Below are 1050619 nucleotides of genomic sequence, written 5' to 3' on the forward strand. Positions count from 1 at the left end.
TAGTTTACAGTATATGTTTGCTGCTGAGAAGTGCAGGTACTCTCACCTCAAATGTATTGAAGCAGTGCTGAGAAGTGCCGGTACTATCCCTATCAAATTAAAGAAGTGCCGGTACTCACTGCCGGATAGTTCCTATCCATTTAAAGCACTGTAGTATTTGATTAACTATTTATGATTTACTTAACAGGTCTCATGAATCGGGTAAGCGTTCAAATGATTGATTTTGTGTACTGCAAAATTAGCCCCAGCACGCAGTGAAAAAGAATATCTTGTGTAAATATACCCACTCTCGATTTCTTGAGGATGCCAATGCTGAAATCGGTGGCAGTGACAGACATTCTCTAGAACCGCATTAATAGACGCTACAATAATATTTTAAGGGCGCACGTGATGATTATGTGGGGGCTATATGTGAGAGGTGTTTGCAGGGATTGTCCCGCGAAGGTACAGCTGTGACGAGGCGCGTGACATTTGTGCCTACAGGAGGAGCGGTGAAGCAGTCCAAGTGAAAGCTGCCATCAGACAGGGAGAGCTGGGGGCCGGGAGGGGGCGGAGCCGCAGCGAGCGGAAGTGACTCCGCTGTCAGCAGTGGGCAGCAGAGCGCCGCGAGCCCAGCCCGCTTTGTGCGCGCGTGTATGTGTGTTGGGTCTGACTGGAGAGCCGCACACCCCCTGCACCTCCGCCGGAGGATAAAAAAAAAAAAAGAAAAACATGGCAGCGGTGGTGGCAGCCACTCGGATACAGCTGCCAGCCGGGAGCAAGCGCTGCCTCCGCGGCTGAACCGTGATAGCAACATGAGCTGCGAGGGACCCCGACGTGAGAGCCGGAGCTTTGCACGAGTGAGGGGAAGCCGGGGAGACAGCAGCGAGCGGGTCCCGTACACCACAGCCTCCGTCCAGCGGATGCCCCAGCAGCGGTGCCTGCTTTGATTTCTGCACACAGCAGAGCCCGGCGGTCACCTGGCAACCTTTACTGGGTCTGCTGCCCATTCAGAGGAGATACCCTCTGCCCGAGGAGAAAGGATATACCCCCTCCCTCCGGTAAAGATGAGGTGAGTGCCCGTGAGCAGCTGGCAGCCCGTGCATGGGCCTGTCATGTGCAGAGCATCCCAACAGGTCTGTCACTGCTGACCAAAGGAGGGGTGCAGTGGGGGCTTTGATGGTGTGGCATGTGTGCATTGTGCAAAGTCGTGACTTGTGGCATGGTGTAGTCCACATGGACCTACCCTCCCAGCCGCCACAGACGTGTTTATTTTCGTGACTCGATGTATTCTATGCACTGTGTTGATGAGAACAGATGTGATGCTGTAGAAGCAGAGCGCAATGGCCCCCTCTGGGATCCGTGTCCTCGCAGGTGTTGCAACTCACTAGGTACCCGGAAATATATTGTTTCAGGCAGCCCAGATCTCGGGTTGCTGCATCGCATGGTTACCCAACTGCTCATAACGCTCCCGGCATCAATCTAACGCCGTCGTTTCCAGACTGAAATTATAATTAAAAAAAGAAAACGAGCAGCCTCATGCCTTTCAAAACAAAGAGCACTGTTCATCTTGCTGAACGCCCGTTTCCGTGACAGATATTGTGCCATGTGTGCGTTGTTTGCTGTTCCTTTTACTGGTGTTATCGTTGCATTATGCAGACGATTAATGTAGGCAGCTGATTTCAGACAGATGAATACTTTCCTGACAAGCCCGGCTGGAGGGGCAGAAACACAAACCTGCCTGGCACAACTGCTTGTGTGTGTGTATGTGTGTGCTTGGGTAGCCCGCTTGGCACCACAGTGCCGGGGCTGCTGCGTCTCCCTGACATCTCGCCAGACACAGATTTGCCTGGCATGTGTGCGAAGGCAATTTTGAGCGCTGACGGCAGGCAGGTTATTTATTATTCTAGCATCATCGCTGCGACGCTAAAGCGTGGCTCATCACATTTATTGCCTAGCGCGAGCGCGTAGCCATATTTAGCTGACTGGGATCTTGAATCAGCGCCCCTTCCTTCTGCTTTTACAAGGACCTCCATGTTCAACGCTTGCAGCATTGCAGGCACGGTGACAGGGGCTTGCGCTGATTTACGTTTTTCCGGTAGCATGCACCCTTTATTATTTTGTTTTGAGGAGGGGCGGTCCGTTGTTGCCGCTGAAGGCACAGAGGGTGGGGGCAGTGTGCTGCAGTCCGCCAGGAGACGGTGCTGACGTATTCTGCAACGTTCAAATGTCAGAGCGAGTCCCCGTGATGGGTTATGCCAGGCAGCAGCGAGAGTGGCACCACGTTTTGTGAGGTAATGCGGCTACTGTACTCGATGCTGCTCCGTGGTTCCCCTTCAGAGGCAGCAGGCGAGGCTCGACCGCACACCGGGGTTTCAGCATCCAAGGGGCGCCCATGGACTTTGGGGATTCTCTGGTTTTGTCTCAAAAGAAGTAGATTCCGAATGAAGCTACCGTTTTGTTCCTTCAAGTACAACTGAATTATATGGGCCTTAAAGCATGGGGCATACCTTGGTTTCCCCAAATCCATATTCTTATAGGTGTTTTCGGGTGTTGAGTAAAATAAAAAAAACATTTTTATATTAACACCTAAGGTCACAACCCCATTGCTTATGTGATTAATATGACATCAGTCCTCAGGAAATTTGGATCATGTTGTAATTTACAGTGATTTAAAATGCCCTCAGTGTGGTAAGCAGCAGTAGTAGTAGTAGTACATTTATTGTATGATTAATTAAAACCTTAACAATATAGAACATTTTGAAAGAAAATTAAAAAGTAGTTAGTTCATTGTAGTGCCTAATGACGTACAGGAGTAAAAAGTAGGACAAACGATTTAAAATCAGTTATAGTTGTCTTGATGACAATGTGATTGTTTGAAGTCAATTGCAAATAAGCCAAAGTGCACAGTACATTGGAATAGATAGATCTATGTGGGCCATATAACCCTCACAGGCCTATGGTATCCGAGAATAAAATACATATTTTAAAATCACATAAAAGAGCATGTAATTATTTAAAATCTGTTGCAAATAAGCCAGGGTGCATTGTGTTAATTGGCACTCATTGCTGCACTTAGTTTCTTTTTAAGCAAGTCCTGCACCACCTTTAAGTATTTGCCAGTTCCTAAGGGACCACAGTAGTACAAATCCAGGTCGGAGTATCGCTGCAAGTCCTTAAGCCAAGAATGGCTTTAATAGTGTCTTCCTAAAATGAAGTAGTGACGGGCAGCAGCAGAGTAAGTGCGGGAAAGTTTCAAGTTTATAGCCACACGGCCTGAACGTCACAATATTGGAGAGGAACGACCAGTTTGGGTTGAAGTCTTTGATTTGTAATATAAACATCCTCGCAGCCCAGATTTGAGTGACGCAGGCTTTTTCAACTGCACAACTAACATATGGATATGGCTGTGGCTTTAGGCCGAATCCGTATTCGTTGTCATACGAGGTTACCAGGGCTTGTGAGAGTGGGATGGTCCTGATATTTTCCACATCAGAAAATTTAAGAGGGGAAACTTGTCTGTGCATAGAGTATGCTTTTCACTGCTATGTGCAAGAGCGATAGAGAATTAAGTGTGTTTACGTCTATTTGAAGGGTGTCTGCTGATGCCGTTAGATATGTGCTCCAAGGACTGTTTTTGGCTTTGAATATATTTTGAAGGACAAACTTCAACGTTCCGGGCATGGCTGTAATGTATCTGTGGCAATATTTTAGGATAGAGCCCATGTTGGTGCATTTCAAATTCTAATCTCGCTCACCCTGGTATAGTATGGCAGCCTAAACACTTTTATAGGCTTTTAGATATAATATTTCCATACTTTTGATAAGTTGTCCCAAGAAAGCCTCACTGCCATAGGTTATGGCAGATGGTAATTTTATTTATTTATTTATATTTGTAATTTATTGAGCGCGTCGAATACCCGTGGCCGTCTCGGCGCTAAGTGATTCCATTAATTCCCTCATCGCTCATAGAAACTGTTTTAGACTACTGATCAAATTGCCAGGTTTTTAGTAATTTACGGAACTGCATAAGTGAGGGAGATGTCTTGATGCAGAGTGGCAAGGTATTCCAAAGCTTTGATGCCGCAACCAGAAAGCGACGGTCTCCCCAAGATACTGTCTTGGATCGAGGGACCACTAGATGGTTCAGTGTGGTTGATCGAAGCAGTCTGGTTGGTTTATAAGGTGTCAACTTTGCCTTAAAAAATTGGGGAGCCTGGTCATGTAATGCTTTGTAGACTATGCATAAAGATTTAAATTTTATTCGGTTGCGGATCGTTAGCCAGTGGTATTTCTTAAGGATGTCAGATACTGGGGAGAATTTAGGTGTTCCTGAGAGAAGCTGTGCTGCTGCATTCTGCAGTGACTGAAGCTTGTTTATTATCCTGGTTTGGGCATTTAGGAATAGCCCGTTGCAGTAATTAAGGGAAGTTAGAACCAGTGAACTGATTAGTGTTTTTGCGGCAGTGACAGGAAGAAATGGAAGAATTTTCCTAATCTGTTTTAATTTATGGTGGGCTGTTGCCGCTACCTTATTCGCATGTGCCATGAAATTTAGGTCCACATCGAATGTTACTCCTAGGTTCCTAACCTTGAGTGCTGGCCTGGGTGGCTCACCCATTGCTGATGGCCACCAGGTTGACGACCAATCAGGTCTAAGGGGGCCAAAAATTAACACTTCCGTCTTATCGGAATTTAGCTTAAGACAATTAGATGCCATCCACTCGCTGATTGCGAGCATTCCGTGCCGAAATCGGTCAGCCACCTCTGGTCCATTATCTTTAATACCCAAAACCATTTGGGTATCGTCAGCGTAGGAGGTTACGCTCATCCCATACGCTTTGATGACATTAGCAAGGTCCGACACATAGATGTTAAATAGTGTCAGACTTAGGGATGAGCCTTGAGGAACCCCACATGGTAATGACAGATTAATAGATTGATAAGGGCCAAGGGTGACTGCCTGTGTCTGTCGGCTAGGAATGAAGCAATCAGGTTGCTCGCCGAATGATGGATGCCCATCTTTTCGACACGGTCGACAAGAGTGTTATGGTCGACCGTGTCGAAAGCCGCCGACAGATCCAGCATGACCAGGACTGCTGTCCCACCGTGATCTCAGATGGTCCTGATGTCATCCGCAGCCTTGATTAAGGCGGTTTCAGTGCCGTGGTGTCTTCGAAAGCCAAATTGTGATTCATCCAATAGGTGGTGTGTCTCCAGGTACTCGACCAGCTGTTGGTTCATGGCCTTTTCGATCACTTTGGCTAAGAAAGGTAGGCTTGCGATTGGTCTGTAGTTCTTTGGATCTGTCTTGTCCAAGCTAGCTTTCTTCAACAGAGGCTTCACAATCGTGTTTTTTAAGGAATCGGGAAAGATTCCGGATCCTAGTATGGTGTTACAGACTGAAGTGATCACCGGGATAAGGGTGTTCATCACAGGTGGGAGAACTGAGAAAGGGCATGGATCCAGTATTGATCCAGTCTTAATAGAAGATACTATTTTTTTAGTTTGGTCTATGGTCAGTGGTTTAATGTGGCTCTGAGCACTCTTTGGATTGGAGCTGAAGTAGGGCTTTCAAGGGAGGCGTTCAGTTGGCAAAGTCTGGTGATAATTAGTGCGGTCTTGTCTATAAGGTTCCTCGGATGTGTTTTAGCTCCAGCTCCACCGTTTGCCGAAAGCCAAGTGCCCAGGTAGTGTTATGATTTTGCCCTTGTTATTTTTAAGGGGCCAAGAGACCAGTGACGATTTATTTGCTTGTGCATCCTTCCAAATTATATCACCTTTGTTTTTTGAAGTATTAACTATCATCTTGTTTGTCTTCTTATTTGTATGAAGGGGATTAAGGGGTGTCTTCATCCGCATTTTTGAATTATCAAGGAGAACTATATCATCCGCATACTGTAATATCATTGTTCCTATATTTTGGGAAATTTGATTGGCGTGGTTTATTGATGAAGACATATCTGCCGTTTAAAAGTTAAAAAGCATTGGGGCTAGCTCACATCCTTGTTTTAGACCTTGAGTGGTATTGATCTTCCCTTGTTTTTTTTTTTTAGAGCAGTGTCCGAGAGCTTGACCCTGGCCAGGTTGATGAATAGAGTGTAGTAATAGCACTAAGCAGGTCGCTTGGAATGCCCCACACCTGGAATTTGCTCCATAGGATGCCCCTGTCCACCAGGTCAAATGCAGACGAATAGTCAACAAATCATACAGAGAAAGCTTGTGATTACTGGGTGTGCAGCCCTATATAAAATAGGTTATTAGTTATTTGCTTGAACCAATGCAGATCTAATTGTGACAATTTCCTTAGGCTGTGGTGAGGCCGCATTACTTTGATATATTACTATATAATATTTGCTTATTGCAGACCAGTTGTGACACCAGTACTTGCCTATGATGAGAAGTTGCTCTTGCCGCTCTTCTCCAATAGGGTTTTGAAATTGAGCTCAGACTTCACAATGTAACTGAGTCCACAAAATGTTGAAAACACTTCCTTGAGTTCAAGTAAAACCGAAGTGTCTTTTCAGATTTATAAGATATTTTCTCCCTGTAACATCAATACAAAATGATTCTTCTTCATCAGTGGAAATATGGATGCGTGCCCGGGCAGCCCATGCACAGACCCTTCTCTTTTCCCACATAGAAACCATGACACACCAAGCCATGAACCAACTTTTGCAAAGCCAGACATTCACCCACAACCATCTCATCCAAATAACATTCCTTGCTTTGCAAACCACTATGACTACAAATGAAATACACCACTCTAGAGTACACCTTATCAACCATCACTCTTCAATAGTTCACCATTTAGAGCTTCATGGCATTTTAAACACAACCTCAACCTGCTGACCTCTGGCCGTTGGACTCATTCTTCCTGAAGGTTTGTTCATGAACTTCTGAGAGAGAGGCACAATAAGAGAGGAGGGAACGGAGCACTATGTGTCTACCAACTCCTGCAAGTCCCCATTGAGGCGTTCCTCTTTTCTAGTGCCTGACTGCAGACATCCACACATATTCCCTCTGTCTCCAAGAGTCTCAATTTGATATTTAATCCGTAAAATAGGAGCTTGCTTTTCATTGTAAATGTAAATGTACAGGAATTTATATAGCGCAAATCACCAACCGGTCTCTAAGCACTTGCTTAGGGAACCAGTCCTGGTATTCCCCTGTGAGATAACCCCGGCAGGGTATCCGCAAGGTGAAAGCCAGGCATCCCACAGCGAGGGGCCTTTGTGGAGATTAAGCAAGCTATTGCCCAGAGTCGCAGAGTGTAAACCCGTGAATCGAGTAGGCACCGGAGCGAGAATTGTCAAGTCCATGGACATTTTAGGACTCAAGACCCCACCGAGCCGGGAATTGAACCCTGGTCCCGGGCTGACCTCTGCTTCCAGGTCTGCCTCCTCTAACCAGTGAGCCACACTTCTCCAGTGCCTCTATCTCTTCTCACTGCTGCTCATCATCCAGCTTAAACATTTTCCTGGGTGAATTCCTGGGAGAGGAGTTGGCCTAACAGCTCGGGCACTCGACCTCAGATATGGCGATCTGGGTTCGAGTCTCGGTAACAACGCCAAACATCCTGCGATTCTGGGCAAATCACTTAATCTCCTTGTGTCTAAAATGAATGTGTGTCCTCATGTAACGTAACTGGTGCTATATAAAGCGCTCTGATTCCCGATTTGGGTCAAGTTCGCTCTTTATCCGCATCACTGCGGCGGCTTCTCCCGCTGAGTGCGGCAAGTTTTAAAAAGCTACGTTACATGACGAGCTCAGCTCGTCATCCTCACATGACCACCGTGGCTGATGACGAGCTGAGCTCGTCGCCGCAGTGAAGAGGTTAAAAAACTCTGCAAAAAAAAATATATGCACTAGGAATCACAGAGTGAACCATCAATCGCTACAAAGAAAGCATTCCTGAGACAAACAACCTCTTACTCATCTAATAACATTTCTATATCTAAAAGGGTGCACCACTGACATAATGGCAAATAAGGATGTGGTCTCTGTCCAAACGCCCCTACATTTTAGAGGGTCAGATCACAAGTTGATTCACTATATAATCAGCATTGAAAGCATAAAAATCCCAAATCCAGTGGTCCATATAAGAAAGAAGTTATTTAGAAATTAAACATCAATATCGCTGATTTAGGAACATTTAGCACACTAATTAATCATAACAGAAGTCTTGGGAGATCAACAATGTGATGGTGGCTAGGGCACCTGACTCTATAGACCCACTCAAAAAGAAAAAAAGCAAGGGAATGCTTCACCCCATTTTACTACAAAAACTAACTAACGAAAAGGAGAAGAATAGGAGAGTAGAAGGAATTAGCCAGAAAATGCTTATTCATACAATCTATGCACACTTAGACATGGAAGGTGTCCTTGTAAAGCATGCACAAGAAATACTCATCATTTTCAGAAGCAGCCAGGCCCAAGAATATATTTGGAATCATACAAATGAAACGTCCTAGCAGTTTGTTAAACTCTCTTCTTCAGTAGAAGGTTGTACAAAATGTGCATAATCCTTCACAGAAAGCATCCCTAAAATAAGTAGCAACATTGTTTCTCCATAATCAGAAGGCATATGACATTTTAAAAATGCAAAGAGGAATGGTGTCACCCTGCAAAGCCGTTGCAAGCATAAAACCTTCATTTTAGATATACGACCCCTTACTGCCTTTCATCCAAAAATATACTTTAACTGGAAGAATCCTGGCTTAACATCATCAGTGCCTCTATTATCCAAGTGTGTGTGCTCCTGAAAAACAGACAACATTAAGCCTGTTCTCAAGAAAACCTAACACATCTAGGACCTTAGCAGACGAGTCTGTTTTGGCTTATCCTCTGCAGAACGACATACCGTCTCAATTACATAGTTATACCTTAGACAGTAACCTTTAGGAGACAGACAGTCTGGTCTAAGGTCAGGACATAGTTTACAATCTGCTCCTTTAGTTGTTGGCAATGCCCGTAACATCTAAGCTAAAGGTACGTATTGTCCTCTGGTATGTTTGACCTCTCTGCAACACCAAGCACTATACACCATAACCTACTCCAGAACACACTTCCGAAAAACCTTGGTATGGAGCACTTGGTGCTAAAATGGCTGTCTTTTCTATCTCTGCTACCAAAAGATGGAAATCCACCTGGGTGAACCTCTGCCTCCATTAATGGACGTCATTATTCAAACTATTAACAAGTCTTTTTAAAATAGAGTTCTTAATAACTTTTCCTGCACCTGATGATACCTCGATTCAAAAATGGCTTGCCTCTCTATTTCTGTAAGTTACAATGTGAATTCTCTCAGATTCGTCCTTGAAGAGACCTCACGTGGATGAATCTTTTAAACATGTGCACAGTTCCAGGTGAGGACTTTAGGAAAAATAAACCCTTACATTCCCTGTCAATATTTTTGATATGGTGTACAAGAATGGAATACGGCAATGCCCTCCTCTTAGCTCTTCCAAAAGCAAGGCTTGTTCCCCCTGAAAAGTTCATGTGGCTGCATGTCTTGAGGCAGGCACCTGCCGTAAAGACACACAGACATCACCCTGGTGCTAAGTATATACAGTAGCTCACTCACGAAACTAGATGCTCTTACAAACTTACTTGCATTATCTATAAGTCAGTGTATTTGCACGCTCTCAAACATGTATCTGGGGGAGCACGCTCTGCTAGAAGATACACGCTTTACACTTGAAAGTCTCTACAACTTCTAACAGAAAACATTGATAGAGGCTTTCACTGATGCATCACCAAACTATAGAACTCTCCCCAAACATGAATTCATAACCTTCTTGACTAATTGTTACTATAACCTAATTAAGTTCATTATGGTGCATGAAGCTGTTTTATTTAGTGCTTGTTCCCAGTATCCATGTATATCTGTAAATACTCAGACATTGTTTCATTTTGGTTGATGCTGACTGAATTATTCTATTAAGTGTGTGCGTACATTTTGAGTAGAAATTCTGCAATGATTCTTGGCATCCTCTTCACGTGCAAGAACCTGCCTCCTGTGTCGAAATTTCAAGTGATCCTGACTCATTTTAATAGCGCTGTTACTCATAAATTGTTGTGTATATCTTTTACTTTTACACCTGGTGACTCTCTGCTCATGCAAGAACCTGTCTCCTTAATTTTACAACTTCAGGAAACATTTATTCGTCTGAACAAGTTTCCTTCTATTGCTTGTAACATCACATGTTGCCCACCTTTCTGTAAAGATCTTTGTGCACTGCACCTAAATTCTTTTTTTTTTCTTTCCAGCGCACAGATGCGTTGCCTGCGCTATAACAGATAAATAAATACAAATAAAACATATTTTCATTCACATTAATCTATCATTGTGTATTTACAAATTACAGTGTGACTCAGAATACATCCCTGCGCAAATCCATGTTTTGCACTTTCAGAACCACAAAGTCTTAACTTGTCTGAAGAAAAGTCCAGCGTGATGCCTGAATCTGCAAAGTTATCTTGGAATAGAAAATCACATGCTGATTTTTCTATACTACAGATGTATAAAAGCTTCTCCGTAGTTATGTTTGAAATTATGAATCAATAGAAAATTATATTTTAGTTTGTATTAATAACTTTTTGAGTTGTTAGCAGATCTATACAAAATTAGATAGAGATCTGCTTCTGTTACATGTGGTTGATCGTTCCGAGATGTAAATGTACATGTATTTATATAGCGCAAATCACCGACCCGGTATCTAAGCGCTAGCTTAGGGAACCTGTCCTGGTATTCCCCTGTGAGATAACCCCGGGAGGGTATTCACAAGGTGAAAGCCAGGCATCCCACCGCGAGGGGCCGTTGTGGAGATTATGCAAGCTAATGCCCATAGTCGCAGAGTGTGAACCCATGAATCAAGTAGGCACCGGAGCGAGAATTGTCGAGTCCGTGGAATTTTGAGCCCAAGACCCGCCGAGGCGGGGAATTGAACCCTGGTCCCGGGCTGACCTCTGCTTCCAGGTCTGCCTCCTCTAACCAGTGAGCCACACTTCTCCACCGATTGGTCAAGGTGTTATTAAAGAGTCACTTTTCATGGTGGACATGGGAAATCTCCACATTCATTTTTGCTCTCTTTTATAACATAAACTACATACATGTTTAAAAACAATTACATACATGTTTAAAAACAATTTTCTGCCCGGACATTGGCAGCTCTTAAATAAATAAATCTGACTGGACGAGAAGAAATGAGATTCTATTGTGCACCACACATACATATCGTGACCCACACATCAACTTTTGATGCATACATGTTTTCAGGAGTCAGAAGCATTTTACAATCAATGGTCTGAGCTAAATAAAGTTGACACACTGGAAGAGGGCAGTTCCTTAATCAGATACTGAACACAGTCCCTCAAAGTTCACTTAACAGCTGGAACTGGATCACAAACATCTGCCCTCTTTTTAGTGATTATAATTAAGTGCGTGTTCGGAACCAGAAGTCCAGTTCACAAGCTAAAAGTCTCATTAAACTGATTACAATCAGTTGCATGTTGCAAAATGCTAGATCAGATTATAAAAAGAACAAAAATGATGTTTAAAAAAACAGAACTACCACTCGAAAAACATGCATTAAGGCTTTATGCAATGTTATAGTTGAAATATAACAAATAAACCAACGTGGAATGGTTATCAGCTACTCCATAAATGCACCCAAGACGAACTATAACAGAAAAACGCATATACCCATGATGCATTAGGGTTGGGGTAGTCCAGGTAACCAAAGCATAATATCCATTGACATACGTTTCTTCAGTGAATATTAATATCATGTTCAAAACGAATGGAATAACTCATTCTTTTAAGATTTGCTTGAAGTGAACGCCTTGAAGTTTTACAGGAAAAGTCCATGGCTGATTTTAGACACTTCAGGCACACCCACTTGTCTTTGTTTGCTTTTTTAATTGTGCTATCCCAACAAGCGTGTGGATCTACAACTCATTTAGAGTTATAATAACCTTACTTAAATCTCTTTTCCAGCCACTATTCAGGTCTAGATTTCTCCCCCGCCACTCCCAAAGGCCATCTGTGATTCAGCAGTGTTACTAGTCAAGTGGTTATTCTCATAATGGGTCACAAGGGATTACATTCTGTGTAGCCCAGTTATTGTGTTGACAAATTCAAACATGTTATCCGCATACCTCAAACAATTTGTATTGTATCCCCTTTACTCACATTAGGGGTGGTGACCCCTTGACTGAACCAAACATGCATATATTCTGGCTAACAATAAACTAAAGAGCAGGCATTCTAGAATGGAACCATGGTCCAGGCCATGCTTAAAATGAATTTTCAACATATACTCAACATCCACACCCAGCTGGGACAGAACCAAAAGTCCCTATCAAGTATGGTAACTTCTAAAAGATTTGCAGGGATATCAAAAGATAACCTGTTCCAATAAAGTATACACCTTCAACCCAGTAAATGTGGGTCATTAAGTTGATGTAAAGTTGACCAGTGGTACTCGCAAGCTTCCTACCCATATGCCTGAAAGCGAGACCCCGGTGCACCTTTAAGACTGGGACAAACACCCAATTTTCCCTTTTGCGATTTGTCATTTTTTATATGCCAGGATTTCTAATTTAAGGACTCCAGACTGAGAAAATGTAATAGAAAAATCTGACACCAGCTTATTTCTGTAACTCTTTACAAAAGGCATTAATTTGAAATCTATTACAAGTTTCCAGCATTTGTCTATTCTTTAGAATCCAGCCAAAAAACAGAGAGAGATGTTCAGCCCGCTATTGGAAATTTTTAATCTAAGTGGTGGCTGGGATCCCACCTGGGCCAGCTTCCCACCTAGGTCTCAATGAACCTTGAATATTACTTGAATGCATCATGCCTAAAAAGGCTTGTCAGTTCTCTTCTGTGAAAGTGAAATCAGATAATTGTTTCCTGGACCACACTATGCAGTTCGTTCCTTGACAAAGCCTTCCTGAATTATCCTTATCTATCAATTGATATAGTGGTTTCCAGCACAGGCAATCCTTATCAGGCGTTTTAATTAGTTAGAAAGTAATGCCAGATTTTACATTCGTTATAATCAGCTAAGCAAGCTTTTTGTTTATTATTCGGGAGTGAACTCAGTTTCGTTCTAAGCTGGGGCTTTTACATTTTTCATTTGAACTTTTGCTGGGCTTCCACACTAAGTTGTTATATTATATTATTAAGCAGCAGTTGCACGCTTTTAATTACTTTGCCCATTTGGTAAAAAAACCTTGCCATAATATTTTTCCCAATACATTCATTATTAAACATTGGAAAGCTCAGATTAACCCCTCATTGTTGAAGGATTTTGATGTGGATGCATTGTAACAAACTCTACCTTCCCTTCATGGCACACGCGTTGCTACAAACATTTTATTCTAAAGAACACTTGCCAAAGGCGAAACATTGTCCATGGTGGGTGATTGTTGCTTCCAATTTAAACTTCTACTGTAAATTTGAGGTGAAATCCGCAATCTACTTAAAATATATATATAATTGGCAATTTACTGTATTGTTAATAAATATCCCTCTCATATGCTCCAAAAATAATCTAATGTGAGGGACTGATCTCAGTTGCATAAACACTTTGTCAGGCTCTTTGTTTTATAAGAAAGGACCGCTTCTGGAATTTTGATTAATGATTATATTTCACTTGCATAGTGATGCTTCTCTGGGTCGAAGTATTATTAAGATTACTTTTTACCCAGTAACATAGGATAACCCAGGCGAGAGTGCAAAGCCTCCACCAAAGATTCCTTCCATATCTCAATTTGTTGCAGTGGGAAAAGATATGTGGCGCACAATAGAAAGAGGTGACTGAGACAGATAATAAACAGAAGCAAAGAACCACAGCAGTTCCAGAAAAATCTCTGAGTACTGATAGCTGGCCATCAGAACACACACATGGATTTGAAATGCATGCGTTCACCATCACTTCTTGGTGGAATGGGAATTTCTCTCAAGAACTCAGTCCGTAGTGTGATATTACACTTCCCTGGTGGTGCACACGTTGCTTATGAATGTGAAGCATACACCAGAAGGAAATGAACCACTGAAAGCATCAACAAATCAGATTGCTATTTTAGCCACAGTTTTTTCATTTTCATACATTACTTTTTAATAAAAAGTAGCTCTACTTTGGTGAATAAACCAAAATATAAGAGGGCACACAACCATCTGTTCTTTATGTAATACATTTTCCATGCAAAGTATGGAGAACGTTTTTTCCATTTGAAGTAAATGTGTTTTGTCACGGTTAGTGGCCAGGCACTTACTTGACTTGTTTTTGATTTGTCTATATTTGCCCAACAAATCTCTCTTGGAGCATCATGGGTATTACACAATTCATGCAGCCATAAACTGTCATACTTTGAGGGTTTTAGTAAAGCCACCCAAGATATCTAAATCCTGCCATCACAATTTGTGTGAACAAGACTAGACGCAGTGAGAGGCAACCATCTTGGAAAGGCTACACAGCAAGGATGAGTTGCTGTATAGACTGGGACTCTTTACAACTCACACTGAGGTAACACCATTTCCGTATGCTGGAAAACGTTTTAGTATTTTATTTATATTTCTTTTAATGGGGGAATCGTTGTGGATAATAGCACAATCACAATTCCAACTTCAGCTATTGAGCATATACATGTCAGTTGGGTCGATACTCCAGATATAAATTACACCCAAACTAAAGGACAGGCGTTAGCCACACATTCACTAGCACGAATATCTGACGAGTAGTTTAATATTCAGTATTTCTATTTAAACTCCACAAATATCATAATAAGGTTGAATTGGTAATATGAACCTCTGCTAAGCTGGATGGTTGGACTTCTTAAGAAGTTGCACAACCTGCTACTGTCTCTTTAGGGGCTTATACATTTAGTTAAAATTAATATTTTACAGGATTTCTTTTTTTGCTATATGGCAATTCCATGCTACATTCTGTCCATTTTTTTCTCGATAAAAGCCATCGTGCGATAACCGGCATATCTTGAATGCTAACAGAGATTGAAAAGCTTATAAATGGTCCAGGTATTTTCCTAATCATGGGGGATTGTCACTTCACAGTGATATTCTGGCCATTTGTTTGGAACCGTTTGGCGTCAATTATTAACTTTAAATTCCATCCTTCATCTCTATACTGTTTCGAGAACCCCCTTAACAAGGATATTCCCTTTTCAATTATAATCACCCATGATTCTACAAGATAATTAAGCTGACGCCCATACAATCATATTTGTACATGTAGGCAGATATCTATAGTGAATTTTAGAATCCTTTGCCACACTTGTCCCTAAGTGGGGTGGGTATGCCCAGATGTGGGTCCCTTGCTCACTGTACCACTGGATTCAAGCTAGCCTGGCTGATGAGGAGTCTTACCCCGAAACCGGTCCCAGGATTAGAATTTCTGGAACAAGGAGGACCCAGCTTGGCAGTTTGGGCTGGACTGTTCCCATAAGTAGCAGGGTCAAGACTGATTGGCATATGGCTTTACATATGCAAATGATTTGCATATGCAAATTGGGGAGGCGTAGTGAGTAAAAGAACGATGGATTTAACCCAGATCTCTTGACTGTGGGTAATGCTTGATTCATTCAGCAATCTGTCCATCATTTTTTGCTGTGACCCTAAGTATTTGGCACATTACATTATAGAGTATTATTTGAATGGAATTATTTGATCATTCTCCGTCCATAACGTTCTACCAACATCTTGATAAAGTCATATTGCTGAAACACGTGTTGACTGTTTCTCTTTTCATCATGAATACTTTGCGGCAAGGTAAGAAATCTTCATATGCTTGTGAATTTGGAAATGTTGATCATCTTAAAACAAAAATGCTAGTATAAATTATTTGGCTGCTCTACATAATCAAAAGTTTGCTCTCACTACTTTCTTTACACAATAACTTTAACCCGTTAACCGCGGCGGTAATTCCGCCGCGGTACGGGCGTTTCCGTGCGCGGGTGGGGCGCCATCGGCCAATGGCCGACGGCAGCACTGGGCAAGTAGTGTTGCCGTCGGCCATTGGCCGACGGCAGCAATTAAGGGGTTAAGTAGAAACTTTATTTTGTTGACATGCATTTTGTAACCTTGACTGCCCATCAATATTTTTTTAGAAAAAATATGACTTTTAGGTTGCGTAAATAAAATCGGATCTGCTTACTTTCATTAGTTTATATTTTGTGTTACTTTTCTTTAGGTGTACTCCAGACTAAATATTTAGTGTTTTGGGTGGGGGTTTTCCCTTCGTTTTTTTCCTTCTTCACCCCGAGTTGCATTCTTATTATAGTAAGGTGCTTGTCTGATGTAGCACCCTTTGTTTAATTCTCCTCTTTTTCCAACCAAAACACCTTTTTTTGTTTGTACTACAGCCCTTATAACTGGGATGTGCGGTTAATTATATCCTCTGCTTTAATTGTACAGTTGGTTCTTATTTAAGTGAAATCAATTAAAATAAAAAACAAAAAAATAAAATAACCTGCAAATCTTTGATGGTTAAACATCCCAGTTTGTCTTCTATATCTGTGTGATATTTACCAGTTAAGTCTAAATATTTCTGTGTCAAAGACCCCATAAACCCTTCAGATGACTCTGTGAATGAGTCCCACATTGTCTAAGTTTCGACCACGCAACAGCCTCCTGGAGGTATGCCTGGGCGACCTAGCGACCATTAGAGTATCAAGCGTACAAAGCAAGGAACCTGGGTATCAAAGATGTGTGAAAAAGTACCAGAGAATGTCAGTAGTAAACAATTGTATCCAGTGCATTATCATGCCCAGTGACCACCACAGGACACGATGAAAAGGCATCATAGTTACCCCTAAACCTGGCTAATGGTTCTAGTTACAAAAACAATTACTGACTTGTGCCTATTGTATTGAACTAATTGCGCATATGTAATCTTTACTGGAACGTGTGTGCATTATGTAATTATCTAATGTAACCCAACTGATATTATTACTACCAAGTGGTGCATGTAACTGAATATGATCTAGGCTTATATTGTAACTGAATACGATCTAGGCTTATACTGTAACTTGACTAGATAATGACAGTAGGAATTGGCCTGATCTTAGTGTTTCCTGGTACTTTGTTTTTATTGTTTCATAACATCTTTTTAAATATTATGAACTGCTATTTATTGAATGTTCCTCGAATATGTGTACTGATTTAACTGAGAAGGACCTTGCTGCTAGTTCTCCCTTTATTCTTAACTTGGTATTGTGTAGATATATATATTGTATTATAATGTTTCAAAATGTATTGTACTGCATTCTTTTAAGGTTGTTAACCGAAATAAAGAATAATGAAATGGAAATGAAAATGAAAAACAATTAGTGGGCTTTTAATCGCTGGTTTGTATTGAATGAGCATCCATAGGCTAAACACATCTCCTACTATTTTCCCATGCCTGTGTCTGCTGCTTAATTTTTGTGGGAACAAAATAAGTGTCACGGCTCAATATATAGTTTAGATGGCTACTACTGCTTGGCTAATCCACTATCCCAGGCAGCACTGGCAGGTGCTAGTTAGAACACTAACTGCTACCCATCACACTCGACAAATACAAAAATGTGCACTGTTCTAGATAGCCTGGGGTGCTGGTATTATTATTTTATATATTAAATTATTCAACACACTGCTAATGTCTGTTCAAAAATAGATGGACAGCGCCACAATGTGGCTGAATATCATTAAAGTGTGTCCGTGATTAAAACCAATTACCAGTACCGAGCCCTGGGAAACACCGGCACAAATTAAGCACTGTCTGTGTCATATGCTTTTACAATAGTTCTCACGTGCTAATTTATTTACCTTATTTTCTCACAACAGAGGAACTGATGTTAAATTGTTTTACGCAAGATATTCTCTCTCATCTTCATTCACCATATCTACATGTTCCTATCAGTCTACTAATTAATTAATGCTTAATATCTTACAGCACAGTCTTTACGTTTAGCCTCCTTCTCCAATTTGGAAAAGATTAATCGAACCCTGAATTGTAATTGTCTTTTATGTAAATGGATAGTATTTGTGTTGCACTGTGTTGAGAAAATTAAATGTGATTGCCTATGGCAAACTGCATTATTTTCATTTGCTTAGGTGAAACCTCTGTAGCACATCTAGATGTTAAAGTGCCTTTTAGCATTCAAGCTGCTGCATTCTCAAACATGTCCCTTTAATTGTGAAAATGGTGAAGTAGATAAGGATCTATTTTGAAAACCGTTTCCTGAAATGTATATAATTTTCAATCTCCTGTTTTCAAGGGCCAATGAAAGATTTTAAACTCAGAGTATTGATGATAAAATGGATGTAAATGTAATGTGCACCTGTTTTAGCATTCGTGCCTTTTAGGAGATGAGCACAAATAGCGCTGTGCTTATGTGGAACCTACCACCCAGTGCTTTCCCAGTGTTTTTGCTCACAGTTTTACTGATGGGGTCTTAATGACTCCATAGGACTTCCGAATTTGAGATATTTTAACTTCACTGTTGTGTTTAAATCCAAGCTTGCTCAAATAACAATGACATCACAAACGAAGGAAAATGTTGGGGAAAAAAAACACCACTACCATCAAGCATTTCATAAAACGCATTGATTCTGTACATTAACGTGGCTAGATCAACCTATCTTTTAATAATTAATGGTAGTGTTGTTGCCGAAACTGTATTAAAAGTATTCTCTATCTTCAATGCTAACAAAATGTTGTATAAGCGAGACAATTTTGTCTAAGATCACCTCTGCGTTCCCATAAATGCTTAATGTACGTGGACGACAGAATGCATTAATCATGAAACCGGTGTACAATGGGGATTATTGTAGTACAATATAGATTACCCTACCAAAACGAATGCAGGAGACATTTAGTCAATGAACATGGAAAGAACAAGCATTGGAAATGCAATAGGTCTCGTATTAGAAAAGTTGGAGTTATTGGTCTTGTAAATGACATATTTTATTTATTTGTTGGTTTTTAAAATTGCTAAATTGATGGCTTTGTCATTTACAATGCCAATAGTTATAACTTTCGCGAATGTGACACCTATAGCATTTGGAATGCAACATGTTTTGTATTTACGTGACTTAGATGGCAGCTCTGGTCGTTAGGCCACATCTCTAGAGAGCAGGAGAGTGCAGCAGGCGAGAGAAGCTTAGCAATGCAATAGGTCTCGCATTAGGAACGTTTGAGCTATTGGTATTGTAAAGGAAACATTTTTTATTTATGTGCTTGTTTTGAAAATAGCGAATTAATAGCTTTGTTATTTACAATGCCAATAGTTTCATCTTTCGCAAATGTGACACCTATTGTAACACAATATGTGTTGTGAGGGTGAGTGAGGGGTTGAGGGTGAGGGGTTGAGGGTGAGTGAGGGTGAGGGGTTGAGGGTGAGTGAGGGTGAGGGGTTGAGGGGGAGTGAGGGTGAGTGAGGGTGAGGGGTTGAGGGGGAGGGGTCGAGGGTGAGGGGTTGAGGGTGAGTGAGGGTGAGGGTTTGAGGGTGAGTGAGGGTGAGGGGTTGAGGGTGAGTGAGGGTGAGGGGTTGAGGGTGAGGGGTTGAGGGTGGGTGAGTGAGGGTGAGGGGTTGAGGGTGGGTGAGGGTGAGTGAGGGTGAAGGTGAGTGAGGGTGAGTGAGAGTGAGGGTGAGTGAGGGGTTGAGGGTGAGGGGTTGAGGGTGAGTGAGGGTGAGGGGTTGAGGGTGAGTGAGGGTGAGGGTGAGTGAGGGTGAGTGAGGGTGAGGGTGAGTGAGGGTGAGGGGTTGAGGGCGAGGGTGAGTGAGGGTGAGGGTGAGTGAGGGTGAGTGAGGGCGAGTGAGGGCGAGTGAGGGCGAGTGAGGGTGAGTGAGGGCGAGTGAGGGTGAGTGAGGGCGAGTGAGGGTGAGTGAGGGTGAGGGGTTGAGGGTGAGGGTGGGTGAGGGTGAGTGAGGGTGAGGGGTTGAGGGTGAATGAGGGTGAGGGGGTGAGGGATTGAGGGTGAGGGGTTGAGGGTGAGTGAGGGTGAGGGGTTGAGGGTGAGTGAGGGTGAGGGGTTGAGGGTGAGTGAGGGTGAGGGTGAGTGAGGATGAGGGGTTGAGGGTGGGTGAGGGTGAGTGAGGGTGAGTGAGGGTGAGGGTGAGGGTGAGTGAGGGTGAGTGAGGGTGAATGAGGGTGAGGGGTTGAGGGTGAGTGAGGGTGAGGGGTTGAGGGTGAGTGAGGGTGAAGGTGAGTGAGGGTGAGGGGTTGAGGGTGAGTGAGGGTGAGGGTGAGTTAGGGTGAGGGGTTGAGGGTGGGTGAGGGTGAGGGGTTGAGGGTGAGTGAGGATGAGTGAGAGTGAGGGTGAGTGAGGGGTTGAGGGTGAGGGGTTGAGGGTGAGTGAGGGGGAGGGTGAGGGGTTGAGGGTGAGGGGTTGAGGATGAGGGGTTGAGGGTGAGGGTGAGTGAGGGTGAGGGGTTGAGGGTGAGTGAGGGTGAGGGGTTGAGGGTGAGTGAGGGTGAGTGAGGGTGAGGGGTTGAGGGTGAGTGAGGGTGAAGGGTTGAGGGTGAGGGAGGGTGAGGGAGGGTGAGGGTGAGTGAGGGTGAGGGTGAGTGAGGGTGAGTGAGAGTGAGGGTGAGTGAGGGGTTGAGGGTGAGGGGTTGAGGGTGGGTGAGTGAGGGTGAGGGGTTGAGGGTGAGTGAGGGTGAGGGTGAGTGAGGGTGAGGGTGAGTGAGGGTGAGTGAGGGGTTGAGGGTGAGGGGTTGAGGGTGAGTGAGGGTGAGTGAGGGTGAGTGAGGGTGAGGGTGAGTGAGGGTGAGGGTGAGTGAGGGTGAGGGTGAGTGAGGGTGAGGGTGAGTGAGAGTGAGGGTGAGTGAGGGTGAGTGAGGGTGAGTGAGGGTGAGGGGTTGAGGGTGAGGGGTTGAGGGTGAGGGTGAGGGTGAGTGAGGGTGAGTGAGGGTGAGTGAGGGTGAGTGAGGGCGAGTGAGGGTGAGTGAGGGTGAGTGAGGGTGAGTGAGGGTGAGGGTGGGTGAGGGTGAGTGAGGGTGAGGGTGGGTGAGGGTGAGTGAGGGTGAGGGGTTGAGGGTGAATGAGGGTGAGGGGGTGAGGGATTGAGGGTGAGGGGTTGAGGGTGAGTGAGGGTGAGGGGTTGAGGGTGAGTGAGGGTGAGGGTGAGTGAGGGTGAGGGGTTGAGGGTGAGTGAGGGTGAGGGGTTGAGGGTGAGTGAGGGTGAGGGGTTGAGGGTGAGTGAGGGTGAGGGGTTGAGGGTGAGTGAGGGTGAGGGGTTGAGGGTGAGTGAGGGTGAGGGTGAGTGAGGATGAGGGGTTGAGGGTGGGGGAGGGTGGGTGAGGGTGAGTGAGGGTGAGTGAGGGTGAGTGAGGGTGAGGGTGAGTGAGTGAGGGTGAGGGTGAGGGTGAGTGTGAGTGAGGGTGAGGGTGAGGGGTTAAGGGTGAGTGAGGGTGAGGGGTTGAGGGTGAGTGAGGGTGAGGGTGAGGGGTTGAGGGTGAGTGAGGCTGAGGGTGAGTTAGAGTGAGGGTGAGGGTAAGTTAGGGTGAGGGGTTGAGGGTGGGTGAGGGTGAGGGGTTGAGGGTGAGTGAGGGTGAGGGTGAGTGAGGGTGAGGGGTTGAGGGTGAGTGAGGGTGAGTTAGAGTGAGGGTGAGGGTGAGTTAGGGTGAGGGGTTGAGGGTGGGTGAGGGTGAGGGGTTGAGGGTGAGTGAGGATGAGTGAGAGTGAGGGTGAGTGAGGGGTTGAGGGTGAGGGGTTGAGGGTGAGTGAGGGTGAGGGTGAGGGGTTGAGGGTGAGGGGTTGAGGGTGAGTGAGGGTGAGGGTGAGTGAGGGTGAGGGGTTGAGGGTGAGTGAGGTTGAGGGTGGGTGAGTGAGGGTGAGGGGTTGAGGGTGAGTGAGGGTGAGGGGTTGAGGGTGAGTGAGGGTGAAGGTGAGTGAGGGTGAGGGGTTGAGGGTGAGTGAGGGTGAGGGTGAGTTAGGGTGAGGGGTTGAGGGTGGGTGAGGGTGAGGGGTTGAGGGTGAGTGAGGATGAGGGTGAGTGAGGGTGAGTGAGGGGTTGAGGGTGAGGGGTTGAGGGTGAGTGAGGGGGAGGGTGAGGGGTTGAGGGTGAGGGGTTGAGGATGAGGGGTTGAGGGTGAGGGTGAGTGAGGGTGAGGGGTTGAGGGTGAGTGAGGGTGAGGGGTTGAGGGTGAGTGAGGGTGAGTGAGGGTGAGGGGTTGAGGGTGAGTGAGGGTGAAGGGTTGAGGGTGAGGGAGGGTGAGGGAGGGTGAGGGTGAGTGAGGGTGAGGGTGAGTGAGGGTGAGTGAGAGTGAGGGTGAGTGAGGGGTTGAGGGTGAGGGGTTGAGGGTGGGTGAGTGAGGGTGAGGGGTTGAGGGTGAGTGAGGGTGAGGGTGAGTGAGGGTGAGGGTGAGTGAGGGTGAGTGAGGGGTTGAGGGTGAGGGGTTGAGGGTGAGTGAGGGTGAGTGAGGGTGAGTGAGGGTGAGGGTGAGTGAGGGTGAGGGTGAGTGAGGGTGAGGGTGAGTGAGGGTGAGGGTGAGTGAGGGTGAGTGAGAGTGAGAGTGAGGGTGAGTGAGGGTGAGTGAGGGTGAGTGAGGGTGAGTGAGGGTGAGTGAGGGTGAGTGAGGGTGAGGGGTTGAGGGTGAGGGGTTGAGGGTGAGGGTGAGGGTGAGTGAGGGTGAGTGAGGGTGAGTGAGGGTGAGTGAGGGCGAGTGAGGGTGAGGGTGGGTGAGGGTGAGTGAGGGTGAGGGGTTGAGGGTGAATGAGGGTGAGGGGGTGAGGGATTGAGGGTGAGGGGTTGAGGGTGAGTGAGGGTGAGGGGTTGAGGGTGAGTGAGGGTGAGGGTGAGTGAGGGTGAGGGGTTGAGGGTGAGTGAGGGTGAGGGGTTGAGGGTGAGTGAGGGTGAGGGGTTGAGGGTGAGTGAGGGTGAGGGGTTGAGGGTGAGTGAGGGTGAGGGGTTGAGGGTGAGTGAGGGTGAGGGTGAGTGAGGATGAGGGGTTGAGGGTGGGGGAGGGTGGGTGAGGGTGAGTGAGGGTGAGTGAGGGTGAGTGAGGGTGAGGGTGAGTGAGTGAGGGTGAGGGTGAGGGTGAGTGTGAGTGAGGGTGAGGGTGAGGGGTTAAGGGTGAGTGAGGGTGAGGGGTTGAGGGTGAGTGAGGGTGAGGGTGAGGGGTTGAGGGTGAGTGAGGCTGAGGGTGAGTTAGAGTGAGGGTGAGGGTAAGTTAGGGTGAGGGGTTGAGGGTGGGTGAGGGTGAGGGGTTGAGGGTGAGTGAGGGTGAGGGTGAGTGAGGGTGAGGGGTTGAGGGTGAGTGAGGGTGAGTTAGAGTGAGGGTGAGGGTGAGTTAGGGTGAGGGGTTGAGGGTGGGTGAGGGTGAGGGGTTGAGGGTGAGTGAGGATGAGTGAGAGTGAGGGTGAGTGAGGGGTTGAGGGTGAGGGGTTGAGGGTGAGTGAGGGTGAGGGTGAGGGGTTGAGGGTGAGGGGTTGAGGGTGAGTGAGGGTGAGGGTGAGTGAGGGTGAGGGGTTGAGGGTGAGTGAGGTTGAGGGTGGGTGAGTGAGGGTGAGGGGTTGAGGGTGAGGGTGAGTGAGGGTGAGTGAGAGTGAGGGTGAGTGAGAGTGAGGGTGAGTGAGGGGTTGAGGGTGAGGGGTTGAGGGTGAGTGAGGGTGAGGGGTTGAGGGTGAGTGAGGGTGAGGGTGAGTGAGGGTGAGGGTGAGTGAGGGTGAGGGTGAGTGAGGGTGAGTGAGGGTGAGGGGTTGAGGGTGAGGGGTTGAGGGTGAGTGAGGGTGAGTGAGGGTGAGTGAGGGCGAGTGAGGGCGAGTGAGGGCGAGTGAGGGCGAGTGAGGGCGAGTGAGGGCGAGTGAGGGTGAGTGAGGGTGAGTGAGGCTGAGTGAGGGTGAGGGGTTGAGGGTGGGTGAGGGTGGGTGAGGGTGAGTGAGGGTGAGGGGTTGAGGGTGAATGAGGATGAGGGGTGAGGGATTGAGGGTGAGGGGTTGAGGGTGAGTGAGGGTGAGGGTGAATGAGGGTGAGGGTGAGGGGTTGAGGGTGAGTGAGGGTGAGGGGTTGAGGGTGAGTGAGGGTGAGGGGTTGAGGGTGAGTGAGGGTGAGGGTGAGTGAGGATGAGGGGTTGAGGGTGGGTGAGGGTGGGTGAGGGTGAGTGAGGGTGAGTGAGGGTGAGTGAGGGTGAGTGAGGGTGAGTGAGGGTGAGTGAGGGTGAGTGAGGGTGAGTGTGAGTGAGGGTGAGTGAGGGTTGAGGGTGAGGGGTTGAGGGTGAGTGAGGGTGAGGGTGAGTGAGGGTGAGGGGTTGAGGGTGAGTGAGGGTGAGGGTGAGTTAGAGTGAGGGTGAGGGTGAGTTAGGGTGAGGGGTTGAGGGTGGGTGAGGGTGAGGGGTTGAGGGTGAGTGAGGATGAGTGTGAGTGAGGGTGAGTGAGGAGTTGAGGGTGAGGGGTTGAGGGTGAGTGAGGGTGAGGGGTTGAGGGTGAGTGAGGGTGAGGGGTTGAGGGTGAGTGAGGGTGAGGGTGAGTGAGGGTGAGGGGTTGAGGGTGAGTGAGGGTAAGTGAGGGTGAGGGTGAGTGAGGGTGAGGGTGAGTGAGGGTGAGGGTGAGTGAGGGTGAGGGGTTGAGGGTGAGTGAGGGTGTGTGACGGTGAGGGGTTGAGGGTGAGTGAGGGTGAGGGGTTGAGGGTGAGTGAGGGTGAGGGTGAGAGGGTGAGGGTGAGTGAGGGTGAGGGTGAGTGAGGGTGAGGGGTTGAGGGTGAGGGGTTGAGGGTGAGTGAGGGGTTGAGGGTGAGTGAGGGTGAGGGGGTGAGTGAGGGTGAGGGGTTGAGGGTGAGTGAGGGTGAGGGGTTGAGGGTGAGTGAGGGTGAGGGGTTGAGGGTGAGTGAGGGTGAGTGAGAGTGAGGGTGAGTGAGGGGTTGAGGGTGAGGGGTTGAGGGTGAGTGAGGGTGAGGGGTGGGTGAGTGAGGGTGAGGGGTTGAGGGTGAGTGAGGGTGAGGGTGAGTGAGGGTGAGGGGTTGAGGGTGAGTGAGGGTGAGTGAGGGTGAGGGTGAGTGAGGGTGAGGGGTTGAGGGTGAGGGGTTGAGGGTGAGTGAGGGTGAGGGTGAGTGAGGGTGAGGGTGAGGGGTTGAGGGTGAGTGAGGGTGAGGGTGAGTGAGGGTGAGGGGTTGAGTGAGGGTGAGGGGTTGAGGGTGAGTGAGGGTGAGGGTGAGTGAGGGTGAGGGGTTGAGGGTGAGGGGTTGAGGGTGAGTGAGGGTGAGTTAGGGTGAGGGGTTGAGGGTTAGTGAGGGTGAGGGGTTGAGGGTGAGGGGTTGAGGGTGAGTGAGGGTGAGGGGTTGAGGGTGAGTGAGGATGAGTGAGAGTGAGGGTGAGTGAGGGGTTGAGGGTGAGGGGTTGAGGGTGAGTGAGGGTGAGGGTGAGGGTGAGTGAGGGTGAGTGAGTGTGAGGGTGAGTGAGGGTGAGTGAGGGTGAGGGGTTGAGGGTGAGTGAGGGTGAGGGTGAGTGAGGGTGGGTGAGGGTGAGTGAGGGTGAGTGAGGGTGAGGGTGAGTGAGGGTGAGGGGTTGAGGGTGAGTGAGGGTGAGTGAGGGTGAGGGGTTGAGGGTGAGTGAGGGTGAGGGGTTGAGGGTGAGTGAGGGTGAGGGGTTGAGGGTGAGTGAGGGTGAGGGGTTGAGGGTGGGTGAGGGTGAGGGGTTGAGGGTGAGGGGTTGAGGGTGAGGGGTTGAGGGTGAGTGAGGGTGAGTGAGGGTGAGGGGTTGAGGGTGAGTGGGGGTGAGGGGTTGTGGGTGAGGGGTTGAGGGTGAGGGTGGGTGAGGGTGAGTGAGGGTGAGTGAGGGTGAGGGTGAGTGAGGGTGAGGGGTTGAGGGTGAGTGAGGGTGAGTGAGGGTGAGGGGTTGAGGGTGAGTGAGGGTGAGGGGTTGAGGGTGAGTGAGGGTGAGGGGTTGAGGGTGAGTGAGGGTGAGGGGTTGAGGGTGGGTGAGGGTGAGGGGTTGAGGGTGAGGGGTTGAGGGTGAGGGGTTGAGGGTGAGTGAGGGTGAGTGAGGGTGAGGGGTTGAGAGTGAGGGTGAGTGAGGGGTTGAGGGTGAGGGGTTGAGGGTGAGTGAGGGTGAGGGTGAGGGGTTGAGGGTGAGTGAGGGTGAGGGGTTGAGGGTGAGTGAGGGTGGGTGAGGGTGAGTGAGGGTGAGTGGTTGAGGGTGAGTGAGGGTGAGTGAGGGTGAGGGGTTGAGGGTGAGTGAGGGTGAAGGTGAGTGAGGGTGGGTGAGGGTGAGTGAGGGTGAGGGTGAGTGAGGGTGAGGGGTTGAGGTTGAGGGTGAGGGGTTGAGGGTGAGTGAGGGTGAGGGTGAGGGGTTGAGGGTGAGAGAGGGTGAGGGGTTGAGGGTGAGTGAGGGTGAGGGTGAGGGTACATGCTTTTCACTTTCTTTAAAGGTTGTCCGTGCATCAAGGGTAGTTGACTGAACTTTAAGTATAATAATTGTACGTACTCTTCCGTGGCATTGAGCTCACACCCTCGAATGGTCTTCGGTAGTATTGTTTCCTGTAGAATTCTATTTCCTGCTTATAAAGCGCATGTCTCCGTCAGTATCAGCAAAGTGGTATGTGCATGTGAAAGTCGGAGAGTTGGAGGCGGTTAAGGAAATGCAGAACATTCTGCAAAAGTAATGGGAAACCATTTTTATCTTGAAACTGTTTTTAACCGACAGTCTTTTATTCCTAATCATAGATGAGTGGGAGTAATACAGGGACTGGAGCAGCAGCGCCTCAGTTTGGATTGGTGTGGCAGGCAGGAGAAAGTCAGGAGAGGGAGGAGAGGGAGGAGGGGGAACTGCTTGCGAAATAAAAATTAAAAGCGGCCGGGCGGGAAATGCTCTCGGTAGCATTCGTTTGAAGTGTGAAGCAAGGGGGCGGGAGCAGCCTTTGATGTGCGGATAATTAGGGGAGGAGCAGCCAGGAGATCCAAGCTGGGGAACAGATGGCTGGCGATTTGGTGCTGTGCACGCGCATTTTAGGTCAATGCGCTTGCGCATTGACCTAAAATCCACGGGCACAGCACCAAATCGCCCAGTTAGTTTAACTCTGGTTAAAGCCCTATATCCTCGCAAGCTCGATGCGCATGCGCATCGAATAGCGAGACCTAAAAAACTGGCATTCAATCCCTGTGAGTCTGTCATGAAAAAATCACAAGTCTAGTGTAAGGCACAAAACGTGTTAATTTGATTTAAAATTACAGCAGTGAATTTCTCGTAACAGAGTATCCAACTATGCCAAACCTTTTAGCTACCATCTGAAGTATATAAAAACAGGTCTTCCCCCACTAGGGAGACCAATTGTGTTGTGTGTAGGGTCCATGTTAGAAGCATTTTCTCAATTTGTAGATTTGGTCTAGGAAATTACATTGGTTCTAAAAAACACAATGGAAGCCTTCAGGCCTTCATTATGAGTTGGCCAGACTTTGCAGTGGAGATGCCAGAGGCCCTGAATTAAATTTACTGGCCAAGATTTCTGCTTCTAACTATTGTGGGATTACCCCCAAAATAGGAAATGACTGCTCTCGCTCAGATTAACAGTGATTATAGTGCAGTATTTCACCATTTGACCAAGCGTGCATCATTTTTCCGTCTGCACTGTACAAGTGGAAAGTGTATGCATGACTGCTGGTGGAGGGTCGGGGTGCTGTCAAGGCAAGATTGTGCCTGCCCAAGGGGAACATTGTATGCTCCACCCCGACTGATGCAAGGGCTGGGGGTTGCGCCTGCTTGCAGTTTCTGTGAGTGGCCTAGTGTCCCCGGGCCCGGATTTGCTGTGTCCGAAGTTTTCAGATACTATAATTCTGGGCTTTGACACACTTAGAAGTCTAACTTGTGCTATTTCACCTGGAGTTAAGACTCGGGTGAAATAACACAGCCGTAATGTTAAAATATCTACATTTCATTTCCCTGATGTTTCTGAGCATTGGGGACCTCTATGCTAGTGTACCTCAGGTTGCCACTGTAAGAACCCATAATGAACTTCTAGGACACTCTGAAATGCCATATGTCACTCACATTGAGTTTGTCATGGATTTGTGCCAGATTGGTACCAACATTTTGTTTTTCAATTTGATCACAATTGTGTCTCCACATAGGCAGCAATAGTATATGAGCTGTGCCTTTAGTTCAAGTTTGGTCAATCTTTATTTCCAGGACTCTGGAAGCATTACAGAGAACATTCTTGTCCTTTATTTCTGAAGAATATGAATTGAGTGCATACATTTTCTGACCTAGCTCAACTCTATGAATGCACACCTGAAATTAATATTAAGCATCCATAGGCATGAACTGACTTACTAAGAGCTAAACAGTCAAAACTGATAAAGTACAAGTACAATCATACTTCTTGCTTCATCAAGCCAACTGACCGAAATTGTGAACTGTGGTTTGACTTTTTTCACCTACAAGCATTACAAGAAAAACTACCAGTTCTTCAGGTTGAGAAGAAACTGTTACTGACATTACTTGCTTTAACAGTCAGTCAAAAACACTTTATTCGGTTAATAAAAACCATAAAAGTACATCACATATTTTACAATAATGCCATAAAAATATGTAACATCTGAATTCTCATTTCATATGGGCGACTTAAAAAGTACATAATAGTATAAAATCTAATTTCATTAAATAATTTATAAGTTCAGGCTACAGATACAACATAGTTTTGCCAATATAAATGTAGTGATTGCCGCTAACCCAAGGGTCACTCATTAGAGGTTTAATATACTATAATTCTTTTCCCTGAGTCGAACGGCTGCAACTAAAAAACTTGCAATATAAAATATCTTCCTTGGGTCATTCAGCAACTGTAAATGAAGTAGAGCGGGTTTGACCTGTATAAAACCTTTACCCCTTAAAATTGGTAATAAAAATCTCCTTCGAATGGCACTATAATGTTCACAGAACATTATATAATGCATAGTATCTTGCGTTGAGAAATTATCACATGTGCAAGGACCTAAATCACATACTCTTAACAGACACATAAACATCCTGAGAAACAAACTGAGGGAGCATAGATATTCAAAAGGAGTAGTAAAGAAAGAAAAGAAACGAACAAGAAACAACAACGGGAAATGCCTACTAGAGACTAAGAAAAAAAGAACACAAAATAAAATGACACATGGTTTGTTCTTTTTACTTTTTTTATGTTAATTCTTTTTTATGCTTCCAAAGAAAATGTATAATAGATAACAAAGACTGTGACCATCACGGCGCAGCCATTATTCCATTAGTTAGCGTAATGCCCACTCAACTCGCCCTTTATTGTCCTCTCTTACTTTGGCACATCATCCTTACCTCCTCCTCCCGTCTCAACATGAACGTCTTCAATACTCCACTGTTTCCTTAGCCTGTGGCTGTACCTGAGATTCCCCCTGCATGTCCTAGCAGTTCAAGATTTTCTCATCCATGAGAGTCTGTCTCTAGTGGAGGGCAGTGCTTCCCCTGCAGCCTCGGACCCTAATCCACCCTCTGCCCCGTGTCATCGCCTTCTCCAAGTTATCCAGCAATTGTCCACGGGTTTCTAGATCTTCGTGGACCTTATCGTCCTTATGAGAAAGGTGAGGGTGCATTTTCTCTGGCATAGCCCATTCAACCATGTCTCACATGCAGCTGGTCACTGTAGGGCTTGGTGTTGGCCTTCCACACCATAGCCACCTGCCTTTCAGGAGCGGGCTGTGCAGGTAAGAGAGGTTGGGTGGGTTGTGGGGGAAGTCGACAGATGACGAGGGCAAAAAAAAAAAAAGAAAACCACTTTCCTTGTGCTCCCCGCATCACTGAGTTGGCTATGCGGCGAGTGCAAGGTAAGTGGCTTTCTTTTTTCTTTTTTTCTTTTCCCTCGTTGTCATCTGTCGACTCCCCCTCTCAACTCCGCCCCACCGCTCTTACCTGCACAGGCTGCTCCTGCTACCTTTTAGCCAGTACCAGTGCCTACTGCAGGAATTTATAGTGTATTTTACCCCTTTTACGATGTTGCAAGACGCCCAGTAGGCACTCATTGGAAGGGGGTCCAATGTCAACCTTGTCATCTGCAACCACCTCCAGTCAGTAGGTATGCACTTCTTACCATGCCATATGTAAAAACTTAGCCCACCCCCCCACAATGGGGGCTTGTAGTTGAATGTCTCAAATATATTTTATTGAGTTTAACGGGTGTAGGATATGTGCGGTGTAGATAGCTAAAATGCATTCAAGGAGACTGCCTTAATGCACTGGCCTGTCCATTCCCTGTCCGTAAGTTGTCCACCCCCCCCACCCCCCACCCCCCACCCCCCCCCCCCCACTCTCCCCCACCATGCCTCTCTAGCTGCTAACCGCTGATTGGGCTTGTCCGACCTAAGAGCTCTGTCCATCCAGGAGACTGTGTGTTTTCCCCCCTCCCCATATGTGGTAACCTCTCCAAGCCAGATGGCACCTCCTGAAACGTCCCCCGATCTCTCCTGCCATTTGCACAATTTTAGCATATTGTAAATATTGGCTGCAGCTTAAGGAGAAGACTTCCTGTGCCTCCTGATGCGTGAGGAATCGCTCCTCTGGACACAAATATTCCAGACATCTATAGCCTTCTCCCGACATCGAGTGATAGACATGACCGTTCCTATATCGTTGAAGGGCTTCAATACCCAGACGTCCAGATCCCTAGAAAAGGGAGGTCGTCTCAGTATTCTGGTTATAATCCACTTCCAGACCCGAGCTGTGTGCCGCATAAGGTAATGGACTTGTCCCCCCGTCCAGCCCCCTTATCAACAACTTCATTAGGGATACACTCCATGTGTCCCTTTCAGAAATCTCCTTTCACTTTTTTCGGGGTCTGGCAGCCATTTTGCTGCATGTTGGATACAGGCAGTGTAATAATATTACTCTGTGTGTGGTAATCCGGGCCCTCTCTCTTCTGGGTCTAGTTAGACGATTTTGGTGTTTTATGCCTTTAGGCACTATATTTTTTACCATTTGAAGTGTTGCACATCCTTTAAATATGCCTCTAAATTAACCCTGACTGCTTTGTGCCAAGCTACAAGGGGGATGAGCACAGATTAATTGGGGGCTAACCTGTCCACGATTGTGGTTGCTGTTTGACCAGGGCTTTCATCTCAGTCAACTATTAACCCAATTTCTAACAGGACCCCTGTGTAGCAGCCATAATTTCAGCTCTTATAGGCTCCTCTGAAGGCCCACCAGAGGCCTCGGGCACTGTATTGCTCTTGTAGTGTGATACCAAATGGGTGTAATCTTATTTCACTGGGTCGCCTTGGCATACCTGTCCTTCCCCATGGCTGGTACGGGGCACACGATTCTGCGCTCACAAGTTGAGTCAATTATCACAGATTAGGGAGGTCCTCTTGCAATGCTACCACCATCACCACCAAGCAGGTTGGATCCTCGTTCTTCAGCAGGTCTTCCCCAGTGCCCCCCGGTCTCCGCATTTTCCAGTTCACCAATGGGCCGTGGTGGCAAGCCTCACTCCAGGCAAATACCTCTGCAATATATCCTGCCTTGGTGTCCTCCGTCCCCCTGGGGCCGCTTCTCCAAACTGTACTTTTGACCCAGGACTGACTAACACCATGCTCTTCTGCAAGTCTTGAAGGCAGCAATGTCTACTGACCCAACTTCCACTGTCAGACGGCATCCTGCACAATGCCACTCTGAACTGCGTGCGACAATTTGCAGAAAGAGGCAATCCCACTGCCTCGAAGGAGTAAGAAATCTAGTAGCCCCTATGCAGCGGGGCCGCTTCAGACTAAGGCATGCAGCAGGTCCAGGTCCGCTCAGTTCTTCGCCATGGCACGGAGCCCAATCCAAGATAGGCATCGCCGCTAATTAGGCTACGAGGAAGGCTTACTGCACTGCTGCACCTCCGGAGCCTCTCATGCACTCTGTTGCCAGGTAGCAGAATAGGAAACATTGGGGCCACAGAAGCCCTGCCGGTCACCTACTGCTGCAGCAGCACTCTGCAGCCACCGACCAGTTCACGCAGGTCCGCGGAGGCCAGGAAGCAGGGACCACTGCTGCACCTCCGGCTGCTTAGGGCACTCTCTCTGTCTCTCATGCAGTACTTAGCATGCAGGCAGCACGGCATGTAGAGAGTGGTGTGCTGATAGATCTATTTGTGGGCAAGATGATGAAGGATTAGCTTATGGGACATCTGAGCTCCTTAGGTTTGCATTAGAGCAGCCATCTTGCAAGGTCATGCCCTTTTATTTTTTACTCTTAATAACAAAATATGCAGTACTTAGCATGCAGGCAGCACGGCATGTAGAGAGTGGTGTGCTGATAGATCTATTTGTGGGCAAGATGATGAAGGATTAGCTTATGGGACATCTGAGCTCCTTAGGTTTGCATTAGAGCAGCCATCTTGCAAGGTCATGCCCTTTTATTTTTTACTCTTAATAACAAAATATAAATAATCTATAAAAAAGCATTATAAGATATTAACATCTGTTTACAATACCAAACCACTCTTAGCAATAGAGTGTCATGTAACAAATATTCCTAGAAAACAAACTATAGGACTAAACACATTATGGAATTTTCTGAAGGCCACAGGATACTATCCAGGTGGAATCTGTAGCGTTTTGCTGTATCCCTTCACCTTGGAAACAATTTGATGTAGATCAAGGAACATAACGGTAACAGAGTTCTTTCTCTAACTGTAACAACTATTGCAAAGCATATATGATTAACTTGTCCCTGATCACTAAGCTAGAAAGGCATTACTACACGTGAAGTCGGGACCAGAATTCTTTAACATGATTCAAGTGTGCTAATGCAATTTCAATCCCAAATTAGCTACAAATTTTAATAATGTACACTGTGGGGGTGATACAATGTTCCGCCAGACACCTTCTCGCAAACGGGACCGACTCCCCTCCAAGGTGCCTGCCACGGGGTGCAGGATCGACAGGGGGGCACCATAGGTGCCCCCTCAGCCCTCAACTGGATGTTGCACACACAAGGGGGCCCTGCTGGGGCCCCCCAAACACGCCTTCCGACACGGTTTCCCTTTCGCACAGGATGGCATGGAAACCATGCCAGAAACCGTGCATTGTAATCCCAAGGGCGGAAACGCCCGCCCTTTGGGATTACGAGCCAGTTCCGACTGGCCGACGGGCTCCTTGAGCCCTTTGGAAGCCTGCAAGAATGACCGTCCAGTTTCAATTCCAGTGATACATAATCATCCGGTTGGAATTGAAACCAGAGATGGGGGTCGGAAAGCCACCGCCCTTTGGATGGATGCCTGCCGATCTCCATCGTAATAGACGCCTATATTGTGAATGATCTCGGGTGGACAACAATTTAAAAAGTCGAGAATAGGAACCACACAAATCTAAAACAAACTACTAGGTAAAAGAACAAAACTTTATTTTAAACTGTCCATAGATGAGGTTGGGCTAAATCTATAGGTGGAGTGGTCTCCATTGACGCAATAATACACCAGAATTCTTAAAGTCAAGACCCAAAAGAATTATCACGATTCACAATGCCAAAAACCTATATCTAGGACTGGCGACAAGGCTATGTATGCAATCTGCTTCGATAAAGATGTGTCCTTATTGCTGCATATAAAAAAGGCCAGTACTTGGGGACATTAGATAATGTTAGTGCATAAATTAATCCCCAACCTCTAATTTATGGGGTATACCAACGACTTGAATCAGGAGTAGTGTAGTCCCAATGCAGACTTTGGTGCTCCTTCACAGAAGCCATCTCTTGATATGTTTAGGTAAAGTTCACATGAATATGCAGAAACAATCTCATGAGAATGACAGACAAGATTTGGCATTTAAAGGCTTTATGTCAAGAATAGTTTGGCAAATTACAAAGACCACACCATCAGTAAAGTTAGCAGCAAAGCATATAATCACAGGTACAAAGAACTCAGTACAGTTATAAGTGAAATCCGACATAGATTTGCCTTCTAAAGATCAGGGAAAAGGGGCTCGCTTGTTACAGAATTCCATGTTCTTTTATAGGGCTTTAGACCAAGACTTGCATACATTCTGTGGAAATACATTGTACTCAGGATTTTTGTACCAATAAGGAACAGGCTAGAAGAAGCAATTCACTGCAACATACATTGAGAATTTTCTCATGCTAGCAATACATTGAGATTCACAATTCTCACAGCTTGCAGTAGAACAGATGCATTGTTTGAACTAGAGCCAGAGTCGATCGGATACGGCCTGATACAGTACGGTGAGAAACCTTTCAGGAAACACTCCTTGCTTCGTCGTGCACACATTAGTAATACTTTATTTAGAGTAGGAATCTGCAGTAGTCATCATGTGGTATACCGTGATGTTGCGCAGCACGATGAAAACAGTGTAAAAACAACCTAATTTTATCTTAGCAAATTTGTGGTGCTTTTTACTTGCGGAAAATCAATTCTCTCAAGAACTTTCACAGTATTCCTATAATTGATCTTCCCTTCGCCATGGAGGAATGAAAACATCCCCCCATCCACACATACCCCCCCCCCACACACACACACCACACCCAACACCCTTTTTCTCCCTGGATTGCTCACTTTCCGCCCATGACAGGGAGACCTGTGCTTTTGCTTCCAGTCCCACTAGCCCAAGCAAATATCCATTTAGCGGAGCAATATGTTAAACAAATTATGTGTAATGTTCACATCACTTTGTGATTAACAGTGAACACGTGTGGTGCTTTGTATTGGTGGTGTCATTTGCATTAGGGATGATTACCTGTGGTATTTGCTCCTTTATTTGATTTGACAATAAGAAGCCAAACATGAGTTTATGTACTGGGTTTATATTTGTTTATTAATTTTGTCCTGGTTCAATTTTAATCTATAGTTTCCTGAGCAACTGGAGTACCTAAAGCAACAGGATACATTCTTGCTCTTCTACCCACGTCACCCAACGAATGATTAAACAAAAGGTGGGAGTCGATAGGCAGAAGGATCCTATATATCCTATATTTTACTTTTTAGGTCCTCTGATGCTTGACCTAAGGGCAAAACATGTTGACCTTAAGTAAGATGCCCAAGGTGATCTGATTCCCCTAATGCAGTTTCTTCAGTGATGTAACTTTGTATACATAGGGAGAAACACCTAATAATATAATGCCAATCCGTCATTTAAAACAATTTCAAATAACCCTTCTACCATACAAAAGAAATTCACCTATACATCACATGACCTCTGGGTTAGTCCGCCTAGTAGCACCGGTCACCCGGCTAGAGGGAGTGTCAGGGTTTGCTCAGACGCTCAGATAAGGTTGCTTGATCCCAAGAAGGAACGTTTTCTGAAATACTACAAGCATCCTCATTCAACTGTAAATCCTACTTAGCAGTTGATACTGGGAGATTCAAGGACAGCATCATGGGGGGCCCATGACTATTTCTTATTGGCTCAATTTGGTCTTCCAGGCGGGTATTTCTCTGTGGAAGCATCAGGACATTAGTTTACCGACTCCCCTCCAAGGTGCCTGCCACGGGGTGCAGGATCGACAGGGGGGGCACCATAGGTGCCCTCTCAGCCCTCAACTGGAGGTTGCACACACAAGGGGGCCCTGCTGATAGGTATTTCTCTGTGGAAGCATCAGGACATTAGTTTACTCTCTGAGCATAAATTCGCTATCTTGTTCTCAAGGGTGCCACTGTTCCTCTCCATCTTTCCCGCTGACTTTGCGTGATTATGCACACTGAAAATGCTGGTGTATTCCTAAAGCCTTGCGATCTGTCTGTACTACGGCTGACACAAAGTGTGTTTCATGGTCACTTTTGTTCCGGTATGGTACTACGGACAGAGGAGTTAAACATTTTAGCTACTTTGATGGTATCTGCACAGACACAGGGTACACCTTCACCATTCCTGAAAACAAACACACATAAACCAAGAAATGTGAGTAGAGCACATGTTTGCATCTGGATAAAGTCCATCTAAAGGTGCACCAAGGGGCCACAAGGAGGAAAGTGAGCATCAGGGGTGGTCTTAATACCATTTCTGGCATTGTGTTACTTACAAACGACACAGGACTGGCAATAACTTTGGGGTATGTAAAGGGCTGTTGTTACACATTTCATTCTATCCCTACGGGCTGCTCCGTGATGCAGCCTGCAGAGGTTGTAGAGTTGAAATTTGTGTACAACCGCACACACATCCAATGTTGGCTTTCCACACCCCCTGATGGTCTTGTTACATTTCTACTGGATCCAGGACTGTTTTTCACTTTTGGAGGCTTGCTCGTAGAGTGAGTCAAGTCTTTTAGCGCTGGTAAAGGAAAGTCTGTTCTCATAACCTGCATAGCAGCATCAGCAGTTTTAGTCAAAGCAGCATTTTTAGCGGCTGAATCAGCTAGGGTGTTGCCCCTTAAGACATCATCATGGGCATGCTAGTGCGCAGCACTCTTTACCACTGCCACCTTCTTAGGCAACTGCACAGCATTCAAAAGACTTTGAACCTACTGTCCATTTGTAATAGGCGTTCTGGGTGATGTTAAAAAAGCCTTTGCATCCATAGGAGCTCAAATTTGTGTTTTTTAATCAAACGCACACTTTAACTCCATTTATGTGGCCACAATCCTCTCCTTGGCTAAAAGGCATGCTCCGGTGAGAGCTGTGATCTCTGGAACTTGAGCAGATTTCACTTTTGGCAAATGGCAAATTTCCATAATATGATATAATATACATACAGCTTAACCAGCTACCAGGACACTATCATTGTTTCTGAGACATGAGCCATCAACATAATATGTATGTATGCATGTATGTATAGGCATTTATATAGCGCACTACTTACCCGGAGGGTCCCAAGGCGCTTCGACCGCTGCAAAACCCTTCCTGGCTTCCCTGAGAGATGGTCCCTTAATGGGTATCTCCAGGGTGAGACCAGGCATCCCCGGCGGTCTGGTGGGGCCGTTAGTGAAGATGAGGCAAGCTAATGCCCAGAGTTGCTGAGTGTGAACGCTGATCAGAGTGGGCACCGAGGAGAGAATTATCGAGTCCGCTGACCCTGGTCCAGAAACCTGCCGCGCCGGGAATCGAACCCTGGTCCCGGGCCGTCCTCTGCTCTCGGGTCTGCCGCCTCTAACCAAGTATAGGCACATCGGTCAAGTCCACAAGGTGTTTGCTTACATGGGCAGTGATACGGATACAATCACAGTGCCCCCCCCCCCCCCCTCATTGATGGGCATTAAAGAGGGAGGGTTAAGGGCCGTGACTGGGTCAAGGTAATGTGAGAAGCGGCAATGCGAAGCTCAAGCGACTACCTGCTCCTTGCACCAACCTTGATCTCCATGCAGCTCCCACCAACCTGATGCTCCAGCTAAGGCTCCTCGCATTGACTTGGAGTGAAGGCACGTAAACTCTTCACCCAGGTGAACCTGATCCTCATCGCAGTTGTCCTGAACATGTGACTTTAATCCGGTCCAGCGCAGCAAGACAACCACAAGTGGCTGTTTGTGCTAGTTTGATGCAATTTTCACCTCAAACTTTAAAAATTCATAACTTTGGTTCTATAATAAATAAAATAGAATTGAGGCTGCCAACAAAGAAGCATTGGCTCACATCTGAAGGGGATTTATACAGCTTAAGATATAGCAGAAGACTAGACACCTGCCTGCAGCATGACCTGAAGCAATGCACCAGATTGACTACAAACATCAATTGTCAACCCCCTGGTAGGGCAGGCAAGTGTTGCAATACCACTGTGCCTAGTGTGTAAAAACTGTACCACCTGGTATGTATGTATTGGGGGCAATATAAATACTCAAATTGTAAAGGGGATGTCTTACCTTTTGTAAAGAATGAGGTAGATCAAACTCACAATGATGTCAGAAAGGATGTAGAGGTACTATGTATTGCCAATGAGGAGTGTTGAGTGGGGCTATGACCCACACGAGGTGAAATCTTGAGTGGGTCATGATTCCCCTCCCCCGTTATGGTAATAGAATATTATACTCTGCACATCTGCATATATGGTTTATGTCAGCATGTTTTTTTGTGTGCATTATTTTAGCAAAGGTATTTAATCAAAACCTGGATGCAAGAGGTTATATTTGGGCAGTAATGTAGAAATCACTTTGGAGAGGCATCCTGACTATTTAAAGAGTTATTTCCCTCTGTTAATTGCTACATGCTGTTCAGTGAGGCGGCAATCTGTGTTTTTCTAACATATGCTTTGCTGTCCTGTGGTAATAAACTCGAATTTGACCTTGCACTGTAGCAGTAAATGTGTGGATGTGTATTTTTTGTACAGTTGCTCCAAAAGACGTGTTATTGAGCCACATTTATTTTCTCAACTCTTGCATCAATATTTAAATTTATATCACAATGGCAGGCATCGGATATTCCAACTACTGTTCAATTCTGGAGTCACATACAATGAATAGCAATGTAAAGGGCCATCTCCATAATTCTTGTAAATGTTAAGTGCACAGTTCACTAATGTATGCATAGGGTATAAACACATATACCTCATGTGTCTTATGCATTGCTTAAATTAGTTAATAATAATATGAAAATAAATAATAGCGAAGCCGCAATGCTTTTCCTAGGGTCAGGCTACGCCGGCCAGCAGAATGCCGGGTTTGCAGAATAAAAAGGCGGCTCAATATTGATTGGACCTCGTGCCTCTTTCTTCGACGATCCCCCTCTCTCCATCTCTTAATCCGACTTGTGCAGGTTCCTTTTCATAGCCTCTGCCTCACTTTGTTGCTACTGTGCTATCTTTCTCTTCTGTCTCTCTCTTTTGCCATTCTCCTTCGCTCGGAGGCAAATTCTGGTAATTCAGAAAGTCAGTGCAATTGAGTTCAATTAGCTGGTATGTGACTCCTTTGCAGCTAAAGTAAGTTAAAAAAAATGCCTGTAACCTCTTCGGTGCTCATGACGAGCTGGTTTTGTCATAACGGCTTTGCTCGGCCCACACGCAATCGATTCCCTGCCTGCGCGGGCGAATTAATCAGTGGGCGGGGTCGTGACGAGACAGCTCCACTGTGACTCCTGACGAGCTGCTCTTGTCACGAGCACCGCGGTGCTGCGCTCACCCCCGCGCCCCCCTGCACCGTGGGGGAATCACCCCCGCAGGGAAGGGGTTAAATGTATATTGGGTGCGTGCTTGTGGGTGAGAGAGAGTGTTTTTAAGTGTGAACCTGTGTGTATATGTGTAAGTGCTGTGCGACTGAAAGTCAAAGGGCATGTGATGTCACTTCCGCTACCCCTGCAGTTTTGGTGAATTGACGTCCAAGCTATAATCGTTCACACACGGCATAAATTAGGCACTGGGCTGCTGATTAGTTGATACAAACTAATCAAACTAAGCACTGATATTGTGCTTGTATATATTGTATTGCTCTTTTATGGTCCTTGACCGAAATAAAGTTATCAAAGTGATGCAAACTCGTAAGCATACCATAAGAACTAGAAGAAGCAGCGTAACCTACATAAAAATGAGGCTATTTTGATGTGACATTTAGCTTGACAGTAAAAAGTGCTGCCTTCAGGAACGCCCTATTCTTCCCGTGTACTGCCTTTCATCTATTTCTGTCATTCTTTCGTGCAGAATTCCAGCGCACGACTGCTACACACCCAACCCAGGCCTGCACAGGAAAGGCTGGAAATAAACACGTACAGCAGCACTCTTTCTATAAATGGTTATTTTTAGCCACCGTTGTACTGGACTCCCAAAGCACACGTTTTTAAGGGAGAATTACAAGCTTAGTGATAATCTGTTTTACTGGAAAATATCTTATGGTTGCTAAACGCCAAAGAGAAATTGTCGGAAAACATGACCTCAAAGAACTAAAACACCACTGCAGCTCGCGCTGCACATACTTCTTTCGCTAGCTGGAAATGTCACAGTCTGTGACTCACAGACCGCTCCACTCTGATCTGCTTTTAATAAGTGAAATGGGGCCCGAAAACCACATACCAGGAAAGAGTGTGCATCGAAGAGCTGTATTCCCTTTTTAGGTCACACATTTGCCCATATTCTTATGTGAACGTTCGATTCACCAAACACCAGTAGTAGAGCAAGTAACATCAAGTAACCTTTGACCCCCTAATGATGTCACAAGACCAAGCCCCTATCCCATTCTGGGTCGTCTTTAGATAGCATATACACTGACTTCCATTCAGTGGATCTAGTGTGGTTGGGCCTGCTGCTCCTTGGTGATCTCCACTAATTCACACAATTTGACACTGCAAAATGTATGATACATACCATTGTGAAGATTGTAGGGTACCTGCATTTGTGACTGCATCAGTTTTCAGATTCTGTGCAGCACCTCAGGTTTATGAGTAGCGATATCCGCAGCACCATGGTGGGAGCGCATCTCCAAGCCACATGCGTTTCGCCAAACATCTCACATTATCCAGATAGGCCATACTGCATCCCCCCTGAAAATGTGCCCAGAAATTTGGAACCCTTCGCACCCTCTACAGGCGTATGAAGCACTGTAAACATTCTACAATACAACACAATGCAGTAAACATTGACTGCAACCTACACCCTCCATTGAAACCCCAATGCCCACTCTCTGCTCATGGATGAAGGGCATGCACATTGGGCTCTGCAGCTAGCCCACATGTCCCCAGATCCCTTTGCACACAGCCTTCAGCTGTGCGGAGCCATGCCCTGTGCCCTCATATCCCAATGCTCATGGCCTTCAACCATTTGTACCTGGCTTTGGTTCGGAGTGGGGCTTCTGGCCATGCCCTGCTCCTTGCCACCATGTGCACAGAACACACTTCTGATTATTTTGTTTTGTGTATTCCACTTATTTTGGGGCATGGCAGTTATCAAAATGCTTTTAAGAACCGGTAGTGTTCGGATTTAAACCTTTCAGTTTTAAATAAAGGCAAACTTTTGCAATTTGGCATGAACTCTAATTCCCTTTGAGGTTGAGGTGTTCTCCCCTTGCCCCCCAACTGGCTCACTTGCACCGTTCTGCACCTCAACTATGCATTAAAAAATCCTGTTCAAGTTCACCAACACATTTTTTGTAATACAAATATATTACAAATTGTGCCAGGTCCGAGTAGAGTTACACCTTAATGCCACATTTGGTATTATTCTTTTTCGTAATTGTTACTGTTCCAGAGAGCAAACACTCATATGGGACTTACTGGTATATGTTACTTTTAGCTTATATCTTAGCTTATATCTTTGTCACTCCTTGACCAATCTGTTTGAGGTGACTGATGATACCTGCTGAAGTCCAGAGTGATCAAATGGCGCAACCTTTATCACAAATCAAACAAGCTTGAAAAATGCCAATTGGTCTAGCTTATAAATGAAAATCATCTTCATTCATCAATGGGTTGAAGCACTCACGAAGTTATCATGCGTGGTCTCATGCATCTGTCACTCACGTTTGCACTTTTGCATCCATTCAACCACCTGCTGACTCATTCTTGCATCTGCACACTCAAACAACCACAATCAAGCTAACACCCAAATCCAACAACGTATGCAAGGAAGGCATATGCTTGCAATATTAAATAAAATGAAACCTAACAGTTGGTGTCTATCTGGCAATGCTGTTGTGTGTACATTGTGTATTATTGTTTACAGTTAGATCGTATCTGCCGTGTTTAAAACCAATATGTTGGCCTCTTGGAATGGTAAAATAATTTGTAGAAACAAACAAGGACCCCCTGAATGGGATACATTTCCTGGATCAGGGTAAAGCAATATGGAGCAAAGGTGATGTCTGACAGACATCAGCTTCTTCTATCAATTTTGAGAATTACAAATGCTTTAACTTTTCCCTAAATACTTGTATTACAATTTGATTGAAAAATTTGTTTTTTTAAGAATTTTAGAATTATTTGTATCATTGAATATGGTCATATCAATTTTTATAAATATAATTAAATTCTTTGCTATCATAGTACGTTGTGTTTTTTCTTTTTCTGTATCTTACCTTGCTAGATATTTTATTGTAATTTGCCTGGGTTTTTACCTTTGCTCCATAATGGCAAAATAATGTACCATTCCTTTGTGGTTAACTCAACTGGTGTGACGCGCTGCAAATGTAATGAGTATCAAGCAAGTAGCCTGTAAGTACTATCTGGAGCTGGAGTGGGCTCTAAAAGGAAAAAGGAAGTAACAAAAAGGAACTTATAAAAAAGTAAATGGAAAACTAATGGTTTGGCCAACCAGTCCAGGCACCGAAGTGCATTCATTTTCAGACAGATGTGCATGTCTTCAGACAAATTAGTGCAGTTACAGTGCCGGAGAGCCTACAGCTGAAGTGAGCTTGCCCATTGCTGTCATAAATGGAAGCAGAGTACAGAGAACAAAGAGGATTGAGACCAAGCCCCTCTATTCATATGTATATTCACTGAAAAAATAAAGATTAAAGTGACGTTATAGTTGGGTAAGGTACTAATATTTAGCCTTACATTAAACACAACCCCCTAGAAATTCACTAAAAAACAAAGTCTAAAGTGATATTTTAGTTAGACCTTGTAATAATATAAAACTATAGTTTTCAAACAAAGAAACCACCCCTGCTGTCCACTGCTTATGACCTCACATACAATATCAGTCAGTTTGTGTTAAATGATATAATTAATGACCTCATTGATAACATCTCAAAGGGCATCCCTGTTGACTTCATAATCATTGTTTCTGCATTCTATAGAATGTGTGGCCTTGAAGTTATTCATTATATGAGAACTGTGGACAATTTTCTATTCACCTCTAAGGGATTACCCACCTAAATACTTCTCATGACCTGAAATATTAGGTCAAGCGGTTCACTGGTATACATTTGCCACTGTAAAGACACTACTTCCAATCCCATTGGACTAAACTCTGTGGTTTAGTAAGATACTCTACACATGTTACTGAGATGGGCACAGTGGCATACAACGTGGAGCTATGTTTGCAAAATCAGTGAAAACTTACCAACCTCTAATTGGGACACCCCCTATATTCTGCACTAGTCTACGAAGCCTCAAAATCTTTAGCAAAATATTTTAAATAAACATACACAGCTAATAAACCTAGTCACTAAATCGAATTTATCTTTAGCAGAGTAGTTCAACTATTTAATATAGGCACATGCCCATATATCTACTGGTGGATAATCTATTGTGAACAGAAGGTTTGGCCTTTCTCACATATTTTATGGAATAGCCTTTGGCTTTAAGCCTCAACCTACTTTCAAACATACTTCTGCAACCCACCTTAGGTGCGCTCACCCTTTATCTTATTTAACAGTGAGTAATACTTGACAGCAAACTTTAGTGCAAACTTTCAACGTGCGCCATCATTGACTGTCTTCAGGTCTTAAGCTATTTCCATGGTATGGACCCACACCCGTACACTCAGTAACTGTATGCTGTGTACAACTATGGTGTTATCAGTGATTTTATTAGTGATGTCATTTGAGACATCAGTGATGTCATCAGTGATGTAATTTAACATGTCATGAGTGATCTAATATGTGAGGTCATAAGCAGTCACGGAGGAGGCGCAAGTTATAGTTAGTTCAAGAAAATTATAACTAGTGACTTTCAGTGTTTTAAAAAAAAAATGTGCGCTGTACTGAAGGGGCTGACCAGAAAGGGGCCAAAAAATTTGCGGTATCATATGAGCCCCCTGATACTCCTGCTGAACTAACCATCCATATAGCACTATATTAGAAGCTTAATTATTCAAAAATGACTGTACACGTTTACATCACAAAAAACACGCTTTCTTCATAAAGATCTATTTTTCTGCCAGATTTGATGGAATTCTGTTCAGGCTTCATTTTTGAATCACTTCCTAAAATTCCTATGGGAAATTGCATGGCAAAAATGTATTTTGGGAACTGCCCCCTTTATCTCAGCCCCTATTTGATGGACCACCCTGGAACTTTCCAGGAAGGAGATGAGGTGCCTGAACCTTTTTTGGAAAGTATCATGAAGATTTGTAAAACTGCACCAAAGTTATTGGCAAAAGCAAATAATGCTCCTCCTAAGGAAAGTGTGACCGAACCGCCACTGAGAATTAATCTATATGTATATATATCCTACCCAAATTATCCAGTGGCGGTCACTGCTAGGCAGTCATAGTCCGGTGAGCGGTTCCATAGGAAATGCCTATTTGAATTTGCTGATAACTTTAGTGCAGTTTGACAAATCTTCACAAAACGTTCCAAAAGAGTGTGCTTTTTTTGTCTAGTTTGTGCATGGAAAGTTTTGGGGTGATCGAAAGGCGGCGGGCGAGAAAAAAGTGGGGCGCCCAAAACACGAACTCTCCATTCATTTTCCATAGACTTTTTTAAGAAGCACCACCACAAAAAGTGCAGAACTTAAGTACAGCTAATTTGGCAGGAAGCTAGATCTTGGTCCAGAAAGTGTGCTTTTTGTGATTTGGTGTAATTCCGTTCAATAGTTTTTGAGAAGTTAAGGTGGAAAATATTTGTATATCTGGACAGTTGGGTTCAAGAGACTGTCATGAGAGTCCCTCCAACCCAATTTTAATTAATAGGGCCTTATAATTGACCCAGGGAGTTTTTTTCTTCTCTGCCCATTTCGCTTCTGCGGGAGCGATCACTTTGATTGGCTACCAGCGACATGAGAAAAATGTTGCTGCCAGCCATTAGAGGACTCTGGGACTTAGTCCCCTCTAAGCATGGGCGAATTTTGCGAATCTCGCGTTCGCGAATTTTGCGGATTTGCGAACTCGCAATCCGCGAATTCTCGCGAATTTGCGGATTTTTTTTGTGTTCGCGCGGGTTTCTGCCAGTTCGCGAGGGTTTTGTACAATTTCGCAAACGCGAACTTACCTGTCGGGTCGCAAGTTTTGCGAACTTGTTGTTTCTACGTGTCCAGCCTGTTTGGGACACTCTTCTTCATCACTGCCACTCTCTGTCACCACTGCCACTCTCTGACTACTCATGCCACCCTCTGGCCCACCCATGCCACCCTCTGTTTCATCACAGCACCCTCTGGTTGTCCAGTCAGTGTACATTATTGTGGCAAAGCAAAGCACACCTTCCCTGCCTCAAGTGACCGGAATTAATTTGGGGCTGATTAATGTGTCACAGAATATTTTTTTAGCTGGCACCTGCTTCCTTAGTGCTTCCTGATTAGTGATCTTTTGCACTTGCTAAGTGCTTTCATTGTTGCAAAATTAGTTACAACACCTGCCCTGCCCCAACTGACAATAATGAATTAGGGGCTGATTAATGGATTTGAACTTCCAGCCTGGCTCCTGCTTGTCTCCCTTAGCTGTAATTCAGGACCTTTGTGGCATATGTGTAACTATTCTGAGGTTCAGAGCAGGGTCACATAATAGTTGCAACTGGCAACTGAACTCTGGAGGGGCCCCTCAGGAAGCACTACAGGAAATGGCTACTAATGATGAGCCTGAACTTTTGAACCTGGTAAGTAGTTTCAGTTTTGCTAAGATCGTATTTCTGCAATTTAGCGCTTATTCGCGGGGCGCGAAGTTGTACTGGGAAGCCGCGAACTCACGCGAACAGTGCGAGCAAGCCATAAAATCCGCTGCTCGCGGATTTGCGGATTTTGCGGGAGATTCGCGAATCTCGCGGATTGCGAATTTACCGAAAATCCGCAAAATCCGCGAGCGAAACGGATTTTCCGCCCATGCTTAGTCCCCTCTCCTACAATTATTTTTTAAAAATATTATAAGGGGCACTGTAGGGAACCCTGCCTTCCTAGGCCCTGTGGGGGTTACCCGAGGGATACCTGACCCCTATTCCCCCCAAAAAAATCAAGTTGTTTTTGCTGCAATCGCATCATTTAAAAATATATATATATTTGAGGAAGGAGACATGGGTAGGAGCCCCATTCTGAGCCCATTTTCAGCCCTGGGGACCCTATCCCCAGGGAGTCGGGTATCTTAATTAAGGGTAGTGGGGCACGCGGCCCCCTCCTCAAGCCGAGGGCAGCCCAGGGACCCCATCACCTGGACCCAATATAGTAATTAAGGGTCATCTGACCCGCTCCCTCCCAGATCCTTGTTAGGGCCCAGAAACCCCATCCATTGGGGCCAAAATCATAAAAAAAGGATGGGCCCCCACCCTGAGCCTTAAAATGCCCTGTGTACCCCATCCCCTGGGACCGTCTCAGTTACTGTCCCGTGAAGCCCGCGTCAGGACAGAGTAATATGTCTGGAGCAAACATGCCTTTTCTGCCTGCAGCCGCGCAGGCAGGGAAGGCATGTCTTCTCCCAGCTGACGTGACGTGGGGAGGGGGCTGCTGGTCCCACTCCCAATCTTTATTGAATTTGGCCCTGGGGGATGGGGGTCCCTGAAACTAATAAGGTTTGGGGAGGGGGCAGAAACCCCCTCCACTTAATAATACAATTTGGTCCTAAGGGATGGGGTCCCCAGGGCCTGTTGAGGCTTCAGGAAGCCCCCACCCCACTTATTAATATAGTTGGCCACAGTGGATGGGGTCCCGGAAGTCAAATACGGTTCAGGGAGGTGGGCCACGTGTCCCCCTCCCCTATCATTAGTGATTGGCCTGGTAGATGGGGTCACTGGGGTCTCTTAAGGCTTGGAGACGGAAGGCATGGTCCCCTTCTCCCCTATTATGATTGTATGGTCTCGGGAAATGTGGACCCTGGGGCCCAGTTTGGCTCAGGTAGGGGAGCCATATGTCCCCTCTCTTAAAATAATTGTTTTTTGGCCCTGGGGGATGGGGTCCACTGGGCCTCTTAAGGCTCAGGAAAGGGGCCACCAACCACTTCCCTATAGTTTATTTGTGGCCCCCAGGGACTGGCTAGAAGGCCCTGTAAGGCTTGGGGAGGAAGGGCCACATGCCTTCTCAACTATTAACCTTTGGCCTCAGAGATGGGGACATCAAGGTCCATTTAGGCTCAAAAGGCCCCCTCCCCTAAAATAATTGCTTTTGGCCGAAGGTGATCTGTTCAAAGCTTAAGGAGGGGGGCCACGCAAGTTGGAGTTGGCTTTATGCATGGTGAAAAATATTGCTTTACAGTAAAAAGTAAAACCGAAATTCACTGAAAAAAACAATGGTTTCTGAAAAAAACAATGGTTTAAGTGAGGTTATAGTTAGAAATCGTAATTATATCTTAGTTTACATGAAAAGAAAACCTTAAAATTCACTGAAAATACAAAAGGTTAGAGTGACGTTATAGGTAGGTGAAAATTTCAATGCCATGTTTGAACAAAAAAAACACAGAAATTCACCAGTTATAGTTAGCAGAGCTAACTATAACTTGCGCCACCACCATGCACTACTTATGACATCCCATATTACATTGCTCATGACCTGTTCTAAGACATCAATTATGACATCACTGATGGCATCTCAAATGACATTATTGATGACATCTTAAAATGAGAGTGTTAGTTTGTTTTATACTTTGCTTAATGGCAGGTAAGTATCATCCTAGTTCTCTACCTAATTTTGTACAACCTCTTTGTTGCTAATGGGTGTAAGTGTTTACAAAATGTTATGCTCCTAATGGGTCATAGGTGCGTAGAGGTATTCAGCCAGAATGAATGAGTGTACAGGACTAACACTGTGTGCGGGTGACAGTTGATGACTTGCATTCCAGTTTTTGGGTTTTAAAAACTTTCTTTGTAACAGTGCAATGATTGTGTGTAGTAAATACTAAGGGGCTCATTACGATGGCGGGTGGACATCAGTCCGCCCGCCATCGATGCGTTGCTGGGACCGCCCGCCAGACGTTCGGCAGTCCCACCACACATATTGGAATGTGCCCGCCATACTGGCTGGCGCATCCTGGCCTTTTAACATTGCGGACAGTGCTACTGGCTGCAGCATCGTACGCAATGTACAACCAGTACAAAAAAGCATCCTAGAGGCCAAAACAGCTTACTTCTCCTCCAAAATCTTAGCAGCGGAGAACCAGTCTAAGGAGATATTCTCCATCGTTCACAACCTGGCGTTCTCGGACAGAACCACGCTAAAACCAGCCCCGTCCAATGACCTCTGTCTTTCTCTCAATGATTATTTCATCCACAAAATTGTCACCATCAAGGCCAACATCCCCCCACCTCCCCCATCTTTTGTGGATCCCCAATGTCCCCCTCCCAAAGGCAAACTGACCACCTTTCCCCCTATCACTCGGGAAAACCTGGCCTCACTGGTGCCTCTGATCAAATCTGGCTCTCCTCTTGACCCTTGTCCTGCCCACATCCTCCGTCACATCTTTGTCTCTTGTCCAGATCCTCCCCTCCACCTCCTCAACAGTTCCCTTACCCAAGGCATAGTCCCTAGCTCCTTGAAGTCTGCGGTAATTGTGCCCATCCTGAAAAAACCTGGGGCAGATCCCTCTGTCCCTGCCAATTTCCGTCCCATCTCCCTCCTGCCATTTCTGGCCAAGGTGCTCGAGCGCCACGTCACCTGCGCCCTGAGCTCCTTTGTGGAGAAACATGGAGCCCTTGCACCCCGTCAAGCTGGTTTCCGCCCCGCACACTCTACGGAGTCCGTTGTCATGTCGGTCCTCGACACCCTCAGGGAGGGTATGGATACCAATCAGCACCAGGCCCTCGTGCTCCTCGACCTCTCAGCCGCCTTTGATACGGTGGATCACAACATCTTACTTTCCCGTATCGGGGCGGCGGGGATCGAGGGGACTGCCCTGGTCTGGTTATCCTCCTTCCTGAGTGACCGCACCCAGGCTGTCCGCCTGGGTGACTTCACAGCGGACTTCCGGAAAGTTCAGTGCGGGGTTCCTCAAAGCTCATCTCTTTCCCCCCTTTTGTTCAATCTATACATCGCCCCTCTCATCTTTTCTCTTCAACAGATGGAGGTCGCCGTATTTAATTATGCGGATGACCTCCAGCTGGTCTTTGATCTTTCCTCTCCTTCTGCTGTCCTTAACTTTCAAACCGTCATGTTTCACATCAGGGACTGGATGAGCCACAACCACCTCAAACTCAACCCGGATAAAACCGAGTTGGTACTGACGGGTGGTTCATCCAGCCCCTGGTCCCCCCTCTTCTGACCCCCCTCTCTTGGCCCTCCTCCTGTTCCCTCCTCCTCAGTCAAAACACTAGGCATAAAACTTAACTCCCAACTCACCCTCCACTCCCAGGTCAGCTCTGTGGTATCTTCTTCCTTCCTCTCACTGCGTACTATACGCAAGGTGTCCCGTTTCTTTACTTTTTCTGCCCTCAAACTTATCATTCTGGCCATGGTGGTGTCCCGCCTGGACTATGGGAACGCTCTGTATGCCGGTATTCCTGCATACAGTTTGCGTCGCCTACAACAGATCCAAAACCAGGCGGCCCGCCTGGCTTTCAACCTCCCTAAATTCCACCACTCTACCCCACTTCTGAAATCTCTTCACTGGCTCCCCGTGCGAGCTAGAATTCAATTCAAGCTCGCATCCATCACTTTCCTGGCCCGATTGGATCTGGCACCCGCCTTCATCTCCTCTGAGATTGTTTCTTATGTCCCCTCCAGGGACCTACGTTCGTCTTCCCAGTCCCTCCTCACCATCCCACGCTTCCGGAGAAAGAAGTGGGGCGGCTCCAAATTTGCTATTCTTGCACCTACCCTCTGGAATTCCCTTCCCCTTCATCTTCGTGCTATCACCCTCTATCCCCAATTCCGTAAAAGTCTTAAAACCTACTTATTCACAAAGTCCTTTGAATAAGTGCTCCCTCCTCTCTCCCTGCTCTTAAACCTCAGTCCCCGCTAGCTACAGCGCCAAGAAACCGCCGGTATACGTGCGCTTTAAAAGTGCTTTTAAACTCAAACTCAAACTCAAACTTGCACTGCATTTGCCTGCACTACGTAGCAGGCACCACACGGTGCCTGCCACTTGGTGCATAGAAATGCATGCACCCCACACACACAGAGGGGACCCGCAACGGGCCCCGAATCCAGCCTCTGCCTGTTCTTTTGCGGTGGGATGACCGCCGCAAAAAGACAGGCGGAAAGGGATTACGTAATCCCTACAGGCTCTGCCACAATGCTGCCCTGTGTCCTGGTTCCGCAAGGCGTGTGGAAAAGGACCGCCTTGCGGAACCATGGCGGACAGACTTTCTATCCGCCGCGGAGACATTGGGATTCCCACCGCCATCCTAATTTGGCGGTGGTAATTTCCTGTTTGATGGCGGAAGGAACACCACCGCCAGCCCGGCATTGGTGGTCCTTCCGCCATCATAATGAGCCCTCTAAGTATTGTACCCGCCCTTCAGTAGTTTTTTAGGGAATAGCCTCAGCACGATAATTTCTACATAGAACAGATGACTGTGCACAAGGTACTTACCCATGTACATGTGCTTAATGGCCATCGAAGGTGCATAATGCTTTCAGCAGATTAGAAAGGGTGAGGGTAGTATGACCTTTACCGTCTTCAGGCTATGGGTATTTACACAGAGTAGTCTGTCTTTGCAGAGGTCCTGCATATAGTGAACACTGTTTCTAGTAGATACGGTTTACTAATCTGTGGTATATTCCTCATGTGAGTTTAGCTGTCTGCAAACAGTGTGGTACAGAGTAAACTCAATATAGAGTACATGCTGTCTCTATGCGTGGTTGAGTGTCAACATTAGCTCGGTTACCCATGAAATATTTGGTATAGGCTCAATGTTGCACATAACGGAACGTTGCTTCACCTAAGGGAGTTGTATGTGTGATGGCATTAATGATGCTTTACATTATTATGAAATATTTGGCACTTTCAAACCTCTAATGCCATACTCGTTTCTAATAGTAATGTGTACAAAAGTAGCTTGGATGATTTCATCAGTGATGCCATCAATTATGTCATTTGAGATGTCATGTGTGATGTCATAAATGGTGTCTTAGAACATGTTATCAGTGATGTAATATGCGAAGTCCTAATCCGAGCATGGCAGGGGTGGAAATTCTAGTTAGCTCTGCTAACTATAACTGGTAAATTTCTTTTTTTGATATATAATCTGTGTGTGTGTGTATATATATTACCCAGTGGCGGTCCCCAAAGAGTAGTTCTAGGAAGAGCGTTTATTGGTTTGCTAATAACTTTGGTGTCGTGTGACGAATCATCACGAAACTTAAAAAAAATAATGTACATCCACCTCCGATCCTTCCTGGAAACCTTATGGGTGATGTGTAAAGTGGGGGCCAAGATCCAAGGGTGAACCCAAAATGCTAAATCCCCATGCATTTCCATAAGCTTTTTTGAACAGCTCTATTTGAAAAACTGATGAAAGGAATTACACCAAATGTGTCAGGAAACTAGATCTTGGTTCAGAAAATTTGCTATTTGGGATTTGGTAAAAATCTATTGAGGATCAAACATTTTTGTATATCTGGACGGTTGGGTTGTGAGAGTCCTTCAAACCTGTTAAAAAAAAATTGAGCATTCTTATTGGCCTAGGGTGTTTTTTTTTTCCTTGAGCAAACTTTGGCTCCTGCGAGAATTAGTGCTCTGATAAACTGCCTGCAACATGAGAAAACATTTTGTAGACAGCCATTACAGCACAGTTGTCCTGAGAGTATTAAAGGTAAAAACATATAAGGGGCAGGATAGGGATACCCTGCCCCCCAACCTTTGAGGGGGGGGGAGCTTTTATATTTAATGCTTAAAACCTACAAGGATTCCATGGGATTGTGGCATATAACAATTTGTTTTTTTTAATGGTGGCTGGGAGCTTCTGTGTATAATAATGGGGAAGAGAGAAAGCTGCCCACCCCCAAAAACCCTCATTGAGGCCCCTGGGACGCCATCCCCCGGGCTGTAATGTAATAGTAAGAGAGGAGGGTATTCCTCTGTTTAATATTACTTTACCGCCCTGCGCCGCTCACAGCCCACGGGACCCCATCCTGCGGGGCTTGGTGCAATATGAAAAGAGAGGGGTACATAAGGACCTAACCTCAAGCCTCACTGAGTAATAATAAATTAGCTACATTAGCCTCTCATTTAATATACAATGCTCCTTTGAACGAGGGCCCCATAATGCCCTACTGGGCTTTCTTGTTATATATGTTTGACCTTGGTGGTGCCCCTAGAATAGTTTTTAGGTTTCGCCTAAGTGAAAGCTGCGCACTGCGCAGCTTTTCACGCAGGTGAAAACCTAATGAGAACAGTAGAGTGGCTTGGGAATCCGCCCTCTGTTCCATTGGCTAGCTCCATAAATGGAGGCTAGCCATTGGAACAGAGATCTGTCCGTCATGGCCGGACCAGATTCGTGGGCGTTCCCGTGATTTCTTCCCTCTCCACCCCTTTCCGATCGTCATTGCGGCGGTGGGCGTGTGCAATTTTTTTGGGGGGTCTTGCCATGTTTTCTTCATTTCCACCGTGTCTTTTGCAGGGGTGGGCTGTGCACTGAGGCCGCTGATCTGGTAAGCAGCTTTTTTTTAATACCTATGTTTTTATCCCGTTCCCGCCCCCCCCCCCTCCCGCTCTCCGTGTGCCCGTTCCCGCCCCTGCCCCCCTCCCCCCGACCCCCTCCCGCTCTCCGTGTGCCCGTTCCCGCACCACTTGTAAATGCTTGTTTAGTTGTGCTGACACAGAAGGGGTCAGAGTTTGTTTTTCCGACCGAGCCTACGTTAACTGGAAACCCCTATAAATTAGGGCATGTGGTTATGACTGCAGAGCTAGGAAACGTGAATAGGCTATCACTACCCCCAGTTTCCGAGATCTGCCTGCGGCCGATGCACTTACTTCTTCGAGTTCATGTATGCACCCAGAATGCAAAAAAAACCCGCAGATCCCTTCTGCACCGTCCAGTGCAATTCATAAAACGGGATAATCTTATGGCCTCTTTACTAGAAACAATGCATGTAGGGTGTATCTAAAAGTTACTGTGGCTAAATTTGAATAAACTGCACTAGACACAAACTCATCTGGCGTCTCGACTGCCTCGCCTCAGCTCCTCGAGTACCGTCGCTAAGCACGAGAGCGAGCTTTGGTCACCTGGAGAGAGAGAAGAAAGATGAGACGCAGGTATCAAATTGTCCATAATCCAGTCAGTGTAATTAGGCAACCATCACACAACACCGGCAAGGCAAGGGCTTCATTGTTGGACTACAGCTGTAATCAACAGCAGAGGCGTGGTGAGAAGGCAACGCCGAGGTGTTAGACTCTTCTCGATGACCAGTGCAAACACATTGCAAAGAGAACAATCTTCATTTACTATTATCGTTTAGCCAGTACAATTGTTCCTCGATTTAAAGGGCCGGCAGTGTTACGTCTGCTGAGTAACGGTGCCGTGAGTGGATGGGGTACTTAGTGAAACGTTTAGCTTGCTGTTCATGGCTCCTGTTCAGGGCTTTAAGTGTGCCGGGTCTTGCCAATGCTCAGAACTGGCAGTTCTATAAAGCATGAGCTGAGAAGGGTCGCTATCGGTTCTCCCTTTTTACGCTCACCCTCAGGATGAAAATTGTCTCAACTTTGCATCAATACCACCCTTCATTGCCTGTGATGTAAATGCGAAAGGACTCGTTATAGTTCGTTCAGTCTCATCAGTTCAGAACGGTAGTAATTTCAATATTATATACAGCGAAGCCATAGTTGTTGCTTATTTATCTTATACAGCTAATAACCACTGACAAAGCCAATAGTGCTGGGTTGTTGTAAATTTAATGTTACTTGTATTCCATATCTAAAGGCAACGACAGAAGAAGCAAAATACTAGTCGGGCGGCACGATATGCTATGCACAGATTTATAATTCACTTGTTTTTGATCCACACCCTTAATTACACTGCTCATGCCCCCTTGAAAGGCTCCCTACTCCCCCCGCTTAAATCCCTCCTCGTGATTGTAGCAGCCGCGGCCGCTGCAGGTAAGAGCGGTGGGCCGGGTTAGGCGGGATTCAACTGTATACAAGCTTTAAGAAAGTGTTGTGAGGAGGAAAACTTTTCTGAAATGCTGCACATGGTAGTTTTGTTTGTGCAGGAGGTGCTCAGTTGTTGATTGTAGGGTGCAGGTGGGGTATAGAGGCCAATATGGTTTGCTAAGTATGTCCTTGGTGGTTTCAAGGCCACTGTGAGAAGCATCAACAGCTGTATTTTGCATCGTGAGTGTGGTGGCAGTAGTGAGAGATGTAGGTGACAAACTTCGAATAAGAGGGGACAGGGAAATAAGCAGGCTAGGATTTAACGCCTCATTAACCTAGTCCATCATGGAGACCTTCCTTTCAGGCCCAGCCCAGCGCCAACTAAGGGACTCCACTCTGCAGCGTGGCGGGTATCCAGCAGGCGTCCCGGCCCTTCTGGGTGTCAACACAGGGTCTACGGATAAAGCAGCACCCGCTGTGAGCGGATTGGTGTCAGTACAACGCGATGTATTACAACGCGTTCCGTTACAACGCGGGATACATTACAACTGATGTCATTACAATGCATGGCATTACATCGCAAATGCTATTACAACGCATGGCATTACATCGTAAGTATAGGTAAGTATAGCTTTTTAAAAAAATGTTATTTAGTTTATTGTAATTAATTTATTTAAAATAATTTAATTAAAAGACATTTTAAAATTGTCATTAAATTAATTTAATTAAATAATATCTATTTAATAAACAATATCTATTTAATAAATGTAATTTTATTAAAAATAGTAATTAATTTAATTTAATAAAAAAAGGTAATTAGTTTAAAGTACATATTTATGATAATGAAATTAAATTAAATTAATAATAATTATTTATTTAATTTAATTAATTTAATTAAAAAATGTAATTAGTGTAAAATAATTAATTTAATTTATTAAATATATTTTAATCAATTTTAAAATAGTAAATATAATTTAATTATCCCTAAACACAAATCCTACCCTAAAACCTAAAAACACCCCTGTACCCCAAAACCCAAACCCTGCCCTAAAACCTAAAAACACCCCTGTACCCCAAAACCCAAACCCTGCCCTAAAACCTAAAACCTAAAAACACCCCTGTACCCCAAAACCCAAACCCTGCCCTAAAACCTAAAAACACCCCTGTACCCCAAAACCCAAACACTGCCCTAAAACCTAAAAACACCCCTGTACCCCAAAACCCAAACCCTACCCTAAAACCTAAAAACACCCCTGTACCCCAAAACCCAAACCCTGCACTAAAACCTAAAAACACCCCTGTACCCCAAAACCCAAACCCTGCCCTAAAACCTAAAAACACCCCTGTACCCCAAAACCCAAACACTGCCCTAAAACCTAAAAACACCCCTGTACCCCAAAACCCAAACCCTGCCCTAAAACCTAAAAACACCCCTGTACCCCAAAACCCAAACCCTGCCCTAAAACCTAAAAACACCCCTGTACCCCAAAACCCAAACCCTGCCCTAAAACCTAAAAACACCCCTGTACCCCAAAACCCAAACACTGCCCTAAAACCTAAAAACACCCCTGTACCCCAAAACCCAAACACTGCCCTAAAACCTAAAAACACCCCTGTACCCCAAAACCCAAACCCTGCCCTAAAACCTAAAAACACCCCTGTACCCCAAAACCCAAACCCTGCCCTAAAACCTAAAAACACCCCTGTACCCCAAAACCCAAACACTGCCCTAAAACCTAAAAATACCCAAACACCCCAAAACATATACATCAGTACCCCAAAACATATACTCCTATACTCATACTTATTTAAAAAAATACTTAAATTAATATATTTAATTTATAATATTTAAAAACGAAATAAATATTTTTTTATAATTAATAATAATTAAATCAATTATAAAATATTAAATAAAATAAAAAAAAAATTAAATACTTACCAATACTTACGATGTAATGGTATGCGTTGTAATAGCATCTGCTATGTAATGCCATGCGTTGTAATGGCATGCATTGTAATGGTATTTGCGATGTAATAGCTGCGTTGTAACAGCATTACGTTGTAAAAGATGCGTTGTAGCAGTAACACACCGCTGTGAGCACACATCCCAGCTCCTTCGTGGAAGAGAAGGCAGTTCTGAAAACGCAAGTGTACACAGGCAGCCCAGGGTTGGTGGATAAACTCAGTTCAATGGCTTTTGTGATTGAGCAGTGCTTTATAATTGTACTATCTCCTTCGTGTAAGCGGCGGGCCCTTTATGCAGTTACTGAGCAGATCGCCAGGTGACAGAGCTCTTGCTACAGACGGGTCTTAAATGCAGGGTTAGGGGCCTCGATGTGACGGGGGCGGGGGTCGGAGGTCTGCGGCCCGTTCCCTGCACACAGCTCTTCGCTGGCCCCGCAATGGAGCAAAGAGCCGTCGGCCCCCCAGGGAGCGGGGGCAGGAAGCGCTCACTCTTTATGACCCAGAACAGGGTTTGTTTTTCCAACACTTCCCATGTCCCACTTGAGCAGCCACTTCACAATGCGGAGTGTGATAATAATTTTTTTTTTTTAAAAACATTCCGAGGACAGAGCCCCTCACCCTCTTTGCAGGTGAGGATTTAACGCCTCATTAACCTAGTCCATCATGGAGACCTTCCTTTCGGGCCCAGCCCAGCGCCAACTCCGGATTGTAACCTCATTTTACGTGAGGGGGAAGAGGAGCCGGGCGGGGGCCTGCGCCTACCTTCCCTAAGATTAGAACGTCTCTGCTGAAGCTCAGCTAAATCTACACAGGGCTCGGATAGCTGTCAATGCATTTTATTGACCAGGCATAAAATACTATGACCGTCGTCATCTGGTGCAACACATAAATACAAATTTTGTCATTTACAATGCCAATAGCTCTAACTTTTCCAAAGGCGAAACCGTTGCATTGTAAATGCTTGTTTCTAATGATGTTAGGGCTTGCCGGGAGTACAGCTGCCCCCCAGTAACATTAAAAAAACACAGTAAGTATCCTGGACCCCAGGAGAACGTTCCATATGTTTTTAAAGCACTCCTAGATAGAACTATATGCTTTTCAGCGGGAGTACAAGGTCCTCTTGTTGTTACTTTTATGATTGCAATTGTTGAACTGAACATTTTCAAACGAAAGTCTCAGAAACATGTTTGTTTTATGTTTTTTTTAAATGCGTCTGACTAACAGTTTTCATTCACACATTGTAATATTAAAAATACTTAACCTCTTCCGTGCTCATGATGGCCCCGGCTGTCAAGAGTCGCGGTGGGCGTGTGCCCGCGACAACCGGGGTCCGTCCGAGCCATGCCCAGGATTGGAATGTCCCAGCACAATGGCCGAATTCACGCTGCAGCGAAGCGGTAAAAAACATGGATTTACATATGGTAATAAAATATTACGTTACGTTAAACAACCTAGACATACATTAAAAATAATAAAGGTTAAATTAGTGTTATATTTAGTTGGATATTTCAGTTATGACATTATGTTTTAAACTAAAAAAAAAAACACTGAAATTCATCAGTTCTAGTTATCTTGAGTAACTTTAGCTTGTGCACTCAAGTAACTATAACCCGCATCCTCACCATGCACAGCTAATTATCCAACATATTACATCCCTCATGAAATGTTGTATACCGTCATTGATAACATCACTGCAGCATTTGAAATTATGTAATTGATGACAAAACTATGCATGGCGGACTTCAATTATAGATACATTAGATAACTGTAACTGGTGACTTTCAGTGTTTATTTTAGTTTAAAACATTACGTTGTCACAGAAATATTCAGCTTACTATAATGTTACTTTAACCTTTTTTTTAAATAAATATATATATCAATTGACTTGTCACCATAACCAATTTAGGGCTACTGCACTGAGAGCATACAGTCATAAAATTCCAAAAGTACACAAAATTACAGATGGAAAAGCAAACCACTATCTTTCCTAAGAGTTTAACAATGATCATCACAGTACAAATCCTCTATCCCCATAGTTTATCAGAGGGTGTAACCAACACCTAAAATCATTGTCTACCATGGTAATTTGTGAATTTTCGTGTGACAATGTCTGCTTGCAGGCTTTAATGTAGAGTAATAACAAATCACTCTTAAACGCCAATTGACCTTAATGCGCTTTTCATAATAAATAGGTCAGGCCTACTGCCCTTGTTACTTGCCATAATAAACAGATCAGACCTGTAGCCTCGATTATTGGCTTGTCACCACAGCCAACTGCAGTCCTGCTGTGATGAGCATAAATGCAATACCAGCTCTCCATTTTAATGGAAGCACTTCACTTCTACAAAATCGAATGCTGTCCTCATTTATTTTATTTATTTTCCACTTCTTCTATAGCATGACTAACTAAACCCAGGCTTCCCAGCACTTGAACAGAAATCGTGAGCAGTGCACTGATGCATTAAAATTATATAAACAGGAAGGTTTTTATTGCTTTCTAAAGCTGAGGTGGTGGTCATTAGCCCTAAGATGGTTGGGGAGGGAGTTCCAAAGCTTGAAGACCCGTCGCTTCTGGCCCTCTTAATACGGGGAGCGGACAGAAGAAACAGATTGTTTGATCTCAGATCACGGGCAGTGCTGTATTAGACAATAAGATGGCTCAAGGTATGTGAACCCTGAGCATACAGTATCTGATGTGCAGTGCAAAGAACTTTAAAATCAATTATTTTCTTGAATGGCCGCCAATAAAGGCTCTCCAAGGCTGGACGTGTGGACTGACATTTAGGGAGGCTCAACAAAACACGAGCTGCAACATTTTGAGCAGTCTGCAGTCTCCTTAAGACATAGGCAGGGCTGCCTAGGTAGAGTGAGTTACCATAATCCAGGCGTGAAAGAACGATCCTTTGCACAACAGTTTTGAAAGGTTGCCATGGAGAGCCATGTAAGCGTCTTTCTCAAGGCTCTTAACGGGCCAAAGCAGGTCCCAGCAACGTTTGTGGCCTGCGAGGTCATTGTGTAATCCTTATCTTTAGAAGAACTCCCAGGCTCTTGACTTCCAGTGTCGGAGTTGGGCGGTCTCCCGTATCCAGCGATACGTTGTTCATGCTGGTAGGAGCTGAAAATAAAGTATCTTTACCTTTCATCATGATTTCCATAGGTACCAGGTCAAGGGGAGAGTCAGACTCAAGGTAGCCAACATGTGAGCGAAGTCAAAGCCCCTCTTTTTTTAGTACTTCTCAAAGCTCTTTTTTTGTTGATCACGTAAGGTCCGATGACCGCTGTGCTGTCACGACTGAGCTAAAAAAAATGACATTTCTTATGTGAAAGGCAACTTAACCAGTCATTATTGTATATTTAGGGTATCGCTGTCAGTAAATGTGCTTATCAGCAGCAAAAGTGAAGTCACAGGGGCATCTCATCGTTACAATCCTGGCACATTAGTGACCTCGGAATTACATGCTTTATTTACTGAGCAGTTTTGACGAGGCGTTTCGCTGCAAGATTTACTGGAGTCCTACATAACTCTGTTTAACAATTGGTGTAGTGTTTGAAACTGAAATTGTGTCTGTATAACAGAAATAGCTAAGAGGTTTGTTGCCAATTCGCTTAAAAATTGACTGAAACTTCACCTTTAATAATATACATATGAGATACATTTAATAACATTCCATACAGGCTATTCTGCTTCAGAGAAAAGTGATATCCCTTTGCAACTTGAATAGCCCTTACCCTCACTAGTTAATTTGTATATTATATCCTTATTTATATTCCTGTATCAACATGAACTTCCTTCCAAAATAATAATTTAAGTTCCCTAAATTGTCCTGAATTGTCCATTGGAAGTAATTACAGATCTTCGTAGCCTTTGCAGTGATATTGCTTCACTTATGGTCGTCCTCACTCTTCCAGTGTTTAGTTGTGCTGGAAAAGTGCAAGGATTTCCAGTGCTCCAGGCTAAATAAAGTTGTACTTACTAGATCACATTCCCAAACCCTGATTAAAAGGACCTCTTTGACCTTTTTCAGCGCTTTGGAAACACCACTAGGTGACACCACCTTGTCCTATCTTGCATTAAGCTGTTTTTGTGCATCTTCTTAATACTATTAATAGTACTCATCCATAAAATAATTTCTGCCGTTGTTTTGAAAGAAGATGTGGTCAATTGACTCCCAAATTTTCCCTGTTCACTTCATGCATTACTAGTAGGTCATGGAGCATTCTCGAACCGGGATGAAAGACGAGCAGCTTTGATTCCCTTTTATTCTGATCACACATATCTTGATCAGGGGGAATCTTCATTGTGAAAAAGCCTTTGCTTTTTTCTAACTCTGAGTGTGCATCTTGATTCCATCACTGATTGGATGACCTCAAGAAATTCTAAGGCTCCTAAACATTTTAGACTTAAATTTATGAAAGCAGTGAAGGTGAAAAATATAGGTGTTTCGGGTTGAAAAGTTTTGGGGTGGAAGTGAAGAGCTATTTCGTTCAGCTAGTAATGTGAAGATCTATTTTGCCTCTTCTTTGTATTCTCCATGGGGCTGTTGTCGTTGTTAATGCAAACTCAATGTATTTTTTGGAGAGTCTTTAAAAAGTGACATCCTAATACTGCAGAGGATTCAGAATGTGGTGGTTAGTCAATTAATGGGCTGAGAAGACCAGATTGAGTCTCGGCCGCAAGAAGACCCATCCATCAGCTTCTGAACATACTAAATTTAAAATGGCTTGCCTTAAGTATTAATGTTTACACCATTTGGCCCCAGGAGATATTAATTCTCATATTAAAACATATACTCCTGCAAAGAGGCAAAGACGTCTGAGCCAGTCCCTCCTAAAAATCCTAATTACACTCTCACCACCAGCAGTGGCCAGTGTTTCAATTCAGGCTCTCCGTATTGACTACACCCCTCTGCGGGATTTTAGGATCTTCATCTCTGGAAGAATTCAGGAAAAATCTTACGACTGTCCATTTTGCTTAATTTTGTAGTTAAGTTTGCACCAATGGACTCTTTGGGAAAGTCAGTATACAAGTGCAGTGCATCATTGAAGCCTCACACAAAGAGTGAAGGGAATTATTATATGGAGGTGTTCTGCCATTTGTTTTTAGCATGTTCATATGAGACTATTATTGTGTACAACACTCAAACAAGTCCTATTTCCTCTCACTCCTCACCTCACCAATGATCTCTTGTGGCCCTCAGAAGGGAAGATGGGGTGAGTTGCCCCAGCCAATTATTATTCATAGATCACGCCTGTGGACACCCAGCCTTCTGACCTATTGTATTAGCCGTGTCCTGCTAAATATTCAGTGTATATAGTAATCTTATAAACATTCAGGGAGTGATTGAACCCTTGTTTTGCCTTTTGCCCCCAACAGATTCCTGGGAATAGAATTCAGAGAATAGAAAAACGTAAAAGAATGAAAAACTACAAATCAACAGGGCTCTCTTAGCCTTCTTTACTTTAAATTCATGCCACTGGCTTCTCAGAGGCAAGCTAAGAGTAAGATGTGCTACGCTTGACAAATCTGAACTGACGTCCCCGCAGGTAAACATATTTATGTGGAGATCTAAGACATTTGTTTTTGCCAGGCCAATCAAGGCTGTTAAAGTCTGGATATAGACAGTTTTAGCTTTCAGCTGTCTGCCGGAGCTCAAATGATCAAGAAAACAACACATGCACTGTGGGGAGTTGGGCGAGCCGCCTTTATCCACTATACGCCTGATTCATTGTTCAGTAGTTGTGTAGCCTTTTGCCAACCTTAGTTTTGATAATTGTGGGATGAGCTCCCTTCAGCCTTTGTTTTGCTGGAGGTTCATTTACAATTTGGATCAGTCCACAGGGCAGTACACATAGTGGGGCAGGAACCGGCTCCCTTCTGCCATTGCTTTGTTTTCTGTATCATTTACATTTTGAATCAGTTCTCAGAACAGCCATAAGGCAGCTAAAGTGTTAGTCAACATGGGTGGCTCAGATTTGTCTCTCTACGTTTGAGTCTTCATGTAGAAGGTGTGATCAGTGAAAAATAGAAAGATAATTCATCCACAGCCACATGCCCCTGAAGACCGCCCTCGAAGGCGCTCTGAGGATGCATCGTGCGTGCACAGAATTTAATGTTGGCATGGACTTGATGCCAAATTTGCAGGAGTGCTCGGCATCTCATTGTGCACTCCGGGTGCATCTGAGGACTTCTAAGAGGGGCATAGATAAGTGGTTATTTGGGCTCAAAAGATCAAGCGCTGATGATGAGCCATGCGCCAGTGAGGGCAGATCCAGAGCCTGGTTAGGACCCTCTTCCTTAAGAGTCCGGAAAGTGCAGCAATTAGAGGGCGTGGAAAGTGCCGTAATGAGAGCTTTGCCATCCCTTCTGTGCATTCATTCTTTCACAGTCAAGGCTCAAGGTATTGTCTTCATTTCTTACTCTGCTATGAATAAACAGCTCACAGGGTGAGCAGGAGTTAATCACTGCTCTAAAGACCTTTTTTCCTCATCTGTGTCTTGAGAAGCAACACCTCCCCGCAGCCCACAACAGGTAAATGACATTATCAGGCCGACCTCTTCCTATCCAGCCCCCCAATAACCGTGGAATGTGATCAAAGTTAAAGTTTAATGCACACAGTGCCTCACATTAGGACTTGGAGAATGTTTCAGAAGCGATCACCATCGTCCAACCCTCAAGCTTGCACAGTGTGACCTCTCCTGCACAGTGCCACACTGACCCTAAATACTCACACAGAAATATCCAGCATCTGCCCCAGAGAGGAAGGGACAACTGCAGCAAAACATTAGGGACTTGGGTGGTCTCAGTGCGCTCCCTCACCCTGCTTTCTCCCACGTGGTTGAGATCCCCACCCACTGGGCCATAGCCACTGCAAACCACTGGCAAGTGCCTTCCTGCCCCACCCAGCATTCGAGATGCCAAGTGCTGCCTGACTGGCCTTGTTCACTTAGGGGAGTGCCTGAAGTTGACCGTTCTGAGAATGTGTGCAAATGTACATGTTCAAGATTGCTGAGTGTTGGTGCAAATATCAGCATGTATTTATCACTGAGAGATGGTGCAGATGTTGTTACATACTTGTAATGAGTGAGTGAGAGCAAATTTGAAAATGAAAGCTTACTGAATGGTGGTACACATCTGAACATGCACCCAGGTTTAACATGTGATTTATGTAAATGTGGCATGGCAGCCAAGACGTCTAAGTGATGGAGCCCACCTGTGCAAGCACTCAATATTTCTGAGTGTATATCTGAACATGCATTCATGATTGAGTTACACTGCAAGTCTGAACTTGTAATAAGGATTACAAAGTGATGTTGCAAATATAAACGTGCCAAGGAGCCAAAGAATGCTGAGAATATATTCATGGTGTTAAGATTAATGAGTGATGGAGCAAATTTGAACATGTACGAAAGATTATAGAGTGATTGGGCAAATCTGAAGATGTGCAATGGTAGTGATTCATGACATATTATGGGCATTCTTGGCATAGTTGCCAACTCTTTTGTAATCCTTGCACAAGCATAGTAGTGGCAATGCTTGATATATTGTAGGCACCCTCGCACAATGGTGCATACCCCTACTTGCTCTAGGATAATGGTGATAATTCATTATATATTCTGGGCATCCATGGTAAGACGCTACCCAGCCCTGGTGTAATGCTTACACTTGCCTAATTTTGGTAATCTTTGACACTATGACAGTATCAGTACTGATGTCTGAGACCGCCCATGCACTCGCCAGTTGCTTATTGATGCTCTCAGACAAATATCCATTCATGGAGTCACTTATTCTAATGTTCATCAATCCATGTTTTGATTCACCCATTCATTGACCATACACGTATTCACTCGTGTATCCATCCATTTATGCATTCACTCATGGTTGCCATCCTGCTTTTGACACATTCACACATGCACCGACCCACTTGGGCGAATACGCTTGACCATCAATGGCATGCATTGGCGAAGCCCTTAGGTTTGACACTCGCATTCAAGAACTGACAAACGCATTATAATCAACTGTTTTCCTGCAAAACTATTTAAAAAAGAATTGTTGTATGTAAGCAGTCCATGGATGAGATAGTTTTAAGTGTCTGACAACACAGTGTCCTTTTCAGATGTAAATAAATAAATAACTCCCAGATGCTTTCTAGTAAGGGCAGAAGGGTACACCCAAATAGCCAATAGAAGGAAGTGAGGCTAGAATACTCCGGTAGGTTGATGCAAGATGTGATTGAAATTTTTTCAAGCAAATATCTAAAGGTTACTGAGCCTGATGAGCAAGTGGCTGAAAGTGGCCAAACACACACCCCGTAGAGTATGTGTGCAAATTGACATTATGTTAGCCATGAATGACACAAGCACCATTACACAACTAAACTAAACACCTTCCCTTTTAAAACCACCTGTCAGACTTTTCCAATGAGGGGATATGCCCAGTTTTAAAAGATTTCCTCCATTAATAGTATAAAAGTGACTGCATTGTCCCTGCAGGAGCTCATCTCTGCCTGGTACCAACCCCTTTTTAAGGTCTTGCTTCACAGTCAGCTGTCGGCAGACCATTATGTGGGCATCACTTGGGAGGGGATGTGGCAGAACGGCCAGAGCTGACAACTTTGTAACTTGGCAACCAGGTTTGAGGCTTTGCGTCTGCTCAACATCCTGTGATTCTAGTCAAATCAATTAATCTCTCCGTGGCCAACAACAAAAATTGTGTCCTCGTGTAATGTAACTGGTTCTTATGTAAAGCGCTGCAATATCTTTGGGTTGAGTGCACACTATATAAAATTGGTAGAAAGAAATCACTAGAGAGGGGCTTTGGCTCTGCGCACATGTTGTGAGCCAGGAGTACGTGTTTCGATTGGGCAGAAGTTGTGTGCTGTCTGAAAAAAAGTGCTTGCTCTCCAGACACCTGTGATCATTTTGTTTATTTATCCGTCTGCCTGAGATTCAACTTTCAGTTGCACACACATGTCACTGTAATGCTATTAAAGTGTCTTAGATAGCTAGCTAATTTATGTTGTTTTTACCTGGCAGCAGTATATATGGAAGGAGGGCAGGCCTTATCCTACATGGACTTTTTGGTATGATTTGACAGTGCATTCATAAGCCATACCTGTTGGCATTGCCAATGCTTGTTTATGTCCAGAAGGTCTTGCTGGTTGTATGCAGGTATCCCCGCCTGGAAGATCATAGAGATTAGCTGTGTTACACAGCATTTAAAATGTTGTATGTCCTTCATATGGTACAACATAGAAGCTTTTATAAAAATTAAAACAATTATTCGATACTCGCTCTTCCTCTCCTTAAATAATGGCTGGGATTCCTGAATGAAAGTAATTAAGCAAAAAAACTGTTATTAAATTTCTACTCAGAAAAAAATAACTCTGGTCCGTCCTTTTCAATGTTCTTTGCTCCATTCACGTTCCTGGCGTCGGGCTGCTGTGCGCAAGGTTTCATGTATATATTTGCAAAAATTACTTTCAGGCTGATTAAGTTATCTGACAGCGCCGTCATGATTTATCACACTTTCTCACATGCCCCGCCGTGCTTATGGACAGGATCCCTTTGACAGCTTGCCAATTTGTTTCAAGAAGACTTGGGTGGTACTGGAGGGAAGAGTACTAGCTGACACATCTTACAAAGAGCATGTTTGAAAATACATCAAAAATGCATGAAGCAGGCAGGCTTTGGAAATTAACACAAAGGGGGATGTTGAAGATGCTACTGCCTCCATTCTTTCTTCTTTTTGTTGCTCTCTGGTACTAATGATTTCAACCCTAAGAAGGAAGATTGTACCTCCTGTTTTGTGAACTGGTTCATCGCCGGCTATTTATGCACAATACAACCTCTCACCACTCAATGGGGCACGCACACCTTTTCAAATGAAAGCAGTGGATAAGCAGCATGTCTGCACTAGATGCAAAATGGAATAGGACTTGCATGGAATGTGGAAGCACTGACGTTCAGGTGGGACATTCCAGGTCAGCAAAAGAGGTTTGTTTTATACCCTGGACGTGAGAATTAAGTTTTCTTGTCCCTGACTCTAATGTTGGGGAGAGAGTCATTGGGTAAAATAGCCTTCCAGGTAGGTGCTGTATTCCTGCAGTGTCTTGAAGGAAATCAGTTGCCCCTTTACTGGATTCTTAACCCCACCACTAAATTTAAAAGCATTTTTCTTTTATTTCACACAAAAAAAGAATTGTGTGTGCTAAAAACTTTCTGGAAATTCTTACAATCGAAAGCAACAGTGCTTACAAAAAGCCCATTCCTCAACCAATTGACCTGTTGAACTAATTAAGGGCAACATGGACCTTTGGGGCCCTTGATAACGAACGTGTTAAATTAATCCTTAAGCTCCTGGCCCCCCTCCACAATAGTTCCCATTTTTGAAAAGGGGGATCATATGACACTGCGATGCTATCGCCCCTCTTTCCCTTAGTGATAGTATGGCTAAGGTTATTGGACGGATGATTTTCAATTGCTTGCAGTATGTTTAAGGCCATTGGGCGGGTGATACTCAATGGCTTGAAGCTGTGGGATAATTCTAATGACATCTTTGGTCCCTTTCAGTTGGTTTCCATCAGGGTCTGGGTACAGTTGAACTTGATCATCGGTAGATACACGAATGCTAAGCGCTGTCCGCTAGAACCCGGTCTTTATTAATTTATCAAAAGCCTTTCACAGTGTTAATATATCCACACTATATACATTACATTAGAACCTCGAAGCGAAGGTTCTATATGGCCTGATGGGAGAACTGGCCGATACTTTCACCTTAGCATGCAAGGTGTGCCAAGGATGTATTCTGCCCCCCTTTCTTTTTAGCATGTATACTGACAACTTGTGTCCTGACTTTGGTAAAGCCATTGGTGATATTCCAATGATTTCCCAAATAGTAGTACCGGCGGTGCTTTACTTGGATGTCATGGTACTTATGGCACGAACACCAGAGACTCTTTGTCTGTTGGTGGAATCTTTTATATCTTTTGAGTGACTTAGACCTGGCCACAAACTATGGGAAATCGCACATAATGGCTTTGGGACGAGGGAAGAAAAATATATTCACTTTAAGGGTGAAGGGACAAACACAGGATTGTGTGAATGATTTCAACTCTCGGGGTCGTTTTTTGTAGTTCTGGTTCCTGGCAACCGCAGATTAACCATTAACCGTCAGCAGGGTGCGGGTGCATTATTTAATCTACCACAGGCAGCAGGTAGGGAGAACAGTTTACCCCTTTTGTAACACTTATAACTCAAGGGTGCATATGTGGCACTATATGGGGCTGGGATTTGGGGATATCAGGATGTTACCACCTTGCAGATAGAGAAAACCCGCATCGGTAGGCAGCTCTTGTGTCTGCCCCCAGGAGCTCGCAATCAATTATGCACTCCAGGCTTAATCTCCTGGAAGTCACTGACAAAGTTGAGTTTGCACCCCTTTTGGGTCAATGTGTGGGCCAATACTGAGGTTAGTCTGAACAGAGACATCATTACAGACTGCCTCAAACTGGTCAAGGGGCTTTCAGTCTTCTGGTTGGTTTATGTACAAAATAACTTTAAAGCACTAATCCTACAAGATTGTTTTTTGATGCATCCCTGACTTTAAAAAAAGGTGATACAGTGATGGTAAAGCACCGCTTTTTAGAGTTTTGTCACTCCCAGGGGGTACATATTGAGTCAAGGAAATGTACTGTCAGGGAGAAGCTCCCCTTTTTTTGCACCTGAGGAGGCAGCATATTACATTATAATCCCGCTTGGAAAGATCCTTATTGTTTCGCTTTAGGGCCTTTAGGGTGGAGCAGCTTTTGAACTTGTCAGTGGGGTCACCGGTACCGGTTTGCCCCTGTAATGGATTACCTGAGCAGACCTTAATGCACCTTGTTTTTTTGCTAATTTAAAAAAAAATATTTTAGCTTATTTTATTAAGCCAATTTAAAAATCCGTACGGTTATGTAAGTATAGAGATGTTCTGTTTATCCAACTTATGATGTCTGTTTCAGTGTTTGCGCTTTTCTTAAAGCAGCGGTGAGTTGCGGAAATCGGTGGATGGCAAGGTGCAACAAGAATCTTTCTTCTTTTACTAACTCTGATTGTAGGAGGTGCTTTTGAGATGGACATTTTTTTACTCGGGGGGGGGGGGGGTGCTGTGGTATGAGATGTAACCCGTATAGTGCAATCAATTGATTTTTATTGCTATTTTTTAATGCTGATTTGTTATTATAAATTATTTTATGTGAATGTATTATGTGTATGTTTTTATCTTTGGGTCTTTTATGGTCATTTTTTTGTGCCGAATTAAGAAGTTTTGATTGGTTCAAGAAAAGGATATTTGATTAATGGGAAACTGTTTAATTATGCGAGCTGTGTTCACTCTATAAAGTGAGATCCTCCACCTTTACCCTGAAGTGGTATGGTTTTGTGTTCCAGAAGGCACTGCAAGGAACCTTCTTGGGTAACTACTCTTCCAGCGTGCCTCAAAGAAGACATTTTCCCGATTTGGGTAGGAGTGTGTCGGTATGCGTATAGGAGGAGGAGGAGGAGGTGTGGCCTAACTGCTGGCCTGTTGACTTTGGTTCTGAGGAGCCAGGTTCAATTCCCAGCGTTGACTCAGCATCTTGTGACTCTGGGCAAATAAAGTCCTGTGCCAAAAAAAAAAAGTCTAACGTCTGGCTCTCATGTAAAAATATCTGGTTCTCGTGTAAAGTGCTCTGATGTCCTTGGGCCAAGTGTGCACTACGTAAAACTGCAAATATAAAATAAATGTGCTCACGTGTCCAAAGCATGCACAGAATCAAACACCAGGGGCAGACATTTAGTAAATCCCTGGGGTGGAGTCTATTGGGGGGAGGTATGGAGGGAGTCCAGAACAGGGTCATTGGTACTATGTGGCATGAGAGGACCAAATTATGAAGAAGGGTCGACTACATTATGTGGGGATAAATGGCAAATTATGCAGCATAATGTGGCACTTTTTGTGGTAGTATACCATCATTTCGACATTTTTACAAATGTCTGGGCTATGGTTTCACCTCACTAATGCCAGTGTAATGGCCAAATACAGCAATGAGCAACTAAAGTGACCAGGCAAACTTTGGGAAGTGCCTTCCACTGCACTGCAAAACGCGATGCTGCGTTTTCAGTAACTTTTGATCCGTTCGAACTAGAAACAATTTTTGTGCTAAAATCTGCAAGTTATGCAGCAGTTTGTGGATTATGTAGCAAATGTGGAAAATCTGTAACTATGCAAAACATACCACAGCTGCAGAATCCTATAATTCTAGTGGCCCTGGTCGAAGACTGCCTTAGAGCTCTTTTTGTTCCCAAGTGGAGAGTCCTCATCAACTCAAATGATAGTTTGCAAACAAACGCACAAACCCAGACAATTGGACTATAGAGGGGAACTGGGGGCCCTCGCCGAGGACCACATCTCAAACTCATTATGGCTTTAAATTGAGACAACCACCAGAACACCAGGACAGAGTGGCAGATTAACCTTCTGCTCTCTCATAGAGCAATGTAAATTTGCCATTGCAAGTGAAGTCAGTGTTGCAATGCACAAGAAATTGTGCTATATATGTTGTGGCAGATGTTGCCCACACCACTACCATTTGCACGTGTTTGTACTAAAATACCTACAGTACTCCGTCATCAGTCACACCGCCCTTTGAATCTGAAGATGATCTACATTTACTATGTTTATCTGTGTCATAACAAAAGTAACACAGGTTGACAAGGTGAACCAGTCTAGCCCGGTGTTTATGGTGCAAATTATGTTGTGTGCCCCAGTTAGTTCTGCGTGTACTGTTTTTGTTTCTTTAGGACTGTGACTGCTGAGATTAGTGTTTTGCCAAGAACAGTAATGCTAACACAGAAGGAACAGGAGCATGTGCCCACTACAGCAGCTGTCTCCATTTTCATCACTACTTTTGTTCATTGCTTTTGAAAAACATTCATGTGAACACAATCCTTCTTCTCTGGTGGAGAAAACCACATTCCAAGGAATGACAACCAATGGACAGAAAAATGCATCTGGAATTCTGCTAGCAGTAAATCCTATTAACTTTAAGAAGTGGCAAACCTTATGGTCAATAACCTTATAAAGCTTGATTGTCCAAACAGGTGCAAACTTACTACTTCTGGGAATTCACGAACATTCAGATAGTGTATCTGGAAAGTTGTGCTATGCGCATGTTTTCATGCAAATTATTGGGATAAATTAGGTGACATGTTCCTAGGGCTCGTACTATGCCAATGATGAATTTAGCATTTTGTACAACTGTGCCCTGAGGAAATGTTTCAACAACTGCCATAGATGGAGTTGAGTTTAACTGTAAAAAAAGCAGGGTTGCATACTTGTGACAATTGCCTATTTAACTCTGAGATCAGAGGCCCTATTCACAAATGGAATTTTCCATGGAGAGAACTTGCCACTCAGAGATTCCCACTAATGTCCAGGCAGAGATCATCTTACAGATGGTATTCACTTAATTCTGTGTAGATAGCCAAGTTAGAGTTACAAGTCTCTACCCTCTTCAACGAGTGGGGGGAGCATCCTACAACTGAATTTACAACCGTAAAGTTACTACAAACATCTTTAACCCTGTTTGGGGATTTCATTGCTCTTGAGGTGGAGATCTCCATCCATCGGCGGAGAACTCGGCTTTGAAGAAAATACGGAAACACTACACACGTGACCCAAGCTCACACTCGCACACAGTAACCATAAATAGAAAAATAGAAACATTAAAGCTAACACCCTTATGTAATCCTGTTTCCTAGAACTACTTCACCACCAGGGCACAACACCCCAGCTCTAGAATCTATCCTACTCCACTTAAGAGAAACCAAACTCAAATGGAGACAGACATTGGTATTAACTTTATTTTCGACCAGTGCAAGGGACTACATAGTCTGCCTCCATACAAACTTGTTAGAATTGTGGAAGACGCTGGTGTAACTTTTGTGAATTGAATGGTTTTTACTCTTTTGTGGGCTTATGGTTGTATTTGCATCTCCTGCCCTAAACCTCTCCTTACATTTTCCTAATCCCCCACACCTCCCCATTTTTATAGCTATTATTCCCCATTGTGCAGCAACCCCCCTGTGTCTCTATCACATTTACTTATTAAAAATGAGACTTCCATGTGCAAAGGTCTCCAAACGTATGGTCGAGCTCACCGAGCAGAAGCCATTAGGGAGAGGTGGAGGCACAGACCTTCGGCTGGAGGTTTGTGACCAGCTTTTACTACAAATCAAGAAGAACTACTGGCGTATACTACTTTATGTACTCATAAATGGCTTTTGTGACTAGGTCCCCAAGTCTTCAGTTTGAAGTTGGTTGTTGAGTGCAGTAGTTTTCTGAAGATTTCTCAGGTTTTCCGACATACAGTATTGTTCCCTCTGTGGCTGTTAAATGCTCAGTCATCCTGGAAGTGTTTTTCTTAAACAAAGCGGTTAACTATTTCATCTTCTTTTAGTTGATTTGATGATGTCTATCAATGGCTGAATAAAATATTCAGCATTAGCAAAACTAGTCATTAAGCCAGATGATACTGGTTGAAACCAGGGTCGGGTTAAACAATGGCATGCATTTGTCTTTTGCACCTCACCAGTGTGAACTGATGTGTGGTTGTAAATAAGTTCACAGGGGACAGTTTTTGGCAGTCGTATTGGTGTTTATTGCACAATTCTGGGGCCTCTAAGCAAAATATATTGCGAGTCCCCCTGAGATTTCCAGCTTCACGTTAAAACTCATCGAGTATGAATGCCAACCCCATCCCCCAAAAATCAGTTTGTTTTAATGATTGACGAATCCTGGCTTGCTACCAGTGCCTGGAGTCCTCACTCTTCTGTGCTTGGTTCTTGTGATACCGCTGGCCCCCCTTAATGTTTGCTTTTTTGCGGCAAGGGGTATATCCCCCATATATTGAGCCGCCATTTTCATGTGACGTTTCATCAGAGACCCTCTACCTCGCAATAAACATACTGGGAGTAATGCGCAGCCTTACAGCACAAAGTTATTCAGGACTAACATCTTATACAGTAATAGTGCCCCTGTGCGTGGTGGTGCTTGTCAGGCTGTGGTGGAGGCATAATGCCACATTTGACTGCAAACACACTAACATGTCATTACGAAAATCTTTGTAACAGGATACGCTGGGACATTTACATCGTGGGAGCAGTGTGCTAGACTGTCGAGAGCGCAAGCCGCAAAGAGGACACTTTATTTTCAGGGATCGTGTCTCCGGTGCCAGTAATAGCTCCAGTGGGGAGGCCTCTGCGTTGGCATTCCCAGTCCGGAGAGGCTGCGAGTGAGTGAACAAGTACAACTAAGATCACCCACTCAAAACTCGGAACAGACCTTGAAATCCTGTCATTTCTGAGAAGTCCTAAAGGAATCAATGATCCGTAGGCTGGCTCACTTGCTGAGTGGCCTTTGGGTGCTTATCGCTGTTCAGATGAGAATAGCTGTCTGGACTGGAGGTCACCTTCTTTTAACACCTTGGCTGCTAGGTGTTTTCCCCTCCTGTGCTGACTTTTTTTTTGATTATCATTGTACTATGATGAGCTCAGCTCGTCATCAGCACAGCTCAACCGTGCCTCATGACGAGCTGAGCTCGTCATGAGCATGGAAGGGGTTAAATGACGCACATTAAAATCCAACTAGACTCTATAAAACACTTGGGCATAGTACAAGATTGTTAGAGATCTTTGTTAATGCAGAGTTGCATGAATTGAAATGGATTTCTTATTTTCATCTGATGACCTTTTTATAGGTTGTAGAGAAAATCCAGATAACTTGTTGCCATTGTGAATTCAAATACTGGAATATTGATGGCTCCTCTGAAGCAATGCATTTGTATCCTCCTCAATAATCCAATACCTTCGTAGAGCGCCTCTGTCTTTCCTTATCAGGGGTGTGAGAGAGACACAGGCTATGAATTTTGGGAAGAAAAGGGAGGTTTCCCTTCCCTTTCCTGTCTCCTCTTGCTATGTATTAGTTTAGGGAGTTACTTAAGGAGAGCGTTGCAAGCCTCCCGGCACATGTATCTTCATCTGTCCAGTTAAAGTGCAGGAACAACCAGACACAGGCAATAGCAGGGTTGCAAAAGAATTGCCCTACATCTTTCATTGGCTCCTGCTTTTGCCTGCAGCTCAGGCCTATAATTCGAGTTCAGGGCCTTTAACAAAGAGTATAGCACTCTGCAACTAAAAAAGATGTGTTGCAGCCGAGGAGAAGGACCTCAGTTTTATTGGAGTTAAGTTTTAGACGGTTCGCGGCCATCCTCTGTCCAACATGAAGAAGCCAGTGGTGAAACTGAATCTATATCAGAGGGGGTGACACGTAACCCCTCTGATACAGCTTCACAGTTTCATGACTGCCTTCTTCATGTTGGACAGTGGATGGCCGCAAACTGTTCGAAACTTAACTCCAATAAAACCGAGGTCCTTCTATTCTGCGGCAACACATCCTTTTGGTCTCCCGATTTCTGGCCTCAGCAACTAGGTTAGCTTCCTGTCCTAACAAACAAAGCAAAAAACTTGGGAGTCACTTTCAACTCCAAGCTTACGTTCGAAGGGCATGTGAATAACGTTACCTTTGCATCCTCCTACACAGCAAAGCATCTCAGAAAAGTATTTCTGTTTAGTCCCCAAAATCTGCACAAACTTGTCATTTCAGCTCTGATTTTGTCCTGAGCGGATTACTATAATGGTCTTTTTGTCAATCTGAGGAAAAAATGGCTCACAAAAGTTCAGATCATGCAAAACGCTGCGGCTCGCATACTACTGGATATTCCCAAATATAAATCCACTGCCGCTGCACTCGGACAACTACACTGGCTTCCAGTAAAGAGACCCTTTGAGTTTAAGGCTCTTTGCATCACTTTCAAAGCCATGAATGGTGCAGGACCACGTTTTTTCAAAGAAAATCTCCAGTGGTACATTCCTACTCGGTAGCTTCGATCTTCTTTTGCCCATAATCTGGTGATTCCTAAATTTAGAAAAACAGCTTGGGGCGGCAGAAGCTTTCTGGTCGGTACCACCAGACTTTGGAATTCTCTTCCCCTAGATTTAAAAAGAGAAACTCCACTGTTGGCCTTCAGGAAAGCTCTAAAAACCTGGCTTTTTAATCTCTGATCCCGTAGGTCAGGTTTCATTGTTTAAATGTTCTGTGAGCTAGCACCTAGACACCCTCGGGTATTTGTTCGCACTGTATAAATCTACTTTTCATTCCATTGCAACAAGGCTATAATTCTATATTAGTATGTACTTCAAGTGCACTTACATTCTTTACTTACCTCTGGTCACAGTTGGTTTGTTTTGGCTACCAGGCACCTCAGTTCATCATTTTTAATTTACCAAAGTCTGTTAACGTGTAGCATTAGAAAACATAAATATCTCCACCTAAGAAAGTCAAGCAGCAACACTCAGTGCTGGAATTGAAAAACGTTTACTCTGGGAACCCATAATTGGGAGTCAAGGTGCGGCAGAGGAAAATGGGTGGTGTTACGAGGGCCGGAGTTTGAAAAGCAGAGTCTGACAGTCAACTTATACATTCATTTTAAAAAACTTCTGCAAAGAAATTGCCAACAAGGATAAATGTGACAGTAAATCTGTTTTACCTTTTTAACTAGTCACAGAGACTGCATTTTAAAATAACATACAGAGTTAAAACACCCGCTGCAGCAATCTTTGTGTGCCCAGCAATCCTCAGGGGATTATAATAGAGTAAGATAACTCTGGTGGTTAATGCAGTTCTAAGGAAGCTCTGTCTTTTGTCCACTCACAGTATTGACACATAAAGTAATCTTCTATGCTAATGACACCCAGCTCATCCTCTTGCTGTCAGAAGATCCCTCCACTACCACAACCAACTTCTACAAATGCACATTGAACATCGCCGATTGGATGACGGACAACTGTCTCAAACTCAACATGAACAAGATGGATGTACTTATCTCTGGGAACAACACCTCGCCATGGAACGACGCATGGTGACCGGCTGAACTCGGTATATCCCCCGTTCCCCGACAGACCACGCCTCATCATCTTGGACAGCAAGCTATCCATGGGAAAACAGGTAAACGCGGTCTCATCCACCTGCTTCCACACCCTGTGCATGCTCTGCAATATCTTCAGGTGGCTCCAAGTCAACACCTGAAGGACCATCATGCAGGCCCTCGTCAGAACCAGCTGGCTGGACTGTAACAATACTCCCTCTATATAGAAATGACTGCCCTCCCCCTTAAGAGACTACAGACTATACAAAACTCCACAGCCAGACGCCTCCTCGACATCCCCAAATGAACCAACATCAAACCTTACCTCAAGAAGCTACACTGGCTCCCGATTCAGAAGAGATGCCAGTTCCAGATGTTGACCCACGCATACAAAGCCCTGCATAACGAGGGACCAGCTAAAATCAATAAACGCATGACCTTCCACCAAGGCCAGAAACTTATGATTTGCCACCCTCTTCCTTGCTGACACTGCCCTAATCCACTGAGGCAACAGCAGAGGGCGCTCCTTCTCACAACTGGCTGGAAAAGCTGGGAACAACCTTTCCCTGTACCTCAGGATCGCCCCAGCAATTCAGAAAGGACTCAAGACCTGGCCGTTCGAATGAACAGGTCACCACGAAGCAGCTGACAACCCCAGGGCATTGAGACCCTCACTGTTGATTTTCCACGCTTTATAACATCCTTAATTGATTGATAATGTAGGCGAGAAGGTTAATGTGCCTGCAGCAAAGCACATTGTTTGAGATCCAGATCACAGATTTGTATTTATTTATAAAGAAAGTTAAGTGGGCCAATGCCTGCGTCAAGGAGCTGCCTGCAAACTGTAAACCATCAGTTTACATCCTTATTGTTGTTATTCTGAGATTGAAAAGAAGGGTTACTTAGGGAATTTATGTAAAGCCTTCTTAGTACAGACAACCCCAATCACTGTTAGGTTTTATGTCCTGACCTTGTGTTTCTTCTGACCATGCAATCTTTGTCTACAAGTATGGACAATATGTGATTCCTACACCTTAAAACCCTAATTATCATGACATTTCCTGTATATTGAATTACACACTTGCATGATTTATTGTGCTGTGTGTATGATGTAAAGTGCTCTGACACCCTACTACTCTGGGAAGAGTTACACTTTATAAGAATAAATTTTTTTTAAAAGGATAAATTAGTAGGTGCCTTATAAATCATTATTTGTTTAATGACTTATATTCACAGATACATTTTGCATTCTGAAAGTGCATGTACAGCTCTCACCAGGAGGTGCAGGAGTTGGGCTTTAGTGGAGGGGGAAGGGGGGGTGGCAGGGGTTGAACAAAGTAATAACGATGCCTTTATGTAAAAGTTTCTTTAACCATTCCCCTGCTGATGACGGAACCGCTCCGCCATCAGCCGCGGTCGTGCTGTGCTGATGACGGAGCGGTTCCCTCACGGCCCACTCGGCACGCCTGCGCGGTGCGGATTCCGCGCCTGCGCTGAGCGGCAGGCGGGGCCGTGACGGAACCGCTCTGTCATGAGCACAGCGCAACCGCGGCTTGTGACGGAGCGGTTCCGTCACCAGCATGCGCCCGCCGCTCGGCCGCCCTACCCCTTAGCACTGCGGCGGAATAGCCGCCGCAGTGAAGGGGTTAAAGTACTTGTGGAGTGATAAGATGTGTGCCTTTGTTTACTCCCATTGCATTGGCATCTAGGTGTTGAGCTTGCGATAGCTGCCAGCCAAGGTGATGCTTGAAAAAAAAGGCTGATGGCCCATTAAATCAGACTTTTATGCCCGGATGGAAGTGAAAATTAGAAAGCCCCCTGCTGCCTGCAGGTTGCTGCACTGAATGCAATGTAGACAACATGCAGGTGCGGCTGAATTGTGTGCTGGTGTGGGAAATTAACAACACAACAAACTCAGTATATTTTACTAGGTCAGCCGGATCCCAGTTACACACCAGAAATACCTGCAGATACTGGGATCCGGCGATATCCCCTTACTGTCTAGCACTGGCAACACTGTAAACATGTCTAAAGTCATGGGCTAAGAATACATACTTGGTACTCGGGATGGATAAGACTTTCCAGTTACTGCCCATGGAAGAACTGTAAATCAACTTTGCAGTCAGGATCCTGAGTTTTAAAAAGTAGTTCACAGACACTGATAAGAGATTTTGCATGTGTCTGCTTTTTTAAAACAAGTGTTTTTGCCCGAGTCTCTGAAGTTCTGGTTTTTCCTGTTTGGACAGTATTGCATCATACAGCCACACTGGTGCTTCAAAGTGACGGGTATATCACCTTTCAAACTAATTGGCAAAACAGCAGTTGTTCCATCAGCATAACATGCTCTTCAAACCAAATCAAAAGAGTCTATTGTTGTGACTGATGCACACTCATGATTACTTTTATCCGCCCTCAAACCGGGACATGTCATGGCAAAGTCTTTCCTCTGTGTCAATATTTCATTGATTTTACAACCTGTATAAGAGAGGTTACTAATGAACCAAATAAGATGCTAGTCTTCTTCAGTCTTGAATAGTTACAGGAATTAGGGAAAGATGTGATGAAATGCTCAGAGGTCAATAGCAAAGTAATTATACATTTCGGTGCTGAAATTGGGACTTGCTAGTTACAAACGTTTTCATGGATGTACAGTTGGTAATCACAATGTGAGGTTGCTTCTGCACTTTTTTTTAATATTTATACGATCACCTAGCACAAACAACTTTGAGCTGTAGTGAAACAAAGTCAATGGAGATGGAATGCTTTACTTTCAGAGCAAAGATCCCTCTAAGGGGGGGGGGCTTTGCTACATAGAACGGAGTGGCATAACCCGCATGTCATGTACATCCTCTGCATGGTGCCGCTCACAAATAACTATATGAAGATTAATCAATATTCCAACGATACACAACTCTACCCCACTGCTTCCGGCATCCAATGACTCAGTCACTGTGTACACAACATCCAGACTTCGATATCCAGCGCCAGTTCAACCAAGACAGAATTCCTGTTATTTATGAAGAACAACAAAGAATGATCCGTGCAAACCAGGCTCAGTTACATAAACATTAATGGATGCGAACCTGAACTTTCATTGAAATACCAAGTCACTTGGATTCACCCTGGACACCAACCTCACCTTAAAGGAATACTTTCCCTCTAAAAATAATCTAATTAACCTGATACCAGCTCTTTTCTATAGATAGTGAAACAATTTCTCCCAGAAAGTGACTTTAGAATTGCTGTTTAAGTGCTTGTGATCTTGCATCTGGATTGTGGTAACCCCCTGTTCCCTGGCCTCCCGACTCCACATTTGCACCCCTTAAGGGCATCCTAATTGATACAGCATGTCTCATCCAGAGCATGAAGAAATTAGATCACCCCCATTGTGATGGAACTCCTTTAGCTCCCTTTGCTAGCCCACACCATCTTCAGAACCAGCTGCATTATTTACAAAACCATCACCTCCACTTATCTAGTCCACTCGCTACTACAAATCATCAGACTGCAGAATAAGAAGTGTACAAAAATAAAATAATAAGCACCTGACCTTTTCCATCTGGACCACGGATCTGGAACAGCACCCCATATCCATCAGGGCCCCCATCTCCCCCAATGCTTCTCCCAGTTAAAAGAAAAAAGTTGAATATGTACCCTTTTAAAGAACGCTACATCAAAATGCATTAACAGAGCACAAACCAGCCACCTCTCCAATAGTTCATTGATTTTATACTTATCTTTGACCATGTGCAGCACTCTGCTTACTTTTGGCTAGGTTAACAACATTAATATACCACAGACATACATAATTTGTTTTTAATATATTTTCTATTGGTGCAATTATGAAGATTGCATATAGTGTGAGAGCTCGAGATTGTGACAGTGTGTACATCAAGCATAGTGAATCACCCTTGTACCATAAACAATTAGAACTTTAAGCAATGTGTTGCAACATAAAGAAAACCCTCCCTAACTCCCCTTATCCCACCCCTTACCCAGCTGCCAATAATACCCAATCAATGCCAACAGTCCGACACAGGGTATTGTATAGAAAATTTAAAGAAAGGTAGCACAATAAGCTTGTAATGTCAAAGTATTAACAAACAATACCTAGTTGGAATAATACAAAGTACCTTAAGACAAGGGATAAACTCAAATGAGTAAAGTCCAGGAAAGAATTAATGGAGGGCTATTGTCAACAATTTGTAGTCATATTGGCTCTCCGCTCCCACTTAATTCCATCCAATCGCGTGTTCCCCCACCTTAATTGATTTCTCCCTTATATCGACCAATCATTCCAAGGTGGCCATGTGTGCTTCCACAGACATGCACACGCAAGCATGTTGCAATTATTTTTTGTTATATTTTATTATCCATCTACCCTGGTTGGTGGGCATTTTTAGACCGTAAAAATAAATTTGGAGCCAGAAGATGTGCACATCACTTAAGGCAGTGGCAGTCTCCATATACAGAAAAAGGAGGGGTAGGGATGCGGTGTTAGAGCTGGGGGCCAGGAAAGGCGGGGGTATTGTTTAAAATAATAAAAATTAAATAGTTACGCTTACCTGCCGCCAGCCGCCACCCACTCGCGCCTCAGTGCCTGGACTTCCTTGTCCCAGCAGACACACTGTGACTACCTTCCAAGATTGGCCTGAGCAGGCTAGAAAGATGCCCTGCTCAGACCAGGGAGTCTGCAGGGTTTCTCCAGCCCGGCTACCTGAAAAAACCTAAGTGTGCATGTGAGTTTTTGTTGGCCCGACACGTCCGGCCCAACACACATGAGCCCTTAGTACACCTAGCACTACTCCTCTCCCTTCCATGCCTCAGCCCCCCTCCCCCTGTACAAGCTGGCAGAGCCAGCAGCTTAAAAATAAAATGATATTGCAATATCGTTTTATATTTTTTTGCTGCTGGCTCTGAGCCAGTGTGGCGAGGCTCCTCCTCCATTGCGGAGGGGCCGCCCCTGCTGAAAGTGACACGAAAGAGGCCATGGGCTGCCCACCGCTAGCAAAAAATGTCACATGGGAGAGAGCGTGCACTGGTCAAGGGACGGGAAGACGTGGGAAAGTGGAAACAGAGAGGAGAGAGCAGGGGGAAGAAGTAAGAGTACCGGCGAGATCAAGCAAAAACGGACGCAAAACTCTCCTTCTACCTTTGGGGATTATTTCTTTTGTGTACTGCCCAGAACGTTTATGTGGGTTGTACCGGTCTGTAATTGTGTAAAAGTGTATTGTGTAGTGATTGATGTCCATTTTTATGCAACAGTGGTAAGTGGGGTTGTAGGTCATTGACGCCATTGAAGTGGCAACCCTTTGCCAGCCATGGCTATGATGCTTTACTGTTCATGTAAAGGAGATCTGATTAATATGTTCTGGTTTTTTGTGGTAGATTGGAGTATTAATATATTTAGATGGGATTGCATAAGATGCTTTGTTGGGCAGAAGGTGCTGTTGGTATTTGGTGATAACCAACAGCGTGGTACATCTGTTCTGTGCTTGTGATGGTCGCATTGTTGAATATTAGATGCTGTTGAGGTTCAGCACATCAGTGGAGTCTTGGACGCATGTGTATGATCTGCCTAATGTATTTGCTGAGTGATTTGGTGGTATTTCTGGGTGTTGGTGTCGCTCGGAGCATTGCGATAATCTACGTTCTGGCTTCCTGCATGAAAGGAAAAAACAGCACACCTGCTAATGAAGTAGAGCCATCAGCACACTGAACACAGTTACTTTTGTCTGCCCTTTTTTGCAATATCCTTTACAAAGCAAATTAAGATCTATAATGTTTTGACTAAACGAGCGCTTCTCGCTTCCATGCCTGGTGTTGTAAATGCCTAGCAAGGTTCACAGCTATTCCACAGATGCTGGTTTCTGCTTTATTGGAGTCATTCCAGATTCACTAGATTTTAAACTGAGAATTTAAATTAACAAAATAAACAGGTACATTTAGGAAGACCTAGACACTTTTTGGCTGGCTGTCGGGGGTAGTGCTGTGTGGTTTACGGGTGGAGATTTAAATTTAGTTCACATGCTGGTGTCTAGATATTTTTTCAAGGCAAATGCAAAACTGTGTGCTCCATAGGCGGAGACCTTTTCCCAGGGCCGTTTCTACCATTAGGCAAGACTAGGCAGCCGCCTAGGGCGGCAAATGGGGGAAAACATTTTACCTCCAGCCCAGAAGGTGTAGCTAGTGCTGCCCTGCTGCTTGTAACCCCCTTGAGGTATCATTTAACCCCTGGGAATTAACCGATATAACTACAGATCTTCAATAAATAAGCACCCTCTTAGTTTCTGGCAGCTTCAATAGCTTGGTGTTTGTGCCTGTGGAGGTCTGTAACCTGTGATTCCACATGCGTACATCTGTCGTACACTCCATCTGGAGCTGCAACCATTTGGGAATCTTTGACATTGAACCTGCATATGTGACCCTTCCTCGTGACTCCCCCACAGGTCGTCTTTAGCCCATCTTCGGTTCTTGTCAGAGCTATCAGTTTTCGGCCAGCAGACTGGCGCCATTCCTTCCTGGGACTCACGGTGGGTGTCCTTCCTGTGTGCTTCATCCGCACATTCAGGCGAGGTGGAGGCAGGCGAATGGCTGGAAAATCAACCTTTTATTTGAAGTTATGTGCATTTAGAGGGCATCACCACTCGCATCAGCCTAGCTTACATTTATTGTAGTCTGTCCACATTTTCCCTAGAGTTTTGTCATCCCACTGAAAGTGCATACTTGTAAAAACAACATGCACTAATGAAGCACCGAGTGTGAGCTTGAGAAAGACATGCAGAGTGAGGGACTGTGACCTTTTACCTGATGATAAACAACACATGAATCCGCACACACGCATGAAATATACCTCTACCTTGTTAGTTTAAGGACACAAGTACTTTTCAGCTTTTTTTAAACATGGATCTCTTCTAAATTAGGAAATTCCCAAAAGAATTTTTGGCTTTGTAACTTTTCTTCTGCATCTTGATGGCCTAGTACTGCATACTTTCCTCCTCCTCCATAAAGTATTTTTAGAATGCTGCCCAGGGCGCCTCGGATGTTGTTCTGTCCCTTGGTTTTTTTTTTATTTTTAACTGGGATAGAACGTGACCCCTATAAATAAGGAATGCTGGGTTATTTCTGTATCCAGTACTTAACAATATGGGATAACTTTTCCTATATTCAAATTTCTAGACAGTGCAGTGGAATTAACTCCTATGATTTGCTAACATTTATCCATTCTTAAGGATTGGCAAACTCTGTGTGCGCCTCAGATCTATGCAAGGTGTACATTTTCAAAGCATTGATGTGCCACAATCTGTACTCTATTGGACTGTTCGCAGTGAACGTTCCACTGAAGCATGTATTGTAAAATTTGAAAGCACATAAATCATGCTTTTTGCAGTTTCCCCCAGTTGTTGCCCCTATTTGGACTTCTAGCTGCTGGTTTTCAACTCTGAAAGGGGACAGGAGCCTGCTGATCATGCCCCTGTGCCAGTGTTCTCTTCCTAAATATGATGCATGTGAATTGGCAACCCCAAGTGGCAAAGACTTGAACTCCCTTATAAGTCCATGGTAAGTGGTACCAGTGGTACCCAGGGCATGGGAGTTAAAGGCACCACCAGGGTTTGCTGCACTGATTGTGTCACCCTGGGTGACCCACATAACCAGAGACAGCAGGCCTGCCATTTCAGACTGCAGGAACAGTGCAAACTGACCAAAAACACAACTTTACTCTTACCATGAGTGGCAAGGTAACAGCACTATTTTAATGCATGTCAGTCACCCCTAAGGTAGGCCTTGTGAGCCCAGGAAGCAGGGTGCATTATACTAAAGGTATGGACATCTAAGTGCAAGCATATATGTACCTATAGCACACTCCTTCCATTAGGGGCCACTATAAGTGTTCAGGAGGCCTTGGCATAAAATGTGTTAGCACCCTGACACCCCTCGGTTGCCAGCTTCATTATGGTGCCATTGAGAAGTGTCATGTTTAATATCAAACAACTTGTCTCATCAAACCCAACCTTTTATGTTAAGTTGGATTTAATGTGACTTGCACCCAGGTAACTACCTTAGAGATTGCCGACCGGTTGCCCCAGCCTTTCCTGTGCCCTGACTGACAGCCTGTAGCTGATGCTGCCAAGACCGAAATCTGACCCCCTGTAAGGAGGTGTGAACACTTCCAAGAATAACAGTAGCATGCCCAGGAAGGAGGTGTTGCCTTCCTCCCTAACAGGATGGTTAGTTAAGTGGCTCATCAAGGTGGTGAGCTTCAAACTACAGCCACCTTTGATATGCAACCAAGCTGCCTCCCAAAAGACGAAACAACCAGCTGCCTGACCTGAGGCACATTTGCACTGGGCAGGCAGACAAATTAGGTAGTCAGGATGTGTACACCCCTAGAAGGCTAGCCACATACCTAAGATGGGGTTACCTGGTCTGTACAGCCAAAGAAGGATTCTGCCATTTATAAAAGTGGCAGGATAGAGGCTTCTGGGTACAAAAGATTCCACCCTCCACAGAAAGTGGTCACCTCGGGCGGATTAGCCCTTGAGGCTAGTAGCCCATTCGGTACAAACTCTCACATCTCTAAATGCCCCATAATCTAGGATTTAAGGGGCTCCCCTCGAACCAGAACCTTAGGTCTGATTCGACTTGCTGCCAAGGACAAAGAAGAGACCAGAGCCTGCAACTTCAGGACCTGTACAAGGCAAAGTCGCAATGCCTGCACTTGTGGCAACCACCCAGAAACTGCACGACTGCGACTCGTCCCAAAGCAGAGACCAGTTCCCCAGGAAAGAAGAACTTCTCTGAGAGTCAAAGGCAACTCCAGAACTTTATTGGACTACAGGTACTAGTCCCCTGCAGTCCGCGGGCACCGCATGCCCCAAGAACCAAAGAATCACTGGCCATCGGGCCCGCAAGTGATCATCCTAAAGTAGATGGTCTAGCCCATTGTGGGAAAGGTATCCCTGACCTCCAGCTAATTTCAGGAGGCTACCATTTCCCCCCGGACTCCAGGACATTGAAGTAACTTCAAGCTAAGCTTGTTGCTGCCATAGCTTGTTGGTGGCCAGTTCCGCCACCACTACAATGTTTGACGCTGTGCCTTGAGTGAAATCCACAGCATTTTCATCCCGCTGCCTCAGTGGCCCAGTTGTTGAGTTTTTGCATCAGTTTCCTCACCAGTACTGTTTGAGTAGTAAAACCAGCTCCCCCGCGGCTCCCGCTTCAACACTAGGGACAGCCAGCACCCGGGCCCTATGAGCTAAATACAATTCAACTGACTGTCATCGCCTGGTCCTGGGACCTGCATCGGCTTACCTCTCAGTTGATTCTACTGGACTTGAACTGCAAGTGATGATGGTCACAAGTGCTTTTCTCCATTTACCGCAATTTTAACGTTTTTTTGTAGTGAATTGCATAAATTGATTTTTTCTCCTAAAATCAATAACTTCGGTTATATTCATACAATTGTGTTCATTATGGTATCTAAATTTATATAAAATCTGCTCTATTTTTATAAATTGATGTTGGATTTCTTTTGAGTCGTGTCAATTGCTTATCGTCCATTATGGTACTCTGAAATGTTTAACATATGTTCCTCTGGTAAAGCCTGACTGCTCTGTGCCATTCTACCAGGACTGAGGTAGGGATTTATTAGTGTGAATCCAAATGACCTATTTTGGGGTATTGTAAGAGTATTACGTAGCCTAACCATTCTCACTGGATAATCGTCCATTTTCCTACAGGGAGGAGAGCATGTTTTCCATTGAGAAACTCCTCCAGGTGGAGGAGATGGGTGTAGATGAGAGTAGTGGCTTATCCTTCGCTCTCCTGGAGAGTGTGAGGCAGAAGCCTCACATACATCACAAGCCAAACCTGCAATAAGCCAAAATAGAGAGACTCTTACTCCGGACCCCCAGGAATTCGCTGACGTGACCCGAGCCAGAGTTTTCCGGCTTCGGGAGCAGCCAACCTCCACCTTCCAGCGAGGAAGCGGGCCACTCCCATTGCACAGTGATGCTGTAGCTTTGCAGCAAATGCTGCGTGGCATAGAGAGTGCCTCTTTGGCTCCTCTGCTGGCCTGAAGAACAGTCATATCGCTGCCTCCATGCTGAGCCACTCCTCATGTGGGGACCATGCCTGGCACCGGAGAGCCTTCTACCTCACCCTTCAGCAGCCATTTTGATCAGGCTCACTTCCTCCGAGGCATCGGTCCTGAGACGTCAACCTCTGAAAACAGAGGGACAACAGCCGTAAGTACTGTACCTCCCCACCGGTCAGGTCAGAGACACAGGGATTGATGGGCTGGGCCTATCCCTCTATCGCAGGCTTCCGTCCCTGTCTCCAGTGGGGCCTATGACCTTCCTGCACGGGGAATCCCCTTGCCCTCAGAAACAAGTGAGTGTTTCCCATGTGGCCTGGTCTCACCTAAACAGGGAGAGCTAAATATCTTTCTTGACAAACTGCTGGGTGCTGCGCCAGGTGTAAGAGAAGCCACCATCAGTCCGACTGCCCTGCACTCATTTCTCCTCTGGGGCCCTGACCCCCTGTCCTCCGTTGCTCTGCGACACCTGGCTTACGACTTCACACTCTGGTATTGACTTGCCCTCTGTGCCTCCCTGAACACCCTACAAAGGGATTGGCCACAGTGGGGACCTTTTCCAAACAAGTCAGGCCTCCTGGTGGGGCTGAAGCCTTGTGCCTCCAATATCTCCTTACGATTGTGGGCCATGGACTGCCCTGGTCGCTCCTTCCTTACAACATACTACAAAGCCTGTAGCCTTAGTTCTCCCCGATTTGCGGCACTATTTTCCACCATCCTCCAAACTATCTACGCCATTCTATGCTGAAATCCAAGAGTGTTTGCCAACTCACATTGTTGGAAGCTGTGATGAACAATGTTCTATCAAAGGCGGCAACCTCTGAAGTGCCTCCAGCCCTGGTTATGCCAGAGATGGCACTCGTGGGGCTCATGAAAAACTGGCTGATATCAAGGGTTCCATTGCCCAGATGTCCTCGGCAGTTACCGTGACCAATCTGGCAGATAGGTCTCAAATAAAATGGCATATAGCTAGGAGCACGAGTCACCAAAAGTAGGAAAGACTCATCTGGTATGACACATAGTACTGTGTGCATAAGAACAATACATCTAAAAATAAAAGATAAGAACATTTGTGATGACATATCTAAAGCTCCTTGTAAACATAGGAAGCATGTCACAAGAGTAACACAGTTTTAAAAATGACAAAGTCTTAAGTTATTTCAATTTGTGGCCATCATGGTGGAAAAATGTGTGACACTTATGAACAATACTAAGACCATTGGGTTCGCCTTTTCACCCCAGCCCAGCTGCAGGATTAAAATCGTTTCGTCCAATGATTGCCCCATTAACCTGCAATATCATCAATGCCTCTTGCAGGGAAGGCTCGGTTCCCACCTCCCTGAAAAAAGTGATGATAAAACCAATCTTAAAGAAGCAGAGTTTGAAACATTGGATCCTGCAACCACAGGCCGATTTCTCTGTTGCATTATATCTCTTAACTTATTAAAATAAATGGTCACTAAACCACTTCAAAGGTATGTAGAGAATAATAAACTATTTGAACATAGTGAAGCTGGCTTAAGATCAGGTATCTGTAAAGAGTTTGTAGTCACTTCAGCTACGAATGATCTGAGGTGGTCGGTGGACAGTGAAAATTCAGGAGTGGTTGTTCTCCTGGACCGATCCATTGCTTTGGATACCACTGACCATCTGAGGCTTATAAATCACCTTGGAAAATCGGAAGATGATGGATACAGCCTTGGCGTGGTTTAAAACCTTCTTTGCAGAAAGAGTCCAAAAATACGCATGGCTCAGTATAATTCATCCACTACTCCACTTTGAAGGGGAGTCCCGCAAGGGTCTGCACTTTAGCTTATGGTCTTTAATATTTATAACAACTGCTGACAAGACTTTTACAAAAGTTCATCTCTTACCTTTATGCAGATGACCCACAAATAGTGACCCACAAACAGTCTAAAAGAGAACCCCCACAATCCAAACTCTAGGTCCAAGTCATGCTAGCAGCATGGCCAAATAGATGGAACAACATTTCCACAAATGTGATTCACCAAACACTGAAATCCTGCCAATTTTAGTAGAATCAGTGGAAACTTCCCTGTGGCCCTCAAATCTGGGATATTGTTCACAAGAGTCCTGACTGTTCACAACTTAGCTGTCATTATTGACTCAAGGCTAAAATTCTTCTGAAGATCATAGTGGCTAATGGCTTTGTTCAAGTATGATTAGGTTATGGCAATACTGTCGATCTGGGCTTACCCCAATACTCGCTAAACAGACTCCAAAGATCCATATTTCAGTGATTATAGTTATTTTCAGTCTAAAAAAATGGATTCCATCTTTGACCAGTTGAAACGTATTCACTGGCTTCCAATGCTAAACTGAATAAACTCAAAGCTACATGCATCAGGTTTCAAAGTTTTCATGGCACTGTCCTCCCATTTTAATCAGGAAATTCAGAAATATACCCCACGAGTATCTTACACTCATCTTCCATACACATCTTTGAAATAACCCATTTTAAATATCTGAAATTGGGACACAGGCACATTAGACACTAGGGGGACAAATAGAGAACCTAAATACCACCTGAAATCAGAGCTAGCACTACTCTCTTCTCTTGTAATAAAGCATAACAACTTGACTTTTCATCTAATCAGCCCAACTATAACATATTTTTGGGCTACAACTGGCCAGCGACAATAGACTTATTACAGTGTATGTGCAATTTATGAAAATTCATAAATATAAATTGCTTAATCGTGGTCTTCTTTGCATGCCTGGCAGGCAGCTCTCCAGATCTTTTTATTAGGTGGACAGCTTTGCAGTGATGAGGTTGGTAGCTCAACTGCTGCATAATCATGCCTTCTCCCACCTCATGGCACATTTCCCAGTCCCTCCTTTGGCTGGCCATCAGAGACTATAATATCTATAACAAACTCTTTTTTTTTTTTAGCCTTTATCATGTCTTGTTATTAGGATGAAGGTCCCTACATCATGTAGTCGGCTGTACTATCCTGCCCTTATTTGATTTATGAATTCATGAGACCACTGATAACCAGATCTTGTTCTGCCCCCATTCACCCCCCACCAGATTTCTAAAAGGTGCTCGATTTGGGTTGTACTAGGATCCAACTCAAAGTACGGTAGGAGCATAAACCACTTCGTTTAATCTGAGTTTTGGGATGTTTTGGAATGTACATCCCAAATTATGAGTGCACATTTTTGGTGGTGGGAGATGGCAACAAGCTGTACATTTTGTAGTTCAGTCCTGTTTCTGCTAGTGCACCATAAGAGCAACTCAATTCCTGGAGAGGAAAAGGTGATTTTCAATTGAGTTTTCTTTGTATTTTTTTCTTTTTGTTTTGGATTTCCGGGTAGAAGAGGTTGATGCTACTTAATGTTGTAACATTTATTTTATCTTGAGAAATTATAGTGTTTTCTGTGCATTATTGTAAGACGCATTTCCTCAGGGCTGTGACATCCTAGGTATTTTTTCAATTTTTCAAATGTTTTTCAACTAAGACAATGTATTGCATGGCTTGTATGTCTCTATCTGGTGATCAAACCATAGACCTCTAAAAATATTACATGCATTACGTCGCCTACCAGACCGCTGTCAGGGTGAATGTATATTCACTATTCATAAATCACCATCCAGCCACCATGCACCGTGATTACAAGTGCATCTCTTCCTTCTGCTTCTAATATGAACCATGCTAGTGCCCTCTTGTAAAGCCCCAACACCCAGAGAACTGTGAGGATCCTGCGACTAAGGAAGAATCATATTGGGTCAAATAGGCAAAGCCAGCAATTGCATTCCTGGGTTGCAACGTAAAAGAGAGTCCGGGCAGTCTGTCCTTTTTGCTGAGTTACTGTTATGTTTCAATTATGCACATAAGCCTATTGTGTGTTTTGACTGTAAATATTACCAATCTGGCACATTAGAACAGAAGAAGTGGCAAAGATGTGTTGAATTAAGTGCCTTCTCACCTCTGAGAAAAGGCCAGGGGCGGAGCTTCCGCTGGTGCAGCAGGTGCAGTGGCACCGGGGCACAGAGATCTATGGGTCACTGTTCAAACAGCAGTCAGGGGGGGTCATTTCCCTCCTTGCACTAGTGCCCGTGACACACTGGCTGTTCCACTGGCATCCTGGCTTTCTGTGCCTCTCCCACTCAGCTTGACTAATATAGACATCAAGCTGCCTTCCCTGGGTGCAGGCGAGGTTTACTGCATCTTGCTGGAGCGATCACATGCTCCCCCTGCTAGTGGCTGCTTCCAGCAGCTGGCAGAGCTCAGCCTCTGCAGACCCCCTCTCGTCTGGATTCTCCGAGCGAGCAGCATCTCCAACATGCCTTTCTCCACCGATTGATGGAATGCTTTGCCCATCTCCCCTTCAAGCATTTTCTTTTTTGCTCCATCTCACCGAATTGCCTTACCCCTAGCCATGTATGCATTTGAGGATTTCAGGTAGGACTGTATGTAGGCTGTGTACGTTTGGTTTTTTGTTGTGTTTTTTCCCGGGTTAATCTTCTCTTTATAGCGTAAAGCAAACGAATCCGGTTTTAGTGCAATAATGTTTCTGGCTACACATCTGGAAGGGAAGAGACTGGTAAAATAACATATACATTCAATCTCATTGATTTATTTTTTTAATTTGCAAGCTGGGTCGTTGTTTTTGTGCTACCTACATGCCAAAGATGCCTGGCACACGCGAAGATGGAAAATAACTATGTATTCCTGCTTAATGTTCATTTTTGTTTAGTTTTGGAAATGAAGGAACAGGCAGCCCGCTAAACACACAAAACGCTGCATTAAAATGTTTAGAACAAAGGCTGCTTCTCAGGCAGACAAGATGCATCCGTATGAAATAGCCAGTCATAGAGCGTCTCTTTCGTGTTTCTGGGTGCTTTTTAATGTGATTTAGAACATCGCTGGGTTTCTGTTAACCAGTTTTTGTTCATAAATGTGTTTCACATAATTCAAGGTGTTTCTGCCTCTGTGTTGTGATGTGTAAACGTGTCTTCCTCAGTTAATTCTATCAAAACAATTCTGTGCACAGCGATCTTTCTCTCCTTGCAGTGCTAATAAAAAGTGGTATTTTGACAGTCTCGACCTTCAGCCCTAACCTGTATTCCACTTTGTTTGGTAGATTTGTTTTGGTACTTTCATGCCGTATTGAACAGATTCCTCACATTTCGTACACCCAAGGCGATGACGCTGTCATGACAACGTCAGTGATAACTTGCTATTTTGTCTATTCTGCTATCAGTCAGTGGAGAAAAACTGTGGCGCGTGCAGTGCTTGAAGGATAAAAGGCTCAGTGTGCAGTGGGGTGCACAGAGCCGGGCGAAATTAGCACATCTGCCCGGTTTGGAGTACGTTTATTGTGCTCAATTTTGATATGCTGTTACCTTTTCCAAGGTAAAGTATACACATTTTGCTTTCTATATTTATTTTCTGAAAACAATACCCCAATATTAACAAAGCAGATGGAATTCTATCAAATAAGCTGTATTTTGATCAGGCACATGCAATTCTAGTATTTGTTACATAATTATCAAGCAAGTATATTTCTACTAAATATACTTTTAATGACCGAAAAAGTAACATTTTATAAATATGCTCTGTATTGTACAGGCTGGTGGAATTGTGTTAAATGTGCTTTTTCTTAACCAGTAAGGTGGAATTCTGTCAAATGTGCTCAACTCTGACCAGGCAGACATACCTGCATTAGATATGCTCTTTATTCTCCCAAAACCTATAATTCTATGAAATAAGCTCTGTATTTACCAAGCAGTTTGAATGATGAGCAATAAGTATATACAACGGGGACATCTGACATTTAGCCCTGAAAGACGCCCATCGCCTAACTAAAAACTGAAAAGCATGCTCTCTCCTGGGGGTGTTCAAATATAGGTTAGATGCAGATTTTGCTAGTGTGTGAGGAGAGAAGCTCCTTCTCGAAGAGTCGGTGGCGGCATGGTGGGCGGCCACATCCTGCATATGCGAGGGAATCTCAAGGGGACAAGAGCTGGTGGCCAGATACTTCCAGATAGATTCAATGCAAGGGAATGCGTTCAGTGTCAAAGAAGAGGATTCAGATGCCCAGATCCTCGTGCGCATGTCTGGACTGCTTCACAGCTGGCTGCTGATATGCAGTTGAGTGGTCTAAAGCGGATATATGCATCTGGCCTTGTAATATTGTGCTTGCGAATGCATTAGCTGCTGGAGTTTGAAATCCTCAGTAAAGCTCTCTGGAGAAATGCTCTGCTCCCAACTATTCTAAAATACGAAGCTATATTTAACTTGCGACCTCACTCTGCGCTGAGATGGCAGCTCATGTTTTGCATATCTGTGCGGGGGCGGTATGAGAAATTGTTTGCAAGTGATAACGTGCTGGATTTTTCCTCTGGGCTCTATCATAGCACCATTATCAGTTTCCGCTGGCTTGATGCAGACAGACTTACTGGGCCAGCTTTTGTTTTTAGCAACTGGGCATCAAGGAGACTATTTCTTCTCCTAACCTATAATTTTGAAGCAGGATTGTGCTGAGTGTTTGGCTAGGCTGGAGGCATCAGTGTTGGCAAACTAAATATGCCTGCGCCTGCCAAAAACATATATTCTAGTTCAGGAAGTAGGCCATTGACAGCCTTATCCTTTCCTTTTTTGAGAAATGTAGAAGCTTTGTTCAATTTGGCTCTACTATGTACGCTTGAAAAAACATAAGTACGAAAAAAATCCACCTCAGGCTATTACTCCAAAGTCTTAACTTTCTTTAATGAACTTGTAAACTTGGACAATGTGACCACTATGCTTGGCCACTGTAAAAGTGTCACATTACCAATGCCTAAAAACACTCTAATAGCCGTGTGTGTTTCTCAGAAGACAACCCCCCCAAACTTGGCTACTTAAACAATCTATCTACGTATATTTCTTCTTTTCTCTGCCCATTTTGCCACCTGCCACTCAACGTATATGTTACCCTATTGTTGCCACAGTACTTTTAACATTTTTTATTTGTACTTTATAAAGCACTCCGAGCCAGCCTTCAGCTGTAAATGTGACCCAACAACGTCAGCGCTCACTGCTGACATCTGGTGTGACCTGCAGGTCCCAAGTCAAAACCTTCATGGTCAACTTCAAGTTTGACAGCTCGAACATCATAATTCATTGTCACTAAATGTATCGAAACGTGCACAAATAAAGCGAAAATCTATATACAATATATTAAAACGCGTTAAAAAAACATACAATCATAAAATAAATACAAAAGAGTAAAACATCAATTAAAATCATTAAGCTAGCAGAACGCTGCTCAAGCTCATCGAAGAGTAATTAGAGCAAACCATTTCATATCACTGAAACATGTGCATAGAAAAGCACTGAAACATGTGTATAGAAAAGCCCTTCGATAGAAATGGTTGTTGTTAATCGAACGGCCACTTTAAGTCTAATAGACCATGCAGAAAAATTGAATTTAGATACTTAAGCCACTACCACTCTTGTAGGATCACTTCTACGTATTCTAAAAGCATTAGTGCGGTGTGAGATCCCCAGTAGTACATAGAGGGACAATCCACCTGTCCCTTGGTCTAGACGAATTTGGGCCAAAAAAGAGCAAGTGTTCCTCAGTCTAACCAGATAACATGCATGACTAGCATAAAGTGGATTTTGCCTGTACATGAGCCCATTTTTCTTAAAACACAGCAGTCGGCAAGGTACTGTACTTAAACTGTAGGTAATGTGAGCATGCAAATACACATGAGCAGGACGAATAGCGTTTGAAAATTCCTCAGCCTTGGTCACACTCTTGTGGAATACAAAAAACCTTCTGCAGCTGCCTGGAAAGCTAGACCATTCATTCTGGGCAATAGCTCTCTCCTAGTATCTAGCTTTAACAATAGTAGCCGCGGTAAGCGTGAAAGAAAAAGGCTCCTTCTAAAATTTGCCTAGACCTAGGTCGTACAGTGATTTCTTATAATAGGCTAGGCACTTGAACTTATGAAAGCTGCTTAAGTTGAGAAAATCCACTGGGCCATCTCTGTGGGACTGTAAATCCTCAACGACCCATACACGGACCCAACAAAGTAACAGCTTTAATGAAGCCAACGCAGAGAGAGGATTAATATCAAGGTCCAATCTAAGCGGAACTAGAGGGGCAGCTCTTCCCATGCTTGTAAGTGCTCTTATGAAATTGTTCTCATAGGTCTCCAGGGTGCCGGTGGAACGACAGCCCAATAGCTCTGCGCCATGCATGCAGTGCTGTACCCCTTGGCTGGGCTTTATATATTTCCATAGCTAGAAGAATTGGATACCAAGGGGCATTTTTAGAAAATCTAACGATGGCCGCAGCTCTATCGGTTAGCAGGAGTGAGGTGTTGAAAATCTGTGGGGCCCATGATGATCTGAGTCAGCCAGACGCATCCCCAGGTAATCAAATTCCTTAAACCTTTCTATCTAGCACTTCCTGTCCCAGGCGAATGGTCAACTTACCTTGCATCAGTTTATGGCTGATAAATTGAGTAATATTAAATTGGGCATTAATAACACCTGTAATTTACAATAATTATAAAACCAGTGTTAAACAGTACTTTTAAGGTCAATAATAATAACTCTGTTTTTATCATGCATCTCTATGACCATTGTAACCTAATTTATTAGAGGCACATGAAACAAAATCTACACTGGTTTTCTGTCCCTAACCAGGACTGAATTCCAAAAGTATGAAAACGTGAAATCCAATGAATCTGTTTCTCAAAGTCTGATTCCTGTGAACTCTGTGTTCCGCCTTTGTGAGGCTTCAGCTAAATCCACTTTCTGGAGATCTTCCTTCCGCTCATTCTGTGGATTCCGCTCGGGCAACAGGGGATCACTTGGGATTGCTCAGTGGCTCTTCAGTATGCTTCGCATTATCAACAGAGGTCTATAGATGTCTGCTTGTTTCAATTTCCCTTGAGGTGGGCTGCCTTTCAACGAAAGAAACCAGCTTCTAGATCTGCCTGAAGGGCCCAGAGGCAGGTCTTGGGATTCCATACAACGGGTGAGCACGCCTTGAACAAATGTCGAGCGCAAAATTGACTCTGCATATCCAGATAAATGCTATTGAAGGTAGAGGCAAAGGCCACTTTTGAGATGCACTGCTAACAGCAGCATAGCAAAGGAGACCAGTGTGAGTAAGGAAGATTGGCTCCTCCCACTCCTGGACCTGGTGCTACTGCACCTGTTGCACTATCGGTAGCTATTCCCCTGAATTGATCTAGAAGTATTTAAACTGAAAGATGAATGGACCCGTCTTTAAGGGAACTGCTCCACTGGGTCGTAGTAAAGGGGGGGGGGGGGGCGGGGAGGGGGGTCATTCAGTGAAGAACATCTGTGAATATAGAGAAATATAAATGAGTTATTATGACTAAAAGGGTTGTTTTTTAGTTTTGGGGTTCTGAGTGACTTCATAGACAATGAGAGTTTTGGTTTCATGTCTGTGATGTCACTCAGAGCCCCTAAGATGAAATTGACATTATCTATATGATGTAATTTGAAAACTAACGGAGAAAAATATAGATTTTTGGATTACGGGTTTGTTTTTCACCTTAGCGTTTTGCGTGGCATCAAACTGACAACAAGAACGAAGGTGAAAAATATCCCAGTAATTCACTTTTTACCCATCTATAATACTATGCTATTTTTGGGTCCCAAAATCATCTTTCTCTGTTTTGTTTGCTATGCCGGAGCAGAGAAGAAACGAGGAGCCATATACAACATAGCCTCTCGTCCCTGTCCCACATGTGAAAAAACAATAAGTACCGGGCCTCTGCCATCTGTATTTATTGCCACTTCCCTTCTGTCCACCAACAGCACCCTCCCTTTAATCATCCCCTACCGACCAAATATAAAAAAATGACTACCACCTACCCCACCACCCTCTGTGCCGTCCCACCCTCGCCTCAGAAAACTCATGCTCTCCGTTCTGCATGGAGCAGACAGCAACACAGGTGGTGCAGAGACAGGGTCACTGAGAGCCATGTCACCACAGCACTGAAGCTTCTTCATCAGCATGGGTCTGCAGAGACCCATGGTTATAGGAAAATGTGGCAGTTAGGCAGGGGAAGGAAGCACTTTCTCTTATGACATCACAGCACCGCGCTGCAACTTTTAGTTCAACCTGTTGTTACCTCATAGGAGTGATTAACCAGATGTCTGTCCGGTTAGTCACACCGATGACTTCCAATGGAAACAATACATAACAAATGCCTTCTTGTGCCACAATGAGGGCTATATTGTTGTTTTCTCCACCTCTGTTTTAGATTTAAGGGAACCAATTGGTTGTCTCCAACACTGACAACATTATCTAATAGTGTATGTGTAAGCACAACAGTTAGCACAGGCCCCACACACAGAAATATATCACATCTGCAGTTTGTATCGTCTGGGTACACCACATGAGTCATTTCTCTTCCCAGTTTCCCTATTATTAGATGAACTACTTGACTACTTGCACATTTTCATCCATAATATTCTGTAGTCCTAACATAGTTATTATCCGTTCATGGCAGGTGCTCATTACTGATTTTGAAGAGTGACTTACATTTTGAAATCTGTGTCACATTCATTGCTGAACAGAATTCATAGCAATACTAATGTCTTTGGCCTCAGGGGGAACAAAAGGGAAGGGAAGGCCAGGACCAAAACTGCTACATATTGTCTTCTTAAAAACTGTTTTCTCCTGAGTGCCAAGCAAGAATATGGGTGCAACATTGGCACCACAATTTCCCATCAATACTTCAACTCCAGGGGTAAGAATTAATGGATGTATCCAAGCCTTACTAATTGGTTAAATCAAACGGGTCTGCAAAATCTAAAGTGTGTTGTGGATTGGGACATGTAGGTGCAGCGTGTCCATCGGTTAACCGAGAACAGATAAGATATTAACTGGATGGTAGGGGTTTTATACCTTCTCTTTAGAATAGCTCCATGTGTGAAGCTCTAATCATGACATTTGTGTTTCTAGCATTAGGTCGCCAGGTATGTAGATCCATACTGAGAATTGGGAAACTAATACTAGTCATGGACTGACTAGCCCCATATCCGCTGTGGTGGCAGATGAAGTGGTACAAAAAGGAGCATATTTTTATTTCTGCACACTATGGAGTATGTTCAAACAATGGATAGCTTCTAATTAAGTATCAATGTTCTATTCTGCAGTTTTTGTATAGTGCATGGCTACCAAGAAGCCTCCCAGCGCAGATACCTTAGAATATCAGGGACTGAGAACGTTGATTCGTGAACAGTCCGGTCTTCAAGGCTTTACGAAAGGGGCGTTCTTGCTCCAGTAGGCATAGTTGGAGTGGCAGGGAATTCCAGAGTTTAGATGCCCAAACAAATTGTGGATGTCCACCCCAGTGTGATCTGCTAATCCTGGGGACCACCTTCGGGAAATGAGCAGAGGCTGATCTAAGAAGTCTCCTAGGTAAATAAAGGGAGGCTTACGATCGTAACAAGGAAGGGCCTCTATTGTTGACTCATTGTATACATGATGCAGAGAGATTTGAATTGGACCTGGTGTTCCACTGGGAGCCAGTGAAGGTCTCTGAGAGTCCTAGTGACTGATGTTTGGGTGTGTTTGCAAGAAGTTGAATAGCCGCGTTCTGCACTGTTTGCAACCTTTTTACCACATTACAGGTTGAGCCAAGGTATAGGGCGTGCCAACACCAAAGCCTTTATAATCACTCTTTTGGCTGTATGAGGAAGGAACTTAAGAACCTTTGTAAGTAGTCTGTGAATACCAAAGCAACTAGCAGATTTTTTTTGGCTTGGTTGTCCATTGTGTGAGGAGAATCTAGACACATCCCCAGGCTCTTTATTGAGCCTTTGGAGGTCGGCGGCTTGCTCAACCATTCTGGTAAGGGGCTTAGGACATTACTATGGAAGTTGTTGCCCAGCAACGTAACTTCAATTTTGTCGTCATTAAGTTTTAGTTTACAACTATTTACTAATAGTGATATCAACTGCTATTTTTAAAACCCTGAATACACTCTTGCTGGAATTAATATGGTGGAAGGGTCATAGGAGGTCGGGGGCTCTCAAAACTTCAGCTGGGAACAGACCAGGGGGGAATGGGTGTCCCAGATTTTAGGGCAATCTGCTATGAGAGTCAACTGCAGTGGTTATCGTACTGGATTGCTGGTCACAACTAGATGGGGCTCGTGCAGCAAACGTTAGCCCGAGGTACCCTTCATACCCGGTTGTTGCCCAAGGGGCGGGTCCCATCCACAGCTCCCACACTACTGAAGGTTGCCCTTACCTTCTGGAAAAGAGCATTACACTTCACTAATCAGCTACTCCCCTATGCCCCCATCGTTCCTCTGGTAGGGGTAATCACTGCCCGAAGCATCTCCAAGTGGATACGGGAAGGGGTGAACACTGTGGGGATGCTGTTTGGGGAGAGTATGTTACTAGACCATGAGAACTTTGCTAGGGAACAGGGTGTCCCACGGTCCCTCTATATTCTGCATGAAAGCATTACTAGATACATCAAGCAGAATTGGACGCCAGACAATAAAGAGCCCCCCACACACGATCTAGTACATACACTATACCTCATGGGTAATGAGCGTCACTTGATTCGTGGTTGTATAGGGGTATTCGCTCCCATGCAGCAACATCCCTGGCGGTGCTTAGAGCTAAATGGAATGCTGACATTGGGAGAGAACTGTCAGACAACGAATGGGATTCCCTCCTGGAGTACCCCAAGAGGGTATCCCGCAATGCTACATTTAAATTCATCCAGTACATGGTGCTATACAGGGCCGATCTCACACTGCACCGATTAAATAAAATGTACCCGGAGGCGGAGGATCACAGCCCACGATGTCTCGTGCATTCTGCAGACCTTGTACATATGCTGTGGGCCTGCCAACTCTGTATGCCTTCTGGGCCACCGTCATAAGGGTCCTAGGGACTGTAAAGAGAATACGGCAGCATATTGTATATAGGGCCAGTGTCGTGACTACAAGAAACAAAGTTCAAACCTAATTTGCTAACTTAGCCTTGCTTATAGCAAAACGATCAATTACCATGAGGTGGAAGTCCGCTGTGCCCCCTGCGGCACTTAGCTGTATGGGGAGAGGGTCAGGTGGGGGAGGGGGAAAGTAGGGCAATAAGGAGGAAAGAAAGCAGGGTCTTACAGAAGATACCGATCCCTCGGAATGGGATGCAATGCTAGAACTATTCATAACCTCAGAACCCCCAGCAACATGACCCGCTGTAGGGTATAACTACACAGCTCATGCTAAAACTGGATGTACAGTGACAGAGCCCCCCAGGATACTCCGCTGAAGGAACATGCGCAACCATATGCTATACAGTCAGGAATGCATATGCAAATATATCCGAACCGTGCTTCTTATTGGAATAAGAGTGGTCAGGAGTCAGTCGGGTAGGGAGGGAGTAGGGCCGAAGGGACAAGGGAAGAGGGGTGGGAAATGTTACTTTGATATGCAGATTATCATATCCACTCTGTAAGCATTGTTATTGTGATAACTGTACATCTAACCACAGTCTCCATAGCTGTTATACCTACCGCTGTACATGTAGGATATTGTGGTTGGTTCTTCCCTTTGGGACTAATATGTACCCTAAAACAGCATTCTTTTGTCATATCAGAATGTTATGCACGAAAATCAATAAAGTATTTTTTTTTAATTTGTTTACAACTGACCATCCACTTTGCTTCTTCCTGAAGGCAAGGAGTCAAAGATAAGTGATTGGAGCTATGGTCACGGAAGATTGACCTAACCAACTGGGTGTCATCGGGGTTGGAGACCAGTGTCAACCCAAATGATTGCACGATATCGGCAAGGGGGAGCACGTAAAAATTAAAAAGGTTGGAGCTCAGGTAGGAGCCCTGAGGCACCCCACAAGTAAGGGGGAGACTGGTTGAATAATAGGCCTGATCCAGAACCTGAATTTTCGGTTCTCCAAAAAAGAGGAGAGGCATTCTAGTGCTCCGCCCCCACACTGGCCTAAGAAATTCTTTGAACGAGAGTTAGATGGTCCATGGTGTCGAAAGCAGCACTGCGATCAAGAAGGATAACAGTTGCAGTTCCAGGAGCCTCCTTAGTTCCTCGACCACCGCTAACAGTGCTGATTCAGTGCTGTGTTGTGGGCGGAAACCCATTTTAGTTGGACGAAGAACTGCCTTAGATTCCAGGAAGACAGAAATATTCTTAATAACCAGTTTTTCTAGAATTTTTGTAACTCCAGGTAGCAAAGAGATAAGCCTATAATTGCTTAAATGAAGGGGTCAAGGTTAGGCTTTTTTAAAGGTGGCCTACCTATTGCATGCTTCCATTGGTGCGGAACCTGACCGCTAGAGAGGGAGATGTTTAACAACTCTTTCAGCACCTGTGCAATGCAATCAGACCCTTGGTAAAGAACATGGAGCGTGGCTGGATCCAGTGGTAAGCGTGATTTTACCACATTTAAGAGATCTTGAACAATACTCTCAGTAACATTAGGAAAGGTTCAAAGGTAGCCATCTTTTGGGTCAGACAAGGATTGATTATGAGGGGAGCAAACCAAGTTAGTCCTATTAGGGAAGGAGGAGTAAATATGTAACCTTTTCTTCTGGAAGAAATGTGCGAAATCATTGCTGTGCTCTATAGAGGCATCTATTGTGGGGCTAACTGTTGTCGCACACTGATCTCTTTAAGAATCTTAAAAAGTGTATGGAGGGGGAGCGCTCCTAGATCCTTCGACTACCTTAAAAAAGAATACCGACTTCATGACTCCCAGCACTATCACTACCTGCGACTTACGCATGCCCTGCGACCACATATGCACACAGACATTTCGCTCCCAGAATACTCCCCATTAGAGGACAGGCTCCTACTTGACCCTATTCCAGATAAACCCACATCTACCATCTATGGCAAGCTCATTAACAACATGCCTGACCCTCTGGTGTCCCTGCGTGCAAGATGGGAGGGTGACATTGGTAGCCTAAAGGATGAGGATTGGCAAGATGCCTTGCCAAGCCCCCGCAAAATTGCGATTCGAATCAGGTTCCGCCTAGTGCAACTTAAAATTTTGCACCAAGTGAAATGTACTACCCGCGTGTCCACCTGATCTCATGGGGAAGGAGCCTGTCCCCGCTGTGTGTGAGGGGATGCCAGGAGGAAGGTACCTTCTTCCACATACTGTGGGAATGTCCGTACATAGTGCCCTTCTGGACTAGGGTTGCACAAACAATGGCGACAGTGGTGGGGTCACTGGTGGATCCAAGGTGGTTATTGCTAATGATCAAAGGAGCCACGGATTGGTTCAGGTACAATGAGATTTGGCTCGCAATAGCTGCAGGTGTGGCTAAACTAAATATTGCCAGTAACTGGGGGGCGCAGGCGCCCCCACAGTGGAACCAGTGGCTAAGGGACCTGGACTGGTGCCAGAGGGAGGAGGAAACAATATATAAATCCAGAGGTAGTATTAAGAAATGGAGGAGGGTGTGGGGGCCCTGGCGCAGGTATGGGGACATGCGGAGTGGGGTGGGATAGGGGGGTTTGTTGTTGCTACCAGCCCTTGTAACTACAGATTCTGTCCTCGAATGTACAATGTAAAGCATTTTTTCTGTAAGCCATTGGAACACTGCTGTGTTTTGTATGAGACCTTAAGCAAAGTTAATAAAAAGATTTACAAGAAAAAAAGATTCTTAAAAATTTCATTAGGGGAGTTGGCAATTTTAGTAGCGAAAAAAGTGTCTTGAATCGATTTTAATCTCTGTGTGTTACAGCCTAACAGATTTCCTATAATTAGATTTGCTTGACTCATCGTAAGTCTTTCTCCATGCATTTACACTCTTTCTTCATGGACAATAAGTGGGCATTAAAGCAGGGGAATTTATGGGCCCGATGGCCATCTTTTTTTCTTCCACTTGACTGGAAGAACTCTGTCGAGTGATTCAGTAATCCACTCACTAAACTGGTGGGCTACTAATGCAACACAATATGTGAGGACAGGTGTTAGGGTTCCCTGGGCCTTTTGTCAGTCATCCACATTACTTTTGAGTCTGGGATGATCTAATCGTCTGACCGGGGGAATAAAATGGTCTGACCAAATTAAAGGCGAAGGGGTCTGGACCTGGAGAATGCCAATATTACTAAAAACAAGGTCAAAGGTAGGGTCCATTCTCATGAATAGTACTCTCCACCAGCTAGCTGTGTTAACTGTAATGAGGGTTTTCGAAGCACTATCTTTCGTGTCATTCATGTGAATATTGAAATCGCCTAGTACAGTGAAGTTGGTTTGTCTATGGCTAACTTAGCAACAACTCCTGTAAGGGCTTGAAGAAAATAGGTGTAAGGGCATTGGGGTCTATACACAAGAATTTGAGAAAAGGAAAAGGTAGGGGATAGTGTTCATGAAAAGAAAAGGCTCTCACAGCTACGGATATTAAACGGCAAGGTGAGGAACTTCAGTGACTCCCTATGAATAATAGCTATCCCACTGCCACCTTTATCCTGCCTATCTAGCCTAGATATGCAGTAATCACAGGGAAGGGCCAGAATTATGTCAGGCCCAGAGTCATCTGATAGCCATGTCTGGGTGAAAAATGGTACATCTAAACAGGACACGTCAAGGAGGTCAAATATATCCTGTTTGTGGGCGGCCAGGGAACGGCGGTTAATCAAAGAGGCGCGCACAACTAACGGAGCGGGTAGATAGCCAGAGTGACACTGATTTAGGCCCGGCTGAGGTGACCATCCACAATTTGGACAGGGACAGTTTGCTGGGGTTTATTGAGTGCAAGCCGGAGTTGGGGGTTGGAGGGTTCTCCAAAGAGCTCGCAGTTGGCCTGAAGTTTATTGAATTTTACCTAGTAAAAGAGGGACATCATCCCTGGCTCCTGGTCCCAAAAGGGCGCAGACAGGCTTGCCTTATTTGCGTTTCACTGTGTGTCAAAACCACGTCCTTCATTTTATGGCAGGTTGTACGTAGCAACTAGAGCGCCGCTCTAAGTGCAATGTTTTAAAAACCTCACTTCCCTCGATGCACCAACAACATGGTAAAATTAGTAATGTTCCCTTAACAGTTTTTTAAAGGTGTAACAAGATTTTACAGGAATGCTAGGCCAAAAGTTAAACCCAACCTAAAAAATGGATCACCAGATCCAGAACCATCACAAATTTTCCTAGAGGTGACCAGTTGATCTCTTAGTTATATCTGGATTCACTTATATTAAATGAACAAAAAGTCTTTGCCACTTCACTGTGGACTTACACTAAATTGTACTTGCTTTTGCAGCCAACACCCTTCTATTTTAAAATTGTGGAAAGCGTGCCACTGTGTCTAGTCCCACTAACTGTGCCTTTGTTGACTAAAAATGTTACAATTCAAGAAGCAGAGGGTGCTTCTTTTTTATACAGTACCTCACAATACCTCACAAGTCCTTAGCAACTAGTCATTGTGGTCTGACACCTGTACTTTGGTCATCTTTTTTGAGAATGTCATTACCAATGACTATTTTTCCTAGTTTCGTTATCAAGGAATCCACAAGGCCATGATCTTCTTTCTACTTACTTTCTACTCCAAAAGATCAGTTGTAAGGTCTTGAGGAGCCCGCTGTCCGTGGTTGACCCTCAGCAGCATGGGCCTTCTGGTCAGCGGCCACTCTGCTTCCTCTTGAAACACATGGTATTATTGTTCACTTTCGATCTTCTGTTTTCCTTGAGAATCATGATGATTGCTGACATCTCAGAGGGAAAACAGATTGTTTGAGGTGAATTATAAGAAAAATGTGAACAATAATGGTCAATTCGGCAAATCTGACTCGTATCCTGAAAGTCTTGCAGTCAAACTGCATTTGTTTCAGCTCTCTTGAGTTTAATAAGCAAGCGCTCTATTCTATTGTTTAAACCCATTTTCTTCAATGTATTAAATAACCAAATTCTTAATGGGGTTTAAATTCTTTCTTAAGAAATATTTTGAATATGTGTTAATATCAATCCTCCAAATGGTTTTACTTTTGGCGTTTGTGAATTTAATACATCTTCAAGAGGAAATTAAAAAAAAAAATCTGAAAGACAAAAAGCTTATAAACACTGAATATTTAGTTGATCTAAAAAGATTCTCCATGTCAATTACAACATCGAGTTGTGAAATTTTTTGAAAAATAAATTCCTACCGATACCAACAGTCCATCAGTGAACGATCATCCATCACATGATTGCCATGCCCTTAGTTAGTGTTCTACCACACTTACTGTTGCTATTTTGAAAATGCTAATGTTTCTTTTACCAGAAGCCAGTGGAGGGATTTCAAAGCCACAAAGATGTGGTAATGCCATTTCAAGCCAAACAGCAGATGGGGAGCATAGTTCTGTGCTCTGGAGTTTTGAGAGTGATTTACTGGAAGACCACTGTAACCTCTATAGTGATAATCTATTGGGTCATGCCATTGTTAGGATTTGTGTTCTTTTCTTAGAGTGTTTATAAAAAGGGGAAACCCAATATACCCTTGTAGGCTTGGGCGCTGTATCGTTAAGGTCAAAAGGGTGCTACAAGGGGCTTGATTCTAGAGGAAAAAATCTACTCAGTTAGGAGTGGTATTCAAAGTATCACACTCCAGTGTTTCTTAGAGTGGCACAACCCCTTTAAGCATGCGTAATTGTGGAATGCTAATGATGACTTTAGAGACTGCATTTATTTATATAATGAAAGACCGCTCACTATTAAATAGCACTTTCTGGTAACAAACTTTGTCCACAGGTTAAGTAGGAGGGGCCAGTGACTCCAGTCAAGGCAAAGAGAGAGGGTTGGATTTTCAGGGGCAAGAATAGGAGCATCTGTATTGCCATTGTTGAGGAGTCAGTGTTACTAATTGAGTTGCTTGGAGGCCGACGTATGGCATTCTTTTTGTCATTAGTATACATTTTTTTAGACAACACTTCATACCACACATCTATTTTTAAGCTCTGTAAATAATATGTCACTATTATCCGATTTAATTGTCTTCTACTTTACCGCCACAGAAGAAAGTCCTGCTGAGTTTGCATTTGGTCTCAAACTCCTTGCCTGTGAATGTCCCTCAGTACCTGTTTGTTCAGCTCCCCTTTCTCCCCTAGCTGTCAGGTGCACTCCTACCTTGAGATGGATTCAGGGTAGAAGGGGGTTGTATTGTCTCTTGGAGCCCATTACCCACGCACCTTTCTCCAGCCTTCCAGCATGTGCGAGGGTTGCTGAGAGCAGGTCCCCTCAGACGTCTGCTGTCAGCAGCACGAGCCTGTAACTCTCACAATTCTTGTGCTCCCGTCCCAGGGTTTGTATCTAGGGGGGTGGGCGCCATGCCGCCCCCCTAACAAAACAAATCGGAACTGAAATGGGTTGCTTTGCTTTAGGTCAAAAGCTGAGCAACTGCATCACGATGCGTTTGCGGCGGAGTTTAGTAAGATGTCCTCCTAACATGCTTATGATGGGTACATGTATGTGTCTGTGCACTGGTACTTGTAGAGTGCATACCTAGCCAGGAAGCAATGGCGTTTTGAAAACGTTTAGATTTTCGGTAACCATCTGAAGTAGAGTTTAGTTTGGGGCATTTAATGGCACGAGACCGAAATGGCTCTACCGATAGAAGGTAACTGTATCCATCGTTTAGGGATTCATTTGCATATTTTCGTCGCAGCTTACGGCATCTCGAAGGGTTATGTTCAGTATTTGTTTAACCTCTTAGTTGTCACATACTTGTCACTTCGTTCAACACCCACTATAGCTCATGTGATAAAAAAAAACAATGTGGTATACTTCATCCCCAACATTTCGAGAATGCTGCAGGTGAAATAAGATGGTAAATCAAAAATGTACTGATTCCTTCTACAAAACACTCCCTCTTAAATGATAGTCAATCATTTCCTCCATGATGGCGCTATTTTGAAGGGCAATGGGAAAAATACAAAAAGCCCCTGTAATATTTTTGGCATGATTATTTGGTACTTTCCATCAAAAGTGCAGCATTTAATTAAATATAATATGCATCCTTGAATAATAGGAAGTCTATGAAGCTTTTAAAAAAAGTCACTTGTTTGAAGAAGTAATATCAGTATGGAAATGTTTTACAGCTGGACCGACACCAGATTTAAACACACAAACATAAATTAGCAGCATTTGCTGGAAAGTATAAATATTATTTGTAAAACACATTATTTACAACATTGCATCATTAATTGATGACAGATATGCATTCTTGGCAAGCAGTAGTGCTAAATGTTAAACATGCTAAGTGTTAGACAGATTGAGGCAAAGACCTACCACAGGCCTAATCAGTTGTAAATATTTTTTATATGAATTTCTTTGCTAACTAGTATTATTTGAAAGTACATAATAACATGGTTTTAATGTTTTAAAGTGCAAACTTGTAGCCAAGACACCTTCAGACTGGACACGAAGTGTAAAAAACAAAAAACTCACAACAGTAGGCCTTTTCCATCTAGCCCATATGTTCTGAAACAACATCCCAGTAACCATATAGAGCAACCCAACACTGTTGCAATTTAGGAAAGAGTTGAAGATGCACCTCTTTGAAGAACCCTACATCATGATGTAGTGATAGTCCCTTTCTTCTCCCAGAACGTAGCTACCACATTATACGTGTTAATTGTACATTTGCATTTGACCCTCTACCGTTCTACGCTGCCTTTTTAGCTAGGTTCACACTATACAAATACCACATAGCACATGCTATATATCTATCAAAACTTTCAAGGCACTCCAGAGAGCTAGTTCCAAAATTTCAAGATGGCCACTTTGCAATTGAGTGCCCCCTACGTATGTCTAACTACTCAGAATTCTGTTTGCAGCCTTGTATCCATAAAGTACGATTTCAAGAAGGTCATGGAACAAAAAACAGTCAGTCCTTGTGCGGCCTAATCATCTGGGAATTGTTGTTAAAGGCAGAAGAGTGCACGCCCTTCGCTGCAACTCTGTTAATTCCATTACAACTGTTCCATTACTGCAACCTTTCTGATTACTACATCTACTATTAAAAACAAATGTCATTTCTTCATTCGTCCCTACTGGGCTTTGACTTTAACGTTAAGTAAAATGATAATTTAAAAGTAATATTTAAAAAAATAATCATGTGTCAAGTACATTAAAACGTAAACTAAATATTAAAAAAGACAAACACTAAAGAATGTTTAATTATTTAAACAGCATTTTTTATTGTAATCGGTTTTAAAAGTGGAAGTATGCGTTCTTCCTCGTTTGTTTTTCCATGCAATTAATTTCTATTAATATATTTTCATTCATTTTGAAATTAACTTAATAAGCTACTAGCCCGAATTTATGACGAGCCAAATTTCCCATCGGAATACCATGTATTAAAATTAAATTCAGTATATTCATTACTTAATTAAAGTACATAAAAGAAGATACTTGAAATTGAAATGAATGTAAGGTTACAGCGGAAGTGTCCGTTTTTTTAATTTAATTTAGCCTATGTTACAGTAGTGAAAAATATTCCACCAGAGTTTAATTTAAAATAATAACATTTTATGTAACCTAATGTAGTACTATTGATTAATAGGCATTTGTAAAGGTTAGTGCAAAGGGTGGGATGATGGTGGAGGTAATATATCATAGTAGTAGAATATAAAAACACACTTTTCATGTAGGGAGTGATGTATAGGGCAGAGGGAGTGGGAGTGGAAGTACGATAGCACAAGTTATAGGGTCTCAGTAATTGCTGTTTTATTGAACAGTATATGTAGACAAATTGCTTGTAGGTTAAGTAAGGTGGTAGGGACATTGACCAGGAAGACCGTCACCCAGGCCCTCATCACCAGCCGACTGGACTACGGCAACGCCCTCTACGCCGGCACCACCGCCAAGCTCCAGAAGAGACTCCAGCGGATCCAAAACGCCTCAGCCAGACTCATCCTCGACATCCCACGAACCAGCCACATCTCCGGACATCTGAGAGACCTCCACTGGCTCCCCGTCAGCAAGAGAGTCACCTTCCGCCTCCTCACCCACGCACACAAAGCCCTACACGACCAAGGCCCGAGCTACCTCAACAGCCGAGTCAACTTCTACGCTCCCAAACGCCACCTCCGATCAGCCAACCACGCCCTCGCCGCCGTCCCCCGCATCCGAAGAGCGACTACAGGAGGAAGGTCCTTCTCCTACCTGGCCGCCAAGACCTGGAACTCCCTCCCGACCGACCTGCGCCTGACCCAAGACCGCCTCTCCTTCAGGAAGAAGCTGAAGACCTGGCTGTTCGAGCAGTAGCGGCACCCCCCCCCCCCCCAGCGCCTTGAGACCCTACGGGTATGTAGCGCGCTTTACAAATGTCACTGATTGATTGATTGATTGAAGTAATTGAGGTCTTTTTAATGACAAAGACAAACATCTAGCGGAACTGTTACGTTACTTGATATATGCATCAGATTGCTCGTGGTAAACCATCCCACCTTGCTGCAATGGTTAGTGGTTAAGGAACAATGTGAAGTAATTTTACTTTTTTGAATGACAGTCCTCTTCTAATCCCTATCAGTCCGACAACAGTTTGCTGACACTTGTGGGTATCCGGAATCTCAGGATGGTCATCTCTGCCCCGTTTTGTGTTTAATTATTACTTGGTCCATATGTTTTTTTCTAATTTAGGAATTTGACCTGTTAGCTTGTTGTTGGCACACGAATAGCCTGATTAAGATTTACCTGATTCGAGCTGCGAGAGAGTTTGAAACTTTGATGGAAAGCATTTGAATCCAGTTCCGTGCTGTCAAGCGTAGGGCTTATTTACACCTGCAGGTGGCATCAGCATGGAGCAGAATCTGTTCTTAACTTAGCCCCTTCTCAACGTTATTATTTTATTCAATGGAAAGTCGTAAAGTTTCTTACTGACACAAACAAAGGTCAAGAATATGGACATAATTGTAGACAGTGACAAGTCCCTGCACCCCTAGCCCCCAAATGTTATCATTGTTTGCCTTTTTAAGGTATTTCTAGAATTTCACCTGCTGTTAAATGAGAGAACATAGTTGAAATGTATTTCTGACACTTTTGAAATTTTCCAAAGCATTGTCCCTTTACTCTAGAAAGCTTGCTAAAGGGTGGTCGGATTAACTATGAATTCCTGCTCTTGACTAGTCCAACTAATTTTCGGCTGAACTCTCAGTATCAACTGGTTCATTTACAACTGGCCTAGAATGCTGCTATGTGTCTGACAACACGGCTTAAGATGCAGCATCAAGAATCCAAAACTTGAAAAAGTCTTTGTTAATTATTCCCAAAGGAGCAAGTCCATTTTAAGCAGTGCTTTAAATGGGCTGGTCCTGTCCAGTACGGAGTACCAGCACTTTTCTATTTTGAGAGGGAGAGTACCGGCACTTCTCAAGAGAAATGCAATACTTTTAATTGGAGAGTACCGGCACTTCTCAGAAACAAGCAGGTACTCTAGTACAGAGTACCTGCACTTCTATTTTTCCATTTCAATCACTGATTTTAAGGGGACATGTCTAGCACATGAAAAGCTGTCATACCTCTGCCTCTGCATATCGTATGTGCAAAATAATCTTCATATACTTCCCTGCACATTTACCTTCTCTCATAGATCAAACGTTCTTGACAGCGAAAGTTTGATTGAACTCTAGAGGCATGAGATAAGTTGTGGCACAAGCCACTACGATAGAGAAACTTAGCTCTTGTCTATCCTCTTTCAGATAGCACATGAAGGACGTGCTCTTCTAAACTAGACTAAATATTGTCTTCTGGAGCTGATGGCCAGCACATAAAGGCAATTGAGTCCATTGCATGTTCTTTATATGTCTACATTAATTAATTTATTCATTCATTCTCCTTATTGCCTTCTCTATAAACACCACATGAAAACCACAAGCCACTGATGAAAATCATCTAATTTGGAGCACTTCTACTGTTAAACTGTCTGGTTGAAAATGCAACATGATTATCCAGGTGATTAAGTGAGTTTTATTGAGGTCTCCCTAGGTCTTTAGGGATTCAGTAGTTAGATACTTGAAATTTTCTATTTTGATCTACATGTTTCATCAGTAATCTGAGAAGTAAGTAATTTTTCTCAAACTCATCATAGGAGCTGGGTCTTAACACAGCTGTGAATTCTTGCCCTGCCCACTCTCTCCAGGCAAAATATATATCTGCCCCTTTTAGCTGCCAGTACATTTACTCTAGATGCAGCTAATGTGACAGCTAGCAGCAGTGGCTGCTGGTGACATTTTAAAGTGGTGAGGCGTAAAAGTTGGAGGATGAGTGTTACATTGTGAGGGAGCCAGACTGACAGAAGGTGGGTTTGGGGTAGGGTTGGGGGATCTTTCCCATGAGAAGCTTTTGAAAAAAGGAGTGGCAAATTGAGTTTTTTTTTAAAGCAAATTTGAGAAAGCAAGAAAAGCAATTGTGAACATGTAGGCTTGAAATATTTAAAAACATTAAAAACTGCCCCATAAGGTCTGGCAGGCCAGTTCTTTACATTTGATTTCCCAGATATTAAGAGAAACATTGCATACAGCAAGCATAAATGCATGTGCTCTCCCCTACTTTGTATAAATGAGGCAACTGTAACTCTAATACCCGCCCTACCGCTTTTTTCTGTCCAGGTCCAACCATGCTTACTTCAATTATCTTTAAGGAGCTAGGAAGTGAGATGCAGGAATTACTAACAGTCTTCCAATGTCTAAATTCTGTAACTATTCGAGGGCATTACTTTCTTGAGGCTGGTTTCCATCAGTCACAATAGGATTGGATGCCAAGAGGATGAGGCTTCTTTTATGCCCACAGCACTTCTGTGAGCGGAAATGCCTCATCCGCAACACGTGGGATAAGTGTTGGAGGCTAGTGGGGCCCAAAAGAGCAGAGACTTTTTATGGTTATAAAATCAGAGGAAATCAATTTACCCTGGCGGCTTCCTATCTGTTCAAAATGTATTTTATATTTGTACCAGGCAGCTTGAACCATCCTTCATTTAATAACGCAACACTTGTTTACCGAAATAAATCATGATGTTTTCTCGTTGTGGGCAATGAAACGCCGGTTTCTAAAATACTGCCATTACCAGCGTTTCTTTGCCCACGACGTGCAGCAGACACAATTCGCTTGGGGAAATAAGTGTGCACATGGTAGATTAACACCCAAGACTGTAATGCAAATATAAAATACTGGGGAGAAGGTAGCTGGAAACCAACAATGTAAGCATTCCCTAGTAAAGTGGCACGCCAGGGTGTTTTTCCAGTTTTGTTTCTTAAACCTGAGAAACTCAAGGTGCGATTTCACTAAAGAATGCATTGCTTGCTTACAGTGTTGGTTTATAGCTCCCACTTTCCCCTGTACCAGGGACGGTCTTAGGCATGTGCAAGCTGTGCACCTGCACAGGGCCACCAAACCCCAGGGGCCACCACGCTAAGTTATATCCTTAATATAATAATCTTCTGAGGATGGATACATATTTGCATGGTGGCCCCTGGCAGGGATTTGGCGGCCTCCTGCTCTGTTCCACTTCCAAACACCCTGACCCTCCCCTCTTCCGGGCCCCCTACCTACGCTCCCTGCCCAGGGCCGCCATGAGCCTAGAGCCGCCCCTGCCTGTACTTTTATATTTGTGTCAGGCAGCATATCACGCACACACGTATTTCCTGAAATAATCATGATAGCTGCTTGATGTGGGCAATGAAACGCCAATAAGTAGATAGTGCCAGCTTTATCGCCATTTCATTGCCCACGAAGTGGAACCATCATGTTTTATTTTGGGAAATTAGTGTGCGCCTAGTTGGATGAATGTCCAAGGCTGGGTTATAAAGTATTAGGGGTCGGAAGGGGAGTGGAAGCTGGAAACGTAGACAGTGAGCAACGAAGGTGTCAATACATAAAAAACGAAGGTGTGCCTGCTCCAGTCCTACCGAGATCCTCGAGAGAAACAAAACTGACTCCATCCGAAGAGAAAACAAAAATTGAACTGCCACGTATTCCTGGTATTCTGAACATGGCAGGCTGGATTTATTTTTTAATCTATGTATGAGTGACAAATCAGTTGCTGGTACCTTTGACATATGCTGATGGCCAGAGGGCCTGGATTCAGGCCGGACTTCTTACCTTTGACATATGCTGATGGCCAGCGGGCCTGGATTCAGGCCGGACTTCTTACCTTTGACATATGCTGATGGCCAGCGGGCCTGGATTCAGGCCGGACTTCTTGAAAAGGTAGACGGCCTCCGTTCCAAGTATAGACACCCCTGCGGAAAACACACTCTTGTGTCTCTTTTTTCCACTTTGGCGCTGTGCACAAAGGGAAGAGCGGCAGAACAGAACGATAATGGCCAATCACTGCATGATTTCAAAATTATGCCTACAGTGATTGGTCATGCTCTCTAAACCACTCAGCCTGCACTGCTTCCTATGTGCGGAGACTAGCCTACGCATATCTCCTTCTGCTCATTAGCCAATCTAGACGCTCGCTGCTCCCTTGCTAGTTGTGCTAGTAAAGAGCATGAGAGGACCATCTGGATTGGCAGGGGCCGGCGAGCCATAAGCACCTTAGGAGACAGGAGGCTGCAGTTGTTATTCCCTGGCTCTTTAACATGTGCAGGTAGGAAGAAGCCTCAAGTGAGCATGCCAGGATGGGCACGGAAAGGTACCTGTAGTGTCCTGGCAATCACACAAGAACACAAGGTTTATTATCAACTCTACTCTTTATTCTTTACGTCCTCTCTCCACCAGGTCCCTACTCTAACTGCCCTCGTCCTGTCCTGACTCCTCCTCTTCCCCTCAGCCCACCTAGCTCCGCCCACGCCAGCTACTAGACAGTCAACTATATTACATCTACCACTTTCTTAACAAAATGAGCTTAATGTCTTCAGTGTTCGCAATTCTCTAATCCACCACACGGGTCGGCGGACAGCCTGTTCTTCAAGCCTGAGTAGTGTCGAATCAGTGGTGGGCTTGGTTTTGATCAATCTTTCCGTTGTCTTAATCAGGGCATTATTGACCACGTTGCGTGTGAACTGTTTACTCTCACACTCCGCAGTCATCATGTTTCCTTCCTGTGATGTAACTGCTGTTGGTTCAGATGCTCGGTCTATTTCACGAGTGGATAATGTTCTAGTCTTCCTCTGAACACCCGCATCTAATTTTACTTCCCTTTGTCTTGTCCGGTCGAGGGCAACACTGCCCTCCAATTCAGGGTCATGTATACCAGACAGTACGGTGCTGTCTGACGAGACTGTCTTGGTTTGGTTCGATAACTCCTTCACGGCCTCGGGTTGTCTGGCGAACTCGTGGGCCATCTGTGCATAGGCACGTTTCTCTCTCATTTGATGATCTCTCTCTACTGACATGTCCGGCTTTCCTTGCGGAGTGGCTGGCCAGTCCCTTCCCGTCCGGTGACTAAGGTCCACTGTCTCTGTCTTCTTTTTGTAGGTCCTTTGAGTCAGCCTCGCGGACCCCTTCAGGAGTGATGGTGTCTGATCTATTTCCGGATATACTTGTGATTGACCTGACAGGTTGTCTTGTAGCGAGGCTGAGTATTCAGAGACCTTAGTGTGTGGCATGTTGCTCTTGACGGGAAGGATGTCCTTTGGTTCCATGGTGTGTTCGGGTGATTGACGCCATGGTTGTTGTCGGGACCATGACTTGGTCGACTCACGGGATTGAACAGACGTGCTCTCTGGGTCAGAGAATTCTCTTGTCGACTTCCAGGATCAGACAGACGCGCTCTCTGAACCAGAGGAGTTCCTGGCCATAGACGTGCTTTCTGGGTCAGAGAAGTCTTTTGTCGACCTCCAGGACCGGACGGACGCGCTCTCTGAATCAGAGGAGTTCCTGGCCATACTCCTTTTAAAGCGTTCCTTTGAGAGTGTATCGAGTAATGAATGTCTGAAATGAGTAGGCCGTGACACGTTGTTCTTTGACTCAGGGTTGTCTTTAAGACGCTTCTCCGGGAGCCTTCGTCGACTTGTCTTTGGCGTTGTTTCATGTGAGAAGTTGTTCAGCAACCACGTGCTTGTTCTTTGTGTTTGATCTTGATGTTTCCCATCTTTGCCTTTCTCATATGTCACCGACGTCTTCTCAGTTTCTTCGTTGCCCCAGGTGCCATTGATGCGTTGATCTTTTCCTGTTCGTTGTTGGGGAGGGTCAGTTCGTCTTATGCGACTTATTTCTTCTTCCCACTTGTTTGGTGCTCGGACACTCATGATATGGGTGTGATGTGTTCTCCTGCTGGATGTTTCTTCTGACTCATCTTCACAACTTGGCGAAGAATGTTCCTGCGCCAACTTCCAGTTTTGACCATTGTGATTTCTTCTTCTATAGTTTGTCTTCCTTACTCTCTTGTTGTGCAGGTTGCCTTCTTGTCCAGGAGTGCGATCTGTCCCACTTGACGCTCCCTCCTCGTCGGACTTTGAATGACACCTTGAGGGTGAAGAACTCCTTGAGGTTGTCCTTTGACTGATTGACTCGGAGTGCTCCTTATCACTTTGTCTCTCCTGTTGTCTTTTCACTGGTCTGCCTTCTCTCTCTCTCCTTTTTGTTTTGTGTATTTTCTGAGTTTCATCCGTCCCGGCATCTTGATATTTTGCCTCCAGAGGCAAGTCCTTTGATCTGTCTCCTGCTTTGACGTGTATTCCAATTTCAGCCTTCCTAATGATTTCTTCTAATGACCAATTTCCTCGCAGGATCTTGAGCTTTGTGTCGGGGTTTTCGCAGCCTTCAATTATCCGGAGTCGAACTGCGTCCTCATTCTTAAAGGTGTTAAAATGGCAGCCTTGTACCAGGTTTTGCAACCGAATGATGAAAGTTGGCAATGGTTCGCCTAGTTCCTGCCGAGCTGTGTTGAAAGCGATGCGATCATGATCCACTTCCGCTTGTGCGGAGAGGCGGGCACATAGCTTCTCTTGGAGTCTTTTATAGATTTCTGTGTCTTCTTTGGAAAATGTTTTGATTGGGCATCGGCCCTCAGGACCCACCAAATGGAGGAGCAACATTAGACATTTTCTCTCTCTTTGTTCACCATTGGCGTCCAGGAAGTCACCCAATGTTGCCAGCCATTGGTTTCGTTGAGACACAGACTCCAGGTATCCGTCTGCACCCCTGGGGGTGGTACTTCAATGCAGGGATTGAATCGTTGTGCTACTTCTTCCCCCGCCATGAGAGGAGGATTGTGACAGATTATATTTGCAGGGCACGGGCTGTTCAATCGTCTTCTCGTCTTCTTAGCTGATCCTCTTTAGTCGAAACCTTCGGTCTGGTCATGCGCTGGGACGTTGATAATCTTTGTAATCATCACAGTATGTGCCAGTGAATCACTTAGATTTTGTGCGTTCCGAAGTGTCCACCACCCAGCTGCACTGTGCTGGACACAAGGTTCCTTTTTTTTTTTTTCAAGTCGCAAGCTAGTGGCAGGTGGTTACCAACTCTTCCGCGGTGATGCTGGGCATGTTTGACATCTTTGTTCGTTCGGGTGTTCCCTATGTACTGGCGCAAGTCCTCCAGTCACTTCAGGGAGTGTTGTGCTTGTCTCTGGGACTGTCTTTCGCAGTCTTGCCCTCTTCTGAACCTCGTGCGGTTCTGTGCAGCAGCTCCTCTCTTTTACGCTCTTTGGTGCGTGTTCACCATCACCTGTACCCGTTGCTTGCGTTTGCTTGTGTTTGTTTTCTTATTATACTCCTTGCAATTGCTCGCGATTATTGATGTCCACTTGTTGTTTTTACCTGGCTCTTGCATGCGTCTGTGCTCGTTTCTTTTCCTCACTTGCGTTGGCCAATGTTTGTTGCATCACCTTTGTAGGTGCTCGTGCTGGTTTGCTGTTTCTCACCAATGTTTGTTTATTCGCTTTTCCAGTGCTTGATTGTTTCTTTTCGCCACGGCTTGTTGGTTTCTACTCGCCACTGCTGGTTGGTTTCTGCTCGCCAATGCTTGTTTGTTGGCTCTTGACAGTGCTTGTTTCTTTCTATTAGCCAATGCTTGTTTATTTGCTCTTATCAATACTTGTTTGGCCTTCGCCAGTGCTTGTTTGGCCTTCGCCAGTGCTTGTTTGGCCTTCGCCAGTGCTTGTTTGGCCTTCGCCAAGGCTTGTTTGGTCTTCGCCAATGCTAGTTTGGTCTTCGCCAATGCTTGTTTGGTCTTCGCCAATGCTTGTTTGGTCTTCGCCAATGCTTGTTGTTAAACTCAGCTCGCCTGACCTCAAAATGGCTGCCTACAGTTTGCACAGGGAAGGTGTCTCAGAAGTTGCCTGACTCAAAGATGGCCGCCCAACTCTCACGAGACTTGGCCACATGCAGCTCTTTTCACCATGCAAGCTTCACAGCTCTTCACAGGGACTCACCACGGTCTTCATTTCAGTCCCACGCCTTCCTTCTGGGGTTATTTCTTCACTACCACCAGGTAAGCTCACGGAATTCACTCCGACGCGATCGCCGGACACAGATGCGAATTCCCACGCATCGGGGGTGAGGTTTTCAACAAAGCGGCACAGTTCTTCTTTAACGGGATGGCGCTTCTTCTCACAGCGCTCAGCCAGTCCCCAACATTTACTCCAGCAGTGCAGCAGGGTCGGGGTGGGCTCCCGAGCCCTTGCTCAGTTTCCTTTAGCCTCGCTTCAGCCCGTACTCACGTGGGCACATGCAGTCTTTCCTTGGCGCGAACAGCGCTCGATTACAAATTCCTCCCTGGTACTCGAGCAGCACTTCGTTCAGCTGCGCTAGAGGTTTTCATGTGATTCACTGATCGCGACGTGTAGACCTTCTTCTCTGGTCCTCGTGACGGCGATCTTTGGTGGGCTCGCGTGTCACAACAGCAACTCGGTCAGCGCGACGCCCAGGGACCGAACACTGCTCAATTAGGGGTCTTGGGATGGCGAACTGCCATATCCCACCCTCGTCGCCAGTTGTAGTGTCCTGGCAATCACACATGGACACAAGGTTTATTATCAACTCTACTCTTTATTCTTTACGTCCTCTCTCCACCAGGTCCCTACTCTAACTGCCCTCGTCCTGTCCTGACTCCTCCTCTTCCCCTCAGCCCACCTAGCTCCGCCCACCCCAGCTACTAGACAGTCAACTATATTACAGTACCTGTCCAACATGACATTCGCACTTCAAATTCAAGACTTGTCTGCTTCTCTACTCAACCTGCAGTCCTTAAGTCCCGCCCATACAATCACAGAGTGGCTGAAAACTAGCACAGCAGCAGCAGTTCAGACAAATTAAAAACCATTCATTTTATACTTAATGCCGCTACTATACACAGGGGGCAACGCTCACACACCCCAAAAGAGGGAACACCTCTGTCTAGCAGCACTGAAGATTAACTGCAGCAGCTTACGCCTCAGGCCTTACAGTGTTCTAGCTATGCCGAGTGTGACATAACAGCTACTACTTACAGTCATACCAACTTTAAGATCCTACACCTTAATATTACTACTTTTTCCACCTCCCCTTCAGTTTATGCCATCAGGGTGGCGCAATGAGTTAATACACGTTCTTGACATCTGCAATGATCAGTAGTAACAAGGGATTGAGTAGTATACATTTCGATTTGGAAGTCTATTATTTGCAGAGCTTAGAAGCGGCCAAAGTGTGGCACAAACTGTTGTATTAAAAAGTACATTATTAGTAAACCAGCATGAGGCAATTTAAGTGTTTAAATATTTTCGAAACAAGGAGTCAGGGGTTCTAATCCATCCAAACGTCTCTATAGATATCTTATTCTATGGCTACAAGAGACATTTTAAATCCTACTATGGTAGATCAAACAGGATATAACCTTATTGATACAGTTATATAGATGATTTTAGAAAATGGGGCATTGATGAAGGTTTTTTTGTCTGAAAATGGCTTAAAAGCCAAGTCAAATTTTTGGCCTGTATTAATGAATGAGAATAATCGGACTTAATTTTTTTCTGGCCAGAATTGCTGGGCTGAAGAATAGGGTATGGTTCTCACACTCATGGGGAAAGCGGATAAGCAAAACCTACCCACTCTGAATCAAGAGGAGCAGAATTTCATGTGGTAATGTTGCTCTGTCTGACTCCGAATTGGGGCCTATGTCTGTTATGGAATGAAATTTAGGGATCTCTTGCTCCGAGCGTTTTGATTTGAGATATAATATATATTTACTATTATTCATACTATGTTGATATAGCATTATGCTTTGTTTTCCAATATTATTGTCCTCATAAATGTATTGGACCGTATTGAAGTGATGGATGATTGATGTTATGTCAGTGACTTTATAAATGTATCTGTATTGGCCTGTTATGCAGTTCAGATTATGGCTTACCCAGTTACAACTCAGGTGGATAAGGTAATTAATTTCAAAGAGGTTTTAAATTGCAGGCACTTAAATGTTCAATCACTTTTGAGAAACGTCAGGGAGATCATCGAAACCCATCAGGATTTTTTACCTCAATTTACATTTTTTGCAGATTGAATCAATAAAGAATGAATGGAAACCGATATATTTTCACACCAATGGATCCTGTGTGGCCTCTAAACTCTGTGGAATTAGACCCAATATCAGCTTGTCATGTATAGTTGGAATTATACCTACATTATGGTATTATCTCCAGTAAAATGTGAAAAGCAACTTGTTGTAACTGGGTTACTCTTGCCTGATGTGTGAGGAACAGATTCATAAAATAGGTGACCATATTTTGCATCCATGCAGTTATTACAAGAAGCCTGCTCAACCTTACAAGAACATTATTATTTTAGTGGAGTACTAGCTTTCATATTGGTTTCTCTTCTGCCGGGGTGATGTTTTGCCTCAAAGTTGGAAAAGTTTACCGACTTTCTAGTTGAATCGTCTACCATTTTTTTAGTCCTTTCCCAAAATTGTTGTCTTCTAAATGGATTTCCTACTAAACTCTAGAATAATAAGGACCAGTCCCATCTTTGAGAAAAATCGATGCTATAACTCATTTATCATATGCACAGAAACTGGAGAATGTACTTCATGCCACCTGAAGTCTATATTTCTTTCAGGTTGTCACGCACCTCCTTATTTTCTCTGACCACTCTCTTGGGTTTTATAGTTCTCAGCTAACTGGAGAAGTGTACAAAGTGAATGACCTCTTAGTTATCTTCTGCACAAAGTTGCAGGGAATGCTTTGTCGTGGCATGTCTCCAAAGTAGGTGGGACAATATTCCACCTAAATGTTGGCCACCACATCAGGTGACTATTAAGTAAGAGTAGACGTCTATCAATTTGCATTTTAATTAAGGGAAGCAAACATACAGACGGAAAGATGGACTAAAGTATAAACTTTGTTTATTGGTTTCCTTTGAATTATCAAGAGTCTGCTTGCTATTCGTGATTTTCCACATTATCGTCCTTATTGCAATCTATTATATGTCAAATTGGTCTTGAACATTGCATTATTACACTGTTGTTTATTATGTTCAGAACATTGGTTGCACTTACACCACAGCAGCAACATGTATTCTTCATACAAGCACCCACACTTGACAACTGGTACACAGTATAAGCACCCTATTTCTGCCAGTCTACAGACTTATCAGCATAAAGTGCAAAAAAAGCTCAATACATTTTGCTTGCAATGCAAGCAAAGCAGAAACTCATTAGTTGACAGATTAAGTCACAAATGTGTAGCGCAGCCACGGAACGACAACTTGACAAAAACCAGTGCACATGCAAGATGTAGCCCCATCAATATGCACAACTGATGGTGTGTGTTTAGCTCCTGAAACAAGCAATTTCCAAAATGACTTGCCTCAGCCATACTTCTCTCGAGCTGTATTCTACAGTGTTTGCACCCCACAGAGGTATAATGTTCTATACACACTCAATAATAATTTACAAGGCCACTGCTCCCCAGTACTAGGCTGTACCACTCTGCTGGTCATGCCTTACTTTCAACAACACACCATAAGCATGTGGGCAGAAGGTCAGTCTTCAACTTCTAGTTCTCCAATGGTGTCCACTCTCTGGCACTAGCACCTTGCTAGTATAGCCCATTTGCACTGGGCATGCCAAATTTGTGACACCTACAGTCACATCCACTTCCACACCCACCACCACTCATTCAGCCGAATACAATGCCAGAGAAACTGGTAGATAACTACCAAAATTAAGACCGCTGATTGGTGCTCCTATAAGGCAGTTAAATACCAGCATGTGCCCATTTAACACTGCCTTCACGGGGCAGTGTTACTGTATGACTACATGAACAAAAATTCTGATGAAGATTCATGCCGATGAACCTAAATCAACAGGAATAATTTAGGAAGAAATTCCATAATTTTCAGTCAACTGCTTTGCCTTGCATGCCTACATCCAAAAACAGAGCAGAATCCCAACATATTACACAGATGTCTAATTATGTCGTTCCGGACAAATTATGCACCTGGGCCATGGATGACTGTTGTGTCGGGTGATCTACACTCAAGGGGGATCTAACCCTGGCTAGGCCTAACACGTGGCCCTAGAATAAACTCAGCCGGACACTGGGAAATAAGGTTGCTTGGTCGGTCGGCGCGTGTCTCTGAACGCCCTCTCACGTGCTCGACCTCTTTTTATTATAGGGCGGTCACGTGACCAACTTGTCCGTCCCTCCGGACCTCGGGGGCGGACCCTCGGGGACACAACATTCCTCCTAAAACAAGAAAAACAACAAAACCCAAAAACATACTGCAACATTGCAAACATGGTCTGATCGAGCCCACTGTCTCATTAGCATCGGGACTGATACCTTCAGCGTCTTTCACAAATGCTAGCGCATTCAGTTCAAACATTGCGGGCACGCGTATAAATTAGAACAGTCTTACGTAAAGTAGTCTCTCAGCCAGCTGGAGGGGGTGGGGTTAGCACGTAGCTGGCGCTGGGACCCTCGCTGAGTCATCGGCTCTGTTCCAGCCTCCACCTCTTGGCTTGGCGCCTCATTGTCGGCCCCCTCCGGATCTGGGGCCTCATCCAGGGCCTCCGAATCTCCTCCCACATCCTCACCAGGAACCGGCTGCTCGGCACGTGGCCGGACCTCGTGCTGGGATGTTGATTCACCAGGCGATAACATAGTTGCAGTTTCGGTTTCTCTGTCGCCTTGCTGGCGCCTTGGCTCGCTGCTCGCCGGGTGGTAGAGTTTGAAATGAGACACGTTGCGAGTTACCTTGTCTCGTCCTCGAGTAGCTGTGATGCGGGTGCCCTTCACACCACTGACTCGCCATGGTCGTCTTTCATAACTGAGTTTGAATTTTCCCCCAGTGGCCCGATTTTTTATGAGCACTAGGTCACCTCTTTTGAAGTGGGGGGCCACAGCCCTCCGTTTCTTGCTGATCTGATCATAGGCGGCCCGCCTCCTCATTTCTACAGTCTGTTCCTTTATCAGTTCAGGTGCCCACTGGGGATGATGAGGAATGGAGTCCGTTATTACCCGCCCTAGGAGAAGGTGTGCAGGAGCTACCCCCGTTGTAGAGTGAGGGGTCTGGCGGTAGCTACGGAGAAAGGTGAAAATGGCCATCTCCACGGACTGTCCTTTATCATGTGCAATGCGGATTACTTTGTTTAAGGTCCTCATGAACCGCTCGGCCTCTCCATTGGCCTGAGGCCACCTTGGGGTGATGCACCTGTGGCGAGTTCCTAGGGATGAGAGATAGTCTGCAAAGTCTTGGCCCTGAAATGGCGGTCCATTGTCCGTTCTGAGTTCTTTCATGGCTCCGTGCGTGGCAATGATTTTCTCTATCTTGGGAATCACACAGTCGGCACTGGTGCTGGTGATAATTTCGACTTCCGGGTACTTGGAGTGATCATCGATCATCACTAGCGTGTGCCGTCCATCCGGAAGGCTGCCAAAGTCCATGCTGACCCTTTCCCAAGGGCCTCGGGGCCTGGGTTCCACGATTATGGGTGCTTCGCGGGGGCTGTCACCTGTGGTTTGGCAGGCCGTGCATGTGCGCACAGCAGTTTCCACCATGTCGTCCATTAGCGGGAACCACACCTTGGTCCGCAGCCGGGCCTTTGTTTTAACCATTCCCTGGTGCCCTACATGCGCCAGCTGAACTACTCGGCTCGTCAAAGCCGTCGGGATCACCAGACGATGCCCTCGCAGGAGGCACCCCGCCTCGTCTTCGTTCAGTTCAGCCCTCACGTGGTACAGACCGTCCATGATTTTCTGGGCCTCGGGGGTGAGTACCTTCCAGCTCTCCCTAGCTTTCTGCCAGTTGGCTGTCCGGAGCAGATCTTTGGCCCGCTGTATGCAGGCGTCCTGAGCCGTGGCGCTCACCACTTCTTCCAGGGATATGGGGCGCGGGCATGATCTGGCCACGACCCATCGCACATAGGCCTCCGTCTCTTCAGCTTCCTCCATCTCCTCTGGGGTGGCCGCCCGGGGGTGTCGTGACAGATAATCCGCCGGATTCTTTGCCCCTGGCTGGTACTCAATGGTACAGTTGTACTCCTGTAATTGCAAAATCCACTTTTCAATTCTGGGGGGTGGTTTGGATGAGGTACCTGAGAACAGCGACAGCAGTGGCTTGTGGTCCGTTACTACTGTGAAGGGTTTGCCATATACATACAGGTGGAAGTGCCGGCATCCCCAATGAATCGCGATGGCTTCCTTTTCAATTTGGGAGTACCTTTGTTCGGTGTCCGTGAGGGACCGGCTGGCAAAAGCGACGGGGGCCCAGTCTATCTCGTCTCGGGCTCTCTGCATCAGGACAGCCCCCAATCCCGCCGGTCCAGCATCTACTGCAATAAGAGTGAAATGTCTGGGGTCAAAAAACGCCAGCGTGGTGTTGCTGGACAGCGCACTCTTGATGGCTTGGAACGCTCTTTCCTGCTCCGGTCCCCAGTTCCATGGCGTGGAGTCTTTAGTTAGCTCACGTAAAGGGAGGGTCAGGTTAGCTAGGTCTCTTATGAAGCGACCACAGTAGTTCACCATCCCGAGGAAGCTTCAGACTTCGGTGACAGTCGTGGGCGGAGGTGCATCTTTGATGTCTTTGACCTTGTCCGGATCAGGATTAACGCCATCGGCGGAGAATACGTAGCCGAAGAACCCCAGCTTGGTCTGAAGGAACTCGCATTTGTCTCGGTGCAGAGTAAGTCCAGCGCTGCGGAGCCTGCGGAACACCTGTGCCAAGCGTTGGTTGTGCTCGGGAATTGTCCTTGCGTGCACCATAATATCGTCACTGACATTGATCACCCCCGGTATGCCAGTAATGAGCTCTTGGATGACGTTCTGGAATACTTCGGCAGCACTGGAGATCCCGAAGCTCAGTCTGGTGTACCTGCGCAGTCCGATGTGAGTGGAGAACGTCGTGATGTTCCGGGACTCTTTATCCAGCACGAGCTGATGGTACCCCGCCCTGAGGTCCAACTTGGAAAACCACCGGGCCCCAGCCATCTCTCCGATCAGGTCATCGATCGTGGGGGTGATGTGTCTTTCCCTTTTGATGGCCGCATTGGGGAGGCGCATGTCCACGCATATCCGGACCGCTCCCGGCTGCTTGGGTTTCCGAGTGACCACGATGGGCGATACCCAGGGAGTGGGTCCGGACACCTTTTCAATGATGCCCGCTGTTTCCAACTTCTGTAGCTCTTCTTCAACCAGTGGCCTCAGATGAAACGCGACCCGCCGGTGTCGCAGGGCCACCGGTTGGACAGTGGGGTCCACATGCAGGTGTATTTCCCGGCCCTTGAATCGGCCAATCCCTTCGAACAGGTCCGAAAAGTCTGCGATCAGTTGCTGCACTGATTCCTCGTGCACCCCAAACGCAAAAGAGACCACTCCCAGGTCTTCTGCCGTCCGGCAACTCAGGAGCATACCTTGGCCTTCCTCCGACACGAAGATGTTGGCACGCGTGATCTTATCTCCGTGCCGGACTGCTGCTTTGAACTTTCCTCGAATACGGAGGGGCACGTCCTGGCCATAGGCAAAAACGGTGATCGGAGTGGGGCGGAGGCTGGGTGGAGTAGCCATGTCTCCATAGAGGGACGCACTCATCAGATTTATTGAGGCGCCCGTGTCCACCGTCGCCATGATGTCCTGATCAGCCACTTGTATTGCGCACTGTGGTAGTGTCATTGTGCGTCGGGTGGCTGTGCCGATCATGTGCACCTTGTGTGTGGACCTTTCCTCCTCGTCGTCGTCCATGTCGCTGTTGCTGGGTCCTCCTTCCGCGCCTTCAGGCTCCGCCACCGCGTGTACTGTCTGGCGGGGCTTGCTGAACTTTTTGGACCGACACACCTTTTCAAAATGGTTCATTTTCCCGCACCCGGAGCATATCTTGCCCCGTGCTGGACATTCTGGCGCCGGGTGTCTCGGGCCTCCACAGTAACCACATGATTGCGCCGAGGCTCCGCCCTGCGGAGTTGTTGTTCTCTTCGCCCATTTGGGCTGTGGGCGGACCTGCAGTTTGTTCACCGGTTCCACTTTCATATTGGCCTGCAGAGCTGCTTCCATGTGGGCTGCCCTGGCCTTGGACAGCTCCTTCGTGCGGCCCAGCGTGAGAATGTCTGGGAGGGGTTTCCCCGACTCCTCTAGTATTCTCTCGCGCAGTTTAGCAGAAGCGCAACCCTGAATGATCTGGCCTCTGATTTCCTCCGTGACATCCTGAAATCCACACGTTAGTGCCAGTTTCTTCAACCGAGAGTGATAGGCGTCCAGCGATTCCTCTGGTAGTTGCCGCGCTTGTCTGAAGATGAACCGTTCATAGTCTTGGTTGGCCATGGGTTCAAAGTGCGCATTGAGTGCATTTATGAGCGTGTGGTGGGTTTTAGGAGTTGCTTCCGTAAGGGTGCGGGCGATGGAATGAATGTCCTTGCCACCAAGATGGAGGATCATGGCACGCTTCTGTTCCTTATGGACCTTGGTGGCCTCAAAGAATATGAATAGCCTGTCCACCCATTCTTTCCATTTCGGTGCGAGAGTGGACGGCGCACCTTCCACCACAAACGGCTCAATGGGCGGAATATTAGCCATCGCTTTGGACGCCCGGGAGGATGTCCGTGGGCGGCCGGGATGTAGTCCAGCGGCAGCCGGAGCGCCGGACACCCCTCGCGCGACCAATCACGCTCCTGCGCGCTGCAGATAGATGCAGGCCAGCGCTGCTCACCTGAAGAGAGCCAGGGATCAGAGTATTTCCTCCAGGCAGGCAGAGCGGGGGGTGTGTGGGGGCACGGCACGAGCACCGCGGACACGTGGAAGTGCCCGCAGCCGCCTCACCCCAACAGGGACACACACACGCACCCCGAGCGGGGAATCGATCACCACCCTCGTCGCCAATTGTTGTGTCGGGTGATCTACACTCAAGGGGGATCTAACCCTGGCTAGGCCTAACACGTGGCCCTAGAATAAACTCAGCCGGACACTGGGAAATAAGGTTGCTTGGTCGGTCGGCGCGTGTCTCTGAACGCCCTCTCACGTGCTCGACCTCTTTTTATTATAGGGCGGTCACGTGACCAACTTGTCCGTCCCTCCGGACCTCGGGGGCGGACCCTCGGGGACACAACAGATGACCAATAGATTAATGTAATGAAACAGTGACAAAATGATACATATAAAGATACTTTGTTTTCAAATGATTGGTGGTTAACTAAGGTGCATTGCACATGGCTATGGCAGACTTCTAATGAGAGACAGTGTGTGATAATGCAGTGTAATGACTGTGAAAAAACTGGGTAATTCTGTCAGTTGGAAGGCGCTTTTAAAGACTGCTAATTCTAGATTTCACATCCTGTAATTAACCACAAACCTTTGAGGAGATGGAAATGGAAACCGTGAAATTCAAGAGTTGATAATTTTGCATATCTCTAGGCTCCTTAGATGAAGCATTTTCACCGACTATGATATTAGCTGTGACACTCCAAATTCCCTTTTGAAAACTTACAAAAGTGCTCTGCTATAGTGGAATGGAGATGAATAATTGCTCTTTTTAGGAGGAAAAAAACCCATCAAGCAGGAGGAAACCATCAAAGTATCCACCAGAAACAGGATGTGCTGTGGCACAACAAAGGGAACAATGCGTCACCCCGCGTGCAGTAATACATAAGGAGTATGAAAAAGCTATCCACTCTGCAGTGTTGTGTAAGAATTTCAAATTTTTATGATCCTTCATGTACATCACGCAAACCTTGCAAAATGTTTACAGAGATGTATTCCCCGCAATACGATCACCACTGAACACTACCATTATATCTATATTCGAGAAATGCTCACTTCAAGTGGTCCTTCTTCAGAGCTGAATGTCTGTTTGACACTGCACAGTGGATTGATGTCACACACTGTGTTTTCCCACCTCTTGTAAGTTCGCTATCACACTTTTGTGCCTTGAAAGGACAAAACACTGCTCGTGTTTTGCTTGCTGTGCCTGCCAGAGAATTTACAGAAGCTGGCATTTGGGCGAAGGAAAATACGATAACAGATTCACAAAAGCATTCGCAGATGCACATTTCCCAAAGTTCAACCACAAATGTGCAAATACTGATAATAGTGAATTTTCACAAATGAGGTGCACTTCTCCAGAAGATCTGCCTCAAAACCAGTACATTCCTTATCCACATAGTCATGCACGGTCAAATAACACCCACAGGTCATAATGAATCTTGCACCAAGTCTTGCTTCTGTACATGGCTTGTACAGCAGTACTTATGCCCAGTGTGCACTGTTCTTCTTGTTAGTCTCTTTTCAGTGTGCAGTTACTGAGGCCACCAAACATTTTAAAGTGAGAATGTTAATTTTCCCAGCTAACGGGGGTGCCCAATGCAGTTATCACACTTGCATAAAGATATGAATATCACGCCAGAGTTGAGAAAACAATACTATAATAATGACTAATAATCGATAAATATATCTACAAGGACATAGAAATGCAAATGGTAGAAAGTACACAAAAGATAGCAAAAGTGCAATAGTAAAAGCCATGGACTTGTCAATGCTCACACTGTATGAATTTCACAGTTGGTAAATGATGGTGAATAACAACAAAAAGCCCTCAAAGCCAAGAACTAAATATCACAATAACACAGTTACAGAAATGTTTGTAAGATGAAGGAATGTTCACAAACATATGCTTACGTTCACTAATTAACAGTGATCAACTAACTGTAAGATGGAGAATTCGAAGCCTCATTCCAAAACTGAGTCACCTTCTTACTCGTAGGTAACTTTTACATCCCTGTTATGTATGAACACCTAAAACAATGCAGGATCAAAGTAGATTAAATGGCAATTGATCTACAGTGCATTTGGTAAACTTAAAAAGAAGGGGACTGTATCTCGTAGTAATGAAATGGTTTACTAAGTCCAAGAAGGTAGGCCTACTTCCTGGATTAAGGGTTAGTAGTTTTAGTCACCTGACATTTGGTGGCTTGCTACCCTGTGGCTCTGGATCAGCAAGTCCTCACTAAGGGGACATCAGCTTTGAGACAGAAAGGCAAAAATAGTTCAGAACAGACCAAGGAGCACTGTCTCAGTCAGCACACTGACAATCCAGCTGAGTGGTAGACCACTGCTAAAATCACAAACGTTGGTGCAGAGAGGGAGGTGCTTGACAGTTGTCACGCAATGAACTTGCCCTTGCAGCACTTTCTCCTTTGGACAGTCAGTGTCGGGTGAGGGTTAGTGATGCTTCGAGATTCTGTGTCTGCATTCCTGAATCACTGGTTTGCTTGGTGGCGTCCATGCAGGCAGGATCAGAACAGGGCAGACTGGCCAGTAGAACTTCATGAAAGCATTAAGGTTTGTTCCTAGCCTGGTAGGAACAGGCACTGCTGCATTCTGGGACACTCTGGGCCAGCTGGGCGGCATGGCTAGGCTACACCGTCTCCAGCAAATGGAGGGGGCTCAGCAAGCCTCAGGCGTCAAGGGGCTGTGATTTTGTTTTATCCTCTGGAGGGAAAAGACATGACACTGGAGCCTGTTTACCACAAAGAGAATGCATTATAGATAAGGTATAGCAATTACATACAGAGGTACACAATAATTCCAGGCACTCAAAAGAACAAAACCCTGACTTAGCAACTGATTGCTGAAGGAATGATAGGTCTCCCTTTATACTTAACTCAGAGGAGGATTATGAGAGGCTAGATCAGGGTAGGCCTCAACCAGGGCAGAATGCCAGATGAGATGTAGATGCGAATCCCTCCAAATGAGCTTGAAGATAAATTCTCCACACAAGATAGTTTTCCTGGAGCCATAGTGTAAATTGTCATATTCCAATGAATACCATGCTGGACATACTATTTTCCGCATTCCGGGAGTGCCAACGGATGCAGGGTTCATACTGGTCCTTGCCATAAAGATTTTCAACCAGCTGTGGGATGATCGATCTTATGGTTAAAAGAAGGGCCCTGATCCACTGTGCGTCAGAGTCAGTGCATACTACAAGTTCAAAAGTTTCAGTCATTCAGACTGTGCCAGAGTTTCCCTCCTCTCCTCAGAAAGGTTTCTTGAAAGGCCTTCAATCCAGAATAAAATGGACTACTCATTCCCTACTTGGAGAGGACCAAATGCTCCTACTATGAGGCTAGCGTGGCAGGAAAACTTATGAATTCCCTCCGGAGATACTTGAAAAACAACTGAGGTAGAAAGCGGATGTTGATGAAGGTGATGGGTAGTGTCCACTCTGTCTTGCAGCTGTCATTCTTATAAAAATAAATGTTTGTGAAATTATGCCGGTAACACTAACAAAAGGTGCAGCAATTCACTCTCATAAAGCTTTAAAGTCTGCACACACTCAGATGAGCGTGGTCAATATTGCAACAATTTATGTTCATAATGTTTGTGAGGATCTCAAATAGATGAAAAATGATAAATGAGGCCCCCGCCTGTCCTCTGGAGTTAGTTTACAGAGGGAGGACAGTAGGTAGCTCCACTGGTCGCAGCTAAGGCACCTCAGAATCTAGAAACATGCCACCACCCACCTGGGCTTCTGGAGAGGGGTCAAATATGATATGAGCTACTCTATTGAAATTACCAGATGAAGAGACCAGTTGCGGGTCTCTCCTTTCATGACACAGCAAATGAGTGTCCTGAGGAACACCATTTTGCAGTTTGAGAGGTATCCAAGGATCGAACCCCCCCACTCCCCAAACAGGTGCCAAAAGACAAAGGACCTTCCAAGGACAAAAGAAACGTATGGATTTGGCACTGTTGGGCAGGTTGACTTTTACCCGTTTACTGCCCTGCAAATATTTCTGTCCCTTTAAGAGTAGTGTAGATAAAGGCTTATTACACACTTCCTTCAGAGAGTTACATATTTTTCTCAGGATCAGAGCCCTACCTCCCTTCAAAACCTTCATCCATGCTGCTGTTTGTGTTGCGCAGCTACAGAACGTATAGAAGAAGCTGGTTAGATGCCTAGCTCCTCAATACGAAATCCTTTCAATAGCAGCACAGTGACGAATAAAATAGAACGAAGTGACCAGTGAAATCGGCACATTCTATGTCTGGTCTCTTGCTGGACTCTAAATACTTCAGACTAGGACTTTAGCTTCCCTTTCCATTTTAAGCCTCTATAGTTATGGAACCAACATCCAGAATCAATTAGGGGAACAAACTTTAACGGGACAAAATGTCATTTTATAACAGCACCTTTTTAACAAAGTAATAAGCACAGAGTACCAACAAATACACATAATCACGTGAATGTGCTCTGTGTAACGACCAGAAGGTGGCCAAGACACCATACTTAAAAAAGAAATAATCATTGGGGGACAAGATGCACAATGATGAGAGCTGGAAATTCGTACCCCACCATGCTCCAGTCTGAGGATTTCATGTGTCCCATGTTGTCTCTAAGTCACAGTCTCTAGCAGAGGAATGCATTGTCCCATACCATTAGAAAAAGGGTCCCCACCCTAATGAACATTGGATTTACCAAGATCAATCAATCAATCATTTGTTAAGCGCACTACATACCAGCGAGGGCCTCAAGGCGCTTGGAGGGGCGCTACTGATCGAACAGCCAGGTCTTGAGTATCCTCCTGAAGGTCAGCAGGTCTTGGGTTTGTCGTAGGTTCAGTGAGAGGTTGTTCCATGTCTTGGCGGCAAGGTGGGAGAAGGATCTCCCGCCAGTAGTTGTTCTTCGGATACGCGGGACGTGGCGAGTGAGAGGTCGGCGGAGCATAGCTGGCGGTTTGAGGTGTAGAAGGAGAGCCGTCTCTTGAGGTAGCCCTCCATGTGCAGTCTTGTTCTGCTACATACAAGAAATATTTTAAACATATCCCTTCCAGGTCCCAAGACGACCACAATCTGCTACTGGAGCGGACATCCTCTTTCTGTCCCTAAAGTTGTTAGACTTGATGTTAGACCCTAGAAATTTGGAAACTACCACAACGTGTTTTCTGCCACAGTCCATTCTGCAGGATTGAAGGTTGTGGACTCAGACTTATTCAGCCATGTCCATTACGTCCTGTATAAATAGCGACTTAAACTCTCTCACTCAAAGTTGATCAGCTTCTCCTGTGGTTTTTCTAATGCCAACTTATTTGCTAAAGGCCAATGGGCGTGCAGCAAGAGGCCCTTGCATCTCAAATATATTTTGACATTTGATCGACTCTTTTCTGTCCCTAGAAGTCTTTGAAGGTAAATTAACTAAAGGAACTACTGTGCTTAAATAAAACAGAAAGTGAACTAACCGAGACACCATTTTTATTATTTAACTATTGCAGTCTCTCCAAGCAAATTGATAACTTTTTTTAAAAAGTTGTAACTGAGCTCAATACCACTCCATTCATCCTCGTCAGGAGTAGTAAGCGATATATAAATACAATTTAAGTAGGCTGAATGACTTGATTTCCCAGAGGAGACTAACGGTTGTGCACAGAGGTGGATTGACACACTAGTGTTTATTGATGCACACTTTAATGTATCCATCCGCCTCTTATACCCTTTAAACGTGTGATCAACTCTCTCCAGCCTCTGCCACCCCCCCTTCTCATTTGTCCCCACCCGTCTACCTCCACGGGTCCCCCCTTTCCACTTTCGACAGTTACATTTTGGAGTGTTTTTTAATATTTATCAACCACTGAACCTGAAGTTTCTCATTAAAGTTAAATGCTTATTAACTAGGTTCTAACTTACCTGACTCTCGTAGGGAAGTCGAGATGTCTGCCTGCTGAGGTGCTTGTTATTTGCTCCATTGACATTTGCCGCAAACTCGTACACCTCCGGTCGGGGGTTTGGAGGGACGCTTCGAGATCTTTCTAACTCTTTTGGAGCTGGCATTGCAGCTCTCTTCATTTCAGTTTTGTTTCGGTTAATGTGTTATGCCATTTTCGTTTCTCTGGCCATTTACTTATATTCGCAGTGCTCGCGCCACAAGCTTGATGGCCATGGCCCCAGTGGGAACTGCTTCCTCCGGTTGGCCCTGCAGGTGCCGGCACGTGACTTGCACACTCCCAACTCATGACCTGCTCCTGGAAAGGGGCATGTGGGCCCATTGTGCCGGCCTGCCTCTGTTTGGCACTCCTAGGCTTAAGCTGCTAGGTTGAGCTTCCCTTTATTCACATTAGGGCTTTGGGGACCTCAAAGAGTGGTGGGGAGACAAAAGCAGCCCAGGCAAAAATTCTCAAACCAGCCCCACTCCCTTCCTCTCCTACATAATCTCTCTTGTTCTATCCATCCGTTCTCTTTTAGTCGTCTTCCTCTCTGATACTCTCTACCTCCCTCTCTCTATTGCTGCCCCCCTGCCTGCTGCAGTCAGTCTGGGGGAGCTAAGGAAAGTGGCAGAGACACCATGAGCCGCACTGGACTTTATAAACCAGCCTCGAGAGGCTGCAGCCCACCAGGGGAATGAAAGGCCTGTCCTGGCCTGATAAGAAGTACTCTTTTGGGGTTTGCGCTGTAATTTTACACTTTATGTAGGATTGTCTTACCGCAACACTTGCTCATGGGCCCAGGGTACAGGCTGGGATCTGTTCTGATGATGTGGGTTGCCTTGACTACCGATCATGTCTTGCTTACAACATCCTTGATGTTATACATGCTTTTAATGAATGAACATCCCTCATTAGATTAAGGCATATATTCTGCTAATGATCTTAAATTATTGTGACCCTCCTGTTGGAAAGTTCTGTGTTAGATACCCAGTTTTATCAAACGATAGGCCTATATATTCATCAAGCATCAGTATTCGTGTCTTAGATAACTTTCCGAAGAAACCTGATAAATTGCTCCATCGTCCTTTCTATGGGATTATTACATACTCTATCGGTATCAATGTGTATTCAATCCGTTAAATGTACTGGGACCACCAGGGTATAAGTCCTGGATAACCTCCTGAAATAACTGGTAAAGGACCACTGTATTTTGACCTACCGTCAGCACAACGAACATAGAGAAATGTTGATCCGCGCTATTGCCCAAGGAAGTAGGCCTCTGAGTGACATTCTGAGTGGCAAGATTGAAGCTTGAGTTGTCTGTAATCTCACTCTGATCCACAAGGTGAAAAATACCCTGCTTGTCGATTGCTTTCTGTCTACAAGCAAAACTAGCTACTTTGCCCTATAACTCAATGTGTCTGGAGTATGTGATTACTAAGGGCACCTTCATGGCCTGGATGGAAATCCAGAAGACTCCTAAAGAGTCTAGATGGCCCTCAGCTGTACTTCAACTTGCTTCTTCAGCTGTGCAGTTGAGATGATGTCTCAAAGGCCACACCCTCACAAACTTCACGCCACTCTAGATGATTTCCTTTCCCTCTACATCCTCATCCCACTGCGTAGCTGTATTTCTACTCTATTTGAATGAATTGCTCGGAATTCTCAATTAAAACATACGCACGCCTCTTTATCCTCGAATGCTGGCACGGTATCTTGTTATTGTATATTGTCCTCCACTGCCCTCTGGGCTTGCCTTGCTCTGTATGAACACCCATAATAACATAATTACACATAAATACAATTTTGTTTTAGGTGTGCGCCACGCGTGCAGGAGCCTTTGTCTGAAGCTTTTTACCTGGACATAAAAAAATAGATTTCTCGGGTGCTCTGAGTCTTAAACTAACTATATAAAGCAAATACCTGTCTCTCTTCCAATCCACACGACACGTCCCTTCCTCTTCAACATCACATATATGTACAGCTTTCATTTTGATGCCCTACTCCTGGAGAAGTGTGGCTCAATGGTTAGAGCAAGAATATGTAATATGTGAATCACGAAGGACGCGCTCATTCAACATGAAACCTAAGTTTCTAAACTTGTTTCAATATGATTTGATGCTGTTGTTTAATTGAAAACACTTTTTCCATATCTTGAATTCATTATGTGTTTTATTTCATTATCATGATGATATTTTGCAACTTCATTTCAAAATTATATAATTTCAAAGCATTACATCATGCCCAATGCATTTCGGGTTGCGGGAATAACCCTTCCTCAGGGGCCTGTAAACAATGGAAACATACAGGACCTTAGCAATCAGCAAATGAACCATGGATAATTTTATCGAAACATCAACATTCAGTTAAATTGGGTACCAAATTACTAACATATATTCATATATTTCATATATTTCATACCTAGTACCAACACAGTTAATGATTCATCCATGGTAAAACTTTGCGAGCAAAAAAATAGCAACTCATTGCGAAAATGCGTCCTACACGTAAGGTATTAGCATATAAGTTCATCATTAAACAAACGTAGAGTGGATTGCCTGCTAAGCTGCGGAATAATCGTATCCAAACTCATGAGAATCACGAATAGAGAAACGTTAAGATAAACGTTAAGATAAAAGATGCGATTCTTTTCAACCTCATGAATTGGGATGTTGGCAAATGTTTTTTTAAGGTTTCAGGGTGAAAACCTTGCCACAATAAGCTCGAATTTCGATCTGTTGACTTTCTGTATACTTGAGTTTTCAGTTGTTGGTTACAGATATTGATTTGTACATCCGCGCTGATAGGTTCCGCTCGACACAGACCCGGTTCCGCGTTCGAGACGCCGAGAATTCTAAGCATTCGTCACTCAGTAAGTTTACACTTCTATCTTCCTTTCCCCATTTATCTTAACGTTTCTCTATTCGTGATTCTCATGAGTTTGGATACGATTATTCCGCAGCTTAGCAGGCAATCCACTCTACGTTTGTTTAATGATGAACTTATATGCTAATACCTTACGTGTAGGACGCATTTTCGCAATGAATTGCTATTTTTTTGCTCGCAAAGTTTTAACATGGATGAATCATTAACTGTGTTGGTACTAGGTATGAAATATATGAAATATATGAATATATGTTAGTAATTTGGTACCCAATTTAACTGAATGTTGATGTTTCGATAAAATTATCCATGGTTCATTTGCTGATTGCTAAGGTCCTGTATGTTTCCATTGTTTACAGGCCCCTGAGGAAGGGTTATTCCCGAAACCCGAAATGCATTGGGCATGACGTAATGCTTTGAAATTATATAATTTTGAAATGAAGTTGCAAAATATCATCATGATAATGAAATAAAACACATAATGAATTCAAGATATGGAAAAAGTGTTTTCAATTAAACAACAGCATCAAATCATATTGAAACAAGTTTAGAAACTTAGGTTTCATTTTGAATGAGCGCGTCCTTCGTGATTCACATATCACATATTCTTGGACTAAGTAAGGCACTGCTAGACACAGTGCGACAAGGTCAGCGCATACATCAATCAATATGAAGAATAATTGTTTACCTAAGCGAGTGCATGGAGATAACTGTCATTTGTATTTACACATCAATGGTTAGAGCGGCAGACCCTGATGCAGAGGTCTAGCCTGGGACCAGGGTCCAATTCCCTGCCTCGGCGGGTCTTGGGCTCAAAATTCCATGGACCTGATAATTCTCGCCTTGGTGCTTATTCTAATCATAAAGTCCCGCTCTGCAACTCTGGGCAATAGCTTGCTTAATCTCCACAACGGCCCCCACAACGCTAAGGATGCCTGGCCTCCACCTTGGGGGTGCCCAGGAGTGGACGACTCACAGGGAAAGCCAGGACGGGTTCCACAGCGGTATTCGTACAAGCGCCTTGAGACCCTTGCGGGTGAGTAGTGCGCTATACAAGTATCAATTACATTACATTACTCCACCAGCAGCCCCTCCATTCCATGAAGAGTAACATCATTTAGGGCTCACCAAGTGTCACAGTTGCTGATGAACACTGTTTACTTCTTGCTGCTCAGACTGGGATCAAGTTCTAAAATATGAATTCTGTCGAGGTGCGCACACTCTTCGGAATAAAGAAAAAAATGAAATAAAAACACACGATGCAATTTATCATTTTTCATTGTTTTTAATATAAAATGTAGAAATAAGGAATACTGTAAGCCAGGAACGTAGTTTATATTCAATATATGATCCACATAAATAAATAGAGATGACTATAACAATTAACTTTTTTTTAAAGTGTTTTCCAGTGAAGTATCACTACATTTAACCTTTCTGACGTACACTAGGGGAACCTTTACATCAGTAGCGTTTGTGGTAGAAATAGCTTTGGTTCAAAGTTTGACGTCACTTCCACTACCCCTGGCATTTTTATGAATTGAAATCTACAGCTATAGACAGAGGGCACAGTTGCTTCTGTGACATCACTGCGTTGAGACACCAGTTTGCTTGTTACAACTGTGAATTAGTAGGATTTGATTTCAGTATTGTTACTAATTGCTTCTGATAAAATCCACGCACAGCATAAGAATGTGTATAGATATAGGAAGCCCATTCGAGTTATGTAGTCCAGTTCTGAAGTGGTTAATATTGGTTTTGCCTGCACATGTTATGTGTTTAGTTTGCTCCAATGGTTGCAGGTGGTGAGATCCGGCATTCAATTTTAGGGATTGGGGCTTATTTTTTCATCATTAGACTCTGACATAGAACAAGATAGAGAAAGTGAGAAAAGGGGAGAAGAAAAAGGAAAAAACATCTAGGATAGATAACAAAGCGAGAAAGCAGGGATGATAAAGACCCTGGAAGTGTGGATAAAGAGACCAGAAGTGTAGAGTGGTGGAAGAAAGAGGCATGAGGGGAAAACAACCCAAGGCATTCTTGGTATTTGGCAGCCCGGCACTGCAGCTCCAGCGCTGCGCTCCCAAGAGAAACCTTGGGCCCACCACTGATTCATTTAAACACTAATCAATCAGTAGAGTCGTAGATGCAGTGCACAGAGAGATTGGACAGGCCAGACTTAATGACGAATAGAAAAGAATCACTTATGTTAATTCTAGGAAACTGAGAGATAAAAGGCTTATTTTTAAACCACTAAGTTATTGCTCTCTTCGAATGCAATGCTCCACGGAGATCTGCTCCTCTAATTTCTCCTCCACTTTGTTTGGAAGCCAAATGTATGGTTTTGTTTTGTAGTTCATCATACTATTTCCTGCATCATTGCTCAATTTGTTAATTCTGATTTTAAACAAAGGGCACACTGTTTCCATTTATATTTGTTAAGTTTACATTGAAAAACTGCAGAACCTAACTTTTGTTGTTGCTCCAAATACCCAATCAGGATGCATTATTAGACAGCACAGATCATTCTATGAACGGGCATCTCCAACGAGTAGCTCGTGAGCTACCTACCAGTAGCTCTCTGTCTACCCGTCAGTAGCTCTCCTGTGTGCAGCCCAGAATGATAAAATTTAAAGCTTTTCCTTGCTTTCATTATTATTATACCAAAATTAAAAAAGCATGTATTCGAGATGAAAATGTGTATATTTTCAGACCTCATAAGATGCTGATGATTGGAGAAAAATTGTTAATTTTCAAATTTAATTCAAATATATTATACAAGTTGGGGAGATTTATTACTCAAATTATTATTTTGTTGCTGTGGGGGGTTGTAGCTATGGATGTTTTGTATGACCCTTGTAGATGTATTCAGACTTCATAATGCTGTTTTACTTTATGCATTGATGTGATCACTGCTGACAGTCTTGGATGGGGTGCTCACTATCATATCACTAATATCAGTAGCTTGGGCTGATTTTCGTTCAACATACCTATCTCTTATTACAGAAAAGGTTGGAGACCCCTGTTCTATATTAAGGAATAGACTTCTTCAGTATTAGTTCTAGCCAAGCACAGTTTTCCAGGAGTAGGTAAGCAATGCACCGCAAAGGCTGTGTCTCTTACAATGGTCGGATTCAGACAGAATATAGGCCCGGGCATCAATGTAGAAGTCGCTCCCATTACTGAATCAGCTAAAGTGGCCCACATTTGCAAATCGGGTCAGTTTTGAACTTGTAACACCTGATGTGTAAGTGTTTTTCAAAGTATGGCAGACTGCATCCATTCATGCTTCTGTAAGCAATGTTTGTGTTAATAGAAGTGAAATCAACAGTAACACGCATTTGCAATGCAATTGGTCTCGCCTTTGGGGCTTTAAATGTATTTAGCTATGCAGCACATTAGCCTGGGTGCTGAAACATCTACTGTTCTTTAACCTGGAGGGAAAGTAAGCACCAAACTGCTTGACAGGCCAGGTATGGGAACACATGGAGAGAAATATTGCCTTTCAGCGGTAAATGGAATAGTCCAAAGCTCTGTTTTTAATATAAAATCAGGGCCTTCAGTAGTCCTATCACTGGAAATACATGATTTGAAAAAAATATCTATGGCCTGGAGTCTAGAGAATGCTAAGGTGATTCTGGTATTTTACTAACCTCTACTGGTCGTTTTCTATCAAGAAAGTTAAATAGAGGCAGTTGCCAGAAAAATACAAAACAGAAAGTTCCTCAGCAGAAAGCAGTTCTGTTATTTTACAGACCTCTACTGGTCGTTTTCTATCAAGACAGTTAAATAGAGGCAGTTGAACAGAAAAAAGTCCCTAAGCGGAAGCAGACAAGTACGAGGGCTGATCCCCAGAGCCCACAAAGTACATACATATATAAGTATATAGGTATATACTAAAGTATAAACAAGAAGTCTCGGATGCTCAACCTAAAAACCGACCCACCAGACCATAAAACATTCCCACAAAAAGGGAAGAAAAGCCCACACTCTGACCTGTCAGACCAGCCCTTCGGACACTGCCAGCTTGCGCAACAGGCCAGTCCGACCATGTCCTTTACAGAGGGTGGACGGACCTTAGATTCTTAATAGAGGCAGCACAGTGAGAGAGAACATCTCTTCTTTCACGGTTGTCATTCTCCTGCAGCAGTATATACACTACCTGTGGTATTTAGCTGTGTTTACTAAATCAGGTCAACCTTGTAGGTGTGACACAGAAGTTAAAGATGCTATTTCTGCAATATCCGACTTGTTTGAAATACTTGAGCACTGCCCCACAAACAGATTATTTTATATAAGTAAAACAAAGCTTTTGACTTCACGGTCCACTCTTGTGTACGTTTTTTTTAAGCCCTGGGTACAATGGCATTGCGCTGTTTTAACCCCTCCCCTGACCCTACAGCAACAGGGCCTCTTGAGGCTCTTTCATTGCAGTCTGGCGCTCCCTAGTGGTGGCTTCACTTGTCAATCGCCTATGGTCGTCGCCCCAGCCCTGCTCATCAGACCCACCCACCTTGTTGACACTTTACAGTTTGTGGCGTGTACACAGGCACTTGTTGCATTGATAATCACGTGCTTGTTTCATCAGTTCGAGGAAATTACTTAAAAAGTGTGCACCCTGCTGTAAGCACAGAAGCGCCCTCTATACAACATCTGCCTCTATACAACATCTGCCACATGGTGCGTGCGACAAATAGATGCTACACGTTTTATTCAGCACCAGCTGTTTAGTGTTTTTAAAATCTCACCCCAATGTTGATTTCTCGTCATGTGCTGTTTGTGTGAGCAGTTAGGCCATTGTCGCTGCAAGCCTGGCGCGTGCCGGAGTTTGACACTTCAAGATGCTGCATTTACATACGAACAGAGATGCGTCACTGAATGCACGCTATATTTTGAGATTAGCGAATACATTTCCATTTCAGGCTTTATTTCCAGAACTCCCGGATCAAGAGCTGCCCGCTGCAAATCCCGCATTCGACGTAGATTCATTAATCCCGTGCCCGTCGTGTGAACACTGGAGCCGACGTGTGAATCAAGACAGTTGACGCGCTGAATGTGGTGTGGAGGAACAGGGTAATCCCCGCGGTTTATGTAAAGCGACGACCTCCATGTCCGATGCACCCACTCAAATCCAGCCCGATCTCTCGGCAGCGATGGGTCCCGTCTAATACCGAGAGGGTGGGGGGGGGGGGGGGATAAACGCAGCTTTTATTTCATTAAACGCAAGGTGTGACTGATTCCGTTTATTCTCTCAAACGATGCTGTCTCTGCTCAAATAGTCCCGGGCAGCATGGGTGACGAGAGAGAGATCAGGGAAGGGGCTCTTTCTCTGCTGCACGCGCAGCTGCGCCAGCTGTGGGGATGTGAATAAAAGCCGAGGCAGAAACTGGGCTCAGAACTGTGAAATATTCTATGATGCTCGCCCTGCCTTCGTTATAGAGGGATAGAAAGAAAAGGGAGAAAGAAAGGCGATTTAGAAATATTCTTCAAGTCGTGCAAGGGATGTGCACTTTTTATTGTACGGTGGGATTGATACTATTAGTTACTTCTCTGGGAATTATATGTAACTATTCCAACCTCGTTTCTGCATTTGTTTTTGGAGATTGGGGCTTTTCTCTGTTTTAGTAAAATGACCCTGGGCATTACTAAAACAATAATGGGCACAATGAAAGTAGTAGTAATGTTGAAACCAAATTCGCTGTCATCCATAGAATCACTATTTTTAGGTTTAGTTTCTTTATATTCTCCATACCATAATGTAAACCGAGTTCGGAATTTGCAGGAATCAAACACATATTTATTTTGAAAGTTTTATATAGCACGGACAAGATCTTTGCAGATATCAGAGCGCTTTACAAAGAGTAGTACATGAGGGAGCATAGTCAGACAGATAAATCAATAGGTCAAACAGTACAAATAGGTGGCTACAAAGCCAATCATGTGAGTAATAAGACAACTAATACAAATAATCAAAGGGGTCAAACATGTAGTACAGATCGGTGCAGAGTATTAACAGTGTTCAAGATAATAGTTCAAGTGTATTTAGCCATGAGGATAGCTTTTACTTCATTTTTAAAGAGTGTAGTGGAAGAGATAAGCCTGGTTTCGGGCGGGAGTGAGTTCCAGATCCTAGGCGCCATTCCTGAGAAGGAGCGCTTATATGTTTTTTCCTTCCGGAATCTTCGAGGTTTCAGCAGAAGATTGTTTGTGCCTCTAGTGTTTCTAGCTCCGCCAGAGATTGTCAGTTTCTGAGCGAGGTATCCGGGTGAGTTTAGGTGTACCGCCTTGTGTGTCATGCAGGCGATTTTCAGATGTATTCTGGCTTCAAAAGGTAGCCAGTTCAGGGATTTCAAGTCGGGGGTAATATGGGAGTGCTTTTTTGACCCAGTGATGAGTCTCGCTGCAGCGTTTAGAGAAGCTCTTAGGGGTGCGGTTGTAGTTAGGGGAAGTCCGCAGAGGGCGATGCTGCCGTATTCAATTTGAGGGATGACTAGTGCTTGTACTGTGGTTTGGAAGTCTTTGGCTGGGAGGAAGGGTTTAAGTTTCCTCAGAGTATTGGTCTGGAAGTTCGCTCCGTTTGTTGCCTTGCTGATATGTTGCTGCATGTTGAGATTGGTGTCGAGTGTTATGCCTAAAGATTTTGCTGAGTCCACGATGGTGGGTTGGACATTGAGTGCGGTTAGGTGTTTAAGCCAAATTTGAGTGGTGGAGATCTTCGCTGGAGGTGAGATCAGAAGGAACTCTGTTTTCAGGGCATTGAGTTTGAGATGATTATCGGCAAGCCAGGATTGGGTGCATCTGATCGTTGAGTTCAGGAGCAAGATGTCTTTGGGGGACTGTAATTTGAGATAAAGTTGGGTGTCATCGGCGTACATGTGAAAGTGTACATTGGATGCTTGTAGCAAGGTGGTGAGAGGTTCCATGACTAGGTTGAACAGAGTTGGGGAAAGAGAGGATCCTTGGGGGACGCCTAGCGTTACGGGTATTAGCGAGGACATCAGGTTGTTGCTCTTGAATTTCTGCGACCTGTTGTGAAGAAAGGAAGTGAACCACTTGAGAACAGTTCCAGATAAACCCATTCTTGTGTTTAGTAGTTCTAGTACATTCTCATGTTTAACGGTGTCGAATGCTGAAGAGAGATCAAGGAGGATGAGGAGGCAGGTGTCGTTTTGGTCTAGCATTTGAAGTGCGTCGTCAATTATGTGAGTCATAGCAGTTTCTGTACTGTGTCCTGCTCGGAAGCCTGACTGGTGAGGGTTGAGGAGATCAAATTGTTCAATGTGTTTAGTCAATTGTAGTTGTGCGCATATTTCCAGCAGTTTGGCGAGAGTGGGAATATTGGTAATGGGACGGTAATTGTTGAGCTCAGAGGGGTCGGCTGTAGGTTTCTTTAGTAGAGGTGTGACCTGAACAACTTTGAGGGAGTCAGGTATGCTTCCTTGTTGGAGAGAGCTGTTGATAATTTTAGCCCAGAGAGGGAGAAGCAAAGGGGTAAAGTCTTTTACTGCAGTAGCAGGAAGGGGGTCCGTGAGGTGATTGGATGGTTTCAGGGTGCTGAGCAGTTTGCCAATTTCTTCTTCCGAGTATGTGCCAAAGGTTGACCATGTAGCATTGTTTTTTGGTTCAGTGGGTGCTAGGCACTGGGGTTTGGAGTAGAGGCTTGCGTCAATGAGGAGCTCGCTCTTTATGTTGTCAGTTTTTTGGATAAAGAAAGCAGCGAAGTCTTCACAGGAGGGTGCCTCACGCCCAGTGTTGAGTGGTTGGGGTTGATCCTTGGATTGTGATCTGATTAGCTCAAACAGTTTTCTCGGGCGGTTTTTTTGCTTGGTCGAGCTGGAGGCTGAAGAAGTCTGATTTTGAGCGTTTTATTTTCCTGAAGTAGGTGTTTCTCTTTTTCTTCAGATCTTTTAGGTGCATTGCAGAGGGAGCTGATCTCCAGGTACGCTCTGCCATTCGCATGTTTCGTCTATCCTCATTGAGACTCCCGTCGTACCATGGATTGGAGATTTTAGTAGAGACTCTTTATAGCTGCATAGGTGCAGCCTCATTAATTATTGAGGTCGTAGCGTTGAGATAGTGGTCAGTCAGGGTTTGAACGTCCGTAGCGCCTGTTGGTGGGAGTAGGAGATTGCAACTGTTAGGGGGCAAAGAGCCTGGGTTGAGTTTTTTCATGTCTCTTTTCCAGATTTTGGGCTTGGAGAATTGAGCCGGGTTAACTTTAACTTTTTCATTGATAAAGAATGTGACAATATGATGATCTGACCAGTCACAGGGTTGGATGGACTCGAGTTGGATGGAGTCCTCTTTGGAGATGATCAGGTCGAGGATAGAACCTTTCTCGTGGGTCGGGCTGTTGCATATTTGGGTGAGGTTAAGGGCATCGAGGACATTTTTAAGACTATTTACCACCGCGTCATTGCGATCGTTCCAGTGGAGGTTGAAGTCACCAAGGTATATTTGGGTGAGCTGCCGTCCGGAATTGGTTGATCATATTCATGATTTGTTGGGAAAAGGTGAAGTTGTCCCTGGGTGGGTGGTAAATGCTGTGAAGAGAGCATATCGGTTTGCCCTCACTAATAATGTCGAGGCAGATGTATTCCCAGGATGTTGGGGATGGTAGGGAGGTGGAATTGACTTTCTGAACAGAGAGGTTGTTCCTGTAGATGCATGCGATTCCACCACCTATTTTGCCTTTTTTATTTATTTGTTTATTTGTGGTTTTGTATAGCGCTAGAATCACTCCGCCAGGAGTATCATATGTGAAATGTTTCCATGAAACAGCAGAATTTTATCTCAGAGCCAAGGGGGGAGCCACTGAGTCACTTTTATGCAGCCTGAGTTCTGTCTTCTAGATAGTCTTGAAAAGCCGCGGCACTAGACAGAAATTAGAAATAATCAGATCTGCATCCTTCAGCTAGAAACAGCGCAGAAGTGATGGTTATCATCCCTAATAGTGCTATACCTTGGCGCAAAATGTCTTAAAGAAAAAGCTCGAACAAACCTTTTTGGCCTAGCTATGCAGCCACAAACAATTTAATGTTTAGATTTATTTCAGGATTTAGAGTTTCAACCTATTTAGAGATGTATCTGCAAGAGTTATGTGACATTAGATCAAGGTCATTAACATCTACCTACAATACTATTGCATTCACTGCATCAACATAGCAGCAACTGCGTTGTAAGGAAAATATGTAGTTACTATTAACTCAAGCCAACGCAGTAAGGCTCCATTTGCTTAATTGACAGACATCCCAGCTCATGTCAACCATAGGTAGACTCAACTGGAGGACTACAAAAACAAGCATTGGCAATTGGGTCTCACCGTAGTAGATCTCTTGGCTTGTCCATGGTTTTTTAACCACGTTGCAAAGCAGCACGGCAGCTGAACCTTTGGCTGAAGGTAAAAAAATGAACAAAGTGGTTCTGTTGGGTAACAAACTATTGCTTTAAAATTGGCTGTGTTAGCTCAGTACGCACTGAATTTAATAAAACCTCTCTGAAAACAACTGAAATGCAAGTTTTTTTATCTCAGTAAAAAGTAAAAACAATCACGATACACAGGAATTCCTTCATTCCATGGTGACACAAGTTTCAATACGTGAGGAACCGTTACAGAAACATGTGAAAAACGTGACTGTTGGTGAACACAGTGATAAGTCTATTGAATTCAGTGACACATATATACAATTTATACAAGGGGGTTGTTAAAAAGGCCAAAGTGTTGAGTTAATACTCCAAGGAGACAAGAGGTGGCTTTGCAGGTGCCTGGAGTTATCTTGGCCAACATTGAGCGTCGACGTTTCGACCCTAAGGTGCCCCAGTTGGAGGTCACGGCGGGTCTTTATCAAGACAGGGGAGGGATTGAGAATAGATCAAACAGGTGGGAATTATCACAGCCTGAAGGGCAGCCAAATGGTCAACCCCTGCGGAGGGAATGTAGCAGATCACTAGGCACGTAGTCCTTCCGGTCGCAATCACTGCCAAGTCCTTTGAATTTGATCTATTCTCAAGGCACCTGGGGACCCCAATCCCTAGTGCCTTATGTTTTTAAAGGGAAGGGGGCCAAGTGTCCCCAAGGCCTAATGAGGCTCGGGGAGAGGGACTACGCTACGTGGCCATGCACTTCTTATGACCACTGTTAGAACTGGCTATTTCTGGTAGGCTAAGGCTGACGCCATAGCCAGGCAGAAACCACCATTCTAGTCAGGGCAAGGAAGTCACACGCCAAGATAACCTCTGCTCACCCCCTTGGTAGCTTGGCTCAAGCAGTAAGGCTAAACTCGGAGGCAATGTGTAAAGCATTTGCGCCAGCGCACAACAGCAACAACATACTAGGCACACCACAGAAGAGACTCCACACAAGGTTATTATAAAAATAACTTTTGTATTGTAAAAACACATCAGATAAAATCACACATATACATTGTGCCAACTGGCACGGGCAATATTCACAGGGATTATGTACACCAGACAGGGCCACATGGGCGCCTGTCAGAATCAGATATAGTACTTCTAGATAAAGTGTAGAATCTAAAATCACTTCTAGAATAAAGAATAAATGTAACATAAAATAATAATCAAAGATAACAACCAGTAACCACTGGTAACAGGAACCAGGACCTTACTAGGACCACCTGTACTAAGAAAGAAGAACCACCTAAGTATCACACAGCATTAGGGGTCTAAGAAAGAATACATTACTCATGATGCAATTAACCTACATTCAGAGGAGTAGAAAAGACAACCACCTAAGAATAACCACATTTAGGGGCATAAACCAGAACACCTTACCCATGATGCATGAACACATTCAGAGGAGTAATAAGGAGAAACACATGATGACTAAACATTCAGAGGTGTTAAGAATAGAGCACATGATGCAATAAAATCACATTCAGGGGTGCAGCGCAAGAAGACACATGATGACTAAACATTCAGAGGTGCAGCGCATGGAAAGGAAGACACATAATGCATAAACATTCAGAGGTGCCATAACATAAGTCAATAGCGCAAAAACACACAGTAGGCAATTACTATTTAAAAGCATAGAAATCACATTGCGCCTACACTACATAAGCCACTACCTGTGGCAGTCCCTAGGCCAACTGGCCTTGTGGGGCAAAGATGCCCTGAGTCCAAAGTCAGGGTGCACTGCTATGCAGCGCCAGTCCAAAGTACAAAAAGCCTAAACGTGGCAGCTGCCCACAAAGTGCTGGGCAACTGGGAAGGCCGGGCACCACTGTGCCCTCTCTGTCCCACACAGGGGGACTCTCTTGAAATTGCGCCTAAACGGTGCAGCCGCCCACTAATTGCTGGGCAGCTGGGATGCAAAACTGCGGCAGGGCTCTCACTAGCCCTCAGGCGCAAACTGCGCCACGCTGGAGCCACACAGGCTCTGGACAAAACATGGCCCCTCTGAGCCACACAGGCTCTCTCAGACTGCGGGGGTCGTTGGAGTCCCTCACGGGGGACTCGAGCAAAAGAAAATGCGGCAGGGAGCCCCTCGGGCTCTAAACAGACCAAAATGCCCCCACGAGCCTCTCTCAGGGCTCAACACCAACAATGCCCCCTTCGTTGGAGCCTCAAGGCTCTGGCGTAACGTTGGGGCGACCCACTGCCAACCGGGGCCGCCCGAGCACCAACTCTGCCTCACCGGCACACAAAACTCCATCTGCTCCCTCACGGAGCAGCAACAGCACTGCCCCCGTCTCACCCGGCCCAGCCCTTAACTTACCGGGCCTCGGGCGGGGCTTCCCCACATCGCGGGACTCCTCGGCGGCAGCAGGCGGGGCTCCTCTGGGCGGCAGCTCTCCACTCGCGGTGGGGCAGGCACCGGCAATGTGCCTCGCGCCCCCCCCGCTACCGCTCCTCCCTCTGCAGGGCTCCCTCCGCTCACGGGAGCCCTGCAGACCTGCCGCCATCACTCTTCCTCCTCTTCTCCCCGGGCCCGGCGGTGATCATCTCTCGGCACCCGGTCTGCGGGGCGGGACTTCCGGCCGGCCGCGCTGAGATTGGCCGGCCGGCCAGGTATTTCCGGGTCGCTGCGGGCAGCGCAGCGGCCCTTCTCCTTTAGGCAGGCAGGCGGGGAGGCATTTAAAAATATCGGTAATACCGAAATAAAATAAAAGTACAGATAAGCGAGGTGGGCACTCGCAATGTAGATAATCCAATAAGCGGGGTGGCACCCGCCAATCCTCACGCAAAATGCGTGCAACGAAATGCTCGAAATGCAGCCAGGAGCGCTCTCAAGCGCTAGGATCCCAGCACAGCGCTCCCAGGCGCCAAAGGTCCCCAGAGCAGACCCCTACAGCAAGAAGGGTCCACAGAATGCTCAAGAAGTCCAGCAAAAGTCCTTAAAGATGCAGCCAGACAGGGGGACAGCCAGGAAGAGTCCCCCAGCAGTCCATCAGATGTCCAGGAGCTGGGCAGAGCCCAGGGATTCCCCTGAGCCCCAGCAGCAGCATGCCCCTGGCAGATTCAAGTTGAAAACAAGAACATTTTGGAAGGGGATACAACCCCTTCTTATACAGTGCAAAACCTTTGAAGTCCTTTGAAGTAGGCAGTGTGAGAACCAGCTGGACTGGTTTAGAGGGAAGTCCCCTTCAGTATCAGGGACAGAGGTGTCAGTCGCCCAGCGGGAGGTGGAGCCAGCTTTGTAGTTACACAGGAACAGCCCTTCACTATCAGGTGCCATCTCCTCCCACTTCCCTGGCAGCAGATGCTGCCTTTCATCCATGGGCTGACTTCAGACAACCTCCTGGGCTCTCCAGCCCCTGTCATTACCTCAAACCAGACAGTCAATCCACAAGCAGGCCCATGCACTCTGGGCCAGGCTCACCAGCCAATCACACGCTAGCAACAACCTACACAAATATGCCAACTTCCAAAAGTAGTACTTCTAGACTAGATACAGTCATGTCGCATACATCATTTTGCAGCATTCGCTCTCACGAGTTGATACATACCAAACTCGCCCCTGCACTCCCCACACATCAGGAACTACCATGGGCATACATACTCCCCATTCATTCCTATGGGAGGGCAGGTCACTCACCACACATACAGAGAGCTCATGCACTTTACACTGTACCACAGTGAAAAAGTGCGCAGAGGCCTAAAATCACCAACACCAGGTTCCATAAATAGGCTAGGAAAACGCAAAAAGTCTAGGGGTGAACCTGCCTAATGGGCCGGGTCCAACAACCACCATACACTGCTTATGACCTCACATATTACATCACTCATGACATGTTGTATGACATCATTTAGGACATCAATGATGACATCACTGAGGATATCATCCAATGAGTTTACATAATGGCGGGTAACTGCTATATTACTTTTCTACCTAATTTTGTACAGCCTATGTCCAGCTAATTAGTGTAACTGTTAACAAAACGTATGTGCTTCTTATGCATCAAAGGTGTGTAGATGTCCTGAACACATTATACATTTTTACATCGACGAGTAACTCAGTTTGCAGATTACAGTAGACAAATTGTGTCCAGTATGTGCCACACACGATTTTGGTTCGGCAGAAAAGGTTTCCAACAGAGGCAAGATTCTACATATTAAATACTCAAAATTGTAAGCAGCCTTCAGTTTAGACAGAATCGTCTCAGTTTGAGAGTTTCTACATAACATGGAATGCTGTGTGCAACAGGTACTAAACCATGTGCATGTGCTTCTTTTGCTTCAGAAGATGAGCAATCTGTAAAGTTTTCACCACAGTATGAAAACTGTTGACAGCATGATCATTACCACCTTCAGACCTTCACTATTTTAATTGAAGATTCTTTTTTGGCAAGTTTTGCACAGACTGTACACTGTTCTTAATAGATATTTATTAATAATCTGTGGTGTATTTCTCATGAGGGTCTCACTCTCTGCAAACGGTGTTCTACAAAGTAAACTCACTCCATAGAGTTAACGCTGTTTACAGTGCCCACTTTTTTACTCGTATCAACTTCATTTCTCAATGTAGGTTCAATGATTGTGAGGGATTTGATACAGGTAAAGTCTGCCCGTAATAGGGCGTTCATTTTGGAACAGACTTTGACTATCTTGAGGAACTTGGCTTTTTCTTAACAGTTTTATAATTATTCAACACCGTGTGTAATGGTGGTTTCCCATATCTGTAGATGATTAAGTGAACTAGGCTACCCGTGAAGTGTATGGTATAGGGTCAGTGTTGCACAGAACACATGCTTGTTACACCTAAGATAGTTGTAGCTGTGATGGCATTTATTAGACCTGTCCCTTTTTGCAGGGTTTTTTCCAAACTGTTTGCCTTCTTCCTGTATTTTTTCTGACTGTTTTGTTGGCTTTAGAACTCTGGGCACTAAACCACTGCTATTCAGTGCTACATTGCATGTACGCTCTCCTTTAAACATTGTATGATTTGTCTACACTTGTTTGGCATACACAATTTACCTGTAAGTCCATTGTACACTGATATCACAAATACCCAGGGCCTGTACTTTAAATGCTACTAGTGGGCCTATAGTGCTGCTTGCACCACCCACAGAAGTAGCCTTTCCTGATAGTGACAGACAGCCTATTTGGTTTCTCACTGCTTCTTACTACTTCTCTCATAGGCTAGTATTGGGAATTCCCTTAAAAGTCTTTAAGTGGTAATTTCTGATTTATAGGAGTAGCATTGCCATGTTTGGTATGTTTAGGCAGAGTGACAGCTAGGTTGTTGACTATTCTCTCCAGCGTGTGTTGAGCGCTTGACCAGGCTTTGAAGAGTGCTGTGGGCTGCCTTGTGCTTCATTTTGTTTGGCAGGAACTGGTGCTCTGGGCTTGAGCCAATGCCACAGAAGCCACCAGGTGTCAATTTCTCCTTTATCTCTAATACTCTGTATTCCTCTGCACAGACACCGCCATGGGGCGTAGCGCCTTAGAGGCTTAAGCAGTGCAGCCTCTGGACAGAGACGCCACAGTGGGAGACCCGAGAGCAGTACTGTTACTCCTGAGAAGGGAGCACCTGTAATATTGGCTCTGCTTCCACTGACCAGGGGACTGTGACCTGTGGCTGACAGGGAAAGGGCAGTGAGACTGTATCCCAGCAGGTGGCTGGTTTCCAAATGCAGTGCAGCCTGGAGAGACTGAAGGACCTCCTGCGTGCTGGCAGTGGGCAGAAATCATTGCTTTCCCACTGCACGGCCGCCAGAGACCAGAAGAGGTCTTTGATGTCACCTATACCTGCAAAGCCCCAGTGAGGCCCCTGACATGTGGGGAGGTCGTGCGGCGTGGGGAATCAGTCCGACATTGCCTTGGGTTCGGCAGCTGCACCACACGTTTGTGGGCAGCCCCCTTTCATAGTGCGGTATGTAGGGAGACCCAGCAAGTGTTGCCTGCCTAAATTCAAAAGTGTGGGTGCCCCCGTGTCTGCACCTACATAGGGGCACTGTATTTTCCTCCAAGGACAGGGTGGGACCTTGACAGAGGCCCCCGCTTCATGATTTAGGGAATTCCCATATTCATCGTAGTAGATGCCCAGCTGCTTCTACTCCCTACGTGGAGAACAGAGATTACTGCATCATCTCTAAAGGGAGCACCGAAGCGCTGTACCTTATAGTGTGGTGGGGACATTGTGGGTGTAATGAATACATGGTGATGTTGTGGTGATTCCTATTCGTTTCACAGTTAACTGCTGCATTTGTTTCCTAATGCCCTAATGCTATCACGTATGTTGTGTTATGCCTTGCATTGTCAGGATCACGAATACTAGTACAGGGTTTAGATAATATGTACAGTGTTTGTGACTCAAGTGTTCTGATTCCATTGTCTGTTGCATTACTAGTCCTGAGATATTGATGTATGTTGTTTTGCTTGGCACTGTGTAGGATGACGTATACTGTGTAATAGGCCTATATAATATGCACAGTAATGGTGTTTTTGGGACCGGTGCAACATGGAAACCTTTCATTGCACACATTGTGATGTCTTGACAATTGCCTAGTTGCCAAAGTAATCACAATTTTCTGATGTTTTAGTCTGACTTATGCAGAATATATTTTATGTTTTAATATTATGTTGCATGGAGTCTCTTTAGTGGTGTATTTATTGTGTCACTGGTGTGTGTGTGTTGCACAAAAGCTTTACGCATTGCCTCCGGAATAAGCCTGACTGCTCTGGCTAAACTACCAATGGGTTGATCAGGGGTTAACTTGGGTGTGTAACTCCCTTACCCTGACTTACCGCTTTACAAGTACAACTTACATTTACATTTACCGCCCATCCTGGGTGCTAGTGGGAGCTGGCATCACTTGTTTGCTCCTGCCTGTTTGGGAGCAGCTTTTAATTCTGCTCCTGCTGTGCGGGGGCAATCTACAGTGTCCCATGGGATGGGGTCCCCGGCGCACTGTCCTACATCGGGCCCACATGAATGGAGTCCCCAGGGCTGTTCATTTGCTCAGGGAGGAGGGCAAACCCACCTCCCCAAATAACCCAGTGGACCCCGGAGATAGGGTACGTGGGGCCATTCTATGGCTGATTGTGGGGGCCTCACGGCTGTTATAAAAAAGAATCGGCCCTGGGGCATGGGGTCCACGGGCCTTTACAAGGCTCAGGAATGGAGGCTGCATGCTCCTCCCCCAAAAACAATTTCATTGGCCCTGTGGGATGAGCTTCTCTGGCCTTTAAATGGCTCAGGTTAGTGGCCCGCATGCAAGGTTTCATAAAGATTCATCAAACAGAGCCAAAGTTATTAGCACACCCTAAAAACAATTATCTGTGTTTATACTATACATGCTGTTTATTGCCATTGTTGACTGTAGAGATTGGCCATAACTAACGAGGAGAATCCTCTCTTCCCTCAGCCATGAGTTTATTCATGTGTACTTCTTTTAACAAAAGATGTTTAAAGAAAACGAATATGCAAATGGTATAACTCCTGCAGCAAAATGACTCACAATGAAGAATCCTCGTGACCATTAGGAGGGACGTTTCCTTCTGTAAAGTAAAAGTCGCATGCAATTTGGGAGGCAGTAAATAGTTTTTTTTTTTTCATGTTGGTAATGGGGGATGGGGGTGTGTGTGGTGTGTGTTGTGTGTTTTCAATTATCGTATTTCACAGAAAATTGGTCTAATATGAAATTCTTTCCCGTAATTCACAGTGCAAAATTATTTTCAGGATAGTTAGCTTACCAAAAAAATAAAAATAAACAGCATTTTCTTTCTTTCAGTGCTGGTTTCCCCAAAAAACGTTCACAGTGGCACAGCTTGTAGACCATTAATCAAAAAACCTGACAAGCTCGCCCTTGCAGGCCTATCCATGATGCAAGCATCTACCAATGAATCCTCCCCAGTATGTGAAAATAAACATTGTAAATGCAGAACCCTGTCAGCAAAAAGCAACACTGTCACACATTGCATTAATTTTCTTTCTTTGTATATGTCTTGTTAAATTGATCTATAGTGTCAATGTAGTACCAAAAAAGCACATTATTGAATGTATGTTTTTAATTTCCTTACAATCTGCTTTGCATTTAAAATTTGATTTATAATATACATTGTTGCAACACATTTTAAATATCAGCATGTTACCCTGAAACAAAAACACACATTTCTCAAAACAATGACAGTCATAGCTGCAGTCTGAAGACTAAACAGATAGCAGTCAACTAGAGTGACTAAAATCAATTAAACATGCATTATTAAAAACAAATGAAAAGTAACGTGTAATATGGTTCTAATATATACTGCTCATGACGTCAAACATTCCGTCACAGATGAACATCCCATATTACAACTTGCATTAAACCAAGTGTGATGACCCAGTAAAACCTCCATTTGCATAATTGAGGACATCGATTAAGCCACAAATGATTGATCTGTTGTAGCGCAAATACAGTCCTGATAACATTCATCCATTTCAAATACATCTAGATTGCAAAAGGCCAGAGGCAGCGCCCAGTGTGATCAGTATAGTGTGTGTGACCAAAAGTCCCTGCGCCTCAGAATCAAAAATGAGGGACTCTAGTTTTTGGTGATTATAGGTATGTGTAGTAGTGCTCCTGTAGTTTTTTTTATTTTTAATAAATGCAATCTACAGATGTACAGCTGTGCCATCCTGTCTCTCATGTGTGGCATTCTGAGCCGAGAGTGTGTGGAATTACACCCATGTATTTCTATATTTTCTGTGTAAATGTGGGCGTGACAAGGGGACATGGATAAAAAATAGGGACTACCTACTACAAAATGAGAATAGTAATGGGAAAATTAAGCAGAGCACAGAAGGGACCCACATATACAAAACAGACTTCCTAAAAAGTTAAGTATGTTGCAGTTTCTCAAACGTTTATATCAACATCTACTCCAGTAGTACTGCAATACAAAAAGGAAAAAGGCTCAAATCTACACCAGCCAAACCTTAGAGTAAGTTGCACACCACTCATCACCACATACAGGTATTGCAAAAGAGCCACACTAGAACCAATGTAGGTAGCGACTAACCTGATCAACAAAAAAAAACAACACCTAAACAATAAAATATAAACAAATGAAGAAATACTGATATAAATTTAGACATTGTAGATACCTATTCCTTCTCAATACTGCTAATGTAGTAACACCATTAGATGGTGACAGATACTGGGGTTAACGTTCCCTAGCATACTTGTTTCTTAATATTAAGTACTAATTCTGATCAAAAACTAATAAGGACCCTTCAAAATACTTTGCCATCAGATCCACCCAAGATGCCTGTGAACTGGATTTCTAGACATTATTATCAAGCTTTTTCCGACAGCAAGTGTTATAGGGTGCATTAGAACGTTTGTGCAAAAGTGGGTCCACCTCGGTAGTTGACATGGACAAAGTAGCAATTACTTAAATACTATCTGTTTTAAGAAGTGGTAGCCTACAACCGCTGACTGTAAAACTAGGTGGGTAACTGATTTGCAAACCATGTCAATCGGAATTGACATTTTGAAGCATCATTATGGAATACCAGTAGTTTAAAGATACAAAGTGAAATAATGGAGTGAAGCAGTGGTTGTAAGATTAAGTCTAGATAACAATAAGAGATAAAAATAAGACCGCCTTTATGATATCGAGGAATCTGAACATTGAAAATGTGCCCAACTAAGAGATTGCCCCTGGAAAGCATTTAATACATTAGAGACAGCAAATTAGGCTGATCTATTACTATCTTCCACACTGGATTCATCAGAATCCGATGTTAAATCACGTTCAGCATCACTTATAACTTAAATATCAACATCAATCCCGCTTGGGAACTGATAGGTAAATGGATTCCATTGCCTAGTTACAGTACTGCTCAGGTGTGAACAACAGCAAACAAAGACTACATTCTTAATGGGATTACACTGTGGCATTTAATTTCAAAGAGATTATACCAAAGACTTTAATGTTCACCTGATACCATGCAAGCACAAATAAATATGTTTCACCCAATTTTACCTAAAGTCTATGATGCAGAGCATCCCGTGATATAAGAAGCCACTGACAATGAAGGCAAAAGCATCTTATATCCATTCATTCTCAGAGATTACATGGAGAATGCATTTGATGGTAGCTCAGTGAGTTAAAGCTCACAACAGCCAAAAGCATTAATCTGAATGCCACAGTTCAAATCCCAGCATTGCAGACCTAAGGCCTTATTCAGAGTTTGGTAGAAGCAGGACATCTGCTAACCGTGGCAGCTCCTCTGCAATGGCGGAGGAGCTTCGCCCCACTGCCTGGCAGAGCTAGCAAACGAAAAACAAAACGATGCTCTAGCATCCTTTTATTTTTTGTTTGCCAGCTTGTGCATAGAAGGGCAGGTCATGGGAGTGTGGAGGAGGAGTGTTGGTGCACTCCCTAAGTGCTCATGTGCATCTGGTCGGCTGTCTCAGGCTGACCAAAACACACATGCGCACTTAGGTAAAGGTAAATGTAAATGTCAAGGTATTTGTAGAGCGCACTGCCACCAAGCGGTTTTCTGGCGCTATTACTCATACCGCTGTGAAACCCTTCCTGGCTTTCCCTGTGAAGTGTCCACTCCTGGGCACCCCCAGGGTGAAGCCAGGCATCCTAGCGCTGTTGGGGCCGGTTTGGAGGTTAAGCAAGCTATTGCCTAGAGTTGCAGCGTGGGGCCCATGATTAGAATAGGCACCGAGGCGAGAATTGTCAGGTCCAAGGAAATTGAGCCCAAGACCCGCCGAGGCGGGAATTGAACCCTGGACCCGGACCAGAACTCTGCATCAGGGTCTGCCGCTCTAACCATTGAGCCACACTCCTCCACTTAGGTTGCTCCAGCATGACTGCATTCTGCAGACATGCTGCAGAAACCCCCACAGACTCCCTGGCCTGAGCAGGGTGTGTTTTTTAGCCCACTCAGACCAATCCCTGCGCTGCTCTACAGGACAGAGATTGTCTGGGAGTCTATCCCAGGGGCTGCTGGGACCCAGGTAGAAGCCAGCAGGAGCGCAGTAGGAGGCGGCCGGCGGCAGAGAGTACGTTTTTAAAATTATTTACGCTCCCCCCCCATGCTCGCTCTTCACGCTCCCCCACACGCATCACCACCCTTTGTTTGTGGTGGCCACCACTGCCTGCCAATAAATGGTGGATGTCCAATCAGAAATATTAAGAGTGCATTGATATCAGTGGCATTATAAGCACAGCAAAGGAGACATCTCTCACTTCTTGATGGATGTCGTGATCTGCCAAATAAGGCATTTTGTCATCCATCTTTCTGAAGTTGGTAAAGTTAAGAGTGGGTAATAGTAATGTTTTATTTACAGTACTTGGAGACAGTAGATGTGTGGTCTGCTGGCACATATAAACAAGTTAGTATTCTTGTTCTCCGAACTAATTTCACAAAAACCACCTAGGTTCACGTCCCCTTGGTGGTTATTTCACACTTTGCCCTTGCTGTGGGCAGGTTTGGGCGTGCTGTAAAGCTGCGTCGACAGAAAAGGAAGTAAGCCATTTCATGAACAAAAAGAGGCTTCCATCTTGTTGAAACCACAGCCAAGCTCCATGTATGTGATTCACGTAATTTCAGTGCAGGCCTCTTCCCTTTGTGATCAGAGCTTGCAAATACCTACAGTTCAATTGGTTATTACACAGTGCATGTATGCACATTGTTACAGATTATGTTGCAAGGCGAGAACGAAAGCTGAAGAAATGTGATATTGTTAATGGTTTGGTAGCCTTCCTTGCAGTCCAGAGAAAGCTTTGGCTGACCTACTGCTCTAATTGGGCTAGTAGTGATCGTGACATTTCTGCTGCATAAAGCAGCCTTGGTAATCGCCAGAGGGTGAGCTGTCAGAGCGTCTAAGGATCACAGAATGCGTTCGACTGCACACAGTAGCACCTAAATGTTAAAACGCCTATCTACCCACTGTGCAGTTTGCCCTACTGTGAAAATACCAAAAATACAGACACATCGTTAGGCTGCAAAACATAAAATAACAGTTACCTATGTGACATGTCCTTCGTATGCAGATAGACGCGTGTTTACATGCCAAAACAGAATTAAAGGGCTTTTTGCCATGCATGCAAGTGATATTTATAATTAGGAAGCCTTTTGGTTAAAATCTGAGTTTCCTGATTAAGGCAGCGACGTGGATCCGCACACTGTTCTTGGCCAAGGCACTGAAGAACAAACACAGAAGCCAAAATAAATGGGCTAATTACACTCTCTTTGTTCTGTTGTGTCATCTTACCTACCCCCATTTTTGTCAATATAGAATTAAACATACACCACCCTCGCCAGGGTATTTTCACCGCCATAAGAAAATAGCCCCCTTCAGCCTCATGGTATTTCCTTGCAAGACACTTAAATAACTCTGGTCTGTGGTGTTTTCTGAAACTGTGGAATGAGTGAAATTGTTTACTCAATTTTTGCCCGCACTGTCGCGTGCTTTCAAGACCACATTCCTTGACACATGGGCAGGATAAATATTTGACTTATGCATGTCTGTGGCTTTAAAAAGTAGCTTCCATTTTCAGTACACTGGTCTAGTTCCAAGAATCTATTTAAATGCATGAAAACATTTTTCTTCTAGGGATGATGTAATAGAACCGTGTATTACTGTCTAGCAACCGATAGCGAGCTTTTCTGGACAGTGTGTTGGCAGCACTGAGAGAATTCAGAGTGGTGGTCTTTTATGTAGACCGCCCACAAAATAGCCAAATACGTCACACCAGCCCCACTTTTTTACAGTGTGGCATTCGTTATATACCCATGCTAGTAAAACCTGGATCACTCCCCATTAGTGTGTTGGTTTTTAAAGTTAAATGCAAAAACAACAGTTGATGGACAGAATGCAGAACAATGTCATACATTCACCCCAGTACAGAGATCTGGGCCTAAATCCATCGTTTTTTTGTTCACCATGCCATTTCAGTTTTAACCCAGTCATATGCTAATCAGTCTTGACCCTGTGCCCCATGGGAACAGTCCAGCCCGAACTCTCAAGCCAGGTCCTCCCTGGACTGGAAACAAGCATCCTAGGACAGGTTTCGTGTTTTCAGCCCTCATCATCCCTCATCAGCAAGGATAGCTTTATTCCAACGGCCTGGCTGATGACGGCTGATTAGCCAGAAACCGGTCCTAGGATGCTTGTTTCTGGTCCAGGGAAGATATGGTTGGCCGTTCGGGCTGGACTGTTCCCATGAGGCACAGGGTCAGACTGATTTGTATATAGCCATGTCTGAACTAGGGTGGCGGACTGAGATAAAGAATGATAATGGATTAAACCCAAATCAGTTGACTGGGGGTGAGTGCTTGCAATGTTCAACCATCATCCCCTTTGGTTTTAAAATCAATATATTGAAATACAAAGCAGTAGCACAGCCATTAGGTCATGCCTATGGGAGAGACATTGGCAAATTGGTAAATTAGTTTCACACTACTGGGTAAGTCATGGGCAACAGTATATCTATTAAAAGTGAGCGTCCTTACGAAAGTCCTCTCTCAGGAAGATAAAAATAAAGAGAGTACATAACAATACAACAATGAATAACAAATATGCAAACAATTAAATGATTGCAGATCCATAGTGATGTAATCGATGTCAATGAAGTGCTCTCACCAATTGTCATTTGGGATGTCATCTGTGACTTGTGAAGTCATGAGCTGTAGGAAAACTTTTGGGTGAACATTTAATCATAAGCAGGACCACTGGAATTATGTGTTTTTTTCATAGTTATGGGTTTGGGGAATTTGACACATAATCAATATTCTGCTGCCTAACCTGAGATTTTAGCCCAAATTATTTTTTTAGCTTAAACAGATCAAAGGTTACTAAAACATGGCGACATGTGTTGCAGCACATCGAAGAACCTTTGCAAAGGTTGCCTGGTACCCTTTCTGTGGCTTGTTAGTGTATTTAGGTGTTTAACTAGTATTACTAAGGTGAAAACGTTGCACAGACTATGTAAATGACAAAATCCTGAAGTAATACTATAATAAAATGTGCGGCATTATGCTACATAATTTGCCTTTTTTTGACTCGTAATTTAGTCAACCCTTCCACATAATTTGGATCCCCCCTGCTCCATATTTCCAGTGGTACTGACCATAACTTATTTTTAACCCCTTCGATGCTCATGACGAGCTCAGCTCATCATGCAGTACACTGCTCGTGGGCTCATGACGAGCTGAGCCCGTCATGAACAATGGGAGTAAATGAGAGTCAGCACAGAGGGGGAATTGCTGAAGCACAGATGGTGTTAACAGAGTTTTTTTTTTACTGAATTTGTGCATTTAGTAAATACCAGAACTCTGTCTCAGTGCAACAACCATTTCTGCTATTGTCTCATCATCAAGATGTAGGCTTCTGTATTTTACAACCATGGACCCGATTTAGAGTTTGTCAGACTGGTTCTTCCATCAAAACTGTGACAGATATCACATCCACCTTCATACTAGTGCCATAGGATATAATGCACTAATAAGGCAGACAGGATATCCATCACGTTTGTGACAGAGTCATTTGTATAACAAGCTCGAAATCAGGCTCTTTTACTTTAAATAATGCTAATCCTCTTAGTCTAATGATTTTATAATACATCTGTTCTCTGTTGAAGGTAGTGGTGAGCTATTCTTTCTTGTTTAGTAATCTTAAATCCTTTTCAGTGTGGCTTCTTGGACAAGTTTGTTTATGGAGAGAATTTGTTGTTATTTATTTTATGTAACAATTTATAAGATGTTTCTGGACCTAGTGGTGGCAGGGCTTTTTGCACTGAAACATTTTTAAATGGAACAAGGGTTGTCCCGAGATGGGGAGGGCATTGCAAATTTAGGGCTGGTCATAAAGATACAATGCACAAGGCCTCCTTCAGAATCACATATAGGAGGGGCGTGAAAAGGGCATCCTCATCATATTTGCAATTGAGAGAGATATGCATCAATGGTTTGGGACCTCAAATGGCGCTGATCACTTACAGTGATCCCCCAGGATTGAGGTTACACTGATTCTTAAAGGGGAAGATGTACCCAAAGACAGGTTCTCCTTTGGAAATTGAATAGGTAATCTTCGAAGTGGCAGCAGCTGTTAAGGAGACTTCTGCATGCTCTCTTTAATGTCTGCCCAATGGGAAATATTTTGTTTAAAAGCAGCATTAGTCCATGAAATGGACACTGGCTCCATGTAGGCCTCCATTCATGTATCAGTATCAATCACAGGTAGTCACAAATTTTACCTGCCTAATTATTATCCATTTAGCAGGTGATATTGTATTGTGCTAGAGGCATTCCTATGGTTTGAAACCACTTGATGACCTTTGACTACCATCATTTTAATTGACTTTTGGTGTTTTACTTTACCCTAGCCTAAATGTAAATGCCATTTTTTCCTTGATGATTTCTTTCGTATCTCTCGTAGTTTTAAAGTGGGAGCTGTCACAGAGTAGCATAGCTTGCCAAGACCAGAACTTGTAAAAGCATGAGAGAGAGACAGAGATGTGGAACGTACTTCTTGGTCTCGAAGTGCAGTGTTATGAGCAGTGGTGCTCAAATGTGCATTGTGTTGTACATTAGGAGAGGAAATATGTGATGCTATAGGCAGTGGTGCACAAATGTGCACTGTGTTGTACATTGGGAAGTATTATGACGTTCTTACTATTGGCTTTGACATGCCCTTATGTCATCTTGAATTCTGACTCTTTTTTGCTTGAGCTTTTTGCGTGCACAGAGTGCTCAAGTTGTTTAGGTTATTCACGTTCAAGGTTGCTTTGTTTTTGGAGAGGAGATTGTTGAATGTACCGCCTGAGACTTTCGTAAGCTTCGTTAAGATAAAGGCTGGAACATGTGAGCATGTAGATGAAATGTGGGAACTCCTTTTGCCTGCGGAATGCTTGCATGGAAGGTGGACAATTCCAGTAAGTTTCCGTGGTGCAGAGGGATGGCCTCTCGGAACCTTCTAGTGTGTTTTGAGACAATAAATCAGGTTTGTTGACTTAGAGACCGGGATTGTTTTGAAGTTCGAATGGGGATGGACGCATCTACTTTGGTCCAGCAGAACCCCGGTTTGCTGAGGCTCTAAACCCCGGCTGTGAATTCCCCAGTCTGAAGTGGGCTAAGATACATTGTTTGTAACCAGTGAGGTAATTTGTTTCTGATTGATGCCATTGTGATGTGTGGCTGTTTGCATGCCCCTTCAGTTTCCGGTGGTTATAATTATCTGAGGTGTTTTCTTTCAGTATTGACTTTGAGATGTGTGAGAGAGTCTGAGTGCACATCCAAGTTAATCATCTGGTGTATGTGGTGTATATATCTTTCTGATTTCTTGCAGAACGTCCAGTATAACTTGCATATATATTATTATTGAGTTTATTATTATCCATCCATTTAACAGTTGCATTTGCCAAGTGTGTCATTGCTTGCATATATATATTTATATAGATATATATATATATATACATTTGAATGTTGTTCATTTGACATCTGGGAAAACCTTTCTGTTAGACAGCATTGCATAAATAAAACCCCAAGACTTATTCTGAAAAGAGAGTCTTTGATGTGCTTCATTTTATGAAGTGAAATCCCTCTCCAGGGGATTTTACTTCGTCGTGTTTGAGCCACTGTGTGGGAGAGTGGTAATTTATATTATCTGGGAGTACGAAGCAAGACCTATTGCTAGCCCCTGCAATGGACAATGTGTGATTCAACTTTTTAGAACAGATGTTGCATCCCATATTGCATTCTAATTCACAAACAAGTCAGTGTGCAAATTTCACATCCCTGATTTGCAAATAGGAAATTCGACCCCAAGCTTACGAATTGTCTCAAGAGGTGGGCCATCAACTGCTTCTGGAAGGTGGTGATCAGCGTCAAGGTTTTTAGCTCGAGGGCAAAGAGTTCTAAATTACAGCAGCTTCACCAGAGAGTGAATGTTTTCATGCATTACAAGTTCAAAATCTGTTGTATTTCAAGAAGTGTTTAATGTCTTCTCAGATCTATTGAAGTACTAAAGATGGTAGGTAGGTCTGCCATGTGGAGCAGGGGTATTTTCACTAGAGGGGTATTGTCATGAATGGCGTTATGGACAAGGTAGCAGATCTGAAATTGAATATTTGATGGACCACTCTAGTATGGGGTTCTTAAAGTCTAATCTCACAATGAATGCTGCGTTTTAAGGTGATCTGGGGAGATGAAGTGGCAGATTTTCTGCATGATGTAGAGGTGCATATTACCTGCCTTTTCCACCTTGTTGGTTTGAGGAACAACTGTGAGCACCTAGTCTAGAGTGAATCTTCCAAATTTAGCAGAGAGGTTGGTGTGGATGAACAAATACTGCAGTCAATAAGAGTGGGGTCCAATTTGCTCCTGAGGGAGCTTGACCAGAAAAGGAATTTCGTTTTCAGGTGGTTATAAGAAGAACATTCTCTTGCATCTATGCTTTTGGTTTGGGTAGACAGTTTCTTAGAATGGTGATCTCATAAATCATAGAGGTTGTCAGTATTTTTGTGCAGGGTGACACCTGAGCTATATACAATCACACTTAGTGGCTCTGTGTAAAGATTCAGCAATGGGGGGATTGAACTGAGGGGAAACACTGAATAACATTTCAGCAGTAATGGAAATATGATCTTAAATCTTCACTGTTTCAGATCTGTTGGTCAGTTGGGATTTGAACAGCTTAGAACCTTTTTTCCTAAGTCTATGCGATGTTAAGTGTCTGTAGTAGTCTTCCATGGTAGATTGTATGGTGGGTGCCAATAGGCTTAGCAGCACAGTTCAGAATCAATCACATTTGTCGTGTGTATGATGCACACCATTAATTTTGCCATGTAAATGTTAAAACAGGCTTTGAATCTTGAGTGATATTTGACCAGAAGGAATTCTTTAGAAATTGTATTGTTGTTTGGCAACTGTTATTTTCTATTGCTTTACCTAGCCTTTGTGGGTTGGACCAAGAGTGTGTTTTTTTAATATAAGGGTAATCTAGGTGGTCTTGAATTCAGTCAGGAATATGCCTTTATCTGGGAAGATATTGATCAAATTGCGCCATGTGTTTTGGAGGCTCTGAAAATTAGCTGTGATTTTTTTGACAAGTACAGGTTGCTTCAATATAAAAAGTCCATGATTTGGGAAGGCATGAGTTGTGAAATGGGTTTTGAGGGTAGAATGACAGATTAACATTAGAACTGTTAGAGTAGTCTTCAAGTCTGTATCTTCTGTCCAAAGTTATTTTTCTCCTTTTGTGTTTGCAGTAATGTGTCCTTCAGTTGCAGGTCAAGATTTGAGACCCTGTTGCAGGGGTTTATATGAGTCGGTGATATACGTCTTCTCTCAAGCCCATAATTGTATCTTATGTTTGGAAGGGATGTGCTCTGCGGTGTGTTGTGGCCTTCAAACGTTATTTTTTCACGTCCTTTATCTCACAGGAAACAATAAAAACAAGTTAAAAGAAATGTACTTAGCAGCAATAAGTCTTTCCGAAAGGATATTCAGTGTTAGGGAAAGAAAGGAAATATGTGACTAAGCAAAAACTTGACATGTCTTTTTAGTTGGAGAATAAACTATATAAGATGGTCTTGTGGTCAACCTATATACTTACCTAATTTTATATGTTTCTGAGAACAGCAGTAAGCAAATATTCTGCTTAAAGACATGATGCCGCCCTATACCTGGTTTACACTCTGTACACTGGGGAAGGCTGCACTGTCTCAATGATGATGTCTTTTGATGTTCAGTAAGGTTTTGGTGCCACATAGCATTCTGAAGTGGGAGGTTGTTCTGCATATAAAACTTGAGATAAATAAACTTAAACCTGCTTCTGTATAAACCCAAAGCTGGGGCGTTAAATGGCCAAGGTGACTTGCCCTTTTGCCATGCCCAATCTTTGTAGTGCATCCACATTTGATGTTTTTAAGTGTGGAATGACATCCTCTCAGGGGTGGACTTACCATTAACCTAAGACAGGCAAAGCATGTTCAATCAGCTACATTAAAGGGTTTTGAGTTGTAGACAATGGCTGATCCTATCTTTGCTTGAAAACCTTCAAGTATTGGGAACAAATGTTATCTTTTTTTCTTGGAGATTGTCATTTGGTTCTGTCAATATCCGAGACATAGCCCTTGTAGTTGCGTGTGAGATGTGGTGACTTAATTGAGGGATGATGTGGTGGTATATTAATTAGATTCCTAGGGCATGGGAACCCAAGCAACCACAACCATGCCCAATGTCTCAGAGCACCAAACTTATTGGAGTTAAATGTGAATTTACAAAGGAAATGTATTAGCTACCCAGGACCTGTCTGTTTCATAAAGTATAAGAATAAGTGGAGGCTGTCCTTTGCATTGGTACAATTTCATTTTCTGACATTTACATCTTTATTCTTGCATTGTTCTCTATATCAACACCACCATTGTTCACACTATCCCATTTATTTCACTTTAACATTTGAAAATTGTATTTTATTTAAAATAAAAAGCGGTGCCAATGAAGGTTGAAAGTCCTTTGCAGTCTTCTGGTGTTTTTTTTTCTTGTAGATTTAGGGTTGGGGTAAGATTGATGAACCCTAGCTGCTAATTCCCCTTGTGCTGCCCAAATCCGTCCCTAATAATCCTTGTTTGCACACTTCACCACTACCTCACTTTTGTGCAATGCTGTGTTGCTTTCTAGCAAGGGTTTCACTTTCCAACTGCACATACAGAGATCCATACATAAGCCTAGGGGTTGGGGTAGGAGTAGGCTGGGGTTTCAGTTAGGGTGTGGGTTAGGGCTACATTTATGGTTAGAGATAAGATTAGGGTTAGGTTTAGGAATAGGACTAAGGTTCAGGTCAAGGTTTGGCTTAGAGAATGGGTTAGTGTTTGGTATCGTGTCAGGATAAATGTTAGAGTTCACAATTTAGAGGTCAAACCTGGCCTACTCTATTCTTATGTAATTCTTTTGTCTGTAAAGCAAAATTATAGTAATTGTATTAAGGTATTGGCAAACTGTTAATACAGATATGGTTGCAAAATAAATGGTGATATGGTGACATGTAGGTGACAGTGTGAAGTATGGCAATATAGTTGTTGAAGAAGCAGGAACATATTTCCATAGTTCATAATTATGACATCAACTTCTTTGACCTCTCATACCTTCAGTGATTTTCTAATCCTTTAGGGCTAATAAGTGGATCTCGGTAATAGGAGTGGGGAAAAATAAAATACTCCTACTCTAAGACTTTAAGATCTTGGTTTTCTTCTAAGGGCAGCATTTATTGCCACTGGCTACTTGAAATCTTTTGAGAGCTCAATGGAAAAGTATATATTGGAGGTGGACAGGCTAGGCAGCTCAAGATCTGCCTTTCAGAACATGTTATGAACTCCAAGGTGAAGGGGATCCCTTCGCTATGTGCTGATCTTCAGATGACACCCCCTTTATTCATCAAACTGTGAACTATAAGTACAAAGGAGGAAAATCCATGCTTCTAGGACTGAATTCCAATTTTGCAGATGCTTTCATTCTTTCCATCACCCCCTGTACCTGAAGACACCTTGTGGCTGCTTCAAACTGCAGGTCATTGAGCAAGCCATTGAAATATATTGTCTACAGCAGGTGGACTTTCTACACATTAACAGGTTTCTCTAGATTCTAATGTACCCCAATGTGGTGATAACATTAATGTGAAGTATTACTCCTTGTGGTGGGGTTATGTGTGAATAGATGGGGTATACATTGTGCTAACAAGTTTGTCTGTATTTATTTAAACTTGAATTGCACCAATCCTTTGCTGGAAAAACATCACCGATGGGTTTTCTGTGATGCAAAGCTATAGTCCTCGTTTCTGTGATCTGTAGAAAGGAAAACACAGTCCATGTTGTTCCTATTTGTGGAGGATCGTAAAGAAGTCTGGTGATCTCCTTGGTTAGGAACTAGCTTGTAGCCTTTGTTTGGGTGTTATTGTTTTAGTGGGAAGGGGAGCAAGAGAGAAAGTCTTAAAAATTGAACCTGGTGGAATGGAATATAATATAAATGAAATGATGAAAAAATACCTTTGGAGTCCAAAAGAACAATATACCCAAATACATGCCATGCAGCACCTAATGTGTTTCCTAATAAAATGTGGTGTTCTTTTTTTGTTTGTTTGTTCAGTGGACAGTTATTCGCTTAATTGGGTCTATGAATTAAGTGTTAGACCAGCCATCCATGGTTTTCCCCTAACTTTTTGCCTTCAGACCTCCTGTTTTTGCTGGCCATAGGAGTCTACACTGTTTGTCACTGCTAACCAGTGCGAAACTAATTGTGCTCTCTCCTTAAAACATGTTAGAGTAGCTTATACCAAATTGGCATATATAATTTACTTGTTAGTCCTTAGTAAAGTGGTATTACCCGTGACAAGGGCCTGTAAATTAAATGCTACTATTGGACCTGCAGCACTGATCGTACCACCACAGGTAGCATTTTAAACATGTCGCAGGACTGCCATGGCATTCTGTGTGTGTGTTCAGTTTTAAATAGCCTTTTCAACCTGGCAAAGTAAACCTTTTAAATTCATCAAAGGTGGTAGAATGCACACCGTGTTTCCCAAGCATTTTATGGTTTTAATCTTTTTTTATTGATAATGTTGTTGCTATTAACACATCCGCAATGAATGACATAAATAAAGACATCTTTTGTGGTTGACTCACGGTCTCGTTGATGTAATTACGTCATATTGGACAAAAGTGGTAGTATAGTGTGATGTTTATCTAAGGCACAAGCTAAAGTAATATTAACATTCCCCAACCCCCCTCCTTCCCCCCTCCTCACTCCCGGTACTCCTAGTGCGAACTTTATATGTATTAGTTGTATGAAAATGTTTCCAGAATGTGTGTCTATCGGCAGTCGAGGGATCTAATCTGCATCAGTGAGTCGGAGTATGTAAAGGTATTTCGGGCAGGTAACCTCCCTGAATTCCGTGAATAAAAGAGCAAGGAAAGGTCTTCAAACCTCTCGGAAAGTGGAATCCGAATGTGCCAGAGTAGCAGTTATCCGTCCCATCCCTAAGATAAACCAAAGCCTGTGCAGCCATCCTAAATACGTGGGTGTTGTTTGTGCCCCCCAGTAAGCCAAGATGTTCTGAAGCACTGCACCCAAGGCTAGTCCAATCTGTCTCCCTCTGCGGGACTTAAGTGGGTAGGTAAAGGTTTTAGGCAATCACAGGGTTCCCAAGCATTTTAAACAAGCTCAAGGTTTTTGATTGTTGCGGCGTGCTAACCTGAAGTCTGTTCTGTATGTACGAAGTCTGTTGGAGTAATAGTGGGGACTTGTTAGGTCCCAACATAGGGTGCACACTATGTTGGGACCTGATGAGGCTCAACTATTACTTCAAAGTAAACCTTTTGCCAGGAGCAAACCTTCCTTTTTAATACGTCACCCCTTGGGTAATCTTTGTACAACCCAGAGGGGAGGGTGCACTGTATTTAAAAAGTTGGACATGTACTTTTAAGTTTTACATGTCTTGGTAGTGAAAAACTCTTACATCGTTTTTCACCACTGCAAGGCCTACCTCTCCCATAGGATTACATTGGAGTTACCTTACATCATTTTATAAGTGTAATTCTTAAATGGTAACAGGAAACCAGTTCATGTTTAGCGTCTCTGGAATTGTAATGAGTAATCCTAACTTATGGTGAAGTCTGATTTTAAATTTCAATTTTGAAAGGGCCACTTTTAGTAACTTGACAAATGTATATGAGAATGCACTCCTTCCCTTGGTGTGACACCATTCTTCAAGAATTTGGTACTATTATTTTTCATCAATTTTTTTAACATTATTTATTTATTTACTTATATAGCGCCGGAATCACTCCCAAAAGGGTATCTCTGCGCTTGCGGGCAGGTATTCAGTTTACACACAGTGTATTCATTTAAACACATATAAATGAGGTGTACGTAAGTCTTAGGAAATGTAGTGTTGCTTTATTTATTTATTTATTTATTTATTTATTTATTTATTTTTAACACTGAGTTTACGTGCTTTGTATTCAGATCAGATATAGCAATAAATCTGGTTCATACAACCTTTGGGAAAGGTAGTGATGTCTTTTTAAGTAACCTATTTTGAATTAGTTTGAAACACTTGCGATCAAAAGATTTGTAGGGGAGTTGAATTTGGGTTATTTGGTGTGGGGTTGGGAGGTACATTATGGGAGTGACAGTCTCTTGTTAGATTCTCAGATGAAATGGAGTGTAGCTATTGGGGAAAGCAGTCACGTGGTGGTCGTTTAGAAACATGCAGCACGATTATTTAAGAGCACAAGAGTGAGGGCAGCTGAAATCACTGACCAACAGCCAGGAAGAGAGAGGAAGCAGTGTACTAATGGAGAACGGTGGCTGTTTTCAACAAGAAAATAGCGAGGGATATGGAGAAAGAGGGGCCTTTGAGTGGGAAAGTGAAGGGGTTGTAGAACATGGGAGGATTAAGAGTGAGGTAACAGGTCTTTGGTGGAACGGGTGCCATGATCGTTTTTTTTGCATCCGCAGTATACTTCGAGTTTTCACATTTTTGGGTGGAGCAGGGCGAAGTGCAGGGAGTAGAATTCAGTCACATTTGAATTACTTCGGGTTAGGATTGGGGGCACTGAGGTGGCTATGTGTTATTAGTAGTTAATGTTTTGTTTTCAAATATCAAGTATTGATTACAATGAAGTGGTCCGCTAAGCTGTTTATTGTATTTGTTTTAGAAACCCCTGACGAAGAGCCGTGGCGGCTCGAAATGCATTGGGTACTTATACATCGTGCCAACTTCAAATTGAGATTGATCTGTACATACCGTTGTAAAAAGCCTGGAGTGGTGTGCAGCTGGTATTAGAAGAGTTTAATAAAGATTGCAGATTTAATCACATTGTCTCCGTTGTCATGAAGAGAACAAAGCAAATGTATGTAATAATGAACAGCAAAAACGTATTGGTCACAAGAATTTACATTGGAATACTTGGATGAATGGGACACATTGGAGGGATCGATTCCCACTTTTTTCGCAGTGCAACAGTTTGGACTGCTCTTTTTGAATACTTTTAGTAACTTGGCATTTCTTGCCTTTGTCATTTGATGCCTGACGCTGGGTCCACGTTACTGGGTGTAGTTGACAGTTTGACTTTGTGTATTCCTCTTAGACAGCCACACACAATGGTGAGCTTAGGGGTGACTGGATGGGCCATCACTGGCAAGATGGGAGGGAGTAGCCGGGCCCAGCCACACCTACACTTGAATAGGCTGTGTCCTGTCCCCACACAAAGGGCTGCATACCCCCTTTAGAAAGTCTGGGGCCAGAAACGCAGGGCACCTGTGCACTTTTAAGGCAGGCCTCTAGAAGCTTCTCCCACTTCAATGGCACAACTGGGTATACATACTGAACCTCAGACACCACCTCTTCAGTACACTTCTGGACCTGTGGATACTCTTCCAGGAAGAAGGACTGCTGTGCTACTGAAAGGACTTGAACTCTGCTGGACGGATGCTCCATAGGACTGCTGCCTTGCTGTGCTGATCTGCTGCCTGCTCCTTTCTTGCCTGGATTAGAAGGACTGGACTTTCATCTCTCGAACCCAGAACTCAGAGAGACTCCAAAGACTACCTGACTGGTCTCCTGATCTGAAGCCTCAGGGACACAACATGCATCCGATAACCTTGCACCTGGACTCTGCCATCTGTGAGTCTACCCTGCAAAGTGGTGCCATCCCAGTCCTGGACCCTTACAAATGGCCTTAAACTGCTCTGCCTGCCTCTGTGTATCTAGCATACCTTACGCATCTCCTCTGCTGCACAGCACAAACCAAAGAAGAATTGATGCATCAGCCATGCTGCGTGGATTAGACCTGTCGCAAGCCGACCCATCGCCTCAACTGCGTGCCACTTTCAACGCTGAACTTCGCAACGCAAGCCCCTTTGATGGGATACTCGATGCCAAGCGGGCCTTCACACTGCAGCTTGGATTAATATCATTTTGGTCTTGTTATTTATTAAAGAAAGTTCCATTTATCGAACTTGTTTTGGGATCCTTTTTGTGTGGTATCTTCACTTTATTACTGTTTGAAGTGTTGCACAAATACTTTATACATTGGCTCTAAGTTAAGCCGGACTGCTCAGTGCCAAGCTACCAGATGGTTGAGCACAGGTTAATTTATGGTTGGCTTGTTCTTCACCCTGACAAGGATTGTGGTAGCTGCTTGACCATGGCTCACATCCCAGTCAACCAACAACCCAATTTCTTATAAGAAGCTCTAGACCTAACATGCCATTCTTAAAACTATTGAGGCACCAGTTGAAACTTCACAAAGGTCTGTTTAAAACGTAGCAACTTTTCATAGGTTACAAAGTTTTACACTTTGTTGCCTCCACTTAATATAGCCTGACTCTGCAAAAAGGAAATTAACCAGAACAGCTGGGTTTGATTAGTGTGAAAATGATATTGCCATGCATTGCAAAACATCTTGCAGTGTGGTAAAGCCTATGCTTTGGGGAGAGGTCCTCTGCAAAACGTCATAAATTTCACAACGGGTGAAAATAGGGATTCAGCTAAACTTTGCAGAGGTAAAAAACTTTACATTTCCATATTTACAACAACCCTTCTTCTTATGATTGGATACCTAATACAATGGAGGGTTTAGGCGTGAAGCAAACGTTTTTGCCATTTTCTTAGACTAGTCCCATGCTATTTGTTTACCATAGATACCATGCAGAACGTCTGCTTTGTGTGCACTTCCATCAACTTGTTCCAGATGCCTGTGGTAAAAACAAAACTTCTTCTTTGTGTTCCCACACAGTCAAAAGATCTCTCCTCAACTCACATTAGCAAAATGTTCTTGTTCCTGACCAAAGTTCCATTTCCTTCCACAAACATTTCGTGGCATGCAACCCTTCCCTAATTTTGCAGAATCTGAAAGTTGCTGATCACTTCTCAGCTACATTTCTGTAAAACATGTAGCCATTTTGGTTCACCAGTCATAAATGCAGTCGAATAGTATAGCAGGCAAGATATTCACGAAAAGACAAATGTGTGAGAACCAAACCAGGTACCTGGAAGTTAAAACCTTAATATTTTTTTCACAGGGAAGTATATAATGTAAAGCGGAATTGAAAATAGGTTTTTATTAGTCAAAACGACGTCTGTGGCCCAAACACAGTAAGAAAGAATATCAGAAACTAAGGTGTGCAGTTAAAGTTATCTTAAAACAATAACTGAACTAATAAAGCATCAGACATAAATGAAAAATAGATGATCAGCATCTGTCCATAAATCCTTACCTTTCAATATCTTACACATTTTTCCCTCATTGAGTGATTTGTCAAGATGCTGATTTACTTACAATCAAAGTTCGCCCAAGCAGACATTCTGAAATGATGTTCAAACGGTTTTGATTCAAATGATTTTTCTGGCCTTTATTTTTCCTTCACCTGTAGTATATTTTGAGTTTTGAACACATTAATGTGATCTTTCTAATTATGCTTAAAAATTCAAAGATATTAGAACTTCATAAATACTTGATATTCGAGGTAGTATCTATGGTGGCATCTAACTTTTCTACTCATTTAAAGTCTGCTCCAATGTCGATAGGCATAATTATTTATACCCATGAGCTAATAGTTTTCGAGGAATTCAGCACTTTTAAAAGTATAAGAGTGTAAGCGAAGAAAACCATGGTGAGCCACATTTGAATGGGATTGTTTCAAGGTCAATCATGGTGGGCCTCATTTGAATGGGATTGTTTCAAGGTCAATCATGGTGGGCCTCATTTGAATGGGATTGTTTCAAGGTCAATCATGGTGGGCCTAATTTGAATGTGCTTATTTCAATATCAAACAATTCTTATTAATATTTGTCGAAAAGGATTGATCTAATTGGGAGCATTCTAAAAGGAAAAGGTCACCCACAAATCTTAGGACTATTCCCTTGAGACCTATCTTAGTGTATAAAGATGTCCTTCATTCTGTTAAGTTCCCTCCCCAAAGTTCACAAACTTTATGGTAGACTTCTGGAAGAGGTGGAAAGGAAATTATGTGACAAATCTGTAGAGACTCGCAAGATACAAAGTAGTACAGTGTGGCCAACAGGCAACTATTCTGCATCTTGCTGGGAAAATAGTTGGATTGATTAGGGACCAAAGTTGGTTCCCTTGTCGATCAGTGAGGGAAGGAACATTCTTAGTCACCAATGAAGAAACTGACACATGGTGGTAGTTGATAAAACGGAAAGGTATTTTGAATTTGAATGAAAGAAATCACAGTTGAAGAAAATAATTATTTGGTAATAGGGCATACAGTCGTGCTTGATATAGCGAAAATAATGGAATTCTGAGGGCGACAATTGGAAAAGAGAAGGATGCAATTATGAGACAAAATAAATCTTTAGCACATGAAAAACGTCCCATTAAATTGATTGTAAAAGTGAAGCCCATCCAGTCAACCATGCGCACTGAGAGTAGCAGTCAATGGCACCCAAGGAAAAGAAGACACTGTATACAAAGAGACACTCAAGTCAGAAGACAGATGCCCTTCTTTGCTACGAACAAAAAAAAGGGTGCTCAAAGCAAACCATCCCATGATAATTAATGCATCTTTTTCTTAGCCTTGGAATTTTCTTGGTAAATAAGCACAAACCTTTATTTTATCCACGTTAAACAAAATTATTAGTTTCAACATTTTTTTACATTTTTAGAAGATGGTTTACCTCTTTACTAAGCTAATTTTGATGAAAAGAGAAGTGTATGATTTTCTATGGCTCCTCTCTCCTCCTTCATGTGTTATGTTTTTTATTTTATTGTATGTGTATTTCATATACGTCCTTCGACTTTTTTAAATTCTGAACCTCTTCCATTGATATATATTCAAGGTCAGAGTGGGTTGCATACGGGGTTGCATATTTGTATGAAACGTTTTCAGTTTCTTAGATGAGTTACTTTTTTGATGATATGAAGCTGTTATGCATGTACTATGCATGCTGCTGGATTTCATAAATAACAATGGTTGTTGAATATTTTATGAGGAAGCAATAAGGCATTCCCTCATCTCTTCTTTCTGAGGCGGTTAACTTCTTGAATGTAAGTAGGCCAAAAATTATTTAATTTACTAGTATACACCAGCAGTGTGTGCTTTTTATTAATTTACGTTAATCTCGCAAATTTATTTTGCTTTCCACATGCATGAATGCATGCCCTTACTTTGTAGTAGGCACAAAAACAGAAGGCTGTTCCTTCATCTTTGTCGAATAGTGCCACATGTGTGATGCAATCACTAAAGTTGTGATGGGAAAGTTAAAGGTTAAAAATGCTAATTTTTCTCAGGGATACCAAACTATGAGTTTAGACAGTCCTTTTTCCTGCTTATTTATAATTATTATTTTTATTGATGACAAAAGAAAACAGTCATACATCTCTGCAGCGTATTTAAGCATATAAACCAGTGAGAAAATTAGGTGGACATCTCAATTGTTGCCTGTTACACAACACGTACATGTATAACTATTCCATTGCATTAAATAATTGTTCATAATTCGGATGGCATGTATCAATTAGCAGTGGAGTACAAATGTGCCTTCTATACGAATTCCACCCACCCCACACCTGCTACGACTTCCTAGGGCAGTCCCGGCTTTCGTATACCGTTTTTTCAGCCAACATACACCAATCCATATCATTTTTCCAAGCCTGCATCAGAGGGGCTTCGGGGATCCCCCAAGCCCGAGCTATATTACGCTTGGCTATTGACATTCCAAGTATTATCCATATGTTTTCTTTACTCTTTAAATCTGTGTCCCCCCACCATATTTTTACCTGCTTTTTAAAATGTATTCTCCACTATCAGATGACACGCATAGATCTGCTCCCTTGAACTGACCGCCCTTCACTGACAGGTTGTTGCAACCATTTTAATAAGCTAATAAAATACAAAGTGGTAGCGCAGATGGCTTGCGATCTGTGGAAACCTCTCAGGTCATGCTGAAGGTTTCAGATTCAAATGCTGCACTGGTTTGAAAGTAGTTGGAATGGAACCCTGTCAACTTTGTGGTATGGTGATCTTCCCTGATAACGTTGTGATTGTTGGACGGACTCCGGATTTCTTTCCTGGTTCCCTTTTGTCCATGGATTAGATGCCATCATTGATGTTGGGTTTAAGATGCAGAGGTCAGGATGGAGCTGAACCAAAAGGATCATTCACTGTCTTCCCTCTGCAGTGACAATTATACCGATGTGGGCAGGATTGTGAAACAGTACATTTTTCATGCTACTAGAGGATATATTGAGACCGTCTAATTAGTTACTTGTTGGTCATGTGGAGTGTAAACAGACCTGCCTATTCTTTGTCACTGGCATGATGGCACAACTTTGTCACAGTTAGCAAGTGGCCATCTGCAGTATTATATGAGATTGTGAAGGGCATTGGGCCTCCTTGACGCTCTGAAGCAGAGAGACGTGACAGACAGCACACATACTGCACCCCAAGTCGACATCTGGTGACATCAATAGGGCGACATATGGGTCAAGTTATGGGTCAAATGACTGAAGTTTTTTTAAAAGGAAGACACAAAAGTACACCAACTAGCTGAGTCTGTCCATGCATGGTTGTGCCTGGCCTGTCCCTCTGTTCTCCAGTGACTTCTTCTTGGACTTTGACATCTTTTCTATTAGCAAAAATTGTGACTTTCTCCTTTCACACCAGCATGTGGCCAACACCATTGTTTTCCTGTTGACAAATATATTGCAATCATATAATATAACATTTTTACCATTGGTTATTAAATAAATATATGTCTTCAGAGAGACAGAGAATAATTTTGAATGACCGAAAGCTGAGACACAGATATTTCTTTAAATACAACAGTTTAATACATCTGACCTGTTCGCCAAGGGACAAACTCAGAGATGACACATACAAGTCCATTATGGACTTCCAAGCCATCCAGATAGTTAGATACAAAGACATTTAAATTTATTAGACATTTATGTCACCAAATACAGGATTGTGATGAGAGCACGGCCTCTGCCGCACCGATGTTACGTCATCCTTCTCGATCTGCACCTCAGTCCCGAACCACCAAAACAACCCGGACTCCACCCCTTTCTTTTTCCCTACAGGAACCAGTCCCAACGCGGAACACAACGGAAGTGCCTCCTCGTGACCCCGGAAGTCCCTCCCCCTTTCAGGAGGCGGATCACAGAAAAGCCGGAAGAATTCGAAACACAGCGTTCAAGCAGGAAGACTCGTGGCAGGAGACGGCGTGCGAAGAACCCCCGGAAGAGAGAGACGATCCGGAACCAGGAGACGAGGTCTGGACGGAGGACTGGTGGAGTCCAGAGGAGGACGCTGGAGAGCGGCCGCAACTCAAGGACGGAGTTGCGGCGGGCCAAGTGAGTACCAGTTCCGTGTGTGAATAGTAGGCGTGAAGAGAGTGTGTAAATAAGTAGTCTGTATATATGCACGTGTATAATATAGTTTCCCCCTCCTCACGATTCACTGTACACTGTATATAGGTTGTATATACGAGTGAGTGGCACTATCACGACTGTAGATAAATATCCTTGCACGTCCTGACACCAACGTCACCCTATTTCCTACCCGAACTATATCTCCGTCCCTCTTACCCCCTCCCGTCCCTTTCCTCACAGTCGTTCTAAACCCCAACACTCCGGTGAAGGAACAGGATCTTGTTCTTAGATCCACCGACAGAGCTAACGGCCCTCTTTTCTCTCTCCTTTTCCCCCCCTCCGAGGACCACCGTCCGAGAGCTGAGCCTATCGAGACCTCGAGGATTGGCCCGACTACCGTCAAGACCAACGGCTGTCCCTGGAAGACCCAACCCGGACAACTTCCTTCCCCGGAATCGGAATCCCATCCCTTTGGAACTCTCTACTTTCTTGTTGCACCTTTGTATAATAATAAACACCGGCTACGAGATAGCCCACTACATACGGCCTCCACGCCTGTTATTCCGGTCCGCTACCCCCACCAGCCCACAAGTGGTGTCAGAAGTGGGATATACCGGAAGCATGGAGGCCGCGGTGCAGAAACTAGCGGATTCCCAAGAACAGCTTGGGAAAATGATGGAACTCTTCCTCAAGACGGCCGAAGAAGACCGCGGACAATTGCACGATGTCTTGAAGGGGCAAGGAACCGCTCAGGGTCAGGCTCTGGGGAAGCTTACAGATGTACTGGGCCAACAACGACCCATCGCGTCCCTTCCTTCGGTGGTCCTCCAAAAATATGTACCGGGCGAAGATCCGGATTTCTTTTTTACCAATTTTGAACGGTTAGCCACAGCCGCTGCCTGGCCTGCCGACCGCTGGGGTCATTACCTGGGTCCGTTACTAACCGGTGAACTGCAGGCAGCCTTCCAACAGGCCAATGTACAGGGCCTGACCCCTTATGCCGACATCAAGAGGTGTATACTTGAAAGGTTAGGTATCGATGATGAAACCTATCGGGTACGACTCCGTCAAGCAAAGGAAGGACCACAGGAAACACCAAGAGCCCTCTCCTATCGAATCAAAGATCTGGCAGACCGGTGGCTGAAATCCGCAACCGCCACTAAGGAAGAAATACTTTCAAAGATTTATTTGGAACAATTCTTGGCTTCACTCCATCCCGCCACTCAAAAGTGGGTTCGTCAGCACGCACGGTTGACCCTAGAGAACGCCATTGAAATTGCCAGCGCGTACAGTCGCGCCCAGGACTTACAGAAACCTAAAGAAGAACATAGTCACCGCCCTCAGCCCCATGGTCAACCCCGAGGACCCCGGCCCTTTGTAACCAAGAAAGCAGAACCTCCTCCGTTAATCCCTTATCCAGTGATGTCCAGACCCCCGCCGCCTGGTCCCCAGTGCTACAATTGTGGAGGTTACGGACACATTGCTCGGGTTTGTCCCCAAAAAGAAGAGCCGATGGAGGTGGGAATGGCTCGGAACTATGTGTGTTTGGCTTCTGGTCCATCTCCTCCTGCTTTCCATCGACCAGTACGAATTGATGGACATCAGGTATCTGCCCTTGCTGACACTGGATGCAGACAGAGCGTTCTCAGACCTCAAGAGATACCCCATGCAATCGGACCTATAACTGGTACAGTTGCTATTCAGTGTGTACACGGAGACACCAAGGTGTACCCTACAGCCGAAGTCAAAGTGCAACACTCCCTGGATCCTGGAAGTACCCTGAATGTCGGACTTATTCCTTCCCTGCCAGAACAGGTTATTTTGGGCAGCGATTACCCTGGTCTTCCTCGACTTCTCCAGGACACCACCACTAGCCTAGAGAAGTGGTGGTCCGAAGCTCCTTTTCCCGACAGTTCTCCTGTAGTCGGAACCGAAAACATTCGACCCGTCAAAACAAAAACCCAAAAGAAAAAGGAGAAGAGGAACTACTCCACAGCGTTTCCAGTACGTGTAGAAGAACATCCATGGGAAGTCGACCAAGAATTTCGCGCTGCTCAACAGGAAGACCCTATTCTACAAGAAGCCTGGGGAAGAGCCCTGGACCAAGAAGATCCACAGCATGTAGGTCCTCACTTCTATAAAAAGGACGGTCTCTTATACAGAAAAGGAGGACCCCAACAACCGTCCCAGTTATTGGTTCCAGGACCCTTCCGCGACAAAGTATTGTTTCTGGCTCATAGCCATCTACTTGGGGGTCATTTCAGTGACGAAAAGACGAGTCAGGCTATCCTAGAAAAGTTTTACTGGCCAGGCATCCATCAGCAAGTCAAACAGTACTGTAGAGCCTGCCCCATTTGCCAGAAGAATAGCCGGTATCGCCCTCCTAGAGTCCCTCTACAACCCCTTCCTTTGATAGACATCCCCTTCAGTAGAGTGGGGATGGATATTATAGGCCCTCTGCTCCCTTCCCGAAGCGGTTGTCGGTATGCATTAGTCCTAGTAGATTACGCGACCCGCTTCCCTGAAGCCGTCCCTCTCCGTCAGCCTACCAGTCAGAACATTGCTAAAGCCCTAATTTCCATTTTTTCCTGGGTTGGTTTTCCCAGGGAAATCCTGACAGACCAGGGAACTCCTTTCATATCCTCCCTCATGAAACAGGTGTGCTCCCAACTAGGTGTAAAACAAATTAGAACATCCGCATACCACCCCCAAACGGATGGTCTGGTGGAGCGTTATAATGCTACCCTGAAAACTACCCTGAAGAAACTCTTGGCCCTAGAAAGTAAGAGGTGGGAGGAAATGTTACCCCTGGCCCTCTTTGCCATACGCTGCAAGGTGCAAAGCAGTACGGGGTTTTCCCCTTATGAACTTCTGTATGGTAGACCCCCTCGGACCCTGCTTGATATGGCCAAAGAGGCCTGGGAGGCAGAACCCAACCGAACCCGACCTCTGCCCGAGTACGTACAAAATCTCAAAACCCACCTGGGGCAAATAAGGGACATTGTTCGCCAGAACCTGGTTGTAGCCCAAGCTAAACAGAAGCAACAATATGACAAGGGTACCAAACCTCGTTCCTTTCTTCCTGGCCAGTTGGTCCTTCTCTTAATGCCATCTTCCGACCACAAACTGTTAGGACAATGGCAAGGCCCCTTTCCAATTCTGAGACAGGTCACTCCCGTGACCTATGAAATTGAGCTCGACCCTATCCGTCGAACCACACAAATCTTCCATGTGAATCTATTAAAAGAGTGGGTTGGACCTCGTCCGGTCCTACTGACCAGCTCCTCAGAGTCAGACCTCTCCTATGACGTCTGTATAGACTCGGAACTTGGGGATCAACGGAAACAAGAGCTCAGGTCCGCCCTTCGACCCTTACAACAGGTATTCTCCTCCTCTCCTGGCCTCACCTCAGTAGTCGAACATGCCATCATTACAGAACCAGGCAAAACGGTCCGTCAGCGGCCTTACCGGCTACCTGAGGCTCGTAGACCCATTATCCGAGAGGAGGTAGCCCAGATGCTTGACATGGGGATCATCGAGCCTTCCAGTAGCGATTGGAACTCACCGATAGTACTAGTCCCCAAACCAGACGGATCGGTTCGTTTTTGTATCGATTTCCGTGAAATCAATAAGATCTCCTCCTTCGATACATATCCCCTTCCTAGGGTTGATGAAATGATCGAACGTATCGGTAGGGCCAAATTCATCAGCACGTTAGACCTTTGTAAAGGGTATTGGCAGATTCCCTTACGTCCTGCCGACAAGAAGAAAACGGCTTTTTCCACCCCTGAAGGTCTATACCAATTCACGGTGATGCCCTTCGGGTTGCACGGTGCTCCAGCCACCTTTCAGCGAGCCATGAATTTGGTATTAAAACCCCATGTTTCTTACGCTGGTGCCTATCTAGATGACATCATCATCTATAGTGATGATTGGGAGCAGCATTTGGGTCATCTAGCCAAAGTAGTACACTCTTTGGGGTCTTATGGGTTCACGATCAATCCCTTGAAAACCACCTTGGCTGCTCAGACGGTAAAATATTTAGGTTTCCTGTTGGGGGAAGGATTGATCCGCCCCCAAAACAATAAAATAGCCGCTATCCATGCCATCCCTTTTCCTCAGACCCAGAAAGAACTACGGGCTTTCTTAGGCCTTTTAGGGTATTACAGACGCTTTATACCCCGGTTTTCTCAGATCGCAGCACCCCTCACAGACCTGTTAAAGAAAACTGTAAAAGCCGAAGAAGCACTGAGACAACCCCACCCCTCCTTGCTTGATGCCTTCCAACGTCTAAAAGACGTCCTACTTTCCAGTCCCGTTCTTATCAGCCCAGACTACTCAAAACCCTTTATACTTCAAACTGACGCTTCCGAGCAGGGGCTGGGAGCAGTTCTCTCTCAGAGCGACCACAATGGCGAAGAGCGACCCATCCTTTTTTTGAGCAGAAAATTATTTCCCCGGGAGAAGAACTATGCCGTAGTTGAGAAGGAGGCCCTCGCCATCAAGTGGGCGGTAGACAGTCTACGTTACTATCTAGAGGGTAGAGAATTTATACTATACACTGACCATGCCCCTCTGGAATGGATGGCCCGTAACAAAGGACACAACGAAAGAGTCCTTCGTTGGTTCCTTTCCCTCCAACCCTTCAGGTTCAAGACTCTCCACAGGAAGGGCGCAGATCAAGCCAACGCTGACTATCTTTCCCGATATCCTTGTCAAATTACCCGATCAAGAAAGACAGCTAGGGGAAGGGAATGTGATGAGAGCACGGCCTCTGCCGCACCGATGTTACGTCATCCTTCTCGATCTGCACCTCAGTCCCGAACCACCAAAACAACCCGGACTCCACCCCTTTCTTTTTCCCTACAGGAACCAGTCCCAACGCGGAACACAACGGAAGTGCCTCCTCGTGACCCCGGAAGTCCCTCCCCCTTTCAGGAGGCGGATCACAGAAAAGCCGGAAGAATTCGAAACACAGCGTTCAAGCAGGAAGACTCGTGGCAGGAGACGGCGTGCGAAGAACCCCCGGAAGAGAGAGACGATCCGGAACCAGGAGACGAGGTCTGGACGGAGGACTGGTGGAGTCCAGAGGAGGACGCTGGAGAGCGGCCGCAACTCAAGGACGGAGTTGCGGCGGGCCAAGTGAGTACCAGTTCCGTGTGTGAATAGTAGGCGTGAAGAGAGTGTGTAAATAAGTAGTCTGTATATATGCACGTGTATAATATAGTTTCCCCCTCCTCACGATTCACTGTACACTGTATATAGGTTGTATATACGAGTGAGTGGCACTATCACGACTGTAGATAAATATCCTTGCACGTCCTGACACCAACGTCACCCTATTTCCTACCCGAACTATATCTCCGTCCCTCTTACCCCCTCCCGTCCCTTTCCTCACAGTCGTTCTAAACCCCAACACTCCGGTGAAGGAACAGGATCTTGTTCTTAGATCCACCGACAGAGCTAACGGCCCTCTTTTCTCTCTCCTTTTCCCCCCCTCCGAGGACCACCGTCCGAGAGCTGAGCCTATCGAGACCTCGAGGATTGGCCCGACTACCGTCAAGACCAACGGCTGTCCCTGGAAGACCCAACCCGGACAACTTCCTTCCCCGGAATCGGAATCCCATCCCTTTGGAACTCTCTACTTTCTTGTTGCACCTTTGTATAATAATAAACACCGGCTACGAGATAGCCCACTACATACGGCCTCCACGCCTGTTATTCCGGTCCGCTACCCCCACCAGCCCACAAGGATTTTATTGACTGATCATATATTTGGAAAACTAAAGTTTGAAGAAAAGAAATAGGTGAGGTTTTGTACAGTGAAAGGTACCATTTTGCGGTTTTCATAAGTGGGTGTCAACCATTTTGAACTCTGTAAACTGAAAGAGCGTACAAGTCTAATATAATCTATATCAGACACGGTTTGTTAAAAAGTGGGAGGCAGTTTCATAGACTATTGAGTGATCATACACAACACCCTGAAAAAGGATAGGTTGGGAAATTAGAAGCCAGAGGAGTGGATCCTAAAGGATAAAATATGGCTGAACTTACAAGATTTTTGAATGAGTCTTCTAGTTGCATTCACAAAATGTTACAGCTGCTGCAAATGGAATTTTGGCAAGTCCAAAAGGAGGATATTGCCAAATTCAAACTACAATTCAACCATTGTGGTTCGAAAGAGAAGGATTCTTCGGGAAATAAATTCAAGTAGTAGAACAGAATTACCAAGAAGGGCCAGAGAGAGACCCACAATAATTTGAATCCCAGATTTTTTACAATGGTAGCTGGGGCTGAGCAAGACTCCATTTCCACAGTCCAGGAGGAAGCGTGCTAGAAATCGCGTGTGCTACCTATGAACTTTACATTGCAAATGCTACAAGACTGAGGAGGTCGATCTGAGTGTCATTGATATGCTTGTTAGAAAGGAGATAAGGGGACTGGGTGACCTGTACCAAAGGCTTGAAATAAACAGAATAGGTAGGGGACCGCAGAATTCCTTTGGTTTCCAACAAGAAAAAAAGCATTTGTTTGACTTAAAATGAGACGGTGACATGCAGATCTGTCTGCCATTATGAAGCAAGAAAGAGCCACGTCCAATGAACGATCCAACAAGACTAAGACAGCCACACCAGTGACGACAACTGCCACATGTAGATTATCCAAGACCGGTATAGAAGTAGTCCACAGCCTAATAGTATCTAGAAGAGTAATTGCAGGCTTTAATAAACAAACTTGTGTAGGACACATCAGAGATTCTAGAATGAGTTTTGTCAGAAGCTGAGGCAAAGCTCTGAGCTGAAAAGGGTTAAAGTAGAAAAAGTAAAGTGCATTTTCCACATTGCAGGAGGTGCATTTAGGAAACAATATAACATGCAGACAGTCTAGGCTTCCACAACTTTAGATTCAGACTAGAGCAGTCGTTCCCCAATGTTTTTGAACTACAACCCACTTTTTAGAACAACAAACTTTTGCGACTCACTCACTTTTAATGGACATTCAGCCGGGCGATTTTGAATGTAACTAAAGCATCGTGTGGTAGGGCATTGTCATTTACAGACAACATATTTTCCATTGAAATGGCCTCCTAATTTGCACAGTCATACAGCTTTACTGACAACACTGTAGAGCACACAAATGATAATGTCTGGAAATCGTGCCTTGATTTGTTTTGAGCCTATTAAAATCTCTGTTTCCAGCACACTTCAATATTTGACAAAAAAGTGCTTCATTTTTGCTCTCCCAAGTGCTAGATGCAAACAGTTCAATTATAGGTATTTATTTTTTGTTGTGTATTGCAAAAGTTAACATCCTAGACTGATCTGGTCCAAGCTGATGTGTAAGTGAGGTTTAAGAATGGCAATTGATTTTTTATGTACATTATTTGCATTTGGAGACTTGCAAGAAATAAGATGAAAGAACACATAGAGAGGTGTACTCATGATGGGTGGGAGGACTGAAGAGAGTTAAACATGGTAGCCAAATACCAAAGGACATAGAGGAGGAAGTTATTCTTATTGTAATGTTTTAGGTATTTGTACAGTGTGTTCAGCCATTAAGGTGTTGGTATAGTGCTGTCAGCCATTATGGACTCATATGCCTTTTTTTCTGGGTCATCCTTCCAAATGAAAGTAGAAAAGCCTTTATTAAGTGAAGCGGGGCTGGTCTGATGGCAGGCTGGATGGATATGGGAGGAGAGGGTGATGACACTGGGAGTAGTCAGAGAAAAACAATTGGATAAGCGAGCACCTGCGGCAGGTGATTGGATGGGGAAGTGGTTGGTGAATTAGAATTTAGGTGGTAAGTGTAGGTGGTTGAGTGAGGCACTAAAAATTAAAGAGGAATGGACAATGGAGTTGGGGCTAGAAGGGGACTGGAAGAGGGAGTGTGTGCGGCAGGTAATTAGGCAGAGACGAAGTGTCAATAGCATAAGTGACAGAGGAGGGGACGGTGAGGGGAAATGAGCAGTTGAATTAGTGAGTGTGTAATAGAGATAAAGGGACTTCAGTGATGACACTGTGCTGACACCTGAATCAAATGTTCTGAAAGCTTGAATAAACTGTAGAAGCAGATTTAACGCTCATTATAAGACATTTGGCTACTGAATCATACTGGTAAGAGATTAAGAAAACAGGACAATTATAGATGCATCATTCAAAGCAGACAAATGCTAAGAGTAGAAGAAACCATTCCTTGATGACCAAGGCAACATTACTTCCCCACAAAATTGTTATATATTCAGCCTTGATAGAGGGGATAGGACTCTATGAACACTGATTCACTTATGGTGGGCCTGACGTGTCATGAAGTCAGACAATAGTAATCATTGGGAGGAGCCATATTACAGGCAGGAAGTTTTCCTGAATGCTAAATGAATGTAGAGAAAGTGAGTACTCTGCGATCAGTATCAATGTAACAGTCGCACTCCTTTAGTTTCAACCTGTGGGATCAGTCAACAGAAAAATACAAAGGATTAGGAAATCAAAGAAATAGGCCTCTCAGCTGATAGCCTTTCCTGTCTTGTTTAGCAGAAGCAAAAGAACCAAAGGGTTACGGGAAGAAAGACACTCTTCCGACTATAACAAATCTTGGGTGATGTCGAATTCTGCATAAAAAGGGCATCATTTTGTGCCCTCTACTAAGAAAAGGAACATCAGAATCCCTGGCACAATATCAGACATGCTTGATGCTTCCCTCTGTAATCACATTACCCTCACCCAGATGGAAATCCATTGGCTCCCTTTCCTGGCCACTACCATCTTCAAAAACCAGCTGCATTATTACAAAGTAATTCATACTTGCACCCCCGCTTATCTTGCAAACAACCTCAATACCTATGCGGGTTCACAACACACCCGCAACCAAGACACCATCAGACTGCAGAGTAAGAAGTATAAAAAACAGGAAAATCAAGACAACAAGCCTTTTCCATCTATGCATCCAGAATGTGGAAGATCATCCTGTTAATTTATTAGGACCGCCCCAACACAGATTCAATTTAGGAAAGAGTTAAAGACTAAACTCTTTAAAGAACACTACATCCTAATATAATAACAGTCAAGAAAATGGCTACCTCGCCTATCACTCACTGATTGTATGCCTCTGCTCTATTTTGACTAGGTTTGAGCTATAGAAATGCCATATATACAATACAAAGATTCTTGCGTGGATAAAATCGTATTTAGCTCTATGAATCAGGACTGCATGGCATGATGCTCTACGCAAATCTATCCTTCATAATTATATGGAAGGGATTTTACTAAGCATAGCTCAGTAAGGTGTTTTGTAGGACTGGTTGCATGCTGAAACACATTAACTCTTACTGTGAGTGTGGTGTTGCACAGTCATTGGGTTCTCTGCATTGTGGTCATTAAAAGGTGATATACAGTTGGTCTGTAAGGGAGCCTTTTTTCATAGAACACATTGCCCTGTTATTCCCTAGAGCAACATGTGTTATTATATATGGTTTCTAAACACTCTCTGTTATGTACAACGAAATAGTCTATCCGTTGAAGTGGTCACATCAGTGCAAACCCACACTCCTCAATCTTCCCCATCCTCGGTCTTCACAGACCCAAGTGAACTGTTAAGAGGAACGTCCTACAGCTATAGCTCCTATCTCAATTCATTGCTTGGATTATGGCTTCGAAAACCAGAACAAGGTTGGGAAAAAAGGGCAATGCCCTGCAGTAGATCTGACAAAACTGCTGCCAAAAGCGGGAACTGACTGCTTTGTCTCAGAGATTGGAGTACCCCGAGATTTACTAATGTGAGGTACTGGAAGGAGGCCAGGTATATTTAATAATATTTGACACACTGTGGGGAGTAAAGATTGGGTGAGTGAGAAGTAGACATTGAGCATTTTGTGCTATGAGTATTGGCTCATTTCCTTGCATGGGCCTCTCAGAGTTTGAGAGCGGCATACCATGAGTGATGTAGATAGCACCGCCTCCCTTGTACCCGCAGAGGCCATAGTTTGAGAACACACTTGCTGTTAATACCTGTTGTTGTACAATTCTCTTTATTGATATGTCATAAATATCAACTATTTCAAATGAAGCACCCCCTACTGCTCATCTATAGGCCGCATGTAAATAAACAATATACTTTAGCATCATTCTCATCCCATCATTCTTACAACTATCATCTCCTGATAAAAACCTATCAAATCAAGTTCTACTGCCTTTTTCAGAAGTAGGAGCTGTTGTAGTGTTGCCAGTTCAGCAAAAGTCATCCTAGAAACAAGTGCCTTGTCATCCAGTGACCAGCAAAATAGTCACATCCATTTGTGGGTACTATGTGAAGCATATGTGCTGGAAGTAGGGGAGCGGGGCATGGACGTCATTTAGAGGTTGCCAGGGTACTCCGCGGCAACCCATGCCTTGCCTCTTGCCATTCCTGGCACTGCCTTTGTGACCCCTGGATTCAGAGGTGGCAAAATTAATAACAGGGACACAGGGCCTGCTTATCCTTTTGAACGTTGGTTGGGGCTCAAGTTTCTTTCTTTTCTGTCAAAGATTTATTACACTAATAATAAATAGGATATTATTCACTATCAGGGTAATAAAGAATGGAGTACAATTGGCTGAAATATGACCCTGTAGAAGAAAGTGAGAGGAACCAGAGAAGTAGGCAGTTCTCCTCGGCTTAATAGTGAAACGATCGTTTCCACTGGGAGGACATGACGAAAGCGCCCCTGGTTCCCATTTTTTATGAAAAAGACGTTATTTGAAGAGGAATATTGCTCAAGTACAGCACGTCCGCTTTCAGGATATTTAACCGATAACTGAAGCCGGCTTTACACATATAGGAAGAAAAACGAAGCTAATCCATTAATCCTAGAAAATACAACGTCACTACAGAACTGCAATTGACTATATCCAAAGGAGATCACAAAGGGTAATTTTATTGACCCCAGAAATACGACAGACAGAATGTAGTGTCTTGACAAAGGTGGCTCAAAACCAAACCATCCACCGAAACGCGTATAATTCTTAACTCGGATACCTGTGTTGATACATTACAAGATTGTGCATAGCACATGGGTGTCATATAGAGCTTGAATATACACTCAGTATTGTACGATTGGATGTCTTACTGTTGTCTGTCCCCCCTTTTTGTATCAATTTTGCTGGTCAATCGTGAATTCTATGTATTTTTATTTTTCTCATTTTTTTAACAGATTTTACTTGTGTATAGTGGTGCTATTGTCCACTTGTTCTTTTAAATATATTGTGTAATTAATAAACTGTGGTTTTTTTGACTTTACATATGAATTGTGCTAATTGTTTTGTGAATTAAGTTGTTTAATTGAATACCCTACTCAAGGGAACCTTTTCTGTGTACTGAAATATGACCCTCACTGGCAGCTGAGATAAGTAAAAAATGTGTGTGTGTGTGTATGTGTGTAAGCATGCGTATGTGAGTGAAAGTAAAGGTCACATGGAGTGTGATGTCACTTCCGCTACCCCTGGTATTTTGGTGAATTGACGTTCATGAGCGGGGCAGAGGGGTGAGTTCAGAAGGTGAACAAGCAATAAAGATACGTTTACATTTTGTTTTTATCTTGACACAATTGTAGTTTGCCCCAAGACATGGGGCCAATGCAGGCTATGTCATCTGACAAATTGCTTTTTTTTTATCTTTCAACGTGGTTATTGATGTTAACTTTTCTTTAACTGAAAACTTAAAGCATTTTGTAAAGTTAACTATGACAATTTTGCTGGGCTACATGAAGTGGGAAAGTTAAAGCTCTGCATGTTGGTTTCTTTCTAACATGCAACACAGTTATAAAGCACAAATGAAGCACATTTTGTTCTGAAATTCTGAAAAGTGATGGATACAAAGATTTTCTTAGAATCAAAACAAATCAAGACATTTTATTTAGTGATGTGCAAGTGGTAAATATTTGCTGAAACCTGAATTTTAAAACATTATCGTTGTGAGCTATGGTTTTAACAATTCAATTGCATGTTAGTGCAATATTGTAGGCCATTTCAATGGAAAGTGTGCTGTCTGTAAATGGCAGTGCCTTACCACCCCATGCTTTGGTAATATTGTGTGTTGCTAATTGTACCACTGGCTACATAATACACGTTAACCACTCTCCTGCTGAATGGTCATGGCTTGTTTGCGTTACTTATTCTACATGTGATGCATGATGTTTTTTCACAATTTCTACGACTTCAGTGATGTACCATTGATGGCAGCACCCCTGCTCAAAATATTGTTTCAGCGCCACTGATCTGAAGAGGTCTAGGCGACCTGTCACTGCCTATAAGAGGTCGCTCCTCGCTTACTGAATTCCACAAGAAGCTAACGGCCTGGGTTTTCGAGTAGTCCCACTACGCCCTAGGGTTTGCTAGGCTCACACCTGCTCAGCGCCAGGATACCCTCCCAGGTGAGAGATAGTACTCTCTACAAATCTGCATAATGTAACACATTGAAAGCGGATGTATCGTGCAACCTCTGTATCTTATTTTCACCAAAAGATATTAAAAGAAGGGTTTGTGTTTTTTAATCTAGACATTTATTACCTTGGCGTTTCCTTAAAGCCTTCTTTACCTGAAATATTTCTCTTGAATGTACTCCTCGGCTCCGGGCTAAAAACAAGTGCACACAGTCCTGCTATTATTCATGTTATGCTCAGAATTACGAACTCTAAGTTTCAGTTCCCCTCCTTTCTACCATTGGTTTTGAGCCTTTATGTTGATTTCCTGTTACACGCTTTCTCGGGCCTTACATCCTTTTCCTGTTTAGTTTCCGAAGTGTGCATAGGACTTAAAGGAAGACAACAGCTTCGAAGACCTTAGGTTGGTTTCAGAGCGTGTTGCTGCGTGATTATTGCATGAACGTGAACAGGCTCGAGGCGTTCGGCTGATAGGTGTGCGCTTTACGTCATCGTCCATGGCTACGGGGTAAGTGACGCAGCGCCCGTCTCGCGCCAGGGGTAGAAGAGCAGGTGTGTGTGCTGGCTGTCTAGACCGGCCTAGTCTGTCCTCGTCCCGCGCCATTGTCAGGTCGTTATAATTCGGGCGCCGAAGCACGTCTGTTTGGAGAGAGGGCTTTCGTGTCTTTCATTGTGCAGCATGAATGATTTATCAATTGTTTCCCCTGACGACAGGTGGAGAGTTCTCGCCAGTCATGCCGAGAAAGGTCCAACTAGTGTTTGTAAAACAGCACGTAGCGTTTTCAAATGTTTTCATGGAGCCCGGTTCCACTCCGCTAATTTGTTTTCCAACTGCTGGCAGCGTGCTCGCGGACAGGAAGTCCCACCCTGCCTCTCTACTGTCTTCTTCGGGCGCTCTCCGTTTGCAAGGTTGTCGCTGGAAATCCTGCAGCTGGTGCAGTGACACCGGGCTATTAGTGGCCTATTTGCCTGTGTTGGGGGGCACCGCTTGCTTCTTTGCTGCTTCGCTGCTGGTTATTAGTCTATGCTGTCCCAGTTTTCTGCCTTTGTATATTAATAGGCTCTGTTAAACAGGAGGCAATCGGATGCATTGGGCTGAGTGATAGTTACTTGTGGCTGATTGTCAGAATGTGTTTCACTTCATTGATCTTTTCAGTAGCTTTAAAAACTGTCGGGCACTTAGGTTGTTGGTTAGTTCTGCTTTTAATCTTGAGGGGACAAATTGGTGTCGAGTTAGAACGAGCACACTGCAACAGGTATGTAAGTAGCATGTGCAGCACCACCAGCTTCTACAGAAAATGCTTACAAGGCAAACGAGCATTTGCTGGGGTGACATGGTGAGCAAAAGAATGATGGATTTAACCCTGATCTCTTGACTGGGGTGAATGTTTTGATTTGTTCTGCATTCCGTCCATCAATTGTGTGTCTTTTGCTGTCTCGCCCTAAGTGCGCCAGGTATGCCCAGACGTGGGTCTTGGGCTCACTGGATTAAAGCTATCCTGTCTGATGTGGGGTGAAACCCTGAAACCGGTCCTAGGATGCTTGTTTCCTGTCCAGGGAGGACCTGGCTTGGCAGTTCGGGGTGGACTGTTCCCATGAGGCACAGGGTCAAGACTGATTTGCATATGGCCAGGTCTAAACTTGGGTGGCATGGTGAGCAAAAGAATGATGGATTTAGGCCCAGATCTCTGTACTGGGGGGGAATTATTCTGATTTGTTCTGCATTCTGGCCATCAATTGTGTGGCTTTTGCTATCTCGCCCTAAGTCCTTGGGCCAAGAGGTAAGATCCATCAAAACCACTGTTTCCTGGTAGATATGCATTTACTTTGTTAACTTGACCTACTTAAGAAAAAGTAATAATGTGTATATAGTTCTTTTGATTTATGTGCGTTTTTGTTGAACAGCTAATTTGCAACAGACAGAAAAGGCAAAAAGATATGTGGTTAGATAGTGACTTATTAGGTGTACATCTACAAATAACCACTTCTAGTGAAATGTGATGTTTTATTTAGCTTTGAGCCTGATAGCAGAGGGAGAGTACAGTCCCTTTTTTAAATAGTATGTTAACATCCTTCAACAACCAACGTTAGAAACCATGCACTTTGCTGTTATTTTATTTAACTAGAAATCGATACGTTAGCATATGCATGCAATCCTGCTGAAAATTAATATATCGTTCGGAAAAGGAAAAAAATACTAAGTTAGAGACAATGGAACATCAGGCACTTAACAGGCAGCTGACTTTATATTACCTATGTTTTAGAGGTATCCTTCAGTGCTGCAATATTTAATCTTTCCATGTAGGTTTACTAATAAAGGTGATAAAACATGTAACAACAAATAGTTGGATTGTAACATATCTAGTGCACACCTCTCGTAGTGCTCCGATGCAGTCACTTGGACTGCACAAAGAGCCAAGATAAATGTAATATATCATTCAGAAATTTGAGAAAAGAAAGACCATGACTGTCACAGGGAGTGCTAAATAAACCTCCATTAAGAGCACTAAGGGGAACAGGAGATAAAGTACTAATAACACATGCAAAGCTGAAAGTTAAAAAAGGTAATATTCACTCAAAAAAATTCTGAAAGTGAATAGAGACGGAAACTCCTGATTTGTTTTGTCATTTTATAAAGAGTGAGCATGAAAATGGTGGGGCGAGTGGTGAAAGTGAGATGCACGTGAGAACCGATTCCGGGAGGTGAGAAAGTGAAGATGGGGTAAGAATGTTGATAGTTGGAGACATCTGAAAGGATGGGTATCCGAATTGACAGATGTGAAAGATGCCACGAGAAAAGTGGCTATGTCAAGGAGTTAGTACTAAAAAATCAACCAAGTCCAATACAAATGAAGGGAACAAAATGTAGTAAATTTTTTCCTGTCTTGTTATATAAAATTCTGCTTCTATTACCATATTTTAATTGGCACTCATCGGAAATTGAGCTCGAATAAAAATCTGGGATCACATTCGTGGTGCCTATGTTAAGTATGAGACCGTCACAGTCCTGTTGTAACTTATCCAGATGCTTCTGACGAACCAAATGAAAACAAAGAACAGTGGTGGCCATCTTGGAATGGGACTGTCTTTCGGCATTAAGGTGCCCACTTAAATGGTGAAATGCACATGTGTACACATATAAATATTGTGATGCATTCCAGGCCTTTCTGCCTTAGTAGCCTGGAATTTAACTGTAACACCAAAGAATAAGAGGAGTTTAAGTTATTAATGTGATGGGTAATGCAGACATGTACCTGACTGAGACCAGTTAATTTAACCCTTGTTGCCTGATGCTGAGCAGCATATTGTTGCTATTAATACTCCTTCTAGAATAGTAGACATCAAGTGACTTCTTGAAACACAGTTAATGCGAGAACACTAGAGCCTTCTCACCAACAATCTGTGCCCAAAAATGTTTCAAAAGCTAGGATAGCTGCGGCTTCCATTTCAGTACTAACAGCATCGGTCCTGCTATCGAACAGGATAAGGTAACTGGATTTTACTTATTAACAAGCAAAACCCACAGCTTCATTGAAGGCTACCGGGTGGCAAATATGAAAGGCCCATCGAAAAGAGACCCTACCATTTTTGTAAGAAAGCTCATACACTGGCAGCTACCGCGACATGGCTTGGCGCCCAGCAGCAGAGGCCAACTCGCTCACTTCTAGATTGCTTTATAATTTATTTTGTTTAATATCCAAGAGTTTTCATGAACAGATTATTAAACACATTGTCATTTACTGTTCTTGGGGCACTTTCTACTAGTTAAAACATCTGGTAAAAACCCTTAGGGCTGGGACTTCTGGGTGTAGGACGGGCGCTATAAAGAAATTAAAAGAAACTCTTTAAACAGACTGAGCTGGAAGCGACTGCCACGAGACACCGCCATCAGCTTCTGTCTTTAGTGTTTAACATTGGCTGATACCAATGTCTGACATGACTGCGCCTAGAAGGGCGCGGGATGTGGAAACAAATAGCTGGGCATATATACCTAGATTGAATTCCAGGACTTTCCCCTCTCATTCCGGAAAAGTCACCACTCAAACGCGAAACGTTACTGCAATCAACATTTACCACTACCAGCCACTGAACATTGCTTACAGCAGGGCATGGGGAGAAGCGCATTGCCATTGCCCCAGCACAGATAAAGGAACAAGAAGCTACCCAGCATACTCTTCCTCAGACATGGTCACATGGCAGTGCAGTTTAGTTTCACAATGTTCCAATCCCTAGTCCAATATGGACTATAAGTAAGGGAATGGGGGAGAAATTGCATTCATACCGCCACACGTCACCATCACCACACTGAGCTTCGTGTTCCAGCCACCTACCTTAAACACCCGCTGCTCGCCTCTCCTAAGTTTCTGCAGAGCTCGGACAAAAAAAGAATGGAGGCTTTCTAATGGGCGATTTCGGCAAATGTTGCCGTGTAAGGCAAGCGGCCTCAATGACTTTATGCCCCGATTTTTGAAAAATGCTTGATGGGCGGGAGCCTTAAAATAAAGGGGATTTCAACAACTGTTGCTGTGCTGCGGCCTCAGTGTCCTTATGTCCCCAGAACAGTACCATGAACACAGCCACTGAGAAAATATGACAAGTCCTCTGCTGAAATGGAAGACAAGGTTGTTTTTGAAACAGCCTTCTAGTGAAAATAAAGAGAGCAGTGCTCGTAAAACGGGCGCTGCAAGAGCATTGAAAGTGTGTAGTCCCACACCATAACTGCTTGACTTCACAAAAACAAATAATGAAAAGTGGAGCCTAGAAAGAAATGTTTGGTGGCAAATCAAAACTAGAAAGAAATGCTTGGCGGCATATAAAAAAACATAATGAATAATGGACTCTTGAATCGCGGTGTGCTACGTTGCAAGTCCTCAGTGGCACATGGAAAAAAAAACATTTATGAAAAAAGGTCAGGGGGAATCTGAGGTCAGGGCCGGCCTTAGACATATGCAAGCTGTGCACCTGCATAGGGCCACCAAACCCCAGGGGCCGCCATGCCAATATATATCTTTAATATAATAATCCTCTGAGGAAGGATACATATTTGCGTGGCGGCCCCAGTTGCAGGGATATTGTGGCCTCCGGCTCTGTTCCACTTCCAAACACCCTGACCCCCTACCTCTTCACTGGCCTCCGCACCTCTTCTGGGGCCTCCTCTTCCGGGGCCCTCTTCCGGAGCCCCCTACCTACGCTCCCTGCTCAGGGCCGCCATGAGCCTAGAGCCGCCCCTGCTGAGGTGGTGGTACAGGAAATATTACCTGATAAAAGCAGACAGCCACTAATGAACAGAAATCAATCTGTTGTTGAGCGTTGCTTCCGTGCAACAAAACAGAAGTTTGTATTGGATTGTGAACCATTTAGAAGGCTGCACAGAAGAGCGATGCTGGCATCATCCTATGGTAAGCAGCCAGGAGGATTACAGTCAGTATAGTGATTACAGCATGTCTTGCAGACGGCGCATTCTCACTGACGCTCATCCTAAAAATCATTCAAAATTTGAAACCTTGTACAATGTGAAATATTTTCCACCAGTTTTTCTTAAATATTGCAGCTGAGTGATCGCAGTTATCACAGTTCTAGGTTGCAGAATGAGTGGATGCACAAACAGAGAGGGGCAAGCGAATGAATTAGCAGGAAGAGCCAAGCCAGAGATGAGTCAACTTTGTCTTGGCTCTAAAAACTTGTGCACAAGCCGAATGTTTGTCATGTAAATTATACACCAAATATCATGTAAAAGTATGAGAAAGTCTCTTAAAATTGAAAAAAGTATTTCTTTCATGTGCTGAAGCATTTCACCTTAGGGTATCAAAATATATTACTGTATTGAGAGGTATTTATTAAAAGACAATAGTTTTAAACATTAACTTAAAAAAAATCCAGGCTCCTCCTGGCCCTGAAGACAATGCCATTAGTGAATTGAGTGGCAAATAAGCTGTCATGTGCTTCCTATATGCGGCAAAGGGTCTTATTTTACATTGAGCAACATTATTGTGTTACTCGCATATATGAAGGTGCTCTCATATGTAATAATGAATTCAAAGGAGTATTTATGAAATGAAATATTTGCCTAAGAGCACACAATGTGCACAAATGAGGAAGCCAGGTTTGATCCCAGGTAATCTAGTTTCACATGCAATTCAGCCACAAGATCTCTTTTTCTTTCCTTCTCTTTTTCTCTTTCTTTTTCTCTGTCTCGTTTTACATAAAAGGTCACAGTTGTATCATTAATGCTTGGGGAATGAGGTTATAGAATGGGTGGTAGGGAGGAGCCACATAAAGGCTTAGCTAATTTTGGGGCTCAAGGGTCAAAGAGGACCATAATCTGAGCCAGAGGCATAGATCTGGCTCAAGCTTGGCTCCAGCTTTCAGTAGCTCACTACTCTCAGGCCATGTATCAGGATGAATTGAATGGGTGGTTGGATCTGAGTGGATCAGATAGAGCTGGATTAAAGAATGGATGAATCGCTAAGGAGGGATCATTGGTGGGCAGAAGGGTGTCTGATAGGATGGATGGGTTAATAGATGGGTCAGTGAATCTGGGTGGATTGAATAGAGGAGTATGTCTAAATAGATTCGATAAACTGATAGATCAACATTGATAGTTGATGGATGCAGGTGGGTTGTTGATAGGATGAACCGATGGATGGATGGATGGATGGATAAATGGGCAGAAGGATGGGTTATGGATGAATAACTGAAGTATATAGCTAGATGGGGAGACATTGAACAACTGACACCAAGACAGACACATAAATGCCATGTAGCTTGTGATGTGAGAAGTTGTGAAGCTTTTTCTGCAACCTTTGTGAGGGTCTGTGGAAATATCACCAACTTGATGTTGTTTGCAAAGATTCTTGCATTTGGGTAGGCATGTGAAAATGTTATTTTAGCCTGACCATACATGCTGCATGCTTCCTTATTTAATGGTCCAAAATAGTTCTGCTTAAGTTATACTTTGTAGAAATCTTGTAAAAGCACCATAGGAGCATACAAATAGTAATAAGTGCTGAGAAACGACCTTGATCAAAAGCTAATGAAAAGTGGAAAACAGCTCAAATCTAAAAACTCACAAAGCTTTGCATGTGTAAAAAATACTGGGAAAATTTAGTTAAAATTTGGAAATTCACAAAGCTTCACAGAGGTGAAAAACATAGGGAACTAGGCAAAAATCTGGGAATCTGTCTATCTTCACAGGTATAAGCAAACTCTGAACAACCCTCGTAGTAAGTATTCTGGTATTTTATCTTTTAAAAAATGCAGGTAATTTTTTGTGTTGACAAGAGGGTGTTTTGCAAGGTCTACCCCGAAGCGACGGCATTTCGAAGTCTCTCGCACGCATGCGACAACCACCAGGTTTATAAATAGGAACTGCGAAGTTGAGTGTGAATTCACTGAAGCCCTGCTCGTGCTCTGCATTTCTAGCACAGAATGAGCAGCTCACTTTTAATTAACACGTAATAAGGACTATTACAAGGAAGCTGAACTAATACAATCTATGGAGTCATTAATGCTGCCTGTAGTTTGGCCATTATGACTCCTCCAGTGCTGGACGTCTCGCCTTCGTTGCCAGTTACAACCACTAATGTGCATCATTAGTGCTTTTCCATTTAACACTGTTCATTGATCCTTCACCGTGCCCAAGTGATTCATCAGCATCTGGTCTATGAGTCACTTGGGTCTTTTTAGGTCTAGCCTTTGAGACTGCTTTAGCTGTTTTGCCAGGCTATTGTTTTCCCACAAAAATCATACAGGATATACATCTTATAGGGGCTTTTGGTCAGCAAGGCTTCATCCATTATTAGTCTGTTGGATTGCCAGTCACGTTTTCATTCTTCAAACCACACTATACAGCATTGGGTCAGCCACTTTACCCATTGGCGTCTTTCACTCTGAGTACCTGCACTAAGTCTGTGCACATTATTCACATGTGCTTAAAAATAGTTCCATTGTCTGTAGTCTCAAAGCTCTTTCGATGTGTGGTTTTGCATTTAAATTTTTTTACTTTAAAAAACACTATTTATTTTGCTTGCCCTTCAGATGCCCAGTTGGATGGTGATTTATTTCCTGTCTCCTTTTTATGATCGGGCTTGACACCATAGCTGTTGTCAGACAACAATAAGAGAACCACCATGAGAGGTGGATTTGGCTACAGAAGCATGTTGGGAGCCGGTAGTACATGTTTTGATTGGGCGGACATTGTGTGCTTTTGCTAAAAAAAGAGCTTGACCTCCACACAGTTGTGATCAGTTTGTTTATTTATCTAGCTGCCCAAGCTTGAACTTTCAGGGGCACACACATGACATTGTAATTCTATTAAAGTGTCGTAGATAACTAGATAATTTATAATGTTTTTCTCTGGAGCACAGATGGGAGGAAGCACTCATTAACGTACATGGATTTTTTGGTGTGGCTCAGCAGTGCGTTCATAAGATTGATTTATTGGCATTGACGATGCTTATTAAAGTTGCTGTTTAGAAAGAGTTTATATGGCATTTTTTACATTGTAGCTGCCTGCAACTTGAGTGTTTCATTGGGTGATGATTCCTTCTTGTCAACCTCATAAACATTTATTGTGAAATGCATGGCCCCAATCAAAGGCTTGTTTATTCGTAAAAAAATATATCAATAAGAAAAGAGACAAAATTAGAGATTTTTTTATATTTTTTTGTAAACTGTTTTTTATTTAACATTTTTGTTGCAAGCTTATGGTGGCCACATTTATCTGGCAGTCTGTTATACTTTTCTTTTTCTTTTTACTTTTGTGACATGCACTTGGAATAAAAACAAAATTTTAAAAAAAGTAACCATTGCACCAGCATGCTAAAGCCCGACCAATTGGCATTGTCAGTGTTTGTTGTTTAACTGGTTGGTCCAGTCAATGTTTCTAATTTGTCATGTCATGCTTCTACAATAGTGTTGTAACGGAAGAAAGACCGGATCCAGGTGGTATCTTATATGTTGTTTATTAGGTAGAAAGTAAGGTAGATACACGAACCCCAACAGGAGCAGCTTCCTTGCTGCTCAGCCCTGCACTTAACTGACATTCATCCGCGCATACAGCACTCTATGACATCATCCAGTATTCCAGTGGAATGTTAGTATTCCACACACACATCCACAGGCTGAGCAGTAAGCAAGCTGGAGCAGATACCCAGTATACTAACATTCCACACACACATCCACAGACTGAGCAGCATGCTGGAGCAGATACCACATATAGACTTGTATGTTGTATGTTAAATCTATTTATTGAGCGCGCTAACACCATTAGGTTTCTTGGCGCTAGAGCCTGCAGTAGTGGGCTCTACTGGCCTTTAAAGGCCCGCTCCAGCGTTAAAGCCTGAGACGAAGGCGAAGGCCTTTAACAAGGGACCTGGCCTTTAATAGCCTGTAGTGCCCGCTACAAAGGACTCTAAGGCTATTAGACCATTCTGCCCCTAGAGGGCAGAATGTTCTAATTTGTGAAAAAAAGGCCTTGCGGAGGCCGAGATGAGCTCCGTGAGGCCTTTTGTTTACGCAGCAGCTGTGAAGAAACATTGGAGTGTTGGAGCTCCGGGCTGCTACATGCCATTAGAAGCCCGGAGCACTCCATTATTTTCAATGGAGCTTCCAACATTCCAATGTTCTAATAAGCCTTGGCAGCCATGGGGTCGCAGGAGGAAACTAGATGGATAAGGCCTAAAAAAATTAATGTTCATCCTGGGTCACATGTCCTTTTTAAAATATGTAAATAAGTACACAATTCTATCCGTAGTTCTCCCTGTGGGCTTTGTGGCATGAACTGTACAATGGCTACAATTTCTCGTTCACATTAAGCCTAATCCAAGGAACCTGGTTAATTTGCAACTGCCATGCTAACCATTACGTTTGACTGGAATTAGATATTTGTGTTTTTTCCCCCGAGACCATTCTGTACACTCCGACTGGTTGCAGTGAAAACAGGGTGAGGGGCAACTAGATGGAACAGTTAAGTCCCAATTCATACACCTATTTTAAAAAGACCGCAATCAACTCAACGTAGGCTGTCTGCTATGATTTGGGTAGATTTCTGACTTTTTGGCAATTCACAAATAAAAACTTCAGTGTACTGAAGGAAAAGTTTGCAATTCCAAGACTGCATCTCCCCCTCAGATCTTACTCATGCAGATTTTCCACAAGGCAGACCTGCACATAAACTCCAAGGTGAAAATGTGCATTACTACAAATCATTTTACCTGGTAGAGAACATTTCCTCCCTTGATCCTCCATGAAATATAGTGTTGTTTAGAGGCAAGATGGCGGCCGCTTAGGACGGCCGAGAAGCAGTACGATTGAGGAGATGCCGTAGGAGCAGTATGACGCTGTAGACCCACGCCACGGAGCCGCAGAGCTACAGAGCTACGGAGCCACGGAATCACTGAGCCTTCAGAAAGGCAGGGAGACGAAAGGAGCGGAGAGAAAGCCCGAAGACGAAGAACCCGGCAGAAGAAACTGACACTGCCGAATGATACTTTGTTGCCGTCGGCCGCTTAAGCGGCTGATTTTGGAGTTGCTGCAGACCGCGAGGAGGCTCTCGCTGAGAGGCGAGTCAGGTGTGGGACGGCTCACAGAGCTCGCGGAGGTAGCGGAATTTGGAAAATAAACGGCGCGGAGCTCACAGAGTGGACGGAGCTTGCATCGGAAGAGACAGCCCTGGCCAGGAGAACCTCGGCATACGAATCTACACTCGGGACAGCAAACGTGTTTACACCAAGGGACTGGGAGAAGACTACGGAGCGCCCTGGAGATCACTGCAGACTCAGAAGAGAGCAAGTGGGGCAGCACAATAGACGGTAAGGAGCAGTTTGGGCTCGAGGAAAGGAGGAGGGAAATCATGGCTCCCAAGACTAGTGCAAGCGCTAAAGCTGCCGCGAGAAGGAAGGCTGCAGCTGAACAGGCAGAATCAATGGCAGATAGGGAGCTAGATAACAGCAAGAAAAAAAACAAGTCTCCCCTGTTAAAAGAATGGCGCAACAACAAGGAGCTAGTAAGGGCAACCAAGGCAACCAGGGCACCACCCTGATATCAGACATTTTTCAAAAAATCATAAAAGAAAAGGATACTAATAATGAGGCCACTGAAGGACTGCCAGCTGAGAGCCCCAAGGATACAGGGAGGGCACTCCAAAGTATAACAGAATTATCTGCCCAGCCTGATATGTCCAGAATTATAGAGGAGGACAGTAAAGGAGAAACCGATCTAGCAAGAGAAGCTGAGGTTAATACCATTGTGATACCCCTGGCGCTCAAAGAAGTATTAGAGGAAGAGGCTGGTGAAGACACAAGCGATAAAAAAGAAGCCCCAAGTGAAGCTTTCTTTTCAGTTTCAGAAGGAGGGGAATGGTCGGAGGAAGATGATGATAGCCTGGAACAAGAGGCCAGTGGGTCAGTTACGGACAGTGAATTGGAGCAGGACGATTTTAGCCCCCGATAACCGCAGTGAAATCCATGGCAGGAGCGAAAATACATCGCCAAAAAGGGGACCACCCGACGACCAACCCTATGCTGGAAAGCCCAGGTGGGGAATCAGCACAAATGTCTCTCCTGGAGGTGATACACCAGGAAATAATCGCACACAGGGAAGAAGCACGCCAGGAAAGTCGCAAATCACAGCGGCAGTTAGAAAAATGCAAGGAGTGGTGAGGAAGCTGACTAAGGTGTGTGTTAATCTGGGAGAACGGGTTACTAATTTGGAAGAAAGAGTGGTGTCAACGGAAGCGGAGTCAGCTGCGGACTCTAGCAAGGTAGATTCACAGGGAGAGCAACTAATAGATATGCAATGGAAACTGGAGGCGCTTGAGAACAGATCTCGACAGAACAACCTGCGCATTTTGGGAATTCCCGAAGGATCAGAAGATACAGACATGAAAGCCTTTGTGGTTAAACTATTCGAACATGCCTTTACAGAACTGAAGGGATGGGATTGGGCTAAGGAGATTCAGAGGGCACATCGCATCCCCTTTAAAATCAACAAGAATGCCAAGGAGGGAGATAAGCCCAGAGCAATTTTAATTTTTTGGGGTAACTTTAACCTGAGGCAGGCAATATAAGAGATGGCGAGACCGGACAAAAAAAAGAATATAGATGGCTACTCTTTCTTTGTTCGCCCTGACTTTTGTCATGTCACGGTGGAGAGACGCTGGAGACTTAGGCAGATGATAAAACCTTTCCAGGACAAGGGTATGCAGGCATACTTGATAAACCCAGCACAGCTGAAAATAATTAAAGATGGAAGAACATTATATTTTTCCTCCGAAGTGAAGGCTAAAGAATATCTGATCTCACAAGGGGTTTAGAAAATGTTTTGTATAAGTAGATGAGTTTAATCAATAGTCAAATGTGATATTTCGTCATGCTCAGGTTAAAAATAAATAAATAAATAAATAATTAATCAGCAACACAGTGCGGGTTGGTGTTTATAGTGTAAGGTGGTGGGAACTACAGGGTCATAGGTAATAAAGATGGGTTAAATGTGAAATCTCCTCAATCAGTACCGCGAACCATCACGTGCACAGACCTTGGGTCTGAGCGCCTCTGAAAAAGGGGGGTGGGAGGGGGGGAGCCCGTCACCCGAATGGGGTGAGGGGAGGGAGAGTGAGCAGGAGCAGGGGGACGGGGAGGGGGTGGAAGGGGGAAAGTGGGGGGGAATGCGTGGAAGAAAAAAGAGAAAAACTTCGAGATGGAAATGGGTGTGATTTTGGTTAGTAGGGGATTCATGGATAACAGACATTGTAGGAGAAGTAACTTTATCAATAATGTCAGACATTAAGATCTGTACAATCAATGTAGGGGGATTAAATGACTGGAAGAAACGACAGAGACTGAGTCATTTTGCTAAATGCAATAATATAGATATACTATGTATACAGGAAACCCATGTACCCTGGGCTAAAAGGAAGCTGTTGGATATGCATGGCTATACTATGCTAGGATGTTCATCGCAATCATCTATCTATTAGAGGAGTGGCTATTTTAGCTAAATGTAATTTGGGGGGGGTGAAACGTACTAAAACCGATGGGTCCGGTAGATGGGTCCTGGTAGAACTAAATCTAGGGATTACACTTGGTGTGATCTATGGTTCAAATGAAGATGACCCTATGGTATATGATAAAGTAGAAGAAGAGCTGGCTAATTGGGGTACCCCCATGATAGTATGTGGGGACATGAATATTTCGGCTGATTGGAGACAGGGAGGGAAATACACAGGACGCAAACACAAGGTATATAGAGCTCTTGGTTCTTTAATACAGTCGCATGGTCTGGTAGATGTATGGGGGGAAAAAGCGCCTGGTGACCCAGGGTTTACATATTTCTCACATCCGGCGCAGAAATATTCTAAACTGGATTATTTTTTCGTGTCAATGGGGGGACTCTGTAAAGTCAGAATTGCTAAACTTCCAAGAATAGTCTCGGATCATAACCCTTTGATATTGACATATAAGGTCTCTAATACTCTGAGGAAAACAACAAGACGGACATTTGAAAGGAAACTTCTAAATGATGAAAGGTTTGTAAAACATATTAAACAGTGGGCGAAATAATTTTTCTAGATGAATAGATATAGTACATCCAGGAACGGAGTATGGGAATCCTTTAAGGCATCATTAAGGGGGGAGACGATCAGCTGTGCCACCAAGTTAAGGAAAGAGGATAGAAGTAAAGTGGAAAAACTCACCTCAGAACTAGTAGAGTCGGAGAAACGACACATAGAGGAAATAGTCTCAGGCAAGGATGGCAGTGAAACAGTTATAAGTATGGCTTGATTAAGGGAGATATTTTAAAAATAATCACGCAAAAGGAGATTGGAGAATATCAAGTATATCGAGCAAGGCGGTATGAGACAGGCGAACAAGCTGGAAGAGCATTAGCGCTGCGCATTAGGCAAGAGGCTAACAAAAATAAAATATATAAGATTAAGTATAATGGGGTAGAACATACGGATCCGAAAATGATAATGGATGTGTTCCAGAAATTTTATCAGAAATTGTATGATCAGGAGTCAGGGGACTTACCAGCTAGTCAAGAGCACGGGCCACCATGCCCAATGTTAGAGGAGGAGGATAGGGAGCAGCTAGACTTAGATATTACAGCAGAGGAGATAAAGACCGCATTACAAGAACTAGCTGCTGGTAAAGCTGCAGGCCCAGATGGCATACCTATAGAAGTCTACAGGGTTTTAGGGGAGGAAATTCTTCCCATGCTCGAAGACTTATTTAATGGTATAATCTGCTCTGGGAAGATCCCTGATACTTGGAAACAAACTAACATTGTAATATTTCATAAAAAGGGAAAACCAGAGGAGGATCCCGGTTCATATCGGCCAATCTCCCTGATAAATACGGATGCCAAACTTTATTCTAAAGTATGGGCTAAGAGGTTAGGGAGAATTATTGACCAACTTGTCTCACCGTGGCAGCATGGGTTTGTCCCAGGAAAAGGCACCACGGAACACACGGCGCGGGCGATCTCGCTATTTGACGCAATGGCTGCCACGGGGGGAGATATGGCTATGATTCTCTTAGACGCCGAAAATGCGTTCGACCGTGTGGTCTGGGATTTTATGTGGGATGTCTTGGCCAGAAGGGGCTTTGGAGAGAAATGCAGGAAAGCAATAAAGGCTATGTACATGGATCCTGTACCCAGAATTACTACGATGGGTATGCAGTCGGAAGAGGTGGTTATTAGAAGAGGTACCCTTCAGGGCTGCCCCTGTTCCCCGATACTTTTCTCACTTTATATCGATCCCTTAATTAGGAGAATCCTTGCCTCTGATAAAATATCTCCTGTTGTAACTAATGGGTATACCACCAAACTATTGGCGTATGCGGATGATTTGGCAATAGTCACTACTAATCCGCAAACGGCAATGCTGGAACTGAGCCAATTGGCACACGCGTTCGGATCATGCTCCGGGTATAAGCTCAATGAGGAAAAAACAATAATAATTGGTACAAATAACATTCATAAAGCTGACCAAAGGTATGTGGATTCTGCGGTATATCTTGGGGTTAGAATTAACGCACATGTGGGGAAAATCATACAGGAAAATTATCTACCCTTGATTACCTCGATAGATAAAGAATTGAGAAGAATAGATGTTTTACACTTATCCATGATTGGTAGGGTGAATGTATTGAAAATGTTAATGTTTCCGAAAATATTGTATTTATTTCGTGCCATACCTTTACTAGTTGAAGAGGGTTTGTTGAAAAAAATGGAAGCTGTTTTTTCGCAATTTGTGTGGCAATATGGTAAAATTTGGAGATCATTGACTCGACTCTCTGCACCATTGGAGGGAGGGGGTTTATCTGCACCAAATCTGAGGTTATATCACTGGGTTTGTCTAATGATGCAAATGAATTACCTTTTGAGATATGATGATATAGAGGTGCCGACTGGTTCATATAGAATCCCCACAATCTATGAATTAATAGTGGGAGAAAGGGCTCTGGGGCTTCTAACACGAGAAATAAATTCTAGATATTTCAAAAGGAGCAAAAGCAAAGTAATGTTAAGTGCGTGGGGTACATGGAAGGCTATATTGAAATTTTTGAAGGTCCCGAAGATTAATAGTACAGTAGATCTTTGGAGCTCAAACCCTTTTACACATCTCGGACAGAACAGAAACAGCAGGACTTGGAAAGTGTCTGGTATTAGATGTCTGGGGGATGTCATGTGTGAGGATGAATTATTGGATTTTGGTTTACTTCAACAAAAGTTTGGTATACCTACTAACCAATGGTTCCTATATCGACAACTAGAGCAAACAGTGAAGTCATTTAGACCTAGGATTTCAATTCAGGAGCTAAACCCGATTGTGAATTACGTAAGGAATGGGGGCAAGAAGATTAAAATTGGATATAGTTATCTTTTACAGGGTGTTGGAGACGATATAGGACAAACGGAATCTGCTTGGGCGCAAAGGATTGGGGATCCAGATATAGATATTGATTACGCTCTTGCACTGAACAAGAAAATACTAAGAGCAACAAACTTAAAAGCACAGCATTACAAGATGATGTTTAATGTGTACTATACCCCCGCCAAGCTGTTTATATGGGGTAAAAGAGAAAATGATAGATGCCCTAGGTGTGACCAAGGCCCCGCAGATTTATCTCATATGTTTTGCACCTGTCAAAATCTTACGCCAGTTTTGATAGAAATTGAAAGGTTTTTAACGGGGCTGCTACAGCATCAGATTTCTCTATCCCCTACTACTGTACTGATTGGCAGGGATGAAAATCTTAAACTTGAACAAGAGGCCGAAGCATTTATCTTCCTATCCATGGCTGTTTTTAGAATTCTAATTGCGGCGGCCTGGAAAGATTCTGCAGCCCCCACCTTTCAGATGTGGTTAACTAGGCTGCTGGGAATTCATAATATAGAGGAATGCCTATACATCTTTAAAGGAAAGAGGTCGAAAGACTTTGGTGAGAAGATTTGGGCTCCTCTTAGAAATTGGAGAGAAAGCAGATGAATGACAGTAAGCAGATCTAGAGACATTGTTGATTGATTCTCCTACATAATACTGTGTGTAATGAAGTTGGTTTTATGCCATGTATTAATTAATTGTTAAGATTTATAAGATGTATAATGTTTATATAGTAACTTCAATGTCTGAATTTATCCTGTTGATTTATGTAATTTTTTTTTCTCGATACTCAGTTCCATTTCAATAAAAAAAAAAAAGAAATCTAGTGTTGTTTGGGTGTTTTTCTCACCCTGTTTTCACACTTTTGCCACCTTTTTTGGAATTAAGTGTAGATGCCCAAGTGGACATTTTGAATGTTTGTGTCTACCCCCAGAGGTGCGTGGGTATTCACAGCCTTCTCAATGGCCACTTTCCCTTACCCTATGAATACCAATGTTGCTGCCACCAAATTAGTAGTATATTAGCATATTCTTACGAATCAAGATCTGCCATTTGTGACTGCAGAGATTTTTGAACTCTTAAGCTGGGCTTAGGTGCACAAAATTGAATTTGCATTGCATTTTAATGAATACACAGTGGAGAGGTATATATGCATAATGGCTGTGTGCAGCAGGCAGGGAGAAATGTGAACCATGGTTGTAGGTTAACAAGTTCTGTGACAACATCCAGTCCCTAAATATACTGGAAAGCAAGTTAGGTGGGTTTTTATTAATCACCCTGTATTAATGTCTGTAATGTGAAAGGCAATCCCTCTTAACACAATTGAATTCTAAATAATGCAGATACAGTTGTTTTAGCCCCTAATCAGTTTGGTTGATGCCTGGTCTGCCAAGTGATAATGTCTCCATTTTAGAGAGGGGGCGCAGTATAGTCAATGCATCCCCTGGAGTTGAAAGCTTCGGTTGCTCCCTCCTTTAATCAGATTAATCCCCTGGGAAAAACCCACTAATTTTTGCTTCTTGAGGAGACCTTTTGTTGCCTACCTCATCCAGTATACGCATTCTATTTGATTTTTGTTGCTAGGAATGGAAGGAGGTAGATGAACGTTAAATGGGCACCACCATTTGAAATGTGATTTTTAAAAATTTCCCAGCAGACCCATCCTCCATTGGTGTTGAATGGTCTGTCACACTGGTGGAAAATCACCCACAATGAGTACTCAGGCGCGGATGTTGCAACAAATGCAGTTTCCCTACTAATAACATATGAGCTAGACTGTGAGATGAGGTCGTCTTTGTTGTCTTCCTGAAAATGTAGGGTTCAAGAGTGGTAACCATTATCGTGAAGCCTCTAGACATTGTTATAGTATGTGCATTTGTTAAGTGCGCCATAACCGCAAGGGTATCCTGGTTCTGAACAGGTGTGCCTCTCTAGCCCTGCCTGTGGGTGGTTGGCCAATTGAAAAGCCTAGTCTTCAGCTTCTTGTAGAGGGGAAGACTCTGATGTAGAGTGGGAGACCGTTCCACACTTTTGGAGCAATGTACGAGAACGGCCATCCTCCTGATCTGGTTCTGTGCATGCGTGGGATGTGTGTGAGTAGGAGTTCTGTGAAAGGAGGTGTCTAGGTGAATGGTGGAAGAAGATGCACTGTTCAGGTAGGCGGGGCATGCATTGTAAAGTGTCTTGAATATGTGTCTGAGAAGTTTCAATTGAGCAACATTTGTGCACCAGGTGCCAGTGGAGTTTTCTGAGGTGTGGTGTGAGGTCTGTGTGAGAAGTTGAGGATGACTCTGGCTGCAGAGTTCTGGATGGTTTGTAGCCTTCTAGTGAGTTGCTTGGTAATCCTCTTGTAGTGTGTGTTCCCATGGTCCAACTTGCTGGTGACTAGAATGTGGGTGAAAGTTTTTCTAGTGATGCTTTGGAAAGATCTTCTGCATTTTCTGAGTGTGGAAGCATGATGCAGTGGTGGCTTTGACTTGTGCTGTCATTTCCAGTTTGCTGTCGATGATTATTCTGAGGTTTCTGGTGTGGGTTCTGGGTATGGGTCCAAGTTCAGGTGGCCACTAGTTGGAGTCCCATGGTGAGATGTTCCTGCCGAAGATCAGAAACTTCTGTCTTGTTGGTGTTGAGCTTGAGATAGTTGGCTTTCATCCCATCCCATTAGCGGCTTCAGTCAGGCAGGTGGTGAACTTCTTTCTTGTGTTGGGGGTCTTATTTGAGAGGGAGAGTATGAGTTGCTTCCTTAGCGTAGGAGAGGAATTTGATGTCTGCATGGATGACATTGGCCAGAGGGATCTGGTATGTATTGAAGAGGGTGAGACTGAGTGACAAACCTTGAGGCACTCCACAGATGAGTTTATGGGCTTCAGAGGATTAAGGTGCCATGCTAACAGTTTGTATTGTACATTTTAAGAAGGAGCAGATTCAGCGGAGAGCGGATCCTTGGATGCCAATCTTATGGAGTCACCTAATGAGGATGGAGTGTGAGACCGTGTCAAATGCAGCAAAGTAGTCCAGGAAAATGAGAGCTGCTGTGTCTCCTCTGCCAAGGATCATGTAGATGATGTCTGTGGTGGCGATGATTGCTGTGTTTGTACTGTGATTGTGCCTGAATCTGGACTGTGTGGCATCAAAGAATGGGTGGTTGCTGAGGTGGTCTCTGAGGCGTATGTTGATTAGTTTCTCTAAATCCTTTGTGGGGTATGGTAGGAGGGAGATGGGTCTGTATTTTGAAAGCGTGGCAGCAATTGTTTGTTGAGCAGGGGAATGACGTGGGTATGTGTCCAGGTATCCAGGAATGTAGATGAGCCGAAGGTGTGCTGCACAGTTAGAGTGCTATTGGGCAGCAACTTATGCTGCACAGTTAGAGTGCTATTGCGCTGCAAAGTGTGCTGTATAGTTAGAGCGCTGGAGGGCAGATTAATCGTAATTAAGCATTGCTATATGGACAAAGGTAGTGATCATATCAGTGTACTGTCAAGCAGTCATTACCCAGGATTCTTTGGAAAGATGTTAAGGTTGTCATAGCTCAATGCATTTATATAGGAAATCAATGGAGATTGTAATCCTATATTTTATTAAGAGTGGACCACAGTCTCCTCTGCCTGCTTTCTCACACTTCATATTACAAAAAGTCTTCAAATGACTCCCTGTGAAACACCCGATGAACCGTCACTCTGGCCCTAATCACCAGTTGACTAGACTATGGCAACACACTCTACACTGGGATCACTACTCATCTTCTGCATAGACTCCAGACCATACAGAACTTCTCTTCCAGACTCATCCTTGATCTCCCCAAACAGACCCACATCACCCCACACCACAGTAAACTGCTCTGCCTCCCTATACAGAAGAGATGCCAATTCAAGCTGATGATCCATGTCTACAAAGCATTGTGCAACCAAGGATCAGCCTACATCAACCACTGCCTGAACTTCCACCAACCTACCGGACAACTACACTCCTCCTCCATCTTACTCACCCACACCCCCACGTCCACTGAATCAACAGCGGAGGATGCTCCTTCTCCTACCTCGCTACGAAAACCTGGATTGACCTCCCACTACAACTACAGAGTTCCATCCCTCTACTGTAATTCCAGAGAGCACCCAAGACCTGGCTGTTCAACTGAGTCACCTGAAACCTCATGAGCCTCAAGCTCCTGGATACCCTCCCGAGTGCTTAGTTGCTGACTGATTGATTGACCTGTGTGAATACTACATAAGATAATACTGCATGTCAAAATAATACAAGCCTCATACTGCCAATTTGGGTGGACACTGCTATTTCTGCCCAAAATGGGTATTACATGCATCTTGGAATGAGTTTAAAAGTGTTTCCAGTGACGTTATTTTCCTTAAATGTGACTCTTGAGTAAACATTTTACATAAAGAAATGATCATTGGGCCTCTGTATTTATTGAATACAAATAACATGATACTTAGATTTTTAACCCCTTCGCTGCTCATGACGAGCTCAGCTCGTCATGAACCATGGAATATAACAATTTCCAGCACAGGAGAGGAATCTGCTTAGCAGTCATGTGGTTAACAAACCCACACCTCTGCATTCATTGACCCACATGGAAACTTACCTGTAAATCAATGTGTACATTAGTACCATAGACAAAACCAGGATGCCCCCGTAGCAATAAAAAACCCGGAGTTACCCTTTATGACTTGGCCAGGCCTCCATTAATTGGTGTGGTGGTTCCACAATACAGGAGCTGTACATGTCTCGTGTAGGGCATCTACGCATAGTGCCTGTGCTTACGAATGGGCTTCCTTTTAATCATAGTTTGAAGACCAGAGGGGTTCATCCCTAGGATTGTGTCCCCCCTGCTTTGAACTATTGTTTCTCTGGAGCAATTGTTTTGGGACTAGTAGTGTCTGCCTCCAGAATCCATGTGTGGCAGGCAGAGCTTTCCCAGAATCCTGAGGATCTGCATGGTATGGAAAAGTACCCTGATGAAGCCGATATTTTAGGTGACAATTGCATTAGTAAACTCCCTGTCCCTTCCAGGGGCCTGTTACTAGTTTTGTCTGCACTTCAGGGGGCTCATTTTAAGCCACGCGAACAGGTGTCAGTCCAACATCTAACTTTCAGGATCTTTTTCTTGGTCACCATCACAAAGGTGCGTTTTCCAGATGTTTATTGATGGTATCTGTCTACTTGTATTAAAACATTTGCTTGAATTTAAGCCAGACTGTTGCCTCATAGGAAAAGGCATGATTGCATGCTGTTTTGGATGTCATGAGAGCCATCATCAAACAGCTTGAACTAACAGCTAGGTTTCGTAAATGTAGTAGCCTTTTGTTAATTTTCACTGGGCCTGGCTTGGTCTGAAACATCCCAATATGCAGGATGCTTTTATCTACCAATTTGTTGGATTAATATTTTAATCCGATGGTGCCTTCTGGTGGCATGCATGGCCGATTAACATGAGGGGCGATTAAACTCATGGATTACAATTCAGGGCAGGGGAAGGTCTCACCGGAAGAGATCTAAATGGGTTCTCTCTGGCGTTCTCCTTTCCCCTTTGCTCCTTACTCCCTGCTGGAATTGGAAGATCTGAACACACTTTCATTTGGTTTCTTTTTAGTTGGGAAAAGATTGGGATGAGGATGAGAGTTGAAGAAATAATGATGCTGTTGCTGATTCATAATGTTATTTCTTCAATCTCCCTTTTCTTAGCCGTCCAGAAATAGCTACGGCATCCTGCCTCTTCAGTTCATCCTATGGATGATGAATCATTAGAACTGTCAGCACATGGGAGACATTGTTATCAATTGGTGGTGTATATGTACTGGAGGCTGCATTATCTCAGTTTGCTAGGAAAGGGCATTAATTCAGAGTAATGAGATTACTATCAGGTAATCATGATGTCCCACCTACCCCCACCCCACAGCCCTTTTATGTGTGATCCTGGCAATGAAAGCAGGTATTAATTAGTGCTGTAGTTGCTCAGTGGCTGATCTTCTGCATTTCTTGGAGAATGTTCCAATGTTGTAAAATTTTGGGAAAACAAAGTTTTACAATCCCTTTATCCTGTGCCAAAGCATGAGTGAGATTTTTAGGTTGAGCCTGCATGAGCATGCACTGGTGCATGCGCTCTCTCTTGCAGGACTTTTGTTTTCAGTAATGGGCTTGGAGCTCATCCATTACCTGCCATTAGTTGACTTCAGTGTCACTCTTCTCTGTTGCCTCCTAATTGGCCAGTACAGGCAAAGCATCACTTAAATTCTTTTTGTGGGTCCCTTGCTCACTTGGCCACTAGATTCAAGCTAGCCTGGCTGATGAGGGCTTTTAGTCCGAAACCAGTCCCAGAATGCTTGTTTCCAGTCCAGGGAAGACATGGCTGGCAGTTCGGACTGGCCTGATCCCATGAGGCACAGGGTCAAGACTGATTTGCATATAGCTGTGTCTGTACTGGGCGGCGAAGTGAGCTAAAGACCGATTATGGATTCGACCCAGATCTGTGACCGGGGATGAGTGTCTGAAAAGTTTCAGCACTCCGTTCATAAACTGCTTTTGTTGGCATGTGATATAGACAAAGATTTGTTTAAAATCCAGTTGAACCTCTTTATGGAAAAAAAAACTTACACATGTTAGTATCTAGAGATTACTATTTACTTAAGTTGTGTGAAGAGGGGTGATATCCCATTTATTGTGGCTTTACCAAGTCCTATTTGAAGTAATGCTGTAAAACGTGGAATCTTCCAGGTTTGAGCATGTTAGGCTTCTAAAGATGATTGCACCATTTCCAAGCTTTAGAAACTCATAAAGTGCCCTTTTTAAGTATTGATTTAAATCTGAGATGAACCAACACCTCTTCCCATGTACAATTACTGCCATGCCCTTGCCATTCCCAAAAAGGCGATATTGAAGTGGCAGGACCTTGGTGGCAGATTGGCGTTGTGTTCACGTTCATGGTGGTGCAAGCACCACTATGCTGATGTCAATGCTTTGTCTAATCGCCCTGGGTTGGCGTACATTCAATGCCGTTTATAACAGAGTCTACCTTGGATTCCGCTGGCTTGGGGGACCCACAGCAAAATCCTAATCCCTGAAATTACCTTCCCTGTTATGCAAAAACACCTCCTACAAAAGGGAGATCGTGGGGATTGCCTCGCCAGTATGTCCTGTGCCTTGAGGTGCCAGTGTAACAGGAGTGCGCCCCACCGAGATCTAAGAGAATCCCAGGGTTTGCCCCTTTTGCCTTAACCACTGTGAAGTTGAGATGGGGGTCCACTCAAGCTCTGAGATGGTGAGTCCCATCAACAACCTCCCACCCTCCCAGGTCGCATACACACCAGGCACCGTATAGTGCACATAATTCTAGCAGAGCAAATCAGTGGGCTGGTGGCATAGCCAGAAATACTGCTTCTTGATTTGGACTTTCCACCACTCTGCTACCTCATGTAATTGACAATGGGGAGGCTTAAAACACCCTACTACAAAGGCCAAAATCGAGGCCTGAATGGCTCCAATGCAAATATTAATATAAAATCATTGCATTTTAAATACAAGTAAGGGCGAAAGTGCTAACTGTCCAGACTTTTCCAATATTTGAGTACAAAATCTAGTGGAAGTTGGTAACAAACACATTTTTATTGAATAAATGAAGAATAAACATGCTGCATGTCAAAAGACCAAGTATTAAAAATAGGTCAGATGCAACAATCTCGTCAATAACTATTCTTGCCTAACAGGTTTAACCACATTTATTTCCGGTGTGTCACAATTCCGAGCAATAAGAAGCTGACCAGCAGTGTTAGATTGCACCCACACGGGCAGTTTGTCTTGTCTGCTATGGGGCAATTTGAACCTTATTTTTTAATTTAACAACTGTTTCTAAAACCTTAGGTGATAAGTTTTGCTTTCGATTTTGTTTTGTCTCTGTGACATTTTTGTTTCCTCTGGTCGGATGCTAGCAGACTAGTAGAAACTGTGTTTCCTCAGATCAGAGTAAAAGTAAGATTTTACACCCATCAAAACAATAAAAGTGCTTCTTAAAGTAATAAAACGAGTTCGATTGTATTAGTTAGCTGAGGACAATGCTTCTCTAAGAAAACTTTGACCAGTAAGAAAACAAAACAATGCAATCAATTTTATGAAACAGGTTTCCTGGAATAGATACATTTAAACATGCAATCTCTTTTTTAGCGCAAGTGTTTGTTAATTAATGGGGCGTTTGTGTCCGTGAAGGTAGAGTGAGTAAATTGGCGTGATTGGATGAATTTGAGGAGGGAATGAATTTGAGATGTTAAGTAAATGAAAAGTGGACGTTCTTCTGCAGGTCTTTGTACAATTTCCAATTTTACAGTTTTGTTTATTTTCCTTTGTTGAACGAATACCAGATTTAGCATTTTGCATATTTTTATAGTCTGGATTGATTGCGCTGCTGCTGCTAGACAATTATGTTAGAGTCACCAGGAGAGTGGCTTGGACTCCACCCACATGTTGGGCGCCAGGAGTACATGTTTTCACTGGGCTGATGTTGTATGCTTCCACAAAAAAAGTGCTTGCCCTCCACGCAGATGTGATCATTTTGTTTATCAAGGTTCCTTGGCATGAACCTTCAGGGGCACACACATGCCATTGTAATGATATTAAACTGTCTTCGATAAGTTATGGCGTCATTCTCTGGCAGCAGTACAGATGGGAGGAAGGCAGTCAATAAAAAACATGCATTTTAAGGTCTGGCTTGACCGTGCATTCATAAGATAGACCTTTTGGCATTGCCAATTCTTGTTTTTAATTATGATATTCAAAGCTTGTAACAGAAATTTGCTTTCATATACACGGATTTCCTCATTCTTCTTTAACTGTATGCTTATTTCTCAGATGGCAGTCTGGAATTTAAAGCTATTGTGGGGTGGAAACCTGGGGATGAATGCTGAAGGAAGAGATTAACTTCACAGTATATTTTCCATACAAGTCACAGCATGTACCCTGTGTAGCATTTGGCAAGAACCGTTGTACCACATGGTCAAAGATACCAAGCTAGTCTGCCAACTTAAGTCTTTGTGCAGTATCCAGAGTACTGCTTGTCCCTTCATATTCAGGTTGACGGAAATAAAAACCCTGATGCCTCTTAAGTTTTGTCTGTTGACAACTGCAAGGATTTTATTCAATGGGTAAAACTAAAACTTTTCATGAGAACTTTTCTTTTATGTTCCTTGTTGACTCTGTACCCATGTTGGTGAGAAATTAGATTATCATGTATTTCTATTTGCAAAGACATATATTTGGATGATTGCCTGCTCTTACTGCTAACAGTCACACATGGAGGGGGAAGGGTAACGGGCATCTGCGGTACAGCATTTGGAAATATTGAACATTCTTCCATATCTCTCTTCTATCTGATTTCCATTGATTGTCCTTGCAGGCAATGAGAGGACCTCACAAACCCAACTGTTGGTTTACAGGGTCTTTGTCCCTCCTTTGCTCAAGGAACTCTGTTGGCTGAAAGGTTTTTCGAAGACTGTAGTTCTTAGAGACATTCAAATATGCAAACGGAGTTCTATAAATTGTACAACCTGAAGCCGACATCAGTCAGTGTATGTTTTACAATGATCTCAAAGGACTTAGCATTTTAACATTTAGCCAGTTGGACATGATGACCTTGAGTTTAAGGTGTGTGTTAACGATGTTTAATTCCTGCTGGATTAAATGCACATTCTGTTGGGAAATCTGCATATTGCAGTACTCTTTTAATGAATGGAAGCATCTGTGTTGATAAATCCTCTTCAATAATGTGAAACACCGTAGAATACACAGATTTCTTTTTTTTTTTTACAGGTTTCTCATGAACTGGAGTCATCTTTTAGAGGCACAGTCTTCCTGGAATGCGATTTTATTTCATGGATCGATTACCAGTTGATTACACTAGAATTTGTACATCAACTTAAATGATTGTGTTGCATTTAGCAGTCACAAATCATGATTCCATTTCCAAGCAAAGATTTACCAGGCTGTACTATAAGAAAGTAATAGTATGACTCCGTTCCACCTCTCTGGCTGTGGTATACTTGGATAACTTTCTGAGAGCAGCAATTTGTGGTACATGTAAAGCTAACTTCTCAAGTGTATGTATTTACAAGGAACTCTTAGCTCTCATGACTCATAAAATTAGAAAACCATTAGGAAGATGTGCGTACGAATCTGTGTACAGTACAACACAGTTATCGTGACCACAATAAACCGGCAACCAAACAGGTTTGTGTGTTCACAACACTGTTAATGGTATCTTAATCATATGTTACAGAATAGGCAGCAGTCACATCACTGGAAGGTACAGAACACAATGCAAAAAAGCAGTACACCTGTGTAAAACAATGACCCACCAGTAATCTCACAGTGCGATTGATATACTCATGTACTACTGGCAAGCAAGTATAGCAATTGTTATGCACTATTCATGGCCCCTGGCTAAACACACTATTAAATGTGTGTGATAGGTTTAATATTCATGAAGCTCGAAAATGCATATCGGATGAAAAGCCAGTAATCAACTCAGAGCATTTAAGGACTTGTAGTCTAATGACAAAATATTTGCAAATGGTTAAAGTTTGCAAACCGTATATGGATGCTATATTAAGATGAAAGAACAAAAACTTCCAACCAAAGTATCAGTTTCTTTGTATCAATGGTAATTGTTAAGATTCATTAATTTAGAGGTTCACGTAGATTGATGCTAATCCGGCACACAGAAACAACAAAGGCAACTCACAAGTGCTGGATATCTGCCTTTTCTGCATGGTTAATGTTAATGTTAATGTTATCGTGATTTGTATAGCGCGCGGCTGCCCCAGCCAAGGGGCGTCCCGGCGCTGCAAGCAGACAGAATGCAGAGAGTTGGAGGTGCAGAGAGAGGAAAGAATTATTGGAAGAGATGAGTTTTGACAGCCTTTCTGAAGGCTAACAGATCTTGTATACCGCGGATAGCTTCGGGAAGGCTATTCCATAGCTTGGCAGCTAGGAAGCTAAAGGATCGGCCGCCTACTCTGGCCAGTCTGGTGCGGGGGATAATCGCGAGGTGTTGTCCCTCTGAGCGGTGCGACCTCCTCGGAATGTACTCTGACAGGAGGGGGCACAGCATTGGGGGGGGAAGCGGTTTTAAGGATTTTAAAGGCTAGACACAGTGCCTTAAACTGGATCCTTTTACCCACCGGGAGCCAATGCAATTTTTTCAAGGCTCCGGATACCGAGGAATGGCGGGGGAGACCTACCAGGGCTCTGGCTGCCGCATTCTGGACTCTCTGCAGTCTGGTGGTTTCGGCAAGATTTGCCCCCAGTAAGAGAGAGCTGGCATAATCCAGTCTAGAAAGAATGGTCGCCTGAACAATTAGCTGGCGAGTGCGGCAGTCAAAGAACTTCAGAATAGGTCTGATGTTACGTAAAATGCCGAAGCAAGTGGCAGCCACTTTTTTAGTATGATGAGTGAACTTCAGTGCAGAGTCCACCCAGACTCCCAGATTTTTTACGCATTCTTTTGGCTCTGGAGGTTGGCCTAGTACTTCAGGCCACCAGTTGTCTCCCCAGGACGAGGTGTTTTTTCCCAGGAGCAGTATCTCTGTTTTCCCGGCGTTCAGTTGAAGGAAATTCGCCGTCATCCAGTTGGTGATGTCCGTAAGTGTCTGTTTAAAGTGATGGGCCTCCAGACCACTGTTGTCCTTAAGAGCCACCACCAACTGGGTATCATCGGCATAGGATACCAGTGCTAGTCCGTTCTTTCTAGCCACCTCTGCCAGAGGGCGGACATAGACATTGAACAGGGTAGGGCTCAGGGAAGAACCCTGCGGCACTCCCTGTCCAATGTTATAGTCCTTAGAGATGTAAGGGGGGGTGGAGACTCTGAAAGACCTGTTGGAGAGAAAGTCTCTAAACCATCCCAAGGCTGTCCCTGTAATTCCAATTTCCTCCAGTCTCGTCAGAAGGACCTCATGTGACACCGTATCGAAGGCAGCACTGAGGTCCAACAGGACCAGTGCTGCTGTTCCGCCGGTGTCAAGAATGGTACGAAGGTCCTCTGTAACACTGAGCAAGGCTGTCTCGGTGCTGTGACCAGCTCTAAACCCGTGTTGGGAGTCATCCAGAATGTTGTTGGTGAGAAGGAAAATGGTCACCCCGGAGTTTTCGCCTACGCTGGGCCCTATTTTTGTGTGCTCTTGTTTGAACTCTGTGTACTTTACCCGTGCCAATCTGGGGTCAAGTGCTTGTGTGCCCCCTTTATCCATGATTGAAATTGTCTATTCTTAATTGCTATAATTGAATTGCCTGTAAGTCCTTAATATATGGTGTAAAAAGTGCACCCAGGGCCTGAAAAGTTAAATGTCTCGTGGTCTGTAGCCTTATTATGCTATCTTCCAGTGTGCAAGGAAACTGTGGCGTCAGGCTTAACATTGTAGAATGATTTCTGCAGGTTTAACCTGCAGATAGACCTGTTAAAGTAACTCTTTTTGAAAGGTAAAAAAATCTCTGTTTTAAGTACGACCATGTCACCCCTATGTAGGCATTGTATCCCACTAGGTAGGGTGCATGGTATTTTAAAGTGGAATATGTACAAAATTAACATCACCATGTCCCTACAGTAACAAAGCCCTAATAGCTGTTTTATGTAGAAAACCAAAGTGCAGATTAAAATACTAATACTGTATATCGGGAATGAGACTAGTTTGAAAAATAATCAGACAACTATTATTAGTAGTTATTTAAAGCCCAATTCAGTGATGAAGTCAGATTTTAATCAATATTAAGGATTATAGTTTAAAGAAAGTTACAGACTACCTACCCGAACTGTCAGAAGTCTAATTATCATAAGAATCTGCCAGCTCTCAGCCTATGCTCAGCCTTGAATAGATATGAAAAGCGTGTGAATATGCCCTCCAGGAGCAAACAAAAACTGACCACAATGGGCAGCAATGACTCCACTGAACACCATAGAATATGTAGGCTCAGGGCTGTGGGTATTCCTTTTGATGTTAGTATTAAAGCAACCTGCTTTTGTTTTACTAGACTTCTGTCCCTGGGTTTTTTGTATGGGTACAGTGTGTACCTCAAACTGCATTTTAGTGTTATATATGGGAGGACACTAGGATTACCACAGTACTCTACCCACACAAACACACCTAGAGTTCAAATTGAGTGTAGCTTAAGACTTTAGTCATGTTGAAAATGTCATGAATTATGGTATTTTGGGCAGGATTGCAGTAAGGCATACAGGGACTGCTGCAAATTTGGTACAATTAACCCTTGGATCTTTTACCCCTTTGGTTACGGTGGGCCCAGGAGTCTTGTCCTCCACTAGCTATTGTCGGGTGTACATGTGGCACCTCAAGGCATCCACTTTAAAAAACATTCTGGACATGCGGAAGAGCAAAAGAGGACTGGACCTGGCGTCTTAGACTTGAGAGGAGCCCTGAAGGACTAGACCTGCTCCCTCTTGTACACGTGACGAAGAAGTGGACTCCAAGTGTCATAAGGTTGACCTCCTGTTGAAGCTACAGGAATACAACAAGCTACAAGGGACCTGTTCCTGAGAGTACCCAGCTGACCGTTGGCAACTGGACCTGGACTGGTACTGCTGTTGGCCTATGGCTGACTCACTACGAGTGTCTTATTGCCTTCCTGAGTTCCTGGGGGACTTTAGGCGTGCACCCCTGTTGTTGGTAGAAACTTAAAAGACGAATTCAGAAGGTAAATTATTTAAACATGACAAATATAGTGGGTGTATATGACACATGTTCTGTTGCAAGCAGCCTCAAATTGCACCTAGGCCATGGTCTACTACGACCATTCAGTATAATTTTCACTTTGGGCTTTTTGGTACTATTTTTAGTTAAACCTTTAAAATTCATATCTCGGGGGCATGGCCAAGATGGCGGGGTGAGCGGACGCTTCCTCCCGTAGCTCCTCCGGCCCGGCTCAGCTCGAGCCCCGATTCCTGCGCCTCTCTCCCCCCGCGGCTGCACTGCGGGCGAGAGAACTGTGCCGGAGTTCCTGGGGCACATTTTGGTGCCACTTTGACTTCTGAAGCCCCGGGGGAAGTTCCCGAAAAGTTTATTCGGAGATCGCTCCGAGGATTAGAGCCCGGGTCGCCCCGAGGAGAGGAGCCTGGAGGCGGAGCGTAGCGCGGCGCTGTCCGCGCGCCTTGGCTGGCCCGAGTGCTGAAAAGCGGAACGCCGGAGATCCCGAAGGAGCGGACTGCACGGACTCCGCGGAGCGAGGTGGCTTCCTGGCGGCGCCCTGGTGGCGCGCACCATTGCTGGGAGACGGACTTTAGCCTATACCGGCGATCCCCCCACTATCCGGGGTCTCGAGGGGCGACGCCTTGCGAACTCCGCGCCCGGAGGCGCTGGATGGCGGAGTCCGAGCAGTGCCCGAGCCGGGCAATCGACTGGTGATCAGGGGAGGGACCGGGTTCGCACTTTCTGGACTCGTCATCATTTGAGAGTTGCCCACGGACTTGCTGGCCCGGGCTGCCTTCTTGGGTCCCACCCTACCGCCATCTTGTCTTTGTGTGGCTGAGCCCGGTGGCCCCTGCCCGCGCCCTTCTCACACGGGAGCCTCGACTCGTTCTGGCGCGAGCTCATCTACTGCCCTCCCTGGGAACACGAAACGGGAGGCCTACTCTTCGGGCATTGCTACCTGCCCTGCTGGCCCGAGAGCCGTCTTGCCCATGCCCGGACCGCCATTTTGTCGCCTGTGACGCACTACTCTTGTCCTCGGCGAAGGCCCCACATCTGGTGCCCGCGAGCAGTGGCGCTCGCCTACAGCAACTAATCCTGGGCTTTGCCGGGCCCCAAGATGACTGGAAGACGTGGCGCGGCACGGGGTGATCGCACCTTGCCGGAAATGCTCGGCAGGTCCCAGCAACTACGCGACAGGACGCAGCCGTCCCCGGGGGCCTCACGGGCATCAACGGACGCAACTGCGGGCGAGCCGCCGGTCACGCGGTCCTTCATGGAGGACTTATTCACCTCCCTCAAGGAGGAATTTCAGACTCTTAAGACCGAAGTGGCTGGAGAGGTCCGGGAGGTGCGCAGGGAAGTCGAGGGCCTGGGCGAACGGGTCGAGACTGTGGAGACGGCGGCTCAACGCCGCGATGAGGAGATAACCCATCTCCAACAGGACGTCCTCCGCCTCCGGGAGCAATGTGTCGAGCTCCAGGCCCACTCGGAGGACCTCGAGAACAGGTCCAGGAGGAACAACATCCGGGTCCGAGGTGTTCCATCCGCCGATGAAGGTGCGGACCTAGTGGCTTATCTGCAGGACCTGTTCCGTGACATCTTGGAGGAGGGTGAGGATTTCCCCATCCGCATTGACAGAGCACACAGGGTGGGCCGCCAGCGCCAGTCATCGGCACCCCCGCCTGATATCCTGGCATTCTTGCCGGATTTCCCTCTAAAGGAGCGCATCATGACTGAGGCCCGTAGGAAGCAACCATTGACCTTCCGCGACAGACCTGTGGCGCTCTATCAGGACCTGTCTGCCATCACACTGCAGAAGCGCAGGTCTTTCCGCATCGCTACGGACTTTCTGCGAGAGCACGAGACAGCCTACTCCTGGGGTCACCCCTTCCGTCTTATCTTTCGATGGAATGGGGTGCTGCATCAGCTGCGCTCCTTACAAGATGTCTGCGGGGTGCTGGGTCTTACTGCTACGGAGGAGGACTGGGCTACACCCGCATGGAGGCGCCCCGAGCGGCGGGGCCGAAGGAGGTCGAGAAGGCGCCCATCGTCAGCGCCAGTGAGTCGCCCGGACTCGCCCACCATCAGAGCTGACATGGCGGAGGCCCTGAGGACTGCGGCCAGGAACTTGCCTGAATCTACTGGTGTGGCCTTGACGGCCTAATTTTCTCCGGGGGGAGAGGCTCTTAGCTTTCACGATGCTGGGCTGGGGGTTGGGGGGGCGGGGGGGTGGTGTGTGGCTGGACGTCCACTTGACTGTTTTCTGCAGACTCGCCCATTTGGGCTAGACTGAGACTATGGGGTGTTGTTTTTTGCTTTTTGTTTTGGCTGGTTGCCATCATTGGTTTTTGGGGGGGTTTCATTGTTGGTTTGTCGTGGGGGGGGTCCCGTCCGAAGCTGTCCGAACGAGTACGATGCCGCCTCTGGCCTTCCCTGCGCCCCTGCCCCGCGCGCCCCCTCCGCTGATCCCCCGCCTGCTGCATAGCGCGCTGTTTCCCTGGAGGCGATGCCACCCCTGAAAGTAGTGACCCTTAATGTCAAGGGTCTGAATAACCCCGTAAAGCGTAGGGCGATCCTCTCCCTATTGGAGGGGTCGCAGGCGGATATTTGCCTCCTGCAGGAGACCCATTTACTCTCCAGAGATTGCCATAGGTTGCGCTCTGCCAAGTTCCCCACGCAACTTTTTTCCTCTGCTGCGACTAAGACCGCTGGGGTGGCCATTCTCCTAGCCAGTTCCTTTAGGGGGGAGGTGCTGTATAAACATGCCGAGCAGAAGGGGAGGCTCTTAGTGTATCGCATGCGCTTAGGAGGTGTTACCTTTACGGTTGGTTCGGTCTACAGCCCAAACGATCACCAGGATCGTTTCCTGGACTCGGTATTGGTGGACGTTACTGCCTCGCCCGACCGCCATGTCATCTTGGGGGGAGACCTGAACATGGTCTTCGACTCCACTCTTGATAGGTCTGCCCAGCGTTTTCCGCAGACAGGGGAGCTTTCTAAAGCGGTGCGGGACCAGATTGCAGAGATGGACCTGCATGACCTCTGGCGCACCATGCATCCCACCAATAGGGACTACTCCTACTTTTCCCACGCACACCGCACTTATTCGCGGTTGGATTATCTTTTGGTGAGCGGCCCACTTCGCTCGGCCGCCACGGCGGCGGACATCGGGGTCTTGTCTCTGTCCGATCATGCGCCGGTCTCCGGAGTTTTTGCGTGGCCGGCGCCCCCCCCCCTCGAGAGGGATGTGGCGGCTTCGGGACACGCTTCTTCATAAGAAATCGGTGGTGAAGCGAGTGGAGGAGGTCATCCAGGACTACCTGACCCACAATAACAACTCTGACACGTCCCTGGCTACACAGTGGGCGGCTTTGAAAACAGTCGTTAGGGGAGAGTTTATCTCCATTTCCTCGGCGGAAAATAAGGAACGCCAGCGCAAGAGGGAAGAACTGACGGCGCAGGTTAGGGAGCTTGAGCAGGTCCACCGCCGGACGGGGGCACCTCGGGTTTGGAAGCAACTGAAGGCGGTACGAAAACTCCTCTCTGCGCTGGATCTAGATCGGGCGGAATACGCAGCGCTGCGCCTGAAACATGCCTTTTACACCGGCGGAGACAGGTGCGGTAAGCTCCTGGCCCATAGGCTTAGGGTTGCGCAGCAACGCAATGTGGTGAAGGAGCTGGTGGGTGTGGATGGGATCCCGGTTTCTGGTGACGCGGAGGTGGCAGATACCTTTCGATCCTTTTACGAGGCACTGTACGCTTCAGAATCTTCCCCACCGGGAGAGGCTGAGGCCTATCTGGAATCCGTGACCCTCCCGGCCTTGGACCCCTCCCAGGCGGACCATCTAGAGAGGGACATTCACGTGGAGGAGGTCATCTCCGCGATCGCACGGCTGAAGCATGGCAAGGCCCCGGGCCCGGATGGCTACACGGCCTTGTTCTACAAGACCTTCTGTCCCACTGTCGCTCCTCTCCTGGCTCGCTTGTTCAACTCCTTCTCCGAACCGGGCGCGATCCCACCGGACCTCCTCTCGGCGACTGTGTCGGTTATCCCCAAGCCGGGGAAGGACCGGACCTTGTGCGGCTCGTACCGGCCCATTTCGCTCCTAAATGTGGACCTCAAGCTTTACACCGGAATCTTGGCGGCCAGATTGGGTCTACACTTACCAGGTTTGGTGGAGGCAGATCAGGCCGGTTTTGTACCCGGTAGGCAGACGGTCGACAACACGAAGAGAGTGACGCACGTCCTGGAAAAGGCCTCACGCGTCCCGGGGGAGCGGATGCTGCTATCAGTCGACGCGGAGAAGGCCTTTGATAGAGTTCATTGGCCATACCTCGAGCTGGTCCTTGGGAAACTGGGGATCGGCGAGAAGTTCCGCACTATGGTCTTTAACTGCTATAGGAGACCGTCGGCGTCAGTGCGGGTCAATGGACACAGCTCCAGCAGCTTCACCATTGAGCGCGGCACGAGACAGGGCTGCCCTCTCTCGCCGCTCCTCTTTGCCCTTTATATGGAGCCGTTTGCGCAGAGGATCCGCGACAACCCGGACGCTATTGGGGTGAAGATGGGGCAATACACACACACTGTCAGCTTATACGCAGACGATGTCTTGTTGACCCTAGATGACCCCAGGCGGTCGCTCCCTGCCTGCGTCCAGGAGCTGAACGCTTTTGCCCGCGTTGCGGGCTTTAAAATGAACATGACCAAGTCGGCTGCACTGGATGTGTCGCTCTCTGCCGACACTAGACGGGACCTTCAAAGTCTCTTCCCTTTGCAGTGGTCCTCCTCCACGGTGCCTTACTTGGGCATTCTGCTTGCTCCCACCCTGCCTGCCATGGTCGCAGCTAACTATTCCTCTCTAGGCAAAAAGATAAAGGAGGAACTCGGCCGTTGGAACAAGGGCCTACTCTCGTGGCTGGGCCGTATTGCGGCGGTGAAGATGACGATACTGCCCCAGATCCTGTATCTTTTCCGCGCTCTACCTCTTCAGCCCCCTGTGGGCTGGATACGGCGGGCGCAGGCAGACATCTCCCGCTTTGTGTGGCAAGGCCGTAAGCCTCGGATGAAGCGGGTCCTCTCCATGCTTGCCCCGGAGGCGGGAGGTCTCGGGGTCCCGGACCTCCGGAAGTACTTTCAGGCGGCGCAGCTCCGGTACCTGGTGGAGTGGAGCCGGTGGGAATCGGACAAACACTGGCTCTTTCAAGACCAGGCAGTTGCGGGCCGTACCCTCCAGGAGGTCCCGTTCCTACGGCGCGTTCACCGCCCGCCTAATCTCTACGCCTCCTTTATCACCCGGGTCCCGCTAAGAGTGTGGGACGCGGTGTGTGAGCTGCGGGAGCTCACCACTTTTCCGTCGCCGTTCTCTCCCATTGCTGACAACCCGGACTTCACTCCGGGCCTGGAGCCGGGGGCCTTTTCCCACTGGGTGAGTGCGGGATGTAGAGCGCTTTTCCAGATCTACGGGCCGGAGGGCGTGCTCCCCTTCCAGCAGCTCCGACGGGAGTTTGGCCTGACGGAGGGGGACAGACTGCGTTACATGCAAGTCCGCCACTGGGCTCTTCAACCCTCAGTGCGTGACGTCGCCGCCCGTACGATTACACCCTATGAGCGATGGTTGGTGACCCGGGCCTCGGACGCCAAACTCATCACTGATTTGTATAAATTTCTCCAACCCCCGCCGTTTCACTACCATAACCCAGGGAGGGAGCGCTGGCACAGGGAACTGGGAAGGACCCTGAGCCACAAGGAATGGGACAAGATTGCGTATCGGGCGAGGCACTCTGCGTACCACACTGGGCTGACGGAAACCTTCACTAAAGTGTCCACCTATTGGTACTACGCACCGGAGCGGCTCTACGAGATGCGCAAACTAGGCGATAAGGGTTGCTGGCGCGGCTGCGGACAGGAGGGCACCCTCACGCACATTCTCTGGGAGTGCCCGGTGCTGTCGGCCTACTGGAAGGAAGTCTTAGATGAGGTGGATAGGCATTTTGAGATTGAGCTCCCGCGCTTCCCCGCGTATGTCTTGCTTGGCCTCCCCAATGACTTGATGTACCCGCTGAAATCCCGCAGGGGCAGGCAGATTGCGATTGCGCTCGGCTCAGCCGTTCAGAACATACTTGTCCTCTGGCGCACCCCCACTGCCCCCTCTATCACTGGTTGGTTGCATAGGCTCTGGCAGGTACTGGGTATGGAGAAGATATCGCTAACGGTGGCTGGGAATGTTGACCAGTTTGAGGAGCTCTGGCATCCCTTTTTGGCACTGCTGTCCACGGAATTTCGCGAGCTGACGTGCCCACGGTACTTGCGCCTCCTTAGGCTGACACCGCCGGCGCCTGCGGCGGAGTGATTGTGCGGATTAGGGGCCGGGGGCTGGGGGTGGGAAGTGGGGTTATATACTTCTAATGCTGCTTTTCGGACGGGGATGTTGGGGTGTTGTTTTCTTTTCTTTCCTCCTTGCTTTTCTTTCTTCTCCTTTTCTGGGGTCGAGGGGCTGGTGGTATGGTATGCTTCTCTTTTGCTGTGTCGCAGAGTGTTATTCTGGCTTGGCCTTGCCTAGGGAGTGGGGGCCTATGGGGGGTTGTTTACAGTGCCTTACTGCCTCATGTTTTTTGCCTTGTTACCCTCTGGGGCACCCTGCCTCCCTCTTCTTCTTCTGACTCGCTGCAACGTTTTGCTTCTTGTATTGTATGTTTGCCTGACCTCCTGCTCCCCTCCCCGTGTTTTTTATGCCTTAATAAAATACTTTAAACCTAAAATTCATATCTCTGGTTCCCTTTATTGGATTTCTGTCAGTTTGGTATCATTTTATGCTCTTTTTTTAACTCAATTTGATTTGGGATTTTTATTGTTCTTCAGGCTGACTTATTGTGTTGGTGTTGCATAAATACTTGGTACTTTGCCCTAAGTTAAGCCTGTCTGTTCTGTGACATAGCTACCAGGGAGTGGAGCACCAGTAAAGATAGTGACTTTATGGGTACAACCGGACAAGCGCTGTCATTACTCCTTAAGGTGGGAAGTCTCCAATTCCAAATAATTCTTACAACAAGACTGTATTTTGTTTGCCTGCTATTGAAGGGGACAGCGTCCTGGAGTTCATGTGCGCAGTCTGAGACCCCGGCAAGGTATACCGACGTTAGGCTGGTGCAGTGGTAAAGGTTCCAGGACAGCAGGAGGCTCACTATTGACCACAAAGGTCACTAGATCTGACTGACTAGTCAACAGCCCCAGATAGAATGGCAAAAAGGAATTGAAGGAAAGAGATCAAAATCCACAAACCAGCTCAAAGTGGCATGTGCTTATGAGTTAGTCAATTGTATCTCACCTGCACTTTTAGCAGTCACTTTCCCGGGTAGCTGCCAGTGTGTCTCTGGTGAGGGAAGGAAGTGAGGACTTTAGCAGATGTGGACGAACACCAGTTGTCATAAGGGCTGATGTGTTATCACTGGAATAGAATCGAGCCTTTCTTTAGCGTTTTAGAACTCTTTAGGCAGGCCAGGCTATGTCAACAGCCAGGCAAAGAGGTGGAGTTTCAGGAGGGCCACCCTTATTCTTAGCAAGAAGGAAGTGGGAAGCATACTGGGTCAAAACTCTGGAATGCAACTTCAGCAAAAGGTTTAACCTCATCCTCAATGATATATCTATGAACAGCTGGGCAGCTCAGCTATATTATCATAGTTGGGTTCTCGGTCAGACTGCCACTGGCAAACAGCACCCAGTACATTCTTGTACTTCCAGCGGTCCGGCTGATCTAGTTCAGAAAACCTTTACCTGCTCATGGTGGAGTCTCAGATGGCAGGAGCTTCTTCCTATACATAGGGGCAGAGCGGAGCTCCCTAGTAGCCTTTCTAGTGGGATACACTGTGGATTCTCTTCTGAAAAGCGAAACCAGATAACAAAGCAGGAAGATTGTGGGGGATGAGATTGTTCTGTGTGGGCAGATCAGTTTCAACCCCAAAAACAGGTGCACCTGTAATATGTGCAAAACCTATTAGTAAATGTTGGACCTAGCCCTTTTTGCAAAGTTATCCCCAATTTTTATTCTTCTTCCACCTATTTTTTCTGACCGGTTTTAATTGGTTGCAGCAGTCTAGGCACTTTACCACTGCTAAACAGCTGTAATGTAGATATGCTCTGCCTGAATTGTATTAATGATTGGTGTATCCATGATTGGCATTATTTGGTTTACTAGTAAGTCCCTGGTAAAGTGCACCAGAAGTGCCCAGGGCCTGTAAATCAAATTCTACTAGTGGGCCTGCAGCACTGATTGTGCCACACGCATGAGTAGCCCTGCAAACAAGTCTCCGGCCTGCCACTGCACAACAACCAGAACAACCACAGCGTAACATAACACCAAACCACAATGCAGAATGTAAAAGCACACAACACAATTGTGAATTTGTGTTGTGTTTATTTTTGTATTATGTCCATGTGTCATGTAAGTAGGTTGTGATGTATCTGTGTGTTATTGTATTGTTCAGTATGTTTGTCATTCTTTGTTTGTTTTGTTGCTATATATGAATTTGTTTGTGGTATTTATATAATGCAAACCTAGCCGAAGGCAGCAAAGCACTGATAGGTGCATTGGATTGATATGCTGTGCTGTGTATATATTGTATTTTAATGTTGGAATGTTGTTTTTTTGTGTTTGTATTGCCGTTTTTGTGGCTTTCGTACTGTAATGTGAGGTTCTGTTGCTGAGCCTCAACTGTAGCCTGATTTCTTAAATGCACACAAGTATTTAACATATTCCCACTACTACAATTCTACTGTCCTAATATTAAGTCAAAGTTCAGAATTAATTACTACCAAGGACATATAATCGCCACAGCTAAAATTGTTTGTGATTGGCCCAGGGTCTCCATTTTAAATTGTTTCATAAGCCCTGGCAAAAGCGTTAAACTTTTATTCTGGCTGAAACTGAAAGCTGGTGTATATAAGCCAAATGAGGTGATGCATGATCCCTAAGTTTAGCTTGCAGAGTACATGGGCCCCTCCGTTCTGCACCCTTTGTACATAGACTACGGTATACTCCTGACAGTCAATTTAGAACACTTTAGGACTATTGTCGTATTGAAGAGATCCCAAGATTGGGCACCATAGAATGGAAAAATGTTCCTAGCTATGTGCGAGTAAACATTATAGATTTTAACATCTTCTTGAACTTGAAAATAAATGAAAAGTTCTTGCCCAGCCATTCACCAATATTTTCAGTTGAAGAATTTTGTTGGAGAGACACATTTGACTCTGGCTAGTGATAAAGGGAAAAAGCCAGGACGACGGTGTCTACCAGCAAGAATTCAATCTTGGATCTGTTAAAGGCCAGCCTACTGTGGTGCATTCGTGTTTAGATTACCACGCCCCAATTAAATCCAGCAGATCATGGTCTTCATACATCAGAAGTCCAACTCAGTGTTTTTCAAACTATGGGTCACAGACGTGAAAGTTCGAGCAATAAGTACAGGGGCTGCTTCTCCGCTGTGTCGGAGGAGTGTCACACCCTGTGCCAGCACCCTCAAAAACATGAAAAATAAAACGTGTATAAAACCAGTTTTATTGTTTATTTTTCTTGGCCCGAGTCTCGGGAGCAGGGCCAGTGTGATGACCGGCACTGAGGGGGAGTGGTGGTTGCACTGCCTTCACTGCATATGTGGGTATGGCCGGCTGTCTCAGCTCAGGCCGGCCCAACCTACATATACATTGAACTCTCTCCAATCCCAGCTGCATTGCTGGGTTGGAGAGAGCAGGCACAAACTCAGTCTGTCTGGGAACGAAATCATCGGTGCTCAGACCAATCCTGAAGCTGCTCTCATTCATGAGAGCAGCTTCAGGATTGGCTGCAGTGCAGTCTGAGAGCCTGTGCCTGCCAGCAGTGGAGAGGAGCGTAGCAGAATGCGTGACGTGATGCTGAAGGGCGGAAGCTGCAGGTAAGTTCTGTTTATATTTTGGAATTTCTCTCTCTCGTCCATTATACACCCCCCCCCCCCCCCCCCGAGCCCTCACCCTGCCTCCTTTCCCTGACACAAGTCCTCTTGAATAAGTAAAGATGCCTTTAAATTCTGTATTTAACTTGTCCCTTTTACTGCACTTCAAAGACAGAGGGCAAATGTTAGGCTTTGTTTTCTGACAAATTGCTGCTTATTTTTTTAACATGGGATTGGTGTTTACAAACTCCCCTTACTTTGAATACAGGGAGTTGAAAGGAAAGGCTGTAGGATGGCATTTTTGTATAACATACAATTTAATGTAAATGCCTGTAAATGAACGGTATACATTCAGTAGTTAGGAAAGCAATTTGTAATGTGATGGAAACAAAGACTTTAATAGGACCAAAACTAATCAAGACACTTTATTTGGTGATGCACCAATGACAAATATTCACTGAAACCACACATTATTTGTCTGCAATGTAGTTTTCAAAGGAAAACTGTATGGCTGTGCAAGTTTAGTTGCCATTTCAATGGATAATGTGTTTAATATAATGTAAAAGGATTTGTAGAACGCAGACTAATCACCTGTGAGGGGCCCTTGGCGCTGAGTAGATGCCGAAGGTCCGGAGCATCAGTCGAAGATCCAGTTTCTTGCATAATGTTGTGAGCATGGTGGCTGTTGTAGGGTCTGATGTCTGTAATTAACAATGTGCTACTTACTACATGATGCTTTAGTTACATTAAAGAATCGCCCACCTCATGTACTTTAAACCTAGGTAGGTGGCAAAAGTTTGTTCTAAAAATGTTCTCGTGGTTCTAAAAAGTTTGGGAAGCTCTGGTCTAACTGATGTTTTCTTAATAACTCAGACAATGATGACATGTTTTTAAAAACTGGTGGGTGAGGGAAGGCCTTTATGGAATTCCACAATTAAAAGCTCTTGGGAAGCAAAATGGTCATCATGTAGATCATTTAGCAGTTCATGACAAAAAGAATCTGAATGAATGCCTTTGGTTTTCCAACAATTGCACATATTTCTTGAGCTTCTTCTTTAAGTGGGCTTGATACACAGTACCAAAGACAGGTAAGGGTAAGACAATGAGAGACGCAGTATGTTACCCTTGTAGACATCATAATTTGTCACACAGTACACAGAAAGTTGTGTGTAGTTGGAGGAAAGTGTTCTCTCTGTGAATGTTAAAATGGAATTTACAGACACAGAAGGGTTAACCGACTTTGGGTCATCCTAATGAAATACATTAGACTGTTAATACACCAGTTTTATAAAAACAACCCATTTACTTAAAAAAAACTGAGTCTGTAATTCAGGGACTTAAACTCCCATTTTGATTACTCTGATATGGCTAGGCCACAAGGTCAATGCTTTGTGCTCCACTGAACTAACCAATACATATTGTTGTACGAGCATTACTGTGCACCAATCCTTTCTACTATATGAGCACACATCTCCGGTTTAATTTTAAAGAAATTGAGCCTATCAATGTAATGAGTTTAGCTGCTGGCAGAGTGGTAGGTTGGAGGGTGTTGTGAGCGGAAAAACACCTGGGGCTAGGTGTCATGGAGTAGCTATAAATTTAATTTTATCCTGCCCCAGCATTGCGGACCTCTCTTATTTTCAACCTGTGGGTAGAGTATATAGTAAGAGACATAAAAGGAGAAGATGCAGCATTTGACATGTCCTTCAAGACATCTAAACCAAACTGGGTATGACACTTAGGTGAAGGCGCAAGTCGGTACTGCTTTCAAAGTAAGTGTTGGGTGCCACCATTGCTTCCCTTCAAATCTCCTCAATAGGAACGTGTGTTGACAATGCCACAGATGTCATCTTGTCTCCTGCAGATTCTACCTGGACATTTGACTGAAGCGATGAGAGACGAAGGTGGTGTTTTTTCTGGCTTTAGGGGTCCTGACTGTGTCCGTAGGTGTATCAGAATCTCCATAGGAGTCAAAAACGTGACCACTGGAATCCTGCTCATTTGTTATGTACATATACAATCAGGGGCTGTGTCTGGTGTTAATATTGTGCATCCATCTTTGCACAAGTGGGCATGAATAAAGACTGGGAGAAAAATCTTCTTATCCGTGCACCACTGGAATAAGGGACGGCGTAGTCTGTGAAAACACTTTCCCTCATTGGGAAAATGTGTATAATTCTGATGTGCCTGTATGCAAGAACTTGTTAGTACGTCTTGCAGAAGTAACCGAATTTAGTAAAGCTGCTTAATTTTAGCTGTCAATAATATACAGGATGTAAAGCTTTCAGTACTGTGTTTTCTAGTATAAATCATCGTTTTCAGGTGCATAAGCCAAAATGTTTCAGTGGAAGGAAACCAAGACGACAACTTCCAGAAAGTATGAGAACTTTAGTATTTCTGGACGTAAAGGCGGGACAGTGTTATTCAGAATTGGTTCTTCCTTTTTTGCTAGTAAATTAAACAGCCTGACACAGCTACATTTGTTAAATTCAAATATATATCTATGTATATATATATATCTATGTTATCTCTCTGAGAAAGTTACCTCAGAAAAATACATGTTTTGTGTTGAGTGGTTAGCAGTCGGAAAGGCTGGTGTGTAGGTGGATGTAAGTGGCTACACTTAGTGAGAATACTACTGTAATGGAGATGAGGGTTGTAGAAATCTGTTGTTATTTTTGTTTTTCTAGTCTCACAGTAGAAGTTAAGTATAGACTTTTGCACCAGGACTTTGAATCGTGATTGTTGTAAATCGTGTTTCTACAGGTAAAATTAAAGTGCAAGGCGACAGTTTTTTTTAGAAAACCGAATGCCAGGGCTGCTGAACCCCAAGGCTTGATGGTATTAATTCCACATCATGCTTCCTCATACTTGCACCCTTCACTTTCTGACTCTTTTTCTCTCTTACTCTTTCATCCCTCCTTTCTGCTTTTGTCGTTGTTTTCTTTGTCACCGTTCTTCTTTTCACTGATAATGAAAAACACGCTAAAGTCCCTAAATGGAGTACTGGAGCCCACCACACACCACTAAAAATTAAGCACTGTGTGAGTAGATGAATATTCATTTCTGTACCAAAGTGGTCACGTTGAGAATTTGCTTCCATAACCGAGGATACATTGGAGCATGTATAATAGTAAGGGCAATGGATCTGGAATGAATGAGTTGTTAGCAAGGAATGAACAAATGTTGTTGTGCATGGATTGAGAAGTATACCTTTGGTGCATGATGTTCTCCTGTCTGAATAGCCATGGCGAATCAAAAACTTGTGAAATTGTGTCCTTACAAGGCACACCAGTGCCTGGCTGCAAAAGTGCACAGAACGTTTTTTCTTTTCCAGAACCTTTCTCATGAAAAATGGGCAAAAAACTCTCGCTAGAAAGCAAACTGCATGCCTGATTTCACAAGGAAGGTGAAGATTTACATCTGATTGTGAGAGAGCAGAAACGAAAGCAAAATACACAGTGTTTTTTTTGACTAATTTAATATAAGTAGTTCTGCTTTTTGTATCGGGTTTATGTCCCTCATGCAAAAGCCAAGACTATGTGCTGATTCACAGATATTATTTGCAAAGTAAGGTTTAGAGATTTCTGAAATTTTACATTTGTAAGATACTTACAATTGCAGATAATTCATTAGAATGATGAAGTTGCTGCTGTCACAAGTTTGCCTTAAGAAGCAAGATTGTGGGAGGGGTGGGGGGGGGGGGGGGGGGGTTCTACTTGTTTCACGCTGCATAATAGTTTAATATCAACACAAGTTTAGAAATATTTACATAAATCATGCGGGTCATTTACCGTCTTGGAAATGCGCAAAAACAATTCTCATGCCATATGTAGCTATTACTTCTGCTTTCGAATGTGGGAGAGGGGAGGGAACACTCCATATGTAATGGGGATATTGAGGCAAGGTTTTCCACATGAAAACATATTTTACTTATGGAGAAAAAAAGAAAAGGAAAATGTTCAACTACGGAAGCACTTTTGGACTCCACATGCATAAATTGTGTGTTCTGTAGTACTCACACTTAAAAACATACATTTAATTAGAGCTACTCACATTCACCCTCATTTGAGAGGGAAAGACCTACCAATATGCCTTCACACACCTATCTTCATGAAAATCGTTACTTGATGCAAACATTTCATATCTACAAACGCCTACTTCCACACACTCAGTCACTGGACCCTACCTAAAACTACCAACATTGACCCCATACCTAGATATGTTGATGGAGAGGAGGGGTATTTTCTGTGCAGTCGTATCTGCACTGCACAGAAAGCACAATGTCTAAGATGAGTTTGGAAGGCAAGCAAATGTATCCTGCTCTACTTCCTTCTCACTTCCAAATTTGTTCAACTGAAGCTGCAGGGCCTTGGGGTGGGAATCTAGTAGCTTGATGGACAGCAGAAAGGAAGGTTCCTTCATCTCTGTTGCATTTCTGTTATTTTTGTTAGAACAGCGAATGTCAACCCAGTGCTAAAATAATGTGATGATCTTGTACGCTAGATATTGCTACTATTCCATATATTTTAAAGAGTTACATCGTCTCATGTTTGTAATACAATTAGGCCTGAGTTCGATATAACATGCATGCATTTGCAACCTCACGTTACCTTGTAGTGTAGTTCCTATATTCCCAATAGGCTCTGCGCATTGGAATAATATATCCTATAGATGTGACGCAGGACTTAGGTCGACTAGGTCTCTATTGAATATATTAGACTTAGTTGTGAGTGCCCGCTAGCTCAGAGGTCACTAGAAACTTTCTCGAATACAGAGATTAGTTTCTGACAACTGCATAAATTTGACAACTTAGTTTCCCCAAGATAAAACGTATCTTCAGAGTCGTGGAAACAATAGATAGATATTTCACTCAGTCAATCGTGCATGCTTCGTTTCATCAAAGGTGCAGAGAAATAGAGAGACAGGCGTTTTCAATAAAAGTATGTATTGAACAGTCTTCCTTCTCACGCAAAAGAAATGAACTGCTACAATCATGATACTGGCTGTAAAGTATAATGCGTACAGCAAGAAGAGTATTATAAAAATAATACTGTAAACGCATGGTATGGTTTCTAAGCCATAAAATACATACATAATTAACAATGACTAAAAGTACTCAACTGGTGCTTCTAAAATACGCCTACCCCGATGTACCTAAACTAAGTAGTACGAGGCAAGAAGTAAGTGAGGTGTAGCATAGGTTTAGTTTCTTTGCCAAGAATCTATCCAAGATTTCTCTTAGGGTCTAATCAGCTCCGTATCTTGGTTTTAGAATGAAGGAGGTCTGATATCTCTGTCTCGGGACTCGATTTCCCAACACCCTGCAAGGGGAGCTTGGAAACACTGGAGCTGGATTCTCAGCGAGAGAAAGGCAGCCTCTCTGTCAGTGCGTCAGCTGGAGGGTCGGCTTCCTTCGGCACTTGCTGTAGCGAGCTGCGTCGGGCAAGTAGATAGTCGAACTGCTCCAAACCACTGTGTGTTTGCTAGGGCAAGTGTGGACATATTTATACCTTGAAGGTGCCTGGATTGACGTAAAGTCGGACATAATAACGTCACCAAAGAACCCCACGGGAATGGTAGTTCTTTGAAAACACCATGATTTCTCGGACAAATCAATATTCAAGAAAGGGAATGTCCCTGACTGCTGAAGCAGAGTTTCCCAAGAAATCGTTGTGGCTTTTTGGAACTAGTGGAAGTAGCTATCCCTGTATTTAGACTGGATGGGTTGTGTCTAAATATGGTTATGATTTCTATGCCTATATAAGGGCAAGGTGAATTATACCTATATAAGGGCATGAATTGGTAAATTACACTAGGGTCCTAAAACGCTATACAACAACCTACTCATTTCAAACCATAACTCCACACACATAAATCTTTCTAAGTTTGTCACACATCCATTGCAAATGTTATCATTGCACAAAAATATGTAAAACTCTAAAATAATGTGAACTTTATTTAAAATATTAATGTGATGTTACCTATCCATTTGTGATTACAAAAAATAACTATAATACAATAGATATAAGTGGATTCCTAAATTCGTGCCAAATATTCTAGTCCAATTTACAAACCAGGGATGAGCACTTTGCTAATATGTGCTAATAGGTTGTATCGTGAATTGTCAATTCAAAGGGAGTCGAACATATCATCCTTAATGAATATAAATTGTGTAGATCACTTTTTGTCACCTGCTGTAATTGGCTGTGAATGGATAGATGGAGGCCTGTAAAGGACAGCAGACGTTTGTCTCTGCATTTTTTTTAATCAAACCGTAAACATTTTTATCAAGTCGTCTGTGCCATTAAAGTGGCAGGAGCAGCTTTAAAAATTGTTTGCTGTTTGGGAACACATCAGGGGGAGGAGGTAAGCCATCTTATGGTGAAAGCGTTTTATTTACTGATCAGTGACCAGGCCAGCAATGCGTTGCCCTAACCACTGATACACCACTTTTCAAATCACAATTAGGAGTGGGTTAACCCTTTTAATGGCCTCTCTTATTTGCAAATCAGAAAGGGTTGAAAAAGTTCTCTTATGGGTTGGAAGCTCTTTTCTGACTTGTAAAAGGCTTTTGTACATTGTATTTTGAGCATTGCATTGTTTGAGACTATGTAAATTAAGACTGCATGGGTGTGGAATTTTCAAAAGAGTTATGTGGATAGTATCTTAAATCATAAACTTCTGACTTATATGATCTACTGGGATAACACTTGGTCCTCTCACAGGGCTCCAGATTGCCAGTCCATACTTATTTTTTAAAAAGTCTCTGCCTCCTGATTTCTTTAGTCTGGGAGCTAGTAGTGCTGTCCCTCTAAACCCCTAGCTCCTTTTCTGGCATAGATATGTATGTATTTGCTTGTTCGACCTAGAGAAGAGCACATGCAAGTCAATAAAATATTCTCGTGGCATTTTCTATAAACTGTTCATTGTGGCTACCAGATAAATCAAAAATAATACATGATTAGATAATAGCTGTATTTATAGAAGTAGCCTCTACAGTTTGAGCTGTCTCTGATAGTTACTTCAGTTTAGGATAAGAAGGTGTACGAGGACATAATGACGTTGCCAGCTGAAGTAATATTTTAAAGGTTCTAAATACCAAACTATTCAACTAGCGAATAATAGCAACTATTACTTAAATCATTGCAGTTTTCTCAGTGAATTAGGTATTGCATGAATAGCAAAAGGAGGAAACACCAGCTGGTGTTTCCTTCTGAAAAGTAGCAGTGTATTCAGTTCATAAATAGAAATATTGCAGTAGCAGAAAGGAAGGGCGGCAAGGCTGGGGCCCATCGAATCTCTGGCATGGCAGCCGGCACCACATATGTGACTGAATCCCACCAGCCCCACTTGCACTCGGAGGCACCAGCCTGATGTGAAGATGTCATATAAGCCGGTGTAGGTCTGTGTCATTTTTTATTTATTGCAGAACTATTTGGACGAAAAAGTGCCTCATGTACAGCTTTTATTGCGCTGTCAGGGGGTCAAATGGAAAAGGCAAAGCGCTGAATGAATGGTATTAGGCTAAACCTACTTAAAGTACAAAATGAGCAAGTGTCAAACTGTTACATGGAAGAACAGGCTACCATTGAGTTATTAAATATATTCATTCTAAAGTCTTATTACTCTTTCATTTCATATTTATAAACAATGATTGGGATGTAGGGGTGGGACATTCATTGAATTAAGATATGTGGTTATTTAAGGGACATGCATTGATCAGCATCACTGCTACTTTGTTATATGACATTACATCCAGGTTGTGGTGGAATAATAAAGCTAAAGATTAAAACCCCAGAGCATGGGTATGAGGAAGACAGTAGGCTCCTTCCACCAAGGTGTACCCGCCCACCTCTTAGCTGCCAATTAACATCCAGAGGCAGAAGAAGTATCCTCACCTTAACACCTGTGTCTATGTACCAAATGCCTGCCATGTAAGAATTGGGTTGCAGAATTTTTAGGGTGATTTCTTCATGACCGGAGGATTGGGGAAGGGAGTAGGATGGTGCACCATCTCAGGGCTTATGGTAGCACCCTTTTCACTCTTCATGGTGATTAGGAAATACTCAACAATTAACTATGCCCTCGAAGCGGGCAACAGCTCTATTCTCCTCCACATGCCACAGTGACAGCAACATTATAATCCCTAGGGTTCCATTCCCGAGTATATTCCTGTGTATTCCTTGCAGGCCCCCTACACTCTAAACCCCGGTGCCTCATTTACACTGTTATTTCCTCCAAGCTGAAAGAACAATGTCCTCCAATAAGCATCCTCATGAACGTATTAATCGACCCTGTGAAATATTGTAATGCATTTATTCTTTCAGCTCCTACATTGCCATTTCGACTTAGTGCCACTCAAAAAAACAAAAATATTCATGTAGAACTATGATATAGCAATTAATAAATCTATTGCAACCTACTAATCAAAGTAAAAAAGGACAGCAAAAAATGATCCAGTGCGAATACGCTCATCTATAAAATCTAGTGTTTTGCTTACATGACTGCAGTCTTTCAAAAGATATTGTCAAAATATCCCAAACAACAGGTCTAACTAAAGAGGCAAGTTTCCAGTCTCTACTAAGCGAAAGGAGGGGATGAGCAGAGAAATGTGGGAAAAGTGCAGAAATGGGCATCTACTGCTGAAAAAGACTGAGAAGTGTAGAAAATGTCTCCATGGAGAAGTACAATTAGATAAAACTTGTTGGGATCACGTCAAAAAACATGTTTGAAAAAAGTTCTCTTTTCCAATAAACTTCGTCTTGCCAATCTAGGTTTAGTTGCACCGCCTTCCATGTGGTCCTCCGCATTGCCAACCAGAAATGAGCTTCATGTTGGGCTGGGATTGTTTTTTGGAGCAGTGCCCTAAAGTAGACTTCTGATTCCCTTCCCAAAGTGAACAGATTACAGAAGGCTCCCCTGTGCTCACTTGGCACACCTTCTTTATCCATTGCCAATACAATTGAAGCAGTGTGAGGTCCCTGTGAACAAATACCAGGGCAACAGTAATGAGCTGCCCTGTGGTGAAAGCTGCAGCTGAGCCTAATAGAGTGTGAAATAGCCCACAGGAAACTTTGAAATAGCTGTGCCTCTGGACTCCCCAGCCGCAGAGACCATTTACCATGAGGGTCTTTCTGGACGGACTGCAAAAAATACCCATGAACGATAACCATTAAGACCATGTATGATAATAAGGGAATCTTTAACTTGAGCTTGAATTGATGGAGCGGTTGTGTTGTTTTACTCTCCTGCCACATCAATGAAGTCAAATCTTGTCACGTTTCCATGTTGTCATTTAAAATGTGTGTGCTGTCATTGAAAATGATGCCTTCAATGCTATCCGAGAGGTAATTAGAAGTATGTGTAAGGTGGGGATTAAGGGTGTCTTGAGTATTAAGTGCCACATTTCCTGACTTTGGTCAGGTTTCTGTTTTTAGCCACATTAACTTCAATGGCAGCTGTTTCTATGGAATGTTTTTGTTTTATAATGCTCTTATGCTATGAACACTAGAATCCTCATTTTGAGATTTATTTTCTTGTTTTCCTTTAAATGCTATAATATGGCACATATGCCGCACTTTGAGTCCTCTAGTTGCTCTAGTGAAAGCTGTTTTGTCACTGGTGTATCACCGAAACTGATTAATGTAAACGAAAGCAGATGGGATGGGTGACCACAGAGAAGCCTCTGCTTCCAGCAGTGCATAAGCAGCTTAGCAAGTGATGTGTGGTGTGACATGGACAACACATGCTTTAACCCTCTCACACATTATAAAGTCAAAGGGAAAATGGGATGGTTCTGTCTGCCTCTTCGTTCGGTGGCAAATAAACGAAATAAACAGACAGAAGAGGTTGTATCGTTTCATCTCTCCACTGTGCCTTGGTATGTAACTAACGGAGTTTGTGGAAAAAGCCTCTACCATATACACATAGTCCATTGTACAGCCTCTCCCATAATCACTGCCAAATGTAATGCTAAAGGAAGACTTTACTGTGTGACCTCTCACAACAGTTGCTATGTCAAGCATCAAATAACCCGCTGGAGGAGTCAAACCAGTGCCATTTTCAAAGCCATAATACTTGGCACAATAGGGCCAAGAACACAAGGTTTGCAAAAACCAATTCTAAGATGGCCACCTATGCACATGCATGCATAGTAAACATTGCATGCACCTGTATGGTAATACACTATTTCCATTTTTATTTAATGTTCTAACATGGTGGACTGACATCTTTGAATGTTACATTTAAAGTAAAGTAGGCAAAATGTGCAAACCAGCACCAGCACAAAAAAGGGAGTTAGCCCCCCAGCAGTACTTTGCAGCTACTAGGTCCAGGTAGAAAAACAATTAATAAAATAAATGAGGGATAGTAAAAGAGGGAGCAGGGTGGGAAGCACTGGGGACCATGGGGGATGGAATGAAAGGACCATGCAGAGGGTGTGGGAACAAAAAACAGAGGGAGAAAGCAAAGAACCATGGAAAGCCGAACTGAAAATAAAAATAAATTATCTTCGAGCATGCAGTGGAGGGCTGCAAACAACACCCTATCCGAACCTGGGGGGTCCAGTTAGGAAATTGGAAAAAACATCTGGCGTGGATATAAGAAAAAGTTCCCATATGTACACACTGAACGTGATGTAATAGTATCCACAATGCATTGTTTTTTGAGTGTTTACAGTGCATAATAGGGTGTTGCCTTGATGTGTAGAAAATACATCTCTAAATTCTCCTGCATTTGTGAAATTGTATGTTTTTAAAGTTGTTTTAGTATCGTGTCTTATCTCCAACCGAGATAAGCTCTTTTAAGATATTTGAGCTTTTTTATATTTAACAAAAATAAAGATTTCTGATTTTCTCATATTGCGTAGTGAGTTTCTAATTGGTGCTGGCTAAGTGAGTGACGATTGGAGTAGTACACGTGTAGTGTGCATTTAATCAACAGAGCCCAAAGGGATTATTGTTTATAGTGGCTAAAACTCCACCAAATGAGCTGGGACTTTAATTCTCCTGGACGGAACAAATGTAAGAATAGAGAGGAAAGCGATTGGGTCGAGCAGACAACTGAGATAGACAACAAGGCCATTCAGTCATGATCTAGGGTTTGATACAAAGCCCAATCCAAGTATACATTCGGAAGCAATACGATTGCCTACAGACAACCAGAGCTGCCTGTAGATCTAAAAAGGAAGTAAATGGTGAGGCAACTCCCAACTACTATGTTAGTATTTTCCTTAAGGTGTACTTTGATGTACTGGCTGGCTTCTCGCTGTAGTGTTGGCTCCTTGCTGGACTGTTTAAAGGGAAGCACCCTAGGAATGAGTATGCAATGTCCATATGTACATTGGGCCAGTTTATTTTTTTTATGGTATTGCATAATATATATAGTTCTTCATACCCATGATGAAGCTGCAAAGCATTCTGATTATCAGCTTCCTATGAGGCTTTCTGTTGTTGTGCGTGTGTGAATGGTGTTAGGACTGTATTGTGGCCTTAATGGGAAGAGTTAGGTTCAGTACCTGAGGATCGGAAATGTGCACCAGTCATGTTGTGGTGAGCTTTTAGCTCGGCTCGTGCATGAGGTGGTGTAGCAAGGTTTTGTTTTAGGCATGGCAACGCAAGCCGGGCCGAAGAAGGCTGAAATGCCAGAAACCGGTCCCCGGTAGCTTGTCTCCTTTCTGGTGAAGAATTGGCTTGGTAGTTTAGTCTGCCCTGTTCCCATGATGCACTGGGCCAGGGACAGACTGATTTGCATATAGCCAGATTCTGAGCTGGGATGGGGCAGTGAGATAAATAACGGTGATGGATCAAGCCCTGATCTTTGGACTGGGTAAGAGTGGTCTGTTTAACTCAGACACTCTGTTCATCACCACCCCCTTTTTGTAAATCGTTTTTGGCCACTATAGGTGTGGCAGGGTATACTCAGACATGAGTCCCTTTCTCACTGCTCCATCAGGATTCAAGCAAGCCGGGCCGAAGAAGGCTGAAATGCCAGAAACCGGTCCCCGGTAGCTTGTCTCCTTTCTGGTGAAGAATTGGCTTGGTAGTTTAGTCTGCCCTGTTCCCATGATGCACTGGGCAGACCCTCCAGCATTTCACGATTTCGCGATTCACGAAAAAATCACGAAATCGGCAGATTAGCGCGATGGCCGCGATATTTGCTGATTTGGCCGCTAAAAAGGGTCTCCCTGAATAAAGGAAATAATTAAGGATTCTTATTGGTTGCAAAGTGGCGCTTACGTCACTAGGTGTCGCTGTTGCGCCTAATGGTCTGAATTCTATTGCTAACTCGGCAGACTGACTTGTTATCGTGTCACATACAGCTTAGTCTTGCTAGCAGTGGTGCAGCTCATCATGTGTGCCAGTTACAGTCGGTTTTAATTACTCAACTTTTTGCCACTGCCGGGCAGGCGCTGCTGACATGGCCGGGCAGTTGCAGCTGTACTTCTTTGCAGCTCCTCTGAAGCAAAGAGGGCATGGTTTTGTTTTCGCTATGGGGGCACCACAGAGAAGTCAGACGAGGGCATATCTTTATCGTGGCTCTCATGCTCCTGACCTCCACCGCCCCCCAGACAGCATAATGACTGTGTCTCTGATGTCGCTGGTCGCCCTTCAATTTCACACCCAAGGAGCCGAGAGAGGCCCTTCGGTACCATGTCGTTATAAGCAAAACAGAGCCCCACTGCAGCTCCGGGAACAGCTGCCATCCTGGGACAGTAATAATTAGGGGGTCATTACAAAAATAATCATGTCCCAAAGAACAGCGCTGTGCATTTGTTAGAGGTATACTTTTTGTTCTTTGACTAAATATTTACCTCTAATGACTTTATTTTCCAAATTGAGTTACATTCTAACTTGGTTTTAATGAGTGTCACAGCGTTAAATTGGTGACTACTTCAGCATCCATCAAGAATGTTAACACATTTTGGGTCTGTAAAGGAGAAGAAATATTGGTAAAAGCTATTGTCAAACGGGTTCTTAATTTTCACTGCAGTCAATAGGATATAAAAAGGGCTGGTTCCAAGAAGAAGTTATGAAAAAATGCAACTTGCCCGAAAAAAGGTATTGAGAGCTGTCTTTAATTCATCACAAAGTGTCACACATAACCAAGTGAAATATTACTCATAAGCATAAACATCCTGTTACTTCCTCCAGCAACAATTGCTCCAACGAACTGCCATCACAAGTCAGCCTTGTGTACTCAATATCAATATTGCATAAACTGCATGGTGCGGCTGAGATTATCTTCTGAGCAGGTATAGTGCCTGCTTGCCCCCTGTTGCTGAGCACTGCTCTCATGCAGTCTATGTCCCGTCAGTGTCCTTCCATTTCTGGTACTTCTAAGCAATTTTAAGATGTAATTAGAGCTTTTTGTTGCTCAGTGGATAATAATTTCTAATTGTTGTATGTTTCCTGCATCTTCATTGCTTGATTTTGCTTGTGAGAAAATGCCACTCATATTCGTTGAAATGTCACTCATAATTACACTAAAATTATGAAAATGTCACACATAGTCTGAAACCTTGGAAGCTATGATTTTTTATTCAGCAAAACAAAACCTGCAAGTGGGGGGCCCGGAGAAAAACAAAATCATAGAGTTTCCTCCAGGCAAGTGGATGACTTTTCACCCTGCCGGTGCCAGTAACGTAACAAGAGAATTCTGTTGGCCTTTCAAGATTGACTTTTTCAGTGCGCATGGCATGGTTTTTAAAGGTGAAGATTGCACCTGATAATGTACATTCACACAAATTGGTGAAATAACTAGTAAGCAGGAGGTGACCTCCCTATGCAGTCTGTCTCACTTATTTGGATCAGCCACTAGGATCCTGTGCCCTAGGGTGCCTGAGGAAGAGGTTTCCTGCCTCACAGATCAAGGAGGGAGCGGTACCTGGCAGGGGTACATACATGGGCACTAGAACATCCCAGGGAGAAATACAGCTCCTTCCTGCGAGGTTAGGACCAGAGCTGTGCTTCTGTAGAGTTGCAGACACTTTAAACATACCTATTGCAAAGTGGAATATTGTGCTGAAACCGTTTCCATTGATTTCAGACTGAAAATGAATGATTTTGAGTAAAATAAACTGCCGCAAAAATACCGCTAAATTTCCATATTTGTGCCGCTAAATTTTCATATTTGTGCCGCTAAATTTGCTAATCCATGCCGCTATATCCTGGGGGGTCTGACTGGGCCAGGGACAGACTGATTTGCATATAGCCAGATTCTGAGCTGGGATGGGGCAGTGAGATAAATAACGGTGATGGATCAAGCCCTGATCTTTGGACTGGGTAAGAGTGGTCTGTTTAACTCAGACACTCTGTTCATCACCACCCCCTTTTTGTAAATCGTTTTTGGCCACTATAGGTGTGGCAGGGTATACTCAGACATGAGTCCCTTTCTCACTGCTCCATCAGGATTCAAGCAAGCCGGGCCGAAGAAGGCTGAAATGCCAGAAACCGGTCCCCGGTAGCTTGTCTCCTTTCTGGTGAAGAATTGGCTTGGTAGTTTAGTCTGCCCTGTTCCCATGATGCACTGGGCCAGGGACAGACTGATTTGCATATAGCCAGATTCTGAGCTGGGATGGGGCAGTGAGATAAATAACGGTGATGGATCAAGCCCTGATCTTTGGACTGGGTAAGAGTGGTCTGTTTAACTCAGACACTCTGTTCATCACCACCCCCTTTTTGTAAATCGTTTTTGGCCACTATAGGTGTGGCAGGGTATACTCAGACATGAGTCCCTTTCTCACGGCTCCATCAGGATTCAAGCAAGCCGGGCCGAAGAAGGCTGAAATGCCAGAAACCGGTCCCCGGTAGCTTGTCTCCTTTCTGGTGAAGAATTGGCTTGGTAGTTTAGTCTGCCCTGTTCCCATGATGCACTGGGCCAGGGACAGACTGATTTGCATATAGCCAGATTCTGAGCTGGGATGCGGCAGTGAGATAAATAACGGTGATGGATCAAGCCCTGATCTTTGGACTGGGTAAGAGTGGTCTGTTTAACTCAGACACTCTGTTCATCACCACCCCCTTTTTGTAAATCGTTTTTGGCCACTATAGGTGTGGCAGGGTATACTCAGACATGAGTCCCTTTCTCACTGCTCCATCAGGATTCAAGCAAGCCGGGCCGAAGAAGGCTGAAATGCCAGAAACCGGTCCCCGGTAGCTTGTCTCCTTTCTGGTGAAGAATTGGCTTGGTAGTTTAGTCTGCCCTGTTCCCATGATGCACTGGGCCAGGGACAGACTGATTTGCATATAGCCAGATTCTGAGCTGGGATGGGGCAGTGAGATAAATAACGGTGATGGATCAAGCCCTGATCTTTGGACTGGGTAAGAGTGGTCTGTTTAACTCAGACACTCTGTTCATCACCACCCCCTTTTTGTAAATCGTTTTTGGCCACTATAGGTGTGGCAGGGTATACTCAGACATGAGTCCCTTTCTCACTGCTCCATCAGGATTCAAGCAAGCCGGGCCGAAGAAGGCTGAAATGCCAGAAACCGGTCCCCGGTAGCTTGTCTCCTTTCTGGTGAAGAATTGGCTTGGTAGTTTAGTCTGCCCTGTTCCCATGATGCACTGGGCCAGGGACAGACTGATTTGCATATAGCCAGATTCTGAGCTGGGATGGGGCAGTGAGATAAATAACGGTGATGGATCAAGCCCTGATCTTTGGACTGGGTAAGAGTGGTCTGTTTAACTCAGACACTCTGTTCATCACCACCCCCTTTTTGTAAATGGCAACGCATTCAAGCACACACAGGGCCGGACAGGGAACCAAAACCTGCCCCGGCAAAGTGCTCGTCCAGCCCCCACCCCTCGGGGCTTGGGGGTGCCGCTGAGCTCTTTGCCAGGGCCGGTTTTCGGACAATTTTGTTGCAGGGCAGATTTTGCAGCTATGCTGCAAAACGGCCCTGTAACAATAACGGCCCTCAGGGACCCAAAACCGGCCCCCACCCGTGCGGCACACCGGGGATTGCCCGGTGCCCGCTACGGCCAGTCCGGCCCTGAGCACACACACCACCTTCTTTAACTGTAGTCTGCCTAAAAAATTGAAGTTATTGGAAATATTCAAGTCTTCAAGGTTCTCCATATATCAGGTCGTTTTCTATTATGCTCATTCGTGTAGGAATCACGTTCCTGAGCTTGGCTGCCTTGACTGAGAAAGATGCAACATTTCTGAAGGCAGGGACTGTCTAGATAGGGGTCATTCTAGAATGTAGAGACCTGATTTGTCAGTATACGTTGCCTTTATGTTGAAGCAAGAGACATCCAGTGTTGTGACTGGCTTAAAGTACAATGTACACAGTTTTAAAAGTGATATATCCAGCCACATGTAGCCAGTGTATGTATATGTGGGCTGCTAATATGGTGCCAGATCTAGAATAAGGTGTTGTCCGACGGCTGCATTCTGCATTCCCGGCAGGCTGTAAAGCTGTAAATATGGGCGCGAAGATATAACTAATCAGCACAAAGGAGGCAGAAGAGAACTAAGGCAATGTCAGCCTGTATTCCATGCATAAACACTAGGTACAGCAAAATTCAGATTACCGTAGATACACATGATGTTGACTGTTCCTTTGGTTATTTGATCTACTTTCTTGGAGTTTGGAGTTTATATTCACTTACATATTCCTTACTTCAGTTTGACTGATTGGGGATGGGCCTAGTTTTTATGGCTAGATGGTGGAGGTGTAGCACTTGCTTCAATTTATGCATGTTTCTCCGTTTTCAATGAGTCTAACTGGCGAAGTAGTGAGGAGTCACCTAACCACTTTCTATTCTTTTTAGATCTGAGCTACAGGCAGTTCTGGCTATCTGAAAGACTGGTTAGCATCCAGGGATCAACTGGTCGAGGGTTGAGGAGTTTAAATGTCATCTGACTAGCTGCAGTTACTATGGTTGAAGGAGAAAATGTATCCAGAGAGAGGACTGATATATAAATTAAACATTCATGTAGCCATGGTTCTTCATTGAACTACAAGAGCAGTGGTTAAGAATGGAGCCAAACTGAAAGTGAAAGTGTAAGAGGTTTGTCTGCAAGATAAGAGACAATGGAATGCAGGACCAATGTTGATGAGTCTCTGAAAGAATGTTCACTGCCAAAGGCATTGGGGAGGTCTGGTAGCAGAAGTGCAGTGACTAATTATATTTAAAAAACAAAAGTGGGGGAGTGAAGAGGTGGCGCTCCAAGAGCACAAGTGATGGATACGTCTTCCTCTATTCAATATATGTTAAACAAAGGGATCCACCCTTATAAACTTGGAAAAAGAATAGAAAAAAAGAGTTCCTCCAGAATTTGTGTCTCCTATGTTCAGGGAAAGCACACAGCTTTGTTAAAATACCTCTCACCCACCAAAAGGACCCTTGGTGGCAGGCTTCATCATTGGGGGCTGCGGGGCGGGGCGTGCTATGACCTACGACTACGCGGGAGCACCGATTACAATATTATGTGTGATATAGGAGTGGAAGTGGAAGGGTCATAAGTGAGTGAAAGTGATGAATAATTAAAAAATACCTGCCTCCGCGGAAAAATAAACTTTAATGTTCCTGTAAGCTGTTATTATTAAAAGTGGGGAAAGAGACGGAGGTACTATGCTTTAATGGGCCTCACTTCCTTTGCCGACATGTTTCAAAGCCGTCCCCTGGCTTCTCATCAGGACCTAGTGAGATCCCTTCTACACTCTAAATACTAAAGGTAAAAAGTGAATTCTTTATATGGTAATCACTATGTGGTGCATATTACAATCTACATGCACTGTATACTGTACCACAATAGGTGTTTTGCTGGTATGAGTTTTAATTAGCCCTTATAGTGCCACATGAGTCTGTAGAACGGGAGGGAAGGAGCACCTGTAGTCAGACAGTCATCAAGGTTGCTACCTCGCCTGGATCCATGTGACAATTGAGGCGGTTTCTGTGCCACAACCATGACAAAAACTCACTTGCTTATCCAAGATAATTTTGTTTTCTTTAGTTAATGCTGATATTTAGTTGAAGGTGGAGTTTACTATAAGTGTGTCTAGGATTGGGAATAGGGATATGGATTTTGAGAGTCTGCTGTGTTGCTGCCATGTTTTTTTGATCAGTTACATATATGGGTTCTAAAGGTAATTCAGGAATATTTCCTATGCCAAACAGAGCTGGATTATAGTGCTGGCTGGGGTGACTGTCAGGCTTTAAGGAGGATGCACTTGAATATTAAGACTGGGCAAGAACCTGCTGTTGACCCTGCTGTGCACAAGCGCCGAGGGGATTGTTGAAATTATTAGAAAAAAGTGGATTTAAGACAAGCAATCTTGCTTGTTGGATAGGATGAAAAGCCATCAGTGAGATGAATTTGATGACCAAGAGATGCATAGTTCTTGAAAGTTGAAGACCCTTGAGAAGAGGCAGTGTAGTTTCTCAAATTCGTGGTGGGTGGCTTCTGAGAAGAAGAAAATCAATCTTTTATTGACTAGAGGTGCAGGTAAATCATTATAGTATTACTGAAACTATAACGGACTTTGTAGTGAGTTTTCCAGTCTGTTGGTTGCAGAGTGGGGACTGTGTTAATTATATGTAAACGTACCTGCTAAGAACAGGTAAATTTCTTCCTGATCCAATTTTACCTTTTGCTGCTGATTTCTTTTGCTCAGTAGTTTATACTGGAGATTTGTGGTTCACCTATTTCCGGCCTCCGTTTATTTTGAGTGCTGTCTCTCAGCCTCTAAAGGAGGTTGGTGTGTTGTCACCTCAGTGTCAACAATATATATGTAGCCTCAGGCCCACAGGTCCACCTTTTATTGGACCAACTCTGTTAATCCTTTCAAATTTCATAACATTGAGTACTCCTGAGTAGAGAATTGATAATGGTGGCTATTAGTAACTTTGCACTGTATGCCTTATACATTGTCAACATTTCTAATACTATTAAAATATTAATTCAGATGCCTTGCTCTACTAGCTTTCTCTGACTCTACTGGCCTTCAAAGATGAGGGCACCCATGACTTCTGCTTGCATAGGGGTTATTATTGTTGAGGTAGAAAGCAACATAATGAGAAGGAAATTACCTCTGGCCTTCATATCTATCAAAGAGGGGCTGCTACACTTACCACAGCTGTTTGGAGTGGGGCTAGCTCCAGTTATGACTGGTGAGGGTTATTATTATTATCATCAGTATAATTGTTAATATCCTTCTTATGATTATGATTTTTGTTCTTAATATTAATGGTAATAATAACAATATTCTCAACAACAGCTATTGAAAGAAGAGCAACATTTTTGAATCTCTTCCTTAAGGGGAATATAAGAAGAAATTGATTCTCGTTCTGAAAGCCTATTACTCCCTGGCCAGAGGGGCCAACATAGAGATGGACTTCCCACCATAAGAGAATACATTGAACCGAGAATAATATAGTAAGCTCAGAGAAAGGATATATCTAGTTATCTTGTCTCCGTGTGAATCTGGAGCTTTTGTCAAACAAACGCATACGTAGTAGACATAAGGGTTTGTAGTTAATTCCTTGTAAATGGGCAGCCAATGCAGCATCTACTAGATTGCTGTAGCTGCGATGAACCACTACACCATAACAACTGGTCATGGAGCTTGATTTTGATTTTTCGGAAGTCTTTGTGTCTGGTGATAAGATATTCCAAGGTAAAGCATATTTTAGTAGTTCACTTCTGAGCCTTTTTTGGCAATCACTCCAGCTCTACAACCCTCTGCAGAAATAAGAGGGATGATAGGTTTGAGCTTATACAAAAGAAGAGTTCAAAGGCATTTAATCGGTCATTTACTTTAAGAACATAATTATTTTGGGGGACTTTTATATAGAAAATCACTCTGATTCTGACACTTATCGGTTGGATCGAATTATGGGGGCTGGAGGCCTTCAACAGCTGGTGAATGCCCCTACGCATGAAAAAGGACACACTCTTGATGGTATATACTCGAATAACCATGACCGTGGCTGTATCTCAGGTCTCCCCATTTCATGGTCGGACCACTGTGACATGGATGTATGTCGTTACAATGCATGCTTTTTCCACGCATGCCTTTACAACGCAGGTTGTACAACGCAAGACGTTACAACGACTTGCGTTGGGGGGGCGCTGGATGGTAAATAGTTTAATTTACTATTCCAACTCCAGTCCCCGTGGATAGTAGAGAAGGTTTTGGATAGTAAATTAAACTATTCCCTATCCTACAGCGCCCTCCAACGCAAGTCGTTGTAACGACTTGCATTGTAATTCCTGCGTTGTAAAGGTACTGTGTGGAAAAAGTTTCGTTGTAAAGGATGTTTCCCCTGTGCCATTCAGTTTGAATTGAATAGTTGTGGGAGTCAAATAGTTAATATTAAACCATCCCAGGAGATTGTGACCAGAGCCTGGGGAAAATTGGATATTAATACATTTGGAAGCTCTCTTAGCAGATCGATGCAATCCCATCCAATTGGAGTGGAAATTGCTGCAGCTGCCTATAATCAATGGTTAGCTGCATCCTGCAATTTACTAGCCCCTAGGAAAGAGTGAACTCCCAAACGAGCTCTACCATCAGCCCCTTGGTATTGGGAAGAACTTAGAGCCAAAAAATTGGAGTGTAAACTGCTAGAAATGGCATGGTGCAAAAACTATGGAGAAACAGATAAGGAAAGATACAAACATTGTATCGCGGTCTATAAACAATAGTTACTAGAAGCCAAAAGACAGTTCTTATCAATTCAGATAACATTGGCTAACTCCAATTCAAGGGAACTTTTTAATACTATTAAAAATGGTCTACTCCAACTGTCCCCAGGAGCCATAGTAATCCATTATTTTGCAATAAAATTGCTGATTTTTTTTAAACACAAAGTTGAAGTTATATTTTCTTCCTCCTCTGAAGCCAATAAAACGACACAGTTAAGCTCCAATATGAACAGGCCAGGCAGTAGCAATCCTCTACTGGCACTTGATCAATTCTCATCACTGAAGGTATCAGAGACAGTAAAGGTCCTGACTTCGATCCGTTCAGGAGCCCCTAGTGATCCCTGCCCTGCCTGGGTCATCAAACAAATACCTGAAGTGATAGGAATGGCCTTGACTCCCCTGTCAAATGCTGTTTTTGTATCTGGCATATTCCTTAAAATATGGAAGCAAGCCTCTGTTCTTCCCATTCTGAAGAATCAGAATCTGGATCCGAAAGATCCTAACAACTACAGGCCAATCTTGCGGCTCCCTTTTCAAGCTAAGATCTTGGAGAAGGTGATGAACGTCCAACTCGATGCATTCGTCCATCGTAACAACTCTCTGGACCCATCACAATGTGGGTTCAGGGCTGACCATAGCACTGAGTTGGCTCTGTTGAAATCCACCGAGGAAATTAGAGAGGCCGTGGATGGAGGAGGTAGTGCTGTACTGATTTTATTGGACTTGTCCGCGGCCTTTGACACGGTCCATCATAAATTATTGATGGACCGGTTGTCTGTGATCGGTGTTGAAGGCCTAGCATGGAAACTCCTACAGTCTTTCCTAGCTGATAGGTCCCAAACTGTGGACCTGGATGGTAATTCATCTAAACCATTCACACTCCCTTGTGGGGTGCCATAGGGCTCTTCTCTTAGCCCAACGCGTTTAATATATATGAGGCATCTCTAGCAGGAGTCATTAGATGCTTTTGCTTTCAGCTCACCTCCTATGCTGACGACACACAAATTGTGTTGTCGTTGACTAAGGGAGGTGAGAAAGAGACTGGGGACCGCTTCTGTAGGAGAGTAGGGTCTGCAATCCTATGATCACCCAGATTTTTTGCTTTTGTTTCACTGGTTTACGACTTTCTCTGGCTGTGTGCCTGCCAATCAGACCCACAGCCCGGCTGTTCTCTTTCAAAAATTACGAGATGTACCCTAGGTGCATTTACCAATTGGTACTGGGCCACCTTATCAGACCCTGTAACTCAGGGCATAGGCGTACCCAGGGCCACCAGGGGCTGCAGCATGTATTATGCCACCCCTGGCTGGCCTCCTAAATTTGACACAACTGGCTGCATGACAGCTGGGGCGAAGTCGTGTAATCACCCTTTGCTTTAGGTATAGTAGTTCTATATCTAACCCTACAATGGACACCCGAGTTCCTATCAGTCACTCCTATGGCAGGCCTTGACAATCCTGAAGGCAGAGTGCATGGGCTCGTGTGAACTGTGTTCTGGCACGAGCCGAGCCGGTTGCAGCTTGCGGAGAAAAGACCCAATGGCTGTTCCATGATAACGCGTACCACATCGGTAACTTCGGTGTCGCGTTATCAAGACATGTCGAGTAAGGTGTCATACGAATCGGGGTGCTGCCCTCTCACCAACCCTGGCGACGAGGTTAGCATTCCGCCCTTCTAGAGGGACACGACATGTACGTAACTGTGAACCCCGGTTAAAGTTAACGAAAGCCTCAGCTCCACAAAATGGATGCTGCCACCACAGACACGAGTCTGACCTCCTGCTGCTGGGAGCCCTTCCAGCGAGGAGCGCTTGGACAAAGGGTTTCCTGTCGAGGGCGGTGTTCGCACCGTCCCAGACAGGGTTTGTGTATTCTGGGTAGGTAGGGCTTTTGCGAGAAGGTGACTGCGGAGTGGCACCCCGGTGCTCACTACGCATCTGCCAGTTAGAACCAGTTCCAGGGGCGACAGCCCTGGCCTGGGGAAAGTCCGGCAGGGGAGAGGGGTGTAACTACCCCCCTTCCTGGTCCCACCCTTAGGGCAGGACCTAGTCATGTACCCACCCCTTTCTTTAGGATAAAGGCCGGAGCGGGGACCCTTCCAAATTAGATCATCTTTGATTCAAGAACTACTTTCTACGAAATGACATTCAAGACTCTTCTCAAGATTTCTCCCTTGTGGCTAAGGAGTAGTCACCCTGCATCAGCGGGCACCATCTAAGAACTCTGCGGTTTGCTGTAAGTCCTTCCTCAAGGAATCCGACGGCCCAGCTCGACGAGAACCGGCTTCCCTGGCACCTCTGACCTCTACCCACGTCATCAGCTCAGCTGTGATCTGTGGGTGCGACGAGACCTCGAGGGACCGGCCATCATCAGAACCTCCACGCTCTTAAAAACCAGCACGACCATCGAGGTAACTCTCTGGTGAGTGCTCTGGGGTCCGAGAAGCCCCGACCCTGAGCCGCTCCAGCACCGAAGTGCAGTCTCCCAGCATCTCCACGATCTGCGTGGGGCCCTTCTGCTCGCTGCTCAGCACGTTGTCTGGTCACTAGCCGCTGGCTTGTGCCCTTCTGTGACGACATCCGAGAATCATCACTGCCGGTCTGGTTGCTCCAGACTGGCCCTTGCTTCCATCTTTTCGAGAAGCACCCCGGACCCTCCTGGTCCACCCAAGACGCCGACAGCGCCATCCTTCGTGGGACAGCTCGCACCTCCACCGTGGTCGCCGACAACGCCTCCTGGTCCGTGAGACTGCAGAGCCTAGCGTCGCCCACTCACCTAGTCGAGGTGACGGCCAACCGGTGCCTTCCTGGTACCCTCTGACTACTGGCTAGTAGTACGAACTTGGTCCCCTCTGCTTTCAGGTATCAACACTCTCTGATCCAGGCTTGGATCCCTACGAACTATTCAGCACTGGTCGCCGGCCAGCAACTCCTTTTCTTCCGCCTCCTGGCTCGTCAGCGAAGACCCAGACGCCTGTAAGACTTGTGCAGCCGCAGCCCTCGTGGCTAGGTAACTCGGCATTTCGGTGCCTGCATAACCTCCTTACTCTAGGGTCCTGAGTCCCTCGCTTCCGACTTGCCTTATCGGGTCCGCCCGAGATCTTAATCTTTCCGTGTCCTCGGACACTTGTTTAAACGTGCACTTAAAGTATTTGCTAAAGAGATTTGGTTTGTGCTTAGTACCCTGTCCTCATAAAGAGTACAGGGCTGTTGTGATTCTTAATAAATATATTGTTTATTTTCATAACACTTGTGTGGTGTCCTTTCACTGGGTGTTCAAGGGGTACATGTGTGGTAAACAGCTGGCTTAACGCGCCCTCTCGAGTCTTTAGCCTTAGACTGCTCGTATCCACGCTACTAGGATAGCTGGTCTATAGGTTGACTTACAACCAAACACCATAAGGGTCGTTGGAACGATACATAGCGGTCGCTAGAATAGCGAACGTTGCATATCGGGCCAACTTCTCACATTGGTGAGCAGCGGTTGGGATTTGAGCTTGCTGTTGTTTTACCACACGTATCCTAAGAATATCTTGTTGAAAGATCGCACAAGTACTGTTAGTACATATAACTAAAAGCTTAGAATACTCTGAGTTCTACTGAACCAGCTGTTGTAGCTCCTCAAGGCTTAGCACACCTTGGCTACAACTCTTAGCAAGGGTACAGTAGGAAAACACATAGTGTAGGTAGGTGCATCACTTACACCACACTAGAAACAGTATGTCGGGCCAAGGAGGAAACTCTGAGTCTCCCCTTGTGTCAGTTGACCCTCCACAGGTCATCCCTTCAGGATATACTGTGCTGAGCTTCAAGGAGTTAAGACGACTGTGTCACTCCCGGAAGATTCAGCAGGGGTCTAACCCCACAACGTCCTTTCTGATTGGTCTCTTGGAGACTTATGATGCCAGGAGAGCTGAGAAACTTCGTAGCTCTTCTAATCCAGAAGGAGACATGCCTCCCCTCGAGGGAACCCGGGACGATCCTGACCTCATACACCTCGCAACTGAGAACGAAGATGGCGAGGAGGATGAGGATGAGGATCTCTCTGGGGACGAGGCAGATAAGGGACAGGTAGAAGTCGTCAGACTAACACGGTCCAACTTAAGCAAACACGATAGTGGTACGGGGGAAACCCCGGCGCTACTGTCGGGTCCGCTTAACATGGGGAATGGACGAGCCCGATCTCTGTCAAGAGGCTCTGGCAGATCCCTTCATACCAACGGCTCTCACAACTCTTCTCAAAGAGGGATGACGTCCCCTCAGAGGAGAGTGTACGAAGCTAAGGAAAGGGCAGCTAATCTGAGGATCGAAAGGGAAGAACTTGCCCTGGCCAAGGAAAAGCTTGCTTTTGCTAGAGAGCAACAGTTAAGTGGGGCAGTCCCCGCTGGTGGCAGCAATGTACCTAGTAATAGGGAAAAGAGTTTCGATACGAAGCACCTTGGGAAGATAGTGCCCCCCTTTAAACAAGGGGACGACATCCACAAATGGATTACTGCTTTGGAGAGGGCCTGCACTGTGCAAGGTGTTCCCCAGAGTCAGTGGGCGGCTATCTTGTGGCTCTCCTTTGAAGGTAAAGGAAGAGACAAGCTCCTCACCACAAGGGTGGAGGACGCTAACAATTACCAAGTCTTGAAGAATACACTCGTTGAAGGGTTCGGCCTAACCACTGAGCAGTACAGGGTGCTGTTCAGGGATACCCAGAAAACGCAGTCTCAAGACTGGTCTGATTTTGTCGATTGTGCCACTAAGGCTTTTGAGGGCTGGTTGCTGGGCAGTAAGGTTACTGATTACAAAGGATTGTATAATTTGATGATGAGAGAACAAATTTTAAACAATTGTCAGAACCAGTTGTTGCATCAGCATCTTGTCGACTCGGATCTGACCTCTCCCCAAGAATTGGGACAGAAGGCAGACAAATGGGTTCGTACGAGAGTTAAACAGAACCAGGGCCAGAATCAAGGTGGTCAGAAGAAAGCAGACCAGAAGGGTAAAGATTCTAAGGGGGAACAAAATGACCAGAAGTCTTCGACAGGTCCCCAACAACCCAAAGAGGGTGGGGGTCAGGCTCCCCAAAAGAAGAAAGAAGGCCAATCCAAAAGATGGTGCCAGTACTGTAAAAGTAAGTCTCACTGGTTTAGTGAGTGCACCAAGAAAGGAGGAGGGCAGACTCCTGCCACTGCAGCCCCTAAGGCACCTGTGCCCCCTAGTACAGTCAGCAGTGGTAGTGCGCCTCCCAAGGGTTTAGTAGGGTTAACCCTGGGTTCTGAGGGGCGTGACAACTTAGTTGGCACACTCACTCAGGCTGTCCTTGTCAGTACAGGGGACGTGGACGTGTCCCCTGACGTAAGCCCCAATACTCTGGGCAAATACCGACAGACGCCTTTCATAAATGGAAAGATGGCTCAGGCCTATAGGGACACTGGTGCCAGCGTCACCATGGTGACGCCTAACTTTGTGGACCCTGGACAGATCATGCCAGGTACAGAATTCCTGGTGACCAATGCAAGCAATGTCACTACCAATCACAGTATGGCAATTGTAGCTTTCTCCTGGGGAGGGGTAACTGGCCAAAAGAAGGTTGTAGTTAGTCCAGACCTCCCTGTGGATTGTTTGTTGGGCAATGATTTGGAGTCGTCACAATGGTCAGAAGTGGAGCACCGGACTCACATGGAAATGTTAGGTTTGCCAGCACATGTGTTCGCTGTGACTAGGTCACAGGTCAGGAAATGCCCCACTGAACAGGTGCTGGATCCTGGAACAACGGACCAGACACCTCCCAAGAAAAAGAGCAGTAGGGTTAAGGCTGCGCCTTCCCCCTTGCCCCAGGTCGAGGATCAAGTCTCAGAGGAGGCTGACCTACAGGAATTGAGGGAAACTGAGCCTAGGGAGTTCGAACTTGATCAAGTTGAATTCTTGGGCTCAGGGGGACCCTCAAGGGAAGACCTGGGGAAGGACCAGTTAGACTGCCCTTCTCTTGAACCCCTCAGACAGCAGGCTGCTGCTGAGGCTGCTGGGAACGCCACAGGTACCCACAAGGTATACTGGGAAGATGGACTCCTGTACACTGAGTCAAGAGACCCCAAGCCTGGCATGACCAGGAGGCTGGTCGTCCCCTTGTCTCAGCGTGGTTTCCTACTTACCTTGGCCCACGAGATTCCCTTAGCAGGTCACTTAGGCCAGACGAAAACGTGGGACAGGCTTGTCTCACACTTTCACTGGCCTCACATGAACGAAGATACCAAGGAGTTTTGCCGCTCCTGTGTCACTTGCCAAGCCAGTGGTAAGTCAGGTGGCACGACAAAGGCCCCCCTTATACCAATGCCTGTGGTGGGGGTGCCCTTTGAACGGGTAGGGATCGACATTGTCGGTCCCATGGAACCACCGACAGCATCAGGGCACAAGTTTATACTGGTGGTAGTGGATCATGCCACCAGGTATCCTGAAGCTATTCCCCTTAGGACCACTACAGCACCTGTTGTGGCAAGAGCCCTAGTTGGAGTATTCTCCAGAGTGGGCTTCCCTAAGGAGGTCGTCTCCGACAGAGGTGCAAACTTTATGTCGAGCTACTTAACTGCTATGTGGAAGGAATGTGGTGTCAACTACAAGTTCACTACACCCTATCATCCACAATGCAATGGGCTTGTTGAGAGATTCAACAGGACCCTAAAAGGGATGATTCATGGACTACCGGAAAAGCTTCGGCGTAGATGGGACGTCCTGATCCCCTGCCTCTTGTTCGCCTACAGAGAAGTCCCACAGAAGGGGGTTGGCTACAGCCCTTTCGAACTTCTGTACGGGCATCCTGTAAGAGGACCCCTGTGTTTGGTGAAAGAAGGATGGGAGAGACCTCTCAAAAAGCCTGCAGCCAACATAGTGGACTATGTGCTTGGCCTCCGCTCGCGGATGGCTGAATACATGGAGAAGGCATCCGAAAACCTTAAGGCCAGCCAAGAACTCCAAAAAGCTTGGCATGACCAAAAGGCTGTCTTGACTGTTTACCAGCCCGGACAGAAGGTGTGGGTGTTGGAGCCAGTGGCCCCAGCAGCACTCAAGGACAAATGGTCCGGGCCCCACACCATCCTGGAGAAAAAGGGAGAGGTCACCTACCTGGTCGACCTAGGAACTCCCCGGAGCCCCCACAGGGTGCTTCATGTCAACAGGCTAAAAGCCTATGTCGACAGGAAGGACATGAGTTTGCTCATGGCCCTAGATGAGGGACAGGAAGAGGAGAGTGACCCTCTCCCCGACCTGCTCACTCAGAATCCTGACGATGGCTCGGTAGATGGTGTTGTCTTTTGTGGCAGCCTCTCCGAACATCAGCAGAGCGACTGTAAACAGGTTCTTCAGTCGTTCCGACATATGTTTTCTCTGACACCCAGTCAGACCGATTGGTGCACCCATGAGGTCGACACTGGTGACAGCTTGCCCGTAAAGAGTAAAATCTACAGGCAGCCTGATCACGTTAGAGACTGCATCAAAAGTGAAGTGCAGAAAATGTTGGAGCTGGGAGTCATTGAACCCTCGGATAGCCCTTGGGCTAGTCCCGTAGTTCTAGTGCCGAAACCTCACACCCAGGGTGGTAAGAGAGAGATGAGGTTTTGCGTAGACTACAGGGGTCTCAATGCAGTCACTAAGACTGACGCCCACCCAATACCAAGGGCAGACGAGCTTATCGATAGATTGGCTTCGGCCAACTACTTAAGTACGTTTGACCTGACAGCTGGGTATTGGCAAATCAGGTTAGCTGAGGACGCCAAGCCTAAAACCGCATTTTCGACCCCTGGTGGGCATTATCAGTTCGTGGTGATGCCCTTTGGTCTGAAAAATGCACCTGCCACCTTCCAACGGTTGGTGAATCACGTCCTTACTGGGCTGGATGACTTCTGTGCGGCGTATCTTGACGATATTGCTGTCTTTAGCTCCACCTGGGAGGATCACCTGGTCCACCTGCGGAAGACGTTAGAGGCACTGCAAGCAGCAGGTCTCACTATCAAGGCCACCAAGTGCCAGATAGGGCAGACACAGGTTGTATACCTGGGCCACCTTGTAGGTGGAGGCCAGGTTCAGCCACTGGAGAGCAAGATACAGTCAATCAGGGACTGGGCTCCTCCAACCACCCAGACTCAAGTTTGAGCTTTCTTGGGCCTGACTGGTTACTACAGGAAGTTTGTCAGGAACTATGGTTCCATCGTGACACCATTAAATGAACTGACAAGTAAGAAAATGCCAAAAAAGGTTCAGTGGACAGCGAGCTGTCAAAAAGCATTCGATGACCTAAAGCAGGCCATGTGCACGGCGCCTATCCTCAAGAGTCCGGACTACTCCAAACCATTCATTGTCCAAACAGATGCTTCTGAGTTGGGTGTGGGAGCTGTTCTTTCTCAACTGAATTTTGATGGTCAAGACCAGCCCATTGCTTTTATAAGCAGAAGGCTGACCCCTAGAGAGAAGAATTGGTCAGCTATTGAGAGGGAGGCCTTTGCTGTGGTTTGGGCCCTGAAGAAGCCCGGGCCATACTTGTTTGGCACTCACTTCAAGATTCAGACCGACCATAAGCCCCTCTTGTGGCTAAATCAGATGAAGGGTGAAAACCCCAAACTGCTTAGGTGGTCCATTTCCCTACAGGGGATGGACTTCACAGTGGAACATAGACCTGGTACTGATCATGGCAATGCCGATGGGCTCTCCAGATATTTCCACTTAGAACAAGAAGACTCACCTGGTCAAGGTTAGCTAGTTGTTCCGACGTTTGGGGGGGGGGTCATGTAGGAGAGTAGGGTCTGCAATCCTATGATCACCCAGATTTTTTGCTTTTGTTTCACTGGTTTACGACTTTCTCTGGCTGTGGGCCTGCCAATCAGACCCACAGCCCGGCTGTTCTCTTTCTAAATTACGAGATGTACCCTAGGTGCATTTACCAATTGGTACTGGGCCACCTTATCAGACCCTGTAACTCAGGGCATAGGCGTACCCAGGGCCACCAGGGGCTGCAGCATGTATTATGCCACCCCTGGCTGGCCTCCTAAATTTGACACAACTGGCTGCATGACAGCTGGGGCGAAGTCGTGTAATCACCCTTTGCTTTAGGTATAGTAGTTCTATATCTAACCCTACAATGGACACCCGAGTTCCTATCAGTCACTCCTATGGCAGGCCTTGACAATCCTGAAGGCAGAGTGCATGGGCTCGTGTGAACTGTGTTCTGGCACGAGCCGAGCCGGTTGCAGCTTGCGGAGAAAAGACCCAATGGCTGTTCCATGATAACGCGTACCACATCGGTAACTTCGGTGTCGCGTTATCAAGACATGTCGAGTAAGGTGTCATACGAATCGGGGTGCTGCCCTCTCACCAACCCTGGCGACGAGGTTAGAATTCCGCCCTTCTAGAGGGACACGACATGTACGTAACTGTGAACCCCGGTTAAAGTTAACGAAAGCCTCAGCTCCACAACATGGATGCTGCCACCACAGACACGAGTCTGACCTCCTGCTGCTGGGAGCCCTTCCAGCGAGGAGCGCTTGGACAAAGGGTTTCCTGTCGAGGGCGGTGTTCGCACCGTCCCAGACAGGGTTTGTGTATTCTGGGTAGGTAGGGCTTTTGCGAGAAGGTGACTGCGGAGTGGCACCCCGGTGCTCACTACGCATCTGCCGGTTAGAACCAGTTCCAGGGGCGACAGCCCTGGCCTGGGGAAAGTCCGGCAGGGGAGAGGGGTGTAACTACCCCCCTTCCTGGTCCCACCCTTAGGGCAGGACCTAGTCATGTACCCACCCCTTTCTTTAGGATAAAGGCCGGAGCGGGGACCCTTCCAAATTAGATCATCTTTGATTCAAGAACTACTTTCTACGAAAGGACATTCAAGACTCTTCTCAAGATTTCTCCCTTGTGGCTAAGGAGTAGTCACCCTGCATCAGCGGGCACCATCTAAGAACTCTGCGGTTTGCTGTAAGTCCTTCCTCAAGGAATCCGACGGCCCAGCTCGACGAGAACCGGCTTCCCTGGCACCTCTGACCTCTACCCACGTCATCAGCTCAGCTGTGATCTGTGGGTGCGACGAGACCTCGAGGGACCGGCCATCATCAGAACCTGCACGCTCTTAAAAACCAGCACGACCATCGAGGTAACTCTCTGGTGAGTGCTCTGGGGTCCGAGAAGCCCCGACCCTGAGCCGCTCCAGCACCGAAGTGCAGTCTCCCAGCATCTCCACGATCTGCGTGGGGCCCTTCTGCTCGCTGCTCAGCACGTTGTCTGGTCACTAGCCGCTGGCTTGTGCCCTTCTGTGACGACATCCGAGAATCATCACTGCCGGTCTGGTTGCTCCAGACTGGCCCTTGCTTCCATCTTTTCGAGAAGCACCCCGGACCCTCCTGGTCCACCCAAGACGCCGACAGCGCCATCCTTCGTGGGACAGCTCGCACCTCCACCGTGGTCGCCGACAACGCCTCCTGGTCCGTGAGACTGCAGAGCCTAGCGTCGCCCACTCACCTAGTCGAGGTGACGGCCAACCGGTGCCTTCCTGGTACCCTCTGACTACTGGCTAGTAGTACGAACTTGGTCCCCTCTGCTTTCAGGTATCAACACTCTCTGATCCAGGCTTGGATCCCTACGAACTATTCAGCACTGGTCGCCGGCCAGCAACTCCTTTTCTTCCGGCTCCTGGCTCGTCAGCGAAGACCCCGACGCCTGTAAGACTTGTGCAGCCGCAGCCCTCGTGGCTAGGTAACTCGGCATTTCGGTGCCTGCATAACCTCCTTACTCTAGGGTCCTGAGTCCCTCGCTTCCGACTTGCCTTATCGGGTCCGCCCGAGATCTTAATCTTTCCGTGTCCTCAGACACTTGTTTAAACGTGCACTTGAAGTATTTGCTAAAGAGATTTGGTTTGTGCTTAGTACCCTGTCCTCATAAAGAGTACAGGGCTGTTGTGATTCTTAATAAATATATTGTTTATTTTCATAACACTTGTGTGGTGTCCTTTCACTGGGTGTTCAAGGGGTACATGTGTGGTAAACAGCTGGCTTAACGCGCCCTCTCGAGTCTTTAGCCTTAGACTGCTCGTATCCACGCTACTAGGATAGCTGGTCTATAGGTTGACTTACAACCAAACACCATAAGGGTCGTTGGAACGATACATAGCGGTCGCTAGAATAGCGAACGTTGCATATCGGGCCAACTTCTCACAGCTTCCATGAATGTATGAGTGCAATATCTGGTTGGATGTCCTCCAATTGTTTAAAGCCTAACTTCAACAAGACCGAGGTCTTAAAGTTCAGGAATAATCCACAGGTGTGGACACCGGAGTGGTGGCCGGAAGATCTGGGCCTCTGCCCTATACCCACTAAGAAGGCCAAAAACCTTGGGGTATTAGTGGATAACAAACTCACAATAGGGGATCAAGTAAGCTTGGTGACCTCAGCCCGCTTTATGATTCTTAGAATCATGAGGAAAATTAAGATCTTCCTGCCCGAGAGCAATCTCAAGACAGTGGTCATGGTCCTCATAACATCGCGTTTGGACTATTGTAACAGACTACATTTGAACATACAAAAACAACATATGAATAGGCTCCAATTAGTCCAAAACGCAGCGGCCAGGCTGCTGTCCGGAACACCCAAATTTGTTTCCGTGAAAGGAGAGCTTAAGAAGCTACACTGGCTTTCAATAAAACAAAGAACCCGCTTTAAGGCACTCTGTATAGTTTTTAAAGCCATTAATGGTATTGGCCCGGAGTTTCTTAGGCAAAAGTTTCACTGGTACGTTCCTGGGAGAACGCTACGATCCACCAGTGCCAAAAAAGTGCAAGTCTCCATGTCAAAAAAAGTAAACTGGGGAGGCAGGAGTTTCACTCATTGTGCCTTGAGAGATTGGAATGAGCTCCGCTTTTTCCTCAAAACCGCCCCGGATCTCCTCACGTTCCAGAAAGGCCTGAAAACATGGCTCTCTTCGCAGTAGCACTTTTTCAGCTTCCCAGGCAAACCAGTACTTAGCGCTAGGACAGCCAAGGGTAATTGCACGCTCTAAAAGTGCAAATAACATAACGTATCATAAAATGACATTGAATAAAATAAGTGAACACAAAAGGGACCCCCTGCTGCCTCATTAAATTCACTACCATCAGCAAGGGCCCCACATTTCTTTCCGCCCACGCCCAGGGCGCTATCTTGGCAAAGGCCGGCCCTGCTTGCATTGCATTTTGCTTTCCACTACAGTCTGTCGTATGTGTTGTTTTGTTGCCAGTATACTGGTGAGGCCTAGAAGAAATAATGATTTTTTCTGCACTGTTGAAAAGTTTCCCGTAAATCGTGGGAGCTCAGTGTGGTGGATGGGACATTACGGCCAGAGATGCCAACTTTGGAAACTGGGGAGCCAGTTTTGAGTCCCGGCGTTGACTCAGCATCCTGTGATTATGGCCTAATCACTCAATCTCCCAGTAACAAAAAAATAATAATGATTCTGACCGTGTGTAATGTAAATGGTGCTTATGTAAAGCGCTTCATTGCCCTTATACCGATCTTTTCCGCGCTGCATAAAACCGCAAGAAAGGAAAAACTTTAGTTAACTTCAGAATAACGTGTGTGGATGTTCTGGTCCAAACCTGTTCCCAGACGTCCAGAAAGAGAGCTTTTGTTCCTGAAGCCGGATATGACATCCTGAGACAGTACCGAATAGTAATATTTGGCTCCTCTTTTCCTACACTACAGAATCGCTATTTTGTTGCAAGTAAAAGTAAGTGTCGGTTTCTTTACACTGAATGTTATTCTTTTGCAACACTGTTCTAAATTTAGAATGAAACAACTTGCAGGATGACTTTTTTTTGGTGATCATCCAATACTGCCCCCGTGTGGCAGACACATGGAGTTGTTAATCTGAAATGTGTGTTTTTCAAAGTTTTGCTACACTTGGCAGGGAGAGGGGGAGCAGAAATACTTGTGGCAATAGGTTACCATTATATACTGTTAATTGCAGAAGTTTTGCGTTTCTATGAGCTGTAAATGTTTTGGATCACGATGGGCAGAGCCTCTTAAATACTGGATGCCTCTGAAATCTCTGCCACGCTTTCTCAGCCAAAAATACCGAAGAGCTACTGCTAAGATCATTCTGCGGTGCATGTTTTACAGCGCAAATCTAGCTGCAGGAATAAAGATGTGGTATACAAAGTGTGTATGTACTGTTGGATTTCCTGATTTATCCTGAGACTAGAGGCCACGCCAGTGAGAATCCATACTTTTAGGAAGTAACATTTAACATAACACTGGAAGGGTGGCATGATTTAGCAATCTTCAGTGTTGGACTGCCTTACAGGCAGCCTGGCACTGCCCGATGGCTAGACTGAAAGGGTCAGTGGGTGGATCGTTTTTTATAGGTCCTCTTCGACGTGAGGGGACCAAAAATCCGCCCTCAGACCGGTCCTTTCAAGCTGGCCCATCTGTCTGTGCTAGATTGCCTGAAGGGCCAGTCCAACACTAGCCACCTGGTACAAGCGCAGGGCTTTAAGTGGGCCGGGTTCTGCCGGTGATGAGACCGGTCCCTATCGGGCTCTCCATTTTTTTCCCTCACCCTCAGGGTGAAAACAAATCTTAACCCTGCAGCAGTGCCACCCTGCACTGGGCTGTAACTCCAAAGAGACTCATGGTTCTGTCACAGTCTCATTGTTACAGCACTGAAGCATTTTTAATATTGAATACAACGAAGCCATAGTTGTTATTTATTTTATGCAACTAACATCCATTGACAACACCAATAGTCCTAACTTGTTGTAGGTGTAATGTTACTTGTTGTATAATATATCTGAAAGCAATGACAGAAGCAGCAAAATAGCAGTCAGGCGGCACACTATGGTAAGCACAGATATTTAGCATAAATGTGTTAAGCCACTTTCCTAATTACATCAGCCACGCCCCCTTCAGAGCCCTCCCACTTAAAGATCTGTACAAGCGGATGAAGGTGACAGGGTATGCAATGCAGGGTCGAAATGGAGAAGAAAATAGGCCCAGGCACCAAAATAAACATTGCTGACTTTTATTAACTGAGGGGTTTAAAAGTGTCCCACATTTGTAAAGAGAGAAACTTCATTTTCAAAAACTTGCTGTCTCTGAGGAGCAGAGAACTGCAGGTATTTGTGCATTGCTGCGGGCAGCGTGAGAACTAAATAGAAATTAAAAGTAGCAGTGAAATTCATGATCATCCTTCCCTATTACCTAGATAAAAACATTGGCACATCTCTGCCCGTTTATTTGCAAAGTGTGATCGGACCGTATGCTGCATGCGTTGAGATAACAGCCTCCTCAGCCTGTGCAGTGCTACTTGCTACTGTCGCCTAGTCTTTATTTGAAGATGTTTACAACACCGGCCCACACACAGCCACAAAAGGGGCCCACACACAGCCACAAAACATGCCCACACCATTGCCCTGCCAGACTGGCCACCTGGCATTGCGGGATTGCCCTGCGGACCAGCCTGACCTTCAGGCCCGGACGGGCCGTTGCGGGCACCGGGCAATCCCCCGGTTTGCCGCAAGGGTGGGGGACGGTTTTGGGCCCAGGGGGCCGTTTTTGTTACAGGGCCGTTTTTGCAGCATAGCTGCAAAAGCGGCCCTGTAACAAAATTGGCCGAAAACTGGCCCGACAAAGAGCTCGGTCGCACTCCCAGGGGGCCGGCCGAGCACTTTGCCAGGCCCGGTTTTGGTTCTCAGTCCGGCCCTGCTGACCTTCATACAATGGTGACGTGCAGGGGCCACAATGGTGCTGCCAGGAAGTTGTCGACAGTAAGGTTAGAGGCGCACATTCTCAGGAATTTTGACTCTTCTGAATTGAATCAATAATGACATCCGTCGGTAGTGCCTTATCCAATAACCTTGGAGTGTAGACTAAACCGACTAGCTGCAAGAGTTTTTCTTTGTATAATTTTTGTAGTTTAAATTTTTACTTTACGTTGGTTAGCAGAGCTTTTCGACTGGGTATTATGGAGACTTTGGACCTCATTTAGAGGTTAAGGGTGAATGGCCATCTGCCAAAAATAGGCAAATGTTCAGTCCGCCATCTTCTCCATTCTCCTACCTCAACTGGAGGTGGATGAACCAATTAGTTTCCGGTGGTGTAGCAGCAGTTTTACCACCGCAGCAGTGATGCAAGTCCTTGTGGTAACAAACAGGTAAAATAGCAAGTTTCATCCATGAGCTGGCAGAAAATTATTTTTGTTCTCAGAAACAAACCCATACTTCAAAACAAACACATAACAGTGTGGATGTCATTGCATTCTTATTGGCTCAACCCACGCTGTATTTTTATCTAATGTGCTAGAGCACATTCAATGGAAAGTCCTCATAGTTATATCAAGAAACTTAGTTACTAAGATCTAAATCACCTCCTTTGTCATAATGATTTTGTAGGGTGTGCTGCAGGGCTTAAAGATGATAACATTGCACCTGGATATGATATGAGCGAATTCCCATTGACCCTCAATAATGCGAGTGACTGCTTGCGGCAACATTTTTACAGCTTCCAGCCTTTTCTGTAATAAGAGCTATTTTTGTTTAATGAAAATCATGTCAAGATTAGTGATAGTGACCACATCAGACAAGATTACATTAGTGGCCATTAGTGACCACCCCATGGAAGACTGCCTTTGGTGATTACCTCCATGCATCAGACGGGGTTACCAGTTGTAATGCAAAAAGATTTTTATCAATTTGGAATGCCTCTAAATGGGTAATACATAACATCCATAACTGCAATGCCACGTTCTCAAATATTATAATAAGAGTAATAAGGCACCCCAATGCCATATGATTTATTGCTCAAATTTCACCAAACATCAGCGTCGAGTTCTGACAATACACACATTTTAATCTTGAATACAGGTTTTTCAAGCTTGGTGAGCAAAAGCCTGTAATTTAGTAGGCTGTGATGCACATATGGGAGCTACTTTGTTGCTCAATAGCTTCCAGTAGCTCACAAGCTACTTGTTAGAGGAGCTTGGCGGGCAGGGCCTGGATTGCAAGCAAGGACATTCTGTTTAGTTGTGATGAAATTCAGGTAGACAATTGACGGCCATCACTTTGTAACTGAGAGGCAGGATTTGAAGTAGTAGATGCCATTAACGCCAAGATCTTCAATTACATTTGGGTGTCATGTGTATGCAGAAGTTGATTCTGTCACTGCAGCCACAGGGCATTTACGCGGATGATGACGATCATAATGGAGAGAATGACTTGCTGCTGCACCATATACATGACCTGTATTTTAAGGCCCAAATAGGGGCCTGTTGTTCTGATAGCATGTGAATCAGATTCGGAGTTTCTGGAATTACTTGTACAATTACTGTTATGCAAGAGTTTATTACTATTTATAGGGGGCTTTAATGGCAGGGCAGGACTGGGAACTGCAGCTTTTGTTACTGGGGTCTGATACTGCAGCACCAAAGTAACAAAATCAGCCCCCACCACTGCAAAACTGACCCCCACCCTTCCAGCCTCCCGGGGAAACACCTGATGCCCTCTATGGACAACCCCGACCTATGTAATGGTATGGAATGTGGGGTTTTATAGCTCGCTAATCACCTGTGAGTGTATCCAGGTACTCTGTAGCAAGTGTGTGGGGTCAGCCCTGCAGGCTTACTCGAATAGCCAGGTCTTTAGCTTCTTGCTCTATTATGGCCATGATTGGCCGAATAATGTTTTGTGAGTGATTTTCTTGTGGGAGTTCATTCAATGCTTTAGGGGTTAGGACCGAAGCGGCCCCCTGCTCTGCTTTTGTAATGGAATAGAGGCCAAGGTCTTTGCTTAAGGGGTGGTGGGTCATTAGCTGAGAATGCTTTTCTATAAAAAAAAGAAGTAGGCTCTGGCATGTTCAGAGGGCTAAAGGGAGCTCCACTGTGAGAGGGAGGCGCAGACCCTGTTTATCATGTGGGTGGATGAGTATTCTTGGAAATGCTTTATGTGCTCATCTCTGGGGTGGATGTCAAGGCTACTTAGAAAGAGGATGTTACAAGTTAGCTGTGTTCCCAGAAGGCTGTGCGCATCTATCCTGCGCCCAGCGCTCTCTGGAAGCGCGCATCCTGCCACCGAGAGACCGCACCAGCACCACTGGTCTCATAATTAAAGTTTGAAGTATTCCAGTTCTTCTTAGTGTGATGTATTTGCTCATGTGTGCTGCAGACTGTGAGCTCCACATGGGCAATAGATTTAAAACACGGACTTTAACCTCGCTCTAAAGTCCCTGACAACACAAGGGATGATCACAAGAGGCAGTTTTAAAGAATCGAACTGTCACCTCAAATGCAGCGCAAGGGACCTAATTCACAGGCATGGGATACGGATGTCAGCGTTTATTAAGAGCAGCTCAAATGGCAAAGATGATAATGAGAACAAAAAGGGCTTGTAGCCAAGAGTATTAGCTGCTACCCTGAGAGAGTGGTTTCTAGTTCTATCAAGTAGCTTGCAATTTCTATCTGCCAACCAGTCATATTCTCTGGGGATATAGCTAGGCGGTTGTGATATTTAAATTATGGCACTGTACTTTGTGTAATTTCTGGCATTTCGCATTATGCGAAATTACGCCATCCTGCCACATTGCCTAATTATGCAATCTTCCCAGCAAAATGTACCATGAGTGCACTGGAAAAATGCAGATGGCCATAACACGAGTGGCTGTTGCTTGGACCACTTGTGGTTTTTTTTGCTACTTTCTTTTAAACTCCGAATGTGTCCTCCCAACAAAAATTGATGCAAGGGCACATTTTATCCTAAAATATAGTGCTACCAACAGAGAAGCATTTCATGTAATTACTTTTGCGTAAGCAACTTATGTGACTTTGGCACATGCCCTGACATACCTTTAAGGCACTGAAAGAGAAGTGGTGTTGCTGCTTATTTTATTTCTGTAGAAGAAGAACACTAGAATTTTTGTTCCCTTTACTCTAGTATTTTATCCATTCATGGTAGTTTCTTTCCGTCTCTCCATCTACAGGGCACGGGAGGACGATAAAAGCCCTCCAATCATACCATTTGAATTTGACCCTAATGGTCACGATGACCCACCAACGGTATATAGGCAACATGATAGCATAGCCTGAGTCAGGCTCAAAAGTTCTGCATTTGGTCAAATCAGTAACAGACCTGCTACGGCACGCTCTACAATGTTCATTCCATGCAGTCTGATAATAGGTTTCAGGTCTTGGCAGTCACCGAAACATGATTAAAGGACCACTTTAGGGCTAGTGTTTAGACGTTGTTTTCAAATAACCACTCAGTAATTTTCGTGAAGCTGGTAGGATATCAGGGGGCATAGAGCTCCTCATCCCCTGGCCCTGCCACTGGTGCAATCCTCTCTGTCTCTATAGCTGTAAGCATTTGTTTGAATGTTATTTCTTTTATTAGTTGCTGGTTTGTTCCATGCTGGTAGGCAGATGGTGCACACATGTAATCAAAGACCTCTGCAGACAGTACAATGCTGTGCATGGTCCACAGAAGCTTAATCGTTCAATTTCACAAAGGGAAATTGTGCTCCTCTGGGACCCAGATCAAGGTTCAGAAGTAATCAGCTCAAAGATGGGTACAGCCAGCTGATTTAGCGGCATAGTATGCAGCAGAAACGGGGAGATATATAAATACAATAGTGGATAAAATGGCAGGCAATGTTTGGTAGTGCATTAAAGAGGCACAAGGTGGATTTAAGACTATGTAGCGTTGGTATTCGGGCCACAGGCATTTAATTGCAATGGACGGAGCTTTGGGCACCTGTACTCATCCTTTTACAAATGGGACAGAGGAGGAGTTCCTCAGAAGGTACAGAGGAGGAAGACAACAGGAGATAAGGATTGGAAAGTCAGCGAAAGCAGCCAAACTAGGAACAGAGGGCAGCTGAAGATGTGAGGTGGAATAACATTTAGGGTAAAAACAGAAACATGAGTAAGAGCCAAAAGAGAAAAATGGAGAGCGCTGCAAACGCTAGAAACACTGTTTTCATACGTGACATCGAAGTGTTGTCCGCTTTGAACTTTTGTCAGGGCTACATGGTTTCAGCTCATTTCTAAAGTTGCTTGGTTCGTCCCAGAATATCAAGTAATTTATGCAACAAAGTTGGCAACACTAGTTACTACTCTTTAATTTTCTTGCTATGTACCCACACCTTTCAAAACCATTAAGACTTGCTTTATATACTAAGATTAAGTTCAATAAATTCTGTAATCATGTCATTGCTTTGTTTTAGGCGTGAGACTCAATTTTTAGCTAAAAAACAAGCTTTATTTAGTTTCCATGTGCCCAGAAATTCCTACACTTCATGCAAGTAAATGGGGAAATTAATTTCCTCCATTTGTGATCTAAATCTTTCTTTTGTGTATTCCCAAATGTTTCCATGTATGATGCTCTAAAGTGGAATATAACTTTTAGATGTGTATGTTGCACAGGTGTATGAAACATAAAACACATATATTAAATGTTGGTGTGGCAAGACCTTTTTTCAAAAATAAACTCACATTTGTAACTCAAAAAATGTGAATATACACTTTCTTCTTGTAAGCACAAATATGTTACTTTACACGCTGCCTCTTTAAAGAGGTCACTGTAGCGATCCTCTTCGGAAAAGCTAATTCCATCTAGTTTAATAATTGGTGGCCCAGCAGGCTTGGCCGTACCCCCAGTCCGAAGAGAGCAGCTAAAATATTTTGCAGCATTAATGATAACTCTCTCGCCATGAAAGATCAAGCAAATTACAGTTGTATGTGGGACATGTTATGGAATTCTGTGTGTTACGAAGAATCTTTTACTTTGTCGGAAGATCATCATTCTGGATCTAATTACTAGCAGGCTTGATTATGGTAATACCCTCTATGTGCCCATGGCTGATTTATTTGTCTTCAGAACATTCAGAATACCACCACCCATATGATCTGTGACCTTTCCCCGAGAACCCCATCACATCCCACTCAGAGGCTGCTCCACTGGTTGCCGTTCCATTAATGCGCCACCTTCAAGCCCCTTTGTCTTGTGCCCTGGGCCCTTGACGCTTTAGGTCCTTTTTATCTTAGCTCTTTTTATAAACCTGCTAGGGCCCTACAATCTGCAAATCAAACTCTAGTGCATACTAGGTGTATTGGCCTTACTAGGACCGGAAGCAGTTTGGTTTTTGAGTGAGTTTTGCGCTTTATAAATCCACAAAGCACACCAAAACCTAACTAAAGATAACATAACCCAAACCATCCTTCATCATAAAGAGGCACACTCAACAGCACGGGTAAACTAGTTTTATATTTTCAAGATTTATTCAACTAAAATCCTATCCTGGTGCACACAGTATGACTAATAACTATTATGAAAAAAATATAGTGCCAATGATACTTGTCTGGAGGCAGAGCATTAGAAAATATTATAGCATTATGACAACATTAGAAAGCTTTCTTTTCATAAGTATCCCCTTCCCCGTATCCCCTTCACCACCCTCCCCAGGCTAACTAAGCTAAATGAAGGACCAAAAGAGGTATTTTGAAGTTTCATATATGGTTCACACACATATATTTTTTCTTAACAATAGAAATAATCTTCAGTGAATAAACAGAAGCTGCCTCTCTTGTCTCTGCATCGAAGCAGCTATGTCCTTGAATTTGGGAGATCAGCTGTGCGGAGGATTGAATGTGCCTCCCTCTTGTCTTCATCTGGGAAAGGTGTTTGTGGCTACTTCACTTTGAAACGAGCAGTGCGGGCCTGATTCAAAAAGAGCCCCCGCAGTCGCGGTGGAGGCTTTGCAGTTGTGTTGCACCACAATGAGTAAGTCCAGTGTAGAGATACCGCCAACAGTGGCAAGACTCCGCCATGACGGCAGAGCCTCAGCCATGACTGCGGAGGGTCTTTGTGAATCGGGCCCTACACTGATAAATTCAGCTGAAAAATGCCCACATTGCCACCATGTGGTGTAATTCCATAAATACGTGCTGATGTTTAGAAATAAGGTGTAATTCCATAAATACGTGCTGATGTTTAAAAATAAGTGCTGGTGCCGAGCACAGCAAAACACCAGCACAAATTAAGCACTGTTTGTTACTTTCCTTGTTCAGAAGGCAAAGGATCATGTATAATGTCGTGTACATCATAAAGTGATGTGTAATAAAAGTGAAGAATTGCAATGTTGTACCATACTTAATTGTGCACTCTGGGTAGAAATGTAAGCCCTGTGCTTTGTAGGGGTGTTCTGCTCCCTTTAATTGTGTATTTTCATAAGCTCTTATGTTCTGCTTTATCCTTCAGTGAACAAAGTATCTGCCAAGCCCGGGCCTCAGTGATGGTCTATGACGATACGAGTAAGAAATGGGTGCCAATAAAACCTGGACAGCAAGGGTTCAGCAGGATCAACATTTATCACAACACCACCAATAACACCTTCAGAGTAGTAGGAGTCAAACTGCAAGACCAGCAGGTGAGAACTCGCACCCAGCGTTTGTTTTTATAACATATCTACCTAGAGCGCTAACAATGTTCATATAGTTTACCGTATTCTGATGAATGTGTTTTCCTATCATTTCGAAGTTTGCACTATAACTGATGCTTTCATTTGCTGATCGAGTGTTTCCTGCTGACATTGGAAGAGAAGAAGAGGCGGGGCTGTGGTTCTTTAGATGCAGCAGATCTAGTTCAGGTCAATCTGATAATCGCCATACAGAAAATCTCAATCTTAGACAATGTGTGGAAAAAGAGGTACAGTGAGGCTCCAATGCACCTTTGTCCATCATCCCCTATGCATTTCCCACAATGCCTTTTTTCATGCCACTACTTGTGACTCTGCACCCTCCAGTGTCCCTTTTGCTGACCCATTTCTTTATCCCAGCACCTCTACCCATTTGTCCCACCGAGATGAAGCAGGCCGATAGGCAGGGCACAACTCCTAAAAAATAAAAATAGTTGGGGGACTAATTAACATAATCACTTTGCAATGATGTTACATTCCTTCACAGGATGTGATGTCACATTAAGTAATGTCATTGCTCTATCAAATCCTTTATGTTTTAAGGAAATTGCTTATTTCATTTCTCGCTATGTCCAAGCCTTTGACAGTTATTCAAGCTTCATCAAGGCAAAGCCTGCAAAGCCAGTCACAATTAGGATTGTGCAGTTGCATGTGCATTCAAAACCTTCTTTCAGTGGTTGGTAGGAATGTCCTTGACTTGAGGATTATTACTTAGTAGGTCTCGGGGCTGCTCCAAAGAACACCAACCCTCATGGTTCCAGCTGTATAAGTAAAACTCTTTAATACCTGAAAAATTGTAGCATCAACGTAGGTACAACAGTTTAAAAATTGCTCCATACCTATACCTTGCTGAAGCCCCATTTAGACTTCAAAAACAAAAAAGTGTGGCATATAATCACGGGGAAACTAGCACCTTATTGTAGAAGTTTATTGAGCAGGTGCCTAGGCCCAAGTCCACTCCACTTACCTGGGACCACTCCAGGTACTTCAGGCCCGCCTTTGCACCTCAAGGCTCCCGCCTTGCGCCCTTGGCTGCATTTGTCCTCTCACACTCGACCACGTGCTTCTTGCTCCTCCTGTGACCTCTCTGGTTAGGGCCTCTCTTTCTCTCTCTCTTCTCCTCTTTTTTGCTCCTTAGCATACCTCTCTTAGGTTTCCTCCTTGTGCGGCTTTTCCGCATTTCGCACTTTTCAGTCTCTTTCATTCCGTCTGCTTTTCACACTTTTCAGACTCTTTTTCAGCCTCTTTCTGTTTACTCAGCCTCTGTTTGCCCATTTTGTGCTCCCTGTGTGCTATGTTCTAAGTTTACCCTTTCTCAGCCTTTGTTCACTCTTTACTTTTGTCCCAGGGTTTTTCTCTTTGCACCTATTTTCGTTTCTTTTTGCCGCATTTCAGACCCCCTCACCCCCCCCCCCACTCACCCCTACTCTGCCTCTCCCTCCTGCCTCCTCACGCTCCTTATCTGCTTCCCTTTTCTTATTGCGGCATTTTATCTCTCCTCCGGCATCTTCCTGCCCTCGATAGCCCCGCTCACCACCTCCTACGCTCCTCCCTGCTCCCAGGACCTACATAATGTTGACAGCTGTGAGACTGCGCCCTTCTCAGCCCATCCACAGCTGGACGGCGCCCAGCACCACGACCCCTGGTCTAATCAACCCTTGCTGCTACTCAGCTGCTACCCTTCACTTGCTAGACCGAACGTTCCCATAGATGCAGTCAAGAAGCTGAACGGATTCATTCCGTTCACTGCCTTTGATTGACTCGGGCGCGGTTTGATTTATTGTCAAATCTGGTATTACGTTGTCCATCCAAGAAGGAATCCCTTGACAGATTGGAACTCTGCGCGCCGCATACGCACATGCAGTGACGCCTCATTCCTACCAACCTTTCATACCTTGGAGAGCCACGGAGCCCCTTTCCTTCTCAACAACTGATCTGTGTGAGAAATCTTCCACTCCCGCTGCAACACTCATGGTGTTCCAAGCCCTTCTCACATCACACTTGTCCTGAGGAAGACCCCGGTAGTAAGGTTCAAGACACCTACGGATGTAGGAGTGGAAACGTCGACTTTATAGCACTTGCCAATACCTAATCGACAGTGATAAATAAACTGTGATCTCATATGTTATATGGCAAATATGTATATAGGATGTGGAATTTGACTATCCGGTATATGACCAATATATACCGAAACTGTTTGTGATATGTTTGTCACCATCATCAAACTCTCTCTCCCATCACTTACTATCTAACACTCTCTTCCCCCCTTCCCCCTGGGCACCACCCATATGAATTTGATACTTTGTTAGGTTTGTTCCTACGATTGTTCAAAAAATGCATTCCCAATGTGATTAAATAACATTGGTCGAACACTACTGTTTCATTTCTCATACTGTTGAATGCCTAGTTTCATGACTTATGTTTTTAATTTTTTCTTCCCTCCATGTGAAAGCCAGTAATTCACTGGGACCACTTTATTATATACTCCCTGGTTAGGGCCTCTCTTTCTCTCTCTCTTCTCCTCTTTTTGCCCCTTAGCATGCCTCTCTTAGGTTTCCTCTTTGTGCGGCTTTTCCGCATTTCACACTTTTCAGTCTCTTTCATCCCTTCTGCTTTTCACACTTTTCAGACTCTTTTTCAGCCTCTTTCGGTTTACTCAGCCTCTGTTTGCCCATTTTGTGCTCCCTGTGTGCCACGTTCTAAGTTTACCCTTTCTTAGCCTTTGTTCACTCTTAACTTTTATCCCAGTGTTTTTCTCTTTGCACCTATTTTGGTTTCTTTTTGCCGCTTTTCAGACCCCCTCGCCCCCTCCCTCCACTCACCCATTCTCTGCCTCTCCCTCCTGCCTCCTCACGCTCCTTATCTGCTTCCCTTTTCTTATTGCGGCATTTTATCTCTCCTCCGGCATCTTCTTCCTGCCCTCGATAGCCCCGCTCACCACCTCCTACGCTCCTCCCTGCTCCCAGGACCTACATAATGTTGACAGCTGTGGGACTGCACTGTTCTCAGCCCATCCACAGCTGGACGGCGCCCAGCACCACAACCCCTGGTCTAATTAACCCCTGCTGCTACTCAGCTGCTACCCTTCACTTGCTAGACTGAGGACACTAAACCACCTTCTACTGCCACACCACACAGCATGGTAGGACATTTCTCCCACCCCTACTGCCACTACACCTCCAACTATGTACCCTCAAGCTCAACCCAAACTTCTACTTCCATGCCACCCTTCTCAGACAGTTGCCCACCACACATCACAATAGGCCTCAGAGATCTCTCACAGGCATGCTCCTCAATTCAGCAAACATTCAATTGCATTCTGGGACCTCCTCAACTGCAGCGTACCGAACCTGGGTAAATCCAGCTTCACCTCCCGATATTGGGGTGTCCATCCTGGTGACATAGAGATTCAACACCACAAACATCTTCTCAAACCTGGAGTCGGACTAGCCATTGCATGCAAGGACACCATTAAATGTGCAACAACTACAGACCTGAACACTCCCTTCATGGAACACATGAACTTCAGCCTGCAAAATAATGACAACTCCACTCTGAAGGGTACCCTTGCATATAGACCATGGACAAACTTTAGCTACATCATCTCAAACTTCTTCGCTTCCCCCTTCTACCCCAAGCACTTAATACTTTGTGACGACTTTAGTCTCCACCTGGAAGACTGCAACCACCACTCCTTAACTGAACTTCTAAAGAGTCTGCAGAACCTAGGCCTTTCCTAGCTCTTACCCCCACACACATTGGAGGAAACACTCTAGATGCAATCTTAGACCCCGGCAGCAGCGTCAACTACAACGCCATCTCACCACTCACATGAACCAACAACTTCATCTTCCATTTCATAATCTCCACTCTCCAAACCAAAGCACCCACCAGCCTCAACCTACCCATCCGGAATTGGAACAGACTAACCAAAACTGATTGATGCAGCACACTCAAAATAAACCAGCCCAACACCACAATAATCTAGTCAAGGATATCACCAACTTCCACCAGTGAATCTCAAGCTGCCCTCCTCAAGAAACCTTCGGCCAACCCCAGCGAGATCAGCAATTTCTGCCCTATCTATCTTCTCAAGTTCCCAGCCAAAGTGATAGAGAAAATAATCAACCAACAACTCACCAACCACTTGGAACTTTACAACGTTCTTGACCACTCCCAGTCCGGTTTTCAAAGCAACCATAGCATGAAGACAGCACTCATCGTCACCACAGATGAGATCCAAACTCTACTAGACCAAGGAGATACCAGCGCCCTTGTATTGCTGGTCCTCTCCGCTGCGTTCGACATCTTGCATACTGCAGTCTCATCAAAAGACTTCACAAAAAGGCATTCAAGGACCAGTCCTCAACTGGATATGCTCTTTCATCGCAGGAAGTACACAAAGAGTCAGGCTCCCATCTTACACATCAGAGTGAAAGACCTGAGCTGCAGAGTCCCTCAAAGTTCATCTCTCAGCCAAAACCATTTCAATGTCTACATGACACATCTTGCTGACTTTATCAGAGCACAAGGCATATTCATCTTCTACGCCGATGACACCTAACATATCCTATCTTTCTCCAACAAGTACACCACAATAAACGTCACTGATGGCATGATCAGCGTAGCAGAATGGATAAATCCAACTGCCTCGAACTCAACTCTAACAAGACAAAAGTGCTGATCTTTGGGAACAAGCACTCCTCCCTGGGGCTCCACCTCCTGGCCACCTTGGTCTCATGGCGTCCTACACCAACACCCACTCACCATGCAAGAAACCTGGGAATCATCTTAGATGACAAACTCAACATGTCAACACAAGTAAACTCAGTCAGATCCTCCTTTCATATACTATGCATCCTCAAAGAAATCTTCAAGTGGATACCCTGGAACACCAGGCGTACAGTCACTCAAGCCCTTGTCACAAGTAGACTATGGAAGACTACGGCAACGTTCAGTACACCAGAATCTCTAACCACCTCCTCCACGGACTTCATACCATCCAGAACATGTTGAAAGACTCATCCTAGAACTCCCATGTTGCACCCACATTACACCATACCTCGGAGAACTCCACTGGCTTTTTATACACAAACGCTGTCAACTCAAACTCCTCACGCACACATATAGGGCACAGCACAACATATGGCCAGCATACCGGAACAGCTGCCTTCACTTCCACCTAGTCACCCTTGCTCAGCTTCACTCTCTCTCCCCCCACACTCCATGGATCCACAAAAGCGCATAACAGGAGGCCTAGCTTTCTCCCACATCATGACCAAAGACTGGAACAACCTCCCTCAACACATCAGGACCTCCTCCTCACTTCTTGAATTCTGCAAGAGGTTGAAGACAGTCTAGATTGGCCAGAACAGAGGGCGCCTACATTTTTTCAAATGCAAATGAGAATTTTTGTGGGTCTCACCTTCTCAGGGAAGATACTTGGGAATCCTTTGACACAGTCTGGCACTTGGGTCCCAAGGGTGCCCTTCTCATTTGACATTCCTACATTGAAATGATTCGAAAGGGGAAGTTGGGAGTTTATGACCGGATTTGCAGCAGTGGTTTGACTTATTCCAGTTATAAAACAGAAATTGTTTGTTAATTTCCTCATCATTATCCAGCAGGAGTTAAAAAGGAAAGTCCAATGTCCTATTGATGTCTGAGTGGCCATCCTTCCCAAGAGACATAAACTAATTTCTCATCCTTTATAATGCAGGTATTATCGTTTATTAACCCCTAAAATCCCTTTGTTCTTTTCAAAGTCCTGATGGCATTCCTTTCCAAATGACATAAATACATTTCCCACCTTGTGACATGCAGTTTTTGGACTTTGCTAGGTCCACACATATGATTGTCTCCAGAGACTAGGACTACGTTAAATATACCGAAGATAAATACTCCACAGAGGCAAATCTAAAGTCAAAGACATACTTTGGTTAGATTCAAAGATATCCTAGAAACAATGTAACTGTTTTTAAAGATTATCAAGCCATGCTGGTTTTGTAATAGATAAATAGACATCCAGTCTACTTATTTTAGTATCCTGCTACCATCTTCATGTAATTTTCCCAAAAAGTATCCTACTTTGCCTAGTTCTGCATGCAAAGTTTCTGGGTGGTCTGTCACACTGGGCTTAGAGAAGGGGGGGGGGAGGGGGGGGACAGGGGGTTGTGGCTGCAGCACAAACTGCTGAACGGAATTACACCAAATTTGGCAGAAAGCTTGATCTTGGTCCAGAAAGATCTCTTCTCATAATTTGGTGTCAATCTTTTTAGTAGTTTGGGAGTTATTAAAGAAATATATAGATCTCTAGGGACGTGGATCCTCCGTTGGGTACCCACGGATCCGAAGACCAATTAGAAGAAAAAAACCTCACCACTCACACACCATACCCCCACCGTGCGTAGCCTGGGGTTTGGTCCATACGGGGGGGCCGAAGGCAATTCGCTTCGGTAACGTACATAATTATATATTACTTTATGTAAAAGCAAAATAGAAATACACTGAAAAACCTAAAGGCTAAGTTCTAGTTATGTAGACGTTTTACCCCCACAAAATCATAGAAATTCAGCAGTTATAGTTATCCTTTTAGTTATACTTATATTAAGAAACTATACCTCATGGTCTAAAGTTAATGAACGGCACAAGTTATAGTTTTTTTTAAATAAGTAGAACTATAAGTATAACTATTACTACTGAATTTCTATGGTTTTGTGTAGGTAAAACATCACTGTCCCTTTCTCGCAAGATACGGCTATGACAGAGTTTGGCACTCAGGGTTTGCCAGAGGGTCATAGGTGTGGCAATTCTGCGACGCAACCTCCCCTTCGTACTCACGCAAACCACTAACTACCCTCCGAGATGTTAGTGCCTCAGTTTAGCATTAGAAGTGGACACCCTTAATTTATTGTCCCTATATTCTCCTCCCTGAACACTCACACCGACCTTGAAACAAACCACTGATCTTATTGCTTCCCTACCCCGATGGGATGACAGTGGTTGAGGGCAACTTCAATGCGGTCATGCAACCAGACCTCGATATCACAGGCACGCTCTCCGCAACGAGGACCCTGCACGCAAAATATCTAACGAACTGGGCAGGTACCCTGGGCTACTGTGACATCTGGAGGACTTGACACCTCCGCAGCACACTACACTCATGCGCAAATCAATAGCATTTTCATGCCCGCCCTTGACTGCCAGAAGATCTGAGATGTCGCTATCCATCCCAGGGGCATCTTCTGGGGACCCCCTGACACACTCCTTCTGACGTGGAGGAGGAATGCATGGTTCCTCCAGGACAGAGACTTTAAGATAGCAGTTGAACCAGAGCTTCAGCAATACATTTTCAGCAACAACGGCTCTGTCTCCTCCCCGGGTACCCTGTCGGAAGCTGGTAAGGCCACCATCTGTGGCGTCGCCAACGGCCATCTCATACTCCAAGGCCTGCCCCACGACTACCAGATCACTCTACTGAAAGCCCAGGCGACCCTCCTCGAGAGGCACACGCCTGGAGACCAGAACGACCTTCATACCAGGCAGCTCGCGCACTTGAGGGACGAAATCATTCAAATCTCCATGGAGTCCACTAAGCTAATATGGAGGTCCTCCGTAGCTCAAGTGTATGGCTGGGGGGACAAGAACGAGAAAATTCTACATAGACCGCATAATCCCAGAAATTCCGGACTCTGAGGATCTCATCCACTGCTCCACCCCCAGCAATGGCCCAGACCTTTGCGGCCTATAATTGTAAACTCTATTCAGCGCAACGACATGAGGTTTCCCTCTGAGTTGATCAACCTGGAACGCTTCCGCCTCCCCCGTCTCAATGCAGCTGAGTCAGCGGAGGTTGATCTCCCCATTACCCGGGAAGTAATCAATGAGGCCATATCTCGTACCGCATCGGGTACAACTCCAGGCCCAGACGGCCTCCCACAGGAATACTACGCCACCTACCAGGAGATACTCGTCCCCCACCGCTCTGATTTATTCGCTGAAGCCACTGAGAAGGGCTCATTTCCCCCAGAAACAGACGCAGCTACCATTGTCGTCATTCCTAAAACGCAACCACCCTTGTCAAACTGCGCCGAATATTGACCAATCTCTCTCATTAACATAGAGGTTACAATATTTGCCTCTGTCCTGGCTCAGCGACTTTGACCCTACCTTGCCAAACTGATCCACCCTTACCAATGTGGATTCATGCCAACACGGGCACTTTCTCCGACGTCCCCACTTGGCCAATTATTAGCTCCATAAAAGGCCTTTGACTCAGTTGAGTGGTAATATATAGAGGATGCATTGGCAGCAATGAGCCTGGGCCAACATTTCCGCAGCTTGGTTATGGTCCTGTATTCTAGACCCCAAGCACGGGTGAACATCAATGGGGTGTTTTCAGAGATGTTTCCCATCAGGGGAGGGACGAGGCAGGGCTGCCCTCTTTAGCCCCTTCTCTTTGCCCTGGCGATGGAGCCCCTGGCCTGCCTCATTCGGTTTGATGACCGGATTCAAGGATGGAAGTGGCAGAATTCAGACGAAGACAAAATCGCCTTGTATGCAAATTAAGTCCTGCTCTTCCTCGCAGAACCGGCCCAATCTGGCACCCAATGCCTCCAGGCGCTGCGCTCCTTTGGGCAGGTTTCTGGCCTACGATTGAACCCAAGCAAGTCCGTCTTTGTCCCTCTGCCTATATTGAGAGATTGTTTTGACTGGCAATCAACAATACCTAACAGGCGTCAATCGTTTAAATACCTGGGAATCCGGGTCGCAATGCTCCCTGAACTCGCCTGGTCGCTCAACATCACTCCATTAGTTCAGTGGGCCAGAGACGACCTCCGTAAGTGGCAAACCCTGCTGCTTAACCCCATGGGGAGTCACCCTCTTCAAAACAATGATCCCCCCAGATTCCTCTACGTGAGCCAGAATTCCCCATCCCACCTCCCACGGACCTGGTTCAAGGAACTGGACAGTCTTCTTTTTTTTTTTTTGTATGTTCTTATATAGCGCTCGATCACCTGGGGAGGTATCTCGGCGCTTGCCTTGGGAACCCGTCCTGGCTTTTCCCTGTGAGGTAGCCCCTACAGGGCATCCCCAAGGTGAAAGCCAGGCATCCCGCCGCGGGGGGGGCGTTGTGGAGATTAAGCAAGCTTAATGCCCAGAGTTGCAGAGTGTGAACCCATGATTAGGTCAGGCACCGAAGCGAGAATTATCGAGTCTGTGGACATTTGAGCTCAAGACCCTGCCGCGTCGGGAATTGAACCCTCGTCCCGGGTTTGACCTCTGCTTCAGGGTCTGCCTGCTCTAACCAGTGAGCCACACTTCTCCACAAATTCCTCTAGGATGGACGGAGACCACGAATGGCCCTATCTCAATGCTGTATTCCGCCCTTCTACGGAGGCATGGGCATGACCAATTTATATCTGTAATATCTGGCAACCCTCTTACTCAATCTGCATGATTGGTATAATGGGGACTGATGTCATCCAACATACAGAATAGAACTGAATGACTTGAGCCTTCCCAAAATCCAGCTGATGATGTATGGAGGGCCTATACCCAGAACTCTGCCTGTGGTGGCAAGAGCAGTTCTCCTGGCCTGGCGCGCTTCTCTGCGCCACTCCCAGTGGACGAACTAGCTAATCCAATGCACACCACTCTGGCAAGGCACCTGGCCCAGGAGGTTAGTGAACTGGAGGGCTTCTGGGCTTAGGACCTGATTGGTATCTCTCAGTTGGGGGATGTATGGGCTAGCGACCATATGCACACTTTCTACGACCTGCAAACCAGCGATTCCCTCCTTACATCGGATTCTACAGATACTTGCAACTACGCCACGCCCTCCACACACACATAGCAAACAGCACAACATTACCAGAATACAGCCCCCCAGATGGGAAACCCGGGGAAGGGTGGGGTCTCACGGATGTACCGCTCCCTAACTAATTACACTCCAACCACTCGGGCTGGCTCAGAAATCAATTCACCTCGAGGAAGAGGATTGGAGGGATACCTTGATAGCACCCAAAACCATCATCATCATCTCAAGTCCGGCTCCGCCTGGTCCAACTGTATTACCTGCACTCTGCCTACTTGACCCCAAAACATCTTCATAGCGCTGGCTTGAGACAGACTCCATCCTGTACTCACTGCGACCAAGATCAGGCAGACTTCTACCACATGGTGTGGACTTGCCCCCTCCTAAAGCAATATTTGGAGACATTAGAGGGGGAACTCGCAGAGGTCCTGGAATGTGAGGTCCCACACAATCTACTGAACACACTCCTGGGGGTCACGGATGGATCAGATGGGTCCAGAGCTGACAAACCCTTCCTTAGAACGGCCATGGTGGTGGCAAAAAGAGATATAGCTGCCAACTGGAAGAGCCCTACTCTATTGTGTGATGCAGGAGAAACTCTGTATGAAGCCAGAAGATGCCCGGCTAAACATCGCAAGGTTTGGGGCAAATGGTTGGGTCAGATGGAATAAGCACACTCTACTCCAATAACTCTGTTTATTGTATGTGGCCTCATGGGCTCATGGACTGCAAAGCATACTAAATTCCAAGGATATAATGTGGCTGCGGCCTATCATAGCTGTAATGTGCTGTTTTAATTTTTCACCTATGTTCTTTTGTTCGAAAACCAATAAGATTGAATTAAAAAAAAAACTTTCAGACAGGGCTTACCATGTGTCTTTGAATTCAAATGTCCTTCCCATGCTGCCCAACATCGAAGACAAGTTTGATAGCTCTCAATTGTGGGATACATTCATATCTCAGATGAACCCAGATACTTGCTCCAATAAATTGCAGATCCGGAGTTGGAACCAGATGGGACATTTATGACTGATCAAAAATCTATGGCTTTTCATGTTTTGACATACTACATCTGTTTGTTTCAGAACACTCGTTCTTGATGACGAATGTATCATCCAGTCATCGTAGTAAGGATGCTCTAGGTTACTTTATTGTGGGGAATGCGTGCTAGGACCTTTACAAAAACCTTTGGTGAGGACATCAAACCAAAGGGGAGCACTTGCAACTGCCAATGATGACATTCCACACAAAATCTCACAAATGTTCTGATGTGGAAATATTGAGGTTTGGACAAAAGCATCTTGGGAGATCTTATGATAATGTTATCTATTCCTCCAGCAAAATTAAAGGAATTATCTTATGCAAGGTTTACACTTTGAAGTGAGGGATTTTTAGGAATTGATTTGGTCTCTTTGGGTTTATTATCATTTATTGTCATCTTGGTTGAGAAGTCTCTTGATGACTTCTCAACCAAGATAACACTCGAATAGAAATATTTTCCCTAATGTGAGTTTGGAACAGATCAGATTGCATTTTATGTTAACAGTTCCATACATTCTTTTCCAGTGCTCTGAAGTTTATTTGAGCTTGAGCATAAGTTAGCTGTACTGAACTTAAATCTGAAGGGATCTCCTCAAATTCCAGAGAGTAAACTTGACTTATTATTCCCAGCACTTGACACATTCTCTTTACATGAAAGTATGAAATGCGACCCCGCTTCATCGGTATACTTGCACAGTCAGGATCACTTCTTGGGTTTAGGAGGAAGAGGGAGGGGTAACACATTCTCATTTAATAACAGCACATTTCCCAATGAAATTACCTTTACATTTGCAAGACATTTAATTTTACTGATAAAACTATAGGGAGCACAAAAGATTATGAGTGGAAAATGGGGTCAGCAAATATTTGGCATGTGCACATCACTTGGACAAGGTATCTTTTGTGCTACGCTGCGCATTTTAGGCATTATGCGCTTTTAGCGAGTTAATTCGTGGAAGTGAGCGCGTTTTTAAAACCTCCCTGTTTTGTGTATTCTTTTTTAATAATTTCCTTTTTCAACCCCTGATCTTAACTGTAACTATAGCGCATACTTGCACTATAATTGTCACATCCACCACTGCTTTAGCGGGTTATTAGCAGGTCCACACGTTTTGCAGCCATCTTGGGGGTAGGTAGGGACGTCTGGCGGCGCCATCTTGGTGAGCGCTCTAGTGCTCAGGCGTGCAGGCGAGTCGCCTATTTAACCTGTCATGGAGACTCGCAGCGGTGACGCGCAGCGGGCGCACCGTATTCGCACTGGAGTCAAGCCAGAGTCCTGCCCGTCTGCGCCCGTCAGCGTTGAGGAGGCGTCAGAGGCAAGGGACTCCGCTCCATGTAATAGAGGACCAGGTTTGTCTAGGGAGTTGTTATGCTCCCTTAATAAATTTTCCTCACACTGTCACGATGCTTTAATACCAGATACATGGGACGGTCCAGCTTGTTGCTCCCATTGCAAGGCGACGCCTATTCCAGAGCCATCTTTTCGATTGGACACACAACCTACTGTTTTACGAGGGGGGCTTATCAATGCAAGGTCGATGTGCAAAAATGCACAACATATTAATGACCTGATCACAGAGATGAACTTAGATTGGCTTCTTATTACCGAAACCTGGCTTAGTGCCTGGTGTAACCCGGATATAGCAGTGCCTCTTCCGCAAAGCTTCTTAATACTGCGATTAGATAGGCCTATGCGACGGGGAGGAGGCTTGGCAATCATCCACCGCAACACAATGAAGTGTACTACGTGCGAGTTACCAGACATTAAGGGGGCAGAGGCCATGGCTTTTTGTCTTGGTATTCATTATTCTTTTACTTTTTCTGGTGCCCGATCTATCGGCCACCTGGACCACCCACTAAATTTTTGGAGAGCATTGGAGACATACTGAGCGATCTTACGCTTTGGTTTGCCCACTGTACGGTGTTAGGAGACCTTAATCTCCACTTAGACTCCCCTAAGGAGCCAGGGGCAACCTGTTTCATGGACATCATCAATATTCTTGCTCTTACCCTGCTGACGTTGGAACCCACTCATATAGCAGGTCATGTACTAGATTGTATTTGTTCTAATTCAGATAGTTTGATAGTCAAATCCCCTTGTGCCCAAATCTGGTCAGACCACAAATTTATTCCATTTGACCTTCTCTTAAAACATAATGTCCCGGTGAAAAGTACGAAAATAATAGATGCTAGTCGCAAACCGGATTGGAAAAACTTACTCACTTGGCCAGACCTCTTGGAGAAATTAAGAGAGAGCAAACCCGCATTAACTGGCCATACTTCGATAGATAACCAGCAATTTTGTGAGTGGATTATGACATTTGGTACGTCCTCGGATTTAACGAATGCAAAAAATTCAAGCGGTATCAAAAATAAAACGAGTGCCCCATGGTTCTCATTAGCCTTAAAAATGGAGTTAGGCGAAGTGAGATCATTGGAGCAGAGGTGGCGAAGAAACTACGAGGCTGTTGCCCGTGACACCTACAAAATTGCCCGAAGGAAGTATCATGCCGCAATCAAGTTGGCAAAAAGAGCCCATTATTTAGAGGCTTTATCTACCTCTGGAAATGGACAGAAGGAGATCTTTAAGATTGTCAACAGTTTCACCAATCCTACAGCACTCTGGCAGGAAATTCCCCCCTCTCTACCTCTCTGTAATGCTATCGCCAATTATTTTGAGAAGAAGTTCTTAGACATCGTGAAGGTTTTCCCCCCTGTGTCATCAACCTTGATGAACCTGGAAAGGATGGGGTCGGGCAATGAAATAACTAATACTACTTGTTTTGATTCATTTGCCCCCATTTCCCTAGAGGATTCGCATCAGGCCATTCTAGTAAGTAAATCTGGATCACCCTTCGACCCCTGTCCGCCTTTGGTTTTACAGGCGTTGGTCGAGGAGGTAAATCCAACTATTAACAGCATTATTAATTCATCACTGGCTACGGCAGAAATCCCTTGCGAATGGAAGCTTGCAGCGGTCAAGCCCCTTCAGAAAAAGGCTTTACCTGACCCAACCACTCTTTCTAACCTGCGTCCTATTTCCCTGCTCCCCGTGGTGTTTAAGCTGACGGAAAAATTTGTTAATAACCAACTTACGAATTTTCTTGAGGAGAATAACATCCTGCACACCAATCAATCAGGGTTTAGATCTAAACATTCTACTGAATCTGCCCTTTTGTTTACGGCAGAGACCCTGCGAATGGCTATGGATCAAGGGAAGAAGGCCGTCTTGATTTTACTCGATCTATCGGCGGCCTTCGATACGGTCACACATACAATTTTGGTCGACCGTTTATTTAACGCAGGCATAGGAGGGAGGAGTGGCGTTGGCATGGTTTAGAAATTTCCTCAACCAAAGACGTCAAGACACGGTACTGGGTGAATTTAATTCTGAAGTAAAAGTCATCAGCTCAGGGGTCCCCCAGGGCTCCAGTTTGAACCCTGTACTCTTTAACCTTTACATGGTACCCCTGATTGAGCTAATCGCCTCCTATCAGATTAGCACAATATCATACGCGGATGACACACAGCTTATCCTGGGGTTGGATAGGGAGCTGCCCGGAGCAGAGGAAAATCTGAAAAACTGCCTTACGGCCACATTTGAGTGGATGAATAGCAATCACCTCAAGTGTAACTCCGGGAAGACGGAAATCTTGCCCTCCGGTCCTCAAAACTTGTTTTCCCCCAAACAATGGTGGCCCGGGGATGCTGAAGCTCCTCCCAACACTATCTCTTCTGCTCGTAATCTGGGCATCAAGTTTGATGACCAATTGTCATTTAAGCAGCAAGTGGTAGGCGTGGCTAGCACGTGTTTCCATATTATTAAATCGCTTAGGAAGTTCTTTGATCTTCTTCCTTTGGCAGCAAGGAAAACAGTGGCAGTAGCGTTGATAACATCGATACTGGACTACTGCAATAGCCTGTATGCGGTAACTAATAAAGCCGTGCTCCACAGGCTGCAGTTGGTCCAGCATGCTACTGCCCGTTTGATACTTCGCTGGCCTAGAAAGTCATCTGCCTCGGCCGCGCTTAAGACTCTCCATTGGTTACCAATACACAAGCGTATTTTATTTAAGATCCTTGTTATCACCTTTAGAGCTTTTCAGCTACAAGGGCCCAGGTACTTGTCCAATGGCTTCAAGCGTTATCAGCCAGCTCGCTGCCTGAGGTCCGCTAATCAAAATCTATTGGTAACCCCCAGATTCAGACTTGTCACTAAAGGTGGGAAATCTCTTTTTGTCCTGGGTTCCAGGGCTTGGAACAAACTGCCACCCCAGCTTCGGCTAATGTCTAATGAGAGCCACTTCAGGAAGTCCCTGAAGACCTGGGTGTTCTCCCTCACTGACGCTGCCTGTAGGGCACTGGTGATGCTTCATAGAGTGGTAGTAGCGCTATATAAATGCGACGTTACATTACATTACATTACATCACCAAGTAAAAGATCTTGATTTGTTATGATCCTATTAAAATCTTTGTTTACATTACACTTAAGAATTAGTAAAAAAAAAAAAAAATCTAAAAAGAATAGCACTTCATTTCTGTGTTTCGTTTTATTTACTTTGAAATATTTGTACAGCTCATTATTAGGTATTTAAATTGTGTTGTCTCTTACAAGAAAATAACATCCTACAGCCTTTCCTTTCACACAAGCAAAATTGTCGGATAATTCACATTACAAAATTCTCACTATTGGCAGTTAGAGAAGAAAAGTTAGCGCCATTCTCCCTGTTAATGAAATAACCAGCAATATGTCAGAAGACTAAACTAGGATTTGACCTCCATCTTTGAATGCACAGCAAATGTGACAATTAAAAAAATAGTCCTTTTTAATAGTCATCCACCTTTGCAATTCTAACATGGGTATTTTGAGGGTGCTGCAGCACCATTTGAACCTCTACTTTCAGGACCCAATCCCTGCCTTCACCATTCCTACTCCTATACTAAAGAATACAAAAAAATGTAATTTATTGCATTCAGTACAGTGAAGGAAAAGGCATAGACGCTGGAAGTAAGGGTTTGGGGCTGCTTTGGCATGCACAAGATAACCAATCTGCAAATCAAAAGGTGATTGAGCAATAAAGATGTTATTACATTTTGCTTTTTATCTTGTCATAATTGCTGTGCATTTAAAGACCGAGGTCAAATGGCAGGCTATGTCTTCTACCAAATTGCTGCTTATTCTTTTAACATCAAGACTGGTGATTACTTTTCTTTCTCTGACTGCAAAGTTAGAAGATTTTGTAAAGTGAAATATCTGATAATCTTTGAAGGGTACAGGGAGTGTGAAAGGAAAGGCTGTGGTATGTCAATGTTTTTTTCTGACACACATTTTTTAAATACCTGTAAAATAACTGTACAGATATTTGAAAATATATCAGCAGTTGGGAAAGCACGAATGAAACAGCTTTTTGTAATTTCGAAGTATAATCGAAAGAAAGAATTGAATAGGACCAAAACAAATCAATACACACTTTTCTTGGTTATTTACAAATGGAAAATATTTGCTGAAACCTACATAACATAATTGTTTGCCTACATCATCGTTTTATCAGTAAACCTGCATGGCAGTGTGAATATTGTGCCCATTTCAATGGAAGAAGTGCTGTCTGTAAATGACAGTGCACTACCACACTATGCTTTAGAAATATATTTGCAACTGTGTTCTTCGAAATGCAATACAGGATACATAATGCACCTTTTCCACTCTCCTGCTGAATGGGCCAGACTCACTTGCTATACTTGTTCTGTGTGTGATGTTTGGATATCTCACAGTCCATATGATTTCAGTGATGTAACACTGATGGCAACAGCCCCACTCTGAAAATTGCTCCGGCACCACTGGGAAAAGGCCCCACCTTTCCCAAATCCATGTTGACAAAAATTAGATTTTCAGTCAACCTTCAATCTGACACCCAGGAATATGCAACGTATACCAGTCTAGTTACCAAGGGGTCCGAGAGAAGGCCTGGAACTCTACTCAGGGCGCCTAGACATTATCTGGAAGTGTTGTTAAGTCCTCAAAGCTCTGGATCTCCAAACCTGAGACTGTTAGGACAATGTGATGTCTGTCTGCAGGAAGCAGACAAAAGAAACAACGTGTGGTGGGGCTTCTCCCCGTTTATTGCTCTGGGAAGGGGAAGGGCATCACAGGGAAAGGTGTAGGGTAGAAGGCAGAAGCTTGATTTAAGGTAGATGCCGAGTCACATGGTGCCTGGATGGGAGTTGGGACACCTCATTTAGTAAGTAATGGCTCGAGGAAGGGGTTAAGGGAGTAAGCAATGTTTATGCATGGCACTCTCAAAGTAAAGCAGTAATTCCTTTTAAGAGAGCGTGCAGGAGTCTTTCAGGACTTGGCTACTAATTTCACCCATTTGTGTTTTTTCAGTTGTTTTTTAATATCTGGCTGATACTTAACAAGAAGTCATTCCTAACCTTTGGAGCAAACCCCGAAAGGATCAGGATAGAGCGGCAAGCTCTTTTTGCAGCAAATGTTTTCTAAGTGCAGTTTGTTAGTGCTGCTGGTGATGTCTTGGGCTCCCTGAGAAAATGTTTTTGTTTTTTAGGTAAACCGGGTTGATCAGTTTCAAAGCTTTGAATGTAATGCAAGCAGAGTTAAATGTACAACCAGTTGTCAACACATGAGTCTATTGTCAGTTTAGCATGACAAAAAGCACAGCATCGAATGGGGGAAAATCTTCATTCCTGTTTCCAAATGTGACATCGAGGAGTATGTTCTGTAATGAAACTAAAATCTATAATTTGGAATTACAGGTAGTGATTAACTATTCAATTGTAAAAGGACTGAAGTACAATCAAGCCACACCCACCTTTCATCAATGGCGGGACGCACGCCAGGTATACGGCTTGAACTTTGCAAGCAAGGAAGAAGCCACCACATTCTCCAATGCAATGTTATTCGCTCTGAATATCATGAATTCACAAGATGGAGGTAAACACTAAATTTACTCTATTGTATACTACCGTGAATGATAGTAGCTCTACTTTATTGTTGTGATGGAATATTGTGAGTTCATTGTACCTAAATTACATTAATACTTTATTTTTCACAAACTAGTGATTGTTAGATTGCGTGAAGCAACATTTTGGTTTGATTGTCATAGTTCTAAAGTGCTTCTAAAGTTTGTAAACTTATATTTATAGATTTTTGGTGTCTTGCTGTTAGTGACAGGAGATAATAGTCTTAATTTGTTTACTTCAGTCTTAGATTTCTCTTGGTGTGCCCTCATATACTGATTTCATGGTAACTTGGAATGAGATGTTTAAATTAACTATTCGTATTTGGTGCGGTATTTGTATTTTCAATAAGTCACATCAAAGTAAAAGCAGGCATAGTATTTACACATTATTTATTTTTGACTGCCTAGTCCTTTAGTTTGTTTACTTTGTGCATACATATCCATGATAGATGCACTGAAACGTATTTTCTATTATACTCATTAAACAATAACTCTCAATACGTACAGTGTGAACTGCAATAATTATACCATTCCAGATTTCATAACCCTTTGTATGAAAGGAAAATAATTCCTTGATTGGAGAATCTCAGTCTTAAAAAGGCGAGGAAAAATAAAGTGTGGTAGATCAACTTTTATATCTCACTATATTAGCTATAGAAACAATTATAGTGGGTCGCATGTATTCATGTTACCATAATGTTGAAGAGTATACATCATGGGCCATATTGGGTTCAGATCTAGATGGCCCCCTGGGGTTCCTACTCCACCCCTCTTTGCCCATGAATCTCAATGATTTCGGGTTTCTGCAATCCCTTCTTCTCCTATCTACCTCATTACATTGAGGATTGTGGAATGAGCTTTTTGTATTTGCCTGTTGATGTATGGTACTAAAATCACCTGTGATTTCCTCTGGGTTAGCTTTTTCCTTTCAATGCGACATTGTGAAATTCAGGCTGTGGTCAATTTTCCTGTCAGTGGCCTCTGAGCAGCTGCACCCAGAGAACGCGACCACAAAATGAGTGAGGAGCGCATCCTTTGGTGTCTGCCTCACAGCTACTGCTTCCATTCCAAGACTGTCAACTGCAGTCCGGAGCCAGCTCAATTTGCAGGATTATGTCTTGCTTCAGCATAAAAGGTGCATTGAGGTAGCACACAAGAGAGAAACATATTACCAGATTATACAGTCTACCCTGCCCTTTGGTGCCTTCAACACTACTTGAAGGTAGCCTGTACTTTGCCTGCTTTATCTGTAGCCGCCACACTTGTGAAACATTGCTTTATTACTCATGTTTATTTATTTGTTTGGATTTGTCCTATTGTATCCCCTTCACTAGCTTAAAGAGAGGACCTCATAGAAGCCATAATAAAAAACCATATGTTTTTGTGCACTCCACTCAGATTGCTTTACAGCTTAGCAAACTAACTGCTCTTAAGTTCACTACATGCAAGGTTGTCCACTTATGATGACAGACAAAGTAAAATATGTCTCTTGGAAGTGCCAAAAAAAAAGCATTAGGAGGATTTTTACCCATGGGTGACCACAACCAAATGCAAGCCTGAATTGTTGGCAACTCTGCATTTGATATACTATTGGGAAGAATTAGTACAAATTAGGCTCATCAAAGACTGTCGGGACTAAATAAATTCTGAAATGTCTTCCTTCCACTGACTAATGTCTCCCCTTCAAATGAAGGGTTTGGACCTTGATATTAAATGCAACAATAATAATCCAGATGTTGCTGACTTCAATGCGTCTGTTTACTTTTTTTCCAGGGCTTAAAAAGTTGCTAGTTTAAACATTGAAGCCGAGAACGTAATTTTCAAATACTTGTTCACCAACATTAAGTGGAAGGGGATGACAATTGTGCATTTGTGAATCTTTTTTCTGGATCTCCTCCATTGTATTTCAAGAAGCCTTTTCAAAAAGACAAAAGAAATGGTGCACCCTTCAAAATAATACCCTGGTAGAAAACACAACATCAAATGAGGTTCAAAGTCTTCAAAATATGACCGTTAGATTGCAATAAAAAAAGCTCGCTCGACCTCTGTCACTTCTTGCATTTGGGTAAACATTTTCTCATCTATCTAAATGTTAACCATTCCCAATCCCGCTAATTTGAGTTTTATCTGTACTGAAATTATGGATTGCAATGATATGGTGGCCGTGGATTTTCCAGGGTAACTTCCATATAAACCCCACCTCTATTTTTTTTATAAGGTTTTCCGAGTGGGTTGGGATGAGTTTTGGTTCTCATCATAAATATGTATGGGTATGCCAAATGTATACTTGCAATTAGATTTGGTTGTCCTGCTTGAGGATGTTTTTGAAGTAATACCCTACCACTTCTTGATGGCATCGCAATAGTCTTCTATAAAGAATGTGCTTGGCATGCGTTCTCCACAGTTCTACAGGTGATTGAATTAAAGAGTGCTTATGTGGTCTTTTAGAGGTGTAATAATTGTACTCCTGAGGGCAGAGAAGTACTATACCAGTGTAGCAATCTTCCGATGCATATCCTTCCTTGATTAGGACAGCAAGATGTTTTCTGAGATTCTTTGAGTGAGTCTAGTGGCCATCATTAAATCAGTCCTTCATACAGATCAGTCAGGGTTTTCAAAGGGTCAGTACTTGATCAACAATCCCAGTCCACTCTGTTTTGTTTTTAAGCCTCTCCAGAAAGACTTCCCTAAAGCTGGTCTTTTGTCCTTGAATGGTTAAAAGGCCAGTGCCCTGGGTCGTCTTCTTTTAGAACATGCAGCACATGAAGCTGGCTTCATCTTTTCCAAAGGAGCCTTTTATAAACCACTGTAGGCTAACATATTCATAAATGGGTAATGGACATATGGCATTAGAGTTCCAGCTCCACTGTGGAACACAAGTGGTATTCTTTATTATCAATCCTTTTCTTATTTCCCTTGAAGCCCTACTTATAATACTTGGAGGAGATGGGTAAAGATATGAGACTGTTTGGTCTCAAGAGGTAAATTGATACTTGTGAAACTCATAAATTAGACTGATGCTCTGCTTTTTGTCAGCAATACCATTCCCTGATTATCAACCAACCTAAATATAATTACCAATTGTTCAGTTCCCTCTAGCTACCTGCATCATGAAGGAAATGCTGAATTAGCCCCTTTAAATAAAAGGTGCTGCTCAATGTGGTCAGAGAAAAAGGGAATAAAATGTCTCGCTTTCATAACATAGCTCAGGATTGCCTTTGTTAAATTCATCGAAAAACTATTATTATTAATTATCACAAAGAGGATGCGGAAGACGATTAGACTATTCCTTCAGTAAACCCTTGCACTTCTGCCTATCCACATTCCTGCACATTTTTTTCCCCTTCTTGGGTGCCAATTAAGGTATTCATTTGGAAAGGAGAGTAACTGTGCACTGATTTAGTTTAACCAAAAGCTGCTATAGACAGTTCAATTTACTACATTTCTTATTTTACCACAACCAATTCTTGAAAAGTTTTCTTCTCCATCCCCTTGGCTCAAAGTGGTGGAGGGTTAAGTGGCTCTCATCCCACGCCGACATCTATTAATTATTTACCCCAATCCAGCTGTGGTAAACAACTTCTAATATTTTGCCACAAAGAAAGCTATGATCTTGTTAGAGTCTCTTCTGTCAGACAATTTTAAAGACTCCATTAACTCTTCACTTCCGCTTAATTCTCAATTTTTTTGCTCCGAAAAGTGTTGTTCACTAAATGCCATGGTATGCTGCACATTACCACCGTTGTATATGCCCTGTGTACTGCTCTGTGATGTTCAGAAAAAAACAATCCATTTAACCCCTTCTGCCGCGGCGCAGGGGGGCTAGGGGGCAGGCGCAGCGCTTTGGTGCTCATGACGGAACCACGCTGTCATGAGTCACGGGCGGTGTGTGCTCATGATAGCGGGGTCCGTCACGGCCCCGTCCGCTCATTATTTCGCCCGCACAGGCGGCGAATTAATGCTGCGTGGGCAGAGCGGCAGCTGCATGACGGAACCACACAGTCATGAGCTCACGCCGCCCTTGGCTCACGACGGCTTGGTTCCATCATAAGCAGGCAAGGGGTTAAAGGTGTATTTAAGTGTATACTTTGGAAAGTGAGTAAGATGTATTTCTCTGAATATGTAAACAGACTCACAGAATGGTTTCTGAGTTTTACCATGTGAAGTAGAAAAAAGAATAGTTAAATACTTTTCATTTTTTTCTAGATATCTTTATTCAATTTTCCAAACATTGAAAAGGGAAAATGTATAATATAAACAATAATGGTAGTCTTACTCTTCATCAAGGGATCACACTTCCATTTTGATCAGCACAACATCAATTGGATAATACGCATTCCTTGAATGGTATTGTTTTGACCAAGGCAGTTCACTCGTTATACATTATTACATATCATATATACTGTCAGTCCTGTCTGAGCTTGATGTTAGTTTCCTCTCTGACTATTATATTCCACGCTGAAAGTCCAGTTTGCCTAGTTGCAACACCGCCATGACATTTTTTTATTATTATGCTTTCTGTGGTTACCCAATTATAGTTGTTTTCAAGATCAAAGATTAAATCACAAACTACTCTACTAGCATGAGGCAGCATCACAGTCATTAGCAGTGGGAGACATAATAGAGACTACCAGTATGGAAAGTAGAGCAGTCAATTAATACGTCAGCTTGGCCTTTTAGTTTATAAAATTAATTCAGTCTGTAACCATTGAAATATATTTAATAGACTGCGATATTGAGCGTCCTACTGTACATTATAAGGATATTGCAAATCACCAAATTGCGCCCTGACTGTGTTGACGGAGGACTCCGCGACTGAGTCCTTTTATATGATCACCGAACTCTGAAGTGAGTTTCACTATCCTGTTTATGTATGGTTCAAAGTATTTAAATTCTTTATAATATACGAGTGTTTTCAGCTGGCAAGTGGTTTTGTGTCATATTTAGCACTTTCAGCACTGGCTTTTTCATCAATAAAAGTTTGTATGCTAGGAAATTTTCATTGTTAAAATGTATAGTGCTATTCCCAAAATCCAACATTAAGAATAAAAGCATTATATTTCTTCCATGTCATACACAATGTTTTCCACATGGCAGCTGCCAAGCAAATTACACCGAATTTGTTGAATGTAAACCTGAAGAAGCATTTACAATGCAATAGGTCTCGCAGAGTTACTGACATTGTAAATGACAATGCTTTGCATACATTTTATTAAAATTTGCAATTGGTATATAAACATTGTTTGTGAATGGTTAGCTGATGTGGTGGTGACCCCGAGCGATGTGGTGGTGTCCCCCAGTGATGTGGTGGTGTCCCCGAGTGACGTGGTGGTATCCCTGAGTGGTGTCTCTGAGTGATGTGGTGGTGTGCCTGAGTGATGCGGTGGTGTTCCTGAGTGATGTGGTGTGTGAGGGTGAGGGGTGTGAGGCTGTAAGGGCGAGTGAGGGTGTGTGAGGGTGAGTGAGCGTGGTGAGGGGGTGTGAGGGTGACTGGGTGAGGAGGTGTGAGGGGGTGTGAGGGAGGGAGGGTGAGGGTGGGTGATGGGGTATGAGGGTGAGGAGGTGTGAGTGAGGGTGAGTGAGGGTGGGTGAGGGTGTGTGAGGGTGAGAGGGTGCTGCTTTGGAGGAGGGCGTGAAAACATATGTCAGTGCAAATGGTCAAAGCAATTAAGATGTAATCCACCATTCTCCCCCTCTTCCCCTTCTATATCTCCATCACACACGCCTGCCCTCTACGGTTGCCCTTCTTTTCGCACATTCGCCACTCTCTCCTCCACACTTTGAGGCAAAACTGACTCACACCCAGCCCTCTCGCTCTCTCACCTCCGGTATAGAAACACACGCACACTCCGTCCTTTTGCTTTTTTTTTTTACATCAATGCCGGAGACAGAATTTATATAGCGCAAACTTTACCCGAAGGTGTCGGAGCGCTTTACAATAGAACCAGTTACATTACAAAAGGACTTCAGAGTACATAAATAACATCAAGGATGCAAACAGATATCTTAGTTAGAGTTTTTAGGGTCCATCGGGAGGCCTGAGTGCACAATAGCCTTAATCACCTGCCCCTCACAATAGAACGATTGACGAGCAATCAATGCTCTAAGCGCTACAATGATGGATGCAAAGGACATGGCAAAGTGCAGCCTTTCTATTGATGAAGTCACCTCTCGTCATGTTCCCCCGTTCTCATTAAACCAAATCATGAACTCGATTTAGGGTCCAAGTTCAGCGGTTGAGCACTTTCTGCTGGGTGTAGAAGACCCGCCCCCCACGTTAACGCGCCGGAGTGCGGAACCAGTCTTTCTAACTTTGATAAATTAAGTACCAGAACACTTAAAAAAATCACAACATTACCAGCTCCGAAACAGCAAACACCCTCTCAAACAAACATTGGCAAACTGGTGCGCGGTTTCCTTTTTTTAATGTATAATTTATTGGTAGCACATCACGAATAAAGAAAAAGAGAAGATACTTCCGCCTGAGCATGACAATGGCTTGCAAAACAAATGTTCCATTAGAAAAATGCATATAATATGAAAAGAACGGGGGGAGAGAGAGGGGGGAGTATATGTTTTTATTCTACACTTTATCATTATAAGAAGGGAGCATATGATTGCCCCAGACTGTCCATTAAATTGATTCTTTAAATAACTAAACTAAATAGTATAACCTGTATGCATACAAATTCTAGTCCTAGCAACTGAATGTAGCGCTCAAGCAACAGACACAGTTCCACACATGTCCCTTCCCATACAGAACAAGCCTTCAAGCACACTTCCCTTGCTCAAACTTTAATTACAGTTTGGACATTCCACGTAAAGCAATCGGGGCTACTTTCCACTTACAACTTTAAGCAAAACTCTAACAAAGTATCCTTTGTAGGTGTAACTAAACCTACAAAGACCAAATACAGCCATAAGAGCATTCCCTCTTACAATATCAGTGTCATTTCTATACAGTGTTGTTCTTGATTAAAAATACCAAAACGCTTATACTATATGACAACACCAAGCCTAACATTGCAGATGTGCCACTTAAAATAGGAAAACAATTTCTATTATCAACCGATTTTACTTCACAATTCCTCTTCAACCTATTGGTTACTGCAGACAGACTTCTGCAGGGTTCAAAACAACGTAATAATGTGAACAGAGCAAAACGTCATATTGTTTATATTTAAAGTGGGAATTCAAACATCTGTAGTAAAACCTTTAGTAGGCCTGTAAATTATAGTGCAACATAATTACGGACACAACCTTACTTGAGGTGGTTAGGAATTGCTATTTTGTCGATAGATGGAGCCATCTGCAGTCAATATATTTGTATATTTTCAGGCCACAGTAAATCAGTCTATACAGTAAACCCTTAAACTTTCTTCTGAATAGCTTGCTAATATTTCAGCAAAAATCCAGTATTTAGGTTCAGGGTCTTTGCATCTGCTGTATACAAAAGTTAAGTACTCTGCATTGGCAGGGCAGGAAATGCTGCCATGCTTGTTGAAGAATCTAGTTCTTTAAAGGTAAAGGTTTCTCTCCCTTTTGCTTGTAAAAGATTCCACGTCTACCTGATAGATGCCCCTTCACACTTTAAAGATAGCATCACACGCATGTAGATGTTCTTCCCCCTCACCAATACAGATGTACCCTTTCCCACATAGAAGAGGGCCCTTCACATAGATCCCACTCTACATTGCATCATATGATCTCTCTTGGTATTGCAAAAAAGCAATAGCAAAGTCACTAGATCGAAGTGTAATTTGCGAAAGCATGCAGCAATAGCACTAATGCAGCAATTAGGTGTTCCAATCACTCCAGGGTATTTCAAGGGGCTCAACAAACACTGACATCTTACGGGGGTCATTCATACTCATACAGGTTCAACCACTTCACACGGGTAAATCTCGTTTCGCCTGCAACAAAAGGGTTGGACTTATGGTTGCATGGATGGGGGTGCAACTTGGGAAGGGCAGGTTAGGTGGAATACTGTTGCCGTTCTAGGCGCTACCACCTAGAACTGCAACAGTATTTACCCTTGTGAAGTGGTTGAACCGGTATGAGTATGAATGACCCCCGTAAGATGTGAGTGTTTGTTGAGCCCCTTGAAATACCCTGAAGTGATTGGAACACCTAATTCTTTGGAGAAAATTCTGTCCCCGCATGAAATGTTGAATTTCATTGATGGTTTTTATTAATTCTAGAATTTGCTAGCTTTTGATTGTTTTCTTAAAAATTACTGATTGCATCAAAACAAATAATAATAAAAAAAACTATAAAAAGATTAACTGACTTATCTATTTGTTGTCTTGGGTCTTGATATTCATTTGATATTGCTCCCCTCTTACCAGAATCGGATCCTGTACAGGACCCTTTATTATCAACCTTGGCAGGGTGTTCTTTTCTAATTGCTCTATTGATCCCCTCCCTTTCTGCCTACATCGCCTATTGCCCTGGGGAACCCCCTTCTATTGTATACCAGCACTGCCCGAGCAAGGAAGAGTACACTGACACTGCGCATGCGCAGCTCCCGAGAACGGGGCGTGGCCATGGCAGACGTCCCCAGATCAGGCAAACGTCATAATGCCACGCACTCCTACTCTCGTTCCGAAGCGCATGCGTCGAGTACGTTAGCCAACACAACAACGTCATCACCACTCGGAGGCTGCAGAAGTCTGGAGTGGCGGTAAGTGGGCCTTAGTTGTAGGGGGGGGCGGGGGTGTCTCGGTGCGCGTGTGTGTGTGTGTGCGCGCGTGTGTGTATTTGTGCGGCGGTGGGGGGGTGTCTCTGTATGTGTGCATGCGTGTATGTGCGCATGCATGCAGGGGGAGGTGTGGCTGTGTGTGTGTGTTGGAGCTTCCCAGGAGACAGGAGATGGCCACAGCATGCGCGTTCTCGCGCGCCCCGCTCCGATCGCCTTTTGGAAGATGCGCGTGGCCAGCTCTTGTCCCTGGAAAGCTGAGTCGCTCACTATAGGTCTCTGGCGAGACGGCGCTTTTGCGCAGTTAACGCCACGAGACCTAAAAAGTGCAAATCACGAGGCATGAATTAAGAGCCTTCCTTCTGAAAACCATATGTTCGCCTGATGCAGTATCACAATTTTAGATAGGCCTGTCCACCAGCCTTCATTACCAGCAACTCCCAAAGTCTAACACTGAATGCAATGTTCGACTGGATGAGGGCCTTCAAATGAACATACCTGCAACTGATAAAAAGAACTGGATAACCTATGCTCAGAGTCTGGTCTGATAGTTGCGTTGTTTCTACGCTGAGCGGGATAGAATATTGTATTGCAGCATTTATAAAGCTCTTACTACACCTTTGTGGGTAGCTAAAGTACTTGGTTACATAAGGAGCCCACTACATCGTCTAGGGTGAGGGTTGGAAGGATGTGGTCTTTGTTTTGATCCTATGTGGGAAGTGCTTCTAATGTCGTGCATGTTGATCACCGGGGTGAGGTTATCATGTTATGGGACACAGCGGCAAGCAGTGTGGTGGATGAGTAAATGTGAGACGAGTGTGTTAGCCCCCGAGAATACAGTAGCCAATTATTTCCTAAGAGCAGCTACTGAATGACCATGAAGCTGAAAGGGTAGTCAACAAATATTGCCAGCTCTCTCCTATCTAAATGTAAGACAATTATTTTCATGAAGAAATTGATTTTTGCTCAATGCGCTAGAATAACCTAAAGTCTGAGCAATCAGTGGAAGACTATAGTGTGTCTCCTTTTCCACCCTCCACATTTCAATGTCTTTTAGACCTCATACTTTTTTTACAGACGAAAGAGGCTTTTGTGTGCGAAATAAGAAACGGATTGGTACTTTTCTGAAAAGTGTACACTGTTGCTTTTAATGTAAAGTTAATTTACCACAGTATGTCCAAAGCAACCTTACTGCATGGTGCTCTCGCTAGCTACGCCCAGTATCTGTGCAAAAAAAAGGCAATCTGGTTGTCTGCCTTCTTCTGAAAACACCACACGCAAAGTAGCGACTCTATAATAGTATCACGGTGAAAGATTTCCTACAACAGCCTCTATCGCGGTTTATGGCGAAATCTCTTGATATTGTGACTGAGGCTTTAAGAGGACCCTTTCGAACCAAAGTGCTTAAAACGTACTTAACTAGAATAAGGTTTCCAATCTATTTAACTTAATGTATTGCCTATGTTTAATTCAGATGCTATAGAAACACGGTCTCTTGCCATGCACTGGCAGGTGCCAGCAGTGGGGAGGAGACAATCCAAGAGGACACTCAGCTGAGGCAGCACAGCATGCATATGACAGCTCTGTGCACACAAGGGTCTAGTCTGCTCTGCCTTCTTTTCAGTCCGATACTAACTGAAGCAATTTCAGTCCTCGCTTGCTCAGGTCATGGATTAATGCATGCCCCCACCGATGCCCTGTTGAACCCACAATGTACCCCATGAACCCGTCCCCGGGGGTACTCACACTTCTTGCACTGCGCCGCTCGGTCGCCGGGCGCCCCCGGGTAGTTCATCATCATTATCAGCAGCGATAGATTTGAGGAGGGAGACAGGGGGGAGTCCTCGTCCCCCGCCGCTGCCGTCCGTCCGCCACTGAGCTCCGGGCTGCTCCCCAACGCTGCCTGCGGCGGGCACTGGTGGGCCCTGGCGGGCCCGGGGTAGAGGAAGACGGGCGGGGGCAGCGGGGACACCGGGGAGTCGCACCGGGCGCCGGCTCCCTTGTTGTGGTCCCCTGACACAAGGGGGTCCCCGTGTCGCCGCTGGCGGCCCACCATGGTCGCTCCACTCCAGCCCTCCAGCGGCCGTGGGGACTCCGCCATCTTCAGCTGCGCTTCCTGCCTGAGCTCCCCGGCTGCAGCCATGCCCCGCCCCCAGACCGCCCCCCCCCGGCCTAGGAGTGTACACAAACTCCGGCTGCAACACCGCCGTACCTACGGCAGGGGTGGAGCTAGCGCTTCCCAAATCCTTATTTAATTACGTCAAAAAGCGCTATTCTTCAACGGCAGAGAAAAACAAGCACTGGCGCACAGAAGGGCCTATGCTACAAAATCCTAAGTTGTAGGGGGGGCAGCTGGGGGGGGTCTTGGTGCGCTTGTGTGTGTGCGCGTGAATGTGTGTGTATGTGTGCGACGGCGGGGGGTTGTCTCTGTATGTGTGCGTGCGTGTATGTGTCTCTATGTGTGCGCATGCGTAAGCAGGGGGAGGTGTGGCTGTGTATGTTTGCGCTTCCCAGGAGACAGGAGATGGCCACAGCGTGCGCGTTCTCACGCGCGCGGCCTGCTCCGATCGCCTTTTGGAAGATGCGCGTGACCAGCTCCTGTCTCCTGGGAGGCTGAGTCGCTCACTATAGGTCTCTGGCGAGACCGCGCTTTCGCGCGGTTAATGCCACAAGACCTAAAAAGGAATTAAATGCTTCTAAAACATTTTCATGCAACCCTCCACCTTGTAAATATGCCAACTACTTTTTCAAAACAGTTTGCAACTGCTATTTTACTAGTTTTATTCTTAAAAGCAGAGTGAGATAGGACTTGTGCAGCCTAAAACCAGCTATAGCTCCTTTAGGTCTGGCTCATCACTGTATGCTGCTGCTTAGGTCTGCTCATGTCAGTGCAGAGCTGGGACTCTGGACTCCTTTGTATGAGAGTTGATAGAGGGCACACACAGAGGAGGGGAGAAGAGTGCATAACCCTGGAAAAAAAAGCAAGAGAGGGGTGTGTAATGTGTGTTGTGTGTGTGTTGCGTGTAAATTTATTTTTCCATACCCCCTTCCAAAGCACTGTACAGGATGACAGCTGTGCTTCTTTAATTTTTCCAAGGAAATGCAGCTGAAGCAGAAAGCACTGTGATATCACTGCTCGCTTACAATAAAATATTACAAGTAAAATTCGATTTTATTTCTAAAGCCTGAGCGTTCTTAAACTCAAATGCACCTGTAATAAGACAAATATTCGAATATATGAAGTACTCCAAATCATACGTAGTACATGATGGCTTGAAAGATTTGCAAATAAAGTGGAAATGGTATCTATTTTATCAAATATACGCCCCATTAATGTATGAAGCGGTACAAAAGGGGGTGGTGTTCAAACACTTACACCCAGTCAACAGATCTGGTTTTAATCCATCACCGTTCTTTAGCCCACTCTGCCACCCCAGTTCAGACATGGCCATATGCAAATCACTCTGACCCTGTGCCTCATGGGAACAGTCCAGCCCGAACTGCCAAGCCGTGCCTTCCCTGGACCGGAAACAAGCTTCCTAGGACCGGTTTCTGGCATTACAGCCGTATTCAGTCAGGCTTGCTTGAATCCAGTGGCAAAGTGAACAAGGGACTCAGGTCTGAGCATACCCTGCCAACTTATGGCAAACAAAGCGGTACAAAAGGGGGTGGTGATGGACGGAGCATCTGAACCAATCAAACACTTGCACCCAGTCAACAGATCTGGTTTCAATCCATCACCGTACTTTAGCCCACTCTGCCACCCCAGTTCAGACATGGCCATATGCAAATCAGTCTGACTCTGTGCCTCATGGGAACAGTCCAGCCCGAACTGCCAAGCCATGCCTTCCCTGAAACGGAAACAAGCTTCCTAGGACCGGTTTCTGGCATTGCAGCCGTCTTCAGCCAGGCATGCTTGAATCCAGTGGCAAAGTGAGCAAGGGACTCACGTCTGAGCATACCCTGCCAACTTATGGCGAACAAAGTGATACAAAAGGGGGTGGTGGATGGACGGAGCATCTGAACCAATCAAACACTTCCACCCAGTCAACAGATCTGGTTTTAATCCATCACTGTTCTTTAGCCCACTCTGACACCCCAGTTCAGACGTGGCCATATGCAAATCAGTCTGACCCTGTGCCTCATGGGAACAGTCCAGCCCGAACTGCCAAGCCATACTTTCCCTGGACTGGAAACAAGCTTCCTAGGACCAGTTTCTGGCATTGCAGCTGTCTTCAGCCAGGCTTGCTTGAATCCAGAGGCAAAGTGAGCAAGGGACTCACGTCTGAGCATACCCTGCCAACTTATGGCGAACAAAGCGGTACAAAAGGGGGTGGTAATGAACGGATCATCTGTACCAATCAAACACTTACACCCAGTCAACAGATCTGGTTTTAATCCATCACCGATCTTTAGCCCACTCTGCCACCCCAGGTCAGATGTGGCCATATGCAAATCAGTCTGACCCTGTGCCTCATGGGAACAGTCCAGCCCGAAACGCCAAGCCATGCCTTCCCTGGACCGGAAACAAGCTTCCTAGGACCGGTTTCTGGCATTACAGCCGTTTTCAGCCAGGCTTGCTTGAATCCAGTGGCTTCATACCATTAATGTATGAAGCAAAACATGCTAGTAATCTGTGTGCTTGCAGTTTTATCTTTTAGAAGAGGTTTAAAATTGAATTACGAGTCTTTATACTACTGCCATATTCAGCTTATCACAAAGATAATCCTCTGTAGTGCAAAGAAAAGATTAATAGCAAAGCAAGGCAAGGACTTTGCATTTCTCCATGGTTGTTCAATAGCCTCTCCCTGATAATGGTCACTATATCAGTGTAGCGATCAGAAGTAGCAATTGTGGTAGTATTCCCAATGCAATACCTGGATTGAACTGGGAAGATATGGACAGTGCCGATGGTAGGCATGATCATTTCACAGGAAATAAATCTGTTTTCTTAATGTCCGTGATATATGATGTACAGAAATTGTGAGAGTGTCCAAACAAATAGCTACATGACCCTTAAAGTCTTCTTCTGACCTAGTTACTAAAATATGTGGTATTTTGCCAGGCAATGGAGAAATCCTCTTCGGAAATTACAAAGATTAGCATGAATATTGTAAGGGGATTAATAAATACTTTAGTGTACATAGATTACAATCACATGTGTTATGAGGAAGTATACACACTTAAGAATATCTTTTTCCCTTACGATGAAAGCTATGTTCACTCTGCTTCATTTAGGAGGTATCTGGCTCTCTTTAGTTTCTCTGTACATGAGCATGACAATGACAGACAGCAATATGTATTTAGAGGCCGTACAGAATTCAATTGGGCCAAATATGGAATGACTTGAGATTTCTTATGAGCATCACATACCAATTCAAGTGTTATTTTATGGGTGGTTCTAATATGGAAGCGTAACAAAATCCTAAAATATTACATTATTTTAACAACCAGCTCTTTAAATGGCACCATTGTTCAATATTTTGTATATGTTTCTTGTACTTAACAAGAGTTCTGAGAATAGGCCTGACATGCTGGTTAGCCTCTTTTTTTCTCTGTTCAGAAGATGCAACAATATTTCCACTTCCTCAAGTAGAATATCAAGGAGTAACTGTACTTATAATGTCCTTCGGTGTCTATAAAATAACTTCTGCTTGGATTCTAATGTTCAAATGGAGAGTTTTTATCTTATTCCTCCATGCCCAGTCACGTGGACTAAGGTGTTGGAAGAGTGAATTTCCGGCTGATAGATGTGGCAGCGCATAGTTTCCCAAACCAGCAGAGGCCACTGTGGGATCCTCACAAAGGATCTGTAAGGTCCTACAGGACACCCCTATATGCCAGTAGGTCTCCAGGCGAAAGAAATGTGCTCCTCACATACTACACCCATTGCTTGAACTGCAACGGCCTGATCTAATTTTAAGTGGCACGTGCCTTGTCAATGAAGGTAATAAATGCCAATTCTAGCACTTGGTGACCGGCGTGATGACTCAGGGCTTTATTTGCATAGAGATGCTCCCATGAAAATGGGATTTTAATGGGAGCATCTTCATGAAGTGGTCTAACAACACCATGGTTCCTGGTCGTGATATACGACTGGTCTCCCCTCCAATGTGCATGTAATATGGTGATACCTCCCAGTCAGACAGAGTCCAGCCTATCACCTGGTGCGAACTACCACTACTTTACAATATAGATGACTTTGCATCACACACATGTATGGATGTCCTATCTTTCTTTGTATTCAGCTGCTCCTCCTTTTACATTTGTAGTGAAGCAATTTTCTTTCTAATCCCAGCCAATCAAGATTGTACTCACTGCGTATTGAGAAAAGTGACTAGAAAACTCATCACTGCATTCAGAGAATCGCTGGTTGTGGAAATTAGATTATTTTACTGACTGATTAGTAGCAATGTTTCAGATTTCTCTTTCATATTGAAATAATGGCAAATCTATGAGAAGAGAGATGTCAAAGTTTCACCACATGACACTTTATAGAACATATAGACTGAAAACCTTAACCTAAACAAGCACAAGATTCACATAATTTCTGTGTGATACTAGATTGTACCCCCTTGAAATAAAGTATTGTTTACAGAAAGTTGTTGATGTGAATGATTAAAGTAATACCAAGCCACCAATATTAAAAACTTCAAATTCCCTTAACTAATTTCTCAAACAAGGGTTATGTTCATCTAGCCCACATATGGATTCCATCCAAAATGTTCACGTCTGGGGTACTATGTACAACTGATTGTTGGGTTTGTAAGCTAGAAGAAGATGATCTGTCTATACACTTATTAAATCACCCCTTGTGGGAATATGTACAAACTGAACTGGAAAGTATTTGTAAATCCATGAAGCTAGCCCACACTTGTTTGGGGGTCCTGTAAGCAAGATCCTAATTTGTGTAAAGAAAATTTGCTTCAGCTTTATCTTCCTTTGGTTATCACCTCTAAAAACATACTGATTACACACGATAAACTAAGAAATGTGTATAATTTCTGTTGGACCAGGGTGTACTAAGTGCAACCCTTTGACATATACTAACTAACTTAGTTTTTCATCCTAGTCACACATTTGTGGAGATGAAAAAATTTAGTTAAACAAGGTTGTACAACTCTATGCAGTTGTTCTTTAGTGGAAGGATGTTTTTTGGACTCTTGGGTAACTGTTGAGGTATTGGGAGGACTTCGTGGACACCTCTTATTAAGTAAATAGATCCTATAACTTTACTTTTACTCAAGTGAACTGCATTCAGTGGAACCAGTCCAGTAGAAACTTAAAACGAAACCAATTACTATTTTGGGAAAACTTGAGATATTCTCTGTTTCTCCGAATGCTAAAGGTAAAGTTGTAGGAGACTCTCTTTACTTGAAAACAGTCAAAGAAATCTCCAAATTCTGCAACTGTTAAATAAGATACCTCCAGATTGGAAACATTGGTTCTGTGTTCCAGATTATTCTCTCATATTCAGGGCTCTCATTTTTCATTACAGACCTAGAGGGCACATCAGTCTACACCAGTCAGTAGGTAATTATTCACTGGTCAACCAGATACTTATGGATAGAAGACCTTTCCTGCTTGTGGTCCGTGCAGTTCCAGGAGGTGAGATTATTGACAAGATAAAGCAGGCTCTACAGAGCAGGCCTAGGCTCAATAAAACAAGCATTGGCATAGCCAGCAAGCTTCACCTTTTGGACTTTAAATGTGTTGCGCCGTACAGCAAATTATCATGGGTGCTGTTCCACCAGAGATTTAAAAGCTATAACATTACTAAACACTGAGTCATGCAGTGTGATTCATGAATACTTTCTTGCCTCTGGAAACATTTATTGGCACATTCCAAGGCTTTTTAACATACAGACAGAAAGACAAGTTCCTCTGTGCAAGTTAACAGCAGTATAACATTCTGTGTGGGACTGCATCACTGGAGTATTGAGCAGCCTATGAAAAAAGGAGTGAAGTACTTTCCTGTGGCAGAGACGTCCCATCCCTCCTCCCCAGCCCTCTATTCACCAGGCACCCTTCTCCAGAATTCTCCATTCAAAACACTGCTCGCACCATCTGTTTACCAGCAAGCCCTCAGCCCCGATCTCTGTCCCAGCCCCCTGGGTATAGGAGCACTGGACATAGCAACAACAACAAAATACTTCCATTTGTCAGATAGAGGGTAAACGTCAGAATCACTTAATCTCAATGCACCAAAAAACAAAAAAATTAACCTGACCTTGTGTAATGTAATTGGTGCTTTTGTAAAGTGCTTCAATACGTTTGAGCCAGTTGTGTTTGTGCTTAATAAAAATGCTCCCAAAAATTAATCTGGCATTGTGTAATGTAACTAGTGCTCATGCAAAGCCCTCCAACACCTTCAGGTCGCTCGAGTTCACATTATATGATAAACAGTGCTTAATTTGTGCCGGAGCTTTCCGATGCTTAGCACCGGCACCTAATTATCAGAGCTGGGTCTACATGCATTGCTGTACGTAATTGATTTGATAGTAATTAACTTCGGTACGTAACTTGGCAGTGGCACAGGGATTTAATGTTGAACTTGTGTGAAACTACTTCTCCACAGACTCGGCAGTACTGTCTAATGCAGCACGTCAACTTCTCGATGATCTCTAAGTTGATAATGTTGATGCAGTGGCGCTGGCAGCCCTTTGTTCAGTGCTTCCGGCCCTGTGGGCGGGACACTGAGTTGGGCTGATTTTGGTTCTCTGCTGGGGTTGGGGCTGTGCCTGACAGCAGGCAGCGTGCACAGATTTTTTTCAGATTGTAGACTGCGCACGCACGCATTCGCCTCATTGCCACGCCCCAGCACGGCCGCATGCGACCACAGAGTAAACGTGGTTCAATGGCCGTTCACTGTCTTCAATTAAGTTTGAGCACAAACCGGCGGTCATTGGCGTTGAGCCTGTAACACTAGCAGCCAGTACTGGTAACAGCTGCACCAGGTGAGACGGGCCTAGTAGACCAATCATTCAAATTAATAAAGATGCGCAAGTGCGCACCAGCCTTAGGCAGCACACAGAGTCGCAACGGGAATGAGTCACTCGGTCCCACGTCCGACTCAATGTACTGTTCCCATCCTACTCCCAGCGAAGTGGGTTGCGGGCTCGCCTGTGATCCTCAGCCTGTCCTGCCCTGGCTGAGCCAAGAGGAGACAGAGATTCATTCTCATGAATGAATCTCAAATCTGACTATTATGACCAATATGTTGATGCCGTGGCAGCAGTTAGTTCGGTGTTGCCGGCCGGGGCTCAGGCTGGATTTGGTTCTAAAAATCTGTGGGACAGGGGGGGGTCACTCGTAAACCTGAACTAGAATCCAGAGGAAGGGGCTCGAATTGGTTGCAGATGCTTCTGGAAGCGCAATGCTTGCATTTTCTTAGTGAAGATGGCGGCATTATAGGACCCCAAGCTTTTGGTATCCTCCAATCTGTCCCAGGCCCACAAGCGGCGGCTGCCCCATAACCTACGTTTGGCTCAGGGTAAGTGTTGCTGGTTCACTTGATGCTCTGCATTTTCTGATTTTTTTTTTTTCATCATGCCTTATTTTTCCTGCCTTTCAAATAATGTTAATCATGAAGTGGATTAAGGAATAGTTCAACGATTGTTGCAGGCTTCCGCTTGTCTCACTCTGTTTCGTTGGCCCTAACAAAGTAATTTAGTTTTTTAGCACCAACATGTTTATCGTATTTCGTATATCATAAAGGCAGTGCTACCCTTTGCAAAGGTGACTGTGCAATCAATGCACTCTTCATTTTGACGAGTACACGTACACGTACACCCAAACGTTTATTCAGGCACATAGATTGTATGCTAACCTGACGTGAAATTCTTCCACGTGTTAGTAAAGTGAAAGCCAAAAATTGCACAGCAGAGAAATAGGGGAACACATAATCAGATTTTAAAAATGATGTAATTCTGTTGGTGATAATCTTCCGAAACTCAGGGGTCAAATCGATGGACATCAAAAGTCTTCACACAAGTGGGTGTGGCATAGAACTTTCTAGAGGTGAGACAGGCTGGGTTGGTAAATCGAGTGAGAGAGAGATGTGATGGATGTTCTATTTTTGGAGACACTGATGTGTATAGAAGTGATGATGGAGCTTTTTCGTTCAGTCAAATCTGAGGTTGGGAGGAATTATTACACATTGATTGATTACTTATGGACAAGCATTTGTTGTGTGTGGATTGCTATCCTACTCATCCACTAAGCTCCTCTTTTCCATTAGACTGTTATTAGTTAGGGGGTATAGGTTGTTGATATTTGGAGGGTTAGAGGGGGGGCGCCTTAGTGTTTTTAAGGGTGACATTGACCCTAAAGGAAGCAAGGAAAATGGCTCCTGTAGCCCTTCTTTGGTAGTAAAACAGCCACAAGTGGCGTGCATTGTTGCAGGTTGTGGGCGGAGCCGGGGAAGTGGGTGTGGCCTCCTAAAAAAATGTTAGCACCTGCACTTCATATTTTACAAATTAAACACTGATGATAAAAAATACCTCACAGACCTTGGGGAACTGTCGTGAAAATGCTTTGAAATTAGAGGTCTGAGTGGAGGAGTAAGACAATAAGAGGCAGCGGGGTGGGCATGCCGCAACGTGGGAGGAGGTGGGAGGTATGAATTCTGCTCCATTCTGTCCGGTACCTAAAAACAAGGAAATTAACATGAGCTTCTGTAATGTAACTAGGGCTTTTCTAAACACTTCAATACCTTTGGGTCAGTCAAATTCGTGATATATAAAAATGCACCCAAAAATTAATCTGACATCGTGTAATCTAACTAGCACTCATGTAAAATGCTCCGTCACCTTCGGGTCGTGTGAGTTCCCATTATATAAACAAGAGTCAGATACTTAGGCTCGCTAACGCAACAAGCAGCAAAGCGGGATAGGTTTGGGGGCAATCCTTGCAATTTGAAGTCAAAGAAAATAAAGAGGCTATTTTAGAAACAGCGTTTGACATTTCATCTTGGTATTTGGGAAATTAAGTGACGGACGTCAAAGTTGAACCACCAAAGATGGACAAACAGTGACGCGAGCAGGAATCAAAGAAAGAAATTGAACACATAAACACTGAAGCATAATGTTAACAGTTATTGGGTAGTGCTTGGTGGGAGGGAACCAAACACTAAAATGAGGGACAAAGAGGTAGGATTAACAACTAGCAAGCAAGTACTTTTGAACAACAATCGAAGGAACAAATTAAAAGGCAATGAACTGGCTGTAAGCCCACAGAGTGAATACAGTATGCCTCGAAGAGGCAGCTCATACGCCGCCTAGGCTCCTCCTAAAAACGGTATTTCGTAATTCTTAGATAAATCCCTTGGATCAGAGACTCAGGCTAGATGTATGAGCAACTCTCCAGGTTTTTCCCATCAGTCAAAGTAGGATTTCTACTTAATGGAAAAGGCACCAGAATGGAAATTCTTCTCTTCCTCAACCGTTCCAGACGTTCACTTAGATATTGTGTTGTGAATTGATACTTGAAGGTATAGGTCACTTTGGCCCACATGCATCAAGCATTTTTGTAGTCGCAAACGGTGCGATTACTTAAAATCGGCCGTTTGCGAATGCAAAAGTGCTTTTTGGGATGCATGAAGCAATTTTAGAATTCGTAACATTGTTGCGAGTTCTAAAATTGCGGGTGCTTTTAAGAAGTCGCAGATGTGCGATTTCTTAAAAGCAATTCATCATTACTTTCACAAGTGCAAAGTCGCAATTAGGGTGCCAAATTTACCGAGTGGTTGAACCACTCGGTAAATTTGGAAAAAGTGTTTAAAATGCTGCAAATGTTTTTTTTTCTACATTCATGTTTCACACACACATGTCCTTAGGACATGTGTGTGTGAAACATGATGCGAAAAATACATTTCAGGGGTGCATGGGGGGGTCCTTTGGACCCCCCCCTGCACCCATGAAATTTTCAAAGTGCCACTCGCAATTTGCTGATGCCTTCCCATTGACTCCTATGGGCCTTTTGGCCCATAGGAATCAATAGGAATTGCGAAAATGCACTTAAGAATTCGGTATTCATTTGGGATTCGGTAAAAATTGCGATTTTTACCGAATCCAAAATGAATACCGAAAACAATGATGCATAGCATTTTGCACTTCTTAATTTGCGATTCCTTATTTTTCGCAAATTAGGAAGTGCAAAATGTAACAATGATGCATGTGGGCCCTAGTCACTGTTGGATACCCAAAGCAAATCCTAGCCAGCCAGAAGAATCCCTGGTCTTACTTTACAAAACGTATCATACATACCCTGCTAATTTGTGGTAAATGTGTCTTATAACGGATGAAGTAGTTTAGCGTCTGTTACAAGTAAAATGGAGATTGGTGTAGGGTTCGCCTGGCATAGAACAGGTCTCGCAAAACATAGCCCAGCACTTGGTTACCGGCCACTGCACAAATAGGGACTCTAGCACCTTTCAGTAACCCCACTATCAAGGCATCCCACAGAGATGGAAACCACTGAGTGAGGAATAGAATTGAGAGAGATACGTCTAACCAGTTGGCTTCTATCTAGCAGAGTCAGGTAAACCCAAGCCATCCAGCTCCGTAATTTCCTCTCTTAAAATAAGAAACCATTATCTTGCTGACTTACCCCCAGATGCATCAAGAACCCATTTTGCTATTCCTTATTAGCGAAAAATAACGATACGCTAATAAGGAATAGCAAAATGCTATGCATGAAGAAAGCACACAAAAAATCGCGATTTCTTAAAATTCCTTAATTGCGACTCGCAAATTGCAATTGCAATCGCAAGTCGCAATTAAGGAATACCTCCCTATTCATTCCTATGGGCCTAGAGGCCCATAGGAATGAATGGGATGACATTCTCAATTTGCGATTCGCAATTAGCGAATCGCAAATTGAGAATGCAATTTCAAGGGTCCAGGGGTGTCTAAAGGACACCCTGTTGCACCCCTGAAATCTGCATATGGGTACCTCTTGCACACACACATGCCCTAAGGGCATGTTTGTGTGTAAAATGCAACTTTGAAAAATGCATTTTAGTGCATTTTTCAAAGTTTTTGCAAATTACGATGAAGTTCAACTTCATGGTAATTTGCGACCCCTATTAGCGAATTTGCTATTCTTTTTAATTTTAATGCATTGCATTTAAGGAATCTAAATTTGAGATTCCTTAAATGCAAGTAATCGCAATTTTGCGATTTCTTAATTTGCGATTTTTGCATTTGGGATGATTCATCCCAAAAGCAAAAATACCGGTCGCAAAGGGGCAGATTCTGAGAATCTGCCCCTTTGCGAGCAGATTTTACCTTGCTGCATCTATGCATGTGTCCGGAATTTAGCAAGTTAAGGACAATCTGTCAGGGATACTGACTGATTTCGGGACAAAGAAAGGCTTGCTTGGTCTATGCAGGGACAAATGATTTCTAGAGAATGGGTGAAATATAAACAAGAGATTACCTGATGGCTTGGAGGGAAGCAGTACCTTATCCGGTTGGAACAGGCAATGAGTTAGGAACTGGAAGTCTGCATGGCAATCTTTTTTTTTTTTTTTTTTTATTTCAGTAATTTTTTATTGAAAATAAAGAGCATAAGTAGGGAACCGATAGACAAACTAAAATGATAGTTTGTGTGCTTCACTGAAATGATCTCTCCTCGGAGGTGAGGTGAAAAAGGTCTTACAAGAATGCAAGGAGCTAATTAATTTCACAGAATTCAAGGAGATGCTCAGTAACTCCTATGGAAAAGGAGCGCTGTGTTGTTCTCCATTCCAAAGACAGAGACCTTGGAGTCTAACTGTCCCCCTTGAGAACAATTAAATCAGGATGATAATGATGATAATATAAACACACCCTACAAAGCGGAACAGTGCAAGGAAGGTCCACAGAAACAGGAACTGCACTCCGGGACAATCTGGACTGGAATAAGGGTCAGGAGCAGGATGGGAATACACAAAACCAAATATACAGGAAACCTGCACACTAACTGGGACAGAAATATGCAGTCAGAACAGGAACACTGAAATACAAGACAAGGAATCTGCATATACAAGACAGTTCTGGATCTATGCAATCATAACTAGGGTCAAGGAAAACACTGGAGAAAAGAGGCAGGATAAACAAATAAACGAGATAGGCAACAGAGGCAAATAACTAAACAGAACAGGAACGTAGAATCAAACAATAATGAAAACTGAAATCAAAGGCAAGCCTGGTGTATAGCTGCCGGATCATACGGAGATCAAAGAGACGCAGCAGCAAGGAAGTAGTGAGCAGTTGCACTAGGAACTCACTGTGAGAAAAGAGCAGGAGGCACAGGTTCCGGGGGAGACACAGGTCCAAGGAATCAACCAGGTGCAAGGAATGAATGAACCACCAATGAAGGGAGGGCAGATATGGAGAAAGACCAGGGAACCCAGCACAAAGACAGGACATTAGAAATCTAGGAACAGAGTAGGGGTCAAAGCCAAGACAGTGAAAAGTCCAGAGGTAGGTATAAAGATATCAAATAGTCTGTGTGATCCAGGATAGAGAGAGAGAATACAGCAGCACTACTAGAACGTGGTTGGGTCATGGTTTGAAGACAGATAGTACTACAGGGACAATGAAGCATCATCAAGTTGGTTCGGAAGCCTGGACTGGAATATAAAGGGTAGCTTTGAATGCAAACTGTAGAAGTGTACACAATCTTATTCAGGAATAAAGGCAAGACCCCAGAGAGCCTTAATGAGCGCCACCTAGTGACCAGATGGTAAAATCGTAACAGTCACTCCAGGGCAATTTCCATAAGGTAATTTAAACCCTCAGCCAAAAGTGTAGCTGCGCCTGTGCTTTATTCCAGTTTTACAAAATAAAAAGTCTTTATTCGCTCTAATCTCTTAAGCCACCTCAGATAATTTATTCCATTTCAGAAACAGAACTTCAGGCAAAAGTATGCTCTAAAAACGCATTTATAACAGCCACCAGAGCAAAGACTTTAATTTGACGAAAATGTACTTAGTTCTTTACAAGAGATGGAACTGCAGCACATCTATCAATCTTCTGCATCTTTTTGGTTGTTGTGGAACATTATCCTATTCCAAAAATAGAGCAGAAAATATATTTGCATCTGACATTTATCTATGCTATTACAGTTAACTTATAGTTCGCTAGTTGTTATTTTTAGGTCGAAGCCTATCAGACAGCGCAACTGTCTGGCTACAGAGACATATCGGAATCTTGCTGAAAGCTTCCCTTGGAATGCATTCCGCCCATTGCTTACTATTAGCTTTGAGTTTTGAGGCGCACATTGGCTTCCATTTTATTTACTGGCTTAGTTTGTTTTTGGCTGTCCAGCATGTCTTCGTCCCTCCTGTGGAGCTTAGCCAGTTTACTACCTCCGTCTTGCTCTTTGTATCTTGTATGAGTGCTGGCTTTTCTGGGAACTCATTTATTTTGTATTTTTCAGAAGGCACTCCAGGAGAGCATATGTATTGTCAGTTGTTTTTCTTGTATGCTAGTTCTGGAAGCAGTAAATGTGCTGTATTTATTTGAAAAGGTTTCCTGCCTCCTATCTTTCTGCTTGACTGATTCTACTGATCTCTGCCACTACAAATTCATTAATCTTGCATGCCTGTGAGAAGCAATGTTCTGTCTAGGGGCTTGTTTATTCTAGTCAGTGTCTTTACTAATAGCTTAACTTAAACAATCCTCTTCCTCATTGTCACACCTGTAACATAGGTGCTGGAAGCAGCCGAGACCCCCAAAATAACTATGCTGGAAATCAAAAGTGACTGAGCAATAAACAGGCCTTTGAGTTTTGTTTTTATCTTGTCACATTGCACCCTGCACCCAGCTGCCCCTGTGCTGCCGGTGGTGTATGTTTGGTGCTGCTTTGGTGCTCCTCCTGTGCTTGATCTAACTTACAAAGCTTGGCCCCTGTAACAGATTTACCTTCCTGCAAGCAGTGTGGCTTCGAGCACCCCCAGTCTCCATTGAAACACATTGGGTCGAACTCTTATTTTTACTTCTGCACCGGCCGCACCTGTGCCGGTGGTTGTGGAGTTTTGGTAGTCACCTAACCCTTGCCCCTTGCCGACCTTTGGTCCCAGAGACTGGAACTGTAAGTTGTATACTTACCTGTGTACCTGCATCATTGTTTTCTTCCATACAATAAGATTGAACTCTTTGAAAATTGCTGTCGACTTTTGAAAGTCTCAAGTATTTTTATTGCAAAACTTAATTTCCTTATTGCGAAGATCTTGCTCTTAAAATAAAACTCAAACAAAGCTTATTTCTTTGTAAAATTGGTGTGCATCTCCTTTTTGCGTTGTGTCAATTATTGGTCATGTGTGTGCAAAACATTTCTTACACTCCTCTGTCCTAGGCTTAAGGCTGCTCACCTACACTACTACTAATAGAGCAACTTGGGCTTGCATCGAGCCCTGTATACTTCTGGGGGAATCTCTGGACTATGTGCAAGGTATAACCCCCTAGTGGTATGCCATATACAGAGCCAGCTACCTACAGACACTCCACTCCAAGCTATGACACCCTACTCCTCTACTCTGTACTCCACTCTACTCCACTTTACTCTACTCTGCGTAGCTCCACTCTATGCCACTCCACTCTACTTCGCTGCATTCCATTCTATCCCACTCCTCTCTGACACTATACTCCACTCTATACCACTCCAACCAATGGCACTCCACTCTACGAAACTAAACTCTGACACTAAACCCTACAACACAGTACACCACTCTATGCCACTCTAGTACAAACCACTCTACTCCTTGCCATCCAGGACACTCTACACCACTCTACTCTATGACGTCCACTCTACGACACTCAACTCCATTGTACGCCACTCCACTCTGACACTCCATGCTACTTTACTCTCTGCCCCTGCACTCTACAGCACTCCACCCTATGACGCTCTGCTTCACAACACTACTCTATTCTATGCCACTCCACTCTATGCCTTCTACTCTATTCCACTTTACGCCCCTATAGGCCCCTCCACTCTGACACTCTAAATAGCCCACTGCGCTCTGCCACTTAACTCTATGCCCCTACCACTGTATGCCACTGCATACCAAGACACTATGCTCCACTCTACTCGACGTCACTCCACTCTTCAACACGCCGCTCTACTCGACGACACCCCGCTCAGCAACACTCTACGACACTCCACAACCCAATGACACTCTGCTTCACAACACTACTTCATTCTATGCCAGTCCACCACTCTGTTCCTCTCTATTCTGCTCCACTTTACACGCCTCCACTGACACTCTACGTTAAGATATTCTACTCAACTCTACTCCACTCTGACACTCCACTCTACAAAACTCTATGCTACTCCAGTCTGAAATGCTACTCCACTCTATATCACTCACCTCTGCGACACTCTACACTTCTCCACAACACTCTACGCCACTGCACTCTATTCCACTTCACTTCACTCTACACCACTCCATGGCATTCTGCACTCCTCCATGACACTCTACACCACTCCATGACACTCTGCTCTACGACACTCTACACCACTCCATTCTAATGGAACCAATGAGAAGGGTTTTAGTATAAAGGAAACAGTTGCGCTCTGCAGGATAAGCGATAGTCAAGTGAACATAGGACAAGGTAATATGGTGCTAACAGGAAAGGGGTGACCCTACTAACCCCTTAACTAGTGTTTGGAACTCCAAACCCATTTCATGACAGCAAAAGACTTGTGCACTCATAAATCAACAACAATGTCTGTTCATATCATATACAATTGGAAAAAAAGAATAGTTCGCCACGAGTTATTCTTGTTTCATTTAATGTAAAGTTTGCATACCGATCAGCCAGCCAACACGTGTTTAGTCAAAGCACATTCCACTTTGACTCTTCAGGGCCATGTCGTGATAGACGGAATCAGTATTCCCCTTGCTGGTGATAATTCCGACCCGGTCAGGGTCTGAGAAAGCAGGACACGGACCATATATATTAGATCAGGAAATATTCACTGAAATTGCATGTGAAAATAAGTTGTATCCAAGTAACACAAAGCCTCATGGATGAGTATATCCAGTCAAAGACAATTCAACGTGTTGAGTAAATCACTTCATAAATCTTGTGTACAAGTAGAAGGAGCCGATATGGGGTCAAGGAGGATGAGTTAGTCCTTCGAGGTGATGGTCGTATTGATAAGCAATGGTCATACGACCTCCAATATACCAGAATGCGGTCAGAACGCGAAAAGGAGAAGAGACCCCATGTCTCTGCTACGTGTGCAGAGTTATCCTGGAAGCTGAAGCTTCACAACACTACTTCATTCTATGCCAGTCCATCAATCTATGCCTCTCTATTCTGCTCCACTTTACGCCCCTCCACTAACACTCTACGTTAAGATATTCTACTCAACTCTACTCCACTCTGACACTCCACTCTATGCTACTCCAGTCTGAAATGCTACTCCACCCTATATCACTCACCTCTGCGACACTCTACACCACTGCACCTATTCTGCTTCACTTCACTCTACACCACTCCATGACACTCTACACCACTCCATGACACACTACACAACTCCATGACACTCTTCTCTACGAAACTCTACACCACTCCATTCTATACAACTCCACTTTATGCCACTCCACTCTGACACTCTACACAACTCAACTCCAGGCCACTCCACTCTGCACCACTCCAGCGTTCTGCACTCTACAGCACTATATACCACTCCACAACACTCTACTTCATTCCAGTCAATGACACTCAACTCCACTCTACACCACTTTACTCTGTCACTCTACACCACCCCACTATGACACTTCACTTCACGCCTCTTCACTCCCCTCTGCCACTCCACGCCACTGTATTTCATTCCAGTCATGGCACTCTCCTCCACTCCATGCCACTCTATGCCACTCCATTCTATGTCACTCTATACCCCTCCATTCTATGACACTCTAATCCACTCAACACCACCCCACTCTGACACTTTAATCCACAACACTCTATGCCATTGCATTATATGCCACTCTACGACACTCTAATCCACTCCATCACACCCCACTCTACGACACTCCTCGCCATGACACTCCACTCCTCCCCACACCACTCTTTTGTAAGCCACTAACTTTTAGCCATGCTGAACAGAAGCTGCACTGATTTACAACATGACTAAAACACATTGGCTTTGCCAATGCTTATTTCATTCCCCTCCATGTTAATGTGTTCACCTGATAGAAGATAAGGCTTGATCCCTTTAATAGGGGCCGAACTGAAAGTGGAAGACAACACGTTATAGACAGAGCCTATATGTGGACCGGGTCTGAAGGCCACTGACCATGGTTTAGAAATTATTTTGCACAACCCCATCTCACTTTCGCCTGAATCATACAGACGTGACTTTAGGTGAGTTTGTGCACAAATTGTTCTATAAGAAGCTATGCTGCACATGTATTTATTTTCAGAAAGACAGCAGGAGGGACAGTGAAACACACTCCAAAGGGCCAGTACTGCCAGGGCTTGGAGTTGATCATGGCAGAATCTAAAGACCAGATTGTATCGGTATACCCTTCAGAGTCACAAACTCTGCTTCATCATAGTGCAGCAAGATATCTATCTCCAGTTAATAACACGGGAAGCACGTATTATGTCTATGAAACCCATCTTTTTTTTTTGCTGTGTTCACCTGCTTTCGTGATGTGAATGATATTTTTAACAAAATAAATATCAGTGTATTTTAATTTGAGTTAGTGAAATAAATAGTAACACAGTTATTATAACAGTTCTAATAACACTGTTTACAGTGACACCCAAAAGCAACACGGGGAAAGAAGTGGTGAACATTATGTTCCTCAAAACAAACGCCCAAGACCATAATAGTGCCTTGTTTGTTTTTAATGTTTACCTGGCAGACAGACCCAGTGGTAAATGCGGGGCGGAGTGTTTCTTTTTCACAACAAATGTTAAATAGTCGAAGAATGTGATTTCTCATTTAGTGTCAAAGGGAAAGCGCCTGAAATATCCGGCGCTTGAGGTATAGTGTGTCCTGTTATGACTTCAGGGGAGCTTGAAACTCCTTCGCCGCACACGTGTTCCTTCACACATTAGCCTGCCTCTCCGGCAGCACCTCTGCACCCTACTGTATTTCACATTGACAAGTGACATGTGACGCTGGCCATGGTAGACCAGGTCTGACGCCGAAGCCCCTTCTCCTGTTTCAGCCTCCTCGGGGGTCTGCCCGATCTAATACATATATGGTCTAGCTGGGCTTGTGTTCGCTTTTCCTGTCACCACGTCTCTGATTGGAGGGCTTTCGGTCCAAAATATCCCCTGGCGTCGCGCAGCGCCTTGGCGGCGTTTCAAGTGACGTCCATTTTTTTTCATTCCTACGGAGTTTCCTCACACATGGGTTACCCCGGACGAGTCCAAATGTTGATTCAGTGCCGGTCTGACTGGAAGCTGTTATTACCTGATGTGTGGCCTCGACGCGCGCTCCTTTCTGTCAGATGCAGCAGTGGCGGGGCGGGGGTGCCTCCTGAGGGGTAGCTGCGTTCACGTAACATGCCAGTCCGGAGGGTTCGACACGGGCACCTCAAGGGGGTCACCTGGGCGACGATCGACGTGACCTGTAAGTAACAGCACGAGAGGCCGCTATAGTCAACACCATATTACATCAAAGATTATTGTATGTTGTTTAATGCATATAGAGGGTCCTATATTGCTTACCAGCATATTTTATTTTTTGTCGCGAAGTTTTTATTGGTTCTAAAAGTACAAACATTACTTGTACTGTCACGCGCAAATCAATATACAAAGAAACCTCAAAATACAAATATTTAATTAAATAATGAATTGTCAAAATGGCTCGCCCAAAAATGGACTGTCATTGGCGCACAGCGCCAATTTCTTCCTTCCAAAGAGATTCAGAAAGCGGAATATCGTTCAAATAGGCAGCTGAGAAATGCAACGCTTTTTTTTAAAGACACACTTATAATTGTTGTAAATACTTCACGAGCGTGCTGCTAGAGACAGGACATGTTCGGTTTATTTTGGTCTTTAAGCATACTCCCTGGTGTGATTGTTTTTGTCATTTGTTTTGAACAGAAATTCGCAAATTCTGCTTTGAATGGGGCTCTGTTTTTATTGTATTCGCATATGCACGCATACGGTTCAAATCGGGCTTCTGTGTTGGGTACCGTAATAGGGTTTCGCCCTATAGAGTGGGTTCTGATACACTTTCCTGTCTTCTTAGCGTTGTAAATCAACTGTGCTCTTTATACACAAGACACATATTTTAAGATTGTACTTCTATATGTATCTGTGTTTTTGTTGTGCTTGCCTGTGTGCAAATTGCATCATTTTCAACTTTAGGGTGTGACCAAAAGGTTATCTTTCACTCTTAAATCTCTTTACGCATCCACAATATTATGACACCATGGTGTGATGTTAGGTGTGGCTAGATCCTGCTCCAGGGGTAGGAATGCGTTTTATAGAACAGAGAAGTTTGGGAACCCCCAAAATAAAAATTCACAAATTTGTTTTCAATAATTTGGAAGTGGTTAGAGATGTATTCTTGTCAAGGGCTAGAGTACTTTTTTTTCTGAGGTGACATTTGGTGGGATTACCACAAAGTTGTTTGGGGCCGGTCTTAGACAGCCGGCCAAACCGTCATGCGCACTTACAGTTTGTGCTACTCCTCCCCCTGATATCGTCAACGCCCCGCCCCGACTTGGCTGCCCTTAGCAGAAAGAAAGTTAAATGTAAATAAAATGGTTTTATTATCATTTAATTTTTCCCGTTTCCCTCAGCTGCCTGGCTCTCACCGGGGGGGTGGGGGGGGGGGGGGTGGGGAGGATAGGGGGAGGGGAGAGGGAATGGTGTAATGCTTCTGTGGAAAAACAGCCAATCTCTAATGAATACCCAGGCTGTTTGGCGCAAGATGCCTCTAAATCCCAATATCGATTGTTACCAAAATAAAGAGGCAGACGTTGGAAACTGGAAAGCAAGAACAGGTTTATAACTCCAGAGGAGAACACGTCAGGTCTGACACAAGGAATGTCTTCAGGAGGTGTTCTAACAACTTCTCTGCTGCTCCCCTTTTTATACAATTTACAGTAACTTTATTGGTGGTCAAACATCCTAGGAATTCCCGCCCCCAGCAGGTTCTCACAGAGTCCCAACAGTTTGTCGTCCCCCAACCGGGTCTTAATTAGTGATTGATATCTCGCAGCTGGACATTCCGACAGGATCTGTAAATGTGTGTGTGATCGGTCATATCTAAGGGTTATGCAAGTGAAAAGATCAAGCCTTTCTGTTCGTGCAACACGTCCTGCTGTGTGGGGGCAATAAACTATGTCCACAAGGCTTGGTTTACATCCTGGGACTGGATCGAGTGGCCAGATGCAGTTGGGGGTTATCAGATGGGCCTGCTCGAGTGTGGAAGATGAAAGGACAAACGTGTTTAGGGCGGGAAGTGGCTCCAGGGTCTTGTCACGAGGACAAGATTTTATTACCTTAGTGCATTTGGTCGGATCACTGACATAATATCGAGGGACATAAGTTCGACTAAAACAAAACACACAGAAAAGGTAGGTAAGGGTCAGAGGCCAGAGTTTATAGACCAACTAGAATATGTAGCCCCAAACAGACATGTAAATACAGAATATATTCTAGCGTCTAGAATCTGATGGAACAAAAGGAATCAACAAGCTTAACAAGAGTCAAAGTGTGATGTGACAAGAAAACATAAAATCTTATATGTGCGGATTCCCATCATTCACCAAGCCTTAGGGCAGCTATTTGTTAAAACTGGTCCTAGTATTCACGTTTTTAATCCTTGATCGTGACAGACACTAATAAAATTCACAGTCTGTTTACGTATCAATTTTAAACCTTTGCACTTCACTACCTGCACTGCACTTAAAATTTGTTCCCATATATTCCATCTTGCTCATCTTGATAACTATACCTTTGTGACACTTGTAAGCTCTGATTTCTATAGAGCTGATCTGTCACTCCTATAGATAAAGGATACCCAAATGATGAAGTTGATCACCAGGCTTGGTGATTGATGGGAATCCGCACATATAAGATTTTATGTTTTCTTGTCACATCACACTTTGACTCTTGTTAAGCTTGTTGATTCCTTTTGTTCCATCAGATTCTAGACGCAAGAATATATTCTGTATTTACATAATATCGACTACCAAAAATATCGGCGAAAAAAAACCGACAGACAGAATATCGACTTTGTATCTACAAACAGGTAAGTACAAAAATATCGAGTAAAAAATATTGTTAATATTAAAAATTATTTACTAAAATATACTTAAAAATACTTAAATTACCTTAAAATAATACATTTATTAAATAAAGTTATACATTTTTTTTACAATCATATTTGTTAAAACATATATATATATATATAGTAACATAATATAATTAAAAAATATCCAATATTATTACCATAGGATAGCGAAAGTGTTAAATTACTATTCCCACTCCAGAGAGTGCAACAGTAGATAAGGCATTGGATAGCGTAGAGGTAAAAATTACTATTCTCACTCCAGAGAGTGCAACGGTAGGGAAAGCGTTGGATAGCGTAGGGGTAAAAATTGCTATTCCCACTCCAGAGAGTGCAACAGTAGGGAAAGGGTTGGGTAGCGTAGGGGTAAAACTTACTATTCTCACTCCAGAGAGGGCAACAGTAGGGAAAGCGTTGGATAGCTTAGGGGTAAAAATTACTATTCCCACTCCAGAGAGTGCAACAGTAGGGAAAGCGTTGGATAGCGTAGGGGTAAAAATTACTATTCCCACTCCAGAGAGTGCAACAGTAGGGAAAGCGTTGGATAGCGTAGGGGTAAAAATTACTATTCCCACTCCAGAGAGTGCAACAGTAGGGAAAGCGTTGGATAGCGTAGGGGTAAAAATTACTATTCCCACTCCAGAGAGTGCAACAGTAGGGAAAGCGTTGGATAGCGTAGGGGTAAAAACTAATATTCCCACTCCAGAGAGTGCAACAGTAGGGAAAGAGTTGGATAGCGTAGGGGTAAAACGTACTATTCCCACTCCAGAGAGTGCAACAGTAGGGAAAGCGTTGGATAGCGTAGGGGTAAAAATTACTATTCCTACTCCAGTGAGTGCAACAGTAGGGAAAGTAGATACTTCATATATTATTTAAAAAAAATATATATATATATCAATAAAAAAATAATTAAAAGTAATTACCACTTTAATATAATAATTAATTAATTACAAATACTAATTTAATTTAATCATTACAAATAATTATCTATTAACACTAATTTATTACAAATTAACAATTAATTAATTAGTTATTAAACAGTTACTTAATTAAAATCTAATAAATACACACAAAAATTAACATATGTAATTAGTTATAATTAAATTACTTCCCACCCTATTTCACTATGAACCCACAACCCGCTACAGAAATTAAATTACTTAAATTAACATAATTATCAATTAATCAATTAAATAAAATTATTTGGCAATTAAAATTTAATTAATTACCAAATAAATATAATTTAACAATTAATTATAAACAAATACCAATAAATACATTTACATATTTAATTAACTATAATTAAATTACACTACAATAAATTTACATATTTAATTAATTATAATTAAATTACTTCCCACCCTACTCCCCTATAAACCCACAACCCGCTACAGAAATTAAATTAGGTAAATTAACATAATTATCAATCAATCGATTAAATAAAATTAATTGCCAATTAAAATGTAATTAATTACAAATTAAAAATTAACAATTAATTATAAACAAATACCAATAAATAAATTTACATATTTAAATAATTATAATTAAATTACTTCCCACCCTATTCCCCTATAAACCCACAACCCGCTACAGAATTAAATTACGCAAAATTTAAATAACATTAAATTCATTAATTAAATTACATTGTAACATAAATAAACACTTTTAACACATAAAATACACTATAAATAAATCGATATTATTAAAAGTTCGATATTTTTCTTAACCTATATTATGTTCTTCGATATTTTGACTATCTATATTTTAAAATTCGATATTACATTACTTACCTTCAAAACGATATTTTTGATGTCTATATTCTGTCCATTCGATAGTCTGTCCAGCCTATATTTTGTACTCGATATTATGTCCATTCGATATTTTGTAGTCGATATTTTGTCTGTTTACCCATTTGGTCATGCTGAATCAGGGCACCGGGGATGGTTGCGAGGTCAGGGTGAATCATGGGTGGCTTGCAAAGCGCGAGATGGCGCAGCACCTAAAATGGATGCTGTTTACGTGCGGACAATGGATATTGTTAGGCAAGATGGCGCTTGTGATGTTCACGTTTGTAAACTGCAATTTAACACTTCTCCGTCATAGCACAGGACCCGCCGCTAAAAGGTTTTAGTATGGAGAGCAGCAAACCTGTCAGATCTTGGTTTCCAGTGGATACTTGCAATAGTGCTCTAAAGCTGTGCTTAATTTGAGTAGGTGGTTACCAGTGGGGCTCACCGGGACTCATTTTTAGGGGCTGGCACTTATTTTTTCTCATCAGATAATTTCCTAGAGCAAAAAGGGGAAAACACTCAAAGGGGAAGAAGGAGGTAGAGAGAGAAGAAAAAAACACTTAAAAGAAAAATCACAGGACCCTGCACAAGTGAGATAAATGGGCAGTGTCTGGTAGTGGATTAAGGCGGCATAAGTGGATTGAACACCACGCAACATTGGTGTCGGACACGCCAATGTTTAATAGCTCCAGTTGTGGGCTTCTGAGCAGAGCTTTGGGAACCAGCACTTGTTCTTTTACAAATGAACCACTGCTCAAAACTCAGTTCTTTATCCTACCATTTGTGAAATGTATCAAGTAATTTCGGCCAAATGCGTTCCTCTTTAATGCATAACACCGGAAATTATCATTTTAATTGGTACTCTCTCGCCACCAGTAAAAGATTTATGAAGGAGGCAAAGTAACCAGCATGTCTGTTGAGTTAGAACTTAAAGTATCTTAACTTAGTGTGCTGAAGTAACTGCAGAGAGACTCAGTGAAGTACAAAACTAGGTAACAAATATATACCACACTATGCAATCTTTCCATCCGTCCATTCACCTAGCCATTCTTTTTCCTGTTTGTTCTTTTTTTTCATTTGTTCGCATGTAATCATCTAGCTGCACTTACATGCATGAAGGTGGTAGGATACTTAAAATACCATTGGCCACTGCTATGGGTAGAAGCATTGGTTAACACTTACTGAAGAGGGTGATGAGTGATGCTAATTGGCCATCCCACAACTACAGGCCCTGAGGTGAAGAAGAGGGCTAGTAATGAGCTGAATGGCAATTAAAAACTTTTGACACCCAAACTGCCTGTAGGCACTCAGATTATTAGCACCCGCCTTTCTTCTGTCACTCAACACAACCAGAAAAACATACCAACTGTTGGTCTGTCTGCGTCTTGTCCATGCTTCGTGCTCTCAGTAAATGCAACAGTTGTTAGTGCGAGGGTTCAAGGATTCTGATTGGTGTAGCCATGGTTAGCATTTGATTCCGGGAGCTAATTGTGACTAAATGAATGGGGACTCATGATAGATGAAAAGAATTGCACACATTTGAGGGTGATTGGGCTGTTTGTTGTGCCACTTAGCTTTCTGTTAAGGCCCACATATTTGACCTTCAGTTAATTCCAACAAGTTTGACACAAGCACATGCATGGTGTGCAGTGTTGTATAAGAATTTGTAACACGACCATGAAGTCACTGGATCACAAGTCAGGCCGCATCTGTAAGTGGTAATAGTGTCTGTAGACGTAATAAGAGGATTGCTACTTGTTACAGGGGATCTGCACTCCACACCTCATTCTTTATCACTTATGTTTGAAATGTAATAACAAAAAATGCATGCACTGTTATCTGGCTGGTACTGGTAAAAGTCCACAATATGCCAAGAAGCAAAGGCCAATGTTAAGTCAAAGTACACATTGAAGTACGACAAAAGTATGGAAGAATGACCATAAGGTATCCACAAGGGCACACAACCTACCTAAGGAATTGTGTTTTTTTTAAAGTTAAAGAATTGAATTAAACATTACATCATTATTAAAATGTGCTAACAAATGCTAGCAAGATCTTTAAGTGAACAAAAACAGATGCCTAACAAATAATTGCATCATAAAACAAGTATATAAATAAAAATTACAAGCAATTGAAAGAAGCTACAAATAATGATGTTAGCGTTGTGTTACATGAATTAGATACAATTAAGTAAATGAACACGTCTGTGATAAAGTAAATACACAAAACATTATATGTAAATCATTAGGCATATGTAAACCTGTGCCTTTTTAGAGAAGGCAACAGTAACCTGCAGACTAAGATTTCCGTTTCACTTGTTTTGTGCCAAATGGATTGGTGTGAAAGCAAGTGGGCTGGTTAATTCTACATGTAAGTACACAAAATAGATGAGCATACAGCATTTGTGTTTTGAATACTGATGAAGGGCATAATTGATAATGTCAACCAAATACACTTATTTGCTTAGGGCAGGTTAATATAGAATTCAACATGTATAAGCAAATTGACCTATGCCCAGCCATGCACGTTGTTGCCCAGGTTTTAGTTGCATTGACCTCCTGTACAGGGAAGGGGGAAGGATGGCATACATTCATGCCTTTCCATGGTAGAGTTTTATTCAGCAAGAACAACACATGTAATCATTAGCAGGAAAGATCACTGCTTCTTACCCAGCATAACATATGAGACACGTGTCTAGAGATGCACAGCACTGGCTTCACCAACATTGGTGAATACTAAAGGCTTTCAACTGAAGTTAGTGTTATCATGCACTGTATTTACCACAATGCATCTTGGCTAATTGTGTGTGGTAGGCTAGGCAGTGTGCTCCCTTCTTTTTTTATTTTTATTTAAATGAGTGCTGAGTGGCAAAATTTAGAAAATCATGACTTTTCCCTCATTGGGAACATTAGTATTCCAATTTATCTTGGTAATATTTGACCTTTTATGGGAGGGCCATGCCCAAATCTAGTCTCAACTTTTTGAAACCTGGGAGTTCTCATGTCAGTGTCTTTATTTATTTTATTTTATTTATAAAGTTTTAACTGGACAGACATTTCTAATGGAAGCCAAGAAGCAGTCTCCCATTAGAAATGCCTGTTGATTTAAAGTACTAATCATGGGGCGTCTTTATGCCAGATCAGTGCAAATGATAGAATCCTCATTAGTGTTAAGGTGCCCTCATACCAGTTCAATGCCATGGTTGCAAATATCTACCAGCAGAATTTCTGCCGGTCTCTTCGTTTTCGAAAATGTATAACCACCATAGATGCTCGTTCTTTGATGCTTAACTTACAGAGCCTTCGGTCTCCCATCACCTTAGAAAGCCGCACCAAAGTAAGGTGCAATTTTAATGTTGTGCAGAACTGCATCTTATGCAAGTTTCCATTGATTGCACTTAATGGGTGGAAATGACCTGATTTATATTTTGGCAGGAAGGAAACTCCGTTGCAGCAGCAGAGTTCCCTCCCCGTCAACATAGTGGTCCCCCCCTATTTAATTTTGGGCGGATCGTAAGATTGGCCACAGTGGCGTTGGGTAGTGAGGGCCGTGGGAGAAATGACTACATGTCCACCTACCCAAAGTGGATGGGCAGAAATGTAGTAGCCATATTTTACTGCTCTTTACCGCCAGGTACAACATGACAGTAAGGGAAAACAAAATTGTAATAATGCTCTTGTAAAGAAAAAAGGAAATACTCTGTGCCACAGGGCTGCGTCCTGCTAACGCAGCCTGTAGCACAGAGTACAAGGGAATGACAGAAACCATCTTAACGGCGGTTCCTGGCAATGCTTTTATAAATGACCGCCTGCTTGGCTGTAATACATGAGGTGGGCGTCCTCTCCGCCATGTGGACAGAGTCATTTACTCAGTCCCCATGGCGGAATGGCAGGCCACCCGACGCTCCACCGTGATTTAAATCAGGCCCTGAATTACCTATGAAGGACCAAATAACATTTAAATGACTGTTATTCAACACTATGCGCACTAAATGTAACTCCTGCCAGAGCAAGTCAAGGCATCATCACTGTAAAATTATTAGTCTTTGTAGTAGTATTCCACAGCAGTGTCTCAAATTTTGTTAAATGGACTATGATATGCTTAGTGAGTACTTTCCACATTAATAACTCCGATTCACTGACTTTTTATCTAATGTTTTTAAAAACTTGCGGTGATGGAAGTAATAAACCAGCACCAGGGCCGGACTGGCCGTTGCGGGCACCAGGCAATCCCCCGGTGCGCCGCGAGGGTGAGGCTGGTTTTGGGCCTCTGAGGGCCGTTTTTGTTACAGGACCGTTTCTGCAAAATCGGCCCTGTAACAAAATCGTCCGAAAACCGGCCCTGGCAAAGAGCGCGGTCGCACCCCCAACTCCCCCGGGGGGTGGAGGGGCCGGCCGAGCACTTTGCCAGGGCCTGTTTTCGTTCCCAGTCCGGCCCTGACCAGCAATAGTGAGTTCCCCATACTGTAGGCTTAAGATAAACAACACTGTACTGCTTGTTTAAAATAGAGCTATGGGATAAAGGGTTTAGACGAGTAGGTGATAATAGACACATTTAGTTATTGATTTGATATGTGCATCTATGTTCAGCTTGCTGTTATGAGTATTTCCAACGGATTTAGTGTACGTGACAATTCATGTTGGGATTTAGGCCTATGTTTTAATACTTACCATCAAATTGATTGGTGACACTAGTTAGATTAAAGTGTTGGTTTATGTGAGTCATCCAGTCTTGGATTAGGTGTCTTTTTAGAGATATTCTTCGGATTCGGTGGAGGTAAGTCTCACATAAATGTATAGGTCAAAGCTTATTGATGATCGGTGATGTTGAGGAAGTTCATTCATTCATTGTATGATCCTGAATTAAGGGTAAATAGGATAGGGGCAGATTTGAGCCTTGTGGCCTTTTAAAGCAAATGGGCAGGGGTGTAGAGAGAGTTTTGTAAATTTTGATAAACTTTGAGTGAGAATTTGAATTGTTCTTCATATACCAATTGTTTCTTCAAGGCAGTTGAACACAGTGCCGCGATTAACTATGTCAAATGCTGCAGATACGTCTAACTGGATTAGGAGACATGCCTCTCCATTACCAATTAATCGTAATGCATTATCCATAACTTTCATAATTGCCAGATATGTGCTACGCCCTTTTCTAGAGGCTGAGTGGTGAATATATAGCAGGGAGTGCTTGCTTATAAATACATATATTTTCCACAACCCAGCATTTTAAGAGTTTAACATTTAGAGGATGCAAGAAATGGGCCATTTGTGTTGGAATACATATTTTGATATTTCAGAGCAGGAGTAACCATGCCTTTTTAGTGCAGTGGATATGGTGTCTGTAAAAATTAAACATTGGTGACAGAGTGCCACAAATAAAGATGTATTCCACAAATTAAGGCTTGTGGAGATGGTTTCATTTGGTGGAATGGTACGTGGGCCAGCCTTATAGCTTGCGGGTGTTTTTTGATGCTGATGTTTTCCAGTTGGACATAAAGCGGAGCAGCTGTCTTTTTTAAAGCTTCAGGATGGTATAGATCAGGAACTCAGTAGCTGAGCTGTTTTTGTCTCAATTTGTTCTATTATCTGTGGCAATATTTTGGTGAAAGATGGTATCTAAGTATGCACATCTGTCTGTGGTGAGTGTGGCTCTGTTAATTTAAGGTGATATTTGAGTCTTACGGATTTCAAATAGCATCTTGCTGCTGTTTCTAGTTCTTTTCAGTTTTGTTTTGAAGAATGTTGCTTTGCCTTTAAAAACATGTGTACTGTATGTGCCCTGGAAATTTTAATGATTTCCAGCAGTGCTGGCTATTTCCTTTACAGATGCTCTCTGGAAGATTCTCTCCATTCTGACATCTGATAAGTGTTGCTTATGAGATGTTTTACTTTTGATTTTTTTTGTTAACATGGAGAGCATGGCTGTGAGCTATTTTGCTCAGTAGGATTTTTATTGGTCTGTGATAGCCGAAGTGTCTGTTTTTTTAAGGTGGTCGGTTATTTTGCAGGCCAAGGTTCGAACTTTATTGGTAATGTTGGGATCACACACTCCGAGTGAAGAGGTAACTGTGATGTAGAGTGGATCGCTTGCTGCGTTTTTTTGATGATGTGTTTTTAGGTCGTTTTATAGGAATGCTTCCAGGATAGTTACAGCTAAGTCTGATCTTTTATTCCAGGGGATATTGGAATCTCTTGGTATTAGGAGGTCCTCTAAGATATCATAGATTGGCTCTATTAAAAAGGAGGAGGAAAAGGCTGAAAATCAAATTAAAAAAGGAAAGAGAGGACACAGTATGGATTAAACTACAGGAGGCTGCCTTCAGCGGCCAAGCTAGACTATTCTGGTCACTCATTGGGGAAGGTTGTGGTGTAAGATCTAGATCCTTACCAGTCCCGATTGAGGAACAAAAATGGGTATAATACATCTTGAATTTGTATGCCGGAAATGGAACGGTAGTCGTTCGCGATAGAACGAAAGAGAATAACTCCGGCCTTGTCCCGCCTTCCGAAAGGAATATTGAATTGGCTATTAAGGGCATGCGTTCGTCGGGAGCTATGGGCCCGGACGAGTTACCTATCTCTGTTTTAAAACAAAATAGTGTTACCTGGAGTAAGATTCTCTTCCCTGTGTTTGTTTTGTTTTTTGCATAACATAATTCTTCCCTCCTGGAAGGATAGCATACTGGTCCCCCTGTGTAAGAAAGGAGACAGAAATGCCCCCCAAAATTAGCGTCAAATTGCCCTTTTGGATGCTGTTGGCAAAGTTTTTGCTAAATGCCTTTTGCAATTAATTAATGATTGGTAGTGGAGAATAATATACTGCCCCTTGAGAAGACGGGGATTCGACAAAGGCATGGCACCATGGACAATTTGACCGCCTTGCAAGTTTTATCGGAGAAATACATCAGGATCCGGGGAGGAAGAATTTATGCAGCATTCATAGATTTCTCCACAGCATTTGACAAAGTTGATCGTCCCCTGCTGTGGAGAAAACTATCGGGCCTAGGTATGCCAGCTGAGCTCTTGGACTTGGTCCGAGAGCTTCATTCCGATACATGGTGTAGAGTGCTTTTGGGAGGGGAAAGAGGCCTCTCTCAAGCTATCCCGTCTGCCAATGGGTGGAAACAAGGCTGCCTGTTGGCCCCATTACTGTTTTCCTTATACCTATCAGATCTTCCCCAGACTTTATCGTCAAGTGATGGGATTGCCCCAGTACTGGGGGGCAAACCGATAGTATGTCTGTTATATGCAGATGATATACTAATTTTGGACTTGACCCCTAGTGGATTGAATAATCGTTTGCAAGCACTCCACGGATTTGCAGAGACACACCATCTAAGGATAAATGTATCCAAAAGTAAAGTTATGTGCATTGTAGGAAGGAAAAAGCCAAAATATGGGAGTTTCTCCTGGAATATAGGGGGTCATGGATTAGAAGTGGTTCAATCCTATGTTTTTCTTGGGAAAATAATTTCTAGTATGTGAAGTGACAAGGCCCATATAGCTAATAACATTCGGAAGGCAATGGCTCATGGGAAGGGTCTAAACACCCTTTATAGATCTACTGCCCAGTGACATTTTGCTTATTTGTTGGAGGTCTTTAGAGCTAAAGTCCCGGCCTCCCTACTATATGGTATAGAACTACTGGAAGTGGGGAAATAGGGTTTCCTGAACACCACGGAAGGAAACATTTTACGGAATTTGTGCATGGTTAATACCGCTTGTAATATAGCGGCTCTTAGGCTGGAATTTGGCGTACGAAGTCCTTGGGTTCAGGGCCTTGCTGGGGTAATACGGTGGGTTTCCAGTTTGGCAAAGGGTGAACCAGGCACCTTAAGATATTTGATCCAAAAAGAACTTCTTGGAACCCTAAAAGAGTACTCCTTAATCATAAAGAATTTTAGATTAGCAGTTGATCTCTTGAAATTAGATGAATCAACTCTTTTTTCTCTATCTGCATTCCAGTTAAAATCGACCTTAAAACTTGCTTCATGGAAACTAAGCTTTGTAATGGATAGGGAGGCTCTCACTGTAAAGAGAGGTCCCCTACCAGTTATTAATTCCTATCAAATTAGGATTATTCAACTTTATGTTTCCTGGAATCTTCCCCATGGAGTACGTCGTTTTTTGTTCCTTCTGAGGCAGGATCTACTTCCTTTAAATAATTTATTTTCAAGATGGTATGGCTCATCGGTAATGTGCAATTTTTGTAATAACTCAAAACAGGATGTTAAACATGTATTATTTGTATGTCCGGCTTTAAAACAACACCGTCTTAAATAGTTGAGACCTACTTGTTTAAGACTAAGTATCTTGTCTGCCCCTGCTTTCTTAGATGCTGTTTGTAATCCGCCAAATGAGAGGTTTTGTTGTACAATTTTTAACTTTTTAAAAAGTTTCTTAGATATATATTAGTTTCGTTTTTTGTATCACTTTTTCTTTTTGCTATATTTGCTGAAAACTGTATAAATTTCATTGTTTGGTGATTTTATGTGGACCTCTGTTATGAGTTCCAAAACATAAATATATAAAACTTGAACTTGTAATAGGAGGTCAATAGAGGATACCATCAGGTTGGTAGCAGTTTCATTGAGGTCTGAACTAGAAGAGGTGCCATTGCTTTGGGAATGATGAATTAAATATATGATAAGATTATTTGCACCATTGACTTGGAAGCAACCAAAGGTGATTTTTTTTTCTTTTTTTTTGGCTTTGACGGTCTCCTTTTTTTTTTGTAAAACAATTTTTATTTGTTTCAGTACACATTACAAAAATACATTTGGCATGGACGAATTTCAAGGTTACAATCATACAGTAGTATTTGCACAGTATTTATTTATTTATTTATTTATTGACATTTGTAGAGCGCGGAGAATACCCGTGGGCGTCTCGGCGCTAATTAAGGGATGGAACTCCTTTTTCTATAAACATTATTATTATTAGTACATACCCTCCCCTCCCTCCAGATCTCTCATTCCCCTTCAGAGTCACTATCTGAGCTATCATTGTCTGTTTCGGAAACAGGGTCACAAATATCCCCTCTGTATGTATTCCAGTTAGTCCATACTCTTGTCCATTTGCGAGGGCATTTCCTATTTATATATACCGCTCTTTCTGTAATCATGGTATAATCCATGTCTCTGCACCAGGCACCCAAGGATGGTAGCTCTGCCGCCCCCCATTTTTGATCCACGTGTCTTTTGGCCACCATGAGGCCCAGAGTCACCCAGGTCTGCCCACAGCGAGACAAGTCATTTGGTTCCCAGATGTTGAGGAGACATCTTCGCGGCTCAGGCAACAGGGAGACATTTAGTGTTTGAGATATTGTGCGTAGGATCTGGCGCCAATATTCCGCTAACCGAGGACATTCCAAAATTGTGTGAAAAAAGGTCCACAACCTCGTAGGCAATATGGATGCTCCGCCCTACCTATTCTGTGAAGTGTGGCTCTGGTGAGGTATGCTCTATGTAAAATGTTAAATTGTATCAGTCGGAGCTTGGCTGATATTCCCACCTCTTTAGGAGAGGCGAGCGCCATCTGCCATTCTGTCTCATTCATAGCCTCGATGTCCGTTTACCATTTCTCTTTTAGTGTCGCTGTGGGGTCTGACATATTGTTTATTAGTTTGCGATAGGTGAGGGACGTGGCTCGTTTAGGTATAAAATCTGTAAGGAGCCTGTCTTCTAATGGGGATGCCTCCGGCAAAATCTCGCTCTGTGGAAGAGCTGTTAGGAGTGCGTGTCTAATTTTTATATACCGGTATGTCTCCGTCGGTGCAAGTTCATATCGCTGTCTAAGCTGGTCGAAAGGGACAATCGCCCCTTTTTCCCATAAGTCCCCAACTGTGGAGATACCCATGTTATCCCAGCGACCGAATCCCTTGCTGTTTCTGAGGTTCCCTAGCTGTTTCGTATCCCACAGAGGTGTGAGCTTGGTTATGACCCCCTTCCTTCCTAGGTGTGCCTGTGCTGTATACCACAGTAAAACTGTATGTTTGGTGGGGCCCGCTAGTGCCAATGCACGCCGCCTGTTCTATAGGGCCGCTAACATGTTGTCAGAGCCTAGTTGCGCCCAATCGGCTATATATGTTGGGTCTGTCCGAGAGGCGTGTATCCACTGATTTATTACTTTGAGGTGGGCAGCCCAGTAATAAAGGCGTAAGTTAGGGAGCGCTATGCCGCCATCGTACCAACTGCGGTATAGTTTAACTTGTGCAATTCGGGCCGGTTTGTTGCCCCACAGGAGTGCGGATACTTGTGTTGTTATTTGTTTAAAGTATTTTATGGGGACCTGGTAGGGCGTATTTTCCAGCGCGTACAGGAATCTGGGCAGGGCCATCATTTTAAATAATGCATCTTTACCTAATAATGTCAGGGGCAGCGACTCCCAGTGCGTTACATCTCTACGCATTCGTTCCAGCGGGGGAGCCAAATTCTTGGCAAAAAAGATTACTGGGTCCCTTGCAATGTGTATGCCCAGATATTTAAACGTTTCTTGGGAAATTGCCAATGGACAGTCAGGAGGGAGCCGCGGCGTCAGGCAATTTAATGGGAATAACACCGACTTATCCCCGTTTATGGTGTATCCCGAGATTCGCCCGAATGCGTCGCAAATTCCAAATAGTATCGGTAGAGTGTTTTCGGGGTCTGCGATGTAAACTAAAATGCGTATAGTGATATGCGGTCTTCCCATCCCACCGCCCAAGTAATACCACGGATAAGAGGGGTACTACTGATCCGCGCTGCCAACTGCTCTAAAACCAGGGCAAAAAGGAGTGGCGATAATGGGCATCCCTGTCGTGTCCTTCTCGTTAATGTAATGATGTGTGATAGTCCCCCGTTCACTGCCACGCAAGCCACTTGGTCTGTGTAAAGGAGTCGGGCCCATGCGCAAACCCTACATGTGGAAGAACCGTAAAAAGGTAAGGCCACTCCATCATATCGAAGCCCATCTTGGCGTCTAAGGAGAGGACCACTGCTGTCTCTGTCAGACTATGTTTCCTCGTCAGCACACTATGCAAACGCCCGAGATTAAGTGCCGTGTTTCTGTTTGGCATAAAGCCCCACTGGTCCGGGTGTATTAGGTTGAGAATGTGGGTTTGTAAGTCTATTTGCAATTAATTTAGCCAGTATTTTGGACTCCGCATTGATCAATGAGATAGGGCGGTATGATAAGCATTCCGCTGGGGGCTTCCCCGGTTTTGGGATAGCCACGATGGTGGCCATCCATTGGTCCAGAGGCAGCGTGCCTTGTTCCAAGCTGTCATTTACATAGCCAGTAAGTGTGGGCCTAGTGTGGGTGCTAGGAGTTTGTAAAGCTCCATTGGGATGCCGTTTGGGCCCAGTGCTTTGCCGGATTGAAGGGACTTAATTGCTCCTCTGATTTCCTCTGCAGTGAGGTCTGCTTCTAGCTCCTTAGAGGCCTCGGGGTCTAGTCTGGGCATCTCTACATCCCGCAGAAATGTTGCGGCTACGCTTTCCGTGGCTGATGATGAGGATGTGTACACCTTACTGAAATGAGTGGCTAGTTCCTTCACAATCTCCCCAGAATCTGAGGTGTAATGTCCTTCTGTTGTCTGAATTTGTGCAATAGTGCGGTTACCCCGTTCTCTCCTGTCTAGCCACGCCAACAACCTCCCAGCTTTATCGCCGACATCATAAATTCTATGCTTTGTCGCTGTGAAAGCTGTCACTGTTTCTAGTCTGAGGTGTTCTTTGTGTTGTTGTTGCTTTAACAAAAAAGCTTGAGTCGAGTCTGGTGTGGGGTCGGTTGAATGGGCAGTGTCGGCTGCTTGGAGCTCCCGTTCAAGGCTCGCGAGCTCTCTATGCCTAGCGTGCTTGTGTTCCGTTATGGAAGAAATGGCCTGACCTCTGAGAACAGTTTTGTAGGCTTCCCATAGTACAGTCGGAGAGCTTACTGAGGTTTCGTTTTCGGTGAAGAAGTGTTTTGTAGTGTTGAGGAGTTCCTTACGTATTAGTGGTATTTGTAAGTAGCCTGGATATATTGGATACAGTCGCTTGTGGGTGGTGTGTGAGGAGGTAAGCGTCAGAGTTACTGGGGAATGATCTGAAATTCCTCTCGGTCCTATAGTGATGTTTTCTACACTGGAAATGATGGATTCCTGGGCCAAGAAATAGTCTAATCTGGATAGACTATTATGGACAGCAGAGTGAAAAGTATATTGCCTCTCTAATGGATGTTTATGTCTCCAGACATCTGCTAGTCCCAGCGCCTCCACAAAACTTCGTAAGCGGGAGACACCATTTATTGTCGCCCGTAGTGGGTGTCTGTCTACATTAATGTCTATCGTGGCGTTAAAATCCCCACCCACAAGTAAGTCTCCACTTGGCAGCGACAAAAGGATATCGCTGAGAGCCGGAAGAGCCACCATTTGTAGAGCCGGGGGGATATACACTGACACTACGTTTACTAATCTGCCCTCCCATGGACCGTGCACTGCTGCAAACCTACCCTGGTCGTCATGTTTAGTTTGCTTGATTACAAATGGATAGGTTTTTTTTCATTAAAATACCTGTTCCCCTAGACCCCCCAGAGAATTCTGCGTGTACCACCATTTTGAACCCCCATCGATCCATTGATTTACATACTGCTCCCGTGAGGTGAGTCTCTTGTAGTAGTACCAGGGTGGGGGCTTGATGTTTTAGTACTCGAAGAACCAACCCTCGTTTAATTTTATCCCCTAACCCGTGGACGTTCCAGGTGACCACTGTGAGCGGGGCCACTGGGGCCATTTGACTCGTTGTTTGTGTGTTAAAACAGGCCGTGCCTATCATTCCGTCGAAGTGTAGTTGGAAATGAGTAGTGTAACCTTGTTGTGCCCAGTAAGGAGGCACCATGCCCCATGCCTTGTAGTCTTGTCTGTGTGAAATCCTAACGAAAAACTTGGAACTTCGAACTCTCCCACCCCTCAACACCTCCCTCCTCCCTGCCTCCCTGCCCGACGGACTAAGAACCGCCCGCCACCCCAACTCAGCAGAGTGCTCTATACCAAACCCCAACAGTGTACTTGCGTGTAGGGGTTACGAAGTCCGAAGTGAGCGTGACCCCTCCCTTCCGGGTGGGCCCGTTTCTGCCCCATGTCCAGAGCCGGCATACAACAAATTACTTTCTGCATCTGCAGTTGACTAAGCCTAAGTCTTTGCCTTCTCAGCCTGATTCATTTCAATCCAGAGTCTCCTCGTTCCGGATTCTGTGAGTCTTCCTCATTTGGAGTGAAGAGTTCGGGGCTACCCATCCCCTCTTCGTCTGTGTGGCGACTGCGGTCTCTTCCAACACGACGGGATCCGTCTTTCTTTCTCCAACCTTCAAGCCAGTCGTATGCCTCCTCAGGAGTCTCAAAGAACCAAGTCTTCCCCTCTGCAGCCACTCTTAGCCTCGCCGGGAACAGCATAGAGTAGGGTATTTCACGCAATCGGAGAACTTTTTTGACCCCCAGAAAGCTGCGACGCCGTTTTGACACCGCTGCAGTATAGTCAGGAAAGAATGAGATCGAGGAGTTCTGCAGTCGGATTTGTGGGGAGATTTGTGTTGTCTGGAGAATGACATCTCTGTCCCTGAAATTGAAGAGACGCGCAAGCACCTGTCTTGGGGGCGCCCCTGGCTTAGCTTTTCTGCCTGGCACCCTGTGCGCCCGTTCTATTGAGAAGAATGTGAAAAGCCCCTTGGGCTTTAGTCTAGTTTTTATCAGTTCTTCAACAAATAAATCCATAGCCTGGGTGCCTTCACTCTCCGGAATACCTAAAATTCACACATTATTTCGGCGAGAGCGCCCTTCTTGGTCGTCCAGCTTCTCGGCCAGCATTTTGTTTTCAGTCTCGAGTCGTCGATTTTGTGGTAAGCTCCACCTCCGCCACTCTGGTGGTAATTTTCTGGAAGTCAGCACGGAGGAATGATATATCTGTGGGAATGGAGCCCACAGTAGTCTGCACTGCGGCCAGTGCCGCCATTATGTCCTCCAGTGTAACTTTTTTGGGCGCTCCTTCACCCTGTGCTGCGCTCCGTGAGGTCCTCCCCTCCTGCAATGGGGGAAAGTCTTTAGTATAGGCATATTTGTCTAATTTGGCCTGCGTCGTAAGGTTTCTAGGACCTCTGCCCGACATTGTGGCACACCAGTACAGTAGGGGGCTGTGTCACTGTCTACAAATGTTGGCCAGTGGATCCTGAAGTCTCTGCAATGAGTTGCCCCCTGCTCGTTTTCTTGCGCTACAATCCGGAGTTATTGGTATGGGTACGATGTATGGGGGGAGGGGAAGCGTGGATATGTGCCAATGGTCGATCGTGCCTGATTTGCAGTTTAATTAAGTGCTTGCTTCCCAGGGGGTTAGTGCGGTTCAATAGGGCAAAGTTGTCGCACCACTGGTTAATACTTGGGGTGCAGTGGGGTAAGTATGATAGGCAAGGGTCTTTCCGATTGTAAAACTGCACTCTTTCCCTACCTTTCCCCAGATCCCTTTGGTAGACGAATGCCGGTGCCCTCAGTAGTTGGTGTACGATAGTTCTCTCTGCACAGGGGGACCCCTGGAGTCTCTTTGGTGTCCTTCGTAACTCTGTGTATGAAGAGCGTGCTTTGTTTCGCCCCCCCTGGTCCGGTCCCAATTATTTATTGCGCCTGGCCCCACTTGGCGATGCGTCTGGTCTTATAGTAGTGCCCCCACTGTGACTTGTCGGGGGTTTCCGGAGTGTTGTGTGCTTATTGGCCCCCAATGCGGAGTGCGCCTCAGTTACTCCGCCGATGGCGGAGCCAGTCTGGATTGTGCAGGCACTTGAGGCCCCGGCTGCAGTCTCCGACCCAGGCTGTCTGTCGGCAGTCGCAGGATTTCACAGTGTGCTTTTGAGCTGAGCCACTGCGGGTCCCAGCATCGGGGCGCCTGTACGCTGGTACAGGTCGCCGAATTTAGTCCTCTGGTGTCCGCTTCGGGCCTGCGGATCGTTGCCCCGCCCGTGTCCCCCATCTCGCGCTGCGGGCTATTTCGCGCGCTCCCACCTCCGTGTCTTGCCGTTGCGAAGGGACGCGGGGAACAGACATGCAAGTCTGCTGATTCCGACCCTCCATCTGAGTTTCGACGATGCCTCTGCCGCACCTCTCCCGGGGAGTCTCTGGGCCAGCAAATCACTCGAGGCCCCAGCTTCTATCACGGAAGTAGGCCCCTTTTCCCCAGCCTCGGGTTACTCCGGTTCACTGCTGCAGATTTTTACTGGAATTGCGTTCTTCAATGCCGCTCGATCATGGGCATACACGGGTACTCCAGCCTCCCCTTAGTCGTCAGGATAGGTAGTCGGATTGTTCAGGAGGTCACTTCAACTCCGGAGCTCCCTCAGCAAGCAGCCATTTTCGTCGGCTGCAAGCCACGCCCAAAAGGTGTATTTTTAATGGATCCCATGTTGCTGCAATACTTGGATTCTATGTGAATTAATTCAACCTCTTCCCATTCTTGTGATCCTTTTTTTGTATTAATATATTGTAGCCTACGGACTGTGATAGCAAATGAGAACTGAGAGAACCATATCTCCAACAGGAACAGGAAATCAGAGCCGTGCATTAAAATGACTGCTGCTATGTTGGAAAAAGTGGAAAGTGCAGAACAACAGTTGTGTAGCATGTAGTAAAATTTAGAGAAGTTTAGGTTTTGGATTTTGTTTTATGAAAATATAATTGGGTTTGGTCTGGATGAGGTTGCTAGGACAGGCAGATAGTAATTTGTTGATAATAGGTGTCATTATTTTTGATGGGCTGTAGTGTTTGTATTATCATATGTGGTTTTCTTTTATTTATTTATTTATAAAGTTTTATATAGCTCGAATTTGATCCCGAAGAGCGCTTTACAATAGTGATGGAAGTGTATCCAGCTGCTCTGTTGGTTAAGTAGTGGTCCGAAGTTGCTGCAGCGTGGGAATTCTGCCTTGAGGGAGCTAAATCTGTGTCCAATCTGGTTCTTTTGATGGTAAGGAGCCTGATCTCTGGATGGTGGCATGCCAACTTAGGGCTTAAGAAGGGCCTGTAGCAAGAAGGGTCGCAGAAACTACCTCACTTAGCGGTGGAACTGATCTCAGGGGTAACAAGCGCTATATAAATACAAACCTTTTTTCCTCCTCTATCCTTCTGCTATCATTCCAAATCCAAATAACTGACTAACCTATCAACCCCTTAAAATGTACTTGCATGTTTCACTATACTAATTCAATAAATAACACTAATCCTCTGTGGGTCCTGGAGTGGCGTGCTACCCGTCGAAAAAGCGATTTGATGCCTCGTCAGGGGTAGTAGGCGCTGTTCAGTACTGTTAGTCTGCCCATTAGTTGGGTTCTTTCTGTGGTGCCGACATGAAGACATAGTGAGTCTTTTGATATATATTGTGTTCCATAATTTTAATATTGGTCTGTTTAAGGTGTTAGGTGAAAAGGGCTGCCATGGGCTAACTAAGAGTGTGTGATTGTAATTTGTGATGGTGATTTTAAAGAGATTACTGGCAAATTATTAAAGTGGTAATTAATTTGAATTGTTAATTGCAGGGGAGTCAAGTTCAGTATTGGCAGGGAGTGTTTAGGGGAAGTGAGTGTCTGGATTGAGAGATAGTTTGCCTGCAAACAGGTTGTTGTGAACTGAATATAACAGAACAGTTTTTTGTTGCATACTGAGTAGTTCAGAAGAAAGCAGGTTTTCCGAACATACTTATGTCTTGGATCTAAGTGAATTCAACTCATCTGCTGACAGGGTGCTGCTTTTGCCTCAAGACAGCAGTGCGACAGATAAATATGAACGTACGTCCCTATTGTCTGCTACTGTCGAGTATATCAAAGATAGTATGGCATAAAAATGCATGTTAAATGAGATGTCATAAAAGTCTCTTAGTTAAAGGCCTAGATATATGTATCATGTAGAATGTTTAGTAAATCCGAGTTTCCAAAGCCAACAGTGCAATTACTAAAATCAGCGTCAAAAAACAGCTGGTAGATAAAATTAAATGATGAATATGTTGTAAGCCGCAGCCACATCAAGAGAAAATATAAAAATACTCAGTCCTGCCAAGCGTCACGCAACAGGTGTGACACTCACGCATTTTAGTGCGGTGATCCGCATCACCGCACTGAAATGCATTGTCACGCATTTTTGACCTGTGCTGCCAGGCGCGCCAGCGGCGCTCCTGTGCCCGGGCTCTGTGTTCTGTGCTGCCAGCCGCCCGAGTGCCTAAACAGTCAACTGAGACGCTGCAGCTCTGAGACCGCGGCGCGCTACAATTTATCTTCTGCCAGCAGCTGCCTGTTAGACTGAGAGGCTCCTGTTGCCCTGGAAACATAATGCGCAAATCAGGGTGGCCGGCGGGCCCGGCTAGTCAGACTCTATCCTAGTCTGCACGGGGGCCAGGCTGCTCTCGGAGTTGGATACTCTACTCAGCTGTCAATCACCGTCACGTGTGGCGCACAGGGGGCCGGGATTAATCCGGATGTGCCGGTCGCGATAGTGCGCGTGACGTCACGTCCAGAGGAAGTAGGGTCAAGTGCTCGGCGGGGGATTTGACTCAAGACGCTTTCTCAGGCTGGCTGCAGAGGTCACTGGTTTGCGGGTGGTAGGAGCACCGGAATCATGGTGCTCGGGCATGCTGGCAGCACTTCAGATGATCGGATCCCGCCGCCTGTTGCAGTAGGGCTAAAATATCTATGGCTGCCAACCCCTGCAGCCGCGTAGCTAGGGGGGGCGGGGGGCGGTCCGCCCCAGGCGGCACCTTTTTGGAGGCGGCCGACACTGACTGACTGGAGGCCGAGGCCCGTTGCGGGCTCTAGAACAGACTGGTGCCTTGTCATTTGGCTGTGTACCGTGCACCCGGCCGATCCGGGCCCCAGGCAACACAAAGTTTTCTTGCCAGGCTCAAACTAGTAAGAGTTAAAGAAAAGATCTCAGTGCCTTGGTGCTCTAGCTGCTACAATGTAACAAATTTGCAGTGACTCGTTGCGTGTACAGATGGGCAGCTCTGTGGCGCCACCGGGGTCGGATGTGACCTCACGTCCGTTCCGGTCTGGAACTGAAAGTGAGGCTGGAGAAGAAGTGACGGGGCCGGGGTCGGACTAGATGTGCCGCCTATGTCGTCGGTCCGACAACTGACTGGTCAGCATCATGGCCGTGCGGCGCGGCATCATGTTAGTGTGCCTGAGGGCGAGGCATGAATTATCATCGCCGGGCCTGCTGGCGTTCCGTCCGTCGTGGCCGCCGGACCGGGCACCTGCGCACAGAGACGTAAGTTGTGAGTTTCATTTTAGTATAAATGAAACCCGAATTTATATGAAGCCTATCTGTACTCACTGTACACAGGATAAAAGTAGGAGTAGTGTGGGGGGGGGGGGTCGGGTCAGGTCTCCGGTGGGCAATGATGGCAGGAGGGAGGCACAGTGTTGCCTTCGCTGTGCTTCAGGGAGCCGATGGAAAGTAGGCCGCAGTCAGACCTCAGCTGTGGGCCGATCTGCACCAGCCACGTTGTATCGGGGCAGATGCTGCAAGAAGCATTCGCAGGCAGCAATGCCATTCGCCCCCAGGTGAATGAGTCCTACCTGGTATGAAAGGGGGGTGGGGTGGGTTGCACTCGCCGGCTGTCCAGCAGGGTTGGCGGCAGTAGCCGATGACTCAAAGCGTAACCCGATAGCTCCATAGTGCGGTGGGTGGTGTTCGCTGCAGGCAGGCACAATGAGAATAGCAGCCGAGAGTTCCAGTACAGCTGCAATGTGGGGCACACTTCTGGTGCTTGAGTGTCTCTAGCCTATACTGCAGCATTATACCTCTAATTGTACTTTGTACTCTTTTGTAACCTGCACACGTGTCACTTTTTCCTCCTGTAATGCACTGCTGCCTCATGTATTTTGTTTGCTAACAATTGTCACTTTTACCTCGTAACTGAACGTCAGCATTTGTAATTTGTTCACTTGTAATTCCTATTGTGAAGCGCTCTGACGCTTCGGGTAAAGTCCGCGCTATATAAAAACCGCATAAATCAATCAATCAATCAATAGCCTTTGCCTCAGGCTCACTTGCGGCCCCTGTCGCCATGAGGCCTCCGAGGCGTTGCCGAGCAGTCCGTGCTTCCCTTGATGTAACAGGGCTGTCAGGACAGCCAGGAAGTGAGGTGACCGGCATCGACTTAATCCCACGGTGCAGATGGGATCCGATAGCATGTGAATCAAGCATTGAGCATGCAGGGCCACCAGAGTTTACAGACAGTCTTTTAAAGCATTATCAACCCAATTCTATAATCACTGAAAACTTGAAACACAGACAGAAGACACACCAAATATTCTTTAAGTTGTCCAGCAATACTCTGTCATGAATACAGAGCAAAATAAATGAAATTACAAAATCCACTGTGGGAATATCCGCCTGAATTTCAACCTGGGCTACCCTGGTCACTTTGATGAATACGTTGTGTAGCTAACGAGCCAATACATCATTTTAATTAGGTCTGCCTACTGAAGTTCCAAACTTTCTCAAGGTTATGCATCTCTGCAAAGTTTTTGTCAGGCAGCCAGCCTGCCACTGACTTTAGTAGTGTTGTTACCTTTGTCAGGTTACAGGAGGGAGCACTAGTGTTAGTGCCCTTCCATTTCTGGTGCTCTGCAGCAGTTTCAAGAACTTCTTGGAGTTTCTTGTTGCTCAAATTGCTATAATTTCTCATATTTATAAGTTTCCCTCGTTTTCATTGCATGATTTTGCTCGGCAGAAAGTGTCACTCATAGTCGTTGAAATGTCACTCATAATTTCACTGAAATTATGAAAATGTCACACATGGCAATCTGAAACCTTGGCAGCTATGTACAGATAATAGTATTTAGGGAATATTCTCCACTTCCGGCTAATCTAGTCTCACTTGGACCCACTCTTCGTTCTGTAAACCCTGTTACCCATTACCATACTGATTGGAAATGGATGGAAATAGTAGATGATAGAAAATATTCCCTTTAGTAAATTACACTGCTGCTGTTTTTCCGTGATGCAGTTGAATTGCTGAGCTGCATTCTCCTGGTATTTTCACTCCTGGAATTCTATAGAAACCCCACACCTTTTATATATTAGCAGCCAGTGGTTGCAATTAACATCCTGTGATTCTGGGCAAATCATTTGATCTCAGTGCCTATAAAAAACAAAACAACCATTGGCATAGCCAATAGGTCACGTATTTCGCCAGAGCTATTGGCTTTGCCAATGACCGTGTCATGTATGTGCATGTAACTTGCATGATCGAGGTAACTGTCAGCAGCAATACTACGTGTCTCTTGGAGACTCAGACATCTTTCAAGTGCGCACCGTCCTTTTTCCCCAGCAAAGGAGGGGGCGGCAATATGAGGGGTAGCCCCGGGCGCCACAACCTCTAGCTACGCCCCTGGGCCCCTGCCAGTAAATAATTATTTCGGAGCCGGAGGGCCGGTCGAGGGAGAGTGCTGGAGCCTGTGTCCGACTCTGACGAGAGCGGGAGGTACAGGCCGAGCGAGGCTGCTTCTCATCGCAGCTGTACTGTTCTCTGCAGTAATGATGGGCATTTTTTTTCTGTCATGTGTACAGACTATGCCTAAATGGAGTAAAGTTGAGACAGCACCCTCGGAGAAGCAAAGAGCAGGCCTACTAATGTCAGTCATGCCCATTTGCTGCGCAACAATTAAAAGTGCGCAGTAAGTTGTGACAAGTAAAAAAAAGACCGAAGCAGGTGCCTCTGTGGAAGGAAGGTAGGCCTGGCCCACAGGGCTGGACTGGGAACCAGAACCGGCCCTGGCAAAGTGCTCGGCCGGCCCCCCTCCCCCCCTCCGGGAGGAGAGGGGAGGGGGGAGAGGTGCGACCGCGCTCTGTGACAGGGCCGGTTTTCGGCCGTTTTTGTTACAGGGCCGTTTTTGCAGCATAACGGCCCTGTAACAAAAACGCCCCCAGGGGCCCAAAACCGGCCCCCAACCATGCGGCCCACCGGGGAATTGCCCGGTGCCCTCAACGGCCAGTCCGGGCCTGCTGGCCCCAGAGAAGTGGCTAGTACAGAGTGTTGCTGGGATTTTTGGAGCAGCAACTTAGACTGTCTGTGCAAGGTAAGGCTGAGTGAGAGCAGATGCGTAGCTGTTTGCCAAAAACGTTTTAATTTTTCATGACGGGTATGGCCTCTATTGAGAACACATGACTCCAAATTAATGTTTTCGGATCAAAACAAAAATTGCATCCTGGTGAGAGAGGGGGAGAGGGATAATGACAGAAGGGAGGGCTAGAGAGCGAGCGCATGAGAGAGAGGAGAAGGATAAAAAGAGCCAGGAGAGAGGGATAAAAAGAGACAGAGAGGTGAGAGGGATAAAAGGATAGAGAGGAGAGGGCTAGAGAGAGCGAGAGCGTCGTGGTTACACACAGAGGAAAGCTTGCTTTGTGAGATATAGTTTCGGTAGTAGTTTATTCAAAATTTTATTCAAAAGACTGACATGTTTCGATTGGAACGCTCTTTGTGGTGTTATTTCTGATATTTACATGTGTTGAATGTCTTCATTGCTTAATTTTGCCCGCAAAAAAGTGTCACTCATAGCCGTTGAAATGTCACTCATAATTACACTGAAATTATGGAAATGTCACACATGGCAATCTGAAACCTTGGCAGCTATTAATACTATTCACTGCACTTGCTACTCTGTGTGCTTATAATTTGTTTTTCTAAATCCGCACACGTTTCCTCAACACATAGCTCGCACCAACTTATGTAGAGTCCTCTCACTGGTGCACTAATAAAGTGCCCATACGTCTTCGTATAACAAAACCCCATACACCTGAATGAAAGTTACAATTAACAAATGGATGATGAATGTGAAGAATGACACATCATCTAATGTGGGGCGGAACTCAATGCTCCTTCTGTACAGACTGCATAAGGTCTGGCAAACAACTAAAGAAGTCCCTGCCAGATCTAAAAAAAGAAAAATCAAAAAAAATCTGCGGCCTCCCAAACCTCCATGTCTCAGCTGGTGCATGACTTGTTGATGTTTGGTGGCGTGCTTGCAAATATAGACTGTATTTTAAGGCGGCATTGTAGCAACAAAGAATAGAATTAAAGACTAATGAAGATCAATCTGTTTATTGATATAGGAGAAAGGTGATTCGTTATTGAAATTGAATTATCCGAAGTGACTTAGTCAGACAGTGCCATGGTTACCATTTTTTTGCAGCGTTTGGTTCAACCCTCTTACCATTCGTCCTCCGATGGACCATTTTTCAGGACTATATGGTGAGGAGAGTTAACAGTTCATCAATCAATTTTAATTAACAGTGTACTGTAACCCAATTGGCTACACAATTAGGACAAGGAACCAGTAACTATAATTAAGAAGGTTTATTTCAAATTTGCAAGCAGGTTAAAGTACACAAATCTCGCACCATGCTATAACGATACAGAATAATAACCTCCTAAAGAAGTTTAGTCGGACCAGTATTAAGGCAACAAGAAGTTCGGCCACAGCAAAACAAAAGATCAGCATTATTATCTGGTGCTCGGAGAAAAGTTTCCCGCACTCTCTTCTATACATGAGTAAATCTAAATTCGTCTAAGGTAAAGTCCAAACGAAGAAGATGGTTCATTAGTCTAAGGAATTTAAAATTTCAGGGAAATGCTAAAAACAGGTAAATGCAAGAAAGTGCGGGAAGTGAAGAAAGGTGTCAGCATTTCAGAAGCTCGGTCAAGAGACTTCTTTTGTCAGGGGAATTTGAGTGGTAGCCTAAGCCACACTCAGTAAGAATCAATGGGAGTACACCTAGAGGTTGAAACCTCTCAAAGTCCAAGGAAAAGTGTCTCTGGCATCAGACAGTGTAGACCCCAGTTATTCGCATTAAAATCATTCCAGTACCACTCGTCTGTCTGCATCAACAGGGGTTCAATTATCCTTTTCCATTCTCACATTGGGAGATGTAACTTTGGCGAAATATCCCACACTGAACATGGAAACGACATCAACCAAGCCATGTTGAAACATTGCTGAATAGGACTTTTCAGTTATTGCCCTGGCTCTCCATGTTCTTTCATCAAGGTCTTCTTCTCAAGCTCTCTCTCGATCACTAATACAGAGTTTCATCTGTTCTCAAACTAACAATGTGTGTGAATACACCTGCAAGGGAAAAGTCTTGTCAGCAGAACTGGAAATTTTATGTAGAATGAAAAGCAGACCTACTAAGGGCAAGTTTAGAATATTAACTCAATGGTGCACAATTAATATGCATGTGTACATTTAAACACAAATGAATATAACGTATCAGCACATTAGATTCATATTGCATGTGGCATACAGTAAATCTTTAATAAGGATGTGTAAGTATAGCTGAAAACTGCATTTTATATGAAATATATGTGTAGCAGTGCACACATTACAGAAACCATTATCGTTTCTGAAGGAAACACATTCTAAATATAAGAGGATTGTTTCTATTCAATCATCTAAGCACTAAATCTAATTTATTGAGTTAAGGCACACATTGTTATGTATGAATTCATCAATTCTATAGTGAATGCACTTCAATAATGATGTCAAGGCAACATTTCATTTAATTGTCGTTAGGCCACACAGGAATCATGTGCTAAGTGCATGTTTAGGTTATGCATTTGTGACGTGTAAAGGTGGGGTCTAAATTACGCTGTACCACCATCCCTGCTGACTGTCAAATCTCTCCAGATTTTGGTGCCTATTTGTGACCCGTGAGTATTCCCAATCCTGCAGTGCCTTCACCTCTTCCTCCTCTTCTAAAAATCAAAGCCAGGTTAATCATTGTGTGTATAGTCCAAGCCTAAGCAATTATGGGGCAAGAGAGCTCCCACTCTTTGTTTAGATGATAATATTTGTATTCAGTGGTTTACTATACGTTTGAAGGGAAGCAGCACTTTCACTGAGGTAACTTCTGACTTTGGCAAGCGACCACAACCTAAACAAGATGTTACCTGACTGCAACATCTTAGTCTGGTGTAATTCTCTGAGTTTTGTTCTTGGGTAGAAAGAAATGCTGCACAGGACAAAGAGACTGAGTGCTCACAAAGCGGGACATGAAGGCTAGAGATTGACAGTGGAAGACAAAAAAGGAGATGGAGAGAGACAGGTTAAAAGTGTTCCTGTGAGAGGCAGAGAGGGACACTGGGAACGAGAGAACTGAAGAGACAATGAGTGAAAGTGATTTATATAGAGAATGTGAAGTGATGAAGGGAAAGATTGAAAAAAACGACTAAGAAAGAAGTTAAAGTAAATGTTGACCAAAAAAGAAGTATTAATCCCAGCAAGGCAAGCTCAGACTTCCATCCTTCTGGGGTTGGTGAATTGAGTACAATTAAGTTGAATCTATTCTTTAATGCATTTATAAACAGCTGTACAAAGCACCATGTAATTAAAACAAGTTATAATAGATGTCTGTGAAGTCCTATCTTTCAAATGCAATACAGACACACTTTAAAAGTAACCAGAGGAAAGGTTTATTACAGCACTCCTTTAAGGCTAACTAAGTAGTAATCACTATAGAGCAAAGGTGTTTGCAAGAGAAAGGGGTGAACAGAGAGTGAAGGAGCAAGGGAAAGCATGCAAGGGCCACAGAGAAAACAGAGAGACAAAGGGTGTAAGAGCACCATATGAAAGGTTTACAGAAAACTCCAAAGAGGAACCTAAAAAAATAACTCTTCAAAGACTATGAGAAAGGGTGAACGAGAGCCACATAAAGAGTGAAACCCCCACTCGAGTGAACAAGGCCCACAGAGAGGGGGAAAGGATAAATAAGCCCCAATGAAGTAGTGGGTGAATGAATGACTGAAATGAGTTTTATAACAGGCACTGATAATACACTTTATGTATGCTGCACATCAATAGAAACAAGCATTGGCCAATAGGTCTCGCCTTTGGGACCTTATAAGTGTTTAGGTAGAGCTATTGGCATTTATTTGTAGGCACGGGGAGATTAAGTAATTTGCCCAAAAACAAAAAATATGGAGCCTCCCACCAAGATTTATCCATGGGATCCCAGTTTAAAATTTAGTTGCTCTAGCTGTAATCTCCCTTTACAACTATGTCCACAAATTAAGAGTTGCCACGTTACTGCATTAGATCTACTGTAAGGGCTGCAATAGTGTCACTAGCACAGCAACTTCAGCTTTATGGTCAGCCAAGTGCCACTGTTTCATTTAATTTTGGTAACATTTGTCCAAAAACATAAATGTCAAGATAAAACATTTTTTCATGCACGTGTGAACTGAATGCTCCTGCACTGTGTGAACTCGCCAGTAACTGTTCCGGCTTCTGCTCCATATACAACGTGACAAACTAAGAAAAGCAGACGGCTGCCACATTCATGCAAGGATGGGGAAAGGGGTGGGGCGATAATCAGACCAGCATTGTAGCATGTCCGGAGCCCACATGGACCTAGGAACATTAGGAACTCCGATTCGAAAGAAAACCACATGTCAAACTGAACCACGTTAAACCAACTGCTGCTATAGATTACTTCCACTAAGGTCCAGATAAAGGTGCAGTTGCCCCTTTCCCATAGGACGCATCAGCCTTGACACAACGGTCATCAAGTTGGAGACTGGGGGAGGGGTCTCTTTTGAGGAAGTGGGAGTGAAAGAAATCAGAAGCACAGAATTTGCATGCACATTTTTTTCACTGAATACTGAGGAAAAAAATCCTTAATTGAGAGGTGCAAATTCGAGTTGAAAACATTTTATTTTGTTTTCATGTGCGTCCACAAACACATCAAGTGTTACACGAGGTTGTTCAAGTGGCAAGCTGGGTTGTGTGTGTGGGGGGGTGTAGGGGGTTGTAGTTTGCTCTACACAAGACAGTTGGACTGCGGCTTCTGATGCACATTACCCACCTCCTTTACTTCCATTCCAGAGGGGCAACCCGGTCCCTGCACTCATAGAGGACTGGACAAAACCAGTGAGGGGGTCCGCAGAGGGACCTCGCGAGCAGTGAACTGCCGGCACTGCACGTGAAATATTCATCCATGGCTAGGTTCCTAGTGGCGCTCTTCAAAAGTTTGAGGGGGTGGGGGGTGTGCAGTGCAACAGGAGGGGTGAGAGGCAGAAGGGACTTTGAGGCTAAATATAGAAGTGACCAGTAAAGGCAATATGGGAGTGGTAGCTCAAACAATGGCAGTCGGAACTCATTCGTGATTTTTGTATCAGCTCACACACTGGGGGTCGGAACGCATTCAGGATTTTTGTATCAGCTCATACACTGGGTGTCGGAATGCATTCGTCTAATGTCCCTGCTCTGCACTGTGAAAGGAAAGAGGAGTCATGTAAACAAAGTGCTCAAGGACTGGCCAGAACTGGTTTGGACTAGGCAAAGGCCTCTCTGCCTTCAGAGAACAAAGAGAAACTATGTATAAAAGAAGGGACCCAGACCCCAGAACTTTAGACCACTTTTGGGAAACAAGAAGAAACCTTTGCTGAGGAGAGGAACCAGAGAGACTGAAGAGAGACTGTCCCTAAGCTGAAGTGCTGCTTGGGGGATTGGCCTGCAGTGGTTGCCTAACTGCCAAAGAAAGGAGAGAGGAATGTTGTGTGTACTTTCATCCACTTGTGAGGGATCTCCAAGGGCTTGAGAAAGAGCTTGCCTCCTGCTGAAGTCTCGGGGACAACAGACTTCACCCACCAGCTCCCCAAGAGTTCTTTGGAAGTCCTTGCAGTTGTGTTGGGCTTTCTGAGGGACTGCGTGTCGCAAGGAGCTGGAAGCACGACTCACGAAGGAGAAGCGTGTCGCTGAACTGCCGCAGTCGCTTCACCACGCGAAAGTGCCTCCCAGCACTGGAGAAAAGGATCGACATCGCACCGCTGTTGTTGCCTCGCTGGAAAAGTGTGTCGCCGCTGCAAGCTGCTGCATCATTGCCGAAGTGCCTCACATCGCCGGAGAAGAGGATCGGCGTCACATCAAACACCGCCGCATCACCGGGCAGCGTGACGCAGGGCCTGCCGCGGCTCAGAGGAATCATTGAGTCGCCGCATGGCCGTCGGGCATGCATGCATCGTGTCGCATCCAAGAGAAGACGCCATCTTTGTTTCATTGCACCGGGTCTTCATCGCATCACGGAGTTGCGGGCTGCATCACCACGGAAGCGCAGTAAGAAACTGACGCATTACCTCCTCTCGCAGAGAAAAACCGACGCATCCCCTACGCATCAGTAGGGACCCGACGCATCACCGTTCTTGCGTGTAAGGAACCAACTCATCACCTTCCCTGCAACACTTTCATTGTATAGCATTACGCATCCTAAGGTACATTGACTCAGTGTTGCATTTTACATCTTAAGAGAACCAAGCTATTTCTACCATTTTTAAAGTACAGTATTGTGGATTTTTGTCGTTTGTGGTCTTGTGTTAAGTCTATATAAAAATACTTATTTTTATACTACAACTTGTGTGGTGTCTATCTGTGGTGTTGTCACTGGGTTACTGTATGTGTTCACACATGCTTTACACACTGCCTCTGAGATAAGCCTGTCTGCTCCTGCCAAGCTACCAAGGGGGTGAGCAGAGGTTATTCTAGGCGTGTACCCCCTTACCCTGACTAGACACAAGGGTCCCTATTTGGACAAAGGTACTCTGCCAACTAGAGACCCCCAAATCTAACACATACCTATCTATAACGTCACTTTAATCTTTGGGTTTTTTCAAGTGAATTTCTGGATTATTTTTTTTTATATCTTTGGCTGTGCGCAATAGGGGTTTAGGGAGCTTTGGCTGCTGGCCTGGCCACATGTCTGCATTCAACAGTGCTGCATGCAGCCAACCCCCCACTGCACACAGCTGAAGGTAGTGTGCAGTGGGGGGTTGCTTATAGTGCCTGGCATAAGGCCAGGCTCTGTTCCAACCTAGTCACAGGTGGCCCACTACCTGATGCACACAGCTGAAGCAGTGGCCAGGTCCAGCACGCATCTCCCCCATGGATGCCAATAACAATGCAGACCCCGAACCCATATTAGTTAAAACAATTTTTTTTAAATTATAATTCAGGTACTACAGTACTCCCATGCTACCCAACATTCAATCTTCAGCCCCTTGGTGCAAGGTTACCCTAGAAGCTTCCTTAAGGAAGCTTGCAGGGTACTGCAGCACTATTAGGGTAAAGCTTGAGCAGCGGATACCACAGCACCTCGCGGGAGGGCAATTCTGGGTACCCACAGCACAATTTATTTTTAAATTTAAGCCATTTGGTGGGCCCTCTGGGTCTCCACACAACTGCCAGGGGGCTTAGCGAACCCTATCCTGCACTCTTATACTGTATATTTTTATACATTTGCTGGACTCAGGGCCTGAGTCCCTGATTCCTGTTGTTGCGACCAGCCAATCAGATCGCTAATAATTGTGAGACTTTTCCCGGGTTTACTAAATGGCTGATGGTAGAAAAATGTCCCTCGGTCAATGGGAGGTCCATTTATTTTTTGTATGTTCAGTAAAGCGCCATTCTCATGGGACAAACTGCCCGGATATTCTTTACTCTTTAACCCCTTCAGGCCAAACTGAGCTCTTCTTTAAATGTGAATTTCTCAAAGATGGATACATTAATATACACCACATGCATGCCTTCTGAGTAAAGTTTGAACTTTTTGACAAATTTGGTGTAATTCTGTTCTGCCATTTTATCTGTATCGTAGAGCGAAGTTTCCTATGGTAATTAACATAGGAGATCAATATTTTGCCTCCCTCCTTTTTCATGGCCCAGTTTGACAGATCTGTGTGAAGCTTACCTGGAAAATAACTTAGCAGACAATAGGGTTTTCAGTCAGGTAAACCCTTTCTGCAACTTGCTAGTCAGGAGCTCTACTCCCACGAGTACCATCAGCCTTTTAATCTTCTTACGTTGATTAGATAATTGCCATTACTTTGGGCAATAGTACCACCGAGGTTCCTAACTGGCTAGTTTCATACCTGCATGATGCCCACAAAAACAGCCATGCACACATACAGTGTTCTCCATGCAGGCTGCCTTACAGCCTGTGTGGAGAACATACCCACTCCTCCAGGCCCTGCGGAGCACCGTATTATGGCGCTCAGACCAATCACAACACTGCATTGCAGAGTTGTGATTGGCTGCTGGGGGCCCAGGAGCCCTGGTGTTTCCTGCTTCCTTCCTGTTTCCCCCAAGAAGCCAGGAAGAGGACGACCAGGAGTTAAGTGGGTTTTAACCAATCCCCTCCCCGCTCCTTCCCCCCCCCCCCCCTCCACCACGCCCCACTGCTGCTTCCAGGTAGCAGACACCACTGGTGTCAACCCTAGTAACACTGATCTTTTACTGCACTTAAATACAGCAAGAACTAACATTTAAAACCCTGATTTAAAACAAGTTATTGCAAACCAATAGGGCCGAACCAACTTGTATTTCGCCATTTTAATCTCCGGGATGCAGTAGCTTCCAAACATGGCAGCAGGTATTTCAAACATCTATTTCCCCTAATGTCTGTAAAATGCCTGCCAAGGATCAAGTGGAACCTCACTTAATGACTTAAATGTGGCAGTAGAGCTTGAGTACACACACTTCCCCTTTTAAAAATGTATTCTATTTTAAGAATTCAAACTTAGAAAACGGAAATGTTAATTATAAAGCAGTATCTTACAGCTTACTCACAAGGCTTATTTGTTATTTCTGTTGAGTGAGTTGGATTTGTCAGCAAATAGTTGCTTGACATTTGGAAGGCTCAAGCATGTGAAGATATGAAGTTACTTTTCCCACTCGTTGCCCCCAGCCCCCACCCCTCTGCTCGCTATCATGTGCTGTCACGGTTCGGTTTGCTGGTCTAGCGAATGTCTGAAAGATTGCAGAACTGAAAGGATATATGTTAAAAACCGCAGGCCCTCCTGCTGTGTGGGTTGTTCAATTAGATTGGAAACATGAAAATGATATTAGCATCCAAGTGATGTGTAGCTAAGAACGAGCAAGTGACCATGTGTGTATATTTTATAAGTGACATTGGAAAAGTATTGGGTAAAAAGGACATATTTTGCCTAATGCATTAGGAACGTATCCACTAAGTTAGTCAAAAATGTACACAGCCAGTGACTTGTTTAACTCTACTAGAAGTAGATTGAATGAAATGGGAAAGATCGGGCATTTAAAAGTATGCAAATAGAAATGGAAATATTTTTTTTAAATGCAAGAAGAAAAAACAAGTAAAAAAAAAGTTAGGGTCGAAGAGAGTGGGTTGGCAGCAATAGGATAGGGTATAAAGGGCAGAGAGTGCCAGAATATAGCTGGGATAAGGGTTGTGAAGTGTGAGGTTAAGGATCACTAAAGAAAAGAGGCTTAACAGTGGCCCCCCTTTAAAAGAAAAAAACCAAATGTTAGTTCATAAAAATAATTAAAACTAATTTGAATTCTAGTGTACATGGGAATTTTTTAATGCTTCCTGCATGTTTAAAAACGTGTTTTTTCAGCAAAATATTTAAATAATTAAAGTAAATTCTCCTGCAGATTTAGCATTTTCTGAAAAAATCAGGGTTTTTTCTGTAACACCCATTTCTATATTAGACCCCTTGACACACCTAGGAGTTTCTTAGGTATTTAGCACCTTGATCAGCTCTGCGCTGGGTGCTTGACAAACCATCAGCTGCATGGAGCAGAGGTGTAATATGTGCCTGTCCTCCACAACATAGATTCACGCAGCTCAAGTGTTAACCTGGGCTCAATGCATAGTCACAGAGTAGCAATTGTAAATCCTCCACTGTTAGTTAATGAAGGGATACCACGTAGTAATTGCTGTGGAAAGTACCATGGGTGGCTCCTCCACAAAGGCAGAGGAGAGTTGCCCCACTGGCTCAGAGCCAGGCGCTAAAAAATAAAACGATATTTCATTGTAGCTGGCTCAGTCAGCTTGTGCAGGAAGTGGCGGGATAGGGCAAGGGCAAGGGAGGCGTGATATGTGCACTCTAAGTGAGCATGTGCGTTTAGCCGGCTGTCTCGGGCTGGCCAAACACACATGCTCACTTAGGTTTCCTAACCTGGTTGTATTTAACAGCCGAGCTGGAGAAACCCCACGGGCTCCCTGACCAGAGAGGAGCTTCTTTTCAGCCCGCTCAGGCCAATCCCAGCACTGCTCTCATAGCAGGAGAGCAGCACAGGGATTGGACAAGGGAGTCTGTGACATGGTTCCAGTGTCTGATGGGACAAGGAAGCACAAACAGCGAGGCAGGAGGCGGTTGGTTAACCCCCTCCCACAGCGCCGAAAGAGCAGTAGTTTGTCTCATTTACAAAACAAGTACATTATGGGAGTTGGCAGTACAGTCATTGACACACTGAAGATGAGCAGCACAAAGAAACCATTGTACACTTTCCTTAACAGATAACATAAGTACCACATATAAGCAGCAGTTAGAGGTTCCTTTTTAAAGTGACCAGGTACTGCAAGGCAAACAGGAGGGCAATCTTATCACAGAAGCATAGATCAAGATTAGCACAGAAGAAGGCTTAATTTGAGCCAGTTGTTTCCGGTGTTCAGAACTGCCACTTAATCATCAACACATGCGCTGTTCATGAGCACTGGTTAAGGACACATTTATTTATGCTGGGCACAGAGAGATTAAGTGATTTGCTAAGAATCTCAACATGTTGAGCCAACACCGAGACTCCAACCTGGTTCCCCAGCTCCGAAGTCAGCAGCTTTGACCATTACACCACATCCACTCCCCATTTGCATGGCTAGTAGTCGGTTCTGATTTAGGCAGCACAAACAGGAGAAGTGGGCTGGTGAAAGCGGTCTCCTGATGAGAGCCCAGGCACTCTTTTTTTTTTTTTTTTTTTTTTTCTTTTCACAACTGAACCACTGGCACAGAACAATATCCATTGTGCCTCAATTAAAGCAGATGGTGCAATATCTCTGTGCGACTGGCCTCTTTCTGTAGCTTTTATGTTTGTGCTATATTGTTTGTTCCCCATGCTTGTGGCCCTGCACCGCACCAGCACCACATTGATGGGAAAAACACAGCAACACTGTTAGCTTGCTAAATTAAAAAAAAAAATAGTAACATAGGTTCAAAAACACTGTTAGGTTAAAAAACATCATTTGTGCTACATCATTAGGCGTATGGAAGGAACTTTAGGAACACAAATCTCATTCAGAAGCAAAAAGACGTTTAGATGCAACATCACCCTTTGTGCACCATAAACAGGAGTATAAAAACATTTGAAGCAAATATCACATTTTGGTGCAAAATTATATTTACATGGAAAACCACTCAGGAGTACAGTATCAGCAGTACAGTAGAAACACTTTCAGTCAATATCACAATTTGAGCAACATCAACAGGAGTGTAGAGATACTTTTAGGTGCAAAGACACTTCCAACAGCATGAATCACAAGAACTTTACTGTATGGTGCCAGCACAGGGACCTCTCTAAGGAAGTTAGCAGTCTACTTTTTAATATTTTTTCCATAGATTATTTCGGTTAATACAAATCACATACGCAATAATCACTTAAAAATTCATGATCTGCAAGGATAATTTGCCATTAAAATGGTACACCTTTTATCGAAATTCATTAGATTATTATACAGGTTGATTTTATCAGACTACTGCTTTAGGCAGTAGTAGGTTTGTGAAGTGGCAACTCCTTTCAAATCATCCCTTAACCCCATCCGCGCTAAGCGTTTTCCCGCTGTGCGCTAAAGATTCGCAAATCCCGGTTTACATGACGAGCTCAGCTCGTCATGGGCGTACGACAGGCGTACCTCATGATGAGCGTTGAAGGGGTTAAATATGATCCATATTACTGCTCCTTGCATTCATTTGCATTCAAAGAATAACTGTGGATTGCCTTAAACATGAGCCACAGAGCACTGTATGCAACAAAGGAAGTGACCTTAGGGCCCGGTTACAAGTTCAGTGGTCCATGGGACCGCCAAAGCCGTGGTGACGGTCCACCCGCCATATTACAAGAATGGCGGTTGAAACGTCACTGGACAGCTGCTACTGTCGAGATCCTTGATCCCGTGGCAGTGTCCAGCAGTCTGAGGCAGCAATATGCTGGCAGTGCTGCTGCAGCACTGCCGAGCATATTACGAGTTGCCTCACAGCGACCCTTTCCATAACAGTGAGCCCCGCCATGCAAAGGAAGGTGGTGAGGCAACTCGGGGGCCAATACAGGACTCCCTGATGCCTCTGTGCAAAAATACAGGGGGGCACACCATGTGCCCCCTGCATGCACCCCTGTTGCTGCACCGAAAGAAATGAACAACATTGTGCATTTCTGTCTGTGCATGAACAGGCTGCGGCGCTACTACGGCGGTGCCTTTTTAAGGCTCTCTTATGAGCCTTAGAAAAGCACCACCGTGAGGCTGCCGCCACAGGACCACGTGCCAGGATTATACTCATAATATGGCGCGCTTTTAGACTACTTGTTTGGCGGTCTCAAAGCGGGGCGCTGGCATGGCGGCCCGCTGCTAGACCGCAAAACTCCTAATCAGGACCTTCGTCTTTTGCAGTAAGGCATTGAAAAAGTGAATGCAATACTTCTTTTAGTCACACTTGGATAGTTCCTTCAGATGTTTTTAAGTGCCACTGCTTAGCATTGCACAAGTAATGCTTTTACACCATAATGTAATAATGTAAAGAGGCTGAACATTGCAGTCTGTTCATCAGAATGCAATGAATGAACCACGATTGATAATGCAGCCTTTAATTAAGAGGGTTTGATTATATAATCGTAGATTTTTATGGTTCTGGTTACTCCGTAAGTTTGTTTTGTCACATTTGAGAACCCAGGAAATGTTTCAAGTGCCGGAGAATTCCATTGGACCCCACCCACATCAATGTGGCTGCAGGTCCAACATCCTTCAGTTGGCCTTCAAGTTCGCAAAGGAAAAAAAAAAATAACGATTTTTCTCAAATTAAAAAATAGGTTTCTGAAATTGTTTAGCCATGTGGGCCTTAAGGCGTGCAATTAGTTTCATGCCGTCCTTCGCATACTTTCTTAACACTGTCAAGTGCGAGAAAAATAATGAAATGTCAACAAATCAAGTTAGGGCTCAAAGCAAGAATCAAACAACACTATATTTTTCGTATGTTCTTTCAGTTTGTAATATTCCTTCTGATTGCTAGTATGTCTTTTATGGGACTCCTATCAATAAGCAGTCTCTGATTCTCTAAAAGTTGAAATAGCTGGATTATTAATTGCAGAATAAACTGTTTAAGGAGACACCCCTTGAAATTATGGCCTCCTCTTCACAAAACAATTTTACTTAGTAGACATTTCATTTTAACGTGAACTAAAATAGGCCCATCCTTGCATTTGCCATTGATTTTTAACCTGGTAATTTAAATCTTCCCAATTTATTCAGTTAGATAGATATAAAATAAAGGTGTTTTGTTCTCTATTTTTTCCTTTAAGTTATGTTTCTAGGTGTTGCCTACACATCGATTTAGGTGTCTGCAGAGCTCCCAAGTTCAGGTGTGAGTAACTCATTCAGTCCGAGTTTTTGAGTTGTATGCTGGGACTTGTAGTTCTTATTTTATAATGCAGCAAACAGGACTACAAGTCTCAAAATGCAAAGCAGGAAACCTGCACTGGATGAGTTACTCTTGCATGAAACTTCAGCACTTGAGAGCTCTGTTTACTGGCAAGTAGACCTATTGTATCTAATGTAGACTGTGGGCCTTGTGCACACATCTTGGACTTGATCCAGTTGTTTTCTTATCTATCGCACTTCCTTGCTCCCATTTCAGAGGTTTTCCTTCATATTTTTGTGTTTGTCCCACCAAGGATCAGTTTGGCCTCCCTGTGTTTTGATTGAAGGATTTATATTGGATATGTTAGAACTTTGCATGGCGATGTTTGCATGACTGTTTTCCCTCCCACTGTGCTTCTCCCTGTTTCTCCCCCTCAATTCAAACATTGCTCTATTTATAAATTATTAGCTCCCCAAACATTGCTCTCTTTGTAAATTATTAGCTCCCCAGCACATGTCACGCGACCATTCTCACAAGTGCTTTCACCACCACCACCACCTTCTGTCGTATTGGTGGATGGCCATCCTTAATGGTGTTCAGCCTGTTCCGAGTTGACACCAGAAAGTGTCCATGCACACACATAGAGGATCCATTTGGGTTGGTTGTTCTTAGGCTTTAAGAAAAATCATGAAACAATTGCCACTGAATGATTGTTCTCAACCCAAAAGAAAAGCCAGTCCAAGATAGCCAATGCCCAATAGATATCACAGATCTATTGACTTTGCCAGTGCTTGTTAAGATTTTAATTAACACACTGCTTTTCAAAGCTGTAAAAACTCATGGAGTTGGTGGGACTTATTTTTTCGAATGTTTGCGTTATACAACGGATTTCCCTTTGTGCTTGGTTGCTGCTATATATTTTTGTAATCAGTGTGCCATAATATTATGAACAGTTTAATTCTTTATTAACTGGGATTAATACAAAATGAGTTTTCAAAATACACTCAAAGATGTAGTAGGTATCTGGAAAGGTAATGATGGGATAGTCTCAGTCCCCAGAGATCACACTAGTAGCCTATGAGAAGGGCCCACAATACAGCACCTGTTTTTGATGTGAGGCTTGGCGGTCTCCCAAAATTCCTTTCTCAAAAACGTTTGTTAATTAAAGATATTTGTCAAATGAGTTTGATTGTATGAGCAGTGAGATTATGCAATGGTGTATCATGAATGCACATTGTACACTTGCAGAGCTTCTGAATTAAAAACATACTCAAAGCAAACGCTGAACTTGTGATATAGTACTTCTGGTTTATAGACAATTTAAAAAGTTGCAAAGTTAAAATTACAATGTGGTGTGGTGTTTTGTCATTGATGAACTGCATTGTTCTTTGGTCTGGTTATTGCCTTGCTGACGTTTACACTTGGATCGCCATTATTAGCCATGTGCTTTGCTGTTAATGACGCAGTCTTTTATTTATTCATTTATTTATTTATTTAATGCGATTTTTCTCTAGGGCGAACATTACCCGAAGGTGTAAGAGCACTTTACAAAAGAACCAGTTGCAATAAATAAGGATTTAGGATTACATGAGTTACATAAAAGACACAAACAGGAAAAAATTGCAAATGTACAAGTTGTAAAGTCAAACAGGGAAGAAGTACAAATAGAAACAATTGCAAATGTACAAGTTGTAAAGTCACTCAAGGAAGAGATACAAATGGATAAACTCTAAGAATCACATAGGAATGGTAGTGACTACAAAGGTCTACTACAAATACTAGTGGTTAGAGTTATGTCTTTATACATATATATATACAAGTAGTAGATTTTCTCAGGATTCCATTTTACTAGCGATTCAATTAATTAATTACTTATTTAACTTTGTATTTAAAATCAAATTATTCATGAGAACTCTCCAGCTTTTGGTGACTGGGCTCTGCCAGTCAGTTGTATCTGACGCTGCAACAAGTGTAACTGCCATTTTCCAAAGAAATATTGGAATCACTCTTAAAGTATAAAACAATTACATGTGAGAGTGAAGTTAGTAACTTTCTTTTTGTGTTTTAGAAAGTGCTTTTGAGATCATAAGAGCACCAGCACTCGTAGAAGTCCTCTCTTCAGATACCTTTTTTATAACTTTAATTAGAGCTTTTCAGTGCATCATAACAGTGCACTCCTATTATAACTGTAATTTAATCATCCGGACCTACAAGGCTGCATTTGATATATATCTCCTTCACAACATGCACCTCCATATGGTAGTCACATCATTCCTTGAGTTACACCACACAGTCTCCCCTCAGATACATTTAGTCCACTGAGAGACTTCCACCAGAGCTTATGCATCCCCCTCAAATTGTATCTGCTTCAGAGTAAACAGGATGCACGCCATATCGCCTTGCATTTTTTGTGGGGGGAAATGTAGTTGTGTCGCTTAGTTGCTTGCCTTCTACCCCTAAATACTACCTCTATCTTCATTACTTAATCAAAAATTATGTGTGCAATGACTTTACCTCCTTGGTTGTATGTCAGAATATCGAAATGTTTGATCTCGATCTATCAAGTATCGGAGCAGAACATTTTAAGACCAAACTACTGAGAAGGCGAGTCTGTTTATGCAAGTGTAGATTTGCAATTCTTTTTTTTTTTTTTAGTGTTTTCAGATACAAACATTTAAACAACATAGCCATCTGTTGTTGTATAGCATTGGTTTACTATGCATCAAACCGTAGTTCCAGTTTCCTGCAAGATGGAATCACAGCAATAAAAGACTTGTATTCCTTTATTAGCTACATCTGTACTCATTATTCATCCGACTTGGCAAGCAAATATGTAGTAAAAAGGCTCCATATATTTTGGGGACGCGAAGCCTGCGGTAGCTCTTCAGCATAGCACTTAAGTTGATCACAACAATATGCCATGTCCCGTAACCAATGTTCGTGTATTTGGAGTTACTTCCCCACTCAATGGATATAGACAGTCCTTTTTGCTAATAAAAAGACGATAGCCACTATTTTACACTTTGGTGGTTGTATGTTTTCGATCAAGCCTACTAAGCACATCTGTGGGGTGCATTCCACTTGCTCCATAACTATTTCAGTGAGTGTGCTTGTAATTTGCTCCCGATAAGCCTGTAACCTCAGGCATGCTCACGCTAAATGTTTAAAATCTGCTTCTGATGCCCCACACCGAATACAGTTCACTTTCTCTTTCAACCCAAATCTATACAGTTCTGTTGGGGTGTAATATAATTGGTGTAGTTATTTAAAATGTATTATTCTAAGGTTACAGTTCGCTGTCAATTGTCCTGCTAAATTACACTACTGGAGTCAAGCTATCCTGGCTGAAGATGACTGATAGCCAGAAACCGGTCCTAGGATGCTTGATTCCGGTCCAGGGAAGACATGGCTTGGCAGTTCGGTCTGGACTATTCCCATGAGGCACAGGGTCAAGACTGATTTGTATATGGCCATGTCTGAACTGGGGTGGCTTGGTGAGCAAAATAACGATGGATTAAACCCAGATCTGTGACTGGGGGGGAATGTTTGCCATTGTGCAACATTCCATCCATCATCTTGTGTGTTTTGCCGCTAAATTACAGCATAGTCTCCAGTCTTCCATGCTGTTTTGCGTGAGAATGGTATTATTCCACTTAGCCGGAGGCCCTTCCACCATTGTTTGTTTATCTATCTACAATGCGTTATACAGGCGCATGATTAAATGATTCCATATATCTGTTGTAAGTAGTAGTTGGAGGACCTCCAAAGCTCTCGGCTAAGCTGGGAATTGTGGGTACATTGTACAAAGTGCTGCTGTATGTGTATAGGAGTATGGAGGATAGCGTACCGTCTGTATGGAACTCAGAGGAGGCTATGAGTTTACCATATCGGTAGACATCTCCCTTGCTATGGAGTCCCACTGCTCTCGGAGGGGTTTGCGAGCCCTGTTCCCTTGTGACTGAAATTTCTGAGTGGCGTTCAAGTGGCAGGACAGGGCATACAGTGAACCTATCTGTGCTCCGCACCCTAATTTCTTTCACGCCTGTACTGTGTTGATTTCTCTGTGTGCAAAGATTGTGCTGCTAATAGAGATCATGGCCTTAACCGGGAGAATGTGCACCCCATTCCTCTCCACAGCTACGTGTCGGATCTAGGTGTCGATTAGGATGACGGACCGTCCGCAGGGGCAGCGGTCCCTCCATAGGAATTAGGATGTGACCGCCACTATGGTGGTCACATCCTGTGTATTTAACATTGCGGCGGGTGCTGCTTAAAGCAGCACCCGCCACAAAGTTAAAAATGCATGCTTTGCATGTGCATGCACATGCAGGGGGGTACCATAGGTACCCCTCATGTGCACCCCTCAACATTCAGGGGCCCCTCAAGGGGCCCCCAGAAGCAAAGGTCCACATGCTTTTCCACGGCGGAATATCCGCCCTGGAAAAGCATGTCTCCGCACCCATCATAATATGGCTGGCGGTGTCTTGCAGACACCACCACCATATTGTGGTCCACACCCCGCGGATCAGCGGCGGACGGACCTGCCGTCCACCGCAGATCCCACCGCCATCATTATTTGGCGGTGGGTGTTTTCAAGGACCGCGGCGGTAAATCCGCATCCTCCTGTGCCGGCGGTGGCTTCCGGAGGATGCGGATTCACCGCCATCATAATCGACCTCATAGTTCGGAGCATTTTACCAATAGTAGGCACAGTGCCCCTGTGCTCATAAGTAACATAACTATAGATCTGGTGCTGTAAATCCTCTCTGGTCACATGGAAGTCTTAATATCTCCCATTTGAGTCTGGGTTGTTTTCCCACCCTGGCCTGCATAGATGTAAATGTAAATGTACCGGCATTTATAGAGCGCACAGCTACTTCCCTGAGGTAGTGTCCCGGCGCTGTACGTATACCGCTTAGGAACCCTTCCTGGTTTTCCCTGTGAGTGTCCACTCCTGGGCACCCCCAGGGTGAAACCAGGCATCCCAGCGCTTTTTGGGGCCATTGTGGAGATCAAGCAAGCTATTGCCCAGAGTCACAGAGTGGGACCCATGATTAGAATAGGCACCGAGGCGAGAATTATCAAGTCAGAGGAAATTGAGCCCAAGACCCGCCAAGGCAGGTATTGAACCCTGGTCCCGGGCCAGACCTCTGCATCAGGGTCTGCCGCTCTAACCATTTGAGCCACACTTCTCCTAGATGTGCAATTCTTAACTCCACATCTACATACTTTTAAGACATATATATCGTCAAAAAAGACATTCATATCATCTAGTTATGTATAACGGGAATTAATAGTGAAAACCTTCACTTGCCTGTATATGCATGCATTGTTAATATTTTGGTTATGAACATTTTTGCTATCATATAATGCTAGCACAATCTTAAAAAATTGACTTTCTGGTACTAAATCTAAAGTCATATGTTCCACCCATGCCCCTTACCTTCACTAACTGGTTTCACCAACAGACAACAGGAACATATTTCAGTGCGATGTACAATGTCCCTCATCCCACTGTGCATGCGTTTCTATGTATCCCACACATCTTGTAATGAAATTTGTAGGACTTGTCTGAAACTGAAATATTACATCCAAAGTATGAGTACACTTGTATGCTCATCGTGATGTATCCTACATTTCATTTTTTGTTACATTTTATGATTTTCACCGTATATTTATTATGAATCTTCTAACCAGTTCTATGTAAACACTCAATCATACTATGGCTCATAAAGCTGAGATAGATGTGTGTGTCATTAGCGCATATGCCGAATTTAACGTTGAACAATTAAGGTTTCCAATGGCATATATTTGTTTATTTCGAAATGTACATGGAAGGCAAATAACTATTGCGGGACTTCAGGGGAAATGGTGCGGACACTGAGAGCTAACTCAGACTTGTTACAGGCTGATGAGGGAGGTGTGATTCTAGGTATTTAAGAGATGAGGAGAGTTATTGGTAATTGTAATAAGTGATGATTAAAGACAAGGACTAGGGGAGTCATTCCCCCTGCTCAGCAGTTTGTGCAGGCCTTAGCTGATAATGTGCCAGACTCATTCCTTTCATGACCTTGACCACAAAGGCAGTCAATAGAGTCAAGATGAAGCTAATCTGGATGGATAGCACCTTTATAGGGACTCTGGATACAATGTGGGATTCTGGTCAGAGGACCCATTCTGGAGGCACACGAGTCAGCTCTTTTAGTGATGGTAGACATGTACATCTAGGGTTGTTCCTAGCGAGGGGTGTTTGTTTGTCAAGGGGAAGTCATTTCATGTCCTTCCATCCTTCTGCAAATCAAAGAGGATGAAGGGGCTGTCTCTGACATTTTCAAATTTGATGGCTGTCAGGGAGCGCCATTTCAATTCACGCGTTCACTGAGCAGGCTACAGAAATATGCTGCCCTCTTACATTTGCAGGCTTTGAGTGGGTGCTTTCTTCAGTTGTGACACTGGCCACCTATGACTGCGTCTGCATTGTTCAAAGAGCAACTGTCTATATGCACAGCAACAGAAATGTTGGATCTCTCCATAGCCGTTTGTTTAATGTGTCACCTAGCTTGGGTGAGTGATAATGAATATGTTTAATCATATGTCATATACTCACTCATTCAGGGAAAAGCTGTGCTTTAAATGGCCCAGACAATGCAACCGGTAACCTAAAGCAAAACGACGATAAATCTGAATATTAGTTGTGTTGTTGTCTTCGTCTGTTAACACCAGGGATATAATCTGTGTTAGTCAGAAGCTTATATATTATATTTTTCAGTAGGTACAAGAATCAAAATGGGAGAAAGACACAATAGCATGCATGCTAGTCGGCAGAAAAATGTACAAACACCGTAGCTTTGGGTGAAATGCATCTCCAGAACAAGTTATAGGAAAGTAATGGTTTTCATTTTCCGGGTTCGATAGTATATGAAATTAGATTCCAGTAGACAGTGATATTAACTGTAGTACATAGCTGCCAATCTTTTAGATTACTTATGTGACATTTTCAGAATTTCAGTGTACTTATGAGTGACATTCAGCGACCATGTGTGACACTTTCTCGCGAGCAAAATCAAGCAATGAAAACAAGGGAAAATATTAGAAATTACACCCATTTGATCTTCTTAAAACTGCTGCAAAACACCGGATATAGAAAGGCACTACCTTTGCAGGATGTCCGCGTTGTGATAAATGGTTGCCAAATTGCCAGTTTAAGTGAAAGAGCTCGTGAAGGGGAGCACCACAGCTGGAGACTCTGGAACCCAACTCTCCTTATCAGTTTCACACAAACAGTGCTGAGTGCTTGGCTAGGAGAGAACGGGGAAGCACCTGTAACACTCCCCACACGGTCTGCATATGTGCCCAGTCGAATAAAATGTTGTTTGTGTCAACTAAGTAATCTAGCCGGTGGAGAGCCATGTGATTGCTCTCCTCCGGGCTAGTAAACATCCTGCTCTAGTCTGTGACTGGCAGCGAGAGTCTGTGCACACCCTAGGGCCATTTGTTTGCCGGGCACCGCCTTACCCTCTGAAACAAACCTTGAACTCAAAATTAGCGCATGTCACAGAGACCAGTAGCAGAGTCTTCATACGTCCTACTCAGCGTAAGTGCCTTTACCTTCAGATGCATTGTTGTGTGATGGCCACGGGGCAGGGGAAGGCGTGAAAGTGTTAACTAAATGTTATTGTGCAGGCTAAGGTGCCGAGCTGTTAGGCGGTCAATAGGGGCATGCGAATGTACTCGTTGGCTGACTGTTCCTTTTCAACTAATATCACAGACGGCATGTAATATGCAAGGATTCAGGTGATGCAAATTACAAAGGATCACCCCGCTCTAGTCTTGCTGCGCTCGCTCGATGAGAATCCAGGTGATAATGTCAGGCCCAATATGGTCATTATGTTCAGCAATGCAGACTGCAACAGTGATGGTACATAAGTCTATAGTACGTAGAATGTAGGCTATACAATGCTCTCAGTCACCCCTGGTGCAGCCAGGCCCCTTGTATACACCGTGATGGTCGTCGGCTAACACAATTTCCACTGCAACCACTTCTCACTGGCCAGGTCTGTGAACCCTCCGCCGTCCCAGAACCACATTATCCACTTATTAACCCACATGACTCATGCAAGTCAAGGGAGACCAGGGGACGGATTTGGCACGGTGCACAACAAACCTTAATGAGCCTTGATCAACTTGGTGTCAAGCTGCATAACTATCACGGAGATGGCACAAATAGCAGGTGCATCAGTCTTTATAGAAAACAGCTGTAACGCTTCTTTGCAGTCTTACCTGTATACACTGAAGTTGTAAGCTGAAGCCTGTGGTTTCGGCCGACTACGGCCAGAACTGGTGATGGCTGCTGCCTTTTACCTTCTGCCTCCACACCGCCTGCCAGAGCCACACAGCCTATCGCCTGCATGGCAGCAGCCAGGCTCTACAGGTCGCGAGCCCGCGGGCAGCAATCATTTCGGTTTGCTGCCCGCCTCCTAAATCCAGGCTGCCCAGTCTTAAAACCAACTCAGCACACAAACATAGTCTATCCTGGCGGGCGCTACACATCAGTCATTGACTTCGTGATTTCCACCATCCCAGGCTTGGCACGGCCATAATTCAATTTGCCGCGGGTGGCGGCCATAGTTACAGACACAGTGCGGGTGGGCCGGTGCAAGCAGCAGGCAGCGCTGGGAGGCCAGCGTCTGAGTCCCGCAAAGTAGTAGCAAACTGCCTTCTTTACAAACTTCCTGCTCCGGCAACAGGACCGGAGGTGACGTACCTCCGCGGTACCTCGGCCAGACTTTGCATTAAATCCTGCCTCAGCAGGTATCAGAATAGGATACATTGTAGCAGCACAGTCAGCCTGGTAGCAGTCCGTAACTCATCTGCAATCACCACAAGCGTGCAGGAGCAGCGCGTGCAGGCCACTGGCGGCGTGCACCCAGCTGCCTCACACTCCGTAATAGTTTTAGACAGGCTTACAGGCTTCATCTAAGACACTACATGTGTATAAACATTTAGGAAATGAGTAAAAATGTGTGGACCTATGCTAAACAAACACAATGTGTAACCTGAATGAAATAATTATCAGAAATATAATATTTATTTATTTTTTTATACAAAAAGATTTTTTTATATTTTCTCTTTGGAATTAATGAAAAGAGAGATGATTAAACATAGCATCAATAGCACATTTCATAAATGTACAGTTTTTCTCTTTGCCTATGCATTTAATACAGATTAGATATAAGGATATAGTTTATTTACACATCTTAATCTATTCATGCATGGCCTAATGATGCATCATATTTTAGTAAAATGTATTAAACATGATATTGTACTATGTAGACATAATTTAAAAAAACAATGAAATCAACAAAACAAAACCACCCAATACATATATAGACAATACTTTAGCCAAATACTATATCCTTCTATCTATTCTGTATTATATACATATGCAAAGGGAAAAACTGTACGTTTATCAAATGTGCTATTGATGCTATGTTTAATCAACTCCCTTTTCATTGATTCAAAAGAGAAAATAATAAAACATCTTTTTGTATTAAAAATAAATAAAATATATTTTTGATAATTATTTCATTCTGGTCACACATTGTGTCCGTTTAGCATAGGTCTACATTTTTTTACTCATTTCCTAAATGTTTATACACATGTAATATTACCACCATGATTTCGGAAATTAATTCAGGGGTACCCCCATTTTTCCCACATAATTCAGCTAAGACACTATACAGAATGCATCATATGTGTGACAATGCATTTCAGTGCAGTGATGCGAAGCACCACACTGAAATGTGTTAGTCTAACGCCTGATGCGTGATACTTGGCAGGACTGGTAGTATTGTAGCTTCCAACAGTTACAGTGGTATTAAATCCTTCGCAATACATCTTACGAACAGAGGAGAAAATGTATAAGGGAGAAGAACAATTTACATGCTAAATATACCTAGAGTCACTGTACTCCGAAAGTTGCAATGTTAAAATATTTAAGAGGGGGGGGGCATTTTACACTTTTCTTTTCAATTTTATAGGCTCAAACCGCTTCATTGGTATTAATTAAAAAAACACAACTTTTGCTCTTTCACCACTTTTGGCTATCAATTTTAAGAATAATGATTTCAATAGGGTAAATGTTGAGCATTGTATCCACTATTGTTTAAAAGGTGGGGGGTTTGAAAAAATACCCAATTTGGAAACACAAGGTCAAACCATCATCTTAGTGATAGCTATAAAATTCAGTAAATATCACTTTACTTATTAGCAGACTCCAGCGTAATATATTTTTGCAGAGAGTTTGAAATAAGAACTAGTGAACAAGTTATACCAAAAACCAAAGACAGGAATATAGATAAACTGGAAGTTCAGTTATGTAAATGTTGTGCTTCTCTTTGCCCAGACTATGCAGAGGACAAATCTAGATTACATTTCTAATAGTCCTGACTGGATGTACAAAGGTACATTTTTGCGATTACCAAATAGCGAATATTTGCGATTTGCAATTTGGTAATCGCAAACACTAATGTACGAAAGTGTGATTTCCAGTGGGTCCCAAATAGACCTACCTCTTGCATATTAATGACATAAACCGCAATTTGCAACTCGTTAGGAATCCCAAAAGTCACAGGGATGGTGGCCTGCTGGGTTCAGCAGACCACCATGTCTGTGATTGTTTTTAAATAAAGCAATTTTTTAAAAATGTATCCCATTTTCCTTTAATTCGGTTTCATTTTTTAAGAGTAGGTAGTGGTCAGTGGGACAATGCCTGCTCTTACATATTTTTCATTCTCAAACAGGAAGGGATCCCAAATGGCTTTTAAAGTTGGTGGTAAAATACAAATATTTTACAGCCGCATTTCATACCAATGCGAATCGGCATCAGGAAGGGATGCCCTAGCACACTACTTCCAAATACGGATTCATAAGCCCAAATTGCAATTCAGTAACAGGTCATCGAATCGCAATTTGGCTTTTGTATATTGGAAAATGGCTTTTTCCTTTTCGCAATGGCCTGATTCTGTGAAACGGGCAGTTTGCGAATTAAAAAAAGCTACACACGTACGGCCCTCTAGCATGGCCGGACTGGGAATGCAGACCACCCCTGGTAATTAACTCGGCCCGGTCGCCAGCAGAGCACTGCTACAAAACAGTCTCCCAGTAACAAAACCGGCCTCCACTGGTCCAAAACCGCCCCCTCCGCCCACACCTTTCTGGCCCTCCGGGCAAAACGTCCTGTGCCTGCTCTGGCCATTCCAGCCCTGCCCCCTAGTCAGTTAGCTATACAGTGGATGTCCTTAATCGTTCCAAGGGCTGCATCTTAAATTGAGCAGATGTGACACGTGCAGTTTGAAAAAACTAGACCTGAATGTCTCTGAAGATTGAAATTAGGTTATTTGCTGGTGATTGTTTGAGTACCTCTAACCTTGTCTGCGATTTAGTTCCATCACAGGGATATTTTAACAAATGGAACCAGTGAATCTTAGAAGGGAAACGTTTAACCCCTTCCTCCATTGCACGCGTTTCCCAATAATACAAAGTCATGTCACAATCTATTTTGCTAATATGTTGCACAATTCACAAAGCAGTTTTTCACCAACCTAAATTTAGGTGTAAAAATGACCAATCCTGATTCACAGAATTAGAACTGATGAAATCCTTTCAAATCTGTAGATTGCAAATGTAGAGTTACGGGTGGTTTTGTTCTGTTTCAGGGAGGGAGTACAGGCAATGGTAAGTGAATACTTAGAAGCTTATACATTCATGAGTGTTCACATACATCTTGCAGGCTGTTTAATGTTATTTTTAACCCCTGAAGCTAATGCAGATTTTCTTCAATAAAAGATTGGAGTTAGGGCACTTCAAGCAGTGGCGGTGCATCCATTGGGGGCGTTGGGGCATTGCCCCACTAGCCATGGACGACCGCACTGCCAAGATGATGATGAATAAATAACTTTTTAAGAATAAATAACTTTTTAAAAATTAATCTGAGCCGAGCGCACTAAGGCCCCGGGAGAAGCCCTACAGGATCGGGCATCCATAAGGAAGTGGGCCGTGGGGGGCGGGGCTGCGGCAGAGAGTGACAGGCAGGCAGCGCACAGGCAGTGGGGTGACTGACTGCACATGTAAAATCCCGTAGTAGTCCAGATTCCGACTGGCCCGCGCATGCGCACAGTTTAGACCTTCCTCCCCCCCCCCCCCCTTCCTCCCCTAGCACTACTGGACATAGGCAGGGACCCGGGGCCCCGGTCTCAAAATGGGCAGATAGCAGTCTGCTCTTAGCCAATCCTGGCGCAGCGGCGCTGTTAACGCTGCACCAGGATTGGCTGCTGTAGCAGGATGGTGCCGCGTGTGGGTGTTGGCTGCTCTGAGCCATTGTCGTCGGTGATTGGCCATTTGTTTATGAGGCGCCAACGTGGGAGTCGACCCCTGCCCAGGAGGACTTGCAGAGGCGGCGCGGATCCAGTAAGTTTAGTTTGCTTAAGGGTGCTTTATTTTATTGTCCCCCGCGCGAGACCCTCCTCCCCCCCGCAAGTATTGAAGCGCGAGTCGCGAATGTATCTAGAGGCCATGCCACACAACATCATCCGTCCGGTACGGGGTGCTGGGGCCTTTCACTGTGGAAATGTGGGGGACATGGGTCGGGGAAGAAGACCATGGGTCGTGAGCCCATGGGTGAGTGAGATGTGAGGGGGGTTGTGGTGCCCCCAACATAGAGTATTACTACATCTGCCTGAAAAAGTGAGGAACATATTATATTGTGATTCATAATTATTGACTGTAATCTTAAATCATGAACCGTCAAAACTGGTTAAGGCAGTGAAAACCACCCAGACAGTACTTTTTAGACTGGAATACGAGGGGGTTTATTAATAATATGATTGTGGAAGGGGCTGTTATCACTTTGACGTGACAGCCTTGTTAGAGCAATTAAATGTGTCCTGGCATTCGTGTGAATCCTTCCGTGTATTACAGTGAGAGGAAAACATTCTCCACTTCCGGGGAGAGAGACAGGATGCAAGGTGTGAATGGTTGAGACCAGGGCTGAGTGGGGGCAAGGGTAAACAAAACCTTTGGATTTCGAATCAATATGGCAAAACTTGTTTTTTTCAATGTAAAATGCTGCACGCAGCACTTTTTATTATTATTTGTTACTACAAATCGTTTGAAAACACAGATTTTTCACAGTTTTAATACAAAGTTCAAACATGTCTAATGAGGCCCTGTCTACTGCTAAGCAAAGAAGGGTCATATGAAAACTATAAAATAAACGTAAATTAAAGTGAAATATGGGGTGGACGTTCGAGTTTGGTCTATTGGGGGTAAGTGAGGAATATTCCCATGTATATAAAATGTTTGCCCTCTGACTCACATGTTTTTAGGTCTCGCCTGTCGATGCGCATGCACATCGAGCTTGCGAGACTATGGGGGCTTAACCACTCTTTAACTAACTTGCAAGGAATCGTGGCGATTCCTTGCAGTGCCCGTGACTTTTAAGCTCAATGCGCATGCGCATTGAGCTTAAAAGCGCGTGCACATCAGTTCCCTCATCCGCACGTCGCATTTCTCCTCCCCCCTCGCCCCCTCCCCTGCCCGCCGTGTCGCATTTCTCCTCCCCCCTCCCCTTATCTGCCTTCCCTCCGTCTTGTTTGTGTCGCATTTCTCCTCCCCCCTCGCCCCCTCCCCTGCCCGCCGTGTCGCATTTCTCCTCCCCCTCCCCTTATCTGCCTTCCCTCCGTCTTGTTTGTGTTGCATTTCTCCTCCCCCCTCGCCCCCTCCCCTGCCCGCCGTGTCGCATTTCTCCTCCCCCCTCCCCTTCTCTGCCTTCCCTACTTGTACTCGCATCCTGTAGAAAACATAAACCTTTGTGCAAACAAAGGTAAGGGTTCATTCAAAGTTCCTACACGTTTCTTTTGCAACATGTTTTGTCCCCAAAAAATCTGATCGTTCGTCACGTAACTCATTCAATGATCACAAAGTCCACACCTTCCTAAACATTATCTGTGACTTTGCATCACTCCAAGATGGCCGCTAGGTAACCCAGAACAGATTGCTCTCTTACATCAACTACACCAGCTATAAGCACAGCATTCTCTTGTTGACAGAGCGGTCCATCTTGTATTAGCAGGACGTGGACATTTAAAAAAGTATAGTAAAACGAACTACAAGGTATTCATGTAGTTAATTACCATTCTTCTCCACTCCAAGCAGGTAAACACCTGTTAACATTCAACTTTTTGAATTACGACCACCACTGTTCTGCGGCCGTAAGCAATATTTTGCACCGCTTATTACGCTCATTAACACATCACGGTCACACCCCCTTGACGTAATTCATGAAACTCCAAAACGGTCGTCTGATAAGCAGTCCATTCCAGCCTGGTCGCTTCCATTATTTCCCACAGTAAGACGCAACCAGCCGCAGTCGGTTGACATAGATTAACCCTCTGTATCTCTGCCTGCAACTCTGGCCCTTTCTCAGTTTCAACGCTTGAGCGCCGTACAAACACATCCACATTTTCTATGCACCCCTTTTCTCCCCACGATACCTCGCACCGGTGCCACCACCCACGTCGCTTCTCGAAAACGTTGCAGGTCCTCGCTGCTGTCAGAGTCCGAGTCCACACGCGGGCCACGCGCAGGAGCTGCCATCTTAGAACTGGCTGCTTACCGTGCCCCGTAGATATAAAAAAGAGGGCTTAGTAAGATTCCCCAACTACATGGTTTGGACCTCAATATCAATAACCGATCCAAGATGGCCGACGAGGTACTCTACTTAAAGAAAGGTGAATAATTGTTACCGTGCAGTGTTTCTCTGATTTGCAAGGACAGCAACAGACTGCGAATTTTTTATTTATTTTTTTTTTTTTTAAACAAAATGAGTTCTGGTGACGCTACGTACGTTTAATTATGATATTCCGAGCGTTAAAACATACACTGCCAAACGCGCCTTCACATCCTCACCCCCTCATCCTCACACACCCTCACTCACCCTCACACCCCTCACAACACTCTCACCCTCACTCAGCCTCACACCCCCTCACCCTCACACACCCTCACCCACCCTCACCCCCTCTCACCATCACCCCCTCTCCCTCACACACCCTTACCCTCATCCCCTCACCCTCACACACACTCTGTCACCCTCTCACCCTCACCCTCACACCCCCTAACCCTCACCCTCACCACCTCACACACCCTCACTCACCCTCACACACCCTCAAACACCCTCACTCACCCTCACCCACCCACACCCTCACACACCCTCACTCACCCTCACACCCTCACACACCCACTCACCCTCACACCACTCAGTGCTACAACACATATTGTGTTGCAATAGGTGTCACATTTGCGAAAGATAAAACTATTGCCATTGTAAATAACAAAGCTATTAATTTCGCAATTTTCAAAACAAGCACATAAATGAAAAATGTGTCCTTTACAATACCAATAGCTCAAACTTTCCTAATGCGAGACCTATTGCATTGCTGTGCTTCTCTCCCCTGCTGCACTCTCCTGCTCTCTAGAGATGTGGCCTAACGACCAGAGCTGCCATCTATGTCACGTAAATACAAAACATGTTGCATTCCAAATGCTATAGGTGTCACATTCGCGAAAGTTATAACTATTGGCGTTGTAAATGACAAAGCTATCAATTTAGCTATTTTAAAAACCAACAAATAAATAAAATATTTGTCATTTACAAGACCAATAGCTCCAACTTTTCTAATGCGAGACCTATTGCATTTCCAATGCTTGTTTTAGGCTATGTTCCTTAGTCACAATGCGAGAGATCGTGATAATATAGGACTGTAAGAATGTGATTTTTTTTTAGCTTTGAAATAGTTTTGGTCCATAATGTTAAGAGACGCATAGGTTTTATAGTGAAGCAAAAACGCCAGCAATAATTAAAGCAGACATTTCTTCAGGGTATGAGTACATGTCAGTTTGTGGTGTCCCATTGTAGATTTAGGAATGTTGTATTTTAAATTTTTGTTTATCCTGAATTCAGATGTACCACACCCAAACCGGCTTCCATGTTTTCTTGTTTACTAATGAGACAGAAGCGAAAGGGGAGACAACGTGATTGACAGGCGTGCAGAAAGGGAAAAGAAAGTTAAAAAAAGAAACACAATACAAGGTGATTGTGGAAAAAGAAGGTTCAGAACAAGAAGTATTTATTTCCAATTATGTGCTCCCCAAGTCTCCACGAGGCGGCATTAAAGCGACATGACTGTCATTCTGTTGATCCAATAAATATATAAAATCTTGTGGGACATCTGTGCAGTAAATAGCCTGAGCAAAAGGGAATACAAGTAATAACCAGGGGGAACGAAAAGAGCGTAATTGTGAATGAATAAAGAAAATAAATTGTAAGGGGACAGGTGGTAAATTTAACCAATAAATAATTAAATTCTCTGTGAATGCAATGCCCAGCCATAGTTTCAGCATAATGAATCAGCAGGAATAGTTTGACTAAGGCTTGGCAGATCTGCTCAACACAGAGAATTAGGTTGTAAATGGAAATTCTGATAAACCAACAAGACAGTAAGAAGAACAACTGCCTGCGGTTTCTTCAGTGGACACAAATATAGTTGATTGGTGCAGAAACAAATGCCGCACAAACACACCGATGGTTTTGGAAATGTTAGTAAGTAGCGCTGATGAAATATTTACAGTCGGAGGCACACTTCCCTGCTGTAGTGGAGTATTGGTTACTCTTGGTGTAACTTGGCCTGCTGCAGGAGGGCGGGCAGGTGCGGATCATGAAAAGCCGGCGCGGGGGCCTGTTCTGAGGCGGCCCTGTCATAATATGGTCAGTAGGGAGTGGATCTGCCATTGCTTCTGTTTTTGCCACTTTGACTGCGTCGTCCTTTGCAGAATGTCTTGTAAGTGAAGGGTTTTTTCAGTTGCTATTCTATCTTTCTTTTTTTATTGACTTTGTCTGATCTCTAAAAATGTTAAGCTCTTTTTTAAATGCATGGAGAGGTTAGAGTAGAACATGTGATGCCCCTTTGAGGGTTCATGTTTGCTTTTCTTTTATTAGGTTGATGCTCAGAAAGGCAATGCTGAGTACACAAATACTTTGTTATTTGAAGGCTTGGGGAATTGTGTTTCATGTTGAATCGTTTTTAAATAGGTTGATGGCTGTTTTATGCACATGCTTCTGTTTGATGTTTTTAACTATATTTAAAGTAATTGTATTGTTTTTTGTGTACACTAATCATCATTTATATATTGGCATAGTTGAACATCTGAGTAATAGAAACGTTAAGACTAGCATCTCTGCGGTCACATTCCAGCGACTACACAAGTGAGCTCAAAAAATCGTGAATATCAGTTGTATCTTTGCACTGGTTAATGGTGTCTACTGCTTTTAAGTGATATTTTAACGTAACTGGTATAATTGTCCTTATTTACTTATATACAGTCCAATGTTTAAAAAAGTGGCCAAAATGGATGCATTGGAAGCTGTTTGTACCTGGCCAACAGGAGTTTTCACAAGGGTTGAGCAAAATATAACATATTAAAACCTGGTTTAGGCCTAATGGCGAAACCTCTATATGTTTGTGTCAGAATGGCACCCTTTGTTTAATGGGTTTAAGTAAATAATTGTGCTCTGATTAAGAGTGATGTACCATAATTGATAATTTTGCATGTAACAAACCCATACATTCTACAAACCCTGCCAGCAGTATACTTTTGGTACATAACTACAGCTGTATTATGGATTGCAAACCAGCCCTCCTGTTGATTCCAATTGATCGCCTGGTCTAAAGGTTTGTTCTGCTGTTTTTTCAATGTAACATTTCTTGACTTTAGATGCAGTTTGGATTTTGTGAATGTTTAAAGTACTGGTTTGAAATCGGTTGTACAAAGCTAACTGAGTAAACATTTGGTTTTTAGTCCTGTCAGAACTGCTATTTTGTCAACTCACACTTGTAGACCTATTGAATGCATTATGCAAATGGTTCTGTCGGTGCCAGACACCTTTAAATGCACGTCAGATGTTTAGACTTTTCTTGCATTTAATTTTTTATGTCCTTCGAAAAGTGCCCTAACTGGGTTATCATTTAAGTTATTGGAAATACTTAATTATAAATATCAAAATACGGCTCTGTTTTTTGTCATTAAGTTGCGTTTTTTAATAAAATGAATAATTTCGAGTAAATAATAATAATTATTCATCAGTGATAACAGGTAATGGAAAATGTGTTTTTCTCTGAAAGATTAAAACATCCAGCCCAGATTTCCTGAAACCTGTGTATCCTGGGTGGTGTCGCATTGTGTTTCATGAACAGGTGGCAAGCTTGTGGTTCTGCATTACATTAAAATATAATCGAAGAGTTCACTTCTGGTATCTACCAGGTTACAGGCCTTGAATAACTTTTAGAAGCAGTCCTGTGGTGCATCACTTCCAATTCTACACTACCAATTATGCACATTACCTCCCCATCCTTCTTAACTATATTGTGTTTCACAGTGCTTTGAAAAGACATGGTTATATCAGTCAATAGTGAGCATTTGTTTGAGCTCGAGGCTACTATTGTGAATGCAGTTTGGAGCAGTGCACCAGGCAATTCCCTATATTTTCAAAGTTCATACGCTTCTAATTAAAGCAGCACCTAAAGGTGAACTCAGAACTACTTGTGGAATATGAATCTTTGCTGGTGTCTGCCTGTTCTGATCATGGATAGAAAAGTGCCATGGAATCCAGTAGCTTACACCACAGTGAAGTTAGTGTTTACTCACTTTTCATTAGTATTTACTTTCTCTTTTTTGCTACGTACTGGGTTTTGGTTACTTGTATGCATTTTCTTCGATCAGCTTAATGAAATCGTCAGGATTCCCTAACAGCCACATGAGTTTTGTGCCATTACAGTTAAAAAGGCCCCAAAAGTGTTATTACTGTCCTTAAAAATGTAATTTTTGACCTGAGTGGCCGGAGATTTTACAAGTAAGTGGTATGTATAACATATATTTGATGTGTCAGTTCGTAAGATAGTTACTGTTGGAAATGTTCCCTTTCTGCAGGGTCACCCCAATTTTTTTTGCCTTTTTACTGAACCCTATTTTTGCTGGCTATTGAACTCTGTGCCATTTTACTCCTGCTATATTCTCCTGATTGGCATGTTTAACTTACCTCCAAGCAGGGCTTTTAAGTGGGCCGGGACTCACCGGTGCTGAGTACCGGTAGTTTTTTAAAACGGGCCTTCAAACGGGTCTCTATCGGGGTCTGTTTTGTGCCCTCGCAGAGGCAGTTCATTTTTTTCCGGTCTGCCGTGACAGCAGGCACATCATGTGCGCGTGCTCACACTGCTCACACTGCTCACTTCTCACTAGTGGGGAAGGTAAGGCATGACGTCATGCCAGGTGAGCTTTGTAAGGGAATGGAAATCCTTTAGAGTCATTTTCTCTATGGGTTTCCCTTCTCTTTTTGAAACTCAGGAGCAGCAACATTGTCGTGGTGTCACCAGGGCTGTAAGTGGAAGCTTTTTCAATATTATATACTATCCATAGATGCTGCTTATTTTTCTTATGCAACTAACCATTGACAAAGCCAATAGTCCTGGCTTGTTGTAGATATGATGTTACTTGTTGTATCTGGGTATCTGGATTCAGTGACAGAAACAGCAAAATACAAGTCAGGCGGCACATTATGCTAAGCACAGATTTATAGCTTACGTGTTTTCCAGCCACAACCTTAATTTTATTGGCCACGCCCTTTTGAGAGACACCCGAGTTTTTCATCCCACTTAGAGACCTGCCTCCAAGACCCTAGTTTATGGTGTCCAAAGTGTAGCTAAGGACTAAGTAAAATGTCATCCATGGCTGCAGCACTCATTGTGCCACCCACTGCAGTGACAATGCATTTCTACCATCATTTTAATGTCATTTGACACTTTTGTCGCCCTGGTGTGTACAGCGACTCTTCTGGGAGGAGTGACACTATAGGAAAATGCGAAATAAATTAATGGATAGTGCTGTGAAGTTTGTTGAGTTCAAATGTTGGCTGGTTTTATGTCAACTTACTAAATATTCTTTAACTGGTGTTGATGTGATGTTATGTGCTTTTTTGGTGTATGTATTGTGCATTGGAGGTAACTAAGCACAGTAGAGCATCTCAGTTCATACTGTAAGAAATGATGATACTTCCTCGGTCCCTGGCAGCCATTAGCTTTCTGTGATGTATTATTGAGGAAGACATCAGTCATTTAGAGAATGAAACATATATTATCTGCTTATATGCCACATAAAAATACCCATTTTAAGGTTTTCGCCAAACATTAATTTTCTTTTGTGAACTAAGGGTTAGCAGATTCAAGATTTTTAAAAGAATATGATTAACAATGGTCGTGCTTCGATAACTAGGTTATCACTGATGACTAACAACAAATGTTTATGGTTATGTTGATTTCTTGTACAATGATTCATTTGCTTCTAAGACTGCTTCAGAACCTTAGGAAAGGACGAGCTTTATGAATGAACATCTCTTTTTTCCACAATGTTTCTTACCAGGTGGGGTAATGCAAGTGTTAATAACTGGGATTAGTCTGGGGCCCCTGGACCACGGGCGACCACTCCCTCCCTCCTCTTAAGTGTTGGCATTCAGATCTACCCTGCTACCGTTCCTTAATCACTGCTTTTACCAGCAGGCTTAAAGGTGAAGTACTTCACGCCTGTACGTGGCAGAGAACTGCTATGAGTAGTTCCACTGGTCGCTACCTTCCACTCTTTTTCTCTTAGTGCTGATGGGTGTGGGGGATGTGTGGGTGAGGAGTTGTCGTCTACTGCTGGATACTTAGACTATAGTAATGTGCTGCAGTGCCTGGGCATGAATTCAAACTAAAAGGTGTGAGATAGGATTAGATGGTAGTTTATTTGTGAATTGTAGATGCAGTTTGGCTTATGAGCACAGAGGCTCGTGTATTAATATCACAAATCATCTGCATGAGATCACCCCAACCATCCACACACTGAAGAACACGACTAACGCTTATTAATTTAATCCATCACAGAGAAACTGGCGTAAATGCATGGAATGGTTATTTTAAACACACAAACCTAAGCTCAATAGCCAACAATAATGTTGGACTAACCACTAACCTTTGGTCCCATAGCAGAGTGCTGCCTGGCAGAAAGCGCTTCAACGCCTCATCAGGGGTAGTGTGTGCTAAATAAATGCAATTACAATTACAAAATGACAGCATGCCTGCTATCAGTGGTTTGTCTGTGCAGATCTAAACTGCAAATTCTGTCTGACAAAATTACCCCTTTTGACATACCTAAATCCTCCTTTTAAATATTAGTATGTCACCCCGAAATAGGTCTTACTGCCCATTAAGACCGGGCGCATGGTTTTAAGAGTCATACATGTAAAAGTTCAATGATAAACATGTTGTTACAGTGACTCGCTCCTCAAAGTTATAATACCTGTAGCAGGTTTGGCTTTCTTAAGGAAAGCCTTGAAGTGCAATTTTAAGTTTGATACATGTTATTTCCACCTAGAAACAGCTACAATTTACGTATTTGGCCTTTGAAATTACTTTTTCCAAGCCCAATTTACTGATGAAGTTGGAATTGTAATAAATATTTTGGAAAGATGACTTGTCAAAAGTCACATTTGCCCTGCCTAAACTCTTTGGAGTCTAAGCTAAATCTTCATATTGCTTGCTGTCTTCTGCCAGCAAGTAATTAGCATTTCAGTGGGCGTGACTGAGGTGTTAACTTGCTCCCAGGACGGGGATGAAAGTTCATGGGTGTGGGAAGGTGTTCTTGTGCCCTTGACAGGAAGGCCTTTGGGCTGGGCCCAAGTACTTGATTACCTTCAAAGAGGCCTATCCTGCCTAAAGCAGATATAGTTAACCTGCAGGACTACATCCTTCTATTGTCCGACTAGCCAGATTGGCTTCCATCACAGTGGGCCTCTTGTTAACATCTCAGTGTCTGATCCTGCTAGAATGTCAAGACCTGATTGGTAGGCCTGCTAGAGTTTTTCTTATGACATTTGGGGTGCACTTCAAAGGAGGGAAGCAGAAGGCAAAAACAATTTGAGTGTATCCCTTGTCTGGTTGCTAAAATCTCAGCTTTGGCTGTGATTTTGTTAGGGATATAGAGGATGCCTAAAACTGGATTTTAGTGTTCAGATGTGGGAGGACACTAGGAATACAATTTTTCACTTCCCACACACACCTCCAGGCCTCAGATACCAAGTTTGTTTGGCCAAAGTCAATGGCCACCTTAAATTTGCCCACAGTGGGTAGAGTTAGTCTTGGAAACCTTTACTCCATTGGTTAGGGCACCCTCAGGGGTCATTTCCACCCACTAGTGTATGCCAGGCATAAATGTGGCATCTCCAAGTACTTTCTTTAGAACACTCCTGGACCTGAGGAAGATCCTGCAAACTTCCTTTAAAAAAACACTGGTCACTGTGATCCACACACCAGTTCTTTCCTAGATAAACTTCTCCACCCTTGCCCACCTCTGCATCAAAATCTACAGTCAGAAAAATCCTCAGCAGATGAATAACTTCACCCGCCACAATGTAACAAGTATTCAACTTCTGAAAATGAAGTTAGATGTAGTACTAAAATGGTTATTACGGACATTTACTAGTATAATTTTGTCATAATTATTCAAATCAAGTTCTAAAGCTAAAATATATGGTCAAAAGTTATCCATGATCACAATGGTGCAAGCTGGATTTACTTTCATGCAAATTATTAAGAACCCCTTGGTCTTCCCTGGGGCTGAGGGAATACCTTAGGCGTAAAATGATTGAAACCCGTCCAGATCATACATGGCCCAAATCTAGTATCAACCAATTCCACTCGATGCCTAGCCACATTCTTGGATATAATCTGGATTAAATGCCCCTACTTGCTGCATCCCCAAGAGGCACTGATGTTTCAGGGGATGCAGCTGGTCTTGTCGCAGTTTCTTCAGAAGGTTCAATTAAGAGAAACTAGTTGAAGTAAAAGTCTGAGACTCACGATTAGCAGATGTTTATAGTGAGTCTGACAGTTCCAGATGTAGATAAACAGTTGATGACGGAAATTGAGCATTTATCAATATAATCAATCTTCGAATAGAGCATTCATTATCATCTTCTAAGGAGAGATAAGTAAAGTGATTATTGATCAAAATTGGCCTAACACTGTCTGTAGGATTACTTGGTGCTTAAAAGTGGCCTCTTTATTAGGTTGTAGCTTAAAGAAAGACATGCTACTAACTCCCTAACCAGGGGTGGTTTCTGGAAAAAAGAACTGGGATAATATTTGTGAGGATTCACAGGAAAACGATACAAGCTTAAACACATTCTTAACAATTATAGGGCTTATTAATTTTATCATAACACATGGGACCTGTATTAGCACCTTCAACACCTGTATTACACTTCAACTCTAATTTCCTTATTACAGGCGAGTTGTGACACCTCTAGACACTTGTAATAAGAACATAGCTGCATTACTATGATAAGTTATTACAGTTGAATTGTGACGTCATAATGCATTCTGCCAGGCACAGCAGCCAAGGGTAAAGGCAGGGCACAGAGCATAATTACAGCAGCAGGTTCGATAACACAAATGTGAACTGGCTTTTTCTTCTGTGTTTTTAATATAAATGAACTATGGTCAGCAGAAAGAAGATGTTTGTGGCAATATGTTTATTTTCTGCAAGCCGTAGGTTATGACATGCATATAATCGCTCTGCTGCTCCTAATATCGTTTAAACAATGAAATACTGAATATTGTTTGGTGTGTTTAAGTTTGCACTACAGATCCTGCTTTTATTCTACCGGTCTGCAACTATACTCTCTCTTGCACACAAAAGAGCAAGGCACCAAGAACTTAAGCAGTTTGTGAGAAAGGTGATAGTGTGACCATGGATTATATGGTATACAGAACCCTCTGCAACACATTAATATCATGCCATCTCGGAGTTCTGTGACCATATAAATGTACCCGTTCTTCTGCCTCATTCCTCTACTTGGTCACGGAACTCCTCAGTGATTTGTAATATTCTTTTACGGCAGGGGGTACTTTTATCCCATATATAATCATTCTCCTGGGCTAAGACTCATTAAATCTCCAGTCCTGTTATAATGTATAGCTATCAAAATGTCAGAAAAAGATGATTACGGTCAACCACATTACGATTTATCTAGTGAAAAGATTTTTATATAAGACTCTGAAGCCTTTTCTGTGGTCCACTATCAGGAGGTTTCATTGGTCAGAAACCAAAGTGTGTAGGGTGAAGAAGTAGCCATTAAAAAGGTGTACAGGTAACCTCACAATCAGCCCATTACTAGAAAAAAACGGCAAAAGAACGTGTATATGAGGTCTGCCGCTCTGCACATGCCGATATATTAAGGGAGGTAAGTTGTTACGAGCAGTTGAGATGCTAAATAAACCACTCTGCTCCTGTTGCGAATTGGCATAGGTTTGAATATCTGCATTAACTTTTACTGAAGAGTTTTTCAGTTTCAATATGTTGACCTCTAGAACAGAAAGTCTGCCATAAATAGCCAAGGAGATATACTGCCTTCTAGGTGATCACAGATAGGTTGGCATAAAACATCCAGCTGTAATAATAAACATCTCCTAAATTGATTAATTTGACTGTGGTAGCTTTACCAGAAAAGGAAGTATTAAAAGGGCAGAAGCCAACATCAGGGCGACTAGTTTCTGATGGAGCATGAATCAACCCATGCACCACAGGTTTCTGGGAATTCTGAGCACTCATTCGGTTGAAAATTAAAGATCTGTCTGTTCCAGGTGCACCTCATCAATCATTAATAAGAACCCTGCCTGTACCCAGGCCTTAAGACCAGCTGTAATGAAATCGCTTTACCATGTAGATGATCTACCATAGAGTATGAACGGTGCCTCTACAATGCTCCATTGCTTCATAGCTAGATGTCAACAACACAAGTATTATCAATCAGCGACGCATCCATGTTTGATGTGATGGTATGAAAGCGAAATAAAAGGCAACTGTTTTATGCATTGTGTAAGAACTTGGATTATTAGTTGTGAAGGCTGTGTGTCCTTCACAAGTAATAAGTCCACCAATTGCCTTTTCTCTATGAACTGAGTACCCCATTGTAGTACTTGACCCCCTCCGTGTAGCAAAGCAGAGCAGTCCAAGGCCTTCTCAGGGGAGGTGGTGTGGACTAGTAACCTGAGCTCAATGGTACTCAACAAAAAAACGTAATAAAAGATTGCCCTGTTGTTGCTTTTTCTTTTGGAAAGGAAAAGTACTTTTATTACACTCACTACTATATGCTGCATATCCAATTACAAATATATACATTTTGGTAGATGGAAATAACTTTGGTGACACCCTCATATCATGTTACACCCCTAAGGAGTCCTGAATCATTCACTAGGCCTCCGACGCGCTCAAATACCGACATCAAACCTCTGACCTCAAGACCCACCAGGACAGAAGCAGCTATGCCTAACAACATCCATCAGTCTCTACTTAGTTTCAACCACAATTAGAAAATTGTAATAGGGTTGTAACCAATGTACAGTGAATTTTGGACTGGTTTTTAATTGTCGCAATGTAGGTTCAGTTGTTTAATCACAGCAAATGTCACCTCTCTTTTCGTGCAATTAAATCACGTGTAAGCCAATTGTTTGTTTTTGTTTTAGGAAGTTTTGTTTAGGACAACCTTCTAAGTATATGTATATCAGAGTTATCTGTACAACTAATGACTTATAAAATAATGAAATATATAGGATTAAATCCAAAGAATGGTGTGTTCGTTTAGTTTATAATTGGATATTTGTAATTTGGAAGTAATACTGCAAATAGTTCAAGTTCAAGTTCAGGAATTTGTATAGCGCACTACTCACCCAGAGGGTCTCAAGGCGCTTGAGGGGGGTGGGTGCATTACTTATCGAATAGCCAGGTTTTTAGCTGCTTTCTGAAGGAGAGGTGGTTCTGTGTAAGGCGGAGGTGAGTGGGGAGAGAATTCCAGGTCTTGGCCACTAAGTAGGCGAAGGATCTTCCTCCCATGGTGGATTCATGGATGCGCGGAATTGCGACGAGGGCTTGGTTGGATGATCGTAGTTGGCGGGTGGGTGTGTAGAAGGACAGTCGTGTGTTGAGGCATTCGGGTCCTAGGTCGTAGAGGGCCTTGTGTGCGTGGGTGAGGAAACGGAACGTTATTCTTTTGTTGACAGGGAGCCAGTGGAGGTCTTTCAGGTGACCGGAGATGTGAGCTTGACGGGGGATGTCCAGTATGAGTCTGGCTGAGGTGTTTTGGATGCGTTGGAGTTTTTTCTGTAGTTTGGCTGTGGTTCCGGCGTAAAGGGTATTTCCATAATCCAGTCGGCTAGTGACCAGTGCGTGGGTGACTGTCTTTCTTGTTTCGGTGGGGATCCAGCGGAAGATTTTTTTGAGCATGCGTAGGATGTTGAAGCATGAAGATGAGACGGCGTTGACTTGTCTGGTCATCGAGAGGGAGGAGTCTAGAATGAAGCCCAAGTTGCGTGCGTGATCTGTAGGTATGGGTGCTGTACCCAGGGCCGGTGGCCACCATGAGTCGTCCCAGGCGGAGGGGGGATGATCCTAAGATGAGGACTTCCGTTTTGTCCGGGTTGAGTTTTAAACAGCTGTTCTTCATCCATTCGGCTACTTCTTTCATTCCTTCGTGTAGATTAGTTTTGGCGGTGTTTGAGTCTTTGGTGAGGGAGAGGATCAGCTGGGTGTCGTCTGCGTAGGAGATGAGGTTGAGGTTGAGGTTGTGTTGTCGCGCGATGGATGCTAGGGGACTCATGTAAACGTTGAAGAGGGTGGGGCTTAGTGATGATTCTTGTGGAACGCAGCAGATGACTTCGGTGGCCTCTGATTTGAATGGGGGGAGGCGGACTCTCTGGGTTCTTCCAGCGAGGAACGAGATGATCCAGCCCAAAGCTTTTCCTTGTATTCCGACGTTGCTGAGGCGTTGTATGAGGGTGCTATGACAGACCTGGTCGAAGGCGGCGGAGAGGTCAAGTAGGATGAGGGCAACTGTTTCTCCGTTGTCCAGTAGCGTTCGGATGTCGTCTGTAGCAGCGATGAGGGCGGTTTCGGTGCTGTGTTTGGCTCGGAATCCGGACTGTGAGGGTTCGAGGGAATTGTTGGATTCAAGGAAGGCGGCGAGCTGACTGTTGACGGCTTTCTCGATGACTTTGGCAGGGAATGGAAGTAGTGAGATGGGGCGATAGTTCTTAAGTTTAGAGGGGTCTGCTGAGGGTTTCTTCAGGAGGGTGCTGAGTTTGGCATGTTTCCACATTTCGGGAAGGTAGCGGAGTTGAAGGAACAGTTGATGACATTGCGGAGATGGGGTGCGATGATGGAGTCTGCTTTGTTGAAGATGTGGTGGGGACATGGGTCGGTTGTAGGCATGGGCGGAAAATCCGTTCCGCTCGCGGATTTTGCGGATTTTCGGGAAATCCGCAATCTGCGAGATTTGCGAATTTCCCGCAAAATCCGCAAATCCGCGAGCAGCGGATTTTGCTCGCACTGCTCGCACTGTTCGCGTGAGTTCGCGCCCCGCGAATAAGTGCAAAATTGCAGAAATACGATCTTAGCAAAACTGAAAGCAACTACTTACCAGGTTCAAAAGTTCAGGCTCATCATTAGTAGCCATTTCCTGGAGTGCTTCCTGAGGGGCCCCTCCAGAGTTCAGTTGCCAGTTGAAACTATTATGTGACCCTGCTCTGAACCTCAGAATAGTTACACATATGCCACAAAGGTCCTGAATTACAGCTAAGGGAGACAAGCAGGAGCCAGGCTGGAAGTTAAAATCCATTAATCAGCCCCTAATTCATTATTGTCAGTTGGGGCAGGGCAGGTGTTGTAACTAATTTTGCAACAATGAAAGCACTTAGCAAGTGCAAAAGATCACTAATCAGGGCGCACTAAGGAAGCAGGTGCCAGCTAAAAAAATATTCTGTGACACATGAATCAGCCCCAAATTAATTCAGGTCACTTGAGGCAGGGAAGGTGTGCTTTGCTTTGCCGAAAATAATGTACACTGGACAACCAGAGGGTGTGGTGATGAAACAGAGGGTGGCATGGGTGGGCCAGAGGGTGGCATGAGTAGTCAGAGAGTGGCAGTGGTGACAGAGAGTGGCAGTGATGAAGAAGAGTGTCCCAAACAGGCTGGACACGTAGAAACAACAAGTTCGCGAAACTTGCGACCCGACAGGTAAGTTCGCAATTTGCGAAAGTGTACAAAACCCTCGCGAACTGGCAGAAACACGGGCGAACACAAAAAAAAAATCCGCAAATTCGCGGGAATTCGCGGATTTTGCGGATTGCGAATCCGCAAATCCGCAAAATTCGCGAACGCGAGATCCGCAAAATTCGCTCATGCTTAGTCGGTTGGTGAGCCTGAGTGGATGGAGTTCATCAGGCGGATGGTGTCTTCAGTAGTGATTGGGTTCCAGGCGCAAAGGTTGTGAGAGTGCTGTTTTGGTTCGGAGGTGGGTGGAGTGGACTGTTCTTCGGACTGGTTTTCAAAGCTGTTATGTATGTCAGCGATTTTGTTGTGGAAGAAAGAGGATAAAGAGTCGCAGAGGTCTTGGGAGGGAGTGATGTCGTTGGTGCCGGCGGTGGGGTTGGTAAATTCTTTGACGATGTTGAATAGTTCCTTGCTGTTGTGGGCGTTGTTGTCGAGTCGATCCTTGAATGCTGATTTCTTGGTGGATCGGATCAGTTGGTGGTGTTTGCGGGTGGCGTCCTTGAAGGTGGTCAGGTTGTCAGTGGTTGGGTTTTTTTCTCCAGGTTTTCTCGAGGGTACAACATAACTTCTTGGATTTCTTAAGGTCATCGTTGAACCAGGGGGCCTTTTTGTTCCCTTGTTTGATGTGGTGGTTTTTCAAGGGTGCTAATTCATCAGCGCTGTGGGTGATCCATTGTGTGAGTTTGGTGGCAGCTTGGTTTGGGTCCGATGATATGGAAGGAGGGTTTTGGTTAAGCGATGTGAAGAGTTGGTCGATGGTGATTTTGTTCCAGTTTCTTCGATGAATAGGTTGTGGGGGGTTGTGGGTCGTGGTCTTTTTGTAGCTGAAGTGAACGCAGCTGTGGTCCGTCCAATGGAGGGCTGTGGTGTGATCAAAGGAGATGTGTTTGCTGGAGGTGAAGATAGGGTCGAGCGTGTGTCCCGCTAAGTGGGTGGGGGTGTCAACAAGTTGTTTGAGTCCGAGACTGGCCAGGTTGACCAGAAGGGTGGTGGTGTTGCTATCGTTTTTCTTTTCCAAGTGGAAGTTGAGGTCTTGTAGTAGAATGTAGTTCTCGGAGGTGAGGGCATGTGGACTGATGAAGTCGGTGATGTCTTCGTTGAATTGTGTGCGGGTTCCTGGTGGTCTGTAGATGAGGATGCCTCTAACTGTGGTTCTGGGGTCGGTGTGGATCTGGAAGTGCAGGTGTTCGGCGGTCGCGAGGTTATCGTCGGAGCTGGTCGTGATTCGGATGGTGTTTTTATGGATGATGGCGATGCCTCCTCCTGTTTGGTTGGTGCGGTCCTTTCGGATGATCTTGTAAGCATCCGGGATGGCTATGGCGATGTCAGGCGCTGATGAGGCGTTCATCCAGGTTTCTGTAAGGAAGGCGACATCCGGCGAAGCAGTGTCGAGTAGGTCCCAGAGTTCAGTGGCGTGTCTGTGGACCGAGCGGGTGTTCAGCAGGATGCACTTCAGGTGGTTAGAGTCGGAGCTATGGTTGGAGGAAGTGGATTTGGTGTGGGTCCTGAAGCAGGCGAACTTGCAGGAGTGACAGGCGAAAGGTCCATGGGTGTGTCCTGGGGCAGCTTTGCAGCATTGTGGTGTGCGTCCGGGGTTAAGGGAAAAGAGGGTAGAGGGTCATATGAAATGTGGGTGGAGTGGGTTTTGCAGGGGCCAAGGGGTCTGGCGCTGGGCGCGGTCCAGGCGCGGACGGGCGCAGACGGGCTTACCTTTGGCGCACCTTCGGCGCGCATGGGGCGAACCGCTGCGCGCAAATGCATCTGACATATGTGGATAGCGGAGGGGGCGGGGGCGAGGGAGGGTCAGCTGGGAGGCGGGGGTTGGGTGGAGGGGCGGGCTGGAAGGCACAAGAAAAAGGTTGGCAGCAAAATGAAACGAAACAGGATGAGATTGTGCCTGCGCCTCTGCCCACCCCAATCAGGCACAGATAAGCACAGAATGCAATGCGAGCCTGCAAAAGCGCTACGATGGCACACAAGTGCTACAGTATGCAGCACACTTTAATTGGCACGATGTGGGCTGTTCAAAAAATAGCGTTACGCTAAATTAGGCAATGCGGCAATATTAGGTGCTCAAGACGGAGCGCAGTCACTAAAGGGCGCAATGTTAAAGCCCAAGACAATGAATGCAGTGAGAGTGCTACGATACCAGCTGCTGGAGCCAGGGAGCGATGGCAGCGACCGCTTCTGATGGAGTCAGACCTTCTGTCATAAGGACAATCAAAGCAATTTTCTTCCCAACAGAACCATTGTTGCATATATACATGTCTGACAATGAAGCAGCCGATTTAGCCTCCTCATATGACACACCTCCCATTGACTCTCCAAAATCCAAGTGATCACAGGTTTCCGAAAAGACCTTCCTTTCGCAAAACCCCCTCGACGGCCCTTCCTCACCAGCCTACTTAGGGCGCCCAAAGAAAAGACTCACAGCAACAAAGAGCTTTACACCAACTGCTTGCTCATCAACTGCAGGTCGGCTTCTTTACAAGCAACTGAACTAGCAGAGGCCATCCTCTTGCAGGACATCGACATTGCGTTCATCACGGAGACCTGGCTCAACGAGCTGTCCTCACAATGCTTAGACATGCTTGTGCCCCCAGGTTTTTCCATCATTAACAAAGACTGAAAAGACCAGCGAGGGGGAGGGGTAGCTATCATCCATAAAGACAACATGGCCATCACGGAAATAGAATCATGCAATTACAACACATTTGAATGTCTCTTGACCAACATAAAGATAAAAGATAATGGAACTTTGCTATGCCACCTTCTCTATCATCCACCAGGCAACACCTCCGCATTCGGGGAACACTTATCTGACCTGATGGCTCATGGTGCACTCAGAGATGCCAACAATCTAATTCTTGGCGACCTTAACCTGCAGTGGAATAAAACTAACAACCCGCTAATCCAAATGATATCCAGTCTCCTCTGTGACAACAATTTAACCCAATACTGCACGGAGGAGATGCACTACAATGGACCCACCTTGGATGCCATCATAGCTCAAAGAAACGCAATCACAATCAACCACATAATCCCTGTGGACTGGTCAGACCACCACATAATCTTAATTCATATCAACCAACTAACTCTCTTTCAAACGCCTATGCAAGACCCCCCTAAATGGATCAGAAACTTCTCTCAGATTCCCATGGTAGTCCTTGAAGAATGGATAAGCTCGCTTCTTCCCAACAGCACCGACCACCTCTCCACAAATGAATTCACTGAGCGTTACAACACAAAGCTAGTGACCATGCTTGACCAGCTAGCTCCCCACAAGCTGAAAAAAGACATGGCATTCCATCCAGATCATGGCTCAACTCCGACCTCAATTCTTGAAAGGAGAAAACTAAGAGCCAAAGAAAGAAGTTGGAGAAATAACCCTACCTCCATCCTCCGTGAACAACTCAAAACAGCCCGTAGAAAGTACAACAATCACATCAAAAATAAGAAATCCAGCTTTTTCTGCTCGGCGCTGGACAGCGCAAAAAACACACCCAAGGATCTATATGGCATCATCAAACAACAAACCTCCAAGCCTGTGTCCTCCTCTATACAGGCATCCAAAGAACTCTGCAACAACTTTGCCATCTTCTTCAATGATAAGAGCACTAAGATCAAACTCTCACTAGATGTCAACAATACGCACCCCACTAAGAGCATCACGTCTGGGACGCTTGATCTCTCTCCTTGTACCTCTTCCAATTCCAGGCTAAGTTTCCGCCCCATTCAAGAATCTGAGATAGGCACGCTGATCTCCACCTCCAAACTCTCAGTTCATGTCCAAGACCCCATTCCTCCCCTACTGGCCAAAAAACTGAAGCGCGCCCTCGTTCCACTTTGGTACACGATCATAAATAGCTCCTTGAAAAATGGAGTTGTTCCAGACTGCCTTAAAATGGGACAAGTCACACCCCTGCTGAAAAATCCCGGCCTCGACGTTACGGAGCTGAACAACTTTAGACCTGTGTCGAACTTTCCCCTTCTGTCCAAAATCCTGGAAAGATGCGTATTACAACAACTAACTCAACACCTGGACAACAGCAACCTCCTGGACCCCCACCAGTCTGGCTTCAGAAAAGGCTGTAGCACAGAAACCGCGATCCTCGACATCAACGATATCCACGGATTACTAGACTCTGACCAATGCTGCCTCCTCATTCTCCTTGACCTCTCAGCGGCATTTGATACGGTAGATCACAAACTCCTCATAAGGGCCGGTCTTGGTGAGGTGGTCGTCCAATGGTTTTCCTCCATCCTACACAATCACAGGCAAAAATGGTTTTCCTCCATCCTACACAATCACAGGCAAAAAATAAAAATCAAAAACTTCACTTCCGACCGACCTCCACCAAGTCAACAAAGGCGTCCCTCAAGGCCTGGTGCTATCACTGCAACTTTTTAACATCTACATGGAACCTCTCTCCAAACTACTCTTCTACTAAGCTTCCATCTCTACGCTGATGATACTCAGATTTATTTGGAAACTACCTCACTCAAAGACATTCAAAGACTCAATGACGTACTGAGAGATGTCCAATACTGGCTGACATGCAATCACCTTAAACTAAACCCTGACAAGACTGAGACACACCTAATCTCGAATAAGGAAGATAACCCTCAAATTGCCGAATGGTTAAAGGCCGTCAATGCACTCAACAGGAATCTCACTCCAACAGACTCTGTCAAATCACTAGGCATTACTCTAGACCCAAAACTGAACATGACGAGACACATCAAGAATTCGGCCAAGAGCGCTTTCCTTAACCTCAGACTACTGAACAAAATAAAACCCTTCACTCTTGCCAGTGATCTCAAACAGGCCACCCAAACTCTGGTACTGTCAAGACTGGACTATGGGAACGCAGTCCTCTCAGGAATTCCAAAATCACATCTGGCTCCCATCAAAATAACGCTGCATGCGGCAGCTAGAATGATCACCGTTATCAAGAAATTCGATTACATCTCCCCTCACTCAGGGAACTTAAGTGGCTTCCAGTCGAAATGCGGATTAGCTTCAGAACAGCCTGTCTCACGCATAAAGCCCTTCACACCGGCAAACCCGAATATCTGGTGAAAAAACTAAAAAAAGCCGGACAGACCAGGAACCTCAGAAGCTCAAACTCCCTCCTACTCATCCCACCAAAAACTAGAAAACAAAAAACTGCTTATCGGTCCTTCACCGGAAGCGCTCCTAAAATCTGGAACTCTATTCCCCCTCACATCAGAACCATCCCTCCTTTGTAAAATTAAAAAACCAACTTAACATCCTGTTCCTCAACCGATCCTTAGGGAGTGGATAGGAACACTCGGAGCATCTAGCTGTCATCGCGCTATGCTCCAACTCTAAGACTTCGAAGGACCCCAGAGACTAAGACTGGCCTGCACTATAATGTGTCACGCTTCTATTTTGTGTTTTTCTGTTAATATGTCGCTCTTCTATTTTGTATTTGGTGATTCTCTACTATGTATCTGCTGTAAAGCGCTCCGATACCCTAGGGTCAGCCAGCGCTATAGAAAACTTCTTAAATAAATAAAAAATAAACAACAATACCCCCACCTATACCTCATGCTGCATCACAATATAAGGAGATGTTATTTGCAATAAGGCAGGCCTACTGGCTTTGTCAGAGTGCCATCACATCAGTAAAAGCAGCCACTTTATAATTCACCAAAGTAACACCATTATAGTCAAGGAGGATAGTACCATTATGTAATACATTATTACCCATCATTGAATTCAAAGGGGGTAGCACACGCTGTCAATCGAATTCATTACATTGAAAACGTTTGCCTTGTCTACCATCCACATCAATAATAAAGCATTGAATTCCATAACAGATGTCACAGAAGCTTTCCTTTGCTTCTATTAGTCTGCTATTGGAGTTATTAAATCGATCAACAGATGTCCCTGCACTCTGGACCCTCTGTACAAATATACAGGATCAAGAAGTGCTTTTCAATGCAGCAAATCCTCTCCTGGGGGCATAAATGCATCTCCATTGGAGACTGGGGTTAATGTCCGGGACCACTATTGGGTGAGTACTGCACTCAACTCAGTGACGTGGTGTGACAGGGTAATTAACAGATGCACATTTCCTACCCTTCCATTCCCAGGATTCGGTCAAGCACTATTAATGATACTATTGTGTGGGGAGACTTTTATCCTCCTGCTGGGAGAAGAGTATTTAACTTGCACCAATTTGGGGGACAAAGGCCTGAAATCTGATTGAGTTGAGTCGGGATATTTGTAACTGTACACACGAGGTGCATGTTTACCCGCAGATTAATTACTTACTAGACCCTGTGGGCCTAAGTGGTGCAAAACTGCATTTTAGAACAGATTTCACTTATTAAAGTGTAGATCAGTAGAAGCCCCACAGACTTTCAGTAAACACTGCAGACCTACACTAGGAGTGTCCACTCGCATTAAAAGGCCTACCCCCTGTCAGTTTCAATCCTTGAAGATTCTATTCTGTGGCATGGTACCTTTGAAGACATACTGGGGAATAGTTATTCTCACACACATAGCTTGCACACATGTGTGATCATGTGCTCACATGTTACCAGCACTAAGCCTTTTACCCTAGCTGTGCAGAAGCAGCTTTACCTTAAGGCAGACGTTGGCAGTTAGCAGCCTGAGTCTAATTACCATGAATTTATTGTGGGTGAGACTTCATTACTGAGACTCGCTCGCGGTAAATTTCCAACACTCAGGTACTCAAATGTGAAAAGTCCATGCAGACTACACATAGCAAAACAGCTTATACATAAATTAATGGTTAAGCTGTTTGTTCTTGGATACAATTAACAATGTAAAATTTCTGAGCAGATTTATACATTTATTTTTTTAGTGTATTTTTTTATCTGAAAGTTATTTCATTTTGATCAGTAATTCTGCACAATAGAGTGATATTGGTACACCATAGAGGGAGCATATATGGGCGAGTAACTAAAAGTGAGCACTAGTGATGAGGACTAAAGTACAGTTGTAGGCGTGTTGGCAGCGTAGACGTATGTCAAACATGCCTAACTCTAGAATAACACACTTAGACAGCAAAATGATCATTTACTTTCCACTTTCGTTTTGAGTAGCAAAAGATGCTTCTTTTGTTTTTAAAGGCCTGGAAAGGTGCATACTCCGATGGCTGATATGAATGCATTCTAGTGGAGGAGCTCCAGAAAGCAGAATGATTGAAGTCTAGATGCACTGCGCCATGGTTGGGGAGACTGGGCTTTGATTGACATTTTCAACTGTAGGCAGGGGTGTAACAGGGTAGGTAGAGAGGTAATCTAGGAATTCCTGAGGGACTGCTTTGAAAGCCAGTGTCTGGATCCTGTTTATAGAGGCTAGCCAGCCTACCTGGAATAAGTAGATTGAGGTAGCAGTCTGTTTTGGATGGTTGTAAAACGTTCTAAAGGCAATTTCGCAGACATTGACTAATGGGAAGAAGACTATAAAGGAACTACCAATTAGTTGATCGGTGCTCCACCTGAGTGGAGTGGAATGGAGTGGAATGTAATGAATGGGAGCACATGTAGCCTAACATCCATCGCTCCATTCTTTGAAGCTAGGAAACCAGGTTAGTGGTGGCATCTGCTCAACATGCTGTGATTCTGGTCAAATCTTCCTGTTCCTAACAAACACATTTAATCTGACCTTATGTAAAATAATCCGCTGCTAATGTAAAGTGCTCTATTGACCAAGATCGCACTATATTAAACTGTAAAACGAATAATGATAGATAATGAATATATAGATTTTTAATATCTTTAGAACTAGATACGGTGCTTCAATGGCTCTGGTGGAGATGAATCCTCCCAGATACATAGCTGGTTTGAACAGAGAGCGGATATTTCTAGCAGAGTAAGCAAAGGTTGGAGAGCTCGCAGGGTTAGGGTGCTTAAGACAAGAGGAATTACAGGATGAATTTAACATAAGGAGCTGAGCCACCCAAAGTTGAATAGCATAAACCGAATGCTGAACTAGAAGAGGGAGATAGAGGGCAGGAAATGAGAAAAAAGATGTGTGTGTCCTGCATGCTTGCATGTAGATAGAAAGTGAAACTAAACAAGGGAATGATATCAGAGAGGTGTGGTGTAGAGATAGAAGCAGAAAGGGCCTAAAATCTGAGCCTTGAAGCACACCATCAGGTAGAGAAGTGCACATGGAGTGTATAAGGTTGCTGAAAAATGAGAAAGAACAGTCAGAGTTGTAGGAATAAAACGAATTGAGGGTTGAGCCAGATGTGCTCAGGGTAGTTGAAAGGAAGGTAAGGTCAATGGTAGTGGACACTGCAGATAGAAAAAATTATACAAGAATAGATGAGAGGTCATTGTGGGGAGCAGATGTGATATAATTTGAAACGTGTGAGGGGATTTGTATTTGAGTGGAGAGGACAGAAATATGATAAGAGGATTGATGAGGTTGTTAAAGGAAAGGTACTCAAAGAGCCACCCCAGTGTTTTGGAGAAAAAAGGTTTGTGGGTTACAGAGGTAGGTTGAGGGCCATGTAGGGGCCAGCTATTGATTTCTCCAACTCTAAGACTTCGAAGGACCCCGAAGACTAAGACTGGCCTGCACAATAATATGTTGCGCTTCTTTTTTGTGTTTTTCTGTTAATATGTCGCTCTTCTATTTTGTATTTGGTGATTCTCTGCTATGTATCTGCTGTAAAGCGCTCCAATACCCTAGGGTCAGGCCAGCGCTATAGAAAACTTCTTAAATAAATAAAAAAAATTAAAAAACATAAAGGCAGGACCACAGCAGAACAGAGAAATGATGAATAGGTAATGCATATGAGTGAGACATTAAACAGAGCAGTATCTTGTAGGAGTGAGGGCACTGATCGCATAAGGGGCTTGCATGTTTGATGTTTGGGATTAGCTCAGCAAGAAATTGTGAGGCGACTATAGAATAATACTGATTTTGTTAGAGAAGGTGATTGTTCAGAGATAGCAGTGTGACCGGTGTGAATGGCAAAGAGAGTGGAGTGTTCATTGTATGGGTGGTGACAAAGAGGTGAGCTAATGTAGTGCTAGAAGCTTCCTTATTTAGAAATATCGAGCTAATACATTAGCTGTTCCATAGGTTGTATGCAGCAGCCCGCCCTTAATGACAGAGTGGCCTCACCCCCGCTTTTTGACAGACATGAAGAATGTCTATCAGGGTGAGCAAAGGTCAGCCTGACAGACATTCTTTATGTTCAGGTCAGGCAGTCAGGCACTATACATGTGCTAAATGCGCAGATGCTTGGCTGTCTGAGCTGACCTTTTCTATGCTGAAGATTTCACAGCCCAGTGGGTGTGACCTCCTCAGCCTGGCAAAGTGCTTGGAGGATCGCCCCCTCCTGATGAGGGGGAACGTCACTGATCTCCTCGGAATTGAGCAATTCAGTTTTATGCCCTGAAGTGCACAGGGCCAAATGTCCCCCAGTGATGACTTGTCACAGAGTGGGGTGGGGTTAGCAGTCTCACTGACCCCTTCCCATTCTGTGACGGGCAAGGGACTGCCGCCACCTCCTCTCATTGGTTGGTCCCATGTCGGCCAGTGAGAGGAGTCAGCAGTCCTAATCCTCAGGGAACCTGGGAGGCCGAGATCACTGCTGCAGCCGGTAAGTTGTTTTTGCTTTTTTTTTATGTTCGGGATGTGTGTGGGTGTATTAGTGAGTGCATGCTGTGAATGTGTGTGTGTGTGTATGTGCTTGTGAATGGTGGGTGTGTGTGCATGCTTTTTAGGTCTCGTAGAGAGACCTAATGCCGTCCATCCACAAAGCTGACTTTTTACGATCCGGATTTTGACGAGTGCATGTGCTCTCGTGCACGAGCTTGCCCGAGCCATCTGCCTGCCTCCTGCCTTGAAGGCAATCTGCTTCTCCGCCCCCCTGGCAGCCAAACGCTCTTCAAAGGGTTTGCTCCACGCCCCCGCCTGCACCACTCTCCATACTTCTCCTCCCACCTCCTACCGGCTGTCCTTTCTGCCCGCCTCGCACACCACATCAAAGCGTCCAGATCACAGCCTGTCCAGCCTGTGCCTTCTCTCCCTACCCTTAACCCTGCCCCACCACCTCTCGATATTGCTGCTTGTTTTTCGTGCGTTCTTTCTATGTTCTGTTTTATCTCTGTCTTTGCCGACCTTTTTTCCTCTCCTCCATCTTTTATTCTTTCTTCTCATCCACCCTCCTCTCTTTTCACTGTTTCCTGCATTGTCCGCCCATATTTGCTCCTATTACCCGTTCTCTACTTCTGTTCTTTTTCTTGTTTACCTTTCACTGTCTGTTCACTTCTATGTCTCTGCAGTAAATTTGATCATAATATCAAGAATATAATAAAAATGAATAATAGCATTACATTTTTGCTCTAGAACATTCCACGGTTTCTGCATCTTTGCACCTGTGTAAATGTGTAACGGTTGTTACTGTTACCTAATTCAAGGGCCCTCTTGTTATACATATTATTATCGTTATTAATGGTATCTAAGACGCTTCAACAATATGCCACCACAAAGCTCCAATAAACTATCAGCTGGGAAGAATATAGTCTGACGGCTAGGGCGGCCGAGCTCTAACCTGGGTAACCAGGTTCGCGTCTCAGCAATGACGCTCAACATCGTGTGATTCTGGTCAAATCCCCCGTGCCTAGCAAAAATGAATGTGTCCTTGTGTAACGGAACTGGTGCTCATGTAAAGCGCTCTGATGCCGTCGGGTCACGTTTGTGCTATGTATAACTCCGGCAGAATATTTTTTAAAGCAACATGGTTCTTTAGTTTGTTCTTTTATTTGTTTAGCAGCCTCCTAAGAATGAAAGTCAGAGGACAGAGCTATAGAGACCCCAAAGCTCTCCGAGCTCCCTGCATCCGCCGGCCGCTCATGGCAGCCTCCACACTTGCCCCAAAGCGAAAGGCACATTTGCACGGTGGCAGGCGTCACAAAGAAAACCCATCAGTGACCCAGGACATGAAAGGCAGAGAAAGGCAGCACGAATTCACTGTATTCCAGTCCTGCTGTGAGCATTCCAGGGCATTTCTTGGTAGACTGGGCAGTTATTCACCAGTGTATTGGCTGATGGAATATATCCCTTTGCCCGTTTGCAAGTGCGATCAGGTGACAGTGGCCGGGATGGCGAGCATTAGTTACCCTTTGGAAACAATCTGACGTGCAGATAGCTGCAGGACCAATCCAACAGGCTATTAACGGGCTGCCCTTAACATACACACAGTTGCATGACCTGCAGCTGTACACATTTCTTATGAGTTCATTACGTATACGGTTATGAAAATATATTGTTAGTCATAAATTTGCCAACACCTCCCCAGCAGTGGTACAGCAAGGATGCTGTGAAACCAAAAGCAAGAAAGGAAACTCGGTACACTGGTTGGGAAGTAAAAGTCATTATTGGGGTGCAGTGGGGCCCTGGACCCACTAGCTTCCTGTCACACTTGACTTTCTGCACTTATTATACTAGCCACCATGACCTGAAGTCTCAAATATTGACCTCTAGTTTGGACAATACATTTTTCTAGAGGCAGGTGCACTGATTCCCTGTTGAAGCCTGCATCGCCCACATTTAGATGTGTAAATGTCTTTTCACAGGACTCGCAATTTAAACTAATCACTGATTTCATTGCTCCTTGCCTCTACTTTTGCAGGAAATTTGCATTTTTCTTGGCTATCTTGTTGCCAATGTGGTCTTCTTGTCAGCATACCTTATCAAGAGTATTGAACAATTAAAACACATCTACTCTGGGCATACTTGGCTCAGTAAATCAATTATGCACATATCGCTTGCCTAGCCATTGTTCAACCCTCATCAAAAGTCTGAATAAAAGTTCGCCCAACTTCAATAAGATGTCTTTGCCAACAATCCACTCAAGGCAGTGGTAACATGGGTGGCTTGTAGCCTGTCACTTCCATTTGGTCAGTCGCGATCAGGTAGCGAGCCCCTTTACAGGCTGCCTGCCTCCTGCCTTGAAGGCAATCTGCTTCTCCGCCCCCCTGGCAGCCAAACGCTCTTCAAAGGGTTTGCTCCACGCCCCCCGCCTGCACCACTCTCCATACTTCTCCTCCCACCTCCCACGGCCATCCTTTCTGCCCGCCTCGCACACCACATCAAAGCGTCCAGATCACAGCTTGTCCAGCCTGTGCCTTCTCTCCCTACCCTTAACCCTGCCCCCACCACCTCTCAATATTGCTGCTTGTTTTTCGTGCGTTCTTTCTATGTTCTGTTTTATCTCTGTCTTTGCCGACCTTTTTTCCTCTCCTCCATCTTTTATTCTTTCTTCTCATCCACCCTCCTCTCTTTTCACTGTTTCCTGCATTGTCCGCCCATATTTGCTCCTATTACCCGTTCTCTACTTCTGTTCTTTTTCTTGTTTACCTTTCACTGTCTGTTCACTTCTATGTCTCTGCAGTAAATTTGATCATAATATCAATAATATAATAAAAACGAATAATAGCATTACATTTTTGCTCTAGAACATTACATGGTTTCTGCATCTTTGCACCTGTGTACATGTGTAACGGTTGTTACTGTTACCTAATTCAAGGGCCCTCTTGTTATACGTATTATTATCGTTATTAATGGTATCTAAGACGCTTCAACAATATGCCACCACAAAGCTCCAATAAACTATCAGCTGGGAAGGATATAACCTGACGGCTAGGGCGGCCGAGCTCTAACCTGGGGAACCAGGTTCGCGTCTCTGCAATGACGCTCAACATCGTGTGATTCTGGTCAAATCCCCCGTGCCTTACAAAAACGAATGTGTCCTTGTGTAACGGAACTGGTGCTCATGTAAAGCGCTCTGATGCCGTCGGGTCACGTTTGTGCTATGTATAACTCCGGCAGAATATTTTTTAAAGCAACATGGTTCTTTAGTTTGTTCTTTTATTTGTTTAGCAGCCTCCTAAGAATGAAAGTCAGAGGACAGAGCTATAGAGACCCCAAAGCTCTCCGAGCTCCCTGCATCCGCCGGCCGCTCATGGCAGCCTCCACGCTTGCCCAAAGCGAAAGGCACATTTGCACGGTGGCAGGCGTCACAAAGAAAACCCATCAGTGACCCAGGACATGAAAGGCAGAGAAAGGCAGCAAGAATTCACTGGATGCCAGTCGTGCTGTGAGCAATCCAGGGCATTTCTTGGTAGACTGGGCAGTCATTCACCAGTGTATTGGCTGATGGAATATATCCATTTGCCCGTTTGCAAGTGCGATCAGGTGACAGTGGCCGGGATGGCGAGCATTAGTTACCCTTTGGAAACAATCTGACGTGCAGATAGCTGCAGGACCAATCCAACAGGCTATTTACGGGCTGCCCTTAACATACACACAGGTGCATGACCTGCAGCTGTACCCATTTCTTATGAGTTCATTACGTATACGGTTATGAAAATTTATGGTTAGTCATAAATTTGCCAACAGCTCCCCAGCAGTGGTACAGCAAGGATGCTGTGAAACCAAAAGCAAGAAAGGAAACTGGGTACACTGGTTGGGAAGTAAAAGCCATTATTGGGGTGCAGTGGGGCCCTGGACCCACTAGCTTCCCGTCACACTGGACTTTCTGCACTTATTATACTAGCCACCATGACCTGAAGTCTCAAATATAGACCACTAGTTTGGACAATACAGCACCACCACAGCATCACTCAGTGGCACCACAACATCACTGAGCTCCACCACAGCATCAATCTGTGCAACCATTCAACAACAACTAGTTCAAATATGTTATCTCAATGTTTCAAGCTTTATTACAAATGTAACAAAAAGATGTTAATATTTGACATATGTTCTTGGATTTTCGTCACAATAAAATACACTGAACATAATCTTCACAAATGTTATTTACAAAAGTTTAAGCTATTGCCATTATAAATTACAATAACTTTTATTTAAGTATTAATTATTAAAAAAAATGTTATTTGTAATATCAATACATGTAAGTCACGTAAATACAACACATATTGCATTACAAATGCTATAGGTGTCACATTTGCGAGAGTTATAACTATTGGCATTGTAAATGACAAAGCTATTAATTTCGCAATTTTCAAAAACAAAACCTAAATAAAAAATGTGTCATTTACAATACCAATAGCTCTAACTTTCCTAATACGAGACATCTTGCATTGCAAATGCTTGTTAATGCATGGGTTTGTGAGTGAGTCTGCTTGAGGATGGGTGAGTGTATGTGTGTGCATGTGTGGTCCCGCCTGCCCTGTCCAGCTCGAATTACAAGCTACCAGTACTTGTTTGTATCTGTGGAGATTGCCTGTTCTTTTATTCTTGCACCATTTACAAAGGAGTGTTAGCAACTTGGTTCTGATAGCTCACTCTATTCAAAGTTACAAAGACCAGCACGACCAGCAGCTTGACCTAGGATGTTAGTTGTCGCTATCCAAAAGGATTGCAATCAAAGGTACACCTATTTCGTCTTTTTAAAATCCACATCAGGCGCATGCTGTAGCCATTCTGTGGGAGGTTTCATTAAGTCTTATGTCTGGTAAGCCCTGCGTAGCATGTAAATTGATATCTTTAAAATGGGCATTGCAGGAAACGATGCGTGGGTACCATAACATTTTCCCCACTTCATGACATGAAATTCCTTGCCTAATTCTATTTCCCATTTATCCTTTGATGACTGTAGGACAACTCCTTCATACTTTTCCAAAGCTATGTAAAACCAGCCAATTCATCTATATCCCTTGTCCATGATGTGAATGGCTTGTAGCACTGTATGCATTGCTGGTTCTTTTGCGTGACATTGCAGTGCTTCGTAAAAGCATTTACTATTCTGGTGTGTAGTAAAAAATGACCTCTTTGCAGACGATGTCATCTCGTAACTTCTGAAAGCTTGTTAGGTTACCATCTTGAAATAACTCGCCCACAACTGTGAAGCCGAACTCTCCCAAAGGATCGGCTGACATGCCATGGATAGGCCTGCTTGAGTTGGGAACCCGATATATTGTTTGTTGATTAAATAGTGATCAGGGAAGATCAATGTGATCTGTTCTTGGTTACTGAAATGTAACTTAAAGTTATCATGTATAGGAGTTGTTGACTGGAAAAGTTTGAATAAAGAGTCAAGCTTTTCAAATAATTTTTCTGTTACACATGGAAAACGATGAGAGTCACAGTATTGGCCTTCAATATGGCATTGACTACCCATCAGAAGGCAAAGAGTGTGACCAATGCCAAGGACAGACACCATTAAGTCCCAGAATTGAAGGGGTGTGGCCTACTCCAATTCCAAACCGTGAAAAATGGCAGAACAAGGTAACCGCATTGCTTTACCACCTCGATTTCTGCAAGTAGGAACTTTTTGGTTTTGCTGATTTTTACTTTCTCATTCTTTAAATGATTTTCTTTGCCACCGGCTTCAGACTTGTTCATAAGAAAGTGTAGCTAATTTGGACATGACTGAGTAATTCCTGTACAGTGTTACTGACGTTCTTCTTTTTATCTGTTGCTGAAACATATTAGAAAGGAGACACTTTATGCTGGTATTCAATTGAGGTTATAGCAATTGTTTTGGCATGAGATTTTCTTTTACTGTCAATTGGTCTTCCTGGACATATGTTACTTGGACCATAGAATTTGAATATAGGTCGTCAGAAGCTTGCTACATGTAGGTTGATCTTGATTTTTTTCATTTCTCCTCACTGTTGACAGTCGTCCAGGAGCGATAAAAATATTTTGAAGGCCTAGTAGTGGCCAAGAGTATTAATTAGTTCTAGGATGTAAAACAAATACTTGGTCTATGAATGAGGTGTATACCTTAACATGAAAGTACATACACCCTGGAAAATAATTTTTAAAAAAATGTTGGCCTTGGCTTTGACTGTTGGTCAACAGTTCAAACTGAGAAGTACTCCTGTATCATATAGGTCAGGGTTGTCAACTGTTGTGAAGTAAGGGGTAGAAGTGTTGTAGATATGATACTGATCGAAGAAGCACACATAACTTGTAAATATGTATCAAATATGGATCAAATATAATGACTTTGAAAACGACCATACAACTGAAAATTATTACAAAACATTACCTTTCACTAAAGTGATATTAGTTATATCCAGTCCTGCCAAGTACCACGCATAAGGCGTTAGTCTAATGCATTTCAGTGTCGTGCTCCACATTACCGCACAGAAATGCATTGTCACTCATATGATGCATTCCTCATTATGTGTGTCTGCTGAAGCGCTGGCTAAAACTTTGGAGTGTATGGAGGCTGGCAGTGCATCGACCTGGCCTGCACGCACTGCCCCTGCAGGCTTGGGGCACTCGCAGCTAAGCTATGGGCTGTTGGCAGGCTCACTGCTCTGCTACAATGTATCTTGATTCCCGTGGGTCCGCGCAGCTCTGAGACCGACAGCCTGCTGCCTGACCTCACAAGGTAGTGCCTAATGAGACTATTGGCCCAGGCAGTCAGGTTGTAATAAGTCTGGCCGCCCATAGCGCTGCGCTGGGGATGTTACGTTCTGCTGCCAGCAGCCCGGGGAGTTTGTGAGTGGCTGGCTACTGGTTTGCTGGTGGCGCAGTCATCATGGCACTCTCCTCCGCCAGCCCTGCCAGGCTGACTACGAGATGGCTCAGGTATTAGGGCCACTGTCCGTGGCGAAATCAATTATAGTGCCGAGTCAATTCAATTTCAATTCAATTCAATTTCATTTTATTGTTTGATTAATTAAAATCATTACAATATTTGAGAACAGTAAAAATTCCAAAATTCTAAAACAGTATAAAAAATACAAGTGTTCTATCCCAAATAAAAACAGCACTTTTCATATTTCATCCATTGTATACATTATTAAGTTCGTTATCAAAGTTTACAATATTGTCCACTACCACCACGAATTTCCTTCCTTAAACCACTATTTGCGATAGGCCTGGGATTCCTATGTCGGTTCACTTTCTTCAGTTTTGTTACCTTGGTCATAAATTTCTCTCCCCAATATGACAAGATAGATGATGTGCCTCCTAGCCAACTTGTCACTGCTTGCCGGCAAGTGCGGAGTTTTAACGTGTTAAAAATGGCCTGTAGGTACAATCTTCTTAGACCTAGTATTGCTGGACATGCACATAGCAGATGCATCAAAGTTTCCTTCTGGTGTCTGCACGGGTATACAGTTGGGACTTTCTACTTGTTGTTTCCACGAGGGCCTTAAGTCCTTTGAATAATGCATGCCCATTTGGAATGCTAAAAGAGCCTTTTTAGGGCTCGGCCTACACTCCACACAAAGTGTGGGCGGAACTTCCGAGCCGTTTTGTTAAGGGGCTGAGAAAATGCTCCGAAAAATTCCTTAGTGCGCGAGAATTTTTCGTGGTGTGTGCCATCTGCATGGCAATTGGTCCTCTCACGGCTGTGTTTTCGTAAGGCTTCACGCAATAGGCCCTAGGAATTTTGCTCTCTCCACTTCCTGCATATTTCATCCTGATGGCATTTTTTCTTTTTTCTTTTTAAGAAGAATTCACCTAAACATTTGCCTTGCTAGAACTATGTCTGGTAATGTTCCAATGTTTTCTTTAGCTTTATTTTGGGCCCCGCGATACAATGGCCTGTTCAGTGAAGGCCAGTTTCTTTCTATTGAAACGGAATTACGCAGATTATCTTGAATTTCGTATAGACATGCTTTAACAAAATTCAACAAGACTGGAGCATAAAAAGAATGCGAAGTGATTTGACCAAACATGTAGTATTACATGATGTATGTATACTGCGCTTCTGTCAGTAGTGTTGCTCCATTTCACAGTATGCAACGTTTGTTTTGGCGCAGACCGAAGTATCCATACACGGACGTGTGTGGTTGCAGTGTGGCCGATAAAGAAATTATTTGGTATGAAAGAGGAAGTTATTCTCCGGGGTAACTTCCTCTTTCATTCCAAATTATTTCTTTATCGGCCACACTGCAACCACACACGTCCGTGTATGGATACTTCGGTCTGCGCCATACACCCCGTAGAATGAGGTGGATGAAGACAAAATTAAGAAATACCTAAACCTAAATAAAGTCTTACCTATTGACCCGGAGCAATGTGTTCAATTAGCTGAGGACATTACATCGACTGAAATTAGAACAGCTATCTACTCTCTGGCATCAGGGAAAGCTACAGGGGAAGACTCGATCCCTATAGAGCTATTTAAAACATGCGCAGAAGAATTAATACCACTTCTGTCTATAGTGATTCAGGCTATTGGGAAAGGGGAGCAAGCACCCAGGTCATGGAACTTAACACAAATTATTTTTTTCCTAAAAAAAGGCAAACCAGCTGTTGAAAGAGGGTCATATAGACCTATATCCCTCATAAATAGTGACGCCAAAATATTTGCCAAAATACTGTCTACTAGTCTAGCACCATTAATGACACAAATGGTATCATCTCAACAACACGGTTTTATCCCTAAAAGGGATACAACAGCGCATATTAATATGGCTATCATGGCTTTTGATGTGGCGCAGATTAAGTCAACCCCACTCGGTATGATATTATTAGATGCAGAAAAGGCATTTGACCGAGTGGGGTGGGACTTTCTATGGGCCACATTACTTGCTTTTGGTATAAAGGGCCAATTCCTGAACTGGATTCCGGCACTGTATGATAAACCAGCTGGTAAAGTTTCTTATATGGGCAAATGCTCTTCATCTTTTCCGATTGGACGGGGGACCAGACAAGGGTGCCCTTTATCCCCTTTACTATTTGCCCTTATAATGGAACCATTTCTGATCGCACTACAAGGTAGGGATCAGATCTCCCCTTTTTTTAATGGAACAGAGTCACTTAAATTAACTGTATACGCGGACGATATAGCGGTTTATTCCAATGATGTCGAAGAAGCGTTAAAGGGTATTATAATAGAAGCGGGGGATTTTGGCTCAGTATCTGGATACAGATTAAATAGTACTAAGACCCAAATTGTCATGAATTATAGTCCATCAAATTCAGTACAAGGGGTATGTGATCTGGCTACATACCTGGGGGTAAAGATTTCATCAGATGTTAATCTAATATTGGCGTTAAACTACGAGCCTCTATTGAAGGAAACAGGTACACTATTCAAGAAATGGCATAAACTACCATTAAGTATTATAGGCCGAATTAACTTGGTAAAAATGAAAATACTACCTAAGTATTTATATCTTTTTCGCTCAATTCCTTTACGTATAAAGAACTCTTACTTTAATAGATTGGATGGAATTATTAGCAGTTTCATATGGGGGTACAAGAAAGCCCATCGCGCAGTTTCACTCCTTAAACTTCCATTTATCCAAGGAGGACTGGGTCTACCAGATATAAAAGCTTATTATCTGGCTGCTTTCATGACCCGCTTTCAAAGCCTACTAATTCCAGATAAAAGTATGTATTTCCACAAATTTGTGCTAGGAGAGGATGTAAATATGTTCCTCTAAAAAATAAACGACCCCAACTACTTTAAACGCGTTAAATTTAAGACTATACGAGATCTGGTCAATATTTGGCGCTCCATTTTGGTTAAATGCAAGACCTCTAATTTTCATCATAAAACCCCATTGTGGTTTAACCCGGGCTTACCTGAAATATTCCATGATCAATGGGCCTGTAGGTGGTTAGAAGTGGGTATTAAAAGCTTGGGAGATCTGTTTGATTACAATGGACTTTACTCCTTTGAACAATTGAAAGCCTGCTATAACATATCGGAGGTAGCCCGTTTTAAATATTTTCAAATAAGAGACTATCTGGTACGGAAACTAAAACTAGTGAAAATTCAGGATTCAAACTTATGGGATTGTATATATAAAGAAAATGATAAAGCATGGATTAGCTTAGGCTATAAAATCTTTATTAGCCATAGAAATGATGACTCTGTAAAACTTGCTGAAAAATACAGTAGGAAACTGGGAATTGCTGTGGCTCCTAATTTAATTACCTCTTCACTAAATAGCCTCCACCGATCTATATACTCCTCTAATTTAAAACTACAACTATTCAAAACTATATGTCAACTATATTACACACCAGATAGGATTCTTAGATGGGAAAACAATAATAATTTTAATGAGCGTACAAAATGTCCAAAGTGCAACATGAGTGCTGCAGATATAACTCACATGTTTTTTTCCTGTCCACAATTAGGTGAATATTGGAATGATGTGATGGAAGTTATATCTATGAAATTAGATCGCTCTATGGATTTGACACCTGTAGACGTGCTTGTCGGCTATTCTGGGGGGGATAAAACTAACATTGACTTACTTAATATCGTACTGGCATGCGCGAGATTAGTAATAGCAAGGGCTTGGATACAACATAACCCGCCGACAGTTATGGAATGGTGGAGCCTAGTTAAGGAAATTTATCATATGGAATCTGCTTTAGCTACAACACGGGGGATTCAGGCTAAGTTGAAAGTGGAAAGGATCTGGGGATTGATAATGTCATGATACTTCCCTTTTTCTTTCTTTTTTTTTTTTTTTCTTCTCTCTTTTCTCTCTCTCTTTGCTTCTTGATATTATTGTTATACCTTTTTCCTGGGGAAACGTTTTGCTTTGCAGAGAAATTGATTACGATTGCTTTGCTTTCTTTCTTGGTTGGAAATAATGAATGTACCTTTTTTTTGGAGTAATTATGTACTTGCCCCATGAGATGCAAATAAAAATTTAAAAAAAGAAATAAAAAAAAAGAAAGAGGAAGTTATTTGGCGTTTTCATCATGCACAGTGATACTCTGCTTAGGTGTGAAAATGTCGGGAATAGTGTGAGGAAAATAGTGCATTCATGCTTACTTTCTTTTAGAGTAGTGTAGATTGCTGTGTGCTGTAGAGTGCTGTGTGCTGTGTACTGTAGAGTGCTGTGTGCTGTAGAGTGCAGTGTGCTGTAGGGTGCGGTGTGCTGTAGAGTGCTGTGTGCTGTAGGGTGCTGTGTGCTGAGAAGTGCTGTGTGCTGTGTGCTGAGAAGTGCTGTGTACTGAGAAGTGCTGTAGAGTGCTGTGTGCTGCAGGGTGCTGTGTGCTGCAGAGTGCTGTGTGCTGTAGAGTGCTGTTAATGTCAGAGTGCTGTGTGCAGTCGAGTGCAGAGTGCTGTGTGCTGTAGAGTGCTGTGTGCTGTAGAGTGCTGTGTGCTGTAGAGTGCTGTGTGCTGTAGAGTGCTGTGTGCTGAGAAGTGCTGTGTGCTGAGAAGTGCTGTGTACTGAGAAGTGCTGCAGAGTGATGTGTGCTGTAGAGTGCTGTGTACTGTAGAGTGCTGTGTGCTGTTGATTCCAGAGTGCTGTGTGCTGTAGAGTGCTGTGTGCTGTAGAGTGCTGTGTGCTGTAGAGTGCTGTGTGCTGTAGAGTGCTGTGTGCTGTAGAGTGCTGTGTGCTGTAGGGTGCTGTAGAGTGCTGTGTGCTGTAGAGTGCTGTGTGCTGTAGGGTGCTGTAGAGTGCTGTGTGCTGTAGAGTGCTGTGTGCTGTAGGGTGCTGTAGAGTGCTGTGTGCTGTAGAGTGCTGTGTGCTGTAGAGTGTTGTGTGCTGTAGAGTGCTGTGTGCTGTAGAGTGCTCTGTGCTGTAGGGTGCTGTGTGCTGAGAAGTGCTGTGTGCTGTGTGCTGAGAAGTGCTGTGTACTGAGAAGTGCTGTAGAGTGCTGTGTGCTGCAGAGTGCTGTGTGCTGTTAATGTCAGAGTGTTGTGTGCAGTTGAGTGCAGAGTGCTGTGTGCTGTAGAGTGCTGTGTGCTGTAGAGTGCTGTGTGCTGTAGAGTGCTGTGTGCTGTAGAGTGCTGTGTGCTGTAGAGTGCTGTGTGCTGTAGAGTGCTGTGTCATGAGAAGTGCTGTGTCCTGTAGAGTGCTGTGTCATGAGAAGTGCTGTGTCCTGTAGAGTGCTGTGTCATGAGAAGTGCTGTGTCCTGTAGAGTGCTGTGTCCTGTAGAGTGCTGTGTGCTGAGAAGTGCTGTGTGCTGAGAAGTGCTGTGTGCTGAGAAGTGCTGTGTGCTGAGAAGTGCTGTGTACTGAGAAGTGCTGTAGAGTGATGTGTGCTGTACAGTGCTGTGTACTGTAGAGTGCAGAGTGCTGTGTGCTGTTGATTCCAGAGTGCTGTGCGCTGTAGAGTGCTGTGCGCTGTAGAGTGCTGTGCGCTGTAGAGTGCTGTGTGCTGTAGAGTGCTGTGTGCTGTAGAGTGCTGTAGAGTGCTGTGTGCTGTAGAGTGCTGTGTGCTGTAGAGTGCTGTGTGCTGTAGAGTGCTGTGTCCTGTAGAGTGCTGTGTGCTGTAGGGTGCTGTGTGCTGTGAAGTGCTGTGTGATGAGAAGTGCTGTGTGCTGAGAAATGCTGTGTGCTGAGAAATGCTGTGTGCTGAGAAGTGCTGTGTACTGAGAAGTGCTGTAGAGTGCTGTGTGCTGCAGAGTGCTGTGTGCTGTAGAGTGTTGTGTGCTGTTAATGTCAGAGTGCTGTGTGCTGTTGAGTGCAGAGTGCTGTGTGCTGTAGAGTGCTGTGTGCTGTAGAGTGCTGTGTGCTGTAGAGTGCTGTGTGCTGTAGAGTGCTGTGTCATGAGAAGTGCTGTGTGCTGTAGAGTGCTGTGTGCTGTAGAGTGCTGTGTGCTTTAGAGTGCTGTGTGCGCTGTAGAGTGCTGTGTGCTGTAGAGTGCTGTGTGCTGTAGAGTGCTGTGTGCTTTAGAGTGCTGTGTGCTTTAGAGTGCTGTGTGCTTTAGAGTGCTGTGTGCTGAGAAGTGCTGTGTGCTGAGAAGTGCTGTGTGCTGAGAAGTGCTGTGTGCTGAGAAGTGCTGTGTACTGAGAAGTGCTGTAGAGTGATGTGTGCTGTAGAGTGCTGAGTGCTGTGTGCTGTTGATTCCAGAGTGCTGTGTGCTGTAGAGTGCTGTGTGCTGTAGAGTGCTGTGTGCTGTAGAGTGCTGTGTGCTGTGTGCTGTAGAGTGATGGGTGCTGTAGAGTGATGGGTGCTGTACAGTGCTGTGTGCTGAAGAGTGATGTGTGCTGTAGAGTGCTGTGTGCTGTAGAGTGCTGTGTGCTGTGTGCTGTAGAGTGCTGTGTGCTGTAGAGTGCAGTGTGCTGTAGGGTGCTGTGTGCTGAGAAGTGCTGTGTGCTGAGAAGTGCTGTGTACTGAGAAGTGCTGTAGAGTGCTGTTGGACAGGCCACATGAAGGGCCCGCTCCCCCTCTGCACGACCGGGTCCGAGCCCGGCTCCTCCAGTGTTACCCGCCACCACTCCACGTTTTCCGTCCCCTCCGGGACCCCTGCCTCGGAACATCTCGACCTCTTGGGCCCGATCCCCTACCGGCCCTCGCGTCCGACCTGGGCGCCATCTTGGACACTGCACCACGAGGCCGCGTGGCCTCCGATCGACCCTAACCCTGGGCCTGGCCAGGCCTCCGACATCCCGGCACCACCATCCACCCAGGAGGTGAGCGGACTACTTGGCAGGTCAATGGGAGAAAGAGGTGTCGATGGCTCTCCCCCGCCAGGTGCCGATCGCCCCCAGCCTCCCCGGGCGCTGGCTCCACCCCCCTGCTGGGTGTCTGGACTCCCTCATCCCGGACCCCCCGACCTCCAAGTGCGAGGGTCCGGACATCAAAGGGCACCAGCCCTATAACTGGGGCAGCTCCAGAGCAGGAAGGCAGTTGTATCCTGGAGTCGAGAGACGCAGAGAAGAACTCATCCTTGACGGACTACTGGCGCTGCCGTAGCCCTGCCTTGCGAACTATCGTTCTGCCTACTGGCGCTGCCGCAACCTTCGTAAACCTTCATCGTCGTCGGGACCTGCTGGCGTGGCCGCGGACCGTTTGTACCACCATCTTCATCGGGACCTGCTGGCTCCGCCGCGGACCGTCGCTACCGTCAATCATCTCGGGACCTGCTGGCTCCGCCGCGGCCCGATCATCTAGAACGCCGAGCTCGAGGATTGAGAGCTATTCATCCACCCAATTGGTAACAAGACTGTCCCGCTACCCCTTTCCCAAACCAGAGACTAGAACCGAGGGGACCCCTGAGTCCAGACCTCCTTGTATCATTTGACCATACTTGAAGAATTGCTGATAAAGTCTCGTTTAACCTTATCCTTGTGTGGTGTCCGTCTGTGGGGGGGAAGTTACTTGTCTGTACGATCGCTGGAGACTGCTCTCCCTGGAGACCTCTCCCCTTATCCTCGGCCGACCCTCCCGGTCCGTCTAACATTGGTGGCCAGCGGCGCGATCCGAATCACCGCATAATCGTACAGAGAGTAGCTCACCCCACGACGAAATCACGATGACAACCAAAGAAAGCGGATCCACCGAGAAGTTTCAGATGGAGAAATTGGAAGAATACAGCCATCGGGAATTAAAACAATTCTGCATCGAACTAGGTATCGCTACCACCGGTCTAAGTACCAAAGACGATTTCAAGCATGCCCTGGAGTCCTGGGCAGAAACCGGGGCCGTCAGACCCCCGGACCAAAATATCGCAGCAGTAGAAAAAGACACCACGGCTCCCGAGGAGCGAAGAACGGGTCTCTCGCAAGACGAGATCCAGGAACGAGAAAGAACAAGACTACATGAACTAGAAATGGCCCGGCTCAAGATGGATGGTGAACTCAAGTTGGCCGAACAGAAACTGAACTTAGAACATCTGAGGCTCCGAGAAGAAAGAGAGGAAAAACAGAGACAAAGAGAGCTCGATGAAAAAAGATTGGCATATGAACATGAGCGCAAATTAGCTGAGATAGACTTACGCAAGCAGAACAAGGAATCAGGGGTGACCGAGCAACCCCGCACCCCAGGAGCAACAGATAAGAAGGTACACATCCCCAAGGATGTCGTTCGAGAATACTTCCGAGAGGACGACATCCAGCAATGGTTCAAGGCCTACGAAATAGCTATGACCTCCCACCGGATCGATCGAAGCGACTGGGGAGCCGGTCTATGGGGGAGGTTCCTCAATGAGGGCCGCGATGCCCTGCTACAGCTCCCGGACCATCTGATGACCTCCTATGACTACATGAAAGCGGCCCTCCTCACCCGCTATGGGCTCACACCCGAGATGTACCGCCAGAGGTTCAGAGACTGCACCCGCATCCCGGGTACAACTTGGGTGGAGTACGTGAACTATTTCAGCCGAGCCTTCGAGGGTTGGATCAAAGGAAGCAATGTCACAACTTACGAACAGCTCTTCAATCTCATGGTGTGGGAGCATCTGTCAAACAATTGCTTCATCGAGCTCCGGCAGCACCTCCTCGACAGCAAATTGACTGATCCACGGCAGCTCGCAGCCGAGGCTGACCAGTGGGAAATCACCAGAGTGGGCCGAAATGGGTCCTATGAACAGAACCGGAACCACCACGGTCAGCACCGTCCCCGAGGAGGAGGAGGAGGGGGCCAAGGACGAGGAAAAGACAACGCTCCGGCCGCCCCCGCTGCCAGCACCACCCCCCCGGCCAACCGGGGCAGCACCCCGGCACGACCGGGATATAGAGCCAATGTCACATGTCACCGATGCCAGCGAGTCGGCCACTACGCAAACGACCCAAATTGCCCACAGAACCAGAGCCCGAGACCCCGCCAGGTGGCGGCTGCTGCCCTGGGGGAAGAACAGATCTCCGAGGAACAGGAAGAATATGAGCAAGAACATCAAGAATGGGAGCCAGCCACCATGGCTCTAGCATGCTTAGGGGGGGAAAGACATGGTCCCGCGGGTCCCCCTACCCGCTAACACCCGGAAGTACAGTCAATGGGTGAGCATCAATGGACGCCGGGCCGAAGCCCTCCGTGACACCGGGGCCAGTGTAACAGCCGTCCGCTGTCACCTGGTGACCCCAGAACAGTTCCTACCAAATATTCTCTGCCCTGTCCGTTCAGCCGATAACTCAGAGAGTCTGTGTCGGATGGCCTGCGTCCCTTTCGAATGGGGAGGAGTCTCCGGCATGTTGAAGGTGACGGTCCGAGATGATGCTCCCGTAGACTGCCTCCTGGGGAATGACCTTGAAAGCTCTCCGTGGGCAGCCGTAGAACGAAGAGAACACCTGGGGATGTTAGGCATCCCAGACTGGGCGTGCGTCACCACCCGGTCCATGGCCGCCCGTGCCAATCTCCGACCCGAGGAACCTGAATGGCCGGCACCTCCTCCCCCGGTCGCCCCAGTAGAAGACACCGACCGTGACGTCCCCCCAGGACGAACTCCCGAGGGACTCGCTCAACCTCCGGACCTCTCCGGCCTGGATCAGTGGCATCAAGAGGGGGGGCCCACCCAGGAGCAGTTTCGCCAAGAACAGAAGACCTGTCCCTCCCTCGAGGGACTCCGCCAACAAGCCCTCGCTCAGAGCGCAGGGGATACATCCGGAACACATTGGGTCTATTGGGACAACGATCTGCTATACAGTGAACAAAGAATCGCGGAGTTGGGGGCCAGTCGAGTGCTAGTAGTGCCCCTCCGTTTTAGAGACTTCCTGCTAAACGTGGCCCACGATGTCCCCCTGGCGGGCCACCTGGGTCAGGATAAAACCTACAGCCGCCTGGTGACCCACTTCTTCTGGCCTAAGATGAGGAATGATGTACTCCAGCACTGCCGATCTTGCCCCACGTGCCAAGCCAGTGGGAAGAGCGGCCGCAAACTGAAAGCCCCCCTGCAACCATTTCCAGTGGTCACCACCCCGTTCGAGAGGGTGGGGATAGACATTGTGGGGCCCCTCGACCCCCGTACAGCACAAGGACATCGGTTCATCCTGGTACTGGTGGACCACGCCACCCGCTACCCTGAGGCCGTCCCCCTGCGAACTGTGACAGCCCCGGTAGTCGGCCGGGCCCTGATGGGGATCTTCTCCCGTGTGGGCTTCCCCCGAGAAGTCGTCAGCGACAGAGGCACGAACTTTATTTCGAAATACATGAAGTCCCTCTGGCAACAGTGTGGGGTCACCTACCGATTCACGACCCCCTATCACCCTCAAGGAAACGGACTCGTTGAGCGGTTCAACCGCACGCTCAAAGGGATGATTGGGGGGTTGGAAGAGCCCCTCCGTCGCCAGTGGGATGTGCTACTGCCGTGCCTCCTCTTCACATATCGAGAAGTCCCCCAGAAGTCCCTCGGCTTCAGCCCGTTTGAACTGTTGTATGGACACCCGGTACGGGGGCCGCTCAGCCTAGTCAAGGAAGGCTGGGAAATGCCCCCTCTAAAGAACCCTCCAGATGTCTTCAAATACCTCCTAACCCTCCGCAACCAGACCCGACGATTCAGGGAGATGGCGAAAGCAAACTTGGAGGCCAGTCAAGAGGACATGAAAAGGTGGTATGACCAAAATGCCTCCTCCATCGAATTTGAACCCGGCCAACAAGTATGGGTAATGTCCCCCACCGAACCATGCGCCCTGCAAGATAAATGGACGGGGCCCTTCAAAGTAATCGAGCGCAAGGGCCCTGTCACCTATCTCATCGATATGGAATCTTCGCGGAACCCCCTCCGGGTTCTCCACGCTAATAGACTGAAACCCCATTTCGTGCGTTCAGAACTCAGCCTCCTGATGGCCACAGACAATGGAGCCGAGGAAGACTCCGAACCCCTCCCTGACCTCCTACGGACTCGGGAGAAAGACGGCTCCGTGGACGGGGTCCGACTCTCGGAGGCCCTCACCCTGGAACAACGCCAAGAATGCCGGGACCTTCTGCTGCAGTTCGCCAGCCTGTTCTCCCTCACCCCAGGGGTCACCTCCTGGTGTGTACACGACGTGGACACGGGGGACAGTCCCCCTATCCGCCACCGGGCCTACCGCGTACCAGATCGGGTACGGGCCTGCATCCAAGAAGAGGTGACCAAGATGCTCACGCTCGGGGTCATTGAGCCCTCAGACAGCCCCTGGGCCAGCCCAGTAGTACTGGTCCCCAAAGCGGCCGCCCCCGGCACCACACCGGAACTCCGGTTCTGCGTCGACTACCGGGGCTTGAATGCGGTCACCAGAACAGACGCACATCCCATCCCCCGGGCAGATGAACTGATCGACCGCATGGGAGCTGCCCGCTACCTCAGCATTTTCGACCTGACGGCGGGCTACTGGCAAATCGGCCTCACATCCCGGGCCCAAGAACGATCAGCGTTTTCCACTCCTGACGGCCATTATCATTTCAAGGTCATGCCCTTCGGCATGAAGAATGCCCCAGCAACGTTTCAGCGACTAGTTAATCAAGTCTTGGCAGGCCTCGAAGGATTCAGTGCCGCCTACCTAGACGACATCGCTGTATACAGCCACCACTGGTCCGACCATCTCCACCACCTCCGAGAGGTGCTACAGGCCCTTCAGCGAGCTGGCCTCACGATCAAGGCCAGCAAATGCCAAATTGGTCAGGGGTCCGTAACCTACCTCGGACACCAGGTGGGAAGCGGCCTGGTGGCCCCTCTACAGCTCAAGATCGCCGCCATCCAGTCCTGGCAGCCCCCCATCACCCAGACCGAGGTACGCGCCTTTTTGGGACTCACGGGCTATTACCGACGGTTCGTAAAGGACTACGGTAGCCTAGTGGGGCCCCTCACGGAACTCACGTCCAAAAATCACCCAAAGAAGGTCAACTGGACCCCAGAGTGTCAAGCAGCCTTCGAGCAACTGAAGGCCGCCATGTGTTCCGCCCCTGTGCTTCAGGCCCCCGACTACAGCCGGGAATTCATCGTCCAGACGGATGCCTCCGACCATGGCATTGGGGCGGTCCTGTCTCAATTGAACCCCGAAGGCCGTGATCAGCCAGTGGCTTTCATCAGCAGGCGACTCCTGCCCCGAGAACAACGCTGGAGCACCATCGAGAGGGAAGCCTTCGCCGTGGTATGGGCCCTCAAAAAGCTCCGGCCCTATCTCTTCGGCACACACTTCCGGGTACAGACCGATAATCGACCCCTGCAGTGGCTGATGCAGATGCGGGGGGAAAACCCGAAGCTACTACGTTGGTCCATCTCCCTACAGGGGATGGACTTCACTGTGGAACATCGACCTGGGCAAGACCACGCCAACGCGGATGGCCTGTCACGCTTTTTCCGCCTCGACGAGGAGAGTCCCCAAGAGGATGGGTGACTCTCCCCGCCTTCAGCTGGGGGGGACGCATGTTGGACAGGCCACATGAAGGGCCCGCTCCCCCTCTGCACGACTGGGCCCGAGCCCGGCTCCTCCAGTGTTACCCGCCACCACTCCACGTTTTCCGTCCCCTCCGGGACCCCTGCCTCGGAACATCTCGACCTCTTGGGCCCGATCCCCTACCGGCCCTCGCGTCCGACCTGGGCGCCATCTTGGACACTGCACCACGAGGCCGCGTGGCCTCCGATCGACTCTAACCCTGGGCCTGGCCAGGCCTCCGACATCCCGGCACCACCATCCACCCAGGAGGTGAGCGGACTACTTGGCAGGTCAATGGGAGAAAGAGGTGTCGATTGCTCTCCCCCGCCAGGTGCCGATCGCCCCCAGCCTCCCCGGGCGCTGGCTCCACCCCCCTGCTGGGTGTCTGGACTCCCTCATCCCGGACCCCCCGACCTCCAAGTGCGAGGGTCCGGACATCAAAGGGCACCAGCCCTATAACTGGGGCAGCTCCAGAGCAGGAAGGCAGTTGTATCCTGGAGTCGAGAGACGCAGAGAAGAACTCATCCTTGACGGACTACTGGCGCTGCCGTAGCCCTGCCTTGCGAACTATCGTCCTGCCTGCTGGCGCTGCCGCAACCTTCGTAAACCTTCATCGTCGTCGGGACCTGCTGGCGTGGCCGCGGACCGTTTGTACCACCATCTTCATCGGGACCTGCTGGCTCCGCCGCGGACCGTCGCTACCGTCAATCATCTCGGGACCTGCTGGCTCCGCCGCGGCCCGATCATCTAGAACGCCGAGCTCGAGGATTGAGAGCTATTCATCCTCCCAATTGGTAACAAGACTGTCCCGCTACCCCTTTCCCAAACCAGAGACTAGAACCGAGGGGACCCCTGAGTCCAGACCTCCTTGTATCATTTGACCGTACTTGAAGAATTGCTGATAAAGTCTCGTTTAACCTTATCCTTGTGTGGTGTCCGTATGTGGGGGGTAAGTTACTTGTCTGTACGATCGCTGGAGACGGCTCTCCCTGGAGACCTCTCCCCTTATCCTCGGCCGACCCTCCCGGTCCGTCTAACAAGTGCTGTGTGCTGAGAAGTGCTGTAGAGTGATGTGTGCTGTACAGTGCTGTGTACTGCAGAGTGCAGAGTGCAGAGTGCTGTGTGCTGTTGATTCCAGAGTGCTGTGTGCTGTAGAGTGCTGTGTGCTGTAGAGTGTTGTGTGCTGTTAATGTCAGAGTGTTGTGTGCAGTTGAGTGCAGAGTGCTGTGTGCTGTAGAGTGCTGTGTGCTGTAGAGTGCTGTGTGCTGTAGAGTGCTGTGTGCTGTAGAGTGCTGTGTGCTGTAGAGTGCTGTGTGCTGTAGAGTGATGTGTGCTGTAGAGTGCTGTGTGCTGTAGAGTGCCTTGTCATGAGAAGTGCCGTGTCATGAGAAGTGCTGTGTCCTGTAGAGTGCTGTGTGCTTTAGAGTGCTGTGTGCTGAGAAGTGCTGTGTGCTGAGAAGTGCTGTGTACTGAGAAGTGCTGTAGAGTGATGTGTGCTGTAGAGTGCTATGTACTGTAGAGTGCAGAGTGCTGTGTGCTGTTGATTCCAGAGTGCTGTGTGCTGTAGAGTACTGTGTGCTGTAGAGTGCTGTGTGCTGTAGAGTGCTGTGTGCTGTAGAGTGCTGTGTGCTTTAGAGTGCTGTGTGCTGAGAAGTGCTGTGTGCTGAGAAGTGCTGTGTACTGAGAAGTGCTGTAGAGTGATGTGTGCTGTAGAGTGCTGTGTACTGTAGAGTGCAGAGTGCTGTGTGCTGTTGATTCCAGAGTGCTGTGTGCTGTAGAGTACTGTGTGCTGTAGAGTGCTGTGTGCTGTAGAGTGCTGTGTGCTGTAGAGTGCTGTGTGCTGTAGAGTGATGGGTGCTGTAGAGTGATGGGTGCTGTACAGTGCTGTGTGCTGAAGAGTGATGTGTGCTGTAGAGTGCTGTGTGCTGTAGAGTGCTGTGTGCTGTGTGCTGTAGAGTGCTGTGTGCTGTAGAGTGCAGTGTGCTGTAGAGTACAGCACACAGCACCCTACAGCACACAGCACTCTACAGCACACTGCACTCTACAGCACGCAGCACTCTACAGCACACAGCACACAGCACTCTACAGCACACAGCACTCTACAGCACACAGCAGAGTGCTGTGTGCTGTAGGGTGCTGTGTGCTGAGAAGTGCTGTGTGCTGAGAAGTGCTGTGTGCTGAGAAGTGCTGTGTACTGAGAAGTGCTGTAGAGTGCTGTGTGCTGCAGAGTGCTGTGTGCTGTAGAGTGTTGTGTGCTGTTAATGTCAGAGTGTTGTGTGCAGTTGAGTGCAGAGTGCTGTGTGCTGTAGAGTGCTGTGTGCTGTAGAGTGCTGTGTGCTGTAGAGTGCCGTGTCATGAGAAGTGCTGTGTCCTGTAGAGTGCTGTGTGCTTTAGAGTGCTGTGTGCTTTAGAGTGCTGTGTGCTTTGGAATGCTGTGTGCTGAGAAGTGCTGTGTGCTGAGAAGTGCTGTGTGCTGAGAAGTGCTGTGTGCTGAGAAGTGCTGTGTACTGAGAAGTGCTGTAGAGTGATGTGTGCTGTAGAGTGCTGTGTACTGTAGAGTGCTGTGTGCTGTAGATTGCTGTGTGCTGTAGAGTGCTGTGTGCTGTAGAGTGCTGTGTGCTGTAGAGTGCTGTGTGCTGTAGAGTGCCGTGTCATGAGAAGTGCTGTGTCCTGTAGAGTGCTGTGTGCTTTAGAGTGCTGTGTGCTTTAGAGTGCTGTGTGCTTTAGAGTGCTGTGTGCTGAGAAGTGCTGTGTGCTGAGAAGTGCTGTGTGCTGAGAAGTGCTGTGTGCTGAGAAGTGCTGTGTACTGAGAAGTGCTGTAGAGTGATGTGTGCTGTAGAGTGCTGTGTACTGTAGAGTGCAGAGTGCTGTGTGCTGTGTGCTGTAGATTGCTGTGTGCTGTAGAGTGCTGTGTGCTGTAGAGTGCTGTGTGCTGTAGAGTGCTGTGTGCTGTAGAGTGCTGTGTGCTGTAGAGTGCCGTGTCATGAGAAGTGCTGTGTCCTGTAGAGTGCTGTGTGCTTTAGAGTGCTGTGTGCTGAGAAGTGCTGTGTGCTGAGAAGTGCTGTGTGCTGAGAAGTGCTGTAGTGATGTGTGCTGTAGAGTGCTGTGTACTGTAGAGTGCAGAGTGCTGTGTGCTGTTGATTCCAGAGTGCTGTGTGCTGTAGAGTACTGTGTGCTGTAGAGTGCTGTGTGCTGTAGAGTGCTGTGTGCTGTAGAGTGATGGGTGCTGTAGAGTGATGGGTGCTGTAGAGTGATGGGTGCTGTACAGTGCTGTGTGCTGAAGAGTGATGTGTGCTGTAGAGTGCTGTGTGCTGTAGAGTGCTGTGTGCTGTAGAGTGCTGTGTGCTGTAGAGTGCAGTGTGCTGTAGAGTACAGCACACAGCACCCTACAGCACACAGCACTCTACAGCTCACTGCACTCTACAGCACGCAGCACTCTACAGCACACAGCACACAGCACTCTACAGCACACAGCACTCTACAGCACACAGCAGAGTGCTGTGTGCTGTAGGGTGCTGTGTGCTGAGAAGTGCTGTGTGCTGAGAAGTGCTGTGTGCTGAGAAGTGCTGTGTACTGAGAAGTGCTGTAGAGTGCTGTGTGCTGCAGAGTGCTGTGTGCTGTAGAGTGTTGTGTGCTGTTAATGTCAGAGTGTTGTGTGCAGTTGAGTGCAGAGTGCTGTGTGCTGTAGAGTGTTGTGTGCTGTAGAGTGCTGTGTGCTGTAGAGGGCTGTGTGCTGTAGAGTGCCGTGTCATGAGAAGTGCTGTGTCCTGTAGAGTGCTGTGTGCTTTAGAGTGTGCTTTAGAGTGCTGTGTGCTTTAGAGTGCTGTGTGCTGAGAAGTGCTGTGTGCTGAGAAGTGCTGTGTGCTGAGAAGTGCTGTGTACTGAGAAGTGCTGTAGAGTGATGTGTGCTGTAGAGTGCTGTGTACTGTAGAGTGCAGAGTGCTGTGTGCTGTATAGTGCTGTGTGCTGTATAGTGCTGTGTGCTGTATAGTGCTGTGTGCTGTAGAGTGCTGTGTGCTGTAGAGTGCTGTGTGCTGTAGAGTGCTGTGTGCTGTAGAGTGCTGGGTGCTGTAGAGTGATGGGTGCTGTACAGTGCTGTGTGCTGTAGAGTGCTGTGTGCTGTAGAGTGCTGTGTGCTGTAGAGTGCTGTGTGCTGTAGAGTGCTGTGTGCTGTAGAGTGCTGTGTGCTGTAGAGTGCAGTGTGCTGTAGGGTGCTGTGTGCTGTAGAGTGCTGTGTGCTGTAGGGTGCTGTGTGCTGTAGAGTGCTGTGTGCTGTAGGGTGCTGTGTGCTGAGAAGTGCTGTGTGCTGAGAAGTGCTGTGTGCTGAGAAGTGCTGTGTGCTGAGGTGCTGTAGAGTGCTGTGTGCTGCAGAGTGCTGTGTGCTGTAGAGTGCTGTGTGATGTTAATGTCAGAGTGCTGTGTGCAGTTGAGTGCAGAGTGTTGTGTGCTGTAGAGTGCTGTGGGCTGTAGAGTGCTGTGTGCTGTAGAGTGCTGTGTGCTGTAGAGTGCTGTGTGCTGTAGAGTGCTGTGTGCTTTAGAGTGCTGTGTGCTGAGAAGTGCTGTGTGCTGAGAAGTGCTGTGTGCTGAGAAGTGCTGTGTGCTGTAGAGTGCTGTGTGCTGTAGAGTGCTGTGTGCTTTAGAGTGCTGTGTGCTTTAGAGTGCTGTGTGCTGAGAAGTGCTGTGTGCTGAGAAGTGCTGTGTGCTGAGAAGTGCTGTGTGCTGAGAAGTGCTGTAGAGTGATGTGTGCTGTAGAGTGCTGTGTGCTGTAGAGTGCTGTGTGCTGTAGAGTGCTGTGTACTGTAGAGTGCAGAGTGCTGTAGAGTGCTGTGTACTGTAGAGTGCTGTGTGCTGTGTGCTGTAGAGTGCTGTGTGCTGTAGAGTGCTGTGTGCTATAGAGTGCTGTGTGCTGTAGAGTGCTGTGTGCTGTAGAGTGCTGTGTGCTGTAGAGTGCTGTGTGCTGTAGAGTGCTGTGTGTAGATAAGTACCAACAGTCAAAATGAGAGTGTTTGCAGAGTGAGAGTAAATGCAGAGTGAGAGTGAGTGTAGAGTGAGAGTAAGTGCAGTTTGAGACTGAGTGCAGAGTGAGACTGAGTGCAGAGTGTGAGTTAGTGCAGAATGACAGAAGTGAGTGCAGAATAAGTGCAAAGGTAATGTAGAACGACTGCAAAATGAGAGTGAGTGAGTACAGAGTGTGAGTTAGTGCAGAGTGCATGTAGAATGAGTGCAGAGTGACAGTGAGTGAGTGCCGAGTGTGATTTACTGCAGAGTGCATGCACAATGAGTGCAGAGTGGCAGTGAGTGCAGAGTGCTGAGTGCAGAGTGAGTGCACAGTGAGTGCAGTGGCTAAGTGAATTCAGTTGCAGAGTGAGTGCAGGGTGAGTGCAGGTGCACAGTAAGTGAGTGCAAAGTGAGAGCAGATGCAGAGTGAGTGCAGAAAGAGTGAGTGCAGAAAGAGTGAGTGCAGAAAGAGTGAGTGCAGAATGAGTGCAGAGTGGCAGTGAGTGCAGAATGCGGAGTGCACAGTGAGTGCAGGGGCAAAGTGAATGCAGTTGCAGAGTGAGTGCAGGGAGAGTGCAGGTGCACAGTGAGTGAGTGCAAAGTGAGAGCAGGTGCAGAGTGCAGAGAAAGTGAGTGCAGAAAGAGTGAGTGCAGAGTGAGTGCAAGTGCATATGGCTGAGATACCCGCCACCCCCTCTCAACACAAACCCCAAAGGAGGGAAACCGGAAACAGTTCTTGAAGTTTTTGGAAGAGGGAGGGAGTGACCCTCCCGGCCGTATTTATTAAAACAAAAATTAAAACATTATATTAATGTACAATTTCATTACCACATTGCGATGTTTGGCTAACCTTAACAGATTCTCTAATACAGAGGTTCTCCTAGCCGAACTAACATCCTACAAAACATTGACTTGAAATTTTGAAATTGTACATCCTAACGTTTAAGGGCCAACGGCAAGGTCGTAACCGGTGTCAAGATCCCTAACCAGAAATACCCCCCCCACTTGGGAGGGGCGACAGGACTGAGGCGTACCTCCAGTGCAACTACCAATTTCCCTTGACTTGACGGGGGCACCAATAAACTCGACGCCATTTAAAGGTCGTTCGAGGACTCGTGTGAGGTATCTAGAAGGTAGCGTAGACCTCCCCCCAAACCCCACACAACTTACCACATCTGCCGTCGCAGACGTCACTGGCCCCGGGAAATTCCCCAGGAGGGGGCTGTAACCCCTCCTACCCAGGAAGGGGCCTTGACCGCCTTTCCTTTTCTTTCGGCGACCCATCCTTAGAAGGGACCGCCTCCCCGTTGAGGGGCCAATGGCCACCTCTCCCGAGCGCTCCCATCCGTGTTGGGTGACGCCCACTCATAGGGATCTTCCAATTAGTGCTCACCGATCATGACCTTACCGCCCGACCAAAATAAATACGACAATGCTAACTAAATTACTAAATGACTAACTATGAAAAGACAGTAGCAACAACCACTTTATTAAAAGCATGCTTACTGATAAACACAAAAGCAGAAATACTTTATTTGCAAAACATAACACAAATTGACCAGACTTTATTGCATACTCAAAGTCATCACGATAATCACCATAACCTGTAAACGAAAATCAGAGTTATCCATCAAATTTTTATTCAGACATTATTAAAACCACTTGCTGTCTTCAGGGGCTGGTGGGTGGGTCAAAATTGGCTCTTCGTTCCGTCTCGAGCTCACGTGCAGCGAGGAGGTGCAGCTTCAGAGCACAGGAACAAGAGGATGCCTTCGGGTCTTGCGTCCCCTTTTATCCGTCTTCAGGGCGGGCGTAAACCCGCCCCTGCCTGCCCCGAGGGCGTGGCCAGCCGCGTCAGTGTCTAGGCCAGCCCACTCTAGGGCGGGAAAAAGCGCGCCCCGGCTACGCCGCTTCGGGCATACCAGCCGAGACACGCCTCCCGCCCAAGATGGCTTCCCGGGGGGATCGTGGTACTCTGCCATACGTGCGGGGGGACCGAGTGGTCGCCCCTTTCCATATGGCTGAGATACCCGCCACCCCCTCTCAACACAAACCCCAAAGGAGGGAAACCGGAAACAGTTCTTGAAGTTTTTGGAAGAGGGAGGGAGTGACCCTCCCGGCCGTATTTATTAAAACAAAAATTAAAACATTATATTAATGTACAATTTCATTACCACATTGCGATGTTTGGCTAACCTTAACAGATTCTCTAATACAGAGGTTCTCCTAGCCGAACTAACATCCTACAAAACATTGACTTGAAATTTTGAAATTGTACATCCTAACGTTTAAGGGCCAACGGCAAGGTCGTAACCGGTGTCAAGATCCCTAACCAGAAATACCCCCCCCCCACTTGGGAGGGGCGACAGGACTGAGGCGTACCTCCAGTGCAACTACCAATTTCCCTTGACTTGACGGGGGCACCAATAAACTCGACGCCATTTAAAGGTCGTTCGAGGACTCGTGTGAGGTATCTAGAAGGTAGCGTAGACCTCCCCCCAAACCCCACACAACTTACCACATCTGCCGTCGCAGACGTCACTGGCCCCGGGAAATTCCCCAGGAGGGGGCTGTAACCCCTCCTACCCAGGAAGGGGCCTTGACCGCCTTTCCTTTTCTTTCGGTGACCCATCCTTAGAAGGGACCGCCTCCCCGTTGAGGGGCCAATGGCCACCTCTCCCGAGCGCTCCCATCCGTGTTGGGTGACGCCCACTCATAGGGATCTTCCAATTAGTGCTCACCGATCATGACCTTACCGCCACAGGCCGGATAGTTGACCGGCTATCCGGACCCCCCACAAAGCTCCTACCTAAAGGTCATGTTTTAACGTTTTTAACCATGCTAAGAAGTCTCCTATGAGTAACTCATTCCCCACCCGAGACAAATGCACACCATCCCCCAAATACATACTGTCATCACTAATACAGCCATGCGAAATAGAATGCAATGTCCTGGAACGGAACAACCTACTCACTTTGTTATTAAGCTTTCTAACAGAATGATTCAAAGCATGAATAGAAATAGCCCCTCGCCACACCTTTCGTGGGATCATATGGGACCACGCAATTATGCACCCCGGAACTCTCCTCGCCAACCAACTTACAGTGGAAAGCATTGCCTCCAGGAGAAGTCGTCTACCGGTGGTGACCAAATCATTGCCCCCTAGATGTACTATGACTATAGACGGCGGTGACCTCGTCCGCCCTAACAAACCCTCGAAAAATGTTTGAAACTGGTCAATACAGAGACCGCCTCTTCCGTAGAAGGACACCCTGTACCCATATTCCCCAGCTACGTGAATCATGTCACCTGCTTTGAATACGTCCGCGGCACGCCTCACGTGTGAGTGGCCCACGACCCACACCTCCTTTTTCACAGCCGGTGATGTCTGACCGCTGGCCCGGTGTTGGGTCGACTGCATAGTCCGCCCCGCCTCGTAGGCTTGCGCAACTGAAAACCAAACAAAAACAAGAGGCGTGAGTACATCATTACAGCTTCACAACATGTGTAACCGCACATACCTCTTATAACAATTGGAGGACCAACGCCCCACTCGTTTCACTTGCTCAACATTAAGACCCCTAGCTGTAGCTTCTGTAGCAGCCCCTATCCGAAAGGAATGGGTCCCAAACTCGCCCGGGTTCAAGCCCGCAGCGGCAATTGACATCGCAAGCACCCGCTGAAACTGAAATTTCGTCAGTGGGGTAGCGTCCGCGTGTCTCAACAAGGTCCCCCCCCATGATGCCACCCTTCGTGCTCGGTATTCTTCTAAACACTTTACCGGACACATGGAGGACCCGGGAATCCTGCGTATGATTATGCAGTCCCCCATCCCACCTTGATCGGTCTTGGACCTGACAAAGGAGACAGTCATTGTCTCACCTCTGATCTGAACATGTTCCTGGCACAAACCCCCTGTCACATCCTGTTTGTTCCTTGCCACCAGTTCGCTTACCCGCATCGCCCCATGAAATGCCAGCGTAAAAGCGGCTCGGAACAACACTGTCTCAAACTGAGATGAACATGTGGAAGGGAGTGTGGCCAACAACTGGGCCAACCTATCCAAACCTATCGGGCGCCTCTCATCTACTCTGCGACCTTCAAGGCGTTGCCACCCACGCAGCGCTTTCTGTACAACGAAAGACGCTGTCGGGTCCTGGATACCATGAGCCCTGGCAACAAAGGAAATGGCAGCACGATGCCTCTGGGCCGTAGCCACCGATTTCCCAGCCCTACGTAAGGACATCAGAAAATTCACTACCCATTCCTCGTGGCCCCACAGCCCCTCTCTATCGGGCCCCAAAAAGGCTAAATAGGACCGAAACGCCCCTTCATATGCCTTCCTCGTCCTTGGTGCTAGACTCTCTCCCACGAGGTGACGAAGTTCGGGGCACCGAGAGACCAGAGAGCTTCGGGAAAGGGTGCCGGCTCTGGGTCCGCTGTGGGAAGGAAACCCGAGAAAGCCTGCATATGAAAACGAGACAGTGCATCAGCCGCCTGATTCATTACCCCCGGGACATGTTTTGCTCTGAATAGCACATTCAGTTGCATACACAGTAAAACAATTTCTTTGAGCAGTCTTAAAATCATTTTACATCGTGCAGCCTGGCTATTGATGCACTCGACCACGGTCATATTGTCAGACCAAAAGATCACAGAGTGATCTTTGAACCCTTCGGGCCAGGTTCTCAGGGCCACCAAAATGGGGAAAAGTTCAAGGAAAGCAATATTACTTGTCAGACCATTGTCATGCCACCATGTCGGCCACCTTTGTGCCGACCATTTTGTGCCGAAGATGGCACCAAAACCTATGCTACCTGCTGAATCGGTCCATAGCCCCAGCTCTTCCGAGGACACGGCTGGTTTGTTCCAGACGACTCGACCATTAAAGTCCGCCAGGAATGCTAACCAAATGCGCATGTCCTGGCGGACCTCAGCCGATAGTCTCGTGCGATGATGGCCCTCCTTTAGGCCGACCATAGCTTGGGCAATTGAACGGGAGAAGGGGCGGGCCATTGGTATTACCCTCAGGGCAAAATTCAACTGTCCCACCAACTGCTGTAATTGATGCAGCGTAACTTTAGATCCATTTATACACACTCGGAGGGCTGCCCTGAACTTTAACACTTTGTCAGCTGGCAAACGAAAACAACCCTCACTGGAGTCTAACTCGATCCCCAGAAACTCAAGGCAAGTCGTAGGACCCACCGTCTTACCTGGTGCCAATGGCACACCAAACTGCTTCATTAACATACAAAATTCGGCCAAGGCCCGGCCACATTCGAGATCCCCGGCTGCCCCAAGGAACAGAAAATCATCAAGGTAATGCATTACATGGTGGAAACCCGTCTTCTTTGTGAAGACCCATTGTAGAAAACTACTGAATTTCTCGAAATAGGCACAAGATATAGAGCACCCCATCGGCATACACTTATCCATGTAATAACAACCCTGAAACATGAAACCCAGGAGACGCTGGTCGTCTGGGTGTACCGGGAGCAATCGGAACGCTGACTCGATATCTGACTTCGCCATCAGCGCCCCGGGCCCCAGGCGATTCAAAATGGCTACGGCCTCATCGAAGGATGCGTACCGCACCGAACATACTTCCGGATCTATTGCATCGTTAACAGAAAGGCCACGTGGAGCTGATAAATTATGAATCAATCGGAACTCCCCCGGGTCCTTCTTGGGGACCACCCCTAAAGGAGAACAAACAAAATCATGCACCGGGGGTACACTAAATGGGCCGGCGACCCGACCTCGAGTAACCTCTTTCCGGATCTTATCCTGTACCACGGTCGTATGCTGCAGGACCGAAAGTTGATTTTTACACTTCTCCACACCCTGAAAGTCCCCTACCGGGATGCGGAAACCATACGAAAATCCGTTCCGCAGCACCCCAGCAGAAGTACGATCCGGGTATTCACTGAGCCAGGGAATCATCGCCAAGGTATCAATCGGGGTAGGTAAAGGCGCCCCTCGGACTATGTTAGACCTGTTTGGCGCCTCCTCTCCCCCCGTTATCACCCGTTTTGGCTCTGCACGTGGACTCAGGATGGGGCGACCCGCACCCACTACATTCATGTTTAAATTTACACGATCCCTGGGGCCTAGTACATTTACCTCTGTTGAAATTAAAGCACAACCCCCTTTTTCCTGTATTGCCGGCAGGTCTCGACTGATCGTCGGTACCCGTACCTGAACGAAAGGGTGTCCCCCCATATTGGCGGGAGGATTCGCCAACATTACTTCCTACCAATGGCATTTTCAACATACCTGTCTCCTTCATTTTATCCCATGTCAAAGAATCATAACAATCCCAGGTCAAGCTTTTATTATGCTCTTTAGCCTTTCTAAAAAGATTATCGTAGCAAAACCAATGGTTACCCTGGTATGATGTCGAGTACCCCATGATTCGCGACTGATAGGTCGGCAACTCGGAAAGCAACTCGGGCCTACGTTCCCCCAATATCGACGTAAAGATTCCCCATGCATTGCCCCAATTGCCAATATTTTCATTCACTTTAAAGGCGGCCATTTTTGCGCGCCAAACACTCGGATGCATGAGGTCTTTCTGACCCTTAACATGCTCCACTTCATAATGATCAACAAGCAACGAGAAGATGTTCACATATTCCCCTGCCCAAATCTTTTCCTTAATTGCCAAAGGCACATGTTGACCCAACCTTTCTCTACGAGAGGGTGCTGACTCATCCCTCGCAATCGGCAATGGCCGCTTACCTGCACCGGACGCTGCCTCTGCGGTCGCAATCGTCCCTTGTGGCTTGTCAACTACTGCAACCGGCGCGGACACCTTGGCTGCTTCCCGTTTCTCGCGCAATTGCTTCATCAGCGCCTGCGCCTCGGCAGCCGTGGCGCCCTCACTACTTTCGCCCAACCACGCTGCAAGTTGTGCTGCCAGCTCGGGCGGCATATCTTCATTGGACACCGGGGTGACCACCACGGGAATCGGATTCCCCTCCGCCGGTACTGGGGTTGGCGCTTCGAGCGGGGTACAGGGAACCGGGACGTCTCCCCCAGCTGGTCCCCTCCTTGGCCTCTTGGCTCTCCCTCCTGGAGCTGCTCCAGCCGACGGACGTTCCGGCCCCCCTTCCCCGTCTCTCTCCGCCACCCGCTTCTTTAGCTCGGTCATCTCCTTCATGAGGACCCGAACCATCTGTTCGGTCGTCATTCTCTTCCCGCCTTTCTTGGGCATTTCTCCGACAGAGTATCTGTAAGACAAAAGAAAGATTACAACGCTCAAAATTGGCTCTTCGTTCCGTCTCGAGCTCACGTGCAGCGAGGAGGTGCAGCTTCAGAGCACAGGAACAAGAGGATACCTTCGGGTCTTGCGTCCCCTTTTATCCGTCTTCAGGGCGGGCGTAAACCCGCCCCTGCCTGCCCCGAGGGCGTGGCCAGCCGCGTCAGTGTCTAGGCCAGCCCACTCTAGGGCGGGAAAAAGCGCGCCCCGGCTACGCCGCTTCGGGCATACCAGCCGAGACACGCCTCCCGCCCAAGATGGCTTCCCGGGGGGATCGTGGTACTCTGCCATACGTGCGGGGGGACCGAGTGGTTGCCCCTTTCCAGAATGACTGCAGAGTGAGTGTGACTGCAGAGTGACTGCAGTGAGTGTGACTGCATAGTGACTGCAGAGTGAGTGTGATTGGAGAGAGTGTAGAGTGATTGCAGGTGCAAAGTGAGTGCAGAGTGAGATCAGGTACAGAGTGAGTGTGAGTGCAGAATGACTGCAGAGTAAGTGTGACTCCAGAGTTACTGCAGCATGAGTGTCACTGCAGGGTGACTGCCTGAGTGACTGCAGAGTGAGTGTGACTGCAGAGTAACAGTGACTGCAGAGTGACAGTGACTGCAACTGAGTGTGTGCAAGGTAACCAGTGTGTGAGTATGTGAGTATGCAGGGTGAACAGTGTGTAAGTGTGCAGTGTGCAGAGTGTGTGTGAGTGTCCAGGATAAACAGTGGGTGACTATGCGAATGAACAGTGTGGATGTGCAGAGTGAGCAGTGTTTGTGTAGGGACACTGTCTGAGTGTGCGGGAGACAAACACTAAAACTAAGATCACCACTCACATACATAGGACCACACACCAACCCACACACCACATACACATACACCACACACACATACCACACCCACACACACTAAACACACACCAGCCTCTCACCAGCACACACTCATCACTACACACAAAAAAACACACAAAACACACCTCCAGCTGTCAGTGCATACTATCACCAGGCACAAATACCAACAGCCATCAATGTACGCTTTCACTGCACACTTTCATCAGTCACACACAACACCACCAAAGTTCACTCTTTCAGTAAGCACACTCATCAACAGCTGTCAGTGCACTCTTTTACAAAGCACACGCATTACCATCCATCTCTGTACGCTTCACAGCCACACAAGCACACACACACCACCAGCCATCACTGCACAATTCCTACAGGCACACACATCCACCACCCATCAATGCACCTATCAATTGTTAATGCATCCACCATAAAATATTGTAGCAATCGCTCTATGCTACACTTTACCTTTTCGAGATAATGCGTTAAAGCACAGCACACCACCATTGCTAATATTCAAATGCAAAACACATTTTTCCAACACACACCACATGCTCACACTCCAAGACACATGCCTAAAATACATTGCCATTTACAAGGCCATTTTCTCTAACTCAAAAAAACCCGAGACTTATTGCATTTCTAATGGCGCGGCTGAGTGAGGCAAGTTAAACACTACTTTATAGATTTTGTTTTGTAGGTTGTTTAACTTTTTTGCCTCCCATCCTAACCACGAGGATAACCCGTATGACAGGGTAGGTATGATTTGGGCAGCTATTACTTTTAGTAGGCGAGTATAATTCGGGCTGGCCATTTTTGTTGCAATTGCCTGTATGCGTAGATTAATGATTGGGCCTTCCCTTTTAATACCAGGAGGTGCTTCTTTTTTTGTTTCCCTTCCTCAAGGGTCATCCCCAAGTACTTATATGAGTCCTGTTCTTCTAGGACTAAGTTGTTAGTTGTCCAATTGAAGTTCAATTTCTTCTTCCCCTCCACTAGCCGAACCACTTTTGTTTTTTCTTTATTCAGCTCCAGATTTTCTTGTGCTAAATAAGTTGATAACCCGTTTACTAGGCGTTGCAGTCCTATTGGAGTGTTGCTTAGTAATACTATATCATCTGCATACTGCAGAATTGGGACTGAAACGTTACCAAGTTTCGGGGCGTGGCTCTCGATTTTTTTCTAGGTTGCATCCACACCCTTGTTTTAGGCCATCCTGGGTCTCAATTTTTTCTGTTAGACTGGTGCCATTCCCTTGTTTTACCTTTGCCCATGTTTCACCGTACAGGCTGATTATTGCGTTTATTAATTTGACCGCAGCCCCCATTTTCTCAGCTTTCCCCAGAGTCTTGGCCTGCTTACGTGTTCGAAAGCTGCTTTTATGTCCACAAAACACCCATATAGTCGTTGGTTCTTTTTTTTTGGCGTTTTCCTTTAATAGGCCCATGGTGGTCAGGTTTGTGGTCGTCCCCATGCCTTGTCTAAATCCAATTTGGAAATTAGGGATTATGTTGATTGATTTTGCCCAGTCTTGAAGCTCTTCCGAGAGGCACGAAGCGTAAAGCTTGGCTTCAACGTCGATTAAGGAAATCAACCTATAGTTCGCAGGGTGTTTTCGGTCCCCTTTCTTATAGATTGGGTGAATGATGTTTCCTTTCCATAAAGCAGGTACGGTTCCATTTATAACAAGCATTTACAATGCAATGGTCTCAGCATTGTTAAAGTTAGAGCTATTAGCATTGCTCATGACATTTTTTTATTTATGTTTTTGTTTTTAAAATATATAAATAAATTGCAGTCATTTACAATGCCAATAGCTTAATCGCTCGCAAATGCGAGACCTATTGCATTTGCACCCACACATACAGAGCCACGCACACACACATACAGAGCCACGCACACACACACAGACTGAGCCACTCACACACACACAGAGCCGCACACACACACACACAGACAGAGCCGCGCACACACACACAGACAGAGCCGCGCGCGCACACACACACACACACACACACACACACACACACACACAGCCGCGCACATAGTATCATTAATGGAAGAGGAAAACTCATCAGACTATCAGTCCACTGCATTCTTTCCTCAAGGCAGACTCCCTGATTCATAGTTTTAAAACATTGATTACATTTAAGTAATTGCTTTCCAAACCGATGATATCCAAAGAGTTCCATAATCTGGGACTCACAATGACAAAAACACAGCTTATTTTAATGATAAGCCATACTGCGTGTGTTTTTTTTTTAAGTCTGGGAGTTACCTGTCTTAAGGATTATATTGGAATATATTTGGAGGCTTTAGGTATCATCTATAGGGGTCTGTCTTCATAACAATTATGACCTATAGTCTTTCACAGTCAGGTAAACTAAATTGAGCGATAGTCATTTTTCCATGACTAAGTTTATCCTACTATTGAAAACAGAGTAAATCCCATCTAAGGTAGGAGTAAGATAAAATAACTTACTGAAAAGGCTTTAGGGGTTGAAAACACTACAGATCTGCCTCACCAATAGCATGTGGGTCACTGGCTAAACTGGGTATTATGGATTCCACAAACACTCATTTTAACCCTGGATTAAACGATAGCCACACTGAATGATTCCAAGAAAATCTCTTTGCATCCATATGTATTAGCACCTTTTCTAGAAAAAGTGACACCTCTCATAAGAAGGCTATTCCACCGTATTAAAAACTTGAGTAGACTATTAGGCATTTACGAGAGCCCTGTATAAAATCGCCCAGCGTCGTGCTGTGATTCGCCAGCATTTCAGTGAAGAGAGTGATGTGTTTCCTTGCAGTTCAGGCAGCACTCGTCAGATAGGGGACTACTTCTGTTCAGTTAGCCTGATCTTGTGTCTGGAGTTTTAGTTCAAATGTTCATTTTGTCTAGTGTGTGGTATCTTACATGATATTGCTTTTAGTCGTGTATTTAATTATGCATTTGTGCAGGTTTCTGTATACCATATGATTTTATTATTTTTATTATGATTCTCTAGCTTTCATTAATACACACAAGGGAGCAAAACATCTTCTTGGGGGGGAAGGACCCTAAACTACAAGAATTAAATCATTGTCTAATCCCTCTTGCTCGCTCTCTCTCTCTTTCTCTCTCTCAAACACACACGCACTCAAACACACACATCTAAACACACATAATAACACACACATATACACACAAACACACACACACTCAAACAGACACATATACACACATACACAATAACACATACACACACGCTCTTTCTACACCAGGATTCCTGCCTTTGCCTTTACGGATGGTCGAGGTGTGTTCAGGGCTGTTTCTGCCATTAGGCAAGATTAGGCGGCTGCCTAGGGCGGCAAAAGGGGGAAACATTTTTTAATTTGATTTGAACCTACGAAAGAAAAAAGCCACTTGCTGCTACTGAGTACGTTACCACTTACGAAAATCACTTTCGCGCCGCCGGCCTTCCACCAGATCACACGGGAAGAGCCTCTAGGATCCTTCAGGGCAAGTGACAGCCATGAGAGCCAGGATCTTCTGCTTAGTGCTTGATCAGGCTCTCTTTGTGCCTTGTGTGTGAAGATGGAAAAAGGAGGTGATAACAGCCGCATCAACAAGAGGTACTGATGCTTAATCTCAGAGTTATTATGAATCTATTGTCTCTGGACATCGGCCGCTGCCTCTTGCAAGGAAACACAAGACGCATTTTAAACGTTTCTAAATATACGATTCTGCATCAAACCATGTGCCCACCGAGCTGGGTGTTGATTTGTGTGTTTCCTGTTACTTACGCTGCGAGGGAGAGTGGGGCGCTGAAGCCGTTTGAGCCCTATGGGCGTTGGGCGCCTTATCTAAGAGCTGTCCAGAAGGTCACTTGTGCGCCACACTGACCTGCATTGGTCTCATGGCGCTAAAAACATCCCCCACTTGCGGGCGGCTACAACAAAATAAACTAACACATCAGAGGCCCCCAGGACTCTGCCCTGCTCACCTCCCATCCTAATACTTTACATTGCTCCAGGGGGTGCTTTCTCCCACCAGAGTCTAAACTTTCAGTCATAGGCTCAAGATAACATGACGTAGCATTGAGGGCCCCGGACAGTGGTGAGGGACCCACATTTCACCATCAGACATTCATTTCACTGGTCACCTGGAGAGGATGTGGCTAAACAACTAGAGCAGCCAATTTTAAAGCTGGGAACCGGGTTCGAGTATTGGAAGGGATGCGCAACACTGTGTGATTCTGGGCAAATCACTTAATCTCCCGGTGCCTAAAAATTAATGTGACCGTCTGCAACCCAACTGGTACTCACGTAGAGCGCTCTGATGCCTTCGGGTGGAGTTCGGCTATATAAAACTGAAAATAAATGCTTGGTAGGCGGCCTTGTGCTGCTTTTGGGGAGCATTGGATCAGATGATGTAGTAAAATAACAAAGAGCACGGCGCAAAAGGCTTTTCTCATCACCATAAATTCATAAACAGCCTCTGAAGACGTATAACCAGTACGCGCTTTATATGAAGCTGTGTGTGTTCCGCGATGCGCCGTGTGCCTACCTGAGACAGTGGAGACTGTGAGGATTTTATGAGGCCCCCGCCCAGGACCATATATGTAGGACGACGAGGCCGCACAAGGGCGTCACAGGAGGACGTCCTCGAGGGAGCAGAGAAGGAACACGAAACCGAAAGACAAAACACCACACTCCAACATGCAGCAGTCACGAGTGACGACCCTTCAACAAGGAATACAGCAAGGACAGAAGCTGGCAGAGTGCGACTGCATCAGGTCATAGGCCTCGTCCTGGGCCGAGGTCTAGAAGACATAAAAAGAAGCCCTTCCAGAATCTGTTCAAGGTCACCTACCAAGGGTCAAAGGTCAGCCGCACCTGCGATAGTTCAGGAGCACCTCCTGTAAGAGACGAGGCTCGGGTAGGATTGAGCACACAAGCATTTTTAATGTGTGAATGAATTAATGGATGAATGAGTTGAATGAGTGCAGTGTGTCTGTGGGAATGGGTATAGTTGGAAGAATGAAAGTAAGCTAGAGAGCCTACATGAGGTCGCAAAAGACCATGTTACGATAGTAATTACCGCACTAATACTGTTCTTTCTTCTACCAAATCCGCAAACATTTATTTTGCATGAGTGCATGTATGGGAACAACGCAAATGGCCAGAATGCGAGAAGCCGCTGTTTTTTGCAGCATTTGTTTTTTGCACTGATTTTTAGCACACAATATACCACCAAGTGCTGGTTTTGCAGAATTCTTCCTAATTTTGCAGTTTCCCCCAAATTTCACGATAATATGCAGATACAAATTTTGCAATTTTTCATAAAGTTAACCCAGTCTTTCCTCAGCTGACAAAATTAACACTGCTGAGTTGGGTTATATTACTAATTATCTGCAGGGAGGGGCTGTTGCAAAAACGCTGCACAGAAAAAAACTGTTGAAAGAAGAGGGGGTTTCTTTATAATGTCGCTCTACATCACCAAATGTTTACATTTTTTTTGTTAGAGACCCCCAACGCATCTCCTCCTAGAAGTGTCAATTGGTAGGCACTTTATTAGAACAATAAATGTTTTTTGCTTTTGATAGGGGGGATTGCTGGCAGTAGGCAAACATAATATTACATTTCGTATGTGGGCGTTGCATGTTTACATGCGTGCTTGCGAAAGGTTAAGTTGTTTCTGGTTTTGAAAACGAGTTGCACTTGACGCCTCAGTGGTATTTAAAGACAAGGCTCTATTGGGCATCGTGTCTGACCTGGGCCTTACGTTGAGGTCGTTTGCAGAACTGTTGTGATCGTGTTTCCTGATAGTAAATGAGATTAACACAGAAGGGTTAAGCAGTAGAGGGTGTGCCTCTCTAGCCTGGATGACGGGGGAGAGAGTGATGGTAATAAAAGGGAGGAGGCGGCATTTTTCAAATCTCGCCTGGGCCGGCAAAACACCTAGAAACGGCCCTGGGTGTGTTTGACATAGAATTCGAAAACGAGGAATAAGCTATATTTAAATTCTGAATAAAAAAACAAAATTCTCCGTCGATAACTTTTTTAAAGGGAAAATCAGACCACAGAGGTAAATCGCTAGGAAAACAAGTTAAATATCGAAATTGTCATTTTCTGACAATATGCGTCTGAGAAGTGCCTTGACATCGTTCTCCACGTTTACACTGGGGAACCCCGGGACTGATGTCGCATATTCTGATATTATTTCTACTTGAGCGACTCCTGCTTTCTTCAAGGGTTTTTATCACGCTGGTATGCTTGGACTCCAATGTGGTCACCCACTCGGCAGTAAATCTTGTTTGTGAGCTTATTCAGCGATAAAAGTTTGAACTTGACCAAGCTTGCACTCCGCTTTCTGCAGAATGTGATCTCTGTTTATCCAGTCAAGATTTTTTATTTGCATGCTGGGTCTTGTATTTCTGATTTCATAAGGGATAAACCGGACAAGTCCCTAACTGCAAGAACTTTGTAACAGAAAATAACCGGAGGCTCAGGAGGCAAAACCGAGGCTAGGTCCGATGACAGCACACAGACCGCCTGCAGGGAGAGGCAAGCAGGAGGGGGTGGGGGCGGGAGTAAGGAGGGCTGCAAGGAGGCAGAGAACCAGAAAATAACCGGAGGCTCAGGAGGCAAAACCGAGGCTAGGTCCGATGACAGCACACAGACCGCTGCAGGGAGAGGCAAGCAGGTGGGGGCGGGAGTAAGGAGGGCTGCAAGGAGGCAGAGTAACAAACAAGTTCACAGCATCCCTCGATCAGAAGGGCTGCAGACAGAGTGCAGCCCACTGCAGAGCCCCTCCTCCTGCGATCATGAGTTGCAAGGCAGCAGCATGAGTAGAGTGCTGCAGAGAGAGCACACGAGCAGCACAGCACAGCACTCCTCATGACTGTGATCCCGTCCCTCCACAAACCGCGCCCAGGACAGAGGCATGCAAACAGACTGCAGATACCGCACGCATGCACTCTGCACCCCACCGTGGCTTTAACGCACAGTTCGAGCAGAGGCGTAGCTCCCTCTCCACCCCCTCCTATCCCCGCCCCTCCTATCCTCGCCCCTACCCCGGTATACCGCCCCAACAGTGACCAGAGAGCGCGGGTACCTGGCAGACACCATGGGAGGTCCTCGTGCCCCCGGCTAGCTACCGTGATGTCCTGTTATCGAGTATACTCGGGGAGAGGTCTGGATCCGGGTCCTGGAGAGAAGCACTTCCGGGTCGCCGTGGGCAGCGCGGTGGCCCCTTCAGGTCACTGAAGGCGGTGCGTCAGAGCGCTTCACAATAGGAACAGAAATTATCCATGAGACAGGTGAACACGTTACAAAAGCAGACGTTAAGTTACATTAGGCAAAAGTGACAATTGTGAGCAAACAAAATACAAGAGGTAGCAAAGGGTACATTACAGGAGAAATAGACTGGGACCTCGGCAAGAGGGAGGGTGTAAGGCCCATCACTAGAAAAGGGGCGGGGCTTAAAAAAAGAGACGGAAACGCCCACGGATCGCATCTAGGCGGGGAAAATAGTAATTGACACACCTCTCTTCCAATGGCTAGCCTCCATTTACGAAAGTAGCCAATAGAAGAGAGAGGCGGAATAAAGCACACTGTTGAAGTTATTAAATCTCGGGCTCCGGCCACACTGCTTACGCAGTGTGACGCTAGGCCCGAGACCTAAAAATGTGGTTGAATAACACTGTTAAGTGTTCGTCCCAAAATTCTTCGTTGGTTTTAAATACTGCTGTTGGAAGACCATTTGGGCTGGGAGCCCCCTCTGCTTTCAGTTTTTGGATTAGCATTTTTACATGGTTATGCGTGGTCAAGGTCTCTCAATGGAAAAACGTCTTTTTCAGGGTCGGCGGTTTCGTGCTTTCTTTTACTAGCATCTGTAACTTTTAATTTATCGTGATCGTTATCTGATGATGAACCTTGGTTGTTTTCATTTCTATGTAATTCCTTTCTTAAATAAAGGTTCTTCACGTAATCTCCCCAGGTCCTGTTACCGATCCCGGGGTACTGTTGTAATGCTACACCTGAGTTTAGGTCGTTAATGATGGCCCAAAAGTCTCGGGAGTTGGTTTTTTGGCGTGTAAACAATAGTTTTTCTCAAATTGATCCTTTGTAGTGTGCCTTTGCCGTCCATAGATTTTTCCTGTATTTTTTTCTCATGCTTCCAATGACGTTATTGTTTAGCTTGTTTCCCTGTTTGGCCGATCTTTGTCAGATCTTTAATGCCCAGGCTAGTTTTCTCTTTTCAAGTTTTATTTCGGAGTTGAACCATGAAGCCGATTTTACTTTTCCTTCTCTTTTCACCCCTATCTGAACCGAGTGTTTTTCCTTCAGGACCTCCATTAACTTTTCCCAGTTGTTTACTGGGTCTCCGTGTTCTAGGCTCCCGAGTTTGGTCACAAAGTTACTGGCTGTGGTCTGGATGTTCTTTGTTTCTCCTCCCCTCCACTTTTCGGAGGTTACATTTTTCTGACTGTTCCTGTAAGGAGCATAATTTTTCAGCTCTTGAAACTGTGATGTTCATCCATATGATTTGGGGGAAGTGATCACTTTCCAGGCACTGAACTATTGAGTATTCCACTATGGAGCTTGTTATACTGGCGCTTACGATTGTAAAGTCTATGGTAGATTTAACGTTTCCACTCATATAGGTAGGTAGTGGCAAAGGGTGGCCCTTTTTTTGCTACTTTGAATTGTTAGGCCCATTGTTTTTATGTTGCTCTGTGGAACTTGTTTGTGCCCATGTGCTTTTCTTTTCTCCCTGTTTTGTCTGCTCTTGTCGTCTTGTCGGCGCTCAGTAGGTTGCAATTAAAGTCTCCAGATATTATCATCGAGCTTGCTTTGTTGGTTTTTTGAAGGGTTTTATTGAGTTTGGTTAGCAGTCCCATTTTTTCGTTTTTTACTTTTTGGTCTGGATGTATGTAGATGTTTAACAGTAGTAACTGGTCCTGTGGTTTTATTAGGATTTTTGTGACCTGAACCCAGTTTAGCCCTACGTCCAGTTCCTCCAGTTCCCAATTAAATTTTTGTGCCACAAAAGTTGATAGCTCTCCTCGTGGGTGTCCGTATTTTGACACCCTCTCAGCTATTATGTGATGATAAGTGAATCCTGGCATTCCTTGTCGGGTCGAGTTCCAAGTCTCTTGTAAGAGTATTATGTTTTGCTCTCCAAAAAATGTTTGGGTTTGGTGGTCCTGCTCCATACCACCAAACCCGTGCACATTCCATGAACATATTCTGATCGTTGCCAGGTTTGTTTCTTCGGTGTGTAGAACTTGTATTTGTTCTCTATCTGTGGTGTCTATGGCGTTTCTAGTCTGGGGTCCGAGTCAAGTGCACAAATGACTGCTCGAATGCAGGTGACAAGTAACGACTTAACTGCCAAACAAAAGAAACAGTTTGGTGGGACGCTGAACTGGTCAGTTAAGTCAGCTGGGAAGATCCATGTTGAGGGCCTTCAGTAGCGCTAGCGCGCAGTGATAACACTGGTACCGCTTCCCTATTTATATATGCCAATTAAGTAGTATCTTTTAACATTCTGGTAACTTTCTCGCCTAAACCGGTCCCCCAGGAATTGCTGCTGGTGCCCGGCGCTAACTAGGCTAAATCACAGGAAGACAGACGCCTCTCTTGGACCTCCTGACTTCGACACACAAGTGCATGTTAGTGGCCTTCCAATTACTGGTGTTCTGCAGCTGTTTCAAAATCTTCTTTGGGTTTATATGAATGTCATTTCTGACGTTTATATGTTTCCCTTGTCTTCATTGTTTGATTTTGCGCATGAGAAAGTGTCACTCATAGTTTCTGAAATGTCAATCATAATTAGACCGAGATTATTAAAATGTCACACATGGCACTCTGATACCTTGGCAGCTATGTATAGCCTTTGAATCATAGGAAAGTGTGATCAGCTGTGTAAAGAGAAAGTTAGGGGCCAGGATGTGCAATTTGCACACTGACTATTGTTGGAAAGGGTATGAAATTTACCTTGTGACTTTTGTACTAATAGGCCACATCGCAAATTGTCCCATCACAGAGGGTGGCGAAATGACCTGCCTAATGAACATGAAGTAGGCAGGTCACAATTTGTTATCCCCTGAGATTGGCAGCGAATAAAGGGATGGTAGGCTGCAACGTACAGCAGAGATCTTTCCCTGTATTTGCATTCTTAAAAAGAAAACATTTTTATTTAAACAAGCCCATGTTCATTAAAAGGAAAATGTTTTTTCCCCAAAAATGTTTATTTTAGACAATACAAGGGGAAGACCTTGGGTGGACCAAACTGAATTTCTGAGAACCACTGCATTCTCCCCGCTCCCGTCATAGTTCCCAAAAGTGAAGCTCTCTCACAGGACCCCTTCCCCTCTATGAATCACCACAACTCAGGAAGCGGTAGCTCTTCAATGGTTTTCGACCACCATTGTGGTCACAAATCATTGATTCATTTCATTGTGAAACCTGAAGTGGAGGACTGCCTTTTTTATGCCCGCCTCCTTGAGATTCGGAATGAATAGCAAATGATTTTAGAGTCGGATAAACTTTTCCAACTCGTAAAGTGCTTTTAGTCCATTTCAAATGCCTATTTTGCAGTTTCAAAGCATGTGATTTTGCGAATCACAGTCTTTGTGACCGGAGACGTTTTAAGGCATGGGTAAAGTGGGCCATTGTCCACAGCCTCCACCTTCCTAGGGCACCCTTTGAAAGTGAACTTTGTTTCTAACTCACTTCATTGAATTTTTGGTATCTTAACCTTTCACTTTAATTCAATTTTGTTTGACAGCATAGGGCTTGAATTAGCAAAAATGGGTAATAAATACAATAAAATAAAAAATAAAGAACAGAGTTGTTCCAATTAGGGGCCTCAAAACAATGTCTTACCCAGAGCCCCCAAAATCCTTAAGATGACACTGTTTGTGACCGCGAAACGATGTCACACGTTAGGCACATATTCTGTTATTTATATATCAGAGCCATGCCTGCTTAACTTTTGAGATTTTTTGTAGAGTATTTTGTTGCCGTTTTAGGTTGTGCCAACTCGACCCAAAGGTATCAGAGCACTCTACATGCACACCAGTTGCATTACAGATGGACATATTCATTTTTAGGCACAGGAGCTTAAGGCATTTGCCCAGAATCACAGAATTTTTGAGCCTCCTGCCAGACTCGAACCTGGTTCCCCAGCTTCAAACTCTGCCACCCTAGCCGTTATGCCTCACCCTCTCCCTCATTCTTTTTGAAAATGATAGGTTGGGCAACAATATAATACAAGTATGCCAAGTGATGACGTACTTTTTGTTTGGGATTGAAGGAAATGAATACGACTAACGAACTCTGTTGTCTCCTTTCTGAGACATGTTTACCAGGGGGATTGTGATCCGGCAATGGTGTTTCGTTTTTTTTTACAGATGTAATCTCTATTTTTCACAAGTTGATTTTGGTAGTAAGTGGATCTGCTATTTCATATCAAAGTGATTGTAGGTTACCTTTTTGTGACCTATCAGGCGCACATGCAAAAATATAAATTATTGCAAGAGCAAAAATTCAATTCCATTTAATTTACTACATTTTTTTAAAGATTCTTTGCTCCAGTCTAGAGCTTAATTTGGTTCCAGGTGGTGAGCACAGGCACTCTGTTTGATTCAGAATCTTTAATCGGTTCAATAACAATTGACCTTAAAAAGTACAGACTTAAAGTTAGTTTAAAATCAACTCATAACAAGGAAACATTAAATGGCACTTCATCAACAATTCTCATCAAAAGTGTAGTACATACTTCGGCTTACTACATTTCTAAATATATTTCAGGAAGTGGGAAACAACCACCCCAGAGAAAATATTTAGCAGAGTAATAAAATTCATAAAATGCAAATATGCCCCATAATGACAAAGAAGTTTAGACTTTCCTAATACAGATTGCCCCCCTATAAATAAGACCGTATTAAAACAGAGGAACAGGTTGAATGATAAGTTGGAATCCTCCCTAATCTCTATAATTCAGTTTCCAATACCACAAACCCAATTTAAAAAGCATACATTTCTCTCATTGTTATATTTCATATAGATGCCATAATATAGGTATGGTTTGAGATTCCCTAATATAGACATAATCTTTCACCTACATTAGTTCCATTTTCTTCACAATAAAGGGCGCTGAGAGCTGCACCTTATCTAGACTGTGGTTTGGGTACAGAATGGCCTCCTATACCATCTTCGATATGCTCATCCTGTATGATTAAATATTCATGAGAGTTCTAGGAAACCAGGCAGGGCTAGAATCCACCTGAAGAAACATCTATGTAAATGATTCATCCCATACATCATCTTCATACCAAACAATGGCTAACACAAGACACAAGGGAGAAAGGGACTCTATACCTTTCTGTATAAATACAGCACCTCTTGCAATCAGTAGTTAGAGGGAACCGAGACTTCCAAGCCAACACACTGACAAGTGATGCTGAGGCTCTTGCATGCAGTCGCTCCAGCTGTCAGTGGTCTATCCATTCCATGCGGGGTGTCCAACTCGAGACCAGGACGAGGTCCCACACTCTCAATATTCAGGTAATGGGATTTGACTAAATCCTAGTGAGTTTCTTGGCTCTTTCACACCTACTCACATGCTAGGTACAACTGGGTACATCTAGACAGGCATCGTAGGAGTATGTGCTTTATTTCATAAATGCATTTTATATTCATGTATATGTTTATGACTATTGCAAAATGATAGAACCGTACTATTCCTTTTTATTCACTGATCTGCTGATTATATATCTCTGCTACTGTTTAGCAGGTGTTGCAGCACATATATTTTACACTAGAAGAACAACTGTGCAATAAATTCTTATTGTAAACACACTTGACTCTTTCTTCTGTGTAACTATCTGAGACCAAATGAGCAAGCACAAGTGACTGGGCGAAATGTAGTACATTGTTTCCACGAGTCTGAGGAATCAGGATTGTTGTGTTCTGAAGTTGCCAAAAACTAATCTCTCTAATAAAAGGAGATTCTAGGGGCACTATGAGCTAGCTAATGCAAACAGGCTAACATACGCGGTGCGGGTGCTCAGAATCAGTCTGCCACCAGGCCCACAGTGCATGTTATCCAAAAGCGTAGGTCCTGCAGGGTTACTATAGGAACTACACTACTTCATCGGATCCTTCTAAAATGCAATGCAATAATGCATAAAATGCATTTGACCTTATAAAACTTACAGAACAATACTTTCCCTAATACCAACTGCGCCTCATATAAATGAGGCAATACTGAAACTTAACAGCGGATCGGTCAAGGTACATACAAATTTTAGGGCAGCCGTATGATCCCTAATATTATTTGCAGCAAAAATAATCTTCATACTCTCTCCGTAGTTCGTCATAAAACCTACAAAAAAGAATAAAGTGCTTAGGTTTGAGGTGCAGTCACATGGACATGGGATCCTATCAATGGGTCGCTGTTTCATAACTGGAAAAGAGACTAAAAAGTGTGAAATACCTAGCCGCAGCCTTGTTAAAACAAATTGATTCAGAGGCTGTGAGACTTTGGGCAAGTATGGCTGAAATCCTTCCTCAGAGGGGTCTGACATATATAGTTTCACCATAGGTTTTGTACCGTCGCCAAGCATCCTATATTCTGCCCTTGTGCCTAAGAGTAAAGTTATTATTTCATTCTTTTGCAAAGCCAGCAAACTGTATGGTGATGTAATTACAGACGGGAAATATAGCCTCTTAAATATTTCATTAATGTGGGCATGCAGGGGTATATTGAAAGCATAATCAAGTGCTAAGCAGTCCCTAATAGTAGATCTTGTAAAGGATGTTTCAAGATGTGGCCCAGATTGACAGCACAAAATTGGCTTAAATGGAGGTAAATCTTCCACATAGGTTAACCCGACCTCTTTGTGGGTAATATATGTTGAGGTAGAGGTGAAAATACTTCGCAGCTGTTTGATGAATATGTTTTCTTCAGTCTGCCAAAGTCTGCATGATGTATGTCCCCAAATTTCTCCTCCATACATGGCCACTGATAATCGTTTGGTATTGTATATAGTAATTTCTCTTATAGGCCGACTGCCCAGCTTACTAGCGAATCAAAATACATCCTTGCAAATCCAACTAATAATTTATCTTGTGTTTTGTACATGATATTTCCAGGAACCATTGCTAGCAAATAATATACACAGCTAGATTAAAGTGTCAACCCTCACAATCGGGGGCCTTTCATTAAATGAGTTCTACATTTCTGGGTTTTTTCCCCGACGAATCATCGTGAAAGTCTAGTGATGTTAATTGAGTTTTCTCAGTCAAGTAACCTGGACTCAGCTGGCTCTTTTAGTGTATTCTCACCCCCCTCCCCTCACTTATAGATGAACCTGGCCATCTCCAAACTTACTTAGTGCTTGAGGGTGCTTAAGAGCCAAATCTTACTCTGCCCTCATAAAATTCTGTGTATCCCACAAACTACAAAGCTGTTTTGGTAAAAAAAACAGACCGCTTTCAGCTCTACATTTATCGAGGCTAAAAAATCAGACTCTTGAATGAACTGATTGGGGAATGGGAATTTATTCGACCTCCTAATTTAAGGATGAACTTGGCCACAGACGATGAAGGAAACCATTAAATCTACCTTTCATTATGGTCCTGCCTTCAGCAGCGAATTTGATGCCATCCAAACTGACACCCTTGTGAGAAAGCCAGCCCTCACCTCAAAAACACTTCTCACTGTACCCCTATGCTGTGTCGCAGTTCAAAGTATGGGTTCTACCATCTCCTAATTCTAAGCTGCTGTGCGGCCTAAATCCACACTTTGTAGTTTGATTTGATCTTGGTGATAGGCAGTGCCACAGGGTTGACGGGTGGTGGCTATTGACTTGGATTTGTGAGGTTATTTTAGGGAAGTCTTATGCATCTGCCTATTTAATACTATGTTGGCCATACTTTTTTTGGTTCATGACTAGGTCCTGTTGTAACAGTTACCCCGTGTTTGCAGTGCTTGCCTACAGTTTTGGGGGGAATTACTATAATCTTGTATCAGACTGTCTGCTGGTGTTAAGGCAGAAGTTTTTTCTTTGCTTTTCATTCTGAAAGCAACAGCAAGTTGTAGAAATAAACGTTCCAGCTGGCCAGCCTTCCCTAGCAGCGTTTGTAATGAAAAAACAATGGAAAGGCTTCTTTTGGAGCCAAGTAGCCCTGTTCTCTTTATTTCTGTGTATTGTTCCCTGTAGTGTCTGTTTGTGATGTAATTGAACAGCCATGTATGGGGGGGGGGGGGGGCAGCTCTTTGGCCCCACAACATTGGAATCAGTTGCTGCTACATCTGTGCCCCTGGCCTGACCTAGCTTCACTTTAAAAATCATCATTAAAAACATGCATTTCTAATCTCGGTCAATTTTATCCTCTATTTGTGCAGGTGCTGCGGTGCTGAGAGACCACCTCAGGGGTAATTTGTGAACTTAATAAGTTCATTAAAATTAATCTTTAACATCCTCTCCTCCATATAGTCAGCAAATGCATCCATCAGCCTCTGCAGACTGACGGATGTTCTTGACATTAATAAAGCATCGTCGTCATAGAGTAACAACCGGCAATTATAGGTGCATCTACCTGCAGAGCTCTGAGAGCATCTTCAACCCTGTTAATATAGAAGGAAAATAAAAACAAGGCTAAGACACAGCCTTGCCTAGTTCCTTTCTTTGCTCTAAAGGGTAGCGTACACTCCCCGTTTGGAACAGAGCATACCCTTGCAGTCAAATTCTCATAACGTTTGGCAAGAAAGCCAACAATATTTCCCAGTAGTGGATGCCATAGGGTCTTATGATCCACCAAATCAAAGGCACTACTAAGATCAGCAACACATAAATACAATGAGCCAGGCTTCGCCTTAGTGTATTTCCCAACAATCCTGTCTAGGTTACTGCACTGTTGTACAGTTCCCAAACCTTTTATAAAACCATATTGGACATCTGAGAGAATACAGTTATCAATGGCCCACTGCTCCAATCTTTGTAATAGAACCCTGCCCATCCATTTAGCAGAGGAGTCCAAAATAGAAATTGGGCAATAACATTTAGGGTTGGATCGATCTTGGGCACTATAATAGAATCTGCCCAATTCTGAGGGATCTTGTACTCAGCTGCTGCATTGAGCACGCGAGTCAGAACAGGGTCCCAGAGTTCTCCATGGCCTTAAAGGTATCGACCTTGACACCATATGGTTCAGGCTTTTTCCTCCTGCACTATGATCTAGGGCAATAAGTACCTCCTCCAAGAATACTTCAATGGGCCACCATACGTTGGGGTTGCCAATCATGCATGTATTGCCCTCTTGTGTGCAAAAAGTATCCAAATATTGCTCTACCCATGCATAAGAGGGCACATGCAAAGTGAGTTCAGGAAATTAATCATCTCTTAGTAAAGGAGCCTTGACTGTTTTCCAAAACAAAGTGGCATCATTGGTCTCGGCTGCCTGTACCAAATGGGCCCACACCTCTCCCCTTAGAACACCTTTCTTGTTTGTTGATGTTGGTAAAGTCCTAAATGGCTTGATGATAGTAAAGTCCCTGTGAGAGCTATGTAATGTAATCCGCAGTAGCTTGATGGTAGTAAAGTCCCTAGGAGAGCTATGTAATGCAATCCACAGTAATTTGGCAGCCTGAGAACATGAGTGATCAAGCCAACCTTGCTTCATTGAGCTCTGGGGTCTAGATCTGCATGTCAGGAGAACATTAATTGATCCAGCAATAGCCTCAAATGGCTCTAATAGCCACTTATTTTCCACTTTGTTACTCGGACAGAATCTAAACACGGCTGCATTAACCCCTTGCATGCTGATGACGAACCCCAGCCGTCATGCACTACGGTGCTCGTGTGCTGATGACGGCTGGGGTTCGTCATGGCCCGCCCCTGTTCATTTGTTTACAGCACAGGGGCGGAAACGGGCCAGCAGTGAAGGGGTTAATATCTAGGGGGCTTTGCAGCACCACTGAGGGATTAACCCTTGTCTACTTAATCTGTACCCCATTGGGCCTAATGTTGTCTATACTTGTAGCTATTTTGCCTACCTCCAACCTCTCAACCTGTATTAACAGAGGTACAGTCTGGGGGTTATGATCACTTACAGCCGTTGCTATTCTTCTATAGTCATTGACAATGGTCCTGGCTGTCTAGGAAACTAATGTATGGTCAATAATCGTTTTAGCACCTCTACCAATAAATAAGGGGATCTCACTATTGTCCACTTCATTATTAGTCTTTAATAATAATAGGTCATACTTGGAAATGAAAGTTGAGGGCATGTCTATATAGACATTGTGTATGAAATGTGAGGCCCCCTCACCCACTGAATCGGTAATGCACATATGGGTTTTGCTGGAAGGGGATATTTCTGGGTGTTAAAATCCCCAACCCACCTCACAAAAATGTATCTAGGTCAGCCTCTAACATGGTGGCAACCAAACTGGGTGGAGTCAAAGATATTACTATAAAAATGATAGTTACCAACTCCAGCTCCCCCTTAATGGACAGCCTCACAAACTGATAATAGGGTGAGGCAGTAAAATACCTACTAATAAACGCAGGTAACGTGTTAGTGATAAAAGTTTGGGGACCACCTTTTGGGCGGCCTGATGATGAAGGTATAGCAGGGATAAAGATGCTATAGAAACCTTCCACATGGCAGGGGCTTACACTCTGTTTCATGAAGACAAATCACATAGCTTATCATGATTTATTTATAAAAACATTTATAGAGCGCGAACGACGGCCCTTGGGCATCTCGGCGCTAAAGTTACTGCAGTGTGTTAAGCCTCATGAGACAGGAGTTCATTGGTTGAAGAGCCATGTTTTTAGTTGCTTGCGGAAGATCCAGAGGGAGGGGCTAGTTCTGATCGATTCTGGTAAAGTATTCCACAGTTTAGGTGCGGCTACCATGAATCTTCTGTCCCCCCAAGAAACAAATTTGGTTCGGGGTACCACTAAATCATGCTGGTGAGATGAGCGTAGCATTCTTGAAGGACGGTAAGGAATAAGGTTTTGGACAAAGAACGCCGGTCCAACATTTTTCAGAGCCTTGTAAACCAGGCAGAGGGACTTAAACATGACTCTCTTTCTCACTGGCAGCCAGTGCAACTGTCTTATAGTGAGTGCGGCCGAGTGATGTTTGGGGATGCGCCCTAAGAGCCTAGCAGCAGCATTCTGAATGGCCTGCATTTTCCAGAGCACTCTCTCCTGGGCACCTAGGAACAGTGCGTTGCAGTAATCTAGGGTCGACAAAACAAGAGAACTAACCAGTGTTTTGCCGGCACTTTCCGGCAGGAAAGGCAGGATTTTTTTAATGAGCCGCAGTTTATGGAAGGCTGAGGAAGAGATTTGGTTAGCATGTGGCATAAAATTTAGATGGTCGTCGAAAAGGACTCCCAAATTCCTCACTTTGTTTGTTGGGTCCGGGGGTTGGCCCATAGATGATGGCCACCAAAGGGGGGACCATTGTGGGATAGGTTGCCAAAGATTACCACCTCTGACTTATCAGAGTTCAATTTCAGGCAGTTTTGAGCCATCCAACTTCCGATAGCCAGCATGCCTTGATTAAAGGTGTTCGCTATTTTGAGACCGTCGTTCTTAACTGCGAGGACCAATTGAGTGTCATCTGCATAGGAGGTTAGGCTCATCCCGTGTGCCCTGATGACTTTGGCAAGGTCCGACACATAGATGTTAAAAAGTGTCGGACTTAGGGATGAGCCTTGAGGAACTCCACATGGCAGAGACTAGGGGGGGGATTCGAAAGGTCCGATGGTAACAACCTGGGATCTATTTGCCAGGAAGGAGGCAAGGAGACTCCTAGCCTTGCCTTGAATCCCAATGCTTTCGACACGGTCGACCAAGGTGGTGTGGTCGACCGTGTCAAAGGCAGCCGATAGGTCCAGCAAGATGAGAACAGCTGTACCTCCGGCATCCCGGATAGATCTGATATCGTCCGCCGCTTTGACCAGAGCGGTCTCCGTGCCGTGGAATTGGCGGAACCCGAACTGTGATTCGTCCAAGAGTTTATGTTCCTCGATAAAGGACGAAAGTTGGAAGTTCATTATTTTCTCAACTATTTTGGCCATCAGTGGGAGACTAGCGATAGGGCGGTAGTTTTTCAGCTCTTCCTTATCGAGGGTAGGCTTCTTAAGGAGAGGTTTTATTAAGGTCTTTTTCAGTGTCTCTGGGAAGATGCCGGTGCAGAACATAGAATTGCAGATTTCAGTTATGGCAGGGATGACTGTTTCCATAATTGGTCGTAGCACCTTCAGGGGACAAGGGTCTAGAGCTGATCCCGATTTAATAGATGACACTGTATTCTGTACCTGTAAACAGGTGACCTCGTGAAACTGGGAGAGAGTATGACTCTGGTGGTAGGTAGTGGCTACCGGGGGGGTGGAGGAGATATTGGAAAAAACCCTATAGATGTCGTCAACTTTGCTAAAGAAAAAGTTGGACAGTGCGTCGCAAAGCATCTGGGAGGGAGGAGGGGCAAGATCGACGGACAGACCAGCTAATTGTTTAGTTGTCTCATAGAGGGTTTTATTAGAGTTTTTAGCTGATTCTATCCTGTCACAGTAGTATTTTTTCTTTGCCTCGGAAATCAAGGTTTTATATGTGGCGACTGATTCCTTATAACTAAGTTTGGCTTCATCAGTATAGTTTTTCCGCCATAGTCTCTCTTTATGCCTGCATAGTTGCTTTTGGGTGCGTAATGCCTCAGAGTACCATATCTCGGATGCTTGATTCCATTCTGGGAAGGACATGGCTTTTGTAGTTCGGACTGGCCTGTTCCCATGGGGCAACAGGGTCAGAGCTGATTTGCATATCGCCATTGTCTAACCCAGGGTGGTGTGGAGTGCAAAAAAACGATGGATTTGGGCCCAGATCTTTTGACTGGGGGAGTGTGTGACATTGGTCCACATTCAGTCCATCACTTGTTGTTTTTGCAATTGCCGCCCTAAGTGCGCTGGGGATGCCCAGACGTGGGTCCCAGGCACTCCACACCACTTGGAGTCAAGCTAGCCGGGCTGATGAGAGGTGTTACCTCGAAACCGGTCCGGTCATAATCTCGGATGCTTGATTCCGTTCTGGGAAGGACATGGCTTTTGTAGTTCGGACTGGCCTGTTCCCATGGGGCAACAGGGTCAGAGCTGATTTGCATATCGCCATTGTCTAACCCAGGGTGGTGTGGAGTGCAAAAAAACGATGGATTTGGGCCCAGATCTTTTGACTGGGGGAGTGTGTGACATTGGTCCACATTCAGTCCATCACTTGTTGTTTTTGCAATTGCCGCCCTAAGTGCGCTGGGGATGCCCAGACGTGGGTCCCAGGCACTCCACACCACTTGGAGTCAAGCTAGCCGGGCTGATGAGAGGTGTTACCTCGAAACCGGTCCGGTCAGAACTCGGATGCTTGATTCCGTTCTGGGAAGGACATGGCTTTTGTAGTTCGGACTGGCCTGTTCCCATGGGGCAACAGGGTCAGAGCTGATTTGCATATCGCCATTGTCTAACCCAGGGTGGTGTGGAGTGCAAAAAAATGATGGATTTGGGCCCAGATCTTTTGACTGGGGGAGTGTGTGACATTGGTCCACATTCAGTCCATCACTTGTTGTTTTTTCCCGATTTAATAGATGACACTGTATTCTGTACCTGTAAACAGGTGACCTCGTGAAACTGGGAGAGAGTATGACTCTGGTGGTAGGTAGTGGCTACCGGGGGGGGTGGAGGAGATATTGGAAAAAACCCTATAGATGTCGTCAACTTTGCTAAAGAAAAAGTTGGACAGTGCGTCGCAAAGCATCTGGGAGGGAGGAGGGGCAAGATCGACGGACAGACCAGCTAATTGTTTAGTTGTCTCATAGAGGGTTTTATTAGAGTTTTTAGCTGATTCTATCCTGTCACAGTAGTATTTTTTCTTTGCCTCGGAAATCAAGGTTTTATATGTGGCGACTGATTCCTTATAACTAAGTTTGGCTTCATCAGTATAGTTTTTCCGCCATAGTCTCTCTTTATGCCTGCATAGTTGCTTTTGGGTGCGTAATGCCTCAGAGTACCATGGGGCCGAGGGGGTTTGCCGGTTACGAGAACGTTTTTTAGTTTGAACCAGTGCTGTGGCTGCCGAGCTGACCCATCTGTAGAATTGAAGGGTAGCAGTATTTGGGTCGGCGGACAGAGCGGGAGAAGTGTCATCCAGCAGGGCTTGTAACCTAGTAGCATCAATATCGTCCCATGCCAGATAAGGTTGAGGAGATATAGTGCTGGTTTTATTGAGCAGTGTGTCCTGTGCTGTCAAGGTGGCTAGGATAAAATGGTGGTCCGACCAGGTGAGAGGGAGGATTTGGGTGACTTGAAGACCCGGGGCATTAGTAAAGATGCCATCAAGTATATGACCCCCATCATGTGTGGGAGCATGTACCAGGGAGGTGAGGCCAAATGTAGACATATCAGCTAGGAAAGTGGCGGAGTCAGGGTTATCTGGGATATCGAAGTGAAAATTAAAATCACCCAAAATGGTGATAGAGTTGTCAAGGGCGGAAGCTTCCAGCGTGGTCCTAAAATCCATAATAAATTCATTCCTGGAGCCAGGGGGTCGGTATAAAAGAATCCCTTTAAAGGTGTAGGATGGGGATAGTGTAATCGCAAATTCTAGAGCTTCACAGGAAGTTAGGGGGATGATTTTTGTTCTTACCGAAAAGGTGTCGCGGGCAATAATGCCGATTCCACCGCCTTTTTTCTGTAGTTGCCTATCAAATCTGTGTATGGTGAACCCAGAGGGAAGGGCGATGACTAGGTCTGGATCAGATGCCCGATCCAGCCATGTTTCGGTCATAAATAGGAGATCTAATTTGTGGTCCTGAATCAACTCGTGAATATCCTGATTATGCTTGCCCAGTGAGCGGACATTTGAGAGTCCGATGGAATAGGTTTTGTTGTTAAGGTGTTTCTTACCAGTCCGCAATTGATGGGAAAAGGGTAGGGAGGCATTGCACTCTGGGCAGTGTGCGATAGGGTTTATGAGCAAGGAGTGGGGGTTGCATATAAGGCAGGCCTGATGGCTCGGGGGACGTAGGAGCTGGAGTTGGGTGGGGGAATAACAAAGGCGTTGTGCTGGCGATGGTGCACCAGGGGGGGTGGCCCTAGGCCCGGGCCAGGCGCGGACGGGTGCAGACGGGTCCGCCTTTGGCGCGCCTTTGGCGCGCCGCCGGCGCGCCCGCTGCGCCCGCCCGCTGCGCGGACGGGCAGATCCCTTGTTTATATACATCGTGGCGGGGGCGGGAGGAGGGTGGGAGGGGCGCCGAGCTCGCCGGCCAGCCTTCCCTCTCCAAGATGGCGCCCAAAGTGGTGCTCAAGCCTTCCCAGCGCAGGTGGCAGTGGCGCTATGGGAGGCACAATACAAGGTCCTCGGCGAAGTAATCTCGCCTAGAGGTGGGGGCAAGTATTCTAAAAGAGATTTTTTTAAATATATACAGTCTTTAAAAAGCGATAATTCTCACATATGCATTACACTAATTATTCTAAATATCCTCCGGCTTCCGCCTCAGAGGGATTAGCAGCAGTAGAGATTCGTAATTCAATCACTCGATAGCAGTTCTAAGTGTGCAAGCAAACATATGACAAACCTCCGGCTTCCGCCTCAGAGGAAACAATAGCAGAACCTCGAGAGAGTCAGAGTGCCGCCCTTAAGTATCCTGGGAGGGTGGGAGGGGCGCCGAGCTCGCCGGCCAGCCTTCCCTCTCCAAGATGGCGCCCAAAGTGGTGCTCAAGCCTTCCCAGCGCAGGTAGCAGTGGCGCTATGGGAGGCACAATACAAGGTCCTCGGCGAAGTAATCTCGCCTAGAGGTGGGGGCAAGTATTCTAAAAGAGATTTTTTTAAATATATACAGTCTTTAAAAAGCAATAATTCTCACATATGCATTACACTAATTATTCTAAATATCCTCCGGCTTCCGCCTCAGAGGGATTAGCAGCAGTAGCGATTCGTAATTCAATCACTCGATAGCAGTTCTAAGTGTGCAAGCAAACATATGACAAACCTCCGGCTTCCGCCTCAGAGGAAACAATAGCAGAACCTCGAGAGAGTCAGAGTGCCGCCCTTAAGTATCCTGGGAGGGCGGGAGGGGCGCCGAGCTCGCCGGCCAGCCTTCCCTCTCCAAGATGGCGCCCAAAGTGGTGCTCAAGCCTTCCCAGCGCAGGTAGCAGTGGCGCTATGGGAGGCACAATACAAGGTCCTCGGCGAAGTAATCTCGCCTAGAGGTGGGGGCAAGTATTCTAAAAGAGATTTTTTTAAATATATACAGTCTTTAAAAAGCGATCATTCTCACATATGCATTACACTAATTATTCTAAATATCCTCCGGCTTCCGCCTCAGAGGGATTAGCAGCAGTAGCGATTCGTAATTCAATCACTCGATAGCAGTTCTAAGTGTGCAAGCAAACATATGACAAACCTCCGGCTTCCGCCTCAGAGGAAACAATAGCAGAATGATAAGATGTATCCATTCTGGGGTGAGTTATTTATTTTTAAAGCTGGTTAAGTTCTATGAAGTGAATAGACCTTTTTCTTTTTAACCTTCTGAAAGTTTCAAAGGAAATGTGGTGATTCGACTAGAGTCGCACCCAAGGGCCTCCGAAACAGATAACCCAGCTAGCAGAGTAGGACAATGAGGAGAAGGACTAGTAGGTCCTGCAGTGGGACCATAACTAGGGCTTGTAAAGTTGTTTGATTTCCTACCTGCTCCTGATGGAGTGTGTCCATGAGATGTCATGTCAGTCTATCTCGTGTAGATTGGTTAGGGCCTCAAACCTGTTAGTTGTGGGAATAGGGAATTGGGGAGAAATCCCATCAGGCTGACCAAGAGGGGGTGCACCTAACACCCTGCGAGAGGGGCCTAACATTTATAATGATACAGTCCTTCTTTATTGTCGTCCTGGTAGGCCCAATCGAATCCATTCAACCCTTCTTCTCATGATTTTTTGGTCAGCTCTCGTAACTTGAAAAAATATCTTAGTCGCTAACCAATGTAGGAGTTTATTCCTTAGTTGGTCATGTGACTCAACTTTACCTCGGCTTAAAGCAGGGGTTCGCATCATAATTGCCACATAAGTGCTGCAAGCAGTTTTTAGATTGATGTTGAAATTTTAAAGTTATTCCTCCTTCCTCCATACACTAGTATTGTCCCCTGGATGCGGATAGGTATTTCTCAGTAAGAGTACAGGTGGACATCTGTTAACAGGAAAAATGGCCAAATCATTTGTTCTGCTCGGTGATAATGTCTGACACAGGACTTTGCTAGCCAGTTGAACCACTATTGTGATAGGTTGTGAGATTTTGAAATTGCCCACACCACCGACCCTGTAACGGGGGGAGGGAGCAGGGGGGGAGGGTAGAACACTGAAATGGGTGGCTGCTGTTGGGACACATTGCGCTTTGATGCCGGTTCTAATTGGTGATCTGATATTGCATTGCATTAGAAATGTAGATGTACCGGTGAGTGGAGATACGCATTGGTGAATAGTAAATACGGACATGGATAGTGGCTGCGGAGTTAACCTATTTTGGTATTATGGGAGGAGTTGATGTTTGAGGGTTGGGGGGGCGGGGGGCGGGAGAAAAAGGAAACGCGGATGCAAAAGTCTTGTGAACTGATCACAATTGCCTTACTATGCTACACAGAATGCCACTGCTCCCCTGATTTACGCCACCGACCTCCGGTTTGTGGGCTGAATGGCCGTGTGCTGAATGGTAATGGCGGGTGCGTTATGCGTGACAGTGTCTGGAATGTGGTTCGCTCTAGTTGTATACTGCACTTTTCTGCAATAAAAATATATTTTAAAAAAAAACATTTGTTCTGCTCTCAACTGACTATGAAGTAAATCCCTTAATATCCCTGGAACCAAACTATGGGTGGTGCCTTTCGCTTGTCTAGTGGGCCCCTCCACAGTCCCAATCCCATGTGTAGGTTGAAACTGACACTTTGTAGTGTACAATTACCCCATACAGGGTCGTGTGTAAATGCATTACAGTTAGTTATTGGCTCATCCTGACCATAGAGCAGGAACCTTTGTGTTGATTGAATTGAATGAGGTAGGGACTGATTAGCCAAACTGTACTTTGATTTAATCTAGTCCAAATGTTCTTCAATCATTCCCAGCCGATCATAAATAGGCGAAAACGAAGTTTCCAGCATCTCTTTCAATCTGGACAACATGTTCTCCTGAAACATCCTCATCTCAGCTTGCAAAGGTACAGTAAAAGTCTCTTTATTAGGAGCAGCTAGACTAGGCTGAGAAGAGAGGTGGGTCTTTTTTGCCACTTGTCGCCTTTTAAGGTTGGCTGGGGGGCACTACTACTTGGATATGGTATAGGGCTACTGATGTTACACCCTCCCTCTCAGACAAGAGTGTCTCACTGGTGGTACCTCCGGTACTTCCACTTGGCCATATATCATTCCGAAGCTACCCCGATAGCAGGTTGTACTGGAGGGACTGTGTTTTGTAGAGCTTCTACGGCTGAAGCTATAGTTGCCGATAAATGATGCTCCAACTGTTCAATCTCTTTATTTAAACACCCACTGCTTGTTTAATTTACCCATCCAATCATGTTGTGTTTCGTCCAGATTTGGCAGAGGTGCGGGCTTTGTGTTAAGTCATTATGCACCCACAACCAAAGTGTAAATTAACTCTGTAGGTGTAAATACTCCGGTTAATGGTTAAACAATAGTGCTACAAGCCCCTATGCATAAGGCAGAAGCTCCACCAGTGACTAAAATAGAGGTATTATCACCAAGCTTATCCAGATGATGGAAAGTACAAAGTTATTAGTACGGTGGGCCCACGCTTATATATCGGTACCTGCTGGTGTCCTAAAGTTTGCGCCGTCATGTGCAAATTCTCCTGTGGCCCGAGATCCAGTTTTTAGAAAGTGTCCTCCACTTCAGGAAAAGTGGCCGCCAAGCTTTACCAGAGATGATTAAATTGTAGAGCGGTGCTGGTAAACGTGCTGTATAGAATTATGCTGGATAGGTTGAGTAATCACTGGCACCGCCTCCTGTAGCCCTGTGAATTCTGGAGCATGTAGTTCTCCCCCCACATGGCCTTCAACACACGTACTCATTTGAAGGTTCTGCACTGATTTTTCATTATCAAACGTTTACCTAGAGCGAGAGAGACAAAAGCAGAGAAGGAAGCAAGAGAACGATTGGAAAACAGTAACAGAGATGTGAAATAAACTGCACTAAAGAGATGTGCTTAATGGGTGGAAGAAAGAGGGCTGAGATGCAATCACGTCTAGGCAGCCTTAGTATTTGGGGACCCGAGCATACAACACCACCAGCGGCAGGCTCCAAAGGAAAACCTTGGGCCCTTGTACTTCTTTCTAGGTCTGGCATTAACCCACACCTTTTGATTTTTAACAAAATAATATGTAGAACATATTTACTTACTGCGGATGTCTACTGCTCATTGCAGTGTGCAGCATGGGCCAGTGGCTAACGTCACTGTGAAATGCCGCATTTCATCTTCTCACAAGGAGCGCATCAACATACAAAGTAGTTCCCAAAAGTGACAGTGTTTTGTGCTTTTTAAGACCCCAAAATATTTTGCTTTTAGCTAGATTTTTTTCTTTTTTCAGGTTGAGGAGGCACTTCAGCTTCCCAAACAAACTTTTGTAAAAAACCCATAAACAAATCAAGCACACTGTCAAAGACAAAAAAGAAGGCTGTCCGCCAACACCAGACTTATTGGCTTTAACAATGCTTTTTTTATAAACAGATTAAGCAATGCCCCACTTGAACCTGTCACCGCAGAGTGGAGGCTTCCCTCTGTGCATGTCTGATTATTTCTGTGTGGTTGCTCCTGTTGTATCTTCCAGAAGCTCCGAGCCTCTAGGCGCTCTAAACTTGTTGCTCCTGGGTGTCAGAAGAATTGTGGCAACCCCTGATTTGTGTGCACTTCGTCGGCGCTGACTTGCACAACTGTGTGTGAGTTTACAGACGTGATTGACGATGCATGCGAGGAAAAACAGCTGTCTGTGTATGTTAGGGTATGTGTCCGAGTGAAACGCAAACTGCAACTGAGCAGCTCGCGGCCTCGCGCAGTGAGTTACAGCCTTTTATTTTTAATCATCACGGTTTAAAGATAACATGCTGCTTACACCAGCACAAGGCACTACAATAAAAAATCTGGACTGCATAAAACGCTGCATATTATTAGTGTTAGCAGTAAATAATTATTGTTACCAGTATTGACTCCTTTAGTTTGTTGTTTTATGTTGTGTCACTATATAGTGCATTGGCTACTTCGGGGCGCGATAAAAAAGGTAATGGGGCTGTCTTGTTTTATTTTCCGGTTGTTCCCAGTAATGCCATGATTTTAATTTACCCCCAGACCAGCATCTGCAATTGATTCTGCACGGTTATTCCTTGTACGGGGTAAATAGTCTCTAAAGAGGTCATGGTGGTCGGAACGTGCTATAGGCAAGGCTGGGCGATATTCTGTTTTTTCGACAGCAGAGTTTTGCAAAGTTGCTGGTTTTCACCTTTAATGGCAGCTAAAAAGCCTCCCAGTTTACAACCGATCGATCAAAGATTTTACAACATTGTGAGATCATTTTCACTTTTGACTCAAAGCGAAATGAAATTAACTGGAGAATGTAATTTTACCTTTTGCGAATAACCTCTATGCAGAAGGACTGGCACATTCTTCTTATGCAGAACAATTCCTTTGTGCTAAATAATATGCGCAATATACATGGATTCAAGGTTTAGGATTTTCACAATGAAGTTACAAAATGAAAAACTTTGCAGAGCTTTCTATAAAAAGAAATCTTCCGATGTAATAACTCTTCCTAGCTTCATTCTGCTAATGACGCAGTGTCGCAAATAAAAATATTTGCACCCTCTTGATAAGCTTGTCTTCTTGTAGTGCTCATGACACCTTCAATGATGAAAAAACACTAATATAAAAACTAAATGTAACAGGTGTATATGTTAGCAAACCATGTAGTATCTGTGTCATAGTAGTGCGAGCGCATCACATGCTTTCTGCCATGGTACATGTGCGGTGTTTAATTCTACCGTCTCCCTCCTCTGCAGGTCCAGCAACCCAGCGCCAGGTGCAGAATATTCAGAATGGGCCGTCTCCAGACGAAATGGAAATACAGAGAAGGTGAGAAGTAAAACTCTTCTGAGATCAGACCAGATCAGGTGCTTTCATCGTGGTAAGGCCATAGGCCGAAGTCACACTCTTAAGGGCATGAATATGGGCCACGTTTCTCAGACTTCTCTGAAGAGAATTTTGCAGATGGTGGAAAATTTCCATCTTGTGCTGAATGCTATTTGACAGTCTTGGACTTTTTACTGTTTCATATGTTCACAAACCTGATGCCATCTTGTGTTTATAACCGGTTATTTAGTCATTAATAGCTTTTTCGGTATTTTGTAAGCAGTTTACCACCTAGCGCCTAGACACCATAGGGTATTATGTGCCCTTTATACATTTTATTCTCATCAAAACCAAAAACAATAGCCCTGTGGGACTCGTTCATTCACACATCTATATCTGCTTTAGAGGTTTATAAATACATTTTCTCATTTGTATCATACTCCATATCCCCAAGGACAGGGTACAGGACTTAATATAAGTGCCCACATGCATCAAAGTAAATTGCATTCGCAAACAGTGCGAATCGCAATTTTCGGCCGTTTGCAATGCAATTTACAAAATTGGGATGCATTATGTTTTTCGCAATTTTAGAAATCGCAATTACGTTGCGATTTCTAAAATTGCGATTGCATTTAAGAAATCGCAATTTGAGATTTCTTAAATGCAATGCATGAACATTTTAATTCGCAAATAGGGAGAGGTAAATTACCATGAAGTTGACCTTCATGGTTATTTGCGAAAACTTTCAAAAATGCACAAAAGTGCATTTTTGAAAGTTTCATTTTACACACACACATGCCCTTGGGGCATGTGTGTGTGAAAAATGCACTTAAAGTTATATTTCAGTGGTGCAGGGGGGGTCCTTTGGACCCCCTCCTGCACCCTTGAAATTGCATTTTCAATTTGCGATTCGCAAATTGCTAATCGCAAATTGAAAATGACTTCCCATTCATTCCTATGGGCCTCTAGGCCCATAGGAATCAATGGGAAGGGATTCCTTAATTGCGATTCGCAAATTGTGAATCGCGATTAAGAAAATTTAAGAAATCGCAAAAAAAATCGCGATTTATTGGTGCATAGCCGTTTGCGATTTCTTAATTGCGATTCCTTATTTTTCGCAATTAAGAAATCGCAAACGGCAACAATGATGCATGTGGCCGTATGTGTGTAAAATACAAAAAAAACTTACATTTGTATTGCATGAACAATAAAAGACAATAATAAACAATATCTTGTCCCAAAATTAGTGCAGACGATGCAGTGCTCAGAGAACAGATATATATACACAATAGCATCAACCATTCCGCTGAATAAAATCACAGAGTTGCCTATCACTTCAAGGTATAACTGGAGATCCTATTAATATGTTTAACATAACTCCTAGTGAACCAAAGAATTTTCCCTAGCAAATTTTGAAAGGGGGTGTCGACATTTCAACCCATGTTTATTTTTCGGGTCTCATCAGAATAAACTCATTACACCATGCCGCCACCATGATTTCAGAGGGCTTCAGCCGTCTTCAGTCATGGCGGCGGCATAACGGAATGAATTTGATACTTCTACATTGAAATTAACTTGGACTGGACTATTAATGAAGAATATCGGCCCGAGTTAACTTTAACTGAACAAATCCCATAAATGGCTTCAATCCTGCAAGGTGCGAGTAAGTCTGATTTCGGGCCAATCGGCCCTAGGGATATTTGCTGCTAATTAGCACTGCGTTGCTAGAACACTGTTGCCATTAAACAAATTCATAGTGGACTCTTGTGACTCGGAGAACTAGTGAGTCTTGCTCTGGGTGTTGCCTATAGTGAATGGGGAACACCCAAAACCATTAAAAGTGAGGAGGGAGTGGGGGACCGCCTAAGGAAACAGTATAACCCTAACCTCAGGGGGACTGTGTAGTTTTTTGTGAATGTCTTATTTTTCTTTTGTGTGGGAGCAGTAGAAATTAAATATTTCTCTTTTTTCAGAAAAGTGAGTATTGGACTAGACAATGATTTAATGTTGCTGCTCTGCACATTTTGAGTTGAGTCTTTGTTTGCTTCGTTGTAACCACACCTCCCCTTTGAGGGAGCCTTGGACTGCTCAGACCATGCTAACCCCGAGAACCAAGTGCAGAAGGGGTACTTTGTCCAGTTGCTTGGAATCCATAGTAGATCAGGCCCAGAGCATCAGGAGTTCAAGGCTTTAACTTGGCCCCACGGCTGGGCCCACTAGCACCTGCTTGAATTGTGCCCCTCTCAAAGCGGTTCTACCATTACATCAGCTGTCTTTCAACAAATGTACTTTAGCATCGCAGCAATTCTAACTTGCAGTACCTGGAATTCTCTCTCCTCAAATCCTATAACTATATATAACTTTGATCATGCACTAATTGTCTTAGAAACTTTTTATTGCCTACTCTGTGCAACATGCAAGAACTGTGCTCTTCCCCCCAAAAAAGCAATTGGGAACCTATTGTACTTTAATCTTGGTAAAAGTTGGAATGTTGGGGGATACATTACAGGCCATCAGAAGATAAGAAGTGCATTTCCACTTAAGAAACAAGCTATGTTTGCTTCGCGAGGACCGCTTTGAGGACATTAGGGGCCTAGTCACAACATCTATTTTGAAGTACATAAAGTAGAGTTGCTTTACATACTCCAAAATGCAGTTCAAAAACCTGCTCCTGGAAATTTCTCGCTCCTCCTCGTCTAACTTTTCTGTATGGAGATCTCCGTCCTGGTCGAAGAGATCTCCGCTCACATAAGTACAAGATTTCATAGTAAATGTGGGAGTAACAAGGAGTGGTGGGAAAATGGGGAATAATTTTTTTTTAAATGGTTAAGGATGAGAGAATTTGAAGTAGAGGTTTGGCGGGAAATGCTAATACGAAGCACGCAATAATTAGACACTCTACTATGGTACAGTACCACAGTCTACTGCAGTAGCACTTCTGATCAAGCAGGCTAAGATGTGCTCCAGCTCAGTCTTAGAGTAAGTCAAGTACCACACAGGGCCCACCACTTGTACTGCAGCATGCTCCCATAGAAGGTGGCAGGGAATAAAACTGATGCATAGGGACACATGTAGAATAAATTGAATAACATTTTAAATAAAGCTGTATATAATGTAATTTCATTTGTATAGTTAAATGTTTTTTATGAAACATTTCTAAATCCTAATTTTTTATTTGTGAAAACATTTAATATAATACTGTAAAAATATTTTTTACATTAAATCCAAATAAGATAATACATAACTTAAATCCAAATAAGATAATACATAACTTGCCCCCAAGATTGTGACATTTTCAAAACAAATTATATTGTAACACGGGCAATCACGAATTAACGTATAAATTCATTTTATTTTATTTAAAAAATAATTTAAATAAAATTAAAATATTTAAATTATTTAAAATGTATTTTTTAAATATTTGTTTAGTGGTGGTGTGTTATGCCTGGTTACTGTGGTAGTCCAATTTAATTGGAGGTAAGCAAATGTGTTTCATTTATTTTTTCATTTTCAAAAGCTATAGTTATTTTTCATTAATTTACAAATAGTTTTCTTTAAATTCCCTATCAAATTCTTTAGGGAGATGTCCACTCAGATGACAAAGTTCAACAAGCAGGCAGAAATTAATTGTACTTTGATAAATCTACATACGTTAATGGTGACTAGCAACAAATATGGTGAGTTACACCTAGGAGTAGGAGTAGATATACATCTTCGTGGGTACAGCCTTAAATATTTACAGTTCAAGCATTAGAATGACGTGGCTGCTTCTGGTAGGGCATTGGTTGAATTTTATTTTGAGAAGAATATACACTTCACATTGGGTTTCATAAGTTGCTTATTGTGAGAAGATGTAGATGTGCCTTGCCTTTTCCTATTAAGCTAATAATGATGACTAATTCTCTATAAACTCACAAGTCCATACTTAACCGGGAAGTCATCATTCCAAGTATCAAAGAAAAATTAAAACTCATCTATCAATGTTTCAACAATTTATTCAAGGAAATTGTATCCAGAACAGTTTAATTATTTTACCAAGCACTCTTGTTTCTGTGGCAAACACCATAGACATAAGATTCAACATTATGGATTTTGCTATTTCCCATTAGCTATAAATCTGCAAATCCCTATTGTCAAGGTCGTTAAAGCGTTCACTAGCATCATGTTTAGGCTGATGTAAGGTCTGTTACTAAATGTTTTGTCGCTCAGGAAAACTACCTGAGTTCCCGTTTAAATCCTGGTTTTGAAGGAACTTAAGGCAATTACTAATTTCAAAATTGTTTAAGAAGTTGACAAGAAACTTGCAAGTTAAAATGGAGGATTGTGTATGTAGGAGACAGTTAGCATACCTGTATCAGCAACGTTTTTTTACCAGAGAAAAGGTCAGAGCTTTATTATGGGATCTTAGTCTTGAAGTTATGCTGCCTAGGACTAGGTCTCTGTGAAATTTACATGCCAGTGGCGATATTGTGTGAAATTCACAACTCAAAAGTGCAGAGCCTATGCAAAGCTTCATCAGAAAGCAAAATTATCTGCATGAAAACTTTACACGGGGCAATTTTGTAGCACACATACATGTGGCTGGATTCTTCTTATTTGAAAAGTAAGGTGTTTTTTCGCACACTATTTAAAAACGTTGCTAATTACTATGCCCCAAAGTAGGTAAGTTCTTCAAATAACTTCCTCAAGTGGGCACAGGTGATGTTTGAAAACTTTGGTCACTATCCCTTATAAGTAATGAAGAAATCTGATGCTAATACTTTCAGGCCAGAACACTCCCTTAAAGTTGAAAAAAAGTTTCTCAAGAAGGTGATACCTCACATTTATACCCACAGAGGTAAGCAGAATGCCACAAACCTCACTTGGAACTAAATTCAAATTTCACTCCTTTGACTTTTAAATGCCTCTTGCTGTCATATGAGTTGACTACATTCATAGTGGCATAAAGCTGGGACTTTCTTTCAATAGCAACAACAATTGGTTTGAAGTACAGGGTGAATACTGAAAAGGATTCAACTGTTGTTACTTTGATATTTGCTCTGAAAAAATGATATTTTAAAATGTTTAGTTTGTTTTTTTGGCAATTCCTCACAAATAAGGTTTTAATGTTGGGAATGGATTTTAAATCCACAGTTGCATTGTCTAGACGGCGTTATATTACACACAATTACTCTTTTATTCCAAAACATTCACAAAAGCCCTCAGTGGACAGGTCCAAATGATTTTTATTGTAATGTACAGTGGATTTGTAGACGGCTGCTTGTCATCCGTGAGGGTATCCAGGCATTGGATATTACTGGTCAACGAGGTAGGGATGTCTCTCGCTCTACCCAAAATTAAATGTTGATGCGTTAGTATCTGAAATAGAAAAGACACAGCACAGTTGTGACTAAAAATAGAGTACTACTCTGAACCAATGTGCGTCAACACACTTTCACTAGTGTATATTTTATTCTTACAGAAATAGATATGACGTCAGACCATGGGAAAGATAAAATGTCTATGGGAGGCTTCTAGGGCTGTTTCTTGAGCAGTGACCCAATATGTTATTTTTGTATTGTTCAGCTTGCTAGGATTCAATGTTGAATCCCTTGCCAGCAATGAACGATCAAATTGCAGAGAATTCATCTTTACAACGTCACAGTGTACTATCATTATCATGTTCTGACTTGGCACTGAGTGCTTGAAGTCTTGTGGCTCCTCTGATGGTATTTTGTTCGCCATTAGAGAAATCCATGGAATGCCTGTTGGACGAAGTCCAGTAATGACACCGGACACAATAATTGAAATGAAGAACTGTTCTGTCAATGCGTCTGTTAGATTTCCCCATTCGACAGTAGACTTTTGACTAGTGTAATTTTCTGATTGATGTAGTTATATCATTTCTGATGATTAGATTGCTTTAAAAAAAAGGCTGCACTAGTTTGTTTGTATTTTTGTTAATGCATGTCTGTGGGGCAATTATAAGACAGATACACAAAACCAAAGCATAAAGCAAGTATATACCCTGTGGGTGCAGCTTTGTTGAATACAATGTAGAAGAAACCTCTTAAAAATATATTTATATTTAAGAGACAGGCCTGGTGTGAACTATGGAAAAATTCTACTGTTCTGACTGAAAAATGCATCTTGACGCAGTTGAAGAATCTGTTTCAAGGTACAAGAGAAAATCCTCCCCAATGCCCACTGCTGTTACTAATATCACAAAGGTGGGTTCTCTGCATCAGCTGCTCCTGAAACTCCATATCAGTCAAAAAGTGCTGCATCTGATTCACAAGTAACGTTATCTAAAATAGCCTACTAAGAAGTTTATAGGAAGGATCGTGGCAGGAGGCATCCACGCGTAAACATATAACATTATAACGGGTCCAGAGATTGATGTTTTTTCTGATTTTAATACATAAATAGCAAACAATATGTTTCCCTGTGTGTTTTTATTTTTTTTAAAATTAGTGATATGTAGTAAATAAACTGCCTAATTCTGAGTTCCAAAGGTGGTGAACGTGGCATACCTCTTGAGGAACAACAAGTTTTGTTGTGTTGGGTAAAATGCAAGCCTTATTCCTAACGTAGCTGCAGAGGGCTGAAGAATAAAGGGTGACTGGGGAAGGCCATAATCTCTGGTGTGTGTTTATTGGATGTGTAGCATGGGTGTAGTAGTAAGCCTCTGTGTGTGTGGGGAAGGGTCTGAATACTAGGATCACAGGGGTCTATTATGTGTGGCCCATAGTTTAGCATTGCAAAAGATGAATGGTGGGTACAACTTACTCAGACCGTGGAAGTGTATTGTTTGCATTCCACTGACTCAAAGGTGGAGATCCATACACTGAAGTAAGGGAAGGGAGAGAAATGGCTAACCTTAACAATTCAAGGTGGTCCTTCCTAGCAGAGGGCTACTGATTAGCCTTTCATGACCACTGTTATTTGGTAGATAGGAAGGGGTGAGGTGTGACTCAGCAGTGTATATTGTTCAAGGGGAGGACATTCTGTTATTTGGTAGATAGGAAGGGGTGAGGAGTGACTCAGCAGTGTATATTGTTCAAGGGGCGGACATTCTGTTATTTGGTAGACAGGAAGGGGTGAGGAGTGACTCAGCAGTGTATATTGTTCAAAGTGAGGGCAGTCTGTTATTTGGTAGATAGGAAGGGGTGAGGTGTGGGTCAGCAGTATATATTGTTCAAGGTGAGGACATTTCTAATCAGTTTTGTCTGTCCCTGATTACTGCTTCAGGAAGGCTGATGGCATCTAGGGGCAGACATCTCACATTTCATTGTATGCTTTTTTGGATATTCATGCTTGGGGTCAGTAGCATTGCTATCTTCTGTGAGAGCCATCACCTTGCACAGTCTATGTCTGAGAAACAACCAGAAAATGGCATTTGCGAGCTAACCATTGGAAACTGCATCCAGAACAATAACCTCTGTCGAAAATGAGTTTAAAGTGGGCCGCAAACCATGCCACTTTGTTCCTGTTCGAAGTTCTTCATGACCAAGGAAAGTACTGCTCTGCAGAGTACTTGAAGAACTATTGTTTAACCTACCTTTGAATTTGCATGACAGCCAATTTCCAAAGGCTAGGGGACATCACCTGAAGTCTGCAATTCTTGCTGGAGTAGTTGAAGGTCTGCCTGGTCCCTAGACACCTGTCTACCTGCTTAGAAAGGAAAGGAGTCTGCCTGGTCCTGCAGGAGGAAAGGCTGTCCAGGAGGAGAAGCCCTGCGTGTTCTTAGTGCGAGGAACTATTGTACATTAAAAAAAGACAACTATAAATATACAATTCACAACAAACACATAAAGGCTAGGCAAAAGTGAATATATGAAAGAATTAACTATTTATTTATCCAGCAAATTATACAATAAATCTATTATCATTCTATGAATTCCATGTTACTAAGATTTAATGACAATATGATCTCTATAGTACAATAAAAACATCATACACCAATACAATCATACCTTCAGACAAGCAGTTATACAAACAATATTTATCATACCACCAAATGAGTTAACATTTAATACTGCTCAGGTGTCGGCAGTAACAAAACTGAACATGGCTTCCTACCAAATTATTTCACAGGATTATTTTTGAACAATTTATAATTTAAGACAATTCATTATTTAGAACAGAAGAACTGTAGCTTGTATTCTTAATTCTTTCATCCAGAAATATGGTCTACACACGCTTTGGTAGATAACACGGCTTCATCAGGAAAGCCATAACATATTGTAATTGCCTCCGCAGCCTGGGCTATTGAAAGCAATTCGGCCCAGACACATTGTATAAGCAACTGCACTGGCCTCACAGGCTTGGTGATAAAGGTAGAAGGGTCATATGAAAATGTTAATCCTTTCAGTTATTGCTGACACTCTGAACCGTATTTTATGTTAACTTATTTGGTGTTTTGATAAATGCTGTTTGTATGACTGCTTGTCTGAAGGTATGATTGTATGGTGTTTTTATTGGATTATATACCCACTGGGAGACTGATGGTGCAGAAAAATCTGACTCGTGAATTTAGGACTTGTGTTCTAGTGAAATCTGGTCAGAGCAAGCTGTTAAACTGATTTACAAATCTAGTCAGTGTGTTAATGAAGAGTGAACTACACATGTGCCTGTTTTCTGCATATACTATGCTATCTAAAGGGGACTGTAGACATGAGTAAACTCTCTTAGTGGATAGAGGGGACCGTATTTAGTCTCACTGACTATTGTAGATGAGATTACAACCCAGCAACTGTGAAATCTCAATTGAACTGTGTAGTGGTTTGTTTTGCTGTGAACTTAAAGTACTTTACTTTTTAACTAAAAGATAAGCACTGGGATGGAAAGTATGTTACTGTGTCTGTTGTTTGACTGTTGAGTTCTGTGTTCTTGCCCACTGCATTACCTCCCTTAGAAATCTTTGACTAATTTCCCCCACTACTCTGAGAGTGACCTGTGGAAAGAGTGTATTTAGCCCAGATGGCAGAGCCATAGTTGGAAGGACCCAAGGACACAAGAAGCAAATGACCTCACCTACAACAGTAGGGGCCCAGTAGCCACAGTCTGCCTTGTGGCCCCTTGAACGAGGTCTAACACCATAACAAATGCAGTAGAAAGGAATTGTATAATACGAACCCTTGTGCAAATACACTATGAGGGGTTTTACATGGTCAACTTTGAGAAATGCAAAGGGAAGGGGTTTATATTATGAACTCTGACAAGTACAATAAGAATGCAAAGGAAGAGGTTTACATTGTTTAACACCGACACTTATTAAATCTATCTCTAGGAGAGGCTAGAGTGATCTAGTTTGCATTGAGTAGAGTTGTACTTTTATGGCAGCTATGAAGCAGTTAATTTCTCATAACTATGTGTGTCAAATGCAGTAGGAATGGACTTTACATGGTGTAACCCCATGACAAATCCAGCAGGAAGAGGATTTACATTTTGAACTCTGACCAATATAATAGCAAGAGGGCTATATTGTGAACACTGACACATGCGATGTGGAGAGGCCTGACACTGTTAACACAATGACTAATGCCAGGGGAAGGGGCTTCTCATTGTTTAATAGTGAAAGACCATCTAGTACATATCTCTAGTTCAAGAATGGCCAAAGAGGTCTGGCATTCATTGTGTATATTTGTAATTCTATGTTTAGCATTTAGTTGTTTGTCAATTGAAGTACATTTGTATTTGTATATGATTGCTTTATCACTATATAGAAGTTTAATTAAGGTTCTTTGCAGAGACAATGTGGCACTGTACAGCTGGTGGCACTCTTTTCTGTCAGGTGACATTTCTTTGTCCCTAGAAAGATCACCATTGTGGTAAGATCACCATCATACAAAGGTATGTCATCATCATGCCAGACAAGGTCACCAGACAGAAATTACCTGTTTGCCCGGTTACTTCAGACGCTATAGGTCTATGTGAGAGCTTTGGACTTTACCATTCCTTTGCCTTGCTGCCACTGTGAGGACCCAGAGCTCAGCAGCACTGCTGCATGGTATGTGTGGAGCTGACCGCTGCTTTGCTTCAGTCCCTTTAAATGACATACTATGCTGAGCTTCATGTTTGTGTGCTACGTACTGGAACCTGACGCGCTACTGGTAGCTCCCAACACAAGCTATTAGTTGGAGACCCCCTGCTCTACTTTAAAGACAGCAGATTAATTGCAAGGTATACTGTAAACCAGCATTTTGTAACTCATTCCTGTATGCTGACTGTGTTTATCCTAGAAGGCTAATCTCATCCGTCTCATGCAGCGTGTTAATGGGAATAAATAGAAACCATGTAGAGCCCCCTGAAGTCACACAAGAGACTAACAATCATTTTGATTTGGAAGTGAAACAATTTCTTCATATAACATTGACTTTTTCAAAACAATGAGTAGAGGCAGAAACAGTAGGTTTATTCTTTTTAATGGAAAATCTAAAGAGAAAAAAAATATGTTTAGGTTTATGATACAAATATTGCACAGTGTGACAAAGTTTGTAAAATGATGCTAAAACACCAGTGCATATTAAAATTTAAATCAAATCTGCAAGACTCGTTTAGGGAACATATCTACTTTAAGCAAAGAAGAAAACTGATGACTACATCATCTTATAGTCACTATTCCTCATATGTGAAATCGAGTAAGAAATGGTTACACTCTAAGCCAAAGGTGGACACATGCTTGCGGAGAGTGTGGAGAATATGAAGCACGCAAACAAATCACATCAAAGTCTTGCGACTCACAGAAAACATTACACTACAAAGTACATTAATTATAGTACAACAGTTAGTATTCCTTATATTGATATGTGACTGCCCTAAATTATGCATAGGGCCACAGGAATAGTGCCATCTTAAAGTCTTGGGTTTTTCTCTATAATTGTAGAATGATCACTGTGCCACCTCTGATTGGCCATCTTCTGATTGCCATGCTAACAACAGTTGGTCCTCAGTCAGTCTCTGCCCCCCTTGAGGCATACGCCAACTGAAGATATCTGACAGAGATTGTGCAGAAGCCAGTAGTCTCTGCATGGGCCAGGACACAGGCTCTACCACCCTCCCAAACAGTATTGCCCTCCTCTTGATGGCTAGGTAAGCAGCTGTTGCTCTCCAGTCTCTTGTCACCACAAAGTATATGCTGTTTGAAGACATTTGTCAGTGATCTCAGAAGCCAGTACCCTGTACAGGGCCATGAAGATAGCAGCTAAAATGCTGCCAAGCAGTATTGAATATTCCGTTTGAAGACCAGACCAGAAACAATTGCTCTCCAGTCAGTCTCTTCTCACCATTAAGCATATGCTGTCTGAAGATATGCCAGTGATTTCAGAAGCCAGTACCCTACGCAGTGGAAAGAATACAGCAGCTACCACCCTGCCACATTATCGCCTACTCTTGATAGTCATGCAAGCAACTGTTTATTCCTCAGTCTATTTTTTTTTAGGCAAATGACAACTGAAGATATCTCACAGTGATCGTGGAAGACAGTACCCTCTGCAGTGGCACGGAGACAGCCTCTATCATGCTGCCAAGCAGTATTCTACTCCTCTTGAAGGTTAGGCAAGGAGCATTTGCTGTCCAATCCGTTTCTTTTCACCTTTAGCATATGCAGTCTGCAGATATCTGCCATTGATTGCAGAAGCCAGTACCTTATGCTTGGGCAAGAAGAGAGCAGCTACCATGCTGCTAAGTAGTATCGATAAAGCACCAACTTGCTATCCTTCTAGTTTCTTGATTTCACAGTGGATATGCAGCCTCATTACATCTGCTTGTCATGTGTACAGATATGAAAGCAGAAAAGCATTGTTAGAATCCTCGATTTCCTGCAGCCATGCACTTTCTAGCAATCTAATGGTTCTCTCATCAAGACTACCAATCATCAGTACAGCAACTATTCTTTGTTCCGGCCAGTATCCTATTCAGAGATCTGTACACCGTATCTGTGGAACTGTCATCCTATTCTTGATTTCATATTTGCTGATCATCAAGTCAGTCTCTTCATGGGAGGATGCCCGAATCACCACCAGAACCAGCCGTTTCACATAGCAGCAGATCGGTTTCTAGATGGGGACATAAGAACTATTGGCCTCTTTCTGTCCTGCCAGTTAGGCAGGGGGTTTACTTCCCAGTCAGTTCCTTCTTCTTTGCAAGGAAGCTGAGCAGCAGGATCATAACATAGATGTTGGTTAGACTCTTGATTTTCAGCCATCAAAGTACTACTTGATACCCACCACTAGTTTTCTTATCAGTAATGCAGTATCAGCATAGCATCCGGTATCTTCGTCCATGTAACATCTGCCCACATTTTGTTTAACAGTCTCTAAACAGGTTAATGCAGAACAATCATATTAGTGATCAACACAAGTTCTGTACCGGTAATGTGCACTTTTTAAGTAGAAGAAATGAATTATCGTAAACATGAAAAAGTTCACTGGCTTCACAGCTGAGGAAGTATGTATACCATGTCACGGAAAGGAAGGTTATTATGAGAACTTGAGCTGAATTAAATAGCACTGTTATCTACATTACAAGTCTGAGATTTAATTACAACAACGTGAACTTGTTTTTTACATTATAGGCCCATCAATCTTCCTATTTGAGAAGCATATTTTCCCTTGTTGCTGCATTCTCATAATCTTGTATCTGAAGATACTTCTCGAAAGAATGTATGTAGCACCATTTTCAGTAAGATTTGAATAAAGTAAATTTGTTTATAGAGTACTACCTTCGTATACTACTTTCGTATATGTAGGGTTTTTCCAACCTCTCTGTGTGAGGTAAGTAACCAAAAGTCATATGCATTCCTTCCTGTGGTAGCACCAAGCCAAAGATCATGCAATGTCGCTCCCTTTGATTTCATGAGTTGCAAAGGTCATGTGATATCCCTTCCTGAGATGTCATCAGGTCAAATGCCTTGTGATGTCCCTTTCTGTGACATCATCTGTTGCGGGTCAACGGGCAGGTAACGTTACTTCCTATGATGTCACCAGGTCAAAGATCTTGTGATGTTGTTTCCTGTGACATCATAAGTGGGGTTAGAGTTCACAGGGTATGCGACATAACTTCTGCTACCCCTTTTATTTTTACTAATCTGCATCCATGCGAGCACACTTACCACATAATCCACCATCTAATGATTGCATATTTCGAATTAAAAAAAAATTCTAGCACAAATGGATCGAATATTACTAAAGAAAAACGACACACATGGTGCTATGCAGTGATCGACCATTTGTAAAAGTTAATTGGGCACTTTTTAGTTGCTGACTGATGTTTTCAGGTGTAACTCTTTTTTTTTATGAGGGTTTGCCCAGACTTTAACAATGTGGATCAAAAGGAGTGATAAGCCTATGCTGCATTTTGTGTGCAAAATATAGTCCTCTTTGCCTTATGATTTGATCCTTCGTTGCTGCATGATTCCAGTTGTCCCGAATATAGATTGATATTATGGATGTAAATTTTAGTAAGGACCTAAGGGGGGGTGGCCAGCGACTCATACAATGAGTCAACGTCTCTTTTCTTTTGTCCGGCAGACCGATAGCCTCACACATCTAGTACCTTCGAGGGCAATACCCTTCCTCTGGACAACTCTCTGGAGTATTGGGAAAACTTAATTGGAGCTTGTGGCATCTCTGAAGCCTGAAGGTGACCGGGATCTGGATACAATATAGAACCTTACTGCGCACCTTACTGAGCAAGATGGCAGCCGCAATTAAACAGCAAGGCCCTGAATCCTGTAGAAGGCCAGTGGTCATGCATGGACCTTAGTTGCTGCCCAGATGGCCCATGGAGTGCAGAAATCCAGCTCAGTTGTTTTGCCTGGCCGGGAGCCCGTGGAATGGAGCATGCTGAGGCCTGGTAGTGCATCTGTTAGCTGGGGTGGGTTGAGATCTGACATTCAGCTGCAATGGCACCTTGCGGCCTGGACTGGGGCTGTTCTGACTCTTGAGCAGTTTGATGCCTGTGAATGAAGAACGGGCCTTTGAGGATGTCTTGACCCTGGTGATCTGCACAATTCGTGAGTCGGTGATGGCCACATGACAGGAAAGAAGAATCATCCTCTTTTTCAGACTTTATTACCCGGGGGACTTGCTAAAGATTTGCACCTGTAAAACCTTGCTTAGGTGGAAAATTAGAGAACAATGAAGGAGGCTGAGTGGCATGAACGAGTGGTGTAGAGGCACCAGCCCTCTTACTGCTACTATCTGGGGACACAGATATGGGCATTTTCCTGACCCGTAACTGCTGAAAGCTGGGCAGGATTTCAAAGGTACTGCTAATTTCTTGGCATTGTACTGACAGGCTCCTTCTCAACTGGGGCTCTGCTGCTTATGGCTGTGTGCCATGGTGAAACTGGGAGCATCACCAAATTGGATTGTGTAAGAAGGAACTACTGTTCCTTTTGGTAACCGGTTGGCAACCCAGTGACTACACTCACAAGGCAGCAGCAAGCGTTGCTGCTAGACAACCTCAACACAAATTTGTCAGCTATTGAGCACACATGAGACATCGGAGGCCAATATTCATGGGGTCACTATTGAAATTGGAATTTTGCTGGAGGGCCAACACGGGCTCATGAAGAGGGTCAAGAACACTGAAGATTCTATCCGAAAATTGTGCCATGCCTCAGATGCAAAAAGAACAATAGATGGACAGAATGCAGGCCAATGTCATACAATCTGGGTCTAAATCCATTGTTTATTTGCGCCCCATGCTATTTCAGTTCGAAGCCAGCCATATGCAAATCAGTCTTGACCCTGCTCCCTATGGGAACAGTCCAGCTCGAACTGCCAGGCCAGGTTCTCCCTGGACTGGAAACAGGCGTCATAGGACCAGTTTCAGCATTTCACCCCTCATCAGCCAGGACAGCTTGACTCCAGTGGCATGGAGAGCACTGGACCCACGTCTGGACATACCCGTCCCACTCGAGGTGACAAATGCAAAAAGAACAAATCCATCTGCAGACTTAAATCGAAGTGAGAGAGTAAGATTCATGGAATTCAGAGTGGAGAACTTGGAGGGCCACAATCGCAGGTATAACAGAGTGGTGGGTATGCCAGAGGGAGATGAAGGTGATGACATGTTGGCATTCTTGGAGAAATAGATAACAGAGATGATGACCCCCTTTGGACTTTCCTACTTTTGTGCACTAGGCCGAGCTCATAGGGTCCTGGCCAGATGACCGATGCCAGGTGCTCTCCCTCTGGTCAATTGAGACTAGACATGGACATATATGTATCCTCACGTCAGCCAAGCAATGAGGCCTCTTCAAAATTGAGACTCAATCTGTCTTGATTTTCCCAGACTATACAACTGCAGTGCAATATACACTTGTGTTCTTTATTGAAGGCAAGCACTTCTTCCAGTGAGCGAAAATTCAGTTTCAAAAGAACGTAATTTAAAAAAAATTTTGTAGCTGAATGTCTAATCTTGACCAATAGAGCAGGGTTCATTTTGGTGAAGTTGAGGCGTTTCAACCAAATTATTAATGCACTGTCGGGCAGAATGTGTCTGCCTTTTTAACATGTTTTAATGATCTTAGGTATAATGTATTTAGCCATTTTAATATGTATTTTATCAACTATGCTCTTAAGCCGCTTGCACTTTATTGGCTATGATGCACATGCTCATTTTAGCTTTTTTGCTCTTGTTTTAATCTTTTAAAATTTCAACGCAACCTGCTGTACTTTCGGTGAGCTGCTAGGTAATGCACATTTGCTGTCAAGCTGTGTATGAGTTTTTTATGTTCTTACTTTCATGGCCTTTTGGCCGAATAAAGTTTGATGATGATGAAAAAATGGCTTGAGTGAAACTGATCTAGAAGGAAGAGAGTCCTGCCCAGGGCTAAATCATATTTAAACTTAGGAGTGCATGCTGTAGGGAGCGAATGCGATCTGTGTTAGTTCAGCTTTCTTTTCATTATTTTTTTCCCTTGTAGCTTGAGTACAGGAAGATGTCATGTTCATACTTTGGTTGTTTGTATGGTTTAACAGAACACTGTTTTGTTTCGGTCCAGGGGAATGAGAGTTGGTACTTTTAATGTTTTGATTTTTAGTGATTCCGACAACTTAAGGAACAACCGGTCAAGGCCAACTATTGGTAGTAATGACGAGAGGACATGCTGCGGTATTGCACAGGAAACTAAATGGTAGAGTCTGTGCAGGGAGTACTGCCATTGGTCACATATCAAGCTGATGTTCTCAATAATTGGCTACACGTTTTTTACTTAAATTATGATGGGATTGTGTTCTAATCCCCAAGAGATTCAAAACACTTAGTTACCAAAAAAGGAGAGGGGCCCATGTGGTCTTTTTCCAGGAAACTCATGTGATTAGAATTAAAGTGGAACTGCTGCAACGCTGACTGAGGGGACAGTTCTATGCTACTGGATTTTCAGCCTATGCAAAGGGAGCATTTGTTGGGGTTATGCCAGGGATCCTTCTTGTGCCCACCCAGCTGGATATCAACTGACAGGGACACTATGTGTTGGTCTGTGGTAGATAGATGGTCTAGATCTTTTGATGGGAAGCTTATATTACGCATACACTGATCAGCTGAAATTCGTTGATATTGTTTTGGCTAGACTGGCACAGTGATCTCAGGTCCCTATCGTCATTAGAAGGGACATTAGCTCTGTAATAAACATGGAGGTGGATAAGTCAATACCCCATTGGTCAATACTACTCTGATAGGGGTAGCTCAGAGCGTTGCAAAATGGTTCACAAATTGGGAACAGTGCCATAGGGAAACATATGGATGAAGAGGCAGGCCAATGGGAAAACTCCTGGTATTGATGTCTTGCCAGCTGAGTTCTTCCTCACATATGCCGGATTCTTGGTTCCCCAGTTACTCAAGAAGTGCTCCGTGGCACCTGAGAGGGGTTGCCTCTCTCTGGTACCAGCAGTGAGGCACTAAACCTTCTTAATGTGATTCACTGGTCATTATGGATATATGCAATAAATGTAATTGTTCAAACTCATGCAAACTTGAAAAGCAAAACTTAATAAAGAGTTTCATTTAATAAAGGAAAGATCCAAACCATTCTGGGGTGACTTAGAATACCAAATCATGATTTTTTCCAGCAAGCCAACAGCAGTAATTTCAAAAAAATTGAGAGTGCAAGAGGGCTGGTGAGGTGCAAGCGGTGGAGGGATACAGCTCATTCAGTCCCAAAACATTTTGGCTCGGATGCATCTTGGGCGGGACAAACACAATCAGTGCTGCAGTCCTATTAGTAGGATTCAATTTACAGGCCCTGCGCATAGATGCCAAGGTTTTACATTGCTATGTGTGACATTTTCATAATTGCAGTGTAATTATGAGTGACATTTCAGCGACTATAAGTGACACTTTCTCGCAAGCAAAATCAAGCGATGAAGACGAGGCAAACATATAAATATCAGAAATTGCTCCCATTTGAGCAGCAAGAAATTGTAAGAAGATCTTATATCTTCTGCAAAGCACCAGAAATGGAAGGGCAGGAACCCAAGACAAACTGCATGACTGCAGTTCTTAATAGCAGAGGGCAGGCAGGCACTGCACCTGCTAAGAAGATGATTACATTGTTCTGATCATTCATGACTCTGCACTACCCTAAAAATCAAATTTTATAGCATAGCAAATATATATATATATATATATATATATATATATATATATATATATATATATATATATATATATATATATATATCAAAAGGCTCGCTTTCCAACTCCAACGCAACTTCCACAATATCCACAGACTTGCGAGGACAAAGACGAGAGCAGACCACAATTTCGTGCCGATTGATTTATTTAAAAGAAACCCCACCAGCAGCCATCACAACGCGTTTCAGCAGATCCCTGCCTTGGTCACATGACAACATGTGTGTGACTCACTTGGCTTTTTAAAGTGACAGTGCATTGTAAACATAGAAGACATTCGTAACTTTTGGCTTAGTATTTCAACATGATTCCAAGTTTATTTGAATAACTGTGTAATACACAAAGTCATACCTATTTTGTTATATATATAAAATTATAAAAAAATATCGGCATAAATGCCCTGGTATGATTTTTTGGAATTTGCCCATATTTTGTGAAGCATTCTTGAGCGGTGATATAATTAATCCCCCATCCCTAGTTACACCTTGACCTTCTTTTAATAAAATTGTAACATTATTTATATGATCACAATGCTTCACTTGAGCCTATATGTTACCTCTGTCTCATTTTTTTGTGCTCAAAGTGATAAAAAGAAAACCTCCCATATGTAACCTAAATGGAAACATAGTATTACCAATATGCAAACAGTGCTTTCGGTATAACCACCCGGTTATTACCCAGATGTGCAAAAATTACAATTTAAAGTGCCGATGTGCTATATATATTTTGAATACTTTGCTACAACCATCATATTTACCAGAAATAATTTTCAGGCTCTGTTTTCAACCAATAGTTGATGATCTGACAGTAACTTTTTGTGGCAAGGTAAACAATATGTGCAAATTTATGTATATTTTGTCATATAGCGGGGGTAGCCATAAAGGGATATATTGAGATATAAATATGAATGATTCCCACAATTATAAATATAAAACTTTTTTCATATTAAAATCTCTGCTCAATAATAGACAATTAAATTTAATTAAAACCTATGTATAAAAAAGTTAATAAATAAAATTCATCCATAAATAAAATCTCTATAAAACCCATATTTACAACAATCATGTTATAAAATAAAAATTTTTTGCCAACATTGATATACATTGACTCATGTTCTATCTGTGCAAACAGTTAATTGACATAAATAGTCATTAAAAATGAACCTAAAATATGGACAATGAAAAGTTGTATGTGCATATATATTCTCAGTTGCTGTTGCCATGATTCTCTCAATATTTGCAGACAAATATAAGATTGACATATATTCCATAACTAGATAAATTAATATATCAGAAATAGAGGGTAGGGCAACTCAATTTAAATATGTATATAGATCCTCACTCATATTTAGCCCATTGGGTTGTTTCGTATCGAGCTCCAATATGTAGTGGTTTTCTAATCGTCGCAGTCTGCCCTCCCTATCCCCTCCTCTTCTTTGTGTAGGGATAGTATTGATTATATAATACCTCAAATCTTTGGGGTTGCCCCCATGATGTTCTTTAAAGTGGCGCGCCACCAGGTAATTAGGATCATCATTATTTATTGCCCTAATATGCTGTAATACCCTCTTGTGGGCTGCCAGCTTTGTGCTGCCTATGTACTTCAAATTGAAGCTACATTCTAGTACATATACTACGTATATATACTTTTACATGTTAAGTGGTATTTGATTAGTTGGGGTTTTACACTAAAAGCACAAAAGAAAGAAGTTTTATGGATCCCAAACGTGCACTCTTTACAGGCAGAACATTTTTTAAAAACCCTTCCGAGCCGTGAGCCATCCAACCTGTTCATTGCATTCTGGACTGCTCTTTACTAAAATGTCTGCCTTAGAGGTTGATTTTCTATAAGTTATTGAGGGGAATTCTGGAAGTGAGGTACCTATCACGGGATCCTCCTTGATGATATGCCAATTGCGTTGAATGATCTTCCATAGTTCCTTCTGTTGACGGCTGAAGGTTAAAATCAATCTGGGAACCTCACTTGAATCAGACTCGTTTATATCTGGAATGAGTTCAGGAAGATTCTTTTCTTTAAAAAGATCTTCCCTTGCTTTTAGTATCGACTTTCTGATTGCTATGTCAATCGTCTTTGTGCTGTAACCTCGATCAAGAAACCTTTGCTTACTGTCTTGTTGGTGTTTGTGCAACTGGACATCATTACTGCATATTCTTCGCAGTCTGAGCATCTCCCCATAGGGGATGCTGTGTATTAAGTGTGATGGATGTGCACTTGTTGCATGAAGCAACGTATTGCTCGCAGTTTCCTTACGATACAAGGATGTATTTATCATGTTGTTATCTACAGTAACCATGACATCTAAGAATGAAATATTTGTGTTGCTAATGTTGGACGTGAACTGAAGATTAACATCTTTAATATTGATATATTTTATGAACTCCTCAGCTTCACTAATGGTTCCCTTCCAGACAATAATAAGGTCATCAATGTACCTTAACCAGGACACTATATTTGCTCTGTATGTGTCCTCATGTTGCCTCCTGAGGACCAGCTTCTCCCACCAGCCCATAAACATACACGCATAACTGGGGGAGAAGCTGGCCCCCATAGCAACTCCTTGCACCTGTCGGAACATTTGTTTTTTAAATAGAAAGAAATGGTGCTCTAGGCAAAAGAATAACATGTCCATCAACATTCTATTATGTTGTGCATATTGTATGTGTCTTTTTGATAAGAAATATTCCGCTGCTTTGATGTCATCAGGATTTCTTATGCAAGTATATAGAGAGGATACATCCAGCGTAATTAAATAATATCCCTCTTGCCATTCAATTTTGCTGATCTTGTTAATGAAATCGCCTGTATCTTTTATATAAGATTCTAAATCCTGTACATGTTTCTGCAAAAAGAAGTCTATATATTTTGACACATTCTCGAGGGGTCCATCTCATGCCGCTATAATTGGTCTTCCTGGCGGGTGCTCTTTGTTTTTGTGAATCTTAGGTATAAAGTATATAACAGGCGTTTTGGGATGCTCCTTTTTCAGAAACTTATATTCTTCTAGGCTTAAAAGTCCCAAACTTTTCCAGGCCAATAATTTTTTGTTTCGTTCATCCTGCATGCTCTTATATTGAATAGGGGAACTTCTGTGATAACAATTGGTATTGTTTAATTGACTGTTTGCTTCAGCCATATAATCTACAAGCGACCACAATACTATATTTTATTTCCCCCCTTGTCAGAATTCCTTATCACTGTATTGTTAACTTTTTTTAATTTCTCCATAAATTGCCCATATTTTCTTTCTTGATTAGTGAATTTGCGTTTAGTCATATGGTGGTAATGTTCAATTTTTTCACTTTCAAATTATCAGCAATCCTCTCAATGTACCAAGTTTTACAGGCCTTCTGTTGCGCTTGTATCAGCAAAATATTGAATGGGTAGCACAAAAACGTACAGACGCGTTCGGCAGTAAACTGCCTTTGTCAATGTAGTGCGCAATATTTAGCTCATATTGATTTTGGCACCTGACCGTGACAACAAAAGGAACATAAAAGTGACAAACTCTGGATTTACAATATCATTCCATAAATCACAATAGATGGCAACACACCATGCTTAACAATAATATAAATAAACATTCTGATCAAAGCCATGCACTGTTGCAATCACTGTCCTCACGGCTCAGGAAGATGTCAGCTACGGTAAAAGACCCAAAACCTAGTAATGACTTAAATGGGTAAACAAGTAATATATCCCTGCCCCCTATCACACCCTAGTGGGCTGGGAAATAAACGTTACCTTTTCAAATGTTCATCATGAAAATAAAATATAACAAACAGTTGAGGAGTTTAAGGAAGAGGAGAAAAAGTAGAAGGTGAAAGTGTAAGAGAAAAACAATGCGTCCTGTACCGTAAGGTGATGGCCACAGAGGCTGGGCGGTGCTGACAGAGGGAGCATAATTAGTTTTTTGCGCCACTGGACTGAAACTGTCCGATTGTGCCGGGTCACCATAGGAATGCGTCTCTGAGGCCTGCCAGAAGGCTAAGTGGCATCGCAGGCATCGTGGTAATGCAGAGATGAAGTGCTTCGCACAAGGCTTCTTTTTGAAGTGCCTCATGAACCATAGAGCATGTCAGGGAGCTCAACAGGCGTCTCTACTACATTCTAGTGTGGTGATGTGGCACGGCACTAGAATGCGTCAGTCTAATCCCTTATGAGTGGTACTTGGCAGGACTGCCGAGGTCAAGGGGTTCCACTTTACAAGCGAGTTCTAAGTATTTTAAATATGCCAGTTGGGGATAAACTAACATTACCATGGTTAGGCGAAAGAGCACAAGCATTTTAGGACTGGTCAGCAGTGGTAAAGTGCACAGAGTCCTAATACCAGCAAAAAAGGAGGTAAAAAGTGGAGGGAGGCAGGCAAAATATTGGAGTAACTGCCACCATAATGCTATCAGGTCTAACAAAATGATATCTTCCTGTCTAGCGGCACTGCGTATTCGATATTCCTTTGTTTTAATGTTCTAAATAGAATTATTGAGTGCTTTTGGAGTTAATCCGTAAATTGGAGGGTTTTTTTGCATATGGATCTTTAGTGCAATAGAACTCTTCTGGACACCTGTACATTCAGAAATGATTGCTTTTCAGAGCACCTGCGCATGTAAAAATGATTGCCATCATGGACTGAATTTGTAGGTCATTGATAAATACTGCATACATTGGCATGCTGCTGTAGGTCATTCATGAAATTCTGAGGTTCGTGTAATATTTTTTCTCATTGCTCAATATCAAAAGAGAGAGAGTGTTAGGGAGGCTGATTCTGGAATCAAATCATTGAAAGCAGGTTTCAGACTTGACTGATGTATCAAAGTGTGCAAATATTCAGTAGTTTGGCAACCATGTCAAGGAAGAGTAATGTTTCATAAAATATATTATTAATTATATTGTTCACGAGAATTCACTGCTTCAGTGCAAATTATACATTTGTCCCTTAGGAGTCAGCTTTGCCACCCAGTATTTTTTTTTATCATCTTTGTTGGGCACTTGCATTACCATATCCGCTCTTGTGCTGTGAATTTTTACATGTATGCTGAAAACACCCAGCTGATTATTAAATTGGGAGGTGAATTGTCGTCAAAATTTACACCCAGTATCTCATCCAGAAGTCGATGAGCAGTCTTTGTCTGAAATTGAACTTTGACAAATCGAGATCATGGTCATTGGTGACAGAAACAGCCGTTTGCGAAGAGGTCTACTGACCTCTGGAAATGGATACTTTTCCTTCTCCTGTTAAAATTACTCAAAATCCAATAACCAAACTAAATGCCCATTTTTTGGCTGTTATGGCTACTAATTCCTTTCATATGAAGAACTTCTAAAAAATCCTTCCATTCCTAGGTGGATAAGGCAAATGTCTAACCATGCCCAATGTCGTTTTGCCTTGCGTAGACAATACTAACTTCATCTAACTTGGTATGCCTAATTGATTTGCTGTGTTCCCAGGATGTCGATTAGATCATGTTGGATTGTGTCTTTTCTTGCCTTGCCTGAGGCAGAGGTTCTTTAGATTTGGTTGAAAAATAGTTTTTCCCTTTGTCTGGGCCTTGATTGATGTCATCCGTCAGTTTGGTTCCATGCATTGGTGGTGTCAATTGAGTTATTGAGAGAGCTTCATGAATGTCTAAATATACAGATGTTTTGGTGTGACCCACAGCAGAGTTCTGATGGAACTTAATCCTTGGTGAGTTGGGCTGTTTTTCATATTTTACAGCTTGATTGAGTACTCTTGAAAGGTCAAAATACTGTCAATATCTAACGGGATCAACTTTAAGTGCCTACCTGAATATCTGGACACTTGATGTTTTGAGTGGATAGGCACACAAATCTGTCATTTGGGCTTACATATAACAATTTGGATTTATATAAGACCTATATTTAGGAGTGCATTGAAAAAAATCTAATTGTAATAAACAAGACACCACTATTTGATTCCTAAGTTGTTTTTTTTGTGGTAGTGTCATATATCAGTTGAGTCACATATCGGTTGAGTCAGTCAGTATTTTGTTAGTGTAATTTGTCCAGCCCAGTTGTTTGTTTTGCATTGCCTTACCCAGTCTCTTGTGCGATAATTGGAGTGCCTAGTGTTGTTGACTAATTAGCAAATACAGGTGCTTAAGAATCCTAGGGTTCATTTGTATAATGCTCCCTATAGGTTCTAGCAAGTAGTGGTTGGTTACTAAAAAAAGAGCGAATTGGTTTTACATATTATGATCTGTGTGGATTCTCACCGGCATTTATTTGTCAAGGTTTAGCCATTATTTCCCTAAACTCCTACTTATGTGTTGCTCTTCCGTTCCCAGGAATAGAACATCGCACCTGGGAAATTAGAGCTTTTCAGGCCAGGCCCCAATTCTTTGGAAGCATCTGCCTGACCTCTCCATAGTTCTCTTTTGAATCTTTTAGGAAAGCATTCACAACCTGGAACTATACGAAGGCTTTTTAGTCTGTTTCTTCACAAATAAATTATCTTTAACCGTCACTCCTTGAAACCAAGTTGGTGATTAGGGCTTTAGAAGTAGCTAATCGCATAGCACAGCATAACGTAACAACACTGCGTAACATGTGTTTGATGTTTTCATGATATCATTTTGCCACTTTACATCTGTGTTATAATTTTGAACATATTGAATCCTTGATTACTATGGTTGAGTGTATGATGGGAACAGTAACTGGCCAGTCCCTTGTTCCATGGTTTTCCTAGCCCGACACATTTTGGCTTTATCGAAGTGTGCCAAGGCCCCTCCAGAGTATTGTTCTCTGGTGGCATGGAGTGACCTGTGAATTTCTGTCTTCAGAGGGACTTTGGCCTGTCCATGGGGAGTGCCAAGGAGCCTCCTAATACCATTTCCCTCCAAAGGCGAGCAAAAAGAAAGTTCTTACCCCAGAAAGTCCCTCTGCCCCTCAGTCAACCCTAACCCTTTGGGCCGGACTGGCTGTTCTGCCACCCTGTCATTTCTCTGGGAGGCTGTACGCTAGGGACAGCATTCAGATGTTGCTATGCTGCCACAGCCCAAACCTGCACCTTAGCCCATTCTAGTCACAGGCTCATTCAAATGGGACTGGGTTATTTGACATTTTTTTAAGGCTCATTTGCTTTCAAGCCCGTCTCTGCTATCCCAGTGTGCTTTGCCACACATGTAGAACAGCACCTGGGGGCATTAGTATTTGGTGCAGCTGAGTGCAATTGGGTTTAAGTACAATGTTTTATATATGTGTGCCTCCTATTCAGTGCAGCTAGGTTGCTTTATCCATGTCCCGATTGACCTTTTCTTTGATGACATGCTTTTCATCAGGAGTTTCAGACAAGTTGTTTTTAGATGTGACGTCCCATGTACTAAGAACTACGTTTTTATATCTGACATCTGGTTTTCTAAAATTGAACAGCTTATGTTTATTTGTATAGTGCACACTGCAAATCTTAATTGCATCTAGCCTCGGAAGTAGGTGTACTGCAGTTATGTACAACATCTACATGCCAGAGAGAAAGAGAGTGAGTGCAAACAATATGTAGAATTATAGATGGGTAGCCTTGTATTGTGAGGATGTTTTTCTCGCCTAGAGGTTCTGAGTGGCATCAAATAGACAAATATGAAGCTCAAGTTGCCTGTGATGTCACTCGGAACCTGAGATAAAGAACCTCTATTAACATAAAATTATTGATGGGGAAAAAGTGAATTATGTGTGACCCCCACAATCTTTACTTGGAGTTCTTTCCTTCCGTACACTTGTAGGAAAGCCAGGGGATCCTAAATTTGATTCTTATATGGACATTTAGCCAGTGCAGGTGTTGTAGTTAGGAGTTCAACTGCTATGGCTGACATTGTTATAGTCCAAATGATGAAGCCAACAATAGTTTGAGAGTTTTGTTGTCTTTTAATACGGTATGATGGTAGACCGGTATATAGGGCATTGCCGGAGTTAACTCATGTATTTCCTGCTATCTGGTGGTTTTCTCGTGTTAAGTATAAAAGTGTATTTGTGGAGCGTTTCATTTGGAAAATCTGGCTGCAACTACTGTTATAGTTATGGGGGCTGATTGAGAGTGTAAATGAATATATAGACAAGTAAGTGCACCAGTGTAGATCCCTGTGGAACTCTACAGTTGTGGCGACTGGTTGGGAAGGAGCGTTTTTCCTGCTTTTTGGCTGGGGTTCTTGGGATCTGTTTTGAACCATTTGAGAGTTTCCTCTGGTATAGGGGCCTCTGATTGTTGTTGGTGTAGAAGGATTGTGTGGTCTGCTTGGTCAAATCTGGCCAAAAGGTCAAAGAGGAAGAGCATGTTGAGTGCAGTCTGGTCCGCTTTTATAGGACTTCATCACAAACTGTCAGTCATGCAGACTTTTTTCGTTTTTAAGTGGAGCCTAAGGAGCACATGCGCTGCTCTGCGAGACATGCTGTCTCTACACTTTGGGCTGTAAATTCGCCCATTGCTTCTGATTGGCTGCTGCGATCGTTCTTCTACAATGCCTGCTTACTAGTGGCTAAATCTCCCCTCATTATCCCGCCCTTCTACATCTTGTTTACTCCCACAGACCGGCCCCTATTACATGTGGCCTATCACTTAGCCGCTCATCAAATCGTTTATCAGCACTATTTTCATAGTTTCCTGAGGGTGGAAGTTTGTTTTGTTTGCCATTCACCCATCGCTGCAATTCCCTCCCATAGCACTTCTTACCCGCCCTCACCATCCCTTCCAGATGCGTGGCTTGGCTGACTTGCACCTGTTGGTTTATTAAACGTTTTTGTTTGGCAGCGTGGCATGCTTTAAACTATAGCGGCCATTCACCTTTCTTTTCCAAATGCGCGACCTTTATTGCTTTGGCCCTCTCACTTACAGGTGTGCAAGTCTCCATCCAACTCCCCCTCCTCAACAAAAAAACATGTCTCTTCACAAGTGCCATGCGCTTCACTTTTACAAGCACTGCACCTGCTTTCATATATGTAACAGAGGTGCCGTGCTTTGATTGAGCACTGCGCCTGCTTTTAATATATTTTTATTTTTAATGATTTCAAGTTCTTTTCCTTTATGCTGCTCCTCTCGCTTTCCTTGAGTGAGAGGTTGACTCTCCTCACCCTTAAACCACTCCTACCATATCTGTGCCGCACCTTCCCTCCCCTGAATTGGCGCAATGATTCCAGAGGTCTTGCAATCCTTGTCAACAGGAGGGGTCAGTTGGAGAAAGGATTTTAGTGAAGGGGAGATTCGGATTGCGTCTTTTTCATTATCTGAACTCTCCCTGGCAGAAAGGTTTAAAAATAAGAGTATGAGGGCTGGGAATGTTTAGTATATTTGTAAATAAATCAAACTCAAAGAAACACTGTATTTGTATTTTTTGCAGTTTAGAGTCTCAGCAGGCTAAACTAAAGTTAGCAACTTGACATTCATTTTGCCTTCATGTAGTGAGGAATGAAACAAACGTTAATTTAGATTAATGGGTAAATAACAGGTTATCCCCAGAGAGGGATTTCTGCTCCTGTGTAAGCATGTTTGGCTCTTCTGCCTTACTCACTTATGGCACTTTTTAAAAACTAAACTGCAGTTTTTTTCTTTGCACTCTCCTATTCTTTTTGTTTTTGCTTTAATCCTTTTTTAGGTCTCGCCTATGTAGCGCACAAGCGCTACTTGGGGATCTCTTAGAATCGCTCTGTACTTTCTTGGAAACTCATGCATGTTTTACATTGTTTCCAATGAGTACTCGTGCATCCAGAGCATTTGCCTTGTGGGAGCGAACAGCGCCGGCATCTGTTTGCAATTATCATGCCTGCCGCTGCTCGCTCCCGCAAGGCAAACGCTCTGCATGCACGAGTACTCTTTAACTTTAGCGGCTGCGGGCTGCGCTCGTCTTTCAGCGCTTGTTTAGGCCGTAGGGGGATTGGCTGAAGCTGTCTCTCACGAGGCGCTGTGATTGGCCAGCTGTCTCATCTTGCCAGGCTTGTATTGGCTCACATTTTCTGAGCTGTCAAAAGTGTGACGCTCAGCTCTGTTGTTCGCTCTGCTGTACCTGGCTCAGCTGATACTATCTGCAGCCTCCTGTCAGTACAGCTCGCCTCTCGGACGAGTCGAGGGCACCTCTGGGCGAAGCGATCTGGCCTACAGCATTGGTCCTCCAGAAGGATCGGGGTGTCTTATGTGTTTCTTCTCTAACTCCGCATCCGAGCCTTGCATTGCGGCAGCTGCTAGGGCCCGAATGAGCTACACCACAGCATGCCGGTAGCACTGTGCCGAAGCGCAGGTGAACGAGTGGAGGCTTCTCTCTTGTCTAATAAGAACTATTGGCATTCACAAAGAGACCAGACAACTTATTTGCATACGTTTGCGGCTGATTACGTAGCACCAGTTAGTTGAACGCATGTGTATTTCAATATATGAATACGCAATATACAATGCTTTTCTTTTCAAAATAGGTTTCCTTTTGTAGACTGATAATTTACAGCAGCCGCACTTTCAGTCATTATTTGGTTGTAAATTCAGAGTTCATGTTTGTGGTTTTACGTAAACCTACTCTGCTCATTGATCCCTGCATGTAACCTCTTACTAAAAACGTTTTTTATTTACGAATGGTGTTACGGTGCTGCGATTCTCAGTGATAACTCCTCAAGAAGGTTTTAGGTACATGCTTTATTCGAGCTCTGCATAACAGGAAACTGGTGGGCTCGGCTCCACCACATAGATTGCTGTGCATTGGAACCGTGCCCATGTAACACCACACTGGTATTCAATGTCTCCTGCCACAATACATTAACATAAATTTTTTTAAACCACAACCTATGGCCTGCCATCACAATCAAGCGAAGTGGTAATAATGTGGCAAATAAGAGAATTAATTTAAACTTGTTTTCATTATTGAAAAAAGAATCCCATTAAAACAAGCAGCGTGGGATATTTGAGTTATGAAATGACCTGCATTTAAAGGTTTATATTTATTCCTAGTATAACATCTGTTCCTCAACAAAAGCGTGGTGTCCGTTTACGGACCAGTTATACATTTTAACGCGTACTATTGCCATACTCCACTATAACAAACTTGCATCTGACGTTTCGTGCGGGGCAGCTCTTGTGCTCAAAAATTAAATGTGCTGACAAGTAAATGTATTCAACTTTTAATGGGCCGGAATTTATGAGGATTGTGTTGCGCCTTGCTGTTTGTCTAGCTGCCAGGGCTTACTTTGCATGTTGGCTTTTTAAACCATTGTCTGTTGGCAGGCAGTAATCTTGCATTGCAGCTGTGACCTGAGTTGATTCCATTCACGACCAGAGGTTCCTGGTACTAAGCAAATGGGGCTGATGCATGGTATATTTCTCCTTATTTTGTCACATGGGTGCTCGTTTACTGCCAGTTTCCATTCGCCAGTTCCTTCTCTCCTGCTAAATCCCCTACTCTTCTTTCTGTAATATGAACACTTAGCAGTTACCAAACAACTTTCCTCATCTCCACCGCAGAACTCCATTATGACTTTAGGCCGTGTATTGCAGGGAAACTGCCAAGCAGAAAACAATATTCTGGGCTGAGTGACAGTTTGCTATTTACATTTGCTTTAATATTTTTCTTTTTTCGTGTAAACACAAGGCAGTTGGATCAAGTGCTTTATTTAGTATGCACATAGTTATAAATACAAGCCAATAATGTCAATGCTTGTTTTGGCATTTTTTTTTGGTTAAACTTGAGTGTTGGGGGAGCTGCATGGTCCGTGCCACAAAAATGTGTTAATAGCAAAATATTTTTTTGTTCTAAAAAGCACACGTTGTAATCGCTAGCAATGAAGTGAGCTACCTTGTGTACAGATGTGCTTGTGAAGGAGCAAAATGCTGTCACTCACAGTGAAATGAGTGAAGGGCTTACAGGGGTTGCCCCCTTCCCTTGTTCCATGCTGTATGTTGTGAGTGGAAGAAAACTGGGACTGGCACAACAACCGACCAAACTCAGCTGGCTTAATGCAGCAGTAATTATGCATATTACACATACAGATTAAAATAGAAAGGTCTTGGCAAATGTCAGGCCTAATACATGTCATACAGTTAACTGCAGCAGCTACTTTGATTTGAAATATTATAACTTAGCAGTTTTAAATTGATTTATAAAAATGTAGGCAGTTATTTCTTTATCCCAGACCGCCAGAGTGCATTTATTTGTCAAACCATAATTGCTATAATACTTCACTATCTTGGAAAACCTAACCAGGAATGCAGCTAAACAAAGAATTGAAGCTACGTGCATGTTCAATGTTTTCTTTCTTCTATTATCGTCTTTCTTACAAAAGTATCACGACTGCAAGTACTAGTTTAGGCCTACATTCTTTTAACGGATTGTTTAATCCCTAAATTATGACGTCTATTTTCATAAATGTAATTTACGGTTTTCTGATTGCACTTCAGCATTCTGCCTGTTTACTTTGCTACACTCTTATTAGTATTGTTCATATGTGCCCTGCACTTTAGTTATACAAACATAACACTTTAAATAAGTATTTCTCCATGCAGTTCTACAATATACCTAATAACTTTGTTAAAACTTTCACATATAATAATATAAAACATAACAAAAAACGTAAACATCCCAAAGGCGAGACCTATTGGCTATGCCAATGCTGTTTTTTTTAATCTACCTTTGCCGTGGGTCTCCCCTCCCTCTTTCTTAGACCAAGACCTGTGGTACTCATTATGTGGACCACGTGCCACACGTAACCCAATACATCATTTTCTGTATTCTTAGTGCAAAAGGCTCTCGTGTCGATAAGAAACCGCATGATAATAAAACAACTGTTCAGCTGTCACCGAAGCCGCGCTTTGTAACATGTGAACAGCAGATGCAGCCGGCAGGCCACCCAAGCGTTTGTTGTCTCCAAGGCGCGCTAAGCTTTTGACAGGACATAAGCATCAGAACTCAATAATATTTCTTGTGTAGCAGTGACATCTAGTGCCAACACGAGAAATCATGTCTACTTAAAGTACCAACAAGCGAGAAGCTGCTCTCTCTGCAGACCCCCACCAACCTACTAGCTCTGTCGTCTAGTTAATCATATTCACCAGAACCGATGTGTCAGCTTTGTCAGACTACCAAACGTTGTTTTGAGTGATGAGAATTCTGGGAGCTTGCGTCAGCTTTTTAGCCGATTCATTCAGTGATTCATTCAGTGATTCATCCTTTTTCTTTGGTCTGCAGTTTGCTCACAAAACTTATAAAGCGAGGCTCTCCTGAAAGCATTTTCAATGATTGCACCGTAGAAGTTCCATGCAATATTGACATTGGGCCTTCCTCTTAACATGGTTGGAGTCGCCCTCTAGTAGCAAAATAGCGTACTACACCATGTGTTCTTTAACTGGACTGGACAATACAACTTTTCAATGCATAACGTGCACAATAAATATAAGGATAGCTATAATGGCAAACTAAAAGCTTGCACATATGTACCACGCTTTGCATCTGCAGTTGTACATTGCACTTGTGTTAACATTCTACCCATAAAAGTTTTCTGTAAGCCTGCCTTTAGAACATAAAAACAATGTATTTAAACTTTTCCTCTATCCTTTGACCAATATGTAGCCATAGATGGATGGAATGACTGAATACAAATGTTTCAATGATATCCTGAACACACTGTATCTACTGACAAGATAGCCCATTGAGTTAAATAGACCCGCATGACATCTGGTGTGATTCACATACCACCACACGTTTAACTTCTGGTAGACCCAAATGTGTTTTTCATACCTACGAGTTTGATAATGAGCACCAGTAAATTGGGCAATAGCATTGCTTATTAATTTTAACACTTACAAAGACAAAAACTGTAGTATGAAAAGCTATATATTATTCTAAGGCTGCTTACTATGCTTCAGTTGAGTAATACGGTTCGAAGGCTTTCTCCTGGACGAAATATTGCATGTTTGCAAAGATGCACACACTATATTCAGCCACAGTAATGGGAGCATTGTGCAGTGCAATATTTCTTCTTTTCAGGGAGAAATTGTAATAAGTATGCCTAGGTGGCTCCAATACATACATCAAAACAAGTAAATCATTTTTATCACCAGGTCGGACACTTGCATAAGGCGCCTAACGGCCTGAAAAGTGGCATTGTATTTTTGTATGAGCATGGCTCCATAGGCAAACAAAAATGTTCCTGGACCACTGAAAACAACCCATCCCAAACATAGCCATAGCCGACTACATTGCCCCGAGAGAGCTTGTATAGTAAGCAGGCTTGACCTCACCACAGGGCGAGGGAAAGTTCTTCTCCTAATAATTTGTTATTTAAAATAAAAATAAATAAACAGTGCATTTAGAACACCGTTATAAATATTTAACCTAAAATCATTATGATTTGAAGACTGTTTTAAGGAGAACTAATGACATATTCCAACCAGCAGGTATTTTTTTCTATGGGGTAAATCGTATGTGCCTTAAAATAAATTGTATGCCCAGTCATGAAATCTTAGTGCACATCTGTCTGCACCGCAGAAAGGACAGGGTGGGCATCCCCGACACCATCCATGCCAAGGGTCCCAATGCCCCAGTGATAAACAGGACAGTACTGAGGAGGTAGCGCAGGGCACTCGCCCCAGGAGGGTCCAGAAGTGCTGCAGCGGCAGCGCAGACACCACCTCCTTCCTCCAGATCAGCCAGCGGCAGCTGTGCACTGTAGAGTCTGCTGGGTGGGGCACTGCTTTTTCCCCTAATAGGAAAGAAGTTGTGAAAATAGTTGCTGCTTAAAGAGCGAGTGTATCAAAGGGCCAAACATTTAGCAGCAAAGAGGTGGCAGTTTAATGTGGCTTTTTTTAACAGCATTTTCACAAATTAATAGTCCAACTTTATGGAATAGTGTAAAATCTATAGATAGTACATTCTCCATTAAAATGGACTCTTTGTCCAGCTAAACCCATCCAGATTTGACTGAAGAAGAACTTTCACAACTTATTATGGTGGTTTGCTTCAAAGACAACCTAGGGAACCTTGTTGAATGGACACTGTGCTATGAGCCTTTACACGAAAAAGAGAGTAAGGAAAGTATTTAATGTTGTTTGCTGACCCCTTTTGTACACCTTATGTACACCTTTTAACTGCATCCGGTCCTTGTGGCTTCTTTTACTACCACTTCCGTGTCCGTTTTCCTTCTTCCCTTCCCATCTCCCATCCATTTAGCTTCAAGCAAATACCAAAACAAAACACATGGAAAAAAATGCCAAAAGCTCTAACTCTCGCAAGTGCTAGACCAATTGCATTGCAAATGCTTGTTTCAGATTGGAAGCCTGATTGCAAGCCAGATTGGTGCAGTCCAAGAAGCAGATGTCTTGTATAAGGGCCTGGTGATGAGCTGTGACTGTCATTTCTAGTACTCTGGAGAACATGGGGTCAATGTGACAGTAGTGGCTGGAGTCAGCTGAGCCTAGGGCTGGATTTCTTGAGTCGGGAGGTGACCAGTGAGTATTTCATGGGGTTTGGAACTTTTCTGTTTATGTGAGGAGCTGTTTAAATATGGAGCCACAGGTGAAGATAGCATTTCAGCTTGGATGGCAATGATTAAAGATGGGCTTGGCTCACTTTAGTCCTTGCTGGGTCAAATGGATTGCATTAGGAGGTTGAGGAACTGCATCTCAATCGCTTGTTCGCTGTTGAGGTGGAGTTAATGAGGAGTGTGAGGGTGATACCGACTCTGATTTTTTACACTTTCTGTATGAAACCATGCCATAGTGTGTTGCACAGGTCTTGGATGTGTGCTATGGCACCCTTGGGTTTTTGGGGAGACAAAGGTTTGTAGAACTTTATGTAGCTTTCGTACAGTACATAACACCCTGATACAGCTTGTCTTGAGGAAACTGATCCTTCAATTTGCATTATAAAAATATACTATTTCACCTTTCAATTATTTTCTAAATTTGTTAAAAAGAAACACATTTGTGCTGGCTATGTTAATTAATGCCTTCCAAGTTACCTTTCTGGAACAAATTTATAATAAATTGGGTTATTTGTTGAGGGGAGTGAAACGCTACTCGAGCAGCAACCCAATCCTTGTCAGAGTAAGCAAACCCAAAATTAACCTGCGCTCAACCCCCTGATAGCTTGCCACAAAGCAGTCAGCCTTAACCTTGAGGCAATGTAGAAATTACTAGGGACTTGCAAGTAAATTAAATGTGCCAATTGGGTATAAGTCAATTCCGCTATGTTTAGGGGTGAGAGCATAAGCACTTTAGCACCCATTAGCAATGGTAAACATGCACATAGTCCTAAGGCCATCAAAAACAAGTACAGCAAAAACAGGAGGGTTGAAGGCAAAACGTTTGGGGGTAACCCGGCAGAGAGGGCCAGGTCCAACAAGATCCACAAATAATTCCACCCCCCAACCAAGACCCACATTTGGCAATACATACTTTTCCACCACAAGTTTGGATGTTATAATGCATTGTGTATATATTGTGCTGTAGCTGATATCTAATAAAGGCCTATTTATCCGAGGTAAAAAGATCTCTTTTGCTGGTTCACCAGGATAACTTGTATATGTATTTGAAATAATCAATTCTGATGCACAAAAAAAGTTCCAACTTCAAAGAGGAAGATATCAGGATGCATTCGTCAAAATACAAAACCTTTTTTTTATCATTTCAGGCAAATCTTAGAGCAACAGCATCAACAACAGCATCAGCGGCAGGAGTCGTTGGAAAGGAGGGCATCTACTGCAGGCAAGGATTTCTGTTTAGAATATTGATTTGTGTTTTGATGTGCATTCATATCTCACTCTACATACACCGATTGTAATGGGCTTGAAAAGAGAGCCACAACATTATTAGTATGCCCCTCATTTAACAAATAACACTAAAATGTAGTATCAGTATGAATCTCCAAAAAGGCCGAAATGCAACTTTGTTTGCTCTCACAAATGATTTAATTTGGCTGTTATTAAATTAATATAGCTGTATGTTCAAGATGCTCACAAATGATTTAATTTGGCTGTTATTAAATTAATATAGCTGTATGTTCAAGATAACCATTATGCCATCTAGCTTCTAATGTAAACATGTTCTTTCTGCATAACTCAAATATTTATAAGCAATCAAAATGATAAACCAAATTAGTGGAGTATGCTTTTAGACAGGATTTTTGAGGCTATTATAAACAGCTCTTAATGTTTGCTGCTCTGATGATGTTCTTTCCTTCAGTGGAACATTCAACTCCTCTTATTTAAAGGGGATTCTAACTGTATGCAATTGAAATGTAAATATTACAAATTACTGTTAAATTTCAAAAACAAACAAGCGTAGCTTGAGACATTTCCATTAATTCGCTTTTCAACTTTAGTTTTCTTTAGACTCATCATACCTGATGGGTAGAACACATCCTTCATTTGGGTTCCACATATTATACTTCCTAGGGCTCAATAAGGTTCTTCTGCTGGTTCACCAGGATAACTTGTTTATGTATTTGAAATAATCAATTCTGATGCACAAAAAAAGTTCCAACTTCAAAGAGGAAGATATCAGGAGGCTTTTGTCAAAATACAAAACCTTTATTATAAACAGCTCTTAATGTTTGCTGCTCTGCATCCCAAGGCTTTTTTCAAATTATGTTCTTTCCTTCAGTGGAACATTCAACTCTTCTTATTTAAAGAAGATGCTAACTTTATGCAATTGAAATGTAAATATTTCAGATTACTGTTAAATTTCAAAAATAGACAAGCGTAGCTTGAGTCATTTCCATTAATTCCCTTTTCAATTTTAGTTTTTTTAGACTCATCATACCTGATGGGTAGAACACATCCTTCATTTGGGTTCCACATATTATACTTCCTAGGGCTCAAAAAGGGAGTTTTGTAATTTAACAGCACTATATTCAAGAGTGACATTTTTACTAGGTCATCGCGTAATTCCATGCATTAATGACAAACATTTTTCCAACACTTTCTATTCCACATAAATCACCTAAATGTTTTTTTTTACTTTTACATTCCTGTGTATGTCATTTTCTGGAACTTGCAAGGCTATGGGGTACATTCACGATAGAAAGACGGAGATATTTAAACAATATATGATTATTTACAAGTAGAGGGCTGTTCCATTGTACATCCATATAGATATTTCTGAAATGTTATAACCAATTATGCAAATGTAGTACATAAATGCAGTTTTTGATTTTTAAATACATTCACGGAATGCATTGAAGAAAACATCAGAAAAAGCTATGCAAGAACCCTCTTGTTAATACCTTTTCATGAACAAGCTTCAATAAGTTGCAAAATAATTACATGAAGTGCATGTGCTTTTAGCACGTCAGGGTGGAACTGCATTAAATACAGGAACAGAGAATGGAGTGGGCATGCAGATGCATATGTGCTGAACTGGTTGTGTTCTCGAAGCTTGTGCATTGCATTGTCTTTTAAATGTATTGATTGCCATGTAATAATGAAGTGCATTAGTGGGTGTTTTGTGGTTCACATGTTGCTTTTGACATGGTTCCCATTAACTCCTGTGTTGATTCTTTTCATTGTGCAGATTCGTAGGCCATAGAGTGTTTTTTGACTAATCAGAATCCACAACTGAGGCTAGTCATCAAATGAATACATTTAAACTACATGAAGCGCATTAGTCTCCACAAGGAAGACAGAGTGGTCAATGTTTCAAACTTTGAAGGTTTATTAAAGGTTAAAAGGTTTTCAAGTTCAAATCAATCAAAATCGTATAAGCAAGAAGGCAAAATAATAAATCATCTCAAAGAAAAGGATTAAGTAGATCAGTTCTCCCATAAAGAGGGCACCCTGCTCTGCTAAGTCAAGGGAAAAGTTCTGAAATGTTTTGAATTCTCGCCTACAAAGCACTAGCTTAAATGAAACAGATCTAACATTTGCTACACCTACATATGTTTCCCATAAAATGGTCCAATCAGGTTAGAGCATATTAATAAAGTCTAAGGCACATACGTTTCTCAGGCTCCTACACAATGACGTTTCTCTAAGTGACCTTCAAGCCTACAGTTACCTGCAACAAACGAGATACATTGGACCAGCCTATCCTCTGCAGGTCCACTGTAGCAACTCATTGGAACATTCTGGAGTAATCACGTAAAGGAAAAACTTTACATGAGAAAGAAAACAAGGACACATCACATTTATTAATGGCGAATTCAGTGTATCCAAGAACAAAGAAATACGTAATCTGATATCAACCAGATGTGACCCATTTTAAACACTGGCCTATATTAACCATGCTCAATTTAAAAGCGAATAAAACACAGTGACCACATTTGCTTGTGCACAAGTTAAGTTGATATAAAGCAAAACATGTAATATGAAAAATAACCCTATCACCACTTTAATATGAGACCTATATAGCCTATAGAGTACAGCTTGCACAGCCATCATTAATCTCAATGGATGGGTGAGTGCTCAGAGCCTTGTATAGCTTGGGGAAGGAGTGAACGTAGCCTATTTTTTTTGAGAAATTGAGGTCGATAAAGGTGAGCACGAAACAGTAGATGCAAGTTGAGACACTGCATTAGTCGGTTTCCAGAGAAAAACTCTCCAGTGTAAAATTAACAGTTTAACTAAAATTATACAGGCGTTTAGCCTGTAGTAGCCTTCAACACTGTAGCATTTGAAAAGATGATAGTGGCATGAATACTGTGCAGCACTTTTATTGTGATGCACAGCTTGTATCACCAGCCAGGCCCTACATGTGTAAGCTTGGAAAGAGTTGTGAGACCACGAGTCACATGGTCGCTTTTAAACATTGTGTCACCAATTATCAATCTAGTGCCCACAATTTAAAAAAAATCATTGGACTAAAGATGGTAGCTCACTTCAGTGTACTTTCAACGTTATTGGAGTTTGTCTTTACTAAGTTTCTAACAATATTAATATTCAGCTTTTAATTTGAGAATGTACTTTTTCTAACCCTTTAATGTTCCCAACAAAATAATATATCATGAAAAATCCCCCTTGGAATGATCTCAAATGTCTCTTGAATTCTGGTATGAGCATTTAACAGCATCATTAAAATCAGTGACTGCATCCTTCTTTTTGTTTCCATTTCCATCTAACCTTCAACAACTGTTTTCCCATACCATCCTTATTTGCATGCATGCCTTGATATTTTCCCACTGTGTTCCTTTCATTTTCTCTTCTGTTCTTTTAGTTTCTACCCTTCAGATAAAAGTGTCTTCCTCCCCTTCCCACTGCCAGTCTCCTCCTCCTGACTACAGTGACTACAGCGCTTCTACTTCTGCTGGGGCTGCTCCGCCGCCTTCTTATGCAAAAGCTATCTCAGCAGCATCTACTGCCCCACAGGTTCATAGTAAAGCTCCTTTCAAGTCTGGTAGCAGAAGCAGTGCACCACTAGACTGTCTTCATAGACATTCTGCGTCACCGCCGTCAACATCTGAGGCTTCTGCCTACTCTCCGGCACAGTCAAGTCATGGGATCGTATCCCGGAGCATCAAGCAAATCTCCTTGTCCCCACCACCTCCTTCCCATTCTCCGACATCCCCTCATCAGACTATCAGGCATTCTTCTGTTTTATACCCTTCTCAGTCTACCTCTCCATCATCAGGGCAGAAAGGGGGGTTGCTGCCGCCGCTTGTTCCAGTGATTCTTCCAGTGATTCCTGTGCACAATGGCAGGATGAGAGGATCTACAGGTCCAGTGGTCCAAGACTCCTCACAAAATGCGCCTGGGACTGCCCTGCATGACCAAGTGGATGAACATTTAACAACACAAATTCCCAAACACTCCTTGAGGTCCCCAGGTCAAAGTGTTGACCGATCTTTCCTATCCTACATAGAAACTGTGCCCATCTCTCAGTTACCAGTCATTGCCATCTCAAATGTTGCTCTCATGCAGCCTTCTGCGCAGCACTCGCAGCTTCCTTCCCACCCCCCGCAGACAGTGTACCAGTCTATGCCCCACTTTGTTTCATATCCTCCTCCTTATGCCGCTGTCTCTGAGTTGAATTTGTCCAAGAGGACCCCACCTTACATGACATCATCAGCCATTTCCCAATTAAGTAAGTATGTGTTTTAAATGTGTGTACCACCTAGAAGAATTTTAGGTTTTAATTTATTAAATAAACCTGTATTAAATGACCTACATCTACTATGTTTAACTAAACTTAGCCATGTATCATTCCGTTAGGCAGTAACACTACAAGCCCTGTAATATCCTATAAGTGCAAACATTTTAAAATTAAAGTTAGAGACCACAAACTAAAATTGCAAGTTTAAAAAAAACAAAGTTTGAAAATATATACTGAGATAATGTTACAGGCTGAAAAAAGGAAAAACCTAAATATACTGAGATTCTGGCAAAGGTTGAAAAAAGGTCAAACTTATGGGTTGCAGCAGGGGTAGGAGATGTCTGTTTTAGGGCTATTTTTAGGGTTGGGGATAGAGTTTTGGTTAGGCACAGAGTAAGGTTTGGCTTGTGGGTGGGATTAGCATTAGAGTTAAGATTACAGTTGCAGTAAGTGCTAAAATAGATTTCGGAATAGTGTGATTGTAAAGTTGCGGGTGTAGGTTGGGTACAGTGTGAAAGCTACTGTTAGTATAATGTATTATATGGGAGTAAGTAAAGGAAATAGTGTTAGTATAAGGGGTTGCACCTAATGTTAGTATATTACACAACATGCATAGCACAACAAGGTTACAGTTGGCGTATGGTTATGGATACAGTTGTTTGTCTGATTTAGGTTTTGGAAGGTGGGGTTAGGGTTAAAGTTCAGGTGAGGGTTTGGGTGTTACTGATGTTAACGGGAAACTGTTGTAAAGTAAATAAAAATGAATGTAACATTTGGATTTCAAAGGTAATACATATATATAATGTTAAACATTTTTCCGATCCAACATTAACTTTGCATAATGTAAATATGAACTTTAAACTTTTGTAAAATAGATTGTGGGCCTATAAAAGGAGTAAAAAGCAAAAGAAAAGGGGTAAAGAAAGCAGATTCTGGTGCCACACAAAACACACAAACAACAAGGCGCTTGCAGATGTCTGATTACAGCATGATTCACAGCAAAAGAATATGATGAATTTTTTTATAGATCCATGTAATAGATATTTGTTACAAATATATGTGTAAGCTTCTTGTCCAACACAGGACTATCTCTTAGATGGAAAGTAACTGAATGATCAAGAGCATGCAGTTAATCTCGCCTAGGAGAGAAGAGGTTTCATTGGATGATTTGGAAGAGACAGTGTGGGTGGTCATTTTTTAAAGTTAATAGGTCATTTCAGAATGCAAAAAAGATTGGGAAGTTAAGATGCTATGCTTATCCATAAATTAGGCAAATAGCTCTATAAAAAGAGCCAGTTTAAGGGTGTTTTATGGCTGGATGGCAGCTGCATTTTGGATTGGAAAAGTTATGTATGTGAAAAAATGTATAACAGGATTCAGAATTGATATAGATCTGTTAAATCAATGGCATATTAATTTGTTAACACAATACATTTCATGATCATCGCAGTTCTTCTGAGATGGTTAAAGCTAGCAGGCTGTAATAAGTAGATCCTTGTGGCTAATAAATGCAGTCATCCTCCAGTTTGAAGGTGTCCTTCTGATGTGCTTTATGTGCCTTTGAAATTGCCACTAAGGAACATGACTTAAGGATTAAACTGTATCGTCTGTTGGATACTCAGATTCCAACTGGAGGTGTATTATTGAAGTCCTAAACATGAGGAAGTGACTGCTCACCTTTGTTTGTAAAGATTCTTTACATTTGAAAGACCTTCTAACCTATTGAGTTTAGTTGGTAGGTGCTGTAATGGGTGTCTAGCCACAAACACATGTGCATATTCTGCACACAGGATGATTTGTTCAGTTATTTGTAATGGCGGTGTTGGTAATGTATCCTTAGCAAGCTCCTAAACAAGAGAGTATAGGAGCTTGTCCATACACTAACATAGGTTGTGGTGGAAATATGTCTCTCGGGGACACACAAAAAGTGATGTTAGTTGCTAGTGTGGGCATTGAAAGGAGAGGGTGTAAAGAGTCATCAACTCTGATTAAAAAAATTGTGACATGATTGTGGTGTTATACTGCCTCCTATTAAACTTCACCATACACCTTCATATCAACACTAGAAACTCTCTTGTTTAAGCCGTGAGCTGTTTACTGCATGATTTTACTTGAGCAGTTAGATTAAGGTGCTCTTCAGTACAGATGTGCTTGCTTACTATAACTGTCTGCATACACACAGAAGGTGGAATTTACAAAGCAGAATGGTAAAAGAACACAGCATTCCACACCATCTGAGTATCTGCGCTTACTCCATATGCTTGATACAGTACTAGTGGATCAAAACCCATATAACCTGTTTTAATGCAAAACGAATTCCTCATTTGGTCAAATCAGTTGGTCGCTAGACAAAAACATGCATAGTAGCAACATTGTTTGTTAAAATGCATTCCAAGATTCTTTTTTGTTAGAAAACATGGCATGTGACCTCTTCAATAACAAATTAATTTAATGTTTTAACCCTTCAGTTTGGCAGATCTCCAGATGTCTCTAATAAATGCAATTCAATAGTAATATCATTATGCCATCATGACTGTGTTGCAAATTTAATGGTGCATTTTTAAACAAAGCTAAGGAAAAAATCAGAAATCAACGCATGAATAAAATTGCCTCACCTCCCCTCATTCCCTATATTTCTTCTGATGAACATAAACCTATAGATCTAACAACAAGAATTCCTGTTCAAGGGCAACAATGCATTTCCACCAGATATTTTCAAACATTATGTTACATTGTAACAAGCGATAAACTTCATCCCTCTGGTTCCCAATCTTAGATTTTCATGAATATTTTCTGTTTCACATCACAAGAATTTTTGCTGAACTACCCATATTTTTCATTCATACCATGGTGAAAATTGCAATCATTCTACCCACTTTACTCTAATATCACATGAAGTCCGGTTCAGCAACAAAGTTTATACGAATAATTTCATAATCCATTGCAAAACTTTTCCACAGAAAATGAACACTTGAATGTGCCCAGCAGGTGAAAAAATTTCGAATTCAGAAACTGGGAATATGTACATGTTTTCTGGATTCCAATATTATCAATATCAGCTTTCCTGTGTTGTAAGTCTGTCACGTTTGTTGACATACATCTATGGTATGTTATTTCTTAAGTTTATAAATAATGCTCTGCTCTGAAGGAGAAGGTGATATGAGGTTTTTGACACCCTTTGTTAGGATTAATAATGATAACTTAATATAACCATGTAGATATATACCAGGCTGAAATCTTAGAAATGCACAAAACAATAGCTGGGATAATTTTCATGGGACACTAATGAAAAAAGTTTTAGCTGAGATTATTCCCATCTAATGTCCATAAGTACAAGTGGAATATAATACTATAAGAAGAAGACCTTGCAGCTAAAAAATCAAATTGGAGACCAGGGTCCCCATTACACAGAATGCACTTTTCTTATACTTTGTATTATGCTTGTACTGATTTCCTTTCGTATTGTGAGCTTGGAAGGGTTTCCGTTGTTTTCCTTTGACATCAGCCTGTATATCTTAATTGTATTTGTTTTCCCTATATACTAAAGGAGTCTGGCTGTTTATCACAGAAATAATTTTTGAATTTCATTGATGTCTATTTATTGTAGACGTATTTTAAGGTATATTGGTTAAATATGTAAGGATATTTATGTTCCTACAGTCATTTTGATGATTATGGAGAAACTCAGGAAGTGTATGTAGCTGCACGGTGTGTGGAGAATTTAGTGTAGGAAGGGAACTTCTTGTAATCCAGATTTAAATTATTAGAGTGACTGTGTTTTTTTATCCTCAATCAAAATGTTGTCATCTGTAAAAAACACACAGGTGAGTTGGTGTTCTTGGTTCACAAACTCTTTTTTCAGGTGGGACCTTAAAAAGATTGGCATATTGCAGTGACATTTACTTGCCCATTATAGTTCCCTCTAGCATCCTTTTGAAAAATGATATTGCTTGTCATCATGTGATTGAGGTCAGTAACATCATTTTCTTAGCTATCAATCTTATTTTTATTTTCTAAAATAATTTGACTCTGCTGCAATTTGAAATCATTTGCATCTCAGTGACATGTTAAAGGGTTAGAGACATTTATTTCTGGTTTAGACATTCAAGCACATTTGTAGTGTGTAAAAATGATTTCCATATGTAATAATATTATCAACATAATTAGGAAGCCTTCATCACACAGTCACTAGCTGTCAATTATACTTGTATATCAGCTAAAACATTAAAGATTTAATAGGCATCCAGACAGATTTACTATCTCATCCCAAAAGCAGACTGCCTTAAGTCATAGTATCACATCAGTAGCTGGTAGTGGATGAATAGACTGGTGAAATATACTTTTTTTTAGTATATATGTGGTTTGAAAATAATTACTGTTCTGTGAATTTTTAAAGAGAGCTTAGCTCCAATCGAATAGTATTTGATAGTTTTAAAGAGTTTTCCAGCGACAACGCCCAATGCTCCTCTGACATAAACCTGGCTCCCCTGGATATTTGTCTCCATAAACCCTGGTAGCATATGAATTTATGGAATGGCTTCATGGTTGTACTCTGTATCAGGATTAATATTCTCTTCTCCCTAGATATGCATTATATGTTAGCTAAAAATCTTTCAAATGATGATAGGGAATACGAATTGTCACTTTCAGGTCACCTTCTCCAGATTGATATATGTGCCCATGAGTTCTCATAGAGATTTCGATCTCCTAAATATTACAAAGCCAGAGAGCAAAGAGTAGATTGTATGTCAGCAATCACAGAACCAGCCAATTTGCACAATAATGTGCAATCACAAAAATCCTATGTGCATCTTTCCTTGGATGTTCGTATATCTACTTTCCTAGTCCTATCCTTTAGCAGTAACAAATGGTATTGGGAACACCCAACTTCTATACCTGCCTGGGAGCCAAGTCACCAAACATGTTCTGTCTTCGGCTCATTGTCTAGTGTCATCTTCAATCCATGCACAAACTCCTTCAATATTAGGTTGTGGAAACCTACATGAATTTGTGGTTGTTTATGCACAACCACTAGGAAAAGGCAAGTCTCTTTCCCTAAGGTCCCCTATAGCCTACCAAACTATGGCATAGATTTACTTACAATTTGTGCTGGATTTTGGTTACTTTTTTAACACAAATCCAACACAAAGCTTTATAGTGGTATATAACGGTATCCTGATTTGTATTAGGAGGTTGGCCAAAATACCAAAACTTAGCGATTTTCTCTACTTTGTGTCAAGGGGACATTTCACGGGTTATTATGGTCATTCCTATCCAGTCACCCTTGGGTTTTAAGGCAAATTTCTATCTACTAACAATTGTGGACAGGGATTTGTGCCAATACCTTACACCTTCTCGAGGCAGGTGTAACGGAGGGGAAGTTTGACGCCACCATAGTTTTCATATGTGTATATTGCACTGTAGGTCAAGGGTGTGTGTGTTGGTTCATTGCAGCCTGAAGTGCTTCAGCTCAAGGAGAAAGGAAAACAGCGCCACATCTACTAAGATGTGGCGTTGTTCTGGTCTCTCACTTTAATACAATGCAGGGCAGAGACTTTGGTTGCTGCGCAGCATTGGTTGAGAAATTACTAAATCTGCTCCAAAGTGTTGGGAGGTTACACCATCCACTGTCAACAACTCTAACACATGTGTTGATGACAACCCTCCATATCAACCAAACAATCATACTGGCCTCATGTCGGCAGTTATACTTCCCCCTTGTGTAGTGAACATGACCTCATTATGCCATAGTGAAAGATACTTGAATACGTATTCCTTCACAGAACACCTACAAATATATAGTCTTTAGGTAACAAATCACGCCCATCTGGAGCATGGCTGAGTATGGTTTTCTGAGAATCCAAGCAGAAATTAATGTCATTATGTAGGGTAGGTAAATAGTTAGTAAAATATATAGAAACACGTCCACACTCCCATCTCAAAATGTGTCTTGCAGATACCGAAATTGATTATTTCATAGCGATGGAGTGCAATATGGCTTATTTGTTGTTTTTAGATGTATGGAGAAGTGATGCCCTATACTGTGAGCCCAAGGAATACATTTGACCAATGTTCCATGTATTTGAAAATGTTGGGATGTATATAATGTGCTGCTAAACTACTACTCCCAATGCCACATAATAGTTTAAACGTAATGGATAATGTTGTAGTTCTAAAGAAAAATATGAATGGGAAAGGTATAGCATTTCCTAATTTGGTATACATATTCCCTTAATATGTTCATTTTCACGGTTTGCTTTGTGTGTGTCCTTGTCACTGGAAGCTCACTCACATACATTTGGCAGCCTTTATGCCAGTAGTTGAAGCCGAAATGTATGAGCCTGTGGCTTTTGGGGGTAGAAAGGAATGGAAGCAGAAAATTACCTCTGAGCATAGTTTATGAAGATGCATTTAAATGATAGGGCAGTAGAAAGAGAGGCATGCTGAAGAATTAAGTGATGTATTGATGACAAATATATATAGCAAAAAAAAACGCCTGGCTCACTACTCTGGTGAATGTTTGGGAGCTTTCACAAAAGCTTGAGAATGGGTGGGTACTCCTATCATAGTTAAGAGTCAGATAAAATGATGCTGAATTTCACGATATATCTATTAAAACTGTGTTTTTGCTGTTCATTGCAGCCCCTGCTGTTCCACCCGGGCATCCTTCTGCTGCTGCTCTCGTTCCTGTCGCTATTTCTTCTGCAGCAGCGCCTGTTCCATCAGGGGGACCATCGCCACCACCCATGGGACTGCCTCCGCCAGTTGTATCCACCCCTCCACCTCCTCCTCCCCTGCCAGTAGCTGCAGTACCAGCGTCTTGCTATGATGATAATTCCGCATCAGGACTGGCTGCAGCCCTGGCCGGTGCCAAACTGAGAAAAGTACCGAGGGTAAGGGTCACCATTTTAAATGACCACTAAGTTTAACCCTAAAAACATTGCAGGACAATGTTTTGACAACCAGAAATGTATGTACATTATTAAACTGTGAAGGTATAGAACCACTTACCCCTCCCCTTATGAACCCTTTCTCCTAAACTTTGTTTTCCTTCCCCCCCTTAAAAATGACCTAGTCCCTTAAAACTTGAGTAACTGGGTCCATTTACCCAGTGGTTTTGTCTTTAAGGGTTCTCGTCTTGTTTTTATGTCTCAAAAGTGGGCTTTTGTGCCACTCAGTGGATCCTTTATTTAAAATTTCCTGTCATTTACAATTGTATGTACCCATCTGTTTGCTAGGTCTGTAAATATTGAATGACCACTTGTTCCTTTATCCAACTTTCTTCCTTCGTATGTATTCCTCTGTCTTTTTTCATATATCTTTGCCATGGATTTCACCTGACCATCATCTTTATCTCATTTTCTTCCAACATTATTGCTCTATTTTTCTTTGTTTGTACTATGTCTTTATTGTAATATAGACAGTAATGGCACAGAGTTATTAATCGTAAACCAACAAATGAATATAAATACATGCAACATGTAATACAATAATTTAGTAAGTTTTGGTTTTCCATATTAGGACTGCTCGGATGGTTCACCCAAATAGATGATCATTGTGAGGAGACTTCTATCTCGTTACCCCCGTCTCTACCTCAGAGAGGAGGTTTGAAATCACTCTGTCTAGTATACTAGGGAGGATTCCAGAATTCTGATAGGAGAGTAAAAATAAAAATGCATAACGGGGGATGATGGGGCCGGCACTAAGGGACCAAAAAACAAGCATTGGCATAGCCAATTGGTCTCGCCTTCAGGACCTATGATTGTTTAGACATGCAGCACATTATCCTTATAATAATAATCCACCACACGATTTTATGCCCCAGTCGTTTTTAAGCTTGGAATGCTGTTTCCATTTTTTTTTAATAGCAAGTACCGGGATGCTTTAACTTTGTGTTGAAAACTATGGCGCAAAGTAAAAATGAAAGTTTGAGCTGCCAGGTAGCCACACTTTTAAATAGCCCTTTAAAACATGCCATAGTTATTTATTTTCCACTCTGTTGTAGTACATCCTAGGGCTGGTGGTACAGCTTTACCACAGAATTCGTTCTGTAGCCTCCTGCCTCCTTAAAAGTAGAAGTTCTGCATTACTGTCAGTACTCGGAAGCCAGGGCTCGACTCGGGGTACCACCCGGGTGGATGGCGTCCCCCCACGTATTTTACCGGGGGGACGCCGTCCCCCCTGCCAAACAGCTGGACTTCACTCTTTGGCCTCTCTGGGACGAGGAGCTCGGCACCTTTCATGACATCACTTACTTTTGTGACGTCACTTCCAGTGACAGCGTCCCCCCACTTCTTTTTTTACGACTTGTGCCCTGTCAGAAGACCTGAAAACAAGCACTTCTCCTCCATTCTCCAGACGTCACAAACAAGATCTAAAGCCATCGTCTGAGAGTTTATCAACATTTGTGGTTTGAAACATGTTAAGTTATAAAAAACACAAAAGCAAATCATCACATCCGATTTGAAACACTCAAAATTGCACCACTGTTTCTGGCGTATATCTACTTAGAAGAGATTGGGAATATTGCCTTGCGTGTACACCCATGAGACCAAATGATAGTACAAAGACTGCTGCTTTAAGAGTGTCTGTTAGTGCCTAGTTGATGAATGAGATGAACATTGTATTTTTCAAATATAATTATATGCAAATATATTTAAAAATACATGATATCCGGTAGTAATACAGCCAACATTCCACCAGGTTAGGCAACTACAAAGTGATAAGGTAAAGGGCTGAACACATCCCAAAAATATTTTGCATGTGCTGTGCAGAGATAAATAAAAATACACGATGTCTGGGAGTTTGACGGGATGTTTGCGGGAGTAAAACACCAACATTCCATCAAGTTAGAGACATTTATGGGGAGATTAGACCAAGGGCTGAAGACGTCCCAAAAACACTTTGTGGGTGCTGTGCAGATATAAATAAAAATGCATGATGTCCAGGAGTTCGATGGCGAGGGCAAAGGTGTTATGCAGGAGTAAGACACGAACCATCCATCAAGTTATACAGCTGCTGGGAGATTAGATAAAGGTCTGAAGATATTCCAAAAACACTTGCAGGTATAAATAAAAATTCCCAATGTCCCGGAGTTCAATGGTGGCGGGCGGAGGGATGAATGCAGGAGTAAAATGCTAACATTCCACCACGTTCGGCAGCTGCGGGGAGATTAGAGAAAATGCTGAAGACATGGCCAAAACATTTTGTTGCTGTTGTGCTGGTCAGTTAAGCGAGGGTGTTTTTGCACCATACAGAGACAACTAGCGTAAGAGTGCCGGTGAGTTCCTCGCTGATGAATGTCCTGGTTACAAATTATAGACAGAGACTGCTGCTTTAAGAGCCTCATTAATCAATGAGCCTCATTAATGAATGTGATGAGCACCATAAATTCCAAATATAATTATATGCAGATTACGAGATGTATGCAGGATTAAGACGCCAACAGTCCACCAAATTATACAGCTGCTGGGAGATTAGATAAAGGGCTGAAGCTATTCCAAAAACACTTTGTAGGTGCTGGGCAGATATAAATACAAGCATTTGCTACGCAGTAGGTCTTGCATTTGCGAGACGTAAAGCTATTGCCCTTTTAAGCATAAAAGTGGGCACCGTATTTAAAAAAAAGCGTGGCGCCCGCAATAAATCGGAAAAGGGGGAAATATTAAAAAAAAACACGACAAAGGGAAACCCAAAGGAGAAACCCAAGGAGGAAGCCAGGCTTCACCTAAAAACGTACATTATGAAATGGAAGCACTACAACTGAACAGTTAGGACTCTGTGTAAGCTGAAGGGTCTCTGCCAGAAGATGGTGCGTTATTTGGAAATCAACGACATTCCAAAGGGGAAATGTTAAAAATGTGTTTGCTTTGTTTTTGCTTTTCATAAAATAAGGTGAGTACTGAAACGGCAATCGGCTCTCTAAGATCACGCAAAGGGTAATAAAACACAAAGGGTGGCGAGCACAGATCTGCCGTTAGAAGAAGCAAATATAAACAAATGTAAAACCAATGTAAAAGTTGCACTGTAGTTGCGATCGGGATGATTGTTTCTAGATGCACATTCCCGTAAAGGAAAACGGAAGATGAAGGAGGGACCATCACACGCTAGACAGTGTGAAGGCCACATAGGTCATTTAATTGGGATGATTACTACCAGATGCACGTCCCTGTCAAAGAAAAGATAAACGGGTCCCAGAGTCACTTCATGGACACTCACGCATGACTTGGGAAACCTAGGATATCTAGATTACAACGCTAAGGCCTATTGATGTTCAAGTGTGGCATTTGATTTCAGGAAGTTGTTAAGAACAAGCCCGGGAGTGGTGCATGCGTGCGCTGAACGAAATGCAGCTGCCATTGAAACCTGATCCAGAACAGATGGCACCCTGCACGCTCCCTAGACCCCTAGGCCATGGGAGTGCAAGTTTTGAGGAGAGGCGGGACAAGCACCTGTGTTTGGCCATTTGCGTGCTTTCAATCATTGAAAGCCACACACAAAGGCCAATGGGATGTGTGGGAGGAGGCACACCCACACGGAGAAGGCTCTTGGAAGTCTGAAGTGATTCCAAGAGCCCTCTCCTAGAGAAGCGCTTACACGCTCCGCCCTAGGCGAGACCGAAAAAGGCTACCTTCAGGAGATCAAAAAGGCTCAGGAGTGCCGATGACTTATGTTGTTGGAACCACTACAGTTGTTAGACTTGGATAGCGGTTAGGGAGTAACTGCTTCTCTATTTTAAAAGGTTTTATTCCCTTTTATGTGGATTTAGATTGACTAGACGGTGTGGGGAATGGGGCCAAAAAAGTGACACTCAATGTGTTATGAAGGCTAATATGAATTCGGAGTCACTTCACCTCAAGGCGGTCCATAATTATATTCAACCTCCCTTTAGTCAACCATGCCTTCCATGAATTCTTTTGTACCCACAACCTGAATAAACCTTCTAGCCCGGTCTCCAACAATCACTTTTGAGATAGTCAGAAACTGGTTCAATGTTAAAAACCACACTCATATACTTTGTTCTGAAGTACTTTCAAGATAGGAAGTAAGATTTAGTTGCATTGGTGAAAGAGATGTTTCTTCACCAACACTGATGGTAGGAACCCTCTACGTATCCTCTCTATCATGATTGACTAGAACTGTCTCATTGGAATAACCACTTCTCTTTGAACCCTCGCTCGGGTTTCTGGCCTTGTTTCAGCACTGTGAGATGGCATCTTTAACACTGATAAATATTTCTTGACTAAGAATGTCTCCAGAAGCCCTACCAGATGAGTCTCCATTGGTCAAGTGTCAGCACACAAGTCTAACAATCCAAGCTATTCAAACATTTTCCAGATGCTCCACATAGCCCAACAAGTGTGTAATGAATGTCGGGGGACTGATTCCATTTTCTCCACTCTCACCACATTGGAGGCTGCCTACTTTTCAGTACCCACCACACTTGCCTCCGTATCATTCACCATGAAGTAGTACTTTATTCTCTGGTCCATACTTTAAAATTGTTCATGTATCTTTTCTATGAATGTTTATCACCTTTGTGGTATGGCTATTTATGGTTGTGTTGGATATGGTCAATAAATGTTGTATGAACTTGTGTTCCCATGCAACCTTAAATAGAATCAAATATTTGCAAGGGCAGCACAGATTAGTTGTGGTGTTTGAGCAATGTAATATTTTACATCCTTTGTTCAGTTTCTTTGGAGCCTAAACGTAACTACTTTACTTACCATTTTTCAGAATGAAGCCATGAGCAGGATGTCTTAAAAATAAATTTGTTTATATATGTTTACATAATGATCATACACATATTGGTGCATGGGAAACTCTGTTGACCTTCATTCTTGCCCATTCATGTTTTTTATTGATACACTCAAATTGAAAAACATATTTGTGGTGGGCAAAATATCCAAATAAGCATATAACAATTTTGAGAAGAACAAACAACAAGGACCCAAAAGAACATTTAGCAAAGTCTCATTTCTCATGAACATCTACAATAATGATGCTGTTGATCACATTCTTGCCTAATATGTTGAATATGATAATATCTTCAAACCTACCAGCACCAGCCTTGTTATAAATAGATAAACTTATTGCATGTGCAGATATTTTTTTTAATAATGTCTTTATTAGATTTTCAAACACTGCGGATATATATTTCTGTAACATTCCTAGCATTAAACTAGTGAATTTAGACAGTTGTTTCTTGTCTGAGGAAACGGTTCCAGTAGGCGGATTGCAGTTTTTGCAACAGTTATGCTTACAAAAAGTGCAAATGTTCCTGTGACCGCTCAACCAATTCTTCTTTATCGATAGACATTCCCACACCAAATGAAATAAAGAAATGTCCTGTGTCCCACAATCATATAGCATGCGCTGGGATTAATTTTCAGGAATTTTATTGAGGCTAGGCTCTCTCTGTGTAGTATACTATTCTGTAATAATTTAAATATTGCGTTCTACAACTTGGCCCTTTCAAATACTGTAGACATTGCCAACTGTCATACATATGGGCACTGAATATTCTGCTCCTCCTCTGCCTTGTCAAGCTCTCCTTTTTGTTTACCTGCATGTTGGGATGATGCAACAAGACTTGTTGTATTACCCCAAGGTCTTTGTCTAATTTTTCTGCTATACAGGTGTCTCCCATGGAATAATCACACTACCCAAAATGGCAGTCAAATAGAATTAATTACCACTTAGGTGAATGCATACATAGCAACTGCCCCAGGGTGTACGGGAGATAACTCCTGTGTGCATGATGACTGGTCCTCCATCTTGTTGGATAATGTTTCACTGTTCTGGTGCGTTAACCATCATCCTGTCTTGTACTAGGCATCACTGCCACCAGCATCTGGAAGAAGATCCATGCTTGGATGACAGATTCCTTCAAGAGTGTAAAATCTGATACTGGATTGCATTAGGGCTGTGTTAGGCCCTGCTTTGTGGTAAAGTGTGACTACCTGTCTCCGTTTTGTATGACCGTAGGTTGGTAGGTAAGTCACCATCTTGGACCTGAATGTATTTCGTATTGTCACCCTTTCCAGCTTGTTTGTCCATCTCCTGGAAATTGGTGTAGAAGTGTCACTTTTAGTATGGGTCCAACTTTTCTCTTTCAGACAATTGTCTTACAATAATTACACATGGCTTTCCTGTCTTAGTCTGGGAGATTTCCCAGCGATCATCATTTTGCCTATCCTTGTTAACCAATATTTTGAGGCTCTGCCTGACCTCTTTGGCTCCATGACTCCCCCTTTCCGTCCTGGAGAGGTGTTAAAATCCAGATTCTTTGAAGAAGCAGGGGTCGTGTAGTCACAGCCTACACTTTCCAGAAATGTATGGTGGCAGTTGTGGAATGAAGGAGCCAACACTGGCACACATAAAAATCAGATTGACTGCAATTCTAGTGTTGGGGATACAGGTGACCTCTGAGGTCTGATTCATCATCAGATGCTTCGATCTAGGCAATTTAGTCAACCTGGGGTTTACTATCAATCACTATCTTTGCCATAGCTGTTTCATCACATCCATAGCTTTAGCTTATTTGTTAGCACATGACCCCTCTCCCTCACTTCAGAACTGTTAGAATGGTCACTACTTTTAGGATGAAGTTTTTACACTTCTTTTCATTCTCGCCAAAGAAGCTGATCGGCCAGGCACTTATAACCTTGAGGCTGGACTACGAAAATCCCCTATATTTAGGACTTCCCAACTACCTGATCAAGAGACTACAGTTAGTCAGGAATGCAGCAGCCTGCGTTCTCCTTGGACTTCTTCTTAGAAAGTACATGTCCCCGCACCTATGGGCTCTCCACAGGCCCCCAATAAAGAAGAGAATCATATTTAAAACACTTGTTCTGGTCCACAAGGCACTTTACCACACAGGTGCAAGTTACCTCGGGTCAAAAGTGTGCTTCCACATCCCCCTCCCAACCCCCAAGAAACGTGCGATCAGCCACCAGCCTTCTGGCCAGGATCCCTAAGATTCTCCATACTCAGAGCTAGGGGACAAACCTTCTCCTTTCTAGGACTTTCTCCGTGGAAAAAGCCACCCCTTGAAATACGGTGGATCGATGCAATCTCACTATTTAAAACAAACGTTTAAACCCGGCTCTTTATGGCTTAACCGCACTCTGTTATCGTGGCCTGTGAGCAGAACGCCAGGACACTCCTTGGAATAATTGTGCATTATACAAGTTGCCTCTTTCATTCACTCATTAATTCATTCATTACTGACTTCTGCCCTGATTGTTTGAACTTTGTCTGCATTCTCCCACAGCTGCAAAATTCAAAAGCTCTTCCCCCCCTGTGGAGATCGTACATTTGACTTGGTTTCATCTTCGCTTGATACTTGGATTCAAATGACTGTAAATGGTTTTCGATTCAGAAAAGGGGGTGGTGATGGACAGAGTATTCTGAATTAAGCAGAACACTCCTACCCAGTCCAAAGATCAGGGCTTGATCCATCACCGTTTTTTAGCTCACTGCACCATCCCAGCTCAGAACCTGGCTACATGCAAATTAGTGTGTCCCTGGCCCAGTGCATCATGGGAACAGGGCAGACCAAACTACAAAAGCCAATTCTTATACTGGGAAGGAAACAAGCTTCCGGGGACCGGTTTCTGGCATTTCAGACGTCTTCGGACCGGCTTGCTTGAATCCTGATGGTGCAGTGAGCAAGGGACTCACATCTGAGTATACCCTTCCACGCTTATGGTGGACAAAACGATTCAGAAAAGGGGGTGGTGATGGACAGAGTATTCTGAATTAAGCAGAGCACTCCTACCCAGTCCAAAGATCAGGGCTTGATCCATCACCGTTTTTTAGCTCACTGCACCATCCCAGCTTGAAGATCTGCCTGTTTTCTAAACAGCCATAAACTAGCCTGATTTTCAGTAGGTTTTTACCAGTTCCAGGAAATCACATGTATGCTTTAGAAATTTCCAGCAACATATATGCACATTTATGCTTACTAAATACCTATTTGCATTTCTTTCACTCTCTTCCAATGCCATTCTACATTTGCAGGTAATTTGAGACCTACTAATCTTCACTTTTCACCTCTACCAGTTATACCACTTTCATCTATTTGTATCGATCTTCTCTTTTCACTAGGTACCTCTGCATTTTGAATTGGTTGTTTTGCCTCGGCCTCGTGTTATCCTTTCCTATAACACTGCAGCTGTAAACTCTTTTAATTTCTATCTGTGGCAATGTTTTGCTGTTCTCTGTCGATTTCCACATCTATACCCTTTTCATCTCTCTCCATACCCTTCTCAAGTATTAAAGTACACTTCCCTTTTTTTAGATATCCTTCTTCCCAATGTAAATCTATTCCACAACATCTCTTTACGTTTTGTGACCATTAATATCATTTCATAATTGTCATCTTTATCCCCCCCCCCTCTTCCAGTATATCTCAGTCGGTATGCATTCTTTATCCTCTCTCTGTTGCTATTCTTATTTCCACCCTTTCCAAAGAGCAAAGGCAGAAGTAAAACGTTTCATTTTCTCAAGAGAATGAGTCACTGGTTTTATACAGTACTAAATCTGAGCCAGTTTGGGCAGGTGCCTCCCCCGGCACTCATATTCGGGAACTGCACTTATTTTCCCTAAAAAAAAAAAACTTTGATGCAGTGAAAAAAAGAGAGGAAAGCACAACGCGGAAAAAGCAGTACAAGAGAAACGGAAAGAGAACGACAAGGGAAGAAAGTTTGAATGGAAAAGAGAACCTGCTAGAGTAAGACGAAGAATCAGGGAGTGTTTGGGGATGGATTAGGGAGACATGGGGTCGAATCAAGACTAGGCAGCCTAAGTGTTCGCCGTTCCTGCCTTTGATAGCGCCATCCTTAGGCTTCTGCACACAACTTTTTTTTTTTTTTTACAAATGTAGCATTGAACGACCCCGAGACAATGTGAGAAATAATGAGGGGTAACTGAAGTGATCTCTAGACATTAGCGAGCGAGTGGGGTGATGTTATGATAAGGCAAAAAGGATGTCTACAGGCGGCACAAAGGGTGTGTATAGTTTGAAAAGGCAGAGATGTGGAGAATCAATCACATTGATACTGGGGATATTCCAAAGAGACAGACAGGGAAGGATCATGAAGGACAAGTAGGATACAGATTCTCAGTAGAATCAGGAAGTCTTTGACATGATAGGAGATAGTCTGAGGCCCATATTCTGGGGCCATATCATGAAAAGTTGCATTGGGCGAACACCGAGCTGAGTGGCTGTATTTTGCCTTTAAGGTGTCCAGAGTTTATAAGATAACTCAAAATTTCTCTAAATTAATGGAAGAATTTCACACTGCCATAAGCATAGAGAGGCAATTCCCTTCTCGCTGTTTCCAACTTGTGCTGTTTGCATTTCACGCATTAATTACATTCAAAGTTATATGTATTCGCTTTAGCCAGCACAAACGCTAAAAAACAGGTGTTCGGCTCATCACTGAGCCAACATAGCTCTGCATGATATGGCCATCGTCAGCCACTCCTTATGCACTGAGGCAAGAGGGAAACAGCAGTGGTGCTTTAACTACATTTCATGGGTCTCAAATTGCATAATTTGATCATTTCTGCCCATATGGTGCAGCACAGGCTTGTTCAGGCAGTGTGGGTTGTATGTCGGTGTGCCTCTTTTTAGGTCTCTGGGACAAGTTGTTTGCCCGCTACCACTCTTCTCTAACAGTGCAGACAGGAGCAGCATGGTTCTTCTGGGGGCGGGGGGGGGGGGGGCAGCTTTTATCCACTATTACATATCTTTTTTTTGGGGGGGGGGGGGGGTTCAAATCTGCTTTATTTGAGTAAACAGAGTATAGTACACAGCTTGGTTCGCCTACAACCCGGAGGCCGGCAGCATGAGAGGATGAGCAGTACACAGCCTTGAAGCCGGCATCCCGGAGGCCCGGCGGCACATTATAGACATATGCGATGCTGGTTCTGCAGCCGGTGATGTAGGACAAGCAAGGATGAGCAGCAGTCGAACAGAGTTTTTTATCGAGAGAAGATTCTCTCCTTTTTTGTTGAACAGTAACCAAAAACACCCCAACTAGGTAGCAACAAAGAGGCAGTGCATGACTGTGTAGCAGGAGTAAGTGATAGTGGTGTAGTGTGGCAATTCGGACAGGCAGAGGTGTGTAGGAGATCTCGTGTCCAGAACTCATCCCAGTGCAATAAAAGTCAGCAGAGGTCCATCTTAGGTAGGTGCAGGATGCCCCGGGATGTCGCCCGTCGGAGATATGAAAGCGCGCTGTGGGTGCAAGATAGGGTGTGCATGCTCAGAGAGGAGGGGGGGACAGGTCAATCAAGGCAGAGCAGCCTAGAGCACCAAGGGGTTTGCAGGGGTATAAGGGCGCATAGAGACGAGGAGACCCAAATGTCGCAGCAGGAGCTATAGGTTAAGGTCTAGGAGAGAGCCCAGGGTGCTGAGGTGTGACAGGTTGGCCGCCTGACTGCGCATCGTCATCTGAGCGCTTGAGCAGGTAGTGCACCAGTGGATCCCAAATATCCCTGGGTCGACACGAGGGAGGTAGCAGTTCAGCAAAGGTAGCATGCTGATCTTGGCAATATGTCAAATCTGTAAGCCAGTCCTTGAACTTGGGCGCCCGTCCCCTGCCCCAACGGCACGCAACACGTCGCTTGGCCAAGAGTAAGGCAGTGTCAACGAATTTCCTGCAATCTCTGGGCATTTGCATCGTGTACCCGAGGATGGCCATCAAAGGGTCCGCAGGGATCGCCTCCCCCACCATCTCCGCAAAAGCCTCCATCACCTGTCGCCAGTAGTGAGCAATCTGGGGACAATCCCACGCCAGGTGAAGAAAATCAGCATGGTCGGCACGACAACGCTCACAGCGGTCATTGTCAGCCAACCCGAATCTATGCTTCCGTACCGGCGTGTAATATATCCGCTGAAGGAATTTGTAATGGATAATTTTCAATCTGCTGCTGGCAGATATGCGGGAAGTGAGTGTACAGCAGTGTTTCCACTGGTCATCTGAGATATCAATGGCAAGTTCAGCAGACCAACGCAGCCGAGCAGTGGATACCGGTTCTGGAGCAGCATTTCGGACTTGACGGTAGAGCCCAGAGACCAAGTGGGTCCCGTCTTGCGATCCTAAGAGGAAGTGTAGTGGTGGCAGGATCTCAGGCTCATCAGGGTAGTCGGGTAGGATGGCACGCATCCCCGCACGCAACCGAATGTAGTAAAAGAGCTCAAGGAGGGTACGCTCATGCGTTTTAAAAAATAGGTCTGCTGACTTGAAATGACGCTCATGGAACAAATCACCCCAGCAGGTGACAAGCAGTTTATCACAGAGTTGACGGAAACCCAGTTCTGATAACAGGGTAAGTTTTGGGTGATAGGTGAGCGGCAACCTGGGGGAGTAGGGCAGTGGGCATAACAACTGCCTAGCGATGCGGCGCCATGTATCTAATGTGCAGGAGACTGAGGTATTCGGTGTGGTGATGGGCGCTTCAGGACAGTGTAGTAGGCCGTTGAGCGGGAGTGGGTGCACGATCCAGTCTTCTCCCGCTATATGCGGCATGAAAGGAGTAGGAGCCATCCAGTGGTAGGCAAAGTGCGCCTGCGCGCACTGGTAGTATGTTTCGAAATCGGGGACATCGAAGCCTCCCCTGTCATAGGGAAGGGTCAGCGTCGACCACTTTAACCGGGGGGACTTGCCGCCCCAAAAAAGCCTGCGCAGCTCCGTACGGAGTGTCTTGAAGAAAAAAGCACCAGGGAAGTAGGGGATATTAAGAAAAAGATACAGAAAGCGGGGTAATATCACCATTTTTATGAGTGAGGCTCTCCCAGCCATGGAGAGCGGCAGCGTGATCCATCTGTCGACGGAGGCAGTCAACTTAGTTATGGCCACTCCATAATTGGATCGTAGCGTCTCGTCTTTATCGCGAGAAATGCGATTCCCAGATAACGAAGATCATCGCGACACCACTCCAATGGGTAATCGAGAGGGAAGTCATGCACCGCATCTGTAAGAGGAAAAAACTGCGACTTGGTCCAGTTGATGTGAACACCTGACACCCCACCGAACAGGATGAATTCCCGAAGTAGGGGATTGAGATGCGTCTCAGGATATTTGACGTACAGTGTGATGTCATCCGCATAGAGGGATACATCAATTTACCGCTGCAGGCATTGCACAGCTCCCGCTCGGTGTAACTGTCGTAAGCGACAGGCGAGTGGCTCGACCGTGATGGCAAATAACAGTGGAGAGAGTGGGCACCCCTGGCGGGTGCCTCTCGTGAGTGTGATAGGATGTGACAATCGCCCATTAATTAGCACCCTCGCCGTGGGGTCCGTGTATAGGAGACAAACCCAAGATAGGAACAGTTTAGGGAAACCCATGCTAGCCAGGACCGAAAAGAGGTAGGGCCATTCGATCGAGTCGAATGCCTTGGTAGCGTCTAGGAACACAGCCGCTACAGGGATGGCGGGGTGAACCGTGCGAAGCAAGGAGAAGAGGGTACGAAGATTATGGGACGTGGATCTGCCCGCTACGAAGCCAGATTGATCAGGCAGGACGAGCCTGGTCATTAACAGCGACAGTCGAGTGGCCAGAACCTTGGCGAGTATTTTAACATCGCAGTTTAGGAGGGAAAGTGGACGGTAAGAATCACAGGAGGTGGGGTCTTTATCCGGCTTCAAAAGGGAGGTGATCACTACCTCACGCATAGAACAGGGAAGTATCCCATCAGCAAGGGACTCTGTAAAGACCTCGCGGAGCATGGGCGCCATAATGTTGATTTAGGCCTTGTAAAACTCGGCCGGTATGCCATTGAGTCCCGGAGCCTTGCCATTTTTAAGGGACATGATGGCCTCACGAACCTCGTCGAGCTCAAGAGGTGCTGCAAGAAACTCCCTGTCCCCATCGCTGAGCCAACATAACGCCACGTCGCTGAGGTACTCAGTGTATGGCGCGTCTGCCTCTGCCGTGGAAGTATAAAGTGAGGAGTAGTGTGTCGTGAAGGTGGATAGTATCGCATCCGATTCTCTGATAGTGGTACCGGATGTATCAGTAAGCTCTAGTATAGTGTTATGCACCCGTGATGGTCGTGTGATCGCTGCAAGCACTTTTCCGGGCCTGTCCCCCTCACAGTATTTCCGGGCTACCCAGTGTTTAGCCCGATATTTCGCCTGCCTGGCAGCCTCTTCCTCATATTTTGATAGTGTCTCCCTAAAGGTGGCGTGCAAGGTTGGGTCAGCATCTAATGTCATGCGGAGTTCCAGGGCCCGCAGGTCCCTTTCCAGTGTGGTAATGGACTGTAGGATATCACTCGGTACTCCGTGGCTTTTAGAGATGCAGAAACCCCTGATAGTGACCTTGAAAGCCTCCCATATGTGTTCAACTGACTCAACCGAGCCCTTATTTCTAGGAAACAATTCTGCTATCTCCTCTCCCAGCTCAGTCTGAAAAAGGTTGTCGAGAAGCACATCAGGGCGCAGTCTCCACTGCGGTCGCGGATTATCCCACCCAGGAGTGCGGAACTGCAAAAAAACAGGGCTGTGATCAGAATAGGTTCTTGGCAGATGGTCCACCCTCAGCAATTCCTCTGTTAACTAAAAAAATAGTCTAAGCGTGCCCACGTCCCGGTATGAGAAGTGAAGTGTGTGCCCTCCCGTCCATGGGGATGTAGGTGTCTCCAGGCATCTAATAGTCCGCCCTCTTCTACGACTCCCTCCAATGCCTCTCTGGCCTTGGGCTTGTAGGAGCTAACGCCATCTGCTCTATATAGGGAGGGTGCCAGCGCTAAGATGAAATCTCCACCCCATACTATGTGTCGCGCCCCAACAGCCACAATCTTGCCCCATAGAGTGGAAAAAAAGGCAGGTGAATCAACATTTGGTGCATACATGGACACAAATAAGTAGACGTCGTAGCCCACCCTGCCCCACAATAAAGCATAACGGCCTTCTCTGTCCACCAACTCTCCAAACCATTGAAAAGGCACTCCGCGGGCAATGAGCACCGCCACACCTCTTGCATAAGTCGAATATGAGGAAAAAGCTCGGGCACCAGCCCATTTCGTCGCAAAGGAGGCACTGCCCTGTGCGGACAGATGCGTCTCCTGCAACATGGCGACCTGCACATGATGTCTATCCAGGTAGGCAATAACATTTCTGCATTTCTTAGCATTATTCAATCCCCGGACATTCCAAGATAAGCATGTCAGTCACGCATTCGCATTCAAAACAGCCATGGACATAGCAACAATAAAAGCAATAGCGCCCAAGGGGGCCGCATAATGAATCCACACCCGCCCCACCAGCGCCAGGACATACACCAGGTCAGCACACATACACACAGTCTAAGCAACGTAAGCCTCTTAAACCTCCCCCCCCCCCACCCACCCCAGCATCCCAATCATACCAGTGGCCACGGAACCCCCCCTCGCAGTCCCCCCCCCCCCTCTCACCCCCAACTGTAGTAGTTCAAACAGCAAAAACCGCAACAAGGCAATGGGGAACACCCAGTAGGGGTATAGCATAGAGCGCGCAGTGCCACTACCCGGTCCTTAGCTCCAGAACTGTACCGCCCTCGGTGGAGACTAGGGCCGAGAAAGTGGTCCTTGGTGTACGTTACCACTGGGGTGCAGGGTCCGTGCAGGTCCATCGTTCTCGCATCACCCCAGCTTTCAAAGTCCGAGCCGCTGCGTGAGAGCCAGTCAGCACGGAGAATATTCTACTCAAAGCGCACAGGGACAGTTAGTCATCGTGTGGCGCTGGAGGTAGGTCAGCATTCTCCTCTTCATCTGCAGCAGCATTATCGTCCCTGCGCGCCCTCCGTATCGTCTTCAGGAAGTCCTCTGCTTTTTGCGGGTTGGTAAAAAAGCGTTGCTTGCCCTGATGGGTAACTCGGAGCTTCGCAGGATACAAGAGAGCATAGTCTATTTGGGCCTCCCGCAGCTTTTTCTTCACTGGTAGAAACTTGCTTCGTTCATCCTGAACCATCGGCGTGAAGTCTGGGTAGATGGAAAAGGTAATCCCGTTATACTGCAGTGATCTTTGAGTCCGGGCTGCTCTGAGGGCAGCATCACGATCGCGATAGTTCAAGAGCCGAGCAATTATGGGCCTAGGTGGCAAGCCAGGCTGGGGCATAGGCGCTAGGGAGCGGTGGGCCCTCTCCACAATAAATTGAGGCGAAAAAGCCTCCTCTCCGATTGACCCTCTGAGCAATTTTTCTACGTACAGTTCCATCCTACCCGTGGCTGTGGACTCCGGCACATTCGTTATGCGTATGTTGTTCCGGCGGCTGCGTGCTTCCAAGTCCTCGTTCTTTGCCGCTATAATACGGAGTAAATTGTCCATCCTAGTCAGCTGTGCCACATGGGTCGTGGTGACATCGGTATTATCGGATATTCGCTGCTCCGCGGTCGTGATGCGCTCCTCATGGCGGTCAACCTTGTGTACCAAGGCGTCCAGTCGGGCCGTGACCCTATCCACCCTCTCTACGACAGTGGCGAAGCCCTGTCGCATCTCTTGAATCAGGCTGGTAAGGTCCACAGCAGGGGTTGGAGGCGGGGTAGGCTGTGGAGAAGACACGCTAGGCCCCAGGTTCATCTGTGTCGATTTGGCGCCCTTTCGGACGCTGTCGAAGCTCAGCTTGGGCTGGCGATTCTCGGTCCGCCCCATGGCAGCGTCTGGAGGCGACCTGCAGGCCAAGATAAATAATGGCAGGACAGCTCTATGTGGGTACAGGCTACCCAGGGATGGCACAGCCGGCAGCAGGCAGGAGAACACGATCGTGGTGTGGCCCAATAGAGTGTAGTAGGGGCGTCGTCAGGAAATAGCGCTATGCACCCTCCGAGCGCTAAGAAAGTGTAGGTGGCCGTTCAGCCAGAAGCGCGTTGTCGTAGCGGTGGTCGCTCACAGTTCAGGGCCAGCTGGGGAAAAGCCCGGGCACCGGTATCCACAGCAGGAGGCAGGGTCCAGACCAGCAGGGCAGATAGCGGCGGTTATCAACGAGGCAACACGCCTCACAGAATAGCGCCGCACAGGGGAGCAGTCCAGGGCCCCTGCGCAGGGTAGCCACGCAGCAACAGCACAGCCTACAGTGTGTCCGACTCCTGATATGATGCAGGGGTCCGTAGGTGGTAAATGTGGCCGCGACAGTGGTGTTCAGCGCAGGGGGGCCGGCCTCGACTCCTGGCCAGCAGGTCCGACGGCCAGCGCTGCCCAGGTCAGGATCAGCAGCGAGGCGGAAGGCTGACACAGCAGTCCGGGGGATCCGCAGCTCTAGCCGCCGTGCGAGGAGCAGCCCCCCCTCAGTGCCAGCGAATAGAGCCAGCGGTGGCTGGGGGAGGGGGGGGACTTGAGGCGACGTCACCAGTAGTCGCCTACCTGCGCGGCAGCCCCCGCACGACGTCCCAGCAGGATCGTGGTGGCAGTGGTGTGATGCGGCCTAGAACCTCGTGGCAGTCCCCAGGGTCGCGTGAACAGCAGCGGCCGGGCATCCACTCACCGCAGCTCCAGAGAGAGAGTCGGGCAGATTTCAGCAGCTTGCAGCTCCGGCTCTGAAGCACGCAGAGCTCCCAGATTTGGACCGAGTGTGGAGAGCAATGTCTTGATGCAGGATCCGATCTTTGGGGGTGATACAGCACCCCGTGGCGCAGGATCAATGGAGGATCATTCACCAAGGAGCGGGAGCTGCGTACCAAGGCAGCCATTCCGCAAGCGCGCCCTCTAGCGCCCCCCCACTATTACATATCTTAATGTTGCTTTCTAGCAATTATGGTCACATGGGCAACGAAGGATTATCCATATGAGCCCACAACATATCACAAACATGGATCGAAGTAATAATGTAGGCATGCAATTTGCAATATTTTGAAGAAGTAGGGATTTGACTTGGGTTTTAAGGACGATAGACGTGTTCTCAAGAGAAGGTATAGAAGGTGCAGATGATGTAGATCTTCCAAATGGGAATTGGTGGACATTTGGTGTAAAAATGGTAGGGTGGTTTGAAGAGTAAAAAGGAGGAGTAGAAAGTTGTTGTCAGGATATCCTGAAGGGACAGTGAGGGGTATAAAAGAAAAGGAGTGTTGTAATTTTCGAAGTTAATGTTTCCAAAGGGATAAAGATGGTATTGGTATGTAAAGGGTAGTTTAAAGAGTCAAGGAGAGGGCATTGAAGGATTTGGCAAGTCCCTGAATATATAGGAATATGGTATGTGTAGTAGGGTTGGTGGATATCTAAAGAGAATGTAAGTGAGCATTCTATACTAGGAGGGTGGAGATGTCCTGAGTAAGCGAGAATAGGCATGTACTTACAGAGCGTGTGGTTGGAGGGTTGCTTTAGAGGCGTGCATAAAGTGTTAAATGAAAGATTTTATTTTCTGTTTTGGGAGGTTTTTTCTCAGGTACAATTCCTTATTTGCAAAATGTAATTCTCTTGTAGCACCATGCCAGAAGTAACACCTTCATTATATACACTCGTATTCTCTTGAGTAGGTACATGTCCATTCTCGAAATAATTTTTGGGGGGCGGTTTGAAGTTTAGGTGCTCCTTTAGTGGGTAGCCAATACAGTGAGCTGTGAAAAATCTATCACTTTTGTGTGATGATAGCATTTCACCAGGGCTACTTTAGGAAATATGTAAATGTAAAATGACCTTCCTCAAGAAAATGTACATCATTTTCTTTGATACTTACAGAGGTGTGAACTTAGTATTTGGGTAAACAGCAGAAGCAAAGATGGTTCACAGTAACATCATATCGCAGGAATCACAAATGTATTGCAGCATGGTATGTGGACTCTTATTACAATAACCTACATTTTTAAAAAAATCTTTCTTTTTTTTAAGCCGGAAGATGGTTCAGGAAGCTCCAGTCCCAGTGGGGCCAATAAGAATGATGCCAACAGAACAAGCAGTGGTGGAGGAGGAAGCGGCTTAATGGAAGAAATGAATAAGCTACTGGCAAGGAGGTTTGTTTCCTTTCATAAAACCATGCACATAGATGCAATTAATCCACATTCTAACAATGTGGGTTGAAGCTAAATCCATCTGCATTTGCTTGGAAATATCAGTGTCTGCCTGTGTTTTGCGGACATCTCATTACATCATTGCTGACCACTTCATGGGAGCCACCAGTCACATATGGGAAACTGAAGTTCATTCTTGGGTCATTTGTCATTTTGTATCTCATTTACAAATTTCCACCCATTTTATCATTCACTCCACGTTTTTCCGCACAAGAGTAGAATTTCAGAAATTGGCATTCCTTGAATTGGTGTTTAGAAAAGACAGTAAGTGTGGATTTAGTAGTCATGCTAGGGAAAACAATCGTATTTCATTATGTCACCTCAAAATGGCTTACTCGTTTAAATATAGCAACTAGGTAAAATCTTTCCATACCACCCTAAAAGATGGCCGACTTGTTTTGTCGTAGTATTCTGAAATAGGATTGGCTCTATTGCTTAAAACTCTACTCGTGATTGAAAAGCCAGATATTAAGACATAATATTTGAAGTAACTGATATAGTATTCTATAATATTTGTACAAAAGTCAAAATATTTCCTACGGTTCACACTCGTATTCTAAAGATTGTGAATGAAATAAGGCATGGCTGTTCTGAGTTAAACACCTGCTGTTCTAAGTTAAAGTGATTTGGAAAAGACTCAACCTGTTGTGCTAGCGCCTGGAAACTCCAAGTTAGTAGCGGTGCGCTTATTAAAACTGCCTAATAACAATGATAATAAAATGACAATTCATTTGTTTGAATCCAGCCTTGCAGAGAATCCTCCTTCACACCTTTATCTTATTCATGGTATACAAAATAGAAATACTAGAATAATAATTATACATTTATATTAGGTTTCCTGAATGTAGACGTCTTGCACCTTTTCCAAGCCAGTAAGTGGATGTTTGTGTCAGTTGTAGATATATGCGTGCATACAGTACAATATAGGGTCAGATCCAAGAGGGATAACTGAGCCTGTTTCATCTTTCCAAAATTCAACAAAACAAACGTCACCTTTCTAATGTAACAATATTTAATATTTGCTGTGCTTCGATATTGTAGGTCTGTGGGAGTATCACTACATACAATTTAATATTGTACCTTCCAAAGAATAAAACATTTAACTGTATAATTCATTTCTAAAATTTCTGCAATTTCTGCTTGCTCACATTCAACAGTTTTAGTTTTTTTTATCCCCAAATGGAATAGCAAGGCTATTCAGTGGTTGTTCTGTTACAATTAACTGTGGGGATTGATCACAATAAGAATCCTTATTGCAGTGACATCACGTGTTATTGTCTCATCGTTTTCTCACCCAAATTTCGAACAGAAGACAATTCTTCCTGATAAAAGCAGACAGCCATTTTAAATGTTAACAGGGCAGGTTTCCCATCATGCTGCATGAATTTAGAGTCAGTTGAGGATATTACTGTTGCAGGAAGTAACTGAGAATGAACTAATTTGCAACTCTTTTCAAATACAGCCAAATATCAACCCCTCAATCTAGGTGGGAATGGTTTAAGACTTTCACTGTAGTACCTAAGTGAACTTCTGCTAAGAAGAGTTTTATGTTATTTTTTAACAGAGAGCTGGCACTCTGTATTTTTAATTTCCTTGGTGATTTGATATTTGAAGAAAGGGTCTGTGTCAAGGGTGGAGCTGGTTGATTTTGCATTAGATGACAGCAAGGTATTGAAGCCATTTATGTTGATCTGCTCCTGTAGTTGGAAGAAGATAGCTTTTTCTCAATGCTTTTTTCAGTGAAAGGCAGGAGGTGATTGGGTGATAATTGGCAAGGTCATTTTAAAGGTTTATAAATGTAGGTGGAGTATCTGTTCTGGCAACCATGAAGCTTTAGTCGCTGAAAGAGGAGTGAACAAGGTATGAAGGCATCACCTCGAAGAAATTTAATGATAGATGTTTGCAGAGAGTGATGATATTTAGTGGTTTAGGGATGTTGATGAATTCAACATGAAAGAGCACAATCCACTTGGGTGTGGCACAATATGAGATGGGAGGCAGTGTGGGTTTTTACTTTGTGTTGTCGATCTGATCATGTTGGTTTGACCTGCTTTCCTGTGGAAAAGAGATTCGTGCAGTAGTGTTATATCTCCTTTGGAAAGTAGTGGGGAAAAAAGGCATGGTACAACTTTGTTTATCCTAAATGTACAAACCAATTCAGTGGAAGCAGAACATACAGCTTACTTGCTGTGTTCTAAAGAAAGTTACTACTGCCATAATCTTCAAAACTGCAAACCCGCATTGGCTGAAATAAGGGTCAATGACACATGACCAAATATCATATTACAGGAAAGTTTCTCAGGGACATACTGATACATCAGTCATGAAAAGTGTCCCATCATGTACAAAGGCAAAACAAGAGAGTGTGGAGAGTGGGGCAGGTAAAGACAGCTTAATGAGACATGAGACATGAGTAAATAATGCTGTTATTGTATTATAAATTGCTGAATACAACACCTGAGATGAGCCAAGCTGTGGAGTGAATCTGTCTTTCAGAGGAAGTTTAGGGGCTACTTGCAAATACAGCACTGACAAAGTCTGGGCAAGAAACGATTAGAGCTTGCACTGACAATTTTATTTGGGTGGGAGAATGAAACCTGTTGATCTTTACCAGGGAGTGAAGGTAAAAGCTGGTACAATTGATTAGCTAGTTTATCTGAGGGAATAGAGGTAGTATGTTATCAACGGTGAAACAGTCTGATGTGTTTGAGTTGGGATGAAACGATTAAGATTTAGTTCATTTAGGAGGAATTCTGTGTTGTATGGATTTAGCATTATTCGACTGCCATCCAATGCTGGATTTTTATGCAGCATGTGTGCAGCATTTAGATTTCCCTCATGGATGACATTTTTAGATAGTTGCTTGTCATCCACATATTGATAAACTGTGACTCCTGATGCTCACGGCAAAAGGTTGAGCTGTTCAAAATAGAGGTCAATGAAGGTTGGACATGCTGTCAAACCTTGGGGGAACACCTCATAACACTAGAACAGTTCCTGCTGCGTGTATGCCCAACCTAACCATTTGTTCACTCTGAAATAGGAATGAGCAATAGCATAATACAAAATGAGGCATCCCTACAGAAGATGAGGGGCCCCTTTTATCCTATATTTAACTCATATCCACAAAATTAAGTGTGAGTGCCCCCCACCCACCTCGCACTGTAGGTTTGCCAAGGACTGTGTTAAACTCCTGGTAAAGAGGTGAACAATTTTAAGACAACATTCCTAAATCCCCTTCTATTTTCTAGCATAGACAATAGTCTTTGGTCATTAATGGCGTCAAATTAAACAGAAAGATTAAGAAAGACCAATAGGTGAGTGGTTCCCTCAATCAGGATGTGATGAATATCATTAAATAAACTTAAAGTTGCTGTTGTATTGCTCAATCCTGCTCAAAACCTGATTAGTAATTTTCTAGATAATTGTTATCCTTATGAAGGTTATTAGTTGGGAGGTTATGCAATATTTAGTTGTTTTTACCAAGCCATGCTAATTTAGATCCTGACCAGATTTTTTTCAGTAAGCTTGGGTTAATGTTATATTTATTTAGTATTTGATGAAACAAGGAATGTTAAAAAAGATGGAAGTGAGACCTGATGATTAGTTTGACTTGCCAATTGACAAACCATTGGCTCAACCAATTTAAGTAGGTTTTGATTCTCTGAGAAGTAATTAGGGCTGAGCTAAGTACTCTGGAAACAGCCACCTGGGACCAATTCATTTTCCAAATTAAGATGATAAAGTGGGTGTTATTTACTAGAGGTTGGGAGCACTCAGAGCAGAAAAGGTTTCTGGCATTAGTCTTTTCAAGTGAGACCCGATGCTATTATTTCCAGATGATCAAAAGATCGTTCTGAAATCTATTTACCTGACTTACGTCAAACACCAGGGGCTTTAATTAATATATTGCAAAGGTACACTATATGGATGTCACATCATTTAAAACGTTAACGAATAGGCAGGTAACGTATTTTATTTTCCAAATGGTAAATATTGAAGAAGTTAATCGAGATTTACATTTGTAAAATAATCACCTCAATTTCAGCCACTTAACAGCATCACAATTTACCACTGATAATCATATAAAAAGGAGAACTTTTCCTTACAACCAAGTCAATTTCAATTCAATTTCAAAATGCTTTATTCGGTATGTATGAATACAACCATATAGCAACAAGCAAGATAAAATTAAATGCAACATACATTTGTGTCAGTTTTGGTTTGCCAAGTGTCGTCGTTACTCGAGTACAGTATACATTTAGCAGCACATGTCCTGACAGTCTTGAAGTGCTTTGTAGTACGTTTGTCTACTAGTACATGTGCAAATTAGCAGTATAAAGTGCAAAATTAACTTTACCGTCCTTACTAATGTACAGTATACATTGAGCAGCACATGTCCGACATTCTTAAAGTGCTTATTTAGTGCATACTTCTAGTAGTACATGTGCAAATTAACAAAATAAAGTGCAAAATGGCTATACCATCCTTCCTGAAGTACAATATACATTTAGCAGCACATGACCGACATTCTTAAAGTGCTTATTTAGTGCATACGTCTATTAGTACATGTGCAAATTAGCAGAATAAAGTGCAAAATGACTAAACCATCCTTCCTGAAGTACAATATACATTTAGCAGCACATGTCCGAACAGTCTAAGAATGTTTATCAGTGCATTCTTTTAACAATACATGTGCAAATTGTTACAACCAAGTCATAAAGTCACATTGTTTCTACATACTGTAAGAAAGTTGCTGGTATGAGCTGACCGTTGAGCAGTCAGTCGTGTTGGTATATATCAAGAGGACAATACGGATAGGTGTGTTTAAATATTACTTTCTAGGCATTTTGTGAGCATCTGTACAGTTGATCTGTTGAACTGGGTCATACCACATATGGTGCACTATCCTTATGGCTCACCTGGCAGCAGCAAAGGGCAGTGTAAAATAGAGGAGGCTTTGATGTTCATCACAAAAAGCACATCCTATTAGATTTTTTTTTTAGTAGCCCTAGCAACACAGTGAGGGGTTAATCCTTACCATAGTTCACGCAAAACATTATATATGAAACTCAGTTTGGTAGCTCTTTCTACGCGTGGGTGTTCATCTTGTTTGTCTGCATTCCTTTCTTAATTTACATCCTTTACCATCGTGGTGGCCATGCGATCTCTGGAAGTTAAAAATAAAAAACATCTGCTTACTGGAGATCTGTCCTTGCTCCACCCTTTCTTCATGTAATAGTTGACTCTGTTTTCTCTCTAAACACGGAGCAGGCGGAGCAGGGGAAACTCCGCCAAAGCTGCGCAGACTCGGGAGGAAGAAAATCTTGCTCACAGGGGGGAGGAGTCCCTCCCTGATTTCAAAGACATCTTGTAAGTAGTTGAAAAATAGTTTTTTTGCAGGTATGTTGACCCTTTTCGGTGGCTTAGAAAGTAAATCAATCATGAGTTCAGACACTGTGTTTTTTTTGTTTTGTACAGAGTCCAGTAGCCTGTGGTAATCTGTATTGTCTTTTAAAGTCCTTGAATTGACAAGTTCAATAGTGACAAGACAGCTGCAAGGCAATCTGTGTTTTGGTTATTTTCTACTGCACTGTTCCTACAGCAGATGCATAAATAGTTTACTGACAAACACGTCTTGCTGTCATAACCCAAAGTTACTGCCCCAAAAAAAATATTAAATGTGTCTTGTAGACAATCTTGCTTGTAGCAGGGGAGCAAGCCTCCCTGATTTCAAAGACATCTTGTAAGGAGTGGAAAAATATATTTTTGCTGGTGTATTCATCCCTTTCGGTGGCTTAGAAGTGAATCTAGCATGAGTTCAGACACTGTGTTTTTTTTGTCCAGTGTCCTGTTGTGATCTATATTGTCTTTTAAAATCCTTGAATTGACAAGTTTAGTAGTGATAAGATAGCTGCAAGGCATTCTAGTTTTTTAGTTCTTTTCTATGGTAATGTTCCTACAGCGGATACATAAATGGAGTTTACTAACGAACATGTTTGTAAACTGTTTAATTTAATTTCAACTCAACTTCTTGCTGTTGTAAAATAAACCAAACTTGCCTTCAAATAAAAAAATAGTTGAATGCATCTTGTAGGAGTTTACACTGCAAGGTTGGGCTACTATGACTTGTGAGCACCTTTAATGTTTTACTTTGCCTGGGCAACGTATGTGTAATGATTTGCCTGGGTAACTTACTGTATGTTAATTGGCTCCATCTGTTTGCATTGGCTCCAGTGCTTCAAACGTAACCTTTTGTTGTACTAAAATGACTAAACCTGTCTGATGTATTTCTTAGTCCTCAGAATGTATGTCTAGACTAATTTCTTTCACTCCATGCTAGCATTGACAGGAACCACACAATACTACTCTTTTATTGTTTCAAATTCTCAGATGGCAATTAGTTCAGTATTACTCTACTTACCGAGCCTTATTCCCTCTGTCTGTCTTGTGAGCACGATCTCTGCATCTAATAGAAAACGCCAACGGAGTCTTGAACCGCAGGTTTTCTATTCTCAGTCTATATTGGCATCTAGTGCTATGCATCTCGATATATTCCATTTGCTGGTTTGGTTTAGGTTTTCAACAGATCCTATGATACTTCTTTTACAAAGTAGATGACATGGCTTTCGCTCCTGAAGCATTTACACAGAATATAATACCGACTAGTGAAATGTTTTACTATTTCCTGAAGGACAGTTTTTTGGTGCATTTGTTCTGATGTATAAGGCATTTAGATCGTTTTGTGTTAGTGCACATCGATCTGTCAGTAGATTTACGATGGGCTTAATATCGTCTGTCTACTTTGCCCAAATTACAACATTCTTCTCGTTCTTAAATAAAACCAAAGTATCAAAGAGAAATGGAGGAGAAATAAAGTTGAGGATTTAAGGTTCATACTGTTAAGCTGTGTGTGCTTTCTGGAAGATTTATTGAAATGAGGAACAAAGGCACGTAAAGACTTTAGGTGGAACCGTCCACAAATGGGTTAATGTCATTATGAAGGAACATACGTAAATGCTAGGTAAGGCGAACATTTTTCCGTTTTTTAAAAGATAATTGCACCACACCAGCTATTGGTTTATAGAGACCTGGACCCCTCGTCCACAGTGATGGCATGCTTCATCATCTGGTTACTTTCTCACTTGGATCAGATATTTGATCTGTCAGTGTTACAGTTGGGAGGAGGTTTGCTGAACTCTCAATCTTTCCCATTTTGGTTGTTTGTGATAATAAAAAACATCAGCCAAACTCTAGTGAGGACTCTGTTGCATAAAGGTACTACCTTCTTGCTAAATATCTAGCACTGACACTCAAATGAACTGTGCGTCCTGTGGATTGCCTGTAGCCCACCATGTCAATTTTCCACTTAATAGAAGTGAGAATGATGTCCTAAACTCACATCCTCCATTTGAACATTTGTCTTGGGTTGTATGTACGAGTCCACAGATGACTCTCTGTATGCCAGAAATACTTCTGAAGTTTACCATGAAGATTACAGATATAAACGTGCTCCTGTTTGTACGCTAATAGTGCAACTATTTACGGTTTGCTAAATCAGCACTGTTTTGTGCCATTTGCAGTTTTGTAAATGTCTTTGTCAAATGCCTGGGAAGATGACATTATTCTATTTGCTGGCCTTGCTCGTAGTTCTCGGTCTTAGAAATTGAAGTAATGCATTCAACAGATGTTGCATCCTTATTGACCCAACCAGGTAAACTAAATGGACACTTGTCACCTGGCTTGTGCTCTTTTTTTTGCTGTATGAAAACGTTGAGTAGGGAGCGCATGCTGCGATTCTTTGTGAGGCCTCCATTAAAAACAAGATTCAAACTACTTCTGCCTTTCTTGCAAGATGGATCATGATTTTTTTGTGTTTTACAATCTCAGCCTTTACTGAGAGAACTTACTTTAATTTAATAATTTCTTTATAGTCTTTACCTCCATACCAGCTGTTATTCTCGGGTGCAGAACCTTTTTCAGTCTACTATGAACCAATATCTACTGTTCTCAGTTGGAGGTATTGAAAATCCAAAGAATACAAAATGTGGCCTCAGAACTCTGAATTTAATGCAGTGATTTTCTACAGACATTATTGCCTTTGAACAAACGGTGCCAAATAATCTCTTTCTAGTTCCCCTGTCGGTATGTAGTCATACCATACGTCATGTTGCTGCTTGCGTCACCTGAAATGTCTTCATCAATTTATTAAAGGGTATGCATAGAGTTCACCAGGAATTAAGCAATGGTACTTGGAAATAGTATATTGATAATGCTACAGGAACAAGATGGACGTGTTTATTCCTTTTCTGTCTCTGAAGTCTACAACCTATTCATTTACTGTATCTCAGGTTCTTTCAGCTATGCGGCTTCTGTTCTTTTTCACCCCATTATTTTCTTATGTGTTCTTATAGTAAGAGTTTCACACTATCCAGCCCACTGTTTCACCTTTGTACTGCAAAGGCACTTTCACGTTTGTCCAACTGAAATATTTTCTGTAATCCACAAGTGATCAGTGAAACTATAAACTGATTTTTTTCCATTTAAAAAAAAAGTTTGACAAGAACCAATTATTATGGAAGAGCAAGATAGAAGATCCTTTAACAACGTAATCCATTAATCTGTTCTAATATTCAAATGTTTACGTTTAACATTGCTTTCTCCTCTGTTGTGTATGTGCATTTATTGTTATCCTGATATATTTTTGAACTGTGCTTAATTTGTAAAAAAAAAAAAAAAAAAAAAAAAAAAGACGTTGTACATAACTCGCTCAGGAGCTGATGTCGGTGCCACTAAATGTTGACACGTCAAATGCCAAGACTGCTAGGCTTGAATCCACCACGTGCCTCTTTAATTCACTACCAGACACTCCCTGCCAATTTATCTTGCTCCTGCAGGAACCCGCTTTGTCCCTTTTGGTGATCAGTGTCAGTCTTTCTGTTTTTTAACCCTTGTTTGTTTTGTCCTCTCTTGCTCTCGATCAATGTCTGATGAGGAAAAATGTGTGCCAGTGGCCCTTTACCGGGAACTCCTGCTCAAATTAAGCACTGTTTCTGAAGTCCAGAGGGGAATGTACACATTTGTAAAGCACAATCATTTTTGTTAACTTTCCAAATGATGTTATCCCTCATTTATGAGTTTATTTTTGTGTGGGCCACCGTAAAGCATTTTGCATTAGATTATGTTTTGCATTTCCTTCCCAGTTCTAACAATGTTCTTTTTCAAGTACAAGGACAGCAGCCACCCTCATACATGTATAAAGTGTAGCCGGTTGACAAAGATTTTCTCTGCAGCAATGGACGAGCAGCTCTGTTTCACTCCTGCCATAGTATACTTTATTCAGAAATATTTGCACTTAAAAAAATCTGATAATAAGGAAAGATCAGAGGGCCTGATTACCAGTTCAGCCTGTGGTGGTGGTCCGATGACCACCGTACTGTCAGACCGCCCATTGTATTATGACTGCGGCAGTATGACCTCCACTGGACCGCTGTGACCGCCAGGGATCCAGGATCCTGTGGCGTTTGCACAGTGGTCAGCGGCAGAAATATGCTGGTGGTGCTGCAGCAGCACCGCAGAGCAAATTTCGAGTTGCCTCACAACCATCCTTCTCATGGCAGTGAGCCCGCCATGAAAAGGCTGGCGGTGAGCTAACTAAGGGGGCCCTACTAAGGCCTCCTGCCACCTCAGAACTCAGAGGGGGCATGCAGGGGAGACATGAAGTGCCCCCCTGTATTTGCACCCCCACTTCCAGCATGGTGTGGCATGTATGTCACACCATTTAGGAAGGTGCAGTCAGCGGTCTGACTGCGCCGGTCTGTATTAAAGGCTCTTCTACTAGCCTGGCAGACTGCCACAGTCAGACTGGCACAATACCGCCCTCCAGACCAGGGTTTAACTCCTGATGTGGCGGGCAGTCACACAACAGTTTTGGTGGTCCTACAGCGCACAATGGAGAATCGCCGCTGCTGTAGGACCGCCAAACTCATAATCCAGCCCTAAGATCAGATGTGCACATACAATTCACGGCTCGCATACTCGCGGGGGATCATGGGCGAGCTGGGGGGTTTTCAAAATAAAAATAAACCTTCTTACCTGACCTGGTTATTAGGAAGGCCATTTCCTGTATGTAGGCTGCATGCAGCCTACATAGAGAAAATGTAGAGTGCACCTGACTGCTTTGGTCGGTCCCTAGGGCCGAACAAGCAGTCAGGGCACTCAGAGTGGTGCAAGCCACTCCTCCCCGACCCGCCCACCTGCCCACCCCCAACCAGGCATACCCCTGATGTCTGCTTTCTAGCAGTGCGAGAAGCAGAAAAGAAAATGGTATTTCAAATACCATTTTATTTTCTGCTTCTCGCACTTCGAGAAAGCAGTGGGGTGGCGCTCCAGCACCCTAATGGAGCGGCCGCCACTGTAATTCACAAAATTATGCATTGTTACAACTGTTGGGGACATTCTCCTGGCACATCCAGTTTTCCCTGGTGAAATCTTTGTGAATAAGATAGCTGATGGAAATCGCAGGAGTCTGATTTACAGCAGAGGAAATCTTAGCAAAGGGGGTTCCAAGTGTTGTGTTCCATTCAAAGAACAAATAATAGCTATTGTCTTGTATGCCTTATGAAAGGCATGAGATGTGGAGTCATTGATTGTACCAAAAGATGTGTTATAACAACATAAGGAATGAAAATATACTACAATAAATAGCAATAATTTGATTTGACAAACGTATTAAACTTGTTTATTTTTTATACACATAGAAGGAAAGCAGCATCACAAACGGATAAGCCAGGTGACAAAAAGGAGGAGGAAAGCCAAATTGTAAGTAATCATAATAGTTCTTGAAGTGCAAATACACTTAGAAATAGATTGATTGGTAATACAGTTGTATCATCCAAAGTTTGTTTCATTGAGATTTGCTCAAGCAAAACGTCAAAATTTCGCCTTCCAACCTGCATATTGTTTGACCACCAAACCTTTCCTTTTCTGGCGTTTCCTTTTGACCAGTTTGTCACTATCTCATAGGTCACTGGGGCTCTTATATTAACAATCATTGTACACAATTTGCAATATATGTTATATGATAATGTTCATCCCAAATTTAGTGATGTTAGTTATCTGAGTTCTCATATTCGCCAGCACTTGAGTATTCAAACTAGTTTTGCCTATAGTTATTACATTGTATTTCAGATAGGCCACTTGTCTTCTGTGCTTTATGTGGTGCATTAAGCAGCGCTCAAACATCATATAAACGGTACTAGAGCCCTAAACAAATCTTTTTTAACATACAATGCCAGCTGTTAAAACAAGTTACTACTCAGTTGTTACCCTTAATTACAGTTCAGACTAACTTTCCTTCACTTTTAACTACATATGAATTTTATCGTTTTTGATGGACAAATATGATAAGTATTCATTCGTTTGTATGTGTATTATGATTTCATTATAACATGTTACCTTGTTTGTTCACTTTTTTTTCTTGAAACTGTTTCTAGCTCACTTTTACATTCCTAAACTATGATCCTGCGTACCTACCCAACTATCACAGAATATACCATCTAATGTACAACTGAAGCCCCTAAGTAGCCATTTTGAAAGTGGTATTATCCTACATCAGTCATAAATGGGGATAATAGTGATTTTCTAATCTGATAATGTATGACTTTTAGAATCATTTTCATAGATACAACTGGTAGAGCATTATTGAAGAAAGCCTTATGAGTCATCTTCACACAACTAATCATTGATCACTGATGCCAGAATATATTTATCAGACGATTGCCTGACTGACTTAAGTAACATCTCCTAAATATTACCTTCAAAAATATCGCTCCCTGGAAGTTAATAGAAAATGTACACCCAAAGAGACAGTATTTCTCTAAATTATGTTACAGGTGCAATATTAATCCCGATGCACACAACGTTGGCGCCATTAGATGAAGGTTCATGAAACTTTCAAAACAGTGCTCTTTTGCCTAGTTTGTGCATGGAAAGTTTCAGGGTGATCCATCAAGCAGGGCCGAGCAAAAAGGGGGTCGCAAAATGCAAAATTCACATGCATTTTCCATAGACTTTTTTAAACAGTGTTACCAGAATATGTGTTGATCAGAATTACACCAAATTTGGCAGGAAGGTAGATCTTGGTCCTGAAAGCGTGTTTTTTTATAATTTGGTGTAAATCCGTTCAGTAGTAGAGATATTAAAGATCAAATATATTTGTATATCTGGGCATTTGGTTAGAGAGACTCTTGCAAGAGTTGTGCTTATTGCTTATTAAAGCTTAGACTGTATCAGTATCAATTATATTCAAAGAATCAACTCATATGCGACATCTTAAATCAACACTACTTGTATACATTTCAAGAGGTTGTCCATTTAATATAATGTGTGTTTCTTCAAGCCATAGAGTATAAATAATTTGCCAATGTCATATTCTCACCATTTTCACGTTATGGCTCTTAATAATCCAGGAGACTTACCAAATTCATTGTTGATACATTCAAAAAATTGTTTCATATGCAATAATTGAAACCAACACTATTTTTATAGAGCAATCATCATGTCTAAAGTCTAAAGCCCTGAAGAAGTCCCGACTGGGACGAAACGCGTCAGCTATGGCTATAGTGTTTTAACAAAACATTTAATACAGAACTTTTTGGATCAAAAAGAAACAACTGGGAACTCGGAGTGTTTCAATCTGCACATGAAGACTACTTTGATTACTGTATGACATTGTTAAAGTGCTGAACCCTAATGTGCAGGTTTTATATATGTGTGTGTATGTATATATATATATATATATATGAAAATTCACTGAAAAAACCATAGGTTATAGACCATACATAGTTAGGAATTCGCATTTACAAAACCTTATTTTACTCACACAAAACCATTGAAATTCCATATATAGTTAGTTGCACTAACTATATATCGCGCACCCGCAATCCACTGCTGATGATGTCACATATTACATCATTCATGACATGGTCAGTGACATCACTGATGACATCACTGATGACATCTCAAATGACATCACTGATGACATCTCAAATGACATCACTGATGACATCACTGATGACATCTCATTTGACGTTACTGATCATATCACTGATGATATCATTCATGTGATAATACGATGAACCTCTTCAGACTCTAATATAACCTTAGATACAATCAGTGTAAACAGACACTCACAGACTGTCACTCATCCATGGAGTTACTCACACACCTAGTCAGTCATGCAAAGAATCAATCACACCTCCATTTCCTCAACTATACAGTTATACAAACTTTACTTATTCAAACATATACTAACACATATTTACTCTCTTATACAATCCCTGATACAAGTTCACAATGATCCATACAGCCACTCATACATTCACTGGCTCTTATGCACAGTTATTTATATATGTCAACTCTCACATGTACTGTGTTTTACATATGTACTTACTTTGACATGTAGCACTGAGATATCCATTCACTCACCAATACACTCATGCACACAGTCAACTGCCCATACAGCTGTTTCCACATGCACTTTTGAAACCATACATCTAGTGAATCAACTGCTCACACATCTATGCACAGAGTCATACACCTCCCAGCCACCCACACACACACTCAGTCTCCCATACAAATACTTAGGCAACCAATCAATAACCCATATAGTTACTCATATAGCTACTTATCAACACATGCAACAGTTTACAGAACAACAGACATAATGATGCACAAATTAAGACAGTTTAGTCACTAACCCATGCACTCAGTGAGACACATTTAATCACTCACTCATACAGTCAGTCATGCACCTACTAAATCCTTCATCCAGACACTTATACATCCACTCATTCTTCAATATGTAAGACATATTTTAACTTTACAGAAACATACAGTCACTGGATGTTGTCATCAGTGATGTCATCAGTGATGTCATTTGAGATGTCATCAGTGATGTCATCAGTGATGTCACTGACCATGTCATGAATGATGTAATATGTGACATCATCAGCAGTGGATTGCGGGTGCGCGATATATAGTTAGTGCAACTAACTATATATGGAATTTCAATGGTTTTGTGTGAGTAAAATAAGGTTTTGTAAATGCGAATTCCTAACTATATATGGTCTATAACCTATGGTTTTTTCAGTGAATTTTCAAGGTTTTGTAAATGCTAATTCCTAACTATATATGGTCTATAACCTATGGTTTTTCAGTGAATTTTCAAGGTTTTGTAAATGCTAATTCCTAACTATATATGGTCTATAACCTATGGATTTTTCAGTGAATATATATATATACATACATATATAAACATATATCATCTGTATATCTATATAAATACAAACATAAATGCATGCATACATATACTTATATGCATACAGATGCATGTTATTTACATGAAAGTTGAAAAAACACTAATAAAAGTAAAGCTAAAAAGCCACCTTATTACAAACAGAATGGCTTTAACTTAAACGAGGGCGAGATCTATTGCATTTTCAATGCTTGTTTACTTTGGTTCCATCAAGAAGGCATTCAGATGTGTCACACATTTGCCATAAATTCTGAATGTTAGCACTCTAGTTGCACATTAGATCACTGTAGTAAAGCTACTGCTCACCAGGGACGTCTGCTGCTGGTATTCAAAGTGCATGTTTCAGTCTGCATGTCAGAATTTTTTTAATGAAATAGAAGAGGATTTGAGAAGTCACTCAAAATGATCCCTAATTTTTCTTTCTGAAGCACTAATCATACTTTCTATGGCAAAATTAACCCCCTCATGTTGTTCCTTTTTAAATTGAGTGTTTTCAGACTTACCACTTCATTCCAATCAAGATGGCTTCTGGTGTGCCATACTTTTGTCATAAGTAAGACTGTTAGCGCTCTAGTTGTTCTTTAGAACACTCTGGGACATTCTGTCATTGGGCTATACTTGGGGTACATCTGGGTGATATTTGGGCTACATTTAGGCTCTTTTGTCTCTGGTGGCCATCTTGGGAGACTGGATGTCAGAATTTTTTAATGAAATTGAAGAGGGTTTGAGAAGTCACTCAAAATGTGCCCTAATTTTTCTTTCTGCAGCACTAATCATAATTCATATGGCAAAATATACCCCCTCATTTTTTTCCTTTTTAAATTAAATGTTTTAAGAGTTACCACTTTATTCCAATCAAGATGGCTTCAGGTGTGCCATACCTTTGTAATAAGTAGGACTGTTAGCGCTCTAGTTGTTCTTTAGAACACTCTGAGACATTCTGTCATTGGGCTATACTTGGGCTACATCTGGGTGATATTTGGGCTACATTTGGGCTCTTTTGTCTCTGGTGGCCATTTTGGGAGACTGCATGTCAGAAGTTTTTAATGAAATAGAAGAGGATTTGAAAAGTCACCCAAAATGTGCCCTAATTTTTCTTTCTGCAGCACTAATAATACCTTCTATTGCATAATATACCCCCTCATTTTGTTCCTTTTTAAATTAAATGTTTTAAGAGTTACCACTTTATTCCCATCACGATGGCTCCAGGTGTGCTATACCTTTGTAATAAGTAGGACTGTTAGCGCTCTAGTTGTTCTTTAGAACACTCTGGGACATTCTGTCATTGGGCTATACTTGGGCTACATCTGGGTGATATTTGGGCTACATTTGGGCTCTTTTGTCTCTGGTGGCCATTTTGGGAGACTGCATGTCAGAATGTTTTAATGAAATAGAAAAGGATTTGAGAAGTCACTCAAAATGTGCCCTAATTTTTCATTCTGCAGCACTAATCATACTTTCTATGGCAAAATATACCCCCTCATGTTGTTTCTTTTTAAATTAAATGTTTTAAGAGTTACCACTTTATTCCAATCAAGATGGCTTCAGGTGTGCCATACCTTTGTAATAAGTAGGACTGTTAGCGCTCTAGTTGTTCTTTAGAACACTCTGGAACATTCTGTCATTGGGCTATACTTGGGCTACATCTGGGTGATATTTGGGCTACATTTGGGCTCTTTTGTCTCTGGTGGCCATTTTGGGAGACTGCATGTCAGAATGTTTTAATGAAATAGAAAAGGATTTGAGAAGTCACTCAAAATGTGCCCTAATTTTTCATTCTGCAGCACTAATCATACTTTCTATGGCAAAATATACCCCCTCATGTTGTTTCTTTTTAAATTAAATGTTTTAAGAGTTACCACTTTATTCCAATCAAGATGGCTTCAGGTGTGCCATACCTTTGTAATAAGTAGGACTGTTAGCGCTCTAGTTGTTCTTTAGAACACTCTAGGAGGCTGCAGTAGAACACAAAGGAATCAACTGACAGTCTCTGTCCTTGTTGGATGTACATGTTTTACTGAGAATGTCAGACTTCATTTTCACATGACTGAGAAAGATAATGTAAATTTACAGAAAATATGCTTTCAGTTTAGCTTATAGATCCCCTTCCAAACCACTGTGGGAAAATCATGAGATATTAGTTTTCTTTCAAACAATATTCATGATATCACAGCAGAAGGTTTTTTCACATGGTAAAATCACCTTAGAACCCACCACAATTCCTAAAACGAGTATGGTACCATAAACAAATGATTTATAATGTAACTAAAGTCCTAAAACCCTCTATTAACTACAATGCTTTTTAATGAGGTGCTATCATGTATATTGGTCCCAAGATGGCTGCCAACACTTCTTGGATAAAGTGCTGACAGCCAATCAGATCAGATGTGTGGTTAGGCTCCGCCCAGATATATATCTTTTTTTGAACCTAAATTACTCAAAATCCACTGGAGCACATATATTGAGACCTAGCAAAGGCACATCGGGCTAACAGTCCCTACAACTTTGCCAAGTTTCGTGCAAATCCATTCAGCCGTTCGAGCTAAAAGTGAGGCCAACCGCCCTATGGAAATTAACATGGGAAAAACGCGTTTTGGGACCCCCCCTTTTTTCTCTGCCGCCCCTTGATGAAACCCCCCCAAATTGTCAGGGGCTGCTCAGAAACAAAATGTTCCATTTTCCTGAAAATTTCAGCCAATTCCGTCCACAAACGCCAAAGTTATTAGACATAGAATTTTCAAAAATCCCATAGAGAAAAAATCCTAACTATATATACCTACTGGCGACCGCCAGTAGGTAATATATATATATATATATATATGTATATGTATATATATATATATATATATATATATATATATATATATATATATATATATATATATATATATATATAACAATTCTCGCCACACACATTCACCCCTAATGACGATGAGTAGACCCGATGTCTGGTGCAGTTATCTCAGTGCTTTATTGTGCAAATCAAAGCTCTCCCAACAAGTCCGCCATGACGCGTTTCACCTCAATCCAGAGGCTTGATCACATGACGTGTTGCTAACACAAAAGAGGGTACTTAAAGTGCAAAATTGCGGAAAAGTGGCAATGCTCAGTGCAGTTCATTCATAGAAACTGAAGGAATACTTATCATAATCGCATCATGATTAAATAACAGACATAGTGTCTAAAATCAATGATCATCCAAAGTATAACAACTATAAAACCATATTATACATACATTATTCATAAATATATAAATATAAATTTGAATAAATATTTAAATATCTGTATAAATACATTTTAATTCCTTACAAATGTTAGTTGATTCATTCAGTTTTCAATGCTATTAACTGCATATAAAACTGAAGTGGGCATATATGTGCATCATTGCCATTTCTAATTAATACCTAAAATAGAGCCCTATTTTGTACTCCTCAACATAGTGCAAAAAATAATGTGCAATTATGTGCAAATACTGCTGTAAAGTGCCTATATGTATAAAAAAAATAGGGCTTTCCTGAAAAGAAAAACCCACTAAATGTTATAAATGTGCACATATAAAAACCAGGAATGAAAGATCAGCCTCCTTAAGTATATTATCCATTTTTGTTGCGACCTTGCTCCCAGACACACCGCTAGGTAGTCTGCAATCACCAATAAGAAACCTTATTTAACTGCCATGGAACTATAAGCAGGTATACATATCTTCACTCGCATTTAAACCTGCAGGATGTTTACTGTCAAGTTCCAATATATATTGTGTCTCAAGGACACGGACACTGCAGCACATAGACTGCATAGTCTGTTTTACATCTTAAATGGAACTGTGAAGTGAGTCTTGTTGCAGCCATAAAGGCATGCTTTACAGGTTGAAATTTTTTTTAACCACTTACTGAGCGCCATCCATGTACGTTGGTATGGACACCTCAGGGCAGTTACTCACCAACACACATCCCATAGAAGGAGATTTTCTAAAGGTTAGTTCAAGCTTGTTGGCCACCAACCCCCCTATGACAGGATCCCCTTTCACCAGGTTCCAGTAAAAAATCTTCCTGATATCACTATGTTGCCTATTATATGTCAGGATGATTCTTGATTGAATCTTGGACTCACCCGATTCCATTGCAGCTAACTTAGGTTTGGAGATTAAGGCTTGTTCTCTTGTGATAGCTCTCGTTTGTTCTATTGCTTTTTTCAGGACCTCCTCCGAGTATCCTCTCTCCAACAGCCAAGATCAGAGCTACAAATCCTCCTGATACGTAGCATCTCCCCGAAGGGGATACTACTTATCAGATGGTGTGGATGTTGACTGGCCGCATGCAGCATGGTATTGCCTGCAGTTGGCTTTCGGTGGAGTAGAGTAGCTAAGCTGGTGTTCTCAACATTAATCTCTGTATCTAAAAAGCAAATGGATTTAGCATCAATAGTGGCGGTAAATGGTAAATTCAAATTGTTATCATTTGATTCATCCACAAACATCTGTGCTTTACTTGATGAACCTTGCCAAACCATAAATATTTTGTCTATGTATCTCAGGTATACTGATACATGGTCCCTCATTGTGGCTTGATGTTTAACCATGAGGACCTGCTCCTCCCACAGTCCCATGTGTAAGCATGGGAAAGTGGCGGAGAAGCCAACCCCCATAGCCACACCCCTAATTTGCTGAAATACCTGGTTGTTGAAAATAAAAAAATTCTGTTCTAAACAAATCTGTATCATTGATGAAAGCATTCTGTTATGGGATGAAAAGTTCATGGGGCGTTTGTTCAAGTAATGTTCTGCCGCTTTTAGTCCCTCACAGTGTCTAACTGACGTGTACAATGATGACATATCTAAAGTCATTAGTAAACACTCTGAATTCCATGTGACGTCTTCTATTTTGCGAATGAAATCTGTGGTGTCCTGTACACATGAAGACAGTCCTTTAACCCAATCCTGTAAAAAATAGTCTATGTATTTTTAGATGTTTTCCGTGGAGCTATTAATGGCGGAAATTATCAGCCGTCCAGTTGGAGAATCAATACTTTTATGAACTTTGGGTATCAGATAAAAAGTTGGAATTACTGGATGTTCTTTCTTGAGGAAACAAAATTCCTCATCCGAGATTAAATTGCCACTTCTCCATGCCATTAATTTCGAGTTTTGATCGTTTCATGCTGTTTTTATAACCTGAATATTGCTTTTCCTGTAACATTAAGGGTCCTCTAATTGCGATTCTGCTTCCCTTATGTACATTTGGCACGGCCATAAAACGATGTTTCCGCCTTTGTCGGCCTACCTAACGATGATATTTCTGTTAGATTCAAGCTTCTTGATCAATTGATTGTAACTTTGATTGTGTTTGTTGATTGCAAAGTGTTTCTGATTTGTGGCAATATATAATTTCTTCAGATCCTTAGTAATCAATTCTTGATATTCATCCAGATTATCGTCTGGAAAACTGATTTAGGTTTAAAGGGGGTCCTACATACTCCCTGGTCTTCCACCAAAATTGTTGTTGCCATGTCTGTAGATGTATTCTGTTCATTTTGTAATGACCAGATATCCTCAAATATTGAGCGGTCTCCTGCACTTAATAATGATGGGCTGCTGGGGATTTCACCTCGAGTCTTTTTTTTTGGTTGTAGCAGAAAGAACTTATTTAGTTTTAATTTTCTCACGAATCTATGTGTCTATCCTGGTATCTGCATAGTTGAAGTTGCAAGGTGGACAATATGTTAATCCTAGGCCTAGGATTGCTTCATCATTTTTGGTCATTTTAGTGTCCGTGAGATTAATTACTGAGCTGGGGTGGACATTTGAGCCTGTGTACGATTTTGTCTGTTCCATCTTCCCCTTGATGATTTTTTCTCGTTGTATTGTTTTTCTTTTGTGGCATTTGCGCCTTTCATTTCGTTTGTAATTGGCCCTTTGCTGTTGCGTTTGCCGCCTAATTGTGCTCGAGGTCTTAATGTGTCCCGGCGGTCTTGGCAAAGAAAACTCACTTCTTATGCCAAGGACAGTTTTGTAAACCCCACCTTCTGTGCACATGCTGAATCCCCTTCGGGCTCGCTTTCGGCCGCAGAGCTCAACTCAGTTGAGGAAGCCAAATCCATGTTTCTTCATTAGGATCTTGCCGTACTCTCCTTACTTGTGCTTTCATGTTACCGTATCTATGGGCAAAGGGAAATACTTGCCCATTTTGATAGTCAATTCGGTCCCGCTCAAATTTGAATGCCTTACGCTTCTTGATAATTTCTTCGTCCTTGCCCAGCCTGATCATCATATCTGCCCTCATTTTGATTGTCTGTTCGTTACTTTCCATTTTGTCAATTTCCAATTCCAAATGTTCAATTTCCAATTTAATTTTGATGCGGTCACTCTCCGCGTATTTAACTAAGATGGCCATGAGTTTACTCGAGGATTCCAGATTTGTCTCTGCCCATTCCGCCAACATAGTCGGATCAGAATTCTCATAACTAGGTGCCAGAGTTATGCGCAGACCTCTCAGTACTCTTCCCACTTGTAAATAACGAGACAATGACTTGTTTTTCCACCATTTAGCCTCTTCCTTGCGCATTAGTTTTTCCAGTTTTCGAAACATGTCTCTCACTGTGGGATTACCGACGGCCACTGCAGTGTGACTGGAAGTAGTCGACCCCCCCACCTGGGAATCAACAAACAATGTTTGAGCTGCTTCCTCCCTGTGCCACAACACCTCAGTGGACATATTTGCTGTTTTAGTTATGACTAAATTATGCACTGCACTGAAACGCGGATACCAGCGTTTTAAAGAAATATCCACGCTTAATCCAGGCACACTCCGCACTGAAACTTCTGTACTCCTACCTGGACTGGGCTATCAGTCTTACATCCAATCAGCCGATTCGGTAGGTGCTGACTCCTTTAGTCCAAGCAGGTTCATTCACAGTATCCAGGGGCATCACTCGGCTTGCTCCATGCCGGAGTCTTGTAACACTGGTCCTGGGTTATGAAACCAACAGCTTCCTACCGCCAAGCCCACACACGGGGGAGGGGTTCCACTCTCACCACTCAAGCCTCTTGGTGCGCCGAAATAGAACAATTCTCGCCACACACATTCCCCGTTTGCAGGTAATGACGATGAGTAGACCCAATGTCTGGTGCCGTTATCTCAGTGCTTTATTGTGCAAATCAAAGCTCGCCCAGCAAGTCCGCCATGACGCGTTTAGACTCTATCCAGAGGCTTGATCACATGACGTGTTGCTAACACAAAAGAGGGTACTTTAAGTGCATAATTGTGGGAAAAGTGGCAATGCTCAGTGCAGTTCATTCATAGAAACTGAAGGAATACTTATGAAAATCGCATCATGATTAATATATATATATATATATATATATATATATATATATATTTTTATTTTTTTATTTTTTTTTGCTGAAAAAACAAAGGTTAAAGAGACATTCTAGTTAGGTTCACATTTCACTTGTTCAAAACCAGTGAAATTCAGCAGTTACAGTTACCTGAGCTAACTAAAACAGACTCCCCTGCAATGCACGGCTTATAACCTCACATATTAATTGATTCATGACATGGTCAGTGACATCAATGATGACATCATCCACAGAACCACTCACACCCCTATAGAACTTTTCATACACCCACTCAACACCTCACATACCCATTCACAGACCCATACTCACACATTCATACATACAGAGACTTATACATCCACTCATACACCCTTGCAGCCATGCACACAGCCACTCAAATAACCATACAGAAGTTCACAAAGCCACTCACTCACCCATACAGCCACTCACACTACCTACCAGTCACTCACCAGTACTGTTACTTTCTCACACACATGCACTCATTTACCCATACAACCACTCACACACCCACAGAACCACTTACATACTCATTCACACATCCATACAACTACTCACACACCCACTCACCCTTACAGCCATTCATGGAGACATTCACTCTCCAAAGCAGCCACTGACACCCATATGCAGCCACCCACACAGCCAGTAAGTCACCCATACAGCCACTAACACACCCATTTACTTTACAATACAGCCACTCATCCATACAGCTGTTCACATACCCACTCACACACCCACCCACACATCTATACAGCCCCTCAGATATCCACTCACACACTGATACAACCACACAGCCGCTCAGATGAGCTATGTTACAAATAGTATGGCTAATTACTAGTACAGAAAGAATAGTAATTAACTTATGCCATAGCTTAGTGTATATCTTTTAGTCTTCAATATGCTTATGAAAAACATACACTCACGGGATGATGTCATCAGTGATGTCACTCACTACGTCATGAGTGATAAAATATGAGTCATAAGCAGTGCTTTGCGGGGCTCAAGTTAAAGTTAGCTAAGATAACTATACCTGAATAATTTCACTGGTTTTGTACGGGTTAACTGTGAACCTAACTAGAACGTCTTTGTAACCTTTGTTTTTTCAGTGAATATATAAATATATGTATATAAATGTATGCATATGAATGTATATATATATATGCAAAAAAAGCAGAGAACTCTGGGTAGAGCCCATGTTTAGGTGGAGAGCAGCTTCTGTATAGAGCACCCTACAACACATGTGACACAATCTGCTCACCTCAAATGTGTTTTTCTAGAAAAGCCGAGATAGAAAGGAACAAAGTCTCTTGCCATTTCTACAGCAAAGTCTTCAAGCATAGGATTAGCACAGTGCCATCCACACTGAGCTGTAAAATGACAAACGCCTTTTACCACTTCAGGTACAGTATTACAGCTTTGTATTGGTAAAATATCATCCAGGCCATCCTGGAATGAATAACAGTAACCCCTGACAAATGTTTCACTATGATTATAGTTCTTCAGAGAGGTATATCTTTGTCCAGACACAAGGGAGCACCCAGTATAAGTCAAAACAATACCCTTTCAGACTTAGTGCTGCATTAATTATGGACGTAAAAGCAGAAAACTCATTGTAGTTGCCAAGTTTAGGAGGAGACCAGCTCCCTGTATAGAGTACCATAAAACTCTAGTGAGACACTGAATCTGCTTGCCTCAAATGTCTGTTTTTCGAGCAACGTTTTTAAGGTTCTAGTCTCAGTGTCCGGTGAATATGCTGTGATTCTGGGCAACTCACGTAATCTACCCAGTGCCCACAAAAACATTACTAGTGTTCTTGTAAGTGCTCCAGTACCTTAGGGTTGAGATTTCGCTATATGAAACTAAAGTTGATGTTATAGGGGATGTTTGTCCATTCGCTCGTATGAATCATGACACTATGAATCTCCAGACACTATTGATAAACTGGATAGCATAATTAGCTTGAGTTATTGTCAACTGTGAGATAATACAGGGCTACATTTATATTCAGTCTGCAAACTTCGCACATTTAAGTCAAATCACTGCAGCTACACTCCTAAACCAGCTACCATTCCGATCATAGGTTGTAATGGCTCTGCTTTAACGTATACAGAGCTTGGCTGCCTTTGTTAGATTTACACAGTATACATACTATGCCTGGGCGGAAGAGACAAAAAAACTCAGTGGAGTTCCTCAAGCAGCGGGATGCGGCGCAAACTGCAGCTCGCATTGAGCTTCCTGCCATTCGGGCAGAAATTCTACCCGAGCTGCATCTCGTGCTCGCCAACTTACCGTTCATGAGCGGGGAAAAAAACTCCGCTTCAGAGTGGAGTTCACCGCTCAGGCCTAACATATACCACGTAAATAAAAATTATTTACTGAACGGAGGCTAAAATAAGACCCCCCCCCCCCCCCCCCTCCCCCCCACACTGAAAGAAGCAAGACTTTGTGCTGTGCCAAAATGGTTAAAAAAAGTGTGTACTGTAGCTTGCTGAGCTCATACCATAGGCAGCTGTCCATAATCTGCAGCAATGCATTCCAATATCAATTGCCAATGTTAGTTTAATACAAGCAATAAACCCAAAAGGTGACGTATGTTCAGCTACAGTTTAATAGCAACGTTAACAGAATGCAGTAATTACGTCATTACAGTTTTTCATATTTAATTATTTAGTTTGTGGTTTCCTCCGGAGTTCACGTCGCCTACCAAAATATTTCAGAAAATATAGACATACTGAAAACAAATACTTTGCATGAATCTACTGACACAGTGTTGTGGTTTACTTTTCAATTACAGGTTAATTTTAAACATAATACCCTCTATACGCTTAACATGAGCTTCACCCAGTGGCCGTTTTGTACTAGATGTACTATACTGACATATCCCTGTTCTGTTGCAAAATAAATTGCTTGCCAATAGGTTAGGCCAACTTTTTACATTTTTCAGTGTCAGTATTTTACGATATCACAGATCATCAAAGTAACACACGTAGCTCAGAGTCAATATTCATCCCACGTGGTTTCAGAAACCAGTCTATGCATCCGTTTTGCTTCAAGTTGTCAGACCGTTTCTCCGAATCTGTATGGAGATTTTGCCAAACATCCAAAGGTTTCACATCGCCTTGATTGAAGTGATATTCTGTGTGATGTGTAACTGTTCAATTCACCTCATAAGTTCCATTATTTGTACTTTTAGTGCTCTCTTTGTGTTCCCAGCATATAATTTTCCACATTCGAAATGTGCTGTAAATGTAGTGTTACAGTTAAAAAACAAAGCAATTTCTACTTTACATTCTGATTTAGGGGCTCATTATGATGACGGGCGAACCGATGTCCGCCCGCCATCATAACTGTTTTGGGACCACCCTCCAAACGTGCGGCGGTCTCACCAGTGCATTTAGGATGTGCCCGCTATACTGGCAAGCGCATCCTGGCCTTTAAACATTACGGACGGGGCTGCTGACTGCAGCACAGTCCGTAATGTCAAAAGAGCATGCACAGCATTTCCCTTCACCACGTGGCAGGCACCATGCAGTGCCCGCCACTCGGTGCATGGAACTGCAGGGGGTACCATGGGTACCCCGCAGTGCGAGCCCCCCCCCCCACACACAGAGGGGGCCCGCAACAGGCCCCCAAAGCCAGGCTCCGCCTGTCTTTTTGCTGCAGATATCCCACCGCAGGGCATGCCATAATCACTACGGCGGTGCCTGCACGACACCGCTGCCCTGGTTCCTGGTTCCTCAAGGCAGGCGGAAAAGGACCTCCTTGCGGATCCATGACGGACGGACTTTCCGTCCACTGCGGAACCATTGTGATTCCAAACCAATCCAAACAGGCTTTATTCGACAGATTATGTCATAAAAGCACGTACCGTAGAGCAAATAAAACATAGTGATAACAATACATCAGCACAGTAAAAAATAAAGCCTGAACGGTAATACCTCGTCACCATATAAAAGAAGATCTATTAAACTTTAAGAATTCATTGACTTCAGATATTAAAACTTAATTTAAAACCCAGTTAAAAAGTCATTTTTTGAAATTGCAAAGCATATTTACACTAGGCTGGTTCACAAAATAGGTTGGCTTCTTCTATCATATCTGGGTTAAGTACAGTTAGACACTACTTAGTTAGCCTTTGAAAGGCAAAGGGAATTTATTCTTATGGCCCACGACCACCCCAGATATTTAGCCATTGCTATGGCAATTGTTGGTAATGTGTCTGTTCTGAGGATTCGACCAGCTTCACTAGCCCTACTTGTGCCTATGAGCTTACAGATTGGTGCCAACCAAACCCGACGTGGTGCATCGTACCCAGTACAAACAAACAATAAATGAGCCAATGACTCATTACTAAGATGACATACCGGACAAGTTTCATGAGTAGAATTATCCCATTTGGAAGTAACTGCTCTTAGTGGCAGTGTGCCCGCTCTAAACTGGAACTATAATTTCAGGTCGAGTGGCGTTATAATTAGGTCCCAATAGGGCTCCAGCCTTGGTGTTGGTTTATTTTCCAAGAAACGTCCAGTTAACGAGGACGCCTCACTGTTTCTGAGTATGTTCAACTGGACCCTTTCCCAATATTTCTCCTTCAAGATCTTTTTAGTGGGAAAATTGGCATTTTTTGGGTCCTCCCACAGTGAAATCATACCAATACTTGCCTGACTGTCTCTCACCGCTCATAACCATTTTATTCGGCGAGTGTTATCTCTGCCCTAATTACTGAGAGAAACCCAAGCGCGTACGCTTCCAGTTCGGGAGTAGTCCATAGCCTCTGCCAGTACAGACGGGGACGCAGCTTAGCTACATCTGCAATAGATTTCCTCCCAAGATCAAAATGTAATGGACAAGTTGGAGTGCTCTGTGGTAGCCTGGTGATTTTCCTCAAGAATCTATTTTCCGCTAGTGTCAGTGCGGAAAGATTCTCGCGCCCCCATAGCTCTGAGCTATACAGGGCTGAGCTAATAACTTTCAGATTATAAATCTCGAGTACAGGGCTGATTGGCTTTGAATGAGATTAATTATGTTTCCTATGCAGGACCCCGACAGTTGCCTGTGCTTAAGAGATGCTAGGTCAATCTGGTGGTTCCATTTCAAATCATCCTGAATATTAGCCCCCAGATATGTAAACTCTTTAACTTGCTCTAGCCATAATTCATTCTTTAAAATACCCCCTTTATAGGCTCTATGCGGATTAAAGACCATTAGTGTAGTTTTTAGACACATTGACCTCCAAGCCTTGCTTCATACAGAACTCATCGAAAATAGTTAGAGCTCGCTGGAGACCACTAGGGGTCTTGGAGATTATCATTGTGTCATCTGTGAACATTAATATGGGGATTTTTTCACCTGCTAGATTTGGGGCATCCATGGGGACAGATCTCAATCACGACACTATTCCGTTAATGAATAGGGAAAATAAGTTTGGCGCCATCACGCATCCTTGTCGCACTCCTCTCTGTACGGGGAAAGATTCAGTGACCTCTCCCTGCTTGCCCCATCTAATTTTGGCAGTATTTTCCTCATGCAGTCTTAATTAATGTAAGTATATTAGGGGGCATCCCCAGTTCTTGTAAAGTACCCCACAGTTTGGGACGAGGCACAAGATCAAACGCTGACTTAAGATCAACGAAAGCGGCTTACAGACTACCCTTCCCCAAAGTCACCTTGTTCCAAGGTAAACCTAAACACTTGATCAATAGTCCTCATATAAGCCCCAAACCCAGCTTTCAGTGGAGATAAGACATTAAATTCCTCAATCCACTCTTGTATTTTATTAAGCACTAGGCGCCCCATTACCTTCTGTAGGCAGTCATTTAAACTGATGGGCCTATAGTTCCCTGAACATGATTTGTCCCCTTTTTTATAAACCGGAATAATTTCCGCTCCTTTCCAGGATGCTGGGACTGGGTCTCCCTGAGCAATGGCATTGGACAACAGTAGGGTATATCCGCACCATCTATCCTGGTCATACAGGAATATGTCCCCGGGGATGCCATCGTGGCCTGGAGCCTTTCCTGGTGTTATGGTGTTGAGTGCCTCTTCCACCTCCGCCCTGCTAAAGGCCCCGTCCTGATAAAATGATATGATTATAGTACCCACTTCTTCAACTGTACTTGCAGCATATTGGGATTTGAAGTGGTTCATCTAGTCAGTCTTTGTCACAGGAATTTGGGGCTGGCTGGCCTGCCCTCCTCTATCCCATTTGTACACATTCCAGAACTGTTTGGTGTTTTTCGTTGCACAGGCCTCCCTCAGTTCCTGCCATCTTTTGTCGTCCCATATTCTCTACGCCTTTATTTGGGTAGCCCTATAAATATGCCTGGCTTTTCGCACCACCAACAGGTCACCTATTTTGATGGCATTCCCCAGACCCACACATGCTTGATGACAGTCTTTGTTAAACGATTGGCCATCTTTCCTATTTGTCGCCTTTTTATTCCTACCCTCCATGAAGAAATGAGTAGGCAAGTGGGTAAATAGATTGTTATGGGTGCGAGTAGCTTGCTCTAGGGCCAAAGAATTTACTACACAGACCGCTAGCTCGCTTATTGCACCATCCATGCCCTTTTCAATGCTTTCCAGCAAGTAGTGTCTGGTAAAATGTGCCAACAAGGGATTTTACTCAAACAGTGCAACTTATAGTAGCTTATATTCAAAACATTTAGAAAGTTCAGTTCTAGCAAATCTTGAACGAATAGTGAAATAAATTACCCGACACTACTTATATTGCCCAAGCCTGCAAGGGTGTATTGGGTCTACCCAGGTTACCGTTCCAGCAATTCAGGCATTTCAATTACTTTAACCCATTTGAGGCGTCTCATATAGTTTGATAGAATTACTTCGCTAGAAGAGTACTTGTTTTCAATTTGGGTAGGTATCTTATGCTTGGTCAAATCCAGGGTCACACACAGGGGATTATGATCACTTTCTAACCTGTCTATTACCGACATATCTCTAAGGGCGTGCCAGAGTGCCAAACTAATCAGAACATAATCTATCCTGCTAGCGCAGTACCCATTGTTAAATGTTTTAGCCCCAATCTTTCCGAAGGTGTGTGGCCATTCGCAGCCCGCAAACCCTTCTCCATACAGAAGGAGTTAATTTGAATTGCCACATCAGTCCACCTGGGAATTTGGTCCAGCTCCAGCTTAGGGGTACCCCACCTAGCATCTTCCTCATCTGTGAGATTGACCTCCTCCCTGGTGAGGGGCTCAAATGTTGAATTGAGATCCCCTGCAACTACAATGTTTGAGGTTTCCAGCTGTGGATCAAGGAGTTTGTCAAGGGCTGCCAAAACCCCCGACTTCTTCCCTCTGGTACCTCTCACATAGACGTTGTAGATGTCCATAGTCCACTGGGAGGCCATGGTCAATCTAGCTTCCAGTATGTCATTGCACTGTTGGGGAAGCACCTGAATATTTAGCCCTAGATTTTGCCGCACCCAGATTGTCAACCCCTGTGATGGTCTTCCTTTAGTACCTTTAATAACCTACACAAAATAGCGAAGCATCTGCCCAGGTTTCTTGGAACAAGCTGATATCATACCCCTCAATAAAGGTAAGCCAATCAGGGGAGCTCATTTTTGAACGCAAGCCGGCGATGTTCCAGGACAGCAAATAATTCTTACTCGGGCCTAGAGGTGGAAATATTGGCCCATTATGAGAACACAAAGCCTGGTCACCTGCCTCCAACTCAGCTGCTACCTGGGTTGTGATTGCCAGTGGTCTTTGATATTTGGCCCATCCCTACGATAGAGGACTCGGTACTCATGATATTATCCCTTAAGTTAGGGGAATATTTTATATGAACTGCATCTTGCTTTAGGGGCGTTTCCGTCCACAGTCTTAGCAGATGGCCTATGACATGTTATAGAATTACTCCTGCTACTTGGAGGGGAGCGTCTAAACTGTATTGGTGAATGACCTGGCGCGGTGGTACAAAATTCAAGTGCAAAAAGGTTCTCCACTAGGTCCGCCCTCGTCTTGATGAGCTCTATACCATTTTGAGGATTATTCGGGGTAGTTAACCTGCTTGCTTTAATTATGTCCCCCCTAATCACTGAACGGCATCCCCTAACATGCCGTACCCAGTGAGTTGCTTTATTTATGAGGGAATGTTCATTCTCTATACCTATCCTTAGATCCAACTTTGGTACATTTACCAAATATATTCTAGGCCTACTGGGTAATTTGGGTAGGTACTGATCTCTTTTCCTAGACAGGAGGGCTGTCTCCAGATTATCAACATGCAAGGGGATATTTCTACTGAGGGAGGTCTGATTCATCAATGAAGCTGTCTTATATTGGTTAATCGAGGTACTTATTACTCCGCGTAGTGGGTGCTTCATCGCCGGTAGAGGTGATGCCCTTGTAATTATCCTTCCTGTGGGGATTGGCGGCCTAATAGGGTTGTCCCTACTATCCTTTGTAGCACTAGCCAGGGCTGCCAATGGTATAACCCGAGAAGAACCTTGCAAACACCCTTGGTGACTGATTTCTGATTCCTCTGCCCTCCCCTTTTGAGTTGGATCTAGGGATAATAGTTTCACCATTTCGGTTAGCTTCCTCTCAAGGAGCCCACTTCTGCCTATAAAATAGTAACCAATTGAATCACTTCCTGCCCTGTCTTGGGATTGCCTAGCCCTATCCTTAGAATTTGTGTGTCTGGTATGGGTGGAGCCTGGGCCTTCAGGGGCGGACCATCCTCCCCTTCTTTATGGTGGACTAGATCAACCAGGGGCTGAAACCTATTAGTGCAGATAATTATAGGGTCAATATGTTCATTGTTTGGCTGGGTCGTGATTGGGTTGGAGTTAAGAGGGGGTTCTACCCTTTGCTCATTTACCCCTGTTTCATTGTTTCATTGTAAGAGACCAATACTTTGTTTTTTGATTTCTGAAACATGGCGGGGATAGCAAGGTTGGAAGGTTTGCTCGGCTGGAGTTGGGGTTTATTGCAGGTAGGTAGTGCCAGAGGAGAAGACTCTAGAATTCCCTCACATTCGCTGATTAAGGTGTCAATACGATCCATAACACAATTACTACTTGCACCTTTATGAAGCTTCCTTGCCTTCTTCCCCCTATTACATCTGCTCGAATTGTGATTCCCACCGCCATCCTAATTTGGCTGTGGGAATTTTCAGTCTGATGGCGGAAGGACCGCAACCGCCGGCCCGGCAGTGGCAGCCCCTCTGCCATCAAAATGAGCCCCTTAGTTATTAAAATAATGTATTCGATAAAATGCAAACAAACATGCTATATACAATGTCTGCAAAAAAAAACTACAGATAACGAGAAAAGCCACAAGTTCTGCTTATTTTTTATTTGTTCAAATTGACAATGAGTAACAATATTGCGATGTTGGACATTTTACTGTGGGTTATTTGTGTGGCTTATTGAGCTTTTTATCAGTACTTATAAGGTGTTTGTATTTCACAATGATTATTTTGATCTTTCTGCGGTGATCTTTGTTTTTTTATAGTCTGTGTGCATGTATCAGTAGAGAGGTTCCCAATTGCTTATATTTATTTCCATTGTTGGGGAAGAGCACTATTAAGCTCTCTCCACACTCAAAACTGGTAATGAACGTATATTACAAATAGCGCATCTTATTATATGCCACATAACTGAGCTTTTCTCCAACACCCACAGTGCCCCGCTTGTCACTGGCTTGTGCGCCTGGAGGCGCTTAAAACCACTCGCGGGCCCGTGTTATCTGCCTGTAGAGAGTTCTCCAGGGGTAGACTCCAACGCCCACAATGCCCCGCAGCTTGCAGCACCTGGAGGCGCCGTCATTGGCTTGTGCGCCCGGAGGCGCTAAAAACCACTTGAGGCTCCCGCTTGGCGGGACGCACAGGGGCGAGCCCGGGCCAAGGGCGGGCCCGTCCTTGCCCGTCATGGACTGGGCCACCCCCCTTATTTCCTGAAATATTCATTGGATTGCTCGGTACACACATTGCAGCCCAGGAAAAGAAGGTACTGTTACGATTGACCCTATTTATTCATATGGACTGAGCTCATGAATACCGAGGCAGGATCCTAACAGACTGAATTTGAATTTGGTAGAGCACAGGAATCGATCTGAGGAGCCCGGGCAGGATCACAATATTGGGACTGGTGATAACCAATTGTAATCAATTGTGCAGTGTTTCGTCTAAGTTATTGGGAAGGACCTGTAATCTATAATGAATAGGCGAAAATCTCGTACTGGGCGGGGGTGGTGGGAACGTTAGATGCATTTTTAACGAGGGCAGAGACAGCGTTAATCCACGAAATACAGCTTACTGAGCGTAGGCTCTCGTTGGAACCACAAAATCGCACAGCATGTCCTGTAGCAATTTACCCCACAGCAGAAAACACTCATAACAATGACCCATGCATAACCTTAATGTCCCAGTCTTTGGTAGACGATCCAGAGGACGTAGTCTCAATAGAGAACCCATAGATTAGGAACAAAAGGCATGGGCCAAATGTAACCGCCAGAGGCCGAAAGGCCGAAAGGCCAAACCCACCCCTCCTTCCCCTTAAAAAGAGAAATTGACAGGGTATAAATAAACAAAGAAACTCTGTAAAAAGTCAGGTATGTAAGAGCAAGCCTGTGAGAAAGACACTACATCAAGAGCAGGTCCCAACTACGAGTGGCCAAGAAAGTTCACGTCCAGGACCTCCGTCTGAAATTGGGCGGGAGGTTTTTCTGTCAAAACATGAATCTAATGTGGGGTTTATACTGGATCCATTAAAGCAAATGCTAACACAAAACAACAACAGGCTGTCATCATTGGAGAGCTTAATGAACACTAACCTGATGGTGTGTAGCTGCTGTAGTCAAACCGTTCACATAGAGCGATGCTAGGTAGCAATGTCTTAGCTAGCCACGAGAGTGGGGTCGTACAACAGCAGCAGACACAGCCAGATTCAAATACTCCAAGCGCCCCTATCAGATCAGTTGTTGAGAGTAAGAGGACCTAACGCTTCCCATAATCAAGCGCAGGCAACCCATGCTAGGCAAGGCACATTACCAGGGAGAGGGAGGGTGACAGAGGATTTCACACAGACTACTGCGTCTGCAGACATGCCTGCAAATAGAATAGTCAATGTAACATCAAGGCAGGAATGTCCAATAGAAATCAGGAACTTGAACCTCCCACCCGAAGCAACTCCATATACCTTAATCCTAGTGAATGTTCCACCACTTCCAACTGGAACAGTAGAGCACTGGACAACATTGAGAAATAAGTCTCTTCACCTCTTGGGGGCACGGACCGGGCTTACTTACACCCTATTTGCCGAATTTAAAATGGCTAAAAGAATTGCCTGGGTAGGAGGATCTTGTAAATCCTTATCAGGAGATTGTATAGTGCTAACATTTGGCACACCTAACCTGACTAAATCCATATTGGAGAGAGCTGGATCCAGATACGACTATACAGTGAATAAATATCAATTTCCCAGGCGCCCACAGTACCCCTTTGAGACAGAGAACTTCTTAGGAGGGTTTCAACAAAGATTCCTTATTCCAACTAGTAATCATTTTGAAGCTCTAAGCTCTCTGGGGGAAATTGACTGACTGAATGTGAGGTTATATCATGCTTCTGAGAATATTGAGGCAGAAAGGATCATCGGGGAAGATCTCGCAACATCTAGGAGAAGCAACAAGGAGCTCAAAGCTAGTAACCATTTAAGATCAGGGGGTGAGCAAGCGAGGGGTCAAGAGAACGATAACAAGGTATTTTTACCTCTTAACGCTACTCCTGTCATGCAAACACTAGAACTGACTTGCCCTGGTGATCGCAACAACTCTAGGCATACTCAACTGCTGCCGTTTTTGAATGGCGGTGTGCCCCTCTGCGATATCATCTCCCGGAATATCGCGAGGCTGCAGTAGAAAATAGATAACCCATAGTGGCATAAGTTTATTCAAGACAGAGATATAATAGGCCTACAGGAAACCTGGGTCAATGAGCCACTTCATATTAATAGTTTTAAAATCTTTAACACACCAGCCGTGAAAGGCCTTGGGGGCAGGCTTAAGGGCGGCCTGAATAGTGCTAATAAATTGGTCATTACTAAAATACAGGCATTTTTGAGGAGCAGCTTTTATCAGATAATTTTATCAGGTGTCCATACCTACGAACCAATGTGTAATACTAGTAAATTTTTATGATAATGAGATTTCAGCAGAACTTTGACTGGTTTTTAAAAAAATTAAGTGAGGATCTAAATGTTATTTGTAAGGCTAGCGCTGCTAATGCTGTGATAATTTTGATGGGCGATTTTAACTGCGCAATGTGCTCCATTAAGGACAATAGATTATGTGGTCATATATATGAGGAAGCACCTCACTTAACTCATTTCTGTCACTCCCCGGCAGGAGAATTGTTTAATGAATTTTTAGCTACATGTGACCTAGGCTTTGTAAATGAGCTCATGGAGCCCCCAGTAACGATGCCTTACACTTATAAGAGGTGCTTCTATAATTGATTATATATCAGTTTGTCATAATCATGTTCTAAGTTTACTTTGTTTTGAGGTCAACCAGAATTCTTTAAGTGACCATTTCCCGCTACACTTGGCTGATCCCCTACCTGTAAAGAAGGTATCTAATATAAATAACGACAGAGTTAGCGGGTGAATTGTCATTAGACAATATTAATGGGTATACACTTAAATGGTCAAAGGTGGATCCCTCAGAAATAACTAGATCTCTTGTGGTTAACTGTAAGTCAACAATTGAGACTTTCGTGTCTGAGACAGCACCTGCGGAAAGTATAGTAGCATCTTATGCTGAAATATCGAACGCCCTTAAGAAATTATTATTAGTGCAATACCGCAAGAAAAATAAGGGCTCAGGCTGGTTTAATTAAAGATGCACTCAAGCCACCTCCAAGTTAAAACTAGAATTACATAGGCAACCTAGAATAGGGGATAATATTAGACTTGCAAAATTGGAATACCGACAGGCATTAAAGGAAAGGAATAATACCATGAGAAATGAAGCATGGGAAGCCCTTCACACAGCGGGAGTTTTGAAGGATAGCGCAGCCTTTTGGAGGGCAGTGAAGGCACCATTCCTAAGCACACATGAAGCTCCATCAATAGCCATTGCCATTTCAGAGGAGGAATGGATAACCCACTTCACACAGGTATATAATGGTACTGATGCTTTCTATATTAGTCCTGACGATGAACTAGAGAATGATTATCCAAATATGAATTTAAATTTCACTCAAGTTGAAGTGATTAGAGCGCTACATGGGAGTAAGACAGTTAAAGCACCCGGCCCGGATGGCATCCCTATAGACTTGTTAAAATTTAATATTGCTCCATGCGAGCCTATTATAACAGTTCATAAATGCAAGTTGTCAAACAAAATTGCCTGAAACCTGGGGTGGGTCATTAATAGTACCGATTTTCATAAAAAGGGATCGCCAGAACCCAGGCTGCTATAGGCCAATCTCTTTATTAGATTCAATGGTGAAAGTGGTGAGGCGAGTGATTTTAGAAGGCTTGCAGGAATGGTCAAAAGAAAATAAGATTTTAACTGATTTACAATATGGCTTTCAAAGGGGGCTCAGAACCATGGAGCAGTGTTTAAATTTGTCCCTACTTATAGGGAAAATATACGAGGGCAAAAAATAGTAGATTGTACATGGTCTTTGTAGACCTAAAATTGTAGATTGTACATGGTCTTTGTAGACCTAACTGCTGCCTTCGATTCAGTAAAACATGCAAGATTGTGGAAGATCTTAAGGACTTGAAAGTAGACCCTCAAATTATTGTCTTCTTAAGGAATCTCTATAGCAGCGCATCAGCTAGTGTACTTTTTGGAAGAGGGGGGAACATACAGATAACTTTCCCATTAGAAGGGGGGTGAGGCTGGGCTGCATGCTGGCCCACTTTCTTTTTAATTTGTATACGAACGGGTTAGGAGAAGCACTGGTTAGAACAACTCATGATTTTCCCCATGTTGCCGGCCGATCCATCCCGGTACTTCTTTATGCGGATGACTCAGTTATGTTGGCAAGACCTCAAATTGCCCTGCAAAGGCTCCTCAACAGTTTCTTTGTTTTTATGAAGGATCTAGGTCTTAGTATTAATAGCTCAAAGACATATGTAATGAGATGTGGCCATGGACGTATTCGAGTGAAGGACATTTTTGTAGAGGGGCAGAAATTAAGTTCAACCAAGATGTTTTCTTATCTGGCTGTCTTGTTTAACCAAAATGAATTGTGGGCCCAAACTATAATTGCCAAAAAACTGATGCTTATCCGGACTTCGAATGCCTTGGTGGGGTTCTCTAAGAAACTGGGCAGGAACCCCCCCTGCGGAGCTGGCACAAATTTACAAAACTAGGTGTATCAGCTCCACGATGTATGGAGCAGGGGTTTGGGGACTAGCAAATGCAATGCAGCTGCAGCAAGTGGAGAATTCTTTTTTAAGATTTATATTATCCGTCCCCCCCGAGCACATCAACTTTTGTTTTCCATGAAGAGCTGGGATATTCTCGCTGATTGCCTTAAACAAGATGGATCATTAAAAATACCATGGATCAGCTTTGTTCTGGATTTTATGACTGATTTAGAGCACTAGAGTATTTTACTAACCCAAGCTTCCTACAGAAGATCTCACGGTAATCACTAAAAATGGAGGGGCTCTGCCTGTTAGAAGAGGCCAGACCATCTAGTGAACTCACCAAACCCACTGTTAACCATCATCAAACTATTTTAACTACCTTTGGAATGGAGCCATACTTGTCATATGTAACATTTACTTTTGATAGAATGTTATTAGCTAGATGTAGGTTATATATATTTCATAGAATGGTCTCATGGCCCAAAATGAATGATTGGTCGAGATAACTTGCACCATGTTCATGTGATAACCACTCACCCCAGTCTACAATCCACACCGTTCTTTTCTGCAAATTTTATTCTGAATTAAGAAAAGTCTGGCTGGTTCCGCTCTTAAAAACGTATGGGCTAAGACAATGTCGTCCTGCTTTTTTAAAACTTCAGCTACTGGATAATGATCGTGTAGTATGGAGACTTGCCATGTTTTTAAAGAGACTATTTTATTAAAGGAAAAGTTTAATTACTACTGTTGAATTATAATTTTTATTTGAATGGATTTAATTCCTCATGAAATAATATTGTCCATTTTTATGATTGTGTTTTTGCCCACTGTGATAGCTGCCACTCTGTAATTTTTTACCTAATTGAATGCAATGTAAAACAATTTTTAATTTGCGCTTTTTTGATTGTAAATTTGTAACAATTGAATAAAGCTTTATGAACTGAACTCAACTTTCACCTCTTCAGTGCCTAGACACCCCAGGGTAAAGAGCGCTTTATACAATTAATTTCATTTACAAATGATATGTGGCTCTCACGCTATTTTTACTTTTTGATATCCGATATTAAACTGACTGTTCCTTTACAGAATATGCACTTCTAAACACCAATAAAAATGAGAAAGGACAAAGCTAATATTAATGATGTGCAGCCCTTCATCTTTTCAAAAACCTTGGAAATGTCGCACACTGAACTCAAATGCTATTATTTATTTTTAGGAGGATGCCATCCCCTCTCCTTCACCCATTACCCGAGGTCCAACTCCACAGAATTCGACAGGTATTATGACCGATTACTATGATGTCATTTTGTGTTCCTTCGTTTACGAATAATACATGTTCCTCTCTCTGCATGTTAAAAAATTCCAAATGCTGCCAAAAAGTTAGTAATGCCTTCCCTAAATATGGCATATTGATAGCTGTGTTTTAGTTTCATAACTATGTTGTTCCTTATCCTTTTCTGCGTTCTTACTTGTATGAGGATAAGACCATATCGTGATTGACAGGCCACTCCACTTGATTTTCATATATACAAGTTTTAGCTCCCCTCCTGAGTTGGATAAATGTCTACCCAACCTCTAAGACACAAGTCCGCTTACCAGCGTTTTGGAAACGTAATTATCTTGCTGTTGCCGCATGTGGATGCCTAGCTCTAGTGTCTGACTATGGAACTTTTTTCTTTTGTTTTACTTTTTTTTTTTACTGGGATGTGCTGCTTAAGGCTATTTTAGTGTTTACTATATGCTGGTAAGAGGCCTCTGTTTGTAGGTTTCGGATCGTGGCACACACTGTGTTTCTATTTACTTTAACTTCAAATCCTTTCAAATTTTGATTGCTTGATTGTTGTCTGTGCTTTTGAAGATGTATCAAAAGAACAAAAGGGGGTTCGCCCATCTCACCCCTCATCACTTGGGCAGAAAACTATTCAAAACAAAGAAAAAAACTGTATACCATAGGGATAAATTCATATAACAACGTTCATACCACAATGAAATAATTAATTTCCTTGGTGTATAGACTCAATCTAGCAAAAATTCCTTTTTCAATTTGTTACCTAAGCCTGTTTGAGTATCTGTTAACATTCCATCATCTCTGGGTTTTCTGGACAAAATATAACGAGGCAACAACACAAATTACAACATATAAAAACACATTGTCAATAAAAAAGGGAAATATAATTGGCTGTTAGCCATAAAGGTTTTTGTTTCAGATTAATCTAATAGGCATTCCTTTGGGACTATTCTGGCTCTTATGTCTCAAATTCGGGTATGGTAGCCCAACACACCATTAGATCTCATTAAACTAATTTCTCTTAAGATGACCAGTTTTTATGAATTTGAGAATTTGATTCTGACTATCCTTTGAAGTGCTGAGGGGAGAAATTAAATAGTAAAAATAGCAAATATTTGGGCCTCAACTAGTCTTGAATTCAAATTATGGGAAGTTTGGGTTGGGGGCCTTGAACTTTAGAGACATTCTATCTACTGGTCAAACTTTCAAATTTTTCTACCTTAATTTATTATTTAGAAGGTAGGTCTTCATAAGATGCGGTTTATTCTGTGTATCTGACATAATAGGCTCCCCTATTCTTTGACATTAGGACTCAGCAGTTTTATATTACTAAAACTAGAAAAGCAAATTTACTACAAAATCTTATTGATGTATTGCAGACGCTGGTAAGAAGCCATGGGAAAGAAGCAATTCTGTTGAAAAACCGGCACCGTCGTTGCTATCTAGGTGAGCTGAATAATTTCTGTGTCTTTTTGACATGCAAACAAACGATGTAACCTCTGAGTGATGAATTCATTTGCTATCTCATTCCATTGCCATAGAACTCCACCAGTGGTGAAGAGTCCAGAAGCTAAGAGTCCCATACAATCTCAACCACCTTTTAGGTACCGAAGCGTGCTCCAGCATTATGACTGTCTCACCTTGTCTACTTGAAACGTGCCATTCACTGTCCAGTGCTTTCAACCGTTATGTGTTGTCCGTGTAGCTCATGCCTTTTTTTTGTGTGTTATTCTCCATTTCCTCGCAGCACCCAGGAACCTATGTAGTTTTTTATTTATCCAGCATAGGCTCCATCAAACTGTTACCAAATTAGGCTGGAGGCATTGACATATTTGGGGCATTAAAATAATTTGTAAACATTTCCCGATAAAGTTAATACATTTTTTGTTTTGTTGAATTTCTTGTTAGAACTGCCTATTTTAACTATTTGTTACAGATGTTAGCTTTTAGACCAGTGCCACATTTCAACCCATTGTCATGATACCCTCTTACACTGTCTGTGTTACTCTATCTTCACCCCCAGTTGCTTCTTGTTGTGATTATTAGAACATATGGAGTAATATTTGTAATATGCTTATTGTTGCAGAGGAATCCTTTAATGTGACCTAATATTGTCTCGTTAAAAAGGGCTGCCGCTTATAAATAACACATCTATACACATTTCTCTACTGTACCATTGTATTTAAATGAAAGAACACAATTTTTACTAGTAAGTGCATAAATATTGTCCTTTTGGCCTCCTCGCAGCTAGCTGTGATTTCTTGGTTTGCAACCCCTTACATTTTAACATCACAACCTAAGGATTTGTGAACACTCTTTTTTTCTTCTTCATACATGAGACATCAATAGAAATGGCTATGAATAAAACTTATGTTCCTGGTATAAAGTTTAATACGGAAACACTATAGGCAACAACACTGGCTTCATTTAGAGGCGGAATTAACACCATTTCCCCAACTGGTCTGACATGCATTTTTTAATGGATGTAGGGTCTATGGGCCAGATATATCCAAGGGGTTTACCCATTCTATGTCTATAGAAAGATGTGTTTGTACATATGACTTTATATCTCATGTCAATGAAATCTCTTGAACTTTGTCAATCTACCACTATGTTGTAAGGTTAGCATATAAACATTATTCTTAATTTAAAAAAAAATACTCATCTACCAAGGTAAGTATAAGGTGGAGTTAAAAGTATTATGTATATATACAAGTAATTATCTTACAGTGTAGTGGTAAGTAGATATAGTGGAAGTCATTATTTTATGTGGATATTAACAAGCTCCATTATGTGTCAGACAGCCATTTTAGGACTACCTGGTGCACACACAGACCTCTCTTCTGCAATAAAACTCGTGTTCTCAAGATATAACATAAACTTTCTGTAATAAACAAAGTTCCAGAAAACATTCGTGTTTTAAATTCCAAATAGAAAGAAGGCATTGTACAAACAGTAACCAATAGGTAGGATTACCAACAATCAGATCTTGAACTTAGGCGGCCACCTGCGAAATCAAAGTTGGGCCAAGCACTTTGTTCTTAGAATACCACTTTGTATTTTTTCCTTTCTGCTTAAAGCTGCCTCTTTCCCACGCAGTGCCCTTTCTAAGGTTCTTCTCATATCTCTGCTACCCCCAGCGCCAAGATGCCTAGGCAATTGAGTGCTTTATAAATCTCTTACTTACTAAAGCTTACTACCAATATCTAATAAAACAAGCATTTACAATGCAACGGTTTCGCCTTTGGAAAAGTTAGAGCTATTGGCATTGTAAATGACAAAATTTGTATTTATGTGTTGGTTTTGAAAACAGACAAATAAATGGCATTGTCATTTGAATTGCCAATAGCTTAATCTCTCGCAAATGTGAGACCTATCGTACCCTACGGACGAGCTCAGCAGACAGCAATTAGTACCACATACACACACACCCAGAGCCACACACACACACACACACACACACACACACACACACACCCAGAGCCAGCCACACACACCCAGAGCCAGCCACACACACCCAGAGCCAGCCACACACACCCAGAGCCAGCCACACACACCCAGAGCCCCACACACACCAGAGCCCCCCACACACACACCCAGAGCCCCCCCCCACACACACACACAGCCCCCCCCACACACACACACCCAGAGCCCCCCACACACACACACACCCAGAGCCCCCCACACACACACACACCCAGAGCCCCCCACACACACACACCCAGAGCCCCCCACACACACACACCCAGAGCCCCCCCCCCACACACACACCCAGAGCCCCCCCGACACACACACACACACAGAGCCCCCCACACACACACCCAGAGCCCCCCACACACACACAGAGCCCCACACACACACCCACTGGAGCAATCACACACACACACACACTCTGGAGCAGTCACACACACATACACTCTGGAGCAGTCACACACACACACTCTGGAGCAGTCACATATACACACACACACACTGGAGCAGTCACATACACACATACCCACACACTGGAACAGTCACATACACACACACTCTGGAGCAGTCACATACACACACACTCTGGAGCAGTCACATACACACACACCCTGGAGCAGTCACACACACACACACACACACACCCTGGAGCAGTCACACACACACCCTGGAGAAGTCACACACACACCCTGGAGAAGTCACACACACACTCTGGAGCAGTCACACACACACTCTGGAGCAGTCACACACGCACACACACACTGGAGCAGTCACATACACACACACTCTGGAGCAGTCACATACACACACACCCTGGAGCAGTCACATACACACACACTGGAGCAGTCACATACACACACTGGAGCAGTCACATACACACACACTGGAGCAGTCACACACACACTGGAGCAGTCACACACACACTGGAGCAGTCACACACACACACACACACTCTGGAGCAGTCACATACACACACACAAACACTGGAGCAGTCACATACACACTCTGGAGCAGTCACACACACACTCTGGAGCAGTCACATACACACTCTGGAGCAGTCACATACACACACTCTGGAGCAGTCACATACACACACTCTGGAGCAGTCACATACACACACTCTGGAGCAGTCACATACACACACATTGGGGCAGTCACACACACACTCTGGAGCAGTCACACACACACACTTGAGCAGTCACACCCACACACACTCTGGAGCAGTCACATACACACACACCCACACACACTCTGGAGCAGTCACATACACACACACACACTCTGGAGCAGTCACACACACACACACTGGAGCAGTCACACACACACACACTCTGGAGCAGTCACACACACACACACTCTGGAGCAGTCACATACACACACTCTGGAGCAGTCACATACACACACATTGGGGCAGTCACACACACACTCTGGAGCAGTCACACATACACACACACACACACACACTGGAGCAGTCACATACACACACACTGGAGCAGTCACATACACACACACACTGGAGCAGTCACACACACACACTCTGGAGCAGTCACACACACACACACTCTGGAGCAGTCACACACACACACACACACACACACACACACACACACACACTGGAGCAGTCACATACACGCACACACAGCTTGGAGCAGTCACACACACACACACACACACACTGGAGCAGTTGTGTGGCCCCCAGAGCCAATATCTTAATAACCTGCAATTTGCGGCAGGAACCCGCGGCACCTGAAGGATAACTGGATTTGTGTTAAGCGCCACACTTCTGACTGTGAAGAACAACCATGCTGAGCTTCGAGGCCTCGACGTTTGTAACCCTTTAAGCTGAAAAATATTTTTTTTCTTGGACACTGTCTGACAAATGACGCCCGTTTTTTCGATACAGATACCTACTGTGCCTGCACAACATGACGCCAAAGTAATATACAAAGCAAAATATGTAAACAAAAAATATTTTTTGTGTGTGAAGTATGAGTAGTGCTACTACAAAGGATACCACAACCTCTTGAAACTAGCAAAAGGCAGACCTAAGGTCAGTAGCTTGATATCTTTAATTACTTGTGTTGCTAAAATCGTCTGCAAGTTTTGCCAGTGGCCCAAATTGATATGTCCTCTTTTAGGCCAGTGCTACCTTCTAAGAAGGTTGCAGTTTATCAGTATTAAGTATGGGCCGAAAAATGCCAACGTGCAAAGGGCTGTTGGTCAAGTTTGTCTTACGATATCATCAGTTTCCGAGTTTCATATCTATGTGTGTTCCAACTCACGTTTATTTCCTTTGCATTCTGGAATTTCTAGTTCCCCGGATCCCGTTATGAAAGTAGGACTACAAATCTCAGAATTCCAAGAAAAATTCTGGACTTGATTAAAACACACACACATGTGTGCGTGCACCTAGGAAACTTGAGAGCTCTGATACCGCAACAGGCGACCTCTTTGCAACTACTCAGTATATGCAGCAATGACTACCCGTGCTACCCTTAAAGTGGCAGAGCTGCCTGGCCATTCTTTTGTATACTTCTGCACATCCTAATCGCTGACCCGATTTCTTAGTGGCCAAGTGGCCCCATATTGTGCCGGTCTGGCCCCTCGGACAGTCTGGCTGATCCAAAAGGCCGCCTGGAAAGGGTCAGCGTGTTGGTATACCGGGACTTAAAACCCAGCCCACACACTTGCTCTGCCAATCTGGCCCAGCTGGAAACGCCAGACTGCTAAAGGCGGGTTCAACACTCGTCGGACACACAGCATGATGTGTGATATTTTCAGCCCCTCCTGGTCTGTTTGTTAAACAGCACCAGCACTTTCCATGCTGCGACATCAGATGTCCCAGAATGCAAATTGTTGTTGACTCAAAAGCAGGACTGGCTGAACGTGTGCCACCCTACATAGGGGGGACCACCCGGTGCAATGCTATTCCCGTACTGGTGAAGCGGAGTGTACACTGCGCTGGGACTGCAGTCTCATTGTCTACAATAACTTGCTGGTGAAAGTGCGCCCCCATCGGGAAGAATGAATTAATACAATTTGTAGTTCTGTCATTCCCCGGCTGGACGGAGCGCGCCAAGTATCCCTGGTGAATCAGAGCTGGCGGGGCCCCCGTCTCGCGCACGCCCGTCTCTGCCTCTCTCTCCACCTGCTAATCCCTGCCCCCTCCCTCAGTCCGCTCACAACTTCCGTCCTCCGCCTGAGGACTGGCTCCCTGTGACAGCAGCTTCAATGGTTAAGCGCCTGCTGCTCATCTGTTCACCGCCGCAGTCACTGGCGTCATCATGTCGTGTTGTTTACAGCGCATAAAACTGCCAGCGAACTGCGGTAGGCGCAAGGGTGCTTCACTGTGATCAATCTTCTTAATCCCTTTACTTCAATCGCCAAAGAAAGATATGCTCAGAAAATTACAGGAGCAGGAAGGCGGGTGCCGTCAATGCCGGCACAGATTCGGGGGCGTTCCCGGCTTTTGGCTGACGTAGCGTGACGTAGCCAAAAGGGAAAAATTCTCGGGAACGCCCCCGAATCTAATCCGAGATTGACGGACAGAGCCCTCTCCCAATGTCTTGCCTCCATTTATGGAGCTAGCCAATGGGAGGAGGGGGCAGATACCCGACCCCACAGAGCAAAACATAAGATTTTTCCTAGCGCATGCGTACTTCGTACGCATTGCTAGGTAAAACCTAAAAATATAGCTATATATAGGGACTGCCACTTTATAGTTAGGACAGAGTTCACAAAGGAAATTGATTTTTTGGTTTCCTTTACGAAAATTGAACGGTGCTACAGTCAAAACAGCTGAGCGAAATGACACAACATTTGGCAGACAGCTGGAGCTTTACCCAGATGGCGTATTGTTGGTAATTTGGTGAAAATCTGTTCAGCCAGTTGAGAGAAATTAAGCTTTAAGATTTAGAGATGTCTAGCAATGCAGTACCACAGTCAGGAACAAAAACAACTAATGAAGTACTCTGATCCGCTTGTCCCACAGGAGAGGCGCCAGTTCTGTGAGACCAAGCACTGTGATTAGCTGGCTGCAACATGAAGAGAAATGTTGCGTCCACCATTTTAGGACTCGAGGATTGATAATTGAAATAATTTTACATATAAGGCAGCAAGTTAAGGGTACCCTGACCCTTGGCCCTTGTGGGGGTGGTCTATGAGCAAAAAGAAATTTTCTTTGTACTGCTGCGGAATTGCAGTACTAAACGTGCACCTCTCCCCATGAACTTTTGCGAGGTTACAGTGGACCAACAGAATAAAAACAAATAAAAAGTTGGGTGGGTTTCCAAGGGGGTGCTACACAACTGTGGGGGCGGTTGGGCAGCAATGGGGCAGGGCACTGTTGGTTGGCAACCTGTCAGGGTTGGGAGCCAGGCCATGCCCCCAACGTATGCTGCACATGGCCAAAGGCGCACAGGAGTTGTGTTAGTTAAGTATGGTAATGAAATCTTACTGCATGTTAAAAAAGAAAACCCTAGAAATTCACTGAAAAATCCAGACTTTAAAGTGATGTTATAGTTGCATTCAGCAATTATAGTTAACTGAAGTAATTATAACTTAGACCCTTGGCATGCAGTACGTATTACTTCACATATTGCATCACTCATGACATGTTCTATGCACAGGTTTTGCAGGATTTTCATAAGACCTGTCTATTTGATCAGTCCAACTGTTCCGCATGGCATTGGCTTTTATCCCCATTTCTAAAATGTAGCTGATCCATGATGAACACTTTACTTGTTCCACACCAATTGTGGTCACCCTCCATAGCCTAAGTGTCAGTCAGCTGAAGCATTACAAGTAGCTGATTTTTTTGTGGTTGGAATTCAAAGTAAGGTTTCATTCAGTAAGTAGAGAAAATGTGTCCTGCTTTGCTACGAAACAGACCCTTTGTATGGGGCCCCTTTCTAGGGTCAGAGGCTCTGATTTCCATAATGATACATTGATCAGACTGTGATTGTTTTACTAGAGGCCTGTAGACTTGTTTTCCTTGTTAATGGTCGACAAAAAACCCCATATCAACAGCCTTACACTGAATAGCATCATGGCTATGGTTTACTCCTTTCCTCGGGTATACAAATGACATCACTTTCTTACTCTTTCTGACAAGGAAGGGTCATACAAACATACCAATTATTCAAGTTGGCTCTAGGGGTGTGGAATTGCATCTGAACCACAACATGCATTGTGACTTTCCTTCTTACTAGAATCAAACACTTTGTAGCAAACAGGCTCAAAAGTGTTGACCATGTCTCACACAAAGAGAAACTTCCAATGACTCCTCAGCACCTGCAGATGCTGGACCTAATTCATAAACTGCATTTTGTAGTATGTTTTGCAGTAGTACTACAAAATGTACTACACTTTTGAGTACATTTTATATTTTTCAGTATTCACAAACTGCATTTTTGTAGTACCTTACACTTTTGTAGCAACTTACATTTTTGTTGTAAGTTCCTACCTTCATTGTTTGGTATGGAACAGTGTTGCCTTACCAGTGGATGGCCATGTGCAGTGCTGGACATAATACAAAAGTCTAAGTTAATACAAAGTGTATTTTGTGAATACTGAAATGTAGTAAACCTACTCAAAAGTGAATCCTTTGTGAGTCGGGCCTCTTGTCTTAAGCCCCTTCTCACCACAACCAACACTTCCAAATTGACACCACTAAGCTTGTAGGACGAGCTAGGATCAGGAATCTTTGGAAACCCCCTTTCACACGAACTCCTCTGTATGCCCCCACTTTCTTTCCTTCGACCTAGATGTTCCCCAAGTCTCTCTGTCAGACAGTCTCCTTCATATCTAACAGTTAGCTTTCTCTTTCAGCAGCAAGCAATATTCTGAACCAATTCCTTCCCTTTCTAAAGATGAGTGAGGGTCTGTTTCCTGATTAGCCATCTTTAACATCAAGGCTGCCCTGAGGAAACTAGTTTCTATAAAGAAACAAGTTGCTTTATGTGTGCCACTTTGTCTAAAAGAAGATTATACTCTAAATGCTCTTTATTGCCCCCTTCATCCTGTTGTCACTTACATTTCACCTGGCTTATATTTGTAGTAAGGTGTACTTCTGGTCAAAGCTCTTAGGCAACAGAAAACCTCCTCTTGACTCTGCATTTTCCAGAAAACTCTACTTTTAATACCACTCAAATAGACATTAACTGACCTTTTTTATTATATACTAGCTTATCCGTCGCGTATTGCTGCGATCTCAGGAGAAAGGAAATTCAAGGAAACTCGTTATGATAACATTAAATTTACATTGTGTCATTGTTATTGAAACTTATTCATTTTATTTTTTAAAACATTTCTAAGTGTGGCTTGAGCAGTGCTTCCCCGATTGGCTTCCAATCTTGATTCTGGTTGCTTGTTCGTTTGAGAAGAGCGGGGTTGAGCAGTGCGTACTCGATCGGCTTCCAATCTTGATTGTCGTTCGTTTGAGAATTACGGGCTTGAGCAGTTTGTATTCGAACAACTTCTAATCTTTCTTCCCGTTGCTCGTCTGTTTCTGAAGCTCGTAATGCCTTTTTCTTTTGTGCTTCTGATGCAGATTGACCAATCGATTTCCGTTTGGGGGTCATAACTGTCGACGATGCTCGCAAATTCGCGGTCTATTTCAGTATTCAAAAGATTATGAAGGCCCTGGGGGGGCCGATTTTTAAAAATAAATTGACAGAAACCTTTGCGGGAGTGTACTCGACAACTTCCCAAAGTTTCATGGCGATCGGATGAATGGTGTAGTAATACATAAAGGACAGACAGACATACTTTCGTTTTTATATATATATATATATATAGATAACTGATCTTAAATAAATGTTGTAAGTCCCACGCTGCTAGTTGATGTTGCTATTGCCTCATTCAACAGTACTCATTTATTGGCCATCTGACCACCGTCATGGATCCTGTGTACTCTGAAGCAACTATATCCTGGGTGCATGCAGAGCAACATACATATACAATGACATACCTGAATAAATAGTAGATTAAGCGGGAAATAATATTTCTTATTTATTATGCACCATTAAGTGCATTGGTTATTGTCTTCAGTGTTCAAGATCTGGTACTATCAATCAGTGATTTTACATGTGAACACTACAATAAAATGGTTGCACGTGGCAGAATACAATACAAAATAGGATCTGTTTGAATGTCTGACCTTCATTTAATGTACTCACTCATTTCATGGGTTTAGATTCAACCATGTACAATTCTGTTTTGTTTTTGACCTTCTATCTCTCTTCCTATTTTTCCCCTTATCCTATAGGATGAAGCCAGTTAACAGCAGCAACGATGTATCTACGGACGCCTTAGATTTTGATCGAATGAAACAGGTGAGTTGTCTTTCCTACCAAAATTCTTTACTTTACTACTAAGTCATTACTTGGTGAAATGTCTTTTCTGTTGAAACTGGTTATTTGTTCTCACTATATTATTGCTAGGTGAAGGTAACTTTAGTTTTGCAAAGAAAGATCATCTGTGGAGGTTGCAATACAAGGGCTGTTGAGTTTATTTTCAAACATCCTTTGAGCCCAAGACCATTACAGACCTATCACCTCATATCTGTGGAGTGATAACACAGATCACCAGTTCATGGTTGGCCGTTCAGTTAAGAATGTTAATGTGAACTGGTCTCCCCATTCCTTTGTATTTTCAATTTTTCCATAAATGTATCCAATGCTAGAGCTATATTCCAGGGTAACACAATGCCTTAAACTAATCAAGGTGGGAGGGTGAGGATGGACCGAGTCTAATTGACTTTTAGGGGAAAGGGTGATTAGTGGTGGCCTACGCCTACATTACAGCGTGTCTTTATGAAAATTTGTTCCACCATTTGTTGACAAATTTGGCTTGCCATTCCAATTAGCATGGGGTAGTGAGTTTGGAAGATGGGATACTCCATCAAACACATGGCATGCATTCAGTTGCAGAGACTTCCACACTCTATCTAGAGTCTGTGTAAACACCATGTTTAAACCAGTGGATGCTATGCTGGCTCCACCAGTGGGATCGGTAGACTGAAGTATATTGAGCCATTAATCAAAAGTTCCTGAGACCTCCACTCCCATTATAGGCAGATGTTCCGGCATACATTTTTACTGGTTGGGAAAGTCACGGAAAACTTTGTGGTCCAGAAGAGGAAAGTAAATAAATGACCCACACACACGGTGAGAAAACTCTCAACGAGTTAGGACAAAAAACATGGGGACCGCTGAGCAAACTTTCAGTGCCTTTGACAGAGACCCTGCATCGGACCATCTACTCATAGTTTGAGATCGCCACCTGCTTTGCATAGATCTCTAAATATGGTGTAATGTACTTCACCAATGCAGTGGTATACATCCCTCTGCTGATTTTGTGGCATGGAGGACAGTCCACGAGAGCCTAAATAAGCTACCTAATCTGTTATTAATAATGCTTATGACAACTTTCCACTGGGGCAAATTGGTCCAAAGCATTGATCTGAGTTAAGACTAATATGTTGCAAAGAGTTACATCTATGTTTATCAAGAAGTTTTTTTTGTTACTATTGAAAGATTTGTGCCATTTTCTCAGTAATTACATATTCAGTTTTTATGCATTTCCAAATGCAGCTTTAATTTGTCTACCTTCTAACAACTTTGTGAGTAGGCCATGACGACTACACAAAACATCAATCTAGTTCAGTCCATTATGCCTATGACAGTTTTAGGTTTGGTATTAGTCGAAGCCGCTTTGAATTATTTTTTTTTTTTCAAAACATATTTTGTTTGCATTTTAGCCAAATATGGCACAATTTTCTTTTAAATGTGTAGCCTTAAAAAACACAAAATCAAAAATTTGTACTAAAGCATTTATTTCTATTTTTTGATTTTTTTTAAATATATAGTACATATAGCAGACTTAGAATCAGTCTTCTTCAGCCATTTCTTTGTCTCGGAACCATTCAGTTATTAGCTTGAGACATTGTCAATCAAATCTTGGATCAGCCAACAAGAGTATTTTAGTCTTGGTCTTCCCTTTGGCTGCTTCTATCTTTCCACCTCCATTGAAATACCTACTTTAGATCTGAAAAGTAGGGTTAATCGTCATACATTTAGTCAGAATGTACCTTTTGTCCCACACGCATTTCATTCATAAAGAAATCTTTTTTATATTCTTTTCACAGTAGCATTTGTTTTGTAGATGTTTTTACAGCTCTCAAGTGTGCAACTCCCTAGTCTGCTCTATGACTAATGATTATAAACGTGGTTCTCATGTTGGAATTTTATTGTGTGTAATGTATCATTGTTTTGCTATTCCAAATGACCACCACGTTTTGAATCAATGTTACAGTTATCTTGGAAAAGTAAAACAATAATACGCTATACACAATATCGTTCTAAGATGATCACCATATTTTACTGTTAACATGACAGCCCTCTTGTAACCGTATTTTACATACTATGTTATTGTTTTACTGTTCAAAGATGGCTGTCTTGTATAGAATCAACAGAGTGATCATTTTCTTCACTAGCCTTGATCCTCCCGCACTAATGCCATACCCTAGTGTTAGTAGTGTAAAGGTAGGCCTTCGAGCCCCAACATGCCATACTCATCCTTCTTAGATCAGTGGCTTGGTTATCAATATATGGGGCAGCATTGCCATCACTTTTTTAGAGCACATGGAGACAGCAAAAGTGCAGGCGGAACTGCTGTATAAAACGAGCACAAAATCAATAGGTCTTGCTTTAACATTCCGAAACATATGAACAAAGGCATTCAAAAAAGCTGGTGCATGCCTGTGCCTACATGTGTTAGTGCATACAAGCCAGATGTGTATTCAGCTAACATGCCCACGGTTGTCCGCTTCCTTTGTTTTGCCAGCTAATCTGCAACAGAAGGGTCTACACATACTTTTTTCATATCTATGTGTTAGAAGTCAGTTTTTGTGGTAAAAGACAGGTATTAACTGAGTTGTTAAGACTACACCTAACATCAGATAGCAATAACCATATTGAGAGGTAACGTGCATTAGGGTTTCTTCACATCTGCACATAACTATAAATAAGCCTGCTTTCTCCCTGACCTGATCATTGGGTTAAGTCTTGATAAGGAACATGGTGTCTGAACTGATATGTGCAGTGCACAGCTTAAAGGGGACACTCACCCCCCCCCCACCCTTGCTAAGGCTGTAGTGCATCCTAACATAAACCTGCATACCCTGTTACCTGTGTCCCCTGTTGCCCTGGCCAATTCCAAAAAATAGAGCACTTTTGACCTAAACTCAGATGAAGGGGATTTTTGCCAAGAGCTATCTCAAACCACCATACCTCCTAAATGAGAAACTCTCTGAGAAAATCTCTTTCATTTCTACTGTACGGTAAGGAACTAACTGCCAAATTGCTGGCCGCTATCCTATTCTTGATCCCAGCAAGGTGCCCTGCTTGGCAATGCTTTGCCAGTTTGCAAATCTACTAATCTTTCCCACGCTCCCTCATAGCAAACTCACGTCGTCTCCGCTCGCGGCTAGATGTAGCAGGCCTTGATTTTTCGAGTAACAGTCTCGAGTAACCCAGAGACCGATTCTCATGGGGCAATTTCCCCGCTCTTAACGGAGTACTACTCCTTTATTTACTCTAGTGGCACTAGATCCTACTAGGTCATTGACCTTTCTGTTCTATCTTTAAAAACTCTACTGCTTGGTCCTGAAGAAGCGCTGTGGATCTCCCCCAGAGACTGTGAGAAAGCACGAAACATGTTGACCCAAAGTATATCCATTTGTGATATATTATACAACTAGCTACAGAGGGACTTGATACTCCTCACAGCAGCACCATATATTTTGCATTTTTTAACAATGACATAGGGATCACTTCCTTAATAAATATCTTCTACCCCCTCCAGTCATTTTTTAGATCTCACATTCAGGACTTCACGGCCACTTACTTCCACGCACCCACACGGCTTTATCAAAAGATCTCCGAAAAAGTGACCCGTAGGGTATTGCAGCACCGGCCCGACGAAGAGCACCAGCCCAATGATAAAGCATGACATCCTTCAGGGTGCGTGAGGACATACTGTCCCCCATTGACAGAGTAGTTGAATGACTTAAGTTACTCTTATTTTACTCTTGTTTTCCAAGTTTGCTTAAAACTCTCAACAAACGTTGTGTAAAAAGTTAACTTTTCTTTTTAAACATAATTCTGTTTCCTTCAAGGAAAATGAGCTGCATTTTGATGAAAGGTAATCACAATGGCATGGTCATCTCCTGACCTCAGCAAGCCGCCATTCATATGATGGCCTCCAATCGAAATGAGTTGCAATTAAGGAACTCTGTCATAAATATTAATGACGTAAGTTGTATTGTGACCAACTCCGAATTTGCATTTTTCAAACCGACCTATTTGTTGATAGTTTGGTTCAAAAAATTGTTTACTGATCTCAGATTGCAATCAGAATTTTGCAGCAGTGAATAGCACATCTGGCCCATTTTCTCTGTGTGGGGAAACAGCTTTTAAAAGCAACATCTATTCCTTTAAAGAATACAGGCTGCTTTAAAAAGAAAATGTAATAGCTTCCTGTGTTGGAATGCCAACACAAGGAGGGTGGTCTGTTGTCCCTTGCAGGCCAACATCTGTGTTGGTAGTCAAAAGCATGGTTCATAAATAACAGTTTGCCTTATTAATAAGGCAGTTAATTGTTCAACCCCTCCCCCCCACCCGCTCAGACTGATCATTTTGCAACTCAACACAATATTATATACAAGAAACCCCACGAAGCAATAAGTCACAGGTCACCAAAGGTTGATGTCCAGTTTGCACCCACTAGTCATGTCCTGCCTGATTGTACACCAGGCCGAATGATTGTACATCAGGCCCAGATTTGTTCAAAGCACGTTTAAACTAATTTGAGGCCTACTTTTTACACTTATTTATGTGCTTAAATATTACATACAAAACATATCTAGTTTACTCGGGAGTTGGGTGAAATTATAGGAATTCTCCCACAAATGTCATAAAAGTGTGAGGAAAAATGTGTGGTTACTCCCTTTAAACAGCAACAAGAGAAAAAGATAGGCAAATAATTTTTTGTGGAATTTGTTTCATACAATGTTGACATTTTTTCATTTACTTTGCTGAAAAAGTAAACATACAAATCGGTTCCTGGATTTAAAGAACTAAATAATTTATATTTTCTTGAAAAAGATCTTTTTCAAATCGCAAGGGTGACATGATCTCCTGGCAAGTAACGAACATTAATGCTAACATTCTCTCTACCTTGCCACTTCCTCTGGAAGTAATTTATAATAACTCAACAATGTTATTTCCTTCAATATGGTAATTTTATGTAAAGCGCTAATAATTATATTTCCTTTTTGACTTCTCAGGAGATCCTGGAGGAAGTTGTAAGAGAACTGCACAAAGTGAAAGAAGAAATCATTGATGGTAAGTGAGTTAATGGAGCAGATTCTCAGTGTTTTGCGCTGCAATAATATTAAGATATGTAAGTCTGTAATGTATTTGTAGTCTTAAAACTTTACAATATAGCTTTAATAAAAAGCTACTGAAACACTAATTTGAATCCACTTAGACCCTCATCACGAACAGCCCATTAGTTTAGTTTAGGCAGGTAACCAGGTCCATAGGAATTTTAATTTTCACAGGAATACCTCTACTTTGTGGTTTCATTAAGAGATATCACCAACTGTTAGCAAGTGAAGTCTCTGGATAGAATAGGGGGGACAAAACATCTGGAAGATTGATATGATAGGTCTGATTTCCTCATGTCATTACCCTTTAACCCATACTTCTTGTTCTTTCCATGCCTCTGTAATTACAAGGACCCACGCTAAAAGGAATTCTGAGGCAGGGAAATAACAGGGATTAATTGGGGCCCACTCCTAATGAGGCCCTTAGATCTTTCACCCTCCTCTCCTATGCTGCCTTGTCTGCTAAAGATTGCCACCTTCTATATAATCCGCAAAAATGAGTGTTCATTGTTAAATATGGTAGCAAGAACCCAGAATCGTGTAGGTCCTGAATTTCAAGTTGGGTTTAGAGTATATTGTAGTCAAAATATCGAGGACAAAAATATTGACAGGTGAATATGTATAGATTTTCTATACCTAACACGATCTCTCATATATATATATATATTTTTTTTCAAGGTACATAGATGTGGTATTAAAAATAGTAAATTCAACTGCCCTATTGTGCACATAACTAGATATTTTGATGCTCAATATTTTTTCTACGATAAAGTATCACAATTTTCCATACTCGATAACCCAGACTAAAACTGTTAAATCCTCACCTGTAGCTCTTAGTACCATCAACGATCATCCCACTTTTAGGGTACTTCTTACAACTTGCTTGTCAAATAAATAATTGCTCTAATGGGATGCTGCTTCTTCTCCTCTAGTACCAGGATACCATTACTCTTCAGACCAAGGAGACAAACATGAGGCAAAGAAATATTCTTTCAGGTCTATTTTCCCAGTCTTAATAGGCTAACATGTGTTTCAAGATAAAAATCGCTTCATCAGGGCCAAATCCACAAAGCCAAACTATGTTCTGTAAAAACACAATGTATGATCACCAAATAAATGTACACAATAGCAAGAACATACAAAAGTTACTCAGACAATATAAGAAGCAGGTTAACAACTCTCACTTCTATACTGTATCTTGAATACCCTCTATCAGTGATACAGAATGGTCTTAAATAAATTTAAATACAACCGCAGGATAAGAGATCAAGGTACACGAGAACACAAAAAACACAAAGGCACAAGAGAACACCATTGAAATACATTTTGTAAACCTATATTGAAAAATTAATCAGATCAAAGAGGTACATAGTTAATAAATCAAATTTTCATCAGTATTCATTTCATAGGTGGATATTATCTATACATTACCAAATTCCAAAGGAACAGATTCACAAATCTTTACTAAATTCAAAATTAACATTAAAGAATATACTACTTTAAATAGAGTGTCAGTGTAGCGAAACAAAAATAAAAAATTATCTTACTATGTTGTACTAACACACAAAATCAATGTTAAAAACTCTTCATAATGGTTACCTCAGTCAAAAAATGTATGAGGCTTCACATATGTCAGTGATAAACGTTGTTTCCAAATAATGACTTGTTTTGGCAAGACAATCTGTCGCCTAAAGAAAACAAGGTGAACTTAATTGAAACTGAATTTGGAGAAAGAAATTCTATATTTGGAAAAAGAAAGGAACTTAAGAAAAATCTTAAGCACCCTTTATCCAGGGGAACACCTCATCTTACTTAACACATGAGAGTAACCAGCATAGTACCATATCACAATCAGTATATCTTCAAACAAATGGTCCTTACATTGGCTGCTTCATATAAGCTGACAAATCAAAATGGAGCAAACCATGTGTATGTCAGCGCTGTAATTTTATGATCAAGAGGAGTATCTTTGATCCTGTTTCTCATCAATACGATGGGCAGATAGAAATGGAGGCAACCTTTAAATATTGTACTTGCCTAAACACTTAAAAATGTTGTTTATTTTATAAATGATTAAATCTTACTGTTGTACAGTGGTTTGACTAAGATATCACTGGTTCCCTTACTGGCTCTGCTGAGCAGCAGGTTTTTTAACACATTTGCACTATTTTTCCTGATATGTACAAATGCCTTATTTTGCTGAAATTTAAAAAAAGGATGGCATTCTAAAATTGTTCTCTTTTGTTCCAGTTCCTTTAGTTTTGGCTTTCTGGGTCCCTCTGATAGCCTATTTATAATTTATATTGCATTGCCATCTGGTAGGAAACACAGGTCAAGCCACCAAGATTTACAAAGGTTTTGCATCAGGTTTGTGTTTTTAACGCAGGCCCAATGCAAAATCTTTTTTGGGATTTACCAAACAACAGAAATTGGTATTTGTGTTTGTTTGTAACAAAATGTATTGCAAACCAGTACTCTGCATAGAGGGTGGTGTTCCATGGGTGGTACACGGGCGTTCCTGTTCAACTTCCCATGATTTTAAACACAAAACCCCATCTACTAATGATAACCACTTGATAGTAGTAGTTAAAAAGGAGAAATGGTTTTATTTTGCCTAACAGTTCCCCACTTTGCATGTGTGCTGCACTGTACAGCACTCACCCAAACTGTGCACTATGATGCTAAGATGTGTGTGTGGCGCTCGGTAGCCTAAGTGTGCGCCAGTGCGAGGGAGAAAGCAGGATTGGGCCATATCTCTGAAGATATGGCACTTTCCTGCTTTCTCCCAGTCACACAACGCAGCAAAGTTGGGTTCTGTGCGGCATTGCATGACAGGTTAGTAAATCTTAGCCTACTTTAGCCAGTCCACCAGGATAAAAGCAAGACAGCTACACAGATAAACAGCGTGTTTGACTGCGATACACCAAAAGGCATGGTAAAGGCAAGCCCGCCGGTGCCCAATGCAGCCCACAGCTCGTTATGCTGCTCAAATTTAAAATCAAACATTCAGCCCCAGTCAAGAGATCTGGCCTAAGTCCATCGTTCTTTTGCTCACCATGCCACCCCAGATTAGACCCAGCAATATGCAAATCAGTAAGGACCCTGTTCCTCATGGGAACAGTCCAGCCTGAACTGCCAAGCCAGATCCTTCCTGGATCAGAAACAAGCATCATGGGGGCCTGTTTCGGAGTATCACACCTCAACAGCCAGGCTAGCTTGAATCCATTTGCACAGTTAGCCTGGGACCCAAGTCTGGGAATACCTGGTGCACTTAGGGCGAGAAAGCAAAAGACACAAATGATGGATGGTATGTGGAACAATCAAAGAGTTACCCCTAGTCAAGAGATCAGGGTTAAATCGATAATTATTTTGCTCACCATGCCACCCCAGTTTAGACTGACATGAAAAACTAATAACCCATAAAACTTTTTTGGTGGAACACTGTTCACTAAGAATGTTAAACAAAAATACTTTGTTTGTGGTCTGTCTTACAGAAAGAATTGTCAACAGCCACAGGCATAATCTTAAAGTTGTTGATAAGGCCTTGTGCAGCAAAAGTAATGATTGCTTTTTGTAAGATCTGAAGCTCTTCATTACTGAGGTGATTTTGAATTGAAGACATACATATGCTTGTTCTATTCTTTGGATATAGAAAAAAGTCTAACAATGAGGGAACTCCAGATTTTTGGAAGAATGATCATTTCCTCACTCAGCTTAGACATGTCACTTTAGCGAAAACTAGCAGACTTCTTGACCTGAAAACAGAATTCTGACATGTTCTCTAGTCACCCTTACTTCCAATACATGCATGTTTCCTGCAGCCATACTTATTTCTGTAAGGCAACATTTTTGAAGTGTCATTACAGAATCTCATCATGGCAATGTGAGAACTGCAGAGTTTTGAAGACTCCTGAACTGCAGATGTCTCTACTACATCGCTCTGATGTTTGAATGTTTGCTTGAGTGCGCCAAAAGAATTGACGGAGGTCAAATATTCATGTTTCCTCCTTTGAACTTGAAATAGATAGGATATGTTCTGTGCCATCCTGATCTTGCCAACCCAAAAAGGCCACATATGGCAGGGCCTGAAATACACCTTCCATAAAACCAATTTAAATATTTTACCCAAAAAACATCTGCACTTGGGAGAAAATGCATGTCGGAGATCCTTATTTTATCCATTACGAGAGACTCACTCCTACCAGTGGTATTCCATTAGGAGGAATAATTCTCATGGTGTGGTCCCATTGTTCTTTTTGCTGGCTGTGAATGAGGTAAATGAAAAGAAGCTGTCACTCACCAGACCTGATGGTGGCGGCTGACCAGGCAAGTTAGAGGTGACCTGAACTAGGGAATGGAAATAACAGGTGTGACAATAGGTGCATTAAGTGGGAGCAGGAGGTTTGCAGAGCGCTCTACAGCAATCAATCAATCGGGGATTTGTGAAGCGCACTGCTCACACGTAATGGTCTCAAGGCGCTGCATCGGGTTGGATGTGGATGACATGTGTCGTCCTCCTTAGAGCTCAGTATCTAGGTGAGGCAATGAGAAGGCAATGGACCAGGAATGGTACCTGCAAGAGAAAACTAGAAACAAAACTTGTAACACACTATACCATAAAGAATACATAATACAATCCATTTTGTACCATAGAAACACCATAAATAAATGAATCGAAAACACAGATATACTCTGCCTACACAAAAAAACTGGTAAACAACTCCCCGGATTGCCTGGGTTCCCTACAGTAGGCCTGGGAAACAGATGTGGGACTTTTGGAGGATGATGATTGGGCGGGGGCCCTTCAGAGCCCCAGAGGAATAGCCATCAGAGCGCGCTTTCGGCTTGTTCAACTCCGCATCCTACATAGGTTGTATGCCTCGAGAATGGTGCAGGCCCGTTTTAATGGTTGTGGTTCCAAGGTATGTGCCAGGGGGTGTGGTGAGAGGGGGTCATTCTTCCATATATTGTGGTCCTGCCCCAGGATTCAGAAATACTAGAGGGGCCTCACCTGCATGAAGGAGGCTGTAGTGGGCATGCAAGTCCAGATGGCACATCCTTGGCTTCACAGAGGGGATCACATGGCCACAGTGGGCCAAGATGTGGCTAGCTTTAGCAGGGGAGGTGGGTAAGAGGAACATCGCACGTGCAAGGGGGGTTACGGAGCAGCATGGCTGTGTGATATGGACAAGTGTCATAGCGGAGTAAGTGGCCTTTCAAAGTTATGGATGCCCTCGCAAGTGGGAGAAAATATGGGGGACCTGGACATTGTATAGAGGCTTGTGATCGGATCCATGGGGTGTGTTGTATAGGCTAGCCTGGGAGAGTTAAGGGACGTACTCGATCTGGTTGTGTGCAGAATTGCATTTACTTGTATGTTGCATGTTAGAATGCCTGGGAACTGTCATGTCTTTGACATCAATTATTTATGTATATTGGGAATTGCTTGTATCTGAAGCGTGTTCTTTGGTTGATCCCACTGAGCTCAGCCATACACTTAATTGCACTCCTTTCCCAATGGTGTGGACTTGGTTCACTAGGTACAGATAATTGTGTCCTATAAGGCTGAGCATAATACAAATTGTTGGCTTTCATTCTTTTCTGTGGTACATACACAGGATGGGAAGAGCTATCCAGCAGTTTCTAGTGACAGTGAAGCAGTGCGTGCCTAATCCCAGTTAAAGGCCTTAGGTAGTACTCTAAGGTTATTGATGAACATTTCAACAGCCCTCCTTGGTCTGCTCCCTGTTGCACTTGAATAGATAGAAAGAGAGAAACCCTGCCTGGAAACCTCTACATACCTTCCCTTCTCATTGGATGAGTGCAAGCAGAGACATTGCTAATGCAACAAGATGGTGAATCGGGTGCTGAACGTTTTCAACTATACGCCACCCAGTCAACAGTATAATCCATCATTCTTTTGCTAACTGTGTCACATGAGTTTGGACCCAGCCATAGGCAAATCAGTCTTGAGCCTGCTTCTCATGGAACAGTCCAGCCCAAACTGCTAGGCCAGGTCCTCTCTATGTTCCGTAAACAAGCATCCTGGAACTGGTTTCGGGGTAAGCAGAGATAACCAATCTCCCGCAATGGTGGGCTTCCTTCTTTAATGATGTCTGTGTTCTCCTCATGGAGCTCTCTTTGCTCTGAATGGAGTGTTATGGATGCTTTGGGGACATCTGACACCAGGATTCTTTCCTTGTCCTTCATGGTGAGGACTACCATGGGTCTGCGCTTCTCCCAGACCTAGGCATCAGTAGATTGACTTCTTAACCGGAGGTCTTTCAGTTGGGTTAATTGGATCTCATTCTATGTTAATGAAATCCAGAGCCACATCAGAGCAAGGGATATCCATCTCCAATGTGTTGGCTATCCTTCAGGTACCCCCTGACCCAACCTGCATGAGAGAGCAATGGAGAGCTAGTGGTGGCATTGCCCCATATCACCCTAACTTTCTCAGATGGCATATGCCAGGTTCCCTTACTGCATATGAGAACCGTGAGCGGTATCGGACAGTTGCAGATCGGTAGACCTGGCACAAATGGTGGGGCATTCCTCTTGGAAAGTAAATGCACTTCCAGTGGGTTCCACAGGGCCAGATTTAATTGTGGAGAATCCATTCACAGAATTACATTAAGGCAGCACTATCACTGATGGATAGGTAGGGTAAGAATTTGTATACTTGTTTGGTTGCGTGCAAATATACAGAATCCCATGCAATTTATCAATTCAAGTACTGTATTTTTTAAAGTATGTGGACATTTAAATGATTAAGAGAAGGGCAGTCCAAATTTCTGTGAAGCCCCTTCTTGTGCTGTCATCAGTAGGACAAAGAATTTATGATGTCACTAACGTGACTCATGATTTTTGCAAATTACACCACCACAAAGGGGGTCAAAGCATACATCATTTATTTTTTTTGTCCATATTTGCCTTCCCTTTCCGACAAGGGTAATACCAACCACCTTGCACAACTTTGAGACGTGATTTGATTTACCGGTGGCAGAGATGTCCCAAAACAGAAAAGAGGGTATCTTTGACTCCATCTAGGTATTTTCCAACCTGTAGGATCAAATCGATTCTAAGATGGCCCTGGTCCAGGAGCATTGATGGCATAATCATCGGACCCAGGAAAAGAAAAAAAAAAACCTCCAGTTGATTAAGAGGTCCCAAAAGGCCAAATTACGCTTACTAGCTGTTCTTTTGAGGTCCATTTTAGAGGTTTCATATCGGGATGAATGCCACCAAGAGTGTAATGGAGGTGTTTTTTCTATCCACTGTATACAGATCTGTCTTCTCGCCAATAAAATTGCATAAAGAAAGAAAAGATTTCGTCTTGCCCTTACTATTCTCTTCTAATCCAAAGATGACGAGTGAAAGAGTTATTGACAAAGATGTATGTGGAATAGAATTTAGAGTGTTCTTCACCTCTTCCCAGAAATTTGAGATGTCTGGGCATTCTATGAACATGTGTATGTCATTGGCGCCTACCATGTTGCATTTATTAAATTTTTTGTCTGGTAGGAATTTAGACAGTTTTAGTGGTGTTATATAGGCGCGATGAATTGAAAATAGATGGTTACGTCATAACCATGCAGGTTTTACAGTTTTGTACAATAAGCAGCAAGATTGTTGCCATATCTCGTCACATTGTGACAGCGAAGGTTTAAACTCAACACTCTCTCCAAGATTTACAAGCCCCTTGTGACACTTTTATGCCGCCGATGCGTCACTTTTGTTATGCAGCGGCAGCGTAAACCATGCGTCATGTTGCGCCTTATTCGCAACATGACGCATCTAGGGAGATGTGTCATGTTGTAAAGCCCTGTGCCACATTAAACCTGTGTCAGGTTTAATGTATGCATGGTGAGCGTTCCGTTGGAAAAAGCCTCGGAAAAGTGACGCAGTGAAATCTACAAGATTTCACTGAGCCACTTTTCCGATGCCGCTGCGTCAAAACCCTGTGCCTGCTTGAAGCAGACGTAAGGCCTCACACAGCATGTTAGGTATGGGCAGCCCCTGAGCATTGCTGGAACACTTGCGAAACGACTCCAGCAATGCGCCCCCCTTACGGTATCAGATTCGTCAAGCATCTGTTTATCCTTGTGCCACGATGCGCCGCATTGTAAATGCAAGTTTTCTCACAGGGGAGACCCAATAAACCCTTGTAGGCTTGGGCAGTTTATAGTTCAAAACATAAGGTGCTACAAGGGACTTGTTTCAAAGACGTTGACTCTTAGTTAACGAGTGGTTTAACAATTTCCACCCTCTTGTATCCACAGGATATCAGATTTGTTTCAAAGCAACATAAATGCAGGGAAGGTAAAGATAAAAAAGAGCTAGAGAAAGTGGGTTTGTTCTGAAATAAATCTTTACTTGGTAAAAGTGATAAGGGATGGAAACATAAGTCAATTCAAGCAATAAGAGTCATGAACTAAGAAAGACAATCAATTTCTCTATAATTCATAACCCTAAGTATCAGCTCCAAATGGTTCAAACAAACAACCCAGATTAAACAATAAAACGTGGTTGTAAGATGGCGTCAGACGACAGCATTTAAAGGAGATGATAACTAGATGTCGACGTTTCGGTCTTGGTTGTGTTCATCAATAAGACCATCATCAGGACGATGTTATGTTTCCAATATTGCGACGAACCGAAGGTGTTTTTCCCCGTGTTGCTGGAGTTCTTGAGAAAATAAAACAGTGCACTAGTTGGCCTGGACTAACCAACACATTTGAAAAACGTGGGCTTACCTCCGCCTAGTTAAAAGATAAAACAGTGCACTAGTTGGCCTGGACTAACCAACACATTTGAAAAACGTGGGCTTACCTCCGCCTAGTTAAAAGATTGCCCCACAGACCGCCTGAACACTTTTATGCGGCCCTTTCTAAACACTCTCCGGGAGTTGTTCACAGCATTGAAACATAACATCGTCCTGATGATGGTCTTATTGATGAACACAACCAAGACCGAAACGTCGACATCTAGTTATCATCTCCTTTAAATGCTGTCGTCTGACGCCATCTTACAACCACGTTTTATTGTTTAATCTGGGTTGTTTGTTTGAACCATTTGGAGCTGATACTTAGGGTTATGAATTATAGAGAAATTGATTGTCTTTCTTAGTTCATGACTCTTATTGCTTGAATTGACTTATGTTTCCATCCCTTATCACTTTTACCAAGTAAAGATTTATTTCAGAACAAACCCACTTTCTCTAGCTCTTTTTTATCTTTACCTTCCCTGCATTTATGTTGCTTTGAAACAAATCTGATATCCTGTGGATACAAGAGGGTGGAAATTGTTAAACCACTCGTTAACTAAGAGTCAACGTCTTTGAAACAAGCATTGTAAATGCGGCGCATCTGTGGTGGAGCAAGGGTAAACTTGTGTGACATATCTTACCTGGCGCATCCCTGCTGATATGCAGGGATACGCCAGTCCTTGTAAATCTACTCCCAAATCCTTCCCTACGAGGGGTCTCTAAATTGAGACTTTGTTGGAAACAGGAGGAGTGAAATAAGTTCCTGGAAAGGGGTGAAAAAACGAAGGAATTGAAATGCCTTTAAAAGACCATATAATACCGCTTGGTATCGCTATGAACTGTACAATTTTACTGGGCCACTCATAATGAGCACCTGACTGATATTAAGGTCAGTTATATCCCTGCTGTGCTTTCAATTTTAATAAATCAGTCTGTTGCTTAGTCACTTCTAGGTAAGTCATGCTTGGACACTCTTTTCATAGAAGCATAAAAAATAGCACATTTGCAAATTACCTCAGTTCCTCAACACAATACCGCCATGTCAATACAAGATAATTTACTTTGCCTATCATGTCCTACCAGGGGCTTTACTTTGCTTTATTGTACTATGCGATTTAATATCACAAAAACAGGACATATTTCCATTTAAGATCGTTGCCAGGGCAAAATTAATTAAAACGTTTACATTTAGGTATATCAAGCAGAATTTGTACAATTATATGACTAGCAGAGTAAACTCCTATGTGTTCCCCTTCTAGGCCATACATACCCAAAACAAAAAAATGAAACCTGGTGTGCTCCTCTGTGCCACCCTTTGATGTAGACGGTGTCTCTGATGCTCAGCTTCTGTTTTCTCCTTCCAGGGGCTTTTAAGCACAATCAGCCTTAGCAAGATGGAGCAAGGGAACAGGAGTGTGCTTCTGAGAGTGGTAGAAACTGAAAAGTAACCAAGACAGAAAGTCCTGTCAGAGGGATCTTACCTCTCCCCTGGCCCTATGTCTTGAGGGTGACCTTCAGCTACTTCGCTTTTTTGGTGATATAAGACCACTTGATAGTTACGGGTCATACACTGTTGAAGAGATAGATGCTGTCCTGGTATATAAGCATGACACAAAGGAGGAACACTCAGTCAGGTACCCTAGGTTTGCGCCCCTTAGTAAGCTGCAGTGCAACCCCGCTGCTCCCATCAGAGGCCAAGCAAGCTCAAAGAAATGATTTGGTGACAGAGTGTAAACACTCTAACTGGGCTAGGGATGACACACAGGAAGGGATTAAGAAGTACAAGCTGTTGAAGCATGGCAATAGGTAATGGTCAGTAGCAAAGGTAGAATAGTTAGGCGAGACTCGTGTTAGCGTTCTTTACGTTGTACACCCAGTGCCGCATGGCGCTCATCCTCTTCCTCACTGAGGACCCGCACACCACCAAAACCAACCTCCACGAGGGAATGAAGGCCGTCACCAACTGGATGAGGAACAGCCGTCTGAAGCTGAATTCAGACAAGACGGAGGTACTCATCCTCGGACCCACCCCCTCAGCCTGGGACGACTCCTGGTGGCCGACCACACTGGGAACAGCACCGACACCCACTGACCATGCACGCAACCTAAGATTCATCCTCGACTCCTCCCTCTCCATGTCTAAACAGGTCAATGCCGTCTCCTCCTCCTGCTACAACAACCTCCGCAGGATCCACAAGTGGATCCCAACTGAAACAAGAACGGTGACACAGGCCCTCGTCAGCAGCAGACTGGACTACGGCAACGCACTCTACGCAGGAATCCCAGCCAAACACCTACGACGACCACAACGCATCCAAAACGCCTCCCGACTGATAGTCAACGTCCCCCGCAGCAGCCACATCACCCCCCACCTGAGAGACCTACACTGGCTCCCCGTCGACAAGAGGATCACCTTCAAGCTCCTCACCCACGCACACAAAGCACTCCACATCTCCGGACCAGCCTACCTGAACAGCAGACTCAGCTTCTACACCCCCCACCCGCCAGCTCCGCTCCGCCAGCCTCGCCCTTGCCGCTGTCCCCCGCATCCAACGAACAACCTCCGGCGGCAGATCCTTCTCCTACCTCGCCTCCAAGACCTGGAACAGCCTCCCTACCGACCTACGGCAGACCCAAGACCTACTCGCCTTCAGAAGACTCCTCAAGACCTGGCTCTTCGAGCAGTAGCTTTTCGAGAGAACAAAGGTCCTTAGGATATTTTGGTAACATTTACAATGAGACATATAGACTCGAATCAGTGCTATATCAAATTATTCCAGTGCCCAGCCGGGCCTTGAAATTTTATTTTGTATATATCAAAAATGGTTTAAGAGACCGCAGAAGGGGTCAAATTTAATCTTTGATATGGTACAAGCCTGTACCTATCCAAGAAGAAATACAGGGAAAGAATAGAGACAAAGAAAGCAAACAATATCAGGCAAAAAGAGACGTGGGAGCCAACTGTCCCTTGCGCTTAAATACTCTATAAAGCAAGTTTGGACATACAATTCATGCAATAAAATTAGTCACAGTAGATACACTGCAGAATTGTTTAGAGTGTCGACGACGTTTCGATCCCTGGCTACTAATGAACCGGGATCATCATCAGGACTGGGTATTAAGTTGCCTGTTTAGTTATAGAAGCCCCTGTAGAAGTCCGTAAGTTAGCTTGGATAAGGTCTGGGACTATTGGGATACTCGTGGCGCGGTCCAATTTTGGGGGAAACCTCGAGTTACGGTTTTGTAAACAATGTAGATAAGGAGGACACCCAGAGGAGTCCTTGAGGGGCGGACGGAGAGATTGGTTCCAGGTCAGGGGGAAGCCAAGGTCCGCGATGATTCCGATGCACGCTATTCGGAGCGGTTAGGTTCAGAGTTGCTCCTCAGTCGAGCAGTCTATCTGGTGTCGGCGGGCTCGATGGCCAGTAGGTCCGACAGCTAAGAATTCCAAATGGGGTGGTCATTAGGAGCCAGGGATCGAAACGTCGGGCACTGGAATAATTTGATATAGCACTGATTCGAGTCTATATGTCTCATTGTAAATGTTACCAAAATATCCTAAGAACCTTTGTTCTCTAGAAAAGATTGTTTGCCCATGGTCCATAGGTATCAATTGGGTTCCCTTGTTATAATTTAGTATACTTCGAGCAGTAGCGGCACCCCCTCCCCTCAGCACCTTGAGACCCTCACAGGTAAGTAGCGCGCTTTACAAGTACTCTGATTGATTGATGGACCCTACTATTTCAAATGAGGACTGACTGGTGAAGTTGTATGATGGAGCAGTTGGCATTTATGTAAAGCTGGTGATGGCATCTAGGAAAATCAAACACAGGAAGACCAAACCAAGATGTTCAGCCTACATCATGTCTAAAAAGGAAGTTGCTTGGTCAACTTCAGGGAGGTGAGAATGCTCATATCTTTTCAAATATAATTTCCTTTCTTTTCAATCCAAGAAGCATAGCCTCCATTTAGATAACATAGGCCAACAGATGCACAGTGGAGTCAACAGGGAGTACTTGCTGGGCAGACGGTGTTGTGCAAAGCAGCAAACAATTACAGACAGGCAGAAAGCACGTTAGGAAACAACAGTTGAGACTCTGCTGGCATGCTGCTTAACTCTTCTATCCAGGCACAGCCCCGCCGGTTTCACTGTACGCATGCCCAAAGACAGTCAGATGAGGCAGTGGCTGAATACTTCTTGGGATGTTAGAAGTATCTGGGTAACGCTTATCAAAGACACAGAGCTAGGATGGTGATCACTGCAGGTATCGGAAAACAGGAGCCATCAGGCAACACCTATCATTCTGTTTGGAACTTGGAAAGCTACTTCAGCTTTGCAACCATCTGCAATCAGTGAAGGAAATTTGTCATTAACGTAGTCCCCCAGTTGCCCACACCCAAGTTGTAATCTGCATCCGAGTTGCAGTGGTCGCATCCAGTTGATTCAACATTACATCCCCTCTGCCCACAAAGTATATAGTTTTGGCTAGCTGGTATGGAGCAGATGTCTTGAAACAATGAAAGTAGCTTTTCTGCCCATGCACTCTGAGACATTAATTCTGATCGTCATGAACGCAAGCCCAAAAATCATATTACCATGCTTACTTTATTGTGCAACAACTGACGGTTCATGTGGTGACCATATGGCTTTATGTTGAGCATTCACCAAATAGTTTTCTGGTGAAGGTCGATAGTGTGTGTGTGTTCATGGATTACATCACTATGGATTCTGAAACGTTTAATTTTAGAACAGTTTTCATGAATAGTGGTATAGCATAATGTTAAAACGAAGATAAGAGCGCAGACATGTCTTGTAGATAGTAACAGTAGATTTATTCATGTAGTAATCTATCAGGCTCTCAGATACAAGGTAATATGTAGATCCTTAGTAATACCTGGAGATGCCCCACCAGGAGCAAGGTCCTCTCTGCTCAGCCCTTCACACCAACTGATTCTCTGCTACATACAAACCAACCCCAACATTCCAAGTGACCTCACCACAGGCTGAGCAGACAGGCAGAGAACCACAGTGGAGAGACTGCATTGGCAATAAGCACATTACAACACGTAACTTATACTCTGCATGACAATCCTGCGGTTGACTGAAGTCTTTGATTTGCAACAACGTAGACCTGTACATTACATACTTCTGTAAGGCTGTTTCTAATGGTGTCCTTCGTTGTGTTACAGCTATACGGCAAGAGTTGAGTAGAATCAGTACAACATAGTGCCCACACCTCATCCGCCCTTCTGGAATGTGCAGCGGGTTGTAGAAGACTCAGTCCGTTCCAAGTATTCCAAGGTCTCGCGAAAGGAAGGAGGATGACACCTGCACTGTCTATGTTCTTACCCTTTTTATTAGCAGACTCTGCACACTTTGAAGCTTGCTGCCTTGGATTTGCTTCATTTCAAAGTCTTAATCAAAAGAGAGTATACAAATCAACAAATTTCCAGATTTTTTTAGATTTCATCTGACATTGCACATCCAACTCGTCAGCCTTTTTGTATTTTATATTTGCTTATTTAAATGTATTACTTTTCTTTTAGTAGTAGGTTAAGGAAATATGTGAGCCATTTGCTTTTAATAGATGACTTCAGAGTAATTTTACTGGTAGTCTGCAATGTTAAAGACCCTTTGCCAACGGAAATGTATTGTGGCATCACCAGAAAAAAAAGAGACTTGGTAAAGACAAGTCAGAGGACAAATGTGTGTCTCCAAGTTATCACAATATTAAAATGGTACGTCCGTGCACCACAGTATCTGTGTTCATATTGGTAATAAACTGTTTATTGTCCACACATCTGTGTTTTCTGTCATCTCCCTTTCTTGGAATTTGCTTCCTTTACTGTTAATAACTATATGCACAAAGGTACAAAACTTCACTGTTTACTGCGAAGAGCATTCGTGTTCTACCTAATGATCTAAGTGGTGAAAGAAGGAAATGGGAGATGGGGAGGTCACTTTCTAGTTTACCTGAGGCTGAAGTTGACTAAATCTCTTTGAAGCTGTAATTAAATTTCTATTGAAAAGACAAGAAAACAAACCCTGGGTTTGTCTTTCATGTGAAATAGTGGCCCCCTACACCCTGCCTTTACCTGAAATCCAGTGGGTCAGATTTACTAAGATTTTATGTCTGGGTTTCGGCACTTTTAGAAATCTACTAAGCCACGCAAAGCCGGTTAGCATGGTTTAGTAAAGACAAAGTAACGTAAGGCAGAGCACAGCACTGTCTTGTGTTACGCTGCCTCAGAGGCGTGGAACATGGGCATCCCCATGCATACACCGATGGGTTTTTGTGCATTCCCAGATATACAAAGGTGAGTAAATCCGGGAATACATCAAGATCCTATGCTTCCTTGACCTAGGCGTAATGATGAGAAATATCCTTATACTTATTTCTCCTATTACTCCCTCTTTCTATACGTACTGCATTCTGCAACTCACATCAGGAACATAACAATGTGCCTGTGCACAAATTGATGGTGTGGGGGAGAGAAATCTATATCAAAATGTTGCATACATTGGTGTGGCAGTGTTATCACAGTACATTACACAAGAAGAAGAACATTCAGGAGTATTAATTGTTCTTCTTGTTTTATTATTTATGAATGATTTCCCAGCCAACACGTGTTTCATCTGGGGAATACCCCAATACTACTTCAGGGCTTATAGGAAAGATGAAAATATGTGGTAGGTCTCTCTGCCGGTTGTACTTCCGTCCTGGCTTGGATGTTAAAGTCAAAGTTCTGAAATTTCAAGATGGTCCGGATGATTGGACCAGACGGTGAAGCCGAGTTTAGGCTTCAGTCCTAATGTGGTGACTTCGAGTGTGAAAAGCCCCAGCTCGCAGCCCAGATTGGATATGGGCAGGCGGAGCCAATATTAGCAATCTGTATCTCGTAGCTAGTAGGTTCAGGGTTAGCCCCCACCTGTGGCACCGTCATATATTCATTGTAACTAAATACTAACACACACCCGCAGCAGGCGCCATCGCATACAACATACGCTTAAACACTGTCCTTTGTAGTCTTACACATCAGGAACATGCCTTTAAGGATTGTTTCTGTGCAAGGGGCTTTTCCTTCCTGCACAAAACCAATCCTTCCTGTAACCCAGGGGGTTCGCTGTGTCACCGTTTATGGTGTCAGGATCACAGGTCCTCTCTAAGCGTGAGCCGGAGAGAGCACGGGCGGCATTCTAAACTATGAGCTACCCAAGGGGTTACCGAAACAAAAGCATCATCAAAGTCACTCACAAAAAGGATGCACCTCTTGGCTACCTCACTCTTTCACTTCAACTTCCTACTCCTGCCACTGACTCCAACACACTAACCTGCTCGTTCTCTTCAGCACCATCTTCATATTTCAAGGCTGAAATTGTAGGGGGCTTCATGGGACGTTCTGCACAACAGGGCACATGTACAGATAATCAATTTAAACCACAATAAAACGTATTCCCAATCCATAAACAACATAAATGTCGCTGTGAATCCTGTTCAGGAAAAATGACACCAGAAACATTATGCAGTGTACCAATGTCTGCTCTACTAAGCAGTCACTTCTTTGTAAGCATTTGAATGATTAGATGTCTAGGTGTTGCATTGTCTGAATTAGAGCCAGTGGGTGTGTGCTCAATGCTGATGTGTTTTATTCTTCTGGTAATCCGCTTCTACTGCCATACACAGAATTACAGCACAAACATGGATATTAGCCATAAACATTTATAAGAGTCCACTGTGTACTGATGGCGTTTGGCAGTGGGATAACCACGCAACCAAAATAATGCCCATTCAATAGTATTTATATTCTTTGTGATTGATGAACTACGTGGTACTATTGTGGCCACTGTGGAAGGCATGCTTGTGCTGTGACCCTATGTCTGTATTTCACTACTATCAGTAGATGGGAATTGGAAAAAACTGTTTATCGTAATAAAGTGTTCACATTGGATTTTGTTTCACACAGAGGATGCCTTCTTATACCCACAATCTTGCATTTAGTTTCATGTGGACCACAATTGAGAGCAATTAACTAAAATAAAAGCAGCCTAAAAGTCAACAAAATACAGACCTTTGAGCTGCAACAAACCACTGTTCCAGATCCTAAAAGTGCAAAACATTGGTCCTTTGTGGATTGTCCATTTTGAAATCCTGCTTCTTCCAAATAGAAGACGGTTTTTTTCAGAAGACAAGTCATTTAACCACCCTAAAACAAAGTTTAACACATTGAGTCATATCTGTCAGTGAGATGAAACAATTAACATGTGGGATTGTCTCTACTACACCCTTTTATTATGGCATGGCATCTTCCTCGAATGGGGGATTATTCTTATCAAGACGATCCATCCACAAAATTGATACAGGTGTTGTGCCCACCAATCGAGATTTCTCAAGTATAACAGGGAGCTGGCTGCTCTTGAGAGATCCACTTAATTGTGTGAGCTAGCATCTACACAATTATTGCCTCCAGTAGTTCATCGTCAACATACAAGTAGCTTTCTGTCCAGGGAGATCCAAAGCCCAGCAGATAGAAGATTTTCAAACCATAAAGATTCAGGGATGCTGCATGTCATAGATCAATATGGTGTTTTTTATACCTGTATTTATCTTGCACAAAACAAGCGAGGTAGGTTCAGTTAAAGTCAATGACAATTATTTAAGACACATTTCACTCACTTTGTGATGTTGTTTTCTCAAAGGCAGTGCCCCGACCACCTGCAGTTTAGAAAAGCTCTGAAAACTGTTCTGGTCTAGATCCTGCTCCTAAGTGACAGCTTTCTCACTATGGGTCCGTGAGCGCTGAGATACCCCTATGGGGGTGATTCAAGCGCTATATAAATCCATAAAATAAAAGGGATTTCTTACTTTTCGATGTCGGATTGATTTTGTTTTTCATTATGATGTTACAGGTTCAGACTCAGCTGTCTTTTATATGTTCATCCTCCTAAATTAATTGACAATATTTCTTCAAAATATTCCTGATTCGTGTTGCTTATTTGTGTATGTTAGTATCATTCCGTTCTTGTTTCCTATATCTTTTGCTCCTTTCTCCGTGTTCCACCACCAACAGTTCTTCTTGATTCTTCTCTTTTGGTCTTTATTGTGTTTCTGGTGTATTATTTGTAGCACAATCTTTTTCATCTGAGCTGCTTCATTTTCACAGGCCTCAAATAATGAGCAGTTTTTCCATAAATAAAAGAACACTTCGTACTGGATGAAGGCATGGGGCATGCTATTTGTAGCCGTTTCCTTCCAAAGAGGAGTGCTTGACTTTTTATGCTCGTACATAAAAATGTTGGTATCTAGGAAATGGACTATCTCTGCACCAATTTCATAAGTAAATTTAAGCTCTTGCTAATTGTTACTTTGTTTCTCAAGATAATTATGAAACTCGAGTCATCACACACAAAGAATAAAATCATTGCTATAGTTTAGCCATATTCTTTCGCTACATTTTCACTTTCCTAATTATATACTTCCTAATCTCTAAACTTGCTTGTTCATACTGAACCCCATTTACAGCTAATGACCGTCTGCAAGTTAAAGCAACCCCCAACCCAGAAACATGAAACAGCGCAGCTGGAAGCCTAGGTGGCACTCTATGTGGTATCTCATAGCTATGTAATGTGAGGTAATGTATATTGTCGATTACCTGTGATCGTTGGAATGTTTATTTCGGAGTTGGGAGCAGAGGCGAGTGGTGGCTGAGGTGAGTAACTACTACTTGAATAAAATACGCTTATTTCATTACGCTGGAGTATGTAACATCATTTCTCTTTCCAAGCAAAAGTCAATTGCCCCGATTCCAAGTTGGTTGAGCGAGCAGCTGCCTTTTATCGAGCCATAAAATCTAACACAGTTGGGGTTCAGAGTTTACTGGATGAGATGAATAGCAACTACTCAGTTTTTGTACAATAACATGCAGATTTTGGTGCTTAATGCATTATGCACCAAAATCCAGATGTTATGATTAATACTGTAATGATTACCCCTATTAACACAGGATTGACATGCTGAAAGTTAACGGAGGGCGAGGTATTTAAACCACCCCGTAATTACCAGGTGCAGTAACTACTACCTTAACTTAAAATTCCACCCCCTGTGCAAACACGGGTTTGTGTGGGCGTTGGAAAACAAAACCAACTCAGAATTAGGGCACCAACGTTTTTGGGTATCTTTTGCTAGACAGTCGTTAAGCCACCACGATTTTCAACCCGACGAGGGTCTTTCTCAGAGCAAAAAAATATTCAGTTTGCACTTCCCCTTCGAATAACAACTAATATTCTTTCTTTCTTTTGCATACGTGTTGATTTTTTTCCTAAGGTTTGTGACGATTTAAAGACGGCTTCAACATTGTGTCTAGAAAAAAACCCAAAACCAAAAATCATTTATGAACCTAGAAATACTATATTAAAAACACTGCTTGTTTGACTCATATCTAATAAATTTCACCATCAAACATGCTGCTTCCAAATAGCACTATAACTGTTTTATTTCAAAGGTCAATTGGGGTCATTGATGCGCACAAAGTTAAAGTGTTCCATAAACAAATTACACTTTAACCAAACGCGAGACAAGATGGTGTCTCTGTGAAGACCGTAGGGTCTCCCCATCCCTTGCCGCTAATGGACAGAGCGGAGCCTCGAAGATATCACACTCGCCTGCCGGAAGGGGTACATCCTGCGAAGCGCTTACCTGGATCAAGGAAGCGACTAAGTGGTCCGCGTGAATGCTGGGGCTCGGACGGTTCTGGCAGCACTGGGGGCTTCCTTCACACGCATCACTTTCTCCGCCCGAGCCACTGCTGAGCTTCTGGCAGTGCTCGCGGTATGCCCCATGTAGCTCTTGAAGTGGAAAAGCACCAAATCAAGTATGCCTCCCAAATCTGCACGCTCTGCTCATGATCGGAGTGGAGAAGTCGGGCTTCCTGGTCCAACAGCTGTCACTATGGGGGTGTGTCCTCCTCCACGCTCCAAGGGCCTAAAGACTCCTCTCTCTCCTGCGGAGCTAAGAATGCCCCCAAAGGGAATGAGGACCTGGAGGTCAATCCGAACAAGAATAATGCCAATAAAGATATGGAAGGGACAGGGTCAAAAGCGGACTCTCCCCTGCAGCAGTCAATCACAGAGTGCTTGACTCCCACAACGGTGGCCCCTAGAGGACGACAGAACATCACCAGTGAGGTAGGAGGTGATGGGTAGGCAGAGCACTAATCTACAACTCCATGTAAAGAACTGAACTCCAAAGACGGTGCCAACATTAAGAGGGGAAGGTCTGGGCTAGATAATTGGTACACAATCCAGGGAAAGAGACTTTTTCAACAGCCCCAGTCCATTAAGACCCAGGGGTAGGGCAAGGGCAGAGTGTCACCTAGCTGGACGAAGTGCCTCAGACCACAGTGTGCAACTAGACCGTGCCAGATGCTTCCTGTCCCCTTATTGTAACAGGATAGGGTTAGAGACAAAGGCGTTAATAAAGGGGGTCGCATGTATCGGGTCCTTTGAAAAATCCCTAGACATAGGGGAGAAGTTCTTTTACCTGACGGATGGCACTGACACGAGTGTGGCAGTATCTCTGGGGGGTGGGGGGGGCGAAGTGTCTATATCCTCCAGCTCTTACCCTAGCAGACAGCTGGATGGCCAAGATACGGTACTCCACAGGAAGAAAACTCTCAGGCGAAGCAAAGAGCGGGTGTCCCAGGGTCAGGGCAAGGAGGGCCTGAAAAAACAAGGACGTCTCCCTTTAAATTGGGATTATTCTGCCACGCAAAAAGCATATGAGGAGCCTTATACAGAGGTCAGAAAGGTGCACAGTAGTCAAGACCCTGAGGAGCCGACCTTAAGACTGATATAGAACTCAATCAGACAACACCAGGCAGAGACGTGACAAGATGGCAAAAAAAAACACCTGGCAACAAAGAAATTTAGACGGGGGGGGGTCAGAAAGGTAGCGAAAGCTGTACTGAAATTGGTGAAAGGATTACAGCGGTAGAGGAACACACGGCTGGTTTAGAGAATGAAGTGGCGAAAGGACAAAATCTAACAGAAGCCCAGGGAGCACAAATGGCAGTCATGCAATGTAAGCTTGAGGACTATGAAATTCGGCTAAGACGCAACAACCTAAGGATCTTGGGCATAGAAGAAGGCATAGAGGGAGGAGACATCAGAGCCTATGTCCCAAAACTGCTGAGCAGGGGAACTGGGACATGGAAGTCCGACAGATCCATCGCCATCCTCATATGCTTAAAAACCCCAGGCAGACTCACTTATCAGGTATGCAACAACCAAGAGCCATCATAGTTCATTTTGGGAATTTTATATTGCGTGGGGCAGTATTCCTTGAAGCTTTCCCAGATTCCGGTCATTCTTTAATCGACCTCACTTTTCCCAAGTGACTGGGGAAAGACGCTGGCGCCTAAGACAGCTGATCCATCATAGTCAAGCGCAGGGGTCAGAGGTGTATTTTTTAAATCCAGCCCACTTGAAAATAATCTACAACAGCAAAGTGAGAGTCTTCACATGTGAAATAAAGGCAAAGGAATATCTGGACAAAATACGGAAGTAGAGACAGAACAAAAGTGATGAAATAAATTTGTCATCTGTGCGATGAAGGGATAAAATGCGGCGGTGAAGAGAGGCTTTGCCTGGATGCTCCCAAATACAAGGGTTGATTATTGGTGGGGGTACTGAGCGGCAGGGGTGAGGGACACAAGCAACATCACCCAGACCCCACAAGGTCTCTTTGTCTCACTAATCGTGTGGAGGGGAAAGGGAGGGCTTTTGGGGAGGGTGAAGGGGGACGGAGGGGGTGGGGCCAGGGGTAGTCTAGGGAGAAAATGGGGCACAACAAGCACTAGGGAGATTCCAGACAAGAGCAGAAATCAGATCTTGAGAAAGGAAGAGCAAGAATAGGGTATTCAATGGAGGGAGGCGGCTTTTCCCAGAGGCAGAAAAAATGACTATTATGACTAACTTAAGGATAGCCTCAGTTTACATTTGTGGGCTAAATGACCCTGGAAAATGACGTAGGGTTGCAGAAGACCTGAAAATGCTGCAGTCTGACATTGTTTGTCTCCAGGAGATGCATATTGTGGGCGCGGGAAAAAACTTTTAGAACAACTAGGGTATAATCCCATAACGCATACCCCACAGGGCACTAGAGGGGTTGCTAATTTTAACTCTGAGAAAAGAGATTGCGTGCAAGAAACAATTGGCTGATAAATACGGGCGCTGGGTCATTGTAGAGCCACATATTTCTGCATTTTCATTCACCTTGTGCTCAATATACGGGCCAATGGGGGTCTTTGAGTTTTTGAATCTGGAACTAGCAGGATGGCCTACCCCGATTATAATGTGTGGGGATCTGAACATTAATGGGATAGGCGTGCTGTGCGGCGGTAGCGTGGGGTCATATAAAGGCCAGAAGCCCAGGGTCTATAGGGTTCTGTCCCATTTAGCAGAAGGGAATGGGTTATTTGATATATGGAGAAATTTAAAAACGGCAAACCTCGATTCTGGAACTACCTATTTTTCAGCTCCTCACAGAACAGTTGCCCGGCTGGATTACTTTTTTGTTTCTCAGTGTTTAACTAGGAAATGCCGCATTGAAAGATTTTCCAGAGTAATGTCAGACCACAACCCCCCAGTCCTAGGGATATCGCAGATTGGGTGGGGGGGAGGGCACAACAGAATTTGACTTTTGAAAGGGTGTCTGCTAGTGGATGAGGGGTATGTTGCGCACATCGAAAATGGATGAGACACTTAGTTTTAGTCTATACCGCTCTAAAAAACATCAGCAACTAACTGAACTTTATCAAAGATTAATAGTAATTGAAGAAGAACTAGTCGGGGCAATAGAGGCTGGAGAGAATATCGATGGTATATTGAGCAGGCTTGGCCTAGCCAAAGCAGCAATAGGTGATGTAGTTATAGCCAAGGTCACCGAGAAATATGACACAAAGGGAGGAAAGCTACGAGTGCAGAGAATAGGTAGGACGTATATTGGCAATGCGTACCAGACATAAAAATGTGTGGAGCGAGATATCTGGTATCCACAGTTCTGGGAATCCTAGAGGAATTTCACAGGTTTTATATGAAATTATATGATTCTGAGTGTAGCAGCGAGGATTGCGGGGGAATGCAATTAGTACATATGTAGCTTCTAACTGTTGTGAGAAATTCTTCTCGGAGGATCAGGAAGTTCTGGCAGCTGCATTCCTACCAGATGAAATATTCAGAGCGCTTAGTGAACTTGCAGCAGGAAAAGCCGCAGGGCCGGACCGAATTCTGCTAGAGTTTTATGAAGTTTTTTGGCCCGCCCTCTCAGGGTAGACTTCTCAAGCATGCTCTGTCAGGTACAGACAGGGGAGTCTCCTCCGGAATCCTGGGCACAAGTTAGTATAGTGGTATTCTTGAAGAAGGGGAAGCCAGCCATAGACCCAGGCTCACATCGACCAATTACGCTGATGAATACCGATGCCAAGATATATTGTAAGGTTTTGGCGAATCGTCTGAGCCTGGTCATCGGACGAGTCATCTCGCCCAGACAGCATGGATTCATACCTGGGAGGGAGACCACAGATCATGTCAGAAGAGTCCTCACACTTTTTGATGCTGCATCAGTCTCAGGTGACCCTATGGCACTCATATTATTAGATGCAGAGAAAGCATTTGATAGGGTCCCCTGGGACTTTCTTTGGAAGGTCCTTGAATGGCTGGGGGTCCGAATGAGTTTTATTAAAGCCTTACGTGTTTTGTATGCCTCTCTTACAGCTAGACTCATATTGGTGGGAGGACAAACAGTGGAATTTTAGATAAAAAAGGGGGACCAGGCAGGGCTGCCTTTGTTATCCATTATTGTTCACCAGCTATATCAACCCTCTAATTTGTAGGATTGATGCCTACCCTGGGATAAAACCTTCACGTTTTTATGGGTTTGAAACCAAGATCGTAGGTTATGCAGATGATTTAGCGGTCACAACATCACTGCCAGAGTCAACACTGGCTGAAATAACAAAAGAAACACTGGCCTTTGGGAAAATATCAGGGTACTCAATCGACATAAAACCCACATTTTAATTAATGAATATCTTGGGTTGAACGACCCTCCGGTTGCCCAGTCGACAATGTATTTAGGGGTGAATATCTAACCCAATATAGGGAAAATCGTGGAGTTCAATCTAGCCCCTGTCATTCAGAAGGGGTCACAGGATATTGCCCGGCTGAATAATCTCCACTTATCATTGATAGATCACTGTAATGTGGTGAAAATTATTTTTTTGCCTAAAGTTTTATTCTTTTTCAGATCAATACCTCTGATATTCGAGACAGTGTGGTTCAAGAAGTTAGAGGGGATGGTAAATAGATTTATATGGGTATACGGGAAGACAAGGCGGACCCGAGGTTTATGTCTCTCTCCCCAGAGAGAGAGCAGAATGGTCTGTCCCAGATTTTAGATTATATCACCTAGCATCAGCCCTACAATATATGTGTGCATGAGTTGGGGGAAATCCCTTCGATCTCTGAAATCAGAAGATTACCAGATATCTATGAGTTACCGGTAGGGAAAGATGCCAAAAAGCCTCTATTTAAGGTTTATCGAGTCTAGTTACTACAAGAAGGTGATGCTCAAGACTTTATTAGCAGCAGGTCAGGTCTGGAATACAATAAAAAGAAAAATGGGGATAGCGAGAATAAATTACCACAACCCCCTATTTATGAATCCAATGCTACCAATAGTCTTTCACGATAATACAATGAGACGGTGGAAGGGCTTAGGAGTAGACACGATTGTGGACTTAGCTGATGTAACTGGATTCAGTTCATTTTCGGAGATACAAGATAGATATGGGGTAGACAGGAAAGATTTTTTCAAATATCTACAGGTTCATAGTTACTGGAGGAAGAAAACAGGGGGCCCTAAAAGGGTTAGCCAATAACACCATGATAGACGGATATTTTAGATTTTTACTACACGCCAGACAAAATAGCAAAGTGAAGGGGATCTGTGGGTATCAGCTGTCCCTGTTGCCAAGCCCTCAGGGTAGATGTGGTTCACATGTTCTCAACCTGCCCGCGGCTGGATGCCCTTAAGAAAGATATAGAACAGTTCCTAGAGCTAACCCTGAAGGTGAATGTGGTTTTAACCACAGAATTAATTATACTGGGGGTAGGAAGCTCAGGATCAGATGGTTCCCAACCATACTATGTTTCTGGCAATGGCAGTGGCCAAAATCTGAATCGCCACAGCCTGGTTAGTCCCAGTGGCCCCATCCTTTTCACAGTGGCTTGCCCAGCTCCTTTCCACTTTTAATTTGGAGAAAGGAATCTATGAAAGAAAAGGCTGAAAAGAACAAAAACTGGAGAAAATGATATGGGGCCCTTGTATATCAGTGAAAGGCAGAGGTTGGGGCCCTTTGAAGCAATAATGAACTGAAATATTGTATATGAAAATAATGCTGCTCTTAATTTATACGGTACAAAAGGGGGTGGTGATGGACGGAGCATCTGAATCAATCAAACACTCACACCCAGTCAAAAGATCTGGGTTTAATCCATCACCGTTCTTTAGCCCACTCTGCCACCCCAGTTTAGACATGGCTATATGCAAATCAGTCTGACCCTGTGCCTCATGGGAACAGTCCAGCCCGAACTGCCAAGCCATGTCTTCCCTGGACCGGAAACAAGCTTCCGAGGACCTGTTTCTGGCATTCCAGCCGTCTTCAGCCCGGCTTGCTTGAATCCATGGCAAAATGAGCAAGGGACTCGCGTCTGAGCATACCCTGCCACACTTATGGCGGTCAAAAGCGGTACAAAAGGGGGTGGTCATGGACGGAGCATCTGAATCAATCAAACACTCACACCCAGTCAAAAGATCTGGGTTTAATCCATCACCGTTCTTTAGCCCACTCTGCCACCCCAGTTGAGACATGGCTATATGCAAATCAGTCTGACACTGTGCCTCATGGGAACAGTCCAGCCCGAACTGCCAAGCCATGTCTTCCCTGGACCTGAAACAAGCTTCAGAGGACCGGTTTCTGGCATTCCAGCCGTCTTCAGCCCGGCTTGCTTGAATCCAGTGGCAAAGTGAGCAAGGGACTCACGTCTGAGCATACCCTGCCACACTTATGGCAGCCAAAAGTAGTACAAAAGGGGGTGGTGATGGACGGAGCATCTGAATCAAACACTCACAGCCAGTCAAAAGATCTGGGTTTAATCCATCACCGTTCTTTAGCCCACTCTGCCACCCCAGTTCAGACATGGCGATATGCAGTACACGGATCTCTGTCCCATTTGGACCATATGTTCACACTACAGAGCTATGTTCTCAGGTTCTCCCAGATCGTGCATCACCCGAGAGGGTTATCCGACCATTCGCAGAGTCACAGCAACATTCCTCCTAAATTTTCAGAAACCCCCATTTAGATGGCGGATGTCCCCGTGGCATCTACGTGATCCAGACAATCAGGAGTGCCTTACCAGGGCAATCCAGGACTTTCTCCTTAAATGTGGGTGTGGTTTCCCTGCCCTACCCTGTTGGAGGCCATGAAGCCCATTATTAGAGGGGTGGACATCAGCTATAGGACTAATGACAAGCGTAAGCGCTCCGCCCAGAGGTCCGACCGTGAGACCTGGTGTACATCCCCTGAGGCGGGGTGCTCGCGTTGGCCCACCCTGGCCCTTAGAAGGAATTTAGCCCTGGTACAGCAGCAGCCACACCACCACCTGATGGAGGAGGCAAAGGACACATGGTTGGCGTCTCAGCATTGAATATATCAATGAGGGGATAAGTCCAGTAAAATGCTGCATAGACTATGTCAGGCTCGGCAGGGCCCTGCTGTAGTCCCCTCTATCATGGGTGGTGATGGCGTGCTATGCACTGAGCCCACTACGGTGGTAGAGGAAATCGCATGTCATTTTTCCTCGCTATACACCAGTCGAGAACAGGTATCCGGAGAGGTTATCGCAGAGTTCCTGAGGGACATCCCTCCCCAGAAATTGTCAACCCAAAAGAGAGAACAACTAGATGCCCCAATTACCATTGACAAACTGGCAACTGCAGTCAATGTGATGCGCTCGAGTCGTGCTTTGGGTCTGAATGGGTTCCCTATGGAATTTCTTCACTCCTATGTGGCTTCTCTGGGCCTGCATCTGCTGGCCACGATCCAGGAGGCCCGTGAGCAGGGCCTGCTGCCCAGAGATTGGTGTCAACCCGAGATTGGCCTACTCCCAAAGCCTGGCTGCCCTCTGGAGGCGGCGGCCTTCAATCGCCCTATCTCCTTAATAAACTTTGAATCGAAGGTCTTGGTGGATCGGCTGAGGGCATGTATTCAGGACCTGATCCACCGGGACCAGTCTGGTTTCATGCCACATTCGGCCATCCGTGAGAATATTCGCAGGGTTCATAATGCCATGGCGATTGCTTCAGAGCTAGGGCGTCCAGCCGCCTTACTCCTCGCTGATATGGATAAGGCTTTCGACTCAGTTGGGAGTTTCTATTCCAACTCTTGGAAGCGATTAATAAGGGTCCACAGTTTTTGGCTTCTGTGCTCCTCCTTTACACTGAACCTATGTCCTCTGTGCGGATAGCTGGTCGTCGCTCCCCCTTCTTCCCAATTTGCTGAGGCACACTTCAAGGTTGTCCCCCCTATCCCCTCTCCCCTTCGCCTTGGCGATGGAACATCTGGCCGTGTGGGTCCGTAGTGATGTGAGGAAAGACACTCTGTGCTGATCTTCACCCATGACATCTGCAGTCAGGAGCATGGATGCCGTTTGCCTTAGACAGCTGACACTCGGGGATGGACGTTCACCTGGGGAAGCGTTGAGATGATATTTCGGTTGGCGCTTGCTACGGCTTATGTTCAGTTCTCCCATGAGACTATATCCAGGGACGCCGGTTGACGCTCACCTGGGGAAGCGCTGGGATGAGACTCGGTTGACGCTTGCTACAGCTTATGTTCGGTTCTCCTGTGAGGGTATATCCAGGGACACCGGTTGACACTCACCTGGGGAAATGTTGGGATGAGACTCGGTTTGCTCTTGCTGCGGCTTATGTTCGGTTCTCCTGTGAGGCTATACCCAGGGACGCCGGTTGACGCTCACCTGGGGAAGCGTTGGGATGAGACTCGGTTTGGGCTTGCTGCGGCTTATGTTTGGTTCTCCCGTGAGGCTGTATCCAGGGATGCCGGTCCACCTTGGTGGCTGTCTGGCTTGACAGGGTGCACTTTTGGCTTGCTGTGTGAGTCCTCGGTCTTCTCCCGATGTTTGTCTGTTCAGCCCACTTGGGTTCATCCGGTCTTCGGGGTGACAGGGCTGTCACTCTCTTCTCTCTTCGAGGGTGTTGTGCTTAGACCTCGAGGTGGTGCTGTTGTGGTGCTGGCTTCTGCCTTCGTTTCGGCATGCTTGTCCGGACTGGTCAGTTGAGGTGACATGCTCCTTGCTTGCTGGGCGATGTGACGTCTGGGCACTCCTATCTTGCCTGTCGCTGGCCACTGCAGACTCAGTCCGAATTCAGTGCGAGAGAGAACACTGTTTTCTTCGGCCCACTGCGGGGCTTCGCTAAGGCGGTGGAGATGTAGGGGATCTCCTTCCAGTAGGTTTTATTTGTTACGACCATCTGGCCGGTCGGCTTCTCTTATTGGAGTGCATTAATTGTGCCTTTTGTTTGCTTCACTTGACGCGCTGGCTGCGCGTTCTCTTCAATCTGTTACTCCTGGAGCAGTAGCAGCTGTTCCTGTGGTGCTGTGCACTTGCTTGGTGCTGTATTCTCCTCTTCACCCTCGGTGCAGTAGAGATGTGGTCGCTCTCGGTACTGCGTTCAGCTGTGCTTCTCTCGGTGGAGCTGTCTGTCCACTCAAGCAAAAGGCCGGTCTATAGGGGATGTGTGGTGCTCCTGTGGTCACTCTCTCTTGAAGAGACAGAACAGTAAATTGTCTCTGTGTACCAGTCTGCGAGGTTAGCAGGGATAGTTGGAGGGAGGTAGCAAAGTGTCTTGCGCCGTTCACCAGAGGGTGCTCCGTGCGCTTGCACCGATTCCGGCTCTTCACTTTGTCTTGTGGGTGAATCAAATAGCAGCTGTCTCGGTGTGGCTGGGTGTTCTCATTTTTCTTGTGTCCTGTGGGTTGCACTAGTATATCCTGCTGCCTCTCAGTCGCCGACCCATCTACTTTTCTTTGTGTATGACAGTCTTGGGTGTTGCACCTTGCTTTGTGGTGTTGTCACACGCGGTTACCTCTGCTCCTTGGTGGCTACCAGCCCTCCTGGGCACTGCTGGCTCCTTCCTTACCACCACCTGCCCCCCTGTCACTTAGGATCTCTACTTGTGGGCTATCTGGGAGGGCCTCTGTGAATGGCGTGATGTTGCTCAATGGCCTCTAGGTGGCAGTGTGGTGTCTTCCACCTTTTCTGCTAAGGTCGGCGCCTGGTTAATGTCAAAGTCTGTGTGGGAGCCTGTAGTAGCTGACGTCTTCTCAGCTCTTTGTGGACTGCGCTTTAATAGATACAAGGCTCAGAGTGGGTGGGGATGATTTCCCTCATCTTGTTGTACTGCGCGGTGCAAATTGGGTGAGCCAGGCAGGTCGCTTCTCAGTTGCGCCTCTTGGTGCCTTGTGAGGTTCTTTAATTTTGACTCCATCTTACATTTGTCATCAATTTGTGTTGCCTTTACACAGACTGCTCTATTCATGAAGTGTTTCTGCCCTTTGGGCTGCAACGTGTAGAAAACCCCCCTCTGTCCTTGCTTTGAAAGCAATCTCACACTAGCTGGCCTAACTGCATACCGACATGTTCTGCCATTACTGATTGACCTATAAGTGCTGTAATTGATTGACTTATGGGTTGGGCAGAAACACGACGTAAGGGGGACATTCTGGTTACATGATGTTTTTCTATTGGCTAATATTTTGCAGATCTTGTATGTCCATATTAGGTATTTTGTATGCTTGCAGAAGCTAGGACTGCCCCTTTCTTTAATGCTGAGTTTGTAATCCTAAGCATATAAAAGACCTCTGTGTTCTGTATTTTTTAGACTACCTCAATCAGTCGCTACGGCTTCTGTGTGACGTGGCCTCACTTATTAAGTTTAATAAAGATGTCTTTTCATATTTCAGCTTCTGTTCCAAGTTCTTTTGTATTAGTGAGACCACTGAGAATAAAGATTTCAGTTCTTCAGATGGCGCGGCCAACGTGGGCTTCATCAGAGAAGTGACTTTCTGTGGGAGTGATCTTGTCAGGAGACAGAAAGCTACTGAGGAGGACAAGACAGGATTCTACTAAGAAGGTACTCTGTGCACAGTGATTCTGGGGATTCTTCGTCTCTGCAGCCCAATGTATTTCTGCTTTTCCTGATTTTGATCCTCCACATGATGTCACTCCTGACTGAGAACCTTTTTTGCGTGAGTATTAAAAAAAAAAAACCAAAGAGACCGTTAGGTCATTTAGAACTTGACAGTTAGAATTTGGATAACCTTTTTGATTGGTAAGAGTAAGGTAGTTTAGTAACCCTTACTGTAGCTTTGGAAGAGTAAGGTAGTTTAGTAACGCTTACTGTAGCTTTGGAATTTGTGTTGGCCAACTTTTGGATTTGTATAGGTTTGTATATGCAAATTGCAATTTGTGTAGACAGGTAATGAGGAGAATTTTCTCTATTTGGTTTAGTTGAACGGTGCACGTACGAAAAGTACATTAAGCACTATTTTGATTATAATATTGTATATTTTGCAATATTTTGGGCATGCCTGTTTGAAAGCACACATAAGAAGAATGTGTTGCTTTATTTGGAAGGTACCATGTTGTGATGTGAAGTAAATTAGCCGGCTGACCTAGAGGGAATATCTAAATAGGTTTAGATTTACAAACATTTCTTCCTTGGTGATTTTGTATACCCAGGGAATTAAAATATGGACATAATACATACAAGGATCCTTTGTTCTGTGCAATTTTATGAACGAAGATATGAAGAGCGATTTTTGGTGTTCTGCTAGTCAAAGCTAGTGAATTGAGTGTATTTTCGCTTCTTGGACATACATCAGTCTGTTGGGCTGTTTTTGCAGTCTTTTGGAACACAATTGAGAAGCGTTTCTTGTAAATATGACTTACAACTAGTATTTAAAAATGGTTCGGTTTAAGTACAGTCTGTGGGCTATCCCTTATTTCTGTCCTGAGTATTGGTTTATGGGTTAAATGTGTGTTTAAATGTCTATGTGGTTTTCATGCATGGCTAAAGCGCGCCATATTGTGGGTCCTGAGTGTTTGACCCCTTTCTGTTTATGTCTGAAATGAGCTCAAATGTGTGTGTGTTTTTTCTTGATGTTTTCAGTCTATTAAGCAAGATGTCTAAATGTTTAAAAACTAAAATGTAAATTCACATTCACTAGGAATAAAAAGCCCCCAAAAACGAAATTGGGTGTTTTGCAAAAAAATAAATAAACTTACAGCATTTTCCTTAGATACATTGTGTTAGGTATTAACAGGCAAACAGATCAGCTGAAGTAAATTCCTGCTGAACTCAAAATATTATAGAACATGCATTGATATGTTTTAGTTTGAAAAAGACTGCCAGCTGCTCATGTTACAAACACTTAGAGACAAGCTAAATAAATAGGAATATTTATTCAGTCAGGATTTTCCCCTCAGTTGCACAGGTGAAACTTTGCATTTCAGAATGTTGTTTTAAAAAAGGTTCTAAAACCAAGGTTCATTATTTTGTATTATAGGAAGACATTTTAATTAAGGGTTTTCCTCTCTTTAAGCATTTCTCTAAGCATATTCTTGGCTCAGTTCCTAAGTAATAATTAACCCATGTAGTGAAGAAACATTTAAAAAGAAAGAAACCGTAACAGATGCTGAAACAAGATAGGGCAAGTGCAAGGAAACTAAAAAGTTAATGATGTCTTGAACATTGATTGGCAATCTCAAATAAAGATCAATCAGGGAAATTGGTTTTGCAGGTCAGTTTCGGGTGAAGAAGTTAGTTTCTTACAGTTTAATCTGGTTAATGTGTACATGACCTGGGGAGGCCAGGCCACTTTGTTCGTCGGCCTACGTGGTACAGAGCAAAAAAAAAAAAAGAGAAAAGAAAATGAAGTCAGATTCGAGGAATTACAGAGCCTTAATATGTGGAATTATCAAAACTGATTGGGTTATAAAAATAAGTGCTACAAAATTCATTTTTTACTATTCATGAAGCCTAATACTTATACTGTGACCTCCTAGCATTATAATTTAATTTAAGGTATGGTATACTGCATAATGTGGACATTAGCATATAGAATTTCACTTGACGCAGGCGTGAAAACCCATTTTTCTCAGGATTTGCAGGAGATATGTTCAATGTCCAATCTCTGCAATTTGTAAAGAACATTCTGAGGATGATTAATATGTAACATTATTATAGGATATTTATGTTTAAGTGTCCCAAATATCAAAGTCGAATTTGGGTAAAATTTGGGCATTTTTGCCATTTACAATAGCTTTAAAGTGCTTTAGGCTTCAGTAAATGCATATATTTAGGTATAATACAAATTTGCAGGTTGTTCCCATTTGGGTTTCCTTTTAAATAGGTCAGTGAGCCAATGTGCCTGGTGCAGAGGTTTGAGTTTAATATCAGGGTGGAAGGTTTTAACTTTTGCTGGACCTAACTGAGACCTTCATCCATTGAAGGTTGATGAAATGAGTACCATTGCAAACAAGCATTTGTTCTAAAAACTGGTATGTGTGTTAATATGTTCTGCAAATTATTCACAGTAACTGTTTTAATAATCTAAGTATAGAAATAAATTGTAGCCCCTAACAGGAGTAATATCTATATCATGTGTTTTTAAATAGGGTTGGTTATTGCAGGTTAAAAAGAGTTGGGAAGGTTTTTTGTCTTTTTTCAGCCTTAGAGTGAGGAAGAGATTGAGGGCTGAGGAGCCCGCAAGGCAGATTTTGACCTTAAGGTCAGTGAGGTAGGATAGGAGTAAGTGTAAAGAGATGGAGAAATTATTGCTTGGAAAAGCAGGGCCTCAAAGGGTGTTGGCGCACGGGACACGCAGAGTGTCTGTGAAAACGTTTTTGGAAAGTTAAAAAGGTTTAGCATGTTTTCAAAAGATGGTTGTTACAGTTGATATTTTGTGTGTTATGTGCAGAAATGTTCGTGCGTTTTACATATTTTTGCATTTTATCCTTTTATGAATTGTTCCTGCTGGTCCTGTGTATCAGAAGCGACACAGTTAGTTGTGTTTTGACAGCCAAATGTCCACTAACTGGTGATCTGCTGTCAAAAGGAGGGTGAGGATTTTAAGCCTGACAAATTAAGCAGGCCTGAATATTCTGTTTTGGGCTGCAGGTTCACAGTGCATAAAAGTGCATGCAATAGTGTTGTGTGTCACCGCTTATTTACATATGCTATTGTTTTGTCTATGCTTTTTTGTGCTTGATATATAGCGTGTATATCTGATGGCTTGGCATATGTGTGTTTTTTGGGGTTTTTTGCGCTGATACTAAATTTCACAGATATGATTTTTCATGCTGTGAACAAAACAAGACAACACTTCACCAGTGTATGTCAAATTTGGCTTTAATGGTATTTGAAGGAAAATAAACAAGATATACAGAATCAAAGTGTGTCATCGGCAATTAGTCACAATACTGTCCTCTTCCCTTAAAGGAACAGGAAGCCCTAAATGTATGTATCCTGATTGGACGCAAGGATACATTATAGATTTGTGACTCTTGTACATGGTGACCTAATTTCTATATTGCATTAGTCAGTTTTTGTTCTGCTTCCTAAGTAGTGTATGGCTTTGCACCATAAAGGAAACAAGGCTTCATTTTTACCTAGTCCCATTTCCCTTTTCCAAATTCCTTCCATCAGTTGGTGTATTGCTCAGGTTCACACTTCCAGACTGCAGTAATGTACCAGAGACCCCATATTATGTATAATTCCCTTTTGTATGACCAATCTGGTTTTCAAAACTTTTCTTTAGGCCTACTCTGATGTTTTCCAGTCTAACTGTTATGGTAAGTCATGGACTGGTTAACTGACTCAATACTATAGTAAGACAAGTTTTCCACCTCAATAGGAGACACCTTACGTTTTTTGAATATGACAAATTCAATGCCTATTCTAATTTGGTTTTTAGGTCCTTTTTTCTGCTGCTTTAATTTTTGATGGACCAGGTGTATTTTAAATAATGGAAATACCAGGACTCTCTAGTTCTTGTCTTTTGTTTCTACATTTTGATCATTAGCTTTTGTATTGCATAGTCCACCTGAGGCACAATTATTAAAGGGAGGTATCTACATGTCCCTGATAATAGGTATTATGTGATCTCTCTTTTGAGGTGTTCTAGATAAGGAATTTAGGAACACCTATATGTAATCATTGAGAAAAAAATGTGTTTGCCCCATTAGACAATGCCACCATATGCGAGGACATCCATTCAGATAGAATTCCCATGTAGCTATCTACCCTTAGATGGTAGAGGATATGCTCTCACGTGGAAACCCAATTACAGAGGCTAGAGGCACTGTTTTGCCTACTGCCTTTGTTTTTGTATTGCCTTTGAGAATGACAGTGTGTTCTAGACCAGAAATGTCCCATGACGTATGGCCACTCCTTTAAAGATTGCAGGCCACTTGCTTGCAGTCCCTTGTTATACAATGAACTGTTTTTGTACTTAAATTGAAGGAAACAACTGTATCACATTTCCTACGTCACTAGGTTCTGCGGGATCTTCCAGAGTCAACGGAAGAAGGATACCCTGCAGAACGGTGATAAAGAAGAGTTCTAATTCTCCTCAGTGTCAGCTACAGATGAGGGCTACATACCTTGGCCCTAAAGTCCCAGCACCCAGACAGCGATCGCCAGCGTGCCATCAGTGATATCTCCAACTATTGTACTTGCTTCATCAGAAGGCGTTGAACATCAGAAAAGAAGGAGGATCTGGTTTTGCCACAGAACCAGAATTTCAGTGCAAATAGCGAAAGAGAAGGATTCTTGTTGTTTGAGGCTTCTGTTTTCCACCCACCTGTCATGTGCTGGTTAACCTCTGACAGTGTGCAGTCCCTTGAGCCCCTTGACCTGAGTTTTGGCCACACAACCCCTTTTCCTTTGCTCCAACGGAAGTGCAGTGCACCGGAGGATTTGAGATTGGCAAAAGTCACTACATTATGGTGCCCATGAAAGAGCAGCCCGAGCATCCTCTGACACTGAATAGAGAGTGTTGCAGCCTGAAAGTGTTGCTGAGAGTGACAGTCTGTTGCTCTTCCCCGATTAATAGTACTTGGGTCTGCATGAGATGATCTGTGCCCTTGATCAATGTAGAGCACACTATCTGTAGTGCCTGCAGCACAGGAAATATTGGTGCACTGCGTTGAGACATTGAGACTTTCAAGTGAGCTGTGAGTGTTCGCCAGGAAGGCACTCCAACGGATACTGAGTAACATCATTTTCATGAAAGGCCTGAAAGAAGAGGCCCATGCGGAAGAAAACAACAGAAACAGGATTTGATGGACAATAGAAGCCTGCCAGAAGAGGCTTCGACGGACTCTGGGTATTTCCCGTGCGATTGTATAGAATTGGTGTTTGGAGACTGATTCTTATTGTTTATTGGCATTGTCAATAGTCACTGAAATACATAATGTTTGCAAAAAAATTTTAGGATTTGCCTGTGTAATGGCAAAAGCAGGGTCTGAGGTTCTTTAATTTTGACTCCATCTTACATTTGTCATCAATTTGTGTTGCCTTTACACAGACTGCTCTATTCATGAAGTGTTTCTGCCCTTTGGACTGCAACGTGTAGAAAACCCCCCTCTGTCCTTGCTTTGAAAGCAATCTCAGACAATAGCTGGCCTAACTGCATACAGACATGTTCTGCCATTACTGATTGACCTATAAGTGCTGTAATTGATTGACTAATGGGTTGGGCAGAAACACGACGTAAGGGGGACATTCTGGTTACATGATGTTTTTCTATTGGCTAATATTTTGCAGATCTTGTATGTCCATATTAGGTATTTTGTATGCTTGCAGAAGCTAGGACTGCCCCTTTCTTTTATGCTGTGTTTGTAATCCTAAGCATATAAAAGACCTCTGTGTTCTGTATTCTTTAGACTACCTCATTCAGTTGCTACGGCTTCTGTGTGCCGTGGCCTCACTTATTAAGTTTAATAAAGATGTCTTTTCATATTTCAGCTTCTGTGCCAAGTTCTTTTGTATTAGTGAGACCCCTGAGAATGAAGATTTCAGTTCTTCACTTGGACGGCTGCTGGAGGGGCTGATGCAGTGAAACGGCTTGGTTCCGGGCAAGGTCAGTGTGATGCAGCTCTCTCGCCTGGCTGGGTTGCTGATGCGGTGCGGGACCAGCAGGTGGCACTGCGCATGCTTCTCAGCAACAGTACTCGTCTTTGGCTTTGCGGGTGTGTTGCTTAAGATAGGCGGGCCTCTACACTCACGGGTGGCCTCTGGGTACCGGAAGCAGGAGCACTCTCTAGGCTGTTTTCTGGCAGTCCTGTCGCTGCTTGGGGCTAAGACTCGGAAGACAGCGCTTCCGCTACGGCTTCTCTCCTTGAAGCAGCAAGTATAGGGTGAGATGGCGGTCCTGCACCGTTCTCTTGCAGTGCGATTTCCAGCCCTACCTTTGGCGCTAAGGCTGCTCTCATGCGTTGGTGTCCTCAGGCACTCTTCAGCAGCGGGCGTTACTGAGGCTTGCACTCCGCCGGGATGTCGTGGGGTGATCCATTCTTCCCACCTACGTGGGTGCCACCGGAACCAAAGCAGGGGGCATATCCATGCGGCATGTCGCTGATCCGCAATGTTTCCCCAGCCGATCAAAGCCTCGGGCTGCCCCTGTCCCTGGGTTAGATGCCAGGGGTGTGGTTGAGGGCCACCGGCCTCGTCATCTGCTGCAGCAGCTGCCTGACCGCAGCGGTGAGCTCACCACCCACGCGGCAGGGCTCTCGCCAACCTCGGTGCTGGAAGGTCGCCTTCCTCTTTTCCCACCAGAACCAAAGGTGGTAGGGGACAGCCAGTCAGGCGTCACTCCATGATTGTACTGAGCTCGAGCCTCAGGGCAGTGGCGACATGACATCCTGGGCGTATTTCCTCCCCATAAGGAAGACGAATTGCTTGGTAGCGGGCAAACGAGGTCAGACCCGCCTTGTCGCCAGTGTAAAGTTGGGCCTCAGGACCACATGGTGAGGAGTAATGGACACTGACACAATGTAGTCTGGTGCAGTAACTGGCCACGAGCATGTGCACCCGGGCCTTTTTATTCACGGGGCCACGTCACTCGTGACACCCATGTTGGATGGGTGTGTGGGTGCCAGTGTGTCCAGCCCTCGAGGGAGTGGCTGGGAGAACGGCTTCCTGAGGAGCACTAGAACGTGTCCCTCAGGACACTACAGGGGGCAGGACTGCTGTGGTCAGTGGTGCCTGTCACCAGATGGAGCTGGAGAAGGCGCAGCACAGAAACAAAGAACAGCCAGGCGCTTCTGGTGCCTGGAGTATTCCCGATTAAAGCACATAAGCTCAGGTCAGAAAAATCTATTTTGATTGTCTTGCTAACTATATTGCCGCAACGTCTGCTATGATAGAGCTACACTGTTAGTGTTGCTATCTTTGGGTCTGGACACGGCAGGGGTGGGCATTAGACTGCTCCCGCGGCGGTGGTCAGAGGGTGTGCGCAGAAGTGGCCTAGCTAGGTTCAGGTGCATCTTGCGTCCTGCACTCAGGTTACCTTCCTAAAGTGCCACGCTATGAGGATCATGAAAAGAATCTCGCGAGACAGCTCTGTTAAAACCTGGCTAATAGCAAACTCTACACAGGGTACAAAGAATCATAGACGGAATCCTTCTACTAAAGAAATGGAATTTAGGCTATTCAGTGGCAAACTCAAGAGTGACTTCCAACAAAGCATTTGGGTAATTGGGCTATAGAAAGTCGGATGGGCAACAACGGATTAAAGATCAGCTGCTGCTTGGGGTCCCTTACTAGTTAGTGATGCCTGCAATACAACAGAGTCTCCCCCACATGCAGCAAGCCATGCCTCTCCCCTGGGAATGGAAGCAAGCTTGTCAGCACCAAATGAAGTATCAACAACGTAGGTCCTCTCAGGAGACCAGCAGCAGGCAGCCTAGCCATTATTTTCGGAAATCAGCATAAAGTGACCAGTTATATAACACCAAAGTCAACTTTAAGCCTCAACATCCATGATGAGTGACCTTGTGGGGAGATCGCAGTGAGCTTAATTGCTGATACTTCCTAGTTTACTACCGCTGTGGAAGCCGCAACCGAAATCCCACTCATGACCACACTGGTAATCTCGCCAATTTCGCAGACTGCTCCTGCACCCAAAACTAACAACGCGGCTGGGCCAGAGGACTCTACACATATACTGCTACAAAAAATGTTGTTAGAATTAAAAAGTATGAAACTGTTGCAGGAAGAAGCTCAAAAGAAAACTGAATAACAGTTGTGTTCAAGTCGATCTTGTATACAACAACTTACGTCACGCATCACAGAAGCAGAGCAGCGTATATCAGATCTTGATGATAGTCAGTTCAGTACCCTAATGCCAAACATCTGTGAACTATTATTGTAAACTTTGCCGCTAATAGAATTAAGGAAAAGATCCTGGCATGTGCTATTCGCGACAAAGTGTATCCTCCTGATAATTTTTAATTTAAAGCATTCTCAGACCTGTCTGCTTTTTCTGCACAGTGTAGGAAGGAGTTTAGAGGCATTATAAACTGCTTCCAGCGGCTTGGGGTCCTGGTGGGCATTATCCAGCAATCCAAATCGAAAGTTCTGCATAAGGGGAGGGTACACATTTTCCAGTCAGTCGAGATAGTACAGGAGTTTCTCCAGTCCCTACAACACCAAGGGGGGGTGAACAAGGGATAGTCTTGCCTTATAGGTTTCTAGACATGAATGGTGGAATATGCATGTGAATGCAGTGTCTTTTCTCCTTTTGGGCATAGGTGCTTTCAGATACATAACCAGACTCAGTTGTGCTGGTTAGCTGCTGCCACCCACCTGCCCACTGCAATAGGTGTCATGTCACAGCACCACAATTCAGGGAGGGGGGTTAAGTAAGGGCACAGTGGGGTTAGGCGGATCACACAGGGAACTCTGGACAGGGGGTTTCTTGAGATAAGGGGGGGGGTTCACAGGATGGGGGTAAGGAGTAACTGGGGGAGTGGGGGATGATGGCGAGGTGGGGGCAAATGTACCAAAAGTGTGGAAGTTCAAGAGTGTAAAAAGTTCATTCAGTACCTATTTTATTTGAAAGATGTCTCATAGGCCGTTAAAGGTAGTATCGTGCAATATAAATGGTTTTAACAGAGTGAAGCGATGATCTATCTTGGCTTGGTGTAAAGCTCTACAAGCTAACAATCTTTCTACAAGAGACACCCCACAAGGAAGGATTTCAAATGGATAAAGCTCCAGGCTTTATTCAACATGATTCTATGCTTCCTCTAATCAGCCATTAGGGGGTGTCCATATTAGTAGATAAAAACTTAATGTGAAATTACAATGGTGCATAGAGATCACAGTGCCAGGCGGCTTTGGGTACAGATGAGGATTTCCGAACAGCTTTTTAATTTTTTGAACTACTATGGACCAATTGAGTTTTCTCCTGTAACGCTGCAGTCCCTCTATGATTTTGCAACAGCTCAATCTGGATTTTATGTGATAGGTGGCAATTTCAATTTACTGCTTGACCCAATTATTGAATCTTCACGGGCTGACAAAACCTAAGTGGAGAAGACTGTGTCAAGATCTAATAGTGGATTTTGCTTTGGTCGATTGTTGGAGAGATGAATTCCCAGGCGAGAGGAAGTATACATGTAATTCAGGGAGATTTCACTCTTCCTCTCGGATTAATTTCTTATTTCCAACGCTCTCCTAAAAACTGAGTCCGCAATATATGAAAATCCCGTTTACCCCCACGCAGCAATTTCAGTTAAGTTTAAAATTAAAACTCAAGCTAAGACTGGGTATAGATGGTCAATTGATAAATCCTTGTTAATTGACGAGCAGTGGGTCACGCATATAGTCTGACATTTGAGGAGTTCTTAAAGGTAAATGTTAATACAGCTTCGAAATTCTCGGTATGGGCGCTCTAAAGGCTTCTCTTTAGAGGGGAAGTAATTGCCTATAACACCTATAGGAGGAAGAATGAGAATGAAGAAAGATTGCACCTAAAAAAAGAACTTTGTAAGGCAACAACAAGTTACTTAGCCTTACCTACTCAAGAAGGCAAAAATAAGTTCTCTAGAAGGAAACATAATCTACAAGAGTTTTTTACATCAAAAGGAAATTCTGAATTATGTCTCAGTTCTGTAAAAAAGATACGAAGAAAACAATCACATAGGTTGATCACTTGGCTTGGTCAGCCAAGCGTAGGTCCAGTGCCAACTGCATTAAAAAAAAGAACTGACCTACAAGATCTACATCACATCCCCTAGAAATCGCCAATATCTTTCTCAACCATTACAGGGAGCTTTACTCAGAGTCTCATAATACCACTTCGAAGGAAGCTATAAACTGGCTAGGTGGGGTAAATAGTACTATATCATCTATGGAGCAGAGAGAGTTCTTGCTTGCAGATTTTTTACTCGAAGCAGTCACTATGGTTGTAAATATGTCTCCGTCGGCCAAAGCATGTGGGTTAGATGGCGTACCTATTGAGGTCTATAAGGCTTTCTCTCTCCAATTGAATGCTTTTCTAGGGTCATTATTTAATGGAATTGTAAAAGAGGGCGCAGTTCCTGATACATTTACCCAAGCTGCGGTGAATAGTTTTGTCAAAAAGGGGAAATCGGAGGAAGAGGCAAATTCTTATTGACCTATAAGTCTATTGAATGTTGATTATAAGATTTTCTCTAAAATTCTTGTAAGTAGACTTTCACAAGTTGCCCCCTCTCATACATTGGGGTCAAAATGGTTACCTTCAAGGCAAGCCCATTATCTAATCCAAGCAATTGATTATTTTTGTACTAATGAAAAAAAAAATCAGCAATAATAATGTTAGATGAAACGGCATTTGACAGAGTGCAGTGGAATATCCCCTTCACAGTTTCGAACAAATTTACGGTTCCACCTAAACCCATAAGGTTTCTTGAGATATTTGTGACCACTCGACTGGAGGATTTATTTGCCCTAAATTTTAATCCTACAATAAACAGAATGCATAATCCTTTTAAACAATGGAAGAATCTTCCCATAACGATCATAGGACGAGTGGCTCTTAAGATGAGTATTCTCCCACTGTTTTTATTCTTATTTTCTAAGATAATGACTAAGGTCACTGAGTCTTTTTTTTCGATCGTATCTACTCAGAAATAAGAATTTATAAGGCAAGCAAAAAAGATGAGATTGAGACTATATCTGACTTTTGTTTATTCTACCAAGTCTTGAACATTAATTAGCTGAATTATAATAATACAGGGGATATGTCTGCTGCCAATTTCTTTATTGCCTTAATGCTTAAGGAATCGGAGATTGGCCTAGATCCTTTTTTACAAATCCCCAAATTACCGAAAAAAGTCATGTTACAAGATTCCCAGAGTCATTACAGCTCATTTCCAAAGAATCTGGGAAATACACAGAATCCCCTGGCACCATCCCCAGCACAGTTTTGCAGAATGTGTTCCCTGGTGCTTAAATGGTCTTCCCAGAATTGTGGCCAGTGGGCAAAGTTGGGGTTTTGTAAAATACAAGAAATTCTTATCTTGGCAGGACATCGTACACTAATATTAATAGAAATACGCTTATTGTTTTCAACTATGCACAGATTAAGCAGTTCTGCTCTGGCTTAATAGGTACAGAAAATAGCTTTGGAATGCATTGTCGGAAGGCCCATTTGGTACTAAGAACTAAAGGGCTGGGGAAATGGTATAGATTATTTAAGTCTGCAGAGAACAAGCAGGTGATTTTAGATCATCTTGAGAGTTTGCACATCCACTGGCTGTTGCCTTAATCTTCAACAGCGGCAGTGGTACAAAAAAATGAGCTGCAAGACAGTAAGAGCAGCTAATTTAAGAAGGATGGCATTTTTCAGTAAATGGATGATTTACTATACCCCTACCAGACTCCATAGTGTTTATCCTGCTGTGGATCCTAGGTGCTTCAGATGCAGACAAGTATCTGGGGACTGGCTACACATGGGGATCACATGTAGCCACTTAATGGATTTCTGGCAAAGCGTATTTGTAGAAATTGGAAAAATCTTTCCCCTGAAGCTTCTGTCGCCGTTTTTGGCAGAGCAGATGTAGGCGAAGAGCTAACCATTGGCGAGCGCCAATTCATTTTTGCCACCATAGTAGCAAGATCATTAATCCTAGCCAATTGGAAATGAGACAATTCTGACAATCTCCCAATGGCTAATTAAAATGCCAAGAGTTTTTGTGCTGGAACCTATGTATGCAAAAAGGGTGGGTTCTCTAGTTAAACTGAACAGAATATGGCAGATTTGGATTTGAATTGTACTAGTAATTGGTAAACGATAATTTATGATTGGTCATGACTAACTTAAGCGATTTACTACCTGAAACAAATTATGTATGCACTTTATATGTCTAAAAATCTTTCCTTGTTGTTGTTAAAACTTTATTTCGGCCACTAGAGCCATAAAAAGTACATAATTAAAACATTTCCCACGTATACAACCAATTTATACATACTTTCCATTTTCATAATATATACAAGATTTGAGTATATTTCAAGTTAATCCTCACTTACACAGATCTTAAAGACAAACTTCTCCTAATATGCCACATAGCATTTAAAAACCGTGATACCGCAAATACAATTACAGGTTGAGTATCATATTGTAAAACTCTAAAAGCCTCGGCACAGCGAGTGAAACCAAGATTTTTGCATAACTTGAATACCCAGCGTTTGCGGGGCAATGCATATGCCGGGCAAAAAAATAAAACATGGAGCTCGGTTTCAGCCGTTTGTTTACAAGGACAGAGAGTTGAATTCTCCGAGGCCCATGAGCTAGTAAGTTCTGCCAGAGGTAAGAAGTTCCCCCATCTAAATTGTGCGTACAATTTCCTCGCCAAAGGCGGCTGGATAATATCCAAAAACGGTTAATTTGTGTACATCACCTTTATTAGTAGGAACTCCCTGGTCAACCTGCCCTCTTTGGCACTCTCCTGTAATAACTTCAAATTTGATAGCCTAAGCTGTTTAACAAGACCCGCCCTCGTTATTGTTGTACACGCTAGCTCAGGGGATAGCCAAAGATCTGGTCTCCCAATCTGATTGGCAAGACTTCTAATGTGGGCCAACCAAGGGTTTTTACTAGGGATGAGTCTGGGGAGAAGCTCCTTTAGCTCTTCATTGAAGGCACTCAACTCGGGAGTTACCCATAGCCTCCACCAGAATGTCAAGGGCCTAAGGACTATCTCTTGATCAATTGGTCTCATGCCCATATCCATGCGTAAGGAACCAGTGGGGTGCTACGTGGTAAGCCATGTTTTCCAGCTTCAGGAGGTCTGTAGTGGAGCTGTGCCCCCCAAAGTTCTGCCCTGTACAAGGTATCCCGTCTCGCTTGCGCCTTGTAAATCTCCACCAGAGGGGCAACTGGCTTAAACGTAGATAATCTAAGCATTTTCATTATCCCCCCTGATGTCTGGGCAAGCCTGAGTCGTGCTTTAGTAATCTAGGGGGGCCCATCCAAATTGTTCTGACAGTGTTATCTCCAGATAATCAAATGTCCTTACTTTTTCAAGAGGAATACCATTTAGCGAGGGATTGGGACGAGTGGTCTTCGGAGGATTAAAGACCATGAATTTGGCTTTAGTTAAGTTTATCTCCAACCCTCTCATATGGCAAAACTGGGCAAACCCATCCAGGGTGCGTTGTATGCCGACTGATGACTTAGACAATAACAAGGTATCGTCTGCGAACATTAACGCAGGTATTCTCCCAGTGGGCATTTTCAGGGCATCTGCATCTTTGATATTATTTAAAAAAGCAATGAGCCCATTAATATAAAGACAGAATAATGTGGGGGCCAGAACGCAGCCCTGTCTGACCCCCCTTTCTGTATTATGAATTTGGAATTATTTATCCACTTTATATATTTAAAGGCTGAACGAAAACAAGGCTTTTTATTGGATGTAAGAATTAAATTAATTTTGGGCAAGGTTTTTCAGAAATAAGAAGGAAAGTATCTGTATTAGGGCCCACGCATTTTACCGTCTATAATTTCTTTATTTTGTCCATTCTATGCTACACTGAATATCAAAAAACGAGATAGCCGTTTAATACTGAATTTGGTTACCAAAACGAATACAGTGTCCAATTATGGAAAATATATATACATGCATATATATTGTTGAAAACAAAGTTTTGTCTTTAATTCTGTTATTAGCTCAAATTATTTTATATATATATATATATATATATATATATATATATATATATATACACGTATTTATATATATATATTTATATAGTTTTTATTATCAAAGAACCCATTCATTTTTAAAATGGGACTTTTAGTTAAGTCAGTGTGTAATAGATGCAGGATCATGGACATCTGCTGCCCATCACTGCCAAACAGGCAAAGGCCTATCAGAGGCTATTCAGTAGTGCGGCTGAGACCAGGCCCTCCGGCCAATCCCTGCAGTGTAGATCTGAAGGCCGTGCATAACAAGTGAGTGACCACAGTGTGCTGAGTGGAGAGCCTGGCCGAAGCCCCGTCCCCACCCTCAAACTGGAATTCTTGCAAATAGTACACAACCTGATCTCAGATTTCATATATGGGACCTGATCTCAGATTTCATAGATAGAAGAGGCTTCCTCAATGCTCGCGTAACAGCTGTCAGTTCTCTGTGTCCAAACTAACCCAAACTACTAAAAATTCCTTGACTAACCAATACACATTTTCTTGTTTGTAATCTTGAAGTCACACATCTAACCAATGAAAGAAAGAAACTGATCCGCAATAATGAATTAGTAGATAGTTTGTGTTCGGTATCTTTAGCCATTTGGAAATGCAGACAACCAACAAAAAAACACTGCATTTGGTGAACCAGCTATGCAACTTGTGGTGCAAGCTCGACTGATAGTTTGGCGACAGAACCATGAAGGTATTAGTTCATGCAGGGCACATTTGTGCACCTGTTTTTTTCTGGGTGCACTTTCTAAAATAGTTATATTTAAAGTGGAATTTCTTCAAGGTAGAGCATACACTGAACATAGCACAGCTAGGAAACAGTCATAAATGTCCTCTCTCTGTTTCCCAGCTCTGGGGCTGCATCCCGAACTGCACTGACTCAGGAACCTGTTTTTTTCTGCATTTCCTCTATGTTAGGTGCATACCCTAGCCAACCACAAACCCCATTAGTAAAACACAAAGCGTATACATTTGACTCGGAATTTCTCCGAGTCAATGCATGAACTGCAGACAGCACAGTTCAGAAAAACACAGAGCAATGGTTGTCAGCTTCCATTTGTACTAATGAAACATGCTGCCTTTTATGTTTGCTAAGAATAGCACCAGCTAAATTATTTTCAAAGCATGTGATTCTGAAGACAGATTTCGATTTAAGAGGCGTACATAAGTATGGTGGTGCAAGCCGAGAAGAGATAGAGGGCCATACATACCAGTTAGTAGGTCTTGTCCATGGAATATTGGAATGTTAGCTTTCAAGCATCACTTTCAGAGTGAGTTAGGCTTGGTTCAATTTTCCATTCCCGAAAATAGGGGCGTCTGTTTAAAGAATGATTCTATTGACATTGTACATGTCGCCTTAGCAGTGGAATCACAAGTGAATGGCATCTTCAAAAATACAGCTGCCGAGCTACCTTGCATTAAGAAATGTTCAGGTGCTCGTGTGTACTGTATGAGGAAATACATAAGCATTTTCTCCTTCATGTCTGATAACATAAGGTATTTAAATTCGTCCACACCTGCAAGAGTCAACTAATCTACATCTAATGTTCACAAAATAAACAACAGCTGCGACAGAGCATGGCATTTTCCAGTCGAACACCTGGAGGAAATATGTTGTTCCCCCAACAAAGTTCTTTGACGGCTAAGTAGGCATTTTAATGCCCTTGCTCTTCTCTGATCAAAAGCACATGCTGTCCCAGGTCCATTACTCACTGTCCGTGCTGTATTATTGGAATGGGAAATAGAAGAGTTTAGTGCAATAATTAAGTGTCAAAGTTTCCGAACTTACCAGCAGAGTGACAACTGCAAATACAGTACGCTTTTAGACCATCAAGAATCTTACCAGCAGAGTGACAACTGATGATCAGTGCAAATACAGTACGCTTTTAGTCCATCAAGAATCTTGTCCGCTCTATCCAAAAATCCATTAATAATTTTCTATCGTAACTTTCATCTATCTGTGTAATAGAAGTCCGAAGTGGTCGCGGGAGTACATAGGTTTCTGGTTTTTAGGTCTCGCTTATAGAAAACTACTGGTAAGAGAGCCTGTATGAGATGTGCTATGTAAAGCGCTCTGATACCAGATACCGGGTCAAGTTCGTGCTATATAAAACTCCGTAAACATTAAAAAAAATATATATATATATATAAAGACAGATTGGGCTAGACACTTGTGCACACCCACACACACATCAGGCACTATTGGAAGGTTTTTCAGAAAAAAAATAAGACATTACAAGTTGACTGCTGTGCGCGAGCATGCATTGGGGCGATATTGAACTAGTTTTTCTCAAGCCTTCAGAAAAACATTTCTGAGGAGCTCACCTGCGCATGCGCATCTACAGCAGTCTCTAGTCTAGGGGTTGGAAACATTGGTAAAATCGTATGCTGTCCACGGTACCAAGGGGGGACCAATTGATTTTACCGTTACCTGTGCTTTTTATTATTGTATATATGCATTTGATTAAGGGAGTGTACGTTATTTTCTCGGACAAAGTTCTGTAAAGATCCTTATTGCTGTATGTCAAGACGTTTCTTGTGGGCTCCAGCTTCAAACAGTTTTTTTGTGCACTGCCATTTTTGCAGTTAATTTTTCGTGGCTGAAACCAATGAAAAATATCCACTCAAAGTGGAATTGTGCAATCATGTTTAGTATCTCCATTTTGTTAAAAAGATCAATTGGCTTCATTGATGCACACAAAGTTAAAGTGTATCCATAAACAAATTAAAATTTATTTAACCAAAAGCCTAATTAATGAACCCCTAAAACAGGGCCGGACTGGGAACGCAAACCGACCCTGGCAATTGAGTGCGACTGATGGGGGAGGGATTGGGGGGCTTGTTACACACTCCAAAAAAATTAGCTTCTTTTGTTACAGTAAGTGGATATTGCAGCCCCGGTAACAAAAATTCCCACCCACCCGGGGGTCCAAATCCAGCCCCCGCCCCGGCGACCCACTGGGGAAACGCCCAGTGCCCGCTATGGCCAGTCCAGCCCTGCCCTAAAGTGGTCTCATTAAGTCCATCAACAATTTTAGGTTTGAAAAGACAGCGATAAGGCAAAAAAAACTGTTATAATGCCAGCATGAAGCATGTAACAGAAGCGCTTGGCTTTTTTTTGCTTTGAAAATGGTTTGAAACATTAAATTATTCAGTGGGTAAATGCAGCACACATAGAAAGAGCAAAAAACGAGGAAAAATAAAGTTTTCCACTCATTGCGCCACTTTAACGCTTCCCCTGGGGAAGCATTAGAATCTGACATTTCTAGGTTCACAAAGCCTTGTAAATCTGGTAATGCATCAGAATCCATGGGTGTTGTGTGAAAACACCCCTTTAACGCAAAGTAATGTGGGAAAGGGGGCCATATTTACAGGGCCATGAAAAGTCACGCAGGATGGCTTTGCATGGCTTTGTAAATATGGGCCAGCACACTGCGCCACCGGAGTGTCAAAAAAGTGATGCTTCGGTGGCACAAGCACATGGAAATATGCCCCATAGTATTGTTTGTTAAAGAACCTATTCATTTTTAAAATTGGACTTTTATTTAAACCAGTGTGTAATAGATGCAGGATCGTGGATATCTGGGTGACTAAACCTACCAAATTGCTAGGTTGCAAGCCATGGCCATCTCCAAAAAGAAATCAGGAAACACGGTCTAGAGCAATATGCCTAGCCATTGAATTGTACAAACTGAGGGGCTTATTTACAAAGAGCTTGCACCACTGGTGCTTTTTTGATCCATATTTACAAATTGACGCATCTAGGTGTCGTGACCTGACAGATAGGGACTGGGGACACTAGGACCCTGTGGGTCATGAGGGAGGTGACCAGGTCACCACATCCGGTGAGGGGACAGGAAAACAGCAGATCGACCAGGACGGACAGAGGGGACGGACGTGTATGCAACCTGCAGCAGAGATAAAGAATTAAAGAATCCTTGAGTAACCAACCTGTGTGCTGAGTTTGGTGTTTGTCCGGCGCCCACTAGCGAAACACGACAACTGGCGACGAAGGGTGAAACGAGCCGACGCGTAGATCGTCGCACATCGATCGACGGCGACATCGGAGTATCAAGAAGAACCAGGTGCCCACCCTGGATGTGCCAAGAAATAGAGGAAGAAAGGAGCCCACCCGACCGCTTCTGAAGAATCGCCAGCAAAACGCGGTAAGCGCGAAGGAACGCGCGATCTCAAAATAGAGGCGCGATCTCTCGGGAAAGTCTCGGCGGACATTTTGAGATCAGGCGGCTGGACCAATCAGAGGCGAGATCGGGGAAGCGGCCATTTTTAAGTCAGGCGAGCGAGATTTCGATCGCGAAATCTCGCGAGAAGAGGAGCGGCCATTTTGGAAAAAGGACAACACAAAGAGGGACCATAGAAATCAACAGGGCGGCCATTTTAAGGTCAGGCAAGGAAGAAAAGAAAGAGATAAAGACAAGAATAAAGACAAAAAGGACTAGGAAAGCCCAGAAAAGGTTAAATAAAGCAAAATAAAGGAAGAAAAAGGAGGAACAAAAAAAACCAAAAAGAAGACAAAAGGCAAACAACAAAAAAAAGAGAAAAGAGACAATAAAAGATGAAAAAGCAGATAAAGGCAAAAAGCAAAGGAAACATAGAACGCGCAAAGGAGTGAAAGAACAAAAAGAGGAAAAAGCAGATGAAGGCAAGAAGGCAAGAATGGCAGACCCAAAGCCCAGCGCACAATACAGGAGACCACTGCCGTTCAACTTATCGGAGCCACTAACAGGAATCAGATGGGAAAAGTGGATCAGACTGTTTGAAAGATATATGGAAGCGACACATGTAACAGACGGAAAGAGACTAGGGTTACTGCTGAACTTAGCAGGGGATGACGTCGAAGAACATCTGGTGACACTGCCTACCGAAGAAACAAAGACAAATGAGGAACTAAAGAAATGCCTAACGGCCAAATTTGACCCACAACGGAATATTGACTTTGAACGATATACATTTACTATTGCGTGTCAACAAATTGACGAAATGCTAGATGACTTCGCGACAAGGCTGAGAAAACTGGTGACACTGTGAATTCGACAAATTCGATAACGAACAAGCAATAAGGCTACGGATCATTGAAGGCTGTCGCGACACAGGATTCAGGGCAAGAATACTCAAGGAACCAACCTCATTGGAGAACATCCTGTCACTAGCGAGAGCAGAGGCGAGAGCAACGGAACATGCCAAGGAAATGGAAAGAGGGAAGAACGTTGAAATCGAACATGCACACCTCATGACAAACAAATATCGCACAGGCCGGTGGAAGAATGACTGGAGGGAACAAAAAGAGAGGAGACAGCCTGAAAGAACATTCTACAGGTGCGGAATGGAATTTCCACACAGAGGCCCGTGCCCAGCGTTTGGCCAGACGTGCAGAAGGTGTAATGTAAGAAATCACTACGCCAGTATGTGCCAAGGCGTACAATTCAGAGACGACAGAGGAAGAACAGGAAGGCAACAAGAGTCGACAACAAGACACGTCAGATATGTCGACAGAGAAAGAAGAAGTTCATCACGAGGGTCAGGCGAAGAAGAGGAAGAAGAGAAAGTGGAAAGACTATAACACATGTCGGAGGGTCACACAGAACTGAGTGGGGAAGACGAAAAAGGAGAAACAACACACCGTACCGGCGGAAGCACCCTGGAAAAGACTGACTTGGCGAAGATAGGAGTAGGAGCACATGAAGCGGAATTCGTACTGGACAGTGGTGCAACATGCAATGTCATGTGCGCATCGGAATACGAGAAGATGGAAGCCAAGCCGACACAGAGCATCCAAGGTGAAGATTTTCACCTGGGGGTCAAAGAAACAGGTAAAAAACCTGGGAATGTTCACAGAGGAACTGAAATATGAAGGCAAAAAGAACAAAGAGGACATTCATGTGCTGAAAGGCGATGTCCCAGGACCATGCTTGCTGAGCAACAGCACCGCCCAAACAATGGGTCTCATAACTATGACATATGACAAAAAAAGAAATGAAAGAAACACTGAGAGCAAGCGAAGAGAAGACGAAGGGGCCAGAGAAAGAGGAAGAGAACGAAAAAGAATCACTGAGGAAACAAACACAACAAAGGGCGACCGTAGAAAGAGAGGAGCTAGAAGCAGACGAAGAGAGGCTGGCAAGCGGAGAGCAGAAGGAGAACAACTGAAAACCAGAAGCAAATCTGATCGCAGAGAACAGCGACCAAAAAGGGGAATACAAAGGGGCAAAGAGACTAAGTGATGAAACGTAGGAGTCAGAGACTGGGGGAGAAGGGTCGGCCAGACCTATGGGGTCTGTGTGTCTCTCTGTGTCTCTCTCTCTGTGTGTGTCTCTGTGTGTGTGTGTCTCTGTGTGTGTGTGTCTCTGTGTGTGTGTGTCTCTGTGTGTGTGTGTCTCTGTGTGTGTGTGTCTCTGTGTGTGTGTGTCTCTGTGTGTGTGTGTCTCTGTGTGTGTGTGTCTCTGTGTGTGTGTGTCTCTGTGTGTGTGTGTCTCTGTGTGTGTGTGTCTCTGTGTGTGTGTCTCTGTGTGTGTGTCTCTGTGTGTGTGTCTCTGTGTGTGTGTCTCTGTGTGTGTGTCTCTGTGTGTGTGTCTCTGTGTGTGTCTCTGTGTGTCTGTGTCTCTCTCTCTCTCTGTGTTTCTCTCTCTCTGTGTCTCTCTCTCTCTCTCTCTCTCTGAAGGGGTGGAAATGATCAGAAAAACTGTACCATGAACATTTGTTTGCAACAAAGGGGGAGATGTCGTGACCTGACAGATAGGGACTGGGGACACTAGGACCAACCCGAACACCACCCTCAGAGGCACCCTGATCTACCGACCCCCGGGACCACGCACACTATTCAGCGAGGACATCGCCGACTTCATCAGCCCGCATGCCCTCCCCTCCGCTGACTACATCCTCCTGGGAGACCTCAACTTCCATCTGGAGAACAACAACGACCACAGCACCAGCACCCTGCTCGACAACCTCGCCAACCTGGGACTCAAGCAACTGGTGTCCACCCCCACCCACCTCGCCGGACACACACTCGACGCCGTCTTCTCATCCAGCACAGACATCGACTTCAGCCACGCCACAGAGCTTCAATGGACGGACCACAGCTGCGTCCACTTCACCTTCAAGAGAACGACGACCCACCAACACCAGCAACACACCGCCCGCAGAAGCTGGAACAAGATCACAGCAGACCAGCTCGCCACCTCCCTGAGCCGACACCCTCCTGCCAGCTCAGCGAACCCCAGCCAGGCCGCCGAGAACATCACGAAATGGATCAGCGACAGCGCGGACGAACTCGCCCCGCTGAGGACCCCGCCTAGCAGACCCGGCAGCAAGAAGGCCCCATGGTTCACCGACGAACTCAAGAGCTCCAAGAAGAACTGCCGAGCCCTCGAGAAAGTCTGGAAAAGGGAACCGACACCGGACAACAGGACCTCCTACAAACTTGCCACCCGGAAACACCACCAGCTGATCCGCGCCGCCAAGAGAACAGCATACAAGGACCGGTTGGACAACAACGCACACAACAGCAAGGAACTCTTCAACATCGTGAAAGAGCTCTCCAACCCCAGCGCAGGAAACAACGACATCACCCCATCGCAAGACCTCTGCAACTCCCTCGCCTCATACTTCCACAACAAGATCACGGACATACACAGCAGTTTCAACAACCAACCAACGCACACCACGACCGACCAGCCACCCCCCCCACCACCACCCTCCACGCCTGGACCCCGATCAGCACCGAAGACACCATCCGCACGATGAACTCCATCCACTCCGGATCACCGACCGACCCCTGCCCTCACCACGTCTTCAACAAGGCCGACACTGTCATCGCACCCCACCTGCGAGAAATCATCAACACATCCTTCGACACCGCCATCTTCCCCGAAAGCTGGAAACACGCCGAACTCAGCGCTCTACTCAAGAAACCAACAGCGGACCCCACCGACCTCAAGAATTACCGCCCCATCTCGCTTCTCCCGTTTCCAGCCAAAGTCATCGAGAAGACCGTCAACAAGCAGATGGCCGCCTTCCTCGAGACGAACGGATCCCTCGACCCCTCACAGTCCGGCTTCCGAGCCAAACACAGCACCGAGACCGCCCTCATCGCCGCCACCGATGACATCCGAGCCCTGATGGACAAGGGAGAAACAGCGGCCCTCATCCTCCTAGACCTCTCCGCGGCATTCGACACGGTCTGCCACCGCACCCTAATACAGCGCCTCAGCAACATCGGAATCCAGGACAAGGCGCTGGAATGTATCATCTCCTTCCTCGACGGAAGAACACAGCGAGTCCGCCTACCACCGTACAAGTCAGAGGCCTCCGAAGTCATCTGCGGCGTCCCCCAAGGATCATCCCTGAGCCCAACCCTCTTCAACGTCTACATGAGCCCCCTCGCGGCCATCGTACGCAAACACCACCTCAGCATCATCTCCTACGCCGACGACACCCAGCTGATCCTCTCCCTGACCAACGACCCCGCCGCCGCCAGAGCCAACCTGCACGAAGGGATGAGAGAGGTAGCCGAGTGGATGACGACCAGCCGCCTGAAACTGAACTCGGACAAGACGGAGGTCCTCATCCTGGGCTCCTCACCCTCCGCCTGGGACGACTCCTGGTGGCCTCCCGCCCTGGGCACCGCACCCAAACCGACAGACCATGCACGAAACCTGGGCTTCATCCTGGACTCCTCCCTCTCCATGACCAGGCAAGTCAACAGCGTCTCCTCGGCGTGCTTCAACATCCTACGCATGCTACGAAAGATCTTCTGGTGGATCCCCACAGAGACCAGGAAGACCGTCACCCAGGCCCTCGTCACCAGCCGACTGGACTACGGCAACGCCCTCTACGCCGGGACCACCACCAAGCTCCAGAAGAGACTCCAGCGGATCCAAAACGCCTCAGCCAGACTCATCCTCGACATCCAACGATCCAGCCACATCTCCGGACATCTGAGAGACCTTCACTGGCTCCCTATCAACAAGAGAATCACCTTCCGCCTCCTCACCCACGCACACAAAGCCCTACACGACCAAGGCCCGAGCTACCTCAACAGCCGAGTCAACTTCTACGCTCCCAAACGCCACCTCCGATCAGCCAACCACGCCCTCGCCGCCGTCCCCCGCATCCGAAGAGCGACTACAGGAGGAAGGTCCTTCTCCTACCTGGCCGCCAAGACCTGGAACTCCCTCCCGTCCGACCTGCGCCTGACCCAAGACCACCTCTCCTTCAGGAAGAAGCTGAAGACCTGGCTGTTCGAGCAGTAGCGGCACCCCCCCCCCCTAGCGCCTTGAGACCCTACGGGTATGTAGCGCGCTTTACAAGTGTCACTGATTGATTGATTGATTGACCCTGTGGGTCATGAGGGAGGTGATCCGGTGAGGGGACAGCAGATCGACCAGGACGGACAGAGGGGACGGACGTGTATGCAACCTGCAGCAGAGATAAAGAATTAAAGAATCCTTGAGTAACCAACCTGTGTGCTGAGTTTGGTGTTTGTCCGGCGCCCACTAGCGAAACACGACAACTGGCGACGAAGGGTGAAACGAGCCGACGCGTAGATCGTCGCACATCGATCGACGGCGACATCGGAGTATCAAGAAGAACCAGGTGCCCACCCTGGATGTGCCAAGAAATAGAGGAAGAAAGGAGCCCACCCGACCGCTTCTGAAGAATCGCCAGCAAAACGCAGTAAGCGCGAAGGAACGCGCGATCTCAAAATAGAGGCGCGATCTCTCGGGAAAGTCTCGGCGGACATTTTGAGATCAGGCGGCTGGACCAATCAGAGGCGAGATCGGGGAAGCGGCCATTTTTAAGTCAGGCGAGCGAGATTTCGATCGCGAAATCTCGCGAGAAGAGGAGCGGCCATTTTGGAAAAAGGACAACACAAAGAGGGACCATAGAAATCAACAGGGCGGCCATTTTAAGGTCAGGCAAGGAAGAAAAGAAAGAGATAAAGACAAGAATAAAGACAAAAAGGACTAGGAAAGCCCAGAAAAGGTTAAATAAAGCAAAATAAAGGAACAAAAAGGAGGAACAAAAAAAACCAAAAAGAAGACAAAAGGCAAACAACAAAAAAAAGAGAAAAGAGACAATAAAAGATGAAAAAGCAGATAAAGGCAAAAAGCAAAGGAAACATAGAACGCGCAAAGGAGTGAAAGAACAAAAAGAGGAAAAAACAGATGAAGGCAAGAAGGCAAGAATGGCAGACCCAAAGCCCAGCGCACAATACAGGAGACCACTGCCGTTCAACTTATCGGAGCCACAAACAGGAATCAGATGGGAAAAGTGGATCAGCCTGTTTGAAAGATATATGGAAGCGACAGATGTAACAGACGGAAAGAGACTAGGGTTACTGCTGAACTTAGCAGGGGATGACGTCGAAGAACTTCTGGTGACACTGCCTACCGAAGAAACAAAGACAAATGAGGAACTAAAGAAATGCCTAACGGCCAAATTTGACCCACAACGGAATATTGACTTTGAACGATATACATTTACTATTGCGTGTCAACAAATTGACGAAATGCTAGATGACTTCGCGACAAGGCTGAGAAAACTGGTGACACTGAATTCGACAAATTCGATAACGAACAAGCAATAAGGCTACGGATCATTGAAGGCTGTCGCGACACAGGATTCAGGGCAAGAATACTCAAGGAACCAACCTCATTGGAGAACATCCTGTCACTAGCGAGAGCAGAGGCGAGAGCAACGGAACATGCCAAGGAAATGGAAAGAGGGAAGAACGTTGAAATCGAACATGCACACCTCATGACAAACAAATATCGCATAGGCCGGTGGAAGAATGACTGGAGGGAACAAAAAGAGAGGAGACAGCCTGAAGGAACATTCTACAGGTGCGGAATGGAATTTCCACACAGAGGCCCGTGCCCAGCGTTTGGCCAGACGTGCAGAAGGTGTAATGTAAGAAATCACTACGCCAGTATGTGCCAAGGCGTACAATTCAGAGACGACAGAGGAAGAACAGGAAGGCAACAAGAGTCGACAACAAGACACGTCAGATATGTCGACAGAGAAAGAAGAAGTTCATCACGAGGGTCAGGCGAAGAAGAGGAAGAAGAGAAAGTGGAAAGACTATAACACATGTCGGAGGGTCACACAGAACTGAGTGGGGAAGACGAAAAAGGAGAAACAACACACCGTACCGGCGGAAGCACCCTGGAAAAGACTGACTTGGCGAAGATAGGAGTAGGAGCACATGAAGCGGAATTCGTACTGGACAGTGGTGCAACATGCAATGTCATGTGCGCATCGGAATACGAGAAGATGGAAGCCAAGCCGACACAGAGCATCCAAGGTGAAGATTTTCACCTGGGGGTCAAAGAAACAGGTAAAAAACCTGGGAATGTTCACAGAGGAACTGAAATATGAAGGCAAAAAGCACAAGAGGACATTCATGTGCTGAAAGGCGATGTCCCAGGACCATGCTTGCTGAGCAACAGCACCGCCCAAACAATGGGTCTCATAACTATGACATATGACAAAAAAAGAAATGAAAGAAACACTGAGAGCAAGCGAAGAGAAGACGCAGGGGCCAGAGAAAGAGGAAGAGAACGAAAAAGAATCACTGAGGAAACAAACACAACAAAGGGCGACCGTAGAAAGAGAGGAGCTAGAAGCAGACGAAGAGAGGCTGGCAAGCGGAGAGCAGAAGGAGAACAACTGAAAACCAGAAGCAAATCTGATCGCAGAGAACAGCGACCAAAAAGGGGAATACAAAGGGGCAAAGAGACTAAGTGATGAAACGTAGGAGTCAGAGACTGGGGGAGAAGGGTCGGCCAGACCTATGGGGTCTGTGTGTCTCTCTGTGTCTCTCTCTGTGTGTGTGTCTCTGTGTGTGTGTCTCTGTGTGTGTGTCTCTGTGTGTGTGTCTCTGTGTGTGTGTCTCTGTGTGTGTGTCTCTGTGTGTGTGTCTCTGTGTGTGTGTCTCTGTGTGTGTGCCTCTGTGTGTGTGTCTCTGTGTGTGTGTCTCTGTGTGTGTGTCTCTGTGTGTGTGTCTCTGTGTGTGTCTCTGTGTGTGTCTCTGTGTGTGTCTCTGTGTGTCTGTGTCTCTCTCTCTCTCTGTGTTTCTCTCTCTCTGTGTCTCTCTCTCTCTCTCTCTCTGAAGGGGTGGAAATGATCAGAAAAACTGTACCATGAACATTTGTTTGCAACAAAGGGGGAGATGTCGTGACCTGACAGATAGGGACTGGGGACACTAGGACCCTGTGGGTCATGAGGGAGGTGATCCGGTGAGGGGACAGCAGATCGACCAGGACGGACAGAGGGGACGGACGTGTATGCAACCTGCAGCAGAGATAAAGAATCCTTGAGTAACCAACCTGTGTGCTGAGTTTGGTGTTTGTCCGGCACCCACTAGCGAGACACGACACTAGGCAGATGCGTCACTTTTCGTCTTAATGCGTCATACTACGCCATCAGTTCAGAGGAGAGTGAGTCACGCATCACTCTCCTGCCTGCCTCTCTGGCCACTGCTTTAATTAGTTACTAAAATAGTGGCTGAAATGTATTCGGAATTGTGCACACTTGCCACGATTTCAATTTTTATGGACAACTAGTTTCACACATTTAAAACTTACCTAATCTGACCTCTGGTCTCTGTCACCTTGCCAACATCTTTTTAACTCCCACTTTTCTGCAAGAGGCATCTATTTTACATTCTGTCTCCATAAGCTGCCGCAGGCAGTGAATGGTGCACTCCAGAGTGACGCTAAACCTGATTTGTGTTACTGTTATGTGCCAGAAAGCAGCCTAGCGTCACTTTTTCTGCACCTGTGCCACTTTCCTCAGTGTCAACTATCCCAGGGATGCATATTTTTTACGCACCATGGTTCCTTACGCCATGCTGTGTTGTTCAGAAAATACAGCGAATCCATGGCGTATTAAACTGTCGTACCACAGCACAAGTATTTCTGATACATAGCTGCATTACCACTGTGATGCATCAGTTCTTGTAAATGAGGCCCTAAAAGCTCAATATGGGGACTTATAAGGCTCTGATATTTGGGGTTTTGTAAACATAGAAGTCCTTGCTCAAAGGGAGAACAGCTGCATTCACTGGCTCTTTCATCTCCCTAAAAGTACTCTTATCGCCATGTTCTTTGACGTACAGCTAAAGAGAATAGAGCACCTGGCACTGCTAAGTTCACTCCTCTGCTGGATGAGGATATGGAGAGTGAAGGGCTTCTGCCTTATAGAAGGGCTGTGAGGGAACTTTAGGGGCTAGACAAGAATATCATCTTCCCCTGGTTTCGGCACGTCCGAATTGTGGATCTGCAAAATGTCTTGGGAATTTGTGATCTGACCCCAAAACTTTAAATGGGTCCTCGAAAAAGATACTCAAATCTTATTGTTGGGCCTTTATTATTGAAAACTTACATCCAAGTAGCACTCTGGGGCGAATGATAGCTTAATTCTGGGACTATATGACTAGACCCCACTTTGAGGAATTTATGGATGTCTCTCAACCCCAAATGGCCAAGACCTTGTAAATTAAACTGTCAGAGCACGGTCAAAATTGGGTAATTTACATCAGACTGCAATAAGGGCATAGCTGTTGTCAATGAAGGTTGTTGCCCGATGAGTCAGATGCATGTTAAAGAAAACGTTGCCCATGTATTGTTTTTCTGCCCAGCTTACACATGGTCTAGAAGTTAATGGATTTGCCCCCATGTGCCATCTTAAAGCTCTGGGTACTGAAGGCGATACCACCTTAACATAATTAACATCAGTAGCTATCTCTTTGCAATAAGCCTTATCAGGAAATGAAAGGGCTTAAAACTTTAAGCATGGTCCAGGCCCCATAAAATGAGTTTATGGTTATGTACCTGCACTTTACCTGAACTTAAGTCCTTTCTGGATGAATCAGATTAATGTTGACTGATGTAGTAGATTCTACAGAGTATTTTAATCAGCTTCTTGCACTCACACTTTAAGTTTGTGTAGTCGCATTTTGGATATCTACTATGGACGTTAATTGATCCATAAGACGTTGGAGGGCTCAATTGATTATAAAACTGTTACAGTGGTTTCTTCTTTCAAATAGAACTTAGGATCATATTGTATTTTTTTTGGATCATTCCTTTTATCTTTTTAATGTGATTTTACTATAATGGACTGATTGGAGGAAATGTGTGTAAATGTATGTTTTTAAGGAATGTTATTTCGCAAATAAACAATTGTGACTACTAGGCTGCAAGATGAGAAAACCCCAGTCTACCACATTCACATCTACACAAACTATCACATCACTCACATCAGAGGTTATCCCTCGACACAACCCATCACTACCTTCTGAATCAATTATTTAAAGAACAGCTTCATTTGTAGCATTTAATACATTTTCTAATACAAGGTTTTTTTTTGTTTGTGGTAGAGCATAATTCCAGCTCTTCCTAAACAACCCACGCATAAATTATGAGGGAACTAAATGTGGGTGAACCCTCGAAACTAGGATCAGGAAGCATCTTAATGAATTGCTCCAAATCACCCTAATATCTTTCCAAAATTAAGCACATCCAGAGCATGTTTGGTGGAAGCCAGTGCCTTTCAAAAACTTTTCAAATTGGTTTGAGGGGTTTGGAAAAAATAAAATTATTGAAGATATGACTTCTAAAACCTTAGATTGAATAGAATTACATTAATTGATCATACAATGCGGAATATTTCAGTTTGGGGCTTCAATTGCTTCTCTATTGATCGTAACAATTGTATGCTGGAAATTGGCCCAGACTACGCAGTATTTCTGTCTCTTTGTTGTTAGTTAACTTTTTATTGCATTTTATCTTATATTGTTAGCTTATTTTGCAATTGGTTTAGGGTAACCGGATTGGTATAGGTTCCTTGGAATGCAACAGAGTTTGAGCATGAAATGAATTAGCGGATTTTCAACTTGTGCTGTTTCAATTGGGCATCTTTTGTAATTTGGGAATGTGTGGCCGTTGGTGGATTGGTGTCTGAGTAGGGCAGCTTGCGATGGTGACCAAGCTACCTAGATTTAGATAGGAAGATGCATATTGCTTTGAACAAGCTAAGGGATTGTAAATGTCGCAAATACATCAAGATGCAGAGCGGGAGGGGGGGGTGGGGGGGGGGGGGGCGAGGCCAGTCACATGGGCGGCTAGCAGCCCAAATACTATCCTGAGAGGAATCCTACCCTTCCAAACGCCATCGGTGTAAAATGGGTGATGTCAGCAAATACTGGTAACGGGTGCTAGTCCGGTCCGAGATCCTCATCGGGTTACGGGGCATATAACGGCAAAGAAAGGCGCAGACATGGAGGCAAGGGTCGCTCAGCTAAGATGGCAGACAGAGCGTGTTGAACAAAGAGGTCAGCCCCGCGACAGAGGTGAAGAGCGACAACTGAGTCCCAGAGTTCCCAAGGCTGGACCAGACAATGAATGGAGGGAGAAATCGCAAATCCACATTCTGTGTCAAGGGAAATGAGACGGAGCCACAAACCTGTGTGCAGGTGAGAGAGACTGTGCATAGGAGTGCGAGAGTGTGTGATGCCCTAGCTTAGGTCCCAACCGAGGGGTGGACTGCATAGACGCCGAGACGGGGGTCCATGGATAAACTGACAGCCGCGGCAGAACCATTACTAACAACGAGTGGAGGTCCAGGCTGTATAAATGGAGCGAGGGAGAAAGGCAGCATGAAGACTAGGCTACGTTTCTTTGGCAGTGGAAATACCATGGCCCAAGGACCTGCGAGAAGCGAGATCCTCCTGCCTGAGTGGCAACTCAATAGTATTGAGTGCCCAGGAGGACACAGCGATAACTACGGAAGGAGAGCCTCGGCACCAGGCGCGTGCCTGTAGGTATTGCTGAGACTGCAATATAGGTGATCTCTGCTTGGAAGTCCACGGCGACACAGGTCCGACGAAAGCAGTGTGCAACCACGAGCATCCAAAAAGGGAGGCCTGGCAAGTCGCGGCATGCAATACTGAATCACCGCTCGTGGACTCTGCTATGCCCAGTATGGCTGGGGAGTATATGGGCCTGCGGTAATCAAAACATCCGAGGAGTCTGTAACTCGAGGACCTTTACGGCCTCAAACTGCTGTTGTCAGATCTCGCGCAAAAATCAGGCCACACTGTTGTTAAGCGTAAAAGGCTATTTATTAGGACCAGGCTACATAACAAACCACAACAATAATCAACAAATAACTAAATATCCCCACCAACTCCAAAACTCCATCCTCATACTCTCCTTTCATTCCACCTTCCGTTCTTCAACCTTACCTCCAATCTCTCTTTGCATCCTGGCACTACTCTCCTGCCACCAGTCGCCCCTTACATCATTCACTCCTCCCCCCCACGAGAGGTGGGTGCGCCCGCTAGTGACTCCCCCCACCCCTCCCAAATACCGCCAACCAGGGACCCCCTGTAGGGCGGTTACCTGCCGCTCCCCCCGCCGAGGTGTCACTGTGCATCTTTTGCCTCCACTCATTCACACATCCCTGCGGCACCAGATAGCTTCATTCCACAACTTGCTCACTACATCACGCACTTCCATCATGTAATATACATTCCCCAGCGTCGAAAGATGCAATCCGTCGTCCCTAAAGAGCAGCCTTTCCTCAAGTCGTAGTCCTGGATGGGAAATCACCTTAATGTCCTTTGCCTCACAGAAAACCCTCATCGTCCTGTTCAATTTCCTCTGGGCTTTCTCCACTGCCCCATGCTTATTCGCACCCCTCCAAACTCTCCTGGGGATGAATTCAGTCCAAGCAATGCAAGCCCCAGATAACCTTTGTTTCATAACCTCCAGATCCCGCTGCATCAGCTGTAAGAGCGCTAAACCCGACAGCTGGATCAAGTCATTTTCCCCCAGGTGAAAGAGCAACAAGTCCGGGCATCCCCTCTGTGGGACCATCTTCGCGAGCCAGGGCAAAAGTGCCCCCCATCACATCACCCCTTTTCCCCACCAGTGCACCTCATGTTGGAGTCCATTGAGTCCCAGGTTACGGCCGTACACCTGCTGCTCACCATTTCTCGATGCCCTGTGCACAAAGGAATGCCCCACAATCCATGTGACCGTCTTGGCCCCTGGTCTGTCCACGCAACCTAGGAAAGAAAAAGGTATTAATACAAACCCTGGTAACAATGACGCTCCAACTTCTCAGACAAACCACCCCAATCCAACAACCTATTTCCGAACATACCGCTCACAACAACGTGACTACCATCTACCAATCCGGCGTATCCTATCCCAGACCACCCCAAACGCGCTGCTGCAGTTGCCCGCCCTATTCTAAAGAAGTGTGTGCCAAACCCCACCGTATCCAGCCCCAACCGGATCACTGCCTTACGCAAGACCGCCAACAGCTGCACCGCCGTGACCCTGGCTCCAGACTCGTGGCAAAATATCTCACCGACCGGCAACCACACCTGCTCCACAAACTACCTCCACTCAGTCACCGGGCACACCCCGTCCCAGCCGCTCTCACACAGCCAAACCCACTTTCCTCTCCCCAACTGATCCGTTTTAGACTGTCTCAGCCAAATACCCAGTCGCCCTGCTTCCACACGAACTTCTGCAAACCGCCTACCACCACTAGACCTCGTTCCCAACAACTCAGAGACCCTAAAGGCTCCAAAAAACATCCACACCATGCACAACCTGAACAGCCGAACCTCAGACCCATTGTAACAACATAATGGTAACAACAATGCGAGCCAGCAACTCAAATGTCACCGCCTCCCTCAACACCCCTCCCCTTTTATTCTCTCTGCCCCAACCCCGCAGCATCCTACCAATGACTACATCTTTTGTGGGGTCAAAACCAAAAAACAGACTAGCATAGAAAGACAATCCTGCCAATTTTCCTGAAATTGTTGCAGCCGACAAACTTTTTCAATACAGTGCAAAACAAACTGCAAGACTCCCTTCTCAAGCACCGAGCGAACTCCCCCATCAGCCTCCAGACGCCACCCCATAAAAGAAACAAACTCATCCCATGCCAGCCTGTACGTCCTCCTTGTTTATTCCGCCACAGAGTTCTCCACCAGTCCTAAAACTCTCACTCCCCCAAGGCCCAGACGCCGGCCGGCAGCCTGGTCTTGTGCTGATCCACTCCAGGTGCCAACCTCCGGAACCGCTGCCACTGCGAACGAGAAAAAGCATCCGCAATGTCGTTATTCCCCCCAGGGACATGCTTGGCTCGAAAGATCACATTCAACTTCATGCAACGCAGCATAAACCCCCTCAACAGCCGCAACACTCAAGTCTCTTGCCCTCTGTCGATTGACCAACTCAACCACCGTCATGTTGTCCACATGAAACAACACTGACCTGTTCTGAAACTCCGTACCCCACACTTCCAGTGCCACCAACAGAGGAAAAATTTCCAAGAAAGCAATGCTCCGCCCTTGCTATAACCAGTGTGCCGGCCACTCTTCTGCACACCACCTGCCGTCCCAGAAAAGGCCAAAACCTGCCGCTCCCGCTGCATCTGAAAAAATCTGAATCTGCCACACCGTCCTTTCTTCCACAAAATCCAGAGACACATCATTGAAGTCAGAAAGAAAGGTCCACCAAACCCGCAGGTCAGCCCGCACCCCCATGGAGATCCGAACTCTGTGATGTGGTAACACTGCCCCCGACATGGCCATGCCGAGTCTCCTGCAAAAAGTCCTCCCTGCTCTCACCACATGACATGCAAAGTTCAAGAACCCCAAGAGCTGTTGTACCGCGCGCAGCGCAATCCTCTTTTCTCCAATGACCCATAGCAGACATGCCTGGAACTCAGAGACCTTCGCCTGGGGAAGGCAAGCCCTCCACAAAACGGAGTCCAGCTCGATCCCCAAGAACATCAAGCAAGAGCTGGGCCCAGCTGTCTTCTCAGGTGCCAAAGGGACCCCAAAACTCCTTGCCTTGTCCTGGAATTGTGACAGGGCCCTGCCACAATCCCCTTCCTGCTCCCTTCCAATGAAAAGGAAATCATCCAAGTAGTGAGTCACAGCCGGATGCCCGCTAATCTGAGTAAAAGCCCACTGCAGAAATGTACTGAATACCTCAAAAAGCGCACAGGATATGGCACACCCCATGGGCAAGACCTTGTCCACATAGATAGCCCCTGCAAACTGCATGCCCAACAAAGAAAAATCCGCCGGATGAATCGGCAGAAGGCGGAAGGCTGATTTGATATCGCACTTAGCCATCTCCGCCCCCCACCCGCTCCTTCGCACCAGGCGAATAGCATCATCCACCGACGCATAAAGGACTCGGGAGTCTACGTCCGCTAAGAAATCATTAACGGACAGGCCTTCGGGCCAGGACAAGTGATGTATCATCCTAAACTCCCCTTCCTCTTTCTTCAGCACCCACCCAAAGGTGAAACTATCAGGTGCTCCAAGATCCATTCCACAAAGGGGCCCGCCACTCTGCCTTCCGACACTTCTTTCTGTAGTTTAGCCACCACTACCTCCAGCAATTCTTTTGCTGACTTAAGGTTATCTGCCCATCTACGTACTCTTGGTCCTTGGTAGCACACTCTAAAACCCTCCGTGAACCCCAACTGCAGTTTTAACGCAGCCTCCCTGTCAGGGTAACACGCCAACCAGTGGGCCATTGCCTCCACCCTAACCGGAGTAGGCGCCCTTCGCGCCAGGCTGTCCCCTACCCTTTGTTTTGGAGTTTCGCCACTGCTCCGAAGGCGTGGCCAGGGTGAGACATTGAGTGACGGCCGCCACACTTGGAGCACTCATGCTTGAACTTGCAAGGGTATTGGGAGCAATAACCCTTGTTGTAACTCCAGCAGGCACCGGTCGCGGCAGTGCCTGGTTTAGCCCCTGGGGCAGTGTCTCCTGCCGGGGTAACCACCCCTCCCACCCCAGATTGGGAGGGCCGCACTGGAAAAGACCAATAAGGCACCGGCAAACCACTAGCCGTGTGCGTCGAGGCGGACAAGTGCGTCAACGCCATCCACTGCATCCAAAGCTCCTGATCAATCTCCCCCATGGTTTGTCAGGATTCACACTAACGCGCGCCCTAAATTCTTCATCATAGCTCAGCCATGCGAAGTCTCCAAACTGTAACTGAGCCTTCCTGATAATGTCCATGTACTTGAAAAGGGGGATAGCCCTATCCACATGCTTCTCCCAATATATGCTGGTGTATATCAAAAACGCCGACGTCCAATTCTCCATATTGACAGGGACCCGCGGCCTCCTAGTCAATTCCCACTCCTCCTCTTTAGAGCCCTCCTTAGCCTGCACCTCTCTGTGTAACAGCTTGAAAACATCGACATATTCGTGTTTCCAAATCTTACTCTTAATCTTCTCCGACAAGTGAGAGCCCAAAGGCATGGCCAAACCCATATAGGGCAGCTTCTGCTGGTGCTTGTCCCCTCTCTCTCTTCTTGTCCTCCTTCCCTTCTGACTTGTCCTCTAACCCCGGCTTGTCCGTCTGCACCCCTGCAGTCACTACCTGCTTACCTGTCAACGCAAGCGCCCCCACCTTAGCCCCTTTAGCCCCGTCATCCCGCACAGACCCCTCCCCAACGCCAACCGACCTGCACGCCTTCTTTCTGCCACCTTTCTGTCCCTCCTCCCAAGCAGCCCACCAGGCACCCTCACCTGTCGGAGTGGTTTGCAACGGTCCCGGCCGATGGTCCGTGCTGCTGGGCTTCACCACAGACCCCCTCGTCTTCCCGGTCTTCTTCTTAGGGGCCTGCAAGACTCCAAAAACACTGTTGCCCATCGCCCCGTCAGACGTCTTGTACGCGTCATCTCGCACTTCACCTTCTTCCAGCTCCTCGCTCTCAGCACCATAATCCAACTCCAACTCCCATTCATCCTCTACCGGCTTCCACTCCACCTCACGTACTGCACGCCTCACTCCCTTCTGAACTGGCACACCACTCCCCAAATCCTTCTCCACAGCACGCACTGGGGCCCGGTCCCACGATGGAGGGAAAGCCGCCGCGACTCCCCTGCTGCTTCATGGCGGCGTCCAGGAGCCATCTTGCGCTCCGCCGAACCACCCACCCCTCTGCTGACCTCCGCCAGATGGGATCCCCCTTTACCCCCCGGGCCACTCCAACCCAGGCGGGCTCTTGCATTGTTGGGCCTCGCTGCCGTCCTGGCCGTCCCTAAACTCCCCTGCCAGTCACTCTCACCCCCTTTGGGCCCCCCCGAGCCCTACCCCTCCTCTCAGCCTCCTCCTGTTCTGCCCAAAATTCCTCTACAGACGTAGGCGGGCCCTCCAGATCACACCCCCAGGCAGCCCTTGCCCTCCTGTCCTCTAGTTCCAACCACCTGGCGTCAGCGTCCTGCACCAGCAGCCTCTTCTCCCTGATCTTGGACTCCACGTCCATAGCATCCCACCTGCCCAGCAACGGGGGGGGGGGGGGGAGTAGCCCCTGTGCCCCACCCCTTGCATAGACCTCTAAGGCAGCACCTCCCCAGGGACCCCAGTCCCCCCAGGCCTCAACTCCAAAGTCACCCGCCCAGTAGACGCCCCACCAGCTCCCCGCAGTACCGGGGTGCTGGCCCTGGAACCAACTGACCGGTCCAGGGGGCCACACTCTGCCGATCCCCCCAGCACCTCACACGCTGCCTCCTCGCCCTCACTGCCTCCCTCCCTTTCCAGAGCCTCCACCACAGGTCTGCTATGCCCCACGCCTCCCAGATCGCCCAGCACAGGCCCACCAGCAGGCAGCCCATGTGCAAAGCTCCCTGAATGCCCCCCGAGCACCCCTCCTGTGCCTACCACCACCAAACCAGGTCCCGAGGGGGCGACATGGGCCCTCCCTCCCCCCCGAGATGCCCTGCACCTAGCACCCATCAATCTCCTCAAACAACTGATCCTGCCCCCCCCCCCCCACCGGGCCCCTGCTTCTTGCAGATTTCGAGCGCGGAGGCAGGCTCTTACGCCGACCCCCGTGCTGTGCGCCTATGCGCCCGCGCCCCACCCCAACACCGTCTTGCCTACCGGAGCCACATCCTCCTGGCAGGCAAGCACCGCAGCGCTAACCCCCGCAGCAGTCGCCCACGTGGGGCGTGTAAAGCCCACCCAAGCCTATTCCAGGATGCCCGGCCTCAACAAATCCGCCCTCCCGGCCCTCCCCAACACCCATAAGGCCTCCCGCACCGCCTCCGCATCCCCGCCATACACCGCCAAGAAAACACCGCCGCTAACACGAAAACCGGCCAACGCCCAGATGGCCCACAACCAAGCCCGGTAACTGACCTGAACGCGACCGCCGTTCCAGGAAAACCGCCGCCGCTCACAGTCACCAAACACGCCCTAAACCTAACTTCTCCCACAAAAAAATATCCCATCCAGCAATGCCAGAATGCAGGAAGAGGAAATCGCCTTCCTCCCCCTGCATTCTTATACCCACCCCCCAACCATGCCCCCCACCCCAGCCTGGCCCTTCCCAGCACGAAAGACCCCGTGGGAAGACTAGACTGCATCTTCACTTCCCCCGGGGCCCTCCAGGTCCCCGGTGCGCAAAAAATGAGGCAGGGGAGTTAGTCAATCCTTGTCCAGGGAGAGTGCACAGGAGCTGGGAGACGGCGAAAGGGCCAGCAGAGAAACAAAGGTTTACTGTCTCAAGAGCCAGTGAACACAACAGGCCCGGGTAGGAAAGCTGTTCAAGCAGAGACCACTGGGAGACCATGATACTTACCCTGAAAGAAACACAAGAAACACAGGCACGACGACAGAGGGACTAGATCTCCCAGGTCCTAAGAGGCTGCAAAACCCCCCGGGGGCCAGGAACACAACACCACATAGAGATATATGGAGATACAGTGAACCCAGTAAGGCTCATGCCCCCCCTACTGAAAGAACTGCCGTGCGCCAAGGAGAGCTGGACACGTAAAAGTACAGCAAACGACAGTAATAGTGTGGGGCGGAGATAAAAAAAAAAACAATAGTCATAGCAGATGCACTGAAATTGGTGGACGCCGCACCACTTCTAGCTAAGGCGACATGAAGTATTTCCCAGGCACTAGAGACACACCATGTAAGCATTGCTAAAGAAGACCGAAGACTACCTACCTCCCACGACACACGCAGTTCACTTAAACGGGGTCCCACGCTCCGTCAGGAAATACAACTACCCCCTGAAGGGAACAATGGCCAGAGACGAAAAAAAAAAATCGAAAAGCCAGAAACCGGGCAAGATGGACAAATATACAATGGTGCTCCCCCCACTACTGGAGGCGTCCCTCGGGGCTACCAGACAACACAACCATCCTTCATGGCAGAAATAGGGTCAGAGGTATCCTTACTGCCCCAAAACCTGTGCAATAAAGCTGAGAAGGTAACTCAGGCGGAGACCCGCATCTCTGAAGTAGAGGACACAACACACAAATTACAATCTGATGTTAGCGCCCTGCAGGCAACTATCCGAGAAGTGGCCTGAAGGGTAGATGATGTGAAAAACAGGGTGTGCAGGAACAACCTGCGCTTTATTGGGCTTCCGGAAGGTGCGGAAGGCTCGGATCCAGTGGCCTTCCTGATGTCGTGGCTGTGCAACTCCCTTCCAGCAGTGAAGTTTCACCCTGTTTCATCATCGAACGAGCCCACAGGATGCCCAACATACGGCCACCCCCCTCAGAGCCCCCCGCGACCACTGATTGGGAGTTTTCTAAACTATCAAGACACAGATACAATCGTGAGAGACTCACGATGAATTGGGGAACTTAAGCATGCAAACAACAGGATAATAATCTTTCCTGATTATTCGAGAGCGGTCCCGAAGAGGAGGTGGACATTTGACTCAGTGAAGGTCAAGTTGGTCCAATACATGCTTCTCTTTCCTGCCAAGCTGCAGATCATCTTTCAGGGCACCTCCCAGTTCTTAAAAACCCCAGAAGAAGCATGGGGTTGGATAGAGGAACGCTTCATGCCGCGACAAACAACTAGGACCAGTGGACCGCAACTCAGAGATGCACTGCCAAGGTCGGACCCAAAACCACAGAGAGTTAAGAAGAGACGCCTGCACTCAAAAGGGCGCAAAATGCAACCTGAGACCCCCTTGAGAAGAGCCTCAACAGGGTTGAAGCAACAGATGGAATCAGACTGATGAAGATGCGACCCAAGCCAGGGAAACGCCTCCCAAGGAACAAGAGGGAGTCAACATGGAGCCCTGGGACAAAGAGTATCAAACAGATACGGACACGGACAGTGATCACCCACTACTGAGGAACATTAACAGTATGGAAAATCAAGACAACGCAACAAGACATTTAGAGGATGCACTTCAACACCAAGATGAGAATGAAGAGGAAGGCCGGAATACGGGTTAAGTAAGGGGCAGACGGACAACAGAACTGCAACAAAGCCAGGTCAGGTGGTACCCGCTGTGGGAAATTTCTTGTCACCCCCCCTCGAGTACAAACTGCAGAGACCGGCTTCAGCGGAAAGAAACACCCCCTCCACTTCCTTATCCATACACTCTTCACCATATTGTCACTCCCCTCAGTGGTGAGACCCGGGGTGGCCCGCACCCGCCGCTGAAACCAGGCTCAGTATCGCTGAGCGGAACGACTTAGTTCAAGACTATATCCTTTCTTGAACTGATTATCGTTGGAAGGGTTTAGGGGAGGGGTGGGACTACAGACCTCTCAAGCTGAACTTACGCCGAGTTGTCATGTTGACAGTTGGGGGGACAGGCATAGCAAGTGGGAGAGTGTGGGGTGAGGGGGGGAAGGGGTAGAGGGTCAAAAATTCTATGGTTTAGTTGTTAAACATGTTTCATATACAGCCAGACACACAATAAAGATCCCAACAGAGACATAAAGGAGGGTGGCCCACAGCTAGGCCTGCCCATGTTTACAATGATATAGAAGAAGACATGCACGCAAATAGAGGAACTGCTTACACAGCGATGACGTGGAACATCAACAGGCTGGGAAGGAAGATTAGGAGGGGATTAGTTGCAAAACACATTAAGAGACTAAGGACCGATATTATTTTCCTACAGGAATCTCATTTGAGAGGTACACATTGCACCTTCATAGGGCGAGGGATGTACATAACACTAGCCCAGATGGCATTTTCCCAAGGGGCACGAGGAGTTACCATACTCGTTAGGAAAACCCCTCCATTCCACACATCAAAATCTGGACGGATCCCAATGGGACTTTTGTAGCGGTGCAAGGGACCTTGGGGAGACGAAAGCTAAAATTAGTGTTTATGCCCCACTGCAACTGAAACCCCAAACCCTAGATGCACTCGCCAATATCTTGCTGAAATCAGGCACATCCACACACATCGGAGGTGACTTCAATGATGTAATGGACCGACACCTTGACCGGACACGGGTGGCGGCATAGAGTCTTCTTGAGACTTGACTATTTCTTAGCACCAGCAGGGAACATACAAGGGGTGGATAGAATGGAATACCTTGCAAGAGGGGTCTCAGAACATTCACCATTGTGGCTGACGGGGTGAGGTGGAGAAAGCAGACAGCGAGCGGACTGGAGACTAATTGCCTGGGAACTCCAGGATAAAACAATAACTGGAGAAATCCGCACAGAGTCAGAGTTATTCTTTCAAGAAAATAAGGGCTCAGTAGCGTCAGATGCCACCCTATGGGAGGCATACAAGGAGGTAATTCGAGGCAGAGTGCAAGATGCAATAGCGCCAAAGCACAGCAAGTAAACTCGTCAAATAAAAGCCCTAGAGAATAAACTGGAGAAAAAACTCACTCCAGACAATGAGGCCACTTTACTAAGGCAGCAGGAAGTTACACGTAGGGAGCTCTGTGCTCTGGCAGAACAAGAAGTACAGACTGAAATTCAAGCCTTACACCACAGGCTCTACGAGGCAGGAGACAGAGCAGGGAGACTCCTAGCTTGGCTGGGCAGAAGGGAAAGAAAAGAGAACAGAGTCCCACAGATCCAGGAACTAGAGAAAAGACAAGTGTCCGCACAAGACATAGCGGGTGCATTTGCACGATACTACACAGAACTATATGAGGCTCGTCCTCTTGCAAATGATACGCAGATAGCAAAATAGCTTAGCAATATTGACACCCGTGTCCTACAACATCAGAGTAGAGAAGCCCTGGAGGAAGAAATTGCCCTAACTGAGGTACTGGAGGCTATATAGCTAGAATAAAGTCAGGGAAAACCCCTGGCCCAAACGGGCTGCCTACTGAATTTTGTTAAGCAAAACACGAGTTTGTTAACCCCTCACCTCCTCAGCATGTTCCAAGCGGCTCAAGAGGAGGTGTCGCTGCCATTAGATCACCGCAGAGCTACAGTGGTGGTCATACCTAATCCGGGAAACCTGATAGAGACTAGCGAATCCTACCCCCCCAATATCATTACTGAATATCAAAACCAAAATCCTGGCGTCTGTAATTGCGGTGCGTTTTTATAAGGGTGATCACATCACTGATGCACAGAGACCGATCTGGCTTCATGCCAGATCGAGCCACTCACTACAATCTCCACCACCTCACGAACTGGCTAGATACAGTGAAAAATAGACCCTTCTCACAGATGCTCCTTTCCTTGGACGCGGAGAAGGCCTTCAACACTGTCCATTGGCCCTTCATGAGGCAAATCCTGGTGAAATTCGGATTTGAACGAGAGTTTATACTGGGTGGAGCTGCTGTACACAGGCCCTAGAGCCAATGTTAGGGTTAATGGAATAAAGTCGGCTGGCTCCCCTATTCAAAGAGGGGCTAGACAGGGTTGGCCTCCGTCCCCGTTGCTCTTTGCACTAGTTTTGGAGCCACTAGCCTGCCAGATTAGAGACCAGTCGGGGCTTGGTGGCTTCCAGGACAGCAGGGTTGCCTCACCGCTGAACAGATTACACAGACGATATCCTACTTTATGTTAGAGACCCTAATAATACACTCCCTACGATCTTGCAACTAGTGAAGAAATATGGCAAGCAAGCAGGTTATAACATTACCTGGGGAAAGTCGAGGCTGTACCCTATAGGGGCACCATGGATATACAGTTACTGCCACTGCAACTTCAGATTACCAATGAAGGTTTCAAATTTTTGGGAAAATACATCTCAACAAGGGAGGCAGATTGCCCCACCTATAATATTAAACGTATCCTGACAATTCCGAGATGATGTGACCAGATGGCGCCAACTCTCTTTGACACTGTTGGGAAGGGCGGCAATGTGTAAAATAACTCTCCCCAAGCTACTCTATACGTTCCAAAATACAGGGCTTCAGGGGATTGGACACAGGCAGGATCACAACGAAACGCAAAATAATCGGGGGAGGGGGGGGAATAAAGTCTTTTACAGACCTCCAAGCTGACCATCAACTCTCTCGCACACAACAATATAAGTATATACAATTACAGCATGCCTGGAGGACTCAAAAACCTGACCTGCAAGATATTCGTGAATATGCACCGCTAGAGGGAAGACGATTACAGGAAGAGATACCCTCCAAAGCAGTCTCCTGGACCTACAAAATCCTGATGAATAGTATTCCAGACTGACTAGTATCTCTTAAAAGTAAATGGGAGGAAACTACCGGCCCCCTAGAAGAAATCGATTGGGAGGCAGTCTTATACAGGGTGTATTATGACCGGGGGCGATTCCATGCGATTGACAGGGCAGAGACACCCAATTGTCTGCGCTGCAAAACCAATCAAGGCACCTATATCCACACACCGTGGGGATGCAAACAAATACAAAGGTACTGGTTGCAAATAGTAGAGGAGCTAAGCAAGATATTAGAAGCACAGATACCTCTCGATCCCAAATATATTATTCTGGGCATCCCTGTGGATGTATATATTCCTAGATACCAGCTCCCACTGTGCAATCTGGGTCTCAGTCATCAAACAAGATATCGCCAGGTACTGGGGAAGGGAAGGCCTGCCCACTCTTGCGGAATGGCGGGCTAACATGGATTTGTACATGGGGCAGTGCAGAGAAAACCACTTACAACTAAGGCCAACGGGTGTCCCAAAAAATTCAAGAAAATCTGGCAGCCATGGCTAAGATTTTATAGTTTAGAGATGGAGGGAAGTGGACTCTATATTATACATACCAACACGCAGGAACCATGAGTCAAAAACAAATCCTACTGCCTAAGGGGGAGCAACCTAAGTGAGCCACTCCTAATACGTCGAGTGGGAAGGAATAACCGGAGAACGAAATCCCAAAATGTATTCTCTGTATGCTTGACATTAACAATTTACTGTAAAAATGTAATATTTTATGTATATATGACTCACTTGTTGAATCTCTGTCTGAAGGTTCAAAATAATATAAAATAAAAATAAAAAGATGCACAGAGCGAAGTCGCAATGAAAGAGGCAGTCTGTACAGGTGGGGCTCCTAAGGAGAAGCACAACTTCCGCAGAGGGTGACAAAGTTTCAAAAAGGTGGAGATGCGGACAGTATTTCTTACTTCGGCTCCATAGGTATGGGAATTTTGGATTGCTTTGGAGGGAGGTTACTAGTTTACACGCTGGCTAAGACCTGGAGGTCACAAATATGCTCCTAGTGGATAAATTGGATGCCTACCCTCCCCCCACCCAAAGAGCAGAATTGATTAAGACTAAGACACAAAAAAGGAAGATACAAACTCGACAAATGTACTATTGTACTTACAGATTGTACTATTGTACTTACAGAGGGTACAACACTGGGCACAGCCGGGTATCTGCTATTAAGCCTAACACGTTATGTTTCGAAAACCCAGCATTAAACCAGGACTTAAAGCTAGTTATCGTTCCCTCTCCTACTGTGCCGAATTACTCTTTCCCCATCGGTCCTCTGCATTTCTTACTCTTCAGGTGCAGCCTACTCCGTCACAGGCCTGTCTGCTTTACTCTATAGTGTTGTATGTCTGCAAACAGCTCACACCTCGCCCCATGGATCACAACAACTTCTCTGAACCCACTTCCCTGTAATCTAACAAAAACTAAACTAACCTCCTGTAAGCCATCTCCACAGCCCACCAGCTATCTGCATGGACTCACAACAATGAAATGACAAACTGAATAGCCAACACAACTACAGCGCGCCACCTGACATACAGCGCTTCAACACCTAGCCAGGATTACTAAGCACTATACAAATGCATTTACATAACGTACATACTACAACTGACTATATGCTGAGGTCGGCTGTTTATGCCACACATTTTGAAATTAAGGATACTTTCAGGTCATACTCCCATCTGGGCTACTAACAGCGGAAAAATGTGATCGTGTCCAAAGCCCCGGCCTGGAGATTCCGGCTACCCTCACTAAAAGATCAGTGTTCGAAGGGGAGTTAAAGGAGGAGACAATGCATGTTTTTGAAAACAATGAAGGTACCGGGCTCAGTAAGGGTAATCAAAAGGACACCCTTCATATGGTTACAAAACAATCGAAAGTGGATACATTAAAGTTACTAGACAAAACGTAAGATTGCAAACGCCAACTTGAAGAGGGAACACCTGGAACCTCACCACCCTTTAAACAGATTAAAATCTGAAAAAAGCCTTTGCCCTCTCTTTCAAGGAGACTTTGGAGACCTGTCAGAGAACCTCTACACAGAGGGGAGCCTAGCCTGGTTAATACTTTAGACTGCCACCTAAAGAGGAAATTTCCCCCACATAGGCGACTGCCATAGAGCTTAAGACTCTGAATGTAGTCTACATCCAATCAGTGATAGAAGATGTCCAGTTATGTTATTTGAAGGGCACCGACATTTAAAGTAGCCTACCCACTGTGCAGGATATTTACACACTGTTGGAGTCATATGCGCTCCATAAGTGTTCATGTTAACAATGGAATGTTGGGGGGGGTGACCAAGATGGTGGCCTGGCAAGTTGTGTAATAGGGAGCTCCAGCGCGGTTAGTCCTGCAAACTGGAAGCTCCAATCCCCTTCCCATGCATGCAGGAGAGGAGTCTGCTCACCCATCAGCCGAATCTCTCCCAGCTGGCTCTTGAGGCTCAGATGGTGAGCGATAAGATTACGGCCTGCTGACCACGGAGGACAGGCGGGTATGCTACCCCAGAAAGCCCCATTGCCGGAATGTGGTAGCTTGCGGACCAGGTAGTAGAGTGCGCTGTACTTCCCTGCAACAGGTCAGCAGTCCCATTGTTAACGGAGACCGGATGTAACATGCACGTCATCCGCGGGCCAGGATTGGCCCGCGGGGAATTAATAAATGGGAGTGAATCGTACAAGGTTCATCTCTGACACAGCAAGTAATGTGTCAAGACATGCATAATTGTGCGCAGCGAGCAACAGGCCATTGACAATGCATGATCACAACACTAGCAACAAGTGGCCGCACCCATGCACCCACACTAGCAAGCCCTGTACACTGCAAGGAAGCGCTGACATCGGTCTAGAGCCAGTCTAGTGCGCAGCGCTACTACGTGTGTGTTGTATATTTGTACTTCATTCAATATTGCTACTTGGTGTCAGTAGTCCTCTCTTAGTGTTTCTATCTTCCCAACCTCCCATAATACCTAAGAGTGTTCTATCTAGTATGTGAAGATTCCAGCCTTGGCAGTTAATGATCTGGTCAGCTGTGAGGTTTACTGCTCTGCTGTACTATCTTGTATTAACTTAATAAATCTATCTTAATAACTGAAGACGTGTCCTGCTACTTACCAAATCTACTTACAACAGTTTTGCGACGAGGGTGGAATTTTTGTTTTTCTGTAAAGAGAAAAGACATGTTGTATATTTGTACTTCATTCAATATGGCTACTTGGTGTAATTAGTCCTCTCTTAGTGTTTCTATCTTCCCAACCTCCCATAATACCTAAGAGTGTTCTATCTAGTATGTGAAGATTCCAGCCTTGGCAGTTGGTCTGGTCAGCTGTGAGGTTTACTGCTCTGCTGTACTATCTTGTATTAACTTAATAAATCTATCGTAACTGAAGACGTGTCCTGCTACTTACCAAATCTACTTACAACAGTGTGCCCGCGACCCACTGAGGTGCACTACCTGGAAGGTGGCGAATTACCCTTAAGTGCTGTGTCCCTGCAACAGGGAAGGAGCAGCGAGAGTGCAGTGAGTCGACCCGCCATGCTCAGCACGTTGCTGTGCAGGCCCGCGTCAGGCCGCATGTGCTCACAGGCAGCTCCCTCCTGGCCAACGGCCTGTTGGGAAAGGCCCTGCTGGAGCATGCACAGCCATGCAGCATATCACAGGCCAGAAAGTGCTTACAGACTCCCCTCCGGCTAAGCAGGACGCAGAGGAGGTGGGATAGAAGGAACAGGCAAACAAAAAAGTCCCCAGAGTAGTACAAACGGGGATGAGTGGGGAAAAAAAAAAGATAAATACCACAACAAGAAAAACAATCAAGAGGGTCACAGAGTACGAAAAAATACCAAAAAGGAGGCAAGAAGCTCAGAAGCAACCTCCGGTGGGAAGACAGAGAGAAGAAAAATAAAAAGAGCAAAAGAGGGACAGGAGATCAATAACAGACCCAGGGAAGCCACTGACCAACAAGGGATAAGCAGCATGCGCAGACAACACCACATGGCGGTTGAAGATCAAGCTCAACCCCAGCAGAGGGCCCCAGTGAAGCACGCCCTCACTGGGGTGCTGCCACCGTGTTCAGCGAACTATAGGACCCGACAACAGCGTCCCCACAGTAGAAGATCTGGATAGAACAGTTCAACAACTACTTTGTTGTCATGAGAGAGATAGACGAAGCCGTCAAGAGGTCATTGCTCCTTCACTACGTCGGGGACGAAATATTCAAATTGTTCAAGCATCTACTGAACACAGGTATCGCCACATACTAGGACGCTGCCGTGAAAACACTTGATGCCCATTGCGACCCACAGCTTAATACAGATTGAGAGGTTCAAGCTGCTCCAAGCGAGACAATGCGGAGGAGAGTCCAGTGACGTGTTCTAAGCAAGGCTACGCAAGCTGGCCAGCATCTTTACAGTGGATGTCCAGCCTAAAATCAGGGTGCAAGTCACCCAAGGATGCCGATACAAGACATTTTCAGGCCTAATCCTGCACCAGCCCAACATAAGCTTGGAAGGCATCCTGATAATGGCACAAACGCACAACCTGTCAACAGCAAGGGCCAGCGAAATGGGCCAGGCCCTCACAAGGGTCCAAGAAAAACCAGTTACCATCAAGACGGAAGGGCCGACACACTAGACAAAAACGAGGTGTGACATGAAGACGCCAGAAGCCCAAACAACCAAGACGAAGTGTGGGTATTATGGGCGCGATGAAACCCCAGCTAACGAATGCCCAGCGCATAGTCTGATCTGCACCAGCTGCAGATTTCCCAACCACTTTGAAGTGGTGTGCAGTAAGAAATCCCGGGGAAGAGACATCAAGAACCAGAGGCCACTGTCAAAAGCTTTACGCCAACTGTCCATTGCAAACATGACACATGACGACCCCAAAGGGGCGAGCAGGCCGTTCTGGAGACACAAAGACTCCTTTCCCTATGAAGAAGAGACCTCTCTCATCTCCTTCAAACAAGAGTTGAAGTGCCGTTGGAGGCCACAGCTGACGTGCATCGACAAAGTAGCCCGGTCTGAAGTCAAGGCCAGGGGAGTCAGTCAACGTGATGGGAGTCCAGCAGTTCAGCCACCTCTGACCCAAACTACTCCTCACACTGTCCCGAACCAAAATCTTTGCCTATGGAAGCCACTCCCCGCTGCCCCTAAAAAGGAGAATGCCATGCCAGTGAGATTGGAGGAGCAAGAAGTCATGACGGCGATCCACGTCATAGACCAAGAAGCGGACACCCTGATCAGTAGCCACACTGTCGAAGACATTGGACTAGTATCTTTTCCCGGAGTGTCTGAACGCACCTGGTCGATGACATCCTGGATCAGTTTCCTGAGCAATTCTAAGGCCTAGGCCGCCTAAAGTGCACACTGATGAAACTGCACATCAACCAGTCAGTTGCACCGGTGGCACCGAGACTCCAGTGAGCCCCTGGTCGAAAAGGAGCTTGAAAAGCTGGAAAAACAACTGGTGATAGACAAGGTATTGGGCACAACACTGTGGGTCTCCCCGAAGGTGATCAAAGAAGCCCAAACAACCAGGGAACATACAGCTGTATATCAATATGAGACTACCCAATCTCACCATCAAGAGAATGACACATCACGCCCACCATGGATATCATTGCAGATGTCAACAGCTCCAGGTGGATCTCTAAATTGGACTTCAACACCAGGTACCACCAGCTTCCCCTGACGGAGGACTACCTTCAGCACTCACCTGGGACTACGCCGTTACATGCGCCTGAACGTCCAGATTTCATCGGCTGCAGAGTCTTCCAGAACACCTTCCACGAGACGCTCTCTGGCCTACCAGGTGTCCTAAATGTCAGCAATGACATACTCATTCACTCTGCCACTGCAGCAGAACACCACAAGCAGCTGAAAGATACACTGCAGCGCCTCAGTGAACACAGAGTGATGCTACACCGGGACAAGTGTTCATTCCTCCAACCGTCGTTGGAGTTCTTGGAGTATGTCTTCAATCAGGAAGGCATTCAAGTGAACCCCACAAGTGATAAAACGCACACTGGCCCCCGGCACTCTCTTGGAAGTAAGGAGTTTCCTCAGCATGACCACCTACTGCGGGAGGTACATTCCAGACCTCGCTACCCTGGCCAAACCACTCAGGCCCTCACAAAAGCAGAGGCCAATTGGAACTCGGGCCACCACAAGGAGGAGCATTCAACAAAATCAAAGACGCTCTCCTCTGCGAGGCCACGCTGGCGTACTTCAACCCTGAGAGACGCACAGAACTTCTCCTAGACGCCAGCCCTGTGGGGCTCAGGGAAGTGCTGAATCAAGAACAAGAGCCCGGGCGATGGGCTGCCTTAGCATTCACCAGCAAGTCACTGACACCAACCAAAGCAAGGTACGCTCAGATCTAGCGGGAGGCACTAGCCATCAAGTGGGCCTACAACCACTTCCACCTTTACCGGAGTAGCCAACCCTTCAAGGTTGTCATCGACCACCAGCCACTGATCCAGCTCCTTAAAGGCACAGCCCCTCACTCGCCACCGCGGATCGAAAGGTGGGCCTATCAGATGCAGCATTATCAAATGGACGTGGTCTACCGACCAGGGGCGAAGAGCCCAGCGGACTTCACATCTCGCCACCCAACACCAGCAGAGTGGCAAGAACTTTCCGAGGTCATAGTAGAACACATCCAGATGATCTTGAGTGCAGAATGCCCCCCGGGCATGACCCTTGAAGAATTTAAAAGAGCGGCAGAGTCCGACCCAGTCTATGCACGAGTGATCTAGGCCATCCAAAACTTGTCATGGAGAGATTTCCTCTGAGACGCGAACACCTGGGCCTCCGAAGACAAAGAAGCATTGGTGAAGATGTGGAGAGTGCGAAACAAACTGAGTGCCACCGAAGACAGAATCCTGCTGCAAGGGTTGCACCTTGTGATCCCGCAAGCACCAAGGCAGCAAGTCACACAGGTGGCACACGTCGGACACCATGGCACCACCAAGATGAAATCTAGGATGAGGGAGAAAGTATGGTTCCCGGAATTAGAGGGCATGGTAGAAGACCTTGTGTGAAGATGCCCTGGCATGCCTGCCGGACCGCCCGGCTCCAGTCATCCCTGAAGAGCCATGTATCAACCCCTGGTGCAAGCTGAGCATGGACTTCAGAAGTTTTCCTGGGGGAAGAACCACTCTTGCCTTAGTAGATGCGCACTCCAAATACCCTGTGTTGGAAGTAATTGCCTCTCTGGCCTTCATCCACGTGGCACCTGTCCTCGAGTAGGTGTTTGCGAACTTCGGCCTCCCAGCCGAAATTCGGACTGACAATCGACCCACGTTCCACCGGGCTGAGTTTGGGGAATTTCTCAAACAGTGAGGAATCCGCCACCACCTAATTACCCCGCAGTTGCCGCAGGCCAACTGTGGCGTCGAGAGGTTCATTTGCATGCTGAAGAAAGACATTACGCATCTCCCTGGTTGAACAGGCTGACCGGAACAACGCCGGAACATATTCCTACGAGAATAAAGGAGCACTCCCCGTTGCATACCTCTAAAGACCCCGTGGGCACTGATGCTCAATGGACCACACTGCAAACGGCGAAATGAGCAGGCCAGCATGCGACATCACACCACACCAAGATCAGTACTGCCAGGAGCTACAGTAATCCTCAAAGACTGTTGACCAGGCGGGAAATTCAGAACTCAACACAAGTCCGACACTTGGACAGTCCCTGCAAACAATGGCACTAGAGTGACAGGCCAAAAGGGGCCTGAAGAAATATTTCAAAACGTCTTACGGTTTAAAGAAATTCCACCATCTCTTTCGGAGTCAGACCATGGCAGCTGACAATGGCCAGACAGGAACGGGCTGCCCCCTGGCCGGTGGAAGCACCGAGGCTCAGAGGACACGCCTGGACCCTCACAAGACATCCCACCAAGCACACCTCAGTGAAGTGAGCTGCCTGTCCGAGGTCAATCCCGTTGCTACAGTCGGAGGCCAAACCCACAGCCGAGCCAACGGCTCCAGAACTTTGCATGTTAAGTATCCTGAACATTTCAGGACCAAATTGGGGAGGGATGGAACAGGTCATCAGTCCCGTTGTTAATAACGGAGACGGGATGTAACATGCACATCAACCGCGGGCTAGGACGGCCAGCGGGGAGTTAATAAATACGAGTGAACAGCACGTGGTTCATCTCCGACACAGCGAGTAATGTGTCACGGCATGTATAATTGTGTGCAGCAGACAACAGGCTATTGACACGACTTGATCACAACAGCCCCTTCCACTTCGAGCCGGGACTGATGGAGACAAGGGCCCAGGCCCAGGATGCACGAGTGAGCTGAGTGTTGTGGGAGCAGTGAGATGACCTAGAGGCCTAGAGAGGAAAGCCCGCCTCCGCTCTCTCCTGGACAGTAGAACCCAGGCCCCTGCAATAGCATCAGCGGGGGCAAGCCTGGTGCACGTATCCTGGAGGGGGCCACTACGCTGGAGTTCTGGCACTGCTGCCAGCAGGGAGGCCCTAATGGCAATTATACACAAGCACAGCAGAGGTGTGGTTCTCCTGCATATCCAGCCCCTGCATTCTACGGGAACAGGAGGCAGACACATGGGGTGCAGCCTTGATGACGATCCAACTTCAGCTACAGATGTAGGCCAAACGGAAGAACCCCACTCCCCCCCTCCCCCCCAAACTCCTTGTTCTATTCAGGCACCAGCGCACAAAAGTGCTCTGCAGCTTGGAAGGACTTGAAAGAGTGCTGGAATAGCTGGTTAATGAGGGCCAAGGGAGCATTCATTATTCCTTAACCATTGGTTAGCACTGGCTGGCCTGCACAGGACTGAGATCAGACGTAACTTGGGAATACCTGATGGAAGGGGAAAAGGGAGGGCTGTATGACCACAGAGGTCCGCTGGAACCCGCTGAGTCAAAAGGAGTGTTTTGCAACGGGAAGTTGAGAAGGCCTTGCTCAGCCAATCATTTCCTGGGAGCAGCATAGGGACAGGACATTGATCCACTGTAATCATATTCCAGGGAGGCCAAGGTAGCTCCGGCACGTATTATTTTGAGTGGGATATACACTGTAACCTCGCATCTTGAGACTTGTGCTTCTACCTACCAATGATCAAACAAAAAGGGAGTAGGCCTGGGGAGGGGCCAATCTCTTCAGCCACCATGGAGTCAGCTGGCATTTCACCCACAGTGGAGGAAATGCCCCAGGACCAAAGTGAGAAATTCTCTGAGCTCCTTAAGGTGGTGCAAAACCTTAAGACATGGTTGAAACAAAAGTTAGACACACTAATGATTGACGTTGGGCTCCTGCAGGATGAGCACAAACAAATTTAAGGATAAGGTGAACACTCATGACATCATTCTCACATCACTACAACTCGGTATGACCACGGCTTAAGCTCAGATCGAGGTCTTGTGGAAAGAAATGGAAATATTGAGATGAAGGGCAGATGATGCAGAAGGGCAGATGATGCAGAAGGCCGCTTGAGATGGAATAACATCAGAGTAGTGGGTCTGCCTGAAATGATAGAGGGTCCGAGCCTAGACGGAAATATGGAGTGGCTGGGAAACACTGTCCTCAGAGGCAAGCTCCTCCCCCCCACCCTTTTTCTCTTTGGAACGTGCTCACCGGGTGCCAGGCAGGCCACCTCCACCTGGTGCGCCCGAGGCCTGTGGTGGCAAGACTAACTACTGTGATAGAGACAGCATCTTGCAGATTGCCCAGACCAGGGGCTCATGGCTGGTGATGAACAGTACTGTCACAATCTTCCCTAATTACATGGTAATGGTGTAAATGCAACAGGAATCCTATAACTCAGCAAAACAACTGTGCCTCCTGGGCATCTAATATGCTTTGTTTCCCACAAAACTAAAAGTGCTGGATGCAGGCAAAGTACTATTTTTCCCGTCCCCAACGGAGGCATGTCATTGGCTGAAGACCAAGGGAGTGTGTGTTCCCACAGACACTGGAGACACGGATACCGGATCGAAAATGCAGAAAAACAAGAATCCTACTGCATCAAATATTCATAGCCAATATCTAAAGAACAAGCAGTGATAGAACAGGCACTGGTGATCACTAAAATAGAGAAAACAGACTCACCTGGCTCGGATACTAAATGTTTGGCAGCGGATATACCAGAATCACGCAATGGTTACTTACTGGATGAGGATCAAGAGGAAGTGCACTGTGGCCCGCAGATCACCCCGATGACAGCTGATCTCTTGCTTTGGTCTGTTCATGGTTGTATCCTTTGCTCCCTTCTTTCCAATACAATGCATTAGCATGTCCCTGAACTGCAAAACTATGGGTTGATTGAACAGGGCAGCATGGGGTGGTATATCAAATGATGAGATGCTGCAGGGTGAGCTTTTTGGACTGTGAGGTGGTTCATTGAACGTGTCAGACCTCCCACAAGGCACTGATTAATGTTTGCTGAGCTGTTCTAAGTTTTGGTTGTACTGGACACAGTTGTGCACCAGCCAAGAAGCTGACATTTATGGGATTTGCTTTTGCATGTTTCAGTTTATTAGTTGCTGTACGAGAGAATCCCCCCTATGCCTCTACAGCTGTGCTCGTGGGGGGGTGGGGTGGATAACAAATTCTTTATGACAGGACTACTAAGACCTACAGGATACTCACATGGAATTTGAAAGGCATGGACACATACACAAAAAGCTACCGGATCCATGCATACTTAAAGAGACTCCAGGTTCACTTTGCATGTCTCCAAGAAACACATCTCACAGTGAGGGAACTTAGCAGACGGAGCGGACAATCTTGTGGGGAACTCTTTGGAACAACTTATTCTTGGTATGCCAGTGGGGTCATCCATATGGGTAGCGCTGAGGGTTCCTTACACAACTCTGAATACCGGAATACACAGAGAAGGCAGGTATGTTATATTGGAGGGTGTCCTAGGTGGTGCCCCATTATCCCTAGTGGCTATATACACTTCCAAAACCAGACATTCTTCCTTTTTTGCTGCAACCACACCAGCCTTTCTACACGGTGCTCCGGCGGTGTGGTGCAGAGTGTGTCCCAGATTTGGTCAAAGACAGGTCTACGCCTTCACTAATGGGTGACTAGACAATGGGATCAGATAATGCAGGTGGAGGACATATGGTGATAACTCCATCTCGAGGAGAAGGAATACTAACTACTCAGATGCGCATTAACTGCACACTTGTGTAGACAGTTTATTATACAACTGATCGGGCCTACAACTTTTCACTTACAGAATATTTGGGGCGTCACATTATTCAACCATAACCCGTGTATCGTCACTCTTGCATGGGACGATCCCACCAGAATATTCCAACATTGCGATTAGTAGCAGCAGCACTGGTAGATAATGCATTCTGCACACACATAGTCAAGTTGATGGGCACTATTTCACAGAAAATGAGGGAATGGGTTCTGACAAAACTAGTAGGGTGGGATGCAATTAAGGTAGTGTTACGAGGAATGTGCATACAAACATGTGGGGCAAAAAAGTTGTTGCAGGATGATGTCCTGAGAATGGAAGCTATCATTAAGACCTGGAGGATGCGTGTGTGACACATCCCATCAGAGTAGAGCATGGCCTTGCATATGTTATCAAATTTAGATTACAGGCAATACCTGCAACAGAAGCATGAATTCGGTAACAAGAGTGCCAGTCTGCTGGCTTGGTTGCTGAGAGTGGAGGCCCCCCCACACCCCCTTTACACACTAATGTCCTGCCATTTGGTTGGGAATGAGCAGGATAGTGCACTCCCAGCAGGAAATTAACAGGGTTTTCAAAACTTACTACAGGGGGTTTTAAAACAATACTATGAGGACAACACAGGGGACTGCTCTGTCATATTTAAAACAGATCGACATCCCTACCATTGACCCCATGCAAAAGCAAGAATTGGAGACTGCCTTAACACTGAAAGAAATACAATTTGCATTCACACGAATTGCAAGGGGAATTCTCCGGGCACCGTCAAGTTCACTATTGAGCTTTACACTACCTATCAAGCGCAGTTCGCTCCTTGGTTGTTGAAAGTGTACAAGACAGCTATGCAGAAGGTTGTCCTCTCGGAGTAAGGCCTTGATTATGGTACTCCCGAAATCAGGACAGTGCCCCCTGCAGGTGACTTTATATCACTCATTATCGTTACTGCACTTAGATTACGGAGGTGCTGGGTAAGGTGCTTACCAACCGTTGTCTCCAAAAATAGGCACAGTAGTGCACCCAGATCATAATGGATTTATCCCAGGATGTAACACCTTCCTTAATTTATGTAGGCTGTTCAAGGTCATGGACTGGACACGACGCAGTGCTTGGTTGCCTTTCTGGACATCGAGAAGGCATTTGACACTCTAGGGTGGCCTTATCTAATGGGGGCGCTGCTAGGCTGGGCGTGAAACTGAATTTTTTAAGATTGGTGTTGTTACTGTATGCAGAACTGGTAGCATGAGTGTACAGGAGGGGTTATAGCGGACTCTCTTCCAATCGTTAGAGGTACCAGGCAGGGATGCTCCCATCACTTTTATTTGTTTGTGGGGCAAATCATGCTTGTTCCCACTGTCAACAGTAACTGAGGTTCAAAGGGGAGCCCTCCCTTATGTGGGCTGACCATGGTGACTAGACACTTTTAAATACTTGGGAGTTGAATTTACAATGCAGAGTCTGATTTAATACATGACAACATGAGTGGGCGTTGAACTCAATTTGTCGCTTACTCACTTTTTGGATTCAGTTGCCACTGTGTCTGATAAAAAGGGTTCTATTTTCAAATGTTAATACTCTCTAGACTTCTCTATTTTGTGGCCATCCCAATAGTTCTGAGGAGATCTTTTTTTTTACGGAGACCTGCAACAGATGCTTGCAGTGCTAATATGGGATGATGGTAGACACTGAGTCACACTTGATAAGCTATATGCCCAGTTAGAAGAGGGTGGTGTAGGGGCCTCTAATTATGAGCAATAATATGCTGCAGCAAAGTTGCAATGGCTGATGTATTGGTTGGGTCAGCCACCAACCCCAGAATGGACAGAGATAATGGAGGGCTTGTGGGGAGGTTTTCTCTTACACTGGCTGCTGGGATCTGACTCACTCAGCGACTCGGGTACCATACTCTTACGGGTGGTGGAGGCGCTTCCTTTATGGGCGCATCAAGATAACCCTTTATGCTCTAAGAATGATACCACAGTGCACCTCCATTAGCACAATGTGCCGAACAGAGGACTGGCTGGAGGCAGGGATTCAAGTATGGGCTGATTATTTTGCGATGGGCGGTAAATGGAAAACCTTCAAAGAACTGACATCCACTAATGGTTTGGGACCAGGGCACCTTTTTCTACATTCCACCCTTAAATGGGTGATGCTGATCAAATGGAAATTGGAACAAAATATGCCCCCCAGAATGGCACCACTAGAAGCGTTATTGACTAATGGTGGAAGAAGAAGAAACGTTGGAGGAATTCCCCTACCCTCCCGCCCCCACCTGATCTAACCTTTTCGGAGGATTCAGAGTCATCTAAAATCTGACCCTCGCACAGATCCAGCCCCCCATCCTAAATAAGATCGCTGAGACCGTATTTCCGGTTATACTGTATTTGATCAATGCCTCCCTTCTGACGGGAATTGTGCCCTCTATGGAAACAGGCCATGGTCAAAGCACTTTTAAAAAAATCCAACTTGGACCCAGAGGAGTGGGCGAGTTATCAACCAATATCTCTGTTGCCTGGAATAAGTAAAATAGCTGAAAAGCACATGAATTTAGCTCTCTGCATTCCTGGAAAAGAACTACTGTCTTCACCCTACGCAGACAGGATTCAGATCACTGCAGGGTACGAAGACCGCACTCCTGTTGGTAGTAGAGGAATCTAGAAAAATCCTTGATGGCGGAGATTGTGCTACACTTATTCTGTTAGATCTCAGCGAAGCCTACGACATGGTGAATCATTCACTGATGATTCAAAGACTCCGGGATGTGGGAGTGGCCAGAATAGCGCTGAAATGGCTGCAGTCTTTCCTGGAAAATAGATTCTCCACAGTCTTTGAAGAAGAAATCGTTTTAAAGCAATTGCCTCTTACATGCGGAGTTCCTCCGGGATCTGCCCTGAGAACAACCTTATTTAATATTTATATGAGCTCCTTGGCAGAAATAGTTACGCCGTTTGGAGTACAGATTGTTACCTATGCCGACGACACTCAGTTGCTCGTCTCCCTCAATAAACAGTATAACTTTGAACCTGGCATAGCTTCCGGTCTTGAATAGGTTCCAGATGGATGGATAGCTCATGTCTGAAGCTTAGTGGGGCAAAGACTGAGTTCATGCTCCTTGGTAATTCTGTCCCTCCTAACAGATCCATTCTGGCCTAGCTGCTTAAGCCTACCCCTGGCTCCGAAAAATCGGATTAAGAGCTTGGGCATGTGGCTCGAATGCAACCTTGATTTTAAGGAACAAGCCCGGAAAGTAGCAGCCAGTTGCTATGGTCTCCTGAGGATGATTAGGAAGATCCTTCCCTTGTTACCTTTTGCGGCCAGAAGGCTGCTAGTTCAGGCATTGATTCGGTCACGGGTTGATTATGCCAATGCCCTATACTTAGGAGCTCCATACTCCATGACCAAAATATTAGACCGTGCAGAACAGCTCCTCTGCTCCTGAACATCCCTAAATGCCTTTCGGGTAAACCTGCTCTGGTTACTTTGCACTGGCTTCCAATCCAAGAGAGAGTCCAGTTCAAGGCTATGTGCATTGCACATAAAGCACTCTCCGGAGAAGGATCCCCAATGATTCGTTCCATGATTCAATCCATCAGCCCAAGAGAGCTTTGAGATCCAAAAATAAGCATCTGGTGGGCAGTCCCAAATATAAAACGGACCCAAAGTGGATGTCGCCTTGTCTCATACAACACAGCTAAGCTTTGGAACCGTCTCCCCCCTCACATTCGTCTACAGTCAAACTACTTGAACTTCCGAAAGGAACTGAAAACTTTCCTCTTCCCTTGATATGCTGGAAGTTAGAATCTGCGTCACTATCAGCGCTGGGATGCCCTCTGGTAACCAGGCGCTTTATAAATGCTACATCATTCATTGTTCTACATTTTATTGCACACATTGTCAGTGAGTGACATGCAATTACCTTCTAGTAATCTCTAATGGTCCTGCAGGTGAGATGTGGATCCAAGACTCCTTCATTCACTTGCAACTAATGCCACAAAGGGCCACAATGGCAAGTGAGTGTGGGAAAGAGGGATCTGAGAGGCAAAGCACATCTCTTGTGCGGCATGTTCTACACCAGGCTTGTAGGTTAGCTTTCGCAGTCTGGTGACATCCTATGTGCTGAATGTGCTCTACTAAGTTTGAGATGGCTACAGTAGAAAATACAACAGGTTATATAGCAATAGTTACTTCAGTAAGAAGCAGCCTACATTTACCCAAATTGTCCTTGGACATCCTTAACTGGTTATTGTTAGATCGGTCAGCTTTACAGTAGTCTTCCCCAAAACCTTTGGCTTGCTTGCCTCAAATTTTACTGATCTTGTTTGTGTTGGCTTTAGGACTCTGTGCACTTTACCAGTGCTAAAGTGCTTGTGCTCACTCCCCTAAAGATGGCTTGATTGATTTATCTACAATTGGCATATTTAATTCACCTATAAGTCCCTAGTAAAGGGCACTACCTATGCCCAGGCCCTGTGAATTAAATGCTACTGGTGGGCTTGCAACACTGATTGTGCCGACTTAGTAGCCCTTTAAAACATGTCTCAGGCCTGCCACTGCAGATCCTGTGTGTGCAGTCTAAACTGGCATGTTGACTTGGCATTTAAAGCACCTTGCCAAGCCTTAAACTCTCCTTTTATAACATTGACGTCACCCCTCAGGTAGGTCCTAGGTAGCCCATAGGGCAGGGTTCTATGTAACTAAAAGGTAGGACATGTGACTTTCAGTTTTACATTTCCTGGTAGTAAATAACTCCCAAATTCGTTTTTCACTACTGTGAGGACTACCGCTCCCATAGGTTAACATTGAGGAGTCCGTTTTACATCTGATAAGTTGTAATTCCTAATTGGAATGAGGTAGAGCAGTCATGCTTAGTACCTATGCAATTGTAATGATACATCCTCCTTAATGGTAAAGTCCAATTTATTATTACAATTTTTAAAAAGGCCACTTTTAGAAAGATAAAAGACAATTGATGGATGAAATGCAGAACAAGTCAAAGCATTCACCCCAGTCAAGAGATCTGGGTTAAATGAATCAGTCTTTTGCTCACCATTCCACCCCAGTTTAGACCTGGCCATTTGCAAATCAGTCTTGACCCTGTGCCTCATGGGAACAGTTGAGTCCCAACTGCCAAGCCAGGTCCACCCTGGACTGGAAACAATCATACTAGGACTGGAAACAAGCATACTAGGACTGGAAAAAAGCATCCCAGGACCGGTTTTAGGATTTCACCCCTCATCAGCTAGGATAGCTTGAATTCAGTGGCACAGTGAGCCCGGGACCCAAGTCTTGGCATACCGGGCACACGTAGGGCGCGAAGGCAAAAAGAAACACATTTGGTGGACGGAATGCAGAACAAATCTAAACATTCACCCTCAATCAAGAGATCAGAGTTAAATCCAGCATTTATTTGCTCACCATGCCACCCCAGTTTAGAAAGATGGCATTTTTTCTGCTCTTAGCCCTGTGTACCTGCTGCCTATCTCCAATACACCTCTGCGGTGGGTGACAGCTGGGCTTTGTGCACTCCCTCTAGACAGCCACACACAAAGGGAGCTTAGGCGCGAGTGGATGGGCCATCCACATCCTGATGTGCCATCCTGGGCAGGATAAGAGGGAGAAGCTGGGCACAGCCTCACACTTACACCTGAATAGGCGGTCTCCTGTCCCCACACAAGGGACTGCGGAACCCCCTGTAGTTAATCTGGAGTCCAGGCAGGAAGGCATGTCCTTCAAACCCTTTTATGAAGTATCCCCACTTTAAAGACACCACTGGTTAGAAGAACTAGACTTCACCACTTCAGTACACTTCTGGAACTATGGATACTCTGCCAGGAAGAAGAACGGTTGTGCTACCACTCCGCTACTTTGGTTGGAACAACTGTTTTCTTGCTGTGCTGACTGCTGCTCTCCTTGCCTGGGGAAGAAGAACCAGGCCTGCAATCCTCATCCTGAACCCATGGACACCATAATGACTCAAAGGGCTAGTCTTCTGGCCTCCTAATCTGAGTCTCAGGGACATAACAGGCTTCCACAGCTCTTGCACCCATCTTCAATGAGCTCCTAACCCCCCTCCCCCACCCCCCAGAGCCACCTCTCAGGTCCTAAGCCCTTGCAAGTGATTAATAGCTCCTGAAATTAAGCTTTTGGGCTCTTAACGGATGGACCTGTTTGCCCCAGAACTTCTTTGCTCGCACAAAGATCCAGCATGGGAAGCTGCAAGTTCATCTCTTCACACAGCAAGCATCACCGCTCATGCCCGCGATCCTCCAGCCGACCAGTATGTGACACGCAGTGGCTCTTGGTGCCCCACAGACCACCCCTAGAGACTCTCTCCTTGCTCCCGGCAAACTTCATCCCGCTAATGAGTCTCTTGTCACATTTCTTGCATTTCTTTTTAATTATACCTAAAGCCTGTAAACATACCAATACTGTGAGGTATAGGCAGTGGGTCACCATTATTGGGCAAGGGGTTGAGGCTCTGTGGGACACAGGAGCGGGTATTACTTAGGTAAGGAGTCAGCTGGTGGCTCTGGAGCAGATTTACACATTCCACCAGGTTGTACTACCTGACAACCGTGAGGGTCACTTCCTAGTGGCTCTTGTTCCATTTGAGTCAGGGGAGTCTTCTGAAAGTTGCAGTGATCCCTGCCTTGCATGTGGATTGATTGTCAGGGAATGATCTTTAGTACCCTACCTGGAGGAAGTTGTGCTCAGGTCACACCTGGAAATGTTTGGGTTTATTGATTGGATTTAAGAAACTACCAGGTCCATGGCTGCCCGGGAAGGATGTCCGGAGTCTGGAAAAATGGTCCAGATAGCTGCCAAAAGAGGGAAGTGCATAGGGAACCAGCGCCCGAATGCCTCCCAGTAGGTGTGGATGGGGCGTCAGAGGATGTTGACCCGGAACTCACCTGGGGGTTCAGGACTCACTGAGGCTGGGTCCAGGTGTGTGTTCAAGATGGTGGGAGCACTTTATGTCCCCGAGACTGATCAGTAGCCCAGCAAACACAGTCACTCTGTTAGTCCTGGGCTCCAGTGTTTAAGCAGGGCTCAAGCAGCAGGGCAGGCATCCGAGATTCAAGGTAGGTTCCAGGCAGCAAAGCAGTCCTTCCTGGTGCAGCAAAGTAGTCTTGTGGGGTACACAGCAGAAGGCAGTCTTCCAAGAGTCCTCCCATAGGTCCAGAAAGTGAACTGAAGAGTGGGTAGGAGGGTCCCCTGTTCATACGTGGTACCTTCTTTAAAGTAGATGTTTCTAGAGAATTCCCTTTGAAGTGCTTGGAGTTTCCAAACTATCCTGCCTTGGCTCCAAATTGGCTGTATTAACAATTGAGAGGGTGACAAGTCCTTTGTGTTAAGGCAGAGCACAGCCTATGCACTTGCAAGTGTGGCTGTGGCTGTGCGCAGCTCTGCCCTTCCCCTATCCTGCCAGTTGGTGGCCTATTCAGACACACCTAATTACTCTATTGTGTGGCTGTCTGGGGAGAATAAACAATATCCAACTATACCCAGTCATGTGACCCATGGGAGGCTGCAGGCACCAAATATCAAGGACAAGAAAATGCCAGCTTTCTCTGGTGTACCCTATCAACTTGTTTTTCTTTACATTGTTTAAAATAAGCATTTTGTTTACGTTGCATTTGAAATGTTGTTTAATTTGTGTATAATTGTTTTTCACTGAATGCCAGAAACATTTTCTGTTAAAGTTTGTGTTTAAACCTCGTATCTGTTCAACAAAAAAACATTGTGAAAAGATTAAATAAATCATGGAAGCTTTACGATTAGTTAGAAGCTTCTGATCCGCTGTAAAATAAAAAACAGCATCAAACCCGAGACCAGGCACATTTGTATTTTCTAAAATGTATATAGTCCAGCCTGGCCCCGTAGGACAAAACCCCTTATTTGATACAGCTTTCTAAAAGTGGCATTTTCATAATTAAAATTTAAAATCAGACTGCCATTGAAGAGATTTATTACAATTTCATAGTTACCAAACATTAAATGCCTACTGTTCCCAATCAAATGTTAGCACTTCTTCAATGTAATAAGGCTACCCAATGTTATTCTATGGGACAGACAGGTCTCAGTAGCAAAAAACGTATTTAGGAATTGTTCACAACCAGAACATATAAAACTTATAAGAACATGGCCAAACGTTTAATTACAATGTACCCTGACCTATGGGCTACCTAGGGCCTACCTTAGGTGTAACATATGAAATAAAAGGGGAGTTTTAGGCTTGACAAGGGGGATATATTCCCAAGTGAACTGGAGGATTAAAATTACATTCAGGCTGCAAAGAACAATAAGTGCTACAGGTCCACTAGTAGTATTTAATTTAGACCATTCAGCAGTTCAACTTCATGTCTATGCACCTACTCATGCAGCAGCAGAGAGAACCATGTAGAGCAGTAATTCTTAATCTTGTGGTACTGGGAGCCCTGGGGGTCAGTGAAGCCTACGCAGAGGGTCCAGGACTGCTTAAAAATGGATTAACATCATAAATCAACTGTATATAAATAACTTAGCAAAATGTAAAGCTGAACAATTTAAATTGTTCTGTAAATATGAAGGCATTTGAGATTGGAGCCTAAAAATTAAGTTAGTATCCTCAGATTGATTCATGGGAGGAGTGCAAGCGCATTAAACAGTATGGAAGATGAGTGGCCTCAACTGAATTTAAGAAAGCTCCAAGCTTCCCATTAAAATTACAATTTTGATTTTTTTTACATTGGTTAGTGAATTAAATAAAATATGTAATGATTTATGTATTTTGTTTGATAAATGCTTGCTTCTGTATTTTTTGCGGTTCAAATCATCAAAAATGCATTGGCCCTGGTCCCCTGTTTCCAGTAATGACTCAGTAAGGGTTGCAGGGTCCCAATAATGATTAAGTGGGGGTCCACAGAAGTTAAAACCACTGGTGTACAGTACTAAACAAATATCGTGCTCTGCCATTCATGGATCCAGAGAAAGGTTTGCAATGCAATCGGGGCTACCATCGGTGACCAGCATACCAGTCTGTCAAATCAATAGGTCCCAAGACTAACCGCTCTTAAAAAGATCATGCCTTTGTCACAAAAAGAATACACTGTACCAGAAGAATTAAAGGATATAGAGCTTTCAGATAGGTACCTCTTTGCCGAAACTGCAGGTGCACAAGGTGACATCGTCCACTAAACATTTTTTCTAATTTGCCTTTTTTACTTAGTAGAACGTACATACTCTGAATAAAGAACAATGCAAGTAGTTGGTGAGTGAACAATTCTCCAAAACTGAGATAACATGTTAGTTGCGGCCACTTTAAAAATCTGGCTATTTTCATTCCTTCTTTACCAACACAAAGTAAATATCCACTTCTTTCTGGTATATCGAACATGAAATATTTTAAATCATTGACGCATGAAGTCAATGTATGGAAGAAGCAAATCCTAACACAAAAGATGTAATTTTAAAATACGTTAAAATAGTTTAGCTGGATCATTTAATCTGCGGGATAACGTTATGTGCAATGGGCAACAGTAAAGACAACCTCCAAAACCATAGCTGCAATGCTATATCTACAGCGGATACCGATTCCAAAAGAAACTACTTAGAACAAGTAAGACTGAATATTAAGTTAATAGCTGCACCATTCAATGATCTTTTGGAAAAGTAAGAAGTCAAACACCCCATAAAATAGAAATATCTAGTCCCCCAATTCGATCGAAGAGTGCATTTTTGGAGATATGGTAGTATATCGAACCACCGGTAAGAACATGGACTTCATTTGATGTAAATTTAGGCCACAATCATGGCCATTAACTGATTTATTTAGGTAATGGTTCCTTGATTTATGAAAGCCTCGTGATACTACTCTTTAATCCCACCTCCCGTGCGACTTGAAACTAAACGGTCATAATATTTTTTTACTGACAATCCACACATCCAGTTCTGTGGGTGACTTGGGTTCAACAGAATTTTTAAATAAACCGGCAAGTAAATGACATGTCCACAAATGAACGAAGGTGAAGCCACCTTCTGTAAATGTTTTCAGAAGTCAAGGAATTCGTTGGGTGTAAAAAGCAACTATAAATAAAACCAATCCTTAACATTGGCTTGAATTTAACTGGAAACCTTACACAAACGGGCTACATTTTCTAGTGCCGTGCTGTTCACCGAATCAAGTAATGTATGTGTTGTGAAGTCAGCATGCCAGTAGTTGGGTGTGGGCGGAGCTAGGGGGTCAGAGGAAGAGGAGGAGCGGACTTAGGAAGGGGGCAGTTAGAGCAGGGACAATGAAGGGATAAGACGTAGTGAATAAAGCTCCAGTTGACATGAGTACTTGTGTCTGTGTCTTCTTGTAGCAGGATGCTACAACTGGCGACGAGGGTGGGATGAGCCAGCCCACTGCATGCAGAACCAAGAGAAGACACCCTGTCCCAGGCAATGGCCAGAGGAACGCTGCCGAACGTAAGAAGCTGCTGCCCGAGCAGAGAAGCCAGCAGTAGGTGACTCTGTTCCTCCCCCCGCAGTCGAGAGGGATTCTAGAGGGAGCCGAAACACTGAGCGCTGAAACGCTCCACAACAGAGATCGTCTCGCGCCAAAAACGCGAGCCCCCACTGGATGCGTAGTGCCTGGCATGCGCGAAGAAACAGGAATCGGGAGCCCACTCCGACCCTGTCCAACACCCCAAAGTGAGTAGAAGGTGCCCGAGTGAGGAGGACGCCGTCCCTGCGAGCCTACTGCCGAGCGCGATTGAACGCGCCAAAACCGGAGCCTGAATACCGGTGAAAGTAAAACCTCACGCCCGATGCGTGAGGTTTGGCGCGCTGTGAACGAAGAAAGCAGGAACTCTAAAGTACGGAGGATTCGGGAGTCTACCCCGATCCTGCCTAGCACCCTGAGCACAAGAAGGCGCCTGGGGCACTGTGGAAGCCCCGTGGAGCGCCCAGAAGCAAGAGCGCTGTTCGCGCCAAAGAGAGACTGCAGGTGTCCGGCGATCGTGTCGGAGTGAGTCTGTGACCTCACCTGGTCGTGGTGAAGAAATATCCCCAGAAGGAAGACGTGGGACTGAAATGAAGACCGGGGTAAGTCCCTGTGAAGAGCTGTGAAGCGCTGTGAAGCTTGCATGGTGAGAAGAGCTGAATGTGGCCAAGTCTCGTGAGAGTTGGGCGGCCATCTTTGAATCAGGCGGATTTCAAGGACATCCCTGTGAAATTTAGCGGCGGCCATCTTTAAGTCAGGCGAACAGTGGGAATAAGCATTAACAAAGGACAAACATTGGCAAAGACCAAACAGCCATTGGCAAAGGCAACAGACATCCAAACAAGCACTGGCGACTACAAGAAACAAGCATTGGCAAAACAAACAAGCACTGGCGACTACAAGAAACAAGCATTGGCAAAATAAACAAACACTGGCGACTACAAGATTCAAGCATTGGCAAAATAAACAAACACTGGCGACTACAAGAGACAAACTTTGGCAAAATAAATAAGCACTGGCGACTACAAGAAACAAGCATTGATACATGCAAATCAACGAGCATTGGTGCCTGTAAGGGCAAGCATTGGCCCAGAGCGAACAAACATTGATACACGCAAACAAACAAACACTGACACGTGCAAATCAACAAACGGAAGCAGGCGTTGACAGTGACCAAACTAACACTGGGGAAGACAAGTAAACACGCACTGGTGCAGGCAAACTATCACGGGTTGGTGCGTACAAGTCAACAAGCCTTGGTGTGTGCCACTAACCAAATGCTGGTAAATGCAAAAGCAGTAAGCGAGGACAACGACACGTGGACAACATTGCACGAATCTTGGCAACCAACCAGAATGAGCACATGCTAACGCGAGAGTGTATCAATCAACAAGCACGAGCAACCACAAGAGTGACTCAACGAACAAGCAGCGACAAAACTACGGTCAGCACGAGTGGTAACGCGAACAGTGGGATACGCAAGTGACTGTGCAGTGGCGAACGTCAGGAAGTAACGCGCGTCCGTCACATAGAGGAGGCCACAAACAAATATAAACCACGACAAAGCATAAGTAATTACTCCCGCATCAGCAACAAGCACGAGCCAATGCGCATGTGGGGTAGCCACTGACCACACACAACAAGCAAGGGAAATCCAAGGCAACATGAACAGCACAAGGTCCCGCGTCTACGACCGGTCAGGACTTCCTTCTCTCAGGGCGGGAGGAGACGTAAATCAATGCTTCAATCCACATCTTGAAGTATCGTCCCCAGTGGCACAGAGTGACGATTGGATTCAGGACCTCAAACGGCACTGGTGGCTGGAAGCATTGGACGATTTCTTGAACGCCAACGGTGAGCAAAGGGAAAGAAAATGTCTACTGTTACTCCTCCGTCTGGTGGGTCCCGGGGGCCGATGCCCAATTAGAACATTTTCCAAGGAAGAAGCAGACACTTATGACAAACTCCAAGAGGAACTCCATGCCCATCTCAACGCGCAGGCAGAGGTAGATCACAATCGCATGGTCTTCAACATGGCACAGCAGGAACCAGGCGAACCATTGCCGCACTTCATCATTCGATTGCAAAGCCTGGTTCAAGGCTGTCATTTCAACACGTTTACGAATGAGGATGCTGTTCGGCTCAGAATAATCGAAGGCTGTGAAAACCCCGAAACAAGCCGCAAGATACTTAGAGGACATTGGTCGCTAAATGAAATTATCAAAAAAGCTGAAATTGGGATGCACGTCCAGACAAGAGGCAAATGGAGGGATGTGCATCTGAGTACAAAACTTCGAAATACCTGGGAAGAGAGAACCCAGAATTCCAACAACCACAAAAAGAGAGAGAGAGAAGGCAGGCCAGAGAAAAGACAAAAAAGACAGCGGAGGAGGCACAGTAACATGGAATGCTCAGAGTCAGACTACTCAGCGTCTGGCCACTCGGAGAGAACCAAAGAATACTCGGAGTCACCCCGGAATCATCCATCCTCCAGGAGTCCCTCAAGAAGTCCGTCACCGCACAACACACGTCACTCTGACAAAGAGGGAGCGTCCAGTGGGACAGACTGCACTCCTGGGCAAAACGACATTCTGCACAACCAGTGGGGGAGAGAGACAAACAATAGGAGGAGCAACAGTGATCACGACAGGAAATCGACGTTGGAATATCAATCACCAAGGGGCAAAGATAAACCCGAGGAAACAGCTAGCAGTAGGATGCACCCCTCACCGATCAGAGACACTAGATCACCAAACAAATGGAGAGGAAAAGACCCACACAGTCATGGGCCTCAAAGCATCCCTGGGCCCCGCCACAACGTAGAAACAGAGCGTGGATGGGTAACATCAGACGAGGAGAACGAAGAGGCAACCGCCTGGGATCAAGCGCAAGGAACAAGCGCGGAATCTTCAAACAATCTCCCAAATGAGGCAACCGTGAAAATGTTACGACACAGACACACGAAGAAGCCTTGCAAAGGCAATTCCGAGACGGAAAGCAGCTCGTCACGGACTACCCGGTTCCGAAGACCACCGGGTAAGACATTCCCAAAGGAGCACTCACAGGGGAGACTAAAGGAGCACCCCTCTGATTCAGAGAGCATGTCGGTCCGATCCTTTGAATCAGGAGAATCGTGGTCCCGACAACGACCACACGCAACATTTTTAAAGAAACATTCTCAGCGGGAAGTGAGTGAGGACCCCTCTGACTTAGATAACATCTCGGTCCGATCCGTTGAGTCGACAGAATCGTGGTCCCGACAATGGCCATGGCACCAAGCACCTGAACACATCAGCGAACCAAGGGACACTTTTCCCGTTCAGAACAACGTGTCTAGCCCCAATGACAATGCACACTCGATTACTCCACCAGACAACCTGCCACATCGAGCACAGGTGCCTTACGACGCAAAGACTACACCGTCACCCCGGGTAGGGGCAGAAAGGCTGACTCGAAGGTCCTGGTCCTGGTCCCACAAAGGGGAAACAGATATCATGGCCAGTGGCACTCAAACAAGGATGGACCAACCAGTTGATCCGCAAAGGAAGTCGGGCCCGCCCGGAGAGCCAAGTCATCATCAGACAAGAACGAAACACACAACCATCCAGCCGGTTCCAGGGTTTGTTTGGATCAGGTGCGAGCAGGAGTGGGAGAGGCAACCTGAGGCAACCACTCAATCTCCGAGTCATACCAAGATGGCCTCCCCAGATCATACTCCACCAGCTGGCATCCCAGACTCGAAACAGGAAGACAGTGTTGGTCTCGACCTGACAAGGCAAAATGAAGCGAAAACACATACAGACACTTGGAAGGGAACTAAAGTAACATCCCCGTGGAAAAGAGGCCGAGCGTCACGTGAGCGAGAGTCACAATGGGGGACAGACTGCCGATATCAAACTGAACTCACCGGAGGCACCCCAGACATTGAAGGCCCCATCCCTCCAGACATCCACAACAGAGCTTGTCTAGTCAAAGACGAACCATTGGTGAATACTTATCACGACATACGTCCATCCCAGAGACTGATAGTGGAGATGGACTGAGAAGTCAGTTTATTTGTTTGTTTTGTTACAAAGGGGGGAGATGTTGTGAAGTCAGCATGCCAGTAGTTGGGTGTGGGCGGAGCTAGGGGGTCAGAGGAAGAGGAGGAGCGGACTTAGGAAGGGGGCAGTTAGAGCAGGGACAATGAAGGGATAAGACGTAGTGAATAAAGCTCCAGTTGACATGAGTACTTGTGTCTGTGTCTTCTTGTAGCAGGATGCTACAGTATGTTTTGGAATTTAAAAAAAAATGTAACTTTAAAAAAAAAAGTAATGTATGTTTACTATGAGGATGCCAACTTTTAAATGCAAAATTATAAAAGTGGAGTGGTAGGTGAAAAGGGGTACCGGAGGATCTTACTCGCTTACCGACTTCTTCACAAGCTCAAACTGTGACCCAAAAAAAGCCTTGAGCCTCAATGGTACACTTCTCTGTCCCATAAAGACTTGTTGCTCTTTTCTCCAAAGCCTCTGCACACTGCTGAATGCCAACATAACGTCTTTGCTGCCTCCACCGTCCTCTCCCTTCGGCACTGTTTTACAATCTTTCTTTTACCCTTTTGTTTTTCTCCCTCTTGCTCTCGATTCAAAGTCTTTTGAGAAATAAGTACCAGTCCCAAAAATATGTGTGCTGGTGGTCCCCAATTGCAACCACTGGCTCAAATTAAGCACTGCCTCCACACCTGCTGATCCTGTGATATGCATGGCCTTAGCATAGGCTGGTACGCTCAACATGCACAGTAATATCCCACCTGTATTTGCATATGTGGCAAAGAGGAGACAAGCCAGCCACGGTAGGAAGACAACCTTCTCACCACGTCTATTCCTCCGAGTGTGATTGGTCAGGGCACAGAGGTATTCTTGAATGTTTCTCAGTGCATTTTTAGGAATTATTATTTACCAGACCTTACATTCAATGCACTGATGCTATCAAAGGTTTCAAATAGAAATGCAAATATCGAGGAAATACCATCAATGAGTTTCTCATACTTTCTAATATTTGTTGCATGGTTTACAGGCCAAATCTTGAAATGATTTAGCTCGTGCTTTGGATCCTAGGGCCAAGCCAGACATCAGGCTGGTCTCTCGGACTTTACTGGCTTGCTCACCTGTAGTGCACACTGATGCCCCCTGCTGGCTGGTACACTTTTACGCTGCAGCCATAAATACACAGGCTTCTAAACGCATTTGCACACAAAGCTATCTTGTATCCAAATAAAATCAAATATAAACCACAACCACCACTTTTCACATAAAGGGGACCAAGTGCCTTATTTCGACCATCTGGGAAAAAACAAGCAGCGAGGTGCTCCATCAGAATTGACAATAAAAAGGATGGTGGGAGAAACATTTTTTAAAGAAACACCTTAAGTAGCAATCTTATTTTTCCCTGATGCTGTATAATACTTTTGTCAACTATCTAATGTTCCAAGAATATTAGTAAATTGTTAACTTCTCAGAGGTACTTCGACATCGTTAATTATCAATATCGGTGTTCTCAATTTTGGATATAAGTTAGTGTTTAGATGAGAAGATTGAAGAGTCCATCTTAGTTCTCAGCTATTGCTAGGCTTTCCAAAAAATTGACGAGCTACCCGATTTCTAGACTTCTCTTTTGGGGCTGGCTTTCATATTTGTGAAGCCTTTTCAAGACTCCTGTGCATCTTTCTCCCACGTATCCAGCAAGAACATGATAGAATGTGCTGTTACTGTTTGAAGGATATCAAAATAAGAGGCATATTTATTTTGGTAATATTCCAGGTGTCAGACCAAAAGTGTTCCATATTGATAGATTTTCAGTGTGGCAGATGTAAAGCTTCAAGAACCCTAACAAACAACTCGAGATTCAGGGAGCCAAATACTTATGTCTTTTATATCTCACTTCTGACTCCATAGGTTTTCCATTTTGTGATTCTTTGAACATCAAGGGCCATATTACAAAAAGTGCCACAGGAGTGCAATTGGAGTGTGCCCACTTTTTGCGCCTCTGGGACACTTTGGTAACACAGAAGTGGCCACAGAAACAGCTGCGCTGGCACACATACATACCCGCGCCACTATTCTTTCAGGGTGTTCCCTCATTAGCATGCTAATTATGGAAACACTGACTCTGTGCCCATGCCATAGGATGGATGCAGGTCCAGAGGCAACAAGAGTAAAGAGGCGCAGTGACTCGATGACACACAAAGGTAGCACACGGTCTGTGCACTCCCAGAGTGTGACCCTGCAAAGCTGGTCTGCTTTACGTTAAAGTGCTGTCCCTCAGCTGCAGTAAAGGTAGTGTGTTATCCGTAATTGGGCACACTGCCCCGGGTTGCATTTGAAGAGACCCCTGTATGTGATGCGGCTCCAGGTGTTACTATGAAGCAACCAATAGTACTCATTTTAATCAAACTAAAAAGAAAAATTACCTCGCACCACTGAAGAACCCTCCCAGCAGACCCGGCAGCAAGAAAGCCTTCTGGTTCACTGACAAACTCAAGAACTCCAAGAAGAACTGCCGCACCCTCGAGAAAGTCTGGCGCCACGACCAGACCACAGACAACATTACTGCCCTCAAGCATGCCACCCGCAAACACCACCAGCTGATCCGCACCACCAAGAAGACAGCATTCACAGAACGACTGGACAACAACGCCCACAACCGCAAGGAACTCTTCAGCATCGTCAAAGAGTTCTCCAACCCTAGCGCCGGAAACAACATCATCACCCCCTCGCAAGACCTCTGCGACTCACTCGCCTCGTTCTTCCACCGCAAGATCACCGATATACACAACAGCTTCGGCGCATCTACCATGCACCCAACCACCGAACCAGCGCCCCCACCACCACCCTCTGCGCCTGGACCCCGATCAGCACCGAAGACACCACCCGCACAATGACCACCATCCACTCCGGATCACCCACCGACCCCTGCCCCCACCAAGTCTTCAACAAGGCCGACTCCATCATCGCACCCCAACTCCGGGACGTCATCAACACCTCCTTCAACGCCGCCACCTCCCGGGAGACCTGGAAACACGCCGAGCTCAGCGCCCTCCTGAAGAAACCAACTGCAGACCCCACCGACCTCAAGAACTACCGCCCCATCTCCCTCCTCCCTTTTCCTGCCAAAGTCATCGAGAAGACCGTCAACAGATAGCTTGCCACCTTCCTCGAGACGAACGGATCCCTCGACCCGTCGCAGTCCGGTTTTCGAGCCAACCACAGCACTGAGACCGCCCTCATCACAGCAACTGACGACATCAGATCCCTGCTCCACAACCGGGAAACAGCGGCCCTCATCCTCCTGAACCTCTCTGCAGCGTTCGACACTGTCTGCCATCGCACCCTAGTGCAGCGCCTCAGCAACATCGGAGTCCAAGAGAAAGCACTAGAGTGGATCATCTTGTTCCTCGCCGGAAGAACCCAGAGAGTCCGCCTCCCCCCGTTCAGATCCAAGGCCACCGAAGTCATCTGCGGCGTACCACAAGGATCATCACTCAGCCCAACCCTCTTCAACGTCTACATGAGCCTTCTCACAGCCATCGCACGTAAACACAACCTCAACATCTTCTCCTACGCCGACGACATCCAGCTGATCCTATCCCTCACCAACGATTCAGGTGCTCCTCAAGACCTGGCTCTTCGAGCAGTAGTGACCCCCACCCCCCCCCCACACCCCCCCCCAGCGCCTTGAGACCCTACCGGGTGAGTAGCGCGCTATACAAATGTCCATGATTGATTGATTGAAAGGCTAAATCAGCAAAGGTGGAGCTCAAATTACAGATATTTGAAGGGAACGAGCATGTGTTCCTCTATGCTCTCTGTTTTGTGGTATTGAGCAACAATTGTGCTTGCAAAACCCGCCTAGGAGCTTAATTTAGTTATCAATTGGGATTCTTAGCCTTTCAGGTTCCGTCCTAAAGAGGCAGCCTGCATCAAAACGTTGACATTACCTTCCACTAATAATCAAACTGGTTCAACCCAACAAGCTGTTTCTTCAGGGAAAATTGCCTGCTCTGGCGCAGTAAAATGAAAATTCTACTTTTCTAATAGAGGCATCGCTTTTTTTCTGCTGATCAGACATCTGTAGCACGAACGCATATGTATTAGCATTCTGGATGGTTGCAGGTTACTACCTCAAGGCTACGTTGTTGCCACTACTTCGACAGAAAATAAATTGTTAATACAATTTTCAATATATTTTACTTAGTAGGTCGACCTGCAGTAAACTGATCCTATAGCTTCATCGATTTTTAAAAAAATTGTTAAAATAACTAATTTGAAATTACATTTAATTAACCTTATGCTAAACATAATTGTAATGATCACTCTATAAATTGAAACTTTATACACCCTGAATTTAACCATTTCCCCCCCAAATATTTTCACTAAAATTAGGTTTACCCAAACCCCGAGACACTTAATTTAAAATAAAACAGAAATATCCTTAAACTAAAATTAACCTGAATTCTTAATTTAAGCTGATTATCTTTAACTTAACCAGAATGTTCTTCGCAAACCTAACCACAATTTCAATCCTATAATTGTAAGTAATTATCTGTAATACTGACCTCGTCCCATAATTGAACCACATTTAAATGCATTCACTTAGTCTTTTTTAAATAAATGGAAATTAACCCTAACCCCTCAGCTTCTAATATCAAGAAATTAAATATTGCACCTACCTAAATCAATGCAGTGGTTACATCCATGGGGTGGGACTCCCTTAGGTGTTTTTTACTCACAATTTGAGATTAGTGCCCATGTGTGAATCACCTATGTTATAGATCCATGTTTTTGAAAATGTTGTATTGGTTAATCCCTTTTCAGTCATACTGTACATGTTGTACTTTAAAGTATCACTTGGCTTCTTATGCTATTATGTAAAGCAGTGATTCTTAACCTTTTGACATCTGTGGACCCTCACTGAATGATTACTGGAATCCGGGGACTCCCACTAAGTCATTACTGGAAGCTGCGGACCCCTGGCCTAAGCAATGTCTATGATTTGAACTTCAAAACAACACACAAACCAGAATACACTACACAAATGCTCACATTTTGAAATATTTTTACAATCAAATCTAGAAAATGTTTACACATTTTCAATTTTGCATAGATTTTATTCATTTTAATGTAATCATTTTAACATTATGTGATTTGGTAACAGTCACGGACCTCCTGAGTAAGCCTCACGGACTGCCAGGGTTTATCAGCCCGCAGGTTAAGAACCACTGATGTAAAGCACTCTGCAACTCTGGTCTGCTACATGAAACCCTATATAAGTAAATATGAAGACCAAAATTAAGTTTACGTTATCAAACTATTGCCAAAGCCAGTTTCCATAAAGTCAGAGTCTGTTCTGAAAGAGGCACTGGATGTTTTCTTACTTCTAAACTTTGTCTGTAAAATGACAAATTAACCCAATTTTTTTGCATTTAACATACTGAGCCACTAAATCCCCATCCCGTGCATTGGGCAAATTACTGTATAACAGTCTGCAGTCAGGGCACACCCAGAAGTAAAACAATGTATGCATGCCAGGTATCCTTTTCTGGATTCCTGACTGACATGAGACATTTTCAGCCATAAACTGGTGGATTATGGAACTTGATTCTTTCTTTTGACTTTGATTTTGCTATGTGAGCATGACTTTACACTCCTGCCTTGTGGAACTTGGGTCCCGCTGACCATTTTATAAATCCAATATACATGTGATGGAGTGGAATTTTTAGCCACCGCCTTATACAAAGCTGCAAGTGCTGGAAAGTTTACTATAAGTGTGTGTGTTTAAAATGCACTAGGAAAACTTTTCACACGTGTTCTACTTTATTTGGCTCTCCATTGATTTTTGGATGCGATAACGCTGTTCGGTAATTTTCTTTTAGGATTATGGCCGACTGTCCGTTCATTTTAATTGGTAACATTTTCCTTACAGTTGATTTTCCATTTTTTGGGATATGTTTTAAACCATTTAATATGAATTTTCGGTGTTTGTCCTTTCCCCATAACATTTAAAGCTATTATCCGTTTAACTTTATTTTGACTTTTTTTTCCTATTAAAGGTGCAGGTTCTATTGAATTTATTCAGGATGCTGAACAGCTTACATTTTATTTACTTCATTCTACAAGTCTTATCTTGTCATGCAGAGGACCTACCTGCATTGTCTCGGAGAACCGATTTGCTGCTAAACCCATCCAACCCAGGGTTAGCCAAACTTGTAACAGTTTTACCTCTGCACTAAAGCACTGGTTATATCCTTGGAAAAATTAACTAACGATTGGGATACCACAAACCGCAAACAAACAAGAGCATGAATGCTGCTGTTGGGGACTAACAGCAAATATATTTGAAGAATGTAAGGGCATGCCTCATGAACGCGAGCCAGTTTGTGTCCCAAGAAGGTGCAAGCTCACCATATATATGGGACAAACATGATAATTAAGAAGTTAGAAGCCCTTACAAATGAAGTGAAAGTCTGTGCATGACCATAACCCAAGCTCAGGTATACAATGGTGGTACTTGCGCCTTGACATCCAGTCCTTGCATAAGTGTAGAGTTATCGCACACCAGTGTTTTCACCCCTGAATGCAGATGGCCTCCAGAGCACCTGTCCTGAAGCAAGAATTCACAATGGCTCTGGGTGCCACTGTGCCCAATAACTTCAAAGGGCGGAAGTGGGACACAGCTGAGGAGTTTGAGCTGCCCAAATCATAAGGGGCAATGAAAATGTCCCAATTAACGTCACTTAAATGCTTTCAAAAGGCTTAAGCTCTAAGAGAAAATTATTGAAACCATTGGAATGAAGTAACAAACCTATTCATCACTTTAATAAATCAAAAGAAAAGGCTGTCACATGGTTTATTACCTGTGTCTAATGAATTTCATAGTTAACAAGAATACCGTAATCAAAAATAACCAACTCAAACATTAGACCTCACTGAATACTTTTTTGTTAACTAGCTATCAATCTCAACTTCAAGACCATAAATAGATCAACACATCTCTAGCTGGAATTGATATCTTGATCACATAGTTGAATATGTTTTGTTAATCGATTATACAAAGCACTTGCCTCTTGATATGAATATTTTCCAAGGCTGCACAGAAACAGCAGAAGAGGACAAAAACCGAACACCTAAACTGCAAAGGAACTAATCATTAGGATCTCATATTCCAAACATTTGACATTGAAATCAAGTTTACACATTTGAGTGTTGAGGGCTTCAGTTAAGTCGGTGGAGAGGCAGAGGGTTAGAAGGTCTGGCATAGGCCTACAGCTGTCAGCGTTCCAACAGGCTTCTCCCTTTTTCTCTGCTTTTCCTCAATATCAGTGGAGGTCTTCAGTTAAGAGGTAGGTGGTCTTCTTATAGTACAGGAAAGGGGCATCAGCTTCCACCCTCCAATAGATTCCATTGTCATAGACCTACAGTGAGAGTGGGGGCTACAGGAATCGGGCTCCTGCACTCCACAGGTCTCATGAGATTGCAGGAGTGAAGCACTTTTATAGACTAGAGTGAGGCTGAAGCAATTATGACTCATCTTTCCTTCTGTGGTTCCCATAATCAGTGAGTGTCAACACTAGACCAATGCATACTGCGGTGCATACCCCATCAACAATGATCGTTCATGAGCAGAAGGCGCATCAGCAGAGTAATTGGCTTAGTCCTAGGGAAAATGTCATACACCCTGTGGCTCTAAGGGATTTTTAACCTTTTTTTAAATTATGATCAAATGCACAAAACCAGCCACAGCAGGGTATGCTAGCAATTAAATGCCAAATCCGTATGGCATTCGCCAATAATGCAGGAGCGGCATTTAATGGATCTTTTAGTCCACTTAATGTGTTATTTGGCTATAGTAAATTCATATAACTGATTAATTTTTAACTCAAACCTATAACATTCCAGATGTTGTTTACATTTTATTCAAAATGGTACTTCCCAATCGGGAGTCAAAATAGAAGTAATGCCCATCAAATCCAAATATTTCTATAGGACTCAAGAGTTACCTGATTACAGAAAATAAAAGTAATTATCTGGTCCAAATGAGACAAAATAGGCTTTAATGTATAATTATTTTCTGGAAGATCCATGAAAACCATGGTTAACAAAGTACCATGGAGTTTATATGACTATCTGCAAATAGTGTATTAGAGGTTAAGGTATGTCATACCTCTAACACCATACTTGTATATAGATTAATGTATTAAAACGTAGCATGGATTATTTCATTAGTGATGTCATTTGAAATGTCATAAGTGATGTCATAAGACATGTCATAAGCGAGGTAATATGTGAGGTCGTAAGCAGTGCATGGCAGGGGCACAAGTTATAGCTAGCTCCGTTAACTGGTGAATTTGTGTCTAAGTTGAAAATATTAAGTTGGCACTGAAATTTTCACCTAACTAAAACGTTATAGTATCCTTTGGTTTTTTTCTGTGAATTTCTAGTTTTTTATGTAAAGTGATATTTTGTTAATACAAAGTAATAACTTGCACACCTCTCTTAAATCACTATGTTACCATACCTAAAGTTAACCCCTACCACGCATGGCCTTTGGTAATGGCCTGGCCTATGGCCAGTCCTTGTGGCCAACGCCCCAAAGGCAGACATTCCCATACCACTTATGGCATTTGCCCATGTGCGGAATGGGGTTGGCTTCAGGGCCTGGCTTGGAGGGGGGAAATGTGCCTCCCCCTCCCGAGACTTCTTGGGCTCCGAGAACCTCATCCACAGGGCTAGAGGTGGGTGCCCTGGTGCCCACCGGGGCAGCCAAACTGGAGGTCAAGGGGAGAGCACCAGGGCTTTCGTGGTCCAAGCTGGCTCCCTGCATGGTGCGGGAGCTGGTGTTACTCCTGTCCAGAAGGAGCAGCTAATTATACAAGCTCTCACTCCAAGCGGGAGCAATAGGTGTTCTATTTCCCCTGCCCACAGGAGGGCAGGCAGGGAAACAGAACAAAAGTCTGCTCCCAGCTGGTGTGAGCATTTTTAAGTCTTCCGCCGGTTGGGAGCAGACTTGTATGTTTGCTCCCATTTGGTGGGAGATTTCAAAAATGCTTCCACCAGGTCAGAGAAAATATAGGTTTCCCTGCCTGAGCTAGTGCGGGCAGAGAAACAACTCTATCCTGGGGGTAGGCTATATTATACATATCCCCTGTAGGGATATTTAGATTCTCTGATGAAAATCAATAGTCTTGAGCTTGTGGGAAGCAAAAAGGGTCCAGAGACGACTTTTGTTTTTTTCTAGAGAGTCTGCTTTTTGGGGAAAAAGTTTGGCAATAAATTAAATGATGATTGGACTTAATATAACCAAATGCCCCGCAATAAAAATTCCTAATGATACTTGGTCTCATAAGGACAGTGGATTAGGGAGTAGACATTTTGAAAGTGTAGAATCTTGGATCATAACCACAATTAGAGTACTCAGTTGAGTTTCCTTGCTCTAAAAAAAGAAGAAAAAAACCACAAAATTCTCAGTAGCTTAGACATTTCTAATGACATTTGAAAGTCTCATTAAATTATAATCTAACGAATTACCAGAATATATGTTATAGATTCTCTCCACTGGATGTGTCAATTTATTGTTAGACCATACTTAAAATCTTCTTGCACATTATCTTCACTTTATTATTGTGCTATGTTTTTCCTTTTTATATTGTACTTTCTCTACTCTTGACAAAGAAGATTTTTACATACAGCTAATTATTTTGCTTACCTTTTTATTTGTAATACCCTCATACATCTTAGTAAAAAATAATTATAAAAAAACGATGGGACTACATTAATAAAAATTCGACAGAGAATAAAAGCAACTCTAAAATATTACCAATGGGCTGCTATACAGAGCTACATTAAAATATTTAACTGTATCCAAAATCCTCTTAAGTCAAGCATACATAAAAAGAAGCAAACAGTGTTGTATAGTAGATTGCTATAGTGAATTATACAGCTTAACAGACCTTCGTATAGTTGTCAGTAGTCTAAATGGAAAGTCCGGGTCATTGCAAAATCAACGTTTGCATTTTACCATGAGTATTTAAACTTAGCTACTGATTTTGTGTGTGGAGGGGCTATATTAAAAAGCAGATTTTAGATCCAGTTTCTGCCATGGTTTTGGGCTGACTGGTGTCTTTAATAGATGAAGAGCAGAGCAGTACTATTTTGCCACCATAGACAGCGGTAAAGGTTACTTATGACAGGCGCTTTCAAGCCATGTGCTGTAGTTGGCTGGGCATATATCAACATATTGACATATGTTAGGTAACTAAGAAAACATAATACCATACATATAGCAACAACAGCACAAGGAAAAACTTACTGCAGTATATCACAACATAAATAGTCAAATCCGAGAGCAATACAAGCACAGCACAACAGAAAAGAACTGCATTGCAATAATACAGCAAAACGCAGCTGCACTCAAAAACAACATATCTCATTGCCACTACAACAAATTCCACACAGCAAATGTGCACAAACGTTCTAGGCGCATATTACCACCTCTAGAATCCAGTTTTCATAATACGGCGTTTAAAGTAATTTGGAGCAAGCGCAACTTACCACCAATGACATGGAATAGTGGCAGTCAAATGTTTTATTTTTTTGGCCCCTGGTGCCCACTATTGTATTAGGTTTGCAAATTGGACTCTCTGCCTCAATTCTCCCACATCAAATGGATTTATGTAAAAGATCCTCACACTGTACATTTCAATCTTCCATTCAAGACAACAGGCATTCTTTAGTGTGTTATGGACTTTGAAAGACTTGGATGAGTCTTTTGCACTAAATTATACACCACTCTCGGAGGTTTCATTTGTACACATCACACACACTGCATGTTCAGTTATTTTTCCAAATCAGTAGACATTCTGACAGCTTAAAATGAAAGAAAAATACTAAGAAAAAAACCTGAATAAGTAAGTGTTTAATCCATAAGAACCAAGACAACAAAACATCAGTTAAACCAGTGTTACAACTGCAATTGTGATGTTATTTTAACAGTCCAGGCCATAGCGTTCACAATTTGTGGCTCATTTCAGCTGATTTTCAAAACATTTTTATATGCAACTTGTCGAATGTACGTTAATTTCCTCATGCATGTACTGTATACATGCAAAACCATTGTACTCTAAAGAAAACAAATGTTAACATGCTCACGAGTGAGTGTTTCAGTGCTAGGTAAGAAAAGAAAATGTCCCTTCTAACCAAGATAAATAGTGCAACAATGGTTATCGAAGCAGAACCTGGATTGTAGCACTTCTAATTGGCACAATCTCATTCAGGTTTGTATACTCAGAACAGTTTTAACCCTTTAAAGCAGTCAACTTTTTGCTGCCTATCCCCATCTTTTAGCCACAATTGCATTTTTTTTTTTTAAAAACAGATTTAGAATTTTATTTTCAAACATTTTAATAGCGCTATAAAAAATATTTCTTCTTTGATACAATACATTTAATACATTTGTCAATTTGTAAATCACAGCCAATCTGATCACAAGTAAATATTTCTGTAACTGTAAAATTCAGAAAAATAACCTAGAAAGAAAGAAGTGGTCAAGAGTAACTGGCTCACGTAAATCACCACAAACAAATGAAAAAAATCAAACAATAATTCAAAACACCAAGGGAATTACAATGTAAAAATAAATAGAAGCAAATCAGATAGAACACGTGTTGATTTACCTGCTGGTCCCCATTTGGCTGTCGTTAGGACAGTCCTAATTTACTGTGTCAGTTTGCTAATCCTAACATGCTAACACTAAGGGATCCACTGACGTCAAAACACTGTCATCAGTTTGTATTTCTGCCCATCTGTTGACAATTTTAGTCCTTGGCAGAAATGTACAATTTATATTGCATTTTGAGGTGATTGACAGGGACTGCCATCTCACACATCACTGCAGTAATATTCTACAACCACACATCAATTTATTGAAAGTACCCAATGCTTTATTTCAAAATCTATTTTAGTAGAGACTGAAAGTCAATGGTTTACAGTCAAACTCTACACACTTTTGAAAGTAATGCAGAGCTATATCTTCAGATATAAAGGCTGGAGAATACTGGGAGACATGTGCCTCCAATCTCCCATTGTATGGACATGATCAGCAACAGCAATACTTTATATTGGAAGGGTACGCAGATCTTTTATTGTTTTTTTATTTTTTATTATTGCTTTCATTCAGGATAGCATGACTATTTCCATATATACGTCCATTTAACTTTGAAATCTGTACAACAAGGATAAGACAAGCCCTGAAATATGAACTGGTTTATAATAGTATGGCTCTCCATGGAACCATGTTAATGGATGTAGCAAACTTTCTGGGAAGTGCGCCGCATAAGCAGCAGAACATATGCAGCCCCTTCACCAAGGAGAATATAAAGCTTTCCAATATTTGATGATTCCTCCTTTTACTCAATACTGTGGTGGATTTAAAGTTTTCCTTTAGGCTATGATGAACTCAAAGCTCCTATTCATTATACATTACCAGAGATCACCAATTCAAAAACAAAATATGCTAGACAGCAAGACTACTTTTGTCTGGCAGCCCAAATGACTGCCTAAAGTATCAGTTACAGATAGTCTTGTACTATGAAATTGAATCAAAAGCTCCACGTGCCATGGCCCATACTAATCTTAAAGGAATGTTAATCAAAAAACGTATATGGATGTTGCATCTAAACATTGACTTTGTCTACCCATAAAACAGAGTCCAGTAAGACTGCAATTTAAAAAATCTATGCCATCAGCCAATGTGTTCAATCAGCTTTTGAAGTCTTCTGAAATACACAGACCATCTTCAAATACTCTGTCATCCCTACCGGTCACCAAAATAAAGGACAAATGGTAGATGTTTACTCAATGCTAAGATTGAAATTTTGACCAGGACTATATACAAAACCTCATTTGAACAGTAGCACAGACCAGTGTTAGCTGTTTTTATGAATTCAAAGATCAGGCTTAAATCGCTAACCATAACTCTTCTTTTCATGATCATATGATTTCCAAAGGATAATCTTTTACAGTCTTAGTTCCTTCTTGGTTTTAACTCTTGCTTGCAAGTTTACAGGTCCGCTTAATCCTGGAGTAGGGTCCAATAGAATCATTGAAAACGAAATCCCAGAGAACAAGCATCCAAGAATTATGCTGAGGGAGGGTATCGTAATATTCAGCAGCAATTGCCTTTACCTGAAAAGAATTTAACATTGCTTAAAAAATGGTGGAAACCAAGGTAAAACAGTTAATTACCACTTCACTTCAGCAGTCAAATTTGATGTAGAATACCGGATATGGGTAAGGCAGCAAATGATAATCAATATAGATTTAGGTTTTGACAATGTATTCATGGTAGATGCACAATCATGCAATATAGAACCCAGTAAAAACAGGAGTAGAATTCAAACTTGCATTTTTGTGCTTAATAGATATTTCTCTAAAATAGTATTCCTTATGAGGATTATGCCTGTGCAAAATTTCTGCAGGATCAAGGTCTCAAATGGACAGTCATTTTGCATAAACCTTTAGTTACTAAGTCACGATTTAATGAAAAAGAAAACACTTTTAGAATTCCTAGTGGTGTTTTACAGTCTCGTGAGCTAGGATTCTTTAACAGCTTTTAGTGTAATTAACCTTTCTTATGATCTTCAAAACGACACATCCTGTGAGTTTGTAGTTGCAACTATGCAGTTGATTGATAATGGGCATTTTATTTGCAAGAAATTGCAACCAATAAGCCGTGCTTCTTTAGATACTAAAATATAATCCTGTACCAAATGTTTCCAACCATTAACAAAGACATACACTTGTACACCACAGCACATCCCTTTTAAACATTTGACAGATCCCACTTTCCCTTTCGATTTGCTGCCTCCAGCTAACCAATGAGACAACCTCCATGGTGACATCACTCCTATGGATACTGGGATCAATTGTTTAACATGTTTTAAGTTATAGGCAGTTATAGATAGTTCTCCACAACTAGAAAAGCATCCTTGCTCCTTTTCACAACACAAGATTTAAAGTTCTTCAGGCAAAGAGCTGAACACAGCAGGTTGAAAGAAGTATTTATTAATATATGAATTAGTGGTTAGAGCCATTAAACACATGATTGATAGCATTAGTAATCTACATGTACTGCTATGAATGGATAAAAGCCTATCTACAAGCAAGTATAAAAATGTGCCTAGCATAGCAAGATAAGATAAATAGAAGACAGAGTGGGTCTATTGAAGACTCACCCAAGCCTAGAAGGATAAGGTTTATTTTCAAGTTTATGAGATGAAATCTTACACCTAATTGTGATATGATTAGGTAATAGGTGCCGTATGGCCAGTTTAGACTAGTACAGTGTGTATGTCCCCTTCCCTATCATGTCTCCAAATCTTTGAATGATTATCAAAGACATGGCTCTATTGGGCAGCAATGACAGAAAGGGGGTTGAAGAGGAGACATTGATGAAGACACATACAAATGTCCCCAAACACCAACACACCGTTTATCTCTTGTTCCATTATTCCATGAAGACAACACCTTCAAGTACCATGATTATACGTGTGGACTAACAAAATATTCAACAAGAAATAGTTAAAATAATCAAATTGCATTTATTATTCAGTGGTTCATTTGTTCTTGGGTGGGAAACTAGGAAGAGCTGTAGATGTGAAAGGGGATAAAATTGGAACTTAATATTTAACATCTTCTGCTCCTTGGAACTTTACTACGGGACAAGCATCGTATCATTTTTTGGTTGTGCAAGATATGTTGAGAGAAGTTTGAATACCATATAACGCGATTCCAGTCTGCGCAATGGTTTCTCCCTGTCCCCTCCTCTTATGTCACATGGTACATGGTCAATGCAAAAATACTTTATCAACTGTCTATTGATATTGTGGTGTGTATGGAAGTGCCTGACAACTGGGTAACTCTGATCTCTTTTCTGGATAGCCCGCTGGTGCCTATTGTTCTGCCTTCCCCTGCTTGTGCTTGGCTTAGCAGCATGAGGGCGGAATCGGGTTTCTGGTCGGCAGCAACCATTTTCAACTGTCCGGAAGACTGGTACTGGGGACATGGAGAGCATAACAGAGGGCTCTTCCAGAGCTTGGAATCATACCTCTAACACAGTTTACGGTGTGGGGGTATGATTCCAACATGTTTGATACCAAACATGATAGGATTCGTTGCAGCCAGTTTTGAGATGGTCATCGGGTAATTACGCTGTGGCCCTCTATATGGTATATGGCTGTTTCGCTTACAAATTGGCAGAATGTACTCCGTAGACTTTAGGGGTGTCCTGATCATGCAGGGCTCCCTCACACTTAGAACCAAGCACCCTGCCTTTAGTATTATAAAGGCCTGCTATAGGGGTTACTTATAAGTTTTAAGTGCAGTGACCTTAAGATATAGTAAACCTACATCTTTAGTAAGCGGTGCTAGCACCTTCTTGCCCATACTGCAATGGCAGGCCTGTAGTTCCATTTTGCATGGTCTTCCATGGTGGCATAATGCATGCTTCAGCCCACGGGGGACCTCTGGGGTACCTATGCCCAGAGTACCTTAGTACCATATACTAGTGACTGATCGAGGTACCCCAGTATCTAACCTGGGATGTACCCAAGTACCATTTAAGGGAGAAAGCTGATCGACTGGGCTCCTGCTTAGCAGGGTCCCAGTCAGACTAGTCAATAACAGCTTAGCAACAGGCAAAAATTGAGGGTAACCATAAAAGCAGATCCTACTTTCCTGCAAAACCCACCCCTCCTCCAAACATAAGGAGAGGAGACTAACCTTACCCAGTTGAGTCTTCATTTTCTAAGTGGTGATATCTGGAGAGCATTGGCAGGGTTACTCCCAGGTCTAGGTTCCACTGTATAGCCCATCCCTTGTTGGGAAATGGACCACCTCAAAAGTTTGGGGTTTTCACCCTTCATCTGTTTAAGCCATGAGAGTGGCTAATGGTCTGACTAAACAATGAAGTGAGTGCCAAACAAGAATGGCATCAACTTCTTCAGGGCCCAGGCCACAGCAAAGGCCTCCCTTTCAATAGCTGACCAACATTTCCCTCTGAGGGTCAACCTTCTGCTGATCGAAGCTACTGGCTGAACCTGGCTCTCTGCATTCAGTTGTGATAACAGCCCCTACCCCCTAACTCTGATGCATCTGCTTGCACATTGAAAGTGTTTGAGTAATCAGGACTCTGCAGAATGGGAGCAGTGCACATGGCCTGCTTGAGGTCATCAAATGCCTTTTGACAGCTTACTGCCCACTGAAATTTCTTGGGCATTTTCTTTGAAGTCAAATCATTTAGGGGAGTCACTAGGGACCCATATCCCTTCACAAATCTTCTGTAATACCTAGTCAGGCCCAAGAAAGCTCTGGCCTGAGTCTGGGTAGTTGGAGCAACCCATTCCATGATGGTCTGAATTTTGCTCTGTAGTGGTTGAACTTTGACTCCACCTACAAGGTGGCCCAAGTATAAAACCTTGCTCTGCCCTATTCACCACTTGGTGGCCTTGATAGTGAAGTCTCCTTTCCGCAGAGCCTCCTAAACATTCTGGAGGTGGACCAGGTGATCCTCCCAGGTGGAGCTAAAGACAGCTATATCATCTAGATATGCTGCACTATAGGCTTCCAGGCCTGAGAGAACTTTGTTCACTAAACTCTGGCATGTGGCAGGTCATTTTGCAAACCAAAGGGCATCCGAATACATTGATAATGCCCACTAGGGGCTGAAAATGCGGTTTTTGGCTTGGCATCCTCAGCCAGTCTTATTTGCCAGTTGCCAGCAGTCAGGTCAAATGTACTTAAAAACTTGGCTGAAGCCAAAGTATCAATAAGTTCATCTGCCTTGGGAATTGGAAGAGCATCGGTCCTAGTGGCTATTTGAGCCCTCTGTAGTCTACACAAAACTTCAACTCTCTTTTTCCATCCTTGGTGTGAGGTTTGGGTACTAGGACTACTGGGCTAGCACAAGGGCTCTCTGAGGACTCATACTCAACTCCAGCATCTTTTGGACCTCTGTCCTGATGCAATCTCCGACATGGTCAAACTGCCTGTAGATTTTATTCTTAACAGGTTGACTCTCACCTGTGTCCACTTCATGGGTACACCAGTTGGTTTGACTGCGTGTCAGACAGCATATGCCAGAATTGATTGAGGACCTTCCTGCAATCAATCTGTTGCCGATCAGTGAGGCTGCCTGCCAAGGCCACTCCATCTACTGATCAATCATCAGGGTTTTGTGAGAAGAGATCAGGGAGACCGTCACTCTCTTCCTCCTGTCCCTCATCAGTTGCCATGAGCAAGCCCATGTCAATCCTGTCAACAACATTTTTCAGCCTGTTCACATGAAGTACCCTATGGGGACTTCTTGGAGTTACAAGGTCCACCAAATAGGTGACCTCACCCTTTTGCTCAAGTATAGTATGGGGTCCACTCTACTTTTCTTGGAGAGCTTCTCGGGCCACAGGCTCCAACACCCATACCTTCTGGCCTGGCTGGCAAACAGTCTGGTGAGCCTTTTGGTGATGCCAAGCTTTTTGGAGTTCTTGGCTTGCCTTCAGGTTTTTGCTGGCCTTCTTCATATACTAAGCCATGCGGGAGCACAGACCAAGTGCATAGTCCACTATGTCCTGTTTGGGAGATTTGAGAGGCAACTCCCATCCCTCTTTCACAAGATACTAGGGACCCCTACTTGGATGTCCAAACAGAAGTTTAAAAGGGCTGTAGCCACTCCCTTCTGAGGAGCCTCTCTGTAGGAAAAGAGAAGGCAAGGTAGTAAGACATCCAATATTCGCCAAAGCTTTTCTGGGAGCCCCATGATCATACCCTTAAGGATCTTGTTGAAGCTTTCAACAAACCCATTGCATGGAGGATGGTAGGGTGTGGTGAATTTTTAATTCCATCCACACTCATTCCACATTGCAGTTATGCAACTGGACATGAAGTTGGTACCTCTGTCAGTTAGAACCTCTTTGGGGAAGATCATCCTGGAAAAAATTCCCAGAAGGGCCCTTGCCAATACAGGAATTGTAGTGGTCCTAAGGGGAATGGCCTCTGGATATCTAGTAGCATGGTCCACCACCACTAGAATATAACTGTCCAGATGCAGTTGGAGGGTTCATGGGACCAACAATGTCAATCCCAACCCTTTCAAAGGGAACCCCAACCACTGGAAGTGGAACTAAGGGCCTATGTGATGCCATCTGACTTATCACTGGCTTGCCAAGAGGCACAGGAACAACAAAACTCCTTTGTGTCCTCAGACATATGGAGTCAGTGAAAGTGAGGGACACGGCTGTCACAAGTCTTGCTTTGCCCTAAGTGTCCTGCCAGAAGAATATCATGTGCAAAGGTGAACAGGAACCCTCTAAACTTCTGGGGTATTACCAACCTCCTGGTGGAACCAGGCTGGAGTATCTACCCTGGAGTAAAGAAGTCCTTCATCCCAATAGATCCTATGGGGCCCACTGATATTTCCTGCAGCCTCAGCAGCAACTTGCGGTCTGAGGGGTTCACGAGAGGGGCAGATCTGCTGCTCCAAACTCAAATCTGCCCTGGAGGCCCCCCTGCCGACAATACCTCAGCCTGTTCAGGCCCAAGCTCTTCTGAGAGAGTACCTTCATAGGGGCTAAGATCATCTCACTCAAGAGACGGATTGTCACGGAGTTTGTGAGGAGGGTAAAGCTGTACCCTTCCTGCTTCTTCTCTTGGAAGGCACCTAGTCCATTGTTCCAAGATCCAGGCCCTGTTCAATGGTAAGCTGTTTGGCTGGAGCTCTTGGCACACAGAAAACACACATGCAGAGATGCCCAACATTTCTGCATGAGTCCTAATCTCTACTTCAGCCTAGGCTGAAGTTTCCAAATCATTGACCTACAATCTACAGGGAGGTCTGAAGATAGCATAACCTTCTTAGGTCCAGTTACCCCCTCCCCAGCTGAGATTCACAACTGCCAAGGAATGGTCAGTCCTGACACTGCTAGCATTGATCACTTGGTACACTTGTCCAAGTATGACCTAGTCAGGAGACACAAGGTTCTCAGTCACCATAGTGACACTAGCCTGTGTCCCTGTAGGTCATGACCACTTTTCCATTGATTAAAGGCTGTTGCCTCTACTTGCCCAAGTTAGTGGTACTTACCAGTAAGGTACCAAGATATATGCCACCATTACAGACCAAAACAGCCTGAGCCGGAGTTTTGACTAAGTCAGCACCCACCTCAGAACCCAAGTTAACCCCACTAATCCCTTGTTTTCTGTACCACCACTTGTACTTTTGCTAGGGAGAGCAGTTACCTTAGGGGCAGTAGTGGTAGGAGTATTCTCCTTGGCTTTTGAACAATCGGCATCCTTTGTCCAATGGGTTTTCATCTTCTAAAAGAAGCACCAAGGCGGCTTCTTGCCTTTCTTTGATAATTTTGACTCCCCCGCCCCCCGATGCAGGTTGTTGGGGCCCTTGGAAAGATCCTCTTATCTCTGACCTTGTCCCCACACTTCTCTTGAGTTTTATAAGAATCTGACTGTTTCTGGTCACCTCCATTACTCAGGTTTTCCTGCTTCAACCTGATGCAAACCCATTTGTTTGCCTTCTTTCCCAAATTCTTGGGGAGAGGTCAGATCACCGTCCACCAGGTACGGGTTCTAAAAATTAAGGATCTGCTCCCTTATAATCAAACTGTACAATCTTTGATAAACCTGCACTTTGCTTCCATACAACCAACCTTCCAGAGACTTAATGGCACTATCCCCAAAATCTACCCAGTCCTGGGTCTGTGTTCTTTGGGTATCTCTAAACTTAATCCTATATTTTTTAGTAGCTAAGCCAAACCCATCAATGAGAGCACTCTTCAACACTGAGTAATCATCAGTATCCTCTTCTCTAACAGTGATGAGCTTATCTATACCTTTGTCAGCAAAGGAAAGCCACAAGATAGCTGCCCACTGCTCTTGGGGGACCTTCTGAACTTTACAGGATCTTTCCAAGGCAGTTATCCATTTGTGGATGTCATCCCCAACATGGTAGAGAGGGACTATCGTGCTCCGGTTCCTAGGTCATGAGAATTTTCTCTAACTCTAGGGACACTGTTGCTGCCACTATGGGACTCCAGTCCCAATTTCTTCCTAGCTTTCTGGACTTCTAGGGACTCTGTCAAGGGCCAACTGCTCTTGCCCGAGCATAAGTCTAGCTTTCTCAAGTTCAAGAAGTTGGTATTCCCTATCCAAAGAGTTCTCCCTCATACTAGATACAGAGGTCCCTACTGACTGTCCTGAAGCATTGGATTCTTCAGAGGAGGATCTAGACCTCCTTGGTCTACTCTGCACTTTCTCAGGAGGAACAAAGGGGGCCTACTCTAGGCCTCCTATGGTATCCTCTGGGAGATCTAGATTTTCCAGGTGGGAGTCTTCAGGCTCCATCGGTCAAGGTTAGATTCAAGGTCAAAGAGGGGCTCCCCTCCTGGCCGATCTTCATTCCCTTGCACACCCACTCTGTCCTGTTCCTCTGACCCACTTGTTCTCTTGAGGTAATCTAACAGTAACACCTCTAGGAGGAGTTGAGTGTTGGCTCCTTTCTCGGTCTTCAACTTTCTTGAGGCACATATTGCTTTCAGGTCTTGGAACAGGCAAAAAGTGAGGGTAACCATAAAAGCAGATCCTACTTTCCTACAAGCATGAATGGCTAAATGGACCAAGTTTGTCTCAGTAAAAATATTTACTTTCAGCCTTAGTCTGTGAAATGGAAGTTCAAAATCACTGGGGCAAAGCAGCAGGCAGTGGCCGAAGAGGACTCCACATTGTCAAATAGCCGCAGGACGAGTTCTCGGGTGAAGCTGTAGAATTTTGACGGGAAGACTTCTAGAGGGAGAAATCAAAATTTTGCACCCATATGCAGGCCAAATCGATACTTTTCATACCATCTCCTCATGAGTATTTCTACTTTCAGACTTATTCACGTTTTTTGGAGCTTGGATTCTCCCAGTGGGGCTAAGCTACCGACTGTAGCCTAAGAGAATTCCATCAGGCAGGATACCTTCTCAATCAGCTCCTGCTGAATTCTACTTGCTGCAAAGAGCGTAGCAGGAGCAATCTGAATCCTTGGCCCAGTGACAACACACCTTTGTCGAATTGGCTCAGCAGGGTGGTCCCTGTCCCCCATAAGTTCCCAGTGCAAAATGTTTCTAGCTTCTAAATCCCAGGTTTCAGGATTTGTTAAGAGGGGTACCCCGGACTGGTTATGACCCAGCCAGTATGGGGACAGCCCTTGGGGGCAGGGTAGGCAAGAATCACTCCAGCAAAAGTCAAAAGTAGGCTCCAGGTCAGGTCCAGTTGGAACTGGCCAGCAGGGAATGTAGAAAAAGGTCTCTTGATGCTTGTATCCATGTAGCCCAAATAGGAGATCACCCTTATGCATAGCTGCAAGGTTTTGGATTACTATGTGTGGCATTTTCATAAGTTCACAATAATTATGGGTGAGATTTCAATGACTGACATTTTCTCATGAGCAAAATCAAGCAATGAATACAAGGGAAAAGAATATCAGAAATTACATCCATAAGCAGGAGCAAAATCCATAATAGTAGTTCAAGCCGAGCAGCCGGCCGCCCCGGTGTCCGGCACACCACCCTCTAGTTGCACCAGTCATGGCTCTAGCAATTTAATTAGCATTACATGTAGCAGCACAGAAGTGTTTAATTTATGACAACTTTTAAATACCCGCTGAGCTCATGTGATAGTCTCTCATGCACGCACTTAGTTCTGGCAAGCTGGTGCCACAGCAACAGGGGCAATCCTCAGCGTGGCCAGCCCGCAATGACATCACTCCCGGGACTGAGGCAACGCCAACTGCTGCATCAATTCAAGATTCAGGAGGGTCTGGGGGACACACCACACCGTGCGCTCATTGAATTGGCAGGCTTCTCAGGAGCGCTGGCGTCCACCACAGTCCGGACGACCATGGCAACATCATGATGATTTGTGCCAAGCAGCTCTAAACCCGGCTGCCAGCACCGCGGCCTGGTAGGATGGGGTTGGGTTTGTCCCACCTTGCGAATGGGATCTCATACTGCCGCAGATCAACAACAGTGAGACTCCACTGCCAGCATTGCCTGGGCCGGGATGGGTCACTGGAATCTATCCGAGATAGTGCCTGCCACAGTGCGAGCGGCAAGGTCAGAGGAGCTGTGCATTTCTGAGTGCATCTAAAACGGTATGAAATGCCACCCTCACACCACAGGAGGCAGCAGGACTGTTGGTCCCATGACTTACCCCCCACACCTATAAAACGTTCTCAGAGAATGTACTCACTCTTCGTTACTAGTAGTCAAGCCATTGGGCACTGACAGACATCATATGCTAGTTTGCCGGGCCCAGATGTGTGTGTATGTTTTTACACTAAATACATTGTAGCAGAGTACTCAAGCTGCAAGCTGATCTTGAGCTAGGACCAGCCCCACCCTTTATGGAGCAGCCTCCACCATGTTCTGACACTGCAGCGCAACAGTCATGGTACATTATAGCAGCACTATGGCTTGAGCGCTGAGGAGGCGCTACAGTGCATGATTTTGCATTTCAGTGCAGTGATGTGGACAACCACACTGAAATGCATTAGTGTAAAGTCTGATGCGTGGTACTTGGCAATGCTGCTTATAAACCTTGGAGATGCTTCTTTCTCATGGGTACAAGAGGGAGAAAGGGCTCTTCTCAGGTTACAGACAGCAGGTCTGGTCCTTTTCTGAACTTCCACAGGACAGAGGACCCTACTATGGGTGCCATATTTATGCCTAGTGCTAACCTGGGTGAGGGGAAGCTCCTGACCACTCCCTCGCCAATGGGATAAAAGTTTCCAGGGGCCACCACCTATGTTTGCAGCACTAAGTCTGTTTAACTCCAAACAATCTTACAGTGTTCCTCACTGACTAAAACCAGCATTTATTTTCCCCTGTGCAGATCTCTTCTGCCCACCCTAGAAATGTGGCAGGGAAATAAGCAACCCCTTCCTCTGCGATCATGCATACACAGTTCTGGGGGCAGCTCCTCTACCTACCTGGTTGACTGGCTAGATAGACAAATGATGGGACAGGTCCGGGTGTTAGCTACATCTGCCAGTGATAGGGAAGTCCTGTTTGAAGATAACCAAGTTCCAGAGCACAGCCCACATGATCAGTCTGCCACAGAAACAGAGCAACTCTCTACATCCAACGCTTTGGCCTCAGCTCTGAGAGCAAGTTCACATCTCATTAAGGGAGCTATTCAGATCCTGCTTGACACTTGGGAGCAGGTGTAAATGGGAATCTAGATGCTTTAGACCGGTAACAGGCAACTTTATAAAAGTACCTTTCCTAAAATATTTATTACAATTCTAACTTTACCAATGAATTGAGTTTGTAATAATAACTAAGAATGAATTATGTGGCTATTTCCTCAGTTGAGATTACAATATTACATTAAATATCGTGCACCAATGCTTTTCTATGGAAAAGCTAACCTTGTTACAGTGAAAATATGCTTTTGGGCCTTTTCTCTGTAACATGTTTAACATTACACTTTTACATGTCCTACTCTTGAATACCATGGTCCTTGTGTTGATGGTCAGCAAGATCTACTTAGTGGTGACCTATTAATATTCAAAAGAAGGGTTTACACCTGCCAAGAAAGGTTTTTGACATGTCAAATTGGCAGTTAAAACCTGTGCCACTGTGTTACACATGAGTGATCTGCCTGCATGTTTGCCCTGCCACTGCAGTGGGTGGCCCAATGTATGTCGCAGCCCAGTGGTTACATTTACCTTATTGGTCCTGGACACACTTTAGGTATCAGGAGTGTATCAGTTACTAAATATGCCAGTTAGTAGCATGCCAATTTCATCAGGTTCAAAGGTGGAGCACAGGCACTACCACTGGTTAACAGGAGTAAAGTGCACAGAGTTCTACAAACAGCAAAAACTTTCCAGGCAAAAATCTGGGAGTACACCTCACAAAAGATGGTAATTTCCAACAAACTCATTCATTATTTGCTTGTTACGTGTACAGAGGTCTCGGATGTCAGAATGCATTTGTCTACACCAAATGATGTCTCATTGCTTATGAGTTATTACACATAACTAGTAATATCACTATCTGTATCGGTGATGCTGGTGTGTGGCAGTTCAAACAGTTTGGGTGCTGGTAGATGGCTAGAGCACAAATTGAGGCAGTGCCCTCCTGTCTTGACTGAAAATGGGAGAAAAGGAGGCCATGGTTGTGCATTAACGAGGCCCAATACGAGAGTCATTTTCTGACGGGTGTGGAAAGATGTGACATCTGTCCCATGAGCCTCTTCAGAAATGCACTCAGAGCAGCTGTAAGCTGTGGTCCGGACATTTGGCCCCCAACCCCTCTGCAACCTCCCCCCGACCCCCATGAGAGACTGCTCGGAAAAATAGGGTTCTGAAACATCAATGTGCCACCCCACAAAAGGGCCATTCAAGAAAACATGGGTCACCCTCCTCACAAGGAACCAGGGTATATCGATATATATAAAAACGAAAGTATGTCTGTCTGTTTGTCCTTTATGCATTACAACACCATTCATCCGATCTACATGAAACTTTGGGAAGTTGTTGAGTACACTTCCCCGAAGGTTCCTGGCAAAAAAAAGAAAAAAAGGTAACATTTGTTAAATATCGGCCCCCAGGGGCCTCAATCTTTCCAATACTGAACGTTTACAATTTCCCGTGCGACTCGCTTTTGCAATGACCATCAACAAAGCACAAGGATAATCGCTGCAAGTATGTGGACTAGATTTGGAGAATCCGTGCTTCTCACATGGACAACTGAATGTGGCCAGCTCACGCATCGGAAATCCTTCTGATTTATTTGTGTACGCACCACACGGAAAAACAAAAGATACCGTGTATCCACAAGCACTCAAATAAATAAACAGAATTAAAACACTTAAAAAAAAAATCCATATTAAAATAAATAAGTTTCAATAAAAATGACAATGTAAATTGAATGTTATCATAACAAGTTTCCTTAAATTTCCTTTCTTCTGAGATTGCAGCAACGCGCGACGGGTAAGCTAGTGTTATAAAACAAAAAGACACGGTACCTGTCGAAAAAATTAAACAGTAACAAAGGTACTTAAAATTATGGTTTTCGTTGAGCACTAGTGCAATAATTATAGGAGAAGGTGCACAAACTCAGAAAAAGTCAAAAAGCCCAATGAGTAAAATGCATTATTTATATAGCAAATTAATGTAAAAATAGAAAAGGGGTGTAAGGTGTCCCAAGTGAACTTAGAACCTATACACACAAGTGACAGGTTGTGACATATACTAAGGTTTCCAAAATACAACAAGCATTGGAAATGCAATAGGTCTCGCATTAGGAAAGTTTGAGCTATTGGTATTGTAAATGACACTTTTTATTTATGTGTTGGTTTTGAAAGTAGCAAAATTAATAGCTTTGTCAGTTACAATGTCAATAGTTTTAACTTTTGCAAATGTGACACCTATAGCATTTGTAATGCAATGTGTGTTGTATTTACGTGACTTAGATGTCTTGATATTACAAATAACAATGGCTTTTAATTTTGTAAATAATTAATACTTAAATAAAAGTAATTGTAATTTATAATGGCCATAGCTTAAACGTTTGTAAATAACTTTTGTGAAGATTATGTTCAGTGTGTTTTATTGTGACAAAAATCCAAGAACATTGCATTTGCACCTACACACACACAGAGCCACACACATATAGATGTGGTGGTGGTGGTGGATGTGGTGGTGGTGGTGGTGATGGTGGATGTGGTGGTGATGGTGGTGGATGTGGGGGTGGATGTGGTGGTGGATGTGGTGGTGGATGTGGTGGTGGATGTGGTGGTGGATGTGGGGGTGGATGTGGGGGTGGATGTGGGGGTGGATGTGGTGGAGGTGGTGGATGTGGTGGTGATGTGGTGGATGTGGTGGTGGTGGATGTGGTGAAAGTGGTGGTGGATGCGGTGGTGGATGTGGCGGTGGAAGTGATGGTGGTGGATGCGGTGGTGGATGAGGTGGCGGATGAGGTGGTGGATGTGCTGGTGGATGTGGTGGTGGTGGATGCGGTGTTGGATGTGGTGGTGGTGGTGGTGGTGGTGGTGGTGGTGGATGTGGTGGTGGATGTGGTGGTGGTGGTGGATGCAGTGGAAGTGGTGGTGGATGTGGTGGTGGATGTGGTGGTGGTGGATGCGGTGGAAGTGGTGGATGCGGTGGTGGATGTGGTGGATGCGGTGGTGGATGTGGTTGTGGATGCGGTGGATGTGGATGTGGTGGTGGATGTGGTGGTGGTGGATGTGGCGGTGGATGTGGCAGTGGATTTCATGGTGGATATGGAGGTGGTGGTGGATGTGGTGGTGGTGGTGGATGTGATGGTGGATGTGGTTGTGATGGTGGATGCGGTGGTGGTGGTGGAAGTGATGGTGGTGGGTGTGGTGGATGTAGTGGTGGTGGATGCGGTGGTGGATGAGGTGGTGGTGGATGTGGTGGTGGATGCGGTGGTGGATGTGGTGGTGGTGGATGCGGTGGTGGTGGTGGATGTGGTGGTGGTGGTGGTGGATGTGGTGGTGGTGGATGCGGTGGAAGTGGTGGAGATGGTGGTGGATGTGGTGGTGGATGCGGTGGATGTGGTGGTGGATGTGATGGTGGATGTGGTGGTGGATGTGGTGGATGCGGTGGTGGTGGTTGTAGTGGATGTGGTGGTGGATGCAGTGGTGGTGGGTGTGGTGGTGGTGCATGCGGTGGTGGTCGATGCGGTGGTGGTGGATGTGGTGGTGGATGTGGCGGTGTTGGATGTGGTGGTGGATGTGGCGGTGGATGTCATGGTGGATGTGGAAGTGATGGTGGATGTGATGGTGGATGTGGTGGTGGTGGGGGTGGTGGATGTGATGGTGGATGTGGTGGTGATGGTGGATGTGGTGGTGATGTGGTGAAAGTGGTGGTGGATGTGGTGGTGGTGGATGCGGTGGTGGATGAGGTGGTGGATGTGGTGGTGGATGTGGTGGTGGATGTGGTGGTGGTAGATGCGGTGGTGGTGGATGTGGAGGTGGTGGATGTGGAGGTGGTGGATGTGGAGGTGGTGGATGTGGAGGAAGTGGTGGATGCGGTGGTGGATGTGGTGGTGGTGGTGGATGCGGTGGTGGATGTGGTGGTGGTGGTGGGTGTGGTGGTGGTGGATGTGGTGGTGGTGGGTGTGGTGGTGGTGGATGTGGTGGTGGTGGGTGTGGTGGTGGTGGATGTGGTGGTGGATGTGGCGGTGGTGGATGTGGTGGTGGTGGATGTGGTGGTGGATGCGGTGGTGGTGGATGCGGTGGTGGTGGATGTGGTGGTGGATGCGGTGGTGGATGCGGTGGTGGATGTGGCGGTGGATGTTATGGTGGATGTGGATGTGATGGTGGATGTGGTGGTGGTGGATGCTGTGGTGAAGTGGTGGTGGATGTGGTGGTGGATGTGGTGGTGATGGTGGATGTGGTGGTGATGTGGTGAAAGTGGTGGTGGATGTGGTGGTGGTGGATGCGGTGGTGGTGGATGCGGTGGTGGTGGATGCGGTGGTGGATGAGGTGGTGGATGTGGTGGTGGATGTAGTGGTGGATGTGGTGGTGGTAGATGCGGTGGTGGTGGATGTGGAGGTGGTGGATGTGGAGGTGGTGGATGTGGAGGTGGTGGATGTGGAGGAAGTGGTGGATGTGGTGGTGGATGTGGTGGTGGTGGTGGATGCGGTGGTGGATGTGGTGGTGGTGGTGGGTGTGGTGGTGGTGGATGTGGTGGTGGTGGGTGTGGTGGTGGTGGATGTGGTGGTGGTGGGTGTGGTGGTGGTGGATGTGGTGGTGGTGGATGTGGTGGTGGATGTGGCGGTGGTGGATGTGGTGGTGGTGGATGTGGTGGTGGATGCGGTGGTGGTGGATGCGGTGGTGGTGGATGCGGTGGTGGTGGATGTGGTGGTGGATGCGGTGGTGGATGCGGTGGTGGATGTGGCGGTGGATGTTATGGTGGATGTGGATGTGGTGGTGGTGGATGCTGTGGTGAAGTGGTGGTGGATGTGGTGGTGGATGTGGTGGTGATGGTGGATGTGTTGGTGATTGTCGTGGTGATGGTTGATGTGGTGGTGGATGTGATGGTTGATGTGGTGGTGGATGCGGTGGTGGATGCGGTGGATGTGGTGGTGGTGGATGCGGTGGATGTGGTGGTGGATGCGGTGGATGTGGTGGTGGAAGTGATGGTGGGTGTGGTGGATGTAGTGGTGGTGGATGCGGTGGTGGATGAGGTGGTGGATGAGGTGGTGGATGAGGTGGTGGATGAGGTGGTGGATGAGGTGGTGGATGAGGTGGTGGTGGATGTGGCGGTGGTGGATGTGGTGGTGGATGCGGTGGAAGTGGTGGATGCGGTGGTGGATGTGGTGGTGGATGCGGTGGATGTGGATGTGATGGTGGATGTGATGGTGGATGTGGTGGTGGATGTGGTGGTGGATGTGGTGGTGGATGTGGTGGTGGTGGATGTGGCGGTGGATGTGGCAGTGGATTTCATGGTGGATATGGAGGTGATGGTGGATGTGGTGGTGGATGTGGTGGTGGTGGTGGATGTGATGGTGGATGTGATGGTGGATGCGGTGGTGGAAGTGATGGTGGTGGGTGTGGTGGATGTAGTGGTGGGGGATGAGGTGGTGGATGAGGTGGTGGTGGATGCGGTGGTGGATGTGGTGGTTGTGGTGGATGTGGTGGTGGTGGTGGATGTGGTGGTGGTGGTGGATGTGGTGGTGGTGGATGTGGTGGTGGTGGATGCGGTGGAAGTGGTGGAGATGGTGGTGGATGTGGTGGTGGATGCGGTGGATGTGGTGGTGGTGGTGGATGTGATGGTGAATGTGATGGTGGATGTGATGGTGGATGTGGTGGTGGATGCGGTGGATGTGGTGGTGGATGTGGTGGTGGATGTGATGGTGGATGTGATGGTGGATGTGATGGTAGATGTGGTGGTGGATGTGGTGGATGCGGTGGTGGTGGTTGTAGTGGATGTGGTGGTGGATGCAGTGGTGGTGGGTGTGGTGGTGCATGCGGTGGTGGTCGATGCAGTGGTGGTGGATGTGGTGGTGGATGTGGCGGTGGTGGATGTGGTGGATGTGGTGGTGGATGTGGCGGTGGATGTCATGGTGGATGTGGATGTGATGGTGGATGTGGTGGTGGTGGGGGTGGTGGATGTGATGGTGGATGTGGTGGTGATGGTGGATGTGGTGGTGGTGGATGCGGTGGTGGATGAGGTGGTGGATGTGGTGGTGGATGTGGTGGTGGTGGATGTGGTGGTGGTGGATGCGGTGGTGGTGGATGTGGAGGTGGTGGATGTGGAGGAAGTGGTGGATGTGGTGGTGGATGTGGTGGTGGTGGTGGTGGATGCGGTGGATGTGGTGGTGGTGGTGGGTGTGGTGGTGGTGGATGTGGTGGTGGTGGATGTGGTGGTGGATGTGGCGGTGGTGGATGTGGTGGTGGTGGATGTGGTGGTGGTGGATGTGGTGGTGGATGCGGTGGTGGATGTGGCGGTGGATGTTATGGTGGATGTGGATGTGATGGTGGATGCGGTGGTGAAGTGGTGGTGGATGTGGTGGTGGATGTGGTGGTGATGGTGGATGTGTTGGTGATTGTCGTGGTGATGGTTGAAGTGGTGGCGGATGTGATGGTTGATGTGGTGGTGGATGTGGTGGTTGATGTGGTGGTTGATGTGGTGGTTGATGTGGTGGTTGATGTGGTGGTTGATGTGGTGGTTGATGTGGTGGTTGATGTGGTGGTGGATGTGGTGGTGGATGCGGTGGATGTGGTGGTGGTGGATGCGGTGGATGTGGTGGATGCGGTGGTGGTGGATGCGGTGGTGGTTGTAGTGGATGTGGTGGTGGTGGATGCGGTGGTGGTGGATGTGGCGGTGGTGGATGTGGCGGTGGTGGATGTGGCGGTGGTGGATGTGGCGGTGGTGGATGTGGTGGTGGATGCAGTGGTGGATGTGGCGGTGGATGTGATGGTGGATGTGGTGGTGGTGGCTGCGGTGGTGAAGTGGTGGTGGATGTGGTGGTGGTGGATGTGGTGGTGGTGGTGGATGTGGTGGTGGTGGATGTGGTGGTGGATGTGGTGGTGGATGTGGTGGTGGATGTGGTGGTGGATGTGGTGGTGGATGTGGTGGTGGATGTGGTGGTGGTGGATGTGGTGGTGGATGTGGTGGTGGATGTGGTGGTGGATGTGGTGGTGGATGTGGTGGTGGATGTGGTGGTGGATGTGGTGGTGGATGTGGTGGTGGATGTGGTGGTGGATGTGGTGGTGATGGTTGATGTGGTGGTGGATGTGGTGGTGATGGTTGATGTGGTGGTGGATATGGCGGTGGATGCGGTGGTGGTGGTGGATGCGGTGGTGGTGGTGGATGCGGTGGTGGTGGTGGATGCGGTGGTGGTTGTAGTGGATGTGGTGGTGGGTGCGGTGGTGGTGGATGTGGTGGTGGTGAATGGGGTGGTGGATGAGGTGGTGGATGTGGTGGTGGTGGATGTGGTGGTGGATGTGTTGGTGGTGGATGCGGTGGATGTGGTGGTGGTGGATGTGGTGGTGGATGTGGTGGTGGATGTGGCGGTGGTGGATGTGGCAGTGGTGGATGTGGCGGTGGTGGTGGATGTGGCGGTGGATATCACTGCACTAGGCTGATATGATCTTTGACAAAAAGTATTTTTCATTTCTTCTCTCCTAAGCCTGGACTTTAAGGTGACCCTATGGTGGCATATAATGCTAAGCATATAACCAATTTAGCATACATTCCATAGCACAACATAGTAAAACATACCACAACACTTTAAATATGTATTTGTATGTGGTCGCTGCACATCCTGTTTTTTTTGTTTTATTATTCCAGAGTTTACTAATGTTATTGTATTTAATTATCAAACACAAATTATCTAGAAAAGAGGGCCTGATTTTCCTTTGTTTTAACTTTAAGATAGCTCAACGGGTTAAACACATTAGCTGAGACTGACGTTTTGCTATTAATTAACAGGTTCCCCGACATTATTAATGCAGCCTAAGCCATTCATCCTTCTGAGGTACGTAACTTTCATTGGCAGTGTTCTCTACATGAATACGCAGTTTGACAGAATGGGTCTATCATGTGAACTGTGGAACATTATGGAGAGGTGATTATTACTTGAAGCAAAAATACAGCCAATCACAGCAAAATGACTGCTACTGGCTAAACTGCTGTGACGTTTCTTTAGTTCCAAACAAGGAATCACGAGAGAGATTTGTTAACAAAACAAAATTTGAAAAGAAATATAACAGTGGAAGCAAACAAGGCATCCAATTTTTGAAATCCTGAACAGAGACAGTAACGTGTATTCATTGTGTAAGAGAAAAGACAGAGTCAGAAAACAAAACGAACTACAAACCTACAGACAACACAGATAAGAAAGACGGAGGGCATTGCTGTGGGGAGGAGGGAGGAGAAATGCGACACGGCCGCAGCAGGGGGCGGAGCGGCGATGGGGGAGAGACACGGCCGTAGTGTGAAGCAGCAGGGGCACTGAGGTACGTAACTTTCATTGGCAGTGTTCTCTACATGAATATGCAGTTTTACAGAATGGGTCTATCATGTGAACTGTGGAACATTATGGAGAGGTGATTATTACTTGAAGCAAAAATACAGCCAATCACAGCAAAATGACTGCTACTGGCTAAACAGCTGTGACGTTTCTTTAGTTCCAAACAAGGAATCACGAGAGAGATTTGTTAACAAAAAAAATTTGAAAAGAAATAGAACAGTGGAAGCAAACAAGGCATCCAATTTTTTAAATCCTGAACAGAGACAGTAACGTATTCATTGTGTAATAACGTATTCATTGTGTAAGAGAAAAAAGACAGTCAGAAAACAAAACGAAATACAAACCTACAGACAGCACAGATAAGACAAGACGGAGGGCATTGCTGTGGGGAGGGGGGAGGAGAAATGCGACACGCGGCATGAGGGTGTGAAGCAGCAGGGGCCTGAGATGCGGCCGCCTTTGATGTGGTAATGCGAGGCAAGCGGCTGGTGGCATTGTGCACGCGCTTTCACATGCACTGGAAGAAATCGCCTGGGAATCGCCTGATCTCGGTAAGCTCTGGTTAAGTGCCTATATATCGAGCTCCCGCTCTCAATGCGCATGCGCATTGAGATAGGTCGCTCGACCTAAAAACGACCATCTGATCAATACACAACTTATATTTACAGCCTTCAGTAACAATGAAGGCGGAGTACGTTGGTTCATTTTACAAGCGTGCCAACTGTGTTTTCAACCTCTCATATAATAGACGGTCTCATCAGGACCTTAACCAGAGAAATCAAATAATTTACAGAAGGGGGATCAGTAGTGTTGAAAAAATGAGAATTGGCACAAATGGCAAATTGGTAGGATTAGGCCTTTACCTGGAATTAATATGGTATTTGGTCAGAGCGGTGATGTGCACACCCATTTAAAAAGTCACTCACAAGGAGTTATAGGGATGGAAATTAATTATACATCTCCTAGCCTGGCACTGTTTGAGAGAAGACCAAAAATAACAATTGGAGTGGTTAGCTGGGGTGGATAAAACCATTTGGGGAAACTGTCCCCCATTAATGTGGCAAAAAACTCACCCCTGTAAGTGGGAGGGGATCTAACAGTCAGTCAGTCAAAATTCCTTTATTCGATAACTTAATATCAAAAAAGACATGGTGCAATCAAGATAACAATTAAATACTCAGTTAAAAACTTGAATATATACATATTAAAAATACATGGTAACATTTCATTTTATACAGTATAACAACATTTTGATACATACATAAATACAATGTTAAAACTGTTAAAAAGGGACTACCATATGATTGTGCATGACCCTGTAGCCAGTTTATCTAGAGAGATTAGAATATTCTAATCAGGGACACTTAGGGTTGACGCTGGAATATTGTACTTTTTCCTAATGCGAATAGCAGCAACCAGGAGATTTGCGACATGGAACATTATTCGGGGTGAATTTAATTGCTGTAAGTACACAAGTGCTGGCCTCACTTGTGTAAATCCAGCCTCTCTCAGTAATGGGAATAAAAACTTCCTTCTACATTCCTGATAAAAGTTGCAGAACATAAAAAAGTGTAATGTATCCTGGGTAGAAAAAATGATCGCATTTGCAGGGGTCTGCCTGGTCTGGGGAACACCAAGTACGAAAGGATCCCAAAGAGTAGTGTATCAGGTAAAATCGAAATCGAAATCTGATCAGGAGGTACCGATGGTATGGAATGTTCACTGTGATCAGATAGGGTTCAGGGCCTGCACAACTAACCAAGGCATAGTTGGCTCTTGCCATTGGTTTCACTAGTTCGATCTCCTCTCGCTCTAGTGATAACAGGTCCAGCATAGCAGTTTTTGTCAGTGCAATGACCTTTTTGGTTATAGTTTCGGGTGAGGACAAAAGGGCCGCACGCGCAATTTTTTGAAAACCAGATTTTATATATGCCAACCATGGGATTTTATTGGCTTTGTCCAGCGCCAGACAGTTTTTCAATATAGTATGGTTTAGTGAAATTTCCTCATTTAACCAGATCCTTAACCAATGTATCAATGGTGCAGTTTTGATCTGGTCGATGACAAATCTGACTCCCAATTCGGTATGAGTAGAAAAAGTAGGGGTAGACTTAGGGACAGAGAGAACCCCTCTCAGAAATTTGTTCTCTATTAGCTGGATTTTACTCTGAGCGTCAGCTGGATTTTACTCTGAGTTATAGGGAGGGAAATTAATTATACATGGCCTAGCATGGCACGGTTTGAGAGAAGACCAAAAATAACAATTGAAGTGTTTAGCTGGGGTGGATAAAACCATTTGGGGAAACTGTCCCCCATTAATGTGGCAAAAAACTCACCCCTGTAAGTGGGAGGGGATCTAACAGTCTCTTCAGCGTGTATCCATTTACACGCCTTTAATCGAAATGAGGAAATAATCAACCAAGAATCCTTTTTGGTATGGTACTTCTGAGGACTTAAGGGAAAGAAGGTTTAAGTGAGGGAGTCAGCATGTTTGTACTGTGGTAGAAGACTGAGAAAGTTGTTCACAACAGTATCTAAACAGGTTGAGAAATCTTACTGGTAGTGAATATTGCTGTTAATTTAGTTTATACATCAAGGAATTGAGGACTGTAGTTGTCAGCCAGGAGCTTCCAGATAAATATGCTGCTGCTAGTAGGACCACTTCCGTCTTCCCCAGTCAGGATATTAACCTGTTTACAGCATGCAGCACTGACAGGCAGCCAGTCGCGTTAGTACACTAGATTGTGCATGCGATCTGGAGTGCCGATTTTCTAGACAAAGTTACGATTGGGAATACTGATTCTTTTACTTTGAGCTCGGTGATTCAAGTGAATAAAGTTTTGTTCTTTGAATATTATTGTGCGCAAAATAATTTCCACTAGCGATTTTTGGGTTATAAAAGGCACTGTTGGAAGTTACTGTGCTTCTATTATCGAAGTTATTCATCAATAAGAGGAAACCAATTTATGTATTCTATGTTGATTAATAAAGTTTCGGGCCAGATGTGCACCTGACAAAGAGGCATGGTTATTTAGGGGATTACATATTGCAACTATGTACCACATTTATGGAAGGATATTATTCCTTTTTGTAAATGAGGAAAGAATTTTGGTGAGAAATTCTATCCAGGTAACAAATTCTATGTGCGGCAGAAGTTGACACAGTACCAGCACATTTACATATATTGCCTTCTTATTTTCATTTATGAGAAAGTCACAGCCATGGATCAACAATGTTCACAATTTTAGTGTGGAAACAGAACTGCGCCATCCTTCTGCGGTGTTGAGACACTGGGTGATTGAGTTAATCTGTTCTATCCATTTGCAGTCCTTCCTTTGCAAAATCTGTGCCATGTGACCTCTTCCTGGAATGGTGGCCATTTAGATGACCTGCCACTTTAGGTCCCCTGCTGTACGGCTTTTCTTTGTAGTGAGCAACAAGGGACATTCAAAGCAGTGCATCTTATCCTGCTTCGGTGTTGGCAGATGCTTGTCTTGATGGGTTGCGATGTTTGTCCAATATATGGTAGTTTACAGGGACACTAAATACAATATACCACATTTTGTGAATTGCAATTTGAAAAAGAATTCAGCTCATGCTTAATATTATTATGCTTAAACATATTATCATAAGAAAAGTTACAAGCAATGCAATTGTTACAGGTATAGTGACCTTTAACAGGTGGAAGACCCCAAGTAGTATTTAGAGCTCTGGGTTTATGACCAATGTTTAGTTGTGTAGAGGAGTGTACCTGAATATCTTTAATATGTTTACCATGTTTGTATGCAAACATGGGAGTTTCTATGTTAGGGTCTATACTCTGCTAAATGTCAATTTTTTTTATCAACTTGCGTATCTGATTTGTGTGAGTGCCAAACATGTTTGCTCAAATCAATTTTTCAAATGGAGTTTTTTTTTTGGCAACAAGCAGTTCTTCCCTTGGGCAGTACGACGCTCGCTTGAGAGTGCATTACTATTCTTCTGGCGTAACCTCTGGTAATCAATTTGTTTTTTAGAATTTCAGCTTTTTTGTAGTCTTCCTTACGGTAACAATTACTACAGACGTAGGAATAGGTTGAAGGGCATGCAATCTCTCAATGCTCAAGGGTGATTACTTTTGTGGGCCAAGAGGGTATTTCTTGCTGTGGGCTTTCTGTGAAGACAAGCCTATAGTACACAATCATATTTTATGGTGAGATCTAGGAAGGCTATTTCTGCTTTGTGTATGGTTGAAGTGAAAGATAGTTGTTGTTGGATTTCATTCAGCTAGCTTATGAAGTCCTGGGAATCAATTTCTGAGCCCAGCCAGATTAGAAAGATATTAATGTAGCGTTTCCAGCATGTGATATTAGAGTAATATCTATTTTGATGTTATAGAGCATATATTTGTTCTACATGGTCCATGTAGATAACATCCAGATTTGGAGCAAAATCTGCTCTAATCGAATTTTCAAAGCATTGCTGGAAGTATTCTCCATTTGACATAAAGTAGTTGTATTGTAGTACAATCCGTAGTAAGGAAATGAAGGTGGTGGGCACTGGAGTTGGAGGTGCGCGTGATTCTAATAGATTTTGTATTAGTAAGATGCTCTCCTCCTGAGGGAAGTTAGTGTATAATGATGCTATGTCCAGAGTAGCTAGCCAGTCAGTTGCAATGTTAAAGGGCATGTTTTCTATGGTGTTATTCATAAACCTGTTGTCCCCTACATAGGTCTCTTGGAAAGGTACAAAATCTTTGACAGAAAAAAATCAATATACCATCCAATCCGTTCCAGGACCTAACCGCAGCCTGATAGAATAGGGTGCCCAGGTGGGATTGTGGCAAAGGGCAAAGAACAAAGTTATATAACTAAAAAGGAATTTGAATATCTAAATAAAGAAGCACTCCAGTCATGTATACTTTACCCAAACTTTATTAAAATGCCACAACCTCACCCTAGCGCCTTTCTAGATCTCACCATAAAACATGATGGCATACTATACACTTGTCTTCATAGAAAGCCCACAGAAAGAAAGACCCTCTTGGCGTACAATAGTTATCAACCTCACGCATTAAGAGATGGCTTGCCCTTCGGCCAATTCTTAGGTCTCCTTAGTAATTGTTCCTGTAAGAAAGACTGCATGAAAGAAGCTGAAATTCTAAAAAACGAATTGGGACATTGCATTTGGTGTCCCAGTAAACTGCAATATATTAGACAAAGATAGCAACCCATCAAGACACGCATCTGCCTACACAGAAGCAAGATAAGACACAGTTTTGAATGCCCCTTTGGTTGCTCACTACAAAGAAAAAAAAAACATACAACAGAGGACCTAAAATGGTGGGTCATTGAATGGCCACCATTCCAGAAAGAGGAGGTGACATGGGACAGATTTTGCAAGGGATGGAATGCAAATGGACAGAACAGGTTAACTCAGTCACACTGGGTCAACACCACAGAAGAATGGCGCGGTTTTGTCTCAACACTAATGAACCAACTCTGCAAATTAGGAACATTTTGAACAATGATGATCCATGGCTGTGACTTTTAGTCATAAATGAAAATAAGAAAGCGCTATATGGAAATACGCTGGTAATGTATCAACTTCTGCTGCACATACAAATTGTTACCTGGATAGAATTTCTCATCAACATTTTTTCTTATTTACAAAAAGGAATAATATAATTCCATAAATGTGGTATATAATTACAATATGTAAATCCCCTAAATAACCATGCCTTGGTATGTCAAGTGCACATCTGGCCCTAAACTTTATTAATCAGAGAATACATGAATTGTTTTCCTCTTATAGATACATAACTAATATAATAGAAGCACGGAAACTTCAAACAGTGCCTTTTATAACGCAAAAATCGCTAGTTGAGATTACTTGCGCAAGAAAATACACAAAGAAAGGAACTTTATTCACAATTCACTTGAATCACTGAGCTCAAAGTACAAGAAAAATCTGTATTCCTGATGGTTAGAATGTCTAGAAAATCAGCACTCCTGATCGCATGCACGGTCTAGTGTACTACCGCAATCTGCTGCATATCTCGTGCCGCTCGCTGCTAACCGGTTAGTATGATATCCTGATGGAGGCAGCAGGAAATGGTCCTCCTCGCAGCGGCGTGTTTATCTGGCAGTCCTTATTTCCTCGATCTATGAACTAACTTATAGCAATCTTCACTTGCGATAAGATCTCAACATGTTTAGATACGGATAGCGAACAACTTTCTCATTCTCCTATCACAGTACAAACGTATGGACTCCCTGACTTACACCTTCTTTCCCTTAACGCCTCAGAAGTATCATACTAATAAGAATGCTTGGTTAATTATTTCCTCATTTTGATGTACGATGTGTAAATGGATACAAGGTGAAAAGACTGTCAGATCCCCTCCCACTTACAGGGGTGAGTTTTGTTTAACACATTAATGTGGCCCAGTTTCCCCAAATTGTTTTATCCACCCCAGCTAACCTCGTCAATTTTAAGTTTGGTCTTCTCGCAAACAGTGCCAGCTGGGCCCTGTGTAAGTAATTTCCCTCCCTAGAACTCCTTTTCAGTCACTTTTTATATGGGTGTGCACATCACTGCTCTGACAGAATCCCATGTTATTTCCAGGTAAAGGCCTAATCGTACCAATTGCCATTTTTGCCAATTCTCATTTTTTCCAGGCTACTGATGCCACTTCTTTAAATTATTTGATTTCAGGTGTCTCTGATTTAGGTCCTGATGAGACAACCTAATGTATGAGAGGTTGAAAGGCCGTCGACACGCTTGTAAAACGAACCAACGCCTTCATCATCGTTACTGAAGGCTGTGAATATTAGTTGTATATTTATTAGATGGTCGTTTTTGTATTTTGGAAACCTTAGTATATGTCACAACCTGTTACTTCTGTATATAAGTTCTACTTTCACTTGGGACACCTTACACCTTATTTCTATTTTTACTTTAACTTGCTAGATAAATAATAATGCATTTAACTCGTTGGGCATTTTGGCTTTTTCTTAGGTTGTGCATCTCCTATAATTATTGCCACTGTGCTCAATGAATACCATTATTATAAGTACGATTATTACGATTTTTTTTTCCACAGGTACTATAGTCCCCGAAGGAGCCATGGGTGTCATTTGAAGCAATAGTTCACAAATGGATACTGTGGATTTATATGTATTTGTATATAGGTTTAGTAATGCACTACAGTAAGGGAGGTTGAAGGCCTTGGGGCCAATTAAAAAAAAAAACTATTGGGTTCAGAGTATCCCAGTACCAGCATTAAGCCTCCATTCAAGCTCGGGAAGCTTTCCGTCATGATAACATGATTTCAGGCGAGAGTCTATGGATTGGCACACCAAAAGCTTCCTGACATTTTTTTTTAATATATTCTTTTTATTGACAGGGTAAAGTTAAACAAGCATTTGCAATGCAATAGGTCTTGCATTAGGAAAGTTTGAGCTATTGGTATTGTAAATGACCAATTTTTTATTTATGTGTTGGTTTTGAAAATAGCGAAATTAATAGCTTTGTCATTTACAATGCCAATAGTTTTAACTTTCGCAAATGTGACACCTATAGCATTTGTAACGCAATATGTGTTGTATTTACATGACTTGGATGTGTTGATATTACAAATAACAATGGCTTGTAATTTTTTTTTATTAATACTTTTTAAAAAGTTATTGTAATTTATAATGGCAATAGCTTAAACTTTTGTAAATAACTTGTGAAGATTATGTTCATTGTATTTTATTATGACGAAAATCCAAGAACAGAAGTGAAATATTAACATCTTTTTGTGACATTTGTAATAAAGCTTGAAACATTGAGAGAACATATTTGAACCAGTTGTTGAATGGTTGAACAGATTGATGCTGTGGTGGTGCGGAGTGATGCTGTGGCGTTCAGTGATGCTGTGGTAGCGCATACGGATGTTGTGGTGCCCCTGAGTGATGCTGTGGTGGCGCTGAGTGATGCAGTGGTGGTGCGATAGATTGAGGGCGATACATAGATTATCTATCTATCGCCCTCACTCTATCGGAGTGAGGGGGATAGATAGGGCGAGGGGGATACATAGATAGGGCGAGGGGGATACATAGATAGGGCGAGGGGGATACATAGATAGGGGCATACATAGATAGGGCGAGGGGGATACATAGATAGGGCGAGGGGGATACATAGATAGGGCGAGGGGGATACATAGATAGGGCGAGGGGGATACATAGATAGGGGCATACATAGATAGGGCGAGGGGGATACATAGATAGGGCGAGGGGGATACATAGATAGGGCGAGGGGGATACATAGATAGGGCGAGGGGGATACATAGATAGGGCGAGGGGGATACATAGATAGGGCGAGGGGGATACATAGATAGGGCGAGGGGAATACATAGATAGGGCGAGGGGAATACATAGATAGGCGATAAAAGGGCGATAGAGCGAGGGCGATAGAGCGAGGGCGATAAAGCGAGGGCGATAAAGCGAGGGCGATAGAGCGAGGGCGATAGAGCGAGGGCGATAGAGCGAGGGCGATAGAGCGAGGGCGATAGATAGATATTGTGTGGAGTGTGTTGCATTCAGTAGAGTAATTATGTGGTGGGTAATTATGTGGCACTGAGTGGTATTTGGAGTGTGTTGCATTGAGTGCAGTGTAATTATGTTGCATATAACTATGTGGCACTGAGTGGTATTTGGAGTGTGTTGCATTGAGTGCTGTGTAATTATGTGGCACTGAGTGGGATTTGGAGTGTATTTTGCATTGAGTGCTGTGTAATTATGTGGTGTGTAATTATGTGGCATTGAGTGGTATTTGGAGTGTATGCTGAATTGAGTGCTGTGTAATTATGTGGCACTGAGTGGGATTTGGAGTGTATTTTGCATTGAGTGCTGTGTAATTATGTGGTGTGTAATTATGTGGCACCGAGTGGTATTTGGAGTGTATATTGCATTGAGTGCAGTGTAATTATGTGGCACTGAGTGGTATTTGGAGTGTATGTTGCATTGAGTGCAGTGTAATTATGTGGTGTATAATTATGTGGCACAGAGTGGTATTTGGAGTGTATGTTGCATTGAGTGCAGTGTAGGCGAATGGAGCAGTTCTCAGGTTTAGCAAAGACTATAGACTATGCTTTGAACTGAGGTAGCACAGAAGAGAGTTTAGCCACAATTAAATTAGAAGTTGACAGGAAATCTCTTTAGTCTCCTCAGACTCCAGAATGATCATGACAGATATGATCAAAGTAGCGAAATTGACATGCGGACTATATCTCCTTAGCCAAGGAATGCCAACAGCCATAGCATAATTAGGAGAGGCTATTTTATCCAGAAGTACCGTTAATACAATCTTCAAAAGAGACCTGTTATCTTAAAGAAGCATTTCTTACCAGATCTGAAGTTAATGGTGCACCATCAACTGTTCGAACTATTTTAGTTTTAGTCCTTCTGCGAATATTGTTTTTTCAAGTCCACTCATGATCAATAAAACGTCCATGCGCCCCACAATCAAACAGTAAAAAAAGAAATAAAACAAGCAAATTAAAATCCTTTGACACAGCCGCACATTCTTTTGTAGAAGTGCGCAATACGCATGCACCCACCAAAAAAATTTCGCTGACAGCTTCTTTTTAGTTGCCAATCGGAGTTGGATCGGTAACCTAAAAGAAAAGACAAAGCCCCAAAAATGTTTTACCTGAAGTGGGCAGATGGGAGGGGTGGGGTCATGTTGGTATCAGAAGCAACACTAGATACTGTGACGCAACATCCCAGAGGGAGAGGGAAAACAACGAACGAAGCACCACAGGGGAGGATGGGGGTAGAACATTGAAACAACAAGGGTGGGACACGAAAGCAACAGAGTGAGGGCTGGTGAGGGGACACGAAGGCAGCGTGGGGAACGGCATTAGCAAATGGAACATAGGCAAGTGCAAAATAGAGGAGCAGGGAGAAGCTATCAGGCAACAACAGAGAGTAACATGGAGTTATGGGGTGGATATACTCAATTGAGATGACTCACAAACACTAATGGAGTGCTCTGCACTAAAGAAACAAGCACTCGGCATTGCTGTGGCGGGGGAGCGCATTCCTTTGAAGTCTGATGGGGGTTGGGCCCGGGGAGCGGCTTCCTTTGAAGTCTGATGCAGAGGCATGGTGTGGGATGTGCCTGGCGATGTGCAGGCGCCTGGCTCACATGAACTGTATCGAATCCGCAGTTTGGGGAGACTTTTCGGACGCCTTACTAGAATCTCGACAAACAAGCATTGCTAAAGCAATGCTGTAGGTCGAGACCTAAAAAACAGCCTTTACAAATTGAATATACATCTCACGTCTCACAGCACATTGACAGTCATGACACAGGCGCATTCAGTACATACATTTTGGCAGAAAGTTACAATCAATTATCTCTAACTCATCCTCCTCACTCAGAGTTCGTATCGGACGCGGTTAGAGGCGGAGTGTAAATGTTCCCTCTATACTTGTTCCAGGCTCCTCATACTCGTTCACACTTTTTGGGGCACCTCGGTGCACATAAGTCGCCTTTTACGCCACCATTGCACCATCCATGTCCCTGCACCAGTCATGGTGTGTCAGAGAGGATTGTGACCCCCGTATTTAGCTATATGATGTTTGGCGAACATCATTCCTAGAGTTGCCCAGTCCAGTGTTGTGTAATTGAGATCAGTGGGATCCCAAATATTTAGGAGACATTTTATGTTCTGGCAGAACTGAAACTCTACCCACTTGAGTAATGGTTCGCATAACTGTTGCCCAGTAGGACTATCTGTGAGCACTCCCATAGTGTGTGATAAAAAGTACCCTCTGCCCCACATTTCCTCAGACAAAGCGCATTGTCGCCCCCCCTATTCCGTGTACGGTCACTCTTGTGCAAGAAGTACGATGAAGTATTTTCAATTGCACCAGTCTTAGTCTTGAGGATATCGCTACTTCGCGCGGGGATGAGAGCACTTCCTGCCAGTCTGTGTAGTCTAATTCCCCAAGCTCGTTGGACCATTTGTCCCATGGAGATTTTATGGGAGCTGGTAGATTGTTAATACGTTTGCAGTAGGTGAGGGAAATAGCCTTCTTGTCCATGTATTCTGTCAATAGCCTATCCTCTAGCGGGGAGGCCTCCAAAAGTGTAGTACCAGCAGGTATGGCTGCCATGAGTACATGCCTGATCTGTGTGTACCTGAATATTTCGTAGGGCGCCATTTTATACTGTTCCTGGAGCTGAGCAAAGGTAGCCACCTCTCCCTTGTTCCACAAATCACCCACCATTGATATTCTGATAGAGTCCCTACGTTTGAAACCTTTACAATTACTAAATCTTCCTAGTTGCTGTTTTTCCTAGAGAGGGGTGAGTTGCGTTAGGACACCGTCCCAGCCTAGTTTTTTAAGTGCTATTTGCCAAATTTGGACTGTGTGCCGTGGGTTCAATCAGTGGTGTAATATGCCTTCTAGTGTATGATGCCCTCATCATTCCTCCCCCAAACCCACATCAGCCTGATCTAAACGAGGGGTCGGTTTGTGGGACATGAATCCATTGTTTATTTACTATCAACTGTGATGCCCAATAATATAGTTGTATGTTTGGAAGTGCTTCCTGACATTGTTGCTCTCCTCCCATTACCAGGTGATACTTAAAACACCTGCCTTTTTTTCACAGATCAGGTTAATTTTAGTCTGCAGTTCTTCTGCGGTCTCACATTCAGGAGCAGCTATAAGCCAGTCTACCAAATCAGTCCCCCTCACCTCTGAAGACAGTTAAATGTGCACTACAGGTAATGCATAACACGCTGAGCACAACTTTATAACAATCACTCACTATACTCAAATCAGCATGTTAACCTTAAAATACTCATGCTCTATTAAAAGGCCATGAAAATTCCAATAGCAATGGGGTGACATTGTCATTTCATTGATGCATTTCTTATCTACACAATGGGAAAAGAAACGAGTTCATATCTGTCCTGAAAGGAAGACCATTTTGATCTGGTGAAATGGCTGTTTTTATGGGAATTTTTAAGGCAATTGTTCAAGGGCTATACCTGGGCAGTCACAGTAACTATTGCAAGTTCCCAGTGCTAAAATGGATGTTTGGGCCATGTACTTTAATGTGCCCCCCATTCAGTCTGCATTCTCCGGTCAAATGTCTTCTGCGGTTACAGGTCCACAGCATTTGATGTCTCGGTGAAAAACAATTTCCCTGGTTTACGCTTTCTACTAAGAGAAAGTGCTGTGTGTTAGTATAGTTACGTTGCTGTGTTGTGTGGTGCTTTACAGTCTAGGATCCAATTTAAAAAGGAGCATCTACTGGATAAGGTGTTGAGATATAGGGGCACTACAATGCCGCACGGGGAGATGAACCAGTGCCTGTGATGCTGTGTAGTGTATTAGTTTCCTACGATGCGATATGGTGATTTAATTCTCCTAGTGTGCAGTGTTGTGTGTGGGCAGGGCTCGAGTCGGGGGAACACGCAGATACACACTGCGTCCCCCCACTTTTCCCAGGTTGGACGCTGTGTCCCGGTGTAATTTTCAGACACCGGGACCGTTCTGCAGGTGACGTCATGAGGTCATTTGCATATTGTCAGTCCCCCCACTTCTTTTTATAGGACATGTGCCCTGTGTGTGGGTGAATGTAAGCAGGATGCAGTGCAATAAGATGGTTAGATTTGCACATCAATTTGTGCACAGATCCATTTGTTGTGCATGCATCATGCCAACAAAGAGCAAATGTTCTATTTAGCCAGTCCCAAGAACAATCTCCAAACTTTGTTTGCACTCATTTGCATGTGGTTGCACACGTACTTGGCGGGGACAAAAGAGAGCCCTCCTCATGGAGACTTTAAAATGAAGTCAACATGTGGCCAAGCAGAAAGCATCAGTTCAAAAACAGTATAACAGCAAAAGTGCTTGGGCAAAATTGTTTTGCATATTCCAATTTGCGTTGAGTAATTGCGCTTTCTGTGCATTTTCTATACAATATCAGCTATTTGTGTGTCTGAACAATACAATGACCTACACAATTTATAAACAAGACTCAATTACAAACATCACCCATTACAGGCAATACAATTAAAATCATAAACGCTAAACTAATAACGTTTTGACAGGTACATGCATGGCCTGTAATTAAAGGTTCTTAAACCATGTACCTTAATTGTAACAGGCTCTTCAAGCATGGAAATTCAAAACAAGTCGGCAGCAGGTTAGAAGTAGCCTCGAGCCAGTCATGAGCACTGAAGTTAATAGTTCAGCTATTCAGGACCAATTGCCGTGTGCACAGGTCATTTTAAAGAGTATGCATAATAAGTGTATATTAACTGTCGTTTTCCTAAGCTAATTTCACTCCATGAAGCATTAATGAAGTACTACAACTTTGATAGTAAAGGCATGTTCTGTTCATTATTTCATCTAGTCAGTGTTTAAACATTTTCATTTGTGTAAAATACAATTACGCCAGTTTCATTGGAGCAAAGGCAGTCTCGCCTATGCTGCAAGAGAAATGCTTCAATGTATGGAATCTCCTACTCCTTTGAGTCTACTTCGCAAAGAATCATCCCAAAGCTCAGGGCTGCAGATGTGTGATCTTGGAAGCATTCCTTGTTTGAACCATTGTCACCGGGGTGAGTTAAGAATGCCACACTTACTTAAAGTCAAACCACCTTAGCTCATGCAAGAGAAAGTGTGGCTTTGCATGCTAATCGAGATCCATACCCGGACCTGACCGCAATCCTGATCTATACGTTAGCACACTTCATTGCAGGCCCACTACTCTGCTACGTCCCCCAGATCCGACCCGTACCCTGGTACCACAGCATGAAACAGAACCCGAGACCCACTATGTCGTACCTGTTTCATACCTTTAACATTGTATATGACAATGTAACGGACGCGTTGTGGCAAAGCAAAATCACTAGAAAGTTTACCAAAAAAAGGCAAGTGTGGGTTTTAAAAGTCTTGGAGGTTTAAGTGAGGCGGAGCGCTATTTAGTGCAGTGCACAAGTAGATCGTTTTAACAGTATTGTAATTGTATTATAATTGTATTTATATTTAGGATACTACCCCGCAGAAGGCATCAAAGCGTTTTATGGCAGGTAGCGCACTACTCTGTAAACCAGAGTTAGTGGTTAACACAGTGGTTATTAGATATTGAAACTTTGTTGGTTATTGGGTTAGTCATATAGTCTGAGGAAACTAAAGCATTTTCTCCATTTTCTACCGGTGAATTAAGTTAAGAGGAGTTGGGTGTAGCTATTGGAGGGAGTTCATGCAGCTATTGAAGGGAGTTCATGCAAGTGGAAAGAAATAAGAAGTAAACCAGGGCGAGGTGGTAAAATTGTGAGATTGCAAGCAGTGGTTACACAGAAGGAGAAATGGTCATTTATGGGTGTGGGATTAGTAGATAGATTAGAAAATGTTGGATATTGCAGGAGTGGTTAACCAGGAGAGTTTAGGATTATCAGAAGGGCAATGGTTAGTTTACTGAGGCATAGTAGAGTATAGCAGCAGGCATGTTATAGAGTTGGGTACACTTAAGAGTCACTAAGACTATCAGCGGATGGAATGTAAAGGTACCCCTCCAGGATCCCTCAGGGTTTTTAAAAAACGTACACTAGGCTATTGGTCCCCCACCTCAAAACTTTATATGACACGTTTCTCTCGCATTCCTGCGTCTCCGAGCTACTCAGTAAAGCCTGGATTGTTTCAATCCCCAAACCAAGGTGTGACCCGTCCAACCTCAGTTCATGTAGACCCTTAGCGGAACTCCATGCAGAAAATAAGATACTTGGTAAAATCCTAGCACACCACTCTGGGTTCTGCGAGGCACTAGGTGAGGTGGCACCAAAAGGTCCTGGTCACTGCGGCTATTAGCTCCATGGGGAATCTGCAGGGGAATCGGGAAAGGGCAGTCGGCTGGGAATTCATGGACGGACAATGACGTAGGGTCCTATGGTCTCACAAGAAAATATCTCGGAATACCAGAGCTAAGTACACGCAGTTTAACTCCATATGTTCTATATGACGCCCCATAGACTCAATGTTACATGTAGGGGGCGAAGTGAGGAATTGCCAGAGGTGTGCTTACGCAGACGCAGACTTTATGCATATGACCTGGAGCTGTAGCATCGTAAAGGTTTATTGGGAAGGGATCCTGGCTAAGATCAAGGACGCACTGGGGAGGCCGTTTAAGCCTACTGCAGAGGCATGCTTATTAGGGCTCTTCCCACAACCCCCTAAACGAAAAGTGGGGAATCAATTAATAGATCTTACCTTAGGCCTAGCTAAAAGACAAATAGCATTTGCGTGGAAATCCCCTTCTGGGCCACAAGTAGCCAGCTGGAACAGGGACGTTATTGGTTGGTCAGGGGCAGAGCCCCGAGTTGGGCGGAAGCAAGAGGCATCCGGATATGTCCAATAGCAGATCTCTAGAAGGAGGCGCTAGCGACATGGTAAACCCCAGTACGAGAACGAGAAATGGGGGAGGGGACCGCGAGTGATAGTGAAGGATCCATACATAGCCATATAGGAGGACAAGACCCTGAAGGAATGAGACATGAATTGACAATGTCCTAATGTCACCTTTGACCAGCTATTTCCAGTCTTATGGTCAGACCACTTTGTAATAAAGTTCCTGATCCACGGGTTACAGACCAACTCTCCACCTGAGCGTGAACCAAAGTTTTGTCGATCATGGAAAAACATTCAGATAGAGCCTTTCTCTACCCACTTTTCCTTCCCCCCTCGTCGGAAACCATCCACATTGACAAAGCTGCTAGAGACTTGGAAACTGCAATTAGCAGCACCCTGGACAGCATCGCCCAGTGAAAACCACAAAGTGTCCTGCCAAACTCTCCCCGGTTCACTCCTGACCTAAAAATCAATAATCTCATTGCCCGGAAGGCAGAACGCAAATGGCAACGCATCAAAAACAAATTAGCCAAGCAATACAAAAAGTGCATAAAAGTTACATGGGTCAAATAGCTCTAGCTAAAAAAATGTACCTTGCAAACAGAATAGATCAGGCCTCCAATTCACAGAAATAACTTCATAAAATAGTCAAAGAATACACCAGTCCCGCAGCATGTCAAACCCCTCTTAAGGCTTCCCAAGAACGGCCTGACTATTTTCTCTGTAAAATGGGATGAGAGATAGACATAATTTATAGCCAATTCCCTTCCATCACTACACCCCCTACAAGAGAATAACATATCCCTTCCCCCCTCCACTCCCTCTCTTAAGCAATTTTGCACGATCCCTGAGGAAGAGGTAGGTCACGCCTTGAACAAAATTAAATCAGGATCCCCCGATGACCCAGCATCAGCCCAGATCATATCTAAAATTGCCCCAATCCTCGTCCCACACCTAACGGAAATTTTCAACCTTTCACATTCCCATTCCACGGTCCCCAAACTTTGGAAGGAAGCCACTATCCAACCAAATCTAAAAAAATCCACTGCCGACCCAAAACAACCTCACAAGTTATCGCCCCATTTCCCTTTTACTCTGGTTTGAAAAGACTATGGAATCATTGATTAATCGTCAGCTCTATCAATACCTGGAACACAACCTATTAGATCCATCCCAATCAGGCTTCCGGGCGTGCCATAGCACTGAAACTGCCCTCCTTGAAATCGTGGACAACATCAGACTCCCTCTCAACGCCAAACAGTCCGCTATCCTGATCCTGCTTGTTCTTTCCGCGGCCTTCGACACCATCTCCCACAACACCCTGCTATTAAGCTTGTCGGAGATTGGTGTTGGGGGCCCGGCGCTAAGCTGGATTAGGAGCTACCCAACTGCCAGTTCTTTAAAGGTCCAAATCGGCTCTTTCGGGCCCAAAAAACAGAACATCGACAAAGGAGTTCCCCAGGGCTCCATATTGAGCCCTACACTCTTTAATCTATATGTGTCTCCCCTAGCAAAGATTATCCGTGACCATGTGTTTGACACAGTGTCATACGCTGATGACACGCAACTACTAATCACACTCGGGGCAGAACCCAGCGACACCAAAGTCAGATTTAACCATTGCATTAGTTGTATATAGTGTGTAAATACAGCTCAAGAGCCTTTGTTTGGAAAACAGTTATTGTAACCCCTGGTTCTTGCTCTAGGATTGCCCCTGTGGTTAGTTAACTATTCCCATTAGGCCCAGTAATGGTTTTAGTAATTTAAACCTGAACTCAAACCCTGGTAGCTATGGCACAGAGCAGACAGGCTTAATGTAAGAAAATGTGTATAGCATTAAGTACCACCAAAACAGTTAAAAGTCAAAAACATAATAAAATAACACTCCAATTTATAAAAATGAAGAATATTTTAATAACCAAAATGACACCAATACAAAAATACAATAAAGTGAATCAGATATAAAATGCTAGCCTTTTAAATAAAAATAGCACCAAATAGCTCAAAGTACCAACCACAAGCAACCAGTCGCACTAGACCGAGAAAAGATCAAGTTTGAGGCCGACTACGATGGAGTGCGGGTTGGATATTGTGAACAGGTTGGTCCCAGTCAATGAGTTACCTTTGAACATAGAAAATTATTAAGAAAATGTTGCCTTCTATGGGGCAAGTGAGATCCTAGGCAGGGCTAGGTGACAGAGGGTTGCTGAAGTGCAGAGTCCCAGTGCGGTCGTCTAATGAAAGAAAGATCCAAGCTGTTGAAGTCAGGGCCCAGGAAGGCCTCATTGGTACCAGTGAAGGCTTCCATGTTTGTACATGGCAAACAAGCAATCCAATGCAGTCTAGCTATTAGATGTCAAAAGCTGCAGTTTTGATGGCAACCCCAGCCTATCTCTGTTCCCCAGACACAAAGTTGGGCAAAATGTTTCCAAGTCTTGGTTCTTGCAGTTTGGACAAGAGAAGTACACTTCTCAGCCATCTGGCACAGAACTTGGGGGTCAGGACTTACTCCAACAGGAGCTCCCACCAGGGTCCAGGGCTGTCCAGGTGAAGCTTGTCAGCTAAAATCCTTCAGAAAATGGTATTCTTGCAGGGTTTGTCCCTCTGTAGCTTAGCAGGTCAGCCAAAGTGAAACTTGGTGTCTACTTCTTAGTCCCAGGTACAAGTCAGAGGAGGTCCAGCCCTTCCGATTCTCCACACAGGTCTCAACAGCAGGTGCAGTCATTCTTCTGTCTTCCACAGGTCTAGCAGCGTTCTGAAGAAGGTGGCCAGGGGTGCCACATTTATGCTGGTGGGTGAAGGGGACTCCTGGGCCTTCCCTGAACAGTGAAAGAGTTCCCAGGGACAAACTTTACCACTTTTGAGGCAATTCCTGTATGCCCTACTATAAACAATCCAAAAGTGCCCATCTCTACTTAAAACCAAGATGTTTGTTCCCTTGTACAGAGCTCCTGCACTGCAGTTCTTGTGCCCGTCCTTGAGGTGTGGCCTCACAAACCCTCCCCTGTGGGCACTCAAAACCAGTTCTGGGCAGCTAGTCTCTCACTGGGATTGGTGTCAGACTAGCTAGAAGGACTATAGAGTGGGCAGGTAAAGGTGTGAGCTACATCTGCCTGTGACAGGGAAGGGCCATTTGACAATTACAATCCTGGGGACTGCACAGATGGGCATCTTGTCAGGGGAAGGACAGCTTTCCCCACACCCAAGCCCTTTGTCTCAGCTCAGGGAGCCAATGCAGACCTAATCAAGGGGCTAATCGGCTCCTGGGTGATAGTTGAAAGATCAGGAAAATAGGCTTCTAGAGACTTTAGGAAGGCTAAAGGTAACTTTTTTTTAAAGAACTTTTAGTGAAATATCCATTAGAAATCAGTCTTTACCAATGCATTTGATTTGTTGTACATGCTTTAAAAAGTCTGAAAAGTAACTTTTTATCTGGTTCCTAAGTTGAGCTCTGAGGTTTGAAGCCAGGGATACCCGTGCTGTACTTGTATGGCCTGATTCTACTAAGCCGTGCAGCATAAGTATGAATTCAAAGACTGCATGTTTTCTGCAGACTGATTGATAGATTAACTGTCAGAGTCATGACGCTAAAACATCTGTGTAACCTAAAGTGTTAATCCAAGGCTTGATTAACCACTAGAACTGAAGGTATGGGTATGCGCTCTAAAGCCAGAGTCTGTGATCTCTGTTCCAACAGAAAATCTGAGTGAAAATCTTAATATTCAAAATTCTCCAGAAATATATAGTTAACTCGCAATGTTTTTAAAATATAGTTCAAATTCTATTGAAATCGAGAAAATTACAAGGAACTTTTCACTTTAATCATTTTTAGAGTATTGCACTTTCACAGCTCATTCTGTATTCCAGGGAACTCTCCACTTTATTCTTTCTATCACACTGTTACAATTCTGAATATCTGTTAAGCCTATGTCAACATCTCAAACAAATTTCAATCCTTCCAAATGCCCCTTGGGAAAAAAAGATAGTTAACATGAAGTATTACTAAAAAGTCAAATTAAAACGCATTTTTAATTATAGAATACGCACAATTTATATAATTGGAGTATGCATAGCCTTTTTCCTAAGTCTGCAGCAGCTTGGTTTTCACTAATGCTTTTGAGACTTATTGCAATCATTTTTATTCTTGTCTAAGTCTATTTTTTTTCATTTTTTCATCCATCTTAATTTTTTAAACCTTGTTGGACCTCTAGGTTAGCAATTTGATTTTAGCAATATATATTTTAGTATAATTTACAAATAATATAGAAACACATTTTTGTTTCAGTTTCAAAGCTCTTGTATAAAGATGATGCCTGGATAAGGAACAGCATCAAACAATGCTGCACAGTAAAAGGAATGTACACTAAACAAATGTTCTTACCCTTTTGGTGGGATCACTTTCAAATACTTTACTACTTACCAATGGCAATTTGCTTCCAGGAATGCTTGGAAAATCATGATGCTCCATATGGTAGCCCACATTAAAGGTGATGCAGTTGAGCACGCCGTAATAAGAATAGGTTTCATACCCTTTTAGGAACATGTAATGCTCTGCTATGAAATGTCCAGAAATTGGATGCAACCCTAAACCAAGGAATGATCCACAGACTAAGTAAACAATAGGCTTAAAACCCCATAGGTAGCACATTATAAAATCAACAGAGACCTGTACAAGTGCATTGTAGATTTCCATTGTGTTCACAGGCTTAGGATTCACATAAAGTGGCCTTAGGGCATAAAAGAGTGGCTGAAAGAACAGCCAGATAAGTTTGCGGAATGGAGTGCAGAAGAACCAGCCTTCGAAGTCTGTTGGAATGTCCACATCCAAGGCGTCCCCTCCCAAATATCGATGGTGGTCTATGTGGTATTTTTTGAATGAGGCAGAGTACGGCACCCCAATTGGCAGGTTGGCAAACACTGCAAAAAAGCGGTTCCACTTTGCTTGTTTATTTCCAAAGGCAACATTATGGGAAATGTCATGGATTGCTAGTGTCAATGAGTGGTTGACTGAGCCTCCAAAAGTATAGGACCAAAAAAATATCCATTTCCAGGACATGTCTTTTACCAAGTAACAGGCTAGAAATTGCATGCAGACCATTCCCAAAACAATCCACTTTAGGTGGGGATCAGGTCCCATCAGTGACTTGATTTCTGGATATTTTTCTGAAACGAAGCCAAACAAAAAACATGTCAAGTAGGCAGTCCCAAATACGAACGTTCACCTTATACACCAACTAAAATATTTTTAAAGAGAATATACTGCCAAATAGTGGATGTTCTGGCCACTTATGCCAGTAAGAATAATCTCAACTAGTCATACAGGATAGGAACAACAACATTTATCTACTATGAAGTGACAAACACGTATGGCCAGATATAATAATAAGCATTTGCAATGCAATCAGTCTCGCCTTTGGGAACATATAAGTATTTACCCATGCAGCAAATCACCCTGGGTGCTTCAACATCTACTGTAACATTGAAGCTTTGACACTATTAGGCAAATTATAGCACTGCTTTGAAAAGTACTTGTCATTAAATAGTTATGGTCATATGTCTGTGCAATTTCCAATATAGAAATAGAATGATCTGCATTCCTGTCGCCTGGTGATTTACTTCATGCACCAGCACAAAGGAGTGATGGCATTCTGACCAGCGCTCAATCTAGATACTGCTCATTGTTCAGGTAATTAGTGTAATGCGCAAAACCTACTGTTTTAGATCCTAGGCATAGTTTAGTGGTGCATCGACACAGAGATGCCCTCTATCAAACCCCTCTGCGTGGTAAGGGAGCACAGAGCATTTGCGGTTGTGAGGCTGTGTATAACTGCTCAGACAATCTAAAAGCAATCTGACCATTTGCATCTGTAGACAAAATCTCTGCTTTTGTTCCTCATGTTTTTCAATCTTAAGACACTGAAAGATAATTAAGGCCAGAGGAATTATGCAGTTCTGCGGCTGGGGCAAACAAATCTCAAACAGAACAATTGTTACTTTGAACCAGCCAGAGGAACAGAAAATACCCATAGAAACAAACCCATCCATCTATAACTCCAGCAAACACAAATTCTACTTAGAGCATCCCCTTGGTCCTAGAGTTCCTGACCGCAACACTGGCCAAGAGTGCTTAGCCCCAAGGACATCACGATAACACTCCCCACAAGTGAACTAGCTACTCCCATCCATTAAGAACCCCTAGGGTTACAAACATTTGCTCACTAGCCTGGCAGGTTCACTCACTTCTTACACTGACAACCCACCCTTGCGGGTGGATGGCGTGACCTCAGCCTCATCACTGGGTACCATTTTGGCGTGGACGGGACCACTGGCGGCTCCTACTGCTTTCTCAGTTCAGCTTTCAAGTTGTTGGTATTCAGCCCCACAAAGTTTGTTCCCCTCTGATCACGGCTGTTACAGACTCAACTAACTGTTATTGAAGCTAAATATCACTTGCTCTTTATACGCTACCACAGAGCGGTGCAGCTCACCGGAACTTGCTATCGTACCTTTACCTAAATTTACCATGCGCCTATTATTGAAACTTCTGTCAATAACTATATGATGCTCAAAGTGAATTATAATTGTTCAAAATGCCAAAATAAAATAAAAAGTTCTCTCGAACACACATTTTACTGTGAAAATGTCAATGTTTTATCAAACTTTATTTTTCTGCCTTGGAAATTCTGGCAAGTATTCTTATGTTGGGCCTTTGCCACAAGCAACAGGAAAAGGCAGGAACACCCGGACAATCAAATAAGCATAACAACTGAAAAGGAGCGTGCAATGTATCAAGAATAAAACTGCATTTAGAGCATACGGAAAAGTTGCATGTAGTGCAGTGTCCATGCAGATCCATAAAGAAAGTTCAAGTAAATTCAATTCCTCTGGAGAAGTGTTCAAATCCACCTTTACAGAATTTTTTGATCAAACCACTTGCAAATCAGCCCAGCTTGAACTTTCTTTATGGATATGCATGGACACTGCACTACATGGAACTAAGACTTTTCCTGATTCCCTGAATGGATTTATATTCTTGATACATTGTACGCTCCTTTTCTGTTTTGTTTATATGAATGCTTTAGAAGTAGGGCCACAAAAAGTTGAGCATAGTGAAGACATAAAATATTAATACAATAGACTAGTGCAACATCGAATGGTCCACACTGCTATTGCACAGTTCTTGTAAAGGCAGGAACCCACATAATTCTGCCCTCAGTCAATATGCAAGGGAATAATATACCTTGCCTCGGAAAGAAAAGTGGCTCATACAGGCATCAGTTGGTTAGAGCTAATAGGTCTGACTGGCAGAACAATTCATTGAAGGATTCCTGTGCTACAGTCCGTGGTTAATTTGTAAAAACAAATCAGGGCAGGTGCTCTCATCAGGAAGCAGCATGCACCAGCCCATTTCTCCTGTCAGCACTGTCTAAAACAGAACCAACTACCAACCATAAAAGTAGGGAGAGGATGTTGCGTAATGTCCAGATCTGCAGACTTCAGAGATGGGGAACCAAGTTCGAGTCTCAGCGTCAGGTCCACATCCTGTGATTCTTGGCAAATCACTTAATTTCCCTGTAAACGAATGTGCCCTTAACTGTTGCTCATGAAAAGCCCGGGTGTTGATTCGGTGCTGGTGCTGAGCACCAGAAAAAAAAACAGCTCATATCAAGTACTGGTCACAGTAGTGAACACGGTACGACAACAGTGTCTCCATGGCACAGGTTTACCACTCTGATGTTGCTTACCTGTATTGAGCCAGTCAGAGGAACATAACTAGGATAAAGCCCCACGCACCCCATGCTATCGGTGGGGTGCTCTGATGGCCAGTGAACAGTTAGTTCTCATCAAGGGTGACTAAACAAAAAAGGCACAACATACAGGTGCATGGATATTTGAGCCAAGCATTGTCTAGACTTATTTACTCATAGCTCACACACAAACGCGACATTAGGAATCCGATATTTATGAAGGCGTTTCTGGAGTTTGAAATTTTTCAGGGACACTAGTCTGGGGCGGTGGAAGTCCTCCAGCGCCATTCAGAATAGGCATGGGGCTGGTTGGAGAGCCAATACTGCAGGACACTTATCCTTCCCGTGTTGTGCAGGGGAAATAGTTGTGGGGGTTAAATTAGCTAGAAAGGAGCATTTGATTCAAGATGTCTTCGCGTGGCATCTTCTGCATGTTGGAGGCTGCATTTTTTGCTTCTACTGTATTCCACGCCCATTTAAATGTTTGACGATGCAAACCTGGGGCACAATGAGTGGTGTGTGAATTTCACTATCCAAAATGACCACTGACATTTCATAATACGCAAACAGTTGAAAGAAAATGCCAAAATCCTTTTTTGGTCAAGTAAAAAAAGCTGCTACATTTTAAAATGCAGGGGTACGTTTAGAAAACTATCTAACAGATGATTATTAGCCAATTTTAAGGAATTTGGTTGAAAATGCAAACTTTAACCATCATTTTCTCAAACTTTCCTTACAGAAAAGGTACTTACCATGTCCTTTCGACTCGTCAGGCTTGCATGGCACCCCATGAAGGTATATGAATGTATTGCGAGCGAAACTCCAGATACTATGGCTTTTTAGCCAATTTAGGGTGGAATATTTTAATTAGTGCCATCACAACCCAAACAATATCCAAACACCACAATGCCTCCTCATACCAGAGTATACACAAAGACCACTTCAGCATGGGCAATTCGATCAATACCCATTTAAGTTTGTCATAAATCTTCTGCTAGCTTTCCCGAACCAAATATCCAAACAATCAAATGCCTCTTCATACAAAAGTCTGTTGGTTGGGGGGGGGGGTGAATCCTGTCACTACAAGCGAGCCATCTGGCACACTGTCTAAAGAGGGCCTGGAAGCCTCAATACATGAAAAAGGTAGTTAAGGTCACATTTCGTTACTACAAGCTTACCCGAGGTCCTCAACGTTGACATGACCCTCAAGATTAATAGTAATAATAATCTATTGTATAGAACAAATAAATATTTTAATTGCAATACATCGCCGTCTAGAGGAGGCAAGCAGGAAGGACTCCAAGCCCAAAGAACCTAAGGTCCTGGAGGCAGGCTCTGTCACCGCAGCTGCACAGCACCATCACCACGCTTCAAATTGTCTGAGGAGGTTCTGCAGCAGGCCCAGGAAAAACACAAGCTATGGGCAGGCCCCTCCTGCACCAGTCAGCTCCAGGAAGAGACATTGCAGGGCCACCGCCCTTGACCTCTCTGCAAGGATAAACCACCAGTCCGGGATCAGACATGTTGCCTTTCTGTACCCTAGCTTCAGAGCATAAAGTGTTGCAGTATTGTTGGCTACTGACCTCTCGTGCTTCATGCTGGCCTTTACCGATGATGCAATACTATACGAGCTGGTTTCCCTGGCCGGACCTCCTGCGGTTCTATTCCCCCCCCCCCCCTTCCCAGAGATACCTCAACTTACCTGCTACGTCCTGGCATTCTCTGTACCTTACTCTTAGTTGGCAGAGTTTTAAGTGTGTCTCTCCATGGGGAAGCGCAAAGTGACAGACCCTTCAGGGGAAAAGGGTCAAATCCCGCAAGCCAACCACAAGCCCGTTCCTTAATAGTCCATCAGATAATTCACCTCTAAAAAACACTGAAACTAATAGAAGTAGAAAATCTTCTCAGTGGTGTCGATGACAATAGTTAAATAGATGACTTGTTGACAAAGCAGGTTGAAATATGGGCTTTCATGAACTTGCTCGTACTCTACAAAGTCTCCAAACAGAGGTGGGAGATCTGAGGTCTTAGGTTATCCTGTTGATCACAGAAATCGGAGAGCTTAGAGCTTTAATTAAACTATACTGAGTAGCAAAAACTTTCCAAGGGGTTGATAGCCGTGCTTATACCACACTAATTAACCTAAAAAATGGTGGGAAAAAACATAACATTACAAAGGATGTCCACCCCCCTTCCATATATTCTTCTATACCTCCCCTGTAAAAATCTACAACTTAAAGGGCCCTCATGCGCCTTGCCTAATAAACGAGAAAGGCAGGTTAGCAGGGCCCAGCATGGCTTTTACCACCCGCTGGAGGGGGCTAGATGGTGCAACCTGTAACTCACAATTATCACAGCCAGTAGCCAAACCACTCCTCCTGTACATAGTAGAGGTTCCATCTTTATCAAAAGAGCTTTTGAGGATGAGGAGTCCCTTTTGAATAAATGAATGCATAACATATGGTCTATCTACTACGGTCGTGCATTTTATTGTCAAGTTCGACCTGTGTCTCCAGCAGGAAACCTGGTCATGTGAGCCGCTGCATAGATCAGGATACATGACATATCCTATACTTGCGATTCCATCCGAAGGCGGAGGCCATCGGGCCGTCTTCTTATTTGGGTTAAACTGGCATCAAGTGTTAAAATATCTGTGTTGCAGTTTATTTCACGTTACATATTGGGCATAGCAATATCCAGGGTAGGCTTCTGCACCTATTACATCTATAATGTTTATAATCCGGTGCCTGAAGGAGGGGTAGATTCCTAGAAAATTCGAGACATGACCCTTCATAGGTCCTCCGTTAATCTACAGGACTGATTATTGGCGGCGATTTTAGCACAACATTTGAAACTATGGATTTGGGGTGTGGCTCTCCTGTTAGTGAGAGGGATGAGGTCTGGGGAATCGCTGTACTCCATACCAAACCAGTTAAACGTTGGACTAGTGCTGCTCATCAGCTTATGTCATTAACCTTATCATATGGCTTGAGGGCCTGTAATTGACGCACACCTGTAGATCCTTCCACTGCTCACACTTTCAATCGCCCAGGCTGCACAAGTAGAATTGATTACTGCCTGGTCTCATTGCAGCTGTGGGGTAGTTTGTCTGATTTGAAGGTACTAGATAGGGATGACAGTGATCATAGTGCTCTCCACTGCACCCATTGGGCGAATGTTCCAACTTCGCCAAGTATTGATGTAGACCCATTAAACGATAAGCGAAGACTAAAATGGGATAAAGTAGCAACAAACGCAGACTCCGGAGTCCGTATGACTAAGGCCCTAGGGGATGCTGTATCAGATCTAGACAATATGGCCTTAGCCCAGTCTAGCGTGGACCTATGGCAGATCAAAATCACAAAGATTAACGAGAGCCTTTTAAAGTTGCTTAGTGAGTGAGTTAGCCGCTCTGGACCTGGCTGGGCTTTATCAAATGCTAAGCACACTTGGTATATTGAAGCGTGCAATGACAAGAAAGAGTAGTTACGCTTTGCCTGTGGTGATTAACACATAATTCATGCTAAGAGTCAATAATAGAAACTACTTCAGATAAAAACATACAGGAAGCGGGAATCACAGATGTAGAAGAATTTACATGAGGCTGCTGCCCATTTGATAGAACATCATTTTGAAAGTTAGTAGCCCACAGCAATCGTCAACCAGCCAATTGTTTGGACAATTGTATTTCTTCTGAGACATGGCACTCCTACTTTCTGGATCTTTACGAACAGGTTCCGAATATTGACAGGTCACCCGACTTTAGCATAGATGACCTAGCCCATCCAAGCCTCCTTAAATTGGAAGTCAGTAAGGCAGCCTCTGCAACCAAAGCTATAGTAAGGGGTAAGGCACCAGAGCCTGGTGGCATCCCAGGTGACTAACAGATGTTGATGTTTGGGCTGCATATTTCAATAATTTATCTAATTGTATTCTTCAAGGGGCCAGCATTCCTTGCAGCTGGAGGGCAGCCGAAATTGTCCCCATTCATAAGAAAGAAGTGCGGAATTCTAAGTGCAGGTCGATCAGCCTTATTTATGTTGCTCAAAACATCGAGACAAATCTTAGTAACATTGGAAAATTGGATTGAGGACCATCAGGCTCTCTCTCCCTTACAGGCAGGCTTCTACAAAGGGGTTAGCACAATTACCTAGGTTTTCATATTCTCATTGATATACTGGAAGATATTTTTCCTCCAAAAAGCACATCTTTAGTTGGCCTTTGTAGACCTAAGTCAGCATTAGACCTCGTCACACGTGGAAGGCTCTGGGAGGTGCTAAAAAACAATGGGGATCTGATCTTTTGGAGGTCTTGGACCTCCTACACAAGAATACATATGCCCAAGCTACATTGGGATGGGTTGGGGAACTCGCAGATCTGACCTTCCCGGAAAGCTGGAAACATGCCGAACTCAGCGCCCTTCTGAAGAAACCCACAGCTGACTCCACCGAACTCAAAAACTACCGCCCTATCTCACTCCTTCCATTCCCTGCCAAAGTCATCGAGAAAGCGGTCAACAACCAGCTCGCCGCATTCCTCGAAACCAACAAATCCCTCGACTCCTCACAGTCCGGCTTCCGAGCCAAACACAGCACTGAGACCGCTCTCATCGCTGCAACTGACGACATTCGATCTCTACTGGACAACGGAGACACAGTCGCCCTCATCCTCCTCGACCTCTCCGCAGCCTTCGACACAGTCTGTCATAGCACCCTTCTACAGCGCCTCAGAAACGTCGGAATCCAAGGAAAAGCACTGGAATGGATCACTTCGTTCCTCACCGGAAGAACCCAGAGAGTCCGCCTCCCACCATTCAAGTCAGAGTCCACTGAAGTCATTTGTGGCGTGCCACAAGGATCTTCTCTCAGCCCCACCCTCTTCAACATATACATGAGCCCCCTTGCGACCATCGTTCGCCAACACAACCTCAACATCATCTCCTACGCTGACGACACTCAACTGATCCTCTCACTCACCAAAGACCCTAACACCGCCAAAACCAACTTACACGAAGGAATGAAAGAAGTAGCCGAGTGGATGAAGCACAGCCGTCTGAAACTGAACTCCGACAAAACAGAAGTCCTCATCTTAGGCACCTCCCCCTCTGCCTGGGATGACTCTTGGTGGCCAGAGGCCCTTGGAAAGGAACCCATCCCGACAGACCACGCACGGAACCTGGGCATCATCCTGGACTCCTCACTCTCGATGACCAGACAAGTCAACGCCGTTTCTTCGTCTTGTTTCAACATTCTTCGCATGCTCAAAAAAACATTTCGATGGATCCCCACCGAAACTCGAAAAACGGTCACCCACGCACTGGTCACTAGCCGCCTGGACTACGGAAACACCCTCTACACCGGTACCACCGCAAAACTCCAGAAAAAACTCCAACGCATCCAGAACGCCTCTGCCAGGCTCATACTAGACATCCCGCGTAAAGAACATCTCTGGTCATCTAAAAACCCTCCACTGGCTCCCCGTAAATAAGAGGATTACTTTCCGCCTCCTAACCCACGCACACAAAGCACTCTACGAACTTGGACCTGATTGCCTCAACACACGACTGTCCTTCTACACCCCCTCCCGTCAGCTACGTTCCTCCAACCAAGCTCTTGCCACTGTACCTCGCATCAACAAAACAACCATGGGAGGCAGATCCTTCTCCTACCTGGCAGCTAAAACTTGGAACTCCCTTCCCACTCACCTTCGCCTTACTCAGAACCACCTAGCATTCAGAAAGCAACTTAAAACTTGGATATTCGACAAGTAATTCCCCACCCCTCCATAAGCGCCTTGAGACCCTCTGGGTATGTAGCGCGCTATATAAATCTTTTTGACTTGACTTGACATAACTATCCAAAACTGAGTGTGCCAGGATTGTGTCCTTGCCCGACCCTATTCTCTTTGTATTTAAATGATGTGGCATCCTATCTTGAAGACTGTCTGAATGATGAGCTTTGATTAGCTGGTTGCAAGATTCGTTATTCGCCGATGAAACCCTTGTAATATCAAAAACCCTGCGTGGCCTACAACACTTAGTGGACATGTTTGCTGCCTTTTGTAAAGAACGAGGGCTTGTAAACAACCACTCAAAGACAAATTCCATGGTCATCAGCTCACATAAGTCTTTTAGAAACTCGATATTCTTGGAGGGAAGACCACTAGATAGGGTTATCGGGTTCAAATAAATGAGGATTAACCTCACTAAATCGATGTCCTGGGTGTCCCAGTTTGAGAGAAGTAGCTTCAATCTTACCCAGCATGCAGCAGACATCCTAAAATTGTACTGGGCCCCTCAAGTTAGGCAGATAGCCCCCCACTTTGAAAGTGTACATAGCCAAGGCAGTGCATTGTATAGGGCAGAAATATGGGGTAATGCTGATCGGGTCACACCGAGGGTGGAAGAGAACACTTTAAGAGCCCTCACACACCTGCCCAAAAATACCCCCACTGAACCCACTTAGGCAAGACCTGGGCCATAAGTCGATTTGTCATCAAGCCTACCTTAGACCACTTCTGTTTTGGGGCAGACCTAAACACTCTATAGCGCCCGAGGGCTATTACCACTCTTTCCAGGACGTAGCTACCCATGATAAGCCTGTTATCAAATGGCTTTCCTTTACTAAAAAGATGCTACATAAGATTGGCCTTGGTAAATTTGGGTCCTCTTGTCCTGCTACAAAGCACCAGCCAAAGGCATCCCTTAAGAAAGCCTTCCAGGATAATATGTGGGCTGAAGAACCTAGGCATGTTTCAAAAGGGTCTCTTACTGATACATTTTTAGATTTTATAATTGACATGGTCTTTGAGCCTTTTTTTGATTATATAACTCCGACAGCTGCCAACAGTACATACCTTACATTTCTATATGGTACGGTTCCATTACATGTGCGCACTTTCATAAAACTGCGTTACTTTTCAAAATGTGTACGTTTTTTAAAAAACTTTCATCAGTGCTTTAATTTGTTACTCCATTAATTTATTAATTCCATGAGGTTCAAATCAAAATTCATTCATTGATTCATAGCTTTGACTTCACAGCTCTATTAACACGCCCAATGCATTTCGGGTCCTTCTCAGACACTTCATCAGGGGGCTTTTTCCGTGTATTAACCGCTACCGGGTATAAAGCAACTTCCTTAGACGAATGCTGTAAAAAGTTTTTACATCATTCGTCTAAGGAACTTGCTTTATACGCGGTAGCGGTTAATAAGCGGGAAAAAAACCCTGATGAAGGGTCTGAGAAGGACCCAAAATGCATGTTTATGATTGGGCGTGTTAATAATAGCGCTATGAAGTCAAACCTATGAATCAATGAATAAATTTTATGATTTGAACCTCATGGAATGAATAAATTCATGGACTAACAAATTAAAGAAGTGATGAAAGTTTTTTTTTTTAAAACATACATTTGTAAAAGAAACGCAGTTGTTTTATGAAAAATTGTGCACATCCTATGGATTGACACGTCTATCTCACTTAGTTCATAGTATTCTTGAGCACTGCAAGACCTTGCTGGATGGAGTAGCACACAACAAACCTGGAAATAACGATTTGGATTATTAGGATTACTAGAGTGCAAAGAAAAATTGAACTGAACTCTTCTGTTACAGACACTTCAAGCAAAATTAACTCTGATGGTGTTGTGAGCACCATATGCCCATCATACTAGCAGACAGAGGAATCCCTAGTGCACTTTGTATTCTTTTGTCCAAAGAAAATCCTGGATTATCCCTAAATGTAAGTAATTGAGAAGCAGATAGCACCAGGATGCTCTTCGTCTGCTACGCACGGGGTCCAGTCAGGCAACTGTCTGTGCAGTGTCCAAATACGTATACTGGAGGTGGTGCATTAGATCTGAAGCACTGGCCTGGATTTCCATTTTCTAAACTTTGGATGGCATAGAGGTCCGACCTTAATCAGATAACATATGAAGATTGGCCTGCCTTTTATTTGTAATTTTACTCCTTAATATCGGTCTATTTTTTTTTATATAGATTGCACTTTTAAAGGGTTTTTTATGGGATAATATGCTTCGTCTTTTTTATGAAGATTGTCCATCTCCTAACATGGTCGCCCTTTTTAGCATAATTCTAAGGCAGTGGACTCTTAACTCGCGTTTTTATATGCTCCACTTGTGCTGAACCGGTAACATGTGCTGTAAAACTTGCGTGATTTTATTTCTCTTAACTTTGAATTTTTGTTCTTGGGGGTTGTGTATAGGTTTGTATTGTACTTTTATGGTTGAAAAATACGTAATTAAGTATTTTTGATGACGAATACAAATCACAATGAATAGATTAATTAAACATGTAGAATAGCTGTGACAAAAGAAAGGAGTGTGAAAGATGGATTAAGCTCTTATATCAACTCAGCCTTTATTCCATGTCAGCTTTTTTGTACGCAAGAATAGGGAAGCTCTAAGAATGTTGTAGTGTTCCAATAAATTGATAGTCTTGATGATAAACCGTACTTTATAGCTTAGCTGATGGTTCTGGTGTTGGCTTCAATTAAAGCCACCCTCAAATATTTATTTCTTAAATCTAGAAATAAAGGACACAATCAGATATGGTCAATGGGCTTCTTATTTACAGATCTCAGATGATAAACACTGCAGATTCCACAAACCTTCAAGTTGTTCCTGCCCCTCATATTGATAAATAGAGAAATGCCAGATGAACACCAGTAGCTTCGCTACCGGTCACTCTATAAGCCCATACAGTTTTAGCTACCCGAGTTTCTCCCATTACAGTTGCTCTTAGTTTCTAATTTGATAGCACCTATGATGACCCAATTGAGTCGATCAATCATACTGTTGAGTTCTCTGCCCTGGCTATTACGTGATCGGTAGGTGTTCATGTCTTGTGGATAAATGTTGTGATGACAAGCGATTATGGCGCCTCATGCCCAAGGAGGTTGCAAGACTGGCATGTCTTGGATCGTCGTGCAATGGTAGCCACAACCTAGTTGTCTTGTTTCATATGAGATGTGGGGAGCCTCATGTCTTGACTGGTCACAAAATGTCTATGACTGCTGGTTGCAGTCTGTGTATGAAGAGAGTTTAACATAGTGTTAACCAGGCATGTTGGAGATTGAGTGATTGTTCCTGTAATTTACATACAAGGGAATGGTTGTTCTTTGCTTTGTTGTTGGTAAGAAAAGGGAGGTGTGTAGTAACTTTTGTGTCTGAGCTGGTTCTGGAATGCAGAGACAAATAATATAATAGAATGTTGGTGTGTGGTGTGGAATAGTAGCTAGGAGAAGACCCAGTTGGAGAGAGAGGATGGAGCCCCGAGAGGACACCGGCTGTTGCAGTTTTCTATGGTCCTAACGTGAAATAAAGAACTTACCTCCTACCCGAGTAGCTCGAGACCAATATGAAGACCCTGCCCCCGAACTTCCACACAGCCCCACCTAAAGTTACAACTTGAAAGAAAATAAACTAAAGATGTATTGCGCAATGAGAAAACTTTTCAAATCCATATTCTCCTTTCACACAAACTTTTTTTTTTAATGGAATGAATTATCTTTTAACTTCATATTGCGAAAGCTTTGTTTACCACGGAGAGTCCTCCTTAACTACAATTAATGTTAACAACTACAGCAAACACCAACGTTCCAGATTAAATTTTGGAAAGGCGACACCACATTTTTTATTTAAAAGATATAATTGGTCTGCCTCATCAATTTACACCTTTGAAGCGGATAATATTTTCAATTTAGCCGCTTCACTTTGTCAGTTCAGCATTCTTCCTAGAAAGAATAGCCGCTCAGGTTACTCCGCGAAATGGGTTGGGAGCTTCTAAGGAGTCTTTAATATCCTTTAGTCTTTGAAACTGAAGACTAGTATAAGACAAGGCAAATAGTCACGACTGCAGGCTAGCGGGCAGCCAATATTCAAGGTAAGCCATGACAGTGCACATCAAAGCACCCATTTTCAACACCATAGAGGTGTTGCTTGTACAATGATAATAAAGACCTGCTGGATATTATAAAATATATCCATCTGATTCTGCAACATAAATTAATGTGAAAATGCAAGCAGCTGCTACAACTTTTCGGTAGGTTACTTGTATCAGAAATAATATGGCGAACTAAGACTGCATAAAATTACATTTGATTGCTGGATATATTCACTGAATTCATGAAGAGATTGCTACAACAACTTCACAAATATTCAATAATCGGAACAAAATCAAATTTTTAAAAACATTTTTATTTATTCTATCGAAAGTTGCAAGGGAAACCAGGAGATGGGGAGTCATAATGCCACAAATTGGTCACATCCTTTCGACACAACCAAAACCATAAATAAAAAAAAATGCATACAGTCGGTCATTGGGTAGTTTTAAGCCTGCAGCTCCGGGGAGTGTGGTTTGGGAAAGTTTGGTGAGGCAACGATTCAATATAGGCTTCACATTTTTATTGCAGGTATAAGATGTTACAGTTAGGTGGCAGCATTTCTATTTTTTCTGCATATGCTTTTTATTTAAAAAAAAAAAGTAGAACACCCAGCCAAGGCCAGACCCATTGCCTTTGCCAATGCTGGTGTCCTTTCTGCCATGAGGTAAGGACAACAGCGTAAAAAGGGGTCTGTAGTATGTGTTTTCTGCAAAAACTACAACAGTGATCACATTTTGGAATCTTCAAACAAGAGCTGATGTACATAGGAGTACATTAGTCTAATTTGCAAAAGAGATTACAGTATAGATTGATTCTGCAATAAGTCCTACTTTTACTAAGATCCGGTATAAGGATTCCCTAATTCTGCATATATGTGATCTTCAAGCAGGACCTTGCCAATTAATGCTTTCAGAACAAGCATTAGAAATGCAATAGGTCTCGCAGCATTAGAGTTAGTGCTTTTAGAATTGTTAATGGGTTTTTTTGTAAATCTTTAGCATGAGGGTGAGGGTGAGTGAGGGTGAGTGAGGGTGGGTGAGGGTGAGTGAGGGTGGGTGAGTGTGAGTGTGGGTGAGTGTGGGTGAGTGTGTGTGAGTGTGTGTGAGTGTGTGTGAGTGTGTGTGAGTGTGGGTGAGTGTGGGTGAGTGTGGGTGAGTGTGGGTGAGTGTGGGTGAGTGTGGGTGAGTGTGGGTGAGTGTGGGTGAGTGTGGGTGAGTGTGGGTGAGTGTGGGTGAGTGTGGGTGAGTGTGGGTGAGTGTGGGTGAGTGTGGGTGAGTGTGGGTGAGTGTGGGTGAGTGTGGGTGAGTGTGGGTGGGTGAGGGTGAGGGATTGAGGGTGAGGGGTTGAGGGTGAGTGAGGGTGAGGGGTTGAGGGTGAGTGAGGGTGAGGGGTTGAGGGTGAATGAGGGTGAGGGAGGGTGAGGGGTTGAGGGGTTGAGGGTGAGTGGGGGTGAGTGAGGGTGAGGGGTTGAAGGTGAGTGAGGGTGAAGGTGAGTGAGGGTGAGTGTGGGTGAGTGTGGGTGAGTGTGGGTGAGTGTGGGTGAGTGTGGGTGAGGGATTGAGGGTGAGGGGTTGAGGGTGAGGGGTTGAGGGTGAGGGGTTGAGGGTGAGGGGTTGAGGGTGGGTGAGGGGTTGAGGGTGAGTGAGGGTGAGGGTGAGTGAGGGTGAGGGGTTGAGGGTGAGGGGTTGAGGGTGAGGGGTTGAGGGTGAGGGGTTGAGGGTGAGTGGGGGTGAGGGTGAGTGGGGGGTTGAGGGTGAGTGGGGGGTTGAGGGTGAGTGGGGGGTTGAGGGTGAGTGAGGGTGAGGGGTTGAGGGTGAGTGAGGATGAGGGGTTGAGGGTGAGTGAGGATGAGGGGTTGAGGGTGAGTGAGGGTGAGGGTGAGTGAGGGTGAGGGTGAGTGAAGGTGGGTGAGGGGTTGAGGGTGATTGAGGGTGAGGCGTTGAGGGTGAGTGAGGGTGAGGGGTTGAGGGTGAGTGAAGGTGAGGGTGAGGGTGAGTGAGGGTGAGGGGTTGAGGGTGAGTGAGGGTGAGTGAGGGTGAGGGGTTGAGGGTGAGTGAGGATGAGTGAGAGTGAGGGTGAGTGAGGGGTTGAGGGTGAGGGGTTGAGGGTGAGGGGTTGAGGGTGAGTGAGGGTGAGGGGTTGAGGGTGAGTGAGGGTGAGGTGTTGAGGGTGAGTGAGGGTGAGGGTGAGTGAGGGTGAGGATGAGGGGTTGAGGGTGAGTGAGGGTGAGGGTAGGTGAGGGGTTGAGGGTGAGTGAGGGTGAGTGAGGGGTTGAGGGTGAGTGAGGGTGAGGGTGAGTGTGGGTGAGGGTGAGTGTGGGTGAGGGTGAGTGTGGGTGAGGGTGAGTGTGGGTGAGGGAGGGTGAGGGTGAGTGAGGGTGAGTGATTGAGGGTGAGGGGTTGAGGGTGGGTGAGGGGTTGAGGGTGAGTGAGGGTGAGGGAGGGTGAGGGGTTGAGGGTGAGGGGGTAGGTATTTTGGGATGCGAGGTGACACCGCCACGAGACCTTGTCATAAATGCATAACACTGTTCACAAAGGAAGCAGCTGCTCTGCCCCATCTACCCTCCCTCCTCAGTTTGTTAGCACGCCATCAGCATCCACATATCTGAACAGACAGCTCCCTATCCAGAGGGCATTAGGCAGTTATATAAGTTATCATGTTATTAAAGCCCGAGTGGCCTCAGATGGCAGTAGCAACAAGACGGACGGACGGAAGAGAGGGGAGGGGGGAGGAGAAATGCGACACGGAGGGAAGGGGAGGGGGCGGAGCGGGTTAAATTATACAAACAAAAAACAAGCCTTTCACCGTAACACGGCGGGCAGGGGAGGTGGCGGGCAGGGGAGGGGGCGGAGAGGGGAGAGGTGCGACACGGCAGGCAGGCAGGGGAGGAGAGTAGAAGGAGGAGGGGGGAGGAGCTGTATGTGTGAGTGCTCCCGAACAGGACAGGAGGCTTGTAGGAGTCTGAGGGAGCATGTAGACAGCACAGGGCCGAAAGGAGACGTGCATGTATGTGTTTTTAAGAGCAGTAAGTGTCAAATGAAACAAGCAGCATGTGCATGCCGGTAGGGGCAGGTAAGGAGAAAAGGGCAGAGGGTTTGCGTCTGGTGTGCGCGCGCACATGAAGGGGTAGGTGCAGGCAGGCAGGCCTGTGAGTGTGAGGTGCAACATTTATTACCACCACTACCTTCTTGTGTTTTTTTATCTTTGACGTAAGCCCTGCCATTTTCATCCTGCTACTAACAACTGGGAGTATAGCACCAAAGCATATGATTTGCTAGCAAAGATGTGGTTCATTGTCCTTGGAAAAATGTAAATGTGCTCTCATCCTAAATTCAAGGCCAGATAGCTGGATACATGCAGTTCTTAACCAACATCCAAAGGTCGCTACCTCTAAATTGGGATGCCACGGATTCTGACACTTAAATATGCTTGGGAAACATATATGTAAAATGCAGATTCCGTCATCCAAAAATATGAAGTTATTTACTCCAGACACACCTCCTTGTTAAACATCGAAAATACCCATAGCTATTTGCCATCATGCCCTAGGACAGTGAGTGTGGCCGGACAGTGGCAGGACAGCAGGGTGCCGCTGCCTGAGAGGAAGCTACCGAAAGGCCGAGATCGGAGGCACCGCAAATGCGGTTACGGCCTGAAAGGTGAACAGCAGGATGATGTAGGCGATCACAGAGGGGGGTCTGCATGGTGAAAGCAGCGGAAGAGACAATCGAGGCTCTTGCAGAGAAACGGGCCTGGAGCAGAGCTTCTCGAATACTGGAAAGACAGAGAGACGTGCGGGGGCCTGACCCTGTGACAGTGTGGAAGTGAACCGCGGGGGCCCAGAAACCCGAGTCAGACCCCCTGGATTCCTGAAAAAGTAGAGACACTGCAGGCAGCCGCAGAAACCACCAAGAACCTGCGGATCAAAGCCCGGACAGTGCGTGCGGAGGCCCAAACAGGCTGGCAGTGAAGGGAGGGACGCTGGCAGATACAACCAGCAACGAGCAGAGGAAAAAAAGGAAAAGGCGATCTGACCCAGCGAACGGGGAAGTATGTACAAATGGCGTGAGGCCTGAACCAGTGAGGAGTGTAGCGGTCCCGTAGACGGAAACAGCGAGGTTGTGACAGGACTGGGGCGTTCTCCCTCTGCAGCCTTACCCTTGGACATCTAAAGCAGACACCACGGGGTGAATGGAGTAAGGAGCCGCTGCCCTCACTGAGACAGGCCGGCCCTGGGAGCTATAAGCGCCTCCCTCCCCCACAACAGAAGCTGACCAGTACAATCTCGGAGGACAGAACCGGGTGAGCACGAGACAGGGTAAGACTGTCCTGTTCAGTGAGACACTGAGGGGCCAAAAGAAGGTGGAAGGGTTGGACGAGCACAATCAGGGGGGAAAAACAGAGGGCGAAGGGGGCGAGGCTTGGGACCCTAGAGCCACCACAAGATGGTGTGCAGGAGAAGTAGTAGCACATAATTGGACGCCTCCTGGCGGACATGGCGCAGGCACATTGATGAGCCCACAACAGACATAGATGGTGGAAGACGGGGTGGCCGGCCTGTGTTCCACTGGACTACCACTCGGAAGAGCACAGGGGATGCGACCACAGCGGAAGGAAGAGAGGGGAGGGGGAGGAGAAATGCGACACGGCGGGAGGGGGCGGAGCGGGTAAACAAAGACGGACGTGCACGCGCACGCGCTTTTAAGGTCAATGCGCATGCGCATTGACCTTAAAAGTCACGGGCACTGCAAGGAATCGCCACGATTCCTTGCAGTGTAGATAAAGAGTGGATAAGTCGCAATACTCTCGCTTGCTCGATGCGCATGCGCATCGACAGGCGAGACCTAAAAAACAGGACAAGTAGATCAGTTAATGTAGATGGAGGGTGGTTCAACATATCGCAAGTTGTATTTTACATTGGGGGAGCAGAAGTATGACCAGGCAATTTACAAACGCAATTACAGCCTACAACTGATAGTAACTGATTGCCTCATTTAGACAGCTATGCCACAGGTTAGTTTCGCTCAATTTTAGCTTCAAATAGCAGTAACGTTTTGACCGGTCTCTGCTTCAGTATAAATTATCACGTGTTGCCTTAATGTGTTTTCCAATTCAGCCTTAAAAACATAAGTTAAATTACTAGAGCATTACCCAGCTTTGGAGACACACTAAATAAAGGCCACCTAGCTTATCAGGGAGCCATTTATTCGCCACAAACTTAACTTAAACCACAGTCAAGCTTTCTTGACAGTCAAATGCCCGAGTACAATCGGTAATGCAGGGACACATTTCTAGAAGTCAAGATACCCTATTAATGCCGCTTATGTTGTTTCAGTTGGAGGCGGAAGGCTCATAGCAAAGTGTCCCACTGCTCTTTAGATTTGCTTTTAATGCAGATCATCTTCATAAGGTGTGAAAGTGCAGGGATTAGATCGTCCTCGCTCAAAAACGAGTCTTAGTTTTATTTTTATCGAGTATGGCTTCCAATAGATTGTGGACTGCTATGTTTTAGTGTTGTGTGCAGGTAAATTGGGATCTGCCTACGTGAATGCTGGAGGTGATTTCACTTGGAGCTTCACAGGGCTCAAGGTGTCTGATGTCATAATGGAATATTAAGGATGGGGGCGAGTGAAGGTGGTGTGGCACCGCGAGTTGGTGAGAAACAGGCAACTGGGAGGTGGCGTGTCCTGAGGATCCTTCGGAGATGCAACATCCAGGGTAAATGTCCTCTTAAATATTTACTGGGGGGGCCTCTGTCATACTTTGTGAGGGAGGCATTTGGACCCTAAATTGACTTTTTTCACTTGAGCCAAATCCTTATTTTTTGTGTGGGTGAGAGGTGGACCCTATAATCAAAATTATAGGTTAACCATCAAGAACCTGCTATGATGACACTAAAGAAAGGTCTATCCCCCCCTCATCCCAAACCTCACCGCCACCCATTGACAAGCAGGCCAGACAGAATATGGGAAGTGGTGTGAAAGGCTCTTCCCACTAAAGAGGCTATTAATACCAAAGACCACAGTACAGTGCTAAGTAGACCTTAACACAACCAGTAGACTCAGTCCATCCTTCCGAATTTGAGAATACAGTTTTAGTTTGTGAAGAGATACAAGCAGGAATTTCTATCACTCCATAGACTTTAAGGTAAAAGTGATTGTCTCAGATATACACTATACAGATAAACCAGGTCAGATGATGCTTTGCACGGAAACGTGTTGTGTAATGGTTGTGCGCCAGCCCATCATCTCAATTTGGCCTACACTGATGGTCTCACTGCACTGATGAGATTCACAGCAAAGGTGATCTGAGGAAGCATGGAGTCCAGGTGCATTGATATAAACGTTTGTAAACTTTAAAACATGAACTGGTAGTGGGAGACTTACATGTGGCTCGATGGGTGGGTGGACACTCATCAGAAACCCCTGCAATATTTGTCCAGCTCAACAGTTCCATTTAGGACACAGAAGGTAGGATATTGCCATGGGAAATTGTTACATTTGTCAGCCACATCATGTGATGTTGCCACAACACATTTTATACAGGACTCAGGAAATGGTTTGAGATGAACCTGAAATCTAATGGCTGTTTGGTCAAATGGGTAAAGACGTACCCACTAGTAGGAGTACTATTTATGTGCACAGTTTCTGCTCTTAATAAACAGAATGCTTTAACGTGCAAGGTCCTGGACATCCTAGTGCTTTTCATGGATTTCCTTGATTAACTTGGTAATAGATATGTGCATCAAGCACTGCTAATTAACCATTGAGAAGACAGGGGAGTCACTAGATTCTGTGGATGTTTTTATACGTGCTAAGTATGTCCAGAATCAGGTACACTCTGGAGCACTGCTTAAGTTAGTCATACAACAAAGGCTGACTCACAGTAACATTGATATTTTATTTTACAAGTTTTATATAGCGCTAGCTTGTCCCGTAAGTATCAGAACACTTTACATACACACAGTAAGCAGCAGAAGGACATTACGTAGTAGGCCGGCAGTAAGGAAGCAAACCACAGAAAAAAATGGCATGTGAGATAAATATGCAGTGCAGCTGAGGGGGAGAAGAGCAATAAAAGAAAAGGCGAGAGTGACATAGTCCGGTCACCCAATATCCTTGAATGTCCAGAGAGAGAGGAAACAACTCTGATAAAGAAGACTAGGTTAATTGACCTTGGTCATGAAAGTATTTGTGTAGGAGATGGAGTTTAAGGTCCCTTTTAAAACGCTGTTGTAACCTACTAGTTGTTTCTTTGTGAGGAGGTCCTTTAATCCTGTTTGCTGCCCGAGGAATACTGCTACAACTCGCAGGACCCGCTCCGCGGGTCCCGCATCGTGGGCTGAGGACTCTGCTGCCACTGACACCTGGGGGAAAGGCGAGGGCTTAACAGGGCTGCGAGCGCGGCAACCACAGGGACTCCGTTTCCCAGGAGCCCCTGTGGGAATTACCATTTACACCTGGTTCGCTCTCCCTGGCAGCCTGACCCGCCCCCAGACCACTCACTCCCTCCTCCTTCCCTCCTATTTAGCGAGCAGTACCTATTGCTGCGCGGGAGCGTCCCGGGAGAAGCCCGGGACAAGGGCGGGACCGTCTGTGGCCGTCAGGGGCCGAAGGAGGCTGGGCTGGGCCTGGTCACTAACACTGTGTACTATTTATTCATCTCTGTTAAAGGTTAGTTGTTTTTAGGGGTTTCGTAAGTATCCAAGGATGTCTACGGACCCGCCTAGTTCTTTACCCTCCAGTGTCGGCATCTCCATCCTTGGCCCCCTAGATAAATACTTTGCGAAAGCGAACAAAGAAATTGATAAAGAACTCCTGCTAGCGGAGAAACGTGCAGAGCGTCGTCGCTCTATTGAATCACTACAAAAGAAACCACTGACTACCCCCCAAAATGTAATTATCAATCAAGAATTGGGTAGTACTGCTAAATTATTCAGCACCGACCCTATACCTAGCATCTTCCAAGATCATAGCACAACTCCAGCTCACTCTGATAACATTAGCAATGGTAATATAATTAGCCCTCCCATTGCTTCTAACAGCCTCATTGATTTAAATACTTCAGTCCCCTCAATTCCTGTCACGCAACTTCACTCTACTCTTTCTAATCTTTCAATCGATATGGTCAAATCTCTCGAGATTATTGCATCACATACTGCCAGCAAGACTAAAATCTATCCTAAAAATCCACGGAGAGCATTACACTCTACGCCAAGAAAAAAAAGGAAAAAGGGCGGGGTGAAAAGAAAAGGGGAAAATTTATTAAGTGCTACCCCTCACTAGTTGGCCCAAAACCAGCTGTCCTAACAGAGAGTGATGTTCCACCAGGTGTTCATATATCACCACCTCAACCTGTGGAATCATTAACTACGTCTAATAAAGAGCCAATAGAATTATTTGAACAGCTTATAAAATCTTACATGCTCCCACTTATGGAGAGAGTTAGAATTTTGGGGGGGAAATGGATTCCCTTCTGGCAGCTGCTCACTTGAGCACAACCCCTGATCTAGTGAAACCTAGAGACCAGCCCAGACCAAAATGCCAGCCAAGTACAACTACATTGAACTCAAGTAGTTCACATAAAAAAAATGGAAATTTAACATCTAACAATCAAAGTGCCCCCCCCCCCCATTCCCATCAAGCCGACGGCTGTACACAAGTCAGCCAAAGAAAAGAAATGATCGGCCCCGAACAAACCGCCCCCTCCAACGACTAAGCCTACTATGTTCCCGGGGGTAGCTAATAACCAAGGAACCACCTTTAATCGTAGGTCTACAGTGGACTTACCTCCAGAGTCAGCTAACTTTGTGATCCTTCTAACAGGTGTCCATCCTATACACAAAGGAAATTTCGAACACAATGATAACCTGAAAAATAAAGTCATCTTTTGGTTGAGAACCCACAGACCCCTTCCCGCCCACCTAAACGGAGATATAATCTCTGTAAGAAGATGTAACTGGGTGGGTCCCCGACCAAAAGATATTGAAGGCGACGTTGTGATCATTAACTTTAAAGATCACAGAGTTGTTACGCACATATGCGACTGGTATCCAGGAGAAAATGAGGGTGGAGTTTCAACTAGAAACCTGAGCTATTTCTATCCAGAGTCCCTGTTTAGACCCCCTACTTATCCTAGAATTGATAGAAATCCAAACTCCCAGAACTTAGCTCACAGAACTCATAGAAATTTAAACCCTCAAAATGTACCCCACTGTACACCTTCTTTCCCTCACCCCGTTAATAATTTAAACATTCCTTTTCCCCTCCCTTTACGTCAATATCCCCCCAGATCTTTTCCCTTATCAAATAATTATACCAATCACAACAACTACAATGGGTACTGGAATATCCCGCTGTATAATCTTTACGAACCAATCTCGGGGTTGGATTTAAATTAATGACTTGATTTGCCACCCATTGATTTGGAGTCCATTCAAGATTGTACGGGTTTTCTTGTAACCCCAGATATAGTACCCTTTTCTGATAAAGCACAGAATGCTATGTCTTTTGATTTAGGGAATGAGAAGCTTGATCTTATGGGAGGGGATCGGGGTGAGAGTTTGGTAACAGACGTGGTCGATGGCCAGGATGTGCTGGCATCAGTAGATGTAAATAAGGAACATAGTACATATAGGGGGATTCAAGATAGTAGTCAGGAAGTTGAGATGGTTGCTCGCGGAGCAGATGAAAACGATAAAACTTATTTCGAACTCAGCAGGAATGATGTACCTTTAAAGGTTATCCTAAGTCTAAGGGGGGGGGGATACACTTTGTCAGCTAGCATGATTACTTCCGCAGCTAGCATGAATACTTCCGCAGGGTCGGGCTTGGCCAACCACTCAACAACATTGAGACTTATTTCGTGGAACATAGCTGGCCTGCGAAGTAGGCTCCAGATCGAGGAGTGGGTGGAGCTGGTGAATAATCAGGACATCCTGATTTTCCAAGAGACTTGGGCAACCGATCCCATTTTCCATCCTGGGTTTTTAAACTTTCACAAACCTGCCCATAGGACCGGAGTGGGTAGACCCTCAGGGGGTCTCTGTGTCTGGCTAAAACAGTTATTGGTCTATCACATTTCAGAGATGCTCACTACTAACACTGATATTCTTGTGCTTAAGCTTTCAAATCTAGGCTTTCAGACGATAATTATCATAAACATCTATGCTAGGGGCCTCCCTGGAGGACGCAGCCCAACTGGCATATTTACCGATCTGGAGCTAATACTTAATCAAATTGAAAGGGAATCCTTTGTTATTCTGGCAGGCGATCTTAACTGCACTTTTGAGCCGTTTTCTGATAGAGAGATGGACTTCCAGGCTGAAGAAGACAAACTTTGGAAGATTCCGCCCCTAGAATTATCTCCTATCAAGAGGGGGACAGAAGCAGCCCTCCGTTGGCTGGGATTCTGCCTTGAATGGGGATTGAGAGCCGTGAATGGGCGAACACTGTCAGACAAACAAGGGAAGCATACCTTTGATAATGGTCATAGGTCGAGTAGGATCGACTACTTTCTTATTAAGGCGGAATATTGGTCCTCTCTGGTCGATATGAGGGTGGAGGATCGCCCAGAGAGTGACCATAACCCCCTAGTACTTAGGCTAGCCCTAGATAGTAATTGCAACCTGGGATCCCCCATAATTGTGACACAGCAGATGAGGTTCTGGAGAATGATAGCAGAAGGGTACAGTAGAGTAGCTGAGGAACCAGCAACTTTAAGTGTAATTTCATGGAAAGTGGTGGAGGCTTTGAGCGCCATGGAGACAATGTCTGATTTAATCGAAATTCGCGGGCTACACGATAACCTTTTTTTGTTTTTAAAATCGCTTTTTACAAAAACAAATATCAGATCTGGGAAAAAAAAACCCGAACACCTTTGGGCGGGGGAAAATGGTATAATCAATCTTGTCGTAAAGCCCATAAAGATTTGCTCGCAGCACTTAAATCATGTGACAGTGCCGACATTCGAAAGTTTAGGCAGGAATATAAAAGGCGCCAGAAAGAGGCCAAGTCGGCTTGGGACGACAAACATTGGCAGGATCTCTATGAGGCGAGTTTATCTTCTAATCAATCAAGGTTCTGGCATGTTCTTAAGTGGGGGAATTCTTATGAATCACAACTTCCCTCCAATCATGTAGCTGAAGATGGATGGGTAGCACATTTCGGAGCTCAATTTAGCAGTTCTGGTTCTTTAGTAGCCCGTGTTGCAAGCATCCGGGAGGCCCCCCTTAGATCCCCAAGTCATGATCCCCTTTTTGATCGTCTAGATGTGGAGTTGGCCCTCAAACAGACTAAAGGGGGGAAAGCCCCCGACATAGACTGCATCCCCTCAGACCTCTTCAAATCAGATCAGGAAGTCTGGGTTCCCTACATATTGAAGATAGCGAACTCAGTGGCAGATGATGCCCCGATACCAGATTCTTGGCAGGGAGCAGAAATTATCCCAATCTTTAAAAAGGGGGATTGCTCCCTGCCCACGAATTACCGCCCAATCAGTCTTGTATACGCCATCCAAAAAATCATTTCTCGGATGGTGCTATTTAAGATAACAGCATGGATGGACGAAAGGTCTATTCTATCACCATTGCAGGCAGGATTTAGGCCTTGTGTAAGCACAATAGATCAGGTCTTAAGATTCTTATTAATCTATAGGAAGGTGGTGGTTTTAAACGAAGGTGTGATCTATGCGGCCTTTGTGGACCTTAGGTCCGCCTTCGATTTGGTACCAAGAACCAAATTGTGGGAGGCCCTATTACAAATGGGTCTGCCATTGGACCTGTTGGATTTAATCATAAGACTCCATGAGAAGAATTATGCACAGGTTCGATGGAGCAAGCAGGGCCAAGTTACCAAAAAGTTCCCAGTGACCCGAGGAGTCGTCAAGGATGTGTCCTTGCCCTCACCCTTTTTCTCCTTTTCATTAACAGAGTTGTTGACTATTTTTCAGACACTCGTACAATTGCTCCTAGCTTGGGTGGCATGAAGGTTCCGCTTTTAATTTTTGCGGATGATATGCTTTTACTTTCAAAAACCCAAAAGGGGCTACAACTGGCACTTAACAAATTTGAAGAATTTTGTAAGGCCAATGACTTGCAGGTCAATACAAGCAAAACCAAGTTTATGGTTTTTACCAAAAATAGATCAAGATTGGGACATGTTAATCTTAACGGTGTAAATTTAGAACAGGTACATGAGATGACTTACCTGGGGGTGGTCCTGGACTACAGATTAAGATGGTCTCCCCAGATAGACGCATTGTCACTAAAATTTTCACAGTTGAGTGGGACACTGGCTAAGGAGCAGAGATCATCTCTAACTAAGAGAGTGAGCCCAGCACTGAAAATTTACAACATTAAGATTAGATCGGAAATTGTCTATGGGGCTACGCTAACTTGTCCCAACTTGAGAAAATACTAAATAAATTTCTACGAAACTTGGTGGGTCTCCCTCAATCGACCCCCATGCTCCCTTTAATGATGGACCTGGGTTGTTATCCAATAGAGGAATTAGCAAAACTGAGAATTGTCCTATTATGGAGGAGAATATGGGTAACTCCCGAATTGGCTTCCTTCTCTGTGGGTATAGAAGACCTCAGACGAATTGTGGGTAGTGGGGCTCTTCCTTGGTTTAAAGCGGTCAAATCCACTTTGACAGACATGGGACTTATCCAGCTATGGTCCGATCCCAGGACCAGCGTGTTCCCCGGGAAAAAGGATTTTAAAGACCAGTTCTGGGCTGCATACAGAAACAGACTGATTATGGCAAATAGCTCACTAACCCTCTCGGGTAGATTTTTGAGTCATAAAGTGGATACTAGCTTAGAGAGCTATTGGGATGCCATAATTAAGAGTACCGACAGAAAACTCTTCCATCAATTTAGAGTAGGTACGCTACCCTTGAGGTCATTCACACACAAATGGAGGGGGGGTGAAGGGGACTCGTGTCCAAGGTGTCAAGACCAGAAGGAAACCTTGGGCCATTTCTTTTTTGTATGCCCTGCATATGATGGCCCACGTAAAAAAATGGCTAAAACCGATTTGCCAGAAGCTCAAGACGATTTCTAGGCTGGTCTTGGCTAATTAGAATTAAATATATGCACAGCTCCAGTTAATTTGAAGGTCTACTGTTATTAACACTAATATAATTATTTTTATTATTTGAATAGCTAGCGATGTACTGTGTATCATGTATTTCATGTAATATGTTGGTTTTAATGTCATACAGTGTATTTTATTTTATGATGTCTTTTATGGTTAATTTTACCAAAATAAAGACCTATGAACTGAAAAAAAAAACAGGAGAAGGAGGGGTTGCATCTGAGGTCTCCAGGGAGAGTGTTCCATATCCTGGGAGCATTGCCAAAATACGAACGGTATTGGGTGGTTTTCTTTTTCAATTTAGTAGGAATAAGAAGGAGTGATTTGGAGCTTCTTAGTGTTCTGGGTTGACCTGCTCTACTCAGTTTGTTATTTAGGTAGTTGGGGTCAAGAGAGTGAAGGGTTTTGTGTGTGATGCAGGCCAATCTATAGATACATCGCCCTTCCATTCTGAAGCCAATTGAGGCAGTTGAGAGCTGGAGTGATGTGTTCAAATCTTTTAACTCCAGATACAAGTCGAGCGGACATGTTCAGCACTGCTCATAGAGGGGCTAGGTGAGCTTTAGGAGTCCCTGTAAAGATGGCGTTCCCGTAGTCTATTTTAGAGAGAACTAGGGATTAGACTACTGTCTTGAGGTCCTCGTGGGTAGAAACGGTTTCAGTTTCTTGAGGTGTTTTAGAGAGAAGAGAGCACTTTTTGCAGAGTTTTTGATGTGAGCCTCCATAGATAAGTTCTTGTCAAGGGTGATGCCTAGAGACAACTGAGTCGGATAGGGTGAGTGGCCGTTTAGGGTAACCAGATTCTTGAGCCACTCTTTGATTGGACGATGGTTACTTTTTGGAGAGAATAGGATTAGTTCCGTTTTGTCTGGGTTGAGCTTTAAGTGGATAACGTAGAACCAGGTTTGGATGCCGCAGATAGGTCAATAAGGATGAGTAGGCAGGCATCACCTTCGTCTAGGGCCTTGTGAATGTCGTCGGCGATGTTGAGCATAGCTGTTTCCGTGCTACAGCCTTTTCTGAAACCAGATTGAAAGGCATCAAGGAGGTTGAACTCATCAATGTGATTGAGTTGGAGGAGAACACATTTCTTGCAAGGAATGGGAGGTTAGAGATAGGTCTGAGGTTGTTAAGATCATTAGGGTCAGCCCCAGGTTTCTTGAGAATGGGTGTGATTTGTCCTAGTTGAAGGGAGTTTGGGATACAGCCTGAGCTGAGAGGCGTTCATGATTTTTGTCCAGAAAGGAGAAATGGTGTGGCTGAGTTTAAGGATTGTGGAAGGGAGGGGATCCATGGGGTGGGAGGAAGGTTTTAGATTTCACTGCATCAAATGTATGCTTTGTGCATGAAAGGGGAGGGATGTAGTCCCCAGGTACCAGCTTCCATCCGCCACACACGTGAAGCTCAATTTAGATTATTTTATGTAAAGTTATTTTAGCATGGATAGTCGTCTATACTATCAATAGCTTTTCAGCTGGGCCTCTACAGGCTGAAAACAATACTGCAGTCGTACACTTTCTTATAATGTATTTACATATACTGACTGCCTTAAACTGATGTATGTTTTGTCAACACCACTTCTGCTGGCACTTGCAGATGCTGAAAAAATTATAAATTGAAAAGGTGTGTTACCTGTTCAAGGTGACATGCAAAAAAACTAATGCAGTCTTGCAACTACTTTTTAAGTTGTTGTTTAACAGCTGAGTTTAGAGTGGAACTTGGAGCATTCTTTCTATATTTCTGAGGGAGACTCGAGAAGTTTGACGGCGGTGCTACCGACATACATACGTTGTTTTAGTCTGTTAAGATGTAGATGAAGGGAGAGCGCCACTGCAGTGGTATTTCTGCACTCCATAAATTATTAGCAGAGACTTAAAGTGGTCGTCCAGTAAAAAGAGCAGGTCTCTCCCCTGTCCATTTTTAACAATCGTAAATAAACATTTTTAATGGCCTTTGTTTGAGGACTTCAGCTAGGTTTTTAGACCTACTGTGACATCATTAATCAGCTGCCCCTTTACGTCTGATAGGCTATGGATCACTTGCGTTGGAAGCTGTAGCAGTCTACAATGCCCATATAAGGTACAAAGTATTGCCACGTTATGGATATCCTAAGACACTATTGGTGTGGACATGCTCGTGGTTTCTTTTTTGAGTTTAGAATGCTTTATTGAGGTAATAAACAAAGTAAAACATCAATACATGCTTTGAAATTAGAAAATGAGCGTTAAGGTAAAATGCGTAAGGCAACGAGAACATAAAAAGCATCCTCAACAGATACAATCTATACTAAGAGTAAATGCAAGTTTAAGCTTTAAATAAAGAGGAAGAGAAAGGGGGAGCGAGGGGGAGGAGAACAACAAAGGAAAGAATAATAGGAGGAGCGATAAACAGATACAAAGCTTTAAAAAAAATAAGTAGCCTAATAGTATCCTATATAAATATATTCAAATGGCACAACTTGAGAGAAAAGATGTTAATGGTAACCACAACAAGTCTTTTTTATGAACAAAGACGTAGAGGAGGCATAAGCTCGATCAAGCCTATGACTGACAAGGCAATTTCCACCTAGCTTGAAAATAATTTTTGAGGTGTCCTTCCAATTAGTAGTAATAATCTGAAAGGAAATGGCTAAAAGTAAATCAATACATTTACCCACATTACTGTGCACATTCCGGACCTTAGAGGAACTACCTATGAAAATATGCAAAACATCAAAAGGTACATTGGTAGTTAAAATGTCATTACATTTGGACCATATACGAAGCCACAAAGCTTTAATTACGACAGTGAAAATACATATGCAGAAAATCACTGCTTTCATGGGAGCAAGACCAACACTTCGGGGAATCCAGCAGCTTGAATCTATGCAGGTCTTTAGGTGTAAAAAAAAAGAGTGTTATAAAAGTAACATAAGATGCGCGTGGTTTCTCATTGTGTCAGGGAGGGCGTTGTTAATGCTATCTGCGCCATCAGGTGAGGTCAGGACCGCTGCATTAAAGTACTGATGCAGCAGAGAATAGATAAACACAGCTCAGGAAATCCGAAGGTTTGAGGGAATTGAAATAAAACCCCATCTTGAGTTTGTTTTACAGAGATTTACAGGAATAGTACTAGATTTTACGAGGTAGCCGAAACTTACTGAAGAAATCTCTGTACGTTTATTGCTTATTATTAATACACCTTTCCCGACAGCTGACTAGACCGGGCGGTTCCATCCAAAACAAAGCGCCTAAAAGACCACAGTAATTGTAACTACAGAACCACGAGGCATGCTACACCGCTAAGAGCCTCGGAATAGCATAGAAACTGTCACAAGTTTCATCAGGTACGCACAGCAAATCGTATTGCATGGGGATATAAATAAAGTTGAATCAATAACTACAAATATAAGAAGTTTTACAAGGAGAATATATTGATTAACACGGCAGGCAATGGAGAATACCACGTGCGCACCTATAAACGCAGCATCACAGGTTGTGCCACTTAGCCAGCATTCTGCATTCTGGTACTTGTAGTCTATCAAGAGTCAATTACTGCAAAACTGCTAGAGGCGGGTGTGCACTGAATGCTCCAGCCAGATAGGCTCATTTTCTAGAAGTGTATTAAAATATATGCGCCAGAATTAACATGTAATGCGCATTCATTTAACAGTGTCCCTCACGATATATCTATGAGAATTAAAGATTAAGGGGCAGCTTTACAAGCAGCTTGCGCCACCTTTGCGTCATTTTTAAAATGGAAAAAGTGACGCCGAAGTGGCGCAAGGGGCTTGTAAATATGCCCCCAAGTATTAAAATCGGATGCAACATAGGAAAAAGATACACATCTAGTGGATGAATTGCACAAGGAACATTGGGGATCAATCCCAGCTTGCTCGCTTGACCAAATTGTCTGTTCCTGGGCAGTTACCTTATTTTACTGCGACTTAATTTCCTTTCATTCCGCTCGAAAGCACCAGTTCAGCATGTACACGACGAAAGCGTACGGCTTTTAATATACTGTAAGTCGTTCGATCTAGAGAGCGAATACGTGCTAAAACCCGATTCTGGCGAGACTTCCGTTTTTTTTTAAGGTAAAAGTATTTTGGCTGTCTCACACCTGAAATTGCCACTGCTTCATTATAAGGCAATCAACCGAGGAAAAACATTCTCCAGATTATTTGTGTTAATTCTACTTTCTTCTTCTAAAATGTTAGCACGTATGCACCAACCTATGCAACAAATAGTTACACGTGAGAACTGACTTGCCACGTGGTTCAATAATTGCGTAGTAAAAAGCCGTCTTTAGAAACTATCACTTTTATTAAATTCCTCTCAATATCATACGTAACGTCTGTTGCACAATTTATATGTTAAATTAAGCTTTCGTGCACTTTCTCTCAACACTGACCGAGTTTGATAAGCAACAAACAGCCAAGTAGGTATGCTGAGAAAAATAATATTGATCTAAAAATGCGTCTACGAGCGTCTTACCAAAAATTCTAAACAAGCACACATTGGCGTAACACAGGTTTCATTCATCCTAATGAATCCTCACCCAAAAAAAAATCCCCGGGTGGACACTAAAGCGCAGCCAAGACGAAGTGCGGTGGGATCTTACAACCCTAGACACCGGTGCCACTGCACCAGCCGCACTATTTGCAGCTACACCTCAAGTGAGTGAGCATCTCAGGGCTCGTTATGTCTGTTTATCCGAGGATAACGGAACGACGAACACAGTTGAGGACCACCTTTCCCAAGAAGAAAATACCTAAAACACAATATTTGCATCAACAATTGTTGTGAATAGTTAAAGAAAAATCGCAACAATACGGCCATAATAGAAGCTGAATAAAACGAAGCGACGCAGCGCCGTGTAAAGCTCTGCCTCCTACCCAGGATCGCTTTCCTCCTCTGGGTGTGTGGCTGGTCGGTGCACACCCACTCGAAGTCCTCCCGGGCGCCTGTGCTGCTACCGCCCATGGCCGTCTCAACCACTCTCCTGCTCGCCTTAGGGCTGACTGCCGGCCCAGGGAGGGCTTTATATGACCTTTCGAGACACCTCTGGGTGGGGCAGCCAGCCTCCCGCCCCGCTCCGAAGCCGCCTACCCCAGCCAAGCACGGCAGCCACGAGAAGGCGATGCACCACTGAACCTGACGCAACCCTGAACCCGACACACCCCTCGCGAGATGGACGGAGACCACCGGGATCAAACAACCAAACTCTCCGAGGTGCCTTCCTGATGAACTCGCAAGTACTTCCGCAGTTACCATTGTTTTCTTTGCGTTACAGGGTCTTAGAACGGAAATACAGAATTGTAAACACATAAAGGGCAAAAACGTAAAGGTGCACTACTTCTGCCTGACTGGGCACTACATGTGATGACTGCCATTACGCCTGAAATTGTTTATCTTTCATTCTTACCTGTAGCCAGTACTCTAAATGGAAACACATAAGGTGTACAATAGAATAGTGAGTACCTGTACTCACTATTCAGAGTACCTGTTTGCTCTTGAGAAGTGCCGGTACTCTCTCATCAAATGCATTGCAGCAGTGATGAAAATTGCAGGTACTCTCTCTTCCAAATTAAAGTAGTGCAAGTAGGTACTCAGTACCGGCCAACTTAAAGCACTGCCTGAAGTTATGTTTTTTTTACCTGTGTTACATTTTTTTTTGGTCGATCCTAGGCAGCGCATGCGCTGTCTCTTCGAGAAATGCTGTATTCACACTGTGGGCTTACAGCCCAGCCATAGGGTGACCAACTGGCATTGGTGCAAATTCAGGACGGTGAGTGTAAAAATTCAGGACAAAGGGTCAAAATTCAGGACACAAATTCAGGACAGGAGGTCAAAATTCAGGACAATAGATACGTTTTACAGACACATCAGAGGTCGTGCAATAGTATATAAGTAAGCCCAGCCATTTCCAAACATATTCAACCGTTTGCAAACCTATCCATCATGTATCCTTCCATCTATCATTTCACTCATCCATCCCTTCATCCATCCCCTCATCCATCCTTTCACTCATCTCCATTATCCATCCATCCATCCATCCACCATTTCACCCTATCCATCTGTACACTTATCCATCCACTCTTTATCCCATCCATCCATTCACTCATCCATTCAGCCATTTACCCTTTCACCAATCCAGCCATCCTTTCACTCACTAATCCTTCCACCCATCCACTATTTTAGTCATCCATCCATCCTCCCTTTCTCTCTCCATCGACCATTTCACTTAGCCATCCTTCCTTCAATCCATCCATCCACCCACCCATCCATCCATCCATCTACTCATCCACTCATGAATCCATCGATTGATTCTATCACTCATCCATCTATCATTTCACTCCTTCACACATCTATTCATCCTTTTGTCCATCCTTACATCCACCCTTTCACTCATACGTCCATTCATTCACCCTTGCACTTATCAATCCATCAATCCATCCATCATTTCACTCATCCACCTACCCAACCATCATCCACCCAACCATCCACCCACCCACCATCCACCCACCCACTCATCCATCCTTTCACCCACCCACCATCCAATCCACTGATCCATCCTTTCACCCACCCACTATCCACCCACCCACCCACTCATGCAGCCATCCTTTCACCTACGCACTCATCCATCCATCCTTTCACCTACCCACTCATCCATCCATCCTTTCACCCACCCACTCATCATCCATCCATCCTTTCACCCACCCACTCATCATCCATTTATCCTTTCACCCACTGACTCTCCATCCATTCATCCTTTCACCCACCCATCATCCATCCGTCCTTCCCCTCATCATCAATCCTTCCCCTCATCATCCATCCATCCTTTTCCCTCATCATCCATCCATCCTTTTCCCTCATCATCCATCCATCCTTTCCCCTCATCATCCATCCATCCACCCTTCCCCTCATCATCCATCCTTTCACCCACCCCCTCATCATCCATCCATCCTCTCATCATCCATCCATCCATCCTTCCCCTCATCATCCATCCTTCCCTCATCATCCATCCATCCATCCATCCTTTCACCCACCCATCCATCCATCCTTCCCCTCTATCCATCCCCTCATCCATCCATCCATCCCCTCATCCATCCATCCCCTCATCCATCCATCCATCCCCTCATCCATCCATCCATCCCCTCACCCATCCCCTCATCCATCCATCCATCCCCTCACCCATCCATCCTTCCCCTCATCCATCCATCCCCTCATCCATCCATCCTTCCCCTCATCCATCCATCATTCCCCTCATCTATCGATCCTTCCCCTCATCCATCCATCCATCCCCTCATCCATCCATCCATCCCCTCATCCATCCATCCATCCCCTCATCCATCCATCCATCCCCTCACCCATCCATCCTTCCCCTCATCCATCCATCCCCTCATCCATCCATCCTTCCCCTCATCCATCCATCATTCCCCTCATCTATCGATCCTTCCCCTCATCCATCGATCCTTCCCCTCATCCATCCTTCCTTTCATCCATCATCCATCCTTCCCCTCACCCATCCATCCATCCCATCCATTTATCCTTCCCCTCATCCATCCACTCCATCCATCCATCCTTCCCCTCGTCCATCCATCCTTCCCCTCCATCCATCCATCCTCCCCCTCCATCCATCCATCCTTCCCCTCCATCCATCCATCCATCCATCCTTCTCCTCATCCATCATCCTTCCCCTCATCCATCTTTCCCCTCATCCATCATCCAGCTACCCTTCCACCCATACATCCAGCTATTTACATTTTCTCTCCATCCTTCCCCTCACTCATCAATCCATCCATCCTCTCTCATTAGCCATTTATTCAATCTTTCATTCATCCAGTCACCCTTTCAGTAATTCATCCAGCCATTCACCCATCCCTTCACTTACTTACTCGCCGACCTTTCCATATTAATTTTGAGCTGAGCCCTTTTGAGAAGAGGCCCGTCAAGAACTTCACCCTCGCTGCAGGAGCCATTCCAGGACTGGGACGGAAGCCACCCAGGGCGGAGACAGGATCCACCACAGGGGGGGACAGGAGCCATCACAGGCGGGGGTGGACTGGAGCCACCACATGGGGGGACAGGGGCCATCACAGGCGGGGGTGGACTGGAGCCACAACATGGGGGGACAGGAGCCATCACTGAGGGGAGGGCAGGAGCCATCACAGGAGAGGGAACACAGGGGTGGGCATGCAGTATTCTAGTAACATCTTGGGCTCCTCTCCTGCACAAGACAACGAGAAGACAGGCTCTCTGTCCAAAATGCCATTCCCCACTGTGATGTACAGTACTTACAGGAGATACTCTAAGAGAACTGATTGAACTGATTGTCCTCCATACTTTGTTAATCAGTGTGGGTGTGATTGTGCCATTTCTTTATTTTCTTATATTATAGACTGCATGTTTGAAGAACCGAGGTTTGCTTACAATTTAGTGACAGTAATTAAGCTCTGTGAAGAGAACCACGTGCTGCCTCGGTGTAATCAGGGGTGTAATCTGTCCGAGTCTCGGATGTTTTGGGCCCTGGGTAGAAATGGAACGTGTGAGCCCCCCTCTAAATAGCAGAGACATGACACATTCAGGGCTGTTTGCATGTGAATAGATGTCGCTGCTCCTGAAGCTGCAGCCCCTCCCTCTCAGTCACCTTCGAAGCACCTCTTAACAGGTCATCAAGGGCTGGAGGTGTGAGGGTAGCCACCCCGCTGTGCCGCTCCAATGCTGCGGGGCACCTGAGGAGCTTTGGTGCAGCATCGGAGTGAAGAAAAGAGGTGGGTGCAAGTTGTGCCGGCTTTAGTGTGGAGCAACCGGTGCCCTGTTAAAATGACGGACAAATGGCATCCGTTAAAGATTCCTTCACGGACAACGGACAGACGGCCGAAATTACGGACTGTCCGTGAAATTTACGGACGGTTGGTCACCCTACCCAGCCATTGCCTTTCTATTTGTTTCTTCAATTGTCCTTTAATAATGCTTGCTTGCTAGTGGGCAATCTTTCCTCTTTGTCCTACCTTGTGCTCATTTGTTTCCTCCCACAGAGCAGCGCCTAACTTCTGGTATAATTCCACTGTAGTGCGTAACTATTCATTCAGGCTACTATTGTTTTTGTTGGTTTCGTGCTCCGTTCTGTATCTTTTGTTTTTTTATTATGCCGTCCCACTTTTTAAAACATTTTTTTTTATTGATAAACAACAGACTTCACATATCGCTCTGAGTGGTATAATCACAATCACATGTGTATTCGTCTTTGGCATCACAGTTCCCCATATCATATATGATCCACACAGATTATCAAGTAAGCCCAGGTGGAGAACTCCGCTCCGCCCACGGAGTGTGCAGAGATTTACCTCCTCCGCATTTTGCGGAGAAGGCAAATCTCCATAACGGAGCGGAGTTGGCCAGCCCCGCCTCCACCCCCTTATATTAACAAACAATTCTACATTACTTAAAAGTAAATTAAAACTACTTACCTGTACTACGCCATCCCCGGGCTGCCCTCCTCCTCTTCCTTGCCATCTGGGTAATCCTTCAGAAAACCATGCATGCACATTTTGTAGTGTTCTTAGTGTGTTGCTGCTGTGTGCAAACGCTTTACACATTGCCTCTGGGATAAGCCTGACTGCTCGTGCCAAGCTACCAAGGGGGTGAGCAGGAGTTATCTTCAGCGAGTAACTCCCTTGCCCTGACTAGAGTGGTGGTTTCTACCTGGTTTAGGCACTTGCCCTAGCCAACCAGAAATCCCATTTCTAACATTGGAGATCCACGCAGTTTGTTCGCAACTCCAAGGACCTCCGCGTAGCCCCGTTATGCCCACAACACCCAGGGTTATTATCAAGACACTTTTACGGCTGTACCTTTCCCCTGTCTCTAACGCTTGTAGGTTCTCCAATCCCCATACACTTTATCCCACTTCTTGGGGCATCCTCTAGCTGTATAGACCGCTTCTTCTGCCCTCTGGCACCAATCTAGATCTGCCTTCCAATCACCGACTGCCGGAGGGACCATAGCACCCCATGTCCTTGTAATATTATGTTTTGCAACCCCGCCGCTAATCTAACCTTCACACTTTTCATTCGCTACGTCCATCATTGACTGCGCATGGGGAAAGGCGGGGCAAGGGGTCACCACAGCGGCTGAAAAAACAACATAAAATAACCAGGAAGTGCTGTATCAGCTTCTCCCCGAGACCCCGTCTCTCTCAGCGCCCAATCATTATGTCCACATAGGTGCCAGGATCCTGGGAAGCAACTTTAGGTCAGAAAAGCAATCAGAAATGCTCATTCCATTTTTTTATGCCGCCTTCTAATTCAGCCACATTACATTTGATTTAACTTGTGTTTTTTTAAGTCAGCTACACTAAGCATCAGTTCTTTAATGTTAGAAAAGTTCTGTTGTTTCATTAAACTCTATAAAAATAACTGGGAATTTCCCAGTATGGCTAGTATAATGAGCAGGCTGATTTGTTTCCATTTATTTGTACTTGGCAAATTCTGAAAATTGTTTTATCTTGTGTTCTTGGACTCGCAGGCAAGATAGATCAGAGCAGAAGCAATCTAGCAGTTTCCAAAACGGAAGTAGCTGTCACTGGTCTTTCTATATGCAATAGTTAGGTTGTGTTCACTTTCACACTCAATATGGCTGCTGTATGTAGCGTTCTGCACAAACATTCTAAATACTCTCCTGTGCTAATGCTGCACGTCTGAGTCTTGCGAGCAGGAGTATTAAACCGCAACAGGCTTCTGAGTACATGGCAGCCGCTGTTTCTCTCGGGCTGGCCCCTGGCGCTATAGCCGCCCAGCAAGAGCAGGGAGCCTCCCTATGCTGAAGTCCCTTCTTTGAGTGTGAGAAGAGCAATAGGTGGGGATTGGATGTTAGATGGCTTAGTGTATTTGAATATCCTTTGAGCATTCTTGAGCTTTTCATTTAGAAAGTGTGGCTTCCTATATCTTTGTACTGTATTTCCATTGGAGGCAGTGCATACTACTACAGCTCACAGAATGTACAAGTTTGGTAAATTAAAGCATATGTAAATTTGTTGTGTGGCATATATGAAGTGCTGTTGCAACCCTCGCAGGAAGATGAGCATGTCAGGAAATGCACCACTTCTAGCGGAGTAGCAAAAGGTTGTTCTTAAAGAAATGTATTGCCTATTTGTACGTGTTGTTAAAGTTACTTACATTCTTTAACATATTATCCGGTAGAGATACAGTCTAACAGCATATTCATTAACTTTTGAATTCTCCCCAGGCACCAGTCTGGATCAGGGTATTTTTCAGTAACCTCTGCATGCCAAGGGACGGGGTCGGTGATGATGTCAGTGGAGCCATATAAGTCCCTCTGGCGCTCAGACGTCAGTTTCTTCTGTAAAACCTTCAGCGCCAGTACGCGGAGCCACTTTAGAAACTGGCTATGGAAGCACTGTGTCAAAAAGATCAAAAATCTTTGAAACATTAATAAAGAAGAAACATCAAATGGTATTTTAATACCAGACATGTTTTTCAAAGAAAACCCCCAAATAATCAACAAACCTCAGGGCAACATGAAACCCAGTGCCTTGGTGAATAACCCTCATGTAAGGGAAGAAAACGTTACACTCGATAGTCCATTCCTCAATGGTAATGAATTGCATGGTAATAATGTTAATGTTAATGTTATATGAACTTGTTACGCGCACGGCTGCCCCAGCCAAGGGGCGTCCCGGCGCTAGCTGCATGAAGTTGCACAGGTAGGGGGTGTTTGTGCTGTCATAGTAGAGCTATTGCACACTAACAGAAGAGGTGAGTCTTTATGGCTTTCCTGAAGGGTAGTAGATCCTCAATTCTTCGGATTTGAATAGGAAGTTCATTCCAGAGTTTTGCAGCAAGGTATGTGAATGAGCGGCCGCCCATTCTTGCTAATTTAAAGCGGGGTTCTACTGCCAAGTTCTGTCCCTCTGAACGCAGCATGCGTCGGGGGATGTAGGATGTAAGAAGTGGACATAGCATGGGGGGGGAGGCAGTTTTGAGGATTTTAAATGCAAAGCAAAGGGTTTTATAGTGAATCCTTTTTTCCACGGGGAGCCAGTGGAGTTTCGTAAGGACAGTGGACACTGACTTGTAACGCGGGAGACCGGTCAGCGCTCTGGCGGCGGCGTTCTGGACTCGCTGGAGTCTAGATTTCTCTGCTACGTTTGCCCCTAACTAGAGGGAGCTGGCGTAGTCCAGCCTTGACAGGATTGCTGGCTGCACCACTAGTTGGCGGGTTTGGTGGTCGAAAATCTTTAGAATCGGTCTGAGATTGCGTAAAATACCAACACAGGTAGCCGCCACTTTTTTGGTATGGTGAGTAAAGTTCAGGGCAGCGTCCACCCAGACTCCCAGGTTTCTTACATGGTCTTTGCACTCAGGAGGTTGCCCGAGAGTCTCTGGCCACCAGCTGTTCCCCCAGGCAGTTGTTTCTTTACCCACTAGTAACACCTCCGTTAGTTGGAAATAGTTCGCCGTCATCCGTCATCCAGCTGGTGATGTCAGTAAGCGTCTGTTTGAAATTTTGTGCGCTGAGACCGCTTTCATTGTCCAGTGCCACCACCAGCTGGGTATCATCGGCGTAATTACGTAAACAACTAAAGAGTGATCGAACAAAACACCACGTACAAGGGAGACTCTTGACGTGGTAAGAAACAAACAGGAGGAGAAGGAAAACCAAAAGGAGGTTAAGTAAGAACCCTCACTCACCACCTAGTGGTGACATGCTTCATCACTGGGTTCCCACTGGAAAGACCTAGCGTCTTTCCAGTGTCCTACGACGCCTGTTTTGCAGCGGAGCTGGTTGTTGTGAGTGTTGAGGGTGCAAACAGAAAAAACAAATTGTGCTAAGTGAGTGCAAATAATTAAAAAGTGCGTAGTTGTGACGGTAAACTATTTTATTCAAAGTCCAACCAGCACTGGTTAAAAACAATTTCGAGTGGAAACATAGGGTGGGTCTCAATAATTAAAGACACCTAGTCCACAGAGTGAAAGAAATGGTCGACATGTTTCTGCTGTTGGTGAGCCCGAGTCGCTCAGCTTTCGTCAGGACCAAAGAGGTGTAATCCTCCGGTGGTATGCACGCACTAAGGTGCACCCAACCGTGAGGAGTAATATGTGAAAAAGTTAAAAATAAGGATAAATTGATCCAAAATACTTACGGCTTAAAGCCGATTACGACCCATGCAGCAATTTGCTGGGGTCTGTACCTGTAAGAGAAATGTTATGTATTGTCAGCACAAAATCATTACAGTGTTTCATTAACAATAAATCATGGTAATCCTTCACCACAGATAGCCACCCGGGTAGTGGAGTAAAAATCAACGGGCAGTATCATTATTTGTGCATAGTAAGGAGTCCTAGCAATTCGTGTTGTTATTTTATTATTAGAGACATAATGAGGAGTCCAAACAACTGATAGAAGGTATAAGGATCCTGTAAATTAAATCTATTTTTAATCCTTATCTACAAAAATCCTTCCCCATGCTTTTATTCGAATTCAAAAAGATGCTAGGGTTTTAAAAAAAAAAATGGCTATTCTGCCAAAGGTGCAATTAATTTTGGAGAAACACAGCATGTCCAGATGCACTCCTACTCGAGGAGAGGAAACGTTGGCTAAGGGATTAGTACAGAAAGGTACGATCATTTGGAAGACTGGGAGGCAAACTCTAACTCACTTAAAGAGGACGACAGTCTCTCCTCATAGGCAAACGCGGTGGAGGGAAAGCTTCACGTCGCGTGTCTGAGGAGAGACATCCATAACGATTTGCATGATTTAAACGGTAGTACACATCGCGTAGCCAGATGTCAAAAATGTCCGTGCGCCGCGCTAGTCTTTAATGATAATAGTAAGACATCCATAACGATTTGCATGATTAAAACGATAGTGAAATTCGCGTAGCCGGATGTCAGATATGTCCGTGCGCCGCGCTAGTTTTTAAGAAAACAGTGGAAAGCACTTACATTCACGCTGACGACTAAGAGGCTTCGATGATATTAAATCAATAAAACAAATAGAGAAAGGGACTCAACCAAGTATTTACAAAATAAATACGAGATGATAGAAAGAGCTCGGCAACGTTGTATACATTGCTCTGATCATGTCAGGGAAGTTGTTCCTATCCAGTCGTGCTTTCTAAAAGCCTCCTCTTGAAGTGAAATGATATGCTCTACATTTCGGGCAACCATGGTCTCTGTGTGGAACTTTGCTTGTCAATGAACCCCTTACCAGTGTTAAGTGTAGTCATATTTTAGGACCGGGGTGTACTGCCTCATTTATATTGCCCGCAGTAGAGGCCAAGGGAGAGAGTGTATCAAGCAAAGGAAAACGAGGGCAGGCAGGGTATTCTAGTAATGTTGAAAGGCAGGTCATGGGTATGAAATGAAAAGGCACACCTTACTTGCCCAAACCATCTCACAAACAGAAGATTGGGACAAATTAGGAGAACTTAAAAGAAGTCGCATTAGAGCCATATTTCATGGCACAATGATTAAAGAGTACCTTAACAATAATGCAGCGCCAAAGGGACTACTTGTGACCAATGCTCCCAGAATCTTCTTAGATGATGCCGTGTTTCGAAAAGAATGGGCACAGATAGCATGGCACTGCACTAGAGACTGGGGCATACTAATCATAAAAACAGCTTTGCGGCTTTCTGAAACTCTACTTCTGGAAATTCAGACCACCGAATCCCAATTTAAAGCTACACTGACGGGGTTTAAGAAGAAGCTAGAAGAGCTCAACAAGGAACAAAACGAGTACAAAGAGAATTTAGCCCAATCAAAGGCGCAGAAATTGCAGAAGGATCTCAAAAGGTGGTCATACACCCGTGTCTATCCATATTCGAGTCCTGACTATGTCCAACCGACTACAACTGACTACAGTTCTGATTCTTCGGTTGATTCGAATATGAGTGGCTCAAGCGGAGGTAACACAAGGAGAGGCAATAGAGGCAGAGGCCGTGGACGAGTACGGGGTAATCAACCCTTCCCTCCTCTCCACCAGGGATGGCCCAATTTTTTCCAACATCCCGGCATGATGCCCTATCAAAATAATCCTTTTCAAGCTCCCACACCGCCAATGATGGATTGGAATCCACACTTTGCTCCACCCCAATTCCAAGCAAATTCCTTTCGGCAGCCTTTTTTAGACCAGGGCCGACGAGGCCGGGGGAAGCGCAAGGGATCCAACCAGGTCCATTGGGAACCAACAGAGACTGTGGGGGACAACACCCGAAGCAAAACCGGGGAGCAGAGAGCAGGCCCAAGCAACAGATAAGCTTAATAACTAATTTGTCGACACACATCTTGAATGATGCTGAGAAATCTGTCTTGGAAAAAGGCCTTGGTTTCGTCCCGACCCCACGATGTGACAAGTTTAAGTTACTTTGTGAACTTAATGAGTTCTTTAGAAAACTTAGATTAAAAAGTTTTTTTGAGAAGAGTAAGGACACTAAGCACACAGATTTGATAAAACCTGACACTCCTTTCAGAGTTAAGTCGAATTTTACACCCCCCATACATCTCACTCCACCGGAGATTGTGACTTTCGAACAGGCTGTTCTTTCTGAAGTTGAAGCATTTACCAGTCCTCCTACCTTTACAAATCTTAGTGCTGTTGAGCATCAAGCAATACAATCACTGAAAAAGAACACCAACATAGTGATAAAAAGTGCCGACAAAGGCGGGGGCATAGTGATCCAGGAGAAAGCAGCTTATGATGCTGAATGCAGACGATTATTGAACAACACAAACAACTACACCGCCCTGATGGTGGATCCTACGGAGAATCTTCGGGATGAGATTCTGGAACTGGTTTCCACGGCCGAATCCGAAGGATGGTTGTCCAAACAAGAAACAGACTACCTCACATCATCGGATGGCAGGATACCATATTTCTACACGCTGCCAAAAACCCATACGAACATTCTACCGCCTCCTGGACGCCCAATAGTGTCTGGCATCGGTTCGCTACTGGAACCTCTTTCGCAGTATTGCGACTTTTTTCTGAAACCGATTATACAGTCGACTGCGACGTATATCAAAGACACTAAAAGTCTGTTAGCTATGCTCAAGACTATCGAATTACCAGAAGAACCTACCTTTCTCGTGACTCTAGACATCGAGAGTCTCTATACCTGTATACCACAGGACGATACCATCAAGGTAGTGACAGAGATTCTAGAACAAACTGATTGGAATTTCTCAGTACCGAAGGGTTTTGTGGTGGACTGCGCCACCTTGGCACTCAAGAGAAATTATTTTGAGTATGAGAATCAGATCTATCTCCAAACTACAGGGACCTCTATGGGCAGCACTTTTGCCCCTTCGGTGGCCGGGTTGTATGTGTACAGTTTTGAAAAGAAGTTCATCTTGAATCACACAAACCCTTTCAATTCCAGAATGGTTTTATGGCAACGTTATATTGACGATGTCCTGCTGTTATGGAAGGGAGATGAGGCTTCTCTGACCCCTTTTTTCACTTGGATCAACAGCTGCGACCCCCATTTGAGATTCACGCATGAATATGCCAAGGATAGCATTACTTTCCTTGACATCATCCATCAATAAGAGAGAACATCTGCTTCATACGAAGACGTACTATAAACCAACAACGAAAAACAACCTGTTGTTGTTTATAGTTTCCATCCCCGTCCCTTACGGGAGAATCTCCCCTACGGACAATATCTTCGTATTAGAAGAAATTGTAGTGATCAGTCGGATTTCCGACAACAAGCTGACGAACTGACAGAAAAGCTGGAAGCACGCAATTATCCAAAGCGGATACTCAACAGGAGTCGGAAGAGAGCCCAGAATCAAAACAGAGATGCTCTGCTGGTGAACATTCCAAGGAATGAAATACAAGAAATCCCACTAACGTGTGTAACAACATACAACACGATGTCCAATAAGGTGAGCCGATGTATCCAGAAAAATTGGAAAATTTTGACAAGCAACAAACTGAAGTGGGAAAAACCTATTTTTTCTTACAGAAGAGCGAGCAGTTTGAAGGACGCACTAGTCCATACACGCCCGGCCAAAAAACAAATTAACCCTGACCCTACCGTTTTATCAATCTGGGGGCTCCCAGCAATAAAGGGTCATTTCCCTTGTGGGAATTGTAGTATTTGTCTTCTTACAACTCATTCGAAATTCTTGAATCTTGAACCAGGCAAACAATGGGAACAACGCAGGCATACCAACTGCAATACCAGCAACGTGGTATACTTAATCATCTGCACCTGTGGTTTAAAGTATGTTGCTATGACCACGAGAAGGGTAAAGTTAAGGATCTGTGAGCACCGCAGTAGTATTCGGTGCAAACGTAATGCAACGAAACTTATGAACCATTTTATTGCCAGCAATCACACACCGAATGACATGCGGTGGACTGTGGTGGAGCAAATTCAAGGTGATGAAAGACTTCTTTTCGAAAAAGAACAACGGTGGATTCACCGTTTATCCAGTCATAAACATGGACTAAACGATGATATCCCGTGGGGCTCTGTATTGAGGCGTTAAATGTGTTAATAACCTGTAAACCAATACTCCTCCGTAATTAAAACCGGTTCTTTTACCTCTATGATACAAAACATTTATATTAAGATCAGGTACAAATAAAACTAGGACTAGGAGCTTTGATCTAACATTGAGTGTGAACACATGTTAGTTAATACTCAGCGAAAATGCCTTTTCATTTCATACCCATGACCTGCCTTTCAACATTACTAGAATAGCCTGCCTGCCCTCGTTTTCCTCCGCTTGATACACTCTCCCCCCTTGGCCTCTACTGCGGGCAATATAAATGAGGCAGTACACCCCGGTCTTAAAATATGACTACACTTAACACTGGTAAGGGGTTCATTGACAAGCAAAGTTCCACACAGAGACCATGGTTGCCCGAAATGTAGAGCATATCATTTCACTTCAAGAGGAGGATTTTAGAAAACACGACTGGATAGGAACAACTTCTCTGACATGATCAGAGCAATGTATACAACGTTGCCGAGCTCTTTCTATCATCTCGTATTTATTTTGTAAATACTTGGTTGAGTCCCTTTCTCTATTTGTTTTATTGCTTTAATATCATTGAAGCCTCTTAGGCTCGGTATTCGAGTCAACACTGCAACATCGACGAGGCCCCTTAAACTCATAGGGACTGTTTGACACAATGCGAGGTCATGTGATCCTCACGTGACCGTAACATTGACAATGTAACTCCACACCGCGCAGACTCGGCGTTCTTCCGGGCCGCGGTGTTGACTAATTAGGTCCCAGGCTGGGAGTCGTCAGCGTGAATGTAAGTGCTTTCCACTGTTTTCTTAAAAACTAGCGCGGCGCACGGACATATCTGACATCCGGCTACGCGAATTTCACTATCGTTTTAATCATGCAAATCGTTATGGATGTCTTACTATTATCATTAAAGACTAGCGCGGCGCACGGACATTTTTGACATCTGGCTACGCGATGTTTACTACCGTTTAAATCATGCAAATCGTTATGGATGTCTCTCCTCAGATACGCGATGTGAAGCTTTCCCTCCACCGCGTTTGCCTATGAGGAGAGACTGTCGTCCTCTTTAAGTGAGTTAGAGTTTGCCTCCCAGTCTTCCAAATGATTGTACCTTTCTGTACTAATCCCTTAGCCAACGTTTCCTCTCCTCGAGTAGGAGTGCATCTGGACATGCTGTGTTTTTCCAAAATTAATTGCACCTTTGGCAGAATAGCCATTTTTTAAAAAAAACCCTAGCATCTTTTTGAATTCGAATAAAAGCATAGGGAAGGATTTTAGTAGGTAAGGATTAAAAATAGATTTAATTTACAGGATCCTTATACCTTCTATCAGTTGTTTGGACTCCTCATTATGTCTCTAATAATAAAATAACAACACGAATTGCTAGGACTCCTTACTATGCACAAATAATGATACTGCCCGTTGATTTTTACTCCACTACCCGGGGGCTATCTGTGGTGAAGGATTACCATGATTTATTGTTAATGAAACACTGTAATGATGTTGTGCTGACAATACATAACATTTCTCTTACAGGTACAGACCCCAGCAAATTGCTGCAGGGGTCGTAATCGGCTTTAAGCCGTAAGTATTTTGGATCAATTTATCCTTATTTTTAACTTTTTCACATATTACTCCTCACGGTTGGGTGCACCTTAGTGCGTGCATACCACCGGAGGATCACACCTCTTTGGTCCTGACGAAAGCTGAGCGACTCGGGCTCACCAACAGCAGAAACAAGTCGACCATTTCTTTCACTTTGTGGACTAGGTGTCTTTAATTATTGAGACCCACCCTATGTTTCCACTCGAAATTGTTTTTAACCAGTGCTGGTTGGACTTTGAATAAAATAGTTTACCGTCACAACTAAGCACTTTTTAATTATTTGCACTCACTTAGCACAATTTGGTTTTTCTGTTTGCACCCTCAACACTCACAACAACCAGCTCCGCTGCATAACAGGCGTCGTAGCACACTGGAAAGACGCTAGGTCTTTCCAGTGGGAACCCAGTAATGAAGCATGTCACCACTAGGTGGTGAGTGAGGGTTCTTACTTAACCTCCTTTTGGTTTTCCTTCTCCCCCTGTTTGTTTCTTACCACGCCAAGAGTCTCCCTTGTAAGTGGTGTTTTGTTCGATCACTCTTTAGTTGTTTACGTAATTATTCCTTAGGGGTAAGAGAGTGAATTGTCATACCCTTACTCTCCTTTTGTTTATTAGTAGTATCATCGGCGTAAGTCACAAGTGAGAGACCATGTCTCCTGGCTACTTTTGCCAGGGGTTGGACGTAGACATTGAACAGGGTAGGGCTCAAAGCTGACCCCTGGGGCACACCCTGCTCAATAGGGTATTCTTTAGAAAGAAAAGGGGGGGTGGAAACTCTGAAGGATCTGCCTGATAGGAAAGCTTTAAACCAATTGAGAACCTGCCCTGTAATCCCTATCTCCTCCAGCCTCGACAGCAAAATCTCTTGTGACACAGTATCGAAGGCAGCACTGAGATCTAAAAGAATCAGTGCTGCCGTCCCTCCAGAATCTAATATGGTACAGAGATGTTCTGTCACACTTAAGAGAGCTGTCTTGGTGCTGTGGCCAGCGCGGAAACCCTGTTGGTTCCTGTCCAGAGTGGAATTGGATGTCAAATAGTTGGTCAGCATGGAATTAACATGGGCTTCCACTACTTTTGCTGGCCAGGGGAGGAGTGATATAGGTCTAAAATTTTTGGGTAGGGTCTAGCGTGGGTTTTTTTTATGATGGGAGTCACCCAGGCTTGCTTCCATCTTGTGGGTAACATAGCCGTGGAGAAGGACAGGTTTACCATGTCCCTAAGAGGGCCCAGGACCGTCCAATCTGATTCTCTAAATAGTTCGGGCTTCAGGGGATCTGCAGGTGAACCTGACTTGATTTTATGGCAGATTTTAAGGAAATCTTCTTGGCTGAGTGCTGAGATATCGGAAAGATTGGGCCTATTCGGGTCGGCTGAAGAAATAAGGTGAGGAGTCGCTGGAAAGGTACTATAAATAGACTAATTTGCATGTAGCCAGGTTCTGAGCTGGGATGGTGCAGTGAGCTAAAAAACGGTGATGGATCAAGCCCTGATCTTTGGACTGGGTAAGAGTGGTCTGCTTAATTCAGACACTCTGTTCATCACCACCCCCTTTTCTGAATCGTTTTTGTCCACCATAAGCGTGGAAGGGTATACTCAGATGTGAGTCCCTTGCTCATTGCACCATCAGGATTCAAGCAAGCCGGGCCGAAGACGGCTGAAATGCCCGAAACCGGTCCCCGGAAGCTTGTTTCCTTCCCAGTATAAGAATTGGCTTGGTAGTTTGGTCTGCCCTTTTCCCATGATGCACTGGGCCAGGGTCAGACTAATTTGCATGTAGCCAGGTTCTGAGCTGGGATGGTGCAGTGAGCTAAAAAACGGTGATGGATCAAGCCCAGATCTTTGGACTGGGTAAGAGTGGTCTGCTTAATTCAGACACTCTGTTCATCATCACCCCCTTTTCTGAGGGGTTGGACATAGACATTGAACAGGGTAGGGCTCAAAGCTGACCCCTGGGGCACACCCTGCTCAATAGGGTACTCTTTAGAAAGAAAAGGGGGGGGGGGAAACTCTGAAGGATCTGCCTGATAGGAAAGCTTTAAACCAATTGAGAGCCTGCCCTGTAATCCCTATCTCCTCCAGCCTCGACAGCAAAATCTCTTGTGACACCGTATCGAAGGCAGCACTGAGATCTAAAAGAATCAGTGCTGCCGTCCCTCCAGAATCTAATATGGTACGGAGATGTTCTGTCAAACTTAAGAGAGCTGTCTTGGTGCTGTGGCCAGCGCGGAAACCCTGTTGGGACCTGTCCAGAGTGGAATTGGAATTCAAATAGTTAGTCAGAATGGAATTAACATGGGCTTCCACTACTTTTGCTGGCCAGGGGAGGAGTGATATAGGTCTAAAATCTTTGGGTAGGGTCTAGCGTGGGTTTTTGTATGATGGGAGTCACCCAGGCTTGCTTCCATCTTGTGGGTAAAATAGCCGTGGAGAAGGACAGGTTTACCATGTCCCTAAGAGGGCCCAGGACCGTCCAATCTGACTCTCTAAATAGTTCGGGCTTCAGGGGATCTGCAGGTGAACCTGACTTGATTTTATGGCAGATTTTAAGGAAATCTTCTTAGCTGAGTGCTGAGATATCGGAAAGATTGGGCCTATTCGGGTCGGCTGAAGAAATAAGGTGAGGAGTCGCTGGAAAGGTACTATAAATTTTCTTGATTTTGTCGATGAAGAAAGACGCCATGTGGTCACAGAATGCGGAAGACGTACTGGAGTTGTTTATCGATTTCTTGGCACTGAGCTCTTTTAATATCCTAAAAATGGTTTGAGAGGCATTGTCACTATTCTTAATCTCAGTGGTGTAATACTCCGTTCGAGTCCTGCAAATATTGCGATGGTAGCTTTTTTGTAATTGGACATAGAGGGCCTTGAGTGTCGGATCATAGTCTCTCCTCCATCTTCGTTCGTCTTTTTTGCACTCTTTTTTTTGTTGCAAGGAGAGCGCTTCGTTGAACCAAGGACTAGATTCATGGGAGCGTGCCTTGATCCATTTAGCTGGTATCAGGGTGTCCAAGGCTTTACTGATCCACTCGCAAAACTGGTCATAGTTTCGGTCAGGGTCCTCGCTCGGTTGAGGGGGTTCTTTGTGAGGAGTGCATGGAAGTCTTCAAGACTAAGCTTCCTCCATGGTCTTTTCAGGACTTGCTGGGCGGGTTGTAAGTTGGAGTCAGTACTGAGAGGTATGGTCATTATCACCAAACAGTGGTCAGACCAGACCATGGGGATAGGGGGTTCAACACTAACGTTACTCAAATTCGAAAAGATGGGATCTAAGAGATGCCCACCGCTGTGTGTAGGACCACTCACAAGTTGGCCGAGCTGGAGGGCAGCGAGATCGGCTAGCAAGGTCTTGATCTTAGTGTCAGAAGTGAGATCAAAGTGAATGTTCAAGTCTCCTATGATGGTGAAATTTGCAGTTTCGGTAATCAGAGAGCATATATGTTCTAGGAGCAAGGTTGTGAAGCTCATGCTTGCTCCCGGGGGCCTGTATATCAAAAGACCCACGAGGCTAAGTTGAGAATTAATCTTAATATTGAAGCGTGCTCATTCACTATCCTTGATTTCTAATCTCGATAGATGGCAAGTAAAGTAGGATTTAACCATTATTGCTACCCCTCCTGCCCTAGAGTGCCTATTCAGCGTATACCCTGTATACCCCATAGGGGTGGCGAGGTTAATGAGTGAGTTCATATAGTCTTGAAGCCAAGTCTCTGTCAGAAATAGAATATCTAAGGAGTAGTTGGAAAGTAACTCATGAATTTCCGAGTAATGTTTCTGCATAGATCTGACATTCAGCTGGCCCACTCTGATTTGTTGGGTTTTGACTTTAGTAAGGGACGGTAGTAGGGAAGGAATCGGCAGGGCGAAGCCACAAGGGCATGAGGGATGACTTCTCCTACATGAGGGATTATGTTTGACACATTCGCTATCCGAGCCTTTTAGAGATAGTATAAATTGCCTAGAATAAGATATGAGATAGGTAGTGTATGCAGGAATCTGCCAATACATCCCCTGATTAGGCACTCCGGGGGCGATCAATGAATTGATTCATAACATGTTTGAACGTTTGATGCTTTTATTCAGCAAATGTATTCAGTTTGATATTAGTTGCATATCAAATGACGGCGTAAATACATACAGGTAATTCTATGAACATTAATCTCCAATGCATTTCGTGCGGGGGGGCCCTTGGTCACGGAGCGCTGTGGAGGAAGGCAGAGTGGACTGGGTCAGCGGGTGTACAACGAGTCGGAGTTCCAGTCTTACTTGTGCTCTAAGTGAGGTAGTGTGACACCGGGTAGTACAGGTGAACTAACTAGTGCTCGGTATGCTACGTGAGGGTGGGGGTTGTGAAAGGAAGATTAACGCGTGCAGTTACAAGTGACGCGCATCTCAGCAGCGAGCTAGGTAGGGTGAAGGCGCGAGAGCGGGGACTTACTTCATAGTGTCGGGTGGCAGAGCTTGCCGTCCATACGGTGGTAGAAGACGCTGCAGGGAGTGTGAGTGAGTGAGAGCTGTTTAATATAACGCGTTGGTATGACGCGGGATAAGACACTAAAAATAGACAAGGGACTAATACCGGGACGGTACAGGGGCGGCCATCTTGGAGTGTGGTGAAAGTGACGCGCGGATTATAGCGAGGGTTAAGTGAAGGGGAGCCAATGGTAAAAAACAGTTACTGGTATTACTTAAACAGAAGCATAATCAAAACAATAAGTCATTTATAGGCGTTACAGGTAACAACTGTATTCAATACGGTCATTAAGGCCGTGTGGTTTCAAAGTCTGTAACCAATAGATCCATTCTAATTCTCTTTTTAACAAAAGTTTGTGATTGTCAATGCCTTCACGTTTAGTTAGAATTTCAAGTACAATGAATTTCAGTTGTGCAATAGTATGGCGTGACTCAGCAAAATGCATAGTGACGTTGGATTTCTCAACTTTCAACCTGATGTTGGACTTATGCTCGTTGAGGCGAGTTTTTATTTTGTGTTCAGTTTTACCAATGTACAACTTCTCACAGGGACATTTCAGTGCGTAAATCAGGTTCATGGAATCGCAGGTAGCGTCAACTTGAAGCTTTATATTGTGGCCTTTCATTGGATGCTGGATATTATTGCCTTTGATGACACTATTGCAGTGGTTGCAATTGAGACAAGGTTGGGTTCCACGGTGTTGTGTGGTAGTTTCCGTTGGTTTAGAGAGGATCTCTTTGATATTCCTACTTCTGGTGTGAGCAAAAAGAGGTGGTTTTTCAAAAATGCCCCGAAAATCAGGTTCCATTTGTAAGATGGGCCAGTATCTCCATATGATCTTTTTGTATGCAGGGCTAGCAGTGGAGAATTTGGAGACTAACACCATACGTTGTTCTTTCTTCTTATCTGATTTCAAAAGGCTGTCTTTTCTGGTGATTTGATCAACTCGGGTTTGGGCTTCACTCAAGGTGTGCTCAGGATATCCTCTGTTGTGGAATCGTTCACGCATTTCATTAATGCGCATAGCATATGTGAGTTCATCAGAGACAATGCGTTTAACACGCAGCATTTGTGAAAATGGCAGGTGTTGCTTCAAGGACCCTTGGTGGAAGCTAGAAAAGTGCAAGGTATTATTGCGATCTGTGCTTTTCCTGTGTAGATCAGTAATTAATCCCTCTGGTGTGATCTTAATGTGGACATCAAGAAAAGAAATCTCAGTGTCACTGATTTGCCATTTTTATTCGTGGATCCTTCATGTTGACTTCTGTAAGTAGTTGGTTCAGTGAATCTTTAGTGTCGGACCACATAAAGAACAGATCATCTATGTACCCGACGTACATCTTAGCATGGTCTTTGAACTTGGAATTGGTGTATATGTATTGTTTTTCAAAGTTCTCCATGTATACATTCGCATACGTTGGGGCAGCGCAGTTTCCCATCGCCATTCCGGATAGCTGTAAAAACCATTGGTTGTCTAGCTTAAAGTAACTGTGGTAGAGAATGAAAATCATAAGTTCCATAAGAAAGGCCTGCATGGCTGTGTTTATCTCGCTGTTAAGCAGGATCTGTTCAATTGCTTCAATGCCACCAAGGTGTGGTATCGACGTGTAGAGTGAGCTCACGTCTGCGGTGCAGAGAATCAGTGGTTGTGAATTGTGGACTTCGATGGCTGATAGTTTCACTAGGAATTCAGTGGTGTCTTTGATATAGCTTTCTGTTTTGACAATGAGAGGTTGCAGATACTTATCAAGCAGTTTGCCTGTGGTCTCGTGTATAGATCCCTTCGTAGACACGATCGGTCTAAAGGGTGGGTCCATAAGGTTCTTATGTATTTTGGGACACATGTGAATAGTGGGACTTCTTGGATGTTCAAATAACAGGTAGTTTTTGGTTCGTTCTTCGATAGTACCAGCCTGGTGAGCTCGATTGACAATCTCTTTGAGGATATTCTGAAACTCCAAAGTAGGATTTTTGTCAAGTGCCATATAGGTCATGGTGTCCTGTATGTGTTCCAGTAGTTTTTGTGTGTACATACTAGCGTTCAAAATTACTAACTCGCCTCCCTTATTGGCCTTGGCACATTTTATCTTTGGGTTGTTAGCCAGAGATTTGAGCGTATTGCGATCTTTGTTGGTAAGGTTAAAGGCTCTCCTTGGTGCTTTGTAATTGATCTTCTGTAGGTCATTGCGCACTAGGGTTTCGAAAAGGTCAATACATTTGTGGCTGCTCGGGGCTTGATAAGTGCTGGGGGGTCGTAAACCTTTGAGTTCATCCTCTCTTGTGCTAGTTGTAACGGGTAATACATTATCAAAGAAATGCCGTAGTCTTAACTTTCTAGTGAACTTGAAAGTGCTAACTTCGAGTTCCAACAAGTTAGTGGTGGTAGTTGGAATGAACGATGTGCCTCGTTCAAGTAGGTTCATTTCGTAGGTAGAGATGTGAGTGTCTGAAATATTAATCACTAGACTGTCTTTTTTGGTTTCAGGTCCTTCTTGGCGACCGTGCTCCGGGTGTTGGGTGGGCTCTTTTCTTTTTCTTTTCGCCTGGCTCCGCCTGAGTCTTCGAGTTCGTCCGTGTCCACCTCTAAAAAATGACTCGTTGGGGTTTGTTCTTGGCTGGTTGCTGACGTACTGGCTCTTTCATTATTGGGTGTTGGTCTAGTACCAGTGGTAGGTTTTCTAGATGTGCGGCCGGTAGTATCGGAGTCAGAAGACGATGTGTCAGTCTGGGTGTTGAATGGTTTGTTGCGTCGTCTTTTGGGCGTAGACATCAGCCCAGGAGTAGACTTCATCAAGCTTGTAATCAAGCGTGTCCCGGCGGAACTTTCTAACTTTGCGCTCATTGATTTCTTTTTGATGTCTCTCGAGTGTGTTTTTGATGTCATCTAGGGTTGACGTCATTTCCTCAGGTGTGAGCAACTTTTTCATTTCGTTATCAATTTCTTTGATCTCAACTTCCAACTCTTTGAGTATTCCAGCCAATTCTTCAACGATCAATAGTATTAGGTCAAGACTACATTTGTTCAATATTCCGTTCCATTTTTCAAGAAAAGTTTTCGAATTTTTGCAGAGAGACGGCTTCAAAGCTATGCGTAATCCACGTGGGATTCTGAGTGCCCGGTGGTATCGGAGTAATGTGCTCGCGTGGAGCTTTTGGTTGATGTGACGTTTGGATAAGTAAAGTAACTGTTTAATGCATTGCTCCTTATTGCGACTGGTGGTGGTGGGGGTGATGTCTTCCTCGATCAGCGAGTAGATACGTTGTTTTTCTGATTCATCATAAGCCAATGTATGGGCTCTGGCTTCCGTACTTTTGCTAATTTCCTCAAATTGCATGTTTCAAGGCGTGCAATCCACCTGGGGGCGGAGAGTAGTAAATGCAGATGAGAGAATTAACATGGGCTTCCACTACTTTTGCTGGCCAGGGGAGGAGTGATATAGGTCTAAAATCTTTGGGTAGGGTCTAGCGTGGGTTTTTGTATGATGGGAGTCACCCAGGCTTGCTTCCATCTTGTGGGTAAAATAGCCGTGGAGAAGGACAGGTTTACCATGTCCCTAAGAGGGCCCAGGACCGTCCAATCTGACTCTCTAAATAGTTCGGACTTCAGGGGATCTGCAGGTGAACCTGACTTGATTTTATGGCAGATTTTAAGGAAATCTTCTTAGCTGAGTGCTGAGATATCGGAAAGATTGGGCCTATTCGGGTCGGCTGAAGAAATAAGGTGAGGAGTCGCTGGAAAGGTACTATAAATTTTCTTGATTTTGTCGATGAAGAAAGACGCCATGTTGTCACAGAATGCGGAAGACGTACTGGAGTTGTTTATCGATTTCTTGGCACTGAGCTCTTTTAATATCCTAAAAATGGTTTGAGAGGCATTGTCACTATTCTTAATCTCAGTGGTGTAATACTCCGTTCGAGTCCTGCAAATATTGCGATGGTAGCTTTTTTGTAATTGGACATAGAGGGCCTTGAGTGTCGGATCATAGTCTCTCCTCCATCTTCGTTCGGCTTTTTTGCACTCTTTTTTTTTGTTGCAAGGAGAGCGCTTCGTTGAACCAAGGACTAGATTCATGGGAGCGTGCCTTGATCCATTTAGCTGGTATCAGGGTGTCCAAGGCTTTACTGATCCACTCGCAAAACTGGTCATAGTTTCGGTCAGGGTCCTCGCTCGGTTGAGGGGGTTCTTTGTGAGGAGTGCATGGAAGTCTTCAAGACTAAGCTTCCTCCATGGTCTTTTCAGGACTTGCTGGGCGGGTTGTAAGTTGGAGTCAGTACTGAGAGGTATGGTCATTATCACCAAACAGTGGTCAGACCAGACCATGGGGATAGGGGGTTCAACACTAACGTTACTCAAATTCGAAAAGATGGGATCTAAGAGATGCCCACCGCTGTGTGTAGGACCACTCACAAGTTGGCCGAGCTGGAGGGCAGCGAGATCGGCTAGCAAGGTCTTGATCTTAGTGTCAGAAGTGAGATCAAAGTGAATGTTCAAGTCTCCTATGATGGTGAAATTTGCAGTTTCGGTAATCAGAGAGCATATATGTTCTAGGAGCAAGGTTGTGAAGCTCATGCTTGCTCCCGGGGGCCTGTATATCAAAAGACCCACGAGGCTAAGTTGAGAATTAATCTTAATATTGAAGCGTGCTCATTCACTATCCTTGATTTCTAATCTCGATAGATGGCAAGTAAAGTAGGATTTAACCATTATTGCTACCCCTCCTGCCCTAGAGTGCCTATTCAGCGTATACCCTGTATACCCCATAGGGGTGGCGAGGTTAATGAGTGAGTTCATATCGTCTTGAAGCCAAGTCTCTGTCAGAAATAGAATATCTAAGGAGTAGTTGGAAAGTAACTCATGAATTTCCGAGTAATGTTTCTGCATAGAACTGACATTCAGCTGGCCCACTCTGATTTGTTGGGTTTTGACTTTAGTAAGGGACGGTAGTAGGGAAGGAATCGGCAGGGTGAAGCCACAAGGGCATGAGGGATGACTTCTCCTACATGAGGGATTATGTTTGACACATTCGCTATCCGAGCCTTTTAGAGATAGTATAAATTGCCTAGAATAAGATATCACATCCTCCCTTGTGTCTCCATAGTTCCTGGCGAGAGGCGACGTGCTGGCGCGGACGGGTGCAGACGGGCAGGACTCTGGCACGACTCTGGGGCAGGTCCGGCGCGTCCGCTGCTCGCGTCCACTGCGCGGAGGCATGCCCGTCCCCTTATATGCGCGACTAGAGCGCGTCAGAGCACTCAAGCACACCCAATATGTCTGCCGTGATTTAGTGGCCGGGACCGACTCAACAGCGTCAATGCTCGGCTGCGAGTGGCCCAGGCAGCAGGGAGGTGAGGGAAGGGAAATAAAAGCTTATTAAATCAAGCCCAAGCCCTTACAATTACGTATCTAAAATCCTTAAAATCAGGATAGTGACAAGAACAAACACAACCTCCCGGCTTCCGCCTCAAGAGGGATAAAACAAACAGCTAATCAGGTGCCTGGCTCAGGGAAACCCCCTATATGCGCGACTAGAGCGCGTCAGAGCACTCAAGCACACCCAATATGATAATATTGGGTGTGCTAGTAATAGCAGAATAAAACCTATAAAAACAACACCAAGCTGTTTGTTGAATCACACCATTAAGTGACATATTTACAGTGCTAATACAAGGTATGATGATACCAAAGACTTTTAAAGAAAGAATAAATCAATCAATGCGACCCACTGATGTCCAATCCAGTTATGAAAGAGAACCCCAACAATGTCCAATCCAGTTATGAAAGTATCAGCCCTTGAAGGAAAAGGAGAAAAAACCCTTAAATAACCATTTGTCAGTTATCAGACATTAAACTCTATCCCACAAAGGGAAAGAAAACTCATTGACCAAAAGGGCCAAGTGCAAGACAAAAGTCATGTAATTCGCTTTTTTCACAACAATAAAGAAATATCAGAGAAGGAACTGTCCTGATAAAATCCAAAAGTAGGACTCGCAGAACTCATTTCATTATGCCAAGATGAATGAACACCAAAAGACAGATGAATAATAATACCTCCATGGTATAGCGAATTTTGTTTGAACAAAATGATGACTTGGAGGTTACATAATGCACTATAAAGAAACTAAAATGACACTAATAGCTTTGAACTTAATACTGATATTCATCAATTATGCCAGTTGCATAATGTTTTGCTACAAAGGTATATCTCCTGAACATATACATAATATATATACAATTGTGTCACAATAGAGTCCAAGTAGTCTGACAACACATAGAGTATTGCTGACCTACCTTTACTGCAGGACAGCAGGTATCTACAAGGCTGCACCTGCATGGCCTCCAATGTCATGTGCACGCTCAAAATACCAAGGCGAGCGAAAGAAGAAAAGGGCCTATAAGTAGAACCACAAAGGCCCTTTACGATCTAGAAATTATTCAACATTACGATGCCAAGGTATGTTATTACATTCAATATTTATTAAAAAGATATATTCTCATTTGAAATGATTTAAAAATTTAAAAAACTACTGAGTTTTTTAAATCTTATTAAATCATTTCAAATGTGGGGTTTTGAACAAAATACAATATGATTGATAGAAGGTTTTGATCACGAGTGAGTAGAGCATAAGAGAAATCATAGTTGATTTATATGTGGATGGAAGGAGTTTGTACTCAACCAAGGGAACTTTCCTGTTTTTACATTGTAGAGCCTGGTGGGCCTTTTTTTCCAGTTTACTGAGCTTCTTGTTGGTGGTTTGAAATGGAGAGTAAAATGTAAGTGATGCGTTTGTGTAGAATAACTGTTACTGCGACCACCTGTTGTTGCATGAGCAGAACTTACAACACATTACCCCTGCGTCCATGTCCTGGCCCCGGTCATTACTTTTAAGGCTTACCCAAGCAAAAGGTGGCCTTCACAATCAACGAAAATCCAAATAGAATAGTGAAAAGAAATTACACCAATCAATCTCATTGAATTTTAATCAGTGTAACAACAAAACCGTTAAATTTATGCAGAAAATACTGCATTTAACATTTACCCCAAATGATTTACCCTCCATAATACTCAATACAGTAGAGTTTTCCAAAAAGTTTAACCTGAGGCTGAAGTAGTTGCCCTACAGACTCTGACAGAGAAGCTCTCTATGAATCTGTCGGCACACAAATCTGTGTCTCATTTCTTGCCCAATGCACCCGAACGGCTTGGACCAGGAGTGGTGTAATCCCTAACGGATTTTGGTGCGCACCATTGGACCTCTGTGTACTACTAAATTAAATCTCAAACATTAGAATAAAGCTGCAATAATTTTCAAAAAGAATGATAGACAAGGTCTAAAGTTTAAAAGTTTATTAGAAGAAAATGAAAGAAATACATACACAGGATCATCAATTAATGTAGCATACAAGCATATAAATCAGAAAATACAAGAATTTAGTAAAGTTCTGCTGAAAATCCAGTATGGATCCACCATCTAAGAAAGGGAAAAAATGAGCCCCTAACATAAAGAGCTCATGTCCTTTATATATGACTTTAGACAAAGGATTTCATAAGTTTAAAACACAAAAAAATGGTTCACAGGCTATGCACCAATGGGGAACAAGCAAGAAGAAACATTTATTAAAGAATACATTCAAGGATTGTGATAGAATTCTACTATATTAGACATTCTCGGAATCTATTCATGTGACCTGAATAAATGAATGAATGAATGGAGGGATTTATAGAGCTCATGGCTACTCCATGAGTGTACCGACACTGAAGGACCAGGTTTTAGAACCTAGCGGCGTCAGGGAAAACGCCCGATGCCTTCGAGTTCCCCTGCCTTGGCAAACAGAGACATAGGACGCTTCTTGATGACGTCAAAGACCAAAGTTTATTGGCTGCAACCAGGTACAGAGATCTACGAAGCACAACAAGGGTGGTTCGCTAGAGACTGCACAAATTAAATGAGCGGAGCATGGTCTTTTATGCCAAAAATCACATTCCAAAGGTGGCATCAGTTACATACAAACTAGCCAATCACATGGTGACATTTCAAATATATCGTATGACAACAAACCCACTTTCCGTTGTCCAGCCCACCAGAAATGACCAAGCACATTCCAATTTCTTGTTCGATCAGGCCGGACAAACCCATCATAAAACCTCAACCCAAATCAGTGATTATGTCATAAAGGAAGGAGCAGAAACAGATTGGAAGCAAGATAGAAAGGTGAATCAATCAATCAATCAATCACGGTATTTGTAAAGCGCGCTATTCACCCGGGAGGGTCTCAAGGCGCTGGGGGAGAGGGGTAAGTAACTGCTCGAACAGCCAGGTCTTGAGCTGCCTCCTGAAGGAAAGATGGTCTTGGGTTCGCCGAAGGTGGGTAGGGAGGGAGTTCCAAGTCTTGGCTGCCAGGTAGGAGAAGGATCTTCCTCCGGCGGTGGCTCTGCGGATGCGTGGTACGGTGGCGAGTGCGTGGCTGGTCGATCGTAGCTGGCGGGTGGGCGTGTAGAAGGTCATGCGGTCGTTGAGGTACTTGGGGCCCAGGTCGTGGACAGCCTTGTGTGCGTGGGTGAGGAGTCTGAACGTGATTCTCTTGCTGACGGGGAGCCAGTGCAGGTCTCTCAGGTGTCCGGTGATGTAGCTGTGTCCAGGATGAGTCGTGCGGAGGCGTTCTGGATGCGTTGGAGTCTTTTTTGAAGTTTGGCTGTGGTTCCGGCGTAGAGGGTGTTCCCGTAGTCCAGTCGGCTGGTGACGAGTGCCTGGGTGACGGTCTTCCTGATTTCAGTGGGGATCCATCTGAAGATCTTGCGGAGCATGCGCAGGGTGTTGAAGCACGAGGATGAGACGGCGTTGACTTGTCTAGTCATTGACAGGGAGGAGTCCAGGATGAAGCCCAGGTTGCGTGCGTGGTCTGTTGGTTTGGGAGCGGTGCCCAGGGCCGGGGACCACCAGGAGTCGTCCCAGGCGGAGGGTGATGATCCCAGGATGAGGACTTCTGTCTTGTCTGAGATCAGTTTAAGGCGGCTGTTCCTCATCCAGTCGGCGACGTTGGTGAGGGAGAGGATTAGCTGGGTGTCGTCGGAGTAGGAGATGATGTTGAGGTTGTGTTGGCGTGCGATGGCTGCGAGGGGGCTCATGTAGACGTTGAAGAGGGTTGGGCTGAGTGAAGATCCCTGTGGTATGCCGCAGATGACTTCGGTGGCCTCGGATCTGAACGGAGGGAGGCGGACTCTCTGGGTTCTTCCGGTGAGGAACGAGATGATCCACTCCAGCGCTTTCTCTCGGATTCCGATGTTGCTGAGGCGCTTCACTAGGGTGCGGTGGCAGACAGTGTCGAATGCCGCAGAGTGCTGTGTGCTGTAAACTTTGGCACGTCCTGCTCTTTGATCTTTATCTGACCAGCTGCCTAACAAGGAACTGGCTCAGCGAGGTCAGCCTCGGGCAAGGGAGTCAGTTCGGCCAGGTCATTCAGAAGTCAGCTAAGGTATACGTGTCTCAAGGACTCGCTTGGCCGTAATCATCGGCCTATGTGAGGGCAACCACACAAAATGGCTGCCGTTCACAAAATGGAACCCGAGGGTTCAAACGAAATCCCTAAATACACAGTGTTCTCATTGATCGATTAACGCAAAAACACTCGTACATACCGCACTCATGATTTGCAGTCCGCTGACACCAAAATCGTCTATTTCCGACGACCTTTATTGAACAGGTTCGGAACCACCAAACCTCAGACCCTCAAACTACGGAACTACAGACCCTCCTTTTGCCCTTACATAGGCAACAAACCCAAACTCATGTCAGTCTGAATCTAGGTCTATCATCATCAGATCATTGATATGTTGCTGTAGCATCATCCTAGTACTTAGTACCTCTCTCTGGACAGGTCTCCTTGCACACGAAGTAGCACAAAGGCCACAAATAGCAGGAGCACACTTACACAGAGACAGAACAGGAAAAGGATAGCTAAGATCATCCCAATGACCATCAGAATCTTCCATCCCCAAGTGGATATCAATCCCCAGAACCATCCCATCAACGACCAATCTCCTTTATCTAAATGGACAGAATCTGAGATCTTATGTAGCTTGGAAATGGCCTGGAAGACTGACAGAGCGTTGTCTGGAATAAAAACGCAGCAGCTCGATTGAATCAATTTACATACTCCACCTCGGTCTGCTAGTATGACATCAAGAGCAACCCTATTCTGAAGTGTCATAAGTCTATCCGACTAGAGCTCAGCAGTCCAGTTACTAAGGGCACCGGCAGTTTCGACTATGGTGGATTCAACCACTCTCGTCAACTGGCGAATATTCCTGCTGTTTGCCATTGGTCCCCAGAACGGCAGAAAACCCTTAAAGAAATCTCCCAACTCTTGCCCTGCAGTGTCTTCCTGACTGAAGACACCTCTAGCAACTCTCGTCTTATGGTAATCTGCCGCAGCTGTAAAAGTGGGAGGCAACAGGAAGGAAACAAAACATGTGCCCGAAAATTCAGGGGGCAACCATGTGTACGCTTTGTCGTACCAAACAAAATAAGTACCCTTAGCGGCTAGAAATGCTGGGGAAGTCTGAGACGTAAATACATAGGTGTCAGTACAAACGCTCTTCCCTAGCTGAGCTCTCGGATTCTTGCCATTACCCTGCAGACAATAGCGACCCTGATGGGGCACTATCCAAATCGGTGGAGAACTTTTCGCTCGCTGGTTAACACTCAGACTAACTCCATATCCAGTAACATCCCAACCACTATATGGTTGCTTCTCATCTTTCAGCATAGTCTCAACTGCATTAGTCCCTTTAACCATGTCGACTATGCCTCTAGCTACAGCACTATTCTTCGGGTTGTCCTTCGGTGAACGTTGGGGATAGACACTATGGGCATAGATAAACATCGTTCTGTAAGCCCAAATAGAACCATTGAAGCTAAAAGGCAAAACCAAGTACGGAATACCTATATCGGTCGTATGGGGCATTAGACCACAGATCCACCAATTCGTTGTATTCATCACTAACTGGTGTTGGTGCAAAAGTTGAATAAAGGAATTATTGGCAAATTCCAGTCGTCTAACTACCTTGTGTTCAGGCAAAGGGTGAAAAAAATTAGAAGAAATAGTAGGTGGAGGTGTAGGTTGCACAGTGGGAATAAACGTCACTTTAAAAGAGAATGTCATATAACCAATTAAAAATATCATTAAACTCAATAGCAAAAACAAACACAGTATTAAAAATCTTTTCCGTGTGATCAGCTTGTATATCTTATTCTTGAAATTCATTGTCCTTACAGGTCTCTCCAACTCGAAGAAATCCATCCTAACTAAATATGCTGCTCGCGATGGTAGGGTGTTCTATGCTAAGCAATGCCTCTGTCAACCCAGGGCAACTCCCTTAGGCCAACCAGAACCTTTGACCTAGTGTCTCAGGCTTGCACTCCAAAGACTTCGGCAACCGCGACCCTACAGCTGAACCCGGATGGCGGTTCGAAAAACAAAAATACGTAGATCCTCAGTGGAGAGTTAACCTGTAAACAGAAAAATAATAAAAACTTCATTTCTTTTATTAGTCCCACGACTCTTGGTCGCAAATTATAACGATCTTTTCCAGGCAATGATTGTTCTTGGAATAGAAGCTCAGGCTCAGTAGTGTTCAATCGATTCAAAGGAGGCACAGCTTCTTGCAAGAGATTGTCACTTTCTTTCTCAGAGTTTGTTCCAATCAGACGGGCATCACTGAATGGCAAAAATCGTGGCACAGTTTCTGTTTCAGAGTCTGAGAGTCCTTCCTGGACCCACCGGTCGTATGGTAAAGGCAATGGAGCCCGCTTGCAGTGTACGCCATGGATCCAGTGTTTCTTGCCTTGCACTCGAACTGCAGAACGTGTAGACAGGAGAACTAGATGTGGTCCTGTCCAACGGGGCTGATCATTCTTGTTCCGCTGGAAGTTTTTGGTAAGAACCCAGTCACCGGGTTTGATGGCGTGACCTGGATCCTCAGAAGCTTGTGGCAAACTCTCATAAACCTGTTGGTGTAAAACACGCAGTTTAGCCATCTGTTTGTGCAAGTAATCAAGCAGCACAGGGTACTCGAGGTCACTAAACTTTGTTGGTCTTGGTACGCCCCAAATATTCGCCGGGCGACCAAACACAACCTCATACAGACTCTAACCCATTTGCGAATGCACAGTAATTCTTGTGGACAGGAGCGCTAAAGGCAAAGCATCTGGCCATTGTAAATCAGTGCTCGCTTGGATTTTGGCCAACTTTAACTTCAGAGTGCCATTATAGCACTCGACTAAACCAGCTGATTGGGGGTGATTTGCAGCGTGGAACTTCTGCCGGATTCCTAATCCCTCGCATACTCTCTTCATTACTTGACCCACAAATTCACTCCCATTGTCACTCCAGATAATTCTCGGCAAACCGAATCTCGGAAAAAATTCCTTGATTAAGGCTTTCGCTGTGGACAAGGCAGTATTGTCCTTCAAAGGATAAGCCCCACCCATCTAGAAAAGGAGCAAACAACCACCAAAACATATTTCAGGTTGTTGCACCTCTCCATGTGGATGAAATCTAGCTGCAAAGCCTCGAACGGATACGTAGGAGGAGCAAAATGACCAGCTGGTGTTGGAATTCCCTTACCAGGATTGTACAGCAAACACACCCTACAGTTCCTAACCAAATTCTCTGCACATTTGGGAATTCCCACATTCTGCCAAACCGGAGCCAATCTACCCTTACTTTCTCTCCATTCATTCAACTCTTTCTCTGTAGCTTAAGCTTTGATGGATTTAACACTCTCAATCGTATCTTCACACATACTTTTCTCTGGAACCCATCTCGCTGAACCTGCAACATACATTCGGCTCATCACATTTCTCGCAGTTTCTTTCGCAACTTCATCCGCAAACGCATTTCCGCGACCAACATCATCCGTAACTTTCTTATGGGCACTACATTTCACAATCGCTACTTGCAACGGCAAAGTAAGTGATTCAAGAAGTTCATTCACCAACTGCCCATGTTGAATCTTCGTTCCATGCGAAGTCAAAAACCCACGTTCACGCCACAAACGTCCAAAACTATGAGCCACACCAAACGCATACTGGCTGCCAGTATACACATTCACTCGTTTTCCTTTCGCCAACACACATGCTCTCGTTAATGCAATCAACTCTGCTGCTTGCGCTGAATTATGTGGGATACGTGCAGCTTCAACAATCGTATGCAAAGTCATACCAGCATATGCCGCAGTTGTATCACCATTCGACAACTTAAAGCACGAACCATCAACCCACAAAGTACCATCACACTCTGGAAGAGGAGTATCCCTAAGGTCTATCCTCCCTTTAGTTTCTTCCTCAGTTCTCTGAAAACAATCATGCTGTTCTGTGTCATTATCTGTCTCAACTGAAATTGGCAACAACGTGGCTGGATTCAACGTGTTGCATCGTTTAATGTGCACATGACTCGCTAACAAGGTCAACTCGTAACCCGACAACCGAGCACTAGTTAAGTGCTGTGTCTTGGTACGGTTCAACAAGGTATCCACTGCATGTGGAACCATTACGATTAACGTGTTGTCCATAACCAAACCAGCAGACTGTCGAATTGAAACAGCCGCTGCCGCTGTAGCTCTAAAGCAACTCGGCAACGCTCTAGCTACCGGATCTAAAGTCGACGAAAAATACGCACATGGACGTTGCTTATCGCCAAACTGTTGAGTCAACACTGACAATGCACATCCTTCTCTCTCGTGGACATACAATGTGAAAGGCTTACTGTAGTCGGGAGTACCCAACACAGGAGCCGAACACAACGCGTTGCGTAATTCGGAAAAGCTCTTCTGACATTAGTCAGTCCAAGGAATAGGATTTGGAGTATCCTTAACAGGAAGAGCTATCAAAGGCTTCGCTAGCAAGGAAAAATTAGGGATCCACTGTCTACAGTACGACGTAATACCCAAAAACGCACGTACTTCTCTCTGTGTTGTAGGAACACTAATTTTCGCAATCGCTTGAATTCTCTCTGGGGTCAGTTTCCTTCCCTCCTTCGTTAAGAGGTGACCTAAGTAGGTTACTTCTTGTCGACAATATTGCAACTTGGAGAGAGAAACTTTGTGATGAAAATCAGACAAGTGGCGTCACAACGACAAAGTAGCTTCTTTACAAATCTCTTCATTGTCCGCAGCAACTAACAAGTCGTCAACATATTTAATTAGGGCAGCACCATCTGGTAAAACCAACAGATCAAGTTGTGTTTTCAAAGCTTGGCTATGGATCGATGGACTCTCACAATAACCTTGAGGAGGGCGCTTAAAGCGGAAACTTCGTCCTCCTAAAGAGAATCCAAAGATGTATCTACTCTCCATGGCAATCGGGATGCTGAAGAAAGCATTCTTCAAGACAATCACCGAAAGCCATGTGGCCGTAGCCAGAATCAAAGTCAACAAAGCGGAAATATCAGGCACAACAGGAAACTGTTGAACAACAATCTTGTTCACTTTGCGAAGATCGATCACAAACCTATATACAGGAGGCTGTGAAGAAGCAGTTCTCTTCAGAACAGGCAAAACGTGACTATTGCACACATTACCTCTCGTTTCCTCAATCACACCCTTTTCGATCAGATCATAAATAATTGCTAAAAGTGCTCGCTCACCATCACTCGAGATACGGTACTGTGGAATGCGCGGTAACTTAGCATTCGCCTTCAGTGTCACAACATATGGAGGAATCTCCAAAAGACCGACATCATTTGGACCAACAGCCCACAATGAATCTGGTAAAGAAGACAATTCAGGTGGAAGTCTGTCTTTCGATATATACATCGGAGAGATCACTCTCTCACCCAACGTAAGATGTACTCCTGACGGAGAACAATAAAACGTGGCATACAATCTTTTCAACAAATCTAATCCCAACAAGTTCTCACCACAACCTGTAGTCAAAATGAGGGGTGCTTCAAATTTACAAGGTCCAACAGAAAGAGCAGAAATCGGATTCGTAACCGGGGCGCCAGAAAAACCTACAGAAACATTCTCAAAGCCAGACAAAGGTGCACCAGGGAGTTTAGAGTGTATTATAGAACTCTTTGTAGCACCAGTATCTGACAGAAAAGGCTCTGACACACCTGATGCAATCACTTCAACATAAGGTCCACTCTGATCTACTGGAACTGAAACAACTCCCTCTCTTTGTCCATGGCTGTCCTAGCAATCATTACCATCGACTTCCTCACCTTCGACGTAGTAATCATCTGTATAGTACTGTGCTGTCCTACCAGACGAACCTTGATGCTGATCAAAACTATTCATTGAGTTCTGTGGAGACAAAGAACGCCCATTCTGTCCGCGACCTCTACCTCTAGGCGCTTGTTGAGCACCTCGACCTCTTACACCAGAAGCACCATTTGTGCGCTGTAACAAAACCGGACAACTATTCTCTGCAATACGCACACTGATTAGGCCCATACGGAAAACGCTGTTGAGAAGACTCGTTTCTTTGCGAGTTTCTCGAATATTGCTGATTCTGCTGATAATCGCGTTGATTATTAGTACGGGGTGGATAAGCTTGTTGTAGAAGAACTTTAGCCTTCAATTCCTTAGTCTTCTTATCCGCTTTCTCTAATTCATCTTTATGCCTATTTTCATAGTACTGGGCCGTAGCTAAAATCTGCGGTGACGTGGAAACAGCCCAAGCACTCTCAGACTCTTTCAGCTTAGTGCACAACTCGGGAAGCAGATTATGTACAAATTTGTCGACGAACAATCTCTGGCCACCCTCAGTAGCCATATCCTGACCACTATGATCTACAAAGGTCTCTTCAAACCGCATGAATAAGTCAGACACCGTCTCATCTTTCTTCTGCTTACAAGCAGACAACTTGTCCCAATTAACACGCACTTCAGGCATCAAAGTCTTCATATAATTAATTATCCTACCAGGGAGTTGAGTAATGATATCTTCAGGCTTAGCACCTCCTACTTGTCTATCATTCGCAGCACGAAGGTTAACCCATGTATCACCCAATTCTTGGTCATGATCCGTATGTCGAATCGTACTCCAAATAGGCTGTGGAACAACATTTCCAAACAACATATCTATGTCTGCTAAATTCATGATACACGAACCCACAGTCTGAGTGAGCTCTTTATAATATCCCGCTGAATTTTTGTGCGGATCAGGCAAAGACTGCTTAATTGCTAAAACTTCAACACGCTTCCAAGGAACATGTACCCATACTCGTTGAAAGTGTGGCAGAATAGCTGGATTAGCTGTTGCATCACCAGGCCTCCAAACCGGAGGAACCTCACGCATCGGATATTGACGCGCTGCTCTCCTAACTGACGAATCAGGTTCAAACAATCGCTCAGAAGGAGTGTCACTACGAAACAACAAAATAGTCTCAACTGCTCTCCCAACATCATGAGGACCCACAACGGTCCCTTTCGCAAATTCAGAACGTATTCGGTACAACTCATTAGGAGCTTTACCTACTTCTTCAATCCATTGTTCATGGAGGAACACACACATCATCTCAAAAACGTACAGCTGCTTTGGTGCTTCCCATTGAAGGAAAACATCCATAACACCCTCAAGATCATACTGTGAAGCGTACGTAATCCATTTACACGCCAAATGATCCAAAACTGTACGTTCATCTGTATCAGGCAACTGACTACGTGATCGTCTACGCTCACTAACAGGAGACATATCCAATGATCCCAACAAAGGAGAAAAGAAACCAGAAACTGCAGCAGTCATTCTCTGTCTAGCAGAAGAAGAAGGTGAAAGAATAGGAGAAGATGGAACAATAGTAGAAGAATCCAAAGTGGAAACAGAAGGAGTATTATAGATAGGCGTAGGAGTAGCAGACGAAGAAGGAGGCAAAGTTGGCGGCCCCTGTGGAGGCTGCACCAAAGGAATAGTAGCCAACGGAAGAGGAGCTGGCTGTGGAGGAATTGCAGGTGGCACAACAACCGGAGGTTGTGGAACTACAACTGGTAGTGGCGGTGCCGTAGCATTCTGTGCATAAGGGGGTGGCGAACTCAATAGATGCGACATTGAAGGATCTTTCGCAAGATCTTTTTTTTCTTCCTGCTCTTTAGGCGGTAAAACTGAGTAGCATTTATCTACCGCTAACTTCCTAACCCTAAGCATCTGTTCACTCTCTTGCTCTTCCTCATTATCCCTATACGCTATAGCAGCTTGCACCATTGGCATACCTCGTTCTCTTTTATTCTTTTTCGCTAATTTTAATTTCTTTCTGTTTGGCTTCTTTGCGCCAGATGCGGAAAGAGTCAAACATTGCCGGCCGGGCTTTCTTTTTGAACAGCTTAACTTCGAGATTATCTAAAATCTCAGTTTCAAAACTACCGTAACGGGGCCACTGTAGGACACCGTCATTCTTCGTATATTTTACCCAGATGTCATTATAACTAATAGGGCCCACACCATGCTTCACATAAAGATCATACGTAGGAGTTCCAATCGGAGGAACCGGACACAAATCCTCTAACCGGGAATCCTTAGAACAGCCACACCCAAATATCTTTCCAAGTCTGCTAAGACCAGGCATCTTTGCTCAACAGTCTAGGTTCAAACTTCAAGGGAAATGTAAAACGATAGCCTCGTGAATACACAAGTCCCTTTGCTTTGGGGCCTGCAGGTACCAAATCAAAGCGATCCACGAAGGGATACCAAACAAACTAAGGACTGGGAGACGCTCCACTCATACTTAACTGAAATATCGATGGCGTCACCAGAAGACCCGTCAATCGTCTCGCTCTACAAATCGTCTACGGCTCCAAGAGAGGGCGACAGTCAGGGCAGCAGTCCTTCGTAGCCGTCGGAAAGCGGGGAACCTCGCAGCAAAGGCTTTTGGACCACGACGACATACAGGGGTCGATGAAGTGGCTGGCCTTCCTCCAGAATTTCCACACGAAGCTCTCCACGATCTTCGGGCTTGGACCGGTACCGCTGAAGTCGCCCCACATTGGGCGCCAACTGAAGGACCAGGTTTTAGAACCTAGCGGCATCAGGGAAAACGCCCGATGCCTTCGAGTTCCCCTGCCTTGGCAAACAGAGACACGGGACGCTTCTTGATGACGTCAAAGACCAACGTTTATTGGCTGCAACCAGGAACAGAGATCTACGAAGCACAACACGGGTGGTTCGCTAAAGACTGCACAAATTCAATGAGCAGAGCATGGTCTTTTATGCCAAAAATCACATTCCAAAGGTGGCATCAGTTACAAACAAACTAGCCAATCACATGGTGACATTTCAAACATATCGTATGACGACAAACCCACTTTCCGTTGTCCAGCCCACCAGAAATGACCAAGCACATTCCAATTTCTTGTTAGATCAGGCCGGACAAACCCATCATGAAACCTCAACCCAAATCAGTGATTATGTCGTAAAGGAAGAAGCAGAAACAGATTGGAAGCAAGATAGAAAGGTGGGTGCAGTGTGCTGTAAACTTCAGCACGTCCTGCTCTTTGATCTTTATCTGACCAGCTGCCTAACAAGGAACTGGCTCAGCGAGGTCAGCCTCGGGCAAGGGAGTCAGTTCGGCCAGGTCATTCAGAAGTCAGCTAAGGTATACGTGTCTCAAGGACTCGCTTGGCCGTAATCATCGGCCTATGTGAGGGCAACCACACAAAATGGCTGCCGTTCACAAAATGGAACCCGAGGGTTCAAACGAAATCCCTAAATGCATAGTGTTCTCATTGATCGATTAACGCAAAAACACTCGTACATACCGCACTCATGATTTGCGGTCCGCTGACACCAAAATCGTCTATTTCCGACGACCTTTATTGAACGGGTTCGGAACCACCGAACCTCAGACCCTCAAACTACGGAACTACAACGCTAGGCATGTGTCAGATGCTAAGGTCTGTGACTAATTATTCTTTAAACAGGTAGATTTTCAGTTGCATACAGAATACTTTTATGCCTGATAGGCATCTGAGCGGAAATGGAAGGTCATTCCATAGTTTCACCGCCAACAGTGAGCAGGCTGAACCACCTCCACCTTTTCTTTTTGTGCAAGGAATGGATAGGAAATTAGCTTATTGCGAATGGAGTGCTCTTTGCGGGCAGTGGTTGGTGAACCTACCTAGCAGATAGCTGGGCCCATTTTATAGAAGTGTGTCACTGTTAATGCTTTGAAGATGCTCCTCTTCTTCACCGGTAACCAGTGTAACTGTTTGTGGTAGTAAGTGATAGAGGTGTGCCTCTGTGAGCTTATGTAGTAGTTGACTGGCCATGTTAGGACTTCTGTAATCTGTGTCAAGTAGTCTGTGATTCCTTTATATAGCACATTTGCATAGTCCAGTCTAGATAGGATAAGTGCCCGGAACATGGTTAGTGAGCATCCCAGGGTAACAGTTTAATACATTTCCTCAACATTCAAAGTATCCAGCACAAATTTTGACCACGTCAGAAATCTGGGATTTGAGGTTTAAATGATTCTCAACTATGTCTTGTGTCCTCATGTAACGCAACTGGTGCTCATGTAAGACGCTCTGATACCAGATACCTTTGGGTCAAGTTTGCGCTACATCTAACTCAGAAAAAAAACTATGACCCCTAAGTTTATCACTCTGTCAGTGGGGGTGGGAGTGAAAGTCAGTGGGATGGCCAGGCCCCCTGACCAACCTTTTTTGGGGTCAGATCACCTCCTTCTTGTCTGGGTTGCATTGTAGTGCGTTGGATTTGAGCAAACCCAATACTACCGTCATACAGGCTGCAAAGTTTTTCTTAGCCTTGTGGTTGTTTCTGTGTATGTAAGCAGCAGCTGTGTGTCATCCGGATAAGAGACTATCTGGATGCTTAAGGATTCTATAGGGTGTGTCAGCAGGATCATATATATATATAATATAGGGCTAAGCCGTGTGGGACACCGTATTTGATTGGTTTTGTTTCTGAGCATAACGGTTTGAGTCAGACTGCCTGTGCCCTTTATTTTATGAAGGATTCTAGCCAGGCTAAGGCCTTGCCATCCATCCCATGACTTGTTACATAGTATGTTACTCAGTATGAGACAGTTAGGTAGTCCTTTGTTAGGTACCGGGAGTTCAGGGTGACTGGGAATGTTTAGACCTCTCAGTGCAAAGTCTACAATTCTTTATTACAGAGAAAATAATAATATCGATAGTGATCACGTGATATGTTACAATGTCACATCCAAGATGGAAGAACAGCACAAAGATGTATTAAGTTAGCGTAAGCTCGGTATCTCATATTTAGGCATTACAATTCTGAAGGAAAACAGACCCTGCAACGACCCTATGATTTGTAAATCATCACATTAATATATTTATTATAGAACAGTTTCATCATTCTGGGGTTGTTCTGCTTAGATCTATCCAGCTCTTTCATGGTGTGTTAAAGTTCACTCTGCATCTCTTCGATCTTTACATCATCTCTCTTTCTTCTTTTACCCACAGTTTAACCCACCATTTGATCAAATTCCTTTGCAATGTTTTAAGAAGAAAAGCACATATGTAACAACAATTAGTATGACCAACAGAGAGGTCAAAAGCAACTTTAGTATTCCTCCGCCAATACTTCCCAACCACTTCTCTAGCTTGGCAAAGCCTCTTCCAGTAGACCGGAATACAGACTCCAATCCCTTCCAAGTATCTGTTTCTCTTAATTCAGTTAGCTGATAGACAATATTAGTAATGTTGACAACATAACTGTTAAGCTGGTTATCTATTCTGGGTATATAAGCAGCCCATTCTCTAGCTTTGATGTCTTAACGGACTCTGCCCTCCTTTATGAGAAGCATATCTAAAGCTAGGTGATTTTGGATTATCATAGCTTTTATTTCAAGCATTTTCCTATTAATAACTGTTATAGCACCTGCCATATTAGTAACAAGCCTATTCACTAAGGTTGACAATTTCCTAACTTATTAGTGCTCTGAAAATATAACTGAATATCTGCTCTCTCCACCTGGGGCTGTTTCCAAGGAGGGGAAAGATGGCGGCCGGACGCTAACCCGGTCGGGAGCTCCTTGCCTCATACTACGAATGAAGCTGAATTAAGGCGCCACGCTTTTGGAAAAGTTAGTGAAATAATGTAGAACTTTGGTGGCTTCGTCCGGGGTTTCGAATTCTACGACTGGGATCTCCGTTTCACCCCTTTTCAACCTGTGGAGCCCGTGAAGCCTGTGGAGCCTGCAGTGTCGGAGACTGAGACGGAGACGGAGCACGGAAGGCACGGAAAGGATAAGCTGTTAAAAAAAAAACATGCGATCCGAACTTACTTGCTGCCGAGGGATGCCTCCTGGTGCCGGGGGACGAGAGCAGAGCCAACATACAGCGGCAGTCGCACGCCTGACGGAAAGTGCAGGGCAGGAGATCCGAGCTTCACGGTATCTCCGCGGCGGCAGCTCTGTGCTCAACTCGCAGGTCTTTTGGTGGGAGGCGGCCTGTGAAGCCCAACGCAGCTGCAGAAGGGCAGTTAGGCAGATTTCGATTTTTTTTCGGGGAAAGGCTAGGGAAGCTACACGGAGCATTTCTGTCCCAAACAAACAGAAATTCACAGGCGAAGGTAGACGCGAAGGCTCAGAGATACTCGAGGTACTCGGGGGTGCTGGAGGTTTGGTAGAGAGCTTTGCTGTAGAGAGCTTTATTGTAGTTCATGATTCAGAATTACATTTGGAGCCCTCACCGGATAAAGAGCTTGCCCCAATACTCCCTACACAATTAGAGTTGTCAGTGGCTCAGACACCTCTGTCTTGTTTTGAACAAAGCAAGAACTCCGTAGAGAGGTTACTTCCAGCAAAGGTGGAGGGGCCAGGTCAGACTCTTGTGAAGGCATTATACCAACCCCCAGCCTGTATAGACGACGCGGGTCCTAAGGGGGGGTGGGGGGGGTGAAAATCAAAGGAAGGAGCTACAGTTAGGGCAAAACCCCCCTGGACCCTGGAGAGTTACCCGGAGAGTCTCAGGATCCTAATAAAGAGTTTCAACAAACCGCTACCGGAGAATTACCACAAAGTAAGAAAATACTGGTTTTGGGTGCTCCTTTGGTTAGTCCTGATAATAAAGGTAGGTCCTCCTACTGCCTTAGGAATAGACAATTTCTGAAAGCGAATTTTCCACCCATTACGAAACAGCCAGTTGTCCCCAGGATTACCAGAAGAGTTACCCGCAAAGCCTTAAAACTTCAAACGAATAAAGGCAGTAATAAGAAAAAACAATCAGGGGACAGTCTAAAGGCTAGGGAGGAAAGCAAGACCTCCAAAATAAAAGTTACACCATCATTAAGGTCGTATTTTAAAATACAGAGTCAAGGTTATAATAAGGAAAAAAAATAAGGAACAAAGAGAAACAACACTGTCTAGAAGTGAAATGGACGATAGCCTGGCTCCCGGCACAATTGATGAAGTTAGTGGAACAGCGGAGGGGGGGACAAATGAAGTGGATGTCGATCTTACGCAGTTACCTACTCCCTCTCAAAGTCAAAGTTCTAGTCCGACCCGAAGCTTACCACCCAGTTCAGACAAACCTCCGCTTCATAGCTTAGCACAGAGTCTCCCTGGAAACACATCCACCGACTTGTCAATAACTGGGTCTAAAAATCAAGTTTCTGTCTCAGGACCCCAAAGCAGTACAGGTACCCTGCTGGAAAAGATGATGGAGGAAATCAGATCAAGGTTTGAGATCTCGGAAAACAACCAAAATAAGATACAAGAAAGATTCAAGCTGCTGGATGTTAAGATGAATGCGCTGGGAGAGAGAGTCAAAGCAGTGGAAGAGGTGGTGGAAGAGCTAAATAAAAAAGCTGAAGTAACCCAGAAGGAGATAAGAGCTCTGAAAGCCAAAGATAAAAATATTGAAGAAAAACTGGAAGCGCTAGAAAATCAATCTCGAAGGTGCAACCTCAGACTGCTCAATGTTCCTGAAGGACGAGAGGGTTCAGACATAAAAAACTTTGTGGTCTCTATGCTGGAGGAGTGTTTCCCTTGGAGTAAACCCCATGGTCTGTTAGAAGATATACAAAGGGTACGCAGAGATCCCTTCGGTAAATCAAAGGAAAGAAAAAACCCTAGGAAAATCTTAATAAACTTTAAGACTTACACACTCAAAGAAAAAATACTGAGTGAGGCATTGAAAGTAGGAGATCTCAGAAAGGATAATTGGACCTTTAAAATTAGATCAGACATCGCAAAAGTGACTCAGGATAGGCAATGGGAACTAGGTCAGCTAATGCCGGAATCAAAAACATTAGGCGCCACTGTCCAAATGAAATTCCCAGCCTCCCTCAGAATAATGTTGAAGAACAAAATGTACAATATTAGAGATCCTAAAGAAGTCGAATCCTTAATCAGACAAATGCGAGATCAGATACAAATTCAATCACTGACCCAAATATAAATATACAAACTTAGTTGTTTGGAAAAAAAAAAAAGTTAAAAAAGTGGTAGCGACTTATAAGAAGAACTAAATAGAGGCAGGGAGCTCAAAGTGGGCCAAGAATAGAGCCCAAAGGAGAATCAGGGAGGTTTCCCCATGGAGGGTGGGTGTATCTTCTCACTTTGTTTTTGTTTCTTTTCACTACTTTCATTTTAGTTTTAACTTATAATCTCAAAAAAAAGGAAAGAAGGAAAAAAAAGCGGTGAAAATGCATTGATGAAAGGAGCAAGATAGGGAAAAAAACGAAAAAAATTGTCCTCTTCAACCCAATAGATATAGAAGGAAGGAGAAACTCAGGGGCTGGCGAAATAAGAGAAAGAAATGAGTCAGAGTATGAAACAAATAAAGATAACTACCTGGAATGTGAATGGGCTACGTACCAAGAGTAGGCGGAGGAAGATCTTTGAATATTTAAAATCATTTGATAGTGAGATCATAATTCTGCAAGAAACTCATTTATTAAAGAAAGAATGGGAGGAAATAGCGAAAAATATAAGCTGGTTGGACTCCTATATATGTACGGACCAAGAATGTGTTATTAAGGGGGTTGCTATACTATTTAAGAAATCTCTGAGAGCAAGGATAGAGTCTACAGAAGTAGATCATAAAGGAAGGTGGGCAATAGCCAATATCAGAGTACTTAATCAAACCCTCTCTGTGGTGGGCTTTAAGGGTCCAAATTTGGACGATCCTTCTCCCCTTCAAACACTATATTCCCATCTGATCACAATACCAGGCCCCATCATTATAGGTGGAGATTTTAATATTATACCAGACACTAAAGTTGACAGATACCCAAAGGGGAAACAAACCAATCTCCCGAAAATGAGAGAATGGCTGAAAATTTATAAAAAGGATTTGAACTTAATAGACATCTGCAAAAAGAAGGGTGATGATCAAGAGAAGTTCTCTTTTAAGAACAAGAAACTAGGAATACAGTCTAGAATTGACTTCTTCTTAATAGATCAGGGCCTACTGGAAAAAACTCTAAAAGTAGCCCATCTCCCTGCTCACCTTTCAGATCACTCAGCAGTACAAATGATAGTCGCATTAGAGGATATAGCGAAACCCTCAAGGTGGACGATGGATCGTTCAATTCTTTTAAATTCCGAGACTGTCAACCAGCTCAGGGAGGAGACAAAACCGTTTTTTTAGATCAATAATGAAGGGGGCCCAACACATATAGTTTGGAATACATATAAAGCGGTGAATAGGGGCATTTTGTTAAGCCTAGCCTCCCATAAATCGAGAGAGCTTAAAAGGAAAATACAAAGTATAAAAGAAAACATCTCATAAATAGATCAACAAATATTCACAGATCCAAAAGAGCCAGCTCTGGAAGCAGAGAGACTTAATCTAAAAAATAGGCTTTCTGAAATTCTGGAAGATAAATTGAAAGGAAGGTGGGAATGTAGTAAGCTGGCACATTACGAATATGGGGAGGGCTGCGGAAAATTATTGGCTTGGAAATTAAGAACAGATAGGTCTAGAAACAAAATCCCATTTATAGACCCAAGGAACCCAACACACAATGGAGCAGAAGAAGATACTATAAAGCAAGAATTCTTAGCCTTCTTTGGTGATCTCTACTCTGATGACTGCAACCCATCTAAGGAAGAGATTGACACATTTCTAGAGGCCCAAAATATCCCAAAGCTAACTCAAGAGGAGAAAGACAAATTAAACTCAGAAATCACTACTCTAGAAGTTGAGGAAGTTATAAGAAACTTAAAAAGAGGTAAGGCTGCAGGTCCGGACACCCTCCCAAATGAGCTTTATATTAATCTAAAAGACACTCTTGTTATCCCCCTTACTACTCTCTTTAACAGAGTTTTATTGAAAACTGTAGTCTTCCTGACTCTTGGAATGACGCAACAATTTCTATCCTCCTAAAACCAGGTAAAAATTCTAAGAAATACGAGTCCTACCGTCCTATATCCATCTTAAATTGCGACTACAAAATTTTTACCCAAATAATGGCGAAAAGACTTGGTTGTGTGATCGGTTCCCTAATTGACTCTAACCAAAAAGGCATTGTGGCTGGTAGAAATTTGCAAGATTTAACCCATGAGCTTATTGGAGCTATAGATATTGCCATCTGCGAGAAGCTGCCCCTTTCTATAATCACTATCGGTGCAGCAAAAGCATTTGATAGAGTCAACTGGCTCTATCTGAGTGAAGTACTAAAAAAATTTGACTTAGGAACTAACATCTTGAGTATGGTAAAAAACATCTACAATGCTCCTAAGGCCAGAATATTAATCAATGGGCATCTAACTGATCAACTTTTAATACAGAGAGGTACACGCCAGGGATGCCCCCTATCCCCGCTGTTATTCAATTTATATATGGAACCAGCAGCAGAGTGTCTTAGGAACCATCTAGTCATTGCCGATTTCTCACACCAAGGTTGGCATAAAAAAAGCTGCACTATATGCAGATGACCTAATAATATTTACCTCTCATCTTAAAGAAGCCCTTGAAGCAACGGAAGAGACTCTAATTAACTTTGGTAAAATCTCGGGTTATCAAATTAACAAATCTAAAACAGAGACTATGACTTGGAAAGGTCTTCTTGAGCCCATATAACAAAGAAAAAAATCAGATACCTGGATATTGACTTGGTTAAAGATCTAGATAAGGTTCCACAGATTCATTTCCATCGAGTCCAGGTTGAAGTTAAAAGATTGCTGAAAGTATGGAGTGGCTTGCCGTTGTCTATACTGGGTAAATCAAACATTCTTAAAATGTCAGTCCTACCGAAGTTTACGTTAATCTTCGGAGCCATTCAGCTCGAGTTCAATAGGGAGTCTATTAAGAAAATCCAGGGAGAGTTATCAAGTTTTATTTGGTCATCGAAAAAACCCAGAATTGCTTGGACTAAAATAAGGAGAAGAAAAAACCAGGGTGGGTTAGCCACCCCTGACATTTTAAAATACTGTAGAGCATTCCAATTTAAAAATAGAATCTTGTTAGGCTCATATTAAAATTACCCATTATATATGCAGATAATGGCAAATAACACCAGTCACTTCCTTTTTAAATTCGGTCACCCGAAATTTTTCTAAAAAGTTAAGCTAAAGACTCTAAGAGCAGCTGCTAAATCATGGTATTGCATCAGGTCTACTGTGAATATCCCCCTTTACAGCGATAAAGCTCCTATTTGGGACTCACCTAGTACCCCGGAATGTCTTAAAGACTCTTTGTCGCTCCCCCTAAAATCAGCAGGAATTGCAGTATGGGGGCAATTACTATATCAGAATAAAATCTTAGACTGGGAAATATTAAATGAAATCACGAACTCTTCTCTAGCTAAGTTTAAACATTATCAACTCTTAAGTTGGGCAAAATCAGTTAAGGATACCAAAACAGGCAATACAACCATAGAAAGCAAAATGTTGGAGAAGCCTTTCAAGAAAGAGGTATAATTGTGGTATTGGGCCCTCATAACATCAGGGGAGGAAGAATTTCGGATCCCGGAGAGAATTTGGGGGAAAGATCTGCCAACGCTGGATACAAACCTCTTATGGCAAGTATCTATGAGCAAATGCTGGTCAATAGTAACATCTGCGGCATTAAAAAGAAACCACTTATATACAACCCACAGGGCTTATTGGATCTGTGGTGAAGTTCTGCCCGAAATGCGGTTTACCGAAGGCCAATGACCTGCATATGTTCTGGCAGTGCCCCCATCTCGAGGATTTCTGGAAGGCGGTGGGTAAGACCATAGAAGAGGTTTTGGGAAAACAGCTAACAGTGAGTATGGATTTGGTCTTTTTTGTGGTGTCCGGGTCTCCATCAGCAGACAGACTAACAAAACGGGAAGAAAATCTAGTGTTTCTTTTAATTTTATTAGCCAGAAGAGAGATATGTGTAAAATGGATCACACCAATAGCTCCGCTACAGGAGGAGTGGCTCTCTTCAATGCTTAGAATCTATAATTTAGATTAAAAAAGAAACCATTTTCAAAAGAATTTAGCTTTTGGGAACTGTGGGAAAATCATTTTCGGGGTATATAAGTTTTTAATGTCTGATGGTTTATGGTGTTCTTCCTCCTGGTTTTATTTTCTTTACAAGTACGGCCTATGATTAAGTGCAAGCAACACTTAATAGGATTGAAGGCCTATTAGAGTAGCCATGATGGCTAGCTCACCCCCCCCGAAATACAACCTTCTACAATAGTAACTGGAAGTAAATGGTCCCCTAATTTTCCCGTATGGTTCACACACGGCGACAGATACAGGACACGTTTCGAAGGAAAAACAGGGTACCCTGATAACTCCTTACTATAAGTGATGCACAATGAGGACTATTAAAATATATATATATAACTGAATATCTGCTTAAAGCTGTCTCTTCTTCATTTTACATAGCAATCGAGTTTGTGATCTATATCATTAGTGTGACCGATCTTTGGAAAATCTAAAGCTGCTTAGCAATTAAAATAATGATCTTGAAGAATTTTTTTTTAAACACAAACTAATAATCCATCACCAAGAAACGCTATTTGTAGATAACTACCGCAGTCTCACCTCTTTCGTTAAAACCAACTATATCTTCTACTGCAAGCGCCCCTCTAAATGGAAAAGCCCCTTCCTTCACCACCTCCCTATCACGAAGTCATGCAAAATCCCATATGGCTTGAAACTATCTACCTCCCCTTCCGCTACATATCTTGGTGAGATAGACATCTCCATTTTCAAATCTGGAAACATCCTCATTCAAACCTCGGAAAAACATCTCACCATCTTTGAACTCCATTTCAGCGCCTTATCTTACCTACTCTCGATACCATCCTCTAACCCATCATCCTCCCATTCACTATCTGACCCTACACCTCCTCCGTCACCTACTCCTTCCCCCCTGTTACAGACTTTGAAAACACCCAAGCACAGACTCTCAATCTTTCCCCTACCTTAACAACTGTCCCTCCTAATGATTCACCAACTGCCTTCGCAACCACCCTTACTCTCTCTCCACCTCTAGAGGCTCCAACATCAGCCTCCCTATCGCAATCTGACCCTACACCTCCTCTGTCACCTACTCTAACCCCCCTTTTACAGACTTTGAAAACAACATGGAAGTCTCCCAAGCACAGATTCTCAATCTCTCCCCTACCTTAACAATGGTCCCCCCTAATGATTCACCAACTGACTATGCAACCACCCGTACTCTCTCTCCTCCTCTAGAGGCTCCAACATCTCACAGCAGCTCCCCTTCCATCTTCTTCTTCCTCCCAGCCCCCTCAATTTGACCTCCCTCCGACTCAATCGCCTGCTCCAACTTCTTCCCCCCTAACTGACCTTACTCTCCTTAACCAGGAGGTCAACCCTCCTCACTTCTACTGAGCTCCCTTTCCTTCTCCTGACTCCCCTCAGCCCCCATTGACTGCCTCATCCCACTTCACCTCCCTCCCTTCAGCCATAAATCGGAACTCCCCTCTACACCCCCCACCCGGGCTCACTCCCCAGGCCTCTCGTCTTGACTAACATAGTACATCCTCCAAGTCCCCCTGAACTCACATGCTCCATCCCCTTCTCCCTCATTCCCCAGACACTCTTTAACATAGAACTCCATCTCGCTAACCTATCGTTTGACCTCACCTCTCTCAGAAAAGAGGTTAACTCCCTCTCCTCACTTAACCGCCCCAATCCATGTAGTTCCCTGTGCACTGTGGACTGATCAAAACAACTCTACATTCACCCAACAGAATACTACCCCCCTCTGTAACGATACACTCAGAACCTTCCGTGCCCGACCTTCCTCTCCGCCTCTGATCTCCCTGACCGCTGTAATCCTTACCCCCCTGCTCTTTATCTACCGACCCTTTGATCCCACAGACCTCTATCCCCGTGATCCTTGGGACTATCAGAATTCCAATTTCCCCAACTTCACCAAGACTTCTCCCGCAATTGACCACAATCCTCCCCTGCCCTCCCCCTTCAACATCCCCATACCCTTGACTTGCATGCTGGTTAACTGTTGCTCGGCAGTCCGATGCGCGATTGAAATTTTGGAAACCATCCTTAGCGAATCCATTGACATTGCCTTTCTTACTGAAACTCGGCTTAAAGATCACTCCTCTTCCATTCTTGATATACTCTCCTCCACCCCTGGCTACTCCAACCTCAGAAAAGATAGACCTGTCAAAACTGGAGGCGTTCTAGCAATAATGTATAAAAACGAACTCCAGCTCTCCCCTGTGCCTATCCCCGATCTTTCTACTTTTGAATACCTCGGAGCGGAACTTGAAGTGCAAGGCTCTCCTCCAATTAGATTACACAACACCTATCATCCTCCCGGTGACCCTCTTCCTTTTGTAGAAGAATTGTCTGACCTTCTCACCCAATCCTCACTTTCCAACTCTACAAACCTCTTCCTCTGAGATTTTAACCTCCATTTTAACAGAAATGACGATCCTATGGTTAACCTCCTCACTGATCTACTCGACATCAATGACCTAAAACAAATATGCTACTCTCCCACTCTCTCCAAAGGAGCCACTCTTGATGCTATCATTACAAACAATGAGTTGGCCTCCCTTTCCTCCATAGTTCCCATCGACTGGTCCGACCACCACCTCACGAACACTAACACTGTTCCACCCCCTCCACCCAAAACCATCAAACAGATGAAACTGACCAGGAATCTTTACCTTATCCCCTCAGGCGAACTTGAGGCCAAAGTCAAAGCTCAACTTCAACTCTCTCCCAAAATGCCAATGACCTCACCGAACACTTTAACAAATCCATTGTTGAGGTCCTTGACCAAATTGCCCCAGCCAAACTAAAACAGAAAAACTCCTCCAATTCCTGGTTCAATCCAGATCAATGAGCGGTGCTCACTTAGATCGACTGAACGCTTATGGAGGCAAAACCCTTCCCCCTTTAACCTCTCTCACCTCAGATCCGCTAGATCTAACTATAAAAAACACATCCTCAATGCTAAGACATCATTCTTCCACTATATACATTGCAATGAATACTCATTTAAAGCACTCTGATAACCCCGGGTCCAGCTAGCGCTATATAAAACATGTTAAATAAATAAATAAGAAGCATGGAATATTCTTGCTACATCCTTTTCATCTCAACGATTGTCAAAAAAGTGAAAAGGTTCCTTCTAGTCTGCCTTCTTGCTATAAATGGGGGACATCCTGCATCATTTATGAGAAGAGGTGCCTATGGATCTTAAATGATTGATTATGTTATTTCTAGTCACAATGCGTTTAGTAAATTTTTACAACTTGAGGTTCAATTTGTCCATGGTAGTGACCATGCAATAGTTCATTCAATCTCGAGTTAAAGATTTGACAGAATTCATCCTGGTCACTAAGTGCAGGCAAAGGAATTGCAGTGATTGATCGGTTACAAGGCCAGGTCTTTTGGATTTCTTCTTCAATGAGAAAGAGAAATAAAATATTGTTCAATTCAAGAGCTTATGCTTTGCCAAAATATGGTCATCTTATCCAAGAATTTGAAGACAAATTGTTAAGTCGTTTTCAAGATACCGAAGCCAAGTAAACTCCACAACAGGAGGTTGGCAATGCAAAAACACTTAGGATAGGGATCTCTCACATAAAAAAAAGAAACGAATAAGGTTGCAACACATTGAACCCTCAGTAATTAAGAGTAAAAAAAAAAACAAGCCCTTTAGAAAAAAAAAGACAAAGTGTGTTTTAATTTCAACAAAAAATAGCTGATCAAAACGGGTTGGCTCTCCACTTGGCAGCACTGCAGAAAAATCATAAATCTTTTTGGAGTCTTATAGCAAAGCTTTCTGCTCCTTATTCAATTTCTATCGCTTCCCCACAGTGGTAAGATTATTTTCTCAAACCTTCTGCCTGAAATCCTCCTTTAGAGAAGCATAAGATGCCTAACATTTCTTTACAAGTGCAAAATGTATATGCTCAGAGTGTAACACCCCCTATGCCAAAAAAGACTGAAATATTCTTAAATCCTGCTAAACCCTCTGCAGCAATGGGTCCTGATAATTCCAGTAAATGTCCTGAAGGCGAACCCACTCTGTAAATTGGAGCAACATTTAGCTCCTCTGTTTAGTTATTATGATAAAATGCAAACTGCACATTACTACTAGTCTGGGAGCATAGTTGTTCCCCTTCATAATAAGAGTTCTAGCTCCCTACCAAGTAATATTCGCCAAATGGATTTACTTGATTCTATGGGGAAGGTTTTTGCATCAGAAACTTAGGTCACCTAGAGGAGTGGGCATATTTGACTTCGGTAATTCCCTACGTTCAGCCAGGGTTCAAAACCTAAGCATTCAGTAACCGACAATATAGTATTAGTCCAAAGCCCAGTAGATAAATACGTAGTGCTCAGATCACAAATCTTATACTCCATTTTTGTCTACTTTTTGACTGCGTTTGATAGGGTGGACAGACCTACCCTTTGGAGGAAATTGGTTAGGCTTGGGATACCAGCGAATCTATTGAAATTGATTATTACATTATACTTGTCTACTTGGTGTAAAGTCCTGATGGGTGGGGAAGAGGGGTTTATCTCCAAAGATTCAGACAGAAAATTGTTTAAAACAGGGCTGTATTTTAGCTCCTCTTTTCTTTTTTATTTATCCTCATGATTTGCCTGAAATGTAAGAATGTTAAGAACTTTCCTCCTAAAATTGATTCACAAAATGTATATGTTCTAATGTATGTGGACGATGCTGTATTTTCCAATCTTTCTCCAAGTGGGCTTCAGCGAAATCTGAATGCTTTATTTTCATATGCAGGGGAACATTATATGAAATTTGCCTTTTAGAGGAAAGATACAAAAAAGAGTGGTGCCGTTGCACACCTGTGTGTGGTGTTCTTATTATAGATTAAGCAAAGTTATTGCAAACATTTAAAAGAATGTGAAGGAATTGCGTGCTACTTCCTGTCTATGGGAAAAAGACCCTAAATTCCCATCTAGTTAAATGCAAACGTGGACTGTGGGGACACCCACAGTTAAGGGAGTGCAAAGCTAATGGACTAATGTCTCAAAACAAACTCGGTGTAACCTAATTTAAACAATGTTCACAAATGCTCAAAGGCAAAAAGGTTCTTGTTCAATTATCAGGTTTAGTAACATATTTCAACAAAAATATACACTCATGATTTCAAGCATTGTATGCATGCCAATAATCATTTGATATTCAAAACGATGTTGCTCTGTATGGTTATTCAAGAAAACATAGCATTATACATAAACATATGAATATATAGCAACGATGTTCTTTTCAAAAGTCCCAATGCATTTCGGGTTCAAGATTGGAACCCTTCGTCAGGGGAAATCAATTCCATGGGTAAAGCTGTCTTCCCAAATTAGATGGAATCCACAGTGATCTAAAACACAACAATGTGCAGTAAGTCTACTGCATCAAATGTAGGATTTGCACTCAGATTTGTGATTCAGTGTGCAAAATAGAAAAAGAAAAGGAAAGTGAGGGGTGCTGTGTGATTACGAATAAAAGGAACGGAGTCATATTAATGAGAATCACCTCCGAAAGAGTGTGTTGCATAGAGCATAATAAGTGACGAAGATACCATGTCCCAATTATAAAACATGAAGGTGGGCTTGCCTGAAGAATTACTCGTAGCTACCGAGTTGCACAATCTCAAAGATGCACAGAAATACGGAGAATCCTTGTGTTACAAAACGGTCTGTAAAATGTAAGCGTTACCGATATTAAAATAAAGGTTTAAAAGAAGATGGGTTGAACAGGCATAATTGCGTTAAGCGCTCACCTGAAACCAGAGAGAGTTCTCGTCCGTCGGTACTCGGGACGAGAGCTTCATGGAATCTAAACAAAGGGGGACGAGAACGCACCGTTAATGAACAGATGCGTGTTAAGTAAAATAACAACAAGTGAAATGTAAAAACAGAGTTTAACGTACCCGAAGTGTGGGATAGTGAAGTTTCTGTTTACCGCCGGAGCTTCCAAACGCCGAGATAGCGTTGTCTACGAAAAATCCAATAGTGCATAGCGGTTTTAAAGGGACCGTATGGATGTTCAAATTGCCGCGAGGAAGTGTAATGTGTAGCAAGATAATGATACAAGGTGTAATACTTATAAACTGATGGATGTGATACGTGATGTGTGTGCTGCGTTAATAATGTTCTATGTACTGAGTTCAAGGCACAGGTCTTGAATGAAAAAGGAGGTGAAAAAATTATGTTGATAGGTCCATCCGGGCAAGCATATAATAGACGAAGGTTATCACCATGAAGGTTTAATGAAAAGACCCAGAAAATAAGTATGTGAATATTAAAAAGGCAAAGAATGCCCATAAGAGGTAGATGATAATGATTAACATAAAGAAAGTATTAAAAAGAAGAAAAGAAAAGATAACGAGTGCAAATCCTTTACAAGTTCAGAGAATAAATGCGCCGGGAGACCCCATGTGGATAGCTGTGCGCATTATAAATCTGGCTACAATACAATACAATAAAATACAATAAATCAATTTCTCACGTATGGTATTATTACAAAAAGCACAACATTTCATAATGGTCATTAAGCCCATTCGGGGCCACCGTGCCTAGTGTTTTTATCCAATAGGTTTCCCTTTGTGCAAGGGCAGTGTTAATGTCAATACCTGAGTTATTACTGAGGCTTTCAAGAATCGTGTAACGTAATTGAGGTATGGTATGACCTGCTGTGTCCCAGTGTAAAGCCAAAGGAGAAGTAGTGTTTTTGTTCCTAATTCTGCTTTTGTGTTCTATAATGCGTGTCTTAATTTTCTACTGGTTCTGCCTACGTATACAAGGCCACAAGGGCATTTAATCGCATAGATTACTTGTTCAGTATTGCAATTGGATTTGTGCTTCAATTTGATTCTATGACCCGACTGTGGGTGCATAAAGGTGTCTCCAGGAATCACGTTACTGCACTGGCCACAGTTGGGGCATTTCATCATTCCCTTGAAAGGTTTTACAGGCTCTTCGTGTTGAGTTTTTAACAGTTCACGTACATTTTTAGATCTGTTGTGAGCAAACAATGGAGGTTCTGGGAAAAGACCCTGAAAATCAGGTTCATTCTCGATGATTTCCCAACGTCTTCTGATAATGGTTTTGATACGTGGCGCCTGGATGGAATATTTTAGCACAAATACCTCTCTCTGTGATGATGTTCTGGTGGAGGCGCCTAGTAGGTACTTCCTAGATTTTTTCGCTGTCTTTTCTTCTGCTTGATTGAGTATCTTCAATGGGTAACCTCTGGCTTGATATTTGCGTTTTTGATCTTCAATGTTTATCTGGCATAGTTGTTCATCAGATGTGATCCTTTTTATACGTGTAAACTGAGAAGTTGGCAGATGTTTCTTCAATGAGAATGGATGTGCACTTTTGAAATGTAACGCACTATTTACATCTGTAGGTTTTTTGTATACTGATGTCATTTAACCTGCCACAGTTTTGTGGATTTCTATGTCCAGAAAGTGTATTTTTTCTTTTTGGATATCATATGTGAATTGTATCCTGGGGTTGTGTGTATTCAGGATTTTGGTGGAATCTTCTAGTAGGTGCCTTTGACCTTTCCATATGACTAGAATGTCGTCCATGTACAGGAAAAATGCCACAGCATTGTTTTGCCATGTAGGGTTAGTGAGAATGTGTTGATGTTCAAAGTAGGCCATAAAGGTATTAGCATATGAAGGGGCTCCCGGAAAGCCCATAGATGTACCCGGCTTCTGTAAATAAAATTTCTTCTGCCAATCAAAATAACTGTGGTACAAGGAGAAATGTAATAATTCCAGGAGAAAAATGGCTAATTCAGGTGGTATGGTAGAGGCCAGCAATCTCCACTCCACTGCCTCTAAGCCTTCATTGTGCGCTATTGAAGTGTATAGAGCCACGACGTCTATTGTGCATAAAAGGATATCCTTGTTAACCGCTTCGCCAATTGCATCCAATTTTAAAAGGCAATCAGTCGTATCTCTTATGTATGTTTCCCAAGTTTGTACAAGTGGCTGAAGGTGATGATCCACAAAATATCCAATAGCTTCATGTATTGAATTACATCCGGCCACTATGGGCCTGAAGGGTGGTCTAAGATTGTCTTTATGCATCTTAGGCAGCATGTATATGTGTGGAACCTTTGGGGTCTGGTTAACAAGGAATTTTCCAGTATTGGTGTCTATGATGTCATTGTCAACTGCTTTTGTGACTATTGTTGTTAACAGAGTGATAAGTTCCTCCGTAGGATCTTTGTCAAGTAGCATGTAAGTATCATCATCGGATACATGTGTATCCACACTTGAGTTATAAAATGACGTGTCAAGAACCACTAGGGCGCCGCCCTTGTCAGCCGGTTGAAAAGGTATAGATTTGTCCTGTTGCAAAGTATTCAACATTTTTCGTTCTTTTATAGTCAAGTTCGATTTGGTGGATTTGATGTACTTGATGGCCTCAAGGTCTTTCTTTACCAATAGTTCAAGTGTATCCAGTGACTTGTGGGTAATTGGGGACATAAATTTGCTTTTAGGACGAAATTTCTTAGTCTCTTGATTGAGCTCTTCTGTATTTGGTATTGTGGAGAAGAACCATTTAAAAACGCAATTTGCGCATGAACCTAAATAGTGATGTTTCAGTTTCCAATTCATTGGAAGAGTAAGTCGGAACAAAGGACATGCCCTTGTTTAAAACTTGTAGTTCTGCGTGATTAAGTTCCTTGTGCGATATGTTCATCACTATTGATTCTGTTTTTTCAAGTTCCTCTGTGGTCTGCCTGTCTCTGGAGCTTTTTTTGTTGTTTTGTCCCCTTCTGGTGCGGGTTCTGGTTGTGATGGTACCTTGTCTGGTGGTACTTTGGCCGATGGGCCTGCCGCTAAAAAAGGTGGTTGTGTACTAGAGGTAGCTGCTTCCCCTTCTGTTACTGGGGTTCCTTGTGGTGTTGCTGAAACAGGTTTAGGACGTTGCATTGTCAAATCCTGATCCGGTACAAAACTCTCTTCGGAAGAATTTGTGTTGGGTTTTTTAAAGAAACGTTTCTGCGCATAAGTTTCGCCCAAGAATAGACTTCGTCCAATTTATAGTCTATAGTGTCCCTTCGGAACTTCCTGATCTTGCGCTCATGAACCTCTTTGGCATGTTTGTCCAGATTATTGTTGATGTTTTCCAATACTTTATCCCAATCCTCAGACTCCATTTTATTTGAAATTTCATCCTTTAATCTATTAATGTCGTTGGATAAGTCTGCAAGTGTGGTGGAGATTTCTTCAATAATGAGTAATATTAAATCCAGCGAACACTTATTAAGTATCGCGCACCAGCGAGACATGAAATCCTTATTGAACTTAAATAACATCGGCTTTAAGGCAATTCGCAACCCTCTTGGAATCCTTTTAACCTTGTGGTACTCTATCAAGGTGGTGGCGTGGAGGCGCTGGTTAATCTCTTTCTTAAGCAGATATTCCAATTGTCGTAATTGTTGTGAGATGTTTCCTGTGGATGTACCAAAATCGCGAACTTCTTTAATGAATGAGTATATTGTTTCCGCTTCATCTGTAGTATATGCTTTGGTGGCAGCTTGATTAGTGGTAAGGTCTGCTATGTCTTTCCAAGACATCTTTTAACAATTAGGGTGCAATCCTGCTAGGGGGTCTCACGTATAGATACAAAAAAGAGTGGTGCAGTTGCACACCTGTGTGTGGTGTTCTTATTATAAATTAAGCAAAGTTATTGCAAACATTTAAAAGAATGTGAAGGAATTGCGTGCTACTTCCTGTCTATTGGAAAAAGACCCTAAATTCCATTTAGTTAAATGCAAACGTGGACTGTGGGGACACCCACAGTTAAGGGAGTGCACAGCTAATGGACTAATGTCTCAAAACAAACTCGGTGTAACCTAATTTAAACAATGTTCACAAATGCTCAAAGGCAAAAAGGTTCTTGTGCAATAATCAGGTTTAGTAACATATTTCAACAAAAATATACACTCATAATTTCAAGCGTTGTATGCATGCCAATAATCATTTGATATTCAAAACGATGTTGCTCTGTATGGTTATTCAAGAAAACATAGCATTATACATAAACATATCAATATATAGCAACAATGTTCTTTTCAGAAGTCCCAATGCATTTCGGGTTCAAGATTGGAACCCTTCGTCAGGGGAAATCAATTCCATGGGTAAAGCTGTCTTCCCAAATTAGATGGAATCCACAGTGATCTAAAACACAACAATGTGCAGTAAGTCTACTGCATCAAATGTAGGATTTGACCTCAGATTTGTGATTCAGTGTGCAAATTAGAAAAAGAAAAGGAAAGTGAGGGGTGCTGTGTGATTACGAATAAAAGGAACGGAGAAATATTAATGAAAATCACCTCCGAAAGAGTGTGTTGCATAGAGCATAATAAGTGACGAAGATACCGTGTCCCAAAGTATAAAACATGATGGTGGGCTTGCCTGAAGAATTACTCGTAGCTACCGAGTTGCACAATCTCAAAGATGCACAGAAATACGGAGAATCCTTGTGTTACAAAACGGTCTGTAAAATGTAAACGTTACCGATATTAAAATAAAGGTTTAAAAGAAGATGGGTTGAACAGGCATAATTGCATTAAGCGCTCACCTCAAACCAGAGAGAGTTCTCGTCCGTCGGTACTCGGGACGAGAGCTTCATGGAATCCAAACAAAGGGGGACGAGAACGCACCGTTAATGAACAGATGCGCGTTAAGTAAAATAACAAGTGAAATGTAAAAACAGAGTTTAACGTACCCGAGGTGTGGGATAGTGAAGTTTCTGTTTACCGCCGGAGCCTCCAAACGCCGAGATAGCGTTGTCTACGAAAAATCCCATAGTGCATAGCGGTTTTAAAGGGACAGTATGGATGTTCGAATTGCCGCGAGGAAGTGTAATGTATAGCAAGATAATGATACAAGGTGTAATACTTATAAACTGATGGATGTGATACGTGATGTGTGTGCTGCGTTAATAATGTTCTATGTACTGAGTTTAAGGCACAGGTCTTGAATGAAAAAATGTCTTGGAGATTGTGCAACTCGGTAGCTACGAGTAAATCTTCAGGTAAGCCCACCTTCATGTTTTATACTTTGGGACACAGTATCTTCGTCACTTATTATGCTCTATGCAACACACTCTTTCGGAGGTGATTCTCATTAATATGACTCCGTTCCTTTTATTCGTAATCACACAGCGCCCCTCACTTTCCTTTTCGTTTTCTATTTTGCACACTGAATCACAAATCTGAGTGCAAATCCTACATTTGATGCAGTAGACTTACTGCACATTGTTGTGTTTTAGATCACTGTGGATTCCATCTAATTTGGGAAGACCGCTTTACCCATGGAATTGATTTCCCCTGACGAAGGGTTCCAATCTTGAACCCGAAATGCATTGGGACTTTTGAAAAGAACATTGTCGCTATAAATTCATATGTTTATGTATAATGCTATGTTTTCTTGAATAACTATACAGAGCAACATCGTTTTGAATATCAAATGATTATTGGCATGCATACAATGCTTGAAATCATGAGTGTATATTTTTGTTGAAATATGTTACTAAACCTGATAATTGGACAAGAACCTTTTTGCCTTTGAGCATTTGTGAACATTCTTTAAATTAGGTTACACCGAGTTTGTTTTGAGACATTAATCCATTAGCTGTGCACTCCCTTAACTGTGAGTGTCCCCACAGTCCACGCTTGCATTTAGAGGAAAGAAGCAGTACTGTTCATATAACTGGATTCTGGGTAGATGCCCTCTGGAAATAGCAAAAACGCATAAGTATTGAGGAATGGTCTTTACATAGATACTAGAAAGGAAATCGCATCTGACTCTGGTTTATTTACAGATGTGGACACCTGCTCAACCTACGTTGTTTAAAAAAAAACGCAGCCCCCAGAATAAGTTATAAGAGGGACATTTCTCACGGCTAACCTTAAAAATATACAAACCTTACTCTGATACCATTTTTTTAGGCACACAGAAAAGATTTATCTTTTTTCTTGGATCATAATGTCAGCCAAACAACACACATGTTAAGATCTGGTATATTACGATTGAATGGTTATAAAAGGTGCTGGACTTGTACCTCTAATTTGACAGGAATGTGTGATCTTTGTGATGGCGGGGTCCAAGATATTAGGCATGTGTTTTTTGTATGTCCAAATGTGACTATTGTTGATGCTAGCAACTTTTTTACAATACCATTATTTTTTTAAACACAAAATAACTAAAACTGATTAACTGCTTGGTGTGGTAATAAAAGTACTCCAAACGAGTTAGACTGTTATAATATTTTAACATTTCTTATTCACAATGGTTGTAATTTTTGTTGAAATATATATAATTTTAAGTGTTCTTGATCTCAGTTGAGATCTAAGTAAATAAAATTGTGATCAAATGAAAGGATGGCACCCCAAATAACCAATAATGTTATATATTTAGTATGAATCCGGTCAATCAGTAAAGATCCTTTGGTGATTGTCAGGAGTATTTCCACATCAATGGGAAAAGAGCCTCCAAATCAAGGAACCTTTTTCAAGCACTTTATTCGGAATTCTCCCATTAGTTATCCAAAACATAAAATCTAATGCCATCCTTCTTTGCAAAGGTCAACATGTGCCATGGTGGCCCAGCCAATGTGTTTAGTTCCACCATGGGACTTCATCAGGGCCTATAAATATATACACAAGAACACTCTTAATATGCAATAAAACAATGAAAACAATTCAATGTATGATACCATATCATCCACAAAAAATATAACGAATGAGGAAGATTTTTTTAAAGTGAGCTGCCATGTTCAACCTGACTTTATACCATCAACAACTCCAAATGACATCAAGCTATTTAATATACTAGAATCTCATATATTAGAATTCTACATACAACCATTGTGCTTAGTTGTCCAATTAATTCAAATGTATCATGCATAGGATTATTCCACATTACCACAATTTAACAAATATCACTTACAATCATCAAAGCGGAAAAATCATTGTCACTTCTCAAATATGTTTCTCTATAACTCATTTCTAAAAGCAAACACGCCAAACACCGACTCTTAACAACAGTCTCCCAGAATTCTATTTCCAATGCCTACAATTTCCATGTCTAACATTAGTCTGTTTAATTCATTTATTACAAAGCAGTATTGCATTAATCCTTCTGATTCAAATAAATCACAAAAGAACTATACACGGCTATCACATCTCTTGCATCTCTAATACTTTATTTGCTGACGGCACTCCGTATAAGGATCCTTCAAAGACTTGATCTAGTATAAGTATTGGGGCCCTGACTCCAGAATTTCAGAACTCTTTGGGACTAAGGAACCTTCCAAGAAGAAGAGCTGGAGAATCTGTCAGGAGGAACTACCACTTTGCTGTGTGCTTTGCTGTGTTGGCATGCTGTGGCTGCATCTGTATTGGGCAGTGAAAGGACTGGACTGAACATTCTGCAACTTATTAACTGAGTTTCTCCAAAGACTTGAAGTAGAGCTTGCCTCCTGTTGGAGGTCTATTTCTATTTAGGGGGTTTTGTAGAGCGCATGGTGACGCAACAGCGGCGTGTCCCCGCGCTGAGGAGAGACTCTTACTGGAACCTACAGAAGCGGCATACCTTACTGAGCGAATAGTGCAGTTTTAAGCTTGGCTCTAAAGATTGATTCTGATGGCTCATCAATGATGGCAGCAGTGGGAACTATTGCCCACATGCATCAAAGTCAATTTCATTCGCAAACGGTGCGAATCGCAATTTTCGGCCGTTTGCGAATGCAATTGACTAATTTGGAAATCATCATGCATTTCGCAATTTCAGGAATCGCAACCCTGTTGCGCTTTCTAAAATTGCGATTGCATTTAAGAAATCGCAATTTCAGATTTCTTAAATGCAATGCATGATCATTTTTTAATTGCGAATTCGCAATTTGGAAGAGGTAAATTAGCATGAAGTTGAACTTAATGCTAATTTACCGAAAACTTTCAAATATGCACAAATTGCATTTTTGAAAGTTTTAATTTACACACACACATGCCCTTGGGGCATGTGTGTGTGTAAATTGCATTTAAAGTTACATTTCAGGGGTGCAGGGAGGGGTTCTTTGGACCCCCCCCTGCACCCTTGAAATTGCATTCACATTTTGCGAATCGCAATTTGAAATTCGCAAAATGTGAATGCCTTCCCATTGATTCCTATGGGCCTTTTGGCCCATAGGAATCAATGGGAAGGGTTTTCCTTAATTGCGATTCGCAAATTGTGAATCGCAATGAAGGAAAAATACCGATTTGCAAAAAAAAATGCGAATTTTTAATGCATTGCGATTTCTTAATTGCGATTCCCTAATTTTCGCAATTAAGAAATCGCAAATGGGCACTTTGATGCATGTGGGCCCCATGTGTTTTGTGCTGCAACAGAAGAAAAACAAATACACCGCAGGCATAGTCTCACCGACAAAGATGTCACAGAGCCGCTGCCTGCACCATGACCTGTGGGCACAGCATGTTGAATGGTCCCATTTCGCATTGCAGCCCGACGATATCTACGCCAGTGTTCCTGACTTCAAACTCACAGAGTTGGATCTGAAACGTGTGAGACTTCAAGAGCCCGACGACTCCTGCACTGACCTCTGGAACCGACACCGCCAACAATGTTTCTTAGGAGCTCATCGAAAGGTCCCCGATGCATTGCATTTCCTAAGGTACTATTTGTGGGTCTTCCAGACACCATAGCTGGCCCGTGACCTCGTGGTCGACATGAACTTTTGGATTTGTTGTTCACGATACTGTGGTAGCCCCAGACGGAGCTATCGACTTCAAGGAACTGTCTTTTAAGTTGATTCTAGCCATATTAATAGATTTATTACTGTATGTTGGATTTTTATTGTTTTAGCCTTGTTTTACACAGATAAATATCGGCTGTTTTTCTAAAACTGATGTGGTGTCAGTTTGTAGTGTTTTCACTGTGTTACTATGTTTTTATGTGGAAACGCTTTACACATTGCTTCTGAGATAAGCCTAATGGCTCTTGCCAAGCTACCAAGGGGGTGAGCAGGGGTTGTTTTAGAAGTGTAATTCCCTTTTCCTGACTAGAAGGAAGAGTCCCTCCTTGGACAGGGTGCACCCCTACCAACTGGAGATCCCCATTCCTAACACTGGTCGTCAACCTTAAGGGCATATGAGTTTAGTACTGTGACCTCCCTGCTGTCCAAAGTGCCCTACAACAAAACATAGCGACCCTGCACATCCACTTTGCTATAAGTGTGCCTAAAGAGGACCCTCAGAGCCACCCGTATATATCCACCCCCTGACACATGAGGAGTAGGAGGCATAAAACAGCCCCCCCCCCATTTGATACCCAATATCTGCAACCCCCCCCCCGATGACGTGTGCCTCCAGGATACAAGCAATTTTCACTTTGTGGCTCCAGAGGAACAAATGAACTCTGTAGTGCTTTTCAATTGATAGTATTAATCAGATCAATTATGCTGATAGCGTGGGGTGTGGCTATGCCAGGCTGCAAGATGGCCGCACCCTGAGTGGGCTCTGACGGCCAGGTGATACAATCCTTTAACATCCCCATATCAGGCAGCTTATGACCCTTAGATAACTATTCACCACCAACCCGAGATGCGCTGTGGTGCCTAATGATGGCTGACACCCGTGGCTAGCCTGGGGAGGGCTGCAGCTCCATCTGTGAACATGGGCCAAAGACTGCCTACTGGTTGTAAGTCACGAGGTGGCTGAAAAATACATCGGCAAGGATAGCGGCCCCATACTGCCCCGACGTTGTGATACTGAGGATCCACCCTTGGGGGCAGCTTGGCGCACTACTTAAGACTCTGAGGGCCTGTTGCTTTGGACATCCAGCCAATGCTGTGTGAGGGCCATGAGGTGGACTGAACAGTGTGCTTGCGCCAACCCCAAGGCAGGCTAACGAAACTGATTGTGGCTGGCCGGAGTAGGGACTACAATAAGGGATAGCCTGAAGGTACAGTACTTCAGGGCAGAGTGGCACGAATGGGACTCTGGGCCCCTCCTGGTTGCTGTGGCGGAGCGCCGATGCCTAATACTGGGAGGCACACGCTGTGACCCTTACCAGCGAACGCAGATGGGACACATCGTAGGGCAGAGAGAGAGCCACGATCCTGGAAGATCAAATATCCGTCAATTCTCAAGGTAGGAGACTCAGCTGCAGGGTGGGCACCTGGGACGTCTCGGCGCTAGTACCCTGATAGACTGCCCTGGGGCTGGATTGGCCCTCCCCAACCTCTGCTACCCCGAGCTGTGAAGGCTCTCGCAGGCACCTGATTTACACAGGTCTCTACATCTAAAAACCAAGAGTCCTTAATTTGGTACCGGAGCACCCCCCAAGTGTCAAAAGATCTTGTGCCACAAGTGACGCTTACGACTGGGTGCCTGGAGGGGAGTCGGCGCAGCCTGCGCGCAACCTGCATCTCTTTGCGGCCCCTCTACCTCATAAGAGAATTTCAAAAGGTGATAACCTGCAAGCAATACTGGAGGGGTTGCTGCCCCCCTCCAGCTTGCAACAACTACGCACGTGGAATGGAGCCTCACAAAGGGTCACAATACACTGTTCAAGACAATGGGCAAACCCGATGCAAAAAAACAAGCTGACGTCGAAGGGTGCTGCCACACCAGGCATGGCAAAGTAACCCAGAGCCCTGATGAGCAAGCCACACAGATGGCTGACACAAACTCACAAGATGAAGACATTTGCTCACTTCACTCCGTCCATTACCACCCTCTTTTGTACCGCTTTTGGCCGCCATAAATATGGCAGGGTATGCTCAGACGCGAGTCCCTTGCTCACTTTAATTTAATTTAATTTAATTGCGGGTTTATATAGCGCTAGAATCGACTCCCGGAGGAGTATCTCCGCGCTTCGACCGCTGGGGAACCCGTCCTGGCTCGCCCTGAGAGATGGTCCCTAATGGGTATCTCTAAGGTGCGACCAGGCATCCCCGGCGGTCTGGGGGGGCCGTTGTGAAGATGAGGCAAGCTAATGCCCAGAGTTGCCGAGTGTGGTCCCTGACTGGAGTAGGCACCGAGACGAGAATTATCGAGCCCGCTGACCCTGGTCCACGACCCTGCCGCGTCGGAAATCGAACCCTGGTCCTGGGCTGTCCTCTGCTTACGGGTCTGCCGCCTCTAACCAGTGAGCCACACCACTCCACTTTGCCACTGGATTCAAGCAAGCCGGGCTGAAGACGGCTGGAATGCCAGAAACCGGTCCTCGGAAGCTTGTTTCCGGTCCAGGGAAGGCATGGCTTGGCAGTTCGGGCTGCACTGTTCCCATGAGGCACAGGGTCAGACTGATTTGCATATAGCCATGGCTGAACTGGGGTGGCAGAGTGGGCTAAAGAACGGTGATGGATTAAACCCAGATCTTTTGACTGGGTGTGAGTGTTTGATTGATTCAGATGCTCCGTCCATTACCACCCTCTTTTGTACCGCTTTTGGCCGCCATAAATATGGCAGGGTATACTCAGACGTGAGTCCCTTGCTCACTTTGCCACTGGATTCAAACAAGCCGGGCTGAAGACGGCTGGAATGCCAGAAACCGGTCCTCGGAAGATTGTTTCCGGTCCAGGGAAGGCATGGCTTGGCAGTTCGGGCTGCACTGTTCCCATGAGGCACAGGGTAAGACTGATTTGCATATAGCCATGTCTGAACTGGGGTGGCAGAGTGGGCTAAAGAACGGTGATGGATTAAACCCAGATCTTTTGACTGGGTGTGAGTGTTTGATTGGTTCAGATGCTCCGTCCATTACCACCCTCTTTTGTACCGTTTCTAAAAGATGTCAAGTCAAGCCTGAGAACAATGAACTCTAAGCTGGACCTCCTCATGGCCCGCCGGGACCAGGTCAAACAAAGTCGATGCACATAATGACCAATTAGAACACACATAGGTGATAATAGCCGATCATGAAGACCAAAGAACAGATGACCAACGGAAGATAATGGATATGGACAAAGTACTGGCATTCATAAAAGCCAAAAAAGAAGATTTGGAGTCTCGCTCCAGCAGAAATCACCTCTGAAGAATGGGAATTCTGAAATCCACTAATATATCGCCAAGATGGAAGACTTCGCGGAGGGCCTGCTAAGTGAACTCTTTGGCACTGGACTGTCTGTAGTCTTGGTGGGGGAGAGAGCACACCGCACATTTGGGCAGTGTCAACCTCCTGGGGCGCTGCGTCGGCCTGTCCCATAATTGCCAGTATTCTGAACTATCCGGTCCGAGACGAGATCCTCCACAAAGCTAGGGAGTGCAGAGAGGTACGCTATCATGGCAATGTACTTTCCTTTTACCCTGATTTCACCCCGGCGGTCCGGGCCATGAGACCGGAGTTGTTGTCCGCCAGGCATATGCTTTAAGAACTGGGTGTACATGTATGGTCTCCTGTACCCGGCTAAACAGCGAATTTCACTGGAAGACAACACAAAATTCTTCATGGACCCCACAATGGCAATGAAATACGCTAAACAATTAAGCAAAAACAGACTAGCTCCGTCCAAGTCCCCCTGCTCGTCTGAAGAAGGCCACACAAGTGACAATTACTAAATGCTCTGGTAAACGGGAGCTGGTAGCTTGTCTCCGTTCATGGGGGAACAGTGGAACGGTGCTGCAGCCTCGCCTGAGAAGATAGTAGAGGCAACGATCTGAACCCTTACCGTTGGCAGCATACTTGGCTACACAGCCAAGTCCTCCAAATGTTGATCAGCCACCCTGTTCCTAGTGACAAGGCAGTTTGTCTCCCATATGTGCTATGATGGGTATATTTAGGGTAGTGTGATGTGGGTGGGTCAGTTTTCTCTACCTGTTTTGGGGGTTGGAGTGGGAGGGTGGGGGATTACTCATTGGTTTATTCTAGCTGTTTTGAAATGCTGGGGGGAAAGGGAGGTTGCCTATGGACAGCCATTCGTAGAGTAGTACTGATTTGGAAATTTCTTCTGGTATGGTCATTTGCACATTTGACGGACCTATGCAAGTCACTGACACTGAATTCCCTTCGAAATGCTGACGGCCCAACAGCGACTAAAATACTTACATTATTCCGCAATGGTAAGCATTAACTGCTTAGCCATGAGGGTCAGAGGCCTAAATGACTATCGCACGTCCCACCTGGTGCACTCTTACTTAGTGTGACACAAGATAGAGATGCACCTGACTAATTGTACTCTACCCAGACTGCAATGCCCCTGGTGGGGCGAGACATACTCAGCAAATTTACTCGAAGTATAGCCGGGGTGCCTCGATCTTACTCAAAATGGGAAAGCAATGGCACAGCACAGGATCCCACATAGACAAACACAGCAGGTATGTTATAGTGACTGGCACATTATATAAGCGACCATTGATGCTAGCGGCTATATATGGCCTAAATGTAGATGATCTTTACTTCTTTCTGGACATACAGAGATGGCTGTCTAACCTGGAATCTGGGATGATTTTAAGGGTCGGGAACCTCAATGTGCCCCAAGACAAGACACTGGATGGCTCCAGGACGTGCGGACAACATTTGCGCTCTGCCAGAGTGCTTAATACACTCATCTCAGACAATCCGGGGCCATATGTACTAAAGCATTTTCCCATAGACACAGAATGAGTAAATCCCTTTGATACATCTGGCCCCAACTCACAGATGCATGGTGACACACCCACCTGAACACATGGGAGGGCACATGCCTCTCCTCCTACCACAATACGTGGTCCCGATTAGACTACTGGATTATCACCCAGGATGCGCTTGCTAGCACCACACCATCCACGCACCTCTCGCCCACACTCGGACCACGTTCCAGTGCTCCTGACGCTGCAGATCCCTCAGACTGTTCCCCGTGCTTTTGTGTGGCAACTTCACCCAAACACTTTATGAGACGCTGCCATTAGAGAGGAGATCCATGTAGCAATCACAGGTTACTTTGCACACAGTGCTGGGCCAGTTTAATCGCCTTCCACGCTGTGGGAAGCGTTTAAAGTAGTGATACGTGGGACCTGCATTGCGAATCAGGCCAGGGTTATGCGAGCCCTACCTGGAACTCTTGGTAAACATGAAGCGGAAATCCTGGAATTAGAGAGGGACTACTGCAGGGCCCCGGATCCCGCTGTACTAATAACCATAAGAGAAAAACTCTAGTCTTTTAAAGAAGAGGCAGAGAGAGAAACCAACTATCTAGGTAAGGAGGCAAGGGCGTGCTGATATGGTGAGGTAGACTGCCCGGGTAAGACATTAGCCAGACTGCTATGCAAACTCTATGCCACCCCATGTGTCAGAATTAAGGAATCCCGATTCCTAACTAATCTCTCTCGCATTCACAACTGCCGAAAGTGATGTCATCGTTCTATGCCAGGCTGTACACCGCTGGACTAGACAGAGAACCCGAGAAACTGCATGACTTTATTGACTCCATTCAACTCTTGTGGCTCGACCAAGACCAAAGTGAGTATCTAGATTCTCCGATGACACCTGACGAGATAGCACAGGTAATTGCAAGTATGCCAGCTGACAAAGCCCCGGGACTTGACAGGCTGACACCAGCCTTTTACAAGGAATATGCCCCTATTCTACTCCCACATCTCATCAAGATTATTCATGAATCATTAACACAGGGGAAACTCCCCCCTTGCTGAGAGAGGCGGTAATAGTGACCATTCAAAAGCCAGACAAACCCGCAGACCTCTGTGACTCATATCGCCCACTTTCCTTAATAAATGTAGATAATAGGATCTATGCAAAAGTCCTTGCAAACTGCTTGTTGCCCCTTCTGCGATTGATCGCGCGGCAAGATCAGTAGGGCTTCATTCCCCGGGCGTGCGACTTCTCACAACCTGCGTACTATTTTTGCGGTCATGCACCACATACATCAAGATCTCCTAGCGGTGGCTGCCCAACTGGATGCCACCAAAGCTTTTGACACATTAGAATTGCACCTTCTCTTTCCCCTAATACGACGACGGGGGGTAAGCCATAATTTTATTCAAAAAATTTAACTCCTATACACCTTTTCCACAGCGCGCATCAGGTTAAAAGGTGAGATTTCGGACCCCATAAACATTACCCAAGGTACTCAACAGGGCTGCCCCCTCTCACCGATTCTATTTGTGATTGCAATGCAGCGCTTGCGGCTAGGCTAAGACAGCATCATGTAGAACGGGGTATTGGCTTTACCACTCAAGGACTTATTGTTTCCCTGTATGCCGATGATGTAGCACTCTACGTAAGAAACCCAGAAACAAATCTGGAAGCAGTAATACGGGAGGTGGTCAGATACAGAGGTTATTCTGAGATCCAGATAAACTGGTCCAAGTCCATTCTATTCCTACTGTTGGAAATCACAGCACCCTATGCAGGTGAATATTAGCTGAAATGGGCAAATGAACCAGTCAAATATTTAGGTATATGGCATAGTAAAGACCCAGACGAATTATGGAAAGCAAATTATAGGCGCACCATGCAGTGGCTGGAGACCCAGATCCCACTATGGATTAAACATCCGCTTTCACTCACTGGCTGCATAAGTTTTGCAAAAATGGTGGTACTTCCAAAGTTCTTCCACTCACAATTTTTTCAACGCTTGAGATCAAATCTGATCACATTTACAAGGGCGGGGCGACAACCCAGAGTGTCAAATGAAAAGCTCACACTACCACCCAAACGCGGCTAATTGGGAGCCCCGGACATGCAACTAGATGCATATGCTCAGGAACAATTTTTACACCACTGGCTACAATCCACCCCTTCCAGCCAGATCTGGCGATTGAGCATGATCAGGTAATGTCATGGCTACTATAAACCGCAGTGTTTCATAAATATACGCCCCCCCCCCCCCCACCCCCCAAAACTGAAATTAGCACAGTGGAATGTGTATGCTGGGTGTGGAACAGCCTCCGGGGGCGAACGAGCTGCATGATGGCTGCTCCTTTAGCAGATAACCCAACATTCCCTTCCCTGCAAGATAAAGAAGCGGCCAGACGCGCGAACACGCATAGTATTAAAAAGTCTACTGATTTATATCCTGATGGTGACTTTCTCCCCGCCTGCCTAATTCTGATCCAGAAAAGCTGTCACTCTCAGACGTACTATGATATTATCAAATCCGATCCATTTGCCACGCACTACATGATTCCTTTTCAGCCCCACCTACCACTTTTCAAGGTTTGGAACACGTGTATGCAACTGCCTCACCATGTAAACCCCTAATGAGCTTGTACACACTAACACTGACAGTCTCAACCACAAACACCACGAATGCTCGGATGGCTTGGGAGGGGGACTTACACTCTGAGATAACAGAAGCACAATGGAACTACTGCTGTACCCAAATTGACCAATTATCACCCAACTACAGACTACGTCTGATACACTTCAATTATCTGCACAGGACGTATCGAACGCCAAAACAACTGCACAAAATTGGGCTGGCAAATGACCCACACTTGCTCATAGCAGGGGACTTCAACCTCACTTTTGAGCCAAACAGCCTGGCTAGTGACCTGTATAGAGATGATAATCTGATTTAGAGTATCCCAAATGTAGTAAGGGCTTGCAATGGACAATTCCCATCGGACAAGTCCCTTGCACCAACCTTCAGAGGAGGCTCCCACCAGAGTAGAATTGACTATATTCTCAAGGATGTAAGATTGTGGAGTGAGATGGCTGACATCAATGTGATAGAAAGGGAGGAGAGCGACCATAACCCTCTGTCATTAAAATTGAGAGTATTAATGACCCTCCCATGTCCTGCAACTGTCGACCATGCCTGTGGACAGCTTGTAGCCACTAATAATAGGGGAACCTGAGATGGGAAGCAGTAGACTGCTTGCTTGAGGGTCTTGGGGCAATCTATTCAACCTTGGCCGCGCATGTGAAGAGCATGTGTGTTAATTGGCTTAAGAATGACTTGATCCTCACTCAACACGATATGGTATTCTCTAAGTTAAGGAGTGTCCTAATTAGAGATGTTGGGGGCACCGTAAGCCACCAAAGTGATGGTTCAACAATCACTGTAAAATGGCAACGGTAAATCTACTGCAAGCGATAAAAAGGGGGACTCTCAAACAATAAGGGTGTTCAGGGTGAAATATCGGGCACATTTAAGAGCAGCAAAAGCAGCTTAGGAGGGTGACATATGGGCTGAACTGATCAGTCTGCTGTGAACGACGACCAGAAGAAGTTTTGGTCTACAGCTGGTAGAAGGGAAGGGAGGTTAGGAAACCCTGCAGAATCTTCTATCCTGCCCTGTGACTGGGTAGCACATTTTAAGAGCTTGTATGCAACTAACCCAGCACCTGACCATCCGCTTGGAGAGCGCGCCTAATAAGAAGGGCTAGATCCCCCATTCCCCCCCCCCCCCCAGGAATCTTTTCTCTTCAGGAAACCGGATGTGCAGTGGCCTCGCTCGTTCAAGCCAGAGAAAGCCCCAGGACTCAATAAAATTCCTGCTGATGCCTTTAAAGTTGATCCTGGGGTATGGATGCCCTGTATCAACACGGTTTCTAACATCATTGTGGCAAAAGGATAAATCCTCTGTCATGGAAAAGGGGTGAGGGGGTTTCCAATTTTTTAAAAAGGGGACCCTTGTGTCCTCGCTAACTACTGCCCCATCAGCTTACTAGACAATCTCCAAAACAATTTCTGCAAACAGGTCCTTGAGCACATGTTGGGTTGGTGCGAGGGCAAGCAGATACTGTCATGGCTTCAGGCTAGATTTAGGTAGTGGGTTAGCGCCGTTGGCCAGGTCTTCCAGTTCCTCCTGGTTAAATACAAGGCGGTCGACATGGTCATGGGCAATCTTTTTCTGGCGTTTCGTGAGGATTTGCCTTGTTATCGTGTGCAAGGGTATTCTGTGTACAGACCCCAGTAACGAGTTATTAGACTTTGTTTTCTAAATGGCAGTGAGATCATCATGGTTTTATTTAGCGAAATGATATGCTATTGTCCACGTTGGTGATGCAATGTTAGAGCTGTGATCTATAACCAGAAGGCTGTGATAAGCTTTGTAAGCCTCAATAAGTTGGTTTTGTAATTCTGTGGGACCTGCTGCGGACGTATGTTGACTGGAGCAGAATGATAAAGAATTGGGATGTTGGGAAGGGTAGAGGATCAAAACAATTGAGGTTTTATTCTATTCTTTCCTTTTTAGAGAGGTGCGTCCTTTTTTCCTGAGCTGTTGCCAGGTGAGGTAGCCTACTTGTAATTACTAGGTAAGAAGAAAAAGCTTAGATCCATTGTTAGAGTATAATAGCTGGCAATGTTTATGCCACTATCTAATGAGTTCTGGTAACACTTTATTTTCTGTTTATTAACCTCAATGAGACGCACATTGTTCCTTTTTTATCCTTACAGATACCTTCAGGTATATGGTTCTTGCGGAGGAAGGATTGTACACCCTACACAAGAGGTGACTCCGTTGTATAGTTTCCAACCATTTCTAGTGTACTAGTAATGATCTTTTTCCGATATTTTTCTTCACACTTTTGCAGTAGCAAGTATTGGGTGGGTCCTGACAAAGGCACTAGACAGGACGATGTCTGAGTGTGCTGAAACATGTTGACCACTTTGTATTCTTAGACAGCTATTTGGTTAAGCTGTGTTTTACACTGTTTTTAATTTGAATTGCGGGAGGCAATAATAAATATAGGGTCTGTCGCAACTCAATTTTAAGTTCACTTATCACTAATACACTGCACTTAGTTCCCACACAGTTAACTACTCTCATCTGGTAGACTAGTGAGTCAAACCAACTACATGAAAACATCCTCTGGCTCGCCAATCACTATGATGGGGTTGTAGCCCTTAGCGTCACTAGAGTGACTTCAAGAGGAGACCCTGATGATGAAGTATGTCACCAGGTTGGTGAGTGATGGGAATCCGGAAATGTATTGAATATTTTTCCCTTCTTTTGCAGCGTTTTTCTCATTGTTGTGTTCGTTCTCTAGAACTTATAGTGCTCAGAACACTGTTGTAGACCCTTGCCTACTTTAGATATGTGAGTATTGTTATTGTGTGCACCAGAATCCAAGTGAGTCTCATTGACGCTGTTTGCTGGCGCGTTGTGCACCGTGAGATCTTCGTGAAGATTTGCCTTGTTATTGTGTGCACTGGAGTTAAAGTGAGTCTCAGCGACGCTGTGCACGTGATCTTCGTGCAGCCTGAAATCTGTATGTAGCGTGCCCAGTGATCGTGCACCTGAAGCTTAAGGAAGACTCAGAGACACTGTGTGCGTGTGCTCTGTGGCAGCCTGAGATCTTTGTAACTGTACCGGCCCGGACTGGCAGTCCCGGAGGAGCTAAGGTGCCGGCCTGAGCCCACCGTTGCCAATTCACAAAGTTGCATTGGAGGCCCAGATGCTGGACGAGGTGAAGAGAGTGAGTTTGCCCCCCCCCCCCCTGCATAACGTGTGTCGACTTCAGGGGCAGGGCGCAGGCTCGGAAGTAGACTCTCTTGGCCTCTTTCTCGTGTCGGCGGCGCAAGCCTCTGCTTCTGCTCGTATCGCAGCCCGAATTGCCAAGGGAGTGGCAGTACAGGGGCCGGAGTGCAGAGCTGCACTTTTTGAATACATCGTACCCGTGTTGGGGGCAACTGCTGAAAGGCTGACTGCGGAGAGACCGCCTAAGGCACAGTGATTGGAGCCGGAGTGTATTACGCATTATTCTATTTCTGCATTACGGAGTACCTTACTGTCGTATTACACATTGCATCCTTGCTGCATAACGGACTACCTGATTAGAGTATTACGCATTGCATTATTCCTGCATAAAGAACTACCTGATTCGTGTATGACCCATGGCATTTTATCTGTATAACAAACTACCTGATTGTCGTATGACGCATTGCATTGTTTCTGCATAACGAATTACCTGATAAGTGTATTACACATTGCCTTATTGCTGCGTAACAACATACCTGATGGTTGTATTACGCATTACATTATTTTACCTTGCAAAGTGCCTGATTTTGTTGCATTAGGCATTGCATTTTTTTGACATTGCCGAGTGTCTGATTGCTGCGTTACGCCTTCCAGTATTTTTACATTGCAAAAGTGCCTGATTCTAGCGTTGCGAACTGTATAACATCATATTAGGATTACAGGAGACTGTTTAGAAGTACTCATTGATACCGCCATAACTTACAAGAGTTGGCTGGCCTAACAACCGGCCGGGAGAAATAATACACAACCTCATATGTTGGATTTGTATTGTGTATATCTTTTTATATAAAGTTTATACTTGTTTTTATAAAACTTGTTTGTAGTCTATTTGTGGTGTCATCATTGGGTTGTTGTGAGAGTGGTTGCAAATACTTTACACATTTGCCTTGAAGATAAGCCTGGCTGCTCGTGCCAAGCTACCGAGGGGGTGAGCGGGGCTATCTAAGAAGGTGACCTTACTTTCACTCACATTGGAACGCGGGTCCCTACTTGGCCTAAGGTACCTACCTCAGCCAACCGGGGATCCCGGGTCTAACACTACCTGATCCTGCACTCTGAAGCTTTCCAGTAACACGTTTCTTTCGGTGGAGATAGGTATCTTGTGAAGGCCTCTGTATTCTTCCTTTTGAGAACTTCACTCTCCGCCAGGCCCCACCGTAGGACCTCTTCATGCAGGTCTTCCTCTCTGGGGGCCCTTGAGGTCTTCCACCGAATAGTTATTAGCCTTTTAGCAAATATGAGAGCTTAACTTTGTAAATCGGGTAATTCATTTGGAACTCTTGAGTATAGGGGATACTCCCAGTATGTACTGCTCTGGCGTATCCCATTGAGGGAGTCCTGTTAATTCCCTCAGAGCCCTCGTTATGCCCTCCCAATACGTGGGCACCTGGAGACAGTCCCATAACCTATGCATCAAAATCAGCCTCCTGTGTGTGACAGCAGGGACAATTAGAGGATGTGGACTCAAACATTTGATGAAACCTGTGTGGTGTTAAATAAGCTCTGTGTAAAATTGAAAACTGAATAAACTTAAATCTTGCACTCCTGGAGATTTTCTTTGGATACTCTATCGCTCCCACTCAGTCATTGTCTGAGATTTCCCTGATGAGGCCTCCCTCCCACTTCGCCCTCAAAGCCGTCAGCGTTGTCATGAGTTTTTCCCGGAGTCCACAGTAGAGCCACCGTTCTGCTAGCCAGTAAGACAGCCACTGTAGCTGCCAGCTATTCAGTAGGCTTTAAAGTCTGGGGCACCCATACCGCCCCTGTATTTGGGGAGCTGTAATTTTTCCAAGCTAATTCTGCTTTGACCCGTCCCAAAGCGACCTTTGACCCTGCCATCAGGTAGGTCGCCCCCCAGCCGCCAAACGGTCCTCCTCTGCAGCTACCCTGCTAGTGCCTCGCTGCTGCCCGCTGCCTGAGCAAGTTCGCTGTGACCCTGCTCACTGTTGGTCTCCTGTTGTTCTGCCCGTTTTGTCATTCTGTGCCCCTGATCTCTGTTGCCTCGTTTCTTGTGTGCCCTGTGCCCCCTCTCCCCGTTTTTTCATTCTGTGCCCCTGATCTCTGTTGCCTCGTTTATTGTGTGCCCTGTGCCCCCTCTCCCCATTTTTTCATTCAGTGCCCCTGATCTGTTGCCTCGTTTTCTTGTGTGCCCTGTGCCCCCTCTCCCCGTTTTTTCATTCTGTGCCCCTGATCTCTGTTGCCTCATTTTCTTGTGTGCACTGTGCCCCCTCTCCCCGTTTTTTCATTCTGTGCCCCTGAACTCTGTTGCCTCGTTTTCTTGTCTGCCCTGTGCCCCCTCCCTCGTTTTCATTCTGTGCCCCATTCACTGTGTGGGCCTCGTTCTTCGTTGCCCTTGTGCCCCCTCCCGCCTCCCTCCGTAACACCATTCTCCCGCCGCTGCGTCCATACGGCCCGCCCCCACTGTCCCCATTCGCCACCCCGCTCCCGCCCCCCAGCTGCTCCTCCCTCCCACAGCCCTTCATATAGAGGCCGCGCAGCGCTGAAGGGAGTGACCTTTGACCCTGCCATCAGGTAGGTCACCCCCCAGCCGCCACACGGTCCTCCTGTGGCGCTACCCGGCTATTGCCTCACTGCCGCCTGAGCAAGTTCACTGTGACCCTGCTCACTGTTGGTCTCATGTTGTCCTGCCCGTTTTGTCATTCTGTGCCCCTGATCTCTGTTGCCTCGTTTCTTGTGTGCCCTGTGCCCCCTCTCCCCGTTTTTTCATTCTGTGCCCCTGATCTCTGTTGCCTCGTTTCTTGTGTGCCCTGTGCCCCCTCTCCCCGTTTTTTCATTCTGTGCCCCTGATCTGTTGCCTCGTTTTCTTGTGTGCCTTGTGCCCCCTCTCCCGTTTTTTTCATTCTGTGCCCCTGATCTCTGATGCCTTGTTTTCTTGTGTGCCCTGTGCCCCCTTCACCCCGTTTTTCATTCTGTGCCCCCATTTACTGTGTGCGCCTCATTCTTCGTTGGCCTTGTGCCCCCTCCCCCGCCTCCCTCCGTACCACCTTCTCCCGCTGCTGCGTCCATATGGCCCCGCCCCCTGCAGTCCCCATTCGCCACCCCGCTCCTGCCCCCCAGCTACTCCTCCCTCCCACAGCCCCTCATATGGAGGCCGCTCAGCGGCCGCGCCTCTGGCGCACCGAAGGCGCGCCTAAGGCAAGCCCATCTGCGCCTGGACCGTGCCCAGCGCCAGTACCCCTGGCCCCCGCCGCACCCAACTGAGATACGACTCAGCCACCCTCAACGCACTCAACACCGGACGAACACCCGCCTGCTACCGAGCCACCCCGAAGCGAACCCACGGACCCTTCACCTGTCAAGCCTGCAAATACACCTGCCTTCGAGCCTGCAGACCACCAACCAGACCTCGCAACAACAACAACCACCTCAAGTGCATCCTCCTCAACACGCGCTCTGTCCACAAACACGCCGTCGAACTGTGGGACCTCCTCGACACAACAGCACCAGACGTCGCCTTCCTCATGGAAACCTGGATGAACGCCTCCTCGGCCTCCAACATCGCCATAGCTATCTCGCATGGCTACAAGATCACCCGGAAGGACCGCGTCAACCAAACGGGAGGAGGAATCGCCATCGTCTACAGGAACACCATCAACATCACGACCATCACCGAAGACACACTCTCCGCTGCCGAACACCTACACTTCCAGATCCACACCGACCCCAAGACCACCCTTAGAGGAACGCTCATCTACAGAACCCTGGGCCCACACACACAATTCAGCGAAACCATCGCCGACTTCATCAGCCCGCATGCCCTAGCCTCACCAGAATACATCCTCCTAGGGGACCTGAACTTCCACCTGGAGAAAAACAGCGACGACACCACCACCACCCTGCTCGCCAACCTCGGACTCAAGCAATTGGTGAACACCCCCACCCACATCGCCGGGCACACGCTCGACCCCATCTTCTCCGCCAGCCACCACGTCTCCTTCAGCCACTCCTCTGGACTACACTGGACCGACCACAGATGCATCCACTTCACCTTCAAAAAGAATATATATCCCACCACCGCACACAACAAATCCCCCGCAGATGCTGGAGCAAAATCACCACAGACCAGCTCCCCTCAACGCTGAGCCAGAACCTGCCAGCCGCCGCCGACGACACCAACGACTCAGCCCACAACCTCGCACAGTGGATCACCAACTGCGCCGACTACCTCGCACCACTGAAGAACCCCCCAGGCATGACCGGCAACAGGAAAACCTCATGGTTCACAGACGACCTCGAAGAATCAATGAAATCCTGCTGAACCCTCGAAAAAACCTGTCGCCACAAACAAACTACAGATACATGACAGCCCTCAAGATCGCCGCCCGCGAACACCATCAGCTGATCCGCACCACCAAGAGGACATCATTCAAAGAGCGACTAGACAACAAAACCCACAACAGCAAGGAACTCTTCAACATCGTCAAAGAGCTCTCCAACCCCAGCGCCAGCAACAACTACATCACCGTCACAAGAACTCTGCAACTCCCTCGCCATGTTCTTCCACCGAAAGATCGCAGACATACACGACTGCTTCGGACCCCAGACTCCGCCTCCAGCCACCCAACCAGCGACCCTGATGGACAACGAAGAAACAACCGCCCTCATCCTCCTGGACCTCTCGGCAGCCTTCGATACCGTATGCCATCGCACCCTCATAACCCGCCTCTACAACACTGGGATCCAAGGAAAGGCCCTGGACTGGATCGCCTTGTTCCTCTCCAACAGAACTAAGCATGGGCGAATTTTGCGAATCTCGCGTTCGTGAATTTTGCGGATTTGCGAATTCGCAATCCGCAAAATCCGCGAATTCTCGCAAATTTGCGTTTTTTTTTGTGTGTTCGCAAGTGTTTCTGCCAGTTCGCGAGGATTTGGTACTAGTTCGCAATTGCGAACTTACTTGTCGGCTCGCAACGGTCGCGACTATGTTGTTTCTACGTCTGGTTCATCATCACAGCCGCCCAGCACCCTCTGTTTCACCACTGGCACCCTCTCTTTGACCCATGCCACCCTCTGTTACATCAATGCCACCCTCTGGTTCATCATCACTGTAGAAGATGGGGGGGAAAAGCAAGCCCACCTGCCCTGCTTGAACTGACATGAATTAATTTGGGGTTAGCTTATTAACAACACCTGCCCTGCCCCAACTGACAATAATGAATTAGGGGCTAATTAATGTGTCACTGAAAGAATTTCAAGTTCCAGCCTGGCACCTGCTTGTCTGCTCCTTTAGCTGTAAATCAGGACCTTTGTGGCATACAGTTAAGGTCAGAGCAGGGTCACACAATAGTTGCAAGCAGGCAACCGACTTCTGGAGGGCCCCCTCAGGAAGCACTACAGACAATCTTTACAAATCATGAGGTTGACCTTTTGCACCTGCTCATTGCTTTTGCTTTTGCTAAAATCGTTTTTCGGTTTTTTCGCGCTATTCGCGGGGCGCGGCGTCGTGCGAAACCGACCGCGGAAGCCGCCAATTCGTGCGAATGAGCATTTTATTTTTTTGCGGCTTGTTGTTTCGCGAGTTTTTTTGCAGTATTCGCGAGCCGCTTGCAGCGCAACACGCGAATTTACCCCAAGGTCAAGTACGGGCACGGCCATTTTGTTTGCGTGACGTATTTCCGTTTCCGCCCGCTATGTATAATCTCGCGCAGTAAGCGCATTGCGAGTAGAGGTTCGCACGAGATCGCGCGGGAAATCTAGAGGTTCGCACGAGATCGCGAGGAAAATCTCGCGCGAACTTACTTTCGCGCTCGTGAACGGGCGCCGGCCATCTTGTTTTTCATTCATTTCCTGTGTCTGGGCATGGTGTTTAATCCTCTTGGTATCTTTGCCATCCTTTGCTTGTTTTCAGTTTTTTTTTTACGATTTTGCTTCTTATCTATCCCTCTCTTTTCCTAGCTGTATATTTTTGTCTTTCCTGCTATTTTTCTTTACTTTTAAACTACTTTTTTAAACTCTTTTCTTTTCTTCTTCCCTATCCTATTCTTCCTACCTTACCTGCCCAGACCATGGTCAAGCCAGGCGCCGTGAAGCTGCCCAGGCACTTGAGGGCCGCAGCGGCGGCGGGGAGTAGTGCTGGACCCAGTGCCAGGACAGCATGCGGGAGATTGAGGGGGGAGCAGGTGACGCGACGGGAGATATTCAGCCCGGAGGAAGTGGGCGCGCTGGTCTACTTCGTCCAGCGCTGCCTGCCCAGGACCATCGCGGGAGGCGGCAGGATCGCGGCCGGCGGCTACAACATGCGGGAGCGCCGGAAGCGGTGGGAGAAGGTGTGCTGGGCCATATCCCACCTCTACGGGGTCCAGCGCACCTACAGCCAGGTCACCCATCGCTGGACGGACCTCCTGGACCGCGAGCGCGACCTGCTGGACCAGCTCGGCTTGGAGATCCCCGGGCTTGGTGAGTAGTAGTAGCCATTTAATCACTCACTACTATGATGTTTTCTCCTGCTCTGTGTTGTTGTATTGCAAATATTTGTTTTTTACATGGAGCAAGCCAATAATGCCGCTGATGACGATTACATTGTAGTTAAATTATATTTCAAAATCTTCTGTGCATTTCAGGTGCACTGCTCTCCTTCTCAGTGGCGTTGCTACTATGCTTATTTGTTTTCTATTTCGTGGTCTCATTGGCCTGAGTAACTATTATGTATGAGTGTACTTTACAGAACTGCGTAATGCTAGACACTAGGGGGCAGATTACATTTACAAGCCCCTTGCGCCACGTTTACGTTGCCTTGCGTGACGCAACAGCGGCGTAAACGTGCCGCATCCCTGCGAGTCATTTACAGCATGACGCATCTAGGGAGATGCGTCACGTTATAAAGCCATGGGCCTGCACCACAATGGGTGCGTTCCTAGTACGCAGGGTGGGCGGTCCGGCGGCTGTGCGCCTCGCAAAATTGCCTGCGTGAAATCTACAAGATTTAACGCAGGCACTTCTGCGACGCTGCTACGTCAATTCAATTCCTTATGTCTGCTCGAAGCAGGCGAAAGGACTGACACAGCATGTTAAGTATTGGGTGGCCCTGAGCATTACTGGAGTTGCATTGCGTTGGCGACGTGACTCCAGCGATGCGCCGCTCTTACGTGACGAGATGCGGCACGCATGTGCCTACCCTGCGCCAGGGCGCGCCGCATTGTAAATGAGGCGCATCTGCCGTGTCGCAAGGGTAGTTTTGCGTGACGCATTTGATCTGGCGCATCTCTGGAGATGCGCCAGAACGCGTAAGTAAGTATGCCCCTAAGGTGCAGAATTGCAATTACCGTCGCATCCCTGCAAAGTAGCAGGGATGCGCCATTAATTGTGCGGCCCGCTACCACCACCAAACATGGTGCGCCGTATTTGCACTGCGGCGCACCATGGGCCCAAAACGTCACCGAAGCTTTACTGCTGGAGTTGCGTCGCAACGATGGCGCAGCTCCAGCAATGCTCTGGGGTACCCTATCTCCCCAATGCTGGGTCAAGCCGTACGTCTGCTTCAAGCAGGTGCAGGGTTTGTGTGACGCATCATTGTCCTAAAGGTGACTGATTGAAATTTTGTAGATTTCCCTCAGCCACTTTTAGGATGTGTTCCAGCGCAGGAATGCCCTTCCTTGCGCCGGAACGCCCCCTGATGGCGCAGGGCTTTATAACGGGATGCATCTCCCAAATGCGTCACGTTGTTATAATATTATACGCCGCACCATGGCGCCCTTTTTTGTTTAGCTGCTGCGTCACAAAAGTCACGCAAGAACGGCGCAAAAGAGCCGCAAGGGGCTTAAATCTGCCCCTTCCTTTGTACCCCTGACAATAAGAAAAATAGTGGCGGTGGATTGATAGTTTGACTATTTAAATGACTGGTAATGTAGCAGGCAACTGTTAGTGTTGTCACTGATCTGACTGAAATCACAATGGAGTTTGTCTGTCACTTTGCGTCTTGCCTGCGGACTGCTGCCTGCCAGTCCTAGGTGAACGTTTCAGTACTTTGTTTAGTGAATTACGTGACTTTCGAAGTCACAGGTCCGCAAATAAATGAAAACTAACCCTAATCAATATAATTTCGCGGAAATATTTTGTTATTGTTCTTTTGAAATGTTTGATTTGGTTGACATTGGCAAGCAACAATCATCCATGTTTTCTGTTCTTTCTTTCATGTTGTACGTCAGCTCCCCCCAGGGGCGAGAGGAGGACACAGGAGCAGCAGGCGGCGGATGCTGTTCAACAGGGCCAGGATCGGGCAGGCGAGGGCTCCTCTGCTGGCCCCAGTAAGTTTTCATTTTAGACTAGTACCTATTTTTCCTAGCGTTCCTCATTTGACTTTTTTCAAAATTGTCTTTGATCTTCTTGTAGACTGTATCTAAATTCTTATCCTGCCTCTACTATGACTCCCTGTGGTATTACTAGATTATTCTTATTAGTCTGTCTGTGTAGCTAACTAAGATTGCACGGTTGGCGAAACTCCCATGATTCTAGTCAGCAATAGCTCTATCAACTTAGTGCAGTCCTCTGGGATTGTCCATAATGTCTTTTGAAGTGTTCTATCTGGACTCATGCTTGCAAAAATTGCAAAACCTTTCGCTCAGTCACTCTAGTCTGGACCAAAAAACACAGATTGTATTTAAGTTTAAAAGCTTTATTAAAAGTAAACACATTTATTAAAATGAAGTCATAATAAAACTAAACGTTTAACTGATAATGGAAAAGTGGTTAGTGCTGACGATTAATTGAAGACATTTCTTGTGGTCGAGCCGAGCTCTCACCTGGTTTCAACTTGATCTTGTTGTTAGAAGTCCATCTTCTGTCTGTGTGGAGAAAAATGGTGCGTGTTAAAAAAACAGCCTTCATCAGTTGTGCCAAAAAGTGCAGCAAGACAACCTTCCCTGGAAAAAGGGACATTTTTTTTAACTTTAAAGTAGACAGTCACAAATTACATTGTTTTCACATGTCTTCATTCCTAGGCCAAAGACTAGTGAGTGCTTTATTCTAACATTCTTAAATGTACTTTGTAGGTGGAACATCTGGTGGCGGGGCCAGTGTGGAGGTGGTGGTGCTCGACACGGAGGCGGAGGGCGTATCTTCAGGGGAGGAGGCGGCGGCTGTGAGAGTTGAGACGGTGGTGGTGGCGGCCAGAGGTAAGCTCTTATATATTCCTTACTTATTGAGATTGAAGACTAGCTGGGAAGGCAAGAATATGAGATGCATGGCTGGGTGAATGATGAAGCAATGATGGGTGGAAGGACAACAGCCTGGGTGGGTGACACAGAAACTGTATGTGTCCATATACCTGGATCATGCTACTATCTGACTCTTAGATAGCATATGTGTATCTAGAGCAGGGGTACTCATAGTACGGCCCGCGGGCCGGTGGTGGCCCGGCAAGCCTTCCTTGGCGGTGCGCAGACCTTGCAGACAATCACTGCTCCCCCGGCCCCCACAGAGCAGAGGCTTTTTTGTATTTCACCTGTTAGCGCCCCTGCATCTCCACTCTGACAATCACTGCTCCCCCGGCCCCCACAGAGCAGAGTGGAGATGCAAGGCCACAAAGAGGTGAAATAGAACAAAGCCTCTGCTCTGTGGGGCCGGGCAAGCAGTGATTGTCAGGGGGGAGAAGCAGGGGCGCTACAACAAACAAAGCCTCAATAATATGTTAATGGTCTTTTAAAGACCTGTTAAGTACTTTGGTGTTGTTGTCTGTGTGTGCGCGTTGAGGAAGCAGTCTCAACCCAGGCTGAAGGCTGACACAGATAGACACACACACAGTGAGATGACAGAGGTGGAGGGAGAGGGAGGGCAGGAGGGAGAGAGAGATGGAGAGGGAGGGCAGGAGGGAGAGCAGGAGGGAGAGAGATGTATGTAAATGCTGGGTCTGGTGGCTCAGTGGATGAGGGCATCTGCTGCAGGGACCTGTGTGCAACCTCATGGTCACAAGTTATCGTTTTGCTTTAGCCCCGCCCCCTCTGACTCCGCCTGCACCAGTGCGGCCCTCGGCCACAAACTACACTGTAAATTTAGCCCCTGAGAGAAAGTTTGTGAGTACCCATGATCTAGAGAGAGTAGACGGGCAGTGGATGAACTAAGTGTAACTTTGAAGAGCATGTAACACTGCACCCGCACGTCCGTTCCAGTGTAGGAAAGGCAAGGAAAAGAAGTTTTAATTTTGTCCAAATACTACCATCAATAGTAGCAGTAGTTTGTATTGCAAGCACAGCATAGATCCGGTTATTACGGTGGCCACTCCCTACCTCTCTTAATAAGTTTAGTAGTACTCAGTCATTCATGTGTGGATGTATCACTGGTCACTCAATAAAAAGCAAAGCACCTAAAGTCATCCCATATATAAGCAAAAACATCCCATGTGAAGTGATAGATAATCAGATTATTTATCTTCTTCAATTTTCCATTTCTAGTACTCATTTCCACTGTAGGGTGAAAGTTAAATTAATTAAGCAGTAGCCCTTGAGTTGTAACAGAGTATTCTCAGTGCCACCCGTAATAGAAAAGTAAGAGCTTCACCACCTGCATGTACTGGACGGGTACAGTAACGCAACGCAAGTCTAGGTCACTCATCATGGCGTGCGTCTCTTTTTCTCGGGTGCAAGTTTACTGCGCTGGCATTATGCCGGCTTGCAGAAGATAACGTACCAATTTTCCTAAACAAGAGACAAGAAGAAGAATAAGACTGGTGTACTTTCATAGTCGACTCCAATGGAAGTCCATAGTGCTCGTAGAATTTGTTCCTTAAACTCCCACTAATGTTAGAGCAAGGATGAAGAAGTGTGAGGTTAGATAGATACTGGCCTCAATAGTTATGTAATGCGCTTGCAAGTTGCTAGTTGCAGTGCAACACAAATTTCTGCTGAATGATTGAGTTAATCTTAAAGAGCATTGGTTACAGACTATGTCTTTCTTTCTTCATATAGGTTCTCCTTCCAAACGAACAAGGAGGAAGGAGCTGGCTAGAGCGGCCCGGCAACGGAGGATCGATGCCACTGTGGCCGAATATCGGCGGCTGGTGGCCCTGGAGGACGAAGAAAGTGTGCAGTCGACCACAACAACTACGTCGTCTGCATCGGCCTCCGTTCCTCCACGGGCTGCCAGTGCCACCCAGCACAGTGGTCCACCCAGACTGAGCCGGGCTGCCAAAGCCAAACGCCACCGCCGAGTAGCAAGGACAACAGCTTCCTCTCACAGCCGTTGCACCTACAAGGCATTGAAGGCACGCCTGCGCCGCAGTACCCTGATGGTGTCCCGCCTCCAGCAGGAGCTCCACCACTTTTCAAAGGAGTTGGAGGGGCTCCGCGTAGAGCACGCCTTGCTCCGCCAGGAGCATGATGCCCTGGCCCAAAAAGTTGACAGCATCCACCCATAGTGTCCCTTGCCCCTTTTTTAGAGACTTTTGGGGGGTGGGAATTGGGAGTTGGGTTTTTGGGGACTTTTGAAGGACAATCGTTGGGGTTAGGGAGGGTCTTGCGGGAGATTATTTTGTTAGGGATATAAATATACTTTTTCAAACTTTATCTGAGCATACCCGTTTCTTACTGCTTGCCTGGTGGGTGGGGGTTTAACAGTGACTTTGTTTTCCTGAAAGTTTAGTTCCATTTTCTTCCTTTAAGTGTAAATGCCCAAATGTTTTCAACACTAAGTGCCTCTCACAGACTAAGTGAAGTGAATCCAAGAGTCCTAGGACTTTAGTAGTACTACCTTCAGTCTCTCGTCTCTCCTACTAATACTCCATTATACCCCCAAACCACCAAACGCTTATCTTACCTGTAATTTGTGTTTGAAAGTAGGGCTAGACCCAGGGCTGGCTCCACGGGAAACAGCGAATAAGGTTGGCAATCTTGGTCGGATAAAATTTCCTCATAGCGGTGGTACTAGTGGTGTGACACAGTGGCAGTTGCATGCCTATGAAAAAAAAGAAAATGAAATCTGGTTTGTCCTCCTGAGCAATTCAACGGTACAACTGAGAATATAGCAGGTGACACTCAGAAGTACAGTAGAACAGTGCCACATTGTAGCCTAACAAATGGTAAAGTATAACTACTAATTCGGTTGAAGTTCTTTCACATTAGCAATGGTTCTTTGTCAAGCAGAGTAAGAATATATCCTCGGATTTCTTCACCAGCCTGTTGCTATCACCTTATCCTCCCCAGCAAGTGTGTGGATTTATTGCTGTAATTTAGTCACACATCAATCAAAACCACACAGCCCGGGGGAAGAGGGTTAGGGTTTGAAAAATGGATGGGTACGGGGGTTTTTTGGAAAGGTTTTGGGAGACAAGAAAAAATAGCACAGCATAGACAAACAATTGTGAACATAAACAAATCTTTGGGTACAAACCTATCCATCAATCTTTGAAAGTGCATGCACTACTGCATGCATGTCAGTGAAAAGTAAGTAGTACTTTCGACAACTGTGGAAGAAAGAATGCGACAGTACAGGGCCTGTGTGGAATTATTGAGAACGATATTCAACATAAGGTCTCTGTAGCCAGATACCCGAGAGCCTTGCTGGTCACTATAAATCCATTCACAACAACACTCAGTGGGGTTGGTCTGGAAGGTATAGTAGATAGAAAAGGAGAAATTGCTTTTTTTCTAGGTGTCCCCTCACTCACCAGGGTTGCCCCTTGGTGACATGCTTCATCATTGGGGCCATCCCAGTCCTCTACGGCCTGGGGCGTGCTGCGACTTGCGAATTACGTAGGAGCACTTAAAAATGACTATGTGTGGTGCAGATGTGATAGTGGAGTGGACTAAGTGATGTGTTAAGGGATCAATTTAGAAGCAGAGAGAGATCCAAGAAATGCAGTCACAGTCAGAGAAAAAGGCAAGGGATACTGTATCTATGTGGTTGTAGTGGTCCTGTTGGAAGTGGTAAGTAAGTTGCCTGCAGAAAAAAAATCCTCTTATTAGCGGCACTCCTCCATTGCAGCCGACGCTTCGTCCATCGATGTTGGTCACCAGAAGACACCCTGTAAAAAAAGCACAGCATAGACAAACAATTGAACATAAACAATTCTTTGGGTACAAACCTATCCATCAATCTTTGAAAGTGCATGCACTACTGCATGCATGTCAGTGAAAAGTAAGTAGTACATTTGACAACTGTGGAAGAAAGAATGCGACAGTACAGGGCCTGTGTGGAATTATTGATAACGATATTCAACATAAGGTCTCTGTAGCCAGATACCCGAGAGCCTTGCTGGTCACTATAAATCCATTCACAACAACACTCAATGGGGTTGGTCTGTAAGGTATAGTAGATAGAAAAGGAGAAATTGCTTTTTTTCTAGGTGTCCCCTCACTCACCAGGGTTGCCCCTTGGTGACATGCTTCATCATTGGGGCCATCCCAGTCCTCTACGGCCTGGGGCGTGCTGCGACTTGCGAATTACGTAGGAGCACTTAAAAATGACTATGTGTGGTGCAGATGTGATAGTGGAGTGGACTAAGTGATGTGTTAAGGGATCAATTTAGAAGCAGAGAGAGATCCAAGAAATGCAGTCACAGTCAGAGAAAAAGGCAAGGGATACTGTATCTATGTGGTTGTAGTGGTCCTGTTGGAAGTGGTAAGTAAGTTGCCTGCAGAAAAAAAATCCTCTTATTAGCGGCACTCCTCCATTGCAGCCGACGCTTCGTCCATCGATGTTGGTCACCAGAAGACACCCTGTCCACTGCCTGCCTGATGCTGAATTGTGGCTCGCTACTGTGAAGCCTGACTCCATCCTTTTTTCCCCATTGCAGAGACTGAAACCCGGCCTGTAATTATTCAACGAAAAACAGGAAGTGATATAATATTACAACACCACTGATAAATAAATATAAGGTATGTAGGCTGTGGAGTGCAAAAAGTCACAATTTGATTTTCCTAGTAGACAGTACAATATTTTTGAAAGTGCGTACTCTGTCTGAGTCACCTTTTGAAGGATAAATAAGTATGGGCAAATTAATGTAGCCGATCTTTCCCCTCAAGCTAGGTGTACTGTAAACTGTTTTAGAACAAAATTAGATCTTCCTAGCAGTGCTCCCACCCAGACCCTTACTAAAGCCAGTCGCAAAAATGTAGAAGACCCCCAATCAAATCTCAAAAAATGAGGCCTAGCAGAAAACTGGTGACAAAACTTACTTTGAAAGTAAAAGTAGGCCGAAGTACCCCCTTCCTAATTACCCCTTACCCACCGTGGATTGCATTCAAACCACTTGCAAGCAACCAAGCAAAATTAGCCATAGCCAGCATCGCTCCAAGACTCGAAATCCCCCCCACTCAAACACATGCAATAGAAATACTGCTAACCCTAACGAACCCTAAGTTAAGAATAGTGGCAAAGGCTTTCTTTAACTATGCCAAATCCCCCCTTTCCCACCATGGATTTTCTTCAAATGACTTGCAACCAAAATTACACATTCTCACGAGTGCTCTAAGACGCCAGAACTCAGTTGCAAAAATCTAGAACACCCCGAAACACATGCAATCCTGCTGCTAGGGCTAACCCTAACGAACCCTAAGTTACAAAAAGTGCCAAAAGGCTTTTCCGCGAGGATTTTGTCCCAACCACTTCTACCCGGTATTAGACCTTCCCAGGAATGCCCCAAGACCCGCCAACCCACCCGCCAAGAAGCATAACACCCCCAAACAGGCCAAAAGCAAAATCTCATACTTGCAATATTTCTCGGCCTTCGGTCCAAACGCGCTGCGTAGCTAGGCCATAAGTCGGGGTTGCCACGACGGATTTCCTGAAAAGCAAATGCAATCAAGATTAGAGTGTCCCAGCAGTGCTCCCAGACCACGAAACTCACCCACAAACAGACGGAACCCCCCCTAAGAGCACCTCAAAGGCAAGCAAGTCATCAAAAACACAAAAAATTTTCCGCCTGGGATTTGGTCCAAAACACTTTTATCCGGTATTAGAGCTTCCCAGCAATGGCGCCAGAGCCGTCAACCCAGGAGAAAACGAGTAGAAGACCCCCAAACAGCCAAAGAGCAAAATTACAAAAATGGGGACTTAGTCAATTTTTCACAAATTTCCCAAATCACTCCGCGCGCGCTCTGCAGCTAGGCCCTAACTCCCCTCTGCCACCATGGATTTGCTTCAAACCTCTTGCAAAGTAAAGTATATATAGCCAGCAGTGCGCCCAGACCCCGAAACCCACCCACAAACACCAGGAAGCCCCCCAAACAGGCCCCCGAAAACGCTACATTGAGCAAAATGTCAGAAATAGCCAAAAATAAATCGGCCTGGATTTTGTCCCAACCACTTCTACCCGGTATTAGACCTTCCCAGGAATGCCCCAAGACCCGCCAACCCACCCGCCAAGAAGCATAACACCCCCAAACAGGCCAAAAGCAAAATCTCATACTTGCAATATTTCTCGGCCTTCGGTCCAAACGCGCTGCGTAGCTAGGCCATAAGTCGGGGTTGCCACGACGGATTTCCTGAAAAGCAAATGCAATCAAGATTAGAGTGTCCCAGCAATGCTCCCAGACCACGAAACTCACCCACAAACTGACGGAACCTTCCCTAAGAGCACCTAAAAGGCAAGCAAGTCATCAAAAACACAAAAAAATTTCTTCCTGGGATTTGGTCCAAACCACTTTTATCCGGTATTAGAGCTTCCCAACAATGGTCCCAGAGCCGTCAACTCACCTGCAAAGAGGTACAACAACACCCCCACAAGTGCTGAGTCTTTCTTCATTGGGCGTAAACCAGCCCTCTGGTTTGATGGAAATAGGAGTCTGGAGGAGGAGGATAGAGGAGCATGTTCTTCTGAACTTGTGAACCTGAGGAATGCAGACTGCGGCAACTTCAAATCGATTAGCAAACCAGTGAAGACAGTTCTGCTGATGGGCTTGATTTTGTGATTATCTGATTAAAGTTTGAAATATATTAACTGTGCACAACAAAGAAAGACAGACACACAGGAATAAAAGTGAATAGGGACGAAAAAGAAAGTTATTGATTCGTTGTCTCATTTTCAGGGCTCGGTATCACGGTCCAGGAATAAGAATAAGGCTTCGTCATCATACTCTGCGAATTCAGGCAGGGTGAGCTCAGTGTCACCTGACAGAGTAGAAATTCCCTCATCTATGTTGCTGGCCACCTCCTCTTCATCCGGCACGCTCTCTCGTACTCTGAAATCTGGTGGTATGAGGTGCTGATTCATCTTGATCATTGTTAACCTCTCCACTTTTTTGGGCGAGAGGCGGCTCCGTTTGGGAGTTACAATGCCACCAGCAGCACTGAAAACCCGTTCAGAAGACACGCTTGCGAGTGGGCAAGACAAGTAGTTTAAAGCCAGGTGGGTGAGCTGTGGCCACAATTCTTTTTTCCCATGCCAATACGCCAATGGGTCAGAATTAACATAGACCTCTGTTGAGTTATTCAGATAGTCCTTCACCATCGACTCAAGGTCCTCATCCAAGGTTCCTCCACTTTGCTTAGCTCTTGCTGTGCCTCTGACCTTTTGAGAACCAAACCCACGCAGAGCTAGCCAATCCTCTTCAGCCTCCAATGTTTCTGTTGTGTTTCGTGCAGATGATCCGGTTGCCGGTGTCTTTAACGGCTGAGAGGTCACTTGTGCCACAGCCACAGGTGCAGAAGTGGATTGTTTTGACTGGGGATGGCCTGCTGATGTACTGCCATTTCCTTCAATTTCCAGCCGTTCTCTTTCAAACCTCTTGGCTGACAAGGCTAGCCAACGTTTGTACTTTGGAACATGTTCATCATCAAAAGGAAAGAATGCTTGGCCTGCCAGCGCCTTTTTGTAGCGTGGATCTAGAATAGTAGCACAAATGTAATGCTCTTCTGAGTGGATCTTTTTAAGACGTTCATCACCTTGTAGGAGCTCTAATAATTTCTCAGCCAGAAGCAAAGAGTCTTGGTTTTTGTCATCGTCTGCAAACACAGAACACACCTCCTTCAGTTGGTCCTCCAGCATGTACAACAATGGGATAGCTTTTCCCAAATTAGAGTCCTCCTTGCTGACTGCACGCGTGAAGAACTCAAAAGGACGAAGCATGCGTGTCAGGCTTTGAACTATGTTCCATTGCGCCGCACCCATCCTCAGCTCCTCTGTACCCTCTGTAAGGAAATATTGATCGAGTTCCGTATACTGCTCATGCAGACGCTCAAGCATGTAGAAGGTTGAGTTCCAACGTGTTACCACCTCCTGGATGAGTGCTTTCACTGGCATTTGATGTTGATATAGCAGGCTCCTCAGCTGCTTCCGGGCCTTAAAAGAATGGCTGAAATGCTTGCACATTTTTCGGCAGGTGTCCAATACACTGTACGCTGCACTGCCTTTTATTACCCAAGAATTTTTGGACAACCAGGTTTATACAGTGCGCCAAACACGGCACTCTGAAATAGTCACCCAGCCTCATGGCCTTAACTATATTGGCGCCATTGTCCATGGAAACATAACCAGCCTGGCGTTTTAGTGGGGACAGCCACTTAAGGACCTTTGTCTTAAAGACATCCAAAATGTTTTCTGCTGTGTGACGTTTCTCCAAACCAAACATGGCTAGTGTTGCATGTTTCCGAGCAGCTTTAAAAACAATGTCCGTGTCAACACCTGTGTTTAGCTTTGCTTTAGCCCCTGAAAAAGAGACCCAGTGTGCAGTGATGCACATGTAATCGGCGCCTGCGCCACTGGTCCACATGTCTGTTGTCAGATGTATAGTGTGAACAGCACTCTTCTGCAAAGCTGCCCCAATCACCTTCAGAACATCTTCATGTAGTGCTGGAACCGCAACTCGGGCAAAATAGAACCGCTAGGAACCTTCCATTTAGGGCAGAGCGCTGCCACTAATTCTAGAAAACCAACCCCTTCTACAAAAGAAAAAGGGAGAAGGTCCAGAGCAAGCATTTTAGCCAGCTTAGTGTTATACAGACGCGTCAGTGGGTGGTTGCGTTCATATTGCGCTTCTGTAAACAACATCTTTTTAATGTTGCCCTGGACCAAGGATTTACGGGATGATGATGATATCTTCGACCCAGTTACGCTCGCTGATGAACTTTTCCACATTGATGTCTCACTCTCTCCCACACTCTTAGTGTGCCTCACATGGGGTGTGCTGCTGACAGGGGTACTGGTTGTAAGTGAAGTGTTTGAATCGTCTTCTTCCTCCTCGTCATCATCAGATGAAAAATCAACGTTTTCATTACGTGCAATTCTGGCTTGCTTAGACGCCTCTAGGTGCGGAAACCATTGGACAGCATGCGCTCTCTCAAGATGACCTCTCTGGCCTCCGGTACCATAGTTAGAACCAAGCTTACCACGACCAACTCGAACCTTACAAATGCTACAAATGGCTACGTTTTCCATTTTTGGGCAAACACTAAAGAAGTCCCAAACTGGAGACTTGAAATGTCTTTGGGGGCCGGAGGAGGCGGCGATACTGGTGGTGGTGGTCCTGCTGCTAATGCCAGATGAAGTGGAGGATGTGCATTGCCGAACTTCAGTACGTTTTGCACTTTCACCACCACGAATTGAGGTCGAGGACGAGGTGGGTACCTTCTTGCGAGGAAGAAATATGGAAGCGGTAGGTTTTGGTGTACTACTTAACTCCAAATCTAATGATTCCATTTCCATTGCCTCCTCGCCGACATCATCATCACGCTCAGCAGCTTCTCGGGATAGGGTCAAAATGTCTCTTTGCTGCATGCCCGGTGGGGCTGCAGTGACCTTTGTGATGACTGGCTCGTCGTCATCGTGAGAGGCTTCATCACCAGCAGTATCTGTCACTTCTTGTTGAGCCTCATCACACTCCATAGGTATGAGTTTTTGGACGACCTTCCTTTTACGCTTAGGTACCTGTGTCAGATCATGGTGTGCCTCACTGTCAGACCGCAGTTGTGGTTCCCAAGACAGATCACTTGCATCAGAACGAGGTGGGCTTGAAGAAGATGTAGACACCCCCCTTGATCTTTTCCTTGCTAGGGATGTGGAAGACAATGAATGATCATCAGGAGGAGTGGCTTCCAATGATACCTCGGCTTCATTGTCTATTTCCTGATGTGCCCCTACTTCGGGAGGAACAACTATTGTGGGCACTTGTGAACCTCCATGCACCTTTGCTTGCGCATCTCCTTTTGCTGCCCCTCCTTCCACATGTACTTGGGCGTGTACTTGCACATGGTGTTGTTGTTGCGGCTGTGGTTGTTCAACACTTGTCAGATGAGTTACAACAACCTGTGTTGATTCAGGGACATTGCTGCTACTTTCTTGCGATGAGCCAACATCACTGGTCGATGGTGATTGGAGAAGTACACTGACTGCCTCTGAAGCACTCAAGGGCTTTGACTTAAGTTGGCGTGGTGGTGGAGGCACTGAACCCAATGGAGCAGGGGTGCTGCTCCCAGCTTGGTCCCCAGCAGATCCTGCTGCTGCAGGCGTACTTTTATTTTTCTCCCAAAAAACGTGGCGGGTGGCACACCAGCCTCCTTGGTAACTTGCTTCTTCTGCTTCTTACTAGCAACTTTCTTGCTAGAGGAGCTACGGAGACCTTTTTTTGGGGCCATCTTCTTCAGAGCAGGTCAGACAGCAGGCCGCAGTTGCACGAATTGTAGAGTTGTCTGAGGCCAGACGTGACGTCGCGTGACGTTATGCTGCACACACACACCGCTGCAGGACTTCTTCCTGGCACTGGTGGTTCTCTTGAGTCTTGTGCACCTAAAAACCATGGAAGACAGAGGAACATCAGTTCAGTTATACAGCCAAAAAAATCGAAAAACACTGCAAAATCAGCACAATCCCAATCCATCCATGCCCTCCATAATGTTTAAATTCAAGACAACCCACAGAAAGACTAGGCCCATGCAAGACTCACTACCCCTGGGCATAAATAAAGGTTGAAAAGTAGGCAAAATGGTTGCAGGCCTAACAACAAAGCCTGCATTCAAAATGGCCACTTGCCTGCCAGCACATGGCCAGTGCCTGTAGCTGCACTCAAAATGGCCACCAGCCACATGGCCTGTCCCTCCCCATGAACACCCCCAAAAATCGAAAAACACTGCAAAATCAGCACAATCCCATTCCATCCATGCCCTCCATGATGTTTAAGTTCAAGACAGCCCACAGAAAGACTAGGCCCATGCTAGACTCAAATACCCCTGGTGAAAAGGCCACAAGTACAGGCCCAAAAAACGAAAATCACTGAAAAATCAGCACAATCCCAATCCATCCATGCCCTCCATGATGTTTAAATTCAAGACAACCCACAGAAAGACTAGGCCCATGCAAGACTCACTACCCCTGGGCATAAATAAAGGTTGAAAAGTAGGCAAAATGGTTGCAGGCCTAACAACAAAGCCTGCATTCAAAATGGCCACTTGCCTGCCAGCACATGGCCAGTGCCTGTAGCTGCACTCAAAATGGCCACCAGCCACATGGCCTGTCCCTCCCCATGAACACCCCCAAAAATCGAAAAACACTGCAAAATCAGCACAATCCCATTCCATCCATGCCCTCCATGATGTTTAAGTTCAAGACAGCCCACAGAAAGACTAGGCCCATGCTAGACTCAAATACCCCTGGTGAAAAGGCCACAAGTACAGGCCCAAAAAACGAAAATCACTGAAAAATCAGCACAATCCCATTCCATCCATGGCCTCCATGATGTTTAAATTCAAGACAACCCACAGAAAGACTAGGCCCATGCAAGACTCACTACCCCTGGGCATAAATAAAGGTTGAAAAGTAGGCAAAATGGTTGCAGGCCTAACAACAAAGCCTGCATTCAAAATGGCCACTTGCCTGCCAGCACATGGCCAGTGCCTGTAGCTGCACTCAAAATGGCCACCAGCCACATGGCCTGTCCCTCCCCATGAACACCCCCCAAAATCGAAAAACACTGCAAAATCAGCACAATCCCATTCCATCCATGCCCTCCATGATGTTTAAGTTCAAGACAGCCCACAGAAAGACTAGGCCCATGCTAGACTCAAATACCCCTGGTGAAAAGGCCACAAGTACAGGCCCAAAAAACGAAAATCACTGAAAAATCAGCACAATCCCAATCCATCCATGCCCTCCATGATGTTTAAATTCAAGACAACCCACAGAAAGACTAGGCCCATGCAAGACTCACTACCCCTGGGCATAAATAAAGGTTGAAAAGTAGGCAAAATGGTTGCAGGCCTAACAACAAAGCCTGCATTCAAAATGGCCACTTGCCTGCCAGCACATGGCCAGTGCCTGTAGCTGCACTCAAAATGGCCACCAGCCACATGGCCTGTCCCTCCCCATGAACACCCCCAAAAATCGAAAAACACTGCAAAATCAGCACAATCCCATTCCATCCATGCCCTCCATGATGTTTAAGTTCAAGACAGCCCACAGAAAGACTAGGCCCATGCTAGACTCAAATACCCCTGGTGAAAAGGCCACAAGTACAGGCCCAAAAAACGAAAATCACTGAAAAATCAGCACAATCCCATTCCATCCATGGCCTCCATGATGTTTAAATTCAAGACAACCCACAGAAAGACTAGGCCCATGCAAGACTCACTACCCCTGGGCATAAATAAAGGTTGAAAAGTAGGCAAAATGGTTGCAGGCCTAACAACAAAGCCTGCATTCAAAATGGCCACTTGCCTGCCAGCACATGGCCAGTGCCTGTAGCTGCACTCAAAATGGCCACCAGCCACATGGCCTGTCCCTCCCCATGAACACCCCCCAAAATCGAAAAACACTGCAAAATCAGCACAATCCCATTCCATCCATGCCCTCCATGATGTTTAAGTTCAAGACAGCCCACAGAAAGACTAGGCCCATGCTAGACTCAAATACCCCTGGTGAAAAGGCCACAAGTACAGGCCCAAAAAACGAAAATCACTGAAAAATCAGCACAATCCCATTCCATCCATGGCCTCCATGATGTTTAAATTCAAGACAACCCACAGAAAGACTAGGCCCATGCAAGACTCACTACCCCTGGGCATAAATAAAGGTTGAAAAGTAGGCAAAATGGTTGCAGGCCTAACAACAAAGCCTGCATTCAAAATGGCCACTTGCCTGCCAGCACATGGCCAGTGCCTGTAGCTGCACTCAAAATGGCCACCAGCCACATGGCCTGTCCCTCCCCATGAACACCCCCAAAAATCGAAAAACACTGCAAAATCAGCACAATCCCATTCCATCCATGCCCTCCATGATGTTTAAGTTCAAGACAGCCCACAGAAAGACTAGGCCCATGCTAGACTCAAATACCCCTGGTGAAAAGGCCACAAGTACAGGCCCAAAAAACGAAAATCACTGAAAAATCAGCACAATCCCATTCCATCCATGGCCTCCATGATGTTTAAATTCAAGACAACCCACAGAAAGACTAGGCCCATGCAAGACTCACTACCCCTGGGCATAAATAAAGGTTGAAAAGTAGGCAAAATGGTTGCAGGCCTAACAACAAAGCCTGCATTCAAAATGGCCACTTGGCTGCCAGCACATGGCCAGTGCCTGTAGCTGCACTCAAAATGGCCACCAGCCACATGGCCTGTCCCTCCCCATGAACACCCCCAAAAATCGAAAAACACTGCAAAATCAGCACAATCCCATTCCATCCATGCCCTCCATGATGTTCAAGTTCAAGACAGCCCAGAGAAAGACTAGGCCCATGCTAGACTCAAATACCCCTGGTGAAAAGGCCACAAGTACAGGCCCAAAAAACGAAAATCACTGAAAAATCAGCACAATCCCAATCCATCCATGCCCTCCATGATGTTTAAATTCAAGACAACCCACAGAAAGACTAGGCCCATGCTAGACTCAAATGCCCCTGGTGAAAAGGCCACAAGTACAGGCCCAAAAAACGAAAATCACTGAAAAATCAGCACAATCCCAATCCATCCATGCCCTCCATGATGTTTAAGTTCAAGACAACCCACAGAAAGACTCAGTCCACCCACCACTGAGTACCCCTGGGCAAAAGGCCTCAAAACAGCCTAAAAATCGAAAATTCCAAAATTTTAGTTGCAGCAACTGTAATGCCCCAAACAAACTTACTTGTAAAATTTCTAATCCAACAGTGATCCAAAGAAAGTCAAAAAGGCCTCAAATCCAAAGATCCAGCAGCATCAACAAAAAGTAATCCTTCCAGCTCCAGATCCAAATGAAAAGTGACCAGGAGATGGACAAAGCACTGGGAGGAGCCTGCTGAACAGGAACAGGAAGTTGAAGACTGTGAGGCACTTCCTTCCTCCCACCCCCCTCCCCAAAATGGACTCCTCGCTAAAAAAGTGCAGGCAAATGTCAACCTAAGGAGTTATTCAGATAAAAATCATCATTTCAAGAAGGTTTATGCTGCTTGCTGGTGGATTTCTTGTGCAGAATTGCAAATTTTATATTTTCGCTTGTGCGAGATTCTTGCTGCTCGCCGCATCTCAAATCTCGCAATTGCGAAGTACCGCGAGACGTGATCTCGCCGTACTCGCGTTGACAAACTATCGCTGGCAAGCCGCGATGACGTAATCGCGCTCGCCAATTCCCGCGGGATCACACAGCAAGATCCAAAATGGCGCAGCACTCGCAAACTATCGAGAAAAACAACTCGGCAAACGATGATATCACGAAATCACCAACGCCGCGCGCCGCAAAAAAAATCCGCTGCGTGCAAATTTGCGGATTTTGCGGGAAATTCGCAAATCTCGCGGATTGCGAATTTCCCAAAAATCCGCAAAATCCGCGAGCGAAACGGATTTTCCGCCCATGCTTAAACAGAACCCAGAGAGTCTGCCTTCCTCCCTTTCGCTCAGAAGCCACTGAGATCATCTGCGGCGTACCCCAAGGCTCCTCGCTCAGCCCAACCCTCTTCAATATCTACATGAGCTCCCTCGCCGCCATTGCACGCAAACACAACATCAACATCCTCTCCTACGCCAACGACACCCAGCTGATACTCTCCCTCACCAAAGACCCAGCCACCGCCAAAACCAACCTACAGGAAGGAATGAAAGACGTCGCAGAATGGATGAAGCTGAACTCAGACAAGACGGAGGTCCTCATCCTCGGACAATCCCCATCCGCCTGGGACGACTCCTGGTGGCCCCCAGCTCTGGGCTGACACCCTCGGACCACGCACGCATCATCATCCTGTTTCAACACCCTGCGCATGCTCCGAAAGATCTTCCGGTGGATCCCCACCGAAACCAGAAAGACGGTCACCCAGGCCCTTGTCACCAGCCGACTGGACAACGGAAACGCCCTATACGCAGGAACCACCACCAAACTACAGAAACTACCACAACGCATACAGAACGCCTCCGCATGACTCATCCTCGATATCCCTCGCCACAGCCACATATCCGCCCACCTGAGATAACTGCACTGGCTCCCCGTCAACAAGAGGATCACATTCAGGCTCCTCACCCACACACACAAAGCGCTCCACGACATAGGCCCCGAATACCTCAACAACCGCCTCTCGTTCTACACTCCCGCCTGCCAGCTCCGCTCCGCCAGCCTCGCCCTGGCCACCGTTCCACGTATTCGCAGAACCACTGCCGGGGGAAGATCATTCTCCTACCTGTCAGCCAAAACATGGAACTCCCTCCCCGCACACCTACGAATGACCCAGGACCACCTCACCTTCAGGAAACACCTCAAGACCTGGCTTTTCGAGCAGTAGCCACCCCCCCTACCCTCCTCTCAGCGCATTGAAACCTTCACGGGTGAGTAGCGTGCTCTATAAATGTTTCTGATTGATTGATTGATCCACCAGGGGAGAGGTCAACATCCGGACCACCCACTGTGGCATGACTGATATGGACTGACCTGTTCTAATGTTAATGTTAAAAATGACCCTGGCCCTGGCCGTAGGGGAGGAATCAAGCAGTTTAACCGACTTATTACAGATAGGGTATCTTATAATGTGCCACGGCTGCATGCATAAAATCCCACCTTAGAGTATCAAAAGCCTGAAGGACATCCAGGGAAAAGCAACCTGCATGTGGAGTAAGATCTTTAGCAGCGTCCATTATTTTAAACAGTCTCCGTATGTTCAAGGAGGTATTGCATCCAGGAACAAATCCACATTGGTCTATATGGATCAAGTTCGGCAGGAGTAGCAATAACCTCTGGGCTAGGATTTTGTTCAGAACCTTGTATTCTGTATTTAACAGAGATAATGGTCTGTATAAGGGGAGCTCCTCGGGGGGTTTATTAGGTTTTAGAAATGATGTTCCTAATGCTTCCTTGGTAGAATCGGGAAGGACACCTGCAAACAAGGAGGCGTTGTATAGTTTCTCTAGTCGTGGGATCTATCGGGTGGCATACAAAGAGTAAAATTCTACTGGTAACCCATCAGAGCCTAGCACCTTATTCCTAGCTAGGTTTTTGAGGGCGTCTCTGATTTCATTTATTGCTATGGGTGCAGCCAGCGCCCAACAATCTGTCACCTGAGAGCTAGGTAAAACTGCTCGGTGTAGGAAAGCTGCAATCTCTGCTGGGTCTGGTGGAGAAGGGGCCGTATAAAGTGTTGAGTAAAAGTCTTGAAATGCTTTATTAATCTCACCTTGGGCTACCTCCATTTCCCATTAAGTGTATGTACCCGGAGAATCGGCACGGAATATAGGTCGGGATTGGAGTTGCTCCAGCAGTTCTGCATGTGTTATTCTTGCTTGTTGGAGCTGGGATGCATTTTCATTGCTCTCTGCTACCCTTCTTTCCAAGGGGCCTAGTGATTTCTCAAGGAATATTCCCTGAGGCCCTCATTACGGCTGCGCCACGCAACCAGGAGTTCCCAACCATCTACCCGTTGCTTCAGCACCAAGCCTGATGCGCCGGGCCGGTGCCTGAAGGGGAGGATGAGACCTGTCTAATGTTAGATCCAGCACTGCATTAAAACCCTCTCCTAATATCCATGGGTAATGGGTGTGGTCTGTCAGTGTCATAGACAAATGAGTGAGGAATGTGTTCTGTTCGGTGCGTACATTTTACATCCTAGTAGCAGGGATTCTCAGTCCAGTGTACCCTTCAACAATACAGAACAACCGTGCGTGTCAATTCTAGAGTCTATAACTGCAAATGGAAGCCCTGCGCGGAGCCATATTGCATCTCTTGAATGAAAGCAATATGTGTCCGGCCTCTATGTAATATTGCTAAAATTCTGTGCGGCTTGTGTATTGACCCCATGCCCCTTGCATTCCATGTAATCACATTATAAGTATTCAGCACAGTGGGCATCCCCGGTTCACATCGTCATTCACTTGCTACATCTTCAGCGCTTATCGCCACGCCCCCCACTAATATTCTAGTAAGTGACTTTGATAAACTAGGCTGAACCTTCATCAAATACTCGGTCAGATGATCAACTGCCATCTGACCAAACTGTAAAGCTAACAGCAGCAGCATAAATGTATGGGAGCAGAGTCAGGCAGGACCACATCACATGGAAAAACCTGCATCCTCTACAGAGCACCTAGGGCAACCTGACGCCATGGTAGGGAACATGGCATGTACTCGGTGGGGGGTAAGGCAGGACATGTGTAAGCAGTAGAGCTGGCTAGCATTCCTGGACATCCTAGGGATGATCTCCAGTGCCCTCCACCAAGTCTAGTCCAACAGAGGCTCCCCAGGTCATCCTCCCAACGTGAACGAAGACGCTCCAGATCTAACTGTGCCCCTTTTATTACAGCCCTGTAAAGCAGTATAACCACCTTCGCAGTGATGAAAAAAAGATGGCGCAGGCATTCATGCTGTGGCGGTTTCGCCACTCTGCCGGCCCACCCTTCTCATATCTCTTACACAAGAGCTCTGTAAAGCAACAAGTGCCCGCTGGGGATATCATAATTCTCCTAGGGTTCCTGAAAATGTACAGAACTTGCCCCCCACAAATAAGTCACACCGTTTAGTGATCTCCACTGCAACCCACCTGCAAAGCCCTACCCACTCCCAGCACCGGACAGCAAACAGGAGCTCGCACGAGTATGGGGATTTAGTGCATCTCCTCTGGAGTGCCCTAGCCCAAACGAAGCGTGCCGCTTTAACCAAGATATTCATATTTCACAGGGTAGAAGAAGGCACAGGCCTCATCAAGATGTTAGTCAAAAGGTCTTTGGAGGGCTAGCCCCTCCTCCCAGGTGTCCATGCCATCCCCACCCACTGCCGTTGCGCTGCCAGATAATAAATCTCAAAATCAGGTCTAACCAGGCCCCCTTCTGTTACTGACAAATGCAAATTCCAAAGCGCCGTGAAGCACCCCAGCACCGCATTAAAAGTATACTATCCAGTTCCAGAAAGAACTTCCTCAGTATCTCCACCGGGAGGGCCGCAAACAAATAAAGGCCACAGGGCAGCCCAACCATTTTTTAAATAGCTACCCGTCCACTTACTGACAGTGGCAATGTGGTCCAAAAGACCACTGAATGTCGTAAGGTGACCAGCGCACAACAGATGTTCCCTTCATACAGTAAATCTGCAAAGCAGTAGATGGCCACTTCCAAATACCGATTAGTGCTCACCTCCCACCACAGAGTTGGGTCATTCGGGATAGATCTACAACCCTGCCAACCCGAGGGCGTAGACACAAGACATGTCCCAGTTTACTTCCAGAGCGGAATGACGGCCAAAGTCCATCAAAGCAGCCACAATTCCAGAGTTCAGCATCCTCCTCCATCATATAGAGGAGTATATCATCCGCGTACAATAAAAGATGGAGCCAATCAGAAAGAATTTGCAAACCCTGGTAGTGCTGACCCTGCCGGACCATCCCAGCAAACGGCTCCATGGCTAGGGTAAATAACAGCATGGACGAAAGGCATCCTTGTCTGGAGCCCTGCTCAATTGCACACGCCTCTGACACTACCGAGCCAGTGCGAACCCTAGCCACTGGACTTGGGTATAGCAGCTTTGTCCATCTGATGAAGAGCAAACTAAAGCGTAAGTCAAACAAGGTATTGTGTAAAAAATCCTAATGGAGCGAGTCAAATGCTTTTCTGATATCTACAGAAATAACTAGTGCTTCCAACGGTAGCCTGGTGAACCAGGGAGCACATATGTGGGAGTAAACTGGCTGGTAGAACTTTGCTCAGTATCTTATATTCGGTATTGAGCACTGAAAGGGGGTGACACAAATCAAGAATTGGCTCCTTATCTTTCTTAGGCAGGGACACAATAGTTAGCCGGGATGGTGAATCTGCTAGGTGAGGCCATTTAACCCTCCTTCTATTATTAGCCAACATGAGGGGAGGCATCATCGCCGCGGGTTTAGGTTCAGGATTAGTTAAACCAAAGGACCCCGGCTTAAGAGTTAAAACCAGGGCATTATGGTCGCTATCATGTCTTTGTACGACCCTAAATTCCTTTAGCTTATCCCAATTTTTAGCATCCACCATAAGGTAGTCAATGATGGATGTTTGACCTACTCAGTTGAACGTGGCTATGGCTGGGCAATCAGGATCCAATCTCCCATTGCATGCCCGTAAGGATGTTTCAAGGGAGAAGGATTTTATTTGAAGAGCTAAAGGAGTCCATGCCCTGACCGGAGTAATATTGGGCTCTGGAATATGCCAAAGTGAGTCAACTTCGTCTTGCTCACCCAGCTCCAGGCTACCCAGTGGCTCGAATTGACAATTAAAGTCTCCCCCAAGAATTATTGACATAGAGGGGTCTAACCCCTGGATAAAGGAATTCAGGGCTTTAATTGTTTCCGATTCTTGCCCATTCCTGGATGGCCTCGAATAAATATTTATTATTGCTACTTTGGGTTTGCTTGCAGGTTTTAATAAGATGCACTGTATATCCAAGGAGTTTGTTTGTATTTGCGTCGCCTGGATACCCAGGTGGGTACCTATCCAAATTGATAACCCGCCCGATGGACGGCCTCTACCTGTAGACACTGCCAAGATGTCAAATGTTGCAAGAGTCGAGCTGGTGCTCTCTTCCAGTGCCCAGGTCTCTTGCATAAGGCATATATCATGTGTTGCCATAAAGGCGGCCCACTCTGGAGTTAGTAGCTTATTTTTTAACCCGGCTATATTCCATGATATCAACTTTAGACATCCTTCTTGTAGATTTTCGGAGCCCTCTCCTTCCCCATTCCCGCTACCGCTAGTTCCCAACCTCTCTGGAAAATCACTTGTTAAGTCCTCCCTATCGGTAGATAGTGAAACATTTTCCTCTATTACCCCAGCCCTTCTAGGAATTTCATTAGTAACTTGTGGAGGAGGATTTCCCCTTAAACTGAGTCAACCCACCTCTTCCAGTACACTAAACCTATTCCAGTGTGGTTGCAATGGGAATAGGGGACCGTATGGAGACATACCCTCCCTCGATACCCCTCCATATGGCATTCTCTGTAGTGGAGGATTACATCCCCTGTTATAATGTACCCCTCTATGACGGGAAGGCTCCAGACTAGGGGTGGGGTAAAAGTATGAGAGGTGCAGTGGGCATATTTGTGTATTTGGTCTAGTGAATGGGGCATTGCAGATATACTCTACGGCTGAGACATCCCTGAAGTTCAAGATTATGACATCCCCTGCTATAGTTTTTGGGCCCCTCCCAATCCATGCTACTCTTCTGGCCGACATGATTTCACCTGAAACATTCAGTGGCAAGGGTCTATTAATTGTAAGCCATTGGATACATTTGTTTTTTAACTCTGTCTCCCTTTCTCTTTTCCCTTCGCTTAGGGGTGGTACTCCTGCAAGTGTGACCACATATGGTTGGGCTTCAGGGGGTAAGTGAATCGATGGTAACTGGTTTGGAATAACTCTTGGTGTTGCATTTCTATCTAGTGTTTCACTAATTTTGCTCCCCGTTTCGCCCTTTTTTGTCTTTGCTGTGGCTTTATCTCTATCATTTACCAAATTTCCCGCTATTTGATGGGTTTGGCTCTGAGAATTAGAACTGGTCATAGCCTGTGGTGTAGCGTGCGTTGCCTTTTGAGCGGTTGGTTTGGCTCCTGCATTGGAGGTCTGTGCTAAAGGGTTTTTATTTTCAGATACTCTAGCACTATGGTTGTTTTGAAGTAGAGTATCACTAGCAGGAGGTATCGGATTTCTCGACTGTTTGGCAGTCTCTATTGTTCCTGCCCCCTTGGAATTTATAGTAGAAATGAGTTTGTCAAGTTTTGACACTAAGGGTTTGAGTTGGATAGCTATGGCCCGCTCCAGGGATGCTTGTAAATCAGCAACCATGTTGGTGACCCAGCACGGTACTCCTAGTGTTGGACATGATGGATTGGTGGTCGGGGTCACCAAATCATGGTTAGCTGGTTTATTATCATTAGTATTTTTAGAACTAATATCTTTCTTCTTCCTGGAGCATGTTTTTCGTGCCTCAGGCCTTTTCTCCAAAGAGGGGGAGGTTAGAATAATTGGGGGATCCTGAACAGCGATAGGAGTCTCCACAGGCAACTGGCTACAGGGTAAATCTACGTATGACGATGACAAGTAGGAACTAGCTTCTAATACATCAGTCACAATAATTAAAATGTCCCCTTATTGGTTTGGAATACTTAGTGTTGGTGTAATAGATAGCCTCCTCTCCGTATTCTCGATGGCATTTGCTACAACACCAATAGTTTGTTGCAGCATCTTGTCAATAGCAGTCAGAGTGGGTAGGGGCTGCGATTCTGCGGCATGCTGTCTGGTATGTGGGCGTGTAACTGGTATCTTAGCTTTTTTCTCCCCCCTATTATTCATTTTGCAGATAAAGATATTTGATGTGGAGATGAGTAATGGGGTACACCAGAGTCCTGTGTACAGACAGTGAGTAGTTCCCCCTCGCGTTGGCCCAATGCTTTATTTTAACACTAGCAATAGTTTGACCAAGGGATGTGTATCCAGAAGACCACAGTACCTTTCTGGATGATGCCTCGCCAGTTTCACTTCTTCGAGGGATGAAAGGGGGGTGGCCAGTCCCGTCCAACTGCGTCCACGGACGGCCACAGATGGCCCGCCCTTTGCCCGGGCTTAGCCCCGGGCGCTCCCGCGCGCGTCCCGCGCCGCGGGAGAGAGAGGTACACTTATAGACGATTAACGGCCAGGGGGCGGGTCTAGCAGGGGGCGCAGGCCGGGTCTCACAGGCCACTCAGGGACTCCTGGACTATCGAGTCCCTGCAGCGCTCCTCCCCTGCGAACAGCTGGCAATCACCAAACACCACCCGGTGTCTTTGCAGACAGTCCCTGCGCCACGAGGACGAGGCGCTACGTTTGAGGAAAGCTCCAGCACCCGTAGGACGAAGACTCAGGAGCAGGGTCAACGGGTAGGCTCCTCTCTCAGGCCCGTTTCAACAACACTCCCGGCAAACACCACAGTTGTAGGCCCTTTAGTTGATTAATTTACCGTCCAGGGGGCGGGTCTAGCAGGGGGCGCAGGCCGGGTCTCACAGGCCGCGCAGGGACTCCTGGACTATCGAGTCCCTGCAGCGCTCCTCCCCTGCGAACAGCTGGCAATCACCAAACACCACCCGGTGTCTTTGCAGACAGTCCCTGCGCCACGAGGACGAGGCGCTACGTTTGAAGAAAGCTCCAGCACTCGTAGGACGAAGACTCAGGAGCAGGGTCAAAAGGTAGGCTCCTCTCTCAGGTCTGTTTCAACAACACTCCCGGCAAACACCACAGTTGTAGGTCCTTTAGTTGATTAATTTACCGGCCAGGGGGCGGGTCTAGCAGGGGGCGCAGGCCGGGTCTCACAGGCCGCGCAGGGACTCCTGGACTATCGAGTCCCTGCAGCGCTCCTCCCCTGCGAACAGCTGGCAATCACCAAACACCACCCGGTGTCTTTGCAGACAGTCCCTGCGCCACGAGGACGAGGCGCTACGTTTGAAGAAAGCTCCAGCACCCGTAGGACGAAGACTCATGAGCAGGGTCAACAGGTAGGCTCCTCTCTCAGGTCCGTTTCAACAATACTCCCGGCAAACACCACAGTTGTAGGTCCTTTAGTTGATTAATTTACCGGCCAGGGGGCGGGTCTAGCAGGGGGCGCAGGCCGGGTCTCACAGGCCGCGCAGAGACTCCTGGACTATCGAGTCCCTGCAGCGCTCTTCCCCTGCGAACAGCTGGCAATCACTAAACACCACCCGGTGTCTTTGCAGACAGTCCCTGCGCCACGAGGACGAGGCGCTACGTTTGAGGAAAGCTCCAGCACCCGTAGGACGAAGACTCAGGAGCAGGGTCAAAAGGTAGGCTCCTCTCTCAGGTCTGTTTCAACAACACTCCCGGCAAACACCACAGTTGTAGGTCCTTTAGTTGATTAATTTACCGGCCAGGGGGCGGGTCTAGCAGGGGGCGCAGGCCGGGTCTCACAGGCCGCGCAGGGACTCCTGGACTATCGAGTCCCTGCAGCGCTCCTCCCCTGCGAACAGCTGGCAATCACCAAACACCACCCGGTGTCTTTGCAGACAGTCCCTGCGCCACGAGGACGAGGCGCTACGTTTGAGGAAAGCTCCAGCACCCGTAGGACGAAGACTCAGGAGCAGGGTCAAAAGGTAGGCTCCTCTCTCAGGTCTGTTTCAACAACACTCCCGGCAAACACCACAGTTGTAGGTCCTTTAGTTGATTAATTTACCGGCCAGGGGGCGGGTCTAGCAGGGGGCGCAGGCCGGGTCTCACAGGCCGCGCAGGGACTCCTGGACTATCGAGTCCCTGCAGCGCTCCTCCCCTGCGAACAGCTGGCAATCACCAAACACCACCCGGTGTCTTTGCAGACAGTCCCTGCGCCACGAGGACGAGGCGCTACATTTGAGGAAAGCTCCAGCACCGGTAGGACGAAGACTCAGGAGCGGGGTCAACAGGTAGGCTCCTCTCTCAGGTCCGATAATAGTGCCCTTGCATAGTGAAGGACAAAGTTCACCCCACCTGCTGGAGATGCAGATATAGCTACGAGTTTATGGAAGATGTCCAGAGCATACATGGTGTAAAATTCTACAGGTAGACCATCTGACCCAGGGACCTTCCCCCTCGCCATTCCCTTAATAGCACCATGCACTACCTACTCAGCAACATTTGCATCCAATTGATCCACCACCACGGGATCGAGGGTCACTGGAGAAGAATCTGCAATGTAATTTAACATATCCACCTCATGACCTCCACTCCCCGCAGAGTACAAATTGCGATAGTACTGGAGAAACACCATATTGATCCCTTCCTGTATAAAACCATCCGTTCCGGGGTGTCCCGCAACTGCAGGATAGTATGGCCTGGATCTGCAGTAACCTTGCTAGTAGTTTACCTGATTGGTCTCTCTCAGCGAAGGCCCTGTTCACATAGGATCTATGATCAAATTGTCGCAAACGTTCAACCAGGCTAAACAGTGTTTCTCTTTCACCCGCATGTTCTCTCTACTCTCCAGGGTTCGGTCCAGTCCATGGGAAAGCCCATCAAGAACTGCCTCCTGCTGCTGAATGTCAGAGTCAACTGGGCAGGCACTCTCACTAAGTTAGTGATAAAATTTGGGGAGAAGGTGTGGCTTAATGGTTAGAGCCGCCGACTCTGAAGCTGGGGAACCAGGTTCGAGCCTGGCGGGAAGCTCAAACATCCTATGATTCTGGGCAAATCACTCAATCTCACCATGCCTAGAAATTAATGTGTCCGCATGTAATGCAACTGGTGCTCATGTCAAGCGCTCTTATACCTTTGGGTCGATTTCGCACTAAAACTGAATAAATATATATATATGTATATATGTATATGTATATATTTATATCCTCAAACCCCCACCTTCATAGGCACGTGAACAAGGGCTTTTTAGCTTGCAACGCGTTGTGTTGGGTCAAATTAATAAACTACACTTTGCCTAGAGTATTGCGGGGTCTGTGCCTCCTCCTTCACCGTACCGCCGCTGTGTGGGAGTCGGAAGTGGCGGGAGCAGTTAAGTTTATATATATATATATATATATATATATATATATATATATATATATATTTATATCCTCAAATCCCAAACTTCATAGTCTCCTATTCTTCCCCAAACGACAAAGCCGAGCCTGTGTTATCTAACCAATATTGTGTGACATGGTCATTCAGCAAAACCCGAAAGGCTTGATCCTCAAGCACGGCAGGGTTTAAGTGCCAGGTAGGGACACTCAGTCTAATTGTGGACCACTGGAAGGAACAAATACAGGAGAGTGGTCAGAATGTTTTCGCCAAATACTCAATGTCTAGTACCCTGCTATACATTGTTTTGCAGGGATAAATTCCATCAAGCCGAACCTCGACATCGTCCCCAGAGCGATAAGAGTACAGCCGGAAGTCTGGACTACGCACCCTCCAGTAGTCAACAAGGCCCCATTGTATAGACCAGGTGCAGGTAGCTTCCGCCACCCCACCTGTGAGTGCGGTACATAAGTGCATGTGTGACCTATCAGGCCCAGGTCCACTACACAACTGAACTCTCCCCCCACTATTCTCAGATTGGGAAACATCAGTAGGAGAAGAGGGGCCTGGCCAGTCAGAAAGCCAGACACTGCCCTGTGTAAATGAGAGAGGACCCAGGCCTTATCCAGATAAGGGTACACTGCAACAAATTTGGAGTAGGTAGTGGCATATAACTGTCCTCCATCGCCGCCAGAGGGCTTGTCCCTCAAATTCTGTAAGGTCAATCTCCTTCAGGATGTAATTTGTACCCCCTGCTCTTCAAGTAAGACAGCACGTAACTTAGAGGGAAAGGAAAGAACACGCACGTTCAATGTGATCAATTTAACCTGGGCTGCCATTGGTATTGTGCCAAACTGGGACCCACGGAGCCCCCCCACCCTCCCCTACATTCCACCTCAAGTGACCCGGCCCCTTCTCACCACTTAAAGCATACAGATTTCAAATCCATACACCCGCCGCTGCACAAAAATAATACAGAAAAACTGATAACTACAAAATAACATATCCCCAACAGCATCCAAGGACTGTGACTTCGAACCATCCTATCCAAACAACAAACAGCACAGAGCCCACCAACTAAAGGCCAAAAAGGACCTAGTTCGCAGCGGACGGGCGTAGCGGGCGCGCCAAAGGCAAGCCCGTCTTCGCCCGTCCGCGCCCATCCGGGACCAGGGGCCACGAACCCTGCTGCACACATCGTGTATTCTGCAGATTCACTCAAGGAACTGCAGTCCTCACACCTTCCCCTACCGCCTAGCGTGTGGGAGCGCACTGCCCGTCTGGAGATTGCTAGGAATCCACCAGGCCTAAACTTCCAGCTCGACCATGGTTCCACCCATTCCCGTCCCCCAGCTTCCCCACATGCACTCAGTAATGACACTCTCTTGCGAGTGTCTTACCTAAATACACGCTCAATGGTGAAGCACTAGTTCGACCTATTTCTAATGCTTAGTATGGACAAACCCGATGTTTTGCTCCTAACAGAGACCTGGCTCACGCCAGACTCCCATCCGGATATTTTGGCAGCCCTCCCCCCGGAATATTACATCCTTAACGTCAATCACCCGCTGAGTCGCCCCGGAGGAGGAGTAGCGGCTATTATAAACAAAAACTTTAGATTTCTGACCTCCACCTCGCTTACCTTACCTGGGGTAGACAATATAGTCATCAGCTTGGAAACCGCAGGTGGGGTCCTCGCCATCGTACTACTCTATCGCCCCCCCCAGCTGATGCCATCGTTCCCCTTGTCATTGAGTGAACAGGTAGCTGACCTGCTCATTCATCATTCCAGACTAGCCATATTTGGCGACTTCAATTACTGGTTCGATGACGATCGAGCTGGGCCCCACGCAATTGAACTTTTTGAAATCCTGACAAACCTTAATCTGACTCAAAACATCTCTTCCCCTACTCACATCAAGGGTCATATCCTGGACCATATCTGGACTCACAATCTCGTCCTGTCTCGTCCAATTATCTCCCCTTGCCTCTGGTCAGACCACCACTTGATCGAGGTCACCATCTCAATTAAAGGGAAACTTATAGCCCCCACCCTTCCTGGTGGATTGTGTCGTAAATGGAATTCCTACGATTCCCAGGGGTTCCTCGACTTCCTGGCCAACACCCGCCCCACCAACCACCCAGAATCAGGCATTGATTTGTTGCAGGACGAGATAACCACCTGGCTGCTATCTGCCTGCGATCGATTCGCCCCTCTTACTAAATTCGCTCATACCAGACATGGTAATTCCCATCGCTGGTTTTCTGAGGAACTCAAAGCACTAAAGTCTAAACTACGTCACCTAGAACGCAAATGGAGACGGGGCTACTCCAAGGAGGACCGCGCTGAATTTGTGAGGGCCCGTAACGAATATAAAAATGCTATTACTAAAGCAAAGGCCTCACATATCACGGAAAGAATTGATAACGCCAGCAATAAATCCAAAGAAATCTTCAAAATTCTAAACAACTTCTCTTCCGATCAGAGAGTACTCCCAACTCAGGCCCCCACTCAAGAAACCTGTAATGCGCTCAATTCCTACTTTATTCAAAAAATTGTAAATATTAAAAATGCTATCCCCCCTTCCATCTCTGTTAGTCCCTCTGACTCTTCCCCGCTCAACCCTTGTTCTTTCACTCAGTTCCCTCCTATCACCATTAGCACTCTCTCTGAACTTATCACCCGTGTCAAATCCGGATCTCCTAGGGACTGCTGTCCCCCTCCAATTCTCAGGGCGATCTTCTCCGCTCTGCCTGACAGCATCCTCCCCCTCCTGAACACTTCCCTCAGTTCTGGCAAGGTCCCCAGCGCATTCAAGGAAGCCATTCTGGTTCCTCTTCTGAAGAAAGCAGGAGCTGATCCCGCTAATCCTGCTAACTACAGGCCCATTTCTCTCTTACCCTATACATCTAAACTCCTGGAGGCCTACGTGACCACCTGTCTGTCGGCATTTATCGAGAACTCTGGGTTCTTAGAACCAAACCAAGCTGGCTTCAGACCGGCGCATTCTACTGAAGAAGTCATCTTAAAAGTCCTTGATACCCTTCAGGAGAATGCCGACAGAGGGTCCCCACAGGCATTGGTCCTCTTGGACCTATCGGCCGCGTTCGACACGGTGGACCATGACATCCTCCTCCACCGTGTCGGACAGGCGGGTATCCAGGAACCGGCATGGGAATGGATTAAGTCCTTCCTCTCGGGCAGAGTACAAATAGTCCACCTTGGCCCCTTCTCTGGTACCCAGGCCCCCACTATCTGCGGAGTCCCTCAGGGATCCTCCCTCTCCCCCTTATTGTTTAACTTATATCTTCGCCCACTGATCCACTCTTTGCGCAACTGTACTGTCCTTAACTATGCCGACGACATGCAGATCATTTTTCCTTTAGACACCCCTAACGCAGCATCCGACCTTCGGGCAGTGATGCTTCACATCCAACAATGGATGATCTCCAACCAGCTCAAATTAAATCCAGAGAAGACGGAACTCATCCTGCCCGGTACCAGCCCTTCATACTGGGGCCCCCATTTCTGGCCAAACGAGCTTGGCACTCCCCCCGCCCCCTCAAATTCGGTAAAAAGCTTGGGCGTCACTATCGACTCCGACCTCTCCCTCAAAACCCATGTCGGCACCATCATCTCGGCCAGCATGTACCAGTTGCGAAAAATCCGAAAAATTTCCCACGAATCTCTGGTTCAAATCGTCATCTCTTTAGTCCTTTCCCGCCTGGACTTCTCAAATTCGCTCTACTGGGGACTATCCAAGTCCCTTCTTCATCGTCTCCAATTGGTGCAAAACCAGGCAGCTAGGCTAATCTGCAAAGCCCCCAAATGGCAATCTGCTAGACCCCTCTTGGCCAAGCTGCACTGGCTGCCCATTGAACAAAGAGCTGCCTTCAAAATAGGCTGCCTGGTATATAAGGCCCGGCAGACCAAGGGCCTGGCCTTTTTGAAATCCCTAATCATCTCCCACTGTCCGGCTCGCAACCTCCGCTCTGCCCACCTCCACCTCCTTACTACTCCAGTGGTCAAACTAAAAAAAATGGGCGGCTGCAGATTCAGCTACTTAGCACCTAAACTCTGGAATTCCCTCCCCCTTCTGATTAAATCTGCTGACACCCTGCTTAGCTTCCGAAAGAGCCTAAAAACCTGGCTCTTTTCTAACCTTATCTAAGCTATGGCTCCCACTATCAATCTTAACGACAGCGCCAGGAAACCTCCGGTGTTAGTGCGCTTTACTAAAACAGCATAAGATAAGATAAGTTCTATGTCAGAAAAGATACAATTGGAGAAAAGAGCCGCCAGCCAGAAGAGAGGCAAACAAAAACTGTGAGACATACCACACAAGCCCTCACTCCTACAGCCCAAGCAACTCCGATGTGAAAAACAGAGGAAAGAAAGAACCAGAAAAATTGACATTATATGAGTAGAAGCCACCACACTACCACAATACAGGAAGGAATAAGGTGGCATCAGAGGCCACCACCATCCATATTTTCATCAGAGAAGCTCATCAGCTGTACCTGGAGTGACCCCTGGAAGTATGTTTTCCATCCCGGTACAAATGAGTCCTCTGAATTAGAAGTAGAGCTGAGATGGTCCAAAGATGCTAGTCACGGTAAGCCCTCACCCGGCCAAAGGAGGCAGCAGTTGGCACCACTCTCGACTGTTCCAGTGCCACCTGTGACTTTGTGGGCCGAGATGCCCCACTACTGCAGCAGATATTTGATGAATGGTACCACCAGATATGTCATCTATAAACAAACAAATAATAAGGCTTTAGTCTAGTATTAGCTATATCGTTTAAGGTATCATCTCACTAAAGCTTTTTATATCTCAACCAATCTTTAGTTGTTTTCAGTTGTCCATAGAAGTTCCTTCATCAAAGTTTCAAAACTGTTGTGAGAATGATTTCAGCATCAAACCCACAAGCTAATTTGGATGGGGTTAGCTTCACCCATGTCCTTTCTGGCAGGGCCCTGCCAACGGAATGTACAAGTTGAAGAAAAACCCTGGCTACCTTGTCTGCAAGCACGATGTTGCAACTGGATTCAGTACGTATCGAAATCAAGTCTGTTAATGCGCCTCTCCTTTTCTTCTTCTGATGTGGGACGTCCTTTGTGGAGAGGTCAAAGTGGAAGGAGCAAGGGAGCTGGTAAGACAGAGTCCTGGCAGCCGGGAACCAGGTAAATGGCAAGCGAGGAGGCTAAGCGAAGTGGAGGAGTGTGGATGGTCTTTAAATAAGACTGCTTTAGAACGTTCATAAAGGTCACATTCTAGTTGTTTGTAACAAGGGATAGGTGCAGATAATTAATCCCTTCTGTTGGCGGACGGGAGCACTCCCTCCCCAGTTCTGCGCACGACCAACGACCGACGCAGCCCCGCCCACCCTTTAGAACGCCTGCACCGCGGTGGAAAAACAGCCACGGTTTAGGCGTTAACTTGCTAAGGCTGCCTTCTAGAAGGTGCTTTAGAATGTTCCGAAAGTTTGCGTTCTAATTGCTTATAGCAAAGAACAGGAGCAGATGATTAATTTGATGTGGCCGTCTTTGAGAAGGTGTTTTAGAATGTTCAGAAAGGTCGCGTTCTATTTGCTTATAGCAAGGAACAGGTGCAAGGGGTTAATTTGATGAGGGATGTCTTCTGGAAGGTTCACTCTCAGGTCATCTATGCTGGTCGCTTGATGCTTATTCTGGTGGATTTTCTGGATGTTTCGGTGGCGCCTGAAACCTGACCTTGCATATGCATAGTAAAACATTTGTAAAAGCTATTAAGCCTTTTCAAATAAACCGGAGAACATCAGCTGCAGCTAGCTATTATCAACAAGTAATATGGTGAACAGTCAGGGTACAAGACGTTTCTTGATTCATAGGTGTTGGGAAGAATTGTGATAGTCAAGAGAGGTGAGATGTGGCAGGAATCCTGACAAGCAAGGAATAAAGTAAACCCAGATCATGCAGTTTTTTCTCAGTGTCTGAACCTGGAGGGTAAAATCAGGATATAAGAAGAACACCTTGGCGTTGTCCACCACAAAGGGGTCATGCACAAGGGATGATCTCATTCAAGAAAGTGCAGGAGGTGAGCGGCCACCGGGTGAGGTGGAGCTGAAGGAGGGGTGGTTGCCCCGGTACCTGATGCACCTGTTTTAGGCCATAGAACCTGGATAAGCCCTCTGGGGCTACCACCTACTGCAGCCAGTCCTCCAGGAAAGCCAACATAGTCACCTTCAATTCGCTCCAGAAAACCCACAATGCTAACATTGTTCCGGCTGGCCCGCACCTGCTGATCCTCAAGCCTAGCCGTCAGGCGCAGTGTTTGGGCCTCCAAGACCATAAGACAGTGGTCAGCAGCATGAACAGTGGGGCCCAAGGACTGGATGGTGCCCTCCAGATAATCAATCCTCTCAGAGGTTTTTCGGGTGTCCTCTTGGATAAGGACAAGCTCCACTGCAATGGAGTTGATCTTTCCCTCTAAGCGTTCCCCAGAAGCGTTGATCGCGGCCAGGAGTTTCTCAAATTCACCGAGGAATAGGACTTATCACCCCCACCAGTGACCTGATTGATCCCCCCTCTTGTGGGGCGCTCGCGGACGTGTCACCCCGGTCCACTGCGTGCGCCCCAAGGCAGTCCCAATAATGAAGGAGAGAGCACAGAAAAACAACCAGCTGGGTACCACTTCCCAACCCAATGTAATGTGATTCTCCTGTGGGGCCTCACCAATAGTCGGGGAGGTCCTCAAATCAAAGGTCCACCATCCAGAGTCCCAATGGTCTAAACAACAATGGTAGTCCTGTTACTGCTCCCAAGCAGGCACTGGAAGATGCAGAACGGGAGAGGCCGGGAGGAGAGTGGTCAGCAACTGCAGAGAAATCTGCTCTAGTAAGTTGCCCCCAAAATTGCACGGACATCAGAAGAGTGCAGAGGAGCAATGCTAGTGATCCCCAAGGCCCCCATCAGCGCACACACGACCGGTCAGCCATTGAACAGTGTAGGGGTAGCATATAAATGTAGAGAGCAGCACCAGTCACCATGCAGCATAAAAAAAAGAGATACTTATGCCCTGAGGGGTGCCGCAACAAACTTGCTGTCTCAGGGCCACTCCAATTGGTTCCCATCAGCTGGTACTAGAAAGTCAGAATGTGCCCCACCAAGGCATCTTTCAGTGTCACAGAAGAGTGCTGGTAATATAGGTCCGGCCCAGCATGGGCAGGACGTAGCAAGTCTGTCTCTTAGGGCCCCGACTTACAGTCCAGATAGAAAAGTGCCCCCCCCCCCCCCATAGGGGTACTCGCATCCTTCTTCACCAAGACACCGTCCTCCGAAGTAACACTTCATCCAAGGGGTCTTTTACCGCCGAGAATGTGGCACGCTTTAGGTCAGTGGGGCCGCCATCTTGTTTGTTGCGGGCCCATAGCCTGACGGCTCTCAGGGCAGCAGGTCGGCCCTCAGCACTGTCAACTTCTCCAATGGGGCCAAAAGAATTCCCCACACAAACACTCCACTAATCCCAGAGGAGGGGAGGGATCCAGGATTTTCCAGCTGTTCGCAGCACGCGGTGGAGCGACCGCTAGGAGAGTGGGCCGCCATCTTCGACCACATCACGAGCCAGCCAAGGTCTCTCCTTGCTGCTCACTGGTCGTACCAGTCCTCTCGGGGGACACCCGGAGGCTCCACTGGAAGCGCAGCAGCATAAGGACATCTTTTCAAGAAGAGCAGGATGCGTGCAGTGTCTGTAAGTGGCCGGGGTTACATGGGCAGCGAGGAGCTCACCCTGTCCATGCCCTCAGGCCACAGTGGCTATGTCCCCCCCATCCAACGGTGACTACAGTTGACTCCAGGACCAGTGGGTCTCTCTCAAGGACCAGGGAGGATGGTCCCTTTAGACCCCCTAAGGACTAGTTGGGGGAAGAAGTGGACTTCTGCACCAAGGAGGAGAGAAGCACCAGAGGAAAAAGCGAAAGGCTATCACAGGGAGCCAATGGAACCAGCTCCCTGTAAAGTTTGCTCCAGGTAGCTAGCGCTTGCAACCAGGAGCAAAATGAGCCCAAGATCAAGCAAAACAACCCAATGGGGCCCAGGATACCACAAGAAAAGGATTTGACCGTTGACCCCCCCTCTGCCCCCCCCCCCCCTCTCAGTGAGGATACAGAGCGTGTGAGGCTCCGCTGCCCGAGGTTTCCAAACCCCTGTGGTGGGCCTGGGCTCGGGGATGGCGCAAGGCCTATAAGCCAATTTTGATCCGGGAGGGGCCATGCATGGGTCCCCCTCCACAGAACTCGGAAGACCTGGGGATCTAAACCCCCAGGCTGCATTAATTTCATCTACGGGAGCCCCAGGACCCGAACTCCGTGCACCCCCACCACCTACAGAAATGCAGGGAGCGTATCGTGCCACGGAGAGGGCAAGGAAGGGGCATTGGACCCCAACTCCAGGGCCCCAATGACATCCAAGGCAGGAGGAGCGTTGTGGCGCTTCCCCGAGAAGAGGGGCCCGGTATCCTAACTCAGGGCCCTGCAGCAATGGAGGGCCTGCCCCCCTTCCCATGCCTGCGGGAGCAGGCATCACCACCACAGCAAATGCCCTGGCTGCAGGAGTAGGTAGGGGAAAAGTGTTGCAGCAGAAGCTGGCAGCAAAGGAGAGGCTGCCCGTATGGGGAGCTGACGGGCAACTAGTGGTAGGCTCCCTGGGCTTCCACCCAACTCATAGAGCCATGCGGGGTGCCCAGGTGGGACCAGGCACCCCAAGAATAAAAACAAACAAATAAATGAAAAGGCAAGCCGCATGGCATTTCAAAAACAAGTAGTCAAGGCACGCTCCTGATGGAGGGGCTTTAAGTTGGCAAAAGTGTTGTTCACCGCTTGTGGCGGCCCTAGGACAGTGGGGTCACCTCTAACCAGAGAAAAAGGGTGCGGGGGAGCTGCGCACGTGCCTCAGCTTCACCCCCATGGAAGACCAAAGGAAACTTGGCAAAAACCACAGATCTGAACTATGAAGGGTCAGAGGAAACGGGACTACCTTAGGCTGCCCAAACATTTACAAGAATCCCCAGGCTGGAGCTTTAACTCAACAGCTGGGAGTGCAGCGCCATCTCGGGACAGACTCTATGGCTGCAGGTTATGTGGCTTAAAGGTTGTTCAGAAAGAAACAGGCACATGGTGCACAATTCAAAAATGCTTTATTTAAAAATGTTTTCACAGTGGCTTTTTATAAGTGTTTTCGCCATAGTTTGAACAATGTTTTATCTAAAAGTATTATTCCCAATGCTTTTAAGCAAGGCTTTCTTCAAAGATATTATTTACAATGCTTTATTCAAAGGGTTTTTAATGCTGATAGTAATGCATATTCCTGCAATGCTTTATTACTGAATATGTGAGCACATGATTGCAAAGCTTGATTATTCATAATAAGTGCAGAGCTAGTTTCAATGCTTTATTACTGATAATGTGAGCACATTATTGCAATGCTTGATTATTCATAATAAGAGCAGGGGGATTATGGTAACTGAAGTCAGTGATGGAATGAAGTATTACCATGACATATGATTCTGCTCTTGACTTGTGATGACATTGACCTGATGTAAAATAACACCCCCATATATGGTGAAGTACTGTATTGTACATGGAGGAGAGGTGCTGTGTATGTTGGGGTCATGACCCTTTAGAGGTCAATGCAACATTGCCAAAGGTATTTTCACCAGCCTTATATTTGTACATGAGCATGTATTATTTTGGTTTCAAAGAAAAAGCACAAACTGGGCAATCCTTTATTGAGTGTGATTACTGTGTGCGAACGATTGTTGATTACTAGACCACACCACCTCCCTTGAGAAAGCCTTGAACTGTTCTGCTTCGCCACCCTATGAGAATCAAGCATTACAATGGGGTGTTTGGTTCCCAGGGAAGAGGTGAATGTGGACCCATTACTTTAGCAGGTCACTCTTCTAATGGGCACTTTCCTAACACATTTATAACATAAATTATAGATGGGTAAAAAGTGAATTACAGGGATGTGTTTCGCCTGAAGGTTCTGAGCAGCACCATAAACAAACAAGGCTTCGCTCTTGTTGTCTATTTCACGACGCTCAGACCCTTCTGTGAAAAAAACCTTAGCATAATTCACTGCTACCCATCTATAATTCTATATATTATTAATAGACCCATCTGTGATTATTATGAAACAACAATTTGATAACTGGTGGTGGATGGACGGGCAAAAATACAATACAAATACATGAGCTTCTTGACTTTGCAATGATTTTTAATCAGCACAGCAGAGTTAGGGTTTGGATTGTGTGTCGACTAAGACATTATGAGCATACTTCAGATATAGTGGAAATGTGCCTGTCGTTTGATGCTAATTTATGTACAGATTCCAGTTGTTACAGAAATTTCCCCATAAAAAGTGCAAGAGCAAAATGCATTGGGACTAATCTCATAAAATTGGTGGACAGTTTAACTTTTAGCCAAGCCAAATAGTTTTATAGACTTATGAATAAAACAAACAATTAACCAGCAGTACAAGTCTTCTGAATCTCATTAAGAAATGTATTTATTCATGTAATGTTACAAATTATCTGTAGAACCAGGATCAAAAAGTCTGAGAAAAGTTATCAGGAAAATATTGAGTCAGTCTGCAGGAGAGTGCAGTTGGTTTTCTGGGGTCAAACGTCCACAGACATTGTTGCTACTGATTTGACTTATACTACATCTGAGTTGCAAACCCTCGTCACAATGGATGTTGTTTTATGTATATTTATAGAGCACGCCATCACTCTGGGTCTTCAAAGGGATGGCCTAGATCATTGACTTCTCAAAAACATTCTCTCGGGGACCACATTTACAGTGTGGTTTGTGTCTCAGGGCCGCACCGGTGGGGGCGGGGTCAGGCTAGAGCAACAACAAAAACTGTGACCATGAGGTTGAACACAGGTCCCTGCAGCGGACTCCTTCGTCCACTGAGCCACCAGACCCGGCATACAAACATCTCTCTCTCTCTCTCGCCCCCCCCCCTCTCTCTCTCTCTCCCTCCATCCCTCCCTGACTCCCTCTGTCTTACTCACTCTGACTGTCTCCCTCTCTCTCTCCTTCCCTCTCCCTCTCTGTCGCCCTCCTCACTCTGTCGCCCTCCTCTGTCACCCTCCTCCCTCCCTCCTCCCTCTGTCTGTCTCCCTCCCTCTTCCTTTCACGGTCTCCCTCCCTCTCCCGGTCTCCCTCCCTCGGTCTGCCTCCCTTTTCCTCCCTCCCTCGCTCTCCCTCTGTCTGCCTTCCTTTCCCTCCCTCCCCCTCCCTTCCTTTCCCCTGTCTGCCTCCCTCACTCTCCCTCCCTCCCTCGCTCTCCCTCTGTCTCCCCTTTCCCTCCCTCCCTCTCCCTATTTGCCTCCCTCCCTCGCCCTCTGCCTGTCTCTCCTTTCCCTCCCTCCCTGTTTGCCTCCATTTCCCTCCCTTCCTCGCTCTCCCTCTGTCTCCCCTTTCCCTCCCTCGCTCTCCCTTCCTTTCCCTCCCTCCCTTTCCCTCCCCCTCCCTCCTTGTCTTCCTCCCTCCACCTCCCTCCTTTGCTCTCCCTCTGTCTGCCTCCCTTTCCCTCCCTCCCTCGCTCTCCTTGTCTGCCTCACTTTCCCTCCCTCCCTCGCTCTCCCTCCCCCTCTGTGTCTGCCTCCCTCCATCGCTCTCCCTCTGTCTGCCTCCCTTTCCCGCCCTCCCTCTTTCCCTCTCTCTCCCTCCCTTTCACTCCCTCCCTCGCTCTCCCTCTGTCACCCTCTTCATCTCACCCTGCCTGTGTGGGCCTGGGCTGAGACAGCTTCCGGGCACACACACACACACAGCCGCACCCGAGCACTTCATAGGTCTTTAAAAGACCATTTGTAAGTTAATGAGGCTTTGTTCACCTCTTAGCGCCCCTGCAGCCCCACTCTGACTATCACTGGAATGCCCGGCCCCCACAGAGCAGCAGAGTATAGGCGAAAAAGTATTCGCAGACTCTCATTTTTTTTTTTTTAAACACTGGTAAACTGTCTGCAAGGTCCGTGGGCCGCCAGGGAAGGCGGGCCATACTATGAGTACCCGTGGCCTAGATGAAGAGTCACGTCTTCAGCTTCTTTCGAGGATTGACGAGGTGGTATTGATATGCAGGGGCATATTCTTCCAAGCATGAACGCCGAATCTGGTTCTGCGTATGTGTGGAATGTCTGCGAGTAGTAAACCAGCTGAGAGGAGGTCTCTGGTGGATTTGTGGAAGTTCATGTAGTTGTGGAGGTATGCTAGGCCATTGTTGTGTAGGACTTTGAAAGTGTGTGTAAGGAGTTTGAACAAAGCTTGTTTGTGGACGGAAAGTCAGTGGAGCTTCCTGAGGTAGGTGACAATGTATACTTGGTGTGGAAAGTTGATGTTGAGCCTGGTTGTTGCGTTCTGTATGGTTTGGAGTTATCTGGTCAGTTGTGAGTGGTTTCCAGTGTAGATTGCATTCCTGTAGTCCAGTTTACTGCAGGTGAGGGCTTAGGTGATGGTTCTGTTGGGGAGCCCTTTGAAGATCTTCCTTTGTATCCATATAAGTGTGCAAGCAGGAGGCGGTGTTTATTTGAGCTGTCAGAGTTGATTGTCGATGGTTATCCCAAGGTTCTTGGTGCTGTTGGTGGCATGGGTCAGAGTTGCTCCAGCCATCAGGTGGCTTCTCATGGTGAGTAGTTTCTGCTGAAGGTAACTTCTATCTTGTTAGAGTTTAATCTGAAGTAGGTTTTCATCCACTTGGTGACTTTGGTCATGCAGGCGAAAAACTTGGTCTGAGTGTTAGGTATTTTGTCTGAGAGGGAGAGGAGCAGATGTGTGTCATTGGCATTGGATAAAACATTGATTCTATCAATTTAAATAATGCTGGCAAGCAGGGTAATGTAGGTGTTGAAGAGAGTTGAACTGAGTGCTGAACCTTGAGGTCCTCCGCAGATAAAGTTGCAGGTGCTTGAGCAGTAAAGGGCAGGCTGAATGATCAGGTTTGGCCTGTCAGGAAGGAGCACATCCAGCAGAGGGCAGGTCCTTGGATGCTAGCTTCGTGCAGTTGTTGGATAAAGATGGGTTGGGAGATGGTTTTGAAAACTGCAGAGATTTCAAGGAGGATGGGGGGTGCGGTGTCACCTCCGTCTATGATCATCCAGATGTCATCTGTTGCGGTGACTAGGGCTGTTTCCAGGCTATGGCTCAGACTGAAGAGCTGGGGTGGTGTCATGGAGCTGGTATTCGATTAGGTTAAAGGCTAGACGTTTGTTGATCAGTTTCTCCAGGAATTTGCCTGGTTAGGGTAGGATGGCTAAGTAGATGGCTAGTGTCAGGTTCGCTGAGGGATTCTTGAGAAGGAGAATAGTGGTGTGCTTTCAGTCCTTCAGGTAGGTGGTCGTGATGATTGCTGCATTCAGGATTGGGGTGAGCACTGAGCTGATGGCGTGGAGTCCTTTGATTAACAAGTGGCAGAGGGATAGGTCTGAGGGACTCAAAAATAGATGGATTGCATGGTGATTGCGGTTTCTTACACTGTGATGGTAGGCAGGCCAGTCAGTTTGCTTCCTTGGGTACTGGTCAGTATGGGTAGGAGATCTACGAGGGCGCAGGAGTCTGGTTGATGTTCAAATTTGTCAGTGATGTTGGTTATCTTGTCACAAAAAAAGAGGGACAGCTTGGAACAGAGGTCATGTGAGCAGGTGATACAGGTGGAGCTGGCTGCTGAGGTGTAATGTTTCACAATGGCAAGCATCTATTTGGCACTGTAGGTGCTGTTGTCAATGCAGTCTGCAAGCGTGGAATGTTTGGTGGTCCGGATGTGCTGCTGGTGGTAGCGTCTGAGGGTAGATTTGAAGGTGTTTCCGTTTGTGTTGTCTTGCCTCAGTCTCGATCTACACTCCAATCGTTTGCAGTGGCATCTGGTCATCCTGTCTTCTCGTGTGTACCATTGGCTTGTGGTCTATATTTTTTTAGCTATTGTTGGATTTGAGTTGTGCCAAGATGTCGACACAGGAAGTGGCACCTGTGAATTGTTAGTGAATTCATGTTTTATTGTACCAATTATTAAAAATATATTTTGGAATCAGTTATGCCAATGCTGGAGACTTTGCATCCCCCGCCCCCACCACCACCCCACACACGACCCAACCTCACCCCAGTTACAGGCCACTGTCCAGACTTTTTATTGTGGTGTATAGGATGTTTATGAATTTGTCAAACTGAGCTGGATACATCGGTCTGTTTGTATTTAGAAAAAAAGCCCAGCGTCTTTACAGGAAGAGATGCTCTCAGTTAAAACATTGGCATCAGTAGGGAGCGACGAGCTGCCAAGAACACAGAGCAGCAACATAAGAGGTGACGCGTTGATTCTCTCCTGTAGTCGCAGAACCTGCAGCCGTGCCAGCTAGCCTGGACTGCCCAGTTAGTCCTGTTCTTGTGAACTGGGAGTGCCATTAGTCTTGCACGTAGAATTAGGCATAGCTTGGTTGGTCTTCTTAATGCCTATTTTATGTAAGCTGCATCTTTCTCGTGTCGTAAGAGCTCGCAATTATGTATGCGTTTGGTGCATCCCAAAATTTCTCGAAATCTACCATTCAACTAATGGCCAGAACCTGTTGTTTCACCATTGTTTTGACTGCCTGGGTACTTATAGATGTATTAGTTACTGTCTCAAGGCTGACCGCTAGGTCGCTGGCAGTTTTTACTAGGTATGCTCCCCAGGGGGTATGTGGGGCCGTAATAATCTCCAGCAAAACCTGTTTCAAAGAGCCAGAGTCTGCTGTGGCAAGGGCATTGTAGTATTTGTTATGGGAGTTTGGTAAATTAATAGTGTGCCTAAAGGCAGTGCACAGGATTTTATCTAATGCAGCAGACAGCTTCACAGGGTAAGCTAAATGTCCATATGAGATGGTGGGAAGCAGTTCTGCACGGACAACTAGTAGGATTGCTTCTGCTGAATGGATGTGTATATTGTATGCAGAGGGCAAATGCAAGTGCTGAAGTTTTCTTGGTAAGAGAGTGTAAGTGCATGTTGATATTACTATTGTCTGAAAACCAGACACCCAAATAGGTACATGTTGTTGTGTTGTAAATCTTCAACTTCTCCCGCCGCCATGTCTGTTTGGATTTCTGTTTAGATTTTCCAGATATCATGTCCTGTGTGTCCTGTGCGTTGGCTGCAAGCTCGTTACCGCCGTGAAAAAGATAATGGTTTGTCAGTGTATGCCTTAACTCCTCCTGAAGTGTTATATAAAATGTCAAAGACCAGGGTTATCTTGATGTTGAATAAAACAGGTAAGGGGGAGCTGTCTTGAGAAAAGAAGGCCTTTGCGGACCCCTTTTCATCCTGTGGGTTAGAAGAATTCAAACCACTTAATGCTGCCAGAAATTGCTGTAGGTCACTGTGGATTCCATTCAAAAGGAAAGGGGTGATCCACAGTGTCAAACGAAGGACTGGACCCAGCATTAAATCTCATCCGTTACCCTGAGGGCATCATCCCAAAAACCACTATGTGTGGTGTTTTTGGCTGAAGCCAGACTGCACCAATGAAAGGCGCAGATCGGTTTCCTCCTGGTGCAGGAGTGAAGTTACAATTCTTTTTTAGTGTGTTACATAGAACAGAAAGAACAGCAAAGGGTCGAATACTAGATAATATTGAGGAGTTCTAGATGCTCTTTTTCAGGAGTGGGGTAATTTATCCCTCCTTTCGACTGAGCTGGGATGAGTCAAACTTCTATTAATCGATTTAGCAATCGACTGATGAGGTAAGGAAAAGTAGGCTTTTAAACATGGTATGTTAATAGCCAGACTGGAGCTGCATTTGTCGAAATGGGAACTATTTGGATGGCAATCTTACGGACGTTATTGAATACAGAGGAGAGATACAAAGGGGTCACCGTGCTGACGCCATCCCTTCCCTCTATCACCCAGCGTTGTCACAACGGATTCAGTGCACATCTCATGTCTGAATTCAGGTTGGAAATGATCGAATAAACGTTGTTGAGGGTCAATTTTCACTAAAGTAGGTTCAACACGTGCTGGACATTTTTTCTGAGGCAAACTAAATTCTCTGCTAACGATTTTAACCATCATTGGGGCCAGTCCTATCGCTGTTCCAACAAAAATGGAGAGATCTCTTCTTTAGTTTTTCTTCATAATTGTATTTGTTTTTGTGGTCAAAATGCGCACCTCTTTTCGTTAAGCCCTTTTTTCTTGCAGCTTTGTCAGTGTCGATTATAAAAGGGTCTTGTGATTTATCTAAATATGTATGGTCATAAAGGCAAACCTATTCCAAGGCTACGAAAAGAAGTACAGAATGCGGAAAAGGTATTAAAGGGATGTAAGTAAGTCCCTGTTTAGGGGCTTACACCGTATGAAGCACCTGGGTTACGTCCGCAGACTAATTATTTAGGATTAGAGGTTCTTTAAACCGCCACTGCTATCAAGTAATTCAAACTTGAAATAAACTTTTTTTACTCCCGTTACAGCGGAAAGTTTTCTTTTCAAACATAACCCGTTTCATCATAATCTGTGTTATTTCACTTTTTAGACTCTACTGCCATCTACTGGGAAAATACACCTGGCCGATCACTTTGTATTCACATTGAGTAATCAATATGCCATTCACCATCGACCAGTGAATCTTAACCTCTTAACTACTGTGGACCTCCAATGAATTATTGCAGTGCGGGCACCCCCCACTCAGTCAGTTCAGTTCAGATTAGCTTTATTCGATTTTGGTTTTAAAATCATAAAAGCAGCAACAATACATAAATAAATGCCTTAACATTTCATTACAAAATTGATATCAACTATTAAAACAGGATTAAATCCGTATGACGGGTCAGCTAATCAATATGAAACATTTCATTATCAAGTGGGAACAAAAAAAGGCTATGCATACAGAGCCAAAAAATGTCTTAAGATTCAGGGGAAGAACGTAGTTACATACTACTGTGTCAATTAAGCAAGTACTCATGAGTGGCCCCTTTGTAGTTGGTTCTCAGAAAGTACAGTTTTTAAAGAGTGGTACAAATCTATTAGAGGCTAGGAGGTTAGTGGCGCTCGGTGCGTAAAATCCCCTTCCCCATGAGTTATATTTCTTTGCCTTAAAACTTAGTAGCAGGATGTGTAGGGAGCTCGGGTAGAAGTCATACAAGTCCCAAATGCGAATGGGGCCATCTCCTTCTTTGGGCTGACAAAATCGTAAGTATGGGACGATGTTCCTATTCTTAAATTTAATTAACACCAGATCCCCAGAGATGTCTTTGGGCAGCGTACCTAACCAGCCCACCCTCCTGACACTTAAAATTCCACCATCTAGATCAGGTGGCAAAGGTCGGTTGTTCTGTAGCCAAAAAATAACCTTGTTTAGCAGGTCCTAATGTGTTTCGTGTTTTCCCTGGCTAAGTGCAGGGACCCCAGAGAGGACAGTCGCATATGGGGCGGCTTCAGGAGGTAAGTTAATACGTGGCATTCTTTCTGGATCGGTTCTGGACATTGTGTGATTTATTAATGCGGGTTTTGATGACTCACCGCCTGTTGCGGTGAGTGTATTAGGAGATAGTAGTTGAGTTTGACCATTCTTACGTATGATTGGTTTAAACTTTTCGGGGGTAATGGGAGGCTTAGGGCAGGTGGGTATTGCCATCTTACTGGTTAGTGAGGAGTTAATTATTTTCTCAATGCTAATCAGCCTGTCCCCCAGGCCATTAATTTTTATAACCAAAGGTGATATGACAGATAGTAACAGTTGCTCGAACTGAGCCAGTAAAGTCAGATGGGAGGACGATACAGGGTCATCTATTTTATCCACCGTTGATGTAATTGGGTTAGAGGGGGATGATGTAGGGCTGGGTGCACAATTTTTGGATTTTAGGTTGGTTATCATTGACATTTTCCCCGTCGTGCTTCCTTTTAATGTTGAGACCCCGGGGCAGAGCATTGGCTTGAGTTTTGTCTTTGTTTAATGGTAGTGGTAGGTCCAGCGGAGTGAGTTGTGAGGATTAGTGCCCATAATAGGGGGGGGTGATGCATCCGGGACATACTTGGTGCCACACAGGGCATTGAGCTCCTCCCAAATGGACATATTTTATATACAATGCCCCAAAAAGCGGCAATAAGCAGAACAGTATAAGTCAGTAAGAATAATGCGTCTCAGTACCTCCTCCTATTGGAAATCCTATGGGAAATGTCAGGTGGGGTGGCCCATCCCGTCCTCCTCTGGCCTCTGAGGGCCACAGAGGGCCCGCCCTTTGCCCGGGCTTCGCCCGGCGTCCCGCAGAGTTGGAGTGACGCCTGCTTTATGCGCCGCCCGGCGCGAGGGTGTGGCGTCTGTCCACAGCAGAGGGAGCCTGGGAACTGTAGTTTAGAGCGCCCCCCTACGCACTGCGGCCGCGATAGATGACCACTGCGGCGGCGGGAGGGAGACGAAGAGTGCCGGTGATCTGAGGTCGTCAAGGGTTAAATATCCCAGGGTCCGGGGTCCGTTAATAAGGTGGGCTGGTCAAAGGCTCAGAAGCCCCTGCAGGCATCCCCCGCTCCACCGGAGTGACGCCTGCTTTATGCGCCGCCCGGCGCAATGGTGTGGCGTCTGTCCACAGCAGAGGGAGCCTAAGAACTGTAGTTTAGAGCGCCCCCCTCCGCACTGCTGCCACAATAGATGACCACTGCGGCGGCGGGAGGGAGACGAAGAGTGCCGGTGATCTGAGGTCGTCAAGGGTTAAATATTTCAGGGTCCGTTAATAAGGTGAGCTGGTCAAAGGCTCAGAAGCCCCTGCAGGCGTCCCCACTCAGTAATTACTGGAAGTCGAGGACACTAGCCTAAGCATTTTCGGCGAGCTGAACCACAAAGCAATCCAGAAAATATACAGAAACAAGCATTCATCAAACAAATACACAGATGATGAAATAATTTATTGAATTTACAAATTCAAATTTTCAACAGGAAGGTTGGAGCGTTTCTAAACTCCACGGAAGCCACTTATGTACGTACTGAACAAGTTACTTACCTTCGGTAACGCTTTTTCCGGTAGATACAGTATCTGCCTGTGGATTCCTCACCTTGTGAATATCCCCTGCGCAGCAGCCAATCTGAAACCTTTGTAGCTCTTCATGCCGGCGAGGTCATTTGCTCTAGTAGAATGAGCCCTTATACCCTCTGAAGGATCCTTACCAGCCAGGGCGTAGCAGTAGCAGATCTTTATACACAGGATAGTCCATCTCGACAGCTTGCGCTTGTGCACCGGTTTTCCTTTTTTACAGCCAGCAAACTCAACAAAAAGCTGGTCGTCCACACAATAGTCTTTAGTCCTAACGAGGTAGAAACTCACCGCCCTCTTAGGGTCTAAGCGGTGAAGCCGCTCCTCCTCCTTGGAAGTGTGAGGGGGAGGATAGAAGGTAGGGAGGGTAATGGATTGCCCCAGATGGAAGGGAGTTACCACCGTAGGCAGAAAAGCAGCCCTGGTCCTAAGTACCATTCTCTCAGCATGAATGGTCAGGAATGGGGGTTTCAAACTAAGAGCTTGAAGTTCACTTACCCTCCTTGCCTAGGTAATTGCTACAAGAAAGACAGTCTTAAAAGACAGAAGTCTCATGGGACATTTTTGTAACGGTTCAAAAGGTGAACCCATCAAATAAGTCAAGACAAGATTCAAGTCCCACTGAGGCACAATAAATGGAGTTGGAGGGAATTTGTTGGTAAGATCTTTTATAAAACTTAACACAATAGGTGACTTAAATAAAGACGACTGGTCCAGAAAACAAAGGAATGCCGACAAGGCAGATAAATAACCTTTTACAGTCGCCATAGCAAAACCCTGCTGGGCTAAAGAAAAAGCAAACTGAAGAATGTTGGACAAACGAGCTCTCAAAGCGTCAATAGATTTCTCTCCACACCAGGAAACAAATTTGGACCACCTATAGGAATAAATTGACTTGGTGGAAAGACGCCTGGCCGAAAGAATTACGTCCACCACATCAGGCGGGAGAAAAAAAGAATTCAGGTTGCTCCATTCAATCTCCAGGCATGAAGGTGTAAGGTCTGGAGGTGGGGGTGTAGAACCTGCCCCTCGATTTGAGAGAGGAGATCAGCCCTGAGAGGGAGACGGAGCGGCGGGCACGAGGAGAGGTGGAGAAGATCTGTGTACCACACCCTTCTTGGGCAATCCGGGGCGACCAATATAACAAGGGCCCGGTTTTGGGGATCTTCCTCAGAACCCGAGGAATCAAGGGTATGGGAGGAGACGCGTAAAGGAGTTTCGAGCTCCAACTCAACTGAAACGCGTCCCACAAAGCTCCCTGCGACGGATACTGGAGACTGCAGAATGACAGGCAGTGAGCGTTCTCGTGAGTGGCAAACAGGTCTACCTGAGGAGTTCCCCTTGTCCGGAAAACGTGACGAACTACCTCTGGGTGAAGCCTCCACTCATGGTCTGCTGAGAACTGCCGACTGAGACTTTCTGCGCAAATGTTCAACTCCGGCCAGATGATTTGCCATCAGACAAATCTGGTGGTCCTGAACCCAGGACCAGAGACGCAGAGCATGCAACCCCACTCCTCCCTGCTTGTTGACATACCACATCGCGGTCGTGTTGTCCGTCAGGACCTGAACCGACTGACCACGAAGGGAAGGGAGGAAGGCCTTGAGTGCCAAACGAATAGCCCTCAATTCCAGAAGGTTGATGTGAAGCAACCTTTCCTCTGGAGACCAAAGACCCTTGATCTCCAGATCCCCCAGATGAGCACCCCACACTAGAGTGGAGGCGTCTGTTATCACTGTGGCAACCGATGGAGGCAGATGAAAGGGCTTTCCTTGAGACAGATTGTCCTCCACGCTCCACCAAGACAGATCCGCTGCAGTGTCTCTGGAGATCCTCACAGACTCCCTGAGATCTCCGTTGTGCTGATACCACTGCCTGCGGAGACACCACTGGAGCGCCCTCATGTGCCAGCGTGCATGGTTGACCAGCAGAATGCAGGAAGCAAACAGACCGAGCAGGCGAAGGGCCTTCAGGACTGGAACGACCACTCCATTAAAAAAACTAGGGAATCATTTGCTGAATGTCGAGAATCCTTTGAGGTGGAGGGAATGCTCAACAAACAGTGCCCAGTACCGCCTCTATAAACAGGTTGCGCTGTGAGGGCACTAGGTGAGACTTGGGTACATTTATTGAAACACCCAACCTGTACAACAACTGAGTTGTCTCTTGCAGATGATGGAGCACCTTCTCTGGGGACTCTGCTTTGATCAGCCAGTCGTCCAGATAGGGGAATACATGAATCCCCGCCTTCCTGAGATGGGCTGCCACCACTGCCCTCACCTTGGTAAAAACTCGAGGTGCAGTAGTAATTCCAAACGGAAGGACCGCAAACTGATAATGATGCGACCCCACCGTGAAACAGAGATACTTCCTGTGCGACTCCAGGATCGGGATATGAAAATACGCGTCCTGCAAGTCGAGCGACACCATAGAGTCATCTTCCAGCAGCGCCTGAAGAACCTGCGCAAGGGTAAGCATCTTGAACTTCTCTTGTTTCAGATAAAAATTCAAGATCCCGAGATCCAGGATTGGGCGAAGCCTGCCATCCTTCTTGGGAATCAGGAAATACCGGAGTAGCATCCCTGACCCCTTTCCTGCTCTGGAACCACCTCTATTGCGCCTTTCTTCAATAAGGTTAGAACTTCCTCCTGTAGGAGACAGAGATGTTCCTCTGAGCAAGCCCCTTGACAAGGAGGGTAATTTGGAGGGAATTCCCTGAAGGGAAGAGCATACGCATTTGCCACAAGATTGAGAACCCATTGGTCTGTAGTGGCCGATTCCCAATCCCGCAGAAAATGGGTAAGCCAACCCCCCACAGGACCAACATGACTGGGAATGGGGATTCTAGGGCTGCGGCGATAGGCGGAGAGGTAGAGGAAGAGGAGGAGGCGGGCGAGCGAAAGGATGACTTCCCAAATCCTCTGTATCTACGAAAGGAACCTCTGGATTGAGTCTGTAAGCCAAGTGATCTCGCTGTGGCTTTACTATCCTTAAATCTTTCAAGTGCGGCATCAGCCTTCTTACCAAAAAGACCTGTACCATCAAATGGTAAGTCCAGCAAAGTAGCCTGCACATCCTGAGAAAAGTCTGAAGACTTCAACCAAGCTCCCCTTCTCGTAGCCACTGCAGAGCCCATACTTCTAGCCACCGAGTTAGCCGTATCCAGGCCACTTTAAATGACCTGGCGCGCAGCAGCTTGGGTATCATCCAAAACCTCCTGAAAGTTCTTCCTGTCTTCATCAGACAGTTTTGGGAGCAACTGTTTAGAGGAATCCATCATGGCGTGGATATACCTTCCCATCAAGCAAGTTGCATTTGTAGATTTCAGTGCCATGCTCGCAGATGAAAACACCTTCTTAGCAGACTGGTCAATCCGGTTTGACTCCCTGTCTGCTGGAACCTGAGGGAAAGCCCCTGAAGACTTCTTCGAGCAAGCCGCCTGAACTACAAGGCTCTCAGGCGAAGGATGAGCTGACAAAAATTCTGGCTCCTCAGGTGCTACCCTATATCTCCGTGCCACAGTCCTGGAGACTGCAGGAGCAGACAAAGGCTTCTTCCAAACCTCCAACACTGGCTCCAAAATTGCCTCATTAAATGGAAATAAAGGTTCAGTCACAGAGGACGGAGAATGCAACACTTCAGTCAATAAAGGTTGAGTCACAGAGGACGGAGAATGCAACACTTCAGTCAATAAATTGGACTTCAACTCGGTGGAAGGAAGATTAATGTCCAATAATTCAGCAGCCTTTCTCACAACTGTATGATACGGAGCTACCTCCTTCGACGGAGCATCTGATCCTGAAGAAAAATCCCACTCAGGGGAAACATCAAGACCACTTGCATCTTTCAATTCTGCAAAATAGTCATCAGAATCAGGAAGTTCACCTTCCTCCATTTCCTGCCGATAGCATGCCACAGCTCTTTGGGCCTCCCTCCTGGAGCGGATCCTCGGGACTGGAGTCGATGGATCCACAACCGACTCCATCGGATTCGGGACCGGCGTCGAACGCAGATCAGACGGCGCAGCTTGCGCGGAACAAAGGCGAACAGACGCGCCGGAGATTCTTGGTACGGCGCCAGAGATTCTAGGTACGGCGCCGGAGCCCTCGGCGCTAGAAAATTCCAGGACGGCGTCGCTGGAAGAAAGGGCATAAATTGAGCCTGGGCATGTGCCGGAGGAACACCCAAATTGTAGGCAAAACAACCAGTGGAGCCCGCAGGCGCACCAGAGGGGTACATGGCCCTTGTGAAGACACCATATATAGGGTTAAGATAGTGTGATGGGTCTTGACCTGGAGCCGGGAAAGGAGGATAATTTCCCGGTGCCGCCTCTGAAGCCGGTGTACCTGGAGTCGGGCCCGTCGGCGCCGAAAAAGGAACCTGGACCGATTCCGAAGGAGCCGGCGTCGGTGATCGAGAGACTTCGACTTCAGGAGCCACTTCCTTCTCTGGCGAGTCTGGAATTGAATGATAAGGATCGACCTCACCTCAGTGACGTCGAGGAGAAGAGGACTTCTGCGCCGGTTCCTTATCAGAGTGACACCTCGAAGAGAGCTTCTTTCTCTTATGTCTCTTCGACTTTGAATGTCCCGACCCCGACTTCGAACCCGATCTGGATTCGGAACAAGACCTCGATCTTCTTTTACACGCCTTCTTATTCTTCTTCATCTTGGCCATAAACAACTTCGCCTCACTTTCCTTTAATGCCTTAGAGGTCATCTTCCTGCAACACGCACATCCATCGACGTCGTGATCGGAAGACAAGCACCATACGCAATCCTCGTGCGGGTCAGTGATGGACATCTGCTTATCGCACTCCCTGCAAGGCTTGAAACCAGATGTTCTCCTAGACATCTTCGAAAGGAAAAGAGAAGAACAGACAAGAACAACTATAATAACAATGTTACTACGGAGAGTCCCAAGAAATCGTTTTCGTCGACGGCGCGGAAAAAAGGGTACTGACGTCATCACGCCGACGAGGCCCTATTATGGATCCAGTGACGTCAGCGGGGTCGCGAGCGGAGTCGTACCCTCTGTGACGTCGTTCATGACCTCGCCGGCGTGGAGAGCCACAAAAAATTCCGATTGGCTGCTGCACAGGGGATATTCACAAGGTGAGGAATCCACTGGCAGATGTATCTATCAGAAATATATATTGTTTGATGCACTTGCAGTGCTCCAGAGTCAATCTGATGTTACCAACTTTATTTGTAGTCTCCAATTTCAAATTCCTTCACATCTACAGAGCATTAAAAAATCGTTTTTACATTTTACTTCTTTATTGATTTGGTGATATTTAATTGTTTAAACAGCCGCTGAACCTCAGACCACAGGTTAGGAATCACTGGAATAGACGATAATGTTACTTTTATAAACTGTGGGATACGTGTTCACTTTGCAGATTTCACCGCAATCTCTAAACTTGATTTATATTTGACATTATATCCTTTTATGCCGCAATGTTTCTCTATAACAAGGGCACATAGTTTTCATACTGTCATTCACATCAATATTGTCATGTCCATTCAACAAATGCTGAACTCCCCCCTTGATTTGTGTGCAGTTTAAGCCTCTAAAGTGAGACTAAGCAGAAAACACTACACACTTTAGATATTGCGAATTGCTTGACTGGTGGTTTCAAAAGTGTTGTTACAGCACATATCCGATGTTTGTTCACGTGTTCACTTACTCCTGTAATTATTCCTTATGTGCCTAGAGGGAAAGAGAACAGAGCCTTAGTAAGCACATCACTATTTCCGAATTATAGTTTATCAATAGGTTCCTGCTTAATCTTAGTTTTGTTACTGTTCATATTCACGCTGGTTTCTGATCTGTCACGCTTGAAGAGGTTACATCTGCCAGAGCGAATATAAAGAAATCCCATAGGTTATTTTCCAAAATATCCTATTCTCTTATCAGAATGAGCTACACATGCAGTCAGTGTATCGTTGGTTTTGAGATGCTTCCAATACAATGACATATATATTTAAATTTCGATATTTATACCGACGATAAAATAGATCAAACAAATTTAATACAACGTGGATGTGATCATGCAAAAATCCACCTAGATTCAATATAGGCCTTAGTTTGTGACTTCTTATGCAGTGAGTGGCACTGTGTAATAGTTAACCTAACCTTTCTTGTCACTCATCTAGCATTGCCAGGAACGTTTCATCATCAAAGATGATTTGTGGCTGTCCCCAAATCGTTAAATCACTCATTTTGAAGTGTAGTTGTCAGGCACTCTGTCGAAGCCATTGCACTGGTTGATGGTCTTGAAACTCTTGAAAGTTCTTTCTTACCAATTTGTTCGCAATATACAGGCCTAGCCAAAAGAACATATTTGGCCACCTTTTTAGGTCTCGTCTAGCGTAGGCTGCGCAGTCTCGCTGGCGAGATTCAAGGAGTCTGAGTAGAGAGGTTAAGCCCCGCCTCTTTTCTCCATTGGCTGGCCTCCTAAACGGCGGCCAGCCATTGGAGAAGAGGTCCCAGTGATGTTCTTCTTTGGATCTAAGCCCTGTCCTTTTCGGATTGGGGGGCGTGTTTTTAACATTCTTTCTAGGCTGTAAACAACAGTCAAAAACACGCCTCAGTCTGAAAAGGACGGGGCTTAGATCGAAAGAAGAACCATTTGTCTCCAAGCCCCGTCCTTTTCAAACTGGGGGGGCATTTTTTTTGACTGTTGTTTACGGCCTAGAAAGAATGTCAAAAACACGCTCCCAATCCGAAAAGGACGGGGCTTACAGACAAATGGCGAGCGCTTGATGTGCCCAGGACGGTCTCCGCGCGTGCAGCTCTGCAAGCCGCAGTGTTTACTGCATCGGGCTTAGCGCAGCATGTCCGCCTCCTTCCCAAGCGTCTGTCTGCTTCATGAGCGTTTACCCAAGGCCCTGTCTTCTCATCAAGGGACGATGACCCTAATTGGAGATAATTTGGGTACGGTCTCTGCTCGACCAGCCTTCACCCTGGCAGTCGAAGGGGGTCTCTACGGTGCACATAGGCTGCTCAAGACTGTCTTTCTGGAAGGAGAGTGTTTTAAAAAAAATATTCTAAGTCCTTCTTGCGCATGTCTGTAGGGCCTTGTATCTTGCTGTTTTTATCGCGAGCCTGTGTAGCATCTCGCTGCCTCTCCTCTCCTACCTCTCTCGTGACAGCATAGCACCGCCCTATCTCTGGCACCGTCATGGCATTATATGGCCCCTTCTGTTTTCCCACTCTCTATTTCCATGAGTTTAATCTCTTATCTCCAAGTCCTAACTCTTTGATGTGCATGTGCAGCCTCTTTATTTCTCCCGCCTGTCTCGTGCGGGCGCCCCCCTGCCCCCTCCTACCTCTGGGCAGTGATGCTTTCAGGCACCTCCTCTCCTCAGCTCACTTTGCTGGCTGCTGGCTCGGCTGTGTGGGCACCTTTGGACTGTGGCTGTGTTCCCGCAGGTCCTGCGCAGGCTGTGGAAGGCTCCAGCCTCTTGTATGGTTGTGGGTGGCTCCAGGACCTGGGTCTGAGTTACGGTCGCCTCTGGTCTGCCGTCGCGGGGATGTGATGTGGATTCGCCGCTGAGGGCGGGAGCATAGCCGCTCCCAGGGTAAAGAACTGCCCGGCCTGCCGGCGCTCTGACCCCCCCTCTCCCCGGAATGGGACCGCCCGCGGCACCGGCGGAGGACACAGTAGGGACCAAGGACGCAGATGAGGGGCGGAGTTGTGCACCTGTGCCTGGACTATGCAGTGGGTATTGTGGCTGAAATATGTTTTACAACGTAAAACAGTGAGGTTGTGTTTCACGCTGACGCTACACGAACAGTGATGTTACTTTTATTTAAGTGCTTCTGCGGAGGGAAAGTGCGTACTTTTTTTGCAGCAGGGTTTTTTCCATTAAGCCGGATGGAGAGGACACAAACAGAATTTAAATAGCAGTGGGAGTGTAGAAACCAGGCTAGAACCAATATGGACTATCCGCAGGTTCTGTCTGCTTTTGCAAACTTTCAAGCCAGAGTCGCTCTGTCTCCTACTCTTCTTTTACAATAGCCTTGTTTTTCCCTCATTCTTGCCCTGCATTTCTCCCAGTCTTTGCGCTCTCCCCTCCACACCTAGTCTCCCCTGTTCTCTGAACCGCCTCTTTCTTCTTCTCTCCCAGATACCACTTATAGCGCCCAGAAGCCAAAAATCAACATGTTGGCGCTGTACAAAAGACCCGGAGTTAACAACTAAATGAACAGGATGCGATGAGAATTCTGCAGTGCCTTGAGTTGTTCAAACTCTCGCTCAAGCAGCGTTTGGGACTGAATATATGACATGTCGACAGACTAATAACAGTCTTAAACAGTAACACCAGCAGTATATCGAAACTTGAAACTACAGGCAACAATGCCTGATCTCTATGAGAACAACTGTTTATTTGTTGAGAATGCTGCTCACTACACCGTAGGACAATATGTAGCTCGAGGAGCCACAGCTTTGACTAGTTTTTTTTTTATCTTCAAAGGAAAAATATGCCGTTTTGAATCTGTCTGTTCACTGCTGGTGTGCTTTCTGTCCCGGCGCGAACATTGCGAGTTTAAAATCGAAACAAAATACATTTTAAGCCGATTTCACTTTAACTATTTCCGCTGTAATGTTTTCATCATATGTGCCGTGCTTTGGTGCCACTGTTGTAGTGGTCTTCAAACTTCATAAGGCTGATCCTGAGCCCCTACACAAGATATTTTTGCCAGTGAACCCCCTTAAAAATAAGCGGATGTGTGTTTGTGGTGGTGGTGGGGTGGGGGGGGGGGCAGGGGGGAAGATGACCATGTGGTGATGAATATGGTTTTGTAGCCTTGCGATCGTTGCACTTTTAGGCGCTTTACACCCAAATATCTGTTTTAACAGCTTCCCGACAGAGCTTTGCGCCAATATTGGTGTCATATTGTAGTAATCCCGCACCTGTCGTAGTCCCTGGCAGCTGGTCTGTCATGCCTCGTTTCATTGTTCATCAGCGGTGGTCGGGAGGAGGGGAAGCTTTGGTAACTTTAGTGCATCCGTTGTAGTTCGGAATTTCTAAGCCGGAGACTGTAACGTGAGCCCGAGCAGGCAGGAGGCGCTAGTCCTGGTCATATATATTTTCGCTTCCTCTCTCTGTTTCTCCTCTTGCTCACCTCCCTCCTCTTCCAGAGCCCCCTTTGTGCCCCTTTCTTTAGAAAGCGTCCTTCCCTTTTACCGCCCAGTCTCTTCTGCCTTTCTACGACATACCCTGCCTTCCCTCATTCCCCTTCACTTCCTCTCCCTTCCTTTTTCTCCCGTTTCTGTCCTTCACTTTTCCCATTTTGCTTTTCATCTTTCTTCACGCAGATCATCTCCTACTTTTTGTTCCAAATGTTAGCTCTGCCGTTTGTTGGTTGTTCGATTCTGCTCTGCTCTCTGCTGGTCTTGACTGTTTCCATGTTCAGCTCTTCCCTGTTCTGTTCTGATCTGACCAGTTTTGTGCTACCCATTCTGTCAAGTTCTATTGGGCTAAGATCTGTTGGCCCTTTTCTTGGCTGCACTGCTCTGTTCAGCTGTGCACTGTTCTGCTCCGTTTTGTTTTGCAATGTTCTGTTCTGTCCAGGTATGTGCTACCCTGTTCTGGCCACTTCTGTGCTGCGTGTTTGTGTTGGGCACTGCTCCCTCCTGCTCAGATGTTATGCCCACTTCTGACTAGTGAGATGAAGAAACTGGGGGGAGGTCTTTCAAAAGGGCGTTTCACCGCCATCGAGAGAGAGAGAGAGAGAGAGAGAGGTCTCGCATTTGCGAGAGATTAAGCTATTGGCATTGTAAATGACAATGCCATTTATTTATCTGTTTTCAAAACCAACACATAAATAAAAAAAATGTCATTAACAATGCCAATAGCTCTAACTTTTGCAAAGTCGAGACCGTTGCATTGTAAATGCTTGTTTTTTATATGAGAAACTGGAGTCAACAGATGGGTTTATTTGTTTGATATGTTGGACTTGATCTGCAGCTCACTTAATACAGTGAGAACCTTATGACCCAGCTAATCCAAGTGCATATGCATAGGGCCTGATCACAGAAACTTACCTAGAAATGCAAGCGATCCAAGACTGCACACACCCTCATAAGGGACTTAGGCTCCTTCAAGAGTCAGGGATGGACCACAATAGACAAACAGGGCTCTATTACCTCCGCCAGACTTGTGGGGCACCGCAATGGCGGTCTTCCAACCACCCTATTACAATTAGGGAGGTTGGACCACCGTTGCCCCAACGCAGCTGCCAGAGAACTGTTGTTTCCTGGTGGTGTTGCGGTAGTGAGGAGGCAATATGCCTCCGCTGCAGTCCCGCCAAGCATATTAAGGGTTTTCTCTCTGCCACAGTTCTCATGGCAGTTCCGCCTCCATGAAAACCGTGGCAGAGAGGAAACAAACGGGCCCCCTTGTGCCTCTGTGCCCTGGGGTGCATGCAGGGGGGCACTAGTGCCCTCCTGTGTGAATGCATCACAGTTCCTGCTCAGCATGGACTTTACAGTCCATGCCATGCAGGAACTGTATTTGGTGTTCCCATTGCAGAACCAGTTTTTAGGGCACTGATGTGGGAACGTAAAAAAAAAAAAAAAAGCCTACCAGACTTGACAAATAGTTGTAATCAGGCAGCCAGCCTGGCCATGGGTTTGGCGTTGCGGACCCGCCCCTGCATCTCCAAACTCATAATCAGGCCCACAGTAATGAAGGAACCACCATTTCATATGTGTGGGACTGTGCATCATTTTATCTAGAGTACACCAGAGAAATAATGTTTCTTTTTAGGAAGAAGAAGGCTGCACACTGCACCAAACACACCAAGTTCAGGCGTATACCTCTCCAAACAGAGGCCATTCTCCTTCTTCTAATGTGTACACTTTCAGTTAAATGTGACAGTATGTGTGTTTGCACAATATCGAGCACCGACTGTCTCCTTTGGGTCCCATATGCAGCGCCAATGGAACACAAGAGCAGACTAATGCAAGTTTAGATCTCAACACTGGACCTCGTTCATCTGCAGGTATTGAATGCTTGTATGCCAAAAGTTCGGAACAGGGCTTTTAGAACTTTGCACTCACGTGGAGCAGAACCAGGATTGGGTGATACTTGAATGATAATATCTCCAGGATGCAGGACTAGGAACTGCTGCACTTAAACCTAGTAAGATGTTATGTTATGTTAATTTCGATTTATATAGCGCCAAATCACCGACAGGTCTCTTAGCGCTTGCTTTGGGAACCCGTCCTGGCTTTCCCTGCGAGATAACCCCTACTGGGCATCCCCAAAGTGAAGACCAGGCATCCCATCGCGGTGGGCCGTAGTGGAGATTAAGCAAGCTATTGCCCAGAGTTGCAGAGTGTTGACCCATGATTCGAGTAGGCACCGAGGCGAGAATTATCGAGTCCGTGGACATTTTTGAGCTCAAGACCCTGCCGCGTCGGGAATTGAACCCTGGTCCCGGGTCTGACCTCTGCATCAGGGTCTGCCTCCTCTAACCAGTGAGCCACACTTCTCCACAATGATGTAAGCTACTTATGGCAAAGGAGTAGGTTGAAAAACGGGTATTGTTTTTAATGGATGACTGTACACAAAGAGCATAAAATCTCTGTGTAATATATGATAAGCTTTTCATCACTATGACCCCCGTTTCTGCATGTTTTAGTTCAATGGCGTGCTAGAGTCAAGGTCGCCATTCTCTGTTATCGCGAACCAGGAAAGACGGCTGCGGCGGCAGTGATGGTGGTTAGACTGAATCAATGTGGGGACATCTGTGGCCGCTGTCTATCTATTTGGCCACCGGCCATCATTCTTGCGTTGGGGTGTACTTGGGCAACCTGTGATAAATAATTCAGCATACTCGCAGAATGCGAGGGGTGAGACTTTCACCCCGAAGAATTGGAGTTGGTTGAGCACGATATGCAACATAGAGCAGTGCGTTTTAGAACCACAACCCACTTTTTAAAACGACAAAACTTTTGCGACCCAGCTACCTTTAATGGACATGAGGAGAGGCGATTTTTGAAAGTAACTAAATCATAGTGTAGTAGAGTATTGTCATTTACAGGCAGCACATTTTCCATTGAAATAGCTAGTAAATTTGCAAAAACATGAAGTTTTACTGATAAAACTATAAAGCACTCAAATGATAATGTGTGGCGATTGGGTGTCTGTGAATATATATCCTTTGCTCATCAAGTGAAGTGTTGAACAGGTTACTTACCTTCGGTAATACATTATCTGGTTCAGTCAATATCTATCTACAGATTCCTTACCAAAGAAATTCCCAAGCGTCAGGCTGGATCCGGAAACTTTTGTTCAAGCAAAACCCCCTGGCGTGGCATGTCAGGGCACTCCATTCTGCTCCACGTGACATCGTAGCATCGGTTATGATGTTGCAGTCACCTATATAAGCGCAACCGAGGTTCCCGGACCACAGTATTTTTCAACACCAGAAGGGCAGAGCCATGAAGTGACTTGCGAAATTGTGTGCCAAAACGAGGGCCCTGAAAAAGGGAGTAACCCTAGCCATAACTAATAAGTCAGCAGAGCAGGGAGGCATGTGTAGGTCTGTAAGGAATCTACAGCTAGATATGGTCTCTACCAAATAATGCGTTACTGAAGATAAGTCACTTGTTTATCTGATTGAGACTTCTAGCTGCAGATTCCTTACCTTAGCATAGATACCCAAGCCATACCCTGCTGGCAGTCGGCTGTGAATAAATTCCTCACACTAGAATGTCTGGACCCGACTGTCCAGGCAGTAGCGCTTGGCAAACGTGAAGAGAGACGTTCACGTTGATGCCTGGCAGATGTCCAGGACAGGGATACCCCAAGCCAATGTCGTAGTCGCAGCCTTTCCCCTAGTGGTATGGGCTCTTACTCCCTTAGGGGGCTGCTTCTTAGCCAAAGCGTAGAAGATTTTTATGCAGAAAACAACTCCGCGAGAAATTGTACTTTCCGACTTTTCTTAGCTCTCAAGTAATGCACAAAGTGTTGGTCATCTACCGAAAACTCTTGGCGGTCAAAGTATAACGACAACGCAATTTTTGGGTCCAGACGATGGAGACGCTCCTCATCTTTAGAAGGATGTGGGGGAGCAAAGAAGGTGGGCAGCAAGATTGATTGACCCAGATGGAATGGGGGTCACCACCTTTGGCAAAAATGAAGCAAGGGTGCAAGGCACCACTTTATCTTGAACAGTCATCATGTAGGGGGGGCTTACATGTTAGTGTCTACAATTCACTCACCCTTCGGGCAAATGTTATCGCCACCAGAAAGGTTGTCTTGATGGTAAGCACCCAGAGGGTACATTTGTGAAAAGGCTCGAAGGGAGCACACATAAGATAAGGGAGGATCAAATTAAGGTCCCACTGTGGCATGACAAAAGGCGTGGGCGGAAACATTTGAGCCAACACTTTCAAGAACCTATTTCCAATTGGAGACCTTAAGAGAGAGAGTGTTGGTCTGGCAGCCCCAAGAAAAGCAGACCAAGAGTACCCAACGCAGAACCCTGCTGAACAAGGGTAAGAATAAAAAGAAGAGTAGAAAGAGATGCAGATAGAGGGTCAATAGACCTTTCTGTAAAATATGATACAAACTTTTGCCAACAGCAGGCGTGTACTGTCTTAGTGGATGGCCACCTGGCCGCCAAAATAACATTGCATACTTCATGAGGAAGGTCAAAAGTCATCAACTGCCGCTGCTCAAACTCCACGCATGGCGGCGGTGAATTGAAAAGTTTGAGAGGAGAATCCTCCCCTTCTGTTGCGGCAGAAGATCCTCCCGAAGGGCAGCCTGACCATAGGATCGACGTTCATTTTCAGAAGCTCTGGATACCAGACTCTCCTTGCCCAGTCCAGAGCCAGAAGAATGACTTAGGCCCGGTTGCTCTTGATCTTCTTCAGAACTCTAGGCAGAAGTGGATGGGCGGAAAGGTGTACAACACCCTAGCACCACTTAGGACGAAAAAGAGTCGCTGAGCGATAGCCAGCGTTCATAACTGCTGACACTGCGCATTCTCTTCAGAGGCAAACAGATCTAACCAAGTTCTTCCAACTGCTAAAAGAGACCTCCGACTGGAGATGCCATTCGTGATCAGCTAGGCATTGACAGCAGAGTTCATCCACCCTGGTGTTCAGAGAACCTGCCAGGTGTTGAACCTCCAGGGTTATGCCCTGATGCTCCAGCAATGTCCAGAGACGCAGGGCCACTTGACGAAGGGCCGACGATCCCACACCGCCCTGCTTGTTGCAGTATCACATGGTGGTGGTGTTGTCCGGGAACACCTGCACTAACTTCCTCTTGACAGAGGAAAGAAATGCTTTCAATGCCAGCCGAATCACACAACGCTCCATCAAATTGATGTGGAGCCGCGACTCAGCCGGAGACCAGTGTCCCCCTGATCCACCTCTCCCAGAAGTGATGCATCTGTCACCACTATGTGATCTGATTGGGGAAAGGAGAGGGGTCTGCCCTTGACCTGATTGCGGTTTGTCGACCACCACTGCAGATCTCTTGCAGTTCCCTCCGAGATCTGTACCACGTCTGTGAGACCAAAATGTTGTGCTCAGTGGAATTTCAGGTCTCACTACAAAGCCTGCATTCGCCACCTGGCATGCTTTACCAACAGGATGCAGGTGGTCATGAGGCAGTCTCACCGAAATCCAGGATAGAGGCTGAAACATCAGAATCATAACCTGAAATTCCTGTACTCTCCGATCAGGAGGATAGGCCCTATACCGCACTGTGTCCAGAACAGCTCTGATTAAATGAGTGTTCGAAAAGGAGTCAGGTGTGACTATGGCAAATTTATACAGAAACCCAGCGAATTCAGGAGATTCGCCAGAGTCTGAAGGCGGGTGAGGACACCTTCAACAGCCGGCTGTCGAGGTAGGGGAAGACTGAAACCCCTAAACTGCGAAGATGAGCAGCAACCACCACCATCACCTTAGTGAACACTTGAGGGGCTCTGTTACAGGCAAAGGGGAGAACGGTAAACTGCAAGTGCTCGTGGCCTACCTTGAACCACAGGTAACGCATGTGGCCCGGCAGGATGGGGATGTGAAAATACACATCTTGCAAGTCCAACGCTACCATCCAGTCTTCTTGGTTTAGGGCAGACAAGACCTGAGCTAAAGTAAGCATCTTGAACTTCTCCTTCTTGAGGTAGTGATAGACGGTCCGAAGATCTCAAATGAGCCGTAACCCATTGTTCTTTACACCAATATAGGCTCAGGTAGTGAATGCACCTTTCACCTATATTCCCCTGACATTACACTACATTACAGTTCTCCGTGCTGACCTTTTACCTAGTTATGGTAATGTCTAAATGACATGGGGTTTTTGCCTGAAAACTAGCCTCATTCATTATGCATGAGGATTCTTGGAATCACAGCAGGACTACCATCTCCTGCATAAATACTATGTATAAGGGTCATTCCTTCCTTCTTCCTAATCTGGCATGACACAGCAAGGTATATCCCCTTTGGGTATATGAACACCATATCTTTGCTGAGACAGGGAGGGGAGGAAAAAGGACTTCCATGCTGACTCACTGATGCTGAGGTTCCTGCGCACATACACTCCAGCTCGCTGTGGTCTGACAGCCCTTGCGGGGTGTCGAACTTGAGACCAAGACGGGGTCCCAAAGTCTCTCACTTCAGGTAATGGTTTTCACTTTATCTTAGCTGGATTCTTGGCTCCACACCTACACGCATGCTAGGTACACTTAGGTCCATCTAGTTTGGGTCGCATCGAAGGAGTACGCATTTTATTGTCATGTATTTATATACCTGCCTGTACTGATTGTTTTAGAACTATGGTGGGAATCTCCCATCCTTTTACTCTGTTGGTAACTGCAATCATTTATATCTGTGTCTGTCTAATGGTTGCTTCAGCACACTTAATTTACACTAGAATGATGCTGGTTTAAGAAATAATATTGAAAAACGTCCCCACCGTTAATTATGTGTATCTCTCTGAGACAAAGTGAGCACGAGTGACTGAGCGAAAAGTATTGCACTGTTTCCACGATCCCTGATGGGACAGAGTTGTCATGTTCGATAGTTGCCAAGAACGATTCTCTCCTTGGTAAGAGTGGTTTCTAGTGGCACTGTGTGCTAGCTGGTATACAGGGTGAGATACCCGGTGGGGGTGTCTAGAATCAGTCTGGATACCAATCCTACAGTGTATGTTGTCTAAATGCGCAAATCCTATATAGGTTTATAGGAACTACACTACATGGCGCCGCCAATGTTGGTTTGGTACTTATTTAACAGTCAAATCTGAGTAGTTCAGATGTGCTGTTCTCAGAGACCCCTACTCAAATTTACCCAGAGACGTCTGGTGTGGGAAGGGATATCCTACGTATTGGCTGTAGTTTTCTCAAGCTTGAAGTTCAAAAAGTTCCTATTGTGTATAAAACCTTATCTCAGTTTCCTTGACATTTTTTCCTTCTTCAAAATAATGGCTTATGAAGACGCCACTGCGCCAGCACATCGTGCAACAGCAAGGGAAGAAGAACAAGAAGGGGAAATCAGCATTTCAGAAGATATTAGAACTGCCCTTACTTTAAAACTAGCAAACTATGAAGTCACGCCTAGGGGTGGGACAGTAACGTTCGTGATTGAGGGTCACGAGTCATACATGTAGGAAGGTACATCCTGACTATGGTTGCCCCCAACTTTTTGCCCTGTGTTTTAGCTGGTTTTGGACATAGTCGACCTGGGACCCTGCCAATCAGGACCCCAGGCCTACTGCTCTCTCTTTAAAATGGATTCCATGTACCCTAGGTGCATTTCCAATTGGTACTGGGCCACCTTATCAGACCCCGTAACGCAGGGCATAGGTGTACCCAGGGCCGCCAGGGGCTGAAGCATGTATTATGCCACCCCTGGCTGGCCTCCTAAATTTGACACAACTGGCTGCACGACAGCTGGGGCGAAGCCGTGTAACCACCCTTCGCTTTAGGTATAGTAGCTCTATATCTAACCATACCATGGACACCCGAGTTCCTATCAGTCACTCCTATGGCAGGCCTTAACAATCCTGAAGGCAGAGTGCGTGGGCTCGTGTGAGCTAGGTTCAGGCCCGAGCCGAGCCCGGTTGCAGCTTGCGGAATCAAGACCCAATGGCTGTTCCATGATAACGCGTACCATAACGGTAACTCCGGTGTCGCGTTATCCAGGCATGTCGAGTAAGGTGTCATACGAATCGGGGTGCTGCCCTCTCACCAATTCTGGCGATGAGGTTAGCATCCCACCCTTCTAGAGGGACACGACATGTACGTAACTGTGAACCCCGGTTAAAGTTAACTGAAGCCTCAGCTCCACAAAATGGATGCTGCCACCACAGACACGAGTCTGACCTCCTGCTGCTGGGAGTCCTTCCAGCGAGGAGCACTTGGACAAAGTGTTTCCCGTCGAGGGCGGTGTTCGCACCGTCCCAGACAGGATTTGTGTATTCTGGGTAGGTAGGGCTTTTGGCGAGAAGGTGACTGCGGAGTGGCACCCCGGTGCTCACTACGCATCTGCCGGTTAGAACCAGTTCCAGGGGCGACGGCCCTGGCCTGGGGAAAGTCCGGCAGGGGAGAGGGGCGTAACTACCCCCCTTCCTGGTCCCACCCTTAGGGCAGGACCTAGTCATGTACCCACCCCTTTCTTTAGAATAAAGACCGGAGCGGGGACCCTTCCAAATTAGATCATCTTTGATTCAAGAACTACTTTCTACGAAAGGACATTCAAGACTCTTCTCAAGATTTCTCCCTTGTGACTAAGGAGTAGTCACCCTGCATCAGCGGGCACCAACTAAGAACTCTGCGGTTTGCTGTAAGTCCTTCCTCAAGGAATCCGACGGCCCAGCTCGACGAGAACCGGCTTCCCTGGCACCTCTGACCTCTACCCACGTCATCAGCTCAGCTGTGATCTGTGGGTGCGACGAGACCTCGAGGGACCGGCCATCATCAGAACCTGCACGCTCTTAACGCCAGCACGACCATCGAGGTAACTCTCTGGTGAGTGCTCTGGGGTCCGAGAAGCCCCGACCCTGAGCCGCTCCAGCACCGAAGTGCAGTCTCCCAGCATCTCCACGATCTGCGTGGGGCCCTTCTGCTCGCTGCTCAGCACGTTGTCTGGTCACTAGCCGCTGGCTTGTGTCCTTCTGTGACGACATCCGAGGATCATCACTGCTGGTCTGGTTGCTCCAGACTGGCCCTTGCTTCCATCTTTGCGAGAAGCACCCCGGACCCTCCTGGTCCACTCAAGACGCCATCTTAGGCCTACCACGTGGCCCTGAGAACTGCCAAGGCTTGTTGCCCCATCCTGGGCCCAGCGACGCCGACAGCATCATCCTTCGTGGGACAGCTCGCACCTCCGCCGTGGTCGCCGACAACGCCTCCTGGTCCGTGAGACTGCAGAGCCTAGCGTCGCCCACTCACCTGGTCGAGGTGACGGCCAACCGGTGCCTTCCTGGTACCCTCTGACTACTGGCTAGTAGTACGAACTTGGTCCCCTCTGCTTTCAGGTTTCATCAATCTCCGATCCAGGCTTGGATCTCTACGAACTATTCAGCACTGGTCGCCGGCCAGCAACTCCTTTTCTTCCGGCTCCTGGCTCGTCAGCGAAGACCCCGACGCCTGTAAGACTTGTGCAGCCGCAGCCCTCGTGGCTAGGTAACTCGGCATTTCGGTGCCTGCATAGCCTCCTTACTCTAGGGTCCCGAGTCCCTCGCTTCCGACTTGCCTTATCGGGTCCGCCCGAGACCTTAACCTTTCCGTGTCTTCGGACACTTGTTTTAATTGTGCACTTGAAGTATTTGCTAAAGAGATTTGGTTTGTGCTTAGTACCCTGTCCTCATAAAGAGTACAGGGCTGTTGTGATTCTTAATAAATACACTGTTTATTTTCATAACACTTGTGTGGTGTCCTTTCACTGGGTGTTCAAGGGGTACATGTGTGGTAAACAGCTGGCTTAACGCGCCCTCTCGAGTCTTTCGCCTTAGACTGCTCGTATCCACGCTACTAGGATAGCTGGTCTATAGGTTGACTTACAACCAAACACCATAAGGGTCGTTGGAACGATACATAGCGGTCGCTAGAATAGCGAACGTTGCATATCGGGCCAACTTCGCACATTGGTGAGCAGCGGTTGGGATTTGAGCTTGCTGTTGGTTTACCACACGTATCCTAAGAATATCTTGTTGAAAGATCGCACAAGTACTGTTAGTACATATAACCAAAAGCTTAGAATACTCTGAGTTCTACTGAACCAGCTGTTGTAGCTCCTCAAGGCTTAGCACACCTTGGCTACAACTCTTAGCGAGGGTACAGTAGGTAAACACGTAGTGTAGGTAGGTGCATCACTTACACCACACTAGAACCAGTATGTCGGACAAAGGAGGAAACTCTGGGTCTCCCCTTGTGTCAGTTGACCCTCCACAGGTCATCCCTTCAGGATATACTGTGCTGAGCTTCAAGGAGTTAAGACGACTGTGTCACTCCAGGAAGATTCAGCAGGGGTCTAACCCCACAACGTCCTTTCTGATTGGTCTCTTGGAGACGTATGATGCCAGGAGAGCTGAGAAACTTCGTAGCTCTTCTAATCCAGAAGGAGACATGCCTCCCCTCGAGGGAACCCGAGACGATCCTGACCTCATCCACCTCGCAACTGAGAACGAAGATGTGGAGGAGGATGAGGATGGGGATCTCTCAGGGGATGAGGCAGATAAGGGACAGGTAGAAGTCGTCAGACTAAGCAGGTCCAACTTAAGCAAACATGATAGTGGCCCCAGGGGTCCCCCAGTACCGCTATCAGGTCAGCTTAACATTGGGAATGGACGAGCCCGATCTCTGTCAAGAGACTCTGGCGGATCCCTTCGAACCAATGGCTCTCACAACTCTTCTCAGAGAGGGATGACGTCCCCTCAGAGGAGAGTGTACGAAGCTAAGGAAAGGGCAGCTAATCTGAGGATCGAAAGGGAAGAACTTGCCCTGGCCAAAGAAAGGCTTGCCTTTGCTAGAGAGCAACAGTTAAGTGGGGCAGTCCCCACTGGTGGCGCAATGTACCTAGCAATAGGGAAAAGAGTTTCGATACGAAACACCTTGGTAAGATAGTGCCCCCCTTTAAACAAGGGGACGACATCCACAAATGGATTACTGCTTTGGAGAGGGCCTGCACTGTGCAAGGTGTTCCCCAGAGTCAGTGGGCAGCTATCTTGTGGCTCTCCTTTGAAGGTAAAGGAAGAGACAAGCTCCTCACCACAAGGGTGGAGGATGCGAACGATTACCAAGTCTTGAAAAATACACTCGTTGAAGGGTTCGGCCTAACCACTGAGCAGTACAGGGTGCTGTTCAGGGATACCCAGAAAACGCAGTCTCAAGATTGGTCTGACTTTGTCGATTGTGCCACTAAGGCTTTTGAAGGCTGGCTACTGGGTAGTAAGGTTACTGATTTTAAAGGATTGTATAATCTAATTATAAGGGAGCAAATCTTAAGTAATTGTCAGAACCAGTTATTACACCAGCACCTGGTAGACTCTGATCTGACCTCTCCACAGGAATTGGGTAAGAGGGCAGACAAATGGGTCAGAACCAGGGTTAGGCCTAAAAACCAGGGTGGTGACCAGAAAAAGGAATCGACCAAGCCTCAAGAGAAGGGTGGGGATAAATCCACAGAGAAGACTCCCCAAGGGCCCCAAAACTCCAACAAGGGTGGTGGGTCCCAGAACACTCCTTCAGAACAGAAGAAACCGTATTGCCATACCTGTAAACAGGTGGGCCATTACAAAAGTGATGCCAAGTGCCCTAAAAATAGCAATAAGGAAAACATACCCCCAAGTAACACTCCCAGACCTCCTGTTACCACTAGTGGTAATCCCCCAGGTGGTGGGAGTGCCCCCAAGAATGTGGTGGGCATTACTTTGGGCAATCAGGAGGACTATGGCCTAGCCAGGTTCCCTGACCACACTCTTGTCTGTGAGACTGGCATGGGGTTTGCCAACTTCACTACTGGACCCCACATTTTGGGAAAGTATAGACAAGAAGTTTTAGGGAATGGTCAGAAAGTTGAGGCATTCAGAGACACAGGGGCCAGCCTCACCATGGTGAGTGACCATCTGGTCCCCTCTGCTCAACTGACCCCTGGTTTTACTTATCAGGTGACAGACATTCATGGAGTGAAGAGAAGGCATCCCATGGCAGTAGTCAAGCTCAGCTGGGGTAATGTCACAGGGCCCATGAGAGTGGCAGTGACAGATAACCTACCTGTAGATTGCTTACTGGGGAATGACCTGGAACTCTCAGCATGGGCTGAGGTGGAGCAAGAAACTCACTCCCGAATGATAGGCCTATCCAGACAGGTTAGTGGGGCAGTAATAGCTACAGCCCCAGTCCAAGCACCATTCCTCCCTGAAAAGGTTGGAAGAGCAGTGGTAGCCACTGCCCAGGCTCAGACAGACTTTACCGAACAGGATAGGAGGGCTGTGACAGTCACAGCCCAAACACGAACTGAGTGCCCTCCTGAAAAGGTTGGCAAAGCTGAAATGGTCTCAGCCTCTACTCAAACCGATAGTGAGGTTGTGAAGCCTGAGACAATGGATCACTCCACTCAAACAGAGAGCATTGAGGAGGAAGAAGAGTCTTCCCCCTCCCAGACACTAGGTGAGAGCCAGCCTCCTCAGGGAACGGACTCTACCCCTGTAGAAGGAACTGCCCCAGAGGTAGTCAGGCCTAGCCTGGCAGAGCCCCTGATGGCAGTGGACCCTTCCCAGGTGGGACCCAGTCTGGAGCAGGTAACCTGCCCCTCTCTACCCTGTCTCAGTCAGCCCAGGGCTGAAGAGATTAGGGAGGCCAGTGGTGGACCCAAAAGGGCCCCCTGTCCAAAAGAACCCCTTAATCAGAAGATTAGGATCACTGAAGCTGGTAAACCTAGCCAAGTGAAAATAGAACAGACTCCTGAGGGATCCCCTTTAAAAGTAGTTAGGGACCTCCCACAGCTGGACACTGTTGGGCACAGCCAAACCTGGGGCCTAAAAACCCCAAACCTGACCTGTCCCTCCAGTAAGCCAAACAGAGGGACTCAGCCTCCAGCTTTAGGTAGCCAGAGGCTGACCCTGAGAGCTCAGTGCATCTCAGCTAAAGAAAGAAAGGCACACATGATGAATGGTGATTGGAGGAAGTTGAGCCCAGAGGTAGAGGAGCCTCACTTCAGTACTCCATCCCAGCATCAGCCTTCTTCTTTCCCAAGACACACCAGAGACAGAGATTCCCTATGGTGGAGACCCTCAGATACCCTTAGGGTGAGGGGTTGCCTAGTGGACCATGACTCAGGGGGAAACCAAGCCAGAGCTGGTCCTTCCTTATATGGCCACTTAGGTAATAGAGGCTTACCTGGACAAGGATAGCCTTATCTCCTTTCGTTTGGGGGGGGGTTGTGTAGGAAGGTACATCCTGACTATGGTTGCCCCCAACTTTTTGCCCTGTGTTTTAGCTGGTTTTGGACATAGTCGACCTGGGACCCTGCCAATCAGGACCCCAGGCCTACTGCTCTCTCTTTAAAATGGATTCCATGTACCCTAGGTGCATTTCCAATTGGTACTGGGCCACCTTATCAGACCCCGTAACGCAGGGCATAGGTGTACCCAGGGCCGCCAGGGGCTGAAGCATGTATTATGCCACCCCTGGCTGGCCTCCTAAATTTGACACAACTGGCTGCACGACAGCTGGGGCGAAGCCGTGTAACCACCCTTCGCTTTAGGTATAGTAGCTCTATATCTAACCATACCATGGACACCCGAGTTCCTATCAGTCACTCCTATGGCAGGCCTTAACAATCCTGAAGGCAGAGTGCGTGGGCTCGTGTGAGCTAGGTTCAGGCCCGAGCCGAGCCCGGTTGCAGCTTGCGGAATCAAGACCCAATGGCTGTTCCATGATAACGCGTACCATAACGGTAACTCCGGTGTCGCGTTATCCAGGCATGTCGAGTAAGGTGTCATACGAATCGGGGTGCTGCCCTCTCACCAATTCTGGCGATGAGGTTAGCATCCCACCCTTCTAGAGGGACACGACATGTACGTAACTGTGAACCCCGGTTAAAGTTAACTGAAGCCTCAGCTCCACAAAATGGATGCTGCCACCACAGACACGAGTCTGACCTCCTGCTGCTGGGAGTCCTTCCAGCGAGGAGCACTTGGACAAAGGGTTTCCCGTCGAGGGCGGTGTTCGCACCGTCCCAGACAGGGTTTGTGTATTCTGGGTAGGTAGGGCTTTTGGCGAGAAGGTGACTGCGGAGTGGCACCCCGGTGCTCACTACGCATCTGCCGGTTAGAACCAGTTCCAGGGGCGACGGCCCTGGCCTGGGGAAAGTCCGGCAGGGGAGAGGGGCGTAACTACCCCCCTTCCTGGTCCCACCCTTAGGGCAGGACCTAGTCATGTACCCACCCCTTTCTTTAGAATAAAGACCGGAGCGGGGACCCTTCCAAATTAGATCATCTTTGATTCAAGAACTACTTTCTACGAAAGGACATTCAAGACTCTTCTCAAGATTTCTCCCTTGTGACTAAGGAGTAGTCACCCTGCATCAGCGGGCACCAACTAAGAACTCTGCGGTTTGCTGTAAGTCCTTCCTCAAGGAATCCGACGGCCCAGCTCGACGAGAACCGGCTTCCCTGGCACCTCTGACCTCTACCCACGTCATCAGCTCAGCTGTGATCTGTGGGTGCGACGAGACCTCGAGGGACCGGCCATCATCAGAACCTGCACGCTCTTAACGCCAGCACGACCATCGAGGTAACTCTCTGGTGAGTGCTCTGGGGTCCGAGAAGCCCCGACCCTGAGCCGCTCCAGCACCGAAGTGCAGTCTCCCAGCATCTCCACGATCTGCGTGGGGCCCTTCTGCTCGCTGCTCAGCACGTTGTCTGGTCACTAGCCGCTGGCTTGTGTCCTTCTGTGACGACATCCGAGGATCATCACTGCTGGTCTGGTTGCTCCAGACTGGCCCTTGCTTCCATCTTTGCGAGAAGCACCCCGGACCCTCCTGGTCCACTCAAGACGCCATCTTAGGCCTACCACGTGGCCCTGAGAACTGCCAAGGCTTGTTGCCCCATCCTGGGCCCAGCGACGCCGACAGCATCATCCTTCGTGGGACAGCTCGCACCTCCGCCGTGGTCGCCGACAACGCCTCCTGGTCCGTGAGACTGCAGAGCCTAGCGTCGCCCACTCACCTGGTCGAGGTGACGGCCAACCGGTGCCTTCCTGGTACCCTCTGACTACTGGCTAGTAGTACGAACTTGGTCCCCTCTGCTTTCAGGTTTCATCAATCTCCGATCCAGGCTTGGATCTCTACGAACTATTCAGCACTGGTCGCCGGCCAGCAACTCCTTTTCTTCCGGCTCCTGGCTCGTCAGCGAAGACCCCGACGCCTGTAAGACTTGTGCAGCCGCAGCCCTCGTGGCTAGGTAACTCGGCATTCCGGTGCCTGCATAGCCTCCTTACTCTAGGGTCCCGAGTCCCTCGCTTCCGACTTGCCTTATCGGGTCCGCCCGAGACCTTAACCTTTCCGTGTCTTCGGACACTTGTTTTAATTGTGCACTTGAAGTATTTGCTAAAGAGATTTGGTTTGTGCTTAGTACCCTGTCCTCATAAAGAGTACAGGGCTGTTGTGATTCTTAATAAATACACTGTTTATTTTCATAACACTTGCGTGGTGTCCTTTCACTGGGTGTTCAAGGGGTACATGTGTGGTAAACAGCTGGCTTAACGCGCCCTCTCGAGTCTTTAGCCTTAGACTGCTCGTATCCACGCTACTAGGATAGCTGGTCTATTGGTTGACTTACAACCAAACACCATAAGGGTCGTTGGAACGATACATAGCGGTCGCTAGAATAGCGAACGTTGCATATCGGGCCAACTTCTCACAATACAGAACAGAGATATTCTATTCATGGGCTAAATTTCCACAAGCAGATGCACATTCAAATACATTTCATTATTACGCTGAAGATGAACCACCAAATTAATACTATCTGTATAAGGACATTAAAATGCCGCTCACCTACCAGGAGCACATACACTGGTTTAAAGGCACCCTCCCACACACAGAATAAAAAGTGAGACTGTCCGCTAGGAAGAGATGGAGCAACTTGGCCAGCCCTAGCAGCTACACACTACATCCAGACATTGACACAATGCCAGTAGAAGACTTACGTCTACTTCATAAAGAAATAAAACTTTACAGAAACCCAACACAGTTTGTGATGAGAACACACACACTTCAGCCAGAAAAGGCTACACCAGCAGGACAAATTCAGGGACTTACAACTAAAATAACACTACAAACTCTACACGCAGTTATGGGTAAAATGCCCACTAGACGTGAGCAAATGTCATTCTGTATAGCTTAGAAAATACCACAGCTAGAGCAGTATTTCCATACACAAGCCCTCAAGAAAAACACAGAATGCTAACAATATGCTTGCCAATGGGGATAGCTCCCCAGATAGAGGATTGTACCACATGGGGTACAGATTTTGCTGCCATATATACCAGAACTCATGGTATCCCTTCATTAGCAGTAATACCAGATGTATTAAGACAAATACAGATTGAGTATGGAGCGGAACTGCTATGAACTCGGGAATGGAATTATTAGGTAATTTTGCCCAGGTATTAGCTAACATTAAAGGGGATGCAGCAGTAGTGGCAATACGCCAACGCCTGAGGGATTTCACTCCTTTACAACAGGAACGTGAATTACCGAAAATTATCGAAGACACCTATGCTGAATTAGGTAGAGATAGTTTGGGAGTTAGAGCAACAAAACCTCAACTCATGGGTTGTCCTGAAAAGGGTAACACATAGTAAGCACCTGAATCTTTCAAGAAGAAATGGGATAACAATAAAAAACAATAGAATATACAGAATAGATCACAATCGGGGGGGGGGGGGGGTCTCCTCAACAGGAGCCCTCCGAAAGAAGTTACAACCTTAGGAATCGTGATAACATTTAAAAAATGACTGGTATCAGGATACTGATACACGTTCCTCACGTTTCTTTCAGGGTTCATAAAAAAAATAAAGAGGGAAGGATGTTCAAAACACAGACAAGAAGAGTGTACAAAGTCCAGATACACGCAACGCGCTACAGACTATATTTCCAATACGCAGCGAATCAGTCGTGTCGAGTTCACACCTGATGGCTAATTTTGCTGCATCCCTCCTGTCCTTAACCGCCTTGGAATGCACAGCTCGAGACTGGTGGCAGCACTTGCGCAACTGTTCCACAGGGAATGGGGAAAAACAGCCCAATAAGCACTCGGTATTCACCGACCAATACGCAAGGCTAGAGAAAGAAAACATCATGTTCCCAAGTAATTCCAACCTCTTTTATTCCCTATACAGAGGGGCGGAAGGAAACGCGCACTGGGAGGTAAAGGCCTGCACCACCAAGCTTTCAGGGGTGGGGTGCTGGCTAAGGAACTTTGGGTCAACAATGGCAGTGTGCATTTATCCTATTCACAGGGGCCCTTGTGCAAGGCTTGGACAACATGCCAATTAGGACATCAGTAAGTGCCTTATTGAAGGGCAAAAGGGGTTCAGAGGTGGAAGCCCAAGGCTGAAGCACTTCAGTCAGGAGATTAGTCCTGACCTGCACAAAGGGCAACTTTAAGTCCAAGGACCTCAGCTGCCCACCTTACCACCATGTTACACAAAGTAGGGTCAACCCAAAGAGAATTCACTGGGACCTGGGTATGTAGTAATACAGAGAGAGGGGTCCCAGAAGGGGACGATAGATAAAGCACAAAAATCAAGTGAAATACGTTTGTGATTAAATAACACTGTACTCCAAAGCAGAGTACTCAAAATCATCTTTGAGGACATTACATGGATAAATTACTTTACAAATAGTAGTGCCCAATGACAGGGAAAGGGACAGGGGGAAAAGTGGAATGGTAGGAAGTAGTGCAAGGTAGGGAACTTATTTAAAAAAAAATTTTTTTTTAAAAACACAATTTACAACTGGTTTCAAACGTGAGCTAGACATTTGTACATCAAATGATCGTGTAATTTTGAGCAACCAAACTTCTGAAATCAGCAGTACAATTCATGCTAGGGGTAGAAGCTAATACGGGGGATGGTAGTCTAAGTTTCAACCTAAAAAGGCCTAGGATCAGTAGTCCCTTACAGAAGGGTCTTCATCAGGACGGGAGGGTGTGACGGGCAAGCTTCCTAGAGTGGGGGCATATAAAACCACAGCTAAGATGGTCCTCATGGGATCCCAAACAAACACAGGTGGAGAACAGAGGATGGTTGAATCAAAACACTGTTTCATTATCTAATGCATCACCATGGGTGTAGAAAGCGCAATAGTCGCTATACCAATGAGTGGCCAAACACCATAGTAATGAAGCTGTTGGAGTGGTACACATTCTGCACCACTTCGGGGGCAGCCCTTGAAATCATGTTATAAGGGTTTGACAGTGCACACTGCCGCCAAACAAGGGACATCCCTCGATGGAATTTTTTTTCGAAGTCAACAAAAAGTAAAAAAAGGCAGTCAAAAAGTGACAAAGGGGGTAGCATTTCCCATATCGGCCCTTAACTGGTGCAGAAAGAAAAGTACAGACATCCACGTGCCTGGGTGGTACCTATATAAGTGACAGCAACGTTGATGACATTACGCTGAGCCAAATGTAGCCATCCAACGGCGAGCGCAAGGGGTATTGCTCAAGCACAAGATAAAGGATCCAGCCAGACGCAAGGGAAATTCTAAGGTAAGGAATCTGCAGCTAGAAGTCTTTATCAGATTAGATTTGTTTTGATCCAATCAAAATCACAGTTTCCAGCATACTTCAAAATTACAAAAAAGAGCGGCTTAATTTTTGCTTTGCTAACTTATGATTGCATACAGATCATTCACAAGTATGTACATTTTGTTCTGAGTTTCAAAAACCCATATCCTACAGCCTTCACATTCCATGTACTCAAGCGAGATTGTCACATGATTCAATTTAAAAACTCCTTTCATTTTGCGGTCAGGGAAACAAAAGTAAACACCAATCCACTGTTAAAAGAGTACACAGCAATTAGTCATAAGATTATGCCTGAAATGTGATCTCTGTCTTAGAAGCAAAAGTGACGAGATAAACGGAGAATTTGAGTACATCTTTATTTATTGCTCGAACTTTTAAGATCAACCAAAAATCAGCTAGCGTAGCGACCCAGTCTGGGAAACACCGACAGTGATATCCGTTTATATTTATGAGAACTCAAGCCAAACGTAGCCCTAATTTAAGAAAAAAACACAGGCCTTACAATTCGGAGGGGCTGACTGCAAGAGTCTAACATTGGTAGGAAGATTGCAAATAGGGGGCTTCTGAGACCTTTCCTGAATTGCCACAGCAAGGGAGCAAGACACAGGTGCAAATGGAGGTTTTGCAGAGTTATGTATGTATGTATGTATAAATTATTTTGTAGCGCGCTCAGTTACTTGAGAGTATCCTGGCGCGAAATGGGAAAGGCAGAAAGAAGAGCAGCAAGAAAAACGGCTTAAGTTACACATAAGTTACACTCCTGAACAGGTGAGTTTTCAAATGTTTCTTGAATTGAGCCACAGATTGCATGGAGCGCAGATGAAGAGGGAGAGTGTTCCAGGCCCGAGCCGCGCCCACGACAATCGATTGACCGCCGAGTCTGGCTCGCTTAAAACGAGGGAGGGACAGTTTAAACAAAGTGGATGATCTAAGGGTGCGGGCGGGGACATAGAAAGCAAATCTGCATCTCAAATATGCTGGACCTTGGTCGTGGGTAGCTCTAAACGCCAGCAGAAGGGATTTGAACAGAATGCGCTGTGAGACAGGGAGGCAATGAAGGGTGCGCAGATCGGATCGCACACTCCTCCATCTAGGGACGTTGAATAACAGGCGGACAGCAGCATTCTGGATAACCTGCAGGCGTTTAACCAAGTAAGCCGGAGTGCCACTGAACAGTGCATTTGCATAGTCCAGTCTTGCCAATATGAGAGCCCGCGCCACAGTCTCCTTGGCATCCCTAGGGAGCAGGGGGAAGAATTTGCGTAGCATTCTCAGAGTGGCAAAGCAGGTTCCAGTGAGCTTCTTTATGTGGTCCTCAAATCTAAGATCTTCCCCAAACCAGATCCCAAGGTTTTTTGCGGGGCCCCCCATCACTTTAGGGCTGGGAATGTTCGGGGGCCACAGCGTACTCCTAAACGAGGGGGGAAAGGAACCATAAAAGAGCACCTCGGATTTGTCCTCATTGCACTTCAGCTGGGCCATGGTTAACCAGCGAAATACTGAGGACAAACACAGATGAACTACAGAAGTATCCAGAGAATCATCTGGCCAGGTGAACAACAACTGAGTATTATCTGCATACCATATAATATTAGCCCCGTACTGTTCTGCTAAATAAACCAGAGGTGTGATGTAAATGTTGAACAGTAGGGGACTAAGAGTGGAACCCTGGGGGACCCCCGTAAGGAGTGGTTTAGGTTCTGAGGCGTGGGGCGGCATCCAGACCTAATGTGTCCTGTCCGAGAGAAAGGCGGACAGCCAGGCGAGAACAACCCCCCCAATACCAATAGCAGACAGCCTGGCGAGAAGGAGCTCATAGGGGACGGTATCGAACGCGGCAGAGAGGTCCAATAATATCAGGACCGCTCTACCGCCTCCGTCCAGACACTCCCGGATAGACTCCGTCATCTCCACCAGCGCGGTCTCAGTGCTATATGACACCCTGAAGCCCGATTGGGCAGGGTGAAGAGCATTGGAGGATTCCACAAAACTCTCCAATTGCCATGTACAAAAAAAGAATCTGGGTGCTTTAGGGGTCTTTTGGTTTTCCATGGGTTAATCATTGTATATTGCATGGGACATTGGAATCCCGTATAAAATAAAAAATAAATTAAAAAAAACAGTCTCTAAAGTCTTTAGAACAGGCAACGTTTGACGCTCCCAGTAACCTATTATAAAGAAATGATGATGGAACTCAACTGCAAAAACCTATACCAGTTGACTTAGGATGTCACAATGCCTGCTTCAAGTAGCCAAGGCAGGTCAGGTCACAGTCGAAAACAAAATGTGTTTTTAGGTCTCGCGACCTATCAATGCGCGCAAGCGCATTGAGCGGAGCGAGAATTCAAGTGCTCAAAATCCTCGTCAAACCAAGGGCTTCTTGCTGCGGTTTTCTTTGAGTTCACGTGAATCACGTGACCAAACAAGCGCACGCATCAGCCTCCCTCCCTCCTAATTGCATTTTTTTTAACGGCCGCATAGCACATCAAAGGGCTTCGCCCAGCGTGCGCTCTGCGGCTTCTCGGCTTCTCCTCCCCATATTATTCATGGCTCAGTTTCCCGGCGCACGCATTTGTTCACATTTTTTGTTCTTGCCTTTCATCTCCTACCCGTCTTATCCCATTGTTAACATTTCCGCAGCTCCGTCCGTCTGTCTATACGTCTCTGCTTTATCTCAATCTGCCTTTTCCCACAAGCCTTTCTACTCTGTGTTCGCACTCTGCCTCCTCAGTTTCCTCCGCCTCTGTTTCACTGCCAGTCTTTCTTTTGTGACCTTCTCTCCCCCCTCTTCCTTTCAGTCTACCTTAATTTCTCTTTCGTCATGTGCCTATCTTTCCTATTCCTCGGCCTTGACCCTCTCTCCATCCTGTCTCACTTCCTCTGCCTCTTTCTTAGTCACTCTCCGACGTCTCCGTTTCCCCCCTTCGAATTCTGCAGTTTTGCACGTCTTTCTCCTAGTCGCCTCCCCGTAACCTCTATTTCATTTTTTCTTTCTCTCACGCATGATATAAAACATCATGGCACGATGTCGGAGGGGATAAGGACATTATGCCTCTTTTTGCCTGACCTCCTTACGTGTCTTCGAAGAAACACAACAACTCAGCTGCAAGTTACTGGATAAAAACACGTGCAGACACACAGCTCTGGGGTTCAACGATAGATAGGTACTCAAGGGGTTAAGCTCCTGTTGCAAGCCCTCCCCGTATGTAATCTGCGGACGCTGATAAACCTCAACGGGGTTAGCTCAGCCCTTCATCCTTCGGAGGTCATTACAAGGAATATTCACAGTTCTTAGTGTCAGCATGGGACCTCGTTGCAGGAAACATACACAAGTCACTACTCACCAACCATGATTCAATCTGTGGCCCTCTGCTTTCACACAGAGACCTCTGCAATACATTCACAGATAGGAGTTTCATGATGCATAATGGTGCGTTTCCCAATCATCAACTTGACTTGCTTTTTTATTTTTTTGCCCTGCGTTATTTTATACGTAGCGACATGAAGGTGAAAGACTGAAAAAGTTACTGTTTTTTTTAAGCCATGCCTTGCCTTTGATCCCGCCCCGCGCTACTCAGCCCGCCCCCATTGCGCGCAACGCCACAGTTCCCATACTTTTTTTTAATGCACTTCGACTGCTTCAATCATAATATGCTGACACCCTAAATTAGTGACATAACTCAAGGGGTTAAGCTCCTGTTGCAAGCCCTCCCCGTATGTAATCTGCGGACGCTGATAAACCTCAATGGGGTTAGCTCAGCCCTTCATCCTTCGGAGGTCATTACAAGGAATGAAAAACTGTGACCGCATTAGCACTTGTTCCTTTCAAACCACGAGGCAGCTCGCTGTGGTGTGCAGTCCATTAGAGGTAAAGGCTGCATGAGAACACTGCAGGGCACACGAGAAGCGTGTTCTCTGGATGCGAGGCACCATGACAACACTACACAAACACCCCCTCAGTGCTCCCCCCATGCCAGGCTCGCAGCCGTGCGGGCGCTGACCCGCGCCACCCAAGCAGAAAATCAGCTTTGGCCCCAACGAGCGCAGAAAACAAGTTTCCAACTAGCTGGGCGTGTCCGGGGCTGAGAACCTGCGGGTGCCTTTGTCTCACCTTAACTGATGTCCACGCTCCAGTGGCTGCCGTGACCCATGCAGGCACCCGTACTCCCTCACATGGCTGCCTAGCAACCCTGGCTGTGCTGTGCTCGGAGTCAGGCTGCTGTCAGGTGTGGGAGCTGTCCTCGCTTTGGGGAGATGGACTGTAAAAGTTATACCTGAGAAGGCACATCTCCCAGCCTGACGTGTCATCAGCATCACTAGGGGGGCCTGTCGTGAAGCCCTTAAGGAGGATGTGGTCAGGCGGGGAGGGGCTCAGATGGTGCTCCTAAAAAAGATATGCAACCCTCCGCCAGCTTCAGGGGGTGTGTGTGGGGTGTTACATCCCCTAGTAAATGCATGTTCTGTTTAATAGTGGGGGAAAGGGACTTTCAGTCGGGTAAGGTGAGGTGTCTGTGGGATTTCACCTTTTTTTTTTTTTTGCATGCACATATTGACATATGTCTGTTTTCAAAGCCCTAACAAATGTTGATTATTTTATAGAATATTGTGTTTTTCTCACTTAGTGCTTCTCCCAATCCGCATTCTCCCTTTCCACTGCCCCTTAAGCCCCTCTTATGCACCCCTGCTGCTCGTATAATGTCTTTTAGCATTATATACCAGTGTGATAGTCGACAAATCTGAAGCTCGTCCCTGTTCACCCGCCCCCCCCAATATTACTGACCAAGCTCTGCCCCTCTGTTCAGTATACCCCTATTTTGGTCTATTGGTGATAGATGAGCTCATGACATATGTTAAAGAATACACAAGCACTAGCGTTGCCAATAGGTCTCATAGTAGGAAAGTTGGAGCTATTACAATTGCAAATAACAATGCCTTTTATTTTTGTTTTCATTTTAAAAACATAAAGGGCTTTGTCATTTACAAAACCAATAGCTCCAACTTTCCTACTGCGAGACCTATTGGCAACGCCAGTGCTTGTTCTTACTTGCTTTCTAGCTGTACAGGAACAAGCAGAAAGTAGATATTTATGGCAACATTTCCTTTTCTGCACTCCTTAGTTATTTATAGAAAATGTAGAATCTTTCTGCATTTTTCTACTGTGTCCCTTTTTTCTGACCTATATCAAACATATTCTAATAACTTTTTGCCACAAATATCTAATAGCTTCTTTAATGTGCTTAATTTTGCAATAGAGATTCTGTAAGTAAGACTCTCTGGTTTCCATTTCTATAGAAACAAACATCAATTTACCATATGTATTTCATTTTCAATGTGGATAAAAACGGAAATGGAGTTGCTTTTTGAGTGCTTATATTCTATATACTGTCAGGCAAGAATGCCAGGCCAATACCTGTACAGATTGGCAGGGAAGGTGGTTACACAAAAAAAGAAGGAACAAAAAAAAGAATTTTAGTAAATAGGCTTAAGCAGCAGTAGTTGTGCACATGGTTAATACTAACACTTATGTTTTCATCTAAGTGCATTTATGTGCCAATGTATCATATAGGGGTTTTCATATAACTGAAACTGGCCAGGCATTGAAGCATAAGTGCACTATTATTGGTTAAATAAATGTGGAAACATACTAGTCTCTGCTACATTTTTTTCACACACCCAAAGTAAATATGGATTTATACTGATTGAATCAGGACAGAATAAATACATGCACAAAAGTTAAAAAAAATAAAAATAAAAGAAATACTATAAAACCTAGAGTTTCACAACCTTATAACGGAACTCAGCCTTTGGTCTTCCAGGCTCATGGTGGCCCTGTGCAGGGAGCGTAGGTGGGGGCCCCGGAAGAGGGGTCCGGACGGGGCGGAGCTCAGGAAGGTGTTTCATAATTAAAGCATCTCTTTAGAATACATGCAGCTTTAGGAAGACCACCTTATTCATTTCGTCTTCCGTCTTTAGGGGATTTCTTTCTTAGCATTTTTGCTTTTGGTTTAAATGAAGTATACATAGATAAATATGTTGGCTCTAGCAACAGCAAGTGCACAGTATGTCATGTTATATGTATTTTTATATAGCTAGGGCAACTAGTAGCTGAAGGCATGGTGTGTGAGAAAAGGCTTCTGGCCTATGTTCATATGCCAAATTAGAGGAAATAGTGAATTGTGATTGCTGGATTGTTAGCCGACCTATGTATGTGTCTGTTTCACTTGGCTGGACTGTTGGCCCCAAGCCCATCCCATTAATTCAACACCTGTCCCACTACCGTCCCACCATTGCACAGACGCCATCAGATGAGTTTTCAGTGCTAAAGGCGGTATTCAATAATACGTTGATCCTATAATCTATAAAATTGTAGAGTGCTGCTAGGAAAGCATTTCGCCTTCATGCCTAAGAAAGACATTTCACAATTGCCGTTCTCCTTTTGTAGAGGTACTTTGCCATAAGAGACACCTTTGTTGTTAATTGAGGCACACCACATTAAAAGTGAGACTGGCATGAAAGGCATATGATTATGATTACCGTTGACTTTATTTCCCCGTGTGATTTCAAAATGTCGTACTTGGGCCTCATGAGTCGGCCGGGCGAGCCTGCCATGCCATGACGCGAAATTGGGCAAAGGGCTGCCTAGTAGTTAGTTTACAAGCAGCACATCTAGCACCACCACACTCGTGCTTGTACATAAATTAAGTGAGTGCCACAAATGTCAAAAACAAATAATCCAGTCCAGACAATGAAATATAATCAATGAAATGAATCTTTCAGTACATGACGTTTGTACATAACACCCGCCAGGTCACAGGACAGGTGCGCAGCGTACACAGTACAGTAAGTACTTCTTTAATCTGAGGCTGCGCTGCGCAGCTCAGGCTCACTCTCAGCTTACTCCGATCCGACGGACAGACGACGACGACCACCGAACAATGCTGTTATGTTGCAGCTGAGCCAGAGACTAATAGACAAAAGCCACACAAGTTACGCACACGCGCCGGGAAGCAGCCAGGTTAGGTTGAGAGTCTGCTTGCGCGCGCAGATCACCTTGGCTTCCGGCGTCTGTCTGTGCCAGCCTGCCGGGTGATGACAGTCAACTCAGCCTGGTCATGAATCATCTTACGTAACACCCCGGCGCCCCTGCTGCCCAATCAAGAGGTCGGTGGTGCGGAGCCAGAGAGGAGGCCAGGGAAGTGAAAGGGGGGGGTGACAGGGCTTGCGGAAGTGACAGTAAAAAACTGAAACTAAAAGCCGCCGGGCTCAGAGGCCGCCAAATCCTGGGGTTTGGCGGCCCTGTGCAGGTGCACACTTTGCACATGCCTTGGGCCGGCCCTGGGTCTTGTTACTCTATATAGTCATAACTTCCAATATCCTTCTCTTGTTCAGACGGGGTTCTTTATTCAATAATTTGTCCCATCATTTCCCTTAAATGAACTACGTAGTTTAATACTTCAGTCTCATATCTATTTATTCCTCTGCATTTTATTTTTCCCAACATTTTATCTCAGATTATTCACATTTCATAAATCAATGAAGGGAAAGTAATGCCTAGGTGTGCATTAACATTGTTTTACCCTATTCTTAAAGTAGGACATACCTTAATTCGATTGGCACTTTTAGTAAATACGCATTTGTTTTCATTTTCACTCATAGGGACATAAACTTAAATAGCGTACTACCTCCTCAAGCAATAGCACTGTCCCCATTGTGCATCATGTGGAAGCATCACTACTCCTCAAAGTCCACCACAGGCACTCCCTTTCATTTTCTATTCCTCTACCCTCTGTAAACCCAGAAACAATTGTGCTCTCCGTGGTGCACTCGCCAGTGGTGTCCATTTTTAAAAAGATACGTCTTTCGTGATTTTTTTTTTAATTCTCATTTCATTTCTTTTTTATTTAAATTGTTTTTTTTTCCTTATATGAATCTATATTCTGGTTACTAAGGTTTTAACAAAATAAAATCAGTCTCTGAAAAGAAATATCTGTACCGAAAATTATATTGGAGTCTCCATCCGATGCAAACCCTATCTTTATAAATTAGTCTTCTGTTCAATCGTGTACCACAACATTGTTCATAATTTTCTTCTTATATCGTTTGTGATGGCAATCTTCCTTTTGACTAACAAATAATGTTTTAGACACTTACTTAGATTTTCAGTAATTAACCTTAAAAACAGAGGATGTCCCTGCATATGGTGTGGGCATGCCCCCACCTGGCGTGGTTCTGGAAGGAAATTAAAGAACTCACCGAAATCTTGGGGTGGGAGGTCCCACACGACCCCAAACACATGCTCTTGGGCATCACTGATGGGCTGGATGGGTCTCGGAATGAGAAGGTGTTTTTGACTACAGCTAAGGTGGTCGCCAAGAGACATTGCGGTCTCCTGGAGATGCCCTGAACCCCGAGTGTTGGGCGATGGCGGACTGGTGTGCAACACAAGAGAAAGTTATGTATAAAGCTCGTGGGTGTCCCAAGAAATATTGCAGAGTCTGGGGAGGGGGGTCTAATTATAACAAGGGGGCTGTCCCTTCTTTTAAGAAATGTTTTTTTAATATTGTCTGTAAAGGTAGGGTGCGCATACTCCTCTATATAATCCTGGACTTTCATGGGGTCGAGCTGAATTGCTGGTATATTTCTTTTGTAAAATCAATAAAAATGTGTTTATCCCAAAAAAACAGAGGATTTCTTATGTAAAATGGGAGAAGTAAAACACAGACTGATGTAATGTCATTGATTAGGTCGAGCGTAGCAAGCAGCGCACATGCGATGCTCGCTCTGCAAGACTGCTGTAGTAGAGTACGGAAGAGAAGCAGCACCCACTCTCCTCCCATATTTTTCATTGGCTTGTGTCATTGTATTTCAAAATGTTGCCTTCAGATTCGTTACTTTGGTCGTAACACGGGACCTGGTATTTAGTCTGTAAGCACTATTTAATTTATGGAGTTTCTCTTACTGCAGGCCAGTCACGCGCTGCTTAAGCATGGGCGAATTTTGCGAATCTCGCGTTCGCGAATTTTGCGGATTTGCGAACTCGCAATTCGCAAAATCCGCGAATTCTCGCGAATTTGCGGATTTTTTTTTGTGTTCGCGCGGGTTTCTGCCAGTTCGCGAGGGTTTTGCACAATTTTGCAAACGCGAACTTACCTGTCAGGTCGCAAGTTTTGCGAACTTGTTGTTTCTACGTGTCCAGCCTGTTTGGGACACTCTTCTTCATCACTGCCACTCTCTGTCACCACTGCCACTCTCTGACTACTCATGCCACCCTCTGGCCCACCCATGCCACCCTCTGTTTCATCACAGCACCCTCTGGTTGTCCAGTCAGTGTACATTATTGTGGCAAAGCAAAGCACACCTTCCCTGCCTCAAGTGACCTGAATTAATTTGGGGCTGATTAATGTGTCACAGAATATTTTTTTAGCTGGCACCTGCTTCCTTAGTGCTTCCTGATTAGTGATCTTTTGCACTTGCTAAGTGCTTTCATTGTTGCAAAATTAGTTACAACACCTGCCCTGCCCCAACTGACAATAATGAATTAGGGGCTGATTAATGGATTTGAACTTCCAGCCTGGCTCCTGCTTGTCTCCCTTAGCTGTAATTCAGGACCTTTGTGGCATATGTGTAACTATTTTGAGGTTCAGAGCAGGGTCACATAATAGTTGCAAGTAGGCAACTGAACTCTGGAGGGGCCCCTCAGGAAGCACTACAGGAAATGGCTACTAATGATGAGCCTGAACTTTTGAACCTGGTAAGTAGTTTCAGTTTTGCTAAGATCGTATTTCTGCAATTTAGCGCTTATTCGCGGGGCGCGAAGTTGTACTGGGAAGCCGCGAACTCATCAACAGTGCGAGCAAGCCATAAAATCCGCTGCTCGCGGATTTGCGGATTTTGCGGGAGATTCGCGAATCTCGCGGATTGCGAATTTACCGAAAATCCGCAAAATCCGCGAGCGAAACGGATTTTCCGCCCATGCTTAGCGCTACTTCAGCTGAAACCGCTTGTGTTTTTGTAAGCAGCACGGCCGCCCCTTAACACGGGCGCCTTCTTTCAATCACTGTAACCCAGCAATATCTTGTGTGTATCAACCCCCCCCCCCCCACCACCAAGAGAAATGGATTTAGAAATGATTAGTGAATGAAGTCATGTGAATTCCAGGTAGCACATAATCCTGTGCTAATGGGCTGAAGCTGATAACAGCACATCTGTGCTACATGTCATCTGCACTAAGCCACCTGACTGAGTTGTTTTCAAAAGCCTGTTTTATTAACACCACCACCAATACTACTGCTAGCACCACCAATACCACTACTAACAACACCAGTACCACCACCAATACCACCACCACCACCACCACCACCACCAATACCACCATCTCAGCGCCTCTCGCTCACTAGTAATGGCAGGGGCACTGTACGAGGCCGGAGCTGTAGCCGTGACCATACCTCCCTCCATGCCTGCCATAAAGCACAGCCCAGCTGCACCAGGAGGTGATGCCAGAGCCCTAATACAGATGGAGTGCTTTTATTAAGCCAAAGATAGCAATGACATTAAGCAATGCCACACTGCACACTCAAATCACGGGGGGGGCAGGAAATAGCCCCAGCCTCCCGCTTTTCCCCCTGAGCCACAACGGTGTAATCACAGAACGTAAGGTGTTGGAAAGCTTTGCTAGTGTTTACAGCTCGGATCATATGCAACTCTCACTTTGTGTCTGTGTAATTTACAACACTTACACATCTTCTTCACTGCACTATTAATCACTACTTTGAAGACGTCGCAGGCCGGTCTCTTCCTCTGATATTTACAATCTAACAAGCTGTTGAGAAGGCCCTTTATTGCAATGAAACATGTCTTGCATTTGCAAGAGTTTAAGCTATTAGTATTGTAAATGGCAATGCCTTTTATTTATGTTTTAAAACCCAAAACATACATTAAATGCATTGTCATTTACAATGCCAATAGCTCAAACTCGTGTGAATGTGAGACCTATTGCATTGCAAATGCTTGTGTTAAATGTAGGCAGTGAAAACATACCTACCCCTCACAATAAGGGCAGGGTGCTAAAAACAGTCAATATACTCTACTCTAAATACTTCAAATATGAACGAAATGTCTATAGTGCATACATATTTTCCAAAATGGCTATGGGTTCAAATATAGCCCCCCATCTTATGCAAATACCTCGAAGCACGTTGAAAGAGCACATTTTGGATCCCATTAACTCCTTCGACGCTCATGACGAGCAGAGCTCGTCATGAGCCATGGTGCTCTGGTGCTCATGACGAGCTCAGCTCGTCATGGCCCGTGGAACGCTCAGGTGCGGGGAGAATTCCCCTGCTGTGCTGAGCGTTCCACAGGAGTCAATACACCTGTGGTGAGCTGTGCTCGTCATGAGCACAGGAGCGCCGTAGCTCATGACGAGCTCAGCGCGTCATGAGCATGGGGGCGCTGTGCGCACCCCCAGCACAGTGGGGGAATAACCCCTGCAGCGAAGGGGTTAAGACATCACAAGTTTTCCACATATCAGAATGAGAAAGAACATGCAGTCAAACAAGTTACTTTCAGTGAGTAATGCGCTTTCTGGTAGAGACTCTATCAAGGTGCAATTTCTCACCTTTTTAATATTCCCTAGGTCTTACAGTGGATCTAGAAACCTTTTACATAGTACCTCTGCACAGTAGAAGGTGGCACCGTGTGGTTTAACACTGACGCCATTCAGCTCTGAAAGTGACTTGCCGGACCTATAAAAGGTGCCACTCTCCAGCGCGGATGTCGGTCATGGAAGCCCAAAAGCAAACTGGTATATCAGTGTGCTGATTCATCGACTTGGGATTCTATTAAGGGGTGGAGTCCAATCACAGAACAGGGAGGATGGGCTAATCGGTGAGAAATCTGCAACTAGAAAGTCTACCATAAAGAGCGCTACCAAAGGTAAGTTAGTCTTCTGATAGACACATCTATCCACTCATTCCTCACTATTTTATTTTTATTTTTTAAACGGATACTAAAACAGTAACGACTTGGTGGTGGGTCTGTGAATTTACTCAAACCAGAATTTTCTGCTGGGCCTAGAAGGCAAAATGCCCCATCTCAGCGAACCAGACTGTCCAGACAATAGTACTTTGTTAAAGTGAGGTGGGACACACACATAGCAGCCTGGCAGATGTCTAGGACAGGGACTTCACATGCTAACACAGTGGTAGCAGCACTGGCCCTGGACGAATCAGCACGCAGTCCTTCTGGAGGCTGCTTTTTGAGCCAATGTATAGGAGATCTTAATGCAGAGCATCCAGCACAAGGTGGTACGCTTCTGCGCGGCTTCCTTTTTTTCGCCTATAAAGAACTGATTGTTCATGCAGTATTCTTTGGTATGATCGATGTAGAAACTGAGCATTCTTTTGGGATCCCAAGCAAAGGAGTCTCTCCTACTCACAGGAAAGAGGAGGAGCATGGAGCGCCAGCAGGGTGACTGGTTGACCAAATAGGAACGCTTTGCAACCTTCAGGAGAAAGGAGGCTCTAGTTCACAGAACCAGCTTACTGAGGAAGGTGGTGTACGGTGGATGAATATACAGAGCCTGAAGCTCACTCACATGCTGTGCAGAGGTGATGACAATCAGGAGCACGGTTTTAATGGTGAGATGCTGCAAAGAAAATCTGTGGAGCAGATCACCCGCTTATTCCGTACTCTACTCTCCTCCACCAAACTATATACGCCACGTTAGTAGTGTCATTTTAGATGCAACCATGGCAGCCAGTACCGAGGTGACTCTATGCCCCACACTGCTTTTCCTGGAGGAGGCGCTGTAACAAGTTTAAAAGCGTCAACGCAATCCCGCGACTCGGGACACCCCAAGCATCGCGGCCAGTATCGAGGGGACTCCAAGCCCCAGAAGCCCACACTGCTTATCCTGGATGAAATTTGCCAATTCATTTCCATCGAGAGAGAGCTCTCTCAAGGGACCCCCATAGCATCAGAGGCATGTGGCGTCTATAAAAGAAGCAGAGGGTGTTTCTGTTCTTGCTTGTGCGTAGCTTATTTACTTTAGGCGAGTTAGTAGGTGTTCTGGTTCACAATGTTCATGACAACGAATGGTATTTGATTATATGCTGATGTCAGTTTAAGAGTATTATGGTCAAAATGCGATAATCACCATCTATCACAAAAATATTTTAAGACGAGGCTTAGAGCTGTAATTTAACTAGTCCCAGGGTACTGTTTGTTTATTATTAGCTAAATTTCAAATTATGTGGTTTTAACAAAAAGCTACCAACAGTACCAATTAAAGAGGAGATTTTCGATCACAATTTTTTCCATCAAAAGATTTAACAAAAATCGTGTTAACAATTTCCCTTCATTAAAAAAAAACCCTGATCCCCTAAGTCTCAACTTTCCTGGCAGGCTTATCAAGACTCTACAGGAACACTTTCCAGAGTGACTTTTGCTCCATTTGCCTCCTCCATAAGCTCCCAGTAATTCCATTTTGAAACAATCTGAAGTACATGTAAGTACCGGGTGCCACAAGGCAATACATTAATTAAAAAAAATGAATTAAAGGTTTCTAATGCCATTATTAGTCAAAGGCTTCCTAAACAAACGGGCACTCTCGTCGACTTTGCATCGATGCACTGCTGCAAAATGGAGACTAGCGAAGGGCAAAGGGTGCTGTTCATTTGCAAGGGTCCTTTAAAGTCACTCTTAGTGGACTGGAACCCATAACGTCTGCTTTTTTCTCTTTTTCAGAACCAGTGCAAGGCGGATCTGAACTGGATGAAAGGAGTTGGTTGGATGGCTGCTGGGTCCTTGATGGTGGAGCAGGCAAAGAAAGCGGGAGAACTCATTTGCGAGATGAGACGTGTGAAAGTTTGTTAAAGACTCGACCGGCTGCATAATGTGCGGAAGGCTCCGCTGTGAAAATTTACATAGAGTGCACTGACACAGTAAAGAGCGGGATGGGTCTGGCATTCATAGGTACGCAAACGCATACTCCCCACTAACAAAAGCACCTGCTGTTATTTTGAGAGAATAGTCATTCACAGCGTTATCCTGACAGCCCCTGATTCAAGAAGGAGATTTGTGTGATGGATGGCTGCATGAGTGAAGACTCGAACCCGTCTTCTGCTTCGTAACTTGAGAAACACCAGAGTGCATGCACGCATATAGAGATCAGCATACAGACACACCTGAACAACAGTGACACGTGACCATAGAGCAAAGTAGGGCATAAGTAATCTATTGCCACATAATTAGTCGAGCGTCGCGCTGATCTTAAGCAACAGGAATAAAGTTGATAAAAAAATTAATTATCATTTTGAAGCTCCAATGACAGGGGGGCATAAGGAGGAGGAAGCTGCGGCCCAGGAGACGGAGCGAAGAGCAGCTACTGGGAAGCAGTTAACAAGGGAGGAATAGCACGGCATCGTGCAAGAAGTAAAGGCATGTTAACGAGCACTAATGTGCATCGAGTGAATGACGTCAATGGAGTGCTTTTTTGTATGGTGCTAGACTCAGTGATTAAAAGTTCCAGTTACTGTCTTAAGTCTGTAGGTTTGAAGTAAAGGCGCCTGGTCCAGATTATTGTCAAAGATTTACAAGAAGGCAACAACGGCAGGTTGTAACAAGCGCTGGTCACATGCCGCACCCGGCACACACAAATAAAATGTGAGAGGTGCGTGCAGGCGCGCTGCATTATTAACGAGCAGCAGCTGTTTTCGGGAGTGATGCGTAAGTGGTCTGCTCTTTTTGGAAGCACACACTCGTGCCTGTGGCGCGCCCCTGCTCGCTCCCCCAAGGTGGATGCCGCCACAAGCATGAGTATGTGCTCCAAAAAAAGCAGAGCGACGGCTAAAGGTCCTCCTACGTAGCGAATGCGCGCCGCGTAGGCAAGACCTAAACATAACCATTAACTGTGTCCAGAGCAATGCTTTGCCAGGCTAGAGACAAAACAAATAACAAAACAGACAGTTTGGGCTGGAAGGGGTTGATCTGACTAGTGCAGCACCAAATCACAAACAGGTGTATACAATTTTCGAAGGATCCCTGGGTGCCAATATGAAATCAACCCCTCAGGGGGCAGGTCAAAGGTGTTTAGCTGTCACCGCTCAATCACCATGCATAAAGTTGGAGGCTGCAAAGGCCCGGGTACAGAATCCTGCCAGTTTACTGTTACAGTATCAAGAAGGAGGGATAACCCAATAAAGTCTCTGGGACCTGGGTGTCTAGCGTTAAGAAGAGGGGGTCCCAGTAGGGAGAAAAGTGTTTATTTAGAGACAATTCAAAATAAAGCAATTGAGAAAATAAATGCATCTATAATGTTTTATTCACATTATAGGAAAAGGTAATCATAACCAATTTCACAAATGACAGTTGTATTAGTGCCCCTGGGGGTAGGGAGGACGTGCAATTGTGAGGACAGTGTAAGGGGGGATAGTGATAATAAAAAACACGTATTCATCAGACAGTAGTATTAGTTCAATGTCGGATACGCAGTAGAATGATCATAAATCAACATAAACGTTCACAAAACACATGCCTCAATGTCCATACTATGCAAAAATTATGGGTAGGAGGAGGCTGTGTAAGAGGGTGAAGAAGTCGACGTTTCGACCCAGGCAGAGCAGGTATCAGTATAATCCTTGCATGAGGGTCTTCATCAGGACGAGATGGACTGGGTGGACCTGTTTTTCTCAATTCTTCCACCTTGAGCAATTTCGTATTTGGTCGACTCCCTCTCAATAATGTTCCCTTTATCTAGATATGTAGAGCTGTCCCACCCAGTCCAGTACCCGGATCGTTTTTACCTTATCCCTTCGGGATAACGTTACTTTCCAAGTAAGTCTAATACTATCTCTAGCCCTCACTTGAATACGACCATTAATTGATTATTATTATAATGGGCACTCTATTGATTTTCCTCAGGATTGAATGCCCATTGTCGATTCCTCAATTTAATTTCACACAACTCTGATTTATTCAGGTATGTCCATCAAATATTGTCTACCCTTATATTAACTGCGATGTGGTCATTTCTAAATATGGTACATTGACCCTATATATTTATCTAAACTTAGGTTGTTTGCCCCGTTACCCCTCTCGTCCTGATGAAGACCCTCATGCAAGGATTATACTGATACCTGCTCTGCCTGGGTCGAAACGTCGACTTCTTCACCCTCTTACACAGCCTCCTCCTACCCATAATGTTTGCATAGTATGGACATTGAGGCATGTGTTTTGTGAACGTTTATGTTGATTTATGATCATTCTACTGCGTATCCGACATTGAACTAATACTACTGCCTGATGAATACGTGTTTTTTATTATCACTATCCCCCCTTACACTGTCCTCACAATTGCACGTCCTCCCTACCCCCAGGGGCACTAATACAACTGTCATTTGTGAAATTGGTTATGATTACCTTTTCCTATAATGTGAATAAAACATTATAGATGCATTTATTTTCTCAATTGCTTTATTTTGAATTGTCTCTAAATAAACACTTTTCTCCCTACTGAGTTTACTGTTACAGCATGTCCTCCTGGAGGGGCAACCTGATCAGAGAACATATGGTCAAGCCCAGGTGTTCTAGATACCAAACTCTCTGTGGCCAATCGAGAGCCACTAGGACTGGGCCTGGCCTGTCCTGATCTTTTTAAGAAGTCTAGGCAGGAGTGGTATCGGTAAGAAGGCATACAAGAGACTAGAGTTCCAACCCATCTGCTAGGCGCAAATGGCTGAGCTCCTCCACCCTGGCATTCAAAAATCCTGCCAGGTGGTTCACCACCAGGAAGATACCTTGGCGATCCAGCCATTTCCAGATGTCCTACTGGCATAGGGTCCGTCTCTGTTAGTTGCAGTACCACATGATGGTGATGTCAGTGAGCACCTGCTCCCTTTGGAAGACATCAGGACGGATTTCAGCACCGAACAAATGGTCAAGCTCCAGATGGTTTACGTGGAGCAGAGACTCCACCGGGGCCGAAGGCCTCCAATCTCCACCACTCCCAGAAGGACTCCCCATCCCAGAAGCCATACATCTGTTACTACTGTCTGCTTTGGGAAGGAAATGGAGAGGGATCTGCTGCTGACCTAATCGCGGTTCAGCAGCCACCACTACAGATCCCTTGCAGTCCTCTCCAAACCCTGAACTTGGTCGGATCGGTCTCATTGATGTTGGGCTCGGTGGGACTTCAGATTCCACTGCAGAACGTGCATATGCCACCCGGCATGCTCAAGGCAATCACTCCTGGCATCCTCAGAGCAGATCTCACTGAAATCCATGACCGTGGCTGGAAGATTAGGATCATAGCCTGAATGTATTGTACTCTCTTTTGTAGCAGTGAGGCAAGAAACCGAACAATATCCAGAATGGCTCAAATGAAGGAGAGCATCCGAGAAGTCTGGTGTGACTTCAGCAGGTTTATAGTGAACTCCAACGGTGACAAGAGGTTCACCATAGCCTGGAGGTGGTTAACGACTGCCTGGGGCAGGCCACCGTTCAATAGCCAGTAGTCAAGGAAGGCGGAAGCCTGGTACCCCTAACCAACAAAGGTGTGCTTCCACCACCACCATCACTTTTGTGTACTCCCAAGGGGCACTGGGGAGACCAAAGGAGAGCAATGCAATCTGAAAATGCTCCTAGTCACAAATGAGAGGTATCGTCCATGGACCCGCAGGAAGGGAATATGTAAACCGACATCCTGCAGATAGAACACCACAATCCAATTTCCAAAGCAGACAACTCCTGGGCCAGGGTGAGCATTCTGAACTTCTTCCGGAGAGGGTGCAGCTCTAGAATAGGCTGAAGACCTCCACACTTGTCAGACACCAGAGAGTAGCGGAAATAGGAACCATGCCCTACATCTGGCACTGACACACTCTTGACTGCCCCTTTTACCAAAAGGGCTTGCATTTCCTGCCTCAAAATTGAGTCTCAAAAACCCAGTCCCAACAGCGGCTGACCTAAGGTTCAGCACATCAATCCCCGTCTATAAATAGTAAGTGTCCTGTGCATTCACTTCCAGAGCCTGCTGCAGTTAGACTCCACTGGATCCAGGAAAGAAATTCTGTTGAAGAAGGAAGGTGCACCAGGGATGAAGTCAGTCATCCAAGTTAGTCCAGAAATGTTCTTTATTTGTGTCAATATTTAACAAGCATTGGAAATGCAATAGGTCTCGCATTAGGAAAGTTTGAGCAATTGGTATTGTAAATGACACTTTTTTTATTTATGTGTTGGTTTTGTAACTAGCAAAAGTAATAGCTTTGTCAGCTACAATGTCAATAGTTTTAACTTTCGCAAATGTGACACCTCTAGCATTTGTAATGCAATGTGTGTTGTCTTTACGTGACTTAGATGTATTGATATTGCAAATAACAATGGCTTTTAATTTTGTAAATAATGCTGGTATCACTGGGCGCGGATTGTATGGCTTGCACATTGGCAATATTTTGATGGGGATACCCATGCCAGCATCTACATTGTTTACATGTTGGGTCTGTCCATTGATGCACATACTCCCTTGAAAGTTTTGACAACAGTCGTCCTGCCCTAAACGCAGACTGCTTCCTTGTGGCCCAAAGCAACTTGTTTTTATTGTTGGTAGTGCTCTAGACTGTGTTTACCTGGAACGACCGCTTGTGTTGCTTGCTCTTTCATTATTGAGGTGACCTCCACACTCAGTCATTACGGACATTGTCTTCGTTCGTTAACGTTTCGCATGCCAATCATTGATTTCAGCTGTGCTGGTCTAATTAGTTCAATAGAGGTAAAACAAGACTACAACACCCAGAATGCAGTATACTCTCACACAAGTCCACCCCCGGGAACGATGTTTGTAACGACCTGGAGGGAGGAGGTCACACTATTCCTACTCTTGGACATGATGTCCTGCCGCTTTGGCTTCACTCTTTCATCAGCCCTTCATTGGCTGAGTATAGGAGTGAACGCTTCTCGTGGCAGGCCTCGTATGCTTGACCCAAGAGTGGTCTTTTATTGTATTTTAATAGCATCTCATTCCCCTGAAAAGGCCCTTAAGGGCGGACAAATAAGAGGCGAGTTGTTTTGCTCTGGGAGGTTGCCAGACTCTTGAGGTTTTTACAGCGGTGCATCTTGAAAGGATTGGTGTGTGGTTTAAGGGGGGCTCTCCAAACGTGCTGTGGGGAACGTGGGGCTGCGTTTAAGCAGGAGATGTGCGGGTGGTCTTGTCTAGATATGTTCCATGCTTGGTGGGAACAGTGTGGGCGTGTCGGCCGGCGTGCATGGCTGTAGTGGGTGCCCGGGCGCCAGCTGTTTGTGTGTTTGCATTCTCCGCACAATGCCTCTGTTGTGCGGCCTTCTCCGCCCCTGGTAAATGCGAGGTCTGTTCCGCCGGTGGTGTGTTTATTTACTCAGCCCGTGTAGTTCCTGCTTTGAAAGGCGGGCCATTGATGGAGGAGGTGTGTTTAGCGGGACACGGAAATGGGCGGCAGAAAAGTCTCACCCACAAGTTGGAACTGGTTCCTGCAGCTACGGAAAAAGACATGAGAGGTTTTGTGTTTCACTTTCATTATACATGTTTGGGAAACAGCCGCGCCAATGTGCGCCGTCTCTGAGGGCTTCTCTGAAGGAAACTGCAGATCACAAGGGCTTGGTAGGAAAGTGGCCCGCCTCCCCAGTAATTATAACCGGTTCCAGGGGGTTTGAGGCAATGTCTGCAAATTGCGGGCAGAGAGAATGTGCGAAATGTACAGCACGACACGGCGGGCAGGGGAGGGGGCGGAGCGGGGAGAGGGAACAGACGGAGGGAAGGCAGATAAGGGGAGGGGGGAGGAGAAATGCGACACGGCGGGGCGGGGGCGGAGCGGGGGCCTGGAGTGCCGCTGAGGGAACTGATGTGCACGCACTTTTAAGCTCAATGCGCATGCGCATTGAGCTTAAAAGTCACGGGCACTGCAAGGAATCGCCACGATTCCTTGCAAGTCAGTTAAAGAGTGGTTAAGCCCCCATAGTCTCGCAAGCTCGATGCGCATGCGCATCGACAGGCGAGACCTAAAAATGGCCTTCAGCCAACGCGTTTCGTTCCTATGAAGGAACTTCATCAAGAGCCTGGGCATCTGGCTGGATAACGCACTAACCTTCGGCCACCAGGCAACCAAATTAGCAGCCACCTGCATGAGCATAATTAGACTCATACGAAAGATCCTACCACTCCTTCCTTTCAAGGCCAGACAAATCATGGTCCAGGGTCTAATCCTCTCCCGGCTGGACTTCGGAAACGCCCTATATTTAGGAGCCCCCGAATTCACCCTGAAAAAACTGCAGGTTATTCAAAACTGCGCTGCTCTGACTCTTCTGCGCATCCCCTGTCGGCAATCAGTGAAAACCGAACTCAGAACCCTGCACTGGCTAACTGTAAAAGACAGAGTCAGCTTCAAAAGCATGTGTATCGCCCACCGTGCTTACTGGAGAAAGGGAGCAATCCTCAATCATACTCTGATCACCCCCTATCACCCCTACAGACAGTTAAGGTCGACTCTCGCCTTTCAAGTCACCACCCCCAGGTTTAAAAGAGAAAGAAGTGGAGGAAGAATGTTCTCAACAAATGCAGAAAGGCTCTGGAACTCCCTCCCTCTTCCCATCCGGTCGGAACATAACATCTTGTCCTTCCGAAAAAAATTAAAAACCTTCCTCTTCAACAGATAACCTCGACCTGCCTGACCCTCCTGTACTTCAGTTTGAGCGCTAGGACGCCTCTGGGTAACTATTGCGCTATATAAAAACCTATTCCATTCCATTCCATTCATCAGGGCTATGTTAACTAGAAGAATTGTATCTCTGCGCTCAGATGTAAGAACTCTGGGAAAAACCTCTCAGATGTGCCATGACGAATTTGAATCTCCTAGAATATAGTTTTTGGATTACTATTAACCCATACTCTTTTTTCTACGATTTGATTTGATTTTTTTTCTCCAAAAATGAACTTTGGCACAAAGTAATCTGCTTAAAGTAGAACTATTCTTAGAAAACAAGAATTTTATGAATAGGGGGAGGAGCTTCGCGGGCAACCAAGATGGCCGCGTGAGCTCGGAGCTCCGAAGACCTCCCGATCCTCCGCAAATATCCTGCCACCCATCCTGTCCCACGATAGTGGGTAACTATTGCTGAGCCGGGGCTGATGCGGCGCCCGTTTTCAGAATGAAAATCCGACATTCCTGGACTTAGTTTGCTCGTCGATACTTTGGTGGCCCCGCCTGCGTCACTGGCGGACGTCGAGGGGTACGAGCGGTGACTCTCCACGGAACTTCTTGTCTCAGCTTCCTCGACCCGGCTGGTGCGACTGGATTCTGAGCTCTAAGCTGGGTACCTCCTTTGGTGGCCTTCGGAGACCCTATCGTGCCGACTGTGGGCGCGCCTCACATCTTCTTCACCCCTCTGGACTGCTCTGCCAAGGTGTGCCAACATGGCGGGCAGAGGGGACTCGGACAAAGGCAAGCCCCCGAGAGTCAGTAGGAAGCTGAACCAGTCCCAATCTACCATTCCGGAACGATTCTCCCACTCCAAGGGATCACCGGGACTGGCGGTCCGATCTAAGGACCCGATAAGGGACGAGTCCCCCGATGACTCAGAATTCACGCTTCGGGACGTGATGGGTGCGATTGCTGGGGTGAAGACGGAGATGCACACTCTTCATGAGGCGCTGTCTGGCAAGGTGGACACCCTGAAGATCGAGCTGAATCTCATCAGAACTGATCTTGGAAAGACCAACGATCGGGTGAAATCGCTGGACCTTAAAACATCGAGCCTGGTCAATGATATGTCTGATATACAGACCGAGGTCCGCGACTTGAAGATGGCTAACGGACTGCTGGCACGCCGGCTGGATGAGTTCGAGGGCCGTGCGCGACGCCAGAACGTTCGCATCACTGGAGTGCCGGAAAAAGCCGAGGAGGACTCAGCTGAACTCTTTGTTGAGGAACTTGTGGTCAAAAATCTAGCACCGGGGGGTCTGAGCAAGTTTTTCTCGGTGGAGAGGGCCCACAGAATACCGGGCGGTCCGCCGAAGTTGGGCGCTTCCCCTCGCCCCATCATTGCGAGACTGTTTAATTATAGGGACCGGGACGCCATTCTGCAGGCATCGAGGTCCGCAGGCCCGCTGCGCTTCCAGAACTCGGACGTAAACTTCTTCCCCGACTTTACTCAAGCAGTACAGAAACGTCGCCAGAGCTTTGCTGGGGTAAAGAGGAGGCTTAGAGAGTTGGGACTGCGCTACTCTATGCTCTATCCGGCCAAGCTTCGCATTGAACACAATCATCGAACTTTGTTTTTCGACCTTCCGGAAGCAGCAGGGGACTGGCTTGATACCCTATCCCAACAACGGACCGACCCGGCTGACCAGACGGAGGAGACCACCGGAGGAGCAGGTTCCCAGGAATGAACGACTAGACTTCTGATTTTCTGGGGGGGGCGGCTGCGAGTGGCACCGACTGTAGACATTGTTGCATTTGTTTTGGATATCTCTGTTAGTTATATGGAGGGTGACGGGGGGGATAGGATGCCTCCTTTCTCCTCTGAGGGGCTTCTTGTAGATTAGTTAAGGGGCGACAGGCACACTGCTAGTTGGGGTGGCTATTAGTCTAATGCAGGGGTGCAGGGTGGAGGGTAGTTGGGGTGTGCTTTTTCTACTTTCTTTATTGTTTCTTCCTTTGTTCTGGCTGAGGTCTCATTGGGCTGCTGTGCTTGCTTTGCGGGCACCATTGCGGGTGGGGTTGATGGGGTGGAGCGTCCTAGATGATGGGGGGTAAATCTCTTAACTTGCTGAGTTGGAACGTGAACGGGTTGGGGGATCGAATTAAACGGGGTGTTGTACTGCAACTGCTTAAACGTTGTTCGCCAGATGTTGTTTTCCTGCAGGAAACCCATCTTGTGGGAAATACGTGTAAGGCATTGAACAGGAGGGGGTTTAAGATGGTGGCCCATTCGGGGTTCTCTACGGGCTCCAGGGGCGTGGGTATCATGGTGCGCATGTCCCTTCCACTGGAGGTGGAGTCTACACTTGTTGACGAGAGGGGCCGATATGTGGCGGTGGTGGGTAAATGGGAGGGACGCACCCTAGTTTTGGTTTCGGTCTATGTTCCCCCGGGGCTGCAGGAGACTACTTTTCAAGACCTGGGTAGCGCCTTTTAGAATCTTCCGGATGGCCTGTTGATCCTGGGAGGGGACTTTAATTCAGTGGTATAGGGGGACTTGGATCGCTTCCCATCCAGAGACCTGCGCGCCTCACAGTCCTGGCTCCCGGACTTCCTTGGCTCCATGGGGCTGATTGACTGCTGGCGCCTATTGCACCCCGCCCTGCGGCAGTACACTTTCCTTTCGGGTGCCCACGGTAGCCTGTCTCGTATTGACTACGTCCTCACCCCTGCGGCCCAGGCACAGTCGGTTTCCACCGCCCGCCTGATGGCCAGGGGCATTTCGGATCACTCCCCGGTTTGGGTGTCCTTTGATTTTCATGTAATCGCGACATCGAGGGTGGCCCCTATCAATCCCTGGTACTTTCGTAATCCAAAGACTCGTGACCTCCTGGCTAAATCTATAGAGAGATACTTCGCCGAGAACTCCGGTTCGGTTGACTCGGCTGTTTCCCTTTGGGAGGCCTTTAAAACCGTGCTCCGCGTCGAGGCCTTCTCCTTGATTGCGGAAGCGCGCAGAAGGCGGGAAGAGGACATGGTGTGGTTGGAGTCTGAAATCTTTGAATTGAACTCCCAGCTGGCCATAGGACCGACTCCAGAGCTGCTCCATGCCCTCTCCCTGAAACAATCGGAGCTTCGAACCACTGCCACCGACGCTGCGAAGGCGTTAAGCAGGGAACAGCAGGGCAGAATTTATGATTCTGGGGACAAGGCCGGTAAACTCTTGGCGTGGCTGGATAGGAGAGAACTTGCGTCTCGTGTAGTCCCGGAGATACTGGGCGATGATGGCCTGGTCTTGACGGACCCGGCTGCCATTGTTGGGTCGTTTGCGGAATACTTTGAGGCGGTTTATACATCCGCGGCTTCCCTACCGGAATCTGCTTCGACCTCCTTTTTGGAGGATATCGAGCTTCCCTGTCTCTCGGATGTCGAGCGGGAAGACATGGACCGAGATTTGGCGGTCGACGAGGTGGCGCTGGCGATCCGGTCGTTGCGCTCCGGCAAAGCGCCGGGGCCCAACAGCATTCCTGTGGAATTGTACAAGTTTAAGGCCGACACAGTGGCCGCGCCCCTGCTAGATATGTTCCTTGAAGCCCGCGAAGCTGGAGAGCTCCCGCTCGATCAAAGACTTGCCACCATAGTGGTTATACACAAGGAGGGGAAGCCACGTGACTTATGCCGCTCCTATCGGCCCATCTCCCTGTTAAACGCCGAACCCAAAATTCTGGCTAAGCTGCTAGCTAACCGATTGGTGGGGGTGATTTCGGACTTGGTTCATCCGGACCAGTCTGGATTTATACCGCACCGCAACACGGCCCTCAACCTTCGCAGGCTCCACGCGGTCATGGCGCGAGCGCACCTGCTTACTGAACCTACGGTACTTGCTTCGCTTGACGCCACCATGGCATTCGACTCGCTGGAGTGGAACTACCTGTGCGCCGTGCTCGCCAAGATGGGGCTTGGACCCGCCTACATCGGCTGGGTCCAGCTCCTTTACTCTGCCCCGTTGGCCAATGTGACCGTGAACGGCCGAGTGTCCGCCTCTTTTGCGTTACGCAGAGGCACCAGACAGGGATGCCCGCTATCACCTCTCCTATTCGCTTTGGCGCTTGAGCCATTGGCGGCATGGATCCGGGTGCATCCCGATGTTGAAGGGATAACGTGGTCTCCGGGATTTGAGGACCGGGTGTCGCTCTACGCTGACGACATCCTCTTGTACCTCACCTCCCCTTGCCGCTCACTCATAGTGGTGTTTGACCTGCTGGGCACCTTTGGAGGCTACTCGGGCCTGGTTATTAACTGGTCCAAGTCCTCTCTATACACGTTGTGTGGTGACACTCCGCGCCTTCCCCGCGGCTGTGCAATACAGATTGCCCAACAGGGCTTTAAGTATCTGGGTATCTATGTGTCAAAGGATCCCCGAGCACGGTACACACACAACTTGCTTCCTCCCTTGGCGAGGTTGCGTCGAGATGTGGAGGGCTGGAAGAAGTTGCCGATTTCCTTACTGGGCAGCGCGGCGTTGTTTAAAATGATGGCGTTGCCGCGGTTCCTCTACGCGTTGCAGAACACTCAGGATCCGGTGCCCGCCAAATATTTTGGGGAGATTGGGACCTTGCAGCGCACTTTACTGTGGGATGGTAGGCCACGGATCTCCCTGGCGAAACTGACCATACCGTGTTACGACGGAGGCATTGCCTTGCCGGATATGCGTCGTTACTACTGGGCGTCCCAGCTGGCAGCAATCAATCATGGCCTCTACGTCCCAGCAGTCAGCCCTGGCTATGCCATGGACCGATGGCTTATGAAAGACGGGAACTACTACAGAGCGCTGTACTCGAGGTCTCTGGATCGGAAGTTGACGGGCCCCACCAAGACGGCGGTGCGTTTGTGGAGGGCGGTTACTAAAACTCTGGGCTGGCAGGGCAGGATTTCCATGGCCACTCCACTATATGACTCTGACCTGCTAGGAAAACTGTGGCATACTAAAGGGTTCGATAGATGGGATGTCATTGGTATATCTAAGGTGGGAGATGTGATGGCCGGTGGGGTGGTCAAATCTTTTGAGGCATTGCAGGCCGAGTTCCAATTGGGTGCGACGGAGAAATTTCCGATACGCACAGCTTCGCCACGCTCTCTCGTCCTGTATAACGGTGGGGGAGGTGGTGCCTGAATCGTCTCCACTGGAGGATAGAGTGTTGGACGGACACATGCCGGATAGTGCCATCTCCCTGACTTATAAGAAGCTTATTAACGTGCGGTCTGACTTGCTGGTGAAACTGAGAGAGCTTTGGGTGAACGATGGAATTGAGGTGGATGATGAGGAGTGGCAGTCAGCGGTCTCTTCCCCCAGGGAGGTGGCCATCTCGGCGAGGCTTCGTCTTGTCCAGCTGAAGATTCTACACAGGGTCTATGTCACGGGCTCTAGGCTTATACACATGGGGCTCTCGCAGGATGGTATGTGCCGGAGAGGGTGTGGAATGCTTGCGACTTTCATGCACATCATCTGGGAATGTCCTGAGGTGGCTCGGTTCTGGATCCGTGTGCATGAGGTGATGAGAGATGTGACTGGTGTGACCTTACCTGCGGAAGCCCGGCGCTGCCTACTTAACATTTGGGGCCCGAATGACTACAACGTTGCCCAGACCCGCTGGGTCACTCTGGGCAACATGATAGCTAAGAGAGACATTGCTCAGAGGTGGGGTGCGCCAGCTCCCCCCACGATTGGCCTGTGGGAAACCAACATGGACTGGTGCATGCTTCGCGAGAAAACTGTATGTTGCCAGAGGCAAACCTAGAATGTGGAGGTCTGTGTGGGGAGCATGGAATTCGTACCGAGGTGACATCTGTATACCCCCCCGTGGTGGTGGCGCCTGAAGCCCGTCTATCTCCATAGTGCCCCTCTCCCGTGGTTCCATGCTTATTATCCTGTTCTACTACTCCCCATCAGAAATGCTGTCACTCATTGCATTGCTAGTAAAATAGGGTGTGCGACCCCAGATCTCTCCCCGTGATGTAAGCCCAGGGTACGATACCTGTCCTCAGCCTAGGTCCCTTTTCTTTCTCTCTTGTCTTTTCTCTTTCTTTTTCTTTTCCCCTTGTTCTTCCCTTTTGATATTTGGTTTATTTATTGTTCTAATCTATTCAATTTGAAAATTAAACCTGAATGTTCCTGTGTACAGTTTTTGTGCACGATTGTGAGGATTGTCATGATGCTGCCTGGCCTCCGGGATGTATGGCTGAATAGCGGTGTACTTTTTCTACAAATAAAGGTTTTCCACAAAAAAAAAAAAAAAGAATTTTATGAATACTTCCTAGAAACAATATTGACCTTATCTACGAACGAAAACAGTTTATATATTCTGCTATGGAATGGTCTCGAATTTTTCCTCTGTAACTAAGAGCTATTTCATAAATGTAAATTTCGTGATTCATTCGGTTAGCATTGCCAATATCATATTATATGCTTACAATGAAATCATTGCTTTAAAATGCGTACTGTACAAATGCTCATTTTATGTGGACAACCATTTTCATATGCATTTTATGTATTTTTGGGTGGGATTGTAAACACATGCTTTGGATATGTTTTAGTACTTATATTTAGTAATGTCGAACATAACAAAGTTGAGTGGGTGTTGTATAGCATTTTACGACCCTAGTGTAATTTTCCCGATTCATGCCCTTATATAGGTATAAATCACCTTATCCTTATATAGGCATAGACATCATAACCATATTTAGACATAGCTCATGCAGTCCAAATACGGCATGGCTACTTCCACTAGTTCTGAAAATCCACAACGATTTCTGGGAAAACTCGGCTTCAGCAGTTAGGGACTTCCCCTTGCTTGAATACTGATTTGTCCAAGAACGTAGGGAGTTTTCAAAGAACTGAGACTCTTTGATGACGTGATTATGTTCAACTTTAGGTCAAGCACGGCACCTTCAAAGTAAAAATATGCCCACACTTGCCCTAGCAAACACACAGTGGTTTGGAGCAGTTCGACTATCTACTTGCCCGAGGCATCTAGCTACAGCAAGTGCCGAAGGAAGCCGACCCTCCAGCAGACGCACTGAGAGAGACGCTGTCTTTCTTCTTGCCGAGAAATCCAGCTCCGATGTTTCCAAGCTACCCTTGTGGGGTGTTGGGAAACAGAGTCCTGAGACAGAGAGATACCAGACTTCCTTCATTCTAAACCAAGGTACCGAGCTGATTAGACCCTAAGAGAAATCTTGGATAGATTCTTAGCAAAAAAGAATACTAACTTATGCTACACTTATGCTACTATGCTTCTGCTTGGGAATCTATATTGAGACAGTAGTGCCGAGTAAATGTGTGCACTGTTTCCAAGTAGTAGCTCTGCAAATTTCAGAAATTGGGACAGATCTAAACCAGGCAGTAGTTGCAGCTTTACTTCCTTTTTGAACTGGCCTTGTGTTTACCTAGAAGAGACTTGTTAGTTGATAAAGAAATGCATACAACTATACATCTAGTAATGGATTGTTTGGAAGTAGCCAGTCCTTGTCTAATATGTCCGTCATTAACAAATAACTGATGGGTCTTTCTAACATCTTGACGTACCTAAATAACAAGAGAACCCTTATTGTCTGGATAATGGAGAGATCTTTCAGCTGAAGTAGCTGGATTAGGTAAGAAAGTAGGAAAGTGTCTCGATTTACCTTACGTCCAGAGTGAACGCTGTCTTCCATTTTCTTGTACGGACTCTTCGGGTAGCGTGGAGGGTCCCGGACTACATTTCCCATGAGTCCAAGGGCAGCTTCCTGTTTCATTGCAAGGACTGCTGGGAGAATGACCGGCCAGAATCCTCAAGAGTCAGCGACCCGGAAGCCTCAAGGCAGATTATTCGATCCTGCCGGCCAAGTGTTGCCGGAGCTGTGAGCAGTTCCTTTTTACCCACGATCATCTGAGTCCGGTTGGGTAAAGTATTGTTTGGTGCTCGTGTGGCTACACGCGTTCTTGCTCTGGACTCGCATTTGGGAGATTGCCTGCCACAGTTGATTCACGCTCAGTGTCTCTTTTCTGGTGGTTTGCTAGCTGTCTTATTGTCCTCTTTTTGCTACGTTTATATTGACTTCCCTGGCCTCAAGGAGAGATATTCAGTCACCCGTGGAGACTCGGAGGAGTCTGGTTGTTATTATTGACTTCCCTGACCTCAAGGAGACGTTTCTGTCACCCGTGGAGACTCAGAAGAGTCTGGTTCCTTTTCATAGAAGTTGTCTATACGTGGAACAACTGCTGAATTCGTTTTATTGGTGACCTCGTCATATCTTCTGTACGGGTGGGAACAACGCTGCATGTGTTGCATTTGTTTGGCCTTTTGATATATTTTTAATGTAAAGGGAAGTCTGATTTGCAGAGCTAATACTTCTATGTTTTCTATTGCCATTTCATTTAACAGGGGAGGAACACTGTACAAAGTTTATTTCGCTTCCCCTTTGATGCTGGGCAATAGATACTTTGGGTAGGTACTGGGACTTCTTCTGTGTGCTATACTGGCTCCTAGCAAGACTTTATTGAGGGTTATTTGTTCATGATCATTTTTTTGCCTTTTGTGTAGTACAGGATTATACTGTTACGCTTATCTTTGCTCAACAAGGACGTATTACCATTGTTAGATTTGGGGGTCTCTAGTTGGCCCAGGTAGGTACTTGTGACAAATAGGGGCCAATGCCTCTAGTAAGGATAAGGGGGCACACTCCTAAAATAACCCCTGCTCACCTCCTTGGTAGCTTGGCACGAGCAGACAGGCTTTTCTCAGAGGCAGTGTGTAAAGCATTTGTGACCACATACAGTAACCCAGTGACAACACTACAAATGGACACCACACAAGGTTTATATCAAAATAAGTATTCTTTATATAGATTTAACATGACCATAAACAACAAAAATACACAATACTATACTTAAAAATGGTAGTTTTAGCTTAGTTCAGTTCAGTTCTTAAGATGTAACACTTTGCATCAATGTACCTTACGATGCGTTGCGCTTCCACAACAAGTAATGTTGCAGCGATGGAAATGCGACAAAGTTCCGGTGCAAAGAAATAAAGACGTGAAGATCTTCCAGATGCGGCACGCTTCTCTGATGATGCGAGAAGTCCCGGCTAAATGCGTCAACTGCAGTGGTGACACTATTGTTCAGCGATGCGACAGCAACAGCTTCAGCTGCAACACTTTTCTCTGACGTTTGCAGGAATCTTTCGCACGATGCAACAACTACAGCGGCGACATCCTTGTTCAAAAATGGGACGGCAGCAGCTCCTACGGCGGCGCACTTCTCCGGGGATGCGAGGCGCTTTCCTCGATGGGGTGCAATACGACCGCTACAGCGGTGACACCCTTGTTCAGAAATGCGACTGCAGCAGCAGCGACACGCTTCGTCCTCGTTGGACTCTCGTTCTCTGCCTCATGCTAGCCGAGTGATTGACGAACCTCTGCTAGTTATTCCAGAAAATATATTTGGTGATTTTGATTGACCCACCGTGACAAACCGCTAACCTCTCGAAAGTGTTTATATGTACCACATTCGATCCAGATCGTAGATTTTGGTTTGTTTTAAATAACCGCGAACCATTTATACAAGAGTCCTTTTCAAGAAGAGATACGTCTTACGACTCTTAGTAAACCTCTCAGCGTGCATTAAAACCACCTCAGAGTGAAACACCATCCATTACCTTAAGAGCGTTTATATTCTCTGGTCCTCTCAAGGGGTTGTTCTCTCAAAAAAACTAGTCCTGATGATGGTCTTGTTGACGACAGCCTAAAAAGACCGAAACGTCGACCTAAATATCATCTCCTCAGGCATTTCTGCCATAGGACACCTAGATATATTTGTGTATTTGGTTTCCTTTTTCTATATATTTTTTGGAGTTGATTTTACTGTTATGAATTGTCATTTGAATGTATATTTGTTGCTCTTCATAATAGTCTTTGTATAGTTTTGCTCAACCTGTATCCCCATTTAATTAATTTTCTTTGTGATTTATATCAATATAAATAATTCTTTTTAACATAATACCCTTCCTTGCTGTGTGCCTTTTTTACTCTTTTTTACTTTTTAAATTTGTCAATAATGAATGTATTGTCGTTTGATAAAAGCGTCTAACAAAGTCATTAAGTCATCCTGAGGATACGTTGGGTTCTATTGCTAGAACCAAGAATCTAAAAATAATTGAGTAAGATTCTGAACAAAATCCCTTGTAGCTACTCTTTATCTTGATCATTGTCCTCGTTGAGTCGCGCTTCCAGCTCTTTGCGACACGCAGTCCCTCAGAAGGCCCAAAACAGCAGCAAGCACTTCTAAAGAACTCTGGGGAGCTGGGGGTTGAAGTCTCTAGTCCCGAGTCTTCAGCAGGAGGCAAGCTCTTTTCCAAGCCCTTGCAGATCCTTCACAAGTTGAAAGTAAAGCACTTAAAGTTCTTTCTCCTCTCTTTGGCAGCCAGGCAACCACTGCAGGCCAATCCCCTAAGCAGCACTTCATTTTAGGAATAGTCTCTCCTCCGTTTCTTCAGGTTCCTCTCCTCAGCAGAGGTTTCCTCTGTAGTCCAAAAGTGATCTAATTTCTTGGGATCAGGGTCTCAATATTTATATCCCAAAATCCTTTGTCCTCTGCGGCAGAGGGGCCTTTGCCTTGTCCAAACCAGTTTTGGAGTACTCTGTTTACATGACTCTTTTCCTTTCACAGTGCAGGTCAGAGACATCAGACATCCCACAGGAGGTGGAGCCAGCATTGTGGAGGGAAAGCGCAGCCCTAGAACACTTTGTTGACAGGATTTCTTCTCTTTCACTGTGCAGGGCAGAGACATCAGCCGCAGCCCAGGAGGTGGAATCAGCATTGTGGAAGGCATTCAAGGTTCAGGTGCAACTCCTCCCACCCATCTAGATGCAGATCCCTCTATTCACCACTGGGCTGACCCATTCTGTCTCCTGGAATCCCCCAGCCCTGTCACTCACAAACTCCAGACAAGGAATACACAACCTAGCAGAGGCAGGCTTGAAAGGTTAGGCAAGAAAATACCTACTTTCTAAAAGTGGTATTTTCAAACACAGAATGTTAAAACCAACTTCACTAAAAAATTTATTTTATCATTCTGAGTTCAGGCATCCTAAACTTGAATTTCTACCATGTTCTCTGAGTCAGTTAGGATTATAAGAATGTAATAATCTAACTACCCATTCTGGCCTATGGAGAACAGGTAGCCTTGCCATAGTGAAAAATGAAAATGGCTGTAATTCACTATTAGGACATGTCACACACACACCAGTGCATGTCCTGCCTTATACTTACAATGCACCCTGCCCATGGGCCTATCATAGGGGTGTCTTATATGTAGAAAAGCGAAGATTTAGGGACTGACAAGTGGGGGCACTTGCCCAGACAGCATGACAGTACCAGACTGCACACAGGCTCTGCAATAGCAGGCCTTAGACACACTTTTACAAGCTGCTTCTGTGACTGGCACCACCAGTACTGCAAGCCCACTAGCAGCATTTGGTTTACAAGCCCTGGGCACTCATGGTGCACTGTGCTAGGGGCTGACAGGTAAACCAAATAGTTAATCATGGAATCACCAATTAATACATTCATTTACAGTATGGAGCACTTGCACTGTGGCACTGAACAGCAGTGGCACAGTGCCCAAAGCATCTAACACCAGCAAAAACACATGAGGCAACAGCAAAAATGGAAGGGAGACCCACGCCAATGGTACCAGGTCTAACACGTGTCCCCTCCAGCTGAAATGCGGGGAGAACTATCCTAACTCCTGTAAGTTCTCATCACTAAGGCGAAAAAATCTGGACAGACCATCAGCGTTTTTGTGTTCCAACGTATAGTCCATAACCTGTAGGGAAATGGACCACCTCAACAGCTTTGGATTCTCACCCCTCATATGCATCAACCATCTGAGGGGTCTGTGGTCTGTCTGAACCCGGAAGTGAGTCCCAAACAGGTATGGTCTCAGCTTCTTCAGTGCCCAGACCACAGCAAATTCCTCACGCTCAATAGCACTCCACCTTTGTTCCTGTGGAAGTAACCTCCTACTGAAGAAGGCTACAGGTTGATATAGGCCCTTCTCATTCATCTGTGACAAAACCGCCCCCACACCATGCTCTGAGGCATCTGGCTGAACAATAAACTCTCTGGAGAAGTTGGGTGCCAGGAGCACGGGCGCCGTGCACATGGCAGCTTTCAGGGCCTCAAAAGCTTTCTGACAGGTGTCAGTCCAAATCACCTTCTTGGGCTGCTTCCTGGAAGTCAGCTCTGTCAAGAGTGCAACAATGTTGCCATACTCCTTGACAAAGCTCCTGTAATACCCTGTGAGTCCTAAAAAGGCCCTCACCTCTGTCTGGGTTTGGGGGGGGGCTCCCAAGCCAGGATGGTTTTAATCTTGGATTGTAGGGGCGCCACCTGGCCGCTCCCAACTTGGTGTCCCAAGTACACCACAGAACCCTGCCTGATCTGGCACTTACTCGTCTTGATCGTAAGGCCTGCCTTCCGCAGTGCCAACAACACTTCCCAGAGGTGGCGCAGATGTTCCTCCCCAACTGGCGCTGAACACTGGGATGTCATCCAGGTAGGTGGCCCTGAACTCATCCAGTCCAACCAACACCTGGTTGACCAACCTCTGAAAGGTGGCATGGAAATTCTTCATCCCAAAGGGCATAACCCGGAACTGGAAATGCCCATCTGGTGTGGAGAATGCTGACCTCTCCTTTTCCCCATCAGTCAAGGCGATCTGCCAGTACCCAGATGTCAAGTCAAACGTGCGGAGGTACTGTGCAGCCCCTAGCCGATCAATGAGCTCATCAGCTCTGGGGATGGGGTGCGCATCAGTCTTCGTGACTGAATTGAGCCTTCGGTAGTCCACACAGAACCGGATTTCGGGAGTGGCACCCGGCGCTGCAGCCTTTGGGACCAAGACCACTGGGCTGACCCAAGGACTGCTAGAGGACTCAATCACACCCCTAGAGCAAGGATCTTTGAGACCTCCTCTTTGATGCAAGCCCTCACCCTGTCAGTTACCCTGTAAGACTTGTGCTTCACAGGTAAGTTGTCTCCGGTGTCCACATCATGGACGCACCAATCTGTGACACCTGGGAGAACAGATCAGAAAACTGTCCCAGCAACTGGCGGCAGTCATTCTGCTTCTCAGGTGTCAGGGTGGAAGCAAGGTTAACACCATCCACTGACCCATCTCCTCTGTCACAGACAAGAGGTCAGGAAGAGGCTCAGTCTCCTCTTCCATTCCAGCATCTGTTGCAGGAGCATGCCCACCTGGGGCTTAAGGCGGTTGACATGCAGGACCCTCAAGGGGTTCCTGGGAGACCGCAAGTCCACCAAGTAGGTAACTGAACTCTTGCGCTCCACAAACTCAAATGGTCCGGTCATCCTGGAGAGCGCAGAGATCCACTAGGGCCATGACCCACACTTTCTGACCAGGCTGAAGCTCTACCAGAGTGGCATTCTGGTCATACCATCGCTTCATCTCCTCCTGGCTGGCTTCCAGTTTCGCCTCAGCGAGTTGCCTGAAATGCCCACTCTGGTTCCTGAAGGCCAGCATGTAGCTATATACATCCTGGGGAGGTTTCCTGGAAGATTGCTCCCAGCCTTCTTTGACCAGACTCAGAGGTCCTCTGACTGGGTCTCCATAGAGAAGCTCAAAGGGACTGAACCCTAGTGATTTCTGTGGCACCTCCCGGTATGCAAAGAGTAGGCATGGTAAGAGGATGTCCCACTTATGCCTCATGGGTTCCTCCACACCCATTATCATACCTTTCAGGGTTCGATTAAACCTTTCAACCAACCCATTTCCTTGGGGGTGGTAAGGAGTGGTGAATTAGTAAGTTACCCACACTCCTGCCACAGGGACTTCATATACTTAGAAATGATGTTGGTCCCCAGGTAAGACACTACCTCGCGAGGGAATCCCACTCGGGAGAAAATTCCCATCAGTGCTCGTCCCAGCAAGGGGGCCGTCTCTGTCCTCAGAGGTATGGCTTCTAGGTACCGGGTGGCATTGTCCACCAAGACCAGGATGAACCTGTTGCCCATGGCTGTCTTTTGGTTCAGTGGCCCCACAATGTCAATCCCCACCCGTTCAAAGGGGGTACTGACCACAGGGAATGGCTGGAGACAGGGCCGTTTCTACCACTAGGCGAGACTAGGCGGCTGCCTAGGGCGGCAAAAGGGGGAGGGCGGCAAAAAAAAATGCGTGTGTAAACTATTTGTTAAATAAATATACGTAACCCTTTTATTTGTGCTGTACTCGTTAAAGTACAGAGCATCAGAGAGAGACTGTGATTACAGTGAAACGTGTACCGGCGAACATCGGCAAACTGCATTTAGCGCATCTCGTCATATTTTTTCATAATTGTTATGCTTTCACACCATCTGGAAACAGCACTGGAAACAGTCCAACAATTATTCCATCTAGAGCTATAGACAGTGACATCTCTGCATAGACAGCGCTAGAGAAATTATTGCATCTAATGTATATGCAAAGCTAGAAACACTCTCACAAATATTTTACTAGGAGCTCTCTAGTCAAGCTTACATCTTTTCTGTATGCAGCTTCAAAGGCAGTCGCACAATATTGCATCAACAGCTCTAAACAATGTACCATCTCATCCACATACAGTCCTAGAAACAGTCTTCTTCCACACAGAGCTCTAGACAGTCTGGCATCTCATCTAGAGACAGTTCCTGACAGTCACGTCTCAGCTGTATACATTGCTAAGAGATTCGCGGAATGTTCATGTACCCAGCACTGCCTAGTACAGCTGAGCTGTTAACCCAGCAATGCCTAGAATAGACGTGCCCTTGCCTCAGCTGAAGTCGTCAGTACAGCGCCGCCAGCAGCTCAGTAGACGTCAGTATAGCAGTGCCCCTAGCCCTGCGGAGGCATTAGTGTCCCCAGCCCAGCAGGCTCCTGTGTAGCAGTGCCCAGCTCAGCAGACTTCAGTACAACGTGCCCAGCAGTGCCTGGTTTAGCAGTGCCTCTCATGATGCTACAGTGCAGCAGTGCCCATGCAGAATGCTTCAATCCCATCGATGACCTGCCCTCCCTCCCTCTGGTGTTTAGGAGACCCGATAGCAAGTCACGTGACCAAGTGGAGGTGCTAAATTCACCCAAAAGCTACAATTCTAGTTTCTAGAAGCGTTTTCATCCTTTTGACACCCCAGGGACGGGTTGGGTTCTTTTCTTCCCCATCGGTTAGGTTAACGGTTCTGCCCTCAGAGCTTGCGGGCAGGTCCTGTTGAGGACTTTATTTCACCCGGGTCAGAGTCCCAGTCCAGTGTATTCAACGCTACGGAGCATCCTGAGAATTGTTGTCTTGTTCAGTTACATTGGACTAAACAACCTTGCAAAAATGATCTGCACTCAGGATACACGTCTGAAGTGGACGTAGCTGCTCGAAGTCACCTCACACCCGCTATAGACTGTTCTAATCTCCTTACCTGAGACAAACTTAACTGCTACTGTGTAGCGTTTGCCACTGGATAAGGAACAACAGCAGAAAACAAACATGAATTAACAGCAAGTTTGACTGTTAACATATCTTGTTTATCCTCCAAACGTTGTTTAGTTCCTTACGTCTGTTTAAAAAGTCTGTCTCTTTACGGCATTTCTGTGCTCATTCACAATGAAATGTGCAAAGCTTACATGATTTATAAAAAGAAAAAAATAATATCCTTTCACTTTTGTGTGAAAACAGACTAAATGAGCGATTTTGTAAAATAGGCAGGTTCAAAACTGGGAAATCTTATGAGAGTTTAACATTATGACGTCACTTTGAATTAAATATGCCAATTAAACCCCCCGTTATTTGTGCCCTGCAAGGCTTTAATTGGGATGAAAAAAACAGGGACGGTGTCCTCTCATAGAGGCGTGGCCAATGTAATTAAAAACCTGGCCTAAAAACAGGTAAGCTAAAAGGGCACAAAACAGAGCCCGAAAGAGACCCATTTCGAGGCCTCCTTTTAAAAACTGCCGGTGTTTAGACCCGGTGAGACTCGGCCCACTTAAAGCCCTGGGTGTATCTGCCTGTGTTGGGTGTGATTGGGGGTGGAAGAGGCCAGTAGCCCTACTGTTCTTCCAACTCAAGCCCATGATAGTATAACTGAGTTAATACCCTCAGAACAGGGCAATAACACTTACATAGCCACAACAATTGACACAGATGACTTACTTTAATACGGATTTGACAGTCCAGACTAGATAGAGAGGCACCAAAGCAGACCTCTATTCCCCAACACCTGGATGAAGGGGGAGAGAGTGATGGTAGGAAAAAGGGAGGGGCGCATTTTTCAAATCTCGCCTAGGGTGGCAAAAGACCTAGAAACGGCCCTGGCTGGAGAGGAGCCTTATGCTTCCTCCCACTCTTTCCACTTGCCTGGCAAGTCTAACATGTCCTGCAACGAGTGCCTGAACTTTTGCGCATTTGGGGCCAATGAAAGTGGGTGACAAGCCTCTCAAAGGTCTTGTCCTGCCCCAAATGTCCTGCCAACGGCACATCATGAGCCAGCCCCAGTAGGAAGGCTCTGAAGCTCCGGGGTACCACCAGCACACAGGCTGACCCAGGCTCAGCAACCTTAGGCTCACTATACAGGAGACAATTTTCCCAGTAGATCCAATGTGATCCAGCCTGATCACCTGCTGCCTGTTGCCACATGCCCTCAAGAGAAGGGCATTCTCTCTGCTCCCTGCAGAATTCGTCCCTTGAGGGGCCTCCTTCCTGCTGCCAATGGGTCAGCTCAGGCAGGTCCCCCAGTTCAGCTTCCTGTTACCCGGTAGGCTCCAGGGCATTCCCCACAGGGTCTACCTCCACCTGGGCTGTGGGAACTTCGGGGGCTGGTTTCCCGCGCCCCCCTCTCAGGCTCCAGGTCGTCTTGAGCACCCCTACTGGCTGCCATTTACCGGGTGGTCACGCACGCACGCCCAGTCAGGCAGACCCACTCTCTTCAAGTGAGTACTCTTCTCCACCTTTTCCCAAGGTGAGCTCTCTAAATCGTTCCCCAACAAACAGTCAACAGGCATGACAGGCCTCACAGCTACCTGAAGAGTACCAGAGACCCTCCCCCCCCACTCAACGGGTACCTGAGCCATTGGACAATGGCTCTCTATGTTGTCAGTGGCAACAACTCTGCAAAATGCATGAGGGACAATCCGCTCAAGACACCAGGGGACACCTGACAGCTGTCACACTAGCTCCTGTATCTCTAAGAGCCTCCACCCTTTGGCCATTGATGGTCACCCACTGCCAATATTTCATAGTGTTCCTGGGCAGCTGAGTGTCTGGAACCACCTCACAGTCTCCTAAAAAGACAAGGGTCATCTGTGTGGGACCCCACCCACCTTGGACATTAATCTCCTCCCCAAGGCTACACTTGCCATCTGCCGGGGCGGAGCAACAGTGGGCGCTGTTTTTCCAAATAGGCGGCACCTGGTGTCACTTGCCTTGTGACCCAGGTCCCCACATTTGAAACATTTCAATGGCTCCTGTAGAGCAGGACTACCTGTCGAGACCCCTTGCTTTCTCTCAGGGGGAGGCTGGGAAACTTTCCCTGGGGGACTGCTTTGGGGCTCCTTTACAGAACTCCTTTTGTTTACCCTTGTCCCCCCCACTCTTCTGCTGGGGACCCTGCCCACCTTTGGCGGAGTCTCCCATGTGACCCTTGTAGACCCAGGTGCTCACCCAGCGGTCCACCTCCTCAGCAAGCTTCCTAAGCTTAGTCAGCTTGCAATCAATCATGTGCTGGCGCAGCTCAGGAAAACAATTACTGGAAACGTGCTCCCATGCAATCAAATCAAGAAGCCCCATGAAAATCATTAACTTTGCTGCCCTTAACCCAACCATCCAATGCTCTGCAAAAGAAAGTGACCCATTCAACCCAGGTACTGTTCTCGATCTTCTAACCAGACCTGAACCTCTGCCTATAGAGTTTGGGGGGTCAAACCATACCTAGACATTAATGCATCCTTCATGTGGCTGTATGAATTGTGGACTTCAGAGGGCAAGTCTAACAGTGTATCCAGCCCCTCACTAAGGAACCTTCCCCAATCTCTCTCAGGGACCAGGTGGGAAGACATGGCTACCTCATAGGCTCTGAACCACTGCCCAATATCATCATTTTTTTATATAACTCTTTTACCACATCTTTGGGAATATACACTCTAGCTTCCACAGGCACTGACGGTATGCTGCCACCAGAGGGAGTACTCTCTAAACTCTTGTTTTTAAATTCCAACTCCCTCAAAACCTTTTCATGCTCAAACTGAAATCTCTTCTCCTCTATGTCTAATCTCCTATTTTCTAACTCCAGTTGCCTATTCACCTTGAACTTGGTCATCTCCGTGTTGTGCTTTCTGCATTTCTCTCCGTCCTCCAACTCCTCTGGAGACAGACTCTTGCCAGAAACACCACTACCTGCTGGGGGTGGTGCTTTCCTTCCTCCTTGACAAACTGGCCCTTCCAGCTGTACATCTGCAATGACATCCACTTCCTCAATCTCAGGGGTTTTTCTTGCTTCTACCCAGGCCCTCAGCACCTCGTAGAACTCTTCTTTCCTTTTGAATCCAGGACTGGAAACATTGAATTTCTTGCAGAAGTACTTCAGATGCCTTACCTTGTAGCTTTATAATTTCTCTTCTTCCCAATCACAATCAATAGAGGCTATAAATTCTGTATCCTCCATGACAACTGAATTTGGCATCTTTCAAAAATAGAAAATCCAAAAAGGAATCTACCAAAAAGTATGTGGTTGTGTTATGGTCTGCACTCACCAAGTAGTGTTCACCAATCACTGTACATGAATTACAAATGCAAGTCCAGAATCTTCACTGCTGACCACCAATGTTAGATTTGGGGGTATCTAGTTGGCACAGGTAGGTACTTGTGACAAATAGGGACCCTTGCCTCTAGTCAGGGTAAGGGGGTACACTCCTAAAATAACCCCTGCTCACCCCCTTGGTAGCTTGGCACGAGCAGATAGGCTTATCTCAGAGGCAGTGTGTACAGCATTTGTGACCACATACAGTAACCCAGTGACAACATTACAAATGGACACCACACAAGGTTCATATCAAAATAAGTATTCTTTATATAGATTTAACAAAAGACCATAAACAACAAAAATACACAATACTATACTTAAAAATGGTAATTTTAGCTTAGTTCAGTTCAGATCTTAAGATGCGACACTTTGGGTCAATGTACGTTACGATGCGTTGATCTTCCACAATAAGTAATATTGCAGCGATGGAAATGCGGCAAAGTTACAGTGCAAAGAAATAAAGAAGTGAAGATCTTACAGATGCAGCACGCTTCTACGATGATGCGAGAAGTCTCGGCGCGTCAACTGCAGCGGCGACACCCTTGTTCAGCGATGCGACGGCAATAGCTTCAGCTGCAACACTTCTCCTACATTTGCGAGAAGCTTCCGCACAATGCAACAACTACAGCGGCGATAACCTTGTTCAGAAATGTGACGGCAGCAGCTCAAACGGTGGTGTGCTTCTCTGGGGATGAAATTCGTTACTTACCTGTAACAGCAGTTATCCAGTATTGGTGTCTTTCATAGATTCACATGCCTGAAGCATTCCCCGTCGCCGAGACGGGAGCCTCCGGTACATAAAAAAGTAATGTCCTATAGACATACATAGAGAAAAGAGGCCTAAGGGCCTCCCCTTAGTAGCCTTTCTTCGTCCTTATGTAAAAAGGACCAAACTCTCACAGTCAGCCAATCCGCTCCGACCTCCCTCTAGAACCTTCCTGGGAGGAGCCTCCGTCCCTCAGATTTTCGTACGCACCCAGTTAGGTTGGCGTAATACTGTCAGAGAGGGATGTGAGTCCTTCCAGGGGAGGCGGGAGGGTTGCATGTGAATCTATGAAAGACACCAATACTGGATAACTGCTGTTACAGGTAAGTAACGCATTTCTTATCCAGTATTTGGGGTGTCTTTCATAGATTCACATGCCTGAATCAGAGTAGCTAGCAATCAGATATGCACATGTGTGATGTAAAGTCGCTTTGCAGACATGTTAGACAATGCATATATTATCATATAACATGGTGACCGCATAAATGGAACATCACAAGAGCAAAGAATGTGCATACCTGGATGGCGGGATGTAGGAAGGCTCACCTCACTGAAAGAGATGGCGAAGCACCGCCTGGCCCACTGCCGCATCCTTCTGAAGTTCGATATCCAGGCAGTAGTGCCTGGAGAAAGTGTGCGGTGACTTCCAGGTCGCCGCTCTGCATATGTCCAAGATCGGCACTCCAGCGAACAGCGCTGCTGACGTGGACATCGCCCTGGTGGAATGAGCAGTAACACGATCAGTCAAAGGCCGTCCGGCCTGGTCGTGGCAGAATGCAATCGCCGAGGAGATCCACCTGGAGATGCTCTGTTTTGTAAGAGGCAGGCCCATTCTTGGTCTGCTGTAAGCTACGAACAGTTGAGTAGACTTCCTGAGATCCTTTGTTTTATCCAGGTAGAACTTTATGCATCTTTTGAGATCCAAAGAATGCAGTGCCCTTTCTGCTGCTGTGGAAGGGTTCGCAAAGAAGGACTTAAGGACAATCGGTTCATTGAGATGAAAGTCCGAAGGCACCTTTGGTATGAATTTAGGGTTCGGTCTCAGCACCACCCTGTCCTGTCTGAATTGCATATATGGCTCCTGAATGGACAAGGCTTGTAGCTCGTTAACCCTCCTGGCCGATGTTAGAGCGAGCAAGAGCGCCGTTTTCCAGGAGATGTATTTGATAGACGCCCGATGAATGGGTTCAAACGGATGTCTCATGAGTTGGTTCAGTACCAGATTCAGTTGCCAGGTCGGAGGGACTTTCCGAGGCCTCGGAAAGGATCTGTAGAGCCCCTTCAGGAATTGCTTGACCAGCCTACTGGACCACAGTGAAGGACCTGTGAAAGATCTGGTGAACCTAGAAATGGCTGCCAGGTGAACCTTAATGGATGCATGTGCCAGGCCCTACTGTGCCAAATGTAGGAGGTATGGCAGTATCTGTTCAGGGGTGATAGCGAGTGGTCGCAGGCCCTGGTCTGAACACCAAATGCAGAACCTTTTCCACTTGAGAGAGTAGGTTTTGTTTATACTGTCCGCTCTCGCTTTCGCCAGAACATCTCTGCAGTCCTGTGGGATGTTTAGGTCACAGAACTCTCTGTGCTCAGGAGCCAGGCCGATAACTTGAGCGATTGGAGGTTCGGGTGTTGTACCTGTCTGTTGGACATCGATATGAGGTCCGGGTGCTGCCTCAGGCGAATCGGTGACCTGTTGGAGAGGCGAAGCAGATCCGAGAACCAGTGTTGTCTCGGCCAGAACGGGGCAATCAGGATTAGGGTACAGGGCTCCGCCTTCATCTTCCTGAGGAGCCTCGGGATCATCGGAAACGGAGGAAAAGCGTACGCAAACACGCTGAACCAACCGATGGAAAAAGCATTTCCCAGTGACCCCTGTTGGGGATGACAGCTTGCGTAGTTTGGGCATTTGGCGTTCTCCTTGGTGGCGAACAGGTCGATTTTCGGGGCACCCCATTGAGAGAAGATGTGAGCCAGAGCGTCGTCGTTCAGTTCCCACTCGTGGGAGAGGGACGTTTGTCTGCTTAGGGCGTCCGCGATGGTATTGTCTTTTCCGGGGACATAGTCCACTTTGAGCGTGATTCCGTGTAGCACCAGCCAGTACCAGATCTTCTGCGATTCGCGTGATAGAGAGAGCGAACGCGTTCCCCCTTGTTTGTTCAGATAGTGCATCGTCGTGGTGTTGTCTGTTTTGACGAGCACTGGGGAGTTCTGGATGCGTGGTAGGAAGGCCTGCAGTGCAAGATAGACGGCCCTCAGCTCCAAAAGGTTTATATGGAGCAGCTTTTCCTGATCCTCCCATCAGCCCTGATCCGAAGGTCCTGGAGAACAGCGCCCCATCCCTCCAGGGAGGCGTCCGTCGTGATCACTAGAGGCGTTGCCGGAAGGAGAAACGGCAAACCCATGGTCAGATTTTTGCGTCCCCTCCACCATTCTAGACCCCTTGATATTTTTGGCGTTATCCGTACAATGTCTTCGAACGAGCCAGTACTCTGAGTCCACTGGCTCGTGAGAGCTTCCTGTAATGGGCACATCCTGAGCCTGCAGTGAGGGATGAGGAGTATACAGGAAGACATCATTCCAAGTAGGGATGTGTAAGTTCGGACTTTGACGTGTGTTTTTGTCGCCACAGTCGCGGCTAGGGACAATATCTTGTCCGTCCTTTCCTCCGAGGGGAAGGCTCTTGCGCACTCCGTGTCCAAGGTAGCCCCGAGGAAGGTAATCCTTGTCGTAGGGACAATGCAGGACTTTTTGAGATTGAGGGTCAATCCTAGTCTTTGAAAAAGTTTGGTGCAGGCGTTGGAGGATTCGGCTGCGCCTTCGGGTGAGGGTGCTTTCACCAGCCAGTCGTCTAGGTAGGGGAAGACTTGGTGACCCAGCTGATGCAGAAAAGCCGCCACCGGTGCAAGGCACTTCGTGAAGATCCGCGGCGCGGATTTGAGGCCGAACGGCAGGACTTTGAACTGATAATGTCGGCCTGCAATCTCGAACCGCAGGAACTTTCTGGGACGCTTGAGGATGGGGATGTGATAGTAGGCATCCTGGAGATCCAAGGATGTCATGAAATCTCCTTTTTCCAGAGTGCCCAGGATTTCCTGGATCGTCACCATCCTGAACGATTGGCTCCGCAGGAAGGTGTTGAGCGCCCGGAGGTCTAGAATGGGCCTCCACTTGTTTTCCTTCTGTCGAACAAGAAAGAAGTGGGAATAAAACCCCTTTCCTTTTAAGGATGTTGGAACCCTTTCGATCGCACCTTTGTGTAGCATGACAGAAAGTTCTTGGAGAAGCTGGCGCAGGTGTCTGTGCGTCCGTCTTCGGGGAGGCGTATTGGGGGGGATGTTGGTGAATTCGAGGGAATGGCCGAATCGTATCATCTGGAGGACCCACCGGTCCGTGGTAAGGTGTTGCCAATTGGTGAGGAAATGGGTCAATTTTCCTCCAATTTGAAAGGATCGAGAGGGTGGTAGGACTGGCTGGAGTAATTGGTCACTGGCGGCCGCCAGTGCCCCTCTTGGGATTTTTGCCTCTGAAGGTAGATCTGCCGTATGAAGATTGACAACCTTGTTGCTGCTTGTGCTGGTATTGCGATTTGTTATTGTAGGAATAAGAGGACCTGTTCTGATAGGAACCCCTATAGGAGGACTGACCTCTGGAGCGGTTGCCTCGAAAGGACTGGTTACGCGACTGCAAAGTGCCGAGTGCCCTGGCCGTGTCGGTGTCTTTCTTTATGTTCTGTAGTGCCTCGTCGATCTTATCACCAAAAAGATGCTGGCCGTCGAAGGGCATGTCCAGGACCTTCGATTGCACCTCCTGGCGGAATGACGTAGCTTTCAGCCACCCCTGACGGCGTAGAACAGCCGCTCCTGCCAGCTGACGGAAGCCGGTCATGGCTGCATCAAGAGCACAGTCGATTAATTCCGCAGCCGAACTCTGACCTTCCACAAGGAGAGCCTTGACCTCACTCTGGACTGCGTCAGGCAGTTCTTTCACGTAAGGGGCAATGTCCTCCCAGAGTTGGCGATTGTAACGCCCCAACAAAGCAATGGAGTTGGCCACCTTGATGGTCATGGCCGACGTAGCCGTGAACCTTTTTCCTATTGTGTCCAGTTTCCTGCCCTCCTTGTCTGGAGGAGCGGACAGCGGCAGGGGTGGGGAATTCCTATCTCCCGACGCCCGAGACATCTAGATTTCTTAGCAGGGCAAGAGGTTTTAATTTGTATTTTGTCCAAAGGACAAGTAGACAGTTTTATGGTAATCCGATACACAGCTGTTCAACCCTGTAGGTCACAGCCAGTTAATAAGATGCTCTGAGCAGTTTATTGGCAGTGAAAGGGTGAATGCAAAAGCTGGGGCCTGCACTTTAATTTTCCCAGAACAGAACAACAAAATATTAAAGCAGAGCTCGAAGTTGGAAAAACTCGTGCTCGTGTAGCTTTCAGGCCCCATGTAAGAGGCTGCCTTATCTGCCTCTTGGCCCCTTGCTCTGACTTGAACTGTATGACCCCTACCTTGTGTTCTCTGCTCCACTCCTGGGCCTCATCTTTAACTCGCTTTGCTTTCCCTTCTCATGCACCCCCTCCTTTGCATTTTGCCTTTCCTGTACACCTTATGTTACACCCGGTGCCTGAACCTGCTCACCCCACCCCCCTTAGCCGCCCTCTCTGACCCGCTCCCCTTGGCCTCTCATATCTTACACATCGAGGGCTTACATTAAAGCTCATTAGTTTCCCCATGGGCTTTCATGCAGGCCTAAGGCCACCCCCAATTCTGTCCTTGCACTAGGCCTCTCATGTCACTTTGTGCCTGCACCAGGGGCATTGTGAACACACTGCTGTAGAAACTACAGCAGCTGTGAACTTTTTGATGGGTCTCTTCAGTCTGCTGGTCCGCAGACAAAGGCCCATAATGGACTTGAAAGGGTGGGTGGGTGAGTGAGCGAAAGGGTGGATGAATAGATGCATGTATGAATGAGTGAAAGGGTGGATATACAGATGCATGGATGAATACGTGCAAGAGTGGATGATAGATGCATAATTTAATGAGTGAAAGGGTGAATGGATAGATGCATGTATGAATAACTGAAAGGGTGGATGTATAAATGCATGGATGAATACGTGCAAAAGTGGATGATAGATGTATACATTAATGGGTGAATGGATAGATGCATGGATGAATGAGTGAAAGGGTGGATATACAGATGCATGGATGAATACGTGCAAGAGTGGATGATAGATGCATACATTAATGAGTGAATGGGTGAATGGATAGATGCATGGATGAATGAGTGAAAGGCTGGATGGATGGATGGATGAATGAGTGGAGCGTAAGGGTGGATTTTTAAATCCATAAATGGATGAATGAGTGACAGGGTGGATGGATAGGTGCATGGATGAATGAGTGGATGGATAGGTGCATGTATGAATACGTGAAAGGGTAGATGTATAGATGCATGGATGAATACGTGCAAGAGTGGATGATAGATGCATACATTAATGAGTGAAAGGGTGAATCGATGGATGCATGGATGAATGATTGAAAGGCTGGATGGATAGATGGATGAATGAGTGGAGTGAAAGGGTGAATGGAAAGATGGATGAATGAGTGGATTGATGTAAGGATGGATGTGTGAGAATGGGAGGAAAAGAGCAAGGGTGAATGAAGGGATGCGTGAGTGAATGGATAGGTTGAAAGTGGATTGATGAGTGAAAGGATAGACGACTTACTGAAAGGGTGGATTAATGGGTGAGAGAGTAGATGAATAGATAGCTGACTGGGTGAGGGATGGATGGGTGGGTGGAAGGGTTGACGATGGCTTGGTGGGTGGGGAGTTGAGTGTAAAGGTGGATGGAGGGATTAGTGAAAGGGAGGATGGATAGATGAGCGAAACGGAAGATGGATGGGTGAAAGGGTGGATGGATGAGCGAAAGCATAAATGGATGAAGTGAAAGGGTAGGTGGATAGATGAGTGAAAAGGAGGATGGATGGGGTGGATGGATGGAGGGATGAGTGGAGGGATGAGTGAAAGGATGGATGAATAGGAGTGAAAAGGAGGATGTGTGGGGTGAAAGGATGGATGGATGAGCAAAAGGATGGATGAGTGAAAGGAAGGCGGGATGGATCAGTTGGATCGATAGGTTTGGAGATGGCAGGATAGGCTTTAGCAGCTACAGTAGAGGTGGTGGAGCTCTTGATGGACCTCTTCTGTCTGAAGCTCGGCAGTCAAAGACTTGTAATTAATTTGAAAGGATGAATGGATGTGTGGGTGAAAGGATGAGTGAGTAGAAGTGTGGCTGGCTAGATGGATGGATGGATGAATGAGTGACCGGGATGGTCGATGGACAAAGAATGTTATAATGAAGGAAAGGGTGTATGAGTGGATGGGTTACAGGGTGTAAGGATTAGAGAGCGAAAGGATGGATGAATATAAAGGATAAATGGATGGGTTGATGGATGGGTCGAACGGTGGGTGGAAGGATGAGTGAAAGGGAGGGTGGATATATGAAGTGAATGGAAGGGTATATAGATGGAGTGAAAGGGAGGGTGTATGGATGAGCGGATGGATGGATGGTTGAAATGGATAGGTTTGGAGATGAATGGGTAGGTTTGGATATGGATGAGTGGATCGAGAGACAGATGAACAGATTGATGAACAGATTAGTGAAAGGTAATGGATTAAAGAATGAATGGGTGCCAATGTAAAGGTGAAATGCTAGATATCAGTGGGTGAAAGGATGAATGGATAGTTGCTTAGATGGAAGAGGCAAGAGAGCTATTGTGGAGAGGATTCCAATTACTTTTTTTCGCTTGCTTGGTGTCATAAGAACTTTGAATCAACGTGGGGGTATTTAAATGTTCTGATTACTCACTAGGCCTACATTGTGCTCCTTTCTCTACCTTGGGATTATCAGGTAGGCGTGGTGCTGTTTGCCAGCGAGTTCTTACTAGACAGCTAGTATTTGGTCTCATAAAGGCCACATTGCCATAGAAATTCCCGGCACTGAACAAAACTACTTTGTAAAAGAGCAGAATGCTGTCACACACAATGAAGCCAGCTCACAGATAGGAAGAGATAGCATTTCAATCAAAACAAAAGGTCTTGGTTAACTCAAATTTCATTAGGGGCTCAAATGTTAAAGTCACGAAAGTGCACCCATGATATATGTCCTTGTATTAAAGGAGATTTACGTTTTTCATGAATTCACATGAATTTCCTTAAGTAGGCCAGAAAACCGTAGTCCTAGAAAATATTTGTGAATTGCATCTTAGCATGAGCAAATATGAATATGCCCCAGCGGAAATCTGTTGAGTGTTTACAAGTTCACTTTTTCTCCAACCACATTTTTCCCAGCCCTGGAAGAAACTTTACTTCTGCCGTTGTCAGGGGTAAATTTCCGACCTTTCTCAGTATGGGAAAAGATTAGAGAAGAGCTGGTGAAAACCTCCAAAATTCAAATTCTTCTATAGTATTAGCCTGACATAACCAGAGAGGCTATTATCAGAGCTCTTATACAAAGAGATTGCAGCCATTATTTGACGGTGCACTACATGGCACAAGTGGATTTTGTTACAGGACAAGTAGATTTATGAAGGTACTTGTCCCATGGACAAGTACATATTTCAATAAATTCCACACCCCTGAGCGGGGAGGAAGGGTTGCAGGAGTTCTTCTGGGCTGCCTGCGTAACCACCGAATCAGGCTTGGGGTGGCCATTGAGGCACGCCGCCGCTGTAAGTGGGGCTCTGTATTTCTTGTCCAGGCGTGGAACAACCGCGGGTACAGAAGCGGGTGTTAGCATCAATTTCTTGCCTTGTTCCCATAAGAACTCTATAATCGGAATAGATTTAGCCGATTTTTGGGTCTGTTCTTTGAAGTCGTGCAAGAAGCATTCCGTTTCAGCTGATTCCACGACCATGTGGAATCTCTTAGCCGCCCTTTCCACCAGTTTGTGGATGCCGCCAATGTCCACAGGCGGTTCCGCTTGGCGTGGTTGTGGCGAAGCTGGGGACGACGAAGCTGGGGATGACGCCACATATTCATCATCGTCATTGTGGTCCGAGGGGACCTCCTGGACCTCCCCTTCTTCCAATTCCTCCTCATCATCATCTTCGTCTGAGGAGTCTTCCACCCGAGGTTGTACCTTGTCACGGGGTCTCACCACCTGAGGTTGGACCTTGTCACGGTGGGTTTGAGGGAGAGGTTGATTTGGGGCGGACGCTGGTGTATGTGCTCCAGATGTCTGATTCCCACTGTCCGCGTCTGGGAAGCGTTGTTTATAATCCTGTACCAGGTACCGCAGGTCATTAACAAGAGCCGCCGGTAGGCATATCATTGGGGTGACCTCCGTGCGGACACTAGTGTGGACGGAATGTTCCTGATAAGTGAACTCCTCCTGTTCCTCATCAGTGCTTTGGCACTTGACATTAAGTTCCGAGATAGAAGTTGCGGGACCCGGGTGGTCATCCTCTTCAGACTCTTCGCTCTGGAAGATCTCCTGAGGTGGCTGTATTTCCACTTTGCTTGGAGACGTTGTTTCCGGGGTAATGTGCAGTTTGGTAGTTTTGCCAGACGTGGCAGATATTCCTGTTGAGAGTGCCGACACTTCCACCAGTTTGGATTTTTTCCATGGCTCAGACAGTGCCGTCTTAGACGACGAGTCGTCCGTCGACGGTGTCTTCGTCGTTGACGGCGACAATTCTGTAGTCGACGATGTCCCCGCCGACGGTGGGGTGGTCGACGGCACTTTGGCCTTCGACGATGCTTTCAACGTCGAAGTTGTCGTCGCCGGCGCTCCCGCCGATGGCGAACTCGTTGACGATGTCTTTGTCGATATTGCCTTAGTAATCGGCGTCTTCGTCGTCGACTCCCTCGTCGACGTCTTTGCTGTCGACGGAGGGTTCTTTGACAACGTTTTCGATGACGACGGGCTCGTCAACGCTGACGTCGTCGGTGTAGACTTCGTCGTTGACAAGGTGTTCGTCGTCGACGACGATTGCAGTAAAATAACAGAGGAAACAGGTCTACCTGAGGACGAGGAAGTAGTCGTCGTCGTCGACGCTGATGTCGTCGACATAGTGGTAGTGACGGAGGTAGTCCTCTGGGCATGTCTGGTAGACGACAGAGCAGGCTTTTTAAAAGTTTGATCGTCCTTAACAGACACTGAAGATGTCGTAGATCTTGCCTCTGAAGGCTTCTTGTGTGCCTTCTTAGGAGGAGTGTCTGAGTGGCCCGGGGAAGTTACCCTGGGCCTCTTTTTAGAGACTTCTGAGGACTTGGAAACACTGCCTTCGGAAGATTCCAGAGTGTCTCTGTCCTTAAGCCTGTCGAGCCATTCGAGAAGGCGACCTTCCCTGTCTTTCACAGTCTTGTTAGGGAAGGCCCTACATATCCTGCATTTGTCCGAGACGTGGTCCGGGTACAGGCAATATAAGCACAGGTCGTGCTTATCATCCGCATGGATCCTTTTCTTCCCACATGAAGAGCAGGCCTTGAAAAGGGCCTTCTTCTGTGATTCCGACATGGAAGAGGCCTTCTTCTGCGATTCCGACATGGAATAAGGCAGTGGAAGAAAAACACGTACTGTAAAAACAGTGTAGTGAAGTAGTCTTTTGAAGAGTTGAGATTGAAGAATCACTTTCAAAGAAAGTTAGATGATTTCGAAGGAAACCTGAGGAGAGCTCAGGCTGGAGACTCCCTAGCACAACGTGCGGTAGAAAATCTGAGGGACGGAGGCTCCTCCCAGGAAGGTTCTAGAGGGAGGTCGGAGCGGATTGGCTGACTGTGAGAGTTTGGTCCTTTTTACATAAGGACGAAGAAAGGCTACTAAGGGGAGGCCCTTAGGACTCTTTTCTCCATGTATGTCTATAGGACATTACTTTTTTATGTACCGGAGGCTCCCGTCTCGGCGACGGGGAATGATTCAGGCATGTGAATCTATGAAAGACACCCCAAATACTGGATAAGCGAGGCGCTTTCCTCGATGCGGTGCAATACGACAGTTACAGCGACAACACCCTTGTTCGGAGATGCGACAACAGCAACTCGCTTCCTCTTCATTGCGAGACGCTGCTCTCGATGCGGTGCAATACGGCAGCTCCAGCGGTGACACCCTTGTTCAGAGATGAGACCGCAGCAGCAGCGACACGCTTCTTCCTCGTTGAGTCGCGCTTCCAGCTCCTTGCGACACGCAGTCCCTCAGAAGGCCCAAAACAGCAGCTGGTACTTTTAAAGAACTCTGGGGGGCTGAAGTATGTTGTCCCTGAGACTTCAGCAGGAGGCAAGCTCTTTTGCAAGCCCTTGGAGATCCTTCATAAGTTGAAAGTAAAGCACAGAAAGTTATTTCTCCTCTCTTTGGAAGTCAGGCAACCACTGCAGGCCAATCCCCTAAGCAGCACTTCAGCTTAGAAATAGTCTCTCCTCAGTTTCTTCAGGTTTCCTCAGTAGTCCAAAAGTGATCTAATTTCTTGGGATCAGGGTCCCAATATTTATACCCCAAATTCCTTTGTCCACTGAGGCAGAGGGGTCTTTGCCCAGTCCAAATTCAGTTCTGGAACACTCTGTTTACATGATTCCTTCTTTCCTTTCACAGTGCAGGTCAGAGACATCAGACGCCCCACAGGAGGCGGAGCCAGCATTGTGGAGGGAAAGCACAGCGCTGGAGCACTTTGTTGACAGGATTCCTTCTCTTCTTTCACTGTGCAGGGCAGAGACATCAGCTGCATCCCAGGAGGTGGAACCAGCATTGTGGAAGGCAGGCACAGTTCTATTCAAGGCTCAGGTGCAACTCCTCCCATCCATCTAGATGCAGATCACTCTATTCACCACTTGGCTGACCCATTCTGTCTCCTGGAATTCCCCCACCCCCTTCACTCACAAACTCAAGACAAGGAATACACAACCTAGCAGTGGTAGGCCTGAAAGGTTAGGTAAGAAAATACCTGCTTTCTAAGAGTGGTATTTTCAAACACAATGTTAAAACCAACTTCACTAAAATATGTATTTTATCATTCTGAGTTCAGGCATACTAAACTCTAATTTCTACCATGTTCTCTGAGTCAGTTAGGATTATAAGTGTGTAATAATCTAACTACCCATTCTGGCCTATGGGGAAAAAGTAGCCTTGCAATAGTGAAAAACGAAAATGGATGTAATTCACTATTAGGACATGCCACACACACCAGGGCATGTCCTACCTTATACTTACAATGCACCATGCCCTTGGGCTTACCATAGGGGTGTCTGATATGAAAAAAAGGGGAGGTTTAGGGACTGGCAAGTGGGTGCACTTGCCCAGTCAGCATGACAGTACCAGACTGCACACAGGCTCTGTAATGGCAAACCTTAGACACACTTTTACAGGCTGCTTCTGTGGGTGGCACAACCAGTACTGCAAGTCCATTAGCAGCATTTAGTTTACAATGCTCTGGGCACTCCTGGTGCACTGTACTAGGGACTGATAGGTAAACCAAATAGTCAATCATGGAATCACCCATTAATACATTCATTTACAGTAGGGAGCACTTGCACTGAACAGCAGTAGCACAGTGCCCAAAGCATCAAATACCAGCAAAAGCACACGAGGAAACAGCAAAAATGGAAGGGAGGCCAATGGTGCCAGGTCTAACAACCATTAAGCCTGCATATATTTTCTTTTACAGGCATTAGGGACTTCTTACTTGAATTTGCATATCTGTGGTGTTGGTTAAGGTATCTGAAGTGTGTATCTCTTTTTAGGTCTCCTTCCTCACTGTTCCCTTCCCTTCCTTCCCTCACTTGAGCCGAAGATTCTGTGTTGTTTATCGGCAGAATTGAGACGATCAAGAGGTGGACCCATAATTGAGCATCAAATCGACTCCGAGGTATCAGATGACAGGAAGAGTACAAGACTGATTTACATGAGAATCGGACATTACCTTGGATAAGAATGAAGGGAGAGTCCTTAAGACCACAATATTTCAATAAAAAACAGTAAAAGACTATCGCTGAAAAAGCCAGTAGTTCATTAACCTTTTGTGCTGCTGTGATCGCTATTAAAAAAACAAAAACGGTTCTCGAGGATAGATGTTGCTAAGATTTATGTATAGGTTCAAAACGTGGGTCCATCAGTTTTGAGAGTACTACGTTCAGCTCCCATGGAGGTGAAGGTGTTTCACTACAGAGATCTGAAAGAAAGATATCTGGTGTGGAGATTTTCTGTGTACCATAACAGCAGCTAAATAAACTATACGGATTAAATTGTTCGCTAGGTAAACTAAGCTAGGTAGAACTATATTTTCCCGGCCAGTAATTGGATAACGACCATTGTCGTGATATCAAATGCAAACCACACTTGGACTCTTTCAGGATATTCATACAGTCAGGGTGTAGATCAGGTGACCATACTGTAGGACTTCAGAATGCAATGTTGCTATATTCAAGGATCAGATGTTGTATTTGGCCCTGAAGTCTAGATAAGAGATCCAGTCTGAGTGGTTGTCAACAAAGAGTGTTGTGGAAGGTCTAGGTACCACCACGGTCTTGTTCAGTCTTGTGCTTTCAGAATTCATTTCAAATTACATTTCTGTTGTTTTAGGATCACTCTTGGTATTGGTGGAAAAGTGTAGACATGTGGAGGCAGTCAATCGATCAAAACAGATCTGCCCACTGACTTTGGGTCTGGTGCCCAAGGTGAGAAGTTGGTTTGATATATGATGTTCACTAGTTCTAGTGATCACCTTGTATCAGTCCAAACAACCCTTATGGTGGTTGGTTGTAAGTCCACCTTATAGACCAGCTATCCTAGTGGTAGCTTGGACAAAGCAGTCTTAGGCTAAACTCTTTTGGCATGTGAAGCCAGATGTATTACCATATGTAACCCCCTTGAACACCAAGTGAAAGGACACCACATAGGATATATATTCAAAATATATATGTATTTATTACTACAAATAGTCCCCTGAACTCTTTATGAGCACAGAAGTAAACACGTTAAAAACAATTCAATAGATAAGTATACAAAAGTGGCACAAATATGGATAGGCCCGGGTGGCCCCTAAAACCATATACTAAAGAAGTGGTATAAGTACCACGAGTCGAAAGGAAGTAAGGCCTAGGGCATCGCTGGGGCTATGCTGTACCAACGCAAGTTAGGAACTAGGAGGCGCACAGGATCTGGTTTGCAGTGCGCAAAGTTAGAAGCAGTTTACATTGAAGTCAATGGATGCGTAAAAGTTAAAAAGGTGAAAGTAGGAAGTCTTCCGGTCAGTCTAGGACTTAACCCTTTGGAATCTGGACACTAGGAGTGTTAAACTACTCGGGGGCACCGGAGTGCCAGCGTTACCTCACCCACAGGAAGCGGCTGCAGTGGAGCCAAAGTGTGTCGGGATTCTGCAGGAGTCCGGATGGAGCCTTGGAGTGTTGATGCTGCAGGCGACCTGATGTGAAGAGTTCCGGTGGATCCAAGGGTGGATCTGAAGAGGTGAAGACCTGAAAGCAGAGGGGACAATGTTCACAGTCACTAGCCAGTGACCGGCGTGGAACTAGGAAGGAACCAGGCGTTGTCGGGTTCCAACAGGTGATCTCGTGAAGCTTGTCTCTTCAGCAGCGTGGACTAGGCGACGAGGACGACGACCAGGAGTCACTAACGAGCTGTCCCACGTAGGCTCTAGTTGATGACAGAGTCGGCTTCTTGATTGGAGCAAACAGGCCTTGGCTAATGCAAGCCACGCAGGAAACAGAGAAGGCTTCTCACTCTAACCAGCAAGGTCAGAGGGGTTGCTGCTTTTGTGATCAGCAAGGGCCAGCCTGAAGCAACCAGCCCAGCGGTGGAAAGTTGTCGTTTGGTCGCCAAAATGGCCTCTAGCCAACAGACTAGTAACCAGATAGGTGTGTCGAGTGAAACAAAGCAGAAGGGCCCCACGCAGATCTCGTGAGAGTTGGAGGTCTGGTCCTTGGTGCAAATGTAGCTCGGTGGTGGGGCTTCTCAAGACCCCAAGCACAGCAAAGAGGGTACCTCAGGGGCTGCGCAGTCAGCTTCTCGTGGACTTTCCAAGAGGTCCTGTCCCACGTCGCCTCCACTCGTCTCAGCTTAGCAGCGACTGTGGATCGGGCTGTTAGATGTCTGGGAGTCAGGTTCTTGTCAGACTTTGGGCTCGGGCTCCGGCGGGAGGCGTTGGCAAAGCAGTCGTTGATTGCTGGATGGTGCCTGTGTTCACAGGGTGGCCACTCCTTGGCCACAAGGGAGATTCTTCAGTCTTCTGAGCAGCAGAACGTCGAAGGTCCAGAGTTTCTTCTTCTTGTAGTCGAATTTCAGGGTAATCTGCCGTCTTGGAACTCAGCTCCTACTTTTAAACTAATTCTAGGGGCTGGACTACCTACTAGGTCCCTCCTGTGGGTGGGACCAGGAAAGGGGGTGGTTACACCCCCTTTCCTTTGTCCAGTTTTGCGCCAGAGCTGGGGCTGGTGTGCCCCAGCACCGGTTTGAACTGGCCTATGCACGGGGACACCATGATTATACACAAAATCCTGTCTGGGGTGGTGCTAGCACTTCCCAAGGCAGGAAACCCTTTGTCCAAGCCTCACTCGCTGGAAGGACTCCCAGCAGCAGGAGGTCAGACTTGTGTCTGTGGTGGCAGCATCCATTTTGTGATGCTGAGGCTCTGTTTAACTTTAACCGGGGTTCAGGTTCTGTACATGTCATGTCCCTCTAGAAGGGTGGAATGCTACCCCCGTCGCCAGAATTGGTGAGGGGGTAGTATTCCAAGTTGTATGACACCTTACTCGACATATTTTGATAATGTCAAACCAGAGTTAGCATTTGACCGCGAGGTTCATAATGCACTTAAGAGTATATGGTATGACGCCATAAGGAAACAGCTAAAGGACATGGTTCCGAAAGCTGCAGACAGGCTCAGCTCATGCTAGAGCACCATCTCACACATAACCAAGCACTCTGCCTCCAGGATTGATAAGGCCTGCCATAGGAGTGACTTATAGTTTACTGTGTGTCCTTGTATGTGTTAGATATAGAGATACTATACCTAAAGCAAAGGTTGATTACACCACCTTGCCCCAACTGGGTGATCAGGCAGTTGTATCAAATAGTAAGGCCAGGCCAGGGGTGGCACAATACGTGCTGCAGTCCCTAGTAGGCCTTGGATGCACCTATGCCCTGGGTACCTAGGGTACACTGTACAGGGGCTCACAAGGTGATCCATGTTCCAATTGGTAAGGCACCTAAAGTGCCTTGGCATAAATTTAGAGTGAGAACAGCAGGCTGTGGGTCTGATTGGCAGGCCCACAGCCACATTAAGTCATAAACCAGTGAAGCAAAAAGCAAAAATCTGGGGTGACCATAGGACAGCAGACCCTACTCTCCTACACCCAAGATGCGAAGTCTTAGCACTTTTTGTTTTGAGCTGCGGTAAATAAGTCTAACAGTGGTGTACCCTACTTTGAACTAGACGCTGAGCACCCGTGTTGATTATTGCAGAAAACTGAGAGCCTTCAGCGCTTCTGGGTAGTGGGACACGTTACAAAAGTTTAACCCTTGCCAATAGACAACACAACGAGAAAGCGGTTTAGCTTTAACATTGATTTAAGGTACCCTACGGGTGATTGACTCCACTGACATCGGAGGCGCATGGAGGAGATGCTATCCTTTGGTCCCCCAAGACAAACAGGGCGACCTGCTAACTTTTTATAGTACCATTTGACATTTTAAACCCATATGGACAGTGGACTTCTACTAAAGGAAAGGTTTTTATATTTTTCTATCCGCAACAGAGTTTTGCTCACGGTGGGCACATCTTTGCAATTTCAGTAAACCAAGTGCTCCTCGCTGGACTCTTAGTGATATTCTTCTTAGGAGGGGCATATCCTTGGTGTCTTGAAGATGGTTTGATATTTTATAACCCACCAAAATGCGTTGATGCATAGACTGTGCTAAATTTGAGGATTATTATGTGGTGTTTTTATTGATTCCAACAAATTAACCTGAATTAATGACAGATGTGATTGTCATGTATGTTTTCTCTCTAAAGCAGCTTTGAAGGCTAGATGTATTGCCTACCGTTTTAGTGGTTTATGTGATAAGTTTTCTCTTCGTCTTACAATAGACACTGAATTGAATGTTGGTCCATATGTGCTAGCGCTCGCTGCCCTGAAAAGCTAGCAGAAGAACTCTCAGAATTAAGTTTTATGTTCAGGACCACCATGAGAGATTAAGCAGAATTTGTCAGGGAAAGGTTGACTTCCCTGTTGCCTGGTTTATGGGACAACTGGCCTTTGAGGCATGGTTAAGAGGTCCCATTAATAGCCTTGCGTTTGGGACTATAATTATGCAAGATGTCCTGTATCTTAGGAGTTATGATACTTAGCGAACTGTGTTTTTTTGAATGGGTTTCAGATTTGGACATTTCCCCTAGAGGGATAATACTCTTTTCTCCGAACGATACACACTTTTGTTTAGAGTATATATTTTAGCTTCCAGATATGTTAGACATTGTACTGACGTTTTAATTGATTTGTTGAAGTTGGTTTGATAGCCGAACTTGGTCCGCAATCTTGGTTTGTTTAAACAAAAGCCTTTTTGCTTTCTCAGATGAACTACAATGGCTGCCATGCATTTTTAGAAGGTTTGAGATACTGATTTCCAGCTGAATGGAAGCACAGCACACAGATAGTTTTTTTTCTACAAGGCATCTGATGCATTCTCTGTTAAGACTAGAAACTGGGATGTGAAAACTGGTGTCCTGTAAATCTATTGCACAAACTAGCTAATTACCTTTTCTTTTTTATGGGGAGATTTGATGAAGATTCAACATTCTGAACTTTTCTTTGGTGATACAGGTTTACGAGCAGAAGATCTAGACTAGTTTGATGGAACTTCTATTATCTGTTTTTCGAGTAAAATACATTTTGTCTTGTTGCTTGGACAGATGACAATGAATTGCTGCTTTTTTGTGGAAGAGGAGGTGGAATTGCATTGAATTGAGCAACCATTTTGAGTGATATTTAACCCCATTCCAGAAATTACATCACTGCTCTTCCCACAGGAGCGGGAAGCTGAGTGTGAAGGGTCAGATTTATATTGCTTATAATTATTAGGGATGCATTATCCTACCAGGGATTACCGGTCCCATAATCCTGTGCAGCAAGAGAAGGCTCAAAAAGGAGGGCCTCATTGCTGCCAAGCACTAACAAGCGTCATCTAACACCTGATGCACGGGACGCTTTATCTGACAACGGCCTACCTTTCTCAAATCCTCTGCAAGAGTAGGGGCCCAGACTGAGGAGGGCCCAATTCAGCCTATCGTTATAAAGCTCCCTTTAATACCCGCTGTGTGGGACGCTTTATCAGACCAGGGACTACCTGCCTCATTCCTGTTCAGCGCGAGAAGGGGGCTGAAGGAGGAGAGCCCCATTGTTGCAAAGTGCCATCTAACACCCACTGCAAAGGACATTTCATCCGACCAGGGACTACCGGTCACAAAGCACAAGTTACTTACCTTCGGTAAAGATATATCAGTAAGAAACAGTAGTTAGTATTAGATTCCTTACCTTAGAATATCCCCAGGCGTCAGTCTGGACCTGGAAACTTTTGCGTAGCAGTACCCTTGCACGTCGCTAGGTGTCGTCTGCGGCTCCGCGTCACTCGTAGGCGTTGTTGGCGCTGGGATGACATTGCCGGAGTACTTAGACGCCGCCCTCGCGCGCTGACGTTAGTTCTTATACACAGCTTTTCCGCAGAAACGCAGAGTCATGATAAAAACCAACACTGGTGCCATGAAACTAGGGCCCTGAAAGGGATGACCTTAACCCTAGATATCGGTTCGCAGAATGTGGAGGATGGGTGGAGCGGTAAGGAATCTAATACTAACTACTGTTTCTTACAGATATATCGTTACCGAAGGTAAGTAACTTGTGCGTCCGAAAGAAACAGGTTAGTATTAGATTCCTTACCTTAGAATAGATACCCCAGCAATACCAACCCCGGTGTTGGGTCTGCGAACCAATAATCACACCAGAAAGTCCTGGAGAACGGAACGGCCGAAAAAGCCATCTCTCCGGACTTGGGTGTCCAGGCAGTAGTGTCTTGCGAACGTGTGCAGCGAGGCCCACGTAGCTGCCTGACAGATGTCCTGCAAGGGGACTCCCCGACCCAGGGCAGTAGTAGCTGCCGTGGCCCGAGTGGAATGGGCATGCAACCCCCACAGGAGGCTCCTTTTTAGCCAGTGAGTAACAAGCCTTGATGCACAAAACGACCCATCGAGAAATGGTCCGTTTGTGCACCACCCAACCCTTCTTAGCGCCCACGTAACCTACCAAGAGTTGGTCATCCACCAACACTTGGCGTGTGCGATCCAGATAGTATGAGAGCGCATGTTTTGGGTCCAGACGGTGAAGCCTCTCTTCCTCTTTCGAGGGATGCGGAGGCGGAAAGAAGGTGGACAAGGTGATGGACTGCCCGATGTGGAAGGCTGTGACTACTTTGGGCAGGAAAGAGGGTCGCGTCCGCAACACAACTTTGTCCGGATGGACAGAAAGGAAAGGAGGTTGTGAAGAAAGAGCCTGGAGCTCACTCACTCTCCTGGCAGGGGTGATGGCAACCAGGAACGCAGTCAGTCAGTCACCCAAAAGTCTTTATTTCGATTAATTAAAATCATAAAAGCAGCATCAAGACAATATACATACAAGTTAAAAAATTTAAAAAGCTTTACGCAAACGGATGGGGATACTGGTTTTTAGCGACTATTAAAACATATGCGAAGTATATACAATTCATGACTTGTGCATAATGTGTGCAAATGGCAAATTTTATAGTGCAAATGGCAAATTTTGTAACGCCACGAAGGCTCTGTGCAAATATAAAATTGTACAAGTGAATACAAAATTCAAATATGCAGTCTTGGTTACAAATCACAATTTGTTCAAGTATAAACTCTTATGTCACCTCAGTTTATATACTTAATGAAGGTGGCTACCCCCTTCTCCTTCATCTTGAGGTGGAAGGGTATTCCCAATGCTTTTGTTAATCCTCACTGCAGCCACCAAGAAGCTAGCCACACTAAAAATAGTGTGCACGCTGCTCAGTAGCTGCAAGTATATGAGGGCTGGTCTCACTTGCAAGAATCCAGCTTCTCTTAATATGGGCAATACATTTTTTTTACGGGGCACAGAGTACTTTTCACAGAACATAATTAAATGGAGTGTATCTTGAGAGGAGAAGTTGTCACAGGAGCATGGTGCAGAATCTTCCGGTTTAGCCCAATGCTCAAAAGAACCCAAAGAAAAGTGTATTAAATTGAACCTGAATCTTGTCAGCAAGAAACGGTGGAAAGGTTTTGTGACAACCTTAAGTAGGGTTCTAGTGACGGGGACGACTGCAAAAGGTAGATACTTCTTACACCCTTTTTTTTAGCTCCTCTTCCTCTCTATCAGCCTCCAACAAAATTCTAAAATTTTGTTTGATCCAAACCACGTCCTCTTTCTTAATGCTCTCTGGAGCTGTATAAAGATCGGGTCGGCCCAGTCTGGCACACGCCGCTCTAACGTATGCCAGCAAAGGGATTTCCTCTGCCTTCTCCAGTGCCAGACAGTCTTTTAGGATCCAATGATTAAGTGTGATTTCCTCATTGAGCCACGTTGATGCCCAACAGATCAGGGGCGCAGTCTTTAAGTGATCTGTAATGTAGCCTAAGCCTAGCTCCGCATGTATGGAGAGAGTTGGGGTTGACTGTGGAACAGATAACAGGGATCTGAGGAATCTGTTTTCCACTAGCTGGATTTTGCTAACAGAGGCATAACCCCAGATAGATGCCCCATAGGATGCAATAGCGCAGCATTTAGATTTATATATTTTTAGCATTGCTTCCATGGGCCTGGCTCCCAGTTTTTTGGCAAAATTGAGAAGGGCTGATGTAGATCTTATAACAACGTTACTTTTCAGTTTCTCTTGGGGGAGCCAATTACCCTTTTCATCGAAAAGGAGACCTAAATAATTAAAAGCAGGTACCCTTGAGAGGTGGTTGCCCAGGCATCTGAATGTGGGAACCTTACTAATCTTTCTTCTGCGTCCCGCAATCATTATATGGGATTTGCTGCTGTTAACTTTAAGATCTAGTGACTCCATAAAGGTGCCAAAGTTATCCAGCAGCCTTTGAAGACCCACCCTTGTCCGAGCAATTAAAACGGCATCGTCCGCGTACAGGAGGACCGGAATACCCGATCCCCCCGCACGCGGAATGTCTGCCCCCAACCACAGTCAAAGATTTTTCAAGCCCGTTAATGTATATTGTAAATAACAGGGGTGACAGAATGCAGCCTTGTCTGACACCCCGCCTAGAGTTAAAATGGCTGGTACACTTTCCCCCCTGCGTGACCCTCACTGCTGCTGTAAGAATCTGGTGGAGATCACTTAGGAAATAAACTAAGGGTGCTTCAATACCCAGTTCTAGTAGGATATTCCACAGTTTGGAGCGATTCACCTGGTTAAAAGCTGACGAAAGGTCCATGAACCCGAGATATAAAAAGCCATCTTTTGCCACAGTGTATTTATTAATCAAAAGATGTAGGTTCAGGCATTGATCCATGGTGCTTCTGTGTTGTCTGAATCCATACTGTAGATTTGAGAGCACCCCCCTGTCAGTCAACCAATCCCCCAGTTTCTGCAAGATGACTCTGCCCATGATCTTAACCGCTGAGTCCAAAAGGGAGATTGGTCTATAACAGGCGGGGTCCTCTCTTCGCCCTTTTTTGAATATGGGAACTATTATTGAAGCAGCCCAGGAGGGGGGGAAAACCCATGGTTGATGCAGCATTAAAAACATTAGTTAAGATCTTTGCCCAAAAAGCGGGATATAATATATAAAGGTCAGCGGGCACCCCGTCTGGGCCTGGGGCCTTGTGTTTCAACGTATCGCAAATTACCTTTTCTACGCAGTCTTAAGAGTGAGGTGACGAAGAGGACAGTTATGAACTGGCTCGAAGGGAGCGCACAACAGATAAGATTCAAGTCCCACTGAGGCATCACGAAAGGAACAGGGGATCAGGGAGCCTTAAGAAGGCGGAAATGGCAGAGAGGTAGCCCTTAAGAGTGCCCAGGGCAGAGCTCCCCTGGGCAAGAAAAAGAAGAAAGAGGAGAACCTCAATAAGGAGGGCCGAGGATGGATCCACAGCCTTTGCTGTGCACCATGCCACTAATTTGTTCCACCTGCAGGCGTATACCGATTTTGTGGAGGGCGGCCTGGCTGCCAGAATCACGTCACAGACTTCAGGAGGCAAGTCAAATGGCCTCAACTGTCGCCGCTCAATCTCCACGCATGGAGGTTGAGGCTGGACAGGTTCGGGTGGAGGACCGTTCCCTGCTGCAGCGACAGAAGGTCCTCCTGAAGAGGCAGACGAATCGGGGGATCGACTGACATGCTGAGTAGCTCGGGATACCAGTATCTTCGTGCCCAGTCCGGAGCCACAAGGATGACTTGGGTGCGGCGGCACCTTATTTTCTTCAGCACTCTGGGCAGAAGTGGTATAGGCGGAAAGGCGTACAACAGGCCGCAGCTCCACTCGCGACGAAAAGCGCCTCCGAGCGAGTGCCGCCTTGGAAATTCCAACGCGCAGAACTGATGAAATTGCACGTTCTCTTCGGTGGCGAATAGATCTAACCAAGGCTCTCCCCACTGCTGAAAGAGACCTTGCGCCACGTCCTCGTTCAGACGCCATTCATGATCAATCATGCACCAACGGCTGAATTTGTCCGCCCTGGCGTTCAGGGAACCTGCCAGGTGTTGAACCACCAGGGTCCCGCACTGATGTTCCAGCCAGTGCCAGAGGCGCAGAGCCTCCATGCATAGGGTCCACGACCCTACACCGCCCTGTTTGTTGGAGTACCACAAGGCAGTGGTGTTGTCCGTGAACACATGCACTACATTCCCCCGCACAGAGAGAAGGAATGCTTTCAGTGCAAGCCGGATCGCCCGCAGCTCCAGAAGGTTGATTTGGAGCCGGGACACCGCCGGAGACCAGAGGGCTCTGATCTACGCCTCTCCCATGTTTATTTTATTTTACAGATTTGTAGAGCGCATGGCTGCCCGTGAGCGTCCCAGCGCTAATAACAAGAACCTAGTGGGGTCGAGCCTCATGGGAAAAGCCATGTTTTGAGTGCTCTGCGAAATGAGAGAAGGTTGGGTTGGGCTCTGAGGTGTGTGGGAAGCGAGTTCCATAGTTTGGCTGCGTTGTATGAAAACAGTCGGCCGCCAGAGCTGGCTTTCCTAATCCTAGGTACGGAGGCTAGATTGCAGTTAGAGGATCGGAGCGTTCTTGAGGTGGTGTGAGGTGAGATAATGTTTTGGAGTATAGGGGGGGCCTTGCCGTGCAGAATTTTGTAGGTCGTGCAGAGAGCCTTAAATTGTATTCTCTCCTGAATGGGGAGCCAGTGTAGGGCCTTCAAGGAGGGTTTGGCTGAGCAGCGACGGTGGGTTCCTGTAAGAATGCTGGCTGCGGCATTTTGAGCTGTTTGAAGTTTTACCAGAACTTTTTTGGGGGCCCCCAGGTACAGGGCGTTGCCATAGTCCAGGCGGGATAGTACAAGGCAGTGGATAAGAAGTTTGCGGGACTGTGCCGGTAGCAGGGGTAAGATCTTTCTTGCTGATCTCAGGAGGCCGTGACATGTTCCAGCCGTTTTCCGCGCCTGGGCTGCGAAGTTGAGCTCTTCGTCTAACCAAATGCCAAGGCTCTTAATTTCTGGTTTAGGAGCAGGGGAGGACCCATGGCTGAGGGCCATATGGATATAGAGTGATATAGAGATTTGGCTCCCCAAGCCCAGGAGGGACGCGTCTGTCACAACTACGTGCTCCCCAATCGTGGTCCGTGAGCCACCACTGCAACTGTCTTGCAGTCCCCTCCGAGATCAAGACATGGTCGGACAAGTTGCCCTGATGCTGGGCTCACTGAAACTTCAGGTCAGACTGCAGAGCCCGCATCCGCCACCTGGCGTGATGCACCAGAAGGATGCAGGAGGCCATCAGCCCCAGAAGCCGCAGCGTCAACCTGACCGAGACTCAGGATAAAGGCTGAAAGATCGGAATCAGAGCCTAAATATCCCAAACCTGCTGTTCCGGAGGAAAAACCCAAAACTGCGCAGAGTCTAGAACCGCTCCGATGAAGAGGAGCTTCTGAGAGGGACACAGGTGTGACTTCGGCACATTGATGGAGAACCCCAGCAGGTGCAGGAGGTCAGCCGTAGTCTGGAGGTGGCTGACGACTGTCTGGGGCGAGCCCGCCTTCAACAACCAGTCGTCGAGATAGGGGAAGACTGACACCCCTAATCTGCGCAGATGAGCTGCGACCACCGCCATCACTTTCGTGAACACCAGAGGAGCGCTGGTAAGGCCGAAGGGGAGCACAGTAAACTGAAAGTGCTCGTGGCCTACCGTGAACCGCAGGTAGCGCCTGTGGGCCGGCAGGATAGGGATGTGAAAATAAGCATCCTGCAAGTCCAACACTACCATCCAGTCTCCTGGGTCTAGGGCAGCTAAGACCTGAGCCAGAGTCAGCATCTTGAACTTCTCCTTCCGGAGGAAGCTGTTCACTTTCCGCAGGTCCAAGATATGGAGTAAGCCACCTTTGCCCTTCTTGGGAACCAGAAAGAAGTGCGAGTAACAACCACACCCTACTTCTGGCCCAGGAACGCGCTCGATGACACCCACCTGTCCGATGTGATGTTGCGCCAGTGGAGGAGGTGATGGCGAACCCTGCCCCCCACTGGCGTTAAATGGGCCTGAAAGCTCAGACTAGGAAGGCTTTGAGGCGGATGCTGCGGGGTGGATGTGAACTGGCCTCGCCGTTGTCCCCTTGGCCACGAAAGGAGCGAAAGGCAGCAGGTTGCTGGCGCGGGGCCGACAGGCCACAAGGTCTTGGCCGTAGCCCTGGAGTCCTTAAAGCGCACAAGCGCACGGTCGGCCTTGTCGCCAAAGAGGTGACGGCCATCAAACGGCATGCCTATAAGGGTGTTCTGGACATCAGCTGAAAAATTGGCGGACCTCAGCCAGGCGTGGCGGCGAACCGCCACCGTCGTTGCAATCGCCCTGCCTAGCGAGTACGTGGTATCCAGCCCACATCGAATGGAATACTGTGCCGCATCTCGCCCCTCCGCAAGGGCTTGGGCGAGTTGAACCCGGGCCTCCTTCGGGCATTGTGGCAGCACGTCAGCGGCCGTGTCCCACAGAGAGTGGGTATAACGGCCCTAAAGGCAAGCGGTGTTGACGGACCGCAACCCCAAACTGAGGAGAACATCTTTTTACCGTACTGTTCATACCTTTTGGATTCCCGATCAGGGGGAGCTGTCGGGAATGCGGTCTGGGAATTAGAGGCCTGGATAACCAGGCTCTCTGGGTGGGGTGGGTGGACAGGGAACAAGGGTCGCCCGGGTCACGTTCCTATCTACAGGGGGACCTGTAGCGGGCCTGGACCAAGTGCCCAACAGAACGTCAGTTAAGGCCTCATTGAATGGCAATAGAGGCTCCGAAGAGCTTGCCTGCGGTTTGAGGACCTCAGTGAGGAGGTTAGTCCTCACGGTCGCGACAGGGAGCTCAAGAGACCAGGCCTTGGCTGTCCTCGTCAACAACACACTATAGGCAGCCCCCTCCTCCGTAGCCACGGTAGGAGGGGAGACAAATCCAGTGTCGGGCGAAGTGTCCAACCCACCGGCCTCCCCTAGTTCACCTGCCCAGTCCTGAAAAAACTGGCACTACCGTGCCAGAGGGTCCTCAGGCCCCTCCCAATCCGCCTCGCCCTCCATCTCCTGGTACTCAGGTTCAAATGATGGGGCTGGATCATAGAAGTAGTGCACTTCTCTCGACGTCGAATGCGGCGTTGTTCCGACGTCGGAACCAGATCGATGCGGGAGGGGGGGGGGGGGGGGGGGGGAGGGGAATCTGGGGCGACGTCGGCCGGGGGACGACACCCTAGGAGTCTTCGCCGGCGGAGGGTTCTTTAGGTCAACCAGCAGCTACCCGGATCTGGCGGGGCCCTGCGGTGTCGGGACCGAAGTCGCCGACGGTGCCGGGGCCCGAAGCACCCGGCCTGCTTGGGCTCCAAGTCGGGACCGCGGGCCCGAAGTCGCAGCGGAACCAGACGGTGGAGTGAGGGACCTCATGGCCATGAGGAAGGACTCTATCACCTCCGGCGTCGAGTTCTGCCCAGGGACCTGCTGGTATGGGGCAGGCCGCGACGTCTGCGGCTCCGGCAGAGCTGCGTGGGCGGTGTCGCCCGAACCCCCGGCCGCGTTGCGCGCAGCTTCGAGGGGGGATTGGGGTCGGAGTCAGAAGAGTGGTGTTGCTTCTTCGACTTCTTGTGCCTCTTACCTGAGGACTTGGAGCCCAACGAGTGGTGTTGACTCGCAGAGCTGTGATGACTCTGGCCCCGCAACTGGTCCTTCGACCTACTCCTGGACCAGGACCTCGAGAGGCGCGGGCACGACTTGTCATCGTGGTCGGCCCCTAAGCAATACAGGCACCAGAGGGTTTGAACCCGGGCATCCCTACCGGCACTGATGGAGTCGTTCGACTCGAAAAACAGATCAAAAAGGATCGAAAAAGTTTAGTCAAAAAATGACTAAAGGGTACCACTTTTTCCGGATCGGCGCTTGCTGGCGCGGAAAAAAGAAGAACCGACGTCAGCGCGCGGGTGGCGTCTAAGTACTTCGGCAACATCATACCCGCGCCAACAACGCAGACGACGGACGCGGAGCCGCAGACGACGCCTAGTGACGCGCAAGGGTACTGCTACGCAAAAGTTTCCGGATCCAGACTGACGCCTGGGGATATTCTAAGGTAAGGAATCTAATACTAACCTGTTTCTTTCAGATTCATGTGTAACGAGAGGCACTGGCTAAAGGAGGACAGCCCCATTACCCCCTAGCACTATCAAATGCCATCTAACACCTCCCCGCACAGGATAGCGACATCCCTCCTGCTAGCAGATCCCATGCCTTAACTTGAGCATAAGAGCTACCAGTTCCATATTGCTGCAAAAAGACCTTTGATTATTTCATTAAATCAATTTGATAGAAAATACTTTTAATTCCTTGCAGAATAGGTTTTGTTCATACTATCTAGCAGTCCAGTTCTTGATGCTACAAAATATTTATATCACCCCAGGGCCTCCAGTGTTTTGGCGCAATTTTGGTGCCCTATTGAATTGCTGTCTTTTTCTGTATAAAGGAAGGAAACTTACTGGTCCTTGTATAGTGATGTGGTTTAACTCCTTTTTTATGGGAGATTGTTTATGAAGTAATATCTATGTACTTAGTGGTAGATTGTATAGAAGGGCATATCAGCTCTTCTGCTGAAAGGGCTCCTAACAATGGGGAAAAGGAAGGCAGTAGAGAGCTTGCTACGGGATGGGAAGATTAAGAAAACTGGGGGACACGCTGCTGAGATTTGTACGTTATAAGTGAACAATTACTTAACTAAAGAGGTTGAACTGATCCTAAATTCTGAACCTATCTCCAATTGCCACAAGCAAACTCCTGAAGTTTCCTTGATTTTTAAGAGAAAGAAAGATGGTAAAAGACAAGCATCAGAGCATACCTCAGGGGAAATTGCCCAGTTTCTCCCACAAATTCTAAGGGAAAGATAGAGGCACCACGTTTTCTTTCAATAGTGGGGCTACTGCCCCTACAGACGGAATGTCTTGGTTTGGTAATAAAAGCAGGAAGGCAAAATGTAAACTGCTGCTGGCAATTAAAGGAGGCACCAGGGCCGAGATACCAGATGGTATGAAAAGCTAGAAGTCAGATCTCAATTAGAGTAAAAGAAGGTGGGAGGAGACATACTGGCAATATTTGTCAATAGTATGAAAAAAATAAGGACACTAGAATCTTATTACTTTTTTTTAAATTCAGAGTTTAATATTTAACTACACTATTGGCCTCAGTATTTTTCCAACCTTTAAACATTTCCAGGCTCTACGAGTACGATTGTAGAGGACTTTGGAAGCAAGACCTTCAAGCCTCGATTCCAATTTATCTTATGCTAGACAAAACAATGGTAGCTATTGATAAAGCAACTTGTCTGGATAGAATCAGATGGGACCTCTATTAATCTGAGCCTGCCATTTGGGGTACATATTTAAATGTCCTCTAATGAAATTATATCTGGTGCTGAAATCCCAGAGTCATGGAGAGGGGCCAAGATTATACCAGTTTATAAAATGTTTTTTTAAGGAAATAGATAAAATCCAGGGAACTATATGACAATTAGTTTAATTGTTAATGACCAGGAAAGTTTCATCAGTCAACAATTAGTCAGAATCCATAAGTGGATTAGTGAGTCCCAAGTCCTATCTCCTATCCAGGCGGGGGTTTAAATTAGACGCTAGTACCATAGACCAGGTTTATTTTATTGCTCTGGAAAAGTCTTGTACTGAAAGGGGATTACTTATAAGTTGTATTTATAGATTTTAAGGGACACTTTTGATCTGATTCCCCCAACCTTTGGGAGGTATTAAGTCATATGGGACTGGCCATGAATTTGATGGAACGATTAACACCCCTTTACACTGATAATTATGTTAGTGTTAGGTGGGGGTAGAATGGAGAATTGACAGACCTGATTAATATTTGATATGGAGTCCCTCTGGGACTTGTGGTGGCCCCAGCTCTGTTTACAATACATATAAATGGGCTTATCAAAATGCTCTACAAATGTGACGATTCCCCAAAATTAGTTAATCAGAAATACCTGACATTCTCTTTGCAGATGACATCCTAGTTATCTCCAAAACCACTATGGGCATTTATACCCTACTTAACAGATTTTTGTACGACTGAAGTCAGGGGTGAGGAATTTAATTAAATATCTACTTGTCCATGGGGCAGGTTGTTTCATAAATCTACTTGTCATGTAACAAAATCCACTTGTCCCTTTTGTGCCATGTAATGCGGCGTCAAATCATGGTAGCAATCTCATTATAAAAGATCAGATATATCCTCTCTGATTATGCCAGGGCTCATACCATGGTAGGGTTTGAATACTAGCAATTCTCTAATGTTGCCATGTTTCCGTAGATCTACATACTAGGGCTGAAGATAATGGTAAGCAATAGTTCCAGGGTTGGAATACCCTTTTGAGTTTGTGCAAGCCTACTAACTTGCAAGTTTTAAGGGCGTTTCATTAACTCTTCTCTAATCTTTTCCCATACAGAGAAATTTGGGAAATTTACTCCTGACAATGGCAGACATACAAATTCTGCCAGGGTTGGGAAAAAGTGGTTGGATGGAAAGTAAATTTGCAAAACACTCATACTTGCATGAGCAAATCTACGCATGCATATTTGCTCAAGCTAAAATGCAGTTAAAATGTGCTCCAGGCGTACTATTTCTTGGCCTACTTCTGTAAATTCATGCAAGTTCACGAAAGCCATATATCTACATATACCATGGGTTCACTTTTGAGACTTTATTCATTGGGCCCCTAAGTAGGTCTGGCATTAAGCAAGACCTTTTGCTTTATTAAAATTCTGTCTGTCTATCGGCTGGCTTCGCTGTGAGCGACAGCATTCTGCTCTTTCACAAGGAGCATATCAGCATACAAAGTAGTTTTGTTCAGTGCCAGGAACTACTGTGGCAATGTGTGCTTGAGAGCAAAACAATTTTATTTTTTGCCAATGTTTGTTATAATGGTGAAAGCTCAGCAGCTCCCACACCAATAAGGTCTACAAAAACATTGCCAAAACAAGTCACACGCTGACAAAACCAAAAGGCTGACCACCAATTTCAGACCAAATGACTTTGCTGATGCTTGTTTATTTTTGTTTCCCATAATCTTATTGAAACTGATTACACTGATTTTCCATTATGAATATTTTTTGGAAAAATCATACATCAACAAATTTTACTAAATAATGCTGCAAAAAATGGTACCTAAAATGTTACAGAAGTTCGCAGATTTTTTTTTCCTACTTGCATTTTTTTGTGAACAATTAATTTTGAAAGCAAAGAATCATCAACCTTGCTTTCAAGCTTATGCAAATATTTGCATCTAATCAGAGAGCATTCTGGGTGCATTATACATAGCCTCATATTGCTAAACTTTGAAAACATGTGTATACATTTTCATACTGGAACCACTGTCAGTAGTGCAGTCCAAGCTTACAACATTTACTTAGAGTGCTCACCTTGATAATAAAGTGTTCTGTACTGAAAGTGGATTTGGATTAAACACGGAAAAACTATGTTCATGGTATTCAAACCACATAGCAGTTTTCTGGAAAGGCTAAAGAATTTGACTATCTGAGAGAATGGTTGGCAGATTCATTGTCTTGAACATCACAGATTACAAAAAGCTGACTGATACGTCTACACATAACCTTTTTAGACGTAAAATTACGCGAATCCTCCACATCACCCAATATCAACAGTTTTTGCAATATATTGTGCTAAAGGGCTGGGTGGAGCTCTCTGTGGTACAGAGCTCTGGGACAATTGTAATTTAAATAATCTTGTTCATGTGGAAAATAGATTTATGCTAGCACTTTTTAATCTTCCACCAAGTGCACCATTGATTCTGATACGGATGGATTTGGAGCTAAACAGTGTAGGAGTTTTAGCTAACTCTCTACTATACTGGGTGAGAGAGTGGTCTAACAAATCACTAGGATCCTGTAAGGAAGTATTTGCAGTACTGAGAGAAATCGACTAAGAATGTATAGCACGGTCTGTTTATATCAAGAATTGGTTTTACAAGTTGAATGTCCATGAGCGCTTGGGATAACTCCAGAATCCACTACAAAGTAATTAACTGCCACAGTTAAAGTTAGATACTGGATGCATGTTTCGGAAAGAGGACTGTCGAATTAATTTTGGGCTCTTTGTTGGAGAGGTTCTTAGATTTAAAGACATTTCTGCTGTTTCTAGATCAGATAGACCCAACTGAGGCACGATTGTTATTTTATGAGATTTCGCACTGCAATATTACTCGTCAATTGTTTTGCAGGAAGTGGTGAGCAAATATCGATTGCCAGAACACTTGTCCTTCTTGCAAGGTGCATGCAGAATCAATTGAACATTTTCTAATCTTCTGCCCAGCGTATTATGGAATTGGAAAGAAATGGATACTATCCATCCGTAGGAGGAAATATGACTGAAAGAGTTTGAACATGCATTAAGAATATTAAGATCTGATAACAAACAAACTGTCATGGTAAATATCTACATTTATTATATTTTGAATAGATAGTGTAAATAATGGACTCATGATTTTAATTTTGCATAGTTATCCTATTTTTTAACTGGAATTTTTTTATGCATTTTAATAATTTGTATTATGAGAGCAGGGGGGGGGGTTATCCTCTGTGTCTGCTTCGGTTGTTGCAGAGGCTAGTACGGCCAACTAGGGGTTTGAATCCTCTACTTACAGTAACGTCTCTACTTTGGTCTTTATTATTTTTGTTTAAAAAATATATATTCTATTACTCACAGCCTATAACTTTTAGGGTTTCTGTTACATTTTTCACTATGGCTATCTCCTCTTCCATGTGTTGGCTGAATAACGTGAAACCAGAGAAAAGCAAATTTGCAATTCTTAACGGTGCCTCTGGTTTCAAATATTTCATAAGTTCTATTTATTCATGTAATTCCTTGTTTACCGATTTTATTCTCATGATGTATTCTCATTATAAAATTCAATAAAAAAATTCAACAAAAAGTGAATAAACAAAGCCACAACGGACTCCTTAATTTGATTCTGTGACAATATGAAGTTAATGAAAGTGGAAATTAACTGCAGCACTTTTAGTTTGGTTAGATACTAAAGAACCTTCTTTAACCATCTCTGAAAAATCTTGTTGTCTATTAGATGATAAGTTAGAGAATTTTACCTGCATGATCACACACCTTCAGTATGTTTAATATACTGATTGCCAAAACTTCATAGAGATGAAAGTGATCCACTTTGGAGGGGGAGTGTACTTTCAATTAACTCGATTTTTGAAATTGCAGCAGGATTTGTTGGTTACCACTTGAAGAAATTGCTACTTCATATGCCAGCTGTACTGAAGGGTACAAAATATATCTTAATAAAACTGAAAATACAAATCAAATGTTATTTTGTTTATCTGTAACATTATAAGCATAAATGGTTTGATACTGTATACTGGAGGTTTACACACTACAGAGGCAATAATATATTGGCACTCAGATGACTATTACGATTTTTTATTGAAGTTAATACATTTCATAATCATTTCAACATTAGATGGAGAGCATTTTATGCAAACAGTAGGAATGTGATGGGAAGCAATACTGAGTTCTAGTCTGCAAATATGTACGTACATTTTTTTTTCAATAAGGGACACTAATTGGAAAATCCACACGAATATCAATATTAAAAAATGGCAATAATTAATAGATATTCTTGGAATCTCTACAGGAAGCAAGCATATCTACAGGCTTTGGAGAATTCTTACAGGTGACATATCATTCAATTACATTAAAAAGAAGTGGAGATCCAGCAAACAATTTTTTAGATACTGCAAACTGGAATATTAGCAGTAAGTTACATATATATGTAAAACACACAGCTGGGAACAATCTATTGATGATCGAGCAGAGGTTTCATCCAAGGTGTTTGACAGCCAATTTGGCATTTAGACAATTGTACACAGCTAAGAGTTCGGTTTCTAAAGAGAGCAAGAAGAGATACACATATTCATTCAAAGAGGTTACCCTGAACATCTTTTAAAGCAGGACAAGCCATTAAGGGTGTACACATTCCTGCACAATGAAAGCTTTAAAAAAAAAGCTGGTATATCAGCAACAGCACTCTGAAGAGGTTTGTAAAACCACAGTGATATATATAGCCATGTTTAAATTTCATGCATGGCCATGGAGACATATAGGGAACAAAAATGTATTAATGTATTTATACATATGCTTAACAGCATAAGCAATATCAATATGAACACACACTACAAGCAACATAAATGTTAGATACTTGGTAGAGTTGGTAAAGCGGTCTGGTAGTAAAGTTTAGAGACAATGACCATCAAGAAACAAATTTGTTTTAGAGGCACATGACAATGGGTGATGGTAAAGTTTGCAAGGATCAAGGTGTTAGTGCTTCACAGGAAGATTTTCACAAACTGCCTTAAGAAATTGGATTATTATTTTGGGTAAGTCACTACCCACCTCAAGGAATAATCACAAGCCTTGCCAGGATGAACCATCAAAGTCATTACATTAACCGGAATTCAACCTCCTTATAGCTGTGGCACAGAGCAGACCGGCTTAGCTTAGCCAATGCTTAAAAGAATTATGCAGTACCAGAACTGTACTAAAAGTCAAAATGCAAAACAGTCAAAATCCCAAACCGAGTAACAGTCAAATGTAAACAACAAAACACCCAAATGACAAAACAAAGAAAGGGCACCAGAGATATGAATTTTTTAAGTTTTAAGTAGAAATAGCACCAAAGAGCACAAGTAGCCAGCAGCAGTCAATGGTTGCGGTACACCAAAACCTAGATGCAATTTGAGATTGACCATGATGGAGCGCAGGTCCGATACACTAACAATTTTCACACTGGTAAATGTTTTCACCTTCTGACTTTAGTTCTTTAAGTCCCAATCCACCACAAGAGTAAATTTCTAAAGCCCCTCTCCTCTCCACAGGACTTCAGGGGAGGCACTTGGAGGACTCCCAGGGAGTCAGGCAGGGTCTATTTCAGTCTCCAATTGACGTGGGTCAGCTGGCTACTTCCTGGAAAAGATCTCATGTAGCTTGTTGTTTCCCTGTTGCAGCATAGCAAGTCAGTCAAACAACCATTTATCCTGGGTACAAGAGGGAGCAGGACCAGTCATTCAGGGCTCTTTCCAGGTCACAGAAAGCAGGTCCAATCTGGGGTCATGGCCAAGATGACAGCTGAAGAAGAAGTGCAGAGCGGTCCAGTCCACAGCCATGGACACTGACAGCATGCAGGGATCCATGGAGCGAGAAACCAGTCGGAGCACTATCAGAGGACCCTGGTAGTAGTGGGGACCCAGATAGGCACAGAGTGAGCTTCTACACTGGCACAATTCGCACCCAGCTCGGGCTGCTGCTGCTTCAAGATCTAAACACACACAAAAGGTGCCCCCTTCCTCAAATTACTTTCAATGTACTTTCAACAGGGACCAAATAAACAATCTCATTAAATCTGGTCCGGTATATTTATTTATACCTCTTAATCATGTGATTTCATACAAAACAGTTTCTAATGGCAGAGAGAGAATACACAATACAAAAGATTACTTACAATCTTACTCGGTCAACAATTAACACAAAACATTACAAAAGCAGCAGAATAGCGGAGCGAAAAGCTCGAAGCAGCACCTGACTCACAGTCAGCTGTTAAAGACAGTGAAGACGATTCATTGGCGGCGAGAGAATAACGACTTCAACATGCACTGCCAGACACAGCTAAGCTCCGCCAACCTGAAACACAAGAACATCACCACGAGGAGACAGTGGGCTGCTGTGATAAAGTGGCTCTATACATACTGGACCAAAGTAAGGAACAGTGTGTATAGAGTCCCCAATCCCTAGAGGTATAACAGAGGTTAAAGCCAGGTGTGACCTTATTCGCTAAAATGGTAGCTTGGTCGACAGTAAGGCAGTACCAGAAGACAGTGTAAAGCACTTGTTGTACACACCTAGTCAGCAAAAGGTTTCACACACAAGAACTGAACTCCAGGGCAATTGTTTTTATATCAAAAGATATAGATGTTTTATTTTTAGAACCAACAGGTATCAAAATATTCTTTTCTCAAGATGAGTGATCTTAGGTAGTTACTTTGCAGAAAGGCAATAAACTTTGTAAACACAATAGGTACCGTGGTTGCACTAGGCAACACAATTTTAAACACAATTTAACATTGAGCTCAATAGGTTTTTCTACATAAATGCAGTTGATTACTTTATAGATTACTTTTATAATTCCAGGACTGGATCCTAGATTCAGTCCTGGGATCTAAGTTGAAAACAGTTTAGTAAAAACGTTTTGGTTATTGCAAGGATCTTTAAAGAATATAAAGGTATTTTAAAAGTTGACACTTAGAAACTTTTCAGTGAAAAACTAGCAATGTTATCCTAGGGAAGGAAATTCAAGTCACAGGCAAAGTAGGTTCTCGTTACTTTTGTAATACAGGACTGGACTCCTAGGTTCAGTACTGAGGTCTATACCTAAGACAAGTATTTACGTTTTAGTAGTTGGTACGATTTTTAAGGAATATTTGTAATTTCCAAAAGTAGACAATTAGAAGAAATTTCAGAGAAAAACAGTCAATGGGTTCCTTTGGGAGAAAATTCAGGTTATGGGTGAGTACAGTTAAAATTACTTTTGCAGTTCTTTACTGGGCTGAAAGGTTCATTACTGGCTCCTCTCCTGATTCCAGGTGAGTAGTTCGAAATTCGTTACTCGGCTAATTTTATAGGAATATTTTAAAGTTTCAAAACTTCACACTTAGAAGATTTTTCGAGTCAAACCAGTCAATGTTATCCTATGGCAGGAAAGTGAGTACTTGACTGGTGAAGTTAAGATTCTGGGCATAGACTCAGGGGTCTCCTAGGGTCAGAAAGGTACAGTAGTAACACCCTCAGTGGCACAGGGGCAGCCGGGTGCAGAGAGAGTAAGCCCAATGCAATCCAATGGGGGTAGGGGACCTTCGGTTGGTGGCTGCAAGCAAGCAGGCCACGTGGCTGTGGGAGCTGAGCTCCCGGTCACTAGGGAAGTAGTGGCGCTCGGGCGGCTGGGTGCAGGGTGCTTTTGAGCAGTCGGGTGCTCTATGTTATTCAATAGGAAAGGTAAAAAGGGAACAAAGGCTGCAGACTCTGACGGTGATTCTCCAGGTGTGACCACAGGTGTGACCAACACTTCGAGAGGTAAGTTGGGATCTTGGAGAAGAGGTAGGTACCGAAAAAAGGAAGGCACAGGGGGCCGTGGGGCGCTGGGAGCAGAGGTGTCTTTTGGCGTTGGCAAATCTTACCCTCAGCTGGTCGTGTGGGAGGGGTTCCTGTTTCTGAGGCTACAGGCTTCGTCGAGGAGGGTCTTTGGGCACTGGACTTCGGGTCCCAGTCACCGGGGGACGTCCTCATGGTCTTGGATCACTCTGGCACGGGTCGGGCTCGGCAGGTGCAGAGTGGGCTGGATTTGCGGTTCCTGGCTGGCACCAGTGGTATTGCTGTTGAAGCAGAGCCTCTGCTTAGGGGAGTCCCAGTCTTTCAGAGGGTCAAGGCAGGCAGGTTCTCCAGGGTTCTCAAGGTTGCTGTCCGCAGGAGTCGCCGGGATTAAGCAGGAGCAGGATCCAAGATAGACCGGCCGGTAGGGTTGGGGCCAAGTCAGTTGGTGTCATCCTGTTAGCAGCTGCACAGTGGGTCTTCTTCTTTATATTCTTACTTGTTTTCTTATGGGGATCTGAGTAAGGAAGGTTCAAGGTGCCCCTAAATACTGAATTTAGGGGCGTTACAGGTAGGGCAGGGACCAATCGGTCCCTGTCCTGGGGTGGGTACCCCCCTAGTCTGCTCTTCTCCTGTGGGAGGGGGGCAGGAGCCTAGCTGTGATTGGGCAGGGCTCCCCATCTTCAAGATGGCCGGAGCCTCTGAAAGTCAGGCTTCTGCTGTCTGATCCTTGGGCCTGTTTGGGGTTGAGGGACCTCGGACTGTTGACTAATTGCCAGATAGGCTTGGATTTGAGATGGTATCTCTGCCAGGCAGCTTCTGGCGGGGGGATTGCAAGCGGGATATGGGTTGTAAGTTGGGGATCCATAGGGCGGTACAGTTCCTGCCCCCGGTTGGGGGTTCAGCTCCTATCCGGCCGAGACAGATACTTTAGCGTTCTTGAGGTATGGGGTGGGGGGCTGGTATGGGAAAAGGGGTTGTTTTTGTTATTAGGTTGCGCATCCACAATGGGTTCTCACAGGTTAGCACACATACACCGAGGAGCTCCTCTACCCGTCAAGGCAATAACTACTCATCAAGATGTCGGATACATCGGGTGGGAGGAGGGTGACCCATGGTACCCTGCACATTGTTAGCTGGAACGTTCGTGGGGCTCTGGATAAGATCAAACGTGGGGCCATACTTCAACAAGCCAAGCGGGCCGGGCAGATGTGCTCCTGCTACAAGAAACACACTAAATGGGCACCAAGGCCCTGTGTCTGCAGAGATACGGGTTCCAACACATTTTTCCTTCTGGCTTCACGAGGGATTCGCGGGGGTGGCGATATTGATTCACCGTAGGGTTCCATATACACATGAGAAACACTGGTCAGACACACAGGAGCGATACATTTTTATTTGGGGCAAAGTTGGGGATGACACTCTGATATTGGATAGCGTCTAGGCTCCCCCGCCATTGCAATGGAATTTGGTGGAGTGGCTCATGAACATCTGGGCGGACATGCCAGAGAAGCTCTCAGTTGTGGGCAGGGACTGGAATGATGTCATGGAACGGGGACGGGATAGATGGAGGTGTGGGGGCGTAGTAGAGAATGGTCCTCCCACGAAATTACACTCCCTAGTGATGGAACTTGATTGGGTAGATGTCTGGAGGTACATACGAGGACCTCGTCGAGAATACACATCTCTCCAAAATACATGATTCATTCTCAAGACTCGACTACCTCTTCGTCCCCAGGGTGGTAGTGCACAGGGTGGTGTCGACTGATATTCTGCCCCGGGGTTTGTCAGATCATTCACCGGTGGCCCTTACGCTTCAGATAGGTCAAGGGCGGCAACTGCTTAGATGGCGCATGTCGGTGTGGCGTTTGCAGAAAGAGGACTACAGGGAGCATCTGACTGACGCTATCGATCACTATCTGACAGTTAATGTGGGGTCCGTTTCCTCTGCTGCAACACAGGGGGAGAAAATTGCAAAAACCCGTTTTTTTTTGTGTTTTTTGCAATTTTCACCCCGAGTGTGCTGGGTATACTCAGACGTGAGTCCCAGGCTCTTCACACCACTGGAGTCAAGCTATCCAGGCTGATGAAGGCTGATAGCCAGAAACCGGTCCTTGGATGCTAGATTCCGGTCTGGGAAAGACATGGCTTGGTAGCTCGGACTGGACTGTTCCCATGCAGGGCCGTTTCTACCATTAGGCAAGCCTAGGCGGCTGCCTAGGGCGGCAAAAGGGGGAGGGCGGCAACAAACATGAGTTTGGCCCTTGACTCCAGAGGCTCTGAGGTCACAGAGACATTTCTGATTTCCGACGTGACTGCTTGTGTGATGTTCGTCCAAGAGAGTGTAAAACAAAGCAGCGCCTTCTTTGAATGGCTCAAATGAAGGACTTTAATGGGGGCCTGTGACGTTCATGCCAGAATGAGACACAGCAGCAGAACCCAGTGCATGGGGTTAACGGGTGAGATGCCCCCACACTACTCCTATGAGACAGTCAGTGATTTATCACCTGGAGGAAGAGATGGGCATGAATGGGGGCCCTGGGTCAGGGGAGGGGGTGGCGGAGCAGCCTGTCACTGCATGCTTCTTTCCAGGGCCTAGAGGGGCCAAGCTGTTCCCTGAAGGGTGGGTGCTACCCAGGCCTCTCTTACAGCCGGTACAAGGCCGGTACAGCACTTCGGCCTGTGTGCGCTGCTGTCCAACAGCTATAAAATATTGGTGCCTGAAAGGGCCTGTGCGTGGAGACTGGGCGCAGGAGGAGGGGGTGATGTTCATTGGCCAACAGGGGTATTCAAATCTGCAGTATTGGACCAGCTGACATTTAATAAAAGACCGGGAGGCTGGCTGCCTTTTCCTGCACTCCTAACATGCAGTTCAAGCACACAGTAGGCTGAAAACTTTGTCATTGTCGTGATATCCCCCTGCTCCCTCCCCACCGCTTCACTCTTCACTCCACTCACTCTTCGCCTCTGAGGGCACTAATGCCATCTAATCATCAGTCAACTCACTCCTTCGCAAGTCGAGATAACCCGGCACCACAGACATCTTCCGCCTGCTGGTTTATTCTTCTCAGCCTCACAGCAGCTCTCGAGCCAGCAAGAAAGCTCTCACTTATTAACTGAGATCCTCTTGGGCACTCATCCTAACCTGCCGTAAATCCCATCATTCTCTCAGTGCCCCCAGGCCCCCATTCTCCCCACAATGATTCAGAGTCTAATTCACATAATCCGTCAAGTATTATTCTGGCTTTTCTTTAAAGTTCAACTCCTTCACCATTAATACCCCCCTCGTGAGCATCTTTTCTTCTGTCGAGTCTTCAGTTCTCCCCTTTTGACTCACACAACCTTTGTCAGCCTCCCTCGTTGCACTACAATCTCTGATCCTCCTGAGATGCGAACACTACATAGCAGCAATGCAGAGTTTCACTCTATCATCCACTCCACCAAAGCCTTACCTTGAGACACAGATATTCCCCACCCTACTTAATAAAGGAAGCATTGGTAAAGCCAATGGGTGTGGCTTGCATTTTGAAACCTGACTGATGTATTTTTAAAATGCCTATAGTAGTGCAAAACAAAAAAAAAACGATTGCTTTTCTTATACAATGCATTAGGAGAAAAATAATTTATTATGACATGATTCAGAGATGTGAAATAGTCCCTTATGCATTGCCAAGCAAACATGACATTGGAGTGGAAAGGATACAGCCAATAGCATGAGTTGAGAGAAAGACTTCTCTGACTGAAGCTTACTGTATGGGTCATTTAAAGAATGGCTATAAATGGTTGTAGAGACAGGTGTGTCGACAAGCCAGAACTAAATAAGGAACCCCTGGTCATTATTTCATTGTCGCCGTCCTATTTCCCCCAAAGTTAGAGGTCGGATTTTAAAAGTCTGATCCTATCTCTCATCAGATAACATTTGTCGCCCTCTAGTTGCATTTGCCATGAATGTATGCTACAGAAGGGGTGCTCGTTCACACCTCCCGCCCCCTCACCACAGCCCACCACGGCCATCTGTGCCTGTGTCCTGCCTCCTTGGCCTGTGCTCTGGGTTTCATATCTACCCCTTACCTTTCCTGGGTGTCCCTAACTGTTACCCAATCAGTTCGCCTCTTACTTATTTACCTGCTTCTTTTTGTTTCCCTACTGCCCACCTATTCCACACACACAGACACCCACAGTGCCCTCAGCAGAATTCCCAGCCCTCATACACACATCCTTAGTTATCAGATACCACAAAACATGCTTAAAATGAAATGTTTTATCAACACTCCAGACAAGAATGGTTGCTTACCTTTGTCACATTACGAAGCAGAAATGCTTACTTTGGTCGCCGAGGAAGTCTTTGCACATTCTTACAGAAGGAATATTGTGCCCTTCGTTCTTTAACTCTCTTTAGTAATAGAATTCCAGTTCTCTACAGGTATCCTACTACATTAAAACCAGAGTTACCTCCAACATTAATACATGATGTAATGTAATTACATTCTTTATCATCTGTAAAATGCCACCAATCCTTTCGAGTCAGCGAACTTTAACTGTAACCTTTTATGTAGGAGCCTCATGTAGGTTTCAGACAGAGACAGGTTTTGCTTCCTACTGTTGTTGTTTCAGATAGGGTAGGGTTGTCAAAAAGCACAGTGCCCATCGCGTGGAGTGCGCTCTGTGTGATCTGGGCCCAGTCGGTGGGCCGAGGAGGAGTGAGGGAGATGGGCGAGTGAAAGCACGCCAGTGGGATGTGGTTTCGGATGTTGTAGGTACACACACTCTTTGCCACCTAAGCTGAGGACTGCAAAAAGAACAGAAGATGGACGTAATGCTGAGCCAATCAAACATTGCCCCAATCAGTCACAGATCTGGGTTAAATCCATCGTTTTTTTGCATTCCATGCCATTCCACTTTAGACACAGTTACATGCAAAGCAGTCTTGACCCTTTGCCTCATGGAAACAGTCCAGCCCGAACTGTCTGGCCAGGTCCTCCCTGGACCATAAACAAGCATCCTGGGAACTGTTTCGGGGCATCACCCCTCATTAGCCAGGATAGCTTGAATCTGGTGGCGTAGCGAGCATGCGACCCACGTCTGGGTACACCCTTCCCACTTAGGTTGACAATTGCAAAAAGAACATGATGGATGGAATGCTGGACAATGCAAACATTCACCCCCAGTCACAGATCAGGATTTAAGCTAGCCTGGCTGATGAGGGGTGAAACCCCGAAACCTGTCCCAGGGTTCATGTTTCTGGTCCAGGGAGGACCTGGCCTGGCAGTTCGGGCTGGACTGTTCCGAACAGGGGCAAGACAGATTTGCATATGGGTGGGTCTAAACTGGGGTGGCACGGTAAGCCAAGGAACGTCAAATTTAACCCAGATCTCTTGACTGGGGTATATGTTTTAATTTATTCAGCATTCTGTCCATCATCTCGGCAGTAGGGCCTTGAAGGTAGGGACAGGTTCCTTGGAGAGCAAGCACTCTCAAAACCGTAATAGGGCTTAGGCCGCACTGAGAGTTCAAATCTCAGCCCATGAGAGGCAGAAACACGGTACATTCGGAGACTCTCCTTAACACCCAGCCTGTGTTCTCAGACCTCCCATCGCCTAGTGGCTCTGGCCTTCTTGGAGCTCGCTGCCTCAAGCAGCCCCCTGCCCTTTAGACCATCCAGTGCCCTGGGGAGCCTCTGGGAGCTACCACCAGCCATCTCACTGACCCCTTCCTCTAGCTGGTACACCCTCCAGTCCTCCCATAGCCTATGTCTCCTTGCAGCCCGTCCTCAAGCAGTCCTGGTCTTCTTGAAACCCTTTTTGTCTGTACAGCTCCTGTCCTGGCCATTAAAGGTCCCACACTCTAGCAGCTCCAGTCGTATCTGAACTCCCTACCCCCTGGTAGCCGGGGCCTTCCCTGTAACCCTCTGCATTCTTAGATCCTGTCCTAGAGCTTCCGGTCCCTCAGAGCTCTCATCCACTAGCAGCCTTGGCACCTAAAACTCTCGTCCTCTAGCAGTCCCAGCTCTCTTAGAGCCCCCGTCCCCTAGCATCCTCAATCCTTACAGAGCACCAGTCCCGAGCTCTCAGGCCATCTTCACCCCAAAATATGCTGTTTAAATATTTACTTTCATACTAAAAAGCCTGGATGAAAGGGGGAGAGAGTGATGGTAGTAAAAGGGAGGGGGCAACATTTGTCAATTCTTGCCTAGGGTGCAAAACACCTAGAAACGGCCCTGTTCCCATGAGGCACAGGGTCAGAGCTGATTTGCATATAGCCAGTGTCTAACCCAGGGTGGTGTGGAGTGGAGTGCAAAAAAACGATGGATTTAGGCCCAGATCCTTGTACTGGGGTGAATGTATGACATTGTTCTACATTCTGTCCATCAACTGTGTTTTTTGCAATTTTCACCCCGAGTGTGCTGGGTATACTCAGACGTGAGTCCCAGGCTCTTCACACCACTGGAGTCAAGCTATCCAGGCTGATGAAGGCTGATAGCCAGAAACCGGTCCTTGGATGCTAGATTCCGGTCTGGGAAAGACATGGCTTGGTAGTTCGGACTGGACTGTTCCCATGAGGCACAGGGTCAGAGCTGATTTGCATATAGACAGTATCTAACCCAGGGTGGTGTGGAGTGCAAAAAAACGATGGATTTAGGCCCAGATCCTTGTACTGGGGTGAATGTATGACATTGTTCTACATTCTGTCCATCAACTGTTTTTTGCAAGCAACACTGTGGGAGGCACTAAAACCCACGCTGAGAAGGGTGGCTATTTCCTGGTGTGTGGCGGCGCGTAGGGAGTGCAAGAAGGAACTGTTGCGTGTAGAGGCAGAAGTGGAGGTGCTGGAAGGTAGGAGCCGGGAAGCGGAGGGCGGCCCAGTCAGACGACAATATTGGCACTGCAAAATTATGCAGCCCTGCCAATGGACAAAGCCTGCCAAGCATGGCTAGCGACGCGTAGCAGAGTGTATCAATGGAGGGACAAATCCAGCAAGATGTTGCATCGCCTTTGCCAGGGTGCCTTTCATTCCCAGGCCCAACCGAGAGTTCTAGGCCCAGCTGGGGAACCGCTTATGGTGCCCTCAGCTATTGCAGAAAGCTTTGCTATATACTACAAGGACCTCTACGCACCAAAAGAATAAAAGAATGTCTCACAGCCGCTTTCATAGCTAAATTCATAGATGACTTACTGCCTAAGGCTGTTTCAGATGAGGTGCAGGACCGACTAGTCCGGCCGATAACGGATGAGGAGCTGGGCACTGCACTGGGGGAACTGAATTCCAGGAAGGCTCCAGGACCAAACGGATTTCCCAGCGAGTTTTTGAGAAAATATTTTATACAGCTGGCTGTACACTTTAGATGTGTGGTGGAGGAGGCGAAGGAGCGCTGCTCGCTACCCCCGGACTGGAGGCACACGGAGGTGGTGTTGTACCTCAAACCTGACAGGCCTCTGGAGCAGCACGCGTCGTACTGTCCCGTCTCCCTCCTGATCGTGGAGGTGAGAGTCTTGGCAAAGGCATTGGCCAACCGGCTTCTGCCACACATTTCCACTCTGGTGCACCCCAAACAGGCTGGGTTCCTGCCCCAGAGGGCGACCCGACACAATATCAGGTGTGGCGGCCAGTTGGGGGAACCTGCAGCGCTTTTGATGGCCGACATGGACAGGGCATTCGATTCCCTGAGCTGGGTGCATCTCTTTGCCTTGCTGCAGAGACTCAACTTCGGCCCGAGATTTCTCTCCTACCTAATGCTACTATACACAGACCTGACTGGGTCAGTGTGGGTGGCGGGAGCGCTCTCCAAGCCCTTTTCTATTCAGCGGGGAACGCGGCTTGCCATGGAGTGGCTGGCGGCCTGGGTGCGCATTGATGCTTGGATTAGGTGATTAGAGTGGGCACCGGGCCTTTCAGATAGAATAGCACTCTACGCGGACAATGTCCTTTTCTTTCTCACGGCTGTGGACGGGGCAGCGGCTGATGCGTATCCTACAGATCGTTGGGGAAACCTCGGGATTATATACGTACCCATGTAAATCTATGCTATGGGTCTTGGGGGGTGGGGAGGGGGAGTTGAACGAGAGTGGGAGCATGGGCATCTTTGGTTCAACTGGCGTGGAGGTTGAATATCTGAGTGTCTTCCTGTCCGATGAAACCGGCAGTGTCTTGGGAATGCAACCTGGCCCCGGTGTGGGAACGTACCCGGGAGGATCTTAAGATACGGTCCCGCATGCCCCTCTCCCTATATGGTAGGTCGGCAATTTTTGAGATGGTGGCGCTCACCCGGCTCCTCTACCAATTGCAGAACCATCCCTACCAGATCTCCCCCCGATGGTTTAGCAAGTGAATGCAGCGCTGGGTCAGTTTCTGTGGGAGGGGGGAAAGGTAAGGGTGGCCTTGCGCACATGCTTCCTGTCTACCTACTGTGGGGGTCTTGCATCCTCAAATGTCCTCTCATACTATTAAGCTTCACACTTATTAGTCCTCAATGAGTGGTGGTACGGTGACACGGGAGACCCGGCATATGCAGTTGAGCGGCAGCTTATGGGACGCCATTCCTTGCATGCGATACTATACTTAGCGTCGCTCCGGAGGTCGTTGCCATCGGTCACGCGGGTGGTGTTTGATTTGGAGACAGGCTCTGCGTCGGATGGGGTGGTGGAACACCTTGAGCCCTAGGCATCTCAGTTCTGGGGGATGTTATGAGGGACTTGAGACTTAAATCCTTCCAGGAACTACAGGAGGAGTATGAGATGCGGCGCTCCCAGTTTTACCGCTACCTACGATTTAGGCACGCCATATCCCCTAGCTTGGAGGGCCTGGAGTCCCTACCCGAATTTAGTCCCATTGAGGCGAAGATCTTCATGGGGGACCTCCCGGATCGCAAAATTTCCGAATATACTGGTCATCCACTGCTCTTCCAACCTACAGCGGCTTAGGAGTGCTTGGGAGGCAGATGTGGGTGCATTGGAGAAGGAGGACTGGGCTGAGGCCCTAGCGGCCCCGTGTGTGTGTGTGGGGGGGGGGGGGGGGGGGGGCGGCAATAGCAATGCGTCTACGGCTGGTACACAGGGTGTATTTCACAAGAATACGTCTGTGGAGGGTGGGAATGATCGCCTCTCCCGAGTGCCTTCGTTGTCATCGGGCGGACAGTACACTTATACACAAAGTCTGGATTTGCCTATGATTGAATAGCTTTTGGAGGGGGATATACTCCTGCCTCTCTGAGGCATTGGGATGGGAGCTCCCCCGCACACCGCAATTGGCCCTGCTACATGTTATGGAGGGAGTGGGGGCAATATTTATAAACCCCACCTCTTACAACTGGGCCTCACTTTAGCAAAAAGAGATATCGCTGGGCCTGGAAGGCACCTAGGGCCCCATCGGTGGCTGCTTGGAAAAATGGGCTAGATTTGTGCATGGGGTTAGAACAACCCATTTTCCTTGCCAGGGGGTGTCCGCTCAAACACTTTCAGATATGAATGCGGTGGGCAGATTACCGGGGTCTATTATTGGACCCGCCCCCGGGAAGTAGAGGCACGCTTACCGGACTAATTCGCATGTACTTTCTTGGAGGGTGGTGGCGAGGGTGGGACGGGTCAGAGGGGCCAGTATCCCCGGTTGTGATGCTCTGTGATGGACAGGTTTATGTGGACTCGATGCAATCTTAGGGCGGGGGGGCTCGGCGTTGGGAGGATTTGTTATAATTTGGTTAGCTTATACCTGCAAAAGTCAAAGTCATTATCAATGCATGTTTGATGATTGCAGATGACTGGAGTACAGAGCCCTGCAATATATGTAAAACTAGACAAATAAACCTTCAGGAATGTATTATCTGGTAGAGACGAATATCTTACTGCAGATTCCTTACCTTTGAATTTCCCAGACGTCAAGCTGGATCCGGAGACTTGTGTGTGAGAAGTACCCCAGCATGCGGTCTGGTGGCTCGATTCAGCTACGCGTGACGTCGTGTCAGTTATGACATTGCGGTCCCCTGTAAAACCAGCACCTAGGCGAGAGGACTGCAGTTACTATTCCACGACAGAAGCGCAGATCCATGAAACAAACTAACATTTGTGTTTGTCACAACTAGAGCCCTAGCCCTATCAAATGAGTCCACAGAGCGGGAAGGCATGGGTGGGTCTGTAAGGAATATACAGCTAGATATGGCTCTACCAGATAATAGATTACAGAAGGTAAGTAACTTGTTCATCTGATTGAGACTTCTAACTGCAGATTCCCTACCTTTGAATAGATACACAAGCCATACCATCCTGGAGGCGGACTGCGGACATATTTTCACAATAAAAAGTCCTGCAGGACCGAACTAGCAAACTGGCCTTCCCTGCGGACCGGACTGTCCAGGCAGTAGTGCTTGGCAAATGTGCGCAGAGACGCCAACTTTGCTGCCTGACAGATGTCCAGGACAGAGACACCTCAAGCCAACAGAGTTGCTGAAGCCTTCCCCCTGGTAGAATGAGCACATAAGCCCTCAGGGGGCTGGGTCCTGGACAGGTCATAGCAGATCGTAATGCAGAAGCACTACCACTTTTTAGGTGGACCACCCACTTAGGCACTCATCCAATCGGACCACAGAGACCCCATGTCATTATCAGACCATGATCCACGACTCTCAGGGTGCGGGCACCCTAAACCACGCGGCACTCACTAATGCATTATACAGCAGGAGTTGGGCTTCAAGGCAATCAACAAAAAGTTACTTCCTTTCCGTAATGCCTTAGCTGGTAGAGACATTTAGCCTTAGATTCATTACCTTAGAATAATGCCCAGGCATCAGACTGGATCTGGACATTTTTTCAGGAGCCGTATCCCCCTGCTGATCAGTAGATGGTATTGTCTGTACCAGAAGTGATATGTGCCGTGCCTATAGAGGAGTCACCCCTGCACCCTAACATCAGGGTTTTTTGTTTCTGTGGCATTCCAAGCCAGGAGCGTGGAGCAATATACAACAATGAGCACTGGTGTGTGAAATAAGGACCCTGAAAACAGAACAGCTCTGTACCTAATAATCCATTCGCAGAGCAGGTTGGTAAGGAATCTATTGCTAGATCGAATCTCTCTCAGATAAGGCGTTACTAATATGGCATTACTGAAGTTAAGTAACTTGTTTACCTAACAGAGACTTCCTGCTGCAGATTCCATACCTCAGAATGGATTCCCAAGCAATGCCTCCCTAAAGGTGGGTCTGCAAACCAGAAACACTAATAAAGTCCTGCAGGGACAAACGGGCAAAGTGCCCATTCCAACAGACTTGGCTAACCAGACAGTAGTGCTTGGTAAACATGTGCAACAACGTCGACGTTGCAGCCTGACAGATGTCCATTACCAGAAGTCTGTGTGCTAACACAGTGGTAACAGCCTTTGCACTAGAGGAATTAGCTTGAAAGCCCTTTGGGAGCTGCTTCTTGTCTAATGTATAGCAGATCTTTATGCAGTGCACAATCAATCAGTAGATGGTTTCTTTCTGCACGGCCTGGCATTTCTTGGCTCTGACATTCCCCATAAAGAGTTGATTGCACACCCGGAATGGTTCTGTGCAGTCAAGTTAGATCAATAACACTCTTTTAGGGTTGAGCCGGTGAGATCTCTCCTCCTCAGAGGGATGAGGCGGAGCGTAAAAGGTAGGCGAGGTGATGGACTGGCCTACGCGGAATGCAGTAATTATCTTCGGCAAGAAGGATGCTCGAGTGTCAAGGACCAATTTATTCGGGTATAAAGATGTGTGCGGAGATAACAGCGCCTGCTGTTCACGGACCCTCTGGGCAGAGGTGACTGCCACCAAGCGGCTCAAAGAGAGCGCACATAAGAAAAGTAAGAACTAAAATTGAGGTCCCATGAGGCATAATGAAGGAAGCTGGAGGAAACATGTGCCCAAAACTCTTAAAGAACCTATTTACAGCAGAAGACTTGAAAAAGGGAGGCTGATCTAGCAGCCCCTGAAAAGTTGAGATAGCAGAACAAAGAACCCATCAACGTGCCAAGCGTAGAGCCCTGCTCAGCCAGGGTAAGTATAAACGAAAGAATTTGGGAAAGGGGTGCAGATGAAGGGTCAACCTGTTTGTCTGTACACCATACCACAAACTCGCTCCAGCGGCAGGTGTATGCAGTCTTGGTGGAGTGATGCAGAGTTGCCAAAAACAACACTAAAGACTTTAGGAGGAAGGTCAAAGGCGGTCAACTGTTGCTGCCAAATCTCCACGCATTAAGGCAGAGCGTTGACTGGTTCAGGTGAAGAACCCACTCCTGATGCTGCGACAGGAGATCCTCCCGAAGGGGCAGCCTGATAAGAAGAGTGATAGACATGCTCAACAGCTCAGGATACCAACCTCACTAAGCCAAGTTTCCAGCTACAAGGTTGACTTAGGCCTGGTCGTTCCTCCTTTTCTTGAGAACTCTAGGCAGGAATGGTATTGGCTGAAAGGCGTACAGGAAGATGGAGCTCCACTCGAGATGAAAAGTATCTCAGATAGAGAGCTGCATTGGAAACTCCAGGGCGCAGATCTACTGACATTGTACGTTTTAAGCAGAGGAGAACACATCCGTCCACAGCTCTCCCCACTACTGAAAGAGGCCTTACACCACCTTTGAATGGAGATTCCACTCGTGACCTGTTCGGCACCTCCGGCTGAGTTTGTCCGCTCTGGCATTCAGAAAGAGCGTCAGGTTTTGAACCACCAGGGAAATGCGCTCCAGATATGTCCAGTGAAGCGTGGCCTCTTGACAATGGGTCCATGACCCCACCGCACCCAGTTTGTTGCGTTACCACATGGTACTGGTGTTGTACGGGAAACGGCCACTACAACGCGGCTGTTTCCACGAATAACATTAACCACACATGCATTACAACGCCTGGTTGGTTAACACGAATAGCCCTTACCACGCATACCTTTACTACGAGATACGTAGTAAAGGGATGTGTGGTAAAGGCTATTCGTGAAAAAGGAGCCCCCCCCACCGAAAAAAAAGTAGGCAAAAAGAAAAGCAAGAACGCACCTGATAAAGGCTATTGACATCATTAGAGGAAACAAAGTCTCACTTCCGTTTCCTCTTAACGTCGTGCAACGTGAAGAAAAAAAAAAAAGAACGTGAAGAACAGACGAGACAATGGAGAGGTAAGGGGAGATTTAGAATAAAAAAACGAAGGGGTCCCAATTTAGGGTAAAGGGCAGGGGAGGGGTATTTGTAAGAAGGGATATGGGGTAGGGGAATAACCTTTAAAAAGAGTATGCCCTTACCATGCATACATTTACAACGAAAAACGTTGTAAAAATATGCGTGGTAAAGGAATATTCGTGCTAAAGGTTATGTGTGGGAAAGGCATTCGCATTGTAATGCATGCGTGGTAAAGGCAGGCGTTGCAACGGAATGCTTTGCAATATCATACAACCGTTGTCTGAACACCTGAACTAGCCTCCCCTTGATGGATGGCAGAAACTCTTTCAATGCCAGTCGGATTGCACGGAGCACCAGCATGTTGATGTTGAGTGCAGAGTCTGCCAGAGACCAGAGTCCTCCAATTTCCACCTCTCCCACATGGCCGCCCCAGCCCAGGAGTGAGGCGTCCGTCACTACAGTCAGATCTAGTTGGAGAAAGTCTCACCAAAATCCAGGATAGAGGCTGAAACATCAGTATCACAGCCTGAATATCCTGGATTTGCCACTCAGGGGAATAAGCCCGAAACAGCTACAAAGAAATGGAGTGACCGAGAAGAGATCAAGTGTGGCTTCAGCAAGTTGACGGAGAACCCCGGCTAGTGCAGGAGGTCCATCTGGAGGTGGGAGAAGACCTCGCATTCAACAGCCAGTCATCAAGATAGGAGAAAGCTGGAAAACCCTGATCTCTGCAGATGAGTTGCAACGACCGCCATCACCTTGGTGAACACCCAAGGGGCGCTAATAGGGTCAAAAGGGAGCACAGCAAATTGAAAGTGCTTGTGTCCCACCATGAACTGCAGGTAACATCTGTGGGCAGGCAGGGCAGGAATGTGCACTTATGTATCCCGCAAGTCCAAAGATACCATCAAGTGTCCCGGGTTCAGGGCAGACAGGACTTGAGCGAGCGTAAGCATTTTGAATTTCTCTTTTTTTTTTGAAAAAATGGAGGGCCCAGCTCTAGAACGGGGCACCCGAAAGTAGCGGGAATAAGAATCACAACCAACTTCTGATGCTGGCACCCTCGGTCATGACACTAGCCGCTTTCTAGTAGAGTAATGAGATGTGGTCCTCCATCAGCCTGTCGCAAATAGGTGGCATGGGTGGAGTGCTAGTCACAAAGGGGAGGGAATAGCCCCTTCGGACAATCTGGATAAACCAGTGGAGCAGGTGATGGCGTATCCTGCCCCTCACTGGGTGCCCATGATGGTTGGATGGCTGCGCTTCCCGGTGGCTGGTGGTGGACTGGCCAGACCTCTGGCTACTTGACTAACTAGGCCTGTGAGTGCTGAGTCTTCTGCCACGAAAAAGCAGAGAGCTGCTGACAGTGGAGGCAGGGTGGTTGGAGACACGGCTAAAAAGGAAGCGGAAGGCTAAATAGTGGTTGGCGAGGGGCCATGGAAAGGCCCAAGGACATGGCGTAGCCCTGCTGTCCTTAAAGCACTCCAGCGCGGAGTTGCCTATTTCCAGAGGACTTTCTTTTGGCATGGACCAAATCATATTTTGAGATCTGGCTCTGCCAAACTGGTATCAGTTCGAATAATAAAGAAAGCCAGATGGGGAAGGAGAAGTTTCTCCTTCCTAGCATGTACGCTCTGGAATACTATGCCTCTTGTGTTGAGATCTAATCAAATAGATCCCCTTTTGGAAAAATGCTAAAAAACCTGCCTTTTTACCATTCCCACCAAGTAGACAGTGTGGCTTATTTTTGAAACGCTAGCACCAAGACGCCTCGGCATTCGCATGTTTTATAAAACTTTTACTTACTTACTCCCCGCTGAAGCACATCTGTCTTGACAGCCACAATGGGCAGCTGAAGTTCTAGGACCTTAGCAGTCTTTCTCATCACCATTGCAAATGAGGCTCCTTCCTCCGTAGCATTAGTAGAAGGTGAAACCAAGCCAGTATCTGGGGAGGTGTCTAGTCCACCGACCCTCACCATATCCTCACATTAGATGTCCATGGTGAAATCTAGAGACTAGTATTCATCAGGGTCCAGTGACCCCACTCAATCATCTCCAGGTATGGGTGGTCTGCTCCCAATCAGCAGCGCATGATGCCCATCCAGCTCTGTGTCAGAGTCAGGGAAGAGTATGGGGACTGTGCCGCAAGTGGCGCTGACATCCATGCCATACCAGGAGACGAAAACATTAATTGACAAAGTCAAAAAAGAGTCAGTCAAAAAAGACTTGGGGCAGACCTTCTCTGGATCTGCGCTGACTGGCGTGGAAAGAAAACAACTGGTGTCAGTACACTGGGGTAGCACCTATTTAGGCACCACACATCTCAATTCTGGTGTGGAAGACACCACGCAGAGCAGAACGACAATAATTACCGGCAGGTTGGGATACTGCTCATGAAAAAAATCTCTGCATCCAGTCTGACGCCTGGGGATTATTCTAAGGTAGGGAATCTGCTGATAGAAGTCTCTTTCAGATTCAAAAATATGAGCGAAACAGCAGTGGCCACACTTTGGGAGACTCTAAAAGTGTAAAAAAAGAGGGTGTTCAGAGCCTAGTCTGAGAACAACCAGATTATGCAGGAGAAAAGATAACAAGCATTTGCAATGCAATAGGTCTCGCATTTGCGAGAGTTTGAGCTATTGGCATTGTAAATGAAAATGCCTTTTGAAAACATGCGTTTTGAAAACTTGCAAGCGGTGCATATGTACTTATAGTCCTTGCTTACGAGAAGCAAGACTGGCAGTATAAGAGGCACAGTTACAGTCAGCCTTGCTTCTCGTAAACAGGGTGGCAGTGGTAACTGCTAAGAATGTGTAAGCAAGGCCGCTGTTGCACCCAAATCTTTTCAAAGAGCACGAGTAGCTAAAAGTGCAACTTTTAAACCTGCATTCTGGGAGTTGAAGTCCAGATTCCATTATAGGATAAACAAGACTACAAGCCTCAGAATGCAAAGTAGACACCTAAAGTGGATGACTTACTCATGCGTGGACCTGGAAAACATGAGAGCTTTGCCAAGCCATACTAAAACATGGAAACGCACGGATATACACAGAAGGCCAACCAACTAATTTAATTAAATATTGGCATAATTGCTGCAACAACATAAATGACTTTTTTCTTTTATTAGAGGACCATATGGAGTGAACCTTGCTCTATGGTCAGGGAAGTGGGGTACACAGGACAACGTTTATGAGGCCATTAGCACATATAGCAAGTCTTAATTACTTGTGAACAAAATCAAGAGCAGGTAGGACATGCTTACAAATGTACACATAGAACAGCGGGTAAACTGCACAAAGCAAGACAGGACCAAGACGCAGGAAGTATGAGCCGGAGTTCAGTGTAATGTTGGGGAGAAGAGGAAGGACAATAGTGTGGGTGGCAAGTCTCAGAAGGTGGAGGGGAAGTTCATTTCCTAGCATGGAATGTAGGGAGCATACAGAAAAAGACTTGTCTTGTTTTTTTCTCCTGTTATGGACATCTCTGGTTACATAAACTCGGTCTGGTGTGTTGTGCAGTCAAGGTTAGAGCTTGTGCTTGGATATGAACGTAAACGAGCACTGGCAAAAACAATAGGTCTGGCGTTGGCTGCTGACGTTTTTGGCCTTGCCAAATCTTATTTTGTTTGTTTTGTGAAAGTTTCTTCTATGAAGGCACACATAGTATGAAAACAAGCATTGCCTAACAACACACACACACACACACTATATATATATATATATATATATATATATATATATAGATATAATGTAAAGCAAGAACTGCACCAGTAGTTCTTGGCACTGTAGGGGACTATGTATTGTGCGGATGTGCACATTATGTAAGAGCATACTGCAAACTCTCACAATCAGAAGACCTACCCACGATCTCTGCTTCTTTCATACAATCTCACAGTGGAAAAAACGATGAGCTGGATATCCCTTCACAGAGTGAGTTTTCCAACCCATGTTTGGTGGTCCTGCACAACCGATGTCCATAACGTGAAATTAAAGCTCCCCAGGACACTAGTGTCAGAAATGGATTTGTTTTTTGGGTGGTCTAGTTGAGAGGCAGATAGAAGTGCCTCACGCTGTGCTTGGAACTAAAGACAAACCCTGTCAAGGCAGATCTGTGTCAATGTCCAAAGTGTGCTGAACCTGTGCCTCATGAGAAATACTGTGGTGGGCAGAAATCAAATGTGAATGACACCACAACAGACCAATGGATGAATAAGGCAAACTAAAAGTTCTTGTAAATAAGTATATAAAATGTATATTTGTAATAAAAACAAAATATTGTGCCAGTGGACATAGTTTTCCAAAAAGTGCACAACAAGAAAAAATAAATTCTCCCAGGACACCAACCAGATCTCGTCAAACTAGATAGTTGAAGAGATAATAACTTTCCTGGATGGAGGACAACTGGAAAATGCTATTTTGGAAATTTTTGAAGATGAGAGAAAATATAAATTCATCTCAATGTTCCAACGTAACAGAAGTAATATTTTCGGTAGTGGAAGGGCTATATATTTCCATAGGAATACTTTACAACTGCCACAAGATCCTTGCCAGTTATTATTTTGTAAACTTCAGGAGGTAAACAGGGGTTCAAAGTTGCCAGGGCTTTTAAACCAACCAACAATGTTTAAATACAAAGTGATAGTCTTCTGTACACTCTGATCCCCTCTTATGTTTCGGGTTTGCTTTTGCCACACTTTTCTTTGTAGCACTGTCACTGAAGAGGAATACGTGTGTCAGTTGGGTATGTTGATGGCTGAAGTGGACTGCTCCTGAGTCATTGCAGTATGCTGTTGAGGGTCGAAGCATAAAGTGAAGGACGCTACGTCAGACCAGGGAATAAATAAATAAGGGTGACTGAAAGCCCCGTGTAAATATGCTTCTTTCAAATATTTTTATTAGCAACAAAAGGTTTTGGCTAACGCCAGGTCTTAAAAATGAGCCCTCCATTGCAAGCCTTACTCCCCTACACAAATAACACTGTCACTGCTTTAATAACAACAAACAGTGACCAGTCATTCCCCACACCTGCAGGACAGATTCGATTAAAAAGAAGGAATGGTCTAGCAGTTTTTGCGAATGTAGAATGAACAATATTTTATGTGCAGTTAATCTATTTTTCTTTTCAATACGGTCCTTGAGAACTCCAGCTAAAATGGCAACAACAGTGCTTATTTACTATCGAGCATGGTGGTGTTTCCCCAAAAATAGTAACACCTGTCCTTAAGAGTTGAAAAATACTTGAGAGAACCTGTCCAAGTAACCAGAATCTAATAGTTGAAATGAAGAGTATTCACTTTCTGTAAATACAGACACTGAAGGAACTACAGAGATGCCAGCTATGTTTCCGACCATAAACATTGAAACACGTTTCTTCAGCCATAACTGCTTTCTAGGAGATACTTGTCAGAAAAAAAGCATATTTTGGTAAGATCAGAAGCCCTTATTTCCATCATCCCTTTACAAGACTTTCTGTATTGTTTTGGTCCGAGGTGTATCTTTTAGAATGCAAGCCATTTTTACATCGAGCAGTGATAAACATTAATCAGACAGTGGTCATGCCAGAGTACTCTCGCCTGAGAGGGAAGCCAGTGCAGAGAAACCATGTCATCCGAGAGATCTGTGTGGTCCTTTCTTTAGCCACAGTTCCGGAACTCATCTAAAACCAGCAACGCTACAGAAGTCGTGCAGCTGCCATTATTAAAACTCAAATGCGTAATCCGGGAGAAAGACGTGCGGCCCCAATGAATATCAAGCTTGGTATGCCGCACTTCATAAAAAATACAAATTTAGAAGCAAAGGATTGTGGTGGTTTGCGCTTTAAGAAAGTCGTGCGTCTGCCATATGCGCTGCACAAAAAAGAATACACTTTTTAAAAAAAAATATTTGGGCGAGCCATGCTATAGGGGTCGTGCAGCTGCCATTATTAAAGTTCAAACCCGGCATCGGGGAGAAAGGCGCGTCGCCATGAATATCAAGCTCAGGCTACCAAGCTGGAGAGCGTGTCCTGCCTTCTGTGTGTCCAGCAGGCAGGAGAAAGCAGTGTAAACAAGCAAACTCACTGCCACAGCCCGGCTTTAACAGGAAGCCAGGCAACCTTTGTTGGGACGGGGGCGGGGCCGGACAAAAACAGGAAGCAGGCGCTCCTGTGCCCGCCGGAGGATTTCCGTGTTAGCTAGCGGGGCTCCCGTGCTCGTGGAGAGCCCCGCGCCCCCCGCCTGTTAACCGGAATGACCCGCTGGCTGCCGAGGGACACGCAAGAAGAACCTGGTGAGTGGGGTGTGAGGGGGATGTGTGCGCGCGCGTGTGTGTGTGTGCGCGCACGTGCGTGTGTCTCTGGTGAGGTAAGGGGGGGAGCGTGTGTGTATGCAGTGTGTGTGTGTGCGCATGCGACGGCGGGGATGGGTTCTCTGTATGTATGGGTGCGTGCATGGGCGCTTGTGTGTCTCTGTGTATGCGCATGCGTGTGTGGTGCCGTGCGCGCCCTCGAGGAGGAATCTGAGACAGCGAGGCTCGTGCCTGATCGCTGTCTCACATTCCTCTAGACACGCCAGCAAAAGATGTCTTCGCAGACAGCAGGCTTCGCCTGCTTTTTACGTCTGCTCGACCTAAAAACTAGAGGAGGAGGTACGAGAGCTGGAGGCAACACTAACGAACAGGTCCCAAAGAGTGAGGGGCAAATCTAGATGCGGTGCAGGCCCAAATAAAAAGTGTTGACTTGGATAGGGCAGAATGCACCCTTATACGGGTTAAGCATAAATATTATGAGGAGGCACCAAATGTGGCAAAATCTGTCCCAAAGGCTACGCTCTAAAATGAACAACAGAATTCACACTATTAGAGATGTGACTGGGAGGGACATATGTAGGGATCTCCAGGTGGCATCAGTTTTAAGGATTTTTTACCACAACTGTTAAACATTGCAGAACCTGAATGACAACGCTATCCCAACATAACTGGCTGGGGCAGACGGAAGTGACTCGACTCACTACCCTTTAAGCCAAAACATTGGAAAACCTATCAACAGAGGTCATATCCGCATTGCTAGGCAGAAGCCCCTTAAATCCCCAGAACCTGACTGTTCTATACCACTCTTTCACAAGACCTTCTGTCATACACTGGCTCCATCTCCTCACCAAACTTTTCAACTTTTTCGCAAATAATGGCTCCCCGTCAAGCTCCATACTGGAGGCCATCATTTTAAGTTCTGGCAAAACCAGGGAAAAACAAACCTCTCTGCAGCTCCCATTACGCTGATAAATGTTTGGTGTGAAGCTTTCCACCAGTATCCTAGCAGCTGGACAAATCCCTTGCAAGTCAAACTTGACAGATCCAGACTGGTAGCAACGGGCAGCAACAGTTCCATTCGGGCAGCGGTGCAGGTTAATATGGTGTTGTCAAGCTCCTTCCCTATATGAAGGACAAGACAGGGATGCCCCCTATCGCTGCTTCTGATCGCCTTCTACATGGAAACTTTAGCCCAACGCATCTGTACTAATTCAAAGTTTACTGGTGTGAAGTTAGTCGCAGATATCCATACTGTCAGCCTACACGCTGCCAATGTAAGGTCGCACTGATCGAGCTGCTTGCCTCCCTATCCACTCTTATAACTGAGCTACGGAGTTTGAGAGGTTTCCCCAGGTGCCAGACTGGATGTGTATACATTTACATAGGTCTCCAACGACCCTAGGGAGCATTGGCTCCATTTCAGTAGCAGAGGCAATGCCTTGGGGATGTCACTTAGAAAATGTAATAAGGATGCAATCGGTTGAACTCAGGTGAACATAATGTATCAAAACCCAGTACTAGGTATCAAAATTAAACAATTATATGGACGCGTGCAAAAGGAAAAAGGCTCTGCAAGCCTTTGTTAATACTAGAAAAGATCACCAGATGGTCGTCTGGTTGACCTAATGAACTGCTCTAGTCACTCTGAGTAGTGTACATGAAAACCACAGTGATAAGTTTAACATGAGTAATTCACAACAATAATATTTCAAGACTACAATGAGAACAAGCATTGGAAATGCAATAGGTCTCGCATTAGAAAAGTTGGAGTTATTGGTATTGTAAATGACATATGTTATTTATTTGTTGGTTTTTAAAATTGCTAACTTGATGGCTTTGTCATTTACAATGCCAATAGTTATAATTTTTGCGAATGTGACACCTATAGCATTTGGAATGCAACATATTTTGTATTTACGTGACTTAGATGGCAGCTCTTGTCGTTAGGCCACATCTCTAGAGAGCAGGAGAGTGCAGCAGGGGAGAGAAGCACAGCAATGCAATAGGTCTTGCATTAGGAAAGTTTGAGCTATTGGTATTGTAAAGGACACATTTTTTATTTATGTGCTTGTTTTGAAAATAGCGAATTAATAGCTTTGTTATTTACAATGCCAATAGTTTTATCTTTTGCAAATGTGACACCTATTGTAACACAATATGTGTTGTGAGGGTGAGTGAGGGTGAGGGGTTGAGGGTGAGGTGTTGAGGGTGAGTGAGGGTGAGGTGTTGAGGGTGAGTGAGGGTGAGGTGTTGAGGGTGAGTGAGGCTGAGTGAGGGTGAGGGGTTGAGGGGGAGGGGTCGAGGGTGAGGGGTTGAGGGTGAGGGAGGGTGAGGGGTTGAGGGTGAGGGAGGGTGAGGGGTTGAGGGTGAGTGAGGGTGAGGTGTTGAGGGTGAGTGAGGGTGAGGGTGAGTGAGGGTGAGGGGGTGAGGGGTTGAGGGTGGGTGAGGGTGATGGAGGTTGAGGGTGAGTGAGGGTGAGTGAGGGTGAGTGAGGGTGAGTGAGGGTGAAGGTGAGCGAGGGTGAGTGAGGGTGAGTGTGAGTGAGGGTGAGGATGAGGGGTTGAGGGTGAGTGAGGGTGAGGGGTTGAGGGTGAGTGAGGGTGAGGGGTTGAGGGTGAGTGAGGGTGAGGGTGAGTTAGGGTGAGGGGTTGAGGGTGGGTGAGGGTGGGTGAGGGTGAGGTGTTGAGGGTGAGTGAGGGTGAGTTAGAGTGAGGGTGAGTGAGGGGTTGAGGGTGAGGTGTTGAGGGTGAGTGAGGGTGAGGCATTGAGGGTGAGTGAGGGTGAGGTGTTGAGGGTGAGTGAGGGTGAGTGAGGGCGAGTGAGGGTGAGTGAGGGCGAGTGAGGGTGAGTGAGGGCGAGTGAGGGCGAGTGAGGGCGAGTGAGGGTGAGTGAGGGCGAGTGAGGGTGAGTGATGGTGTGGGTGAGGGGTTGAGGGTGAGTGAGGGTGAGGGGGTTGAGGGTGAGTGAGGGTGAGGGGTTGAGGGTGAGTGAGGGTGAGGGTGAGGGATTGAGGGTGAGTGAGGGTGAGGGGTTGAGGGTGAGTGAGGGTGAGGGGTTGAGGGTGAGTGAGGGTGAGGGTGAGTGAGGATGAGGGGTTGAGGGTGGGTGAGGGTGAGTGAGGTTGAGGGTGAGTGAGGGTGAGTGAGGGTGAGGGTGAGTGAGGGTGAGTGAGGGTGAGTGAGGGCGAGTGAGGGTGAGTGATGGTGTGGGTGAGGGGTTGAGGGTGAGTGAGGGTGAGGGGTTGAGGGTGAGTGAGGGTGAGGGTGAGTGAGGGTGAGGTATTGAGGGTGAGGGGTTGAGGTTGGGTGAGGGCGAGTGAGGGTGAGGTATTGAGGGTGAGGGGTTGAGGGTGAGTGAGGGTGAGGGGTTGAGGGTGAGTGAGGGTGAGGGTGAGTGAGGATGAGGGGTTGAGGGTGGGTGAGGGTGAGTGAGGTTGAGGGTGAGTGAGGGTGAGTGAGGGTGAGGGTGAGTGAGGGTGAGTGAGGGTGAGGGTGAGTGAGGGTGAGTGAGGGTGAGTGAGGGTGAGTGAGGGTGAGAGGTTGAGGGTGACTGAGGGTGAGGGGTTGAGGGTGAGTGAGGGTGAGGGGTTGAGGGTGAGTGAGGGTGAGTGAGGGTGAGTTAGGGTGAGTGAGGGTGAGGGGTTGAGGGTGGGTGAGGGTGAGTGAGGGTGAGGGGTTGAGGGTGGGTGAGGGTGGGTGAGGGTGAGTGAGGATGAGTGAGGGTGAGTGAGGGTGAGTGAGGGTGAGGGTGGGTGAGGGTGAGTGAGGGTGAGTGAGGGTGAGTGAGGGTGAGGGTGAGTGAGGGTGAGTGGTTGAGGGTGAGTGAGGGTGAGTGAGGGTGAGGGTGAGTGAGGGTGAGGTGTTGAGGGTGAGTGAGGGTGAGGGGTTGAGGGTGAGTGAGGGTGAGTGGTTGAGGGTGAGTGAGGGTGAGTGAGGGTATGTATGTATGTATGTATGTTGAGTTTGAGGGTGAGTGAGGGTGAGGTGTTGAGGGTGAGTGAGGGTGAGGGGTTGAGGGTGAGTAAGGGTGAGGGGTTGAGGGTGAGTGAGGGTGAGTGAGGGTGAGTGAGGGTGAGGGTGAGTGAGGGTGAGGGGTTGAGGGTGAGGGGTTGAGGGTGAGGGGTTGAGGGTGAGTGAGGGTGAGTGAGGGTGAGGGGTTGAGGGTGAGTGAGGGTGAGGTGTTGAGGGTGAGTGAGGGTGAGTGAGGGTGAGGGTGAGGTGTTGAGGGTGAGGGTGAGTGAGGGTGAGTGAGGGTGAGGGGTTGAGGGTGAGTGAGGGTGAGGGTGAGTAAGGGTGAGGGGTTGAGGGTGAGGGGCTGATAGTGAGTGAGGGTGAGGCTTACATTGTCTAGTTCTTCGGTTCGGTCCTCGTGTTTTCTCCGCTTTGCCAAACCGTGTGATCTTTGGCGCGGCAGCGAATGCCTCGGTTTCTGTTGTCGTATCTGCTGGTGCTACCACGGTCGGTGCTTAGAATGAGGGCGGACATCTTAATGCCAAAGCTGCTTTAAATGACACGTCGCTGACAGTTTCCACTGGCCCTTCTTTTCTTTTCTGTTATTTTAAATGCACGGTGTTGTGTAGACTAAAGTTGACCTTGTGTCTCCAACGCTGGACACAGTTTTTACAGATGGGCGTTTCTTACAGCGGTAATTTCTTTTAACTAAAATGCACATTTCTGCCGAGGGCCCGCAAAGTCCAGATGTCCTTCGTATGCCCTTGTAAAAGCTTCACTTTAATCAACTTGTAACTGTCCACGGATAAATAAAAAAATAGAAGAATAAGGAAACATTTACGTTTATAAACACCATATTTGCTGGTTTCTCGCTTTAAAAATATGAAATAATAAAAACAGAAACGCTTTCGAAACAACCCGAGAGGCAGCGCACATAAACCGGCGGTTGACTTAAAAGTAAAATGAAAACAAGCCTTTCACCGTAACACGGCGGGCAGGGGAGGGGGCGGAGAGGGGAGAGGTGCGACACGGCAGGCAGGCAGGGGAGGAGAGTAGGAGGAGGAGGGGGGAGGAGAGTAGGGGAGGCACGGCCTAGCGGCAGGCAGGCAGGGGAGGAGAGGAGGAGGGGGGAGGAGAGTAGGGGAGGCACGGCCTAGCGGCCGTGCAATCAAGTAGTGAGGGGGCGGAGCTGGGGGAGGCTGTGAGAGAGAGAGTAGGCAAGGCAGGCGGCTGGGGGCATGTGCACGCGCATTTAAGCTCAATGCGCATGCGCATTGAGCTTAAATTTCTCGTGCACTGCAAGGAATCGCCACGATTCCTTGCAAGTTGGATAAAGAGTCGATGAGCCCCCATAGTCTCGCTTGCTCGATGCGCATGCGCATCGACAGGCGAGACCTAAAAATGATGAGAAGAATGATGAGAAAAAAACAAAATGATGGATGCCAGGGAGTCTTCAGGCTTTCGGTTGAATATCTTTATGGTAGAGCCAAAAGTTCAAGGATATTGTTCAAGTTTCACAAAGTCCAAGCGTGGAATGATCCAAACAAGAATCAAACATAATTCAAATTAAAAATCCTAATGCATTTCAGGTTAATCTACGAAAAACAATATAAGAAAATTTGAAACATGATGCAATGAAGAGACAAATATGTTCTTAAAGTGGGGCGAGGATAAAGTTTAACCAACTGACTGTCAGAAAGAGGAAGAAAAGTGAGTATAGCTGCCAGGAGGACAGAAAAAGTGAAGGTAAGAGTAGAAAAGTAAAGGAGGTTACACCTTATCACCACGTGATGAATAGCGAAAAAAGAAAAGAGATCACATAATGAATGAGGTAAAAGCGTGACTACAGGACGTAGGTGCTCTGTTAACCGATTAGTGATCAATATCCGTGCGGGCAAGAGTAAGTCAACCAAGTGTCTTACCGGTGTAAATAAATAAAATGCTGGCTAGACCCAGCAATTACACTGGGGTCTGTCGCTGAGAAGTGAAAAAGTGAAACTAGACGATGCAGTAAGCTATTACAGATTAAGGGTCGACAATATGTGAAGAGAGGACTAAGGACTTACCAAGCGCTCAGGTTGAACGCGGGACGCGTTGTAGCAGTGTAAGAAAGAGGGGTCCTGAAAATAAAACGAAACGGACCATGTGTCGGGGCTGATAGACACAGCGGCATTGTGAAGGAGAAGCGTTGCAAAGTTATAGATAACTCACCAGAAAGAAAAGTGAACCAGAGACTCGGAAAGCCTCAATAGGTGTCCGTAAACCGCCGGGAAAGTCGCGGTGCCAGAAGAAAACTGAATGGAAACCGGTGTAAGGATGTAAACATAAACATAGAAGAAGGACGACTCCAGAGTCAGAAAGGATGGCGGCCATCTTGAAATGGTGAATATGTGTCAGGGAAGGGTGACAGTAGTACAAAGGTATTAGTCGAGTCATTCCAGGGGTAGTCTAGCGCAATGCTATACAAAAGTAGATATTGGAACACACAATACTGGTTAGAGGGATATTAGCTCATGAGATATTACAACTGAAACACACAATACTAAGTACATCGACATTAGATCAAGAGATACAGCTAATATGCACAATGACAAATGCAGGCTGAGAGAATCAGTGGTACGATGAATTATAGTTGTACACATACAGACTAAGAGAATCAATAATACAGTAATTATGCATGTACACAATATAAAACAAGGATAGACTAAAAAATTAAAATGGTATTCAACAGGTATGGTACATTGTCAGAGGAAACATGATAGTTTAAATTTGTCATTAAGCCTGCATTTGTCATTGTGCATATTAGCTGTATCCCTTGATCTAATGTCGATGTACTTAGTACTTCTGGCACCACGACTTTCCCGGCAGTTTACCGACACCTATTGAGGCTTTCAGAGTCTCCGGTTCACTTTTCTTTCTGGTGAGTTATCTATAACTTTGCACCGCTTCTCCTTCACAATGCAGCTGTGTCTATCAGCCCCGACACACGGTCCGTTTCGTTTTATTTTCAGGATGCCTCTTTCTTACACTGCTACAACGCGTCCCGCGTTCAACCTGAGTACTTGGTAAGTCCATAACTCTCTGTTCACATATTGCCGAGCCTTAATCTGTAATAGCTTACTGCATCGTCTGGTTTCACTTTTTGCAGTTTTCAGACACTTCGCTTTTTAGCGACTAATCCCCGTGTAATTGCTGGGTCAAGCCAACATTTTATTTATTTACACTGGTAAGACACTTGGTTGACTTACTCTTGCCTGCATGGATATTGATCACTAATCGGTTAACGGAGCACCTACGTCCTGTAGTCATGCTTTTACCTCATTCATTATGTGAACTCTTTTCTTTTGTCGATATTCATCACGTGGTGATAAGGTGCAACCTCCTTTACTTTTCTACTCTTACTTTCACTTTTTCTGTCCTCCTGGCAGCTTTACTCACTTTGCTTCCTCTTTCTGACAGTCAGTTGGTTAAACTTTATCCTCGCCCCACTTTAAGAATATATTTGTCTCTTCATTGCATCATGTTCCAAATTTTCTTATATTGTTTTTCGTAGATTCCCCTGACGAAGGGCAAGCCTAATTGCCCGAAATGCATTGGGATTTTTAATTTGAATTATGTTTGATTCTTGTTTGGATCATTCCATGCTTGCACTTTGTGAAACTTGAACAATATCTTTGAACTTTTGGTTCTACCATAAAGATATTCAACCGAAAGCCTGAAGACTCCATCATTTTGGTTTTTTCTCATCATTCTTCTCATAATTTTTCTCATTGTGGTCTTGAAATATTATTGTTGTGAATTACTCATGTTAAACTTATCACTGTGGTTTTCATGTACACTCCTCCGAGTGACTAGAGCAGTGCATTAGGTCAACCAGACGACCGTCTGGAGATCTTTTCTAGTAAGGGGATGTCACTGACATCAGTTCCCCATCTGTTTTATCCATGCCCTTTGACACAGACAATGAATGATACAAAGTGGTAAAGTGCAGTGCAGCGTAACATTTTAGTGTGGTATAGAATCATCCTTCAGAGCGGAAACTGCAGGGAGATGGACTATCCACTAGAAAGATCGTTTCCAAGGCAGCCTGTTATTCAGAGAGCCAGGCAAGTGGTTGCAGACTAGCCATTTCGTTACTGGCATGTCCACACCCAGATCATTAGCGCTTGACAGAGGAGAGACCCTACTCCTCCCTGCTTGTTCACTTACCAAGATCTGGACAGACTGTGAAAGGACGGGAGGGAGGCCATGAACGTCAGCCAAATTACCCTCAATTGCATACCCCATGACAGGTGCTCCTTCACCGACAACTAGTCCAGCTATTCTGCGGTTTCCCTGGAGATCATCATGGTGTTTTTCACATCTCCCCTGTGCTTGGCCCTCAACATGCAGAGGAATCTCTCAACAGTGCTCATATGCCAGCATGCATACATGACCAGGAAGATGCAAGAAAAAGGCAGGGGGAAGACCATTAAGACTGGAATCTGAGCTCTCCCGGAATGTCTGATTCAAACAGAATAGCTTGGATCCTTTAGGGAGGAAGGAAAGCTTTAAGTGGTGTTGGGTTCAGTCCCTCGTATATGATCTGGAAGAGCTGGAGCACCCAGCAGAGGAAATTGACCATGCATATCTAAACCGTATCAATCGCTACACTGGGAACTAGCCTCGCCGGCTCTGAATGACTAGCTGTGGGAGCTTCCAGTCTACCCATATCCCTCTCATGATCATCAATTCCCCCATCGCTGTATTGCCGAACTGACACGGCACAGCTGTGGCAATGGCGAGGAAAAGGTGAGATGGACTGATGTAGCAATTATCTTGAGTTTGCAGAGACTACACTGGACGACTACATAGCGTGCTTGTAAACAAAGATACAGTTGACCATAGAGGTTTCCCTAACAGATTGCCATAATTGAACCAGGGACATTAGGAAAATAGCACCGAAGAGTTACACTGGTGAAACAGGATGATATACTACCTAAGCTGTTGAATGTGACCGTTGAGCCTCCCCATAACTCCAAAGGCCATACAGGTTAGGACCCAGTCATACACACTGAACAGAAGGAAGGTCCCTTTAAAATGAATGTCACAAGATCCAAATACTGGCTGACGTTGCTTTCTAAAATCAACACAACGCAGAAGGAGTTCCTGTTCCTGCAGTCCGATCTGCACTGAATAGATAGCTTTCTTGAGCACACAATGTGGATAACCAAGGATGGAAAAATCAGCGGACTACTCACAACCTAAAGACTTGGAATGGTTCCTGGCATTCTGGACTCTAGCCTATAGACACATCTAGACGACTGCTGATCCTCAGCCATCGACTAGCGATAGACCCCAATCAACTAATCAAACACAAATGTACACATAATAGTAGAAGCTAGGACTATGGAAACAAAAAGGACAAGTTAAGGCTCTTTCTGAAGAATAAAACTGGTGAGGTACTTGCAAGTGTGTGAATGCAAGGCCCCATACTCTCAAGCTCTGGACTATAATTGTAGGAGATTTTGGTTTCAAAAGTGGCAGCCAAATATACATATTTACATGGTGCTCACCAATGTGATCTGGCAACCCACACTCAGAACTGGCTCTGCTTGAGCTGACAACTTCAGTGTGCTACCTTCAAATGCATTCTTCTACACTCTCCTGTGCCTCCTAGCAAATTTCGTCCATCATGGCCCAGTGATGTGGAATTCCTATAGCCCAGGACATATTGTTTGGGGTCAAGGGCAACACGTTTCAATGTGTATTTTGTCCTTGGGACAAGTAGGCCCAACCCCCTGCAGCACAAACCCTTTGGCTGCCAGTTTGCAGGACCACATTAAGGATCAGGGAAGGGTACTGCCTGTAGTTAAGTTAATATTTGTGTGCATGTGTTAATGCTGTTCAAACTTGTATTTATGGTTCATTCATTGAAAGCCTTTATTATTAGGGTGAGCACTAAGAAAATATACGTTCTGTCTGCACTACTGACAGTGGTTCCAGTATGAAAATGTGTACACACAGTTTCAAAGTTTAGCAACATGAGGCTATGCATGATGCTCACAGAATGCTCTCTGATTACATGCAAATATTTGCAGAAGCTTGAAAGCAAGATTAATGTTTCTTTGCTTTCAATATAAAATGTTCCTAAAAAATGAAAGTATGGAAAAAAACATTTTGCTAAGCTACTGTAAAATTTCAGGTACCATTACTTTGCAGCATTATTTAGTAAAATGTGTTGATGATGCTAGTATTTCCCAAAAATATTCCTATTGGAAAATTTGTGTAACCAGTTTAAATAAGATCATGGGAAACAAAAAAAAAAAACAAGCCTGGGCAAAGCCAGTAGGTATGACATTGGTGGTCAGCTTTTTAGTTTTGGCAATGCGTGACTTGTTTTGGCATGGCTTTTGTAAAACATTATTGATGTGAGAGCTGCCGGGCCCTTACCATTATAACAAACATTGGCAAACGCAAAAATAGTTTTTGGTCTAAAAAAAAAAAAATCACACACTGCCACATTAGTTACTGGCACTGAACAAAACTACTTTGTGTACCGATATGCTTCTTGTGAAAGAGCAGAATGCTGTCACTCACAGTGAAGCCAGCCGATTCTGAGAGAGAGAGAGAGAGAGAAAATTTTAATAAACACAAAAGGTCATGGTTAACGCCAGACCAAATTAGGGGCCCATTTAAAGAAAGTCTCAAAAGTGCACCTTTGGTATATGGCTTTCCTGAATTCACAAGAATTTACATTAGTAAGGCAAGCAATTTTACTTCTACAAAATATTTGTTAACTGTATTTTAGCATGAGCAAATATGCATGTGTAGATTTGCTCATGTGAAAACCTGGAGTAAATTTCCAACATTTCTCAGTATGGGAAAGATTAGAGAAGATTTGTTGAAAACCCTTAAAACATGCAAGTTAGTAGGTTTGCACAGACTCAATAGGGCATTCCAAGCCTGGTACTTCTGCTTACCACCATCTTCAGTCCCAGTATGTAGATATGCGGAAACGTGGCAACATAAAATGATTACTAGTATTCAAACACTACTATGGTATATGCCCTGGCATAATCAGAGATGCTATATAAGAGCTATTATATAATGAGATTGCTGCCATATTTGTGGCAGCACTACATGGCACCAAAGGGACAAGTGGATTTTGTTACAGGACAAGTAGATTTCCGAAGCAACCTGCCCCATGGACAAGTATATATTTTAATAAATTCCACACCCCTGTGGCCTTCCACTCCCATATCATTCTTGACCCTATATTGGTGTCACAGACTATGCCTGAGGGCTATGTCCCTCCCACACAACCCACTTTAGCTCTACACCCCAGCACATGAGGGGGCTGTTATTTCATACGTAACTCTATTTCATGACTCCAAAAAGTTACTGGGTTCCAAACATTATCCACAAGGTCACATCCTCCTTTCCAATGTTAATCCCACTTTCACACCCTCCGTTATATTTACTCTGCCCCAAGGGCAGGAACCAGGAAACCACAAAACTATGGTAGATCCACCACTGAAAGTGCATATCAGTTTCTTAAGCTAGTCCGTGATAAGAATCTCTTCCCCGTCATAGATCCACCATGGTCTTCCCCTCCATACTACCCCAGGGACTACAGCTGAGATACTTCCCCATACACCCCTCACTGGTCACCTCGTTCTCCACCTAATAACCGCACCACCTTCCTGGTTCCCTTCATTAGTGTGTATCTAAATACCACTTGTGACTATAGCAAAGTTTTCAACGGGTAGAATATCTTTCTTCTACCTTAAAACAGCCAATATTTGCCTGAAGTTCCCCAACTTTCAGACCTAAAGTGTTAAACCCTTACGGTGACCCCACAGACAAGCTGAATAGACAAGCACCCCCGGTGATTCAGATACCCCATACATTTGTCTATGAACATGAAAGTTTTATTGAATTATGTGAAATGAAAAAAGGGCCTGGCCACAAAAAGAATAGATTTCTCACTAAAGCAAGAAACGCGTATCTCCCTGTAACGAGGAGACCCGGTCCGGGTGTAAGAGAAGCGAAAAGGTAACCGTGGAACCTACCAATGGATCTTCCTCGCCTCTCTCCCCACAGCAATCTGATGCTTGGAACAAGGCCAACCCACCATTCGGCCTGTCGGAAGCCAAGACGGAACCCTGTTTCTTTAACTGGGTCGAGTTCTCTGGAGGCACCGCCCCCTTCGATGACAACACCGACGTGGACTCTGTAAATCCAGGAAGCCAGGAGAGAGAGAGGTGTGTTATACAACCGGAGGAGGCAAAGTCGGAACATTGGAGGAAGCAAGTGTATCGAGGAGGACGAACGAAGCGTTGAAAGAAGCAAGTTCACCAAGATCGAATAACGAAGGACGCTGTGAGGAACCAGCCCTAAGTCTACCGGAGCCAGGAGGCCAATGACACGGCGCACCGCCCAGCCACATTTCAGGAGAAGTGTGGCTAGCACAGGTATGTTCTCGTATCGCGGGCTGGGCGGGGAGGAAAGGTTTTAAGCCGCCTTGACCACACCGAGCATTCCCTTCTCACTACCCTTCCTGAGCACTACCGGCACCAGCACATGCTAGAGTTTTGCTGCATTGTGTGACTCCTCACCCCCTGTCCTTGTGCACTGTAAATATATCCACCCAACTGAAATAGTGTTTCTCTATTCTTTTGGGCCAACGAGCCTGGGACACCCTGGAGAGGCAACAATGAGGATTGAGAGGGAGCGTGTCCCCAGAGAAGGAGCCTGAAAGCGTCTCTACCATACTATCGACCAAGCCCCAGACGAACAAAATTGTTAAAACCAATAAAACCCCAGTTATCAAAGCTAAACGTATCCGCTATTTCCTCGGTCCCGCTTACACTCCCAAAAGTGGTCAGAGAAACTGAACTACCACTAAGTTGATCAGCTGCATCCCCTCCTTGAACAGCTTGTCTGCTAGCAATACTGATGCCTGAAACGTGCCCAACGTGCCCAACTCCAACAGACTCCCTTTCTGTCGTAATTGCCCATAATCCTAACTGAATTCAATGAAACCTACTTTGGTGGAAGGCGGCTGTAATCTAGCGCAGGACCCAAAGCCCACCAGAAGCAGACCGATCAAAAGACAAGGAAGTATTAGATTATGTAATGGAGGACTAAAGTCTGACTGATATCTGGAGACTCGCTCACCACATTAGTTTGGAATATACATTTTTCTCCTGTGCCAAAGCAGTGCAGTAGAAAATAGACTACTTACTCTCCTAGTTTTTCCTTACCCCTAAAGTCACTGGGTGTGAAATCTTCGAGGAAGCCATGTTGCATCAACTCCCACAGCACTAAAACTAGAATGGAGTTACAAGGAGTGGCATCTTAACATCTCAAAATACATACTGCTGGTAAAGAAAACCATGCTTGCAGGTTCATGTGCAGACTTGCTTGGCTAACAGAGAATCCATCCCCGCGGTCCTCCTGGCTGCCAAAAAGGCAAACACCAGAGAGCACTGAGAATGTTATATCCACAAATCAAAAAATACCTGAAACAAGCTGCCCTTGAATAGATCATCCCAACGCAAACAAATTATGGACGGAATGCAGAATAAATCATACATTCACCCCCAGTCAATAGATCTGGGTTAAATCCATCGATCAACCCAGCAGTGAGAAGGACCTAGAAGACTCAGCCAACTGATGGAAATTCGAAAAGGTAAAATTTGCCTTTAGCTCCCTTGTTTGCCAAAAGAAAGAATCAAATTGTATTGCTTTAAAGATTAGTTAGCAATATGAGAAAAGCTAAAATGGTAGTAAGCTTCCAGCAGCTCCACACGGCACAGAGAAGCATCATCAGCGATACAGGCCATATAAGATGAACAAAGCATAACGGCTAGAAATTTCAGATACATATGATACCTACTATAACTGTTGGGATGAGGAATGATTTATTGTCGGACTTTGACTCCTTAAGCTGACACTGGAGGGCAGCAAACTCTTAGAGGGAGGAAATATGAAAGATGTCAACTGCTATTCCAGATCTGCCATATAACAAGGTCACAGAGTAGGGTAGCTTCCCTAGGATACTTTACAATTGAAACAATGCGCTCCTGATAATGGTCCACTACGATGCCTCAAGGTAAGCAGAAGTTACTGTTAGGTTATCCTGACTTTCTAACAAGGCCTCCATCTTGTGAGTTGCAGCCTACCTGTGCCCCAAATTGCAGTGAGCAGAGTCCAAGAAGTGGTAAGGAGATAGACTAGTGCTGTCTCTTCCCCAAAACAAAAGTTGTTAAAAAAACGATTTTCCCTTTCTGTGATACTGTCTTTGCCTGTGGTTATTACAGTTTAAAATTGCAGTTTTAACCTGCCTGTGAATGCATATTTTATCACCAGTTTTGTATTTTAAACTTGTGGTTTTCCCTGCCCATGATTGCTTCCATTTAACGTGTTGAATTGTGGGATTTGTAGTCCAAACCCTGTAGTTTATCCCTCTCATTCCTGGTGACAATTCAGTTTTCCTTCCAAATTTCTCCTTTGCTCTGTGCTAAGACCTGCATGTTAAAACAGTGCACCCCCAGCCACCATTTTGTGTTCACAAGCCAGTGAAACCAGCCCCGCTGCCCCCCCCCTGTCCCCCAGCAACAGGGATATTCTACATTAGAGGGTGCTTCTGCGAGCTGTTTAAATTGTGTTTACTAGGGACTGTGCACTTCGTTTTTTGGCCAGGAGAGGGAGTAAAGTTTTATTCAAACAGTATTGTTAGATTTCAAGTCAGTGAGGCCTTTATCTTCAGAAGTCCAAAGTGTGGTACTGAGCCCGTCTGTCTCCTAGGAGATTCTGAACAGGAGAAGCAGCTTCCAACTCCCTGGCCAGCAAACCTTGTCTGAGTTCGCTAGGACCTTATATGGTCTGCTAGTGGTTGGTACACGTGTACACCGATTGGTGGTAGTATCTGGTGCTTCTATTGGATTAGGGTTAGTGTCCTCATTGGTTGGGTATTTGAGGGTTCTGATTGGTTTCTGGGTCTGTGATTCAATCAATGTAGGGTTGGGACTAGGGTTAGGATTTCTGTTGGAAGTAGGGACTAGTGCATCCTATGTTATTGGTTGTTGGGAATAGGGTGGGGCTAGGGTTAGACCTTTCATTGGAAGCAGCGATTAGGGCGTCTAGTGTGATTGGTTGCTGGACTAGTAGTGGGACTAAGAGTAGGGTTAGGCTTTCTATTGGAAGTAGGGACCAGGGCTTCCTGTGCCATTGGTTACTTGGGTTGGGACTACCGGTAGGGCTAGGGCCTCTATTGGATGTAGAGATCGTGGTTTTAGAACTGATTGGGTGCTTGGACGAGGGCTAAGATTAGCTGTAATGTCCTGGTCTCATACTGGTTCTAGATTTTAGGGCAAGTGTTCTGATTTGATAGTGTTAGGGCTAGGATCCCCATTGGCTGAAGGGGTCACCTGATTACTAGGGCTATAAAAGGCCAGGGTTAGGGCATCTCAGCACGGGCTTTGAGGTTAAGGGCGGAGAGGACAAGGGCATGTGCCTGTTTTGAGACTGAACAGGGCTAGGGCCAGAAGTGCTGCCCATTAACCTATTTAGCAATACCCAGCCCACACCATCCGCATCCACAAACCTATGGTACTTATGGATCTATATATTTACCACTGTCTTCTAATTTAGCATTTCCAATGCACTACCCTATTTATCAGCCTATACTTCTCTCAATATACCTTCTAGCCCAACTTTCTGACTCATCTCAAACTTCTTTCTACTACTCTTTCCAATGCAATACCCTATCTCTCACCCTATACATTTATCATTATATCCTCTACACCCACTCTCTCATTTATCCCGAACCCCATACCTCTATGTTCCCTAAAATAACCCTTTCTAGACTCTCTCCTACTCTACCCCTCCTTGCATCATCTCACACCTCTTTTACTATACCGATCCCCTAAAACAAACCTTTCTAAACTCTTTCCTCTGACTCCTCCCTTTCAAAACTTTTTTACTGATCCAAAAGCTTCCTCCTAAAAACAAAACAAAAAATGAATATGCTACTTACCAGTATGCATCTGTTCTTGGCATGTAGGGCTGCTAACATTCATATCTTTGCATTAGATCGCCACCTAGTGTTGGGTCCGGATGATCGCACATTGTTGTCCTGGAAGAGTCTTCGAAGTATCCTGAGATGGGTGGCTCCTCCCCTGGACTACAGTGCGCATGGGCATCGGCTCCATCCCCAGATTGTTTTTCGCCATTGTGGCAAAGGATGGAGTGAAAAGTGTAAAGGATGTCCATGCTAATGATTGAATACAATAGTATATCTGCAGCTGCGACAGGCACCGGGGAGGAGGGTGGGCGATATGAATGTTAGCAGCCCTACATGCCAAGAACAGATGCATACTGGTAAGTAGCATATTCAGTTCGAGGCATGTGGGCTGCTAAATTCATATCTTTGCATAGAATACATAGCAGTCCCTCCATCAGCGGCGGTTGCCCGTGCCAGCTGCAGAAACCTGAAAAAGTGTCTTGAGAACAGCCTGCCCTACAGCCGCTTGCTGTTTGGAATGTACATCAACACAGTAGTGTTTTGTAAAGGTATGTGGTGTAACCCACGTGGCTGCTCTGCAAATGTCCTCTAGAGGAATGTTTCCAAGGAAAGCCATGGATGCCCCCAACTTGCGTGTGGAGTGTGCCTTTGGGGGTATTGTTAAAGTGCGCTTGGCTTTATGATAACAGATTTGAATGCACTTAACAATCCATCTGGCTATTCCTGCTTTGGAAATTGGGTTGCCTTTGTGTTGTGGTGAGAAGGCAACAAAGAGTTGTTTTGTCTTCCTAAAGTGTTGTGTCCTGTCTATGTAGTACATCAATGCCCTCCGTACGTCTAACGTATGGAGCATCCTTTCCGCCACTGTTTGTGGGTTCTGGAAGAATGCAGGCAAATCGATAGTTTGGTTGAGATGAAAATGTGACACCACCTTTGGAAGGAATTTGGGGTTAGTGCGTAGTACTACCCTATTTGGATGAATCTGGATGAATGGCTCTTGTATCGTGAGTGCTTGCAACTCACTTACGCGTCTTAGTGACGTAATGGCAATTAGGAAAGCAACTTTCCACGTTAGGAATTGCAGTTCGCACGAGTGCATTGGCTCAAACGGTGGTCCCATCAGTCTGGTGAGGACCACATTGAGGTTCCACACGGGAGCTGGCGGTGTTCTTGGGGGAATGACTCGCTTCAGGCCTTCCAGAAACGCTTTAATGGCCGGCACCCTGAAGACTGAGAGATGCTGCCTATTTTGAAGGTAAGCTGCGATGGCGGATAGATGTATCCGAATAGAAGTGAACGCTAGTTTGCACTTATAAAGGTGTAACAGATAGCAAATGATGTTAGGGATAGATGCATCTAGCGGGTTTATGTCATTGTCTGCACAGTAAATGACAAAACGCTTCCATTTTGCGGCATAGCATGCTCTGGTTGACGGCTTCCTCGCCTCCTTGATGATGTTCATGCATTCAGGAGGTAGGTTTAGGTACCCAAACTCTAAGACTTCAGGAGCCAGATCGCTAGGTTGAGCTGTTGCGGATCTGGATGCTGAATTTCTCCATGGTTCTGCGTCAGAAGTCTGGGCGTGAGGCGCAGTCTTTGATGCGGGACCACTGAGAGTTCGAGGAACGTGGTGTACCATGCTTGGCGCGCCCACGTTGGAGCAACTAGGATGAGTGTCATGGAGTGTTGCCGTAGTTTCCTCGCCACCAGTGGTATCAGGGGTGTCGGGGGAAAAGCGTAAGCAAATTTGCCTGACCAGTTCATCCATATCGCATTGCCCTGCGATTGGGGGTGTGGGAACCTGGCGGCGAAGCTTTGGCATTTTGCGTTCTCCCTTGTGGCGAACAGGTCTATGTCTGGACGCCCCCACCTTTGGAAGTACGGCTGGAGTACCGATGGATGTATCTCCCACTCGTGCATTTGATGACTGTATCTGCTGAGCAGATCCGCCATCTGATTCTCCTTCCCCGGGAGGTGTTCTGCCATGAGGAAGATGTTCCTCTGAATGGCCCACTTCCACATGCTCTGAGCCAGGTGAGACAGCTGTGGTGAGTGGGTGCCCCCCTGCTTTTGGATGTAGTACATCGCGGTCATGTTGTCCGTCCGGACTAACACCACTTTGTTGCACAGATGTACAATGAAGGACTTGAGTGCCATGAAGATCGCCATCAGTTCTAGATAGTTGATGTGCATCTTCTGTTGCTGCGTCGTCCATAGTCCCTGCACTGTGTAAGTGAGCAGGTGTGCTCCCCATCCCTGGAGAGATGCGTCCGTTGTCAGGATAACTTGTGGCACTGGCTCCTGGAACAGTCGGCCCTTGCAAAGGTTGTGTGGAGTCCACCAATGCAGAGAGTTGTATGCCCGACTGGTAACCAACACTAGGTCTGTTAATTGTCCCTGAGCCTGTGTCCACTGATTTGCTAAGCACTCCTGGAGCGGGCGCATATGCAACCGTGCGTGAGGGACTATGAAGATGCAGGAGGCCATCATGCCTATCAACTGCATGAACACTCTTGCTGGAAGTGAGTGTCCCGGTCTGAACTTCTGGATTAAAGACTGTATGCCGTCTATCCTGACCTGGTTTGGTTGTGCCGAGGCCGTCAGGGTATTGATTGTCGCACCCAGAAACTGCCGGACGTGTGCCGGCTGAAGGTGTGACTTTGGGTAATTCAACGAGAAACCCAGGTCGTGAAGGAGGTGAATGGTAGTCGACATGTCCGCGGCGCACTGCTGTTCCGACCTGGCTTGAACGAGCCAGTCGTCGAGGTAGGGGTAGACATGGATGTTCTGCCTCCTGAGGTGCGCTGCTACAGTCGCCAGACACTTGGTAAAGACCCTTGGGGCAGTTGTGACTCCGAAGGGTAGGACTTTGAACTGATAATGCGTGCCCTGTATAGTGAACCTGAGGTACTTTCTGTGGGACGGATGTAGCGGAATGTGGAAATAAGCATCCTTGAGATCCAAGGTTGCTAAGAAGTCTCCTTTGTTTAACATAGGAAGAATCTGTTGCAGTGTAAGCATGTGGAAATGCTCTGACAGTATGTACAGATTGAGGGGACGGAGATCCAGAATTGGTCTGAGAGATCCGTCTTTCTTTGGAATGAGGAAGTACAGAGAATAAACCCCTGTGCCTTCCTCCCCCACTGGCACGAGCTCGATTGCCCCTTTTTGCAGCATCACCAACACTTCCTGCTGCAATAAGTGCAAGTGCTCTGCGGACATAGGTCTTTGCCTTGGTGGAATGTTGGGTGGAGTGGACTTTAACTCTAGACAATAACCGTACTGGATAAGCTGTCGCACCCACCTGTCTGTGGTGATGTTGATCCAGACGGGCAGGAACTGCTGTATTCTCCCCCCGACAGGTGTTAAATGGTCGGGGGCAGTGACAGAGAGTCACTGGTTGCTCGGGGCAGAGGAGCGTGAATTGTTGCCTCCTTTGCCACGTCCTTTGTTGCTGTTTCCCCTGTAGCCCCTCTTGTTTTGTTTGGGGTACGAGGACTGTGCTCCACCTCTAGGGAACTGTGATTGCTGACCCATCTGTCCTCTGGTGACTCCACGGGCACCTGAGCGACGAAAATTATTGCCACGAAACTGCTGAGATTGTAGGGCCCCCATCGATTTAGCGGTTTCAGTGTCCTTTTTAATCTTTTCCAGGGTGGTGTCAACATCTGGACCAAACAGTCTATCCGGATTGACTGGTTGATTAAGTATGGTTGTTTGAATGTCAGGTTTAAACCCCGATATGCGGAGCCAAGCCTGTCTTCTGAGCATGACACTGGTATTAATGGCCCTAGCGGCTGTGTCCGCGACATCAAGTGCGCACTTTATGGCCGCGTTGGAAATCAGTTGTCCTTCTTGTATAATCATTTTGGTGCCCTCTTGAAACTGTGGAGGCAGGTGTTCTACAATCTGCTCTAGTGTGTCGTAATGTGATCTATCATACCGTGCCAGTAGTGCCTGTGTATTTGCAATACGCCAGAAATTGGCAGCCTGTGCAGCCACTCTCTTGCCTCCTGCCTCTAGCACTTTGGACTCCTTATCCGGGGGAGGAGCTTCACCCGTTGTTTGGGAGTTGGCCCTCTTGCGTGCGTTTGCTACCACCAAGGAGTCAAGCGGCAATTGTCCTCGAATGTATGCAGGGTCTGCAGGCGCTGGTCTGTACTTTTTCTCAATACGTGGGTTGACCACCCTCGCCCTGGTAGGCTCTTTAAAGATGTCCGCAGCATGCTTGAGGACCCCTTTGAGCATAGGCAGGGTCTTTACATTTCTTTCCGAAACTGAAAATGTGTCGAATAGAAAGTCCTCTTCAACTGGGTCAGCATGCATGTCCACATCATGATTAGCAGCTGCCCTCTCAATGAGTGCATGAAAACCTGCAGAATCCTCCGTAGGGGATGCACGTGTACTGAAAGTCTGTGGGTCTTGCCCCACATCTTGGGTGCCTTGGTCCCCAATGCCATAATAAGAATCTGGCTGTGCATCAGGTTCATTGACTGGGAACGTGTATTGTTCATCTTCACCATAGCCCTCACTTTCAGAGTGGTCTGGAGACGGTGTTGGGCTCCTTCCCAGAGGAGGCTGGATAGGTTCCATGAGGCCTGAGGCGTCCTGTGGAAACTTTTTCTTCTTTAGGGGAATGACGTAGGATTCCACCGGCTGCGAAGTGATCTTCCTTTTATAAAGGGTTAACTTCCCAGTGTCCGCGTCTATGAAACACTCCGAATCCTCTTCAGGGTCGAGCAGTTGACCCGAAGATGTCCCTGCCGTAGAAGATTCCGACTTCTTTGGCGTCGATTTCGAGGAAAAGGCCTTTGGCACCACTTTTGGCGGTAGAAGGAAGAGGAGCTTACTTGCCGGTTTGACCGGGACGTCTGCCGCCTTCTGCGTCGATGGCGTTGGCGTCGACGAAGAAAAAGCCTTGTCTTTAATTCTTTGTAGTGAAGCAGCCACGAGAGATGCGTCGGTGACCGATGTCTTTGGCACCGACGAGGTGGCCTTGCCTTCGGATGCGACGTTCCGTTGGTCTTTTGGGGGGATGGACGGCCCCGAGTCCCTGGAGCGATGCGCAGATGTCCCCGTCGGAGCCGGGGCTGTGTCGGTTGCCTTGGCAGGCTTCGCCGGCGCGCTTGTCTTGTGCGTGCCACCCTTTTTAGAGGATCTCTCCTCCGGCGCCGATTTCGACCCTGTGGAATCGCCGTGTTTCTTCGACTTCTGCGGACCGGAGGTCGACGGAGTCGATGAGGCCGCCGGTTTATTTGTTTTTGCTGTTGCGACCGCCATCTTAGGGACGATTGAGTCCTTAACTTTCGGTTTCGGGTCGGCCATTTTAGGTGCAGTCGAGACCGTTGCTTTCAGTTTCGGTTTCGAAACCCTTGGCGCAGCAAGTATGTCCGTGGCCGGGCCGGCAGGCGGGGCCGTGGCTTGCGCTACAGGGTCTTGGTTAAGGCCGACAGGCGATCCCGCGACCCTTTCCTGATGTTCGTCAACTTCGGGGCATAGCTCGTCCCCTGAGCTATCTTCCTCGGCCCCATAAACCATAACGTCGTCCCCTACCTCGTCGACGTATTCAAGGCCTTGACCCACGACTCCGTCGTCGTCATATTCCGGATCAGCCTCGACCTCCGTCTCAGGCGGGGAGATTTGAAGATGATGGCTCTGGTCCTCCTCATCTTGATCGCCGAAGATGTTATCTGGATCCGGGGCCGCCTGTTTGGCCACGAGGCGCACTGCGCGCCGAATCGTAAGAGTTTTCTTCGACCTGAACTTCGCACAGGCCCGGCAACTTCCTTCGTCATGGTCTGGCGAAAGGCACTTATTACAGACCGGGTGTACGTCTATATGTGGGTATTTGGACCCACAGAGCGGGCAGAGTTTAAACGGACTCCGCTCCATGTTGGGAACTTAGTGTCGAGTCGCGATGAAAAGGCCTCGATGTCCGAAGAGTAGTAAAAACTCCGGTGATTCCGGCTCCGAGAGACGGAAGAACTCGAGACCGTACGCAAACAATACCGACGTAAAGAACCCAAAGCCTTTTGGCCGTAAAAAGAAATGTTTAATCGGTTCCGACGGAGAGACGTCGAGACCGCATCCGAACCCAATGGCGGAAAAAAACAATCTGGGGATGGAGCCGATGCCCATGCGCACTGTAGTCCAGGGGAGGAGCCACCCATCTCAGGATACTTCGAAGACTCTTCCAGGACAACAATGTGCGATCATCCGGACCCAACACTAGGTGGCGATCTAATGCAAAGATATGAATTTAGCAGCCCACATGCCTCGAACCACATCTTTCAGTCTTTTATCCCTCCACTATCCTTTTCAATCAAAATTAACAGACTAACATGTTCACTTCTCAAATTCCATATTCAACTTTACTAATTCACCACTAATCCTTAATGGGTTCTGGAGTGGCATGCTACTCGCCAGAAAAGCGCTTCAACACCCATCGGGGGTAACAAGTCAAACAAATATCAGGTCTCCACAGTAACAAATAAACACACACAGAGACAGCCTGCAACATGACCATCTATCTGTGCTCGCAGTCTGGCAATTTTGCATATTGATAGGTCATGCGGCAGACCTCATTTTATCACACTGTGTAATGGAATACTTGGCCAAGAAAGAACAACAGTAGGAGCAAGAGTAGAATGGTTTGAGTGCATGGCTACAAGGATGGTCAAGAACTGTAATCCTACAAGAACTGAAATCTAATTGGACGTGGGCATATTGTAACAGTGATAATATTCATGAGCAGCTCAGGGTGAAATTCCCTGATCAGAAGTAGCTCCCATCACAGAAACTGTTGGAAACCCCTGCTTTAGATAGGCCCACTGTAGTGTAGTTCCTATATTCCCAATAGCCTCTGCGCATTGGAATAATATATCCTATAGATTAGACGTAGGACTACGGTCGACTAGGTCTCTATCGAACATATTAGACTTAATTGTGAGTGCCAGCTAGCTCAGAGGTCACTAGAAACTTTGAACAAGAAGGGATTCGTTTCTGACAACCACATAAGCATGAGAACTTTGTTTCCCAAGAATAAGAAATGTATTTCTAGAGTCGCAGAAACAATAGATAGTTATTTTACTCAGTCAATCGTGCATGCTTCGTTTCAGCAGAAGTGTAGAGAAATAGAAAGACGGGCGTTTTCAATAAAAAGTATTTATTGAACTGTCTTCTTTCTCATACAGAAGAAATGAACTGCTACAATCCTTATACTGATTGCAAAGTATAGTGCGTACAGTATGAAGAGTATTATAAAATAATACTGTAAAAGCATGATATGGTTTTTAAGCCATAAAATACATACATAAATAATTAATACTAAAAGTACTCATCTGGTGCTTCTAAAATACGCCTACCCCGGTGTACCTAACCTAGGTCTAGTACGAGGGAAGGAGTAAGTAAGGTGTAGCTTAAGTTTTAGTATTCTTTCCGCCAAGAATCTATCCAAGATTTCTCTTAGGGTCTAATCAGCTCCGTACCTTGGTTTTAGAATGAAGGCGGTATGGTATCTCTCTCGCAAGACTCTATTTCCCAACAACCAGCGAGGGTAGCTTGGAAACACTGGAACTGGATTTCTCGTCAGGAGAAAAGACAGCGTCTCTCTCAGTGAGTCTGCTGGAGGGTAAGCTTCCTTCGGCACTTGCGGCAGAAAGATGCGTCAGGCAAGTAGATAGTCAAACTGCTCCAAACCACTGTGTGTTTGCTTGGACAAGTGTGGGCATATTTATACCTTGAAGGTGCAGAGTTTGACGTAAGGTTGGACATAAAACGTCATTAAAGAGTTTGTTCTTTGAAAACTCCATGACTTCTTGGATAAATCAATATTCAAGCAGGGGGAAGTTCCTGACTGCTGAAGGTGGGTTTTTCCAAGAAATCGTTGTAGATTTTCAGAACTAGTGGAAGTAGCCATGCCGTATTAGGACTGTATGAGCTATGTCTTAATATGGTTATGATTTCTATGCCTATATAAGGATGCGGTACTTTATACCTATATAAGGGCAGGAATCGGGAAAATTACACTAGTGTCCTAAAACGCTATACAACACCCACTTCACGTATTATGTCTGATATTACTAAATCTTTAAGCATCTAAAACATATCTAAAGCATGTGTTCATAATCCCACCCAAAAATACATAAAAATGCATTCGTAAATGGTCGTACACTTAAAAGAGCATTTGTACTGTACGCATTTTAAAAGCAATAGCCATCATTCAAAGCATATGTTAATGACATTTTGAAATGCTATCTGAATGAATCATGAAATTAAATTTTTGAAATGGCTCTAAATTTACAGAAAAAATAATCCAGACCTTTCCAAAGCAGAATATATAAACGGTTATTGTTTTGGAGGACAATGTGTCTCTAGGAAGTGTTCAAAAAAGGAATTTCTTGTTCTCTACGAATAGTTCTACTTTAAGCAGATTACTTTGTGCCAAAAGTTCAATTTCGGGAAAAGTCAAATGAAAAATAGTAGAAAATTAGAGTTCCATACAATCTAACAGGGGGGGCAAGATGGCAGCTGACAGGTCGTAGGGAGCAGTCGCTCCTTTCCCTCTCCCGTGGATTTTTGAAATGCTGCTGGAATATGCTACCGCTTGACCCCAGTGTATGCTGTTCTCACTGAATTTGGCTCAGCGCTTTTGGGACTGGATTACAACTAACGAAGTCAAGCTGCTACGGCTTCGAACTGTAAGCTTTTTCAGTGGAGGAAAGAATTGTAATAGCCGCCCTGAGCAGTGTAGCCCGATGCAAGATATGGCACCGAGAGGAACAAAGCTGCAAAAAGACCACAAGAATAAAGACAGAGACAAAGACAAGGCGGTTCTCAGTGACCCCGGTGTCCCGGCTCTTAACTTCAACCTGAGGGCAACAACGCAAACCCGGAGGCACATCGGAGGAAAAGATGCTGATGAAATTTGAGAAGGTATGGACTACGAAAAGCCAAGACAGAAAAAAGACAAGGCCCCCATCGGAAGGATGGGTGCCAAGACACGCCAGAACGGGGATGACCCAGTGAAAGAAAATAGCCTGCAGCAGCCTACCTTATACGATTCGTTTCCCGCAACGCCATTTACACCCTCGCCAAATCCAGTGCTTCTTTCCGAAAAAGCCGGCGCCCCGCACCGGAATTCTGGCAGGCAAGGAGAGCCGAACAATCACAGCGCAGATGAGCAAACGGAGACCCAGGCCACAGCCTCGGATGCGGATGCACAGATGATGAAAGAGGGAACCTCAGAGGAGCAGCATGCAGGGCAGAGCACAGAGCGATGTGCGGTAGATGCATGGACAGTCCCCCTGCCTGCTAGACGAGCAGACTCGGCAGGTCCCGCTGGGCATACAGGTACTGGGCAATGGAGTCTCTGACCCTGGTGTAGACTCGCAATCATACCCCCCGCCAAGAATATAATCCCCGGTAAGCAGAACATTGGTGAAAGCGGGGGGGGGGAGGGGGGATGGCACAGAGCCCAGGTTACCATGTGTAGTGCAAGATCTGAGGATATCTGTGACGTCGATAGCATGGCATGTAAGGACGCAAGTGGGGGGGCCCCCACGGGGCAGGACCCCGAGGTACCGAACAGTATCCTTGACATAGGTGCGGGGGCAAGGGATTTGAAGCAAGTGACACGACCAAAGGAAAATATAGCCACAGCCAAAATGAGGGTGCCCATTAAACGTACAGTTCCCATGCAGACGGAGGATCCTGTAGCTTCTATACCGGGATGCCCTAGTGATGACTGTTTCTTTTCAGTAAACGACAACGATTGTGAGGACGAGTCAGGCTCACTGTCAACGGCAGAAGAGAGCTATACAGGAGACTGAGCTGGAATCGGACTCATCCCCCATAGAAAGCACAGCCATTCACAAGGCCTACACTCACTGAAAAACCCAGAGTAGCAAAAGCAGAGCTCGCACCAAGACAAAAACAACGGTGAATCCGTCACAAACCGAGGTCGCTAAAAAACTGGACTGGGACTATTCAGCTACCTCCCAGTTATATCAGGAGGGGAGAGTTGTAATTTACATCACTCCCATTCTACTAGCCCAACACAGACTACTACTATGGACTTGCTGTACACTACTTTAAAACAAATGCACGGGGAGGCTAGATCTGAAAGCCGAAGGGCCATGCAAGCGAACAAGAAAATACAGGGATAACTAAGGAAAGTGAATAAACTATACGCTGATATGGCAAGTAGAGTCACAGAGATGGAAGAAAGGACAGGGAAGCATAAGGACGAAGTTAAGTGGCAAGTATTTAAACAGGATCAGGAGAAAATATCGGCTGATGTACAATGGAAACTCGAAGATTTTGAGAACCGTCAGAGACGAAATAACGTTAGGCTACTTGGGGTTGCAGAGGGGAAGGAAGGGCAGGATGTGCGGGCATATGTCATTACTTTGCTCAGGGGGGCTTTTCCAGAGATAACAGTATGGAACTGGGAGAATGAAATCCAAAGTGCCCACCGGTTTCCTCTTGTCCAGAAGGAAGGCTATGCAGCGGACAAATCTAGGGCCATCTTGGTATATGTGGGGAACTACTTATTGAGACCAGAGATTATGGATAAAGCGAAACCTGAGTCCAGACGCTCTTACAATGGTACAACATTCGGCGCGCGCCCAGACTTCTGTCACACCAAGTCGAGAGAAGGTGGCGAATGAGGCAATTAATATCCCCTTTTCAGAACCTGGGTTGCTAGGCCTTTCTGCTGTTTCCATATTGTCTCAAAGTGGTGGTAAATGGGCAGTTCAATGTTTTTCTCTCTGAAATCAAGGCACAGGCATACCTAACTGAGTTAAGGGAAAAAAGGGGTCAAAATAATATGATGGTTGCTGTTAGGTAGACAATCCATAAAGATCACTAGTTTGTAAGTCTGTTTGGCTTAAAGGATTGGGCATCAGCAGTAGCACCAGCAGAGAATTAGGTTTAGAACAGGAGGAATCAGGGAGGGGGGGGGACCTCCTGGGACGCCAGTTGCCACATATAGGTCAGGATTGGGGGGGTCCGAGGGAGGGATACCCGGGGGTGGGGGGGTAGGGAAGGGGAGGGGTACAGGGCACAGCACAATTGAGCAATATTATTTTACACAGGGAAATGGCACAAATCTGAGTATACGGAGCACTTATCTTCCTGAACCCCACGCGGCAAAAAAAATTCAAAATTTTTTGTTTAGTTAACTCTTTAGGGCAGTCACCGGATATTTATTAAATGGGTACTCAAATAGTTACGCTGAATGTGTGTGGGCTGAATGACCGCCTCAAAAGACAGCCGGTGGCTACCTTGCTGAGAACTATGTGTGTAGATTTCGTGTATCTGCAGGAAACACATATTGAGGGGACAAAAGGGTATCTGCTACAACAGTTAGGATTCCACTTGCTTGCATACCCAAAACAAGTCTCTAGGAACAGAGGAGTGGCTATATTATCAAAACGTAAGGATATTGCAATAAGGAAGAAACTTGAAGATCAATGGGGCAGATGGGTACTAGCAGAATGCCTTATTGATGGAGAGTGGGTTACTCTAGGGTCAGTCTATGGCTCAACGGAGGACGACCCGGAGATCTTAGACTTCTTGGATTTGGAATTAGCCACTTGGGCCCCATGTATTATATTGGCTGGGGATTTTAATATTAATGGGGCAGGAGGTCTGGGTTTGGACCCTAGCAGGAGATACCAGGGGAGAAAAAAAAGTCTGCCAAGCGATTCTCAGTCTTGCGAGGAATAATGCACTGGCAAACGTCTGGGGAAGTTTAAATCCTAGGGACCAAGGGTTTACTTATTATTCAGCCCCCCATAAGGTATGTGTCAGGCTGGATTATTTTTTTGCTTCAAACTCTCTTTTATCCAACTTGAAGATTGAAAGGCTTCCCCGGGTTATCCCTGATCATAACCCTCTCATCCTAACCATAGGCGTCGCAGGAAGATGTAGGCAGAATCAGTGTGGACATTCGAGAGGGGGTTGCTGACAGATGACAAATCTGTCCAGCATATGACACAATGGATTAAAAGCTTCTTGGAGATCAATAGGGGTAGCACTGCACCAGGTATTGTCTGGGATACCTTTAAAGCGGGAGTTCGGGTGAGACGGTAAGTTTTAGCACCTTCAAGCAGAAGCAAGAGGGGGCAAAAATGGCGGGATTAAATAGGATGGTATTAAATGCCGAAGAGGAGTTGCCTCACAGTGAGATCAGGCACTTATTGAAGTACCTAAGGCAAAGGCAGAGGCAGGCGAAAACATAGCCACTAAGGCTGCTAAAACTTATTTAGCAAACAGTGAGCGGTGCTACGAGTTTAGTGAATCGGTGGGAAGTACGCTAGCGGTTCGTGCTAGGCAGAATGCAGCCACAGGGGAAGTGAGGGAAATCACGGACACTGCTGGGAGACTTGTCACAGATCCTGAAGGGATACGTGAAGTTTTTAGACAGTTTTACATCACATTATACAACGAGGTGCAAGCAAAAGACCCCATTGAAATACAGGCATACTTGCAGGATATTCCGGTGTCTACTCTTTCTGAAGAGGATAGGAAAAGACTAGATGCAACCCTGGAGTTAGAAGAGATTATGACCGCACTAAAAAGTCTCCCTGTTGGTAAGGCTGCTGGGCCAGATCAGATTCCAATTGAATTTTTTAAAACCTTCTGGGATCTAATTAGCCAGGATTTAATCACCACAATTCAGCAGGCACAGTTAGGAATATCTATTCCAGGTACTTGGGCAGGCGCAGACATAGCGATCATTTTAAAGAAAGGAAAGCCACCTAAGGAACCGGGATCATACAGACCAATCACACTTATGAATGTGGACACGAAAATCTTTTCAATAGCATTGGCACTTAGGTTTGCAAAGATAATAGACACACTGATGAGCATTAATCAGCATGGCTTTATTCCAGGGAGAGGCACCAAATACGTATGGTTATAACGTTATTTGATGCCTTAGCAGTCCCAGGAGATTCGATCGGGTCTCCAGGGACTTCCTGTGGCACATTTTAAAAAGAGCTGGCTGTGGAGAGGGTTTCATCAAAGCGATACAAGTATTGTACACAGCCCCTACAGCTCGAATAAAAGTAAATGCAGGATATACAATGCCACTTCAGATCAATCGTGGTACAAGGTAGGGATGTCCGTGTTCTCCACTCCTATTTGCAATGTACATGGACCCATTAATTCAAAGAATGGAGATGAACGATAGTATTCCCCCATTAGATACACATAGGGGCCATTGCAAGATCTTGGCATATGCCGATGACCTGGTGGTCGTTACCCCAACCCCCACAGAGGCTATAAGACAGGTGGAGATAGAAGCCCTCCAGTTCGGTCAAGTCTCAGGATAGGCCTTGAATACTTCCAAGACACAAATTATTAAGAATGGGAATGCAGCCTGTACCGGCCCCCACGTGACTTAATCAGGAGTATATTTAGGGGTAAAGATAAGTGCGGATTTAGACAGCTTAGTGGAACTAAACATAAGACCAATTATCTCTAAAACCAGGAAGGATCTGGATAGACTTCACAATCTTCATCTCTCCATAGTAGGGTGCACCAATATTGTCAAGATGATCCTCCTCCCAAAGTTTCTTTATTTATTTAGAGCAATTCCGCTGATGTTTGAAGCAAAATGGTTTAATATTTTAGAGCACATGATAAACAGATTTGTATGGGCGCAAGGAAAAACAAGAAGAGCATTAAGGTATATGTCACTCCCTAGGGAGAGAGGAGGGTGCGCCCTACCGGACTTAAAATTGTAATATTGGGCAGCTGCCCTGCAATATAGGACAGGCTTAATGGGGGTGAGAAGAGGGAGAAGGGCAGGATGCCTTAGGATCAATAGCCATTTACGCCTTTCTGAAATATATTGATCCTAGCTATTTCAAAAGGACTAAATTTAAAACTGTGATCGCAGCACATAATATTTGGAAGACTTTTATGAAAAAGTTGGGCTTGGGCAGGTATAGTGCGTACACCAGATTGGTTAATAACCCTACGCTCCCTCTGGATATATGTTTAGATGCTGTTTTTACTGAATGGGCGAGGCAGGGAATAACGAAGCTGGGAGACATCATGGGGGCACAGGGAATGATGCAACTCTGATATCCAGGCAACATACAGGTTAGACTCTAGGAACTTTTTAAAATTTTTACAAAATAGAAGTTTTATGGTGGCAAAAAAGGGAGGGCCGGCCAGGTTTGGATAGAACTCAATCTTGGAAGTAATTCATGGTGGGACAGATTGTACAATAAAAAGATTCTACGCCAAATTGACTCAACAAAAGCAAGAAGACCTGGAGCAATATGAAGATAAATGGGCACAGAAGTTTGGTATAGGGCAGGAATGCTTTAGTCAGTCATTAACTCTGGGGCAGAAAATGTTATGTTCAGCGACCCTTCAGGTGCAGCACTATAAAACACTCTATTCATTATATTACACGCCGGCAAAGATTCCACAATGGGGAGGGACAACAGGCATTAATTGTCCTTGATATGATAGCCTAGAGGCTGATATAGTGCACATCTTCACTACATGCCCACACCTACAAACAACACGGGATGATATTGAGTTATTTCTCAAAAGGGCACTGAGAATAGAAAGTACATTAACACCAACAATAATCCTGCTTGGAGTAAATGACGAGGACAGGCAGGACCAACATGGCTATTTCATATTCGTAGCGATGGCAGTTTTGCAGCTGTGCATCGCATTAGCATGGCTTGATCGACCCCCACTAACTTGTCACCAATGGCTAGCTAAACTCTTGTCGACCTATTACCTTGAGAACGCAATCTATTCAAAGAAGGGGAAAACGGGGAGGAAAATAGGTTTGCAAATATGGGATCCTATAAAAAGATGGAAGGAAAGGCAAACTTAGGGGGTAAAGCTTCGCTAGCTTATTGATTGAATGCATTGGAACAAAAATTAGTGGTTAACACTTTTACATAAGCCTCTTTTTCCGGTCTATGTAATTCTTCAGGTTAAGCATGTTTAGCTATGTGATTTGATATGTACTCTGGGTTAAATATTGTTGTATAATTTCTGCATTACGTTGTATTTCACTTATGATTTATTGTGCCATGTAAAAGGAAAAAAGGGAAAACACGTACTGGTTTTCTGTAAGAAGGCCCAAATTCCTTCTTCACTGCGATCTTTTCCCTGACTAGATCCCCAATCTTTGGAATCCAGACAGCTCTTGCTGGGACAGGTGGCGTTTCTTCAGTGGTCGTTGGCTTTTGTGTTGCATTGCTTAGACTTCTTCTTGTTTCATTTAACTCCTGTAAAACAGCCAAACGGTCTTTGATATCAACGGGTTTTTGTTCCACCACTGAAGTATGACGATCAAGATCCTGGATGAGCATTCTAGTACCAAACAGTATTTCATATGGAGTGATTCCACTCAGAGAACTTCTTGGCAGATTATTAAGATTACTTTGGAAACTTATTAGATGTTAGACCCACCCGTCACCCGAGCCTAATACCCTAGCAGTTACAGATTGCTTTAGGTCACGTTTTTTTCTTTCCACTACCGCATTTCCCTCAAAACGGAATGGACTCGAGTACCGCAATGCAACGCCCAAACTAGCCATGGCCTCCTTGTAAGCTCAAGAGCTAAACGCAGGACCCTGGTCAGAATGTAGAGTGCCGATTGTGTATGTGCAGAGACTCGCAAATCTTTTATAACAGTTCAGGCGTCAGCCAAGCGCAGAGGCCACATCCAAACGAATCTAGTCTTAATAGTTGTGGAACTGCAGTTGTCCATAGGGACGTCTGCCTGTAGAAAGTCTAAAGCTGTCTAACAATGGTGTCTGAATTGGGCTGGCTACACTGTAGGCAGGTATCTGGTGGCTTTCAAAGCTATGATCTCTAACAGACATTGCAGTTAATTCCGAATTCGTAAATGTGGGCATTCATCCCTGGCCACCAACTGGTGATTCAGAGATCCCTTGATGTATCAGACCCTCTACAATATGTGTTTCTTGTATTAAAGCACCTCAGCGTTTCCTGTTTGGAATTACTCTGTCCCCCACTCCAGGGATTAGAGCAAAAGGAACGCAGTTTGCATCAATTATGTATGAATATTCGAGTGGGTAGTTTAGAGGTAATGCAGATCCGCTGCCTTTGCTTGTGGCATTGACAGCTAACATTGTTTCACAGTTTATGTGTGTTTTTGAACAAGTGATTTCAGCTACGGAAGCAGTTTGTACAGCTGCCTTCGCGGCTTCATCAGCCAATGAATTCCCTGCAACGTGAACACCATTACACTGATGACTCAGTGTACGGATCACGTGAGTCTTTAAGAGCTCTTTCTGTAACAAGACTACTTGTTCCCAAAGCAATTTATGCTTGATTGTGCCACCTTTTGTGTTTTTGAAACCATTTTGAACCCAGCTCTGCAAGTGTTCATTGTAAGATTGAATGCAGAAATACGAATCGCACACTAGGAGTGTGGGGAATTCGCAATCGGTATTTTCCAGCGCCATCTTGAAAGCCTGTAGTTCAGCTCGCTGAGCTGTACAGTCTCCCAGTGATTGAGTTTTTGTGACAATTGATCAGAATTTACCATCGTGCCAGCGACCTTTCACAATAGCGCACGCAGCACTATAAGCTTGCTTACCCCCAATCGCGGGTTGTGCTGATCCGTCTGTATAAATTATGCAGCCGTAATGTTCTAGAGGCAGAATCTCAATGGACAGAGTACATTCTTGTTCGTATTGTTGAAATTCTTGTGTTTTCAAGTAGGGGTCAAAAACGTATTCAACATCTGTTGCAGCAGGAGAATTTACCCATTGTATCCATCTCGGATGTAAAGCTTTTGCATTCGGAATGCTCGCTTTTGTCACTGCCTCTAAGGCAGGTACAGGTGTAACAACCATTTGGAGTTTTCCCTGTGCGAGGGCTCTCTTTTTTGCTACTGCAGTTTGAACCGCTGTCAGAATTTTTTCTGTTGAAATGAATTTCATTTCAGCTTGTGTGTACAAGTGTGATTTGTAACCTATTGGTACCTTTTCACCTTTATTAAAGGTTAGGTAGGTGAATCCGCATCTCCCTGGGATGATTCGGATTACAAGGTTGCGTACATTGTCGCGTGTCTGTAACTGTGTTTTTGCTAACATGTCTGTTTGTACTGAACGCAAAATATCTGTGTGTTTTTGAGTCCAATCAGTTAGTTTGAAATCAGGTTTAATTCGCTTGTAGAGAGGTTTAACCCTTTCTGCGTAATTGAGAACATAAGTTCTTCCAAAATTCAGGAAACCTAGAATTGACTACGTTTTTCAGCGTTTTGAGGTTGGAGCAGCGCACGTTTCTCTAGAAAGTTTGCTGCGAAGCTTTGGTCTTCACTTGATAACTCGTATCCCAAGAATAGGACGTGGAGGTGGGCAATTTGTGATTTCTTAAAATTTAATTTGTACCCTTCAAAAGCAAACCCAAGTATTATGGTGTTCACTCTTTTCAAGTGCACGTCCAAATCATCGTCTGTAAGATAGATGTAATTGACATAAGATAATGCCTCATCATCATACGTTTGTAGTAACTCTGTTAGTCTGGCTGAAAATAACCCTGGACTATTCTTGAATCCCTGAGGGAGACGGCAAAATTGACGCTGTGTCCCCATTATTGAGAAAGCGGTCAAATACTTGCTTTCTGGTGCAATGTTTTGACAGAAGAAACCATTAGAAATATCTAATGTGGTTTTATATTTTTTGTGCACAATGTTATTCATCACTGCTGCACTGTGTGCATTTTGTACTGCAAAAGTTTTGCAACAAGAGTTTAAATGTCTGTAGTCCAAGACTAGACGATATGTATTGTCTGGTTTGGAGACGGGAAACAAAGGATTGTTCATTGACGAGGTGCATGTTTCAATCACCCCTTGGTATTCAAGTTGATCTAAGATCTCCCTGACCTGTTTTTTAGCTTCTTGCTTAACTGGATACTGCCTTTGTGCAGTAGGTTGATTTTTTAACTGGAATTTATGGTGAGGAGAGTCCTCATCCCATCCTACATGATTTTTATTTATTGCTGGAGCCTGGGCCACAGCCCATTTTCTGGCATAGGTGTATTTTTTATGAATAGGAATATGATTAGAGAAGGCTGGCATAATGATCTCTTCGCCATGTGGGCACTCCCTGACAAATTCAGGGGGCCAGTCTTTTTCAGCTAAAAGAATGTCATAACACTTAGATAGTTTCTCCCAAAAGAGAGCTTTTAGTTTTCTTTGTATGTCCCCCTCCATCCGAAGCGTTACTTCACATAGCTTATGGGGCTTCTGCTGCGCTGTCCAGCATTATCTGGGCCCACTCCTTGTTCTTGAGTTGTGTCCTCAAGATCCTCGGCATGTCTGATTTTTAGACTTGCTACCTTCTTTTTGGTGAATTGTGTTTTCTTATTTTTCTGAACGTGCTGTTAGTCTTTGGACTTCACGCGTTCTTACTTTTGTTCTGACCGTCCTCTTCTTTCTGATTTCTGCGAGGAAGTCTGAAAGGTATGAGAGGAACGTGTATCAGCATCTTGATATCTATCAGGTTTTCTCAAATTATCCCTATTTCTGAGGTTATACCTTTTTTCAGAGGGCTCCTTTTGAGGAGACCTACCTCTGGACTGAGAGCGCTTCTCTTTAGGAAGTGTCTGTTTAGTATTTTCCCACCTTTTTAGGAGTAGTGAGATTATTTTTTAATAAAAACAGTTTCAGGATTTTCTGTTAGTTCGGGTTTTACTTGTTTCCCTCCCAAACTATCTCTACCTAGTTCTTCACAGGATTTTTCAATTAGTCTTGCATGTTCATACGGTTGCTCAGTTACATTATTTCTTTCAGCTTTTGGGGGATTGCCACAGATGCTGCTTTGCCTTTAATGTTAGCTAATAGTATAGCCGAGACCTGTTTGAAATCCTTTAGTAATTTCATACCGAGATTTAAAGCAGGTTCTGGTCCATATTCATTTTGAATCTGTCTTAGGACATCTGGTATCACCGCCATAGACGGAACACCATGTGTTATTGTGTATATAGAAGCAAAGACTGTACCCCAAGTGTCACAGTCCTCCACATGTGTTGCAATCCCCATTGGTAAACAGATTGTTAAAATCCTGTGTTTTTCATGAGGTGTACTATCGGGAAATACTGCCTCTATTGAAGTAATTTTTTGAGCTAACCAGAACGGAATTTGTTCCCGTTTTGCAGGTAATTTACCAATGACTGATTGTATAGTCTGTGGTGTAATTTTGTTTGTGTTCCCCTGGTGAGGGGTGTGCTGTGGAATTCTTACAGTGGGTTGGACTGTTAAAGTCCGAATTACATATTGAACCAACTGTCTATGTATTTTAATTAACTGTTTCAGCTGAGCTAACAGTTCTGGACCTGTCATTCTTTCAATGTCAGGATGTGGTGTATAGCTGGCTAGTACCGGCCATGTTGCTCCTGGTCTACCTAGTGGACCGAGATTGGTAATGTGATTTTGATGTTGTAGGGCGCCTTTAAACCAGAGCTGATGCTCTTGGTAAGTTAGTGGAATTTCAACATCCTCGAAAGGAACATATTCCGCTGGAGGTTCCTCTACTTTGTAGTAGTGGAACTAGTGTGTCACTGGATTTGCTGTAGGAAACAAAATCCATGAATAGAATACCTCTGTCTGCCGATATTCATGTGCCTCTATAACAAATATTACTTTACCACCTCTCGATGATACTCCATTATTTATAAGTTTGTAAGTTATAATTTTTCTTACATTTGGTTTTCATTTAAACCTGTAGTGTCTAGGTTTTGTTCGATTGCTGCTTCTGCAGCTGCTCTTTCCTCGTCATTATCCGCCATTTGGTTTTATGATGGTTTTGCAGAGCAGGTTTCAAGGAAACCAAGATAAGGTGCACGATATTGTGGAACACTGTATCCTTCAACGTTGAACAAACCAAAACTAATAGATAGGATTTTCGTACTACTCAGTTATGGCGGATATTATATCCTTTTCCAACTCCAGTCGTCTATTGGAGTATTTTACGGGAAAAAAGGGGTCTGTGTGAAAAGCACGACTGAGTTACTCTAGTATCTAGCGTTAAATTAGTGCCTTACCAAACGTTGGGCGCCATGTAGTGTAGTTCCTATATGCCCAATAGGCTCTGTGCATTGGAATAATATATCCTATAGATTAGACGTAGGACTGAGGTCGATTAGGTCTCTATAGACTTAATTGTGAGTGCCAGCTAGCTCAGAGGTCACTAGAAACTTTCTCGAATGAACAAGGGATTCGTTTCCGACAACCACATAAGCATGAGAACTTTGTTTCCCAAGAATAAGAAATGTATCTCTAGAGTCGCGGAAACAATAGATAGTTATTTTACTCAGTCAATCGTGCATGCTTCGTTTCACCAGAAGTGTAGAGAAATAGAAAGACGGGCGTTTTCAATAAAAGGTATTTATTGAACAGTCTTCTTTCTCCTACAGAAGAAATGAACTGCTACAATCCTTATACTGGTTTCAAAGTATAGTGCGTACAGTATGAAGAGTATTATAAAATAATACTGTAAAAGCATGATATGGTTTCTAAGCCATAAAATACATATAATACATACATAAATAATAAATACTAAAAGTACTCAACTGGTGCTTCTAAAATAGACCTACCTAGGTCTAGTACGAGGGAAGGAGTAAGTAAGGTGTAGCTTAAGATTTAGTATTGTTTCTGCCGAGAATCTATCAAAGATTTCTCCTAGGGTTTAATCAGCTCCATACCTTGGTTTTAGAATGAAGGAAGTCTGGTTTCTCTCTCGCAGGACTCGATTTCCCAACAACCTGCAAGGATAGCTTGGAAACACTGGAGCTGGATTTCTCGGCTGGAGAAAAGACAGAGTCTCTCTCAGTGCGCCTGCTGGAGGGTCAGCTTCCTTCGACACTTGCTGCAGCGAGATGCGTTGGGCAAGTAGATAGCGGAACTGCTCCAAACCACTGTGTGTTTTCTTGGGCAAGTGTGGGCATATTTATACCTTGAAGGTGCTGAGTTTGACGTAAGGTTGGACATAAAACGTCATCAAAGAGTCTCAGTTCTTTGAAAACTCCATGACTTCTTGGATAACTCAATATTGAAGCAGGGGGAAGTTCCTGACTGCTGAAGGCGGGTTTTTCCAAGAAATCGTTGTTGATTTTTGGAACTGGTGGAAGTAGCCACGCTGTATTAGGACTGCATGAGCTATGTCTTAATATGGTTATGATTTCTATGCCTATACAAGGATACGGTACTTTATACATATATGAGGGCAGGAATCGGGAAAATTACACTAGGGTCCTAAAACGCTATATAACACTACTACGTTGGAGATGGCAAGAGTCATAATGTGACCTCCAAAACACACCGTGACCCTAACAGAGGCATATGCAATACCAGGACACTTTCTGACAGTTTGACTTTGTTGACAGCTATGTCAGGGACTCCCTCTCATGTCATGGGCTGTTGGCAACAATGCACTCTCCACGGCTAAGGTATGCATTTGTACACTGCTGCCTCGCTATCACATGCGGAATGTCGGTCTGAAAGGTACAAAATGACAACTTTCGAGGAGATTACTTTGAAATTACAGGGCTATATATCCACTTTTCTGCACATGTAATCAACCTTTCTGGAGCCAGGGGAGAAGACAAACTTTAGAACAGTGGCACTGCAGTTTTTTCACTTGTGTTTTTGAAAAACGAAATTTAAAAAAACCATCTCACAAAAATAAGGGGGCAAAAAAGAACAGCACAATGATTGAACAACCAAGGAAGTATTAGGAGTGCAAACCCCAATGCATTGGTGTAAGAGTAACAGACAGATAGAGCAATAAGAATTTGCATACAATAAGGTCAAAATTATAAGATTTGTAAGCTTTGCAGAGTGCGCAGGGGTTCGTATTGGGCATACAGAACCTGCCACACTGATCAAGTTTGGATACTCTGAGTAAGAAAAACAGCACAAGACTGAAGTCGTCGTAGTGTTGGATTGGAATCTATTATAGAAAAGGCAGCTTCCATACCTGGGGATTCCATAGCAGGCATTTCTTAAGACAAAAGAAAGAAATACACCGCTCCAGCGCACACCAGAAAGTATTACGTGGCTGTTACAAAGCCATTTCCAAGTAAAAGGTATTCTTCTTAGGGGTATCCTTTTAGAGCGCTGGAGTGTTTGCCTAGATCTAAATGAAGTGCACTTATTCAGGTGCACATTGTGGCAAGATCACAACATGTGAAAAAATTTCTCAGATCAAGAACAGTTTGCACATCAGTTGGCTAGAAATACTAGGGCCGACCCTCTGAAAGAAGTGACTTGAGAAAGACATCCAACAGTAGTATATTCAGCTTAACAATGGATAATGTTTTAGTGAAGCCAAAGTTGTTGCCTGAATTAGCATGGAACTTCAGGCATTTCGACCTGAATTGGAAAATCTTGTTGAGAGAATATTTCCCAGGTGTAGCTAACATATAGCCCAACTCCTGACGCCTGACAGAGTCTCGTAACTGAATGAGAGACTAGTCATTGATAGGTAGATTCAAAGGCGCTGAATGCAAATGTGCCAACAATCTTTACTGAGATCCTAGGTCAGTAAATAGTAGGGGCGCACATGTTTTTTTGTTCCAGCAGTAAAGGAATGAGAGTAGAGTCCACACCCTCCTGGCAATCATCCACAAGGTAGTTTTGCAAGGGTAGAGACACACTAGGCACCACATTCTGCTGAGGTCTGGAGCTCATAATTCTGATCAACTTCTGGAGGCTGGGATTAGAGAATCCCAAGAAAATTAAATTCTAAAATGTGGCAATATTTCAGAAACTCTTTGGGAAGGTCCACACACTGGTACAAGAGGAGTTCCTAATAATGATTTCTAGAATCATGTTCCCGTGTGGGTCATTCATCCCTTGCAGTAGGTCACGGTGTGGTCAAGGGTTTTTTCGGTCAGGTGACTTTCAAAACTAGGGCATGTAATACATGAACAGAATATCGCAGTGACACATCCAAAAATCATGACTGTCCTACACAAACCCATTGCATATGTTTGTTTGATTAAACTGAATCTGTGCTAAATGTGTGATAGTAAGGAATAAAACGATACTCTAAACAAAGCACTATATGGTGCACTCTATTTCAGGATGAGGTGTTGACAGCTTACTGGGTTGAACTTCTGCTCATGACAAGACAGGTGAACATTTAACATTTTCAACTGAGTATATGCATTGGGTGCTGGGGCTATGCAGCTTAGATAACTAATCAATGCAGCTTTGCTTCTAGCAAAGGCTATAGAGACCTTAAAGCCACCTGCTTCCATGAAGAAATGGCCTTCAAACCTGTTAGAGGAACTGTGATCCTAATATATTAAATAAAAATTAAGCAAACCAAAACAGATTTATTTTGCTATACCTTTCCATGGTGGTAACTTGCAACTGTAGGCCTACCTTTTGTAACACTCTGCGTACTGAAATAGCAATATGGGACAAACACAACTTAGGCTCTAAAGCGGTTATATGCGCCAGACTCGAGCGCAACACGATAATGATCCCTGCCTTAGAACTACAGTAAGTCAGTGTCCGAGCTGAAAACGACACTACCCATCATGACTGGCGCTTGCGCGTATGACGTCATTGGAACTTCCTATTTAGTGCGGCCATACTAACAGTGTCAGATATTCTTCGTTCCCGGCCAAAGTAAGGAAAGCTTTTGTTTCTGTCCCTCATAGCTCCTTCCGATTCCCTAGAGGGTTACTCTGTCGTTGGTGAGCGCTGCCGTGGCTCATGCGATGGAGTAGACCGCTTGGGATCTGGAAAAAGGCACTTTCCGCCGTCAAGACCTTGACTGCCCTCCGTTGGTGAGCCTTCTTCTCACGGCTCTTGCAGAGGACGATTGTGAAGCTTGATTGCCCTCAGTTGGTGAGCCCTTCATCAAATGGCTCTTGCGGAGGACGAGGATTTATTTTAATGTCCCCCGTTGGTGAGCCAGCGGCTTGAGGCTTGTGCGGGGAACGTATACCAGTTACCTCGTGGGGATTTCCGGTAAGGGAGTCCAGCACTGACGAGACTCGAACGGCATATTTTGCCGTATCACCCCGGGGGTTTTCTACCATCGAGAGTAAGCGATATTGCTCGGCAGAGGTACAATTTTGTGTTATAGCTTATCGGGTGACGTAACCCATTTACACTCTTAATTATTTTTGTACTTCTGTTGAACTGTGATGACTTTCCTTTGGGCTATTCATTTCAATACTTAGAGCGGTTGTACTAGTACTACCTGGATGTAACATAGGATGTTGAATAGAGCCCGGTGGGTACGTCTCAGTCATTATGCTTTAGTAGTGTTTATGACATTTCACATGCTAATAAGGTCCCTTATGTATTATTCATTCTTTTTGTCACAGTGGGATATAGTCCTTGATATTGCCACCCAGAAGTCACAGTATATATATCTAAAGGAGGAAACGCACCTTAGTATCATTGCGGTTATTATTCCTTTACAGGTATAGTGTCTAGCCCGTTTATAGCGGTATATTGTGAAGTATATTGGAAGAGCAAGTGTTGTACGATTCTTGTTTTGCTCCTTCCCTGTTGTTCCTTTCCTTCCCTCGCTTGATCCTTCATCTGACCTATGCTTTTATAGCATTATAGGCTTGGTTAGATCAAGAGATGGACATTCTGAGCATCATCCAATCCCAGGGACCGCAAGGATAACAAAAGCTTCTAGCAATCTAAAAATCTTTTCCAAATGGTGCTAAAATCTACCTGTTTGATTAGTCCGTGACTGGTGAAAGTCTTATTGGTGGCAGCTATCACATGGTTTTAGTTATTAGAACAATTTCTTTACCCAGTTTCTGAAAAGAGGCATGTGCCCCATACAAAATAAAAAAAGAAATCCTCCATGGCAGTAAAAACAAGCTTTGGCAATGTCAGTAGGTCTGGCTTTAAAGGAATGTTGTACAGTAATGTGTAGATTTGAAAGTAAATAGGGGATCGTGTATGGATTTGTGTTTGCATTGGTGTAGGTTAAAAAGCCAGGTGACAGTTGCATGGTCAAGCATGGTCTCCTCGCTCCCACCTCCCCTTCTTAAGGCAAGCCCATCTGCACTTGTCGGCGCCCAGCACCAGAACCCCTGGCCCCCGCGAACGCCACGAGGCCCGTCACCAATATGATGCCAAAAAACACAGTTGATGGACAGAATGTAGAACAATGTCATACATTCACCCCAGTAAGTCAAAAGGAATTCCCTGGGGAGCACTCGTTATTCTTTCATACCACTCTAGATAAACACATACACCTGAATGGGGAAGACTAGTTTATCACACTATAGGGAATATACATTAATTTCCACAACCAAATTGGATCGTTTACAATCTACTAAATTTTAATAAAAACCATATACATGAAAAACATAAGCGCTTAGATATCACAATTAAAATTTCAAAGAAATTCTTTGAAAACATACAATAAAAAGCAATTAATCACAATATTTCATCACAGTGTACAATTTAAATTTATAAAAAATATAGGAACAGAGGAAAACACAGATAGGACATTTCAGACAATCATACATAAAAGCGGTAAACAATAACCTGTTGAAGAACAACCCCTATTTTAAATGTGGCTACTTGATTTCTTTGCCACTATTTAGTCTCTGGATCCAAAGGCCTACAATTTTTTCATCAATATAAACAACAGTAACAGCAGTACATGTACATCAGTTGTTTACTGGGCCCTGATTGGATTCTCTGTGTATGGAAATTGCGTTGACGCGTTTCGGTGCTATGCAAGTGATATTGTGGCACCTTCTTCAGGACTTCATTTAGCGGGGTTTCTCGCTTGAATAAGTGGTGACTTGCACCCTCTCTGCAAATATGTTGAGAGAAAAGTAGGGCGTCACTTATTTTGATTATAAATTGTCAACCTCTCTCGGATTAGACTTTCTCTAATAACATTCTGTTCATTAGTTTGTCTAGCATGTTCCCATGTTAATAATACAGTTGTTCAGATACATACGAGTTAACCATCAGGTTGATTATCCCTGGTTTCAATGATATATGTCTTATACTCCATTGGCTCTTTACTTTAGGCTTCTCATTTACATTTGCCTCTATAGGCATATAACTGCCCTCCGAGTCCATTTCAGTGTGGAAATTATTACGGGCAGGAGGGGAGCTCATACAGAACACTTTCAAACATTCAGTACACATTCTTACCCCTTCTATTTGAAGGAAGGTCCAGGTTAGTACATCTATGGTGTTCGTTAAATTTCTTCCGAATTACTTCTCAGAGTCCTAGTAGGGTATCAGAAGGTATTGGTATATATTAGAAATACTGATTCCATTGGCTGGGACTCTACTGGTAAACCATGGTTGGTTGGATAGTTTACCTTTCTTTTTTCTATATAAAAACCAAAGGGACTCTTTGCATTGGGTTCGCTTCTGCTGTTTCCAATCTTTTAAGTTGGTAGGTTGAATGTCTATATGAGAAAAGAACATGATATTTACCGTATGACTGCCCTCTTCTGGAATGGGGACTGTACCCCAGTTTTAGCAGATTACCCCCTTAGCTCTACTGGTAGGCCATAGCTGGTTAAATAGTTTACCTTTCTTTTTTTGAAAGAACTCTTTGCATTAGGTTCGTTTCTCCTGTTGTTCCAGTCTTTTAAGTTGAAAGGCTGAATATCTGTGGGGGCAGAGGACAGGGTATTTACCTTATAGCAACCCTCTTTTAGAGTGGGAACTGTACTTAAATTGTAACAGATTACCCCTTTAGCCATCTTACCTTAACATTTTATAAAACTGTCCTTAAACGGGCACAGGATTTGCGATCTCCTTGTGAAAACTGGATATGTTCTATTGGGGCAAAACAAAAACAGGAGTATGTTTTAATAGTGGCCCGATCCCACTGCCTCTATATCTTCTCTGTTTTCCTTTACTTTAAGGTCTGACGTTTATTATTATACCCCTTTACCTGTCTAAGTGTTTTACTCGTGTTAATACTTATTTCATTGTCTGTTATTACTTAGTGATTTTATAGATGAAAATGCAGTGGATTCTCAATTCATCCTATGTTATGGCTTATACTGCCGTAGGTCCGTCATCTTTTCTACTTCTATCCTTGCTTCAGGTAAGGGGAGAGCATATATATATATATATATATATATATATATATATATATATATATATATATATATATATGCTCTCTCAATGTACTATAACATGGTCATGTGTGACAGGGCATTAATGGGTGTCAATACTGCCTGACCCTATCTTAAATGAGACTGCCGATTTTCTTAGAGGGGGAAAGTAGATGTTATTGTATTGCACTCGACCCTCCCTTTCAAATGGGCCCTTTACCTCTATGTTCGTTCCAACCCCAGGGATTACCCTACGCGCTCATAGCTGTCTATCCCTACGTATTTTTAACTATTTGTCTCTACGCTCGCTGGCTGGACCGGAGTCTCTTACCTCGTACTTCTTGGTGATGCGCTTCTGCCTCGTTCCAACGCTCTCTAAAGTGTTGCTCGTGGCCGCCTCTATTTTATACTGGCTTACTCAGGACAGATTAATCTCACCTGGAGAGGCGTGGCTGTAGCCTTGGGCCGCGTCGTCCGTTACTAGACGTGCCATCTTGGAACGGGATAGATGTGGCGCTTCCCTGGTGACAGTGGGGTACCCTCTCTCGAGTTACATACATTCACCCCAGTACAAGGATCTGGGCCTAAATCCATCGTTTTTTTGCACTCCACACCACCCTGGGTTAGACACTGGCTATATGCAAATCAGCTCTGACCCTGTGCCTCATGGGAACAGTCCAGTCCGAACTACCAAGCCATGTCTTTCCCAGACCGGAATCAAGCATCCAAGGACCGGTTTCTGGCTATCAGCCTTCATCAGCCTGGATAGCTTGACTCCAGTGGTGTGGAGAGCCTGGGACTCACGTCTGAGTATACCCAGCACACTCGGGGTGAAAATTGCAAAAAACACAGTTGATGGACAGAATGTAGAACAATGTCATACATTCACCCCAGTACAAGGATCTGGTAGTTTGGACTGGACTGTTCCCATGAGGCACAGGGTCCATCAACTGCGTTTTTTGCAATTTTCACCCCGAGTGTGCTGGGTATACTCAGACGTGAGTACCAGGCTCTCCACACCACTGGAGTCAAGCTATCCAGGCTGATGAAGGCTGATAGCTAGAAACCGGTCCTTGGATGCTTGATTCCGGTCTGGGAAAGACATGGCTTGGTAGTTCGGACTGGACTGTTCCCATGGGGCACAGGGTCAGAGCTGATTTGCATATCGCCAGTGTCTAACCCAGGGTGGTGTGGAGTGCAAAAAAATGATGGATTTAGGCCCAGATCCTTGTACTGGGGTGAATGTATGACATTGTTCTACATTCTGTCCATCAACTGTGTTTTTTGCAATTTTCACCAATATGATGCCGGCACCCTCCAAGCACTCAACACTGGCCGATCACACACCTGCTTCCTGGCCGCCAAAAAGGGAACCCAAGGACCTTTCTCCTGCCGGAGCTGCAGCTTCACCAGCCTCCGAGCCGCCAAACCACTCACCGAGAAAGGACACAACCACCTCAGATGCATTCTACTCAACATCCGCTCCGCCAAGAAACACTCCATCGAACTCTGGGACCTACTCAACTCCACCTCTCCTGAAGTCGCCTTCCTAACAGAGACCTGGTTGAACCCCTCCGCTGCACCCGGCACCCGCCATAGCCATCCCCGATGGCTACAAGATCACCCGTAGGGAACGCACCAACAGAACAGGAAGGGAGAATCGCCATCGTCCACAGGAACACCCTCAGAGTCTTGACCAGCACAGACGACACCCTCAGCACCGCCGAACACCTACACTTCCAGATCCACAGTGATCCCAACATCACCTTCAGAGGAACCCTCATTTACAGACCCACCGGACAATGGCCACAGTTAATCGACGCCATCGCCGACTTAGTCAGTACGCACGCCTCCACAGACTACATCCTTCTCGGGGACCTGAACTTCCACCTCGAGAACAACAACACCACCAACTCCACCACCGTGATTGACAACCTCGCCAGCCTCGGACTCAGACAGCTTGTCACAACACCCACTCACTCTGCAGGCCTCATGCTTGACTCCATCTTCTCCGCAAGCCCCCATGTCTCCTTCAGCTACACCACCAAACTCCACTGGAGTTTGGTGGTGTAGACCATCGCTGCATCCACTTCACCGTCCGGAAACCCACCACCACACTCAACAGATCCCTCGCCGATGCTGGAGCAAAGACCAGCTATACACCGCCCTCGCCTGAAGCCCACCCGTTGACCCCACCGACCTAGACACCACCGCCCCAAACCTTAGACAGTGGATCGATGACTGCACGAACACCCTCGCCCCGCTCAAGAAACCCTTCAACAGACAAAACAACAAGAAAGCCAGTTGGTTCACCACGGACCTCCAGGCATCCAAACAAACCTGCCGAAAACTAGAGAAGAAATGGCACAGCGAACAGACTCCGGACAGCTACGCAGCCCACAAGAACTCCATCCGCAGACACTACTTCATCAGATCCACCAAAAAGGCCTCCTTCAAAGACCACCTAGACGACAACGCACACAACAGCAAAGAGCTCTTCAACATCGGGATGGAGCACTCCAAACCCAACAACATCCCACCTTCGCAAGACCTGTGTGACGCCCTCGCCACCTTCTTCCATCACAAGATCACAGATATCCACAACAGCTTCATCACCCTGACCGCCCAGACAATCACTGAGACCTCCGACCTCCCGGCCACCATCTCACCGATCCCCATCTCACCTGGACCAACATAAACAACGACAACACCATCAAAATCATGAACACCATCCACTCCGGCTCTCCGTTACACCCATGCCCACACAAAATCTTCAACAAAGCCAGCTCCATCATTGCACCCATCTCCGCAAGGCCATCAACAACTCCTTCGAGACTGCAACCTTCCCAGAAAGCTGGAAGCATGCTGAGATCAACGCCTTACTCATAAAACCAAAGGCGGATCCCAAGGACCTCAAGAACTTCCAACCCATCTCCCTGATCCCGTTCCCAGCGAAGGTCATGGAGAAGAACGTCAACAGACAACTGACCAACTATCTAGAAGAGAACAGCATCCTAGATCCGTCCCAGTCCGGATTCCGCAGCAACCACAGCACCGAAACTGCCCTCATTGCTGCCACGGACGACATCAGATCCTACTGGACAATGGCGAAACCGCAGCTTTCATCCTCCTGGACCGGTCAGCTGCCTTCGACACGGTCTGCCACTGCACTCTATGCACATGCCTCCACAACGCTGGGATCCGAGACAAAGCACTGGGCTACCTCCTTCTTCTCCGGCAGAACCCAGAGCATCCGCCTCCCCCCTTTCTGAACTGAGGCCACGACGTGCGGCGTATGCCAAGGATCATCCCTCAACCCGAGGTTGTTCAACATCTACATGGCACCACTCGCTAACTTAGCCTGACTGCACAATCTCAACATCATCTCCTACGCCGACGATAGCCAGCGAATCCCCTCTCTCACCGAGGACCCCCTCATCGCCAAAACCAACCTTCGCGAAGGAATGAAAGCCGTCGCTTAGTGGATAAAGATCAGCTGCCTGAAATTGAACTTAGACAAGACGGAAGTCCTCATCCTCTGCTCCACTCCCTCGACGTGGGACGACTCCTGGTGGCCGACCGCACTGGGAGCAGCACCAACACACACCGACCACGCACGCAACCTAGAGTTAATTCTCAACTCAACACTCCATGACCAAGCAAGTCAATGCCGTCTCGTCGTCCTGCTTCACACCCTCCGCGTGCTCCGCAAGATCTACAGGTGGAACCCCACCTAAACAAGAAGACCGGTCACCCAGGCCCTTGTCAGCAGCAGGATAGACTACGGTAACGCCCTCTACGCAGGAGTCTCGGCCAAACTCCTGAAACGACTACAACGCATACAGAACGCCTCCGCACGATTGATCCTCGACATCCCCCGCCGTAGCCACATCACGCCTCACCTAAAAGTCCTGCACTGGCTGCCCATCAACAAGAGGATCACCTTCAAGCTCCTCACTCACCCACACACACACACACACACACACACAAAGCACTCCATAACACCGGACCAACATACCTCAACAGACGACTCACCTTCTACACCCCGAACCGCCAGCTCCGCTGACCTCACCCTCGTCCCCTGCATCCAAAGAGCGACCACCGGTGGCAGATAGTTCTCCCACCTCGCCACCAAAACCTGGAACACCCTCCCCATCCTCCTACGGCAGACCCAGGACCTACTTACCTTCAGAAGCTACTCAAGACCTGGCTATTCGAGCAGTAGTAGCCCCCCCCCCCCCCACCCCCCAGCGCCTTGAGACCCTCATGGATGAGTAGTGCGCTTTACAAATGCTATAATTGATTGAAGCAGGGCCTAAACATCCACTTAGGTAAATGACTGCCTTCCCCCACCTGTGCTGCTACCAGAGAAACACAAACACCATAAATTAACTAGTTATCTAAGACACTTTCACAGCATTAAAATTTTATGTGTGCGCTGTGAAAGTTCTAGCTTGGGCAGCTGGATAAATAAACAAAGTGATCACAGCTGTGTGGAAGGCAATCAAGTTTTTGTGGAAGCACACAATTTCTGCCCAATCAATACATGTACCCCGGACTCCCAACATGTGGCAGAGCTAAAACTCCTCCCTGGGATGCTCACATAATTGTCTAAGCACCATCTGTGCTCAAGCAAGACCATAAAAATCATATTCTTATAAAAACATCGTTACATTTCCCTTTTAGATCGCAGATGACAACAAGCATTTACAATGCAATGGTTTTGCCTTTGTTAAATTTAGAGCTATTGGCATTGCTCTTGACATTTTTTTTATTTATGTTTTTTTTAACATAAATAAATGGCATTGTCATTTACAATAGCATGGCAGGGCACAGGGAAGGGGGGAGAGGAGAGACGAAGGAGAGCTGCGGGCTCAGGGAAGGGGGGGGGGCGAGGAGAGACGAAGGAGAGCTGCGGGCTCTTGTAATGCTTGCATAGATGAGTTGGTGGATGCATGCATGGGTGCATGCATGGATGGGTGGATGGATAGATGCATATATACAGCCAATCCCTCAACAATTTATGCAATCCACCAACCCATCCAACCAACAACCCATCCATGCATCCACCCATACATCCATGCATACATCTATCCATCATGCATCCATCCACCCACTGTGTCCCACTCCGACCCCTCTAAATATAACTCATTTTTTCTGTATAGAGAGATGACTGTATTCACTAGTATATGCAGTAGTGTGTGGTGAACTTAGTTTGAGTGTTTGTTTCCTGCACGCTCACACACTGCCCCCATACATTCACACACTGCTCACTCACACAATGTGCACCCTGCACACTCACACTCTGCACTCACTGGCACTCTGCACTCACTGTCGCTCTCGCACTCACTCTGCACTCACTGTCGCTCTCGCACTCACTGTCGCTCTCGCACTCACAGGCACTCGCACTCACAGGCACTCGCACTCACAGGCACTCGCACTCACAGGCACTCGCACTCACAGGCACTCGCACTCACAGGCACTCACAGGCACTCACAGGCACTCACAGGCACTCACTGTCGCTCTCGCACTCACAGGCACTCGCACTCACTGTCGCTCTCGCACTCACAGGCACTCGCACTCACTCTGCACTCACAGGCACTCACTGTCACTCTGCACTCACTGTCACACTGCACTCACTGTCACACTCACTGTCACTCTGCACTCACTGTCACACTCACTGTCACTCTGCACTCACTGTCGCACTCACTGTCACTCTCAGTCTGCTGTCACTCTGCACTCACTGTCACTCTGCACTCACTGTCACTCTGCACTCACTGTCACTCTGCACTCACTGTCACTCTGCACTCACTGTCACTCTGCACTCACTGTCACTCTGCACTCACTGTCACTCTGCACTCACTGTCACTCTGCACTCACTGTCACTCTGCACTCACTGTCACTCTGCACTCACTGTCACTCTGCACTCACTGTCACAAACACGTAGCTCGGGGCATTTGTTGACAAAGCAAAGCAGTTCCATCAAGTGTCAAACCTGCTTTAAACAGGTATGGAGCAGGTTTGCTTTCCCATTTATGTCTGTATTTGAGGTGAGTTGCATGAAAAAGATGCATCACCTTATCAAAGAGGAACTCCAATAGCCCCCAGCACCTCCCTTTGCCAGGAGGATGTGAACTCCTACACAGAAGCAGGGCAGAGTCCTCCATGCTGGGCCCTTGGCCCAGGATAGAAGGAGACGCATTCTATGGAGAATGACAATGTGCTAAATGGGGACCCTGCCCCAGACCTGACAAACAACACCTACATCTGACCTCGGGAATTTGTCCTCGGGCCCCAGAGAATAAATCCGACCCTGTCTGAAGCCTTAGGCAGGTCAGCAGGTCGAAAGCAGCAGGGCCGTCATCCCATGCGGATGTCAACAGTGGAAGTGCGCAGTTTTTCTGTCGACCTAAACTTCTACCGCGTGTCCCCTCCACTCCAAAATCTAGGGGGGGAGGGGATAAATCCCTTACGCTTCCTGTCCCATCAACGAAGATAGTCAGAGCAGTCACAACAGACACACATGGACATAGTCATACACGAGCAGTCACCGAGCAGGAGCTCACACAGACGTGTAGGAGCACACAAACCGGCGGTGTCACCAGCAGCATTGAAGTTTGACAACTCGTCTGGACATCATTTAACAATAGTATTAGACAGGGGGCTTCTTGCAGACAGTCACAGGGCCTCGAGAAGAACCACCCATAGGTCCCCGACAGACGTTCGTAGTCTTTACGGTCTATGGGGGCGGACATTTCCAGTGTCCTGCGGATCCTGCTTTGGAGGTGTTTATGGGATGGGGAAAGAGACGAACACCCCAACCCCCACCCGCCTTTTTTTTTTATTCAGTCTTGGTACACGCACTCTTCCTGCGCGCTGGGTTTGCCCTAGTTGCCTCCAAGTTATGAGCACGAGGGGCAAATATGAGTGTATCCAGATCATTCAATCCTTGGCCTCTATTTAGAAACAAGAACCTCCCACCCCGTCCCCCTCCCCACACACACTTCTTCGGGCAAGAAAGTCGTGCCATTTCCAGGGAATTCCAAGGTTAGGAGACAGAGACGACTGCTGACATGACACCGTGCCAGCCCCTCCGCCTAACCTCCTCCTGCTCTTCCTCTTCCTCTTTTTACCTCACCGGATCGTACCCGCAAGAACCTTATCTGTTTTGGGAGTCGCTGGGCCTCAACCCTTCGCGCTGCCAGATGTTCCTCAATGCCACTCCCTTGCCTACATGTTTGTTGTCCCTGGCCCTTCGGATTGTGGCAAGCCCTCAGCCCACCCTCCCACCCACTCTCACGTGACCACCCTCCTACCCACCCCTCCAGAACCCAGTTTGTCCGCCCAGGTTCCCAGTCAGGTAGCAAGCGTGACACGAACTATAGCTTAAGTGAAGAACATTGCCTACGAAAGTCTGCGCTATATAAAATTGCATAAATAAATAAAAAAATAATCACCAGTTGCTTTACACACTAATTTTGATATGCACAGGCAGATTAAGTGATTTGCTCAAAATCACAGGCTGTTGAGCGTCCCTGCCGAGACTCGAACTCTGTTCTACAGCTTCGAGGTTGACCGCTGTAGCCGTAAGGCCACATCCTGGCATCCATGCATGGTAGGGGCATGAAACACCCCCGGTACTCCTGGGTCCCGGTGCTACTGCAGCTGCTGTGCCATTGATAGCTACACTATGCAGTTGTATCATTTTTTTGCCCCATCCCGTACTCAGCAGAGAGCACTGTGGTTCCCACAATTCTGACCTGCTCCCGCATAAACCCCCTGATTGCCCTCCTTACCAGTCCCACTCAGGACGGGCCCTGCCTCACCTGCACCTGCTCCTAAAAGTCGAGGCTATGAATCCCCCAACAACACTTGTGTGCCCAACTCCGTCCTCCTCACCTACTTGTCGGGCAGCCCTCTTAATTCCCGTACCAGGGCCAGCAGCATTCCCGGGCCCTCCATCTCGGTGGCGATACCCGAGCTCCCCATGGCTGCGCTGCACTGTCTGCCCCGGGAGAGAAACGCAGCTCTGAGCGCTCCACGTCTGAGATAAGGCGAGGAGTGACGCACTACACCTGGCAGCCGCGGACGGCACACCCTGGCCCAGCCCCCGCATCCCAGCGCACCCCGGACACCGCCTGACAGGGGTGCACTCACCAGCAGCACTGAGCTCCGCACCACCTCGGACACGCTCTGCCGCAGTTCGGCCGCGGTGCCCGGTTTGCTCAGCGCCCGGGTGAACTTCCTGGTCTCCATGGAGGCGGCGTGAGACAGGAGCAGGAAGGCGGGTGCCGTCAATGCCGGCACAGATTCGGGGGCGTTTCCGGCTTTTGGCTGACGTAGCGTAACGTAGCCAAAAGGGAAAAATTCTCGGGAACGCCCCCGAATCTGGTCCGAGATTGACGGACAGAGCCCTCTCCCAATGGCTAGCCTCCATTTATGGAGCTAGCCAATGGGAGGAGGGGGCGGATACCCGACCCCACAGAGAAAATCATAAGGTTTTCCTAGCGCATGCGTACTTCGTACGCATTTGCTAGGCAAAACCTAAAAAGGCTCCTAAATAAACAGAAATTCTCAAGAACATTGATTTTCCCTACTTGATTTTGTAGGTTGGGATTTCACCTTAGTGGGACATTAGTTCAATAAGGAGACTGACCACAAGATTCTTCAGGGTAGGACCAATACATAAATCCTTTCCGCCCGCGACTCAATTGTCAAATCAAACAAGCATTGGCAATACCAATCAATACATATGGCTTATAAATTAAAGTGCCTCCTTATTCAATGATAGCTCTGCACATTCAATAAGTCATTATACTTGCAGTCACTCATCTTAGGACGCATGAATCCATTCAGCTTCCCATCAACTAATTCTTGACCTGTGACGACAACACCAAAACAAAATCCTTGCCTACAATGGCAAACTGAGATTTCATGTACCAAAAATACATCTTCTGGCTTGTCACAGTACAATAAGAATCCACCCTTTAAGGTTTATAGGCTTGAATGTTTTGGTTTCATAATAAATAAATGTTCTTGCTTGTATAAAATGGATCAGACCTATGGCATCATAACTTTTTCCAATGGACTCATCAGGATTATAGCCTTTGTCATTGGTTTGCCATCATACTAAACTCAAGGCTACTGTATTGATCATGAGCTCTATTGTAAGGCATTCGTCATGTACATAGGAATACAATTAAAAATATGTACACAATAGTTGTAAAGATATTTTTTCAAACACCGAAGCGGGCATTATAAGGATTATCACATTGAAAATCTTCTATCCCATTGTTTGTTCAAGTAAGTCAGCACCACCAAAACCCTTGCCTACTACTAAAATAATCTGCGAGACTGCAATTAAGAAAATACCTGCCCAAAGCTTTGACCACAATGTAATAACAAGCCTTTAGCCTATAACATATGCTTTTCACAATAAGTAAGTAATGCGTCTCATATTTTGCAATAACTAGATCAAACCTGACAGAACTTTTTCCAATGAATCAGTATGGCCTATACCAGTAACTTGGCACCAAAACCAACACAGGCTTAATGAAATTGAGCATACACAGGCAACTGTCATGCATGCAGTTACAAATATGTACAGCATTATAGTTAACAATATACAACAGCTCTCAAAACGGCTAACAAGGATTGGGCCAATGTTATTCCCTTACGGTATGTCACAGGGATAACTAACACCAAAACCATGTTTCAAAATACACATCTACAGCCTGTAAAACAGCATAATAACAACACGCAATTCAATTCTTACTGACTTTAACAAAAAAATTTAGACATATACTGCCTTGGTTATCACATTTTATAATAAAGAGATCAGACCTAGGTCTACAAACTAAATTTTTACCAGTGATCTAGTCAGGCTTGTACTCTTTATCATTGTCTTGTCACCATACCGAATTCAGGCCTACTGTTGAAAAAACAAAATACTAGGTTTTGTAAGTAGGACTAACAAAGATTATCACATTGAAAGTCTGCCCCCGTGGTTGATCAGAGGTGATAACAGTAAAATCCTTGCAGAACTATGTTAACTATGACATTCCATGAAAAACTACCTTTCTCCAGATTTTAATATAGTAATAACAATCCATCCTGAAATGCCTATTGACGAACATATCATTTTCACAATAAATAAGTCAGGCCCACTCAAAACTTATCCAGAATACATTATTTTGCATTGCAGTGGCAACTTTGAGACCTTAAGGGGCAAGCTCTATCTATCACAGTTTCATGCGTCTGGCCTCACAATAGCTTTGCTCGATAAAGAACACGACTAAAAAAGATGGATAAACGAATGATCACTGCCCCTTGAATTACGAGCACTCTTTCTTGTGGGAGAACACAGCTTTTAACAAATCAGAAACTGTACACAGATGAACCAGGATCTGGGCTGAGCTATATTCAAGTCTCTGTAGTACTCCAGAAAGCTATTTTTTTAATCACATAAGGTCAGCAGCAGATGCACTTTCAAGCCTGACCTAAAAAAGGTCCTCACATATATGTTTCTAAAGGAATCCAGCTGATACCTCCACAAATTGGAACAACACAAGCATTGCCCTTCTAATATAAAAAGCTACGCTAAGGTCAAAAGCTTTAAAAACAAATTTGCATATGTTAAGCTCCAAATTAATCCAGTTTAGCAATCAGAGATTTTCAAAATCAATATGGAGAGCCACAAAAAGTACTCCGTTAACCTAAACAGAAATTCAGAGCCAGGGCTCGACAAATCCACTCGCCCGCTCGCATTTGCGAGGGAGAATGGAGGAGGACGAGCTATATTTAGGTCCTACTCGCCCTTTCTGGCAACGAAGACAAACTAACTTTTGTCCTCGGTCTTTGAAAACGGAGCAAAAGTGACAAGATAACAAGATTTAAAAGGCATTTTTATTGCTCACAAAGGGACTGAGCAATTAAGATGCCTTTAAATCTTGTTACCTTGACACTTTTGCTCCGTTTTCAGAGACAGAGGCCAAGTAGGTTGCAGTTCGGTCAAGGGGATTTTCCAAGTTACTAGACCTGCAGGACTAGTAAAAAAAAAATTCAGATGTGTCGAACCCGGAGAGCTCTTAAGATGCAATACATGCTAATTTTTCCTGCAAAACTCAAAGTGCTCTATGAAGGCTGCTCTGACCTCTTTGAAACTTTAACTGCGGAATGGGCCACTGAAAACCCCGCTAGACAGCAAGCCATAAAGACGCCTTAGTAACAACTCCAAATCACATACTTCTCTGCGTCCCTCTATTACAAAGAATAAGCCTGTAGCTGAACGCATACAAGACGGAAGTAGTGATCTTTGGCAACAGCAGCAATACATGGAACGACTCCTGGCGGCTATCAGACGTAGGACAGGCACCTACTCCATCTGACCACACCACACCACAACACACTAGACCAGACACCTTGGAATCATCATTGATAACAAGCGGCTACCCCTACACACGAAATGCACCATGACAAAGGCCCTCATCCTAGCCGACTGAACTATGGCAACGCCTTCTACGTAGGAATTGCTGCACACCTCCTACAGAGACTTCAAACCCTACAGAACGCCGGAGCCAGGCTCATCTTCGGCCTTCCCCGGTCAGCCCACATCACAACCCACCTCAGGCAACTCCACTGGCTGCTCCCTGTACAGAGGAGATGCCAATTCAAGCTGCTGAACCACACACACAGGACTCTTCACAACCAAGGACCCGCCTACATTTACCACCTTTTGAACTTCCACCGACAGTCGAGAGGACTATGCTCTGCCTCCCTTTCACTCGCCCACACTCCCAACATTTACCGAAGCAGAAGTGGCTATTCTGTGATTAGCGATTCAGAAAAGGGGGTGGTGATGAACAGAGTGTCTGAATTAAGCAGATCACTCTTACCCAGTCCAAAGATCAGGGCTTGATCCAACACCGTTTTTTAGCTCACTCCACCATCCCAGCTCAGAACTTGGCTATATGCAAATTAGTCTGACCCTGGCCCAGTGCATCATGGGAACAGGGCAGACCAAACTACCAAGCCAATTCTTATACTGGGAAGGAAACAAGCTACCGGGGACCGGTTTCTGGCATTTCAGCCGTCTTCGGCCCGGCTTGCTTGAATCCTGATGGTGCAATGAGCTAGGGACTCACATCTGAGTATACCCTTCCACGCTTATGGTGGACAAAAATGATTCAGAAAAGGGGGTGGTGATGAACAGAGTGTCTGAATTAAGCAGACCACTCTTACCCAGTTCAAAGATCAGGGCTTGATCCATCACCGTTTTTTAGCTCACTGCACCATCCCAGCTCAGAACTTGGCTATATGCAAATTAGTCTGACCCTGGCCCAGTGCATCATGGGAACAGGGCAGACCAAACTACCAAGCCAATTCTTATACTGGGAAGGAAACAAGCGGTGATGGATCAAGCCCTGATCTGTTGACTGGGTACGAGTGTTCTGCTTAATTCAGATACTCTGTCCATCACCACCCCCTTTTCTGAATCGTTTTGTCCACCATAAGCGTGGAAGGGTATGCTCAGAAATGAGTCCCTTGCTCACTGCACCATCAGGATTCAAGCAAGCCGGGCCGAAGACGGCTGTAATGCCAGAAACCGGTCCCCGGAAGCTTGTTTCCTTTCCAGTAAAAGAATTGGCTTGGTAGTTTGGTCTGCCCTGTTCCCATGATGCACTGGGCCAGGGACAGACTAATTTGCATGTAGCCAGGTTCTGAGCTGGGATGGTGCAGTGAGCTAAAAAACGGTGATGGATCAAGCCCTGATCTGTTGACTGGGTACGAGTGTTCTGCCTAATTCAGATACTCTGTCCATCACCACCCCCTTTTCTGAATTATTCTGTGATTAGCAGCACATTATAAATTTGGATTGATTGAAAGTGATGTAATTGGTGGCTCGTATGATGGAATTGGTGGCTTGTATGCTCTAATTTCAGAAGCAGAACTGGTTGCTCTGAAAACCTTTGGCGAAATCTGGTGGATGCCAGGTTCACTCTCAAACAGATA

The 1050619-nt window shown here is 45.0% G+C and overlaps 2 protein-coding genes across 17 annotated transcripts; one reads left to right on the forward strand and one right to left on the reverse strand.

The window, feature by feature from the left end:
* The first annotated feature begins 584 nt into the window (after positions 1 to 584).
* On the forward strand, positions 585 to 582421 carry EVL (Enah/Vasp-like). 16 transcript variants are annotated; one of them, XM_086937790.1, is made up of 16 exons: positions 686 to 1051; positions 266231 to 266399; positions 284077 to 284254; positions 450913 to 450985; positions 485230 to 485303; positions 488748 to 489614; positions 496266 to 496516; positions 514447 to 514568; positions 519900 to 519998; positions 525386 to 525446; positions 551862 to 551922; positions 553313 to 553379; positions 553475 to 553537; positions 562672 to 562738; positions 567754 to 567811; positions 581813 to 582421. In XM_086937790.1, exons 1-16 carry the CDS (start codon positions 1047 to 1049, stop codon positions 581848 to 581850), a joined length of 2253 nt encoding a protein of 750 aa, XP_086793916.1. In that variant the 5' UTR covers positions 686 to 1046; the 3' UTR covers positions 581851 to 582421. The 16 variants fall into 16 exon arrangements, with proteins under 16 accessions (XP_086793923.1, XP_086793927.1, XP_086793930.1 ...); XM_086937788.1 differs by lacking the exon at positions 686 to 1051 and adding an exon at positions 88994 to 89143; XM_086937789.1 differs by lacking the exon at positions 686 to 1051 and adding an exon at positions 185199 to 185336.
* A 93659-nt stretch (positions 582422 to 676080) lies between these two features.
* Positions 676081 to 747937, reverse strand: DEGS2 (delta 4-desaturase, sphingolipid 2). The gene is made up of 3 exons (XM_086937787.1): positions 747758 to 747937; positions 716555 to 717297; positions 676081 to 678362 (listed from the first exon to the last, which is right to left on the reverse strand). The coding sequence occupies exons 1-3, from the start codon at positions 747843 to 747845 to the stop codon at positions 678219 to 678221; spliced, it is 975 nt and encodes a 324-aa protein (XP_086793913.1). The 5' UTR covers positions 747846 to 747937; the 3' UTR covers positions 676081 to 678218.
* Between the last annotated feature and the right edge of the window lie 302682 nt (positions 747938 to 1050619).

Source organism: Lissotriton vulgaris, chromosome 9 (assembly GCF_964263255.1).
Source record: "Lissotriton vulgaris chromosome 9, aLisVul1.2, whole genome shotgun sequence".
Classification (NCBI taxonomy): domain Eukaryota; kingdom Metazoa; phylum Chordata; class Amphibia; order Caudata; family Salamandridae; genus Lissotriton; species Lissotriton vulgaris.

Bases quoted from the DNA above. Each gene is read 5' to 3' on its own strand.
- DEGS2 (XM_086937787.1), bottom strand. From the start codon at position 747,845: ATGGGCGGTAGCAGCACAGGCGCCCGGGAGGACTTCGAGTGGGTGTGC. The intron at 717,298-747,757 runs GTAGGAGGCAGA...GCTTCGTTTCAG, and splicing joins GAGGAGGAAAGCGATCCTGG to AAAAATATCCAGAAATCAAG. The intron at 678,363-716,554 runs GTAAGTAGTAAA...AATTCTTTTCAG, and splicing joins CTGGAAGCAAATTGCCATTG to GTAAAGGCAATTGCTGCTGA.
- EVL (XM_086937788.1), top strand. From the start codon at position 89,121: ATGTATGCATTTGAGGATTTCAG. The intron at 89,144-266,230 runs GTAGGACTGTAT...TTTATCCTTCAG, and splicing joins TATGCATTTGAGGATTTCAG to TGAACAAAGTATCTGCCAAG. The intron at 496,517-514,446 runs GTAAGGGTCACC...CTTTTTTTTAAG, and splicing joins AACTGAGAAAAGTACCGAGG to CCGGAAGATGGTTCAGGAAG.